Source organism: Ovis canadensis, chromosome 10 (genome assembly GCF_042477335.2).
Source record: "Ovis canadensis isolate MfBH-ARS-UI-01 breed Bighorn chromosome 10, ARS-UI_OviCan_v2, whole genome shotgun sequence".
Lineage (NCBI taxonomy): Eukaryota > Metazoa > Chordata > Mammalia > Artiodactyla > Bovidae > Ovis > Ovis canadensis.
In genome coordinates, this window is record NC_091254.1 from 27,720,155 (window position 1) to 28,873,587 (window position 1,153,433).

The 1,153,433-nt window shown below is 42.6% G+C and overlaps 4 protein-coding genes and 1 pseudogene across 12 annotated transcripts; 1 reads left to right on the plus strand and 4 right to left on the minus strand.

Annotated features, from left to right (window-relative positions):
• Positions 1-50,384: 50,384 nt before the first annotated feature.
• On the minus strand, positions 50,385-386,406 carry ENOX1 (ecto-NOX disulfide-thiol exchanger 1). Of its 5 annotated transcripts, none has more exons than XM_069601259.1 (16): positions 386,266-386,406; positions 302,221-302,326; positions 300,127-300,270; positions 298,978-299,115; positions 231,564-231,737; positions 230,133-230,339; positions 225,706-225,939; positions 212,452-212,664; positions 189,348-189,454; positions 185,322-185,439; positions 158,515-158,699; positions 122,510-122,617; positions 118,592-118,648; positions 87,003-87,105; positions 70,321-70,406; positions 50,385-51,337 (listed from the first exon to the last, which is right to left on the minus strand). In XM_069601259.1, exons 3-16 carry the CDS (start codon positions 300,137-300,139, stop codon positions 51,206-51,208), a joined length of 1,875 nt encoding a protein of 624 aa, XP_069457360.1. In that variant the 5' UTR covers positions 300,140-300,270; positions 302,221-302,326; positions 386,266-386,406; the 3' UTR covers positions 50,385-51,205. The 5 variants fall into 5 exon arrangements, with proteins under 5 accessions (XP_069457360.1, XP_069457356.1, XP_069457358.1 ...); XM_069601255.1 differs by lacking the exon at positions 302,221-302,326 and adding an exon at positions 352,412-352,558 and having other exon boundaries at positions 386,266-386,332; XM_069601257.1 differs by lacking the exon at positions 386,266-386,406 and adding an exon at positions 343,948-344,135.
• Positions 386,325-711,354, minus strand: LOC138446987 (adenomatous polyposis coli protein 2-like). Its single transcript, XM_069602483.1, has 7 exons — positions 711,347-711,354; positions 710,680-711,100; positions 710,021-710,638; positions 587,521-587,589; positions 572,163-572,228; positions 509,801-509,951; positions 386,325-386,409 (listed from the first exon to the last, which is right to left on the minus strand). The coding sequence occupies exons 1-6, from the start codon at positions 711,352-711,354 to the stop codon at positions 509,832-509,834; spliced, it is 1,302 nt and encodes a 433-aa protein (XP_069458584.1). The 3' UTR covers positions 386,325-386,409; positions 509,801-509,831.
• Positions 553,754-554,204, minus strand: LOC138446457 (programmed cell death protein 5 pseudogene; annotated as a pseudogene).
• Positions 711,355-750,122: 38,768 nt separating the features above from the next.
• CCDC122 (coiled-coil domain containing 122) lies at positions 750,123-773,089 on the minus strand. Of its 2 annotated transcripts, none has more exons than XM_069601265.1 (5): positions 772,944-772,986; positions 772,312-772,427; positions 764,840-765,238; positions 763,972-764,088; positions 750,123-751,046 (listed from the first exon to the last, which is right to left on the minus strand). In XM_069601265.1, the coding sequence occupies exons 1-5, from the start codon at positions 772,984-772,986 to the stop codon at positions 750,897-750,899; spliced, it is 825 nt and encodes a 274-aa protein (XP_069457366.1). In that variant the 3' UTR covers positions 750,123-750,896. The 2 variants fall into 2 exon arrangements, with proteins under 2 accessions (XP_069457366.1, XP_069457367.1); XM_069601266.1 differs by lacking the exon at positions 750,123-751,046 and adding an exon at positions 755,462-755,537 and having other exon boundaries at positions 772,944-773,089.
• Positions 773,090-780,840: 7,751 nt separating this feature from the next.
• On the plus strand, positions 780,841-793,429 carry LACC1 (laccase domain containing 1). 4 transcript variants are annotated; one of them, XM_069601260.1, is made up of 7 exons: positions 780,841-781,134; positions 783,256-783,856; positions 784,517-784,695; positions 787,875-788,040; positions 790,404-790,629; positions 791,057-791,217; positions 792,126-793,429. In XM_069601260.1, the coding sequence occupies exons 2-6, from the start codon at positions 783,310-783,312 to the stop codon at positions 791,214-791,216; spliced, it is 1,278 nt and encodes a 425-aa protein (XP_069457361.1). In that variant the 5' UTR covers positions 780,841-781,134; positions 783,256-783,309; the 3' UTR covers position 791,217; positions 792,126-793,429. The 4 variants fall into 4 exon arrangements, with proteins under 4 accessions (XP_069457361.1, XP_069457362.1, XP_069457364.1 ...); XM_069601261.1 differs by having other exon boundaries at positions 781,069-781,478; XM_069601263.1 differs by having other exon boundaries at positions 781,119-781,871.
• The last annotated feature ends 360,004 nt before the right edge of the window (positions 793,430-1,153,433 follow it).

Sequence of the window (1,153,433 nt, forward strand, 5' to 3'; positions counted from 1 at the left end):
AACACTAGGGTGCATTTATACTTTCGGACCGTGTTTTTCTCTGGATATATGCCCAGAAGTGGGATTGCAAGGCCATATGGTAGCTCTATTTTTAGTTTTTTAAGGAACCTTCATACTGTTCTCCATAGTGGCTGTACCAGTTTACATTCCCACCAATAGTATAGGAGGGTTCCCTTCTCGCCACACCCTCTCCAACATTTATTGTCTATAGATTTTTTGATGATGGCCATTCTGACCAGTGTGAGGTGATAACCTCATTATAGTTTTGATTTGCATTTTTCTAATAACTGAGGGTGTAGAGCATCTTTTCCCGTGCTGCTTGGCCATCTGTATGTCTTCTTTGGAGAAATGTCTGTTTAAGCCTTCTGTCCTCTGCCCATTTTTTGATTTTTGTTTGTATTGAGTTGCATGAGCTGTTACTAGATGTTGGAGATTAATCCCTATCAGTCCCATCATTTGCAGATATTTCTGCCCATTCTGTGGGTTGTTTTCGTTTTGTTTATGATTTCCATTGCTGTGCAAAAACTTTTGGGTTCAGTTAGGTCCCATTCGTTTGTTTTTGTTTTTTTCATTTCTCTAAGAGATGGATTGAAAAAGATATGGCTGCAGCTTACGTCCAGAAATGTTCTGCCTATGTTTTCTTCTAAGACTTTATAGTATCAGGTCTTACATTCAGCTCTTTAATTCATTTTGAGTTTATTTTTGTGTGTGGTATTAAAGAATGCTCTAATTTCTTTCTTTTACTTGTAGCTGTCTAGTTTTTCCAGCACCACTTATTGAAGAGACTGACTTTTCTTCATTGTATAATCTTGCTTCCCCTAATTGACCGTAGGTGTATGGGTTTCCTCTGGGCTTCTATCGTGTTCTGCTGACTTATATTTCCACTTTTTTGTCACTATCATGCTGTTTAATGACTATAGCATTGTAGGACATTTTGAAGTCAGGGAGCCTAATGCCTCAAGCGCCATTTTTCCTTTCTCAAGGTTGTATTGGCTGTTTGGGGTTTTTTGTGTCTCCATACATATCTAAATTTTTTTGTTCTGGTTCTGTGAAAAATGCCATTGGTAATTTGGTAGGGATTGCATTGAATCTATAGATTGCCTTGGGGAATATAGTCATTTTGACAATATTGATTCTTCCGATCCAAGAACACAGTATATCTTTCCATCTGTTTGCATGTCCTCAATTTCTTTCATCAGTGTCTTATAGTTTTCAGGGTACAGGTCTTTTGCCTCTGAAGGTAGGTTTATTCCAAGGTGTTTCATTCTTTTTAATGTGATGGTAAGTGAGATTGTTTCCCTAATTTCTCTTTCTGATCTTTTATTGTTAGTATATAGAAATGCAACAGATTCCCGTGCATTAATTTCATATTTTGACTTTACCAGTTTATTGATGATATCTAGTAGTTTTCTAGTAGCATCTTTAGGATTTTCTATGTGTAGTATTACATTATCTGAAGATATTGACAGTTTTACTTCATATTTGCCAATTTGGATTCATTTTATTTCTATTTCTTCTCTGATTGCCATAACTAGGACTTCCAGAACTATTTTGAATAGAAGTGGTGAGAGTGGACATCCTTGTCTTGCTCCTGAACTTAGAGGAAATGCATTCAGCTTTTCACTATTGAGTATGATGTTAGCTATAGGACTGTCATATATGGGCAATATTAGGTGGAGGAATGTTCTCTCTAAGCCCTCTTTCGGGAGAGTTTTTATTATAAGTGAGTGTTGAATTTTTTCAAAAGCTTTTTCTGCATTTTTTGAGATGATCACATGATTTTTATTCTTCCATTTGTTTATATGGTGTATCCAACACTGATTGGTTTATGGATATTGAATAATCTTTGCATCTGGGATAAATTCCATTTTATCATCGTATATGGTCCTTTTATGTATTATTGGATTCTGTTTGCTAGTATTTTGCTGAGGATTTTTGTGTATATGTTCATTCGTGATACTGGCCTGATTTTGGTATCAAGGTAATGGTGGCCTCATAGAATGAGTTCAGGAGTGTTTCTTCTTCTGCAATTCTTTGGAATAGTTTCAGAAGGATACTAAATGTGCCTGCTCTAAATGTTTGGTGTCATACGTCTGTGAAGCTGTCTGCTTTTGGACTTTCATTTGTTGAGAGTTTTTAAGTTACTGATTCAATTTCAGTAATAGTAATTGGTCGGTTCATATTTTCAATTTCTTCCTGGTTCAGCCTTGGGTGATTGTACATTTCTAAGAATGTGTTCATTTCTTCTAGCTTGTGTATTTTATTGGTTAGTTACTCATAGTAGTCTCTTATCCTTTTTATTTCTTTGGTGAAGGTTGTAGCTTCGTTTTTATTTCTGATTTTCTTGACCTGCACCTTCTCTCTCTCTTTCTTGATTAGTCTGGCTAAAGTTTTATTAATTATGTTTATCTTTTCAGAGAAACAGCTTTTAGTTGAATTGACCTTTCTGATTGCTTTTGTAGTCTCTAGTTTATTTCTTCTGTTCTGATCCTTGTGATTTCTTTCCTTTCACTAGCTTTGGGTTTGGGTTTTTCCTCCTTCTCTAGTTGCTTTAGGTATGAGGTTAGGCTTTTTATCTGAGATTTCTGTTTCCTAAGGTAATATTGTATGGGGCTTCCCTGGTGGCTCAGATGGTACTGAGTCTGCCTGCAATGCAGGAGACCTGGGTCCAGTCCTTGGGTCAGGAGGATCTCCTGGAGGAGGGCATGGCAACCCACTCCAGTATTCTTGCCTGGAGAATTCTATGGACAGAGAGGAGTCTGGTGGGCTCCAGTCCATGAGTTGCAAAGAGTCAGACATGACTGAGGGACTAACACTTTCACTATCATAGTGCAATAAACTTCCCTCTTAGAACTGCTTTTGCTGTGTCCCATAGGTTTGGGATCCTCATGCCTTTTATTTATTTATTTTAGTCTCTAGATACGGTTTGATTTTCTCTTTTATTTCTTCAGTGATTCATTGGTTGTTTAGCAGCCATGTGTTTGTGTTTTCTGCAGTTCTAACAGTGGATTTCTTATCTCATAGCATTGTAGTTGGAAAAGATGCTTGATATTTTAATTTTCTTAAATTTATTGAGGCTCACTCTGTGGCCCAGCATGTGATCAGTCCTAGAGAATGTTTCTTGTGCACTTGAGAAGAATGTGTAGTCTTTTTTCTTCGATTGATCCATTGATCACTATGTAGTATCCTCTGTCTCTCAACAGTCTTTTGTTTTAACCTTTATTTTGTCCTCTATGAGTATTGATACACTGGCTTGCCTTTGATTTCCACTTGCATGGAATACCTTTTTATGTCCCCCCACTTTCAGTCTGTCTGTGTCACTATATCTGAAGTGGGTCTCTTATAGACAGCATATATAAGGGTCTTTTAAAAAATATATATTTTAAAATTTACTTGGCTGTGTCGGGTCTTAGTTGCAGCATGCAGGATCTTGAGTTGAAATCTGTGGGATTTTTAGTTGTAGCGTACAAACTCTAGGTCCTTCACCAGGGATTGAACCCAGCCCCCTTGCATTGGGAGCATGGAGCCACTCGACCACCAGGGAAGTTTCCACGGGTCTTGATTTTGCATCCTTCCACCCAGTGTGTCTTTTGGTTGGGGCATTTAATCTGCTTACATTTAAGGTAATTACCAATATGTATATTCTTAACTGCCAGTTTGTTAATTGTTTTGCATTTATTTTTGTAAGTCTTCTTTTCTTCGCTTCCTCTCTTGTTCTCGTGATTTGATGACTATCTTTAGTGTTTTGTTTGGATTCCTTTTTCTTTTTTGTCTGTACATAGATTATAGATTTTTTTTGTCGTTGTGGTTACCGTGTGTTTTGGTATAACAGTCTATATGTAAGCAAAATTGTTTTAAGTTTCTGCCCTTTTAACTTCAAAGGCATTTACAATGTCTTGCATTTGTAGTATTTTCTCATGATTCCTAGTTTGGATATCTTAGTTCTGTGTGTATGATTTCCTGCCTTTACTGTTTGCCTCTACCAGTGAGCTTTTCCATTTGTAATTTCCTTGTTTTTAGTCCTGGCCTTTTCTTTTGCACTTAGAGAAGTTTCTTTAGCATTTGTTGCAAAGCTTGTCTGGTGGTGCTAAATTCTCTTAGCTTTTGCTTGTCTGTCTGTGGTTTTTCCAGTGGTCATGTATGGATGTGAGAGTTGGACTGTGAAGAAAGCTGAGCACCAAAGAATTGACGCTTTTGAACTGTGGTGTTGGAGGAGACTCTTGAGGGTCCCTTGGACTGCAAGGAAATCCAACCAATCCATCCTGAAGGAGATCAGTCCTGGGTGTTCATTGGAAGGACTGATGCTGAAGCTGAAACTCCAATACTTTGGCCATCTCATGCGAAGATCTGACTCATTGGAAAAGACCCTGATGCTGGGAAAGATTAAGGGCAGGAGAAGGGGACAACAGAGGATGAGATGGCTGGATGGCATCACCGACTTGGTGGACATGAGTTTGGGTAAACTCGGACAGGGAGGCCTGGCGTGCTGCAATTCATGGGGTCTCAAAGAGTCGGACACAACTGAGCGACTGAACTGAACTGAAAGCTTTTAATTTCTCCATCAAACCTGAATGAGCACCTTGTTGGGTTGAGTATTCTTGGCTGTAGATTCTTCCCTTTCATAACTTGAAGTATATCATGTCACTTCTGTCTGGCCTGTGGAGTTTCTGCTGGGAAATCAGCTCATAACCTTATGGGACTTTGCTTGTATATTATTTGTTGCTTTTCTCTCATTGCTCTTAATACTTCTTGTCTTTAATTTTTGTCAGTATGGTTACCATGTGTCTTGGGCTGTTCCTCCTTGGTCTTGTCCTGCCTGGGGCTCTCTGTGTTTCCTGGACTTGAGTGACTGTTTCCTTTCGCATGTTAAGGAAGTTTATAGCTATTATCTTTTTCAAATATTTTCTTGGGTCCTTTCTCTCTCACTTCTGCTTCTGGGACCCCTATAATGTGAATGTTGGTGTGTTTAATGTTGTCCCAGACATCTTTTAGACCGTCTCCATTTCTTTCATGGAAATGGCAACCCACTCCAGTGTTCTTGCCTGGAGAATCCCAGGGACGGCAGAGCCTGGTGGGTTGCCGTCTGTGAGGTCGCAGAGTCGAACACGACTGAAGCGACTTAGCAGCAGCGGTGTTTCTTTCACTCTCTCTTCCTTATTTTGTTCTGTGACTGATTTCCACCATTCTGTCTTTCAGCTTGCTTATTTATTCTTCTGCCTCACTTTTTCAGCAGATTCCTTCTAGTGTATTTTTCATATTGCAGTTTCTGAACTGTTCAGCTTTTGTTCTTTAGTTCTTCTAGGTCTGTGTTAAACGCTTCTTGTGTCTTCTCAATGTGTGCCTCCATTCTTTTTCTGAGATCACGGATCATCTTTACAATCATTATTTTGAATTTTTTTCAGGTAGACCGCTGGTCTCCACTTCACTCTCTTCTTCTGGGGTTCTATCCCCTTCATCTGGGACATAGTCCTCTACAATCTCATTCTATCTAACTTTCTGTAACTGTTGTTTCCATTCTGCAGGTGGCAGGGTTGTAGTTCTTCTTGCTTCTGCTCTCTGCCCCCCTGGTGGATGAGGCTAAGAGGCTTGGGCAGGCTTTCTTGGGGGCGGGACTGGTTCTTGCCCACTGGTGGTAGAGCTGGGTCTTGTGTCTCTGGTGGGCAAGGCCGTTTCAGGGGGTGTGTTTAGTGGGCGACTGTGTACTCAGGAAGACTTTGTGCAATCTGGATGTTGATAGGTGCAGCTGTATTCCCGTCCTGTTGGTTGGTTGGCCTGAGGCATCCCAGCATTGGAGCCTACAGGCTGTTGGAGGGGGCCCTGTCTTGGTGAGAGAATGGTGGACCCCAGGAGGGCTCATACCAGTGACTTCTCCCCAAAACTGCTACTTCAGTGTCTGTCCCAGCGATGAGCCACAGCTAACCCCGCCCCCATAGTAGATGCTCAGTACCAACAGGTGGGTCTGACTCAGGTTCTTATGAGGTCATTGCTTTTTTCCCCTGGGTCCTGATATGCATGAGAGCTTGTGTGCACATTCCAAGAGTGGAGTTTCTGTTTCTGCAAGTCCTGTGGAATTCCCGCAATCAAAGCCCACTAGCCTTCAAAGCTAGGTTCCCAGGGGGCTTCTACCCCTGTTTGCCAGACCTCAAGGCTAGGGATGCTGTCACGGCACTCAGAACTTTCACGTCTATGGGAACACTTCTGTGATACATTTTTCAGTTTGTGGGTCACCGACCTTGGGGGTATGGGATTTGATTTTATAAGCAGTTGCACCAGTCTACTGTCTTGTTGGAGCTGCTGCTTTGTTTTTGGATGTAGGCTAGTTTTGGAGGTAGGTTCCAGCATTTTTATGTGGATTGCTATTCATGAGTTGTGATTTTGGTGTTTTTGTAAGAGGTGAGCTCACGTTCTTCTACTCCTCCGTCTTGTCCCCTCCTCTCCCATATGAGATGTTTTATTTCACATTCATGAATTCATCTTTAACTGACTTCTTATAGCTAATGTCTTATTCCATTTGGGCTGCTATAACAGATAATACTGTAGACTGGGTATTTTAAACAAATATTTATGTCTCACTGTTCTGGAGGCTGGGAAGTCCAAGATCAAAATGCCAGCAGATTTGGTGTCTGGTGAGAACTCACTTCCGGTTCATAAAATCTTTTCCTGAAAAATATCTATCTCAAGGCCTGTTCTGCCAGTTTTTCCCAAGCAGAGTGCCTCATTCCTGATCTCTACCCTAGACTCTTTTCAGAGTGTGTTGAAGGTCATTGGCTAATGATTTCTTCCTTATAGAGGCAGATGGCAAACAAAAGTTTTTAGTTGTCAGATATTTGATGAAAGTGGTGAATTCTTCTAGATTTCAGATTTTCATTGAGGCCAAGGCTTTAGATTATGGGTTTGTTCCTTTAATAGATGTAGAACTATTCAGAGTTTCTATTTGGTTTGGGTAAGTTGAGCCTTCCCTAGGGTACATTCCATCTAAAAATTTAAATTAATTGGCTCAAAATTGTTCATAGTAAGCTCTTACGATTTTTCCAATATAGGATCTATAAGGTGTTACTTTTTTCATTCTTAATTTTGGTTGTTTGTGTTCCCTCTGTCTCTGTGTCCCTCCTTCTCTTTCTCATAGACATAGCTTCTCTGGGCTCATCTTGTTCAGGCTGGTCAGTTACAGACTTGGGCCAGATCTAACCTTGAGTCTGTTTTTGTCAATAAAGTTTTATTGACACAGCCACACCTAGTCATTTATTTTCTATGGCTGCTTTCAGACTACAATGCCAGATAGAGCTGCACGGAGACCACAGGCCTGCCAAGACTAAAATAATAATAATACACCCGGCCCTTTACAGAAAAAGGATCTGCTTGAACAACTTTCAAATATACTATAAAGCAGTGTTAACCGTAGTTTTCGGGTTGTACATTACATCCCAAGGGTTGTTTTTTATTTTAATTTCTTCTTTGTAGTTTTTGTGTTTTCAAAACCTTTTTATATGAAATATGTACTGTTTTATAATCTAGAAAAGAGTCATAAAGTAAGCCCATGGCTCACCTTAATCCAATGGATTGTGTGAATCCAGTTCTAAAGGATTAAAATACCATCTTTTTTTCAATTAAAGTACAGTTGATTTATGATCTTATATTAGTTTTAGGTGTACAACATAGGGATTGGATATTTTTATAGATTCTATTCTAAAGTTGTTATAAGTATTGACTGTTTCCTGCTGTGTGTGATATATCCTTGTATCACAGTAGTTTGCACCTCTTAATCTCCTGCTCATATTGTTCCTCCCTCCTTCCTCTCCCCACAGGTAACCACTAATTTGTTCCCTGAATCTGTGAGTCTGTTTCTGTTTTGTTATATTCATTTCCTTTGTTTTTCAGATTGCATGTATACGTGATGACATGCAGTATTTGTCTTTCTGTCTTTGACTTATTTCATTAAGCATAAATACCTCCAGGTCCATATATGTTACAAATGGCAAAGTATTGTTATTTCTTGTGGCTGATAACACAAAGTCTTTAGCAAGCTAGAGAGTCTTCGTATTTTTAAGCATTTAGTTCCTATATTTCACACTAAGAAGACAAGAGCTTGGAGGAAACCATATGGGGGGCTCCTGGCAAGGTGAGACTGAGCATCTTTGTGCTGTTCCAGGGAGTAGTCTGCTCTGTGGCTGTGGTTGTCTTTTCAGTGGTTGACAGCGGTTTTAGCCCTTGCAGCCTTGGTAGTCTTCAGTTTTATTGATGGAATTAATACTTCTTTATCTACAAAGGTAGAATGGATTTTTTAAAAAGTCTTTTTCATTATGACCAGAATCTATCCAATTGGATTCTATTAACTAAAAATTTTGTTTTAAAAGCATCTAAGTAATATTAAGGGAATTCTCTTCTTGAACTTTCTAATAAGCTTTCATAAGAGCCAATTTCCACCCCTCCACTCCCGGTTTTTATAGAGCAGGTCATTTGTAGATGGATCTTATCTTCAAAGGAAGGCTGAAGAGGGGCAGTTTGGTTTCTTGACTGATTACACAGCTTTTCTGTATGGGATGTCTTATTTTACATTCTTGAATTAATCGTTAGCTGATTTCTCGTATCTGATTCCATTTGGAATAGCAGTCCTATTCCATTTGGGTTGCTATAACAAAAATGCAGACTGGGTGCTTTTTACAAATGAATTTTTGGCTGTGCCATGTCTTTGTTGCTGCGCACGGGCTTTCTCTGGTTGTGGTGAGCAGGGGCTACTTTCCACTGTGGTGGCTTTTCTCACTGTGGAGCGCAGGCTCTGGGGCACTCAGGCTTCAGCAGCTGTCGAGCACAGTCTCAGTTGCCCTGCAGCACATGGGATCTTCCTGGACCAGGGATCAAAAGCATGTCCCCTGCATTGGCAGGCAGGTTCTTAACCACTGGATTACCAGGGAAATCCCTAGACTGGGTGTTTGAAAAACAAATAGTTATTTCTTACTGTTCTGGAGGCTAGCAGGTCTGAGATCAAGATGCTGGCAGATTTGGTGTTTGGTGAGAATTCACTTCCTCATTCATAGACTTCTGCCTTCTTGTTATAACCCAGCATGGTGGAAGAAGGCAAGGGGACCCTCCAGGGTCTCTTTTACGGAGCACTGATTCATGTGGGTTCCACCCTCATGACCCAATCACTCCCAAAGGGCCCACCTCCTGATACATCACACTCGGGGCTAAGGATGTTAACTTATGAATTTTGGGGGAATACAGACATTCATTCTATAACATCTGACTTTTGCTTTCTTTCAAATGTTGATTAACTGATTTTTCCCCTCTCCATTCCCTTACCCCTCTTTCTTCCTTGAGTTTCAGAAACCTAGTGAACTTATTTTATATATTGATTCACTTATGTATACTCTGGGAACTTTCTAAAGGTTTTTATTGCTCTTTTTGGCTAAACGTTTTGCTGATAGTCCCAGGACCCTGAATTCTTCCCTAATTCAGTGAAATGGCCTGGTTTAATATTTAAACTTTGGTCTGCAAGAGTAAGGCCATCGTAATACAACTAAGGGTTCTGCCACCCTGGACTATTGCTCAAACATATTTCAGTTTTATTTGAAAGCTTTTTTATGTGTATCCCCCAAAGCATCTTCATTGAAAATCAAATATGTCTGGAGCTTTATACAGACTGGTGTCTCTTTCTTGCTTCCTGTATACCAGTAAAATTGTGTATTTCATTTTAACCACAATCTGCCTGTGTTTAAAATATAAAGCTAAGGTTAAGGATTTTATTGCTAACAACCCCACCTGGACATCTCAGTTTCGAGATACAATCTCACAGGGACCATTTTATTAGCCCCACAGCTCAACCCTACTATATATGCCAGTTTATCCTATTAATCCTTGGCTACAAAAATATCAGAATCATTTACAAGCTAAAGTTTGTTTTAGCTTTTTAGTTTTCTGGACCTTTTCCACATTATTTCCATTAGCCTAGGGGAGGAGAGTCTCGGACTTGGGACAGAGAGGCTTTGGGACTGGCCACCCACTGTAGCTGGCCTCTGCTGCTGGTCCCTTGGCCCTAGGACTTGGTACCTCCTGGTGGAAAAAGGGCATGAGAGCAGCAGAGAAGGAGAATGCCTCTCCTGGACTTCTATGGCCAGGATCTGATGAACACTTTTTTAAAATTAATGTTTGTTTACTTACTTATTTTTGTCTCCGCTGGGTCTTCATCCAGGTTTTCTCTAGTTGTGATGAGCAGGGGCTGCTCTTCATTGCAGTGCACAGGCTTCTCATTACAGCAGCTTCTCTTATTTTTTTCAATTGAACGATAATTGCTTTCCAGAATTTTGTTGTTTAGCAGTTTCTTGTGGAGGAGCACGGGCTCTAGGCACGAGGGCTTTAGTAGCTGCAGGACGTATGCTCAGCGTTTTGGCTCCCAGGAGTAGTTGCACGTGGAATCTTCTCGGACCAGGGATCCAACCCAAGTCCCCTGCACTGGCAAGCGCATTCTTAGCCACTGGACCACCAGGGGAGTCCAGACCCTCCTTTGGTGTAAGAGGGTCTCCTGTCTTATCCAGGGAGGAACAACCTGGATGCCTTCTGCTGCTTAGTTGGAGGCTGGGGGTTCCATGTCTGGGTGGCCTTCCTTTTTGGGTGGTGGGGGGGGGGTGCAAGATGCCCTCCCACTGTGTTGCTCCTCCAGTCCCAAAGCAGCTGGCTTTCTTCTTATCACATCTTGCTCTCCTTCAGTGTCTGTTGTGCAGTTCCCAGTTTTTATTCTTGTGTTTAGTGGAGAGGAGTCAGGAGAATGGGCCTCCACTCCTCTTGTCTGAACCGGCTTTCTTAGCTGTATAAAAGGTTTTATTTTATTCATACTTCTTCACTTATTTATAAAATAATACCCTACATTGAGGGACCATATATGGTTTTCCATGCCAGAAGAACTCCAGGATTTATTCTCTGCCCAAAGACAGGAGCAATGATGATTAGACTGAAATGCTGTAGAACCCATGCAATACAGCTTGGACCAATTCTCCAGCTGGGACTCAGAACGTCTTGAGTTGCCTTCCAGACCTCACGCTCATATTCACGTTTCACCATCGTATTCAGGAGATGGGCAAAAATGTGTAAGTCTGTTGGAATTAGGGGCTGGGGAACCAGTGCCACGCACCTCCTGCCCTTTCATGTTAAATAAGGACACCGGCTGCTTGCTGAATCAGAGACCTTTATTGCTTGGAAGATTTTGCCCCACCTGGCTTTTCTTGCCACCCAACAGAAACTTGGGCATGTCTCTAATTTTATTTACCAAAGCAAAGAGCTCAGCTGAAGCCTGGGCCTCACAACCGCTGGGCTTCAGGAATGTCTAGGGGCGACGTGGCGAACTGACAGACAGAGCTGACAGCATCTCCTGGGAAAGCGCGAAACCCTGTCCACTGCTGGAGCTCAGGCATGGGCGTGCATTTTTTCTTTTTTTGACTGTTCTCTTTTCTTCGCATTCTGTATCCAGCCTCTCTTCACATTCCGTATCCAACCTCTTGTCAACACCGCCTTCTATATATCCAGAATCCAGCATCTTCTCATTGTCTCCATGGCTGCTGATATTCAGTTGCTAAGTCGTGTCTGACACTTTGTGACCCCATGGACTGCAGCCCGCCAGGCTCCTCTGTCCATGGGATTTCCCAGGCAAGAATACTGGAGTGGGTTGCCGCTTCCTTCTCTAGGGGATCTTCCCGGACCAGGGATCAAGCTCACATCTCCTGCATTGGCAGGCAGGTTCTTTACCGCTGAGCCACAGGGAAGCCCGCCAGGGAGGTCTCGATGGCTATGTCCCCACACACCACCAGTGTGCTGGCTTGCCAGCCGATGGTCCCTTCCCTCTAGCTCCTTCACCACTGAACTGCAAGTCAGGTGATGAAACTGCCCTGTTTAAATCCCTCCAGTATTTCCAGCTCACTCAAGGTAAGATTCAAAGTCCTTCAGTGGCCTTGCAGCCCCACAGGATACTTTACTGACCTCATTTCCTCCTTCTCTCCTCCTTGTTCATTCCTCTGCAGTAATCGTGGCAGCTCTCAAACCTGCCAGACCCCCTCCCACCTCAGCACCCTCACACACACAACCCTCTGCCTTCGGTGATCTTCCCTGTGCACTCACATAACTGACTTTAACCTCTCAAATAAGCCCCCTTGTCAACAGGTCCTTGATAACCCTGGTATCTGGGCCAGCTGGCTCAGATGGTAAAGAATCCACCTGCAATGCAGAAGACCTGGGTTCGATCCCTGGGTTGGGAAGATCCCTTGGAGAAAGGAATGGCTACGCATTTCAGTATTCTAGCCTAGAGAAACCCATGGACAGAGGAGCCTGGCAGGCTACAGTCCATCAGGTCGCAGAGAGTCAGACACGACTGAGCAGCTGACACTAACAAGCATGGTATATAAAATAGTCTCCACTCCAGGGTTGCTCTTAATCTCCTTACTCTGCTCTGTTTCTCTTCATTGCACTTGGCATCTTTTGACATAGATATGTATTTGTCTAAGGAACACGTAAGCTCTGTGGGAGAGAGGACTCTGAGGTGTTCCTTCTGTATCACCAGAACCTAGGACAGAGCTTGACATGTGATAGCTGTTCACTGATGAATGAGAGAATGGATGTAGATGATAGCCTACATCTCTTCACGGTGGAACTGGGACACCTCCTACAAGGGCTTGTCATCATGAATCGAGGCACGTGAGAGTTCTAACCAAGCGCTGAGGAAGGTTGTTCTAAAGACTTGAGTCATGACCGTCAGGTCCAGTACCCATTGGACACATTTTTGGGTCTTTGAAAGACAGGAAGACTTTACACAACATCAGAAAGATCCATTCCATTTCGCTGGACTGGAAAATATGGGCGCCCAAACCAACGCTGGTGTAGGAGGGAATGTTCTTCTCTTTTCTCCCTGCATCAGTTTCCCTGTGTCTGTGACACGCACTGCCAACACTTAGCAGGTTGAAACAGGACCCACTTGTTCTCTCATAGATCTGTGAGTCAGAAGTCCTGGCTGGGCTCTCTGCTTAGTGTCTCGCAGGCCAAAGTCATGGTGTTGGTCAGGCAGGTTCTTCCCTGGGGTGTCTGGGGAGGATCCTGCTTCCAGAGTCATTGAGGTTGTTGACAGGGTTCACTTCCTTGTGGCCAAAGGACCGAGGTCCTTGTTTCCTTGCTGACTGTCAGTCAGGGGCCAGTATCAGCTTCCAGAGGGCATCTGCATTTCTTTCTGCATTGCCCCTCGGTCTTCAAGGCAGCAGTGATACATCAAATCCTTATGCTTCACATTTCTCTGACTTCTCTCTCTCTTCCATGGGCTGCAGAAAGCTCTGCTTCTAAAGGGCTCATTCAGTTCGAGTTAGGCCCAGCTGGATCTTCTTCCTTTTGCCCTAAAAAGTAGTGACATCTCATGGTGTTCATGGATTCGACCAAGGAAAGGGGCATGAAGCGAGGGTCCCAGTGGATGGTTCTTAGAATTCTACCTAACACACTCAGCTCACTGCACATCACAGCACAGTTGGGTTCTGAGGGTCCCGGGCGTCAGAAATGATACCTGAGGAGAAGCAGTGAAACCCACTGTATTTGTGAGACAAACAGTGGGACTCCTGTTCAGCCCTGGGGAATTCTGGAGGGAAATGGGATGCTGCTGGGAGAGGCGCTGCCCTTGTCGCTTGGTAGACCGGTGGCACTGGCGGGAATAGACTTGTTTATAGACCCGTAAGAGCTGCCTGGGAGAGAACTACAGAAAGACCCGAGAAATAAAGACTTTTCAAAGGGCTGGTGATCCTATAGCAGCAGATGGGGGCCACCGACAAATCAAATGTGAGTCATTACTGTTCAGGTGACATGTTTGTGTATAAGAAAGTGAGGACTGGGGAAATTGGCCCCTGTGAGAGCGGATGTTAGCAACTTAGTCTGAGGTCTTGAAGATCTGATGCATGCCCTTCTGTGGTCTTTCAGCTCAAGATCTTAACCTGGTAAGTGGGGCTTCCCTGCTGGCTCCGTTGGTAAAGAATCTGCCTGCCAGTGTAGGAGACGTGAGTTCTATCCCTGAGTCAGAAGATCCTCTGGAGGAGCAAATGGCAACCCACTCCAGTATTCTTGCCTGGGGAATCCCATGGACAGAGGAGCCTGGCGGGCTGCAGCCTACGGGGTTGCAAGAATCAGACACGACTTAGCGACTAAACCACCACCACCTGCTAAGTAGCTAAGCCAGGTCAAGCTCAAAAGCTCGTGAGTTCTCTGGACTTCCCTGGTGGTCCAGTGGTTAAGAATCCACCTGCCAGTGCAAGGGATGTGGGTTTGATTCCTGGCCCAGGAAGAGTCCACGTGCTATGGAGCAACCAAGCCTGTGTGCTGGCACTACTGAAGCTTGCACCCCAGAGCCAGTGCTCTCCAGCAAGAGTGGCCGCAGCAGCAAGAAACCCAAGCAGCACGATGAAGAGGAGTAGCCCCCGCTCGCCGCAACCAGAGAAAGTCCATGTGCAGCAAGAAAGACCCAACATGGCCCCAAATAAACCTAAAACATTTTTTAAAGCCCCTGAACTCTCTTAAGCACTCTGCCGGGGATGGGCAGCGAGTGGCAGACTTGCTGTGACGGGCACACACGCGCGCCCCAGCACTGACTGACCGCATAGACCTACCGGTGAGCCTTGGACTCCTCCAGACTGACTGCCACTGCTGATAAAGCAGTGGAAACCCAGGACAGAACTCACCTCCCATCTCTCCACTACATTATACTGCAAATCCCAGCCATGCCAGAGACAGAAAATTTCTACTTCTTTCTTACTCTAGCTGCAAGACTGCATATTGTAAGTGTTAAAGGAAGACGTTGACTCCCCCTATTATGTACCATTAGTCGAATCTGACTAAGAGGAGAAAGTGAGGAGAATTGAAATCTTTTATACATTTTTTAAGGGCTATTACTCAGACTTATAGGAATTCAGGGATCCTCTTCTGTGAGCGTTCCCCTTTTCTAATGAATGGAAAAGGAATTAAAATGATTAGATGGCAGGGATATAGACCCATAGAGGATGTAGCAGAGCCATTTGTGCTATTTAGCCTTCTTAGAGCTCGCGATGTTCACATTAAGAGGCAGTGCCCTGTTCGCACGGACAAGCAGAGCAGGCTTAGAGAGCTGTCGGGATGCCCACGCTAATGGAAGTTACTGAAGGCTGCTTGAGCTGTCGCCGTGAGAGGCAGAGGAGTCTCTTGGGTGGTGCAGAAGCTCTCTTCAGAAGTAGGAATATATGGGGGCTACCAGAGCCTTTTGTGGTCTTGAGGTTTGAACCTTGAAGGTTAACTTGTTAAAATTTTTTTATTGAAGTGTAGTTGATTTACAATGTTGTGTTAATTTCTGGTGTACGACAAAGTGATTCAGTTATATGTGTGTGTGTATGTGTTTTTTTTTTAATATTCCTTCCCACTGTGGTCTGTTATACTGAGTATGATTTCCTGTGCTATACAGCAAGACTTTGTTGTTTATCCATTATCCCTATCTGCGTGTACACACACACACACACACACACACACACACACACACTTGTTTGTATCTGCTAATCCCAAACTTGTCTGGTGGCTCTGTCAGTAGAGAATCCACCTGTAATGCAGGAGACCCAGAGTCAATCCCTGGGAGGGGAAGATCCCCTGGAGAAGGAAATGGCTACCCACTCCAGTATCCTTGCCTGGGAAAACCCATGGACAGAGGAGCCTGGTAGGCTCCAGTCCATAGGGTTGCAAAGAGTCGGATGTGCCTGAAGCAACTACACTGCCACCAATGCCAAACTCTCAGTCCATCCCTGTCCCACCACTGCCTCCGGCAACTACAAATCTGTTCTCTTTGAGACTGTGTCTTTAACTTCTTTATATAGACTTCTTAAGGATGGATCTATACTGCACAGCCAGCTCACACACAAGGAATCAGGTATTTCTAGATTAGACAGTTGAGTCGAAGAGGAAAACCATGACTCAGTCTAAAAACCAGTAACAGAGGTTATGTGACAGTAACACGTTATGTCCATAACTTGGCCCTCCAGAGCCCGGTGATACAGCTCTGACCTGTTCCCCCTCACTGCTCCTGACCAGGTGGGAGCCACCTGATCTCAAAGCTTTCTGTATGGTTCTCTGTCTTCCTGGTCTGCTCTTTCCTCAGTGTGGGTGTCACGCCCTGCAGGCCTGATCAGATGCCCCAGTTACACACCTGCCTGGAGCCCTGGACTTGGTCTCAGTCACACTTGTAGTTGCTTTTTAGTAATGCTTTACTAAGTGTGTAATTGTGGAGCTCATTCCTTAGTAAGGTTTTAAGTTCCTTGAGGACAGGGCTTAGGTCTTTCTTCTTCGTGTCAGTAACTGCAAAGCCTGACTCAGTGTTTAACTCTCAGGCAGGGTCCCAGTGACCACGTGTGCAATGAAAGAAAGAATCAGAACACCAGGACGTGGCCTTTGGAGCATGGCTGTGATGGAAGCGTGCTGCAGATGGGCCTGGTTTTCAGTATGCCTTCTCCCTCTGGTAGCGTCTCTTGTCCTGTAGACTTCCAATTCTGAGTTCAGGCACATAGGCCTTACTCAACTCTCAGCTGGCTGTTGGGTATTTCCCCAGTTAAGAAACTGAGCTGACAATGACCAGGGCTATTTCAAGCTGTTGCTAGAGAATCTTCACAGTGTGTTTCTAGGTCCCAGGTGCTGGGAGGATTCTAAATTGGTAACCAAGGTGCTGATCTCGGAAATGTCATGTTCCACGAGGAGCTTCTCTTGAGACTCTGAAATTAGGCCGCATGGCAGATGGGAGAGGTGGGAGGGAAATTTTTTTGTGGTGGTGATGTGTGGGAAGATGGATCAAGCAACTGTTTTTGTTTTTAACAGAAGCTGTGTTAGTCAAAAATGTCTGCAAGATGAGCCTCTAGAAAAGCTAGGCACCTCAAAACTATGGGCCTTACAGGCAAGGGCCCTGCTTGTTGGTTGGTTGTGGGAGGCTGGGTGGGTGGTTAGCTGTTTGTTTTCTTCTGGTCAAGGCTTGCCTTTCCTGCATTCATTCGGTTTTGTTTATGTGGCTGTGGTCGGGTCTTCCTTGCGGCAGGTGGTGTCTTGTTGCAGCGCACGGGCTGTCCAGTCGCGGCATGAGGGCTCCAGGGCGTGCAGACTCGGAAGGTGCAGAGCACAGGCTTAGTTGCTCTGAGGCGTGTGGGATCATAGTTCCCTGACCAGGGACCAAACCAGCGTCCCTTCCATTAGGAAGAAAGAAAGCGGAAGTCGCTCAGTCGTATCTGACTCTTTATGACCCCATGGACTATACAGTCCATGGAATTCTCCAGGCCAGAATACTGAAGTGGGTAGCCTTTCCCTTCTCCAGGGAATCTTCGCAACCCAGGGATCCAACCCATGTCTCCCGCCTTGCAGGTGGATTCTTTACCAGATGAGCCACAAGGGAAGCCCAAGGACACTGGAGTGGGTAGCCTATCCCTTCTCCAGTGGATCTTCCTGACCCAGGAATTGAACCAGGGTCTCCTGCATTAGAAGGTGAATTCTTAACCATTAGACCACCAAGGAAGTTCCAGGGCTTGACTTTCTAATTGACTAACAAAGTCACGAGACTCCCTTACCTCATCAGAAATGGTAGAGAATCAACCCCCCAGGGCCTTGGTGCTCCCAGAGCAGTTTGTAGACATTTCATTCATTCTGTGCACCCCCAGCAGGCAGCAGGCCACGGAGGGTAGGAAGACTGTTGCTCAGGTCTGTGTCCAGAGCCTCAGCCACAGGGCATCGTCACACGCTTGTCCTCAGGACAGGTGTGTTGGTCTCTGAACGGAACGTGTTAGAGCAGTGACCCGGCCTCCCCATCACCAGCAGCCAGGGACTGGCCGTGGAGAAACCAGTCCAAAGCATCTGGCCCCTTCCCATTTGTTCCCTTTTGTGTGCGTCGCTTCTGTGTCTTTCCCCTCCTTCCCTTCTGTCTTTCCCTCTCTCGCGTTCTTTCTTCCACCTTCCCTCTCAGTCTCATTTTCTGTCTCTTTCTCTGTTTCTGCCTCTTTTTGTGTGGCTTTTCTTATTCTTTGTCTGCTTCTCTCTCCTCCCCCCCCCCCCGTGCCACGGAAGGGTGTGTAGGTGGTTGACTGCACAAGGACGCCTTGCCAAGACGAGAAATGAGGGCTGAAACCCAGCCTCCGCTCTGCTCGCTAAGGCGTAAGCACTGGCATGGGGTTTTGCCTGCCCAGAGGAAGCATCTTTCTCTAATTTACAAAAAAGGATTTGGGGGGGGCTAACAGCCACTGTTTCCTTCCTGAGAATACTCCCAGGGGAGACAGTCATGGTGTATTTTTCCCCTTGACCCAGGCTTCCTCAAAATCTCAAGAGGAACCTCCTTTCCCCTCCTCCTCTTACCTGCTGACCAAATCTGAGTAGGTTAGAATTGCCTTTGCATCAGAAACATACCATTAAACATGTCTTTCTGCAGTATTCTTATGCTTTCATCTTTTTTTCTGCTGATCCTTTAATTTTGTTGGAGCTCTTTTGAGTGGAAGAGCTAAACTTTCAGTCGCGTGCCTTAGATGTTTAACTCTGAATTTCTCTTCTCAGTTGTCTGTTTAAACCCTCTTAAGCTCTTGTTGATCCATTGGCAGTGGTGGTGTTTATTTAATAGCGGTGTTAGTTCCATAAGCTCTCACGGGAAACATTGAGGATGGGGGCTGTCTTTGCAAGATGTTAGAAGTCAGACAGCTACAGACTGAGAATTTCAAGTTCTTGGAATCCTCTTGAAATTATGGTCATTTCTAACTCTCCTTTGTATCCATAGTGCCCGGCACGTTGCTTGGCTGACACAGGATAGGTATTCATCAAGACTGTCGCATGCCCCAAAAGAGTTAGTCGCTCAGTCGTGTCTGACTCTTTGCGACCCCATGGACTGTAGCCTGCCAGCTCCTCTGTCCATGGGATTCTCCAGGCAAGAATACTAGAGTGGGTTGCCATGCCCTTCTCCAGGGGATCTTACCAACTGAGGGATCAAACCCATGTCTCCTGCACTGCAGGCAGATTCTTTACTGTTTGAGCCACTAGGGAAGCCCGCATGCCCCAAAGAAGGGCAAATAAAGCCTCCTTTCACTGCAGGCTGACTTAGAGACTCATCCTGGTGCTGAAAGGAACCATTAGAAATCTACCCTGAGGTGGGTGCCCTGGCCCTCGCACTCAGCTGACTGGGGTAGAGTGAGATACCACCTGTATTAGGCTGTGTGTGAGATGCAGGAAACGGGAGCAGATTAGACCCAGCCAGCTAAAACACATCAAGGACTTGGGGAAAGCCAGCTTCTGCAGAGCACGGCCTTGTGGCAGGACCCTCAGCTTCAGAGAAGAGGAGAGATGCTTCCTCGGTCCCTGTTCCAGCGTGGTGGTGACGGCAGCTTGGCTCTGCCTTTTTTTTTGTTCCAAATGACTTGACTTCCTGCTGACCTCCAGCCCCCGGCTCCTGCTTGATGTTAGAGTGGCCCTCAGCTTCCAGGCTCCCTCCCTCCTGACGGCCTCTCTCCGTGGGTCCTGCTGTCCGGCTTTTCTAGGGGGACCTAGTGGGCTGCTGCAAGCTGCAGAGCCCTTGAGCCAGACAGAGCCTTGTCTACGGGGAGCCCCTCAGACGGGCGCCGGGCAGGGGGCAGGTGTTCAAGCCTCCCCCGGAGCCCTCCGAGAGCCTGGCCTTTGCTTGTGATGGCTGCTGCTGTCCCTTGAGCGTCAGACCTCAGTGTTCCTAAGGTCGCAGTCTGTCCCATTCAGCACTGACCCCATTCAGTGCCGCTTGCGCCAGCAATACTGTTAGGGTTTAAATAAACCCAGGCTGGCACCAAAAGTCAGGGAGAGGACAGTGGAGCAAGTCAGCCGGCAGAGGGAGCACCCTCGAAGCTCTAGGCCGCGCTGGGTCCTTGCAAGTCGTAGAGACATGGCCTGGTTCACGGTCGCTTCTGCTTGGCTGTGATTGCTTTTTATGTCATTGACTTGAATGACTGAGAAAAGGTGCTGGAGGTGTCTCAGAAGTGCCAAGGGACAGTATCACACTGGCAGTGTCTTACCAACCTTTGGGTTTCCTTCAAGAAAAATGGTTCAGAAAATGGCATTAGGCCATCAGGGATTGGCAGAAATCTTTTGACTTTATGAAAGAATGACATCGTAAAACTCCCTGCAGCCTGGGAGGACTGACTGAAGATTCTATGAAATTGGGAGAAGTCATGGCTGGAGCTCACCAGACTCCAGGAGATTTGAGGCGAACAGGCACCACCTTGTCAAGGGCTGCGTGACCGTGATTCAGCGGGTGACTATATTATCTTCATCCTGCCCCTTCCTCATGCTGTTTCCCAAGAAACGCACTCAAGACAATCACCAGGAAAAGAGTCCCACTCTTTCTGTAAACTTTTTGTTTTATATTGGAATATAGCTAGTGAACGGTATTTTGAGTTTCAGGTGACCAGCGAAGGGACTCAGCCACACACACGTATGTATCCATTCTCCACCCCGTACCCCCATCCAGGCTGCCACATACCATGGAGCAGGGTTCCATGTGCCCCACAGTCAGTCCTTTCTGTCTTCAACATAGCAGTGTGTATAGGCAACCATAAGTCCATTCTCCAAGTCTGAGAGTCTGTTTCTGTCTTGTAAGCTCATTTGTATCCTTTCTTTTTAGAGTCCACATATAAGGGATGTCATACACTATTTCTGCTTCTCTGTCTTACTTCACTCCATATGACCCTCTCTAGGCCCTTCCATGTTGCTGCAAATGGCATTATCTCATTCTTTTTATTGGCTGAGGAATAGAGCCCCCCTCTCACCCCCAGCCTCGCACTGGCACTCACTGGGATTTTCTCTGCCAACGTGAGGAATTAATGGCGCTGAATCTGCCCTCTGGTTCCACAGTGAGTGTTGCAATGAGTCCAGATGCAGCTTTCCTTTCGGGGGCTTGGCAGCTGGTCCAAGCCTCCTGCCTGGCTTTGCGCTGGGGGGAACTGGGGAGAGGCAGCTCAGGCCATCGTCCTGGTGCCCCTCGGTTGATCTCCCCCTCTACGTGGCAGACTCAGTCCCTGACGCCATCCATCCTGCACATTTCATAAACAGTAAATTCATTTGAAAACCCTGCTGCTGAGCAGCCATCTGTCTCCATTTTTGTCAATCTGCTATTATAACAATGCTACTGTACTGTGAGGCCGCCTTTCACAGACTACTCCTTGATCCGAAGGCGACCGTGTTCAATGTGGAAACAAGAGCGATGGGCCGGGCTGACAGCGTTTCCACCCACTAGCCTTTCATCACTGGAGCCTGGAATTTAAATCTTGTTTTTGACCCAAGGTGGTAGTATTGATGGTTTCTATGTTTTGCTCTGCTTGATTTATATACTTTAAGATTACAGAGTGTTCCAAGGTCCTGATTTATAACTTATTAGGTACAAAGAAGGCAGACAAATGTTACCACTTGAGAGATGCTGGTGGATAAACTGAGGCATAGAGTGGTTACCTTTCCAAGGTCAGATAGCAAAGGAGGAAAAATTGGAATGTGTCTTGGAATTATCTCCCTCTTAAACAATGGAGCTGTCTCCCTTTAACCATTTCTTTTTTTTTTTTTTGGTACTATTTAAACATATCACGAAACTGCTACACATGGACTTTTTTTTCCTTCTCCAGAGACTGGTCTGAAAATAGCAGAGAGAACTGGCAGCTCTGGGCTAAGTTGTAAGAAGCTGACACCTGGATCCCAAGCCAGTTTTTAATACAAAACATCCTACTTGTTTCTCCTTGCAGCACTGGAGACCTCTCTGCACTAATCATTTTTTATTAGGTGGGGGGGAGGGGAGACATATTAAACAAAACCCAAAAAACCACAACAACATAAAAATCTCTGAAACCAAGCCAAGGATGCAGATGGGATTGTAGGCAGTGGGAACTCCTCTTGCAAAGGAAGCTTGGTAACTTAGGCTCTGTTTCCATGTGCTTGTCTCTGGATGGAATCGTTTGCAAGAGCTCAGAGTGTATTTTTCTATGCTTCCCACCAGTGAGCACCCTTACAAGCCATTCTGGGTGAGAGAAGAAGAGTTTTAGGCGGGGAACCTGGTGGCTGAGATGGTAAAGAATCTGTCTGCAATGCAGAAGACCTGGGTTCGATCCCTGGGGAGGGAAGATTCCCTGGAGAACGGAATTGCTACCCACTCCAGTACTCTCGCCTAGAGAATTCCATGGACAGAGGAGCCCGGTGGGCTCCATGGGATCATGATGAGTCAGACACAACTGAGCAACTAACACTTTTAGGTGCAAACAGGTTTTCAGAGCTCTTGGAAGTTTCATTATTTCCATGGCTGTGGCACGCCTTATCTGCTAACATGGAGACTTAACCTGAAATAAGTCTGATCTAACCTGCAGGCGTGGACTTCAGGAAAGGCACAGGCTCCTGTGCTCACCCTGGCAGCACCCTGGGCTGTCATCGGCTTTACTTCCGTCCACCTTTCTCTGAGGGAAGTGCTTGGCATCGACACATTCCCTCCAGTCTCCTTGTCAGTCCTCTTTGTGGCCTTCCCACTGCTTCTTTTTTTTTTCAATACATTGGGCACACCATCTGCTTCCAGCCAGAATTGAAAGGGCCAACTTGTCCTTGAATAGTCAGTGGATGTCAAGGTAAACACTTCTGCCTTATTTAAAAAAAAAAAAAAATTTTTTTTTTTTTTACCTTATTTGGCTGTGTGGGGCCTTAGTTGTGGCACGCAGGATCTTCTCTGTGTCATGAGGGAGCTTTCTTTGCAGCATGCAGACTCTAGTTGTGGCACGTGGACTTAGTTGATCCCATGGCACGTGGGATCCTAGTTCCCTGACCAGGGACTGAACCCACAGCCCCACATTGGACGGCTGATTCTTAACCACTGGACCACCAGGGAAGTTCCAACTTCTGCCTTACTCTTGTTCCCTGGGGTGATGGTTGACTTTAAGAGTCAACTGGGATAGGTATGGCACCCAGCTGAGATATTGGTAGCTGAGATATTGCTGTGAAGGTACTTTTTAGATGTGGGTGACATTTAAATCGGTAGACCTCAAGTAAAGCAGATTACCCTTATAAGGTAGGGGTGGGCCTCATCTGGTCTGTTGAAGAGGAAGACAGGCCAGTGCTGGAGAGGCTGTGCCCGAGGAGGAGTGTCAGAGCGGGCGGGCTGCTCCAGGTCCTGAGTTTATTGCTGCTCAGTCTGAGGTCACAGGCTGGTCTGTGGGCCTGGGTGCTCCCCACGACTGGGCTGGCTGTGCGCCCGTGCTCAGGCCACTGGATGGTCAGGACCACCGCTGAGTGGTCTAAAGTGTTCTTCTGCTGACTCTTCAACAGAGACGGAAACAAGCATGACCAAAAAAGTGAATTGGTAGTATTTGCTGTGGAGTATTACAAAGATTAAATGAGGGTGGACCTGCCACACAGATAATGTTGTGTGTTTATTAAATTAACCTCATATCCGTCTATTGCTTTGATGCTGTACGCATAAGAAGATGTCCATGTACATACGCTCATGTGAGGAAAGGTGGAGAAAACCGTGCAATGCTCTTCATGGTGTTCCCAAATCTCTGTTTCTAGTTTTTCTGGAGGCACATGGTTGGTGTGGTAGTAAAGGAAAGAGCAGGAACATTTGGAGGTAGATCCATCCACCTTCAAACCTCTCTCTCCCATCTGTGCGCCTTATGATTTACAGCAAGTGATACTACCTTTTTGAGATTCCAGACTTTTTTTTAAAAATTGAAGTACAGTTAATTTACAGTGTTAATTTCTGCTGTACAGCAGAGTGATTCAGTTATACATATATATATATATACACACACACCTTCTTTTAAAATATTCTTTTCCATTATGGTTTATCATAGTATACTGAATATAGCTGTGTGCTGTACACACAGCAGCAGGACTGTGTCATTTATCCCTTCTATATAATAATTGCTTGCATCTGCTATTTCCAAACTCCCAGTCCACCCCTCCCCCACCTGGCCCTGGCAACCACAGCGTTATTCTCTATGTCTTTGAGTCTATTTCTGTTTTATAGACACATTTGTCTGCATCATATTTTAGGTTTCACGTGTAAATGATATCATATGGTATTTGTCTCTTTCTGACTTCACTCTGTATGGTAATCTCTAGGTCCATCCGTGTTGCTGCAGATGGCATTATTTTGTTTTCTTTTCATGGCTGAGTAGTATTGTACATATGTACCCCATCTTTTTTAAAATATAAATTTATTTATTTTAATTGGAGGTTAATTACTTTACAATATTGTATTGGGTTTTCCATACATCAACATGAATCCACCACAGGTATACACGTGTTCCCCATCCTGAACCCCCCTCCCCCTTCCCTCCCGGTACCATCCCTCTGGGTCGTCTCAGTGCACCAGCCCCAAGCATCCAGTATCATGCATACAGCCTGGACTGGCTATTCATTTCATATATGATATTATACATGTTTCAATGCCATTCTCCCAAATCATCCCACCCTCGCCCACAGAGTCTGAAAGACTGTTCTATACATCTGTGTCTCTTTTGCTGTCTCACATACGGGGTTATCGTTACCATCTTTCTAAATTCCATATATAGGCGTTAGTATACTGTATTGGTGTTTTTCTTTCTGGCTTACTTCACTCTGTATAATCGGCTCCAGTTTCATCCACCTCATTAGAACTGATTCAAATGTATTCTTTTTAATGGCTGAGTAATACTCCATTGTGTATATGTACCACAGCTTTCTTATCCATTCATCTGCTGATGGACATCTAGGTTGCTTCCATGTCCTGGCTATTATAAACAGTGCTGCAATGAACATTGGGGTACACGTGTCTCTTTCAATTCTGGTTTCCTCAGTGTGTATGCCCAGCAGTGGGATTGCTGGGTCATAAGGCAGTTCTATTTCCAGTTTTTTAAGGAATCTGCACACTGTTCTCCATAGTGGCTGTACTAGTTTGCATTCCCACCAACAGTGTAAGAGGGTTCCCTTTTCTCCATACCCTCTCTAGCATTTATTGCTTGTAGACTTTTGGATCGCACCCATTCTGACTGGTGTGAAATGGTACCTCATTGTGGTTTTGATTTGCATTTCTCTGATAATGAGTGATGTTGAGCATCTTCTCATGTGTTTGTTAGCCATCCGTATGTCTTCTTTGGAGAAATGTCTATTTAGTTCTTTGGCCCATTTTTTGATTGGGTCATTTATTTTTCTGGAATTGAGCTGCAGGAGTTGCTTATATATTTTTGAGATTAGTTGTTTGTCAGTTGCTTCATTTGCTATTATTTTCTCCCATTCTGAAGGCTGTCTTTTCACCTTGCTTATAGTTTCCTTGGTTGTGCAGAAGCTTTTAAGTTTAATTAGGTCCCATTTGTTTATTTTTGCTTTTATTTCCAGTATTTGGGAGGTGGGTCATAGAGGATCCTGCTGTGATGTAAGTCTGAGAGTGATTTGCCTATGTTATCCTCTAGGAGTTTTATAGTTTCTGGTCTTACATTTAGATCTTTAATCCATTTTGAGTTTGTTTTTGTGTATGGTGTTATAAAGTGTTCTAGTTTCATTCTTTTACTAGTGGTTGACCAGTTTTCCCAGCACCACTTGTTAAAGAGATTGTCTTTCCTCCATTGTATATTCTTTCCTCCTTTGTCAAAGATAAGGTGTCTATATGTGTGTGGATTTATCTCTCGGCTTTCTATTTTGTTCCATTGATCTATATTTCTGACTTTGTGCCAGTACCATACTGTCTTGATGACTGTGGCTTTGTAGTAGAGCTTGAAGTGAGGCAGGTTGATTCCTCCAGTTCCATTCTTCTTTCTCAAGATTGCTTTGGCTATTCGAGGTTTTTTGTATTTCCACACAAATTGTGAAATTATTTGTTCTAGCTCTGTGAAAAATTCAGTTGGTAGCCTGATAGGGATTGCATCGAATCTATAAATTGCTTTGGGTAGTATACTCATTTTCACTGTATTGATTCTTCTGATCCATGAACATGGTATATTTCTCCATCTATTAGTGTCCTCTTTGAGTTCGTTCACCAGTGTTTTATAGTTTTCTATATATAGGTCTTTAGTTTCTTTATGTAGATATATTCCTAAGTATTTTATGGTTTTTGGTTGTTGTTGTTGTTGCAATGGTGAATGGAATTGTTTCCTTAATTTCTCTTTCTACTTTCTCATTATTAGTGTATAGGAATGCAAGGGATTTCTGTGTGTTGACTTTATATCCTGCAACTTTACTATATTCATTGATTAGCTCTAGTAATTTTCTGGTGGAGTCTTTAGGGTTTTCTATGTAGAGGATCATGTTATCTGCAAACAGTGAGAATTTTACTTCTTCTTTTCCAATTTGGATTCCTTTTATTTCTTTTTATGCTCTGATTGCTGTGGCCAAAACTTCCAGAACTATGTTGAATAGTAGTGGTGAAAGTGGGCACTCTTGTCTTGTTCCTGACTTCAGGGGAAATGCTTTCAATTTTTCACCATTGAGGATAATGTTTGCTGTGGTTTTGTCATATATAGCTTTTATTATGTTGAGGTATGTTCCTTCTATTCCTGCTTTCTGGAGTTTTTTTTTTTTTTTTAATCATAAATGGATGTTAAATTTTGTCAAAGGCTTTCTCTGCATCTATTGAGATAATCATATGGCTTTTATTTTTCAATTTGTTAATGTGGTGAATTACATTGATTGATTTGTGGATATTAAAGAATCCTTGCATCCCTGGGATAAAGCCCACTTGGTCATGGTGTATGATCTTTTTAATGTGTTGTTGGATTCTGATTGCTAGAATTTTGTTAAGGATTTTTGCATCTATGTTCATCAGTGATATTGGCCTGTAGTTTTCTTTTTTTGTGGCATCTTTGTCAGGTTTTGGTATTAGGGTGATGGTGGCCTCATAGAATGAGTTTGGAAGTTTCCATTCCTCTGCAATTTTCTGGAAGAGTTTGAGTAGGATAGGTGTTAGCTCTTCTCTAAATTTTTGGTAGAATTCATCTGTGAAGCCGTCTGGACCTGGCCTTTTGTTTGCTGGAAGATTTTTGATTACCGTTTCAATTTCCATGCTTGTGATGGGTCTGTTAAGATTTTCTATTTCTTCCTGGTTCAGTTTTGGAAGGTTATACTTTTCTAAGAATTTGTCCATTTCTTTCACATTGTCCATTTTATTGGCATATAATTGCTGATAGTAGTCTCTTATGATCCTTTGTATTTCTGTGTTGTCTGTTGTGATCTCTCCATTTTCATTTCTAATTTTATTGATTTGATTTTTCTTCCTTTGTTTCTTGATGAGTCTGGCTAATGGTTTGTCAATTTTATTTATCCTTTCAAAGAACCAGCTTTTGGCTTTGTTGATTTTTGCTATGGTCTCTTTTGTTTCTTTTGCATTTATTTCTGCCCTAATTTTTAAGATTTCTTTCCTTCTACTAACCCTGGGGTTCTCCATTTCTTCCTTTTCTAGTTGCTTTAGGTGTGGAGTTAGGCTATTTGACTTTTTTCTTATTTCTTGAGGTATGCTTGTATTGCTATGAACTTTCCCCTTAGTACTGCTTTTACAGTGTCCCACAGGTTTTGGGTTGTTGTGTTTTCATTTTCATTCATTTCTATGCATATTTTGATTTCTTCTGTGATTTGTTGGTTATTCAGCAGCGTGTTGTTCAGCCTCTATATGTTGGAATTTTTAATAGTTTTTCTCCTGTAATTGAGATCTAATCTTACTGCATTGCGGTCAGAAAAGATGCTTGGAATGATTTCAGATTTTTTGAATTTACCAAGGCTAGATTTATGGCCCAGGATGTGATCTATCCTGGAGAAGGTTCTGTGTGCACTTGAAAAAAAGGTAAAATTCATTGTTTTGGGGTGAAATGTCCTATAGATATCAATTAGGTCTAACTGGTCTATTGTATTGTGTAAAGTTTGTGTTTCCTTGTTAATTTTCTGTTTAGTTGATCTATCCATAGGTGTGAGTGGGGTATTAAAGTCTTTTGCTATTATTGTGTTATTGTTAATTTCCCCTTTCATACTTGTTAGCATTTGTCTTACATATTGCCGTGCTCCTATGTTGGGTGCATATATATTTATAATTGTTATATCTTCTTTTTGGATTGATCCTTTGATCATTATGTACTGTACTTCTTTGTCTCTTTTCACGGCCTTGTTTTAAAGTCTATTTTATTGGATATAAGTATTGCTACTCCTGCTTTCTTTTGGTCCCTGTTTGCATGGAAAATCTTTTTCCAGCCCTTCACTTTCAGTCTGTATGTGTCCCCTGTTTTGAGGTGGATCTCTTGTAGACAACATATATAAGGGTCTTGGTTTTGTATCCATTCAGCCAGTCTTTGTCTTTTAGTTGGGGCATTCAACCCATTTATGTTTAAGGTAATTATTGATAAGTATGATCCTGTTTCCATTTACTTTATTGTTTTTGGGTTTGAGTTTATACACCCTTTTTGTATTTCCTGTCTAGAGAAGATCCTTTAGCATTTGTTGGAGAGCTGGTTTGGCGGTGCTGAATTCTCTCAGCTTTTGCTTGTCTGTAAAGCTTTTGATTTCTCCTTCATATATGAATGAGATCCTTGCTGGGTACAGTAATCTGGGCTGTAGGTTATTTTCTTTCATCACTTTAAGTATGTCTTGCCATTTCCTCCTGGCCTGAAGAGTTTCTATTGAAAGATCAGCTGTTATCCTATGGGAATCCCCTTGTGTGTTATCTGTTGTTTTTCCCTTGCTGCTTTTTAATATTTGTCCTTTGTGTCTGATCTTTGTTAGTTTGATTAATATGTGTCTTGGGGTGTTTCACCTTGGATTTATCCTGTTTGGGACTGTCTGGGTTTCTTGGACTTGGGTGATTATTTCCTTCCCCATTTTAGGGAAGTTTTCAACTATTATCTCCTCAAGTATTTTCTCATGGTCTTTCTTTTTGTCTTCTTCTTCTGGGACTGCTATGATTCAGATGTTGGGGCATTTCACATTGTCCCAGAGGTCTCTGAGATTGTCTTCATTTCTTTTAAATCATTTTTCTTTTTTCCTCTCTGATTCATTTATTTCTACCATTCTATCTTCTAATTCACTAATCCTATCTTCTGCCTCCACTATTCTACTATTTGTTGACTCCAGAGTGGTTTTGATCTCATTTATTGCATTGTTCATTATATTTTGACTCTTTTTTATTTCTTCTAGGTCCTTGTTAAACCTTTCTTGCATCTTCTCCATCCTTGTCTCCAGGCTATCTCTCTGTGATTCCATTTTGATTTCAAGATTTTGGATCATTTTCACTATCATTATTTGGAATTCTTTATCAGGTAGATTCCCTGTCTCTTCCTCTTTTGTTTGGTTTGGTGGGCATTTATCCTGTTCCTTTACCTGCTGGGTATTCCTCTGTCTCTTCATCTTGTTTATATTGCTGTGTTTGGGGTGGCCTTTCTGTATTCTGGCAGTTTGTGGAGTTCTCTTTATTGTGGAGTTTCCTCACTGTGGGTGGGGTTGTATCAGTGGCTTGTCAAGGTTTCTTGGTTAGGGAAGCTTGTGTCAGTGTTCTGGTGGGTGGAGCTGGATTTCTTCTCTTTGGAGTGCAATGAAGTGTCCAATAATGAGTTCTGAGATGTCAATTGTTTTGGAGTAACTTTGGGCAGCCTGTATATTGGAGCTCAGGGCTGTGTTCCTGTGTTGCTGGAGAATTTACGTGGTATGTCTTGCTCTGGAACTTGTTGGCCCTTGAGTGGTGCTTGGTTTCAGTGTAGGTATGGAGGCATTTGATGAGCTCCTGTCAATTCATGTTCCCTGGAGTCAGGAGTCCTCTGGTGTTCTCAAGGTTTGGACATAAGCCTCCTGCTTCTGGTTTTCAGTCTTATTTTTACAGTAGTCTCAAGACTTCTCCTTCTATACAGCACTATTGATAAAACATCTAGGTTAAAGATGAAAAATTTCTCTACAGTGAGGGACACCCAGAGAGGGTCACAGAGTTACATGGAGAAGAGAAGGAGGAGGAGGGAGTTAGAGGTGACCCGAATGAGATGAGGTGGAATCAAAAGAGGAGAGAGCAAGCTAGCCAGTAATCACTTCCTTATGTGCACTCCACAACTGGACCCCTCAGAGATGTTCATGGAGTTATACAGAGAAGAGAAGAGGGAGGAAGGAGACAGAGGTGGCCAGGAGGATAAAAGGGGGGAATCAAAAGGAGCAAGACAGACCCAGCCAGTAATCAGTTCCCTAAGTGTTCTCCACTGTCTGGAACACACAGAAATTCACAGAGTTGGGTAGAGAAGAGAGGGGGTAGGGAGGAGACACAGGTGACTTGGTGGAGAAAAAGGAGAGTCCAAAGAGGGAGGGAGCAGTCAAGCCAGTAATCTCGCTCCCAAGTAAAAATGGGTACTGAGGATTGGGTTCTTAAAGGTACAAAATTGATAACAAATACCAAAAAGCAAAGATTAAAAGTCTAGAGTAGAGTTTGGAATTTCAACAATACAATATTAAAGAAAAGAAGAAAAGAAAGAGAAAAAAGTCACAAAATTATAAATATATATATGAAGTTTGCTTTAAAAAATAGTGTCTTTTTTTTTTTTGCAAAGTAATAGTAGGTTATAAAAGTGAAAATTACAGGAGTAATAGAGGACTTAAAATTTAAAAAATTAAAAAAAAATGATCATAAAAATAGTAAAAAATATATCTAGGACTTTCTCTGGTGGTGTTGTGGGTATTGTGGGGTCAGTTCATTTTCAGATAGTTCCTTGGTCCGGCTTATATTTCTCAAGATCTATAGGCCCCTTCCTATGTAGTCAGTACTAATGACAGGGTTTTAATCTATTGCACCTGTCACTTCCAAGGTAGTTCCCTCTATTTTATCTTCTTCTGTTTGCTGGTCTCTTCAGTCTGATTTCCACGCTGACACAAGGGGGGCAGTGGTGGATACTTTTTTTTAGGCTCACTTGTTCAGTCGCGCTGTGGGGATGGAGAGACGCTGCAAACAAATAACACTGGCATGTGCTCGCAGTGCCTCAGCCAAACTGGGCCTGCCCCCGCTCACAGCATGTGTATCCTCCCTGCCCACACTGCTCAGGCTCTAGGTTGCTCCACTGGGAATGGTCTGAGGCCAGCCCTGGGCTGCGTGCACCTCCAGGTGTAAGCCACTTAGGTTCAGGCACTCGGGTAGTCCTCAGAGGCACAGACTCGGTTGGGCCTGTGTTTTGTGCCCTTCCTGGGTCTGAGCAGCTCAGGTGATGAGGTGTTTGGCGAGCACAGTCACTGCAACTTATCACCTCCCCTGCCCCTGCTGCTCAGTTTTCTGGGTGTACAACTGGCGCACCTTCTCAGGTGGATGTTGACCATCCAGAACCCCAGGAAGTCTTAGTTAGCAAAGAAGCCTGCTTACAGTTTTGTAGATAATGTCTCTCTGGGGCTGCAATTGCCCCCTTCCGGCTCTGGCTGCCTGTCACTGGAGGGGGATTTTCTGCACCTGGCTATCTCTGTTCAGTCCTTTGTTCTGTGCACGGACCTAGCGGTGTCTTAGGTTAGGGCTGCCTTTTCTCGTTGTAGTTATCCCACAGTCTGGTTTGCTAGCCCAAGTTAGTTCGCTCAGATTGCGCTCGGGGTATCCAGGCCAGATCCTTACTCTAAGCAATGCAGCCCGCACGTCCCTGCCCAGCCCCTGCTTGCTAGTGGAGGGTGCAGGCATCTGTGCTGCTTCTCTGCTGGGAGAGTTACCACTGGGCTCCTAATCTGTGGGTTTTAATTATTTATTTATTTTTCCTCCCTGTTATGTTGCCCTCTGTGCTTCCAAGGCTCGCCACAGACTCAGCAGTGAGAGTGTTTCCTGGTGTTTGGAAACTTCTCTCTTTTTAAGACTCCCTTCCCAGGATGGAGCTCCGTCCCTACCTTTTTTGTCTCTTTTTTTTTGTCTTTTATATTTTTTCCTACCTCCTTTCGAAGATAATGGGCTGCTTTTCTGGGTGCCTGTGTCCTCTGCTGGCATTCAGAAGTTGTTTTGTGGACTTTACTCAGCATTTAAATGTTCTTTTGATGAATTTGTGGCGGAGAAAGTGGTCTCCCAGTCCTATTCCTCCGCCATCTTAGGACAGCCCCTCCACATCTTTTAAAAAAAATTTTTAAATTGAAGGATAATTGCTTTACAGAATTCTGTTGTTTTCTGTCAAACATCAAAATAGATCAGCCATAGATGTACATATATTCCCTCCCTTTTGAACCTCCCTCCCATCTCCCTCCCCATCCCACTGCTCTAGGTTGATACAGAGCCCCTGTTTGAGTTTCCTGAGCCATACAGCAAATTCCCATTGGCTATCTATTTTACATATGGTAATGTAAGTTTCCATGTTAATCTCTCCACACATCTCACCCTCTCCTCCCCTCTCCCCATGTCCATGTCTGTTCTCTATGTTTCTCCGTTGTTGCCTTGCAAATAAATTCATTGTTACCATCTTTCTAGATTCCATACATATGCATTAGGATATGATATTCATCTTTATCTTTCTGACTTCACTCTGTGTAATAGGCTCTAGGTTCATCTGCCTCATTAGAACTGACGCAAAGGTGTTCCTTTTTATGGCTGAGTGATATTCCATCGTCTATATGCACCACATCTTCTTTATCCATTCGTGTGTGTCGATGGGCATTGAGGTCCAGGTCCTGGCTGTTGTGAATAGTGCTGCTGTTAACATTGGTGTGCATGTATCCTTTTGGATTAGAGTATTGTCTGGATATATGCCCAGGAAATGGGGCTTCCCAGGTGGCACTACTGGTAAAGAACCTGCCTGTCAACACAGGAGATGCAAGAGACTCAAATTCAGTCCCTGGGTCGAGAAGGATCCCCTGGAGGAGGGCGTGGCAACCCATTCCTATATTCTTGCCTGCAGAATCCCATGGACAGAGGACCTAACGGGCCACCATCCACAGGGTCACAGAGAATTGGACATGGCTGAGAGGACTTAGCACACATGCACGTGCCCAAGAATGGGATTTTTGGATCATATGGTAGCTCTATTTTTAGTTTTCTGAGGAACCTCCATACTGTTTTCCATAGTGGCTGTAACAACTTACATTCCCACCAAGGAATGTGGGAAGGTTCTCTTTTCTTTATATCCTTGTCAGCATTTGTTATTTGTGGAGTTTTAAATGATGACCATTCTGATCAATGTGAGGTGGTATCTCATGGTAGTTTCCATTTGCATTTTTCTAATAATTAGTGATGTTGAGCATGTTTTCATATGCCTGTTGGCCACTGTATTTTTCCTTCTGAGATCTGTGTAGTTAGGGCTTCTATTTTTTAATTGGGTTGTTTTTATTGGTGGTGGTGAGCTGTATGAGCTGTTTGTATATTTTGGAAATGAAGCCCTTGTTGGTTGCACTGTTTGTAGATATTTTCTCCCATTTTAGGTTGCCTTTTCATCTTTTAAAAATGGTTTCTTTTCTTGTGCAATAGCTTGTGAGTTTGATTAGGTCCCATGTTTATTTTTGTTTTTAGTTCTATTGCCTCGGGAGACTGACTTAAGAAAACATTGGTGTGATGTATGTCAGAGAATGTTTTCCTTGTGGTCTCTTCTAGGAGTTTTATGATTTCATGTCTTTTATGTAAGTCTTTATCCATTTTGAGTTTATTTTTGTGTATGGTGAGGGGAGTTTCTAACTTCATTGATTTACATGTGACCATCCAATTTTCCCAACATCACTTGCTGAAGAGACTGGATCCTAGGCTTTTTAAGACTCTTAATTAGACCTCAGCTTGATTAGGGGGGAGGTCTTAGGAGATTTACTTAGGAGTCCACAGAGAATTCACTGTGAGATGATGCATGCTTCGGTGAATCACCAAAGCTGACCACCATTGAGAAAGTAAGCTTTCTGAACGTGATACCCTATCATGCTACTGGAATCTTCAACAGTTTAGCCCTTAACTTTGTCCCAGTTTGCTCAAGAATGATGGTTGTTGACATATTGGAAGCCTGATAAATAGCTTTAAAACCTGGTGAGTTGTGCAGCAGAAGTTATTAGTGGTAGAGGATAAATGGGGAAGAGAACAGACCAGCTGCCAAATGAAGGTGTTTCATATGAACAACCATGAGAAATCTCAGCTACACACAAGGCTACAGGCTTGGAAGGAAGCTTGGCTCCCAGGGATGTTACCTGGTGATAGTAGGGGTGGTCTCCATTTCAGTAACAACAATAGGGAATTCCCTGGTGGTCCAGTGGTTGGGACTCCAGACTTCCATCGCAGAGGCCACAGGTTTACTCTAGTCAGGGAACTAAGATCCCACATCCAGGCTGCATGGTGCAGCCAAAAAAAAAAAAAAATTGCAGTTTCGGTTTTTCTCATGGTCTAGAACAGTGGCTCTTAGCCAATAGAGATGTTGCCCTTCAGGGGCCATTTGACAATATCTAGTCAGTTCTGATTGCCACTTCCGGAGTAGGGGGTAAGGGGTGCTATTGTCATCCAGGGGCATCTAGGGCTTCCCAGGTGGCTCAGTGGTAAAGAAGGCACCTGCCAGTGCAGGAGGTACAGGAGATGTGGGTTCGATTCCCGGGTCAGGAGGGTCTCCTGGAGGAGCAAGTGGCAACCCACTCCAGCATTCTTGCCTGGAGAACCCCCATGGACAGAGGAGCGTGGCGGGCTACAGTCCATGAGGTCACACAGAGTTGGACACAGCTGAGCAATTGAGCAGGGGCAACTCGAGCATCCCCCAGAGCACAGGGCAGCCTCAGAACAATTATGCGACTCAAACCATGAATAGTGCCGAGGTGGAGACACCCTGGTCTAGAGGCCTCCAGGAAGGGGAGGCCGCCCAGGTCTGTGCTGTCAGACTGCTGGCCAGAGAGGCCTAGAGTCACAGCTCCTCCATCCATGGGATTCTGCAGGAAGGAACACTGGAGTGGGTTGCCATGCCCCCCTCAGGGCCAGGGATCGAACCCAGGCCTCCTGCGTTGCAGGCAGATTCTTTACTGTCTGAGCCACCAGGGAAGCCCTGCAGGAGAACAGGAGTCTGAAACATAGTTTGGATGTTTCCTCCAAGACAAAGGAGTTCATTTAATGCGGAGTTCTATGCTACGGACACTACCACAGCACAGCCAGATATTGGAGGAAGTGATCTGAGACCAGTTCACCTCATTGCCTCATTGCAATGGGGAGGTAAAGCCAGAATGGATTTCATGATGGAACAATAGCTTCCCTGACAAAGGGACTTTGTTTCCTTCCACTCTTTTCGATACTTCCTGTGTGGTCTCCTCCAGCTCCAGGCTTTATCTCCCCAGTTAGAGGGCAAACTCTGAGTTGCCAAAGGCTATGGATTCTCCCCTTTCCCGGGCCTTCTGCCATTCCTCACAAAGGGCAGGCCCTCAGGAAGGAAATGTGTAATAAAGGAAAGTCACCATTCAGCTTAATGTAGTCCAACAGGCTGACAACCTGAAAAAAAAAAATTAGGACAGGAAGAAGAAAACCACCCTCAGTGATGAATGTTCTAAAATTAGAGTCTGCAGTACAGGTAGTGTATTTCCTTAGAATATTAATATGCCCTCCCTGGAGTATATCATGGAGATTTCTCTGGGAAATTAGCAAGCACACGGGAAGAGTTTCAGGCTCGAAGGATAGTTTGAATATCTTAAGTGATTGAAATAAGCAAAGTAAAAAATGAACTTGTTATATTCAGGACCAGATTAATAACAGGGCAGTTAGTTTTAGGCCATTTTTATGGTGGCAGATAGGAAACACCAGAGGATTCTTATGTCCCAAAGAGGCATTCATCAAGGTATGTTTCTAGAGTCTTCAAGTTTCAAGGGAACAGAAAGAACAGTGTTTCCAATCTACTCTGCTTAGGAGGGTGTGACCTCTTTAAGACAGCTCCGGGGCAAAACCAGGACTAAAACAGTTTCTTGACCACAAGACTATCACCCTGTGCTGTTTCACCTGCCCTCTGTCGTGATGCCTGATGTTCTACCACTGACAGGTAAGGAGATGAAAAGATGGTAGGTGTTTGGTCAGGCCAATGTGGACATGTGTTCCAGCTTTACGCTCCCGTTCTGTGAGGCTTGGTTAGCTTTCCTGACTCTTGAGTTCTAGCGTGGGAGTAAAGAAAATAATTACCACAAGCAGTTTATTAATCTGTCCCATGAAAGCTGCTTCTAGGTCTCTTAAAGCTCTTTCTTGTAATGCAGTCATTACAGATTTTCATAACTTAGACCAGTGCTTTTCAGAATGTGATTAGAGAAGCACTTGTTCTGCAGGTATTGTCAGCAAATTTTCTCTAATTAATGTGTTTCCTGGCTAAATGTATGTGTGAGAAACCAGTTAAACCAAGGTAAACAGACATAGGAATTCTCAGAGCCTTTTATAGGTAAGTACAGTTACTTACCAAAAGGACATAATAAATAGCATTTCACAAACTTGTGAATATAGAAGTCTTTCTTTTTAGTGGAATCTCTCATAACATCTTCTGGAGCACTAGTTTTTATGGAAGATAGTTTTGGAAATTATGGTAGGTTGATTGCATTGATCCCCCACCCCTGGTTTCTGGGCTCAGTCATGTGACTTATTTTGGCCAATTGGTATTTAGCAAAGGAAATCAGTCCTGAATACTCATTGGAAGGACTGATGCTGAAGCTGAAACTCCAATACTTTGGCCCTGATGTGAACAACTGACTCATTGGAAAAGACCCTGATGCTGGGTAAGATTGAAGGCAGGAGGAGAAGGGGACAACAGAGGATGAGATGGTTGGATGGCATCACCGACTCGATGGACATGAGTTTGAGCAAACTCTGAGAGTTGGTGATGGACAGGGAAGCCTGGCATGCTGCAGTCCATGGGGTCACAAAGATTCGGACACGACTGAGCCACTGACCTGAAGTGTGATGAAAATGAGAGACCTGGAAAGTCTTTGTGCTTTAAGGCTTTCTGTCTTGCTGATCTTTATAATGAAGACATCAGTCACACTCTTCTCTTGCTTCTTCGTCATCCTGAGTGTATGCTAGGGCTGCTCTGATGGAAGGATGAGACTTATGGAGAGTGGATTTGTCACAGTTGAGGTCATTGGGACATGTTTGCTTCAAGCCAATTACCACCAGAAACATGATCCCAGCCATTAGCTAGTTGACTTAAGAAAACACGCAAGTCAGGGAATTCCCTGGTGGTCCAGTGGTTAGGACTCCATGCTTCCACTACTGGAAACCTGGTGAATCAATCACTGGTTGGGGAACTAAGATCCCACAAGCTGTGTGTGTGGCACAGCTTCCCGCCCACCCCCACAACCAAAAAAAAGCAAGTGAGCCCAGGCAAGATCAGGAGAAATTCCCCACTTAAATCACACACCCGCAGACCTGTGATCACCATTAATGTGTAACAGGAGAAAATTGACATAGAAATTGGAGTGGAAACTGGCACAGGAGTGAAGTGTCTACACTCTCATCTCAGCTGTTCATTTTATTCCTATGTGCGCAATACACTTTCTCCTTTCCTTCCAAGAGCCCCGATGATGTCATTTAATCACAGCATCAGGCTCAAGTTCCAAGGCCTCAAAATGTATAACATGTTCAAATGTGGCTCCTGGATGTAAATTCTTTGTGACAAAAAGGGCCTATGAATGAAAAGGGTAAGCTATTTTATCCCAAATCTTATACACTAAGGTAAGGAAGGACAGGGTAGTTATAGCAAACAATCCCATTCACAAGATGAATGGAAATTACATGAGGCAGAAGTTCACAGCAGTTCTGAAATCTAGTCGTGTGAATGCTGCCAGGAGCGCCTGTTTCAGAGGAGGTGAACGTTCCTTGACTGGGCCTCAGCGCTGCTCCGAGGGCTCCTCGGCAGTCCATCGTCTTCTGTGGCTCTCTGCGCTACTGTCTGGGATGCCTGTGCTGGTCCTCTCTCCTTGGTTACCTCTTTGTGCTTTGAACAGTTTTCTAACCCTGCTTTTTCTTTGTGAAAATGAGGAACCTAGGGATGTTGTTACTCTTTCAACAGTCTGGGTTTTTTAGGATAAATTGGTAGAACTCTTGCCAATATAGTGCCCTCAATGTTTGTGTGGGTTTCTTACAAATCTGATGAGCCGAAAGCAATACCTACAATTCTTTTAGAGCTAGAGCTCTGTCTAGACATAATTACTGTTTGGGCAAGTGAGGTTTCTGTGGGGGCAATGCTTTTAAAACTCCTACCAGTCCTTTTGTCTAGCTTAGAGGTTCTTCTAGGTTCTGTTTTGTTTCTTTCAGAGGTCATAATAAAAGGTCTTAAATGTTTGTTTGGCTCCTTGCCCCAGGCGTTATTTTACTTTGAGACTCTTTTCCTGATTGAAGAGACAAGAGATTGTTTTCCAACCAAGAAGTTACCTTTCTTCTGTAGCCCCTTTAAACTTGTTTTGTTTATTTTTTTGGCCATGCTGGGTCTTTGTTGCTGGGCACGGGCTTTCTCTAGTTGTGGTGAGTGGGAGATGCTCGCCTTTGCAGTGGGTGGGCTCCTCACTGAGGTGGCTTCTCTTAGTGAAGCGCAGGCCCTAGGCACACACATGGGCTTCGGCTTAGTTGCTCAGTGGCATGTGGGATTTTCTTAGACCAGGGATCGGACCTGTGTTCCCTGCATTGGCAGGTGGATTCTTAACCACTGCACCACCAGGGAAGTCCCTCAGTTATTTCTCAAACCCTTCTGATTTCTCGTAGGAACCTCACTGATACGTAGGTAGTGAGAGCCCCTGGTACTTTCAGGGTTCTGCCTGGATATGTTATTACTCAAATCCCCAAGTTCAGTAGGTACATTTCTTATCTTCTGAATTAACAAATGGCGGTATTACCAGGTTTTTGGCCACTGCATAAGCAATGTTGCTATTTTTTCCATCCTCTTATAGCAGTTTTCTTATTACTTTTCCCACTTCTGCCCATTCCTTGGTCTCAAAGACACTGTCTCATTTTTTACTTCGGTTATAACAGCACCCTAATTCTAAATTGCAGTTTCTGTGTCAGTTATCTGTTGCCACAAATAATGCTGCATAACAAGTCACCCCAAAATTCAGTGGCTTGAAACAGCCATTTAATTAGCTCGCAAATCTGCCAGTTCACATTAAGGCTGAAATGTACTTGTTTCTGATACATTCTCTTGATTACTTATATTAGTCATCCTGTGTTCTAGCTAGCCTGCTGTGCTCTCATAACCATGGCAAGAGAGCAGGCAGAGATGTGCAGGTGCTGGTCAAGCTTCTGCTCACATCTCTTCAGCCAAAAAGCAGGGCAGAATGACCAGGTCCAGAGTTGAAGTGGGAAGAGATTACAAAATTACAAGGAAAGAGAGGTAGATACAGGCCAGCCATTGAATAGGGCTGTTGATAGTCTTCATTTGCTACAGGAATTGTTGTGTATATAAGAACCTTGCTCCATTGCCTCTCTGGAGCAGAGCTCATTAATGTCCTCATGGGTTAGCTAGCTCAGTTTCCTTGCCTTTTCTGACTCTTTGTAAATTTTTTTTTTTTTTGTAAACCCACCTACATTTTTTTTGGCCAGTATCATCTTTTAAAGGCATGTTTCATATACTTACTAACATTATCTAGAGGGGTTAGTTGGAGAAGGCAATGGCACCCCACTCCAGTACTTTTGCCTGAAGAATCCCATGGACGGAGGAGCCCAGTGGGCTGCAGTCCATGGGATCACGAAGAGTCGGACACGACTGAGTGACTTCACTTTCACTTTTCCCTTTAATGCATTGGAGAAGGAAATGGCAACCACTCCAGTGTTCTTGCCTGGAGAATCCCAGGGATGGGGGAGCCTGGTGGGCTGCCTGCCATCTCTGGGGTTGCACAGAGTTGGACACGACTGAAGTGACTTGGCAGCAGCAGAGAGATTAGTGGAACCTTCTATTATTTGTCCTCTAAGTGAATCATCCTCCTGGGAAGAGTAAATAGCTGATAGAAGAGGGAAGCACTTGAGGGGGCAAAAATGATTACCAGTAGCAGAGATGCTTGAGTGTCAGTGTATGTGTGTAAATGTGGCTACATAAAAATGCATTTGTATGATGTGTGCATACCTGTGTGAAGTTTTATTAGTATATGACTAATACTCATCTGTGTACATGTGCATTTGTGCCTGTATATATGCACAGTGGTGGGTGCTCCTTCCCAGCTTATTTTAAAAAGTACCACTGTACTTGATCTGATGAATCATGAGACAGTGACAGGATGAAGTCTTATGGGAAAAAAGGAAATAGGAGTCCAAAGGGTTAATGAGAACAAAGTGGGAGTTGAGTGCCTCCAAGTTTGAGAATCTTCCGGCAGTAATGAACGTTTCCTTACCCCTTCTCCCCGCCCCCTCCATGTTATCCCTTAAACCTGGATGCTGGAGAAATAGGAGCTAAAACATCCCTATTGCCATTCAGCTCAGTTCAGTTCGGTTCACTCAGTCATGTCCGACTCTTTGTAACCCCATGAATCTCAGCACGCCAGGCCTCCCTGTCCATCACCAACTCCCAGAGTTCACTCAAACTCATGTCCATCAAGTCGGTGATGCCATCCAGCCATCTCATCCTCTGTTGTCCCCTTCTCCTCCTGCCCCCAATCCCTCCCAGCATCAGAGTCTTTTCCAGTGAGTCAGCTCTTCGCATGACTTAGCCAAAGTATTGGAGTTTCAGCTTTAGCATTAGTCCTTCCAATGAACACCCAGGACTGATCTCCTTTAGGATGGACTGGTTGGATCTCCTTGCAGTCCAAGGGACTCTCAAGAGTCTTCAACACCACAGTTCAGAAACATCAATTCTTCGGCACTCAGCTTTGTAATCTGAAGCAGAGAAGCACAAGAGAGATTTCATTCCTCCGATTCTCCCACCAAAATGTCCCTTTCTTATTGGAGGTCAAGGACCAGGGATAAAACATCCAGTCCTTTCTCAGTCCCAAGATCGGGATGTTGTTCTGTTTCCTTTGGAATATTTTACATTTGAAAAAACACACCAGGTTTGTCTTTGCCAAGACTGCCTTCCAAGAGGTCTGGTTTGAGTTAGGAACTTTACTGGTTCTTCGTTGATTTCTGGAGTCCCTAAAGCCTCCCAGTGAGACCACGGGAATGCGGAGTTCTTCAGAAGGCCTAGATCTAGCTCCTCACAGTCCACCAGGCTCTTGGGACCGCAGGAGATTTCCTGTTATGCTGTGTTAAGGCATTTGTTATTCCAAGGAGGAATCAGGAAGCTGAAGCCATTTGATGTGTTAGTGGTGACCTCTGAGGGGAGATTCTTTCCAATTGGCAGTGGACTATGGAGGCCATGAGAGAGAAAACGTCTGCTAAGTTCTGTGAACTTAGATGACCTAGTAAGTCCCGGATAATGGGAAGAATTACAGGAAGACTATGAGACAGGTTGGTAACATCATCCCCATTTCAGAGATCAAGTCACGTTCCTGTGATCCCTCACTTGAAATGATTCCAGAAAATGGAATCTTGCTGTACTGCCTCTGACCAGGTGACCCACCCCTTCCATGAGTCAAAAACTGGAGGCTCCTCCTTTATCAGCCCTTAGAAGTAAGCGATATACAATACTTGACTCTAGGTGGGCATAGTCTAGATTTCACTGTCTGTTCTCTGGCACCCAGTTTGCTTGCATATAGCACCGCACAGCCTTTTCTTTGGCAGACATTGAACCTAAGTTACCTTTATCTGCTCAAGGAACAGGTGGTGGTGGTGGTGTTTAGTGACCCAGCTTGTCGGACTCTTTTGCGAACCCCATGGATTGGAATTTTCCAGGCAAGAATACTGGAATTGGGTTCCCATTTCCTTTCTCCAGTGGATCTTCCCGACCCAGGGATTGAACCCATGTCTCCTGCATTGCAAGTGGATTCTTTTACCACTGATCCATTGAGGGAGCCCCCAAGGAACAGATACTGAGGTGCAAAGTCCTTCCCAGCTGCTTGCCCAGCCTTAGGAAGTGACAATTATCCTAAGAATTCATAGCACTTCCTATTTGAAACTTGATTTACTGTGATTGTAAGTCATAAAAATGATACATGATATGTTGATTTGACGTAACAATCAATGTCTATTTAATAAACGACCCACAATGGCGTTCATATATTATCCCCATCTGAAGACAGTGTTTGACTTGCCAGCCCATATTTCACATTCTATCTCAAAAAAATACAAGAGAGACAAACCCTCACTTATGCATAAACATATTTAAAGGCAAAAGATTTATTTATTGATGAGAGCCTCAAATTGACCAATTTTTAGCTTTTTCTTTTGAAAAGAAGAATGTTTTCTGAAAAGAGATTGCTACCAGATGTTGTGGGTTGCATAGCACTCACTCAGATATGAAAAGCAGATGAGATGGAATATTCCAGTTTCTGCTTCAGTCCTATTCTTATCTACACATAGCTCTTCTTAAGTGAACTTGACAGTGTCGCGCTTGATATTAAGATAGACTGCTTTAGGAAACAAGAAAAAGAGTTTTTACTCCCTACAACAACAAATGAGCTTTATATAGAATTTCTTTGTGCAGGGGAAGATATTACAATTTTCAACACACAATAAATACATTTGCTAGACAAAAAAAATGCATTTCATTACCTGCAATGCACTTTTTGTTGTATATTAACCACTTTCTTGCTTTGTCTAGAAAAGTACCATTTTCTACTGTAAAACGTTTGCAATTTCTTTTTATGAGTCTGTTTTTCCCATGAAGTAAGACCGTTCCATTGCATAGCCCTGTACGATATATTATGTAAGAGGTGAAATGGGCAGTTGAAACATCTGAGCTTTACTGTTTGTGTATCTCCATGGTTTTGAGAGCAGGCAAAAAGAGTTAAAATTTTGGACCCGAACAGCTAATTTTATTAACACAACTCGTCTGTAATTACTAGATTTACTGGAGTCCTTTACTTTGACTCTCTCAGCAACTATAATAGATGTGTATGTCCTCTTAAAATAATACTATGGCATGTTCCAGCTACAGCTATAATTTTTCTTGACCATGTTTCTGCTGGGTTAAAGAGAACATAATTAATACTTTATTTAATCCTTGCATACTGTATACCTAGTTGATCATCGTTCAAAATGGCAGTTGTCCAGAGCCATACAATGTCTTCACAGTTGAATGTATATGATCCTGATTACTGTTTGTTGGAAATAAACCAAATAAGTAAAAAGGGAGCTGCTACAAAGAATTCTGGTTCTAGATTTTCTCCTGGCTGATGGTCACTGTGATGATGATTGCCTATTTGCATATAAGCATTGCAAAGTCTTGGCAGGTTAGGGGGCTTCCCTGGTTTTTCATATGGTATAAAATCTGCCTGCAATGCAGAGACTTGGGTTTGATTACAGGGTCAGTAAGATCCCCTGGAGAAGGGAGTGGCTACACACTCCAGTATTCTTGCCCAGAGACTTCCATGGACAGAGGAGCCTGATATGGGATACAGTCCATGGGCTCACAAAGAGTTGAACATGACTGAGCTCCTTTCTTTGCAGGCTGCTGCTGCTAAGTCACTTCAGTTGTGTCCGACTCTGTGCGACCCCATAGACGGCAGCCCACCAGGCTCCCCCGTCCCTGGGATTCTCCAGGCAAGAACACTGGAGTGGGTTGCCATTTCCTTCTCCAATGCCTGAAAGTGAAAAGTGAAAGTGAAGTCACTCAGTCGTGTCCGACTCTTTGTGACCCCATGGACTGCAGCCTACCAGGCTCCTCCATCCATGGGATTTTCCAGGCAAGAGTACTGCAGAATCCCAGAGTTCCAGTTATTTTCCTTATGTTGATTTTACATTTGTACATATTTAATAAACTATTTGTGGGGATGATGATTATATCTATCTTATATTATTATTTGTCTTATTTTATGCTTATATTTAGAAACATATTATTGACTGGTTATCCCTAAGGGCAGGAATAGACAAATAGCAAGGAAAGGGGCTTGCCTACTTTGCTTGGGATGATGTATCTAAAGTTCTGTGTTCTGTCTTTTAAATTGGGGTAAATTAAAAAAAAAATTTTAATGTATTTATTTTTAGGCTGTGCTGGGTCTTTGTTGCTGTGTGGGCTTTCCTCTCAGTTCAGTTCAGTCACTCAGTTGTGTCTGACTCTTTGCGACCCCGTGAATCGCAGCACGCCAGGCCTCCCTGTCCATCACCATCTCCCGGAGTTCACTCAAACTCATGTCCATCGAGTTCGTGATGCCATCCCGCCATCTCATCCTCTGTTGTCCCCTTCTCCTCCTGCCCCCAATCCCTCCCAGCATCAGAGTCTTTTCTAATGAGTCAGCTGTTTGCATGAGGTGGCCAAAGTACTGGAGTTTCAGGTTTAGCATCATTCCTTCCAAAGAACACCCAGGGCTGATCGCCTTCAGAATGGACTGGTTGGATCTCCTTGCAGTCCAAGGGAGTCTCAAGAGTCTTCTCCAACACCATGGTTCAAAAGCATCAATTATTCAGTGCTCAGCTTTCTTCACAATCCAACTGTCACATCCATACATGACCACTGGAAAAACTATAGCCTTGACTAGATGGATCTTTGTTGGCAAAGTAATGTATCTGCTTTTGAATATGCTATCTAGGTTGGTCATAACTTTCCTTCCAAAGAGTAAGCGTCTTTTAATTTCACGGCTGCAGTCACCATCTGCAGTGATTTTGGAGCCCCCAGAAATAAAATGTGCCACTTATTCCACTGTTTCCCCATGTATGTCCCATGAAGTGACGGGACCAGATGCCATGATCTTCATTTTCTGAATGTTGAGCTTTAAGCCAACTTTTTTACTCTCTACTTTCACTTTCATCAAGAGGCTCTTTAGTTCTTCTTCACTTTCTGCCATAAGGATGGTGTCATCTGCATATCTGACGTTATTGATATTTCTCCTGGCAATCTTGATTCCAGCTTGTGCTTCATCTAGCCCAACATTTCTCATGATGTACTCTGCCTATAAGTTAAATAAGCAGGGTGACGATATGCAGCCTTGACGTACTCCTTTTCCTATTTGGAACCAGTCTGTTGTTCCATGTCCGGTTCTAACTGTTGCTTCCTGACCTGCATATAGGTTTCTCAAGAGGCTGGTCAGGTGGTCTGGTATTCCCATCTCTTTCAGAATTTTCCAGTTTATTGTGATCCACATAAAGGCTTTGGCATAGTCAATAAAGCAGAAATAGATGTGTTTCTGGAACTCTCTTGCTTTTTCCATGATCCAGCGGATGTTGGCTATTTGATCTCTGGTTCCTCTGCCTTTCCTAAAACCAGCTTGAACATCTGGAAGTTCACAGTTCACATATTGCTAAAGCCTGGCTTGGAGAATTTTGAGCATTTCTTTACTAGCGTGTGAGATGAGTGCAATTGTGCGGTAGTTTGAACACTCTTTGGCATTGCCTCTCTTTGAGATTGGAATGTAAACTGACCTTTTCCAGTCCTGTGGCCACTGCTGAGTTTTCCAAATGTGCTGGCATATTGAGCGCAGCATTTTACAGCATCATCTTTCAGGATTGGAATTAGCTCAACTGAAATTCCATCACCTCCACTAGCTTTGTTCGTAGTGACGCTTTCTAAGGCCCACTTGACTTCACATTCCAGGATGTCTGGCTCTAGGTGAGTGATCACACCATCGTGATTATCTGGGTCGTGAAGATCTTTTTTGTACAGTTCTTCTGTGTATTCTTGCCACCTCTTCTTAATATCTTCTGCTTCTGTTAGGTCCATACATTTTCTGTCCTTTATCGAGCCCATCTTTGCATGAAATGTGCCCTTGGTGTCTCTAATTTTCTTGAAGAGATCTCTAGTCTTTCCCACACAATTGGGGGCTACTCTCTAGTTGCAGTATGCAGGCTTTGCATTGCAGTGGCTTCTTTTGTTGCGGAGGACGGGCTCCAGGGCATGCAGGCTTTAGCAGCTGCAGCACACAGGCTTAGTTGTTGCGGCTCCTGGTCTCTGGGGAACAGACTCAGTAGTTGTGGCCCACAGCCTTAGCTGCTGCATGGCATGTGGAATCTTCCCTGATCAGAGATCGAACCTGTGGCTCCTGCATTGGCAGGTGGATTCTTTACCACTGAGCCAGAGGGCCACCCTTAAGTTCAGTTTTTGAAGAAGCCAGTGACTTCAGTCTCCCTGGCTCTGATCTGGGTGTTTTATGCATGCTGTCTTATTGAATCAATCACGGTGATACTTTGACATAAGTGTTAACATTAGTGTATCACGAATGTGGGGCTAGGACCTCTCTGGGGTTAAGTAACGTGGCTTAGTAACAGCCCCAGTGAGGGCTGGGGCTGGACTTGACTCCACACAGACTGAACACTCTCCTAGTATGAGAAACTTTCAGGTGTTTAAAGCCGACATTAAAAAAAAAAAAAAAATCCAGTTTCTGAGAGCAGAAGAGGGGAATTGGAGTTGGTGGAACTAGAAACACAATATTTTTAGGATCTAATATATAAACACATTCATCATAAGTTGTTTAACTCTGAAATGTTTATGTTTGGTATGCTGCTTGTGAAAGTTATAGTTTATTCAGATACTAATGACAGACTGATTGAATATACATGTGAACCTTTCACCATTTTGATATAAAGTGAGCCAAGCTATAAGATTTTAGGACTCTAACATCTCTTTATTTTCTCAGTTTATGAGGAGAAACTATGAGTATTATGGTAAAATAGTTCTTATGGTTTTGGGATAAAATGTCTTTTATTGAGTGAAACAAACACAGCACCCATTTTTAGAAAATGGATTTTAAAAAAACCCTCAAAGTGAAACATCCCCAACCCTTACCAAGAGAAAACAACTCGTCACATATCACATTTGTTGCATGGATATTTGTTGAAAGTCTTTTCCTACACAATTACTACCAACATTTTCTACTTTTGTCAGTTCATTTTTATTACCCTCAATGAAAAGGAGGTTTATCTAGATGGAAGCAAACGTCTCTACACTTGCAAATGTTGTTTTTGATGTGGTATTTACTAAAAGTACTCAAGTACTTTCAAACGTAGACAAGGGACTTTTCCTTGCTGCAATAGATAACAGGTACTTAAGCCAGCACGAAGAGTTCTCATACAACAAAGTATTATTCAGCCTCAGAAAGCAATGAAATTGACACATGCTGTGGATGAATCTGGAAGACATTCAGCTAAGTGAAATACATAAGACTAGGTACATTCAAAGAGACATAATGTAGAAGAGAGGTTACCAGGGGCTGGAAGGAGAGGGGATAGGGAGTTATTGTTTAATGGGTGTATTAAAGTTTTTGTTGAGGATGATGAAAAAGTTATACAGTGGCGACTAGCTGTGTCACCATTGTGAATGTGTTTAATGCCACTGATTCATACAATTATGAATGGTTCAAAGTATAAACGTTATGTGTATTTTCCCACAGTAAAAAAAAATTAACATATTACTGCCATATTATATGTGTGCATGTCCAGGGGATTTTTGCAGAAACTAATGCCTGTGGTCAGTAATTTGTTATGTAAGTGAATATTTAAATGTGTACAGTCAGTAACATTCAGGTATAACAAAAGATGTATTAAAATGTCTCTGGCGAATAATGTGTTAAAAAAGAATTCTGCCAGGATCTTACAGCTGAGAAGAAGAAAGGTCTAGCCTTTATTCTTTATTGGGCCTAATACCTCAATATGATTTGATTCAACAAATTCAGAAAATTCCCATGTGGGCTTTTCTTTCATTCGTTGGGTCCGTTCAGTCGATAAATGCTTAAAAGTCATGGTATGTCATGTCAGTCTGCGGGCCTAGGGGGTTGAGTAAGGGAGGTCTGCAGCCTGCAGGGTGTGGGAGAGACAGCTCCATCCATAAATGGTTACAAACAGAACTCAGGCCGCAGTAGGAACATACTGCAGAAGCGGTGGGAACCCAGGAGAGGATCCTGGCGATCAGGGCTTCATCGAAGAGTTGCTAACTGATCTGGGTTTCAGCCTTAAGAAGGAACTGGGTTGCTTCTTGTATTTCCATACCATACAGTATATTATTACTCACATTTTCTGTCTTGGAATCTCGGATCTAAAATATTTGCAGCCTTTTAAAATATTTTGTAATTTTTTTCTTTTGTGTCTAAGCAAATGGGTCTCTGGAGGCAGAAAAACATCTTGGTTCTTTCTCTGTCTTGCATTCTAAATATTTATAAGTAACATCACTTTGAGAAATATTCAGAGTAAATGAGGCAGGCCTGGATCCCTCAAAGGGCCTGTGATCTAATAAGGAGATGAGGCAAAGACCGCTGGGGAGTTAGTGCCTTAAGGAATCGTCCACATGGATGATGGTCATACAGAGGCAGGAGAAACGACTTCTGGGGGATGGAGAAAAGTTTCATGGCTGAGGAGAGGCTTTGTGTTTTCCTCTTAAAGCTTGTAGAATTGTGACAAGTCGTGCATGTATACAGACTCGGTCACTTCAGTCGTGTCCACCTCTGTGCAACCCTGTGGACTATAGTCCGCCAGGCTCCTCTGTCCATGGGATTCTCCAGGCAAGAATACTGGAGTGGGTTGCCATTTCCTTCTCCTGGGGATCTTCTTGACCCAGGGATCAAACCTGCGTCTCTTACGTCTCCTGTATTGGAAGGCAGGTTCAGGTAAAGTATTTCCCTTTGGATAGATAGATATGAACAAAAGCCAAAAGACAAAAACTTATTAGTCTTATTTAGGGGAGCAGTGAGAAAGCAATCCAGAAAGACCCATCGGGGCCAGGTAACAAGTTTCCAAACTTTCAACATTTTGCTTCTTCTCAGAATCCAAGAACGATGATTTGTTACTGGGTGGGTTTAGGAGAGAAAGGTCTTCCCACCTGTATGCATGTACAGGGGATGGAGGCGAATAAAGGAGAGTAAAAGCGGTGATCTGAAGGCCCTGGGTGAGCACTGAGCTCATGGGAAGAGTGGGGATAGACTAAGAAGCGTGGGATAGTAAAAAGAACAATGTATTTTGGAGTCATTGGGTCCTGGTTTCAAACCCCGTATTCAGAATTGTCTAACTGTGCAGATTTGGCCAGATTGTTAGCACGTGTGAGCCTCCTTCTCCTTGTGTGACAAATGAGGACAATAACACTGTCTTTTTTAGTAGGATTATCCCAAGGATTAGGGAGGACGGGTTGACAGACAGGAAGATGCCCCTGAGAGGTACCAAAGCCATTTCCTTCCCCAGGTGACCTCTAAAGTCCTATCTGAAACCAGCATGCATGTGAAATAATTCAGAAGTTTTTTTTTTCCTGGCAAGAATAAGTCATTCACATAATTGAAGTTAGAAAGCGGTGTCTTATGTCAGATCTAACATGAGGTCATGCCAACTCCTCTCCTGAGCAGAAGCCGTAAGTTGGGGTCTGCCCTGGGCAGTGTATCCTCAGGCTAAAGTGACTGCAGGCAATCCTTGAAAGTACGAATGCACACTTGAAAACATCGACCAGGTTTTCAGCTTGCAGATGGTCTAGATTATGGTACTTCTTTGGGCCCCTACTAGACGTTGTCTTTAACTGCCACGTGACTGAATTCATCTTTTCTTTTTCAGGTGAACCTCTTAGGTCTTCTATTTTATGGTAACGTTATCTGTAAATGAGGAGGTCCCCTTTCAGATTGTTGTATCCTTATTTGTCTCTTGACTGAAACATGGATGGTGGTGGTGGTGGGCACTGACAGATGGTAGTGGAGAGACAGCAAGTGTTTCAGCATTAATATGACATTGATATTTAGGCTGGATCGTGGCTCCATTAGCACATCTTTCCCGTCACATGGTTCACATCATATAGACACTTTTGGGAAAATTTCTTTTCCCCACTGAACTCTGAGTTCATTGGTTGGGGTGGGGGTGGGGATTCCTTTCTTACTCAGCTGCATATTCATGGTGTCAGCACTGAGCCTGAATATCTGTGTAGATATTTATGGGAGGCACGAATAAGAATCTTAATTTATCAGGACTCAATAAAAAGAGCCGGAGGACAATAATGTCCAATAGGAAATTATGAATGTCTTTTTGGAATTTTAAATAACATTCACTGTTCAGCTGTCTTCCTAAAAGGTGTTTCATTTAAAATCAATCAGTATCTTGAATACTTGCTTTTTTGTGATTCTCATGTAAGGAAACAGGAGGGAAATACAATTGAAAGCTCTATTCTACTTACATTTAAAGAAGGGAAACCTAAATTTTCTCTAAATTGTTGACGTGTGCATTTTTAAATTCTTTTCCTAACTTGTATGTTTTCTGGAAAAGATACAAATAAACCCAGGAATTAATAATAGCAAGTAACTGGCTACTTTGTTGCTATGCACGAGGACACAAAACAAACATGAAATTTATATTGATTATATTCGGCTGTCATATCTTGGCGTTTTCAAATAATAGCCATTCTAATGCTATAGAATCTTTTCTGAGTACTTTCCACTTTATGATTTTTATATATTTGTCTGAAATGTTGTCTCTTCATGTCACTCATGCATTTAATCATTTAAAAATAATGGGCTATGAGATGGGATTGAATAATGTGAAGAATATTTCTTAAAATACATCAAAGAATAATTTGCAAAACCAATATGGTAGAAGTCATATTTATTGAAAAAAATTAATATCTTTGCTATAAAATTTGTAACAGCAATATTTACTGAATGTTTATTTTGATGCATAAACCTGAATATTACATACCAAGTACAAGACAGTAGCACTAGTTTTTCTCCTATTTACATTTTATGAAAATTGTTATGCAGTCCATGTTAAAAGAATGTATGATGGAGGATTGTTACATTAGAAAAATAATATTCTTGATAAAGCATTCTCAAGGAGTCCAATCACATTTTCTGCCTCTTCAATAAGGCAAAAGTCCCTAGAACAGCATATAACTTAATTTACAAAATACAATAACTGTTCAGACACATATTCAAGTTTTCTTTTGGTATGATTTTTTTTCCTTACTGTAAAATTACTTTTTTTCTTTCTTTTTTCTTTTTTACTAAAACAGAAAGACTTTCAGGAAAATGTCATTGAATGATTTCAGCTATACATTACATATACAGCTTTGTAGCCTAGCAACGACCATTGCTACACCATTATTTAAATATTCTGCTTGGTGAGCTAGTCTCAAATGTAGCATATTTTAGGGTTCTGCCATCACTATGACTGTGGAATCATTGGTTTTCATAGCAAACAGATCTGTCACAGTATGAAGCTTTGTTTTAGGGAACTGGTACACAATTACATTTCCACTCACAAGAGAACGCCACAGATGTAACTATAGTCAGGCTCTGACGGCTCCATAAAGGTCCCGCGTTGGACCTGCCCCAAACCTCCTGGGCTCATGTGGCACAGCCCTGACCGGGTTCAGGCGGTTTCGTCCAGAGATTTCATCGCTCTTCACAGTTAGGTAGTTTTAATTCCTTCAAAGGCACACAACTTCCACCTTTTTTCCAGCGTTGCTCCCACGCCTGTGAATTCCTGTTTAAACATGCGTGGCAACCTCATCAAAAGCATTTCGATTTCGTTTGCAGATATCTGTTAGAAAGGAAGAATTTGGGGATAGTCTCTGTAAGTCACAGAAAGTGGGAATAACAACATTCAGTAAGGATGTGTGAAGACTACAGGCTTAGCACAGCTTTGGACACAACAGAAATGCTCAGCAAATAAGACCTCGTTATTTTTTCATGGTACAATCACTGTATAGATACTGTGTGTGTCTGTGTGTGTGTGTGTGTGTGTGCGCCCTAAGTTGCTTCAGTCGTGTCCGACTTCTTTGTGACCCAGTGGACTGTAGTCTGCCAGGTTCCTCTGTCCATGGGGACTCTCCAGGGGATCTTCCTGACTGAACCCGCCTCTCTTATGTCTCCTGCATTGGTAGGCGGGTTCTTTACCAATAGCACCACCTTGGATACTTCCCAGTTAACGATTAAGAGAGACCAAACAACGGATACCACAGAAATACAAAAATGGAAGAGAACTAGGAATAATTATATGCCAACCAACTGGACAACCTATAAGAAATGGACAAGTTTCTAGCAACTCTACAACCCACCAAAACTGAGTCAAGAAGAAATAGATACTTTGAACAGAGAGATCACTAGAAGTGAAATAGAATCTGTAACAACAACAACAAAAAATCTCCCTGCAAACCAAAGTCCAGGACCAGATGGCTTCACTGGGGAATTCTACCAAACACACAAAGGAACTACACGGATCCTTCTGAAACTCTTCCAACAGGCAGTAGAAGGAATATTCCCAAAGTTGTTATAGGAAGCCACCATCACCTGATACCAAAATCAGACAAAGACAATATCAAAAAAATTATAGGCAAATATCTGGGGCTTCCTATGTGGTACTAGTAGTAAATCTCCCTGCCAATGCAGGAGATATAAGAGACGCAGGTTCAGTCCCTGGGTTGGGAAGATTCCCTGGAGAACGAAAGGGCACCCCACTCTAGTATTCTTGCTGGGAGAATCTCACAGACAGAGGAGCCTGATGGGCTACAGGCCACGGGGTTGCAAAGAGTCAGACACAACTTAGCGTCTGAGCACATATCTTTGATGAATAATAGAGACAAAATTTAAAACAAAATACTGGATCAAACTAGATGGATGCATGGTTAGAAGAAAGTCCGTCTTGCCATGGCTGACTTTGAAGACAGAGGTAGAGAGCCATAATTCAGGGAACACAGCTTCTAGAACCTGGACAAGGACCCCTGCCAGTGTTGCTGGGGCATCCTGCATCACTCAGAACCCCAGAGGTTGCCCTGTTAGTGCTGAAGACAGTTCTGTAATGGATGTACAATTAGACTTCATCATCATCGCTGTGAAGGGGTGCTGTTGTGCCTGTTGATATGGCACTGGTTTAATAAAAAAATCAGTAATTAAGAGTTTATTCATCATGCTGATGGCAGAATAGAAGGAACTTGAGCTCACTTCCTCACATAAGCACACCAAAATCCCAACCCATTGCTGAACCACCACTGATAAAAAAACAGACTTGAACCTACGAAAAAAGATATTCTAATCCAAAGATGTAAAGAAGAAACTCAACAAAAAAGGTAAAAGGGGTGCACGTGTGATATAGTCAAATCCCATTACCCCCTGGGTGGGTGACCCACAAACTGGAGAAGACATATACAGCAGAAGGTCTCCCACAAGAGTGAGAATTCTGAGCCCCATGTCAGACTCCTTAGCCTTGGGTTCTGGCATTAGGAGGAGGCATGCGCAGAGCATTTGGTTATGAAAGCCACTAGTGCTTGAGCACAGAAGTTCCACAGAACTGGGGTAAACAGCAACTCCGCTCTTGGAGGGCTTACCCAATGTCTTGTGTACTCCAAGAGCCAGGGCAAAAGCAGTGACTTTGTAAGAGCCTGGGCCAGACCCACCTGCTGGTCTTGGAGGGTCTCCCAGGGGAGGCAGGGGGCGGTTGGGGCTCAGCGTGGGGACACAGACACTGGTGGCAGAAGTGCTGGGGACTGTTAATCTGTGTGAGTGCTCCTGGAAGCTGCCATTTTGGAACCAAGACCTGGCCCCACCCAAAAGCCTGCAGGCTCTGGTGTTGGGACACCTTGGGCCAAACAACCACCATGGTGGGAACACAGCCCCACCCATCAGCAGACTGGCTGCCTAAAGACTTCCTGAGCACACAGCCACCGTTAGACATGCCCCTTGCCACAGCCCCACCCGCCAGTGGGTGTGTACCAGCCCTTCCCATCAGGAAGCCTGGATAAACCTCTAGACCAGCCTCACCCATCACGGGGGCAAGACACCCCAAAGCAAGAGAACTACAATCCAGTAATGCGTGGAACTAAGTCAGCAAATGCACACCAGAGCCTATCCTGGGACCAGCTGGTCGCTGGCCCTTGGATGACAGAAGGGGGCGTGTACTGCTGGGACATGAAGGACAGCCCCTATACAGTGCCACTTCTCCAAAGTCGAGAAACATAACTTTCTACCTACATAAAAATGTGCTGCTGAACTGGAGTTCCAATATTTGGCCACCTGATGTGAAAAGCCATCTCACTGGAAAAAGACCTTGAGGCTGTGCAAGACTGAGGACAGCAGGAGGTGACAGAGGATGAGATGGTTGGATGGCATCACTGACTCGATGGACATGAGTTTGAATAAACTCAGGGAGATAGTGAAGAACAGGGAAGCCTGGCGTGGTGCAGTCCATGGGGTCACAAAGAGTCGGACATGACTGAGTGACTGAGTTGTTACAGCATACAGTTAGAAATTGAGACAAAGTGAGATGGTAGAGGAATATGTTTCAGATGAAGAAACAAGATAAAACCATAGAAGGACAACTAAGTGACCTGGAGATAGGCAATCCACCCAAGAAAGAGTTCAGTGTAATGACGGTAGGGATGATCCAAGAACTCAGGAAAAGGATGAGTGCAGAGTGAGAAGTTGCAAGTTTTTAATAAAGAGCTAGAAAATATAAAGAAGAACAAGAGCTGATGAATACAGTAACTGAGATGAAAAAAGTAGAATCAATAGCAGAAAAAAACAAGGCAAAAGAACAGATAAGTGAGCTGGAAGAAAGTCATGGAAATCACTGCCACAGAACAGAATAAAGAAAAAGAGAATGAAAAGAGGACAGTTTAAGAGATCTCTGGGACAACATCAAATGAACTAACATTTGCATGATAGGGGTTCCAGAAGGCCTAGGGCCTGAGAAGATATTCAAAGAGATAATAGCTGAAAACTTCCCTAACATGGGGAAGGAAAATCCAGTAAGAAAGTCCCAGGCAGGATAAACCCAAGGAGGAACAGCACACTGAGATGTATACTAATCAAACTGACAAAAATATTAAGTCAACAAGAGAAAAGCAACAAATGACATACACAGGAATCCCCATAAGTTTATCAGCTAATTTTTTTCAGCAGAAACTCCAGGTCAGAAGGGAGTGGCATGATATAATTAAAGTGATGAATGGAAAAACCTACAAGTGAGAATACTCTATCCAGCAAGGCACTCATTCAGATCTGACAGAGGAATCCAAAGCTGTAAAGACAGGCAAATGCCAAAAGAACTCAGCACCACCAAACCAGCTTTACAAGAAATGCTAAAAGAATTCCAGTAGGTGGAAAGGAAAAGGCCACAACTAGAAACAAGAAATGGAGAAGGCAATGGCACCCCACTCCAGTACTCTTGCCTGGAAAATCCCATGGACGGAGGAGCCTGGTGGGCTGCAGTCCATGGGGTTGCTAAGAGTTGGGCATGACTGAGCGACTTCACTTTCACGCATTGGAGAAGGACATGGAAACCCACTCCAGTGTTCTTACCTGGAGAATCCCAGGGAAGGGGAGCCTGGTGGACTGCTGTCTATGGGGTCGCACAGAGTTGGACATGACTGAAGTCACTTAGCAGCAGCAGCAGCAGAAACAAGAAAATTATGAAATGGGAAAGCTCACCAGTAAAGGCAAACAACAGTAAAGGCAGGAAATCATCCACACACAACTATGATATCTAAACTAGTAATAGAAGAGGAGAGTGCAAATGCAGGATATTTGAAATGCATTTGAAATTAAGAGCTCAGCAACTTAAAATAATCATGCGTATGTGTATATATACATGTATGTGTGTGTGTGTATACAGAATGCTGTATATCAAAACCTCATGGTAACTGCCAATAAAGAAAACCTATAATATATATTTTTAGGCAGAAAAGAAAAATGAATCCCAACACAACAGCAAAGATAGCCATCAAATCATAGGTTAAGAGAATAAAAGAAGGAAAATCACCTACAAAATCAAATCCAAAACAATTAACAAAATGGCAGTAAGAACATACATATCAATAATACGTTAAATGTAAATAGATAAAAGGATCCAACCAAAAGATATGGACTGGCTAAATACAAAAACAAGACCCATTTATATGCTGCTTATAAGAGACCTACTTCAGACCTAGAGACATATGCAGACTGAAAGTCAGGGGATGGAAAAAGATATTCCATGCAAGTGGAAATCGGAAGAAAGCTAGAGTAGGAATACTCATATTGCACAAAATAGACTTTAAAATAAAAAGCATGTTACAAGAGACAAAGAAGGACACTACATAATCATCAAGGGATCAATCCAAGAGAAGATATAACAGTTGTAACTATATATATCTGCACCCAACATAGGAGCACCTCAATATATAAAGCAAATGTTCACAGACATAAAAGAAACTGATAGTAACATAATAACGGTTGAGGGCTTTTAACACCCCACTTTCATCATTGGACAGATCGTCCAGATAGAAAATCAATAAGGAAGTAGAGGCCTTAAAGGACATGTTTATACCATTTGGACTTAGTTGAATATCAAGAGCATTTCATTCAAAAGCAATCAAATACACAATCTTCTCAAGTTCTGGAACATTCTCTAGGACTGATCACATGCTGGGGACAAAGTAAGCTTCAGTAAATTTAAGAAAATTGAAATCATATCAAGCATCTTTTCTGAGCACAGCACTATGCGATTTGAATCAATTACCAAAAACAAAAAGGCTGAAACACAATCATGGGGAGGCTAAACAAGATGCTTCTAAACAACCAATGGATCACTGAAGAAATCAAAAATAAAACAATACCTAGGGACAAATGAAAACAAAAGCACAATGATTCAAAACCTACGGGACACAGCAAAAGCCGTTCTAAGAGGGAAGTTTATAGCAGTACAGTCTTATATCAGGAAGCAAGAAAAACCTCAAACAACCTAACCTTATACCTAAAGCAACTAGAGCAAGAAGAACAAATAAAACCCAAAGCTAGTAGGAGGAAAGAAATAAGATCAGAAATAAATGAAATAGAGACTAAACAACAGAAAAGATCAAACTAAAAGCTGGTTCTCTGAATAAACAAAATTGATAAACCTTTTGGCAGACTCATCAAGAAAAAAAGAGAAGGCACACAGGTCAATAAAATCAGAGATGAAAAAGGAGAAGTCAAACTGTCCCCATAGAAATACAGACGATCATAAAGGACCACTACAAGTTACTATGTGCTAAGTCACCTCAGTCATGTCTGACTCTGTGGGATCCCCTAAGGGCTGTAGCCCACCAGGCTCCTCTGGCTATGGGATTCTCCAAGCAAGAATAGTGGAGTGGGTTGCCGTGCCCTTTTCCAGGGGATCTCCCCAACCCAGGGATCGAACTTTTGTCTCTTATGCCTCCTGCACTGGCAGGTGGGTTCTTTACCAGCTGAGCCACCTTCGAAGCCCTACACCTGTAAAACGCACAGACTAGAAGAAATGGACAAATTCATAGAAAGTCAAAAGAAAATCTCCGAAGACTGAACCAGGATGGAATAGAAAATAATAGACCAATTGCCAGTACTGACATTGAATCAGTAATTTAAAAACTCTCAACAACAAAAGTCCAGCAGCAGGTGGCTTCACAGACTACTTTCAAACACTTTGGAAGAGTTAATACCAGTTCTTCTGAAACTTGTCCAAAGAATTTCAAGAGAGGGAACACTCTTTTACTCATTCTACAAGGCCATTATCAACCTGATACCAGAGTTAGACAAAGATACCACAGAAGAGAAGATTACAGGCCAGTATCACTGATGAACAGAGATGGAAAAATTCTCAACAAAATACTAGCAAACCAACTCCAACAGTACATTAAAAGGATCATACACTATGATCAAATGGGATTTATCCCAGGGATGCAAGGGTTTTTCAATATCCACAGTACGTATCAGTATGATACACCATATTAACACATTATTGCCTGGGGGATTTTTGCAGGAACTAACACCTATTGCTGGTGATTTTTATGTACGTGAACATTAAAATATCTCAATAATGTTTTATAATAATATGTCTCTGGTCAATAAGTTATGAACAAATTGAAGAATACAAACCACATGAAGTGCAGAAAAACATTTTGAAAAAATTCAACCTTCTTTTATGATAAAAACTCTCCAGAAAGTGGGCACAGACGGAACATACATCAACATAATAAAGGCCATTTATGACAAACCAACGGCTAACATCATACTCGGTGCTGAAATTCTTGAAAGCACTTCTTCTCAGATCAGGAACAAGACGAGGATGTATACACTCTCACCACTTCTATTCAACATAGTTTTGGAAGTTCTAGCCACAGTTCAGTTCAGTTCAGTCGCTCAGTCGTGTCCCACTCTTTGTGACCCCATGAACTACAGCACACCAGGCCTCCCTGTCCATCACCAACTCCCGGAGTCGACCCAAACCCATGTCCATTGGGTCGGTGATGCCATCCAACCATCTCATCCTCTGTCATCCCCTTCTCCTCCTACCCTCAATCTTTCCCACCATCAGGGCCTTTTCAAATGAGTCAGCTCTTCACATCAGGTGGCCAAACTATTGGAGTTTCAGCTTTAACATCAGTCCTTCCAATGAACACTCAGGACTGATCTCCTTTAGGATGGACTGGTTGGATCTCCTTGCAGTCCAAGGGACTCTCAAAAGTCTTCTCCAACACCACAGTTCAAAAGCATCAATTCTTCTGCGCTCAGCTTTCTTTATAGTCCAACTCTCATATCCATACATGACTACTGGAAAAACCATAGCCTTGACTAGATGGACCTTTGTTGACAAAGTAATGTCTCTGGTTTTTAATATGCTGTCTAGGTTGGTCATAACTTTCCTTCCAAGGCCACAACAGTCAGACAAAAGAAATAAAGCATATCCAAATTGGGAGAAAAGACGTCAAACTGTCACTATATGCAGATGATGTGATGCTATATATAAAACCCTAAAGACCACACAAAAATGACTGAAATTAATAAAATAATACAGTAAAGTAGCAGAATACAAACTGATGTACAGAAATCGGTTGCATTTCTTTATTTTGCACTAACAATGAAATACCAGAAAGGGAAAGTAAAAAAAACACAAATCCCTTTGGAAAAAATCATATAAAAAGTACTTAGGAATAAACCTGACTTAGGAGGTGAAGGATTTACATGCAGAGAATAATGAGACAATTGAAGATGAGTCAAAGAAACAGAAAGATACCACATGCTCTAGGGTTTTATTAATAAGAATCAGGATGATTAAAATGGCATACTGTCCAAAGCAATCTACAGATTTAATATAATCCCTGTCAAACTACCCACAGAACAAGGAATCCTAAAGTTTATATGGAGCCATGAAAGACTCGGAATTGCCAAAGCAATCTTGAGGGAAGAGAACAAAGCAGGAAGCATAACCCTCCTAGATTTCAGACAGCAGTAGTTGCTCATCGCCAAGTTGTGTCCAGCTCTTTGCGGCCCCACAGACTGCAGCATGCCAGGCCTCCCTGTTCCTCACCATCTCCTGGAGTTTGCGCAAGACCACAATAGAAAGCTTCAATAATCAAAATGGTATGGTACCAGCACAAAAATAGACATGGATAACAGAGAGCCCAGAAATAAATCCACACACCTATGGTCAATTTTCGACAAAGGAGACAAGACTATAAGGGAGGAAAGACAGTTTCTTCAGCAAGTGGTGTTGGGAAAGCTGGACAGCTGCATATAAATCAATGAAGTCAGATCACTCCCTCACACCTCTCTCACACCTTATGCAAAGTAAACTCGAAATGACACCATAAATATCCCAGGAAGAATATAGGCAAAACATTCTCTGACATAAATTGTACCAATGTTTGCTTAGGTTAATCTCTCAAAAGACAACAGAAATAAAAGCAAAAATAAACAAGTGGGACGTAATTAAAGTTAAAAGCTTTTGTACAGCGAAGGAAACTATAAACAAAACGAAAAGACTACATACAGAATGGGGGAAAATATTTGCAAACAGTGTGACCAACAAGGGCTTAATTTAGAAAAGACATAAACAGCTCATCTAATAGTAGTAAACAACAACCCAATCAGAAAATGGGCAGAAGGTCTAAACAGACATTTCTCCAAAGAAGAAGTACAGATGGACAAATTGGCATATGGAAAGATGCCCAACACTGCTAATTAGAGAAATGCAAATCAAAGTTACAATGAAGCATCACCTCACACTGGTCAGAATGGCCATGATTCAAAAAATCTACAAATAACAAATGTTGGAGAAGGTGCGGAGAGAAGGGAGCCTCCCACACCGCTGGTGGGAATGTAAGTTGGTACAGCCACTGGGGAGAATGGTGTTATTATTAGGACTGTGTGTAAAATGTAACACAGGGCCTGGCACAGGTTCAATTTCTCTATATATCCGTATTTCAGCAATGCTGAGGGAATCCTGTGCGCTCGCATCAGGTCTTCGGTGATCGGTGGGTCAAACTCTGCCCTGAAAAGCAGCAACACGTTGTCTCCTATGGTAGCTTCTGACCTGAGCCCGGACTTCAACCACAAAGGAAGCAGAGGTTGGCAAGCGGCAGCGGAGAGGCGGCACCATGTCCTGCGTTTGGGCCAGGCACAGGGTCCGTGCATTAAGTGCACTGTCTCATCAAAAAGTTATTTAAACATGCAAATAAGCCGTTCACTTGCTAGAAGAAAGAAATGCAGAGGCAGAAGTCCATATTCCAGTCACGAATGACCATTAACCTGCTTTACCATCTTGCCTGGCTTCCTGGGTGGCTCAATGGTAAAGAATCTGCCTGCCAAGCAGGAGATGTCAGTTTGATACCAGGATCAAGAAGATTCCCCTGGAGAAGGAAATGTCACTCGACTCCAGTATTCTTGCCTGGAGAATCCCATGGACAGAGGAGCCTGGTGGGCTACAGTCCAGGGGTTGCAAAAGAGTCAGACATGACCGAGCGACTGAAAAACCACCACCACCATCTTGTCTAAGTCACTAAGTCTCTTTGGGTATTTTCTCACTCGCAGTAAAGAGATTGGAAGGAAACTCATTGGCTGCTCTAAGGACTTCTGGAGGGTTGCCCCAGCACACGGTAACACTGGTTTTTGCGCAAGCCTTTAAAATTCACCTGTCCATGAAGTTGTGGCGAAGATCTCAAACTGAGAGAATGTGATAGGTCTTTTGCACACTTTTAAGCTCAAAGCAAATGGCAGCCAACACTAGGTAGCACTTACTATGTGCCAGATACTGCTATAAATGCTTTTCATCTATTAAGCCATTTAATACACATACAAAACCCATTCTATAGACAGTGAAGCTAAGGTACAGAGATGTTAAGTGAGTTGTCCGAAGTCACACAACTAAATAGTAGCGAAACTGGCATTTGAAATTCTCATGATTACTTAGTTGGAATAACCAATTAGTCAGAAATGATTATAATAACCATTGGTGTCTTCAGAAGTAGTTAACCGTCATTTGCTGTTGATAGTGCAAGGTAACGGCCTGATTCAGCCAGAATGGTGTAAATATTATAATATGGACAGGGATACAATTACAGAACAGGCAGCTCAAATAAAATCTTATATAAAATACCCATTAAAAAATAAACACAAACAATAAGAAGCTTCTCTACAGTGAAGGAAACCATCAACAAAATGAAAGGGCAATCTACCAAATAGGAAAACTACTGTAAGTCATATGTCTGATAAAGGGTTAATATTCACAATGTACAAAGAACTCACAAAATCAATAGCAAAAAACCAAGAAATCCAATCGAAAAAATGAGTGAGGATCTGAACAGACATTTTCCAAAGAGGACATACAGATGGCCAACAGATACATGAAAAGGTGTTTAACATCACTAATCAAGAGGAAAAAAAACACCATAGTGAGATATTATTGTGAATAATCTAGAGACAGTTAAAAGTATGGAGAGGATCAGGGCTTCCCTGGTGGTCCAGTGGCTAAGTCTCTGAGCTCCAGATGCAGGGAGCCTGGGTTCAATCCTTGGTCAGGGAACCAGATCCCACATGTCACAACAAAAGATCCTGTGTGCTGCAGCGAAGATCGAGGATCCCACATGCCTCAACTAAGACTGGGCACAACCAAATAAATAGGGCAAGGATGTTGCTGTGTATGTTACATGCAAAGACCAAGTCATTTTATGTGAATATAAAGGACTTGAGCATCTGTGGATTTTGGTAACCACAGGGTTTCTTTGAGCCAGTTGCCTGCAGATACCAAAGGACAACAGTATTGGGGAAGCAATTAAAAGGAACCTGATGCAAAAAAAAAAAAAAAATCCATTTACTAATAAGGTGCTCAGCTAGATTCTAGAGCATTTCCTTAAAGATGTTTATATCTCATGCGAGAACAAACAGCAAGGAGAAACTGCTTCATGTTATTATTTTGATGGTTTTTAAACCTTTTCCCTTCCTGATAAAACAACCTATAGGACATGTGACATTTGGGGATTTTCAAGACAAATTCAAGAGAAAATTCAATTTGTCCTTCTGTTTTAGTGTATGGCCGAAGAAGAATGTTAACCTACAAATTTCTTCACTTTAATTCTTTTTTCTTCCCGTCCTTATTAAAACGTGTCAGCCTTTATGATCCTGCCTTCATGGTGTCCTTTCTCTTCCTCTCAGTCATTTTGTGGTCTTCAGAACATGAAGTGTCATGGAATCATCACACACACAGCACTCAGCGCTCACTGGCTGCGATCGGAGCCAGAGGGACCCGTCTCCCCACCCGGTGTGCAGGATTCCCTTCCCCAGACCCCTTCTGAGGCTGGGGAGTCTCCCTAAGCACCTGTGGGTCACAGATGGAACCCTGGGGTCCAGGGCAGGGCTGCTGCTGGCCCAGCTGGTAAGTGGAGAGGCTGGAGCTCTGCGCTGGGCTCCTGATGCTGGATCCAGCCTGGCTTTCCAGCACCGCATTCACTTTCTCACAAGGATACTGTGAGACGAATCAGATACATGAGGCTAAGAGAATCCCGTGCGGCATTCTGATATAGGTCAGAAACGTGCCGTGACTGTGAAATCTCATTTTCCCATACACCACATGTTGGTGCTCTGGCAACTGGGGAGGGTTGTCATAAACATAATGCTTTTATTTCCTCTTACCCAGCTGGCTTTTATTCCGGGAAACTGGGGGTCTGTGTGTCTTTTTATTCTTCGATGTTGTCAGTGGCTCCCCCTCACTCCCGTTTAAAATTTTCTAATGTTTACTCTTTGAGAAAGGATTGATTTGCTCTAATTAGAAGGAAAAGAAAGGATGAGAAGGAATAAAGGCTCTGTAACCGAGGGGCTTGCGTGATGGTGATCTGTGAGAGGCACAGGTCATTTGTAAGACGTATTTGCTTTATTTTCTGGTTTGCTGACTCTGATCCAAGCCCACTGCCTCCTTGCCAGGCCACTAAGCACATGTATACACGGACACAGGAAGGCATAAATAAATTTTATCATCGGGGATGGTTGGCTCCATGTCCCATATCAATCAGCCAAGGGACGCCACTGGAGAAGGGGTTTTCTTTTGGGGGGACTGAAGAGACACCCACATAGGCTTTGTCAAGGCTGGAGAGTCAAGAGAAGCCAACAGCAAAAATCAGATTTCTGTTTGTGGAATGAACTGACCGTTAGCCTTTCCTGCACGTTGAGATCTTACTCATCCTTCACATCCCTGGGCAGGGCACAGTGTTGCCACACAGAAGCCTTGCAGCGAATATCCTAGCCGAGAGACATGCAGAGTGTGGGTGGGGAGGGAGGCAGGACACAGAGGAGGAAACGGGAGAGGAAAAAGGGAAAGATGATAGGGAAGGCAAGTGAGGACCTGGGGGAAAGAGAAGGGAAGGGCTGGGAGGCAGAGGATCAGGGAGGAAGGCGAGGAGGTGCGAGGAAAAGCACAGGAAAGCAGGAAGGAGAGACACAGAAGGAAAGAACCAGAAGGAGAAGAGGAGAGATCTGGAGGGAAACGGAGAGAGGAAGGAGGGGAGAAAGGGGACAGAGGCGGTGAGGACCGCTCAGGCGCCCCAGAGGAGCCATGAGAACCAGCACGGGCTCGCGGGCGCCCCTGCTGGTCATGATCCGCACGCACTGCCCTTCTCCAACCCCTGTTGCGCTCCCTGTCTGCCCGCCCTACCGAGCGAGCACCTCATTAGCTCAGCTCTGATTCTAAAGTTCCTTCGTAAATACACCATTTCCTCATTTAGACTACAAGCTTTTTGAGAGCAGCGTCCTTTCTTAAATTTCTTTTGTGCCCCGGCCACTCTCCGTTCTGCCTCCTCCGTAGAAAGCACCGAGTTTGTAAAAAAGCAGTGACTTAACCAAGCAGTCACTGGGTCCCTGGTACCCAAGTCAGTTATTTCTTGCTGTGAATGAGCAACTCCCTTTCTGCTTTTCACGCGCCAGATGGAAGTCTCCTTACCTCCAAAGCTTCCTATGCCACATGCTTTCCAGAGGCGCTGTGACGTCTGGAAAACACATTCATGATAGCCTGTCTGCAACAGAACACTCATTCACATACTGTGACAGGCGGCTACTCAGGAGAACACCAGAATATACGTAATATCAAAGATTATTCAGGCAGGGGGACTTCCCTGGTGGCCCAGTGGGAAAGACTTCACCTTCCAGTGCAGGGGGTAGTGGGTTCGAGCCCTGGTTGGGGAGTTAAGATCCCATGTGAAAGGGCTGGTTGCTGAGTCGTGTCCAACTCTTTGCAACCCCATGGACTGTAGCCCACAAGGTTCCTCTGTCCATGGGATTCCCCAGGCAAGAATACTGGAGTGGGCTGCCACGCCTTCCTCCAGGGGCTCTTCCCGACCCAGGGATTGAACCCAGGTCTCCTGCACTGCAGGCAGATTCTTTATATCTGAACCACCTGAGATTCCACGTGCTTTGTGGCCAAAACCCCAAAACATAAAACAGAAGCAATATTGCAACAATTTTCAATAAAGACTTTAAAAATGGTTCACACTGAAAAAAATCTACAAAAAAAGAGATTATTCAGGTAGGCAATCTCACAAACACTATTTGGAACATTTTCTCCAACTTTATCGCCTAGCTATCATCTGGGGAAGAATGTTCTCCAATTAAGGTCTATTTTGCACCTCCTTGGAACTGACAAGATATTTTATCTATTTCACAGGAATGCTTCTAGTACACAGATGCAAATGGTTTGCCCCTCTGGTGGGAAACGAGCATGTCATGAGCACCCAAGTATGTTACCAAACACGGTGTCATGTCCTAGATGGCAGCTCTTTCTAAAAAAACTAGCCTCTGCGGCCCCATTATATTGAGTCTGGTTTCCGAATCAAATCTCTCACTTTGTGAGTTTTAGGAAGAGGCTGCTGGTATGCAGGTGGGGAGCCAGAGACACTTGGAGAACTAACTGGGTCTGAATCTCTTAGACAGTATTGGGGGAAGATCAGAGGTCTCCCCGCTCTTCACTGTTAGACAGAAAATATGCATCTGCTGATGCTCAGATGTGACTTCTGCAAGGCTTAGGGTGAGCCAGTGAGCTCAAAAGGCTCTGGGCTGATGTGAGACATTCTAGGTACTGATCACAAAGCATTTTCAAGATAGTGTTGCCTGTTTGGAAAAGCTTACCTGCCTGTGCCCGGGGCACGAGTTTTGACTCAGTAAAGCTTCAGGAAGCCATCTCCCCCCAACCGCCCTGACACTGTCTTCCTCTGAATGCATCTTTCTGACTTGATCATATGTTTGTGACACAAGAGAGCTGAGCAAATGAGAGTGAGTGGTTTAGAAGAGACAGGAAAGAAAAAAAAATGCAGCAGAAACAGTATTTAACCAGAAAATGGACTATTTGGGGATACACAGTTTTAGGGACCCATGTGCAATGTACATGCCCATCCTAACTTAAATTAATTCCTGTCTCTCCTTCCATTTCTGACCATCCATATCCTCATCTGTGGCCTTCAGGGAACTCCTAAGAAAAACAGCTCTGCTACAGGCCGGACGGAAGCTGCTTTCCTTGTTCCTGTCTGCATGTATGTGCTGAGTCACTCAGTCGTGTCTGACTCTTTGTGTCCCCATGGATTGTAGCCCGCCAGGCTCCTCCATCCATGGGATTCTCCAGGCAAGAATATTGGAGCAAGTTGCCGTATCCTTCACCAGGGATCTTTCTGACCTAGGGACCTAACCCAGATATCTTGTATTATTGCAAATGCCTTCTGTACCATCTGAGCCACCAGGAAAGCCCATCAAAACGGCAAGGCAGAATCGAAATGTTAGCTTAACAGCAGTGGTGATGGTGACTCTGTCTGATCTCAAGGAAACCATACTGTGCTAAGTGGAATTTCTACAAAGCCCTCTCAGGACTTCCCTTGGTGGTCCAGTGGTTAAAAAATCCACCTTGTCATGCAGGGGACTCGGGTTCAATCCCTGGTCAGGGGATTAAGATCCCACATGCCACAGAGCAACTAAACCCATGTGCTGCAACTTCTGAGCCCAAATGCCACAACTAGAGAGTCCACGCGCCGCCAGTGAGAGATTCTGCACGATGCAGCGAAGATCCCGCGTGCTGTAGCTAAGACTCAGCGCAGCCAGGTGAACAACCACAGGAGCAAATGATAAAAAGCAGGAGCCCTCTCACTAGAGTCAGCAAGCATCCTGAGCTGCGGGAGCCAGGCTGAACTCCCCATCTTCACGCAACATTCACCAAAACTCGGGGGGACTGTGACCCTCAGCTTGTCCTGACTAACCAGAGCCGGCGCCAGGAACTAACCAGGATTAATTAACAGGATTAACCAGGCTGCTGTGCAGGAGAATGTCAGCGGCAGGGCCGTGGCCCTCTGGGTCCTGAGCCTCCCGGTAGCAAATGTGGCGACAGGGCCCTGGAGGGCACTCAGAGGACAAACCGCTTGTCGTTTACTATCTGCTGAGATTCTGAGGCTGTGGGATTCCCGTCTAGAGCCGTAATCTGCTCTCTGGATTAAAAGTCTTAAATACCCTCTCAGCCTCACTGGGTTAGAAAGAATATTTGGTCCAGTCCCTGGCACCCAGGAGTTTTAGTCAGAACATTTTTTTTTAATATAAAGTAAAAGTGAAAGTGAAGTCGCTCAGTCGTATCCGACTCTTTGCGACCCCATGGACTGTAGCCTACCAGGCACCTCTGTCCGTGGGATTTTCCAGACAAGAGTACTGGAGTGGGGTGCCATATTTAAATTTTATATATAAATATTAAAATGTTTTATATTTATGTATAAATATTTATGTTTATACTTATGTATATTTTATATGTTTTGTATTTACGTATATTTTATATTTTTAATATTTATGTATAAATATTTATATATTGTAATATCTATGTATAGATTTGAATATTTATGTATATTGATATATTTATGTATAAATATTTATATAATATGTATATTTATATAAATACATGTTTATATATAGGAGAGTGAAAAGGTTGGCTTAAAGCTCAACATTCAGAAAACTAAGATTATGGCATCTGGTCCCATCACTTCATGGGAAATAGATGGGGAAACGGGAAACAGTGTCAGACTTTATTTTGGGGGGCTCCAAAATCACTGAAGATGGTGATTGCAGCCATGCAATTAAAAGACTCTTATTCCTTGGAAGGAAAGTTATGGCCAACCTAGACAGCATATTCAAAAGCAGAGATATTACTTTGCCAACAAAGGTCCGTCTAATCAAGGCTATGGTTTTTCCAGTGGTCATGTATGGATGTGAGAGTCGAACGGTGAAGAAAGCTGAGCACTGAAGAATTGATGCTTTTGAACTGTGGTGCTGGAGAAGACTCTTGAGAGTCCCTTGGACTGTAAGGAGATCCAACCAGTCCATCCTAAAGGAGATCAGTCCTGGGTGTTCTTTGGAAGGACTGATGCTGAGGCTGAAACTCCAATACTTTGGCCACCTGATGTGAAGAGCTGACTCATTGGAAAAGACTCTGATGCTGGAAGGGATTAGGGGCAGGAGGAGGAGGGGATGACAGAGGATGAGACGGCTGGATGGCATCACGGACTCGATGGACGTGACTTTGAGTGAACTTGGTGACGGACAGGGAGGCCTGGCGTGCTACGATTCATGGGGTCGCAAAGAGTCTGACACGACTGAGCGACTGAACTGAACTGCACTGAATGTTTATATATCTATATGCTTTTACCTCAGGCATGAGGAAAGAATTTGACAGTCCCACTGAGCATTTGAGCCAGGAGATGGAGGACTGTCTGGAGGAGGCGCCGTGTGTTTTCTCTGTGAGTGTAATGCTGCCTTCTAAAATGAAACTATGAGAGGAAATGGAATTCCCCTTCTGGAAAAGTCCACCATCCAAGGGCCAGAGGCCAGGTGTGCGAATTCTCTCCTCAGTGAGGGAGACCATCTCAGCTGAGCAAGGGGGTGACGGGCCCTGCTTTGAGGGTGAGAGTGGAGCAAGAACTCCTGAGCTGCTCACTGTCAAGTAAGTGACTATGCCTGGACGTCCGTGCACACGCTCACACACACCTCAGGGGGGCACACGTTGACATGCACTGACGGGGCAGAGGGGACTAGCGCCCTGCCATGATTACATGGCTAACAAGTGGGTTCCTAGAAAGGGGAGGAGAGAAATGTCAACAGTCCGAGGGAAGGATGCTAGCAACAATAGAAATCATTTCTTGAGGGCTCATTCTATGCCAAGAACACTGGTGCGGGCGGTATTTCATTTACTCCTCCAGACAAAGGTAGTGGTGATATCTGGAAGGATGACACTGGAGAAGGAAAGCACAGCCAAGAAGCCCTTCAAAGGCTGCTTTCAACAAAGGACATTGTATTGCTTCTCCTCCTCCTCTTCTGAATTCACAAGAGTGTTTGCTGTACCTCGAGCCCAACCCCATCCAAGTGAGGGGAGACCACAGGGAGGGCAGTGTCATGATTCTGAATATCGAGACTCTCCCAATCACTCAGCTTCCCTGGTGGCTCAGTGGTAAAGAATCCACCCGCCAGCGGAGGAGATGTGAGTTTGATCTCTGGACCTGGGAGATCCCAGATGCTGCAGAGCCACTAAGCCCGTGCGCCGTAACTCCTGAGGCTGTGCTCTAGATCCGGGAACCGCAGCTACTGAAGCCCATGCTCCTGAGAGCCCACGCTCGGCAGTAAGAGAAGCTACAGCAGTGAGAGGACTCAACACGGCAGCCAGGGGGGCCCCCACCTGCCGCCAGCTAGACAAAGCCCGCGCAGCAGTGAAGACCCAGCACCGCCAAAACAAAATCATCTTTTGGAAAAAGTTACAGAAAGACCCTGACAATCCCCTCCTTCCACAGGGATGGTCTACCCTGTCCCCAGCGGTGGGAGACTCAAGAGGGCATGGATCTCTACGACTGCAAACCACCTTTTGTTCCAGCTGATTTCTCTCGAAGGTGACGCGTAAGGCCCATGAGCAAGGTCGCTTGTTTGCGGGCTTGTGCACTGGTTGGATCATCTGCATCAAGGCAAGACGACAGTGCAGCCCTACAGTTGATCCTGACCACTGGAGAGTCAGCATGACCGACATGTGCTGAGGTCAGAGAGCTGCAGGCCACGGGCCCGGTCCTGTACCCCCCATGAACCTTGCTGCCCTCAACGTAAGACTTGCTTATTTCCATTGGCCTTCCCAGCAGGACACTTGGCAGGCCGCCCAGGGACAGGCCCAGCATCTCTGTCCCTTCCAGGGCTGCCTGAGGCCGTCCTGGTGAATGCCACCGCTTTATTTCGACAGTGAATAAATCACTGCAAAATCACTCCAAAATCACTGCAGATGGTGACTGCAGCCGTGAAATTAAAAGACACTTACTCCTTGGAAGAAAAGTTATGACCAACCTAGACAGCAAATTAAAAAGCAGAGACATTACTCTGCCGACAAAGGTCTGTCTAGTCAAAGCTATGGCTTTTCCAGTAGTCGTGTATGGATGTGAGAGTTGGACTATAAAGAAAGCTGAGCGCCAAAGAATTGATTCAACTCAATGGACATGAGTTTGGGTGGACTCCGGGACTTGGTGATGGACAGGGAGGCCTGGCGTGCTGCAGTCCATGGGGTCGCAGAGTCAGACATGCCTGAGCGACTGAACTTATTTCAACAGAGGCCAGAGGCCCCTCTCACCGTTCACCGGGATCTGATACTTACATTGAGCTTTTTGTCCCTTCTTTTTTGGCGCACAATCGCCTCCATGGGCTAGGAGCACAGCTGTCTGCAGAGGAGGGAAACTAGCCTCTGAGAAGAGAGGCGTGATGTCCTGAGCTGGGTGTGCCTCTCAAGGTGCATAGCTGAGAAGAACTTTTGTAGTCATTTGTTTTTCCATTTGGGGAATGATGCTAAATACCACCGCTAACACAGTTTTCTTGAGAGTTCTATCAGATCTTATGTAATTTGAGTTGATTTTCCTCTATTGTGTTGAGCCCTTAGCATAGAGTTCCGGGAGGACACGGCCAAAGGGTAATGCGCTGCTCTGACCCTGTATCTCCCTTGTTGTGGGGACTTTCAAACCAAACTGCACTTTCAAATCCCTCATATGCTGCTCAAAGTCATCTGATGTCTGCTGAAAGTCAGTGTCATTTTCGATAACTGCTTTTCTTTCTACAGGGACAAAAGCAAGGAAAAGAAGACATTCTCTGCCAAAAACTGAGTTCTTGTGACGAAGTACAGACAGACCTCCATCCGCTATTATATCCCTAACACAGATCCCATGGGTTCAACCTGCAGCCAGCAACCAGCGTCCTAAGTTTTCGCAATGCCAGCTGAGAAAAAGGACTTACCTTGGAATCCAGCTGCTGCATGTATGACCAGAGATACTCTATATTGGCTCCGAAAGGATGGACGTGGAGAAACGTGGATATGATGCCTGAAATGAAGAGGGCAAACGGCTGTTACCGAGAGGCAAGTAAAAATCTCAGGCGAATATTGTCATCTGACCCCAGTGACAGCTTTGTCAGGGCCGAGGTGTGGTCTTGCCACTTGTATCCGCGGTCGGCAAGCATTCAGTAATAGCCTGTTTTGAAGACAGTAATAGTAGCGGGGCCAACAGAACACTTTCTCCTAGAATGACAGTGTTAGAAAAGCGAGACTGAGAAAATACACAAATGAATAAAGGTATTTCCAAACAGAGGTTTCTGGCAGCATTTCAACTACCAATTTTATGCTTGATTTACCAATATAAAATTGTAGTTATTAGAAGGATCAAGTGATCCCCTTCCTCCCCTTTCTTCCTCTCGGTGGACTTCGCAATATGAAAATGGCTCCTGCGGCTGTGTCAGAGAGCACACTGCCTCCAGTTCCCCTGGTAATTACCCCTGCTTGTTACAGGAAATATTTAGTCCCTCTTTTCCCTCACTGCCACTGAAGGAAGCACAAATCCTCTGCTATTTCCCCCTGGCTGTTGCTGTTGTTTCAAGGGAGCCAGCCCGCTCTCCCCTCTCTGCTGTAATTTACAAGATCATTTTAAAAGGCCTGGGAATGGATGGTTTGGCTGGAGTCTGATTATAAATCAGAGGGCTTTTTCCATCGTGAAATTCAACTGTCAACATTGCACTGACGAATGAAAAGCTGAATGTCGGGGTTAGGGCTGAAGGAAGAGCATCACCCTCCTACCCTCCCCACTCCTACATCCAAAATCAAAACAGTGAAAACGAGACCGTTGACCCCACAGGCTGTACACTCCTGTTTATTAAGAAACCGTGTTCAGACTGATGTTTTTGGCTTCTCTTTGAAACAGGCTTTGAGATGAATCACGTTTGAGGATGAGCCCCCTGATGTTCTGTTTATTGGGATGTTTTGGTGCTTGGGAGCCAACGGTCAAAGGAAAGACCCACACTGGTATGCAACACTGCGCTTGGTCATCGTACCAACTGCAGGGTGTCCTGGGGCTGCCCTGGGATAGGATCTCATGGCCCTCTGAGCTCCCGTGAGATGCTTGGAATGCCCCAGATGAGTGTCCGTTTTTAAAGAAAAAATTCCCAGTTTATCCTTAGGCTGGGAACAGAGAACCAAGAGGTCTACACAAGTACCCTTAAGGCCTGTCCTCAGAGCACGTTAGTGGGTGATTTCTTGCACAGTGAAATGAGGAACATAGAAGCACTTTTCCATAAAGCTAAAGTCTCAGTTTTCAGAGAGTGACCTTTTCCCTGAAATACAAAGAGCTACTGTTTTATTCTGATATTATGTCCTTCTCTGAAATAATGGTGATGATAAGTTAGGGATGGAGTAAAGGGACAGAATAGTTGATTAAATAGTTAATCCTACTAGGGGACTGTAGGTAAAGGAAAAAGTATGAGAGACCCCTATAAATTAATGACCTCTAGGACATCTATGCTCTCTGCACACCTAAAAAATAATTTATGGAAAGGTGTCATTTCAAAGTGAAAGATCCTCATTGTACTGAGACCTGAAATAATTTTTTCCATACTGCCACGACAGTAACCTCCTTGGATCATGAGGTACAAGGAAATGTCCCCCCTCTCCACCAACAAAGAGGAGGAACTGATGATGGAAGCGTAATGTCTACTCAAGAATGAGGAAGAAGGTAGTCCTTTCCCGCTCCCTACTTTTCCTTTGATCATACACTGTAGCCCTCTAAGTCCTTGGGGCTCGCAACCTCTTGCCCACCTGCTTGTAAGCCTCACATGTGAAGTATTCTAGTGAATCACTTCTTATCCATCACTTTGCCTCTTGCTGAATTCTTTCTGTGCTGAGCCATAAAGGACTAGAGCTCTGGAGCCCTCTGAAATGCCACTGAGTGGTTTCAGATAGCAGGGAGCAATGGTAGTGTTAATCTAAGTGGCAAACAGCCATTTTTAAAACCTTTTTATTTTGTGTTGGGGTTCAGCTGATTAAAAATGTCGCGATAGTTTCAGGTGAACAGCAAAGGGATTCAGCCATCTATATATATATGTATCCATCCAGCCCCTAACTTCCCTCCCAGCCAGGCTGCCACATAATATTGAGCAGAGTTCCATGTGCTCTACAGCAGTCCTTGCTGATTATCCATTTTACATAGAGCAGTGTGTACAGGCAACCATAAGTTCACTCTCTAAGCATGTGAGTCTCTTCCTGTGTTGTAAGTTCATCTGTATCATTTCCTTTTAGATGCCACATATAAGGGATGTCATACGCTATTTCTCCTTCACACTTCCCTTAGTGTGGCAGTCTCTAGATCCACCCATGTTGCTGCAGATGGCACTGTCTCATTCTTTTTAATGGCAAACAGCCATTTTTAATATACTTAAGTGGAATTGTTTTGTCCCTCTCCTACCGCTTCATTTGCTAATTTGTGTTTGAACTATCTCCCTGTGCCTGGAATTCTCAAATCTGGTGAGGTGGCATTGTAAGTAATTCTGTCACCAGTATAGAAGCTTGTGAATGATTTACTTAGAAAGTAAATTAGAAGTCTTAAAAAAAAATAATACTTTGATATTTGCATTCCTTAGGTGGGAGAGAGGGGGCAGAATTCTCATGGGGGAATTGCTTCTATTTCAGGATGGTGAGTGGTGCTTCTCCGCTGTCCCAGGCTGAGGACGAGTGGTTCTATGTCCACTGCTTTCCACACAGAGCTTCTGACAAACGGTGGGCAGAACCCTGCCCCCTGTAAGGGGGAAAGGCAGAGGACAGGGAAGGGAGGGGCAGTCAGTGCTGGCTCTGTGGGAAGGCGAGGGTGTTCCCAGTGAGCAGCTCTTTGCTTTTCCTCTCAAATGAGATGCTTCCAGGGAGGAAGGAGGTACCTCAAGAGAGCAGCCTCGAGAGACTGGAGGGGTCCTGCAAGAGGGGGACGGGCATTCCTTTCCCTGGTGGGACATCCACTTAGGCAGCAGACCGACTGATCCGGCTTTGCTGTGAGCCGAGCACAGGGGAGATGGCGGGGCTGAGAGGGGGAGCGGTGTGGCGCTGCAGCCTGTGGGTGACAGGACTGTGAGCTTCCCATGGGACACGGGGGCATCTCAGAAGGTGGATGGGCTTGAGAAGTCTTACAGGTATTGCAGGGGCTCCAGCAAAAAGGGAAAACAACATTTTTCGCATTAATATCCCTACGGGACAAAGACTCCTCAGCATCTCCTGGGTAACCCAGCTTCTCCTGTGAATACCCTTGGGGGTGTGCCATGAAGTTAAATGCCCCCAATAGGATGGACAGTATGGTTTAGAAGAGAGCGGGGTGGGACCGAGGGGGAGTGACTGACAACTCTGGACCTAAAGAGATGAAGATATGAAGGAGGAAATTTAGGGATACTGGAGATGGGAGGACCTGGAGTGGCTGCTTTTCTTGCCTCTGTGATGCTGGCATCCCTCACTGCTTACAGTCCGTCGGCCCCTAATCTTGGGTCTCTATCCCCAAGGAACTTTGCCCTTCGACAATATTTGTGTGTTCAGGTTCAGCAGCAGGAATATAGTATACATTTACAGTAAATGTATGCTGAGGGGCCTTCCTGGTGGTGCAGTGGTTGAGACTGCGAACTCCCAATGCAGGGGGCCCGGGTTCCATCCCTGCTTGGGAACTAGATCCAGTGTGCTGCCTCAAAGATTGAAGATCTCGTGTGCTACAACTAAAAGACCCGGGGCAGCCAAAGAAATAAGTTTAAAAAAACCGTGGTTCAGTGGCTAAGTCATGTCCGGCTCTTTGCGACCCTGTGAACTCCAACACGCCAGGCTTCCCTGTTCTTCAGTCTCCTGGAGCTTGCTCAGACTCACGTCCATTGAGGTGATGATGCTATCCAGCCATCTCACCCTCTGTCACCCCCTTCTCCTCTTGCCCTCTATCTGTCCCAGCATCAGATGTACCTTGAATGAATTTATCCTCTAGAACTGAGAATAGCTAGTATACTTCTTTAACATTTCTACTGTTCTGTTATTGATAAATGAGGAGAAATAAGAACCTTAAAAATTGGTACCAGTACTCACTAATGATATCATACTTTCTCAAAAGCAGACAACTTTGCGGTACTGTTCATCAGTGATTCCTGCCCTTCACTCATGTTCTTAAGGATTCGAGAGAGTAACCTGGATATTTTGGGTGCAGAAACTTCTTACTGAAACTATTTTGCTCATAAAGCTAAGAGGGAAGATGCTCATGTGATTTCTAGATATGTCTCTAAAGTCAGATTAGAGACCCTAATCCAGACATTAGTCTTTTTCCCTAGGAGAGTATTTAGAACCATCTTAGTGGTAGCTGATATTAACAAGCCATTAGCTTTTCTTTATAAAAGTTTAAGGAGTTGTCACTAGATACCTGTGGGGCCAAAAGAAAGTTAAGTCGCTCAGTCGTGTCCAACTCTTTGCGACCCCATGGACTGTAGCCCACCAGGCTCCTCCGTCCATGGGATTCTCCAGGCAAGAATACTGGAGTGGGTTGCCATTTCCTTCTCCAGGGGGTCTTCCCAACCCAGGGATCGAACCCAGGTCTCCCACATTAGAGGCAGATGCTTTAACCTCTGAGACACAGTAGGAAGTTAAATAAAGGTTCTCCAAGCTTTTCCTCTGGATGGGAACCAAGTTATTCAATATTGCTAGAGACACAGTAGAAATGGGAAACGCAAGTCGTCATCTCTGGCAAGTCCTGCACGCCACCCCCCTCCTCCTCCCTCCTCCCCTGCCCATCCCAGCAGCATTGCCAGAAGCATCAGTCATGCCATCTGAGAACATGTAGTTTCCAGGCCCTGGTTCTGGATCAGTTCATCTTAGGGAAGCTTTCTAAATAATCAACTAAAGCTTCTCGCTACATTGCTTCAGTCGTGTCTGACTCTGTGACCCTATGGATTGTAGCCCACCAGGCTTCTCTGTCCATGGGGATTCTCCAGGCAAGAGTACTGGAGTGAGCTGCCACGGGGATCTTCCCCACCCAGGGACAGAACCCATGTCTCTTAAGTCTTCTGCATTGGCAGGTGGGTTCTTTCCCGCTACCATCGCCTGGGAAGCCCTCCTTTAAAGGAACCAGGAGATTTCCTGAGGCTGGAAAAAAATGATAGGTATAAATCAAAATCTAATCTATAAACCCAGAAATGGAAACTTTGGTTCTCTGGAAGACCATGAAGACCATAAGGCTTGGTAAAAGGAACACAAGGAACTGAGGCTGGAGACTGAACTGATGGATGTCCAAAGGGATGGATTCAACAGCTGGTCTTGGTTCGATCCATGGAGAAGTAAGGTCTCCACGTTTAAGACTGGATTTCCCAACAGTGGAAAGCACAACTCTAAGTAGCTAATTTAAGAAAATTAGGAAGAAACAGAGGAGGCTATCAGTACTCTTGGATTTTCAACACAGCTCAGGGCCTAGCTTATAAAGAAACACAAGCCAGCTCTATACACCATGTAGCAAATCCCTCACGAGGAAGACCCATTTAAACAGGCACATTGAGACGTTTGCAGCTTTTCCCACTGAAGTCATCTAGCCCATTCTTGATTTCAGACCTCGCTAAGAGCAAGGGAGCAGCATTTCAGTTAGATCTGTATGGATTCATTTCCTTAGCAGCATTTGGGTACCAAGTCCGAGGGAGTATTGCATTGCACAGACAGACAAGGTTCCTGCTCTTGGAGAACTAATTTTCTACGTAAGCAACACAGATGATAAACACAAAGATTAAAAATAAAAAGAGGACTTCCCTTGTGGTCCAGTGTTTGGGAATCTGCCTGCCAGTGCCGGGGACATGTGTTCAATCCCTGGTCCAGAAAGATTCCACATGCCTCGGAGCAGCTAAGCCCATGAGCCACGACTGCTGGGCCCACAGGCTGCAACTGCTGAGGCCCCTGCACCCTAGGGCCTGTTCTGCAGCCAAGAGAAGCCAGCACAGAGAGGAGCCTGCACCCCACAACTAGAGAGCAGCTCTGCTCGCTGCAGCTGGTCCACGTGCAGCAACAAAGACCCACCCAGCACAGCCAAAAATAAAAAAAAAAAAAAAAAGGAGATACTTTCAGATGGTGAACACAGTGTAGAAAAAAATAGGTAATAGGACAGCGCTGGGAGTGGCCCCACGCTTGGAGGAGGGCTGCTTTACAGGAGGTCGATAAAGGTGAGCTTGCCCAAGGGCCAGGTGAGGAGTCAGCTACAGTGAGCCAGGGGAAGATGACTCAGGGAGAGGCGACAGCACATGCAAAGGGCCTGAGGTGGGAACGAGGCGGCAGGAACACACGTGGCTGGGGAGCGACCCAGTGTGCACTCAGAGGTGGGTGGGGAGCCAGACCACACAGGGCCCCTGCTTCAGGAGGCTGGATGGAGCTCTAAATACAGCAGGAAGCTAACAGAAGGTTCTAAGCAGGGACACGATGTGAACTGAATCACGTTTTAACAATTTCATTCAAGCACCTGTACAGCAAACAGACAAAAGGGAAACTGGCAGACAAATTAGAAGCATTTGCAACAACCCCTGGATCACTGAAGAAATCACAGAAGAAATTTAAAAAGATACCTGGAAACAAAACGAAAACACGATGCTCCAAAACCTACGGAATGCAGCACAAACAGTTCTAAGAGGGAATTTTATCATGATACAGGTTTACTTCAGGAAACAAAAAAATCTCAAATAACCTAAACTTACACCTAAAGCAACTAGAGCAAGAATAATAAACAAAACCCAGAGTTAGTAGAAGGAAGGAAATCATAAAGATCAGAGCAGAAATAAATGAAATAGAGGCTTAAAAAACAACAACAAAAAGCTGGCTCTTTGAAAACATAAACAAAACGGATAAACCTTGAGCCAGACTCACCAAGAAAAAAAGAGGGTGCAAGTCAATAAAATAAGATATGAGAGAGGAGAAGTTATAGCCTTCACCACATAAATACCAAGGATCATAAGAGACTACTATGAGCAGCTATATATACCAATAAAATGGAAAATCTACAAGAAGTGGACAAATTCTTAGAACTAAAAGTACAATCTCCCAAGACTGAACCAGGGAGAAACAGAAAGTGTTAACAGGTCAATGACCAGGCCTGTAACTGAGTCAGAATTAAACTCCCAGCAAACGACAGTCCAGGCCAGATGGCTTCACAAGTGACTCCTACCATTTAGAGAAGAGTTAACAGTTAGCCTTCGGAAACTATTAGAAAGAAACTGCAGAGGACCTAACACTTCCAAACTCATTCTATGAAGTCACAGTCACTCTGACACCAAAACCAGGCAAAGAACTACAAGATAAGACAACTACAGGCCAATATCACTCATGAGCATAGATACGAAAATTCTCAACAAAATACTAGCAAACCAACTCTAACAATATATTAAAAATATCATACACCATGATCAAGTGGGATTAATCCCAGGGATGCAAGGAGATTTCAGTATCTGAAAATCAATCAATGTGATATATCACATTAACAAAGACTACCATAGGTGCAGGAAAAAGCTTTTGATAAAATTCAACATCAATTCATGATAAAAACTCTAGAAAGTGGGTACAGAGGGAACATACCTCCCTCCCAAGTCTCTTATGATCCTTGGTATTTATGTGGTGAAGGCTATAACTTCTCCTCTCTCATATCTTATTTTATTGACTTGCACCCTCTTTTTTTCTTGGTGAGTCTGGCTCAAGGTTTATCCGTTTTGTTTATGTTTTCAAAGAGCCAGCTTTTTGTTGTTGTTTTTTAAGCCTCTATTTCATTTATTTCTGCTCTGATCTTTATGATTCTTTTTCTCTTAGTGAAAGAAAGTGAAGTTGCTCAGACATGTCCGACTCTTTGCGACCCCAAGGACTACAGCCTATCAGGCTCCTCCGACCATGGGATTTCCCAGGCAAGAATACTGGAGTGGGTTGCCATTTCCTTCTCCAGGGCATCTTCCTGACCCAGGGATTGAACATGGGTCTCCCGCACTGCAGGCAGATGCTTTAGCATCTGAGCCACCAGGGAAGCTTTTCTCTTATGGACTCCTATTTTTTAAAATTGTACTGATACTGCCATCAAAACAAACATAGATCAATGGGACAGAATAGAAAGCCCGGAAAGAAACCCACACACTCATGGCCAGCTAATCTGCAACAAGCGAGACAAGACTATATAATGGAATAAAGACAGTCTCTTTAACAAGTGATGCTGGGAAAACTGGAACACCTACATGTAAAAGGTGAAATTAGAACATTCTCCAACATCGTACACAAAAATAAACTCAAGATGGATTCAAGACTAAATATAAGACTGGGTACTATAAAACTAGAGGAAAACATAGGCAGGGCACTCTGACATAAATTGCTGCAATATTCTTTTAGATCTGTCTCCAGAAGGCTTAGCTCTGCAGAAGAATAGCTGTCCTTAGACGCAGTCATATCTTGCTGGAAATCAGTAGAGGCCTAACCAGCAGTCTGGGGAGTCAGCAGGGAGGGGTTATGTGAAATCTGGGTCTGCCCCTAAGCCGCTGGGGACAGTTGCCTGTGGGCGGCTGCAGAGGGACAAAGCATTTATGAGAAGTGGAGAGAGGCAACACGGGGAGTGGGTGGCAGAAGGCTGATCAAACACTTCTGGCCTTTGGTCTAATGTTTCTCAGTGCCCTGGGATTTAAAAAACCTTTAATTGTCCAAAAAGTAGGTTTTCCCACTTATTTGTTGATTATAGTATCGGATCTCAGACAGCTTTTTAAAACAGTGTCTTTCTCCCTTAATTTTAAAATTAATTTTTATTATAGTCGCTGTACAATGTTGTGTTTCTGCTGTACAGCAAAATGAATCAGCCCCATGTATACATACATTCCCTCCTTTTTGGACTTCTTTCCATTCAGGTCACCAAAGTGCATTAAGCAGACTTTCTTATGCTATACAATATTATTGCAGGTCTGGCGCCAACAGTCAAGAATCTGCCTGCAATGCAGGAGACCCGGGTTCGATCCCTGGGGTGGGGAAGATGCCCTGGAGAAGGGAATGACAACCCACTCTAGTATTCTTGCCTAAAGAATTCCATGGACAGAGGAGCCTGGTGGGCTACAGTCCACAGGGTCATGAAGAGTTGGACATGACTGAGCGACTAACACTTTTCACACTGTACAATACATTCTCATTAGTTATGTTTTATATGTAGCATCGATAGTATATATGCAGCATCGATAGTATATATGTCTGTCTCATTTTTAACTAAACTGCTGAGACTGCACTTGGCTGTTTCAGTAAGTTGCTCCTTGTGTCTGAACTGGCCTTGGAAACTCCCCATCTATCCAGAGGAACTCTATCCATCCTGTAGGACGCCCTCAACTGTCCTTTCATCCCAAAAGGCATCTGCAGCAGAAGCAGCTCCTTGGCTGTGTTTCTGATTTGACTTCCATCGTCACCGACTACTTTCTTTCTCGTTAGTCTATAAACTGCTCGAGGGGAGAGCTCGTCTCATCAGCGCCATCAGCTAACACACATCTTGGCACATGGTAGGCCGCTAGTTCCTGAAACAGACCCAGAGGTGCCTGCTTCAGTACCACCTCAGATGTTAGTCTCACAATAAACTGAACCTTATGGCAGAAAGTGAAGAGGAGCTAAAAAGCGTCTTGATGAAAGTGAAAGAAGAGAGTGAAAAGTTGGCTTAAAGCTCAACATTCAGAAAATGAAGATATGGCATCTGGTCCCATCAGTTCATGGGAAATAGATGGGGAAACAGTAGAAACAGTGTCAGACTTTATTTTTGGGGCTCCAAAATCACTGCAGATGGTGACTGCAGCCATGAAATTAAAAGACACTTACTCCTTGGAAGAAAAGTTATGACCAATCTAGGTAGTATATTCAAAAGCAGAGACATTACTTTGCCGACTAAGGTCCGTCTAGTCAAGGCTACGGTTTTTCCTGTGGTCATGTATGGATGTGAGAGTTGGACTGTGAAGAAGGCTGAGCGCTGAAGAATTGATGCTTTTGAACTGTGGTGTTGGAGAAGACTCTTGAGAGTCCCTTGGACTGCAAGGAGATCCAACCAGTCCATTCTGAAGGAGATCAGTCCTGGGTGTTCTTTGGAAGGACTGATGCTGAAGCTGAAGCTCCAGTACTCTGGCCACCTGATGCAAAGAGCTGACTCATTGGAAAAGACTCTGATGCTGGGCGGGATTGGGGGCAGGAGGAGAAGGGGACGACAGAGGATGAGATGGCTGGATGGCATCACTGACTCGATGGACGTGAGTCTGAGTGAACTCCGGGAGATGGTGATGGTCAGGGAGGCCTGGCATGCTGCAATTCATGGGGTCGCAAAGAGTTGGACACGACTGAGCGACTGAACTGAACTGAACTGGGCATGAGGACAAAGACTCTGCCGATTAAACAGCCTGCTCAGATGATTCTTTTCCACAGGACAAAGTGTTAGTTGCTCAGTTGTGTCTGACTCTTCGTGATCCCATGGACTGTAGCCCACTAGGCTCCCCGTCCATGGAATTTTTCAGGCAAGAATCCTGGAGTGGGTTGCCATTCCCTTTTCCAGGGGATCTTCCCAACCCAGGGATCGAACCCAGGTCTCCTGCATTGCAGGCAGATTCTTTACCGTCTGAGCCACCAGGGAAGCCCTTTTCCACAATGAAACTGGTAATTTTTACATAGGCTCTTGACAAGAGTTTGTCGGTTTATTGATATGGACGTTTGTGTCACGGAAACAAGATTTCGGTCGATGACTCATTCTCTATGGTCAGTAGCTTTCAGACAAGAACATACTCCCTAGATTCCTTTTCTCAGGTGCAGCCTAAATAAAGCCTTAACCCTTTTCACTGAAAACACCAAAAAGTTGCCACTCAACCTTCTATAAGTGTTTTTATCCATAGCTCCTTCATCTGCTTTCTAATACCCATGTGTTAGGGGGAACATTCCAATTCAGATGCAGGCTGGCTGTGAGCAGGTGGGTTACACAGTGAGAGCGATGGATATGGTGGTCACGGGAGGAGGGGGTGGGGCTTGATGTGAACAATCATCTTGGTTACACATAAAATGTGTGTCGTGACCTACAGAGGGGCCACAGGCCACAGTGTTATGTAAAGAAGCCTGCTTGATCATTAAGAATGTGAGGATGGTTCTCAGGGGTACGGGTAAATTTTGAATAACAACTTCATAAACAGAGTTGTTGAGAAGGTTTGGGCTGTATTTGGATGGGATTTACAATGATGACTAGCACTGATGGGGTGCTGATCAAGGCTGCTGGGAATGGAAATCTATTATGTTAGAATTAATTAAAAAGCACGAGAAGATGGAATGATGCAGAGTTAGACTGTCAACATCTCCTCAGAGCTATCTGCTTATCAATAAAAAATGTTGATCCATTCTTTGTAACAATAGCCAGGGGTTTCCAACTGAACATAGCTCCAAAGCTTTGGCTCTAAACCAAAGGTATTGACTCATTCCCTCCCACATGAATTCAATGCATGCCAAATCCAACATGTAGGGCACATGTGAAATGAACCAGGAGTTCTGGCATAGACACTGGGCAATGTCAAGCTGATCTAATGTGTGGTTACTATATAGATAAAAAATGCTACCCTCCCAAACTTCCATAAAAATTTAATTCTGTTAGGTTCAATTATATGCCAACCTGTCGTCACAAGAATTGATTGATCCCAGCAATCAAGATACTAAAGTGCTTTCCAAGGGCCTAGCTTCTTTGGTTGAGTTAGAACATAGCACTCAACACCCATGAATTGTGAAGCAGAAAGTTTGGCAGAATGGTGGAACTCCCAAGGGACTCAGGATGGAACTCTGCAAAGATCCAAGGAGTGTTACAGATGAAATCCCACTGATCTTCTTTAATGTACACATAATCTATATGCCTTAAAGACACCACTTTTATAAAGTGGTCATGAGAATGTCTAGAAAGAATACACACTTTGGCCCAGATAAATTTATGTCACAAATTAAAGTCACAAACTAGGACTGCGCATTGAAGTGCCAGCCTCAGTTTTAAGTTTTCTGTAGATAAAATTCATTTGAGTAGCTTATCTCTCACTCCTCTCTTCCAGGCAATCAAGACTTGTTCCACTTGGCATTTTTATATAAAATCTGTGTCTCCCCAAGAGGGTTTTAACTGAATATATTTGCATGCAGCATATACTATGGGCACCTAGATATGTGAAGGTTTTGTTAATAAGCATTTCTAATACAAGGGAGATTTTCTGCTGTGCTCCTAGCCTTTTAGAGTGACTTACAGCAGGCCTACTGTATCCTGGATATGGGTTAGTTATTCCAAGGAAATTCCAGTGTACTGCCGACCCCTCCAGATGTATCACAAGTCCAGGGGACTCCCCAAATCGTTCTGCCTACAGGTGTCCTTCAGAAAAGAACTAGAATCTCCCCTCTCCGTCCAGCTGGCTCCAAAGCAGTTCTGAACCCCCAGCCTGTCCTTCTGTCCCTGTCACCGTCCTTCTCCAGACTCCAGAAGCTGCAGGAGAGCTCTTTACGGCCCCAGCATTTGCGTGTCCACAAAATATGAAGGGCCAAACTCGACTAGCAGAGTAGCACATTTAACTCAGGGGGCAAACTGCAAGATCCGTTTCACCAATCGTAGAAACTCTTTCTCTGGAACTTGCTTGGTGGTCCAGTGGTTACGATTCTGCGCTTCCAACACAGGGGGTGGAAATTCAATCCCTGGCTGGGGAACTGAGATCCCACGTGCCATGTGGTGTGGCCAATTAAAAAAAAAAAAGAAACCAAAAAAAGAAAAAAGGAACTTCTCTCTACTTTTGGCCATTCTTTTGGATGATTACTCTCTCTCTGACTACAAAATGGTGTAAGTACGTAGGTATTTTGGGTAGGGTTTGGGCAGGAAGTCACATCTGTAATCAAACTTCCATTAAATAAAGTTAAATAAAATACTGAGGTGGAGAAATAGTGGAGAAATGAAGGGAAAATTAAACTCCTAAATTTAATCAAACTGTAAATCTCCCATCTTACTTCTAGTTAAACAGTCTCATATACTGATTCAAAATGAGTTTCACATCCCTTTTTTTTTTTTTTTGCCCAGCCCTGAACTGCAAATGCTAATATGAGAGACCAGTTTGAAAGATCAAAGTGAAGGAAAAGTTCTGGAAAATTTGGAGTTGGTTGTACCTAATTTTTATTGAAGATACTGATTTACAAAATTTATTCTTCTAAACAGACTTGAATTTACCCATTTTAAAGTTTTTTTTTTTTCCTAAGATTAGAGACCTCAGTCTCTAATCTTTATTTAATGTTTTAAATGTAGCCCTCCTGTTTCCTACCATTCACCTACATTGTGTAAAGCATTTCTAAACTTCAGAGGTGGCTGACTGAAAAAAATGGTGCGTGGTGTGTGTGTCTATATAGACAGTCCCCGACTTATAATGGTTCCACTTAATGATTTCTTGACTTTATGATAGTGTGAGAGCAGTGTGCATTTAGTAAGAACCACAGTTTGAATTGTGGCTTTTCCTGGCCTAGTGCCACGACACCCTCTGTGATGCTGGACAGCCGTATTGAGCCACGGCTCCGTCAGCCACGAGACCATGAGGGAAACAACCAACACGCTGAGAACTACTCTGGACCCTACAGCCAGTTCTGTCGTAAAGTTTCAGTCCTGTAGTCAGTAAACTACACGAGATATTCAGCACTTTATTATAAGGAGACCTTGTGTTGGATGGTTGCCTGTTAGCTCATGTAAGCATTCGGAGGTAGGCTGGGCTAAGCTATGACGTTTGGTAAGTGAAAGAAAAGTGAAAGTGCTAGTCACTCAGTTTGTATCCGACTCTTTGAGACTCCACTGACTGCCCGCCTCCTCTGTCCGTGGAATTCTCCGGGCAAGAATACTGCAGTGGGTAGCCATTCCCTTCTCCAGGGGATCTTCCAGACCAGGGATGGAACCTGGGTCTCCTGCAGGCAGACTCTTGACTGTTCGAGCCACTAGGGAAGTTAGGTGTATTAAATCCATTTTTGACTTAGATATTTTCAACTTAAGATGAGTTTATTGGCATGTGACCCCGTCATAAACTGAGGAAGATCTGTGCGTGTATGTGTAATATAAACGCTGCAAAATAAATTTATACATAAAATAAATACTGTGTGTGTATACATAGGGGCTTCCCTGGTGGCTCAAATGGTAAAGAATCTGCCTGCAATGCAGGAGACCTGGGTTCAATCCCTGGGTCAGAAAGATCCTCTGGAGGAGGAAATGGCAACCCACTCCAGTATTCTGGCCTGGAGAATTCCATGGATAGAAGAGCCTAGCAGGCTACAGTCCATGGGATCCCAAAGAGTTGGGCATGACTGAGCGACTTCAGTGTATGTATATATATTTATAATCTAGCTAGCTAGCTATATAGTAATTACGTAGCTGATATTGTAAATGAACTGTGTTCTCCAAGTAGAACATAAAAGCAGCACCAATCTATACTGACAGGAAAGAAGTAAAGAAAATGGACACTATTCCCTTTTTTTTTTTAACTGCCAAGTGGTCTATATTATTCACTTAAAGAGGGAGCGTTTACTATTGATCATTAATTACGTACTCCAGTCATACCCTAAAAGCAATGTGGGAAAAATCACAATTTTGTCACACTGAGCAAAAGAGAAACTGTTGTCAAGAGTCTGACATATTTTCCAGTAAAAGAAAAATCCAGTTGCCAACCACATATGGGTTCATTTTGGGCTCCTGGAACCAGCAACACATCAGCATGTCTTATGAAACTCATGCACGGCTGTATATCATCACAGAAAAAAAATAATTGGTTTTCCTTGGAGTATCTCTAAGTTGATGTCATATTCAATAACCCTGTAGTTGAAAAATCTATATGTGATGGATGAAGTCTGGACTGTCTTTTGAGTTTAATTCCTCCCGTGCCAGATTCTCCAGGACCTAGGTACCTGTTGTTCTGAGGTGAGTGCCTGCAGTATTTAGAAAATGCAGCCGTGTGCTACTACTGCCAGATAACGAACTACGGAAGAACAGTGTGTCTCATGTGGACCACAGCCTCATTCCTCACTCTTAACCATGCCGTGCAGGAGCCCGGCTAACCTTGGGACCTGACCTCGGGGTCAGTGCCGAGAGTGGCTGGGGTCAGTGCCAAGGTGTGGCTGAGTCAGTGCTGTGCATCAGGGAGTGAGGCTGCTGGCTTCGCCTCCTCTGGATTTGACGACTTTGGGAACAGCTTGAAATATACGGGCTTCCAAGGTGGGGTCCCAGGCGTGCTACCAACACATCACCATCAGGAACACTTCCTTGTGAGACTGAGTGCTCCCTTTGTATATGCTGATGGATCGGGGGTTTGGGTTTAGCAGATGCAACCTGGTAGATACAGAATGGACAGGCAACAAGGTCCTACTGTCGAGCACAGGGAGCTATCCTCAATGTCCTGTACTAAACCACAGCGGAAGAGTACGAAAAAGAATGGGTACGTATGTATCCTTCTACTTCTCTGTCTATCCACTCTATTAATTTTTGAGGTTAGATATCAAAACTCCAACTAAAAATCTTCATTTATTTACTTAAAAATAATTGCAATATATCGTGGAACTATACGTAACTTTGTTCTGTATTTTCCAAGTCTCCTGTAAATGCATTATCATACTTAAATAATTTAAAAAATTAAACAAAAAAGAATGTGTGTACGTGTGTGTGTGTGTGTGTGTGTGTGTGTGTGTGTATGTATAACTGGGCTACTTAGCTGTAGACCGGTAATTAACACAACATTGTAATTCAGCTGTATTTCAATAAAAATAATTTTTAAAAAAACATTTAGAGCTTTCTCTGGTATCTGGCAAAGAAAAAGCCAACCTTGATATATTTTGTGGGCCAACTGAATATGTTTTAGGCAAAAACCAACTTTCTCCCTTCTTCTTTTTCTTCTTTAGTAAGCATCTCATTTCACTTACCTTGGATAGATGAATCCAAACTTGGGCAGGGAATCCTGGTCAGCTGTCCTAGACTAGCCCAGCTCTGTGGTCTAGATGCCCCTGTATCATCAGTGTTGCAGGTCTGGCCTTGGAGCTGACCTCAGGGCATGGCTGCTCCCGAGTCTGGGGATCTGGTTTCGGTAGAAGATCCCCTTTGGACTGAATCCAACCTGGCCTCCATTTGTGGCTGCATCTTGGAATCCAGATTTGTAACATGTGGCCTGCAAGTTAATCTGTTTTTCTTGTATTCAGTTTTCTGTTGGGTAACCAACTAATTAATATACACGGTTGGAAGGTGAAAGTTGCTCAGTTGTGTCTGACTCTTTGTGACCTCATGGACTATATATTCCATGGAATTCTCCAGTCCAGAATACTGGAGTGGGTAGCCTTTCCTTTCTCCAGGGGATCTTCCCAACCCAGGGATTGAACCCAGGTCTCCCGTGCTGCAGACAGATTCTTTACCAGCTGAGCCACCAGGGAAGCCCAAGAGCAAAGTCCCAGCTGGCTGGTCTGCCCCTGATTTGTACTGTGTGTAATATAATCTTGATGAAGTTACTCCTATCCTTGACCAGAAGACAAAGCTTTTAAATCATCAACACGTTGGAGGTGAATAACTTAAAAATACTGTTTAAGTGAATTATTACTAATGAGAGAACAGATGAGGAAAACAGAATTTCCTTACCAATCAGCAGAGCTTCCTTCTCTGATTTTAAGCCTTGGCTTCTTTTCTCAGTGTTGTTCTCTCGGTCTTGGTTGACCAACGCGACTGTCAATACGTTGATTTCCTATAAAGTCAAAAAAGAGAAACATGTAGGTGTTTTGTGCATTCTGACAAAAAGCAACGAGGTCTTTTAAAGTCTATAAGAGAGGTCACTGCTGCTATTTATAACCGAAGATCAACTTTTATAACTGGCTGACCTATTTACCCAAGAGTAGAAAAGTAATTCTAAAACTTGGGTTCCCAGCTACTGCTTCTAGTTAACTAAGTACTAAATAACTGCAAAAGTGGCACATTTTGTGCAAATTGTGTTACTTTTGTCCACGTTTTGATAAAACTTTGTTAGCAAAAAAAAACAAAAAAAGATCATAGCTAACTTTAAGAAGTTTTGAAGTATGAAAATTTTCCTGAAAAGCATATACAGACGAATTTACAGTATTATGTGAGTAACCTGTGTCAGTGAATGGGGACACAGGGCCTGCTGGGAAGGTCAGATAGAACTGGTAGGATTGTTTAAGTTGAGTAAGTATATCTTTATACACAACTGCAAAAGGCAGATGAAGCAAAGGTTGGGAAATTCTTTTCTCTGAAAACTAAAAATGAATTGTACAACAAGTTGGTATGGGAGGCTGGACTATTTTTTCTATGGTTTTTTTAATTGAAAAAGAGAAAAAGATTTAACTCATATTGCCCCAGACTTGATATTAGGACTCATAATGGGAATAATTTAATAGAAAATCAAGTTTAATGATCGGAGACCTGTATATATGGGATGGCGGAATCATTAGGGTAGTTGAGTCTTGTTGGAGGGCAATTTCTCACTGACAGATATGTCTCAAAGAAGGTCTAGCCCACTGATAAAGAATTAAGGATAGGGGCTTCCCTGGTGGCTCAGTGGTTAAAAAAAAATTCCACCTGCCAATGCAGGAGACACGGGTTCGATCCCTGGTCAGGGAGGATCCCACATGCTGTGGAGCAATTAAGCTTGTGTGCCACAACTATTGAGCCTGGGATCTAGAACCCAAGAGCTGCGACCATAAGTCCATAACAAGAGCCTGCAGTCCATAACAAGAGAGGTCACTGCAATGAGAAGCCCGCTCACAGCAACTAGAAAGTAGCCCTCCCTCTCCACAACTGGAGAGAAGCCTGTTCAGCAATGAAGACACAGCATGGCAAAAAACAAAACAAAAAACTGTCACCTTAAAAAAAAAAAGAATTAAGGACACTGTTTCCATTAGAGGATGGATTCTGTCAGAAGGACAGAGGATACGGAGGCAGGGACAGAGGACAACTTAGATGGTTTGCCAGAGTCCCCAGGATTGGAGCTGGTTACAGCACAGATACTTAGCTAACCTTTATACATTAACAAAGCTGGCCAGATAAAAGAATATAGGAAATTGTTAGGAGCATGTTGAGTCTGTAAAGAGCACACCCCAACCTGAAGGCATTCAAATTAAGAATGATCCGGGGCATGTTTGGAGCCCGTTAGACACAAAAGGTCATGAGAATGAAAGATGCTCTTATACTTGCACAGAAGGGATCTTGGAAACCAGTCCCAGCAGAAACACAATCCAGAACAATAAACCCAAAGGTTTATGTAGATGAGAACATTTGATAAAGAAGAGGCACAGGCAATTCCTTCTGTGAAGAAGTAAGAGTTTTAAGGGCTAGCAGAGATGTATCAAGAAAGAGGATGGATCAACATTAATCAAGATGATGACAGTGTTATTTAAGAGAAATATAAATAATGAACTTCAGGGCTGAGTGGAAACAGTATCTCTGAGAAGGGGTGATCTGTTAATAGCCAGGATGATGACGGGGGCCAAATGAGATTACCGAGCAGTTTAGTAGACAACAGACCCACAGTAACTGCCAAAACTGAGTGGTGTCCTGGGGCATCGCACAGCTGAGGATCCAGGTTGCTGGGGGAATATGGACCACAGAGGGCAGGCAGCAGGTCAGAAACCAGCAAGAAGAGGAGGGGCGGGCCAGACTAAGGCCAGTCAAGAGTGCTGTAAGGCACCCGTCCTCATGTCCAAAGCTGGAGTCAAAAGAAAGGGATTTTGAGCAGCCTCCAATAAACGCAGCTCAGTCAACAAGGAATCAGAAGTGCCTCACCAGTGACTGTTGCTTTCATGATTGCTTTTCTAAAAATCCAGCACATGTGGCTTAGACGGTAAAGCATCTGCCTACAGTGCGGGAGACCCGGGTTCGATCCCGGGGTTGGGAAGATCCCCTGGAGAAGGAAATGGCAACCCACTCCAGTACTCTTGCCTGGAAAATCCCATGGATGGAGGAGCCCGGTAGGCTACAGTCCATGGGGTCACAAAGAGTTGGACACGACTGAGCGACTTCACTTCACTTAGGGTAGGATATATGAGGCTGCAAAACTGAAAGTCCTGGGAGCACCTTTCTGTGGAAGTATTTCTTCAGACTGAAAATCGCAGCCTATGCTCTGCTCTTAGTATAAAATCCACGCTGTAAGTCTAAATTCTAGTCTGACCTTCTCTACTTAGGATGTTACACTTACCTATTTAGCAATTGGGGAACATCTTTTACTGCAACACTGGATCATAGGTTAGAAAGACTTAGGCCCATTTCTTAAAAAAAATTAACTGTTCTTGTTCATTTCCACCCAAACTCTCTGGAATATAGAAGGAACTTTCACCATCAGAAACATAAAATTGTTGTTCAGTCGCTCAGTCGTGTCTGACTCTTTGTGACCCTGTGGACTGCAGCACACCAGGCCTCCCTGTCCTTTACCATCTCCTGAAGCTTGCTCAAACTCACGCCCATTGAGTCGGTGCTGCCATCCAACCATCTCATCCTCTGTCGTCCCCTTCTCCTCCTGCCTTCAATCTTCTCCAGCATCAGGGTCTTTTCCAATGAGTCAGCTCCTAGATCAGGTGGCCAAAGTACTGGAGCTTCAGCCTCAGCATCAGTCTCTCCAATGCATATTCAGGATTGATTTCCTTTAGGATGGACTGGTTTGATCTCCTTGCAGTCCAAGGGACTCTCAAGGGTCTTCTCCAGCACCACAGTTCAAAATCATAAATTCTTCAACACTCAGCCTTCTTTATGGTCCAACTCTCACATTCATACACGACTACTGGAAAAACCATAGCTTTGACTATATGGACCTTTGTTGGCAAAGTAACGTCTCTGCTTTTTAATATCCTGTCTAGGGTCTTCCCTGGTGGCTCAGAGGTTAAAGCGTCTGCCTCCAATGCGGGAGACCCGGGTTCGATCCCTGGGTTGGGAAGATCCCCTGGAGAAGGAAATGGTAACCCACTCCAGTATTCTTGCCTGGAGAATCCCATGGATGAAGAAGCCTGGTAGGCTACAGTCCACGGGGTCGCAAAGAGTCGGACACGACTGAGTGACTTCACTATACTATACACTACACTAGGTTTGTTATCATAGCTTTTCTTCCAAGGAGTAGGCATCTTTCAATTCCATGGCTGCAGTCACTGTCTGCAGTGATTCTGGAGCCCAAGAAAATACTCTCTGTTTCCATTGTTTCCCTATTTGCCATGAAGTGGAAAACAGAATTTGTATCTTTTATCCCATACAAATTATTTACCCTGATAGATGTAATATGCCCTTAAGAATTACATGTCTACTAGTGAAGGTGTTCCAGGTGCTTAAGAGATTGAAAACTGGATACAGTAAGTGCAGACTGGGTTAGGGAGTAAGAGAGGTTATCAAGGACAAATTGCTAATAGTGTACAAGTATACACTAGGAAGGAAACATTAGGATGGGGATCAAGAGTTTCTTCACAGGGAGATCAATAGGATTATGAAATAGTATTCCAAGGGCAGTGGCAAGAACACCATTCACTTGACACAGTCAAAAAGCACTCCAGACTAGAAAATGCACAATAAGTAACAACCCTGCACTTGGCAGGAGAATGAGCAAGATTATCTAATAAATCTTTTCGCCGTCTACCTTTTAACTCTAATTTCTCTGACACTTACAGGGAATCATGAAAGGGCTGGAAGAAGAGGTTTTCAATAACTGGAAACCTCAGATATCACGGAGGGTTTTTTCAGACTTCTGAAAGGTTAGCTACTCAAAGGCAGACATTTCTCCTTTAAGAGTCCTTGTCAATTACTTTAAGAGATGGTCAAAGTCGTTTATCCATTTAGAGAAGCTCTTTTTCAATAATGTGCTGAGCTAGGTGCGTGCTTCGTTGTTTTGTTTTTGCTCTCCACCTACCAAGCCCCGAAGAACCAAGTGCATGACTTCTTTAGCCTTATGAAATCCTCTTGTTACTCCTTTCATTTCATTATTCCTGTGACCTCCTTAACTTTCATGCTAATTTCTTTCCACCACAAGGTTTCTCGAATACATGGTGTCTACCCACTGTGGCTACTTGCCTCACCGCCTGGAATCGCAGCTTTCTCATTATTCACCCCCTGAAACCATCCTTTGCACTGCTTATGTTTTTCTCAGTCTTTGTACCATGTGGCATTTGACATCACTCACTCATCCCTTCTTAAACCCTCTGCCTCACTTGCTTCTGTTCCATAAGAAGTCCTGGTCTTTTTCCTCCTAATTTTTAATTCCGTCTTCATTGGTTTTTTTATTCCCTCTGTTGGCCCAGGGGGTTCCCCGGTGCCTCAGATGGTAAAAAATCTGTCCTCAATGCGGGAGACCTGGGTTCAATCCCTGGGTCGGGAACATCCCCTGGAGAAGCGAATGGCAACCCAGTCCAGTATTCTCTGTGCCTGAAGAATTCCACGCACAGAGAAGCCTGGTGGGCTACGGTCCATGGGGTCACAAAGAGTCGGACACGACTGAGCAACTAACACACTGCTGGCCCAGAGTAGACACGGATAAAATGGTAACTTTCTCATACTCTTAACTGGGGTACTTTTGCCAAAGCACAGTCACCACTTTTTCTCCTCTATTTCCTTTGATCAGAGTTCTTCCATTCTCCTGGGTTCATCTATCATCACAGTTCACGCTTTACCTTCTGTTCCTTATCATCAATTGACCCCTGGGCTTGCTTGCTTGATCACTTCCCACTTCAAATTCAAAATGAAAGGTGGGGGGCTTCCCTGGTGACACAGTGGATAGGAATCCACCTGCCAATGCCGGGGACATGGATTCAATCCTGGGTCCAGGAAGATTTCACATGCCATGGAGCAACTAAGCCTGTGTGCCACAACTACTGAGCCTGTGTCCCCTAAGAGCTGCACGCTGCCGCCGCTGAGCCCACCTGCCCTATGAGCTGCACGCTGCAGAGCCCGCCTGCCCTACGGGCCGCACGCTGCCGCCGCTGAGCCCGCCTGCCCCACGGGCCGCACGCTGCCGCCGCTGAGCCTGTGTGCAGCAAAAGCGCGTGCACCTAGAGCTCGTGCTCCACAAGAGGGGCCACCGCAGTGAGAAGCCCCTGCCCTGCAAGGAAGAGCAGCCCCCACCTGTGGCAACTAGAGAAAGCCTGAGGCAGCAACAAAGCCCCAGTGCAACCAAATAGATAAATAAAAATAAATAAATTCACAAAAATGAGAGCTGGTCGTGAGGTGGCAGAAGGCACACTACATGCTTAAGATTTAGCCTTGGCTCCTCTACGAACAATGAGTTGACCTTGGGTAAGGAAAGCAACACCTTCAAGCCTCGGATCAATAGTCTAAAAATGAGGGTGCTGGATAGGGTTCACCATCTCTGAGTGTATGTGTCATGGAACCCCATCAGCTCTAAATTAACTAGGAGCAGATCTCTAGAATTCCCAGTCTATTACTTCTTTCTTCTGTTTTATAATATAGGACTTCTATTTAAAGCTTCATTTAAAGGGATGTCCTCATTTTTATTAAAACGTTTTTGATTATTCTTTATAAAGTCCATTATTGTCTAAAAAATTAATGTAAATGCACATTCTATGCAAAATAACATGATTTCAGAATAGAAAAAAAAGAGGCATTCTTTAAGGTGAAATTCTTACCCCAAAGTGTACTCTCTGCACTTAACCATCTGTTAAAACTCTGTGGAGGAGTGTGTGTTGGGGGTGGGGGTCAGGATAGGAGTTGTAATACCTTAATAAGTATTTGCCTTTTAACAAACAGTGCAAAAAGGGTTCAAAAAAGTTTAAAATATGTGCAGATTGTGACTTTAGAGGGTAAGAAGGTAACAGTATATGACAAAATATGTTCATTAGGAGGAAAACAAAGTTCAAAATTTATAAGACATAGTTAACATTTCTTTAAATAAGTGAAAGCAAAGTAAATTCAATAGATAATAGTAACTACAAAATATAAAATAATTCAATGTATTAGAGCAAGGTATGTTCAGTTACGTTATTATGTTCTTCTCTAATTATTTAGTCTGGAATAAAAGTCAGTGTTCTCAACTCACACCAGTCAGAATGGCCATCATCAAAAAAAAAACAAAAAAACTACAAACAGTAAATGCAAGAGAGGATGTGGAGAAAAGGGAACCCTATTGCGCTGTTGCTGGGAGTGTAAATTGGTACAGCCACTATGAAGAGCAGTATGGAGATTCCTTAACAAACTAGGAATAAAACTACCCTATGACCCAGCAATTCCACTATTGGGCATACACCCTGACGAAATCCCAATTCTAAAAGATACATGTACCCCAGTGTTCACTGCTGTGCTATTTACAATAGCCAGGACGTGGACGCAACCTAGGTGTCCACTGACAGATGAATGGATAAGGAAGCAGTGGTACGTATACACAATTACTGTCTATTACTCAGACATAAAGAGCCAAGAATTTGAGTCAGCTGCAGTGAGGTGGATGAACCTAGAACCTGTTAGGACAGAGTGAAGTCAGTTGGAAAGAGAAGAACAAACACTGTACAGTATCATGTATATGGAATCTAGAAAAACAGTGCTGATGAACCTATTTACAGAAAAGAAACGGGGAGGCAGACACAGAGGAGGACTTGTGGACACAGCAGAGGAAGAGGGCAGGATTAACTGAGAAAGTAGCGCTGACGTGTAATATACACAACCACGTGTCAAGCAGGTAACTAGCGGGACGTTGCTCCATAACACAGGGAGCCCAGCCCGGCGCTCTGTGACGACCTCGAGGGATGGGATGGGAGAGGGGTGGGAGGCTCCCGAGGGGGGCGATATATGTATCTAGTCTAGTTGTATACGGATAGCTAATTCTCGTTTCTGTACAGCAAAAACCAATACAACAATGTAGAGCAATTATCCTCTAATTAAAAGATTAATTAAAAAGACTGCATCCTTTGGGATGAGTGGAATGTCCTTCTTTTTAAAAATGTGTGCATCCAGGTTCCTCCTGATGTCGTGCTTCTTCTAAAATTCTATAGGGTCTACATTCTAAAATGTCCAGTTCACCTCCCCTGTCAGGGCTGCATTTTCTTCTAACTTTTCTCTTTCATTAGTAGCACCACCATCCTTCCACTTGCAGGCCTTTGGTTCATCCTCTCCTGCCCCCAAAGACCTTTCTAGATCAGGATCCCATCAAGGATCTGTGAAATCTCTCTCCTGCATCTCTCCATGGCCACTCCCAGTCCGCTTCATTTCCTCCTTGGACCACAGCAGGGACCTCCTGCTTTGTCTCTGCGTCTGGCTTCTCCCTCTTCAAGTCGACCTTATATGGTATTACCAGACTGGTTTTCTAAAACTCCACTTTCATCTTGTCAGTCTCCACTTTAAAACTCAGATGCCTGGGGACTTCCCTGGCGGCTCAGTGGCTAAGACTCTGTGCTCCAAATGCTGGGTTTGATCCCTGGTCGGGGAACTAGATCCCACATGCTGCAACTGAGATCCAGTGCAGCCACATAAAAACAAAAATTAAAACAAAACAAAACACTTCGGATGCTCTCTGATAACCAGTGGAAAAATGCCAGATTGAGCCCGGCCTTTCGGATTCAGTCCTCCCCTTTCAGCCTCTCTTCTCTAGATGGTAGGTCCAGATACATTCTTAGAAAACCCTCTCCTCTTTTTTTCACCACCTCCTACATGTATTTTTATACATAGCACAAATCCCGTATCTCTTAGCAGCATTGATTCCAGGCTATTTGTAAGTCTCCCTTATCTCAACACATTTCCTATGCCACTTTACTGTAGCAGTTGCCCACTTGTACATTTGGCATAAACCGAGGATCTCCTGTGTTTGCTTCTGCAAAACTGCCAACTCCTGCAGGGCACTCACATATCCCAGCAAGCGAGGCAGCCTGGCCAAGTGGGACCTGTGTTCCGATTCTGTCCCCATTATTTACGTACTGGATAACTTCAGGCAGGGTGTCTCTGAACTGTCTTTTACATAAACCATGGAGAACAGCGTATGCCTATCCCTCCGGGGTGCTGTGAAGACCAAACATCATCCGTGCAATGGTGCTTTTGAAGACTATAACCTTCTAGGAATACTGTGCCATCACTGTTATTAAGATCATTATTTCCTTTTATTATTCTCAAGACCGACTGGGTACAGAACAGGTGCATAATACATACCTGGGGTACTCCACCTATGGGAGAGTTCTGTGTGAGACCCTGGCTACAGTTACACAAAAGCACGTGTGCAAAAGTGACAAACTGCAGCAGGGTTCGAACTGTGCATAGTCTGTTTTCTTAATGCTCCGTGGCACTCTTACTATCCTGCTATCCTATGATTTATAAAGAAATAAAGACGCCAAGGACATATAGATGCCGTTCTAAAGAGCGGTATGTAAGCACACTTGGTAGCTGATTACTGAACAACACACCAAATGACTCCCCCCCCCCTGCCCCCGCCCCCACATCTGAAATAAGGAGACCTCCACCCTGTGGCCCTCCAAGGGCTACTAGTGCAAGGTGAGTGAGAGAGTCGTCAAGATTCGCTTGGGTAAGATTCACCGTGTCGCCTCCCCACTGCCAACACCACGCCGTAAGACTCTGGTTCCTTCTCTGCCTCCTTTGTTCCATGTTTGTGCCTAGGCCTTAATCTTAGACATCACACTCCATGAAGCCAGGGGCCCTGCAGACGACAGTCAAGATGCCGATCAGCTACTTCAGCAGCCTTTACTTAACACTTTTTCAAAATACCAAAGCAATCCATCAAGCGCCATGCCAGTCTCTAGTAACCTTCAGCTAGTTCGCACAAGATCAGAACCACAGTCATGAAGGAAGAATGGATTCTTCTCCTGCCTTTCTTCATGAGCCAGTGACTAAGATGGTTATACAGCAGGTACCCCTGATACATGAAGGATAATAAATGAAGGCTGATAAATGAAGGATGACCCGTAAACAATGGCCTGGAATAAGTGAAAGGATATTCCCAGGTGGTGCAGTGGTAAAAGAATCCACCCACCAATGCAGGGCATACAGGACACAGAGGTTCCATCCCTGGGTTGGGAAGATTCCCTGGAGGATGAAATGGCAACCCACTCCAGTATTCTTGCCTGGAAAATCCCACGGGCAGAGGAGCCTAGCAGGCTACAGTCCATGGGGTTGCAAAGAGTTGGCCATGACTGAGCGCACACACACACAGAATGGTGGGAAAACGGTGGATTTAGGCACAGAAGACTGGTCCTAAGCGCCACGCACTTGCTGTGGGCCCTCATTTCATTATTTCTCTTTGTATAAAGTGGGCTTGGTAGCAAACGAGCCCTACAGTCTCTTCTTGCCCCCAGACTTCATCTCTGCTCTGTGCTCTTTTCCCTGACTTGGCGCTTCCATCCAAGTGTAAGACAGCCAGCTTGGTACTGATGATATACACTTACCCTGGATTTCAGTGCCAAGAAAAATTAGAGAGAAAAGAAAAAGAAAAGGGAAGAAAAAAAAGACATTTAAAAAGCAAACGGATGGGGAAAGGATTGTCGAGAATGAGTAGCTGAGTAAGCTTCAAAATTCCTTAAGGTTCAAGGGAATGTAAGAATGGATCAATCCCCAGGAGTGAACACGATGGCGGGGATTTTCTGGCTTAGAAGTTCCACGGCCCCACTAATCTTAACAGTTGCTGAAGCTCAGTACCACCCGTCTTGAGGGTCAGGGCCCCCCACTCACCTTCGCTCAGCAGCCTTTGATGTCCAGGGTCTGCAGAGGGGAGCCTCAGAGAGACCGTCTGAGAGCAGACGTGTGGCTCCTGCCCTCAGCCCAGAGGCAGGAATTCAGCACAGCACTAGCTCATTTTCTGTGCCAGGATGTTCCACCTCATTGGGTTTCGATGGCTGGACTTAGACCCAGAAGGCATGCATCATGTCCTAAGACACCTAAAAGATTTTCTAAGATTTCCAATCGCAAAGATTAAAACAAGTGAGAACCAATTAAGAAATCAGCTGAAACTCCAATATTTTGGCCACCTGATGTGAAGAACTGACTCATTCTGAAAAGACCCTGAGGCTGGGAAAGATTGAAGGCAGGAGGAGAAGGGGACGACAGAGGATGAGATGGCTGGATGGCATCACCAACTCAATGAGTTTGGGTTGACTCTAGGAGTTGGTGATGGACAGGGAGACCTGGCGTGCTGCAGTCCATGGGGTTGCAAAGAGTCGGACATGACTGTGACTGAACTGAACTGACTGACTAAGAAAGAGAAAACTCAAGGTAGTTTAGTTACCTGAGATAAAGCATTTCTCCTGGTGGCTGGCTTTCTAGATCATCCTTGGTGATATTTATTTAATAAACACAGACAATGCAATATTATAAGAACCTTACAGGGACTCCCCTGGTGGCCCAGTGGCTAAGACTCTGCGCTCTCAGATTCAATCCCTGGTCGGGGAACTAGATCCCACATGCCATGACTAAAATGATCCCACAATCCACAGTGAAGACAGAGGATCCCGTGTGCCACGACGAAGACCCAGCACAGCCAAATACAGAAATAAGTAATTTAACAAAGAACGTCACAGATACGAACGCATGCAATCCTCCTTAGCAAGACGGAGCTGTAGGAGGTCAGCACGCTGCTCTGTCATTTTACGGATGAGGCAAGCGAGGACTGGAGCGGCTGAGGACTTGCGTAAGATCACACAACCAGTACGGAGCAGGCTGTGCACGCGAACCTGCACTGCCTCCCTCTAGAGTCTTAACCACTGTGCTGGGTTGCCTCTCTGGCCCTGGTCAGTTGCAGAATGCCTGTTGAGTCCTGGGCCCTCATCCCCTCTGTCATCAGTCCTAGCCCACCGGGGAGTCAGCAGGGGCTCCAGGCTGGCTGATGAGTGGTGGCTCGGGGGCAGCTGCGAATGCAGAGGGGTGCAGGGTGGAGAGCCGTGGTCCCGGGTTCCCCCTGCCCGAGCCAGCAGGGGCCTGGCTTGGGAGCAGGGTTAGTGGGGATGGGCCTGGCTCTCTGCTGCTATTAGGTGGTGACTCCCTGTCCTTTGGACAAGTGTGACTTGTTGTAACCATGGTCCATGCAACAAGGGAAGGGTTTCAAAGGCAGGATGCTGGGGCCAGTGAGGAGGAAGCAGATGCTGCATGCATGCCCTCCTGGTTTTGAAGATGTGTGTGGGGGAAAGCTGGGGTCAGGGCATGCTCCAAAGACCAAGGGAGGGCTGTGGGTGGGACTGGCTGAGAGAGGGAAGAGGCTCGGGCAGGGGGAACACGGGGGAGCTCAGCCACACTCCAGGTAAGTTGAGGTGATGGGAGAAGACAGAAAACTGGGGATACAGAAGCCATTCTACAGGAAGAATGGGGACTTCCCTGGGGTCCAGTGGTTAAGACTTTGCGCTTCCAGCGTAAGGAATATGGGTTCGATCCTTGATCGGGGAACTAACATCCCACATGCCATGCTTTGCGGCTAAGAAAATACGAAAAAAAAAAAAAAAGAAAAAAAGAAAAGAAAAAGAAAGACTGAACAGATTGTGTGTGTGTGTGAAGCAGAAAGTGGGGACAACTAGCAGAATAATGATACCAGAATCAGGGGTCACAAAGAATGAGAAGGACTGGCCCCAGCAGTTGAGAAATATTGGAGGTAGCTGAAAAGTTAACACTTAACCACAAAATGAAAGCACTCATAATAAATACTTGAAGTTAACTCTATACTATCTAACTCTGTCCGAATCTTGGACAGGGAGCTGAAAGTACGGGTCCTGACCTCAGGACAGCAGCTGGGCTGGGAGCGGCTCTCTAACAACCCTCCGTCGCCGCCTCCCGCAGCTGACAGCTGCTGCTGCTGTACCCCTGCCATCCTCCGGTGTCTCTGCCAGGACTTCACGTGACCGTGTCACCTGCAGGCGTTTCTCTACATGGGGACAGTGTCCTCAGGGGCTACACAGTCTTCTGCACAGAGCTAAATCTGCAACCACTATATATTTTTTAAAGAATAAATAGTAAGTAGACTTGGTAATCTTTGTTGAATTAAATCAAGTGAGTCTGTTATTACATAGAGAGGCATAAATTTTGTAGATGAAACTGACTGGCAGTCATAGGATCAGGTCAGCACGCCCGGCCAGGAGTGATTTTCCAGAAGTCTGTTGTTCAGTTGCTAAGCTGTGTCTGACTCTTTGTGACCCCGTGAACTGCAGCTCACCAGGCTTCTCTGTCCTTCACTATCTCCCAGAGTTTGCTCAAACTCCTGTCCTAGACTGGAAGTCTAGGAGGACTACGTTTAACGAAAAGAGAAAATAATGCAGTTGCTTTGGGTGTTTTACATCCTTTGGTCCCTAAATGTATTTGTTGTGGCATCACTTTAAAGGAAAATAATTTCTTTACTAGTTTAGATTCAGTCAGCACAAAGTTAATTTTGAGTTCGTGTCTGTCATTAGTGCTTTCACCATGTTTTAAAGTATTAACATTTCTGGGGAGGTCACATTATAAGCTTATAACTCTTTTCTTTCTTTTTCTTTTTAAAATTTAAGACAGTTCTTGAGTTCACTTTAACTTTTAAAACATTTCTTGGCTTTCTCATTACAAATATATATTTATTTATAAACATATATTTTAATATAGGAGATTGACAGAATATAGATTTTAAAAAGTAACTGGAATTCTACTACCCAGTTATAAGCATTATTAATATTCAGTTATCTTACCTTTCATATTTTACATATAACCCTCCTCCCCCATACATACACACATATATTTACTATTATATAATTACATACACACACAAATGCATATATACATTTTTATGTGTGTGTGTATATATATATATAGTTCAATTCTTTTTTTAATCCATTTTTTAATTGAAGGATAATTGCTTTCCAGAATTTCACTGTTTTCTGTCAAACATCAACATGAATCAGCCATAGGTATGGGATTATCCCACAAATACTTTTAATAAGAAAACTCTGATAGGGAAGAGCAATTTCAACTTTGTGACATTTTCCATTAAATACTAAGAGCATACTGCTGCCTGGATCACAGCTTAAGTATGGCTATCACAGTTCACACCAAGCTTAAACTGTGGTCTCAAGCTGGTGATTAGATGCCTTTCTTTTGGCATAGTTTTGTGGCAGCCACATTAAATAAAACTGATGTAAATGTAAGAAAAATAACTCTTTTGTCTTCCTTTAACTCCACTCAGTAAAACGCAGGCTGCAGTATGTTACGTTACTATATGCCACTACTGATGTTGCCGAATGAAAAAAAAAAATATCCTTGATCTCAGAAACAGTTGTGTATTTCTCTTCAGTACATAAAAAATGTAACCCCGACTACTGTATCTACCCAAGTCCATACCCTTCATAGCCTGAAAAAGTACTGACATGAAAAATCTCCTTAACCAATAAAAATGGAGCAGCAAATAGAAGAAACTAAAGTGAAATACTTCTAAATGTATGTATGTGCATCCAGAATTAGTCAGTTTGATTCATCTTGTATGATACTGACTCTATTGCCGGTAAAGATTAATTGTATTATGGCGCTCTTGGCATGTTATTTTCCCAGTCCATTTCTCAGTATGACATTTCTTATTTTTCTCCGCTACAAAGCACCCACTATCATAATTTTCACCTGCTGAGTTTATGTTACTAATGGTAATATTAAAATTCAGAGTTTTTTTGACCTTTATAGAGGTAAATTAGGTCATGAGAATAGATGGGATGCAATCTGATAAATGGGAAAGAGAGACATTTAATTATTATTAAAGTAAGATCAAATTCCAAGGGCTTGCCAGCCATACTGAGATCTCAGTAAACATTAAAGCATCTCCCCTCTCCCATACACCAAAATCCAATTCTCTTTCCTCACGGCCTTCCGGCATAAGCCAGCTCTGAGAAATACTCCAAAAATGAAGTGGTCTGGATTGCTGATGCATGGTGCACGATGGATGTAGAATTTGGAGTCCTCTGAATTAAAAAAATAATGGCCCTGATGATAATACTAAACAGTTAGCCCTTGCTGAGTGCTTGGTAGCTACCAGGACCTAGTGCTGCTAGCCTCCCCACTTTGCAGATGATAAAATCAAGGCACAAATAAGTCAATTAGTTTCCTAAGCTCACATACCCATAAAGTGGTGGCTGTAAGACCGGGCTCCAGGGAGTCAGCCTGTCAAGCTAGTAGGCTACACCTCCCTTTGTGCAAGTTACTTCTCAGAGAATCACAACTTCTGGACTTTGCTCAAGTCTATAATCCCAGCCCAAGTCCCTTCCTTGCTGAGAGGACTGAAACCCGTGTTTGGGGATTTCCCTTTTCAGCATCTGCTGTCTCCACAATGGGCCATGGGCTCCCTGAGAATGGTGACTGAGCTGTAGTTACGTGCGCTCCCAACGCACAGCACTGTGTCTAGGACACTACCCTGCCCATCACGTGGACTTGGGTGTTCATGGAGCGGCTGGTTGTGAGTAGTCTCCAAATGGCTGTGGCTTCTTATAAACCAGCATCTGGTGATTCCTAGCTGTATATTTTCCTTCTGGCATTGAATCATAGCAAAGTTCAACCTTTAGACTTAAGTCTCTGGACACCTCAGTTCAGCATAATCCAATTCACTGAACCTCTACCACTCTCTTATCCATCAAATATGTACTGAGTATGTACTATATGGCTGGTTTTATGCTAGATAAGATTCAAAGATGGCTAAGAGTGTTTCCTGCTCTGAAAGAACTTAAGAGTCTAGAGGATGGACAGGCACATAAAATATATTAAAACACGTGATGTAACTATGACAAGCGCTGGCTTTAGGGGCTGTGGAAGCCCATAGCAGCTTAATCTGGACTGGACAGTAGGCAGCAGTTACTCAAGTGTGGCCTGTAGATTGATGGCACTGGGAGCTTAATCAAGTGCAAGTTCTCAGACCCCAGCCCAAACCTCCCCAATCTTTAAGGGGGGCCCAACAACCTGTGCTTTAAGAATTCTGCTCTCCTTTTGATTCTGTTGCCTAACTGAAGTTTGAGTAGCACTGCCCTAAAGAGTATAAAATTCACGGAGGTGCTAACCATCAGGCAAGAAAACTTACACCAAATCAAATCTGTAAAATAAGAAAGCTGGATGAGCAATCCCTGCTACTTCAGTTCGAACTTTCACCTCTGGCAAGACTTGTGTACGCATCTTACACTAAACTGCAACGAAATGTGCTTAGTCTCTGAGATCAGCTGCAGATAATATACAGAAGGAATCACCTAATCAGGCCAAAGAGATTCTCAGAGCTGCCTGAATTATGTCCATCAACTAGTAAGTATTATAAATGTATTATATTACGGATGTGCCTACGTACATAGGCTCATCACTACGTTAGGTTCTGGAATGCATACCTACATATTATGGGCCCTGAAGGCACTTAAGCCTGAGTTGAGGAGCCTATCATATCTGGGTTGTTCAGAATGTTTGAGACAATGATAAATTCTGTGGGAATAAGAAGAAGATGGTCATTAACTTGGGCTGATCCCAAGAAGTGGGAACTCAGCTGGGCTTAAACACGGTAGAATTTGTATTGCAGACCCAAAGCATGACATGAAAGATGGAGGAAAACTGAATCATCAATTTAAAAAGTCTACCTATTTAGAGTTTTAGTGAATGGTGCTGGGAAAGATTGAGGGCAGGAGGAGAAGGGGACGACAGAAGATGAGATGGTTGGATGGCATCACCGACTCAATGGATATGGGTTTGGGTGAACTCCGGTAGTTGGTGACGGACAGGGAGGCCTGGCGTGCTGCAGTTCATGGGTTCGCAAAGAGTTGGACACGACTGAGCGACTGAACTGAACTGAACTTTGACCTGTTGACTAAAGTTATTTATTTAGGAGACCAGGTCAACAGTTACTCCCAGTAGCAGGCCAATAGCCATTTCTGTTCTGACCAAGGGGACCAACCTGAGAATTGGTGTGTAAAATGTCCGGGAACCACACCCAAGCTTGCAGCAGTGTGACACGCCATACTTGTGCGTACGTGTGTCTGTGTGTGTATACATGTGGTGACAGGAGCAGGGAATTACACCCACACAGGTACGGGGCTTTACACAGGTCACGCTTGCAGACCTAGCTTTAAGTCCCCCTTCTCAAAGCCGGCATGGAAAGAAATTGTGCAGATTCTGAAAGCCTCATGAACATAAGCAGCTTATGAGCATACACGGAACAGTTTGGAAACTGTCCAGACAAAGAAAGGCACCCCGAGATCTCACAGGGAAGCTGACCTAACAAAAATGACGGCGATGCTAAGCATCACGGCCACAAATCTCTCCTACAAGGGCGTTTCAGGGCTGGAAAGCCTGCGGCTTAAAGGATTTTCTTGGGGGAAAACAAAAGGAACAGAAATCTTAAAACAACAATGACAGACAAAACCTATTAAGTGTTCTGAAGCTGTGAGTCTTTCTAGAGAGAATGTAAAATGTGAAGGCCTCTCCCATCAGCAGGAGTGGATGGAAGCTTTCCTTCCCAGATCAAGAGTCTGCTCTGCCTGAATCGGGAAGACATGCAGGAGGGGGACACAGGGGTTGGCGGGCAGAAGTTCTGAAATTTTGTGAGACCTTAAGTCAGGTTTAAAGCCATGAGCAGGAGGTGCGCAGCCATCCTGAAGGTGTGGTTGTGGTGGCCCGTTCCAGGTAGTTACAGACAGGATGTCTGGTGCCTGGGAGTGCAGGGCGGCCAGGTGTCCCTCTAGGTGGGGTGGGCAGGCCAGGAAGGAGGGAGGGGGTGCTGCATTAGGCTGTGAACTCATGGCTGGGGGCTGGATTCTCACCTGTCAGGCCTTCAACAGGGTGAGGTGCAGGGGCAGGGGGGAAGAGGAGCCTCTACCAGAGCAAGAAGGGCTTGTGAGGCTGAAGGACTGGAACGCACTTCACTTGCTGGCAGGTTGTCTGAAATTTCCAAACCTGACCTTTACAGACCCTTCCAGGAAGTCTGCCAGGATTACAGCTGCAGATTAGCATCTGGGTTTTTTTTTTGTTTTGTTTTTTGGCCTGGAATTCCAGGATAGACTTATTTTGGGGTAAAGCTTTCATGATGTGGGCATATTTGTATGACGATGTACACCTTTGGTGAAGGCAGTTTGGCCAGCTCGAGTTGGCAGGGATGGGTATGCTGGTTGACAGCCCTTGCTCTTCTGCCTGTGGCTTTACAAGCACTGGCGGCCGCAAAAAGTGATGGAAACTTGGAAAACCTCTTCCTGCAGCGATCTGTTCTGCCCCGCCTCCCCTTTTTTTCTTCTTTCCACCTACTTTTCTTCTTTGTCACTTTCCTACACATTTCCTCGAAGAAATGCCGCAGTCTAGTGAGTTATGTGGCACTGTGATGGATGAGGTCTGGAGATGAGCAGTGTGTGTGGAGAGATAGAGGCTGACCGCCCTGCACAGAGTTCTAGAAACCTCTTGAGACCCCAGGAAGTGCCAAGCAGGAAATCCTTGAGCAGACCAGTGTCACGGGTGGTGAACTGGGCGACACTGGCCCCAGCCTGGGAAGAAGCATTTCTTACTTCCCTTTCTCCTGATCCCCGTGGTAGGAAGAAATGAGGATTGCAGAAATCACTGCAGGGCATTTAATATTCTAAAAACGACGACGGGGCTTCTCCAGTGGTCCAGGGGTTATGGATCCGCCTCGCCATGCAGGTGAGGACCCATGTTTGATCCCTGGTCTGGGAGGATCCTGCCTGTGGTGGGGTAACTAAGCCCGTGGGCCACGACTACTGAGCTTGTGCTCCAGAGTCCGGGGGCTGCAACTACTGAGCCCACAGGCCGCAAATACAGAAGCCCACAGGCCGAGCGTTCTGCATCAAGAGAAGCCCCCATACCGCAACCAGAGATAAGCCCCTGCTCGTCGCAACTAGAGAAAGTCTGCACACAGCAATGAAGAGCCAGTAAGGCCAAAGATTAAAAAAGAAAAAAAAAGTCTAGGAAGCCCTACGGCTCCTAAGAAACACAAAGAACTAATAAGAGAGGATGCTCACCCCCTGGTGAACCCCGGCGTTTTTAGAGTCACTGATCCCAGTGACGTGCCAGCAGGAACGGGGAGTAGCCTCAGAGAAGAAGGTGCCCCATGTTCCCCTACCATCTTCCAGAGGCCCCAGAACAAACTGCTGCCGTCTACCTTCTGGGCCCCTGGCTTTTTTCATAAATGCTCCTCAGCCTTCTTTCTGTTCTGTTCTGAGCAGCACACCCGCAGGGCTAAGCAGGACCTCCTGGGAGAAAGGGACTGCGCTCTCTGGGTTTATTACACTTCAAAATGATCCTGCCTGAACTCAACTCCGGTCTGCGTATTTCTGTCTGCATCTCTTGCTGATGGTTTGGAGTTTCCATGTATCTGCTGGGCCATCTTAGAAAAGAAAAGTGAATTTTCTATTTGGGCCTGGAACTCTTTTTGTCCTTTTACTTGAACCTTCTTCTCAACTGCGTGTATCCTCCTGAGACAGTGGACTAGCCTCGTTTGTACAGGGGTGGTCTGGGTCTGAGGTCTACACAGAGAACAGACTCTGCACCCCCAGGCCACCAGGAAGATGGCCCTCTAGTTCACAGCACAAATTCCTCTGATAACATGTCTCCGCCTTGTTCTTCTTAATCATATATGAAGGCTATCCTATGTGCCTGTATCTTCAGAATGCAGACTCTTGCTTTTCATGCCTTTCTTGGGGGACACACTGCACAGTAGGTGGGATCTTAGTTCCCTGACTGACCAGGGATCGAACCTACGCCCCCGGCATTGGAAGTGCAGAGTCTTAACCACTGGATCACCAGGGAAGTCCCAGAATGCAGACACTCTTGGGAGCTCTTTCCCTTTCCAGTTAAGCACTCAGTACCCACTCTCTGTGGTAACTCTTGTGTCTTCCCAGCTGCATCAGTGAAGTCCCACTTCTGTGCGACCCCATGCACTGTAGCCCACCAGGCTCCTCTGTTGATGAGGTTCTCCAGGCAAGAATAGTGAGTGGGTTGCCATGCCCTCCTCCAGAGGTTCTTCCCCATCCAGGGATCTAACTCATATCTCCTTCATCTCCTGTTGCAGGCAGATTCGTTACTGCTGAGCCACCGTGGAAATCCCTTGATGTAGTAACATGCAGATATTATTATCTGTTGTTTACTTCATCACTTACCATGTAGGCGATGAGCTTTAATCTTTTTAAAGAATCAGAGAGGAGTTTGGGGAGATAGGATACATGTATATATATGGCTGAGTCCCTTTGCTGTCCACTTGAAGCTATTCCAACATTGTTAATCAGCTATACTCCAATACAAAATAGAAAGTTTAAAAAAATAAAGAATCAGTGGATCTTCCTCTATCAGTTCAGTTCAGTTCAGTCGTGTCCGACTCTTTGCGACCCCATGGACTGCAGCAGGCCAGGCCTCCCTGTCCACCACCAGTTCCTGGAGTTTACTCAAACTCATGTCCATTGAGTCGGTGATGCCATCCAACCATCTCAGCCTCTGTCGTCCCCTTCTCCTCCTGCCTTCAATCTTTCCCAGCATCAGGGTCTTTTCCAATGAGTCAGCTCTTTGCATCGAGCAGCCAAAGCATTGGTGTTTCAGGTTCAACATCATTCCTTCCAATGAATATTCCAATGATTTCCTGTAGGATGGACTGGTTGGATCTCCTTGCAGTTGAAGGGAGTCTCAAGAGTCTTCCCTAACACCACAGTTCAAAAGCATCAATTGTTTGGTGCTCAGCTTTCTTTATAGTCCAACTCTCACATCCATACATGACTACTGGGAAAACCATAGCCTTGACTAGATGGACCTTTGTTGGCAAAGTAATGTCTCTGCTCTTCAATATGCTATCTAGGTTGGTGATAACTTTTCTTCCAAGGAGAAAGTGTCTTTTAATTTCATGGCTGCAGTCACCATCTGCTGTGATTTTGGAGCCCCCCAAAATAAAGTCAGCCACTGTTTCCTCATCTATTTGCCATATGGCAATGGGACCAGATACCATGATCTTAGTTTTCTGAATGCTGAATTTTAAGCCAACTTTTTCACTCTCCTCTTTCACTTTCATCAAGAGGCTCTTTAGTTCTTCACTTTCTGCCATAGGGTGGTGTCATCTGCATATCTGAGGTTATTGATATTTCTCCTGGCAATCTTGATTCCAGCTTGTACTTCATCCAGCCCAGCATTTCTCATGATGTACTCTGCATATAAGATAAATAAGCAGGGTGACAATATACAGCCTTGACATTCTCCTTTCCCGATTTGGAACCAGTCTGTTGTTCCATGTCCAGTTCTAACCGTTGCTTCTTGACCTGCATATAGATTTCTCAGGAGACAGATAAAGTGGTCTGGTATTCCCATCTCTTTCCGAATTTTCCACAGTTTGTTGTGATCCACACAGTCAAAAAGCAGAAGTCGATGTTTTTCTGGAACTCTCTTGCTTTTTCGATGATCTAATGAATATTGACAATTTGATATCTGATTCCTCTACCTTTTCTAAATCCAGCTTGAACATCTGGAAGTTCATGGTTCACCTACTGTTGAAGCCTGGCTTGGAGAATTTTGAGCATTCTTTTGCTAGCGTGTGAGATGGGTGCAATTGTGTGGTAGTCTGAACATTCTTTGGCATTGCCCTTCTTTGGGATTGGAATGAAAATTGACCTTTTCCATTCCTGTGGCCACTGCTGAGTTTTCCAAATTTGCTGGCATATTGAGTGCAGCACTTTCACATCATCATCTTTTAGGATTTGAATTAGCTCCGCAGGAATTCCATCACTTCCACTAGCTTTGTTCGTAGTGATGCTTCCTAAGGGCCACTTGACTTCACATTCCAGGATGTCTGGCTCTAGGTGAGTGATCACACCATCGTGATTATTTGGGTCGTGAAGATCTTTTTTGTATAGTTCTTTTGTGTATTCTTGCCAACTCTTAACATCTTCTGCTTCTGTTAGGTCCATACCATTTCTGTCCTTTATGGTACCCATCTTGGCATGTAATGTTCCCTTGGTATCTCTAATTTTATTGAAGAGATCTCCAGTCTTTCCCATTCTATTGTTTTCCTCTATTTGCACTGATCACTGAGGAAGGCTTTCTTATCTCTCCTTGCTATTGTTTGGAACTCTCCATACAAATCGATGTATCTTTCCTTTTCTCCTTTGCCTTTCGCTTCTCTTCTTTTCATAGCTATATGTAAGGCCTCCTCACACAACCATTTTGCCTTTTTGCATTTCTTTTTCTTGGGGATAGTCTTGATCACTGCCTCCTGTACAATGTCATGAACCTCTGTCCATAGTTCTTCAGGCACTCTGTCTATCAGATCTAATCCCTTGAATCTATTTGTCATTTGTACTGTATAATCATAAGGGATCTATCACTAAATCCCAATTAAGTGGAAAAGCTTCCCCATTTCAAAAGTGCTTAAATGGTGGACGAATTAACTAATGCATTGTTAAAGATTAGTCACTGCACACTATCTATGACAGCAAAGACAAAAAGCATTTTAAAGTCCCATGGCAGACACATTAAGTAACCTACAGGACACAGGACACCTATGCATGAAGTATTTAAGCAGTCATTTAAAGTCAGAAAGAGAAAATCAAGTGTCATGTATTAACACACATATATGGAATCTAGATATCTCTAGAAAGCAGAGGTATTAGTTTGCCAACAAAGGTCTATCTAGTCAAACCTATGGTTTTTCCAGTAGTCCTGTATGGTATGAGAATTGAACTATAAAGAAAGATGAGCACCAAAGAATTGATGCTTTTGAACTGTGGTGTTGGAGAAGACTCTTGAGAGTCCCTTAGACAGCAAGGAGATCCAACTAGTCCATCCTAAAGGAGATCAGTCCTGAATATTCATTGGAAGGACTGATGCTGAAGCTGAGTTTGGCCACCTGATGCAAAGAACTGACTCATCTGAAAGACCCTGATGCTGGGAAAGATTGAAGGCAGGAGAAGGGGATGACAGAGGATGAGATGGCTGGATGGCATCACCGACTCGATGGACATGAGTTTGAGTGAACTCCGGGAGTTGGTGAAAGACAGGGAGACCTGCAGTCCATGAGGCTGAAAAGTGTCGGACATGACTGAGTGACTGAACTGAACTGAGGAAGATGATGCTGATGGGCATCTGCAGGGCAGCAGTGGAGACGCAGACACAGGGAAGAGACTTGCGGACACAGTGGGGAAGGAGGGGGGGACAAGCTGAGAGAGCAGCGCTGAAAGGTGTGTATCACCATGTGCAAAAGACACAACCAGTGGGAATTGGTGTGTGACTCAGGGAACTCAAAACTGGCGCTCTGTGACAACCTAGAGGGGAGGGAGGTGGGAGGGAGGCTCACAAGGGAGGGGGCCTGTGTATACCTATGGCTGACTCATGTTGTTGTATAGCAAAAACTAACACCGTGTTGTAAAACAATTGTCCTCCAATTAAAAGTATAATGAATTAAAAACATAGAAATGTCACATTAAGAAAATCTCTTTGATAACATGGGAGAATTCTCATGATTCACCATGAAAAATAAATGTAGGCTGTAAAACTGCCCATATGGTAAACTGTAAACCTGGTAAAAGTGTGTATGTGTGAACACGAACACAGCTGAAGGAAACACAAAGAAGTGTGAATGCTCATTTCTGAGTCGTACGGTTGCAGGTGGTTGTATTCTCTGTATTTTCTTGCACTTTCCACATTTTCCACAAAAAGAAATGCTCTTTTAAGTTAACATTTGCGTGTGTGTATACTGGATCTATAAAAGTTACTAACCTTTCATTCTAAACAATTGCTTTTGCTTCTACATCACATAGGATTATCATTAACCTTTTGGGGGAAGAGTATTTGTTTCCAAAATGGAAACTTTGGTTTCAGATCTTGGCATCAGGTATAAAACTATCATGTCTATCAGACTATTTCACTTAGTACTGAAATTTATATCTCCTTTGGCTGTTTCTAACTTGACCTGGGGGAAAAGGTGTTTTCACTTCTCCAAATCCAACCTGTCGGCTTTATTAAGCATGTGCCAATCCTATTAGAGCTGACTCATTGGAAAAGACTCTGATGCTGGGAAAGATTGAAGGCAAAAGGAGAAGAAGGCGGCAGAGGATGAGATGGTTGGATGGCATCACCGATTCAATGGACACAAACCTGGGCAAACTCTGGGAGATAGTGAGGGACAGGGAGGCCTTGCGTGTGTTGCAATCCAGGGGGTCGCAAAGAGTCGGACACCACCTAATGACTGACCACCACCACCACCAATCCTATTACATGCTCCAAATCCTCTAATGGCCAGGCAGGTCCTCAGAGCTCCTGTCCCTGACAAAAAGGACCAACTGCAGCCCCAGCTCCATCTGCAGAAATGCAGGGCATACTTGGCAGGAAGGGTCCTGGTAAGGAGATATCTCGAGTGTTTGCCAGAAACAAAAGCGCAAACCCTGAAGTCAGCTTCGGTCTATCCTGACAGCAGCTCCCTTTCTCATCCTTCCCTGGAGCTCTGCAGGTGTTGGGGAGTGGGTGTACAAATAGAGTCTCCTCCCACCATCAATTCTTTCCAAGAGGGCTGGATTGGGATGGGTGTAGGTTTTTTCAGAAGGAATTTTGGATTTCACAGCAAATGGAACGGCAGAAGGCTAATTCACCAAAACAAAACATCATCAACTAGCTGCACATGGGCAGGAGAGTAGAGGTGGGTTGCAGTGGGGAAGTTAGCAGCAGCAGGAGAAAAGCAACGTTACAGAGGCTGTGACTGGAGGAAGGGGCTGGATTTTGGCTGTGAACATTTAATATGTGAAAAGGGACGTATCTTGTAGGATAAAGGAAATATTAGGTTTCCCAGTGGCGCCAGTGGTAAAGAACCCGCCTGCCAATACAGGACACATGAGAGATGTGGGTTTGATTCCTGGGTTGGGAAGAACCCCTGGAGGAAGGGCCTGGCAACCCACTCCAGTATTCTTGCCTGGAGAATTCCATGGACAGAGGGGTCTGGTCGGCTGTGGTTCATAGAGTTGCAAAGAGTCGGACATAAGTGAAGCAACTTAGCATGCACGCACGTCCAGAGCAAGGGTGACCTCAGGCAGCTACAGCTGTGGGCCCATTTCTCCCTGAAGGAAGACAAAGTGGCTACTGATTTTCCAGTTGAGCTTTTCAGGGCTTTCAAAGCCCCCTATATACTCATGCATGGTGCCCTATGCCCACCAGAGTCTCCTCCCCACGGATCCAATCCTTCCAAGAAAGGTCTTATCTCCAGAGAGTTTATGAAAACATGCCAACTAGCTACCTCAAGCCCGTTCATTATTTGCACCGCGATATCAACCCGAAGGCAGGAGGAGAAGGGGACGACAGATGACGAGACAGTTGGACGGCATCACCGACTCAATGGACATGAGTTTAAGGAAGTTTCAGGAGAAGGCGAAGGACAGGGAAGCCTGGTGTGCTGCAGTCCATGGGGTCACAAAGAGACATGACTGAGCGACTGAACAACGACAGTCGACCTGAAGGTGGAGAGTGAGTCTTGATGGAATGAGACAGAGAGAAAGGGAGTTTTGGTAAGAGCAGGGTATGATGACAGCATCAGCTCCAAGCAGGGCAGGAACCAGGTCTATAGCAGTCACCGATGGATCTCCAGAACCCAGCATCACACCTGGCGCGTGGAAGGATGGGGCAGTACTAACAGCCAGTACTTCCTGGCCACATCAGCACTGCTCAGCACTGCTCACAGGAACCCTGCAAGGTAGCTGCGATCAGTACCTTCATTTTCCACGTGAATTAAATGGCAGTGCAGGGCGCCATGTATGGCTCAGGGTCTACCAGACAGTAAATGACAGAACCAGGACTAAAGCCAGGCTGCTTGGCACCCAGCTCTGCTCCTAACCTCCACACTCTCCTGCCTCCTTCAATGAACACTTGATTTACTGAGTCAAAAAGGGGTGGAAGGTGAAGTCAGACAAAGAGACAAACATAATATGATCACTCATATGGGGAAATCTAATTTTTTCATTAAAAAATGACACAAATGAACTTATTTCCAAAACAGAAGTGGACTTACAGATATTGAAAACAAACTTACGGGTTATCAAAGGGAAAACACGGTGGGTATAAATCAGGAGCTTCGGATGAATATACATCATGCCCGTGCTCAATCACGTCTGACTCTTTTGCAACCCCATGGAGTGGAGCCCTCCAGGCTCCTCTGTCCATGGGATTCTCCAGGCAAGAATCCTGGAGTGGGTTGCCATCTCCTCCTCCAGGGGATCTTCCCAACCCAGGGATCAAACCCATGTCGCCAGCATCTCCTGCACTGCCAGGCAGATTCTTTTACCACTGACCCCGCTGGGGAGGCCTGAACGTACATACCAACATATATAAGATGGATAACCAACAAGGATATACCATACAGTACAGGGAACTCTACTCAGTGTTTTCTGATGACCTATATGAGAAAGGAATCTAAAAGAGAATGAAGACATGTATATGGATAACTGAGTCAGTTTGTTGTACTCCTGAAACTAACACAATGTTAGGAAACCAACTACACTACAATAATTTTTTTTAAAGGGATGGAAGCCTGTGTTGGAACACAAACTGAGGGACTCTGCACAGCGCAGGGTGAGAAGAAGGACACACAGGCGCTGGAAGGACCGTGATGTCTGTCTGCAGTCTCTCCGCTGGGGTCTGCCAGGCACACGCTCCCTGGGCTGGTGCCCCAGCTCCCGCCCGCGGAGCCTGTGGAATGGGGTGGAAGGGGGGCTGAGGGGTTCCTTCCTGTCTTCTCTTCTCCTCTTCCAGTTCAAGAGCAGGGCCCGCCAAGAGCGGGCGGGAAGTTGTTATGGGAGGAAAGGGCAGAGCCCGAGTTGTCTCTGCCCTTTGAGACTAGGGTCCCAGTTTCCCGTGGGTTTTTTCTTTCTCTTTTGCCTTGTTTAATACAGCAGTATGTATGTTTTCTCTCTCATGCTTATGCACCTGAAAGATGAGAGCACTCCCTGAACCTGGGCCCAGGACTCAGCACTAGCAGGACTCCGCCACGCAGTCCACACCATTAGAATACCTGGTGAACAGTGGCTGTCTGCTGGGACATGCAAACCTGAAGAACGTCCTTCACACAGCAGCTCTTTCAGACACGCCTCACATCTTTACTTGGACACATTGAGGATTCACTTTCTTGTAGACGCAACGTGAAAAGCTGAAAAATCTTTTCTCTTTTGTGTCTTTTAGTTTTTGGGATGGGAAAGGTATTCCACTTGATGGTGGTAACCTTCAACACCACAAATTCAAACTCTTTGCAGACTGCCAGTGATTTCTCTATCTCCAGCGTGTGAGCCTGAAGTAGGCAAACAGAGGTTGGGAGCAGCAGCTTGGCTGGAGCAGACACAAAGAGGGAGGAGAAAAAAAATTCATGGGAAGGGACTCCTCTGGCTGTGCAGTGGTTAAGACCCTGTGCGTCCAAAGTAGGGGGCGCAGGTTCTATCCCTGGTCAGGGAACAGAGATCCCACAAGCTGTGTGGTGTGGCCAAACAAAAACAAAACAAAATTCATGGAGCACCTTAAGAATAAATTGTTCTGTATACATTGCTGGCTTAAGTAGCCACTTTATTCAATCCCTCTTACTCTGACAGCCTTTCTCTCTCTCTTGACCCTTCCACCAAACGTATGTACGTAGGGATCATAGCTGATGATGGGATACCTCTGGGAGGCATTTGGGAGGAAGGTTGTTAAAAAAGATGCAAGATGAGGGCAGATATTAAATTCTTTTAATTCAATAAACTAATAGTAATAATTTAATTTGAGATTCTATTTTTAAAGTGAGATTTTAGTATCTGTTAGATATAACGAGCTGGGACCAGGTTAGTTATTCAGCAATCCTAGGAATTAAGAGAGAGCTGAGAGGAAAAAAAAAATCATAGCTTGGGCTTTTAGGAAAGAAAATTGGTTCTGGAATAACTGAAATCTCTAAAGGATCTGTGCTAAAGGCTAGTTTTAAACTTCAGTGTACTTATACAAATCCAGTTTCAAATATAGGGAAAAACCTATTTCAAATCCCAAACACAGTCCTCTTAGAGAAAAGGCCTTGGCAATCGATCTGTTTCTGGCGCTAATGCTTGTAGATTAGTTGTCAGAGTCTTTTTTCTTGTGGGCACGAGCCTACAGAAGGTCTTGTGCGTGGGACAAGGGTGGGCTTTGCAAGGGTGCCTCTGCTTGGGGGCTTCAACAATACTGAAGGAGGTGTCGGTCAGATACTGTCGTTGCTCCAGAAGACACGAGAACGACAGAAAGAGTATAAGTGACTGCTGATTCTTCAAGCAACCAGTGCCCCATGAGCTTGGCTCTTGAGGTTAAACTGGCCATACGAGATTCCACGCATCTTTGAGCGGATCCCTTTAGGATGACTGATGGATATGATCTGTGTGCACCTGCCAAGCTAATATTCTTTCTATTAAAAAAAAATAATGTTATTTATTTCGTTAGTTTTGGCTGTGCTGGGTCTTCATTGCTGCTCAGCTTTTACCCAGTTGCAGCAAGTGGGGGGGGGGGCCTACTCTCTAGTTGCGGCGTGCGGACTCCAGGCTACCAGGGCCTCAGCAGTTGCAGCTCCTGGGCCCTGGAGCACAGGCTCAACAGTTGTGCTTAGTTGCCCTGCAGTATGTGGGATCTTCCCGGACCAGGGACCGAACCCATGTCTCTCACACTGGCAGGCAGATTCTTTACCCCTGAGCCACCAGGGAAGCTCCCACCCTAACATTCTGAACGCCCAGCAGTTCCATGAGGTCCGAATTGCCCTGCCAGACTTTGCAACACAGTTCTTAATGTACAGAATCCTCCAGAAACAAACAGGAGCAATGCAGACCAAGATTTATGGGCGTGTAAATCATGGCATTTTTTATAATGTTAAAAAAAAAATGAGAAGTTAAAAGCCTAACACATTAGGCATGCGGTTCAATTAGTTCATGTCTCCATTCTATAGCCATTAAGAACCATGCTTTTGAGGAACATTTGTTGACATGAAAAATATTCATGGTATAATGAGAAATCAGAAAGGTATAAAACAGAAGACACTATGAAATCATATTTATTTCTTCTTTTTCTTAATGGTTTTCCCCCTCTGGTCATATACATGCACGTGACTGAGAAGAACGAAAATAAAATACTGATAGTGACTATTTCTGAGTAATGAGATCCTTTTCTCTACCTCTGTATGTTGTTTAGTCACTCTCTCGTGTCTCTTTTTCGACCCCATGGACTGCAGTCCACCAGGCTCCTCTGTCCATGGGATTCCCCAGACAAGAATACAGAAGTGGGTTGCCATCTCCTTCTCCAGGGGATCTTCCCAACCCACAGACTGAACCCCCGTTTCCTGCTTGGCAGGCAGATTCTTTCCCACTGAGCCACCAGGGAAGCCTCACTACCTACCTTTGTATTCTTTTCTGTAATTTTCCAGTTTAATACAAAGCTCCTTTTCTAATAAAATATATTGTTTTAAGGAGCCAACTATTAATCTCACAAGGATACCCAGCAAAGCCAGTGCCAGTCCACCATATATTATTAATAAATGATAAATGTACAAAGTTCTTGTCCTTGTATGTGAATAATGATGGTTGAAAAAAAAAATCTATATGCCTTAGTCAATAACCTCTGGGCCAGAAGCTTTAAACCTCATGATCTGCATTAAAATTCAGTGTGTCAAAGCACTGCCTACTGTATTAAATACTGCTGATACTGATGCATGAAAAGGGAATTGATACCTGTTGAGAAGGTACTCTGGGCCGGGTGTTTATATATAGTGTTTTGCATAGGTCACTTCTAGACGAGGAAGGTGAAGTTCTAAGAGGTCAAATCACTGGTTCTGGTCACATGGCTAGTGATCAAAGTGTATGCAAATCTCAGTTTGACCACAGGGTGAAAAGTTCAGATGACACACATATTAAAAAAAAAAAAAAATCTTAAACTATTTTGCCAGTGCTCTGAATGTGGGGCCCAAATAACTACTTTTTGTTTCTCATCTTGTACCGCAGCCTGAAAGAGGCGCTGGGGAAGCTGCCTAAAGGAGACAGCATGGCAGAAAAGAGAAAGGCAAGGGAACAATCCACCTACAGGGAAGCACCTGAATAAATAGGCGATTTTTACAGTTACAGAAACCAGCCTAGCCCTCTGCCCAGTGACAGAGAAGACAAGCTATTGCTACCAGGCTCCATCTGTCTGCAAATCTCTCCCCCTCTGCCTCCTCCCGGCAAGGTCCTGCTCCTTCCTCCTACTCGGCCTGTGCAAATAACATCTCTCAATGGTGGTTGATTACAAAGCATGTGTCATGGATTCTAGAGAGGTTAAAAAAATTTTTTTTCATAATTTTTTATTTTTTGGCCATGCCTCATGGCATGTGGGATCTTAATTCCCTGACTAGGGATCAAACACGCACCCCCTGTATTGGAAGCGCAGAGTGTTAACCACTGGACTGCCAGGGAAGTACCTAGAGAGGTATTTTTAAACATTAAAACTTTCCTTTAGAGAGGACATCAGACCTTAAAGATGATCTCTTTTCACTTTTTCCATTCAATAATAAATGTCTTTAGACATTTCGTAAGAAAGAGCTTACAGACTAGACATTGTGTCAGGCCTATCTTTCCATGCATCATCCAATTTAATTCCATCAGCAGATGAGTTCATAATCTTAACAACATCCTACGCAGTTAGAACCTCACAATTACTGAGTGGTTCCATATCAAGTATCCCACTTGCTTCCCACAGTAAACCTTAAGGAAGGAGAGGGAGGTGCTATCACCCCATTTTACAGATCAGGAGGTTGAGGCACACTGCCACTTTGCCTGGCTTATTGGATTAGACAGCAGCTTCCTTGAAAGGCATGGAGGGGCTGACTCTGGGGAGGGCGGCAGCGGTGCATGCAAAAATTTTGAAACAGAGCAGCAATGTGTCCCTGGAAGACAGGATCCTGACAAAGGGTTTTCAGGTAGAGATGGAGTAATCAAACACTGGAGAGTGAAGACAAATGCTGCTTAGGCATTGCCTGTGGAGAGCTCCGGGTAAATGGCTTCCTTCCCTAACTTTCCAGGAGGTCGTTCCTGATTATCCATTATGGATAACAACGACATCTTAAGGTTCCCATGTGCCTTAGCTTATTATATCATTATGGGTTTTTGAGGTAGGTTTTGTAGATAATTTCGCAAATGAAGCTCAGAGGGGTTTAGGAACAGGTTAAGCTGACACAGCGAGTAAGCAGCAAAGTCCGGATTTCAAACCGCATCACATCACATCCACCTCACCTTCCTGTCCATGTGCCTCATCTTGTGTGTTGCCTGCCCACGTGTTCCTTAGCTCATCAGTCTTTTGTTGTAGTCTTTTGAGGGCAGATGGCAAGCCTTATATTTCTTTGTGACCACCCCTCCTGCACTGAGCAGAGCCCCACGCACACAGTAGGTTCTCATAAGCATCACATGTCAAGTATCTGTTTGGGAGTAACAAGTTATCCAGAGGGATTCTTTGGTACGCCGAATGTCAGGCTCTCCGCTGCATATAATTAAAACAAGAGTGAACACGAGACGTGTAATTTCTCTCAGCTCCAACTTAATCAGGCATTCATTACCATGTCTGACTCTGTGTTACGTGAAAAGAACTGCTCAGTAAGCATTTTCTGTGATGAGGCCAGTCAGATACAGACAGACATCAAAGAGATTTCAGAAAAGGCACAAACAAAATCATCAAACGTGGAGAGACAAGGATCTACACGGTGTACTGTTTCATCTGAGACTAAAGAACTTACAAGGTAAAGAGAGTACTTGACTAATAGGGAGAAGAAGCTGGGTGCCAAGTGGGATCGGGTACCATTAGCCTCTCTCAAGAGTAAGGATGCACCATGCTACTGATCTGGGTCAGAGACAGAGGGAGGTACACATTCAGGGATTTTTCTGGGAGAAGGAGTTTGCTTTGAACCCTCTTCAGCACAGCAAGCATTTCACTGTGATGGCTATCACAATCATTTCACTACCATCTTCACTGCCACGCAAACCTAACAAACACACATGCAATACACAACTTATTATCCTGCTGGGTCTCATTCCATTTGCCATCCCAACACCACATTAGTTTACAGCTTTGAAAACATAAAGGGCTCGAATGAATTCATTGAGATTGGAACTTTTATGACAGAGATTAGCTCAAGTACTTCTACGTTGACATTTGGTAACCTAAGCTAATAGTACTTACCCTATTTTATTGCCAAACCACGCATTGGTCATCTTGATAAGCTACTGAGAGGTAGGGTTTCTCACTTCCTTTGTGTTACAAAGTGCCACCTTCTCATGAGCATTTAATCAACACCAAGCAAGAAAAGCAAATATCAGATTCGGGGTACCTACATTTGTGTCCTCGTGGCCGTGGCCATTGGTCTCGACCAACTCCTTGGTACCCTTCAACTGCAGGTTTAAAGAAAAAAAGAAACAAAACAAAAACCCAAATGAATAAGCAAGCATATCTATTAAGTGCATATCATCCTGTTAACCCTGATTTATCTGAAGCTACGCTTCAGAAAACTTCCAAGAAAAAAAACAGAAGGAACACGTAATTCTAACGAGTCTTATTGAAACCAGTTTGAGGCCAATATTTTATGAAACTTGATGGCTGGCAAAAAAAATAAATGGGCCTTGGCCATTCTTTTTAAATAATAAGATTAGAAAGCAGTTTCATAGGCATAAAATGTATAAAATTGGTTCTTAAGAAAAATAAATGATTTCATTTCCTCGTTGTATTGCTATTAATTTAAACCCGGCAATGTTTGCAAGTTGCCGCCAGCTAAATGATGTTATACTAATGATTATTCGAGAGTGATGTATTTTCACTTGTTTTAATGCGCTGCAGCACTACTGTACGCGTCCTCCTAGGGAACCTATTCGAATGACTGACGTGGTTTCTGGAGGCCTACAGGAAGATGCTTTGCTGCTTTTTGGAAAGGAAGAAATGGGACTTCATCTCCTTGGTCACCGAGGCATTAGAAGAAAAGCTGAGATTTTTAACAGTGCACATCTGAAAATGCCCTTCTCTCCATTCTCTCTCAGAAGGCTTAGGAGTAATCAGTTATCAGGAGATTTCCTGGAAACCTTTAATTGGCATTTTTATTCCAGCCTGACTTGAAGCAAACATGTGGAGACAGAGAACAAGGGCAAAGGTGAGCAGCCTTGAAGCTGTTTGCTGGTATTTCTTCCTGGCTTATTGCACTTAGGAAGCAGCATCTTCAGCACTCTTTTTTTAATGCCTAAAATAAAGTACTCACGGTGCGATATAAATGCTTGAAGTCTGAAAGAAAATAAATGTTTCACCACCATGTTTGACTCAGATGTTGGTTCTTTTGGGCTCTGTGTACGTGTCAGCAGGAAAGCTTCTTTGGTTTCTGCAAGGCGATCTCAAACTCTCAGCAAGAAAGCCACCTGCTCTCCAAGCCAAGAGCGGGGCTCTGCCAAAGCCATGGCGACGTGAAGGGGCTGAGGAGGGGGCAGCTGACTGTGGATCCGGACCCGTGGAGCCGAAGAAGGCTCACTTCCACATCATCACGCTTGAGAAAGAGACATTCTGTCCAGGGGTCCTCAGGGTGGCAGCACGGATGTTTCCGCACACAACAAGGATGAGGGAGCGCAGGCAACGTGTGCGAAACGCGGGAAGCCAAGTGCACCTCGGCAACAGGAAGACCAGCTGGTCTGAGGGCACGAAGGGACTTCAAAACCCCTGCTTTCCGACCTGAGAGTTTTCTTTCCATGGGCGGCCCTCACCATCTCCCTGGCTGCTCATCCCGCCTTGCAACTCATGCTTCCGGGAGTTAAGAGCGGGGCTGGCTCTGAAGACGGTTTTGCTGTTTTTTTCAGCGGAAGGAATGGACTCTATTTAAAGCCCTGTCCCACCTTCACATGTTTCCCAGCACAAACACACCCATCGCTCTCCTTCTGCTTGAATAAATTCCATTGTCCTGCTTAGTGTTACTCCACTCTGCCCTGTGTGTGTGTGCGCGTGAGATCTCACTCCCCATTTGCCTGCTCTCTGCTGTGGGATCCACACGTGTCCTCCTTGCCTGGGGTGGTGGGCTGGCCTCTCCGCCCTCACCAGCCTACCCCCTGTCCCCTCTGGAGCTGCTGCTCACCTCGAGATGGAGAGGTTGGCAACATGTCTGAGGACACCTGGGCTTAAGAAGAGGGTGTCAAAAAGTGAGTGTTAGTCGCTCAGTCGTGTCCAACTCTTTGCGACCTCGTGGACCATAGCCCGCCAGGCTCCTCTGTCCTTGGGATCTCCAAGCAAGAATACTGCAGTGGGTTGCCATGCCCTTCTCCAGAGGATCTTCCCAACCCAGGGATTGAAGCCGGGTCTCCCGCATTGCAGGCGGATTCTTTACCATCTGAGCCACCAGGGAAACCCATGCAGAGGTGGATGTGTTTCTAACTGTACGTGTGTGTGTAGGTGGGTGGGTGGTGGCTCTACGGGGACAGAAAGAACATGTCCACTGCCTGCTCTCATCTCTAAGATGACCAATGGGGGCACCAGCTGAGGGGCTCTTGGGAGAACAGCAGCCAACGGGCCTTCTTAGACTTCTGTATTCTCGGGGCCTTTGCTTGAAAAAGAGCCATCCCATTAGCACAGCAGATTTTAAAATGCTTCCTCTCCAGTCATACTTCCTGGGTCTTCAATGATTTTAGTTGTTCTGAATCTCTCGCACATTACCCAATTATCTTTTTTTTTTTTTTTTTTTAAGGAATGGAGAATGAAGCGTGATGCTTCACCGAAGCTTATGTGCTCACTGCTCTTTAAAAACGCGTGTCATGACAAGGATATAGCAATGTGACCTGCAAAACTTAGCGTCTATTTCTATGACTGGGGTTTGGACTTCAAATCAACATAAAGGATTGGAGTCCTTTAGAGGCAGAGGAATTCACCCCTCCTCATCCCAGTAAATCAAAGAGACAGGGAGAGAAAACACAAAACAACAAAGCTCAGGGACATGTATGTTTGATCAGGGGCAAATCTGGACCAAATCTGCTCCAGTTTGTTGGAAGCTTTTTCATAATGCAAAGGAAGAAAGAACAGAAGGGAAGAAAGACTGCAGGTCTCTTAGACAGCAGGTCACTGTGAATTTAGTCATCAGGATTTCCCGGATCAATCTAACTTCTCCAAAACCATACACAGTCAGACTCAGTCTATGCTACCAAATCTGTGTTAATCACATAAAGATAATGATTAGTTTAAGAAAGGATTTTCCTCCAACGCTAAAAAGCTTATAAACTATCCAATACCTTCAAGGTTCTCTCACAATTCACTGATACTTTTAGAAGAAAGTGACTGAAAATATATTTTCTTGATTTCAAACCATTAAAAAATCATTTGTACAGTGACTGAGTCACAGTGGACTAGGGTCATACTTCCCCAACTTCATAGTTTTTTTTTTTTAAAAATCACTTTTGAAGTGATTGTACAAAGGACCTCCTCATATATCATGGTAAGTGAAAATTTTAAAGCAATCTAAATTTGACTACCCCCAAAGGGTTGGGGCTACTACATGTGATTTTTTTCCCCCTTCCATTTGCCATTCATTGCTTCATGGGCAGCCTGTAAAGGCCAGAAATAGGAAAGTATTTCAGGAACTTGCCTGGCTTCTCCTGTGTAGATAACGGGGCTTAGATTTCACTCAGCTGCCAAGCAATCCATCTTACCCTGCTGTAAGACAATACTTTCAAATCCACTTATCAATGTCAGGCCACACTTTAGTATCAGAGAAAGCCAGGATGAAATGATCAGATTTACAAACTTCGTATAAAAGGTCTGTTACTCACCCTGGCTAGATAAGTGCCCTGATGCATAGGGGAGAGTTTTGTGGGTTTTTTTTTTTTTTTTTAATGTTGCTATGAATCAGCCTTTTTTATTCAGATGTCTGCAGGAGGACCATGGGCTATGCTAAACTCATTTTCCTCATGATTAGATTTAAGATGAAACTGGCTGCTTGCTCTGAAATTTATCTGCATTGCCAATGTTTTAAAAATTAATCAAAATTCATCTGTCTTCTGGAAGACAGTTTCACAGATCGCTGGAAGGCTTGAATGGCCTAAGAGGTACCAAAGTGAGAACAGAGATGCTGGAGATAAGATTAAAAATCCCAGGCAGCAAAGCTGGGAGGTTGGGATGGTCCAGGCTAATCCTACTAGAGAGTAACTTCCTCCAGTGTTTGCGCATGTGTCAAACACAGGGAAGCGTGTGTCTGTGTTTGAACTGATTCGCGGGTCGGAGCTGTGGCTTTCACTTACTTGTTCCTGGAGGACTTTGAGTAATGCTTGCGTGTGTGACTGCTCTTCCTTTGCTTGCTCCAGTTCTGACTTTTTGTTGTTCAACTCCTCCTGGATGGTCAGCAATTGCTGTGAAATTAAAGGATGTTTACGATAAGATAGCAGGCCAACTGGAATATTGTAAGATAATCAGAACATCCATTCCAAAACACAAGAAAAAATTTTGTACATGCCTTAAAGTGTAAGCTGGACTTCAGCTGACTTTTTAAAATGTGCATTTCACATAGGGTAATGAGCATGCAGTTAAGGCCACAGCCTCAGGCTGCTGGTGACACTGATGCACAATACTTGTGTCAGTATCTGTGAGGGCACCTTTGTTTCCCTTTGAACAGATGCACATTTATAAAAATAATGCATGTTAGGTAGGAAGTTAGGCATGAGCAACCAGGGGTGCCCTAGCCAGAAAGGATGCAAGCTGATCTCTAAACCCCATCCCAGAGGCACCCAGGAGAGCTCAGAGACCTGCTGCAAAATAACCAGGGAGACTTTTCCACCTCCTGAACATGTGCCCTAGCACACAGGGGATACAAACTAACCACAGGGGCCTCCTCTAGTAACCTTAGGCAGCTAGGAGCCCATTAAGGGTTCATGAATATTCTACACATATATGCATCTGATTGTAACAGACTCAATTATGATGACATACACAACAGAACCTGCTGCGATTGTCAGAATAACTTGCGATTGTCAATCAGCCTTGCTGCTGCTGCTAAGTCGCTTCAGTTGTGTCTGACTCTGTGCGACCCCATAGATGGCAGCCCACCAGGCTCCCCCGTCCCTGGGATTCTCCAGGCAAGAACACTGGAATGGGCTGCCATTTCCTTCTCCAATGCATGAAAGTGAAAAGTCAAAGTGAAGTCGCTCAGTCGTGTCTGACTCTTAGCGACCCCACAGACTGCAGCCCACCAGGCTCCTCTGTCCATGGGATTTTCCAGGCAAGAGTACTGGAGTGGGGTGCCACTGCCTTCTCCAATCAGCCTTGAGCCTATGCCTATTTGCATTCCCTTCCATTGACTGGTGGTGGGTACAAGCCCTGTTTTGCACAGGGCACAACCAAAGGAGGAGACAGGAAGTATAAAAAGGGGGAAGACAGGAGGTCTTGGGAGAGGACTATGACTCCTTTACGGTTGGCCTGCTGCCGTGTCTTGGGGACTATCTGTCTAATAAAAGATCTGTTTCCTTGAGCTGTAACTTGTCTGTTGTTTTAAACCCTTTAGTCCATTGTTCCAAATGTTTGTTGTGACAAGAACCAAGGAAGCAAAATAAACCAGCCTGACATGCAGAATCATGGTAAGAAACGAGAACATTGATAACTGAAGAGATTACATTAAAAAAAAAAACAAAACTAAAAACACTGAAAATAATTAGTCCATGCCCAAGGTTACATCAGTTTACATCAGACCCTACAGCTAGCTTTAGAGTAGCTCTGTAAAGCCGCTTCGCCAGGTGGCTGGGACCACAAACAAGACTTTTACTTTCTCTGTTATGACGGTGATATTTTATTAGATCAGCAGGACTCAGGTCCAAACTGCAATCAATATATCAGCTGAGAAAACTGCTGATATAAGCTGTCAAAACACTCAGCTATGGCCTGCACTGCTATTTGGAAGCAAGGCACGGAAGGCATTGCTGGAAGCTTGAGCGGTCCTTGCCCCCATCAACTGTAACTCACGCAGAGGCTCACCTGGCCTGCCAGGAGGATGGGGCTGCCCAGCGCTAATTCTCTGTAAAGCAGTTCTCTGTTAATATAGACACAGGCTGGAGAACACATTCAAGAGCTTCCAAACAGGCCCTGGAAACAGTGTGTCTATTCAGAGCTTCTTGACAACAGAGGGCTAGTTTGCAAAGACAAATGTGGGTTTCTTCTGCTCCGGCACAAAACAAGCGGTACCCTAATGACATGGAAATGTCAGTGCGTAGTCGTCTCCACGCCAAGGCTGCTGCTTCTGGGGCTTGACAAGCTGGCTGCAGAGCTGCCTGGCCAGTTCTGAACTACCAAGGCTGGAATAAACACTGGCACTGGATTCCTGGGGCTTAAACCTACCAACTGGAAGGATTAAATCAAATCTTCCAATCTGCTAGTTTAGGGGGTATGTTGAAGACAGGAAGCGCTCAGAAAAACACACTGTGTCTTAACCCCTGGGCTTGCTTGTCCTGGCCCCTCACCTGGTGCGGGATATAGATTTAAACATAAACAGTGATTTCCCTGCAGTTTTGAAAACACTCAGTGCTTCTTATTTCACCACCTGCCCCTATCATACATTGCCCATATGAGGCAATACACACAGCCCACACGGGCTCCCTTTAGACGTTATGTGGCTTAATTGTGCACCAATTGATTACAGTGCAGAAACCAGGGGGCCATATTGTACTTTGGCACCATGACAAGTAACGAAAATGACCCTTTCCAAACAGTGGGGAATGATCCTGTTTCCTTATTCTCATTCACGATCAGCCCCAGAATGGTTCCGAAGGGATCTGGTGCTCTGACTTCCATGATGCTGAGTGGATTTTTTGTGTCATTAGACAATTTCGAATCCAATCCTGAAGACTCCTTTAAAAATGAGCCGAATGGAGGACAGGGAATTATCTTCAACAGCTCCTGTTCACTCACTGCTGTAAGCGAAGTAGCACAATTTAGAAACAATTGATGTCTGGCTGCAGGGGGCTGGCCACGCTAAGGACGGCGCCCCTGGACAATGGAAAGCCAGGCAGCCATTAAAAATGAAGTTACACAAGTGTCTCTGGACACAGAAGGAACTCATAATATACCGTTCCCTGCATGAGGGCTTCACTGAATTTTGCAAAACAAAAAAGCATCTGGATACTGTCTGTAGGTGAGTAGGTTCATGGATCTTTCTGTTAGTCTGGCTTATAATTTTCTGGTAAGTCTGGTAAGGAGCAGACACTGCTTTAGTAATAAGAAAAAAAAAGCAAATGAACTTAATTAAGGTTGAGGAAACGACAAAGAGGAAAACTACTTGGACACAACTCTCAGGTATCATCACCAATACTGTGAATAAATCAGAGGGGAGGCGAGAACTCTACTGGAGTCTGCCATTTCACCTACACATTACAACACTGCTTGATTCAAAACATGACTACTGTGTGCATGTACGCACGCACGCGCGCGCGCACACACACACACACACACACACACACACACACACCCTTCCCTGGACCTCACTTCCCAGGTTAGCATCTATCTTATCTCATTCTTCTGTGGAATCATGGAATTAAATTAAATTTTTAATTTAAATTGTCATTCCAATTTAATTTTTTAAATCAAAAAGTGTGAGTCCAAGGAATCATCTGCATGTCCTTCTCTTCTCATATGCAGGAAACCGTTTTTAATTTCTTTTTTATTTGAATGTGTTTTTCCAAAATATATACTGTTGTCTCATGGGTATGCAATTGCATGTAAGTGGCTGTGCCATGTCTCTTATTTACTATGTTTTTTACTAACCACTATTCCTTTAAGATAACCACGTTGATATGTATCTATCTCTAACTACTGCCTCTGGTGGCTGCGTAATAGTCTATGGGGTATGTCCACCCAGGTATACCTATTCCACCTTCCCAGTGAAGCCCACTCAGATTACCCCCATTTCTTGCCCCGTCCGGGCTACAGTGGGAGATGCTGGTGCTTGTCCCTCTGGACCTGTGGGAGACTTTCCCTTGCGTGTATCCAGCAGTGGATCTGCTGGTTCACAGGACATGCTTGAGGATTTCACTGCCAAAGTGGCTTTACAGAATGGCTGTACAGTCTCCCGCTCACCAGTGCTGGATGAGTTACTGTGCCCACACTTTACATTACCTAGCCTTCTAACATCTGTCAGTCTAATAATATCAAGATTCTTCATCTTTTAAAATCATTTCATACTTTCTCTGATCCCCTGTGATTTTAGGCTTTACTTCCACATGTATAATCTGGGTTTAGAAAAGGCAGAGAAACCAGGGATCAAATTGCCAACATCCGTTGGATCATAGAAAAAGCAAGAGAATTCCAGAAAAACATCTACTTTTGCTTCACTGACTATGCAAAAGTCTTTGCGTGGATCACAACTGTGGAAAATTTTTAAAGAGATGGAAGTATCAGACCACCTTACCTGTCTTCTCAGAAACCTGTATGAGGGTCGAGAAGCAAGAGTTAGAACCAGACATGGAACAATGGAAAACTGCTTCAAAACTGGGAAAGGAGTATGACAAGGCTGTATATTGTCACCCTGCTTATTTAACTTAGATGCAGAGTATATCATGCAAAATGCTGCATTGGATGAATCTCAAGCTGGAATCAGGACTGCTGGGAGAAATATCAACAACCTCTGATATGCAGATGATACCATTCTAATGGCAGAAAGTGAAGACAAACTAAAGAGCCTCTTGATGAAGGTGAAAGAGGAGAGTGAAAAGCTGGCTTAAAACTCAACATTAAAAAAACTAAGATCATGACATCTGGTCCCATCAGTACATGGCAACAGAAGGGGAAAAAGTAGAAACAGTGACAGATTTTATTTTCTTGGGCTCCAAAACCACTGCAGATGGTGACTACAGCCATGAAATTGATGCTTGCTCCTTGGAAGGAAAGCTATGGCAAACCTAGACAGCATATTAAAAAGCAGAGACATCACTTTGCTGACAAAGATCCATATAGACAAAGCTATGGTTTTCCAGTAGTCATGTATGGATATGACAGTTGGACCATACAGAAGGCTGAAGAATTGATGGACCATAAAGATGGATATGACAGTTGATAGATATAAAGTTCTGAAGAATTGATGCTTTTGAATTGTGGTGCTGGAGAAGACTCTTGAAAGTCCCTTGGACTGCAAGGAGATCTAACCAGTCAATTCCAAAGGAAATCAACCCTTGGTATTCACTGAAGTTCTAATACTTTGGCCACCTGATCCGAAGGGCCGACTCACTGGAAAAGACCCTGATGCTGGGGAAGATTGAGGGCAAAAGGAGAAGAGGGTGGCAGAGGATGTGATGATTAGATAGCATCACTGGATATAAATTTGAGCAAACTCCGGGAGATAGTAAAGGACAGGGAAGCCTGGTATGCTGCAGTCCATGGGGTCTCAAAGAGTTGGACACCACTTACTGATTGAACACACACACACACAGTGTGTAAACATCAATGCTAGTCTCTAAATTTGCCCCAGCCTCCCCTCCCCCACCTAGGACCACATGTCTGTTCTCTACAGCTGCATCTCTATTCCTGCCACACAAAGAGGTCCATCTGTACCATTCTTCATAAAAAGCAGAGACATTACTTTACTGACAAAGGTCCATCTAGTCAAAGCTATGGTTTTTCCAGTGGTCATGTATGGATGTGAGAGTTGGACCATAAGGAAAGCTGAGCACCAAAGAATTGATGCTTTTGAACTGTGGTGTTGGAGAAGACTCTTGAGAGTCCCTTGGACTGCAAGGAGATCCAACCAGTCCATCCTAAAGGAAATCAGTCCTGAATATTCATTGGAAAGACTGAAGCTGAAGCTGAAACTCCAATACTTTGACCACCTGATGTGAAGAACTGACTCATTTGAAAAGACCCTGATGCTGGGAAAGTTTGAAGGCCGGAAGAGAAGGGGACGACAGAGGATGACATGGTTGGATGGCCTCACTGATTCAATGGACACGAGTTCATGTAGGCTCTGGGAGTTGGTGATGGACTGGGAAGCCTGGAGTGCTGCAGGCAATGGGGTAGCATAGAGTTGGACACAACTGAATGACTGGACTGAACTGTACCATTTTTGTGGGTTCCATATATGTGCAGTAATATATGATATTTCTTTCTTCTGACTCAATTCATTCTGTATGACAGACTCCAGGTTCATCCACATCACTACAAATGACCCAATTGTGTTCCTTTTTATGACCGAGTAGTACTGCATTGTATATGTGTACCGCATCTTCATCCGTTCATCTGGCGATGGACATTGAGGCTGCTTCCATGTCCTGACTATTGTAAACAGTGTTGCAATGACCACTTCAGGCAACTTAAAGAATGCTTTTAGGCTGAAATCAAATCATTTGATGACTTATAATGTAGAAAAGAGCTGCCCCCTCTAGGCAGACAGGGCCCCTCACTAAGGCACCTGGGTGGGCAGTAGAGCAGGGGCTTATTCTCATTCCCATTCACCCGTGTGGCCTGCTGTCCTATTCAGGGCAAAGCCTACACAACTGTTTGCAGAAGTTTTGGGTTCTTCCTCAATAAAGACCCCCTCCAATCATCCAAGCAAAGTTAGTTTTCTCTCATCTTCCCAAAGCACTTTTATATGACATATTACAGTTCACAGGAATCTCCCCGGCTAGACTACATCCACCAAGGGTAGAGGCCATAACTGGGTTGCCTCTAACATATAGTAGGTGCTGAATGAATGAATGAATGAATGAGTAAAGAGGTAAATGAATATTTGCTCTGGTTCCCCCAATTCTATGAGATTAAGCCATAATCTAGCAAAAAAACAAAACAAAGGAACCTGCCCCCCCCCCCCCCCCACACACACACACACCAAATTAAAACAAGTTCAGCAACAAAAACTATTTGATCCATCACTGGGCAACTTATTGTTCCAGACATATGGGTATATGAAAGCTTCAGAGGAAAACAGCAGTTCCACTAAAGGCATTCTGATTCATTACTCTGGAAGTAATAGATACTGTCCTTAAGCTACAGGGGAATATTTCTTGAAAGTCTAAAGAAGCCCAATCAGTGAATTTATAATTATGTAATTTCTTCCCCATGTCCCACTGAAAAGCAAACAAATAAACCAAAACCGCCACTAGGAAAGACAAAATCAACACACCCCTAGACTACTGTCTGCATTCTTTCAAACTCTTTCTTTTGTTTACAAAACATCAATTCATGAACCTAATATTTATGTATTCAAAACAGTGGTCATTCAGAACTGCTATTCCTTATTTGACTAGATGCCCTATAAAAACAATGAGATAGTCTGCAACTAGATAATTTAAGTCAGGCTTTCTGGGTCTTTTTTCTCTTGAAATTTATGAAACTGTATAATGTTCTTTCTGGTTTGAATTTTTAAGTACCAAAGTGCCTCAATTATAGAAGTTCACAGGCAGCAAGAACTTAATCAGAAGAGCCTTTCGGTTGGACTGGCTGACTGCAGCATAATTTTAATTTAACATTGGAGAGTGTGGCATTAAACAGATGCACTATTACATTTTTTGGTGGTTACAACTGACTCTGTTCCAATTAGACAATTATCCATATGCCAATCAAGTGCAAACACTCGGGCGGACAATAACAGGTAAATAAATGCAGTACCTGACATGTCTTGATGTTTCCAGGCCACTGATTTAATAGGATCATTTGTAATGCTCTTTGGGGATGTAGACTTCGGTGTGTAATGGGTCTTTCTCTCTGACAAATTCAAAGTGCATTACAAATGTTATTTGGAGCTCCAGAATAAGTGAGGTCACATTTCCATTTTTATAGATGGGCAAATCATGGGTGCCCAGAGGTTAAGTCATGGACCTGAAGCCATGGCGTCTCGCAAAGATCTACCGCTTGCCCAACTCAATTTCCCTGCTTCAAACTGCACTTTCTACCCTGACAACCACATCAAACCCTCAATATGAGAGGGAAATGAGGACACACCAGGTTTGAAACTCTCCTAGCAAGGACTTCCACCTAGGCAGTCACCATTTTCCACTTACGGAGTGAGGCTGTTTTTGTACCTCATGGGACATGCCTTTTATGTACCCTTTGTGAGCAGTATGGTGGATTTCACTTTCCTTTAAAAAGTGTAACTCTCTCCTTGTCTTTTTCGCTTATGTTTTATACTTTTGTCACTAAAGTGAAGTCTATATAACTAAAAGGTAGTATAAAGTTCAATCCCATGAAAATCATGGACTATGGAGCAAATTCACAGTAGGAAGTACACCAGCAACATCCGATGATGAGCTGTTGCTTCTTGAGTCACTCAGTCGTGTCTGACATTTTGCGACCCCATGGGCTGCAGCACGCCAGGCTCCCCTGTCCTTCTCTATCTCCTGGAGTTTGCTCAAACTCACATCCATTGAGTCGATGACGCCATCCAACCATCTTACCTTCTGTTCCCCCCTTCTCCTCCTGCCCTCAATCGTTCCCAGCATCGGGGTCTTTTCCAATGAGTTGAATGATAAGCAGACGCTCATAGAACTGTGATACCTCAGGAATCTTTGGGAGGAGTGGTGAGCTGCTGGGGCATGGAGGTGGTGGTTGGCGTGAAACTGAGAGGGTCCCTAAATGGAACACTGACTTTGTGCCTTTCATGGTGGTGGTGGAGCACTTTCTAAATTTATACTGGTGGCAAGTCACATGAACTTATGCCACGAGGTAGATACACACTGATAGTGACTGCCAACCACACACACAAGGCTCTGCCTGAAGGCAGACAGAGCTAACAATATTCCTGACAAAGGAGAGAAATCCCGCTTGGGGGAAGGATAGTCAGGTACCACCTGGCACCTACAACATTCACTTTTCTCCTTGGGAGAAGAAAAAAAAAGAAAAGATGGAATTGAACTAGCTTGAATTTTGGGGGTCACATGAGAGGCTAAGACTACTCAAAATGTATTCTAGTTTAAAACATCACTGGCTTTGGACTTCCCTGGTGGTACAGTGGGTGAGACTCTGCCCGCCAAGGCGGGGGACATGGGTTCAGTCCCTGGTCTGGGAAGATCACGCTTGCTATGGAGCAGCAAAGCCCGGGCACCACAACTAGTGACCCACATACCTGAGAGCCTGGGCTCCACAACGAGAGAAGCCTCTGCAATGAGAATCCTGCACACCACGAAAAAGAGCAGTCCCTGCTAGCTGCAGCTAGAGAAAGCCTCGGCAGCCTCAAAGACCCAGAACGGTCAAAAATAAATAAGTAAATAAAATTTTAAAATGTCATCTGCTTCTCCCTGTGGATGAAAGTGCACTTCAATTTACCTTAAGACCCGAGGGTCCACCTGGGCACCTCCCTCTCCACCTCTAGCTCGGTGACCCCTGGGGGAGAAACATCTCTCGGAGAGAGCCCCACCATCCAGATGACTGATAACAGGACTATCGGATCATAGAAATGAAATTGTGCTCCGAGCCTAATATCCTATTACGCCAGGCTATACATATTTAATTCCTTGGGTCTTTCCTCATAAATCAGTTCCTTCAGGCCCTTAATCTCGTCAATATCTTTTCTGATATTGAATTTTAAATGCCACTCTCATTGCTAGGCAGAAAGGCAATCTCTTGCTCGTGATGGGATCAGGTTTCATTTACAACTGAGAGATGCTTGGAGTCTGGTGCTATTCCCTGACCCCGCTGTCACAAATCCTGATGTCGGCCGGAGCCAAACAGCCCAAGGGCAGGTCTGACTGGGCTGGTCCTCTGAGAGGTCAAGATCAGGAACCCTGGGGTCATGTCTAGGGGTGCTCTGGAACAGCTCTCGGAGAGTGGGGAGAAGACAGAAGTGTTTTGGGGGGTGTGGATCCTTGGGGGGGGGGTGGTCCTGCGAAACATGGGCACCCTGCCACCCACCCAGGGCAGTGTGCTATGATGGAGGTCCGCTTCTCTGAATGTATGCATCTGACCCAGGACACACATAGCATGCATACATCAGAGGAAGATCTCAGGAAGTGGGTGAAGGGAAGGAGAGGCTTGTAGATTCTTTAGAGGGGAAGTGTGTAACCCAGAGGGCAAGGGTTTGGAGCAGGAATATTTCCAGGTTCCCCGGGGCTGGTCCCTAACACTGGCACCTCCCTGGTTGCAAGGAAAGGGAAAAAAATCCATGAATTCTGTGAGCTGTGCAAAATTTCCAGAGGGGAGCAGGAACGATGACTGTTAAGACTTCAAGAGTGTGGGAAACACGGGGAACTACTGAGATGAGGATTTGGGGGCCTAAGTATGCAGGCAGTGGTAGGGGTCCCACAGTGGGGCTCTAGGCGCTGTTGGACTCAGTACAGGAAATAAGTAAGTGCAACTGCACAAAACTGGACAAAAATTAAACTATCCAAAGGTCCATCTATCGACTGTCAATGTACCAACAATTCGAACAAAATTGGACAAAACACTCCATCCTGATAGAAATCCTTTGTTGACCTAAAACCAAAACAGTTGCTGCCTTTACTATTAAGATTCAACATATATGGAAGCTTCAAATGAGTACTGCTCCATCTCTTACCCTTTAATAAACATACTTTCTGTAGAAACTAATTTGGAAAATGTTGGTGTCACAGTCTGCTCCCCGCCAACCTTCCCCCACCCCCACAGACTCACAAAGGACTCAGCTAAGCCTGGTTTTGGGGTTTAAAAGCACTTGAGCTCATCTAAGACACCCTGTCCCCAATCCCTGCAGCACTACACAAATTCCTAGATTTCTACAGCAGGTTCGAAATAAACAGTGAGAACACAGGTGTTGCAAAGACTAAGAACTAGAACTGAGTTACTTTACTCCATTTCACAAGACCCCTTAAATAAATTTTATGTCAAAAATTGGAAACAGTGAAATGTGGCGAGCACCATGAACCATTTCTTGTTGAGTGCAGAATTGATTTCTTATGTGAAATATTTTTACTGAATTTTCATATTTTACAAGCTGATATAAATTCTTTCAAAATTGTTAACTGTTTGCCTTAAAACTAAAGGACAAATCAAGAAAATGTCACATCAGTGGCACTAACAGTTGTCTAGACTGTACCCTTTGCATTTGGTTTTGTTAAGATTCACGGCAGGAGGAGAAGGGGGTGACAGAGGATGAGATGGTTGGATGGCATCATCGACTTGAGGGACATGAGTCTGAGTAAACTCCAGGAGATAGTGAAGCATAGGGAAGCCTGGTTTGCTACAGTCCATGAGTCTGCAAAGAGTCATGACTGGGCAACTGAACAACAACAAACACTCAAAGATCCACGTATTTACTGGCCATTTACATACTGTAATATATTCAGTTCAGTTCAGTCACTCGGTAGTTTTTGACTCTTTGCGACCCCATGAACTGCAGCACGCCAGGCCTCCCTGTCCATCACCAGCTCCTGGAGTTTACCCAAACTCATGTCCATTGAGTAGGTGATGCCATCCAACCATCTCATCCTCTGTTGCCCCCTTCTTCTGCTGCCCTCAGTCTTTCCCAGCATCAGGGTCTTTTCCAATGAGTCAGCTCTTCGCATCAGGTGTCCAAAGTACTGGAGTTTCAGCTTCAGCATCAGTCCTTCCAATGAATATTCAGGACTGATTTCCTTTAGGATGGACTGGTTGGATCTCCTTGCAGTCCAAGGGACTCTCAAGAGTCTTCTCCAACACCACAGTTCAAAAGCATCAATTCTTCAGCACTCAGCTTTCTTTATAGAGACATACTGTAATATATTAACTATAATCAAAATACCAAAGTTCAAACTGCTAAGTGAGGTAAAAAAAGGATTTAATAGATAGTTGTGATTTTTCTCCCTTTTCATTATACTATTTTATTAAAATTCTGTAGGCATAATATATGTGAAATTCAATATCAGAAAAATTTCACTGTATTTCTTTCTTGGCCATTATTATTACTTGTTTCATTTCATGATTATTACTGAAAATAAGCCTGTCACATAGAGGAGGAGGATGTTTAAAATCGGATCCTCCCTGACTGTCAAGTTACACCAGGCACACAGCTGGCAGGCAGCCCACTGTCTGGGCAGGAGAAGAGATCATGACCTTGGGGTGGAGGACTGTGTCATCAGACAGGGTTTTAGAGACCATTTCCATTACTTGGATATCCTCTTGGGAGGGCCTTGTGTGAAAGACAAGATACTTTCTGGCATTTGTACAATCCAGTAGAGTTACTTAACCATGATACATGATACCCCAATAAGGGAACATTATGAAAAGAAGTACAGCCAAGGTTTGGTGAAAAGGCCAAAAAAAAAAAAAAAGAAGCCCCAGATAACCATCTCAAGGTTAATATGGTTAGCTCTGTTGCTGACCTGCTGTGTGACCTTGAGCAAGCCACTTACTGCTCTGGTTTCCTCTTTCCCTCTCAACTGTCTCATAAGGAATGATGTATCATTTGCAAAGCAACACATCAATTAATGTCCTGCTTACTGGACTCATGAAGATAACAAAAAGGGTTTGGAAGACTCTAAAATCTGTTTTCTCTTCTTCAGATGATTTTTTAATAGTGTAGTTTGCAGGGTCATTTTAACCTCCTGTCTTTCACTTTCCTCACGTGTTATACAAAGATGACAGTACTCGCGAGAGGGATATTATGAGACTAAAGAATATCTATTAAGTATGGGAGGCTTCTTGAATGGCAAAGGGTACCAAGTTAAATGAAAGCGCTGTCACTATCCTCTTTGCAAAAATGGAGAGACTAAGGTCAAGTGACTTTTAACTTCCATGAGTGGGCACTCTTGGGGATTAACATTCAGAGACAAGGTCTGCTGTTCAGGCCCATCCTAGCCAGGCCAGTTGTCCTCCTTCAGCCAATTTTCAAAACACAGGGCCAGCCAACATGAATTAACACCATTCATGCAATTCCCAAGAGAAGGTGTCAACTGCTTTGCCAGAGTAGGAATACAGATCGGTGATGCTCTCTCTGTTGCCTCTGCCGGCAATTTTGCTACAAATGATAATCCAATTTGCTGGGATTTATTTACTCTTATCACTTTTTCTGGGGGGGTAATTATATAAGGTGGTCATCACCCCAGCCTCTGGGCACATGTACAGCTGTTAATGTAGAAATTTAAAATATTAACATGCTTTCCAGCCAGGTTGGCCCATTTACTTCAAACAAGCACGGAATTGCACAGCTGGGTCTTGAATCGCGCCCCAAAGGCCAACAGAGATTTGCTCTTTCTCTGCAGAGTTTATAACCCAGTCATGAGCAAGCCTGTAGCTAGAAAATCCTCTTATGGATGACTTGTGACCAAAATTCTGTGGCCATCTCTGAAGGTGACTGATGCAAAGTGATCTGGGCCTCATTCAGGACAGCCCATGGAGAGCAAAGCGTGTTGGCTGTAGTATCAACAAAAGATACTACCACCATCACTGGCCACCTGGGCTGCAGTTTTAGAAATAAACATTTAAAAACAATTATTTTTAAATTTATTTGTTATTAATTGAAGGATAATTATAGTACTGTGTTGGATTCTGCCATACAGCCACATGGTTCAGCCATAGGAATACATATGTCCCCTCCCTCTTGAGCTGCCCTTGCTCCCTCCCACTCTAGGTTGTCACAGAGCCCTGATTTGAGTTCCCTGAGTTATACAGCAAATTCCCACTGGCTACCTATTTTACATAAGCTAGTGTATATGTTTCCATGCTACACTCTCCAAGGAATGCCCATTTGAATTAATGGTTAAGGGTAAGAATGCAAGCTGTGGTTTTGAGAGATTTTAGTTGAGTCCCAGTTGGTGAGAAAGCTGTCATGATCTAACATGTGCTGCATATAAATGAGAGAAAATAACCCCTGAAAGTTTTATCTCTACATCAGCCACAGATGTCTGACAAAGGATGGACATGGGTCATCACCTATGTTACTTGACTCTCGATTAATGGAAGAACTTCAGTAATGCCAACTCAATGACAACAATATTCTCAATTTTCCTTTGTTAACACAAGTTAATGTTTTTACAGCTAGGAGACTCACACATCCAGGGGCAGGGTGAGAAGTGCCCCTGAACTGAGAGCTTCAACTCTCTAGGTGGCCCTGCAACAAGGTTTGTAAAAACTGGGCACATTCACCTGTCACAGAAGACGTGGGAGGCAGAGGACGTCTGCTCATCCCCCGAAGTTTCCACGTTACTTTACTACACTGGGGCTGGTCTGGAACCCCACATCAGGAGTCTCAGAGTAACTGGAACCTTCTGGAGGTCTCCAAGCTTCACTGGTTTCTGGCTCCAGGGCCATGTCTTGGGGAGACAGGTGAGGGCCTCAGCAGATAAGAACAGATTCCCTGGACTTCCCTGGTGGTCCAGTGTTTAAGAATCCGCCTGTCAGCACGGGGTACATGGGTTTGATCCCTGGTCTGGGACGATTCCACATGCTGTCAGGCAACTAAGCCTGAGCTCTGCAACAAGGGAAGCCACTGCAGTGAGAAGCCTGCACCACAACCAGAGAGTAGCTCCTGCTTGCCAGAGTGAGGGGGCAGCAACGGAGATGCAGACATAGAGAACAGACTAGCAGACGTGGCGGGGAGCGGGGTGGGGCAAACTGAGAGACCAGCCCTGGAACGCACACACTCAGTTCAGTTCAGTTCAGTCGCTCAGTCGTGTCCGACTCTTTGTGACCCCATGAATCGCAGCACACCAGGCCTCCCTGTCCATCACCAACTCCCAGAGTTCCCCCAAACTCTTGTCCACCGAGTCGGTGATGCCATCCAGCCATCTCATCCTCTGTCGTCCCCTTCTCCTCCTGCCCCCAATCCCTCCCAGCATCAGAGTCTTTTCCAGTGAGTCAACTCTTCGTATCAGGTGTCCAAAGTACTGGAGTTTCAAAAGCATCAATTCTTTGTCACTCAGCCTTCTTCACAGTCCAACTCTCACATCCATACATGACCACTGGAAAAAGCATAGCCTTGACTAGATGGACCTTTGTTGGCAAAGTAATGTCTCTGCTTCTTAATATGTTGTCTAGGTTGGTCATAACTTTCCTTCCAAGGAGTAAGCGTCTTTTAATTTCATGGCTGCAGTCACCATCTGCAGTGGTTTTGGAGCCCCCCAAAAATAAAGTCAGCCACTGTTTCCATTGTTTCCCTATCTATTTCTCATGAAGTGATGAGACCAGATGCCATGATCTTCGTTTTCAGAATGTTGAGCTTTAAGCCAACTTTTTCATTCTCCTCTTTCACTTTCATCAAGAGGATTTTAGTTCCTCTTCACTTTCTGCCATAAGAGTGGTGTCATCTGCATATCTGAGATTATAGATATTTCTTCTGGCAATCTTGATTCCAGCTTGTGCTTCTTCTAGCCCAGTGTTTCTCATGATGTATACATTACTCTATGTAAAATTAGATAGCCAATGGGGATTTGCTGTTTGATGCAGGGAGCTCAAATCTGGTCTTCTGTGACAATCTAGACGGGTGGGATGGGGTGGGTGGTGAGAGGGAGGTTCGAGAGAGAGGGGACACATGTATCCCTACGGCTGGTTCATGCTGACCATGAATCAGATCAACAGAGCCAACATAATACTGTAAAGCAACTATTCTCTAATTACAAATAAATAAATTTGAATTAAAAAATAAAGCCCACACATAGTAAGAAAGACCCAGCACAACCATAAGCAGCTCATATACCAGAAAAACACACAACCCAATCAAAAAGTGGGCAAAAGACCTGAACAGGCATTTCTCCAAAGAAGACAAACAGATTGCTAATAAACACATGACTAGATGCTCAACATTGCTCATTATTAGAAAAAGGCAAACCAAAACTACAACGAGTTATCACCTCACGTTGGTCAGAATGCACATCATCAAAAAATCCACAAACAAGTGCTTGAGGGTATGAAGAAAGGGAACACCCTTGCACTGTTGGAAGGAATGTAAATTGATATAGCCACTATGGAAGACAGAATGGAGATTCCTTAAAAAACTAGGAATAAAACTACTACACGACCCAGCAATCCCACCACTAGGCATATACCCCGAGGAAACCATAACTGAAAGACACATGTACCCCGATGTTCACTGCAGCACTATTTACAACAGCTAGTACATGGAAGCAACCTAGATGTGCGTCGACAGATGAATGGATAAAGAAGCTGTGGTACATACATACAACGGAATGTTCAGTTTAGTTCAGTTGTTCAGTTGTATCTGACTCTTTGTGACCCCATGGGCTGCAGCACACCAAGCTTCCCTGTCCTTCAGCATCTCCTGGAGTTTGCTCAAACTCATGTTCATTCAGTCAGTGACGCCATCCAACCATCTCATCCTCTGTCATCCCCTTCTCCTCCTGCATTCAATCTTTCCCAGCATCAGGGTTTTTTCCAAGGAGTTAGTTCTTTGCATCAGGTGGCCAAAGTATTGGAGTTTCAGCTTCATCAGTCTTTCCAACGAATATTCAGGACTGATTTCCTTTAGGATGGACTGGTTGGATCTCCTTGCAGTCCAAGGGACTCTCAAGAGTCTTCTACAACACCACAGTTCAAAAGCATTAACTCTTCGGTGCTCAGCTTTATTTACAGTCCAACTCTCACATCCATACATGAAAAAAACATAGTTTTGACTAGACAGACCTTTGTTGGCAGAGTAATGTATCTGGCTTTCAATATGCTGTCTAGGTTTGTCATAGCTTTTCTTCCAAGGAGCAAGTATCTTAATTCCATGGCTGCAGTCACCATCTGCAGTGACTTTGGAGCCCCCCAAAATAAAGTCTGTCACTGTTTACATTGTTTCCCCATCTATTTGCCATGAAGTGATGGGATCAGATGCCATGATCTTAGTTTTCTCAGTGTTGAGTTTAAGCCAACTTTTTCACTCTCCTCTTTTACTTTCATTTAGAGACTCTTTAGTTCTTCTTCACTTTCTGCCATAAGGGTGGTGTCATATGCATATCTGAGGTTATTGATATTTCTTCCAGCAGTCTTGATTCCAGCTTGTGCTTCCTCCAGCCTGGCATTTCACATGATGTACTCTGCATATAAGTTACATAAGCAGGGTGACAATATACAGCTTTGACATACTCCTTCCCCGATTTGGAACAAGTCTGTTGTTCCATGTCTAGTTCTAACTGTTGCTTCTTGACCTACATACAGATTTCTCTGGAGGCAGGTGAGGTGGTCTGGTATTCCCATCTCTTGATAAATTTTCCACAGTTTGTTGTGATCCATACAGTCAAAGGCTTTGGTGTAGTCAATAAAGCAAAAGTAGATGTTTTTCTGGAACTCTCTTACTTTCTCAGTGATCCAGTGGATGTTGGCAATTTGATATCTGGTTCCTCTGCCTTTTCTAAATCCAGCTTGAACATCTGGAAGTTCACAGTTCACATACTGATGAAGCCTGGCTTGGAGAATTTTGAGCATTCCTTTGCTAGCATGTGAGATGAGTGCAATTGTGCAGCAGTTTGAACATTCTTTGGTATTGCCTTTCTTTGGGACTGGGATGAAAACTGACCTTTTCTAGTTCTGCGGCTGGAGTTTTCCAAACTTGCTTACATATTGAGTGCATCACCTTAACAGCATCAGCTTTTAGGTTTTGAAATAGCTCAACTGGAATTCCATCACCTCCATTAGCTTTATTCATAGTGATGCTTCCTAAGGCCCATTTGACTTCACATTCCAGGATATCTGGCTCTATGTGGGTGATCACACCATTGTGGTTATCTGGGTCATGAAGATCATTTTTGTATGGATCTTCTGAGTATTGTTGCCACCTCTTCTGAATATCTTCTGCTTCTGTTAGGTCCATACCACTTCTGTCCTTTATTGTGCCCATCTTTGCATGAAATGTTCCCTTGATATCTCTAATTTTCTTGAAGAGATCTCTAGTCTTTCCCATTCTGTTTTTTCCCTCTATTTCTTTGCACTGATCACTGAGGAAGGCTTTCTTATCTCTCCTTGCTATTCTTTGGAACTCTGCATTCAGATGGGTATATCTTTCCTTTCCTCCTTTGGAATGGAGTATTACTTAGTAATATTCCACTTTCCATTGTCTCCTTAGTAATGGAATATTACTCAGACATAAAAAGGAACATATCTGAGTCAGTTCTAATGAGGTGGATGAATCTAGAGTCTACTATACAGAGTGAAGTAAGTTAGAAAGAGAAAAAGAAATATTATACATTAATGTATATATATGGAATCTAGAAAGATGGTGCTGATGGACCTATTTGCAGAGCAGGAATGGAGATGGAGACATAGACAAGAGACTCATGACCGTGGTGGGGTGGGGAGGAAGCGGGGGGGTGAATGGAGAGAGTAGCATGGAAGCGTATACACTGCCAGGCATAAAGCAGTCAATGGGAACCTGCTGTACGACTCAGGGAACTGAAACTGGGGCTCTGTAATAACCTAGACCAGTGGGATGGGCAAGGAGGTGGGCGGGTGGGGACACACATATAACTATGATTGATTCATGGTGATGAATGGCAGAAACCAATGCAATATTGTAAAAACAATTATACTTCAATTAAAAGTGAATAAATTAGAAATATATATACATATATTTCAAAAGGAGCAGTTTACCTGAGGTGCTTTAACCACCTGCAGGCATCCTTGGAGGCAGCTACTTAGCCTCTGGACTACCTGAGGCTTGCTAGTCTTTGAATTGTAGACTGTCATAAAGGAAGAAAAAAAAAAAAAAAAAAAGACAAAACCCCAGCAAGAGTAGCAGCAGCTGCAACAGAAAAGCTCACCAGAGACGGCCACTGTGAAATGTACCACATGCTCTTAATATCTGGGGCTGAGATCCATCGGGTAAAATGAAATACAGCACCACCCATTTTGCATAGATCTCAAGGACGCAGACAGAAAATTACCATTTTAAACCAATTTTCTCTGCTTCTGAAACATTAAACATAGGAAGCATTAAAGAAGTGAGCTGAATCTCTCAGAGCCTTTACAATAAATGGTGTCAGCATGGCCATGAATGATAACAGCTAAAAAAGGCTTCCAAGGTATAAAAATTAAGAGAAATTAAAGCTGTAGTTCCACACTTAGTATCAACATTAATCTACCCTGTAGTGATGTCTTCCTTCTCTCAGCCCCTCGGCTAGAGATCAGAGACTGCATGCAATTGAACATTGCAGGTGGGAAGTCTACCTGTGTCCTTTTACTGAAAATTTCAACCACAGGTTTTGCCAAAGTCAGCAGAAAGACCATTGTCTAACAAGGACGATCAGCCTGTGTGATATATAGCCAGTTAACAAGCATTCTAAAAATAGGAAAATCAACACCAAGATGACTGTTGATGACTTTAATTTTTTTCAAAAGGAAACAAAAGAGAAGCCACATTTTTAGGGTCTGCCAATAGACTTTGCGTAGCAATGATTTTTGCTTCCAAAGGACAATTTGAAAATGTAAATCATGATACAGGCAAGTGACATAAAGCAGTTACATTCTAGTCCAAGTGATTATATCAGGATTAAGAAGGATTATGTAAGGATTACATTGGGAAGGTTAAAAAAAAAATCACTTGTTTTGCCACTGAGTTCACTGAGGATAATCTTGTAACAAGATATGAAGGTTTTCTTTTATTCCAAGTTGTTACAATCTTCATTTTTTACTTAGTTTTATATTAATATTATGAATGGATATTCAGTAGCTGCTAAAAAGATTGTATTATTCTGACTTAACCTGTTAATGGGGTTACATTATATTAATAGACTTTTATAATATTGAACCAACCTTGAATTCCTGGAATAAATCCAATAGGGTGGTTTATAAAATACTAGATTAACTTTAAATTTTAAATTTAAATTTAATTTCAAATCTAAGTTCATAAGTGAGACTGACCTGTAATTCCTCCACCCTTCTCATTTTTTCTGCCTTTGTCCTGTTTTGGTATCAAGTGTACTATTTATACCAGCCTTATGAGTTAGTTGGAAAGCTTTTGTTCCTCTTCTATTATCTGAACAATTCTGTAAAAGATTGGCATAATTTTCATTGAATATTTGGTAGAACTTTTCTGTAAATCCATTTTGGATCTGTTGCTTTGATATGAGGTTTTAAGCTACTACCTCCAGTTTTTAAAATGAGATCATCCAGGCTTTCGATTTTTCCCTGATTTAATTTTAACACATTTTTTTCGTTTTTAGGGATCTTTCCATTTCACCTGAGTTTAAAAACTTGCCGTAAAGCTAGTCCTGATTTTTTCATAGGTCTTTAATCTCTGTCATATCTACAGCTGTAATTCATTTTCTTCAAAAATATTATTTATTAGAGTATTCTCTTGTTGCCAAATATTTCTATTCTATCAGTCTTTTCAAATAAGCAACAACTGCCTTTGCTGATCTTCTGTAGCATATGACTCTGCTTCTTTAGTAAGTTCTGTGCTTATCTTTACTTATCTTTCCTTCTTTGTGTTTATTCTTTTAAAATAAGAATTCAATGCTTACTTCTGTTTTCAATTCTCTTTTTTCCTAAAACAGACATTTAAAGTTTAAAATTTTTCCTCTAGGTTCTGTTTTAGCTGCATCCCACAGGTTTTGATATGTTGTGTTTTAAATCATCAATTATCAAGTATTTTAAAATTACAATCCTGATTTCTTTTTAGATCTGTGGATTTGGGTGTTTTAAAATTTCTAAGTATACAGAATTTATTTTAGTCATCTTTTGTGACATTGATTCTTAACAATTTTAATGTGCTCAGAAAATACAATAGCACCACTTTGAAATTTATTGATATTTGCCTTAAGGTCTAGTATGGAATTAATTTTTGTAAATGTTCCAGAAATATTTGAAAAGTACAGTTTTCTGAACAGGTCCTGCTAATCAACAGTGTAGGAATCAACACAATATTGTAAAGCAATTATCCTCCAATTAAAAATAAATAAATTTTTTAAAAGAGTGTAGGAGCTGAATGCTATGGAAATGCTTCATCTACTGCAAACATCGGCAGGAAGAGCAAGAGGAAGGGAACAGCAGAGCTGCTTTAAAAAGTGTCCTTATTCCCTGTCATCCTTTAAGGTCTTTCACTAAAGAGTGGGCTTGGCATGTTGCCATTGTCCTTTAAAGTCTCAATGTGTGATATAACCTCACTTTCAAAAGATTAGGAAAAATAATTAGGAAGAAATTTTAAGCACCATGCTACCTGGATTGGCGCTTTCTTACTACTCTTTCTAAGCCTTGGATCCTTGATACGCATGATATACATGTCAGCTCTCAGGATGCAAGGCTCTCAAAACATCTGGATGGTAGCAAACAGTCTGAACAGAAACACGTGTGACTGTATGTACACATACTCAGTGCAAGTGAAGACAGAATGGCTGTTTCCTGAGGTTGGAGTCATTCTTTCAGAGCCCCGGGGCCATGCCTGTAGTATTCGGTGAGGTCAGCAACTAATAAGCCTTAGTATCTAGTAGCAGCAGAGAGCATCCATGACTTCTAAAGACAGAAGGACTCAAAAAACCCTTACACTTCAATGAAGACTTGTCAGAAAGTGGGGTCTACTCAATCAGTGAGATGAGGTTATTATGTATTTGGGCATGACTAGGCCTTGGAAGGAAAGTTATGACCAACCTAGATAGCACATTCAAAAGCAGAGACACTACTTTGCCGACTAAGGTCCGTCTAGTCAAGGCTATGGTTTTTCCTGTGGTCATGTATGGATGTGAGAGTTGGACTGTGAAAAAGGCTGAGTGCCAAAGAATTGATGCTTTTGAACTGTGGTGTTGGAGAAGACTCTTGAGAGTCCCTTGGACTGCAAGGAGATCCAACCAGTCCATTCTGAAGGAGATCAGCCCTGGGATTTCTTTGGAAGGAATGATGCTAAAGCTGAAGCTCCAGTACTTTGGCCACCTCATGCGAAGAGTTGACTCATTGGAAAAGACTCTGATGTTGGGAGGGATTGGGGGCAGGAGGAGAAGGGGACGACAGAGGATGAGATGGCTGGATGGCATCACGGACTCGATGGATGTGAGTCTGAGTGAACTCTGGGAGTTGGTAATGGACAGGGAGGCCTGGCGTGCTGTGATTCATGGGGTCGCAAAGAGTCAGACATGACTGAGCGACTGAACTGAACTGAGGAGAAGCAGCGGATATTAAGAATCAGGGAGGCTGGTTTACAGGTTTTAGTAGCTGAGACTAAAATATGTGTGGTGACTCAACAATCTGTTCTTTACTTCATCCATTCTTTACTCAGAGAGTTGCTGGATATACAAAAAATGAAAATTAGCCTTAAAAGAAGAATTAAAGATTTTATTTATTTTTTTGTGTGTGATTTCTTTTTTTTTTATTTTTTTTTTAGTTTTTTATTTTTTAAATTTTAAAATCTTTAATTCTTACATGCGTTCCCAAACATGAACCCCCCTCCCACCTCCCTCCCCATAACATCTCTCTGGGTCATCCCCATGCACCAGCCCCAAGCATGCTGCATCCTGCGTCAGACATAGACTGGCGATTCAATTCTTACATGATAGTATACATGTTAGAATGTCATTCTCCCAAATCATCCCACCCTCTCCCTCTCCCTCTGAGTCCAAAAGTCCATTATACACATCTGTGTCTCTTTCCCTGTCTTGCATACAGGGTTGTCATTGCCATCTTCCTAAGAATTAAAGATTTTAAAATTAAAAAAATAAAAAACTAAAAAAAAAAAAAAAAGATGGACCTTAGGGGCCAGAATTAATCTCTATTCTACTATCAGAAGAAAAAAGAGACTGACAGTTATTTAACATGTTGGGGGAAGGGTCATAGCCCCCTGTGTCTCAGTTCATTTTCCAGGGGGTAGGAGACCAATATGAATGAATATAAAAGGAAAAGATTCTCAGAATGCAAGCATGAGCAGGCGGAGCCAGCAGCCAAGGACTGAGAACCAGGAGCTGTGAGGAGCAGGAGGTGAGCTCGGGGTTTGCGGGTAGGACTTAGCTCAGTGACTTCAACTCTATTTGATGAAAATTAGGAAATAAGTGTGCTGCATTAGGGGGCTCAGCAGTGCCCCTCTTAGCTTTAACCCTAACCCTAACCCTGCAAAACTGTGTTTCCCAGTTTTCTTGTGGTTACCACGGTGGTAACAATCTCTTGCTGTGCTGAAATTGAGCCCATGCCCAGTCCAAAATTTATATGGAAAGCAAAATTCCCATTATCAACATATGCTAGCTTGTTTTTTATACTGTGGGTGGGCCATGAGAAATGACAAGAAAACTATGAACCTAAAATCAAGCATATCAATCATGAGCCAGGCAGAAAAAGCAGACTAAAAGACCAGCCTAGTCAATTAAGATCCAAGGGTTCAGGAGGGAAAGATTAGACTGGAGAGTGCTCCTTAAGTGAGCTGGTGATTCTCGGAAATCTGAGCTCATGTTATCCTGTGTAGAGGGGTGAAACTTCATCCAGAACACTCCTTTTCTCTTTCTCCCTAAATGATAAATAAGAGGATTACTTGGGGAGTCCTGGGGAAAATCATTTTGTAAAGAGAAACTCGGCACAACACCCTTTTTATGGACTTTAGAGTTACATCATTACCAAGATTTTCCCGAAATAAACTGTGAGTAGCACTGGAGATGAGAAATACACGCCAACAGGGAAGAAATATTGGAGAAGGCAATGGCAACCCACTGCAGTGTTCTTGCCTGGAGAATCCCAGGGACGGGGGAGCCTGGTGAGCTGCCGTCTCTGGGGTCGCACAGAGTCGGACACGACTGAAGCGACTTAGCAGCAGTAGGGAAGAAATATAAACCCAGGGGAAAAGAAGACAAGATACACAGAGAATTACTGAAGGACAAAATTGTAAGGTACCACTCTGTGTTTAAATTATTAAAAAATGTATAATGTACTGGTTCAGGAAATGACTTTGGAAAAAATGTAAATCATGGGTGAAAACATATATCTCTACCACCGGGAACGAGAGCCCTGGGGCTTGCCAGTGAAAGTCTTCTGACTGGAATACGTGAGTGATACCAGCTTAAAATAAAGTGGTGGTGAGGAGGAGGAGGAGGACGTAAAACCATGAAGTGTGTATGCATGGAGGGGACAGCAGCATGAACTACACGTGTAATCACAATACATTACAAAACAAACCAAAGGAGGAGAAAAGTGAAAATAAAGGCATGAAGTGTCATTCTGCTCATCTCTCATTTATAAGTACCATTTGTAATGCCCATTCCTTGGAAACCTATAACCAGAGTGCTAATATACTTTTTCCTTTTATATCTTCCACAGGACTTCCAGAAAATAAAGCTGCTCTGGCCATTTACTAAGTGTGTGTGCACACGTGTGCCTGTGTGTGTGTATGTGAGACACAGAGTGGGTGAGACGGACAGACAGACTGACCCAGCGACACACAGAGAGGAAACGGAAACCGGAGAGGTGATCACCAGACTGAGGAAGCTGCATCGAGTTAAGGACTTCATGAGGCAGGGTCTTTTCAGCGATCAATTGAGTGAAGTGGGTGGTTTATAAAGGGAGGGCCAGACTGGGCACTAACTTTGTTTAAGCTTCCCTTGGTGACTATTCCGGGTGCTTTGTTAAACAGAGGAGAAAACGTAGTCTTTAACTAACCATTCCAACATCTTGGTACTGAATTCCCAGCTCCACTCTTTGGCTACAGTTCCAGAAACGTGAACTGACTATGTTTGGCTAGTCCACTGGTCGATCTTTAAAAATGATAATGCTGCATGTTTATGCACACGGAGAGAAAGAGGCTGAAACAATATATGTAAATGTTACCCACGGGGATATCTGGGAAGCGACACCCTGAATAATGTGTTTCCTTTTATATGCTTCTTTTAGGCTTCCTAGTTTTCGGCACTGAGCACACACTGTTTTGTAAGGTGGAAAATAAAACAAAAATCAACAAGACAAACCTAGACCCAGGAAAGCTGCAGCTCCCACCCACACTTCTCCTCCCCTGTGTTTATTCTCTTACTCAGCTGAAGGCTTCTTCCCCCTCCGAGTCATTCTTCTTTCCTCTTTGTTTCCACGTGGGCTTCTTTCCGCCTGCCACACTCCTCCCTGCTTTCTCTTCACAGCCCTCATTTCGGATGAGGAGGAAATTGGCTGCCCTTGCTAATTCTCATGTTTCCTCTCCTAACCAGCTGCGTGGAGAAAGCCCCAGAGCACAATTCCCTCCCAACGGCAGCCCAATTGGAGAGATGGATTAATTGCGTCGGTCTGGCTGCGAGCGTGACACCTGCTGTACGCAGGCGGCCATGTGTGCGTCCGGGCCCAGGGCTTTGGTGCGGATGAGCCTGTCTCTCTGTGCACCGGAAGATGCTGAAGAGAGTCAAGGCCAGGACCCAAGGATTCATTTCAGCGTTCATGGCTGCAGGGGAGACCTGACAGGGGTCAAGTGGTACGTGTCTGCAGCCAGAGTCCATTTTGACTTACTGCATTTAAGAAAAGATCCATGGCACTGTAAATCTGGAACTCCTGGCCTGGTATATGGCCCACACGTCAGGAGGCAATTTCTTAAAAGAGGTGGCGGAGGGGAGGGTCATTTAAAGGTCATCCACCAACTATGGCTGACCGCGTGGGTAGGGGGAGTCAAGTTCTTTTATCTTGGGAATGGCTGCGAATCTATCAACAGTCCATATTTCCCAGGGCAGACGTCGGGGAAAGTGGCAAAAGGTAGAAGCTGAGAGATTTTAATGGTCTGCAGGGTGATGCCATTATTTCTACCCCAGGGTCCCGTACTGATTTGTCTGCTAGTCTCATTAATTTTTAGAAGAGATGATTACTAATGAGGATGCATTTGATGATCAAATTAATTACTGGCAGAGCAGGAGCTCTCAGGGTCAGCTGAAACCTCCCAGAGTTAAACTTTATTAGGGCTTCTCGTTCTTGTCCCAGAAGTGAAGAGATTTATTTTCACAGTTCAAATCTAATAAATAAAAGCCGCACGTGTGTTATTTTCTTCTTGCTGGTTCTTGCTCTGCCCAGACAAAAATCAAGGGCTGGGACACAGGGTCAGAAAACAGGCAGTAGATTTTGGTCAAAAGTATTTCTAATGAGCGAGGAGCTCTGGAAGGTGTCCTGTACCCCTGGTCACCGCAGCTCTGAAGCCTCACTTCTCTGCAGGGTCCACTGTGGGGAGTTACAGGAAGACAGAGAATGCAGGGGCCGTGGTCTGGCAGGACTGGCCTGGAATTCTGACTCTGCTGTGTTCGGACCCTGGGCACATCACTGGCCATCTCCAGGTCTCAAGTTTTTCCCCGAGAAACCACAGTGAGCACATGCTCCTGAGGTGTGAGTGCTGAGAAGAGGAAGGAAGGGGTTTCTGAGAGGTAACTGCAGGGAGCAGGTCCCCCAGCCATAAAGGGGTGTAGGAACAACAGCACAGGCCACCCCAGGGTTGGGAACCTCAGATCTGCATGTCTCCAGACTTCCTCTGTGAGTCCTGGGTCTTCTCTTGCATGCTTATGCTAAGTCACTTCAGTCGTGTCTCCAGGGCATCCTTCCGACCCAGGGCTCAAACCCGTGTCTCTTGTGTCTCCTGCATTGGCAGGCAGGTTCTTTACCACTAGAGCCACCAGGGAAGCCCCGAGTCTTCTCTTAAACCTCCACGCTTCTTCATGCTGGCCCCGAGAATGCAGCGATCACAGTTGGCATTTGTGCAACAGCTTTTCCAAACGCATTCACGTACATGGCCTCATTTTACGGCTGCAAACCCTGATGGAGGTGAGTAGGGCCCATTATCCAGGTTAAGAACCTGAGGTTCAGACAGGCTGACTTATGCAGAGTTGTGCAAGAGATGGCCAGGCTGGACACCCTCTCCCTCCCACCGGTTCGGCGTCTTCCTCTTCTTGCGCAGGGCTCAGTGTCCCTCATGTCCATGAAGGCGGCCTATCTCCTTTCTCATCAGAAGGTCTCTCTGTCCGGTGAAAATGGTACAATGCCCCATGGCCCGCCCGTCTGAAACTGCTAAAAACAGAGCGGTTTCCTCTCCACGCGCATCACTTTGGTCCTTTGTATCCTGTCCAGATTTAAATGGGCAAGTGCCTTCATCACTCCCAACCCCCTCAGAAGATGTCAGGTGGGATCACTTCAAATGTGATGGGAATGAGCCAAGGATCCGTGCACTGGTTTCCATTTCTGGTCCCAAATGTCCCCAACCATCCCTTCAAGACTCACTCAGCAGTGGGTACCAGACGTCCTTCGAAGTGCCAGGGAGTGTGATCTGCAAGTGCTAGAAAATGTTCATGCTGCCAGCAGGACAACTGATGTTTAGCTGAAGCTAAGGGGTGCTGGATTATTAATGAGGGTGATCATCACCATCACGCGGGCTGCTATTACTATGCACCATCCCACAGTTCGACCCCTTTGGCTTCCCAGGTGGCTCAGTGGTAAAGAATCCACTTGCCAAGCAGGAGACGTAGGTTCGATCCCTGGGTGGGAAGATCCCCCAGAGGAGGAAATGGCCACCCGCTCCACTATTCTGGCCCAGGAAATCTCATGGACTGAGGAGCCTGGCGGGCTGCAGTACATGGGGTCACAGAGACGGACATGACTTAGCAACTGAACAACAAATCCCAAGGTGCTGGTTGAAAAACAGGCAGAAAATGAAATGACAAACTCCAGGGTAGTTACGTGAAAAGGAATGATGACCACGGTGGACCCCAGACTCAGCAGCTGTTGTGAATCCTGATGCCTTGCCTTGGAACTGATGTCAAGCCACACTTTGAGAGATGTACATGTTTTTATGATTGTTCTGATTTTAGCAAAATGTCAAAAATCTTTAATACGAATGTGGGAAATGTCTTGTGAGTTATTTTTTGATTCAGAAAGAAACAGATTGCATCTGGGTAGCTTAAATAGAATAAACATGGCTTATGTCTCTACAGCCACAACTTGTAAAAATTCCAGATGTGTGTGTAAGTCTTTATGCACACAAATATTTTTTGAACTTTTTAAGACTACAGAATGTTTTACTACTTGCCCATAAAGATTTCCCAGACCCTTTCTCTACATTGTAATAATGTGATTTTCTTGCCTTGACCAGTGATACCGAATTATTTTCTGCACTGATGTAAACTATTTTCATACAGTAAAGATATGGATGAGAAAACAACCAAAATTTCCAGGATACTTCTTCAACTGAGCAATTTTGAAGTTCATGAGCCCTCCTTAGGAAGAAAACCCTCATAATAAACTGCAACTTAAATTCCCAACGAATCAGTCTTTAGTTTTCCACAGCCTGCATCTAGTTCACTGATCTAAATATTTCACAAAAGCTCTTAAAAGTTAATTTGCCATTATAAAAGTGGTGAATTCCTTCTTTTAGAGAACTTTCTCCTCTTCTCCTTCTTCTGTGTTAATGTCCGTGTCACTGCGTTTTTAACTCTGGAGGAAGACCTGTCCTTCCGCTGCCTCTTCAGTGTCTCCACCATGCTTCTCTTTCCTCCGTCTCCAGCACCTTCTAATCTTCTACTCTTCACAGGCCCACTGAGGCTGAGGCTTGCCTTCCTCCATGTCATTCGTTTTTCTCAGTTCTGTGCCTTTTTCTCTCTTCGAGGGCAGCCAGCCAATATAGATTGGAGGAAAGTCACCCAGCTGAGCCCTATTTCTATTTTCATTCATAAGGATAAGTCCACGAGTCACATTTTTAAAGAGCGAACTGAAGGGCTTCCCTGGTGGCACAGTGGATAGGAATCCACCTGCCAATGCAGGGGGCGTGGGTTCTGCCCCTGGTCTGGGAAGATTCCACGTGCCACGGAGCGACTAAGACCACGCACCACCACTACTGAAAGCTGCGTGCTCTAGGGCCCGAGAGCTGCAAGTACTGAGCCCAAGTGGGGCCCGAGTGCCTAAAGCCCATGCTTGGCAACAACAGAAGCCACTGAGGCCAAGAGTCCATGCACCGCAGACAGAGAACAGCTCTGCCTGATGCAACCAGAGAAGAGCCAGTGCGGCAACAAATGATGAGCTGCAATTAACTGATCAATTATAATTATATAAATTAATTATACAGCCATAATTAACTAATAATAAAAAGAATCAACTTAGAAAATCCAACCTTCTGTCACCTTGTTCAGACTATTCATCTCCCTTTTCTCCTCCCCTAAATGCCTCTAATTTGTGTATCTGCCTTCCTCATCCTGAAGCATCCATCTTTATTCCAAAATACGCTGCCTTAAGTTCCTACATTCCTACCTCCTAGATGTTTAGAAAATGTGCTCTCTCTTCTTCTCTTGTTTCTGCAAAGCCAGAATAACGTGGAATGTTCCCCCTAGGCTCCATTCCCTTTCCACTCTCCAGGCACCATACTAACCCAGGATTTGTTCAAGGACTGGATTAAAACCAAGAGCTCCTGAAACAGGTTCTTGTTCAAAACGTCAGACCCAGTCCGTGTGTGTTTGCTTTTCCCTTCTCTCTCCTCCACAGACGACTGAAACGTACATCAACGAATAAACTTAAAAGAGCAAAGCGAATACAAGGGAAACGCCAGGGAGTTCTTCGTGTAGGACAGACTCTGGCATTTGTGGAATCCCCAAGTACTCTTGCCTGGAAAATCCCATGGACGGAGGAGCCTGGCAGGCTGCAGTCCATGGGGTTGCTGAGAGTCAGACACGATGGAGCGACTTCACTTTCACTTTTTACTTTCCTGCATTGGAGAAGGAAATGGCAACCCACTCCAGTGTTCTTGCCTGGAGAATCCCAGGGACGGGGGAGCCTGGTGGGCTGCTGTCTATGGGGTCGCACAGAGTCGGACACGACTGAAGCGACTTAGCAGCAGCAGCAACTCTCCTCAAAGTGAAGCCTGCCAGGCAGTGAGCCACTAAAAGGGAGACTCTGCTGTGGGGGAGGCCTGGAGTCAGCTATCAGCAAACCACATAGCATCCTGGAACGGCGGACTCTAGCCCTTCATCCCAGAGACAAACAGGCCACTAAGCATGACCTCCCATGAGAAGAAACAGGGAGCACGAAGAAAGATGGAGACACAGAAATGAAACAAGCAGTCCTGGGATAAACAGAAATGGTTCAGGACCAAAAAGAACGTAAAAAAAAATTTTAATTGGTATTCTCGAAAAGATTGAGAAGAGATGGTAACCGAAAAATAGGACTGCATGAAAAGATAATAAACAAAGAACAGAACTAACATTCGCAAATAAAGTAATGTGATGATCAAATAGCAACTTCAGCGGAAAGGATAAAAGATAAAGTTTAAACAGATCATAAGAGAAAAAGGATAACGGACAGAGAGCACCGGCTTTGTAGGTCCATTATCTGACTGCTGGGCATTTTCAGAAAGAAAATACAAACGCAAATCAGAAGTGAACAGCTATTGAGAGAACAGAGACGCCTGTTGCATCTGTCTGTGTTCTCTGCCTGCAGAACCTCGCCCATGTTCTTTGTAGTGCCATCTTTGAAGGCCACTGGGAACAACGGGACTGCTGGCCTTCATAGGATTTTCACAATGTTTAAGGGACATGCTCTTTTTTTCCCCCAAATTTAAAAAGAAGTTATCTGAAGTTGTCTTGGGTAAGTTCATTTTACTTGTCTTCCTCTAAAATCTTCTAATGATCAAAAACACCCTTAGCCCAGCACAACCAGCATGCTCACACAGTCATCATCACAGCAACCCTGGACATGACTCCTGCCGCCAGGACAACGACCCTAACTGTGACCTGTGCACACCAGACCTCCTGACACGTGAGTCTGGGAAGGCAAGCAAACACAAACTTTTCACTATCTCTTACGTAAAAAAAAAGTACTTACTCAGACAACTGAATAGTTTAAAGAAGATTTCAGAAGAGATGATTAACTTTCCTTATAGCGGTCAGATGCGCTCACCGGTGTTCTCATTTCAACACATTTTTCATTTAATTCATAATATAATATATATATATATATATATCCCACAAACCAATCCTTGATCATTTGGCAAAACTCACTGGGGTTACGTTGTATTTCAGGAGTCACGTTATTGTATTTCTTTGCCCTCTTCTGCACAATTAGTCTAGATTAGGAGTTGTAATACATATACAGAGAATTCCGCATATGCTCCTCTTTGAGCATAAAGTGGGGGAAAAAACTGTTACTTTATTTCTGAAATAGTATTGATCCTAATAGGACTCTTTCCCCAATTTTTTTTTTTTTCCTGGTCTCTTTTGCTGAAAGCTGTCAAGACAGCTGATTAGCCCTGATCTTTACTAATGTCAAGCCAAAAGCATAAGAGAGTTCTACATGGGCCACTTTGGTTTACTGGCCTTAAGACAGCTGGTCTTCAGATGACATTTGTTAACAGCATTAAAGAGCATTGGCTGAAAGTGTGTATGAGGGAGCCTTCTGATATAACCATCATTAGTCACTCACAGTTTTAGGACCGGCGGCTTATAATGGTATCCTGTTGTTATCTAAATATTTACCAGTCCTGTCAATAGGACTTACACACGGCTTCAAAAAGAATTCTGATTTTTAAGTTGCTCATTTAGAAATATGACAAACTGATTTATTCTCATGAATTAGAACACAAATCCTACTTAAATGAAGGTGTGGTTAAAACCATAAAAAGATACTACTATACACTTCTTATAGTGACTGCTGCTGCTACTGCTAAGTCGATTCAGTTGTGTCCGACTCTGTGTGACCCCACAGACAGCAGCCCACCAGGCTCCCCCGTCCCTGGGATTCTCCAGGCAAGAACACTGGAGTGGGTTGCCATTTCCTTCTCCAATGCATGAAAGTAAAAAGTGAAAGTGAAGTCGCTCAGTCATGTCTGACTCTGCAACCCCATGGACTACAGCCTACTAAGCTCCTCCTTCCATGGGATTTTCCAGGCAAGAGTAGTGGAGTGGGGTGCCATTTCCTTCTCCATCTCATAGTGACTAAAAAAGAATAAAACAAAACTAACTGGCCACGCCAAGTGCTGGCTGACAAGGTTGCTGGAATTCTCATGTAATCTTTCGGGAATGCACATCAGGGAAGACATTCTGGAAAACAGTTTAGCAGTCTCTTAAAAAGTCAAACACACCATATGACCCAGCAATTCTATATTTACCCAAGTGAGATGAAAAATTATGTCCAAACAAAAGGCCTGTAAATGGAATGTTTATAACAGATTTATTCACATTGGCTTCAAACAGAACACCATCCGAATGTCCATTAACTGGTGACTAGACAAACAAAGTACGGCCCTTCCTTTCAATGGAATACCGTTCAGCATAAAGAGAATGAAGAGCAGACACACCCAGCAACACGGATGCCTCACAAACCCGTCGTGCTGAGGGACAGGAGCCAGACTCAAGGGGCTGCACGTCCTGTTTGAGTGCTCAGCTGCTTCTGCCATGCCCGACTCTGTGCAACCCTACGGACTGTAGCCCGCCGGGCTCCTCTGTCCATGGGGTTTCTGAGGCAAGCCTACTGGGGTGGGTTGCCATTTCCTTCTCCAGGGGATCTTCCCGAGCCAGGGATCGAACCTGGGGATCGACGCAGGGATCGAGCGTCTCTGAATCAACCCGTATTGGCAAGTGGGCTCCTTACCACTAGTGCCACCTGGGAAGTATACGCTATTACTCCACTTACGTGACTTCCTTGAAAGGGCAGAACCACGAGGGCTGAAAACAAGTCAGTGGTTACGAGGAGTGGGGTGGACTATAAAGGGGCATAAGAGAATTTGGGGGTGCTGGTGGTGACAGAATCGTTTCATATATTGATTGCGGCAGTGACTCAGAGAACCCTGAAAATTGTCTTTTTCACTGTGCGTAAATTTTACTTTGATAAACCCAAAAAAACTCTTCAGTGTGGTAACCTGAAGATAAATAAGAATTTCAAATATGGGTATGCTTCCCTTGGATACCTAAAGATACAAACAAAAGCCCACAACCTCACTCTCCCCATGGCAGAGACAGGTCAACTTTGTCACCAGCTTCAGATCAGGTAAAGGCTATCGTGTTACCATGGATACCAGCTATTACTCCGTTTTGTGTGAAACCTCTAATATGAAACTGTGACTCACATGCAGGGCAGGGGGAAGACTGGGAAACACCCAGACAAATTCACCCGAGGCATTTTTTCACTTTTCCAAACCCTGCCCATAATATTTCCTGCATGAACTTAGGATAAACCATGTGAAGTCAGTGGACACGTCGTTCAGGGATGGAAAGAAGAAAGGTGAGCAACTTCCCAGCTAAACTTGAAGGCAATTCTAAAAACTTATATGCTAGTCCTAAGGCTATTAAGACTGTTTATATGGTTTTGCTTATTGCAGAATAATTTTCCCTAAATGGACTGCTAAGACAGTGACACGTGAGAGACCAACGCCCTCCTCTATCTGCTGATTTGCCTGGGAGGGGATGATTTTCTGATTTATAAAGCGGACAGCGGGCAGATTGAGGGTGGGTTTTAAAGTTAGGAGAACTCTTTGCAGTGGGGCTCAAATTGACAGGTTGTGGGAATTCATTCAAAGTGGGTAAGGTAGGAAGATGACTCTTAAGAAGCACATACATTTAAAAACTCTATTAAAGATGTGTTCCACAATAATCACCATGGGTCCACCTAAGGGCCAGCGAGAATGAAAACTGTACCCGCTGCCCCGGACCTAGTGCATCTCACGTGCTAAGGAGGTGCTACACAGACCCCTGGGGCAGCAGTTCTCCCCATACCCTGCCCTGCTCTTTCCCAGATCCCAGAGTCCCCCAGAGGCACTGGGCTAGTTCTTGCCCCTGTACCTCTGTCCCCTCATTCCTCCATTCAACAAAGAGATTTTGACGTCTCCTCTGTGTGCGCTGCTGATGGAATTGTGCCCCCCTCCAAATTTAGAGTCACGTACAGATGTGAGAGCTGGACAATAAAGAAGGAAGAGTGCTAAAAACTGATGGTTTCAAATTGCAGGGCTAAAGAAGACTCTTGAGAGTCCCTCGGAAAGCAAGGAGATCAAACCAGTCAACCTTAAAGGAAATCAACCCTGAATACTCTTTGGAAGGACTGACGCCAAAGCTGAAGCTCCAATACTTTGGCCACCTGAGGCGAAGAGCTGACTCACTGGAAAAGACCCTGATGCTGGGAAAGATTGAGGGCAGAAGAAGAGGGTGGCAGAGGATGAGATGGTTGGATGGCATCACCAATTTAATGGACATGAACTTGAGTAAACTCTGGGAGACAGTGAGGGATAAGGAAGCCTGGTGTGCTGCAGTCCAGAGCCGGACATGACTTGGTGACTGAACGACCACCACCACCAAATCTATATGGTGATGTCCCAAACGCCTGTACTTCAGAATGCAAACTTATGGAAACAGAATCCGTGCAGATGTCATGAGTTAAGATGAAGCCATATTTGAATAACGTGGGCCCCTTAACCCTGTACAACTTGTGACCCTGGCACACACACAAGGAGAAGGTCATGTGAAGATGAAGGCAGGGAGCGGGGTGATGCGTCTGCAAGCCGAGGAAGGATGAAGCTTGCTAGCAAACCCACAGAAGCCAGGGAAGAGAAGAGAGCAGATACTCCCTTGGGTCCCACAGGGAACCAACTTTGCCAGCAACCTGGTCTTGCACTTCTAGGTCTAGAACTGTGACCATAACCTTCTGTGATTTAGACCAAATCAAAGAAACCAAGACAGACCTCCAAACAAAACTCCCCTGCCCCCAAAACAACACAAACAGGAAAGGACGCTTTCTATGGACAAGGAGATTCTGCAAATGTATGAGAGGCTGCAAGAGGAGAACTGCCCCTTTAAGGGGCTGAGCTCAGTGAGGATGCCCAGCGCTGTGGACCGGTGTAGACCAGGGCATGCTTCTTCCTGATAGGCCAGCCCACCCTGCCTCCTGACTTCTCTCACATTTGAAACTTCAGCAGCCTTCAAGGTTTTGATCCACTTTTCAAGCAGCCAAGGTCACCATTCTTGGAGGAAAAGAGGGCCCTGTTGCAGGAGATATGAGATAGTAGCCTGTCGGCTAGATCTGGTGTCATGGTCCTCGGAGAAACGGCCAGACGCTCCTCTTGGCAAAGGCACCGCACACCCCCGATGGGGACAGATGGACAACCCCAGGAGCCCCGCGTGGCAGCTGTTACACTGATTTTCAAGTGCGGGGGCCCGAGCCCCGCCTGTAATAACATTTTCCTGGCTGGCTCTGACCTCTGAATCTCGCTGATTTGTCTAACACACACTGTGAACATCGGCGAGTCAGGACTCAAAGCCAAGACAGCAGAATTGCTTTTAAATGGCAGGAGATGCTTAAGACAGGATTTCGGTGACTTGGTCATTAACTTGTTTACATCCCGATCTGCGCTTCTTTCTCACGTCCCTTCCTCTCAATTATTTTTTCCCTCCCTTGGGAATACTGCAACCTGTTTTTGGCGAAGTTTTCAGCGGCAGTTATCTTTCACCTTTAAGACACTTCTGTAGGCAATTCAGGCTTCTGCTCTTAGACAGCAGTCAATACAGATGCGGGAATTTGAAAAAATATATCCTACTCACTCTATCATTTTCCATCAGCCTGCTTGTATTTCCCCCATTTAACGAAAAACAACCTTTCCTCCTCCCCCCTAGAAAGGAGAGGTTAAATTGATATATTCAGAGGAGTAACACAAATACCCTTGTGTGATGATAATTTCGGCTATATTATTCTACGATAACTCAAAGGCCCAAACTCCTTAAGCGTGTCACACATCAATCGATGCTTCTAGATATAAATCTAGATATGACTCTTTGATTTGACTCTCTGCAGCCAGTGCCTGGGTTGTCCCAGCCCTTGAGCCCTTGTTCCACGTAGTCCACGTTCCTTCTCCTTCCTATAGAGCCCACCACTTCTGTTTCTTTCTTATACCAGCTGGAAAGATCCAGATTTAATCTGACCGTGCCAAACTGAAGCCCGTGGCTCTTTAACAAAAAGCAGAGACGTTGGCCTCTTTCTGAAGCTGCCCATCGCCCTGAATTCCAATCCTTCATCCAACCCCACAGCAAGCATTTCTGAAATACAGAGTGTTTTCATAGAACCAGTCTACATCTTAAGTATCACCCGGGAGAAGAGGAAATAAAAACAGTTTACATGTTCATCAATCTCGAAAACAAACTCGCCACGCTGTTATAAAAATCAGTCTGCTTGCTTATAAGTGGAGACGTTCTAAGATTACAGAACGCTGGTGTCGTGATGGGCACGGATTTTCTAACCATTTGCCAGGGGGCTACATTTCCCGTGTGGAGCTTTCAATCCCTTTGTTTGGGATCGAAGATTCTCCTCCTTTGTTTCCCACCTCGAGGGTGTACTTATTGATACCGCAACCTATTTCTTTGTGTGGCTTCTCCCCAGACCCTCTCCTCCCACAAAACATCATCGGGACTTTCCTGATCGCACCGCTCAGCTTTTCTGCTGTCCTTTTTCCTCCTCCAGCATCCCGCCACCCCCCTCCCCTAAGCACACGTGCCCCTTGCTCTCTGAGCAGAGGCGCAGGTACCTGCTGCATGCCTTGCATGGTCTGCTGCAGGAACTGCACCTGCTGGTCCTTGGTCAGGTTTTCCTCGGTCCGAAACAGCTGCTCCTTCTCCTGCTTCAGCAGCTCCACCTCGTTCCTGTAGGCGTCCAGCTGCCATCGGAGGCTGTCATTCTCCTCTTTGAGTGCATAGGCCTGGGCGGCCAGGGCTGTGGGGCAGACAGAACGAGTTCAAGTGAGTGACCGTCTCGCTGAGATGGAGGGCCTTCGGTGCTAAAGGGAGCCTCGCACCCCAATTTTTTATTTTCTAATTTTTTTGTTGTTGTTGATGTGGACCATTTTAAAAGTCTTGATTGAATTGGCTACAGTATTGCTTCTGTCTTATGTTTTGTTTTTTTGGTGCAAGGCATGTGGGATCTAAGCTCCCCGACCAGGGATCGAACCCACACCTCCGGCACTGGATGGCCAGGGAAGTCCCTCCTCACTCTGATCCGTCACATTTGCGCCAAACTCAAATTCCCTACCCTGGGGCGCTGCCTTATTTTACGGCTGGTGCCGCCTTATTTTACAGCTCACTTCTTTGGGAATGTGTTAGCTATTCTGTCTGTCCCGTCTTATGGGTGTTTGTGGGTACAGGATGAATTCCTTCTGAATTCTTGTCTCCTGACCTCTGCCCCAACCCTAGGCTCCCTCTCAGAAACTGATCTGGGTTGGTGGTGATGAGAGCACTCAGAATTCCAGGCAAACTCTATCTACCTTGTGACCGCCCTCTCCCTTTCAGCAGGATGGCTTAGCTCCCAGGAGGGCCACGTTCATTCACGTCATTCGCGGTCCCCAGGTGGAGGCATGCAGCCACAGCTGCCCAGGGGAGGGTAGGGGGAACTGACCCACACACCGTTCCTTCCCGCTGAACTGCTGGGATAGACTACACAAGTCTGTTAACTCCTTCTAACTCCTCTCAGGACGGAGAACTAGTTCCATCTGTTTCACCAGCAATTTCTGACCCTACTCTTTCCTGAAACCCGAAACTCTCTAAGTGGAGGTTCAGAACTGACTCACTCCCCACCCAACCGAGAAACCGGGACGGGTAATTCAGGGCCTTACACATCTCACGACTCCAAAAGTAACTGAAGTGGCGTACAGAAGAGTGAATGGGACCAAGGCAAATTGAGGATGGGGACGCCCTTCCTTCATCTCTAGCTGACTACTTGCTGGTCTCTGCAGCAATCACAATAGCTTTCTGAGCTCTCACAATATAACAGACGCTGGCCCACACACTCACTCACTCCATCTCCCCCATCAGCTTCTGATGCGGGTACTGTTCTTATTATTCCGCTTTACAGATGAGAAAAATAAGGTACATGGATGTTAGAGAATTTGTCTGATTTCACAGAGAGCATCATCAACAGCCTTCAAATCCAGGTTGGGCTCCAGAGTCTCTGCTCCCAGTCACTGGGCTAGTCTGCCAGCACAATGGGTTTAGTTCTGAACAGATTATTTTAAAAGAACCCCCAATTCTCTCCACTTTTTTTTTTTACCAGTCTCCCATACTTTCTCTGCCTCCTTCAGAAAAGCCATTCGCTACTTTTATAAGCAAGATAAAAGGGAAGATATTTTAAAAGTCCGTTATCAGAAGCTTCTTTAAAGACGTGACTTCTGGTTTGTAAGGACATGGTGTGGAACCTTGCTCCAGGAGGTTCTTGGTCCAGGATCATTTCCATCCACTCCCCAGCAATCCACCAGTTCCAGATCCAGATCAAGGTCAGCCTCTGGGGTCACAGTTCCACCAGGAAGAGGTGACAGACGTGTACAGAGGTCCTCTGAAAACCCACTGAGCTCTCTCCTCAAATAACCACCATCAAATTACGCCAACAGTCGTTCAATAGTTGAGTGTTTCACGGCATTCTACTTTGTACAACTGATGATGTATATAGTACCCACTGAAAGACTAATCTAGTAGAGCATGCAATTAACCAGAAAATTCCCTACCTCAAACCATCAGGGATCAACCAGTCAGTGAGCACTCACTGCACACGCACTCTGTGCCTGAGCCTGTCTGGGCCTCTTGGATCACAAAACAGGGAGACAGAGTAGGTCTCTCCTCTCAAAGAGCTTGATATACAACAGAACCTGCAAGTTTGAAAGGAACGTACTCAAAGGAAGAGAGGAGAGGCTAATGCCTGACACGTGTGCTAAGTCACTCAGCTGTGTCCACCTCTTTGTGACCCCATGGACTGTAGCCCGCCAGGCTCCTCTGTCCATGGGATTCTCCAGGCAAGAGTACTGGAGGGGGTTGCCATGCCCTCCTCCAGGGGATCTTCCCAACCTAGGGGTTGAACCCACGTCTCTTACATCTCCTGCATTGGCAGGTGGGTTCTATACCACTAGTGCCACCAGGGAAGCCCATAGTAGGCACTCAAAAATTACTGGATAAATAAATGAGCGACCAACTTAGTGTCAGGGTTTATGGTAGGGGAATCCATCCTACAGGAATTCAGAGGAGAGAAAGGAAAAGGCAGATGGGAATAATGAAGGAGGGCTTTGAAGGCTGAAAGCCCATGAACTGGTGAAGGGCGTCTCAGTCAGGAACAAGAGCTGAAGCAAAACCCAGAGATGGGAACGGAAGGCAGACTCCTTGGGACAGGAAGCAGAGAAGCCTGACCGAAAGTGCAAGAGTCCGTCTGGAAGCAGTGAGAGAAAGGTGAGCCGTGCTGCATGATGAGAGGGGATGGAGGCCAGCTGGACCACTGGGCCAACAGGGCGGCCAGCTGAGCACTGCTGAGGGTGCCTGCCAGTGGAAGATGTGACGAAATCGGTGATTTAGGAAGATTGGTTTGGCAATGGTGCGTGGAATGAACTGGAGGCTGAAGAGGATGAGTAAAGGAAATTTTATTTGCTGTATACGTAGCTTTCAGGGACTGATTCATAAATCAGAAATGACCCAGGGTCTATCTTGGGGGATGGGCTGAGTGTGTGCAGGTGTGCTACGTCGCTTCAGTCGTGTCTGACTCTGCAACCCAATGGACTGTAGCCCGCCAGGCTCTTCTGTCCATGGGACTCTCCAGGCAAGAATACTGGAGCGGGTTGCCATGCCCTTCTCCAGAGGATCTTCCCGATCCAGGGATCAAACCTGTGACTCCTGCATTGCAGGCAGATTCTTTATTGCTGAGCCACCAGGGAAGCCCAGAGAATGAGTTAGTGGTTTTTTAAACATGGTGTGGCCCAGTACCGCACCGCATCAGATCCTGTCCACACCCTGACAACTCAGTTTACCAACCCTTAAGGAAATGGGTACCAGGCATCATTTAAGAGAGGGATGTTGTAATAGGGCAAAATTAGAGAAAATGCAAATGACAGAAAAAGTGTTGGCGCTACAGAAGCACGTTACTACATTTAGTAGCATTCAAAGACACTTAAGTCATTTCCTTAGGAAGCTCCATTTGGCCCCTTCTCAGTTCAGAGTGGCATTTTTATTATCATAACTGATAGCAGGTGTTCGTGAAGAAATCGATTAGTATGCAGAGATGGAAATTACATTTTCCAAATGAATTGCCGAGTCTGCAAGATATGCTGAAATCTGGGTAGCAAAATGCAAGCAGCTATAAAGCATGTGCCAGCAACATTATTTAAATAAATTGTCCGAACATAAATACATAGAGGGAAGTGCACCATCCATTATTTTAGGACTTCTCTTAGAATGGAACAGCTGACAGCTCTTACTCTTGGCTTGAGCTGAGTGACCACTGCTCCTGCCAAGTAGGATACAACGTCGTTAGCATTCCTGGAATAGGCATGTGATATCATCATATTTTAAAAGATGAAAAATAATCCAGCAGGTGTAACTATACACTCTCATCCCCTGCTCCCCTCCCCCCAAATCAATACCATAGCCAACCCCATCAACATTTATATAATGGGGGCATATAACTGATTTACATTCCTTATTAAGTGATTTCAAGCCTGGTATCTGCAAAAAAATCTTGGTTTCTCATGTGGCCGCAAAGTGGTTATTTTCTAAAGGGTGAGAAATTGTCTATTGACTCCACTTAACTTTTGGCCACCTGTTTGTAAACATTTTTCAGCATCATGCTGCTTGGATCCGCCCCTCAGATGAGGCTTCCTGGAAGAAGTTAGATTATGTTTCTTGGACCAGGGCTCTACAGGAAACAAAAAATTCTAATCATTTCTAACTTAATATCATTTCTCAGTGTATTCAAAATTCAGAAACTTGAACAGTCTACCATTTTTCCTCTCTTTTTTTCTAGGGTACTGTATTAAACAGTTTTGAAAATGTATAATGAAGCTTCCATGATAAAATTTACTCTTGAATTATATTCGATTACAATACAAATGGGTAACAAACCTACCATTCAAATAAGCAGGATTAAAAATAAAATGACAGTAAGCATCTTTTTGTAGGAATTCCTGTGGAGAATCCACTGTGTTGCAACAAATAGAATTTTTAACATGTGCATTACTGACTTTCCATAAAATTTAAAGAAAAAGAATACAGTGAGACACTTTAAATGTAAACTATTCTGAACATAACTGAATTTTCCTTTGGTGATTTTAAGTGAAAGTCGCTCAGTCATGTCCGATTCTTTGTGACCCCAGGGACTACACAGTCCACGGAATTCTCCAGACCAGAATACTGGAGTGGGTAGCCTTTCCCTTCTCCAGGGCATCTTCCCGACCCAGGGATTGAACCCAGGTCTCCTGCATTGCAGGCAGATTGTTTACCATCTGAGCCACAAGGGAAGCCCAAGAACATTGGAGTGGGTATCCTATCCCTTCTCCAGCGGATCTTCCTGACCCAGAAACTGAACCCAGGTCTCCTGCATTGCAGGTGGATTCTTTACTGGCTGAGCCAGCAGGGAAAAGCACTGCTGTATCCAACGGTGTCTACAGATGATCATTCATTCATCCACCAATCAGCTGTGTGAGGCCACCATGCAGGGAGCTGTGACCTCCATGAGGGTAAAGCCAATGCAGGCATCGGCTTATACTTGCTCAGGACCTTAGGAAAATTCTGTTACAGGGATTTTCTGGTTGGATCAAAATGGAAATAAAGACACTGGAAAAACCCTGCTAAACAAGATTAAATTCCATTTCAAAAATTAGCACCAGACTACTAAAATTAACCAAAGCGTATGAAAGTTGATCCAAAGATTGAACTGCACCACTGTAAATGAGGCTTAAATGCATTACGGCACCTCACTGCACCCTTGACTAGATCCTATATAAACCATTATTCTTCATATTAATTATGGTCAGAGTGACCTCCTCTTCCGACTCCTCTATTACTTACTGTGTTTCCATGGGAACAAATAATGGCATGCTTAACTTCTTTAAGTAAATAATCTGGTGAAAGCCTTGAAATCTCTCTCTTAGCAGCCTGAGCCAGCCTCAGAAAAATAATTAGCACTCTATGGAAATATGTAAGTTACTTTGGGTTATGTCCCAGTAAGCTGACAGTATGTTAATATCTTTTTCCTGCTCAGGCAAGATGTAACTAAATAATCAAACACTATAACATATTGTTTCTAACAATATCTGGATTTCTTGAGAATTGTTTGTCTTGGTGTCACTGGGGGACTCTGTGCTTAATGTCCCTCCCTCCCCCCCCTCCAGCCTCCCCTCTTCCAGGAGGACGCTGCTGAGCTGTGCATTGCCTCCTTGTGTGCAAAGAGCATCTTTCCCAAGGATTTCATCAGCTGCAACCAATACAGGCCCTTGTGCTAATAGGTTCAGAACCCAGGATGATGGGATGGGTCTGAGACCTGGAAGATATGGTTGCCGTTATCTGCTTGCCTTCCAGCTCCCACAGCCCCGGGCACCTAGGGACCAGGCTCCATCTGCCTCCCTGCATCTGCTCTTCTTGAAGGGTGCCTGGGGTGTCCAGTTGCTCTGCTGTGGCACAGGTACCACGCCATGTCATGCTTTTCTCTGCTCAGTGAAGCTCATTCTTGAGGGGTGACCGGGCCAGGCACTGCCATCTGACTGGCTCTCACGGACGCAGTGTGAGGTGTGTGAGATGTGCCTTCTGCTCAAGCCCGCATTCTCTTCTTGCTGCTGAAACGGACCTGGGTCTCTGAATCGCTGCATGGAGGAAAGGTGCCGAGGGACCAAGAATACCTGCTTTGGACTCTCCTGGGCTCCTAAATCACTGCAGATGGTGACTGCAGCCATGAAATTAAAAGACGCTTACTCCTTGGAAGGAAAGTTATGACCAACCTAGATAGCATATTCAAAAGCAGAGACATTACTTTGCCAACAAAGGTCCGTCTGGTCAAGGCTATGGTTTTTCCTGTGGTCATGTATGGATGTGAGAGTTGGACGGTGAAGAAAGCTGAGTGCCAAAGAATTGATGCTTTTGAACTGTGGTGCTGGAGAAGACTCTTAAGAGTCCCTTGGACTGCAAGGAGATCCAAGCAGTCCATCTTAAAGGAGATCAGACCTGGGTGTTCATTGGAAGGACTGATGTTGTAGCTGAAACTCCAATACTTTGGCCACTTCATGTGAAGAGTTGACTCACTGGAAAAGACCCTAATGCTGGGAAGGATTGTGGGCAGGAGGAGAAGGGGATGACAGAGGATGAGATGGCTGGATGGCATCACCGACTTGATGGACATGGGTTTGGGTAGGCTCCGGTAGTTGGTGATGGACAGGGAGGCCTGGTGTGCTGTCGCAAAGAGTCGGACATGACTGAGCGACTGAACTGAACTATGCCCAATAAATAAGCTTTTTTTTCTTTGGGTAAAGACACTTGAAGATTTGGGACTTAACTGTAAAGCAGCTGACACTGTTCTACCCCAGTTTCCCAAACATTGGCTTGGATCAGAAACTCCCGGTAGGTGTGTTTAACACGTATTTCTCAGTCCTCCCCGCAGAGTTTCCAATGGGATTATGTCAAGGATGCGGCCTGAGAATCTGCCTTCCTCCAAGTTGCCCGTGATGCTGATGTTGCTGGGGCCGAGACCACATTGGAGAGCGGCGGCTCAGACCACGGCTCCGTCTGCTCCTTGGCTTCTGAACTGCAGCTACAGTTAGCTTGTTTGGACAAATACTTCTGAGGGCACCACAGGCTCAGCCTGGCCTTATGGTTTCATTCCTTGACCTTCTGAATGAGCCCCAGCCCCATGCTCTGTGCCAGGGTAAGCAGTCCTGTCCCAGCCCTGTCCCCATGCCCCAGCTACCTTCTTAAAAAAACGGGGAGATCTGAGCACAAGATACAGTCACCACCACTTTCCTGTCCCTGGTCTTTTCACCAACAGTACCAGCAGGCATAGAAGTAGTAATGAAAACAGTAATAGCAGTAGTAACAGCTAAGGCTGTTATGTGCCTAAGCCAATGATTTACACAATCTCCTCCTGCCCTCGTGGAAACATGATATAGTAAATACGACTATTATTTCTCTTTTCCAGGAGATGGGACTGAATTTGAGAGACGTGGAGGTTACACAGCTGGCTGGAGGTGCAGAGTCTTTCCTCGGCAGGGGGAACTCCAGAATCTGCACTCTCCAAAGTAACGCCACTGGGGTGGCCTCGCATAGTAAGTGCTGCAGCTTGAGAGCAAAAGGAAACCAGGGACCCTGCTGCAGGGCCTGGTTAGTTCCTAACAGAGGCGAACACTGCCTTACTGGCTCCGTTTGGCGACTGTTCCACAGGAAAGGGGCTCTGTTATGGAGGCAGACGGGATGAGACTGTTTTAAAACACACACACACAGATCTTCTGCAGGAGTTGTTTGGGAATAAGCAATGTGGAAGTTAAACTAAGGATTCTAGAGTCTTGAGGCTTGACTTGATCCACTCGGCAGGGATCCTGTCTTCTGTGCCGTGTCCCTCTTCGATGAAACAGCGGCACTGAGGCTGCCAACCACTGAGCATCAGGGTTTTGGCCAGTTAGTGAGGCTCCCTGACTTGACCACAAGTGTATGGCTTTATTTCTGAGCCTCTATTGTGTTCCATTGTGCTATATGTCTGTTTTTGTGCCAGTCCATACTATTTTGATGACTGCAGCTTTGTAGTATAGCCTTAAGTGATGAGGTCTGATTCCTTAAGTGCCACTCTTCTCTCACAGAAAACTCTAATTTGAAAAGATACACGCACCCAATGTTCATAGCAGCACTATTTACAACAGCTAAGACATGGAAGCAACTTAAGTGTCCATCACAGATGAATGGATAAGGAAGATGTGGTATATATACACAATGGAATATTATTCTGTCATAAAAAAGAATGAAATATAGCCATTTGCAGCAACATGCATGGACCTAGAGCTTATCATAGTAAACGAAGTAAGCCAGAGACAACTATCATAAGATATCACTTATACATGGAATCTGAAAAAAAGTAAGCTTATTTACAAAATAGAAATAGACTCACAGACACAGAAAAGCGATGGTTACCAAAGGGGATACGGTGAGAGATAAATTACGAGTTGAAGGATTAAAACATGCATACCAATATACAGAAAATAGATAACCAATAAGGACCTACTGTATAGCTCAAAGAACAATATTCACTATCTTGTAATAACCTATAGTGGAAAAAGAATCTAAAAAAGAATACACACACACACGCTTGTGCGTGTGCTAAGTCGCTTCAATCGTGTCCGACTCTGCTACCCTATGGACCACAGCCTGCCAGGCTCCTCTGTCCATGGGATTCTCCAGGCAAAAATACTGGAGTGGGTTGCCATGCCCTTTTCATATATATACTATATATATATGTATGTATACATAACTGAATCACTTTTTGCATACCTGAAACTAACACAATATGGTAAACCAACTGTATTTCAATACAATTTTTTTTTTTTTCTAAGGCTCTATGAAGACAGCCAGGTCCAAGGGCTCAGGCTGGCTCTTTCAGTCCTGAAGGACATTCCAGTGTGCACTGTACCCATCTGAACGCCCCTATGCTGTGCTTTTCTAAGTGTCTTCAGCTGGAGGAAAGGTAGTAGAGACCCCTCTTCCCACAGATTCCCCTGGTCTGAATGGGCCCAGAAAGGTCCAGGACGGGGACCAGACGGCCCTCAGATGACAGGACAAAGCCCTGGCTCCTCGGCCTGATGTCACAGCATGCCTCCAGCATCCTGGCACAGCGCTGGGGAGCATCAGACGCCTGCCTCGCAGCTAGTCTCCTGCTAGACAGCCTCTCCTGCTCCCAACAAACTGAAATCGATCTGTTTTCCAGCAACACCTGTATCGCCACTGAAGCAGCAATCTTCTTCCAACTGCTGGCGGAAATTCCTTCTGTTACTGTTCTTCAGGATTATTATTATTACAACTTAGCATTGACATAACATTTTCTGTTTGCAGCGGCTGTGCATTAGCTGTGATTAGGGAGAGCTCACGAGAAGCACAATGCAGTGTCTGTTTGCATCTTTGTGTGAGGTCAGTGGAATAAGGGTAATTTGAAGAGTGCAGGTAAGCTGGATCCTGTTATTATAATGGCTTGTGCGAGTCTGCAGGCACACCTGGCAGCAGGTGACTCGGGAAAAGAGAAAACAATCTTCCATCGCCCTGTTCACAGAGCTCCTCCTAAGGACACAATCTGCTGGTGGCCGTGACTATGCTGCGCCACTGGGCCACTGACGCTGCTGAGAACTGACCTCACACCTCATTGCTTTTCCATCGACGTTATTATATCTGATATCCCCCACCCCCCACCGCAACTCTCCCATTCACTGTCCTGGAGGGAAGTAAGTGAAACAAAGAGGCATGCCTGTTTCTTCTACGAGCAGGGTGCCTCTGCCATTTAAAAGGCCAGGAGTCCGCGGGGAGGCACAGAGTCCCGCAAAGCTGAGCTCCTTGCCTGCTCTAGGCGAGCACACCTGCCTGACCTCAGGGGCTCGGGGGGGGGGGGGGGAAATGAGACAGGCGCGGATGGGCCTGGGGGTCCCTCACCTGCTCTCCCCTCCCCATGCTGTGGTGTCGGATGGAGGGAGAGGCTGGGAAAAGGAGGGCTGCTGGGGGGCGGGTTGGGCCTTGAAGGGAGGCTCACGCTGCGCCAGCTGAGGATCATGTTCACCAGGGACCCGAGGAGCAGGTGCCAGCGAAAGGGCGAGATGGACGCAGCGCGGGGAGGTGGCTGGGCCGCCGAGTCACCACAGCCGATGCATCGAGAGCATTACCACCAACTCTCGCTTTTCAAATCGGACTTCAGTTTGCTTTTCCACCTTCCGTCCCTATTTCTATTTCCAAGGCGCACGACTACCTTTCCCTCCCAACTCTGAAGGCTTTAAGGTTTCTTTTTTAAGAGAAGGATGCAGGTTTGCGGAAACAAGGGCCCCACCCTGGCCATGCTCTCGCCGCCTAGACAACACCCCTCTCCGGGGACGGGGACGGTGCTCCGCCCTCGCTGGCAGTTGGTCTCTCCAGAGAACAGCTTCAAACAGCACGCCTTCCCTGAAGGCATTCACTGCTCTCCCTTCCTCACCTCGCTCTCCTCCCAACCTGCAGATTTCTTTCCCTTTTAACAAACAGTCACTTCCAATTTTCTTCAAGAAACCTCTCCCTCAAGGAGTGATGTTTTTCTACTTGTTCTAACCCCCTGCACACACACACACGCACACACACACTCTCTTTCTCTATGGCTGGCTGCTACCACACAAGACACACCCCACTCTGAAATGTGCGGTGGAGGTCAGCCCACGTGAAGTGTGTGCTCAGTCCTAGACACCATCCTTCACAAAGAAGAGTGGCCTTTTCCACAAAGAGGTTATTAAAACACCAAAATACCTGGGGTAACACAGGTGAGCTAAAAAGAAAGCCTCTCGCTCCCCTCAGGTTTTATGCAGAGCATAAACTCTGCCCAGGCTGAGGAACAGGAACCGAGGCTGCTGGGAAGCGGTGGGCAGTGATTCCCCTCCACACGAGCCTTGTCACCAATGCCGAGACCAGCTGAAGCCCCCATGTTGTGTCTGGCATCAGGACAAAAGACTACTGCCTTCTCTAGACACATAACCAAGGTGGAATGACTCTGGCGCCTGGGTGCCACTCGGTCGTGTCCAACTCTGTGTGATCGCATGGACTGTAGCCTGCCAGGCTCCTCCACCCATGGGATTCTCCAGGCAAGAACACTGGAGAGGGTTGCCGTTCCCTTCTCCAGGGGATCTTCCCCACCTAGGGATTGAACCTGTGTCTTCTGCGCTGCAGGCAGATTCTCTACCGCTGAGCCACCAGGGGAGCCCAGAATGGCATGTGGCCCAGCCAGCAGTCCAAGTTTGCTCCACACACAGCCGCTGCCTGTCCTACCTTGGTGTCTCGTAAAAGGGAGTTCCTGGACCCATCCCAGCTCCCCGGAACCTGAGCTTCTGACACGGGGTCTGAGGTTGTGCATTTCAGCAAGCTTTGAGGGTGACTCTCATGTCAAAGTTTTAGGACCACTTCACTAGCCTTTAGGGACGAGATCCCTGGTTTCTCTGTGACGTGCTTTCGGGCTTGTGCTTCTTTCATTATTTTTTGACACCTGCTTTCTCTCAGCCTTTTCCTAACGGCTTCTGTTATTGAAAGGAATTTTCCCCTCTCAAGCTTGTACCATCCAGCATGGCTTTCCAGGATTTTCTGCCTTCTGTTCTGCCTTCTCACACTTTGCTCATCTATCTCCCTGCTCCTCTGAACGCTGCTTACTGCCCTTCCCGTGATGATATTGTGACTGAATGCTTTCATAAATCCTCCAGGCAGTGTCTCCAAAACACATTTCTCTGATCTACTCGATGTGGTTGTGTATTACTTTTTCTTGCAGCCATATTTCTGGAGAGATCGCGGCTGCAGCAGGTTTGCGGTCTGCACCCAGAAGAGGCTGGGCTGCACCCTCGTGCTTGGTGGTGGGGCAGGGGCGGCACTAATCGCCCTTGACCAAGGGCCCTTGGACCAGCCTCTCACTGGAGGAGTGGAGACCCTTCCTGCATGCGAGCTCTCCCCAGACCGGTCAGTAGGTCCTGCGAGGCCTTTCTCTGGCCAACGCCCAGACACTCCTTTTCTTCTCTCACAGCTGATGGATGAGAAAACAGTCCCTGGCTATTCTCCCAGCATTGGAAAAGAGCAAGAACTCTGTCCTTGGCTCTCATCCCATCTTTCTGCATCAGGCTACTTTCATTTTTCCTCGCAGCTAGTCTTTTTTCCCAATTAACCGAGGGCTATTAGGATGCATCACACACAGATACGGGGGGAATTCTCCACCTGGGTCATGCACGCCATACTTAAATAAACTACCTCCCTTTCTTCTCTCTTTGGTCCTTTATCATTGCCTATCTCAGTTGCTTTCTCTCGACTGAACATTTTTATCTTCTACTTCATTTTCATTCTCTTCTTTTTAGTTGGGGTATAGTTGCTTTACAAAGTTGTGCTAGTTTCTGCTGTACAACCAAGTGACTCAGTTATACATTTACATATATCCCCCTCCCTCTTGGACCTCCCTACCTCCCACTCTTCATGCTACCCTTCTAGGTCCCCACAGAGCCCTGAGTATAGCTCCCTGTTTGTTACCTTACAATCTCTCCCTTTTTAACCTTCTTTTCCACCTATAATTGACAGCCATCAATTCTCCTATCACGGGCCAGTGGTTTCCAATCCTTTGCACATCAGACCTGCCTGAGGAGTATTGTAATAACACATGTACCTGGGCATTAACCTCTAGGCACTGGTGTTGTGCAAAGCTTCCCAGGTCTTCCCCGCTCACAGCTGGGGCTGGGAACCACTCATTTCACCTTCTGTGATTGTTCAACGGTATGTTCTCCACCTTGTCACGGTACCACTTGCAAAATGCCCTGGAAACCCTTAATTGGTTATTTCTTACAAAGCTGAGGAAACCCTCTTAGGATGAACCTTATATTACTGCCAAGAACGCCGAGTCTTGGAGAAGGGACATCACTGGCTGAGCCACACTGGAAACAACTCGAAACTTCCTCTGGGAGCCTCTTACCTGGTCTGGTTCAAAGTTATTTCTGAACTCTGCAGTGACTCTAACATCTCTCTTCCAGCAACACTAATTCTCACTCATGTAGGCCACTTTCTCAGAGCTTTTCTAATGGTTTGACCACCCAGGTGAGGTGGTCTTCATAAGAGCATCAGCGTGAGGTTGGCATCCCTCAATCAGGCCCAGAAAATGGGAAGGAAATGTAAGCAGCAGCCTCTCAAACGCTCATTTTCAGGGACTTCCCTGGCGGTCCAGTGGTTAGGACTCCGTGCTTCCACTGCAGCAGGTTCAATCCTTATCGGGGAATGATGATCCCACATTCCACAAGGTGTGGCCAAACAAACAAAAAACTTATTTCCAAAACTCATGTTCTCTCCTCCAGCCAGACGGCTTCAGCTGGACACCTCTTTTCATTACTTCTTTTCATCCCTAGAGCTTGAGTGTGACCAAACTCTGCTTTAACAACCTCAGCATTCATCTTCTTGGAGTCCTTGGGCAGGGAAAAGTACGTGTGTTTCATAAACTGTCTGGATGGCTAAATTATAGCATATTTTTCCCTGAGAGAGAGTTGTTCAGATATTAAAACCCACTATATATTGAGTATGATCATGCTTCTCACATCCCCACAAATAGAAGTTCTTGCTTTGCATATTAAAATGATGTTTCTGATGGGGATAATTTTTCAGGTAGCAATGTTTTATTCTTACTGGTGACGCCTTAGAATCCCTCTGCAAGTGCTGAAGCCCCAGTTCAGCACAATTAATCAGACACTAAATGCTTTAAAACAGCACTGCCCCTTTTTCTAATTGAGAAATAGTGCTGTTTGGGCAAGTTGAGAAGGTGACCTTGATTGAATTAGAAAGGTCAGGGACAGAACAGACTTCAAGCTCATATTCAATGATTTTAAAGAAATGACTTCCCTCCAATTAAGCAGGAATTAGCATGAAATATTTTGTTTCTGAAAGGTGAAAAGAATTCCCCTGAGAAAGCAGTTCTCTGCTTACTAGCTTTTTATTGAACTCGGGAGAGAAGGTGCCACGGATGGTTTTATATCAAGTGCTTTGTTAACATGGTGTTGATGGCCTGGCGTCAATTACACTATTCCTTTGGAGCCTAAATGTTATATAGAATGGGCAAAATGTCCAATCTAAGTTTTGATTTCTATTTCAAAAGCTCAAGGACCTAACAACTTTCTGTTACTACCAAAGGAAAAAAAAAGCTCTATTTTCCCATCTGCAATCATCTCAACCTAGTTCCAGGAGAAAAATGGTTTCAAACATTACCTGACATATTTCTTTGTTGTTTTCCCTTTTAGCTCCATCCGTCACCTTGCCAAGTCTCCCATCTTTTAATGACCTGAAAGAACACACCCTTCTTCCTGCTCTAAACAGGAACATGCAGATGTCTCTGCATAATTCTGGAAGAGGCTCCCACAGAGAAGTGAGGAGGAACAGAACACACGTGGCGATTCAGGGACCACCGCGTGCATCTGAGGGGCAGCAGTTCCAAGAGGACGCTGGCTGGGCTGTTCTGCATCCCAGCATCCGCCCTTGTCAACCTCAGAGAGTCCTGCAGACACAGATTATACAATATGCAAGAGCGAGGCAGAGCAGTGTTAGAAAGAGAGAAGGGGCTTTACAGCTATATGCCAGTTATGAGACCTGGGGGCAATTAGTCAACCTCCATTAGACCCCAGGGTTCTCATCTGAAAAACATGGTCAGTACTGTGAGGATCAAACAGATAATAGATTTTTTTTGGGGGGGGCATCTAAGCTGAAAAAATATCCTTCAACAGATTAAAAAATTAGATGAATTGGTTCTTCCTAGTTTTTATTTCCAATCCATTTGGTTAACACATTCTTGTCCATTGACTGTGTACTCTGCAAGGTGGTGGCCATTCAGAGAGGTTCAAAGATTCTGACCTAGTCCTGAAGGAGTAGATGGTACAAAGTCTATCTCACCATTATTTACTTAAACAAACAAATTAAAAACCAAACAAACAAAAACCAAGCAAACTTTCTCCAGGATGACAGAATTCAGCTGAATAGATTTGCCCTTCTTTTCAGATCCTCGCAGCATTCACGGCTCTGCCTGTGCGAGTTTATCTGTTAGTTTTGGCTGTGATTTCTGAGGGTGTGGAGAGCACATGCAGTATGGACCCACGATCCAGTGTTATTCCAAGGAAAGGAGATCTCTGGTAGCTACTGGGATTTTTCAGAGTAGGAAAACAACATGCTCAGTTCAAAGACTAAGTCTCATACAGTCTTACAAGACTTTGCTACTTTTCCTCCTTAATACGGCATCGCAAGACATGATATCATGGTCCCATATGCATTGCAAGCAAGAGTTCACTAAATATTTGTTTTTGTTTTATCATTGCTTTGTATTATGGCATTGCTTAAGACAATTTCATGGAAACAAAGGGCTGAGGATAGAGAAATGGCTAGCTTTACAATGTCCAGATTATCTAACTAGAAGAAAAGTCTAGAATGGCAAGTGGAGACATTTCTGAAACAACTGGTAAATCACTAAAGAAAAGAATAACAAAGTTCTGTGAAGCAATTATCCTTCAATTAAAACATAGAATTAAATCTCTTATCCTGCTTCCAAGAGATTTGCCAAACTCGAGTTACCACTTAAGTTTTGCCTAAAAACTCGTAATTACAAAAAAATCACTAATACAAACTTGCAGAATTTATTCAGCATTCCAGCTACTTATTGTTGGGAGTAAAAAACTACATTTTTGTCATTATAATTTTCAACATAGGGTAAGAAAGGACAGGACATAATACTTCTAAGATCTTGTTCCAATCGAAACATGCCCGAGTCTGTGTATCTCAATAAGATTACTACTATAGATGCTCTCCTTCAGACATATATTTTCCAGATTGATTGAGGGGTACATGCCATAAAGAAGAAGCCTCAGGAGCAAGGAAGGAGGGAGAATGCTTCAACAGGTCTTGAAATTAGATGGAAAGTCAATGAATGATTTTCAGGTAGGCTCTCCGAGTCCCTGGGCATGCAGAGAAAACATGAGTTGGGAAATCAAAGAACTAATACTGTAGCTCGGATCATTCTCGATCAATCATCACATCTGCGCTTGCATTTGGGGTAGTTTTATTTTCCTCTTCGCCTTTCCGGAGAGTCAGGGAATGGAACACTTGGGCTTCCATTGGAAGACTGTATCTATCTGGTTTATCAAAGGTGTACATGACATGGCACGATTCCTCCCCCATGTAAATACTTCACTTCTTCAAAGCAGGTCTTCTTCTTGTTCAAAGCCACAGAACAGGTTGTTTTTGAGGAAAAAAATATCACTCAACTTGAAAAGGGATTGTGCCAGTTTCCTGAATATTTTTAGAAGCTGGCGTTTCAGCTGGCATGGGCTAGAGAACAGTTTGCCACATGCTCCGCCTGTAACTTCTTTCTAGTCAGCAGAAAATCCCGAGAGTAACGGGAAGACTAAGAGACAGCCGCAATGAGCTCGGTCAGGATGAACATTTTCAGGTAACGAACATACCCAGTCTATCTCTGCCTCCCAATGGCCTCATGGCGCCAGGCACGAGGCAGGCACTCAATGTCCTTGGCAGATTTCACTGACTCTGTTGATGCCATTCAAGGCATCTGAGGGATATTCTGGAGCCTTTCCCCCTCTAACATGCACAGAGTGGTGCCATAGCAAGATCATCAACCTGGAAGGAAGGGAACTAGTACTGAGTTCTGGACCTTCTACTTACTATCTTGGGCAAATAACATAACTTCTCAATGGAGAGCTGCACAGTCCTATCTGTGCAAAGAGAGGGGTATACAAAATGATTTCTAAGCATTTCTTCCACATCTGATGAAGAGACTCCTCATTGCCAATCTCCTTGTGATGAGGAGCTTCTCTGGTGGTCCAGTGGGTAAGAAACCACCTTGTAGTACAAAGAGACCCCGATACGATCCCTGCCCTGGGAAAGATCCCAGACCCAAGCAACTAAGCCAGTGCACCACAACTACAGAGCCTGGGCTTCAAGTACTGATGCCCACGCTCCACAACAAGAGAAGACTGCACACCACAGTGAGAGAAAGCCCGTGCGTGGTAACGAAGACCAGCGTGGCCATAAATAAGCAAATATTAAAAACAAAGAGCTTCACATGGCTGCCTAGATTAGAACTTGCACGATTTCTTAGATCTTTAGTTTAATAGCTATGCAAATATGATCATACTTAGAACAGGAAACTGCAAGACAATATGGTCTAGGAAGCTGTAAAATACAGAAAATCAAATGTGATAATTCCATTTGGGTTTTCCTGATAGTTCAGTTGGTAAATAATCTGTCTGCAATGCAGGAGATCCTGGTTCGATTCCTGGGTCGGGAAGATCCACTAGAGAGGGGATAGGTTACCCACTCCAGTATTCTTGGGCTTCCCTTGTGACTCAGCTGGTAAAGGATCTCACATGCAGTGCAGGAGACCTGGGTTTGATCCCTGGGTTGGGAAGATCCCCTGGAGAAGGGAAAGGCTACCGACTCCAGTATTCTGGCCTGGAGAATTCCATGGACTGTATAGTCCATGGGGTCGCAAAGAGTAGGACACGACTGAGTGACTCTCACTTTCACTTTCCCTGTCCAGGGCTTCCAAGTATCATAAATAGCAGGTGGACTATCTAAGAAAGGGCAGAAATAATTAGTGCTACTCCTTTAAATTACTTTCTCCATAGTTCTATGGCACTTAAATGTGTATGGCTCACTGAGATTCTACTGGACGTCTGTTCTCATGGTCTGTCTTCCTGCAGCAGACATTAGCATCTTTAGGTCTGCGATTAATGAAGCTTATGGGCAACACTGTTAGAAGTCAAGGTACAGTCACTACATATCGCTAACTGTCTTGAACAATGCAGTATAAAAGCACAGAATTAGGAAGATTGTGTTCACGAACAGTACATCAGGGCTAAGAAGCTGGTAGTAGCGTATGTTTTAATAAGGTCTGGTATCGATTATTTTGGCCAATGTCCTACTTTACCAGTGTTATAGTCACACTTGAAGATTTCAGATGGAAAGGTAGAGACGAAAATCAATAGACACTATCTTTCCACTACCAACCAGCTACATATCTGTATGGTTTTCCGCCATGCTCACATTTAAGGGACCCGAAAGATGCTATGCGGAAGGCTGGCCCAATTTCCAGGCTTTAATAACCTTAGGTATCTACTCTGACCACCTCAGAGACTACAGCTTCAAATCATAAAGGTTCACAGGAAGGAGTCTATGACCCAGAAAGGATACACATGCATTTGCTCTATATTTTCTGTTTCATTAACATATAAAAAAAGCTTTAAAAAAACCTCACTTGCCATACAAATTGGTCTGACTGAAAACAAAATCATATAGAATTGTTTCTGAGCTTTAAAAATATATACAAAGATGCTTATACAGTTAGGCTGTGCAGAAGAAACAGAATTAAAAACTAAAGTCTTTTGTCTTGTTATAACTAACACAGTTTTATCTTTTATTATTGGCAATAATTAGATTCTCCAAAATTAACAAGTATTTTTTATGTAAAAAATAATTTCATTTTTGAAGTGCTACAGCCTGCCGGAGGGCAATGGATTGATCTACTAAAAGCGTTTTCTATAAGCACCAACTAGAAAGATTAGGTGGGCACTTAAAAAATTACATCAAGTTTGAAAAGAATAATTCTCATTTTGTAATCAGAAATTCTGACTTTTAGTTACAAACTAAGAGGAAAAATTAGGAATAAATGCTGCTAAAGAATTCTTTTTTACATTTAGAAAGGAAAAAGAAAAGCGTCGCAAACTTACCCAGATTGTCATCTAAACTCACTCGAAAATACTCTGCTGTTTTTTCCAGAAGTTGTGCAAACCCCAGTTAAATTCCAACAACACTGTGTTAATTTTGCTCAAATGCAAGCTGAAAACATATTTTAACATCCTGTCAGAATGAGATACTAAGAGTGTCGATAAAATGACACTAAAATAAATGTAAATTTAGATTGCTGTTACAAGTGGCTGCCTGGCTCTGGGAAGATGCTAGGTTGCTATAGTATTTTCCATAGCAACTTTGCATCTTATTACATAAATATTCCCTCAGTGTCCTTAGAGCCTGCTAAGAAAACAGGATTAAATCTACTCCCCAACGTAATGATCCCGCAATCAAACCTTATCAGAATGAAATGCCCAGGAAACACAATAAACTGTAATGTAGACCGCAGTGCTCCTGGCAGCTGAAAGGCATCCGAGTACCACAGGCGGGTCAGGGGCAGCTGTGCTGTGACCTCAAGTTGCCCACCGGTCACTTGTCTACACTCCCTCTGGGTCAAGGTCTCTGCGCCTCTCCCTTTCTAAACATTGCTTGATGAGTTCCCCGCTTTTCTCCACTAGCTGCCATCTGCCCATCCGCCCAGGTGCCCTTCACCACACTCTGGGGGCTCCTGTCACCAGGCAGGAAGCCAGGGCTTCAGGGAGCAAATGCAGCGGGGCTGGAAGCACGTGCTGGACTGTCTGTCACCCAGGAAACCAAGCAGAGAACCCCCTGGGCTCCAAGCTAGGCGGGCCAGGCGTGGATAGGCAGAGACTCTCTGCCAGGGCTCGCCTGGTTCTCTGCAGGGGCCACACAGCTAAGTGGCTGAGGCATTAGGGAAAATCCACGGTCTCTGAGACATAGCACAATTTCAGCAACATGAACTGATTCGACACAAAACACACGATTATGGAAAATTTGTGCATATGTGAGAGCGATGTTGGGAATACGGCATTGTTGTGTGCTATAGAAAAACAAGATTATAAAGGGATTTGGCTTAAAGAGAGTTTAAGCTCCAAATGTGAATTTACACAACAGATAAGCACGCTTTGGTGGGACAGGTGTGTTGCTGTGACAAGCAACCCTCCACCACAGGGTTGGGACTTTCCAGGTGGCGCTAGTGGTAAAGAACTCGCCTGCCAATGCAGGAGACCGAAGAGATGTGGGTTTGACAGCTGGGTGAGGAAGATCCTCTGGAGGAGGGCATGGCAACCCACTCCAGTATTCTTGCCTGCAGAATCCCATGGACAGAGGAGCCTGGCGGGCTACAGTCCATGGGGTCGCACAGAATTGGACACAACAGAAGCGACTTAGCACGCACGACGCACACCTCTTACATATAAAAGGTAAAGAATGATTTATACACTTCTCAGAAATACATCCATCATGAGATAAGAACTGCAGCTGCACACGAAATCACCAGGGAACTGAAAAATCTGCCCCAAATAAACATCGATTTGATTTCCTTTGGCAAGATTAGCAAGATTAAAATACAAAGGAAGAAACAGAGCAGAAGCCTGGACTGCTTGCAAATGAAGCTCCATGTCAAGAGATTAGGAGCAAAGCTGGCTGCTCAGCGCACTTCTGAAGACTGATTTCCTCATCTTGAATCCATGTAGGTTGTAGCTGATCACATCTTCTTGTCTGGCCCTGGAGGTCCCAGGAGACACTCAACTGTGGTAATAAAATGCTCATGTTTAACTCGGTGGCGACTGATGGACACACATCACCATTCTTATTTCCCTTTTGGGTTACCATCACATGTGAAAACGGGAAATCTACAAACACCTTAGGTGAGCCTCTGGGGCTGGTGTCTAATTGGAATATCTCTGTTGGGTCTCCTTCATGGCTCTCAAAAGCACTTTCTTCCAGGAAATAAACTGAATCAGAAAAATGAAGGCAGTCCTGGTGTTCAAAGAGATCAGGGACAGCCAGAGAGAGCTTTATGATTATTAATCTTTTAACCTGACTTCCGGCTGTAAATGAAACTTCAGACATACTGAATACTGCTGACCCATTTATGAGTCCCTAATCTGACTCAGTTGTCAAAAATCCTTGTTTGACTTCTTACTGGAATTAAAAAGAAGTCTGTACCTATGCTGTGGTTGAGTCTCTGGAAAATCAACAACCTGGACAACACTCTTCATAATTAAGAGTATTTGTCCCTACAAAGAACTCCGAGTTTAAATGAGGTGTAGTTAAAACCCAAGAGTGTCTGTACATTATGGAATGGTTTAAGGGTTGTGTGTTAAGCAAGGGCTGTTTTAGTTTTACTTTTCTCAAATCTGTGTTCAACATGTAATGTATACTCACCAAATACTGCGTGAGGTACACACACTGGAAGCGATGCTCATTTTGTTTTATACTGAATTTAAATTAATGGCTTGAAACATATTTGGCTTCAGGCACTGCATTTCTATTAACTTAAAAAATGTTCATATTTCTCTTCAAAAAGTATCTTAAGCCTGGAGGGCAAGGCAGACTGTGTCTAAACTCTCCCCGTACCCCTGGGTCCATAGTGCCTTGAACACAAGAAGGTGACTAACAAATGCTTGCTGACCATTAGGTTAATACTAGAGTTTCAACTCTCTGGGTCATAGCCTCTTCAGCATGTGGCATGGGAATTCTGGGCATGCAGAAGTTCTGAACATTGTGGAGAAATCAACCATCCCTGTTTGAACACGCCACTTCATGCCTGACATTGCCATTTAACCGAAGCAAGTGTTCTTAAGACTACCATCCTCTGACTTACGGGATGGCACCATCCAAAACAGACAGGAAGAAGAAGGTGATGCGACTGAAGTCAACCCGCTTTTATTGAGCACTTACTTGGTGAAAAGCCCAGGACCAGGTGTTGAAGGATGATTAAGAGGCAGAGTTAACAGCCACTGAGTTACTTGTCATGTGCTAGTCGGGAGGGCTTCACAAGATGCATGAACTCTCTCAACACTGATGCTCATCAGGTTCTGCCAAAGGAGGCCTTAGGATTTAGGACAGACTTCCTCTCTCCTTCCCTTCCTTCCAGCGCACTCCTGCGCCCCCTCCCCTGCCAATCTGGAGGGAGGAAGGAGAAAGCTGAGGGAGAAGCAAGCTGCAGGGAGGGAGGGAGAGGGAGTGGACAGGAGAGAGAGAGGGAAGTAGGAATACACTAGGTTTTAAAAGTTTGGCTTGATTGCAGCAGGAGGCAGACTGTGCAACAATGCATCTGAATTTTTATCAGCAATTATCTTCAGGGGTTTTGGAGCAGGATGCCAATCTTCCCGAACGAATGCTTTGATACGTCTGTCTTGATTTTCAAATGTAATAACAAAACTCATTTTCATTTTCATCAGCATTTCAGTTTGGCTCCAGCAAATCCCTTTTCCCTCTTTAAGAGTCACCTGCTGAGCCTCAGTGACCAGCCTGCCCAGAGTGGAAGGGACAGCTGGTCTGGGCGAACTCTGGCCAAAGACACACTGTAAATTACCAGGAGTGGTAAACAGCCAAAGTACAAGGAAGCATTCTTCTTAATCAGAAGAGCAGAGATGGCCTGAAAAACTTTGATTAAAAGAAAAAATTAAACTCAAGGTATCATAGAAATCTTTCCTTTTCCAAAAACCAAAGTCCATTCTCTCTATCTCCCCATCAGAAATAAAACCTGTGGAGGTTGTTTTTTTGTTCTGGGAAGGCAGGACTGGTAGGAGGCTCCCAGGAGGAGATCCCCTCCTGGCATTTCTAAGAATTTCTGGGTCAGCTGCTGCCAGAAAGGTCTGAGGGAAAATCTCAAGATTTCAGAAGAAGAGGAAGGGCCAGGGGATTCCTTAGAGCAGGGAACCCCAACCTCTGGGATCTGATGCCTGATGACCTGAGGTGGAGCTGATGTAATAATAATAGATATAAAGTACACAATAAATGCAATGTGCTTGAATCATCCTGAAACGATACCCTTATCCCTTAGTCCATGGAAAAAATCTCTTCCGTGAATCCAGCCTCTGGTGTCAAAAAGGTTTGGAATCACTGGAAAAGATGCAGAAGCTTACTTCTATTGCGAGTCTGGCAGCTTCCGTGTCAGTGCAGTAAAGTGCTGTCTTCAGAGGCCTGCTAAGAGGTGACTAGACATGCAAATTTGTAGCTAAAAAAAAAAATGAGTGGCCCGTTACCTAAAGAGATGCTTCCGAAAGACCCGTTTCCCTCAGGCTGCAGTGCAGGCAGCCGAACCTGAGCCACTTTCAGCAGTTCACAGGGATCTTTTGTCTGAGGCTTGGCCAAAGATCAAAGGGATTCCTGCTCTCAGGCTGTGTCCCCTGAATAGGCTGGGCTGAGAGAACCACCACCTGCCTTTTGGCAGGGTCTTGAGGGCCCGGTGGAACAAGGGTGGCTTTCCCTTCCATCTCATCAGTCCTGCAGTTCGCTCATAAACCACATGCCACGTTCTCTGGTCCATCTCGTTTGGAAAAGCACAAGAAAGACTCCAAACTCCTCAGGGCCTGGCATTTGCTCTCTGGTTCTTTCATCTCTGCTCTTGGCACCTGGTGCGGATCATGTACTGGTTGAGTTCATTAATTCTGCTGACCCAAGGAACAAGCCTGGAGAACGTTTTGCAAGCTCAGGTCTTATTTCAGGCTCTTATGAGATGCCTGGGGGAAAAAAAAAGTCATAGCGGTCTGGGAAGGGCTCTTCGGTCAAACCTCCTGGGAGCATCTTTGGTCCTGACTGAGAAGAGAGGTCCTTGGTATCTTGCGGATTCTTCTCGAGCAGAGATTGCAGGTCATTCTATAGGTACATGCTTGCTACCACAGTCTGTAAGATTTTCTCTGTGGCTTATTATTATTCTTGTCTGCTCCTGAGCAGGGTATGAAATTATACATATTTCTTACTTGAGAAATTGGTAGGTTGTTTAAAAAGAAATGTCACCACCTCTCAAAAAAGAAAAAAAACTTACAGTTTCAATCAGAATTCCTGATTGAGCCTAGTCTTTTCTTCCCCACCTACCTTATAAGGATGTTAAGGATCCAGGTTTTGTGCAAACTTGCCCCACATCTAGAAACTTCAAAAATGATGAAAGCCTTTTTTTGAGAAAAAAATTACTTATTTATTGGAAGAGCTCGTTGAATTTAAGAAAAGTCACACCCAAACTCACTCTCTTCTTCTGATATATGAAAGTGTGCAGAACAGAAATGCTCTGCAGAAGGTGCTTTCCTCACATAAGCAAATCCAACCCCAATAATCGAGCAGTCCCGAGAAATGTGACATCAGTTTAATAAGAGACATTACATTGACACAGAAGTGTTTGGTTCATTTTCCAGACAAAAGATATATGGCTTCAAAACACAGCACTGTGGTGCCTGCTTTTACGCTAGGCTTTGAAAGATTTAAATGAATGGAATTTGAGGATGAAAGGGAAATTTCCTAAGGCCTGGCTCTCAAATTTGAGCCTGCATGAGGATTCCCCACAGGGCTTTTTAAAATCACAGATTTTTGGATCTCACAACCCTCCTCCCCCATCCCTTGGAGTTGATGATTCAGTAAGTCCTGAGTAGGACCCAAGAAGTTTACATTTTGAATAAGTTCCTAGGGGATGCTAATATCGCTGGGCTGGGGAACAATGTTTTCAGGAACCACTGCTCTAAGGCAACGAAACTCCCCTCTGTATGCTCCTGTGCAGGAGCTTTTTCTTGTGATCATCTTATTCTCTCCTAAAGCACTGCAGAAACAGAGCGTTCTGATAGCTTATAAAAATTTTTTTTAAATTCATTAGTTAAAAAAATGTAAGTATAGTTGATTTACATTGCTGTGCCACTCTCTGCTGTGATTCAGTTATACACATACATTCTTTTCCATTATGGATCCCAGAAGACTGGATATATTATAGTTGCCTGCGCTGTACAGCAGGACCTTGCTGTTTATCCGGTCTAAGTGTAATAGCTTACATCTACCAATCCCGAATTCCTAGTCTATCCCGCTCCTTCACCCCCGCTCCCCTTTGGCAACAACAAGGCTATTCTCTGTGTCTGTGAGTCTATTTCTGTTGTGCAGATAGGTCCATTTGTGCCGTATCTTAGATTCCATACATAAATGAGATTGTGTGGTCTTTATCTTTCTCTGACTTACTTCACTCAGTATGATAGTCTCTAGCTGCATCCATGTTGCTGCAAATGGCATTATTTCACTCTTTCTTATGGCTGAGTAGTATTCCCTTCTGCATATGTACCACATTCTCTTTACTCATTCATGTGTCGATGGACATTTAGGTTGTCTCCAGGAGGCATAACTCTCCCAGACTTCAGACAATACCACAAAGCTGCAGTAATCAAAACAGTGTGGTTATCTGTACAACAACAGACATATTGATCAATGGAACAGAACAGAGTCCAGAAATAAATCCACACCTATGGTCAATTAATCTCTTTCAAAGGAACTAAGACTATACAATGGGGAAAAAATATCTTCATCAGATGGTGCTGAGCAAGCTGTACAACTGCATGTAAATCAATGACGTTAGAACACACGCCCATGTCATGCACAAAAATAAACTCAAAATGGTTTAAAGACTTAAACATAAGACATGACAACATAGAACTTCTAGAAAATAGGAAAATTATTCTCTGACATAAATCATACCAATATTTTCTTAGGTGAGTCTCCCAAGGCAATAGAAATTAAAAAATTAACACATGGGACCTAATCAAACTTATAAGGTTTTGCACAGTAAAGGAAACCATAAAAAAAAAAAAATGAAAAGACAATCTACGGACTGTAAGAAAATAAGATGTGACTGGCAAAGGCTTAATCTCCAAAATATACAAATAGCTCATACAAATAAACAACAACAGAAAACAACCAACCCTATTTAAAAATAGACAGAAGACCTTAATAGACATTTTTCCAAAGAAGACATACACATGGCAAGCAGGCACATGAAAAGATGCTCAGTATCGCTAACTATTAGAGAAATGCAAACCAAAACACCGATCAGAACAGCCATCATTAAAAAAGTTTACAAATAATAAACACTGGAGAGGGTATGGAGAAAAGGGAACACCCCGACACTGTTGGTGGGAATGTAAGTTGGAACAACCGCTGTAAAGAACAGCCTGGAAGTCCCTCAGGAAACTAAAAATAGAATGACCGTATGATCCAGCAATCCCACTGCTAGGCATACACCTGGACAAACTGTAATTCAAAAAGATACACGTATCCTGCGTTCACAGCAGCACCACGGACAACGGCCAAGGCACGGAAGCAGCCTAACTGACAACTTTGAAATCCTGATGACCTGATCATTTTGTAATCCTGATTTTGGCCTCTACTAACAAATTCATAAAAATCCATTGTTCCTGGTCACCTGAGTCCTTCTGTTAAAAGGCCTGGGAGAGGGGACTGTTTTATTCCCTTTTTGGTGGCAATGGTGGTTATTCCCAGCCCCTTCAGGCAACACTCCTCCCCTCAGACAAGCAGTCTCCCTGGGTGTCTCCTACCTCTGAGTGAGCATTTCCCCTGCGTGCTTTTATTGATACAACACCAAGGGAATTACACACAATTTGAGAAAAAGAGTTTTAAGTCGGCATCTCAGATTAGTCAGAGCATATAAAGCAAGATTCTCTCTAAGCCTCTCTCCTTTTTACAACTCAAGGACTGATGCCCCTTTCTTGGTACCAAATAGGGCCATCCCTTTGATCACAGGTTAGGAACTAAAATTTATTGGAAAAAAATCTAATTCTCCAAGCATGTTGCTTTGGAGGCTAGAAACCTTCTTTAGGGATTAAACATTTTCCATGAAAGAAGTGCACTGACTGAAACCAAATTTTATCTGTATTTCAGCATCGGCAGTGGCTGCCACACTCTGGAAGAGGATTTTTATGGGAACAGACAAATGTCCCCGAAAAATAAAGTCTTAACAGGCCCAGACTCATGCAGATAAGGAACGACTGGGACAATTTAAATCATTATGTTTCCAAGAAGGAATTTCAAGTTCTATTAATAAAAGGCAGAATCACTCAAAGAAGAGCAGTTTAGCGTAACTCAAATAAAAGTGAGTGATGTGATCACCTGCCGGTATGTACGCCCCAGCTAAGATTAGGAAGATCATTATGGTAGCTCACAAGGGTGTGGAGGTGACCAGCGTTACCTGATTCATCGACTCTCATTTTTTTAGTGGGGCTGTCGCAGTTCTCATCGTCCGACATTTCCATCTCTTCTTCGCGACGGATGCCCATAAGCTGCTCACTCTGAGCATTCCGAAGTTCCTGGAAGCAGAGGATCCACGGGCGTCAGAGTCGCAGACACATGACACTGCTTTCTCAGCGGTCTCTCGGGGGATTAAGACTGACACAGACATGTCTTCACCTCCCAAACACTGCCCCACCTAACCCAGAGGGGAGTTCTGCGGGGTCTGGGGTGCGGACAGACCAAGGGATTTGATTCGCGAGAAATCCCTGCTCACCAAAGGTGAGTCAAGGGGTCGTTAGCAAGATATTCAATCTCTTGAGTCTTAATTTCCTCTTTGGTAAAAATGGGGGCAATAACATCCACCCTGGCAGGGCTGTTTTGAGGCTCCCACAGAAATGTCTATTACCAGGAATGGCACAATGGAGGGACTCAGCTAGTGATTAGGAATGCACACAGGAGAATTTTTTGAAAAGGCCTCATCTACCACTGAACTACTGGGGTCATTTTAGGTATATTTCATCTTTCTTAGGGTCAATTCACTCACTGAGATAGTGTGACAATAAGAGTTTTGAGGATAAACAAGTTAATAAACAGGTTAACGTGACATTCTTAGCATCATGTGAGATTGGTTCATTAAGTTGAAAATTAAGTCCATGCATAATAGTGTCCCTGAATGTATGTGCCCACATGTGCTCTCTCTCTCTCTCTCTCTCTCTCACACACACACACACACACACACACACACACACACACACACACACACACACACTTCAGATATCCAAAGGTGTTCCAGGACAAAATAAAAGCAGATGCCTTCTTTTCTGGTGTTTCACATTATCACAGGGGTTTATTGTTTGTGATGCAATGGTTGCTTTAGGATCCCTTTAAGATCTAAGGACTGTATTTTTCTCTGTTTCCCAGAGAAGTGACTGTAATCAAGGCATTTAATTTCTTTGAGTCTCAGTCTACTCACACATAAACGAGACAGTAGTAATACAAGGCTGTTTGAATGGAAAAGTGTTATGTTAAAATTCATTTTCAAATATAAAGAATTACATAATAAATTGTTTACTACTGTGCCTAAAAATCAGGATACTGTAATGGTTTATATTAAATTAGTATACTACTATTTTTGCTGGATAATATATATTTATAAATTCTTATCTATTCTGTTCTCTTACATGTTCTGGCCTCAAAGGGGGAAAAAAAACAAGAGCAGGGTTGCATTATTGTTTTTCTCCCCATTTAAACCAAAGTCTCTAAATAAAAGTCAAACAGTTAATATAATTTCACTTTATAATAAATAAATGTATGACTCACAATAAAACTAAATCACAACACTAATGTATTAATGGCATGACTTTAAACACAAAGTGCCCTTTCAATGGATGGATGTGTCTGTATTATTCTGTTATAGGTTCTCTCAATTCTCCTCTCTCCATAGTGCACAGATTGTAACTGAAGCACAATGGATGGGGAATTATGTTTCGCCAATCACACTCGCACGATCAGCTCTGAACCCCAGGAACCACTACTGCAGAAACAGGGAAGTCACGTAAGACAGAGAGAAGGAGAGGTAGAAGGGACATCCCTGGGACAGGACCACCCGTCACAGGGCAGTCCTGAGCGGCACAAGGATGAAGGCAGCGTTCCCTTATTTGACCGTGCCACCCAGCAGAGAGAGGTTCCAATTCCATCTTAAATAACACCATCGGAGCTCGCAGGTGGATGTCACATGTGATTAGTGGGGAGGTTTTTAGATTGTGGACAGCTAATCTTTCCACTGACAAGGAGCCCACTTTCCCCAGGAGGTGGCCTGAAAATACTCAAAACAAAGAAACTTCAGGTGGAAAGAATAAAGGAGGCTGAAAGGGTCTGTTGTTTAGTCTTTACAATTAATGACAAACTGTCATACAGTAGCTGCTCTCATGGGGAAGGGTGATGGAAAGGAAAAAAAAATTGAAGGGGGAACAAAAAGCTGTGGGTGTTTCCACAGGGTGCCTCTGGTTCAGCAGTAAATCACTAGTACACTCTAATAAATCTATAAAGGTGTTGCCGATAATTAACAGATGCTGTTCACGGGAACGTGGAGAAAATCAAGCCAATTATCAAGCTTATATGCAACTGAGAAATCATCCACAATGTTAAATTGCCAACTGGTATTTAATCAGTTAGGCGACATGGAGGAGAGAAAATCAAAGGTAATTTAGAATTCTATTTCCTGGTATATCAAGAGAGGCAGTGGGAGTGGCAGGGAGACACAAAGACCCTTTCCAGGAGCATCTCTCTGGACTGCTTCCGTTTCTGCCTCCCAGGAGGGAGTGAAGCAAGCAGGGTTCCTTGGGACAAAGCCGGAACGCTTTGCGTGTCCTGTTCAGCAAAGAAGAGGATGGCCCTGCACAGGGGAGGCGGCAGGGCTAGGGGAGCAGCATCAGACATGGCAGGAAGCCCGATGCATCAGTGAGTTGCTGACACTCACGTACTAATGCCAGATTTGGTAGGTCTGGATTTATCTAGCGTCAAGCCACCTGCCCTTCTTTTAACATTTCTCCTAGTAGGTCTGGTTTTATGCGAAGCCAAAAAAGTAAACAATTCATAGGCAGATCATTCCCACATCTGAATTGTGCTTTATGGATTCCAATGAGTGTTTCAGAACACTCATCTTGGATAGTTCATCACTGATTTCCGGGACGCTTTCCTCCTGAAAATCAACCCTGACATGGGTCCTGAGTCAGTGTCTGCGAGAGCCTGAGATGAGCTCCTGTTGATTTTCTGGCCCCCTCTCCCCAACACTGAAGAGAAACCCCACCTCCTCCTTATCCATCATCCTGGGCAGAGGAACAGAATTGTATCAGTCACTGGCCACATTCTCCGAATTTGTGAACAAAATAAAAAATGTCCTTCTTCATAATAAATTGCACTAGCGTTTTAAGTGTCCCATTATTGTGAAGTCATTCAGTATTCACCATAATAACAGTGATAATAAAGAATTCATTTGGTATGCATGTGGATGCTACAGCTAGCGCCATTGGTATTCAGCTGTAATTTAGCATTAGTTAATGGGCACTTAAAATGCTACCCAGATGATTGATTCCCCAGCACTCTGTGGTTCCTCAAACTCTACATAAAACACTTATTTTCCAAGTGTGAGCCAAAATCATTAAATAAACAAACCTTACCTTCTATAAGTTTGGGATATGGAAAGAGGGGGTTATCATTTAGAGAGCTTTAATATTAACATGCTAGAGATGGAGAAGCATCCAAATGAAAGACATTCTCTCGTTAAATTAAAAAAAAAAGAAGAAGAAGCAAACAAAGACAGTATACTTACTTTCAAATTACAGGTTCAAAGCGTACACTACACTGCAGGGTTAAAAATAACAGCTGGACGAGCAATGACTCATGACACATTCTGGTTCTTTTAGGTGGCAGGGAAGGTCGAGGTCTGAGCTCTTGCCTTGGGGTAGATACTCACACTTCACACATGCACTGATGGAGAAAGGTGGACAGTGCTAGCTGGGACATTCACTACCTGGGGACATCTGCTCTGGGGAGGGATCTGACGGGACTCATCGGCTGGCACAGGTGACTACAGCACTGCCTACGATGAGAAGATGCGGATGAAAGGCACACTTGCCATTTCTAGCCAAGGGGCAAATGGTAACCACGGTGCCGCAGTAAAGACCAGTTTTCTATTTTACGTTACACTTTTTTCGGCATGATGATTACGCCGAGGGCTCTTTACTATGAATGGGAGAGATGCTTTTCTCTGCAGGAAAGAAAAGCTCTCCGTTCTCCAGGCATCAGGTCAGCTGCTTTTATGGACCAGGGGACCAATCTGAGCTGGATGTGGGGCTGATAGTGAGACAGGACCCAGGCCGGTGGACTGCCCGCTGTAACAGAAACCATCATGGCTGCAGCCACACTCTTCCCTGCCAATCCAGCTGTGTGACGGTGGTTAGAAAGTAATAATAAAATCACCAACCTCAGAGTGCTTTCGCCAAATGTCTATGTTCTTGCGCTGAGCTTTCGAGAAATGGTCCCAAGCTTTTTGTCTGGTAGAAGCGTTGAAAACGGCCACAATCTGCTCAACTTTGGTGAACAAGGAAGTCAAACAAGACAAGTAATTTATGTTGTGATCACTCCAGGGAAGCAAAGCAAAGGCACTCAGAGTCTATAGGTGATGTCACAGTAGAAATGACATCATCCATATCCATCCAATTTGTGCCTTTTCGTACTTACATGTTAGCAAGGTTGGGGAGGTCTCCCTTCAAGTCTGTCTCCACAACTTTAGGTTAACACAAGTTCTAAATACGGCTGGGGAAAGGGCACGGACATTGGCACCCAAGCCTTCTTTAGCTCGTGTCTAAAAACATGCCTTGGTGGATCTGTCGACGCAGATCTATAGATATCCAGGCACTGGTGGTGGCATACAGACACAGATCTACAGATCCAGGAGCGCCTGGGGTGGGGGCTGAGCAGTGAAGCCCGGGTGGAGTGGCTGACCGGGCAAGAGCCAAACATCCACCTTTCCCTCTGCTGGCCTCCATCTCAAGGGCCCTGTGGCCACCCTCTGAAGACATTACCGTGTCCAAGTTCCAAGGCGGGGCAGTGAGTAGTGGTCTCAAGGCCATTTTTACTCATTGGTCCCCCTTTCTCCCCTGTGGCACCCACTGCAGCCAGCCCTCCAGCCCTCCGGCAGTAAACAGGAGCCATCACCTCCACTTCAAGACAGACCGAGGCTCTCACCCAACCAGCAGCACACTGCATGCAGGTCTTAACACAACACCATACGGTGCCCTCCATGGTTTCAGCACGGCCACGGACCATTCTCGGTGACTCTATTTTCACTTTCATAACGCTCCCCTCCCCGCTCAGGCTCCCAACACCTTGAAGTCCTACTTCTATCACTTTGACTTAACGTAGCACTTCTGTGGCTCCCAGGCGAGGTCCTATGTCCACGTCAGTGCTGAGGGGTGGTGAACAAAGCTCTCCAGGGAAAGGAAAGGACTCTTAGCAGTGCAGTTCAGAGGTGGGGCCAACCGACTGCAGATTTAATTTTGCTCAAGCAGTTATCAATCTACTAAGCACGGGATTAAGGAAATCGTGGCACTGAATGAACTGTATGATTAAACCTGAACTTCTAAACATTTAGGAAATGTTAGGAAAGCACAGGTAAAATGAGCTTCTTATGGATGCTAACGCTCTACTTAACATAAATCTTTCTTAAGTGATTTCCCACGGCTCTATTATAAAAAAGGACATCAAAGCTCTTCCAAATCTTCCAGGTGTCCAAAGAATGTCAAAGAGAAATAGAATAATGCCCGCAGAAGAGCAGCACCTGGTGCCCCAATTTCAAAAGTGAGCCCACAAAACAAACAAGTGTGTGATGGAGGAGAGGAAGAAAGTGGATTTCCTTCACTGACGACACGGTGCTGGCCAAGTCGCTGCAGTCATGGCCGACTCTTCACGACCCTATGAACTGCAGCCCACCAGGCTCCTCTATCCATGGGGATTTTCTAAGCCAAGATTACTGGAGTGGGTTGCCATGCCTTCCTCCAGGGGATCTTCCCGACCCAGGGATCGAACCTGCGTCTCTCATGTCTCCTGCATTGGCAGGAAGCCCTACTACATGGTAAATATCTTCTAATATTAACGAGCAACTACTTCTCACTCTGTGGGTGATTTTCACAGGGGCTCTCCCGTGGACTGTCTTCTGCCTCAAGGGAATCCCAACTCCGAACCTCCTTATCAAACTTCATCCTCTGGTCACCTGATGAATTTGTTGCGCTTACTTGGAGCAGGAGGATCTGTGGCCAGCTAAGCTCTCCCCCACCTGGAGTACACTCAGTTCCCCTAGCCCGCCTCACGTAGAGGAAGGAACACTGCCAGGCCGGTCCCGCCAAGCCACCCCCAGTGCTGACTTTCCCCTGACCACCCACCCCCAGGGCTCCGCTCAACTGCGTGGCTGGTGGAGAACTGGTTTGGCTCCCGCCACCTAGGTTTCCTGTTGCTTTGTCTGTGGGGAGGCTGCAAGAATCTGGGGCTTCAATCTGCCTGCTGCACAGGCAACAGAGAGCGGCCAGCCCAAAAGGCCACAGTGGGATTCACCGTCTGATGAGATTATCTGTCTGGGGTGGTGATCGTGGGATTGTTAGGGAGTAAAGGGTTCCATTGCTTTTAATAGTAGAACTCTAACCAGCATCACGGTTAGTTGACGGTGTCCTGAATGGTGGGTGTCCTGACACCAGGCCTGAGGACAAAGCACAGGACGGGTTGAGACTGAGTATCTAGGGGGTGAAAGTCAACATTCTGCCACCAGTCAGGGAAGGCTGTTAATAGAGGGGATACACAACAGTGAAAATTGTGAGTCACACATATGTGTGTGGAGTGGCAGGAAAGAGGGATCATTAATGCACGTGGAGGCGTACAGAAGGCAAGGCACATAGAACAAAGATTGCACAGGTTCAAGGGTAAAAACAGACGCCCCGGTATCTACTGAAGCCCAGTACTCTTGAAGATATTCACTGTTTGAGGTGAAGTGCCTCAATTATTTAGAACATGATATTACCACATCCCAGGGCATAAGTTCAATTCATTCATTCATTCAGCAAACATAGAAGATCCTCCGAATGACCAAGCATTTGACTGATTGTTAGAAACACACGATTAAGACAAAGCTCATGCCCTTGAAGAGATCACTCTCTCTAGGGAGAAATAAAGACAAGCAGGTAATTACCCTACACAAGAGCAGTACTGATGACAGCTACCAGTCCATTCTAAAGGAGATCAGCCCTGGGTGTTCTTGGAAGGAATGATGCTGAAGCTGAAACTCCAGTACTTTGGCCACCTCATGCGAAGAGTTGACTCATTGGAAAAGACTCTGATGCTGGGAGGGATTGGGGGCAGGAGGAGAAGGGGAAGACAGGATGAGATGGCTGGATGGCATCACTGACTCGATGGACATGAGTTTGAGTGAACTCCGGGAGTTGGTGATAGACAGGGAGGCCTGGCGGGCTGCAATTCATGGGGATGCAAAGAGTCGGACACAACTGAGCAACTGAACTGAACTGATGGGGACACAGAAACTAACTCGGTTAGGTGGGAATCAGGTGGAACATCCCCAAAGAAGGCCACATCTGCTAAGTCTTAAATGATGAATCAATGGCTTGCCCAGTAGAGAAGGCAGGGGCAGCTGGTTCAAAGGTGGGCATGGAGCTGTGAAAGGGCTTTGTGTGAAAGTAGCTGGTGGGGATGGGGCTGAATCTGGGTGAGAATGACTCAGGAGGGACTGTGTATGTTATAAGCCAGAGCCAGAGGAGGCACCATCAAGTAGGATTTGTTGGGGAGAGATGATGAAGGCTTCGATTAACACAGGGCACTGGGTGGAGAGAGTTGCAAGGAGTCAATAGGACACAGTGGCTGACCTGCTATAAGGCTGGAGAGAAGAGAGAACAGAATGACTCAAGCTTGGAAAGTACACCAGAGACCAAGAGGATGAGCACAGAGGAGGTCTGCAAAAGGAGATCAGGAGTTGACTTCTGGACAGGCTGAATCTGAAATACCGGAAGGTCATCCACATGGAGCGAAAACATTAACACACATCAGAGGTGCAGGAACAAAAGTCAGAATTCAGAGATTTATCTTGAATTTTCTGGGCCATTTTCAAGTTCATGTAATTAATTGTATTCTGTCCAATAGCACATTAACTAAAATGATTATCTTTATTTCTTATTAAGTTTTATACTCCCTACCCCGCCCCACACATTAACAAGTTAAAGAAACCTCAAAACCAAAATCCCCAAACAGGGTAACCTGGCTTAGGTTTAAAAAATAAATCGCACAGTATTTCTGAGGTCCAGCTGACTCCTCTCATTTCGGTGCAGACTACCCCTGAACCAGATGTGTCTTTCAAATGAAAAGTGCACGAAAGGACTCAGAAGAATGCTAAGCTTGGCGTAAATTCATCCTCATTAGGGAAACACTGTCTCAAAGAGTATGCCCTCATGGATGGGATTCCAAGACAGCGTATTTTTAAAATCATAAATCAGGACGACTGCTAGGATTGATGTCCCAGGGAAAGATCATTCAGTCATTGTCTCCAGCAGGACACACCAAAGAGCAAGCTGGTGAATTCGACTACCACTCACCGCTTCCCCAGAATGATTTACACTACATATTCTATACAAGGCAAAACTACAAGTAGTTGCTAACGTGGGATCTTCAACACTCTACTTCAGTGCTGAGAGAAATAGTACACAAGATGATGCTGGGCTGCGTTCACAAAGACAGCGTGCAGAAGTTGAGCTGTGAGCAGAATAAAGTCACGTCAACCTCCACGGGGCCGTCACCACCCAGGGGTCTGCAGAGTGGTGGCTGGAGGCCCCACACCAGCTTACAGCGGTTAGAATACTTCAGCATTCTGGAAGCATTATCAATAGAAAGAGCTCTCAGTATGAGAGTTAGTATGTACTCTTCATACTTTGCAAATCCCCCCTCCCATTCTATGTATTCAGTCTAGTTCAGCTGCTCTGTCGTGTCTGACTCTCTGCGGCCCCATGGACGGCAGCACGCCAGACTTCTCTGTACATCACCAACTCCTGGAGCTTGCTCAAGCTCACGTCCATCGAGTCGGTGATGCCATGGGTTTCTACCTATTCAGTTAGTTCAGTTCAGTCGCTCAGTTGTGTCTGACAAATTAAAAGTGACGGCCATAAAAGGAAATGAAGTGGGGTCATTTGTGGTGGATGTGGATGGACCAGAGTCTGTCATACAGAGTGAAGTATGTCAGAGAGGGAAAAACATATATGTGATATATTATTATAATGCATATATGTGAAATCTAGAAAAATGGTACAGAGGAGCCTGTCTGCAGGGCAGGAATAGATACAGACGCAGAGAACAGATGATGGGGACACAGAGGGGCAAGGGAGGGTGAGATGCACTGGGGCAGGAGGATTGACATGTATACGCTGCCACACGCGAAGAAGCTAGCTAGTGGGAAGCTGCCGCGGAGCGCCGGGAGCTCAGCTCGGGGCTCTGCGGTGACCTGGAGCGGGGGATGGGGGCAGGAAGGAAGTCCAAGAGGGAGCGCATATTTGGGGTACATAGAAATGATTCACTTCCTTGTACAGCAGAAACGAACACAACACTGTAAGGCAATTACGTGTGTGCATGCTCAGTGGTGTCAGGCTCTCTGCAGCCCATCAGGCTCCTCTGCCCATGGAATCTTCCGGGCAAAAATACTGGAGTTGGGTACCGTTTCCTGCTCCACGGGATCCTGCTGACCCAGGGATCTAACCCTAAAGCAATTATCCTCAATAAAAGAATAAGAGAGACTGATTTTTGTCAAAAGGATGCCTGAACATCCATCTTCAGGGGTGACAGTCGAGTCCCAGAGGATACATCTGGCAGGTGTAAAGGAACATAAGGGCCGGATGAGGAGAGGAAACGGCTCATCGCCCTTTGAAGAAACCTCTTGCGAAAGGATAAACTGAAGTATACTAAACTTGGTGAAGTTTATTTCAGCAAAAGCGGATTCCAACCGAGCAGCAGGGAACCGGAAGTGGCCAGGAGTGCTCCGCTGGTGGAGACGGGGCGGGGTGGGGGCACTCACCGGGAGCAGGCAGAGGCTGAGCGAGGACACTGCTGACTCGCTGGCGCTGGACCCCGGCTGCTTATTTGCGAGAGGCTGCCCTCGGGTTTCTGTCTTAACCTTGAGGCATTTGCAGGCGGAGGGTTTGGTTTGCATCCTTAGGCCACCATGGCCTGAGAGTTTCCTCAGCCTAACGGCCTCTACGTTTAATTAACTGAACACCGTGTGTGTGTGTGTGTGTGTGTGTGTGAACACCGTGTGTGTGTGTGTGTGTGTGTGTGTGAACACCGTGTGTGTGTGTGTGTGTGTGTGTGTGTGTGTGTGTGTGTCTGGCTTTTTGCAATCCCCTGGACTGTAGCCCCGCCAGGCTCCTCTCTCCACGGATTTTCCGGACAAGAACATTGGAGTGGGTTGCTATTTCCTACTCCGGGGCATCCTCCTGCCTCAGTGATCGAACCCACGTCTCTTGCAAGTCCTGCACTGGCAGGTGAAGTCTTTGCTGCTGTGCCACTGGGAAGCCCAACAGAACACCTTACTAGTGATTATTCATTCTCTTATACACGTAACAGGCACACATACTTGTTAAGGTTTTTTTTTTTTTAAATTCTGAAGAATTTATGCACATAGGCGTGCATGTTGAGTGTATAAGAGAACTGAACAGCCTACTAGTGAGTGACTGTTCATTCTCTAATATACATAACATGCACCTGTATGTGTATAAATTCCTCAGAACTTCAAAAAAATCCTACGACTAAGTAATTTAATACATTTTTCCGGTATTTCTCCCCCACTTCAAACTGTTTGGACATCTGTTGACTTCAGAACAGACTTCTTACATGAGAGAGAACTTTACAGATTCTCTTGAGAAGCACTTGACTTCAGTCTTCTCAGAAAAGACAAGCTCAGAACAGGGCGTTCTGGGTAAACACCCAGGAACAGATCCCACTCCAATACGCTTTTGGGGAAGGAGCCAGGCACTAGACTTCTGGGCCGCCCCAGGTTCCTGATTTTTGAGCTCTGGACAGAAAAGCATTGGAAGCAGTCAAAGAGAAAGGTTAAGCTCCTCCTGAGAACAAACACAGACCTCCTCCACATCCTCCTGAGCTTATGTCTGAGTCTCTGAACCTCCTGCATCTTCTGTTCCCGCCAAACAGCTGTGACACCACCATCCATTTGGTGGTGGTGATTTAATCGCTGTCTGTGTCTGACTCTTGGGGCCCCATGGACTGTAGCTTGCCAGGCTCCTCTGTCCATGGAATTCTGCAGGCAAGAATACTGGAGCGAATTGCCATTCCCTTCTCCAGGGGATGTTCCCAACCCAGGGATCAAACTCAGCTCTCCTGCACTGCAAGTGGATTTTGACTGAGCCACTAGGAAAGGCAGATACCTGGAGAAATTGATGAAGTCCTCACAGGCAGTCAGCCTGCTTACATAGAGCACCTCAAACAAATCTTCCAGGAAGAATGTTTGTTCTTAAAACTTATCTAGGTTCCTGATAGAACCTTAAACTCTGTGGGGTTCAGAGGAAATTTTATTTCCCTTTAAGAGCCAACATTTTCCCAGATTCTCTGTGAATGGCTCTGAGAGATTTTCAAAGGCATGTAACCAGTGAAAGAGGGGAGTTTCCCCACCCTGGCTCATCAGTGCTGTAATTAAATACTAAAAGCTGGGGTGGGATGGATGAGCCTTGGTGGATTGAAGAATTAGAACAGAGAAGGAGTAAGTGATCCAGGGCTTCTGGGATGCCCAGAGGAGCGAGACAAAGCCAGAGGGAGGAGCAGTTAGTGTTGAACACAACAGGGGAGGCTGCTAGAGCGGCTCCCAGAGATTCCTGTGCCCTTGCTCTGGTTCTGGGTCCTCAGCTCAGGAGCCAGTCAGTCTGGCGGGAAGCCCAGGAAACAGAATTAACTCGGCCAAACCCATACATTAAGGAGGCATGGGCTGGAATTTCAAGTCGAGGAGGAAAAACGGCCTTCTGGGGTTCTGTCTTGAGACAAGTCAAAGGAATCATGCTGTGTAACCCTGTGAAATCCATGACAGCCTTGTTAAAAAGTGAAAGTGTTACTCGCTCAGTCGTGTCCCACACTTCATGACCCCATGGACTGTAGTCCATGGAATTCTCCAGGCAAGAATACCAGCGTGGGTTGCCATTCCCTTATTCCGGGGATCTTCCCGACCCAGGGATCAAACCCGGGGCTTCTGCAACGTGGGTGCATGCTAGGCCACTTCAGTCATGTGTGACTCTCTGCGACCCTCTGGACCATAGCCTGCCAGGCTCCTCTGTCCGTGGGATTTCCCAGGCAGGAACACTGGAGTGGGTTGCCATTTCCCTCTCCAGGGGATACGCCTGACCCAGGGATCAAACTCATGTCTCTTATGTCTCCTGCTCTGTAGGCAGATTCTTTACCATCTGAGCCACCTGCGGCCAAAACATCACCAGCAGGTGCCACGGTTCTGAACTTCCTGTCTGGATGAGGTAAAAAAATCTGATTTTGAGGGGGAATGGGATGGGGCTAAGAAGAAACACATGCTGATCAAACTGTAAAAAAAAAAAAAGGAAAAAGGAAAAAGAAAAGGGTCCTTTAAGCAAATTTTAAGCAAGCAGGAAATGGTGACACTCTTCAAATAAATGCTAGGATACTGGACAGTGACTTTTTAAGCTTTGTATAAATCCCACTACATTTCAGAGAACTGTAGATGCCTTTATTTAATGCATCTATTCAAAGATTCAGGGAAGTAACATAAGAAAAATCCATGAGACTATTATAATTTTAATGGTCCCTTACAATATATAGCACTCATTAGGCTTTTTAAGATCCAATAAATCACCCTGTCTAGATTATCCCTTTGGACTAAATGAAAGTAATATATGTATATATGAAAAAAGGAATAAATTGAAGTCAGAGTCTATCTTCCCATCCTGACTACTTCCCACCCAGTGTCTCTTTTTATTTCTGTACTTATATTTTTAAACTGGAGGATAATTGCTTTACAGTGTTGTGTTAGTTTCTGCTGTATGACAAAGTGAATCAATTATGTGTATACACATACAGCCTCCTGCTTGTATATGCGTGGAACCTCCCTCCATCCCTCTCCTCTAGGTCATCACAGAGCATGCGGCTGAGCTCTCTGTGCTGTTCAGCACGTTCCGTGTCTCTCTTTAAACTACTGTTAAGAGCCTATCTCTCCTGAGAAAATGTTATATGCAGAGTACACACTGTGTATTTTTCTATGTGCAACCTTTTTAAACTTACATAGAAGTGCTATTATATACAGTGTGCTATATCTGAGCTTCCCTGGTGGCTCAGATGGTAAAGAACCTGCCTGCAATGCAGGAGACCTGCATTCGATCCCTGGATTGGGAAGATCCCCTGGAGAAGGGAATGGCAACCCACTTCCAGTATTCTTGCCTGGAGAATTCCACAGGGTCGTGTTTGGAAATCTAGCCTTATGTGCATAATTAACAAGGCTGCAGTGGACACCCTCAAACCTATTTTCTGGCACATTCTTACGTAAATATCTTTATAAGAGATTCTTAGCAGTGGGAAAAAGATAAAGAGCATCTGAATTTTTAAGTGCTATCACCAAGTTTCATTACAATTCTCTGCCCACTAAGTGTTTTTCAGATTCTTTCTCTATCCCATGTCAACAGCTGGTCATCACGTGTTTAAATTCTGCCATTCCTGATCAATGAGAAAAGGCTTGAAGGACGTAATGGCCGGTGCTCTGAATCTGAGCCATCTACGTTTGCAGTTTCCATCATGAATCACAGAAAGATGCCTACAGATTCATCAAAGCAGCCCCTCTGTCAGCAGTTGGCTTGTCTATCATTCATCAGGAAGGGGAGAGATACAGTTTCCAGGTGTCCCTTCTTCTTTGCGACCTTCAAAATAGCAACCCTGCTTTCCTCTGGGTCACCATCAACTCCATGAGTGGTGCCAGGAAAATCAGGCAACAGTTGTTGGCTATTTCTACTTACTTAGACTTAATTGGGCAGACACTACACTTGATTTTAAACAGTGGTTTTCAAAAGGTGGATCCTGGACCAGTACCATAAGCATCACTTGAAAACTTATTAAAATGCAAGGAGCCCCTACACTTACTGATTAGAAACTCTAGGGGTGGGGTCCAGCAAATTATTCTTCTGAAAAACATTCTCCCAGTTTTACTGAGATATAATTGACATTGTGTAAATTTAAGGTATACCACATAATGATTTACTATAGGTAGATATTGTGAAATGATTACCCCAAGGTTACTTAACATCCATCATCTCACCTGGGTACCATATTTTTTTCTTGTGATGAAAAATATTTAAGATTTACTGTCTTAGCACCTTTCAAGTATGCATTACAGTATTGTTAACTATCGCTACCATGCTGTACATTTCATCCCCGGGAATTATTTATAACCAGAAGTTTGTTCCTTCGGACTGCCTTCACCACTTTCCTGCACCTCTACCCTCTGCCTCTGGCAACCACCAGTCCAGACGCTCTTTTCTAAGGTCTCCAGATCATACTCACACATAATAAAAGTTTGAGAATCTCCGATTTAAAAATATTATCTCATTAAAATTTCCCAACAGCTCTCCATGTATTGAATGCTATGGTTTTTCTAGTAGTCATGTATGGATGTGAGAGTTGGACCATAGAGAAGGCTGAGCACAAAAGAATTGATGCTTTCAAACTGCAGTGTTGGAGAAGACTCTTGAGAGTCTCTTGGACAGCAAGGAGACCAGACCAGTCCATCCTAAAGGAAATCAAGCCTGAATATTCACTGGAAGGACTTGATGCTGAAGCTGAAGCTCCAAAGCTTTGGCCACCTGATGTGAGGAGCCGACTCGCTGGCAAAGACTCCGATGCTGGTAAAGACTGAGGGCAGGAAGAGAAGGGGGTGACGGAGGATGAGGTGGTTGGATGGCATCATCGACTCAATGGACCTGAGTCTGAGCAGACTCTGGGAGACGATGAAGTATAGAGAAGCCTGGTGTGCTGCAGTCCATGGGGTTGCAAAGAGTTGGATATGACTGAGCGATGAACAATCATAACTCTCTGAGGCAAGAGTTATCATTATGCCTGTTTCACTGACAAAGAAACTGAGATTCACAGAGAGGTGTCATTACCAGTCACATACTTGGCAAGTGGTAAAGCTGGGAATGGAAATAGTGTCTGGGCCACTTCACATCATGCATTTATAACCATTTGTACGTGGATCTCTACTATGAGCCCAAGTCTTATAAACACTGGGGAGCGCTAGACCTTTTACAAGGCACCAAAGACAAAAAACGCCAAGGATGCTGCTGGTCCTCACAGCCCATAAGGAAGCCCAGTATGTAAATTGCTGGAAAGGAGGTGGCAAAAAACGTCAAAAGAGGCAGAAATGACTTTAACAACAGCCGGAGAAAAGCTTTAAGTAAGCAGAATTTTCTAATACAAAGAAGCCAAATATTTGTGTTTATGTATAATAAAGGACAGAAATATATGAACCTAATAGAAACAGGAGATATTAAGAAGAGGTGGCAAGCATATACAGAAGAACTATACAAAAAATAACTTCATGACCCAGATAACCACGATAGTGTGATCACTCACCTAGAGCCAGACATCCTGGAGTCCAACGTCAAACAGGCCTTAGGAAGCATCACTACGAGAACAAACCTACTGGAGGTGATGGAATTCCAGCTGATCTGGATTCCAGCTATTTCCAGTCTTGAAAGATGATGCTGTGAAAGATGATGCTGTGAAAGTGCCGCACTCAATGTGCCAGCAAATTTGGAAAACTCAGCAGTGGCCACAGGACTGGAAAAGGTCAGTTTTCATTCCAATCCCAAAGAAAGGCAGTGCCAAAGAATGCTCAAACTACCACACAACTGCACTCATCTCACACGCTAGCAAAGTAATGCTCAAAATTCTCCAAGCCAGGCTTCAACAGTATGTGAACCAAAAGCATCCAGATGTTCAAGCTGGATTTAGAAAAGGCAGAGGAACCAGAGATCAAATTGCCAACATCTGCTGGATCACAGAAAAAGCAAGAGAATCCCAGGAAAACATGTACTTCTGCTTCATTTACTATGCTCAAGCCTTTAACTGTGAGGATCACAATATGATGTGGAAGATTCTTAAAGAGATGGGAATACCAGACCACCTGCCTGATGAGAAACCTGTACTCAGGTCAAGAAACAACAGTTAGAACTGGACATGGAACGATAGACTGGTTCCAAATTGGGAAAGGAGTACATCAAGGCTGTATATTGTCACCCTGCTTATTGAACTTCTATGCAGAGGACATCATGAGAAATGCTGGGCTGGAGGAAGCACAAGTTGGAATCAAGATTGCCGGGAGAAATATCAATAACCTCAGATATGCAGATGACACCACCCTTGTGGCAGAGAGTGAAGAACTAAAGAGCCTCCTGATGAAAGTGAAGGAGGAGAGTGACAAAGCTGGCTTGAAACTCAACATTCAACCAACAAAGATCATGGCATTTGGTCCCATCATTTCATGGCAAATAGATGGGGAAACAATGGAAATAGTGACAGACTTTATTTTCTTGGGCTCCAAAATCACTGTGGACAGTAACTTCAGCCATGAAATTAAAAGATGCTTGCTCCTTTGAAGAAAAGCTCTGACAAACCTAGACAGCATATTAAAAAAGCAGATACATTACTTTGCCGACAAAGATCTAACCAGTCCAAACTATGGTTTTTCCAGTAGGCATGTATGGATTTGAGAAGGACTGATGCTGAAGCTGAAGCTCTAATACTTCAGCGACCTGATGTGAAGAACTAAGTCATTAGTTCTTTCTAAGTCATTAGAAAAGCCTCTGTTGCTGGGAAAGATTGAAGGCAGGAGGAGAAGGGGACGACAAAGGATGAGATGGTTGGATGGCACCACTGACTCAATGGACATGAGTTTTAGCAAACTCCAGGAGTTGGTGATGGACAGGGAGGCCTGGCGTGCTGTGGTGCATGGAGTGGCAAAGAGTCAGACATGACTGAGTGACCGAACAATGATGGGGCAAGAAATTGCATTGAGCCCTTTCGGATATAAAAGACACCAAGAAAGAGTCTCAGAGTTTGGAAAGAGGGCCCCTGCTCACCTGTCTGCCAGACTGCAACTGATCCCTCTTATGCGTCCTCAGTACGTGCTCTCATCTATTAAGAAAATCTGTCCTACTTCTGTTTATCACTGTTGTTGAATAAATGCCTCGGCCGGAAAAGCTCAAGGCAGGGCTGGGTGAGAGCTTTCAGGAGTCTAGGAGTGGCAGAGGGCTTTGGGGCACCCTGGGAAGGTGGGGAGGGGTGGTGAGCCTGCGTGGCTGAGGCTGCGGCTCCACCTCTCAGCAGCCGCGCAGCCTACAGAAGAAACCTCCCCTGGTTTGAATCCCTCGGTCAACAGTGGTGGACCAGTTGGCCCCATGCATCCTTCCTACCCCTGCCGTCCCACCACACAGAGACCTGCAAACTTCTTGCGAAGGGACAGATGGCTTCTCAGTTCACATGCCGGCCTGCTCGAGTGGGGCAGGCCCACCTGAGCCGCCTGGCCCCTCCAACAGCGCTCTCCCACCATCTGTGGCCATGCTCTCACCAGCCTCACGGGACGGTGTCCTTTCTTTGAGCACACACACTAACCTGCATTCCCTTCTCAGTTGCACGGAAAGTTGCACGGCCTTCAAGGTACTTTCCTGGCCCCTCACTTTCCCTCAGATCTAATGTGAAGGTCCTGTGGCTTTAAAAGTTCTTTAGTAAAAGATATTTCTTTTAAACATGTGATTCTTTCCAAAGTAGCTCAAAGACTGTTTCCTCACAGGAGCACCCCTGTTTCTCCTCCTCTTCCCCTCCCCCTTGTCCTGGGCAGTGGTTTCTTTCCCAGATCCTGCAACTGGGCTCGGATCAATGGGGGAAAGGCTTTCATCCTTAGTGCCTGAGAGTTATATATAATATTTCCTGAACTTCTGTATTTCACACAACATTTGTATGTTAATTCTTAAAATCTAGCCCTCTAAAATTCTTCATTGTTCCAGAGTGTAACACTTAACTTCTCTCTCATCTTTTGCTACCCTTACATTTTAAAAGAAATGCCAATATCATAGTGTATTACTTAACCAACCATATATATAGGTAGAGGTAAGGCTTCTCAGGTGGTACAGTGGTTAAGAATCCGCCTGCCGACGCAGGAGACCTGGGTTCTATCCCTGGGTCAGGGAAGAACCCCTGGAGAAGGAAAAGGGCAACCCATTACAGCATTCTTGCCTGTGAACAGAGGAGCCTGGCGGGCTACATGGGGGTCACAAAGTCGGACATGACCGAGCACGCGTAGAAAGACAGACAGACAGACGGAGGCAATACCAAAAAGGCTCAACTCAGTTCTGGCAAGTTTCTAGAACCTTCTGCTATCTGCTTTGCTGTCCTATGAAACAGAAAACTGTGCTCATCCTTGACTGGGAAGTTATTACAAAAGATACTGTCTGGATATTTTATCCCCTAGAGCCAAGAGGTTTTTTTTTTTTTTTTTTAAATGAAACTTTCATTTGCAGCTCTGACAACACTGGCAAATACAGCCATCTGTGTAATTTAGAGGAGAAGCAGAAAACCTGGAGCGCCACTAAGGCAGTCCTGGGGAACTTTCTTCCCAAGGATGCACAACAGTGATGACGACCACAGACATGGGAAAACATTTTAACACTTCATAAAATTCTTTTTTTCCAACAGCAGGGACACGGGAGCCAAATTTCCCTTGGTGGAAATTTAAAAATATAAATAAATAAACTGCAAAGTTTGGCTCAGAAGTTCCTAAGGAGGAAATGATTTCAGAGAAAGCCTTTTAGGCGGGAGAAATGTGAACAAGGATGCCAATCTGCCTGAAAGGGGGGGGGGGTCGAGGTTTAGAGGGAGATCAGACACCCCTCACATTTCACTCCAGCCCTCTGCGTGCTACCTGGCACTTAATAGGGACCCAGTAAATATCGTGGATGGGTGTCATCACTCATTCAGACGCCAGAGGCTTTTACGACTTCAGTCAAGAAAACAGATGAGGACGTGCCAGAGGAGATGCAAGGTGCAGCCTCTCTGATATGAATTTTGGCCGATCAATAGTCACACATGATCTCAGGGGGCAAACGTGGCTTACAGCTCACAGTGCCACCTGGAGCTGTAACCCCGCAGCGGGGCAGAGTCGGGAAAGGAGCGACTGGGGGGGGGCACCCTCTGATCCTCTGTTCTGTGATCAGCTCAGGAGCCACTGACATCCTGGCTGGGTCCTGGCAGGTGCTGGCTGCGTGCAGACATTCAGGGATGTTCAGGGGCCGAAGCTGTTGATATAACACATGCATGCCTGTGTGGTCAGTTGTGCCCGACTTTGTGATGCCGTGGACTGTAGTCCACCAGCCTCCGCCGTCCTCAGGGCTTCCCAGGCAAGAATACTGGAGTGGGTTGCCATTTCCTACTCCAGGGGATCTTCCTGACCCAGGGATCGAACCCCCTTTGCCCCATCTACTGCACTGGCAGGAGGATTCTTTAGCACTGAGTCACCTGGGAAGCCCGTTGACAGGATAAGGACAGCGGGATTTTCAGAGTGGGAAGAAAATCCTACGGGATCGTCTGGTCAGACACTTTACCCATAGAGATGGCAAAATAAGACTCAATGAGCTTCAAGATCTTTCCTAAAGTCACCTGCCTAACTTACGATCCAGCTGGGACTAGAATCAGGATCTCCTGGTGCCTATCTGAAAGTCTTTCCACTGTTTTTGAGATCTAAGATGAGGTTGATGCCATTCCCTATCATAAAGGTACAAAGCAAATTTGCATGATGGTTCTAACCTTTCCAATCGGCAGGTTAAAACAATATTAATAACAGTTCTATAATACTACTTCTACAAAATTCTCAACTATGGTACCCTCTGTGTATTTCACTTTTAAGGGGAAGGGTATATTAGAGCAAAGTCAGAAGAGATCACGGCTTACCTCAAAATCCAACATTGAGAATGAGTTTTAGGTTAACAGGTTCCATTGCAATTTCCAATCTTCAGTTTCGTCTACCATATCTGATCAACAACCAACACTTGTACTGAGGTGCTTACAAGTATCTCGTCTGAAAGTGGTACAGCGAGGTGAGAAAAGAGAACAGCAGATGGCCTCTGTCTTTGGTTAGCCTAAAAGCGCGCTAGAGGGAAAAACCAAACCCCCAAAACCTGATGCTCAGAAAATCATCACATGCTCAAGTGGACAGTAAACAAGCGCCACAGAAGGGAGGAGAGAGGGTGGTGGAGATGTGTAGAAAAGACAGGAAAAGTTCACAGAGGAGGTGTGATAGGAGCTTCGATTTTGATCGGACAGGAGACAGGGAGGAGGTCCAAGCATGGAGGTGAGAGAGAGGGTTGCGCTAGAGGCAAAGACTTCCTTTCCTAACCATGTTGCAGCATTTCTATTCGGTGTGATGCCAGCACACTTCTTTACCCCCACCTGCAAACTATAAATTCCTATTTATAACATCCTTCTCTGATCATTTTCAGCTTTCATAAACACACATCACACAAAGAAAGTGAACTGTCTGAGAAGCCAAGAGTCTTGGTTTCTAAGCTACCCACAGACTGCTAAATGGTGGGGGCCCAAGAGGTCTGCTCGCAGAGCCTCAGTTTCCTCTTCTCTAAAATGAGAAGGTTTGGGCCGACAAGCGTCTGAAGTGCCCTCCAGGTCTGACACTCAACAATTTCTACTCTTCTGTTCTGCTCGTTAATATTTATGGCATGTACTTTAAAAAAAAAAACCCACAAAACTTTATTTTGTATTGGGGTAGAGCCAGTTAGGGGCTTCCTGGGTAGCAAAGTTAGTAAAGAATCCACCTGCAATGCAGGAGACCCTGGTTTGATTCCTGAGTTGGGAAGATCCCCTGGAGAAGGGATAAGCTACCTACTCCAGTACTCTTGGGCTTCCCTGGTGGCTCATATGGTGAAGATTCCACCTGCAATGTGGGAAACCTGGGTTCCATTTCTGGGTTGGGGAGATCCCCTGGAGGAGGGCATGGCAACCCACTCCAGTATTCTTGCCTAGAAAATCCCACAGACAGAGGAGCCTGGGGGGCTACAGTCCAAGGGGTCTCCAAGAGTCAGACACAGCTGAGCAACTAAGCATGTGCACAGAGCCAATTAGCAATGCTGTGACAATTTCAGCTGAAAGGGGAAGGGACTCAGCCATGGATCCATTCTCCCCCAAACTCCCCTCCCACTCAGGCTGCCACATAACATGGAGCAGAGCTCCCCTGCGTGACAGGCGGCTTCTTTACCGCTGACTCACCAGGGAAGCCCTCCCCGATGGCACATCTTAGCATCACCAGGCCCTTCTCCATCACCATCTGCTTCCTGTTTGCCTCTTCCCCACCTTCCTCGCTTTCCCGTCTCCTCTCTCACTGAGAAGTGTGCTGGGAAAGTCCCAGAGTGGCATGATCACGGAGTGTTTAAATTTTCATCAGACGTGTGTGCATGTTGTAACAAGGCATGCACAATTGATCATCTTGGCATGCATATTAATAATTGAGGGCCATAGAACATGCTTCCTCAACTTTATAAACAGTTTCTCTCTGAGCTTTGAAATGACAAGCTTTGCTCGTAACTGAAAAACTGAATGCAGGCAGGCAGGCCTATGGGGAGTTTCCTCTGAGGTATTAATGTTTAAAAAGCGAAGAAGATCAAAACCTGAAAGTCCCTCAGTTGGGAAACCAGGAGGAGTTTGGGCCCAATGGGCAGGTTAAGAGATGACATAAAGATGAGAAAAGGATGATGTGAGAACAAAATAGCATAAGGATAAGATGATTCACCTGTGCTGAATTGTTTTTTTCCCCTTTCTTTATATCTAGTAAATGAGAATCTATCCAGCTGGCCTTGAAAGGAAGGGAAAGACCCAGGGGCCCCAGCAGGATAAAGGAGGCTCTCATCTAAACATCTTTGAAAACTGCACATTCAGAGGTGGAAAATGATCCAAAATAGGAGTGGATGCTGTACTCCCAAAACTCGTGGTTGGGTTTGGCTGCTGCCCTTTGACACTCTGCACCAGGGCCCACATGGAAACAATTCCCATTGGATTATAGTTACATCGCCCACCCTGGGGTGAAGGCCAGAGATAGGAGGAAAGTCAGAAGTTAAATAAATGTTGGAGGAACTGAATAGCAGCAAAGCTAGAAGGGAACTGCTGGCCTCTGATGCAGACCTTGAAATAAATCACAGCTTTACATTATTATTCATGGCTCTTGATTCTTTCCCCCTTTGAGCAAATGCTATTTGTTCAAATATGAAAACAAGGACAAATGTGATCAGCAAAGCAAGGAGATACACGCATTCAACCCAGCTTAATGGACTAACATTCCATGGAATTTCCCTTTCCCTATTCAACAAAATCTATATAGGCATCCACACTTTTACTGCACTTGGACCTTTGTAATGTACCTGAATTTTCCTGGAAGTTGTTAGGTAGATACCTCCTTCAATGCCAGGCCAACCCCACTTACTGTAATAAGTTAGCTCAACAGTAGACCTGCTCCCAAACTACCTATGAACAACTCCCTGAGACTTGGCTTTCTAATGGACAGGCTCCCATGGAACGCTAGGACAGTTGTGGGGATCTTTTAAGTGGGAGGAAGACACTGCCAAATAACTCAGCAGATTTCCAGCCACTTTGCAGAGTGAAAGCTGAGATGTCACTCTTGAATCTTAGTGCTTTACAATCTCAATCTAATTCTAAAGGAGAAAGCCAAATGGGATTCTCGTGGTGTCTGCCAGGAATATTAAAGTCGACAAATGGGGGGTTTAACTTGTTCTGCTTTTGGAAAATTTGACAAGTATGAAGACTGCTGTGGACTTCAGCAGCTATTACTTTAGAGGCAGCTCTATGGATACCAAACTCAGCCTGCAGCCAGCTGGGGAAGCAGAAAATGTGGTGGAGACTGACAAACATTAACTCCACCAGACCTGAAACAAGATCTATTTCAAAATTCAAAGGCAGAAGAAATGTACACATACCTACCACGTTAGCCAGGTTACCACTACCATTTTCATGATGAATTTCATGTTAGAATCTGGATCCCTTTTGCATCTGGGGAATTGTCATCTTTGTAACAGCACAAAGAAATGAATGGAAAATTCTGGTTGTTCAGTGAGCTGTACAATGCTCCTGTTCTATCTCAGAGGTTTAATTCCAGCTGAGGCCCACATTGAAAGGATCTGCCATCTTCAAGTCACCCTCAAGGGTCCTGGCTATTGAGGATTCACTCGAAGCCCTCTCAGGACAGTCAAGTTCACCTGGGCTTTTCACCATCTCTGTTGGCTGCCGAAATACTTCCGAGATCAAATTATAGGGTTAAGGAGGAAACTCTCAGGGAGATGGGGAATGCACAGGCTGTCAGACAGTGACAAGTGGGAGATGTCAGTGTGAACTTCGGTGTTTATTTTGCTACCTCAACTCTCCTTATATCCTCTGGCCTGCAACCAAGTCTGGTAAAATATAGCAATGTCCAACAAAAGCATAGCTGGTGAGCTCTTTGTTCAATTTGTTTGATTACACATGCAAGGTGAAAACTCTACAGACAGGCTGACAAGCTCTTCTAGGAGGTTCCTGGAAACGTCTTAGCTCACTGTTTCAGGCTTACTTCCTGTCTTCCTTCCAATGTACTCATTCATTCACTCACTCACTCACCCATGGAATATTTCTTGCATATTTCCACATCCCTGATATAGATCAGTGACTACGAGACACATGTCTTTCCCTTTGTGGCGCTTATAATAATAATCATAACCAGACAAATGATTAAATTATACCCATTTGGATGGGCTTCCCAGGTGGTGCTAGTGGTAAAGAACCTAACCGCCAACACAGGAGACGTAAGAGATGCAGGTTCCATCACTGGGTCGTGAATATCCCCCTGGAGGAGGGCATGGCAACCCACTCCAGTATTCTTACCTGGTGAATCCCATGGACAGAGGAGCCTGGTAGGCTACAGTCCACGGAGTCACAAAGGGTCAGACACGACTGAAGTGACTTAGTATGCACCCATTTGGATAAGTGCTCTGAGGGACTGATAAAATATGAATGGTGAGCCTGTTAGGAGAGGGGAGATCAGGAAGGCCTCTCTGATAGGATGGCCTTACATCCAGGACTGAAAAGATGAGAAGGATTCAAGATTGCAGACTGCAAGGACAAGAACATCAGACAGAAGGAACGGATGTGTAGAGGCTCAGAGATGGGAGGTAGCTTTGATGGGCTCAGCAGGAAAAAGGCCAATGGAGATGACACCTCGTGAGTCGAGCGAAAGCTGACGCAGAAGAGGCAAGCACAGTGAGCTTGAGGCTTGGGAAGATGAATGTTATTTTAAGTGCAATGGAAATCTACTCAAGGGATTTCAGTGGAGAAGATGTGCTCTGAATTATGTCAGATGATGTGTGAAAAACAGACTGAGCTGGAGTAAGGTGGAAAGGGAAGAATCACACATGGCAGAAACTGCAAAATGTTTGCCTGCAGCCATTCTCCCCTCCTTCCTTACCTGAACTCCAGTTTTATTCTGGAGGGCAATGGGTCCAGTCAAGAGTCTATTTCCCATTTTCCTTGTATAAATAGCTTGGCATGGCTACATGTAATACTTCTGCACAACAAGACATAAATAGAAGCCTGTTGGGGACTTTTTGGCAAGTTTTGCTTTTCTGCTTTAAAGGTACAACCCTTTCCTCTTTCTTTCCTCCTCTCCTTTTTCTTCTGTGATTCCAGCTTGTAAAAAAGAAGTGATGGCAGGAGAAACAGCAGCCCTCTTAGACAACTACCTAAGAAAGCTAATAACGTCACAGAAACCTCAGGCCTGGCGGTCTTCAACTACCAAACCAGTGCCAACAATCTGGGTTTCACTGTTTGTAAAATGAAAACTCTCCATTTGTTAACATCAAGTTCGATGGGGTGTTTCTATTACTCCCAGGTGGACACCATCATCGTTCAGGCAGCCTGCACTTGAACAGCTATAATGAAAATGAAGAAAAGTGGGCCAATTTGAATGTTGAAACAACGGGATTTCCCGATAGCCTAGATGGGCTTTGGTGGTGGGAGATGGTGGGTGTGAAAAGTCCTCAACAGGATCTGAGTCTGAGAATTAGTAAAATGGGAAGGAAAAACCCAAAGAGGGGCAGGTTTGAGGATCAAAAGCAATAACTGAACTTTTGATATTGTACAGGTGAGGTGCCTAAGCGGTGTCTATGAGAGTAATCTCCATTCCTATGATTTCCATGAGACGGGATCTTCTTTCAAAATCCCTGGCCTTGCTCTGGCCCTTCATTCTCTCCTTTTCAGGGAGGGAGAAGGTAAAGCTGCTTGCCTAGACAGAATACAGTGAACCCTTGACTAACACGGGTTTGAGCTATGCGGGTCTACTCACATATACTGTACTACAATATGGCATCATCCATGCTTGGATATGGAACCCTGGACAGGGAGGGCCGGCTGCAAAGCTACACTCGGATTTTTCATCACACAGAGGCTCTGTGCCCCAAACCCCTGTATGTCACTCGAGGGTCACCTGTACTCATTCCGGCCAGCTTCTCCACATGTGATGTGGCACAGGCTCCATGGGAAGAAGCCTGTGGTCCTCGGTGCTGCCTGTGGCCAGAAACTCAACCCCCAGGTCCGCATCAGGAGGCCCACCACGTCGGCAGATCTTAGTCCCATGATCTGGTTCAGCCTTGATCAGGAGTAACAAGCTGGTGTTTGTGTCCCCACGTGCTAGACCTCTCTGTCTGTCTCTCAGTGGTTTCACACCTTGGCCCGCTTCTACCTTTGTAAGGTTGGACATGTCCTGCTCACTCAGCCACATGATCGCGTGCTTGTTTTTAACAGGGGCTTCTTGCAAAAGATACTGCCAGAAAAAACGAAAGCCCTCCCCTATTCTAACGCCTTCCTATATTTCTTGTGAGAGTCAAGGATCAAATCTTCCCTTCCCAGTGGGATGATAAACTGCATAGGAATGAGGATTTATTTAAAACTGATGCTAGTAAGCAAAGGGTAATCGATGATCATTCTACTGTTCAGGCAGCTGGCTTCTTGCCTCAACTTTGCAGAGGTTGTATTATTAGAATTGGTGTGGCCTTTCCCGCTCTCTGCTACCAACCCACCCTACCCCTCCTCCACCTACTAAATCCATTCTCTGTTTCCCTCCTTTACAGGTGGTCTGGGTATTAGTGTATTTATCCTAGCTCTAGTAACCCAAACTTCAGAACAGCTGGGCACACACAGTCGGGTAAAAGGTCATCGCTCACCATTAGGGAATCTAGGGAAGGTGATCTGACGGTGACCTCTATGAGATATACCAGTTCTATTGTTCCTGTAAAGACAGGTGTCCTAGGTTGGTGTCACGCTGGATATCTGGTCACTTATCAGAGTTTACGTTTGGGAGTTATTTGATGCTGCAGCAAAAATGGTCTTTCGACAACAAAGTCAAATAAAACACATTTACAGCGAGGCTTCTGGGTTTTCCCTCCCTTTTCTCTTTCCATCCTTTCAGGCACATTATTGCTGGAGTTTATACAGATGAAAGAGGTGATGGGTATTTTGGCATAGTGTATCATTGAAAATAATACTTATCCTCAGAATGGGTATGTAAATTGCATGTGTCGCCGTCCTGTGTGGGACCTTGCACCTGGTGTGGAAGGGAGCGTGGCATTGTCACAGTGCCAATAGGTGGCTTTTACCAGGCGAGGGCACATCAGCAGCTGTGATGCACGCGGCCACAGACGTAGAGAGCACGCCCATAAAAAAAAAAAACAAAAAAACAAAAACGTCCTTTTTTTGAATAGAGCCCTGGGTAATTACCCTAACCATTGTTCTATGAGAAAGCCTTGTTTACACCCTTTCATCAGTATAGGATCTAGACGGGAACGATCACCGGCATTAAGCAGTGAAGGCAATTTGCTTTTTCAATGAAGAAAAGGACCAAAAAATAATAATAATAGCGCAGAAAGATCTCTGCTCCTGAGTTGCCCATGTTCACAGCCAAGGCTCACCTCACATAAAAAGGATCCTGAGGAGGAGTCTGTCTGACCTTCCTCCTAAACAGAGCCCCAGGATAACGAGTGACAGTGTGTCCTAGGGCTGTGTCTACTGTCAGCGCAGGGAGGATGTGGGTTCTGTGTACCCAGCCCACGGGGAGGGTGGCTTCCCTGAGGGGTGGTGTGGACTGCGGAGGGTCCAGCAGGCGTGGGAGCATCTGTCCACCCCGCCCTGGGGCCCGGACGGGGTGTTCTGCGGAAAGGCTACAGAAACGTTGCTCACCTTGAGAAGTAAGCTCTCAGGGCGGGGTCCGTGTTCCTCCAAGATGCCACAGAACATGAAACTGGTTATGAGGTTTGGCCATTCGGTATGGAGTAAGATGGGAAACTATGGGACTACTTACCCCCAAATGGGAAAAAAAAATGAGTACACAAGGAAAGGCAACGTCACGACAAAAAGAGACGGCCCCCAGAAGTCTTACTTACATTGAGTGAGGATGCCGGTTAAGGCGTTTTTGAAATTCTCCTTGGCCTCCTCCATCTCCTGCTCGTGGGTGGCCTTCTCGTTCATCAGCCGGCGCACGTGGCTGTTGGCCGACTGCACCATGGAGTAGAAGTGGTTTGCGGACCGCCGGTTCACCTCTCCTCGCTCGATCCAGGACAGCAGCACCGTGATGGCCTCTGAAAACTTGCTATCGTCTGCAAGGGAAGACCACCAAGTTCAAATCACGCCAAGGCAAGGTCTTGGTTTTCACTTCGGGTCCTCTTCAAAGGCACAGCACGGTCCATCCTGTGTATATGTGAGTCTGTGTTAGTCGCTCAGTCGTGTCCGACTCTTTGAGACCCCATGGACTGTAGCCCACCAGGCTCCTCTGTTCATGGAATTCTCCAGGCCAGAATACTGGAGTGGGTAGCCATTCCCTTCTCTAGGAGATCTTCCCAACCTAGGGATCTAAGCCGGGTCTCCCACATTGCAGGCAGATTCTTCACCCTCTGAGCCACTAATGGTCACAACTTGACCTTGTGAGCTTTCCTGCAACTAATGGTTCCATCATCACTTAGCTTCTCTTTCCTCGTCTAACTGCACCGCATTGCAAAGCCCCCCAAGAAACAAAGAGTGGCTTACCCTCATACTACAAACTTGGTGAGCTCAGTTTTAGAAGATCTGTTCTGGGGATCCTTTGAAATATGACACAACTGCATTCTTCCACCAAACCCAGATTTCTCTTTCTCAAGACTGGCTCAAAACACGTTACCTGTTTGGCCTCCAGTTCATTTCCTTATTCTTTTATTGGTAACGGCATACAGCAATATCAGTTTTCTGACTTAGAATCTGCTGAGTTATGGTCAGGATGTGGGTGACGGGTGAAATTACTTTTAAAACTAGTCATGATGTAAGATATTGTTCCCAAGGTGGTAGTAGCAATAGGTCAATTCTTGTTCTGCTGCAGTTCAAAACCAATTTCACTTTAGGTTTACTATAACGTATTTGATTATGGTGAAAACTAGACCATTTCCATGCTTTCAACAAAAGAGGACCTGTTCCTGGAGGGTGTGGGGGTCAGTGTGTGTGTTGGGCAAGGCTGCTAGAAATCCATTTGTATTTGATTTAGGAGTAAGGGGCTTGGGGTAGGGGACAGGAGGTTCTACCTGTAAGTAAGTGATAAAGTTCATTTCAAAAGAAAGCAAATAGACTTGCCTGTTTGCAAACAGTTACTGGAGCAGATCTCTGTTGTATGGCTTAGAGGTGGGAAAAAAGCAAGTTTGGAGGTGATTAATTGGAACCGGAAGTTGTATGTCAGTTATTACAGCATAAATCAGTCCTACTGCTGCAAGTACTGGGGTTGTCTAAACTTGAGAAGTCTTTCATTTTTGTATTTTTCTACCCTCTAAAAACATAATTTATGAAAAATATCCTAGAAGCGAACACATTATAAATTAATTATACTTCAATAAGAATTATTGTAAAAATAAAGAAAACAAAAATATCCTACATTTTCCAAGTAAATTGAGTAGAGTCTGGGTTCTAAAAATCAGGAGGAAAATTAAGACTAAAAGATTCAGATACTTACTCATTTATTTGACAAATACAGAGCGGTTACTATGTTCCCTTTATTAGAGGAACACCAGAGACATCCTTATACACTGTGTATGTGTGTGTATTATTTATATATTATATATTGGTCATATATACATACACACACATCCAAATTCACACACACACATACATACATACATACATACATATATGCACACACACTCCAGATGAACAGATAGAGGGTGATTCCTGTTTAGTAAAGGAATCTTATTTTATTTTACTACCCAGATGTTTTCTAATCAACCACTGTTAGTATTTTACACCCCATAAGAAGCCTGCATATTCACAGTGCTTTCTGAGTTTTAGGCTCCCCTGGTGGCTTAGAGGTTAAAGAGTCTGCCTCCCATGTGGGAGACCTGGGTTCAATCCCTGGGTTGGGAAAATCCCCTGAAGAAGGAAATGGCAACCCACTCTAGTACTCTTGCCTGGAAAATCCCATGGATGGAGGAGCCTTGTAGGCTGCAGTCCATGGGGTCACTAAGAGTCGGACATGACTGAGCGTCTTCACTTTCACTTCTGAGTTTTGCAGAGCACTAGAAAAAAAACCCCTTAATCTCTTTTCTCCCAGGCATCCCCTCCCAGACTCAGACACGACTTCACGGCTGCAGCTGCTGCTTGCCCCACAAGTACGTGCAATGTACACAGGCAGGCTAGCCTGATCCGTGCCTGTGGAGCGGGTTCTGCTTTCTCCAGGCTGGAAATTGCGCTGCTGATGGGCCACCATCTCCAGTCCTCTCCTGCCCAGGTGGTGCCCATCTGGGCTTGGGGATCAGAGCTTTATTCCTGAGCAAACCTGCCCCCGGGGCCCTCACGCTTTGATCCGAGGAGATAACTGGCCTGAGGGAGGCCCACGGGGCAGCCTGCACAGGAAGGACTCAAGTTTCCTCGCCAGTTTCAACCTGCCACTGAGCTAGCGTGTGCACGTGTTCAGTGTCACGGCTGGCCCACAGTTTTAACTCTGGGATTTCAGTCTGAGTTCAACCCTCAGTGAACTCCAGCTGCATGAGTTTCTTATCTGATTTCATGGACCAGAGCGAGCTAGTACAGAGTCATCACACAACTTAACACCCTGTTCAGCCCGAGGAGAGGCCCATAATTTAGCCTGATGCTTGTGGGAGCCCCACTGGGACACTTACAGTCAGAATAAACTCCGCCTCCCTCCCACTCCCTGCCTCTCTCCCTGCCTATGTGTTAGGAGAATGGGCCTCCAAAAAGACAGCAGAAATCTACCTGACGCCTGTAAGAAATCCTTTTTAGCGCCCCTCCCCTCACATTTCTTAAAAGATAACAACAGAAAAGGGAACTCTTGACTTCATGGACCATTTTCCCCCTTTGTTGTGACTTTTTCATCTCGGTGTAACACAAAGAAAATTCCTAAACGTTTCTGTTATGGGGCTTCCGAGAGAGCGAGCGAGCGAGCGAGAGAACGAGAGAGAGCGAGCATGCATAAACAATGGGGTCCCATCTTCCTTTCACCCATGAATGGGCATGGTTTTTCTTCTCTTACCTGTGGTTACACAGATCATAAATACCCTAACTTAGTGCCAGGAAGAACACACTTATATTTAAAAAACAGATGTTTGCTCAAATGATCTAAAAGCCAAGTTTTATTGTTCTTCACTCTTAGACCTAAAGAGTAAGTTCACCAGTGGATTATAGTTAATATATAGTTTTCAGAGAGAGAGAGCAATTTTAGGATTAAGCAATTTAAAATACACAATGAAAAAGCAGTGAAAAAGTAAGTAGGCAAGAGACTTGCTAATATCATAACAAGTAATAGTAGGCAGATTCCATTTTCTCAATATATATGAATAAAATAAAATACACATGATATATTGTATATATCATATACATATGTACATATGGCTTAGTATATAGTTTTGAAAACGTCCAGTTTCATCATTTCTGAACTTTCTGTGGCAGGCTCATGGATGACTGATGCACTACATTTAAATCAACCATGAAAACATTCGTTAACATGTGATTGGTTAAGTCTAGTCAATATTTGTTGCCATGCAAGAAGTGAATTTATATTAATTAAGACTAAGTTGGCAGCTCCTTCTGAATGGCTACATGAGTGTGTTGGGAGTGGTCATTTTCAATATCCAAATGAAAATTCAATTCTGCCTTCAAGGGAAAGATCACTAAGAAAACAGAAAACAATATAAACTAATTTAAACAGGACATAGATTGCAGCGCTACTAAAGCTACTCATGTGGAAAGAAATTAAAACGGCTCATAAAAATCACATCCAAGATGCAATTAGGAAAATTCCAAATACTTTTTGTGAACATGCTTGGACTTAACTCTGAACACTAGTGCCCTTTAGAAAACAGAATGGGCGAACACACCTTTGCACTAAGAACCGGGAAGGTTTTCACATTATGGAGCGACTATGGACCATCTGGTCTTCCCTAGTGGATAAGACCGTAAAGAATCTGCCTGCAATGCACAAGACCTGGGTTCAATCCCTGGGTCAGGAAGATCCCCTGGAGAAGGGAATGGCAACCCACTCCAGTGTTCTTGCCTGGAGAATTCCATGACAGAGGAGCCTGGCAGGCTACTGCCCACGGGGTTGCAAAGAGTCAGACACAACTGAGTGACTTTCACTTTCACATAGACCATTTACTTGCTCACTAAAAATTCCCCAATGTTTCCTAATCAGGGACCTCGCAATGTCACACCTGGATTACTGCAATCATTTTTTCCATGGCCTCCCTTGATTGGCATTTCCCCTTTCATTCCATTTGCTGTTCCTTTGTCATGCTCCTCTTTGTTAACACAGTTTTGACCAGAGATATATTAATATCTCTTTTGTTACCTCAGTATTGACTGGAGACTTATCAATACGTTTTCAGAGAGTGATACAATGAACATCATCAGGCGAGGTTGTTAGAGCTTAAAATTGATCAAGTGTTCATTGTACAAATTATGACTGTTTATCTTTCACATTTTGCTCCATTAGGTTTCTGTTCCAGCCTTGTGTGTATTATAAGTGTAAAAATTTTCAAAAATGACACATTGCGAAACTTTTAATGAAACAGAATTTTTCAGTGAATCTTATGCAGATACCTTGATTGTCCGAGTGACGTATATACTAGTGTTTCAAAAGATGCCAGTTCTTCAGAATATAGTTCTGATTCAGACAATGTGAATATTAGAACAACAAAAAGACAAAAAACCTTAGTGATTGATTCTGACACAGAAAGTGAAAATGAAAGTCACAGTGCTGGAGACTGTTCCTTTGCTTCTACAGAAGAGTGGATTGTAGACAACGTTTCATGAAAATTAGAAGACTTTACACAGGTGTGCCAGGTGTAACTACTGCATATAATAACTGGCAAGTGTTAATAAAACAACAGAATTATTTTTTGGCTGGTCAAAATAAAAATAGCCAGCCTCAGATATTAGTTTCTGCAAAAAAAAAAACACCAGTTAATAATGAGTTAAGCACCCTGCCCTTGCCTCCCTTATTCTGCATCTGCTGTGCACTCATCCTAGGGTCCCTAGAGATCCTGGTCAACCCAGCTAACTGATCTGCCTCCCTCAAGAGTCAGCCTAAGTGCCTTTCATAAAGGAAGCTTTTCTGTAACCCTAACATGAATCAAGGATCCCTTTGCTAATGTTCCCACAATTCCTTACATATCCTGCTATTAAAATATTAGTCATTCTGTATAGTAATTGTTGGTTCATGTACCAACTGGCCTTCCAAGCTCTGAGGGTCAGGATGAGAAGAAAATTTCCAAGACATATTTCAACCTTCTGTTCACTCTGAGTTTTTCCCTTTGTAGTTTATTTCATTACACTCTATGTCTAATAGATTTTGCAGTGCATTAGTACTGGAAAGTTACAGCAAGTCCAATGGTCAAGAGTTGATAATAAACATTTTAATTTCATGTTGAAGAGTATTTTCACGTTGTCCACCAGAGATAAATGTTCTCATGGCACTTAGGCTGGCTGGTCCTTTTATCCCTCAGGCCTCTGAGGTTATTTCCATTAGCAATGAAAGTTAAGAGTGATCTCAGAAAATTACACAGAAGTCTTCCACAGTAATATGCTAACCAGCTTATCCAATGACTTAAAAATCTTTTGAAAGTTTTTTTTTTAAATTCTGGAAAAGTAATAACCTTTGCATTTAACCTTGTATTTAGCTTTTTAATTCTGGGAAGGGAATGATTTAGCTTTGTGAGGACTAAAGAATATTATAATGATGGTCACACTTCAGTGTCACTACCTGAATCCATACCCAGTTCATTTTATTTCTCGTTACTTCAGAATTTGTCAACCTCTCTCCCTATCCCCCTTTCTCATGTTTATTCAGCATGAGGCACTCAGTAGGCATTTTAAAAATTGCATATGGGATACATGCATGCATTCTAAGTTGCTTCAGCTATGTCTGACTCTTTGTGACCCTGTGGACTGTAGCCCACCAGGCTCCTCTATCCATGGGATTCTCTAGACAAGAATACTGGAATGGGTTGCCATGTCCTCCTCAAGGAGAATCTTTCAGAACCAGGGATCAGCTGTTTCCTACACTGGCAGGAGGGTTCTTTACCACTAGCGTCACCTGGGACGCTCAGATATGGGATACATCTTTCCTATTCAAAGACCATAAGCATGAGCCTCATTCTGGGGCTTGCTGAAAATACAGTCTCACCCTTACTCAGGCCTCCTGACTCAGAATCTGTATCCTCATCCAAGTGTTTCATATGCACATTGAAACTAGAGAAGACCTGGAAGAAATCACTCAAGAAAAACCAGGGAAACTGGTTAGGAGCTTACCTAACTTAAAAAGATCATGAAAACCAGAAATGGAAAGGGGCATCTGAGAGAGTGGAGAATACTGAAAGGCCTTCATGTGATTCCCGCGAGATTTGTGAATCTCTGTCTGCAAACCCTCCACTCCCACTTAAAGAACAGCAGCTTAAACATCAGTCATCCTTATGCCAGAAAAAGAATGTGAAAAATAAGCCAAAGTCTTGGAAATGGGCACTGAGAGGGCAGCAGATTCTTTTGATGGAATGCCGGACTCAAGGACCCTCTGGGATTTTCTGATTTTACAGTGGTGTGAATCTCCAACTGTCATTGACTAGGCTATTTTACCATGCTTTAGCAACACAACATAAATTGTGAAAACTGATAATGCAAATAATTCTTCTCTGTAATAATGTAAATGAATTTTTGTCCAAAAGAAAATATAAGTCTTTACAAAGCAAACTCTTTTGAACCAGTTTTAACATCTTACTCATTCTCTCATTAATTAATGACTTAAATCGCTGACACATGTTCATTTCATATTTGTAAGACAGTCATGATTCCATTGTCACAGCATCCTTGAGCAAGCACTGACTGCAAGCTCCTCGAAGGCAGGACCCATGCGATGGTCATATCTGCAACCCCAGGCAGGGCACAGAGCCCAGGACCCAACAGATGGGCACTCGGTGGCCTTTAATCAAATGGATGTACAGGCAATGAAGAGGAAAAGGAATCAAACTGGTAAGCAGTTTCTTCTCCCTGTTTGTGGGCAGAGGAGATCTGGCCCTGAACTTCAGAAGGCAAGGGCAGGATGACTTGAGAGAACAGCACTGAAATATGGACATTACCAGTTCGATGCCCGAAGCAGGGCATCCAAAGCCAGGGCTCTGGGACCACCCAGAGGGATGGGGTGGGGAGGGAGGGTGGGTTCAGGATGGGCCTCTGGCCGATTCACACTGATGTATGGCAAAAAGCCATCACAATACTGTACTCATCCTTCAATTAAAATAAATAAATAAATTATATACATAGGCAGGACAAGAGCCGAGACAATGAACCCTGAATATGAAAATTGAAATGCATTAGTGGAACCTGATTTCTGGCGGGTCCAGAAAGGAATGATAGGAAGGGAGAGTTCACATTTGAACAAAATGTCTCATGAATGAGAGGAAAAAAGTAAGACATTCTACAACGCTTTTCAAAGAAATGGGGATGGACACACACACATACACAAACATACTGAATGATGTGTCTATAAAATTGTCCCTGGTTTCTGGCTTGATAGGTAGAAATAACTTACAGTGTACATATTGATCCAGGCAGAATGGCAATTTCAGGCTGGCACTACAACATCGCCAAAATTTTACTATGTGTTCCTAAAACATGGACATCCCAAAACAAAGCTCCATCTCTGGCTGCTCAATTAACCATTAGAAGGGGTGGCACCTCACCTACCCTTCAGATCACAGATAGCATGAAAGGCTACAGAAATGATTAATACTTCCCCCCTACCCTATCTAGCACCCTGGTGGCTCAGCGGTAAAGGATCTGTCTGCAATGCGGGAGATGCAGGTTTGATCCCTGGGTTCAGAAGATCCCTTGGAGGAGGGACATGGCAACCTACTCCAGTATTCTTGCTTGGAGAATTCCATGGACAGAGGAGCCTGGCAGGCCATAGTTCATGGGGTCACAAAGAGTCAGCCACCGTTTAGTGACTAAATAACAACAACCACCCTACCCTACAAGCTCACTCTCTCTCTCATAAACATACACACACACACACACACACACACACCATCTCTCAGATTTAGCACATGAACGTGCACTGATTATTCTTGCTTTTGGATCAGGCAAAATGTGAATTTTAATGTGATGGCCCATCTCACCTCTGTGAAGGTCAGTAATGTCAAAGAAGTGATTCTCAAACAGGCTCCCATGCTTCACATCTCCTATGCCCTAAGAAGGAAGTCTGGCTTTCAGCTAATGGGATTTCCACTTGGCTCATAGCATTATTGATTCTTTCTTTCTTAGAACCACAAATGTTGATAACAATCTCAGTAAGACGCTGGCAACCTCTTCCACCCTTTCTCCCTCTGGTAGGCTGTTTCGGGGGCCATTCCGTATGCAAATGAGACAAGTCCTTGGAAATTGGGAATGTTGATCCCAGGAAGACTGTATCCTGGATGACACATCAGGGAGTACCAAGGACACTGCTTGCAAAGCTTTGTCAAAACTTCACCTGAGGCCGAGAGAAAACATTCCTTTCATCACATGGTGAAAGATAATGCGAAATTTTCTAAAAGGGGGAAAAGTACACAAAAACTTAGAAACGCTCTTGCCAGGAGAAATCCCCCCATGAATCAGGAAATCATCTCTCCTCACTGTCCAATCAATCTCTTCCTTCCACAGTCCAAACACAAGGCTCCTCCCAGGGTGGATGGTCTGTCTTAGAAAGGCAGAAATTCATTATCTCGTCTGCTGGGTGCTACCGTCTCCAATAAAGCGCAATTATGCTGGTATCGAGCCCCTTTCTCACTTTCTCTAAGCGGTGCTATAAACTCTGCATCTGTGGGAAGTTACTTTCCAGTCAGTCTTCATTAAGTGGAATCGTCTCAGAACAATGTCTATTTAATCCGCGGGGTGCCCACTAATTTTCTTTTTTAGAATCTGCATTAACCTTAACAGACGTTGGGCGTTTGGTGCCTTAGACACTACACAATTGCAACTCAATGTCTCGTCTGACTTCAGAAGGCCCGGGGCTCACTAGATCGGGGCTATCGAGTGCCAGGAGGTTGGCCACCTCTCATCCCAGAACAGTGCTTTGTTAACGGCCTGGATCACTCAAGTAAACCGAAACTAAAGGGGCTTTGTGGCTTCAAGAGTGTCAGGGGTCCAGTAGTGCATTCAGGGATACGTGTGGAGTGAATGAATGATGGCTGAGGGCGTGTCCCCATGCCCTCCCCATGCTTTCATTCCTGGTGTTGTGGGCAGAAATGCAACACGCTCACAAGCTCCAAACAGCGAAGGAAGAGTGAAATGGAATGACTTACTGAGCATCTATTATTAAGCATAGTTTTAACACTGGGCAGGACATGGAGGGCCTTGTGGGTCATAACAAAGACTTGGCCAGACGGGAAGGGTGAGGGGAAGGGATAGTTAGGGAGTTTGGGATGGACATGTACATACTGCTATATTTAAAATGGAAAACAAGCAAGGACCTGGTGTAGAGCACTGGGAACTCTGTTCTGTGGCAGCCTGGATGGGAGGGAATTCTGGGGGGGAATGGATACATGTATAGGTATGGCTGAGTCCCTTTGCTATTCACCTGAAACGACCACAACATTGTTGATCTGCTATACCTCAATACAAAATAAAAGCTTTTCAAAAAAAGATTCAGCTAGTACAGATTTTGCTGGATAAAGCTGATTTTCCACAAGAAAACTGTAAGGATAAACAAGTATGATATAAAAGAGGGGAAAAAATGCTTGTAATAAACCTGAGATAGCAAGATTTCTCATGGGAGGAAAAAAAAAATCAAATCCAATTAGGTATTTTCAGATTGCATTTCCATTTCCTTTCTGACCCAGGCTTATTTTACCTGAGGTCTTGATGGCATTTTATATCCCCTTATCAAGGAAAATCATCTTCAGGGAAACAGTTTCCTTGGCTCCTCCTGTCTGGCTTTGCAGTGTTAGAAGGAGCATGGAGTGGATTTCCTCTCTGAGGCAGACAATTTCCTAAGCAATTAAATGCTGTTTATGCTCCAAACTCTGTGCTCTGGCTGAAACTGTCAAGCTTGATACTACCTGACTGTTGCCTAAGATGTCGCCCAGGCTAGTTCATTCTACTGTAACTGCCATCTATTAAAATTTCCAATCTGTTCTCTCCTCAAGGGATCACACAGTACTTGGCAAAGGTGCTGCTTCTAAATTCTGCATATTATGCCCTTCTATATAAATATATATTTTTGAAACGGCAGGGTTTGTAAATGACTTTACCAAACGGATACCCCAGTCTGCTATCCTCTTACAGGAAAGGCCACGCTGTGTGGCTTGTACGTGCAGACACTCTGGTGCTGGCTTCTTAAAAAGAACATTAATGCAGATGCTGAGCTTTCCTGAAATTCCTCCATGTGTCACAGCGCCAGGGTGCACGTTTCTGTCACTTCCTGGTGTGGACATGATCGAAAGTGGTAGAGCTGATGTAGCACATTTAGCTGAAACTACACAACGTGCCAGAGATAGTAGTGTTAGTTGCTCAGTCGTGTCCAACTCTGAGACCCCATGACTGCAGCCCGCCAGGCTCTTCTGTCCATGGGATTCTCCAGGCAAGAATACTGGAGTGGGTTGTCATTCCCTTCTCCAGGGGATCTTCCTGACCCAGGGATCAAACCCAGATCTCCTGTGTGGCAGGCAGATTCTTCACTTGTCTGAGCTACAGGAAGACAATGTGCTGGAGAGTGAAGGAAAAATTATTTGTTCCGAGATCAACATTCCTGCTTGAGAAGGGTGTTCTTTCTCACTCGGCCCACTCCTTACAGATTCTAGTCTGAACAGAAAAGTGAGAGGGTGTCTACATTTGCATGTTATATGCTTTTTATTAAAGGGACAGCCACAGCCTATGTATTCATGATGGCAGGGCTTGCCTTTGTAGAGAGGCAGAGTACGTGCCAAGGGGCATTGCTAAGAGGGACTCCACAGTTATGTCAACTAAAGAAGGTTCCACGAGGACTAAGTCATTGGCCACTGCAGCTGCTGGCTTTCAACATAGCCTGAAAGGAATTCAGAGGAGGGATTAGGCATGTGGCACTCTGTGCTCTGGGAAAACCAGCAGAATGGACCTCCAGATAGGCAGATATTTTGGGGAGGAAGTTTCATGAGCCCAGATTCTTGCCTTGTCCCTCACAGAGAAAAGTACTAAAACTGTTTACCAAGATGTCTGTTCCTCGTGATGAGCAGCAACCTTCTACTGAGATGCCTGCTTGGTGGCAGGTAGCCCCTTCCCCAAAATCATGCATATGCTTCCTCTTTTACCTGTAACTCTGGAAAAGCTCCTCAGAGCCATCTTAAGAGGCTGTCTTCTGAGCTGTAGTCCTCAGTAAGACACCGAATAAACTCAACTCACAGCTCTCACAAGGTGCATTTTTCAAAAAGTTTTCCAACTCCACAGTTTCAGAGGAGCATTTCAGTGGCAATTACATCTGATTAAGGGTCCCCAAGGCCAAAGGAGAGGATAAAGACTAGAAGCAGAAGTCTTTTTTTTAAAAAAAATTCTTTTTTAGGACTTCCTTGGTGGCCCAGTGGTTAAGAATCTACCTGTCAATGCAAAGGATGCGGGTTCAATCTCTGATCTGGAAAGATTCTACAGGTTGTGGGGCAACTAAGCCCGCCCTAGAGCCTGAGCTCTGCAACCAGGGCAACCACAGCAATGAGAAGCCTGCACCCAGCAAGTGCAGAGTAGCGACCCCTCACCGCAACCAGAGAAAGCCCACACGCAGCGACAAAGACTCAGGGAAGCCAAAGATAAATGAATAAATAAATAAATGACTTTTTTTAATTCTTAAAAAATATAGAATGTCAACTTTTTATCTTCCGAAAATAGGTCTGGGGCAGCTTTTCAAGCTTCCTTTAGTGAAAACACACAATCCACTTTGAACACCGCCAGCTAGGCTCTAAAACACTCCCAAGGATAAATCACGTCTCTCCTCTCCTAAGAGGCCTTCATGACTTCTGCACTGTTGATGGAGTAAAACCCAGATCCAGCGGCCACTCTCGGGGCTCCCCCGTCTGGCCCCACACTGGGTTCCCAGCGTCACCTTCACTCCTGTGAACTTCCAAGCGGCTCTCATGTTCCCCAGAGGAGGCAACATGCCTCTCTCCTTCTGCGCCCAATTCCCCATCTGCTTCCTGGCGTCTTTATTCCTAGGGCTCCCGCTTCTGACAAGAATGTCTTTGGGCCCTTTATTCTCCTGGAGAGGGGAAGAAATTCTTGTTTCTCTTGCAAGGTTCAAGCTCTGCCTCCTCTGTGAAAGCTTTCTTGACACCTTCCTCAACAGCATGCATGCGTGTCCCCGAGTTCCCCAGCTGCTCACATACTGATGGAGTGTCACTGGCTTTGTCACAGGGCATCGTTTCCTTGGAGACATCCGTGTGTGGCCAGCGACCACAACCTGTGTCCTCTCTTTAAAACCTGACATGCCCGATAACAGAGGAGGGGTTGACCGCAACTCTGATCCAGAAGGAAACAGAACTCACACACATGTCCTCCTACCTTCAAAATCTGGACCCTCCCCAATTATCTGTGGTTCACTGCGGCAGGTACTAAAGCCTCCGTCTGTCTCTCCCAGGGTCTCAAACCCGGGAGATGAGCACAGCAAACAATCAAAGAAATGAAACGCTCTCACTTCTAAACCTCATTCTTCTGCAGCTGTTAGCAGGGTCCCTTCCACCCCGGCTCTGAAGACAGAGGGGCCCTCTTCTACATTTCTCTTCTGTCCTGTATGTGCCCCCAGCCTGATGAGCCTTTGGGGAAGCTTGGTTAAGAGCCCAGTGGAGGTGCAGACCCTACAGATCAGCAGGAGCCCTGGGACCGCCCGGCCCCGCAGGAGGAGACACAGGCCCATTCAACACGGGTGGGAACCTGGCAGCCTGCTTTGCAGTTAGTACAGCTCTCCTGCCCGTCTTTGCATGAATTTTGTGAGTGATGAACGCACCCGATCAGGGAGAACTCAGGGGCAAGGGCCAGGTGGGGGCCGGGTTCTGTCCCGGGAGCATGAAGAAGCCCGAGTGGGTGACACCAGCTCTATGAGATCAGGATGCAAAGGGCCAGGCGCCTGGGGAGGGCGCTGGCCGGCGCGGACGCAGAGGAAGCCAGCGCCAGGCTCCTACCTTTGAGCTTCTCGGCCAGCAGGGCGGCCTCGTGCTCCGAGTAGTGCATGATGGGCGGTGGCGAGGGCGGCCGCAGGCGGTCCTCCTCCAGCTTGCGCCGGTGCCGCTCCTCGCGGGCGCGCATCCGCTGCTTGCACTCCCACTCGTAGAAGTCGTCCCGCGCCTGGGCAAAGTCCACGTGCAGGCGGCCCGAATCCTTTTTGTCCGTGCTGGACCCTAAGCGCATCCGGTAACCTGAAACCAACGGGGGAGCCTCTGGTCACATCACAGGGTCATGACATGGTCCTGTGCCACTGTCGACAGTCGGGTCCAGGCCATTCAAGGTGAACCTAGGAGCTCTTGCTGACCTCTTTTTCCCTTAGGAAGGACATCCTTCCCCGCGGAGGTGGGAAGCTGCCGTCCTCTGCGATTTGGAACGGGCCAGGGCAGCTAAACTCTTCGCTGGGAGGTGATCTCCAAGCCAGTGTTACCAAGATGATCGCAAGAACCAGGACACCTATCCTAACCCCTTCTTCCCTCTGGCTTCCAGGAAGCTCACAAACAAATGGAGCAGGGAGCTTTTTATCTATCCACCCCTGCTTTTTATGGCCTCAATCTTCTATTTTCAATGTACTGTAACTCTGCCTCATAAGCTCACTTACATTCTTTTTAGAAAGTGATGGAGTATGAGTAAAGAAAGAATATCTATGATATTTAAAAAGGTCTACGTAGTAAGTTCTACCACACCTCACTCACAGGCTATCGCTTCATTCTCCTATTGCTTCGTTCTGCCACTCCGTTCTCTCTCGGCAGCTGCAAAAGACAACTACCATGGCAATTTGGCAATGCTGTTTTATTTCTACTTATCCTCTGGGGCACACAGGAGAATATTTTACCTTCAATCAAGAGGCCTTCCTTACAGCCCTCCAGCACCTCATCTGGCACACAGCACTGCATGGATTGTTTGTGTGTAATCTCTGAGAGCCACAGGAACCCGTGTGAGAACCCAGAGCTAGACCAAAAAGAAAAAAAAGGGGGGGCCCGGAGATCTCTGGGGGCTACACAACTTACAGAGATTATGAGCTGCAATTGGAGCTGAGACATCAACACACACGGAACTGCAACCGGACCGCCAGCCTAACTTCAAATGGAGGAGGCTTGGCTTTGAGGTTGCTCTTCAGTTTGGGGTGCTCGGATTTTAGAAACATAAATTCAGGTCCCAGCAGGATCCCGGCTGTCGGGGGCCACCAGAAGAGAGAGCAGAAGGAGCACTTCTGCCGTGTGGGGACTGCGCACATGAGCCACCACTCCGAGATGCTGGGCGGCACGGCGCTGACGCTCGAACTCTTGTGGTGGATTTCAGTGGACCGTCTCAGTATCTGGGGTTGAAACAGCCGAAAATCCCAGGACGGCCTGGCGCCTCCCCAGGAGGGCACTTCACATCTTTGAAAAGTTACAAATGTGAAACTGATCTCACATCTGATTCCTGTTATGACTGTCTCCCTTCCAGGTTTAAACGATAGTCTCCCAAAATGGGAAGACATAACAATACCTATCAATACTGATCACAGAGGACCAGTATTAATGCTAAAGCAGAGTATATCTTGGCTGTGGGCCGTGGATAACTTAACAAACCAACAGGCTGTGGTAATATATACCTAACAGCTGAGCAGGAAGAATGGCCTAAGACTGGCCAGCTGTCCCAAATGGCCAAGAAACTTTCCCTTGCTTGGGTCCAGAACATCACTTTTCAGACATTTCTGATTCCAGAAAGCACCCCCTCTTTCACCCAAACACCATCATTAAGGCTCTTAAAAGAGCCTGTGATGAGGCCGAGTCTAAATTTAACTTGGCCTTCAGATGTGATCATGGTCCTAAAATTAGACAGGCCATCCAGCTGGGCTCTGGCTTGCAGAAAAGCTTGCACACGGGAGGGGCAGCCTGTCTGCCTTCCCGCCCCTCCCAATCAGCCTTTCAGATCTTTCCAGGACGATGCTGCACCCGGGCAGGGGAGGCTGGAGGTGAGGCCTTTGCTGTGGGCTCCTTCTGCTGCCAAGGGGCAGTCAGGTGGGGGGGCCAGGTCAGAGCTTGAAAAAAAAAAAATATAGCATCAAGGCATAAATTTGGGACTTTCAAGGGCCTAAATTTGGAAGTATTCATCTCTGGCAGTGTACTATGAGGTCTCTGATTGGGTCTAAACATTGTGCTATGTCGGTGTTGAAAGCACCTCTGATTTATTCTAACCCCTTCATTTAATAAGGTGGGATAAACTCACAGTTTATTGGTAGAGCTGTGATTAGGATCTGAAAACCCAGGGCGAGGCTCCTGAGAGGCCAGTCCTACTTTATCATCATCAGGATATTTGTGTTAAAAACAACCACTTTCTGAATGGTTCCCACGCTGCATATGTCCTGCTAGGTGCTTAGTATTCATTACTCCCATTATTTGGATTTATTCCTCCTAATCATCTGATGAGGTAGCAGTGTTACTGTCTCAATTTTGCAGATGAGAAAACAGAGGCTCAGAGAGAAGTTATCTTGCCCGAGGCATGTGAAACCCAGTGCCAAGCACTCAACAGAATTCCTGGTTGTCTAATAGGTTACTCTGATGTTGTAGCTCAAGAGTTGCAAGAAACATGTATGCTGTACAATCTTTCTGTGTTTTGTCTTCCATCTCCATTTTGGAATTCTGTTAGGTTTTTGCCCCAGTTTGTCAGGTTTTATTGGAATAAAGGTTTTAAAGTTCTCCAGGTCACTATTTAGCACAGGGATATCTCTGCAGTACTGAAATAACCCCAAGGCTTCTGGGGTTTGCAAGAGAATTTGATGGCCATAGGGGCTGATGGCAGAGAAGGCAATGGCAACCCACTCCAGTGTTCTTGCCTGGAAAAGCCCATGGATGGAGGAGCCTGGTAGGCTGCGGACCATGGGGTTGCTAAGAGTCTGACCCAACTGAGCGACTTCACTTTCACTTTCTTCATGCATTGGAGAAGGAAATAGCAACCCACTCCAGTGTTCTTGCCTAGAGAATCCCAGGGATGGGGGAGCCTGGTGGGCTGCCATCTATGGGGTCGCACAGAGTCGGACATGACTGAAGCGACTTAGCAGCAGCAGCAGCAGGGGCTGACTGTAGAAGTTAAGAAAATCTGGTAGTAATGTTCAGATTTTTTTTTCCCCTATTCTTTTCTCACCTTTCCTCACTAGCTTTGCTTCAGGAAGAGGGAGGTGGTATGCAGAGTGACAGACTGAAATGTGCAGATGAAGAAAGAGCGGGAGGAATAGCAGTGAATTAAATCCAAAAAGACGTCCTTCGAATGCTCTGCGATTCTTAGACTTGGCAAAGACCTTGTTGACAGGCTCCGTATGAAACAGGATGGGAAGAGAGTAGGGCACAACCTCTAAAAGAATGACTTGGCCACAGGACATGACAAAGACTGGTTAGAACCAACTGGGCCCAAGATGGTGGGAGACTGGACTTCCAGTAGACCTTGAGCCTTATCATGGGCTCCATGTAATATATTAGCGTGTGCTAAATGACACACCACTAGCATTGGAACAATTCTGAGGCCAACCATAAAAGGTCAAAAAGTGGGCAGTGGCCCAATACCTGGAAATCTCCACCCCTTCCCTCAAATAGTTTGAATAATCCTCCCACTCATTAGCTTATAAAATAACAGCTCCTAAAAATGAACCATGCCATGTTTCAGGGCTCTCTCTTGCCTTCTGAGATGGCCTACATTCTGTCTGCAGAATGTGTTTCTCTCTAAATAAATCCACTTTGTACCTATCACTTCATTTCCGAATTCTTTTGCGATGGAAGGAGAACCTTAAATTCACTGGGAACACATGTACTTGCTCCAACACCCACACGACGGAAGGCAGCCTTACACTCCTAGTTTCGACATCTGTAAAAACCGCCTGTAAGTGGCACCAGAGAAGAAGAGCTGGTGGGTGGGCTTAGCCAGGCTAACTGCACGAGCAAACGGGCAGGGAGACTAGGCCTCCCCTCGGCCAGGATCACCTCCTGTAAGGCACTGATCTTAAACCGGTGGTGCCCTGCTGTCTAGAAAGTGAACCACTTCTGAAAAACGGAAATTACGCTGAGAGAGGGCTGTATTCCCCCCCGAGAATTACATCTAATAATAACAGCAGTCCTCGGTGGTCATAATATTGCTTCTCAGCTAATAAGCACTTGAGGACATTGATTAGAAAGCCAATGGAATCCCTAAAGCCTGGATGGTAGGAAACCATGCCTGCAGCCTAGAGGTGCACTCACAGACTTTGAGGTTCTGGCACCCGGGGGAAAAGGCCGAATTTCTCCTTTCCAGCCCCAAATTGTGAGCGCTTTTATTGCACATTAAGGCCAAAGGGAATATGCTCATATTAATATCACAAACCACCACCAAAGAGCCGGGGGGGGGGGGAAACCCCTTATGTAATGCAAAGTACCAGAAAGGTAAATGGCTTTATCAACCATGAACTCCTCGGCGAAGCGGATGTGACAGAAATTCTTCTTGCTTTTCCGAATTGCTGTGATGTCACCGCACTGCTCAAAGACTTCCTGGATGATCTCCTCGGTGGCGTTTTCCGGTAATCCTCCGACAAAGACAGTCTTACACCCGGGAGGTCGTTCTCTTGTGGAGGGGGGTGGAAGATCTGAGAATCACAACCAAACACAGGGTGTTTTGCCTTTTACTTATTTTTGCTCCATTTTATTTTATTTTTCTTTTCTCTGGTTCACCTGGCAAAAGTCACACTCGCAGACTAACTTTCTCTATTCTGAGCAATGATGAATGTCTTGAACGGCAGACACGGATGGGGGTGTCCTGTTTTCAGGGTCTGCCTCCTTCCCACCTCTCCGTTCCTCTCTGCTCCTTTCTACAGAGTGGCTATGCCCATCCACGAACAGAGATAAAGCAAATGTGAGCATAAATTCATTTCTCCTTCATAATACAGAGGCCCAGACAACCGGCGGGGGCAGGGGGAAGCCTTCAGAAATGACAAAGCATGATGCAATAACAACTTGCTGGAAACCTGAGGCTGGTTATCTGCTTTGTCTTTCTGGGGTATAATGGAGCGACGAGGCAGAACGGAAACAGCCGCAAAGCGGGCACAGTACTTACTTGGCTGGGAAACGGCAGGCCTGAAAAAAAACATGCTTTCAAAAAAAATTATTCACATTTAAATGAGCAAACTCCCAAATTTGAGGGAGGCTGTATAAAAAGATAAAAGGTACACTGTCACAACATTTTACCTAGTTTATATGTAGATTACTAAAGCAATCTTCTAGAAGGTCCACTTTAAAAAGGCAACACTGATTAATATGAATAAAAAAAAAATCCAGCTATTTAAGCCCATAAACTTAGTATCAGAAGTTAAATTAAAAAAAAAAACTGGCCTATTCATTTCATCAAATGTATGTTTCCTTCAAGTAAAGGCAATCTGGCCCAGGAGCTCGCAGATGTGGGCTCCCCCCACCAAAATTGCTAACTGCCAAATTAATTCCGTTTTCCATCTAGCAAAACACATTTCAGAGTTCTCTCCTGCATTGGTGAAGATGGATGGAAGTGTTCACATATTTCACACTCTGATCTGCAGCAAATGCTAGACTTCATTGCGCGCAAAAAACGATTCTTAATGCTGGTTATACATCCCCAATCAAACGTGTGCCCTTCATGGTGTCGATTCAGCTCCTGGAAAGACACAGGGACCCACAGATTTTTTCTGTTCTAGAGACAAAGGACTTCTGTGGCGTGATTCCCGCTCTGTGTACCAAAGTGGGAGAACTTTTGAGTCACATTCAGAAAATGAATACTGTATTTAAAAAAAAGAAAGAAATTAAAACTTGATGATCAAATACTGCTCACAGATGCCACTTACTTGGATTTTGAGGGAAAAGAGTACAACTTTTGCAGTGGATTATTTCTTTGACGACAGCCACTTCTGTTGGCGGTGGGGGTGGTACCAGCCCCAGGCCTGGTATCATCGGATTAATAGGGGTGATCCCAGTCATCATGTTGAGGCCTGGATCAAAGCCTGGTACACAGATCGAGTCTGTAAAGTACATAAGATATCATTTTGGCTGGTGGATCTTAGATCAATTTCTGTGGTTACTTTGCTGTTTTCCCGCAAAGGTGATTTGACTTCCAGCTTTCTATTTTTTAGGAATTTCTCTTTGGCATAAATATAGTAATACAGAAAGGTAACAAGTAAAGATGAACTTAATGCTTCATGGAAAAGAAGATACGTTATTTAAAATATTAACACAGCAGGACAGAAGATAGCATATTAGAGTGCAAAACCATGAACCAGGAAGCTCTGCTATTATTGTCAACTCTGGTTTCTGTTTAACTTCCCATGCAGATGTGACTGCCTTACGACCAAGGAGGCAGGAAGAATGTATTTAACACTGAAGTGCCCAGTGAATCCAACTGTCAACCTGGTTTTATCAAAAGAGGCTTCTTATCCAAATGACCTAGATTTAAGAAAAGTCCAATATTTTATAAAGTGCATACTTTATAATGATGCATTCAGGTCCAACCTATCCTATTTCCACCAGGAAATAAAAAAAACAAAGAGTAATTATAATTACGAAGGCTGGGTTAGATACATTATCTGCATACTCCGTGGAATCTGACTCTTTGCAATCCCGTGGACTATAGCCCGCAAGGCTCCTCTGTCTATGGGATTCTCCAGGCAAGAACACTGGAATGGGTAGCCATTTCCTTCCCCAGGGAATCTTCCTGACCCAGGGATCAAACCCACATCTCTTGTGGCTCCTGCACTGGTGGGTGGATTCTTTAACACTGAGACACCTGGGAAACCCATGGGTTAGACACATGTGGGCATAAAATTAGCTATATACATTTCTGAGTTCTGTGGGATGATCACACATTCTTCCTCTAATTCCATCAGCAAATAATTGACCACCCTTCTGAAATCTTTATTTGTTGAATAAAAAAACACAGCTTTATGCCCTGCAATAAAAATGGAAGGGCACAAAAAGGATGGGTTGTTTTTTTGTGTGTGTGTGTGATAATAAAAGAAGTCATTTCAAAGGGATATAAAGGGATTTTTTTTTTTTAATTAGTAAGGCCTTTCTAAGGGTAGGGATTGTTACAGTGTACTGAGTTTGTGAGTAGCTGCAAGGAGATCTCTCTCCTGAGGCTTCTTCTGTTTTCAGATAACAAATACTCTCCCTGGTGGCGTGGTACTGCTCCCAGGCAGACAGATCAGCAGCTCAGACGCCTCTTGCGGTAGGCAGGTGACTTTCCACAACGGTTCTTGGGAATGAAGTTTTCTTCTCTAATTTCTCTTTTTTCCACCATTATTCTAGTTCATTCCCCTTCTTCCCTCCTGCCCCCTCTCCTTTGAGGTTCTCATGTCCAGCTGGTGCCTCAGGCCTTTGGGGGGCCTTACTCTTTGCTTGCCTGAGCTGACAGGTCAGCTATGCCCAGAGGCAGGTGAGGAAGGGACAACTCCAGGCTTTGTTTGCTAAGACAGGCCAAGACAGAGGCCCGGCATCAACTTTTCCTTTCCTGGAAGAAGCCTGTTAGAGCTTTCTTCCAGCTACTTGGGGTGTTTCCGCTCCTCTTCTGGGCTGAACGGAAGCAGCAGCAGGGTGAATGATCCTGATTTATGACCCCAAGAGGACCACTGGCCTATTTATGAGGAGATCCATTTAATCTGACTGCATACCAGCCTCACTGCAGTAAAAGGAGGTGGGGTTTTGGGTTTGGTTTTTGCTTTTTGGTGTTGTTTTTTGTTTTTTTTTTTAAAGAAACCCTCCATGTAAATGCCAAAAAAGCACTGTCTTTCAAAGCAGTCGCCCTGACATCCTAGGGCCTTCTTCTATGTAATCACATCTCTCACGTGGGGTTTTGAGTGGATGTTCTCTGTGAGCACGAGCCTCTGAGGACTCCAGGATTCTGCAGATAACTGCTCAGAACAAAGTGAGGTACACATATCAAAACCTGGGAGTGACAGAGACAGGTCTAACACTCTGGTTATTCACCTGAAACTTTCATGAAGTTTCAGTCTTATTCCCATTTCACGGATAAACTAATCAAGGCTTAAAGCCGGAAAGTGAGATTTCCAACATCATAGAGCGAGCAAATGGCAGAGTCAAAACAAGGGCCCAGGTCTCTGGCTCTGGTTTAAATACATCTCTTTTTATGACCACTTGAAAGCTTCCACTGAGAATGACCTAACGCTATCATTCACATAATGCATGCTGCTTCCCTGGCGGCTCGGAGGTTAAAGCATCTGCCTGGAATGCAGGAGACCCAGGTTCGATCCCTGGGTCGGGAAGACCCCCTGGAGAAGGAAATGGCAACCCACTCCAGTACTCTTGCCTGGAGAATCCCATGGAGGGAGAAGCCTGGTAGGCTACAGTCCCATGGGGTCACAAAGAGTCAGACATGACTGAGCGACCTCACTTTTCACTACAAATGGACTCTACTCTTAAAAAAAAAAAAATCAAGATATAGCCTTCTGATCCAGATGCCAATTCTAAAGGAGAAGGTCCAGAATAGAATGGCTTCCAACATCATCATCAGTGACATAACATATTGGCTTCTAAGGAGAATTATATTAGAAATAGACATATTGCCAAGGGGAATATTGGCACGGTGATGCCTTTATTTAATTTCATTCCATACATGAGATTTGTCTGTTTCTTTCCTGGCCTGGCTCTTACTATTGTTTGCCAGCACAGGGTGATTTAATGCTGAAACCACTCAGGACTGCAAACCCTGAAATGAGAGCTCTGGGCATTGCAATAACCAGATGTTTCCCCAAATGAGACGAGGGGTCCAGCCCTTGAGTTCTCTTTTAGTTGTAGCAGACTTCTGTTTTTTTTTTGAAGAGCAAGTAAATAAATACATCTTCAGAAATAGACACAAAAGATGAACAACTCTTGAGCAAAAATTTGAATACACAGCAAGTTACTTTGCTTTTTCTGAGACGTGAATACAGAGATTGGGGAGGGCTTAATGAAATGCGCAAGGTGAGTGCGGTAGTCTGGAAAGCAGTTAGCAAGGAATTAGCGCTTAAATTGCATTGGACCTCAAAGAATCTGAGATTCTGTATTTGAGGGGCAGAGGCAAGAAAGATTAGACTTAAAAAATTATGAAGCCATTACTTTTTAACAAGATATGAACACACGAACACTGTTTTCTCAAACAGCACAGGAGTCTATTTTGGACGAATGCATTAAAGAAAATGCACACGTTTTGAAGGTGTGAGAGACACGTGCATAACAAGACAAAGGTGAGGAGACAACGGATGCTCACAGAGTCAGTTCCTTGTCTTGCTCTGAACTTGAGAGATGGTGAGCTCTAATGCCACTCAGGGAAAAGAGGGAGGAGGTGGGAAACTGCAGCAAGAAACAATTCAATTGAGCCATGACAAACCTGGAGATCGTATTAAAAAGCAGAGACATCAGTTTGCCGACAAAGGTCCACATAGTCCAAGCTATGGTTTTTCCAGTAGTCATGTACAGATGTGAGAGTTGGACTATAAAGAAGGCTGAGTGCCAAAGAACTGATGTTTTTGAATTGTGGTGCTGGAGATGACTCTTGAGAGTCCCTTGGATGGCAAAGAAATTAAACCAATCTATCCTAAAGAAAATCAATCCTGAATATTCATTGGAAGGACTGATGCTGAAACTCCAATACTTTGGCCACCTGATACGAAGAGCCAACTCACAGGAAAAGACCCTGATGCTGGGAAAGGTTGAGGGTAAGAGGAGGAGGGGGTAGCAGAGGATGAGTCGGTTGGATGGCATTATCAACTCAGTGTACGTGAGCTGAGCAAACTCTGGGAGATAGTGAAGGACAGAGGAGCCTGGCGTGCTGCAGTCCACTGGGTTGCAGAGAGTCAGACACGACTGAGTGACTGAACAACGACAAGTATATAATAGAACTTTCTTCTACAGTTTCTTTCTTTAGAAACTGTACTTAAGCAAGAGGAAGCATCATTTATTGCCAAGTTTGTGGCCAGGTCCAGCTGCTCTATGGCTAGCTGCGATCACAGAGACAGCAAGGCTGTAGCTCAGAAAATGTTTTAATTGTCTTTCCCCAGTTGGACAAGACAAAAACAGAACCCAAAATCCTGTTGAATCGGTTTCGTGTTTTATCAGCCAGATGACCATTTTTCAGAGGGCGAGCTGCGGTTTGTGTTGCAGGCTTTCGAGGTATGGCAGTTGAATCCATCCATCCATTCATTCCTATGACACATGTTGGGCACATACAGTTGCCCGGATCTGGAGTTACACAGGTAACAGCAACACGTTCTCAACTTGGGAGAAATCACAGAGTTTGAAGAGAGCAGGAAAGGTGAGGACTACTCTCAGCAGAAGAGCTGAGACATGTGAACGGAGGCGCAAAAGGCTAAGAGTTGTCCAAGAAGGGGCCAGCCAGGGGGAGCCTGATAGGAGAAGTCCCAATCATCCTGAGGCCACAGTACAGGGAGCATGTGATGGTGTGGCCGTGATGTGATGAGGGACCTTGCCGTTTGAGCCAGTGCGGCATCACCGGATGGCGGCCACTGAAGGCCAGGTGTGCCCTCTGCCAGGCCAGAGGCCCCAAGCGGGGTTCTGTGCTGCCCTGATCCCTCCTGCTCTCCTCAACTGCTGCCCTGAGCAGCGGCTTGCCCCTTTTCTGTCCTTCCAGGCATTGCCTCAGTAAAGAACCTCATATTTAAGGCGAGCACTAGAGCCCATTTGAAAGAAAGGCAATACATAGTATGGTCAAGGCTGGACAGAACTGAGTTAGGTGTGGGCTGGACTGTGGCCGAACATACGCTGTCAGTGCCAAGAACAAGGGCAGCCCAGGAGGCAGGACACAGCGCTCTAAGAGAAGAAAAGAGAAAAAAGATGGGAATCAGGCCAACTGGTAGCATTTGAGGTCTGGTGGTGGCGAGAGATCGTGAGCAGCAGACAAAACATGAAGCTAGGCTGGCCGACTTTGCCAGGAGACACTGTCTGCAGGTCACAAAGTCTGAGCCACCAAGGTCCACGGTTCTGACTCATTCCAGGGGAAACTGGAGTTTGGCAACAACACCACGGGGTCACAGGTCAAGAAAAACTAGGCAATCAGGCAGGTTACCTGAGTGGAGACTCAGGCTGGAGAAGTAAGACACTCCTAGACACCAGGAGTGATGCCTGGGGTTTGCAGGAGGAAGCAGACACTCTGGTTATAGGTCCCAGAGTACAGGGCAGGAAACTGCCAGGTCAACTCAGCTGGATGCTGAGTCCCAGAAGCAGGGTGCTGGGGTCCCCTTCCTCCTACCAGAAGAAGCCCAGGGAGCTGCCAGGCGTGGGGTTCAGGGCCCAGGACATGCACAGGCAGAGACAGGCTGGAGGGGTCCCAACAGACGTGCAGTAACTCCCCTCCTTTCTCAAGAAGTGCTGACTCAAAATATGATCTGTCATCACTTGACAGAGAAACCATGGGGTATATGGGGACATTCTTTTTCTTGGAGTTGAGGATGGTGACACTGTTTTTTGCAAGGGTTTCTCACTGCAGCTGACAAGTCTTGCTTCCGTAAGATCAGTTAAGCTCATGGATTATTAAGGTAATACGTTTTCCAATCCAGGTCCGCCTTTCCTTTAATAGCCTTAAAAATCATTTCATGATCAACAAGGAAAAGCAGATGCTAAAAAGGGTGACCTTGAAGTAGACAGACGTGGGCACGGCCAGGTGAACAGAAGTTAAATTCCTTAACTTCTCTCAGCTTCAGCATCTTCATCAGGTAAAGGCAAACATAAACATTGGACACACTACACCCACAAAATGGGAGTGTCAGAGAGGACAGTCTACAGGACAGTTGGGTACGCACGTGTACGTGCCGAGTCTGCAGTCAGATGGCCTATGGGCAGGCCCCTGGTCTCCCACATACTGGCTGTGCGACCTCAGGAAACTGAACTAACCATGTTAAATCTCACTTATGATAGCCATAAAATGGGCATAATCATATTTCAACCTCAATATTCTTGGGTAGATTAAAAAAAAAAACCCAAAGTGTTTGACATAACATCTAACATATGGTAGTTCAGTTCAGTCGCTCAATTGTGTCCAACTCTTTGCGACCCCATGAATCGCAGCACGCCAGGCCTCCCTGTCCATCACCACCTCCCAGAGTTCACTCAGACTCGCGTTCATCGAGTCACTGACGCCATCTAGCCATCTCATCCTCTCTCGTCCCCTTCTCCTCCTGCCCCCAAACCCTCCCAGCATCAGAGTCTTTTCCAATGAGTCAACTCTTTGCATGAGGTGGCCAAAGTACTGGAGTTTCAGCTTTAGCATCATTCCTTCCAAAGAACACCCAGGGCTGATCTCCTTCAGAATGGACTGGTTGGATCTCCTTGCAACCCAAGGGACTCTCAAGAGTCTTCTCCGGTAAGTATGCAACGAATGGTAATGGTTGCCTATGACATTAATATGGATTTTCATATCTACTCAATTTAACCTTTAATAAGTATGTTATCAACATCATATACATAAAACATCATCATGGGGCTCCCCTGGTGGTTCAGTGGTAAACAGTCCACCTGCCAATGTAGGTGACACGGATTCCATCCCTTATTTAGGAAGATTCCACATGCCTCAGAGTAACTGAAGGAAACCAACCCTGAATATTCACTGGAAGGACTGATGCTGAAGCCCAATACTTTGGCCACCTGATGCAAAGAGCCAACTCATTAGAAAAAACCCTGATGCTAGGAAAGATTGAAGGAAGGAGGAGGGGCAAACCGAGGATGAGATGGTTGGATGGCATCACCAACTCAATGGACATGAATTTGAGCAAACTCTGGGAGATAGTGGAGGACACGGGAGCCTGGCGTGCTGATGTCCATGGGATTGCAAAGAGTCGGACACGACTTAGCGACTGAACGACATCTAAGCCCATGCATCAGAATGACATCTAGGCCCATGCATCACAACTACGGAGCCTGTGCTCTGGAGCAGGGGAACCACATCTATGGAGCCCAGGTGCCACAAAAACTGAAGCCCACGCACCCTAGAGCCTGTGCTCGGCAACAAGAGAAGCCGCTGCAGTGGGAAGCCCATGCACTGCAACGGAGATCAGCCACTGCTCGCCAAAACAGAGACACGCCCACACAGCAGTGAAGACCCAGCGCTGGAGTGTTAGCTCAGTCGCGTCCGACTCTCTGCGACCCCATGGACTACAGCCGGCCAGGTTCCTCGATCCACGGGATTCTCCGGGCAAGAATACTGGAGTGGGTTGCCATTTCCTTCTCCATGACCCAGCACAGCCAAAAATAAATAAATACATAAAATTATCTTTAAAAAATCATGATGATGGTAAATTTTATCTGACTAACATTTGAATGCTGGACTTTGGCTAGGTACTTGGCCTGCAAAGACAAAGATGGGAGTCCTTTCTTAGTGAAAGCAACAGTCTAGTGGCAGAAACAACTACACAGAAAATGACAATACCGTGTGAGAACTGTTGTGGAACATTTAACCAAGAGGTGCTATGGAAACACAGAGAAGGGGGCATCAGAACCTGTTTGGGGCAGCGGTTGTCATGGCTTAAACTGTGTCCCCCCAACAGGTGTGTGGAATTCCTAATTCCCCTAGGAAGCTGAGAACGTGACTTTATTTAGAAATGGGTCTTTGTGGATGTGATCAAGTTAAGGTAAGGTCATACTCTGCCTAGCGTGGGCCCTATCTAACAGGACTGGTGTCCTTATAAGAAGAGGAAAGACACAGACAGACCCACAGAGAAGATGGAAGCAGTGACTGAGAGGAGGAGGCTGCAAGCCAGGGAATCCCACGGAGCACTGACGAAAACCAGCAGCTAGGAGAAAGGAGTGAAACGGATTCTCCTCTAGATCCTTCGGAGATAGGACAGCCTGCGAACACCTTGATTCCGGACTTCTCGCTTCCACAACCATGAGAGAAGACATTTCTGCTTTAAGCCCTCCCACTCTGTTCTCTGTTATGACAGCCCCAGGGGACTGATCCAGAGGGACAGCGTCACTGAAGGAATCCAGGGCGGGGGTGACAGCTGACCTGAGTCTTAAAAAGGCTGGCTTCTACACATGCACTGGGCGTATAATATTTATTTCCACAACATCCTTATCAGGATCAGAAACACAAACATAGTTCTAAATATTCTCTTAGAAGAAGTGTTCAAAGCCAGTCCCCAGTGGGCAGTGCAGCCCTTCGGTTTTTCCTCCGTGGAAAAACAATATTTGTCGAGAACAATCTGATCACACAGACTGAACCATTAATGTAATCGTGTACTTTTAAACAGTTACATGAGGCTTCCGAGGTGATGCTAGTGATAAAGAATCTGCCTGCCTATGCAGGCAGACATAAGAGACACAGGTTCGATCCCTGGGTTGGGAAGATCCCCTGGAGGAAGGCACAGTAACCCACTTCAGTACTCTTGCCTGGAGAATCCCACGGACACAGGAGCCTGGTGGGCTACAGTCCATGGGGTCACAAGAGTCAGACACGACTGAAGTGACTTAGCATGCACACTAACTAGCAGAATCTTTAGGAAAGCAAAGTTGAAAATGCCGCTGTGATCTTCCCAAAGAGACCCGGAGGCGGAGAGATGTGTGTGCCATTTAATGCCAAGGTGCATGTCCGAAGTAAGCTCCTGGAGCCCCGCCCAGCTGTGCACGCCTTCTAGACAAAGACCTCACCCCATCAGTAAAGCCCTCTGTCTCCTTCTAGGGCAGATGCAACGCTGGCAGTTAGAGGAAACACAGCTGTCAACAGCTAACTTGAGACAGAAGATCTGTGCCCGTGTCTGTAAACATGACATGACGCCAAGTGAACGGGATTTTCAAAACTTCTGACTGAAACTGGTGCAGAGAAGACCTGACGGCTGGAAAGGGTTCTGTCAGATTTTTCTAGCAACATGCACGTGGGAACCAGACACATTCTGATGGAGTGGGAGGTAAACGCCCATCAAAGCTTCTTGAAAATTCACTCATGCTGGGGGCCAGGGGACTTGAATTTGCTGCCAGGGCAGTTTGGGTACAGAGGCCCGAGCTGTCACACTCCAAGGGAGCCGCTCTGTGTCCCCTGGGCTTGTGGAACACACTCAGACACAGTGGCCTCACCAGTGAGGCATGAAGATGGTGGGCGATACCTGCCAGGCAGGATGGGCTCAGTTAGAGAAGGAAGCAAAGGCCACTGGGCATTATCACAGATCATCACATTTCAGAGCTCAGGGGACTCGGGCATTTCCTAGTCCTACCATCTCGATTTGGAGATGAGAAAACTGAGGCCCCGAGAGGTGAAGTGACTTGCCCAAAGCAACAGAGCTGGAGAGGCATACAGTTGGAACTGGCATCAAAAGTCCTGGGCTTGGACATAGTGCATTTGCAGTCTCCAACGCCTCTGCATCCTGCCTTTGTTGGGAAACACTGAGTGACAGCAACCTCTTTATTTGCTACCTCCCAGGATAACCCATTCCATTGTCCAGCTTTTTTTATTTTTTGATGTAGATCATTTTCTAAAGTCTTTATTGAACTTGTTACAATATTGCTTCTGTTTCATCTTTCAGTTTTTTGGCCTGGAGGCATGTGGGATCTTAGCTCTCCCACCAGAGACTGAACCCACACCCTCTGGGTACTGGAAGCTGAGTCTTAACCCCTGGACTACTAAGAAAGTCCCTCTAATGGTTTTCACTATGAGATACTGACTGATAAGCTGAGAAGAATTGATGCTTTCGAACTGTGGGGCTGGAGAAGACTCTCGAGAGTCCCTTGGACAGCAAGGAGATAAAACCAGTGAATTCTAAAGGAAATTAACCCTGAACATTCATTGGAAGGACTGATGCAGAAGCTCCAATACTTTGGTCACCTGATGCAAAGAGCTGACTCACTGGAAAAGACCCTGATGTTGGGAAAGATCAAGGGCAGGAGAAGGTGACGGCAGAAGATGAGATGGTTGGATGGCGTCACCGACTCAATGGACAGAGTTTGAGCAAACTCTGGGAGATGGTGAAGGAAAGGACAGAGGAGCCTGGTGTGCTGCAGTCACAAAGAGTTGGACACAACTGAAGAACAGTCTACCTGCTGTCTTTGGCCTGCACTCCTGGGCTATTCCCAGGTCGAGTTCTCTCTCCCACCTTTATTGCTCAAACCCATGGAGAATGGTCACAGGAACACCTGAGTTTCCTCTCAGCCATTCTGGGCATCCTGCTCCCATAGTCTGACTATGTGTGACTGTCCTCAAAGACCCCCTTTCCTGAGGTCTTGGGGTTTTCCCCAGAAACAGGCCATGCAGACACCGGCCCCTCTGATCAGGAGTGCTCGCTCCCTTTCTGAATTCTGAATTCTGTGGTTTTGCTGACTGGGTGTGTCATGACTGAAAGACAGTGGTCACGTTGGAGTGCCCACTCTGTGCCAGGCGGTGCCCACAGCTTCATGTCCGTTCATGATTTGGGTCTTTCTGGAAGTTCCATCACAAAGGTGACATCCATCGAAGGGCCCCAATCAACTGGAACATGTGTCTTGTCTCCTCAGGGTACTGTCGTGCGGCACTGTAGTCGGCACTGTGAAATAAAACAGACGATTCTGCATTCTGCCCTGCGTTTGCCCTGATCTGTGTTTTTTAGGTTCTCCTCCTGTCTTGAATTGTTCCCTCCTGGGCCTTCAGCATCTTATACAAAAGCAGGACAAGTCTTCCTGTGAATTCCCACCCCATCCAATTCCCTAGCAAATTTCTTTGCGGGTCACGCTTGGCCACAGGAGAGAAGATGCACTTAGACATATTCCATTTAGTTGCCTTCCCCTTAATGCTTATTTCTTCTGAAAGCTTTGTTGTTCATTGGCTCCAGTTTTGAGGGCCAATGCCAACTCTCCTGGCACTCAGGGTGACCCCTACTTCCTTGAGTTGGGAGCTCAACAGTTCAGTTCAGTCGCTCAGTTGTGTCCGATTCTTTGTGACCCCTGGACTGCATTAAGCCAGGCTTCCCTGTCCTTCACCCAACTCCAGGACTTTACTCAAATTCACGTCTATCGAGTCGGTGATGCCATCTAGCCATCTCATCCTCTGTCATGCCCTTCTCCCCCAACTTCAATATTACCCAGCATCAGGGTCTTTTTCAATGAGTTGGCTCTTTGCATCAGGTGGCCAAAGTATTGGAGCTTCTGCTTCAGCATCAGTCTTTCCAATGAGTATTCAGGACTGATTTCCTTTAGGATGGACTAGTTGGATCTCCTTGCAGTCCAAGGGACTCTCAAGAGTCTTCTCCAACACCACAGTTCAAAAGCATCAGTTCTTCGGTGCTCAGTCCTCTTTATGGTCCAACTCTCACATCCATACATGACTACTGGAAAAACTGTAGCTTTGATTAGATGGACCTTTGTTGGCAAAGTAATGTCTCTGCTTTTTAATATGCTGTCTAGCTTTGTCACAGCTTTTCTTCCAAGGAGCAAATGTCTTTTAATTTCATGGCTGCAGTTACCATCTGCAGTGATTTTGGAGCCCAAGAAAGTAAAGTCAGCCACTGTTTCTACCGTTTCCCTGTCTATTTGCCAGGAGGCGATGGGGCCACACTGAGTTCTTTCCCCTGCTCTGCGGCCTCCTGGCACTCTCCCGCTTGTTTCTGTGTCTTGGCTGAGTGTTCTCCATGGCAAACTATTTACAGTGTATAGGACATCCGTCCTACTCCAGTCCGATGAGATGTTCTTGAGCAGATGGAGTAACTTTAGGGTTTTCCATTTTTGGGGGGCCACATCACGTGGCATGTGAGATCTCCAAGTTTCTCGACCAGAGATCAAACCCATGTCCCCTGAAGTGTGGAATCTTAATGACTGGACCCCCAGCGAAGCCTCTTTCCTATTTATTTCACTGGTACCTGCCCTTCCTCTCAGTTTCCAGTTTGTAACCTCTTGTGGGCAAATATCCAGGGTAGGCCTTTTAGACAGACCTACCCTTGAAGGATTTTCTATGCCATCTTTTTCCCTCCTCATGGCTATTTAGGCTCTCATTAGCTCTCATCCAGAGCGCTGTGAAAGCCTCTTTGTCTGCCCAGAAGCTTCTTCTCCCTTCCTCCCTCTTCTCCTGCCCTCCCTGACCCCTGCTCTCCCCGTTCATCCCCTTCTCACCCCCTGGACCTGGGATCAGCCAGCGATGCTCACAGGAGGCCCACAAGAATAGACCCTAATTGAGGCCTCTAAATTACTTCTTTCAAACTTTTCACAACCCTATCTCATTAGCCGATGATTAATTTTCACTCTGTACGATGTTAAATGACTTCGTACAGCAGGACTGTTACATAATGATAGGGGGGAAAAAGGACTGAATAGGCTCGTGGTGCTCTCGGCTTTGTCCTCACTGACATGCTCATGGCATGGGAGCAGAAAGTAGAGGTGAAACGCTAATGAATGTTGAGAAATATTTTTGACTATTCAGTCAAGCACATAAGAAGCAGTCTTAAATTTTTACCCATTTATTTATATGTTTATCTGCCCATCTTTCCAAGAAGTGGGGACACTCCACGTGTACGCAGAAAGGCTAGAGAGTTTAGGTCCACGTATTTGTTTCCAGCATTCAATGCCTCTTCATTCTGTAGAGACGTTTCCTCATCTTTGAAGTCAGGGTAATTGCCAGGCATGATATTGATATAAAGTCCGCTGTTCAGTTCAGTCGCTCAGTTGTGTACGACTCTTTGTGACCCCATGGACTGCAGCATGCCAGGTTTCCCTGTCCATCACCAACTCCTGGAGTTTACTCAAACTCATATCCATCGAGTCAGAGATGCCATCCAACCATCTCATCCTGTGTCATCCCCTTCTCCCCCAACTTCAGTCTTACCCAGCATCTGGGTCTTTTTCAATGAGTTGGCTCTTTGCATCAGATGCAGAGGTGGTATTTCACAGCCTCGGAATGTCTTTATAGAGATCTTGCCTGTGAAACCTACATCTTTCCAAGGTAATATACAGGACCTAACCTTTTCATTTTATTTGTCAACCTTAGTTTCAGTTGCAAAGGCATCTGGGAGATAGGTAATATCTCATAAATTTAAACAGGAACAAAGGAAAGCGTATTCAATGTGTAGCTTCAAAGAAAACATTCATGGCATATTATTTTAAACAATTTATGTAGGTTTCGATTTAAACTTACTGTTTGAAGGGGCTGAAGGAACACGTAGTTGGCCTCTCTCAATAAGATCAGCACAGGGCTGTGGACTTGGAGAGAAAATAGAGCCTATTTTTAAAGTAAACACTTCACACTTCTAAAAGAAACTTCAGATCGTGTGTTGTATTTAAATCACAGACTAATCTAATATCAACTTAATTTTTCCACTGTGGGAATATCACCTTAACTCTCGGGTCTAATACAATCCCTGGCACCTGGTGTCATCCTCAAGAAATATTTGTGAAGTGAATGAAAGAAATTGCAAAATTCACAGAATTGACAAGAGTTCCTACTAAGCGGACAAGACAAGGTAATGCATGGCAGTTAGAACTGCAGGGTCACTGCACAAATTCACGTAAGATTCTAGAGCAAATGATATTTGGTGTTCTTTATATTGATATTTAGCTTATTAACTGAACAGTGAGAGTGATGAGGGTTTCTGCCAGTCATTCCTCTTAATATCATGGAAAATGATGTGATTGTCACTCACATGTTACCGATAATGAGTCTGCGAGGCAGAGGAGTGAGGGGGTGCTCAAGACCACCGAAGACACTGACGGGACAGGTCTCAGCGCTCATCAGTGTAGCATTTAACACTCTCCTGCCAGCTCATGGCTGCAAAACACAGACCTGATCCTAGAGCCATGGGATGGAGAGGCAGGAGGGTGATACGGTGTCATCTAAATTCGTACAAAGTCAATTTGCTTGGGTGCACTTCAAAAATTCAGGGCAGGAATGGGTACTGGGTTTTTTTGTTTGTTTGTTTGTTTTTTTACTACAACTTAACTTTCACGCCAAAGGGAACGCTATAATCTAATGGCATAAGTCAGGGTCACTTTATCAAAGCAAGCTTACAAAAGAGGTAGAAATAAAATCCAGATTCATCTACTGCTAACATTTTATATAGGGAGCGTAAGCCATATTTAATAGACACTATCTCTGATTTTATATTATGTTTAATTAAGGGAAAAATAAAGATGGGGGAGGATAAAGATGGAGGGGGGAAAAAGGAAATGTAGACTCTGGGTAAGAATGAGGAAATAAGGGGGGAAATAAAGAGTTGAAGACGGAAAGGAAAGAGAAATAAAACAGAAAGGCCACAACGGATTAAGGAATGGTCTGAGTCCTGAATTCAAGGGCGGGCCTGCCCTTCTGTCCAGCTAACTAGCCTATCTCCATCCTTCATCTGTAGAAAGAGGAATAACAATGATACTTATCTTGATAGGGTGGTCATGAAGCTTACATAAAGGGCTTGGAAGAGTGCCTGGAATATAAGAAATGCTTGATACATATTAGCTAATCACTTCGATGATGAGTATTACATATATTTGAGTGTGCAGAGCAGGGCCAAGCCCTGGGCCACAGACTGATGCCTGTCCACGGCCTGTTAGGAACTGGCTTGTCCAGCGGGAGGCTGAGTGGTGAATGGGCGAGCCAGGCTTCATCCATATTTACAGCCACTCCCCGAAGCTCACATCGCCTCCTGAGCTCTGGCTCCCGGCAGACCAGCGGTGGCATCAGATTCTCATAGGAGCGTGAACCCTCCTGTGAACCACGTGTGTGACGGATCCAGGCTGCGCTCTCTTCACGAAAATCTAATGCCTGATGGTCCGATTCTGCATTGTGGTGAGCTGTATAGTTATTTCATTATATATCACAACGTAATAATCAGAGAAATAAAGAACACAATAAACGTAACACGCTTGAATCATCCTAAACCGGCCCCCTCTCCCTGGTCTGTGGAAAAACCATCTTCCACAAAACCAGTCCCAGCCAAGACGGTTGAGGACCGCAGGTGTGGAGCACGGTGTGTGTGCCACACTGTGTACACGGCACAATATCGCCCGGTGTCCTTCCTTTAAAAAAAAAAAAAAGGCATCCTGCAGTCTTCAGTTTCTAAGTTAACGTTCTGTTATCTATCTCAATTCCAAGAAGTAATTCTCTAGGTGGAAATCAGAGGGTCTTTTCTAGGTAAACAGAGAGGGTAGAGCTGTACAGTTTCCCACAGGAAACAGTTCTCTGTAAGTTTAGCACCAGGGAAAAACTCCTCTCTGCCTCCGAGGGCTCAAGTTATTTTTCTCTGCCTGGAAATGAGAATTAGAGAATTCAGAGTTGTTCACACTCAGCTTTCTCTGCAGGAATATTAGGTGTGACACCCAAACACACCATGCTATTCATATATCTGGCATGTCCGTTTTCTCCTTAAATTTAGTTTTTCCCTTTGTAATCCTGTTTTATTAACTTCAATGAACATGTCTATGTTATTAAGCTTCTTTATACACACACAGTCTTTAAATAAATTAAAACTGAGCAGTGCCAGACTTTAAAAATACTTTGTTACATCTGATGCTCTGGCCAGATTTAGTTATTTACATGTTAATGTGAATTTTAATTGAGAAAATGCCAAACCATACTCTCTGATAGCCTGTCATTTCTAGCTATACCCTGAGAAATCTCAGTGGCTGATTTGTTTTTCAGAGAAGTAAACTAAGGTGGAATAATTTTGCTAAGAAATTGCCATTTAAAATGAGTTCAGCCTTTTGGGCTGAACGTGGTATTAGACTTTGAGGAACATTTCCGAACAACATGTTTTGGTCAAGTCCTCCTCCATGGTGTCAATCCCTCAATATGAAAAACTCAGAGAACTCATTTCTGGCATGAAAAATAGATTGTAATTTTTTTTTTTTCCTGGAGAGTTCAGGGTGAGGAACAGAGATTAGCCCACAGATCTTCACTTGAAATTACTTTCTGCCCAGTGGTAAATCCACAGAATGTTTTTGTTCTTCATTTGGGGGTCCACGTCTCCTGCCTCATGCTCATTCCCAGAGGCCTCTGGCTTTGACCTGTCACTAATCCTTTATGCAACACTGTCTTTTCAACGTCCTTTCTCCATCATTTAGTGGGCTAGTCCTCATTACATCTCTCCGAAATCATTCCCCCTTTAAACATGAGTGAGGAGGCTGGGCTTTGGGAGACTAAAGACATTTGCCCACAGCATCCCTGGACTCGTAGGAGAGGCAGACAGTGGACCATCCCCTCCTGGCTGTGGTGAGGGCCTATTCGCCTGTAGTCTTCCAGGAAACCCAGGGCACAGGGGGAGAGCCAGGATGCTCGACATGCAGGGCTCAGCCCCACGTCCCCCTAGGCTCCTCAGTGCAGACCTGAGGCGCCTGCCTGCCCTGCCTCATTCCCACCATCACTGCGGATGCCACATGTCATGATGGACATTTATGTGCTGGCCGTTTACAAACCCGAAAGCAACATCCAAATGTAAATTATAGTTAGGATTTTTCCACTTCAGAGACCTCTGGGGCTCCACAATGGTGCTAAGTGCTTCTCCTGTGCAGAAAGAGAATCCAATATATTATTTTGTATATTACTATGCTTTAAAGAGCAGACAGGAGCATGGCAGGAAGGAGGAGAGGGAGGGGAGGGGGCATGATATACGTGTGTGTGTGTGTGTGGTATGTCCTCTTTCTTCTCACTATAACCCATGGTGCCAACATAGCCACGCCATTCTCCACGTTAGGGCCATCACTCAGTTTTACAGCTGGAAACACTGAAGAGCTGAGCAATCTACTGTCCTGGGGCCCTCCGAGATCTCTGCTCATTCATTATCTACAAGGATGTTAAGTCATGTGCTAGTGGCTGGGGGAGCAGAGATAAGCCGGGCGCCTGGGCTCTGTGGCGCTCAGTACACTGTGACACAGACGCGTGGCATGTAGCCACATAAGAAAGTGGCGGCAAAATCCGAGAGGATGCTGGCCTACACAGCGTCCACGGCATCCCCTTGAAGAGAGCCAGTCCACACTCTGAAGGACAAGGAGCCTTCTCACTGGAAGTATCTGCCTAGCTGAGCCACTGTGTCCCCGAGCCTGAGCACCGACTTCTGTAAATACATTCCCAAATCAGACAGCGGCTGCCCCTCGGGGTTGGAGCTGCACTTTCTACAGTGGCCATTTTTGCCACATTTATCAAATGACTCTTTGAGGGCACAGGGCTGTCTGGTGTTTTGTTTCTTTATCTGTGTTACTATATATCTTTCTCGTCTTAGTTCTGGGGACATTCTGGATCAACAGGCCTCCATCAGGCTGAGTTTATATCAGAAGCATCCCTGGAGTGGAGGATGGAGGTACAGATCTGTCAGGGACAGAGTCTGAGGCTCTGCTCACCTACAGCTGCTACTTGAAACCGGGTGGGGAATCTCCATCTGTCAGAAAAGCCAGAGTGGAAATGCTAGCTCAGGCATTCAGACCCTTATTCAATTATGGTTGCTTTCTTTTGACTGTAACAAAAACAGATCGTAACACTTTTTTGTTGTTGTTTTTTTAAACACGTGGTATTTCAGTCAAAAGGATCTGAAACTTGATCACAGGTATTTTTCTTCCTTCCATCTCACAGTGATGGGACAGAGGTGTGAGGGAAAGGAATACTTTCTGTGTAAAGTGTCTATTGCACAAACAGAGCTACGTTGAGCTAAAATCATAGAGTGAACTGGGAGGATGTATCAAGTGTGAACCATGCGGTTTGATTCTGGGACCTTACTTGGGGCTTCCCAGGTGGCTCAGTGGGAAGAATCCACCTTCTCAGGCAGGAGATGTGGGTTTGTTTGGTCCTGAGGTTGAGAAGACTTCCTGGAGAGGGAAATGGCAACCCACTCCAGTATTCTTGCCTGGGAAATCCCATGGACAGAGAAGCTGGCAGGCTACAGTCCATGGGCTCGCAAGAGTTGGACAGGACTTAGCGACTAAACAACAGCAGCAACCCTTACTTGATGGCTTGAACAGAGAACTCTGTGGACACACTTATTAAACACCATCATCACCAAGCACTTGTGCACAAAGCTTGTGTTGTGTGCTGGGGACACAAAAAAGGTTGAAAACAAGGGTTTGGGCTTCATGGTTCCAAAGGGACAGAAACTTCCAGGGAGAATAAGGGCCTTCGTCTGTCGAAAAGCATCTCAAAATGAAATGAAGGGGCTGACAGTACAAGTGACGTTACCTGATTCATTGACAGTGGATAGTGAAAAAGAGAGCCACGTATGTGGGCGGGAAATCCCAAACCCTGAGAAGGATGCCAGAGAAACCCAGTCCCACAAGGTGTCCCTCACACTGTTCTTCTCGGCCCCCATCTGTCAAGGGGCTCTGCTAGGATGGGTCTGAAATGTTACCACCTTAAGAAGCAGAGAAGGATGCACTGGGAGGATGCAGGTCAGACTCCTCCCAAGCTTTCAGGAGTGAGTTCAGGTACCTCTCCTCTTGTGTTACCCTTCCGCACCTGGCTGGGCCTGGCCCTGCGGGCCCTGACCTCTCCAGCAGCCATGGGTACCAGCTCCCCCATGGACTGACTTTACACCAGCCTGACTGGGAGGTTTCCTGAGTTATGGCGATCACTACCCAGTTTTCTGCTTCTTCGCCATCTCTTTCATGCCTTTTCGCTCCACAAAGAGCTCCTGGGTATAATCCCTGCTTTCTTTTTGGATGAATTGCACTCTGAGTTGTGGCTGGCCTTGAAGAACACATATGGACCATGGAGGAAGGTTTGGTCAGAGTCTGGAAGGGTACTCACTTTTACTGAGCATCCAAGGGGCCTGGCAAGATGCTAGCAACTTTGGCAACCTTTATCCAAATTGTAGGGATTAACCTTCACTACAGCAGTGCATGGGAAATTAAGGAAGGGAAGAAATTTAAGTCAGGTGGTCACTTAGCAATGGCTGAGTCAGAAGGCAAAGCTAGGTCAATCTTACTGCAAAACTCCTTTTGTGACTTCAGGACTGTCAATGACAAGCCCCTGAACTGGATCGATTATGGGGTTTCATCACTACACAGGACTGACCTTTAGTTGGTAAACACCAGGATGGCCATCTCACTGTTTCAGGCCAGCATCTGTTGTTTGGTCAGTGCCCAAGATCTAACAGTTGTTAAATATTTGGGTATCATTGTTGCCCTTATTCAAATGAAAAATGTGGCAAATGTTTAAACTTCTGCTTCTGGCGAGATGAGAGTAACAGAGACGGAAAATGCTCTCCCACCTGAAACAATGAAAAAGCCAGATAAAACAGATGAAACTTGGTTTTCAGATAAGGGACATCAGGCAGTATAAGACAGTCATTCCTAAGAGACAGGGAAACAAACAAGGCAAGCCACGTGACTCCCAGGGTACTTCCAAGAGAGGGTTTTCAGGACGCAGCACAGGGAGGAGGAGCCCTGCAGCTTCCTCGAGTGAAGACATAACAGGCAGCCCGCGGAGGTCAAGTCCATCAGAGCTTGCAGGGCAGAGTGCTGCACAAAAGAACTACGGACACATGTGTATGTACACACACGCCCACACACACACAGCTCTCAGACTTAAGAGGACCTACTTCAAGACTTCCGCTGAGGACTCGTGATAAATGCAAATGAGGACACTATTCAAGGCTGAGAGAAGAACCACTGAAAAGGACGGGTAGAGCTACTCCATAGTGATCAAAAAGCTGGGGAGAGTCTGCGCCCTCATCAGCTACAGCAGAAAAGTCTCACAGTTCTCAAGGTATTGAGTAGAATACCCTGAATGGTATGGCCTCATTGGCAGAGCAAAATTAACCCTAGATTAATAAAGCTTCAAGTGCAAGTCGCTTAGTCATATCCAACTCTTTGCGACCCCATGGACTATACAGTCCATGGAATTCTCTAGACCAGAATACTGGAGTGGGTAGCCTTTCCTTTCTCCAGGGGACTGTCCCAGCCCAAGGACTGAACCCAGGTCTCCCACATTGCAGGTGGATTCTTTAAAAGCTGAGCCAGCTTCAAAGCAAGACTTAAAAGGTTGAGATTATTTCCAATTAACTTAAATGTCTCCTGGAATAAACCTCAAGAATACTTAGAGGAATAAAAAAATATCCAACACCTAATAAGGTGAAATTCATGTTTGGCAATCAATGAAAAATTACTACCACATGTGATAAGCTCATACAAATCTGTGAATATGTTATTTTACATGGTTAAAGGGTATTAAGGCTGTAGATGGCATGAAAGCTGCAAAACAGCTGACACCTTAAGAGAGAGGACCCTGGATGATTTAGGGGGCCCAATATAATCATAAGGGTCCTTCAACGGGGAAGAGGAGGGCAGAAGAAAAAGTTAAAATGATTTGATGTGAGAAGGATTCAACCCACCATATTACAGGCTTTGAAGATGGATGGGGGCCATAAGCCAAGGAATGCAGGCAGCACTAAGAAGCTGGAAAAGGCAAGGAAGCAGTTTCTTCTCTGGAGCCTCCAGAAAGGAATGCAGAGTTGATGACATGTTGATTTGAGCCTAACAAGGCCTTCTAACCTACCGAAGTGTACATTGATAAATTGTGTTGTTTTAAGCCGCTAAGTTTGTGGTAACTAGTTACAGCAAAAGAAAGAAATACACCAGGCATATAAAGAAGAAAATGTGACCTACAATAAAGAGAAACACACATCAGTAGAAACAATAACATAAATAACATTAATTATTTATGAGACACCATCAGTAGATGAGAAAATTAAAATGGTTACAACTGTGCTCCGTGTGTTCAAGGAGATTGAATAAAGAAGACTGAACACATTATATAGACATGGAAGATGTAAAAAATACAAGTTGAACTTAATTAAAAGTAAAACCAATTGAACTTTTTCATGCATGACATGAAAAAACAATGCATAAAATTAATAGATAAAAAATTAAATTACAGATAGTGAATTTGCAGACAATAGTAATAGGAACCACCTAAGAATGAAACACAGGAAAAAATAAGAAAAATATAAACAGAACATAAAAAGAACTGCAGTACAATGACAAACGGCCTAATATACTTATAATTACTTTCTCTGAAAGAAGGTAATTGAGCCAGAAAAATATCTGCTGGCTGAAGATTCTCTAAATTTGATAAAAACCATAAACTCAGATATCCAAGAAGCTAAGGAATACATGGCACAAAAAAATGAAAAAAAGTGTATCAAGATACATCATAGTCAAGTTGTTTAAAATCAGGGATAAAGAAAAATTATTAAAGGCATCCAGAGAAAAACAGATATGTTATATACAGAGGAATAAAGATAACAGTCAGAACAGACTTCTTCTTGAAAAAAAAATGCAAGCTAAATGACTGAAATGATACCTTTACAGAATTGTACAAAAAATTTGTCAACATAAAATTCTCTAACAAGGCCACTACATAATGATCAAAGGAACAATCCAAGAAGAAGATATAACAATTATAAATATATATGCACCCAATATAGGAGCACCACAATATGTAAGACAAATGCTAACAAGTATGAAAGGGGAAATCAACAATAACACAATAATAGTGGGAGACTTTAATACCCCACTCACACCTATGGACAGATCAACTAAACAGAAAATTAACAAAGAAACGCAAACTTTAAATGATACATTAGATCAGTTAGACCTAATTGATATCTATAGGACATTTCACCCCAAAACAACGAATTTCACCTTTTTTTCAAGTGCTCATGGAACCTTCTCCAGGATAGATCACATCCTGGGCCATAAATCTAAACTTGATAAATTCAAAAAAATCGAAATCATTCCAAGCATCTTTTCTGACCACAATGCATTAAGATTAGATCTCAATTACAGGAGAAAAACTATTAAAAATTCCAACATATGGAGGTTGAACAACACACTTCTGAATAACCAACAAATCACAGAAGAAATCAAAAAAGAAATCAAAATATGCATAGAAACTAATGAAAATGAAAACACAACAACCCAAAACCTGTGGGACACTATAAAAGCAGTGCTAAGAGGAAAGTTCATAGCAATACAGGCATACCTCAAGAAACAAGAAAAAAGTCAAATAAATAACCTAACTCTACAACTAAAGCAACTGGAAAAAGAAGAGTTGGAGAACCCAAGAGTTAGTAGAAGGAAAGAAATCTTAAAAATTAGGGCAGAAATAAATGCAAAAGAAACAAAAGAGACCATAGCAAAAATCAACAAAGCCAAAAGCTGGTTCTTTGAAAGGATAAATAAAATTGACAAACCATTAGCCAGACTCATCAAGAAGCAAAGAGAGAAAAATCAAATCAATAAAATTAGAAATGAAAATGGAGAGATCACAACAGACAACACAGAAATACAAAGGATCATAAGAGACTACTATCAGCAGTTGTATGCCAATAAAATGGACAACGTGGAAGAAATGGACAAATTCTTAGAAAAGTACAATTTTCCAAAACTGAACCAGGAAGAAATAGAAAATCTTAACAGACCCATCACAAGCATGGAAATTGATACTGTAATCAGAAATCTTCCAGCAAACAAAAGCCCAGGTCCAGATGGCTTCACAGCTGAATTCTACCAAAAATTTCGAGAAGAGCTAACACCTATCCTACTCAAACTCTTCCAGAAAATTGCAGAGGAAGGTAAACTTCCAAACTCATTCTATGAGGCCACCATCACCCTAATACCAAAACCTGACAAAGATGTCACAAAAAAAGAAAACTACAGGCCAATATCTCTGATGAACATAGATGCAAAAATCCTCAACAAAATTCTAGCAATCAGAATCCAACAACACATTAAAAAGATCATACACCATGACCAAGTGGGCTTTATCCCAGGGATGCAAGGATTCTTCAATATCCGCAAATCAATCAATGTAATTCACCACATTAACAAATTGAAAAATAAAATCCATATGATTATCTCAATAGATGCAGAGAAGGCCTCTGACAAAATTCAACATCCATTTATGGTAAAAACTCTCCAGAAAGCAGGAATAGAAGGAACATACCTCAACATAATAAAAGCTATATATGACAAACCCACAGCAAACATTATCCTCAATGGTGAAAAATTGAAAGCATTTCCCCTAAAGTCAGGAACAAGACAAGGGTGTCCACTTTCACCGCTACTATTCAACATAGTTCTGGAAGTTCTGGCCACAGCAATCAGAGCAGAAAAAGAAATAAAAGGAATCCAAATTGGAAAAGAAGAAGTAAAACTCTCACTGTTTGCAGATGACATGATCCTCTACATGGAAAACCCTAAAGACTCCACCAGAAAATTACTAGAGCTCATCAATGAATATAGTAAAGTTGCAGGATATAAAATCAACACACAGAAATCCCTTGCATTCCTATACACGAATAATGAGAAAGTAGAAAAAGAAATTAAGGAAACAATTCCATTCACCATTGCAACGAAAAGAATAAAATACTTAGGAATATATCTTCCTAAAGAAACTAAAGACCTATATATGGAAAACTATAAAACACTGATGAAAGAAATCAAAGAGGACACTAATAGATGGATAAATATACCATGTTCATGGATTGGAAGAATCAATATAGTGAAAATGAGTATACTACCCAAAGCAATTTACAAATTCAATGCAATCCCTATCAAGCAACCAGCAGTATTTTTCACAGAACTAGAACAAATAATTTCAAGATTTGTATGGAAATACAAAAGACCTCGAATAGCCAAAGCAATCTTGAGAAAGAAGAATGGAACTGGAGGAATCAACTTGCCTGACTTCAGGCTCTACTACAAAGCCACAGTCATCAAGACAGTATGGTACTGGCACAAAGACAGACATATAGATCAATGGAACAAAATAGAAAGCCCAGAGATAAATCCACACACATATGGACACCTTATCTTTGACAAAGGAGGCAAGAATATACAATGGAGTAAAGACAATCTCTTTAACAAGTGGTGCTGGGAAAACTGGTCAACCACTTGTAAAAGAATGAAACTAGATCACTTTCTAACACCGCACACAAAAATAAACTCAAAATGGATTAAAGATCTAAATGTAAGATCAGAAATTGTAAAACTCCTAGAGGAGAACATAGGCAAAACACTCTCAGACATAAATCACAGCAGGATCCTCTATGATCCACCTCCCAGAATTCTGGAAATAAAAGCAAAAATAAACAAATGGGATCTAATTAAAATTAAAAGCTTCTGCACAACAAAGGAAAATATAAGCAAGGTGAAAAGACAGCCTTCTGAATGGGAGAAAATAATAGCAAATGAAGCAACTGACAAACAACTAATCTCAAAAATATACAAGCAACTTATGCAGCTCAACTCCAGAAAAATAAACGACCCAATCAAAAAATGGGCCAAAGAACTAAATAGACATTTCTCCAAAGAAGACATATGGATGGCTAACAAACACATGAAAAGATGCTCAACATCACTCATTATTAGAGAAATGCAAATCAAAACCACAATGAGGTACCACTTCACACCAGTCAGAATGGCTGCGATCCAAAAATCTGCAAGCAATAAATGCTGGAGAGGGTGTGGAGAAAAGGGAACCCTCCTACACTGTTGGTGGGAATGCAAACTAGTACAGCCACTATGGAGAACAGTGTGGAGATTCCTTAAAAAATTGCAAATAGAACTACCTTATGACCCAGCAATCCCACTTCTGGGCATACACACCGAGGAAACCAGAATTGAAAGAGACACATGTACCCCAATGTTCATCGCAGCACTGTTTATAATAGCCAGGACATGGAAACAACCTAGATGTCCATCAGCAGATGAATGGATAAGAAAGCTGTGGTACATATACACAATGGAGTATTACTCAGCCATTAAAAAGAATTCATTTGAATCAGTTCTGTTGAGATGGATGAAACTGGAGCCGATTATACAGAGTGAAGTAAGCCAGAAAGAAAAACACCAATACAGTATACTAACACATATATATGGAATTTAGGAAGATGGCAATGACGACCCTGTATGCAAGACAGGGAAAGAGACACAGATGTGTATAATGGACTTTTGGACTCAGAGGGAGAGGGAGAGGGTGGGATGATTTGGGAGAATGACATTCTAACATGTATACTATCATGTGAATTGAATCGCCAGTCTATGTCTGACGCAGGATGCAGCATGCTTGGGGCTGGTGCATGGGGATGACCCAGAAAGATGTTATGGGGAGGGAGGTGGGAGGGGGGTTCATGTTTGAGAATGCATGTAAGAATTAAAGATTTTAAAATTTAAAAAATAAAAAAAATAAAATAAAAAAATAAAAAAAACAAAAACAAAAATGAAAGCAACATATTGACATCTCTGGACATAAAAACAAAGAATCCAACACAGCACATCCACACTATGGTAATATTAAATAAAGTCCTTTAGGCAGTAAAATTGTGAAATTAATCTGAAAACTGCAAAATTCAGACTTAAACTGAAGTAGGGAAAACCACTAGGCCATTCAGGTATGATCTAAGTCAAATCCCCTATGATTATACAGTAGAAGCGACAAATAGATTCAAGGGATTAGATCTGATAGAGTGCCTGAATAACTACAGATGAAGGTTTGTAACACTGTACAGTAGGCAGTGACCAAAACCATCCCAAAGAAAAAGACATGGTTGTCTGAAGAAGCTTTATAAACAGCTGAGGAAGGAAGAGAAGTGAAAGGTAAAGGAGAAAGGGAAAGATATACCCAACTGAATGCAGAGTTCCAAAGAACAGCAAGGAGAGATGAGAAAGTCTTCTTAAATGAACAATGCAAAGAAATAAAGGAAAACAATAGAATGGGAAAGACTAGAGATCTCTTCAAGAAAATTAGAGATACCGAGGGAACATTTCATGCAAAGACGGGCACAATAAAGGACAGAAACGGTATTGGACCTAACAGAAGCAGAAGAGATAAAGAAGAGGTGGCAAGAAAAACTGTACAAAAAGTTCTTAATGACCCAAATAACCATGATGGTGTGGTCACTCAACTAGAACCAGACATCCTGGAGTGTGAGGTTAAATAGGTCTTAGGAACATTACTATGAATCAAGCTAGTGGAGGTGATGGAATTCCAGCTGAGTTATTTCATATCCTAAAAGATGATGCTATAAAAGTGTTGCACTCAATATATCAGCAAATTTGGAAAACTCAGCAGTGGCCACAGGAATGGAAAAGGTCAGTTTTCATTCCAACCCCAAAGAAGGGCAATGCCAAGAACTACAGCACAACTGTACTCATTTTACATGCTAGCAAGGCAACGCTCAAAATCCTTCAAGCTAGACTTCAGCAGTACATGAACCGAGAACTTCCAGATGTAAAAGCTGAATTTAGAAGAGGCAAAGGAACCAGAATCAAATTGCCAGCATCATTTGGAATATAGAAAAAGCAAAGGAATTCCAGAAAAACATCTACTTCTGCTTCATTGACTATGCTAAAATCTTTGAGTGTGTGGGTCACAAAAAAATGTGGAAATCTCTTCAAGAGATGGGAATACCAGATCACCTTACCTGTCTCTCAAGAAACCTGTATGCAGGTCAAGAAGCAACAGAACAGGACATGGAACAACGGACTGGTTTCAAATTGGGAAAGGAGTACATCAAGACTGTATATTGTCTCCCTGCTTACTTAATTTCTATGCAGAGTACATCATGCGACATGCCACACTGGAGGAATCACAACTTGGAATCAAGATTGCCAGGAGAAATATCAATAACCTCAGACATGCAGATGACACCAACCTAATGGAAGAAAGTGAAGAGGAACTAAAGGACTTCTTGATGAAGGTGAAAGAGGAGAGTGAAAAAGCTGGCTTAAAATTCAAGATTAAATAAAACTAAAATCATGGCATCTGGTCCCATCACTTCATGGCAAATACAGGGGGAAACAATGGAAAGAGTGATAGACTTTATTTTCTTTGGAAGAAAAGCTATGACAAACCTAGACAGAGTATTAAAAAGCAGAGATATCACTTTGTCAGCAAAGGTTCGTATAGTCAAAGTTACGGTTTTTCCAGTAGTCATGTACGGATGTGAGAGCTGGACCAGAAACAAGGCTGAGCATTGAAGAATTGATGCTTTCGAATTGTGGTGCTGGAGAAGATTCTTGAGAGTCCTCTGGACAGCAAAGAGATCAAACTAGTCAATACTAAAGGAAATCAACCTTGAATATTCATTGGAAGGACTGATTCTGATGGTGAAGCTCCAGTGCCTTGGCCACCTGATTCGAGCAAAGAGCCAACTCATTGGAAAAGACCCCAATGCTTGGAAAGATGGAGGGCAGGAGAGAAGTAGCCAACAGAAAATGAGATGGTTGGATGCCATCACTGACTCAATGGACATGAGCTTGAGCAAGCTCTGGGAGATGGTGAAGGACAGGGAAGCCTGGCGTGCTGCAGTCCATGGGGTTGCAAAGAGTTGGACATGCCTGAGCCACTGAACAACAAAAAGACAGTAAAAAAGTGAAAGGAAATGTAAATTTTAGCCTTATTCTACACAAAGGGAAGATGAAAAAGGAAAATGGTAAACACGTAATTCCATGTAAAACAGATTTTTGTACTTCTTTAAAAGATAATTGAAAAAGCAAAAATACTAGCAATGTATTTTGGGTTCATAGCAAACGTAGAAGTAAAATGTATAAAAGCAAATAGCACATAAAACAAGAAAGGGAAATAAAATTATATTGTTTATGGTTCTTGTACTATACATGAAGTGATAAGTCAACAAGAGAGAAAATTGGAATTGTAAAAGATACTCAGTTGAAAAGAACAGAGAAAAACAGAAAGGCTGGCATAAAAATCACAACAGATGAATAAAACCCATCAGTCAGATCGATTTTAACCCAACCGATAATCATATTAAAGGTAAGCAGTCCAAATACCCTAATTAAAAGGCAGAGATTGTTAGATTGGATTAAAAAGGCAAGGCCCAACTATATGCTGCCTACAAGTAACTCATGTTAAATCTGAAACCATAAATAGGTTAAAAGCATTTAAATTATATACCATGCTAATACTAGTCAAAAGGAAACTGGAGAAGAAAGCTGTTATTAGTACCAGACAAAATGGGTCTTAGAACAAAAAATTATCAGATATAAAGGGATCACTTCAACATAATAAAGGAGTCAAATAATTAAGAGAACATAATGATCCCAAAACATTTCTGCACCGAGGGCTTTAAAAATACCTGACATAAACATCGACAGAATGGAAAGATGATGTAGAAAAATCCATGATAACAGAGATTTCAATAACTCCCTAGTAACAACTTGCTAGAGCAAGTAGGCAGCAAACCAGTAAGAATACAGAAAGCTTAAACACTATCAATCAATTTGACCTACTAACATTTGTAGAACACTTCTCTTAACAATAGGCGAAAACATTCTTTTCAATTGTAAGCAATGCATTTACCAAATAGACCATATTCTGAGCATAAAGCAAATCTCAATAAAATTACAAAGATAATACAAGTCATAAAAAGCATATTCTCCAACCACAATAAAATAAAATCAGAAAGTAATGACAGAAATGCATTTGGACAATCAAATATTTGGAAAATAACGTATTTCTGAATAACGTGTAGGGTCAAAGAAGAAATCAAAAGAGAAATTTAAAAATATTTTAAATTAAATGAAAATATATACAACAAACCAAAGTTCATGAGATGTGGCTACAGCAGTACTTAAGAGGGATATTTATGGCACAACAATGCCCAATTAGAAAAGAGTCTCAAATCAATGAAACTGACCTCCACCTTAAAAGTCTGGAAAAAACGATGAGTAAATTAAGCATAATGTAAACAGAAAAAAACCAGATAAAAACAGGAATCAAATATAAAACATTAAAATTATGGAGAAAATCAATGAAACCAAATGCTAATTCTTTGTGAAAATCAGTGAAATTGATAAACCTTTAGGCAGGATTAGGAAGCAAAAGACAGAAGATACAACCTACAGATATTAGGCATGAGCGAGCTAACATAATTACAGATCCTAGTAAGTACAACTTGATATTGTGAACAAATTTATGTCAACAAATTGGACAGCTTGGATGGAATAGATTCCTTGAAAGACACATATTAGTGAAACTCACTAAAGTAAATGTAAATAATCTATATAGCCCAATATCTATTACAGGAATTGAATTCATAACTAAATCATTCTTACAAGGAAACTCTGCTCCAAGATGACTTCACTAGAGAATTCTACCCTAGCATAAATTAAATACTAAATAAAACATAATATTAATTCTCTATAAACTCAGAAAACTGAAGAGAAGGCAATACTTTTCAATTTATTTTATAATGCCAACAGTACACTAATACCAAAACCAGGCAAAGGCATTAGAAAAAAAGAAAAATATAGATAATATCGGTCATGATCTTTGATGAATATTTTAGGAAATTGAATCTAGTGATCTGTATAAAGGATTACACATTACAACCAAGTAGGGTTTATTCCAGGAATGCAAAGTTGATTTAACACTAAAAAAAAAAAAAAAAAAAGTAATTTACCAAAGTAGCAGGCAGAAAAAGAAAAAGAAAAAACACACCAAACTCACAATTATCTCCACAGAAGCAGAAAAAGCATCTGAAAAAACCCAACATCCGACTCTCTCAACTTAGTAAAGGTGACAAACTTAAAATCTACAGACATCCTCATACTTAACTGTCTTTTCTTTATAACATCAGGAACAAGGCAAGGATATCCACTCTTACCATTTATATTCATCCTTCAATATATATGACAACACAGATTTTCAGGATGATTATACCTAGTGAAAGAAGCCAGAAATTGAGTACATTCTTCATGATACATGTATATAAGATTATGGAAAATGTAAAATAATTTACAGAGACAAACAGAAGATTCATGATTGCCTGGGTATTGAGGTATGGGGGCAGTAGGTTTGAATAGGGAGGGAGAGTATTTACAAAAAGAACAAGGAAGCTTTGAGCTGTGACAAATATGTTCATTATTTTGATTGTGATGGTGATTTCACAAGCCGGCAAGTTTGGTGATTCACATGCCAAAGCTTATCAGGTTATACAATTCAAATACATATAGCTTATTGTGCATCAATTATAGTTCATACATATATGAAGTAAAATTTAAACAAACAGCCCACTATTATGCTAATTCTATCATCTCAGAAGTCAACAAGAAACATGTTGGAAACTATAGATGAACTCAGCAAAACCTGGCATGGTTCCTGATCTCAGGCAGTTTTGAAAATTACAGATGACTTGGTAGGGCTTCCCAGGTAGCTCAGCTGGTGAAGAATCCACCTGCAATGCAGGAGACCCTGGTTGGATTCCTGAGTCAGGAAGTTCCCCTGGAGAAGGGATAGGCTATCCACTCCAGTATTCTTGGGCTTCCCTGGTGAGACACAAAGAATCCACCTGCAATGTGGGAGACCTGGGTTCATTCCCTGGGTTGGGATGATCCCTTGGAGAAGGAAATGGTAACCCACTCAATTATTTTTTTCCTGGAAAATCCCCATGGAAGAACAATCTGGTGGGCTACAGTCCATGGAGTTGCAAAAAGTTGGACACCACCGAGCGACTAAGCACAGCACAGGGGGAGATTAACTCTCATTCTCAACTCAATCCAAGAGTGAAAAAGTCTCCCAAGTAACATTAACAACTTGCAGGGTTTTAGATGTCACTGTGTATCTGAATTTCCACCCAACTGTATTAGCTCAAATTCCTCTCCCGACTTGTTAAATTTCAAGACTTCTCCTTGGAGCCATGAGCAGAATAAGAAAAACACAGATGGTTCAGCCTCACTGTAATAATGATTCAAGGCAAGCACAGCTTAAGCTGTTTGTATTTCAGATTTTAAAATAGAATTGAGGAAAGCAACATCATTATCCCGGATGCTAGAGTGAGTATTGAGGCAAAGCAAGTTTCGATCTTGCTAATATTGCAACATGATTCCTTTCAGTTTGCAACCCTATGCGAAATCCATACATCCTTCCACTGCTTGCCTCAGCATTAGTATTTTAAACAAATTCTACATGCTTAATAAATAAAGTCTACTTATTTATTCAAAGGCAACAGACCCTACGGTACTATCAACAAAGGCTTCCCTTGTGGTCTCCTGCTGCTGCTGTTTATGGGGCTGCAATTACAGAAAAGGGTTCTTGGGAAAGAAGAAATGACACCATTACCATCAACAGGAATTCCCCCAGCACTGTGGAGACTCTCTATTGAAAGCAATACAAAGACAGTCTGTTGTTGGCAGAATGCATAGAGTTTGTTTGGCAGCGGCTTTGCTGTTTCTGGACACCACCCTGTAGGTTGTGTGTGTCTATGTGTTCTGGACACCACCCTGCAGGTTGTGTTGTGTGTGTGTGTGTGTGTGTGCGTCGTGTCCAACTCTTTGCAAACCCATGAACTGTACCTTTGTCTATGGCAAAAATACTGGAGTGGGTTGCCATTTCCTCCTCCAAGGGATCTTCCCGACACAGGGATGGAACCTTGGTCTCCTGCACTGCAGGCAGATTCTTTACTGTCTGAGCCACCAGGGAAGCCCACCCTGAACGTCGATGATGCTCAACTCTGAGCATCCCCCTTCTCCTTCAGCATCTTTCTGAGTAAAAATCTCAGAATGGGAAGGCTGCCACTCCTGGGAAAATGCAGGAGGCTGATGGGTGGGGGAGCCAGGTGACTGGTGTGCATTTTCTGGTTGTGCCATTCACTGGCAGCGTGACTCAGGACAGATCCCTCAGCCCCTCTGAGCCTTGGGGGCACTTACTTGTAAAAATGAGCTACGATCAGCACCTCTTTCATTAGATAAGGATTAGATAATAACTGTTAAGATGCTTGGCAAAATGCCTGGCACATACACAATAAATATAAGCAATTATTACTATTAACACAGCTTCACAGACACAACCGTAGTTGTGGAGAATGGATGACTGAAGCATCTCTAAACTGCCTCCTCCTGACAAGCACAGGGGGAATAAGACAGAGAAGTACTTCCTCTAATGACGCGGCAAAATCTTCTGGCAAACAGTGCCATACAAAACGACTCTATCAAATAATAATGATACTGATACCATCAGTTGTTGAGTACCATTGAATACAACGCAAAGGCATCACATACACTAGATTGTTAATTCCCACCACAATGCCAAGAAGCAGACGACAGCACTCCCATTTTCCAGACAGGGAAACTCAGGCCTGAAGAAGCTGAACGCTTTGCCTCAGCTCACGTAGCTGGTAGGAGCATTTCTGCACAGAGCCTGGCAGGGCCTGCTCTTTAGAACATGATTTTGCCACGAGGCCATGTGATTTTTCAACAGACAAAGTGGTGTTGTCTTTTGAGCAAAGCTGTTCAGCAGGAAAACAAATCTTTCATCAGGCAGAGTTTCCAAGAGGTCACAGTCTTGGTGGGAATGCAAACTAGTACAGCCACTATGGAGAACAGTGTGGAGATTCCTTAAAAAATTGCAAATAGAACTACCTTATGACCCAGCAATCCCACTTCTGGGCATACACACCGAGGAAACCAGAATTGAAAGAGACACATGTACCCCAATGTTCATCGCAGCACTGTTTATAATAGCCAGGACATGGAAACAACCTAGATGTCCATCAGCAGATGAATGGATAAGAAAGCGGTGGTACATATACACAATGGAGTATTACTCAGCCGTTAAAAAGAATTCATTTGAATCAGTTCTGATGAGATGGATGAAACTGGAGCCGATTATACAGAGTGAAGTAAGCCAGAAAGAAAAACACCAATACAGTATACTAACACATATATATGGAATTTAGGAAGATGGCAATGACGACCCTGTATGCAAGACAGGGAAAGAGACACAGATGTGTATAACGGACTTTTGGACTCAGAGGGAGAGGGAGAGGGTGGGATGATTTGGGAGAATGACATTCTAACATGTATACTATCATGTGAATTGAATCGCCAGTCTATGTCTGACGCAGGATGCAGCATGCTTGGGGCTGGTGCATGGGGATGACCCAGAAAGATGTTCTGGGGAGGGAGGTGGGAGGGGGGTTCATGTTTGGGAATGCATGTAAGAATTAAAGATTTTAAAATTTAAAAAATAAAAAACTAAAAATTAAAAAAAAAAAAAAAGAAGGAAGAAAAGGATTCTGTGATATGACATCCCAAAAAAAAAAAAAAAAAAAAAAAAAATTCAACCTTTCTAAGACAGGGAGAAAATTCAGTGTCCTTTCAGTAAAAAGAATATCAAACCCAAATGTACTGAAATCATACATTTTAGCTATGGTTATTGAGATAAAATAATTACTGAAATTTTTATCCAGCCTTCCTGTATCAGCTATTATAAGTATGATGCATCTAAATAAAGAATTCCCATTTAAAAAAAAAAAAAAGTCTTTTGAAATTATTAAAACAAGGATGGTCTCACATACTGCTGGGCAAATCATACCTTCTTCATCACACCTGAATGTGGAGGTAACATCATCGATGCTGAGCCATTTCTGTGTGTCAAGAGAATATACTTGAAATGATAATGACTTTTCCCCCCTGCTTTTTCCTTTGTCCCTACCTGGTACCGCAATTCAAATCAGGCTGTTCAGTTTCTTCCTCAGGGAAGGATATTATGCAGATAGCACAGAGCAAAGAAATGTGTGGCGTGGTGGCATAAGGTATTATAAGAGTTGGAAGGACCTGGGGCATCAAGATCCAGAGCAGAGCTTCCTGTTTCCCAGTGGGAGGGAAACAGTCTCTGACTGATGCATTTTAATGTATATCTGCAGGATTTCATGAATAAAAATTACAAAGTAATTATAAGCAGAAGAAAATTTTATCTTATATTATCGGTAAGCTCATAGCTATGAAAATATTCTCAAGAAACCATACAATGATTAACTTGTATATAAAGTGACAATTCTATGAAAACATAGTCACTTATATTAAATTCAAATTGCAACTACTAAAAATACTTGCAATATGTATGACAGATAAAAGGCAAAACCCCTAGCATATAAAGAACATTAACAGTTTTTTTTTTTTTAAGGAAAATGTTTCAGTAGGAAACAAGCAGGTAATTTACTAGAGAAGACGTTGATACATACAGTCTGTCAAGATTTGAAAAGGTTCAGACTTAACAGCAATAGAGATAGGATGTGTGGTTGCCAGAGGTGAGGGGTGGGGAAAGGAGTTGGATGAAGGTGGTCAAAGTGTGAACTTCCAGTTACTAGATGAGGAAGTTATGAGCTACATGCTGGCTGCACTGAACACTACTGAGTGTTATACAGTAAAGCTATTAAGAGACTAAACCCCAAGAGTTCTTAAGATGGAAAAAAAAAATCTATCTCAATGAGATGGTGGATATTAACTATAGTTACTGCGCTTACTCCTTGGAAGGAAAGTTATGACCAAGCTAGATAGCATATTCAAAAGCAGAGACATTACTTTGCAGACTAAGGTCCATCTAGTCAAGGCTATGGTTTTTCCTGTGGTCATGTATGGATGTGAGAGTTGGACTGTGAAGAAGGCTGAGCGCCAAAGAACTGATGCTTTTGAACTGTGGTGTTGGAGAAGACTCTTGAGAGTCCCTTGGCCTGCAAGGAGATCCAACCAGTCCATTCTAAAGGAGATCGGTCCTGGGTGTTCTTTGGAAGGAATGATGCTAAAGCTGAAACTCCAGTACTTTGGCCACCTCATGCGAAGAGTTGACTCATTGGAAAAGACTCTGATGTTGGGAGGGATTGGGGGCAGGAAGAGAAGGGGATGACAGAGGATGAGATGGCTGGATGGCATCACTGACTCTATGGACGTGAGTCTGAGTGAACTCCGGGAGTTGGTGATGGACAGGGAGGCCTGGCGTGCTGCGATTCATGAGGTCAGAAAGAGTCAGACATGACTGAGCAACTGAACTGAACTGAACTGAACTGACTGTGGCCATCATTTCATGATACATAAGCTAAATCATTGTGTTGTACAACTTAAACTTATATAATGCTGAATGTCAGCTGTATCTTAAACTGGAAATTAAAAAGATTTGAAAAGGTTCAAATAAAAGCAAGATTCTTTTCACTCATTAGCAAAGATTTAAATTACAATCATAGCAGTTTTAGCAAGGATTTGAGAGATGGGCCAGCATTACAAGTGGCTAAGTCAATTATTATGCATCCAAAGAATGTTTACTGACATGAGAAAACTGTCTTCTTCCTCCCTGGTATGAAAAAGTGATAAGCAATTATGTATTTGAAAGAATATCATATTTTTAGTATCAAATACATTTGTTTATACTTTTGTAGAAAAAGTGACTGGAAGGAAATACATCAATATAAGTTGTGGAACTCTGAGCCCTTAGATTACAACATTTTTTTTCTAAAGACAACAGAATTTTTACAATAAAATTATACTGTAAAAATTTTCTCTGCATATTCCAAGTTCCTCTAAAAAAAGAAAATCTCTATCTTTGATAGAAAACAGATGAGACAAGATTCATGTTACACATCCCTCCTACCATCGTTGAGACATGCCGATAACGTATACAGTTTCTTTGTAATAGTATTGGTGGTGTTTTCCCAAGAGGATTATTTAAGATTGGACGTGTAGGTCTGTTGGAAAATTTAACTTTACGTAAAATAATTTTTTAGAACTGGGAGTCCAGTTCAGCAGGGATAGAGAACACAAATGACAGTACAGTATGAACACATTATTATTTTGTTCCAAGTAAATGATATGCTTACTAGCTGCTTTGCCCTCAGCAAATCTACAACTGGGAGAAAAGCTGATAAACACTACTGCTTACCCAATAGTATATTAATAAACCATTGTTTACTCCCTCATTGTTGACTTAGGTATAAAAATTTTAACTTTTTGCTTAAATTACAATCAAAAAACTAGAAATAAAAATACTTTGGGGCACTATAATTTAAGCATTACATGAACATGATGGTTCCTTTTGGGAAGTGAACTTTGAAATCCTACTTAATACTTTAATAAGCAAAAATTATCTTCAGGTGCTCTTTTAAAATGGTTACAACTGAACTTTAACACATTTTAGTTTATTCTTTCTAATAGCCTTTGACCACAGGCTTTCAAATTCCTACCAGCAATCAGACTTCAAATATCAAAACTTGACCTGATAACATTAACTACAGAAAAAGCTTGTGAAACACAGTTTTTAAAATGGGAAAGTTAAAAAATAAACCCTACTGGATTTAGAAATGAGAGGAGAAAACTTTCTGAGAGATGTTGAGTCCTCTGTAAGATGAAGTCCTCTGCTTAATCGATAGACTCTTCCCCCAGCAAATATGAATAAGTGCCTTTTAAGACAGACCTGCCCACCATCTCCTGAATCTTACCTCCTGGTGAGGAATTGATGGAACATGAGCCATAAAGCAAGAAGCTACTTTCAGGCAGCAGTCAGTGCCCAGCGCAGGGATGTCACCTGGAGGTAAAGAGGAGGCAAGAAGCCCTGTGGCTGGTGAAGGAAGCGCTCGCTGGTCGTGTCACTTTTCATCTGAGCTCAGAGTAACAAGGAGTCTGGCTGTGAGAGGTGGGAAGCTCTAGGTGAGGAGATGCTAGGCAGAGGGAATGGAAGAGGCAGAGGCCCGAAGGCAAGAACAACCTTAGCGCATTCCAGAACCAGGCATACAAGGAGGCCAGAGTGGATGCGGCCTGGTGGGCAACGGGGACAGTGAGGACAGATTATGCATTTTGCAAACTGCTCCCAAGAACCTCCCTGTCCCTACTCGCTACTTTTTACGACTTTCTGCTTCAGTGATCATTCATCAGTGTTTCCACCTTAAAAAGGAAGATTTGAAAACTTCAGTAGTTTTAATTCTATTCTAATTGCTAGAGGTTATGGACACCTCTGTGGCCTAGTGGGCTACATACAATTCATAGTGTAAAGAGTCAGGCATGATTGAGCATGCACACATAGAGATACATGCGCATATATGTATATATAATATGGATGTGATTATATAAATATACATGTGTTTATAAACATATATACATATGTATCACATGCATACACATGCACACACTTATATGCCGGTATTTGCCAGAGATTCAGTCTAGGCAGCGGTCCCCAACCTTTTCGGCACCAAGGACCTGTTTGGTGGAAGACAATCTGTCCACAGACTGCAGGGGGCGGGAGAGGGGGGAGATGGTTTCGGGATGATTAAAGCACATTACATTTATCATGCACTTTATTTCTATTATTATCACATCAGCACCCTCTCAGATCATCAGGCATCAGAATCCAGAGGATGGGGATCCCTGCTCTAGAGAAACAGTGGCTTCAAACTCTTGGCAGAAGAGGCAAACTTGAATGAGCACGATTTGGAAGAGCCTGAAGCTGGGGAAGCAGGGTCAGCCACAGGTGGGTGGCCGCTTTCCCCCGCCAGAGAAAGCAGCTCAGGATGCCAATGAAACCAGAGATGACTAGTAAGACACATGAATGGCACAGACAGGTGTATTCTCAAAATAGCCGAGTGGGAAAATACTAACATCAGAGATGGAGTCAATAACAACAATGAAGGCTGCCAGAATTAAGCGGATGGGTGTCATTTAAGAAATGTGATCTAAACAGAGAAGAAATTCAACCCATGTGTGAGAATGCTTCAGCTATTTTGTTTGAAGAGAAACTAATCTTGCTCACTGGAAACGATCAGAAGTCTAAGCAAGAAAAAGCCACGAAGGAAGCCACCTAAAAGGCAATGCAGGGGGAATCCCCTGGTGGACAGTGGTTAGGACTCCATGCTTCCACTGTAGGTAACATGGGTTTGATCCCTGATCAGGGAGCGAAGATTCTGCATGCTGCACGGCACGGCCAAAACATTTTTTTTTTTTTAAAGCAAATCAGAATGACACAAAAACAATAATGTTGGCGAATGAAGTATAATAGTAAATTTTCATTGCTTGCCCAGAGTTCTGGAAATGAGTTGACAGGGGAGAGGACAGCGTAAGAAACACTCCATCACTCTCTGGAGTAAACTGTCTGACAGGGCTTCAGTTCAACACCCCTGACCCATGTAAGCTATGCACCCATGCGTGCCTGGCACTGTCTCTGCTCACAGAGAGGAAAACTCACTAAAGAAAAGAGGCCTGGTGTGAACATCCCCTGGCAGGTGCAGCGTCTCCATTATATAAAACCCGAACAGCAGAGTAAATAAGGGAAACAGACTGACTCGAGCCCAAGGTCTCACCGCATCATCAGAGCCATCACTGCCTTGGTGTGGACGGGGAAGGGCATCACTGGGCTTGCCCCAAGCTACCAGGGGAGGCTACCTGAATGGAGTGGGGCTGCAGGTACCCTCGGAGGAGCTGGCAGACTTTAGGTGGGTGAGAAGCTAGGGGAAGGTGTTCCTGAATCATTAACAGCTCAGCAAGAACGGTTTAATCTGATCCAACTGTGAGCCTAGAAATATTGCCGAATTGTTAACTAGCAGGTGAAAGCACAGAAAACAAACCCCTGGTGTCACTGTGGGCTTCCATCTGGCTGTAGGACCATTAGGAGGCCCTTTAAATTATGACTCTTGAGCGAGACAAAGAAAGCAGAACTTGCGCTCACTAAATTAGCAGAAATAATTTCAGTAACACCCTGGGTGAGCAAGGATGCTAAAAAGAAAACATTCAGGCATTTCTGATGAAGGTATAAATTGTAAAGCCCTTTCAAAAGTAATTTTGTGATGTCTCCAGAGTAACTGCAATGATCATTATTTTCTGACCTAGAAACTGACCTTAAAGAAATATTCCAAATGGGAAATAAAAAGTCCAAGATACCAACGCAGAGTTACTTATACTATCTGAAAACTGGAAACAGCTCAGAAACCACCAACAGAGTAGTCAAGGCAATGCAAATCAATCAATGTGTGAGATCTTTTTCACCCAAGGAGAAAGTTTAAAATGCTTTTAAATATCCACTATCACTGTGAGAGTTGGACCATAAAGAAGGCTGAGTGCCAAAGAATTGATGCTTTTGAAATGTGGTGCTGGAGAAGACTCTTGAAGAGTCCCTTAGACACAAGGAGATCCAACCAGTCCATCCTAAAGGAAATCAACCCTGAATGTTCACTGAAAGGATGGATGCTGAAGCTGAAACTCCAATACTTTGGCCACCTGATGCGAAGAGCTGACTCACTGGTACCAACCCTGCTGATGAGAAAGACTGAAGGCAAGAGGAGAAGAGGGTGGCAGAAGATGAGACGGTTAGACAGCATCACCGACTCAATGAACATGAATCGGAGCAAACTCCAGCAGACAGTGAAGGAAACAGAAGGGTACGTTTTTGTTTTCCCACCGACCTCCCTTCACAAAGCTCTGGCTGTGCCTGAGCCCAGGCTCAAACCAAGGAAGGGAGCCAGCTCAGCATCTGTGCAGCCCATTGCATGTCCATGTGGGACAGGCTCCTTCTCTGAGTCAATCAACCCTTGTTCTGGTTCCGGTGGCTTCTCCCTGGGTCCTGGGCTTAGGAAGGGAAAGGAAATGAGGCCAGACCTGCTCTAGTCCTGTTCATGAGAACCAGCAAGCAAGACTTGGGGAAAACACGTAAATGGAATCTACATCATTATTATGAATCATCAGTTCAGTTCAGTTCAGTCACTCAGTCGTGTCCGACTCTTTGCGACCCCATGAACCGCAGCATGCCAGGCCTCCCTGTCCATCACCAACTCCTGGAGCCCACCCAAACCCATGTCCATCGAGTCGGTGATGCCACCCAACCATCTCCTCCTCTGTTGTCCCCTTCTCCTCCTGCCTCCAATCTTTCCCAGCATCAGGGTCTTTTCAAATGAGCCAGCTCTTCGCATCAGGTGGCCAAAGTATTGGAGTTTCAGCTTCAATATCAGTCCTTCCAATGAACACCCAGGACTGATCTCCTATTATGAATTATTAAGAATCACTAATAAGGATCATTAAGAATTTATTGTAATATAGTACCCCTTGTATAGAAAGCTAAGAGCACCAACTTAGGTGAGACAGTAAGATTTGGAAGTTAGAAGGGACTTTAGTCATTGCTTATATTGGTATTTAGGGTTTAATTTTTCAGAGAGGTTTCGGGGACCGTATTTCATTTACACCTTAGTGATCCACTCCACGGTGGCACGTGCTTCTTATACTACCCCCATGCTTCTAGCAGATGTTTATAATCTATCAGGACCCTCTTTCCTGCTAAAGTTGTTGTTGTTCAGTCGCTCAGTCGTGTCTGACTCTCTTGTGATCCCATGGACTGCAGCACACCAGGCTTCCTGGTCCTTCATTATCTCGGGAAGCTTGCTCAAACTCGTGTCCATTGAGTCAGTGGTGCCATCCAACCATCTCATCCTCTGTCACCCTCTCCTCCTCCAGCCCTCTGTCTTTCCCAGCGTCAGTGTCTTTTCCAGTATGTCAGCTCTTTGCATCAGGTGCTGGGATTGAACTCACCACGTCTCCTGCCGATTCTTTTACCGCTGAGCCGCTAGGGAAGCCCGCAGACTAGAGAAAATCCTAACCAAGCAGCCTTGTTTGTTCTTACTGTAATTGCTTTTCCTCATGGCTAGGTCTGATTTATGAATTGACAGTTCCTTAAAGAAAATTAAGAACTTTGTGAAAACACGAGTAGGAAGATAGTGAAGGACAGGGAAGCCTGGTGTGCTGTAGTCCATGGGATCTCAAAGAGTCGGACACAACTTAGCAACTGAACAAGAAAAACAGGTTGTGAGGATAAAACGGGTGAAATTTTTGGAAACGACAATTTGGCAACATCTAAACTTAAAATATTCATTCCTCTAAGTCAATTCTAGAAATGTAGTCTTTTGACTACCAACTATCCAGTACTTAAGGCGTGTAAAGGACTTTAGGAAATTCCAAAGCATCTGCTAATTTCCTTTCAAAATTATGTAATACACAATACCTTTAATCCCTAAAAAAAGGATGTCATGATAGATACTGTTATTATTACTATTATATTATCTTTTGGCCATGCCATGTGGCATGGGGATCTTTTCTCCCAACCAGGGGTTGAACCTGTGCCCCCTGCATTAGAAGATCAAGTCTTAACCCCTGGACCTCCATGGAAGTCCATGACAGATACTGTTGATAGGCCCATTTTCTAATGAGGAACATGAAGGTCACAGAGATTAAGGGATTCATCCTTGCTGTTGTTCAGTTGCTAACGTGAACGTGAACGTGAACATGAAGTTGCTCAGTCATGTCTGACTCTTCGCGACCCCATGAACTGTAGCCTACCAGGCTCCTCTGTCCATGGGATTTTCCAGGCAAGAGTACTGGAGTGGATTGCCATTTCCTTCTCCAAGGGATCTTCCCAACCCAGGGATCGAACCCGGGTCTCCCACATCATAGACAGACGCTTTACCATCTGAGCCATATCCAAATCTTTGAGATCCCAGGGACTGAAGCACTCCAGGCCTCCCTGTCCCTCACCATCTCCTGGAGTTTGCCCAAATTCATGTCCATCGAATCAGTGATGCCATCCAACCATCTCATCCTCTGCCACCCTCTTTTCCTTTTGCCTTCAATCTTCCCCAGCACCAGGGTCTTTTCCAATGAGTCAGCTTTTCACACCAGGTGGCCAAAGTATTGGAGTTTCAGCATCAGTCCTTCCAATGAATATTCAGGACTGATTACCCTTAGGATTGAATGGTTTGATCTCCTTTCAGTCCAAGGGACTCTCAAGATTCTTCTCCAGCACCACAGTTCAAAATCATCAATTCTTCAAGACTTAGCCTTCTTTATAGTTCAACTCTCACTTCCATACACGACTACTGGAAAACCACAGCTTTGACTAGACGGACCTTTATTGGCAAAGTGATGTCTTTGCTTTTTAATATGCTATCTAGGTTTGTCATAGCCTTCTTTCGAAGGAGCAAGCGTCTTCTAATTCATGATTGCAGTCACCATCTGTGGTGATTTTGGAGCCCAAGCAGTGAGAATCTGTTACCACTTCCACTTTTTCCCCTTCTATTTGCCATGAAGTGATGGGACCAAATGCCATGATCTTAGTTTTCTGAATGTTGAGTTTTAAGCCAGCTTTTTCACTCTCCTCTATAATCCTCATCAAGAGGCTCTTTAGTTCCTCTTTGCTTTCTGCCATTAGAGGGGTATCATCTGCATATCTGAGGTTGCTGATATTTCTCCCAGCAATCTTGATTCCAGCTTGTAACTCATCCTTATCCTTACTAGCCCTAAATTCATATGCCTAGCAAGTACAAGTCAAATCCTTTACTCGCGTTTCTAGTGTTCCATAATGCCAATGGTGGGAATTTTATAAGGCTAAAAATACAGTCATCTTGTTTATGTCAAACATCTCTTTGTTTAGCCACAAAACTCCATTTCACAGAGGCGAACCCTGAGGATCTTGGGGTAAATTCTGTATTTTCTGTGGAATAATGGGTAACACTGCTCCCACTATATTCAGCGGCGGGGGGCAGCGTTGTTGGGGGGAGGAGAGAGACAGTGGCAGGGAGGGAAAGAGAAATGGCCCCTTAGGTAGGAAGAAGCGTGAGGCTGTTGGTCCTCTAACCTAGCACGTGTGAAAGAACACACAGAAATAACTTATATGCAAATATAAGATGCTGTGTGAATGCTTAAGTGGAGGTGAGGATTATGAAATCTATTATTCACAACTGCTGCATATACTTGGAGAGCAGATTCCAACAGGGAGGTGAGGTCTTATTATTTCACAGCAGGAGAAGTAATAATCCTCGTCGTTTCTAAAAGCCATGTGGACTACAATGGATTTCACAATAATCAATTAATTAACCAAAGTAAATATTTAGAATGAGTTACAGCACAAAACGATGAAATTGAGGCATACAAATGAGCTTCAGGCATGTAAACTCGCTCTTTAGAAGGAGAGATTACACAAAAGGGGGCCGTGGTGTTGCACCAGATGGCCGGTAATAACGTCGGTGGACGCATGTCATTATTGTTCTGTTACTTATCAAGGAAAATGTCTGCAAAAATTCAGTCAGTATACACAGAGTTTGGCAATGACAGGACTGCATCAGTTGAGAACGTGTTGCATTTTGAGTTTTAAAATCCTCCCACTCAATAGCCGGATTCTAGACCAAGGATTCACTATTTCTCTATGCCTCAGTTTTACCATCTATACTATGGACTGAAATGCTTAGCTCAGATCAAGGGCTTTGGGGCTCTTTCTTCCCAAGGACTTTGCTTTATACACAAGTCCCTCTGTCCTGAATCTCATACTTCTTCCTACCTAAGGGGTCATTTCCAAAAGTGAACTGTTACGTCTAAGTTCATTTTAATTTTCTCTTGATCTTGTATCTCCCTCAAGTGACCTTTAAATTTACCTGCCCTCTTTGCAGACAAAAACCTTCAAAGAGTTAACCACTCAAAGCATTTCTGCCTTCGTTTGTTTATATCTTTAAAAAAATTAATTTTATTGGCATATAGTCGATTTACAATGTTGTGTTAGTTTCTGTTGCACAGCAAAGTGAACCAGTTATATATATACCTATACCCACTTTTTTTTTAATTGAAAAAATATATTTTTTTAGGCCGCACTGCATGGCATGCGGGATCTTAGTTCCTGACCAGGGATTGAACCCTCCTCCCCGACCCCTGCAGTGGAAGCGTGCAATCCTAACCACTAGACCTCCAGGGAAGGCCCTTCTGTTCCATCTTTAACCCACCAACCCAGTTTCTATTTGCACAAGTGGCAGTGACTCTCGCTCAGGTCACCAGTGACCTCCCCACTGTGGCCTTTTCACTTGACCTCTCAGACAGTATCAGTCCTGCGGCTGCTCCATGGCTGAGAAACGTGACTCGGCCCCCAGAAGGTCGTGTCTGTCTCCTCCTAGTCTTCTGGGTGCTCCTTCTCGATCTCCTTGACTGACTCACCTCTTCCTCCTGGACACTAAATGCTGCAGATTTTCAAGGCCTGCTCCCCTCCCCTCCCTCTGTCCGCTCCAGCCTGTCTCCCTTTGCGATGGACACAGGTCTCTCCATGTGTGGATACGTCTGCCCCCGTGTCCCCCACTCCGCACTCTCATTTCCCTCTGCCTACTTCATGCCATTTAGATGTTCTCACAAGAGCTCACACTGAGGATGCACAGATCTGAATACACAGTTCTTCCCCTATTTGCTCCTCCTTTACTCGTTTTGTGAAAGGTCTCCACCACTTACCCTGTTTCTCGAGCTAGAAACCAGGGGTCCATCTTGATTCCACTTTCTCTCCCATTCTCCTCTCATCTAATCACAAAGTCCTGAGCTCTCACCCTCACAAATCAATCACAGGCCCATCCTCATCTCTCCGACTTCACTCCCACCCTCCAACGCCCCTGGGGAAGCCACACTCACTCGAATCCTCTGACTGGGACTCACAAGGTCTCTTGGCTGATTCCCGCATGTCCATCCCCACCCCAGCACTGAAACCCATTCTCCTTTAACATTGAAATTTAATTACAGAGTCTCTTGGTTGAGTGAGTGAATGAATGCAGAATGAATGAATGAATAGAATAACCTTCAGTTAATCTCAGAATGGAGGAGGGCATGGTAACCTCTCCAAGTATTCTTCCCTAGAGAATCCCATGGACAGAGGAACCTACCGAGCTACAGTACACGGGGTCGCAAAGATTCGCACACGGCTGAAGCAACTTAGCATGCACGTAATCTCAGAATTAAGTCCAGACCCTTTCTCAGGATGCAGGGAGCCTCGATCCACCTCTATAACTCTTCCCATAACAGCCTCCACTCCCTCCCCTAAACTGGCCCTCTGGTAGTTCTTCAAGCAAGTCAAGCTCCTTCTGCCCTGAGGGTCCCTCATACCCACTTCCTTCCACACTGTCTACAGCGGACTCCTCTCCATCCTTCAGGATCTTGGGCTAAATGCTGAGCTGATTCCATGAAGATCTACGGCCGATTCCCTCCTTTGGGAATTGCTACCATTGCAGCACCCTGTTATCTCCTTCCTAGTAAATGTTACAACTTGTAATGATGCGCTTGTGAATTTGTTGGCCTGCTTACTATCTGTTTCCAGCATCAGACAATAGCTCCACAAGGGCAGAAATAATTTTAGTTCTGAAAGGTGGACAAGTAAAGAAGGCAATGAGAGGCAGAAGGATGGAAGGAAGGCAGGCAGGAAAGGGGGAGGGAGGGAGGGAATCACGGGCAGAGGAAGGGAAAATGGATAGATTTCGTCGAGTTACATAACATCAGAAATAGTACAGAATCCTTAAAATTGGGAGGTGGCCATATTAATCCAGAAATTCATTTTCTTGAGAAAAAAATTTCAGTTTCAACACTTTCTGCATATTTTGGCTTTATTTTTACATACACATTAATTTTTTCTTAAAAGCTACCAGTTTCTGTACAAATTTGTTTTGTTTTGTTTTGTTTTAGCCAAAGCATGAAAAGCATGACTCTCCTGAGAGGTCTTTAAAAGGAATCCCTTCTCTGCTTTCTTTTCTCTGTCCTTAGCCCAAACAAACAAACAAAAACAGAAGGTATCAGGAGCAAGGCTACTGCTGGAGTGGGGCAGATCCCTTGTCTTGATCACTCTAAGTTAGTACCAAGGAGTCTGAGGCAAAGCCAGGTACAGTTCTGTAGATATTTCTGATATTGCATTAGTTATAAATAATTCATATAAAAGAGGTGAACCACAAATAATATGAGGAAAGAGTATGAAGCACTGTATGCTTTTGAATTGCTGCTGGGAGGAAATTCATTGTCAGCCAGAACACAATAAGGCTTCGCCCTTTTGCCATGTAGCTGGCTGGAAGTAGAAGTGAGCAGCAACAAGAATTTTACATAGTCGTACGGCTGCCTGCTGTGAGTACTCAGGCCTACAACCTGATGAAAGGTAACCATAAGCCCTTAAGGAAGGTGCTGTTTATTTTTTTCAAATAGGAGAAAAAACAGGGGCCGGCGGGGGATGCTTTTGAACTGTGGTGTTGGAGAAGACTCTTGAGAGTCCCTTGGACTGCCAGGAGATCCAACCAGCCCATTCGAAAGGAAACCAACCCTGAATATTCACTGGACAGACTGATGCGGAAGCTCTAATACCTTGGCCACCTGATACGAATAGCTGACTCATTGGAAAAGACCCTGATGCTGGTCAAGACTGAAGGCAGAAGGAGAAAGGGATGACAGAGGATGAGCATCAAACTCAACAGACATGAGTTTGAGCAAACTCCGGGAGATGGTGAAGGACAGGGAAGCCTGGCATGCTGAAGTTCATGGAACTGAAGAGTCAGACATGAATGGGCAACTGAACAACAATAAAGAGAGTGGGTAAATGGGCAAGGGCTTACAGACAAAAGATTCTGTTTATAATCATTTACTGAGCATGCCCTGTGCTGGGAGGTGTGGGGGCGCAAAGATGAATAAAATACAGTTGCCCTTAAAAGGCTTAGCATTAAGCAGAAGATAACAGACTGGATGGAAGGAAGGGTGGACGGATAGATGGGCAGATGGATACATTCACAGGTGCAGCATAAAAAAAAGATGAATGGCCGAGCTTGGTCTCCTGGGGAAAAGAGAGTAACCAGGATGCAAAATTTAATGAGGAAGAGTTAAAGAGACTCCGATTATAAATGTGGAGAAATGAACACGCTTCATTAATTTTATCTGTATCTCCATTGCCTTGGGAAATATCAACAGACCTTTCCTTTATTTTACTGTACACAAGACTCTCATAGTGAATGAATGAAAAATGTAGTCTCCTGTTGATTAACTCTTGTGCTCAGGCAATCAAGGTTAGAGATTAGTTGTTGCTTCACCATCAGTTTCCTTCAGTGACAGGGGCACTCTCAGACCTGGCATGCTCTTTACCAGGCGTGGAAGGGAACAGGCAAGAGTGCCTGGGTGATCCTCTCCACCTACCAAAGATGGAGGAAACAGTCAAGATACAGTATTCTACAGAACTGAACTAGACCCTATTGTGATCTCTAGCTCCTCATCCATGAAATGCAAGGTCTGGGTCAGCCGGAGGTTTTCTTCACATCTGTTCTGGTGTTGGCTACCTGGAGCATTGTGTCAAGATATAAAACACATCCTACTTTAGGAGAACTGATGCTTTTCAACTGTGGTGCTGGAGAAGACTATTGAGAGTCCCCAGGACAGCAAGGAGATCAAACCCATCAATTCTAAAGGAAATCACCCCTGAATATTCATTGGAAGGACCCACGCTGAAGCTGAAACTCCAGTACTTTGGCCCACCTGATGCGAAGAACTGACTCACTGGAAAAGATCCTCATGCTGGGAAAGATTGAGGGCAGGAGGAGAAGGGGACGGCAGAGGATGAGATGGTTGGATGGCATCACTGATCCAATGCACATGAGTTTGAGCAAACTCCCAGAGATAATGAAGGACAAGGAAGCCTGGCATGGTACAGTCTGTGGGGTTGCAAGGAATCGGACATGACTGAGCAGCTAAACAACAATAACGACTTTAGTCGGAAAGAGGATCCTGATAGGTTATAAACATCTGCTAGAAGCATGGGGGTAGTATAAGAAACACGTGCCACCGTGGAGTGGATCACTAACATTTAAATGAAATATGGTACCTGAAACCTCTCTGAAAAATTAAACCCTAAATACCAATATAAGCAATGACTGTTTAAAGTCCCTTCTAACTTCCAAATCTTACTGTCTCACCTAAGTTGGTGCTCTTAGCTTTCCATACAAGGGATACTATATTACAAATATAGTATCTATTTACTATAGTAAATAATATCTATTATACTATACTATAATAGTATAGTATATATTATACTATACTATAAATTCTTAATGATCCTTATTAGTGATTCTTAATAATTCATAATAATGATTTAGACTTCACTTGTATTTTTGCCCCAAGTCTTGCTTTCTGGTTCTCACGAACATGACTAGAGCAGGTCTGGCCTCATTTCCTTTTCCTTCCTAAGCACAGGACCCAGCGAGAAGTCGCTGGAAACAGAACACAAGGTTGATTGCCTCAGAGAAGGAGCCTGTCACATGGACACGTGATGGGCCGCACAGACGTTGCGCTGGCTCCCTTCCTTGGTTTGAGCCCGGGTCCAGGCACGGCTGGAGCTTTGTGAAGCGAGGTCCACGGGAAAACGACAATGTACGCTTCTGCTTCCTTCCTGCTCAGGTTTTCACTAAGTTCCTAATTTTCTTTAAGGAACTGTCAATTCATAAATCAGATCTAGCCATGATGAAGAGCAAGTACATAATAAGAGCAAACCAGGCCGCGTGGTTAGGATTTTCTCTGGTCTGTGGACTTCCCTGCTGGCTCCGTGGTAAAGCCAGCCAACGCAGAAGTCGTGGTGAATTCAATCCCTGGGTCGGGATGATCCCCTGGAGGAGGAAACGGTAACCCACTCCAGTATTCTTGCTTGGGAAATCTCATGGGCAGAGGAGCCTGGCGGGCTACAGTATGGGGTCACAGATAGTTGGATGTGACTAAGACTAAACAACAAGATGGTCTGCACCCTATTAGCCGTAGTTGACAAGAAAGGCTGAGATAGATATGGAAGGCCCTGCTCACACTCTTGCCAAGATGACTTGACCTGACAGTCTCCAGATTCTAGCATCTACGTGACTCTCACCTCCACGTTTGCCATTGGTGATTGGATATTCAGCAGATGCCAATAAAGCAAACGGCTTGAAACTGGCGGGAGTCAAGTCCTTCCCTCTCCTGAAGTTGCTTCTTCAAAGCCTAGAAAGATTATGGAGTTCCTTACAGTGATTCTCCCACAGCATTTCCAGGGCCACGTCTGCGATTAACTTCACAGGGGCTCTCTCGGTCCACTTAAGAACAAATAAATAAACAAAAACAAACAAAAACCACCATCCCCACCACCAGAAAGATTACCTTAATTACAGAGCTACTCATCCTGTGGTTCTCGTTAAAAGTTACCATCCTGCTTTATTTCCTCAAGATGTTACCTGGATGCCCATCACTGTGCGTAGTAAGTAAGGGACTTAATATTCTAGACATGAGGATTTTCCTAAATCTCAAAATTTCAGAGCCTTAGTGGAATCTAGACACCCTCCTTTGACAGGTGGGCAGAAGAGGGCCCTCAGAAGCTGTACAACTTGGCCAGCGGTCACTTAGCCCTCACGGGACTGCAGAGGCGGCTCACACCCTGGCCCCCCGGTGCTCCACTTCCCTACCTGCGGCTGCCTGGCATTTCGGGCACCTGTGTGCCCCCCTTCTCTTCCCAGGTCAGGTAGGACCTTCTCTGGCCCCTGTGGAGCCTCTAGCCTGCCCTTCACGTGGCCCAGCCCCAGCGAGGATGATACAGAAAACCAGACATGGGTGACATCACCGTCTTCCTCTGTTATTTCCCTAAATTGCTTTTTTCCCTACCCATGACGAGGCAGTATTTTCTCACAGCTGGGGATGAGCAAATTCAAAGAGATGTTCTCAAATGCATGGTTTCCAAGAGAGAGAGAGGCCACAGAGTTTTGGAAACAGCCAATGAACATTTTTGAGTGATTGCCTGGCTCATGAAAATGTCTCTGGTTAGAAGCTCTTCAGCAGTGATTCACTCTGAGCGAGGGTCCCCTGCAGTGACTTGAGCTGCCTCGCATAAGGGTGGTGAGGCAGATTTTTCCTGCTGAGATGGAATAAATGTCTAGGAAGCATTAACTGATGGAGGTCACCAGAGTTCCAGCCAGTGAAGTGAGGAATATTTCTTTAAAGATGCCCTCACGGTCGTAAAGCCTTAGTGAACTTGAAGACTACAGTATTTCTCCTTCAGCTTAAGGATTAAGTGTCTCTTCGCCTACAGGCATAAACTTTCAGAAGTCAAGCTTCAAGGTCAAAGCTGTGCCTTCTATGAGAGCAAGTAATTGTCCTTGATGAGGAGGAAAATATAGTTTATTATAGTCCGGGGATGTGTGTCTTGAGATTTTTTTTTTTTTTAAAGATAAAACCTGTTTTTAGATGAGATTATACACAGTGCTTCAACACAGTAAATTCCCTGGTGGCTCAGATGGTAAAGAATTTGCTGGCAATGCAGGAGACTCAGGTTCAAACCCTGGGTCAGGAAGATTCCATGGAGGAGGCCATGGCTACCCACTCTGGTATCCTTGCCTGGAGAACCCCACCGACAGAGGAATCTGGCTGGCTACAGTCCGTGGGGTTGCAGTAAGTCGGACACGGCTGCGCGAGCCACACTTTCACTTTCATTGGATTTTTAACCTTACATCAGCAGTCCCTTGTTAGCTACTTTATGGCTCAGGCACTTTCACACACTCACACACACACCAGTAGTAAAATTATGGTATAGTTAAGACCACAGAAATGTAGCATCAGACAAGTTTCTCTACCTATTCCCAGACCTAATGGGGGTAATTTTGTTTGCTTCCCAACAGCTTGAGATACTGAAGTATCTCAAGGAGTTGTGTTCTCAAGTTTTCAGTTGTCATTTCTGGGTCTCAGGAGGTCTGAAGTAGGACTGGGAATCTACATTCCAGGGAATGCTGACACAAGTGACTTCTGGAAATTACTTTGGGTAATACTGTCACAGAGGTACATTTTATGGGTGTGCGCTGGTGTGCTGCAGTCCATGGCGTCGCAGAGAGTCAGACACAACACAGCGACTGAACAACCAGTGTACAGGAGAAGGGCCGCCACTGCTCCTAGAACAGGAGAACATTCAGAACGAGAGGCCTCGTTTGGAGGGGCCAGGTCTTTTTTTCTTTACCCTTCACACAGAGTCACCCAAGAAGGCTCTTCCCCACTTCCTAGGGCCCCCCACAACTGCCCTCCGATGAGCGTACAGGAAGTGCACATTTTGGATCTCCGCACTCTGTCCCACACTTTACGTCACCCCTTGCAGGAAGTGCTACAGTCCTCTGATAGTAATGCTAGTATTATCATGGCCCTTTTACAGGCAGTCGGACTCAGGGAAGTGAAATCCATCGCCCCAGGATATACAGTTAAGGGAAAGAGCCTGGATTCACATGCAAGACCTCAGTCCACCATCTGCTTCTCGTAGAGAGTGCGTCAATTTCTAAGGAAAAGGATTCTTCTTCTGCAAAGACCACAGGAAGGGTCCTCGTTTACTGCTGCTGCTGGCTAACAGCCCCTTGCTCCCTCATGCCTCCCGACCCTGCTGATGCTCTGCTTGCCCTCATCGGCTTCCTCCATCCAGCGACCCCTCCATGTTCTCCGACTGTGGTCCTCGCCATTTCGCTGCTCTGTTCCCAGTCTGCTGTAGGACTGCAGGGTCAGGCTCCATGACGACTCTCCTGTGATGCTTATCCTATCCTCTTTGGACCCCTGTCCTTTGCTTGCAACCAGGACAAAGGCTACCCTCCTTCTCCATGCCTGCCCACTGGGAACACGCCCCATTGCTCAGGGAGACCCTGTGAGCTCCCAGTGAGTAGTCATCAATCTCCCTAAACATCCACATTCAGTTTCTTCCTGCTTCTCCAGTGATTACCTTCAAGGGCTCTCCCCTCTCAGACCTTTCATTCTAATCAGCCCACCTAACCTCACCAGAGAGCTTTGCCTCCTGCTTTTCTGAGAATGCAGAATCCTTCAGCCAAGAACTCCTTCCACCTGTGTTCACCAAATCCACAAGTCCCACCCTTGCTCTGGACTCAGGACCTTCCAAAGTGTGAATATCTAAGTTGATCCAAGTACATCTTGAGAGTCCCTTGGACAGCAAGGAAATAAAACCAGTCAATCCTAAAGGAAATCAACCCTGAATACTCACTGGAAGGACTGATGCTGAGGCTGAAGGTCCAATCCTTTGGCCACCTGATGTGAAGAGCCAACTCAGTAGAAAAGACCCTGATGCTGGGAAAGACTGAGGGCAAGAGGATGAGTTGTTTAGATAGCGTCACTGACACAATGGCCACGAATTTGAGTAAACTCTGGAAGACAACGAAGGACAGGGAAGCCTGACATGCTGCAGTCCATGGGGGTCACAGAGTCGGACACAATTTAGCAACTGAACAACAAAGTTCATCTTATGAGCATTAATCACTGAAACATTCAGTTTCTTTTATCCTTTGGGAGAACTTTCTTATTTTCAGACTGAAATGTACATATTCACCTTATTTCATCATCGTTTCTGGTTAGGATATTAACCAGACGGCATGACCACCATGATTTTATTCAGAGCAGTCAACTTTATATTACTAAACTATTTCTGGTTAAATTGTAGTACAGATCTTAGATCACTGGACCCCAAGTCCTAAAATTGTAAGGTTTAATAGAAATCCCCAGATTTCAAGCACAATAATATGCATAAAAATTAAATAACTGAAATATCTTAAACTTCAATGCAATACAAAAATAAATCTCTACAATCATCACTTCTCCCCAATCTCCAAGATATATTTCCACCTAAGGTATTTATCTTTAAAAATAAAAGGGTAAAGATAGGGCTAGCTTGAGGTAAAAATGTAGAAGATTTTGCTTTAATCATTTCCTCCCAGTTCCTGGTGGAATAGAAATAGTTTAGGCAGCCAGACCTGGATTTCAATTCCAGCACTGCCTCCTTCTACCTGAGTAACCTTAGGTTAAGTTAACAAACATCACCCAGGCTCAGTTCCCTTGTCTCTAATACCAAGTAAATAATATTTAGCTAGCAGAAAAGTAATTGGAAGAAAGTATTTAGAGTATTTGTTATGTATTAGGTGCTCAATAATTGGTGGGCTGATTATTATTCTTTTCAATGTTCCTAGTAAAGTCATTCATACCATAGCCTCAGATTTATACTGAGTATGAAAAGTTATGACCCACCTAGATAGCATATTCAAAAGCAGAGACATTACTTTGCCAACAAAGGTCCATCTAGTCGAGGCTATGGTTTTTCCTGTGGTCATGTATGGATGTGAGAGTTGGACTGTGAAGAAGGCTGAGCGCCAAAGAATTGATGCTTTTGAACTGTGGTGTTGGAGAAGACTCTTGAGAGTCCCTTGGACTGCAAGGAGATCCAACCAGTCCATTCTGAAGATCAGCCCTGGGATTTCTTTGGAAGGAATGATGCTAAAGCTGAAACTCCAGTAATTTGGCCACCTCATGCGAAGAGTTGACTCATTGGAAAAGACTCTGATGCTGGGAGGGATTGGAGGCAGGAGGAGAAGGGGACGACTGAGGATGAGATGGCTGGATGGCATCACGGACTCGATGAACATGAGTCTGAGTGAACTCCGGGAGTTGGTGATGGACAGGGAGGCCTGGCGTGCTGCAATTCATGGGGTCACAAAGAGTCAGACACGACTGAGCGACTGAACTGAACTGAACTGAACTGTCTTTAGAGAAAGCACACAGGCACACTTTTTAAAAGGACTCGAAAACTTCTGCTCCTAGTCATGAGGAAGCAACAGGGATAGAATCAAACCTTCTGCCTCAAGCAACTGAAAGGTAAGACAAGGGACTTTCTTGGCAGTCCAGTGGCTAAGGCTCCTCGCTTCCAAAGCAGGGGGCCCAGGTTCGATCCATGGTGGGGCGACGAGATCCCACATCCTGCAGCTAAGATCCAGCAGAGACAAGTAAATAAATAAACAAAAATAAGTGTTCAAAAAAGACAAAACATATGAATGACAGTTTTCAGGCATTGGACAATGGGAAGTAGAAGACAGTGATTACTGAGAGAATGGAGACATTTGAAGTGAAAAGCATCGATCACCCCAGTCTGCTGTCTAGGAGGTTTCAGGGATTTACCTCAGGGAAGACAAACTCAGACAGAGCCTAAGGGGGTACCTGAGTTCAGTGTCTAAGGAGGCTGAGGTAGCTGGAAATTACAGGGCTGAGCACTGGGGAGGAAGGAGCTAATCAGAGAGAGGGCACTCTGGAGACCTCTGGATGGCTCCCCTCAAGACCCTGGATGAGTTTTGATCAGGCATGTGAGGGAAGTACTAAGGTTGAGACAAAAACCATGGGAGAGGAGGAGCAGGTGGAACCATTTCTGAAGCTTGCAAAGCTCTGGGAACAAATCAGATTTCCAATAGCCAGACAGGGGAAACTGTGCAATGGACTTGGGTAAAGGTTCCAGTAGGGTGCTGATTTAGAATTACGACAAAATTATCTCCACAGCAAAGGCTGCTCGAGATCCAATTACGTAAGATTCAAAGAAAGTCTCTAAATGAATTAAGCTATTTTTAAAATATAGAAAGGAAAACAAGAAAAATTCTAGCACCTAATAATGTAAAATTCACAATGTCTGACATCCATCAAAGAATTACTAGGCACACAGAGAAACAGAAAAATATGGCCCATCAAAGGGAGAAAAACTAACCCAAAGGACACGTCGAGACATCACACATAACAGAATTGGTCGATGAAGGCTTCCTGGGTGGCTCAGTGGTAAAGAATCTGCCTGCCAATGCAGGAGACATGAGACACGGTTCAATCCCTGGGTTGGGAAGATCCCCTAGAGAAGGAAATGGCAACCCATGCCAGCATCCTTGCCTGGGAAATCCCATGGACAGAGGAGCCTGGAGAGCTACAGTTCATGGGGTTGCAGAAAGTCGGACGTGACTGAGCATCTGAGCACCACACAAAAACAGCTATTGTAAATAGATTCTGTATGTTCTAGAAGGAAAATAAAAGCCTAAGCTTAATAAGAAGAGATGGGAAAGATACAAAAGAAAAAGGAAAAAGAAAAAAAAAAAGAGAAAGGAAATAATCTCACAGACATCAAATAAGGAGGATGATGGCTATCGCTAACCTTGATTAATGACATAAAAGCTATACTATTCCAAGTATCAGGTACAAAAGTGACTTTTCCAAAATTAATATATTTTATATAACTGATTATATAAAAAGTCTAATCATACATTCTTTCATCTGTGAAGTTATTGGGCACTCAGTTCTGTGTTTGATGATGACGAAATAGAAAGCTGAATTAGACACTGTTCTTGCTTGTATAAGTGTACAGTCCAGCAATCTGTTAAATAAATGATAGTCTAATTATATAAAGGCGTAACTCAGCTACAACTCAAAAACACAATATCTAACACAGAAAATGATCAGGGTATAAAATAAGAGAAAATAAAAAGAAATGAGATACAGAATAATACATACAATTATTCATTTAGAAGTAAAAAACTTTGAAATTAATTCAAAACAAAAACCTAATATACAGTAATGTGCATCTGTGCATGTGCACACATGGGATAGAAATACACAAATTGATTTTAATATAGAAACTTAACTGTTTGGTTTTTCTTTCCGTTCCCAGATGCATTAGATGTCTACTATGAGGCCAGGATACAATTTTCCATTATGAAATGCAAATATTCCCCTTCAGTTCATGTTGCTGTCAAAAAAAACCAAAGCTTCTTCATCTCAGGGGAAGAAAAGGAAACCAAGGAAACTAGGGGATGTGTGTGTCTGTGATGTACATGCATGTGCCATTGCTTTTGTTTAGCTGTAAGTCATGTCCAACTCTATGGCCCCATGGTCTGTAGCCCACCAGGCTCCCCTGTCCATGGGATTCTCAAGGCAAGAATGCTGGAGTGGGTTGCCATTTCCTTCTCCAGGGGATCTTTCCAACCCAGGGATGGAATCCACGTCTCCTTCATGGCAGGTGGATTCTCTATCACTGAGTTACTTGGGAAGCCCGCACGCATGTGCACATGCATTATATATGTCTATGCAACATGTGTATACTCAAATATATCCATCCATCCAGAAATATACATGCAATTCTATGAATATATCTTCTCTAGTTTTAGCCTAGTGGGTAAGAAAGTGACTTGCCTAGTTCAAAAGGCTAGTTGAATACTGCATATACCAGGGTATGAGAGATCAAAGACTAAGCTAATCAAGAGATGGACACCACCTTAAAAAAAATTTTTTTTAATTGTTATGGCATACACAGGAAGAAAAAAATTACACACTGATAATTCAAAAGAAGGTGAAGAGGAACTAAAAAGCCTCTTGATGAAAGTGAAAGAGGAGAGTAAAAAAGTTGGCTTAAAGTGCAATATTCAGAAAATGAAGATCACGGCATCTGGTCTCATCACTTCATGGGAAATAGATGGGGAAACAGTGGAAACCGTGTCAGACTTTATTTTGGGGGGCTCCAAAATCACTGCAGATGGTGATTGCAGCCATGAAATTAAAAGACGCTTACTCCTTGGAAGGAAAGTTATGATCAACCTAGATAGCATGTTAAAAAGCAGAGACATTACTTTGCCAACAAAGGTCCGTCTACTCAAGGCTATGGTTTTTCCTGTGGTCATGTATGGATGTGAGAGTTGGACTGTGAGGAAGGCTGAGTGCCGAAGAATTGGTGCTTTTGAGCTGTTGTGTTGGAGAAGACTCTTGAGAGTCCCTTGGACTGCAAGGAGATCCAACCAGTCCATTCTGAAGGAGATCAGCCCTGGGATTTCTTTGGAAGGAATGATGCTGAAGCTGAAACTCCAGTATTTTGGCCACCTCATGCAAAGAGCTGACTCATTGGAAAAGACCCTGATGTTGGGAGGGATTGGGGGCAGGAGGAGAAGGGGATGACAGAGGATGAGATGGCTGGATGGTCATGGACTCGATGGACATGGGTTTGGGTAAACTCTGGGAGTTGGTGATGGACAGAGAGGCCTGGCATGCTGCAATTCATGGGGTCACAATGAGTCGGACACGACTGAGCAACTGAACTGAACTGAATTCAAAAGAAGTCAGTCTACATAGAAGTAAATTTACACAGCAGGTAATACTTATGTGCTTCATTCCATGCAAGAGGAAAAGAAAAATGACAGTATTTCAAATAACTGTATCGTGTTACACAAGCACTTGGAAAGGGCTTCCATTTTACAACATCTGTAGCCTACAAGGATATGGGCTGTTGTCACTTGTGGGGAGTTATTGGAGGATAAGCCTTGATTTGTCTGGAGTGACATAAATTACTGTATATGGTACTTCGTACAGAAAGGAGCAAACCGCTTCTGAAAACATTTTCCACAAATTCTCTTCGCTCTAGAAATACTGTAGAGACACACACATCGTTAACAAAGCACTAGAACCCAAGCTCCAGGAGTGTGTGTGCATCCGCAGCGCCTGGGGCAACGCCCGACACACAGTGGGTGCTCAGGAGTGTGTGTGCATCTGCGGCGCCTGGGGCAATGCCTGACACACAGTGGGTGCTCAGGAGTGTGTGTGCATCTGCAGCGCCTGTGGCAATGACTGACACACAGTGGGTGCTCAGTACTCCAGCCTACCATTCATCTCTTTAGGGATTCCCATAAGCCTCCGGTTGTGGGGCCAGATACCTTCTACCACCCTTCAATGCAGTCCCTATAAAACAACTTGGGTGATTTTTTTTTTTTTTTCCCCTCTTTTAAACAGGAGTCAGAGGTTGCCTCCCTGCTTGAAATCCTTCAGTAGCTTGTACTTCAAATAACATCTGTACTCCTCACTTTGGCAGGCACGATCTGGCCCAGCCAACCTCTCCAGACACATGTTAAGGACCAGCCTCACAACCCACCCCATGCCAATTGCCTTCTCCTGCCCACTCATACACACCTTTCATTTCCTTGCAAGAGCCAGGTTCCTACCATCTCAGGCCTTTCCTCGGGGCACTTTCTGTTTTTAGAATTTTCTCATCTTCCCAAACTTGCCTTTACTTCCTGTTCTTCCCTCTTGCTACTGGAATAATTCTAATCTATCCTTGGGGTCTTGGCATGAATATAACTTCTTCAAGGGGACCTTATCTGAACACCCTCCAATCGCTCTGAGGCGAGTCAGGCTTCCAGCGCTCTTTGGTAACAGCCCACGATTATAATTATATGATCACCTGCACAGCTATTTGGAAAACATCTGCTTCTTTAGAAATGTGTCTCTCCATAGGAGCATCACCTGTCTGTCGTGTAAACTGCTGATTCTCTAGTGTCTTGTAAAATACACAGCGCATTATGAGCCTTCAGTGATAGTGTAGTGAATGAATGAATACACCGATGTGCCGCCCTGCTGTCCTGGGGAAAAAAGGGTAAATAACCGTGGCAAGTATAACAGAACTGTCAAGGAGACATGAAATCAGGTACATAAATTGTGAAACGTTAATTCGAGGGCCTATTTATTTTCTGGCACTTGATAATGAGAAATCTTTCAACACGATCATCTTCTGGAGAGTCCAACCACTAAGCCCCCAGGTTATCTGCATCCCTTAATGATGCCAATGCCATCGTTAATATTGAGATGGACTAAAAAAAAGGACGTTTGCTGGTTGGAGTATAACTTTCATTTAAAAACAAGTGTGTGGGATAGTTTACCATCAGATAGTCTGAGTATCTCTGTGAGCTGGTGAGATAGCTTTGGTTATAGATCTCCAGGTTACATTTTAAAAATCTCTGACGACTTCTCTTATTTCAGACCTTGGCATCCAGCAACAAGAGAAATCGAGTGGGTCAAAGAAAGGAGAAGATGAAGGAGTTATCTGGAGATGCAATTGGAGCCTAGGCTGATCCCTGCATGAGCAGCTGAGGGCCTATGTTAATTTCAGAGCAAAAGCGTAACTAGCGGAGACAGTTAGTGGCCGTCCATGTACCACGTGTGCCAAAGCAACATCTCCACACCCACTTCTTTCATGAGCTCGAGACCCTTACATGTGACTGATCACCATGTGCTTCCTTTAACAGCTTCTTCATATTCAACACATCCAAAAAGGAACACACCATCTTCTCCCCACTCCCCCTCTTTCTTCCCTGTTCTCAGTCAATGACCCCACCACTTACACAATTTCCAAAGCCAGAAGCCCAGGATTTATGGATTTACTCTTGATTCTTCACTCTCCGTGCATTTCACATGGACTCAGTTATCAATTCCTTCTTTTTTAATTTTCTTTAATTAAATGCTCCCTTCACTTCTCTCCCCACTGTGACAATAATTGCCATTATTATCTCGGATCTGGGTAACCACTACACCCTCCCATCAGATTTCTTTGCCACCACCCTTTCCCCACTCCCATCAGTTCTCTGTAGGACTTAACGCAAGTGCTCTGTGGAACTACAGCTCTACATTCCACATGTATTTCATGATATCACATGAAACTTATCTTTGTCTGTCTGACTTACTTCACTTAGTATGACAGTCTCTAGGGGAGGGATAAATTGAGAGATTGGCATTGACATATACACACTACCGTTTATAAAACAGGTAACTAATAAGGACCTACTGCATTGTACAGGGAGCTCTCCTTAAGACTCTGTAGTGGTTTACATGGGAAAAGAACCTAAAAAAGAGTGGATGCATGTGTTTGTAAAACTGACTCACACTCCTATACACCTGAAAAGTGTACAGAATTGTAAATCCAGCATACACCAATAAAAATGACCAAAACAACACAAAAAACACACACAAAAAACCCAAGTAAAAAACTAGAGCTCTAGTCATAGGACTCTCCAGCTTACCATTCTTCAGCCATATCCTGTAGCACCCTTTATTTATTAGGGTTATTACTGCTTATCATGCTGATTTGTATTTGTTTATCCCCGCTTCTCTATTTCTCCCACTAGGCTCTCATATAGGAGAGTGAGGTCTATGTATTGTATTCCCAGTATTCATCACCACATCTGGCTCGATAAATCCGAGTTAAAAGAGAGATGCTTCAGGAGGTGAAAGGATTTAACAAATGCCTCTTCATATCTGGGCATATTGAAGAGGATAAAGGTGTTCCTGGGAGGATTAAACAACCCAACAAGGAAGCTAGACAAAAAATATTCAGAGGAAGCAGAGTGGAATTAAAATGAGTGGAGGCAACCACGAGTGAGAGAGAGGAAGAGGACAGCTCATGTCCCCATGAGCTGTGAAGCTAAGCTCTTCTCAGAGCGGCAGGCAACAGGGGTACGGATAGTGAACTCAGAGCTTCAGAAGGAACTGCAAGGTAGGAACCGAGGACCAACTTGGATACTTGTGAGAGTTAAGCCGTGATAAGGTACATGGCACTCCCACAGCTAATGGGGAGCTGTGATGCCTTTTCTGAACATGTATTTGAAACACAACAAATGTCACACTAAGAAACGTGAAGTAAGAGATATATGTCCACTTTAAGTCAATAACAGGCCTTCCCTGGTGGTTCGGATGATGAAGAAACAGCCTGCCGATGCAGGAGACCTGGGTTCGATCCCTGCGTTGGGAAGATCCCCTGGAGAAGGGAATGGCTACTCACTCCAGCGTTCTTGCCTGGAGAATTCCATGGACAAAGGAGCCTGGAGGGCTACAGTCCGTGGGGTCGCAAAGAGTCAGACATGACTGAGCGACTAACACACACAAAGTCAATAACAACTAAGGAGAGATTGCTGATGTTAAGCAAGAAAATTTCAAAAAGTTTAGAGCAAAGCAAGGTATAAACTCATGTCCAGAGAACATCCAGGAAATATTACCAGCTCCCAGGCAGGCCTGGGCAGGCAACTTAACACCTGGTCAACTCAGCTGCTGCTTTCCAACCCTTCCAGTTGATGGCTATGGCTTTGGAGGAGAAGCCAGGATATACAGAGAACGGGGCAGCTGGTCGCACAGATGGTGTGAAGCTCGGGATTTGATATTCTCAGTTTCAACTGATGACACCAGAGATGCGGGGGCTCCTGGGACGTGACACTGTGTATCACAGGAAACTAGGAATAAGCCTTCAGGTAACATCCGACCACGTGAGGATTATTTTGAAACCTGAGATTACGAAGTAACACTGCTCAGTAAAAACACAAAAACACACACACAATTGTAAACCAGATCACAGAGAGCATATCAGAGAGGGCAACAAAAGATGGATAGATGGTCGTGGACTGGGAGCTCCATCGCTGGAGGGAAAATCTGGTTTGATGGCAGTATTCTAATGTCTCATGAGATGTTAACAGATATTTGTTAAAGGCTAAGTTATGTTTGGAGAATCCAACACACACGCCACTACTCTTTCAAACTGCACATTAGCAGAGTCAAGGCTCTGACGAAACCCACAGAGAAAGCAATCATCACAGCCTCGTCTAACTCAATGAAACTATGAGCCATGCCGTGTAGGGCCACCCAAGACGGATGGGTCATGGTGGAGAGTTCTGACAAAACATCCAGTGGAGAAGGGAATGGCAAACCACTTCAGTGTTCTTGCCTTGAGAACTCCATGAACAGTATGGAAAGGTAAAAAGATAAGACACTTGAAAGATGAACTCCCCAGGTCAGTAGGTGCCCTATCCTGAAATCAGTGGAGAAGGGTGAGATCGCTGGATGGCATCACCAACTCAATGGACATGAGTTTGAGCAAGCTTCAGGAGATGGTGGAGGACAGAGAAGCCTGGCAGACCGCAGTTCGTGGCGTCACAAACAGTCGGACACGACTGAGCAACTGAACTGAACTGTGTTAAACCCAGAATCTACCATGGCTATTAGGCCACATAAATACTTACATGACATCCACCCTACCTAATGACTATAAGACAGTGATGTTCCATCAGGGCAGTTTAGAAAATCTGGATCTATACTAACCTACAAGGTATGGATAATAGAAACGAATTAACAATAACAAAAATTTGAAAATCCCTTGAAACTAAAAATATGTGGAATAAAATAAGTGTACAGTACTATAAGGAGGTAAATATTATCTCATGATTAGCCAAGACTTTGAGTATGGGATTTAGGGCTGGAGTATAGGTGGTGCTAGTGGTAAAGAACCCGCCAGCCAATGTAGGAGACATACGAGACGCAGGTTTGATCCCCGGGTCAGGAAGATCCCCTGGAGGAGGGCAGGGCGACCCACTCCAGTCTTCTTGCCTGGAGAATTCCATGGACAGAGGAGCCTGGTGGCCTACAGTCCATCCTGGTGGCCTACAGTCCATGGGGTTGCACAGAGCTGGACATGACTGAAGCGACTGAGCATGCAAGCACTTACCAGTAGGATGGTTCATCTGGGATAAAATAAGCAAATTTGATGGAATGATCTTGAAATGATCACTTCATCTGAAGAAAGTAGATGGGGAAGTTCATGAAAGTGGGAAGGGGACTGTGGTGATGATGAAGGGGGAGGAAAATAAAGAGGTGTAATCGTGGGAGCTCACAATGACCCATCAGAATGGCATGCTACAGCAACCATAAATGCATTCAATTTCCTGGGAAATCCTTTTGATAAAATCGGAGGATATGAAAACATGTGTGTCCTGCTTTGTTGATAATTCTAATCTCCCAATAAATAGGGAAAAAGTAGTAAGGAATGGGATTCAGTGTCAATTTGATTTGAACAAGCAAGGAAAGAGTAGTTGGTCATTTAGAAATACCAGAAACTTTGGGAGAAGGCCAAGTGGTCATAAAATCTAACCTCTCTGTCATCCTGTCAGAGACAATTTAGAGGCGATTTCTTGGAAGGAAGGGTACAGTTAAAAGTTGCCTCAGACAGGTGCTAGCATGAAAACTGGGCGAGAGGCAACAATCTGTGGCTCTATGATCATGGGGAAAAGAAATAAACAGCACTACCCATTAGGTACTTCATATAAATACACAACAGAGCTGTAAGAACTGAAACGATGTGGAGGCAGAAAAAAAGACAAGTTGGTATTACAGTACAGATACTTTAGAAATAGATTAAATGTGCACAACAATTGAATTTCCAATAGAAGAAGAAAGTATATCCATGGAGGCATGGACAACTAGGACTATGTATGAGCTTCCCTGGTGGCTCAGAGGTTAAAGCATCTGCCCGCAATGAGGGAGACCCAGGTTCGATCCCTGGGTCGGGAAGATCCTTAGAGAAGGAAATGGCAACCCACTCCAGTATTCTTGCCTGGAGAATCCCATGGACAGAGGAGCCTGGTGGGCTACAGTCCATGGGGTCGCAAAGAGTCGGACACGACTGACCAAACGACTTAACTAAAATAAACTAATCAACTGTAGCGAGTGGGCAAAACCTTTCTGTATTTAGAAATGGAATACTCAAAAAGGACTCATAAAGGATATGTTAAACTTTCTTTTTTAAGAAAAGAAATAATATTAAAGAGGTGAAAAATAGACTAGATAAATATTTTTAGAGAACATGAACTGTGAGATTAAAATAATTTTCCAGGTAAGAATACTGGGGTGGGTTGCTATTTCCTTCTCCAGGGGATCTTCCCAACCCAGGGATCAAACCCACATCTCTTACGTCTCCTGCATTGGCAAGCAGATTCTTGACCAACTGCACCACCTGGGAAGCCCCTTAAAATGCTCAGAAGCAATGACCAAATACAAGCCAATAAAAGAAATCACCCTGAATCCTAAGTGATAAGTGGATATAGCATGAAAGTAATCTATTTACAAAAGAGGAAATATGAATGAAAAATAAATGAAGGAAAATGCCACAATTTAAAAAGAGTAGTTATAAAATAATTTAAGGCAAAATAACAGGATGACACCTTTGCATATCAAGTCAGTAAATATTAACTATGCCTTTATATTTTGGAAATTAATTGTCCAGTATTTAACAAGAAACTTTAAAATGTTCATTTGTTTTGACCGACTAATTCTACACGTAGGAGTCAATCCAAGGGAAATCATTCTAATTGCCGAAAAGTTCTATGCATAAAAAAGGTTCACCATAATATTGTTTGTTCAAAGACATCACAAGGAAGAAAGGAAGGAACAAGAGTTAATGTTTAAAGAATACATACTATGTGTAGGTACTTCGCAGTTAGTGTATGTCATAAGTTATCATATTTTAGTCTTACAACTGTCTCATGAAATAGATACAATTATCATTTTACAGAAAAGGTAAAATACTTATACATACTTGAAGAGATTAAGTTCTCCAGAAACTTGGCTAGGAAGAGTAATATAAAATTTAAAAAAAAAAAAAAAAGGAAACAGCTTAAGTGCAAATACAGAAAAACTGGGGAAGATTTATTCAAAGGATTATTCTAAAATTTTAATATAAAACTATAAAATGGAAAAAAATAATTTAGGATAGGTGTTAATAAAAATACACAATAGAGATTTCTATATTTAATAGTACTCAAATACTTCCATAGAGAAAAGACTGGAAGACAATACATACACAGTAACCAAGCACGACAGAACTTTACCCTGAGAGAGCCTCGACAAAGGAAGTGTGCGGGCCACCACGAGGACAAAGCCGAGTGCAGTTCCCCTGATGGGTGGGGAGGGATGACGAAGGGTGCTCCGGAAGACCCCGAAAGGCTCAGGCGCAGCTTAAGCAGTTTGGCTAATATAGGAGATGGAGAATGTAATTCAGGGCAGATACGGTAAATCTTCTACAACGAGTAGGGCTGTAATTCTTTTCATGGTAAGTTGCTGGGAAAATCATAAATCGGTCATGGTGAAAATGTCAGAAGACTCAAAATCATAAGAAAAAAATAATGAATTATTGAGGTTGTGGCTTACCCTGGAAGTCATACAACACTTGCTGAGAGGAGTGGAGGTGGAGTCAAGAGTAAAGTGATTTCTGCTGCATGAATATTTCAATTAGGCAGCTGGGAAAATTTGGGACAGAAACATATAAATCTGTACTCTCAAGTTATTAGGAGGAAGTATTTGTCTAGATTAGCTTTAGGGAAAAGGGGTCTGGATAAACACATGTTCAAATGATAGAAAATGTCATTTATGTGCATACACACACATCCCATAGCAGACTACGCCTCTACTGCATTTATTTTATAACATTTTGGAGAATTTTATAAAAAGCCTAAGCATAATGTTTTGTAATATTAATATCTGACTTTCCTTTTCCTGTCTCCCGCCTTCCTTTGCTTCCTGTCCTCTCTTCTCCTTTGTTATGTTATAGAAGAAACAGCATTACATATATGCTTGTATTCATGCGCACACTGCCACACACAGTACATATAACTTCCTACAGCTAGTTTGGACTCTTACATGTACTGCCCTATTGACAAAAAAAAAAAAAAAAACGAAAAATCAAATGTTTGCTCAACTCAGCTCAAAGCACACACATCTGTGGGTGTGAAACTTAGTAACTCTCCAAAGGCAATAGGTTTATACTTAATGTACCCTGTCTACTCTAATATAACTTGATGTGCAAAAGTGAGTTGTTCTTCTGACATATAACAACGACCATAGGGTAATTCCAATCCCAAAGAAGGGCAATGCCAAAGAATGCTGAAACGGCTGCACAGCTATACTCACTTCACATGCTAGCAAGGTAATGCTCCACATCCTTCAAGCTAGGCTTCAGCAGTACGTGAACCAAGATATACAAGCTGGATTTCGAAAAGGCAGAGGAGCCAGAGAGCAAACTGGCAACATCGGATGGATCACAGAAAAAGCAAGAGATTCCAGAAAAACATCTACTTCTACCTCACTGACAATGTTAAAGCCTTTGACTGTGTGGATCATAACAAACTATGGAAAATCCTTCAAGAGATGAGAATAACAGACCACTTTATCTATCTCCCTGAGAAACCTGCATGCAGGTCAACAAGCAAGAGTTAGAACTGGACTTGGAACAACAGACTGGCTCAAAATTGGGAAAGGAGTACGTCAAGGCTGTGGATTGTCACCCTGCTTATTTAACTTCTATGCAGAGTATATCATGCGAAATGCTGGGCTGGAGGAATCACAAGCTGGAGTCAAGATTTCAGGGAGAAATACTAATACCTCAGATATGCAGATGATTTTACTCTAATGGCAGAAAGTAAAGAGGAACTAAAGAGCCTCTTGATGAGGGTGAAAGAGGAAAGGGAAAAACATGGCTTAAAACAACATTCAAAAACCTAAGATTATGCCACCTGGTCCCATAACTTCAAGGCAAATAGATGGGGAAAAAATGGAAACAGTGACAGAATTTATTTTCTTGGGCTCCAAAATCACTGCAGATGGTGACTGCAGGCATGAAATCAAAAGATGCTTGCTCCTTGGAAGAAAAGCTACAACAAACCTCGATGGCATATTAAAAAGCAGAGACATTACTTTGCCGACAAAAGTCCATCTAGTCAAAGCTATGGTTTTTCTAGTAGTCATGCATGGATGTGAGAGTTGAACCATAAAGAAGGTTGAGTGTTAAAGAATTGATGCTTTTGAACTGTGGTGCTAGAAAAGTCTTGAGAGTCCCCTGGAGAGTATGCAGCTCAAACCAATCAATTCTAAAGGAAATCAATCCTGAATACTCATTGGAAGGACTGATACTGAAGCTGAAGTTCCAATACTTTGGTCACCTGATGTGAAGAACTGACTCATTGGAAAAGACCCTGATGCTGGGAAACATTGAAGGCAGGAGGAGAAGGGGACGACAAAGGATGAGATGGTTGGATGGCATCACCGACTCGATGGACGTGAGTTTGAATAAACTCCAGGAGATAGTGAAGGACAGGGAAGCCTGGCGTGCTGCAGTCCACGGGGTTGCAAAGGGTTGGACACGACTTAGTGACTGAGACCTGGGTTTGATCCCTGGGTCAGGAAGATCCCCTGGAGAAGGGAGTGGCAACCCACTCCAGGATTCTTGCCTGGAGAATCTCATGGACAGAGGAGCCTGGTGGGCAATAGTCCACGTCACAAGAGTTGAACACAACTTAGGGACTAAACCACCACTGTAGCAACATAGCATAATAACTGTCAGTTTTCCACTGAAGATTCTGGAAAGGCAGAGAGGCAGGGACCACCTCTGCACCAGGACAGTGCCTCAAAAAATGCATGCTAAGTGAGTGAATAAGTTGAGTAAAGTGGATACAGGAGACCTAAGCATCTTTCCAGGCAGCACAAATCCCATCTCACTGATAACATCTTTCCTCAGACCCCAGGCATTGATCCTTCTGGAAATCACTATAGTACTAGTCTGAACCACCTCTTAGCCCATGATTCTACCCATCTTTTTTTTTTTTTTGCTGGTTTTAATCACTATGTTTTTTAATTCGGGGAGACATGTTCCCTGAATCCTCAAGGACACTTATATATGCATATATTTATTCTATTTCCCAAAGCACTTGTTACAGGGCACATGGAAAATCAGCACCAAACTTGTTAAATTCAGCGATGAGCTCTTTCCAAAGACCTCCTACTTTGTGATGTCTCCAAACATTTTCTCTCTTGAATGCATTACTATTATGACAATTCCAAAATACGATGGAAAGAAACCACGGAACACAATGTCAGTTGACTCGGGCTTCTAAGCCTTGCCACTTCAGTGCTGGAAAAGCCACCCACCCAAACTCCAGGCCCCTCTTTCCCTATTTTTAACATGGGAACACGAACCTGAGCCGCAACCACCATTTGGACCTACCTGTCTCAAAGAGAAGACTGGAATCAAATGCTGTAACATCCGTGGAAGAGCTTTGCAAATTGGAAAGCAAATATTAGCTCTACTATTTACCTTTTTAAAATACAAAATTCATGTTGCAATGCCATCAGTGAGAGATACTGCGTGTGAGTTTTTTTTCTGGGAACGGCTGTTCAGCAGAACAGTAAGGTGATGAGGACAAGACGCTCAGGCACATGGCCTGCCAAACATGCCCTGGGCATAAATCCCAGGCCAGGCTCGACACTTGTGCATGGAGAGATTACGAGGTGCGAAGCACCCAAGCCTGCCGGCACGGCTGTAGGCTTCTTCCAACCCCAGAGAGAGCTTACCTGACACAAGCTGCTGTCCAGGCAACCCCACGGGAACCATGCCCAAGTTATTCATGGCGGTGGCCCAGGCGGTGGGGTCCGTCACGGACATGTTCAGCTGGGTCGCGTCTATTGCGATGCTCCCCAAACCATCGGCCGCTGCGGGTGGGAAAGCAAACTGACTTAGATTCCACCGGCGAGGGTGTCTGAAAACAAATCGCGTTTCTAGAGACGTGAGGCTTCCTTTAAGCACATTCCCAAATCACAAAAAAATACGGCACTGTAATCGACACCAACACCTTCTCCAGACGTCAACATGACGGAACACATTCTGGGAGGGAACTTAATGACATGCAGTTTATATCATACTCAGTGTGCCATTAAGGACGCACCTCTGGGGGAAAAAAAATGAAGAATCACTTCCTTTTCCCAGGGAAACATTAGTTAAGTTCCCCAGTGAACAGGACTCTTTGGGTAAAACAAGTCAATTGGCTAAGAATAAATAAATTTGTCTGTTTGTGAGTGTAATTCTGAAGCAGGCACACCCTCTAACTATCGAATACAAATCTCCAAATTCAGCTGTTGAGCAGTCAAAGTGGTCCTGATTGAATTTATTAAGACTTACCGTATAACACATTCCATTCTTAACAAAAATTAAGATTCGTACATTAAATGCAGGTGTCTGTCTGAAGTGACTCCCAAAATATTTCTTACAAGCACAGACTTCATTAAGACAAAATAAATAATATTGAAAACAAATAGCACAGAGCTAAAAAAGAAGATAGCAAAATGTATCAAATTGGACTCAATGCTCTTTTTTAAAAAAAGAAATTTATTTTCTCAATTATCCTTGGTTAAAGTCTTTATTGAGTTTGTTACAATTTTTGCTCCCCTCTTACGTTTTGTTTTTTTTGGCCTGGAGGCATGTGGGATCTAAGCTCTCTGATGGGAGGGATCTAAACCACACCCTCTACACTGGAAGGCAAAATCTTAACCACCAGACTACCAGGGCAGTCCGAGTTAACTCTCTTTGATGTTCACCAGTTCCGCGGCCTGGCTTTTTTGAGGAGCCCAGGCTCCTGGTTCAACACACGTTTTCATGGCTGGGGAGCCTTTCCACTATGACGCAAAACGCCCGGTTTGTGTCCTGTGCTGGCCACCGACATTTACCTGCAGCCATCATCTGAGGAAGCTTCTGGGAACACTGGGTGATGCTCTCAACGCCACCTGCACCTACGACTGAATTGCGAGCATCCTGAGGGGCAGGAGCACTTTGATGGCTAAGTGCAGGGTCCCCGCGGACATCATCGGATTCTGCAAAAGGGGGAGAGCAGTGGGGTGAGAAAGAATTCCGGGGCAAATCTGTTGTCTACTCCAAACAACAGCAGCAAACAAACAATGGCAATTTGCAGTGGCACGCACAGAAGCGAAGCTGCCTCCTTGTAGTGTCTCAGTTTTGGGGGCCAGGAGACGTGAGGGTCAATTGGCGACCACCTGGAGCAGGGCTGACTGAATAAACAGCCTGTCTGTGGAGTGGCTAGTACCTGGCCTTCAGCTGAACAGACTTCACAAACGGGGCTTATCAGGCCCCGCACAGCCTCCTCCACACACGGCACATCAATGGAGAGGGCAGACTTGCGCTACATGTGATTTTTTTAAGTTCAAAAATTAATTGATGTTATTTTAGAAGACAGTCATCTGTGAAACGTATTCAGAGAGGGAGAAAAAGTGGGAAAAGGAGAAAAAAAGCAAGAAGCTATTCACGGTGAGATTGGTAAAGGACGTGCCCAAAATATAATCGTGCGAAAAGGCGGAAGGGAAGAATGGCATGCCGCCTGCCCGTTGGAGAAGTGCAGAAGGTGATGGGGCCACCGAGGAAAAGCACTTGCTCTTTTTATTTCTATGACAAGATATGATGAACTGGCTATACTTTGTTTGGTTTGAGTTTTCCTGAGAATTGCACAGCTTATATATAAACGTATTTTTATAAGCCTCTTCAAAGCACTTTTCTAATCAAAAAATGACAATAAAACATTACAAAAAGCTGCAAAGGGCCCCTCCAGATTTCACTGTTTTTAAAATGCTATGCTTTCTCTCCATCCTTAAAAATGCAAAAACATACCCTTCCTCTGTATATGTTAAGTGCACTTTCACCAGTTTGAGACTAGAAGATAAAATATATCACTTGAATTTTACATAGACGGGTAAAACAACTAATGCAAAATATTTATTTTTATTTAGGTATCTATTTAGAAATTTTTCTAACATGTGCTTCTCTTAACAGGTATTGTAGAATTGGTGTTACAGCCTGTGTATTTGTATATCTAGTATGTCTAGGACAAATGTTTTATACCACGCAATTAGACTCGGACAAATGTTTTATACCACGCAATTAGACTCTTCCACCTAAATGAATTCAGAACGTGTTTATGTAGCACATGCATCCATTATCTTAGGCAATGAATGCCATCAAAGAGATTCTCACCATGTAAAATAAAGCCAGTAACATCAACGCATAGGTAACCAAATGCCTGCCCTCTCGCTGTCCACTCACCAGAGACATTTCTGTGGTGAAACCTTAAAGCAATTTTCTTCTCTCCACATGCACCTATTTCAGAACACCAAAGCAGAGACAGGCTAGAATGTGTTCATTCTTTTGCTCAAATGGCCCAGAAGTAGAGGCAGTTCGGATCACTGCAAGGTCACTGTTTGTCTTACTTATCGCCCCACTGAAGTTTAGTTGGCTTGCTTTCTTCTCTTCTAGCTCAAGCTCTCCCCACATGGGCATTAATCACAACTTTTTCCTATCCAATGAGTCTGCAGTTCTGGAACACTATATCAGAGAACATCCCTCTGTTGTGTAGGCTTTATGACTTGAGCCTGACTGGCCATGTTTCACTTTCCCTTTTTTCGCTATAGTGTTTTAGGGGTGGTGTTAGTCTTCTTGGCTTTTTAACTGTCTGTTCCAGTGTTAGTTTTCACTTTAATGACTGCGGTCTTACAAAGGGGCATCAAGTGTCCTGGTGGCCCATAGCTTCTACCTACACTTTTCATCACCATCTTAATAAACTACTGTTTCATGGAGAAAAAACACTAACAAACTGCTTCTGTTTCACCAAAAAAAGTATTGTTTCCTTGGCAAGTTGTGGTTTGTAAACCTAAATTTACCCCCTAATGACACTGTGACATTCAATGAATTACATCTCTTCAATCTGCCAACCCAATGATTTGAATGACATACAGCTTCATGTGGCTGCCACGTACCTAGGATAGTGACTCTGAAGGAAGTTCTGTCATGCCTCAGGCATTTCCAACAGTCTGAGGGATGGCTTGCAATTCTTCGAAACTTTTAAATTGCTTTATCACTTGGCTTGGGAGAAAGGTGATATTTTAATTATTATTCAGTAATTTATGAAGAGTTGCAAGAGTGATTTTTATACTCTACTAACATCTATTGTTCCTATTGAGTACCTGCCTCTCTAAATGATTCAAGGCCATAATACCTAATTTATCATTCTAATCAATTTCTCTGTCTTAGTTTTCTTATCTCTAAATGATACAAAAGATTGATATTCTTAGTGATGTTTATTTACAAACAGACATGTGGGGAGTTAAAAATTAGAGCCAATAAAGCACTTGGAATAAAGCAGGTATTAATTATTATTATTTTATTTGGAAGTGTAGCTTGACATTAAGGTACCCTGGGATCTTGGTGTTCCACTGGATAATTATGTAATTAATTTTAAAACAGTTAGCAACACTTAATATTTCTAAAAGTAAGCGCTGCCCTAGTTTTCTGTGCCACATCTAAATTGTACCAGAATATTTCTTCCTTTTCCACTGTTCCTTTGTAAAACAATATAATTTAAAAGATGTATAAATGTTTCTCTCTAGGGTTTTTTTTTTTCCCAAGCTATGAAACTACAAAAGCCTTCAAGAGATTCATGATCAATTATAAATTGGCAGTTTCTACTTACAGCTTTTAGTGAGATAAGATCCTTCCCAAATAATCAGGAATTGGGAATTCCCAAATTCCCAATGTATAAAATGCCTAGGATAACAATACAGTTCTGTTCAGGGTTCAAAGGAAACCTAATCTGTTCTTTGTTAAGTTTCATTCAAGTACAAAATCTCACACCCAATTTCATAATTGTTCAATACAATATATTTATGCTCAGGATTTTACCAGGCTGTATCAATGGAGCAAATAGCTTTTGAAACTCATCAAGGCTTTGACTGTGTGGATGACTATAAACTGTGGAAAATTCTGAAAGAGATGGGCACACCAGACCACCTAACTTGCCTCTTGAGAAACCTACATGCAGGTCAGGAAGCAACAGCTAGAATTGGTCATGAAACAATGGACTGGTTCCAAACATGACAAGGAGTACATCAAGGCTTTATGTTGTCACCCTGCTTATTTAACTTCTATGCAGAGTACATAATGAGAAACGCTGGGCTGGAGGAAGCACAAGCTGGAATCAAGATTGCCGGGAGAAACATCAATAACCTCAGATATGCAGATGACACCACCCTTATGGAAGAAAATGAAGAACTAAAGAGCCTCTTGATGAAAGTGAAAGAGGATAGTGAAAAAGTTGGATTAAAGCTCAACATTCAGATAACTAAGATCATGGCATCTGGTCCCATCACTTCATGGCAAATAGATGGGGAAACAGTGGAAACAGTGTCAGACTTTATTTTGGGGGGCTCCAAAATCACTGCAGATGGTGACTGCAGCCATGAAATTAAAAGACGCTTACTCCCTGGAAGGAAAGTTATGACCAACCTAGACAGCATATTAAAAAGCAGAGACATTACTTTGTCAACAAAGGTCCATCTAGTCAAGGCTACGGTTTTTCCAGTGGTCACGTATGGATGTGAGAGTTGGATTATAAAGAAAGCTGAGTGCAAAAGAATTGATGCTTTTGAACTGTGGTGTTGGAGAAGACTCTTGAGAGTCCCTTGGACTGCAAGGAGATCCAACCAGTCCATCCTAAAGGAGATCAGTTCTGGGTGTTCATTGGAAGGACTGATGTTGAAGTTGAAACTCCAATACTCTGGCCACCTGATGTGAAGAGCTGACTCATTGGAAAAGACCCTGATGCTGGGAGGGATTGGGGGCAGGAGGAGAAGGGGACGACAGAGGATGAGATGGCTGGATGGCATCACTGACTCGATGGACGTGAGTCTGTGTGAACTCCGGGAGTTGGTGACGGACAGGGAGGCTTGGTGTGCTGCAGTTCATGGGGTCACAAAAAGTCGGACATGACTGAGCGACTGAACTGAACTGAAGCCTAAGAAAATATTACTTGGCCTAAAAGAAAGACACAGGCTTCTCCTGCTCTAACACAACTCTTTCTACCTGTCCATCTCTTACAGGTCTCAAGCATACACATACATACACACGCTGTGAGTAATAAAAATCCCACACACTGTGAGTAATAAAAATCCATGTATAACTGTCCACAAAACAGATTCCTGTTAAAAAAAAGGGTATCGAATGTTTTTCTTTTGTAAAAGAATGATCTATTTGACCTAAGTCCTTAGGTTCATGCCTACTTTAATAGAAGAATAATTATACTGAGGAAGTCAGATTTATTAGTGTCTTGTTGAGAGTTGATTCCAAAGGAAACCTATCTCATAGGACTGAAACTTTTTTAATTTACAGGAAGTAGTCATAGCATTATCATGGGTTACATTTATAGAAAAAAGAAAAGTGCATTCCCAAAGCTCTACTTTCTGCTTCTATTACTAAGAAAATATTCTCACTTTGATCTCCATGTAGTCAGTAGGATGCTCTCTGGAGGTTATGGAAATGCTCATATTTTAAAACAACATACAATATTGTTAAAATGACATTCCTTATGTTTTAACTCCATGATTTTTAAGCAACCATTTAGGAATAAAGGAGACATTTCTGCTTCCTATAATGGTAAACAGTAACTCAGTAATTTTCCCACTGAGGAAGAACAAGAAGAGCCTAGTATCTTTCATCAGTTTTATAAAATTCTCACTGTTATCTCTTCAAACACAAAAAGATCACAAAGACATATTTAAATTATCGAAGAGGATTACTCAACAGGCTTCTAAGGAGAACAGGTCCTCTTAACTGATCTAGAATCTGGGTGGAATCTGTTAAGTTTCAAGGCAGAGTGGAGTTTCTCTGCAAAATGTGGTTAAAAAGCAAAAGGACACCAAGGCTAAGTGCTTTGAGGGGGGGAAGAAAGAAGGGATCTTTGGGGGTCACTCATGAGAAAAGGGGACTTCAGAGAAGAGAAATGACTAAAGCCAGACTACTGGGAAATATACAACATAAATCTTGCCCCTGTCCCCTCTAAGGAAATGTCAGTAAAGACTACATTACATCTTATTAATAGTTTTTATATGGGAGTAATTGTTGGACGGTGGATACCCTTTAGAGGAGAGAGCCTGAAGAGGATAATAAGGAGGCAGCTGATGACAGAGACAACTTAGGGTACTATGTGATAACACACGATAAAGTCTTCGTATCTGTTAAACATAGAGGATGTTGGATATTAATGATCAATGTCTCTGGATTAGTGTGGAATAAAAGGATTAACGTTTGGAAGAAGAGATTTCGATTATAATAAAGTTCAGGAGGAATGAGATTTTGTGGGGGAATTTCTGATGAGAGAATTGCAGGGTAGGAATATTACATGAACTAAAGCTAGAAAGGTCCTACTTGGTAATGGAAGAGAAAAAGCTGCTTCTTGGCAGAGGATGGAACTGGGCTGAGGTCGACTCAGGCAGGGTTGAACCCTGTAGTACTTTCTACTGAACCCGTGAAATCGGCAGGGCTTTTTAAATAAAACCTGACCTATAACCTTTAGCTTTGTATTGGTATGTTCATGAAGTCACTAGACTCTTTTCAAAGGGGCCATGATGTGACATGTCTCACAGCCCGGCACACCCGAGGGGAAAAGTGCCATTTCTGTGCTGAGTAATGTTTAGCTTGTCCTTTGTGGCTCGGCTGGTAAAGAATCCGCCTGCAATGCGGAAGACCTGGGTTCGATCCCTGCGTTGGGAAGATCCCCTGGAGAGGGGAAAGGCTACCCCGCTCCAGTATTCTGGCCTGGAGAATTCCACAGACTGTATAGTCCATGGGGTCACAAAGAGTCACACATAACTGAGCGACTTTCACTTTCTGTTAAGGCAAGAAGACAGAGGAGATATGCATTCCCTCCTCTGTGTTCCCACAGCGCTGTGTTCTGTACACCAGCGCTGGGAACTTCATACTCTAATTAGCTGTTTATGTCTACATCGCTGATAAACAGCATACTGAGAATGATCATGGAAACTGATCATTTTTGCATACCCTGCAGCAAGCGAGTACAGTACCTAGAATTATGACAGATGCTCTGTATACATATAAAACTGTTTATAAGTCTGTACATTTAAGTCATTATGTATAAATTACACATTATATATATGTGTTTCAAGAAAATTCAGGCATAAAAGGAAGGAAAGGAAGTAAAAAGGAAAATAACAGAGGGAAACAAGGAAGCAATAAGAGAACAAAAAGACAGAATTCAGCTCCAGAGTCCAATCTCAAAGGCTGGAGGTTTGAAAGCTAAAGAAAAAAGGGAAGGCTGCAGTTGGAAACTAGAACACAAGATGAAATTTAAAACATCAAAGACAATTTTTTAAAATGTTAGATTTTTCCAGATGTCTTGGTGTAATTAACAAGTCACTCTCCAAGAGCTAAGACCCCCACACCGCCCTGGTAACCAACACAGGGTCATAAGCACGTGACTGCAATGTCCTCCTTTTGTGAGACTTCTTCCCGGCTATTCTCTGGAGGAGCCGAAATCCATAAATAATGGCATCTCCAGGTCCATTAAGCAGTACATTAGTGTAACAAAGGCATATAGGTAGAGTGCTAAAGATGTGAAATCAGGGTAAGAAAGGGAAAGTTTCCATTTGGCAGGCATCGCAGAGGATAAAAAGCAGGTCTGGCCATTTCTCAAACACAAAATGCCATTAAGGGTCTGTGATTATATCCTCCTTTTTTCTACTTTGTCGAGTAGCCAATTTTAAACTACAAATCATCGTCCTTCCAGCTGAGGGGAGGAAATGGTTACTGAATGGATGATAAAGTTTTGCCCACGACATATCTATTTCTGAAGAACTGATGCTGAGAGAGGGGAGTGGGGACTGAATCTGAGAGAAACAGAAGGTCTCCCTCTGAAATGATGTGACCAAACAAAAGAACCAACTTTGCCAAAGAGATAACTCAGCCAGCACGGCAGGACAGCAGATAAAGCCAATTATCTTTTGACACAAGGAAAAATACTATTTGGCATTACTTACGTAAGTGTACAGAAATGACAGAGGTAAAATTGTTTTGTTTTCAGGAGCTTTTTGCTTTTTAAAAAATTACACTTTATATTTCTAAACTGAACAAAGTAATAAATGAGAAAGCTTGAGACCACGGGAACAAAGTACTTCTCTTTCCATTAAAAACAAATGAAAAGAAAATAAGACTGGATGCTACTATGATAATATATATTTCAGAGTCTTTGCAGAGACACCTTCCATACTTATGATAGTTTAGATTTTCTGAAAAGGGCAATATTATACTTGAAAACTGTTTATGAAACATGTAATAGGTCAATGAAGTCCCCTCACTAATGGCTACTTACCAATGGGGACAAACACACCGAAGTTCATAGAATATCAATATTCTAACCTGAGAGCTCATCACAAAAGTCCCCAAAATGTTGCTGACAGGCAACCGTTTTGGAACAGCCTTAAAAGTTCAAATCTCCCTTCAGCAGAGGTCTTATCTGGAAAACAAGATATCTGAGCTCTGTCTTTCAATCCTGCCTCTACAGTGACATGCAGCCTCGGGCAAGTGATTCTTCCAGCCCCTCACTAGGGATATGTATAAACTCAATATCTGCCAAATTAGTCAGTCACGGACATGTTTATAAAAGGAAATTAAGGACAGGCATCCTCTGGTGGTCCAGGGGTTGAGAATCCGCCTTGCAAGCCAGGGGACGCTGGCTTGATCCATGGCCCGGGGAGATCCCACATGCCGTGGGATGACTGAACCCAGGAGCCGCAACTACTGAGCGCACGCACCTTAGAGCCTGTGCTGCACGAAAAGGGGAGCCGCCGCAGCGCAACTAGAGAGTACCCTGCCCTGTGCGCAACTGGAGGACACAGCAACGAAGACCCAGTGCAGCCACAAACAAGGAAAAGAGAAAAAGCAAACAGGGACATATCAGGGGATTCTTGCTTCCCCTCAACAAACTAGCTTTTTCTGTGGGCACCTGCTCTGTTTTCTTTCCTTCCCATTGAAAAAGTTCTACAGAACAGACAGTGTAAGTAGAAGGCTGGAGCTACTGAAAAGCTTCTCTTGAAAACTATGGGAGGCTGATGGAGAAAGCAGAGAGAACAAGAGTCCTTTGGAGAAAGATGGTAATGCCTCCCGAAGAGGCTTCAGGTCGACCTCTGGCTTCAAAGACACAGCCACCATCTAGGTTGAGCGAGAATGCATGTACATGGACGGCTGAGTCCCCTCGCTGCTCACCCGAAACTGTCACACACTGTTGGTTAATCGGCTACACCCCAATATAAAACAAAAAGTTGTTCTGCTTTTTTTTTTTTAAGAGAGAGGTAATCTCTATAAACCACAGGCAGTCCCACAGATCAAAGAACTTTTTTTTTTTTAATGGAATGCACAGTTGTAGAAAGGCATATTGGCCATAAACCGATCATTCTGAACCATACTTATGCCCTGAAAGTGATTTCTGGAAACATCTTCTTATGTAAGGGAAAGCAGAGGACATTTAACTCTACAATTTGTGCTGTCTGGTACTCAGCTGGTTGTTTTTTTTTTTTTTATTACACTCTCATATCACACCTTGACCCAATGGTAGAAAATATATTAAGCTACAGAGTGGAACACTTTAATGGTAGAGGGTGAAAAAAGTGACCCTTAAATGTCTGCAAACTCTGGTAAATGAGTTACCTGTTTTCCAAAAAGCCTTGAGCAGAGCTCTTTAATCTATGGAAATCCACCTGCAATAAAACCTGGATGGGGCTGTGACCGGTGTGAGCTGGTTGCTCATCCTGTTTAATTTCTCTCCTTGGAGGTACAACAAGGACATGTTAGTTACTCTTTAAACTAATGTGCTCTTAATGATGCCATTGCAACATGATGAATAAAGCATTAGCCCCACAGTTGTGATTGCTCCAGGAGCAGGACACCTCAGCTCCAGCATGTTACCGGGGCTGGAGACCTTGTTTTCTCTTCCCTAAGTGAGCACCCACAGCCCTTGCTGATGCTCTGTAACCAGTAGCCAGGAGTCTGGAGGCCCTGGGTTCCCTGGGATGATCCTTTTTACTCTTCGGGGAGTCACAGATGGGGACAAGGGTTTGGGCTGGTTGGGAGGGGCCACCAAGGCACAGTGCAAATGCCCATGCAGTGAGATTTCCAATTGGAAAGTTCAAGGCTGGCAGGGAGCATCCTGAGGAAATGGGTCAAACCTTGGTTGCTACTGGCCATGCTTGGCAACATTTGAAAAGAGTTGTTGCTGTTGTTCAGTAGCTAAGTTGTGTCTGACTCTTTTGTGACCCCATGGACTGCAGCCCGACAGGCTCCTGTGTCTATGGGATTTTCCAGGCAAGAATACTGCAGTCGGTTGCCATTTCCTTCTTCAGGGGTTCTTCCCAACCCAGGGGTCGAACCCACATCTCTTGAATGGGCAGGTGGATTCTTTACCACTGAGCCACTTGGGAAGACTCTCAAAAACAGGGGGTGGGATAAATGATGATGAGAAGGTTCCAGCATTGAAGTCAACGTTGAAGGTCAGTGTAAAATGCTGCTGCTATTTGAGCATAATTCCATCCTTTGCCTCCCTTCCCCTTTCTCTCCCCACCTCTCCCTTATCCCCTTCTCAGTAACAGAATCCAATCCAAAGGTTTAAATATGCTACCCTCCACCCCACCTTCTCCCATGAACACTCATTCTCCCTGTCAGTGCCAGCAGGAGATGCAATTCTCCTCTTCAGCATGTCTTAAAGAAATCCTTCCTTCTGTACAAGGGGATGACATTCGGAGGACTAAGCTCCTCAAATGGAATCTCTTTCTCTACTCCTATCTTCCAGGTTAAGAACCCATCAGCCCGGGCAAAGTAGCCTATTTCTCTAAATATGACTCTCTTACCAATGAGGCCCTAAAGGCACCAATGTCTACGATAATGTGGGAGAGCTGAAAATGCCTTGTGTCAACCGGCAATGAAACGTGCACGATCAAAAGCAAATAGTCGTTTAATGAAATACCGGTGCATTCTGTATTATGACAACGTCTCTAATTAGCAAATTTAGACCTCATTAGAGTTAAAAGTCATCTGTAAGCAAGGCTTGCTCACACTGCAAAAAAACAAAAAACAAAAAAAAACACCCTGAGCTTGCACAGTTATAGAAAAATCAGAGTTGGTTGTAAATGAAATGAGTAACGTGAAGGCAAGTAATTTCAAAAGCAGAATTACAAAGACCCTGCCTGGGACTTCGCTGGTGACCCAGTGGTTAAGACTCCATGCTTCAACTGCAGGAGGTGCAGGTCAGATTCCTGACCAGGGAACTAAGATCCCACATGCTGTTGATGTTTGGTAGAAACCAACACAATTCTGTAAAGCAATTAAAAAATAAATAATTTATTAAAAAAAAAAAAAGGTCCCACATGATGTACAGTGTGGCCAAGGGGGAAAAGAAAACAGTCCTGCTCAAAAGTTGTGTAGACAAGGTCATATTGAATGTCATGCATGAGTGCATTTCGTATGTTTGATACAATGTGGGATGAGGCCTCCAGAAGAAGGCTGTGGGTGCCTGGAGCCTGGGAAGTTTTAAGTGGCTGTTTTGAGGCTCCATCCGACTCCTTCTTTCCTCCTGCACATGAGATAAGCAAAGCTCCGTCTCCCTTCAAATTCACCAAACTCAGGTCAAGATCAAATGCCATCTCCAGTTATGTATTCACAGATTACTTACAAATTACCGGCAGGGGAGTACGAGAAAACTGACCCTAAAGAACACAGATCTGAGAGGAAAACATCTGGCTCCTCGTGCTGAATGTAATTTCATGTTAGCTGAGAGTAATCACATTTATTTATGGTTTTATTATTTATAAAAAAGGAAATTATGCTGAATGTGCTTTGCGCGAATTACAGTATATTGCTATTGCTGCCATGGTTTATTATTTTCACAGCTAGATGGCTTAAGCCCAACCTAAACAAATATTTTAAAAGAATTCCCACTAGCATTGTCACTTTCCCCCTTTTTAGTCTTACTGCGAAAGAGTGTCTGTTCATCAAGGGCTCTGATGTTCTTACTCTTGCGCATGTCTGAATTTTATGATTTATTATATGAGATAACGCTTACTGTAAAATGATGACGAAGAAAATAAGCAGCAATGAGTGGTGGTTGAGCCACGCAGAGAATGAGCTGACGGCACTTAAGAACCTGTAGCTGTCAACTCCAAACATACTCCAGGCCTAGGCCCATTAATACAGTCAGGATAATGATTTCATAACTCGCACGATGAAGCAGACATGTGTTCCTGCACTTATCCAGCATATCAACCTGACACAATCTCTACAACACAAAGAGCTTTATTCATAATTAATTAGCTAAAAGCAAGGTGGATATAACTGTGAGACATACAATCAACATGAAGACTAATGGTAGCATTATTTCCAGACTTCCCACAGGAAAATCTCTTAACATTAGTCTCTTTCTTAGAGGACACCATCTTCATGGAAACAGGCTTCCCAAACTCTTGCTACCATTCCTATTCATCAGCTAATCCAACTGCCCTTTCTTTGAGCAGTGAAATTTGCATGAAAAAGCAGTGACATAATTTTTCCCAATAACATCACTGTATGTCAGGTAGATGGAAACTAATGTTCTTATGCGGACACTTTTATTTTAAAGGCATTTTTACTAACACTAATACTTGGCCTGAATATTTTTTTTTAAGCTGAAGTCCATAAAGTGAAAGGAAAATGTCATTTCCTAAGCACTCTCAATGAGGTACACAGCAGGAAATTAGCTTACTATGTAACATCTACATCCTTCATTTCATGAAAACTCCCAACAACCCGTGAGACAGCTGTCATTAGCACTTATTTTTTGCGATAGAAGAAAACTTAAGTTTCAGAAAATTAAGAGTAACCCATGTACCTTGAGTCACAAGGCTAATGACTGGCAGAGCCCAGGGTTCAATCTGTCTTAGCCTGGACCTCTGTTGTTATAGACTTGAGGAACTTTTCTCTAAGAAAGAGCCAGAGTAGGACGTCCCTTTTGGTTTTGACTGATTCTGAAGAAAGAGGAATCTAGGGGAAAAGGGTTAAGTTACATCACCTAGGGATGCAGTCACTCAATAGATCTTTATTAAATGCTTCCTATATGCAGGTCCCTGTGCTTGAAAGCAGGAATACGGTGAACAAGACAGACCCCATCTTCAAGGAGTCTGCAAATTAAGAGGCACCAGTAGATGAATGAACACAACCAAACAGAGACTCACAGATGCAGAGAATAAACTAGTAGTTACCAATGGGAAGAGCGAAGGGGACTAAGAGGTACAAGTGTTAGTCTCTTAGTCGTGTCTGACTCTTTGCAACCCCATGGACTGAAGCCCATCAAGCTACTCTTTCCATGGAATTCTCCAGGCAAGAATATGTGAGTGGGTAGTCATTCCCTTCCCCAGGGGAATCTTCCCAACTCAGGGATTGAACCCAGGTCTTCCACATTGCAGGCAGACTACTTTACTGTCTGAGGGACCAGGGAAGCCCAAGAGGTACAAACCACTAAACACAAAATAAATACTATACCAGGATGTGATGTATAGCACAGAAAATAGAGCCAATAGTTTATAATAACTTTATATGGAGTATAACGTACAAATATATTGAATCAATTCAGGTATATATATGTTATATACCTGAAATTATAATCCGGTCCCATCACTTCATGGCAAATAGATGGAGAAAAAAATGCCAACAGTGACAGAATTTATTTTCTTGGGCTCCCAAATCACTGTGGACTATGACTGCAGCCATGAAATAAAAAGATGCTTCCTCCTTGGAAAAAAAGCAGATGACAAACCTAGACAGCATATTCAAAAGCAGAGACATTACTTTGCCAACAAAGGTCTGTCTAGTCAAAGCAATGGTTTTTCTAGGAGTTATGAAGGGATGTGAGAGCTGGACCATAAAGAAGGTTGAGCCCTGAAGAACTGATGCTTTTGAACTGTGGTGTTGCAGAAGATTCATGAGAGTCCCACGAAAAACAAGGAGATCAAACAAGTCAATCCTAAAGGAAATCAGCCCTGAATAGTCATTAGAAATACTGATGCTGAAGCTCCAATCCTTCGGCCACCTGATGCCAAGAGCCGACTCACTGGAAAAGCCCCTGATGCTGGGAAAGACTGAGAGCAGGAGGAGAAGGGGACGACAGAAGATGAGATGGTTGCATGGCATCACTGACCCAATGGACGTGAGTTTGAGCAAGCTCCAGGAGTTGGTGATGGACAGGGAGGCCTGGTGTGCTGCAGTCTATGGGGTCGCAAAGTTGGACACGAGTGAGCAACTGATCTGAACTGATTATAACAAAACAGCAACACAGCTAGATTCTGGATGTAACAACGATTTAACATACTGTTAATCTTGAAGAAAGGAAGGGAAGTCACTAAGATTCTTCCCTCCCCCCACCCCATCTCCCTCCTACCCTCTCCCCACAAAATGAGAAAGACAAGTGAGCTGAAACCCAAAGCTGCTGGAGCAGTAAACAAACATGAAGCTAGATTTTTCGGAGGGACAATGCCAGCACTGGCTTTGTGTCAGGTGACCTGTCCTGGTGAAGCGGAGCCAGGGTCTGAGGATCCCACAGTCATCACCTGTTGACTTGGAAACCTTCTTGCATCTTTGCATGGTCCTCCCTCCAGTTCCAATCATCCACCTTGACCCCTCTACTTCAGGTATAAAAGTAGACAGGGGGATAAAACATGAGCAAATCAGCAGAAATCACTGCTGGAGAACATTTCAAGACCCATGCTTTAGGGAGAAGTATGTTTTTCTTAGAATATTGATTGTGCATCTAGAGAAAAAAAGAGGTGGAGAAGAAATGTGTAAGATGACTATCTAGGGTTGTTCTGCAGGCTGAGGGTTTTAATGGGCTGGGTTTTATCACAAAGCCTCACAGATGCCTTTGCCCACACTGGGCTTAACCCTGTTCAAATGCAGTAAGCTCCCAACATACGAACAAGTTCCATACCAACAGTGTGTTCTTAAGTCCAACTTGTTCACGAAGTTCAACAAAGTTAGCCTCAGTTCAGTTCAGTCGATCAGTTGTATCCAACTCTTTGCAACCCCATGAATCTCAGTATGCCAGGCCTCCCTGCCCATCGCCAACTCCCGGAGTTCACTCAGACTTGCATCCATCGAGTCAGTGATGCCATCCAGCCATCTCATCCTCGGTCGTCCCCTTCTCCTCCTGCCCTCAATCCCTCCCAGCATCCGAGTCTCTTCCAATGAGTCAACTCTTCGCATGAGGTGGCCAAACTACTGGAGTTTCAGCTTTAGCATCATTCCCTCCAAAGAAATCCCAGGGCTGGTCTCCTTCAGAATGGACTGGTTGGATCTCCTCGCAGTCCAAGGGACTCTCAAGAGTCTTCTCCAACACCACAGTTCAAAAGCATCAATTCTTCGGCGCTCAGCTTTCTTCACAGTCCAACTCTCACATCTATACATGACCACCGGAAAAACCATAGCCTTGACTAGGTACCCAACTAATACCACTGGCTATATAGTCAGTTTAATCCAGTCACTCAGTCATGTCCAACTCTTTAAGACCCCGTGGACTGCAGCATGCCAGGCTTCCCTGTCCAGTAACTGCTCCCAGAGCTTGCTCAAACTCATGTCCATCAAGTCGGTGATGCCATCCAACCATCTCATCCTCTGTCGTCCCCTTCACCTGCCTTCAATCTTTCCCAGCAAATGGGTCTTTACCTGTGAGTCAGTTCTTCACATCAGGTGGTCAAAGTACTGGAGCTTCAGCTTCAGTCCTTCTAATGAATATTCAGGACTGATTTCCCTTGGGGTTGGCTTGATCTCCTTGCAGTCCAAGGGACTCTTGAGTCTTCTCCAACACTACATTTCAAAAGCATCAATTCTTCAGTGTTCAGCTTTCTTTATGGTCCAACTCTCCCATCCATACATGACTACTGGAAAATAGCTTTGACTAGACAGACCTTTGTTGGCAAAATAATGTCTCTGCTTTTTTAATAGGAAAAGGAGTACATCAAGGCTGTATATTGTCACCCTGGTTATTTAACTTATATGCAGAGTATATCATGAGAAACGTGGGGCTGGCTGAAGCACAAGGTGGAATCAAGATTGCCGGGAGAAATATCAATAACCTCAGATATGCAGATGACACCACCCTTATGGCAGAAAGTGAAGAAGAACTAAAGGATCCCTTGATGAAAGTGAAAGAGGAGAGTGAACAAGTTGGATTAAAGCTCAACATTCAGAAAATGAAGATCATGGCATCTGGTCCTATCACTTTATGGCAAATAGATGGGGAAACAGTGGAAACAGTTGCTGACTTTATTTTTTGGGGCTTCAAAATCACTGCAGATGGTGATTGCAGCCATGAAATTAAAAGACGCTTACTCCTTGGAAGAAAAGTTATGACCAACCTAGATAGCATATTGAAAAGCAGAGACATTACTTTGCCAACAAAGGCCCGTCTAGTTAAGGCTATGGTTTTTCCTGTGGTCATGTACGGATGTGAGAGTTGGACTGTGAAGAAAGCTGAGCGCCGAAGAATTGATGTTTTTGAACTGTGGTGTTGAAGAAGACTGTTGAGAGTCCCTTGGACTTTGAGGAGATCCAACCAGTCCATCCTAAAGGAGATCAGTCCTGGGTGTTCATTGGAAGGGCTCATGTTGAAGCTGAAACTCCAATACTTTGGCCACCTGATGTGAAGAAATGACTCATTGGAAAAGACACTGATGCTGGGAAAGATTGACGGCAGGAGAAGGGGGTGACAGAGGATGAGATGATTGGATGGCATCACCGACTCAATGGACAAGAGTTTGGGTAAACTCCGGGAGTTGGTGATGGACAGGAAGGCCTGGCGTGCTGTGGTTCATAGGGTCACAAAGAGTTGGACACGATTGAGCAACTGAATTGAACTGAACTAGGTTTGTCACAGCTTTGCTTCCAAAGAGCAAGCATCTTTTAATTTCATGGCTGCAGTCACCACCTGTAGTGATTTTGGAGCCCAAGAAAATAAAGTCTGTCACTGTTGGCAATTTTTTCCCCATCTATTTTCTATGAAGTGATGGGACCGGATGCAATGATATTTGTTTTTTGAATGTTGAGTTTTAAGCCAGCTTTTTCACTCTCTTTCACTTTCATCAAGATGCTCTTTAGTTCTTCGCTTTCTGCCATAAGGGTGGTATCTCCTGCATATCTGAGGTTATTGATATTTCTCCCGGCAATCTTGATTCCACCCTGTACTTCATCCAGCCCTGCATTTCTCAAGATGTACTCTGCATATAAGTTAAATAAGCAGGGTGACAAAATACAGCCTTGATCTACTCCTTTCCCAATTTGGAACCTGTCTATTGTTCCATGTCTAGTTCTATCTGTTGCTTCTTGACCTGCATACAGGTTTCTCAGCATGCAGGTAAGGTGGTCTGGTATTCCCATCTCTTGAAGAATTTTCCACAGTTTGTTGTGATCTATACAGTCAAAGACTTTGGCGTAGTCAATAAATCATAAGTAGATGTTGTTTTTGGAACTCTCTTGCTTTTTTGAGGATCCAATGGATGCTGGCAATTTGATCTCTGGTTCCTCTGCCTTTTCTAAATCCAGCTTGGACATCTGGAAGTTCTCGGTTCACATGATGTTGAAGCCTGGAGAATTTTGAGCATTCCTTTGCTAGTGTGTGAGATGAGTGCAATTGTGTGGTAGTTTGAACGTTCTTAGGCATTGCCTTTCTTTGGGATTGGGCTATATAGTACTGCACTGTATTAGTTTATAACACTTCTCACATAAATAATGCATACATAAAAAACAAACACACAGAGACACACACAAACTTTTAAAATCCAACGGTACAGTATCTTGAAAAGTACAATAATGTAGTATGGCAGCTGGTATACAGGGGTGCATTCACATCCTTGAATATTTTGCAACTTGAAGGTTGTATGTAGGGCTTACTGTACATAAAATGAGAGTAAATCTGTGATTTGAGCTGAGAGCTTGTTGCAAGTATCATTACCACCAGGGCTTGCCAAGAACTGTTATCCCTGTGTAGAGAGCTTGTACTGTCATCTCCAGCTCACCGTATCACCATCACCAACACAAAGAGGACAGTGAGAGAGAAGGCTGGCAAGATACACAGGCTGGTCGGGGCCACCTGAGTGGGAGGGCTGGGGGGTAAAGTTGGGTTACTGTTCCCCTCACCCCTTTTGTACCAGTGCTCCTTCCTGCCTTCTTCTCTTCCTTCACAAGCTGTCTCATTCCGCTGGTAGCTGGCTACAAGGCTGACCCAGAGTTCAAGTCTCTTTTCTGCCTTCCACCATGACCAAGAGTTATAGGAAGTGGAGGTATCGTGGGGCAGGGCAAAGCTGGGAGCTGAGTGAACCAGAAACCCCACCTTCTGTGGTCCGGGGCTGCTGAAATCCTGGCGGTGCTGCAAGTGCAGGGTCTGTGTGAGTGTGTGACACACACATGAATCCAAGTCCCACTGCATGCTTATCAGGACAGCTACCCTGTGCCAGTTACATTTTCCCTTCCAGTGAAGATGACCTTACACCCTGAGAGCTGCTCTGGGGCCCCCTTTCTGCCTCTCCTATAAAATCAAGCACAGCAGTTTGGCTGCACAGTTTGTACATCACAGGAGAGCTCCCATCACAAGTCCCCTCTGGGCCAGTTCCTGAGCTTCTCCACTTTATGTGCCTTCAGATCTCATCTCACAAGTTATTTGAGGGGCTAATGCCTAACACCTTTTGGAGGAACTGAAAGAAATGAAGCGCATTGTTGTCAATGCTGTGAGACATTTTGATGGTTAAAATCTAGATCCCTTTACAGAGGTTCTCACAGAGGAATTCTTTTGACTATGAAACAGCAGCAAAACTTCCACAAAGGACAATTTCAGGAGTGCATCTTTACACCAACTTTCCCCTGTGAAAAGTACATATTCTGGACCCTCTATTTTTTTTTTTCTATCAGTATTTTGGCTTGATTCATTGTTGGTTCACATGATACCAGAATAATAAGCTAGGTGGTTTGAGGCTGTGAGTGGCAGGGTTTGGCAGTAGCATCACAGTCTTGGTCTGTAAACTCCTGTGGTCCACGAGATCAAATATGGGAAAGGCTTGGAGTGCCCACTTCGATGACTTAATCCATCAAACAAAGTTCAGAACAATAGCCAACAGCAGCATGGATCTTTTGACTATATTACTTGCCATTGGCTCACACACTCAGGAACCAAAGTGATGAACAGGCCATTTTAGGCAGAGCAGCCAATTAAAAAGGAAATGTGAGCTAATCCTGAAATGTGATGCAAAAGAAAAGAGAGGTTATAATTGGATCCTTTCTGAGAGTTGTACTGAGCTCAAATTGTTTCTGAATTTGCAATCTCCTTGCTGAGTTGAACTGCAAAAATATGTTTATATGAGAAGAAAAGGTGATTTCTGAAATATATTAAGTGTAATATATAATGGCTGTAAATTTATACATGAAATCCAGAAAAATGTTTTTTTTTTTCCTTCATGCCACATGATCACAGTCTTATTTTATACTCTACTAGTTTTATTTTTTCTTTCTTTGGCCATGCCTTGCATTTTTTAGGGATCTCAGTTCCCCAGTCAGGGACTGAACCTAGGCCCCTCACAGTGAAAGCACCAAGTCCTAACCACTGGACCACCAGGGAATTCCCAGCCACTATTCTTGACCCAAATCAATAAAGTGTGTGAAATATAAGCAACAGGGTCTCCATATGGAGATGGACCAAGACACTGAACTTCATAGAACTGCTTGTCTTGCCCACTGCAGCAAACATCATGCATGGTATTAAGAAGTGGAACATGACTTAAACCTCACTAAGTGGGGGTGGTGGAGGGTGTTAGAACCAGAACAGAGGAGACACTAGGCCAACAGCCTACTCTTTAGCTTCCTCCATTTACCGAAAATAAAACCACCAACCCCCCAACCAGCTTTTAGTTCGCACCACATTTGAAGTTTCCCGAGAGAAACACTTAATAGCAGTAACGAGGGCACCTGCCTGCCAATGCGGGAGACACGGTTCGATCCCTGGTCTGGGAAGATCCAACATCCCACGGAGCAACCAAGCCCACGCGCCACAACTACTGAGCCCACGTGCCGCAACCCCTGAAGCCTGTGCACACCAGAGCCTGCGCTCTGCAACAGGAGGAGCCAGGGCAACGGGAAGCCAGTGAATCGCAACTCGATAGCAGCCCCTACTCGTCACAACTGGAGACAAGCCGGCACAGCAGTGAAGACCCAGCACACGCTAAATGAATAAATAAAGTTATCTAAAAAATAGCAGTAACAAGATGTTGAGGTTGACGGAAGCTGGTGTGCCCCCTGGCCACTCACCTACCTTCTACTGAAATGAAATCAGGAAAGTGCAGCCTATGTGGCCAGAAGGCCTTCCTAGTTATATTCATAATTTCTCCCTCCCTTCCTTTTTGTTCTCCAGAGAGCACCTTCATAGACAGGGGGTGTTTTAAAATTCTGATCAGAATTGGCAGTAGGAAAAGAGCTGGGGAAATAACAGAGACTCCAGTACTTATGTGAGACATTTATAAACCCCATGAATTTTTAACAAAGGAACAATATTCACAATTATATTTGAAATGAGGTTTTCTTTGTGGGCGCGCTTATGGTAAGTGGAGTGTGAGTGGATTTTACTTTATATTCAGTAAATGATACCAAGTGCAAAAAAAAAAAAATCACAATGTAACAGAAAATAAAAGCAAATTGTTGATTGTTCTCAGATCTTTTTTCTTCTAGATTTTCAGAAGTGTGGCAGTTTTCCAATTGTATTTCATTTTATTTAAATGCCACGTATATGCCAAGGAACTCAATGGTACAGAAAATCGTTTTCCAACATTCCTAACCCAAAGCTATGCTTTTGCATTTTATAGAGAAGTTTTGTTTGTTTTCAACTGTTAAAAAAAATCCAAATGTAGAACTTTGGGGGAGAAGGACATTAAAAAAGAAGCCATCTCAAATAAATACTGAAAAAATTTAATAGTGTAGGCAATAAGAGTGATTTACTAGAAACTTTCAACCTGGATTCCCTGGTGGCTCAGATAGTAAAGAATCTGCCCACAGTGCAGGAGACCCAGGTTCGGTCCCTGGGTTGGGAAGATCCCCTGGAGAAAGGCATGCCAACCTACTCCAGTATTCTTGCCTAGAGAATTTCATGGACAAAAGAAGAGCATGAGGCAGTAGCTACTTAATTTGCATGTTGAGGCTAAAGCTTACCTCTCGTCTTCATATGGCTTGGATCTCTAACATCACAGAAACATACAGAGCTTCTTGTTGCCCGCTGAGGTCTGAGATTCTGCCTTCTCATCACCCCTGCTGTCTCATTTCCTATAGCCCCCTTTTTCCCCAGGGCTCCCAGGCCACAAGCTTTGCTAATGTTCCCTGAGCCTGCCAAGCAGAAATCCTCGGTGACTCGGTACCTGTGGTTCCTCCAGACACCTGGACACCAGCCCTGTCCTCTCCCTCAGCCTCCCCTCCGCTGAACCATCACCCTCTGCAGAGAGGCCATCCCTGACCTGCCAGAAAGAGCAACTTCAGTTCCCTTCTGTCCTTCCACCAGCTGGATTTTTCCGCAGAGGATTTCTCAGTATTTGAGGTTATATTATATAACTATTTCTTTGATAAGTTGGGTCTTGCCTAAGGGCAGGCTGCCTTTCAAAAACTGTTTACATTGTTCCTGCTAAACCATCATCAACCAAAAGAGGGTCTGGAACGCAGCAGAACATGCACGCTCCCCTCCCCCCACACAAAAGCACCGAACACACAGAATTAGTATGTCTGTGTATGTGCATGTGTGTGTACATATACATTCATATACATACATACTGCGTCGTGTTTTTTCCTTTTTTTTTCTATTTTTCTGATGCTTTAACATCTGGGCCCTTCCTGACCCTGGAGAGACTGCCAAGGATTGTTGGCTAAAGACAGTCAACCATAGGAGCATATTCTTCAAATGCAAGCCAACCAATTGAGAGCTCATATCTTCAATCCACTCCAGTAAGCCCCTGCCCTAACCACCCCAGGACCAGGCACCAGACGACTAGAACTAGCCCTGTACCTCATAACCTGCTGAAGTGATTCAAACTAGCCAATCCTAACCCGACCTGCCCTGCTTTACCTGTTCTTTGCTTCAGAAACTACCTCGAAGCCTGTTGCTCACTCTCTTCCCTTGCTCCGTCTGCATCTGCATCCTGACCCTGACCCGGGGTGGCACGCTTTACCTCTTAGGATCTGGGAGTGACACACGACCTTATCAATGGCAGTCTTCTTCTGACCTTTGGCTTCACCATAGCTGGGTAATACTAAAATCCTCGTTTTACAATTCATGCATACAAAGTTGCTGAATGACTCAAGGAATGCCACTGAGTCCTCTTTTTCTCCAAGGAATATGATAGATAATCGTCACCAGGAGTTATGGTATCCTTGGACTCTCAATAAATAAAATAACTGTACCATTTTAAAGTGAAGCAAAGAGAAAGGCGCTCAGTCATGTCCGACTCCTTGCAACTCAACCCTTCGGACTGGAGCCCGCCAGGCTCTTCTGTCCTTGGGCTTCTCCAGGCAAGAATACTGGAGTGGGTTGCCATTTTCTCCTCCAGGGGATCTTCCTGACCCAGGGATCAAACCAAGGTCTCCTGTATTACAGGCAGGTTCTTTACTGTCTGAGCCACCAGGGAAGCTATTTTAAAGATGTATAGGTAATCTGGGCTTCATCTTGGTTCTGAGAATAATTTATAAATGGATTGTTTTCTAAGGTCATTATTGCTGGTTTTCTATTTGACCTTCCAGCTTTTTTGGCATAAGAAGCAGTCTAGAGCCCATCAGTGAATAGGAGCAGCTTTTCCCTGTTCTTTCTGCCACAGACACAAATAATAAACCCTGGACATCAAACACCAGTAAATTGTCGGTAAAACACATACAAGTTTATTCTCTATACATGTAATAAAATAAGAAGTCCTACTCAAACTTTTCTAAATACAGCGAGCTCTCAAACCAATGGGGACACATTTCTTCAATAGAAGCACTTGGTGAGTTTTTCCAGCACATGAGAACACAGGTGTTCTCTTTTTATTCCAAGAAAATACAGTTCATGCTCTTCCAGGGCCCACTGCTCAGATGCCTGGATGTTCTCTGCTGGAACATTCACCTCGGGCAGGGCCAGACTGGGCCTGCAGGCATGGCAGCTGCGGAAAAGGATCTTGGGAAACTGACCTTGGAGTCACCCTCACAGTAAGTGCCAGGGAATGTCGGGGGTGTAGCCCGTTACGTGCACCTGGTGAGGACGAGAGCCCGGGGCTGGCAGCTTCAGCACAGTAGGGATGGGCCAGAAAGAGAGAGAGACATCCAAAGGAATGGCCGGGGAGTTTTTAGAATGAACTGGAGGGAGCTTTAACCTTGCCAGTTGCTGTCTTTGGCAGGAGAGATCTCACTGGGGTTTGACAGCCTGGGAAGCCTGACTCTCTCAGGGGGAGTAGCCAGCGGAGCCTCCCACTCTCTGAAGCTATCTGCTTGCAAGTTTATGCCTCCTGTATTCGCACCACACAGCCATTCCTAATTGTGGTCACCCTGCAGACAACCACACACTCCCTATCAGAAGTGCTACTTGACCTGCCTGAGGTTTGGTCATTGAAACAGAGGAACCTTGACAAAACTCCAGAAAGGTCAGAAAACTGTGCTCATGTGCTTTGAAAACGTGCTTTCCAAATACATGTGAGTTACTTTACCCTGCAGGACAGACTCTAGGTCCAACCACATCATGACCAATGACCCAATTTCGCTCCTTTCTATGGCTTAGGTATCGCGTATTAACACAGATGTTTGGAATCTAGAAAGATGGTGCAGATGAGCCTGTCTGTGGGGCAGGAACAGAGAACAGAGGCAGAGAGAGGACATGCGCACCAGGAGGGGAAGGGGAGGGTGAGATGGACTGGGAAAGCGGGAAAGTAGGATTGACACATACAGATACTGCTGTGGGCAAAACAGCCAGCTAGTGGGGAGCTGCCCTATAGAACAGGGAGCTCAGCTCAGTGCTCTGCGATGACCTGGAGGGGTGGGTGGGAGGGCGCAACAGGGAGAGGATGTATGCATACATGTAGCTGATTCATGTTGTGGTACCGCAGAAACTAACACAACATTGCAAAGCAATTAGCCTCCAATTAAAAAATGCACACAACTGCATCAGAAACAAACACACAAATGCGGGGATTAATGATTTACAGCAGAGGAGTCTGGAGGGCTCCCTCCAGTCCACTGGCTCTTCTTTTCGGCTTGGCCCCCTAGCCGTCCTCACAGATGGCTGCTCGCTCCCCGGAGAGCCATGCTCCTCTCTTCTCCGTGTGTCCTCCCTTCCAGGCTCGCAGCCTGGCCCCCCTCCTCTGAGAAATCTCACAAGACCCACTGTTTATGGCTTGCTTCCTCCAACTCAGGACCTCCTCCTGTGTGACATGTTCCTCTGTTATATCCAGGGATTCAGTGTGAGCCACGAAACCCTCATTCTGATTTTTAATAGTTATGCTTACTTTAAGCCACATGAGATGGATGTCTTTGAGGATTAAAAAAAAGTCAAATATTGGCAGTTTCATACAGTTCAACCTAATATGTGTCAAGAATAAAAAAAAATGTATTAAAAGGAAACCATACAATTTTGCAGGTATTATTGCTTAGGGAGAGGTTTCAGTTCAGTTCAGTTGCTCAGTCGTGTCTGACTGTTTGCGACCTCATGAACTGCAGCACACCAGGCCTCCCTGTCCATCACCAACTCCCGGAGTCCACCCAAATCCATGTCCATCGAGTCGGTGATGCCATCCAACCATCTCATCCTCTGTTGTCCCCTTCTCCTCCTGCCCCCTAATCCCTCCCAGCATCAGGGTCTTTTCAAATGAGTCAGCTCTTAGCATCAGGTGGCCCAAGTATTGGAGTTTCAGCTTCAGCATCAGTCCTTCCAATGAACACCCAAGACTGATCTCCTTTAGGATGGACTGGCTGGATCTCCTTGCAGTCCAAGGGACTCTCAAGAGTCTTCTCCAACACCACAGTTCAAAAGCATCCATTTTTCGGCGCTCAGCTTTCTTTATAGTCCAACTAGGTACTTCTTTGAGTCATGTATAAAGAAGTAAATAAATGCTTCTGACGACACTCAAACAACAAAACTTGTTAAGCTGGTATCCACCATCGAACGGCAGGACGGCAGAACAAATGCATTTTGACAACCAGTGTTCCATATGCCCCTCTGGCCATTTAACCTGCCTGGGGGTTTTGCGTGCATGGCTGTTTTCTTTGCTTATCTGTGCTTAGGTTTTCTCTTCAACTAGTTTCCCAGGCAGGCAAAGGCAGTGAGCAAGGTGAATGGTGAATCTCTTAGCTCAGGACCTTGCGCACAGCAGACAAACCCAGGAGGGGGATCTGGTCGCCACAGTGATGCTCTTGTTTTCCTTCCTATTATTCCAAAGCCAGAAACTGATGGGCCACGCTGTTCTGGTCAGGAGGCCTGAGACCTGGAGCAATTTACCACTCAGGACCCTTAGGAGCACTGCTTGTTAGAAACTGCCAAGAAGTGTCAGGAGGCACTGTGGTCTGCTGGACAGAACACGAGGTGACCATCTGGACTCACTCTATTCAGCGGCACGGTATGCAGCTCCCTCTGCTCCTCAGTCCCAGTGGGCAGGGCCACGAGCAGGTGGGAGAGGAGAGACTGCGAGAAGCTAGCTCCTCCTGGGACAGCCTCCTGGCACCTGACCCCTGCCCCCCTCCAGCTACTGAGCACTGCAACCAGCATCAAAGTGTAAAAGAAAGTCAAAGTTCCTCAGTCTTGTCCAACTCTTTACAACCCCATGGACTGTAGCCCACCAGGCTCCTCTGTCCATGGAATTCTCCAGGCAAGAACAGTGGAGTGGGGTGCCATGCCTCCTTGCAAGGGGATCTTCCCAACCCAGGGATCGAATCTAGGTCTCCTGCATTGCAGGTGGATGTTTTTTTTTAACCATCTGAGCCACCAGGGAAGCCCAGGCTCAATTAAACACTGTCATTTACTTATTTATTTATTTGCAGTTTCCAAAATTCTCTGGAGTTTTTAATTTTTTTAAATTTATTTAATTGGAGGCTAATTACTTTACAATATTGTGGTGGTTCTTTCCATACATTGACATGAATCTGCCACGGATGTACATGTGTTCCCCATCCTGAACCCCCCTCCCACCTCCCTCCCCATCCCATCCCTCAGGGTCATCCCAGTGCGCCAGCCCGGAGCACCCTGTCTCATGCATCGAACCTGGACTGGTGATCTGTTTCACATATGGTAATATACATGTTTCAATGCCATTCTCTCAAATCATCCCACCCTCGCCTTCTCCCAGAGAGTCCAAAAGACTGTTCTATATATCTGTGTCTCTCCTGCTGTCTTGCATAAAACGATGCCTGTAATTGCAGCAACATGCAAGGGCCCAGAGACTGTCATAGTGAGTGAAGTAAGTCAGACAGAGAAAGACAAACATCATATGATATCTTTTATATGAAGGAATATTAAAAAAAGGGTACAAATTAACTTATTTATAAAACAGAGAGTCACAGATGCAGAAAACAAACTTATGGTTACTAGGGAGGAAAGAGGGCGAAGGAATAGATTGGAAGACTGGGACCGGTAGGTACATACTACTATATACAAAATAGGTAACTAGTAAGGACCTGCTGTACAGCACAAGGAACTCTACTCAGTACTCTGTATTGGTCTATTTGGGCAAAGAATTTTAAAAAAAGAGTGGTTACATGTATAACTGATTCACTTTGCTATACACTGGAAACTAACACTACATGATAAATCAATTATACTCCAATACATTTTTTAAAAAAATGATGCCTAATCCTTTCAAAATGTGTGGGGCTAATTATGACTCCCATGCTTTAAATCATTCATGTCATTTGGATAGCTTCTATCTGTCATTTCTTTTTTCAACATATAAAATATTTTGCAGTTGGTATTCTGAAAGCTCTTGTAACTCAGCTTTTATATTAAATCCAGTGTTTTAAAAAAAAATTCTAACCAGTCTTCACAGCAATGCAGAGAACAACATGTCTCCATAGCACCTAGGAGGTCAGTCACTAGATGCCGCAATCAGTAATATTAGAAGAAAAAAAAAATTATTGTAGAAATGGGTGGTGAGGAGACAGAAAAGATGCTATTTTCTTCTGGGGTGTCAGGGAAGCACCAGAGAGAAGAAAAATATGGGCTGAGTCTTGAAGGATAAAAAAATACCTCAGTAGGAAAAGAGAGAGGAAAAGCGTGCCTACGGCTCAGGAAGGGGATGGTAACCCCTGATGCTTGAAATCCAGAGTGGGAGGGGCCCCTGAAAGGACACAGCTCTCTCTCTCCCCCTCACTGTACCCCGAAGTGGAGTCACTCAGATTACAGCGGTCTCCATATCCATATAAAGACAGGGGTGGCTTTTATTCTCTAAAGTGTTGCTTTGAGGAAAATGTCAAGGGATATAAAGCCATGCTTCCTAAATAAAACACTTTCCTACATAAAGATGCCAGTTAAACAAAAAATGAAACTCACTTTTTTTTTTCATAAAAAATAGACTGAAGAGATTAGGAAAGTCTTGATAATGTAAACAAGCATTTAGTCACCAACTCATGCAATACGAAAACTAGGGTTTTACTGCTCAAAAGCATAAGAGAGAGCCTTTTAGTAGAGAGAAAATAATGTCCACTTTTTAACAGCATGCAAAGTAATCTCAGAATTCATTTAACCAAAAGAGTGAAAAAATACACTAAATATTACATATCTTAAGAGAGTTTTAAATAAAGTCACAGAGGGCAGATTTACAATGGTTTGACTAAACTAGGTTAGGAATGGCAGGAGTCTGTTCCCAAGCTTTGAGGACAGGGAAGAACTAAATAACAGCCTAGTTATTATATTGACTAACTGCAAAAAAAAAAAAAAAAAACAAAACAACTCAAACATGAAGATGATTGGACTCTTAGACAGAAGTTACTGTACCAGTCTGGATTCTATAATAGTGAGGAGAACGTTAATTCTAATCAGATCCACACCACTGACTTAGGAAAAACATTTTAAAACACCAGCCAAAAGATACGTATAAAAGGAACACAGAGATACTAGCTATAATTTAAAAGAGACTCTGAAAAAGAAGATTTGGATCACATAACTACATAGTCATAATCCTAGTAAAAGAAAAGGGGATGCTGCTATGGAACTGACCATGTCTTTACAAGAACTCTGATGGATTCTGATTCTACCAGGAAGCAGTGACACAAAGTCGAGATCACCATAAAGGGGTTGGAAGAATCCTTAGGAGAACATTGCAGAGGCCTAAATCCACAAGGACTGGGACTGAACATTTTGAAAAACTGCCAGAGGCAGTACTCAGAGTATATTTTAAAATATCCAAAGAGAAGGAACAAGGAAAAATTAATATCTTTTGGAGGAAGGTCATTAATAATAAACAACAACGTTCATAGGACTGTCACAATTCCCCTTTTGTGAATTTCCCTGTGCAAGCAAAATAATCCACACATGCAAACAAAACAGTCCATAAATTGGGAAGGTGCAATAAACAACGCAAGCACGGAATGTCTGCCCGAGGAGGTGGTGGGAGTGGGGAGAGGGAAACCATTAGGTGAGCAAAGGATGTTCTCAAAATAAGAAGCAAGAGTAAAACTCCATCCCGGGAGGAAAGTGGCCAAGATGGTAGACTGGGTTGCAGATGGTAGACTGGGTTGCACATGGCAGATTAGGAAGCTCCTGACCTCACCTCCTCTCATGGGCACACCAGAATCACAACTATTTACAGAGAAACCACTGAAGAGAAAGGCCAGTTAAGACTAGCACAAGAGATCTTCCACAACTAAAGATACGAGGAAGGAACCACAAGACAAGAAGCAGGGAGAGCAGAGACCCAGCACAGGTAAGACCCAGGTTCCCCAGGGGACGACCCACAAACTTGAGGGTAATGACAACTGCAGAGGTTCTCCCCAAGGAGCGAGGGGTCTGAGCCCCACGCTGGGTTCCCTAGCCCAGGGTTCCTGCGCTGGAAAGATAAGCCCCCAGAACGCTTGGCTTTGAAGGCTGGTGGGGCTTACATTTGGGAAAGCTGGAGGGCTGTGGGAAACTGAGATGCCACTCTGAAAGAAACGCACATAAAGTCTCTCGAGCTCCAGGATCAGGACAGAAGTGGTCATTCGACAGGAGCCTAGGTCAGGGCCCCCTGCTGATCCTGGAGAGCCTCCCACAGAGGCAGAAGGCAACTGGAACTCGGCCTGGGGATACAGACGCTGGCGGCAGGGATTTTTGAAAGCTCATCCCCACGAGGACACTGATGCCAGCAGGCAGCATTTTGGCATTCTCGCTCCAGCTTACTAGCCTCACCATCCAACCCTGGCCCCACCCAACAGTCTGCAGGTACCAGCATCAGGATGCCTCAGGCCAAGCAGCAGCTGAGAAGGGACCCAGCTCTACCCACCAGCAGACAGGCTGCCTGAAGACCCCTGAGCCCACGCCTCCCCAGCACTTGGCCTCAACAGCCAGAATGCTCAGGGTCTGGACCTACCCACCAGGAACACCAGGGCCTAGGAGCCAAAGACCCTGCGATCCAGCTCCACTCACCAGTGGGCCAGCAATAGCCCAGGGATCAGCCCCGGGACCCCCTGGGCCAAGCTCTGCCCACCAGTTCTGAGACAGCTTGGGGGACCCCTCATTCAGCCACCCGGGTCCAGTCCTACTCCCCTGCAAGTGAACACCAACTTTGGGACATCCCAGACTCCAGCTGTGTCAGAAACAGATTCCACCCTCCAGCAGACTGAGAGCAGATCTGGGATCCTTGGTCCCACAACGACCCACTCCAGAACCTGGTTCTGCCAACTTCTGCACAGTAGGCTAGCAGCCTCCACACAAGGCAGGGCGTGCAACCATCAGGACTGGGAGCCAGCCTGCCAGACTGCCCACGGGAGTCAGCCCATCACTAGTGAAGGACGCTGCAGCTGAAAAAAGGGGCACTCCTAGAGTACACCAATCGCTCTGGTGACCAGTGTGGATGGCACTGCCAGGACACACAGGACCTCTCCTACAAAAGGCCACTTCTCCAAGGCTGGGAAATATAACCAACCTACCAAACCTATGACAGGCTTCCCTCGTAGCTCAGCCGGTAAAGAATCTGCCTGTAACTCAGGTGACCCGGCTTCGATTCTTGGGTCGGGAAGATCCCCTGGAGAAGGAAATGGCAACCCACTTCAGTATTCTTGACTGGAGAATCCCACGGACAGAGGAGCCTGGAAAGCTACAGTCCATGGGGTCACAGAGAGTCAGACATGACTCAGCAACTAAACCACCACCACCAGCAAACACAAAGAAATAAAACCAAGAAATCAGGCAAAATGAAGTGACAGAGGAATATGTTCTTCATTTTGGAACAAGAGAAAACCGTAGAAGAACTAAGGGGAGTGGGGCTAAGCAATCAACCCAGTAAAGAGCTTGAGGTAATGATCATAAGGATGTTCAAGGAACTCAGGAGAAGACTGGACGGACAGAGTGAGAAGTCAGAAGCCTTCAAAAAAGAGGCAAAAAATATGAAGAAGTAAACTGAGATGAAGAATACAGTAATTTTAATAAAAAACACACGAGAAAGACAGTGAGAAGATACAGAGCAATGGATCATCAAGCTGGAAATCACAGTAGTGGACTGGGAACAGAAAAATGAGCACAGTATAAGAGGCTTTGGGGCCAGCTTTATGTGTACCAACATTCATACCAAAGGGTCCCAGAAGGAGGAGAGAGAAAGGGGCTGAGAACATACCTGGAGACACAGTATCTGAAAACTTGCCAAACCTAGGAAATCAAACAGATATCCAGGTCCAGGAATCACAGAGTCCCAAACAGGATAAACCCAAATAGGTCCACACCACGACATGTTGTAATTCAAATGGAAAAAAAGATAAAGAAAGAAAAGCATCAAAAGGGACGCAACAAGTTATATACAAGGGAACACCCATAAGGCTATTTATTAGCTAAGAAATTCTGCAGACCAGAAATGAGTGTCACTCTCAATTTAAAGCAATGAAAAGGGAAACCCTACAACGAAAAATCCTCTACCTAGCAAGGCTCTCCTTCAGATTTTATGGAGATCAAAAGTTTTACAAATAACAGTATCTTGCAATGGCCTATAATGGAGGGGAGTAAAAATGCAGGATGGTTAAAACGCATTTGAACTTAAGAGATCAGCAGCAATCTTGAAGCGAATGCGGTATTAATACAAGGTTAAATGCTACCCACTTTACTCTCTTGCAAAAAATCTGAGCTTGCAGCAAGTTTATCAGGATTAGGTCATTTGACTTTGAGAGCTTCCCCCGTAGTGACTACTAGAATTCTAAGGAGTTAGCATCAGTTTTAAAATGAAAACTTATTAGCTCTGTGTCTCTGGGAAAAGGACAAAGGATGAGAGTAATCTTCATATATTAGAAGGAAAGCAGACATATAAAATGGACTGGATTAGCTAAGCAATACACCAAAAAATGGAATTCAGACCCACAGGAGAGGATACAGCAAACCAGCTTCAGGTTCATTTATTCTGTTTCCCTCAGTCAGTGAATATTTCGTTAACTTCTACTGTGTGTAGCACAAGTTTGAGGCAAATAAAAAGCAAAACATCTCACTCCAAAGAAGGCTGCCCCAGATAGATACGTCAGTATATGGATACGTGTAATTAGACACTTCTGTCCTGTCTGACAGTATATGGATACGTGTAATTAGACACTTCTGTCGTGTCTGACTCTGCAACCCCATGGACTGTAGCTTTCCAGGCTCCTCTCTCCATGGGACTTCCCAGGCAAGAATACTGGACTGGGTTGCCATTTCCTTCCCCAGGGGATCTTCCCGACATAGGGATAGAACCTGAGTCTCTTGTGCCTCCTGAACTGGGAGGCAGGTTCTTTACCATTAGCGCTACCAGGGAAGCCCAGGATACAGGTATGCACATAGATAAATGGGTACATTAATTAAAACATAGGTTACTATAAAGAAGAGAGAGAAAGAACCAGTCAAACTACCTTTGGAAGCAACTTTAGATTTTCTTGAAGGATGAATGAAGGTGAAAACTGGAATAAAGAGTGTTTCAGGCATTGGTCACACTATGAGCACAGACCCTGAATGGAAATGGGCATGGTATGGTAAAGAAATGAGTGTTTCTGTTTGCCTGAAGCTATGGGGCAAATGGTGAAATGGCGCAGAATGGTGCTGAAAATACAGGTGGGGGGCCAAGCCGGCGGGTTTGATCTCCACAGGAAATGAGGGCCAAGCAGAGTGTTCTACACTGGGGGTGATAGGATTACATTTGTACCTTAGAAACCTTCTCAGAGTAAAGCAAGGGTCTCCTCACAGGGAGGGAAACTTGGGGAGGGTAATTTCAAAGTAGTTCCTGCAAACCAGGCAAGATGGGATTGTGGCAGCAGAGATGGAGAGGGAGCAGATTTGAGAGAGACTCCTGGAGATAGGAGTCCACCTGGATTTTCCTGATGGCTCAGGAAAGTGTCTGCCGCATTGTAGTGGGAGACCCAGGTTCAATCTCTGGGTTGGGAAGATCTCCTGGAGAAGGAAATGGCAACCCACTTTAGTGTTCTTGCCTGGAAATTCCCATGGACAGAGGAACCTGGTAGGCTACAGTCCATGTGGTCACAAAGAGTCGGACCCGACTGAGCAACTTCACTTTCCTTCTTTCTTTCCTGGAGACAGAGAGCTAGGACTGGAAGGGCAGTTGGAATACATATGTGATGGTGCAAGAAGGTCATGTTCAAAAACTACTCCCAGGTTTCTGGCTCAGGGGATTGGTGAATAAAAGCAGGAGATTTCCAGGGCACCAGGAACAGGTAAAGTATCAAGTTTAGTTCAAAAGGAGGAAAATGTGAGTTTTCCATAGACCAATCAAATGCTTCCATTCCTGAACTGATAATAATATATAGAGACATGCTTGTTCCTAGGCTTCTCTGAGTAGCCACGAAACTAGCCTCTGCATCTAGCACAGAAGTTCTCAGCCTTTGATGGACACCAGAGTCACTTAAGGGGGTTTTTATAAATGCACATGCTGGTTTCCAGGCTTCCCCAGTGTCTCACTGATAAAGAATCTGCCTGCAACGTAGGAGCCACAGGAGATGCAGGTTCAAGCCCTGAGTTGGGAAGATCCGCTGGAAGAGGGCATGGCAAACCACTCCAGTATTCTTGCCTGGAGAATCCCATGCACAGAGGAGCCTGGTGGGTTTACAGTCCATGGGGCTGCAAAGAGTTGGATACAGCTGAAGCGACTTAGCACGCATGCACGCATGCTGGTTTCCACCCTCAGATTTTTAAGCCCTTGGTGGGTTCAATGTGAGGGCCAGGCATTAAAAAAAAAAAAAAAACTCCAATAAAAGATTCTTACATGCATCAAAATTTGACAGCCACTGGAACATAGAGCTGATAAACAACAGATTAATTTCAAAAGAAGAGAAGGAGAAGGAGAAGGCTTCCTGCAGTGTTTGAATCAGCAGCTGGTTGACCTTCTATACTCAACAGCACGGTGTTGGCTGTCAAGTCTGCACAGTGCCCTTTCAGATCCTTCAATCTCAAGGGTTCAAGATCATGCTGTTACAGAAACCCCAGATTCCACCCTTGCAGACAGAGCGCCAGCTGAGTGAGTACTGGCTTGACCTGAAGACCCTTCTCTCTCTGACATTATTAATGACCCCTTACGGCAAGCTGTCCTTGAACTTGACAACATTTTGTATATTTGTAAATACATATTTTTATCCATTTGCTTTTCTTCCTATGACTGTCTCTTCTACTAGACTGAACCTTCATACAGGCAGGCATTCTGTTTCTTTTGCTCATGATTGTGTATCTAGCACCTACCGAGGAAAACACAGGTGCTCAGTGAATAAACGAGCAATGAGTCAGATTTTTCTCGTGAAAATGTTTCGGCCACTCTGCGTCACTTTCAGTATGCCTACAGATTCGTCCAGGAGGGTCTTACAGACCCAGGAAACAGTTTCAGAAGTGTTGAAATTACATGCAGCTGCAGAGAAGATATTTTTAGGTTTTCTTCCTCGAGAAAACATTTTGGTTCCAAGAACTCTGATGTTCCATAAGATAGCTCTGTAGATAAAATAAGTCAAATTTTAAAATGGGGAATAAATAAAAGGGTGAAACAGGGACAGATGTTTTGCCTAAAAAATACTGTTTAAGCTCTGGTATTGTTCCTTATCGAGACCTAGGAAGTTGTATGCTCAAAGTCTGATGAACTTGGGGCTTTCACATCATTTGTGCTAACGATCAGGTCTAATGATTAGGGACAAAACAACCAAACGAAAGGGTGAACAGTGGGGAAAAAACTCAAAGTTAATATTAGCAGAGTAATTAAAGAAGTAGGAAAAGGACTAACTTCAAGAGCCAAAAACATTCAACATTTTTATACTGTGATCAGTGCGCTTCTCTATGTTTGAACGAACATTTTGCCAGGACTTCCCCGGCAGTCAATTTGTTAAGACACCATGCTTCCACTGCAGGGGACAAGGGTCTGATCTCTGGTTGGTGAACGGAGATCCTACATGCCACAGGGCACAGCCAAAAAATAGAAATCACAAAAACAAAAAACAATGACCAGCAGTAGTTGCTGTGATATTTAATTACCTCAAGACATTTCAAAACATTTTACTCTCCCGAGAGGTAATTTGAGGTGTTTTTTTTTTTAAAAACACAAAAATTATCAGCATTCTACTTTTCCTAAAATTTGCCAGGCACCTATTATATGCAACCACTTTTCACATTTATGATCTCATCTGATTCTCACAACAACTTTATAGATCAGGAAACAAACAAACAAAAAAAATCAGAGTAACCTTAGATGTATGCCTAAAACTGAAATACTGTTGAAAAAAAAGTGTCAATTAAAATTTTAAAATCACTTAAGTATCATGCTAGTTCAAATGAAAAATATAGAGTATACTTATAAAAGCAAATTTTATTAATATTAAAATGGTAAGTGTAGACTTCAACCATCAGAATGCTAGAAGAATACTTTGCTCTAATTAATGACATAATTTGGCTTAATAAACATAAAATAATACTGCTTCAGTTGATGTTATCAAAAAGATCTTAAATTAGTGATATGATATATTGACATCATGTGCCCATAACACACTGAGAAGGGTAATATCACTTCTGAGGTATCCTTGCCAAAATTGCATAACCTCAATTAAGCCATGAGAGAACCTGAGACAAACTCAAATCAAAGGTATCTAACCAGTATTCTTCAAAAACATCATAAACACGAAAGACAAAGAAAGAATACCAAAAAAAGAGAAAAAAATGTAGAGCTGTCCTATTCATTTTTTATATCTCTGATGTATTCAGATCATCTTTCTGAAGATCAGTAGTCAATGCATAGTATTGGCTGTATAAGTGTAGGTTTAAGAAACTGGATTAATTCCATATCATACCCAGGGTATTAGCTAAATTCTATGATGCAAGCTTATTTTTATATCATTTGCAATTTTCCCCAAACAACTATTAAAAAACAAAAAACAAACTAGAGACTTCAGTTAACTGATTGAGAATTACATTATGCTAAGCTCAATCTACATGTCATTTCTTACAAAGGCTGTATATCTTTCTCAATCAGTATCTCAGCAGAGATGATTAGAGTTATGATGGGTGTTGCCACTGTCCAAACAGGAGAGCAGGCAGACGAGAGACGTCAAACCATAAGAGGGTGGGGGACACTGAAGCAAGGAGGAAGGAAACATTTTCCCCTTGAAACACACTCATGAACCTGAGAGTACTGCTAGAAGCTCCAGGCTAGAAGTGAGCAGCTTGCTCCTAAACAGATTTTAATTTTTAATCCAGCTGAATAGGTCAGGTGCTGCTCTCCCACCTGGAGGCCCGTCCCTGGACCAACTTGCCCCAAGGCGGTACTGCAGCTCTGCTAGAAATGTTCACACTGGGTAACTGCTACCTCCAGGCCACCACGTGACCATGTGTTCTAGTCCCAAAGACCCGCAATAAAAGGGAAGGGATTGCGCAATGAGGTAGGGGGTTTCTTCTTAGATGTTTTTTAGGAGTGAGAAGAGACACACTCAATAAACTTTTTTTTTTTTAATGGAGGTGGGAGGGGGGGAGAATATCCATGTTTGAAATAAAATTCTCATAAATAAAGATCAGCTTTACTACTTAATTAAAACTGGGTGGAGGCACAAACATTGGGCCAAATGTGATGCTAATGAGACAAATGCGCAGACACGAGGGAGATCTCCCAGGAAATCAGAATGCCTAAGTGTAGGGAGAATTGAACAGAGAAGGCGTCCACATGTGGGGCTAAAACAAACCAAGATGAACGGAGGGTGACTGACTCCCAAGCTTTCTGCAGACCTATCAGCTGGGTATTGGCATAGGCGGGGCCTCAGCTGTCCATGAAAAATGAGAGCAGGTTTTAAAAGCTGCAGTTTAATTTCAAGGGTACTCAACATCTCTCGTAGTGCTTACTGGAAAAGGCCAACACCCGTGTGTTTTATTGATGCATGGCGGAACCTCAGTCTAAAAGCACTAGGTCTGCCTCGTGGCATTTGCTGAGGGTGTTTTAAACGCATAGTTCCAGAGTCAAGAACATTGTCTCTCGGACTCAGTGAATGCATTATTAAAGGACTTCTGCTGTGCCCACCACGGGGTAGGGAGAAGAGGCGGCGGAAGCCTCGCATTCTGAATGCAAGGGGACAAGGACAAGTCGTGTGCTATAAACCTTAACGGCAACAACCCCAACTCACACTCTACCGCCCCCTCGTCAATTCCCTTTTGGCCAATCTAAAAAAAAAAAAAAAAAGAAAAGAAAGGCAAATGGAAATATTTAAATAGAACTTATATAAAACTTCAGTTCCTAGCACAGTCTCTCTGGTTCTTCGGTGAATAAGGCTTTCACATCAGCCCTCGTCAGCCAGTTCTACTTGCAAACCAAGAGTATAATGTACTGGCTGTTTCCAGTAAGATTTGTGTTAAAATCATTAAATGCCCACACAAGCAATTTTTTTATTAACTGAACCAGAAATAATACATAATGCATACCAATTTTACGACACAGAAGAGTTATTCACTTTTAGTAAGCCAAGAATATCTGTTGTACAAATTAAAAATCTTAGGAATAAGTCCGGTGTTTTAAATAGACTATGGAAAAGCACAAAGCTTATGCCAGGTGAATTTTGAATACAGGAGAGCCTTTATCATTCTAGGAAAAATACATTTCTACAACAGGCAAATTCTCTTGATAAGTTAAAAATGATCCATTCTTATTTAGAAAATGATCCCCTTTCACTTGGAAAAGTATTTTTTAAACTGCTCCCTTGGTACATTTTAATACATAATTTGATTTATAGACATCAGATTTACAGACAACTTTTCTACCATATATCTTTGGCATAAGGCAAAGTGAACTGGTGACCAAAATTTCTTTCCTGTTAAGATGTGGGCAGCAAACACATGGCCAGTATCCCCAGATGCATGGCAATAATATATGCAAAGTCCTATGTACAACTTTCCCTTTCAGGATAAGAATATAAAACACTTTCTTCAGAAAATTCCAGAAGACCATGGTTTTAAAATTATACCTTTACTTGATATAGTTTTCCCAAACTCAGAACCCTTATATTAAAAAGAGCTGGTGCTGATACAATGGGTCGACCTCGTAAATATATACAGAACTCCCAGGGCACCTCATCTTCTGTGCTCTGAGCAGGGAGGCAGGTGATGGGACACGTGTCAGGCAGTCTGCTGGTCCTGCCTTCGGGGAGCCCACGACTGGGTTAGCAGCACAGACACGTGGAACTGGTTCGAATGTGCTGGAACTATATTCTCATGGAATGAATCGAACGCTCTGATGGTGCAGAAGACCAAGGATTCTGGAACGGGATGTGGGAGCAGGAAGGGCTGATGCCCAGCAGAGGAGATGACATTCGAGCTGGGTCTTAAAGGATGAAGAAGATTAGGGAAGGCAGGGGAGAGCATTCCAAGCCAGGGGAAAAAAAATCATACCAGCCCATCCACACCAAGTGCTTATCACTGGATGTTTAAAATTTCCTTCAAAAAGACTCAGTTTTGTGAAGTCTTAACATGAAATAAAAATTATGAACGACATGGTTTCTTTCTCACTGGCCTGGCCTTCTCACAAGCAGCCTCGACATTTCGGAAGTACACGTCACAAGAAAGAGAGGATTTAAAGTTATCTTGGTAGAGGGACTTACTTCCCTGGTGGTTCAGTGGCCCTGCACTCCCAATGCAGGAGACTGGGATCAATCCCTGACCAGGGGACTAGATCCCAACTAAGAGTTCTCAGGCCACAAGTAAAAAGATCCAGCAGTCAAGTCACAATCAAAAATGACCCCGCATGCTGCTGCTAAGACCTGGCACCGCCAAATGAGGAAATGCATCTATATATTTTAAATATGGTACCCCACCAGGAAGAGAGAAAGTGAGAATGTGTCCATAACTGAAATAATAGTTGGAATTAGCACTGCAGATGTTTCCAACTGAGAAGTGCTACCACTGCCATTCGGAAAAGCATACTGCAATCATCACAGCTTTTTGGTCTGTTTAAAATATAAGTTAAATCGAAAGAAAGAGGGTCGGCTAAGAAAAGAGTCTGGCAAGAGCGATCAACCAGAGTGCGTAAGAATTTTGCTTCAGAAGGTTAGACAGCAAGGAGAAACTGATCGATTTCTCCCAGTCATTTAATCCCATCAGTCTCCCGAATGGAGACAAGGGCTGGACTGCAGCCTTCATGTTTTGTACTGCACCCCTCTCCTGTCGCAGAGGGACAAGGAAGAGCGAAGCAAGGTCCCCTGGAAAGACCCGGATGGAGAAAGCATCAGGTTCTGATGCCCAAATGAAGATGGTGCTGACAGGCTGAGACCAAGTGAAGGACAGGAGTTTCCTGGGTTTTCACAGTTGCTATATGCTGAGGATACTGGAGTTAAAAGCCTAAAGGAAATTTAAGAACTGGAAAAGGTCAGTTTTCATTCCAATCCCAAAGAAAGGCAATGCCAAAGAATGCTCAAACTACCACACAATTGCACTCATCTCACACGATAGTAAAGTAATGCTCAAAATTCTCCAAGCTAGGCTTCAGCAATATGTGAACCGTGAACTTCCAAATGTTCAAGCTGGTTTTAGAAAAGGCAGAGGAACCAGAGATCAAATTGCCAACATCCGCTGCATCACTGAAAAAGCAAGAGAGTTCCAGAAAAACTTACATTTCTGCTTTATTGACTATGCCAAAGCCTTTGACTGTGTGGATCATAATAAACTGGAAAATTCTGAAAGAGATGGGAATACCAGACCACCTGACCTGCCTCTTGAGAAACCTATATGCAGGTCAGGAAGCAATAGTTAGAACTGGACATGGAACAACAGACTGGTTCCACACAGGAAAAGGAGTACGTCAAGGCTGTATATTGTCACCCTGCTCATTTAACTTCTATGCAGAGTACATCATGAGAAATGCTGGGCTGGAAGAAGCACAAGCTGGAATCAAGATTACCAGGAGAAATATCAATACCCTCAGATATGCAGATGACAGCACCCTTATGGCAGAAAGTAAAGAGGAACTAAAAAGCCTCTTGATGAAAGTGAAAGAGGAGAGTGAAAAAGCTGGCTTAAAGCTCAACATTCAGAAAACTAAGATCATGGCATCCGGTCCCATCACCTCATGGGAAATAGCTGGGGAAACATTGAAAACAGTGTCAGACTTTATATTTTTGTGCTCCAAAATCACTGCAGATGGTGACTGCAGCCATGAAATTAAAAGACGCTTACTCTTTGGAAGGAAAGTTATGACCAACCTAGATAGTATATTCAAAAGCAGAGACATTACTTTGCCAACAAAGGCCCGTCTAGTCAAAGCTATGGTTTTTCCAGTGGTTATGTATGGATGTGAGAGTTGGACTGTGAAGAAAGCTGAGCATCAAAGAATTGATGCTTCTGAACTATGGTGTTGGAGAAGACTCTTGAGAGTCCCTTGGACTGCAAGGGGATCCAACTAGTCCAGCCTAAATGAGATTAGTCCTGGGTGTTCACTGGAAGGAATGATGCTAAAGCTGAAACTCCAGTACTTGGCCACCTCATGTGAAGAGTTGACTCATTGGAAAAGACCCTGATGCTGGGAGGGATTGAGGGCAGGAGGAGAAGGGGATGACAGAGGATAAGATGGCTGAATGGCATCACCGACTCAATGGACATGAGTTTGAGTGAATTCTGGGAGTTTGTGATAGACAGGGAGGCCTGGCGTGCTGTGATTCATGGGGTCGCAAAGAGTCGGACACGACTGAGCGACTGAACTGAACTGATCTGAAGACAGCTGGAACCTAACTATAATAGGGTTATACATTTGCTTCTTCACATTTTATAAAATGAAGTTAATTAATTCATATTGGTATTTTTTCAAAGAGGTGTATGCATATGTGTAAGTGTATGTGTGTGTGTGTCCGAGAGGTTAAAAAGATAAACCAAGTGTCTGGACTATGTGCAGTGTTTACTTTGAGCCACGGACAAGCAGAGCCAAGCTGTAGGGAGAATGGATTTAGGAAGATGAGCCTTGGGGATTAACCCTCTTATTATTCCCCTTGTAAAAGCTCAGAGAGCTGAGCGTGTGTCTGCCCGGAGTCCATGGGCCCCCCTCCTCCCCAGGAGGGTGTGTGGGCTGCCTGCGGCTCCGGGTCTGCTGCTGACTCACTGCCTGAACTTGGGCTGGTCGTGACTCTCCCAGGAGGAGACGAAAGGCCAGGGTGTGGACTACACACTTGGCACTGGCCTTCCTCCCCCAGTGTCCTCTGATTCGATAGCACAACGTGATGTTCTAAAGAAATGTTATCGTCCTTCTGGGTTTTATATTTGCACGTGTTAGAGCCCCTGTAATAATAACAATGCCCCACCTAGTGTCAGCACAGGGAATACTGACTCAGGAGTGTGAGCAGGCCCTTCGTGGCTTCGGGCTCAGAATGGCAGGAGGAATAACAGATGCCTGCTTGAGGGGCGGGAGGGGGGGGGGTGTCTTTCTGTTGTCCCCCCTGCCCAACTTAGTGATGTGGGACATTTTTTTTAAAAAAGGTCTCCTGGAATCGCCTTTCCCACTCTTCTCACTGGCAGCCATCACCATCGACCTGAGAGCTCCCGGGGGATGGAAACAGGCAGGCAGCACCTTCCCGAGGGAAGAGCCGGAGAAACACTGGGAGTGCTGCCAGCAAGCCTCCCAGTTCTGGCCTCCTGGACTTAAACCGGGGACTTCTGCGGGGCTTTGATCCTCTACCCTCCCTTCCCCAGTTCTTTCTTTCCAAATGCTCCCACAACAAAAACCTCTCCAGCCAGCTGACAGCTAACCACACACATTTCCAACTTCCCAGGTTCTGTGCAGCTCTGTCCTCCCCTTGCTAACTGGGTTCCACAGGAAAGAGACCAAGGGAGGGAACGACACCCGCACAGGGGCAACAGCTGTGTCATGTAGACATGATCCCCCCCTTACATGTTTGACACTCCTCTGGATTTTCCCGTGTGTGTGCCTCCATTAAGAGCCAGGGCAATTTAATTTTTATATCGCTGTGTACAAATTGCTTCATTTTGGAACCTGCCTCCCTCTTCAGATGCAGGTCAGTCCGGCGGAACAGTGTCTACCTCGGGCCAGACACCGTCTTAATGACGTCTGGACTGAGAGAACATGTTGAGCCCACACTCAGAAATTCTCTGTCACACCTCCCAGTCTGCTCTCAGCCTGTGATCCAGGTGATAGAGGCACATTTCAGTTTCTGCGACCAAGTCCGGTATCAGAGGGCTACCATCCTCAAGCCTCATTCCCGTGATGGCTGGATCCACCCCACCGGCAGGGGCTGAGCTTCCGGAACGCACACAGGCTGGCTGGGCTGACGGTTCCAAAGACTCCCCTGCTCCGATCTCTTCCAACTGGCGGCCTCCACTAGTCTGCCTTCTAGTCTTACCTTCTGGTCAGTCACTGAATTCTATCATTTACTGGCCTGCTGTGACTTCTGCCCAGCCCTCAGCCCTGGCTTGTCAGCTTAACGTGCCTCCACATTCCAAAATCAGCTGATTCTAAGTGGCCCATATTGTCCTCAACTCCCTTATTCCCCAGGATCTTCAAGCCCATTCTGAAGGCGATGCATCCTCTGCCTGAATTTAGAGTGATGCTTTTCAACTGTGGTGCTGGAGAAGACTCTTGAGAGTCCCTTGGACAGCAAAGAGATCCAACCAGTTCTTCCTAAAGGAAATCAACCCTGAATATTCATTGGAAGGACTGATGCTGAAGTTGAAGCTCCAATACTTTGGCCACTTTATGCGAATAGCCGACTCATTGAAAAGACCCCGATGTTGGGAAAGACTGAAGGCAGGAAGAGAAGGGGACAACAGAGGATGAGATGGTTGGATGGCGTCACTGACTCGACGGATATGAGTTTGCGCAAGCTCTGGGAGATAGTGAAGGACAGGGAAGCCTGGTGTGCTGCAGTCCACGGGGTCGCAAAGAGTTGGACACAACTGAGTGACTGAACAATGACGAGACAGCGATGGTCTCAGCTCAGTTCCACTGACATCCGTTCAGAACCGGCAGCTGTGGTACCCTTGGGAACAGCTGTTACCCAACCAACAATTGAGGCAGCTCCCACAGAACACTCACAAATGAGATTTGCCTTAGGGAGCCACCAGGACATACTCGAGAAAGAAAACATCTGGAATATTTCCTGAACACCCAAAACAGTGGCAGGCACCCTATGGGGATCCTTCAAAATTTGGCAAACTACGTAAAGACATCTTTCAAATAACAAACTGCAAATATTGAGAGTGATGATCAGATACTGTAAATTCCCTCAGGGTAGAGAGTCTGGGTTTATATCCATCCTCAGGGCCCAGGGCAGGACCTGGCATTTAGTAGAACTGGCAAATATTTGCTGAGTTAGAATGACTTTGTAGATGAGATTATGTTAAGCTACCTTTGAAGAGGCAGGAAGAAAATTCCTCTAATTTCCCAGGAATGTGGATGAGCCCAGACTTCTGAAGATGTCCAAAACACAACTATCAGATGGGTGGGAGTCCTGACTCTATTAACACATGCTAGGGTGTTCCTGAGCACGAGAGCCTGTGAGTCTGTCCGGTGAGTGTGGACCACCACTGGACAGGACTGGGGACTCCGCAGGACAGTCTGTGACCCAGCGTACATTTCCCTTCTGCTGGGACCCTTGGCACCTTCAGGTCTGACCTGGCATGCAGGAGATGGACAGCTCCTTACTCATACGCAAAAACAGGAATGTGGGTTTGGCCTAGCATCTCTGATGCCTGAAACGCATTGAGAGTAAGCAGTTAGCTATAGGCCTCTAATGGAGCACAGCAGAGCTGCCCAGTTAGACGGCAAGGAGCTAAGACGATTAGGCTTCTAGTGAATGGTGTAAGTAAGCCTAGTAGCTTAGAGCATTTAGCTACTTATTTTTGTGGCTTAAGAACTCCATGAATGTTTGGAACTCTATACTTAGGTTAATCAAGGGTACATGATTTTCAAAATATATTAAAAGAGGTTAGTGTTCATTTCACATAAAATAGAAAGGATCCATCTTTAAAATGCTCACAGCAACTGGTGCTTTTAATTGAGCAGAAAAAATGTATACAGATATAGAAATGTTTCATCCTAGCTAGGGTTCCTGACAGTCGTCCTCAGAGATACATTTCCACCATGGAAGTTCCAATTACTTATGACAGTAATATTTATTGAAAGGTGAAACCGTAAACGTATAGGCACTTGAAACATTATTGACCAAAAGTAAATTACACTGCAGCTGGGGCGCTGCATTTTTAGCCCTGCTTTGATTTTATCAGCATTTGTCAATTAATCAACGTGAACCTTGTAAAACATGTTCTCTTATTAGTGGAAACAAGCAAGTGCCTACAGACTCTGAAGGAAAGGTCATTTAATAATTTGCTAATTGTGCAAAGACAGATCTAAATTTTTTTAAAAAGGGAAACTCTCATTATCACCCTGCAAGAACAGAAGTTTCAGTTCAAACTTGCTAACTGAATCATGGTCAAAGGTTGAGCTATTTGTTTTTTGTTTGTTTGTTTTTTTGTTTTTTTGTATATTACAGAGAAAGATTAAGAAGGAAAGAAATTAATCTAGCTGCAGATTTTCAAAATATATTTTAGGAAGCTTTTGTTGTCACCTCTGACACTTCAGAGCTGCTGCCAACCTTGAGGCTAGGGTTATATAAACAAATCAACTATATTTCCTTGGCAGACAAGTGAAGAGAAAAAAAAAGACAAAGCCACAGAAACGGGAAATGAAGCAGCACAAAAGAGCCTGGCAGGGCAGTGTTTTCTTTCCTTCTTTTTTCTTTGCCTCAATTCATCCTTCATTCTGCTAGATGAGATGTCAGCCCCTTACTTCTGCCTGCCCGGTTCATTTTAAGTTCAATAAGTAAGAAAGAAGCTGAGCCCGGCTCTCCCTGGAGGGAAGACAGACTTCGTTCACACCCGCCACCTCTCCTGGCCACAAGAGCAGGCTTTACCTTCTGGGCAGAGCACTACCCCCACCACCCAGCTTGCTGCGGTCACCAGAAGGGTTCGGAGAAGTTTAAAATGGATAACATACCTCGGAGAGCAATTTCTACCCTGGGGTCTGCAGGGCTGAACCGAGAAATCCGCACCATCTTAGAAGTCTAAGTGCAACTTAAGAAGAGATCTCGTGCCTCGAGGCGTTTGGAAGAGTCAGAGTTTTGAACAGAGCTTAGAGAGAGAACATTCCTTGAATGGGGATGGGGCTTGGCAGATGGTCTGGGCAAAATGCTTTGCTGCAGGGCTCCTTTTATAACAGGAGGCCTGGGTGGCTCTCGGCTTGCTCAAACTGGCTTATCAATCCATTCCATTCCATTCGGTTCCGCGTTCTAAATAAGTCATTATTTTAAGTCATTATTTCGGGCACATTTCCCTAAACAGATGCAAACACTCCTTTCCTGTGTGAGACTCCCTTGGGCGAATTAGGTTTCTTGGAATAGGGTCAGGGAGCAATCAAACAAAATACCTACCATCAACAAGCCTGTGGCTTCAGGGGATGCTGTCATTTCTTTTTTTTTTTTGTAGGCCACACCACAAGTCAAATTTTAGACTGTTAGGGCAGTAATGTTGAATCTGCTTGGGCCACGAATGGAAAGCAAAATCCTGCTATCTGCAGCCCACGTTTCCTTTTGCAGTCATGACAAATAAGTCCCGCCACCCCCAGGCGGATCAAAGTATAACTGACAAATAAATTTGTATGACATCTGTATAAACATGATGATTTGATACACTGGGATGACCAAACACAATGTTCGTTTGGGCTTTTTCATAACATCTTATGGGAAAACTCGAAGGAATGTTTTGGTCAACCCAATAATATATGACGAAATAACAATTCATAATTGAAGGCAAAAAGAAAAAAATTTAAACACATTTTTTTTTCCCCCCTCTGTCTGTTTGGGCCTCCTCCCTCCCGTCGAGTGTGCACTGTGAAGCTGCTCCATGAGTTAACCAGGCCTCCCAAATGGCAAAAAGGCCAGTTCAACCATAAGATCAATTTCTCTTCTGGCACCAGCCATGTAACTCCTTGGAAGATAAGCATTCCTTTCTCAATCCTGTAAGGGGCCACGATGGCCCACCACTTGAATTGTATGTGTACACATCTCTGCACATACAGAGCCAATATATTATTTCCCTTAAAGATAGTGACTGGTGCAGAAGAGGCTGATCAGAAGATCGAGGAGATCCTGGACTGCACTAACGGAAGCTCTTGGCTTAAATATTTACGACCTTATTAATGTTACTAGCTGTATTCTTGTATTATACTACTTGTGTTCTATTTTACAAATTACTGTTTCTTGCACTATCAAATGCGATGATAAATGGTAAAGTGATTTAAAAAAATAATGATGACCAGGTGACTTGAAACAATATACCAAACACAGAGTTCTGTTAACATCCATGATGGCAAGTATAACTCTCGATGTGAGAAGAGAAAACTCTAGATGTGGATTAGAGAAAACCATCTCCTGAATCATAACAGAGTCTTGGTTCCCTTACCTATAACATTGGGCTTTTGGCTACTGTTATTGAGACCTAGTGCACTAACAACACATTGAAAGCCTATCCACGAAATCCTTGCCTGACCTGGAAGGAAATGAGCATTCCTAGCACAGTGGGACAAATTGGTCCTGGTATGCCTCCAAAACCGTGGGTGAAATTAAGACTGAAAAGGAGGGACTGTAAAATAAAGAAGGTTGCTCACCATCCAATTCTACAAGACTCAAGTCATTAACCACTGCAACTGCTGACCTACAACACACCCTCAAAGGAATCTGGGGCAAAGATTAGGATGCAGTACTTCGTGCTCTAGGAAAACTGGCAAAATTGAACCTAAGATCACTAGACATTTTAGGAGAAAAGTTTATCAGCTCTCAGATCCTTGCATCCTCTGAATGTAGACAAGCCCTAAAACCATGAAACACTTCTCTTCCTTGCAACCAGCAGTAACCATCAACCAAAATGCTTGCTCAATTGCATGCATTCCCTTCTCCAAAAGTCACATATACAACAACCTCCCTGCTTTACCTCTTTGGAACAGCTCTCAGAGTTCTCAACTGTCTTTCAGGTTATAATCCCCAGGTTGGCTTGAATAAAATTTATACTTCTTTCTTAGATTGACTATTGATTAATTTCTTTCATCAACACACATGATATTGTGAAATGACCACAAGAAAGCAGTTAACATACCCATCACCTCACAGTTACCTGTGTGTGTGTGTGTGTGTGTGTGTGTGTGTGTGTGGCAGTGGTCAGTGACAAGGGTTTATTTTTTTATGAGAGCACAACTGATAGTCATAAAATAATGAAAATTTTCCTTGTCTAATATTTCTAACTAAAAGCTGCTAATCAAATCCTAATTCCCTAATAAAACTGTAGCAAAAATTTTTATAAAGGAAAAGCTACCATGAAATTATCTTCTGTTCACGTCATTTTACCTAACATATGTGGAATATTTCTGAAATGGATATTCCTTACTGTTTTTTTCTTTGAGTCTTAGGGAGAAAAATCCATTTTATATTCTTTTAATATTTGCTTCTATGAACTTCAGCTTCAGTTAGCTCACTTCCATACATCAAGATTCTTTTCAAAGCAGAAGAGAAGAAAAAGAAAAAAGAAAAACCTCAAGTCGTTTCAGTTATGTCCAGCTCTTTGCGACCCCATGGACTGTAGCCTGCCAAGCTCCTCTGTCCATAGGATTTCCCAGGCAAGAATACTGGAGTGGGTTGCCATTTCCTTCTCTAGGGAATCTTCCCAACCCAGGAATTGAACCTGTGTCTCCTGCATTGGCAAGCGAATTCTTTACCACTGAGACACCGGGGAAGCCCAAGAGGTAAATAAATGCAAATGTGGCGAGGGAAGCTGCTGGGTGACCTGAAAGCTGCTCCCTGGTAGGAGTTATCTCTACTTAAAACATACACACGGTATTAAGAAGCCACAGGGAAGAAACGAATGGATGTGGGTGGCAGGTTTTCACTTGTTTCCTGGATGTCTCAGACTACTGTAAATAAGTTTTGTGTGTTTCAATTTAAATGGTTCCATTATCTTGGAGGGCCTAAGCATTTGTAATAGCAGTTTCTGGAGTATGCAAAGCTTATGCTTAAGGAGCATTACTGGCATTCAATGTAGTCAGACTGCGTTAAGCAGATTTACAACGCTGTTCATGGCTCCCCTTGATCGTCTTTATTTAAAAGTAAGTTCAGCCTGACGAGGTGGCTTAAGCGTCTTCCTGTGTTTCAGCCTGTTAGCCATGCCCACCAGAACACCTGGCTCTGCTGTGCACCCTTCACCACTTCCCTAAATGAAACTCCAGTTGCCAAGGTGAAGGGGAAGGACTGGCAGGTGGCACTTCACTAGGAAAAAAACTTTCACGGGGGCAGCTTGTTTTCAAACGTATCCAGGGCTGGGGTTGCCCCGGTGGCTCGGTGGTAAAGAGTCCGCCCACCAATGCAGGAGACGTGGGTTAGATCCCTGGGTCGGGAAGATCTCCTAGAAAAGGAAATGACAACTCATTCCAGGATTCTTGCCTGGGAAATCCCATGGACAGAGGAGCCAGGCAGGCTACAGTTCCATGGGGTCGCAAAGAGTCAGACATGACTTAGTGACTTAACAATGACACGGCTAACAGATCGGGAGACACGTGTCACTGAAGAGACAATTTGTCACCTATAGTTCCCAAGAGGAGGGGTGTGCAGGGCCACAACGGGCCAGGCAGGACCATGTGGGGAGGTACCAGGATTGCCCACGAGCAGAGGAAATAAGGGAAAAGTGTGGGAAAAAGTCTCTCCTGTGGTTTCTGCAAGGTAAGAAGGTTCTCAATTCAGCAGCTTAAATATTTTCAGTGTGTTCTAAGACATTGGGACGATTCCTAATTGTCCAGCAGCAGGCCCTGGTACAATCTGGGGCAGGGGTATATTGCTCTGGATAACAAGAGCCTGAAAAAAAAGGGGGCAGGTGTGGACACAGGCTCAGGGCTGGTTCACCTGCAAACCAGCGGTGTGACCCCAGGCAAGCTGTTCGCTACTTCTGTGTGAGAGTGTGGAAGTCGCTCAGTCATGTCTGACTCTTTGCAATCCCATGGACTCCATGGGGTTCTCCAGGCCAGAATACTGGAGTGGGTAGCCTTTCCCTTCTCCAGGGGATCTTCCCAACCCCGGGATCGAACCCAAGTCTCCCAGATTGGAGGTGCATTCTTTATCAATTGAGCCACAAGGGAAGCCCTAGGAATTAGCTAACTCTGGGTAAGAGCAGTGCCTCCCCGGCATCTGGAAGACTCTGAGACCTCAAAATACATCTCACAAAATACCGAACATAAAAAACAAGACTAATATGAGCCTGTCTGGAACACTGCTGTAAGAAACATAAAAACAGAGCTTCTCAAACTTTATTGTGCCTAGGAATCACTTGGGTATTTTGTTAAACGGCAACATCTAATTCTGATTCATTGGATCAGTTGGGGCTTGAAATTTTGCATTTCTAATAAAGTCCTCAGTGATGCTGGGACCTTGATGATGCTTTGAGTCATTAGGGATAAGAATATTCCTGGGCTAGATTCTGCAGGGAAAACAGAAGAACTTAACATTTACTGAGCCCTGCTTTGCACTAGATACTGTGAGGCCCTGCATACACACATCTCACCGTGTTTTGCTTGGACAATATCCTTTGCTTTTAAGAAGAATTATCCCAATATTACAGGGAAGGGGAATAAGACTCAGGATGGTTAGGTTACCTGCCACAGGTCACTTAGCTGAGACTCAGAAGACATAAATACATCTGACCTAGAAACCCAATTTTTTCTCACCACAACCTAAGTACAGATGGTTTACTGTGATGGAAAATAAAAAGTCTCTGTTGGTAAAGGCTTCATAAAATATAAACTGTGGACTTGAATGGTGATCCATATACAACTTGACTTCTGGAAAGAAGAGAAATTCTGACTGGTGTCCGTTATCTCAGGAACAGAAATAAACCGTGCTGACTAAATAACTTATATTTTTCTATAGCTAGTGGAGAAACATTTTAGGTGGATTCTCTATTACACTTGTGTCTTTATTTTAAAAAGTGACGCACGTCCATGGTGAAGATAGAAACAGTAAGAGTCTGCCTTCCTCCCACATGCCCTATGTTGTGTAGAGAGAACTACTGTTAGGCCTCTGTCGGTTCTGTGCAAACAGTAGCCTTCGATGCTGATAATCAGCTTTCCCACACAAATTCATTCATTCCAGTCATTTATTTTTCCAGGGGGAGAAGCAGTAAACAAAGCATGCAACATCCCTCATCACCTGACATTCGGTGAGCTACATCACAAACAAATACACGTTATGTCAAATGGGAATAAATGGTAATGAAGAAAAAGCCAGCAGTGGAGGGCACGTGTTTGCAGCTTTAAATGTAGTGGTTAAGGAGGGCTTCATGGAAAAGAGGGTATCTGAGGAGACCTGGAGAAGGCCATCTTATTCCACATTTACTTGTTCCCTTTAGCAATATATATTAAAGCCCTTGCTGTGTCAGGACATAGAGATCTTCCTCATTCTTGTTAATGGTTTCGTAGCTACTCTGCTGGTCACACACACCATAATATGGATGGGCATATTCTGTTATCTTCACAAAGGAAACATTTTAGGTTCATCTTGTGATTTGTTAGGGGATCATCTGAGTGGTTATAAGGAGACGTGGGCAGCATGGTATAAAGCCTGATGAAGTAGAAAGAGCAATTCAGTGCAAAGCTGTGGTTGGAAATCCTAGTGGCTGGTCAACCAGATGACTGTGTTATCACGGACTATTTACTGAAAATCTGCTCCATATTGCTTTCCCAGGTAGCCCTAGTGGTGAATAACCTGCCTGCCAATGCAGGAGACATAAAAGACATAGGTTTGATCCCTGGGTTGAGAAAATCTCCTGGAGGAGGGCCTGGCAACCCACTCCAGTATTCTTGCCTTGCCTGAGGAATCCTATGGGCTGAGAAGCCTGGCAGGCTACAGTCCATAGGGTTGCACAGAGTAGGATACAACTAAATGGATTGAGCACACACGCACTGCTTTAGATTAGTGCTTTATCCTTTTCTGCTACATCTTAGACAGGGCTATGTCCACCACACACAGGGGGATATCTAAAAGCTTCTCTACCCTAAGACCAAGGCAAATCTACTGACATTTTGCTCAATTCCAAGCTACCCTATGGTCCTGCATAATCAGATATAAACCCTCTGGGTGACACTTTTCCACATTCCCCACAAAGGAAACACAAGCAAAAGTTTTAGGGAGCAGCTAACCCTCTGGGCTCTGAGTATGATCTTCCTCTTTTAGGAGAAAACACATCAGCTTCCTTAAAACAAAAAGGCACATAAATTCCTCTCCTTCCAGTAACATTTATTTATACAGATACAGATGTTTAGCATCGGGCCATATGACTGAACAGATTTCAAATGTAATGGAAGATTCATTTATTCATTTAATTATTATCTGAGGCAGTACCTGTATTATGTCAGCACTCTGCCAGCCTCTGGAAGAGGAATAAATATCTGTGCAATATGGTTCCTGCCCTTGCTACCTGCTAACTCTGAATAGACTCGACAAGGGGAAAAAAAATATGACTGACTGAAAGCCATGTGTGGTCAGTGGTGCCAAGGATAAAGCAAGAGGAATTAAAGGAAAGGGGAGGATGCTGTGATCCAGAGAGGGGGTCCTGGCTGAGATACAAACAGGAAGAGATGCAGGTGGAACCAGGGGATTTGGGGAAGGGATGTGTATGCGTGTTGGGGGGGATATATATGAATGGAAGGTGAATATAACTATGCGTTATATTTTTGTGACCCCATGGACTGCAGCCCACTAGGATCCTTTGTCCATGGAATTTTCTAGGCAAGGATACTGGAGTGAGTTTTCATTTCCTCCTCCAAGGGATCTTCCTGACCCAGGGATTGAACCTGCTGTCTCCTGCATTGGCAGGTGAATTATTTACCACTGCACCAACTATATAAGCAAAAGCTCAGGTGAGGGAAAAGACAGGCATTATAAAGGGAACATGAAGTGGCCCAGTAGAGTTTAAACACAGAATATGGGGGGTGGCTGCAGATGGCAGGAGATGTCAGCTGGAGTGAGACTGGTAGACGGTTCTCAGGCCCCTATTTTGTCGTTAGACATGAGATAGAGAAATGAGTCCTGAAAGAGATCAAGAAAAGTACCACTGACCTCTCCTTGCGCTGTTTTTGCTTTTTCTGGGAGAGGGGTACTGTGCACTTTGCTTTTATAGCCTCTGTTTCTGATTCCAGTAAATTTAAAAACCAACCTAAAACCTTTCAAAGTCACATATGCCTAGAGCTTAAAAAGGCAAGCAAGGTATAAGAGGCCTAGAACCCAAACCAGCCACCCCCACCCAACTTGTCCCTGCCACCCCCTCCTTCTCCTCCAAAACCACTTTTGGGTCTGGGTGGGGGAGTTTACTTTTTTTTAATTTATTTTAATTGGAGGTTAATTACATTACAATACTGTAGTGGTTTTTGCCATACATTGACATAAATCAGCCATGGGTATACATGTGTTCCCCCATCCTGAACCCCCCTCCTACCTCCCTCCCCATCCCATTCCTCAGGGTCATCCCAGTGCACCAGCCCTGGGCACCCTGTCTCATGCATCGAACCTGTTTAACGTATGGTAATAAACATGTTTCAATGCTATTCTCTCAGATCATCCCACCCTCGCCTTCTCCCACAGAGTCCAGTTTGCTTTTATTATGAAATATGATGCTTTGCCTAAGCGAGCAGCCTCCGATACAGGTAAGACTTTTGCCTCAACTGGTTCCTTTCAGTATGGTTATATCTATGGGCTGGCCCAGGGATAGAAGCCGAACAAGTAAGTCTAACCCAGCCCTCCCCACCTCAAGGAGGTTGAATCCTCTCATGGAAAAGACACTGCTTTTAACCTTCAATTCTGATATCTGATTCCATATATTTAAGTGATACATGTACACTGATATTACTTAAACGATCGTTTGTAGAGCTTACCTAATGTCTTACTATTCTGTAAAATGAGGAACACTTGACACTCTTATACCATCTGCTGCTGCTAAGTCGCTTCAGTCGTGTCCGACTGTGTGCGACCCCATAGACAGCAGCCCACGAGGCTCCCCGGTTATACCGTCACCACCTCCCACAGAGCATTCTTCTCTCATCTTTCCAGTTGGCTAAAGTGGAATCTGGGGTTAAATGGATATTCTTTGTTTACTTTGTTATGCCATGCAATATCATTTACTTTTAAGTCACGCCCTATAAGAACACACTTCCTAGCTTATTCAATCTTTTTCATCTGTGCTGTCTTTTTTCTTCCTTTTTGTGTGTATTTATTACTAACAGCCCTCAACTTTTCAAAGGAACTATAAAAGCCCTACTACCACCATTTCCGACGTGAGCAAGTCCATCAGTGACCCTCTCAGACCTGTTTGTCCCTCCACAGGCCTCCCGTTCAGTCCGTCCAGGCTAGTGGTTCCCCAGGCCAGCTGCCCACCTGTTGTCCTGGGGCTTCTTTTTAACACCATCTGGCGAAATCCCTGTGCCTCTCGCCTGTGCTGGGTCCCCCGCCTCCTGGATCCCATGGTTGCCTCTTTCTTGGTTTACAGCCTCATTTTTGTGGAGCTCATTCTCTAGTAGCTTCCTGAGAAAAGGTACACGGGAGGTAAATTTGTTGAGACCTTTCTTGTGTGTCTGAAAAACGTCTTAACTTCTACTCTCACGCTTGCCTGCTAATTAAGCTTTCTGATTCTAAGTAAAAGTCATTTCCCTTTAGCACTCTGAAGGCTGAGTTTCACTGTCTTCTAGCGTCCAGTGTTGCGGTTGAGAAGTCTGAAGGCCACTTGTTCTCTTGACCTTTCATCTGTGACCTGGTTTGTTTCGCTAGAAGGTTTAGGAATCTTTCAAGTCCCTGGGATGCTGAAACCTCAGAATAAAGAACCTTAATGAAACTTCTTTACTTATCCATTGTTCTGGGTACTTTCTCCCCTTTAAAACTGGAAATTCCTACTGTCCTGGTTTGAAATTTTTCCTGTATTATTCTTTGATATAGTACATCATTTTTTTTCCTATCTTTCCTTTGGGGAATAGCTACGGTAAAATGCTGAAGCTGGTGAGCTGATCCAACCCATTTTTTACCTTCTCTCCACTACCCTGCTACAACTGCTGCCTGTTAATCTACTTTCTAGAAAGTTTGCATGACATGACCTTTTACACCTCTGAATAATTTTGTTCTTAACTATGAGTTTAATTTCCAAGATCTCTTTCTCATTTTCTGATTGTTTCTTTTTTCATAGAATTTACCTTTTATTTCATGGGTGTCCTATTGTCTCCCATCTTTCTGAAGATACTATAGGTGTTTAAAAGCTCTTCTTTTGCTTCTTGAATTGTCGATATTTTCCCCAAGCCCTCTAACCCATCTCTATGTTGATCTCAATATTTTATTCTGTATTTTCTATTGGGAGCAATACTCAAATATCTGGTGACCTTCTCACTATTGACTTATACTTAAGATACTCACATCTATATGTGATACTCATCATATGTATTATACATAAGTAATACAAAGAATTTATTTATATTTAGGGATGGTGAGTCCTCACACAATAGATTGGAAACACTGACTGGGGGCCGGTAAGCTTATCTGGCAGGCGTCCCCCGAGGTAACTGGGTGGGACTCCAAATGCCGGTCCGGTCATTTAGTTTCTCTAGATAAGAATCCTTTAAGCTCCTGTCTACAGAGCCTGTCGTGGCTACAAATGCTCTGGGGGCTCGGCTATGGGGCAGTCCGGGCAGGTCTCACCTACCTGTTCACTCTATGGAGTTGCACTGAATTCCCCTGGTTTTGCCTCTCTATCCTAGGCCTCAGCCTCCTGAGTCTGGAGCACCTCGGAGCCCATGACTACGCCCCGAGCCTCCATCAGGGACGGAGGTTTGGGAGCAGCTGTGTGAGCGGAATAGGGCCAAGTTCGCCCGTGCTCTTTCACCGAGTATTACTGATCACTCTGCAACCACGGTCAGCCTCCTCCAGGCTCTCCCACACACTCGTGCTAAGCATCCCCAGGATCCTGCACAATAGATCTGCAGGCTTCTCTCGGGACCCCTCACCAGTACCCCCATCACAGGGCCAGCTTCCCAAAGTTTGCTCACATCGCCTGTCTAGTACCACCTGCTTCTCTGCTCTCTCTCAGTCTCTATCTCTGTATAGTATTTTTTTTTTCTTATTCTTTGCCAAAATTTTAGGGAGATTTTTGGAATAAGGAGATTTAAATGCATGTGTTCAATCTGACAGAACCACAAGCTCCCAGTCTTACGAATTTTTCTGTTACATATGTACTTACTATGTACCTCACTTTAGTCTAGAGAGTTTATCCAGAGAACCTTAGGTGTTACCCTAACCCAATTACTAACTACCTAACAACTACTTTGAGGTAGGGTATTGCCAAAATCATTTTAATTCTCTCGGTGATTTTCTACGGAGTACAAGTTCAAAGTGAGCTGGACTCTATATGTTTGTCTTTCCAGCATCTCATTATTATCCTGGCTCTAGAAGTTTGAACCAAAGGTCAATTTGAAGTAGATGCCACATCCATTTTTAAATAAGAAGGAAGGAAGGAGAAGAGGGAGGTGGGAAGGGGGGAGGGAGAGATGAAGGGAGAGATGGAGGGATGCGCGGAGGAAACAAAGAAACAGACACCAAGAAAAGGATTTAAAAACAGAACAGTAAGGGGGCTGGCCCAACAAACACTATTTTAAGAAAAGCTATGTAAGTTTATTAAATAAGGAGAGAGACAGCAGAAAACAATCTGACTTGAAGATAACTAAATGAGCACTCACTTGGAAGGCAGTTGCTTAACTTCTACCACCCCATGTTAGCTGTGAGATGCCGGTTACTCGTTCAACAACTTGCCTTCAGAATTCATATAAAAAAATCACCATTATCGAGCTAGAAATTATACACATATGAGATTCTTGCCAATAATTGCAAGATCACCTTCCAATTATGTACTCACCCTTTCATTGGCTAAATGTGGCTCAGAGAATAAAGCGTCTGCCTGCAATGCAGGAGACTTGGGTTCTATCACTGGGTTGGGAAGATCCCCTGGAGAAGGAAATGGCAACCCACTCCAGTATTCTTGCCTGGAGAATCCCATGGACAGAGGAGCCGGGTGGGTTACAGTCCACAGGGTCGCAAGGAGTTGGACACGACTGAGCGACTTCACACACACACATATATGTATATATACACACATATGTATATTAATGTATATATGTAGGTATTCCTCACCTCATTCCCCTTAAGACAGCTTGCTAGTTGTCCTTTTAATATATTACTTCAATGTATTTTTATTTTCCTAAGTACATTTCCTACAAATTTCTCTACTTCAGTTCAGTTCAGTTGCTCAGTTGTGTCCAACTCTTTGTGACTCCATGAACCACAGCATGCCAGGCCTCCCTGTCTATCATCAACACCCAGAGTCCACCCAAACACATGTCCATTGAGTGGGTGATGCCATCCAACCATCTCATCCTCTCTTGTCCCCTCTTCTCCTGCCCTCAATCTTTCCCAGCATCAGGGTCTTTTCCAATGAGTCAACTCTTTGCAGGAGGTGGCCAAAGTACAGGAGTTTCAGCTTCAGCATCAGGCCCTCCAATGAACACCCAGGACTGATATCCTTTAGGATGTTCTGGTTGGATCTCCTTGCAGTCCAAGGGAGTCTCAAGAGTCTTCTCCAACACCACAGTTCAAAAGCATCAATTCTTCGGCACTCAGCTTTCTTTATAGTCCAACTCTCACATCCATACATGACCCCTGGAAAAACCATGGCCTTGACTAGACAGACCTCTGTTGGCAAAGTAATATGCAATTCTTTCTACTCTGTGCTATACTCAACTATGGGCCAATTAGTTTTTAAAAAGGTATTCACATTGTCAACAAGAATGATTCTAATGTAGCTGAAACCACATCTCCATCTCTGAGTTTAATAAGATGAAAACTCTGTAGTCAGATTGACCTTGTTTTCCATTTCAGTTCTACTTACTGAATGTCTGACCTTTAGGGAGCTAAATAATCTCTCCAAGAGGAAAATGGACATACTATTATGCATTTTATAGGCTGTTACATGGATGAAATAATAAAATGCATATAAAGAACTTAACATATTATAGGTGCTCAATAAATTAAAGCTATTAAAATCAGAACATGAGAAGATATTGAAACCTTGACTCTTAAAAAAATTCAGGTTCTTTACCACAGGCGGCCCCAGGGAAGGCCCAGATCACTGGCAGGCTGGTCAACTGGAAGCAGCCTGTCAGTCACTGAAAAGCAAGGGGGAAGTACTTACAGGCCACGAGGGAAGACAGTGTGAAAGTGGGGCTGTGGGGAGAAGGCCTAGAAGAAATTTATTTTATTTTGGATCAGTTCCTTAACGCTTTCTGTAGTATATTTATCTACAAAATTAGGAAGTTGGATGAAGTCCCTCCAGATATTCACAACGAAGAGTTCTGTGGTTGGATACTTTTGGAATATGTTTCTTCATGTCATGCCTGTCCCCTTCCTCATTTAAGGCAGCAGCTTTTTTTTTTTAACCTGGAATATTACAAACCTGAAAGTGTTAGTCACTCAATGTGTCTAACTCTTTGTGACCCCATGGGTGTAGCCCACTAGGCTCCTCTGTCCATGGGATTTCCTAGGCAAGAATGCTGGAGTGGGTTGCATTTCCTTCTTCAGGGAATCTTCCTGACCCAGGGACTGAACCGGGGTCTCCTGCATTGCAGGCAGATGCTTTACCATCTGAGCCACCAGGGACCGCCTACAAATCCTTTCCACATTTTTTTCCCCCAGGTACTACGCATCAGCATATTCTAGAAAGGATGGATGAGTTGATCTGCAGTTTCTCATCCTAAAATATGTTTCTCTGAGTTTTACTACTTCACCTAAATGTTTGGTTAAAGAAAAAAAGGATAAATGTGATGTGTTGGGAGTTTTATTTATTGGTGCTTTCTCCTATAGCAGCATGTAACTTTTAGAGTGGGAGAAAAAAAAAATCTATCACAATTTCAGTGAAACCAGCTATTTCTTAGTTTTACGTTTTAGCTATGGCACCATCCACGTCTTGGGCAGGCGATCACCAAAGCATTGGTTGAACTGCTGCTAAGTCAGTGGATTTAATTTGGTTATGAAGATAGACATATTACTGGGACACATCTGGCCATTTTGGCAGATGGTGAATGAAATGAATCAACCGTGTAGTAATTGGGCTAGCTGCTCAGTGATCAACATGACTGGAATGGAAAATAACTGTGGGATAAATTAATCCTTATGCAGCAGGTCTGTACCGTTATACCAGAATACACCTCAAATCGGTGTTCAAGATGAATACACTTTCAGGTACAACTGCAAATTCAAACAATTAAGGTATTTCTAATAGAAAAATGTGTTCATTTTCTATCAATCTACCAATGTGTATTTTTATCTAAAAGGAAAAGACGGTGCCATTTGCTGGGAATGGAAGCATTTAGTAGGAAGGAGGCCAAAGAGCCTTACCAGAGAAAAGATCTAGGCGCCAGATGCTCTGTGACTTTCCATGGAGCCTTCAGGAAGTCTTTGTTTTCTTTTAAAAATGACTAACCTCAAGTAGCTTATAATTTAGTTGATTATATTTACACATTTGCAGTTTCCATTTCATGCCTTCTTACATTACAAAATCATTTTTAATTCTGCTACGTAGTGGAGATAAAAGTGAACAAATATTTCAATGTTCTTTAGTTAACCGCTGGGCTGGCCAAAAATTCATTTGGCTTTTTCTGTAAGATGAAAAGGAAACTTCAAACGAACTTTTGGGCCAATCCCCAATACAGACAATGAGGCTCCCCTTCTCCCCAATTTCACCTTAATTCCAAGAATTCTATCAAATCCTGTTGCAATGTTCTTTTTCTTTCTCTCTTGATATGTCTCCCACCCCTCAAGACTGCTAAGGTTCTAATTATGTCTATATTTTCATTGAATACTCTACTCCCACCCCAAAATACAGTTCCTTCTTCTCAAGAGGAAGTTTATCATTTCTGTCAAAGTTTATCAGTTCTGTAGGATCCACATGCTGAGTATGTAGTAGTGGTAGAGTGACCAACTGAGAGGTTTCTGTGTGGGGCTTTCTGTACTCCTCTGTCCATAGATTTCTCTAGGCAAGAATACTGGAGTGGGCTGCCATTCCCATCTCCAGGGGATCTTCCCAACCTAGGGATCAAACCCAGGTCTGCTGTGTTGCAGGCTCTTTACCTCCAGAGCCACCAGGGGAACCCCAAACCAGCACAAGTCCCTGACAAATGAAGACTGTGAGTCACTTTTGTTGGGAGCTTAAGAGAAGGATTGGAAGTGGCAAAGCCTGCCTGCACCACAAAGTTGCCATGTCAATCTTCTCATTAGAAGCACTCTTCTTTCATCACTAGCCAGCTGTAGAACGCCATCAAACAGCAGATAGAGGAACACATTTGATGACCTTTAACTTTCCCTTACACCAGTGGTTCTCAGTCTTGGCTTCTCACTAAAATCATCGGGTTAGCTCTTTTTTTTTTTTTTTTTAATGATATCATTCCCTGACTTACCTGAACTGAAATTTAGCCCTGGTCATCGTCTAAAATTTCAGAGCTTATTCTAATGTTATCCAGGGCTAAGAACCACTGCTTGGCATCCATTCTGGGATTCAAACTACAGGTCTAGCAAGAGTCATTCAAAAGCAAGGAGAAAGTTACTTTATTATCTCTGACTTTTAAAAGATTGCACGCAAGTTTCCACTTCACATTTAAAACAAATGAGAACCCACAAACCGACTTTAAATGTAGCTCAAACGGTAAAGAATCTGCCTGCAATGCAGGAGAGCCGGATTCAACCCCTGGGTCGGGAAGATCCTCTGGAGAAGGGAATGGCAACCCACTCCAGTATTTCTGCCTGGAGAATCCCATGGACAGAGGAGCCTGGTGGGCTACAGTTCATGGGGTGGCAAAGAGTCAGACACGACTGGGCAACTAACACCACTAGGGTTCATGATATGTTTCTCCCTTGTTACGTTTTCATTCTGATTATCAATCACCACCATCTACTGAGTTTTTTTGTTTTTTGGGTTTTTTTGCACAGGAAACTGTTAGGTAGGTACTGTGGGGCCACTGTGATTTCAAACCCAGAGTTCCTGCCTTTGGGGAGCTCACTGTAGAACACAGCAAAAGGTGACTAGGTGATGAAGCAAATGACCTCATAGAGGAGGCTCAAAGAAGGAAATGGCTGTAGCCTGAGACGGTCGGGAAACCTGCACAGAGGAGGTAGGACTTAAAGAAGGCCTTGGAGGACTGGCTAGCATTCTAATTAGAAAAGGCCTGGGACTTCCCTTGTGGTCCAGCGATTAGGAATCTGTCTTGCAATTCAGGGAACACGGGTTTGATCCCTGGTCCGGTAACTAAGATCCCATGAGCTGCGGAGCAACTAAGCCTGCCTGGGCACCACAATTACTGAGCCCATGTGCTCTGCCCCCTGTGCTCCAGAGACCCAGTGCTACCACTAGAGTCCATGCACCATGGTGAGAGGTCCCGCATCCTGCAATGAGGATCCCACGTGCCACATCTAAGTCCCGAGGCAGCTGAATTAACTGATTTTAAAAAGAAGCAAAGACCTTCCAAGGAGGACGTGGGTACGATGCAATCAGACTACCAAGTTTAAATATATACACAAATAATAAAGTTCACATTCTGAGCACTGCGAAACTATATGAAGCCAACTGCTGAGCAAAGAGACATAATGAGCTCAGTCACTGTTTTTTTTTGGAGATAACCACTCTTGACTTCGAAAAGAAGAATTAAACTGGCAGATGAAACAGCTGGTTCAGCTGAAGCAAAAAGACAAGCTTGGCATACAACTCAGAGAACAAGCCACAGAACAGCAGCCACACACGGTACAGGGTCCTTCCCTTTCTCACGCTGGGCCCACAGAAGAGACCTAATTACCCAGGCATCAAGGCAAAAGCTGCCCAGATCATCGCCAAAGCCTTGAGGTTCCCACTCTACACGATCGCATGATTATCTAATGTTGAAGGAATATATTCAGGACAAAAACTGTCCAAAAGTTATATGCTGACTTTTATGTCATGTGACGGTCAATCACTGATTTTCAATCACTTTTCTAAAGCAATGGCTTTCTCTCTGGATTTCAGAATCCAAGTACCACTGTGCCATTTGTCCCTGCCCCCTAAAATAGTTAGTTTTCATCTTTATTCCAATATCTGGACTTCGGGCAAGACAGTAACGAAATGCCAATGGACGATCTGGGTATGCATCATCCCAGGAAGTCAGCTGGCAAAAAGAACATTTAGAAGTAGGCACCACTGGTTATTTCACACATTATTAACTTATATTACAATTCAAATAAGCTTACAGCTGGAAAAAAAAAATCTCTTCTGTAAAGTGATCTCAAACATAATAGGCTTAATCAGAGATAAATTAGGCAGCCATGCATACTACAGCATATTAATTCTGAGTAGTTATTAAATACATTTTCTGTTATCAGTGGTGTGAACAACATTATATGCAAACAAATTCTTCGAGAGGACAGCAAATAAAAGTTTATGTTTGGGATGCTGTGTGCCTGACATTTCCCCATGCCTCCTTATAATGTTAAATAATCTTTTCTGCTAATAATGGCACTAGGTTAAGTCTCCACAAATGAGTCAACTTCCCTCCCAGGCTATTAAGCAAAAGAACAGCAGGGGAAACTGCCAGTGTGGTTTTGGTTTTCTCCAAAGCAAACTTTTTTACCTTTCTACCTCAATTTTCAGAAAGAAGGCATTAGTAAGTCAAGATGGAGCAAAACTGTCCAAAATATAAGGTAGTGAATATCCATTAGGTTAAAAAGGATGCATCTCATTCTGTGTTTTGGGAAGCCTGTTACGCCTGAGAATATTCAAGGAAGGAAATTACTAAAGTTGAATGATCTTTTGTAAATAACATCCTACCATCCTGTGTTTCCTTGAGTGGTAGTAATCTAAGCCATCAAACTAGCACTCTGATTCCACAGACCAGTAAGTGGGGCCTCTGTGAAAGAAAAGAAAAAGAGACATCTAAAGGATGAAAAGATACATCAAGGGAGGTAATGTACACACACATATACACACATTACCTTCCTGGATGGCCTTCTGCCATATTACCTTGTTCTTTTATTAATCAATCAGGCTCTTCAATTTCTGTATCCAGAAGCAATTCAAGCTGCTAGGAATGAGCCCCGTCCTCCTGCCAACCCACCAAGTCTGAGAAAAACGTTTGACACTCCTTGCGCTTTGCACATTTAAAACTCAATGTAAGGTGACAAGAACATTAAGCTGCCCAGTGAGCAAAATGTGAAACTAATCACTATCTGTTCTTAGCCATGGGTATAGTAATTGGCAAATTAAACTGCCTGAGAATAGCTGGGCCACCTGCATCAGAAAGTATCACCTTGGAATGACTAATGAAGACAAATGTATACAGCCTGAAAAAAGACACTACACTAACTACTTCATTTACAGTAAAAGCAAGCACCCTGCAGATTTTTTATTTTCAAGCAGGGGTGCCCAACTCCGGGATGTGATGCCTGAGAATCTGAGGCGGGAAATAAAGTACTCAATAAACATAATGTGCTTGAATCATCCCAAAACTATCCCCCACCTCCCTCCCCATCCGTGGAAAGACTGTGCTCCACGAAACCTCTCTCTGGTGCCAAAAAGGGTAGGGACCGCTGATTTAAAGGAAGAAAACCTAACCACCTTCAATATTTTGTACATACATACTGACTGAATTGGACTTCCCAGGCGGTGTTAGTAGTAGAGAATCCTCCTGCCAATGCAGGAGACACAAGAGATGTGGGTTGGATCCCTGGGTCAGGAAGATGCCCTGGAGGATGGCAAGGCAACCCATTCCAGTGTTCTCGCCGGGAGAATCCCATGGACAGAAGAGCCTGGCAGGCTACAGTCCATAGGTTTGCAAAGAGTCAGACACTACTAAAGTGACTTCGCATGCTCACAAGGTACTGGTTGAATTTACATTGTTATTTACTCTTGAAAACCCAATGCTTCTCTTTTTAAGCTGGCAAACTGGGATCAACTTGCTGACTAAAATGTTGAATTGCAGCTTTATAACAACTAGATTCAAATAAATAAAACCTCAAAAAATACCTTTGTTTTAAATAAACTTGCTGCTATTCATCCATCCATCCATTCTGGGATTCATCCATCCATTCTACCTACTATGTGCTAGGTACTGCTTGATATTTGGCAGAGAGAGAGAGAGGGAGGGATGAATGACAGCTCCTTAAGGATTCTGTCAACTATTGGGGGAAAGCTGAACACACACAGCCAATTGCTACATGTTCTTGTAGAAATCTTTTCAGAGCACCTTCCCTTTCCTTGGAGACTTCAGAGAAGAGATGACTCTGGAGCTGCATTTTAGGACCAGGTAAAAAGGGTACAAAATGAAGAGTTTTCGTGGCTGAAGAGGCTTGAGAAAAAAAGCCTTGGAAAATGAGAGACAAGCATGTGTAAAATCAATAAGAAGGCTGTGGTCTGAATGAGGAAAAGAAATCACCTTCAGAGTATATGAAGGAAATAAATACAAGAGGCCAGAAAGTCAATCGGAGAAGGAAATGGCAACTCACTCCAGTATTCTTGCCTGGAAAATCCTATAGACACAGGAGCCTGGTGGGCTATAGTCTATAGGGTCGCAGGAGTTGGACACAACTTAGAGACTGAACTACCACCCCCAGAAAGTCAACAGATGATGGTGAAGGCCAGGCAAGGGTGAGGCTGTGCAGGGCCCCAGGAGACAGGTCCAGGATGTGGGATTTCATTCTATGGGGCAGTTGTTTGCAAACACAGGCCAGGGGGACCCTCGGGTCACAGGAAGGGAGGGAGGCAGACTGGGGAGGAGTCAAGAGTGAGGAAGCGGCCGGCCAGTCAGGACTCTGGGCCCTCAAACTCTGCTTCAATCCCAGTAGCCTGGCCAATGTCTATCTCCTACCAGGCCTTCTAAATTTTTAAAATATGTTTTTTGAGTTTGGAAAACTTTGAGATTTACCACAGTTGCGAAGCTAATACAAACAGTTCCCCTAAACACCTCACCCAATTTCCCTGGACATTAACCTCTTCATGTCACCACAGCCCATGTGTCACAGCCGAGAAGCCAGCCCTTGTACGGCACTGTTAACTCCAGGCTCCAATCACATTTCACCGGTATTTCCACTCGCGTACTTTCTCTGTTCCATAGTCCATGCCAAGACATCACACTGCATTGAGTCACCGTGTCTCTCTCATCTCTTTTGATGTGTGACGGTTTTTCCATTTTTTTCCTTGTTACCTCATGACCTTGACAGTCTGGAGAAACAGGAGCCAGGGATTTTTGTTCTCACTCTGGGTTTGTCCAATGTTTTCCTCATGACTAGACCAGGGTTATGGGTTTGGGGAAGAATACCACAGAGGCAAGGTACATTTTCATCCTGTCATATCAGGAGGCATATATCATCAACAAGTCTTGGCACCTGCCACGCTAACCTTGAACACTTGGCTAGGTGGTGTTTGTTGGGTTTCTCCGCTGTGAACTCACCACTTTCCCTCTTCACGTGCACTCTTATTTGGAAGCTGGTCTCCCCGGCCCACACTGACGGACGAGGGTAAGCTTCACTTTCTGGAGGGGGCTATATCTACCCACATTATTGGGAATTCTTCTATAGAAGATTGGCTCCTCCTACTCCTTGTATTCACTGGTTCAACCCTTTATATTATGGTGAACTCATGCATATTTATATTTTAGATTATAATCCAATAAATACCACATTATCTATTCCATTGCTCAAACTATTCCAGCTTTGGCCACTGGTGACTTTTTCTCAGTTGTCCCTCATATTCTTCTGATGGGCCCCCATCCTGCTGTTTTCTGAGCACTTTTACTATTTTAGAGAATCCCAGATAATCCAGTCTTACATTATACTTTCACTACCGTAGCTCCAGAACCAGCCATTTTCCCAAAGATTCTTTGTCTTTTTTTTTTTTTTTTATGGAAGATGATATTTAGGAACTAGTATCTGGGTATGGGTGTGCTAGATGCTTCTGGGGTATCACTGCTCCCAGGCCCTCTCAGCAGAAAGTGAGGAAATGTATGCGTGTCTCTGTGTGTGTATATACATATATATATATATATATATATCGTGTAATATATATGACAAATGATTATAGAAACAATTATAGCTATATATATACAAATTGCTTCTATAATCATTCATCAGTATATATATTACACTAAGCATGAATTCATACTAATATGTCCAGCTATACCCCAGTACTAAATGGTTCATTCTGGTTTTCCCTCCTTGCTTATCCGCAAAAGCCCTGACAGAGAGAACCTGGCTCTCACCATCCACCCATTTACTTATTTATTTGACTCCAGTATTCGAACCTTCTTTTGAAAATGAAATTCTATTACTTTAAAATAATAGAAAAAAAAACTTGAAAACAAACACAAATCAGTTTGAGAGCTATTTTACAGGATTAATTCACAGAACTGAAGTGATTGGATGTGAAAAGTGAGAGAAGCTAGAAATAAATGTGGATTAAGTAATGGGGTGAACAGTGTCTTTTTATCTCAGTTAAAAAAAAATACATGGGGGGAAAGGATTTGGGAAGAAAATAATTGAGTCTGGGGAATTTAAAATGGAATATCCATGTGGACATGCATCAAAGACCTCCTGAAATGAGGGTCAGGATTTCAAGAGAGTTCTAAGCTGTAAAAGTAAATTTTAGGGTCTTAAGCCTAAAAAGGAAGATAGAAAATCTTGGGGCCAAATAAAAAGGCCAGGAAAATAAAATGAATAGAAATAGAAGGTAAGGGATGACAGCCTACACAACAATAACACTGAAAAATACATGCTGAATACATGAACGTGTACTATCTCTCCACTGATTTAGAGCATCTTTAATTTCTTTAAACATGCTTTGTAGTTTTCATCGTATATGTCTTGTACTTCTATTACATTTTGTCCTAAGTATTTTTTTTTATTTGATGCTATTTTAAATTGAAATGCTTTCTTAATTGTATTTTTAGATCATTAATTGCTGCTGTAAAGAAATGTAAGTAGTTTTTAGTATACTGATCTTCTATCCTGCAAGTCTGCTGAACTCATTTACTAGATCTACAGTTTTTTGGTGAATTCCTTAGGATTTCACATATATAAGACTGGGTCATCTAGAAACAGTTTGTTTTGTTTGAAAATGAAAGTAAAAGTCATGTCCCATGTCCTACTCTTTGCGAGCCCACGGACTATAGAGTCTATGGAATTCTCCAGGCCAGAATACTGGAGTGGGTAGCTGTTCTCTTCTCCAGAGGATCTTCCCAACCCACGGATCAAACCCAGGTCTCCCACATTGCAGGCAGATTCTTTACCACCTGAGCTACCAGGGAAGCCCTTGTTTGTCCCTTTTCAATCCAGATGCCTTTTATTTTTCTTGTCTAACTGCTTCTGTTAGAACCTCCAAAATATAACTGAATAAAACTGGCAAGAGCAGACCACCTTTTTTTTTGCTTTTTAATCTCAAGTAGGAAACTTTAAGTCTTTCACCATGGATACTCGCAGATATTTCATTATCAGGTTGAGAAAGTTTCTCTAGATTCTCAGTTTGCTGAGGTTTTTTTTTTTTAATAACTTATTTATTTCTGGCTGTGCTGGGTCTTCCTTGCTGTGTGGGCTCTTCTCTAGCTGCAGCGAGCGGGGGGACAGCTCTAGTTCTCTTTGAGGTGGCTTCTCTTGTCGTGGAGCACGGGCTCTCGGGTGCACAGGCTTCAGCTTTTGCAGCCCCAGGGCTCTGGAGCACGGGTTCAATAGTTGTGAGGCACAGCCGCAGTTGCTCTGTGGTATGTGGGATCTTCCTGGGTCAGGGATCAAACTCATGTCTCCTGAATTGGCAAGTGGACTCTTTACCACTGAGCCACCAGGGAAACCCGAGTGTTTTTTAATGAAAGGTATTTTGTCAAATGCTCTTCCTGCATCGGTTGAGATAGTCATATGGCTTTTGTCTTTTTTTCTATTAATATGGAGTCTGATATTGATCAATTTTTGAATGTTGAACTAACCTTGCATTTCTGAGATAAATCCCACTTGGTTATGGTGTAGAATCCTCTCTACATGTCGTTGCATTTGATTTGCTAGAATTTTATTGAATAGTTTTGAGTCTACATTTATAATATTGGTCTGTATATTTGTTTGATTTTGGTATCAGGAAAATAGCACAACTGCAGTTTTACATATTAGCAGGAAAGAATTGGAAGATAAAAAATTTAAATTACATCTAAATTATTAAAACTATATTAAATTCTTATTGCTAAATGAACCAAGAGGTATGCACAAATTATACACTAAAAACTATAAAACACTGCTGAGAAATATTAATGAAGAGACAACATATATTTATGGATTGAAAGGCTCAATACTGATGTCAATTCTTTCCAAACTGAGCCTTAAATTTAACATATTCTCAATTGTAATCTTACTAAACTGATTACTTTTAGAAACTGACTAGCCAGTTCTAAAATTTATATAAATTCTCAGAAGAAATATCTAAGCCAATATTATAGAAGAACAGCAAAGATGGAGGGCTTACATATCTGGCTTGATGTCTTACTGTAAAGCTACAGTAATCAATACAGTAGGGCCAAGCATAAGAAGCAATAAAATCAGTGGAACAGCATAGAGAGCTCATAAGTGGGTGAACACTTATCTGGTCACTTGATTTTTGCGAATACCACGTAGGCATTCCAACAAGGAAAGAAAAGGCTTTTCAAAAATCCTGTTAGAAAAATTAAATATCTTATAAAGAAAAAAATAAGCCCTACCCTGACCTCTTATAACATACAAAAGTTAACTTCAGTAAGGGTCATAAATCTAAACATAAAAGCTTAAACTATAAAATTTCTCAAAGAAACCACAGAATTTTTTTTGACTTGAGCATAAAGCTACTTTAGGATACAGAAAACAGTACTTATGACTGGATTTTGAAATGTATGAAAAAAAATTTCAGAATTTATGAAAAGATTCTAATAAATTATACCCTCCAAATTAAAACCTCTGAGCAACAAAAAATCATTAAGAGAATTAGTAGGCAATCCATAGATTAGAATTGGAAGGAAACAGTTGCAATGCATACATTAATAAAATGTATTGAGACATATATATCTATACCTCAAAAATAAAAATACATAACAACAACCCAACACAGAAGGATGTGCAAATAATGTAATGAATACTTTAAAGATGTATGAATAGCTAGTAAGCACATGAAGATGTCAACATATTAGTTATCAAAATTGCATATTACATCACAATGAAATATCACTACAAACCAAATTCTAGCTTACCAGAATGGCTAAAATTAGAGACTGACAGACCAAATAGCTAAGGGTATGTAACAACTAAAACTATCATTTAGTGTTGGTGTGGATATAAAAAGGTGCAGCTAACTTTGGACAAAGAAGTCTTCTAAAACTACACCTACTATGACTAAAATTCCACTTTTAGATACTGACCTAATAGAAATGAATCCCTAGGGTCACAAAAGACTTGATTGAGAATGTGCATAGCAACTTCATTCATAGCAGTCAGAGCTTGAGAAGAGCACAGCTGTCCACCCATAGAACAACGGATAAACAAACTGTGAAACAGTCACACAATCAGACGTCACTAAGCAGGAGACAGAAGTGAACAACTGATAAGACTCAAGAGCAATCTCAAACCCATACTATGGAAAAGAAGCCTGACACAGAAGAGCATGCAGTATATGAATCTATCTATGTGGCATTCTGAACTAGTGAAAGTGTTAGCAGCTTAGTCGTTTCTTACTCTTTGAGACCCCGTGGACTATAGCATGCCAAGCTCCTCTGTTCATGGAATTGTGTCTTAAAGAGTTCAGTCGGTTCAGTCGCTCAGTCGTGTCCGACTCTTTGCGACCCCATGAATTGCAGCACGCCAGGCCTCCCTGTCCATCACCAACTCCCGGAGTTCACTCAGACTCACGTTCATCGAGTCGGTGATGCCATCCAGCCATCTCATCCTGGGTCGTCCCCTTCTCCTCCTGCCCCCAATCCCTCCCAGCATCAGAGTCTTTTCCAATGAGTCAACTCTTCGCATGAGGTGGTCATGACTAAAGTGACAGAACATGCATGAAAATTAGAATTGATTTACTCTGGGAAGTGGGTGGAGGTCGAGATGTGCTGAGAAGGAGTATGAGGGAACTTTCTGGGGGTGATACACACCTGGATAGCACAGGTCTATGTATTTGTTAGAACTCACGGAAATAGACACTTCAGATCTATGCATTTTACGTACATAGGTGAATTTTAACATAATTTTACTTAAAAAATAAGAATCAGGTAAAAAATCATAAACTTTGAATTCTAGTAATGGTGCATATGCCAAAGTATTTGGGATAATTGTAGAGATGTCTACCACTCACTGAGAAATGTTTCCAAGAATATGGTAGATTCACGGATGAAGAGAGAGATGTGTAGAGGTGAGTATCTGAGTGCCCACTGTAAATTTTTTTCAACTTTTCCGTACGGTTAAATATTTCTCTAATAAAATGTTGCTAAAGGAAAAAAAGTCCTTAAAAAGTGAGTCTTTCACAGTAAATAACAAATAAATTTAAAAAGAAAAGAGAAAAGTTCAAAGAAAAAAAAAAAAAGAAAGCAATATCGCTCAGTCATGTCCAACTCTTTTTGACCCCACGGACTACAGCCTGCCAGTCTCTCTGTCCATGGGATTCTCCAGACAAGAATATTGGAGTGGGTAGTCATTTCCTTCTCCAGGCTGTCTTCCTGACTCAGGGATCAAACCCATGTTTCCTGCACTTCAGGCAGATTCTTTACCATCTGAGCCACCAGGAAAAGTCCAATAAATAAAAGGAAAAAGTTCAAAGGAATAAAAAGAAAGCAATCCCAACTTTTTACGTTACTAGCCATGTGAACTTGACAAAGGTTTTAAATAAAGAGTCTATGTCTAAATTTCCTTATCTGTAAAGTTAAAATGATAAAAAGCACCTTCTATGTGCATATGTTAGTCACTCACTCTCTGGCTCTTTGAGACCCCCATGGACCGTAGCCCGCCAAGTTCCTCTGTCCATGGAATTTTCCAGACAAGAAAACTGTGAGAATACTGGACTGGATAGCCATTCTCTTCTCCAGGGGATCTTCCTGACCCAGGGATCGAACCCAGGTTTCCTGCATGGCAGGTAGATTCTTTACCATCTGATCCATCAGGGAAGCGCAGCACCTTCTGCACAGGATCCTTAAAGGGCCACACTTGCTAATATATGTAAAGAAGAGTTCTTGATATAAATAAGCACGGAGTAAATGTCTCAGCCACTATTTCTGGTGAGCATGGCGTGCCCGTGGCCATAAACCCATAAAAATAAGATGTATCAGAAGCAGAAGAGGGGACACTGTGTGCACACCTGAAGGGAATTGTCACGTTTGTTGCACAGATGACATCAGACTCACTGTGATTTCTTCTTATTTTCTGTGCACTGGGTGTCATTGATCAAGACCCCTAAGTGAATGAGCTAGTAGAATGGAAATATTATTTTAAAAAACTCATAAAGCATATTTTTAGAAATGGTATTTCCTTGACTTTCGTTCCAGGAAAATAAGAACACACTGCATGGAGCCTGCTGGGCCCAGAAAAGAAAGCCTGCCAGATGCCTCAGCAATAAACAGAGTGGGGCTTCAGAGAAGAAATGGAAATGAGAGCATATAACATTATGGTTCCAACGCCCTCACCATCTGATGTTTAGCCCATTGAAAGGATGGGGTTTTTGGAAATTCACCTTTGTAGGTCACCTTTAATTAATTTTATTTATTTGTTTAGCAAACATTTAAATCACAGCCTATCATGAGCAACATTCTATGCATGCCCCCCAGGACGTAACCAAATGAAGCTGAGTGAGGCAATTTCAGGAAGAAAAAACAAAAAGTTCTAAGTGCAGTATAATGAGAGGTTAGTCCTGTTTGCACCTGCCACATCCTTTTTCAATATTTATTCTAAAAATACAATCTTTAACATTTTCAATCAATAGATTAAGCAGCCACATATTCTCATAAATGACAGGCATGCTCGGGAAAAGAGACAGGAGGATGTGTTATGTGAGTTATGTCTTACTTTGCTGAGAAATGTGTAAGTAGAAATACATTTTTGTAAACTGTATTTCCTACAGTGCTTGTATTATCATTTTTATAAACAGATATTGTAAACACAAGTAGGATTTCTTAATGTGATATCTTTGACTTTCAAATTAGTAAATGCTTCCGAGAAGAAAACTGGGCTCTAGAATGCTGAAAATTGACTTATCCTATGATGAAAACTGTCCTTTCAGTTTTCAAATATATACACTTGTGATAATTCTAAGAAACTGATATTGATGAATTTTTACCCAGAATTTTAAAAAACAACAAAAAAAATTCTTTTAAATTAAAAGAAAAGTACATCCCGTTCCCTTGACTCATCTTTATTTGGGGATTATACGTTCTGTGCTAAAATTTAGCATGGAAGTTCTAACAGGGATGGTATTGTTCAGCAAATAGCAGTCCTTTGTGTGCGTGAACATTTTCAAATGAATGGAAATGGTCTTAGACATTTTATCTGGAAAACTTTCGCCTATAGTATTTATTCAAATATTGTCCATATTTTCAGGGAAGAATTCAGAAAAAAAATGGCTTTCTCATAAAAAGAAGTCATTCCCTTGTGTCTATTTATAAAGGAACTCTTGCTCCCCTCCCTACAGGACACAACACACAGGCCCTGTGCTATCAATAGAAGCAAAAGATAAAATTAAAGAAACACCCGACTGCATGCCAAATTCTGGGATAACAGAAGAGAAAGCCGGCCAGCAATCACCTCTCCTAGCCCTTATCTTTTCCTCCCACTTATCTCTCCCAGGCTGGGGATGTCTGTGACCTCTTTTCTGAGGGGAGACACAAGCTGTGAGTCGGGTGCCCTGCACTTTCAAAGTCTTATTCTTCTTCCTCTTGAGTGAAACCTTAACTGTTAAGAGGAAATAAAATGTTTCGTGTCAATGAAACTACTCGGTCACTTGGAAATCACTTTCTGGGTTTCAGCACCAATACTTCTATGAGCTTAAAAAACATTCTTTCCATTTAAATAATAATGAATTTACAGAAGTACATTAAGAGCCCTATATGCAAATAAAGGGTTTCCCTGGGGGCCCAGTGGTAAAAAATCTGCTGGGCATTGCAGGAGATGTGGGTTGGATCCCTGGGCCAATAAGATCCCCTGGAGAAGCATATGGCAACCTGATCCAGGATTCTCGCCTGGAGAATCCCACGGACAGAGGAGGCTGGCGGGCTGCAGTCCATGGGGTTGCTAAAGAAGCTGGACATGACTTAGTAACTAAGGAACAACAGCAACAATATTCAAATAAATCTCTCCACTGACTTCAGGCGAATCCACTGTTTTCTAAATCAATACCTGTTGCTTAGGATGATCAAAGGCAAACTTTTGTTAGTTCCTCCCCATGCAGATTGTCTTAGAGTAGAATTATTATGGAGAAATTAGGGATTCATAAGGCAAGACAGAGAAGGTTTTTTGCTGTTGTTTTTGTTATTGGGATTTTTATTAACCACAAGCTCATATGACTGCATTTATTGAGAGAGCAATACGTGAACCGTGAACTTCCTGATGTTCAAGCTGGTTTTAGAAAAGGCAGAGGAACCAGAGATCAAATTGCCAACATCTGCTGGATCATCAAAAAAGCAAGAGAGTTTCAGAAAAACATCTATTTCTGCTTTACTGACTATGCCAAAGCCTTTGACTGTGTGGATCACAAGAAACTGTGGAAAATTCTTCAAGAGATGGGAATACCAGACCATCTGACCTGCGCCTCTTGAGAAATCTGTATGCAGGTCAGGAAGCAACAGTTAGAACTGGACATGGAACAACAGAATGGCTCCAAATAGGAAAAGGAGTACGTCAAGGCTATATATTGTCACCCTGCTTATTTAACTTATATGCAGAGGACATCATGAGAAACGCTGGGCTGGAAGAAACACAAGCTGGAATCAAGATTGCCGGGAGAAATATCAATAACCTCGGATATGCAGATGACACCACCCTTATGGCAGAAAGTGAAGAGGAACTAAAAAGCCTCTTGATGAAAGTGAAAGAGGAGAGTGAAAAATTTGGCTTAAAGCTCAACATTCAGAAAACGAAGATCCAGTCCCATCACTTCATGGGAAATAGATGGGAAAACAGTGGAAACAGTGTCAGACTATTCTTTTGGGCTCCAAAATCACTGCAGATGGTGACTGCACCCATGAAATTAAAAGACACTTACTCCTTGGAAGAAAAGTTATGACCAACCTAGACAGCATATTCAAAAGCAGAGACATTACTTTGCCGACTAAGGTCCGTCTAGTCAAGGCTATGGTTTTTCCAGTGGTCATGTATGGATGTGAGAGGTGGACTGTGGAGAAGGCTGAGTGCCGAAGAACTGATGCTTTTGAACTGTGGTTTTGGAGAAGGCTCTTGAGAGTCCCTTGGACTGCAAGGAGATCCAACCAGTCCATTCTGAAGGAGATCAGCCCTGGGATTTCTTTGGAAGGAATGATGCTAAAGCTGAAGCTCCAGTACTTTGGCCACCTCATGCGAAGAGTTGATTCATTGGAAAAGACTCTGATGCTGGGAGGGATTGGGGGCAGGAGGAGAAGGGGAGGACAGAGCATGAGATGGCTGGATGGCATCACTGACTCAATGGATGTGAGTCTGAGTGAACTTCGGGAGTTGGTGATGGACAGGGAGGCCTGGCGTGCTGCGATTCATGGGGTTACGAAGAGTTGGACACGACTGAGTGACTGAACTGAACTGAACTGCCTTGAAATGAAACATCACATAATTCTAACAAGTGTGCTCTATCTAGTTCACCCAAATTAGGAAGGCTTCCCTGTATTAATTTTGTCTCTTTCACAAGCATCCTTGAGGTTCTTTATTCTTAATTACTTATGACTATGTTTCAGGTATTAAGAGCACACTTGAAATTTACAATTTTTCTAAATTCCTAACACTTATTAGCTTTGTTTTCTGCCTAGACCTGTTAACCTAATTTTGTCTTCAACACTTCGGGGGATAATGCACTGCTTATCTTTAAATTTTGCATAGCTGTTTCTATATTTAGGAACCCAAATTCAAGTTTTAGTTTACTCAGTATGAATTTGATGATCCTCTAATGTGAGTTAAAAACCACACTTACTAATATTTTTTCATTCTTCCCCTTTACGTTTCACATTTGAACAGATACTTCTTGAAAATTTTATAATCCAACATCAGGACCAATCTTTCCACCAAGCATTGGGGGCCTAATCCTTTTCATTTTTCTAAAGTTCTGTGGATTGTGATATAAAAGAATTGGCGAAACGCAGAAGGACGATGGTAGGCCTATTACTGGACACATTTGCTCGTTTCCCTCTGCATCTCATTGGACAGTGTCAGAACCCAGGGGCTCCACCGCAACTCCTGAGAGGATGGACCTGCAGAGAAAAGGGGAGGAAGGCAAGGAAGGCTGCAGACCTGGTGGTAACTTGAGCTGAGTCCCCGGGCCACAACTTGGGAGGCAGACAGATGGCCAGAGCAGCAACTTCATTTCCTAAAGTGAAATCCACCAGAAAGTAACAGTGTGCAATTTGTGGGGATTCCAGTACACTTATTAACAGGTATGCCAAGTGAGAACCCAAAGTCATCTGCAAATCTGTCATTATGATGGATACTGATTAAAAAAACATACATTTACTGTTATAAAATAGCACTAATAATCTCATAATGGGGATATCGGTTCTACCAGAACAAATTCTACATAAAAACACATGTGAGTTAATATTTAAAGGCATTTCCTTGCAGATTTCAGATATACATACAGGAAGACCTAAATAGTATGGCCAGCAGAGCAGCTCTAGGTAATGTGGGCAAGAATTTCTGGCTGAAATCCTATTTTCTGAAGACTTACACTCAGTGACAAACGTCTGCTGAAAAGTAAACTTGGCACAGATCTTAGGTTAGTAGAACTCCATCAAATGCAAGAAAAATAAGGATTAAGTGTAGAGGAAAACCCTATAAACTTGACTTTCAGAACAGACCAGAGCATTGTGTGCAAGGGAAACCAAAGGAAATTCTCAATACTTACTGATCTTTTTATATAGAAAATTACTTTGGCAAGTGCTAAGATCACTTACAGTCCAATAATTACCAGTACCTTGAAAGGAATAAGTAAAAAGAACAAGAACTGAGCCCCAGAAAGGCTCTGTCAGTTCTAAAAATAACTGGCTTACTCTTCAATCTTTCAAAGTTTCAGTTTTTTAGTGATGTCAACTGGCTCATCCCACAGTCATATATAAAAATATAATGGACTAAATAATCTTTAATTTTTAGAGTAACAAAGTTTGAGACCCATCTAAACATTGAGATACACAGCTCTCAAAATTTTGAGAGAGCAGACATTTGTTTTCGAGCCCTAAATAATCTGGTAACCCTAAATAGAGACTTTGATTGTAATAACTTTGGGGAATAATAACATTTTGTATTCTCAGGAAACTCTGGTCTTTGTTTTTAGACCTCAGCTTTCAGTCACAGGAGACCTAAACGCTCAAGTTGAGTGTTTTAGTAGATGGAAGACAATTACCAGGAACATTAAAATATCTCCAAGTCAAATGACCATATAACTTCTACAAATACTTATTACTGTTACCTTTATAAATATTTATTACTTTGTTCATTTATTCAACCGTTCACCAAATATTTATTCAGAACATACTAGGCAAAAGACAAAACAACTCTAAAATCTATTAAAAAGTACAAATATAGATTCATTTGAGGATTTTTGATAGCTCCCATTTTCTGAGGCACCAGAAATTAAAAGACACTTAATTTGAGATAGATCTGGAAACATTATATCTAACTTTGAAAGAAATAATGCATATTTTCCTAATGTGATTAAGAAACTAAGAGACAAAAGGAAGTATTTGATTAGTTTAATGGGAGAGAAAGGCCTCCCAAACTAGCTGATCTCTGAGATGATGGAAAATAAGAAACTGTACAAATGCCCTTTAAAAAGTATCTCTAAGAAACACCAATTGAATCTCAGAGGCTAAAAATTAGATGTAATCCCTTCTTCCTTCTTTTAAAATTCTCTCTTGTTAAGTCTTTGCTCTATTTCTTTTGTCTTTTCTCATGGTTCAGAGATAATTATACTTGATTTCCATAGAATTAATAAAGCCACATTAGAAATTGCTCACAGAAAAATATCAGTAGAAAAGGACAGAGGCACAGCAAACAGCAACAAAACAAAACAGAAAATTTTGTTGACAGAAAGGAAATAAAAAGGTTTTCTAGTATAAAGAATAACTAGTTCTCGAGTGCCTATTCAACAGCAAGGAGGGTCCTGCGTTTCCAAACACTGAACCCGCAGCTGCATCTCTCTCCATCTAGTGAATGATGAATGGATGAGGGGTGCAGGAAGGCGGCTGCTCAGAAAAAAAAGACGACCTGTAAATGTTCCATTATGAGAAGGAAGTACATACAACAATTAATTACGATGAATGAGTCAAATGTCCATGTATTAACAGATAAAGCTGAAAAACAAAACAAAACAAAACAAACAGCTAGAATTCCCTGGCAGTCCAGTGATTAGTACTCCACACTCTCATAGCCAAGGGTCTGGGGTCAGCCCTTGATCAGGGAACTAGGATTCCACAAGCCACACGCCCTGCCCTCCACTTCCCCCAAAAAAAACTGTCAAGGAAAAACAAATTGAAAGGTATAAATTCAGTATGATCTCATCTACGAAAACTTGAAAGAAACAGTCCATATACATTGACACAGACATAACTAGATAAGGAAACAGAACATATAACACAAATGGAATAAAATATAAAATCTTATAAGTGATATTATCTATGGAGATGTTTAAATATTAGAAAGAATGGTACTATTTTTCACTTTAAAAAATAGATATCCAGAACTTTGGCAGAATTAACATTTTAAACTATGACAGTGGAGATGGTGGCCAAAACGGTGAGTAGGTGGACCTGAGCTCACATCTTCCCACAGAGAACTAAAATTACAACACAGAGCAACTCTCGACGGGAATGATCTGAAGACCAGCTGAAAAGATTTTTTTTTTTCAGTTGCAAACATTTTCTCCCGTTTGGAGGGTTATATTTTCATCTTGTTTATGGTTTCCTTTGCTTTGCAAAAGCTCTTCAGTTTAATTAGGCCTTTTAGTTTAAAAGGCCCTGTTTATTTCTTTTTATTTTCACTATTGCAGCAGGTGGGTCAAAGAAGATCTAGTTGTGATTTAGGTCACAGTGCTCTTCCCATGTTTTCCTCTAAGAGTTTTAGAGTGTCCACTCCTACATTTACTTCTTTAATCCATTTTGAGTTTATTTTTCAAAGGAAGCAACTGATAAGGGATTAACCTCCAAAAAATACAAACAGTTCTTGCTGCTCAATATAAAAAAATTAAAAAAAAAAAAAAAAAAGGATGGAAGACCTAAATGGACACTTCTCCACAGCAGACACAGAGATGGCCAAGAGGCACAAGAAAAGATGCTTGCTGCTGCTGCTGTTGCTAAGTCACTTTAGTCGTGTTCGACTCTGTGTGACCCCATAGACGGTAGTGCACCAGGCTCCCCCGTCCCTGGGATTCTCCAGGCAAGAACACTGGAGTGGGTTGCAATTTCCTTCTCCAATGCATGACAGTGAACAGTGAAAGTGAAGTCGCTCAGTCATGTCCGACTCTTAGCGACCCCATGGACTGCAGCCCACCAGGCTCCTCTGTCCATGGGATTTGTCAGGCAAGAGTACTGGAGTGGGGTGCCATTGCTAATTACTAGAGAAATATAGATCAAAAGAGTTGCTCTACAAGGAGTTATTACCTTACATAGGTCAGAATGGCCATCATCAAACAATCAACAAACAGTAAATGCTGGGGAAGAGATGGAGAAAAGGGAACCCTCTTGTACTATTAGTAGGAATATAAATTGATACAGGCACTATGGAGAACATTATGAAGGTTCCTTAAAAAACTAAAAGCAGAACCACCATATGACCCAGCAATCCCACTACGGGGCATATACCCTGAAAAAAAATCATACTTCAAAAAGACAAACGCACACCAGTGTTCACCGCAGTAGTATTTATAATACCCAGGACATGGAAGCAACCTAGACGTCCATCAACAGATGAATGGAGAAAGAGGATGTGGTTCATATCTGCACTGGGACAATGCTCGACCATAAAAAGGAACACAACTGGGCCATCTGCAGTGATGCGGATGGACCTAGAGTCTGTCGTACAGAGTCAAGCCAAAGAGAAAACCAAATGCTGTATTAATATGCAATAGAAAAACGCACAGAAGATGGAAAAATGGAACAGGTGGACCTATCTGCAGGGCAGGGAGAGAGATGCGGATGTAGGGAATGGACATGTTGACATGGGGGTGGGGTGGGCAGGATGAACTGCACAATTAGGAATAACATATACACAGCACCGTGCATGAAACAGATGGTGACTGGGAATCTGCGATGACCTAGATGGGAGGGAGGGGGGTCCAAGAGGGAGAAGATATAGGTGTATGTACAGCTGATTCACTTCATCGTACAGCAGAAACTAACACTGTAAAGTAACTATACTCCAACGAAAATTTTTTAAAAAAGATCTTTTCCAATGGAAGATATAAATAAGGAACCACACCAAGATCCGTAGGAGAGGCAGAGATGCCATATAATCAAGACCCACATCCGAAGGTAGGTAGCTCACAGACAGGAGAATAATCACAGCTGCAGAGACTTCCCTCAAGGAGCAAGGAGTCTGAGCCTAACCTTGAGCTCAAAACCCTGGGGCTGGGGGCTCCTGCATCAGGAACATGAGCCAGAATTTTTGGCTTTGAAGGACAGCAGAGCCTACATTCAGGAGAACCAGAGGCTACAGGAAACAGAGACTCTCCTCTTAAAGGGCACGTTCCAAATTAAAAGCAGTTGGAAAGGAGCCTGATTCAGACACATCTGCTGGTCTTGGAGAGGCTTCCAGAGAGGCACGAGGCTAGTGGCACTTAGCACACCGACAGAGACACTGGAGGTGGCCATTCTTAGGAGCTTATTCTACCATGAGAACACCAGTGCTGACACCATGCTGGAGCCTTCCCTCTAGTTTACTGGTGCCTGGACCTGGCCTCACTAGTCAACTTCTCAGCATCAGTCCCGGGATGCCCTACACTAAGCAGCCAGCCTTGCAGGGACATAGCCTCACCCACCATCAGGCTAGCACCAGGCCCTGGACTTCCTGGGTCATGCAGGCAGCTATACCAGGACACAACTCCACTCACCAGTGGCCAGCAGCCTCTGCACTAGGCAGAGTCTTAAACCCAACAGGCTGGGGCCCTGTCACATCAGCATACCCACAGCAATCAGCCCCCCGCCCCCAACAGAAGGGCCCATGCAGCCCACAGTGGGGAGGAACTCCTAGATCAGTTAGCTCGGGTGAACAGAAGGGAGTGTGCACCTGGGCCCCATAGATGTCTCCTAAATAAAAAGGCCAAATTTCCAAGATCAGGACATGCAACTGACCTACCTAACTTACATAAACAAAAACAGAGAACAAGCAAAATAAGGCAAGAGGGGAACAGGTTCAAAATGAAGGAACAAGGTAAAATCTTAGAAAGGCTAAGCAAAGTAGAGACAAGTAGTCTACCCAGTCAAGAGTTCAAGGCAATGATCATAAAAGATGCTTGATGAACTTGGGCGAAGAATGGGTGAACACAGTAAAATGTTTAACAGAGACTTACAAAATAAAAAGAAGAAATAAGCAGAGCTAAAGAGTACAATGACTGAGATAAGAAAGAAGGAAAGGACAGTAGATTTCATGATACAGAGGAAAGGATCAGCAAGCTGGAAGACAGTAGTGGGAAGCACTCAAGTTGAACAAAAAAAAGATTTTAAAAATGAGGCTACATCAAGAGATCTATGGGACAATGTCAAGTGTACTAACATTCTAAGGGTCCCCCCCAAAAGGAAGAAAGGGTAGAGAACCGATTTGAGGACATAACATCTAAAAATTTCCCTAACTGGGACATGAAATGGACATCCAAATCTGGGAAGCTCAGAGAATATCAAACAAGGTGAACCCAAATAGGCCGACACCAAGATTAATTAAAATTAAAATGGCAAAAGATAAAGAGAAAATATTAACAGCAACAAGAGAAAAGCAACTATTTACATACAAGGGAATTTACAAAAGGCTATCAGCTGACATTTCAGCACAAATTCTGCAGGTCAGAAGAATGACACTGTATTTTCAGAGGGATGAAAGGAAAAAAAAAACCCCACACAATTTAAAATATTTTACTCAGCAAGGCCACAATTCAGGTTTGGAGGAGGGACAAAGAGTTTCAGAGACAAGCCAAAGCTAAAGGAGTCCAGGACTACTAAACCGGCTTTACGTGCATATGTGTGCTCAGTTGTGTCCGACTCTTTGTGACCCCATGGACTAGGCTCCACTGCCTGTGGAATTTTCCAGGCAAGAATGCTGGAGTGAGTTGCCGTTTCCTATTCCAGGCGATCTTCCCAACCCAGAGATAGAACCAGTGTCTTTAGTACTGGCAGCAGGATTCTTTACGACTGTGCCACCTGGAGAGCCCCAGAAACAGGCTTTATAAAAAATGTTGAAAGAATTTCTTTAAGCAAAATAGTACAACTAGAAATATGAAAACTCTAAAAGGAAAAATCTCATTGGTAAAAGCAAACATACAATAAAGCTGGCAGTATCAGGCTCCCTGGTTTCAAGCTTTTATACAAAGCTACAGTCATCAAAACAGTATGGTGCTGGCACCAAAACAAAAACGTAGATAAAAGGAACAGAATCCAGAGCCCAGGAGTAAATCTATGCCTGTATGGGTCATCAGTCAATGACAAACGGGCAACAGCACACAACAGGGATAAGACAGCCTCTTCAATAAACAGTGTTGGGAAAACCAGTTTGCAAAGAACCAAAATGGATACCTTTTCACACCACATAAAAAACAAACTTTAAAAGGACTGAATTTAAGTAACCTGACACCATAAAACTCCTCAGAGAAAACATAGGCCGTATACTCTTGGACACTGGCCTAGGCAATATGTCTGGATATGTCTCCTTAGGAAAGAGAGACAAAAGTAAAATTTTAAAACTGGGACTGCATCAAGCTAAAAAACTTTTGCACGATGAAGGAGACTATTAACAAAATGAAGAGGCTGCCTAGTGAATGGGAGAAGATATTTGCAAATGAATCTCTGATATGGGGTTAATATCCCAAATATATAAAACTCATAACTCAACATCAAAAAATGAACTACTGACTGAAAACTGGGCAGAGAATCTGAACTTTTTTTTTTTTTTCCAAAGAAGACACATGAGAAATGCTCAACATTACCAGTCATCAGGGAACACCTGTTAGAATGGTTATTACCAAAAAGACAAGTGTTGGTGAGGATGCGGAGAAAAAGGCCTAGAAAACTGTTGGTGAGAATGTAAATTGGTACAGTCACTATGGAAAGGAATATGGAGGTTTCTCATAAAACAGAGCTACCATATGATCCAGCAGTTCCACCTCTGGGTGTTACTCTGACAAACAGCGATTTGCAAAGATATATGTACCCCTATATTCAATGCAGTGCTATTTATAATAGGCAAGATATGGAAACAAGTTAAATGTCTATCAATAGATAAATGGATTAAGGAAGGGGTGCATATATTCAATTGGAATATGAGTCATAAAAAACGAATGGAATCTTGCCATTTATGACAACATGGGTGGACCTGGGGGGTATTATCATCAGTGAAGTAAGTCAGACAAAGACAGACAAATGCTGCATGATTTCATTTACATACGTAATCTAAAAACCAAAACAAATGAACAGATATAAAAGAGAAGACTCAACAGATACAGAGAACAAAACAAGTAGTTACCAGAGGGGAGGGGGTTGAGGGAAGAGCGAAATAGTTGAGGAAGATTAAGAGGTACAACCTTCCACTTACAAACAAAAAAGGAACAAGTGAGCCTCGGGGAGGAAATGTCCAGCGTGGGAAATATAATTAGTTATATTCTAATACCTTTGTCTGTTGACAGATGGTAATTAGACATATCATGGTGATCATATTATAATGTACAGAAATATGGAATCACTATCTTGTCCACCAGGAATCTGCATGATGATATAGGCCAGTTATACCTCAGTTTTAAAAAACTCTAAACACTGGGAAGAAAGACATAAAAATGCTAATAATGATGGGTATCTCTGGGGTAGGTATCTTTGGCGGTTTTTAATTTTTACCTTAGGTTTTTATGTTTGGCTAGTTTTACGTCAACATGCGTTGTCTATAAAATTGGAAAGAAAACAAAAACAAATCCACTAAAAATAAAAATATAAAATAAAACATGGCAGCAAATAGACTTTATTATTTTCTGTAGGCTTAAATTACTTCATAATAAAATTTAATGTATTTTTAAATTTCGTGGTTTAAAAGAAGCATCCTGTAGAAATTCAGGCAGTTAGAAGGAACTATTCCAATAGGTTCAATTTTCTTATTGTTGAGCCTGGACTATACAAGGCTTGATTATTTTCCATCTTTATCAAGAGGAACAAGGGAATATTAATATAAGAGAAGAAACTGTCCTTGATATAAATCACTGGCACTTTTGGCAAATGGATAGTCATTTCCAGAAGGAAGTGAATTATCTGAACATATTAGTAATTATATTGAATCCTGTAGCTTCAAGAGTGTTTCAACTCACACATTATCCATGAAGGTTACTCTTTCTCTTCCTTACTGGGTATGACTATGAAGCTTTAGGGGCATGATCAATGGGTTGTACATTTTCATTGCTGTTAAACATGCATAATTACAGAGTCTGGATTTCACAATAACAATTGTCAGTGGTAAAGAATCTGCCTGTCAATGCAGGAGACACAAAAGACGTGGGTCTGATTCCTGGGTTGGGAAGATTCCCCTGGAGGAAGAAATGGCAACCCGCTCCAGTATTCTTGCCTAGAAAATTCCATGGACAGAGGAACCTGGTGAGTTACAGTTCATGGGGTCTCAAAGAGTCAGACACGACTGAGCGACAGCACGCACTAAGTACTGACTAGCTGTGCAAGACCACAACTGACTTTTTACTTTAAATCCCTCACAAAACTTCTTTTAGATTCGAAATTGCCATCAGACATTTTCTAATGTAATTCCAAGGAGCTGGTTGGGTGCTGGGGCTCTCCAGCAAGAAAGGGAGCCACAAACATTTTAACTTTGGATCATATGTAATTTTCGGAATTAACAGCAAGGGTCAGAGCATTTCCTTGGTTTTTAAATCACAGTGGTAAATAAGTTGGAAACATTTCACTAGTGAGGCGAGACTCACTTGAGATATATTGTTAAACATGAGGGCTGAAAATATATCACAGACACAAGTGGTATTACACAGCATACCATTTTTCTGAAAACACAGTCTCCATGCATGAGCATCAGATATATACCCACCATAAGAGAGCATATTGACCTATAATTTTCAATATTACATCCTTGTATTTTTTATTATATGCTATTTTTCAACTAGGAGAGGAACATGGTCTCATAAAACTAATATTTATTCTTCCATGTTTATAGAGCTAGTGGTACACTTCAGGAAATGAGAAACTCCGAGAAGCCAAATAGAACTCGGTGTCCTGAACACCCAAGAAGGGAGGACAGGAAAACCGCCATGTTTAAAAAAAATCAGGACCAGAAACTCGGCTATAAAGCTTTAAATAATTCAACAACACAAGCTAAGGGAAGCCTTCGGTGTTATTTCTGTCTCTATAATAGTAGTCTTTTTTTTATAGACGATAAATCTTATGTAGGAGTCTTCATTTTAGCAGAAAGCAAAGAAAACTACTCCTTTCATCTAGTTCCCATGTGCAACTCTGCACTTGCTGTGTGTATTTTGTGCAAGCCAAGGCAGAGAGTACGTGTAACCCACATAACAACCAAGACACCCCTAACTGTATTTTTAAGTCATAAATTACCCTCATCTTCTTATTAAGTAAACTATACTACAAGCTCCCCTGGTGACTCAGTGGTAAAGAATCCACCTGCCAATGCAGGGAACACAGGTTCAATCCCTGTGTCGGGAAGATCCCCTGGAGAAGGAAAGGCAGCCCATTCCAGTACTCTTTCCTGGGAGATCCCATGGACAGAGGAGCCTGGTGGGTGACAATCCATGGGGTCGCAAAAGAGAGACACAACTTAGTGACTCAGCAACAACAAAACTCTGTACTAGGGAATTCAACGATTCCTTGTGTTAAAGAAAAGAGCGAATGAGAATTTGTTTTCCTATGGAAAGGTTGTGCCTGTATTAACGGTAAATGTCTCAAGAGATCAGAGCTTTAACAAAGCTTTTATGGGAAACATTTCCCGAAACCCATTGCTTCTATACCCTTTCCTTTTCATGGAGAGCCTCACTTGAGGTTTTGGAAGAATCCAGAGAAATAAAAGGCATTAAGTCATGACCCCATTCTCTGCATGAATGAAGAATGAAAGGGGGTGGAGGGGATGCCAGAAAATAAGTGAGGAACAAGACAGAAATGTGGATGGAAGCTGGGTGAGGAAGGCATATCGGGTCTGATGGGGGAGAGAGTTTCGGCTGCAGTAAAGGACCGGTTAAAATCCGTATACCCTGATCCCTGAAGTCGGCCTATGACACGGGGCAGAGAGCCGAAACTGGGATGCACGCCACAGATGCAAGTGAAAAACTACTTCTTTGCTCCTTACCTTGTCCAGTCTCCCCTCGGATTTCAGCAGCTCTGCCCCTTCCCTCTCTCCATGACTGAGCGGGTGTCACAACAGTGACCGTTGTGATACCTGCCCCACCATTTCCACTGTGGTCTGGGCCCTTTCCTTTCTGTAGGTCCCCAGAGCTCTCCACTCTCTATTTTCCTGCATTGAGTCCTGAGATTATCATCCCCAGATCCATGTTCCTGTATCAAACAACAGTGACCTCCTCTAGACACCAAATCAGAAATTCTGGTTATTCAAAAGAGTATCTATTTACATATGTTGATGTGTTTCTAGATAGCTGAAAAATCAATGCAAACCCAGAGTTTTCAGAAGAACGATAGGGTGGGAAGAGGCTGGCACCCAGAGTTAAAATGGGGTCTGGGCCAACCTCACCATTTGCTCAACTCTGCCCGTTTTAGCATGCTGAGTTCTTGCTGAAGACTCTGTGGTCTGAGCAGTCCTGGTCCTCAATAGGGATGTGAGGAGGTTTGAATCTGGTTATATCACACCGACCAGGGACTGGGGACAGGGGCGCTGCTGGTCTGCAGTTCCTGGAAGGCAGGGCTATTAACCTTTCTAAAATCCATGGGTTGATCTTACATCATAAAGAAAAAATTCCCCTGGGACTTTCCCAGTGGTCCAGTGGTTAAGATTCTGCACTTCCAATTCAAGCGGGGCAGGTTTGATCACTGGTCAGGGAATTAAGATCCCACGTGCCATGTCAAGAAAAAAAAATTTTTTTTTTTTAAAAGAAGCACTCCCTTCAAAATGTCAATAGTCGCCCCACAGAGGAATACCAATAGATGATTTTTAATGCTCCAGTAACATGTCTGTATTGTCAAACTTAAGCAGAATGTAGAGAATTTAAGAAACAGAGAACAAAACTGTGAGGGTAAAGAAATTTGTGGGTTGTATGATCTCATAGGAAAGGTTCAGAAAAATGTGTTTCTCTCTCCTGAAGAGGAAAAGGATGACTTGAGACCTGAGTCTGTCATGATGCAGGGGGACTCTGACCAACACATTCCCTGTCTCCGTGGCAGCAGAAATAAACTGCACAAGGAGGTCAAGAATTCCTTAGGCTTTTAGACAAGGAGGCTCTAAGAAAGGAGAATCTGTATTAGGATTCAAAAGGAAAGTGGATACATAGTATGAAGGTCTGAAGACAAACAGATTCTTGTTGGTTTCAGACGGTTCAAGTGGGATCCTGCTTGCCGAGTAGGGAAGAACATTTGGGTCACTTGTCAAGTTCTTCCCAGTGCCTCTTTTTAATACAGATACTCTTTGTTACATCTCTGCACACCACAGCATCCTACCAGACTGCAGAGTGAAGGTGGAAACACCACTTCCCACCTTCCCACTCCCCTATACACACGCCTCATCCTTCAAAGAAAGTCAGTCATGGGGCCCAGCAATGAAGACGACAGTGGGAAAACTGGAGTCTAGCCCGGCAGGGCAGTGAAATCTACTTTGATTTCTCAGTAGAAATAAAAGAAATTTTAAAAAAACACACACAGTAGAGAGCTATTTAGGGGAGAAAACATTTGTCACCATGGACAGAATGAAAGTCCAACCAAATGAAATAAACGCCTGTGGAAAAAGACATGTCATGCCAGGGAAAGAACTATGTTCCTTCTTCCATGCTCTTTGTTTAGTTTTGCGCACTCAATGTACAAAGCTTTATTTGTGTGCTTGATCATTTTTTCATCTATGAAAGAGGTGGGGATTAACTTCAGCCTTGTAGGTGGGTCTTTTATCAGAAAGTACTTTCAAAATAAAAGCGATTTACTTGGTACCATCTCAATAGCAGAACACACGTTTCCGAAATAAAATGCTTGTTGTGCTAGCAAGCTTTGTCCTTAAGTAAGCAACAATATAGTTAGTAATCTTTTAAGCTGTTAACACACATGCATTAAACAACAACCCTGTTCTACCATAATAAATCATACAGTAAGTACCCCTTGTTACGGCTAAATATAAACATTCTGGCTACTGAGATTGTATAAGTTGAAAAATGTCAAAATAATAACACTAGTTGATATTGACAAATGCAGTTTTGATTTTCAATATTTCAAAGCATAATTTATCTGCAAAGTCTTAGCTAATTGAAAGTACTTAACCAAATCTGATATATGTAGACACTCAATATAAATTCATTGAATCTATTCAATTAGAATTTATCAACACAGAAATAAAACTTGTTTAAGCCAATGTGGGGGATATGTTATTTCTAATATCCTTGTAACATCCCACAGAGTATATAATAATAAATATGAGAAACAGCATATCAAATTTCTTCTCATTTATATCTGTCTCCCAGTGAAATCAAAGGATTACAATCTGTACATAATCTACTTCCGGAGTTCTTATTGCAATAGGGTAAGACTATTACCTATTTTTAAAATATCCTTGAAAATTAAGAACAACTTCATGAGACAAATGGAAAACTTAATACAAACCTTAAGAGCTCCAAGAGATGAGAAGAGGAATGTGTTCGCTGGGGACTTGACTGAAACCACTTATTCACAAAACTCTTTTAAATGGAAGCTGTTCACAAAGGCAGTCTCATGGAAGACAGTGGAGCTTCGACATGCCAGATGCTTCTGGAAGGAGAAAAAAGCACTCCATTAGGACACGTCCAAAGTACTGTGACTGTCAGAACCGGCCACTGTAGTCAGAACATGCTGGAATAGCATCTACCACTATTGTTAAAAGTATTAACTGCTATTAAATTTGCACTCCCAGATCGTCATATTCATAAATGGCAGGGTGGGATGGCAACCTTTTCAGCACTGTCTCTAGAAATGACCAAATTTTATAACGAATCTGTGAATCTGCTTTTGTCTTTCTCTAACCAGACGAGGGTTGAAGGACAGTGCTCAGCGCGAAGGCGGCAACGCTGATCTTCTCTGGGAGCCCACCAGCTGCAAGACCCCGGGCACAGGCTTTCTGATTTGAGGGATGGCCCTGCCACTTGAGGGCACTGGCGCCATTTCCCAGGTAAGAAAATGAAGGCACAGGTTCCTGAGATCAGGCTGAAAACCGGGGCATCAAAGCCCAAAAGGTCTCTTCCCTCACTTCATCCTGTGGTCTGTGTGCTTTAGAAAACTAGTTCACTCGGTGCAGTTGCTATGGAGAACAGTATGGAGTGTCCTTAAAAAAAAAAAACTACACAGAGTTACCATATGATCCCACAATCCCACTCCTGGGCATATATCCAGATAATAAGGCAACTCTGCACCCCAATGGCCACCGCGGCACTATTTACAACGGTCAAGATATGGAAGCAACCTAAGCATCCATCAACAGATGAATGGATCAGAAGATGTGGCCCAAAGAGATTATGGGGTCCTACTCAGACACAAAAAAGAACGAAATAGGGCCATCTGCAGCAACGTGGATGGACCTAGCGAGTATCACACTAAGCGAAGGTAACTCAGACAGAGAAAGACAAATATCATAAGATATTGGTTAGATGTAGAATAAAAAAAAGATACAAAAGAACGACATTTACAAAACAGAAAAAGACTTACAGACTTAGAGAACAAACTTACGGTTACCAAGGGGGGGAGTGTGGGGGAGGGGGACAAATTAGGTGAATGGGATTAACAGATACAAACTACTATATGTAAAATTATGTAAACAACAAGGATCTGCTATACAGCACTGGGAACCATATTCAATGTCCTGTGATAACCTATAATGGAAAAGAATATGAAGCAATATATATATATATAAAATGGAATCACTCTACTATATACCAGAAACTAACACATCATTGTAAATCAACTACACTTTAAAAAAAAAAGAAAAATATTTCATAAACAGAATTTTGACAGGGGAACAGGATATACTGCAATATACTAAATGAACTCACATATTACTAAATTGATCAAGAAAACTCCTCTCCTAATTTGCTTTCGTTTTATATCAGACATTATCTCACTGAGTCAGGGCTCACGGAAATGCAGACACCCAGCTCTGCACACTGCACTTTCTCTCCCACCTTCTTCCTGATGCAGAGAGAGCCCTCTGGAGCCCCAGGGGTCTCCTGGTGTGGTGGGGAGGTTCGTGCGTGCCCTGGGACATCAGCGATGCCAAGGCGAAGGCCGCATCTTCCTCTGGTGCCTCCGTGTGGCCCACAGTTCCTTCGTTGGCCAGGGGAGAGAGGACATCGCCTTGCCTTTGCGTAAGGAGAACAGCGTCCCTGATGCAGGGATGGAGGCTGCATCCTCTGTGGCTGTCTCCGAGTCATAGGACTGCATCTCCTCGTAGCTGTGTCCGTCTATGAGGACCAACCGACAGGTCTTGGCAGAGCTCCATCTATTGACAGATTTCCTCTCTCATTTTCAGTCAAGTACCTATATGTTTCGGGCTGTTCCGGTGCTAAGAGCTGACCCTCCATCAGTTTCCCTACCATCCACGTTTATGGTGGGTTTCATATTTACTACCTTGTAATCAATCACTCCAAAATTCCCCTCGAAGTGCCAGCTTTTAATGGCATTGTCTTCTGGACAAGCCTTGGAACTTTTAGCTCATATCCACACTGTGGCTGGGAAGCTTTACAGCAAGGCTAGAGAAGGATGAAGAAGGTCACGTGAAACTTTAAAAACTTTTCATTTTATTTTAGGCAACAAAAGCTTAAGGCACGAATAAAGAAATAAGGAAGAATGACTGGCAGCATTTTCAGAGCCCTGCAGAACTGGAGCCTAGGATTACTACATGGGGCCCAGAGAAAAAACAACCAGGCCAAACAGAGCCAGTTTATCTTTGCATAAAAGAAGGAAGAAGAGCTTGACAAAGAACAGGGGATGGAAGTATCTGGACCACAGAATCTAAGGTAAATGGCAAGAATACAAAATAAACAGCAACTGTTCTTAAAACGTCACAGACTAGCATTCTGATTTCTTCACACAGCTTAAAAACAAAGTTTCACGTGGAATGCCTCAACTTGTAGATTGTGTTTTCCATAAAATATTGATGGTGCTTTCCAAGCAGTCACTCACCCACAACTTACTGCAGACTTCATTTTTAAATTTTTTTGAAATATAACTGATTTTCAAAGGTTATGTTAGTTTCAGATATACAGCAGCATGATTTAATTGTATGTGTATATATGTACATAAACACATGATTTAATTATATATGTATATATGTACATGAACATAGATTCCTTTTTACATTCTCTTCCATTATAGGTTGTTACAAATACTGAGTAAAGCTCCCTGTGTGATACAGTAAGTCTTTGCTGGTTATCTAGGCTCCTCTGTCCATGGGATTTCCCGGGCAAGAATGCTGGAGTGGGTTGGCATTTCCTTCTTCAGGGGATCTTCCTGACTCAGTGATCAAACTGGGGTTTCCTGCACTGATAGGTAGATTCTTTACCACTGAGCCACCAGGGAAGTCCCATTTTGTACCTAGTAGTGAGTATATTTTAATCCCAAACTCCTAATTTACCCCTGGTCTGCTTTCCTCTATGGTAACTGTAAGTTTGTCTTCTATATCTATGAAGCTATTTCTGTTTTGTAATTAAGCTTCTTTGTATCATTTTTTAGATCTCTCATATAAGTATTATCATATGATATCTGTCTTTCTCTAAGCCAGACAGAGAAAGACAAATATCACAGGGCATACGTCTGAGTCATCAACACGTCGGAAAATTCCAAGAATACTGAAAAAATGCAACACAGTTTTCCCCTCAAGGATCTCACTGGTTTGGAATGGGATGCTACTTGGATGTCAGAAATTTTAAGAAGGAGGTACTAGTACGTGGTTGAAAGAATCGGGTCTGGACCAGACTGACTGGGGGTGTTCTTGTGTGATCTTGGGCAAGGCACCTAAGACTCTTTAACCCTGGCTTCCTCCTCAGCAAAATGCAGAAATGATATACTTCCCATATAAGTTGCTGTGAGCATTAAGTAAGAAAACCTATATAAAGAGGAAGAGTCAGACATGACTTAGAGACTCAACAACAAACAGTATGACGTGCTCAGCACAATAAGAGGAGCATGGTAAGAACGCATCAGTTGGCAGTGAGGAGTAGTAGTGCTGTTATATAACAGAGCACAATGATATCACTGAGGGAAGAAGTGCTCTGAAGCTTGGAAAGGGCTGGAGATCCTCTTTCTTGGGGACGAGGGGGATAGTGAAAGCGTCAGTGAGGAAGGTAGCATTTAAGATCAACCATAACTGAACATACACAAATAATTAGGCTTTTATAGAAATCCTCTAATGATAATTGAAAAGCTAGAAAATAAGCTACTTGAGAAAAAAAAAAAAGGTCCATGAAATTAGACATTATTTTCCAGGATCTGGTGTGAAAGTAGGCATCTATCATAACCACCCAACCAGGGAATAATACAAAGAAGGAGAATCTATGTATTGCTACGAAGAAAGATACAGTGACCCACTGGGTCCTATTCTATTCAACTGTAATCCAAAATGACACCAGGGCTTTTAATGGAACTTGGCACACTCTGGACACACCATTTCTAAACTTAGCCTCAAATTTAAGTCACAGGGCTTGTGACTCAAATCTCCAAAGTGACCTTTACAGGGCACTGTTCAAGGAAACATGCCTGTCATCGTGCAGAGAAACTATATGCCCTTTCATTCCCGAAAGTATGATGAAAAGATGCCCCATATTGTTACAGGCACAGAGCCACAAAAGGATTCTGACTTTGACTCTCTAGAAGCAACGAAAACAAAGACTCTATTTGATTTTGTATCCTTCATGTAGAAATGCTGTCTTATCGCATTAATGAACATTCCTATTTCCCCTATATTCTGGACTTTATTTAATTTGAAAGAAGCTTGGCAGGAATCTCATCATTTGTGGATTTAAAATACAGTGCCTCTGAATAAATCCCCCTTTCAAGGGCTTACTGAGCCACGCTACTCTATCCTTGTCAGACCCATAGAATATTTTACTGAACAGAAGAGCTGAAGCACATGGTAACTCAAATTCCCCAACACCCTCTCTGCTTCCCAGTCCTGGGAGGTCTGCTGAAGGAGGGTGGACTTTAAAAGACATGGTGTCATCATTCCCTTCTCACCCTTCTTTATTTCTTCCACTGAATTATGGAATCCTGTCAACTCCTCTTCCCATTCACCCAACTCATGACATCACACCTCATACACCACCACAAGCTTTTTGCTGGTGTTCCTTCTTGTAGCTCAACCTACAAACAGTCAAAAATATCTGATATCCCGGTCTGTGGTGATGATAAAGAAGTATTTGAAAAAAAAAATGAATGCATGAATACATAAATGAAAAATTTTTAACATAACTATATATTCAGGCACTACTCAGTAACTTTCTGTGAAATTAAAAGATGCTTGCTCCTTGGAAGAAAAGCTCTGACAAACCTAGACAGCCTATTAAAAAGCAGAGACATCATTTTTGCTGACAAAGGTCCAACTAGTCAAAAATATGCTTTTTCCAGTAGTTATGTACGGATGTGAGAGTTAGACCATAAAGAACGCTGAGCACTGAAAAATTGATGCTTTTGAAGTGTCGTGTTGGAGAAGACTCTTGAGAGACCCTTGGACAGCAAGGAGATCAAACCAGTCTATCCTAAAAGAAATCAACCCTGAATATTCACTGGAAGGACTGATGCTGAAGCTCCAATACTTTGGCCAACTGATGCAAAGAACTGACTCATTGGAAGATACCCTGATGCTGGGAAAGACTGAAGGCAGGAGGAGAGGGAGACGACAGAGGATGAGATGGTTGGATGGCATCACTGACTCGAGGGACTGAGTCTGAGCAAACTCTGGGAGATAGAGGACAGGGAAGCCTGGCATGCTGCAGTCCATGGGGTTGCAAAAAGTCGGACATGACTGAGCAACTCAACAACAACCAACTCAGTCACTTACAATGTCTCCCTATTTTCTTAAGGATCAGATCTACGTCCTCATTACGAATACCTGTTTCCACCATTCTCTCTAACCTTAAAACACACTATTTCTGATCCAAATCCTTGGGTCAACTAAAAACTGTCTGCTCATTATATTACAGTGAATCTTAACTAGGGATGCATCAAAATTACCCATGTGAACTAAACTGGAATCACCAAAGGAAAGCTGTCACTATATGCATTTTTCAAATGCTCCACAGATGCTCAGATGCACATGGCTTGTGAAGAACCACTGCTGCTTCTTTTCTTCCTCTTGGTGTATGAACCCACCTAGCACAGCTCAGGGAAGCCTCCCCTTTTAAGTGAGTCTTCCCAAGCCACAGCAATATTCCATCCTTTCTCTAGTTCCTCATCATAGAGTTAAAATATTTCAAACTAGAAAGGACCTTCCATTGATTCTCTTGACTGACTCTATTCCAGTGTTCACACACTTATGTAATCCCCTCTCCTTCCCCACCTTGAGTGTGGGTGAGACCTAGTCTTCTGATGAATGAAGTATGGCAAAAGTGATGAGAAATGACCTCTCTCTTGCCCTCTGACCCTAATGATGCCAGCTGCCATACTGGCAGTGCTCTCTGGAGAGGTCCACTGGCAAGGGACTGAGGCCCTCAGTCCATCCAGCTGTCAGGGAACTGAGCTCTGCCAATGATCACTGACTGAGCCTGGAAATGGATCCTGGTGCGGTTGAGCCAGGGGAATTGCAGGTCAGCTCCAGCTGGGACAACTGTGCGTCTCACCGACACCCTGATTGGAGCCAGGCGAGGGACCATGAGCCGGAGGACTGCCCTGAGTCATGCAGATTCCTGACTGTAATAGTGTTGTGTGACATTTGGTGAGGCCACAGTACTCAGATATTTAGTTCAACACCAGTGTGAATGATGCTATGAAAGGATTTTTTTAAATGAAATTAACATTTAAATCAGTAGATGCTGAGTAAAGCAGACTAACCTATACAGTGCTGGTGGGTCTCATCCAATCAGCGAAAGTGAAAGTGAAAGTGAAGTCGTGTCCGACTCTTTGAAACCCTGTGGACTGTAGCCCACCTGGCTCCTCTTCCTAATGGGATTCTCCAGGCAAGAATACTGGAGTGGGTTTCCATCTCCTTCTCCAGGGGATCTTCCTGACCCAGGGATTGAACCCAGGTCTCCCATATTGCAGGCAGACGCTTTAACCTCTGAGCCACCAGGAAAGCATCCAATCAGATGAAGGCCTTAAAAGAGAACCATCTGAGGTCTCCTGAGAAAGAGGTATTATGCCTACAGACTGCCTCTGGACTTGAGCTAAAACACAACTCTTCCTTGGATCTCCAGTCTGCCCTGCAGATTTTGGACTTGCCAGCCCCCATAATCACAGGAGGTAATTCTCTGAAATAAAGTTCTCTACAAATAGGTAAAAATACTGATATATATACGTGTGTATCTCTATATATTTGTGTATGTGTGTGTATAGAGGAAGAAGGTTGAGCGTCCAAGAACTGATGCTTTTGAACTGTGGTGCCTGAGGAGGCTTTTGAGAGCCCCTTGGACTGAAAGGAGATCGAACCAGTCAATCCTAAATCCTGTATATTCTTCGGAAGGACTGATCTGATTCTGAAATTCCAATACTTTGGCCACCTGATGCAAAAAGCCAACTCACTGGAAAAGACCCTGATGCTGGGAAAGACAGAAAGCAAAAGGAGAAGGGGGCGGCAGATAATAAGATGGTTAGATAGCAACACTGACTCAATTGACATGAGTTTCAGCAAACTCCAGGAGATAGTAAGGGACAGAGGAGCCTGGCAGGCTGGAGTCCAAGGGGTCACAAAGAGTCAGACACGACTTAACTGAACAACAATGTGTGTGCGTGTATGTGTGTGTGTCTATTCATACTCTACACACATGCACCCTGTGGGTATTTCTCTGGAGAATCTGTTAAGTTTCCGGGTAATTTGTTAAGCAACAATACATGACTAATATGGGACTCCTCCCCGTCCATAGCACTAACCACACTGAATTATAATTACTTTTTAAATTCCTCTCTAATTAGGGCTTCAAGCTCTGTCAAGGCAAGCATCACGTTCACCATGCTTGCAACCAAATCTATAGCTCTCAGTATTGTGTCTGGTATATGGCTGGGGCCCAACACATATTTGTTAAATAAACAAGTAAGTGATAAAGCTTTAGTAGCAGTGTCTTCATATTACAAAAAATAAAAAAGATGCAAAGCAAAACAAAAAACAGACAATTCTGGAACTAAAATTGTTACTGTATATAAGCACGTGTTCCTTCAAAAGGGGTACTAATCAATGTGAAAAATCTTAAATGACACATATATTGCTCTACTGTAGAGATGAGAGAGACTGTGACAAATTTGGAGACTGGAGAGGAGAATTTATGGAGCTGGAGAATAAGACTAGGGTGTGAGTTCCAGAATAACAAATTTGAAATTTTGTCAACCAGCTTAGAGCTACCAGAAGTGTTCCTGTTTCAGATGAATTTTGACCAGGAGTGTATTTTTGAGGATAAATGTGGCATCAGTGTTCTGAATAATTAAAAAAATAAAAAAAAAAAGGAGAGGACTATTGCTAAGAGAGTGAAACAGAAATATAGTTGTGAAAGTATAAAGGAAGGCCTAGATGGAAGGAAAAAAAGCAGAGAATAGAGGAAATTCCATAAATTAGATGGAAGTCATGATAAAATAGAAGAAATAATCAAAGTTGCAAGAATATTTTAAGCCTGGGTTTGATGAAAATTGTAAGAACACTGACAGAATGTGGAAATTCAAGAAGGGGAACTGGTGTGTGAGCTCAGGCCCAGGAGAGCGGAATGGGATGATCCACGCTGCTCCAAGGTTTAGAAGTCACATTCCTTCCCATGTTCGTGACGATCAAACACCCAAGATTTCATAAATCTTCCCCCCAAAGGTCAGTACAGAATACAGAGTATGCACACAGTTTCTTTCAAGTGGTATGTAATTTACATACAGTAAAATGCACAGATTTTTGGCGTATACTTCAGTGTGGAGCATCCACAAATGTAACCAAAGGTAACCAAAACACTAGTTAGGATAAGCAGCCTTTTCATCACTCCAGAAAGTGCCTTTCCGTCAAGCCCATACAAAAGGGGAGCTCTGGTTTCCATCACTGTCGATGTCTTGGTCTGTACTTGAACTTCATATATACAGAATCATATATAATATATACAGAATCATATATATCACATATATTATTTTTTGTCTGGCTTCCTTTGCACCACAGTGACTATACTTTATCCTTGTTGTTAAGTCTATTCAGTTAATTCATGAGCATTAGTGTATAAAAAATATTGTATAAATGAGTATCATTCCATTGTAGGAAAACACAATGGCTTGTTACCCACTCTCTGGCTGATGGACATTGACGTTGATCCAGTTTTCAGTCACTATAAAGTTATTACAAACACTCTGATACAGGCTTTTTCTAAATATACGCTTTCGTTTCTCTTAAGTAAACAATTAGATCGAGGCTGATGGGGCCTAGGGCAGGTTCATGTTTAACTCTAAGGAACCACTAGTTTTCCAAAAATGGCTGTAATATTTTGCATCCCCACCAGTACTGACCGAGAGCTCCTATATTCCAATGTCCTGACCAACATTCTGCATCATCACTGCTTTTATTTGTAGCCAAGTCTAGTAGGTGTGAAGTGGTATTTAACTTTGCATTTCCCTCATGACTAACGTCATTATTGATCTTCAAATGTTTACTGGATGCTCTGATATCCTCTTTTGTGAAGGTTCTGATCAGGAAATTTTGCCCCTTTGGGGAAAGGGTGTTTTCTGTCTTCTTAAAATGAGTTGTAAAGGTTCTGTAGAGATTCTGGACGCAATTTCTTTGTCAGACGTATGCATTACACAGTATTTTCCCTGTCTGTGGTGTCTCTATTAATAACGTCTGTTTACAAATGGAAGTTCTTCATTTTGGCCAAGTCCAATTAATTTGTTTCCCCTATAGTGTTAGTGCTTTTGGTATTCTAAAAAATAATTGCCATCTTTCTAAGACACTGGCCTACATTTCTTTCTAGAGGCTTTACAGCTTTTACTTTCACATGGAGATTTATGATACATCCCGAATTACTTCCTGTGTGAAAGGGAAAGTCATTCAGTCGGGTCCAACTCTTTGTGACACTCCATGCAATTTTCCAGGCCAGAATACTGGAGTGGGTAGCTGTTTCATTCTCCAGGGTATCTTCCCAACCCAGGGACTGAACCCAGGTCTCTCTCATTGCAGGCAGATTCTTTACCAGCTGAGCCACAAGAGAAGCCCAGGAATACTGGAGTGAGTGGGCATTAAGTTTCATTGTTTCAACACAGTTAATGGATGGTTCCAGCACCATCTGCTGATGGACTGTTCCTTTATTTCACTAAACTGCTTTGATATCTTTGTTGAAAATCAATCAACTATATAGTTGTTTATTTCCGATTCTGTTTCACTGATCTGTTTCTCTAATCTTTTATCTAATATTAGATTTTCTTAATTATTGATGCTTTTAGAGTAAGTCTTAAAATCAGAAAGTGAGGGTTCCCCCACACTGTCATTCATTTTTAAAAAAATGTTTGACTTGGACTTCCCTGGCAGTCCAGTGGTTAAGACTCCATGCCCCCAACACAGGGGGCATGGGTTTGATTCCTGGTTAGGGAAGATCCCGTAGGCCGCATGGCACAGCCAGAAAAGCTTAAAAAAAAAAAAAAAAAGAGAGAGGAAAAAAAGTTTGACTCAGTTTTTTAAAAAAGAGGAAGAAAATGTTTTGATTCTTGTAAGCCCCTGTATTTCCATATAGATTTTAGAAATTGTCAATTTCTACAAAAAAACAAAACAAAAACCAAAACCCCTTTTTGATTATGGTAATCTATACACCATTTTGGGAAAACCAACATCTTAAAAATACTGATTCTTCCATTACATATATAATATATATTTTTCCACCTAGGTCATTTTTAATTTTTATCAGAAATATTTTCTAATTTTCAGTGTTTAGGTATTATGTTTTTCATTTAAATATAGCACTATCTTATGGTATTGATATTATTGTAAGTGGTGGTGTTTTTAATTTCATTTTCTAATTATTTCTTCATGTATAGGAATACAATTGATATTTTACAATGACCTTGTATCCTGAGGCCTTGATAAATTGAATAGATTTCTGCCAAGTTCAAATAGATCTTTTTAGATTTCTTAGAATTTTCCAGATATGCAGTCATACCACTTGCAAACAGAGACTGTTCAATCACTTCTTCCTTTTCAATCTGTTAACTTCTAAAATTTCTTTCAGTAGCTAATCCTGTTTCATTGGCTAGAACCTCGAGTTCAGTGTTAAACAGAACCAGTGAGAGTGGACATGCATGCCGCCTTCTTGATTTAGGAGGAATTCATTGCTTCAACTTTTTATTTTTGGAAGTATAGCTGGTTTACAACATTATATTGGTGTCAGGTGTACAGCATCGTGACTCAGAACCTTTACAGAGTACACGACATTAAACATCATTATGGCAGCCATGCTGCCCTGTGCTGGGCAACGGATCTGTGCTGCTCACCTACTGTACACCTAGTGGCTTGTGTCCCTTAACCTCCATCTTGTCCCTCCCTCATTCCCTCTCCTCACTGGCAACCACTAGTCTGCTTTCTGAATCTGTGAATCTGTTTGTTTTGCTATATACATCTGTCAGTTTAATTTTTAAACTCCACTTGTAAGTGATATCACACAGTATGTGTCTTTGACTTATTTCACTAAGCATAGTATTATCTAGGCCCATCCACATTGTTACAAATGGCAAAATTTCATTCTTTTCTTATGGGTGAATAATATTCCACTATACACAGACACACACAGACACACACACACACACACACCTTAATCCATTTGTCTGTTGATGGTACTGATGGGTGCATGGGTTGCTTCCATGTCTTGGCTATTGCAGCTAGTACTATGAACACTGTGGTGTATGAATCATATCAAATATAGTTTTCATATTCTCCAGATATATACTCAGGAGAGCAACTGTTAGACCAATAGGGTAGTTTTTATTTTCAGTTTTCTTAAGGATGCTCCACAGTTTTTCATAGTGGCTGCTCCAATTTACACCCCCACCAATAGTGTATGAAGATTCTCTTTTCTCCAGATCTTCAGCAATGTTTGTTATTTGTAGGCTTTTTGATAATAGTCTGACAGGCATGAGGTAATATCTTCTTTTGATTTGCATTTCTCTAATAATTAGTGATGCTGAGCATCTTTTCATGTGCCTATTAGCCATATGTATGTCTTCTCTGGAGAAAATGTCATTTTGGGTCTTCTGTCCAATTTTTAATCAGGGTGGTTGTTTTTTTAGATATTGAGTTATGTGTGCTATTTATATATTTGGGCTATTAGCCACCTGTTACATCATTTGCAAATATTTTCTCCCATTCCACAGGTTGCCTTTTTGTTTTGTTGATGATTTCCTTTGCTGAGAAAACCATTTAAGTTTAACTAAGCGACTTTAAAAAAAATTTATGTTTGCTTTTCTTTCTTTTGCTTCGGATTCAGAAATGTACTGCCACAATTTATGTCAGAGTGTTCTGCCTATGCTCTCTTCTAGATGTACGGTTTCAGGTTCTACTTAGGTCATTGATACATTTTATCTTTAATAGATTTTAATTTTTGTCTCTGGCGTGAGGAAATGTTCTAATCTCACTCTTTTACAGGTAGCTGTCCAGTTTTCTCAGCGTCACTTACTGAAGAGATGGACGGTCTTTTCTTCACTGTGTGTCTTTGCCTCTTTCACTGCAGGTTAACTGACCACAGACACATGGGCTTATTTCTGGGCTCTCTGTTCTGTTGCATCGACCTTAAGTCTGTTTTCGTGCCAATGTCATGCTTTCTTGATTGCCGTACCTTTGTCAGAGTCTGAAATCTGGGAAGGTGATACCTCCCTTCAGCTCTGTTCTTTTTGCTCAATACTGCTCTGGTAATTCAGAATCCTTTTTACCGGTAGTTGCAACAAACTCTAGAATTATTTGTTCCAGTTCTGTAAAAATAGGTCACAGGTAATCTGACAGGGACTACATTAAATCTATAGATTGCTCTGGGTGGTATGGCCATGTTAACAATATTAACTCTCCCAGTCCAAGAGCATGGAATAGCTTGTCCATTTCTTTGTATCATCTTCAATTTCTTTAATCAATATTTTATAGTTTATAGAGCATAGGACTTTCACCTCCTTGGTTAAGCTTATTTTTCTTTCTGATGCAAATTAAAACAGGACTGCTTTTTTTTTACTTTCTATTTCTGATAGGTCATTATTGATGTACAGAAAAGCACCAGATTTCTGCACTATTAATTTTGTATCGTGCAACTATCATCCTTTTTCTATATCACTGCATTCTATTCCTAACTGTGAATTAGATATTTTTGCATCTATGGTCGTGGTAGATATCAATGTGTATTTTTTTAAACCATGTCAGGACTTGATATTGAAGTAGTATATGTCTCAGAAAATGACTTAGGAAGTGTTCTACTCTATTTTCTGTTATTTACTTAAGATTAGTGTCATTCCGTCCTCAAATATTTGAAGAAATTCACTAATAATACCATCTGGATCTGGGGGGGGGTGGTGTTTGGTTGTTGTTATGGGAATGTTAAATTTAATTAAACAAATCCAGAGCTATTCCTACCTTCCTTTTTTTCCTTGTATCAATTCTAGCTCGATTTTTATCTTATAAAACAAGAAATTTTGTCGATTTCATCTAAGATGACTTTGTCCCTTACTACTTCTCATATCCTCTAATAACAGAATTGCCCTTATTTTTTCCCTTGCCACTTCACTTGCCTGAGCTAGATCTATCTCTCAAGGATTCCTTTCTCGACATATTCAGATTGATATTACTTTTTCTCTCTTCTGTGAGCTTCTCCAGTCCTTACTAATTTAATCGTGTACTGTCTTGTATTTTCCATTTTCTTTTATTAGTTTATCTCTGAAAATAGATTATAGAATTCTTGAAGGCAGAAATTATACCTTAAACTTCATTGTTCCCCATAGCAACTAGCATAGTCATTTAACATTAAATAAATATTTATGAGATTATTGATTTGTCCACTGTGGGTTAAACATCTACTGTGGCTGAGTTTGGAGCACCTTATTATAGTGCCAGGAAGCATGGAAAGTTAAAATTAATGATAGTAATAAGAAACTAGTATCAGGCATGCCAAAAGGCATAGGAGCCAACCTGAAAGAGCTCCCAATGGCCAAAATTGGAACAATTTGAGAAACAAAACAAGTAATTATAGTACCCGACCATATAACCCAAAGAATAAACAGCATGAGTTCAAAATCCTATAAATAAATTAATGAACAAACAAATAAATGGGAGAAAAAAGGCTCTTCCTTACAGAATTTTAGGTAAAAAAATGCAGAGGGAAGGAGGGAAAGAGAAAACAATTAGAAACCCAGCAGGAAATGCTACGGATATGACCTAATGATGAATACTGAAATTAGTTGGGAAAGCTTTAAGGAGGAACAGTTAAAATAACCTTAAAGTAGCGCACCCTAAAATATTTATTAATTACTGCAGTAGATTTAACGTATCCCCCCGATTCTTTGAGAGTCTTCTATCTTTGACATGTAACAACTTCTCTCCCCTTGACTGTGTGCCAGACTTGGTGACTTACTTGAAATGGATGTAATATGGAAAAATGAAATGGCAACTGTGAAGAAACCTGGTAGATACTACCTTAATCAACTGATCAAGGTTCATATTACCAGTGTAAGACATGTTGATATCATATACTTTTTATATGATGAGAAGTGCACTTCACCATTGTGGTATTCTTCCCTATAATCCCAAACTCTCATCTAGTCAACACAAAACATCATGGAAAAAAAAAACAAAAAACTGAAGAATATTCTACAAAACATCTGACTAGTACAATTCAAAGCTGTCAGAGTCGTGAAAGATAAGAAATGAAACTGAGACTGTTAGAGCCTGGAGGAGACTAAGTGGGACAGGATCCCTCTGGCACCCTAGACTGGGCCCTGGGACAGAAAAAAGGACAGATCTGAAAATCTGGTAAAGTCTGGCTGCAGAATGAAGTGTAGATAACTGCATTTTGTCAATGCTAACTTATTGGCTTTGATGGGTATACCATAGTTTGGTATTCTTTATGGGAAGCCAGGTGAAGAGTACAGAAGAATTCTCTGAATTGTTTTTCCAACTCTTTGGTAAACTTAAAATTATTTCGAAAGGGGTTTTTTTTTTTTTTTCTGCTGTTTTAAAAAAAAGTATTGGAGTAGAGTTAATTTAAAATGCTGCATCAGTTTCAAGTTTTTAAACACTGTTTTACTTTTTAAAACGAAGTGCTAATTATATCATTCTCTAATTATATCATTATTAAAAACAAAACAAAACCTTGTATTGGAATTGCTTGGTCAAATTCAAAATGTTAAAGCTTTTGATATGTATCAATTATAGTGGCTTCAATTGCTATTAAGGGCAATTAAAAAACTCAATCAACATTTAAATATCTTAAAATATAATAAAGGCTTTTTAATGGCTCTCATACAGTCCACAGATAACTCAGGTCACAAAGCTTGCTTCCCTCCAGTAGCTCAACAGTGTTATCTCCTGCTTCTTTCTGTCCTCTGCTCTGCCTATTTTGGTTAAGAGCCTCCTCTTCTCTTAGATACCAAATGGCTGCCAACAATTCCTGGGGATACATTTTTTCTCTTTCATGCTCAGAGAAAGAGCACATCTTCCCCAACCCTCAAACAAAAGCCTCAAGTTCTCCTCTAGATCAGTTTGTGTCATGTGCCCATTCCTGAGCTTTGACAAGGGGCTGAGATATTGTCGATATGCAGAGGCTTCGCTGGTGGCTGAGTCAGCAAAGAAGCCACTCACAATGCAGGGGATCCAGATTCGATCCCTGGGCTGGGAGGTCCCCTGGAGAAGGAAATGGCAACCCACTCCACTATTCTTGCCTGGGAAATCCCATGGACAGAGGAGCCTGGTGCGCTACAGTGCATGGGGTCACAAAGAGTCAGAAAGGACTCAGTGACAAAACCACCACCACCAACAGAATACCACAGACTGGGTGGCTTATAAACAAACAAAAAAGAAAAAAAAAACCAGTCCCACAAAGACAGTGAATCCAGGTTTCCTCTAGCCTTCACTTATATTGAGAATTAACCTTTAAAAGATCACAATAAAATCAAAAGCTGCCAACATGACAACAAAAATGAGTGGGCCAATAAAGAAAGCCCTTCTCATTTTTTTGCCTGCATGCATCTTAGTTTCCTGGGAAGGGATCAAACTTGTGCCCCTCCTGCAGTGGAAGCATGGTCTTAACCGCTGGACTGCCAGGGAAGGCCAAGGCTTTTTAATTAAAAAAAAATCTATTACATCACTCCACACATTGATGTTTGGATACACTGGAATTTTGTACTCTTTGTGTTTATATTAATAATTGGACTTAATATTCCTTGTTCTGAAACATAGGGTAGTTTGGATTTATAATTACACAAGGTTTATGAAACAGGATAAACAAGAGCAATTTATTAGAAACATTTTAACTTATTACTAATATTATGACTAGTAGCAATAGCTACAACTATTCCTAAGATGACACAGGGTACCATTAAGAGAAGGAAATAATAAAGGTCAATTCCATAACTACTCTCACTTCAAAAAATCACTGAGATAATACTGATTCTCTTAGGAAACAAAAGAAACTAACAGGTATCCTTTGACAAGGCAGTACCAAATTATTTCACACTTTAGCTCCTCAACCAACTGTAAAAAGAGACAAGATTTATACTGGTTGTACTTGCTTCCAGCTCAAGATGGCAAACTGATCATGTCAGTTTAGCCCATGCCTTCCCAGGTTCTCATTAACATTCAAGTCAAGAAACCAAGTAGGCACAAATCTACAAAACCAAAGAAAAGAGAAATGGATGAAACAGTCCAGTGAAATTCTAGACGGCGGAGTTGATCAGAAAGCAGACAAAGTTATAACCTGAATACATTTAAGAAGGAAGGATGATCATGATAATACAGAAACTTGGAGGATTCTGCAAGGAAACAGCCAGCTTTCTCATAAACACCCTAGAAAAAGCAGGATGACAGGATATACAGTCTCTGAAGATGCAGTCCCCAATCAAATTTTCATTCTTAAATACATTTGGACATAAATTATTTGGACAGATTCTTAAATATATTTGGACAACAACTGTTGACAGACATTTATACTGAAAGATAAAGGAAAATATCTTCAATAAGCAAAATCCAACCCCAAAAAAATGATCTTTGAGAAAACCTGAATAATTTGAGGAACAAAACTTGAAAACATTGAGAAACAAGAACACAATTCTGTTTTAAAAAGGAATACTCAGAATAAGAAAGAGTATTAGAAAATTTAAAGTATAACAGTCAAAAATTTTTAAAAATCAATATAAGGTAAGAAAACAATTTTGAATAAGTCCCCCTGAAAGTTAGGTAAAAAACTAAGAGACAAAAAGTTCAAGAGTAAAAAAAAAAATGTACAGAAGCCAACCAGAAGGCCCCACTACTACAGATTTTTAAAAGAATTCTAAAGCGGGAAAACAGAGGAAAGGGAATGATCAAAGAAATAATTTAAAAGAATTCCCACAACTATAGGTCACAAGTCTTCAAAATGAAAGGGCCCATCAAGAAGTCCATCAAAAAAGCACATGAAGAAAAGGACTACAATCAGATAAGTTTTGGTAAGAGATCATAAAAATCAGTTTCTAAAAACTGAAGGGGGGAAAAAAAAGTAACTTTCAAAGAGACAAGAATCATATCTTACCAACATTACTAGATGCTAAAAAATAGGGCAATGTCTTCCAAGTTCCCAAGAAAAACTTACTAACCTATAATTCTTGATCTATCCAAAACACTAATTACTTATAGATACACAGAAATTTAGAATATTTACCTCTTATATACCCTTTTTGGTGATTCAGCAGTAAAGAATCTGCCTGCAAAACAGGAGATCCGGGTTCAGTCCCTGGGTCAGGAAGATCCCTTGAAGAAAGAAATGGCAACCCACTCCAGTGTTCTGGCCTGGGAAATCCCATGGACAGAGGAGCCTGGCGGGCTACAGATCACGGAGTCGCAGAGAGTGGGACACAACTTAGCGACTAAACAACAACAACACACACCCTTTCCAGGAGGATCCCTGAAGTATGCTTCAGCAGTACATGGAATTAAAGTGAGAAAGACGGATCCAAGGAAGGTTAGTTGTAAGACAAGATGCCTAGACTACAGATGCTCCAGGCTGTGGAAAGCAAAGAGTATGTAAGAAAAGGGGGTATTGCAGAGAAGCTGAAAGTACTTAAGGATTCCATCAAGACAGATTATGGGGGAAAAAATAAAAACTATCAGAAACTCAAGGGAAAACAAAAAGTTACAAAAAGGCAAAGTAATCATAATATACTACTTCAATCAGCAGTAACAATGTGTTGATACTCATAATAGTTTTTGTTGAATTTTTTAACCTTCAGAGTCAATCTACTAACATAACATTAAGACCTTCAGATGATTAAAACTAGGTATAAATGAAATTAGCTTTAATAGTGTAAAATTAAAAAGTCCAAGAGAGAGAAACTAGAAAATATTAAAGGCAGAAGTTACAGAAAGGGTAATAATCTCATTTTATAAACTAAGGAATCACTAGATACTGCCTACAGTTAATAACTATATTAGCTATTGATTATGACTTCCCCAGTGGCTCAGATGGTAAAGCGTCTGCCTACAATGCGGGAGACCTGGGTTCAATCCCTGGGTCAGGAAGATCTCCTGGAGAAGGAAATGGCAATCCACTCCAGTACTCTTGCCTGGAAAATTCCACGGATGGAAGAGCTTAGTAGGCTACAGTGCATGGGGTCATAAAGAGTCGGACACGACTGAGTGACTCCACTTTCTTCTTTCTTTCTGTAGTTAATAAGGGGCTTCCCAGGTGGCACTAGGGGTAAAGAATCTTCCTGCCAATGCAGGAGATGTAAGAGACATGGGTTCAATCCCTAGGTTGGGAAGATCTCCTGGAGAAGGGAATGGCAACCCACTTCAGTACTCTTGCCTGGAGAATCCCATGGACAGAGGAGCCTGGCGGGCTACAGTCCATAGGGTGCTACAGAGTAGAACATGACCAAAGTGACTTAGCACACACACATAATGAATAAGAGAGAAATAAGCACAGTTAATAAGATAGAAATAAGCATATTATTTAAAGGTATGTAGGCAACAAAAGAACTGAAAATGGTAGTCTATTGAGAGTGGGATGGCTCTAGTACAAATAAGCTAGATCTTTATCATACTATTAATTAATGATATCTAAATTTGACAAATCAATAATGGTGAATATACATACATACAAACAGACACTCAAGACAGCCAATATTACAAATAGATTTAGAGCTATAAACGCAAAAGTTATAAACATAGGAACATATAAAAGAATTATAAGTTTTTCTCTATCCTGAGGGTGAGGTCTAGGACTACAGCTTTGCAATATAAGTCCATGTTTTTTTCAAAAAGTGTACACAAATGTACACTTTTATACATACACTTATATATATTATCAATAAATTGCATGTATATGTGTATATGTCTATATATATGTATTTTATCAATAAAAATAAGTATTTTTGAAATATTTAACATTTTGAATGTGAAATATTTATTAACACTTTATTTATTTATTTTTTTAATTTTTTTAAATTTTAAAATCTTTAATTCTTACATGTGTTCCCAAACATGAAAGTCTATCTGGGAATCACCCTACTAGACTACGCTTCATAGTGTAGCCCTCAAGATTTAAATAAGGTCTTGGTATTTCATAAATTAAAACAGTACATTTTAAAGTCTCAAATAGAGACTTGGTCTTCTATAAACCCTAATGGCCCAAAAAGTGCTGATGAAATTTAAAAAGCTGTGATTATAGTATTTATGAAAAATACAGGAGGTAAATAAATGTCTGTCCTCCATTACTCTCCGTGATGGCATCTGACACATGTCAGAGAAAAGGGCGCATGCTGACCTCTAGCTGACCAACACAACAACAAATGATTCGTTAGGCTGGAGCCGTCCTTAAACACCCAGAGTCCGTCGTTTATTCCCTGTGTGGTTCCCAATAAGCTAGATCACAAACTGTCCATCAGAATCGGGTCTGTGAAGCACATCCCCAGCCTTCATGTCTAGGTGACAATACCCCCTCTATCAAACACGATAAAGCTCAAATGACTGCAGGCAGAGCAGGACACCACATAATTTATGTCACTTGAAATTTGGGATGTACCTGATGTGGCATGAATTTGAATTTTCTGGTTATAATAAACTACTCTGTGATATGGATTTGGAAAAAGTGAAAATGAAGTGGAAAATCTTCAGAGGAGACAAATGTCAGAATAAGAAAGATGGTAGAGTCTGTGGATGGTATTCTCGTTCATCTTCAAATCTCTTTTGCTCCGTGTTTAAATATTTCAAATAAAGAGTTTTTCCAGCGTCATTTGATAGAGGCAAACATCTGAAATTCGGCAGCAGACTTTAAATACTTTCATCTTGTAGGATGCTTTAAAAATGAATGCTGGCTTGCTTTTCCTGAAGAAAAAAAAAAATGCAGGCTTCTAGCCCCCCACCCCTTCTTGAATGAGAATTTTCCAGCTGTTGCTAAGTTTCCAGACTTTATGTTCTCAAGGTTGGATAGTCCTCCTAGTAAGTATTCCTTTGCAGCAAAAATTAGGGCTCAGAAAGACTGGCAAGTGGTAATGGACTTCAGATTTCTATTGGAAGTCTTTATGGGAAAAGTCTGGGTATTTGTGTATAGATCTGTATGTCTATGTCTATATACATATAAAACTAGAAGAGAGAAGTCACCAAACTCTTTCTGCAATGAAATAACCACCAAAAAAAAGTAAGCAATTCATAAATGTTGTAGCATTCTCTTCCTTATGAATGAAATCAGAGCTTAAAGAGCCTTAAGAGAACGGCATGTGAATTTCACAAGCCTTCTAGAATCTGGAAAGAACAAGAAGTTGCTCCGCTGCCTGCCTGCACTGCCATTTCTGAGGAATTCACATGTGGCAATTGTTGCTACTAACATTATAGTTACTATGCAGTCCTTTTAAGTAGGTAAGATTCATGACAGCGAGTTCCATGTCTCACTTACTACTGTATCCCATTGTCTGGAACACAGCCTGACCTATAATAGGCACTTCGTCAATTTTGAACCTGAATAGCAACCTTATTTCATTGTACAGAACAAAGGAGCAAGTAGAGATGAAAATGCTTTGCGAATGCTCAAACACTCTAAGATTTTAGTGATGGCTGTTGCTATTCTGCATAATCCAGTTCCCTGTTGGGGACAGTTCCTAAGGGCTCTGACAAAGCTGTTGCCTGCATTTTTAATTCTAAATACCACGGTATATAATTAAAAGCACCTACAGAGGTAAGAGGGCTTCCCTGGTGGCTCAGTGGTAAAGAATCTGCCTGCCAACGCAGGACACACGGGTTAGATCCCTGGGTCAGGAAGATTCCCCTGGAGAAGGAAATGGCAGCCCACTCCAGTATTCTTGCCTGGGAAATCTCGTAGACAGAGGCGTCTAGTGGGTTATAGTCCATGGGGTCGAAAAGATTCAGACACAACTAAGTATGCACGCAGACACAGAGGCAAGAGGCGGACCCATACATCTGCTCAGAGTATAAACCCTGGAACCAGGCTGCCTGGGATCAAATTTCACTCAGTGGCACACTTTCTGGCTATATGACCTTGTTGTTCAGTCAACTAAGTTGTGTCCGACTCTGGTACCCCATGGACTACAGCACGTCAGGCTTCCCTGTCCTTCACTATCTCCCAGAGTTTGCTCAAACTCATGTCCATTGAGATGGTGATGCCATCCAAACATCTCATCCTCTGTTGTCCCCTTCTCCTGCTGCCCTTAATTTTTTCCCAGTATCAGTGTCTTTTCCAATGAGTCTGCTCTTTGCATCAGGTGGCCAAACTGTGGTGAGTTTTTTTGCCTCTGTTGGCAACCCACTCCAGTATTCTTGTCTGGGAAATTCCATGGACAGAGGAGCCTGGTGGGCTACAGTCCATAGGGTCACAAAGAGTCAGACAGGGCTTAGCAACTAACACTTTCATTTTTTCTATGCTTCACTGGCTTATCTGTCAACTGGGAGATAATGGTGCCTAATTTACATGGCAATTGTTGAAAATGACTGCAAGGAGATCAAACCAGTCAATTGTAAAGGAAATCAGTCCTGAATATTCATTGGAAGGACTGATGCTGAAGCTGAAACTCCAATACTTTGGCCACTGGATGCAAAGAACGGACTCATTGGAAAAGACCCTGATGCTGGGAAAGATTGAAGGCAGGAGGAGAAGGGGACGACAAAGGATGAGACGGCTGGATGGTATCACAGACTCGATGGACATGAGTTTGTATAAACTCCGGGAGTTGAGATGGACAGGGAAGCCTGGCGTGCTGCAGTCCATGGGGTCACAGAGTCGGACACGACTGAGCAACTAAGCTGATAAGTAACTCATTGAAAAAGCTTCTGAGTGCTGATGCTGCCACTCCTATTACTACAGGGAAGCAGAAAAAAAAAAATAAGGAAATTCAGTCATGTCCATACTGCTTGTTTTTTAATTTTTTTAATCAGTGTCATACAAATTTAAGCATAGAGTTTATATTCCTGAATTCCTCTGAATATTCAACTTAATGCCCTATTTTTCTGTATATTTAGCTCCTTCAAGAACCCAGTGGAACTACAGTTTGGCAAGTTACCGGTTTCAGATAAAAACTAGGATATCAGCTGAGGCATTAAATCACGGAGGGAGCTTCATGCAGCTGTGCACGTTTTTCAAAGCACATTGCTGTGATTTTTATTTTTATTTTTTGTGAAGGCCTTTTAAAGTGACATGGACATTGCAATAGTTTTAAACCTATTTTAATTTTTACTGAGATCTGCTTTTGCGACGTCCTTGGTGTTGGTAAGCTGACACGTTTTCTGACAGCAGTTTCATTCAGAGGAGCCTAGTTTATGATTACTGTACACACGGAGGAGGCTGCGCTGCTGTTTATATTGACTCTGCGCTCCATTAGTATTGAAATCCAGATGTCAGTTTACTTCATCGCAAACATATCAGACTGACCTGAATTCTTCCAGAGACTTAAAAGGAAAACTCCCAAATGAAACAACATACCATTTGTGAACTACACTCTGTGCTGTGGGTGAGACCTTTCAGTTAGCACTTAACTAAATCTAGGTCAAGGGATTCTCTTGGAGGAGGGCAGGGGACAGTAGTTTGCCAAAGAAATTCTAAAATTTCCAAAATAAAGCATAAGGCAATATGCCATTTCAGTGCTTCTGAGTTATTCGCGCATAGTGGTTTGAGAAAGGTCAGCCCAGTGGTCTGCCTCATTTCATCTCCTTGTAGAAGAAAAACTATCACCAGCAGCTGCTGCTTCAAACTTTGACAATCTTGCAGGTTCATTCTCAGAGAACTAAGAAATCCCCAGAAATCTCCTCCCCTGGGGTGACCATGCCAATACCTTCATGTACAGCTTAGAAGCATGTGTGATTGACTGACTGATTTATACTTTTATAACATCAGGTTGCCCAGGTAGTTCAGTAGCAAAGAATCCGCCTGCTAATTCAGGAGACCCGGGTTGGATCCTTGGGTTGGGAAGATCCCCTGGAGTAGGAAATGGCAACCCATCTAGTATTTTTGCCTGGGAAATCCCAGGGACAGGGGAGCCTGGCGAGCTATAGTCATGGGCTCACAAAAGAGTCATATACGACTTAGCAACTAAACAACAAGATCAGTTTGAGCTTTTCTATTACTAGGAAGTCCAAAGATGGCTATCTTGATTTAAACCACTACAAGCCGTTATACAAAAATCTTTCCAGAAGGAAAGAGCTCAGAAAATTAATTCTAACTTACGTTCCTTCTGACTGTGCTATACACTTGCAATAATACACACTGTTTGAGGCACTTTTACCATTTTGCACATTTTCATCCCCAAATTCAAACCTAATCCATCCTGAGAACAAAAGCTGGCAAGAAGCACTTCAAGTGATAAGCGAACAAAACGCAGCAGAAAAGCAACATCCTGACACGGAAATGTCGTGTGAGTTGCTGAAGGGCACACCGCTCTAAAGTTTACCATAACATTTTGAAAGCCTTTGCCAATGAGCACATAATTGACTGGAAGACTTGCCAGCACTGTTTTAGGGATGTCTAACATCCTATATAATAAGGAAAATCATTTACAAAGAAAGTGAAATGTTAAAAATACATTTTTAGAGAGGTTTCAAACCAACGTTTCTCCTCCCATTTCTGGCCAAGGAAACAACTGTGATATTATCTACTTTAATATTTTGATGTTCACACTTTAGCTGCCTATCATTTACAGTTTTGCATGGCAGACAAGTAAGTCAATCAACCTAACAATGTAAGAAGTACAAATTTCTTGGCTCAAAATGCTATCAGTTAAGATCCTGACTCATGAGGTCAGAATCTACCCTTTCTTGCGAGTGTTATATTCTCCCATTCATCCATCTGCCCAATCATGCATCCATCTAGTCATCCATCATCTATCCATTTTTCTAACAAATACTCGTCAAGTATCTAAGCTGCATCAAGCATTGTGCAGTTGCCAGGGACTTAATGATGAGCAAGATAGAGTTCCTGTCACCATGGATTTACAGGATAGCTGGGAAGACTCATAGTGAAAGGAATAATAATTTTAATTTTGGATAAAGAAATTAAAGAAAGAATAAAGGTCCTGGGATAAAGAAAGAACAGAATGCTAAATGGGAAACAGGAAGGTCATAAAGGATTCCTAAAGAAATGGTATTCATCCTGAGGCCTTAAGAATAAGTAGTACCAGGTCAGAAAAAAATGAAGGGACTTGGGGGGCCAGAGGTAACAGCACCACGGAGGGAGAGGAACATTGAAAACAAAGAAACCTCAAAGAAGGAGGGACTGGTGTGTAAAGAACTCTTTCAGTTCAGTTGCTCAGTCGTGTCCGACTCTTTGCGACCCCATGAATCGCAGCACGCCAGGCCTCCCTGTCCATCACCAAGAACTCTTTAGTGGCAAGTAATAAGACTGGAAATATGGGCACAGGTTGGGACCATTCCTATTTCTCTATGATTCATTTTTCCCTTTCTCTTATTATTTACTGTTTTAATCAACACTAGACAGGGTAAATGCTGAAGATACAACCTGAAGTAATAATAAAGAATTTAAGTATTATTCCATTATTCTTAGCACAAACCTCATCTTGCAATCCAGTGAACTGTCTAAATACAAGCACTATCTATCTATTCCCCTAGAAAATCTGCAGGAGCTCTTAAATAGCAAGTATCATGATCACATCTTCAACTGTGATTTACATTTCCTTTATGAGACTTAGTATAATGAGGAAAAAAACCCACAAAAGTAACAAATACATTTAAAATTGATAAAAATCACAAGTACTCCTTCAAGTAAACTTTGAGCTTAAGTTCAACTTTAACGATTCTCCCTTAGCTGTTGATCACATAATTTGCAAAACAAGTTTTCAAGGAAAAATAAGGATCTCAACACTACAATTTTGCGTTATTATATGAGCACAATTGTTTTCCTAGAATACATCAAAATTTTTAACCGTGAAATGCATATATTAAAGCAATGCTTATTTACATACTGACACACTTAGGTACACATTTGTATGTGTATCTATTTTTCTCAGCTGGCAGGGAGAGGAGCAGTAATAATTAGCTTTTATTCTTGCGGTATCTATTTCATATTCACCTCTAGAGACAAAAGAGGTAATTTTGGATTTCACCTTTTTTGTTGGATTCTATTACAAATAAAGTGGAATAAAAAAAAAAAAACCACTCAGATTAGTTTTATATGTCCTAAATTTCCAACTGAGAGTTTTTTTTCTTAAGTCTAACTAGTTATTTGCATCACAGTAAGTCCCTATGGGTAGCTGCTAAATTCCTAAACCAGAAGTAACTGTATATCAGGAAGAGGGTTTATATCTTAACACCAAATATGTTTTTATCTTTATAAATTAAAAAAAAAAAACTCTTCTAGCCTTCTGTTTTTTTCTAAATTCTCTCTTCACGTTGGCATGGGAACTTGTGGCTGTAGCCAAACACATTGGTCAAGAGGGAGTGTTCACTTCAACAGCTGGGAGGGAAAAATGAGCAGAATCTGCCGGCCAACAATCCTCTGTGTCCTCCCCACCCAAGTGCTGGGTCTGGCCCCATACAATTCAGTAAGCCTGTTCTGATTAACCCTTCCCCATTCAGTTGTCCAGCTGTCTCACACAATACACTGAAATATAGCCCAGCAAACGGTAGGCCTGCTTACGCTTAATCTGTAGCACTTTCTTGTAACCAGAGCTGTCTAATAATGGGACTACTTGTCCTATAAAGTAGTAACGTAACTGAACAGGACTCTATGGGGCCTTCCTGGGACAGACCTGCTCCAAATCCTCTGCTTTAGCTCCTCTCTGAAGTGCTTAGATAACAGTATCTGACTGCTTGCCAACGCAGGTTCGATCCTTGGGTTTGGAAGATCCCCTGGAGAAGGAAATGGCAACCCACTCCAGTATTCTTGCCTGGAGAATCCTATGAGTGGAGGAGCCTGGCAGGCTTCAGCCCATAGGGTCACAAAGAGTGAGACACGACTGACTGACTTATACAACAACAGTGAACGGGTTTTGATGCACATTTCCTGAGTCGTTTTGCAGATGTTAAAAAACCTCCCTGTCTCTAACAAAAGGAAGATAGTAACTACTTAAGGACCATGAGCACACAGCCCCCAGGCCTCCTGGAGCCTAAGGACTGATAATGTTAATACCTGTGACAGCACCCTGCCACCCCACCATCGGCGAATCAAAGAACTGTGCACAACCTGAGACTCCCAGCCCCTTCAACTGACTTTTAAAAATGCTTTGCCAAAACCCTTTGGGGAGCTCAGAGCTTTTTAGGGTATGAACCACCTTGCCTCTTCACAGAGCTTTGCAATAAGCCTTTCTCTGCTCCAGACTCCAGCATGTCAGTGCTTGGCCTCACTGTGCATGGAGCACGTGAACTTGTGTTAACAAGAACTTCCTTTATCTTTACCTGCTGAGCACTGGAATATTAGCTGGATAATCAAATGAGATACTAGAGAAGAAACAGGTGGATTCCATGGAAAAACGTGGGTAGAGGTCCAGTTTCCATACCCTCAGCCTTCCCAATCCTAAAACAGCCGTGTCCTCAGGGGTGAGGCTTTCTGCTGGCCCAAATGTGGGCTGAGGCTCCCTCCCTTCCAGTCATGAGACCACTTTACAAAGGTCAATTCATTAGTGCCTTTCAGATGCTAATCCCCTTTCATCTTCCCAGCATCGCCATGACAGTATTCCCGGACAAATACAGGGGATGCTCACAGTGAAGTTGCTTCCTTGGTGGTTCAGACGGCAAAGAATCTCGCCTGCAGTGCAGGAGACCTGGGTTCGATCCCTGGGTCCGGAAGATCCCCAGGAGAAGGGAATGGCTACCAACTCCAGTATTCTTGCCTGGGAAATCCCATGGACAGAGGAGACTGACCGGCCATAGTCCATGGGGCAGCAAAGAGTCGGACACGAGTGAGCAGCTAACTCTTCACAATATTAACCGACATGCCCAGGGTTACACAACCAGGAAGTGGCAGAGCTGGGACCAGAACACAGTCCTTCTGAGTCCCTAGAGGTCACCTGCTTCTAAAAGGCAAATGCTCAGGCAATGTCTCAAAAAGAGTCTGGGACTGTGTGTGTGAAAATCACTGATCACTGGGGAGGTTTTTTAAATGCGCATTTCTGGATCCCAGTCAAGAGCGAGGAATTAGATTCTCTGGAGGGTGGGGCCAAGAGTCTGCATTTTAACAAGCTGTCTGGGTAATCCTTGCTCACACTGGGCTTGGAGGACTGCCGCACTACATCTTTTCTTCCATCTCTAAACTCTGGAGGAGCTTGTCACTAGGAACATTTCTTGGATTTTTTTTTAATCCATCAATTGAGTGTCTTTTATGAATAAGCCACTGCCCCTGACCCTCCCAGTCACATATATTAACACATTATTGACCAGAGACATATTACAACTCCAGGTGTTAGCGTCTACAAAAATCCCCCAGTCAATAATGAGTTAACAAATGCTCATAGAGTATTTATTACTTGCTAGACCATCCTAAAGGAGACCAGTCCTGGGTGTTCACTGGAAGGACTGATGCTCAGGCTGAAACTCCAATACTTTGGCCACCTCATGTGAAGAGTTGACTCACTGGAAAAGACCCTGATGCTGGGAAAGATTGAGGGCAGGAAGAGAAGGGGACGACAGAGGATGAGATGGTTGGATGGCATCACCAACTCGATGCACATGAGTTTGGGTGAACTCTGGGAGTTGGTGATGGACAGGGAGGCCTGGTGTGCTGTGATTCATGGGGTCGCAAAGAGTCGGACACGACTGAGTGACTGAACTGAACTGAGGCCCTATTACTTGATTAATTTCTCACCACAACCTCACAGTAGCTGACATTGCCAATATACTCATGTTACAGAGGAGGAAACGTATACACAGAGAGGTTAAATGGACTTGCCTCAAATCGCACTCAAGACACAAGCTCGGACTCTCTGGCTCAAGTTCGCGTTTAGCTACCGCACTAGGCTAGACCTGCAGCTTCAAACCAAGATTCGTAACTGCTCTGAGCAGTGCTAGGGGAGCTCTGCTCACAGCCACCTTCGGCCTAAGCCTACTGAATCAGCTCAGAGTCATCCAAAGTGCCCCGCTCCACGTGCGGTGCCTCCCTGCATTTGGTTCGCCTTCCCAGCATGCCCTGTACGCCCCACCCCCCTCTTCACACGGCTAAAGCCTTCTCATCTGGCAAAACCTGGACACAATGCCCAGATGTCCAGGACATGCGATGGTCCCCTCTGCTTCGCCTCTAAGCCCCGGCGCACACAGGCCTCCTGACACTAGCCACAACCGCAGACCTACTCCCATCCTCCACCGGGAGACTCTAAACCCCTCAGGGTGGACCTTGAGCCTTGATTATTATCTGCCCAGCTGTCTGCAGGTGAGCTGGAGTGCCAGAGATGTTCATGGCATGGACGACTGGTTGTTTGCAAAGTAAGGAACGGTCATTCGTTTTATTTTCAATAATAAAATTTACCCAAGGTTTCTAAAGCCCTGTGCTCATTTACATATCATTAATTTCTGGACAGCAAGCCTGAAGAATAGTAAGCGAAAGCCACTGCCCACTGGAGATCAATCCAAATTTCCGATAAAATGTCTCTGAAACTATGATTTAAGTCAGTGGGAAATCTTCTGTGGACCTATGAAAATGGCGGAATGAAGCACTGGTTTTCAGGGATGCGCCTGTACACGTTAGTGCATGCTGGTTTGGGTGCTGAAAATGTGTAAGCAGATGGGGGAAGTGAAGTTTGGCTTGTGAATGCAGTCCTTCCCTCTCCAGCTGCAGGAGCCAGAAATTTTGAGAGCTCCCGCTCCCCTGCCTACTGCAGGATCCAGTTTCCCCGCCCGGCAATGACCGCTGAAGCCATATAGGGAAAACAACGTCGTTCTGCAGAAGAAGAACACAGAGGACAACGGGGACGGCTTGGTTCCCTGGCTCCTGCTTCTAGAAAAGTCTGCTTGGTGTTTATCTAACTTGTCTCTCAGCGGCCTAGCACATCAAACAGAAGAGTTGCAAAATGTTCTATAGTCATAGGGTAAGAATAGTTTACATGCCTAGAAAGCCACCCGGATTGTAATCAAATTCCTCAAACAAGCAAAGCGGCCCCAAATACAGAACATTCACCTCCCCATCTTATGTGGCTTACTAAATTCTTGAGATTGCATACATGCTAAACAGACTCACTGACATTTTTTTTTTCCTTCCTTTAAAAGAGATTTAGTCTTTTCCCTCACATCAAAGAAAGAATATCAAAGAAACACAAAATGGAATTTGTGATTAGCAGAAACAGACCGTATTAATTTTTCCTTCTAAACAATACCCTAGGACGAAAATAAGCTAAAGCTATTATGCTAATTCAGTGATGGAGAGCTCAGATTGTGACACAAATAAACAATGTGTTTCAGATAAAACAGACTATACACTGTACCTCACAATTATATTTTATGGTGGAAAACATATTTATGAAGCTTTTGGCCTGATGATTTAAGAGAAATGCCCTCAAGTCTTCAAGTCTCTACCAGTTCCATGTGAAACATTACAGTTCTGTGAATTCCATTACTTATGGAAATAAAGCCCAATGTCTTTGAACAGAAGTCCAGGAGTCAGTGTCCTCTGCCTGGGTTGTAGGAATGATGGACTCTGGTGTGGGCTAATTATCTTGGCTCTGCCCTGCAGTCAAGGAATGCACTATTATTTTCCTTCCTAACAGAGCCTAGGAAACAAGTCAGGGAGCCCTGATGGCTGATCAAAGAAACAAAACCATTCTAAAGAATGCATTCCTCACCAGGAAGAACTCATTAACCATATCAATAAGGCTTGTTGTTGTTCGGTCGCTAAGAGACCCCATGAATTGCAGCATGCCAGGCTTCCCCGTCTTCCCGGAGTTTGCTCAGACTCCGGTCCATGGAGTCGGTGATGCCATCCAACCATCTCATCCTCTGTCGCCTCCTTCTTCTCGTCCTCAATCTTTCCCAGCATCAGCGTCTCTCCTTTAGATGCCCCACCTCCTTCTTTCAGTTCATCCTCAGGAGAGATGCACTGTGAGAAATCATCCAAGTGCTTGATCATTCACAGATACTAGATTTCTTTTGATAGATGAGACTATGTTTTCTCTCCCACAACCTGGCTACCAAACGCTGCCACGTAGGCAACCATCTATTGGCAAGCAGGCACAACAACAGGTATGTTCTCTGTTCTTTTTGGTGTTACGTTCAAGAATATCATGATATTCTAATGCAACATTCAGCTAACTCTTTTAGTTAGTTAAGGATAGTCTTACATATAAGACAGTGCTGCACTACAAACTGACTGGTCATGTTCGAAAGGTGACTGGCTTTCCCATATTTGGTTCACTAGATTCTAACATCCTGTTCATCCACAAATCTTGAATCCCTTCATTTCATTGTTGGGGAGTAAATTCTTCAGTTCAGTTCAGTTGCTCAGTCGTATCCGACTCTTTGTGACCCCATGAACTGGAGCACACTAGGCCTCCCTGTCCATCACTAACTCCCGGAGTCCACCCAAACCCATGTCCATTGAGTCGGTGATGCCATCCAACCATCTCATCCTCTGCCGGCCCCTTCTCCTCCTGCCCTCAATCTTTCCCATCATCAGGGTCTTTTCCAATGAGTCAGCTCTTCACATCAGGTGGCCAAAATACTGGAGTTTCAGCTTCAACATCAGTCCTTCCAATGAACACCCAGGACTGATCTCCTTTAGGATGGACTGGTTGGATCTCCTTGCAGTCCAAGGGACTCTCAAGAGTCTTGTCCAACACCACAGTTCAAAAGCATCAATTCCTCTGTGCTCAGCTTTCTTTATAGTCCAGCTCTCACATCCAAATCCTCATTGATCAGATCCAAAGATCACTGAAACATTTATCGTAATCATCTCATGAATCCTCCAAATACTAGCAAAAAACTTGAACTGAATAGTCTCAGTTAGGAATTATATATATCCATCATTGAGATGCAGATTAACTCACATACAACACACACATACACACACACACACACACACAAAATACACCCCACTACGCCTACACTGAAGAATTTAAAAGTAAATTATAGAAAACATAACCAAGCAGGTTATCCATTCATTTTAACCTCTTTCATTAAATTTAAGATTGAAATGAATAATTCTAGGCAATACATGATAAAACTCTCTCTCCCCTACTCAAGTCAGAAATTCCTGCCAAACCTCCCTTCCTTTCCACAGCATCTTAAAGACCTGGTGGCCTAAACAGAGCATGGGTGGAGGACATGAACAGCCTGGTGCTGGTTCCAACGCAAACAGCCACATGGTACCTTCTGGTTAGGAATCTCTGTGCAAAAGTTTCCTCGAGACGTATTGTCAGGGCAACTGAGACGCAGATTAATTCACATCAAATTGCAACAAATTCAATTCAGTTACATGACTGAACAGACATATGTGTTTCCCCCAAGCTCACCATCCACGGTATATACCACCTTCGGCCTACAGCCTATAGCACTGCATAAATCACATGCTGGTTTGGGAAAAACAAAACAAAAACAAACAAAAAAAAACAACAACAAAAGAACTTCTCTGCCTACTAATAAGGAACTAACAAGGAACAGATTCTCTATTTGAAGAACGAAACTTCAACCTATGTCTACAGCCTACCTGGCCACCACCTAGACCATTGCTTCCCATTTCCTGCCTCTGGGTTTCAGCTCAAACTGTTCCCAGCGTCTGATATGCCTTTCCACACACCCCCTAGGGTAGGCTCTCCCTCTAACCAGTTCTGAGACTGTGACGAGTTCACCTCAGTTTGCCTAGAGCATCTGGGAGAAAGCTTATACTGAGTATGTGGTCAACAGCCAAAGTGGGCCTGGGAGAGTGAGGGAGGACCAGGACATTCCAAATCATGGAGCCCAGGAGCCGGCCGTGGGGGGAGCAGGGAGTTGGTCAGCAAGAGGAGGCAGAACCAAACACAGCAAGTGCTCAGAACTCTTCATCCCACGTGATCCTCTCGCACTACCCCCCTCTCGGCAGTCCCAGGAGCATACTCAATGCCCTTGTCTCTGGCTGCCCTGTCTTAGACTAAGGAAATGGATCCAGACTTCCAATGGGCTCAGTGTCCCTGCTACCAACAGACTCCCACTGTTACATATGACATCCTTATCCCTGAACACTTACACCACTTTCTAAGAGTCCATGGATGTGTCTGGGCCCTGAGCTTCGTGAACGAGCCTGGGCCTCATTCATCTTAAGTGTGCCCAGAACTCAGCAGAGCATTCGGCCCATAGAAAATGCCCTGCAAAATGTTCATCAAGTAATTGAATAAACACATGAACTCTAGAAATGTGGCAGGGCCTGCTGACAGGCTGCTCCGCTGGCTCGGTGAGCAGGTTTCATCACAATGACCCCGGGCAGCGCCCATTCTTTTGCTCACTCTCCCACAGCAGGTCAGAAGCCAGTCCTAAAGTGCCTTCCCCAGCAACCCCTGTTGGGATGGACTCTACGGGTATTGCCCCTGGTCTTTCCTTATATTCCCTGAAGGATAATAATCACCCTGCATACATATAATATCTTGATGTTCTCATTAACTTACTAATAAGTTCTCTAAAGTAAATGGCAAGTTTTTTTTAATTTCAGAACTATATTTTATTTAAATTCTTATTAAAAACTGTCTAATATCACTGCTATGGGTCTGAATGTTTGTGCCCCCACCCCCTGAAAATTCATACATTAAAACCCAGTGTGATGGTATTAGAAGATGGGGGCCTTTGGGGAGTGTTTAGGTAGGATCAGTGTCCTCATAAAAGAGGCTTGAGAAAGATCCAATACCTCGCCTGTCCTGTGAGGTTACCGAGAAAAGACACCAGGAAATGGGCCTTTATGGGACACAGAATTTACCCACACCTTGAGGTTGGCCTTTGTAGCCTCCAGAACCTTAAGAAATACATTGCTGTTGTTTATAAGCCACTCAATTCATGGTATTTATTAGTCTGATAGACTAAGATGTAAAAAAGTGGAAGTGTTGCTCAGTCATGTTCAATTCTTTGCAAACCCATGGACTGTGGCCTGCCAGGCTTCTCTGTCCATGGAATTTTCCAGGCAAGAATACTGGAGTAGGAAGTCACTCCTTTCTCCAGGGGACCTTCCCAACCCAGGGACTGAACCGGGTCTCCTGCACTGTAGGCAGATTCTTCCCCATCTGAGCCACCAGTCAAGTCCCTTGACTACACTAAGATAATTACTAATAAACACTGACTTGTCTCCTACTACATGCAAGAAACTAGGCTAGTTGGGTTAGGTCCAGAAAATAAAACACAATCTTTTTTACTCATGAGGCTTTTTATCTAACATGGGGAGACATGGTATGTCCCCACAAAGAAAAGTGAAAGTGATAGTCGCTCAGTCGTGTCCGACTCTGCAACCCCATGGTCTGTAGCCCACCAGGCTCCTCTGTCCAGGGGATTTCCCAGGCAAGAATTCTGGAAATGGGTTGCCATTTCCTCCTCCAGGGGATCTTCTTGACCCAGGGATCAAACCTGAGTCTCCTGCATTGAAGGCAGATTCTTTAGCACTAAGTCACCAGGGAAAACCACCACCAAATGAGCTACGCAGACACAGCACTGGAGGGCTTAGCTGTGGCGCCCGTCAGTCAGATGGTGCACAGAGCGTTTGGAGAGAAGGTGGTGCAGGGATGGAAGCACAATGTGAGCACATAAGGGTCAGGGGAGTAACCGCAAGATTCACGTCTCAGGATGCTTTGCAAGAACCCTGGCAGGAAGAGGCCTCGACGGCACACCAGGAGCAAGGCACGCTCTGCGTCAGGAACCTCGTGATCACGGCAGCAGGCTCACCCTGGGCCCCGACCACCACCCGCGGTGATTGTCACTCTTTAAGAGCAATCCTCTTCTGAACTCTCTTGTCCCTGTGAGATGGCAGGACTGAAAAAGAACACAATTTACTAAACTAAGACATCTAACAAATAATTGAGGCTGCTGAAAACTTTTCAGTGTGGCTTATTTGTATGGGATGAAAAAGAGAAAAAGAGTGAACTGACAAACAAAAGCAGGGTTGCTAAGATCACCAGAGGCGCACCAAATGACCAATGGTTTTAGCAAACACCTCAGGAGACAGGCAATTAAAAGGGGCCACATGAGGAGGTAGAGGGCACGACAACATGGCAGAGCTGCTTGCATCTGCGAAGTTAACCTCTAACTGCACTTAACTTCATAAACCCAGGAGAAGCCCCATTCTTTACAAGTTCAATTTTAAAGGTCTAGCAAAAGAATCGGAGAAGGCAATGGCACCCCACTCCCGTACTCTTGCCTGGAAAATCCCATGGATGGAAGAGCCTGGTAGGCTGCAGTCCATGGGATCATGAAGAGTTGGACACGACTTCACTTTCACTTTTCACTTTCATGCATTGGAGAAGGAAATGGCAACCCACTCCAGTGTTCTTGCCTGGAGAATCCCAGGGACGGGGGAGCCTGGTGGGCTGCCGTCTATGGGGTCGCACAGAGTCAGACACAACTGAAGTCACTTAGCAGCAGCAGCAGCAGCAAAAGAATTCGAGGCTACTGTATTGCTTTTCACAGGCACATTAAAAAATATTAGCAGAATGCCATAAACGAATCAAAACGAGGCTACAGTGACTTTCTCCAGTGTAGAAAACTACCCTTCTCTTCATTATCTGCAGAGGATTTAGCATCAGCTCTGTAAGTTCAACAGGAAATTGTCTGTACTTGCCAAAAAATATGACGTTACTCAAAGAGTTGAGACATAAAGCCTGTGCCAACTATTGGTAATTATTGGGTTGGTCAAAAATTTCATTTGGGTTTTTCTGTAAGATCTTCTGGAAAAACCTAAATGAACTTTTTGCCCAATCCAATACACTACAGAAAAATGCAATTGTTCTCTTTCACATATAATCAGATCAGCTGAGAGAAAAGATGGGAAAAACCAACACTTAACTGGTTACCTTATTCAACTCCCACAACCCTGTGAAGCAGGTTTAATTATCTTCATTTTAATTGATGATGGAAGTGAGTTTAGAAGAGCAATTTGTCCAAGGCCATGAAGCTAATAAGGGGTAGAGCTGGGACTCAAAACCTGAGTCCAAAAACTCTTGCGTCTCTGTGCACAAGCGAACACTCTACGTTCAGTGAATGAGGTAGGAGGGTGGGCAAGGGGGGACACAGTGTGCTAAGAGATTGCTTCACCCTCTGGCCCGACCACTGAGCAGAGTGAACTGTGATGCCAACACTCATGATGACTTGGCAGGGCTGAGAGAGGCCAAATGGGGCTCGAATGAATGGGTTGGGGAGAAAGAGATGCTTGCACAGATACGTGGAGTTCAGTGAATCAAAAGACAGTGATTAGCCATAGGCTACAATTATGCCTATCAAATTCAAGGTTTTTAAAAATAGAATTTCATGTCAAGTATCTCACTGTAAACAAACACAACTATGTAGATGATCTGGCTATTTGAAGACCACGCCGGGCTGGCAGATGAGAACAGAAGGTGGGTTTCTATCAGGAAACCCCATTCATTCACTCTCACGCCAATGACTGATCCCCAGTTACACGAACAATAGTTCACTGGTCAGGGTGGAAGATACATGTGATTCCTGTCCTTAAGGAACTATATATAATATTGCAGAGGAAGACTGACAAACAACAAACATTCCAACGTATATTCAAACACAGAATGTGATATGTAATCATCACCCTACAAGTCCAGAGAAGAGAGGAACATGGTTTCTGAGGACTCCAAGGTCCCTCCTAGCCACCACCCCTAATGCTCCCAGCCCAGGCAAAAACAGAAAGGGATGAACCAGTGGGTCCATTGTTTTAATCCACATGTAAACAACGTGATTCCTTCCAGCTTAGCTAAAGGGAAGGAGGGAGGGGAGAAGAACAAACCAAACAAAGACAGGAGCAAAACTTACGCATTAACTTAAAGGAATTTGTCAGAAATTCACGTGGTATTAACGCTGTGTGTATGCGTTACTAGAAAACAGTTTTCCCTAACGTGGCATGCCTGAGAACATAGCACTATTTTCCAAACAAGAGAAAAGCATGCTTTAAACCATTGACTCTCATTTGGAGCTTGTGAAAAAGTCAATAGAATTTGACTTGTGTCCAGACCCTTTGCATGAGGTACACTGACCTCTTGTGTCCAGAAATACGTTTTTTTCTATAAGAAAACAATTAAGTTTTATAGGTATACGATGAAAGGCACAAATTGATAAACTCTAATGTTTTACTGACATGACCAGTTGAATAATAAAAGACTTAGCATTAATTTTAGACCAAGGAGATCTCCACCCTCAGAAGACATGTCTGGATACAACTCAATATGATGACTGGAGTAGGAAATGGCAACCCACTCCAGTATTCTTGCCTGGAAAATTACTTGGACAGAGGAGCTTGGTGGGCCACAGGCCGTGAGGGTGCAAGGAGGTGGACAGGACGGAGCACACGTGCAGGGTGATGATTCAGGCCATGCAGGATACTCTAAGACCCTATAGAGAGAAGCAGGCAGGATCATCCAAAGACAGCTGGAGGCTCAGCCCAGTTTGCTCAACAATAGATCCTGCTCTGGTACCTGGCTCTCACAGGAGGGAGGGCTGTGGCCGAGTTCTCTTCCCGTGAGACCAGTGGTTACACCTACCCACGAGGAAGGCTACCGTCTCCTGTACCTTCTGTATCTTGCATACAAGTCAAGTCCTTTGGTATCCAAGTAGTTCTTTGTCCCTGAGCCTTACAAGGCCACTCTCGCATCCTTCCTCCTTAAAAGGAAGGAGAGCAGAGGATGTAAGCCCTGAACAGCCTCTGTACTTGATCAAGCGTGGGGGAGGAGGGGTCAGTACAACAATGATCTCAACACTCAGCTTTATACCCAAAGATTCTTTGCCCTAAAGGGACACTGGTTGGGACAATCATGAATTGAAGTTTGAACAAAAAGACTGAAAGTATAAACACTGCATTTCTACCATATTTTAATCATTTATTTGTAAGACTAACTCCTCTACTGGACTCAGAGCTCCCTGAGGTCTGGGACTATATCCTCAAGGCCTAGCTCAGTTTGGCAGATAGAGTGAGCTCATTACGTGCCTGTCAAATACATGAAAAAATCAGTGCTACAAGGCAACAGAGTTGCCCCAAATGAAATATGGATTTCAAAGCTGATGTGGCATTTAAGTATTTATAAGACACCATGGAGACTGATTAGTACAGAGTTAGGAATAGAATCAAATCCTAAGTATCTGATGATTTATTGTGGGTGAAAGCATTTGAGAGGGAATGTGGTTATCAAAGTGGGGTCACTTTCTGATAAATCAGAGGCTGATGTTCAATGGCATATATATCAATGTTCTTGAATTAGAAGGAAAAACCCCCTATTTAAAAATAGGGAAACTGAAAAAAAAAAAAAAGAATCTTGCATTAACGAGATTCAGATAATTCAATATTTTACTACCAAACCACAGAGATCTAGATTACTAGGGAATAGCAATTGCTTTGAATTAAATACCACTCTGGGTAAGCCAGTGTTAGCTTAATGAGCTTTCTGTGTACTGGGCTTAATAAAAAATTATATTAGTTGTTTCATACAAATATGGTAGAGTTGATGAATTACTCATAATGAAGGAAAATAACTCCTAATCTATTTTAATAATTCCCTTATTTCAAAATACAGAAATTTATCCCTAAGCACACAGAATCCTGGATGACGATACAGGCCCAGAGAAATGAAGTGATTTGCTGAAGTCACATAGCTAATTAATGATGGACACAAGATCGAAACTGTGGTCTCCCAACTCCTTGTCTGGTACACTTTCTGCCACCTCAGTGGTTCCCCAACAGTGCTCCAGGAATGGGGCGCTGGAGACCTGGAGGGCAGAGTCCCACTGTTTGCCTCCTCGTGCCTTCTTAGCAAGTAGGCTCCCTGGGTTTTTAGTGGTTTAGATTTATAGATTTCATGCTGTTAAAAAAAAAGACCAAAAAAATTATTATCATGCCATAAAAAAAGGACTATTTTGTTACTAAAAACATTTAGTATTAAACAATCTCAGAATAAATGGAGATTCTTATGGATCACAGGGGCGGGGGAAAAAAACATGGAAAGGAATGTTCTGTAGACCTGCATTTGAGAAGTGATGATTTTGTGGGGAAAACACAGTATCTAGGTGTCTAACCACATCTCAGTAGCAGAGTATCCCTGACCGAGCTGTTTCGTCCTCCACCTTTCTGTCTGTAAAATTCAATAATAACTGCAGATCCACACACTTCAGGCGTTCTTCCTTCACAAAAAAATTAAGTCTACTCATTCTCAAAATGTGGCCTTGGGACCACCTGCAAAAGCAACATCTGAGGTGCAGATTAAAAACCCTCGTTCCTTGGCCTACCCTAGATGAGGCTCTCAGAAAATGAGATCCAGTTCTCAGACGCAGGTCAGGAGGCAGTAAACCTGGGTTCTTCTTTTGTCAGTGGTGGCGTGCCTTATCTGTTCATCCTGGTGGAGACCAGTGTGGATTTCAAGGATGGAATTCCTCTGCGACTCTGCACTAACTAGGAGATAACTAAAAAGGAGACCATGAAAAAGAGGGCAAGAGCAGGGCAGACCAGAATGAGAACATCACTTATTCTCACAGCTGCTGTTTTCTCCTTTGACAAAGACTGTGACCAGGATCATTGACTTTTTAACCCTCCCTGCTCAACTCTTCACAGGTAAGCTATTTTTAAGCAGAATCTTTCAAGGATTAAAAAAAAAAATCTTTTGACAGATGCTGAGTTGCTCTGGTAGAAGTGACCAGGGACCTGTCCCTTGAGCCCACTCTCTCGGACACCTTCCACCCTCCAGGTGGTCTCTGAAGTCCCTTAACCTGGAAGATAGCAGAACTACCCCAGCTCTGAGGTGTCAGTCTGGCTCCGGAGAAGGCAAATCTAACGTCATCAAGCATCCAACATCAACCAGTGCTGTTGGCTCAACTATAGTTAGCACGGAAAATACAGCCAACCACCTGATTCTTCTTCTTGACAGGGGATTTATGTGCGGAGGAAGTGGCTGGCATGGCCCAACACAAACGCCAGCAATGAGAAGACCCTAACCCTGAACTTTTCAAATCCATTACTTACGGCATCTTCCATTTCTCCACATCCTCATCAATGCTTGTTATTGTTATTTTCTGTTTTGCTCTTTAAAAAAAAATTTTTATACTAGTCATTCTAAAGGGTGTGAGGAGATGGCTCAATGTGGTTTCGATCTGCATTTCCCTAACGATTGTGGGAGCATCTTTTAATACACTTGCTGGCCATTTGTATGTCTTTTTTGAAGAAAACTCTATTCAAGTGCTTTGTCCATTTTTAAAATGAGTTTTGTTGTTGTTGTTTATCTTTGTAGGAGTTCTCTATAAATTCTGGATATTAATCTCTTATCAGATATATGATTTGCAAATATTTTCTCTCGTTCAGTGGGTTAGTAAGTAATATTTTTTTAATTACTTGGATCTTAATATATTTTTCGCTGATGTCTTCTTAACCTTGCCATAATTTATTTTGGATGGTGTACTCCTACAGAAGAGAGAGAGGCCTGTTAGTCTGATCTGAGAAATTCTTAGCAAACAATGTTCTACACAGGTTCAATGCCTGACATTTTTTGATGATGACTTTGAAACAAAGTAGGATATTATTTGCTATCACTTTTCTTTCTATTTGGTTGGCAAATAGAAGTATAACTGGTAATTAAAAGCACATAATGTTGCCTGATTATGAATAAAATGTCCCAGCTCACTAGAGCATAATTCTTACAGCACTAGTGGAGAATTAACTAGCTTTCTTAAAGATTTGGAGGACTAGTCACTATTTGATCATCCTTTAATTAAAACCTCTACATCCTGCACTTAAAAATCTTTGTTTCTTATCCATTATTTTCATCCTTTATTCTGGCCTTGAAAAGACAAGATGAAAATTTTTAAAAATCACAGACGTTTCTAAACGACCTTTTCATACTCTGTAGTAATAGAAAGGCATAGTAATAGAAAGGCATATATTTTAACCTAAAATATAGGTTAAAAACTAAGATTTTCACATTCTTAGAACTAGAAGGCCAAAGAGACAAAAAGAAAAGCAGCAGTTAGCTGAACAGTTCGGATTTAAATTTCTTTTGTAGTCTAAAATAACTTTATGTTCATAAACAATTTCTTCCAAACTCCATACTCACACTAACCATATTGGGTTGGCCAAAAAGTAAGATGTAACAAAAAAACCCAAATGAATTTTTTGGTCAACCCCATATTACAGGTCAGGGATACCAGTTCCAAGTGCTGAAGCAGAAAATCACACACTTAAACACTGCTTACCCTACTTTCTTCTTAACATGGAATCTGCTCCGAAGTAAACAGCAGGGCAAGCCACAACCTCCCTCAACGTGGGTCTCTCCCCCTCCCAAAGACCCATGCATGAGTGCCTGCAGAGTACCTGCCATACAGCACACACTCCATGCAAGTCTGTTAAGTAAACCAGCAATTTAAATATATTAGCTAGAGTTTGTGGTGCATTATGCGCCAGGCGCTGTGCTGTGTGCTCCAAGCTGTGATGTCCCAGCTCCAAGGGCTGCTGTTGTCACTTTCTAACAGCCACACTATACGACACTCAATTCTATATTTCTTCCCATCAACCCCAGTGACAGCCTTTCTCTCCTCTAAAAATTCTACTGTATGCTACTTAAGGAAAAAGAGAAGGCACTTGGTATTTTTATCTTGATTTTTGGGGACCCCCATTTCTCAGTCTTTTTGTATAAGTAGAGTACTCTCCTGGAAAATCCCATGGACGGAGGAGCCTGGTAGGCTGCAGTCCACAGGGTCGCTAAGAGTCGGGCATGACTGAGTGACTTCACTTTCACTTTTTACTTTCATGCATTGGAGAAGGAAATGGCAACCCACTCCAGTGTTCTTGCCTGGAGAATCCCAGGGATTGGGGAGCCTGGTGAACTGCTGTCTATGGCATCACACAGAGTCGGACACAACTGAAGCGACTTAGCAGCAGCAGCAGCAGAAGAGTTTATTAAACTCGTTTCGGCTCAGCTGGGAAGAAGTTTAGAAGCAATATATTTTTGAGTTTTCCTCTTCCACTCAGTCGCATGCATCCTGCAAGCAGGCTTCCAAGGTGGCACTAGTGGTAAAGAATCCGCCTGCCAATGCAAGAGAATCAAGAGATGCAGGTTCAATCCCTGGGTCTGGAATATCCTCTGGAGTAGGGAATGGCAACCCACCCCAGTGTTCTTGTTGGGAAAATTCCATGGACAGTGGAGCCTGGCGGGCTGCAGTCCATGGTGTTCCAAAGAATCAGACACGCCTGAGCACATCTTTCAGGAAGGAAAAACAATGCATATGACATATGCAATAAAGAATCTGAGTGAGGCGGCAAACTTTCAACAACTAGAATTATTATTGGTTATGATGAAAATATAAGGACACCTGAATTTCTTTTTTCTGTTTATGCTGTTTGAGTCTCATTAAGTCCATGTTTCTGCTTTCTTCTAAATATTATTTTCCATATATCAAACATCTAATTAAGTAAACACAATGTAAACGGAGATGATATACTGCTTGGAAAACCATAAAATTATAGAGTAGACAGGCTTCCATTATAATCCAATTTTCACTCCATCATAATTTTCCCAAAGGGGTTCCTCTGGGGTTAAACTTTCTAAGCTCGGTTTTGGCTCAAACCTGAATGTTTTAATTCACGAGAATTTGAAAAAGATTTAACTCCATCTTTTCTCTGCTGATCGTGAGTTTGCTTTCTATAAAAGTAGACCAGGTTTCACCTCATTTTGTTGCCATAGCTTCTGCCAGATCCCCTTTCTCCTGAATTCTTGAGTACTTAATTAATTTCATCCTGTAAATGGCACAAAAAACTAATGAGTCGATCTTCTTTGATCAATTCCCCTGCCAGTTCTACCCCTGGCATACTGTACCCTCTGGTATATGCTCTCTTGGTACCCAGGACTATTGTCTTACTACAGACATCTAGAATTGCTGGATCAAATGGGATGCAGATTTTAAATAGTCATATATATGTTGACACACTAACTTCCAAAATGACTGCAAAAATTACTATCATTCGACCTACACACAAGAGTGTATCTATTCTCTATATTCATCAACATTAAATATTATCAATTTGCTGGATAAAAATTCCTTCTCTGTTATTTTAACATAAACTTCCATCAGTGTTATGAGTTTGGATATTTAATTGCTCACTTTTTTTAATGCTATCACTCATTTCTTTTCATTTCGCTGTGGCAGATCTAGAACTTAGTTTTAGAAGGTTCTGCACCTCTAAAGATATCTTTATTGAATCTTCATGTTTGAGACTTTCTAGGCTCAAAATAATCTTCTGTGAAAATTTAAAAGTTTTATACTTCACTGTATTACAAAATTCAGGATAGCCAAAAGAAGTCTGCTAACATAACGCTTCCTTTCTTCTTAGGTAACTTTCTTTTTCATCCTTGGGAACAGAAGTTTTTTCTTTATCCTATTCTAAGAGTTCTGAAATTTCATCAAGGGGCACATAGGTATAGGCTGTTTTCTTTCATTTTGCTGGAAATTGGTCAAATCATTTTAATCTCAAGGCACAAGTCTATCTCCAACTTAGAGGAATTATCTTCTGGCTATTTCTCTGATAATTTCTTTGATTATTTTCTTATCTATTTCTCCACTCCCTTCTAGAATTTGTAGTCAGTAAACGCTTGACCTCTTGGATTGATTTTCCATGCCCCAACATCTCTCTCGTGCTTTCATTTTGTGACTCATTGGCTTTGCATTTGGGGAGGAGGGCTTTCAGATTCCAAATCACTATTCTGGCATTCAGCATTTTCATTCCATTATTCAGCCATTCCACTGATTTTTTTCATTTGAGGACTGGTATCTCTTTCTGGTTCTGATTCTATGATTTACAGTTTTTTAATTTTTAAATTGAAGCAGTATCATGTTCCTCTACACTTGAAACACACTTTCATGAGGTTAGCATGTACAAAACTTGACTCCCAAACTGCATGTGCCCCAATACAACATTTGAGTTAGGTTGCTTAATGCAGAAATTGGGGGAGAATCCCATAACACTATTGTGTGCATACCTAAACAGTGAATTATATGCTACTAACAATAACACTAGTTAATACATGTTGCAAATTTCCTGCTTTTTAAAGTATCTGACAAACTCATTTAGTCATTAGAGGAACTCTGTTACTATTTTACAGAAAAAAAAAACATTGATAGAAAGTGGCTAATTGCTACTAGTAATTATTATTGCTAGTAATTACTAGCAATACTACTAGTAGGCTTGTTGTATCATTTCTAGTGATACCAAATACTACCAGAGAAGTAGAGGAGTCAGGTTTGATCCCAGGCAGAGTATCTCTAGCATCCACTCAATTAAAGAAGTCAATAGTCTAAGAGTTGTTTGCACAACTATTAAAACAACAAACAGACAAGTAATGCAGCTGTCGTGCTAAGCAGTGCAACCTGGATAGTCTAGAGAGTTTAGATGCCAACAATGCTTCTGAGTCAGGATCATCCTCTGAATCAACCACTGAAGCTAGGAACACTCTCCTGGGCCTCTATGACATTTTAATATCTATCTAATGTTCCAGGTGGCCTGTGAGCAAAGGCGATCTTAGAGCAGACAGGAAGTAACTAAACAAAGCATCCTCTGTTCACAGTATTTCAAACAATACCTATCAGCTCTCATAAATCATCTGCTTCGATGGAGGTAACAAGCTTGACGCTGATATTTTTAAGACCTGAAGTATATAATCAGAGGAGACAAGATGTGTGAGGGGTTTACTTTGATAGACGTAAAGAGTACAATTTCTCCAAAAGAACCAAAGTGGCACAAAGGAAAGGTGCTGCCATTCAATCATTTCTTCCTTATCGTTTCTGATAGAAAGTCACCTGGGAGTGACCCCGCAGAGCCTACCTTGTCCAAATGCCCTCAGCTAGGGAGCATCATACAAGTGATGCTGAGAAATGAAAATGACAGGACTTGGAAAATGGCTGTAGCTGAGTGCCAACCAGCAGAAATCTCTTCTGTGCAGACATAATGCACCATCAGAATCTGAATATAGTTATCTTTCCACATTAGCCCTAAGTGGTGTGTGGAATCAACCAGGTCGAGAATAATTAAAAGTTAAGAGGGTGTAGTTTCCACGACAATAACATTAAACAAAACTGCCTCAACTAAAGTACTGCTGGCTATTTTTAAATCTTTAAGAACAAACAGGAAATCGCTAAATCATTAAAATCAAATTAGCATAATTTAGGATCTAAAAGTATTAGAGTGTTAATGCAATGATTACATTTGTGTAAACTCAGTTAATGAAAAATCACTGTTACTTCTTGGGAGGAAGAAATTGCATTAACAAAGATCACTGGGTACCCTTTAGACAGTTCACCTCAGTATGAGCCAAAACTTGTATGAATAATATGAATGCTAATATTTTATATATAATTAGGATGAAAACTCACGGTGATATATAATAATAAGTAGAAAAAGGAATTTTCTACTACTCTATTCAAAATATACATAAAATGAATAAAAACTAAAATAAACAGTTGTAAAAACAAATTTGTACCACACTGTGCCTATAGTTAACAATTCTGTACTGTACACGTGGAAAGTTAAGACGGTACCCTGCCTCGCCAAAACCAAAGAAAACCTACACACAGCAATGAAGACCCAGCTCAGCCAAAAACAAATACATTTTTTTTAAAATTATGCACCAAACATAGGAGCACTGCAATATGTAAGACAAATGCTAACAAGTAAAACAGGGGAAATTAATGAATAATACAGTAATAGTGGGAGACAATACCCACTCACACCTATGCATAGTTCAACTAAACAGAAAATTAACAAGGAAACACAAACTTTAAATGATACAACAGACGAGTTACACCTAATTGATATCTATAGGACATTTCACCCCCAAATAATGAATTTCACCTTTTTCTCAAGCACACATGGAACCTTCTCCAGGATAGATCACATCCTGGGCCATAAATCCAATCTTGGTAAATTCAAAAAAAATTGAAATCATTGAAAGCATCTTTTTTGACCACAATGCAGTAAGATTAGATCTCAATTACAGGAGAAAAACTATTAAAAATTCCAACATATGGAGGCTGAACAACACGCTGCTGAATAGCCAACAAATCACAGAAGAAATCAAAATATGCATAGAAATGAATGAAAATGAAAACACAACAACCCAAAACCTGTGGGACACTGTAAAAGCACTGCTAAGGGGAAGGTTCACAGCAATACAGGCATACCTCAAGAAACAAGAAAAAAGTCATATAAATAACCTAACTCTAAACCTAAAACAACTAGAAAAGGAAGAAATGGAGAACCCCAGGGTTAGTAGAAGTAAAGAAATCTTTTTTTTTTTTTCATATTTATAATCTATTTTTATTTTTTTTTATTTTTTTTAAATTTTAGTTTTTTATTTTTTAAATTTTAAAATCTTTAATTCTTACATGCATTCCCAAACATGAACCCCCCTCCCACCTCCCTCCCCAGAACATCTTTCTGGGTCATCCCCATGCACCAGCCCCAAGCATGCTGCATCCTGCGTCAGACATAGACTGGCGATTCAATTCACATGATAGTATACATGTTAGAATGTCATTCTCCCAAATCATCCCACCCTCTCCCTCTCCCTCTGAGTCCAAAAGTCCGTTATACACATCTGTGTCTCTTTCCCTGTCTTGCATACAGGGTCGTCATTGCCATCTTCCTAAATTCCATATATATGTGTTAGTATACTGTATTGGTGTTTTTCTTTCTGGCTTACTTCACTCTGTATAATCGGCTCCAGTTTCATCCATCTCATCAGAACTGATTCAAATGAATTCTTTTTAATGGCTGAGTAATACTCCATTGTGTATATGTACCACAGCTTTCTTATCCATTCATCTGCTGATGGACATCTAGGTTGTTTCCATGTCCTGGCTATTATAAACAGTGCTGCGATGAACATTGGGGTACATGTGTCTCTTTCAATTCTGGTTTCCTCGGTGTGTATGCCCAGAAGTGGGATTGCTGGGTCATAAGGTAGTTCTATTTGCAATTTTTTAAGGAATCTCCACACTGTTCTCCATAGTGGCTGTACTAGTTTGCATTCCCACCAACAGTGTAGGAGGGTTCCCTTTTCTCCACACCCTCGCCAGCATTTATTGCTTGCAGATTTTTGGATCGCAGCCATTCTGACTGGTGTGAAGTGGTACCTCATTGTGGTTTTGATTTGCATTTCTCTAATAATGAGTGATGTTGAGCATCTTTTCATGTGTTTGTTAGCCATCCGTATGTCTTCTTTGGAGAAATGTCTATTTAGTTCTTTGGCCCATTTTTTGATTGGGTCGTTTATTTTTCTGGAATTGAGCTGCATAAGTTGCTTGTATTATTTTTGAGATTAGTTGTTTGTCAGTTGCTTCATTTGCTATTATTTTCTCCCATTCAGAAGGCTGTCTTTTCACCTTGCTTATATTTTCCTTTGTTGTGCAGAAGCTTTTAATTTTAATTAGATCCCATTTGTTTATTTTTGCTTTTATTTCCAGAATTCTGGGAGGTGGATCATAGAGGATCCTGCTGTGATTTATGTCTGAGAGTGTTTTGCCTATGTTCTCCTCTAGGAGTTTTACAATTTCTGATCTTACATTTAGATCTTTAATCCATTTTGAGTTTATTTTTGTGTGCGGTGTTAGAAAGTGATCTAGTTTCATTCTTTTACAAGTGGTTGACCAGTTTTCCCAGCACCACTTGTTAAAGAGATTGTCTTTACTCCATTGTATATTCTTGCCTCCTTTGTCAAAGATAAGGTGTCCATATGTGTGTGGATTTATCTCTGGGCTTTCTATTTTGTTCCATTGATCTATATGTCTGTCTTTGTGCCAGTACCATACTGTCTTGATGACTGTGGCTTTGTAGTAGAGCCTGAAGTCAGGCAAGTTGATTCCTCCAGTTCCATTCTTCTTTCTCAAGATTGCTTTGGCTATTCGAGGTTTTTTGTATTTCCATACAAATCTTGAAATTATTTGTTCTAGTTCTGTGAAAAATGTGGCTGGTAGCTTGATAGGGATTGCATTGAATTTGTAAATTGCTTTGGGTAGTATACTCATTTTCACTATATTGTTTCTTCCAATCCATGAACATGGTATATTTCTCCATCTATTAGTGTCCTCTTTGATTTCTTTCATCAGTGTTTTATAGTTTTCTATATATAGGTCTTTAGTTTCTTTAGGTAGATATATTCCTAAGTATTTTATTCTTTTCGTTGCAATGGTGAATGGAATTGTTTCCTTAATTTCTTTTTCTACTTTCTCATTATTCGTGTATAGGAATGCAAGGGATTTCTGTGTGTTGATTTTATATCCTGCAACTTTACTGTATTCATTGATTAGCTCTAGTAATTTTCTGGTGGAGTCTTTAGGGTTTTCCATGTAGAGGATCATGTCATCTGCAAACAGTGAGAGTTTTACTTCTTCTTTTCCAATTTGGATTCCTTTTATTTCTTTTTCTGCTCTGATTGCTGTGGCCAAAACTTCCAGAACTATGTTGAATAGTAGCGGTGAAAGTGGACACCCTTGTCTTGTTCCTGACTTTAGGGGAAATGCTTTCAATTTTTCACCATTGAGGATAATGTTTGCTGTGGGTTTGTCATAGATAGCTTTTATTATGTTGAGGTATGTGAAGGAAAGAAATCTTAAAAATTAGGGCAGAAGTAAGTGGAAAAGAAACAAAAGAGACCACAGCAAAAATCAACAAAGCCAAAAGCTAGTTCTTTGAAAGGATAAATAAAATTGATAAACCATTAGCCAGACTCATCAAGAAACAAAGGGAGAAAACTCACATCAACAAAATTAGAAATGAAAATGGAGAGATCACAACAGACAACACAGAAATACAAAGGATCATAAGAGACTATTATCAGCAACTATATGCCAATAAAATGGACAACTTGGAAGAAATGGACAAATTCTTAGAAAAGTACAACTTTCCAAAACTGAACCAGGAAGAAATGGAAAATCTTAACAGACCCATCACAAGCATGGAAATTGAAACTGTAATCAGAAGTCTTCCAGCAAACAAAAGGCTGGGACCAGATGGCTTCACAGCTGAATTCTACCAAAAATTTAGAGAAGAGCTAACACCTATCCTACTCAAACTCTTCCAGAAAATTGTAGAGGAAGGTAAACTTCCAAACTCATTCTATGAGGCCACCATCACCCTAATACCAAAACCTGACAAAGATGCCACAAAAAAAGAAAACTACAGGCCAATGTCACTGATGAACATAGATGCAAAAATCCTCAACAAAATTCTAGCAATCAGAATGCAACAACATATTAAAAAGATCATACACCATGACCAAGTGGGCTTTATCCCAGGGATGCAAGGATTCCTCAATATCCGCAAATCAATCAATGTAATATACCACATTAACAAATTGAAAAATAAAAACCATGTGATTATCTCAATAGATGCAGAGAAAGCCTTTGACAAAATTCAATATCCATTTATGATAAAAAAAAAACCCTCCAGAAAGCATGAATAGAAGGACCATAACTCAACATAATAAAATCTATAAATGACAAACCCAGAGCAAACCTTATCCTCAATGGTGAAAAGCTGAAAGCATTTCCCCTAAAGTCAGGAACAAGACAAGAGTGCCCACTCTCACCACTACTATTCAACACAGTTTGGATGTTTTGGCCACAGCAATCAGAGCAGAAAAAGAAACAAAAGGAATCCAGATTGGAAAAGAAGAAGTAAAACTCTCACTGTTTGCAGATGACATGATCCTCTACATAGAAAACCCTAAAGACTCCACCAGAAAATTACTAGAGCTAATCAATGAATACAGTAAAGTTGCAGGATATAAAATAAACACACAGAAATCCCTTGCATGCCTATACACTAACAATGAGAAAACAGGAAGAGAAATTAAGGAAACAATTTTCTCATTGTTAGTGTATAGGAATGCAAGTCATTTCTGTGTGTTGATTTTATCAAAGAGGACACAAATAGATGGAGAAATATACCATATTCATGGATCAGAAGAATCAATATAGTGAAAATGAGTATACTACACAAAGCAATCTATAGATTCAATGCAATCTCTATCAAGCTATCAACGGTATTTTTCACAGAGCTAGATCAAATAATTTCACAATTTGTATGGAAATACAAAAAACCTCAAATAGCCAAAGCAATCTTGAGAAAGAAGAATGGAACTGGAGGAATCAACCTGTCTGACTTCAGGCTCTACTACAAAGACACAGTCATCAAGACAGTATGGTACTGGCACAAAGACAGAAATATAGATCAATGGAACATAATAGAAAGCCCAGAGATAAATCCACGCACCTATGGACACCTTATCTTTGACAAAGGAGTCAAGAATATACAATGGATTAAAGACAATCTCTTTAACAAGTGGTGCTGGGAAAACTGGTCAACCACTTGTAAAAGAATGAAACTAGAACACTTTCTAACATCATACACAAAAATAAACTCAAAATGGATTAAAGATCTAAACGTAAGACCAGAAACTGTAAAACTTCTAGAGGAGAACATAGGAAAAACACTCTCAGACTTACATCACAGCAGGATCCCCTATGACACACCTCCCAGAATATTGGAAATCAAAGCAAAAATAAACAAATGGGACCTAATTAAAATTAAAAGCTTCTGCACAACCAAGGAAACTATAAGCAAGGTGAAAAGACAGCCTTCAGAATGGGAGAAAATAATAGCAAATGAAGCAAGTGACAAAGAACTAATCTCAAAAATATACAAGCAACTCCTGCAGCTCAATTCCAGGAAAACAAACGACCCAAAAAGAATTAAAAAGACATTTATCCAAAGAAGACATACAGACGGCTAACAAACACATGAAAAGATGCTCAACATCACTCATCATCAGAGAAAGGCAAATCAAAACCACAATGAGGTACCATTTCACACCAGTCAGAATGGCTACGATCCAAAAGTCTACAAGCAATAAATGCTGGAGAGGGTATGGAGAAAAGGGAACCCTGTTACACTGTTCGTGGGAATGCAAACTAGTACAGCCACTATGGAGAACAGTGTGGAGATTCCTTTAAGAACTGGAAATAGAACTGCCTTATGACCCAGCAATCCCACTGCTGGGCATACACACTGAGGAAACCAGAATTGAAAGAGACACGTGTACCCCAATGTTCATCGCAGCACTGTTTATAATAGCCAGGACATGGAAGCAACCTAGATGTCCATCAGCAGACGAATGGATAAGAAAGCTGTGTTACATATACACAATGGAATATTACTCAGCCATCAAAAAGAAAACATTTGAATCAGTTCTAATGAGGTGGATGAAACTGGAGCCAATTATACAGAGTGAAGTAAGCCAGAAAGAAAAACACCAATACAGTATACTAACGCATGTATATGGAATTTAGAAAGATGGTAACGATAACCCTGTATGTGAGACAGCAAAAGAGACACAGATGTACAGAACAGTCTTTTGGACTCTGTGGGAGAGGGAGAGGGTGGGATGGTTTGGGAGAATGGCATGGAAACATGTATAATATCATATGTGAAATGGATCACCAGTCCAGGTGTGATGCAAGAGACAGGGTACTTGGGGCTGGTGCACTGGGATGACCCAGAGGGATGGGATGGGGAGGAAGGTGGGAGGGGGTTTCAGGATGGGGAACACATGTACACCCGTGGTGGATTCATGTCAATGTATGGCAAAACCAATACAATATTGTAAAGTACTTAGCCTCCAAAAAATTAATTAATTAAAAAAAACTTACTCAAAAAAAAGTAAATTTAAAAAATAATTTAAGAGTGTAGATCTTATGAGTTCACACACTACAATAAAAAAAATTTTTAAGGAATAAAAATAATCCTCAGGGTGATGGGAGTATAAGAAGTTTTTTATTTTGCTTAAAATGTCAAAATATTTAATTACCAACATGTTAAAGATGGAAACAGTGACTATACTGGTACAAAATATTATCAGTGGGAAACTGTAAGATAAACAAAATGAAGAAAATAAAAGGACCACTAATTCTTTTATCCTGAGATATTACCACTGTTCAACAGCTTGATATGGGGCTTCCCAGGTGCCACGGTGGTAAAGAATGCACCTGACAATGCAGGAGATGCACAAGAGATGTGGGTTCCATCCCTTTGTCCAGAAGCTCCCCTGGAGGAGGAAATGGCCAGCCACTCCAGTACTCTTACTGGAAAATTCCATGCAGAGGCGCCTGGAGGGCTCTGATCCACGGGGTCGCAAAGAGCAGGACACAAACAAGCACAACAAATATACCACATACACACAGCATTTGCTATATACTTTTCTTTTCTTTTTTTTTTTTTTACTTTATTTTACTTTACAATACTGTATTGGTTTTGCCATACATTGACATGATACTTTTCAGTTTTTCTCTTTACTAGAAGAAATGTTTTTATTTAAAATTGGGCAATTTTTTGTGTTCCTTTATTATTGACATGCTATGGACTTTCCCCCAACATTTAAAATTTTTTTTCCCTAATAGCAGTTCTCAAAGGATGGTCTGCAGACTCCTAAGTGTTCCCTGACCATCTTTCTTTGGATCTGCAAAGTCAAACCTATTACGTTTTCATGACAACACTAACATTCAGTTTGCTTTTTTTTTTTTACCAAGTTGACCTTTGTGCTGATGGGGCAAAGGCTGTCATGGGTAAAAACCGCTGTAGCCTTCAAGGCAGTTTCTGAGTATGGAACAGTATCAAAAAACAACATTCAGAATTATTTGAAAGGGCTACTGAAATACCCCTCCTATTTATCTGTGAAATGGAATTTTCTTTATATTCTTCCACTGAAACATATCATTCACAGACTGAACAGTGAAGTAGGTATGAGAATCCAGATATTTGCCAGTCAGTAAGATATTTAAAAAGTCAGTAAGACATCGAAAAAGCAAGAGAGTTCAAAAAAAAACATCTATTTCTGCTTTATTGACTATGCCAAAGCCTTTAACTGTGTGGATCACAAGAAACTGGGAAACAGTCTGAAAGAGATGGGAATACCAGACCATCTGACCTGCCTCTTGAGAAACCTATATGCAGGTCAGGAAGCAACAGTTAGAACTGGACATGGAACAACAGACTGGTTCCAAATAGGAGAAGGAGTACGTCAAGGCTTTGTCACCCTGCTTATCTAACTTATATGCAGAGTACTTCATGAGAAACGCTGGACTGGAAGGACAAGCTGGAATCAAGATTGCCGGGAGAAATATCAATAACCTCAGATATGCAGATGACACCACCCTTATGGCAGAAAGTGAAGAGGAACTAAAAAGCCTCTTGATGAAAATAAAAGAGGAGAGTGAAAAAGTTGGCTCAAAGCTCAACATTCAGAAAACGAAGATCATGGCATCTGGTCCCATCACTTCATGGGAAATAGATGGGGAAACAGTAGAAACAGTGTCAGACTTTATATTTTTGGGCTTCAAATCACTGCAGATGATGACTGCAGCCATGAAATTAAAAGACGCTTACTCCTTGGAAGGAAAGTTATGACCAACCTAGATAGCATACTGTATAAAACCTAAAGGGCCTGGAGAGTGAGCTCTAGCTCCTGGCATTCCAGGTCCTTCCCCCAGAGGCAGGGTGGATGCAAGACCAGGAGCAAAGGCCAGACTCCCCTTGGTTGTTTGGGCACAGACATGCTCACTCTCTGCTTAGATTTTTCTCTCTTCTCTATATTTTGTCTAACTTTTCTAGGATTTCCACAGAAGCAATGTTCAAAGAAGGTGAAATACAAATTTATTTCAGGAATCCACATGATGCTTTCCTTGAGCTCACCTTTTCTTCTGATATCTTCATTTTTTTTTTTAAATTTCAACCTCAGTCAGGTTGTATCCTGAGCACCTTAGTTTAGTCACTCCCTTCCCATCTTCATAGCCTCTCAGTCAAATGCCAGAGATGTGAACGGCCCTTAATGAATCACAATTATTTAAATCAGCCTTAAAAAAAGAAAACAAAGTGAAGAATATATGTAAGAATACTAAGAACTCATGGCCCAGTTTACCTATTTTGCAAATTCAGATTTTCTTAAATCAGGATGATTTTTTATTTTTAAAAATTAATCTAGTAGAATGAAAAGAAGAGTCTGTTCAGAGTCCTAAAGCATTAAAATTCCATAAAATGCCATTCTCTCATGCATTAATATTACTTTTAATGAATTAAATATATATACAGTTAGCCTCATTAATCCCAAATGGTCTCCAGGGGGCTTACCTAAGTCACCTTAAACATGACTATACTCCCTAAAATGTATTCTGCAATACTTGGGCATTTTCACTGTTATAGAGGCACTTGAGTACCCATTTAAAGTAGTCTGGTATCCATGCAGGAAGGTTAAAGAGCCTAGAACTAAAGGACCGTACAGTCATGTGAGGTTCTCAAACTGTGAACACAGGAGCTGCAGATCCTTTCTGTAGTTCAGAATGGAGTGTGAGAAATTTTTACCAGGGATTTTCAAATGTGAATGTTGAGTTTTGCCTCTGAAATCGTATCCTGACCCTTTCTATTTTATATCAATCCACTCCCCTCTGTCCAACTGATCTCTTCCATTTTGTGAGTCAATCACAGACAGACTGCGGGTCCTCAATAAACGGAGGTCCTCAAGGAGTCTAAGGGCAGGGTACGAAACAGCCCACTTGGAGCCTCCTCCCAGTGTCGTCTGGGCCTGGGTTACCGGCATTCGGTCTGGTCTATGTCTTCCAGGTGAGGCCCAGTGTCGCTGCAACCAGTGAATGAAACTCTTCCTTGCCTCTACATTTCACCCACAGCCCTACTCCTATATGTCTACCTTTTCCTTCTCCCAGGGTAGGAAAGTGATTTATTTATTTATTTATTTATTTTTTTTGGATAGAGTCTTGTTATTTTCCAGGGATAATGATTTTGCCTTCTTTCCCTCCTATAACAGGACAAAACATACAAAAATTATAAAAACTAAATACTGCTCCCTCCCTCATCCCCTAAGTCCCAGATGGGTAAAGACAGTAACACATCACCAAGGAAGGAAAATGCACCTAAACTTGCTTTTCCAGGGTTGTGGAGGGGGATGCGGTTGGTCTCTGGAAGGTACAGTAATTCCCAGGTGAGCACAGCAGGAATCCGTGCTTTTGGAGGCAGACGCCTCAAGCGGCCTTCTCACTCAGGTACTTCTCTACCAGCAATGATTAACCCCTCCAGAAATGCCTGTGGTTGTCAGAACTGGGAGAGTGGGAGTGGGGGACTGTGTGCCCCTGGCATCCAGTGGGTAGAAGGTAGTGCTTAGTTGCTTCGGTCATGTCCGACTCTTTTTGACCCTGTGGACTGCAGCCCGGCAGGCTCCTCTGTCCATGGGATTCTCCAGACAAGAATACTGGAGTGGGTTGCCATGCCCTTCTCCGGGGGATCTTCCCAACCCAGGGACTGAACCCAGGTCTCCTGCATTGCAGGTGGATTCTTTACCATCTGAGCCACCAGGGAAGACCAAGAATACTGGAGTGGGTGGCCCATCCCTTCACCAGGGGAACTTCCTGGCCCAGGAATTGAACTGGGGTCTCCTGCATTGCAGGTGGATTCTTTACCAGCTGAACCACCAGGTAGAAGGTGGGAATGCTATTAAACATCCTACACACATGGGAGGGCCCTCACAGCAAGGCATTCCTGGCACAAAATATCAAAAGGCTGAGAAACTCTGCCCCCATCTAATGCAAGACGTGCGGATTCTAGATTCATGGATATAAATGGAAACACTGCTTGCAGTACTCAATAGTTTACTCAACTCTTTGCCTTTTTGTACTGTGTGCATTATCAGAGTGATCTGGTCTCCAGCTCTAACACCTACCCACTAGCTGCGGAATCTTGGGCAACGCACTGAAACCTTATGCCTCATCAACGAATGGAAAAAAAAAAAAACCCACACAAAAATAACACCTTCAAGACAATTGTCATAGTGTTACATTAGTAACACATATAAAATACATGCTCAGTGAGTAAATGGTAGCACCTACGGCCAACACCATCTCATCACCACCATTATGATCACCGCCAAATACTTAATAACTACCAGGAGCCTGGTACTGTGTTTGGACATGAAAATACACTAATGGAAAAAAAAAAAAAAACACTTGGAACGTATGCTCAAGGAGCTCACGGAAACACACAGCTCAGCCAAAATGTAATTAGGAGACACAGCCTGCAGATCTGAAATTGTGGAGGATTTTCCCAAAGCGAGAGACACACTCATGAGCCCTTTGAGTCTCCAACGAGATGCATCTCCCCCAGCACCACAGGGTCCTATGCTTGTCCTAACCAGGTCTTCTCATGCTCTGCTTCCCTGTGACCTCTTCCTCCCATTATAACCTCGGGTTCTTTGGTTTTGGACCTCAGGCCTTTTGTAGTGAAGAGCTACTCTCACAGCAAAGAGAAAATAGCACGTAAGTGGCATGACTTCCCGTGGATCTCAGAAGGGAGGAGGGCTGACCCTATCACCATGCTGAAAATCCAGGCGTCAAAGGTTCAGCCCAGGAGGAGCCTGTGGTCAGCATGCACCATCAACCTACTGCTCCTCGTGGCATTTTTGGCGTGGCATCAGCTAGAAACTCTTAATTTAGCAGAAATAAGCATCTTTCAAGGAAAAAAAAAAAGTCCCCCAGTTAAAAACCTCTTCAGAATTTTATTGTATCAAGTTTATCCCTCTTACACCATCGGATGAACCTTAGTTCCTTGCTCTGTGCAAGAAAGTTATAATTTGCACATGCACATTAGAATCTGTAACTGTATGAATGACTGCAGTGTCACATTCACTAGAATAACGACCTGGAGCATAAATAAATAGGGCATGGAAGGAAAGCATATGCCTTACGACAGTATCCTTTAAGCCCTCCAGCTCAGAAAAGAAGTTCTGTCTTCCATCACTCTACACATTCAGCAGCCCAAAAAATTACTTGAAAGGTAAAAGCTCCATTTAGATGGTGCATATTTTTTGTGGATTTGGATTAAGCCCAAATGATTATTTTTCGGTTAATGTGGAAACACTGGAAAAATGAATCACGTTTTAATTGCCATAATGCTGTATCATTTATTTACACTAGAAATGATTGGTGAATCCGGTTTGGTGGTAAGTCCTAAACAAGCCAATTAGTACACAGATTAACCTCCATAATCACTCTCCAGCCAATTGCATTCCATAATTTTTTCATAAAATTAGTTTGCACTCATGTTTCTTAATGAGGCAGGTAACTCGCCTTGCATTTCAGAAAGCTCGTCCTCTCACGTAGGAAAATTTACAGTCTTTGCTTTGAAGAAATGTATTGCTGATTTACTTACATATAATACAGAAATCCTCTAATTTTCTCAAAGGCTTCAAACCATAAGACGATATAAGGTAATTAGTTTTGGGGCTAGGCTTCTCTTGTGGCCTAGATCGTAAAGAATCTACCTGCAATGCAGGAGGCTCAGGTTCAATCCCTGGGTGGGAAGATCCCATGGAGAAGGGAATGGCTACCTACTCCAGTATTCTTGCCTGGAGAATTCCATGGACAGAGGAGTCTGGTGGGCTACAGTCTATGGGGTCGTGAAGAGTCAGATACGACTGATCGATTAGCACTTTCACTTTTTTCGTTAAAAAAATTTTCACTTAAAAAAAAAAGGAACTTCATAGGTTCTCAACTCTATAAACCTTTCTTCAAGAAAAATACACATCCCAGACCAGAATGATAGAGAGGGCAGAGAAGTGCCTTCATGACAAGCTTTCTCCTTCAAAGTATGTCATCACTTCCCATAACACTGCTTTGTTGAGTCACTAAGTTGTGCCTAACTCTTTGCAACCCCATGGACAGCAGCATGCCAAGCTTCTCTGTCCTTCACTAACCCCCAGAGTTTGCTCAAATTCATGTCCATTGAGTCAGTGGTGCCATAACACCTCCCATAACACTTGTCTATTATTCTGGTCACTCATCATCTTACATGGTTGGGAAGTAACGTTTTTAAGATCTAATTGTGATAAGCACTAAGGTGTCCCCCTCTTTTGCTGGGGTGGTCCCAGGCATGTACTTATTTATGTCCCAAATCTGAGCTGAAGCCCCATGTGTCCCTGAAGTCAGGTGTCCCCTGGCATGTGAAGGATCAGCTGTGGACTGGTCCACTTAGACAAGAGGAGCCAAGGAGCCTCCTAAGCTAAGAATGGAAGGAAAAGGACCAACAAGGAACCAGCTTTCTTCTAAGACAAGAGACAATGCTACACAGAGAAAGAACTGATGCTGAGAACAACAAAGTATCCCCTCTGAATACGGAGGGACTGTTGGAGCAGGTGAGCAAGAGTCCTCGGTAGAGAAATGGCAATGAATGCAATGCCAACAAAGAAGAGCAGCTGATCTGAAACCTCAGTAGGGCACTAGAAATGCAAGACGTTAGTAGCGTTTATCCAGCAGCACGTTATCAGTGTACAGAAGATAGCTCTCACTCCTGAGCTGCAGCTAAGTGCGCGAGAAGTGAGGCTCTGTCACTCTCGAATGGGCACCGGTAGGAATCACAACTCCAAGTAGCCCATAGGGACCACACGTGGAGGCACAGCCCTCCCCGGGGTGGGAGCAGGATGAACTTGCTGGTGATCAGCAGTGATCAAAAGGACTCGCTTGCAGAATGTAAGTGAGGCATTCACTGGAGATTCTGAACTACTAGGGAGGAATCTGACAGCACTATTATCGAGAGCCAAAGAAATGCTGCTTTGTAACTGTTCCTGTGATTTGTTTTTATTTCCAGGATGAAGCGGCTCAGGATATACAGGAACCATGTGGAAATAATCATGGTGACTGCGATTATAGCTACTTAATTTTTCTGCATAGTTCTTGTCATTGTTTCTCTGAATCAGGACAACTGCATCGAACTATTTCACTGGAAATTAATAAGCTGTCAAGTTAAATTATACAAGATCCTGTGGTATGAGACACAATATCCAGAAACATTGAGCTGGGGCCGGGGTGGGGAGGGAGGAAACTGCTGAAAATTAGTGTTTCTTCTACCCTCTCATGATGACGAATCACAAACATGAAAACTTTCCTGCCATATTACTGACTGAAACCGAGAAATCAGAGGATGACTTGGGGTACCCCTGGCACTACAGTCGACACCCACCAGGCAGAGTTCTCAAAGATACGAGGCAACAGAAGTCATTCTCGAGGCTGGTACTTAGCCTCTATCCTCCAGGCAAGTAACAGCCCCACCTCTCAGTGAACTTGCATTCCCGGGGTCCTTGGGCAGAGCCTCCTTGGGCCTATGACAGCTACCCGCCTCCTCTCAGCTTGTCCAGATCTTGCCCTTGACCTGTCTTCTGGATCTCGCTCTGCCTTCCAGTTCTGCATGCCTCTCAATATGGGTATTCTTCCAGGCAATGTCTAACTTAAAATCATAATACTTAAACTCCTCGTGGGCTTCCCTGGTAGCTGGTAAAGAATCCACCTGCACTGCAGAAGACCCCGGTTTGATTCCTGGGTGGGGAAGATCCGCTGGAGAAGGGATAGGCTACCCACTCCAGTATTCTTGGGCTCCTCTGGGGGCAGCTAGTAAAGCATCTGCCTGCAATGTGGAAGACCTGGGTTGGGAAGATCCCCTGGAGACAGGAACGGCTACCCACTCCAGCATTATGGCCTGGAGAATTCCATGGACTATTTCATGGGGTCACAAAGAGTCGGACATGACTGAGTGACTTTCACTCACTTTAACCTCCTCTTAATATCTTTCTAGGCATTCTATATGGCACCAAATATAAAGGGTATCCCCTTCATTTTTCTTTTATTTCATCAATTTCGATGACATGAAATCATAGAGAAGATGAGTGATTAAATGTCCAGTGGCACAGCACAGGCCTGGAAGAGGTCAGAATGACCTCTGACAGGACACAGGCTTTAATTATAGATCTAGAGGGCACATACAATGTTGACTTTGGAGTGAATACTCTTTTCAAATTAAGACAACTTCCTTTTCTTCCGGGCATCCTAAGAGTTACTATCATGAGCTAATGTTTAATCTCAATCAATACTTTCTTGACTTATAACAAAATAATCACACAATGTTCTTTTATTTGAAAAAAAGTAGTACAGAAAGTTATATTAAATCAATATTGCGCTATACTCAATTGCTCGTGCGGTAACTTTTTTATATATTAATTAACTTGCTAATAATTTCTTTAGAAATTTTATACCTATTAAAGTTGTTGATAGTATTTTTCAGTATCTGTAAGGAACTATAATGATACCTTTTTTCATCCCTGACTATTTTATTTTCTTTTCCTTGTCTGACCTTGTCATTTCTAACAGACTTTTCAAAGAACAAAGTGGCTTGGATGATGGTGTCTGCTATATATTTGTTTAGAAATATTCGCTATTTTCTGCTCTGCTCTTTATTTTCTTCCTTCCCGTTAATTTCTTTCAGTTTTTTTAATCTTTATGAGATGGATATTCAGTTAATCAATTTTCAGACTTTATTCTAACATATGCATTTAAGGCTAAAAATTTCCATAAAGATGGCTTTAGTTGCATTTTACACATGAAATTGTGAGATGTCAAAATTTCATTATCATTCAGGTAAAAACACTTTCTAAATACCATTGTTATTTCTTCTTTGAGATATTTCATTATTTATGTAGAAGAACTGTTAATTTTTTAGTATAAAAATACTCAAGATTTTAGTGTTGTTTAGATCACTGTCTTGTCACTGATGTAGCTTAAATGAGTAATGATCAACTTTTAATCATTTGTAAGATTTTAATCCTTTCAAATATTTTGAGACTTGACTTCTGATCTGGTCAAGTTTGGTATATCCCATGTATATTAGAAAAAGATGGTTTTCTGGATTTGCTGTGTGTTCAATGCTCTTTATGTGCCTATATCTAAAGTTTGTCCTAGTGTTCAAACCTTCTAAATACTGTTTGTCTGCTCTATTACTGAAGGAGATAATCAAAATCGCTTACTATCTGTTATTAAAAAAATTTTTTTTCCTTAGTTTCATCATTTTTGCTTTAACTAGCTCTTATTATTAAGTGGCTAAAACGACGATTATTATAACTTCCAGGTGAATTAAAGCTTTAACCATTATAAAATATCCTCTTTATATCCTGTAATATTTTTGCTTTAAAAGTCATCTTAGTATTAATACAGTTACAACTACCTTCAGGCGGGGATGGAGGGACAACAGTGGCATCTGAATTTTATGGTTTTTTTCCCAATTTTTTAACTTCTAACATCTTTATAGCCTTATATGTGTGCACAAGTGTGTGTGCGTAGCATTAAGTTGGGTCTTATCCGATTTAACAATCTCTGCCCTTTAATTAAAACATTATGTCTATTTATAATTAATATGTTCTATTTACAGTTAATACAATTGCTAATATATTTAGATTGAAGTCTACTATACTACCATCTACTTAGCTTTCTGAGGATCAGTATCAACTTCAATTGTGGGTTTTAGAAAAATTCCGTTCAGTTCAATTCAGTCGCTCAGTCGTGTCCGACTCTTTGTGACCCCATGAATCACAGCACGCCAGGCCTCCCTGTTCATCACCAACTCCCAGAGTTCACTCAGATTCATGTTCATTGAGTCTGTGATGCCATCCAGCCATCTCATCCTCTCGTCCCCTTCTCCTCCTGCCCCCAATCCCTCCCAGCATCAAAGTCTTTTCCAATGAGTCAACTCTTCGCATGAGGTGGCCAAAGTACTGGAGTTTCAGCTTCAGCATCATTCCCTCCAAAGAAATCTCAGGGCTGATCTCCTTCAGAATGGACTGGTTGGATCTCCTTGCAGTCCAAGGGACTCTCAAGAGTCTTCTCCAACACCACAGTTCAAAAGCATCAATTCTTCGGCGCTCAGCCTTCTTCACAGTCTAACTCTCACATCCATACATGACCACAGGAAAAACCATAGCCTTGACTAGACGGACGTTAGTCGGCAAAGTAATGTCCCTGCTTTTGAATATGCTATCTAGGTATCTTAAATCAAACTTTGCATCGGTAAGTATTCTTCAAGATTTAAAAACAAACAAGGAAAACCTCTGCAATGCAGTCTTGTGAATGCAGTTACAGAGATGTATTAAAAAAATATATCAAGTTTTTAGCACCAGGAATAATACTCAATATTTTGTAATAACCTATAATGGAAGAGAACGTTTGGCCTGTATCTCTATTTACCTACCTATCTGTAACTGAATCACTTTGCTGTACTCTTGAAACTAACATGACATTGTAAATCAACAATATTTCAATAAAAAAATTTAAAAAAATAGAGCAAGTGATGACAGCATCATAAGGACATATGCACAGTCTCCTGAGAGGACCCCTGTGGAAGAAACAAAGCTCATGATGCCTGGGGTCAGAAGGAACGCAGGAGGCTCTGAGAAGGAGGGAGGTGCATTTCAGGAGGCGACAGGATGTGTGGCAAGCAGTGGTGAGATAAGTGAGATGGGCTCACGCTAGACCCTCAGAGCTTCACGGGGTTGTTGACTGTGTTAGAAACCCACTTTCCAGTATAGAGGGCAATGCCATGGTCTGATTTATGTTTTTAATAGCTTACTCAGGCAACTCTAGTAAAAGCTGACGAGAAAAGGCAAGAATGGAAGTGGGTGGATGGTAAGGTTAGCCATTTTAGACTCCAACAGACATCTCCCTGCCAAAGACATGTCTTCCACTTGACAGAAGCAGGTGGAATTCAAAGTATCTCTCAGGGTGGAATCATTAGGAGATAATTAAGAATGACTCACATGGGGAGCAAGGGACAGGGTACTGTTAATAATGGCATCGTCATTCCCGCTCACACAACACACGGATGTGAAGTGTTGGTAAGGAATTTTTATCTACAATGAAGTCTAATAATTATAGACCATTTATCAAACTTACTGATTAGCTTATCATTATCTTATTTTCATTACTTAATAAACTTTCCAAATTGCAAGCTTATGCAAACCTCTCACGGTTCTACAAACACCAGTCTTTAATGTTTTTCTTTTGCAGTTTTTGTGTTAAAAATGATTTCAAAGAAAACTGAGTGGTACCCTACATACTACCCAATATTATCATTCTCAGAAAAGACATTTTAAGGTTTGGTCAGAAACCCTCTCAGTGGTTCATATCAGGTTAACACTGACTCTAAAAAAATTAAAATGCAAAACTTTTGTTCTCTTGCACTTCTCACAAGAAAACAAAATTGAAGTAGACGATTCTGCTGAACGACAATTTGCTTTCCCCTTAACACAAAGCCTCAGCACCACTACTTCCAAAAGAAGCTTTTCTATTATAGAAACCATCATGTTTCTCGCTGAAGTGATCACCCTCAAAACATTTATCGGGGCTGCCTTTCATCAAGGTTTTCAAGTTTTGACCTCTCTCTCGAAAAGAAAAGGATAAAGTCCCTAATGGAATTGTAAGATTGGCGAATAACAAAGTTTTTCTTTTCTTTCCCCCAGTTATAAAATGATGTGAAAAAACATTCAAAAGAAAGAATATTTTCTGAACATTAAAGAAACTTCATTTATAGGAGGGGGGGGAAAAAAACCACCCTCAACAATCATAAACTGCAAAGCACCAGTGAAAAATAATACACATCCCTCAGCTGCAAAAACCAAGTGATACAGACGCCAGAGGTCCCTGGAATGTAAACAACAGGCACGTGGGCTTCCCTGGTGGCTAATAAAAAAGTCTGCCTGCCAATACAGGAGGCGTGGGTTCGATCCCTGGATCTTCCCCAGGAAGATCCCACACGTCTTGAACCAACTAAGCCTGTGCACCCCAAACTACTGAGCCTGTGCTCTAGAGCCCATGCCACAACTGCTGACACCCAAAGGACCCAGAGCCCCTGCTCCGCAATGAGAGGCCACCACAATGAGAAGCCCATTCACTGCATCTAGAGGGTAGCCCCTGCTTGCCACAGTGAGAGAAAAACCTGCACGTCAATGAAGCTTCAGCATAGCCACAATAAAGTACATAAATGAAATTTAAAAGTATTAAAAAATAGTAATAAAGCATAGGCATGTGTGTTGGATTTGCTGAAAAAGTTTTCAAGTTTTTCCATAACGTCCTATGGAAATGAATATTTTGGCCAACCCAATACATGGGAATGTGGAACAAGGAAGGGGGTGAAAGAGGAGGAGGGGTGTTGGGATCTCTCTTGCTTGCTTCTCCTGGGGTTAAGGAATAAAGAGAGAAAAAACATTTGATGGATTAGACAGAACCTTGTTTTTCAAACAGCATGTCGTGAGCCAGTAATGAATGGCTTGTGACCAGAATTTATTAGGTAGAATAGCAGGTATCAGAGTACATCATATGAATAGAGGTAATATTTTATGAAATGTTTCACATATATGTGAATGTACTTTGTGAGGATGTGTAAATGTGTATTATTGATTTGTCATATAAAATGCTTTTAATTCTATGGGTGTGTGCTCAGCCGCTCGGCTAGGTCTGACTCTTTGTGACCCCACGAACTGACTGTCGCCTGCTAGGCTCTTCTGTTTATGGAATTTTCCAGGCAAGAACTCTGGAGCGGGTTGCCACTTACTACTCCAGGGGATCTTCCCGACCCTGGAATCAAACCCATGTCTCCTGTGTCTCCTGCATTGGCAGGCAGATTCTTTACCACCGAGCAACCCGTGAAGCCCTTTTAACTCCGTGGTCTGTCACAAAAGGTGAGTCTGAGCTACAGTAGTTAAGGTTCCCTGCCCTCTTCTTCTACCAGGAAAGGACTGTCTGTTAAATATCTTTTGCTCATTTTTTACCTGGACTTCATACCTTCAAAATAAGACACCGAGCTTTCGCTTTATCCCTGTTCCTGGTCACAGAACAGAGAAGAAAATCTTGCTTCCAAGGTTTCAGAAGTTATCCCTGCCTTGAATTATAATAACCCTACTTTGAATTATAATAACCCGAGAACCCAAGCACACAACTGCTTCTTATCCCACTTCCGTATGAGCAGGCATCTTGCTTCCTGCCCTCACGATGAGCACTTCTCATCTCTTTTCATCCCGAGTGCAACACGGGACCTGACATCCAGTAGATGCTTGATAAAAGTTGACAGAATTGAATTCAAAAAAAAAGGTGGTGCTGTGTTTTCTTGATAACAGAGTGTCCCTACTACCAAAGCAATTATGAGGGCCAGTCTTCAGGCCCATATTAGCTTACTGGGCTTTCTGTGGACTAGGAGTGTAACCCCAACGGGAAACACCGACCACCCGAATGGTCTGACAACAAATGAAGTCAGGCTCCGTCAGGTGAGTCACATCTGCCCTGACAGGAAGTTAGTGCTTCTCTCTGCTCCAAATAAAAAAGCCAGTAATTGAAAGCACCCGGGGGTCAAGAGGAGTCTCGCGCTTGGACTGAGGACAAACTGGTATTTTTGCTTGTCTTCAAAAGCAGAGACTGGACTGATAAGAGAGAACAGTTGTTTTGCTCAGAAACAAGCCCGTGACAGACTACATTGAAAAGAAAAGTCTGAAAGTGTTAGTCCCTCAATCGGGTCCGACCCTTTGTGACCCCGTGGACTATAGCCCACCAGGCTCCTCTGTCCATGGAATTTTCCAGGCAAGAAATACTGGAGTGGGGTGCCATTCTCTTCTACAAGCAATCTTCCCGGCCCGTGGATCCAACCCGGGTCTCCTGCATTAGAAGCAGATTCTTTACCATCTGAGCCACCAGGGAAGCCCGTACTGAATAGAAGCCAATCCTTATTTTCTCTTCCAAACTTTCCTCTGCTCCCATCTCTACACACACACCTCATGCCCCTAAATCTGCATGCACTGAGCTGTCTTCCCAACCCCAGGCCCTCAGGTGGCAAGGCCTCTCTGAGCACTTATCCAAACCGACCTCACCCGAGCCCCGCTCTCTGGTGACCACAGAGCTTCATCTGAGGCTGGAGGGGAACCTGGGTCTGAGGTTTCTCTGCCGTCTCAGAGGAAGTCCAGATATTGTTAACGCGAAACGTCTGTGCCACCAAATAAAACAGGCCACGTGTGTCTCCGTAAACAGTCGGTCATCTCTAAAGGACCCCGGGATGTATGAAGGTGTGACGTGTTCTCATCCTTCCATCTTCAAAGCGACAATGAAAATACAGTTCTTGGTCATCTAGCCTTTCCGGCTGACCCGAGGGTGGCATCTGCTTTCTCTTCTGCCTTTAAACTGCTTCACAGAAATGATCTTTGTATCAGATTTCTTTCTGCGTCCTCTCTTACACACACAAATGAGAGGCCCAGAGGAGGAGGAAACGGGAGGGTGGGGAGGACAGAACAGAATCCCATGGATGGCGTCTGCTGGAGGCCTGGGCTGCAGGCCCCCTGGTCTCCATGAGATGTCAGCTGAGAATGCTGGGCCTTCCTGCTTCTCCCCTCTGCTTTTCTGCCAGGCACCAGGGTCACACATTCCATAGAGCAAAGCCAAAGGTCAAAGGTGGAAAAATGGCAAGGAACTTTCAGGGACTTGTGGATTTTCAAAAGTTGATATCCTCGCTGTGTGGCAGTGTGTGTGTTCCCTGGGGGTATCTGCGTCAGAAGGATGTTTCAGAGGAAGATGTCTCCTCCAAAACAAACCATAGAAAGTCTGACATCCCCAATTCTCTCTTCTCTTTCAGCCAACGTAGTCATGTACGGATGTGAGAGTTGGACTACGAAGAACGCTGAGAGCTGAAGAACTGATGGCTTTTGAACTGTGGTGCTGGAGAAGACTCTTGCCAGTCCCCTGGACTGCAAGGAGATAAAACCAGTCAATCCTGGAGGAAATCAACGCTGATTATTCGTTGGACAGACTGATGCTGAAGCTCCAATACTTTGGCCACGCGATGCAAACAGCCAACTCACTGGAAAAGACCCTGGTGCTGGGAAAGATTGAAGGCAGAAGAAGGGAGCGAGAGAAGATGAGATGGTTGGATGGTAGTACCAATACCGTGAGTTTGAGGAAACTCAGGGAGACAGTGAAAGACAGGGAAGCCTGGTGTGCTGCAGTCCATGGGGTCACAAAGAGTTGGACACAACTTAGCGACTGAACAATAACAACCTGGTCTGAGCCACACGGACCTCTGATAGGTGCAGGGCAGGATGTGGGAGGGGATGCCGTATCCACTGGTTGAAGTTTTCCTGGTAATGGCAAGGGGCAATTGAACTACTGCCTTCTGTATGATCCATATATAACAGTGGATCAGCATTTGAACAGGTCCAGAAAATTTAGATGTTCATTATTAACTGAGGCCCTATATAGTGCCAGATAATTAAAGGCTGAGAAGACAGTGGTGAATAAGGTCCCCATCCTCATGGAAAGGGTATTTTTTAAAAATGCACAGACAATTTTATTAAGTGGCATTTTACTTAGGCCTTGAAAGTTGGCCTGCAAGCCATGACAAATTAAGTAAATGAAAAAATGTGGCCCCCCAAAAAATGTACTCCAGGCACAACAAACAAACAATCAGAACTTCAAGGAAGAGAACATGATCACAGTACACTACTTGGCTAAACTGTTTTAAAAAGGAAACACAAAAAACAAAGTGCATGAAAGTTATGGTACACAAAAGGACACAAAGCGTACGTAATTATGCTAGTCCATGAATTCTAGTGGTAACAGGAAAGAGACAAGCTAAAAGCTATTTCAAAAAGCAATTTCAAATAGTGTTGCACTGTGAAGGAGGTAAAATGCGGTCAGTGGATGGAGTCACTGGATACGGAGTGGGGTTAGGAAGGTTGGGAGAAGGCGTCTAGGAGGAGTGCCTTTTCCTGCAGTTCAGACGGTAAAGAATCTGCCTGCAATGCAGCAGACCCAGGGTTCGATCCCTGGGTCAGGAAGATCCCCTGGAGAAGAAGGGAATGGCTACCCACTCCGGCATTCTTGCCTGGAGAATCCCACGGATTAGAAGAGTCTGGTGGTCTACAGTCCATGGGATCGCAGAGAATTAGACATAACTGAGCGACCACAGTTTCACTTTCTAGGAAGAGCTGTAAGTTTAAGGATCAGAAGAAGCCACCAAGCTCTGGTGATGCAAATGCCCTGTGGCCATGTGGAGGGGAAGTCTGACGTGGACACCTGGAGTCTGCTAAACAGCAAGCAGGTGGCATGTGGAGGGAAGTCTGACGTGGACACCTGGAGTCTGCTAAACAGCAAGCAGGTGGCATGTGGAGGGAAGTCTGACGTGGATACCTGGAGTCTGCTAAACAGCGAGCAGGTGGCATGTGGAGGGAAGTCTGACGTGGACACCTGGAGTTTGCTAAACACTGAGCAAGCGGCACAAGGAAAGGTCACAGGGCAGGAGGGCCAGATCCCATGGGGGCTTGTGGACAGTGAGGAGTTCCCACGTCACTTTCACAGCAAAGAGGGGCCACTGCAGGGGACCTAAATCAAAATGAAATAAAGCCCCTTTACCTCCTCACTGCGTGTCTCCAGCTCAGCGCCTTCTATGGATCCATGCCTCCCAAGACTGCAGATTTCCAGGGCACAGAGATGTGGGCCCTGCACCCCCAATTTCTGCTTTTTTAAATTATTATTTGTGAAAAGTAATTAAGCCTGAACTTTTGAGGACTTCCCTAGTGGTCCAGTGGCTAAGACTCTAAGATTCCAAGGCAGGGTACCTGGTTTTGATCCTGGGTCAGGGAACAAGATCCCACAGGACGCAACTAAGGATTCCACACGCTGTAGGGAAGACGGAAGATCCTGTGGGCCACAACTAAGACCAGGGGCAACCAAATACAATTTTAAAATAAATAAAAATACTGAACTATGATGATAAACTGTTTACATCTAAATAAACCTATCATTCAAAGAGCCTTTTAAGGGACTTCCCTGGTGGTCTAGTGGTTAAGACTCTGCGGTTCCCATGCGGAGGGTACAGGTCTGTTCCCTGGTCAGGGCACTAAGATCCACATGCTGAGGGGTGTGGTCAAAAGGTAAAAAAAAAGGAGAGAGAGATCTTTTGCCTACCACCAGCCTCAGGAGATGGTGATGGACAGGGAGGCCTAGCGTGCTGCGATTCATGGGGTCGCAAAGGGTCAGACACGACTGAGCGACTGAACTGAACTGAACTGAACTGAGCCTCACCATTCTTGGGTGTTTCAGAACGGCTTCAACAGCGAGACACAGGAACTAGAAAATAGTTGTGTGTGCGTGCATGCTCAGTCGTGTCTGACTCTTTCGTGACCCCATGGACTCTAGCCCACCAGGCTCCGCTGTCCATGGGGTCCTACAGCCAAGAATACTGGTATGGGTTGCCATTTCCTTCTCCAGGGGATCAAACCCATATTTCCTGCATTAGCAGAAGGATTCTTTTACCACTGAGCCTCCAGGGAGGCCCCAGAAAACAGGCAGAAGAGTACAAATTACTCCAAATCATCCTTCTCACAAATCCCTCGGCTTGACTTGCCCGGCCTTGATGTCAGATTGAATTCCCTGGAAGTGAGTGTCTTCTGCACAGTATCTCAGATACAAACAACGTGGGCCGGACTAAATGGCTCTCTTCCCGTATGCGCTGTCCGCATGTCCCTTTGGACCAATTGAGGATTATTGTTTCAACAAGGCATGCAAGCTCACCGTTTGTTAAGCTGGCTCAGCCGACCATTAAATCATAGGAGAGATGGACCTGGCCCATCCTCTTGCCTCCGAACTGGATCACTTCTCCAAGAACGCCACCCTCGGTCCAAAGACCAACTGGAGAACAGGCTCTTTAGCAGTCTGAATTCCCTTTTCCTGGAGGGAAGAGTCCTCTAATACGATCACCTACTTTCGTCAAGTTAACGTCCCTTAGTCTACACCTGCTTTAGTTCCCTTAAATGAAAACAAACCACAGACAAAAGTACGGAAGTGAAATGGCTTCAAAGAGGCAGAGAATCCATAGAAGAACACATTAACTTAATTTGTACCCCTAGATAAATGACAAGATATGTACGTAAGGGGAGCAAACTTTTAAAAAATTCATTAATGGTGTGTGAAGATGAAAGTTATCTCTGGCTGAAAAGGTAACTGATAAAAGACATCAAAGAGAATGCTCTGGAAGTGCACTTGCTAAATAATCACCAGATGAGACAGACAGAGGTGCAATCTGGCTTTGCTTTCGTCTTGTTGATCCCAAGAGTATGCTTTCATTTTGAAATACTGGTGAGCAAACCACGCAGGAAGTTTTACAATTTGGAATGACTAGTTTGAGTTAACAACGGATGATCATGCGTGCTAAGCTGCTTCAGTCGTGTCTGACTCTGTGCGACCCCATGGGCCATAGCCCACCAGGCTCCTCTGTCCAAGGGACTCTCCAGGCAAGAATACTGGAGTGGGTTGCTATGCACTCCTCCAGGGGATCTTTCCCACCCAGGGATTGAACCTGCATCTCTTAAGTCTCCTAGATTGGCAGACAGATTCTTTATCGCTAGTGCCACTAGTGTGTAACTGATATAAAATGCTGTTCTGAAATAAGGCCTTAAGAAACTAAGTTTAAATTCCTGATAAACACATGTGAAAACAGGATATAAGCTTCTCTTTCAGAGGACATATTGGGGAACTGCCACAGATTCTTTTTTTTTTTTTTTAGTTTTTTATTTTTTTAATTTTAAAATCTTTAATTCTTACATGCGTTCCCAACAGATTCTTTTAAAATCAAAAATAACAAAATTCTGTTTAAAAAAGAAACCACAAAAAAACCCAAAACAATTTATTTAGAACTATTCCAGTTTCAAATGACAGAAACCCAATCCAAAGTAGCTAAAGAAAAAAGGAAAATTTATTGGCACGCTTAACAGAAAAGTCCAAAGGATAACATATTCAGGAATGGCTACATCTAGGCGCTTAAATTATATTATCAGAAATCTTCTCCTTCATTCAGTTAAAGCCTTAGCTATGGTTTTGTTTTTAAACAGGTTATCATTAATAGAACCAAAATAATTATCAGCAGTCTAGATTTCTGCTGTATCATATAACAACCTCAAGCTTAAAACAAAAATAAAACAAAATTCTTCCATGAGTTCAAGAAATATTTTAAGATTGGTCTCATTAACCTGGCTTGCTTCACATGCTAGCTCTGTGGTCTGCAAGCAGGGTGAGGGAGTAATACTCTGAGTAAAATGACATCAGCACCACTTGAATTCCGCAAGTTAACAAGAGACCTAAGGAAACCTTAGACCTCAGGCTCCCTAAGGAAAACTTGAGATCTTGTTACAAGGAAAGGAATGCACGCCATCAAGTAAGACCAAGAGATATTTGCTGTATATCTACTGTTCCCTCCATTCACCTGTTTCCTCCTTTTTTCATCAAAATCCTATCCAAATTGATTTCAGCTACACCCTCCAGCAACCCTCGCCCCACCAAATTCTACTGGATTGCTCACTTCAAAGTGGTTAATTAAAAAGAAAGTCTTTTTTCAGACTCTCACCCATTGGTTTCAGACCCCCTTCTGGTTCTCCCACTGACTCTTGTGCTTCCCTTTGCCGCAGAAGTCCCTACACTTTTTGAAACTGTCTGCTTATGTATTCATGATAAATATAACAAATTCCCCAAGGCTTTTCATCCTTGCCACCTAGGACCATCCTTGGCATAAAAACAGCAAATAATTGTGGTTGAGAGACAGTTCTGTCTTATAGTGTATCAGTGAGTCTGTTATAAGATCGATCATACTGAATTTAGCAATGAAACAGTCTCCAGAAGACCTTGCATCTTAACACCTCTATCTTGTAAATAGAAATTTGAAAATTCAGTCGCTGAGAAATGAGTTCTTACCTAGTCCCGAAAGCCCAACTGAGACAAGAATAGCAAAACATTAGCTGCTATTTTAAAGTATTTTAAAATAATTCATTAGGAAGTGCTCGCCCCTCTGTTCAACCCACAACCTCAACCAAGCAAAATAACTTGAATGCAACTTTAACTCCATTTTATGTTTTCAGCTTACAGTGTTGACTTCACAAAAACAGAAGTTCTGCGGTTCACAATGACCAAAGACACTTCATGTCAAAATAGCTATAGATCAGTAATACATGCTTTTTCAGATGATGTCATTTTAAACACTACTTAAATTGACTACCACTTAAAATATGAACAGTATAAGTGGATTTTAGAGGATGCTGCTCTGCAGCCTGCAAACGTACACAAGCCCTGAGCCTCACTCACATCTGTCTCCTCCTCAGCGTCAGAATAAAATGAAGATTATCTCACAGGAACCCGGTTCTCAGTTTAGAACCGTCCACTTCAAGCGGAACTCCGTGATCAAGCCCTAAAAACTGTACTGAACCCCACATCGAGGTCCTGTCAGTTCAGGAAAGACTGATTCTGAGGTCCCAGGAGCAAGAGGAAGTGAAACCAATACTAGCTAGGGAAGATCTGGGGTTGGGTATCTTACACACATATGGCGGGTGTCCCACCATACGCAAGTTTTCATGCAACATGGGGTCTTCCTTCAGAGCTCACCATCACCTGGTTTCTGGAGGGAAAAATGGCCCGAGCAGGACTTCTCAAGAGATGGCGCAGGCAGGCCGAGAACCACATTTGCCGTTCTTTGTGGGCAACTTAGGGCCACTTCAAATCGAGTTTTGCCCACACACCTTTCTCTTCTTGTATCTGATTGCAGACAAGGTACATCTCTCCCTTCTTGAAATAAGATGCAATCTCACTCTTCAGAGAATCAACTACCATGGAGACACTGAGAGAGAACTATCACTGGCCTGGTTGCTGCGTGAGAAAACGAAACCTCAGAGAAGTGAAGTAGCTTTCCCACAATAATGTGCTCCAAGACCCCAACTCTCCATCTCCTTCCAGAGGTTCTAAGGGTTATCTTCAGGATACTTATTCATGGCAAAGGAGCTGCACTTAATGTTAATAAGAGAGTTAATCTTGGATGAACCTTTTCAGATGTTACAAAAGAAACTTAAACCACCAATTTATGCTATTAAAGCAAGGGTTTCATATGACAAAATATGCCTCAACTGCTGAAAAGTTTAGACTATAAACAACCCATATTTAGAGAGTAAATCCCTAATGTATTTGTGTCTTATCCCAGCAACATCCTTCAAGTACTCTAATAACCGGAGACTTTTTTTTTTAAAGTAACTTTAGAGAACTCTCAAAAACACACTCAATCCTAAATTTAATTTCGCTTGGCTTTCTAAAATAAAATCAAAATCACAGATGCCATCCCCTCAAGACATGCTTTCTCAGATCCTCCTCCAAGCACCACACACCCGCGGAACACAGAAGGAGCTGACATTTGACGTGAGGGCTCAGAATGGGGTGATTAAATCAAGTCTGGGGGACTGCTTATCTTCTAAAAAAAATTACATGGCGTATTTCTGCTCCAAGAAACTGCTGACCTTTTAAAGCAAACAAAGCATTTTTATATGCCCGAAACATTTTTTTTTAATCTTAAAAGGTACATTATAATTTGGTCAAATTTAATAGTTATAGGTTTAATAAGTTGCAACCATCACTGATTCTGCTGGACGGCAAAGCAAAGGAACATTTGCTGTCCTAACACCATATAAATCACACATTACATCACGATGACCCAATCTCCCACCAGGCTGTTACTAGCCTCCTGGCTCCCACAGGCTTCCTTCCACGGCCACACCTGCCCACAGCAACGGGAAGACGGCCCAGCGCAACTGCGCATGCGCAACAGCCCAGCCGCCTTGAAACCGGACTTAACACGTGTAGCAGTGAGCTTAGAGTCCCTGATGTCTCAACTGGTGGAGAATCCGCCTGCAATGCAGGAGACCTGGGTTTAATCCCTGGGTTGGGAAGATCCCCTGGAGAAGGGAAAGGCTACCCACTCCAGTGTTCTGGCCTGGAGAATCCCATGGACTGTGTAGTCCATGGGGTCGCAGAGTCGGATACAACTGAGCGACTTTCACTTAGTGTCTTTTTAAATTTTCTTCAAAAAGCTTAACTCCCCTCCACTGCACTTTTTCAGGTGAGTGAGCAGCCGTTCTATAAGGAAGCTGGACTTGGTTCTTAGCCAGCCTGACTGCTGCCTGATGCTCCGTGCCCAAGTCCTCTCCCCAACCTCTGCCAGGAAGGAGCAAGTGACCTGTAGCCCGGAGCCTCTCAGAGATTTCTCATGTCTCCCCAGCCCTCTTTGAGGGTTCTGATTTAAGGAAGAAAATGCTTAAGTATTTACTGACAGCCCCCACCTCTCCATGGGAGACATTTTCTGATGTCAGGGAAGTGGCGTGCCAGGGAGGCCACATGCCAACCCAACTTTGAAATTCCTAGAAGCCACAAAAGAGGGCCCACCTCTGCTCTGGGAGGCAAACAGTGCATCATAATATATCTATTAACCTGAGGCTCTTAGTTAAAGGAATGCAGCTTTGACTGTATTCCAAGAACCTTCCTGCTTCCCTTTTCATTCTTCTTTCCTCCCCTTTCTCTTTCTCATAGACACAGAATTTTAGAGTCAGGAGAGACTGATGGTTAAATCATTCAGCTCCCGTGGCTGTATATTTTCTCCTCCCTGTGTTTCCACTGCGTCTCCCCACCCCTGCTTGAGGCCTACAGGGTAGGCAGAGGCAGGATGCTGCCCTCCTGGGATGAACAGCAGGACTCAGACAGCCCTGACGTCACATAAGGGTTTGTGTGTGATGCCTGCTCAGGCGTGCCTGACTCTTTGTGACCCCAAGGACTACACCCGCCAGGCTTCTGTGTCTATGCGAATGGAGTGCCCATGCTGGAGTGGGCTGCCATTTCCTCCTCCAAGGGATCTTTCCAGCCCAGGGATAGAACTCACATCTCCTGCATTAGCAGGTGGATGATTTACCACAGAGCCACCTGAGAAGCCCGGCATAAGGGTTTAGACCATGTCATAATTTGAGGTTCAGGACCAAGCCACCTGAAAGGACCTACCTGACTGCAGGCCCTTGGTCTGTATTAGCACATGACAATGAGACTGGGTGCTCAGTTTCTATTGAATAAATGGATAAACTGTTTATCCGATAAATAACATACTTGAAGGCCATCATTCTCTTTTAAAATGGAAACACACCCATAGAAGAGTTAAGGTAAGAGCTTTCTTTGGTCACAAAGACCTTATTATGAACTGTTTCATCAAAGTACTTTTCCCTGATTCAGTCAGCCAGAATTGGAGAAGAAAAATGAGATTTTGTAGCGACACTGAGAGGGCAAAGGTGCAATAATTTCGGAGGCTGGGCTATTCTGTATGTGGGCAGGTGGAAGGTTGAGGATGAGAGTTGAGAGGTCTTGAAACAAAATGGGAACTGTGGACAGGGAAGGACACAATGGGCACCTGAATGTTAGAGAGGACAGCAGGAGATGGGAAAGGTATATAGAAAGGAGAGACAGCAACAGGAGAGAACATGAGCATTACTATGACCATTTGGATTATCATTATACAGCTATAGTTAACAGCACCTATGTACTGAATCGCAGAACCTGCATTGAGTGGCCCACGACAAGTCAATGGTGAATGGATGACTACCACCATTCAACAAGTCTTTTAATTTTCCCAAACAAACAAACAAACAAAAACTGCTCCATAAGACAGACTGGGCTTGACCTTCAGCAGCTGTGATGACTAAGTCTGAAAAGAAAACTCATACTTTACTGGAGTCAAATACTCATAGTTCCTCAGAACTGCTTCACTAAAATATATCTGCCTCCTTCCTTTTTTATTTCATTGGTATGATTTGATTTTGCTTTGGTTTCTGGTTTTACTAATTGTTAGTTCCCAAGTAGATAAGCACAAGTGGAGGGATTAAAGGAAATGCAGGATGATGAAGCAAAAAGCCCAGCATAAATCGGGCACATGGCGATGTTTACCTAAGGTAGACACACTAAAGTACTCACTTGTTTTTGTTACTGTTTCCATTCCAAGTCCAGAATACTGTGAGAAAGAACAAAGTTATCTTTTCAAGAACATTAATGCTACTTGGGAAAATATAAATAATGACAGGTAGGTCACTGCAATAATATAATAAGTATACAAGGCATTCCTCATTATTTCCAAAGAGATTCCACAAACTCCTTTGGAAATTCTAAAGAGATTTTCCCATCCCTTCCAAGATGTATACAAGATACAAAAAGGTGGGTGGGACAAAAAGATTCATCTATACATCTGTAAAACAACACGGACAAAACAGGGTGTGATATTACTAACTTTGCAGTAGTCCTAATTGAAATCCTGTTTCTGCCTACATTTATTTCAAAAGAAATCCCTCAGTGGCCCATATATAATTTAAATGACATACCAGAAGATTGTTAGAATTAATAAACTAATTCATAAAGGGTACAAAGTCAACACATAAAAATAAGTTGTGTTTTGATACAATAAAAAAAGAAATATCTGAAAAATGTTATAGTTTAAGAAATAAAGAATCCCATAGACATTACAGTAGGATCAAAAATAACAAAATATTTAGGAATAAATTTAACCAAGGGGGTGAAAGATCTATATGTTGAAAATTATGACACTGATGAAAGAAACTGAAGCAGATGCAAATAAACAGAAAGAAATTCCAAGTTCATGCACTGGAAGACTTAATATTATAGTCAATACTACCAAAAGTGAACTGTGGATTTAATGCAATCCCTACCAAAAAAACATTTTTAAATACACCCTAAGATTCACAGGGGACTCTAAATAGTCAAAATAACCTCAACAAAGCACAAAGTAAGAAGTCTCACACTTCCTGAATTCAAAACATGGCCAATAGGATAGGAAAAGATGCTCAAACATCACTAAGCATTAGGGAAATGCAAACTAAAACCACAGTGAGCTATCACCTCACACTTCTTAAAACTGCAATTAGCAAAACAGACAAGAAATAACACGTTAATAATGATACAGAGAAAAAGAAATCCCACTGCACTTTTTAAAAAAACTTATTTACATGAGAGGGATAATCGTTCTACAATGTTGCGGTGGTTACTGCCACACATCAACATGAGTAGTCACGGGTATATATACGTCGCCTCCCTCTTAAACCTAAAGAGCCTGTTGATGAAAGTGAAAGCGGAGAGCGAAAAAGCTGGCTTAAAGCTCAACATTCAAAAAAACTAAGACGATGGCATCCAGTCCCATCACTTCATGGCAAATAGACGGGGAAACAGTGGAAACAGTGACAGACTTATTTTCTTGGGCTCCAAAATCACTGCAGATGGTGACTGCAGCCATGAAATTAACAGACGTTTGCAAGAAAGGCTATGACCAACCTAGACCACATATTAAAAAACAGAGACATTACTTTGCCGACAAAGGTCCGTCTAGTCAAAGCTATGGTTTTTCCAGTATTCATGTATGGATGTGAGAGTTGGACTATAAAGAAAGCTGAGTGACGAAGAACTGATGCTTTTGTGGAGTTGGAGAAGACTCTTGAGAGTCCCTTGGACTGCAAGGAGAGCCAACCAGTCCATCCTAAAGGAAATCAGTCCCAAATATTCATTAGAAGGACTGATGGTGAAGCTGAAACTCCAATATTTTGGCCACCTGATGTGAAGAACTGACTCACTGGAAATGACCCTGATGGCTGGGAAAGATTGAAGGTGAGAGGAGAAGGGGACAACAGAGGATGAGATGGTTGGATGGCATCACCGACTCAATGGACGTGAGTTTGAGTAAGCACCGAGAGTTGGTGATGGAAAGCCTGGTGTGCTGCGGTCCGTGGGGTCACAGAGAGTCGGACACGACTGAGCGACTGAACTGAACTCTTGGACCTCCCTCGCACCTCCCACCCCATCCCACTCCTCCCCTGGAGCATCTTTATGGGAATGTAAACTGGTGCGGCCACTACAGAAAACAGAACATTAAAAATACAGCTATAGTATGACCCATCTATCCCATTTTGGGGTGTACAGCCAAGGAAAGCTAAGAGAGATCTGCGCCTCCATGCTCACTGCAGCTTTATTCACAACAGGCAAGAGGCAGGAACAACCTGATGTCCGACACTGAGGGAATAAACAAAGTAATGTGTACATATAGTGTAGAATATTAACTTAGCCACAAGAAAGGCAGAAATCCTGACTTTCGTGATAACATAGAAGGACCTAAGGGTCTCATGCTAAATGAAATAAATTGGACGGGAAAAGATAAGCACTGTGTGTTCTCACTTACATGTGGGATCTAAAAAAGCTGAAATCACAGAAACAGAAAGTAGAATGGTGGTTATCAGGGGCCGAGGGGTGGGGAAAACAGAGATGCCAGGTCAAAGGGCACAAACTTCCAACTGTAAGACAAATTCTGGGGGAGTCAACGCACAGCATGGCAACTATAGTTAACAGCACTGAATTATACACACACATGCACACATATACATATATGAATGTTGTTACGAGAGTCCATCTTAAATATCGTCACCATCAAAAATGGTAATTATGTGAAGGGACAGAGATGTTAACTAATCATATTATGGTAACCATTTCACAATATGTACATGCATCAAATCACCACACTGTATACCCTGAACTTACATACATGTCAATAACATCGCAATAAAGTTGAGGGGAAGGGAGAGAGTTACATATGTGTAAGTGCTACATAATTTATAGCACTTTACATTCATAATCTCCTCTGATGTTAATAGTCTTTTTTGAAGCTCTCACTCTAAAATGATGAAATTGGTACCCAAAGGACTAGTGTAACCACTACGAGGATACACAGCTACCGGTCATAAAACCGAGAACCAAACCTGGTCTTCCAGCCCAATATACTTCCTGTTGCATTAGCAAAATTTCCGTTTTCTTTACTTACATAAATTTCCAGAGTACAGCACTATAAACCCAACATCTGTATACACTACAAAGTGATCGCTATTGCAAGCACCATAGCTACTGCGAGTTACCGTCCGTCACCATACAGTTGACACCACCTACTGTACCCATTTCACTCACTGCCCAACTGCCTTCCCCTCTGGTAACCACTCATCTACTCTCTGTGTCTATGAGTTTGTTTTTATCTTTTTTGTTAATTTGGTTTTTTAAATTATACATATGAGTTAGAACATATGGGCTGCCCTGGTGGCTCAGACCTACAATGCAGGAGACCCGAGTTCGATCCCTGGGTGGGGAAGATCCTCTGGAGAATGAAATGGCAAGCCACTCCAGTACTCTTGCCTGGAGAATCCCATGGATGGAGGAGCGTGGTAGGCTACGGTCCATGGGGTTGCAAAGGGTTGGACACGACTGAGCGACTTCACTTTCACTTTAGAACACATGGTATCTGTTTTTTTGCCACCTGACTTATTCCACTCAGCATAACACCTTCCCAGGTCCATCCATGTTGTCTCAAATGGCAGGATTTCATTCTTTTCATGGCTGAGTAGTAGCTCGCTGTATTTTTACCACATCATCTTTATCCATTCATGCCTCAATGCAGACTTCATGTTGTTTTCCTATCTCGGCAATTGTAAATAACTTGCAATGAACACCGACACTGTTCATTCATTGCAATGAACACCGACAGCGTTCATTCATTGCAATGAACACCGACAGCGTTCATTCATTGCAATGAACACCGACGTGCATACGTGATTTTCAATTAGTGTTTTCGTATTCTTCGTATCAATACAGAGAATTAGACTAACTGGACCATATGGAGGACCCATAACTTAATTTTTGGAGGACTCTCCATATAGTCTTCCATAAAGGCTGCGCCAATTTCCAGTCTCACCAACAGTGTATAAGGGTTCCCTGTTCTCTACATCTTCCCCAACATTTGCCATTTTTCGTCTTTTTTTATAATAGCCATTCTAACAGGTGTGAAACAATATCTCATGGTGGTTGTGACTTGCATTTCCTTAATATTTAGTGATGCTGAGCATCTTTTCATGCACCTGTTGGCCATCTGAATGCCTTCTTTGGAACAATGTCTATTCAGGTCCTCTATATATTTTTTAAAATCAGATTATTATTTTGCTGTTATTGATTTGGGATATAAACCCATTATTGCATATATGATTTGTGAATATCTTCTCCCATTCAGTAGGCTACCGTTTCATTGATGGTTTCCTTCACCAGTGAGAAGCTTTTAATTTGATACAGTCCCATTTATTTTCCAGCAACTTTTAAAATTTTCTGAATTGGGCTAATTATACCTTGGAAATAATTAAGACTTCCGAGACATTTTGAAAGTACAAAGAAGCTTTATCTATAACAAAGTGATACTTGCATTTTTAACATGTCTTTACACCCAAGAGTTTGAGTGTTGAATGATACATTCCTGTCCATAGGTATCCTTAAGACACTAAACTCTAAAATATACATCAATACCAAACTCAGAAATCCTTCAAAAGTAAAAAGAAGTTAGGATCAAGGAGAGAAGCTATGAAGAAGAGAGCTATGATGGCACCACCTTGGCTGTGTCCTATTCATCGCAGGAAGGGCAACTGCCACCGGTGTTCCGTGCGTCCTCCACCATCCATGCTCTCAACCCTTGTTTCTCTGCCTTGGACCCAACTTTGCTAATTTCACAGTACGGAACAATACTTCTTTGTATTATTTAAAGTACTCTATTTAGGCCCATTGACTCCACTAATTAGTCTATAAATATTGGACCTTTACCCACCGCTTTGGTAAGCGAGATAATTTCGGGGGAAAGGCCAAAGCCTTTATGGTCAATCAGATGACCAGAGAGGGAGTATGGTCTTTCAGCCGAGGACAATAGACAACATTCTGTGGCGAGACAGAACCTATTAGCAGGATCACTATTTCTCCCAGCACCTTAATAAATCATTGCATCAGAGCCCCGACACAGGAGGGAGACCTCAGTCTACCTATGTGGAGGCTTCTAAACTGGAAAATAAAATTCCGTTTAAACTAACAAAGACTTAATTGGCACACAAAGGATATGACAGGTGATGGCCTCTGGGTTCTGAGTGTGTTCAGAGTTTTTAAATTATTAGTGGGGGAAGAAAGGCAGAAAGGCAAAGAACACGGCTACTCTACGGGCTGCACATTTACAATTTGCAACTGGTAAATGTGTATGAATCTGCTCCGCTAGCTTGGCGTGACATACAGCTCCAGAGAGACAGCACAGAGCAGAGGAAGCCTGGAGGGAAGCTCAGTGGCTATAATCCACCTCCCTGACACTTACCAGTCCTCAAACTTCCTGGATCTCCTGTAACTTCAATACTCTCCTTTGAGAAAGGTTTCTTAACATGAAAAGTATTTTGATGCCAATGGACATTCAAAGCATAGCCAAAAGTGTCCCACACTTAGCTCTAACTATATCACGAGGCGTAAATAGCAGTCAATCCTAAAGGAAATTAACCTGTATATTCTTTGGAAGGACTGATGCGGAAGCTCCAATGAGTTGGCCATCTGATGCGAAGAACTGACTCACCGGCAAAACCCTGATGCTGGGAAAGACTGAAGGCAGGGGGAGAAGGGAGCGACAGAGGATGAGATGGCTGGATGGCATCATCGACTTGAGGGACATGAGTTTGAGTAAACTCTGGGAGATAGTGAAGGACAGGGAAGCCTGGCGAGCTGCAGTCCGAACAATTGCAAAGAGTCAGACACGACTGAGTGACTGAACAACAACAAAAATAATTGCATCTGCTTTATAAACTTCTAACCTCCCCTGTTCTCTTTGATGTTTACAAGGAAACAAGCAAGCAATTAAAAATAGTTACTAGGCCTAGCTGTCCAATTATTTTAACCATAGAACTAATTATTTTTCTTTTCTAATAAATACCCAAAGACAAAAGAAACATTTTGCAGTGATTGACACAGGGAACATTAGGCTTTCTGTTAAGGACACTGTATCTCCTTTTTTTATACAGATGATAGTGAATACAGACACTACTTTTGATTCTACTACGACTTTTTCTTTGTGCTACAATGTTTAATTAAAAACTTTTTTTTTCTTATAATCACAAATGATTTTACTGTAGGTCTTTCAAATCATACAGCAAATGAAAGCTGAGAACTAAGAGGTCACACCAGGAAATTTGTTGAGAAAAGGCTATAGCTGTCAAACCTGCAACAAAAGAAAGCCAGGCTCCCTAACAGCTTAAGATATTCTTCATGATTGATGAATTCTTTCATTTCACAAACATTTATCAGATGTTTAAATATAAGTTTGATAAGAATTATATCAAAGGAAAGTTCCCAGAAGGTTCTATCCTCAAAGAGAGCTCGACATTCTAAATGGACACAGGGAAGATACACAACATCAGAAAGTTATACAACATTACCGGATTTAAATTATAATACAAAATAACACTCAACTGTCACAAGCACTGCGCGTAATCATGTGCCAAAGAGGGGCTACAGCAAAACTTAAATAGAAATCTCTACTGGCAGGAGTTTTTAGGGAAAGGACTAGGGAAAAAGATAACACAGCTGAGTGAGACAGGATTTGAGTGGGTGAAAAAGAACACTAAAATATTCCTGAAGGAAAAGCAAGACAAGCCAGTGAAAGCACAGAGTCCATTGTGAGGCTGAAGGTTCACGTGGCAGATCAGAGCAAGCAAGGGCAGAAAAGTCCACCCAAACGACCAGGAAGGGAAGAGGCAGGACCGCCTGAAACTCCAGGTGAGAAAAGTTTATGATGGGAGACGAGACGGAGAGTCACAAGATGCTCCGACAATCTCCAAGTCCAGGAGCATCTGGGGTATAGAAACTGCAAAGGAAGGATACCCTCTCTACATAAGAGGCATGTTTCATGTATGGCCAGAGTTGCAGAAAGAAGCCGGAGCTTTCAGGAGACAAAGGAACAAGCCACAAGTTCAGAGGAGGGGCGCTGGGGGCATGGTTCCTGCAGAAGGAACTCCTTGATGGGGATACAAGTGAGGGTATGTGAGAGGACCCCCTGCCTGGACGGTTTCTGCGACAGGAGGGACAAAGGTGGCAAAGATGAGAAGCACAGGGATTTTGACTGAATGCAATCCAGTGTCACAGGTTCTGGGGCTTCACTCTGTGCTAGAAATAGCACCTTCCTTCAGCCTCGCCTGTCACTGGCAAGAATCATCCCCTAAGAGATGATCTTTACATCTCAGCCAGCCCCATTCCAACAGCTGAAAGAGCTGGGCTGAAAGCAGAAGATTCATTTTGTGGCTGAAGTAGAAAAAACAGGAATGGGGAGAAACATGTTGGTTAGGAGGTCACCCCTCGTGGGGTCTATAGGATTCACTAGAACGGTCAATCTTCCACCCAAATCCCCTGCCTTATGAAGTTCCAGGAAGTCCAGGCACAGTGATCCACTGAGGGAAATCACATCAAAGAGAAGAGGTAGAGGGGTCCTGGCTGTGAGAGCCGTGCCCCTTGGGCCAGTGCTGCTTGAAGACTGGGTCTCTGGTGCGTGCTGAGGGCTGGGAACAAATGTGGTGGTGAGTTGTCAATAAGGCAGCGTCTGCCGCTTCGGGTGCCTCCAGGGGAATGCCTCTGCCAGGCACTGAGCTGGCAGCTGCCCTCGTGGCACCACAAGCAACTTTCTGACGGCTGTCAGTGTTTCAGGAGAAAGGCCCTCAGCTTTTGGGTCAGTGTCAGGGCTTGACTGGTTGGGAGAATTCTACCCCGAGGTCTCCAGTGTGACTGGTTTGTCTGGTGTCCTTGATCAAGCAGCAGTGGATCCGAGAACAATTAGCTGTTTGTTCATCTCCATGAGGCTGAGCCAGGCTGGACGGGCGATCCAGCCGGACTTAGGCTCCGGAGCTGCACTCAAGGAGTCAGGATGCGCCCAGGGTTTGTGTGTGTGGGCGACAGGGCAAGACCAGCGTTTCTATTGCGGATCACAGTGAATTCGTCACTGATTTGCCTTCGTTGCTCTGACAAGCTTTATTTATTTTTGCCTCTGTGACAAGGAGACACTCCTACCTTTCAATATTAAATAGACTGGACAATTAATTATTTTTTCATTCTCTGTTTCCCCACTCTTCCAAGTAAAGGGCAAAATGGATCATTATGGCAAATTACAGATGTTAATTAACAAATAACAAAAAGATTGAAGAGAAGTAGATTTGTGTAAAAAAAAAAGATTACTGAATTTAAAAAAAAAAATGTTTTCATGTAGCAGAACTTCCTTTTACCAGCTGGTCTTGGGGACTGAGCTATCTTTCTTACGAAACAGCGTTTCTTTTCTGCCACATGATCTACTTCTCTCCGCTAACAACACTTCATCCCTTTTTAAAGAGGATGAAAGCAACGTAAGAAAACTTGTTTTCGGCCTCCCTAGCCCTTGTCCTCTTCTCTGAACAATGTGGCTTCCATTACACAAAAAGGTGCCACAAACGAACAGAAATATGTTACCAGGGACGTGTCGTCAGTTCACTGCACCACTCGCTCAGCTAAACCTGGCAAGCTCGGCCACATCTGGCCCCTTGGCAAGCCTCGGTGGAATTCAGCCGTGCCAGTCCACAGAAGGAGATGGCAACCCACTCCAGTACTCTTGCCTGGAGAATCCTGTGGACAGAGGAGCCTGGTCAGCTGCTGTCTAAAGGGTCGCACAGAGTCGGACACGACTGAAGCGGCTTAGCAGCAGCCGTCCAGAGAAGCGGTGCTGAGGCTGAGACCAATCCTCTGGCCTGCTGATCCTTCAAATGTGCAAAGGTCACAGGGCACAAAAACACCTCCTCCAACACATGCAACCTTACTTGGTGTTTTCATAGTTTTTTTTTTTTTCCTCTCTCATTTTTCAGTGCTTGATTGTCTCCTTTAATAAAAACCATTTTTTGTCCTCTGGATGCTTATAAACCTCACTGGAATCCAGAATCCTGTGCACAACCTCACTTTCTTCAGGACATGGGAGAAAGTGCAGACTCAGGGAGATTTCAAATCTGTGGACCCAAAACCCACTGCGGATTCTGTAAGATTTAGATCTCACCGTCTCTCAGGCAGTTCAAACCGCTTCTGAAAAGAAATGCCTATTTAAATATGCTTCCTCTATGGTTCCTGAGGTTTAAATAAATTATCACAAATCATAAATGTAGATAAAAAAATGTGAACAGGAGAATAAGAAACCTAACTGCAGAGAATACATGGAATTTCCTTCTGCAAGTCAGTAGCCAAAGGTAATACAGTAGGAAAGGAACTGTCCTGAACAGTGGTGGAATGATAGCCACGAAGGTCAGCAAAATGTATATAATGTATAACAAAGAAAAGCTTGATTTCTAACAGGAGCATGGACCACAAGGAAAAATACCTAGTTCTTTGGGGTAACATATAAAATGCGTAAATATATTCTTCTTTAATAAAGGGCTTTCAATATACTCTAACTGGGGGTTTTCTTCAAAACGAATATATGATTAAAGTCAAAGTTTCAGCTGGTTCAAAAGACTAACCAAGAAATAAAGACTTCCCTACAAACAGAGTTTCACTTTCTAGATAATAACCCTACAGTTTCAAGTACAGTTCATGCATATAAAAGCCTCAGTTCAGTTACTCAGTCATGTCTGACTCTTTGCGACCCCATGAATCACAGCACGCCAGGCCTCCCTGTCCATCACCAACTCCCGGAGTTCACTCAGACTCACGTCCGTGATGCCATCCAGCCATCTCATCCTCTGTTGTCCCCTTCCCCTCCTGACCCCAATCTCTCCCAGCATCAGAGTCTTTTCCAATGAGTCAACTCTTCACATGAGGTGGCCAAAGTACTGGAGTTTCAGCATTAGCATCACTCCTTCCAAAGAAATTCCAGGGTTGATCTCCTTCAGAATGGACTGGTTGGATCTCCTTGCAGTCCAAGGGACTCTCAAGAGTCTTCTCCAACACCACAGTTCAAAAGCATCAATTCTTCGGCGCTCAGCCTTCTTCACAGTCCAACTCTCACATCCATACATGACCACAGGAAAAACCATAGCCTTGACTAGATGGACCTTAGTCGGCAAAGTAATGTCCCTGCTTTTGAATATACTATCTAGGTTGATCATAACTTTTCTTCCAAGGAGTAAGCGTCTTTTAATTTCATGGCTGCAGTCACCATCTGCAGTGATTTTGGAGCCCCCCAAAATAAAGTCTGACACTGTTTCCACTGTTTCTCCATCTATTTCCCATATATATCCATATATTTACATACGTGCATATTTGCTGGTATATGCTTAATCTATATGGAAACTAGCTATTTCTTCAGATGTGCTCAACTATATATAAAACTCCTACAGCACTGGTTTGTATCATTGCCATGGATTGACCTACCCTTTTTGACAGCTACTTTGTATGTTACTGAACAGGTTATCATGAACACTGATATTCCTACTGAAACAGGAGGGAAGGGGGCAAGGCACGACCTTTGAAGAACGACATGGGCCTAGGGCACAACATAAACTGATGGGAACCAAATGGGTCCAAGACGGCAGGCAAGTCAACTCGACTAGACCTTAATGCTCAGAATAAGCCCACTGCAAACATGTCAGCAAGCTAAACGACACACCCAGAGGTGCCACGAGAGCTCCAAGGTCGACCTTCCGAGACCAAAAAGTGGGCGGTGGCCTGTTCCCTGGAAATCTCAGCCGCTTCCCCAAACATTTGGAATAATCCTCCCACTTGTTAGCTTATGAAATTACCCGGCCCATAAAAGCTAACCACACCATGTTTCGCGGCTCCCACTTGCCCCCTGTGATGGCCCACACTCTGTGGAGTGTGTTTCCTTCTGAATAAAATCCACTTCTTACCTATCACTTTGTCTCCCACTGAATTCTTTCTGCCATGAGACACAAAGAACCTGATCCTCAGTAAGTCCAAACACCAGGGGAGTGATTTTAATGAAAAGATCCTGGGTGTGAATCTTAAGCAGGGTTTTGGCCGGGTTCGAGTCCCAAACGTGTGGGATAGAGTTCCAATCCGAGGTAAACGGTTTCACTGTTCACACACTTTCAGACTACTTCCAAGTTCTGACTGTTACAAAAGAAGATGCAATATGCTTTCTTGCAGTGAGAGGTGCCTATCTTGTACAAATAGACCTAAAACTCCTCCAAAAAACCATCTTGCCCAGTAACTAGAGAGCACACGTGTGCAACTGAACCTGTGTACTCCAGAGCCCGTGGCCGCAAGAGAAAGCCCACGTGCCGCAAAACAAAGAGCCTGCATGCTGCAACACACGCCCAGAGCAGCCAAAATAATTTTTTTATATAAAAAGAAAAATTTATTCCACCCACGAAATGAATATGTTGATTCATAATCTGAATGAAGTACCTTCCTCTGAGTCAATTCTGATTGGGTTTTCCAAGCACTTTTTAAAATTCACCAGAACAGATGAAGCAAAGAAAGATACAACTAAAACCGGGTCGTGTAATTAGCAGCCTGGAAGCTTACAATGAAAACCGTGTCATAACCAGGTCCTCGATAGGAAGGTCAGTATCAGGGCGTATCCCTTACACTTAACTCTAAAGAGTCAGCAAAGTAACACATTTTAATATAAAATCAGCATCAGGGGATTTTTCTTCCTGTGAGCATTCATTTTTAATACTTTAACCTCCATTACTATTTTAAAAAGTATTTACTCTTCAGTCCAATGAGTTCTATCATTTTCATATAACCTTTCTGTAATAGTTTCAAATGTCTAAGATGGTTTTAATGGATAAAATTATTTCCAGTAAATAAATGGCTTGCCAAGAGTTACTTTGTTTCCTTAAAAAAGATTAAAATTGCTTGAAATGACAAATATAATTCCCAAAGTTAATTTTACCCAGTAAGTAACTGATTAATCTTCATGTATTTATAAGAAGTAAAATGAGAAGCAAAATATCCCTAATTTAGAGGCGAAAAACTGAGGTTCAGAGAAATAAGCACCTTGTCGAGAAGGGATCAGTGCTTAATCCACAACTCCACTGTGCTCCTTTCCCATAATCAGAGCTGCAAGGAAGAGAAACGGAATTTACAAAGGAGATTTCATAAATCCTGATAACATGAGTCAGGGTATGCTTACATAACTTCAAACACCTTAGAATTTAACAAGCTAGAAACCCAGAGCCTGATATTTATTGAATTACACACATGCCTTTCCTTGCTCTCTTGTTTACAACAAGTTTACAATAAATATTTATGGGATATTTTGATTGGTGAATCCTAGCTAGTGTGCTCTCTAATGAGACTACAGCTTGTTTGGGTTTTAAAGGTTTCTGACGCTTAAAAATGTTTACTTTGAGTTACACAACAACATATGGGATCCTTTTCGTAAGCTAAATTTTATATGATCTTAAATGGAAAAAAAAAAAGGAGAAAAAGCCTCAGAGTTAGCAGTAATATTGGATCACAAGGACTTTCTGTGTCATCCCTCTTTGTATCAATGCGGATGCAGTTTCTTAGAGGAGTTTAAAAGCACAAGCAAAATTTTTGCTCTTGGTATAACTCAAAAGTCTCTACTGTGTAACAGAGTAGAATGATTAGCAGACGTAATCCAAATGTATCGTAGGTTTCCAAGAATTTAGTCATTCAAAAAAAAAAAAAAGTTTGCTTTGGGTCTCTCAAAATCACAGAAAATGCTCCCTCACTGTGAAAATGCTGATCGGTTGTACTCCCACAAAACAAAACATGAAAAATTCCTAGGTGATGGATTTTTCTTTGTGATAGACTAACACTTTTTTTTCCCCCATTCTTTGACAACCAGCACTATCATTTATAAATGAGTTAAATCAAATAGTATATAGCCACAATACTTAGATCAAAGGTGTGAGATAAATGCTTTGCCTCAAAAGGATAATCCAGAAACCATGTTCCCCCTTCCCTGATATGCATGAAACCTTCCAGAATAGCAGACAGGCAGTGCACTGTCCATGTGACAAACTAACACCTTAAGAATACCCAAAACCTGAGTCAACATTTCAGCTTTTGACAAGGAAGAGCTGTCCTCAACAAACACATCAGGGTGCCTTTGGAAGGAACTCAGACATCCCTCCGGCCATTTCTGTCCCTAAGAAAGAGACAAATCACACTTTCCCCATCAACCCAGACACATGTCGTCCAATCAGCCTGCTCCTCCTGAAGTTCTGAGGGTCAAGTCGGATCACAGAGAGGAGAGAGGGCAGCACAAATGAGAAAGAACCGAGCGACGAAGACAGCGCATCCACACACGGTCATCAGTTCCAGCTTCGTCCACGTCGTCACCTGGAACAGACCCCGAAACTACAGAACTGGATTTTCCTGGGTCTGCCAAAATTTAAGCTGCCACAGGAACTTGTTGACTTAGGCCCATTATTAGCATAATTACTGTTTTTTCATCACCACAATCATTAAGCTTACAAAACTCATTTTATTAATGAAATTAGACAGAGGAAAACAGACAGACTTCATTTCCAAAGCCAGTTTTAATCTATTCATAGTTGGTTGCCCAGGGGTCAGGAGTGAGAAGCATATGGAGGCTGGGAACAGTGGAAAAGTGTGACTGACTGATTTCATGCTGTATATTAAGGGTGCTGACCTGCTGAATCGCCAGGGCTTACAGCACAGGTAAGGTAATCAATAAACATTAAAATAATTAGTTCATGCAGTATGGCTGAGGTCTCTTTGCAAGAGGGGCTTTAAACAAAAATAGGTAACAAACAGTTAATAGCTGTATTCCCTTAGATATGCCTTGATTTATGAATCCACACACTTCCACACACTCAACCTTCATCTGGCATACTCCCAGAGTTCTTTAAAGGGTCTTCCTCCCTCCATCCTCTCAGTGTGCTTTTCCAAAGCACACTGCTATTAAAATGACCTTTTCTATAACTATGTTGGACCACATCTGCCCTTCTCACCCCTGGTTCTGCATTCTTATTGGGCTTGTTTATGAGACACGGCACACAGCTTATAAAAACCGACCACGGCAGGCAGGTAAACAGATTGGAAGGATGGATGGATGGGAGGGTGGGAGGCAAGCTGGGGTGCTGGCTGGCTTGTTGACTCAATGAACAGACATAAAGAAGGAAACAGAGAAAGATCTTAAGATAGACCCCAGATACTCAACCAGGATATCTTCATCAACCAATTTATCAGTTATCTGGAGAATAATTTTTCTGTTCTCTGAGCCCTTTGCTTTGGCTCACAGGCCTTCAAGAAAGCTTTGATTTCATTGTAACCCCTAGGCTTGAGTGAAAGACACTCCGACACTCCCCCAAAGAGACTCTCAGCAGAGGAAAAGTCCCCTGGCATTCCTGCATGGAGAAGCAGATTGAGACAACGCCTCTTTCCTCAGGCCAAGCTCCTTAGCTCGCAAACCTTGTCTTTCTCCATCTGGCCTCTGCTGTTCTCAGTCAGCTTCATCTATCACTAATTCTCACTGTCCAAGGATAAGCCCCTTGTAGTTCCCTGACCGTATCATGATACGTCTACTCCCATGTCTTTTCAAGTGATGGTTTTGCTTTTCTGCCTGCTTGATAAATTCCAACGTGGTTCTGAACACCCAGTTTATAAATTATCCCATGTCACACCCTGGGAAAAGTTGGTTATTCCCTTCCCTAGACTAACTCTGTTAACTCTCCCATAAATCTGTAAGTGCACCAATCACATGTCCTGTCTATGAGTTTAAATTAATATCTGAGAGCAGGAACTTTGTCTTAATTTGTCTCTGTTCTCTTAGCACCCAGCAGTTTGGACACACTGGGGTAGCTTCAGATGTTGTCAAGTTACAAGGCAAAGGGAATAGTGACTATGTTAACCAAGAGACGAGATAAGAAATAAAAATTGTTTTGTGAGATGTAATTTATTTCATTTAGAGATGCTCAAATTTCAAACTCTCAGTAAGATGTGACCTAAAGGGAACCAGAAAGTTGGGAAACCTGGGCGTACAGCTGGGGAAAGGGGTTAGGGCTAAAGACAGTCATTTGGGAGTTTTTATGTAGGCGGCAGTGAAAGGTATGGGAGGATAAAGAGGACCTGAGAAAAAACAAGAGAAGAACCTTATAGAAAAGCTCTGGGAAATAACATGGCAAAGAACCTAGAGAACTTAAGAGGCCAAAGGCATTAAAAAGTTAACATTAGAAGGAGCATCAGCCATATGAGTGTCCCACAACAGTCGTGTGGGCTGGACATTAAATGGAGACGATGGATTTTACACCTTGGGGAAATGAAGTGCAGAGAAAAGAAAGACATCACTGAGAGCAATCCAGGGGAGGGAAAGGACCAGGACAAAACAGACTGTGGCTGCTGAGAGTGAATGAGTGTCTTTCATCCTGACTCATCACTGAGACGGTGTGCGTGGATGGAAGACGGCTTCAGCAGGAAGCCTTCAGTGGCTGCCTAAGTGGGGAGTGAAGGAAGGAGTGATGGGGAGCTGTGATGAGAAGGCATCAGCAAACGAGCAAAGCAGGAAAGATGCTCCTCTGCCCACTGCAACCTTTTACTTTATGTTTGGGGCAACATATCCCTGGGAAAGTGCTTCCATGATTCCTACTGGGGACAAATGTTTATCCCCACCCCTCCCTTCCTCATGTTTCTGCAGAGGTAAGAGAGCATCAGCTTCCCAAGAAGGGGCAAGTCTCTGCATTCCCTGTTACTTCTCCTTGAGAAGAAGCAATTTATCTGATTTTCATGTTTGGGGAAACTTAATGAGCATGTCGAGCTCATCACCTTCCTCCCGTAGAATCAGAGGAGGCACAGAACCTCCTGTTCATTTTCAATAGCCCGCCACAGCTGGGGAAGACTGGGCTGTCGAGCTCTGCCTGTAGCTGAAGGGCCAGATTATATCCAAGGGGCTGTATTAGGAAACTCACGTGGTCACAGATGTAAACCAATTCGGTCGACAAACTGAACTGACAACCAACCAGCTCGTGTTCCCCAGTTCAGTCCCACTGATAGGCGTATGGCATGTACGTCACGTGTCTGACCCCCCTGTTTGCCTTTCAACTAGACTGGGATTCAAGGGGAGAGTGTGTGTTTAATTATAACCACCTTAAAGCTAACTTTCAAGGAGACTGTTAGAGACACAGAAATATAAGGTCTCCAGTTCCTCATCTGCCAGTTGAAGGGGTGAGGGAGGCTAATACCTAAAATCCTTTGTGTGTGTGCTATGCTCAGTCATGTCTGACTCTTTGCGACCCCGTGGACTGTAGACCCGCCCAGGCTCCTCTCTCCATGGAACTTTACAGGCAAGAACACTGGTGTGGGTTGCCATTTCCTCCTCCAGGGGAATCTTCCTGACTCAGGGATCAAACCAGCATCTTTTGTGCCTCCTGCATTGGCAGGCACATTCTTTACCACTACGCCACCTGGGAAGCCCCCAAATTCCTTTCATCCATCTCTAAACATTCGTGTGTTATTGTATACAAGTGCGTAAGATATAAGTAGGGGGAACCAGGAGTCAGAGACATCCAAGCAGCAAAAGGAAGTGAAGATTTCAAGTAGAAGCAGGTGGGTAACCGTGTAGTCCAGCAGGAAAGCCTCCTGGGATGAAGGCAGATTGAGAGATCAGAGGGTACCTTACCAAGAGCATTCTCCAAGAGAAAACGGGATCAAAAGAATGAAGACCACTGTATGTAAACAAAAATGTATATACACGCCTACAGACACAGGTAAAGACACGGGCAAACCAAAGAAAGAATCAACCTGGAAAAAAAAATCCCTCCCCATTCCACTGATGAGAAATCTATGCTTATATAAGCCTGTTCCCTCACTAGATTACAAAACTTGGTGCCTCTGCATCTAGATTTTCCCAAGGGGAGCGGGGGACAAAACAGCCACAAAATGCTTAAAGGAAAATGCTAAGGACTGTTTGGCTCAAAGAGCAAAACAGAGACTTTTAACTGAGCTGAGGACGGTAGAATGTTATTTTGCTCTCTTGTCCCTTGGACGCTCTGAGACCTTTTCAGTTCCAAGATTCCATATGCCAGGGGCATAGGTGAGGAGGGGTTCCAGGCTCTGAGCACCATGGGGACCATGATGATTTGGGTCAGGTCAAGGCACTCATGGCCTGAGGACCAATGGATTTCATCTGATTCATCAGTGAGCACCTCTGGGAACAGAGGGGAAGAAAGCGTTTTTTATTTTTTTCAGCCACTGTAAACAGAAATCTCAGTGAGCTCTGTCCTGAATTCTTGCACAGGAAATCTCTGCTCACCTGCCTTCTGAGACCCAGGTCTCCGGCGGGCACCCTTCAGAGGCCCAGGCGAGATGCGGTCCACGCAGAGAAATTGGTTGCTATGTGTTTCACTGTGGCAACCACGATCCACGAGGGCAAAGCCGATGCACCCGGGCTTTCAGCTATAATCCCCCTGGAATCTCTCCCTGCTGTTCCAGGGATAATTGTCTGGTTATCCCCAAGGCCAGTTCTTACAGCTTTCACATAAAAATCACCTCTTGCATAAGACATGAAATTTAAAATCATCCCTTCGTAGCTATCACTGAGTCACTCCGTCACCTCTGGGACAGATATAAATTATGCATTCTTTGATTCTCTTTAAAATTTGAGAGGCACAGGGGGACAGAGTAGGATCTCACTGGCATATATATATGTATATATATATATATATATATATGGCGTTTCAGAAAGAAACAATAACTTGTGTGATATTAACTGCTCCAGAGGCTCCCTGCATGGGCAAGAAAATTGCATAAAGCATGAGAAACTAACAGCAGGCTTGCATGCTAATGACGGCTGGTGACAAGGACTCGCTGAATGTCACTGCTTCCTGTCCTCACGCTCCTTGTTGTTCTTATCTCAGCGACATCTCCGCAACTGATGCAGCCCCAGGAGTGAGCATCCTTCTGGGTGTCGGTGACCACGAGGGCACTCAGCAGTGCCTGCATTCGAACCCTCTGCGTGCCTTTGCCAGCCCTTCCTCCCACGCCACTCCTTGATACCAAGAGTCCTCTGTCCGTATGGTGGAGATGGGGTGGTAGGGATTCTCCGGAGCTAGTTTGATTTTTACCCCTTGGTGCTGCCCAGGCCCGCGAACACGAGGGTGTTCCTATTTCAGAGAGGGCGTGACATATTCTTAATTAGCATGAGGAAAATGCAATGGCTGTCACCGGGAGAAAAAAGGGATCTGTGTGTTCTGGTGCTTGCCTGCTACAATGACCTATTTCACACCAGCATCTGGCTGGTGTTGATGAGCTCTTCCAGATGTGTGTCTGGGGGGTGGGGGTGCAGCACGGCCCAGCAAGTGCGTTACTCAGACGCCCACGGAGCACTACAGACGTTTCATGCCACAGTCCACATTCAACACGGACCTGACTCATTCTTTTTTCCCCATTGTTTTCTAATAAAAGAACCTTCCTGAGAGAATCAAGGGTCTGATTCTTGTTTACCTCAGAGGCCGCAAATAATCTGCGCGTGTGCTTGCTCAGTCGCTCAGTCGTGTCCAACTCTTTGTGACCTCATAGACTGTGGCCCGCCAGGCTCCGCTGTCCATGGGATTTCCCAGGCAAGAAAACCAAAGTTGAGTTGCCACTTCCTCCTCCAGCAGATCATCCCAACCCAGGGATCGAACTCACGTCTCCTGCATTGGCAGGCAGGCTCTTTACCACTGCACCACCTGGGAGGCCGCCTGAGATAACCTGAAGGCAAATAAAAGAACAGCATCCTCCCAGATCAGTCTCGCCACTGAGGTTAATTCCATTGCGTGGTCTCTAAGAGCTGCTGGTGACTGTTGGAGGAGTTTCCTGACTGATGGGAAAAATGAGACAAGCTTCAGTCTCCTGCTTGAAAGCCTTCCCTTGGGCAAAATGCACTGTGTAATGTTAACTTTTCAATTTAAAAATTAGAGACATATGGAAACTACTGCTCCCCCCTATAAACAGGAGAGAAAATCACTGTCCAGATGCTAAAACGTGTACCACTGTCGCCAAAAACATCCACCAATTCTGTATGAAATGCCTGAAGCCCTTGACCTAATGAGGTTACTGCCAAGGATACAAATGAGGAGAAGAGAGGATGAAACTGAGAAAGCATTTTGTGGGTGAACTGCCATCTTTCTCCTGTCATTGCACCAATTTTCTTCTTCAAAATTACAACATGGACTGCAAATCTTCAAGGCTAGGACTTCATATGGCAGACCAAGTTCTACTTAAAATGGAATGCATGTGTCCATCTGATAGGAGAGAACAAGGAGGAGGTTTTTCAGATAGGGAGGGGGTCTCATGTGTGTGTGAGTCTGTAGCCCGCCAGGCTCCTCTGTCCACGGAATTCTCCAGGCGAGAATACTGCAGTGGGTTGCCATTCCCTTCTCCAGGGGATCTTCCCAACCCAGGGATCAAACCCAGGTCCCTGCATTACAAGCAGATTCTTTTCCTTTGGAGTCATGAGGGAACCCCCTGTATGGGGTCTCAGAAAGGTATAAAGATGCCAATCAGGAAAGTGAACCGCAGAAAGGCTACTCCCAGCCACTTAGTCAAAGTGTGGCGCGGTGTGCCGGGGGTCAGCGTGAGGAATCCCGCCTGTGACAAGGTCACGCGGAAGGAAGCCTGACAAAACACAAGGATGTGATCAGGCTTCAGGGGTTCCCCCTGGAAATTCCTGAGCATCCACCCCACCAAGACCAGAGTCTGCCTGCTTTACTGTGTTCTGCTTTCCACCTACTCTTCTGTCACTAACAGGGGGCTGTCCCCCCACCACCTTTTTATGGAAAAAATTAGAGCTTTTAGATAATAAATCTCCTGGGCATAATACGAGTGTTTCAATCCAAAAACCCCTCTGACGGCTTTCTAGCCTGCCTGCAGGACTTGTACAGCTGCGCATGTGATTGTTTGAGGCCTCCTGACCGCAGGAGGCACAGGAAGCTTAAAACATCCTAGGAACGGGGCTTCTGAGGAGTCAAAATCATTAGAATAGGACTGATTAAAGGTTTCATTTGTTGAGCCAATACTTGCTGCCAAATTTTCATATCTTCTATTTGTAGAGATGGTTGGTATATAGAAAAACAGGTAGTAGACCTGGTATTAGCAACATTAGATCTTTGAGTTAAGTACTTTCTTTGTTATAACCCACTGCACCTTTGTTCTACAGGAATGTAACTTTATTTAGTACTTTGAGGGTGATGCAGAGCAAGAAAAAACACTTCCAGGGAAAAGGAGTCTTCTGGTTGATAGACAATTATCCAGGAAGAGAGCCATAAAAATGTTAACAGGCCTCTTGGCCAGAAGATAATGTAAACCACCTGAGACCTTTTGTATACAGGAGGGTATGCAAAAAGAAAGCCTTGTTTGTCTCAATGAGGGTCAGGACTGCTGCCCCTGCATAACTCTGCATATTCCACTATTTCTTTATGTACAACTTGGGGTATATAAGCTGATTTTGAAAATAAAGTTTTTGGAGTCTTGCACCGATGCTAGGCTTCCCCATGTCGTTCTTTTCTCCCCTTTTTCGGCTGAATTCCCATCTGGAGCGGGGAGGCTCTCCATGTCCACTTACTTGCCCTGGCTGCTAAGATCCACGCGAAAGGGAGCCTAAGGTGGGGCACCCTTCGACATTGAGTGGGTGCCGGTGGCCTAACGTAGATGGTGCAAACCTCTTGTCTCGAAGTTTATTGGTTTTCCCCGTAAACCAAGTTATTCAGCCTCTTTTTCTCCACCTAAATTGCCTACTATACTATTTCTTCCTAATCTAATCTTATATCTCTAAATACGTAAGTTTTCCTCGCCTATCCGTCTCCCCTTCGAATCACCCTGGATCCACCAGGGCTGGACCCCGGCAGCGGTGAGCGGATTTTGCAAAGCAAAGAGTTCTTTCAGCCTGAGCCCTTGCGGCATGTACCACTCTGGTACCTTGACCTCCACGGCACAATCCATCAGTTTCTACTAAAATTAATGTTGTGGGTTAAAATCAGAGCTTGGAAGACACTGATGGAAATGGTTTGATGAGTGAGCCATGCATATTGCTTCCTAAGTTTCCCATCATGGTAATTCACTGTGAGACATGGGAGGACACGTAGAATGCTGGCACTTCCACTGCTGATCAAAATAGACGCTTTCGTTTTCCACTGTAATCCCAGCCAGAGCATCTGTACCGTCTCAACACCTGTCATGCTTGAATTATCCATCAAGAGGAACCACAGGTTTCTGACAAACATACTTTATCATGGTAGGGGATTCCTTGCTTGAGAACCACACCACGGATATTTACACCGATTTGCTGCTGAGACATGAGGCACGGAAGATCCAGGACACTCAGCATGCTTCCACAGTGACTGACATCAGGACTGGGCACCGCGCCTATACCTGCCGGATGCTCTAGGAACTAAGCATGGAACAGACTGAAATGGGATGGAGAGGGAAATGGACTAACAGAAGCCAGGTGTTCTCACGCCTTCCCTCGTGAAGTTTCTGCAAAGTAAGGTCTGAAAACACAGACGAGACTAAGAACATATACAAGGCTGTGGAATACAGAAGACAAACAGGACCAGGAAGACTCAAGAGGAGCTCTTTTTGGCCAGTTGAGAGGCAGGCAAAGTGGGTGAGGGGGCAGTAACAACAGGGAAAACAGGATTCCTGGAAGAAGGACACAGGGAAGAGGTAGTTTACTGCCTTACAAGGTTTGGGCTCAAGTTCACCTAGGACTTAACCAGGGGTTAAGAATCCATCGGTCAGTGCAAGCAACAGGGGCTCAATCCCTAGTCTGGGAAGATCCCAGGTGACAAGGAGCAACTAAGTCCGTGCGCCACAACTATCGAAGCCTGCGTGCCTACAGCTTATACTCCACAACAAGAAAAACCTCTGCAATAAGAAGCCCATGCATTGCAACTAGACAGTAATAGCTCCCGCTGGCCATAACTAGAGAAAGCCCGTGGGCAGCAACAAAGACCCAGTGCAGCCAAAAATAAAAGTAAATAAAGTTCATCTAAACTGACTCAGTTTCAACCCCTGGGTCGGGAAGATCCCCTGGAGAAGGAAATGGCAAGCCACTCCAGTATTCTTGCCTGGAGAATCCCATGGACAGATTAGCCTGGTGGGCTATAGTCCATAGGGTCACAAAGAGTCGGACATGACTGAACATGCCAAAACCGATATTTAAATTTCTTTTAAGAACCTATAACCAACGAATAGTTTTGATTTTGAAAGAAAAAGTGCAGGTGTCAGGCATGGAGTGAGTCACCCGGTCCTCTGACGTTTCACTTTACTGAGAACACACATCAGCATAAAAGACCTCCTGAAAGGAGACAGGCCAGCGTATGGCCCTCTCATTCGGGCTTATAAGGAGAACTACGAGGGAGCGTGACTCCCATCTGATGCTTCCCATCTCCAAGGCCCCCTTGGAAGCAAGCGCTGCCCGCTGATGGGTGAGAGATGAGAGGAGAGCCTGCCAAAACTAGGGGTTTCCCGCGATGAGCCAGGCCTGCCTCAGGAGGCCCCGACACCACGCTCTCACAGCCCTCCATGTCTGCCTCTGATGACCGGAAAAGCCATCAGCTCCTCTCTAGCAGAGGCAAGCGACCCAGGAGACTTAGGGAGGCAGCATTCAGGCCATATCTTCCTAGCACCTAAAAACAGTGTTGTTACAGTGTTCCTAAGAAGTGGATGTGAGAGCTGAACTATAAAGAAAGCTGAGCACCAAAGAACTGATGCTTTTGAACTGTGGTGTTGGAGAAGACTCTTGAGAGTCCCTTGGACTGCAAGGAGATCCAACCAGTCCATCCTAAAGGAGATCAGTCCTGAGTGTTCACTGGAAGGACTGCTGCTGAAGCTGAAACTCCAATACCTTGCCCACTTGGTGCGAAGAGCTGACTCATTTGAAAAGACCCTGATGCTGGGAAAGATTGAAGGTGTGAAGAGAAGGGGACGACAGAGGATGAGATGGCTGGATGGCACCACTGACTTGATGGACAGAAGTTTGGGTAAACTTCAGGAGTTGGTGATGGACAGGGAAGCCTGGCATGCTGCAGTCCATGGGGTCACAGAGAGCCGGACACGACTGAGTGACTGAACTGAACTGAACTGAAGAAGTGCCCAGCCTTCATGCCGACCCAGCAAACCTTGAGCTTTTCTTGAGAGTCTTGTGTTACAATGCTTTTACACTGCAGTTATCACCCAACGACTGTTTATTCCAGTGGCTCAGAACAGCAGGACCAGGACCGTCATAAGAAGAGTAAGACACAGATTCCTCAGTCATTCAGCAAAGTGCTGGCTGAAGTCCTCTTCACCAGATAAAACGTCTGACAGGCCATTTGGGGATTTTACACCAGGCTGTCCTTTGTAAAATCAATCAACACAGGTGGCATGACCTTCTCCTAGTTACAAGGGATGAGCATGTGTACCCTGAGTGTATCTAAAGGGCTAAATCCCTGGGAAGGACATTCTAGAACTACATTGCAATATGTAAGTTCCTAAAGACTGAAAAGAAAAAAAAAATGAATTTACATTCTGCTGTGCAGTATCAACTTTGTAGTCTAATGAGAAACTTGCGAGAGGAGTTAATGAAAATAAAAATATTTTCTTCAATTAAAAAGACAACTCAGGGAGAATCATTGAGAATGAAGAAAATGAGGTCTTAAAAAGCAGGCAGAGTAGCTGCTTAAATCTGCTTCCCAGGTGACACTAGTGGAAAAGAATCCCTGGGTGGGGAAGATCCCCTGGAGGAGGAAACGGCAACCCACTCCAGTAGTTTTGCCTGGAGATTCCCATGGACAGAGGTGTCTGGGGGCTACAGTCCATGGGGTTGCAGAACAGTCAGACGCGACTGAAGTGACTTAGCACAGCACACGGCTGCCTAACAAATGCATAGCCAGTCCCACCACTTTCCCACTTAGACTGGCCCCAAAGCCTTAACAGGAACTCTTGCCATAAGACCCCAGAAGCTATCTGGATGGTGTAAAAGGAGAGTGAAAGGGAGTAGCTCAGCTCTCCTGCTTTTAAGACCCGACCTGCCCGTCATTCACATTTCTCCTTTCTCCAGGGAATCTTCCCACACCAAATGGGCTTAGGTTCCCTGCAGGGTGATCTCACAGGACTCTGTGCTTTTTCTTGATATAAATCACACCTGCACTTATTTTTCCACATCTCTCGATACCCCTGGATCTGAGCCGTCGAATATCATAGGCCCTAGTTCACGTGTGGCTACTGAGACTTGAAATGTGGCAAGTTCAGATCGAGATGCGCTTTCATGTAAGATACACGTTGATCAGATCTGGAAGGCATTATGTGAATCCTGCCAGAAGGATGTAGCCTGGCTGACACCTTGATTTGAGTGTACTACATTAGTCCTCTGACCTTTGGTTCTATTAGAGAAGACATGTGGGTTGTTTTAAACCCACTGTGGCTGCTAGAAGGTGTACTTATACGGATTACATAGTATTTCTGCTGGATGGAAAGTGAAAGTGAAGTCGCTCAGTCATGTCTGACTCTTTGTGACCCATGGACTGTAGCCTACCAGGTTTCTCTGTCCCTGGGATTTTCCAGGCAAGAATACTGGAGTGGGTTGGCATTTCCTTCTCCAGGGGATCTTCCCCACCCAGGGATTGAACCTGGGTCTCCCGCACTGCAGGGAGACTCTTTACCGTTCTGAGGCACCAGATGGAACTGGGGTCAACTGTAAGCTCCACGAGGTCACAGCTCCCTGCCTTGCCCCCAGCACACACTCTGGCTCAAGCTAGCTAGTTCAAAGCTACCAATGGTATTTTTCACAGAGCTAGAAAAAATAATTTCACAATTTGTATGGACATACAAAAAACCTCAAATAGCCAAAGCAATCTTGAGAAAGAAGAATGGAACTGGAGGAATCAACCTGCTGGACTTCAGGCTCTACTACAAAGACACAGTCATCAAGACAATATGGTACTGGCACAAAGACAGAAATATAGATCAATGGAACAAAAGAGAAAGCCCAGAGATAAATCCACACACCTACGGTCACCTTATCTTTGACAAAGGAGGCAAGAATATACAATGGAGGAAAGACAATCTCTTTAACAAGTGGTGCTGGGAAAACTGGTCAACTACTTGTAAAAGAATGAAACTAGAACACTTTCTAACACCATTCACAAAATAAACTCAAAATGGATTAAAGATCTAAACGTAAGACCAGAAACTATAAAACTCCTAGAGGAGAACATAGGCAAAACACTCTCAGACTTACATCACAGCAGGATCCTCTATGACCCACCTCCCAGAATATTGGAAATCAAAGCAAAAATAAACAAACGGGACCTAATTAAAATTAAAAGCTTCTGCACAACCAAGGAAACTATAAGCAAGGTGAAAAGACAGCCTTCAGAATGGGAGAAAATAATAGCAAATGAAGCAAGTGACAAAGAACTAATCTCAAAAATATACAAGCAACTCCTGCAGCTCAATTCCAGGAAAACAAATGACCCAATCAAAAAATGGGCCAAAGAACTAAACAGACATTTCTCCAAAGAAGACATACAGATGGCCAACAAACACATGAAAAGATGCTCAACATCACTCATCATCAGAGAAAGGCAAATCAAAATCACAATGAGGTACCATTTCATGCCAGTCAGAATGGCTGCGATCCCAAAGTCTACAAGCAATAAATGCTGGAGAGGGTGTGCAGAAAAGGGAACCCTCTTACACTGTTCGTGGGAATGCAAACTAGTACAGCCACTATGGAGAACAGTGTGGAGATTCCTTAAAAAACTGGAAATAGAACTGCCTTATAACCCAGCAATCCCACTGCAGCAATACAAACCAAGGAAACCAGAATTGAAAGAGACACGTGTACCCCAGCGTTCATCACAGCACTGTTTATAATAGCCAGGACATGGAAGCAACCTAGATGTCCATCAGCAGATGAATGGATAAGAAAGCTGTGGTACATATACACAATGGAGTATTACTCAGCCATTAAAAAGAATACATTTGAATCAGTTCTAATGAGGTGGATGAAACTGGAGCCGATTACACAGAGTGAAGTAAGCCAGAAAGAAAAACACCAATACAGTATGCTAACGCATGTATATGGAATTTAGAAAGATGGTAACGATAACCCTGTATGCAAGACAGCAAAAGAAACACAGATGTATAGAACAGTCTTTTGGACTCTGTGGGAGAGGGAGAGGGTGGGATGATTAAGGGAATGGCATGGAAACATGTATAATATCATATAAGAAATGAATAGCCAGTCCAGGTTCAATACAGGATGCTCGGGGCTGGTGCACTGGGATGACCTGGAGGGAGGGTACAGGGAGGGAGGTGGGAGGGGGTTCAGGATGGAGAACACGTGTAGCCCATGGCGGATTCATGTTGATGTGTGGCAGAACCAATACAATACTGTAAAGTAACTAGCCTCCAATTAAAACAAATAAATTTAAATTTTAAAAAAAAAGAGTGGGAATGAAGGAAGCAATTTAAATAGGGAGAGGAACTCTCCTTTCAGAAATCTGTCATCCACTCATTACTCTGATAAACATTCTATCTTATTCTAAAACTTGTAATCCACGCATTACTCTAAGCCAGGTACTGTGAAAGGCCCTGAGGACACAGAAATAAACAAGAAGTGGTTGCCAGGGGCTAAGAGGAGGAAGAGAGATGGGGAGTGACTGCATGATGGGTATAGAGTTTCCTTTGGGGATGATGAAACTGTTTTGGAGCTTGATGGCAGCGGCGATTGCATAACTCTGTGGCGGTACTAAATGCCACTGAACTGTTCACTTTGAAATGGTTAATTTTTTATTATGTGAATTTCATTTCAATAAAAACTAATAAAACAAGAAGATGGCACTGTCCCTGGTCCCTGACTTCCGGGATCTCAGTGTAGCTCCGAGCTGTATGTACATAAACGTGTGTGCCATAAAGCCCTAGAGGCCTGTGCCAGAGCCGTATCCAGGTCACAGCTGCTTACAGGGGATCCGTGGCCGGGTGGGGAGAATGTGCCTGGGTAAAAGAACGGGTGTCAGGAGAAGCTTGAAAAGGGAATGGCAGCTGTTTTTCCTAAATCTTCTAATATGAGTATGATTTTTTTTTCTTCTTAAACATTGTGAAAGTGGAAGGACTAATTCCACAGAGAAAGCTCCAACATACATAGCAAGCCTAAGTGGCTTTTCGAGCTCTTGGCTTTCTCTATCACCCTCTGCCTGCTTGGATGTCTCTAGCCTGAGTCACAGTCCCTCTATGGGAAAGCCAGAGTCCTTAAAGTCACAGTCCTTAAAGTCACAGCTACGACGATTACTCACAAACACAGGACCTTTGGAGTAAGAGCCGTTTAAAATGGGAAACTCAGTTCAGTTCAGTCGCTCAGTCGTGTCCAACTCTTTGCGACCCCATGAATCGCAGCATGCCAGGCCTCCCTGTCCATCACCATCTCCTGGAGTTCACTCAGACTCACGTCCATCGAGTCCGTGATGCCATCCAGCCATCTCATCCTCGGTCGTCCCCTTCTCCTCCTGCCCCCAATCCCGCCCAGCATCAGAGCCTTTTCCAATGAGTCAACTCTTCGCATGAGGCGGCCAAAGTACTGGAGTTTTAGCTTTAGCATCATTCCCTCCAAAGAAATCCCAGGGTTGATCTCCTTCAGAATGGACTGGTTGGATCTCCTTGCAGTCCAAGGGACTCTCAAGAGTCTTCTCCAACGCTAGAGAAAGGGAAATGGGAAGCAGAGACTTGATCGAGTCTATGGGCGATGCAGTAAAATGGGCATGCAATGTATAATCAGACAGAAAGAAAGAAAAAATAAATAAAACCAGTTTTGCTCTGAATTTTTTTTGACTACACAGGATAGTCATTTGAAGCCATCTGGCTGCTGATACAAGCAAGATGTAGAGACCAAAACACAAGTTGGGAAGAACACCAGGAGGTCATCGGAGTCACAGGACAGACAACAAGGCAGATAAGAAACATTTGGCTGCTCTTCCAGTCGGGAAAGACTTAAACTCCACCTGGAAATGTTAATAAGAACGATCTCAACAAAGAGCTGACTCAAACTCAACTTTACTGTAAAGAAAGAGGAAGAGGTAAGTTTGGGAAAATATATTTTGATCAAAGAGGATTCTGTAGTGTTTCCAAAAATTTTGACACATATGAAAACTTTTATTTCTAATTCTTAATAATGATGAATAAAAAAAACAAATATTTATTCTCAATCCAAACGCTTCTACTTCTGAAAGGACTTCCTATCAAAAGTAGAATCACTCAATAATTATAAAAAGCCACCTTGCTTTATTTCTACCAGATCACCATCTGATACTTTCCTGTTCACGATCTGTTTGCTTCTGCCTTCCTCTTTCTAGAAGGTCAGCTTGATCTGAGTACAAACGGTATTTCTTGTTCACTGTTTCATCTGCAGCATCTGAGAGTGCCAAGTCTTAGAAGGTAATTTTGCTGAATGAATAAACAAGAAATTCAAATTTATTATTACCTGACTTAATTCCACATCCCATCTCCTCCCCCCAATGATTTATAAAATGTTATAACTGAAAGATATTAATTCTGTATCTAGTCTAGAGGTCATACTCGACTTATTGAGTATAAGTATGGATGTGAGAGTTTGACCGTAAGGAAACCTGAGGCCAAAGAATTGATGCTTTCAAACTGCAGTGCTGTTTGGGAGTCCCTTGGACTGCAAGGAGATTCAACCAGTCAATCCTAAAGGAAATCAGTCCTGAATATTCATTGGAAGGACTGATGCTAAGGCTGAAGCTCTAATAATTTGGCCACTTGATGTGAAGAACTGACTCACTGGAAAAGACCCTGATGCTGGGAAAGATTGAAGGCAGGAAGAGAAGGGAATGACAGAGGATGAGATGGTTGGATGGCATCACCGACTCGATGGACATGAGTTTAAGCAAGCTCTAGGAGATGGCGAAGGCCAGGGAAGCCTGGAGTGCTGCAGGGCATGGGGTCTCAAAGAGCTGGACACGACTGAGTGACTGAACAACAAAAATATAGGCTCATTTAAGAGTATAATACCAGAAACCCTACTGCCTAGATAGGAATTTTTGTTCCTTATTTTTTTTTCTTCTAGATATGACCTTGGGTAAGCTACTTAACCGTTCTCTGACTTGGGTATCCTCATCAGTAAAATCAAGTTATATCAAGAGGTTGAAGACTAAGTGTCTAAAATAATGTCTGGAACCTACGAAGCACTCAATAAATAGAAACTCCATAATGGGTGGAGACTTCCCTGGTGGCTCAGATGGTAAAGAGTCTGCCTGCAGTGCGGGAGACTCGGGATCGTTATCTGGGTGGGGAAGATACCCTGGAGAAGGAAACGGCAACCCACTCTAGTTCTTGCCTAAGAATCCTATGGGTGGAGGGGCCTGGCAGGTTGCAGTCCATGGGGTTGCAAAGAGCTGGACATAACTGAGCGACTTCACTTTCTTTCACTTTCCATAATGGGTCGAAGTCACAGAAGAATGAATGGTGGCTTAACAAAATGTGGAATTTTCTATCCTTAGATGGTTTCAGGAATGAGTTTTCTGTACCCAGAGGTATTCAAACAGAGACTTAATTACCCACTCGTTGGACATACTGGAAGAAAGATTTATGCAGCAGAAAGCCATTGACATTAGATAACTCTTAACATCCCCCTTCCTGTTCCTGAAACCTTTAGCTACTATGGTAATGACTAACACAGTGAACTGAAGCTAAGACGGAGACAGCACAGCTCCCAAGTGCAAAAGCAAAGAGCATTTTAGGCTCCAGATTTTCATCAGAGAGTTGATGTCTTTTCGTATGTGAGGAACTTCCCGCTGACTTCTGACCACCGGTGTCTGTCTTTCCTGACCTCCTCACAAGACAACAAGGGACTGGGGTACATGTGTTCTTGGAGATACTAAAAGTTAGACTTGCTTAGAAGGCTTACAATAAAGAAAACTGAAAGGAATGTGGAGGGAAGAAACTGTAAAGATGTTGAGATCTGCAAATGAGCCAAAAAAAAAAAAAACACAACAGACAAAAACACCATTACTAGTTCTTAATGGGAAAGGAAGAATTTAAATATATTCACATTTAAAGAAATCTATATCTTACTACAGAGAGAGGGATAGGAAACTGGGAAAAAGCCAGCCTCTCCCCAAGAGGCCTGAGGTAGCGAAGAGCAGGCTCGGGGAGTTCTGAGGCCAAAAAGACAACCATCGGAGGGACAGGCTGGGCAGGAAGGGCGATGCGTGCAGGAAGTTCACCAAGATGCAAGCAGCACATAGCGAGTCTTTTTAAAAGAAGGTGAGGCCCGAAATCTAGGTTCAGCATGAACAAACGTTTCAGTGGGCTGCTTCTAACTGGTGATATGGAGAAACACAACCCGGGACACTCATGTCCCTGAGAAACACAAAATCCCACATCACCTGCAACATGAGGAAAGACCATTAAAGGGCATTCTGAGTTCGTTTTCACATCTTGAGACTACACGTGGTTTCATTTTACTTTATTTTTTGCTTATTGTCATTGAAGCACCATTTATTGAATGGTCCAGTTTAACTGCACTGATCTGACATACCTTTTTTTTTTTTTTAGCGGCTTGATTTCTGTCATACATCAACATGAATTAACCACAGGTGTACACATGTCCCCCCATCTTGAAACTCCCTCCCACCTCCCGGCCTTTCCCACCCCTCTAGGTTATTACAGAGTCTCACCTGAGTTCCCTGAGCCATACAGCAGATCCCCACTGGCTGGCTGTTTCCATATGTTAGTGTCTGTGCGTCCAGGCTGCTCTCCCCACTCACCTCACCCCCTCCCCTCCTCTCCCCCTGCATTAGGTCAAGTTTTATGATACTACATTAACTGCAAATTAACAACCTCTGCGTGCTGAGTCAGCCGACCTTCAGCCTTTTGTTTCTGTAAACAATAATGGACATCTTAGTACCAGTAAGTAATGGTATGAGCATTCGCAGACATATCATAACTTAATTCTCACCAGTGGTCGATCTGGAGCAGCTTCCCTGTGAGGTATTTTCAAGGGCTGACAAGAATAGCTCTGCACTAAGAAGAGTCTGTATGCTCAGGTGAATACCTAAAAATACCCACTTGTTCTCCTTTCTATAGCAGTGAAAGTCATTTTCAACCACCCTACAAAAGACTTTGATGTCAGTGTGTGTTAGCTTCAGCTAAGCTGTTTCAAATCCTATCCACACATTTGGGAAGATTCTTTCAAATTGGTGAGCTAACCAAAAGTAACTTTGAAATTGCTATACCCCTTCCACACTGTTTGCATACAATTTTTAGTAAGCTCATCTTTCGTTGTAAGAACTTCAGGATTTATTTTTATAGATAAGGTTCTGCCTTCTTTCAATGGAAATCTGATTTTTTGTGTGTGCTATATGTAAAGAAATTGGCTTGAGTCTTTATAAATTTATTTTAGGACAAAAGAAGTTTTCAAATTTCATGTATGAATATTGTGTAGTAAGCCATATTTACATTCAAGAACTCATCAATTATATACAGCTTGCCCTTGGGGAGATTAAATTGCAGCAGATGGTAATAAAAGTTAGGACTCTGTTGAAATATGATACATGGACTTATTTTAAGGCTGTTGGAAGAGTTAGGTTATTGTAGGAGACCTTTCTGGTAGTCTCTTGCACCCTAACAAGGGCAAAATATTGAAGGGGAAGGGTCTGACTCAAGCAATTTTAGCTATCTCCGATTCCAACTGGCTCCTTCTGCCATCACTATTTAATTTATTTCATTAGATCCTCAAGAGAGGGAAAGAAAAAAATTTCTTCATATAGAATTTTAAATAACTTCTTTAAAAACCTTAAATATTTTCATAAGACATTAAACTATCAAACAAATAAGAAGGGGAAAAAAAAGTTTAGAAACAGTTTCCAACCACAAGTGATTCGAAATTACAAATGGTAACTATCTAGGGGGTATTTTTGGTTGTCAGAATAAACCGGTGAAGCTTACTGGCCTAAACTGCATGGAAGCTAGGGAAGGTAAACATCCTGCAACACTCAGGAGAGACGTTCACAAACAAGAGCTGTCTCCACCTAATATGTCAACAAGGTAAGAAGCATAGAAACAAGTTAGGAGCACAAAACTACTTCTCTCTTTCCATTCACGATGAAACAATTACACAAAAAACAGTGATGATTTAGAATATCTGAAAGCCATAATTTAAATAGCAGATCTAATTAGTACAGATCATATCCACATTCTAAAAACAAGAGAAAATAATCTTTTCCAGCATCCGTCAAATGGGCACAAAATTTGACAATGTATGACACCAAAAATAAAACATCAATACATTTCACTAAATAGTATAGAAAATATTCTTTTCTCACGATGTAATCTGTCAATTACTAACAAAATTAGAAAAGAAGTAAACTGTATCAACTGAAAAATTTAAACCTTTCATAATTTGGGGGTCCAAAAATGTAATATCTAGAAAACAACTACATGGAAAAAAACTCCACGGCATAGTTAAAGCAGTGCCCAAAGAAAAATTCTTAAACAGCCTATTTAATAAACAGAAAGGAATCAAAAATAAAATAAGCACTCAATTAGGGTGTTAAAGGAAATAAAAACTATAGGAAACAGAAAAGGGAATGTAGATATAAGTGTAAGTTAATCAGAAGAAAAAAGAAAGAGTAAAGGATTGATAGATAAATCAAAAGGGCAGACTTAAACCGTTAGCTAACCAAGTCAAGGGGGATAAGGAGGCTGACACAATCCAAATAAGAAACAGTAAGAGGTATACTACATTGATACAGAAGATTAAAAAAACAAACAGATTTCTTTGCTGAACTCTACACAAATAAATTTCCAAACTTGGATGAAAGAGGTAATTTTATAGAACATATGGTATGACAAACTGGCTCCAGGAAAAAAAGATTTAGACCAATTATCATGCAAATGAAGGAAATAAATGGTTATTCCCCAAACTGGACACATACATACACACACACACACACACACACACACACACACACACAAGGCCTAAACAATTTCACAGTATAATTTGCCAGAACTTTAAAATAATACATAATTTGAATATCATTTAGACTCTTTTAGAGCACAAGAGAAAAAAGACAAAGGTGATTCCCAAGTTCTTTGTACAAAGCAATAGTAACGTTGATACCAAAATCTGGCAGCCTACACCAAAGAGAAAATTACAGTGCAAACTCACTTAGGGATAGCTGTGTGGAAATCTGAAACCAAACACTGACAAATAGAACCCAGTAGTGAATAAAACAATATGCATGGTCAGATGGAATTCATTTCAGGAATGTAAAGAATAAAAAAATTTAGGAATAAATCTGTCAACATCAAATTCCTCAAAGCGTTTGACTGTGTGGATCACAACAAACTGTGGAAAATTCTTCGAGAGATGGTAATACCAGACCGCCTGACCTGCCTCCTGAGAAATCAGTATGCAGCTCAAGAAGCAACAGTTAGAACCAGACATGGAACAACAGACTAGTTCCAAACTGGAAAAGGAGTATGTCAGGGCTGTATGTTGTCACCCTGCTTATTTAACTTATATGCAGAGTACATCAAGCAAGATGCCAGGCTGGATGAAGCACAAACTGGAATCAAGACTACCAGGAGAAATATAAAAAAACTCAGATATGCAGATGACACCACCCTTATGGCAGAAAGCAAAGAAAAACTAAGAGCTTCTTGATCAAAGTGAAAGGAAAGTGAAAAAGTTGGCTTAAAACTCAACATTCAAAAAACTAAGATCATGGCATCTGGTCCCATCATTTCATGGCAAACAGATGGAGAAACAATGGAAACAGTGACAGACTTTATTTTCTTGGGCTCTAAAATCCTTGCAGATGGTGACTGCAGCCACAAAATTAAGACACTTGCTCCCTGGAAGAAAAGCTATGACCAACCTAGACAGTATATTAAAAAGCAGAGACATTGCTTTGCCGACAAAGGTCCATTTAGTCAAAGCTATGGTTTTTCCAGTGGTCATGTATGGACATGAGAGTTGGACTATAAAGAAAGCTGAGTGCCAAAGAATTGATGCTTTGGAACTGTGGTGTTGGAGAAGACTCTTGAGAGTCCCTTGGATTGCAAGGAGATCCAACCAGTCAATCCTAAAGGAATTTAGTCCTGAACATTCATTGGAAGGATTAACGCTGAAGCTGAAACAACACTTCGGCCACCTGGTGCAAAGAACTGACTCCTTGGGAAAGACCCTGATGCTGGGAAAGATTGAAGGCAGCAGGAGGAGGAGACAACAGAGGATGAGATGGTTGGATGGCATCACCAACTCGATGGACATGAGTTTGAGCAAGCTCCAGGAGCTGGTGATGGACAGGGAAGCCTGACTTCCCGTCCTGCAGTGGGGATGCAATGGGGTCGCAAAGAGTCAGGTATGACTGAGCAACTGAACTGAGGGCACTCAGTTCATGAATGATGATTTCCCTCTCCATGTTAACCCCATCACTCCAGTGACAGTCATCCTATGTCATTCAGCCTTCCATGTACTTCATGTGATTTCCTATCTCTTGACCTCTCCTAATTTTGTATCTCTGTTTGAAATGTCATGGGTCCCAACTTCTTCCCGTTTTTAAATATTCTATTCACTCATCAAAACTGCAATTTAAGGGACTTTCCTGGTGGTCCAGTGGCTAAGACTCTCCACTCCCAATGCAGGGGGCTGGTGCAGCCAAATAAACAAAATAAATTTCAAAAAACTTGCATCTAAATGTTAACCCATTAGAAAAGCTTCCTTGATTCTCCCCACAACCAGAAACCTCTCTTCTTATGCTAACCACTGAAAAGCTCCATTTGTCTTTCTGTCCCTTCCTTCTTCCGTCCTTCTCTCACGGCACATGTATTTAAACCTGTATAATAGGTATTAGTACCTGTAAGACATGACTTCTCCTATCAGACTGGAAACTTTTTGAGGGTAAGGGCCCTGTCTTGAGCTTTCCAGGTGGCGTAGTGGTAAAGAATCCACCTACCAATGCAGGAGACACAAGAGACACAGATTCAGTCCCTGTGTGGGGTAGAGCTCCTGGAAGAAGAAATGGCAACGGGTTCCAGTATTGTTGCCTGGAAAATCCCATGGACGGAGGAGCCTGGTGGGCTACAGACCATGGGGTCGCAAAGAGTCAGACATGACTGAGTGACAGAGACGGACACGCCATGCCATGTCTACAGGACACACCATGTCTTAGATGCCGCTGTCTGCCAATCTCCCCGAGTACCAACCCTTCCATACTTGCATGCTCTGGAGCACAGACACACAGAAATCAAGAATCTAAAGGCAAAAGGCGAGCTGCAGACTTGTGAGCAATGCTGTCCTTAAAATGTTACTGCACGTGCACAGAAGGAAAAGTTAGCATTGTGCAGTAGCCATGCAAGCCCCACTCTCAGCCCACACCCGCAATCAGGGCGGCATGAAACGGGCTCGAGCTCCTGACCAGGCAACCCTAATTACAATACCTTCCACCAGCCAGTAAGCTGACAGCAACGACTACTGCAAAGGCCGAAAAGCGGCTAGAAGCATCGACTTAAGGCACGGGAGGGAGAGTGGGGGAATGAGTGTAGAAGTCAGGATGGAACTGTTGGTTTCATTAGCGTGTCCATATGGAAGCAGGTACTTCTCACGCCCACCTTAGCACACTTGCTAGGCATAGTCATCCTCTTCACATTTTCACACAGCTCCAGATATTAACCTGTGCTCTCAAATTTCACTGGAAACGTGTAAGCTTGTGAGACAGTCATAATGTCAAGTTTCAAAATATGTGTGTAATTTGTTATGCATGGTGGGGTCAGCAGTCCTACCAGAATGACACTGGAAGGTTTGCCGACAGCAGAATATTAAACAGAGTGGAGATTACGTGGGATAATATGAGACATCAACACTAGGTCAGGAAAGGACCAAAAGGCCATATTCCAACAATTGCTGATACACTTTTTGAGAACTGGACTTTCAACCGAAACCTATTATATTGCTTCCAGGTGCCATTTCAAAAGCAATGAAACGTTCTGGCTCATTCTGGATATAGGAGTTACAGTTTAAGACCGTATCAAATGCAGAAGTTGACATACATGGCCCTTTCCTAGTAGGGAAATGTAGTGACTTCTTTTTTTGGCCTGCTCCTCCTGTTGATCCATCCCTTCCATACAATGTGTCCTTCTGAGATATTTGAGATGCCCAGTCTTGGTATTCCTCCTACTTCTCTCAAGCTCCCTCATCTTTTCCCACCTGTCCTTATATTTCAGGGGTCCCCAGCCTCTGTATTCAGCCCTCATTTCATGTCATACCACACATTCTGCCATTTCCAAGCTCACTACTATTCACGGTCTCAACCCCAAACTAAAATTGAAGTCTTATGTCATGAACAAGGAGAAGGAAATGGCAACCCCCTGCAGTACTCTTGCCTGGGAAATCCCAAGGACAGAGGGGCCTGGTGGGCTGCTGTTCATGGGGTCGCACAGAGTTAGACGTGACTTAGTGATTAAATCGGAGAAGGAAATGGCAACCCACTCCAGTGTTCTTGCCTGGAGAATCCCAGGGACGGAGGAGCCTGGTGGGCTGCCGTCTATGGGGTCGTACGGAGTCGAACACGACTGAAGCGCCTTAGCAGCAGCAGCAATAGTCGTGAACAAAATCTCTATCTCACACAGCAAATTCCCACTGGCTATCTACTTTACATACGGCAATGTTTGTATTTGTATGCCAGCCTCTCAATTCCCACCTTCTCCTTCCCCCACCGTGTACACAAGTCTGTTATCTATGTCTGTGACTCCACTGCTCCCCTCTAAATAGGTTCATCAGTACCATCTTTCTAGATTCCATATGCACGCGTTAATATACAGTATCTGTCTTTCTTTTTCTGGCTTACTTCATATCCTCCAACAAAGAAAACATTTTTACATGTCTTTCTCAGATAAGAATCATGTACCCAACAGTCCCCAATTTGTTGCCAGCTGCACGTGGATAAACTAAATTCACCTTGTCCAACCCAACCAAGAGAGTCTAAATGATGGTCCCCCAAAGATGTCCATGTCCTTATTCCCAGAATCTCTGAATCTGTTACTTCACATGCCAAAAGGGATTTCACAGAGGTGATTTGGTTACGCACATTGCAGTTATCTGGCTGGGCTCAATACAGTCACAAAAGTGCCAAGGAGGATGAGGCAGCAGAATCAGCATTACAGTAATTGAATGTGGGAATGACCTGACTGCCCAGGTCGTCCCGGTGGTTAACATTCTGTGCTTCCAACGCAAGGGCCATGGGTTCGATCCCTGGTCAGGGAACAAAGACCCCACATGCCACATGGCACAACAAAAGCCAAAAATGTAAAATGGCAGCCATGAAACAAATGGAAACAGCTTCTAAACCTGGAAGAAGCATGGAAGGGTCCTTCCTTAGAGTGTCTGAAGAGAGTACAGCCGCGCTGACATCTTGATGTTAGCCCAGTGAAACCCATTCATTCAGACTTCTGACTTCCAGAATTATAACAGTTTTACCCTGTTGCAAACCACTAATTTTGTGGTGATTTATTACAGCAGCCACTGAAATTCTGAGTCCATGGCACCACGCTGCAGCATCCTCAGATTCATTAATCGCTCTAGATTATCACTCTCCCACATGCCTTGCCTGGAACTACTGACTGTGCCTCATCTATTCGTCATGTTCCCTTCCAACATCTGTTCTTATCTCCATGGCTACTCTCAGAGACAGATCTACATCCCAGAATGCTTACTGGTCTCCCTGAACCTCCTTAGGACACTCCCTCCTCCAACCCCAACCTGGGCAAGGTCAGTCTTCAAACTTTCCCCAGGGGATCTCCACTAAGCACAAATCTGATCAAGTTGTAAACCAAATGCCTCACTACTGACAACAGACTGACAATATGTGTCTTTTACCTGAAATAGCATTTTCATAGATTGACACCTATCTAACTATCCAATTTTAATCTCTGCCCTCTGTCTATAAACTCGGTGCTCCACACAGCATTCCCATCATCTTTGGTACTTCCACTCTATTCTGTCCCTCCACTACTTGTCTGTGGCCACTTTCTACACAGAGTTCAATTCCGAACTGGCTATGTGTTGGCAAGCTCTTGACTGTGACCTCCGTGAAGGCTGGAACCTCGATCCATCTCTTTCTCAGTGCTAGCCCAGCCCTCGCGCTGAACAAGGAGGCGGGACAAGCCTTTCCTTCTCGTGACTACCTGCCCTACCTTTCTCTTAGTTTGGCTCATATTTGGCTTTGGAATTACCTTGAGAATTAACTCTGTAAGACACCATGCCCTCATACCCCTGTATTCTCAAACAGCAGGTGCTAGATTTGAGAAGTGATCCAACAACAACCCACCCGGCCATCAGGGCCTCTTCTTCTAGTGTGAAGAACTCCACCTTAAGAGGCAGATTTAGGACAAGAGACACCTGTCAGTCTGAGTTCTGCTGCAGACGAGCCTCATTCAGAGCTCTTCTTACACAACCTACTCTCTTTCCCTTCTTGGCCATAAAGAATTCCACTTTCTTTCCGTTTGCAGCTTAGATACATTTTTTTTTGTACTTTCGAATAATCTCCATTCCTTTCTCTGGCCCATATCCAATTTCCTAATATTGTGTGTAAAATACAGAAATGAAAGTGAAACTCTAATATGGGCTTTATCAATGTTTAACACAGTGAGTGAAGTATTTCATGATTCTTGCGGATTATGTTCTGGTTAACTCAACCCATATAGTGTATGTCTGCCTTTTTGCTAACAGTCCTATATTGCTGACTCATATCCCTGAGTGACAGGGTGAGAATGACTTTCTATCTGCAGAAGACTTATGTGTCAATCCCACTCCACATGATGGCTAGGATAATTTACCAGTATTTTGTTTTTCTAGAATGAAAAAAAAGAAAAACTCACACATTTGCTAAGAACTGTCTGATGCCCTGACAGTATAGTTCACCTTGATTTAATGTTCCCCTCGATGATTGCAACCATTAGGTTCAAATCGGAGCCTCACAAAGTTCTCCAGCAGTTCTCTTCACTTTTAAATAAATGTTATATATTTGTGTGGGTAACAATTCAACTCCAAGTAAAAAATAAACACACTTAGTTTTTAACTACCAGTTGATACAAATTTCAATCTAGATTAAGTAAATTTCTGTTAATTTAAGTAAGTTAAACCTGGAATGTCAGGTCCATAAATCAAGGCAAATTGGAAGTGGTCAAACAGGAGATGGCAAGAGTGAACGTCGACACTCTAGGAATCAGCAAACTAAAATGGACTAGAATGGGTGAATTTAAATCAGATGACCATTATATCTACTACTGTTGGCAGGAATCCCTTAGAAGAAACAGAGTAGCCATCATGGTCAACAAGAGAGTCCAAAATGCAGTACTTGGATGCAATCTCAAAAACGACAGAATGATCTCTGTTCATTTCCAAGGCAAACCATTCAATATCACAGTTATCCAAGTCTATGCCCCAACCGGTAATGCTGAAGAAGCTGAAGTTGAATGATTCTATGAAGACCTACAAGATCCTTTAGAACTAACATCCAAAAAAATGTCCTTTTCACTATAGGAGACTGGAATGCAAAAGTAGGAAGTCAAGAAACACCTGGAGTAACAGGAAAATTTGGCCTTGGAATATGGAATGAAGCAGGGCAAAGGCTAATAGAGTTTTGTCAAGAAAATGCACTGGTCATAGCAAACACCCTCTTCCAACAACACAAGAAAAGACTCTACCCATGGATATCACCAGATGGTCAACACCGAAATCAGATGGATTACATTCTTTGCAGCCAAAGATGGAGAAGCTCTATACAGTCAACAAAAACAAGACCAGGAGCTGACTGTGGCTCAGATCATGAACTCCTTATTGCCAAATTCAGACTTAAATTGAAGAAAGTAGGGAAAACCACTAGACCATTCAGGTATGACCTAAATCAAATCCCTTATGATTATACAGTGGAAGTGAGAAATAGATTTAAGGGACGAGATCTGATAGAGTACCTGATGAACTATGGACGGAGGTTCATGACATTGTACAGGAGACAGGGATCAAGACCATCCCCTGGAAAATAAAAGCAAAAAACCAAAATGGCTGTCTGGGGAGGCCTTACAAACAGCTGTGAAAAGAAGAGAAATGAAAGCAAAGGAGAAAAGGAAAGATATAAGCATCTGAATGCAGAGTTCTAAAGAATAGCAAGAAGAGATAAGAAAGCCTACCTCAGCAATCAATGCAAAGAAATAGAGGAAAACAACAGAATGGGAAAGACTAGAGATCTCTTCAAGAAAATTAGAGATACTAAGGGAACATTTCATGCAAAGATGGGCTCGATAAAGGACAGAAATGGTATGGACATAACAGAAGCAGAAGATATTAAGACGAGGTGGCAAGAATACACAGAAGAACTGTACCAAAAAGATCTTCATGACCAAGATAATCATGATGGTGTGATCACTCACCTAGAGCCAGACATCCTGGAATGTGAAGTCAAGTGGGCCTTAGAAAGCATCACTACGAACAAAGCTAGTGGAGGTGATGGCATTCCAGTTAAGCTACTTCAAATCCTGAAAGATGATGCTGTGAAAGTGCTGCACTCAATATGCCAGCACATTTGGAAAACTCAGCAGTGGCCACAGGACTGGAAAAGGTCAGTTTTCATTCCAATCCCAAAGAAGGCAATGCCAAAGAATGCTCAAACTACTGCCCAATTGCACTCATCTCACACGCTAGTAAAGTAATGCTCAAAATTCTCCAAGCTAGGCTTCAGCAGTACATGAACCGTGAACTTCCAGATGTTCAAGCTGGTTTTAGAAAGGCAGAGGAACCAGAGATCAAATTGCCAACATCTGCTGGATCATCAAAAAAGCAAGAGAGTTCCAGAAAACCATCAACTTCTACTGTATTGACTATGCCAAAGCCTTCAACTGTGTGGATCACGATAAACTGGGAAAGATTCTGAAAGAGATGGGAATACCAGACCACCTGACCTGCCTCTTGAGAAATCTGTATGCAGGTCAGGAAGCAACAGTTAGAACTGGACATGGAACAACAGACTGGTTCCAAATAGGAAAAGGAGTACGTCAAGGCTGTATATTGTCACCCTGCTTATTTAACTTATATGCAGAGGACATCATGAGAAATGCTGGGCTGGAAGAAGCACAAGCTGGGATCAAGATTGCTGGGAGAAATATTAATCACCTCAGATATGCAGATGATACCACCCTTACGGCAGAAAGTGAAGAGGAACTAAAAAGCCTCTTGATGAAAGTGAAAGAGGAGAGTGAAAAAGTTGGCTTAAAGCTCAACATTCAGAAAACGAAGATCATGGCATCTGGTCCCATCACTTTATGGGAAATAGATGGGGAAACAGTGGAATCAGTGTGAGACTTTATTTTTGGGGGCTCCAAAATCACTGCAGATGGTGACTGCAGCCATGAAATTAAAAGACGCTTACTCCTTGGAAGAAAAGTCATGACCAATCTAGACAGAATATTCAAAAGCAGAGACATTACTTTGCCAACAAAGGTCCGTTTAGTCAAGGCTGTGGTTTTTCTAGTAGTCATGTACGGATGTGAGAGTTGGACTGTGGAGAAGGCTGAGCGCCGAAGAATTGATGCTTTTGAACTGTGGTGTTGGAGAAGACTCTTGAGAGTCCCTTGAACTGCAAGGAGATCCAACCAGTCCATTCTGAAGGAGATCAGCCCTGGGATTTCTTTGGAAGGAATGATGCTGAAGCTGAAACTCCAGTACTTTGGCCACCTCATGCGAAGAGTTGACTCATTGGAAAAGACTCTGATGCTGGGAGGGATTGGGGGCAGGAGGAGAAGGGGACGACAGAGGATGAGATGGCTGGATGGCATCACTGACTCGATGGACGCGAGTCTGAGTGAACTCAGGGAGTTGGTGATGAACAGGGAGGCCTGGCGTGCTGCGTTCATGGGGTCGCAAAGAGTCAGACACGACTGAGCGACTGAACTGAACTGAAGTTCATTTCAGAAGCCCTAAAACACCAGAATAATGATTTAGACAGACCATGTGAAGACTGTCTTAGGAGTTATCCTCTGATTTCATTCATCTCTGTGTATTTTTGTTTGTTTGTTTAAATCTACAATGAGAAAGACAGTGTTGAGAGCAGAGAACTTTTTTAAAATTTTCTTTTCTGATAAAGGAATGGAAACAAAGACCCAAATTATGTTTCTGAACTGAAATGAAAGATGATAAACAAAAAATGGTATTCCTAATTCAATTCTGGGGGAAAAAAATCTCAATCTAGATTAAGTAAATTTCTGTTAATTTAAGTAAGTTAAGTTCATTACACTTTCTCACACTGACCTGATAAAATTGAAGCATGAATATTGACAGACAATAAACATAGATTTAATATTATATCATTGAAACAAGATGTATCAGTGAGCGGATTTGGAGAGGAAAGGTATGGATCACAGTCTTAGCTCATTCATGCACCAGCAGATCAAAAATGTCACATTTTGCCTCTAGATCTCTATTTCTTTTTTTCAGCAAAAATAGTCAGTAATCAAACTAACACTTATGCCGTGTCTTAAGGCCACAGGACTGGAAAAAGTCAGATTCAAAACCTCAATGCCCCAAATATTAGCATTACACAAAGCAGAATAAAACAGTCACATTCCAAATAGCTGACGAAATAAGAAAAAAATTTTAATACACAAAAATATACGACTATCAAAAAACAGACTTAGACAAGAAAATAGATGTCTAGAAAATAAAAAGAAAGTTTTTGAAACGGAAACTGAACGTTACACATATTAGAAAACACCTGAGGGTCTTCCCAGCTGGCTCAGTCGTAAAGAAGCCGCCTGCCAGTGGAGGAAGCACGGGTTCAGTCCCTGGGCCGGGACGATCCCACACGCTGTGGAGCAACTAAGCGTGAGCGCCATAACTTCGGAGCCGGGGCTCAAGAGCCCGGAAGCTGAAACTGCTGACGCCTGCGTGCCCAGAGCCCGCGCTCCACAGCAAGAGAAGCCTCGGCAGTGAGGAGCCCGCCCCCTGCAACTGCAGAGTAGCCCCGGCTGGGTGCAACTGGAGAACAAGCCCACTCAGCAGCGAAGACCCAGCACAGCCGAAAGTTAACAAATAATTAAGAAAAAAACCTCAGTTACCCAGAAGACAGACCAAGACATATAAACCAGCTTATCACATAAAGTGACAAAGAAAATGGAAACTATGGGAAAGTGGCTATGAGACAAAGAATAGAAATGACAAGAAATGTATTATAATTGAAGTTGTCTTTATCAAAAGACACTGTAAAGAAAGTGAAGAGCTAATCCACAAACGTGGTGAAAGTGATACCAACAAAGGATGTTATACAGAATATAGGAGAAGACGAAAGCATGAATGCCCAATACAGTTATGAATGGAAACTCAAATATCCAGAGAAATTTACCATTTAACACCCAAGATTTGGAAAAATTAAGAAAAAAAAACTTGTAGTTCCAAATGTTCACAGGAACTCAGAACACTGAGAACCGGTATTATATTAAATCTGCCCAAGCACTTCAGAAAGTAATTTAGCATCTTCTCTGGAGATGCACATCCGTTGACTAATCACCTCAATGATAAATACATTCCCCAAAGAAACACATGCACCCATGAAACAGGGACCTGAGAAAGGTCAAAGGTCTTGACAGCATGGTTTGCAATAGTGGGCAAAAAAATCTAACTACAAGCAACTCAAATCATGTCCATCAACAGATCATTAAAAACTTCTGGAAGAGTCATAGAATATTTCGCAGCAGTGAAAATTAATGAAGTATAGCTATACTAATCAACACAATAAATCTCAGAAAACCATGCTGAGTTTTTTTTTAAAAAAAGCAAAACAGTCTCACTCTACAGAAACTTCAAAATCATATAAAAGAATACATTGTCTACAAATACACTGCTGCTGTTGTTCAGTTGCTAGGTCATGCCCAGCTTTTTGCGACCCCATGGACTATGGCCCGTCAGACTTCTCTGTTTATGGGATTTCCCAGGCAAGATTACTGGAGTGGGTTGCCATTTCCTTCTTCACGGCATCTTCCAGGATCAAGGATCAAACCCGTGTCTCCTGCATTGGCAGGCGGATTCTTTGCCACTGAGTCACCAGGGAAATCCCTACAGATACATACATGTGTAATAAAACCTTAAGACAGAGCATGACCACTGAAGCAAAGTGGTTTTCTGGGAGACAGAGGAGACAGGAGCCATCTGCTTTGTTCCTAAGGTCTATCTCTTAAGCTGTGTGACACACACAGCTGCTGTTTTACTATTCCTTATACTAACATGTTATGTATTTTTCACTGTATGTATAAAATATTTCAATAAAATTCTAAAGAAAGAACCAAGGAAAGGAAACAATAAACCTGAGCAAGACTGAGGGCTTGGCCAAGTATGTCTTTGATTCTCTCCCCACCTGCGTCGTTTCTGACTTAAAGGCACACCTTACAGGTTCCACCCACAAATCCTGCCAAAGGATAATCAAGGTTTGGGCTAATAAAAGTTTGAGCTAATACTTTCCAAGGAAGCTTTCAAGTCAAAAGACCAGCTTTGGCTTTGAAGTCCTCCCCGTAACCCCCACATCTGCAGGTGTCACATTTTCTTGTTAGCAAACTCCCCCCACCCCTCTGCCCCGTAGCTCCTCAATGGAGGTGACCAGGGCCACCTGTAGACCACTTCAAAAAGCTTCCTGGAGTCTCTTCTAGACTAATTACTCCCAATTATCACAATGCTCTGTATGTATTTTCACAGTATATGGCTGGCAAGTTTTTAATCATTCCTCTTACAGGGGGAAAAAATCATTTGAACACGTTTTGGACTAGAGATGAAGGTGAAAGGAATCCAGGAAAATGTACCAGTACAACATCTTGTAATTAGGTATCTATTTAAATGCAAGTGACTTCCAGATTTCAGACTTTTGTGGCTCTATGTCAGCTGACTGGTGTTTCCTAAAACGTTCAGTCCTTATAAAGATAACTTAGTACAACTGCTGTGATTTAAAATCTTGAGGGTCTGAGACAGGGAAAGATGGGTGACTAAATAACTTGTGGGAACATTCATCTGGTTTTATTCATAGGTGATTAAAAATACTATCGCTGTTTTAATAAAAACACACACAGAATGAAAAACAAAATCCTAGGAAGAAACAGTAAGTGCAAGGCTCTTTGATTTACTCTTGATTTACTCTTGTAAGTGATAGAACATTAATATATCTATTAGTATGTGATTTAAGTTACTTCCTCAAAATTAGTTTGCTTGGATTTTTAAATTTTTACAACAGTATGCAAACGCTGCTGCTGCTGCTGCTAAGTCACTTCAGTCATGTCCGACTCTGTGCGTTTTTTTATGCTAAAAACACAATCTTAATGAAATATAGAAAGAGAGGGAGGGAGAAAAGAAAGAAAGAAGAAAAGAATCAAACTTTTGCTAAAGACAGCCTACATGATTCAACTAACCCACTTTAAGGTATGCTGATGTTTGCCCGATTAATATCCTTCTTTGCAAATAAAAGGGCCCCAAACAGCTAATGTTTATCATGTAAAGTGAAAGTGTTAGTCATGTCCCACTCTTTGCAACCCCAAGGACTATACTTGCCAGACTCCTCTGTCCATGAAATTCTCCAGGCAAGAATATGGAGTGGGTTTAACCATTCCCTTTTCCAGGGATCTTCACAACCCAGGGAACAAACCCGGGTCTCCTGTACTACAGGCAGATTCTTTAACACTAAGCCATCATAAACTCTCCTAAAGTCAAATTTGGATCTGATACAGTTAGTGCTAAATACTAGAGCCCTCTGAAAAATCAACCTCTAGCATGTCGCTAGTAAGTATTCCTTGGCTGCAAAACTATACAATTTCAGAAATTCTTAAAATTCCACTTGATATTCCAGCATCATCAATGTTCTCAAAAATATTAGTACCTCTCATAATAATTATTCAGTAACAATATTTGGTTAGTGTTTCCAATAGTAACAGAATAAATGCCAATGAATTCCCATCACTGCTAGTATATACACTCTGTTTAAAATTTTTGCTAATAATGGTTTTAGAGGAGAGCTGCAGTCTAGGGTCTGGTCCAGATTGCTGCCTGGAGTGACTTTCCCATCTGCTTAACATCCTGCAGGGTTGGGTGGATCAACTGTTAGTCAGACAACAAAGGGAGCCCACTGTTTTGCCTAGAATGCATCTTCAGGCCCATATACTTCCAGGGAAAAGATCCAAAATAAAGAAACAAGCCCCCAGGCTTGCCAACCGATGGATCAGAAATAGAACTGTTTGGGGACGGGGTGAGCAGAGAGAGTCTGGGAGAACCCTACAGGACGGACCCTCCAAGGCTCTGGAGGAGCTGCAACTTCGCCAACTTCCTTCCGTCAGTTACCCTGCCTGTAGTGAAACCCTGAAAATAAATAAATAAACCAGAAACATCTCTTTCCTCTCAGTAGATGTACTCTTTCAGTTGAGGCAATCACAAGACAGCCAGATTTCAGGAGAGGGGTTAGAGTCCCTAAAATTAAAAAAGCAGCCCTTCAAAACCTTTAAAGCTTATCTGGAAGGTGAAGTCAACTGAGCGGAGCTACAGAGAGAGTTGCCTGCTTAGCAGGAGTCTGGCAGGGTAGGGGGGCGTCTGGGGGGAAGCCTCACCCTTGAGGATCATTTGGATTTGTATGAATAATTCTATCACTGTCCCCCTACCCCTAGCCCAGCACACACAGGCACCTCTTTCCAAACAATTCATCAGCCTTTCTCCAGGGGAAGATCTGGACTATTTAAAACTCAGTTCACAGTGAGGATGCTCAGTAAACATGAGTTATTTGAACTACGTCTCTTCTCCGAGTGTCAAAATACATGATCGGTTTTGCACAGAAGATGAGCGATGGAGTCTGGAGGCACACTGAAACTAGAAGTTCAGGCAGTTGCATCCATCCAAGTTTTTGGACTAGGGTCCCATCCTCCTACCTCCAAGTTCTAGGGTGCTCTCTACAAGGTTTTCTCTTACAGAGCCCCATCAACACAACCCCATTTGCTCTTGGGTGGGTGGAAGGATGCAGAATTGCAAGGAAAGAAGGCAGAAGGGATTCCCAAGATGTGCAGATAATCTGCCCCTTAAAATGTTTCTCCGCCCTTGGCAACCTGGGAAGTGGTCCCTGGGGATGTAGTACGATCCCTGGAAGAGACGATTTCGGTCGTGACCAAGTATGAATGGCTGGGATGAAAACAGCAACTGAATGGGGCTACAAACAGAGGTCCAGGACATCTTTCCATGGGCACCATCACTATGTAATGGCGTGCATAAACATTAGTCTGTACACACACTCTATTCCTCAAAACAGCATCTTCATATGAGGAGAGCTATATTTGTATAAAACAATATGTTTGAAAATTACGGGCAATGTAACAACAATTCCTGCATTATTCTCTTGTTTAAGACTTCAGTTCAAAAGGCTAATTAGTATTTCGTTTCAGCTGGAGGGAGAGGGGGCTCAGGCTGACAGGGGACCCGCAGAATCTAACTGCTGGCAGACAGAGTAAGCGGTGAGGATATGCCAGGCATTGTGGGGCCTTTCATGCATCATCTCACTGAACTCTCCCCGCATCCCTGGCAGGCAAGCAGGTGTTATTACCCTGATCTTACAAAAGGGAAGAAACAGAGCTCGAGTGAATGTACATAACTTTTTGTGGCCCCAAAGCTGTTGGTGGAGCCAACGTTCCAACAGACCCAGGCCTGACTCCAAATTCCTCCCTTGAGGCTACACCACTATTTCCTGGGAGCTGGGGTGTGTGGAGGCTGTGGAGGTGACCTGCTCCAGTGCCCCTTCAAGAGAGCCCGCAGAAGGGACTCTCCCGGTGGTCTGGGGGCTAAGACTCTGCGCTCCCAATGCAGGTGGCCCAAGGGCCTAGTCAAGGAACTAGATCCCACATGCCGCAACCAAGACTGAAGATCCTGCATGCCGCAAGAGGACCCAGAACAGCCAAATAAACAAACAAATGTTTCACAAAGAGAGCGCGAGCCTGCTGCAGGGAGCCTGGCTAACAGAGAGGTGCTGGACCTTCCCATCCACGGTGGCTTTCCTTCGAGACCACAATTCCAGAAGACTTTTCTCTGCCCGTGTCTGAGCACGATGAGAGAGCTGAACCGGCCCATTCAGCCAGACCTGGGGTTCCTCTAAAGCTGTGCCATCCAATTTGTAGGCATTAGCAGCATGTGATAACTGAGCACCTCAAATGTGGGCAGTGTGACCAAGGGGATAAACACTTAACTTCATGTTAATTAATTTAAATCTAAGCAGCTCCAAGTGGCTACTGTCTACCAGACTGGATGGTACAGATACAGGACATTTCTGCTACTGCGGAAAGTTGTACTAAACTGCATTGCCCTTAAAAGACACGGCTTCTCAGGTGACTCAGTGGTAAAGAATCCAGCTGCCAATGTAGGAAGATGCTGGTCGGGAAGACCCCCTGGAGAAGCAAACGGAAGCCCACTCCAGTATTCTTGTCTAGGAAATCTCTTAGAAAGAGACGAGGCTGGCAGGCTACAGTCCATGGGGTCGCAAAGAAGAGAATCAGACATGACTTAGCAACTAAACAACAGCAACAGGAAAGACAACTTCTTCCTGAAGACATCATCAGACCGCAATCTGCACAGATCAAGAAGCAGCAATGAGAAAGACTCACCTGAGAGGCACCTTCCTTTCAGACAGTCATCTCAGGAGACCCTGCAGATGCAGGGAAGCCTGTGGGAGGTGAAGCGAGGTGGATGGCCGGCAGGAAGGGGGCAGGCACGGAGCGCGTGTGACTCAGAGCCACTCTGCCTCTCTGGGGCTGGCTGCAGAGAAGAAAGGGCGTCTCAGGGAGGGAAGAGTGGCAAACCGAGGTCAGAATGGGGTGGAGTGGGCAGGGTTTTATGTGGCTCCTGAGAGAGAGGGGAAACTAGGGCCCAGAGGTGGCAAAGGTCTTGGGGTAAGACCAGGTAGGCAGGAGTTGGTGACGTTTGTTTCTTCACCAGTTTCTCCTACGCTCTTCTTTCTCCTTGATCGTCTGACTCTAAACTCCTCACGAAAAATCTTAATCAGCCCTCATTCGCCTCCACCCTCCAGTCACCAGGGAGAAACACAGACCTGCAATAAATATTTTATTTCTTTTACGTATTAGACTTTTACGCTCACTAGTCTTCATGCAGTTTAACATTAATTTTTTTTTCTCAAAAAGAGTTAATTGAGAGATTGAAATTGACATATATACACACCACCATGTGTAAAACAGCTGGTGGGAAGCTGCTGTGTAGCAGAGGGAGCTCAGCTCAGTGCTCTGGGATGACCTAGAGGGGTGGGATGCCCGGGCAGGGAGACCCAAGAGGGAAGGGACATGTGTGTACATACAGCTGATTTACTTTGTTGTACAGCAGAAACCAACACACCATTGTAAAGTGATTACACTCCAATATACAAAAAAGAAGAGCTAACTGTCCTTTAAACATGTATTGTGACCCTCCATTAACCTTCTTTCATTGGGTCACAGAGTCAGTGACGAGACGAGGTTACCCTTTTTACCTTTATCAGGGGCATTTTCACAGGGAAATGTTGGCTAACATTAGCTTTCTTGTATAAAATAAAAAAATATCTTGCAAAATCAAGTACACTTATAAAACATGTATATACAATCTCACTTACTGTAAAGCTATAGTCAACACAAAGGTCTTCTCTTAAAACAGTCTACCTTAGAAGCTACCTGCAAACTAATATCTGTTCTGTTATTTACTAGTCATTAGCCTGAATTGGTACCTAAACCGTAACATGAGAAAATAAAAGATTCATATCAACAGCTTTAAATTCCATAGCCTCAATTCCCAGATATGCTATTAGTTAGTTATGAATTTCTCTTCAAAATGTATAGAATTAATGCATTCAACTAAAAAGGCAGCTAAGAATTCATACACAACTTAAAAACTACAAATTTCAGAAGCACAGATGTTCTACCAAATTCTTACTTGCTTACTTCCAGCTAAATTCATCACTGAGGTTTAAAAAGATTTTCTAAACTGTCAAGGATAAAAAAAAAATGGTAGTATACATTCACATCTGGCTCTGTCACCATCTAGGCGATTATAGACATTGAACATCTGGGCAGGGGAGAGGGTCTGTTTGGGAGCTGTTGGCTACCATGACAACTGAGTGTAGTCTCTGCTCATCTGCAGAGACTTTTATTTTAACACCACTGCAGGCCTTTCATTTTTATTCAAAAAGCCCACAGTAGGCACCATTTTAAAACAGCGATCATCATGGTAACTAATACTTACATGTAGGAAGTCAGTTCCTAGAGCATATCTCTTATTCCTGTTCTCATTTATTACTACGGACAAATTCTCTCTAGTCGCAGTCACGCAGAGAAAGTAGTCTGGGGGCTTCCCTGGTGGTTTAGATGGGCCTTCCAGGTGGAGTCAGTGGTAGAGTACCTGTCTGCCAATGCAGAAGACGTAAGAGACGCGGGCTCGATCCATGGATGGGGAAGATCCCTTGGAGACGGGCATGGCAAATCACTCCAGTACTCCCGCCTGGAGAATCCCACGGACAGAGGAACCTGGCAGACTGTAGTCCACAGGGTCAAAAAGAGGTGGACAGGACTGACGTGACTTGGCATGCACGCATGCTGGCGGTTTAGCGGTTAAGAATCCACCTTGCCGTGCAAGGTATGCGGGTTTGATCCCTGACCAGGGAACTAAGATCCCACATGCAACAGAGCGACTGAGTCCAACGCGCTGCAACTGCAGAGTCTGTGAGACACAACAAAGATCCTGCGCGCTGCAACTAAGGCCCAATGCAGTCAAGTAAGTAATAAATGAACAAGATACACAGAGCATGTGGGTAGACATGCTTTCCAAAGACCTACACGTGACCAATGCTTGAAAAAAGGAACATCAGCAAACATCAGGGGATGCAAATCAAAACCACAATGAGGTGTCACCTCACACTTGTCAAAACGGGTATCATGAAACAACAGTTAACAAGTCTTTCGGAGAAGACGTGGAGAAAAGCGAACCCTTCAATACACCAGACTCCTGATGATACACACACAGCTCCCAATCACTCTGGTGTCCTAAAATCAGCCAGGCTTGGAAAATGCTAAAAATTAGGCCTCTTACTCCCTGAGAGTCAAATAATAGCACTTTCCTCCTAAAAATATGTATCACCCTCCCCACAAGAAAATATGCTTCATGAAAGCATGTTTAGACAAAAACAAATGGCCTCTGTCTATTTTAATCATGTGTTTTCCACACGCCCCATAGTGCCTGCCCAGCTGCTGCGCGCCAAGTGTGCCTTGTCCGACTGTTTGCGACCCCAAGGCCTGCAGCCCGCCAGGCTCCTCTGTCCATGGAATTTCCCAGCAAGAATACTGGAGTGTTGCCATTGCCTTCTCCAGGGATCTTCCGGACCCAGGGATCAAACCCTGAGCCTCCCACATCTCCTGTATTGGCAGACAGGCTCTTTATCACCAGCGCCACCTGGGGCCGATAGGGCTTGGCGAATATTTGTTGAATGAATTAATATTCTCACGTGTTTCCTATACTCAAGCAAATTGAAGGAGCCAAAACTCCAATCCTCCATTTCAGAACTAGTGTAAGCACATCCTATGGTTCAGACAGCCTGGCCCTTTCCCTGGCCTATTTCATCTGCTCACAGAGGGGTCTCTCTGCCGGCATGGTTTGTGCCCAGCAGGTGCAAGGCCTGCCATGAACCTCAGTCTCTGGAAATATCTCCAACCGAAGAAGGGCAAACAGTAAACCTTCAAAAAAAAAAAAAAAAAGCACGACATGGCCGTTTTTCACTTTTACTGTAACTTGTTAAAAAAAACAAAAAGTTAAACTATAGGCAATATGGGGTGCTATGTATAAAGCTGGAGGAAAAGGTCTGGGCTCCTTTAAAATATTTTAGAATGTGAAACCACTTTCTTCTGAAAGCTTTATTTCTGCTTCTCTTTAAAATATGTGTTATTTATTTATTATTTGGCTGTGTTGGGTCTCAGCTGTGCTATGAGGGATAGACAGGTGTGAGATGGTACCTCGTTGTGGTTTTGATTTGCATCCCCTGATGTTTGTTGATGTTAGGCATTTTCTCGTGTGTTTGCTCATCTGCAGGTCTAGCTGTGGTTAAGTGAGCTTAGTTGTTCCGCCACATGTGGGACCTTGGTTCTCCAACCAGGACCCGAACCTGTGTCCCCTGTGCAACAAGGCAGATTCTTAACCACTGGCCCACCAGAAAGTCCCAGAATGTGAAACCTCTTTTCTTTTTTTTTTTCTTAAAAATTCAAGTAGTTTAATAGAAGCTTTGAAGGCAGCACCAAGCCGACAAGTTAGTATCCCTCCACTTACTCTATGGGAGAGTCCTGTGGTAAGTGGCGTGTTTCCACCAGAGAGAGAACACTGATGACCCCCTGAAAAGTGTTAATGGCATCCTAACTAGATTTAAGTGAAAACAGTTGAGTGTTAGCGAGCCTGCTGAAATGCGCGGAGGCGGTCAGAATGCTGTGGGGAAGCTGGGAGAGGCGGCAGACTCAGCCCTGGGTGAATTGGGCCAAGAGTACTTAGCCTGTAACTTAGTGTGCAGAGAGGCTCATTTTTCATAAATTACACTTTCTAATTTTCCTTATGTAGGAGTTGCCAATATACCCTAAATAACTCATTTATAACTGCATAACTTACTAGTAAAAAAGCTCCTTCTAATTTTCCTTATTTTCAACCATTATCAGTGGACAGTAAGTTAATTCCTTGGCAGCAACGTTATCAAAAGGCTGGTCTGGCCACAGAGCAACCCTGGGCTGGTATGTGTCTAGAGCTCTCAATACCCCCAGTGCAATGACACGTTATTTCACACATGTGCTTGCTAGGTGGCCTTAGTTGGACACTGAAGTGACTGAGCACAATCCTAAAAAAAAATCAGCATAAAAAAAAAAACCTGGTTCTGAGTCATGGACCCAAGCTGACTATGTTACAGCATAAACCACTTGAAGTGTTAGCTGTGATAAGCCATAAAAACTCCTAACAGAACTACTGCTAATAGGCATAACAAAATTCTGAATCCCAGGTTATATATCAGCTATGATCTTGCGTGAGTGCTAAGTCCCTTCAGTCATTTTCGACTCTTTGCAACCTATGGACTGTAGCCCACCAGGCTCTGCCCGTGGGATTCTCCAGGCAAGAATACTGAAGTGGGCCGCCCTGACCTCCTCCAGGGGCTCTTCCCCACCCAGGGAGCAAACCTGCATCTCTTACGTCCCCTGCATGGGCGGGCAGGTTCTTTACCATTAGCGCCACCTGAGAAGCCCTATTTCACATGACTCACCAATAATTCTGTAGGGTGGATGTGACAATTCTCATGCTATAATTATGAAAACCTATGCCCAAGGAGGTTACAGCTTCCCAGTTAGGGCAAATACGGGCACTCAAATCCCAGACCACAGACCCAAGAACCTACTGCTCTTTCTACCGCATGATGAAGAGTCTACTGGAAGAAAATTTAGCCTCTTCGGAGATGTGCTGGGCCTGGGTATCTATGAGGACACCCAAGCCGAGCCTCAGGTAGAGACGTCTTATGGACACTCTACAGTCCTGATCCCAGAGTTCCGCTTTGTTGTTTTTTAAATTTTTGGCTGTACTGGGTCTTAGTCGCTGTATGCGGGCTTTCTCCACCTGCAGTGAGTGGGGGGTATTTTCCAGTTGCAGCGCTTGTGAGTTCTCATTGTGGAGGCTTTTTGCAGAGCATGGGCTCTAGAGCGCAGGGGCTTAGTTGCCCCATGGCATGTGGGATTTCCCGATTCCTAACCACTGAAGTCCCAGATCCCTGGTTCTTATCTGCCTAAATCCCATCTTGTGCAGTTAAGGGTACTGCACCAAGCTTATGGCTGTTGTTGCTTCTTTGCTAAGTTGGGTCCGACGCTTTTGTGACCCCTACAGACTGCAGCCCACCAGGGATCCACAGTCCATGGCATTTCCCAGGCAAGAATACTGGAGTGGGTTGCCATTTCCTCCTCCAGGGGGTCTTCTCGACCCAGGGATCAAACCGACGTCTTCTGCATTGGCAGGCAGGTCCTTTACCACTGAGCCACCAGGGAAGCCAAAGGCTTACAGCTAGTGACACCCAAGTCACTGAGCTGCAGGGGATCTCTCCCTGGTGCCTAGGATGCAGAATGGCAGGGAATGACTCCTTCCTGTGACACCAACTGTCCAGTATCTTCCTCTGTTAAACACTCCCAGGGAGAAAGTTTTAGAAACACATCCTCCGCATCACTAAAGACATTTCGGTAACTGCATCTTTAATACGTGAAAACACCCTCTTATTTTGAGGGCTAAGAACGAGTAGGAGTGTGGGAAGAGCGATGTATTATTTCGGGTTGAGACTCTCAATAATAAAAAGACTGACTTTTAAACAACATATTTTTTTCCCCAAGAACTTAAATTATGTCTGTTCTGTTCAGTGTCACCGATATTTTTATCTCCTATGCAAAGAACATTGTGCTGGGTGTCAAAAGATACGAGGATGAATAAGAGATGATTTCTTCCCTCGAGGAATCATTGATCTAATGAAAAGATGGGAATCTTTCTCGAATAGAATTTACATGTGCCTACCTTCTTAAGAATAATATTGTACATCTTTTCCTTGGTGGCTTAGGGCATCATTATAAACATCCGCTGTTGTCCTGGCAACAAGAGTGGGCGCAGCTGTAGTTAGAAATGAGCATACTCTGGCACTAAGGGCTACTGATCAAGGGGGTTAACCAAGAGCTTGTCGTCTGCCTTCTGGAACTGGCTGGCTGGCAAGACAGATACAAGTATCCTTCTGGTCCCTGGTCTTTTCCCATTCTTCTCCTGCTGCGTATGAGCCAAAGACACGCTGCGTGACAAATGTGCTTTGAACATGCACACAACTGTCTCAAGTCTTCACTGAGGCTCTCCAGGGCTAAAGTCTTCTGCTGAGCACCCTGTTGAGTCCCCGGAGTTGCCCTGAAGGTCACTTCTTATCGCTGAGACCTTCTCTGATGTTGGTGTCAGCCACCCGTCTCCCTCCAGTCACTAGAATGCCCACGACGCTGGCGCCACCCCTTCAAATCTCTGCCAAGTACGCTGTAACGCTTCACTCTGTCGTCCTCCGATGACACTGTGTCTGAGATGCCTAGCAGAGAGTAATCGGAGAGCGGGCGCTGGAGAAAAGCCAGTCTTTGATGTGACCTTCGCCCCAGGCTCGGCATCTTTCACACCATCGGGAGGAGCAGAGAGATACTGCTCCTCTCTGTGGTCAGCAAACCCACACATCACAACACGTCACTTTTTATTTGTGTGCATCTGGGAACAAAGTTCGGGCTTCCCCACCAGCCTTCGTGGTGAAGAACCTGCCTGCTGATGCAGGAGACAGAAGAGATGCAGGTTTGATCCCCGGGTGGGGGAAGGTCCCCCGGAGGAGGGCACGGCGACCCACCCCAGTGTGCTTGCCTGGAGAGTCCCATGGACAGAGGAGCCTGGGGGGCTACACCCACAGGGTCGCACAGAGTCAGACACTCCTGAAGTGACTTAGCACACAAGTGAACAAAGTTTCCTTTTCTCCTTCACCCCTGCACAAGACATTCATTATGCTTGCCACGACTCATTTGTAACAGTGCAGTCTGATAGCTTAAAAGCTCCTTATTATTTTCATAAATTTTCTCCACTTGGTGGTTCTTTTTAATAAAATAGTCACTTTGGCTTTATTTATATTTTTACAAACAGTTTGTATTTCAGTTATAACAGAATTCTGGGTCTGAGTCATGCTATCATGGACGCACAACTCAAGTTTTCTAGAAGCATCACCATCATTCCGGGGCTGCTGCCTCTCACCTAATGATGGCACACCTATACAGGAGAGGAAAGTCTAAGGCTTGCAGCTAAAAGACAAAGCAACTATAAAGTATGGCACAGGCAGCATCTGATTATCTCTCTCCACGTAACCTCACACTTGCAATTCAAAAAAAAATAGTCTTGTCTTCTTTTGTAGCATAAAAACAATGTTATGGAATCCTAATTTTATTTTAATTTCCTTGCAGGCTCTCATTACAGCTATCACATATTATAATTGAATTGAAAAGTGATAACCATTACATTATTGTGGCATAAGAATCAACGTAAGGTGTGTCAGGGCAAATATTAAAATAACTATTATGAATGTAAGAAGAACATGCCTCCACTATACTCTTAGGGGTTTCATTTAGGTAAGAATTATTCCTATCTCCTTCTTATTCATCCAGACGAGAGCCAGATAAATAACAGTCTCGGATCTAAACTTATCTTTACTAATAGGGTTGTTTTCTCAGAGAATAACTTCCTTATGATTGCCCCAGTTTTGAAAATTTGCACCTTTCATGAGTATATGAAAACTCTGAGCATTTGACGTCAACCTATTTGAAATTTACATGGCAGGGTTCAAAGCTGGGAGTTACAAAGTACTCATCAGTGGCACCCCACTCCAGTACTCTTGCCTGGAAAATCCCATGGACGGAGGAGCCTGGAAGGCTGTAGTCCATGGGGTCGCTAAGAGTCGGACACGACTGAGCAGCTTCCCTTTCACTTTTCACTTTCATGCATTGGAGAAGGAAATGGCAACCCACTCCAGTGTTCTTGCCTGGAGAATTCCAGGGACAGGGGAGCCTGGTGGGCTGCCGTCTATGGGGTTGCACAGAGTCGGACACGACTGAAGTGACTTAGCAGCAGCAGCAGCATCCCTCCCACGCAACAACCATCTGCCCTGGTCATCAAGACAGTGTCCAAACACCAAAGTGCTCTTGGCATTTATGTAATGTTTTTATGGTATTTTTCAGGTGGTGAATGAATTCTAGCTTGGTATCCATTCAAACTGATATTTCTAAAGTATTTACTCAACATTTATTAGCTGGAATTGGGGGAAACTTCTTTTATTAAGAAAAGTGTGTATCTCTTCATGGTTAGTTAGCAGGCCAAGCTGATGCCCTGAATGAATGTATCACTTTCTCTTGCGTCAATCTCTTTTTTTCACAATTTTTTTTGTCTCATTCCTGGCTAAAATTAGTTATGCACACTCATGAGGGCAGCAGTAACCTACATATATGGAGTTACAACACGGATTGCAAGGTTCTTTCGTTTATGCTCATGTTGTCAAAACATCTTCCACTTTTCCCTGGTCCTTCCTTTCAGCTCAATCTTCCTTTACGACATGTCAAAACCAAGCAAACTCTTGGAAAGCACACAGACAACAAAATAAATGGACAGCATGGTGACAATAGTTAATACTGTAATATATATTTGAAAGCTAAGAAAATAAATCTGAAAAGTTTTCATCACAAGAAAGAAAAATTGTAACTGTGTGTGGTGATGGATGTTAACTAGACTCAGGGTGGTTGATCATTTCACAATATATACATACATCAAATCATTATGTTGTGCACCTAAAACTGATATGTTCAATGTCAATTTTATCTCAATAAAGGAACATAAATTTAAAAAACAAATAAATCACTTATTTCCAATAAACAGGTCTATATATAATACTACTCGGTGTAAGAATTTAAAGGGACTGAATTTCCAAATTCAGGTGGTTACGATAGTGGTGAGGCTTGCTATAACATAGCACAAAATACCCAATATAGTTCAGCAATGCCAACAATTATTATAGTTATGAAAATATTCAATAGAGACAGTTCAGCAACTGTCAGCCAATCATTCTTATTGTTATCTTGCCCCCATACCCCTGTGAGGAGGTTGGAATAAATATTGTCTTGTCAATTGCCTAAGAGTTACATGTGGAAATCTGGGTTAATACGTAACACATTTCCCATTAACTAACGATCCTCTATCAGTACTGGTGCCTGAAGACTCTGCCTTTCCTTAATTCAGATCTGTTTACCCAGACACATACTTGTATCCCTGGATTCATCTATCACACATCAAGAATGACACTGATACTTGGAAGACTAATTCTCAGTCTAAACGTTTAAATGTTATATGCTAAATTATGTCGCAGGATCTGAAGCAAGGAACTTGCAAACCTGACTCAGTCACACATCCAGTGCGGCCCTGTCCAGATGTCGGAATGCATCAGTCATTTTGGATTAACTTATAATGAGAGAAATCAAGACACAACCCATGCAGTCTCAGAGGTCTACTTAGGTGATGACAAAGACCTACGATGCCCCCTGAAGTATGGCTGACTCTCCAGTCTTATTAAGAATACATGTTTCTGACATTTTAAATATCTTAAGTCAGGGATTTGAGCCACTTGGGAAAAACAGTGTTGCAGCATGTAATTTAGGTTATTTCAACAGAGCCAGTTCAATCTTAAATCACCGTTTCTAACGCATTCTAGCAATGCTTCTTTTGTAAAGCCACTCTGCACAATAGTTACAGCAATCATCAAATGTGATGTAACAACAAATTACATGTAGGGTCTGCAAAACATGTCAATCTCCCGGCAGTTGGGAACTTTGCCCAGGAGCCTGGGCTCACCCCTGGGATGGTACTCTTTATCAGTTTCAGCAATACCACACTGCTTCCCAGCCTACTGATGCACAGGTCTCACAAACACAGACCCCCTAAGCACTCTCCAAGACACTGATAATATTACCTTCAGCATAGACACTTTCTTTCCCTTTTGGCAAACTCTACATTTTTTTCTAGTCAATCACTATCAACAGTCATCTTCATATATGAATATTAATACTGTATATTAAATAATTCTTGGTAATTTGTTTGGTGGTAAGAATTGAAAGGGGGGGGTCACCCTGGTGGCTCAGTGGTAAAGAATCCACCTGCCAAACCAGGAGCTCCAGGTTTAATTCCTGGGTCGGGAAGATCCCCTGGAGAAGGAAATGGCAACCCACTCCATATTCTTGCCTAGGAAATCCCACAGACAGAGGAGTCTGGCCAGCTATGGCCCATGAGATTGCAGAGAGTTGGACACGACTGAGCAACTGAACACACACACACGCGCGCATTCATAAGCAAGTAAGCCAAAGGAAAATCATTTCAACTATAAAAAGCTGACCTCTGAGAAGCAGTCTGAGAGAAGAGATTAATGCCCTAGGCAGGATCATTTCTAATAAGATGGTGGGTATTACATCAAGGAAGGGCAGACAGAGTATATTTCCCAGTGACCAGCCCATTCAATGGTAGCAGAACATGTTGGAAATGAGAAAACACAGCCGTATCCTGTATGGATGACATTCATAGCGTTGTGAGTCACTAGGCAAGAGCAGCGTATCTGAAGGTTGAGAAAGATCTGGAAGGGAACTGGATCATCACTGACAAATAGTTCTAAATGGATAGAAGCAACAGCTTTGCTGCCATCCCAGCTGTCATCAATTACAAAGGGCAGTTTTTTTTTTTTTCTTGCTAGACAAAGGAATAGAATTATAGGTTCTTTCTCAAAGAGTAAAAAGAGAGCAGACTTTATGACTTTTAGAAAGCTTTGACCCAAGAATTCCTCTAAGGTGACTTGAAAATTAATGTTTTCCCAAGGGAACTTGTATTCAAAATTAATCTAATAACCAGTTAATTATCATAAATTTTCCTCAGTATTTTTCTCACCAAGATTTTTATGACTCAAAATAAATCAGTAGCATGACGACCTGTGCCTTCCACTACAGCCCAGGACTTTGTTCCATAAATGCAATACAATTAATTTCATTTCCCATCATCCAGCATTCTCTTTGCAACGAAATATTAAGCCTTACATTTCACAATAAATATTTTTGGGTGATTAAAATTGCACTTAAGGAACATTTCTGAGTGATAATAAAAGTTTACCCTAGTTGCCTCCTTAGCTTTTTAAGACACTGCCAAACCATTTTCCAAGTTGGCTGTATAATTACACATTCCTATCAACAATCGATCAGTGATCTAGTTTCTCTGCTTCCTCGCCAGCATTTGATCTTGTTTCCAGTTTTAATTTAGCTATGATAGATGTACAGTGATTTTGCACTGTGATTTTAATATGCATTTCCATGATGGCTAAGGATACCAACATGTTTTCACATGCTTATTGGGCACTATATATACCCTTCGATGAAATTCTTCCTGTCTTTTCCTCATTTTCTAACTAGATTGCTTTTCAGTGTTGACTTTTGAGAGTTCTTTATGCATTCTAGGGTACTAGTTCTTTCACAGATTAATGGTTTGCAAATATTTTCTCCCGGCCTGTAGTGTACATTTTTATCCTCCCAACAGAGTCTTTGGCAGAGCAACACAACTTCATATTAACAAGTTCTGATTATGTTTTCTTTTGTGGATCATGCTTTTGGCATCAAGTTAAAAACTCTTTGTCTATGCCTACACACCAAATATTTCATCCTGTTTTTTCCTAACAGTTTTCTACTTAAGTCCATGATCTATTTGATCTATTTGTTAAAATAAGGTTCATTTTTCACCTATAAATGTCATATTGCTCCAGCATTGTTTGTTAAAAAAGGTATCCAGAGATACTCCCAGTTCTTGGTATGAAGTGTGATTTTCAATTAAACTCTGAACATTTTTGTATTATGTGCTGAGACACTGGATCTTATTTAAACTTATCTTAATAAGGCTTTCCCTGACAGGGATGACACTACCTCATTAGTGCCAAGTGAAAGTAAAAGTCCAGGTTCCCTAATGGGCCTCCACTGACACAGAAGTGCAGAATTTTGTTACATGAGTATCCATTTTCACCTGTTGAGCCCTTGCATTTTATTATCTCACACCTTTATTTTCCAGACATTTTTGCCTCAGAGTCCTTAAGCGCTACTTCAGCAATAGTGGGAACAGAATATTCCAAGCAGCAATAAAATATCCTTTAAAACAGGAATACAGTTAAAACACTCTCCCTCAGTTAAACCTTACTGCCATTAATACATGGTCCCCAAAACAGGCTTTGCTTATTTTAATTCAAAAGCTGAAGTTCCTCCTTTTCTTTGCAAAGAAACACATAAACAGAAACGGATTAACTCCTTGTGGACCTCAATGTATTACATAAAAAGGTGTGTGTGTGTGTACACACACTTCTGATAGTATGTGCTCACTGGAATACTTCGGGGAAAAAGAAATGCGTACAAATATAACTCAACATAATACCATCCAGCTATAAACTCTTCATACATTTTCTTTGGAATGGTCCACCCTAGTTTCTTCCATGCATTTTTTTTCTTCTTTTTATAAAATGGGCTGATACTATAAATATCATTTGGAACCCTGCTTTATTCATTTAACATTAAATAATGCGTTTTCCCATTTGGTTAAATGGTCTTTAAAAACATGAGTCTTTAATGGCTATAGTAATATTCCACCTTATGAAGGTGCCATAATTTATTTAAATGTTCTTCTATTTGAGGCTGTGTTTCTACACTTTTGCTGTTTTTAATGATATTGCAATGCACACCCTTTACCATAAATCTCTGATCTATTTCTTTCTTAGGGCAGACTGCTAGACTTTGGATTACCGGATTGCAGTTACTAGTAACGCCAGGCTCCGTCCCAGAGCAGGAAGTACTGCTGTGGGTCAGGACTTGGTTCCCTCTTGGCTATGGCCCTGAAAGGAGTCTGCAGATTCTGCATCCTTTCAGCAACACAAGGCTGGGGTTCTCTTCAGAGTACTTGTTTAGGGTACACCATGTGACCAGGCAAGCCTGAGGCTCCTCCTGCTTGCAACAAGATCTACTGGCTTCCTGTGCTCCTTAAAGAAGCTGCTGGCAACCAGGGAAACTGAGTCATGTGCGTGCTTCGCCTAGTTTGCACCCTACCTCTTTTCACCTCTGGAACTCTGAGGGCCAAGGGGAGGGTATGAGTCAGCAGAACGGTGCTTTTTGCAGGAAGCCTTACTTGTTAATTTATTTCAGGACAAGTAAAAGGGTTACAATACCAGTCCATTTAAAACAAAATCGGTGACAGCCCTGGTGGTCCAGTGGTTAAGAATCTGCCTGCCAATGCAGGGAACACACTTTTAACCCCCAACCCAGGAAGATGTCACGTGCTGGTAGGGGGGAGAGGGCAACTGAGCCCACATGGTAAAGCCACGGACCCCGTGTGCTGCAACTAACTAGGCCTACTTTAGAGCCTCTGTTCTGCAACAAGAGAAGCCATGCCAACTAGGGAGTAGCCCCTGTCACAGCTAGAGAAAGTTCATGCACAGCAACAAATCCAGTGCAGTCAAAAATAAACAAACAAAGTTATAAAACAAAACAAATAGAAAAGTAAAACTAGGAACACAATATCTATATGTAAGTATCTTTCTATTTACCTATTGCCAAAATTTGGGCCACTAGTTTCATTACGCTATGTGATTGCATTCTATCTCCGATTACACAATGCTCTTAATAAAGCACTTTCAAGCTATTTTCTTAATAGAATATATGTTACTTAATTGTAAAACTGTACAAGACCTCCTTTAAAACAAGAATATTTTCCATTGCTGTCAAGACAAACAGGAGTATCTTTACACAAAAGAACTCATCTGTCAACTTACTTTGAAACACCCAATTGCCATCAGCTGTTTGCTCTTCCTAGGAGCAGCCTTAGCGGGGGATAATTTACATTTTATTTATTCATGTTCTTTGCTCATTTTTCTATTGAGGTGTTAGGGTTTCTTTTTCTTATGAATTTAGGAAATTCCTTTAAGTATTGATGATATTAACTCTAGGTCTGTCATATTTGTTGCAAAATTTTCCCCTAGTTTTCAGAGCCATTTGATTCTGAATATGATTTCAGAAATGTTTAACTTTAGGACATTAAAATATGTCTTTTATTTCAGCATTTTTTCTTTTGCACAGTTAGGACACTTTCCCAAGTCCCAAATCACATGTATACTAAGCTATGTTTTCTTCTAGTTTTATTATGATTTTAATATCATTTTTGAGAAATCATTTGATTCTTCATTGATTTTGATATCATCTTTATCATATAATAAATTATTTCACCTACTGGATCTTTTAAAGCCCTTGCAATTGTACCACTGTGCTATCTGATGATTCTCATACTGTTTACCGGAGGGTATATTGAATATTTTGGAAGGCAAGTATTCTTTCCTCCACTACCATTTATTTACCTTTACCTCAAAAATTTAACTAGCTCATCCATTCATTAATCCAAATGAATTTCATAGTCGATAGTTTCAATATAAAAATTCTCTTAGATTTTAAACAGAAGATTTAAATTTATGATTATTAAAGATGCTTACACTGGTAAGCATGCAAAAAGGCATTTAATTTCACTACTAATCATAGCACAAGTTATTTGCCATCTAAAGGTAGGTAGAAATTTTAAAGCTTGATAATGTTTGGGGTGGTATAAATATTGGGGAAATTAGCACTTTCAAAGACCACTGATGACAAAGGAAATTGGTAGTTATTTTAGAGAAGTTTTTCATATATATGAAAATAAAAAATGAGTGTACCATTTAATCCAACAATCCCCCTTCTAGGACTCTTGTCTCACAAACATTTTTACACGTGTACATAAAGACACAAGGCAGGTCACTCACTCACTGCACCATCGTTTGCAATTAGCCCATAATGGGATCCACGTAAAAAAAACCACCTTAGGGGAATGATAAAATATAGAGTGTCCATACAGTAGAATCGGAGAAGGCAATGGCACCCCACTCCAGTACTCTTGCCTGGAAAATCCCATGGACGGAGGAGCCTGGAAGTCTGCAGTCCATGGGGTCGCTGAGGGTCAGACAAGACTGAGCGACTTCCCTTTCACTTTTCACTTTCATGCACTGGAGAAGGCAATGGCAACCCACTCCAGTGTTCTTGCCTGGAGAATCCCAGGGACGGGGGAGCCTGGTGGGCTGCCGTCTATGGGGTCACAGAGAGTCAGACACGACTGAAGCGACTTAGCAGCAGCAGCAGACAGTAGAATATTGTACAGCTATTAAACAGAATGAAGCAGATCTGTTTGCAATGCTCTATATGGAACAAAACCTCTAACATACAGCAGTCCCCCCTTAACTGCAGCTTTCCCTTCTGAGATTTCAGTTACCCATGGTCAATACAGTCTGAAAATACTAAATGGAAAATTTCAGAAATAAACGAGTCCTGAGATTTAAGCTGAACGTCATTCTAAGTAGTGGGATGAAATCTCATGCCGTCCTCACCTGTCCCACGTGGGATGAGAACCATCCTTCTGACTGGCATATCCCACCTGCCAGTCACTCAGCGGCTGTCTCAGTTATCAGATCAACTGTCTAGATACCTCAGTGCTTGTAATCCAAGTCACCTTTTTTTTTTTTTAACTTAATAATGGCCCTGAAGGACAAGAGTAGTGATTCTGGCAATTTGGATGTGTCAAAGCCAAACCGAAAAGTGCTTCATTTAACTGAAAAGGTGAAAGTTCTTAATAAGGGAAAAAAAAAAAAGTCATACACCGAGGTTGCTAAGATCCACATTAAGAACAAATCCGTCGTGAAACTGTGAAGAAGGAAGGAGGAATCCGTGCTGGTTTTGCTGTTGCATCTCAGCAGCAAAAGTTACAGCCATAAGGCATCGTCAAGCATTTACTTAAGGTGGAAAAGACATTAAACATGTACAATAAGATATTTTGAGAAGTCAAAACTACCATGAAGTACCACCTCACACTGGACAGAATGGCCATCATTAGAAAGTCTACAAATGCTGGAGAGGGTATGGACAGAAGAGAACCCTCCTACATTGTTGGTGGGAATGCAAGTGGGTGCATCCACGGTGGAAACCAGTATGGAGATTCCTCAGAAAACAAACAAACAAACAAAAAACTGGAATGACCACATGATCCAATAATTCCACTCCTGTGTGTTTATGTAGACAAAACTATCATTCAAAAGGATATACGCCCCCAGCATTCACTGCAGCCCTGTTCACAAGAGCCAAGACATGGCCATTGGCGGATGAATGGATAAAGAACACGTGGTACATAAATACCATGGAACACTCCTCAGCCATAAAAGTAACAACGTCACCTGCAGCGACATGCACGCAACTAGAGATGATCATATTAAGTACGTCAGGAAGAGAGAAGCAAATAACACATGCTATCACTTATACGTGGCATCTAAACCTATGATTCCACGAACCTACCTGTGAAACAGATTGCCGGTCCTACTATATAGTGCAAGGTCCTACTATATAGCACAGAGAACTATAGTCAACATCCTATGATAAACCATACTGGAAAAGAATATTTAAGAAAAGATGGGTTGAGAGACAGACACATATATTCATACAACTTTTATTACAGTATATTGTCATAATTGTTCTATTTTGTTATTATTATATTTAGTCTCTTACTGGGCCTAATTCATTAAGTAAACTTTATCATAGACATGTATGCATAGGAAAAAAACAGTATATATATAGAGTTCAGTATTACCCAAGGTTTCAGGCATCCAGTGGGGGCCTTGGGATATCTCCCCCATAGATAACGGGGACTACCATATACTATTAAATAAAAAAATTAGTTTCAGAACAATATGACCAACACAATGCTATTTATACTTAAAACATCTGTCTTCAAGTGTTGAGAGGTAGCTGTGCTGTGCTAAGCCACTTCAGTCGTGTCTGACTCTTTGTGACCCTATGGACCATAGCCCACCACACTCCTCTGTCCATGGGATTCTCCAGGCAAGCATACTGGAGTGGGTTGTCATACCCTCCTCCAGGGGAATCTTCCCCACCCAGGGAATGAACCCAAGTCTCTTATGTCTTCTGCGTCGGTGGGTGAGTTCTTTACCACCAGGGCCACCTAGGAAGCCCCTGAGGGTTAGCAGGTGTAAAAATATTGAGAAGGGCAGACACTAAAAGGGGAATTCTATTTACTTCTGGGGAGTAAGTGAAATTAAGAGAGTAGAAAGGAAGACTAACAGTTAAATCTAAGTATTTTGTACATTATTTGTCTGCTATAATGTTGTGTTCATATACAACTTCCATGTTTTAAATTTAAAAATTTAAAAGCAACACCTAGTCACTACTTATCTTTTCCTGGACCACCATTTTGGGTTTCTATGTGTTCTTTACTCTCTAACTGGAAGAAAGTTATTCATACTTGGAGTTGGCCAACAAATAAAGTGCGAATCCCGGCTGGCCGTGCTGCTTGGGTACTAGTTTCTGAACCTCCTCTGGGTTCTATCCCAAGGTCCAAGTTAGCCTGGAAACTTCTGGGGTTTAGCCAGCATTCATTTTGGACTACCCTAAATGACTGGGGTGAGATTTCTTTTTTCCTCATTGCATATTTCTCTACCCTTCCCACCCCGCGTCCCAGCAAACAAAGAGAAAAGCTACGATCCATGCGATCAGTGAGCTTCGTCTGCCTCCACATAAAGCAGTCCATCAGCGTGTTCTGTGGCGGAGGGGACCTTACCACTGAATGGATTCTATTCCTCCCCTCCTGCACCACCCACTAAACAAGGAGAGTAAACTTTTGGGAACTGTAGTCTACAAGGACATATAAAACCTTGGTGCAAAGGAGAAAGCCTGCTACAGCAAATTTTTTTTTTTTTTTTTTGGCTGTGCCGCAGAGCTTGCAGGATCCCATTTCCCCAATCAGGGGTTGAACTGGGGTCCCAGCAGTGAAAGCACTGAGCTCTAACGACTGGACCACCAGGGAACGCCCATCTGCTACAGTATTTTGAACACGTCAAAAAAAAGCACATGGCCCACAGGAGAGCACTGCTAGGACCTTCTTTTGGTACAGAAATCCAACACTGGCCAACAACTTCCAGTCTCAATTCAGCTCTATCAGCCTAACCATCAGTAGAAATTCCTCCAGGAATCCTGCAAGAGGCTGTCGGTCCTGTTTTCCACTGGTACACTAGATGTCTTTATCCTTTGCTGTGTCACCAGGGGTATTTAAGCGGAAAGCTGGGAGAGGCTGCAGGGCTCATCAGCCACATGACACTGGCAACGTGGTCTTCTGCAAATAAAAGTCAAGCCCCAAATACAACACTACACCATCAATGGACAAAAGGGGCCATAAACGCAAAAGGTGTACGTGGACAAACACAACCGTGAAGACCTTTTCTGTATCACGATGGTGCAGCCACTACTTACTAATCAATCATGGCGGCTCCCCAGGGCGCTAATTCTCCCAGGGACCAAATTCCCATTTACGGTGTATGTGTGCAGAGAAGAGAAAACGTTTCTATGACAGCTGCTCTGAAAGATCAGGACCAAAGGGACAGAAAGGTGAAAAGCAGCATGACAATACAGGGAGACTGAAATCCGAGTGGAAAGACAGACAGACAGTGGGGTATAACAGGGGGATTAATACCTGTGAAGTGATGAGAGAGGACAGAGAAAAACAGACGGGGCCCCAGAGAAAAACCCTGTAAATCGTCAGTGGAAAACGGAAGCTCTGCTGGAAAAGATCTTCAGTCTAATTTTTTTCAGACTTAAAACTGGGATTTTGTGCCACCAGGAAACAGCGGGTAAGCAGGAAAGCAAAGGCAATTTATCACAGTGATCATATCCACTGATAAGCATTTCTTTGTTTGAACAAATGCCCACTCTTAAAAACCAAGTCACAATCGAATTAACAACTTGGCTTCCAGTGATGTTCCCTGTAATAATAATTTTAAAAAAAAACCTTCCAAAAATATAAAAAATACTATTTGATAATTTTTGGCCTTTTGACAGAGATAAACTAAGATGGATACGCTAAGAAGGATATCTGCCACTCTTTAGCTTAAATGTGGAAATGTATGTTCAATCTATATACCTCCTGTAATTTCCACATGAGAGAGGGGAGAATACATTTAAACTTATCCAGCATCAGTAAAATATGATGTATATCAGTATTCTGTTGGACCTCGTCAGCTACTCTAGGGCAATTAGACGGCAAAAGAGGGGCCAGGACTTGCACTAGACTTGCTGTGGAGCTAGTTGTGTGTGTGCAGAGTGGACGAAGCATAATGCTGTGACCTCCACTCAGGGCAAAAGAAAACTAGGGAGTCCCAGGATCCAGGGCCATATGCAGTCCTTGGAGGCCGTCCTGCATGGTCGGCAGACTGTCGACAGGGAAGCAGCAAGGCCCTATGTCCCTGCGCTGGCCTTCCCAGCACGGCCACTAATGCAGACAGTGGAGTGAGTTGGGCCTCAATCCTACAATTGACGGAATAAGAAGAGAGTTCTGACCTGGACCACATTCAAGCCAACTGAGTTCGAGAAATCGGGGCACAGAAGGTCTGCTGTTTACTAAGAAGCCAACCTAGACAGCATATTAAAAAGCAGAGACATTACTTTGCCAACAAAGGTCCGTCTAGTTAAGGCTATGGTTTTTCCAGTGGTCATGTATGGATGTGAGAGTTGGACTCTAAAGAAAGCTGAGCACCAAAGAATTGATGCTTTTGAACTGTGGTGTTGGAGAAGACTCTTGAGAGTCCCTTGGACCGCAAGGAGATCCAACCAGTCCATCCTAAAGGAGATCAGTCCTGGGTGTTCATTGGAAGGACTGATGTTGAAGCTGAAACTCCAGTACTTTGGCCACCTCATGTGAAGAACTGACTCATCTGAAAAGAACCTGATGCTGGGAAAGATTGAGGGCAGGAGAAGAAGGGGGCGACAGAGGATGAGATGGCTGGATGGCATCACTGACTCGATGCACATGGGTTTGGGTGGACTCTGGGAGTCAGTGATGGACAGGGAGGCCTGGTGTGCTGCAGTTCATGGGGTTGCAAAGAGTTGGATGTGACTGAACTGAACTGAAGGCGCATCAAGAAGCTGTTGTTGTTCAGCTGCTCAGTCCTGTCCGACCCTTTGTGACCCTATGGAAGGCAGCACACCAGGCATCACCAAGGGTTAATATCGAATGGACTGACGATGCGTCAGGGGGACTGGGAACCACACCCAGGGCCACACAAGTGCTGGTGAGACTGCAAATACTATAGAAGCATCTGCTATTTATAGCGAGAGAAGCAGCACATCACATTCCATTTCATATGGCGGAATCTTCCCTTGAGGTCTGCAGGTAACAGCCTTCCCGGAATCATAGGACGCTGACTCTGGAAGAGCAGGTGGACCATCGCCTCAGGCTGCCCAAGCTCCAGGGTAACTTGCTGCTCGGCTTTGAGCATCATCACCTAAGATTCGGAGGGCCTGGTTTTCTCATCCCAGCAGTCTCTATGAACACCTCTGGAGACTCTTGAAAGCTCATGAACTTTTGTGATGAGGCTGTTATTAATAAGCAGAATCTTAGCAAAAATGGTCCTATATTGTGGCCTTTTCCTACTAATTTGACACACCGAAAGAGCACAACCAGGGACTTTCCTGATGGTGCAGTGGTGACGAATCTGCCTTGCAAAGGTGAGGAGGCAGGCTCGATCCCTGATCGGGGAACTAGGGTCCCACGTGCTGGGGGGCAACTAAGCCACACGCCATAACTAGAGAGCCGGTGTTACAAGCAGAGATCGTGCACCAGAACGAAAGGCCCCACGTGATGCAAGGAAGCGCCTGTGTGCTGCGCCTAAGACCAGACAGTCAAAGAAATATTCTTTTATATCCACTATAAAAAATTAATAAAGGGAATAAGCACACTCCAAAATGGATCAGAGAAGTCTAGCTTCCTTCAGTCAGATCCTTGGAAAAGCAGGCATGCTAACAAGCCCACCAACACTGTGTAGGACTGACAATGAAATAAATCACGTTTATCGCGGGTGAGCGCAGTCTCCCTCACCCCTCTGTGCCCGGCTCTGTCTTTCCAGGGAAGGGCTGGTGTGTTGGGACTGTCTTTGTCCTTCAGAAGCTGCGGGTCTGTGGGTCCTGGCTGCCCTCTGTGGACTGGGGAGGTGAGTGATGTCAGGTTTCATAGGAGGCAGGAAGGAGAAGGGCTGGTCACAGCCACACATACGAAGTGGGGTGGAGGCTGGGTATAAGGACCACAAGTGTCCCTGGCCCAGTCTAATCAGGAAGACGCCCCAGTAAGACCCCAGGCTCCTAGTATAGCAGCTTGTGGCAGGAGGCACCCCCTGTGTCTTGGCACAAACCTTAAACCACGCACCCCTGCTCTACTCATCTCTAGCTCACGCACACCTTTCAAACTGCTGATCACACAATACTCTGCCTAACCTGTTGGTTCTTTCTGTACAAGCAGAACTGAAGACTAAGTAATTAGCAGATGACCTGATCTCTTCCCTAGCTTCCCCTTCAGTAATCTCATGAATAAACTGTGAACAAGGTTAGCAGCTCGGGAAGGATCACAAGAAGTCAGCAAGCTTGCATGCAGTAAGCAGTGGAAATGACACTGAACCCCCCATCTCCATGATTAAATGAGATGACTTCCCTTTTCCCTTTAAAAACTTTCATAGCTGAGCAGAATTTTTGGAACCAGTTTTTGCAGGACAATGAGGCTACCATCTGCCCAGACTGCTGGCATTCTGATTAAAGACAACTTTCCTTTCTGCCAGCATCTGCCCCTCTCTCGAGTACTGATTTCTAAGTGGTGAGCAACTGAGTTCAGTAACACCTCCAGTTCTCCACGGAAGGCCGCCTTCAGATGAGCCCTACTCCAAGCATAAGTGAGGAGCTGACATCCAGAGCTCTTCCCAGGCCCATAGTGGCCTGGACAGCTATTAGGACATGGGGATCTCCCAGGTCTGACTCATCTTGGCACCAGAGGAGGAAGACTGGAAAGAAAAGGGCTGGAGGAGAGAGGGAAAAAAAAAAACTTTTCTATAACTCTAACTTTATGGAGAATAGCATAAGCTTTCTATGGGGGCTGCATGGAAATCCCAGGGGACTCAGCTCACAAGGCCTCCTCTTTCATAGAATTCCAGTCTGGGCACCATTCCCATGTGAGGATTAAAAGTATTCAGAACCAACTTTCCAAGAGCTCCAAGTATTGCACACATGCATTTGTTTTTATTAATCTGCTACATCTTTACAAAATTCCTTGTTAAAAATTTGGTTAGAAGTGAACAAAGCAGGGTTAAACACATGTCTTTTTCAACCACAATCGAAAGAGAACAGATAATCTACCACAGGTAATACAGAAAGTTAAGGAGGATGCTCAGAAAAATCAGTCCCAAAAGGAGAAAAAGAAGATCACTAATACAAGTCTATATAGGCAAAGCTTTGGTTTTTCCAGCAGTCATGTACAGATGTGAGAGTGGGACCATAAAGAAGGCTGAGCACCAAAGAACTGATGCCTTCAAACTATGGTGCTGGAGAAGACTCTTGAAGAGTTCCTTGGACGGCAAGGAGATCAAACCAGTCAATCCTAAAGGAAATCAACCCTGAATATTCATTGGAAGGACTGATACTGAAGCTCCGATCCTTTGACCACTAGATACGAAGAGATGACTCACAGGAAAAGACCCTGATGCTGGGAAAGACAGTGCAAAAGGAGAAGGGGGCAGCAGAGGATGAGACTGTTAGAAAGCATCACCGACTCAATGGACATGAATTTGAGCAAACTCGAGGAGATACTGGAGGACAGAGGAGCCTGGCACGCTGCAGTCCATGAGGTCACAGAGTCAGACTTAGGGACTGAACAACAAGAAGACAGGCCCTTACCCCAGTGAAGCCTCGTAGCCTACAGAGAGCCAGCAGAGGCCAGGACTACCCATACCCCTCCCTAGTCGCAGACAGATACTCACGAAGCAGGAGGTGAATTCAGAGCATGCACAGGTTAGGTTTTTCTGATCTCAGAGGGTAGCTGTCACATTCGAATTCAAATCCCTTAAGAATGGCCCTCATAGGGACTTACCTGGTGGTCCAGCAGTCGAGGGTCCACCTGTGAGCGCCAGGGACATCTGTTTGATTCCTAGTCCGGGAGGATCGCATATGCCTCAGAGCGCTGAGCCGGCGGACCACAACTACTAAAGCCCAAGCACCCTAGAGCCTATACTCTTGACTGCGATGAGGAACCCGCGCACTGCAGCTAGAGAGCAGCCCCTGCTTGCCAAAGCCAGAGGAGGCCCACGAGCAGCAACAAAACCCAGCACAGCCAGAAACACACAAATGGTAAAATAAAAATGATTAAAGAAACAGACGAAAAGCATGGCATTCATAAACGCTGAGCGTCTCTGCTTTATCCACAGAGATTTCCAAAACACTCACCTCCTGTCTCTCTCCACTTTTGAGAACAGCCTTTCCCAACATGTGCAGTAGAACTGTAAAGGGGCGGGATGCTGTGGGGCCTTCGGGGACAAAACCTCCCCCATCTCTGAAGTTCCCAGACAACCTTATCTGACACACATTTCCTGAGCTGTTTTATAGATCCTAAAATCTCCATCAGAGAGAAGACTAACGTGATGGTTGTGAGCATACAGCCCCCAGGTGGCCTGATACTGCTCTGTTATCCCACCATCGACCAATCAGAGAACCCTGCTTGAGATGATCACATAATCCTGCCACGTGACTCCATATCCTCTCTCTTGTCTTTAAAAATTCTTTGCTGAAACCCATCCAGGGAGTTCAGGGGTATTTTAAGCATTAGCTTCCTAGACTCCTTGTCTGCTGCCTCATAATAAACACTGCACTTTCCTTCACCACAAGCCAGAGGCAGCAGATAGGTGAGTGGACCCCAAGTTTGGTTTAGAAGCATAATGAGTTACTCACCATTTCCTCAACCAGTTAAGTTTGCAAATGGCAGGCACGTTTCACCTTTGCCCTACCAGGATTTCGCAAGGTTGAGAACAGGGGTTTAGTTTGAAACTCTTCATTACAAAACTCGCCTCATCTGGCAAAGGGGAAAATCCCAATCATCAGGTTCTTTTCTGAGTGTCACTAAAGGAAGCCAGAGAGAGACAAGGACCAGGAGAAAGGGTCAAAGAGCAAGTCTTTAGGTTCTGAAAGCACAGGCCACTCTGTCCAACTCCCAAAATCAGAGCTTGCTGTATTCAGTTCAGCCCTGCTGCTGCTGCTACTGCTAACGCTTCAGTTGTGTCTGACTCTGTGCAACCCCATAGATGGCAGCCCACCAGGCTTCCCCGTCCCTGGGATTCTCCAGGCAAGTTCAGCCCTAACAACCGTGTATGGATGAGATTTTTATCACAGCAGTCTCATTCTGCAAAAGAGGACTACATTGGCTTGCCTTTCTTGATGGCCAAGAAATAATGGTACATCTTGTAAATACTTCAGGGAAGTGGTGGCCGGGGCGAGGGAGGGTGATAGGAATTAATTTCAAATCTATCACACAGTTTCAAGTTATTTCCCATGAGATTTCATACCAGAGCCCAGCACTAGAAGCAATAATTTTCATAATTTATTGGAAATTGCGTGTCAGCCAAAGTGGTGTATTGTGTCCTCACAGTGAGACTTCACCCAGGAAAAAAGAATTAACTCACCCTACTATCATAACCGTCCAGGGTCTTTTTCAGAAAACTGTAATATTTGACCCTCTAATTCTGAGAAAGTTTCTTTAAATGCACTGCACTTTAGCAAAGACTGTAATTTAAGGAACTGAGTTCTAACCTAATAAACCTCTTTGCCAACTAAACCAAAGAGTTTATATCTGTGAAACACAGCAATAATAGAACCAAATGGCTATTTTTTTGGAATCGTACATTTCCCAGCAGGATTGCTTAACTGTGCCTTTTATTTATGGATACATATTTTCTTCTCTAAGCCTGTTTCATAATCTGCTAAAATATACTTTTATATAAAACCTTTATTTTATATATGTGAAAACTATGTTTATGTGTTTACATGTCTGCACATGTGTTTATATGTGTATATGCATGTGTGGGTGTGAATTTGAACAAACTGGCACAAATTCAGACTGAGAAAACCAATGATAAAGGATACTGCATATTGTATATATATCTGAATACTGGATTTTAAATCCACTGCTGATGGCATTATTTTGTTAAAATTAAATTCTACAATTAATTCACTGAGGCTTCCAGCTCAGAATTTAACTCTCCACAAATCTGGATTTTTCAGTTTTAGTTTTCTGTTGTTTTAGAAGTATTAACACCTCTTTAGGAACTATAAACAACATTCGGCTGGCATAACATTAACACAAACACTCCAAGAAATGTGATGCATACAAACTACTGCATTAAGAGAAAAAATTCTGAGAAATTAAGTAAAATTAGTTAACAAGGAACTGGCTATTGCATAAAAATAAGAACCTAATATTTTCTTAAGGAGATTTATACTGACAATACCTTGACCTTAGTCTTAGATCACCAATACCCTATTTGACTCATTACTGAATTGAAATAAAAATAACAGCATTGATCAGGACACTCAGAGCTGACAACAGTGCCCTCCCATAATACATCCTGTGATAGGTCAGAAGTCTGACTCAGCATGCTTTTTGTTTTGTTTTGTTTTTTCCTAAAGGTTTTAAAAAATGCCCTTTGCATCTGAGTGATTTATTTAGAAAATTTTCAATACTCTTTTTATTAAATAAAGTTTGTATTGTTATTCTTGCTATCATTATATAAACAATATGTATTTTGGCAGCCTTACAAAATTAATTTTAAAATACTTCCCCCAAATTATTGCATTGAAAGTAGAGTATACATATCCCTCAAAATGAACATATCTTTTATCTGAGTAATTGAAGCCAAGTAATATGTTTATGCCCTGCTTTAAAAGAAAAAAAGGTAATTAAATTTTCAGGCTCATCCCGTCTACTTTCATAGCTCCTTAATTCCACAGTATGCAATTTTAATATTTTAACATTTTTGAAAATGAGATACATCTTAAGATAAAATATACATTACATATGGGTTTATTCTTTTTCTCCTGAAACACTTTTAATGCATCCAGCAATCCACAGTGAAACAGACATGAGAAAACACATCATTTTTCACATGCCTACTACTGACTAGGCATGTAGGTTCTGCTATATGCTTAATAAAACAGTACTTCTCACACACAGAAGTCCCTAGAGGCAGCCTAATGCCCACAATCAATCGCTGTTCTGCTTGAAAGAAAGGAAAGGGGTGGCACCAAGAGCCACCAGAAAGAATAGAAAAGTGAACCAGGTACTTCTTCGGTACCCTGGGCCGAAAGCAGGGGTCACGTGATTCACTTCTGGCCAATGGTAAGAAAGCAGAGAAACAGCCGTCCTAGGAAGAGAGGCATTGCTGGTGTGACCCCTGCTCTTCCCGTCTGTCCCATCTTACTCTTTAAGGATAATGGTACCAAGGCTCAGAGAGGTTAAAATAACTCAACCCAAACCATGCCCTTCCTAACTAGCTAAGCCAGAGGCAAATGCCTCAGAGCAATCGGCCAATTCCTTAGGAGTCAATTTCTTTAGAAAGCTAAAATGTTACCGGGGTAATATGCACCAGTCAAATCAAATTTCATCATGCAATCCTTCAAAGAACTAGCGCAATATAAAAACAGCACTCTGAGGTAGGAAGAAGCCTGTCCCCCTGCCTACCCACCCACCCACCCACCCAAAGGAAGCCTGCCTAGAACCACTCATCTATCTTGTAACCAGCAGTCACTGCCTGCTAAAATTCTGCAATCAGGGCTTCCCTGGTGGCTCGGCGGTAAAGAATCCACCTGCCAATGCAGGAGACACAGGTTAGATCCCTGGTCTGGGAAACGCCACCTGCAGAGCAACTAAACCCACGCGTCACAACAAGAGAAGCCACTGAGATGAGAAGCCCCAGCACCACAATCAGGAGTCGTCCCCGCTCACTGCAAACAGGGAAACACTGCACGTAGTGATGAGGATCCAGCACAGCCCAAAATTATTATTCAAAAAAAGAGAGAAAGAAATCCTGAGCCCCAAAGTGAGCCTAGCAATGTCACACAAGTGAGAGTAAAATCAGATCCCAGAGCTCTGTCCAAATTCGCTGAGCACCTACTCTGAATAAAGCTCTACCCCAAAGGTGACATACCTTAGAATAAAACATGCCCCTGCCCTCAAGGCCCTTGAGTCCCTGTGACTTTTGTGTGATTTACATCAATTCAATGGAAATCAGAGACATTATCATAGAAAACTTTTACAATCTCATTTGCCTCTTAAGATATCTCAAATTCAAATGAAGCTTTCCATCTAACAAAACCCTAGAATATATACTAATCAAGATAAAAATATCCAGACTGATGATGGCCACAATGATAACCATTTATTACTGAGCACAATGTACTAGGCGTTATTTTAAATGCTTTCCAATTTCTAATACACAACAATGGCATTAGATACTATTATTATTATAACTTTTAAAAATGAGTAAAAAGCTTACAGACTTAATAACCTGTCCAAATTTATGTATGCTAATAACTGCTACACAATGCAGCCTCCAATTTCAAAAGATCCTGCCCTCATTCTATAAGTTCTTTAAAAAAGGATAACAGGTCTGCTAAACATATCTACAGAGTTTCATCTGTCTCTATGGGCCTGTTTTTGCAGAAAAACATCTATTTCTGCTTTATTGACTATGCCAAAGCCTTTGACTGTGTGGATCACTATAAATTGTGGAAAATTCTGAAAGAGAGGGGAATACCAGACCACCTAACCTGCCTCTTGAGAAATCTGTATACAGGTCAGGAAGCAACAGTTAGAACTGGACATGGAACAACAGACTGGTTCCAAGCAGGAAAAGGAGTACGTCAAGGCTGTATATTGTCACCCTGCTTATTTAACTTATATGCAGAGTACATCATGAGAAACGCTGGGCTGGAGGAAGCACAAGCTGGAATCAAGATTGCTAGGAGGAATATCAATAACCTCAGATATGCAGATGACACCACCCTTGTGGCAGAAAGTGAAGAGGAACTAAAGAGCCTCTTGATGAAAGTGAAAGAGGAGAGTGAAAAAGTTGGCTTAAAGCTCAACATTCAGAAAACTAAGATCATGGCATCCGGTCCCATCGCTTCATGGGGAAACAGTGGAAACGGTGGCTGTGGATGGTGACTGCAGCCATGAAATTAAAAGACACTTGCTCCTTGGAAGGAAAGGTTATGACCAACCTAGACAGCATATTCAAAAGCAGAGACATTACTTTGCCAACAAAGGTCCATCTAGTCAAGGCTATGCTTTTTCCAGTGGTCATGTATGGATGTGAGAGTTGGACTATAAAGAAGCTGAGCACTGGAGAATTGATGCTTTTGAACTGTGATGCTGGAGAAGACTCTTGAGAGTCCTTTGAACTGCAAGGAGATCCAGCCAGTCCATCCTAAAGGAGATCAGTCCTGGGTGTTGATTGGAGGGACTGATATTGAAGCTGTAACTCTAATACTTTGACTACCTGCGGAGAGCTGATTCATTTGAAAAGACCCTGATGCTGGGAAAGATTGAGGGCAAGAGGAGAAGGGGACGACGAAGATGAGATGGTTGGATGGCATCACCAACACAATGGACATGGGTTTGGGTGGCCTCTGGGAGCTGGTGACGGACAGGGAGGCCTGGCGTGCTGCGGTTCAGGGGGTCGCAAAGAGTCGGACACGACTGAGAGACTGAACTGAACTGGTGGGTCTGTTGGCTTTGACTATCCCCAAATTAAATCAGTATCAGGAAAGCAAGCTAGGAGCTCAAAGCTGAGAGAAATATTACCCATTTGGAAAGGGCCATTTGTGGTGAAAAAAATATATCAGTAAGGTAAAGAATAGCAAGTGTTCACCAAGCAAGTTCCCAACACCTCATTCTTTGTGAACTGAAGGAATTATTGGAGAAAATTATACGTTTAGAAAAGTCCAGTAGTTAAGACTTTGCCTTCCAATATAAATGGTGTGGGTTCTATCCCTGGTTGGGGAGCTAAGATCTCACAAGCCTCGTGGCCAAAAAACCAAAACATAAAACAGAAGCAATCTTGTAACAAGTTCAATAAAGACTTTAAAAATGGTCCACATTAAAAAAAAAATCTTAAAAAAAGAAAAGCATTTAAATTTATCCTAAGGGTATAACTGATACAAAGGTCATTTCAACAAAATGATTTTCAAAGTAACAGAAGCAGAACTTAGGGAGGGGGCACTCAAGAGAAGGCCACAGCAGAATCGACACTGATTTGCTCCCATGTTCAAGGAGTAGAAAACACAGACCTCATTTCCCCAAGATCCTGCTGGGGTTGAGTATCTTTACTTACTTAACTACTCATCCATGACACTATCTGAAAAAATGCTGACCCTGCAGCTTTGTGCAGACGCCTGCTGTGGCCTCAACAACTCTCTTTATTGAAATATCCATTTTCCTGTCTAACAGAGCCCAGGGTTTGAACTTCCTTCACTTGAGCTGACTTTCTACTGCTTTATTTATGCTATGCCTGCATCTGTCCTAGTGTGCAGTATCTGTCTCTGTGATCACGTACAGTCCAAGGCGAAGAAAAATACAAGTAGAAAATGCAAAGGAAGAGACATTTCTTTCACTGTCTTGCAAAGTAAAACAACTACGGTTAGGCAGGAAAAAATTCCTGTAAAAAAATTAACTCCAATCGTGTTTTACTTACAAAGGAAAACTGCTGATGTAAGCAAACTGATCTATATGTGTGTGTGTGTCCTGTCTCACCGATGCGCAAGCTTCTCTTCCGTATTATAAGGTGCTAAAGGGCGTGGGTAAATTCAAGAAACCTCCCTTCTTACGTGGGACGATGCCAAGGCCGGGGCCATGGGGGCTGTGCTCCCCACTGGGTACTCTCTGGTTGCAAACGAGCTGAGATGATTTGCTGATGACGTGGCCAGGTTTGTCTCTACACACCCAGACAGAACCCTGCCCAGGGGAGGGGCTTATTTAACATGAGTTGGACTTAACCGAAATCATGTCAGTGTTATCCAGTTACCTCCACTAACCACCAATCTAGGCGAGCTTTGATATTTTCTAAATTGTTTGCGTTACTCTCTTTAGAATTGTTACTGTTTTTAAAGTGTAGGCATATGGTTATACTTAGCTGGAAGTAAATATTTAACCCAATCTCTACTAAGTAAAGCCATTAACATTTTACATACAATCTGAAGACATATACAAAAATACACATATACACAAACACACATTTGGAATAAAAGCTGCTCTCGTCGTAAGAGTGATGTTTTCTATTTGGTAACAGTGAATAGAGATTTACACATCAGGAGGCAGACACCTTACCATTTATCTTTCGTCAGCCCATCTGCCAAAATACATCAACTTTCCTCTCCTCCTCCACCTCCTCAGTCATGAATGCCCTCATATTCAGGATGCGCGCATGCTAAGTCACTTCAGCCGTGTTCGACTCTGAGACCCCATGGACTGTAGCCCACCAGGCTCCTCTGTCCATGGGATTCTCCAAGCCAGAATACTGGAGTGGGTTGCCATGCCCTCCTCCAGGGGATCTTCCTGACCCAGGGTCGAGCCTGCATCTCTTGCGTCTCCAGCACTGGCAGGCGGGTTCTTCATCACTAGTACCATCTGGGAAGCCCTAAATTCAGAACACAGTAGCTGCTTATTTTAAAAAAATCTAGAACCTCACAGCTGCTCCCAACACGTCTCATTTTGTTCCCACTGCAAAGCTTTCACGTTGTTTGTCAAAACTGAAAACCTGTTTCCTACTTTTCATTGGAGAGATTGATTCAACTGATAAAAATAGAACCCCACACTGCCATAGCTCTTTTAGTCATCTTAATGAATTGTAATTAGTTTCTAAATATTCAGTTCCTGATTCCCTATAAAACTGAGGGCACAGGCTCATGCGAGCTCTGGTTATTTCTTAACACCAGCGCTGGTAACAGAAATGTAACGGTCCATTTCTTTCCCGTGGTCTTTATGTTTTCAACCCTGATTAGCATGTGTGTGGCTGGTAAATAACTGAATTGGTTTTTACAGTGAGTGACATATTTTGAAATCTGCAGAGCATCTTATGCTGGGAAATCATGCCAACCCTTGCTTTTCCCAAGATAGCTCTGTGCACTCCAGTAATAATAAGCTGGAGCAGATCTTGACTTTCCTATTAGCATCTCACAATTTATGAGCTTTTGATATCCATGGGATGATTTTTAGAGGATGATTTTAATTCCCCAATGTACCCAGATAACTAGGAAAATAAAAGACAATAAATGAGTGCTTTAGAGAAGGAATTTAACTAAGAATTTAAAGCTTCACCCAAGCTGAAAGTAATCAAAGAAACTTTATAATGGTCCTGATCTGACTTCAGTATTCCCTTGACATTATAAAAGGAATGTACCAGCTTTGAATAACTTACTCCATTTAGGCTGCACAACTATTCTATGACGCAGTAGTCATTACCTACAATAGTTGTATGAGGAGATTAAGGCTCAGATATTTTAGGCAAGTTACAGAATTAGGAATTAGCAGATCTTAAATTCAGTCCAGATCCAGCTGCATTCAATCTAGATCAGCCATCTTCACAGTGCTCACCAACCCCCAGGCAGAAAGTGAGTTCTTGGACTTCCTGACATTTACTGCAGGCACCATGTGGATCCTTGCAGGGCTTCCCAGGTGGCGCCAGTGATAGAGAACCCGCCTGCTAAGGCAGGAGACCTAAGAGACACATGTTGGATCCCTGGGTCAAGGAAGACCCCCTGAAGGAGGGCATAACAACCCACTCCAGTATTCTTGCCTGAAGAATCCCATGGACAGAGGAGGCTAGCAGGCTCTAGTCCATAAGGTCACAAAGAGTCAGGCGTGAATGAAGCGACTTAGCACATAGCATATGGACCTGTGTATCAAGTTTAAACCTAAAAAATATTCAAAGTTCATTTCATGGATTATCCAAGACTTTTGGCTTCAATTTATCACTGATTACATATTGAACAGGAAATGATAGGGCTACAATTTTCAACCATGATCTTATGTAAAGATTTAACATATCTGTGGAATTATTTGAAAAATCAAATATAAAGAAATTTGTACCTCAAATAATAATTTTCTTAATAGAATTTGCCTAGTAAGTTTATCGTGGAAATCAAAGTGTGTATTGTTCTAAGCAAAAATCTTTTTAAGTTTCTATCAGTATCATCCACTGACAAAGTATTAAAGTCTTAAACTTTGTCACACCTGTAACAAAGCTGTATGTCAACCACACACTCCCTGCATGCTCCAGGTAAACCACATTTAATCTATATATCCTTCAATTACCAATTCATTAGAAGTTTGGAACTCCATAGTAATTAAGTATTTAAGCAACAAGTTTGGTGGAATCACCATCCAAAAGTATTGAGAACTCACTAAGTGAACAGAATTAGAAATGGATTTTTTTTCTTTCCCCCAAAGTGAATTCAGATTATACCAACTCACTGGTACAATTCCAGCTACTTAAACACAAACACCTCTGATAGGTCATTATTAGGGATTTCTGCTAATTATGCATTAGGTTCTACTGGGAAACTTCATCACACGTCTTGCGACAGCATTTGTCCCAGACTATCTTTACAAGGATGTCTGTAAAGTGAACAGCCTAGAAGGATGAAGACAGTGTCTCCCTCCAGGACAAACGACAGACTGGTTACCTGACCAGGGTATTAAACGCTGGATATGTTTGCCAGGAGCCCTTTGTAACAGCGGCCCCTAACTGCTTTGGCACCAGGAACCAGCTTCCGTGGAAGACAGTTTTTCCACGCACCAGAGGGCCAGTGGGGGTGAGGGGATGGTTTCAGGATACTGCAAGTGTATTACATTTATTGTGTACTTTATTTCTAATCTCATGCCGCCGCTGATCTCACAAGGAGGTATTGGTCCGAAGCCTGGAGGTTGGCGACCCCTGCTTTATAAGAATGATGGCTTAAGCTCTGCCCGCCTCAGCTGTAACACAGACCCTCCTAGGTGAAGCACCCACTAGGGGTCGCTAGGCCCTGCCCCTCTGGGAGTTGAAGGACAAGAGAAACTGAGGCAAACTGGAAGCTCCTGCTGCCGGCTGGGCCATGAGGAAATTAAATCGTGTCTGACCCAAGATTTTCCTGTTTCCAACCGGTATAGAACTGGGTCAGGCTCAGAGTTCACAGGCAAGGTAAAATCTCAGAGCCTTTACTGCTCTTCACAGTTATGTACGATTAAGTATCTGCAGAGGCTCTTAACTCCAAGGTAAGTTTCTGCACCTCCCTTCTGAAGCCTGAAACTCACAGCCACCACGTGCGTTCACACAATTACGGCAAACCCACTGAAGAAAACCATCTTCCTACAAGACCTGGCCACCTGACAGCTAGTAAAATGAGGGGGTTGCAGAACAAGCGGAGGCGGCTCGTCCACTGTCCGCTTGTTAGTACCTTAGTGACCGTGGATCTGCACGCCCAAAACAAGACATCCTTCTAATGCCCTGATGGATTACATGCTTTCCCAGGCTGACCTGTAAATCCCCGCCATCAATCAGTTTCACGAGAAGAAAAGCTCGTGTCTTGCTCCCGTTTTTTGCTCAGGTTTTCGAGGCGCGGAGGTGCCCCTCCTTGGTTCCGCTCCCCCACCTTGCCAGTCTGGACCGTGGACAGTAATAACGAAGATTTACAGGGCCCTTCTCAACAACCATTTGATCCTTGTCCCACCTGGAGATGCCGACGATTTGTAGGCTCTCTTCACAAGAGGCTTGGTGAATCCAAGGGCTGCCCCCGAACCCAGGTCTGGTAACTGATGCAGCAGACGTGTCAGCTCGGGGCTTCCGAGCCTTTCCCCTGTAACAGTTTCAGTCTCCGGTTCAGTGAAGGGCTTAGCCTGGGCGGCCTGGTCCAGCCTCCTCGCAGCATCTCCCGCGCCCCCGCCAACCGCGGGGCTGCGCCTGCGCACGGCGCCACCTGCCTCCGCTTCCTGGAGACCACAGGTCCCATCACCCACCCGCACCCACACACAGCTGCAAGACACCAAGGCTCTGCCCCGCCTTGCCCCCACTGTGGCTCTCTCAAAGCTCCTTCGTGCTAAATCGCCACAGTCAACCTGACTTCTTTGCGGCCCTATGGACTGCAGCCCGCCAGACTCCTCTGTCCAAAGGATTCACCCAGGCAAGAATACTGGAGGGGGTTGCCAATTCCTTCGCCAGGGGATCTTCCCCGTCCAGGAATTGAACCCCTGTCTCCTGCGTTGGCAGGAGGGTTCTTTACCACTAGCGCCACCTGGGAAGCCCCTTTAGCTCTTTTCAGCTACTCTCAAAATGGCCCCATGAGCGGCAAGGGAGGACAGCCGTTACAGAGCAGGACCTAGGGCCAGAAGACATGGGGTTTAGAACTCCAGCTCAATTACATATTAGTTGTATGATCTCAGGTGACTTATTTAAATTCTCTGTGCCTTAGTTTCATCATCCATATAATGGGGATAATAACTACCTCTGTTACAGGATGCTGTAAATATGGCATGAATTAATTACTCCAAGTAGGCCTATACTCAGCAACTGTATCTGTCACTGCTACCAGTACAACCACTCCGAGTCCCCACTGGACACACCGATCCCACTTTCAACTAGCACCTCAATTTCTCATTGTCAGGCCTGGACCTGAACTCAGTGAACTTTTCCAGGGTCGCCACATCCACATCTAGCCTAGCCCACTCTGCCATCAGAAACGTAATTGTCAAAGACAACATGACAAGCTCCAGAAAGCTTTATCATTGAATGAATAAATGCACTGAGCAACTTTGATCTTCACGATATATATTCTGAAAGAGAAATGAAACTCTGGGCTAGACCATCCTCTGCCTGCTCTTTGAGTAAATTCACATAGTAGGCAGAAAAATAATCCCCCTCCACGCCCCTCACAAGACATCCATGAACTTCTTCTGGAACCTATGAGTATGTTATCTTACTTGACAAAAGGGCTTTGCAGACTTGAGTAACAAGAACATTGAGATGGCAGGTTTTCCTAGTTTATCTAAGTGAACCCAATCTAATCACATGAATCCTTAAAGCAGAGAAAGCACCCCAGCTGCAGTGAATCAGAGAGATGGCAACCCGAGAAAGACTCAGCTCATCACGGCTGGCTTTAAAGACCCTGCAAGGGGTGCAAACCAAGGAATGTGTGTGGCCTCGAGAAGCTGAAACAGGCAAGAAAATGGATTCCCCCTGGAGCCTCCAGAGAGGAACGCAGACCTGCTAACACCTTGGTGTTAACCCAGTGAGACCTGTGTGGGCTTCTGATCTCTAGAACTTTAAGATAACAAATCCCTATCAAGTTGCTAAGTTTGTGGTAACTTGTTACTGCAACAATAGAAAGCTAATGGAGTCCCTCTGCATTCCCCTCATAGGGAAAGACCACAGCCAGTATATGGGTACTCTATTACTGTCGGATTGAGCAACAGAAAAGCACACACTTCCTCACTAATTCATTCTTTCATTGAGTCACTCGATGAATTTGAATTATGACGCACTTGCCATAAGCCAGGCACCATTCTGTGTGTTATGAAAAACAACAGTAAACCAAGGAGGCACAGTTGGCTTCTCTTGCATGGAGCTTATGTCCCATAGGTAACAGAGAGAGAGAGAGAGACACTGAACAGGCCAATAAAGAAAGAAAACCATTGCAAACAGTGATAGATGCTGTGAAGAAAATGAAACAAAATGATGAGACAGAGAACACAAGGAGCAGAGCTAGGGGGAAGGAAATCCCAGACTGGCTGGGAGGAAAGCTCTCCAAGAAATGACATCTGAGCTGAAATCAAAAAGGTACAAGGAGTCAGCAAGGCAGAGATCTAAGTCAGCTCCCGAGCTGCTAACCCGCGGCTGACCAAGACATTCTTACAGAGACTGTAAGAGATGAAATAGCCGCTCTGAGAAACTGACACGACTTCTTGCTCCGAAGAAAAATGCACCGCGTGAATCGCTGCTCCGAAGAAAAGCACGCCGTGTGAACTGTTGCGCTCATTTTCCTGTCCTCGCTCTCACAACCGTGACTTTCAAGGCTCTATTTTTTAACATACTTAAGGAGCAGGGTAAAGGCACCACTACCCCCCCGAGTCCCTGATAAGCACTCTTCGTGAGATCACTTGGTGCTCTCCTTATCTGACTATGAACGTGGTTAGGTTCCCCGGGATGGCTAGATTGCTCTCATTTGTGATGGATTCCCCAGTGGCTGATGCCTCTATCAGTGACACTGGCTCCAGGACCAAATTCCTCGCTCAGGGTTCAGACTCAGATGGAGAACCAGAGCTGATGCAGATCCCACTGGTTCTCCTGTACGCTTAATTAGGAGGAAAAAATATCAAAGTCTGTAGATGGTGAGGAAACGTGTAAGATTCTCTGCTGTCCTGTCAGGGAGGAATGATGGCCGCTGACAATCAAAACATACATACACAGGATAAACCACTTGATTTATCTATATTAAAGGGCAACTTGCTCTGACAACTATGGTAAGATAGTGAAAACAGCTCCAATTTTCAGTAAGACTGCCATAGTGTCATTAATATCTTTCACAACTGCTTCTTTCTTAGGTCATTTATGAAAGTCAAACTAGAATATCCAAGGAATCTGCCACGAGTCAGCATTTCCAGAGATACACACACAATTCAGAGCAGTGCACACCGCCTTGCACACTTGCTAAGGGTTTCTTCCACATACACCTTCCCATGTGAGAAGGGGACGAAGCTGAGATACACAAATGAGTCCATTTCTAGAGGTATGCTACCCATCCCTTATAATGTTAATATTATAAACGCACATATAGAAATTAAAATTTCACTTCAGCCATGAAATTAAAAGACGCTTGCTTCTTGGAAGAAAAGCTATGACAAACCTAGACGGCATATTAAAAAACAGAGACATCACTTTGCTAACAAAGGTCCATATAGTCAGAGTTATGGTTTTTCCAGTAGTCATGGATCCATTCGAGAGTTACACCATAAACAAGGCTGATAACTGAAGAATTTATGCTTTCGAACTGTGATGCTGGAGAAGAGTCTTGAGAGTCCCTTGGATTGCAAGGAGATCAAACAAGTCAATCCTAAAGGACATCAACCCTTAATATTCGTTGGAAAGAGTGATGCTAAAGATGAAGCTCCAATAATTTGGCCATTTGATGCAAAGAACTGACTCACTGGAAAAGACCCTGATTCTGGGTAAGACTGAAGGCAGGAGAAGGTGACGACAGAGGATGCCATGATTGGACGGCATCACTGATTCCAGGAGATAGTGAAGGACAGGGAAGCCTGGTGTGCTGCAGTTCATGGGGTCACAAAGACTCGGATGCAACTTAATGACTGAACAATAACAACATACAGACTTACTGTTGAGTGGGAAGGCTTCTGTGTTGGGGAGTTGGGGTGCAAGGTGAACACTGTGTAACTCACTGACCCTGAGGATGGTGATCAGATTTTAGAGCCAGAATATCTGAGTCTGATTTCCAACTCCATCAAATAACTATATGACCTTAAAAGGACACACCTCTGATCAAGCATCAATTCTTTCTTCTCTACTGATTGAGGTTGAAAGAAATGCCCTTTCACCTGTTCAGAGGGTTCTCACAACTATAAAATGAGGTTGTTGGGAAAGAACAAATTAGCCAAAGCGGCAGTGGTCAGGCCCTCTCGCCCCATGCCCTCTCGCTCTTCCCCCATGTTTTGTAAATAATGATTTTGTTGTGGCTGAGCTCACTCATAACACTGCACACACTTCACGAGCTATGTGCTCGGCCATGGGCTACTTTTGTTCTGTAAGCACATACAAGCTCCACCTGGAAAGCCCTTGAGGGCATGCTGGGCTTGTTGTGTTAACGTTATGTTATGTCTGCTGCTGTCATGTGGGAACCAAAAAGGTAGAGTCTGCTTCTTGGGTGGATTTTGATAATTTAAAAGGTGAGTTTCTAAAATCTTTAAATTTTTCTCTTGACTCTTTGGATTCCCTTTTGCTCTCAATAGAAATTAACATTACGCACTTTAGAAGTTCTCAATATTGTTTTCTTGTAGATGGGAGCTCTCATCACCAGGTATATTTAGGATCATACAACTAAAATTTTTAACATAATGAATCATTGATTTACTTATGAACAGTACTACAGATAATAAGTAGCTTACTCAGTAATGAATCTGCCTGCAATGCAGGAGACCCAGCTTTGATTCCTGGGTTGGGAAAATCCCCTGGAGAAGGAAATGGCAACTCATCTTAGTATTCTTGCCTGGAGAATCCCATAGAAAGAGGAGCCTGGCAGACTACAGTCCAATAGTGTTTCAGGAGTTGGACATAATTTAGAGTCTAAACCACAGATAATAAGTACATATTTTTAAATAATTTAAATCTTAGAAATTAAAGCAGATACCTTTTAGAGTTGGAAGACTTAGTGAGAAAACTGTGGTCATGTTAAATGCACAATAGATCTTTCTTCAGCTGTAAATATAGTCAGTTTATACCTTTGAACGAGTTTAGTTTCTTGATCTTTATCTGTACATGTAAAGGCTTCCTACAAGGAACATATATGAAAACAACACATGTATACAGAAGTCTGACTTATAAACAAAAGTATTTGTTACATATTATGAAGTATAATAGGAGAAGGAAATGGCAACCCACTCCAGCATTCTTGCCTGGAGCATCCCATGGACAAAGGAGCCTGGCGAGCTACCGTCCATGGGGTCACAAAGAGTCGGACACGACTGAGCGACTAACACACACACACAGCTGCTGCACCAGCCAGAAAAGAATAAACACAGTTCCTACAACTTCTTGCATTTTCTTCCAGCCTCTTAGCTCGTGCCTTGCCTAAAGCGGGATAAGCACACAGTGCGCACAGTGAAGACACAGCAAGACAGAGATGTACTTTGTGAACTAAATACAAGTGTAAACCCAAGTCCCCTGGCCTTCTCCTTCATGGTGCTACAAGTGTGTTGGGTTTAAGGCAAAAGCCTGGGTCTCAGGTCTCCACACTCTGCCGGGGATTCCTCTTCTCAGTCATTCTATCTGCAGTGCCCAGGTGGTGGTGGGCAAGGCCATTCCTAATCTGAGAGCCTTTGTCTCCTCTTCGCCTGTGCTTTTCCCCGTTGCACTGGCCTTCATTACTGCACCAGTCCACAGGTTACAATGGACACCACTAACGACCCTGTCTGGACACACAACTTCCAGTAGAACACCAACTCGAAGCCCAGCCATCAGGGAAACCATTTCCACTCTTGGGCCTTGTTCTTTCAAAAAATGACCCCCAGGAAGGAGTCATTAGGCATTACGACCAGTTCTTTTCAGGGACTGACAAACATTATATATTAAGGGCCAAATAATATTGCAAACTTCAAAGGCTTTAGTAATGTATCTAACACATTCTTTTTTGCTTTGTTTTTTTCAACGCGTTAAAAACAATCCTGAGCCTTTGTCCTTACAAAAACAGGTCTGGATATGTCCTAGGGCCAAGTTTGCCCACCCATGCCTTATGCCACAGCCTCCTTCCCCCGGGAGCATACTTGTTTCTGTGTGTGTGAGGAGGTGTCTGCTGTAACAAGAGGAGTTGAGGGTGCTAGTTAAGTCAGGAGAGGTACCTCGCGTCTCTGTTACCTCAGCTACCCAGGCTGTTGCTCAGCCGAGTCCCACTCGCGGACTTCTTCCCACGTGGCTTTCTCTCAATCTGGCCTCTTTTGAGGAATCCTGAGCCATGGGAGAAAGCATGTCTGAGCTCCAGAAGTGAGCCAGGCTCAAGTTCTCACACTCAGTGCTCCTGCAAAGCAAGCATGTGGCTTCCATGCCCCTGGGACATTCTATGGCAGTTAGAAGGCCACTCTGCCCACAGCACACGGATGGAACCTGCGGGCTGCAGTTACCTATGATACCATCTAGCTCAGCAAAAAGGCATCACTGGGCCGCCTAGAGTACCTTAGACATTTATAAGCTGCTATGGACAGGACAGGAGTCACTCAGTCATGTCTGATTATTTGCGACCCCATGGACTATAGCCTTCCAGGCTCCTCTGTCCATGATACTTTCCAGGCAAGAATACTGGAGTGGGTTGCCATTTACTTCTCCATAAGATGCTATGCTTATTATCAAAAAGGAAGGGGCGGGGGGAAAGAGGACAAGAAGAAGGCAAAAGGGAGACGAGGAGGGAAAGAAAAGGAAGAGAAGCCACTGAAGAATATTTCATTTGGATATCATTGTAACCACAGAGCCATTTTCACCTGATACTTACAGCAAGTTTATCAAACACTGTCACATTATCCAAAAGCAAAAGTGAGACGACTCATCACTGATGGCAAGGCCAAAGAATGTTCAGACCACCACACAACTGCACTCATCTCACACGCTAGCAAAGTAATGCTCAAAATTCATCAAGACAGGCTTCAACAGTACGTGAACCGTGAACTTCCAGATATTCAAGCTGGATTTAGAAAAGGGAGAGAAACCAGAGATCAAGTTGCCAATATCCACTGGATCATCAATAAAGCACAAGAGTTCCAGAAAAACATCTAGTTCTGCTTTACTGACTATGCCAAGGCCTTTGACTGTGTGGATCACAACAAACTGTGGAAAATTCTGAAAGAGATGGGACTATCATACCACCTTAAACGCCTCCTGAGAAATCTGTATGCAGGTCAAGAAGCAACAGTTAGAACTGGACATGGAACAACAGACTGGTTCCAAATTGCGAAAGGAGTACATCAAGGCTGTATATTGTAACCCTGCTTATTTAAATTATATGCATCATACAAAATGGCAGGCAAGCTGGAATCAAGATTGCTGGGAGAAATATCAATAATCTTGGACATGCAGATGATACCACCCTTATGGCAGAAAGTGAAGAAGAACTAAAGAGCCTCCTGATGAAAGTGAAAGAGGAGAGTGAAAAAGTTGGCTTAAATCTCAACATTCAGAAAACTAAGATCATGGCATCTGGTCCCAGCACTTCATGGGAAATAGATGGGGAAACAGTGACAGACTATATCTTTGGGCTCCAAAATCACTACCGATGGTGACTGCGGCCATGAAATGAAAAGACGCTTGCTCCTTGGAAGAAAAGCTATGACCAACCTAGACAGCATATTCAAAAGCAGAGACATTACTTTGCCAACAAAGTCCATCTAGTCAAAGCTATGGTTTTTCCAGTGGTCATGTATGGATATGAGTTGGACTATAAAGAAAGCTGAATGCAGAAGAATTGATGCTTTTGAACTGTGGTGTTGGAGAAGACTCAAGTGAGAGTCCCTTGGACTGCAAGGAGATCCAACCAGTTCATCCTAAGGGAAATCAGTCCTGAATATTCATTGGAAGGATTGATGCTGAAGCTGAAACTCCAATATTCTGGCCACTTGATGTGAAGAGCTGACTCACTTGAAAAAACCCTGATGCTGGGAAAGATTGAGGGCAGGAAGAGAAGGGGATAAGAGAGGATGAAATGGTTGGATGGCATCACCAACTCAATGGACATGAGTTTGAGTAAGCTCTGGGAGTTGGTGATGGATAGGGAGGCCTCGTGTGCTGCAGTCCATGGGGTCGCAAAGAGTTGGACATGACTGAGCAACTGAACTGACTGAAAGGAGAGAGAGTAGGTTTGGTCCTCCATTGAACATCTCCCCTTCTTAATAGATAACTTCACTTTGATTCTTCTTGATTTTCACACACATGCCATAGGCCAAGGCATTCCAATGTGTAGAGGGTGTTCAGCTTCAAATCAGTGAGTGAGTCCCCTCAGCCCACAAAGGAGCCAGAAAACAGGGCCCCTTCATCTCTGTGTCTCAACATAGATCAGCCACCTGAAGGTGCCTCTCTCAGGGCATGAAGGGGGATGGAAGTCCCCTCTGACCCTGGCAGATCCAGCTGTGCCCAAGGACACCCATGTCGGTGGGTTCTCATCCTGACTCTTGTCCTTGACAAGCTGCACAACACCATGCAGAGGTCGTGACTTGGGCTGCGAGTCAACGTCCACAGACCCAATGAATTTAGTCCATCTTCTAAGCAACTGGCACTAAGCTGACATGGAAGCCGGTGATAATATTCACAGCATTGATGATGGTGATGGTGGTGCCGTCACCAACTGGTCAGCCGGAAAGCCTTTGCTCATTGTCACTTAAGGAGGGCTGACTTTGAGAGGACTGGAGACAATTTAGAGACGGAGAGGGTGAAGCCATCCCAAGAGCTGGTACGCTGTAGCAGGAGGGTAACCAACGGCCATGAAGAGGATCAGAAAGAAGAAGAGTTAAAAAAAAAAAATTAGCCTAACTAAGACACCAGAGCTGACTGCTGGAGCTGAGGATGGAGGCCTGCTCCCCACGGAAGATGCCGAATGCTGGGAGGTCTATGCTGAAAGAGCACTTTCCTCAGTCGTGGGAAAGTTTGGGAGGCCTTGTGTGGGCTGACAGAAGAGGAACACAGCTGAGAAGCTGGGGGTCAGTGATGAGGTTTCAGCTGCCCAGAGGAGAAGGAAGAGACACAGGTGGTGCCTGGAGCTGCACCAGGAGGAAAATGGAAAGCCTAAACTGCCTGTAAGCGGCCAGGGAGAGTACCAGTGACAGATGGGAACGGGGAGGAGGAAAGGTCAGGTAGTCAGGGCTGGTGGAAGTGCCCGGCCCAGGGCAGACCGATGGCTGTGTTTTGGTTGCCAAGACAACGAGCCTAAATAACAGCCAGAGAGGCCCCAGACTCTCTCTCTGGAGTCCATCTGCTCTGGGTTATGCCCTGCAGACCTAATCTTCTGCCCTTACGCGTACCACGTGCTACTCTTGTTGCATGAGGTGTGTTTATCACCTGAAACAACTCGCCCCTGACTGTACCAAGATTCTGCAGGTTACAATCAATCACGATTCAGAAACACATATTTTTCAGCATCGTTAGTGGAAACAAATGTCTGCAACAACTAACCCGAAGCTAATCATAGGAAAGAAAAAGAAAAGCATTCTAACCTTTAGCAGTACGCAGAACTTCTTTAAACACCGAGAGTGTTACAGCAGAGATCTACCTTTCCCAGCAGAGAATGTACTTCATATTTTCCTCTGGAAACTAAAGATACTACATATAAATTTTAAATCATATATTTCTTCAAAGTATTCATTTTTAAAGCGGCCAAAATCGCTAACAACCAGGGAAAGTACCGATTTATAAATTACGTGCTTGGTACATAGTATACACGTGAATTTGCATGCATATTAAATGCAAATAACCAGAAGAGTGTAACATTAAAGCTTCAAATTTATATGTGCAAAAGACAGTAAATTCTAACACTGAAATTCTTCCCAGAAAAAAAATTAACTCGCCACATCCCATGAGATTATTGCACTCAGTGGAGCAGTCTCAGTGCAGAGTTCAGGAAGGATATAACTTTTATCACTTATGCTCATCCCACTAACCAGGTAGAGCTCACAAGACCATTTGGCATCATGTGAGACAGTGGTAGGGTATTGATACTGCTCAGCTTTTCAAAGTTTGTTGTTGTTGTTGTTGTTTTTAATAATTTGACAGGAAAAAAATGTTCCACTAAAACTGCCACCTTTGAGTCACTAAGAGAACCTTTCTTCATTGTAAAGATTTAAACACTGAGGAAATGGGGCAGAAAACAGCTGACTCTGCTCTTCCACTAAAGGAAAAATCAGAGATTTGTGATGGTAAAATTTTACATGTCAGCTGTGCTGCCCAGTTATTTGGTCCAACAATAGTCTAGATGTGGCTGTAACGGTATTTCTGTAGATGTGACTGACATTATCCATCTGTTAACTTTAAGTGAAAGAGATCACCCTGGACAGTCTGAATGGGCCTCATACAATAAGCTAAAGGTCTTAAGAGCAAAAACTGAGTTTCCAGGAGAAAAGGGAATTCTGCCTAAAAACTGTAGAAATCTGGCCTATGTTTTCATTTTATTTTTTTTCTATTTTGCATAACAAGTTTATTTTTAAAAGGTATATAGACAATAAGCAAAGTAAACACACCACCCAGATCTTAACTTGTGCCAAGTATTATCTGTCCTAGATAATACTGGAACTTCGTTAAGTTCCAGTCTCTAGACAAATTCAATAATCGTCATCTTCATCAGAGTCCATTACTTTTCTTCTGTTGAATTTAACTGTTGTTTTCTTTTCTGTTTGCTGGCTTACTTTTTCGAGGATTTCTATTAAACCTTGTTCTGATACCCTCCCACTTAGTTGTCCATACCGTGCCATCTGTATAAGGTAATTCTCTACTGCTTTAGTTTTCTCAGGCTTTACAAGTGCTAAGTTACTTAACCGGGCCCGGGCTGACTGACCCAGAACTTGGGCTAAGATACTATTTCTCATTTCTGCTTCCCTATGCTTTGCTTCCTATTGTGCTCCAGCGCCAGGATCCCCGTGCTTTGCCTGCAGCCTGGCCAGCCTCTGCTTCCTCAGCGCCTCAAGCTCCTGCTCCGCCATGCTGTGGCCGTCCCAGGCAAGCAGCAGCGAACATACTCCTGGCCTATGTTTTTAACCTGCTCACTTGCCCTAAAGATTCCAGATTTAAGGCTACAACAACAACATCCATTTAAGGCTACAACAACAACATCACTGGGCTGGCCAGCCCAGTGAGTGTCAGACTTGCCTGCTTCACCCAACTGTGTGAAACAATTACTTAAAGTAAACAAACCACATACACACACACACACACACACAGACACACACATGCACATATACACACACACATACATATGCACACATATATACACACATGGCTTCCCTGGTGGCTCAGAGGTTAAAGCGTCTGCCTCCAATGTGGGAGATCTGGGTTCCATCCCTGGGTCGGGAAGATCCTCTGGAGAAGGAAATGGCACCCCACTCCAGTATTCTTGCCTGGAGAATCCCATGGACGGAGGAGCCTGGTAGGCTACAGTCCACGGGGGTCGCAAAGAGTTGGACACGACTGAGCAACTTCACCTTCACCGATACACACACATACACACACACATACACACACACATACACACACATATACACACACATAAACATATATACACACATACACACACATATATATACACACACACATATATATATATACATATACACACATAAACACACACACATAAACACATATATTACACACACATACACACACATATACATATATACACATACACGTATACACACATATACACATGTGTATACATACACACATATACACAAATGCACACATACATATGCACACACACACACACATATATGCACAATATCTATTGATTCTATTTGTCTGGAAAACCCTGACTGATAAGGGATTCAAAAGGATTTCCCATTTAGAACACAGTGTCCAGTATTATAATCCATCCTGGAGGCTGGGTGAATGCTGCTTGATTTTGATTACAATGTAAAAATTAATGTATTCTTTTATTAATTTTTTTATTTTGAGACATATAACATTACATCAATTTCACAAGTACAACATAATGATCAATCTATGTATACACTGCAGAACAATTACCATAAGAAGTCAGGTTGTTGTCAATCACCACCCACAACTGCAAACTTTTTTCTTGGGATGAGAAGTTTTAAGATCTAGTCTCTCAGCAAGGTCTGAATGTATAACACAGTATTATAGTCATCGTGCTCTACAGGACATGCCAATTACTTACTTATTTTATAACTAGAAGTCTGTACCTTTTGACATGTTTGTTCCTTTTGTTCAAAAAGCTCCACCACTTCAGAATGCAAACCTATCTTGAAAATTGCCTTCCTGATACTCATTTAGACTTTTCACTCCAATAAACTGACTCTAAGAAGAATAATGGGGAACTGTATTTGTAAAGGGGGCTCATGAAAATCTCTTGGGTGGCTGAACATCTGGTTTGGAGCTCACCTTGTTTGTATTTATATTGTGAATTCTTTGTAGATGCTAAGTCTTGGGGAATAAGATTGTTCCCCCCTCCCACATTTATGACCTAAAAGCAAAGATCTTACCATCAGCTCTAATAAAGCAAATATCCATGTCAAGTTCAGATCAAACAATTTCACGGGTTTAATGCCTCTCTGGTCGCTCCTTCTCTGTCTCCTTTCTCCCTTGGCCTCACCGAAGCAGCTTACTGTGTGTGCACTCCAGCTTCAGCTCTTACTGTCTCCTCTTTGCAACATGGAATGCTTATCCCCACACCCGGATCCAATTACTGTGTGTGTACAGCCCAACCCAGGCCTGTGTTTCCTTTCCTGGACCGATAACTCTTCTCACATCCTTTTATTTATTGCCAAGTGCAGGATCTCCTGGAGGCAGGAAGAATGAGGGGAAGGGTCCTACCATGTCCAAAGGACAATCAATCAATTTAACAAATTTCTATCTTCTGCAAACTGATCCTTTGCCACGGTTCCATGACTTGTAAGCTGGGAAGAGAACTGACCTATTCTGGAAGGCATCTGGACATTTGATGCAAATCTTTTGGATAACCCCGACACCTTTTTTTTTTTGGACCTGTAGGGATGGGAGGAGTTCTCCAAGGCAGCCGAGGAAAATCTCTTCTCTTTCTCCCTTCTTCTCTGCAGCCCTTCCCACCAAGTGCCTGCCTCTTTCCTCTTCTTTCGAGTTTCTGTATAGCCTACAAGGCAAGCATCACCTCCCCTAAATGTCATTTTGATCATGTCACTTGTTGCCAAGAGTTCCAAATGTTTCTTCAGAAAATTAAATTTCCGTCCCAGATCTCAAGCCCACCAGGTGACTCCCTGCTTTCCTCCTACTCCTCTTTTCTAGCCCTAACCCCGTGCCCTGACCCCGCCCCCACCCCCTGGTCCCAGCCCTGGCCAGTCCCTTCTCTGCTCTCCAGATGGTGGAGCTACCCCTTCTCTCTCCTGCGTGCACGCGTGCCCAGTCCCTTCAGCCGTGTCCGACCTTTTGTGACCCGATGGACTGTCCATGAAATTCTCCAGGCAAGAACACTAGAGTGGGAAGCCATTCTCTTCTCCAGGGGATCTTCCCGACCAGGGATCAAACCCACATCTGTCTTGCACTGGCAGGCAGGTTCTTTACTTGCCCTCTTTTTAGAATCTTCTTTTGAATCTTTGCTTGGAACAGAAGTCCCTTAACTTTATAAAACTAACTCCTGCTCATTTTTCACAGGGAACATTCAAGAGATGATGGGCTTCCTGGATCCCATATCCCAAATAACTAACTCAACATGGTTATCCACCATTCCTGATCAAGACCCTGAAGTTGGGACTCACAGCTCACATCCAGAAAATCCTGGAGCAAAAAGTCAGTAACCACCTAAGTAATAACGCTCTTGATCTCATCTGAACGCACGCCTGTTTGTTTCAATCTCCTAATAAAACCACAAATGAAAAACCTCCCCCAAATTTAACCTTTCCTCTCAGCAAATTCTCTTAGGGAAACTGGTCTACACAAGTGTTATTAGGCATGCATACCAGAATGCATTTCCCATTGTGATTTATGCACGTTACCTACAGTTATGGATGTATTTTTGGAAAATTGTTTTTTAAATATTTAATAGCCATTAAACGGGTAAAATAATACTCTGTGCCTTATGGAACAGTGAGAAGTCATTCTAGCACTTTTTGCAAGAATTTGCAATTGTAATCAGTAATTTGGGCAGAAAGAATGCCAATGGTTTTCAATCATCACTGGTAAAAATGTAAATTCTTTAAAATTAAGACTCTGAAGTTCACCTGCATTAATCTGCTAATGCAAGCTGGAACTATTCCCTAGGATTTTGAGTGGCTTAACATCAGCAAGACATGTCACAAACCCCATCCAAATCATTCAATACGTATCATGCATTATTCCAAACCTCTCAGAAGATGAAACAGAGAGAGGCAATGAGAGTGTTTGAAGAACAAAAGGGAAAATGAAGCACAGAGACCTCGGGTTAAACGTATAAAACCCTTGAGAGGGTTTTAAGGACATTTTAGAGTCCTGAAAAATGAAGACAAATCAGCAGGCCCATTAACTCAGCCGTGAATTAAAGCGTCATTGTTTCCAATTTCAGCCTTGAATATGGAGGGCGCCAAATGGACCAACATTCTCCTTCCCTTATGTAGAAGGAGAGTGAGCAGTCACTCCTCTGTATACTGAAGTGCCTTTCTTCTTTTCCAGCTAATTTAATGAAAGAGTGCTATCCATTTCCTACCTCTTCTGAAACCTTATTACTAACTTCCCTAGGACCACATTAATAATTGGAGATGCAAAATAACACAAGCTTTATTCCCCATTCATTTCAACTTTTCTTTCTTTTAGTCAAAGGTGCTGTTTATTATCTTCAGATGTTCTGTTCTTTATTGTAATACTTGAAAAAAATACAGCATGTGGATAATCCACAAACTGAAGAGTCCAACTCATTGTGACCCCATGGAGCTCCAGGAGGAGAATCACTGACATCTTGATCAAGAATTCTATGAGACTATTTCAGGCAAATAAGCAATATGAAACAAAGTTACATTCATGAAAACAAGTTCAAGTTTCTTATTAGAAATTGGAGAACATTTTCTTTGGAAGTTTCTTATCTATGCAATAGTCCCAAATGGATGTCCTCAACTATGTGCACCACCATGAAGCGGAATTGAGGGCTGATTTAAATAATGTGCTTATGTTAGCACCTCTGGGATTTTCAATTTTAGGTATTATCTACTGACCTCTCAAAGAGGAAGATGAGGGTTTCTTTGTTTCATCCACATATACTTGTCCCATGTTCCTGTCCTGTCAGATTTCTAGCACAAGTTTGGTTATGTTAAGTACCCATTTTTATAGCACTGTAACTACAGACACTATTAATGTCTGAGTCAGGTACTTTTCAAGGGCTTCCCAGGGGGCTCAGTGGTAAAGAATCCACCCGCAAATGCAGGAGCCAAAGGAGACGCAGGTTCATTCCCTGGGTCGGGAAGATCTCCCGGAGGAGCAAATGGCAACCCACTCCAGCATTCTTGCTGGGAAACCCAGTGGACAGATGAGCCTGGCGGGCTATAGTCCACGGGGTCGCAGAGAGTCAGACACGACGAAGCACACCAAGCACACAGGTATTATTATGCTATTCAATGATTATATTTCCTTTTCGGCATTACCTTTTCTCCTTCCTGGAGTTAATCTCTGTTTCATTCGGGTTACTTTCCTTATATATTTACCATGAGGTTATCCCCAAAACCTCCCCCGGTTCTATAAACTTCTTTACAGTATAAACACATCAGGTGTTTTATCAATGTCATCATTTTCAAGAGGTCTTTCCTGTAGCCCTCAACTTACTCCTGTTGAGATCAGTGGGTCACTTGTCTCTCTCCATGTCTGGCTCTTCTGTTGTCCTGTCTCTGGGATCTGGGGCCTTCTTTCTCTCCCACCCCCAACTGGTTTATGCTATCATTTTGCATTCCAGTCCCCTATAATGAAAGGACATCTTTTTGGGGTGTTAATTCTAAAAGGTCTTGAATGTCTTCATAGAGCTGTTCAGCTTCAGCTTCTTCGGCATTACTGGTTGGGGTATAGACTTGGATTACTCTGTTATTGAATGGTTTGCCCAGGAAATGAACAGAGATCATTCTATCATTTTTGAGATTGCATCCAAGTACTGCATTTCGGACTCTTATTGACTATGAGGGCTACTCCATTTCTTTCAAGGGATTCTTGCCCACAGTAGCAGATACAATGATCATCTGAATTAAGTTTGCCCATTCCGGGCTATTTTAGTTCACTGGTTTCTAAAATGTTGATGTTCACTATTGCCATCCCCTGTTTGACCACTTCCAATTTACCTTGATTCATGGGCCTAAAATTCCAGGTTCCTAGGCAATATTGTTCTTTACAGCATCAGACTTTACTTTCACCACCAGTCACATCCACAGTTGGGCATGGTTTCTACTTTGTCTCAGCCTCTTCATTCTTTCTGGAGCTATTGCTTCACTCATCTCCAGTAGCATATTGGGCACCTACCAACCTGGGGGGTTCATCTTCCAGTGTCATATCTATTTGCCTTTTCATACTGTTCATGGGGTTCTCAAGGCAAGAATACTGAAGTGGTTTGCCATTCCCTTCTCCGGTGGACCACGTTTTGTCAGAACTCTCCACCATGACCTGTCTCATAGTTTCACTGAGTTAGACAAGGCTGTGGTCCGTGTGATCAGTTTGGTTAGTTTTCTGTGATTGTGGCTTTCGTCCTGTCTGCCCCCTGATGGAAAAGGATAAGAGGCTTGTAGAAGCTTCCTGATGGTAGGGACTGGCTGTGGGGGAATCTGGGTCTTGTTCTGAAGGGCAGGGCCATGCTCAGTAAATCTTTAATCAAATTTTCTCTTGATAGGGAGTGGAATGAAAAAGTAGGAAGTCAAGAGATACCTGGAGTAACAGGCAAGTTTGGCCTTGGAGTACAAAATGAAGCAGGACGAAGGCTAACAGAGTTTTGCCAAGAGAACACACTGGTCATAGCAAACACCCTCTTCCAACAACACAAGAGAAGACTCTACACATGGACATTGCTCTACACATGGACATTACCAGAGGATCAATACAGAAATCAGATTGATTATATTCTTTGCAATTGAAGATGGAGAATCTCTATACAGTCAGCAAAAACAAGACCGGGAGCTGACTGAGGCTCAGATCATGAACTCCCTATTGCCAAATTCAGACTTAAACTGAAGAAAGTAGGGAAAACTACTAGACCATTCAGGTATGACCTAAATCAAATCCCTTATGATTATACAGTGGAAGTGACAAATAGATTCAAGGGATTTGACCTGATATACAGAGTACCTGAAGAACTATGGATGGAGGTTCATGACACAGTATAGGAGGTGGTGAGCAAAACCATCCCCAAGGGGAAAAAAAATGTAAAAAGGTAAAATGGCTCTCTGAGGAGGCCTTACAAGTAGCTAAGAAAAGAAGAGAACTGGAAGGCAAAGGAGAAAAGGAAATATATACCCATTTGAATGCAGAGTTCCAAAGAATAGCAAGAAGAGATAAGAAAGCCTTCCTCAGCAATCAACGCAAAGAAATAGAGGGAAACAACAGAATGGGAAAGACTAGAGATCTCTTCAAGAAAATTAGAGATACTAAGGGAACATTTCATGCAAAGATGGGCACAATAAAGGACAGAAATGGTATGGACCTAACAGAAGCAGAAATATTAGGGAGAGGTGGCAAGAATACACAGAAGGACTATCAAGAAAGATCTTTATGACCCAGCTAACCATGATAGTGTGATCACTCACCTAGAGCCAAACATCCTGGAATGCGAAGCCAAGTGGGCCTTAGGAAGCATCACTACAAAGCTAGTAGAGGTGATGAAATTCCAGCTAAGCTATTTTGAATCCTACATCGCAGCACTGTTTATAATAGCCAGGACATGAAAACAACCTAGATGTCCATCAGCAGATGAATGGATAAGAAAGCTGTGGTACATATACACAATGGAGTATTACTCAGCCATTAAAAAGAATACATTTGAATCAGTTCTAATGAGATGGATGAAACTGGAGCCCATTATACAGAGTGAAGTAAGCCAGAAAGAAAAACATTCCATATAATACTGTATACTAACACATATATATGGAATTTAGAAAGATGGTAATAATGACCCTGTATGTGAGACAGCAAAAGAGACACAGATGTCTAGAGGGGACTTTTGGACTCAGAGAGGGAGAGGGTGGGATGATTTGGGAGAATGGCAGTGAAACATGTATACTATCATGTAAGAAACGAATCGCCAGTCTATGTTCGATGCAGGATACAGGATGCTTGGGGCTGCTGCATGGGGATGATCCAGAGAGATGATATGGGGTGGGAGGTGGGAGGAGGGTTCATGTTTGGGAACTCATGTACACCCGTGGTGGATTCATGTCAATGTATGGCAAAACCAATACAGTATTGTAAAGTAAAATAAAGTAAAAATTAAAAAAAAATGATGCTGTCAAAGTGCTACACGCAATATGCTAGCAAATTTGGAAAACTCAGCAGTGGCCACAGGACTGGAAAAGGTCAGTTTTCATTCCAACCCCACAGAAAGGCAATGCCAAAGAATGCTCAAACTACCACCCAATTGCACTCATCTCACACGCTAGTAAAGTAATGCTCAAAATTCTCCAAGCCAGGCTTCAGCAATATGTGAACCATTAACTTCCAGATGTTCAAGCTGGTTTTAGAAAAGGCAGAGTAACCAGAGATCAAATTGCCAACATCTGCTGCCTCATCGAAAAAGCAAGGGAGTTCCAGAAAAACATTGACTTCTGCTTTATTGACTATGCCAAAACCTTGACTGTGTGGATCACAACAAACTCTGGAAAATTCAACAGATGGGAATACCAGACCACCCTACATGCTTCCTGAGAAATCTGTATGCAGGCCAAGAAGCAACAGTTATAACTGGACATGGAACAACGGACTGGTTCCAAACTGGGAAAGGAGTATTTCAAGACTGTATATTGTCACCCTGCTTATTTAACTCATATGCAGAGTACATCATGCAAAATGCCTGGCTGGATGAAGCACAAGATGGAATCAAGGTTGCTGGGAGAAATATCAATAACCTCAAATATGCAGATGACACTACCTTTATGGCAGAGAGTGAAGAGGAACTAAAGAGCCTCTTGATGAAAGTGAAAGAGGAGAGTGAAAAAGCTGGCTTAAAACTCAGCATTCAAAAAAAGAGTTCATAGCACCTGGTCCCATCAAATATATGGTCCCTTCATGGCAAATATATGGTGAAAAAAGTGGAGATAGTGGCAGATTTTATTTATTTTCTTGGGCTCCAAAATCACTGCAGATGGTGATTGCAGCAATTAAAAGACACTTGCTCCTTGGAAGGAAAGCTATGATCAACCTAGACAGAGTATTAAAAAGCAGAGACGTTACTTTGCTGACAAAGGTCTGTCTAGTTAAAGCTATGGTTTTTCCAGTAGTCATGTGCAGATATGAGAGTTGGACTATAAACAAAGCTGAGTGCCGAAGAATTGATGCTTTTTAACTGTGGTGTTTGGAGAAGACTCTTTGGAGTCCCTTGGACTGCAAGGAGATCAAACCAGTCAATCCTAAAGGAAATCAGTCCTGAGTATTCATTGGAAGGCCTGATGTTAAAGCTGAAGCTCCAAAACTCTGGACATCTGATGCGAAGAACTAACTCACTGGAAAAGACCCTGATGCTGGGAAAGATTGAAGGCAGGAGGAGAAGGGAATGACAGAGGATGAGATGGTCGGATGGCATCACTGACTCAATGGACATGAGTTTGAGCAAGCTGTGGGAGTTGATGCTGGACAAGGGAAGCCTGGTGTGCTGCAGTCCATGGGGTCACAGAGAGTCAGACACGACTGAGGGACTGAACTGACTGACTGACCCTGTCATTTGCTAGAATGTTGTCACATTTCATGATGAGCACTGGTATTATCTTTTAATTGGGAAACTCCTGTCTTTGGTTGGGGAATTCTGTTGAATTAGTCCTTTGATGGTTTTCTGTCCTCTGTTTTCTATATTCTCTCAAGCTGGGTGGTACTGTTTTTGGACGTTGGACCTCATGGGCCAATCCTATAAATTTCTTTTTTTTTTTTTCTATATTACTTTGCATTCTTTCTCGTTACTTCACATTCTGGGAAATTTCCTTAACTTTAATCTCCCAAGTCTTATAAATTCTTTTCTGTGTCCCAGCTATAATATCACACCTTATGTCTCTGAAGATACAAGTGATTTCTTTTTTTAAGATTTCTTCCTTCTTGCAAAGGTTCTGTTTCCTCTAAGTTGCTTTTTTTTTTTTCCTGTTTGCACGTTTTGGTGTCTGTCTTTCATGAGAGAAACTTTTCTTAAATATCTCATATTCCTTGGCTGTCTGCTGATAATTAAAGAAAGCCAATAGAAAGGGTTGTATGGTGGGGAGAGAGTTGGGGTGGAAGGAGAGTTGACTTGGGATTCACTTTAGGAGTGTTCTAGTTAGGCCTATTCTTTGGGGAACCCCTGATTGAGCACCCCTGTGTTATATTTTTAGGTCAGAATCCCAGGGAAGTCTCCTGAGGTCTCATGTAGGCAGGTTATCACCCTGTGTCCTGGGGCTAGGGGGCAGGGAGAAGAAGGTGACTGTAATTGGTAAATCAATGCAATCTCCCTGATTTCAACACTATGTATGGATAATACTACTTTTTACTTTTCCTGACACCTTCCAATGCAGAAGCCTCTATTTTATCATCTCTACAGAAAAAAAACAAAAAAACAAAAACACCTCCATTTCTATGTTAGAACTGAAGAGGGGCAGTTACCTGCCTGTGTAAAGTTGGGGAGCAGATCTAAACGTTCATCAATACTCCTGATTTTACTCCTATCTTCACTCTCATTTACAAAGGGTTCTTGTTGCTGAAAATTACTGAGCTTCTGTAGAATCCATCAGTGTAAATTCTTCTTTACACTTCTTTACACAATGAAGAAGGCTACTTCTTGATTTCTCCTGTGCTCAATAAGCCACCACTCATTCACAGATTCCACAATGCTATGGTAATTGCCCCATTTCTTTGTTCTTTTAGGTGGGTGATTGTTTTTTCAGAAAGATCACTGAACTGTCATTTTAATGGTGTCTTGAAAAGTACCAGGAACTAAAACATGTATCATCTATAACTGGAAACCTATCTCACTCTTCATCTTTCCACATCGACATTGAAATGGGGATTATTCAACTTTTTAAAGAAAATTTAAACCATTCAGACCAACTCCAGTGTTCACATGGAATTTATTGTTATTCAGTCACTAAGTGGTGTCCAGCTCTTTGTGACCCCTTGGACTATAGCCCGCCAGGCTCCTCTGTCCGTGGGATTCTCCAGACAAGAATACTGGAGTAGGTTGCCATTTCCTCCTCCAGGGGATCTTCCCAACCCAAGGACAGAATCCAAGTCTCCTGCTTTGGCAGGTGGATTCTCTACCACTGAGCTATCAGCCAAGCCCTTAGGTGAAATAGTAAAGCTGGAAAAAGAGCAACTTGGGAATTTAGGTGAAACTGAACCTTATAATTATATATTTTTATAAATCAATATGTCACACTGCCCTAACAATGTGTTCGGCATTGTGGGAAATTAAAATATATCCCTATTTCAGAATAGCATCTAAAAATTCTCAAAAAGGTTAAATATTTAAAAATATTTTAATGATCCTTAAATGGATCATGAGTCTTAAAAAAAGGTATCTGGAGGGGGAAAAACCACCACACAGAAGAGCTGAATGATAAGAGGCAAAGCCAATGGAGGAAAAAGGACTTAAACTCAGTTTTGAAGAACATTAGAAACATTTCTACTGTAGAATCTGCAAAATGTGTATTAGATACAAAGTGATCAATTGATTGAGAAGATTTATTTAATGCAGACCAAGACTGCTGGGAGAATGGAGAAAAAGTTCTTCTACTTAAAATACAGCTGCTCTAAGTCTTTATTCTTAGTTTTTCATCATTGTGGGTCCTTAAAATGTTGAAATTGTTTTTTAAAATTCCAGTTTAGTTCACAACAAACCTGTGAAAAGAAACACGGTGCCATGTTGTACTTTGCAGGATCTTCAGATTTTAAAGTCACACTCCTACAGACATCAAAAACCCCATTATCATTGAAATATGCTCAATCACTAAGTCTTGCCTGACTCTTTGTAACCCCATGGACTGCAGCCCACCAGGTTCCTCTGTTCATGTGATTTCCAAGGCAAGAATACTGGAGTGGGTTGCCATTTCCTCCTCCAAGGGATCTTCCCCACCCAAGGACTGAAATCACGTCTTCTGTGTCTCCTGCCCTGGCAGGCGGATTCTTTAACATTGAGCCACCTGGAAAGCCCAATTTCTGGTAAAGCAATTCTATTACTCTGTGCCTGCAACTCTTTAGTTCCTCATACCATTTCACTGAAATAAACATCTTCACAACACAGTTCTTGATAACACACAGTTTTAAGGAAGATCAGGTGTGCCTTGGCCAGACGGACTCTAATTGGAGGGATATAGATATGAGAAGAAGACTTCCAAGGAGAGCATCCTGCCTGTTTGAAAACGGGATGACGCCCTGCAGAGACCCATGTGCCTTCCCCATTGGGCCCAGGTAGGGCCGGTGGGAGTTGAGTGTGGACAGGCAGTGGGAGAAGTCTAAACGCAGAAGCTCTTCAGAGCCACAGGCTGGGGAAGGGTGTAAAGTACAATGAGCCTGTAACTTGGGAGACAAAGGGGAGACGCAAGCTTTCTGGAGAGGCAGTAATGTCATCAAAGGGATATTTCCCCCGAAATGTAATTTGCTAGTGCTCTACAGGGCAGAAAACCTAGTCACAGGAAACAGGTCAGACCTTAAATAACACAGAGACCCGAGGTCACGCAAGACTGGCCTGGAAGGCCAGGCAGCGACTTGGAGAGAACTCACTGCAGAGATCAGTGAGATGGAGTCGACTCCACTCACAGCATGATGGACTCAGTCCAGGAAGGAGAAGGGGCGGGACTGAATCAGTACCCACGAAAGGACTTACACTGAAGTTGTGTTTCAACAAAAATCCGTGGTCTCCTCTGGCTTTTAACTCAAGAAACCTTTCCTGAGTATCTACTATGTGCGAGGCAGACCGGCTTTGCTCATCACTTTGTCCCGTAACCTTATGAGCTGAATGTAAAAAATTCCAGCTAATTGATTTCACAGACTGATTGATGTTCTTCTGTAAGAACAACAGATTGATTTTTTTTTTATAGACAGCAATACTAATTCTTCCATTATGTTCTTCTCTCTCGGTGCACAGAGTCCAATCGACTTTAGGGCCAAGTCAATGTGAAGAGCAGAAGAGAGGCATTAAGAGAAACAAGGTCCATTAGGTCCAATATTGCCTCAATTACTTTAATTCCATTATTCCTGTTCATATTACTCCTGTAATCGATATTCCCTTTCGGTTATTCATGTTTACCCTTTTCAAACTCACAAGTAATAGGATTATGGTCTTTTGAGCTCAGTGGCAACAGACTTTCATAAATATATTTCTGCATTTGTGATTATCTCCAGATCTGCGGCAGAGAAGTCTTAAATTGAATCAAGTCTTCCAGGGCCATCTCCTGGAGAGATGCAGAGCTTCTTAATGCAATAGCGGTGCTCTTACCTGTTCATTTGTCAGTCACTGTCAAGCCGGGGCCCATACGGCTTCATGGCTTTCCAAGTCTCTTCCCACGTGCCTGCCTTAGGGCGGATAAACTAGCTTTCAGAGTGGACGTTCCAGCTTTTGGTTTAATGTAACCCCCCTCCCTTTGCTGACAGTCATTCTGCCCTGAGAGAGGTCATTCAGATCCTGCATTAACCACTGCTTCTCCCAGATGGCAAGTAATCAATCCCTCGGTTCCACCTCTGTAGCAGCCTTACAAATTACGGGAACTCTGTCTTCCCTCCACTCTTTTCACACACATCAATGCAGTGTCCACTGTTTGCAAGAAGCTGTGCTTTGAGCACAAACAGGACATGTAATAAGTACGTGGCCCTTTCCCTAAGCACCTGCCAGCCCTTCCGAGGGTGTTAAAGAACCGAGTCGTGACATCAGAGAGGCAGGTGTCAACCTGCGTGATGTGGAGAGTCTGTTGAAAGTTCCCCTGCAATGAAGAAAGGATACATTATGAATGGAGAAAAGTGTTCATAGAGGGGATGAATTTAAGTGAGGTCCTGAAGGATGGTGGAGGGAGGATGTTCTGAAGATGGAGCTTGAATGGGAAAGAATGAACTGTGGGTGAGAATCCAAAGTAAGCGAATGTAGCCAGGACTGATGACTTATAGAGTGAATACTGGGGTGACCAAAAGGCTTGTCTGGGTATTTGATGAGACGGTATGAAAAACCCAAATGAACGTTTTGGCCAACCTAGTCAGAGAGGGCACTGAGCTGATCAAGCACCGGCTTAGGAGGGCCTGACTTCCCCTTAGCAGCAGCAAGGCAGGGAAGAGTGTGGCTGGGGATGAGCCTGCTGGCGCGGGCAGCCCTGCTGCTGTGGGCAGCCCTGCTGCTGTGGGCAGGATGGAGGCCAGTACAGGCTGCATACCTGAGATGAGAGGAGGGCTCACAGTGTGCAACACAGCTCCTAGGGGCCGAGGTCCTCTTTGCTCTGTGTCTAGTAAACACTGAGAGCAATGACGACTTCATGCTTATTTAATAATATACCAGGCCCTGTGCTAGTCGTCTTGAAACCATCATCTCATTCCCCACTCACAGTGGCCTGGGGAGACGGGGCAGCTCCTGCCCTCCCGTGGAGCCTCAGCCATCTGGTACTCCAGCAGCATCAGCCACGCAGTGAGGGCCACAAAAATATGAAAGAATTGTAGAAAATTTGACAAAGCTTCCTGAGACCTAAATGTCGGGGGAGCAAGTGATGGAGGGGCATGCCAAGCTTCTGAGCTCTGCGCCAGAAGCCCTCCACTCTTCTTCATGACTTTATTATGAGCTTAAAAGCACTAGGTATTAACTCACAGATTTAAAAGAAACAAAAAAGGAACTGTCAGGAGACAGAGGCAGAAAAAGAACCCAAGGAGAACAAAGGCTAAGATTTGTATCTTAACTTACCCATGCGCAAACATCTTCTGAGAAAGTCTGATAAGATCTTGATTCAAAGCACAAGTTCTTTAATTAAAATACTTTACATGTATCATAAATATACTCTAAAATTTCAGAGGTCTTTAAAAAAACTACTGTTAATTACTAACTAAAAAAACAAAATAATTTTCCCTTTGTTTAAAGATCCGAGTTTCATAATGAATATGTGTACTATTATCAGTTCCACAAAACGCATATATCTGAATTTTCAGAAATCTCAGATTACTGAAATTAGAGTGTAAAATGGAAATAGAGGAAAATACTTAGCAATAGTAAATTAGTTTCTAGTTTTCAAGGCACTTAAGGTTTTATTTCTGGTGTATTTCTCTTTAATGGTAGAGAAGTGTTAGGTACATACAAAATAACCTAGTTATTAAAATAAGATGTATTACAACACAAAAATTATAACAATGCATAATTTAGGCACTCAGTTCAGTTCAGTTCAGTTCAGTTGCTCAGTCATGTCCGACTACTTGCGACCCCATGAATTGCAGCACGCCAGGCCTCCCTGTCCATCACCAACTCCTGGAGTTCACTCAAACTCATGTCCATTGAGTCGGTGATGCCATCCAGCCATCCTCTGTCATCCCCTTCTCCTCCTGCCCCCAATCCCTCCCTGCATCAGGGTCTCTTCAAATGAGTCAGTTCTTCGCATCAGGTAGCCAAAGTATTGGAGTTTCAGCCTCAGCATCAGTCCTTCCAATGAACATCCATTCCATCATCTCCTTTAGGATGGACTGGTTGTATCTCCTTGCAGTCCAAAGGACTCTCAAGAGTCTTCTCCAACACCACAGTTCAAAAGCATCAATTCTTTGGCACTCAGCTTTCTTCACAGTCCGACTCTCACATCCATACATGACTACTGGAAAAACCATAGCCTCGACTAGATGGACCTTTGTTGGCAAAGTAATATCTCTGCTTTTCAACATGCTGTCTAGGTTGGTCATAAGTTTCCTTCCAAGGAGTAAGCGTCTTTTAATTTCATGGCTGCAATCACCATCTGCAGTGATTTTGGAGCCCCCAAAAATAAAGCCTGACACTCTTTCCACTGTTTCCCCATCTATTTCCCATGAAGTGATGGGACCAGATGCCACTAAGCAAGCTGTTTGCTTAGTGGTAAAGAATCTGCCTTCAATGCAGGAGACATGGGATTGATCCTTGGGTCAAGAACATCTCCTGGAGACAGAAATGGCAACTCACTCCAGTATTCTTGCTTGGAAAATCCCATGGACAGAGGAGCCTGGTGGGCTACAGTCTATGGGGTCACAAAAGAGCTGGACACAACTTAGCGACTAAACAACAAAAGCTGTTTAAGGACAGTTTAATGATCGAGATGCAGCTGCTCACTGAACCGGACACATCACTATCAAAGAGCTCTTCCACCATTACTCTGATATGGTCATGGTGTGACCAAAATCAATTGTTTTCATTTATGCCTGTTGACATTCTCACAGACCAAATGAGGAGATTCACATAGTAAGTTTCAGAAGGCTTGCAACAGAGAGTAGTATGCACTTTGATAAAATGGAAAAGATAAGCAAATAGTGGAGGCATGAAGATGAAGTTATACAACCATATATGGTGGCATTTGGTGGAACTCTGCCTGCACGCATTGCGTACCCTGTAAATATGTTATGTAATTTACCAATTTCCTTAGGACTAGTGTCAACATAAAAATGCTAAAATGACTTATTTTCATTTTCACTTTCTCCTGCCTGTCATCATCTTATAAATCCAGTGCTGTCTGGGCCAATGCTATTATTTGGCCATAGGATGGCCTCCGTGGGGTTGAGAAGCCTGGAAGTCAATGACCCCAGCCTGCCTGCTGTGCAGTCTTGGGAAAGTCAAGCTGGAACCCCATGGTCTACAGCACGAGCCCAGGGGCTGACATCAATTCATAGGATCCCTAAAGATGCCTGCTTCATTCCTCGGACCAGGTTCCCATGGCCTTGGACTTCGCTCAGCAGGAGGCTTCCCCTGGGGACAGGAAGGTAAGCCTTTCTGTAAGACTTCCTTTCCTGGAAGTCACAGTAGACACATCCAGAAAGCGCCACCCTTGCAAGAAATAAGGGTTCTCTAAATAAACATCTCTGAGAAATGGACCCTTTAACTGCTATCTGGAGACCAGCATCCTCATAATGTTATCAAATCTAAACACACAAAAGGCTGCAGCTAATAGTCTGAAGCCGAGGAAGCACAGAGAAGAGAGAAGATACAACGGGCGCAGGTCTGTTTCAGGAGCCCGTTTAGAGATGAGAGCTCTGGAACAGAATGTTAAATTTAATAAGTGCAAAGTGATACAGCTGGAAAGAAAGAACAGCCCGGCTAAGTATGATTTAAATGGTTTTGAATTAGCTGGAAAGATACCTTGATGTTCTGATAGCGGTACTGTGTAAACTGGCAGCTCAGCCTGAGATGTGACAGAGAAAGCGGGCCGGGCTCGGGCAAAATGCTACCTTTTAGAAATTGTCTACTTGCTCTTACTTTTAAAGGGACGACTCTTATCCCATTTAGGATGCTGTTGAACTTGGACTCTCCCGAAAGTTCGAGCTTGCTGAGGACGACGGAGTAGAAGGCCTGTCTGCTCCTGGTCACTGCGCTTTACTTTTGCCAACTGAATTTGACCATGGTAGTTACCGTCTCTGCCATTCGCTCATTCAACTAATATTAAGCAAGAAGCCTGGTTCTAGTTTCTTCAGGGCAAACCAAAAGGAATGAATTTGCCTTTTCTTAGACAATGTTATGGGCTGATTTTATGTATCCCCCAAAGATATGAAAGTCTTAATTAAATGTGGCCTCATTTAGACATAGAATCTATGCAGATGGTTAAATTATGAGAAAAGTCATGAAAGGCATCTCTAATTCAATATGATAGGTGTCTTTAGAAGGGGGGAAGTTTGAACATGGAGATAGACAATTCAAAGACACAGGAAGAAGATGGCCATTCATAGGCCAGGGAACACCTGAGGATACCAGAAGCTGGGACAGGCCAGGACCACATTCTCCCTTACAACTTCCAGAAGGGACGAAGCCTGCTGACATTTTGATTTCAGGTTTCTGGCTTCCAGATGACAAGTGTCTGTTGTTTGAGCCATCCAGCCCTTGTTACTTCGTTACAGCTGCCAGAGAAAACAAATACAGACTGATGCCAATGACAAAATTGCCATGGTAAACAGAACTCCTGTGGGGGTCTATCCACAGATCGTCAATGGGGCCAGGTGCAGTACTGGACCAGAGGCTACCACCATCGACATCCGTTCCATCAAGGCCACCAAAGAATAAAGATGGTCTACATCCTACACAGAGATTGACCCAATGGGAACTGTTTAATCCTCTAAAAAGATGATTAGAAAGAAAGACGCAATAAAGGTTAATGGAAAATTAATCCTGGTGACCTATTTGGGCAAATCAAAGTTGTGGGACATACATTTATTTAAAAGGAAAACGCAAAGACTCTCTATAGAAGGGCAACTTCAGATAAGGGAACAGAGATAAGACTTTAATTAGAAGAGTCTTTGGTGTTCACCCATTTACATCAATGTTGAAAAGATAAAAGCCTTCTGATAAGGTGATAAAGATGAACAATCATAAGAAGTCTATGTTAGCTCTGTAGAAGATGGAGAGAGAGTTCTGGTGACCAGTCCTGTTTTTTCCCTGGTTGTCTACAAAGGTACTCTGTTGTAGAGACTCTGAGATGCTTCCAAAATGTGCACTAATTCACTGAGACCACCCATGACTGGCCCTCTGCACGCTGGTTATCAGTGAGTAGAACACACACAAGAGAATGATGTCAACTGTATAATGAAATTGAATGTTGTCTCAAACAGTGACAGGCAAATGCCACTGGTCACGCCGTGGCCTGCGGTACTCACCACTCCTTTACCTGAACATGATGAGCACGTTCTCCTCCAGGGATTATAAAGACGGCATCATACTGGCTGCGGATAACCTGGAAAATAAAGGCTGCCTTGTTAGAGAAGACTTCCAGCTTCAAACTCAGAGATCTGTTGGAACATATGTAGGCAGAGGCGAGGTTTCGCTTGCAAAATTCAAGCTGAACATTGCCGTTTCCTACTTGCTGCCATTCTAATTGACTGTCCTTGGAGAACTTCTCTGCTTGGTCACAATCAATAAATGTGAAGGTCTCATAAACACAGCCCTTGAACTGCTGATCTTCCAAAGAATATTTCTGCTTTAGAAGTCATCCCTGTTGCTAAAGTAGCTACACCAGGGCCAGGGCCTCCCAAATCTGGAAAAGCCTAAATAAATAAAGCTGTATATTAAGAGGAGTACAACCTAAAGGATCATTTGGAAGTAGTTTGCGGGGCTGGTCAGTATAGGGTTTCTCTGTTTAAGTGTGGGAAAGATTTCTCACAAATTTGCAAGCTGAAATACGAGTTAGGTACTTATAAGTTTTCCCCCTAGGAAGTCTGCTGTTCTGCAAACTATAGAAATGCATCTAGGTATTTTCATAGAATAAATCCCAACTTTATTTACTAGAACCATTTTGAAAATCCTGTTACTCAAGTCGGGTCTACCGACCAGCAACCTCAGCATCCCCAGAGAATGAGAAATGCTCAAAACTCCTGAAACAGAATCATCATTTTCACAAGATCCTCACGTTAAGTCCTATGCACACTCATGTCTGAGAAGCATAGCTCTGAAGTGCCTCATGCATATGGCCTGCAATTACAAGACTTAACAAGAAACAGGCTGCCTGAAACTTCAAGACCATCCTCTGGTGTCCAGGAGTGAATGGAATCATAATCCATTAATTATAGCTGAATAAACTCCTCAGGAGCCCCTTACTGCTGGCTAAATCAACTTTTCCTTTTCAGAACAGATCGGCTAATGGTACAGATACGTAAAAGCATAGCTCATTCTAGAAGAATTTGCTTTTATACTCATAAGACAACCACCACAGCCATTCATTTATTCCATGACCAGTTAGTGAACATCTATTCAGATGCTCCATAATAACTAAAACAGGCTTCCCTGGTGGCTTAGCGGTAAAGAATCTGCCTGCCAATGTAGGATGTGGGTTCCATCCTTGGGTTGGGAAGATTCCCTGGAGAAGGAAGTGGCAACCCACTCCAGTATTCTTGTCTGGAGAATTCCATGGACAGAGGAGCCTGGCGGGCTACAGTCCATGAGGTCACAAAGAGTTGAACATGACTTCGGGACTAAACAACAACAACAATAACCAACATGGGCAAAGAGTCCAGAATGTGCAGAAGGCTAGGAATTACAATAGGAATGAGAGCTCTAGTCAGGAAAGGTCAGGACCAGAAGCCAGCGTGCAGAGGAGGCCAGGGGTGCTCACTTTAGAAAGCACCTGACCAGACCTGGAACATCGTGAAGGCTTCCTGCCCACCTTCAGGCACAGTGAGTGTGGCTCTGGATTAGGGCAAGTCCCCAGCCCAGCAATGAACAAGTCAACTACCTTACTTAGAGAAAAATATTGGTCTGGAACTGTATCGGGTTTTTTCCCAAGCGCTTTGAATATTTGTACGCATGAGCTCTAAATGCAGCAATGCTCAGCAAGAGTTTTTCCCTTTCAACTCTCCTACCTGTACACAAGGAAGGATAGCAGACGTTAAATGCAAGCAACCCTGACTCAGAAGTCTGCCCGACACTGAGAGCGGCAGGGAAGACAGAGCCGGGTCTCGCGGGGGCTCTCTGATCACATAGAGTGCAACCGCAACCAGCGACACGGGGAGACATAAACAGAACGGCATTGAAGTTAACACAAAAGTCAGGCAACTGTCTGCTGGGAGGGACCCTGGCTATTTGGCGGGTGCACTGCTGGGACCAACTGACGGCTCTTGGGGAGACCACCATGTACACACCTTTCTCTGTGCCTGGCTCCTCTCTCCGCATTTAAATCGCTCTCATCCTGTCTCCTTCCCCCTCGCTTCCGCTTCCTCTGACTCATTCTCCTCCTTTACCACCTCCAAGTGCCCTCCCACCTCTCATCTCACTCTCTTTCCCCCCTTTTCAATCTGCCTGCTTTCTCACCCGCTCCTGCTATGAGATGAAGGAGAAGAGGAAGAGAAGCGAGGAGGGCGGAGCATCTTTCTCCCTTGCCCACCTTGACCTCGCTTCCCTTTTCTCTGCTAACATTCCCACGCTCCTTTTCCCTCTTCCTTCTTCATTTGTTTTCATTGCAGTCTAACTGCTTTACAATATTGCATTAGTTTCTGTTGTACAACAACGTGAATCTGCTATATGCATGCATGTGTCTCCCCGCTCTGGGACCTCACTCCCCACACCCTCCCCATCTCGGTCATCACAGAGCTTCAGGCTGAGCTCCCCGTGCTGTGGAGCAGCTACAGCTGGCTCTCTCCTTTTACGCTACTGCACACACAGCAGTGTACACATGTCCATGGGCCTCCCAGTTTGTCCCATCCTCCCTCCCCAACCCTGTGTCCACACGTCCATTCGCCACGTCCGCATCTCCGCTGCTGCCCTGCAAACAGGCTCAGCGGTACTGTCTTTGTAGACTCCACATATATGCCTTCCTATATGATATCTGCCTTTCCCTTTCTGACTTGTTTCACTCGGTATGACAGGCGCTAGGTTCATCCACATCTCTGCAGATTTCTTTGTCTTTCCCCTCTGCCGTGTTCTCTCTTTTCCTAGGATTGAACCTGTCATGAGTGTGTGCCCAGGCCTCCCAGGCACAGAGCTTGGAGGTCACCGCACCACGGCTGGACTCCTCTGCTGTCGCGTCATCACACTTGAAGTTCACACATCCTCCCAACCAGCTGCCAGGTCAACAGTTGAGAAAGGAAAAAAAAAAAAAAAACACACACACACTTTAAAAATGCAATAAGCTAGCATTTTCTTAGCAGTCTTTAAGATGTGGAACAATGCTGAACTATTCAGCTTCTGTGCGCAAAGGGTACAGAGACGTAAAATATACCCAGTTAAAGGGTTTCATTCTACCACTGGTTTTTCCTAAGGACACTCCCTTCAACCTGCCATGACTCCAACCCTTTCCTTAGTGTCGCCTGACCCCTCTTTGTGCCAATCACCCAAACCCTCCAGGAATGATTGAAACCTGCCTCGTCACAGGCCAGAGTTCCCAGAGTGCTTCCCGAGAAAGACGCAGCGCAGCAGACAAAAAGGCTCCGTGAACACCCCGTCAGGAAGCCTCACCAGTTACAGCTTAATAAATATATGAAGATTATTATAATACAGAAAATGTCTGGTGCCACCACTTCCTGCATGAAATGTACTTAGGAAGTACTCCACAGAGTAGGCTGTGATATGGCAATCTCACACATACTCTCGGAATTACAGAAAAGCCATTTGGCTTCCTTTATGTTTTTCACTCTTATTTTCACCCCTGTGAACCCTCAGCAAAGCTCCAGACAACTCTGCTCAGTTCACCCTTTTATTTCAGAGAGTGGACACAGTATGTGCCCCTGGCATAGAGTATATGCTCCCCAAATATCCGAGGAATGAGTTAATTAACCGAAGAATCAACTGATCAATCAATATCAGCCTAAGACACGACGGAATTAGGCAGCCGGAGGGAAACACTATGGCACATGGGTGCGCTTTGAAAATCTACCCCAGGCTTTTTCCACTGGCCCTAATCATAAAGTCAGCCTAGCGTAGTGGATGCAACTCACCTCCACGAAGTCAAAGGGGCAGAGGGACTGACCGCGGAGGGATACTGAGCGGTCAGATGTGACAACTGCCGTTCTAATAGCAAATGGGCAACTAGAAAAACTCTATAGAACTGACAAAAGTTCTCCAAAAAAAAAAAAAAATTATAATGATAACGTGGCCCAGGATAAATCAGTCAAGCCCTCCATGTATCCCTGCATGACACTGTGCCCCTGCCCTATCATCCAGGATGCTCTCATCACACTTTCACACGCCTGCAACAGTGTCTGAGTCAGGCTAGCAGTGAGGACCAGGTCACTGGTCACCAAGATTTCCTTCCAACAAGGCTCCAGAATGGGTTCACTTTGCAGACCAGGAAAGGGATTGCAATCCTATCTTAGAAAAGGGGAAGAGAGAGATGACAGATTCAACTAGGTTGAAACTAGTCCCGCCTCTCTGGATTCATATGAGAATTCAGGGGCCAGGTCAGCTGGTCCCCCAAATAGGAAGCCACTCCATATCAACCAACAAGAGTTAGAGAAGAGCCAGCCTCATCGGCAGTGTTGTTGTTACATCTGGCTCTGACTCTCTTAGTGTATTTCATTACAAATAATCAACACTCTTCCCAAGTCAGCAGGCACTTTCTTCGTGTTTAAAAATCACAAGTGGTTCTTTTGAACACTAGCAGCATTCAGTTCAGTTTAGTTGCTCAGTTGTGTCTGACTCTTTGTGACCCCATGGTCTACAGCACACCAGGCCTTCCTGTCAATTACCAACTCCCGGAGCTTGCTCAAACTCATGTCCATCGAGTTGGTGATGCCATCCAACTATCTCATCCTCTGTCGTCCCCTTCTCCTCCTGCCTTCAATCTTCCCCAGCATCAGGGTCTTTTCCAAGGAGTCAGTTCTTCACATCAGGTGGCCAAAGTATTGGAGTTTCAGCTTCAGCATCAGTCCTTCCAATGAACACCCAGGACTGATCTCCTTTAGAATGGACTGGTTGGATCTCCTTGCAGTCCAAGGGACCCTCAAGAGTCTTCTCCAACATCACAGTTCAAAAGCATCAATTCTTCAGCGCTCAGCTTTCTTTATAGTCCAACTCTCACATCCATACATGACTATTGGAAAAACCATAGGTTTGTCTAGACGGACCTTTGTTGGCAAAGTAATGTCTCTGCTTTTTAATATGCTGTCTAGATTGGTCATAACTTCAGCAGCATTAACACCATTAAAGTGATTGAGCTGAGATGGTGACACCTCCAGAAATCCATCCAATTATCCTGTAGAAAGAGCCTCCTATGTTAACTTTTAACTCCATTGCCCCTCTGACCTGAAACAGTTTTAACAAACGCCCTGCTTTCTGAAAAGAAAGATGTGACCTTGTAAGGAAGAAACTTTGACAACTCTAGCTAGAATGAATGCATTTTCATTTACCTCTGACCCAGAGTAAAATATCTCAATGACCCATCAATGGAAAAAAGAATAAAATATCTTAAAATAATCCTTAGATATGACATGTATCACTACCTCTGCATATCATGAGACCTAGATTTGTTACCATTCAACAGAGTGCTTTCTAATAGTGAGGAATTGAGGGAAAGGCAGCAAGATTTAACGCTTTCTCCTCCTAAATTTCATTTTGAGGTTTCAAGCAATATAGTTTCCTACCTATATAAAGCCCATAGCTCTACAATTTCAGTGTTAACTATACATGACTGTAAATATTTTGAGGAAAAAATAATAGTTGTATTTGCCATCTGCATCCACTCCGTAAAGGTGTGCAAGTGCATGTATCCTAAGTCGCTTCAGTCGTGTCCAGCTCTTTGGGACCCCATGGACTATAGCCTGCCAGGCTCCTCTGTCCATGGGGATTCTCCAGGCAAGAATACTGGAGTGGGCTGCCATGCCCTCCTCCAGGGGATCTTTCTGACCCAGGGATCAAACCCAGGTCTTTTATGTCTTCTGCACTGGCAGAGGGTTCTTTACCACTAGTGCCATTTGGGAAGCTTCCCCCTAAAGGTTTACTGCTATGTTTTTGCGCTGGGCCCTTAAGGATGGCAAAGGGAGGGGGTATGAATCTGTGATCACCCACAGCCAATCCTCAGTGCAGTCTCCCCCTCTGATTAACAGCATTGCTTTTCCAGATCAACTCCCTGTTCAGTTGACTGGCATCTCAACATGTGCGGATTTCTTCCAATCTCACCTCAATAAGCTACTGCTTGCGGGAGGATAAAAACCCACTTCCTTCCACATTTGTGGGCCTGTGTGTATTTGGGTGTTCATCTCTCATACGATTTCCAAGTTGGAACTCTAGATCAAGTAGACAAAATAGTGGGTATGCAACAAGAACTATAGCATGAAGGCAGATCAAGGAAGGGGGAGCCCTTCCCACCACTTCTACCACATCTCTGAAAGAGAGAACCCCCTCCCAGTCCCGAGATCCCGTGAATGGCAAGGAGATCCAACCAGTCCATCCTAAAGGAAATTAGTCCTGAATATTCACTGGAAGGATTGATGCTGAAGCTGAAACTCCAATACTGTGGCCACCTGATGTGAAGAACTGACTCACTAGAAAAGACCCAGATGCTGGGAAAGATTGAGGGGAGGAGGAGAAGGGGATGACAGAGGATGAGATGCCTCAATGGCATCACTGACTCAATGGACACGACTTTGAGCAAGCTCCGGGAGTTGGTGATGGACAGGGAAGCCTGGCTTGCTGCAGAACGTGGGGTCGCAAAGAGTCAGACAAGACTGAGTGACTGAACTGAATCTCTAGATCCTGCCAAGCCCTCCATTAAACAGACCTTCCTGAGGGAGGGGTCTGGGTGAGCACCACTGTAAGAGATGACCACGTATTTCCATAGTTTACGAGGATAAAGCAATTACAGCTTCAGTCATTCGTGAATAAAGCCTCTTTAACATTTTAATGAGAACATTAAACTCAGCTGCACTCGGTTTGGCCTCTCTAGAAAGTCTGTTAGCCTTGGAGAAAGTTTCTTTAAGAAGCAGTAATGAAATTCCAGGTTCTCTGCTCCACCGCCCCCCGCCCCGAGGCAAGCCTGGGCCACAAACTCTGGCTGCACAATGACTCTCCTGAAAGAACCCATATATTCTGATAAGGCTACAGTTTGGCAAATGAGAGAAGGCATCTGGAGAAATACCGTCTCCTCTGCAGTATTCGTGCGCTTGTGTGTGCTCACTCATTTTATATCTGACTTGTCCCCTAATTCGCTTTTTATGTTATACACAGCTTGGAGTACAATGTGCAACTCAATAAATGTTCAATCATACTTTTCTGCTATTTTCCCTTAATCATTTTTCTACCGCCTCTGTGCTCCTTTGCGATGTGACGGATTCCCACTAAGGCTCCCAACTGCCGCTTGCCTGGAGGCCCATTAAATTCGGCAGACAACCAAGAGAGCTTCAGGTGCAAAAGGTGAGCGAGAAATAACTCTCAGACTCAGTGACTTAACACGAACATCTGCCTCTTCCTCCAGACAAAACCTGGAGCTGTGCGAATGAAAGAGTGGGTCACCTCAAAGACCAAGTATGGGAGAAGAGCGAAGCTAACAGGGGCTCATCTATTCGGGTCACTGATGCGTTCAATCCTTCCAACATTTCCTGAGCATCTTCTATGCACTAGCCTGTTTTAGATACTCAGCTGCAGCCAGAAGGCAGACAAGACCTCCACTCCCACAAAACTTGAGATCCTGTGGGAGAGACAGGCGGTAAACAATAAAAGAAGATGTCAGAGGGTAGCAAGTGCTAGGAAAAACATACAGAGGGTGATATGATACGAGAGGCTAGTTAAGTAGGGTGGACAGGAAAAGGCAAGCAGAGTGAAAAGCTATAGCAAGAAACAGAAGGTCATAGAAAGACGCGGGGGAATCTTAAAGGCATAGCACTAAGTGAAAGAAGCTAATCTGAGGAGGCCACCCACTGTATGATTCCCACTGTATGACATTCTAGAAAAGGCAAAACTAGAATGGAGACAATAAAAGGATCAGTGGTTGCTGGGGATGCGAAGAGGGTGAGATAAACAGGAGGCACACAGGGGATTATTAGGGCAGTGAAACTTCTGTATGATACTATTGCGTGGGCCAACAGGTTCATTTGAGTTTTTCCCATAAGATGTAATGGGAAAACCCTAATGACGTTTTTGGCCAGGCAAGTATATAATGGTAGACACGTGTCATCATCCATTTTTCAAAATCCACAGAATGTGCGACACCCTATGAGTGAACCTGAGGTTAACTATGGACCTTGGGTGATGGTGACATGTCGGTGTAGGTTCACCAGCTGTAATAAATGTATCGCTCTGGTAGGGGGTGTCCATAGTGAGAAAGACCATATAATGTGGGCGGGAGACATATGAGAATGCTCTGTACTTTCTCCTCAATTTTGCTGTAAACCTAAGATTGAGCTAAAAAGACAAAACCTATGTTCTAAAAAATCCTTTGGGATTTTCCTGGTGGTCCAGTGGCTAAGACTCTGTGCTCCCAATGCTGGGGGCCCAGGTTTGATCCCTAGTCAGGGAACTCGATCCCGGGTGCCACAACTAAGCCCAGGAGTAGACAAATAAGTAAATAAAAATTTAAAAATATTAAAATGAATATAAATTTTAAAATCGTCACAATAAGAAAGTGTGGGGTGTTGAAGAATGAAAAGCGGTAAAGCTTCGCTAGAGCACGGTAAACCAGGCAGGAAGGAGAGAGCCACCAAGGAAGCCAAGGAGGTCATGGTTAGAAGTGTGAATTTCCTTCTAGAAGCATCAGGGGCCACTGGCTAGTCTGAAGCCGGGCTTGTCATCACGTGCTTTCCGTTTCTCAAAAGTCACTCGGGTTCCCGCGTGGAAGATGGATGGGTGACAGCGAGGAATCAACAGAGGCTGATGAGAGTGGTCGAGGGCGGCAGGGGTAGCAGGGGGTGGATCTGAAATACGCTTTGAAAGAAGACCTGGCAGAATTGGTCATGGATAGACTGGAAACAGGAGGTGAGGGAGAAAGAGAAACCAAAGGTGATTTCTGAATGGGAGGGGCGACCATTCACAGGGATGGGGAAGACCCCTGGGAAACCACCTATGGGGACCACACTAGGCGCACGTGAAGCCCAGAGGAAGTACTGGGGCTTCAGGCTCCCCGAGGGAACTCCAGGTCACCTTGCTTGACCTCTGCCTTAACGTGAAGGGCAGATGCCTGTGTGCGTGTGATACCCACACTCACAGATATGGGTGTATGCAAAGATGCACCGTGTTTAAGAGACGGGCTTTGCAATTCAAAGCAAATCTGAAATCGTTTCAACAATCAAGAGATAAAGTGTAGGAGTTGTGTTACTGTGGTCGTTTTTTCCATTAGTGTGCAAGGGAGCTGAGGACAAATGAGGTGAAGCGTCTTGGCGGCGGCCACACAGCCAGGGATCAGCAGAGCTGACACTAGGAACCAGGTCTCCTTGAAGGAATTCACACCACCTGTCACACTCTCTGTAAATCACCTGGAATGTGCAGGCGCCCACGAGCCCCGCTCTCCGTGTGGGAACACACGCCTGGGGTGACGGAAGGGTGGGGGTGTTGTGGTCTCGTTTCCTTGAGCTCATCCTGTCTGGACGCTCCTGAAATCATCGCTACAGCATGGCTGACAAGCTACAGAAAATCAATACCACGCAGGCCAACCTCACAGAGAGCAAATCAAATATTCGAGTGCAACGTGATGCCGATTTTTCAACAGACGTTTTAATTATGAACACGCCCTGCAGAAACCTCCTTGGGGTGCCACACACGGAGCGTCCTCAGAAACTAAAGAAGCTGGCCTGACACCACCTCTCCAGGACTTCCTCCCCTGTGTCTTGGGTTTCCCCAAGAACACCAGGAGCACTGAACACATTTGAGAAAGAGGAAAAAGTGAAGTGCTGGCAGGTCGGGGTTTTTTGCAGTATCATTTAAAGGAGGAAAATTCAACTAGATGGAATCACCCCTAAAATCATTCTGATCATATCTAAAGAAGACAGAGGGCAGGCCTGGGAGGGCTGGGCATGCTCTCTCATCTGCATACCACCTCACAGGACTTCAAAACAGCCTCTGCTTGGCCACTTCCCTGGTGGTCCAGCGGACAAGACTTCGCCTTCCAATGTAGAGTGTGCAAGTTTGATCCCCGGTTGGGGAGCTGAGATCCCACATGCCTGGTGCCAGAAAACTAAAACGTAATATTGTAGCAAATTCAACACTTGCTCACTCACTGCAGTCCTGTCTGACTCTGCGACCCCATGGACCATAGCCTGCCAGGCTCCTCTGTCCATGAGATTTCCTAGGCAAGAATAGTGGAGTGGTTTGCCATGCCCTCCTCCAGGGAATCATCCTGACCCCAGGATCGAACCCGTGTCTCCTGCATCTCCTGCATTGCAGGCAGAGCCTTTACTGCTGAGCCACCAGGAAAGCCCAACATATTCAAATAAAGACTCTAAAATTGGTTCACATTAACAACAACAACAACAAAAGACTGTGCTCCCACTGCAGGGGGTACAGGTCCGATCTTTGGTTGGAGAACTAAGACGCCACGTGGGGTGCAGCCACAATAAAAATGTCTCTCCTTTTTCCATCTACCGGGCTCTCCTTCATCATCCACCAGGCTCTCTTCTGAAGCTGTGAGGTCTCCCACCTCGCCATTTCAAAGTTCGAAAGGGAAACAGTGAGGGGGGCGTCTGCCTCTGTGTTTCTTGCTGTGAGTCGCACACTCCCTGCTCTTACTGAATGTGGCTTGTTTGTGTATTGTTGATTTGCAGACTTCCTCTCCGCTGCTTCTGTCTACTAATGTGTTTCTGAAGGACCCCTGCATGGTAGGCAGAGCCCCGCTAACAGACAACGGGGCCAGTGTGAATGGGTGCACCCTAACCTGACTGAGAACACGCAGAGAAGGAGATTTGGGAGAAAGCAGTTTGAGATGCTTGGTCAGCAGCATCCTGTCCTCCAAGCTGGAGATTTAGAAATTCATCTGTCAGGGTTAAAACCACATGGCACAATGGGACTCCCTCCCCCTTCAATACTGGCTTTCTTTCCAAAGCTTTCACGAAGGCACAGAGGACCGACAGGCTCTCCACACACGCCAAAGGGGGGGTGGACACTCGCTCTATTGTTCAACAGACGCTCAGGCGGCTCCCTGTCGGAAACTCCCCGCTGGTTCCCACCACAGCTCCATTCCCATCAAGTTTCTCCACCGGGCCCCATCACGCTGTGAACCCCTCTCTGCCCTGCAGAACCCTTTGTCCTGCCTGAAAGTGAAAGTGTTAGTCGCTCAGTTGTGTCCGACTCTTTGCGACCCCATGGATTGCAGCCCGCCAGGCTCCTTTGTCCATGGGATTCTCCAGGCAAGGAGACTGGAGTGGGTAGCCATTCCCTTCTCCACAGGACTGTCCCGACCCAGGGATTGAACCCGAGTCTCCAACACTGCAGGCAGATTCTTTACCATCTGAGGGGACAGATCCGAGGATGGAATCTTTACCATCCAGGGAATGCCTGGACACGTCATTTTCTTAACTCCATTTTCTCATATCAGTGAAGTTTTCTTGCTTTTTTTGTTTTTTGATGCTGTGGTGATTGAGATTTGCAAAGAGAGTTCAGAAAAGACAGATGGCAAGAGTGAAGGGCAACCTGGGGATAATTCAGAGAGGACTCAATTCAGACGGTCTGCGCCTAGGAAAAGCCCAAGCTGGTGATCAAGATGGGCTGATGGGGGGAGGCCTGGGGAGCAGACAGGGACATAAGTAGTAGTGACTGAAAACAAGTGGGTGAGATACCAAGGGCGGCATTCTAGACAGTGGGCTTTCAAAACCCCTTTGGGACACCTTAGAGGTAACTTTGGAGGCTAGAAGCAGAAGGCTACAGGATGCCTGGGGTCCCTGACACAGGAGATGGTGAGGAACACAGTAGGTAATAAGGCAAATGCTCACACTCATCTTCTTAAGCGTCAAAACAACCTCTCTCAACAGCTCTATTTCTTGTCTTTCCATCACAGCTGGAGCCTGACGTCAAATGCTCTTTTATCCTCATAAGACACCTGAGACCCGGCCTGCCAATTATCAGAGTGATGATCCTATCGCTACACAATTAGACACTACAGCTTTTCTGCCAATCACTTCTCACATCTATTGTCATTTAATTCTCACCACACCATGTGACATGCATGTTTGCGTGCTCAGTCATGTCCAACTCTTTGCGAGCCCATGGACTGTGGCAGCCAAGCTCCTCCATCCACAGGATTTTCCAGGCAAGAATACTGAAGTGGGTTGCCATGCACTAATCCAGGGGATCGTCCTTACCCAGGGATCAAACCCACGTCTCTTGTGTCCATTGCATTGGCAGGTGGACTCTTTACCACTGAGCCACCTAAGAACCACGACATGACTTGTACAAGCACTATTAAATCAATAAATCCAGGTACAAAGAGATTTAAAACTGTGCCCATTTCCACCCCAAGTGAAAGAGCCTTCACTCAAACCCAGGTCTTGTGACCTGAGATCCTATGCTTTCTAGAAGATGCTGTTAGTACAGTTCTTGTTCTTTACATCCATGTGCTGTGAATTTTACTCATTGAGGTTTGGTTGGGCTTTCCCGATGGCTCACGGGTAAAGAAGGTGCCTGCAATGCAGGATACACGGGAGAGGCAGGTTCGAGCCCTGGGTCCGGAAGATCTCTGGAGAAGGGAATGGCAACCCACTCCAGTATTCTTGCCTGGAGAATCCCCATGGACAGAGGGGCCTGGCAGTCTACAGTCCATGGGGTCTCAAAGAGTCGGACATGACTGAGTGACTAAACACAGGCTTCACTGCTTCAGAATTTCTGAAGCAATCACCATTATCAAGTGATACCCCACTTACCTGGAACTAGGAGATGCTATGACAAATATGTACCCAATATCATACAGGGTGCCAAATGGGGAAGCTACCAGTCCAGAGGAGGAGAAAAAGAAAGCTTGCTTTTGCTTAGTCATGAGGCCTTGGAGCACCAATTTCATACCACTATGCATACCACTATTAATTAAAAAATTAATCTGCTAACTATAAATGATTTCATTGTTTTGTGGCTAAGCAATATTTTTAATTAAAAAAAATCCCCCCAAATATAAGAAATATGATCTGAAAGTAACAATACTGGGTCTATGATGGTGTGTGCGTGCTTAGTTGCTCAATCGTGTTCGATGCTTCGAAACCCCATGGATTGTAGCCCACCAGGCTCCTCTGTCCATGATATTTCCCAGACAAGAATACTGGAGTGGGTTGCCATTTCCTTCTCCAGGGAATCTTCCCAACTAAGGGATCAAACATGGTTCTCCCACATTGCAGGCAGATTCTTTACCATCTGAGCCACCTGGGAAGCTTGCTCACACTAAATGTTCCCAGATTTTGACATTTTGACCATGGTTTTCATTTCTTCCTGTGGTCAGTGGTTTCATCCCCTGGAAGGCATGAGACACTGGGGAATTAAGAAAAAGTCCTCGTCATCTTCAGAGTTTACCAGACCTCATTCTCAGGAGATTTCTCATCTGTTTCTGCTTCATGACACATATGTTTGCTAAGAGCTTGAAAGAGGGCCCATAGCTTTCCTAGACCAAGGAGTACTGCTCTATCCTTAATGCCTTCCACATAGAAGGCACTCAACAAACACCTATAAAGTGAATTAACAGAGTACATAGTATGCAACCTTTGTCCTCACCATTTTCTATCTGAAGACTTTATTCTAATCCATGACTAGGCCCCTTACTTGTTTGAGGCAGTGCTATCTCATCTGCAAAATCAAACAGTTGGGTAAGGGATCTCTAAGATCACGTTCAACATTCATCTTCCATGATCCTATACTCCTGTGCACCTGTGTATGTTCCAGGTTATAGAGCTGTTGGAAACCCGATCACTAGGTAACTGAGATCAGAGACACAATGAATAAACAGTGCATCCTTCACCCTCTAATCCAGACGTCCTCACAAGGAGATATTATCCTTGTACCACGGCAACAAATACAGAAAGAATGAGCTCTCTTATTTCTTTCTCTCATCCCTAACATCATACATAACAGTAGAAAGACTGACCTTGGGATGTAAACATATCGATCCATTTTTTTCCCCGTGCCAAGTGTTCATAAGTGAAAAACTAGTCTGTCTCCAAAGCAGTCAACTGCATTCAGGCCAATAAAACTTAAAAGGAAAATTTTTTTTTTCCTAACAACCAAATCTAGCAATTTCGCTGACCTTGGGCAAGTTACTTAACCTTTCTGATCCTGCATCTTCATCAGCATGGTGGTGCTAATGAAGGACCTAGTTAGTGCTGCTATAGGGATCAGCTGAGTAACTTCTCTGATGGCATTAAGAGCTGGTTCCTGCATCATGATCATCATCTGTACGAACACACAGCCCATGATTTTACATGTTTCATTGTCCTATTGAGTAAAATTATAACAGATTCTAGGAAAGAAAATGAATTAAAAAAAAAAAAAAGACAACCTGGAAAACTATTCCATTCAGTTAAGTTGCTCAGTCGTGTCCAACTCTTTGTGACCCCATGGACGCCAGGCCTCCCTATCCATCACCAAACTCCCAGAGTTTACCCAAGCTCATGTCCACCGAGTCAGTGATGCCATCCAACCATCTCATCCTCTGTCGTCCCCTTCTCCTCCTGCCTTCAATCTTTCCCAGCATCAGGGTCTTTTCAAATGAGTCAGCTCTTCGCATAAGGTGGCCAAAGTATTGGGAGCTTCAGCTTCAACATCAGTCCTTTCAGTGAATATTCAGGACTGATTTCCTTTATGATGGACTGATTGGAAAACTATTGGGTTGGCCAGAAAATTGTTTGGATTTTTCCATAAGACAGGAATAACTGGAACAAACTTTTTGGCCAACCTAATACTTTCCCAACAATTTTCATTATTCTTCTGTCTTCCTAATGAATGTTAACAACATCTATCCTCAGAGTGATGTAAAGATGGTGGTGGGTAGGAGTATAGAGAAAAATGTAAAGAATTATGGGACAGAGGGAAAAGGAGAGGAAAAGGAGGGAGAGCTGGCAGGAGGCGCATTTCCGAGTTACCTGAACCATCAGATAGACAGGAGGTGAACTAAGCTGGAGAGAACCCTTGTGGCAGCCTTGCCCTGGTTTGTTTGCTCCTCTGCCCAGAAGATCCTCCCTCAAGCACTAAGCTACCACACTTTCCTTAAAACTCTGCGTTTTTCTTTCCACTGTTCACACCTCTGTTTTACAGAATATGAGATGCAGAGAGAGCCTTATTGTTTGCTGCTTAGTCATTCAGTCCTGTCTCACTCTTTGTGGCCCCATGGACCGCAGATGGCCAAGCTCCTCTGTCCATGGGATTCTCCAGGCAAGAATACTGGAGTGGGTAGCCATTCCCTTCTCCAGGGGATCTTTCCAACCCAGGGATCAAACCCAGGTCTTCTGCATTGGCAGGTGGATTCTTTACCACTGAGCCACCAGGGAAGCCCATAAAGAGTCTTAGGGGTCACCCAATCCAGCTCCCTATTTCACACATGGGAAAAATTTGAAGGCCAACAAGACCAAAACCTGAGGGCAACAAGACTAAACACTGAGGGCAACAAGACTCAACACTGAGGGCAACGAGACCAAAGCATTTACCTGGGGCTGGACAGCTCCACAGTGGCACAGACAACATGCACTCCCAGCACCCCGGATCTGTGCTGTCTCCTTTAGGACAATAAAATGGGTGAAAATGAGTCACTCAGTGTCTGACTCTTTGTGACCCCATGTACTACTATACAGTCCATGAAATTCTCCAGGCCAGAATACTGGCGTGGGTGCCCTTTCCTGTCTCCATGGGATCCTCCCAACCCAGGGATCGAACCCAGATCTCCTGCATTGCAGGTGGATGCTTCACCAGCAAAGCCACAAGGGAAGCCCAAGAATACTGGAGTGGGTAGCCCATCCCTTCTCCAGTGGACCTTTCTGACGCAGGAACTGAACCGGGGTCTCCTGCATTGCACCTTTCCCTGAGCTATCAGGGAAGCCATTTACCCAAGTAGAGTCTGACTGGCCCTTAATACAGTCAGGTATGTACATTTTTATCTTGGGAAGAAAATCTTGAGAAATATTTTTAAATGAATTAACAAGAAGCTTACTGTTTTTAATTCAATAAACATGTTTTATTATTAACTTCATTGCCTGCTAAGCCTGAAATTAGGTTTTCCTATGCTTGGGTAGGTCCTGCCTAACCAATAACACAACAATCAGATTTCAATTAAACAGATACTCACACTTGGGCTATACACACACACACACCGCAAAGAGGCACTTAATCAAAACATAATTTAAGCCCATTCTTGCTGTCATTCTTCTGGCCTGTATTTGAGAAGTAGGTATCAAATACAATAAGATAAGGCTCTCTGAATAAGGCTCTCTCCAAGTGACTCATTCTCCAAAGCAGGAGCGTTTCTCGCTATCGCTTCCTATTTCTAACCCAACAACAAAAGGCAGCCTCCCCAGTGGACTCCGCAAGCTTTTTACTCCGTCTTCTGTGTGAGTCCTTGGTATGTTCGGGCAAAACCAGGTCAGTAGTCTCCTGAAGACTTTTTAAACTTTCCTTCTTCCTAGTTTTCAATTCTGCAGTGGAAGACGGAGGCTCTGAAAACAGAGCTTTTGATATGTTTTAACAATATATTTAGAAACAGGGAAATCCCTGGTGGTCCAGTGGTTAAGACTGCCCCTTCCAAAGCAAAGGGTATGGGTTTGACCCCTGTTTGGGGAGATGAGATCCCACAAGCCTCATGGCCAAATAACCCCAAATTAAAAAGAAATAATATGGTAACAATTCAACAAAGACTTTTAAAAAAATCCTACAAAAATAAACACTGTAAGTATATTTTCACATTGTGGTTTTAGCTCAGATCTTTACGGGGAAGTATCCGGTTAAAACAAACATTTTAAAGTGAGAAGAAGCCTCTCATTTGCTGATGCCCTCCCCCTTCCCTTCCCTGCTCTCAGGGTAGCTGTGTGCGTGCTCTGTTGCTCAGGCCTGAGCTTTGCGACCCCATGGACTGTAGCCCACCAGGCTCCTCTGTCCACGGGATTTCCCAGGCAAAGATACTGGAGTGCATTGCCATTTCCTCCTCCAGGGGATCTTCCCCACCCAGAGGTTGAACCCCAGTATCCTGTGTCTCCTGCATTGGCAGGCAAATTCTTTACCACCGAGCCACCTAGGGAGCCATGTGGATGCGCCCTCCCTGTGATTAAAATTTGGGCTCTCTTCTCACATTGCTTAGACTAGAGGAACATGTGGATCTGGGCCACTAAAAATAACTCAGTTCTGTTGCCTAAATAGGTGTTTACTTTTAGTAGACTACAGCCACATAGAGCCTATTTATTAGAACTGCGCTCGGTGAAGTGTTGTTTACATGGATTACACTATGACAACGATTTATTTTGTTTTTCTTATTCTCTTTATTTTTCTTGCACAGTCGAGATAGGCTGGGGGTAGCCGGGGCTGCTGTTCTCATTCATATGAAATTCAATTACAGGAGAAGCAGAAGAATGTGGCATTGCCAAAACAACTGCAAAAATCAAACACTGAAACTCAGGAAGAGCTGAGCCAAAATCTGAAAGTTTCTACGGAAAAAAAAATAAATAAAAAACAGCTGCTGCATCTTCCTACCCTGCCTGCCAACTAGGAGAGGCAGTTCACTCTCTCCAGATGCCTCTCAGAAAAAAAACACCTCACATGTAACAGGAGCTGAGATCCTTAGGGAACCAATTAGATTTAAGCCGTTTTCTAAATTCTGTAAAAAAAAAAAAAAATCAGAAAAAAAAAAAAAACCCAACCTGGCACTTGAAATGACATTTTACATATTCTGCTTAGGGCCTGTGGAATAATACTCAGATAATGACTAGTTGTCACGTTTATAAAATAAACCTCGAGTTTTTTCATGTAACAGAATAGAATCACTGGCAAGGAAAACAAATCGCTTCAGAGCAAGCAGAAGGTGGCACAACAAATCTAATAGGTACCTCATCCTTTGTCTTTGGAATATCAGCTAAAACATGACCTATTAGGCCAAGGTCGGTGGCAGATAATCACAGAAAAGCCCTCCTCCGAGAGCTGGCTGGGTAATGCTCTGCTGCTGCTGCTGCTGCTGCTAAGTCGCTTCAGTCGTGTCCAACTCTGCGCAACCCCACAGACGGCAGCCCACCAGGCTCCTCCATCCCTGGGATTTTCCAGGCAAGAACACTGGAGCTGGTTGCCATTTCCTCCTCCAAGGGATCTTCCCAACTCAGGGACAGAACTCGCATCCCCTGTGTCTCCTGCATTGGCAGAAGGATTCTTTACCACTGAGTCACCAGAGGCCCACGTGACTGAACGTGAACATCCAAAGATGAAGATGCCAGTGTCTATGCAAGAAGCAACTCACGAGTCAGCACCTTATCTTTCTCAAGTTCTACCTTAAATATAACCTGTTCCATGAGGTTGTTCTAATGCCCTAACTGGAAATAACACCTTCCTCACTTGAGTTTAGCCATGTATGTGATTGTCTTATTGCCCCTTAAGTTCTTTGAACAAGGATATTTTACCGAGTGGAAAGAATGAAATATAATGAACGTCAGATTCTTGACTATGTGGTAGAGACAGTTATTGAGGGATCCAAATGATCAGCGAGGACTTTACCGAAGTGGTCAGGGAGGACTTTACCGAGTTATACTTAATAGCACACCAGAGATAAACTGTCAAAGGAAGAAAGGAGCAGATCTAAAATTAAGGAAGAAGATAAGCAAAAGTCTGAGGTCCTGGGATGTCACCTAACACATTCATTTAAAGTCTGTATGCTCTGCTCTGCTTACTCTCTCAGTTGTGTCTGATACTTTGTGACCCCATGGACCATAGCCCGCCAGGCTCCTCTGTCCATGGGATTCTCCAGGCAAGAATACTGGACTAGGTTGCCATGCCCTCCTCCAGGGTATCTTCCTGACCCAGGGATTGAACCCAGGTCTCCCCCATTGCAGGTAGATTCTTTACCATGTGAGCCATCAGTGAAGACCATTTAAAGTTTAGTAGCTTCTAATAGTATATCAAAAGGCTTTCCATGTGGGTTGGTTGGTAAAGAATCTGCCTGCAATGCAGGAGACCACAGGCAATGCAAAAGATGTGGGTTCGATCCCTGACTGAGGAAGATCCCCTGGAGAAGGCCAAGAAAGACACCAAAAGGTCCTTTTAAGATGGGAACATCATTCGCATGACGGTGCTCCTAATCCATACCAGTAACAGGAATCACTAGAGGATAATAATATCTTTGTTTTTGAGGCCCTGGAATGCCTCTGAGGACCATCTGCCTGCAGAGCATTTTCAGAAACAATTGAATTCCCAGGCTTGCATTAACCACGTTGAAAAATATGACCTCTATGGTAACAAGAAAGGATTAAGAGCTTAATTAAGCCAATGCTCCCTTACGCCCAACATGCCTGCCAATCACGATCGGTGACAAGTTATGTCTCTTCATGGACTTTTTGAACCAATATTTTCTCGGATAATTACAATATGGGACTACATACATTGTCTCAGTTCAGTTCAGTCGCTCAGTTATGTCCGACTCTTTGTGACCCCATGGACTGCAGCACACCAGGCCTCCCTGTCCATCACCAATTCTTGGAGTTTACACAAACTTATGTCCATTGAGTCGGTGATGCCATCCAACCATCTCATCCTCTGTCGTCCCCTTCTTCTCCTGCCTTCAATCTTTTCCAGCATCAGGGTCTTTTCAAATGAGTAGCTAAATAGCATCAGCATAAATATTTCAGCCTTGCAATGACTTTCAAAGGAATTTAGAATCTCTCTTTAGAGCTAATACCTTTTAGGAATAAGTATTCTTTTCAGCATTTGCTTTCTTTCTGGCCTCACTGTACGTATCATTCTGCTTTTCCTCACTTTTCCAAGATCCCCAGGGTCATTCTCTAAGGCCATCTGCTTTAAAGACAACTTGGTGCCAAAGATCCCACCCCAGCTTTGAAGTTCACTCAGATGACACTTTTACACACTGGGTCTCTTCTTATTTACCTCCACCCAGATCTAGTCATTTTCTGCAAAAAAGTCTCACTTCCCAGGAGCTGCAACCTGCCTCTTGCACATTTTCCATCTATTTCCCTGGGTAGGCAGCTGCCCGGAAGGCAGCAGGGAGGAGGAGCTTTTTGATTTAATGAAGCTTCTCTGCAGGACTCACAGCTAATGGCTAGGAGCTGGGCTGGTAGTCCTCTGGGGAGCACAGGTGAGCACAAGTGTAAAGGCTCAGCTGAGAGTCATCGTGGCGTCTCGCTGGTAGCCTAGAGCATGGACTCCCACTTCGGAGCGGTAACCTGTTAATGGCTTACATAATGAAGAAATGAGTCAATGTACTTGGCAATTCAGACCTGAGCTATGGGAGGCCTCAATTCAAAAGGGAATTCTGAAAGACAAGTATCAAATGGTGACTTTTTTTTTTTTTCTTTAAGGTGCTGGTAGTGGGGAAGAAAGGCTAATAAGTGACAGACATTTGGATTCTTCTGCTGTTTCCAGCTTTCTGGGCTTTTAGATGACTGCTGGCTCCAGGTTGAGCCCAGCTTGGGTCAGCCCTGGGCATCCTGGGGAATGAGAGCACCTTGGCCTGGAGAGCACCTCTGTTATGGAGCAGATTCAACCTCCTCGGGAACTGAAGATGTCTCACGGCCTTTTAGAAGACCCAGGGCAAAACTCACCACGGGATTTTTTTTTAATTGAAGTCTAGTTGAAATGCAATGTTGTGTTAATGCTGTACAGCAAAGTGACACAGTTTTATACACACACACACACACACACACACACATATATTCTTTTTCTAGTCTTTTCCATTATGGTTTATACAGCCTATTGAATACAGTGCCCTGTGCGATACAGTAGGACCATGAATGAAATAATGCCACATGCAGCAACACAGATATAACTCGAGATGATCATACTAAGCAAAGCAAGAAAGACAAATGCCATATGCCATCACTTGTATGTGGAATGAAAATACGATAGAAATGAATCTGCCCAGGAACCAGAAACAGAACCAGGGTCTTAGAGAACAGACTGGCAGTTGTCAAGGGTAGAGGAGACGGGAGAGGGTTGAATCGGGAGTTTCGGATCCTCGGGTGCAAACTGGTAATGTATGGAATGGATAAACAACTACACGGTTTAAAACAATGAGACATCTCATAATATAAAGTCTTGGCTAACATAAACCAATCAAGGAGTCAAAAGTCACGGATGAGACCTTAGGATAGATAACCTTTCGGCAAGTTCTTGCCACAGTCATGGTTAAAATGGCAAAGGAAAGTCTCTTGACCAGGAGGCAGAGAAGAGGCAATAGGCAAGGCTTAGAGTTTGGGACTCAACAAAAGATAATCTTAATGAGCTCTTAGGATATGCCAGGATCTTATTTATATTATCTCACTGAATCCTCATAACAATCTTTGAGGCAGATGGTGATACACTGAGCCGGCCAAAAAGTTCATTTGGATTTTAATCTCTCATGGGAAAACCCATATAAACCTTATGGCCAATCCAACAGTATTATTTATAGTATTAAATCCCCATTTTTAAGCTGAGGAAACTGAGGCTTAATGAGCTTACGTAAATCATCCATGTTTCCCCAATCTGATGGGATTTAAATGAAAGTGTTAGTCACTCGTCAGGTCTGACTCTTTGTGACCCCATGAACTGTCTCCCACCAGGCTCCTCTGTCCATGGGATCCTCTAGGCAAGAATACTGGTTGCCATGCCCTCCTCCAGGGGATTTTCCAACCCAGGGATCAAGCCTGGGTTTCCTGAATTGCAGGCAGTTTCTTTACCATCTGAACCACCAGGAAAGCTCCCACATGCTATCAATTACTTACACTGTCAGCGGCCAAGGAGATTTTTTACATCAGAATTAGCTTGTTTCCAAGAAATGTTGGAGGATGAAGGAAAGGGGTGAGCAAGAAAAATAAGAATTCTTGAAAAAAAAAAAAAAAGCTGAGAAGAATAAAAAGAAACAAGCCGAAGAAAACAGAATTTCTCTGCCACATTGTCAGTTCATTACTGTTATCTGGCTTAATGAGGCAGGAGGAAATTCTAAAGTCGGACGATGTGAACATTTGCCCACAAAGACTGGGGGCTTGTTCATAGCCAAACAAGTTGTCTGTTAAGCACAGTTTCCAGTGTAGATTCAGACCTCACTCACATGGGGTTGCTCTTATTCACCAGCGATCTGTCCCCACCAGTCATCTGCGGCTATTTCAAGAGGTCAACGCCCAGAAGCTGAGTTTTCCAACTGAGTCTCCTCCTTGGAGAGGCAGGGGAGGGGTGGTGATATCATGGGAACAGTGTCTGTCTTCTCACTATGACTCAACCGAACATGTCAAAGAAACACTAAACCTTTGCTGGCCCCAGAGCAATGCATGAATGATTCGATCTGCCCAGTAAAGTCCATGGAAAACAGCAGGCTACCTCTATCCCAGGCCCACGAAAAAGTGGGCAAGGAAGCCATGAGAAGTTACTCAGGCAAACCTGAACAGGTGACCTTGACCTGCCTCCTTCACTCCTCCCATAAAAACATGTACACACATCTGCATGTTCCTCTTGCCAAAAATGGGAGAAGACAATCAGCTTCCTTCCTGCTCTGGGCTCTCCAACTGCTAAGTTATGGACCTTGCCAGACTGTCCTGCCATCTGTTTCACCTGTCTGGCTTCCCAGGTGGCTCAGTGGGAAAGAATCCACCTGCCAATGCTGGAGATTCGGGTTCTATCCCTGAGTGGGGAAGATCCCCTGGAGGAGGAAATGGCAACCCACTCCAGTATTCTTGCCTGGGAAATCCCATGGCCAGATGAGCCTGCTGGGCTCCAGTCCATGGGTCACAAAGAGTTGGACGTGACCGATCAACTAAGCAACAACTTTCCACTTAGGTAACAGCTCCTCTTATCCCCTGAATATTTGAGTCCCATTCATCTGATATCATGTTTAACAAATACTGTTAACAAACCGATGTAAGACTGAATGTAATGATGAGCGAAAGACAGCTTGCTCCCAGCTCAGCTCAGCTCAGCTCAGCTGCTCAGTCGTGTCTGACTCTTTGCGACCCCATGGACTGCGGCCCACCAGGCCTCCCTCTCCATCACCAACTCCCGGAGTTTACTCAAACTCATGTCCATTGAGTCAGTGATGCCAGCCAACCATCTCATCCTCTGTTGTCCCCTTCTCCTCCTGCCTTCAGTCTTTCCCAGCATCAGGGTCTTTTCCAATGAGTCAGCTCTTTGCATCAGGTGGCCAAAGTACTGGAGTTTCAGCTTCAACATCAGTCCTTCCAATGAACATTCAGGACTGATCTCCTTTAAGATAGACTGGTTGGATGTCCTTGTAGTCCAAGGGACTCTCAAGAGTCTTCTCCAACACCACAGTTCAAAAGCATCAATTCTTTGGCGCTCAGCTTTCTTTATAATCCAACTCTCACATCCATACATGACCACTGGAAAAACCATAGTCTTGACTAGATGGACCTTTGTTGGCAAAGTAATATCTCTGCTTTTGAATATGCTATCTAGATTGGTCATAATGTTCCTTCCAAGGAGTAAGCGTCTTTTTATTTTATGGCTGCAGTTACCATCTGCAGTGACTTTGGAGCCCCCCAAAATAAAATCTGTCACTGTTTCCACTGTTTCCCCATCTATTTGCCGTGAAGTGATGGGACCAGATGCCATGATCTGTGCCCTCCAAGAGTGTATTTCCCAGTCCCCTCTAAGTTCTGGCAGCTCTATAGTGGGGTTAATGGCGACCTCCTCCAAGAGGACGTATGCCATACCCACACCCAGAGCCCCTGTCCCTGCGGCAGACCACTGCCGGACTGTACCTCCACAGGAGATGCTCACACACAGTTCTGTCCCTGTCTCTGTGGAGGTCCCTGGGTCCTGGTGTACACAAGGCTTGTCTGCGACTTGCTCCCAGGCTCAGGCTAACTGGGACAACAAGAAATGTGCTCTCTCCTCTATTGTTTATGACTGAAGATGGCTGACACTGTCACACTTGGCAGGGGGTAGATCAGGCCCATTTGTAGTGTTAGATGTCTAGGATATTTGGGCACTAACGAATGAGTTTCATGTGCGGTTATATGTGCATGTATAACCATGCAACTCTCTGGTTAGCCAAAAAGTTCATTTGCGTTTTTTGAAAGAGGCTACAAAAAAAACTAGAACAAACTTTTTTTTGGTCGACCAAATATTTTGCATTTTCCTCTGCTCCCATCTCTGTAGAATTCATCACTTCCACCTTGTATCCACCAAGCCTGCCTATCTCATAATTTGCTCCCTTAATCACTTATTTCTTTGGACTTAATTCAAGTAAAATCCTTAACCTAGAAAGGTATTCTCCTTCTTACTATAAGATTCCAGAGGGAGGAAGGGGTAGAAAATGTGACTTGGAACCAGCTCACAGAGCTGCCCGCGACACGCCAGCTGAGCTCCAAGTATGATGGACGCTAGAGTTTCAGCAAGACTCAATAGAGACGTGGCCACTCCTCTTGGAGAATTTACAGTCGGTGGTAGAAAGAGATAATAAGGTGAGTGAAGCATAGTAACAATGACAATGGAAACATGGGGTGTTACAAGAGCACAGAGGAGAGAGACCAAAGCTCATCTGCAAATCCGGAAGGGCCCCCTACACAAAGTCCTTTCAAGTTTTGACCTGAGAAATAAGTAAGACTTCTCCAAGTGCAACAGGATTGTGGGAAAGAGGAGGGGAAGACCCAGAGACAGGGGAGAGCACAGCGTATCAAAGAACTTAGGGAATGCTGTTGTTTGGTTTATTTGCTCAGTCATGCCAGACTCTCCCTGACCCCATGGACTGTAGCTCGCCAGGCTCCTCTGTCCCAGGCAAGAGTCCCAGGTTGCCGTTTCTTTCTCCAGGGGGTCTTCCTGAGCCTGCATCTCCCGCACTGGCAGGTGGATTCTTACCACTGAGCCACCAGGGAAGCCCACTCAAAGAATGGCTGGGGTTTAAGTCAGGAAATGGCTCGAGCCCCAGCTCGTCTATCCTCAGGGCAATCAAGAACACTGAAGGATTTTAACCAAGACGGTGATATTCGGATTTGAGTTTCAGCAGAGAGACTGGGGTTGTAGAGAAAGACGTCTAGATTTGCAGTTGTACCATTAGAGTAGGCTAAGTGTAGCAATAAATAGATCTTCAACATCTTCCTTTTAGCACGATTACTTGGCTGCCATATGGAGAATGGATTATAAAACTGCGAGACTAGATACACAGAAACCACTTCGGATGCTGTTGCAGTCGTCCAGATGAGGGTGCTAACAGCCATGATGGAGATGGAGAGAAGTGGATGGGTTCAAGAGGAGATTAAGAAGACAGAATTAACAGACTGTGACAATCCTAGGTCAGGGGAGGGCACAGGTTTCCTTAAAGGGCCAGAGAGGAAGAAATTAGGCTTTGCCAACCATATAATTTTGGTCATGATGACTCAACTCTGCTGTTTTGGTTGAGAGAGTAGACATAGGCAATATCCAACATCCATACTGTACCTGTGTTCCAGTAAGATTTCCTTCACCAAAAAAAGACATGGCAACAGGCCAAATTTAGCCCAGGGCTGAGGCCTGCAGACCCCTGGACTAAGTGAGGGACGAAGCAGGAAGAGTATGAGAAAATGGTCCCAAGCATGGGGCATGAGTCCCTGGATGGCCAGCTTACTATTTTCAAAAATACTGATTTACTGGCCGTGCTGGATCTTCACTGTTGCACGCAGGCTTTCTCTAGCTGCAGTGAGCAGGGCTCACTCCTTGTTGGGATACACAGGCGGCTCATTGCAGCGGCTTCCCGGGCTGCGGCTCGTGGACTCTAGGCGCTTGGGCTTCAGTAGTTGTGATGCATGAGCTTAGCTGCCTCGTGTCATGTGGAATCTCCCTGGAACCTGTGTCCTCTGCACTGGCACATGGATTCTTAACCACTGGACCCCCAGGAAAGCACCCTCCCCCGCCGCCCCCCGCCACCAACCAGCTTGCTATTCACAGACAAAGGGATGCTGGAGACGGAGCCGGGTCAGAGAGAGGGAGGTGTGGTCAGTTTTTAGACAAGCTGAGTTCAAGAGACCTGAGGGACATCGCTCAGATCCTAGATACAGGACACACGGGGATCTGGGAGTTGTCTTGGGGAGAGCAGACTAAATGTTACAAGCAGATAAGCATAATTCTGCAGCTTCAGTAATAATAAGGTTCTCAGATGGTGACGCCAGACACTCCGAGGGGGAAGCGGGGACAATCATTCCAGAAGCCTGTCGGGTAGCAGCGCCTCGTTACCACCCACAAGGTGGACAGTTCAGGGAGGAACACTGGCAGGAGCCGCTGGGGGTCAAGTCAGAAGATGGCAACATGTCTGCCCACCACCCACTGGAGAGACGTCACCCACACGGCCACGGAACTGCAAGAAAGGCTGGGGACGCGGTGGAGTTGCGTTCCAGAATGTCTAGGATCAAGGGTAGAGTGGATTTGGGGGGGAGGTCACCAGGATGCACCACCAGAGTCAAAACTACCTACAGGCTGGAAGGCTTGAGAGTGAATAAGAGAGATTCAGATAACGTAACGAGTGAGACCAAGCCCATGGCCCAGAAGGACACTGATGTGAGGAGATGAATGGAGAAGATTCATCCCCGGACAATCCAGCCAAGAAGAGGAATGACAGGGGGAAAAGAAAGCTGGGAGAGTGTGTGAGAGATTGAATGAGCATATGCAGACATGAGCACAAACTCAGTCGTTGAGCATCAGGCCCATCTTTGACAAGCTGACACATATTTGGTATCTCTGGTATTCAGATGAGTGTGTTCTCAGTTGCTCAGTCATGTCCAACTCTTTGCAGTCCCTTGGACTGCAGCCTGCCAGGCTCCTCTGCCCGTGGGATTTTCCAGGCAAGAATACTGGAATGGGTTACCATTCCCTTCTCCAGGGGATCTTCCCGACCCAGAGATCAAACCCGCATCTCTTGTGTCTCCTGCACTGACAGGTGGGTTCTTTGCCACGAGCACCACCTGGGAAGCCTCTATTTAGATGAGAAAGGAGCCAAACTGCCTTTAAGAAAAAAAGGTAAATCAGCTCCTCCAAAAACTCCAGGTTGCCCTTACCATTTAGATGGACTGCTTTAGGGCTACGTAGGGCAATCATTTTGCCTCCAATTCACTTTTGTGTCCATAAATCAACATATACAGGTAAAATGTGTTTTCTGCATCAAAAATGTTATGTGGTCTTATACACATTGTGAACACACTAATATAAACATATGCCTGTCTGTATACACACATTGACTCAGCACTCCCCGAGTTCATTCCTACAATGCATTTCTTTTTCACTTCTAGTTTTTGGCAATTTTCCATACTCTCGGCTTTGTTCAAGGCCCTTCCACCTCCCACTCAACCCATGTTTCGTCCTTGCTCCCAATGAGAAGGCCAAGAAAAAAAGTTGTATTCCACCCTGATAACACTTGAAGCACTGCTTCATTAATACAAAATACAACAGAGCCTGTTGCTGAAACAAGAAAATCAAGGCCAGAACACCTAAGCTCCTGTCTTCAGCTATTCTGAGCCCAGGAGACCTCAGCTGAAAAAAGAAAAAATCTGAGCTCTAGCAGAGTTGTGTCTACCAACCTTCCCACGTTTAGAATGTGAAATCTTTAGGGTACAGAAGGGGCTTCCAAAGGTTTTGAATCTGGAACACTCTTCAGCAGAAAATCAGCCAGCCTTTCTTATAAATACGTTTAAAAAAGACAAGTAGCTTTTTATAAAATGATCCGCCCAGGAGGTACCCAGATGGTAAAGAAAGTAAAATTAGTAACCTCTTCTACTTGCCCAGCATAAATTATTATGTACTCAATCCGACCAAGTGACTATTTATAAGCCTGACCTCGAACACCGTGGGGTTCAATAAATATGAATTGCAGATGGTGACAATGTTACCCATATTTCCTTACTTAATGACATGCAGGTGGCAGCTCAGCGGCACAAATCAGATGCATTTTATTTTCCCTTCACTGCTCTTCATCTTGTAACTCATATCAGGTCTAACTACTGGAAAAAGCCTCTCAATTAGCAAAATTAATTCTTTCTTTGATTTTGAGAGAGACCAGCCCGTGTTTACAAGCAAGGAAAAACTTTGCAAGCAGCATTTCTGCCCTGACTTCTGTGATGAGATGTTCTGTCAGCTCCAACAAGGCTTTCTTATTGCTACTTTTATAGGGGCATCATTATTCAAAGTCAGCTCACTTCAAATATCATCTGCAGAGCACACATCGAGAAATTTGGCTGCTGAGGCAGATAATGTATGAAACTGAGAAACTGCAACTTGTTTCCCACCGGCCAGATTAAATATGTTTAATTAAAAAAAAAAAAAATTCTAGACTCTTTCAGCTGTTTTGGGGGGCAGGAGATGGGCAGGAGTTCACCAACATGATGTATACAAATGTCACAGGCAGTTGTTCAAAAAGATTATGCAAATGCGAAATTCACAATTTGAACCTCTATTATCTGATGCTTCAAACAGCTGCTGGGCTGGAAAGCCCATTGATTTTCTTTGGTCAGATTCTCCTCTCATCTCTGTCATTCTTCTAAAACTGCCAAGCCAACTCAGCCGCCTCTTCCTCTTCACTAGATGGTCTTGTCTCCTTCCAGTCTAGAAAGTGAAGGCCATTCAGCCGTGCTGGGAACCCTGGGCCCCGCTGCGTTCTCCTGCTCATCAATCATCCTGCACGAGCTGTCACCAGAGAGCTGCCCACCACCCCTGTCTCTCCCTCCACCACCTTAGTTTAGGTCCCCGTCACCCTTAACTTGGACCAGCACAGAAATGACTCGTGATCTGCTTGCCAGGCTCGACTTCTGTACAATGGATTCAGCTCATGGAAAGCAAACAATACCTACCAAACAGAATTCAAAAAGTAAATGGTCTCTGCTTAAAACACTTTCATGAAAAACACCCTCTGAAAATAAATCTAAACTTTTTAAAAGGCAATAAGAACCCCAAACATCAGGCACCAGACCACAGCTACAACCTCATTTCTCATGTTATCTGCCTATTTCTCTCTCTCTGATACACACACACACACACACCTGCCTGTCTAGTCCCCACCTCATGGACCACTCACATTCAAGTCACTGCCCAGAACGCATTCCTCGTTCCTGACCCTCACGTGGCTCCTCCCAGCACAAGTTTTCAGCAGGGTCCACCTTTGCTCTTGGCTGACTCAGTTCACCTTCTCAGTGCTCCCCAGGTACTCTCTATCCAACTCCGCGAGTGGAAGGTAACACTGCCATTCAAAGACACATTTGTGTATCTCTGAGTTAACAGCGCAGTCATCTACAGAGTAGAATAACAGAACTAGATCCAAATCCATGGGAGTTTTGTGTATGACGAAAGTGGAAAAGCTATGGACTCTCAAATAACGGTGCCCGGATAATGGGTTAAAAATGTAGAACTGACTGTTTTGAATACTCAGCCAGTTATCTTACCCCCAAATTAATTCCAGATAAAGTATTCAAATGTCCAAAAAAAAAAAATCACAGAAAAAAGAATGAGAAGAAAATTCATGAGACAATATCTGTAACACAAGGGAAAGATTTTCCAAGCATGATGTTAAAAACCAGAAACTATAAAGATTGATATATTTAACTAAATACATAAATAACTAGCTTTTTAATTGGAGAAAAGTACTGTAGTCCAAGGGAAAAGACAATCAAGAAATTGAGAAAAGTGCCTAGCAGGTATATTGCCTAGTCTGAATAAACTGATTCAAATGGAAGACTGTTAATCTCCATAGTATGTAAAGAATTCTTGAGAACCAATACAAAAAGATAAACCTATTAGAAAGAGCAAAACAAATGACATAAACAGGTACACAAACTGATTCTCAATTTATTTAAGGTTTTAAACTCCTAAGTCAGAGAAATTCAATTTTTCAGTGATATTTTGCATGTAAGAATAGCAAAGATTAAAAAAAAATACTCTGGATTATTGAAGGTGTGAGACCGGGGCACTGTTAAATACTGCTGAGAAGAAAGGTCTAGGAAGCAGTTTGACAATGAGTCTCAAAAACTCTGACCCTGAAATTTTCCTAAAATTTATCCTGGAGAACAATCTAAACATCCAGCACCATGAGAGAGGGTTCTTAATAAAATAGAATATCTCCTTCTATGGCACTATTATCATACACCCATCAAAATTCAAGATATATGCACACTTAACACAAAAAGCTATGCTTGATATGTCATTTTTTTTGAAAATTGATTTTAAAACAACAAAAAGCATCCTATTTTAAGATATGTCTATTTATTTTCACAGAAAAAAACACATTTGGAAGGACATTTATCAAAACGTAAATCATCATGATCTCTGATAGATGAGAATATGAATTCCTTCTTTATATCTCCTTTCCTTCTTCTTCATACCTTTTCATATTATCTGATTTTTTTTAACCAAGGGTATGTATACTTCTATCATTCAAATAACTACCAACAATAAAACTATTACCACTAGTTAAAAAGGATGAATAAAATGGAGAAAGAAGACAAAAACAGTCTTCATACACATAGATTGAGAGAGCCCAGAGTCTCTAAAAGAGACTAAAAGAGCTGTCGTTTTAACTAAATTATACCAACCAGGATGGAGAAGGCAATGGCACCCCACTCCAGTACTCTTGCCTGGAAAATCCCATGGATGGAGGAGCCTGGAAGGCTGAAGTCCATGGGGTCGCTAGGAGTTGGACACGACTGAGCGACTTCACTTTCACTTTTCACCTTCATGCACTGGAGAAGGAAATAGCAACCCACTCCAGTGTTCTTGCCTGGAGAATCCCAGGGACGGGGGAGCCTCGTGGGCTGCCGTCTCTGGGGTCGCACAGAGTCGGACACAACTGAAGCGACTTAGCAGCAGCAGCAGCAGCATACGAACCAGGAACAGGGGATAGTCATGAAGTTCATCTACAGGGGTGCCAAACCCAACTGACACTACACAACAGGACCGTTAGGGGACGCACACTGAAGGAAGCCACCCGCCCTGGCCAGGCACCATAGTAACCATCTGCATGAGCTGTTTCGACAGGAGGTCCTGGTAAGGAACACGGAACTAACAGGCCACCACCAACAGGGAGGGTTCAGGAAAGGTCAAAAGGAGACACCACGTGTCCAACCACCTCCCAGAATCCTTCTTGCTGGCATCCATCTTGCCTGAACAAGGCGTGCACCACCAGGAAAGACTCTGAGTCAGAACGATTGGCTAAAGCCAACCCGGAAACTAATCCCATTACTATAAAACCCGAGACTGCGAGCCATGTGGCAGAGCGGTCCTCCTGGGTTCCCTTACCCTACTGCTCTCTGCCCGGGAGCCCCTTCCGAATAAAACCTCCTGCTCCATCAGCATGTGTGTCTCCTCAGACAATTCATTTCCAAGTGTTCAACAAGAGCCCAGTTTTGGACCCTGGAAGGGGTTCCCCTTCTTGCAACAGGGCCACCTGAACTATTACCTGAACAGTTTTCACCATGAATTTACTCTTCTGAATCTCTCTCCTATATGAGACAATCAATGGATACTCTGATCTCACTGAGCATAAAACAATGATTAACTGTTCTTTTTCATAACAGAGTAAGAAAAGCTAATATCCTCCTTCCCTCATTATGACACTTTGGCTAGTTTTAGACAGAAAAAAAAAAAAAGTTGGAAGACTTTTCAGTTCTAAGGATAAATCCATGAATAGGTTAACAGGACATGTAAGTCTACACACAATTTTTTTTTTTTTAATTCCTGTGGTTAGCTAATATTTATCATAAAAGCAGATGGGTATCAGAATATGGTTAGAACAACAAACCAGATGTCAACTAACTAAACTTTAAATTCTATGTATTTTATTACCCAATCTAATTTTAAGTCCATTGTTTTAAAATAGGGCGTTTCAACCATGGGGAGTAGGGGAAAGCTAGGACTCAGTGATTGGTCTTTCTGAAGACAAAAGAAGTAAAAGCTATTTATAGTGACCTTTGAATGTTTACCTTTGAGCTGGCTAATCAGATGTAAATTGTCACTCCATGGATATGCATAATCAACTTTATTCCCTTTGCTAATTGAGAAATAGAGCTGTTCGTGTCAGGAAACATTTGAAAAATACACCGAGCTTGCTTAGTGGAGCAAGTTCTTTTAAAAAGTCATAGTTTCCATATGGTAAAGTCATGGAAATTAGACTTACAGGGGAAAAAGGAAAAAAAAAACACACTAAGAAAGGCTAATTTGTTATTGAGCTGCTAGTCTGGGTTGGAACAAAATCAGTCTTAATAATTTCAAATCTTCTTTATTCATTGATGTGTTTTTGGACATTTCAGTTGCTTCTATGTCCTGGTTATTATAAACAGCGCTGTAATGAACACTGGGGTATATGTGTCCTTTGGAATGATGATATTCTCAGGGTATATGCCCAGTAGTGGGGTTGCTGGGTCTAGGGTAATTCTATGGTTAGCTTTTTCAGGAGCCTCCATATTGTTATCCATGGTGGCTGTATCAATTTACATTCCCATCAACAGTGCAAGAGAGTTCCCTTTTCTCCATACACTCTACAGCATTTATTGTTTGTAGGTAATTTTGATGATGGCCATTCTGACCTGGGTGAGATGATACCTCATGGTAGTTTAATACACACATGTGCAATCTAGAGAAATGGTACAGATGAACCTATTCCCAAGGCAGGCAGATGTAAATAGCAGACATGTGGACACGGCGGGGTGGGGCTGGGGGGGGGGGGGGCGGGAGGGGCGGGGAAGTGGAGGGCGGGATGAATTGGGAGATGGGGACTGACATCTATACACTGCTGCTGCTGCTAAGTCACTTCAGTCGTGTCTGACTCTCTGCGACCCCATAGACGGCAGCCCACCAGGCACCCCAGCCTGGGATTCTCCAGGCAAGAATACTGGAGTGGGTTGCCATTTCCTTCTCCAATGCATGAAAGTGAAAAGTCAAAGTGAAGTCGCTCAGTCGTGTGCGACTCTTAGCGACCTCATGGACTGCAGCCCACCAGGCTCCTCCATCCATGGAATTTTCCAGGCAAGAGGACTGGAGTGGGGTGCCATTGCCTTCTCCGATCTATACACTACCATGGGTAAAACAACTAGTGGGAAGAAGACGCTATAAAGCACAGAAGCTCCGCTCCGTGCTCTGCAATTGACCTAGAAGGGTGGGAGGGAGACCCAAGAGGGAGGGGATATATGTAAGCATACGGCTGATTCCATTCATTGAACAGCAGAAACTAACACAACATTGTAAAGCAATTATATTCCAATTTTTAAAAACTCAAACCTGGAATTTTTTTTAAACGCCTATGTTCAAAAATAACTCCATCAGCTTTATGGAAAAGCATTCCATCACTTTACTACTATGAGTTCCTCTCCTGCTGAGTGTACGCTTTCCCCAGCCTGTAGTGGCTGTGGCTTGGAGGTCACTTTGCCAGGACACTTACTTACCTACTGAACTTGGTTCACATAAGTCAGTCCTTCCCTTTCTTTGACTCTCCGATGGACAGGGAGGCCTGGCGTGCTGCGATTCATGGGGTCGCAAAGAGTCGGACATGACTGAGCGACTGAACTGAACTGAACTGAAGCCTCTTTAGTTTTCTTTACTGACCCCCAGTAGGTAAGCGGGTCTCACCTCAATTGGGTAAAAATGGGCTGATACATTCTCTGGACAGACACTTCAAGGTTGATTCCATCTTTATAACCCTAGTGGAAGTGTCCATTATTTCAATTATTGTTGGGGTTCTGGAACAAGTGACTGACGCCGCGGCCACCTGCAGGGACCACCTTGCTTCTCTGATTCCGAGATAAGACCCACTTCCACCTTAGTCAGTGACTTCCTTGTTTATGAAGCCCAATTTCTCTCCCTCTTCTTTGAGACAGTCCTCATTCATGAACATTCCCTCCCTTTTTAACCACGGGAGTAAAACCCCCTCCTTAATTGTTTGGTGCATTTGGTCTCCCGCACAGTGCATGTAAGAAATGAAAAGCCACCACTCAGCATAAGCCCCAAGCACTCTCCTCGCAGGAGGATGAACAAGTGCTGTTTCTCGGGAGGCTGGAAAACCCGAGGAACAGAGGAACAGGAGGCAGGGCACTCAGAACACAGTCCACAGCCCCCCTCAGTCCAGGCACTGGAAGGCACACGCGGTGGGTGCGGCTTTATCCTGGGGGGGTTCCTGACCTCAAACTCACTCAGCTGGCAGGCATCACAGAGCCCCATGTTTGCAAGACATGCCTGATATGCGCACTAAGGCCCTCTGAGAAGGAAACATAATTAGTGGAATAAGTACGTGTTTCGAGGAACGGTGCCTTGCTCCACCCCCACTACGCACTGCAGGGTCCTAAGAGGGTGACTTCACCTGCCTGAGCCTTGACTTTCTCCTCTGTAAAAGTGCTTTCACCAGCCTCCCAGAGTCAGAGGGCCCACCTTGGTTCCATGAAACATTCAAATTCCTTCCCTGTTTCCCTTTAAATTCTCTCACCATTTCTTTGCTTATTTTTAAATTAACAATTCTGTGGAGATGTAATTCACATACCATAAAAATTCACCCTTTTCAAGCTGATGTGCTTAGCTGCTCAATCGTGTCCAACCCTGCAACCCCATGGTCTGTAGCCCACCAGGCTCCTCTGTCGATGGGGGTTCTCCAGGCAAGAATACTAGAGTGGGTTGCCATGCCCTCCTCCAGAGGATCTTCCCAACCCAGGTCTCCCGCATTGCAGGTGGACTGTATTCAGAGTTGCGCAACTACTACCACCATGCAATCCCATAACATGTTCGTTATCCCGAAAAGGAAACCCCATATCTATTAGCAGTCACTCCCCATCGCTTCTTGGCCTTTTGGCTAAGATGGAAAGCGTCTGTCTACAATGTGGGAGACCTGGGTTCGATCCCTGGGTCGGGAAGTTCCCTGGAGAAGGAAATGGCAACCCACTCCAGTACTCTTGCCTAGAAAATCCCATGGACGGAGGAGCCTGGTGTCCATGGGGTCGCAAAGAGTTGGACACGACTGAGCGACTTCACTTTTCTTCTTTTTTTCCCCATCTCTCCATCACAACTACTAATCTACTTTCTGTTTTTATGGATTTGCCTAGATGCCTTCTAGGCTCATCCATATTGCAGCATACATCAGCACTTCATTCCTTTTTATAGCTGAAACACATTTCATTGTCGGGATATAAGATATTTCCTTTATCCATTCATTGGTTGATGGACATGTTTAGCTAACATGAATTATGCTGTCATGAACATTTGTATACAGATAACACTATGATTGTAGCTTACTCCTTGGAAGGAAAGTTATGACCAACCTAGACAGCATATTCAAAAGCAAAGACATTACTTTGCCAACAAAGGTCCGTGTAGTAGAGGCTATGGTTTTTCCAGCGGTCACATGTGGATGTGAGAGTTGGACTATGAAGAAAGCTGAGCGCCGAAGAACGGATGCTTTTGAACTGTGGTGTTGGAGAAGACTCTTGAGAGTCCCTTGGACTGCAAGGAGATCCAACCAGTCCATTCTGAAGGAGATCAGTCCTGGGTGTTCACTGGAAGGACTGATGCTGAGGCTGAAACTCCAGTACTTTGGCCACCTCATGCAAAGAGTTGACTCATTGGAAAAGACCCTGATGCTCGGAGGGATTGGGGGCAGGAGGAAAAGGGGACGACAGAGGATGAGATGGCTGGATGGCATCACTGACTCGATGGACATGAGTTTGAGTAAACTCCAGGAGTTGGTCATGGACAGGGCCTGGCGTGCTGTGATTCATGGGGTCGCAAAGAGTCGGACACGACTGAGCGACTGAACTGAACTGAACACTATGGATGTAACATACTGTCAGTTCTCCTGGGCATACATCTAAGAGAATTCCAGGGTCATAAGGTTCCTCTATGTCTAACCTTTGGAGGAAGTGCCAAACTGTTTTCCAAAGTGGTCATGTCATCCTCTTTGCTTTGGACCTCTTTGGGTTCCTTCTGTGAATGCTTGCTGGTTGTTCAGTCTCAGCTGGGAAGTAACTAGGGTTTCTGTAAAGGTATTTTCTACATAAAGAGTAATTTTTAGCCACTATAGGTAGGGAAAGGGCTTCCCAGGTGGCTCAGTGGTAAAGAATCCACCTGCCAATGCAGGAGACACCAGAGATGCAGATTCGATCTCTGGATCAGGAAGATCCCCTGGAGGAGGAAATGGCAACTCACTCCAGCATCCTTGACTGGAAAACTCCATGGACAGAGGAGCCTAGTGGGTTACAGTCCATAGGGTCGCAAAGGGTCAAACATGACTGAGTGACTGTGCATGAACGCATAAGCGGAGAAAACACACAAAGTGGCTGGCACGCGAGCTGGGACCCCATAAAGTGGTGCTGTGTGGTGCTCACAGGCAGGTCATCCACAGCAGGACAGCAGTGGCGCTTGGGGTTCAGGGGCCAATTTAGGAAGTTCTGAGTGGGTTTCAGGATGGCTTAAATTTCTAGGCCCTCGATTTATAATAATACACCACACAAATATAAGTATACCTGCATCTTTATTTCAAGGACTTACAATATAACTGGAACAATACAACAGGAACATACAGAGTGATGAAATGCGGTTTTAAAGAAACCCTACACGTGAGAGAGCAATTCCTGCTGTGCACATCAGGGAAGATTCTTTTGGAGCAGAGACCATCTTTCCTGGCTCTTAAAGGCTTAGATTTTATGAGGAGGAACAACGTCTCAGACAGAAGGAATTCTGTAAGTAAACGTACCTAGTGAAGGTATGAATGAGAGGGGGGATGAGGAAAGCAGAAAAGAAACAGGAAGAACTGACATTCTGGCAACTGACCGAATGTGCCAAGTGAGGCCCAAAGCAGAAGAAAGAGGCCTCCCAGATTTGGGGCTGAGACAGAGGTTGCCAGTAACATAAATAATGGCAAAGGTTGGAAGAAGACCTGGCATGAGAGGGAAGCGATGAGTCAGTCCCTTTCCAGAAATCTATAGAGTCTATAGTCCAGAGGAGGGAACTTCCCTGCTGGTCCAGTGGTTAAGATTTAGCCTTCCAATGCAGGGGGTGCAGGTTTGATCTCTAGTCAGGGAGCTGAGATCCCACAGGCCTCTTGACCAAAAAATCTAAAACATAACAAATTTAATAAAGACTTTAAAAAATGGTTCACATGAAAAAAAAAAACAATCTTGGGGAAAAAAAAAGTCCAGGAGAACACATGTAGGTGGGGTCCACCAGGCAAAAGAAACCACAGAAATGGGGCTTAGGAAATATTTCCTCATTGAAGTCATGGCTGAAGCCCTCAGAAGACGTAATAAGAGAGGAAAAAAGGGCCTGTCTCAACTTCTACCCAAACAGGAAATCAGTGCTCTGGGAAAGCCAAGGATATCAGGACTAGGCTGGGTCGGGATTTGGGAAACTGACCTGACTATAGGAGTGAGCCTCAAGGCAGGCAGTCAGCTCTTGAAGCCTGAGGGTCGAAAGGCCACGGCAGACTCAGGCTTAACCAGACCAGGGCTGACATCTGAGGTGTTTAATCCTCTAAGTCAGGCCCAGCAGCAGGAATTCCCCACCAGAGAAGTAAGAGATTTCTGAGCTATCTCCTGTGCTAACTGAAGAGGTGCAGGGCAGCGTCCGGCCTCCCAGGACAAGCAAGAGCTGAGCAGAATGTCCAGGTTCCATCCGAAAGGATGGGCTCCACAATGGCTCTGCTTCACACAGGATGGACAGACGCCATGGAGGCGGGTACCAAGCCTCAGCCTGTCTCCTTACTTTCAACAGCCGGCCTGGTGGTGGGGAGCGAGGGACCCGACAGACGGGACCCCACATGCTACTGTCGATGACTCTTCCGTGGGGCTTTCTGACCTGCTCAGGAAACGTCCAGAAACCCAGTGAAGCCAGACCTTCGGATGCTTATAGCTACTCCGGAACCAGCGCTGAGGAAGAAAGGGACAGGGCCATACAGAACATCCATATTTGTCGGGGCAAAGAAGGAAGAGGGAGAAAAGAGGCAGAGAAGACACTCAAAGGATGCTCTGCACCTCAGTGAGAATGAGGCTGACGCAGGGGAGAAGTCAGGAAAGGCAGAGGCAGAGGAGAAGACTCCGCAGAAATGAGTGGCTCACCAGAGAACCCTCCGAATCGCCCGGTTTTCACCAAAATGTTCACTGCATTGTATCCATTAGGGATGCGCCACCACAAATCAAGCTGTGTCGGGCCATTTTATTAAAGCTCTCTTTTTGGTTTTTGGCAACTGATATGTAAGAGCAGCAACTCTTGTATAAACACCTTTTAGTGAACAGATCCAATCTTGATCTAGAAACTCTCCTAAAAGCAGAAGGAAAAATCAAGAATATAAATTGGAACTATGGGCCTCCAAAAGTTCTCATCCCTAGAGAACCAGAAAAATATAAGAAATGCTGCAGAATGCCAAGTCATGGCAGAAATGACAAAACGTAAAATTCAGCGGTTAGAAAATAGATGGTGAACTAAAATGCAAACAATTAAATTATATTCTAAAAACGATCTTTTGGAAATGTAAAAGATGGTAGTTTTAATACAAGCAAAAACTCACAAAAGTCGAATAGTTGTTTTCTCCCCTCCACTTTTATGGAGGCAAAAAGTAAAACAAAAATCATCTTAACACCAAGATCAAAAATGGAGAATTTCAATCAACACTGCTGCACTTTTCACAAAATTACAACAGGCTGAAAACTGGCAGCAGCACATGTCAGATCTTTTGTACACTTCACTAAAGATATATTTATTCAAAACAAAATGTCTCCCAGTGATCCTGCTGTAGAAGAAACATGAGTCATATATGCTGAGAAACTCTCGTCACAGTTTTAACCTTTTGGGGGAGAAAAAAAAAATGCAGAGCTTCCAGCCCATCCACTGGAAACTGAAGAGGCCTGTGAAGAACAATTTCACAGTTTTAAAAAGCAAGAATTGCTTTGGCAGTTTGAGGCCTGATACCCAACACTGCAGATATAGAAGTGAAGAACTCATTCTCGTTCGTGACTGCCTTACAATTTCAGGAACAACTGTACAATGACTCGTTCTGAAACCTGTATGGACACTGGGACCAATACCACAAAGCTTGAAGGATTAAAAAAAAAAAGCTCAGTGGATAATAAACCAGCATGGTGACTTAGGCCCTCCATGAAGCAGCTCAAGGAAAAGCTTGTGAAATCAAAGTCGCTCAGTTGTGTCTGACTCTTTGCAACCCCATGGACTGTATAGTCCATGGAATTCTCCAGGCCAGAATACTGGAGTGGGTAGCCTTTCCCTTCTCCAGGGGATCTTCCCAACCCAGGGATTGAACCCAGGTCTCCCGCATTACAGGCAGATTCTTTACCAGCTAAGCCACAAGGGAAGCCCAAGAATGCCGGAGTGGGTAGCCTTTCCCTTCTCCAGTGGATCTTCCCAACCTAGGAATCGAACCAGGGTCTCCTGCATTGCAGGCCGATTCTTTACCAACTGAGCTATAAGGGAAAAGCTTGGGGCCCCCTAATATCACGCTGCACCTGCAGTGTAGAATGACTTGATGGAGGCATGCCACCTATGGAATGATCAACAAGCCTTACAGACCACTTCTTATCTACACACTGTGGCTTCCCATTCAGGGTTCTGATCCAGGGCTCTACAGAGGAACATATCCACTCCCCTGTTAGGGAAAAGCAACAAAGAGATTCGTTCTCATTCTCAGATGGAAAAAGTGCTCTGGTCCAATAGCAACTGCTTGAGGGGTGACAGTTTCCAGGGCCTTCTTAAAGTGACTCCTTTTCTGAATACTAAATAACTTTTCCCATGCTTTTTGAGTGAGCTGAAAAACCAGTTTTGGAAGATAAGACATTCAACCATTTCTATAGGGAATAAGAACACTGGAGATTATTTACTTTGCTGTAATTACTCCAGCACATAGGGAGATTAGCTTTCAAATACTACTAGGTTTGCATACAGATATTTCAATAATGAAGAAAAATTAGTGCATGTTTTGAATATTTAGGGGCTTGAAATATATATTACTGCTAAAGAGTGAACACTGGTTAATACCTGTGCAGTGAATAATAATTACCCAAACCATTCATTGCTCCCAAGTTTCTTTCCCCCCAAATAACAATTTGTTTTTTAAAAGCATCTTGATTTTTATTAGAGCCAACAGTACATTAGTAAATGAAATGTATCTGCACATTCACAAATGAATTTGAGCTTCACAAGTCTTGGATTTTAAATCAAGCAGCGAGGCAGTCAACACTCTCATTCAGTAAGGGCAGAAAAAAATCTGCTTTTGACTTAAAAAAAAAAACAATTTTCAGGAAGAGATAAATGGCCTTTAAAATTTCATTATTTACTAGGATATTTGGAGGGGATTTTCAAGATTATTGGTACCATGACTTCAGCTGGCATAAAATGTATTACTGCAAAAGTTCTCATAGCGTTCCCAGCTTTATAAGCTCTACGCAGCTGCTTGTTATCTTTCAGGGGAGAAGTTGCTAAGATTAAATGAAAATGTTTACATAACTCTTTTGTTAACTGTTTACTTTGAAATAGTTATGGACTCACAGGAAATTTTAAAAAATAGTACAGAGTTATGTGTGCTTTTAGCCCAGGTTCCCCCAAATGGTAACATGTTACATTATGATACAACATCAAAGCAGATTTCCCGGTGGCCCAGGGGTTGAGAATCTGCCTGCCAATGCAGGACCGGGGTTCAATTCCTGGTCCAGGAAGATTCCACATGCCCAGGGGCAACTAATAAGCCCATGGACCATAACTACTGAGCCCATGTGCCATTAACTACTGAAGCCCAAATGCCCTAGAGCCCGTGCTCTGCCTCAAGAAAAGCCACCGCAATGGGAAGCCCACATACTGCAAATAGAAAGTAGCCCCCATTGGTTGCAACTAGAGAAAGCCCGCTTGCAGCAACTAAGATTCAGCACAGACAAAAACAATAAACCAATAAAAATTTAAAAAAATACAACAATCCAGGAAACTGTATTGATACAATACTTTTATAAAAACTGCAGGCTTTATTTGGATTTTACACTTTTACATGCATTCATGTGTGTGTGTATATGTGTGTGTCCACACAGGTGTATACGCTTCTATGTAATTTTATCCCCTATATAGATTCAGGTAACAACCATTTCAAACGAGAACCTCTCTTACCAAGGAATCCTTTCATGCTACTCCCGGCATCCCATCCCTGTCCTTGGCTACCACTAATGTGTACTTCATCTCTAGAACTCTGTCATTTCAAGAATGTTACACATTATGGAATCACATATTATGAAACCTCTTGAGATTGCCATTTTTCCTACTCAGCATAATGCCCTTTAGATCTGTCCAAGATGTTGCATGTATTAATAGCTTGCTTGCACCCTTTTTGGTGCTCTGAAATATTGCTAGATTTTCATCATCATACAAATTGACTGGGCTCAAAAATATAATGGTGGATTTTACTGGATCAATAAATAATACTCCTCTCATGCTGCAAACAAAATAAGAAAGCAAATGAAGCAGTCCTTCAGGGCCAGAGATATCAGTGTTTTACTGTTCAATCTGATTGGAGAATGGGGCTTTATATCTGCAGCCAAGAGCGCTGGCTAACATTCTACTGCAGGATTAAACTTCTTCACTTGCATAAGCTGTAAAACCACTGGTAGACGGATCAGAAAGTCAGGGGCAAGCTCACTTCCTTCTCCCCAACTCATCTCTCAAGAAAGTTCAGACACTCCAGAGGCGGAGGAGACACAGTGAAATAGAAAGTGTTCCTTCCATATGCTTCCTTCCCCGGGTGCAGCGTTCACATTTTCTCTCTCCCAACAGAAACACAAAGATTATGGAATAATTATTCCACCCAACAATTTAGCTTTCTTCTCTTGTCCCATTCACAATCTTTTTTGCTTATCCCCTTCATTTATGGGTAACCAGCAATGTGACTATCTCCCTAAGCAGGGGCCAGTTTTCAAGACTACAAATCTAGGCAGCTTCAGGCGGCATTCTCAGCTACCTCTTTCAGGACCTCTGGGAATGTCACACATCTATCCTCCTCCTGTGATCGAAAGGCCCAGTGATGAGCCTATTCCTAAATTAGTTCTATACCAGGGTACCCAGCCTCTGCGGTCTAATGCCTGATACTCTGAGGTGGACCTGATATAATAATAATAGAAATAAAGTGCACACTAAATGTAATGCATTTGAATCATCACAAAACCATCCCCTAATCCCTGGTCTGTGGAGAAACTGTCTTCCATGAAATCAGTTCCTGGTGCCAAAAAGGCTAGGGACTATGGCACTCCAGACGATCTCAACGCTATTTCTCAACAGTGAATTTTCACTCAGGAGCTGAAACATTCAAGGCAAAATGCGTACCCAAAAGGCAATACACTAGGAGTTCAGAGAACTTAACATAAATTCTGAATGAAAACTCTATCTGTTTTGTTTTCCCCTTATGTTTGTTCACAAGAAATGGTTAACTATAAAAAATACACTATATTTACCAATTCTGTAGCAGTCTTCCTTAAGAAGCTATTTCCTTATTAGTGTCTCAAGTTTAACATTTTAAAGAAACAACTTTGTATCTAATGGAATATATTTTATTTTTAAAAATTACATGCAATGGATGGCAAAATGGTAAACTAGAACAGGCTGTTGTATCTCTTACTCAGGCAAAAGTCTGGAGAAAATATCCCTTTTTAAAAAATCAAGTATAGTTGATTTAAAATGTTGTGTTAGTTTCTGCAGTACAGCAAAATAATTCAGTTTTTATATATATATGAAAAACTTGAAGAAAATATCCTTGATAAAAAAGAACTAAAATTCTAACACACCCAAATGTCACAGATAAGGAATGACACCAAAGAGAGATGTACTCTTGTACTTTTCTTAATAGTGAAAAGACTGTGTTAAAAGACTATTCATCCTAGGACTTAAATCAAAACCAAAACAGGACTACATTAATGAAGTCTTACACCAAGCCTCCCCAAGTTTAATGTGATTACTCCATAGCACAACTAGCTGCTACAACACAACACAAATATATTCAGAGCAAAATAAGATAATCTAAAGCATCTACAACATATTATCCACAACATCAGTAAGTAACAAAAGTTCACCAGATAGAAAAATAGGAAAATGGGACACACAAACAGGAGAAAATTCAGGCAAAAGAAACAGCTCTGATGTTGGCATTAGCAAACAAAAACTAAAATAATTATGGTAAAGATGTTATAAAATCTATATGAGAAATTTGGTCTAAAGAATGATTAGCTAGGGGATTTTAGGAAAGGTATAGAAACTGTAAAACTGGACACACGTAAATCCTAAACTGAAAAATACATTATTCGAAATTGAAAATTTTAATGACTGGAACAATCAGCATATTGGCTACAAAAAAGAATCAGTAAACTTGAAGTGAAGTCAGCAGAAAGCATCCAAACTAAAGCATAAAAATCAGAGACACAGTCAAATTTACTATCATTATAGAGTCTCAACAAACTGAAGGATGTTACAAGGTAGTCTAACATACTTATAATTGGAAACCTCAGAGGAGAGAAAACGAAAACACACCCATACATACACACACATACATATATATGGTTACATATGTTTAACTGAATCACCATACACCTGAAATTAACACAACACTGTAAATCAACTATATTTCAATTTTTAAAATGTCTTTAAACATTAAAAAGAAAGTTGTAATAAATTTAATACATCAAACACTTTTTCCAAGCACTATAGCATAAAACGAGAACTAAGTTATAAGAATGGAACATTCACAAATCTGTGAAGGTTAGACAAAATGCTACTGAACAATCAATGAGTTGAAGAAATCAAAAGGGGAATCAAAAAAATCTTCAGACAAACAAAAATAGAAACAATAGACCAAAATTTATGGAACATAACAGAACTAGGTTTATGCAGGAAGTTCATAAAAACCTCAAATAAACAACATAATTTTACACCTCAAGGAACTAGAAAAAAAAGAACAAATGAAGCCCGAAGTTAATAAAAGAAAGGACATAACAAAGATCAGAGAGGAAATAAATGAAACAGAGACTAAAAAATCAATAGAAAAAAATCAATGAAACTAAAAGCTGGTTTTTGAAAAAAATTAAACAAAATAGACAACACTTTAGCTAGACTCATCAAAAAGAAAAAGGACTCAAATACATGAAACAGGAGCTATTATAAAAAACACCACACAAATAAAAGTGTTGTAAGAGAATACTATGTAAAATTATATGTGAATAAATTGAAAAACCTAGAAGAAATGGATAAATTCCTAGAAACATACAACCTACCAAGATTGAAAAAGAAGATACAGAAAATCTAAATAGACCAATTACTAGGAAGAAGACTGAATCAGTAAACAAAGCTTCCCCAAAAACTAAAGTTCAAGACCAAACAATTTCACTGTGAATTCTACCAAATATATAAAAAAAAATTAATATCAATTCTCCAAACCTCTCCAAAAAATAGAAGAGGAAGAAACACTGCCAAACTGACTTTACAAGGCAAGCATTACCCTGATACCCAACCAGACAAGGACACTACAGGAAAAAAATTAAAAGCCAGTATGCCTGATGCATGGGCTTCCCTGGAGGCTCAGATGGTAAAGAACCTGCCTGCAAAGCAGGAGAACCTGGTTCAGTCTCTGGGTCAAGAAGATACCCTGGAGAAGGACATGGCAACCCACTTCAGTATTCTTGCCTAGAGAATTCCATGGACAGAGGGGCCTGGAGGGCTATAGTCCAGAGGGTCACAAAGAGCAAAGAGTCAGACACAACTGAGCAACTAATATTATTAACCCTGATGCACACAGATGCAAAGATCTTCAACAATATGTTAGCAAACTAAATTCAACACTGCATTAGAAAGATTCTATACAAAATGATCAAGAGGGATTCATTCCAGGTTGAAATGGTGGTTCAGTATCTGCAAAACAATGTCATACATCATACTGACAAAATGAAGGATAAAAATCATATGATCACCTCAGTAGATGCAGAAAAACCTGTTGAAAAAATTTAATATCCTTTCATGATTAAAAAAAAAAAACCTAAACAAACTGAGTATATCTCAATATGTGTGTGCATGCTAAATAGCTTCACTCATGTCTGACTCTTTGTGACCCCATGGACTGTAGCCCGCCAGGCTCCTCTATCTAGGATTCTCCAGGCAAGAATAGGAGACGTTCCTGACCCAGGGATGAAACCTGCATCTCATATCTCAGTATAATAAAGGCCATATACAATGAGCCCAAAGCTAACATTATAGTCAACAGTGAAGAGCTTCAAGCTTTTCCTGTAAGATCAGGTACAAAGACAAGGATGCTCACTCTTACCATTTCTATTCAAAATTTTACTGGAAGTCCTAGAGACAACAATTAGGGAAGAAGAAAAATAAAAGGCATTCAAATTGGAAAGGAAGAAGTAAAAATGCCTCCATCTGCAGGTGATGCAATATTACATATTTAAAAACTAAGGATTCTACCGCAAGACTGTTAGAACTAAAAAGCAGATTCAGCAAATTTGCAGGATACAAAATCAATACATAAAATCCATGGCCTTTCTATACAGTAACAACAAAATACTAGAAAGAGAAATTAAGAAAACCACCTCATTTATAAAACAAATAAAATACTTAGAAATAAACTTTACCAAGGAGATGAAAGATACCTATACTGAAAAGCACAAGATACTGATTAAAGAAACTGAAGAAGATACAAATACATGGTAAGATATTCCAAGCTCATGGAATGGAAGATATAATATTGTTAAAATATCCATATACCCAAAGCATTCTATAGATTCAGGGCAACCCCTATCAAAATTGCAATGGCATTTTTCACGGAATTTTTTAAGAGTCAAAGTTTACATGGTACATTAAAAGGTTTTCAGCATCATGAATCATCAGGGGAATGTAAATCAAAACCACACTGAGATATCACCAAATAATCTTTAAAAAGAAGAACAAAATGGAAAGACAAAAGCTGGTTTTACATTTTACAAAAATACAGTAATCAAGAAAATGAAGTACTGATATAACAGATGAATAAATCAGGGGACTAGAAAAAAGAAATGGGAAATATGTATGGACATATATGACCAACTAATTTCCAAAAAAGGCACAAAAATAATCCAGTAGAAAAAGTATAATCTTTTAAACAAATGATGCTGAAACAACTGTAAATTTTTAATGATAAAATGTGTGCCTCAAAGCATACAGAAAAAGTAATCCAAGATGGTTCACAGGCCTGAACATAAAAACTAAAACTCTAAGGCAGCTAGATGAAAACATAGGAAAATACTTTTCTGTCCTAAAGATGACAAAGATCTTTCTGCACACAAACCCACTAAGGGCTAGACCAAAAAAAAACAAAACATGATATCATTTGCCAAAATTAAAACTTCTGCTCCTCCTCAAAGACATCGTTTAGAAAATGAAGACAAGACATAAATAGGAAGAAAATATTTGAAAGATACATACCTGATAAAGGACTTATATTCAAAATACTTTTATTCTATCATCTAATAATAAAGAAATAGAAAATAAAATTAAAAATAAACAAGAGTTAAATAGGACCTTCACACAAGAAGATACAAATGGTCAATTAGCACATGTAAGGATGTTCAATTACATCACTAGTTATCTAGGAAACAGAAATTAAAACCAGAATGAGACCTACCTATCAGAACGGTGACTAAAAAGATGAGAACGTGGAGCATCGGGAGCTCTCAGACATCATTGATGGGAACATAAACTGATGACTGCTTTAGAGAAGCATCGGCAGGTTTTCATGTATCTATACAGTGATGCAATAATTCCATTCCCAGGTATTTACACTTTCTGTTCCCTCATCCACCAAAAAAGGTATTGGACACAAATGTTTATAGCAGCTGTATATATACTAGTCAATTAATCAAAACAACTAAATATCCCATCGGCTGCTTGATGGATAAACAAAGTGTGAGGTATCCATACAACAAAATTAGGCACGGCAATAAAAGAAATAAACTGCTGATACTGACAACAATCTGAAGGAAATTTTAAAATATCATGCTATGCTGAAGACACCAGACACGAGCATATAATGTATCGGTTCAGTCCAGTCGCTCAGTTGCAGCCGACTCTTCACGACCCCATGAACCACAGCACACCAGGCTTCCCTGTCCATCACCAACTCCCAGAGTTTACCCATACTCATGTCCATAGAGTTGGTGATGCCATCCAACCATCTCATCCTCTGTCCCCTTCTCCTCCTGCCTTCAATCTTTCCCAGCATCAGGGTCTTTTCAGATGAGTCAGCTCTTCACATCAGGTGGCCCAAGAACTGGAGTTTCAGGTTCAACATCAGTTCTTCCAATGAATATTCCAATGATTTCCTGTAGGATGGACTGGTTGGATCTCCTTGCAGTCCAAGGGACTCTCAAGAGTCTTCTCCAACACCACAGTTCAAAAGCATCAATTCTTCGGTGCTCAGCTTTCTTTATAGTCCAACTCTCATATCCACACATGACCGCTGGAAAAACCATAGCTTTGACTAGATGGACCTTTGTTGGCAAAGTAATGTCTCTGGTTTTTAATATGCTTCTAGGTTGGTCATAACTTTTCTTCCAAGGAGCAAGTGTCTTAATTTCATGGCTGCAGCCACCATCTGCAGTGATTTTGGAGCCCCGGAAAATAGTCTGTCATTGTTTCCACTGTTTCCCCATCTATTTCTCATGAAGTGATGGGACCAGATACCATGATCTTGGTTTTCTGAATGTTGAGTTTTAAGCCAACTTTTTCACTCTCCTCTTTCACTTTCATTAAGAGGCTCTTGAGTTTTTCTTTGCTTTCTGCCATAAGGGTGGTGTCATCTGCATATCTGAGATTATTGATATTTCCCCCAGCAATGTTGATTCCAGCTTGTGCTTCATCCAGCCCAGCGTTTCTCATGATGTACTTTGCATATAAGTTAAATAAGCAGGGTGACAATATACAGCCTTGACGTACTCCTTTCCCAATATAATGGATAATTTAATTTATATAAATTCCTACAACAGGTCAAACCAAGATGCACTGACAAACATCAGAAAAGCAATTGTATTTGTGCATCAGAGAAAGATATGGAAAGTGACTAGAAAAAAGTAAGAGGGCTCAATCTGGGAAATCAAAATTTCCATCCTTTGCTTGGAGTGGTAGTTACATAGGTATATACATTTGATAACTTCATCAAACCATACACTTAAAATCAGTGCAATCTATATGTGTCAGGTACATTGTCCCTGCCCAAAAGATACATATTCCCTGCTGCTGCTGCTAAGTCGCTTCAGTCGTGTCCAACACTGTGCGACCCCATAGACGGCAGCCCACCAGGCTCTGCCGTCCCTGGGACTCTCCAGGCAAGAACACTGGAGTGGGTTGCCATTTCCTTCTCCAATGCGTGAAACTGAAAAGTGAAAGGGACGTCGCTCGGTCGTGTCCGACTCTTTGTGACCCCATGGACTGCAGCCTACCAGGCTCTTCCGTCCATGGGATTTTCCAGGCGAGAGTACTGGAGTGGGGTGCCATTGCCTTCTCCAAACATATTCCCTAAATGATTCTAAAATGCAAGTAATATCTTGTTAACAAAAATCACATTTTCAAAGGGATATAAAAGTACAGAAACAAAAGGATAATAATATTTATATATCAAATATGAATGAACCAGAGGAGACCTAGCATAGCATTCTTAATAAGTGATAAAAAATAGAATTCATTGAAAAATCACAAGGGACAAAGAAATTACATGTTCACAAATAGAAGAGGAATTTGAGAATATAAATCTATCATGTACATAAATGCACCTAACAATCTTGTCTCAGAATAAGGAGACAACTGGATATATCTAAAATTGTAATTATGATATTAACTTACACTCTTGGAAACTGACGGATCACACAGACAATAAAGCAGCAAAACAATAGAATAACACAGCAAATAAAATGAAACTAGTAGCTTTCGATAAGACTTTGCATGAAGGAGAAAAATGTGCTTAGAAAACTCCTGAAAAATGATGATGTACCAGGCCACAAGAAACAATAAATTCCAAAGAATCAACATCATATAAAGGGACTTCCTAGTGGTCCAGTGGTTAGGACTCTGCACTTCCACTCCTGGGGGCATGGGATCACTGTGGTCAGAGAACTAAGATCCCACGCTCTGCAATGGGGTAAAAAAAAAGTGATATAGAAAATGTCCATTGGAAAAAAAGTGCCCTATGATTATAATACATAATAAACTCAGAAACTGATCACAATAGGGAAGCTAATAAACAACAAAAAGGACCTATGTCTGGAAAATACATTGTTGTTCAGTTGCTCAGTCATGTTAGACTCTTTGCAACCCATAGACTGCAGCACACCAGGCTTCCCTGTCCTTCACCAACCCCCGGAGCTTGCTCAAACTCATGTCCATTGAGTTGGTGATGCCATCCAACCATCTCATCCTCTGTCGTCCCCTTCTCCTCCTGCCCTCAATCTTTCCCATCACCAGGGTCTTTTCCAATGAGTCGACTCTTCGAATCAGCTGGCCAAAGTACTGGAGCTTCAGCTTCAGCATCGGACCCTCCAGTGAACACTCAGGACTGATTTACTTTAGGATGGACTGGTTGGATCTCCTTGCAGTCCAAGGGACTCTCAAGAGTCTTATCCAGCACCACAGTTTGAAAGCATCCTACCATACCACAAGAACAAAGACTAGGGGGAGTGGGGTGTGGGCCAAGTGTGTAAAGGGAATCAAAATTACAAATTTATAACTGAAAAGTTATGAAATAAATAACTCATGGGGATCTAATGTACAACATGTTTACCATAAATAATAATATTATCTATAGCAATATCATATAGTATTTATTATGTTGAAATTTGCTATGAGACTAAAATTTAAAAGTTCTCATTACAAGAAAAATATTTTGTAATTATGTGTGGTGGCAAGTGTTAACCAAACTAATTGGGTGATCATTTCATAATAATATAGAAATATCAAGTCACTACACTGTACATCCGAAACTAACATAATGTTATATGTCAGTTACACTTCAATAAATAAATATTAGTTAAAAAATAAAACCAGATACAACTACAAACAGAAAATTTTAAATGAGAAAAGAATAACCATTAAACATTCCAAAAAAACATTAAATATCAAAATTAAGATGAAGTAGGAACCTTCATTAAACACAAAAAATTAGAAATTGTATAATGTATAAAAAATAGAAACTGTAATAATGATTATTTTAGTTTGGGTGCACAACATGTGGGATCTTTGTTCCCTGACCAGGCACTGAACCTACACCCCTTGCCCTGGAAGCTTAGAGTCTTAACCACTGGAGGGCCAAGGAAGTCCCATGGTAATTTATAAAATCTCTTCCACAACAAAAAAAAGATCAGTTTCAGATCATGTTGCCATCAAGCTGTACTTTCAAGGAACAGAGAATCCCTATCTCGTACTCTGACTAGTATACAGGAAAAGAAGAACAGCTGTCTTAATATACTGGATGAGAACAGTGGTATCTTAATTATAAAACTTGATAAGGACAATGCAAGAAAATCCTATTAATTAACACAGATGCAAATACCCTAAAGTAAACATTAGCTGAAACTCCAATACTTTGGCAACCTGATGTGAAGAACTGACTCATTTGAAAAGCCCCTGATGCTGGGAAAGATTGAAGGTGGGAGGAGATGGGGGTGACAGAGGATGAGATGGTTGGATGGCATCACCGACTGGATGGATATGAGTTTGAGTAAGCTCCAGGAGTTGGTGAAGGACAGGGAAGCCTGGTATGCTGCAGTTCATGGGGTCACAAAGAGTCAGACACAACTGAGTGACTGAACTGAACAGAACACTGGTGCACAGACTCATTCACGTACACACGCACACACATGCATCCATGTTCACATGCTCAGAGTTAGGTGTGAGCTGGTTTCCACTGGTTTCCATGGCTTTGTCTGCTCTAGGCTGCCTCTCTGTCTGGAAGCTGAATTGTTCATGCAGTGACTGAGCATTCCGCCTCCCCCTGAATTCTCTCCAAACCAATGGAAACAACCAGTGGCTGGGAAACTGTAAGATAAGGAGATTACAGGTGAAAGGAATGGAAACTAGAAATGCACCAAGTCCTAAGGCATTCATAGGCAAGACACGTGATTCAAAATTTTATCGCAACATAAGGAATCAAAAGCAGCAACCACCAGAGAACCCAAATGCAGCTCACCAAGTATGGACAGCCTTAGAGCACGCAGTGGAGCAGCCAGAACTCTGAGAGACCAGCCAGAAAACCAAAAGGGCTTACTACACTATGACCAGGCTTCCCAGCCTGCTGATGCAGGAGATATAGAGATGTGGGTTTGATTCCTGGGCCAGGAAGATCCCCTGGAGGAAGGCATGGCAACCCACTCCAGTATTCTTGCCTAGAGAATCCCATGGACAGAGGAGCCTGGTGGGCTACAGTCCAAGAGGTCACAAAGAGTCGACCGAAGGGACACGACTGAAGGGACTTAGGAGCAGCAGCAAACCCTTTGACCGTGGACCAAATGGACCACATCACCTCCTAACCCCTAGCCTGTCCAGATGAATGGGTATCTTGCCCAATTCTGGCCTCCTGTCTCAGGTTACCAGAGAAGGTATCGGAACGCACAGGCTATCTCTGAGACATGATTAGGGCAATGTCTTTAAATTCACTGGGAGTTTCACACATAAGGGAAAGAACTTACAGCCTGTTCATCTAATCCTTTCTTCAAGTAGATATGTTTGGAAAAAAATTCAAGATTTATATCTCTAACTGTAGTCATTTTAAAAGCAAGACAGAGAATTAATAGTGTTTCATTTTGAGGGGAAATTGTCTAAAGCTAATATAAATTACTTACATTATTATTGAAAAATCACATATATAAATCTGATGTTTCTCTCAGGATGATATTTGCAGATTTATAGATCCTATGCAATATAAATGAGAATAAGGAAGCCAGGGTCTTATTGAATTTTTCTCATGCCACACAGAGTAAATGTTGTATAAACCTACCATGTTGTCCTTGCCCAGGCCACCCTGGACCATAGCTGTTCCTACACCTAGTGGGTCCTTTACTCCCATCTTCCATGCCGTGGCACAACTTTTCCCTCATGTAGAAATCCTTTCAATGACTCTCTTTTTTTAAATTGAGATATAACAGACATGTAACATTGTATTATATTCCGGGGTAAAACATAATGGTTCAGTATTACAGCTTTTTTCTTGCGATGAGAACTTTTAAGATCTACTACTGTCTACTTCCCTGATGGGTCAGATGGTAACAGACTCGCCTGCCAATGCAGGAGACCAGGGATCAACCCCTAGATTAGGAAGATCCACTGGAGAAGGAACTGGCAACCGACTCCAGTGTTCTTGCCAGGAGAATTCCATGGACAGAGGAGCCTGGTGGGCTGCAGTCCATGGGGTCGTAAAGAGTCGGACACGACACAGTGACCAACACTTTCACTGTCTTAGCAGCTTTCAAAGATGTAATACAGCATCACAAACTACAGTCACTGCTCATCTTTATCAACCGCTTCCTCCAACAGCTACTTGACTTTATCTTCCCCTTGAAACTCTCCTGCCAGGCGCCCAAGCCCATCAGTTCAGTTCAGTTCACTTCAGTCGCTCAGTCGTGTCCGACTCTTTGCGACCCCATGAATCGCAGCATGCCAGGCCTCCCTGTCCAGCACCATCTCCCGGAGTTCACTCAGATTCACATCCATCGAGTCCATGATGCCATCCAGCCATCTCATCCTCTGTCGTCCCCTTCTCCTCCTGCCCCCAATCCCTCCCAGCATCAGAGTCTTTTCCAATGAGTCAACTCTTCGCATGAGGTGTCCAAAGTACTGGAGCTTCGCTTTAGCATCATTCCTTCCAAAGAAATCCCAGGGCTGATCTCCTTCAGAATGGACTGGTTGGATCTCCTTGCAGTCCAAGGGACTCTCAAGAGTCTTCTCCAACACCACAGTTCAAAAGCATCAATTCTTCACTGCTCAGCCTTCTTCACAGTCCAACTCTCACATCCATAAATGACCACAGGAAAAACCATAGCCTTGACTAGACGGACCTTAGTCAGCAAAGTAATGTCTCTGCTTTTGAATATGCTATCTAGGTTGGTCATGACTTTTCTTCCAAGGAGTAAGCATCTTTTAATTTCATGGCTGCAGTCACCATCTGCAGTGATTTTGGAGCCCCCAAAAGTAAAGTCTGACACTGTTTCTACTGTTTCCCCAACTATTTCCCATGAAGTGATGGGACCAGATGCCATGATCTTCGTTTTCTGAATGTTGAGCTTTAAGCCAATTTTTTCACTCTCCTCTTTCACTTTCATCAAGAGGCTTTTTAGCTCCTCTTCACTTTCTGCCATAAGGCATAGGGCCGTCCTAATTACCACTCAGCCTTGCATTCAACTGACCTGTTTCTTCACTGGGCAGGGCTGGCCTCATGGGATCTGTAGGGGACCCACAAAGTGTGGGAGTTTGGCAAGGCTCAAAGCCCAAGATAAGTACATCACATTTGTCACTGAGTAGTGAGTAGGCAGAGGCACTGAACGTCCCCAAAGGCCATGATTTTCACTGGAACCAGAACCTGATCTGACTGCAGGAAGAAGGCAACAGGTCTAAACATTAGTCAACCATTTATGCTGAAAATAATGCCACAGAGAGAAAAAGAACGGGAGGGTAATCCACAGTCTGGCTTCCTTTCAGGAATTCCTTATTTATCAGTAAGAAAAGGTAGAAAGAGTGTTCGGTAGAATATGCACATGAGAAGTAAAATAAGCAACTGAGGTCGTTTTGTGCGTCGTTTCCACTGTTCTGGTAAGAAGGAGACACACAGGAAGTACGTAATTTCAGTGATTCCACACACAAGTTTAGTGCCCTTACATTTATATTTAAAACCTGCATTGCATCACAAAAAATGAATGGTAAAGTTCGTGCTGAGTTCAAAAGAACTGATGCTTTTGAACGGTGGTGTTGGAGAGGACTCTTGAGAGTCCCTTGGACTGCAAGGAGATCCAACCAGTCCATTCTGAAGGAGATCAGTCCTGAGTGTTCACTGGAAGGATTGATGCTGAAGCTGAAACTCCAATACTTTGGCCACCTGATGCAAAGAGCTGACTCATCTTTAAAGACCCTGATGCTGGGAAAGATAGAGGACAGGAGGAGAAGGGGACGACAGAGGATGAGATGATGGTTGGATGGCATCACCGACTCGATGAACATGGGTTTGGGTGGACTTCAGGAGTTGGTGATGCACAGGGAGGCCTGGCGTGCTGCGGTTCATGGGGTCGCAAAGAGTCAGACACAACTGAGCAACTGAACTGAACTGGATAATTTACATTTTCAGTTGTTCCTTACATAGAATGACATTAAATAGCAAGTAAAAAGAAAGAAAGAAACCACAAAAGAGAGCAAAAAAATCATATTTCATGCCTTTAATGGCTTCCTTTTCCCATGTTTCTGAACAAGCAGCCCCTCATTTTCAGTTGCTGTGAATCCCGCAGCAGCCCTGCCTCTAACACTTACGTTCCCAGAGGGCAATGACTTTGCTTTATCCATGGCTGTGTGATTGCAGCACCTTGGCCCCTACTTTTGAGTTCAGTAAGTATTGGATCTGGAATAAGATGGGTATAATAAAGAAAAAAGACCACATGGTCCCAAACTAGGATAACAATACTCTGGCTCTCTGCTCTGAGCAGGACAGAACACACCTGGGATGTTAAGCTCAGTTCCAGGGGTCACATGTGAAGGGAGTCTGCCTGTGATGCAGGAGACCAGGGTTCAAGCCCTGGGTTGGGAAGATCCCCTGGAGAAGGAAACAGCAACCCACTCCAGTATTCTGGCCTGGAGAATTGCACAGACAGAGGAGCCTGGCAGGCCACAGTTCACAGGGTCGCTAAGAGTCAGGCACCACTGAGCGGCTAACTTTGGTAACATATTACCTGTATTAACCAAAGGAAAATTAATTAACCTTTGTCAGCATCAGTTTTCTCTTTTGCAAAATAAGGATCAGTTCAGTTCAGTCACTCAGTCGTGTCCGACTCTTTGCGACCCCATGAATCGCAGCAAACCAGGCCTCCCTGTCCATCACCATCTCCCGGAGTTCACTCAGACTCAAATTCATCGAGTCCGTGATACCATCCAGCCATCTCATCCTCGGTCGTCCCCTTCTTCTCCTGCCCCCAGTCCCTCCGAGCATCAGAGTCTTTTCCAATGAGTCAACTCTTCGCATGAGGTGGCCAAAGTACTGGAGCTTCAGCTTTAGCATCAGTCCTTCCAAAGAAATCCCAGGGTTGATCTCCTTCAGAATGGACTGGTTGGATCTCCTTGCAGTCCAAGGGACTCTCAAGAGTCTTCTCCAACACCACAGTTCAAAAGCATCAATTCTTCGGCCCTCAGCCTTCTTCACAGTCCAACTCTCACATCCATACATGACTACTGGAAAAACCATAGCCTTGACTAGACGGACCTTAGTCAGCAAAGTAATGTCTCTGCTTTTGAATATACTATCTAGGTTGGTCACTAACCACTGAACGTCTGCTACTGAGAAAACAGAAGGTTTAAGAGTAAGAGCCCAGTAGAAACCAATGGAAAGAAGCTTCCAAGAAGGCATAAAACCAATAGGAAGAATTTACGAAGGCAAACATGAGCCTGCCTGGGGATACAGTAAGTTCCTTGTCCTTTCAGAGAGGAGAGAAGTACTCAACAAAGTTTTAAGAAGCATGCGATATCAGATAAAGACTAGGACAGAACATAGTAACAATAATTACGGTAGACGTGGTTTCCATCAGATTCTAAGTGCCAGACGCTACAAGAGGTGCTTTACACATATTACCTTAGTGAATCATAACAAGCAATCCACGAGGTAGGCAATATTCCTCTTATTACTGTTATTCTTATGTTGAGGATAAATAAGAAAATTTAATTAATTTATTCAAGTTCACCAAGCTAGTATATTATGAAGACAGCCACTTACCACTGAATTCTAATTCCGAGACTCCAAAACACTGGACAACATTCACCCACACGCTAAATGAAATAAGAATGATTACAAATCCTGTGTCTGAATGTGAAAGACTCCCCAGATGGTACCCTCAATGTCACACCAATATGACAGCACCCATCTGAATCATTATGAGGGAACCTCAAAGATGCACGAAATCGTCAAGGAGAATTACATCATTTTCAAGCAGAGCTTCAAAACCATCAAGGAACCAGAAGGCGTTTTCTTCCCTGAACATCCACATAGATACTGAGTTTCCAGCCTGCCCCAAACTGTTGCTCCATCTACCAAAACAGCTGAGTTTCTGGAGCTCTATCACTACACATACGATTCCCAACGTTGTCCTCAGCCTCCATCTGCAGAGCAAGTGAGAGCGCAGGTCTGCCAGAAAGCAGCTTTGTCCCATTTTAAGATATGTGCTGCAGCTTTTTATACTCACACATCTTGAAAATCACCCTCGGAAAGCCATATTTGGGTGTTTGGGTACATGGTAGTCTAGCAGGTGTGAAATTACCACTTTGTGGGACATAATTCACTTTATCCGCCTTGTTTCCTACCACGAAAGCCCAGGACGTGATTGAAACCAACATCTGTCGAAAGCAAAGCGGGGATGCTCATTTAAATGCTTCCCTTTCCAAAAAGTTACTCAGGAGCCATGAAAGTATCCTGGATTCTACCTGTTAGGATTGTTTTGAAATGACATCACCCCAAATTTCAACTGAAAATTCAGAAGTGGAAAACAGCCGACTCTATCTGCTATTCCTAAAAGGACTTTGAACTCTTAAATATTCTTATATTCATTTTTGGAAGTTTACAAAGCACCCTATGGGCTTCCCTGGCGGCTCAGCTGGCAAAGAATCCACCTGCAATGCAGGAGACCTGGGTTCGATCCCTGGGTTGGGAAGATCCCCTAGAGAAGGGAAAGGCTACCCACTCCAGTATTCTGGCCTGGAGGATTGCATGGACTGTATACTCCACGGGGTCACAAAGAGTCAGACACAACTGAGCGACTTTCACTTCACTTCACTATGAGTACAAGTGCGTTTTTGGCGCACTTTTGCAAAAAAGGAAAGCCCATGACGAGAGTCACTGAAAACACTCAGGTTTAGAGGTGAGTTGACAACATAGCTGAAATGGGATCCAAGATTTTTTCTATCCAGGCGTTGCTCTCCATCAAATCGGTGGCAGCATTTTAAAAACCTATACAAATGCCTGAAAGAAAAGATAGAAAGACAAAAAAATAAAGAAAAATGTATATGAAAGAAGGAAGTATTGGACCATATCCTCAAGCTACAAGTAGGAAAAAGGGAAACTAGACACCTGAATGTTTCATTAGGATAAAAACGTCCACATACATGCTCTGCCACTGAAAAGTTACTCTGTGCTATCTGATCAGCAGTACAACACCTTATCTCTTCACATCACCAGGCTGTTTTTATATCTGAAACTACGCAATATATTACTCTGTAATACCTATCTGCTTCAAACCGCAGTAGAAAAGTACCTCCACAGCATAAATCACACATGACATCACATTAGGTCTTTTAAATAATGCTGTGAACACCAGGAAAAGATTCTAGGGGTCCATTTTTCATGTTCTTTTTGCTACTGCCCAAATGGAGGTGCTTACTTTGCCGCTCCACCAGTTCCTTTCCATTCAAGACATCAAATGTGTACAAAGAACTTTTCATGTGTGAGAGGTACCAAATGCTGCCATACAAATAGGAACGCCATAGCCAGCCTCCTCAAGACCCAGAACGCTGAGTTCAAACACACCCAGTCTATCTTCGCTCTACCCCTCCTGATGCGTCTGATTGCTGTTTCTCCATCTGTGCTCCTTTTGACACCTGATTTACCCAGACATCCAACTCATGGAAGGAAAGGAGAGGAGAGGGCATTCCCACAGCACCCACACCTCCCTCTCTCCTTGGCGGCACGAATGTACCACATGGAGGAAACAATCTCCTGTCTGAATCTGGGCAAAAGGACAATTTTATTCACTTGTGTACTTTCCTTGACTAGCACAATAATTGCCTTCTCCGAGTGGAAACTCAGTCAACACCAAATGCATATGCAAAGATTAAACAAAGACCAGTCAAGTCTCCCTTTGAATTATAACCCTGGTAACAGGTTTTGGAGGAAATTCAACTAAAAAGTAAAATGAACTTCAAGATTCTGGATGGCTTCCCATCCATATTTGACTAATTCATCCTTCCTCAAATGAACACAGTTTCTCTTTCTCTCCATCCCCTCCTTTTCTGTCCTTCCCCTTCCCCATCTCTCTGTTTCACACACACAACTTCTATTTAAACCTATGCAAGAAATATACTTTTCTATTATTCAGTTACCCTGCTTCCTCTTGCTGTGAAAGCAGCATATATGAGATAACAACAAAAGAAAAATTGTCTGACTCTATTATTCTCATCATGAGAGGACAGGGCCATTGAGAGAAGGGGAAGGCCAGAGCATGGCTGGCAGCACTGAATGCTCTGCTATTTAGTAAGGCAAAGCAAAGGTAACATTTCTTGCACATCAAGAATTCAAGCATTATTACATGGCATGTACATTCCAACTTCCTTGATTATTAGGTTGTAATTCTAAGGCATCTGACCTTGACAGGAGACGATAAGCGAAGATTTTCTTGACTGCTATTTAGAGGGAGTGATGAATGCATTTTCTTCTTAATTTTGTTTTCATGAGGAAACCAAACAGGAGCTCCTTTCCCACTGATTAAGCAATCATCAGCCAATCACTCTGAGCCTGAAAAGTTGACTGTAAACGCCACTACTTCCCTAAAATGCTTGAGTGTTAAGAGATGAAGGTATGATGAACTGGGCCTTTATAATTACCAGCAGACTAAAGAGTAAGGAGAAAATGGTGATGCAGGAAGATCCTGAACTTACCTCCTCCAATGGACACAATAAATCTACAACTACATACAGAATCATCCCCATTGAAATGGACCTGACTGGATGAAAAGAAAGGGAAAGTGTGAGTCACTCAGTTGTGTCCAACTGTTTGACAATACATGGATTGCAGCCCACCAGGCTCCTCTGTCCATGGAATTCTCCAGGCAAGAATACTGGAGTGGGTTGCCATTTCCTATGCCAGGGGATCCTACCCAACCATGGGGATTGAACTCAGGTCCTTTGCATTGCAGGCAGATTCTTTACCACCTGAGCCACAGCACTTACTTCCAATGAAAAGAGCCTACAAATGAAGGGCAGGACAGCACTGAGATGGGGAGCAGAGGAAGAGACACAGTCTTATCAAAGGGAAAACACATACCAGCCATGGTGATTCACAATTGGGAGGGATCGCAAAGGTACTTTTTTACTCCTTTCCCCATGTTTTAAACTTCTGATGACATGTTTTACATTTTTAAGTTTTATACATACCTTAACAAATTGTTATGATTTTAGTTAATTTTGGTACTGTTAACTTTTAAACTTCATACTTGCTTGATAAGTGACTGATTCACTACATTTATTACATACTTTCCTTTTCCAGAGAAATTTTTCATTTTGTATGTTTTATTACTATCAATTAGTGGCAATTTTTCAGTTTCAGTTCAGTTCAGTCACTCAGTCATGTCCAGCTCTTTGCAACTTCATGGACTGCAGCACACCAGGCATTCCTATCCATGACCAACTCCTGAAGCTTACTCAAACTCATGTCCATCAAGTCAGTGATGACACCCAACATTCCCATCTGTTGTCGTCCCCTTCTCTTCCCACCTTCAATCTTTCCCAGCATCAGGGTCTTTTCTGATGAGTCAGTTCTTCACATCAGGTGGCCAAAGTATTGGAGTTTCAGCTTCAATATCAGTCCTTCCAATGAATATTTATGACTGATTTCCTTTAGGATTGACTGGTTTGATCTCCTTGCAGCCCAAGGAACTCTCAAGAGTCTTCTCCAACACCATCGTTCAAAACCATCGATTCTTCAGCACTCAGCTTTCTTTCTGGTCCAACTCTCACATCCATACACAATCACTGGAAAAACCACAGCTTTGACTAGACAGACCTTTCTTGGAAAAGTAATGTCTTTGCTTTTTAGCATGCTGTCTAGCTTGGTCACAGATTTTCTTCCAAGGAGTGAGTGTCTTTTAATTTCATGGCTGCAGCCACCATCTGCAGTGATTTTGGAATCCAAGAAAATAGTCTTTCACTGTTTCCATTGTTTCCCCATCTAGTAAAGTAATGCTCAAAAGTCTCCAAGCCAGGCTTCAGCAATACATGAACTATGAACTTCCTGATGTTCAAGTTGGTTTTAGAAAAGGCAGAGGAACCAGAGATCAAATTGCCAACATTGGCTGGATCATAGAAAAAGCAAGAGAGTTCCAGAAAAACATCTATTTCTGCTTTATTGACTATGCCAAAGCCTTTGACTGTGTGGATCACAATAAACTGTGGAAAATTCTTCAAGAGATGAGAATACCAGACCACCTGACCTGCCTCTTGAGAAACCTGTATGCAGGTCAGGAAGGAACAGTTAGAACTGGACATGGAACAACAGACTGGTTCCAAATAGGAAAAGGAGTACGTCAAGGCTATACATTGTCACCCTGCTTATTTAACTTCTATGCAGAGTACATCATGAGAAACGCTGGACTGGAATAAACACAAGCTGGAATCAAGATGGCCGGGAAAAATATCAATAACCTCAGATATGCAGATGACACCACCCTTATGGCAGAAAGTGAAGAGGAGCTAAAAAGCCTCTTGATGAAAGTGAAAGAGGAGAGTGAAAAAGTTGGCTTAAAGCTCAACATTCAGAAAACGAAGATCACAGCATCTGGTCCTATCACTTCATGGTAAATAGATAGGGAAACACTGGAAACAGTGTCAGACTTTATTCTGGGGGGCTCCAAAATCACTGCAGATGGTGATTGCAGCCATGAAATTAAAAGATGCTTATTCCTTGGAAGAAAAGTTATGACCAACCTAGATAGCATATTCAAAAGCAGAGACGTTACTCTGCCAACAAAGGTGCATCTAGTCAAGGCTATGGTTTTTCCTGTGGTCATTTATGGATGTGAGAGTTGGACTGTGAAGAAGGCTGAGCACCGAAGAATTGAAGCTTTTGAACTGTGGTGCTGGAGAAGACTCTTGAGAGTCCCTTGGCCTGCAAGGAGATCCAAACAGTCCATTCTGAAGGAGATCAGCCCTGGGTGTTCTTTGGAAGGAATGATGCTAAAGCTGAAACTCCAGTACTTTGGACACCTCATGCTAAGAGTTGACTCATTGGAAAAGACTCTGATGCTGGGAGGGATTGGGGGCAGGAGGAGAAGGGGACGACAGAGGATGAGATGGCTGGATGGCATCATTGACTCGATGGACGTTAGTCTGAGTGAACTCTGGGAGTTGGTGATGGACAGGGAGGCCTAGCATGCTGCGATTCATGGGGTCGCAAAGAGTCGGACACGACTGAGTGACTGAAGTGAACTGAACTGAACTGATGGAACCAGACGCTATGATCTTAGTTTTCTGAAGGTTGAATTTTAAGCCAACTTTTTCACTTTCCTCTTTCACTTTCATCAAGATTCTTTTTAATTCTTCTTCACTTTCTTCCATAAGGGTGGTGTCATCTGCATATCTGAGGTTATTGATATTTTTCCCAGCAATCTTAATTCCAGCTTATGCTTCAACCAGCCTGACATTTCACATGATGTACTCTGCATATAAGTTAAATAAGCAAGATGACAATTTAGGTAAGTCCAATTAAAATTTCTTGTAGGGATGGTTTAGTGATGATGAACCCCTCTACCTTTTGCTTATTTGAGCAAATCTTGATCTCTCCTATATTTTGAGTGGTTATCTTTGCAGGGTAGAGAATGCTCAGTTGAAAGACTTTTTTGTTTCCTTTTCACACTTTGAATATGTAATGCCAGTGCCTTCTGGCCCACAAATTTTGCTGAGAGCAATGCAAAAGGTAATAAGATAAAGCTTTGGAATGTGTTCAAATTTAAGTTGCTACCAACTTAAAACACCCTGCTATTTACACAGGATGCTATATTTGAACCTTACATTAACCACAAGAGAAAAACATAATAAATCACAAAAGAAAATGAGAAAGGAATCTAAACATGACACTAAATAAAATCATTAGAAAACAAGGGAGGAGAGAAAGAGAAGAAAAAAAGGAACTACAAAAATGCCTAGAAAACAACATACTAGCAACAAGCACATACCTATCAATAATTAAAGTAAATGGACCATATTCATCAATCACAAGACACAGAGTAGCTCAATGGATACAAAAACAAGATCCATTCATATCTGCCTATAAGAAGCTTATTTCAGGAGAAAGAGCAATCAAAGACTGAAAGTGAAGGGGTTAAAAAAGACACTCCATTCAAACGGACATGAAAAGAAAGCTGGGGTATCTATGTCCAAGTCTTTGCAACCCCATGGACTGTAGCTCACCAGGCTCCTCTGGCCACAGGGATTCTCTAGGCAAGAGTACTGGAGTGGGTTTCCGTGCCCTCCTCTAGAGGATCTTCCCAATGCAGGGATCAAACCCAGATCTCCCACATGGCAGGCAGATTCTTTGCTGTCTGAGCCACCAGGGAAGCCCATAAGAAACACTTCAGGATAACAGACATGAACAGACTGAAAGTGAAGGGGTTAAAAAAGATATGCCATTCAAATGGACATGAAAAGAAGGCTGGAGTATCTATATTCATATCAGAGAAAAAAGATTTTAAAACAAGGACTGTATAGAAGACAAAGAAGGGCATTACATAAATGATAACAAGAGGAATTCAGCAAGAAGATAGAACACTTATAAACGTACATGCACCCAACATGGGAGTGCCAAGACATATAAAGTAATTGTTAATGAACTGAAAGGGAGAAGTTGAAAGCAATACCTTAATGGTAAGGGATTTCAACATCCCACCTACATTAATGGGTAGATCATCCAGACATAAAATCAATAAGGAAACACTGGCCTTAAATGACACATTAGGTTGGATAGATTTAACAGATATATGCAGAATATTCCATGCAAAATCAATAGAAAAGACATTCGTCTCAAGTGCACATGAAATAGTCTCCTAGATAGGTTACATGCTGGGACACAAAACAAGTCTCAGTTAATTCAGGAAAACTGAGACAATACCATCCTCTCCAACTACAAAGGTATGAAAACTAAAAATTATCCACAAGGAAAAAACAGGAAAAAGCACAAAAGTATGGAGATTAAACAACACGCTACTGAACAAGCAGTGAGCCATGTAAGAAAGAGAAATTTTTAAAATACCTAATGAGAAATGAAAACAGAAATGCAACATACAAAAAATTATAGGATGTAGCAAAGTCTTTTCTAAGATATATATTCACAGTGACACAGGCCTACCTCAAAAAACATAAACAAAAAATCCCAAATGAACAATCTAACTTCATACCTAAAACGGCAAGAAACAGAAGAACAAATGCAGTGTAAAACTAATAAAGAGAAAGTAAATAATAAACATTAGAGAGGAAATAAATAGAGGCAACAGAAAAGACTGATGAAACTAAGAGCTGGTTCTTTGAAAAGAAACTAAATCAACAAAACTTTGGCTAGACTAACCAAGAAGGTAGGGAAAACCACTAGACCATTCAGGTATGACCTAAATCAAATCCCTTATGATTATACAGTGGAAGTGAGAAATAGATTTAAGGGACTAGATCTGATAGATAGAGTGCCTGATGAATTATGGATGGAGGTTCGAGACATTATACAGGAGACAGGGATCAAGACCATCCCCATGGAAAAGAAATGCAAAAAAGCAAAATGGCTGTCTGGGGAGGCCTTGCAAATAGCTGTGAAAAGAAGAGAAGCAAAAAGCAAAGGAGAAAAGGAAAGATATAAGCATCTGAATGCAGAGTTCCAAAGAATAGCAAGGAGAGATAAGAAAGCCTTCCTCACCAATCAATGCAAAGAAACAGAGGAAAACAACAGAATGGGAAAGACTAGAGATCTCTTCAAGAAAATTAGAGATACCAAGGGAATATTTCATGGAAAGATGGGCTTGATAAAGGACAGAAATGGTATGGACCTAAGAGAAGCAGAAGATATTAAGAAGAGGTGGCAAGAATACACAGAAGAACTGTACAAAAAAGATCTTCAAGACCCAGAAAATCACAATGGTGTGATCACTCACCTAGAGCCAGACATCCCGGAATGTGAAGTCAAGTGGGCCTTAGAAAGCATCACTATGAACAAAGCTAGTGGAGGTGATGGAATTCCAGTTGAGCTGTTTCAAATCCTGAAAGATGATGCTGTGAAAGTGCTGCACTCAATATGCCAGCACATTTGGAAAACTCAGCAGTGGCCACAGGACTGGAAAAGGTCAGTTTTCATTCCAATCCCTAAGAAAGGCAATGCCAAAGAATGCTCAAACTACTGCACAATTGCACTCATCTCACATGCTAGTAAAGTAATGCTCAAAATTCTCCAAGCCAGGCTTTAGCAATACATGAACCGTGAATTTCCAGATGTTCAAGCTGGTTTTAGAAATGGCAGAGGAACCACAGATCAAATTGCCAACATCCGCTGGATCATGGAAAAAGCAAGAGAGTTCCAGAAAAACATCCATTTCTGCTTTATTGACTATGCCAAAGCCTTTGACTGTGTGGATCACAAGAAACTGTGGAAAATTCTGAAAGAGATGGGAATACGAGACCACCTGACCTGCCTTGAGAAACCTATATGAAACCTTGAGAAACCACCACCTCCTGAGAAAGCTATATGAAGGTCAGGAAGCAACAGTTAGAACTGGACATGGAACAACAGACTGGTTCAAAGTAGGAAAAGGAGTACATCAAGGCTGTATATTGTCACCCTGCTTATTTAACTTCTATGCAGAGTACATCATGAGAAACGCTGGGCTGGAGGAAGTACAAGCTGGAATCAAGATTGCTGGGAGAAATATCAATAACCTCAGATATGCAGATGACACCACCCTTATGGCAGAAAGTGAAGAGGAACTAAAAAGCTTCTTTATGAAAGTGAAAGAGGAGAGTGAAAAAGTTGGCTTAAAGCTCAACATTAAGAAAACGAAGATTACGGCATCTGGTCCTATCACTTCATGGGAAATAGATGGGGAAACAGTAGAAACAGTGTCAGACTGTATTTGGGGGGGCTCCAAAATCACTGCAGATGATGACTGCAGCCATGAAATTAAAACATGCTTACTCCTTGGAAGAAAAGTTATGACCAAACTAGATAGCATATTCAAAAGCAGAGACATTACTTTGCCAACAAAGGTGCATCTAGTCAAGGCTATGGTTTTTCCAGTGGTCATGTATGGATGTGAGAGTTGGACTGTTAAGAAAGCTGAGCGCCGAAGAATTGACGCTTTTGAACTGTGGTGTTGGAGAAGATTCTTGAGAGTTCCTTGGACTGCAAGGAGATCCAACCAGTCCATTCTGAAAGAGATCAGCCCTGGGTGTTCTTTGGAAGGAATGATGCTAAAGCTAAAACTCCAGTACTTTGGCCACCTCATGCAAACAGTTGACTCATTGGAAAAGACCGTGATGCTGGGAGGGATTGGGGGCAGGAGGAGAAGGGGACGACAGAGGATGAGCTGGCTGGATGGCATCACTGACTCGATGGGCGTGAGTCTGAGTGAACTCCGGGAGTTAATGATGGACAGGGAGGCCTGGCGTGCTGCGATTCATGGGGTCGCAAAGTGTTGGGCACAACTGAGCGACTGAACTGAACTGAACCAAGAAAAAGAATCAAAGAGGACTCAAAATCAGAAATGAAAGAAAAAAATGTATAACAGATAACACAAAAATACAAAGGATCATAAGAATCTACAACAAATAATTATGCACCAACAAAAGAGGCAACCTATAAGAAATGGTTAAAGTTCTACAAATGTACAATCTTCCAAGAATGAATCTGGAAGAAATAAAAAATCTGAATAGACTGAATACTAGCAAGAACCTTAAGACCCAAAAATCTCCCAACAAACAAATGCCAGGACTAGATGGATTCACTTTTGAATTCTACAGATCACTCAAAGATCATCTATGGATCACTGTGTAGATCATTTTCAACTCTTCAAAAAACTGAAGAGGAATGAAGCCTTCCAAACATTTCATGAAGCAGACTTATCCTGATACCAAACCAGACAAGGACAATATAAGAAAAGAAAACTATAGGCAATATTCCTTGTGAAAACAGACACAAAAATTTTCAACAAAATATTAGTAAACTGAATATAACAATATTTTAAAAGGATCATATATCATGTAGTATTTATTAGAGGGATATAAAGATTGTTTGATATACACAAATCAATCTATATGATATTATCACATTAACAAAAAGAAAGATAAAAATCATAAGATTATCTCAAGAGGTGCATAAAAAGCTTTAAAGAAAATTCAACATCCTTTTATGATAAAAGTTCTCAACAATGCAGGTATAGAGCGGAATGTACCTCAATATAACAAAGGCCATATGTGATAAGCCCATAGTTAACATCATACTCAACAGTGAAAAGCTTAAAGCTCTTCCTCTAAGATCAGGAAGAAGACAGGGATGCCCATTCTCACCAGTTTTATTGAATATTGTATTGGAATTCCTAACCACAACAATTAGACAAGAAAAAAATAGTAGGCATTCAAATTGGAAAGGAAGAAATAAAACTGTCACTAATTGCAGATGACCTGATACTGTATATACAAAACCCCGAAGATTTCATCAAAAACTGTTAGAAATAATCAATGAATTCAGTAACGTAACAGGATACAAAATTAATACAGAGTAATCTGTGATGTTTCTATACACCAATAACAAACTAGCAGAAAGAGAAATTAAGAAAACAATCTTATTTTCAATTACATCGAAAAGAATAAAATGTCTGGGAATAAATTTAACCAAGGAGGTGAAGGACGTATACATTGTAAACTGTAAGACACTGACGATAGAAACTGAAGAAGATACAAATAAATGGAAAGATATTCTGTGTTCATGGACTGAAAGAATATTGTTAAAATGTCCCTACTACCCAAAACAAAGCAATCTACAGATCCAACACAATCTGTACCAAAAGTCTAACGGCATATTCCACAAAACTAAAACATATAATTCTAAAATTTGAAAGGAAATGCCAATGACCCCAAATAGTCAAAACTATTCAAGAAAGAACAAATCTGAAGTCACATTTCCTGATTTCAAACCATAGCACAAAACTGTGATCATCAAAATGGCATAGTACTAGCAGAAAAATGGACATCACACATCAGTGGAACAGAATTTAGAGCTGAGAAATAAACTCATACATATATGGACAAATGATTTATGGTAAAAGAGCAAAGAACATATGATGAAGAATGGATAGTTTCTTCAAAAATAGTTCTGGGAAAGTGGACAGCCACATGCGAAAAATGAATTTAGACCACTATCATATACCATGCACAACAATTAACTCAAAAATGGAACATGTCAATGTAAGACCCGAAACCACAGGTTTCAGAAGAAAACATAGGTAGTAACCTCATTGTCATCAATCTTAGTGATGCTTTTGTGGATCTAACTCTGAAGACCAGGGAAACAAAAACAAATAGTACTATATCAAACTAAAAAGCTTCTGCACAGTGAAGGCAAATATCAAAATGAAAAGGAAACTACGGAGTGTGAGAAGAAATTCTCAAACTATATATCCAATATGGGGTTGATATCCAACATATGTGGAGAACTCATATAACTCAACAAGTAAAAAAAATTAAAACCACATTAAAAATGGGCAGGTGATTGGAATACACATGTTTCCAAAGAAGACCTACAGATGAACAACAGGCCGAGGAAAAGGTATTCCACATCACTAATTATAAGGAAAATGCAAATGAAAACTACAATGAGATCACACCTGGTAAAATGGTTATTAAGAAGACAATAACAAATGTTAAAGACAGCATGGAGAAAAGGGATCCATCACACACCACTGGTGTGACTGTATATTGATGCAGCCACCATGGAAAACGGTATGGAGGGTCATCAAAAACATTAAGACTAGAACTACCACAAGGCCAATGTATCTACCCGAAGAATATGTAAATGTTAACTCAAAAGATATCCACACCCCTATGCTCACTGCAGCCTTATTTACAGTAACCAAGATACGGAAACAACCGGAGTGCCCATCCACAGACAAATGGATAAAGAAACGGTGAGACAGATATGGACACAATGGAATACTACTTAGCCGTGAAAAGAATGAAACCCCGCCATTTGCGATGACATGGACAGAGGTATGCTATATGAGATAAGTCACACAGGGAAACACAAATACGATGTGATTTCATTCATATGTGAAATCTAACAGCAACAAAAACACATTAACAAACAAAAGAACAAACACAGGTACAGAGATCAGGTTACTCGTTACCAGAGGGGAAGGGGTTGGCTGTGGGTAAAAACTGGTATAGAAGGAAAACTGCATTGTGATGAATGGCAACTAGACGGTGACCACCTGGCACTACACACAGGCGCCAAACCAAAACGCTGTATGTGCTGTCCTGTGCTCAGTCCCTCAGTCGTGTCCAACTCTTTGGGACCCTTGGGACTGTAGCCCACCAGGCTCCTCTGTCCATGGGGTTTTCCAGGCAAGAATCCTGGAGAGGGTTGCCATTTCCTCCTTCAGGGGATCTTCCCGACCCAGGGCTCAAACCTGGGTCTCTCTCGTCTCCTGCACTGCAGGTGGGTCCTTTGCCACTGAGCCATCAGGAAAGCCCCATGATGCTGTATATCTAAAACATATAAATGATAATAGTAATAATAAGTGAAGAATATGGAGGCTCACCAACCAGAGATGCTCTTCTCTTGCTGTGGAGTGTCCCAATCAGAAGAGCTAACACATCGGCAGTCAAAGTCACGCTTCTCTCCCTGAGGCCAGGCCAGGAATTGGACAACAGTTTTACAGATAAGAGCATACTCTTTGTCTCCAAGGTCAGGTTTACTTTCCACCAGTAAGAACTGTCTGCAGGAACTGTAACTGCTGCTCACTGTTGTGGCAGGTTTTTACAGCTACCTTCTGCTCCGGGCCACCTATGAGTCACTTAAAGATAGTTTTGACACTCCCAACTTTTTTGGTAACCAGACATGATCCAAAGAGGGCATGATGACATATTAGTTTTCAAAGCAAGCCACGTTATTTACACAACAAGGGAATGGAAAAAAATGCTCACGCAACTGAAAAAAAAAAAAAACGGAAAACCACAGAAAGGCACACATGAAAGGACAAAGAAGATCTCAAGCTTTTAAACTCTAATTTTGTTATGCAACTTATGGTTTCAACTTTACTCATCCAGTGACCATCCCATCATCTGCATGAGATTAAAAAATGAACTATTAGGGAACACTTGAAACCCGCCCCCCCGCCCCAAATATACATATGCTTTAAACACTCAAGGACAAGGCGAAGACCAGCCTTAATGGAGGAAGTAGAAATTCTTCTCTGGTCAGAATTCAGCCCTAAACAGACTAAAAAAACATATTGCTTCTTTTAGGCAAAAGCACTGGAACTTTGGCCTCGAGGGCAAAGTCTTACACCAAGAACATCCTGAATACTGTCTCAGTCCTTTCTTTCCTCTGTGCAAATGTTAGTTGTTGTTGGTGTTGAGTCACTAAGTTGTATCTGACTCTTTGCAACCCCACGAACTGCAGCACACCAGGCTTCCCTGTCCTTCACTATCTCCCGGAGTTTGCTCAAACTCATGTCCACTGTGGAGAAGGCAATGGCAACCCACTCCAGTACTCTTGCCTGGAAAATCCCATGGACGGAGGAGCCTGGTGGGCTGCAGTCCATGGGGTCGCTAAGAGTCGGACACGACTGAAGCAACTTAGCAGCAGCAGCGTCCACTGAGTTGGCAATGCCATCCAATCATTTCATCTTCTGTCGCCCCCTTCTCCTACTGCCCTCAATCTCTCCCAGCATCAGGCTCTTTTCTAGTGAGTTGGCTCTTCACATAAGATGGCCAAAGGATTGGTGCTTCAGCTTCAGCATCAGTCCTTCCAATGAATACTTACGCTTGGCTTCCTCTAGGATTGACCGGTTTGATCTCCTCGCTGTCCAAGGGACCCTCCGGTGTCTTCTCCAGCACCACAGTTTTAAAGCATCAATTCTTCGGCTCTCAGCCTTCTTTATGGTCCTATTCCTACAACCATACATGACTACTGATACTGACACCCTATCTCTTTCCTGGGGTCCTTCTTGCCATCTGACTCCAGAGTACAGGCTGATGTCCCCCAGAGCACTTTCTGTTGTTCTTGTTGTCGTTAATCTTTACAATGTTGTGTCGGTTTCTGGCATACAACAAAGCGAATCAGCCATAATGACACATATATCCCCTCCCTCCAGGTCATCACAGAACATCACATCGGGCTCCCTGTGCTCCGCAGTACAGTCTCACCAGCTACTTTAATGAACTCAAGTTACATGGCTTCTTATGATCATTCTGTGGCTAATTTCTCACTACACAAGTTAACTGGATGGGAGTAAAGGAGCAACACCCACCTTCAGAGCCAGCAGTCATCCCCCTGCACACACACAACCAGCTAAGGTCCTGCTTTGCAAGTGTGTTTGTTGTTCAGCTGTGTCTGACTTTCTGCGACCCCATGGACTGTGGCCCGCCATCTTCCTCTGTCCATGGAAATCTCCAAGCAAGAATACTGGAGTGGGCTGCTACTTCCTTCTCGAGGGGATCTTCCTGACCCAGGGACTGAACCCGGGTCTCGAGCATTGCAGGCAGATTCTTGAGGATTGCAGGGAAGCCCCAGAATTGTGCTTCCCTCACTTCTGGTAGACAATGTAGACGTAGATTAAAATGACTTCAATCTACGTCCTTTTCTATCCTTGGCTGGCAGGCAACCTAAGTAGACTGTCATTAAACAGTGCTTCTAGAAAGTCTGTCTTAGGCATGGGGTTCCCTGAGGTCAGGGGGCTCACCACAGGACAACGGGGATGGCCAAAGACAGTGGTAGAGTCCACATGTGGCTGCTGCGGAGGAAGAGGGGAGGGAGAAGAGACCAGGCAGAAGTGTGCAGAAGTGCTGATGTGAATTAAACCCTGTGTGGCACAACCAAGGGAAAGGCAGGATTCAACAGCCTCCCTCCCCCTCCTCCCCACCCCATCCTCCCCACTGGCCCCATCTTTAATCAAATGTACGGAGCCAGCTGAAAAACAGTATCAGCTTTGAAGGTTTGTTTAATGCTAAAATCACTACCCTTACTATTAGGCATTTGATTACTGATACTTTCATTTTAAAGAAATCAAATTTTCAGGTAAGCTGTAGGTACAAAACAGGCATTTTCACACATCTGGTATAGACACTAATATCACCAATCCACAGCAAGAAATCATTCTAGATTTAAAACAAAAGCCCCCGCTTAGCCTCCTTTGTATCACAGGAAATGTAAAATAGTCTAAAATAGTCAAGGCCGTGCAACCAGCTGTGGGAATTTAGTACCCCTTGGGCTTTCATAAAACCAATTTCCCCTCCTTTTATTTTCCTTTACTTTTTTCTTTTGATCTTTTTTTTTCTTCTTCCTTGAAGAGCTATGAAGAGACAAAAATGAGGTGGGGATGGGGCAAGAGACCTATGAATCAAACCAGACTGGATTTCACGAGTCAAGAGCACATTCTTTTCCTCGGGTAGTCCTCAGAATAAAAGAAAAAAGGGAAAACCTCAAATTCATAAGTTTTAGTTCAATGCTATTGCTTAATGTGGCTGCTGCTGCTGCTAAGTCGCTTCAGTCGTGTCAGACTCTATGTGACCCCACAGACGGCAGCCCACCAGGCTCCCCGTCCCTGGGATTCTCCAGGCAAGAACACTGGAGTGGGTTGCCATTTCCTTCTCCAATGCATGAAAGTGAACAGTGAAAGTGAAGTCGCTCAGTCGTGTCCGACTCTTTGCAACCCCATGGACTGTAGCCTACCAGGCTCCTCCGTCCATGGGATTTTCCAGGCAAGAGTACTGGAGTGGGGTGCCATTGCCTTCTCCAGCTTAATGTGGAATTAATGTGGAGTTAAATGCAATCCTAAAGGAAATTAACCCTGAATACTCATTGGAAGGACTAACACTGAAGCTGGAAGCTCCAATATTTTGGCCACTTGATGCGAATGGTTGACTCACTGGGAAAGACCCTGATGCTGAGAAACACTGAGGGCAAGAGGAGAAGGGGGTGACAGAGGATGAGGTGGTTGGATGGCATCACTGACTCAATGGACGTGAACTTGGGCAAACTCCAGGAGATAGCGAAGGACACGGAGGACTGGCGTGCTGCAGTTCATGGAGTTGCAAAGAGTCAGACACGACTGAGCGACTGAATAACAACGACAAAATACAGTCTGAACAAAACAGCATCACTTGTCAAGTTATAAGACTTTGAAGGGGTCAAAAGCATTTTGCTTATTTCTTCCGATAGCTATTTGCCAGGCCATCTTAGACTGCAAGACTTCATGAGGTGGAGACATCCATCCGGGCCTAGTGTAGTGCTCATCTCTCCAGCATTTAACGCTCTGTCCCTTCAGTGGACATCTGGAGAGCGTGGGAAAATGCATCATTTTTTCCCATAAAATGCACTGAGATCAAGGGCTCCCTGGGATGGTAACAGAGCCTGAATAAAATATGAATTTAATACATTCATTTGAGAACATGAGTGCTGGGTTAGGGGGAAAAAAAAAAACTTCAACGTGTTTATTCACAGCAGAGCTTGCTGCAGAATGTGAGATGGGAATTTCCAAGTGAGAGATACGGTGAGCCACATTTCCCAAGACTTCAGTTCAGTTCAGTCGCTCAGTCGTGTCTGACTCTTTGCGACCCCACGAATCACAGCACGCCAGGCCTCCCTGTCCATCACCAACTCCCGGAGTTCACTCAGACTCACGTCCATCAAGTCGGTGATGCCATCCAGCCATCTCATCCTCTGTCGTCCCTTTCTCCTCCTGCCCCCAATCCCTCCCAGCATTACCGTCTTTTCCAATGAGTCAACTCTTAGCATGAGGTGGCCAAAGTAATGGAGTTTCAGCTTTCCCAAGACTTACCTGACCACTAAAACTCCTCGGGGTTGCATGTGTGCTAAGTTGCTTAGTCGTGTCCGACTCTTTGCAACCTTATGAACTGTAGCCCGCCAGCCTCCTCTGTCCATGGGATTCTCCAGGCAAGAATACTGGAGTGGGTTTCCATGCTCTCCTCCAGGGGATCTTCCCAACTCAGGGATGGAACCCGTGTCTTTTACAACTCCTGCATTGGCAAGTGGGTTCTTTATGACTAGTGCCAGCTGGGAAGCCCCTTCTTGGGGTTACACGTCACTAAGCAATGTTCTAAAACCTAAGTAGGAGGTGAAAAATGGACTACATATTTGCAACCCAATCATGCATATTTACAAAATGGTTTGCCTAAGTTCTTAAATAGCAGCTGGAGGTGTGTGGATACCAAGAACTTGAGTGCCTGGGAGAGGAGGGTGGAGAGCAAGTTTCTGCCCTTTCTTTGGTCAGGTAAGCTGCTATCGAGTTCCTGGGCACCCAGTTACCTTCCAATGCAAACCTGAGTCCCTCTCTCAGCTTTATTCATTCTTAGCTGTGGCATGGGGGATCCTTTTTTATTTTTCTCTTTAGTAGAAGGATGTGGGATCCAGTTCCCCCAAAAGGGACTGAACCCGGGCCTCCTGCACGGGGAGTACAGGGTCTTAGCCGCTAGACCACCAGGGAAGTCCCTTCCCCTACCCTGAATCTGCGGTCCCCTCTATCCACAGGAGTAGGGACTCTTCTCCACTCTCCCAGTTTTACCTACCACCCGTATGCTGTGTGCTTAGTCACTCAGTCATGCCCAATTCTTTGCAATCCTTTGGACTGGAGCCTACCAGGTTCCTCTGTCCATAGGGTTTTCCAAGCAAGAATACTGGAGCCCTTTTTCAGGGTGTCTTCCTGACCCAGGGATTGAATCCGTGTCTCTTTTATCTCCTGCACTGCAGGTGCATTCTTTACCTGCTGATCCATCAGGGAAGAGCTGTATGCTAATGGATCCCAAATTAATAACTATAGTTAGCCACCTTATACATTTCTGAAGCAAAGAGAAGGAAAGAAAACAAGGAGAGAAGAGGAGAGAAGAGTGGACTCTCCAGGGCTGGCCATGCAGCAGAGAAACTGTTCCTATCCCATGGAGCATCAAATCGGGCCTGGCCTCCTGCTTCTCCATAAACCTGATCCTCCATTTCTGCTCCCAGTTTCCTCTGTAGACGTCAGCACTCCTCTAGCTTCCCAAAGAAGAAATCTCAGACTCATTCTGTTCTCCACCACTGCCCTCAGAACCTTCCATCCAGTTAAACTCCAAGCTTGGCTGCTTTTACCAACAAGATTCCAATTCTCCCTTTTAGCCTGGACAACTCAAAAAAGTCTCCCTTTAAACAGTGTGCATGCCTCTGGCCACATTCCACCCTCAAACCCATCCCCAGAGAACCTGGTGAAACACAAAACTGACTCCATCAAGTGTGTGTGCTCAGTTGCTTTAGACGCGTCCGACTCTTCGTGATCCCATGGACTGTAGCCCGCCAGGCTCCTCTGCCCATGGGATTCTCCAGGCGAGAATTCTGGAGTGGGTTACCAGCTCATTCTCCAGGGGACCTTCCCGACCCAGGGATTGAACCTGAGTCTCCTAAGTCTCCTGCATTGGCAGGCGGGTTCTTTACCACTAGCACCACCTGGGAAGCCCTGTCCCCATCACATGTGTAATCAAAACCCTTCATCAGCACCCTATCATCTAGAGGCCAAAGCCCCAACTCCCTAACTCAGGCTCCCATGTAGCCTCTGCCCAACGCCCAGCCTCACCATCAGGGGCCCGTACCTCAAGTGGTCTGGAAACTGCTCCTGACTTCCTGCTGTGCTGGAGTTATTTCTGACCTTGGTACTTCTGTCCATGCTGTCCTCTCATCCTCAGCTTGATCCTGAAGTATTCAGCTCAGGTACGCTCTTCTCCCCGAAGCCTTCCCTGGCCCCGGCTAGTCTAGCAATCCATTCCCAGCATTTCTGTGATACTCTGTAACTTGCTACCCTCATAGGCTGCCTCACTCTTACTCATATATTTATTTTAAACTGAAGTATAGTGGATATACTTATTTTTAAGTGTTTTTAAATCTGGACCATTTCCAAAGTCTTCACTGAATTGGTTGCTGTGGAAAAAAGTAATTATCTTATAATTAAAATAACTTTTTTAGAAGTGAAAGTAAACATGTTAGTTGTTCAGTCATGTCTGACTGATTCTTTGCAACCCCATGGACTGCAGCCAGCCAGGCTCCTCTGTCCATGGGATTTCCCAGGCAAGAATACTGGAGTGGGAAAATGAGTATACTACCCAAAGCAATCTACAGATTTGGCGCAACCCCTGTCAAGCTACCAACGGTATTTTTCACAGAGCTAGAACAAACAATTTCACAACTTGTATGGAAATACAAAAAGTCCTCGAATAGCCAAAGCAATCTTGAGAAAGAAGAATGGAACTGGAGGAATCAACCTGCCTGACTTCAGGCTCTACTACATAGCCACAGTCATCAAGACAGTATGGTACTGGCACAAAGACAAAAATATAGATCAATGGAACAAAATAGAAAGCCCAGAGATAAATCCACGCACCTATGGACACCTTATCTTTGACAAAGGAGGCAAGAATATACAATGGAGGAGAGACAAACTCTTTAACAAGTGGTGCTGGGAAAACTGGTCAAATGCCTGTAAAAGAATGAAACTAGAACACTTTCTAACACCATACACAGAAATAAACTCAAAATGGATTAAAGATCTAAATATAAGACCAGAAACTATAAAACTCCTAGAGGAAAACATAGGCAGAACACCCTCTGACATACATCACAGCGAGATCCTCTATGACCCACCTCCCAGAGAAATGGAAATAAAAGCAAAAATAAACAAATGGGATCTAATTAAACTTACAAGCTTTTGCACAATGAAGGAAACTATAAGCCAGGTGAAAAGACAGCCTTTGGAATGAGAGAAAATAATAGCAAACAAAGCAACTGACAAAGAATTAATCTCAAATATATACAAGCAGCTCATGCAGCTCGATACCAGAAAAATGAATGACCCAACTGAAAAATGGGCCAAAGAAGTAAACAGACATTTCTCCAAAGAAGACATGCAGATGGCTAACAAACCCAGGAAGAGATGCTCAACATCACTCATTATCAGAGAAATGAAAGTCAAAACCACAATGAGGTACCATCTCACGCCGGTCAGAATGGCTGCCATCAAAAAGTCTACAAACAATAAATGCTGGAGAGGGTGCTGGAGAATAGGGAACCCTCTGACACTGTTGGTGGGAATGCAAACTAGTACAGCCACTATGGAGAACAGTGTGGAGAGTCCTTAAAAAACTGGAAATAGAAGTGCCTTAAGACCCAACAACCCCACTGGGAAACCAGAGGAAACCAGAATTGAAAGAGACACGTGTACCCCAATGTTCATCGCAGCACTGTTTATAATAGCCAGGACATGGAAGCAACCTAGATGTCCATCAGCAGATGAATGGATAAGGAAGCTGTGCTACATATATACAATGGAGTATTACTCAGCCATTAAAAAGAATAGATTTGAATCAGTTTTAATGAGGTGAATGAAACTGGAGCCTATTATACAGACTGAAGTAAGTCAGAAAAAGAAACACCAGTATATTAACAGTATATATATTACAGTATATTAACACATATATATGGAATTTAGAAAGATCGTGATGACGACCCTATATGCAGGACAGCAAAAGAGACACAGATGTAAAGAACAGACTTTTGGACTCTGTGGGAAAAGGCGAGGGTGGAATGATTTGAGAGAATGGCATTGAAACATATATATATTACCATATTTGAAATAGAAAAAAAAAAATACTAGAGTGGGTTGCCATTTCCTCCTCCAGGGGATCTTCCTGACCCAGAGATCAAACCTGGGTCTCCTGCATTGGCAGACGGATTCTTTACCACTGAGCCACCAGGGAAGCCCTAGGTCCTCTATCGCTCCTGTTTTTGTTTTGGTTTGTTGGCTAAGAGTTATATAGGACCATAGCTCACTGACCAGGAATCAAACCTGCACCCTACGCATTGGAAGGCGAAGTCTTACCCACAGGACCACCAGGGAAGGCCCCTCACTCTTCCTTGAGGGTGTGCCTCATCCTTGAGGGCAGAAGCAATGTATTACCTCTGTATACTGTCACCCTGCTTATTTAACTTAAGCAGAATACATCATGCAAAATGCTGAGCTGGATAAATTACAAGCTGGAATCAAGATTGCAGGGAGAAATATCAACAACCTCAGATATGTGGATGATGCCACTTTAATGGCAGAAAGTGAAGAGGAAGTAAAGAGCCTCTTAATGAGGGTGAAAGAGGACAGTGAAAAAGCTGGCTAAAAACTCAACATTCAAAAAACTAAGATCCTGGCATCTGGTCCCATCACTTTATGGCAAATAAAAGGGGAAAAAGTGGACACAATGACAAATTTTATTTTCCTGGGCTCCAACATCACTGGGAATGATGCCTGCAGCCATGAAATTAAAAGACACTTGCTTCTTGAAAGGAAAACTATGACCAACCTAGATAGCATATTAAAAAGAGAGACATTACTTTGGTGATAAAGGTCTGTATAGTCAAAGCTATGGTTTTTCTAGTAGTTATGTACAGATGTGAGAATTGGACCATAAAGAAGGCTGAGTGCCAAAGAATTGATGCTTTTGAACTGTGGTGTTAGGGAAGACTTGAGAGTTCCTTGGACAATGAGGAGATCAAACCAGTCAATCCTAAAGGAAAAAAAAACCCGAATACTCATTGTGAGGACTAATCATGAAGCTGAAGCTCCAATACTTTGGCCACTTGATATGAAGAGCCTACTCACTGGAAAAAAATCCTGATGCTGGGAAAAACTGAGGGAGAAAGCAGAAGCGGGCAGCTGAAGATGAGAGGGTTAGATAGCACCACTGACTCAATGGATGTGAATTTGAGCAAACTCCAGGAGACAATGAATGAAGGGGAGCCTGGTGTGCTGCAGTCCATGAAGTCACAGAGAGTTGGACATGACTTAGCAAATGAACAACAGCAACAACCAAGTTCTGAGCACCGTGCCAATTACATCAGAGGCAACCAATGAAATGTCTACACCATAACGAGCTATGACAAGCACAGACCCACTAACCCAACCTTGTCTCTGAGTTCCTGCCCACCTCTAAGAACCATGGCCAAGCTCTAGGTAATGGCCATGGGTAAGTCATATCAATTTGCCATACTCAAGAGATTACTCCAATATAAACTTCACTAATCTGGCTGGCCTTTCCAAGCTAGTCTTAATTAATGAGGTTTTATCTGCTGAGATGCTTCACAAAGAGTTTTTTCGACTGAATTATTCTGATTGTGCCACAGTTCTCTGTCACTTTTCATGGATGGAGCATTCAACAGAAATGACAGAGTTTACAATTTTTGCAGAGTTCCTGTTGAGGATATTTCTAGGCAGAATATTAGAGCCACCTGTTTTCACTCAATCATAACTCCCTTCCTCAGCCAAACTTATTTAAGCTTGGTCCCAGTCCTATTTTTTTTTTCTTTCTTTGGGAATAATTTGAGGGAAAAAAAAAAAACCCATTTAGCCATTCTGGAGTGAGGAGATTGAAAATGATTAAAAGATACTTTACATTGAAGGTGTAACTGCTTTTGGCTCAGAATAACCAACATAATTCAAAAATGCATTCAAACTACATTTTAATTTAGTATCTAGCTTACTCTTCCTGATGAAATCACTGTCTAACCAGCTTAAAGCAAAATAAAATATTTTTCAGTTCAAAAGGACTAAAGCTATCCCTTCCGAGTGAAGGCAATCAGTGTAGTATTTTAGCAGAACATCATGATTATTATAATACATAATAAAAATAAACACTTCTGCCATTGGGGTCCTTGGCTCTGCAGAGGAAAGAAAGGAGCTTGACCCATGGGCTTGTAATGTAGATTAAACACACAATATGAGCCATACAAGTTTCACAGGTTAGAGTTAATTAACATTTTATCCCAAGCAAAGGAGGAACAGGGAAAGAAAAATAAAATCAATATTAAGAGAATCCAAATTCACTTCAAACCTTATAGGAGACATCTGTAACGTGAGTATAACTGAAAAGACATCACCGATCTGATACCCCTTCCTCGTGCCCCTACTCAGACAACCCTTAAAAACAGCATATGTGTGGTTGATTCTTACAGACTCACGAAGCCAATGGCAGACCTGCCAAGAGACCCCAGAGAGATCGGATGAATCCCGGGACTCATTCCTGTTTTATGACTGACTCTTCTCTCTTTTGTCTTCCCTTTATGACTAGGCTTCCCAGGTGGGGCAGTGGTAAAGAATCCACCTGCCAGTTCAGGAGATCCAAGGTTTCATCCCTGAATCTAGAAGATCTCCTGGAGGAAGAAATGGAAACCCACTCCAGTACTTTCAACTGGAAAATTCCATGCATAGAGGAGCCTGGCAGGCTACAGTCCACAGAGTCACAAAGAGTCAGATACAACTAAATGACTAAGTATACATGCACTCCTTATGACAAAGTGTCTGATGACAGAAAATACACTGAACCTAGATTCATCACACACCACCTTTACCCTCTTTTTTAAAAAAAACTGAAGTATAGTTGATTTATAGTATATTAGCAATGGCACCCCACTCCAGTACTCCTGCCTGGAAAATCCCATGGACGGGGGAGCCTGGTAGGCTGCAGTCCATGGGGTCGTTAAGAGTCAAGCACGACTGAGCAGCTTCACTTTCATGCATTGGAGAAGGAAATGGCAACCCACTCCAGTGTTCTTGCCTGGAGAATCCCGGGGATGGGGGAGCCTGGTGGGCTGCCGTCTATGGAGTCGCACAGAGTTGGACACGACTGAAGTGACTTAGCAGCAGCAGCAGCAGCTATAGGTATATGACATATGATTCAATATTTTTATAGACTGATTATACTCCATTTAAAGTTATTGAAAGTCAAGTCTATATTTCCTTGTTCTATGCAGTGGATCCTTGCTGCCTATCTATTCCACACATGTACCTCAATGTTCACAGTCACACTGCTTACAACACACAAGAGATGAACGTAACTGAGAGTCCACCAACAGATGAATGGATAAAGAAGATGTGGGATATGTGCACATGGGATATTACTTAACATAAAAAGTCAAATTTTGTCATTTGCAACAATATGGATGGACCTAGAGGATATTACACCCAGGGAAGAGAAAAACAAACATTTCATATTATCACTTACATATGGACTCTAAAAACGAATGTACATAACAAAATAGAACAAACAGACTCACAGAAAACAAACTAGTGTTTACTAACAGGTGGAGAGAAGCAGAGAGGGGCAAGATGGGAATATGGGATTAAGAGATATACCATATGTATGCACCCTCAATTCCTTTTAACCAAAGACTATTCGAAATTAATGTATAAACAATTCAGGGCTTCCCAAGTGGCACTAGTGGGAAAGAACCCACCTGCAGGAGACATAAGAGACCTAGGTTTGATCCCTGGGTCAGGAAGATCCCCTGGAGGGGGACATGGTGACCCACTCCAGTATTCTTCCCTGGAGAATCCCATGGACAGAGGAGCCTGGCGGGCTACAGTCCACGGGGTCGCAGAGTCAGACATGACTGAAGCGGCTTAGGAAGCACATATGAACAACTTAGGCTTCTAGAATACACTTTTGTTTTCATAAAAAGGAGCTGCATCTTCTACCAAACACTGAAATATACATGCCACATCAAGAATAAGGCCCTGGCAGCCTCCTACTATTTAGAAATATGCTTTTTAAGTGGACTATCTGCTCCATACTGAAGAACCAATACCAAAACCAGTACACTTGGAAAAAAGACAAAGTGCTAGTAAGTGAAAGAGTAATAAGACATATGTCTCTTAAACCTTGCTCCAAGACTTTCCTAAATGAGAATCCCCACAAGTATTAAGTTGGCAGATTCTAAAAGCTCAGACGGCAGAGCACAATTCAGGCATCACCACCTATCAACGCTCTGGGCTCACTCACCGGGTTCTCTCTGGCCTTTTGGTCCACCCCAGGGAAGCAAGACAAAGCAAGCTCTCCACCTGCCCGTCAGACTGCTCCAGGTGCGACAAGAGGCCAGGCTGTATACGGTGACAGCTCACACCACGGACACAAATTACAGCTAATTGCACAGGGGCACATGCACAATGCGAAAGACAGCCCGCATCGGAGAGACCAGGCCCGTCCTAAGAGGCGGCTCAATGTTAGTCAGTCCCTTTCCTGGAACCTTCCCTCCATCCCTGGTGTGGAGGGTAAGACTCTATCCAGAACATGCCTTCATACCTGGATGTTCAGACTCCATTTCTCACAAAAAGTATACGCATCATGGGGGACGGGGAATAAAAATATAAGGATTTTACGTATCGGAAGTCAATCCTAAAGGAAATCAACCCTGAGTATTCGTGGGGAAGGCTGATGGCAAAGCTGAAGCTCCAATACTTTGACCACCCGATGTGAAGAGCCAATTCACTGGAAAAGACCCTGATGCTGGGAAAGACTGAGAGCAAAGAGAAGCAGGCAGCAGAGGATGAGATGGTTGAATAGCATTATCGATTAAATGGATGTGAGTTTGAGCAAACTTCAGGGAGATAGTGAAGGGCAGGGAAACCGGTGTCCTGCGGTCCCTGAGGTTGCAAACAGTTGGACACAACTTAGCAATTAAGCAACAAGTAATCTTATACCATTCTTACTGGGGAACAGTAACAAATATACACACGCGCATGTGTGTATATTACAACCGTATTTTATATAAATGGTACATAAAATACCTTCTACAGCGAGAGAAAAGACAAATTAGTAATTGCTATGTGAAAGGTCCCATAACCATTTGTGAAGAACAGCATCAGCTCAGTTATTTTCCACACAAAGAATTGAAAGATAATAACCTCTATGCACAAACGAATCCAGGGCTTTACAAACATGTCAGAAGCATCAAAAGGCATTAACGTTAGCCACATCCAACGTGGCAATTTATCCTCAGACTTTGTCTCAATGCTCCCAAGTAAAACCGAGACCCAGTTTTTCAATATACCAAAAGCACTGTCCTTTAAAAAGCTTTTTCATCTCTCTTTGTACCAGAGACTTGTTTTCTAAACACATCGTTCAGATAGCCAACCTGCAGGTTCAACCCCTCAAGAGGCTCCTTGCATCTTAGACATGGAAGGAAAAAAAGAGCTTTAGGGTTATGTTGGGGTGAACTGTGTCCCCCAAAATGGGACATTGAAGTCTCAAATCTAGTATTTGTGGATCCAGCCTTATTTGGAAACAGATTCTTTGAAGATGCAGTCAAGTAAAGATGAGACCATTACGTTGAGTCTTAATCCGATCTGACTGGTACCTTTACAGGAAGAAGGGGACAGATATTGACACACAAGTGTCCTGTGAGGACCAAGGCAGGGACTGAAGTGCCGCAACACAGGCTAAGGCGACCCAAGGCCTGCCTTCCACTATTGCCAGCAAACTGCCAGAAACTAAGAAGAGACGAGGAAGGACCCAACCCCCTAGCCCGGCCCCTGAGATGTCGGGGGAGCATGGCCCTGCCAAAACTTTAATTTCAGACTTCCGGACTTCAGAACCATGAGCCAACAAATTTGTGTTGATTTAAGTGATACTGTTTGTGGCACTTTCTTATGGCAACCTTTGGAAGCTAACAAGAGGCGCATCTTTCTTTTACCTCCCAAGCAGGACTTCATGAAAATTAATCCTGATAGGGGTCTAGTTGAGCCCATAGAAGCTCCCTCCATAACCTACGGAAGCATTAGTTGCTCAGTTGTGTCTGACCAACTGTTTGCGACTCGCCAGGCTCCACTATCCATGGAATTCTCCAGACAAGGATCCTGGAGTGGGTAGCCAATCCCTTCTCCAGGAGATCTTCCCAACCCAGGGATCGAACCCAGGTCTCCCAGATTGCTGGCAGATTCTTTACCACCTGAGCCACCAGGGGAGCTCCATAACCTACTCCAGTGGATAAAACCCCCTGACACTAGAAATTCGTATCTGTAACTAAGAGAGAAACTTGCTGCAAACTGCCACCTTCAAGCCTGAAAGTATCTTTGGAAACTGCTGAGGTCACCCTGCCTTCCTATCCCCAGGGACTCATCCTGGACGAGGCAATGAAGCAGATCCAGCAATCAACTTCTCACCTGTCATTTGCTTTTTCAGAACACCCAGCTCTAAAGAGCCCCTAGCAACCTCATGTTTTAACAGCCACAGGTATGAGCGCAGAGAGGATGACAGCCCTGGATTATTTAATGAGATCACAGCATGTAACACTAGCAAACGGGAAGACTGAACACTCTTGTTGAAGAGACGGTAATACTGTGTGATATGAAGGGGATGCCAGTTTGCTCTGTTTGGAACAAAGGCATGTGGGATGTATTCACTAGGACAGAGGACAGCTCTGGAGACACAGAAGCAGAGAACTCACTACAAGAGCCAGTTATGCTTTTAGAGGTTGCATCCCATAATTTTACAGATGAGAAAAAACACGCTCAAGACACATCTTGAGGACTCCACTGCCAGCCCTGACCTAGGCAGGCCTTCTGCCAGACTACTGTCTGTCTGCTTCTCAATCTCCAAAGAGTGGGGTGATGATGTCTCTCCATAAAGTGCTTTTTTTTCCCCCTCCTTTTGAATTTTTCAAAGCCTTGAACATATGACAGTTGGGATATGCTCTGGTTTCTTTTTTAATTGGAAGATAATTGCTTTATAATGATGTGCTGTTTCTGCTAGACAACAATGCAAATCAGCCATAAGTGTGTATTGACATATACACGTGTGTGTGTGTATATTTACATATACACGTGTGTGTATATATTTACATATACATGTGTATATATTCACATATACACGTATATGTATATATTCACATATACACATGTATTTACATGTACATGTGTGTACATGTGTGTATATATTTACATATACACGTGTGTGTTTACATATGTGTGTATTTACATATACGTGTGTGTCCCCTCTCTCGAGTTCCCTCCCGGCAGATCATCGCACAGTGCCAGGCTGGCATCCCTCTGCTATACAGCAGCTTCCCACCTGCTGTCTGTTCTATACATGGTAATGTATATATGTCAGAGCTGCTCTCTCAGTTTGCCCCACCCTCTCCTTCCCTTGCTGTGTCCACAAGTCTGTCCTCTACGTCTGTGTCTCTATTCCTGCCTGCAAACAGGTTCATCAGTACCATTTTAGATGCCCCAGTTAAAGCCAATTCTGTGCCCACAAAAAAAAGACAAAAACTCTAATATTTTAAATGGAAAGTGGATTTGGGAAAATGAGAAAGATATTCCTATACAGTAAATGTTAATCAAAATTCTCAGTGTTTAAACGTATCAGAAAGCATGACATTTCAGGTAAGAATCTAGCAGTTGGGGCTTTAAAGATCACAATTACAACCTGGCTTTTCTGAACAGACATTAAAAAAAAAACATTCTGCCACATGTTAAAAAAAATAATAATAATGTAATCAATAAAACATATTACAGTATTTACCAAACTGAAACAAGTGCTATTTATTACCACTCTTTTTCAATCACACAAAGTACTTGGAGAATTAGGAAGTTGAATGAAAAAGGCAAATGTGGAGCAAAAAAAAAATCAAATGTGAAAGATGAAAGGCCACGGAGAAAAATAAGTCAAAAGTTAAGGACAGTTAACACACATAGATCGCATCAGACCAGAAAGCTGGTCAAGGGGAAGGCTTAAAACCACCCGGGTCTCCCATTCAGCAGTGACCACAGCACAATGATGGGAAGACTCCACGCTTCCTCAGATTCCCCATAAAAGGGCAGCGGCAGAAGGTAAAGTGAGCAGAACACAATGACGACCAAAACCCATCCTCAGGACTAACTCCTTCCATTTCCTCCTTTTATTGATTTTTTTTTAAAGCCCACTTTGCACTCTCCCAGGCAGCTTGGTTGCAGGGAACACTGTTTAATGCACCTTACTGATTCAATCGTACACATTTATACGTGTGTAGAAACTTTTGCTACAGTGCCTTTATTGATCTTTTAATTGGTAATGGAGGCCAGACAACCTGACAAGAGCCTTATTGCAAATATTTTTTATTTTCTCAAGTGAGGGCAAGAAAATCATCAAAAATGTTCAGCAAATGAAGCACTGTGCTTTGCTTACCCTGGGTTATGTTTTAGAGATGCTGTCACTAAGAATTTTTTCTAAAGTCAAAATTACATAAGACTGACTGAACAACTCACTTGGAAAAGATGGAAATCTTTTTTTTTTCCAATTTCTAGAAGTATTCCTGATGGGCCCTTAATTTATCGGCCCTGGGAATGACAAGCCAGTGTTCCCTTTCAGTGTAGCCACTTTCAGATTACACAGTGCTCACAGGGTGAGCAAGCCTTCTGGCAAAGTTGCCACAAGGTTAAGCGCTTATGTTAACAATAGTTGTGAACACACTGTGAAGGGGCCCTGGTGAACAACTTCACGACACTGAGTTAATTCTGAATACTTTGTCTCTCATCTATAGCGTGGCCCTCTAGCCCTAGGGAAAGACTCATTCTCGCCCAGATATCCTGTACCCTTTAAGTCCCCTACATACAAGCCTTCAGGTCATGAGCTTTCAAAGGTGCAATGTGCACGTGCAAGTCCAATCATGTAAGCGAGATCACGTGTCCGGAGTTACCTGTAAAGGCTGGGTTCTGAGGCTAACTTTGCTGGACTTACGAACAAACTGGACATAGGAACTCATTATCAGAATGGAACTTGTCCACATACAGGACTGAAAAATGAGAGTTAAGGGGACTGTTTGGGTGGCAAACTCTACAGAAGCAGTCACAAGACTGTAATGAAAAGTGGGTTCCAGGGTCTTTGGCACAAGTGGAGGGAATGGAGCCCAGCCCTTACTGAAGGCCTGGAGGCAGCAGGGATGCTGGGTTCAAGGCGGAAAAGAGATGAAACCTTGGCTTGTCATCCATGCCCCTCGAACTCCTCCCTCATCTCTCTCCCGCAGTCCCAACCTTATGTAGCCTGATGGTCTTGTTCAGTCGCTCAGTCATGTCCGATTCCTTTCAACCCCATGGACTGCAGCACGCCAGGCTTCCCTATCCTATCTCCTGGAGTCTGCGTAATCTCAAGTCCATTGAGTCAGTGATGTCATCCAACCACCTCATCCTCTGATGCCCTCTTCTCCTGTTGCCTTCAATCTTTCCCAGCATGAGGGTCTTTTCCAATGAGTTGGCTCATTGTATCAGGGGCTTAAAGTATTGGCACTTCAGCTTCAGTATCAGTTCTTCTAATGAATATTCAGGTTTGATTTCCTTTAGGACTGACCAGTTTGATCTCCCTGCAGTCCAAAGGACTCTTAAGAGTCTTCTCCAGCACCACAATTTTTTTTAAATAATTTGTTTTCCTTTATTTTAATTTACAATACTGTATTGGTTTTGCCATACATTGACATGAATCAACCACGGGTGTACATGCGTTCCCAAACATGAACCCCCCACCCACCTCCCTCCCCATAACGTCTCTCTGGGTCATCACCGTGCAGCAGCCCCAAGCATGCTGTATCCTACGTCGGACATAGACTGGCGATTCGATTCTTACATGATAGTATACATGTTACAATGCCATTCTCCCAAATCATCCCACCCTCTCCCTCCCTCTGAGTCCAAAAGTCCGTTATACACATCTGTGTCTTTTTTGCTGTCTTGCATACAGGGTCGTCATTGCCATCTTTCTAAATTCCATATATATGTGTTAGTATACTGTATTGGTGTTTTTCTTTCTGGCTTACTTCACTCTGTATGATCGGCTCCAGTTTCATCCATCTCATTAGAACTGATTCAAATGTATTCTTTTTAACAGCTGAGTAATACTCCATTGTGTATATGTACCACAGCTTTCTTATCCATTCATCTGCTGATGGACATCTAGGTTGTTTCCATGTCCTGGCTATTATAAACAGCAGCACCACAATTTAAAAGCATCAGTTCTTCAGCGCTCATTTTCTTTATGGTCCAGTGCTCACATCTGTACACGACTACTGGGAAAACCACAGCTTTGACTATGTAAGCTTACATATAGTCAAACTTGGATGAATCACGTGAACCAGAAGTTCCAGTCCTAATGCAGTGAGTGAAAGTCGCTCAGTCGTGTCCGACTCTTGTGACCCCATGGACTATACAGTCCATGGAATTCTCTAGGCCAGAATACTGGAGTGGGGAGCCCTTCCCTTCTCCAGGGAATCTTCCCAACCCAGGGATCGAACCCAGGTCTCCCGCACTATGGGAGTCCTAATGCAAGTCAGGTCTAATCTCACTCCACCAGAGAAGATTTCTAGTGGAAGGCAGACTTAAACTTGGATTTTTTTAATTTAGTAACATTGACAAGCAAATATTTTTCCCATTGCATTTGGTACTTTCCAATATCAAGGCAAATAATGCAACAAAATCAAGTGTATAAAAAGATAGAAATAAAAGGAAAAAAACAATTATAACAATTATAAAAGGCATCCCCAGAATCATGGATCAAATTTGAAAAAAAAAGTTTAAATCTGTTTTGCTACATACCATTCACTGACAGTTAGGTTTTCCCATGCCTAGATAACAGCTAGGTGGATCTGCCACTTTCTGGCCTGACTGGTCATTAATATTAACAGAGGGTCTACGTATCTTGAGGTTTCTGGGCTGGCTCAGTGGTAAAGAATCTGCCTGCTAAAGCAGGAGATGCGGGTTCGGTCCCTGGCTCGAGAAGAGCCTCTGGAGGAGGAAATGGCAACCCATTCCAGTGTTCTTGCCTGGGAAGTCCCACAGAGAGAGGAGCCTGGAGGGCTACAGTTCATGGGGTTGCAAAAGAGTTGGACAAAACTACTGAACCCCAGCGACCCATACCCTGAAGTTCTGGTAAGTACCAGACAGCCTGGGCATGGGTCTGGTGCCTGATGCAATCTCCTCCAGCAAACGATCTCTGGGAAATCTCTGCCTGTCTCAGCAGCGGCAGTGAACTGAACACGTGAAAAGGCTGACAGGCTCCACTGTCTCCCATGCCCCCCTGTTCCCGAGCATGGCATGCTTCTTCTGGGTGGTTCAGATCTTCACTGAGTTCTTCTGGATAGATGGGAGCTCTTCCCCAGCACTGATCTCACTGACCAAGGACACCACCCAAACCTGTGCAAGTTATATGCGTTGCCCAGAATGCCTAGCTAAGGTACTTATATATCATGAGTGCACAGCAGAATAACATAGTCAAACAAGGAAGGAGACGAGGCCTGACCTTCTAGCGAGGACCACCTGATTTAAGGCCTGGTATTCACTAACACCAGTGCTATCGAGCAAGGCGTAATTTGTGAACATCAAGACTATACCTTGACTTTTATTATTTAAAATTCATGTATAGCTAATTTGCCAATCACACTGAACACACAATGGGCCCTTCCATGCAAACAGAACTAATAATGTGGGATCTAATTCTTATGCTGCCCCACATCCCACACAGGAGATCAACCTCACTTGAACAAATTCTGATAGGAGAACAGGGGCTGTGATTTTAAGCCATTTTCCTCTTTTATTTTCTGCAGAATTCTTACTTTAAATTAAACCTACATCCATAACTGTAATTAGTTCCCTTGAAAATCTTTAGGATTTTTGAATTAAAATGTGTAGGGAAATATTATTCATAAGATGGTATTTTCCAAATATTATAAAGCTTTGGAAATGCCATATTTTTTATTTTGTAATATGAAAACTTTCAAAAGCCCTTTTAATCCGGGCTCAAAGAGCACACAGTATATGATACAACCTAGAGGAAAAGAATCTTATAAACTATACCATAGTTTTTTAAATATAAGCATCTCTAATCAGTTTTTCAACATAACAAAATGTAGTTTTTACAGTCAAATGATCTAGTAATTTAAGGGAAAGCTCTGCGACATTAAGTGAAAAAACAAAAAGATCTTGCACCAAAAACATTCATTCTATGGTCAACTGCCTTTCTCTGGTGCAATGTATAGAATTACAGTGGAAATCAGTTCTTAAGTTATCAATTTAAAAAGATTAATTGGTAAAGATAATATTAACTCATTCTATTTAAATGATCCATCTCTCATCCACATTTAAATAGAAACAGTGCTTTCATTTGCTGCTTTTCAAAAAGAAGTGCCTTCCAAATAATAATCCTTTAATGGCATATCACTAGAGATGTTAATAATAAAGGCAGTTAATGTCTAATAGGCATGCCAAGATGGCAACTGATTCCTCTTGGGTTATATTTGCTCAGTCCCTTTTCCTGATACCTGACCATAACAAGCATCCTAAGCATAGATTAACAATGTTTGCCTAAAAAACTTTTTGAAACCATCTCATTTACTCATACTAGCTTTTTGCCGTTCAGTCACTAAGTCGTGTCTGATTCTTTGCAACCCCATAGACCACAGCCCAGCAGGCTCCTCTGTCTATGGGGATTTTTCAGGCAAGAATAGAGGAGTGGGTTGCCATTTCCTTCTCCAAGGGATCTTCCTGACCCAGGAATCAAACCCACATCCCCTGTGTCTCCTACATAGCAGGTGGAGTCTTCACTGCTGAGCTACTGGGGAAGCCTTTGCTAATCACCAACTCGTTCTTAAGAAGGCCCAACACCACCCTAACTAAAGCTGTAGAAGAGGCACTGTCTTTAACCCAGTGCTTTTGTGCTCTGGAGGTCATCCCATACCATTTCCTTGCTGAATCTTCTCAACTAGCACCCGAGACCCTCACCCTCAACTATTCATGACTTCATAGGGTAGCCTCTTTATGGACAGTATTCCCAAATCTGACCAATCTGCAAAGGCACAGTTTTTAAAAACCTATCCTTTCTCCTGTCTGCTACAGTTTCCTAGGTTCCAACCATCTAATCAGATTGATACCAATTGTTCACTAAGAATCTTATACTGATCCATTCATTCAACGAGTATCCACTGAGCACCAACTATGCGTCAGCATTCTTCTAGGTGCTAGGGGTATATTGATGGGTGGGATCAGATCAGGACATTCACCTTCATGAGAAGCTAACACAATACATAAGCAAATTAACTGATAATAAAGATGGATTAGGTATGTATATATATTCTGTTAAATATTTCTCAGAGAAATAAAGGAAAAGAACATAAAAGAAGAGCTGGGGTTGTGGGATTGCATTTTAAATAAGATGGTTACACAGGTGATTAGCTACATAAAGGCCTGAAGAGGGGGAGAAAGTCCTATGGAGGAACACGGGGAAAGTGTTCCAGGCAGGGGACAGCAGATTCCTAAGTATTAAGTCTAATATTTCTGAGCAACAGAAAGGCCAGTGCGTCTTGACTGGGGTAAATGAGGCAAAGTGTGTTCTTGCCTGGAGAATCGCAGGGATGGGGGAGCCTGGCGGGCTCCCGTCTCTGGGGTCGCACAGTCGGACACGACTGAAGTGACTTAGTAGTAGCAGTAGTCAGGGCGGGTACCAAGGACCACTGTAAAGACTCTGCTTTTACTCTGAACGAGGAGGGAAGCTACTGGAGGGTTCTCAGCAAAGGAATACTATCACTTCTTATTTTCAAAACATCTATAGAGGAAGTCCCTGACATACAAACCTTCAAGTTATGAGCTTTCAAGGATGCGAACCCGTGCTCCATCGACGTCCAGCAGCTGAGGCTGCCGCTCGCCCTCTGGGTCTGTCATTGACGACCCTTCAGCTGTATCATCTCCTGCCGCCTCTCTTGCCTCCACTCAGAAGCTCTTGCCTGTTCCTTCAGGGCCAGCCCCTGGATGCCGGCTGCTGTCCTGCACTACTGTACTTTTCAAGGCACTGCACGGTCAGATTAAACACATTTTATTTCTATGTTTGTTTTTATGTATTATTTGTATGGGAAGTATTATAAACCTATTATAGAACAGAATGATACGGTTGAGTGCATTAGTTGGGTACCTAGGCTAACATTGCTGGACTTACAAGCAAACTGGATTTCACAAACGTGCTCTCGGAATGGAACTCGTTTGTATGCGGGGAACTTACTGTATTGAGATACAACCGACAAACCATATTTCTTCCACTTATAACGTGTACAATTCACTGGTCTTCAGTATATTCAAAGAATTATGAAACCATCACCACAATCGACCCTAGAACATTTGTATCACTCCAAAAAGAAACCCCATGCCTCTCAGCAGCATTCCCCAAGCCTCAAGCTCCTAGCCTAGGCAACTCCTCCACGGACTTGCCTATTCCAGATACATCACATAAATGGCATCATGCAACACGTGGTCTTTTGTGACTGGCTTCTTTCACTTAGTATAATGCTTTTAAGGGTCAGTCTTGCTGTAGCATATACCAGTACTTCATTTCTTTTTACTGCTCAATAGCATTCCATTAAATGGATATATACCACACTTGGCTTATCCAGTCATCAGCTGATGGACATTCGGGTTGCTTCCATTGGGTAACTGTCACAAATAATGCTTTGAAGAACATCTGTATTGCAGTTTTTATACAGATGTGCACGTATACTAAGTCACTTCAGTTGTGCTCAACTCTGAAAAGCCATGGCGTGAGCCCGCCAGGCTCCTCTGTTCGTGGTATCTCCAGGCAAGAATACTGGGGTGGGTTGCCGTGCCCTCTGCCAGTTTTATACAGACATGTATTGTCAGCTATCTTGGGTAAATATAATGCCTAAAAGTACACTTACTGGGTCATATGCTTAACCTTTTGAGGAACTGCAAAGCTGTTTTCCAAAGTAGTTGAAATATTTTTACTTTCTACCAGTAGTGTGTGAGGGTTCCAGCTTCTCCATATTCTCAACACTTGTAATTTTACCTTTTTGATCAGAGTCACCTAAGCTGGTATAAAGTAGCATCTCGGTGTGGTTTTGATTTGCATGTCACAGATGGCCAATAATATTGAGCATCTTTTTGTTCTTATAGGTCATTTGTACATCCTCTTTGGAAAATGCATATTCAGATCCTCCACTGTTTTTTTTTTTAATAGTGAATGTCTTTTTATTACTGAGTTGTGAGAGTTTACTACATATTCTAGATAAAGGTCCCTAATCAAATATACGGTTTGCAAATATTTCCTATCATTTTTGTAAGCTGTCCTTTCATTTTTTTATGATTTTCCGAAGAACATTAAAGTTTTTAATTTTGATGAAATTCAAATTATCTATTTTTTCTTTTATTTTCTTGTGCTTTTGGGGTCATAGCTCAGATGACCCCATTGCTTAATCCAAGACTGTGAATTTTTATGCTTTTGTCTCTTTCTCAGAGATTTATCATTTTAGCTCTTATTTTTACATCTTTAATTAATTTTTGTATACTGTGTGAGAGAAGGGTGTCTAACTTTATTCTTTTGTATGTAGAAACCAAGTTTGTTTCAGCATCTTTTGAAAAGACTGTTGGTTCTCCACTGAATTACTGGCTCCCATGTCAAACTAAATGTCACTTTAACAGGATTTGTCTGTTGCCCTTAAATTGGCCAGGTAAGCGATGATGGTGGCTCAACAAGGAGGGTGACATGGAAATGCTGAGAAGTGGTCAAATTCTGGATACGCTTTGAAAATTGAGCTGATGAGATTTGCTTAGAGACTGGATGTGGGTGCAAAAGGAAGAGAGGACTTAAAGTCAGCTCCAGTATTTTTGCCTTGATGTCACACAGACTGTAATTCTGGTTGGAAAAGAGTCACACGATCATCTGGGCTCCTCTGTCCATGGAATTCTCTGGGCAAGAATGCTGGAGTGGGCTGCCATTCCCTCCTCCAGGGGATCTTCCAGACCAAGGATCGAACCCGGGTGTCCTGCATCTTCTGCATCACAGGTGGATTCTTTACTGCTGAGCCCCTGGGGAAGCCCCTTCATAAGGAAAGAGGTGGCTTAAATGCCCCTGTTCCAGATGAGAGCGGACGGACCATTCAGAAGGCTACCGTGATAATCCCTCTTTGAGGATTTATCTGAATTGTCCCTAGTCCTTCCTATAGACACGATGACTGACCTCTGACAAATAATTAGTTGTGAGAACTACAACTCTCACCATGGGGCAATGCAGAAGATGGTACAGGCTAGAAGGGATTTTTAGGCATCCTTCAAGTCACACTCTTGCAGAAGGTATTCACTGAAGACAGGAGAGCTTCATTTCCTATTAACTCAAGCAGCTCTTGTAGCAGACTTGCTAATAGGCCCAAGCCAGCGGGTTCTCAGGCATTAATCTTCAAGTTCTATGAAAGCCCCTTGAGAAGATGGTCAAGCCACAACTCACACAGCTCACGTCTCCACACTGGTGAAAATAAGCAGCTCATCTCTAGCGTTCCTTAAAGGCACTTGATCTCCCTCCCCTGGCCTCTGGAGCAGCAGGTCAAGAAGGACAAGGACTGCGACATGCAGGGAGGGGACAGGGGCATGTAAGCCACCTCTTTCCTCATAAAAGGGCTTCTCTGGGAGCTCAGCGGTAAAGAATCCACCTGCGATGCAGAAGACGCAGGAGACCCGGGTTCGATCCTTGGTCTGGAAGATCCCCTGGAGAAGGGAATGGGAACCCACACCAGCATTCTTGCCTGGACAATTCCATGGACAGAGGAGCCTGTTGGGCTACAGTCCATGGGGGGTCACAGAGTCGGACACGACTAAAGTGACTTAGCATGCATGCACGTTCTTCATGAAAAAAAAAAGGTGATTTTCTTCTGGATTTAGCACCCCACCTCTCCCCTCGAGCATAGCCAAGATTTCCATTTCAGTGAAACTCTATGGAGTCCGGAGGGCACGGGGAAGAGCTAGTACTCCTTTCAAGGGAAGGCTGGGAGGCATCTCTGAAAACTGGCTCTGGACAACCTTGAACTAGATCTGAGAACCTGCTCTACAGACAGACAAAGAGCCTCTGTGCAGGACCCTAATAAGTCCCTCAAGTCATTCCTTGTCAGTGAAGCAATAGCTAATGAGGAAGCAGTGCCTCTCAGCACTAGACACACTCAGAGGGAAGGAGCCCAGGCTAGCACGTCAAGGATTTCCAAGGCACTCAGAGGAAAATGTAAATCTGTCCCCGGGCCTGGAGACAAGACAAAGACCAAATGGAATCTGAGAGGAGGTTGTCAAGCAGTTGGTTATAGATGCATGGGAGGTTTTTGATGGACCCCTCCAAGACGGACGTTAAAACAAATAACCCAAATGTAAATAATGAAGACTGTTTGCTTCAATTAAGTCTAAGCTACGGGAGTGTGAACTTTCCTACTGCCTCCGTGCACCGCTCTGCCAGTGCCTTCACCATTATTAAAGTGTGTTTATACAGGGTTTGGCTTTTCATCTATTATGGAAAAATTACATCTTGCCCACAGCACTACAGAGGCCTGAGCACAGTAAATCCCCCACTGACCTTGAACCCAAGCTAAAACAAACAGTCACTCTCCTTGGTGCTGAACTGCCTAAATAATGCACTGCATGCATGCCTACGAATATCAAGTACAACTACAAGGCATCTTGCCAACAGGGTTTTCCAGAAGGCAGTGTTTGTAGAGGCACTTGGATGTAGACAAAATCCTTGGGGAGATAACTGGGAAGACGCTCCCTGGCAGAAGATGATCATGTAGGTATTGAACACTAAGACTCTTGAGAGGCCCTTGGACTGCAAGGAGATCCAACCAGTCCATCCTAAAGGAGATCAGTCCTGAATATTCACCGGAAGGGCTGATGCTGAAGCTGAAGCTCCAATACTCTGGCCACCTGATGCAAAGAACTGACTCATCGGAAAAGACCCCGATGCTGGGAAAGACTGAGGGCAGGAGAAGGGGATGACAGAGGATGAGATGGTTGGATGGCATCATTGACTCAATGGACATGAGTTTGAGCAAGCTCTGGGAATTGGTGATAGACAGGGAAGCCTGGTGTGCTACAGTCCATGGGGTTCCAAAGAATCAGACACAATTGAGCAACGGAACTGAACTGAGGAGTGCTCAGTCATGTCCAGCACATTCAGTCGTGTCCAACTCTTTGCGACCCCAGGGACTGTAGCCCACCAGGCTCCTCTGATGGAATTCTCCAGTGGAATACTGGAGTGGGTAGCCGTTCCCATCTCCAGGGGATCTTCCCAACCCAGGGATTGAACCTGGGTCTCCCGTATTGCAGGCAGATTCTTTACCAGCTGAGCCACCAGGGAAGCCCAAACACACACAAGAGTGTACTGGGGTTGGAGCCCCACCAAGGAGGTGGCAAAACTGCAGCAGCCACTGGTCAGAAGGCTTCACAACGGTGGAGGAGGAAGGAGCTGCAAGAGCAGAGGTAATTGCAGGGAAAAGCTCAAACCGGCAAAGCATCGTGAGATGGGTAACAGGAACCAAGAGTGAAAGAAGACAAAAACATCAACCAGAATATCAGTCTCATGGAAAATGGCATTTCCATTAGAACCACCACGAAAATGCATCCACACGGAAAAGTGTTTCTAAAATAATGCTAAATGAGAAAAGCAAGACATAAAACAGTGAATGCACGATGGTTGCAATCACATATACAGAAGGCTGAAATGTGGACGGGAAACCTATCAGTACAGAATTCAAAACCACCAAACGACAGTCATAGAATTATGGACAGATCAGTTTTCTTTTAAAACGACTTTTAATCTTATGGTGAAGACACATGTGTATACACTCACCATATTTTTGTAGGCAATTAGAGTGTACAGAAATATTCACTGCAGCCCTGTAGCAATTTAAAAAACGGGAAGTGATTCAAATAGCCGTCTATCAGGGACAGAGCAAATAAATTCTGGCATATACAGAAAATGACTTCCTATGCCACTTGAAACACTGAGGTATATCTGTCTGTACTGACATGCGGCTAAGTCTGTGAGATACAGCCAAGTAAAATTTTTAAAAGGCAAGATGCAGAAAAACATGCATGATATAATAATATTTTTATTAAAATAAATAACTGCATTAGTATATACTGGTATATATACAGGAAAGAAAGAGTTTGGAGTAATAGACACAAATGCAGGGAAAATTATGGGACTGCATGTTTTCATTTCCTACATTAATGTATGTCTCTGACGCTTGAATTTTGTACGATATGAACTTATATGGGTCACAATTTTAAAGAGTGAAAATTGAACCAAAATTTTTGAAAGCCACTAGCATATGTGGGCTTCCCTGGTGGTTCAGTGTTAAAGAATCCGCCTGCAATTCTGGAGACACAGGAGATGCAGGTTCGATCCCTGGGTCAGGAAGATCCCCTGGAGAAGGAAAAGGCAACCCACCCCAGTATTCTTGCCTGGAGAATCCCATGGACAGAAGAGCCTGGAGGGCTACAGTCTATGGGGTCACAAAGAGTAGGACACGACTGAGCAACAAACACTTTTCACTACAACTAGAGGGTCCATGTGCTGAGATCTCACATTATGCAGCAAAGATCCCACGTGCTGCAACTAAGCCCTGATGCAGCCAGATAAATAAATAAATAACAAAGATATAAATTTCTCAAAAAAACAAAGACGTCTATCCCAGGGTAATAAGTGGTAAAATCTAAGCGTAGCTTTGAAGAGCAGAGGGTGGGTAGGGCTGCAGTGGGTCAGGGTACAAACAGGCAGTGTAACTAAGGGAATGAAAAGCAGCGGTCACACTGAGCTCTAACCTGGGCAGGGAGCTAACCAGTTGCCCTGAGCTGAAGCGTAGGAGGAATGAGGAAACCACCTGAACCAAAGGAGAAGGTACTTCACAGGGTACGAAGATCCACTGTCCATTCACAGAGTCCCGAGGGAAAAAAAATGACAGGGAATTTCTGAAACGCAGAAGGAGGTGGCAAAAACATGGAAAAAGCAAGGCTGAGAATGACTGGGTTAACAGTGAGTAAAACAGCACAAAAGAATATCAAGAGGCGAGGAAACAGAATTTATGCGGGGACTCATAACATACGGCTGATTTACCAAAAGCTGATCAGGCACCCAGTAAGCTGGCTGCAAACCCATGAACCTGAAATCTTCTTTCCTGCTTTCAAAAAGCAATTGGAACTTCAAAATGCAGTCTGTCTGCCCTTAACAAGTTCAGCAAATTTCAGCTGAAAATCACTGTTCCTTATAGATCCTGTTAGTCTGTGTCACCATGTCCCAGATGTTCCTAGGAATCGGAACAGCCAATTTATTTAGTTACCAAGCCCTCCCATCCAGCAGGCGAGGAGAGCTGACAAGAGGAAGCAGCATCCCTCAGTATAAAAAGTAAAATGATGGGCTCAGCTCTACCACTCACAGGTGCATCTAAACCACTAAGTGCCTCAGGCTCCCAGTCTGAAAAATGGGTACACAGAATTGTGAGATTCAAATGATAGAAAAATGATAACTCAGTGTCCTGGACATAGCACAACACTCAATGTTACTGAACGAACAAATGAACCAAGGTAGCTTGGTGCTACAGGTACTATTATTGTGCACAAAACAAAGGTATGGGAAAGGGTAACATTCTAGTGAATTCTATCTTACTGAAGTAAGGGCAAGTCACTTCCTTTTAACATCCAAGTCTCCCATCTACTGCTTCTACTACTGTTATTGCCCTTCCTGAGCATTTATAACGCATCCTCGACATTGGAAAGTATTATTTCTGTGCTTTTTGGCTTTTCTCTTTAGAACTGTAAGATCTCAGATGGCCAGGGATGTGACTTCAGGATTCATGAGCAGGCAAATTACCAACGAACATTATAAAGCCACACAGAGAAGAAAGCATGTCCAAGCCTTCCTCAGGCCCAGGGTGGACCCCACGGTGCCAAGGTTTATGTGGTGGCAGTGAAGGGGACCCCAGATCCTTTGGCAACGCTGAGGTGAGGCAGTCTTCAGAGCACATCAAACGGGGTACCTTTCACTTGAAGGCCATTAAGATCAAGCAATACTCTCTAGGTTAGGGGTTGTTAACTCTAGATCCTTGGATTCCAAAGGGACTCACGGATGGAATTCACGGAGGTGCTGATACTCAACTGGGGGAAAAAGTCAGATCTTTATGTTTACCAAAATAAACAACAAACATTTGTTGTTTAGCCGCTAAGCTGCGCCTGACTCTTTGGCGACCCCAAGGACTATATAGTCCGCCAGGCTCCTCCATCCATGGGATTTCCCAGGCAAGAACACTGGAGTGGGTTACCATTTCCTTCTCCAGGGGCTCTTCCCGACCCAGGGACTGAACCCGTGTCTCCAGCATTGGCAGGCGGCTTCTTGACCACTGAGCCACCTGGGAAGCATTTTTTATTTTTTCTTACCAATATCCAATTGAAACTTAGCATTTGCTTCAGTTATAAATCCAGGCCACAAATCGAGGCAGCATTAATGGGACTGGTACACTTGTCACCAACGGAAGCCATCGGTGTTTTCAGATCTCATTGCAACTGACACCGATACCTGAGAACATCATGTGCGTTTATAATCAGCTTGAAATTACAGCACTTACTATTCCCTCTGCCAGATCTAATATAATATACGCAAAGAGCACATGTGATATTATCACAAAACAGATTTGACTTAATACTTGATAACTATAATTAACATAATTGGTTCCTTATTATTGTTATGTGTTTCATCTTACGTATTTACATACTTTGCTCTGAGATGCAAAAATAAACTCTGCCGGACTACCAGAGATGTCCAGGACCCTGAAAAAGTGTAAGAAGCCCTGGACTGCACCACCCAACAACTGAAAACACCATGTAGGCTTGAAGCGATGCAGATGCAAAGGTGGAAACGTCTGAGATCTGTAATTATTCTGAGATGCGTGAGTTGCTTATATTGACGAGAAAGTTCGAAATTAATAACAAGACTTACATAATAGAGCAGCCCATGCATGAGACAGTCCAATCTGAGTTTTTTTAATAACCTTTTTCCCTTTGGGTTAAAAAAAAAAAACCAAACAAGCCTCTGAGTCAAGTGCTTGGCTTTGAATCCTATCTCAAATTTACTGTCTGGCCTTGGGCAAGCCAGTAAACCTCTCTAAGCCTCATTTTTTCTCGTCTATAAAATGTGAATGATAATACCTGTCTCAAAGCATTATTAAGAGGATTAAATAATACATGCAGCACTCTAAATAATACATGCAAAGTACTTAGCACAGTACCTCACATAGTAAGTACTCAATAAATCAGAGCAATATCACTGCTTTTAGTCATTAATGGCATTTGAATCGTAACTTATATTGAGACTTAAGATGGTTTCTTTAAAAGATTATACAATCAAGAGGCAATATAACACATGGCCTCAGAACACAGACTCTAAGGATAGACTGCTCGCATCTGAATTCTCCTCCACCACTTAAAAGCTGTGGAACTCTGAGTAAGCGCCTCTATTTGTTTGAGGTTGAGTTTCCAGATCTGTGAAATAGGGAAAATGGTCATATCCACTTCACAGGATTGTTACAAAGGCCAAGCTATAGCCGTATGCGAAGCCCACTACAAAGCGCCTGGCAAACAGTAACCACCTGGTGACCATCAGCCGCTGCTACGTCATCACTAGCCATTCATTATGTAATGGTTTCACAACAGGCGACACAGAACTCTTTCTCCTTCCTCTCATCTTAATTTCAGTGATGACTGACTATAAATGAAGTGGAGTAGTCCCATTTCAACAAAACCATTACTGGAGAAGGGAAGAGCAACCCGCTCCAGTGTTCTTGCCTTAAGAACTGCATGGGCAGAGGCATTCAACTGTAAACCTGGCGGGCTGCAGTCCATGGGGTCACAGAGAGTCGGATGTGACTGAGACTAACACAGTTACATGAATATATTTGGATGCTAAGAAGAACAAGGCAGGGAGGAAATTCAGCTACAGTCATTTCCTAGGACAGATTAGAAAGGCCCCACTTCTCAGGGCTTTGGAACCATGGCCAAGCTCACATAGAAAGATACTTAAAAAAGAAATGCCTCCCTCACGACCACAGATTTGTGTTGGAGAGGGACAAGCGCGACTCTGCCTCTGTTCCTTTAAACAGGCGCCGAGGGGGGCCTCTGTGGCCCGGGCTGGAGCTCACCTTGGAGAAAGGAGCCATGGAGACGCGGGGCTGGGTGACAACGTCGTGGGACAAGGCGCACCTGTGCTCAGCAGGGGGCCAGCCCTGCTCCTCACCCCGCAATTAGTAGGGTTGGCTTAATTTAAATCCTGCACCTACCACTCATCTCTGAGAATGTGACCGAGCGTCACAGTAAAAATAATAATCATGATGATAACAAACACGTTCACTTCTCCCCATCTTTTAAGGGAGCTGAGTAATCAGTAACCCAGCAATTCACCATCACGGCAAAATAAGGAAACAAAACTATCCTCACCATCCCTGTATTTCCCTGATTTTTACTCATAAAAATCAAAACCTTTTACTCATAAGCTTTAGGAATTCAGGGTTCTCTGCTGACTGTAATATTAACACTCCCAGCATATAAGGGAGTAAATACTAAAATCAAATGATGATACGTAAGCACCATAATTCTGACAGATGATAAAATGAACGGTCATTGCTCTCCCCAGTGCACCACAAAAATGCAAGGGTCGGATCTGCTTTTTATTACAAAATAACAATTAAAAGATTACTAAGTCACCAGTTTGAAAGTCAGAAGCACTAAATCTTTAGGTTTTCCCCAGCTGCACGCAGCAGTATTCCCTGGAGATTGAGTTTTCCAACACATATAGCTAGAGGTCCACGCCGAGGAGGAAGGAAAACAAGAAGCTTTTCATACCAGGAAAGCAAAATTTGGCATACTCTGGACTCAGTGGCCAAAGGTTATCGGGGAGTAGAAATATTTACAGTGGAATCAGGGTCAATTGGTAATTAGAGGGCTCTCCTCTTCGGGCTCAAGTCATGCCAGTATTATTATTTCCAGCATCCCTTAACAGGAGCCACAGTAAAACATTCCAACTGAGGGATTAACAGTGCCCTTTCCATGCTGGCTTTCAGCACTGCAGGGGCGTTGCCAAGCACCCAGGGAGAGGCGTGCCTGGGCTTCAGCGCCTGGACCACTGGAGCTCAACCACACCAAGATGCTTTCCAAATCTCCAGGCTGCTGAGTTTGGGTCTCAGCTCCGGGCTGATGCGATTCTGCGGCAGAGCAGGTTCACGATTTGGATTAAGGCAACATCTCGGATCTGGAATCTTCTGACAAAGCAGCCTTGGACCAAGACTGGCACATGTGCACTGTCAACAGATGGGGTGAGGGGAAGACAGGAGAGAAATCCAGGAATGGATGTCCACGGGTATGTGTCTGCAGAGTTGGCATTAAGCGCCAAAGTTTCCACAGGACCCTGTTTTGGGGTGGGAGCCATTCAAAATACAGTACTTATCCCAGGAAGTGATCATATGGGACCTTTATCAATGGAAATTTTTCTTATTTAGCTAAAATCCTGCATATCCTTAATTATCAGAGTTAAGCATTCATTCTAGGGTGAAAATAATCTTCCTTAAACACAGCCTCCTCTTCCAACCCGTCCTAAATGGGAAGGAAATCTAAAAAAGAGGGGATATATGTATTCGTATAACTGATTTACATTGCTATACAGCAAGAAAACTAACGTAACATTGTAAAGCAACTACACTCCAATAAAAATTCATTAAAAAAAAATATGGCCTATTGCTGCCCAGATTAAACAGCTTTGGTGGCTTTCCTGTACCTATGAGCTACAAATCCTAATACTTCAGAATGATGAGCAAGACCTCTACGGTCTGGTCTCTATCTACTTCTCTGCGCTGCCTTTACCTCCAGGCTGCCAGGATGCTAAACCTGTGAGTCCTCAAAATTTCTGCCGCACTCCTTCACACCTCCCAGCCCTCACTGAGCCTCTGTACTCTGTTCTGTCTTTGCAGCATTTCTGACAAATGCGTATCCACCTTTCCCAGCTCGGCGAAGATCACCTCCCAGGAAAGGCTGACCATCCCCTTTCTTCGTGCCCACGTCATGCCCTGGAACCTCCTGCCTGCCACAGCCCTTCACTGCACTGGTTCTTACTAGTTTTATGGAGGAGTAACTCAAATTCACTGCACATTTAAAGTGTACAGTTTCGTAAGGTTTAGCATAGGCTGTACCTGTGAAAATATGACCGAAATCGAGATCATGAACATAGCCCACTAGCTTCAAAAGCGTTTCACGCCCTGCTGCTGTCTCTCCCTGTCACCCCCTCTTGGCCTTTTCTCATCCTCAGGAAAAACTGATTTGCTTTCAGACGCTCTAAATTCACTCTCATTTTTAACAGCTTTAAATACACGTAACTATACGGTATGTATTCTTTCAGTTGAGGACAGAGGACTTGTTCCTTTCATTCAGCATAATTACACTGAGATTCATCCATGCTGTTGCACGAATCAATAGTCCATCACCTTTTATTCCTGCGTCATTTCAGCACAGACGGGGAGACCCAGGTTCGGTCCCTGGGACAGGAAGATTCCCTGGAGAAGGAAAGGGCAACCCACTACTTCAGTATTCTTGCCTGGGAAATCCCATGACAGAGGAGCCTGGAGGGCTAGACTCCCTGGGGTCACAAAAGAGTCAGACACAACGTAGCGACTCAACAGAAGCAGCAACAAAGGGCTGTGCTTCAGTGCGCCTGCTCTTGCACCTACTGATGACCGTTTGAGTTGTTTCAACATTTTGGCTGTTACAAAGTCCACTGCTATGAACTATTCATACGTAAGTCTCTGGGCAGACACATGTTGTTATTTTTTTTTCTCTTGGGTAAACATTTAGAAGTGGGAATGGATGAATCATGCGCAAGATGTTTAATTTTTTTAAGGAACTATTTTAAGAAACCGCCAAACTATTTTCCCTAGTGGCTATTCCATTTTATATTCCCAGGAACAAAGTACGAAAGTTCATTTCCTCCAAAGCCTCATGGACATTTGATATGGTTAGCCGTTTTAATTATAGCCATTCTAATATGTCTTTGTGTTATTTCATTGGAGTTTTAATTTGCACTTTCCTCATGATTCATGACATTGAGCATCTTTCCATGTATTTATTTCTATTTCTTCCTTGGGGAAATATCTGTTCATGTCACATGTCCATTATTTTAGTCAGTTGCTTATTTTCTTATTATTAAGTTTTGAGAATAATTCATATGTTCTGGATGCAAGTCCATTATCATATATATTTAGAAATATTTTCTCCCAATCTGAGGTCTATCTTTGCATTTCCTTAACAGTATCTTTTGAAGAGCAGAATTTTTAATTTTAGATGAAGTCTAACTTATCAATTTGTTCTTTTATGGATTGTGGTTTCTAAGATCTAAGATCTAAGAAATCTTTTTGGTTTTTTCATCATTGTATTAAGTTTAACATGTATAGCACAATGGTTTGATTTACATGTATTACAAAATGATGACCACAATTGGTTTAACATTCATAAAATCTAAGAAATCTTTGTCCAATCCAATGTCACAAAGATTTTTCCCTATGCTTTCTTCTATAAGACTGATAGTTTTATGTTCTCCTTATATGTCGATCATCTATCCTGTGTTCATTTTAATACACACTACAAGGCATGCTTCAATGCCCATTTCTTTCGCTTTTGGATGTTGAATGGTTTCAGAGCCATTTGTTGAAGAAACAATCCTAGAGTCAGTGAATGAACCTAGGATTCACTTGTCTATAATGTACACGCACCTTTGTCTAGATATACGCGTGTCTCTTTCTGTCTCTTTCTGCTCTTCTAGTACTCTGTATGTTTACTAAGATAACAGCACCACACTCTTGGTTACTAAGCTTTATAAGTCATTAAATCAGGTAGTTTTTGTCTTTAGGTTTTGCTCATCTCTTCCAGAGTTGCCTGGGCTAGCTAGTCTAGTATCTCTGCATTTCTACGTGACTTTTTAAGTTCATCGTTGCAATTTCAAAAACTACCAGCATTTTGATTGTGGTTGAATCTACAGATCAGTTTGGGGAAAACGGACATCGTAACAATATTGACACTTCTGACCATGTACACCAAAGACACCTCTCCATTTACTTAGGTCTTCTTTAGTTTTTCTCAGTAACAACGTGTGCTTTTTTAGAGTCTAGGTCTTGCACATCTTTCATCAGGCTTATTCATAAGTATTTCTGTCTTTGATGCTATTGTAAATGGCATTTATTTCAATTTCTGATTGCTCAGTGTTAGTATAAAACAACTATTTTTATGCATTGATAGTGTGTCCTGGAATCTTGGTCGCTGGAATTAAAAATTAAGCTGCCATCTCAATGCCTCGGGGGAGAAAGAAAGTTGATCACAACCACATTCAGGAAACTGTATGCTGTGGAGATGCATGTCCTAGGGGAAAATAAAAGTTAAATATCTCCTCAACATTCCTGTTTCTATATCTCTGACCTAGATGATTCGAATGAGTCCTTGAGCTCATGAGCCAAGTGCTTCGGAAAAAGTTCTAAGATTAAATGCACATGGTCCTTCCTAAACTGTTTCTGAAATGAGAAACAGTATAATCCCTCAGCACAGAAAAGAAACTCCAGGGAGCCCGTAATAGTAGAGCTTCACCAACCTATTGGTGATTCCTTCAGGATGGTTTCTGCTCTTTTCCTCATCCTTTTATGACCAGGTTTTCTCAATGGGAATCTAGCCCTTCCATTTCAGAACTGGGCCACAAATTGGAGGGTTTCCTCTATGAATCTGCTTGCATGTTGAATGATCAGTCTTGAGTTCCTGACTCTGAACTCTACATATGAATACATGTCTACAGCCTGTATAACTGAGTCTACTTACGTTCTTGTTGACCCCACATCCATAAACAGGATGCCTGCTTCCCAGTGCAGCATATCCTCTTTGCTACACTGATTCTCCACAAGAGAAAATTCTGAGGTCACGTGTTCCACCATCCTTCACATCCCCAGAATTCTATCTGCTTGGGGTATAAAAGAAAGGGCATCATTTTTACAAACTCCAGAACACAAAACCACTTCTGCATCCCACACTGCACAGGGAACTTCAAAGCATATTCCTGAACTGAAAGGATCGCAGGTAGAATGTGAGCATCCCCAGCTATATCCACGACTCCAGATGACTATCACTGTCAGAAGGAGCACCTTTGAGTATGAATCACACAAGCTATGAACGCCAGAGCTCAAGGGAGACACCAGGGGAGAAACATACAGAATTAACATCAAAGGATGAAATCTGGTCCAAACTCCCTAAACCTGCTTCCTATCTCTCTGTGTTAATGTAACAGTTATTCAGGAGGCCTCTGCTGCTGTCTTAATCAGGTCTCGCATACCCAGGAAGCTCTAATGCCTGTCCCTCCCATTCTCTCTCTCTCCGATTATAAAGCATTACCTGTGGGCCATATTAAAAAATAAAAAAAATAAAACTTTTTACAACCATCATACACTTTACAGTATAAACTACAAAACACAGTGAAGCCAAAATATGAAAACAAATCATCATTAAACTAGCCAGCAAGAAATCACCACTCCTAACATCTGGTATATATTCTCTCAGACTTTTCTTCCCTGTTACAACATTTTCAAAACAAATGAAACCAGAAGGCTATCCACGGTGATCTTCTAAGTTGTCAAGGAGGTAAGCATGGCAGGAACACGTCGATAATTTTTTGCTGCGATTTTACCGAGAGAAGTAAAACGTCACAGAGAGCGTTAGAACCTTCAACAAAAGCCGTAAAATAATTATGGTGTGACGCCTGTACTCCCTCCGGCCGCCTGTGGTTCATTACTAAAATGAGCAGAATTAACTAGCAAATGGAGAAATCCCTCACTAATTAGAATACCGTACTCGGAACACTGTCACTCAGCCAGGTGGCAGCAGACCCCGTGCACAGACAGAGCTCTGGACAGCTCGGGTATGTAGGACCACACACTGGGGGGCGGGAAATGGGGAAAGATAAGGGCCATGTCGCTGCTGCTGAGAAGGAAAAAATTTAATAAATGCAAGAGATTCCCCCCCCCCAGAAAAAGGTGTATATGAAGTGGAAGATACAAGCTGCCACCTGGCACTGCTCTGTACACCCATTTCTCTCACTGGGCTGGAAGTCCTCAGCAGGTGTGTGTGTGTATATATACACTCATATATATATATATATATATATATATATATATATATATATATATATATATATATGTGTGTGTATACATATATTTGGCTACACCCCTTAGCATGCAGGAGCTTAGTTCCCTAACCAAGGATGGAATCCAGCTACCTGGCAGTTCAAGCACAGAGTCTTAACCACTGGAATGCTGGGGAAGTCCCCTTAGCAGGTATATTAATCCTGTTTTTTGTATCCTCCATGCATGGCCCTTAGTTAAGATTTGTTAGATGAATTTAGGACTGCCCTAGAAGCAGCTGAGTTAAAATTGCATGGGAAGAAATTAGCCTACAAAACACACTACAAAAACAGATGAAGATAGAATCTTCTTTAATTATAACTGTCCCATTCTGATTTTGGCAGAAGTCAACCCTGCATGAGTTCAAGGTAAATGTTTATAAATAAGGTGGATAAAATTAAGGCCCTAGGCATCTTTAATCCAATTTCTTAACACACACACACATACACACAGATTTTCCAACTCCTAGGCAAATATATAGGGCTTCCCAGGTGGCTCAGTGGTAAAGAATCCACCTGAGAATGTAGGAGACTCGCATTTGATTCCTGTGTTGGGAAGATCCCGTGGAGAAGGAAATGGCAACCCACTCCAGTATTCTTGCATGGAAAATCCCATGGACAGAAGAGCCTGGCAGGCAACAGTCCATGGGGTCACAAAGAGTCAGACACAACTGAGTGATTTAGCATGATGACTAGTCAAATATACTTTCACAAGTACACTACTTGTGTATTATAAAAGAAAAATGAGAGTTGGACCACAAAGAAGGCTGAGAACTGAAGAACTGATGCTTTCAAACTGTGGTGCTGGAGAAGACTCTTGAGAGTCCCTTGGACTGCAAGGACATCAAACCAGTAAATCCTAAAGGAAATCAGTCCTGAATAGTAACTGGAAGGACTGATGCTGAAGTTGAAGCTCCAATACTTTGGCCACCTGATGCGAAGAACTGAATCTTGGAAAAGACCCTGATGCTGTGAAAGACTGAAGGCACCAGGAGAAGGGGATGACAGAGGATGAGGTGGTTGGACGGCATCAACAACTCAATGGATATGAGTTTGAGCAAGCTCTTGGGAGTTGTTGATGGACAGGGAAGCCTGGCATGCTGCAGTCCATGGGGTCGCAAAGATTCAGACACGAATGAGCGACTGAACTGAACTGAACCAAAAAGAAAAATGGGTAGAAGATAATTATACAAGATACCTGATGTGGTATGTTAATTGCAAAACGGCCCTCAATTCTGTTACTCTCTGTATCCATACGCTTGAATATCTGATTTTGCAATTTCTCCCTTCAAGAGGTAGATGGTCTGTTTTCTTGCTTCTCGAGTCATGGCTGGCCTTGTGATTTTCTGTGATTAACAGAATACAAGGGAAGTGAAAAATGTGCCAGGTCCAAGTTGTCTTGTTGTTCAGTAGCTAAATCACATCTGACTGTTTGTGACCCCATGGACTGCAGCACGTCAGGCCTCCCTGTTCTTCACCATCTCCCGGAGCTTGCTCAAACTCATGTCCATTGAGCTGACGATGCCATCCAGCCATCTCATCCTCTGGCACCTTCTTCTCCTTCTGCCTTCAATCTTTCCCAGCATCAGGGCCGTTCCCAAACAGTTGGCTGTTCACATCAGGTGGTAAAGTACTGAAGCTCCGGCTTAGGACTCAAAAGACCTGGAGGACCTCCACTCTCTCAGAACCCTGCCCCGTCACAAGACTGGCCTGTTGGATGAAGGCAGACAAGAGGGACGTGGCCTCACTGTCCTCATCACTCCTGCCGATGGACAGCCGACCACCAGGCTTGGGTCCGGTTAGTCCTGAGCCATGTGGCAATGTGCACACAGAGGCAGATGAAACCCACCCTGAAATAACACTAAAAACCCACCAAGGTGGCTGAATAAAAAAGAAGGATCACACCACATGTTGGTAAGGAGGCAGAGAAACCGGATCACACAAACATCGCTGGTGAGGGTGTGAAATGGGATAGCCATTGAGGAAAACAGTGTGGCAGTTTCTTATAAAACGAAGGCTCAGATGGTCAAGAATCTGCTTGCAATGTGGGAGACCCGGGTTCGATTCTTGGGTCAGGAAGATTCCCTGAAGAAGGAAATGGCAACCCACTCCAGTATTCTGGCCTGGAGAATCCCCATGGACAGAGGGGCCTGGCGGGCTACAGTCCGTGGGGAGTCAGACATGACTGAGTGACTAATACTTTCATTTTCCACCATAAAAAGAAACATGAGGGAATTTCCTAGTGGTCTGGTGTTTGGGACGCTGCCTGCTATTGAAGGGGGTGAAAGTTCAATCCCTGGTCAGGAAATTAAGATCCCATATGCTGCAGGGTATGGCCAAAAATTAAAATAAATAAAACTTGGAAAAAAAATCCTTAAAAAAAAATTGAAACTACCCACCACTCATACTCTTGGGCATTTATCCTAGAGAAGTAATATGTTCAAAACAAAAAACCTACACAAACGTCCACAGCAATTTTATTCTTAGTAGTTGAAAACCAGAAACAACCGAAGTTCTTCAATAGAGAAGATGGTTAAAAAACTGGACTGCTCCTCAACAATGAGTGTGCTAAGTTGCTTCAGTTGTGTCCAACTCTGTGCGACCCCATGGACTGTAGCTGTAGCCTGCCAGGCTCCTCTGTCCATGGGATTTTCCCAGGCAAGAATATTGGAGTGGGTTGCCATTTCCTGCTCCAACTATAAAATGTGACAAACTCTTGGCACACATCAATTCATGTGGTCAAGGGGCTCACTAGCGAACACACCCTATAGCAAGGGAAAGGAGATCTGTTCAAGAACCAGGAAACTTAGCTAACTCTATTTAGAAAAACTCTATTTTAGAATGGAACAAAGAAAATTTGTGTCCAACAGCTGAGTAAATGAAAACCTAGGCTGGAAATGGATAAGTCTCTATAATACACCTAAAGAGATGTAATTAAACACATATCCCGAGAGACAAGATCTTGCAGTTAAACTTATTTCCATTTAAAATTTCAGCCCCTCATGCCATGCTCCACAATGCCTAATGAGAAAGTATCTCCCTTTAAACAAAAAGTAATGAAGATGATGAACAGGCCACTATCTTTCAGAGTTGAACGTTACATTGTAACACTCTAAATCAGAGCTGGGCGTAGGCATCCCAGGCTGCACATCACAGTCATCAGGATAAGCATTTTGAAAATGAGGATTAATGGCCTCCATCTTCTATCACCTTGGAATGATAGAGAGTGATGTCACTTCTGGGTGTAGATAAAGGCAACAGTTTAAGACACTTACTTCTTTGATGGCGTCTGAACCCAGCGGAGGTTCGGGCTCATCAAGCTGCAGTGCGTTTAAGGGCATCCATTCATTCAACAGGTAATCACTGGGTATCTGCTTCGTGCTAGGAACCACATCAGATGCTGCAGCTGCAACTGTGAGCAAGGGCGACATGATCTCTACCTCCATGAGACTTCTATTCCACGAGGCGAGGAACTTAATTTCTTTTTCTTTCTTTTTAAACATATTATTTTGTGTTGGAGTATAGCCAATTAACAGTGCAGCGATAGTTTCAGGTCAACAGCGAAAGGACTCAGCTATACATCCACATGTATCCACTCTTCCCCAACACCCCCTCCCACCCAGGCAGCCAAGTAATACAGAGCAGAGTTCCATGTGCTATACAAGTAGGTCCTTGTTGGTTATCCATTTTGAATTTAGCAGTGTGTACATGCCCATCCCAAACTCCCTAACTATCCCTTCCCGGGGGGCAACCATAAGTTTGTTCTCTAAGTCTGTAAGTAGGAGAGGAGCTTAATTACTTGTTGATAACAAAATGTACAATAATGGGGATTATAGAGGGGCTTAAGACTTCACTGGATGCAGAAGAATCTACTCATCTGAAAAGTTATCAACAGTAAGTTGATCTCTTCCACATAATGTAAAAATAGCTCTTTTTTTTTTTTGCCATTTAAGTAATGAAAACAAATACTTCATTTTGCCTGCCATTATCGAAGAGTATTTTGGTCTGGCTGAGTGTATTTTCTAGAAAGCTGGAAAGTATCACCCTGTGGTAACATTTTATTTAAAATTTCAAAAAACTACCAGTGAACCAGTGAAGCTGCTCACTCGTGTCCGACTCTTTTGCGATCCCATGGACTGTAGCCTACCAGGCTCCTCCATCCATGGGATTTTCCAGGCAAGAGTACTGGAGTGGGCTGCCATTTCCTTCTCCAGGGGATCTTCCTGACCCAGGGATCGAACCCAGGTCTCCTGCACTGCAGGCGGACCCTTTACCATCTGAGCCACCAGGGAAGCCTAAAAAACTACAATCCTTCTAAAATGCAATAAGTTATTCACACTTCTGTATCAGTACACTGCACAGGCAACTGGAATTTACTCTCCTTTCCATGGTGACACTGGGAATGTCAGTACCACCTAGTCACTTTGAATCCTGCCCAAGAGGACCAGACCCCTGGCCTGCTGTCTGCAGACCTGCCCACCGCCTCTCCGGTGACCCAGGAGGACATCAGTGTTGGGCCGCATCACACAGCCCAGGGCAGCGCTGCTGTCTGTCTCCCGTATAGCCCACTCACTCCAGGGGCATGAGTCCCTGCCACCTGCCTCCACCACCACTCCTCACTGCTCACCTGCTTTCTTCAGCTTTTATTCTCCTTTTATTTTCTAAGCTAGATCAAAAATGAAAATTTCCAAGGGAACCCAAACAGCAGGCACAGTATTCAAATTTAAAGGAAAAAGACCCTTTGCCCACAACAGAATTCAAATGCATGGGATTTGTGAAAACTCTGTTCATGGTGTGTGTGTCGGGAGGGTGCTGAGGGATACTGTGCTTTCCTGCCTTCGCTTCAGAATCACAGCTATCCCAGAGCAGCAAAGTGGAAGAAAACAAACAAAGAAACACCACCTGCCTGGCAGTGAGAACTATGTCAATTCATATTACTACAGCACTTTTCCCTCGGAGGAGCTTTGTGCTACTATCTTGCTTATTTTCCCCAAATGTGTGAGATACAGACAAAAAAAAAAAAGTACAGCTATTAATACTTTGACAGGGAGGTTGTGATGATCAAGATTATGAGTTGTCCAAAGTCACAGGAAGAGACCTGAGGGTCTTCCTGCCTCCTGGTCCTCATTTTCATCCCAAAAAACAATGCTTCCCAAGGCTTCCAGAGACGAGCTGCCCACAAGATACCTGATTTTCCGCTCAGATATAGAGACACCGAAGTTTAAAAAAAAAATGCAAGTTCCTCAAAACTAAGATCAGTAAATGTTTCTAATAGATGTTTTCAATCATGAAAACCACCGTTATTTCACACAAAGATTTATGGATAGTACCTAAAACTTATAGGAAAATACTCATTTTTTCTACACCATCAGATGGACTTGTCACTTTGAAACTACTGAGATAAATGCAAAAACTCTCAAAGTACTTGTCATACAGTAATAAAAAAAAAGGCAACAGCATGCTGTGACAGCATGTAAAACTACACACTTTCACAAGACTTTGCATTAGAAAGTTACAAACGTTAACTACCCGCCCACTCTATTTGGCTGTCCTCTCAGGCCACGGCACTAGACCGGATTGTTTTCAGATGAATTTCACTGTGGGGACCCACCTCTATTGGCTATTCAACTAGAGGGACTCAGGCGCCTTTTCTTTCTCCTCATTAGTGTCTGCGGAATCTCCCAGGATGCTTGTTATATGATATAAGTGTTCACAATGGTCTCGTTGCTTTAAGCCAAATTTGTGTCACTTCCCGGCCTCAGTGAGTAAAATACTACCAACTTCTACACACAGGAGTTGGAAATGGCATTCCGGGCAGTCAGCAGCACATCAGGAAGAGAAACAAAAATGGTAACATAAAAGCCTGCGTCTGTGTTCTTCTTGAGGTCACTGCTGCCTCCTCCTGCAAATCTAATCACTGCAACCCTCCTCCTTCACTTTTTCTGCACCAGATGTCAAATGAAGCTGGACGTCCCACTCCAGTACCCTTGCCTGGGAAATCCCGCGGGCAGAGGAGCCTGGCACACTACACTAAGAGTCGGCACGACTTTGCGATTAAACAACGTTTAAAGAGCCCAGGTGAGCGCGAGGCGGCCAGGACCGCCGAGATGCGTCTTGAGGGACAGCTCAGTGCTGGCGGGAGTCAGCAGAATTCCTCTGACAACATCTCCATCAGGTGAGAGGTTCATAAATTAAAGCCGCTCGGGGGCGATTTGAACTCTGTTACCAGTTTGGCCTCTCCTTCCACACTGCCCCTTCTGTTTGCAGCTCCCAGGTAAGGGTGAGCTCAGGGTGTAGCCATTTCGATTCCTTCTGTGCACACCTCCTTCCAACTTTCCCCTTTCTCTCAGTCTGTTGACACTGAGAAGAGAGAAGCAAAGCTGTGCAGGTAGGGCATTATTATTTACTCTATGGGGAAAGCCAGGCCTCAGTTCTCTGCAGTAATTGGGGCTGAGAAGTTACCTTCCTTTTAACGCTCTGATTGGAGTTTCTTCCTTATCAACTTCCTCTGCTGTTTATTCAACCAGGGGATAAAATCTGAATTTAACTCCCTACAGCTGCCGCTGTATGTCTTTTAAGTCAGGTCCCCAATGTCCAGGATCTAGTGCCTGATGACCTGAGGTGGAGCTGATGTAATAATAATAGAAATAAAGTGCACAGTAAATGCGGAGAAGGCGACGGCACCCCACTCTGGTACTCTTGCCTGGAAAATCCCATGGATGGAGGAGCCTGGTGGGCTGCCGTCCATGGGGTGGCTGAGTTGGACACGACTGAGCGACTTCACTTTCACTTTTCAATTTCATGCATGGGAGAAGGAAATGGCAGCCCACTCCAGTGTTCTTGCCTGGAGAATCCCAGGGATGGGGGAGCCTGGTGGGCTGCCGTCTATGGGGTCGCACAGAGTCAGACATGACTGAAGCGACTCAGCAGCAGCAGCAGCAGCACAGTAAATGTGATGAGCCTGAACCACCCTGAAACCATCCCCTCCTTCCAGGTCTGTAGAAAAATTGTCTTCCGCAAAACCGGTCCCATGGTACCGAAAAGGTTGGGGACCGCTGCTCTAAGTGGTACTGCTACCAATTAAGTATTGAACCAGACAAAACAAAATACAGAAAGAAAAGAAGAAGCTGGATCTCTTGCCTCCAAGAAGAGTCAGCCAGTGGTACCCATGTTCACCAGGAAGACATCAAGAATCTGGGACCCTCATTCACTTGGATCCAACAGTCCCAAGGAAACGTCCTTTGGATGGCCAACTGTGAAAGTTAGGCAAGATATTCTCTCTCACTATTCATCATGCAAAATGATACTTATTCTACCTAAAATCAGAAAGTATTTTAAGAAAAAAAAAAAGGGTCACGCTATGTGAAGCCTGAAATATTTATGGACTATTTACATTTTTGTTAATGTAATTAAGAGGATGTCTAAATGATTCCATCAATTCTCAATTATTCCTACTAATGGAGTGGATCAATACAGTTGGAGAGCCTGAAATAGCAGCCCACGTAGTTTAATGATGGCTCATAAATCCCCTCTCTTTATTATTGGTACCCCTCTCTTTATTATTGGTATATGGGTGCATTGAACATTCTTCAGATTTAATAGAATTCATCAATTCACAGTGCTTGGGACTCTTAGAGGGTCATTCTGTTCAACCTTCTTTTGCACACAAGGGAAATTTGGCTTAAAAGGTTGAAGGGACCACCACTGTAAATGGCAGGGGGGGGGGTGCGCCTCAGTGTAACCATGGCAATTGACATTGTGAAGTAGAGCCCTGTGGCCTATATTTTAAAAGAAGTCTTGAAAACAACTCGTTGCTTCAGTTAGTGTCTTCTACCTCCAGCCCCATCCTTGGTAGACTTCCCAAAATACTAGTAACAAATACCACCTACTGAGAACCTCCTCAGTACAAGTTTCAGATGGATTCAATACTCCAGCATACATGGGACTTAATGTCCTTCCAGCGTGCCATGGCTATGGATTGACATATTCCTCGAGGAAATAAGCAATTAGCAATTCTGATTTTAAAAATGAATCACTGAAATTTTTGCTAGCCTGGAAGCAGCAAAAGGCTTCTGTAGATCAATTATGCAAGAGGGGTAACATAGCAACTTACTTAAAAATAAAATGTGAGCGCAGGCTGGAAATAGAGTTACATGCATCCTCATGGAGACTAAAGACTCACAGAGCATCTGTATCCTCAACACATGAGGATGTATCCTGCTCCAGAAGAATTCTGAAGGAGACTCCAGACTTCCCACAACCTTCCCTGGCAGCACATGATCCTGTTTGCCTCTCTCACCACCATCAGGAATGAAACACCAATGTCAAAGCTGCCTGCATCCATGAGTGGCTAAGTTGCTTTAGCCATGTCCAACTCTTCGTGACCCCGTAGGCTGTAGCCCACCAGGCTCCTCTGTCCAAGGGATTCTCCAGGAAAGAATACTGGAGTGGGCTGCCAAGATCCTCCAGAGGATCTTCCTGACCCAGGGATCAAACCCAGGTCTCATGTTTCCTGCGCTGGCAGGCAGGTTCTTTACCACTAGCGCCACCTGAGAAGTCCCTAAAACCTGCCTATTGCAATTTAATGGGGCTTCCCTGGTAGCTCAGATGGTAAAGAATCTGCCTGAGACCCAGGTTTTGATCCTTGGGTTGGGAAGATCCCCTGAAGAAGGAACAGCAACCCACTCTAGTCTTTTTGACTGGGAAATCCCACGAACAGAGGAGCCTGGTGGGCTACAGTCCATGGGGTCACAAGAGCTGGACAGGACTTAGTGACTAAACAACTGCCATTTAATAGGCACAGTGTTTTTTTCTAAATTTGCCAAAATGAGGTGGCTGACAATATAAACTAGGGGATACGGTGCCTCTCACGTGTCAGTACTACAGAGGAAAAGATGCCTCAACCTACCTCTCCCCAATCCAAGCCCACGCCCCAAAACATCTATGAAAACATTTTTAAACATACAAAAAAGTGAACACGAGAGTGTTAGAGAAATCCTTGAGAGGTCTGTGAACGAGAACACTGCTGGAACAGAAGGTCTTATATTCCACAAGGAAACATCCTCATAAACCCAGCTGAGAAATGAGCCCACTTGTAACCACACAACCGGGGCGCAGGGATAATTACAATAGAAACACTTTATTTCAAATCATGAAAAGAGTTACACTTGATCTTCTTGTTAGCAGGGGCTGTGCAGACAGCAACATTAACTGTGAAATGTAAGGGCAGATAACAGCTGATTTGAAAGGGGATTGTGTAAATCTAGTTAAGGAGCAACTTTAGAAGATTATTTTCAATTACTGAGATAGCATCATGGTTCTCAGGAAAAAAAAAATGGAAAGGTTTGTTCTTTACACCACAGACAGTGTACTGAATCTAACAAAACCACCTGCTTTCAGGCAATAATATCAGCCAGCAGCTAATACACCTTGCTTCCACCTTACCCTCCCCTTCTTCAAGTCATTTTCAATTATTGCTAGCACTCACTCAGCTCTGTGAACAAAAAGTCATTTCAGCAGGAGAAACAGCTTTAAAAAAAAAATCCCCTTCAGAATAATTACTAAAAGCTTTTAGATTCCCAAGTGCCAAATATACTTAGCCTAGGAGACCTCTAAACTAGGGCCAAGGTCAGGCAGGTAAAGAAAGGGTGCCTGCTTCATTGATGGAGTGGCAACTGCTTCACCTGTCGGAGCATTTAACCCAGAACGTCTGGGCCTTGGCCCTCAGTCACCCCAGCTCATACACAGGAACGCAAGCAGATCCATAGGTTACCCAAAATGCAAGCTACATCACTAGCGACATGAGATAACCTTGTCAAGTGAAATCCCCGTTTGTCATTTGCTTTAACGTGGCTTGTGTGTAAGAGCTTCCCTGGTGGCTCAGTGGCAGAGAGCCCGCCTGCAGTGCAGGAGACGCGGGTTCAAACCCTGCGTCGGGAAGATCCCCTGGAGAAGGAAATGGCACCCCACTCCAGTATTTCTGCCTGGAGAATCCCATAGACAGAGGAGCCTGGTGGCTACAGCCCACGGGGTTGCAAAGAGTAAGACACGACTGAGTGACTGACACTTCCACTGAATTTGTTCCCTCACCTTTAAAACTGGGACAATAGTAATTACCCAGTTCATTCAGAAGTCACGATGATCAAAAGATGAGATGGCACTTTGCACCCTGTTAGATGCTGTATAAACGCAAGTAATGATTAATATCTCAGTGTACAAATAGAGTATGATATCTCCACATGCAGCAAAAATGTTATTATTCCCCATATGCACCACATGCCTATGCTCGATTTCCATACTCTTTTCTCAGAAGTGGAAATCGCTCAGTCATGTCCGACTTTTTGCAACCCCATGGACTTATATATATACGGCCCATGGAATTCTCCAGGCCAGAACACTGGAGTGGGTAGCCTTTCCCTTCTCCAGGAGATCTTCCCAACCCAGGGGTTGAACCCAGGTCTCCCGCATTGCAGGCAGATTCTTTACCAGCTGAGCCACCAGGGAAGCCCAAGAATACTGGAGTGGGTAGCCTATCCCTTCGCCAATGGATCTTCCGAACCCAGGAACCAAACTGGGGTCTCCTGCATTGCTGGCAGATTCTTTACCAACTGAGCTATCAAGGAAGCCTAATCAGAAAGAGAAATAAAAAATTTAGCAGAAGAGCACACTTCACTGTCTTAAAAAAATGTTCTTCGGACGCTGAAACTAAATATTTAAAAGTCAGAGAATAATTAAAGTCACTTTACATGCGCTTCTCCGCCCACTTAAGGGCCTCCCTGGTGGCTCAGATGGTAAAGGATCCACGTGCCAATGCAGGAGACCCGGGTTTGATCCCTGAGTCAGGAAGATCCCCTGGAGGAGGGCATGGCAACCCACTCCAGTATTCCCGCCTGGAGAATCCCCACGGACAGAGGAGCCTGGGGGGCTGCAGTCCGTAGCGTTGCAGAGTTGGACACAACTGTCGCTGAACAGCAGCAACTCTTCCCTTCAATTAGCCACAATTTTCTGTGCAGACATGTGACTACAGAGCCACTAAATCCTGCAGATTCCGCCACCAGGCTGTCACCTCAAAAGCAAAACAGCACCTCTCTAGAAGCACAGCTCCACCACATCCTGGAGGACTGGGGCAGCTCTCTGAAGAGGCAAAGCAAACCGAGAGATGATGTCACTCTTCAGCTGGTGGGAACTGAGGACTGTGTGCTCAAGGTTTCTCTTCAAATACCTCTGCTCTTCCTAACCAAAATGCTCCCTTGTCACAGAAACAGAAAGAATTCTCTCAGTTGATCAAGACCACCGCTGCACAGTAGGAAATCCTAAAGCAGTTCCCTGAGCTTGCGGAAGCACAGCATCCTAGCCTCATCCAAGCCACAACCACGCCCTCTCAGGCCCCAGGACAACAGGGCATTGTCATCGCAACGTCTCAGTGGCAGAAGGACGGGCTTGGTACATTGACGCCTCAAAGCCCGTATGCTCCCGACTGTCCCATTATGGATTTGTCATCATTATTTTAAGGTGACCAAAAAAAACTCTAAAATGATGTTCACAGTCTACTGCTCCCTTCCTACAGAAGAATTGAACAGGGACATCCCTGGGGGCCCAGAGGTTGAGACGTCACCTTCCAACACAGGGGCTGCGGGGCTGATCCCTGGTCCAGGGGAACTGGGGTCCTGCATGCCTCCTGGCCAAAAAGCCAGAAGAGAAACAGCTGGGGCAACACTGCAACAAGTTCAGTCAAGACTTTAAAAATGGTCCACATCGGGGCATCCCTGGTGGTCCAGCGGTTAAGAATCCACCTTGCAATGCAGGGAACATCAGCTCGATCCCTGGTCTGGGAAGCTCCCTCATGCCCGGGGCAACTAAGCTCCTGTATCACAACTGCTGAAGTCTGCACACGAGCCTGTCCTTGGCAGTGAGGGAAGCCGCTGCAGTGAGAAGCCCACGCGCCACAACTAGAGAAAGCCCACGTGTAGCAAAGAGCGCCCAGTGTGGCCAAAAATAAATCAATAATACATAAATACACAATTTTTAAAATGGGCCACATCAAAAGAAGAAGAAGAATGAAACAGACATAGTTTCTCAACATGCAGATATATTCAAGGTCAAGCTATGGCTAGTCGAAATCCTGCAAAAGAGCTAAAAAACAAATCTCATCATTGGCTGGGAGGGTGGGAACGCTACAGTCCTCACTAAACGGATGAAAAGCCTGTCCCAGCTGCAAGTGATCATAAGCGACTTGATCATCAGCTGCCCGCTACAGCTGTATCCACCGCTCAGCTCACCCAAAGAGATTCGTGCTCTCGTGGTGCCAAAATAAATGTCTCTCGTCAAAAAAAAAAAAAAATCGCCCATTTGAAAATAACTCTCTAATCTGCATCCTTTCAATAGAACTGAAGTGCACTTCACCAACACAGAGGACGGGCATCTTGAATTAGCAGAGAACTATTTTTAACACATGAAGGATAAGATATGAAATTAGTTTCACGGGGAATGAGAACCTCGGAGATTATTTACTTTGCCTTAATTACTTTGACTCACCATTAATTTAGCTTTCCTAGGGTACTCAATATTTCACGCTAAGATTTGGAGACCAAAGAGATGGGAGCACAAGTCTGGAGCTCCGGGGTAGCATCTTCTCTGCGGAGGCGCGGATGGTCGAAGCCCAGTCACAGTGTGTGCCGCTCGAGGACACGTTCAGGGGCCCGTTTCTGTTGTTTTTCCACCCCCGGACCAGAAGCTGTGCCCTGAAGGATGCACAGAGCCAAACTTTATTCAGCTTCTGTTCAACTCCTTGGCCAATAACATCACTAGTGCTCATAGCTACTGAGGCGACTGCCAAATAGGGCAAGCCGCGACTGCCTGGAGCCTAGGGGAGGCGAGCTGGGGCTGCACGCCTCAAGAAGTTGTTAATGATCGGTGCAGCTGGGCGATGCAATGATTCCCAGGAAAGGAGACAGAGGAGCCAGCCTAGCAGACAGTCCACGACGGCTGCATGAGAACATGTGTGGGTCAGCAGGCGCTCAGCTCCAAGCAAAGCACTCACGATGCGCGGGGGCTGCTGTGTGCAGCTGGGCACTGACTCAAGTCCTGCAACGCACCCCCAGGCCCAGAACAGCCTGCCTGCCGGCAGACGCCAGGGACAAGGGCTGCGCCCGGCAGTGGACAGCAACGCACAGGTTCCCGGATGCAAGAGGGGACTTGCTGGGATCACTCAACCTGCTGGTGCTTCCCCCATCCTCCTGCTCCACGTGGCCTTCAGCAGTGGGGGGCTTGGGAGGGGGTGCAGTGGGCAGAGACCCTGAGACCCACGATCTTTCTGAGAGGCATGATCGAAAGGACTCTCCCTTACTCTCAAGGTCAGAAGAACTGACCCTGTGTTACATAATCCCATTCCTGAGAGCTTAAGCCATTCTTTTTCTCCACCAGGCACGCTACACCCTGACATTCTCTTTTCCCCATAAAGGTATTTTTCACTCCGACACAGTTGTGCTTTATTTGGAAGTTGCCCTTTTGCTTCTTTCTCTTGATGAGGATACTGTTTGACTCCAACGAGCTGTAGCCTTCGAGCATGCTGAACCCACATCAACAACGGAGCAGCGAGGTTCACACGTCTCCAGAACTCTGCACCTTCTCTATTGGCGATAAAATAGCTGTCATGGAAATATGCTTCCACGATAAACATTTCTAATTTAACAATAATAATTTATATTTCTGTAGCACATGCATAGCTTTGAAACATGCTCACATGTATTATGAAAGAGAAAGTGTGAAAGTGTTAGTCGCTCAACTGTGTCCTGACTCTTTGTAACCCAAGAGACTGTAGCCCACCAGGCGCCTCTGTCCATGGGATTCTCCAGGCAAGAATACTGGAGTGGGGTGCCACTGCCTTCCCTCCTGACCCAGGGTTCGAACCCGGGGCTCCTGCACTACAGGCAGATTCTTTACCATCTGAGCCACCAGGGATGCCCATGCTTCATCTTTGCTACTTTTTCCCACCCGGCCCCTTTCCCCAAGGCTCCTGCTCATGAAACTGCCACCGTGCAGTCATGTCCCACAGGGAACTCTGTCCTCTTTGTCACTGCCGATGCAACACCACTGTGGATGTCACTGCAGCTTTCTGGGTCACACACCTCATTTGTGCCATTCGCACTTGCAGTCCCTTTTATCATTTACAACTCTCCGGTGACTCTCCTCGCTGCCGTATCTTAATTTTAATACCAGACATTACATTCATTCCTTGGCATCATCAGAGACAACAAAGCACAATGCCATTAATCATTTCTACTGGGCAGAAAAGGAGCCTCAAAACGCAGTGTGGTGGAGGACAGGGTTCAAACTTCCCACCTCTTCCTCCAACCGGCTATGACAGTGGACCAGTTGCTCAATCTTCTGGAGCTTTGCTTTCCTCTGGTTACTGACATAAGAAAAGGCTGCCATGAGGATGAAACAGGACGGCATGTCAACTGTGCCTGCAAATAGACAAGAGACGCCAACTGCAGTCCTCCTGCTGGGTCCCCACTCACGCCACTGTCATTCACACGAGCAAAGGTGATCCCGCAAACAGCACCTCTGCGCCCTTGGGTCCCCGAAAGCCTCACCACTCACTTCCTCTAAAGGATGACCAAGGCACATGAGATCCTACCATCCCAAAGATCACTGGTTTCCAAGCTTTTTTCTACAAAATTCAACTGCAACACATTCTGATGTACTGCGGTTGAAATTGCAGGCCACGTGCATGAATGGCCATCCTCTCCTGGCATTTCCAATCCCATCTGGCCTGTCTTCGTATCACCCTGAGACAGGAGTCGACAGCAACAGAGTGAATGCAGAGCACGTGCTGATGGCAATTTGCAGGTGGCCACTCAGGGCACCCACAGAGCCATCCCTGAGCCGCCGCCCACCAAGCTGAGACTTGCAACTGGTAGCATCCGTCCTTTTTGCCTGCCTGGTGAAACATTTTTACACCACAGAAGCTTTGATTAATCTTAAATTCTGTCACATCAAATTTGTCTTGCTCAGAGAAATTGTGACATCTGAAATTCTGCTGTAAATCTGAAGTCTCCACTTAATGATTCAAAAGCTTAAAAAAAAAAAAAAAATAAGGCTCCCAACAGGCAGTTGAGGGATTTCAACATGTAACTGGCAAAAGGGTGGTTTTAGAGCTTGGAAAGTGGGTGGCTTACAGCTATTAGATGGAAAGTGGACATACTTTTTGAACCAGCAACTTTTCTAGTAAGAATTTACCCCATTGAGGTCACTGCGCAAGTGTAAAATGGTGTACATACAAGCATGCTTAGAGTGGCAATGATTTTTCAATAGAAAAATCAGAAACAACTTAAATGTCTATCAGTAAAGCCTAGAGTAGGGGCTTCCCAGGTGGCTCAGCAGTAAAAATCTGCCTGCCAAGCAGGTGATGTGGGTTCATTCCCTGGGTCAGGAAGATCCCTTGGAGAAGGAAACGGAAACCCACTCCAGTATTCTTCCCTGGAGAATCCCATGGACAGAGGAGCCTGGCGGGCTACAAAGGGTCACAAAAGAGTCAGACATAACTGAGCGACTAAACAACAACAAAGTCTGGAGTAAAGCCTAAGAGACAGCATTCGCTGCCTCCTCAGCAAGCTGTTTCTGGTATTTTCTAGCAGAACTCTGGATGTGTGTGTGCACCGAGATTGGGCCGGATTAGCATGAACTTCCACCCAACTCTGAAGCAATCAGTGCATGCCACTTCCCTGGCAGCTTTACCTATGACGGTTCACGAAGAAGGAAGCCAGGATTTCTTTTTTTTTTTTTTTGATGATGATGATTTGTTTATTTGATGATTAAGAGCAGCTATCTTTCACTGGACAGTGAATGGGTCCCTACAACTTCAGCTGTTCTGCCACCATGAGGAGCAAGGAAAAAACCAAGTTCTAAAGAAAGAAATCCTAAATCCTGATTAAATCATGCCTGAAGCCCCAGCCCACAGGATTTTTCAGTATGTCCTACTATTTAAGCTAGTTTGCCCTGGGATTTGCATTACTCACAGTGAAAAGCATCCAATACAACTATTCAGTCATTAAAAAGATAAGATATATTTGTTGACATGGAAGGCTGCCCAGCACACGTCAGTAGAACAACATAGTAGATTACAGAATAGCATGCACAGCAAAATCCCTTTTATTTAGAATTTCATCTGTATATCGTGTATACATATATATGTACATGTGCAGATACATACATATATATAGAGAGAGAGACAGAGACAGAGAGATATGCCTGGCAAAACTTTACTAGAATGTCAGCAATGGTTAGCTCCAGTATTTCTGAAGAATTTAACCTTCCTCTTTGTATTCTTCTAAAGTGTTTGTTCTCATATAACAACATGTATTTGGAGAGGGCACAGAAAAATCAAGCTTTAATAAAAGTTATTTACTGATTCTGTATATCTTGAGTGTAAAATAAGTGGACAGTTTTGCCTCCTATCCCTCACAAAACCCAAGTGGTTCAAGATTAAAAAAAAAAAAATGAAGATGCTAGCCAGACATTCAAAATATTATTTCTTTATAAAATTCCATGATGAAGCAGTGAAACTACTTTAAGATCTGAGTTTGTACATTGCTGAAAAAGAAACACAGCCCGAGGTGCCTAAGCGTCTTTCTAGGAGAGCGGAAATAATATGAATCAAAATGAAACATCTTCCTAAAGAAGCTGAGCACCTCATTTACCCAAAAGGGAAAGTGGGAGTGTGGGGGAGGGCTGGAGGGGCAGAGAGAGGGTAACACACAGCTGCTTCCAGAAAGAGGGTAACACACAGGCGCCAGTAAGCAGGAAAAGGGCACAGGGCCGGCTGCTGCGGGATGCTGCCGTGCTGGGGCGCAGAGAGCTTAACCCCTTGGCTGCTGATGGACAGCCGCACCCTCTTCTCATGGGGGCAGTCCCCCAGCAAACCTAACCCCACTCCCCAGCAGCGAGGACTGTGACAGCCCCTTCAAGCTCTCCAAAGGTAATCACTTCAAGCAGACTAGAAAGCTAGATGCTCTCTCTCCATGAGCTATTTCGGTTCTAAAGATATAATTCAACCAAACGTATTCTCTAAACTGTTGGAAGGAAGAGGATTATTTGAAAGATCCAAACACCATTAGGACAGAATCACCTGAGTGGCTTAGACTTGGAGGGAAATTCTGTCTGTAAGAGGAAGCACTGTGTTAGAAAAACGTACCAAAGGCAAGTGGAGAATAGAAGTCAAAGACAAAAATCTCCATCTCTTTGTTGCTGATCTTTACTACAGCTTGTAGGATTTTCCGACTATGAAGTCTCAAAAACTCTGGCTCTAAAGTCAGTTAATTTGAGGAAATCTCTCTTTAAAGTTGTAAGAATCTTGTAGCTAGACAGTAACTCCAAAAATCCCAGGATGGTTTTCTTTACAAGTTAATTTCCTGCAGTTACTGGCTTTTTTTTTTTTTTTAACAATAAATTGGGCTTCCAGGTGGCTCAGTGGTAAAGAATCTGCCTGCCAAGCAGGAGATGCTGGTTCGATCCCAAGGTTGGGAAGATCCTCTGGAGAAGGGAATGGCAACTCATTCCAGTATTCTTGCCAGGAGAATCCCACAGACACAAGAGCCTGACGGGCTACAGCCCATGGGGTCACAAAAGAGTCAAACAGGATTTAGCCACTAAACAACACAGTAAATTACTACACAGTACCTACATTGTATTTCATGATAATGCCATTGTTCACAAGTCAGTAACCATTAATTCTGATACTCCTCAAGGGAAAAGAATCAAAAACAAACACCACCCATAAAATTGTCTACATTACACATCCCAGTCTGCCTAAGGGATCAAGTCAAAGATACATCTCGGAAAAGCCTCTCTCCAACTCAAAGTCACAAGCATGCGCTGGCCAATCCGTTTGTCTATCCTGTGTCTCGTTCTGATTCATCCCTCTTGGATGGACTGCTGGCGACTTTCAACCTGAAAGGGCATCGGCATGAGAAGACAGTTAAGTGGTTCTCAAACCGCAGTTCCGGTAAGAATCCCTTTAGGGAACCCGCCTCATTCCTTCTGCTTCGGTATCTTGGGCTGGGCTTAAGAAGCTGTACCTCCAACAAGCATCCTCCACACGTCTCAACGGGGTACGGATCACCCTTCGGGAAACAGTGACGTAGGCTATTGCAAGGTGACCGAGCCACTCACAGATCATCGCACGTGACGGTCCGATGCTCGCGTGGCTCACCCCACCCTTCTCCACATCTCCGGTGACTGCTCCGGCCCCCCTGGTCCAGGAAGCCACTGCCCCCACCTCTTCCTGGAGTCGACTCTAATTTCCCTGTTGCTTGTCTTGCTTCCACTCTTGCCCTCTCTAATGCCATCTCCAAAAGCTTGCCAGAAAGATGCTACGCAATAAAATCGCACCACGTGACTCCCTAAAACCACGTGACTGCTGCGCGGGTTGCGGGTTTCCACTCCGGATGATGAACATGTTTTAGGACGGGTGGCAACTGCATAACGCTATGAACATCCAAAACACCGATTTGTTCACTTTAAAATGGTTCAGCTTATGTTGCATAAATTTCACCCCAATTAAAAAAAAAGAAAAACAAAGCAAAAACCTTTTCAGTGATGCCCCAGGGTGTTTGGGCTAAAATCCAAAGTCCTCAGCTTGGCCTGGCAGGTCCTGCGCCGCCAGACCCCAGCCTACCCTCAGCAGCCTCAGGCCAGCCACCGTCACCCTCACTCTGCCCTGGAGCCACACTGCCTCTTCCAGGGACCCCCGCTCACTCACGGGTCCCTCCCCACCACCGCGCCCCAGCACAACCCCAACCAATCTCCAGGTCTTGACTGACCCTCCCACACAGGCCTTCCCCAACCACCCTCACGGTATCTTTTCAGAGAAGCCTGGTCTTTTCCAAGAACTTCTCATAAGCTTCAGTTACATCATGCTTTTTGTTTTACTTGATATCCCTTCCAGTAAACTATGGACTCCCCGGAGGACAGGACCGGGACTTTTTGTCCACTCCTGTGTTCCCAGCACCCAGTGGGAACCTGGCAACCATAAAATCATTTGGCACAAAGGTTGTGTCGCATGCCTTCCTCCAAAACCATTAACTCTCTGCTACAAACAGAGTAGAGAGCTGGGTCACGATACGACAGGAGATTTAAAATATACATGTCAACATTATTAATAACTAGATGAGAAATGTCACCAACTTCTTAGGGCCAACTCAGCACAGTACCAAGAACACCCACCTGGCGCAGAAAGCAAGCTCTCCGCCTTCTGCAGCACCTGCTTTGTGTTTCTGGGCAGAGTCGAGTCCCTGATGCTCAAGAAAACTCCACATCCAGACTCTCTCCTCGTGCCACTGCCCATCGCTGAGGAATACGGGAAGACACAGAGACTATCTCTGCAGACAGATACACCTGAACCAGGTGCAAGACCAAGCTTTGGAAGGATGTCAGGAGAACCCGTGGGCTGGCTCTCCCGTGGGTACCAATTTCTTAAAGGAAAATGCAGAGAGCCTGACCTGGGAAGAGAGGATGCTGCACTCAGTCTGTTCTGAGGGATAGTTCTTTGCAAGGGAAATAGAGGAGAAACTCACATAAGAGGAGGCATAATTGGTGTTTTGTTTCTAAACAAATTGTTCTTTGGTGATTATAGGTGTGCAACTGACTTATTCTTTTCAATCTTGTATTTGTATTAACTAGAACCCTAATTTGTAAGTGTGTCTTAATTAACTTCCTTCAAAGCTTCTCCCCATTGAAAACAAGCTTATTTCTTTTCCATTGTCGGCTCACTCAGAGCCTCTAATCCACAGTCCTCGGGCCTAGCTCTTGCCACTTGAGTTCACCGTGGAGAGCAGAGACTAGCAAGTGACCCAGCTCCGAGGAGACCCATCTGTGCAAAACTCTGCACGAGCCCTGTTCCCCCGACAAGGGCAGAAGAACATCAGGATTGGGCACATTTACTACCCATGTCATCAGCTATTTCTCAATACTTAAACTCTCCTTTAGCCAAAGCTCTTGACTTCCCCAAGCCCCAGTCCTTAGACCTGGTAGTGATTTGCATGACTGGGAATTAGGGTATCTCCCTGTATGCCGCGGGCTTCCCATGTGGCTCAGTAGTAAAGAATCCACCTGCTGACACAAGAGACGCAGGAGAGGCAGTCCGATCCTCGGGTCAGGAAGTTCCCTTGCAGAAGGGAATGGCAACTCACTCCAGTCAGGTCTTGCCTGGAGAATCCCATGGACAGAGGAGCCTGAGGGCTACAGTCCACGGGGTCGCCAAGAGTCAGACAGCTGGGCACAGACAAGGCTGAGCACTTGTGTGCTGCAACGCCAAAAGGTTCTGCTCCTGGTACGTGAGGATGGGGCACCTACAACTGGGCTGTGTGTGCAAGCTCTTGGACCTCTTGGTCGAAGACGACTCGAAGGCTTTCTCCTCGCTCCAATTCCCAGCTCTCTGTGCTCAACTGGGGACCCCCTGGAGAAGGGACAGAGCTGCCCCTGTGGCCAACTACGGGTCCCTTATGGAAGCAACCAACAAGACTTGCCCTCCAGCAGGGGAGGGGCCTGGGCACAGTCCTTATGGCAGAGCACGAGATGACCGTGCCAGCTGGCCGCCAGCGTGGCTTCCTCTGATGCAGCTCCTAAGTTAGCTTTATACTGGAAGATGCCACCTGAGTCCTACCTCCTTTTTCCCAAAGCATCCTTATTAACGTTCTTACCGATGGTTTATTACAAAACCACATACACTTCTACAGGAGATGAGGGGGTGAGGAGCCTGGTAACACATTCTGAAAGCACCTCAGTGCGGGAAGGTGAAGTGCCTGCAAACCCGGGGTTGTTGTTTAGTCGCTAAATCATGTGCAACTCTTAGTGACCCCATGGACTGTAGCCCGCCAGGCTCCTCTGTCCATGGGATTCTCCAGGCAAGAGTACTGGAGTGGGTTGCCATTTCCTTCTCCAGCGGATCTTCCTGACCCGGGGATAGAACCTGAGTTTCCTGCACTGCAGGCAGACTCTTTACCACTGAGCCACCAGGGAAGTCCAGCAGAGGTGCAGCTGTAAACCGAAGCACATTCAGGAGGGAGTCGTGAGACCAACACACTAACATAGGCTGTAAGGATATTACACACAGGAGATGAAGCCAGCCAGAAAAACCACTTGCAGAAAATAAGGCAGGGATGGTTAGACAAAGAGAAGCTCAAGGACAGATTACAAGGACATCAGGGGAGGTTGCCAAAATGCAGAATATATTTGACAAAGAGAAATTAGCACTTCGGAAACCAGAGCCTAGGAGAAGATGAATAGTCACTAAAAGGAAGGAGACTCCTAGTGGGAGGCGGTGACATTAAAAATGCAGGTACTTTCTGCCAGGACTGGAGCTGGCCAGATTCTTGCGGTGGAAGAAGCCAGCATGTCACAAAGAGGAAAATCTCATCAGATGTTTATCGTTCCCACGCTTTGAGGACCTGGGGACTGTCTAACTAAGGAAACAGAAATCTCTACAAGTATATTTCACAGAGGAAATGTATAAGCCAGAATCGGTGACTCGGGTGATGGGAGGAGCAGAAAGCCTACACCAGGATAGTTAGATAACCCAGAGATAAGCTCAAAGCAGGAAGCTGCCGCCTCCCCTGGGCTGACAGGGGACAACAGACAATAGGAGGAGGTAGGGCTGCAGGCGTCCAAGGTCACTTGTGAGCCGCTGGAACCACAGAAGGTCCGTCAGGCATGAGTGGTGCTACCGGGGAGGGACTCCCACTGCCAGGGATGCCCCAGGAAGCTGGAGGGAAGGAAAAAAAATAACCTCCCTGGCTGGGCCCTTCTCCCTGCTGCCTCCTACGTGCCTCCTGAGGGCGGAGAATAGCAAAAGCAAGCAAACTCAGAAATTTGGGAGAGCAGCCTGCAGGGGTGAGCCCCCAGGACCCAGAGGAGGGGGAGCAGGAGGGGCCGAGCACTGTAACAGACAAGCTTCTCTCCCAACAGGCGCACTTCTAAAAGAGTCACTTACTGGGGCCTCCCTGGTGGCGCTGGGTAGAGAGTCCATCTGCCAGCGCAGGAGACACGGGTTCGAACTCTGCAACCACTGAAGCCCGCGCCCTAGAGCCCGTGGTCTGCAGCCAAAGGAGCCCCTGCAAGGAGAAGCCCAAGCACCGCAAGGAGAGAGCAGACCCGGCTCGCCGCGACCAGAGAAAGGCCAGCGCAGCGACAATGACCGAGCGCGAGCCAAAAATAAATTAAAAAATAAACTTATTTAAAAAAAAATATTTGCTTCCTGCCACATAATGGTCACATAGGAATAAATTAAGTGGACGTTGCGCCTGCAGAATGGCCTACTGACCTTCCTGCCACGTGCAGCGGGCCCTGACCTGGTCTGCACAGCCCCTGAGTAGCAACGGGTGGGGAATTTATTCTATACTTTATGCTATAATTTATATAATACCCTTTCTTCAGTTACAATTACTCCAGGACTAGTCTTAACAAGCGCATTTCCCCCAAAAAATCCTAGGGGAAAAAAGGCTCTTTGAAAAAATATAGGTATTGAATAGGAGAAAATATACACGAACATGGCTGAGCGCACACCCCCAAATAAGTCCAAGTGAAACTGGGGGAATCTGACGAAGACTGGCCTGCAGCCATCAAGGCTGGTCATGATGCTGCTCTACAGGTCTGAAAGATGTTACCAGGGGCAGGGAGTGGGGGTGGGGTGGGAAATGCTACCAGACACAGGCTCAGCGACTTCCCCAGCAGTCTTTGGAAGTCTATTGAAAGGCCGCACTTCCAGTAGAGAGAGCTTGCGTTCGATCTCTGGTTGGTGAACTAAGATCCTGCATGCTGTGCAGCCAAAAAAATTAACTATATAACTTGAAAAGTTTCAAACAGATTTACGCATTAAAAAAAAAAAGTACAGAGGTTCTGCGTTACTTCTTACAACTGCACAAGAATCTATAACAATCCCAAATTAAAATTTTAATAAAAAAATATCATAAGTATGTGCATGCATGCTAATTCATTTCAGTCGTGTCCGACTCTTTTGAGATCCCATGGACTGTAGCCCGCCGGGCTCCTCTGTCCATGGAATGCTCCAGGCAAGAATACTGGAGTGGGTGCATTCCTTTCTTCAGGGGATCTTCCCCAACCCAGGGATTGAACCTCATCTGTCTCCTGCATCGGCAGACAGGTACTTTACCACTAGCGCCACCTGGGAAGCCCAGACATACCTGCAGTTCCTCAATTATCAAGCCTTCTTCCTTTCCACCGTGTTTCCCCCGTAAGTGTCTCCAGTTTGAATACTCACAAGCACAGCATCTCTGCTCTCAGGACTCTGATCCACCTGTGCAGCGAGGCTCAGGAAGCTCTGAGCTGGCCCCGTCTGCAGCTCCTCCAAATTCTGTCTATTCTGTGTCATTGGCTCAGGGCTACTTTTGCAGAAATATGGTGTCGCTTACTTGTGTTTGATTCTTCAGCCTTCGCCTTTCTGACTGCAGACGGAGCCGGGACATTAGTATTCACGCACAGGACAATTAGGAGGCCACCTGATCTTAGTACAGATCAGCTAACAAGCCTTAACCTACTCATTTCACAATGAAGGATTCATTTCAAAACTGCTCTTTCTGGAATGCATGCTTTCCTTTCCGCACCCTCTGGTCTCCTGAGAGAGCTGGTGGCCTAAGAACCAGTGGGAGAAGCTGCCTTGGGAGAGCCTGGCACTTTGACAGATCAAGAGGCAAGAGCCAGCCCACCCCAGCCACCACTCATCCACTTAGCTAAAATACAGGCTCTGGGAGAAGCAGGGAAAACAATAGATAGAAGTGCATGCTAGGTCTTCCGGAAACTGATGCTGGATGAAAATCCCTTCTTAGCCAAGAGTATGAGGGTGGGGGGAAAAAAATCACTATTCATCACAAAATGGACATCTCTCCAACTCTCCTCCTCTACCACTCCACAAATCCTGCCTGTGAAATATAACTTTCTTCCTTTAATGATCTGGTGGTGAATTATTTATACACTTCAATTTATCTTTCTGTCTTCTTTTATTTATGCCCAGAATTGTACTACTTAACTCTAAGACAGCCTGACCAGGACTGCAGGCAAGGCAGAGGCGACCTGGCCCTTTAGGGGGTCACTGATCTGGAGGGACAGAGCAGGCAGAGCTGTGGGGAGGGGACCGAGATCTCGGTCTAGGGATGCGCTAAGTGAGCCCGTGTCTCAGGCCTCTGCATCATGCTGACTTTTCCAGCCAGCTTTCCATGCAAACCCATCTTGCATCCCGTCCCCTTCTCCAGCCCCCCAGCCACTATCTTCACTATTTGTCTGGGCAGCGCCACCTCAGAGCTGGTCTCCATACCCCCAACTCTACCAATCCTTCCCCCCCACACACACCTGTTATCAAGAGTAACAATGCCATCATCGTAATTCTTCAGCAGCTCTCTATCACCTGAAGCCAGAGCTCCCAAATCTCCCTAATTAGTGGAACCTGTGTGGTAGTGATTCAGTCACTAAGTCATGTCCGACTCTTGCGACCCCATGGACTGTAGCCCGCAAGGCTCCTCTGTCCGTGGGATTTCCCAGGCAAGAATACTGGAGTGGGTTGCCATTACCTTCTCCAGGGGAATCTTGCCTCCTGGAACAGGAATCAAACCCAAGTCTCCTGCACTGCAGGCGGCCTCTTTACCGCTGAGCCAGTGGGGGCATTACTTTTAAAATAAATCAATCAAGCAGATTCTTCAGTGTCTTTCGTTGGGTTTCTCCTGAAGCAGATCTTGAGACAGAGGTCTCTTAAATGCAAGTTATTCATCTGAGAGAGGATCCTGGGAAGGACTAGTTCCTGGGGAGGAAGGCAGCCAAGTAAGCCCAGATCCTGCAGGAGACGGCCACCACGGGCAGCACCGTCACTCTTACTAGGGGATCCTGGGACATCGTGCAGGAAGCGGGTCAGTCTCTGCACTGGCTGGGTCAGGAGGCCAGGGCACTGCCTCCCTGCTCTCTTCCATCATCAGCTGAGGTCCACTTCTGGGATCCCTTAGCTTTGCTGTCCCCACAGGTCAGAGAGAAAGCCCTCAGGTGGAGAACAGTAGATGCTTGTAGAAGAATTCTGCAGAAGTGTACAGGAGCGGTGAGTGTCTGGGCGTATGAATGCGTCTACCTGACCTGGCCATGTCCCTGAAGATTCTGATTCGGGAGGCTGGGGGGTGGGACCCAGGAATCAGCACTGTGGCAAGCCCTGAGTGGGACTCTTTTGCACAGGCAGACTGTGAAACACTGACCCGTATCATGACGTGCAAAAGCGTCAGTGGCAGCTCCCAGCAGTCACCTGTAAACCACACTGAACTTGTGCCCTTTTCACAAGTCTTCCCTTTAGGCAGCACACTCTTCTACAAGCAGGAAATGTGCTTTAAGAATGTCCATGACCCCCAGAGCCAAATACCAGTCATACAGTAAATGCTCAATAACTGTGTGTTAATGAAACCACCCTGAAAAGAAACAGTATGGTACTAGGTGCCTCTGTTCCCTGGACAAAACTATCTGCCAAATCTCTCAAAATAGTAGTAAAACGAAAAAAAAAAATACCTATTGAGCACCTAATCTGTGCAAGACACTCAGGAGCTCCTCCTGAGATGCTCCATAACTGCTGATCCACGTACACCTTAAAAGAGACTTGCTGCTATAACACAAAATGGTGAATTAATCCCTACAAGGGAGACAAAAGACCGAGGTCGTGGTGGGAAGGTGAAGGATGCTTTCCGAGGAACCGGAAGCCTTTCGGGCTTGACCCTACCTGGTGATTCTGCCGGGGTTGTCCCCAGAAACACAGTCACCTCCACCAACTTCACAGAGATGGAGCGGGATGAAGAGGAAAGTCGTATTTCAGCAGCAGGTGCTGATGTCTCAGGATGAAGGCTTCTTCCAATGACCAGAAATTCGGTACCTGGGGCCTCAATGGGAACTCCTGGCTCCACCCTCAGAGGCACAACAGTTTCTGCGATTTTCAAGGAGCTCTCTCGCAAATGAGACCAAAGCAGAGGCCTGGGCACTCAGAGTCACTACATACCTCATCGGTGGCTTTTCTCCCCCGGTCTGGGATATTAAACCACAGCACACTGGCCACGCTCCAGTCTGGATAAGCAGGCTGGGGCTAGCAGGCTTCCCCCTCCAGCTCCAGCTAAATAAAGTATTCCTTCGGACCAGTTGCCCTAACCTTTGTTATGCTGCTGTGGGCTGTTAAAGAGCTCTTCTGTACTTAGGATGGCTGCATTTGCGAAAAATCAACACCCCTGGTAGAACTTTCTACACCGACAGGAAGTACATTCCAAAATATCACTGGCTACGTCAGTCCTTTTGATATGCTTTTATACAGGGCTGGAAACAATTAGAAAAGTATTTCTTCTCCATTTGCCCAGCTTTTGCTATTCATGAAGATACAGACCAAAATATTTGCAACATCACAAAAAGGAGGTGGCAGGTGCATACTTCACAAAACACACTGAGAGTCTGCTGCAAGCCAAGCGCTGCTGCAGGTGCCAGGTGCTGTGGGAAGGGTCACAGGTTATGTGGTCAGCACAAATTTGACATTTTTCCAAGGGGAATAATTCAATTTAATTCTTCCTCTTCTGCTGCATTTCTGAAAATCTGAATCCATCGACTTTGCTTAAAATCTATCATACACAGGTAGCCCCATCAAATACTATTTCTGTCCACCCTTAAAATTAGAACCACCAAAAGAAGAATACATAAGACCTTAAATTCAGTGTGTATGTGGGTGTGTGTAGAAGTGTATATGTGTCAAAGAATGAGAAAATATGCTTTCTTGGCCAGCCTGTAGGGCAGCAAATGGGATGCTGCTTAGATAAATATTTATTTGTTTGCTTGTTTTTAGCAATCATCCTATTTGTGTGGGCGAGAGTTTACAGCTTATAATAGCAGAAGCTGACATAAGGAAGTGGAAAACGTAAATATCTCTTGCTTAAAGATTCTCTTTACTGTATGAAAAAAAAAAAAAACAAATCGTGCCCTTTGGCATTCTATTGTTAGGATAAAAACAACAAAAAGGAAAAAAAATGCCAACACATATGTAGGCATACACACACATTATCTTGAACATGAAGACAGAAGAAGGAAGTTAATTAAATTTCAAGATTCCAGTGGAATAAATTAAATGTATGAACTACAGAATATTTAACATCATGCCACAAAAAGAGAGTTCTGATTTTTCTTTTAATAATAATAACTTTAAAATTTAGATTATTCCCAGAAGACCCAAAGCAAGTGCTTGTCCTGAACTACAGACTATGAAAAATAACTTTAAAAATCAGTGAAGTTCACTTGTAATCTGCAAAATTATTCTGCTTGGAAATCCTTCTAGCTAGAACAAGTTAACAGCAGGCTTCTAACACTAGGTGAAACTTGCTGTTAATCAATTTATTCCCCCCGACAAATCTGCTAAAGTGCATGCTTTTCTGGTGAAAATGATTCTTCAATGATACTTAATTCTGTCACTACACTGCTTCTCCAACCAGTCCAATCCAAGTGTCTCTTCCAGTTAAGGTGTATTAAAGTTAAATACCTACCTTTGTCATAAATAATAAATGACAGAACACAGATTCTTCAAAGTATTTATGGCAGAAGGAAACTCGAAATGTATCGCCCATGCAACCCATTTCCTAAGCTTAAAAAGAGGGCTTAATAAAGCACATGTGATTCAAGTCCACCATCCAATACTCCATTCATTAGCATCTCAGGGTTCAGAAACAATGTATGCCACTGTCATCTCTCGCAGATAGATGACTGTCGTCCACAAGCAGGCTTCAGGTGACACCTTTGGCAAAACAGTTTTGAAAAGGACCAACAGTAGGATGATGCAGCAACATAGTCTGTCCTGTATACTTTTTTTTAATTTTTATTCTATACTGAAGCACAGCTGATTAACAATGTTGTATTAGAGTCAGGTGTACAGCAAAGTGACTCAGTTATACATATACATGCATCTATTCTTTCTCAAATCATTTTCCCATTTAGGTTATTATAGAATATCGAGCAGCATTCCCTGTGCTACACAGTAGGTCCTTGTTGGCTAACTGTTTTAAATATAGCATGTGTACCTGTCAGTCCCAATCCCCAATCTTGCCCCTCACCAACTCATCCCCCAGGTAACCATAAACTCAGTTCTCTAAGTCTGTGAGTCTGTGTCTGTTTTATAAATAAGTTCATTTGTTATTTATTTATTTAATTATTTTGGAGCCCCAATCATTAGACCAACAATATGTCTATCCTTTGCAGACAGAAGACCACAACGAGCGATTAATTAGCTGTAATGGTAAAACTCTTACAGGTATACCCGCTGACCAACACAATCCTCAATCTCATCCCCATTTTAAATTCATATAGAGAAAAGGAGAACATTGAAGATAGTCCAAAGATGTAAACAATTACCAAAGCAAGGGAAAGGGCATCCCCAGTTTGAGGAAAGAGGTGGGAGTCCCAGGACTTTCTGAGACTGAAGGCTGAACACAGTACACAAGGTATCTAAAACCATAATGAATTTTGACTCTCAAATACCACTGTGTTTTTCTAATGATCTTTATCAGGGTAAAAATCGTGATTACAAACTATGTGTAAATAAAGAACAAAGAAAGAATGATTTGGGGGAGGAAATGGGGTGGGGGGGGATTTTCAAGTGTGACCCAAGGCAAGACCTCCTGGAGAGGGCTCCATCACCAGGTCTGAGTCACAACACCTCCCTGGGCCTCAGTGTCCCTTAAAACTAAAGGCTTAGGCCAGAGCATCCGTCTCTAACTCCCTCCTGGCAGTAAAACCCAGTCACCTATTTCGAGAGAACTCAAGTTTTTGCAAAATCCTAAGAGCATCTGAGAGGGGCAGAAAAGGTGCTTATGGTGTTTAATGGCTACAAAGGGGAGAATGAGGAAGGTCTAAACAACCCTCCCAGCCTTGCATTTTTCAGTGTCTACCGGGCTTAAGAGGGAGATCGAAATTAGATGCTTCATTTCATCCCACAATAACAATGTAATTCTGATTATAATAAAACGTTGAAATGTTCTTTTTAAAAACATCCCCCTCCAAAGGAAACAGCTTCACCTTCCTCAAATGCAACTTGGTAGATCTGTCTCCTTCGGAGGGTTGCAAAGCCCAAGCTACAGTATGAGTGTCAGGATGTGGAAGCAGCTGTCACCGCTTTGTTTTTCATTCACAGTAGGTGGTTGCCAAGCAACAAAATACTATTGTCTGTTTCCATGATCTATTGGCCAATTCTACCGGTGATAATGCTTTCCACAGTTTAAAATAGGGCCACCTTTTGGACAAGAAGAAATGCGAAAAAATTCTAAGAACAATAAACATATATATAAACAAACACACGGAATGTATCCCTAAATTATGTTTATAAATATACAGCTGTGTGCTGATATACATACATACATTTTGCATGTGTATGTATGTGTGTGTGTGACTATTTATTATACATTCTCCTCCTCCCTACCTCCAAACTCATCTACATTGAATAGGCCAAAAACTAGATCTAAATCCCAAAGGGCAAATTAAAGCATGACCTGGAGATACGAAAATACAGTCAATTATTTTCTCAACAATAGCAATAACTTCCAACTTGCCAGATGTATCAAATTCTGTCCCCTGAATACAAAGTTCTCTAGTCAGGAAAGCAATTCTACTGATATAAAAATAATAAATGGAATGCCTTTACTATCTACTTTGGAATCACTGATCATTTGTTGTTTTACTTCATGTCATCATCTGCTACCCCTGTGTACAAAGATAATAATTCAAATGGGAAAATTCTGTTTTTCGTTACACCCAAGAATATTAACATATATTTACTTTTAAAATAATTGAATTGTTCTCTCTGGAATAGCCTCATGTGATTCCCCACTTTGTTCTGACATTGGTCGCTCGGGAATAGCAGACATGCTATGTTACTCTTGCATATTTCACTAGCTTACAAATAAACTAACGCAGTGTACTCAATATAAAGTTGTCAACATTCGCTTGCATCAGTTGCTGTTTGTTTTCCATTGACAAGGCTTCTAAAGATAAGAATTACAATATTCTTAGATGTACAGACACAACATCAAAACAGCCTGAAGGAATTAAAGCTGGAAACTGCTAGAGGCAATCATGCTTTGAAATGAAGAGAAATCAGTATCACTTATGCACACGCATATATTTCTGCAAAGACCCTAAATAATGACAGAACAGTCTTTGCATTTTATGCAACGCTCATCCATCTTCCTTCACAATATTTCCAAACCACTTTAACTATTTAGTTCATTCCTCTAAACAAGCCTTTGAAATTCACCTTTTGAAATTCACCACCACTTGTAAATCTACACGTTGTAAGAAACTGGTAATAAGCAAAACTCATTACGTGGATTGACGTTATTACTATAAAATCTGCTATCAAAAGGGCAACTTTAGCAAAACAGAAACAGAGTGTGTTAAATAATTAACTGAATACTGGTCAAATGATCACTTTTCCGGACAGAGCCATCCTCAGCAGACCGCTCCTGGGAGGGAGCGCCCAATCCAGGTTTCTCCTTCAGGTCTCACCCCATACATGACCCACTTCCTTCTCCCGCAGTTTCTCAAGCTTGTTCACCTGTATCCCAACCTCACTAAGAAACATGCTCTCCCCACTTTCTCCACCCTTTTCGTATTCCTTAGACACTCATTACTTTCTGCAAACCACCGGACTCAAACCTGCAGTTTGCCACGAACCTCCCCATAAACACTTGTCTTCCTGATTCTTTTAGATCTGCTGTAAAAATCTCCACTACCGAACAAATACAATATTAATAAAAGAAAGGCTACAAGCCAGTTGATTTTGTAATGTCATAGCAGCAAAATGTTGGGGGAAAAAAAGACAGAAAAGGAGACATGCAGGCGTGTACTTGGAGGAAGGCGGGTGGGAGTGTAGCTCTGCACAGTGGGTCGCGGGGACTCAAGGGGCCTCGCTTCCCCTACCTGTCGACCCCACTTCCCCCATGTGCGCACCGCCGCTGACAACCACAACACTCCGGGACCACCCCCTCCGGAAAGGGGGCGGGGTTACGCCTTCGGCCAATCAGAACCCGCAAGCCCCGGGTGTCCAACCTATGGGGTGGCCCTGGCCGTGCCGGGGGAGGACGCAGGGTGGTCGGGGAGGGGCCGCGTCCGTGGGAGGCGCGCACGTGTCGGGTCCGGGGAGGCGGCGAGGCGGCGGGCGTCTGGGTCCCGAGGCGTGGGCTCTGCAGCCCAGCAGCCCCCGAGTCCCGCTGCCCAGTGCCTCTTTTGCCTCGGCCCGTTCGAGCAGGACATGCTCCCGCCGAAAAAAAAAAAAGACCGGTCCACAACGTCTGACTTCCCCCTCGAGTAAGAGGACAGTCACAGATAACAGTAGTACCCGGCTCAGAAAAGACCGGGAGGAAAGTTTCAGGCCCGCACCCGACGGAGTCCTCCAGGGCTGGGAGGAGGAGGAGGACGGAGGCTGGGCGGGAGGGTGACGACCTGGAAAGCAGAGGGCGGCTGGAGGGCTGAGCGGACCGGGGCGCGGTGCTGGGGGACGCTAGCGGCGGGGTGCGCTGTCCAAGGTGCACGGGAGGTGGTGGGCGCGCGGCGGGCGCGGAGCCCAGAGCCAACACTGGCTGGCGACGGCAGGGGAGAGAGCTCGGTACGGCTGTCCGGGGGCGCCAGGCACCGCCCCCCCACCTCACCCCGCCACCCAGGCTTGTAAAAGTGAACCTAGTGGAGCTGAGACAGGAAGGGGAAGGGCGCGGGCGGCTGCGCCGAAGCCCCTCACGCTCCCCTGCACCCCTCCCTCCCGGCCGCACCTCGAGCTCTTTTCCTTTTTCCCCTTCCCCCGCCTCGAGCCCACTCCCCTCCGAGCTTCGATCCCGGTACCGCGGCGGAGGCGGGACCGCGAAACCCCCGCTCCAAGCCCGGACGCCCCAGGGATGCTGCGGGCCCCCCGGAGCTGCTTACCTGGGGCCGCGGCACCAGGGGCGGGCGCGGCGCGGCTCCTCCTCGCCTCCGCGCCCTCCTTCTCCGCTTCTCCCCCGGACTCTGTCCTGGGCGCCGAGCTCTGAGACCGGGCCGGGCTGCAGCCGCCTTCCCCGCCGCCGCCTCGGCCGCCGCTGCCGCAGACAGAGGACGCCCAGTGGCGGCTGGAAGCCCGTGTGAGTAGCGGCGCCGGAGATTCCGCGGCTCCGGGCGCGCGGCCGTGCGCACGCGCGCCGGCGAGTGTGAGTGTGTGTGTGAGTGTGCGCGCGCGCGCCCACGGGGAGGGGGGGGAAGAGGCCGAGAGATGCTCGTAGGGACCGAGGCAAAATTCTCCTGCCTCGGGAATCCGTAAGCCGGGGAAGGAGGCTCGAACGCGCGTCTCGCCACGGGGAGGAGCTGCCCGCCCGGCGACGCCGAGGAGGAGGAGGGCTGCCGCGCCGGGCGCGCAGGTTCCGGATCCGAGCGGGGCCGAACCGAGCGGGACGCGCAGCCACGGACGCAGCGGAGGCGGCGCCCGCAGCCCACGGTAGCGCTGCCCGCTCTTGGGAGGGGCCAGGCCGCTCGCTCCCGCCGCCGCCGCCGCCGCCGCCGCCGTCCGGACTTCTCAGCCGGGCGCGGAGGACAGGGATCGAGACCCCCACCGCTGCCACCTCGACCGTGGAGGCGCCCCGGACCGAGCCGGGGAACCCGGGCGCACGTGGCCGATTACCGGCTGCAGCCGGCGTGCGCAAGGGCTGCAGGCGTGCGGTGGGCGGTGGACCCCGGGCGGCGCGGCCCGCCGCCTCCGCTGGGTGGAGGAAGCCGGGCGGGGGAGTGGGGGTGAGGTCGGTCCAGGGTGCGGTCGGCAGGCAGAGTCGAGGGTTGTGGGGGGCTTCCGCTCCGGGAGGAACGTTGCCTGTTTTCCCCTTCGGAGGGCACTTTTCCACAAAGTTATCCACTGCCCAGGTAAAAGTGCTAGGTTCCTCTTTGTTCGGAGCCAGCTCACTGTGCAAGGCATCTGAACACTGTGCTGCTTTGAAGTCCGGCTTCTCCAAGAACCAGCCAGCCTGGCGCCTCTTAAACCTTTTAAACCGCTACTCTCACACTCATCCGGGCTACACTTTATATCACAGAAATAAAATGTTCCAGCACATTTACATGTCTTTTCTCCTAAAAGATTTGTCGTCCTAGCGGTATTCTTTTCCCCTGCTTATTTTAAATTCGGAGTGCACTTTTATTCACTCAAGAATTTCTTAAAAGGTCATAAGTTCTGTTTGATATCTGAAATAACCCGTCCGAGTCCGCCGGCAGGGGTTGTTTTCCGCGTACTTTTGCATGTCCTCCAGTACTGAGCCCAGCACCGAGCACTCTGTGTGTTCTCTATAAACGTTAAATGAATGACATTGTTTTCTAGCTTCACATGTCCTGAAGGCAAAGGCTTGGATGCTGGGAAAGTCATTACCACCCCACCAGGCTTGCTTGATTTTCACTTAGGCCATTACCCTGTGTGTGTGTGTGTGTGTGTGACTATTTTCCCCTTTGGCGGCCTGAGCCCCAGTGCAAAGAAAGATAGCAGAGAATACTGACCCTTTAGTGCTGTCTCGCCAAGGTGCAGGCAGAGTGCACTCTGCAGGGAACCCCAGAGGACACCCAGGGTGAGAAGGCTAAAGAGTGAGTGCTTCATTTCAGTCCTGGGGGAATCTGGTCTCTCAGTCGGAAAGTCACATTTCATTAGCAGTTTATAATGTCTTTTTTTTCGTGCAGGACAGGAAGAGAGTTTTAAGAGAAATGCACGCTTCTAATAGCTTGTCAGGTACAAGCTTTTTCTTGTAAAAAGCATTACTTCATGGCTACTTGCCAATCTATGCAGGGTCATCTCAGATTACTAATTCTGTTGTAGCACCGAGCCCACACAGTTCCACCCTGGTATTTCCACAATTATCCTCTGAGAAGCAGAAGTCCTCGATTTTACATTGCATACTAAATTTCAGTGCGTTTGAACTCGGGCTGTTCTATGAGCTGCTTCTCTCTCCACTCATGATATCACAGCTTTGAAGCAGAACGGAAATAAAGTGAAAATTAAAATGGATTTATTTGGGTGCTGCCTTGTGTTCTCTAGTGGGAGTCCCTTTAAATGACTTCTCTTCTGTCACTCAATTTACAATCATTTTGGAAGCCATTTGTTGTGCCATGGAGTTCATGTGCTTTTTTGTTAAGTTAAAAGCGTGGGTATTTAAATTTTTTACCTGAAAGGAAGCTCTAGAACTTGCAGGAGCAGAAAATCTCTGACACTCCAAATGAACTCTTGACAGCCAACCTTTACAATGGGTATGAGTCAAAGTCTTCCAATGTAATTGTAAAGCTTTATTTTGCTTAGAAAGATGCCTTTAGGGTTTCATTCAACAGCTTCCCAAGAGCTTGCTCACTTGGTAGGATGGAAGAATGGAACGAAGCCATAGCTTCTCTGATGAGCACCAAAGGGAGCAGACTTGGCCTTGTAAAAACAAAAACATTTACAAGAAGCCAAAATTTAAAAACAAGAATGTAGGCTTGTAGCAGTCCTAATAAATGTTATTTTAAAAGATAAACAATACAAAAAAATCACAACATAAGAGTTAAAAGTGCTTCTGACCCACTTAAAGTTTGGAGGAGGAGCTAGGATTAAAATGCTATAAACCATGGCTCTTCATGCTGCTGCTGCTGCTACTAAGTCGCTCCAGTCATGTCTGACTCTGTGCAACCCCATAGACGGCACTAAACACTACATTATAATAACACAATGTTCTACTGAAAGAGTCATTTTCATATGTTATTATCAGTTAAACTGAGAATTAATAGCATAATTATAAAGGTTTGATTTTTTTCCTTAAAAGGGAATGCTCCTTAACATAACTGCCTTTTCAAAAAATTCGCAGTAGTGCAATAAACCGAGTTAAACGTTAACTTAGAAACACAGGACTGGGAAAGGGTAGGGTGTGTAGAGAAACACTTTAAACTGATTTGACCACCACTAACTAATCTATTCTGTCCGTCTACAGAAACAACAAAAGCTTTCGAACTCTGAAGACTGGTAAATTTAGGCTGTGAGACGTACCATGAATTCTAAAATCAACTCCTCATGCCAGGAGCCGATTGCCCCAAATTCTTTCAAGTGAGAAGACAGGGACCGTTAGCTGAAATGCCGCTGTTGAGTTTAGTGGTGTGAGCATGCATAAGGATACAGGTAATTTCCCCCATAATTAGGTTGCAGATCACTTCGTGCATTAGAGTTTTAAATGATAAAAAATACCTTGACCTGCACATGGACCCAAATGCCAGCTCAGTAAAGAGTGCAGCCTGGGAACAAGAAGAAGTTTCAATTACCCTGTCTTCATGCTTTATACACTGGTTTATTCCAGATATTATTAAATGCTTAAGGCAACTTAATTCTAACTGGAGATCAGGCATGTTTAGGAAAGTAAAAGATCAGAAAAAAAAGGTTATAGTGTATTCCAAGCAAGTGTAGATGGGCTTCCAGAGTTATCAGTGCTGATATTCAAGATGCAGGAGAAAATATTAAATACCACTTGTTCCTAATAGTTTATGGAGTGATGGATTTCCTGGAAGTGAAGAACTTTCTAGATCCTCTCCCCAGCTAAGTGAACATATGAACACACACAAGAAAAAACTGAATAAAATTTCAGAGAGTTAAGGGAACACCCTCTGAAGCTCAGGGTAAGAACCCCCATATGACATAGATCCTTTGCACATTGACATTTATGGCTAAAGGAACTGAATTGGTAGATACACTACTATCCTTACATCTGTTTTTAATCTAATAAGTCATTTAACTGCCAAAGCCAAGAAGCTGCAGAAGCAAGTCAGTAAACCCCACAAGTAACTATTGACTACCTACTTCATCGGTTCAGTTCAGTTCTGTCGCTCAGTCGTGTCCGACTCTGTGACCCCTTGGATGGCAGCACACCAGGCTTCCCTGTCCATCACCAACTCCCGGAGCTTGCCCAAACTCATCCCTATCGAGTCAGTGATGCCATCCAGCCATCTCATCCTCTATTCTCTACTCCTGTCTTCAGTCTTTCCCAGCATCAGGGTCTTAACCTACTTCGTAATCAGTACTATTCCCTATGCCATGATTGTTACCAATAAAGTATAAAATGCAATCTATCTCTGCCTCTAAGGAGCCTACAATCCAGCTATCATTATTCTTGGAAACAAAAAAGTAAACATAAGCATACTTTATCGCTTCACAAGGTACAACAAACTTAAACTTGAATTACCAATGTGACTTAGCAAGCCACTGGTTAAGTAAATAAACCAACTGAAAATTGATCAGTGGCCAAGGTATATATGCATATTTCACATTCATATTTCCTGGTAGTGATCACATAGATTATCACATGATGTATAAGGTGAAAAGCTCATCTGATGCTGAATTCTGAATTTTAAATTGGGGACAAGAAGAAAATTATGGACAAGAAAAAAATCAACCGTATTGGCAACGGCACCTGTGAATTGCCTATCATTGGGGATCCTTGGGCAGAATGGAATTGATAAGAATATGCTAATCAATTTTATATACTTTGTATTTCAACTGATTCATAAGTTAGTAGGGCTACCCATGTATTTTGAAGTTTCCGTATCTACAAAGACCCTTTAGTCTATTCTTGGATAATGTTAGTATAATACTTTATTATCACTCTCCTTAAAATTTCTTAGTTTTGCCTTAGTTTTGTTAACATGATTTTTTAAATTTATTTAATTTTAACTGGAGGATAACTGCTTTACAATATGGTTTTGGTTTTTGCCACACATCAACATGAATCAGTCATAAGTATACCTAGGTCCCCTCCAATACGACTTAGTTTTGGCTAATAGAGCTTTTGAAACTACAGCTCTTCACTCAATACATGAAAAACTTATAAATAGGAAAAGCAATAATCCAAGGAAACAAGAAGCTGTCAGGTGAAGGCAGTGTTAAGGGGAAGTCCCCTGCCACTTACAGGGTGGCACAAACAAAATCAGACATGTGATTCAGTTCAGTGCCCTCACTCAGTCATGTCCAACTCTTTGCAGCCCCATGGACTGCTGCATGCCAGGCCTCCCTGTCCATCACCAACTCCTGGAGCTTGCTCAAACTCATGTCCATCGAGTAGGTGATGCCATCCAACCATCTCATCCTCTGTCGTCCCCTTCTCTTCCTGCCTTCAATCTTTCCCAGCATCAGGGTCTTTTCCAAGGAGTCAGTTCTTTGCATCAGGTGGCCAAAGTATTGGAGCTTCAGCATCAGTCCTTCCAATGACTATTCAGGACTGGTTTCCTTTAGGATGGACTCTCAAGAGTCTTCTCTAGCACCACAGTTCAAAACGTGATTAGAGCTGTGGAAAGCTCACCCGTCCATGTGTTCACCATTTACATAACCTGCCTTACCAACTGCCAGGACTACCAGTCGCATCTTTTTACTTTTTCAGCGGCAGTCTTGATGTCATATAAAAATGGCACTGAGCACCAAGTGTATGATCCAAGGTCAACCCCAGCCTGGTTTTAAAGGTGCCAGGAGACCTTGGCAACTCACTTTCTAAGCTTCAGTTGACCTTGCTGTAATCTGGACAATAATAACTACCTCATTGGTTAAGAACATTACATCGTGAGAAAGGGTTTCTCATGTAGGAGCTTAGTAACTCTTGCACAGTCTTGGATCTAAATCAAGTGTGTGGCAGAAAATTGGAACATGTACATGAATGGGCAGCTCCCATAGAAATGCTGGAGCCTTTGTTAGAGTATAACTTAGAGAACGTTGAACTGATTTGATGATTTCTTGGAGTCCCTTCCAAGGATATTTTAAGAAAACCACAGACAACCAGAAGTTGGCAGAAACAGACACATTGCAGGAAATTGTGGGTTCCATAATTCTAGAGGTGCTGTAATTCTATAAATTCTGCTGCTGTTGCAAAACCCAAGCTTTTGTGTTCATTTGTTTTTAATTAGTCTCTGTTTTTCCTGCCACACAGATCCTGCTTCTCCAGTGGTGCTCCAAGTTGCTAACTTATCTATAGGAACATTTATTTTACAGATTAAGGCCAATCATAAAACTTCCTTTGTTTTTAAACAAAAATAATTCACTGTTTATCCCTCCTTAATTGTGAAAGCAGTGTGTGTACTCACTGGGGGGAAAAAGGCAATACAGAAATGGATAAAGAAGAAAAATTTGTTGTTTAACATGCTTTCTCAGGGAACAACCAACATTCCTACTTTGATGTGGACCCTTCCAGACATTTTCTTTGCATCATTTTATTCTTTTAAAATGTCATTCAAGTCAACATATCACCCACTTAAATATATGCTACCAGCATTTTAGCAAAAATAATTAGACTCTTTCACAAAAAGGTTCAAAAGTGTTTTCATTTTTTTTTTTCCTTTCATACTCTTTCTTATCAGGATGGTCTCTTTGCTCAGCAAGTCCTTTAAATGGGATTTTACCAAGTCATCCATGAAACCTTTCCTTTGTACTTCCTCACTTTCAACACATCTAACAATGAGCACTTTTTAGTGACCCTTTAAAAACTTCATCTCACCTTGAACTGACGTATTCTGGAGTCACAAGCCCTGCTCCTTGGCCTCTAGCCATTCTGTGGATGCTTTGCATTACTTAACCTCCACCCCCAAGATGTGGTCCAGCACTGACCTTGGATCTGGTACTGAATTCTCTGATGGAGCAGGAAAGATTCTTGATTTCAATAAGTAACCAGAATGTTCACTGGAGTGACCATCTACTGGTTATACAGAAGGTTAGCCAGGAGGTAAATTATTTGAGTTCATGTTTTGCGTCAACTGCTGCAGACAAAATTTGGGAAGTATGTTTTATTTTGTTTTCAGAGTCCATAAACAGTCCTTCAAGTCACAAATGCTGACTGTAATTCCAAAAGAATCTCCTGCTTTTGCAACTGAGCATACTCATTATTTTACCTAGGAAGCTATCATTGTTAATGAAACATGTAACAATGCTTATAATTTTGCTGATTTGTTAATCATACGGAGCATAAGTTCCCAAAGTAAAACAGTTCCAACTCTGCCTATCCCACTCTGTCAATCCAAGAGACCAGGACATCTGGCATCACTCTTAAAATGAAATCTAAAGAACTGACAATAAGAAGGAAGGAACGAAAACAAGGTGAGATTAATTATCTATAGGAGCTTTCTAAGGAATATACACTCTACACTGTGAATTATGAAAGTTTTAAGTAAATAAGTTACCACCCTCTATGTGCAACTCATATAAGAAAATAATGAGATAATAAAATGCAACATATGAGATAAGCTAAAATCTTAGTAATTGCATACATGGCATAGCAATATGCATTAAAAAGTTTTAGAGAATTGATAACATGTCTCTAGCATTTATCAAAGGAGAGAGTCACATGTTTGGAAAATCAGAGAATTTCAGCAACTGGAAAGGTATACTTGTGTTGTGCAGGATCATTTATCCTGGTTCTTTCCTGTCCTAGATGCTGCAAGTGTATGTCTATAAGTCCACCTTGGGCTGAGAAGTTGTCGTAGGCAGGAAAAGGTACCATGTGTATAGCACTGACTCTGAAAGGTGAGGTGAGAGAAGAAACAGCAAGTCTGAAACCTGGCGACAGGACACAGCAGCTGCTCTGAAACCAAGTCTGTGAGAGCTGGGTAGCCATGGGATGCGTCTCGTGTGTGGGCCTTGGCTTGGTTAAAGCGCGAAGGGGTGAATGTGCTCCACTTTTCTTTCTTTTGACCCCAATTCTCAGAAGTCAGCCTTTATTTCAACTAATATAATAAGGCCATATTTGACCAGAATAATTAGGAAAAGTTAAGTACCAAAATATTCTTAAATTTAATTATTAAATACTCTATGGATTATGCTAAAATATAGTATGTTGTATATCCTTTAATCTTCACAAATTAAAATCACTAGTATAAATATAATATTTAATAGTAAGATAAAGAGCACAGAACAGTAAAAATATTATAGGATTTAAGATCAGATTGGGCTAGATTTAAATCAGTTCTGTCACTCTCTGAGTGAATATGGGTGAGTTTTTCAGATTTTATTTTTTTCAAGATCAGTAAAATGAACTTTTAAAAAAACTGGAGTGTAATCAACTGATTTACAATGTATGAGTTTCAAGCGTACAGCAAAGTGATTCAGATATATATATATATATATATATATATATATATACACATACATACACACACATATATACCTACATATGCATCAGTTCAGTTCGGTCGCTCAGTCGTGTCCGACTCTTTGCAACCCCATGAATTGCAGCATGCCAGGCCTCCCTGTCCATCACCAACTCCCGGAGTTCACTCAGAGTCGTGTCCATTGAGTCAGTGATCCCATCCAGCCATCTCATCCTCGGTCGCCCCCTTCTCCTCCTGCCCCCAATCCCTCCCGGCATCAAAGTCTTCTCCAGTGAGTCAGCTCTTTGCATGAGGTGGCCAAAGTACTGGAGTTTCAGCTTTAGCATCATTCCTTCCAAAGAAATCCCAGGGTTGATCTCCTTCAGAATGGACTGGTTGGATCTCCTTGCAGTCCAAGGGACTCTCAAGAGTCTTCTCCAACACCACAGTTCAAAAGTGTGTGTGTAAATGTGTGTGTGTGTATGTTCAGTCCTGAAGATCCCCTGGAGGAGGGCATGGCAACCCACTCCAGAATTTTGCCTGGAGATCCACATGGACAGAGGAGCCTGGCGGGCTACAGTCCATGGAGTCTCAAAGAGTCGGACATGACTGAGCAACTAAGCACACACACACACACCTCTGGAGAACTCTGGCTAATACACCCTCCTCTATACCAGACAGACCTTTGAGTTCACATGTCTGCTTTCTCTACATTCTTTCAAGGTGTCACCCATTTCTTCTTAAACATTTCTTCAGTGTGACTGACTGTAGATTCTTCTCTGTTCAAAACAGAGCTCCATTACACAGACTTGAGGACATCAATTTTTCACTACAAATAGTCTCTTTATTTATTTCCCATCTCCAAGCTATATTCAGCATACATAACGTATTGATATCTTAAAATACAACAAAAAAAAGTCCAACAGAAAAGGCATACATCTGTCCTGCCTCCTCCATGTTCAACTCCGTACCCCTCATATCATACCACATGTTCACCCTTGTAAACAAGTTTCTTGTGATTTCAGCTAGCATGAATCATTTGCTCAGGGCCAGACCACTCCTCAATTTACTGAAACTGTAAAACTGTGGACTGAGGCCCAGACCATGAAAATTTCATTAAGAGTCACAACATGTGTGATCTAGCCTGAAACATTCAGTGATTTTCATATCATAAAAATCACAAGTTTTTGGAAGTAGATAAACTTAAGTTCTTTTCTATATTTAAGATAGTCCAAGAGTCAAATTTTCAAATGCAAATATTCAGTCTGTATATTTCTTAATCTGTGCTAAGGGATTTAATCAGTATAAAGAAGAGTTTTGAGACAAAGGTAGTGATTGCATTCTAATTCAGTTAAGAAAGATGATGGGATTGTCCTTTCTGAAACTCTTAAAAAATAGGTCTAAATGAAAGTATTTATACACAGTACTTCCTAAAGGCAGACACTGATAATCAACCAAGTACTCTTCTAGTCATATGATTCTCTGATACTATAGAACAGAAAATTCAGAGTAGGATGATATGTTTTGATAGTTGTATTACATGACAATTATAGAAGGAAAAATTTAAAGAAAGGGAAATTGGCCTTCAGTGTGTGTTTTAGTAAGACAATCCTTATTTCAGATTTCTGAAATGGAGACAACAGTCTGGGAGAGAAACAAGATTTTGTTTTTATTGTGATAAAAGATCTTTAGTTAAAGATTTTGTTTTTATTGTATGTGTGTTTGTGGGAGAGAGAGAGAGAGATCTAAGCTACCTGCTATGGACCGAATGTTTGTGTCCCCCCCAAATTCATATGTGGAAGACTAATCCCCCCAAAGTGATAGTATTGGTATTAGGAGATGGGGCCTTTGGGAGGTAATTAGGTCATGAGGATGGAGCCCTCGTGAATGGGATTAGTGCCCTTACAAGAAGAGACAAGAGAACTTATTCTTTGCCATGTGAGGCTAAGACAAGAAGATAGCCATCTGCAAGCCTTGAAGGGAGTCTTCACAAGACCCTGGATCTATCAACACCTTGATCTTGGACCTCCCAGCCTTCAGAACTGTGCAAATAAATGTTTTTGTTTAAGTCACCGAGTCTGTGGTATTCTGTTATATGAGCCTTAACTATAGCACTACCCCAGGAGTTATTGTAGTGGTTGTTGTCTTTTACCCCAGATTTGGCAAAGGGGCCATGTTGTAATCCGTTCTTGGACTAGAAGACTATAAGAATTTCCAGGAAATCATTAAAGTTTTGCTACAACCATGCATAATTATGTGATTGTGTAGTCTTCTCATTAATTAGACATTTAACTAGAATCTTATTTCATTCTTTAGAAAAGAGATGTCAATTATGACTATATTTGGGTTATGTTTCTCTGAATTAAAGATTTTAAAATTTAAAAAATAAAAAACTAAAAAAATATATATATATAAAGAAAAAAAAAACAAAAAAAAAATAAAGCTATTTTCATTCTCTTTTTAGATTTCATGTTACATATGACTACCTGTAAATAATGAAAATAAACTAAATGCTTTATGCTTTAAACTTTTTTTGGTGAATCTCACATCAGGGCTCTTTTGCTTTTTTTGGAAAATTCTAACCATGTTATAAAAGAAAATGTCATAAAACTATACAGAACCACAATCCACAATTAAATCTTCACAGTGACATTCCTTAAGAAGGCAGAGTTTGCCCTAAACAACCATTTCATGAAATTCTACTAATAACTGCATTACTCTGGAAACCAATGGAATGGACTTGTAAATCCTACAGATGGAATAAGATGAGTGTAAAAGGTACAGGGCTTCCAAGTTCAAGCCATGCTTTGAGTTTCCTCTTAAATTTATTTACCAGGTTTCTTTTTCCAGCACATTTTAACAGCAACTTATTTTAGAATGTTGACTTATTTTTATGTGACATGAAGATGGAAAACACATCTAAGAGTCAGAAAATCTGGATTCAAGCCACGAGTCTCTCTCTTACTTTCTTACTTCAGTAAATTATTTTAACAACTCCTGCCCAGCCTTTTCATCTGTAAATTAGAGATAATGGTGATGCCCATCTCATGAAGTTATTATGAAGATTAAATTTAATTGTTCATGTAAAATATTTGTAAAACCTAAGGCATCATATAGATACTAAAATACCTGGGGGAGTAGTAGTACAATTGTTACTACTTAAAAATATTAATATTTTCAAAGCTAACTGTAGGGTCACAGTCAACTATGAGTTGAACTACTTAGTATAGTTTCTAGAGCAAAATAATCTCCTTGATGTTCATCTCATACCAACATCAATGTTTCCCTCACTGAGGGCTCAATGTAGTGTAAAGCACAGAGCATCTTCTTGGATTCAACTGCCTCAGGTTATTTATTCCTTTCTTTTTTTTAATCAACATATAATCTTTTTTTTAATTGACATATAGTTGATTTACCAAATTTCAGGTGTACAGCAAGGTGATGCAGTTATATATGAATATGTATGCCTTTTTCACATTCTTTTCCATTTTAGGTCATTACAAGATATTGAAAATTATTCCTTGTGCTGTACAGTAGGTCCTTGTTGTTTACCTATTTTATATATTGTAGTATGTATCTATTAATCCCAAGTTCCTAATTTATCCCTCCTCCTACTTACTCTTTCCACTTTGGTAACTAAGTTTTTTTTTTATCTCTATGAGTCTATTTTTGTTCTGTAAATAAGTTCATTTGTGTCATAGTTTTAGACTCCATATATATGTGGTATCATATGATGTTTGTCTTTGTCTGACTTATTCTCTTCTTTTTACTCAATTTCTTTTCAGTCCTCCTATAGCTAGCTTTTTATTTTGCATTATGTGGATTATTTTTTCACAAGAAACAAATATCCTAAGGGCTATGAAAAAATGCCCATAGCACTTGCCATCTAAGACATTCACAGGCCTTTTATGAATACGTTAATGACCATCACGCAATACTGTCTACCTTGAATGTTTTCTCATTGTTTTGTCACGCACGTCTGCCTAGTTTAAAATCACAGGGCAGGAACTCTAATTCTGTCTGTAAATCAGGGAGCGAGCATTGTTGTTCGATAAATGCCACGAAGCAACAGCATGCATGTGAGGTGAATAGGTGGAAATTATTATTTCTGTCTATTGCGAGGTGAAAATAAAATGGGCACTTTACAATTTTCAAAGCATTCTCCTATCGATTACCTGGTTTGTCCATCATACCGACACTGCGAGGAAGCTGGATGGGGCAGTTTGACTGTTAGCCTCTATGTATGAAAGCAGAGAGTGAGACTAAAAGGTTAAGTGCCCTCTCTCAGGTTCCTTGGCAAGTCAGCAGCACAGCCAGAGCAGAACCTCTGCCCATGCTCCTCTTAACTGATACCCCAGGAACTTCACAGCCGTCACAGGGGCTGTCTGTGAACACATCAGGAAGTATATCTATCCTCTTTCCTTTGAAACTCAGCACTGAACTCTGACTGGGGCCCACAGCAAGTGCTCAGTAAACAGTTGTTTGATTAATTAATACTATGGATGTCCTGTCGGCAAGATTCAAGAAATAATTATTGAATCCATAGTGAGGCCTGTATCTCTGCCATCTAGGCTGTTGCTCAGCCCACAGAAAACCATGATATATTTCTAATTTTCTGTTTCCTTTAGGGCAACTTGTGAGACCAGTTGTCAATCCCACTTTCCAATCATATCTTTCTCTCAACAAGTTGATGCCCCTGTTCAGTAGCCCAGTCATACAGCCATCAGTCTGATAGACTCAACTATAACCTATAAAACATATTAGAAGAGCCCTTAAAAGTTTAACTTCTCATTTCATTAAGAAAATGTATGACTTGTTACTGCCAGAATCTTCTGTGTTGTCCAGAAGTCAGACACCAATACTAGGACACATGTGACTGAGTATCTGCTATGAGGGTCCTCTGTGCTAGTGGCATACAAGAGTTCTGAGACACTGGTGTGCCTAGACTGAGCTTTGGAAAGTGATCGGCATCCAAGCTGGGTTGTACAATAAGGGAGCTGGGGACTGTAGAGAGTAAGGAAGGGAAGGCTATGAGAATGGCTGTCCATTTCTCAGCAATGCTTTTCTTAGATGTTCCAGAAACAGTGAGGAATCTTCTCACCTAGATGAGACTGAGCTGAAGGAGCTGCTTGCTCATCTATTAGTTGCTACCATGATCATCAACCCTTGATGGTCCAGAATCAAATGACAAGGCAAGTGTTTGAATGTGCACTAGCATAGGGACAAAGTCGACATCCTCCACCCCCTTACTATGTATGCTTTCATTTTGCAGAAGCATTTTAGTGTTTTAGTAGCATTTTGCCTAATTATCTTTTCAAAATGGTTCAAGGAAGTCAGTGGTTGAACTTAGTCTTATTTCTCTTAATCATAATCAATTCTGATTACAATCCAAGAGACTCCCAACACTTTCTCACTCACACAGCCTTTGTTAGACAGACATATTGGTGAATTCAACTAACTCTGCATCCTCAGTTCAGTTTTCCAATTTCCAGTAAACTGACAAAACATCCATCAAACTATTTCTCTTGGAAGAAAATCTTATTTAAAATGAAGACCTTATGATAAAATGTTCTAATAACATTTTGAGAAATTGTAGAATATACAACCCTGGATTCATGAGTGCCAATATCAACATGTGGTTGTTCAATTTTATTATCCCTTCAATAAAACCATCTGAGATTTTAAGTACTTTTTCAACTTTTTATATCAAATGAGAGATCTGAGAGACACGCAGAGAGGACAGAGGAGAGTGGGTCCAAACTCCCTATCTCTTGATCCTTAAGTCTTCTTTATGTTCATTTTGCTTAACCTTTTCACATCCTGACTAGGCACATATTAACAAATATCTCTGAATATCACAAAACAATACACACACACACACACACAATATCTAAGTTAACAAACCTAAACATCTAAATATCAACCAGTCCTATTTAAAGTAAACTATAGACAAATACTTGTTGGGTGTTTCCCTACTGTTCAAGTAGGGAAGCTAATTTCCATTAATAGGAGTCAACAAATGAATGACTTAGAAACAACAATGTCTTCCTTTTGGTGTCCTGTTATTCCATAATTTCACTGTACTGAACATTTTTTACAGTGTCATTTTTGTTAAATTTTAAATGAACTAATAGAGGCTTTTTAAGGTAATTCTATTGTTATTTACTTTTAAAATTATGTTTTAAAATAATTATCAACAAACTAATTTTTTGTAGCTGCAAATCCAGGTTTTCATATATCCAGTTGTTTAAGGGTCCACCTATGCTCTGAGTTAATTTTTAAGCAAATATTGAGCTACTCCTATATTTCAGGCACTGTGATAAAATACTGCAATCACTTCCTATGGGGCATGTATTATTATCCTCATTTTTTATAGATGACAAAGTTCTGCTTCAGAAAGGTTAAATAAGTTCTCAAGGTAAGAAAACAAATAAATGCTAGTATCTATCTATGAATCCAGATCTGTCTTTCTCCAAGGCCTGTGCTCTTTTCAGTATATCATATGGTTTCTCAAATTTCAGAACCACCAAGGTTTATATAGATATAACACAAAAAAATACACACAAGCAGAGTAGGATTCTCTCTTTTTTAAAAATAGTCTTGGCATCCAAAAGACAACTGCACTGAAAAGACATATGAGTATCAGTAGTGAACTTCTGACATCTTGGTATATACCTGCCTTGGCTTTAACCTGGACAAAATCATTTTAAATTTATTTATTTATTTTTAAATTGAAGGATAATTACTTTACAGAATCTTTTTGTTTTCTGTCAAACTGCAACATGAATCAGCCATAGGTATACATATATCTCCTCCCTTTAGAACCTCCCTCCCATCTCCCTCCCCATCCCACCACTCTAAGTGGATATAGAGCCCCTGTTTGAGTTCCCTGAGCCATACAGCAAATTCCCATTGGCTATCTATTTTACATATGGCAATGTAAGTTTCCATGTTACTCTCTCCATACATCTCACTTCTCCTCCCCTCTCCCCATGTCCAAAGTCTTAATTAACATTGGACCAACCTTGAGGAATCAACCTTGCTTTTAGTAAATATGGTTTGTGAAGGAGATACTTTGCCATTTTCTGCACTTCTAAACAGTTGTGTCACCAGGTATAAAGACTAACAGCAGATTTAATAAACTATTTATTTCTATAAGGAGAGAGACATTATTCACTAAGAACAGACTGCATTTGGGGATACTATAATAGATGGCTGAAATAACAACTGAAATTCCGAATACATTAGAACCCCCAGCATGTTGCCAACCAATTAAAATTGACAACCAAGTAGAGCAAATACACATGGATAAATAAAATTCAAAATGTTTCTAAGGTGATCCCCTTCTTATGTCTTTACTAGTTGGTATTTTTCTTCCCTCTGAACATTCCAGTTTCAATTTGTTAATATTTTTCTGCTTGGCTTCTGAATTTTAATCAAATTGACTACCGACAGACATCAAAATTTAATTCGCAGGAGAATACCTTGGCACTTTGATGTATTTAGTGCTCTGATGTTGGGAAACTATCACTAACTAGAAATACTAGCTTTTGTAGACAATATATAATTTTCATAATCTTAAACCAGGATGGGAAAAAATAGATACTATACTAAATGTTTCAGCCATGTGTTCACCTCTCTGTATTAAATTAGTATTGGCAGCTGAGTAGGAGATTACAGGGTACAGCTGCTGTAACCTTCAACAGTAAATGATGCTTGCTGAATTGCCTCTGTGTGCCTGCCTCTAAAGCCCAAGAAGCTTAAAAATATAGGCTTGATGCTAATGATGAGAAAACACAGTAAATTAGCATCCTGTAGGTTGGGGGAGGGTTACAACTAAATATACTGCTGATAGAAATTATGGAATTTATTTTTCTGAAGTTTTTAAAAAGTTTTGTGTCAAGCTTGACTGATTCTTGGAGATTAAGTTTGATATAACAGCATAAACAACAGATAGCGCTACTTGATTATCTGTTGTGGATGCTGCACTGTACTGGATGCTTATACTATCTGGTTTCATTTTCATAGTATCCTTATGGAATAGGCATTGCTATCGCAATTACACACACGGTAAAAATGATGCTCAGACAAGTTAGATACTGGACCCAGGGTCCTGTGATTAGAGCTGGGGCTGGAACCCCCAGAGCTCACACAAGTGCTGCATCTGATCTCAGTGACCTACCCACAAGGATTACACCTTGTTTCTCTCATCAGCAGACACAATGAGAGGTTTATTCATAAATGTATTATAGCATTAAAAAAAAATGATGTTCGAGAACAGCTAGGTATAATCCCAATACAAACATAATTTCATTTTAGCACAAGTGCAGTTCTGGCCTAAAATTGATTTTGAGCCTACATCTTTTTTGAAGAGGGAGCATCTGTAGAGTGGATGGGGGTGGGTGGCGGAGAAGAAATACAGCTGTCTCAGCAGCACTGAAGGAAAAGGGACAAGCTAAATGCATTCTACGCTCAAACAAGATTAATAATCCTTAAGTACTTTTCTATTTAATCAATTGTGACAGAGTTACTCAGTGTAGGTCCAGAAGAGGACATAATGATTGGGCTTCTTGTAAGGAACGCTTTTTTAAAACAGAGGTTGGATTTATATTATTGTAAAAACAAATAGATTTGGGGGCAAGGGGAATGTTTCCTTGCTGAATTACTTGTAAAAAGTAGCAGACAGTGCCATCTACTGGGCTTTCATTTTCTCTTTGTTAGAAGTTTTTCTAACAGCTGTGTACATGTATCAGAGAAGGCAATGACATCCCACTCTAGTACATGTATATTCAATATACATAGACAAGATAAATAAAACAATAAAATAAGAAAAAATGTGTTACCTGTCATGAAGGTTTCAAGATATTTTAAAGTGGCTGTTTGTTTATGAATACATTCTAGGGCACGTCACTTTACTAATGGTAGGCTTCCCTGGTGGCTCAGAGGTTAAAGTGTCTGCCTCTAATGTGGGAGACCTGGGTTCGATCCCTGGGTCAGGAAGATCCTCTGGAGAACGAAATGGCAACCCACTCCAGTATTCTTGCCTGGAGAATCCCATGGATGGAGGAGCCTGGTGGACTATAGTCCACGGGATCGCAAAGAGTCGGACACGACTGAGCGACTTAACTTAGAGTACTTAGTACTTAACTTTACTAATGGTATTAACAGAAATATGCAATAAAAACAGAAATCTATTTTGATAATAGGGATTCCCAGGTGGTACAGTGGTAAAGAATCCACCTGCCAATGTGGGAAATGCAAGAGATACTGGTTTGATCCCTGGGTTGGGAAGATACCCTGGGGGAGGAAATGGCAACCTACTCCAGTATTCTTGCCTGGGAAATCCCATGGACAGGGGAGCCTGGAGGGCTACAGTCCATGGGGTCATGAAGAGCCAGACATGACTGAGTGACTGGGCACACAAGGCACTGTGATGTTTAAAAAGATCTTTCTAGAAAGAAAGTTAAACTACCCTACATGGAAGCGTCATCAGGTAAAAGTTGAGCAAAACCTCCATAGGTTATGAGATAACCCATCTCCTCTGCTCAGCTGACAACCCTCCAACCTCAGTCTGGTCCACCTCGGAGGCTAACATACTACCTTCTCTACTAGAAGAGGAGGAATAAAATGACTTATCCTAGGAAGGAGACCAGGGCCTATGTGGTGTGCACAATGCTGGTTCTGTGCTGCCCATATGGTGGGGGACAAATGGCCGGAAGTGTTGTCCTATCTCTTCCCAGGAGGACTCAGGGCACTGGGTCACCTGGCTTCCGTACCAGTCAGTGTGCGAGGTGGTTCGTGATGCACCTCCTGACAACATCCTGCACAGTGCTTCGCACCCTGAGGTCCTCGAACCACCCACATAGGAATTACCTGGGGAGCTTGCAAAAGACTGAGGTTCCCGGTCTGAACCTAAGATGTGCTTCATCATAATCCTCTGTTTCGGGCACCCAGACATTTTCATTTAACAAGATGTTCTCATGCATGTTGAGGTTTGATGACCACAGTCCAGCACCTTGGGATTCTTGACTCTGTAGCCTCTGTGGTGCCTAAGACCACACTGCAGGTGGATAGGCCTCAAACCATCCATCTAGGCCTTTCCCAATTGGGCTGTTCTGGAACACTGTGTGTCTGTACATTAGCACCATCTGTGGCATTTTAAAAGCTGTGCATCATTCACCCATAAAAAAGAATGAAATTATGCCATCTGCAGCAACATGGATGGACCTAGGGTTTATGAGACTAAGTGAAGCAAGCAAGAGAAAGACAAATATCATATATCACTTATATGTGGAATTTAAAAAATTTAAATTGAACTTCTCTACAAAACAGAAAGACTCACAGACAGAAAAAAAACAATCTTACAGTTATCAAAGAAAGCAGGGGAGAGGATGAATTGGGAATTTGGGATTAACAGATATGCTCTCCTTAAAAGTAATGGATAAACAATAAAGACCCACTGTATAGCACAGGGAACTATATTCGATAGCTTGTAATAACTTACAATGAAAAAGGATATACTTATATATACATAACTGAAACACTTTGCTGTATACCTGAAATCTTGTAAATCAAGTATATTTCCAAAAAAAAATTGCTGGAGGCACACCAAAAAAAAAAAGTCTTCCACAACATAGATTTACTTGAAATACATTTTTTAAAAATTATCCATTCCTGGGTCCTAGCTCAGTGATCTTGATTAAGTGGGTGTCTCCCCAGGTCACACCAGTGTACAGCCAGTCTTGGTAAGGTGCAGCTCTGGGAAGACTCCAGGCCTACCCCAACAAAGGCAGTCTTCAGGAGAACCATGGAGCAGATGGGAAGCATCTGCTGGCCACCTCCTGCTGCTTTTTGAATGTCCCCTCCTTCCTCTTGGCACCTGTCTCTCCCTGTGGGCTGCTCCCCTCTTCCTCCCGACACTCAGATGCCTTTCATTTATCCCATTCTTGATCAGTCTCATTAATGGCAATTTACCTCTCCCAGAACATTAACTTTTAATGAACTTCAGTGCTCACCAGGTGGCCTATAAACATAATATATTATTTTGTCATACACTGTAACAGAATATCAATAGATCATTTATTATTTTTCCAACTATGTCCTCAGATGGGTACTCCTTCTTCAGATCAGGCGTCAAATACTTTGGCCTGGTAAAGTCTCTCAGATGTGATGGCGATGCGTGTGTGTGGTTCACAGAGTGTGTGAAGGGTGCGGCAGTGTGGACAGGGGTTCAGTCACCTGGCCTTTTGTGGAAGTCAGCTCATGTGTGGTGTCACCTCTCCTGGACATGCTGGGTGCAGTGAGGCCATCTGACTGTCAGCAAATCAGACCTTCTCTCACTCTCCCTAAGGAGAACAGTGACACTAGGGAAATACAACCCCCGGACTGACAACACCCTCCTGTCAGTTAACTACAGCCAATTCAGCCATCAGACCCAGCTCGGGTTCGAGCCCCCCTGTGAAGTCTTCTCCTAGGTCAGCCCTGTCCGCAGTGATCCCTTCTTGTCTAAAGCCACAGCACTTATAGCTCGACACTCTCCATGACAACTAGTCACTGTTTTAAAATACTTCCATTGTGTTGAAGAAGGCCTTGAAGAAAGATGATTTGAAACTGAACATTTGCAGCAATGTGGAGGATGAGTACTGGTGTTACAGTTTCTTGGAAATATTCTCATAAGAGGCAGGGACCATATATTTATTATCTTTGATATCACGCTCATAGTATCTCCTATCTCACTAAATAGTGGCTCATTTAATGCAACTTTTTCTTTCCTACCTGTCCTAGGGGCTAAGATGCAAATAGCAATTTTTGAAGTGTTCAAAAGCTCCTTTAATGCAGGGCTTACTGACTAGTCCGCAGATTGGAGGTTAGTCAACAGAGTAGAATTATGTCTGAGGTTGAGACCCTCTAACATCACTGTCATGAAATTTTGATTCAGTCTCTTCCATACCAATTCCTTCTTCACATGGTGACCTCAGAAGTCTACTTATTTGATTTCATCCAGCTCTAATGGGCTCTCCAGCTTGTCTCTTCATGCAGAACTCCCTCAGTGCAATTCCATTATGCTCTAAGCACAACTTTTGCTCTGTTTCCCCAGACACTTCCATAGCCATAAAACACTTCCTCTTCTTACTGGTTGTTGGTTATCCTTTTCCAGAGGATCTTAACTTCGGCAACATATCAGAAACATTTGAATAACTCTGTAGAATGCTGATGCCCAGGTCTCTTAAACAAGTCTTATTTCATTGGTTTGGAGTGGACTCAAGGAGTCAGTATTTTAAAAAATCTCTCAGGTGATTTTTAGGGAGCTTTCCTGGTTGCTTTGATGGTAAAGAATCTGCCTGCAATGTAGGAGACCTGGGTTCAACCCATGGGTCGGGAAGATCCGCTAGAGAAGGGAATGGCAACTCATTCCAGGATTCTTGCCTGGAGAATTCCATGATAGGGGAGCCTGGTGGGCTATAGTCCATGGGTTGCAGAGTCAGACACTACTGAGCGACTAACATTTTCACTTTCAGGTGATTTTAATATGAGAATTGAGAACGCTACTTTTCTTATGCTCAGCTAGGAAGCTCCTATTTTGTCTTTCTCATCAAATTTAAGTCAAAATTCCTGACTTAAGATGTAACTATTAAAAATTAATACAGGAAAATATTGACATTTACAGAAAGTAGGCAGGCAGTGGTATAGACTGTATAAATCTGAATATAATTGTATAAATACAATGTATTTGAGGTGTTATACTCTACCTTATTTCCATCAGCTTATGTAGCTAACTAAAGTCCTCAGATATTTGAAAGGTTTTAAGGCTAGGGATTCTCCCAAATGTGTTCAAGAACCACCAAGTTAATATATTAATTATAAATGGGTGTGAAATGGAAAGCTCTGGTAAAATAAGACCTTGGAAATCTTCACCAGTGTTCTCTCTTCCCAAGCATTTCTCTTTAGTGCTGGAGAAATTAAAGGGTTGAGAGGTGTGTTTGCTTTAAGGACTGCCTTGAATGGAGTTTAGAAACACGACTCCCACTCAAATGTGCTGCACAGTAGATGATGTTGCCAGCCATCATATCTAAGCTGGTTTACTGCCCACTCAGTGCATCGTTTCCAGGATTTATTTGTTAATTACCTTTGAGGACAATAGCACCGGATACTTCTCAACCCATCTCTATGTTCTGCATGGCACATCAGTGTCTAGGGGATATGTGAATGGCTAATAAACATACGTGTGTAATGGGTTTCACTAAAATAGAATGATTCACATTAGGACAAAATGCCCTCCTCCATCCATTTGAAATTGTTTTATTTAACTGCATTCCACATTATTAGATCCCTACTCTTTCTGTCAGTAACCAATGGAGATGATGATGGTATAAAGTCTGCATGTCTAACCATCTATTTTATCAGCAAATATTACCTGATCTGAAATACATAATTATTTATAAAGTGTATTTTTGAACACATTTGAAGAATGAGAGTATTTTTAATCTGCCGATTTTGTTGAATAGGTATTTATGGGTATACGGGAACTCTAAGGAAAATTATGAAAGAATTCACAGCCAATTGAGGGATGAGCCTTAGAAGGGTACTGAGATTGTTATGAAACCATGCCATCCTTCCAAACACATATTCTGTTCTGTGAGCTGAAAACAGCCATTTCTGTTTCTTTTTAAAGAACTTTAACAGATTTTTCTAGGTTTGGGTTTTGTTACCTTTCTAAAGATTCAGAGACGTGTAATTGAAAAATCAAAAGACTTGACAAGTCAGAAAGCCAGACTGAGCAGAAGCAGAACACATAGGTGTGCAATACTTGACAGACCCCCAGCCATGCTGCCTCCTTTTTTTTTTTTTTTAACTGCAGACGTATTATGTAGGTTTATTTTGTTTGTTCTGTTTTACTCATTAACTAAGCATGTCAAAGGTGACCCGGCAGCATCTAAAAGCTCTGTAGAAATAAAGTGGAATCTAGCGACACAGTAGCATCACATATTGTTATGTATGAAATATGTCTTTTTGGAACAGTTATTAACATTGGATAAATGCCCAGGCAATGAATATTTTTGCTATCTTAGACATTAACAGAGAAGATCAAAAGAATAGCAAATTGTCAGAACATGATGGTCCCCTGCTGCCACAACAAGGACAAGCTAAAATCTAGAAAGGAGAGAGTGAAAAGAAGCCAGCTTTGTGACAATTAGCAATTAGCAGTGACTTGTGGCTTTTGGCTACTATCGATCAACTGACAAAAGAAGAAAGAGGGAGGATGAAGGGGAAGAGAGGAGGGAAAGGAATCTCTTTCTTCACATTGTTCTACTAAAGAAAACTATCAATGTCTGTAAAATTTTGAATGAGAAACCAGAAGGCACTCCTCATTGGATACCATGATTTACATGGTTACACATTGATCACGGAGTAAATCATTCCTTCAGCCTCCTATAAGATAATGGCAGTTGACTTTGCCTCTTCAACCATTCCAAGAAAATTTGTTTCAGTGAGCAAAACGCTGGCCTACATTACTAGATCATTGCTTCCCTGGTAGCTCAGCTGGTAAAGAATCCGCCTGCAGTGCAGGAGACCCCGGGTTGATTCCTGAGTCAGGAAGATCCCCTGGAGAAGGGATAGACTACCCACTCCAGTGTTCTTGGGCTTCCCTGGTAGCTCAGATGGTAAAGAATCCGCTTGCAGTTCAGGAGATCTGGATTCGATCCCTGGGTTGGGAAAATCCCATGGAGGAGGGCATGGCAACACATTCCAGTATTCTTGCCTGAGGAATCCCCATGGACAGACGAAGCTGGTGGGCTACAGTCCATGGGGTCACAAAGAGTCAGACACAGCTGAGCAACTAAAGCATAGCACAGGGCCATGTGACACATAAATCCAGGGACAATATTCTAGAGGATACTTACTGATTTAGCAGGTATGACTCTCAAACCACAAACACAACTGTGCGAAAAATAGCTATTTACTTTCTAAAATGCACCTTAATTTCTGACTCCAGACTTCCCATCACTCCTGCCTGGAGGAAATCTTAATTTCCTGCTTCTCTTGGAAGCCTCCTTGTCCCCCCAAATGTCTCATCATTCCCGGACTTTGCACATCACAACCAGTGGACACCAGAGAGGTGCCAGGTTTGAGCCTGCTCATGAGGCTGCCCGTTGAAGTGGAAGGATCCCAGCATGAGGAGACTGTGGGCGCACAACAGAGGCTGTGAGCTGCAGGGGATGGTAGGAGGCCATATGGAAGCTATTCTACGAGAGAATGGTGCAGACTAGAGGTCCCTGACTGGGAGGGATTTAAGTCATGAGCACACACACCTAGACACACATCTGACAGAAGACAAACAGCAAAGCTAAGCACATAGGCTTTTAATCTTTCCTCTCAGCCCTCCTCCTTGACCTTGGTGTGTGGAGAGGAGGTCGTCATGTTGCGAGTTGGAGTTTGGAAGAAGACAGCAGTAGAAGCAGCCTGCACTTCTTAATCCTGGCACCCAGCTGAGAGAAGAGAAGTCTTATTGTAAGCAGGGAATTAGAGTTACATTTATGCCTGCCTGAAGACAAGACAGTCTTTTAATTTTGATTTCAAAAGACAGTCTTGTCTCCTTGGAAGGAAAGTTATGACCAACCTAGATGGCATATTAAAAAGCAGAGACATTACTTTGTCAGCAAAGGTCTGTCTAGTCAAGGCTATGGTTTTTCCAATGGTCATGTATGAATGTGAGAGTTGGACTATAAAGAAAGCTGAGCACCGAAGAATTGATGCTTTTGAACTGTGGTGTTGGAGAAGACTCTTGAGAGTCTCTTGGACTGCAAGGAGATCCAACCAGTCCATCCTAAAGGAGATCAGTCCTGAATATTTATTGGAAGGACTGATGATGAAGCTGAAACTCTAATACTTTGGCCACCTGATGCAAAGAACTGACTCATTGGAAAAGACTCTGATGCTGGGAAAGAGTGAAGGTGGGAGGAGAAGGGGACGACAGAGGAAGAGATGGTTGGATGGCATCACCGACTCAATGGACATGAGTTTGAGTAAACTCTGGGAATTGGTGATGGACAGAGAGGTCTGCTGTGCTGCAGTCCATGGAGTTGCAAAGAGTTGGACATGACTGAGTGACGCAACTCAACTTCCCTGCTCAGCTATGAGTTCTGTAACTAAATTGACTCCTGAGATACCTTAGAATTCATGCAACTGTCTGGGGCTTTCTGATTCAGAGTCAGCCTGGTGTTATACATGATCTGCTATAGGTTTGGGGGTTATATGATATATTCCAGCAAGTTTTGTTCAAACATTTGTTAAAATAAAAATTTACTTTCTTTTAAAAATGGAAGTATAGTCGATTTATAATATTATGTTAGTTTCAGGTGTATAGCAAACTAAATCAGTTGCACATATTTTTTTCTGATTCTTTCCATTAGAGATTTTTACAGTATATTGAATGTAGTTCCCTGTGCTATACAATAAATCCTTGTTGTTTATCTAGGTTATACATAGTGTTGTTTATCTGTTAATCCTACACTTCACGTTCATCCCTCCCCTAACAGTTACTCCTTTGGTAACTGTTTGTTTTCTAACATCTGTGAGTCTGTTCTGTTTTGTAAATAAGTTTATTTGTATTATTTTTAGATTCCACATATAAGTGATATCATATAAACAATTTACTTTCCAGAGATAGGATAAAATGGCATCAACCTACTAGCTGGTTTTAGAGCTATAACGAAGAAAAATATCTGGGCTTAGTTTTTTACTTTAAGGGAGAAATCAGAAAATTTAAATTGCTACCTCTTTGTATTTATTTGGTATATTTTGAGACTTTAAAAAGAAAAAAGTGTAGGTTGCTTAAAGGCCTTGTGGCTTGCTCCAAAATTGTTAGTTTTCAATTTAACTTATCCCAAAGAAAGGCAATGCCAAAGAATGCTCAAACTCACACGCTAGTAAAGGAATGCTCAAAATTCTCCAAGCCAGGCTTCAGCAATACGTGAACTGTGAACTTCCAGATGTGCAAGCTGGTTTTAGAAAAGGCAGAGGCAGAGATCAAACTGCCAACGTCTGCTGGATCATGGAAAAAGCAAGAGAGTTCCAGAAAAACATCTATTTCTGCTTTATTGACTATGCCAAAGCCTTTGACTGTGTAGATCACAATAAACTATGGAAAATTCTGAAAGAGATGGGAATACCAGACCACCTGACCTGCCTCTTGAGAAACCTGTATGCAGGTCAGGAAGCAACAGTTAGAACTGGACATGGAACAACAGACTGGTTCCAAATAGGAAAAGGAGTACGTCAAGGCTGTATATTGTCACCCTGCTTATTTAACTTATATGCAGAGTACATCATGAGAAATGCTGGGCTGGAAGAAGCACAAGCTGGAATCAAGATTGCCGGGAGAAATATCAATAATCTCAGATATGCAGATAACACCACCCTTATGGCAGAAAGTGAAGAGGAACTAAAAAGCCTCTTGATGAAAGTGAAAGTGGAGAGTGAAAAAGTTGGCTTAAAGCTCCACATTCAGAAAATTAAGATCATGGCATCTGGTCCCATCAGTTCATGGGAAATAGATGGGGAAACAGTGGAAACAGTGTCAGACTTTATTTTGGGGGGGGTCCCAAAATCACTGCAGATGGTGACTGCAGCCATGAAATTAAAAGACGCTTACTCCTTGGAAGAAAAGTTATGACCAACCTAGACAGCATATTGAAAAGCAGAGACATTACTTTGCCAACAAAAGTGTGTCTAGTCAAGGCTATAGTTTTTCCAGTGGTCATGTATGGATGTGAGAGTTGGACTGTGAAGAAAGTTGAGCGCTGAAGAATTGATGCTTTTGAACTGTGGTGTTGGAGAAGACTCTTGAGGGTCCCTTGGACTACAAGGAGATCCAACCAGTCCATTCTGAAGGAGATCAGCCCTGGGATTTCTTTGGAAGGAATGATGCTAAAGCTGAAACTCCAGTACTTGGGCCACCTCATGTGAAGAGTTGACTCATTGGAAAAGACTCTGATGCTGGGAGGGATTGGGGGCAGGAGGAGAAGGGGACGACAGAGGATGAGATGGCTGGATAGCATCACTGACTCTATGGACGTGGGTCTGAGTGAACTCCCGGAGTTGGTGATAGACAGGGAGGCCTGGTGTGCTGGGATTCATGGGGTCGCAAAGAGTCGGACACGACTGAGTGACTGAACTGAACTGAACTGAATTTAACTTAGACTGCTGAGTTGGTTGGCTGAGGACTGCTTGCAGGAGAGGGACTTACTTAATAATGACAGAGAACACTGACATATATAAACTTCATGTTTTGAAAATCATTATGCTGGATTTATGATAAGTTATAATATTCACAGAACACTATGTGGATAACATACCATAGTAATGACTCCTCCACAGCCAAACAACCTAGAGACTTAGATCCAGCAGAGAAGCCAGTGATGTAGACAGATGCTCAGAGATGTGGTTCTCTTCTCTCCCTCCATGAAGCAGCCCTCCCAACCCTACCCAGCCTCAAGGTCAGTATATCCGATTCAAATATGCTCTTTCACTCTCTCCCCCATAGTAATTAGACCTGTGTGCTATGGGTATCCCAGCACACAATGGCTGTAATTTCAAATATCCAAGTTTTTTCCTTTCCTTTTCATCCAAATCCTATTCATCATCCCAAAGATAGTTCATATTGTTCATTCCTCTGGAAATTTGTAAAATACGTTGGTAGTTCATTATAATTACTCTTCCAGTGTTGCTGAACTGATTCATCTGTTTCATATCTTACTGGAAGGCACACTTGGGTATAAGATAAAGGAGAAAAAGGATTATGCATTGTACTTTATATTACATTGCAGAGAGATGCAGTTAGTAGATGTACAACTCTTGAATAAATGATCCAGAACCTTGGAATGCTTAATTAAATCAAGTTACATATTTGTGTGGTGCCCTAGCAAATATTGAGCATTTCTTAGGTATCCCATAAATATTAGCACTCCACTTGTAATCTGAGATGTCAAATTTAACTTTAAAATTAACCAACAAGTCACGCAAACTACTTTCCAGGTATGAGTTCAACCTTCTTTTTTACAACTTTTCTATTTATCACTATACTAGCAAATGGAGAGAAGAGACATTTAAAATGACGTCCCTCTGGTAAAAGTCCGTAATTTTTTAAGAAAATTAAAAAGTGTTTGACATACTGAATTTATTTAATCCAATTTCCATCCCATCTTTCGCTATGCTTGCTGACCCTGGACCAGAGAACTTCGCTGCATAAACACTGCCAAGCTGCAAATAGTAGGTTCACCGCGGATTTACAGCAACCATGGATTCACCCTCTTCAGCGCCATTTAGATGATTAGAGCCCATCCCTTTCTTTCTAGATTTTTGGCAGCTCACATAATTCCCTGTTTCCTCTAATGTGCTAACCCTGCACTCTCACCCTCAGCTGTTTCCTTACCCTCTGCCCAATAATCGAGAACTCCTTTGATTTCCCATTTTCTTCCAATTGTCCTATTCCTTTATTCTTTTTTTTTTCCATCCTGATTCAGGAGTGCTCTTTCTTCTCAAGGCTACTCCCGTCCTTTCTGCCCTGGAACCTGTACCCTCCTGACTTCCAGGATTAGCATCCATGAATCAGATTTCACTCTCTATCTTCAAAGCTGCCCTTTTCAAGAGCCCTGCAAGCCTGGTCACCCTTTTAGTTACCCTGTAAGTCATCTTGTATTTCTATAGAACGGTCAACATATGCTATCTCAATTTATCCACTTCTTGAGTTGGATGTGTGGCATCCCTCTGGTCCTCATATCTAGGGCCACAAATCCCAGTCCTAAGGGGTAGTAAGCTTGTGCTTAGATTCTATGACAAAACTAGTGACAAGGGAGCAACTATCACCCTTTAGATTTAGTTTTGAATCTCTAGGTCAGGTGCTCCTACCAGAACTAGATGCTGCCTGTGTGTGTGCATGCTCAGTCACCTCACTCAGTCATGTCTGACTCTTTGCAGCCCTATGGACTATAGCCTGCCAGGCTCCTCTGTGCAAGGGATGCTCCAGGCAAGAATACTGAAGTGGGGCTGCCATGCCCTCCTCCAGAGGATTGTCCTGATCAATCCAGGAATCGAATCCACATTTCCCGTGGTTCCTGCTCTGCAGGCGAATTCTTTACCTCCGAGCCTCCTGGGAAGCCAAGATGCTGCCTGTGTCACTGCTACTAGAACTTACTGAAGCTAGCCACCTGCTGCTGCTGCTAAGTCACTTCAGTCGTGTCCGACTCTGTGCGACCCCATAGATGGCAGCCCATCAGGCTCCTCCGTCCCTGGGATTCTCTAAGCAAGAACACTGGAATGGGTTGCCACTTCCTTCTCCAACGCATGAAAGTGAAAAGTGAAAGGGAAGTCGCTCAGTCGTGTCTGACTCTTCGTGACCCCATGGACTGCCTACTGGCTTCAATTTCTGCTTACTGCTAACTCCCAATGCACTCCTATCTTCCCCCTTCACATTTGGACAGACCTCAGAACGTTGACTTTACTACTGATAAAGCTGATTGGTAAATGTATCTTTAGATATTTAGGCTAATAATTTTATTAAATTGGATTTTCTCTTGTAATAGCAGACTAGAATGCGCCCTCTCTGCACTTGCTTTGCAGTCTGGCTTACAAGAAAAAGGATCAGGGGCTAAGCATGATTCCAAATCAACAAAAGGTAAGTCATTCATCTACTGGGACAAGTGGAAGATCAGAGATTAGCTGAAAACATTCCTGCCATAATTTTCCATTCCTGGAGAGTAGATTGGGCATTCTCTTCCCTTTATGGAAATATGAGTCATGGGGAATAAATGTTCTACATGATCCATCCTCTGCCTCCTTGCTAAGGCTTCTCCTAACTGCTCCTCTGCGCCAGAAAGCCTCTAATCTTAGCCACCGTGGGAGCTCTGTGGCTGCTGGAATATATTCACTCCTTAACCCTGTATGCCGTTTTCTGGCTCAAAGATCAACTGTAAGATTGTAACTATTCAATCCAGCGACACCCTCCCAGTCTCAAATTCTCAGCTCTAAAATTCTGATCACTTCCTATCTGACTGTGGAAAAAGAGGCAAAGGTCATGGGGTCATGCAATGCGGTTTTGTAAACTGTTTCTTATATGATCACCAGTTTCCAATCAGAAGAGATCTCTCTTAATAACTAAGGTCCTCTAAAATTAACACTCCTACTGATGTAGTGAGGAATGGGAGCTCTGGAGTAAAGTCAGATCACAGGTTACATTTGAGTCCAAAATCTGACACATACTAGTTAAATGATTTCATCTAACTTTCCACTGCTTCAGTTATTTCATTCATAAATTGAGACTTTTATTAAGTAATAGTAATACTAATTATATTAACAATAGTTAGTATTTACTGAATATTTCATTCTAATCACTAAGGACTTTATATGCATTATCTTATGTAGCCTACAACAACTTCATGAAGCAAATAGTATTATTATTCCCATTCTATAGATTTTAAAACTGAGACTTAATGAATGTAAGAAACTTGCCCCTAATCATACCACAAATGGGTAATAGCTTGGACTAGTAAAATCTAGTAAAACAGGTATCAGAACTCAAGTTTATATAACTGTAAAGTTAAAGCTCTTAACAACTGTATTTTTCTACTGTCCCTATACTTAACTGTATGTAAAAATCTCCTAGAGGGCCTTGTACAGAATATGAAGCCATTAGATAGTCAGCTGGCATCATCATGATGGTGTTGTCATCATTATTATTGAACAAAGGATTCCATGCTAACTTGGACAACAGTCTTTGTATAGTCTTTCCTCAACTTGTTTTTTTATCATTTGAGGAAAGGAGTCAATCTTTTTCTCTGAAAATGTTATAGTATTATTCATGTACTAGAAGAAAACATAGGTATGTTCCTTTATAAGTTAGGTACAGGTAAAACTGTCCTGTGACACCAAATATAGAAGTAATAAAAAAATTGATAAATTTACATAAAAATGAAATGATATTTGCATGGAAAAACATACTATAAGCAAAGTAAAAAGACAAGCTCAGGGCTGGTGCACTGGGATGACCGTGAGGGTTGGGATAGGGAGGGAGGTGGGAGGGGGTTTCTGAATGGGGAACACATGTGCACCCGAGGCTGATTCGTGTCGATGTTTGGCAAAAACCACTACAATATTGTAATTAGCCTCCAATTAAAATAAATTAATCAATTTTTTTAAAAGGACAAACAATAAACTAGAATAAATATTTGCTACTTGTGTCACAAATAAAATATTCTTCTGTCATTGAGATAGATATGTTGACCAATGAAATAAAACACAGAGCCCAGAAATAAACCCTCCCATGTGTGGTCAAACAATTTTTGACAAGAGTGCCAAGACCATCCAATGGAGAGAGGACAGTCTTTTCAGCACATAGAGCTAGAACTCCAGATATCCACACACAAAGGAATGATGTTGGACCCGTACCTTCTATTATGCACAAAATTAACACAAAACACATGAAAGACCTAAATGTAAGAATCCAAACAACAAAACTCTTAGAAAAACAAAAAGGAAAAGCTTCATGACACTGGATTTGGCAAGAATTTTAGCGGTATGACACAAAAGCACAATCAAAAAGAAAAACTAAATAAAAGGCTTTCATCAAAATTTTCTGCATATCAAAGGATGTACTCAACAGAGCAGAAAGGAAATTCATGGAGTGGGAAAATATTTATAAATACATATATGATAAACAATTACTATCTAGAATATATAAATGACAAAAATAAAAACCCACTTAAAAATGGAGAAAGGATTTGAGTACACATTTCTCCAAAGAAGATATACAAATGGCCAATAATCAAATGATTAAACATCACTAATCATTAGGGAAGCACATCTCAAAACCAAAGTGAGATATCAATTTATATCTATCATTTTATATCCATCACTTTATATCTAATTATAAAAACAAAATAGGAGTTGGTAAGATGTTGAGAAATCGGAATGAGTGTGCATTGCTCTCTCTCAGGTTTGGGAATGAGCTCAATGTAAGTGATCAATATAATATATGGCTACCATAAAAGCCTCTGTAAACTTAAGTTGCATTAACAGAAAACTGAGCCCCAAGAATGGGATGAAATAGGGCTCTTCTACAAGGACTAGTCAGACTACACCTTATGTGTCGTTTTCTGTTTTACATCTTTCATGGGACAATGTCAGGGCAGAGTACGCCCAGAGGGAGGTGACTAAGATGGTGGAGGAGCACGAACTAAAGTCCCATGAGCTGCTACAAAAGAACTGGGAGTATTTAGCTCAGAGAAAACAATTCTCGGGCTAGACATGAGCTTCATATTCCCAGTTCTTTGAAACCAAATTCATAACCACTTTAAAAACTACATAATTAGAATATATATCTCCTAATTTTTACAATCTACATTTCCTCTTAATTCATTCAGCAAATTTATACTCAGTAATATTCATATTAATAAGGTCTTTTTTATCATTGTTTTTTAATAAGGTATATTTGGCTTTTCATTTTTCTAATTCACTCCATTCCAGGGTCCATCATATCAAATACTGCTGCAATTTTTATTCAGATTCAAAGAATGCTTACAATTTCAAGGACTTTGGTTTTCTTTGAATTTATTTGCCTAAATTGTGATGTATTAGCAATTACAATAGTTAATATCACAGAATACACATTGTCCTTTGGTATATGGGATGTTAAACTATGTTACTGTGGTTATTTATTTATCAGCTACTCAGTGCTGTTCTCAAACAGCCCTAGTTAAAGCAGCCATAATTATACTAAGGTATAGCTGAAATGAAAGTATCTGGGAAACACCCTAATGAAAGTTCAAAACCCCCTTTCTACAAGAAAATTAGCACTCTTGAAGGCCTAATAAGCATGGTTAAGGATACTTCTGATCCCAAAACAGAAAAGCACTCAAAACTCCCATGCCATCAGCTTGTGGAAGATTGCCATTCAAGGGGGGAAAAGCAAAGGATATTTGAAAATGATTAAAAGAGAGGTTATTTGATATAAAGAATAATATAATAGACATGGAAAGCTGGTTTTCTGAAAATGATTGTGCTACAGATGTAATTAGGAAAGCTATAAAGTGTGTCATTGAAAAAATATATTACAAATATGGTTAAACTCCATAATTATGCATAACCCATATAGAAACAATAAAACAAAGTGAAATTGCCCCAAATCATCCTGAATAGGCATTATATTTATAAGTAATATATGATATTCCATTCAGAGAAATGTTATGGTTTCCATTTTTAAGAAAGATTTTCTATTTCCATACAGGCCCCTTGTTTATATTTTCATGAAACTTTTACAGATTTCTTCTTTAAAATATGGAGTATTTTATACAATTTTTCAATACATAAAACTCTTTTAAAAAGCATGGTGCAAACTGTTTATAATTGAAGAACACAAAAGCATATTTCTTGTGGCTTGTTCAGTTCAGTTCAGTTCAGTTCAGTCGCTCAGTCGTGTCCCACTCTTTGCGACCCCATGAATCGCAGCACACCAGGCCTCCCTGTCCATCACCAACTTCCAGAATTCACTCAAACTCACATCCATCGAGTCATCTCATCCTCTGTCTTCCCCTTCTCCTCCTGCTCCCAATCCCTCCCAGCATCAGAATCTTTTCCAATGAGTCAGCTCTTCCCATGAGGTGGCCCAAGTACTGGAGTTTCAGCTTTAGCATCATTGCTTCCAAAGAAATCCCAGGGCTGATCTCCTTCAGAATGGACTGGTTGGATCTCCTTGCAGTCCAAGGGACTCTCAAGAGTCTTTTCCAGCACCACAGTTCACAAGCATCAATTCCTCATCGCTCAGCTTTCTTCACAGTCCAACTCACAGCCACACATGACCACTGGAAAAACCATAGCCTTGACTAGATGCACCTTTGTTGGCAAAGTAATGTCTCTGCTTTTCAATATCCTATCTAGGTTGGTCATAACTTTCCTTCCAAGGAGTTAGCGTCTTTTAATTTCATGGCTGCAGTCACCATCTGCAGTGATTTTGGAGCCCCCAAAAATAAAGTCTGACACTGTTTCCACTATCTCCCCATCTATTTCCCATGAAGTGATGGGACCAGATCTTCGTTTTCTGAATGTTGAGCTTTAAGTCAACTTTTTCACTCTCCTCTTTCACTGTCATCAAGAAGCTCTTTAGTTCCTCTTCACTTTCTGCCATAAGGCTTGTTAAACATGTTTATTTTCATTAGGGTTACCTAAAAGTTTCATTTCATTTTCTAGAAAACTGTTTAAAGAAAAGTTTTGGTCTTAATAAATAGTCACATATTTTGGCTTAAAACCATAAAAGTAAATTTTGGAAGTAATTTTCATGTTCTTTTATAAATTATAAATGAATTATCTGTTATTTGGAATCGTTCAGTGTCAATCAAATGATTCCATGCTGGACTCTCCATAATTAAGCCCAACTTAATAACTTAATAACTCCTTTGCAGTCCATCTCAAATGTCACCTCTTCTTTTAAACTCTTCTACCCTCATCTGTAAATAATTGCACCTTATTTTGTGTTTCCACAGGGCTTGGTTTATGCTTCTATCACGGATGTTTTATGTTGTATTTGAGCATTATATATATATATATATATATATATATATATGTAAGGTAGAATATAAAATTTTTTCTTCGTCATCATTTAAAAGCTTAAAGTTATTTTAACCTATTTTAAACAAGGAACTCTACATAAGTTCTCTAAATTGTAAACCAATATCTATTTTTAGTCAGAAATCATGATGTAGATTTCTTAGTACTTCTAAGCTATTGTACAGAAATACTTCTAAGTTCATTGCAGAGAAACTGAGGCATTTTATTTTATTTTCCTTTTTTAATTTATTTTAATTGGAGGCTAATTACTGTGCAATATTTTGGTGGTTTTTGCCATACATTCCTATGAATCAGCCATCGGTGTCCATGTGTTTAAATGTAGTTCAAGCTCTATAGTAGCTGAGCTTGGTTCTGAGGCTGTATTAGAATCGACTCATAGGTGACAGAACTTGAGGCAAAGGGAATATGTGAAAATATGTGCCTACGGAAGAGTTAGAATTTTCCTTTCACTGGAATATGGGGTTCATTGTCAAGCAGAGCAGAAAACAAAAATTGACGAGTGGATTAATAGACAGGTTGGGACAGATTTTTAAGTGTTTACTGTTAAGTCCTAAAATGGATTTTGTGTTTTGGAAAGGTTTTCTTCGTTTTTTTAGAAGAAGTGTTTCATGCTCAGTTTTTACTCAAAGATGATAACTCAAGCACTAATATTAACCATAAGATTAGAGGTGGGAGCGACTGAAAATAGGGATATTGGGAGATACTGGTCACAAGAGTAATGGTCGATCATTTTATTCACTAATTCATTCAACGTAAAGCTGAGCATCTATTATGCAGGCCAGATATTTGCTTGCTAATGGAAATGCAAAAACAGAATAAAACAGAAACTTTCAGAGTGTGATGAGTGAAAACAATCATGAGAACTTAATAACTCCTTTGCAGTCCATCTCAAATGTCACCTCTTCTTTTAAACTCTCCTACCCTCATCTGTAAATAATTGCACCTTATTTTGTGTTTCCACAGGGCTTGGTTTATGCTTCTATCACGGATGTTTTATGTTGTATTTGAGCCTTACATATATATATATATATATATATATATATATATATGTAAGGTAGAATATAAAATTTTTTCTTTGTCATCATCAGCTGGTTCTGACTCATACCAGTCAGCTTCTTTTTAATATTATGTTACAAAATGAAAGCCATTGTTCAAATTTTGTTCATACCACTGGGCCCTACTTCCATAAATATCTGACATTTTGCAGAGTTTTAAATTATTTACATCAGCTTAAAAGTTTTGAGGACTAGCAATATTAATGTTTGTAAGTGTTTGGAGGCCCAGAGCAAAAAGTCTAAAATTTACTTTAGCCTAGGTTAAAACCATTTTACAACAGTAATGATTGTTTTTTGTCACTAATTTTACATTGTTCAGTGTTTCTAAAGTAAAAAAAAAAATCACAAAGACATTATAAAATACCCTTAGCAATAAATACTTTTACAATGACTGTAAATTTTCTGAAGCCATGATGACAAGTGCTATGACTCTGACTCTTTACAATGTTCTGTCTTCTAGACCCACGTTTCTTTGTAATATTTTGAGCTAATTACTCTTGATCTGCAGCAGGCTATTACTGTAGTGTTTTGAGCTGTAGTGAAATAATGAATGATTAAAAGGGAGAACAGCTAATTTTAAGAAATGGATAAGATTCGGAAGGATCTTTGAAAGAAAAAAGAAACAGGATGACTGTACAAAACAGTAACTGATTGAGTGTGCTTGAAGGCTCATGGTATTTTTCCTGTTGTACTAAATATCTGGAGTAAAGTTCGTGCCTTTTGGCTTGCCTTTTTAACTTAAATACAAATACTAAATTATACTAAATGGAATAGTGATTAGATTTCAAAGGTGCTAAGTTTCTTACTTTTTAAAAAGTTATTATTATTTTTTGTTGCTGCTGTGGCTGGAAGCAGAACTGACCTGCAGTGAGGAACAGGAGTAAAGTAATACTCGTCTCTTGAAAATAGAGATTTCAGTGTGTAATTATTTTTGCAAGGTGACTTAGTTTGGGATCCCCAGAAGCAGACTCTGAGCAAGTAATTTATTAGTGAAGTTCTCCCAGGAGAAACTGGTAAGGGTTGCAAGAATGGAAAGAAGAAAGAAGCCAAGTGAGGCTGTTGTATTGGGCAAAGTCCTTTTGAGGGTAGCAAACCTCCCACAGACAGTATTAGGTGAGAGCTAGTGGAGGTAAAATTATGGCTCACTTGGGAGAGGGGTGCTCAACAGGATTTCAAAAAAAGATCTGAGAGGATCTGGGCAGAGCACTGACTGTGTCTACTATGCAGTGTTTCGCAGAAAATTTATCTCTGTGACGCATTTCAAAGTAAAGATGGCACCTCCTGCATAAGACTGTTGCAAATTAAAAGATTGTCTTCAACGTTCAGGATCTGTATTTAGGCCAGTGAATTAAACTTTGAGTTACAACAAAAATGGGAATTGGAGCTTAAAGATGATGCAACTGGAGCTGTGCAGGGAGTGAGGAAAGGAAAGCTCTGAAGGTGGAGATGGCATTTTCTAATGGAAAGAGAAAGAAAAGTGAGAGAATTAGACTAATTATTAGGAAACGGTGCATGAGTAATTACACTGGCAGATTAATTGAGATTGAAAGGCATAGAGGATGAATAATCTAAATTGGTGAAAGATTAGAAAAAGAATGGACTCTTTTGAGAATTGAGTGCTTTATATAAACTTGTATGAACCACAGATAAAATAGCAACATTTTCTAACTTCCCAACCAAGTCAATATCACATCCAACGGACGGAGGCGTCCTCAGAGCAGTATCCCTCTAAGGAACGACAGACACTTGGCAATGGCTGTACACTGTCCGCGTGGAAAGATGGCTGAGGAGAGAGCTGTGTAGTGTTTCCAGCCCAGGGATACCTCTGGCTGGCTGACTGGGCATGAATTAGTTAACACTGTGGGGTCGCACAGAGTCGGACACGACTGAAGCAACTTAGCAGCAGCAGCAGTCCCTGAAGACAAAATAACTGGTTCTGCAGGATTGTTACATTTCTCCTGTATCACACACACAATGTGGCACTATGGAATCAAGGAGAAATAAGTCCTGAGAGCACCTTGAGGAAGCTTCTCCGATATGAGTACAGGGATTACAAATTTCTATTCTACATAAAAAAATGTCACAGAGAGTAACTAGATGAGGTGCATGGTATGTCTTGACGTAAATGTTTTGGACAAGAGAAATTTGAAAATGTATCTTAGATGGGCAGTGCATTATCACTTCCTCTAAATTACCTTGTGCTACGTGACTGAGCAATGCTGGCAAATATCTGTAATTTAAGTGTTTTATTCTGATTCTTATATGATTGTTATGCCAGAGAGCTTTTTAAGATGATTTATCACATTAACTCTGATTTTGCTTTTGGAATACATCATCTAATTAATTAAGAGATTGAAGTCTCATTACTTCATGTCTGTCTTTACTGGGTTATGTCAGCAGCAACTCTGTCATTACTAAATCATATGCTATTTTTATATTTCTCAAGATCTAGACCTCACAGTCATCACTTAAATAGAACATTACAGGGGAGAAAAAGCAATCTGAAGCATCCCATTCTTAGCTATGTATTGAATAAATCTATTCTGCTATTAGTATCTATCTCAGTTTATTTCTCCTTGTTTCGGTCATAGTTCACTAACATTCAGGAGAAAGTGCTATATGCAAGCTAATGTGATATAGAAGACCCATTACTTACCTGCCAAATTTATCAGAAAAGTAAAAGAAAAAATCCTTCTCTTAGAAATACATTATAAATTTAAGTAAACAAATACAGGATAGGTTATTTATGACAAGTTTTGTTATGATTATTTTCACAATTTATTATTTATTGGTTATGGTTATTCATGATTTAAGTTATTATAACTTTTAGCTTCTGATCATTAGCTTTACTAATCATTAGCTTAATTTTTGAAAAATAAAATATTTATAGTACTGAAAACATGAGCAACTAATAAATCAGATAGTTTTTAGTTGAAAAACCACAAGTTTTTCTTAATCTACTGACTCTCCCCACCAAAAAATAGTCCTAAATTTCCACAGTATTGATGGAGGCCTTAATTATTTTTATCGATGAACAAAGGATTCCAAGTTCAATGAAAATGATATAGGAACTTTGCATGTTAACTGCAATACCCTACATGGCTCACACAGTAAACAATCTCTCTGCAATGCAGGAGACCCAGGTTTCATCCCTAGGTTGGGAAGATATCCTGCAGAAGGAAATGGCTACCCACTTCAGTACTCTTGCCTGGAGAATTCCAAGGACAGAGGAGCCTGGTGAGCAACATGACTGAGCGACTAACACTTTACTTGTGAACTTTACAAGGTTCCAGAACAACCTTTATAAGTAAAATTTCCCTTTCCTTGCAAAATGCTTTACTAACTTGCATGCACTGTTATCTATGGATCTAAGTGATTAAAAAAAATGAAAGACATTTTTATAACAGTTGTAGGTTTACAACAAAATTGAGAGAGAGCTTTCCCATATACTTCCTGTTCCCACACATGTGTAGCCCCCCATTTATTAACATTACTCACCAGAATGGCACATTTTTTTAAACCAAGGGTAAACCTACCTCAAAATCACCCAAAGGCCACAGTTTACCTTAGGATTCACCCTTGGTATTGTACATTCTATGCATTTGGACAAATGTATAATGACATATTTCACTTAGTAATATGTGACTTCCCTGGTGGCTCAGATGGTAAAGTGTCTGCCTACAATGCGGGAGACCCGGGTTCAGTCCCTGGGTCAGGAAGATCCCCTGGAGAAGGAAATGGCAATCCACTCCAGTATTCTTGCCTGGAAAATCCCATGGATGGAGGAGCCTGGTTGGTTACTGTCCATGGGGTGGCAAAGAGTCGGACACAACTGAGCGACTTCACTATCACTATAATGACATATATCCATCATTATAGTATCATAGAAAATATTTTCAATGCCCCCCCAAATTCCTTGTGTTCTGCCTAATCATCTCTCCTCTAACCCCTCGCCCCCTGGTGACCCTGGCAACCCCTGACCTTTTTACTGTCTCCATAGTTTTGCCTTTTCCAGAATGTCATATAGTTGAACTTAGGTAAACTTCTCAGATTGGCTTCTTTCACTGAGTAATATACACTGAAGTTTTGTCACATCTTTTCATGGCTTGATAATATTTCTTTCTTAAGCACTGAATAATATTCCATTATTTGCCTGTACCACAGCTTATTTACTCATTCACCTACTTGGCCGCTTCCAAGTTTTGGCAGTTATGAAAATAAGCTGCCCTAATCATCTGTGATTTGGTGCGGACATTGGTTTTCTATACTCCTTTGGATAAATACCAAAGAGTGTGACTGCAGTACCATATCTTAAGAGAATGATTAGTTTTGTAAGAAACTGCCAAACAGTCTTCTAAAATGACTTGCCTTCCCAGCAGCAATAAATGGAAGGTCCCTGTTGCTCCACATTCTCATCAGCATTTGGTGGTGGTGGTGTTCCAGATTTTGGCCCTTCTAGTAGGTATATGGCAGTACCTCATTGATTTATTTCTCATTTCCATGATGGCATTCCATGTGGAGCATCTTTCCATGTGCTTATTTGCCATCTCTGATGAGGCATCTGTTAAGGTCTCTGGCCCATTTTTTAATCTGGTTATTTGTTTTCTTATTGCTGAGTTTTACAATTTTACTTTATATTTTAAATAATGGTTCTTTACCAGGTTTGTCTTTTGCAAATATTTCCTTTCAGTGTATGGCTTGTCTTATCACTCTCTTGACAGTGTCTATTATGGAGCAGACATTTTTAATTTTAATGACGTCTAGCTCTTCAATTATTTCTTCCATGAGTTGTGCCTTTGGTGTTGTACCTAAGAAGGACATCCCTATGCCGATGGTCATCTAGGTTTTCTCCTATATATCTTCTATCAGTTTAATAATCTTGCATTTTGAAGTTATGTCTGTGATCTATTAACCTTAACCCTAGTCCTAAAAAAGTAGCAAGAAAAAAAAACAAACAAAACCTAGTTCTAAGTCATGGACCAAAGCTGACTGTGTTACAGCATAAGCCACTTGAAGTGGTAGCCGTGATTAGCCATGCAAATTCCTAATAGGACTACAATTATTAGGCATAATAAGATTATTAATATCAGGTTTTAAATCAGCTATAATCTAACTGAGTCTTTGCACATAGATAGGTGAGGACAAAATGGACCTGAGATACTTTTTTAATGTTATTGCTTTGAACTCATTAAATCCTAAAAGTGAATATTTTAAAATCGTATCTTAAATAATTAATAATTTATTTCTGCTTCTAAAAATTTGACTCAATGGAGCTACAAGAAGGAACGCTTTTATTCTAGAAGCAACAAATTAAGTATTGATTTGTTGCTGTGGACATACATGAGAAAAAATACATGCTAGTCTACATTTGCTAACATTCATTTTTCAAGAGCTGGTATGTTTGTCATACATGATGCTATAACTTGCATTTAGCTATAAAATAGTAAGAATGTATAGACAGAAAAGTGAACAAAAGATTGTATACACTGCAAAGCTTTAAAATACATTTATCCAACAGCAAAGAAAAAATGATTGTTACCTTGTGGATAAAAGAGAAAACTAAGTAAATATCGAAAGCCTTGACTACATAACAACATTATAATAAATGTCAATATTTATGGGCTTCTTTGAAGCCAAGGTAAAAAAGCAGGTTGTCTGAAACAGACAACCATTTAAAATACCTTAAAAATTCAAATCATTGAAAATTCAAGTGCTTCTTTTCTTCTAAATGTTTGCTTCATATAATAGTGAAAGAAACATGTTTATAAATAGGCATTGATGAGTTCAGGACATCTTATACACTCAAAATATTCATACAGAGTCTTTCACTATTCTGTGAGCCTTCCTACTATCTCTCTATTGCTATCAATCATAGTGTCGGAAGGAACTTTAACAAACAGATGACTGGTTCAAAAAAGGAGAAAATGTATCTGTCCTTAAGACAACCCCTTGATAGTGGATGCTGTTGTTAAGAGCCAAAGGATTTTCTCACCTTTCTATCCCATAATTTTTGTGGCATAGTCCAGGCTCTACAACACCCTATAGCCATGCTAATCTTTCATTCCAATACGTTTTCTCAGTTCAGCAGCGGTTTTTTCCAGCTGTTGGATGTTCCATTGCCATTGTCTTCTATTTGAGTGAAGCTTATTTACCTGACAGTGCAAACGCTTAAGAATTGCACCGTATCTTTTATGTTGTACCTATTAAAAGAAGAGCACATATCAACAGGGTTTGAGAAAGAAAAATAGTAAACAGCCATAAAGGATATTTTGACTACTCTAAATAGGAAAGCACTCAATTACAAATTACTTAATAAATAATAATGATAATAAAAAATAAACAGTAATTATAACTATTTATTCAATGCTTACTGCATGTTAGATACTGTGATGATAGCTTTTTACATATGATTAAATCCTCATAACTCCTTATGATATAAAGATTATTATTCTCATTTTTGTATAAACTGAAGATCAAAGAGTTTAAGTCACACACTCAAGGTTTCACAGCTGGTAAATGATGGTGTTTGGGGTTTGAACCCAAGGCAAGCATGTGTGATGAAGGGCTTTCTACTTATCAAAGTAGTTTTCAGTTAAGAGAAATGGTTTTTTTTTCCTGTATCAAGTGGTTCACTGAAACATAGACCCAACTGATCTAAAAGACCTGGGAAATAATGTAGGCCATTTTCCTGCCAGTAGGTCAGTATTTATGTGTGACACAGTACATATACCACATTTTGTTTATCCGTTCATCCATCTAAGGACATTTGGGTTGTTCCTATTTCTGGCTATTGTGACTAATGCTGCGATGAATGTGGGTGTATGAATATTCCTTTGAGAGACTGTTTTCAGTTTTGGAGGGCATATACCCTGAAGTAGAACTGTTGGATCATTTAATAATTCTGTTTTGAGGAATTGCCATGCTGTTTTCTACTCTGGTTGTATAAGTTTACGTTCTCACCAGCATGGAGGAGGGTTCCAATTCTGCACGTACTGTAAGTACTTTATATTATCTGCTTTTCTAGTCATAATCAAAGCCATCTTAGTGGGTTATGACATGGTACTTCCTTTGAGTGTGACAGTGGTGTTGTGGTAAAATGTCCTTTTTAAATGAACTGATAGAATAATATTAATAGAATAACGGGACTGCGAAAGTTACCCCTTCATTCTCATATCTGTTTAAGAGAGAGCTCTAGTCAATCAGGAAGGTGATTCTAGGTCAATACAAAAAAGAATCAGTTTGTCAAAACACCAGGCCACATTTATCAAAGTAACCAATTTGCCAAAAAAGCTTATAGCTTAAGATGGCTGTAGGGAGACAAGACTCTGGGTTTCTGGGGCCTTAAGACTCTTCCCCAGACTGTCTCCCCTTCCCTCTGTAACTCAGCTTTCCTTTCTACTGGGGGCCCTCTTCCTGGGACCCTCAGGGGAGCGCCCCTCTCTCTCAGAGTTCCTCCCTTAGTGAGCTCAGAGCTTCTTTACCTTTATCATGCCATGGCTCATTTTGATAGTATAGCAAGGACCACAGACTCCTTAGAATGCTTTTAAATGTATAAAATACAATATACAGGATTACAAAAGAAATAAATTATATGGAAACACAGTTCTGCAGAGCATCAGGGGAACTAGGACAGAGACACTCTAGGTATTCCAAAATACTGACATAAAAACTCATCAACTAAGACTTCACATAAATAACTAAAAGCTTTATATATCTTTTTAAATTTTCAGTTTTTTTAATTCTGGAAATTCAGATAGTTCATTCAAACTGGTGAACTAGGCCTCCTGATATGTTGGCAAAACCGAAACTGACTTTAAAAGAATTATAAATAAATTAGTAAACAGAAACATTATCATATTAGGTAATGAAACTATATTCAAAAGAAGGTTTTAATATATCAAATATATTCAAAGGGATATATATCAAGTTGGGCTTCCCAGGTCGTGCTAGCAGTAAAGAATCCACCTGCCAATGCAGGAGACTTAGGGATGTGGGTTTGATCCCTGGGTTGGGAAGATCTCCTGAGTAGGAAATGGCACATCACTCCAATATTCTTGCCTGGAAAATTCCATGGGCAGAGGAGCATGGAGGGTTATAATATAAACTAAAGAAAGAATAATCCATCAGAAGGGATTATGTGAAGAACACAGCATAAAAATGGGCAAGTGAAGATAGTTCCCACTCAGTGACTCTCTGATAAGAATAACACTGTTATGGAGATTGGCTCCTTGAGTGTCCAGAGCCAGAGGTCAAGAGCACTCAAACTCAAGTGATGGACTTGATTTCCATGCTCAGTAACCAGCTTTGTGATATCTGGCTTCCAGTGTCGTTTCCTTACAAGGAGAAGAAACACTAATGACTGATACAAGTTTTCTGATTTCCTTGAGAGTTTTGTGCATTCTTATAAATTAATAAACTGGCATTTAAGTTTTATATAGTTGCTGTTTGTGAACTCTAGTAACACTTCTTCATATCTCCCCAATCCTGGGATACTTACAAGGTCAAGTTTCTAATCTCATAAGGCTAAAAGGCAGTTTTGGCCAAGAAGTGACTTCGTAAAGGTGAAGGTCACATTTGGGAGCCTTCTTGGAGGCCAGCCAATTGTTCAGCCTCTATTGGTACAATTTTGACTTTGGTAAGTGTCAATACTTAAACTTGAATAGCATTATACACCTAAGGATGTAGTGGTTCTGTAGAAAATATAGCTTTTTTTGCCTCTAGGGAATGGATACATTACTATTGTTACTTACTTATTGTTACCCTTGCGGCAGAAATGAGAATAATAATGAAGCAGGGGTGGTGCCCACAGAACACAGAGGTAACAAGAACTGCCTCTTCATCCCCTTCACTCTAGACATACTTCACTTCTAGAATCTGAGTCCAGGTATGCTCTCATCTTAAGACCTCGGCACCTGTTTTTTCCTTTGCCTGAAAAACTGTTCCTCAGACTTTCATGACTAGCTCCATCACTTACGTACTCTGGTTCCTGAGATAAACTTTGCCTGGTCATGGGATATTAACTTTTTATATATACCAGCTATAGTCAATGTGAAAATATTCTGCATCTATGTTCATGAGGGACACTGGTCTGTAATTACTTTTCTGATAATGTTCTTGTTCATTTTGTGTGTCAGGGTTAGGCTGGCCTCCCAAAATAAGCTTGGAAAAGTTCCTGCCTCAATTTTCTGAAAGAATTTGCATAATCTAGATATTATTTCTTCCTTAAATATGTGATAGAATTTACCAGTGAGGTTATGTCAATCTGAAGCTTTCCTTATGGGAGGGGTTTTAATTATGAGCTCAATTTCATTGATTTCTAATTCATACCATTTATATAGCCTAATTTGAAATGGATCATAGAGCTAAACATAAAAGTAACTTCTTCCTGTGTTGATGATGATATGTGTATTTTTCAAGGAATTTGCCCATCTCATCTAAGTTGTCAAATTTATTGACATAAAGTTGTTTAAAAGAGGCTTTTATCACCCTTTTAAGTCTATAGGACCTAAAGTAGTATCCCCACTATCCTCCTTTTTCTGATCTGTATTGTTACAGTTTATCGATTTTATCAGTCTTACCAGCTTTTGGCTTTGTCAATTTTTCTGTTTTTCCATTTTCTATTTCTTTCATTTCTACTATTTATTATGTCATTTCTCCCTATTTGCTATTGGCTTATTTTTCTAGTCCCCTATGATAGAAGCTTAGATAATTGTTTCTAAACCTTTTTCCTTTCTAATATACACATTTAAAGCTGTAAGTTTTTCTCTAAATACTGCTTTAATTGTACCTCACAATATTTATATGCTGTTTTCATTATCATTCAATTTCAAATATTTTCTAATAATTCTTGTGATTTCTTCTTTGACTCACAGATTATTTATAATTATGATGCTTAATTTCAAAATGTTGATGAACTTTCTAATTTTGCTACTGTTACTGACTTCTAACTGAATTCTGCTGTGATTAAAGAATATAAAATTCTTTGAAATTTATCATCCAGTATACTGTCTATCTTGGTGAAAGTTTCATGTATATTTGAAAACAAAGTATAATCAACAGTTGCTAGGTAGAGTATTTTATAAGTGGTAATTCAGTTTAGTTGGTAGATTAGTTGTTCAAATTTTCTATATGCTTGTTTATTGATTTTCTATATTGTTCTATCAATTACACAAAAAGGTTAAGCTCTCTAGTATGACTATAGATTTGTGTCTTTTTCTTTTAATTTTGTCCATTTCTACTTCTGTATTTTGAAGCACTGTGATTAGGTAAATTTACATTCATTATTATTATTCATTTCTGACAAATTGACTGGCTCCCTTCAACTTTGGGGGTAGTCCATATCTTAGAATCTACTTGATACTAATATAGTCATGACCAGGTTTCTTAAGATTGATGTCTTCATAGTTTATCTTTTTCCATCTTTCAAATCATGTGTCTATATTCAAAATGTATCTCTTGTGAAAAAGTTATGTTATCACACTGTTTTTTCAATCCAGTCTGATAGTTTTTCCCTTTTAATTGGATTGTTTAGTCCATTTACATTTGATGTAACTAATGGTATGCTTGGATTTAAGTCTACCATTTCAATATCTGTGTTCTATTAGTCTCTTTTGCCTTTTTTATTTCTTACTTATTTTCCGTCTTCAGAGTGGATCACAGGCTTAAGTATAGAATGCAAAACCATAGAACTCCTAGGAGATAACAAAGGAGAAATCTAGATGACTTTAGGTTTGGTGATGTCATACATACATACAGCACTGAAGGCACAATTCATTAAAGAAGTAATTGATAAGCTGGACCTCATTAAGCCTTCTGCTCTATAAAAGATACTGTCAAGAGAATAAAACAAGACACAGACTGGGAGAAAATATTTCCAAAAGACGCATCTGATAACTGCTATTCAAAATACACAACAAATTCTTAAAACACAACAATGAGAAAAAATAACCAAATTAAACTAACACATATATATGGAATTTAGAAAGATGGCAATGATGACCCTGTATGCAAGACAGCAAAAAAGACACAGATGTGTAGAGCGGACTTTTGGACTCAGAGGGAGAGGGAGAGGGTGGGATGATTTGGGAGAATGGCATTGAAACATGTATACTATCATGTAAGAATCGAATCGCCGGTCTATGTCCGATGCAGGATACAGCATGCTTGGGGCTGGTGCATGGGGATGACCCAGAGAGATGTTGCGGGGAGGGAGGTGGGAGGGGGGTTTATGTTTGGGAACCCATGTACACCCGTGGTGGATTCATGTCAATGTATGGCAAAACCAATACAGTATTGTAAAGTAAAATAAAGTAAAAATAAAAATTAAAAAAAAAAATAGGCCAGAAACCTGAACAAACGCGATATCAAAGAAGACAAACAAATGGTAAATAAGTAAATGAAAATATGCCCAACATGAAATGTCATCAGGGAAATGAAAATCAAAACAACAAGATATCACTACACATCTATTAGAAAGGCCAAAATCTGGAACACCGACATCACCAAATGCTAGTGAGGATGTGGAGCAATGGGAACTCTCTCCTTCATTGCTAGTGGGAATGCAAAATGGTCCAGCCACTTTGGGAGACAATTTGGCAATTTCTTACAAAACTAACCATATTCTACCACATGGTCCAGCAATCATAATCTTTGGCATTTACCCAAAGTGCTTCCCTGGTGGCTCAGTGGTAAAGAATCTGCCTGCAATATAGGAGACTGCCTGCAATACAGGAGACCAGTTTAATCCCTGGGTCAGGAAGTTCCTCTGGAGAAGGAAATCTCAACCCACGCCAGTATTCTTGCCTAGAAAATCCCATGGACAGATGAGCCTAGCAGTATAGTCCATAGGGTCACAAAGAGCCAGATAGGACTGATCGACTAAACCAATTCAATTCAAGCGAGTTGAAAACTGATGTTTACACAAAAACAGATGCTTATAGCAGCTTTATTCATAATTTCTCACACTTGGAAGCAACCAGGATGCCCTTCAGTAGGTGAAAAATAAACTACTGTATATCCAGACAGGCTAGTTCCAAATTGGGAAAGGAGTATGTCAAGGTTGTATATTGTTACCCTGCTTATTTAACTTATATGCAGAGTACATCATGAGAAATGTCAGGCATTTAGCAATAAAAAGATAAATAAATAAAAGAAAAAAATGAGCTATCAAGCCATGAAATGACACAAGGAACCTTAAATGCAATTACTAAGTGAAAGAAGCCAATCTGAAAAGGCCACAAAGTATATGATTCTAACTATATGACAGTCTGGAAAAGGTAAAACCATGGAGACAGTAGAACCATTTTTAGAAAAGATTGGGCTTTCCTGGTGGCTCAGATGTAAAGAATCTGCCTGCAGTGCAGGAGACCTGGGTTCAGTCCCTGGGTGGGGAAGATTCCCTGGAGAAGGGACTGGCAGCCCACTCCAGTATTCTCGCCTAGGAAATCCCATGTACAGAGAAGCCTGGTGGGCTACAGTCCATGGGGTCACAAAGAGTTGTACACAACTGAGAGACTTTCAGGGCTTCCCTGGTTGCTCAGAAGATAAAAAGATTGGGGTAGAGTCCAAAAGACATAGACTCATATTCTATACTGTCTCTTATCACTAGCTATATAAAATTATATGTTATTTAAATTTTCTGAAATTCTATAAAATATGTTACTATGAGAATTTAAATGGGATAGCTTTTAAAAAGTGCTTGAAAAATACCAGGCAATCAATAAACAACAACAGATTTAATAATACTGACTATTTCTCCCTGTATTTTTGTTACCATGTTATCTAGCTATCTGAATCATTCTTACCTTGCCTTTAGTTTACCTTTCTATCTTTGTTTCTTTGGGTTTTTCACCTAGGACAGCCTTTCTAGTTGTGTAGCCATTTCTGTGGCTGACCTCAATAAGTGAATGGATTAGTTAGTTGTGTAAGTTGTATGGTATACTGTAACAAGTTAAATGTGTTTTGTTCCTGCTTCCTAGTAGCTCCGAAAGCACACTTAAATCTTCCCTGTACTTTATTTAAATTTGGAGCTCAAATTGAACAAAATTTAGGCAAGAGTAACTAGCAATGAATCTTAAGGTGCTTTACATAATACCTATTATTGCAAAATGTTACTTGCAGCACTCATCATTTGCTAAAAACTTCTTAAATGCTCTAGTTTCTCCTTCCTGAAAATGCTTAGATTTGGCAAATAACATGTTTTTAAACCTTGAACTAAAAATTACTGATCGTTGCCTAATGCTTTGTATTTGAAGCTTTGAGTTTGTATGCTTTGTATTTTGCTTCCCAATTTTTTCGTCAGTGACTCATAACTTTTTCCTCTCTCTTATCTTTAGTTCCTTTCTTCAACAATGTATTTAAAGACTTACAGTAGACAGGGGCAAAAAGGCATTTGCGGGTAAGTATCTGAAATACTTCTTTCACTCAGACATGGCCTAAAACAACCAAACATATTTACTAAAAAAAAATGTAAAATCCAAAAACCATTTTCATTTTTTCTTAATCAAAAATGTGAACAGTAGCATTAATATGAAGATTAAACATGCAAAGCACAAAATGTTTGAAAGAGTTAAACATTAGAACGAAAGAATGCTATAATGTAAGAATGCTAGGTAAAAGATGACCAAGAACTGCACCAAGGCCACAGCTGAATACATCCAGAAGGGGAAGAAAAAAAAAGACTCGAAAAAGAAATAAGTAATAAAAATCTGTTTAAATTTATCCTCTCAAAAAACTGGTTGTTTTGAGAAAGAGGTTACTTGTATCAATGATGAATTCTCATCAAGCAATAAGAGAAATTGTTGGGGAAAAAAAATGCAGTGTTCTCAAGGCAATGCTGTGGCATTTGTCCTTCAGTGCTATAGTTTATTATAGATAATCTCTAATTTCTTAGATTTTCATTTTTTAATTTCATTTTTCAACCATAATATAGTAATAGAATTAAGGACTATTTTTAATACATTAGAGTTGATAAAACTAAGATTAAAAAGTTTGGACTCTGAGGGAGAAGGAGAGGGTGGGATGATTTGGGAGAATGGCATTGAAACATGTATACTATCATGTAAGAAATGAATAGCCAGTCTAGGTTCGATATAGGATACAGGATGCTTGGGGCTGGTGCATGGGGATGATCCAGAGAGATGATATGGGGTGGGAGGTGGGAGGGGGGTTCAGGACTGGGAACTCATGTACACCCGTGGCCGATTCATGGCAATGTATGGCAAAACCAATTATAAAGTAAAATAAAGTAAAAATAAAAATTAAAAAAAAAGTATAAAAGAATCTTTAGTAACTCTATTATGAAAGCTTAAAAAGCTTTGAATTTCACCATAATAAGTATAATGATGAAAACATTAAAAACTGAATATTAAGCTCAGTGACATTCCATCTAAATCTAACATTAGTAGTCACTTACATCACCCTTTACCGCTAAATATACCCATGTACACTTCTGCTTCTGTCAAAATAAAGTATAAGTATTTCATATAACTACTCCTCATGCCAAGTAGAACTAAAAACCCTGGACACTGGATATATTATTAACTAACATAAGAAGTTCTGAAAGGTGGAGAGAAGAAGGCAAACTGACTGGAGGCCTTAGAATTCAAGGAATGACTTGGTAATAGCTCCCTGGGTTTTCACTGGGCCTCATACATCACAGATAAGAGGAAGGAAGAAAGAAAGCTTGAAATGCCAACAGATGCAGACAACAACAAAACAAAACAAAACAAATCCAGGAAAAGCCTGCTCTCTAATCAAAGGCCCAGGAAAAGGGCAGCCTAAGACTGAAAATTTGAGGTAGTAGTCACTCTACTGAAGTCAAACACCACGGAAAAAACAATGGCTCCACCACCACCCACACCAGCAAACACTGAGTGGAAAGCCTAAACTTTCACCATTGCTGGGCTATAACAGGGCCCCAGTCCTGCTGCTGGGCTGGTGTCAGAGAAGGCTGAGTGGGGAGACAGGACTCTTCATTCTCTCTGGAAAGTAACAACCACATCCCCTGGTGTGAGGGCAGCCCCTCTTGGGGAGGCTAGACTTCTGCTCCATCTAGTGGCTAACAAGGCACTCTCCCCCTTCCCACTGGGAGAGTGTCAGAGGAGGCCTAGTGGAGAGTCGAGGTTTTTTATCTTCACTCAGTAGTAGCAAGGTCGCATCTATGTGGGAGCAGTAATGAGGTGCTCCTGCCCCACCCAGCCAGGGGCTTATCAGTAGAAGCCAAGTGGGCAGCCAGGACTCCCACTTCTGGCCAGCAATAACAGGAAGTCATTATTCCCTCCACGAGTGTCCATGGAGTCTCTGAACTTCTACTACTATGTGGAAGTAACAATGATACAGAACCTTACAACATAATACCCAACATGTCCATATTTCAACAGAAAATCACTCACCAAAGCAAGAACCAGGAAGCTCTCAAACTAAATAAGAAATAACAATCAACATGTGCCAACACCAAGAAAATGCAGAGATTAGAATTATCTGGTGGGCATTTTAAAGCCATCATCATAAAAATGTTTCAATGAGTAATTAAGGAATGTGCCTGAAACAAATAAAAATATTAAAAGTCTCAGAAAAGGAGTAAAAGATACAAAAAAAAAACAAATGGAAAAGACACAATAACTGAAATAAAAAACTTAGTGGGGTGGTTCAATAACAGAATGGAGGGGATAAAGGACAGAATCAGTGAATGTAAGATAGAACACTAAGGAGTATGGAATATGACCAACAGAGACAAAAGACTGAAAAAAAGAAATGAAGAGAGCCTCAGGGACCCGTGGGACTCTATCAAAAAAACGACCTATAATTTCTGCCGTGAGAGTTCTGGAAGAGTAGGAGAAAAAAGGCAGACCTGCAAAAGTTTCAAATAAATTAGAACTGAAAATTTCCAAAATTTAGCAAAAGACATAAGCCTACAGAACTGAGACATTAAGAATTTTCAAAATCAGATAAATCCAAAGAAATTAATTCCAGAAAAAACCCACTCCAGTACTCCTGCCTGGAAAATCCCATGGACGGAGAAGCCTGGTAGGCTACAGTCCATGGGGTCACTGAGAGTCAGACACCGACTGAGCGACTTCACTCAAAGACAGCAAAGCTTGAAAGCGGCAAGAAACAAATGTCTGAGAGGAAAACAATTCAATTCAAATGACAGTGAATTTCCCATTAGAAATTACGGAGACCAGAAAGAAGTGGCACAGCATTTTTCAACTGAAAAGAACAGTTAACCCAGAAATCTATATCCAGCAAAAACATCTTTCAGAGATGAAAAGGGGAACGGAGACATTTTCAGATTAAAAACAAAAAAAATCCCAAGACTGCCACCAGCTGACCTCTCCTAAAAGAATGAATTTAGAAGCTTGAAAGATAAAGAAAACATTAAAGGAGTAAATCTTAGAACATCAGGTAGGAAGAAAGAATGTGGTGGAGCAAAAATACAGATAAATACAATAGACAGATGAAAAGGGCATAGCTAAAGGGTATCAGGTTTCTTTTGAGGTGATGAAAATTTTTAAAATCGACTATGGTAATGGTTACATGGGCTTCCTTGGTGGCCCAGTAGTAAAGAGTCCGCCTGCAGTGCAGGAGACGCATGAGACGTGGGTTCAATACCTGTATTCATATTAAAAATCATTTAATTATGCATTTTAAATGAGTGAATTATATGTTATGTGATTTATATCTCAATAAAGCTGTTTAAAAAATCAGAATCGTGGTAGCCTGAGAAAAAGGGACAAGAGATCTTTCTAGGCATGATGCAGAAGTTTTATATCTTGTTCAGTCATTGTAACACTGCTGCTGCTGCTGCTAAGTCGCTTCAGTCGTGTCTGACTCTTTGAGACCCCATAGACGGCAGCCCACCAGGCTTCCCTGTCCCTGGGATTCTCCAGGCAAGAATACTGGAGTGGGTTGCCATTTCCTTGGTATATATATAAATTGTCAAAATTAAACAAGCTGCTGCTGCTGCTAAGTCATGTCAGTCATGTCCGACTCTGCGACCCCACAGACAGCAGCCCACCAGGCTCCCCTGTCCCTGGGATTCTCCAGGCAAGAACACTGGAGTGGGTTGCCATTTCCTTCTCCAAGGCATTAAAGCGAAAAGTGAAAGTGAAGTTGCTCAGTCCTATCAGACTCTTAGCGACCCCATGGACTGCAGCCTACCAGGCTCCTCCGTCCATGGGAGTTTCCAGGCAAGAGTACTGGAGTGGGTTGCCAGTGCCTTCTCCGAAACAAACTAAAGCCTTACAAATAATGTACCTACTCTTATGACAGCTCTACTTTAATAAAAATTATTAAGAATCTCAAATTTCTTTCCAAAACGCTTTTACCAGTTTGTTCTCATACCAATAGTATTTTAGAATTCAGGTGGTCCACATCTTACAAATTTTAATATGGATAATTGACAGGCCAAATTTGGGGCCTTATTTTGGGGTCTGATTTATCAGTCCCTTACTGTTAATGAGGTTGGTCATCATTTCCATCGGGTTTTATCTTTTTTTATATATATTTACGTTTTAAAAGGTAAGACTTTTCAAACCATATTCCCAAGGTTCTATGGCTTGTTTGAAATTTTCTTATCACTTAGTCACTTATGTATGTTACAAATACACCCTCTCAAAACAAGTCTAGTCTTCTTTATTGTTATGCTGCATCTCAATAATCTAGAAATTTATGATATAGCCAAAAGTAGTATTTAATCATGCAGTTTGGATATATGTCTGTGTCTTTTAAAATAAATACTTCTGTAATGCAAATGCAAAGTAATTTTGTCCCTTACATTATCTTTAATCCTTGTGGGAGTCTATGTATGTATGTGTTCAGAGGTAGGAATCTAATTTTACTGCAAAATTGTTGTAATTTTTTCACATGACTAACATTTCACTTGTTCCATTTATGATGGATTATTTCTGGATTCCTTTTTTCTGCTTCATTAATCATTTTTTCTATTTCTATGCCACATATATAGGTTTATAATAAATCTTGATATTTAGAAGGGTAAAAATACCCATTTATTTACACTGCTAGTAAAATAGAAGATAAAATCATGGTGTTTCTTAAAGAGAATGTTTTGTAAAGGGGAGGACTTTTGTCTTCAAATTCCTGTTGCTTTTTGATTGTGTCAAATTAGTCACAAGCAAGTTGAAAATATGTATCTTTTTATTTTCCAAAGTAATTTTAAAGGGTGAAAATTATTTGCCCTTAACAACATACACTTTTCCCTTTTTGTTCTCCACTCATCTAAACAATGACTATAAGGTCTACCAGTGGCATCTCAAATTTAGTCTCACTTTTAATTTATCATTCAGTTTGTTTTCTAATTGGACTATTGAAAATTACAGATAGGAAATCAGAGGTTTAAAATACCAACACTTCCATTGTCTTTACTTTGAAGAGTCTTTAATTTCTGTCTATGAGTGGTCCTTTTTGACTGGATAGCCTCTGCTGTCTATCCATATTAATTGGTTACAAAGCTGATGGAATGTGGAGAAGGAAGTGGCAACCCACTCCAGTATTCTTGCCTGGGGAATTCAGTGGACAGGGGAGCCTGGTGGGCTACAGTCCATGGGGTTGCAAGAGTTGAACGTGACTTAGCGACTAAACCACCACCACCACCACCAGATGCGACTAAACCACCACCACCACCACCAGATGGAATGAGACCTGAAAAAACTCAAAGTGAAAGTGAAAGTGAAGTCGCTCAGTCGTGTCCAACTCTTTGTGAGCCGGTGGACTGTAACCTGCCAGGCTCCTCTGTCCATGGGATTCTCCAGGCAAGAATACTGGAGTGGGTTGCCATTTCCTTCTCCAGGGGATCTTCCTGACCCAGGGATTGAACCCAGGTCTCCCGCCTTGCAGGCAAAGGCTTTAACCTCTGGGCCACCAGGGAAGAACTCTTAAGTCAGACTGAAATAAGACTGAGTACTCGATTTTCTTGAATACGTTCAATTATCTGAATATTTTGGGAGTTATCTATACTTATCTATTAATAGTTTGGATGTATCAACTGTTTTTCGTAGTTCTTTTTGGTTCTCTAGCTAGTAAACTACACAAATTATGACTACAGTATTAATAAAAGTTTAAAAAATGATCCCATAAAACATTGAAATGCAGATATTTAAGACTTACCTCTATTTCTTTTCTTAATTTTTCATGTGTCTTTATTTCTTCCTGAAGAAAACAAGTTTGTTCACTGATGGATTCTTCTACAGTTGCAATTTCATCCTTCAGTTTTGTAATATCTTCCTGTATGTTTATAAAATTTAAAATATACATGTCAAACAATGAATCGCCAATATAAATCCAAGATTTCAGTGTTTCTATAATTTAAGAAGATTAACCATCACATTTAATTTTGATTAATACGATTAGAATGTTACTTCTATAGGTATAAGGAACGAGAAAGCATTATTCAAACAAGCAAACCTTAGATTTGAAGATACAGAAGTAAAAACCAAATGAAAACAAGACACAAAGGAAAGCGGAAGTCATAGCAGCAACTGTTTGGCAATGGTGTATAGGATATTTTTTTAATTCTTAGGGAGAAATAATAGATATTTTAAGTTTTTGTCTCCCAAAGTCTTCAAAGAATATTAAGAAAAAGATGCTTAGGGTGCAATTATTAATTCACATTGTTTGTGTAACAGCATTAAGAACACTAAATAGATTTTAATTGGTCTGGATCCATTAGACTGGAAGCTAGTTAACATTTTTGTGAGTCATACTTTCTGTAACAAATGGATTAATTGTTCATCTGATTTTGTTGGACCATATATTTTTATTAATCCACAAGGGATCTGGGGATGTTTCCTTTACGCATTTGTACTTTTGACATAGTTGTTACATAACTCATGCACTTATACAAGTTTTTAAAAGCTGTGAATCCAGTTAGAGCACTCATGGGTATTCTACCAAGTTAATGATAATTTATCGCTGAGTAAGTGTACTCACAAAAAAAGGAATACTAGAAAATGTTTTAATAAGTGATATTTCAAACCTGTGCTTGTCTCATCAGGTTTCCTTCTGGATTCTGGAGATCCAGCTTAAGTTCCTCTTTCATTGTCTTTAGTTTTTTTACGAGGTCTCGTTTCTCATTGAGTTCAGTCATAAATGACCATTTGTTCTCTACCTCTCTCAAACTATCTTTATGTGCTTTTATCTTGGCATAGTATTCATTATATTTTATCATTTGTTCCTCAAAATTTTCTTGGGAAGTTTCTATGTCAGATTTAAGCTTCACATTTTCTGCATGTAAGGATTTGATTTGATTTTCCAGGTCTCCACACTGAAGTCTGGTATTCTGTATGGCAGCATCTTGCTGATAAATTTGCCTTTCTGTTTCTTTAGTTTCTGCAGAGACAGATGCTATTTGTGTTTCAAGCTCATGAAGTTCATTCTGTAAGATATTTCAAGATTATTGTTATTAATTCATGATATTCAACATGAAAGAAAAGCCATTGTTTTGATCCAGTGTATAGAAAAATCACTTAACATAAAAAATATTTTTTATCAAATATAGAAAAATTGATGCATAATAGAGACATGTAATAAAGTAATGAAATTATCTTATAATCAGAGGGAGCCCAGGGTTACATATTTCTTATTTTTTAATGTTCATCTAATTCTCAGTATTAAAATTTTATCATTTGTCTTGACATTTTATATATAAAAAATACTTTACAATAATTTTAACAATATATTTATGGGCATCAGAAGTACAAACTAAAGAAAAATTTATGATAAAAATGATAAAACTGAGTTAAAAGAACAAAAGATCTAAGTTCTAGTGCCCTTAACTGCTGTTTACTGGGGTGCTTATACTTGCTGTGCTGAGTTGCTCAGTCATGTCAGACTCTTTGTGACCCCATGGACTGTAGCCCACCAGGCTCCTCTGTCCATGGAGATTCTCCAGGCAAGAATACTGGAGTGCGTTGCTATGCCCTCCTCCCCGGGATCTTCCCAACCCAGGGATCAAACCCAGGTCTCCTGCATTTCAGGCAGGTTCTTTACTGTCTGAGCCACCAGGGAAGCCCATGATCAAATAGCAAACGTAATTATCCTATTCAAGCCTCACTTTCTTCACTTGTAAGATAAGTATGAAGGTATATTTATCTTTGCCTCCCATGTGGTGCAGTGGTAAAGAATCTGCATGCCAGTGTAGGAGGTTCAGGAAACGTGGGTTCGATTCCTGGGTCAGGAAGATCTCCTGGAGAGGGAAATGGCAATCCACTTCCACAGTCTTGTCTGGACAATCCCATGGACAGAGGAGCCTGGTGGGCTACAGTCCACAGGGTTGCAAAGAGTCAGACATGACAGAGCACACATAACTCTTACCTCTTTGGGACATTTGGCATTTCTAACCAGCATCTGCTTTTTAAACCTACCCAACACTCGTCTCTGCTTCTCAGATACCTCTGAGCATTCCTTCTCTGGCTCATTGGTTTCTTCAAATATAGGTTTCCCTCGGGGGGCAGTCATCATAATTTTCTTCTCTCATTCTATCTATACTCCTTGGATAATCTTACACATACTTAGATCTTGAGATACATATATACTGATGATTCACAGAATGTAAGTGGCTATTAAGTCCTATGCCCAGCTACCACTGGGCATCTCAAATTCATTGTCCAAAAATCAGACGACACCTCCCCTCCTGTGGCCCATCCTATTCTCCCTTGTATCAGTTGCCAATTGTCAGAACCACAAAAACTCTGTAACACACTAGTGTGTATTGCTACCCACTAGGTGGTTCTGTTAACTTCAGGTGGATTTGTTCAAATGTCTGGAGATTGGCGGTCTGTAAAATGGTTTAGGTTGGCTCCAATTGGGCTGACCTGGGTGTCTTGGCTTTGCTTCACGTGTATCTTATCCTCCAGTGGGCCAGGTCAGGCACGTCCTTCTCATGATTACAGTAGATGGAAAGAATGGAAGCCCAATTATGTAAAAACTTTTTCAAACTCCTGTTAGAATAACATCTGCTAACATACCATCTGGTCACATGATCAAACTTCTCAGTGGAGGGGTAGAAAGTATGTCCACCCACTATGGGAGGTGATTATAATGATAAATGGTAAAGGGTAAAATATACACAAGGATGAATATTTGGGACCAAAACTGCAAATTACCACACCTCTATATTCCCAAACTTAGTTAATGGTATTTCTTTGGGAGCCATATTTAATTTCTCACTTCTGTTTATATTTAGTGTTAGTTGCTCAATCGTGTTCAACTCTTTGTGACTCTGTGAATTGTAGCCCACTAGGCTCCTCTGTCCATGGAATTCTCCAGGCCAGAATACTGGAGTGAGTAGCTGTTCCCTTCTCCAGGGGATCTTCCTGACCCAGGCATCAAGCCTGAGTCTCCTGCATTGCAGGCAGATTCTTCACTGTCTAAGCCATCATGGAAGCCCTCTTTATATTTAACCATTCATCAAATTCTGTAGATTTTCCCACCAGTATTACTATAGGCTTTTATTCTTTTTCTTCTATCTAGTATGGTCATCCTCTTTAAATTAATGTATAATTATGGGAGGGAAGCACTTCACTAAGAAGGCAGACTCAGCCTATCCTTTTCTTGACAGAGACAGGAGAGGGAAGTACACTGAAAGATACAACATGCTGATGAACTTCAATCTTTATCTCCAGTTTTGATATTTAAAATGCTCATCTGACATTCTGTTTGGATATCTAACAGCCATCTCAATATACATATTCAGAAAAGAGCTTTCAATTTTCAAGCCCAATATGCTCCTCTTTCAGCCTTTCTGATTTCAATAAACTTTCCACCTTGGATACTAAAAAACCTAGAAGCCATTCTTGATTCTTCCCTTTATCTTATCCCCACAACCTATTTAACAGCAAACCTTGAAGCCTGGGCCTCTAAAATAAAATCCCAACTCACTTCTGACCAGTCTTTGTAGCATGGCCCAGCTCGTAACTGGTCTCCCTGTTTCCATGCTTCTTCCTCTCCCTCCCATAGGTTTTTTAGAATCAGTCTGTCAAGTTCTCTAAAAAATCCTGCTGGAATTTTGAGTAGAACTGCTTTTAAACAATAGACAGACAAGAAAGACCTGATATGTTAACAATACTGAATCTTATGATTCATGAAAATGGTATATCTCTCTATTTTGGTCTTTAATTTCTCTCAACAGTGTGTTGCAGTTTTTAGTACACAGGTCTTACATCTTGTCTTAGTTTGATATAGCACAGCCATAACAAAATATCATAGACTTAGTGGCTAAAACAACACAAATTTCTCTCTCACAGTTCTGTAGGCTGGACAGAGTGTTAGGAGAGTCAGGTTCTGGTGAGAACTCTTCCTGGCTTGCAGAGGGCCAACTTCTCACTGTGTCATCACATAACAAAGAGCAAGCTCCCTGGTATCTTTTCTTCTAAGGGCACTAACTCTACCACCAGGATCCCACCCACATGATATCATCTAAGCCTAATTACCTGACAAAGACCTCATCTCCAACCACAGCCACGTGGGTTTTTAAGGCTTCAGCATATGAATTTTGGGGGTGATACAAACATTTAGTCTATAATACTTTTGTTAAATTTACCCCTATTTCATAATTTTGATGCCACTGTAAATAATAATGCTTTTTAAATTTCAATTTCTGATTGTTTCTTTTAAAATGTACAAATGCAACTGGTTTTTATAATTAATCTTATCTCGCAACCTTTCTAAACTCCCTTCTTAGTCAGGAAAAAGTGAAAGTAATGTCCGATTCTTTGCGACCCCATGGACTATACAATCCATGGAATTCTCCAGGCCAGAATACTGGAGTGGGTAGCCTTTCCCTTCTCCAGGGTATCTTCCCAACTCAGGGATTGAACCCAGGTCTCCCAAATTGCAGGTGGATTCATATTAGTCCTAACAGATTTTAAAATAATAGATTCCTTAGGATTTACTCAAAAAAATCATGCTGTATGTGAATAAAAACTTTTATTCCCTCCTTTCCAATCAGGATACCTTTTATTTCCTTTTCTGTGAAGGAGTGGCTTGAATTATCAGTACCACAGAATGAGCAGAAGTGATAAGAAGACATATGCTTGCCTTATCCCTGATCTTAGGAGAAAAATATTCAGTCTTCCACTATTACGTATGTTGCCTGTAGGATTTATGTAGATGCCGCTTTTGGTTGGTTAGAACTTTCTTCTATTCCTAATTTGCTGGTAGTTTTTATCTTAAATTGATATTGGATTATAACAAGTATCTTTCATGCATCTAGAATTCTCTTTCTAAAACATAAGTTTAATCATTCACTCTTTTGAAGTCTATCAAAACCCTCTCATCAACTCTAAAATAAAATTTAAGCTTCTTTTCATGTTATACATCTCTTATTGCTTCTCAAAATACACTCTATGTTATTCCACTACCAAACTACTTATAGCTCTATGAATGTACCAATGCTATTTCAGGCCTCTGAATTTTCTCAGGGTTTTTTTTTTTTTTTTGCCTAGAATATCACATCCTCATTTCCCTTTAACCCTCAAACCAATCCCATATACCCAATCATTCTAGTGAACTCCAGCTATTCTTTAAAACTCAACTGATCCCTCCTTTTTCAATGTTAAATCTGTGTTTATATCTCTATTGTTGACATACTTCCCTGCATGTAATTATTTGTTTAGTTATTTGTCTCCCTCTTCAACACATGGTGAGGACTTCTCTGGTGGCTCAGATGGTAAAACACTTGCAATGCAGGAGACCCAGGTTCCATCTCTGGGTCAGGAAGATCCCCTGGAGAAGGGAATGGCAATCGAACCAGGATTCTTGCCTGGAGAATTCCAGGGACAGAGGAGCCTGGGGGGCTAAAGTTCATGGGGTCACAAAGAGTCCGATATGACTGACTAACACTTTCACTTTCATTTTCAACAGATGGTGAGTAGCTTAAGAGTGAGGACAATGTTCAGCAAAATGCTTAACAGAAATTAGGTTCTCAATATAAATGAAATAACATCTCTAAAACTCCTTGAAGATTGACAAGTTTTATGAAATGATTCTTTATAGAAATCTAAGACATTCTTATTTTTATATTATATCCTACTGTCAACATGCATTTTTTCCTAAAGTGACTTAGTTCAGTTCAGTCACTCAGTCCTGTCTGACTCTTTGCAACCCCATGGACTGCAGCACACCAGGCCTCCCTGTCCATCACCAACTCCTGGAGCTTGCTCAAACTCATGTCCATTGAGTCAGTGATGCCATCCAACCATCTCGTCCTCTGTCATCCCCTTCTCCTCCTGCCTTCAATCTTTCCCCACATCAGGGTCTTTTTCAATGAGTCAGTTCTTTGCATCAGGTGGCCAAATTGGAGTTTCAGCTTCAACATCAGTCCTTCCAATGAACGCCCAGTACTGATCTCCTTGAGGATGGACTGGTTGGATTTCCTTTCAGTCCAAGAGACTCTTAACAGTCTCCAACACCACAGTTCAAAAGCATCAATTCTTCCGTGCTCAGCTTTCTTCACAGTCCAATTCTCACATCCATACATGACCACTGGAAAAACCACAGCCTTGACTGGACAGACCTTTGTCAGCAAAGCAATGACTCTGCTTTTGAATATGCTGTCAAGATTGGTCATCACTTTTCTTCTAAGGAGCAAGTGTCTTTTAATTTCATGCAATGCAAATATTTACAAGAAATCTATACTAGCACATAGTGTAATTATTATCATATCTGTTGTTGCATTAATGCCTAAAACCATATTCAAAATCTGGCCCTACACTGCCCACCAGCGTCCCAGCAAGGATACCTTAAGTAATGTTTACAAGTATTCTTTCATTTAATTATCATGAAAACCTTACAGATAGGTCCTATTATTATTTCCATTTTACAAATGAGAAAACAGAAGCATGGAAAGATTAAATCAAGGAGCTAGAAGCAGCAAATCATCTCCTGGCAATTCAGATCTAGAGTACATTCTTTTCATATCAATGATACATTTAATTTTAAAAATCTTTAAAAAAGTAAAAACACTTTCATTTTTCCTTCTTCAGCTTTATTAACAGAATAATTATGTCTATGCTGAATACAAAAACAAGTATGGTTTTCAGATTCCTGCGATGGAATTATGAACATATTTTGAAATTTAAGTGTTAGTTGCTCAGTCGTGTCTGACTCTCTGTGACCCCGTGGACTATAGCCTGCCAGGCTCCTCTGTCCATGGGATTCTCCAGGCAAGAATACTGAAGTGGGCTGCCATTTCCTTCTCCAGGAAAAACTGAAGGAACACAGAAATGTTCCTTATCTTCCTGAAATGTTCCTTATCTACCTGAAATGTTCACTGGCAACTAGTAATTTCTAAGCCACATCTTTAAAAATACTGGCTTAAAAACTTAACCTTCCTTCAATTCAGCATTTTAGGAAAAACTATCAAGCAAATTTAAAATAATTCTATGTGATCATTGTGTTTTATATGCTTATCTGTATGATGACATTGTTGAATCTCGGCAAAAATGTTCCTCAAAACTGGAATATTCATGTAGATTTTACTTAAGGATGTTACGTGTGCTTAGTCACTCAGTCATGTCCAACTTTTTGTGACCCCATGGATATAGCCCACCAGGCTCCTCTGTCCATGGGAATTTTCCAGTGAAGAATACTAGAATGGGTTGCCATGCCCTCCTCCAGGGGATCTTCCCAACCCAGGGATCGAACCCAGGCCTCCCACATTGCAGGTGGATTATTTACCATCTAAGACACCAGTGAAGCCCTTACTTAAGGACACCAGAATAATTTAGAAGGTATAAATATGAACATTAGAAATGTTATATTGCTTCCTCAGAAATTATTCAGTTCAGTTCAGTTGCTCAGTCGTGTCCAACTCTTTGTGACCCCGTGAATTACAGCACGCCAGGCCTCCCTGTCCATCACCAACTCCCGGAGTTCACTCAGACTCACATCCATCGAGTCGGTGATGCCATCCAGCCATCTCATCCTCTGTCGTCCCCTTCTCCTCCTGCCCCCAATCCCTCCCAGCATCAGAGTCTTTTCCAGTGAGTTAACTCTTCGCATGAGGTGGCCAAAGTACTGGAGTTTCAGCTTTAGCATCATTCCTTCCAAAGAACACCCAGGGCTGATCTCCTTCAGAATGGACTGGTTGGATCTCCTTGCAGTCCAAGGGACTCTCAAGAGTCTTCTCCAACACCACAGTTCAAAGGCATCAATTCTTTGGCGATCAGCTTTCTTCACAGTCCAGCTCTCGCATCCATACATGACCACTGGAAAACCCATAGCCTTGACTAGACGGACCTTTGTTGGCAAAGTAATATCTCTGCTTTTCAACATGCTATCTAGGTTGGTCATAACTTTTCTTCCAAGGAGTAAGTGTCTTTTAATTTCATGGCTGCAGTCACCATCTGCAGTGATTTTTGAGCCCCCCAAAATAAAGTCCTCTTACTAATTTAATATAGTTTTGAAGAACATAAAAACTCATTTACAAGACTTTGTGAAATAGGTTACCTGCAAATGGAACAGAATTTTTCTGTTTCTTTCTATTTCTGATATTTGTGATTGTTGTTGCTTTGCAACTTGTTCTACAGCATCGGTTAATGAAGATGTGTCTTGTTTAGCCAGAGCTAGACAAAAAGAGTAAAGTACATAATAAAAATCTAAATGCAAACATTCTAAGAAACTAATGTTTCATCACCCAAAATCATGAAAATTGTGATGTTTTCTCATTAACAAACTAAATTTAGGGTTGATATTCTTCCCTTTCTGACTATAAACAAAACTAAAATCAAAGGCCATGATAATAGACAATTCAAAGTCACCTAATGCAATACTACACCTGTTCCTTTATGGAACATTATAAATATTTTGATTGTCCTAAAAATTTTTATCTAGACCATCTGCACATATACTATAATTATAGTGCTACCATAACAACTATTTCTCAATTACAGTTGATGAATTTTCATTATAGGCCTGCATTTTCAGGTTGTTATGCCTTTTCTAAACACTCTAGAAGCTACCTCCTGGCAGTTTTCCTCTATTCTAATTTGCTACTAATTTTAACCCAATTTTCCTATGACACTACTTTTTCTGTTACTCCTCGTCTTTCAGCTCTATATTTATGAAAAGTGCTTGATTACCTTCTTTGGGAACTCCTTGACTCTTCCTTTCGTTTTCTGACATTCTTGTGTCTCTTTCCACCTTTTCAGTTCACCTTTTCTCATACAAAATAATCAGTGCTGATAATCTTTCACTTTTCTTTTTTGTGTGTTGTGTGTTGGTGATCCTGAAAGTAAATTAACTGTCAAATGTGTCACAGGGATGGCAATGGCATTCATCATCACTTCCAGGAAGTAAAATACAATGATTGAGTGAGAGACTGGGGAAGAAAGTAGAACTCTCTATGGATCTTGCTAGTCCTGCTTTTTAGCTAGTATGACCCTGAGAAGTTTCTTAATTCATTTGATCATCAATGTCCTCGTCTGTAAAACTTCATAGGGCTAGTGTAATAATGAATGTGGGCTTCCCCAGCTGGTGCTAGTGGTAAAGAATTCACCTGCCAATGCAGGAACCACAAGAGAGGAGGTTCCCAGAGACCTGGGAATGTGGGTTCCCAGAAGTGGGTCAGGAAGATCCCTTGGAGTAGTAAATGGCAACCCACTCCAGTATTCTTGTTTGGACAATTTCCTGGTGAGAGGAGCCTGGTGGACTACTGTGGTCCATGGGGCCACAATGAATTGGACATGACTGATCACACAAGAATGAATGTATGTAACATACTCCACACAGTATCTGACATATATCTTAAGTAAATAATTATTATGGATCAGTAGCTGGTACCTCCAGTACTATTGTGAAGTGTATTCTAAAACTACAACCAGAATCTGTGAAAAACAGTAATAAGATGGACTAGCAACTTCTGCCATGGGTACAGGATGCAGGGAATATGGCATTCCTGTCCAGTGCCAGCCAAGGTAAGCCTTACAGAGGTTTAAAATCACCAACCTCCTCTATACTTAGGAGAAACTGATGAGATATTTTTCTATCTTGAAAGAGGAAAAGAAAGAGTTCTTTCCTCTACTAGTGAATGAATGCAAGGAATGAATGCTGAGTTGGCAGAATTAAAGACATTACCAGTTTTTGGAAAAAGCATATCTGATTTTGCCTGTCCATCCCTGTACAGAAGAAATCACACAATTCTGCATGATTAATAAAAGGAATGTAATGTTTCTGCTTAACATTTGAACATATGGATTTTTCTTTTTAGATGAAATCTTAAAAAAAAATCTTAGTAGATTTTTTTTATAGAACTTGTGAATCTTTCCAAATCATACTAAAATCATGATAAACTTTGCCAGCCAGAAGAAGTAAAATATTATCATAACAGTAAGGCATGTATATAAGGAAGCTTCCACTGGGAAATGTATAAAATCACTAAATATCTTTCCTAAAGATTGGTTAAATATTGACACAGAGTACTTGTATACTAGTTACAAGTGTTTTTAAAAAACAAAATTTTAAAAGATTGCAATCTGATAAAAACAAAAACAAAGTTAAATCGCTTCATAAGTCAGGAAACTCAAATCTATCCAGAAATATCTTATAAAGCTAAAGAAGTCCTAAGAGAAATACTCAACAGTGTCATAATCACCTCTGAGAATATATGATTCTTTCCTGTTTATTCACATTACTTCCTTTCTTCAAACCTCACTTCTGATCTGCCTCCTCCAGGAAGTCTTCCCTGATACTGAGTCCATTCACTCTGTTCATGCCATTACTCTGTCTTTTCTGCCCCCAGATCAATGCCAATGAATCCAAGCTCTCTAGCTTTTTTGTATGGGTTTCATAGTTAAAGATATTATTCTTAGTGTTACCTATGTTGAAAATGCATACTGTCTACATTTATACTTTCAGTGAGTTCTCTCAACTGATTAAAAAGATAAACAACTAAATAGTGCTTTAGCTTTTTGTCCCACTGTTCTAAATGTTTTAGATTTAAAAAAAATGAACATTATATAGTGCTGATTCTGTGCTATGTATGGGAACTCTATAAATATTCAGTTTATAAATATTAACTCATTTAGCCCTATGAGGTAGATACTGCTAGGTCTTGGGGTAAGACAGGGCTAATCTTGAACTAAGGTTGAGCAACTGCTAGTTTATTAGATAAATTATTTCCAACCTGAGACTCAAGATTCCTTATCAATAATAGCAGCCGCCTCATTAGATTACTGTGAGGATGAAGTGAAATAATGAATGTATTTAGCAAATTTCTGCCACTCAACTATTTCTATTCCTATTACTGAATTTACGTTATTTTATACTGTATTTCCTTATTATACTATAAGCTCCAGGAAGGCAAATACAGTGTCTTATTCATTTTCATATTCTCTACAAAGTATTTGATGAAGAACCCCCCCAAAATTAGAAAATTAGATTTTTACAGTAAAAATAAAGGAATTGGTACTTTTCCATCTCTACTCCTGAAGCAGCATACACTGAAGAACTGTTGGGTGATATTTCTTTAAACAAGCTATTCATGAAAGGATACCTAGCTTAAAATTGAGAAAGTAATCATTTTTTTTGGATCTTCCTAAAATGGACAAAAAATAAAAATGAAAATAAACTACTGCCATCTACTGATAATTCCTTACAATTGCATAAATCAATGAAAAGAGACAATATCAGTTATTCTTTCATTCAAGCTACATATGGGGTACATATATATATATATACAAAACATTGTGGGAAATATAAATATGAATTAAGTGACTCTGATTTTAAAAATAAAAACCTTATAATATCTACAGTATTTGATAATAAATAGACAAATATTACATGTAAAAAATCAATTAGGAAAAACACTTTCAACTAAATAACTAGCTTTACAGAAAACATGCAATGGAAATACTATAATAAACCACCATGTCCTATTATAACTACCGTTGTTTAGTCGTTAAGTCGTGTCTGACTCTTTGAAACCCCATGGACTGCAGCACACCAGGCTTCCCTGTCCTTCACTATCTCCCAGAGTCTGCTCAAATTCACATCCATCGAGTTGATGATGCCATCTTACCACCTCATCCTCTTCCTCCCTCTTCTCCTTTCTCCTTCAAATATAACCAGTTCAGTTCAGTCGCTCAGTCGTGTCCGACTCTTTGCGACCCCATGAATCGCAGCATGCCAGGCCTCCCTGTCCATCACCAACTCCGGGAGTTCACTCAGACTCACATCCATCAAGTCGGTGATGCCATCCAGCCATCTCATCCTCTGTCGTCCCCTTCTCCTCCTGCCCCCAATCCCTCCCAGCATCAGAGTCTTTTCCAATGAGTCAACTCTTCGCATGAGGTGGCCAAAGTACTAGAGTTTCAGCTTTAGCATCATTCCTTCCAAAGAACACCCAGGGCTGATCTCCTTCAGAATGGACTGGTTGGATCTCCTTGCAGTCCAAGGGACTCTCAAGAGTCTTCTCCAACACCACAGTTCAAAAGCATCAATTCTTCGGCACTCAGCTTTCTTCACAGTCCAACTCTCACATCCATACATGACCACTGGAAAACCCATAGCCTTGACTAGACGGACCTTTGTTGGCAAAGTAATGTCTCTGCTTTTCAACATGCTATCTAGGTTGGTCATAACTTTTCTTCCAAGGAGTAAGCGTCTTTTAATTTCATGCCAACATTTATTAATTACCTGTAACTATTTCCACATAGTGGGGTCATTCCTGGTGGCTCAGTGGTAAAGAATCCACTGGCCAATGCAGGAGACAGGGGTTTGATTCCTGGGTTGGGAAGATGCTCTGCAGGAGGAAACGGCAACCTGCTCCAGTCTTCTTGCCTGGGAAATTCCATGGATAGAGGAGCCTGGCAGGCTACAGTCCATGGGGTTGCAAAGAGCCGGACGTGACTTAGTGACTAAGCAACAACTTTCACATAGATTATCTGTTTTATCCTTCAGAGCAGTCCTACAGTCTAGACATTATTTTTACCTATATTTTGAAAATAAGGACACTAAAATTTGGAGAAATTAGGAAATTTGCCAAAGATCATACATCCAAGCAAGAAGCATGAAATTTGAATTAGGATCCAAATTAACATTAGGTATTTAATATGTACTTAGGCATTGTAATAAACAACATTTTTGTACCATCTCATTTGAATTCAAGAGGCAAGTGCCTATAATTGGCCCTTGGGAGGAGATTTTTAAAAGGCCATGTTTCCAGCTTTTGGAAATTCATCATCCAGTACCTCCCTCTAAGTTAAGGAGCAAAATAAAGCAAGGCTGTCAAATCCTTCCCCCCACCCTTCCAGCCCCAGGGTTTTGAGAGCTTCCGGCTTAAAAGAATGAAGAGGCAACCATCCATGTGCACCCATGTCACATAAACATCATTTTTCATCCAGAATGGAAAAAACTGCTATGCGGACCTGCCAGGTAGTTTTAGTTAAGTTTATAATTTCCTCCCACCTCTTTTAGAACAAATATTTTATGAGAAAACAAGGAGAGAAAAATTGTGTAGATAATTTTCAAATGGGTATGAAATTGCCTTTTTGTTTTCCAAGTGGGAGAGGAAATTTAATATCTCAAGTTGATTTCGACTGGGGAAGCTAAAAAATAACCTGGGGAAAGATACAAGTTTTCCTGAAACTGAGACTTAAAAAAAAGATGATGGAATCAGTTCTGGATGGTTCATTTCCAACAAAAAACTAAAGAGGCATCATGGGAAAAATATAACATACTGCACATATTAGTAAAAATCAATAATACACAATTCAGGTAAAAAAGACTATTTCTACCGCATGTTTTCAAGAGAAGCTAGAACATCAGAGTCATCCCAAAAGAATAAATTAAGTGAATCATTAAAATTAAAAAAAATTATCATAATACCATACCTATTATATGGCAGAGTCTTAGAATCTGCTGAAACTAGGGATTATTCTCTTCTCTGGCTAGGCAATGAGATTAAAGTTTCAGGTTGCTGAAAATAGAAAGTAACCAGAGGATCAGTACTGTTTCTTAACTTCCTTTCAGAGAGAATGTAGAGAATATTTATGTATTATTCATTGTTTATAGCTTTAAGTTGAAGGTGGGATTTCTCTGAGCTGGTTTGACGTATGAAGCAGGGCACCGAAAGCCAGTGCTCTGTGATAACCTGGAGGTACACGGTGGAGAGGGAGGTGGGAGGAGGCTTCAGCATGGAGAGGTCCTATGATGGAGTCATACTGATGTATGGCAAAAACCATCAAAATACTGTAAAGTAATTATCCTCCAATTAAAATACATAAATAAATATTTTTTAAAAAGATTTCTGCCTTCATAATTACAAGAGAACAGATTTTGTTGTTTTAAGCCATCCAGTTTGCTCATTTGTTATGGACACTAACATAAGTTTTTCACAAGGAAATTTGCATGTTTTATGTCCATTTCTGGAAGGACTCATAAACTCTAGTGTAAATGGCTTAAAGACAACTGTTACCAGTTTTAAAGTTATCAAGAGAAGGATTTACATTGTGATGTAACAATTCCTGGTGATTTTCCCAATGGTTCCCCTTAACAGCCAGGCACTATCTCTGCCCCCCAAAGACTTTTGAAGTCTCCATGGGTGAAGTAGATGCAAAGTCAAATAATGAAAATGTAGAGGTACAGTGTGTGTTTGCTAAGTCTACCTACACTTAACCTCTCACCAATGAACTCATTCTATTTCCTTTTAAATCATAAGCTGCAAATACCCACATCACGCTGAATGTGCATGCTGAATGCTAAAGGGTTAGAAGGCCACTTTCCAATGAATCTGCCCACTTCTGCTCCTACCAGTGAAAATGTCACTTGTGTCTGTTCTCAAACCTGTTTATGCCAGTGGAACTTGTCACTGTGCTTTCACAATTTAGTTATTAAGTAAACCAATGTAATAGTGTGGGAAAAAAGTTTGTTCTTTAAAAGCTACACTTATATTTTTCAAGACCCAATTAAGGTGAGTTGTTTGAATGGATAACTATAAAAAGATTATAAAGAAGTAATTTGCACTCAGATAGCTTCACAAGTATCTCTTGTGTGCATGATACGTCACTTCAGTTGTGTCCAACTCCTTGCGATCCCATGGACTGTAGCCTGCCAGACTCCTCTGTCCATGGGATTCTCCAGGCAAGAATACTAGAGTGGGTTGCCATTCCTTTCTCCAGGGGATCTTCCTGGCCCAAGGATTCATAGAACCTATGTCTCTCCTGCATTGGCAGGTAGGTTCTCTACCGCTAGCGCCACCCAGGAAGCCTCATTTTCCTCTTAAAAGAATGAAATTTTGAGAAAGCTTAGCTGATGGTTGGGAAGTGTACTTTATGGTAGCGATATGATGCAGAACTCTAATCTGGAGGCCATGTACAAAGGAAAGGCTGTGGCAAAAGGCTGTGCTGCTCAACAGACTGGCAAACAAGCATGTAGCTGTTTCAGGTTAAAAAAAGAAACTTTAAGGTATTATGGTATACTTTTTATACTTTTTCATGACTGGTTTAACTTTCCTTTGAAATAGATTTATTTAGATATAATTTATATACTACCATGTTCATATTTATGAAGTACACAATTTAATCTTTGACTTTTTCAATGTATTGCTTGGTTATGGATATAGACTGCATCCATGAATGCGCTTCTCCTGTACAAACAAAATGCTACAAGAAGTTGTTGATTGTGCTTGGTAAGGGAATGGGGCTACAAGGAAGGTTATATTTAAGCTTAAAAAAAAGTATATATAGAGAACAATGTTCTAAATAGAAGAAATATTTTATGTAAAGTGATGATCCTATGGTGTTCCAAGGAACAGCCTTTAGTTTGAGTGGTTTGGTAATAGGGAAGTCATTTTTTCAAATCTAATTATGCATCTGAATCATCTGTAGAGATTAAAACAAAACAAAAAGCAAAGCAAAACAGGCTGAGACTTGACTCCTTGAGTTTCTGATTCAGATGTGTATCTGGAGGTGGTAGAGGAGGGTGGTCTCTGCATTTCTGGTTTTTAAAGTTCTACTTGTAGTTCTGATGTGCAGCCAGGATTGAGAACCACTGGAGTGGGGGAATGGGGATGAGATGAGTGTCAGATCAGGCCATAGTCCAGGACCAGATGGTGAAAGGAAATGGGTTTATAAATACAATATAATGAAAAACTTTCTCTTCCCTGATGGCTTCTCTATTTTGAAATATTTCTTTTTTAGCTTGTTTACTGTTACATGACAGGAAATAAATGCCCACCATCGTCTATAAAAACAGACATAAATGTTTTAACCCAGCTTTGTAACTAAAGACCTCCATTTTGTTTACAGTGATATTCAACGTAAAACAAGCTTGGGGCAGAGCAGATCCGCTGCAACATTTACCACTCAGTGTTCTTAATAAATGTCCAGAAAAATAATGAAAATACAGTTTTCGGGAAAAAAAAAATCTGCCAGAACTGAAGAGTGGGTTAACTGGTGGGTGGATTGGGGACCCCATTCTCTAAACAGAATAGCAGTCGTCTCAGTTCCCAGTTCTCTTCTAAACTCCCAGATTGCTGAGATTCTTTCAGGGAAACATTCTTCAGAACTTATCATGTGAGCAACTGTCAGAAAAAAGGGACCCCTCCTTCCATCATAACCAGTGCCACAGGAAGCACCTTGTCTCCTACGCTTTGATTGTTGGAGATATTTTCCCTTTGGCCACAGCATCTGCCATCTACATAGGTAGGAGATGTTCAGTATTTTAAAATAAATAAATGTTACGCTCTTTGAGGGGAGAAAGGGGATGCTCATTTACATTTTTATCACAACTCTTAAGGTCAGTGCCTTCTAATTTTCTATGCTTGGCCCATATTTTTATAAGGACACCGGTTTATCCACACACGTGAAGGAGCTATGAAGTCTAGTCAGAAAGTTAGGGGGGATCAGCAAAAAAGGCAAAGGAGGGTTCAGCCATCTAACTTGTTTCTGGAAACAAAGCCAAACAGTAAAGATGAAAGAAAAAAAAAAATCTGCCTCAGGAGGCGCAGCACGTGAACTTGGACGAGACACAGTGTCAAGTGCTAACGTAAGGAGGTTCTCGGGCCAGGGCTCTGAGGATGAATCTGGGGGTCCCGAGCGCGCCGAGCGCGGACGCAGGAGAGGGCGTCGTCGCCGGGGGAGGGAAGCGGACGCCGCCGGCCCCTCAGCCGCTCCGCCGCGCGCCGGTCGGGAGGCCGGCCCGGCTCCCTCACGGCCCGCCCGCCCCTCACCCGCCCCGCCTCCTGCCCGGCCTCCCGCCCGCGGACCTGCCTATAGCTCCGCTCGGCCCGGCCGCTGCTCGGTTCCCGTTCCTCTTCCAGGAGCCGCGCGGCAGGTACGAGCTGGACCCGGAACTGCTGACGGTTCCCGGCGCTCGGGCGCATCTGCCCCCCGGGTCGCTCCCGCTCCCCGCCCCCCGGCCCCCGGCCCGGCCTCCGCAGCCGTCGGGTGGATGCGGAGCGGGTGCCCCGTCCGCAGTCAAGCGGGTGCAGCGGCTGAGGCGGGACGGGCGCCGCCCTCACAGCGGCGGGGGCCCGGCTGAGGACTGCGGGGCGCACGCTCGCGGCCTCTGGGTCTCGTTCACGCTCAGGACCGGGGCCGGTAGACGCCTCAGAGCTCGAGCTCGCAGCCGAGCGTGCAACCGAAAGTGACGGAGGACGGCCGAGTGTGCGCCCGACGGTCAGAAAGGCCCGCAGGGGCGGCAGGAGTCCGGGCGAGGGGTTAGGAGGGGCAGAGGCTGACGCCGGAGGGGCCGCCAGAGACAGAACGGCAGCCCGGAGGGGCGGGCAGGGGCTGAAGTAAGAAAGTGTAGTGGGGGAGTGCGGAGAGCGGGGGGTGGGGGGAGTGATGAGAGTGGCGGGGGTGCTCACGTGATCCAAATGGCCGTTGCTTGCCTGATCATTGGACTTAGGAAGGGACCGAGTGCCAAGAGCTAATGTAACGAGGTGTTGCCATACCTGTGAATCCTGGAGGCAAAACCTCTTGGTCATCTCTGCTCTTAACCTTCAAAACGGATTTTTTTTTTTAATTGAAGTACAGTTAATTTACAATATTAATTTTGGGTTCAACATGGTGAGTCAACATTTTTATAAATTATACGTCATTTAAGGTTATTCTCAAATACTGGCTGTATTCTCTGTGGTGTACAGTATATCCGTGTAACTTATTGATTTTATAAATAGTAGTTTGTATCTTAATCCCCTTGCCCCTGTCTTGCCCCTCCCCGCCTTCCCTCAACCTGCTGGTAACCGCTCATACCTGTGAGTCTGTTTCTGGGGGCGGGGGGGGGATACAATTTTTCTGAGAAAAAAAAATTAAAAAAAATTTTAATTTTAAATACAACTCCATTTAATTTTATTGATCTTAAGGCCCAGGTATTAAGATCATGGCATCTGGCCCCATCACTTCATGGGAAATAGATGGGGAAACTGGAAACAACGTCAAACTTTTTTGGGGGGCTCCAAAATCACTGCAGATGGTGATTGCAGCCATGAAATTAAAAGACGCTTACTCCTTGGAAGGAAAGTTATGACCAACCTAGATAGCATATTAAGAAACAGAGACATTACTTTGCCAACAAAGGTCCGTCTAGTCAAGGCTATGGTTTTTCCAGTGGTCGTGTATGGATGTGAGAGTTGGACTGTGAAGAAAGCTGAGCGCCAAAGAATTGATGCTTTTGAACTGTGTGTGGTGTTGGAGAAGACTCTTGAGAATCCCTTAGACTGCAAGGAGATCCAACCAGTCCATCCTAAAGCAGATCAGTCCTGGGTGTTCTTTGGAAGGAATGATGCTAAAGCTGAAACTCCAGTACTTTGGCCACCTCATGCAAAGACTCATTGGAAAAGACTCTGATGCTGGGAGGGATTGGGGGCAGGAGGAGAAGGGGACGACTGAGGATGAGATGGCTGGATGGCATCACCAACTCAATGCACATGAGTTTGGGTGAACTCCTGGAGTTGGTGATGGACAGGGAGGCTTGCCATGCTGCGATTCATGGGGTTGCAAAGAGTCGGACAGGACTGAGCGACTGAACTGAACCGAAGGCCCAGGTATTTTGTAGGAAGGGATGTGACCTAACAAGCCTGTCATGTCAGGATTAATGATATATCAATGATACGTTGACACCCTGTAATTAAAAAACAGGACTTCCTCTAAGTCAATAAGTAATTGCCTGCTTAAAATTGATGATCTGAAAACAAAACAAAACCTGTTGTTCTACTGGAAAGATGTAAAGTACATTCACAAAATGAATTAAGAGCTGGTTTTGCTTTCATTGGCATGGTTCTCTTCTGATAAATAGTGGATTAGCTTTTCTGGGAGGAGTCCAGGCTCACTATTCTGGTTACATTTTTAAGTCAATGCAATTCTTCTTTTTACCCATCCACAAGTTTCTGTTGTAGCTATAACTATATTGATATAATTTTGCATTCTTACTTATGCTAATTTTTCTTTACAGGTGAATTTTGGGGACACACAAACTTCTTTGAAGAACTTTGTACAGAATTGAAGGATGGCAGAAGCAGTGTTGATTGATCTCTTTGGTTTGAAACTGAACTCTCAGAAAAACTGTCATCAGGCATTATTAAAGACATTGAATGCGGTCCGATACCACGATGGTGCCAAGGCCAAGTTCTTTTGCATAATATGTTGTAGTAACATCAGCTGTGACCATAATTGTGAATTAGAAACAGGCAATGGGTTATCAGCTCTCTTGAGAGAATTTGAGATTGTTAGCAATCCCAGCATGGCTGCCTCTTTGTATACAATTAAACAAAAAGTTGATGAAAAAAATTTGAGTTGCATTAAGGTAATTGTGCCTGTGCACCGGAAGACATTAATGAAGGCTTTCATTGATCAACTCTTTACTGATGTTTACAATTTTGAGTTTGAAGATCTACAGATGACTTTGAAGGGAGGTCTTTTGAAACAGTCTACTGAAGTAAACATAATCACATCTCAAGAACTAGAAGCAATCCAGAATGAAATAGAAACATATTTGAGAAGTTTGCCAGCACTGAAGGGAGAATTAACCATTATCACATCTCCTTTGATCTCAGGTATGTTAAACACTATCAGTAGTTTTACTTGAATATGAAAAGCCAGTCTTTCTTTACAGGTTGTTCACTGCTTTTCCTTGTTTCTTTTGTAGACTGGTGTGAGATTATGTGTTCCTTAGCATCAGTTACAACATGGGAGTGTCATGGACGGCCTTATAGAGTCACGAGTGTGAAGGGATAGTCCCTTCAAATCTGCTCTAAATAAATTCGCTTTATGCAAATTTAGCTTTAAGACAAATCCCCCAGCCTTGGTTTTAAGTGAGATTTATGACCCTAAGCATTTCCTACTTAGAAATTCTGAAACCTTAACTCCGTAGTGCCTTCACAGAAGAGTGAAATTTAAAACAGTTGATCTCACTTATTAGTAAAAGGATATTTACTGTGAGCTATATGCTATTGGGATAACAAAAACTAATGGGGAAAAGATACCCTTTGAGGAACACTAATCCGACGGAGAAGGTAAAACAAACTCAAAACATTGTGTCATAAGAACAGATGAAGCTATAAAGAGCTGTAGAAATTAGAAGCTGGATAAACTAATGCAGGGTGAGATTATTAGGGAAAGTCTTAAGGAGAGACTGGGTTTGTAAGGCTTTATAGTCTTTTGTACAGCCTGGTTTTAATCTTCATTGTTTAATCTTCATTGTTTATCCTCAACAGATACGTTCATACATGGATTTACTACAAGAACAGGTGGGATATCTTACATACCAACTCTTAGCTCATTCAATCTCTTCAGTAGTTCCAAACGGAGAGATCCCAAGGCAGTTGTTCAAGAAAATCTGCGTAGGTTGGGGAAGGCTGCAGGATTTAATGCGAATAAATTTTACCAAATAAAGGTACAATTTTGTTTCATATTTTGGAAGATTTAAAGTATATTCTTGACTCTGCTAATGACTATATGGACTTTAAATAAGCTATTTAATATTTGCATCTAATGTTTTATCTAAAACTTAGGATAATGTTTGTGATTATTTTCCTTAGAGATACATATCATATTCTAAAGATCAATTCTATGATATAATACACACACACACACACACACACACACACACATCTGGAACTCCTTACATCTAAAAGTACAGTTGTTTTTTAGTCACTAAATTGTGTCCGATTCTTGTGACCCTGTGGACTGTAGCCCACCAGGCTCCTCTGTCTATGGGATTTCCCAGGCACGAATACTGGAGTGGGTTGCCATTTCCTTCTCCAGGGGATCTTCCCGACCTGAGTCTCCTGCATTGGTAGGTGAGGTTTTTTGTTTTCTTTTTTTTTTTTTTTTTTTTTTTTTACCACTGAACCATGAGGAAAGCCCCAGAGTATAATACCACTGCCTTTTTGATTTAGAGGTAAGTTTCCTGAATGGTGGGAGAGAAAAGCCATTGTTTTCTATATCAACACTAGGAGGAACTAGGGTAAAACTGATAATTGTTTCTTACAGAATTCTAGATTTCTCTGACTCTAGGAAAAGTAAAAATATTATTGATTTGGAAATTAAATTTCTTTCAGTCAATTAGTACTTTGTGGAAGGTACTGCTATTAGGTTTAGACCCTAATGCTGAGAAAGATTGAGGGCAGGAGGAGAAGAGGGTGACAGAGGATGAGATAGTTGGATGGCATCATCAACTCAATGGACATTAATTTGGGCAAATTCCAGGAGATAATGAAGGACAGAAAAGACTGGTATGCTGCCGTCCACGAAATCAAAGACAGTTGGACACAACTGAGCGACTGAACAACTATTGCAGTTAGAGATTTACCGATCTCTAGTGAGGGGTATTCATGATGGATGGACTATTTTGAATTTTTTAAAATTTATTTTTAATTGGGGGAGATCTCTTCAAGAAAATTAGAGATACCAAGGGAACATTTCATGCAAAGATGGGTTCGATAAATGACAGAAATGGTATGGACCTAACAGAAGCAGAAGATATTAAGAAGAGATGGCAAGAATACAGAGAAGAATTGTACAAAAAAGATCTTCATGACCCAGATAATCGTGATGGTGTGGTCACTCACCTAGAGCCAGACATCCTGGAATGTGAAGTCAAGTGGGCCTTAGAAAGCATCACTACGAACAAAGCTAGTGGAAGTGATGGAATTCCAGTTGAGCTATTTCAAATCCTGAAAGATGATGCTGTGAAAGTGCCGCACTCAATATGCCAGCAAATTTGGAAGACTCAGCAGTGGCCATAGGACTGGAAAAGGTCAGTTTTCATTCCAATCCCAAAGAAAGGCAATGCCAAAGAATGCTCAAACTACCACACAATTGCAGTCTTCTCACACGCTAGTAAAGTAATGCTCAAAATTCTCCAAGGCAGGCTTCAGCAATACGTGAACCGTGAACTTCCAGATGTGCAAGCTGGTTTTAGAAAAGGCAGAGGAACCAGAGATCAAATTGCTAACATCCGCTGGATCATCCAAAAAGCAAGAGAGTTCCAGAAAACATCTATTTCTGCTTTATTGACTATGCCAAAGCCTTGGACTATGTGGGTCACAATAAACTGTGGAAAATTCTTTAGGAGATAGGCATACCAGATCACCTGACCTGCCTCTTGAGAAACCTATATGCAGGTCAGGAAGCAACAGTTAGAACTGGACATGGAACAACAGACTGGTTCCAAATAGGAAAAGGAGTACGTCAAGGCTGTACACTGTCACCCTGCTTATTTAACTTCTATGCAGAGTACATCATGAGAAACACTGGGCTGGAAGAAGCACAAGCTGGAATCAAGATTGCTGGAAGAAATATCAATAACCTCAGATATGCAGATGACACCACCTTTATGGCAGAAAGTGAAGAGGAACTGAAGGGCCTCTTGATGAAAGTGAAAGAGGAGAGTGAAAACGTTGGCTTAAAGCTCAACATTCAGAAAATTAAGATCATGGCATCTGGTCCCATCAGTTCATGGGAAATAGATGGGGAAACGGTGGAAACAGTGTCAGACTTTATTTTTTTTGGCTCCAAAATTACTACAGATGGTTATTGCAGCCATGAAATTAAAAGATGCTTACTCCTTAAAAGGAAAACTATGACCAATCTAGACAGAATATTAAAAAGCAGAGACATTACTTTGCCAACAAATGTCCATCTAGTCAAGGCTATGGTTTTTCCAGTGATCATGTATGGATGTGAAAGTTGGACTGTGAAGAAAGCTGAGCGCCAAAGAATTAATGCTTTTGAACTGTGGTGTTGGAGAAGGCTCTTGAGAGTCCCTTGGACTGCAAGTAGATCCAACCAGTCCATCCTAAAGGAGATCAGTCCTGGGTGTTCTTTGGAAGGACTGATGCTGAGGCTTAAACTCCAATACTTTGGCCACCTCATGTGAAGAACTGACTCATTGGAAAAGATCCTGATGCTGGGAGGGATTGGGGGCAGGAGGAGAAGGGGACAACAGAGGATGAGATGGCTGGATGGCATCCCGACTCAATGCACATGAGTTTGGGTAAACTCTGGGAGTTGGTGATGGTCAGGGAGGCCTGGCGTGCTGCGATTCATGGGGTGGCAAAGAGTGGGACACGACTGAGCAACTGAACTGAATTGCTTTACAATGTTGTGTTGGTTTCTGCCGTACAACAATGTGAATCAGCCACAAGTATATATGTATCTCTTCCCTTTTGAACCTCCCATTGGCTATCTGTTTTACATATGGAAGTGTATATATGTCAATACTACTATCAACTGATCCTACCCTGACTTCCCTGCCCTCCTGCTGTGTCCACAAGTCTGTTCACTACGTCTGCATGTCTATTCCTGCACTGCAAATAGGTTCATCAGTACTATTTTGATTTTTTTTTAAATGTTGAAGTCTGTTTTCCTTTGAGAAAAATACGTAGAGATTACCATATCATAGAATTAAGTAAATTTGTTATTACATATATATGGACCTGATGTTATTAAGGAATGCTAGTAACCTTAAACTGGTTATATAATTTTGTACAAAATACACATTTTCAGAAAAGCTTATGGTATGAGAAATTCTATTTTAAAAACATTTTTATTTCACATCTTTGGTATTAGACTGATCATGCCAGTGACGTCTGGATTATGGGAAGGAAGGAGCCTGAATCTTATGATGGAATCACCACAAATCAAAGAGGAGTCACAATAGCAGCTCTTGGTGCTGACTGTATTCCAATAGTTTTTGCAGATCCTATCAAAAAAGCATGTGGGGTTGCTCACTCTGGTAAGTGTACTTATTTAAGCACCTAGGATTTTTACCAGTTTGGGGGGAAAGTTATAATTTCTCCCCAAATTTATAAAAGTTATAATTTCTTTCTGATGGACATTGTTTTTGTTCATTCTGTAAGTAATGGTCCGACTCTCTGTGACCTCACGGGCTGCAGCACTCCAGGCTTCCCTGTCCTTCACCATCTCCCAGACCTTGCTCAAACTCATGGCCATTAAGTCATGCCATTCAACCATCTCATCCTCTGTCATCCCCTTTTCCTGCCCTCAGTCTTTCCCAGCATTAATAGTTAATTACTACCCATGGTGATAAGTAAAGATAGAAGAGGGCTAGTAGAGGAGCAAATACAAGGAGTACTTATGTCAAATTATGTGACTCAGAATATAATCCTTAAAGAAAGCAGTTACCTAGGCTGATTCTTGGGAGATTTGTAGGATTTGGCTAGGTACCAATGTTTCTCAGCAGGAGTGTTATTAACATTTGGGGCAAGATAGTCTTACATTGCAGACTTAAGTTTGCTTGGCTTTCAGAATTCTTAATACCAGTTGTACTTTTTGTAATAACCAAAAAGAAAAGCCTCAATGCTTTTCAAAACATTCCCAGGGAGTTGTACTGAGTTGTATTGTCTCTGGTTTGAGAAGTCTACCCTTGAAGTCTAGGTATAGGGAATAGGAAGGTTAGACATGTCACAGAAGGTGTTTTTGAAAATGCAGCAGCAAGTGTAAAGATAAAAAACAAGATATGTTTGGAAAATTGCATTTAGTTTAACATGTTATAGTTGATTAGCTTTAACTATTCTCTGAAAATAAGAACAAAGAATTTTTAGGTGCTATGTTTGTTAAGGTTTTGGAATTTTGTTTGTTGGAAGTTTTTTAAAAATACTATTTAGATTATCCAGTGGTAATGAATCTATGTAAAATGAGTGATCTTTTATTATTGTCTGCTTGTAAATCTATGGCTACTTTGTTTGCATTTTAGACTATAGACAAATAAGAAAGTGGTTTTTTGTTTGTTTCTTTTGATCTAAATAAAGTAATGGAATTGAATGACTAGAAGTCAGGTTTACTATTTAACATTGTCAAAAGTTATTTAAAATATGAGTCTTAGTTCTTGGATATAAAATGTGAATATTATTTGTTACTTCCTGGGCTTTGAAACATTAAATTTAAAATTATGAAAGGTAAATGAAACAGTCTTGAAAAGGAACAAAGTTAGATGTCTCATACTTCTTGATTTCAAAACTTATTATAAAGCTACAGTAATCAAAACAGTATGTATGGTACTGGCATAAAGACAATAGAGCAATGGAATAGAACAGACATTCCAGAAACAAACCCTTGCATGAGGGTCAGATGATTTTTGACAAGGTACATAGACCATACAATGGGGAAAGGACAGTTTCTTTAACAAATGGTACTGGGGAAACTGGATAGGCATATGCAAAAGAACAATGTTGGACCCTTATGTCATATATAAAAACTAACTCAAAGTGGATCAAAGATCTAAATGTAAGAGCTAAAACTCTAAAAATTATAGAAGAAAGTATAAGTGTAAATCCTTGTGATCTTGGATGAGGCAATGGTTTCTTAGATATGATACCAAAAGCACAAGCAACAGAAGTAAAAATAGATAAGTTGGATTTTATCAAAAACAAAAATTTCGGTGCATCAAAGAAACACAGTCAACAAAGTAAAAAGTCAGCCCAACAGATTGAGAGTAAATATTTGCAGTTCATACATCTAATGAGGAGTTAATATTCAGAATACAAAAAGAATACCTACAGTTCAACAACAACAACAACAAAAATAAAAAGATTTGATTGAAAAATGGGTAAAGGACTTTAGTAGATCTTTCTCCAAAGATGATATGCAAATGGTCAGTAAACATGTGAAAAGATGCCCAACATCACTAATTTGGAAAAAGCAAATCAAAACCACAGGATATCACCTCACATCCATTAGAATGGCTGATATTTTTAAAAAATGAAAATAAGTTTTGGTGAAGAGAAATGGAAACCATGATGCACTATTGGTGGGAGTATAAAATGATGCAGCTGCCATGAAAAACAAGTGTGATGGTTCCTCAAAAAGTTTTAAATGGAATTCATATGATCCAACAGTTCCACTTCTGAACATATAGCCAAAGAATTAAAAGCAGGATGTCAATAGGATATTTACACACCCATGCTCAAAATGGAAATTATTCACAATAACTAAGAGGTGAAATGACCCTTAGGAAAAATACATAAACTGACCCTGCTCATTTTTAACTTAGATATAAATTAACCTAACTTAGATATAAATTAAGATAACATTTTGTTGTTTTGACTTTGCTTATCTCTGTTTTGTCCTATTTACTAGGTTGGAGAGGTACCTTGTTAGGTGTTGCTATGGCTACAGTGAACGCTATGAGAGCAGAATATGGCTGCAGTTTGGAAGACATTATTGTTGTATTGGGGCCTTCAGTCGGACCGTGCTGTTTTACTCTTCCAAGGGAATCAGCAAAGGCATTTCATAATCTTGATCCCGGATGTGTACGGCTGTTTGACTCACCAAATCCCTATGTTGACATCCGTAAAGCCACTAGGTGTGTTTGATTTCAGGCTTCCCTGGTGGTTTAGTGGTAAAGAACTTGCCTACCAATGCAGGAGATGTGGGTTTGATCCCTGGGTTGGGTAGACTCCCTGGAGAAGGAAATGGCAACCCACTCCAGTTTTTTTGCCTGGGAAATCTCATGGACAGAGGAGCCTGGCAGGCTGTAGTCCATGGGATCACAAAAGAGTCAGACAGGACTTAGCGATTAAACAACAATAATGATTGATTTCGGTCCGGAACTGTAATGGTGAAATCTACCATTTCCTGTTGTGTCCCTGTTCTGTAACTGAATGACAACTTGCATTATTCCAAGCAGATCTTTCCCAGAGTTCTTTTACACTAATATCAATGCTTTTTCCATATTGCTTTGTCTGTTGGTAAAGTAAACTTTCTGTCTTTGGAAAAATCTTTATCCTAAGGATTCTTCTAGAACGGGGAGGAATTCTACCACAGAATATTCAGGACCAGAACCAGGATCTCAACCTCTGTACGTCTTGTCATCCTGACAAGTTTTTTTCCCATGTCCGAGATGGCCCTAACTTTGGTACACAGATCGGCTTCATCTCAGTTAGAGAATGAGGTATAGTAGCTTCTCTCTCCCCGTTCCTCCTCCCTTCTCCTCCCTGCTTCCACCTTTCCCTCCCCTCATTTTGAAAAATAATTGTATTTAACTTCACTCCTTTATTCCTGTAGGAGGAATTAATTTTCTACTTTTTAGTGAAACAATAATGGTAGAGCAGTTCATTTTCAGTGACGTACTCTAATATAAAAGGGCAGTATAAGCATATATGAGGATAAAAGTAAAACAATTTTTCATTAAATCCTTTTTGTATGCCATTAACTCTCCTATATGCTCAACATCTTGTTTTTATCATAACGTCTTTATAATTTTAAAAATTCTTTTGAGTTTTAAGAAATCCTTGCTAAAAACCCTAAGTTCTAGAGTAATAATACATACACAGAGCAGCCTAGTTTTATAACCAAACTTCCAACTGGTTATCTGTAGCAGGAGTTGGTCAATTTTTTTAAAGGTCTAGATAGTACACATTTTAGGTGTTGTGAGACACATCGTCTCTATCTCAGCTATAAAAGTCTGCTTTTGTAGAGCAGAAGCAGAAATGAATGAATATGTCTGTATTTCAGTAAAATTCTGTTGACAGAAAAAACAGGTGAGGGGCCAGATTTGGTCCACAGGGCATAGTTTGCTGTCACTTGAGCTACAATCATAGAGCAGGATTGAGTGTAATTTCATTAAATTAGTATTTCTTAGAGATGGATTTTTTTGGTTATACAAAATTTTGTGACAGTGATATGGCACTGATTCTTTAGCATATATCTGAATTTCCTTAAGGTTATTTTAACTGAATATTGTTTTTAGTCTTTACAATGTCTTTAACTCTTTAATATACAAAAGTCTTTAATAAATTTAGTGATTCTTTTAATAGCACTACTAATGGTCTCATATTTGATTTCTATGTATTTTTACAGATACTTGACTGGATTTTTGCATAATTATTTCCTGCTTCCTTCCAAACCAACTATAAGAGAGAAATGTAGCTGTTTGATATACTTAAAACCAAAAGGATTACAATGAATAATTCAACTTTCAGATATACTTTCATTATTATCCAAAGCCAAATGATTAATTGATTTTAACAATAACTGACAGAAAATCAATATGATATAGTTTGTATGTTATACAGATAAGAATTATTCTTAACGTTTGTCCTCTGTATTTGTTACATACATCAGGAATAAGTCTACTCAGTTTAGTATTTATTGGGTAGCCTCTATTTGTCAAGAATTCTGTGAATCATAGATGAAATCAAGATGAGTAATACTTTTTTCCCTTTGAGTCTAATGCAGTGGAAGAGATAAACACTTCTAACACTTTAGTTTAATAGAAAAGTACAGGAGAAGGAGGATTAATTCTTTCTGGAACGCAGACTGGAGAAGGTATTGCAGAGAAAATGACTTGTCACATGGATCTGGAAGACGTATAGACTTTTGACAAATAAAGGACAACCATAACAGGTTAAGGGAATACCATAAACTAGGGCATGAAACTGAAAGTGTTCTAGAAAGAGGAGGGTGTGGGTAGGAGTTACTGGAAAAACAGGTTAGAAACCAATTAGGGTCTTGAAAGCTATGTCAAAGAATTTTGGAGTTAATTTTCCAGGCAAAGAGTAGGCATAGAAAGTAGGGGAGTGTTTTTATGTCCTTGGCATTATATTTAACACGATGGATTTGTGAGAGACTAAAGCAGAGAGATTAGTTAAGAGGCAGTCAGAATACTTTAAAAAAGAAATAATGAAGCCCGAATGCAGTGGAAATTAAAATTGAGATAAGAGTAAATGAAATAGTATGACATTTCAGAGACGGAATCTGCAGATCCTGTTCCTAGAGCATGGAGGTGAGAGGTGAGGACCAGTGGGGAAATCTCTGATTACTCCCCAGTCTCTGCTTGCTGACTACCTGGAGTGACAGTAAAGATGGGGAGGAGGTTTGGGACACGGGAGGAATAATGACTTTGACACACAGACTGAAGTGCTTCCAGATGGAAATGTGTGGTCAACAATTAGATACAGAGACCGGGAACCTGGGAAGGATCCATGAAGAAAGAGGGATTTGGGAGTTGGCTGCACGGAGATAGTGCCTGGGTCTACTGGAATATGCTGGGTCATCTTCACAGAAACAGAGTGAGAAAAAGGGAGGTCCAAGGATGAAACCTTACACACCTGCATTTGAAGAGCCAGAAACTGAACCAGTAAAAAAGATTAGAAAAAAAAAAATACAGTCATTTTGGGGAGAGACGCCAGCATAAATATGAGAGGTACTCAAAAAGAAATGTTCAGGGAGTTACCTGGTAGCATAGTGGTTAGGATTTGGTGTTTCCACTGCGGAAGCCTGAATTTGATCTCTGGCCAGGGGTGGGAGGGATCCTGCATGCCGCTGGTTGCAGCCAAAACACAAAAATAAATAAGAAACTAGTAGATTAGTAACTGTGTTGAGGCTGTTCGATGGGTCGTTGTGATGGATTTCAGTGCTTTGAGGAAGAGGATGCACCAGTGTCAGATACGACTTTGCTAGTATTTATTGAAGTAAGTGAAGTTGCTCAGTCATGTCTGACTTTTCGACCCCCTGGACTGTAGCCCACCACGCTCCTCCGCCCAGCCCATGAGATTTTCCAGGCAAGAATACTGGAGTGAGTTGCCATTTCCTTCTCCAGGAGATCTTCCCGACCCAGAGATTGAACCCGAGTCTCCCGCACTGTAAGCAGACGTTTTACCGTCTGAGTTAGCAGGAAAGTCCAGAAAACATAAAACACCGGGGGCTATATTTTGACACAAGGGGTGATATGTATATTGTGTGTGTGTAGGGAGGGAGGCGGGGTGAGTAGTTTTAAGTGTATGTGTAGGCTGAAGAGAAAAGGTGTTTTCACTTGGGAAAAATGGTATGGTACCTATTTTTAACATGAATTTTGTCACAGTGAACCTTAAAAGGATTTCTTATTTCATACATATATTTCTTACCTGAATATGCAGAAAATTACATTTGTTTGATACTTCTCATCCATTACCTCATTTTAACCTTTACAGGTACTCTGAAGTACATAGGTCAGGTGCTATTCCTTTTATTCAGATGACCCTTGATGAGTTAGAGACTGAAATCACATAAATTGTGATAAAGTAAGATTTGAACCTATGTCTTGCGACCCCAAATCTCATTTCAGATTTTACAGTTAATCAAAGCTATCTAAATTAAAATTTTACAACTTTTTATTAATATCAGTATTCTTATACTCAGTCAAAATTTTGTTGAGGTGCTAGGGTAGATTAAAAAATGCAGTTGTAGCCCACTTTTTTTTTTAATATCCAGTGAAAGGTGACAATACAACAATTTCAATACTGTAATATGTGTTGTATGGTTGTGACAACCTGATACCTTGTTTGTTTAATTCTTTGATGAAACTCCTGAGAAATTTATATAAAATATCTCATTTCAAAGTAAGAAAGACAAGATAAATATCAGGTACTAACGCATATATCTGGAGAAGAAAATGGCAGTCCACTCCAGCACTATTGCCTGGAAAATCCCATGGACAGAGGAGCTTGGTAGGCTACAGTCCATGGGGTCGCAAAGAGTTGGACACGACTGAGCGACTTCACTTTCACTTTCAACGCATATATATGGAATCTAGAAAGATGGTACTGATGAATTTATTTGCAGGGCAGCAGTGGAGAAACAGACATAAAGAACAGACTTACAGACACAGGTGGGGGAGGAAGGAGAGGGTAAGATGTATGGAGAGAGTAACATGGAAACTTAAATTACCAAATGTAAAATAGATAGCCGATGGGGATTTTCTGTATGTCTCAAAAAACTCAAATGGGCTCTGTAACAACCTAGAGGGGTGGGATGGGGAGGGAGATGGGAAGAAGGTTCAAGATAGAGGGAACATATGTATACCTCTGGTTAATTCATGTTGATATTTGGCAGAAAACAACATTTTGTAAAACAATTATACTTGAAAAATAAATACATTAAAAAAAATACATCATGTCTTCCAATTCAGGGAAGGCATTAAATACAAATTATAAGACAGCAATTTCAAACTCATGCAAAATACTCTTGTTTCATGATAGCAATAAGATTAAAGAATAATTCCACTGAGAAAGATGGATAATTTTCCAATTTGTTGCTCTATATTAATCTGTTGAATGCAGAGTATTAGGCAGCCATGTTTTTTGGTACCAAAATATTAAATTCCAAAGCCAAATAAATTATTTTTGAAGAAAATTATGTTTGATTATTTATGACTTTGGATTATCTGTGTCAAAGCATATAAAGAGAAGTTGTCTCCTTGCAATTTTACTGAGAAGTATTGATTCAGTAACTCAGAAACAGACTGTTACTGTTAAATAGTCACATCTTATTGCCTCTACAAGATGCTCATGTTTATAGGTTTGTATATAGGTTTGTATTTATATATAGGTTTCTGGGACTTTCAGGGTGTAACTACAATGATCACTTACTTAGTTTTGTTCTGTTTTCAATCTCAGTACTGCTGCTAACTGCACATAGAAAATACAAGTTGCATTTTAGTGAGATGATAAATTAATTTTTTAAATCAGAGTTCAGGACATCATTTTTTAGAGGTACTAGTTATCAAACTGAAATTTATCTAATTGTAATTTGAAATTCCGAGGGGTAGCATAGTGACTAATTATGCTATACTCCATTGCTTTACAAAGCATTGCAAAAAAACTGGTCTTTCCATGATGAGGTAGTAGCTCTGCTACTTTCTCCAAGTAGCTCTGTTCTGTTTCTTGGTATAAAATTGAACCAGTCTTAACCTATGTGTTTGTACGAAATACTTGTAAAGCTCTTACTTTAGATAGAACTTCTTTATACTTTCAAGTAGATAAAAACATTTAGGAATCCTCACCTGCCTGGGTCTCACTTCTACAGAATCTCCAGTAACTGCTTTTCTGTAAGTAGATTTCGGGGGAGGAGATTCAGAGCTCACTCTGTGTCACATGGCAAACAGATAATACCCATGGATTCAGAAGCTAGAAATAAGAGGACAATGACATATGAATTACATCATTTTATATATCAAAGTGGGACTTTATATTTGTTTTCACCTGGTTTTCCTGAGGTTATCCTTCCAATGTATCCATCCTACTTCTTCATGTGAACTTTTAGAGAATGCCATCAATCTGTAGAAGTCCACTCAAGTTATCTGTGTGTCTGTGTGTGTAGACATGGATCTATGTGTGTGCTAAATAGTGAATGAGAAATATCTATGTGCCATGTAAGATACATAGCCTCTTTGCCCTAGCCAGTGTAAATTCACACAAAATTGGATGCAGTGGAATCATAGGTTTCTCTGTATAAAAATTTGTGAATCGTGCAGTAAAGAATGGAAGCATGGTCCCTGTGCTCACCGTAGTGTTTATGGGAACTCTGGCCTAGAGCATGCCCGTTTCCATTGTAGGCAATGTTTTAAACTTTACTTGTGATGGCAAAGATGAGGCAGCTCCTGTAAGTAATACACTGTTCCATGCTAGGTCATCGTGTCACTAAGGAAGAAGAAATCTGCCAGTACTGTTTTTTCTGGATTTAACACATTTAGTCTGGACTCAGTGATCACATGTCAGTTACGTGGAGACAAACTTCTCATACTCTCCCCACAGATGCATCTTCTTTGTAGAGAAAGGTATGCTTATGTCACACCCCGGTGGGTTTGTGTCAGGGGCCTGAGGTGAACTAACTGTCCTCTCTGTATCTGAAGCAAGCTTGTTAATTCTCAGAAGGCTGGGGTGTCCAGTTACTGTATCTTGTTAAGCAATTAAAATTTCTAGCCAATTCAATAGCTTAAACTACTACAGTCCTTTCTAACAATAGCAACAATAAAAAGGCTACTCATTTCATGAGAAACATTTGAGTGTAAATTAGATTTATTTATAGTGACGACTGAGTTTTGAATTTTCATCCTTCATTTTCTTATTTTTGCATCACTCATTACTACATTTACATCTTACCAGTGCTTCCCTATTCCTTCACTTTCCTTAAGCACGCGTTTTAGTCTGTTAGTGCTCTCAAGCTAATTATCGATGTGTAAGAAATATGTGGAAGAGAGGATTAAGTTGATACCACAAATTCGAGGAGGTAAAAAGGGGAGCCACAGTTTCCAACTGGTCAAGAACTTTAAAAAGGATAGGAGATATAGCCGAAACCAAGATGTCAACTACACTTCAGTAAAATTTTTTAAAAACTAAATTGACTATACCATTTTATAAGAAAAAGGCAGACTGTTCTAGATAGAAGTATGTTTATTAGACCTAACAATCCCATGTAATGAGCGGTCTTAATTTGATTCCAATGAGAAGAAATGAACTAAAAAACGTATTTTTGAGACAATTGGGAAAAATTTAAATATGCTTGAGGTATTAAATGATGAAAGGAATTATCATTAATTTTTCTAGGGGTTAATGATATTGCAGTCTTGTTAAAAATGTCTGTGTTGATCCTTATTGAACTATGTAGGAGTAAACTGATATGTTATATGCCAGTTGCTATGACCTATTTTAATAATAAAATGAATATGATGCAATAAGAATAATATGATGCAAATGTGGCAGTATCTTGATAATTGTTGAACCCGAGTGATGGTTATCTGGGGGTGCATTGTGCTATTTTCTCTGTTTTCCTGAATGTTTTAAATTGAGCCATAATTTCTTGCCCTGCTAGTAATATTTAAAGTAACATTTCTGTTTTGAAAAAATATGTACATATTTCAGTTTTTTTTAAAGCAAAAGATGAACAGTGTCAACTCATTCTTGTACATATATGGTGTGGAGAGTGGAGAGAAGATAGCAAAAATCTGTTGAGCTCTTGTTTAAAAGAAAAGTTTGAGGGTTATATGTCATTTATATTAACATTGTTCTCATATAGAGGGGGAATAATTCACAGAATATCAGACAACAAGGAACTGCCTTTTCTGCTAAATAACAACTATCTTAATAAGCTTACTTTCGCCTTTTCTAGTATATAAAATGGAATCTGCTTGATACAATGATTACTTTAATGAAAAACTACATGAGTCCATCCTCTGGCATAAGAATAGACTAGGACAAAATAAAAATGTATGGCTTAATAGCAGTTTATGATAAAAGTCAGTGTTTTCCAATGAGAATTAATGGGACTGCCAAAAAAGCTCATGGGATCCCAGGTTGCCATATAGAAGTATACTTCTAGAATAAGCAAAGCAGTGTCTTTTTCTTCTAATAAATTGATTAGACAATATTTGGAGCATTATAATATATTTTGGGAAATAATCCTTGTATAAGGTCAAAGAAGAGTAATACAATGGTGAGGATAAAAAGCAAGAAAGTTCCAGAGAAACATCTACTTCTGTTTTATTGACTATGCTAAGGCCTTTGTGTGGATCACAACAAACTGGAAAATTCTTCCAGAGATGGGAATACCATAACACCTTACCTGCCTTCTGAGAAATCTGTATGCAGGTCAAGAAGCAACAGTTAGAACCAGACATGGAACAGTGGACTGGTTCCAAATTGGGGAAGGAGTACGTCAAGGCTGTATATTGTCCTCCTGCTTATTTAACCTACATGCAGAGTACCTCATGAGAAACGCTGGGCTGGAGGAAGCACAAGCTGGAATCATGACTGCCAGGAGAGATATCAATAACCTCAAGATATGCAGATGACACCACCCTTATGGCAAAGAGTGAAGAGGAACTAAAGAGCCTCTTAATGAGGGTGAAAGAGGAGAGTGAAAAAGTTGGCTTAAAGCTCAACATTCAGAAGACTAAGATCATGGCATCTGGTCCCATCACTTCATGGGAAATAGATGGGGAAACAGTGGAAACAGTGTCAGACTTTATTTTTGGGGGGCTCCAAAATCACTGCAGATGGTGACTGCAGCCATGAAATTAAAAGACATTTGCTCCTTGGAAGAAAAGCTATGACCAACCTAGACAGCATATTAAAAAGCAGAGACATTAGTTTGCTGACAAAGGTTCATCTAGTCAAAGCTATGGTTTTTCCAGTAGTCATGTATGGATGTGAGAGTTGGACCATAAAGAAAAGCTGAGTGCCAAAGAATTGATGCTTTGAACTGTGATGTTGGAGAAGACTCTTGAGAGTCCCTTGGACAGCAAGGAGATCAAACCAGTCAATCCTAAAAGAAATCAGTCCTGAATGTTCATTGGAAGGACTGGTATTGAAGCTGAAGCTCCAATATTTTGGCCACCTCATGTGAAGACCTGACTCATTAGAAAAGACCCTGATGTTGGAAAAGATTGAGGGCAGGAGGAGAAGGGGATGACAGAGGATGAGACAGTTGGATAATGGCATCACCAACTCAATGGACATGAGTTTGAGCAAGCTCCAGGAGTTGGAGACAGACAGGGAAGCCTGGTGTGCTGCAGTCCATGGGATCACGGAGAGTCGGACACGACTGAGAAACTGAACTGACTGGTGAGGGGACTCAAAGCCAGATTATGTGAGGCGTGGTCAAAGGGACTAGAAATGATTAGTTTGGAGAAAAGTCTAAGTGGAATTTAAACACACTACAGGTATCTGATGTACAAAATGCTGAAGGGATAGAAAGAAAAAAGAACAAGTTAGTGGAAATTATAGAAGGGCAACCTGCCATAGTCCTTCAGTACCCCAGCAAGGCCCTATCTGCTGTTTCCTCCCTGCCACCCTCCCCCCACCAGACCATTTATCAGGGTAGTTTGAAGCAAGCAACCTTGAGGGATAAGTTAGAGATACCACTTTGGAGAAAAGATAGACATGTTTACTACTTACTGTAAAAGCAGTGAATTCCCCCAGCTCAGTGTTCTTAACCTAGGACAAAACCCTACTGTGTGCTTATAATTTACCTGGGCCCCTCTTTGGTCCCCTCATTGGCCTTGTAATATAAGGGAAATTAACTCAAATGTGATGTTTATCCTGCTTGTTAACTATGAATAATGGAATCTTTTGTCTCTGACTCAGACATCTCACATCTTCTGCCAACACTGATGAAACAGTGATAGACTAATTTATTAGTTCATAAGTAGGATTAGATAAATAAATCCCAGACCCAACAAGGGAAAAACACATTAGTTAGTGTGTTCCCTGTTGAGAGGTACTCAAAAGTGGATGTACAAACCTTTATATTAGAATACTGCATAGACATAGCAAAAACTAAAGCCCCACACTAATTTTCCTTAGTTAATGGCATTCCAGTTGAGTAAATTTTCTTTCTAGGGAACACAGTGTATAGGTTTAGACTTGTCTGTAGAAGACTTTTATTGAGTTATCCCAAGAGAATATTGCTGTATCCCTCCAAGATGAACCATTAGGAAATCCCTATATGATCATGATTCAATGCATCTTTAAATACCCAACTTCCACCCACTGTCCCTACATATCCCTAATCTCATAAATATTTGCTAGCAGATGAAGGAAAACTCAAAAAGTATTGTGCCAAAATTTAATTCATCCCTGACTTCTCATCAAAGCTTTTAGCACTCTGGGGAGTCAAGACTTGAATCTCGAATCTCTGCCTTGGCAGCCCTGTTTCTGCCATATAAGAAGCTAAATATCTCTTATTTGTCTTATTGGAAATTCATGAACTTAAGTTTTATTAGCCTTAGTGAAACTCTAGTATGTAATGTGGTAAGCACACTCATAATATTTTTCTTTCACTGCTAAAAGCCTCTCATTTATCAGAATACTTTGAAAAATATGTATTAAAATCTAGTCTGGCTTTTGCATGAATGGTGTGATTCAGGTTTGCATCACATATGATATCCCTGAACACAAAGTTTTAACACAAGCTTCCTGTGATAAGCTCTCACATTCTTTGTCTTTTTCTTTTTGTATGATTTGTGCGTTACACAAATTCATCCACTGGGTGGCGATGTGTACTCAGGAATATTTACTGTTTCTCGTTCCCTCAATCTAACTGAATTTGACATCAGACGTTTTTATTTGGAAAACTGGGACTGTATCAAACCTTATGAAACAATATTACCTGAATTCAAGCTCCTGCCTACAGAGACTTTAATAATTTTAATACTTCCTCCCAGCGACTGACCTGACCTGACCATTTGTTCTCAACCACATGTTCCTCCCAATATGTTCACAGACCACACATTTGCAAAACAGATGATCCCTCATGCTCTTCTCAGTCCATGCCACTCTATAATTATTCATACCTCACTCCTTAAACACATATGCCCTTTCTATATTCCCCTAAACTGTTTTCCACCCCCAACACTCTTAGTTCCCTACCTCTCATTTTCTGTGGCTTGTGCCTGACAATGGATTTTCCTCTTTTCCAACTTGTTTCTTGAATATCACATCTCCTTCATAGTGAAATCAAGAGACACATCATTAAGCTCCTCTATAACTTGGTAGATATCCACTCTGGTTCTTTAGTACATCCTAGATAAGGAGAGCAGATTGAGGATATTCAGCCTTGGGAAGTTACGTAGTTGCACTTAACTGTCCAAAATGTAGAATGAGACTAATTAACTAGCTCTATGTAAGATTTTGGGCATCCCTGGTGATTCAGAAGTAAAAAATTTGCCTGCCAAGGTAGGAGATGCAGGTTCAGTTGCTGAGTCAGGAAAATCCCCTGGAGAAGGAAATGGCAACCAACTCCAGTATTCTTGCCCGGGAAATCCCATGGAAAGAGGAGCCTAGTGGGCTACAGTCCATGGGGTCACAAAAAGAGTAGGACACAATTTAGTGACTAAACAACCATATTCCATTATACATGTACATATCATCTTCTTTATCCATTCATCTATTGACGGGCACTTGGCCTAGTATGTGATCTAATCCTGGAGAATGTGCCATGTATATTTGAAAAGATTGTGTATCCTGCTGCTTTTTTTGTATAGAGTGTTCTATTAATATTAAGCCATTTTGTTTTAATGTATCATTTAAGGTCTGTGTTTCTTTATTGGCTTTCTGTCTGGATGACCTATCCACTGATGTAAGTGGGCTGTTAAAGTTAATTTCTGTAAGTTCCTATCAATTTCACCCTTTATATCTGTTAATATCTGCCTCATGGATTTAGATACTGGTGCTCAGAGGTAAAAGAATCCGCCTGCAAAGGAAGACACCTGGGTTCGATCCCTGGGTCAGAAAGATCCCCTGGACAAGGAAAAGGCAACCCTCTCCAGTATTCTTGCCTGGAGAATCTCATGGATAGAGGAACCTGGTGGGCTATATAGTTCATGGGGCTGCAAGAGAGTCAGACATGACTTAGTGACTAAACAACAACATGTAAGATTTATTTTCAATTTAAGAAAGGGAAAAACTTCCAAGAAATTAAATTTTTTGTCAAGTCTGATTGCAATATGAGAAAACCCACAAAAATTCATATATATGTATATATGTAATTGAAAATAAAATAATAGTGGTTGCATTAGATGGTGAAATTATGGAAACTTCCATTTCTCCTTTCAGCTCTTCTGTATTTTTCGAAATATTTTCTATTTATTTTAATGAACTACACTTTTTTCCTGGAGGAGGAAATGGCAACCCACTCCAGTATTCTTGCCTGGAGAACCCTCATGGAAAGAGGAGCCTGGCGGGCTACAGTCCACGGGGTCGCAAACAGTCAGACACTACTGAGCAACTAAGCACATACTTTTCTCAAAAGAAAAAATTATATGTAACTCTGTCTAAAACATATTTATTTCTCTTCCCTGGATTGAAAACCTTTTTCTTTCATATATACTTCTGCCATCTAATTTTCCAAAAGGTACTTAATAATATTTTGAAATTTCCTTGCACAACCACATGGTTGAGTATTTTGGGAGGGTTGGCTCATGCTTTTTTTTTTTTTTCTGTTAAAGATTTATTTTAGAACAGCTTTTAGACTTACAGAGAATTGTAAAAAACAAGACAAACCAAAACACAACCACTTTTCCCTATTACTAACATCTTAAATTAGTTTGGTACACTTATTGCAATTATTGAACCAATACTGATACATTATTTTTAACTAAAGTTAGACCTTATTCAGATGTCCTTTGTTTTCATGTCCTTTTTCTGTTCCAGGATCCCATCTAAGACACTCCATTACGTTTAGTTGTCATATCTCCTTAGGCTTCTCTTGGCTACAGAAATTTCTCAGGCTTTCCTTATTTTTCATGACTTTGGCAGCTTTGAGGAATACTGGTCAGGTATTTTGTAGAATGCCCCTCAACGGGTATTTCTCTGGCGTTTTTCTATTAATTAGACTTAGATTATGGATTTGGGGGAAGAAGACCACAGAGGTGAAGTCATTTCATGGGTAAGTGTTATCCTCATGACTTAGCACAATTGGTCACCTGGCTGAGGTAGTGTTTGTTAGGTTTCTCCATTGTAAAGTCACGCTTTCCAGTCCATGCTTTACTCTTTGGTGGTATGAGCAGTTATGCTGGTTCCAAATAGGAAATGGAGTACATCAAGGCTGTATATTGTCACCCTGCTTATTTAACTTCTATGCAGAGTACATCATGAGAAACGCTGGGCTGGAAGAAGCGCAAGCTGGAATCAAGATTGCCAGGAGAAATATCAATAACCTCAGATATGCAGATGACACCACCCTTAAGGCAGAAAGTGAAGAGGAGCTAAAAAGCCTCTTGATGAAAGTGAAAGAGGAGAGTGAAAAAGTTGGCTTAAAGCTCAACATTTGGAAAACGAAGATCCGGTCCCATCACTTTATGGGAAATAGATGGAGAAATAGTGGAAAAGTGTCAGACTTTATTTTTGGGGGCTCCAAAATCACTGCAGATGGTGATTGCAGCCATGAAATTAAAAGATGCTTACTCCTTGGAAGGAAAGTTATGACCAACCTAGACAGCATATTGAAAAGCAGATACATTACTTTGCCAACAAAGGTCCATCTAGTCAAGGCTATGGTTTTTCCTGTGGTCATGTATGGATGTGAGAGTTGGACTGTGAAGAAAGCTGAGCGCTGAAGAATTGATGCTTTTGAACTGTTGTGTTGGAGAAGACTCTTGAGAGTCCCTTGGACTGCAAGGAGATCCAACCAGTCCATTCTGAAGGAGATCAACCCTGGGATTTCTTTGGAAGCAATGATGCTAAAGCTGAAACTCCAGTACTTTGGCCACCTCATGAGAAGGGTTGACTCATTGGAAAAGACCCTGATGCTGGAAGGGACTGGGGGCAGGAGGAGAAGGGGACGACAGAGGATGATATGGCTGGATGGCATCACCGACTCGACGGACATGAGTTTGTGTAAGCTCTGGGAGTTGGTGATGGACAGGGAGGCCTGGCGTGCTGTGCTTCATGGGGTCGCGAAGAGTGAGACACGACTGAGCGACTGAACTGAAGTGATCTGATGCTTACTGAGTAGGGAGTTATGTTCCACCTCTGTGAAGGCAGAGAATCTACATAAATTACTTGAAGTTTTTATGCAGAGGAGATTTGTCTACTCTTCTCCTTTTATTATCTATTCAATTATTTATATTAAAAAAAAACAGAAACACCAATTTGAAAAGAAACATGCACCCCAGTGTTCACAGTAGCACTAGTTACAAGGCCAAAATATGCAAGCAACCTAAATGCCCATTGACAGGTGAACAGACAAAGAAGATGTGGCGCGTAGATGCAATGGAGCACTGCTGCTGCTGCTGCTGCTGCTGCTGAGTCGCTTCAGGCGTGTCCGACTCTGGGCCACCCCATAGACGGCAGCCCACCAGGCTCCGCCGTCCCTGGGATTCTCCAGGCAAGAACGCTGGAGTGGGTTGCCATCTCCTTCTCCAATGCAGGAAAGTGAAAAGTGAAAGTGAGGTCGCTCAGTCGTGCCCAACTCTTCGCGACCCCATGGACTGCAGCCCACCAGGCTCCTCTGTCCATGGGATTTTCCAGGCAAGAGTACTGGAGTGGGGTGCCATCACCTTCTCCGACAATGGAATACTACTCAGCCATAAACAAGAATGAAATAATCGCCAGCTGCAGCAACATGAATGGACTCAGAGATTATCATACTAAGTGAAGTAAGTCAAGCAGAGAAAGACAAATACATGATATTACTCACATGTGAAACTGAAAAGATAAAATGAATGAATGAATATAGCAAAACAGAAACAGACTCACAGATAAACAGAACAAACTAGTGGTTACCAGTGGGGAGAGGGAAGGGAGGAGGGGCAAGATATATGTAGGGGACTAAGAAGTAAACTACTATGTGTAAAGCAAATAGGCTGCAGGATGTATCATACAACACAGGGAATATAGCCAATCTTTTATAATAACTTTAAATGGGAGTAAAAACTATAAAAAATTTGAATTACTATGTTGTGCACTTGAAACAAATATATTATAAATCAGTTATACTTCGATTAAAAACAAAATTCAGCCATCCCAGTGAAGCTTTTTGTATTTTCAGGACTGATATGTAGCTTCTCTTCTGGCACTATTAGCGATTCTACATACGCCAACACTGAGGCCCAGAGATCCGGTGACTTCCTTAGGTCACCCCCTAATCAGCAGTATGGAACTGGATGCCTACTCTCGACCTTCAGATCAGAGATCTTCCCACCACAGAGCTTTGCTTCATTTAATAACTGACTTATGCATTCAACTCATTCATTTGTTCAACAAAAAATAGCTGAGTAACTGCTCCATACTTGTCACCCTTCTAGGATTTGCAGGTATTTAAATTTTTGGAGAGTTTATACCACTTTAAAAGAATTGAATCTAAAAGTGGATAAATGGCCACCAGGTGGCACAAACCCTCAGACTGGCAAGAACGTTTGTAAGTATTTTATAGGTAACCAATTCAGCTTTTCCTTTCAGACTTTTTTTTTTTTTTTTCAAATTCAGACAGTGAGAATTGGTCTGAATGTGTTATCCAGGTTTATCATTTTCTGTGAAGGTGCTACACATCTTCCAGCCTTCCAGCAAAATCTTTGAGTTACTTTTCTGTTTCACTTCACATTTTACTTATTGAGTCACTGCTTGTTCAAATTGGCTCCTTCCCTCACCTGTAGGTAGTTCATAAAAGCCTCCAATTTGGCAGTGTCAGGGGAAAAACACCTGGGCTGGTCTCAGCCTACTGCAAATTCACTGCCATTTCTGGACCTTGTTTCTGCTTTTTCCTTTCCCTGAAATTCCTCCTGTAAACTCTTTCATTACTGACTCACCAATGTTGAGCAAACATTTAAGTAGGCATTAAGGTGATGCTAATATAAAAATGTCCTAAACTATTTACTCTCTCCTCACACTGCTATGTCCCTCCCTACCCTTCTGAGGGTAGAGAATATCTTGTTGATAAAATGGTTTTATGAACAAATATATTGAAAGCATTTGCCAGAAACTATGGTAGCCAAATTACCGGCCTTGTAGAGATGGTCAAGAAAGAACATGGTCCTTGGGTTAGGACTGAAGCTAAACAGTGTAAATGGATACAGAGTTAAATATGGTTTTACACAGTGAGATGAAAGGGCATGGTATTTCAAAGTCTGACAATGGATAGAAGGTAGGAGGTATATAGGCAAATGGCCAACATTGGTGTGAAGAAGAAAGACAGGGAAGAGATTTTGAGGGCCTTTGAATGACATGCAAAGAAGTGTTACGACTTACATATTGGGGCACTCCTATGTTGGGAGAATTTATGCTTTGGACACTTGGAGTCACTGAAATATTTAGAAAGGGGGATGACACAGACTTGCACTTTAGAAAGGTCATCTGCTACTGTGTGTGGCATAGATTGGAGAAAGGTGGGATCAGATACGAGGCAACCAGCTAGGGAAAGGGCATAGAGCCTGGGTGGAGACGTAAAGGCCTGAGTCAGGGTAGAAGCCAGAAGCTGTCTGAGAGAGGTCAGGGAAGAATCTGACAGATTCAACAGAATTTGATGAGGAATAAGACTTGAGAGTAAAGAGAGTGTTATGTGACCACAGTTTCTTGATTTAGGTCACTGGGTGAGTGGTGATGTCATTAATCAGGGTAGAGGATACAGGAGGCTGAGCAATTCTTAGGAGGTAGTGGTGATGAACGTCTTGAGTCTACTTGAGGACATATTATTCAATTATTTGCACTAATCAGCTTCATACATTATTAATACACAGGTTAGAATGAAAGATTCCATAGAGAAAAATGTCCTGCTGCCATTCATCAATCAATCAATATGCAGTCAAAAATATTTTAGGGGTTAAGTGGAGTGCGTATTGTAGACCATACATCCCAAACTTTCCAAGACAGTTTTACTTCCTGCAGTTTTATTCTTTTTAATAAATACAGGTCATTAAATGTATAATTAATATGATTTAACTTTTATATCTTGTAAAGACTGTTCTCCTAAGTAAGTCCATAAATTATTAAAAGGTTTAAGATCTGAGTCCCGTTAGTTAGGAATCCATAGCCTAATCCAGAGGAAGAATTCGACACCCAATGGGAAACCATTTAGTGATAAACCGTAGTGTACAGAAAGCATCTGTCTTTTGGGGCAGAGAGGGCTGCACCGAGGAGAAGCTGGAACCGCAGCAAAGCTCTGAAGGCTGAGCAGTATCTGAAAGTCTGACCCTGAGTGAGGAGAGTCGCCTTGGGAAAGGAGCCAACCTGGAAATGACCTCACCAAGTCCGAGGGAGATGGAGGCCCATGACCTTTCTTGATTTGTCTTTTGACTCAGCCACAAGGAGAGGCTGCTGGGTGCTGCTGCTGCTGCTAAGTCGCTTCAGTCGTGTCCGACTCCTTGCGACCCCATAGACGGCAGCCCACCAGGCTCCCCTGTCGCTGGGATTCTCCAGGCAAGAACACTGGAGTGGGTTGCCATTTCCTTCTCCAACGTGTGAAAGTGAAAAGTGAAAGTGAAGTCGCTCAGTCGTGTCCGACTCTTAGCGACCCCATGGACTGCAGCCTACCAGGCTCCTCTGTCCATGGGATTTTCCAGGCAAGAGTACTGGAGTGGGGTGCCATTGCCTTCTCCTGCTGGGTGCTGTGACTCCTATTCTGCATTCCTATATCCATCTCCTCCACAGGATTCACTATGTGATCATTTTTCTATGATAGAATGAAATTTCTAGTTGTGTGGATTCCAGGGTTTCTTTTTTTCACCCCCTTTCTGGCTTTTTCCCATTTGCATCTCGTTCTGACTTTTAGCTTTTCTGACCTGAGTCCTAAAAGCTTTTGCTAGGTTTTAGGATTCCCTAGTCACCTTAGTCTCTATTTTGGGTAAGATTCCTGTTTTCCTGTGATGTATACACACAGTCTTTTGAGGCAGTGTTATTGAAATTCCCATTAGAGTTAACTGTATAACAGTGAGGTGTTCTTCTAGCATAATGGATAGATAAATGTGTGGTACTGAAAAATCCATAATGTAAGGAAGATACGTAATAGTGACTCCTGCACAGAGGCATCTGATAAGTTTTTGTAAATGAATTAATTTTATGTAATAACCTATTTAAAAAAGAACACAGCTTTTCTGTTCTACACTTTAAAAAAATTTTACCTATTTCATTGCAGCGTGCAGGGTCTCAGTAGTTGCCACATACAGCATAGTTGCCCCATGGCATGTGAGATCTTAGTTCCCCGACCAGGGATCAAACCCACATCCTCTGCATTGGAAGGTGGATTCTTAACCACTGGAGAACCAGGAAAGTCCCATATTATATACTTTTTAAAAGCACTTTTTACCATCAGAACAACAAATACAGTAGAGGCTTCAGAGACACATGGTGAGGTCATGCTTCTGAGACGATCCCTCTGGCTTCTCCTTAAGTCAAGCTCCGACTCCCGAGGCTGTGAGAGCAGGTGTGGGTCAGAGGCCTTGTGTGTCAACCCGCTTCTCTCCAGGGTCCCTAGCTCAGGGATCTGTAAGAAGTGTATCAAAACATTATTCCAAGTGGCTGGCTCCACTTCAGCTATGGTGTTCTAACGGGAGTTCTGAACACTCTGAAAACAGTCCATTCTTTAAGGTTGATGAACATTCCTTTTATAATTTGCTGACACTGTGTGTTGGACAAGCTACTAATATATCTGATATAGCAAAATTAAAATTCAGCTAGCTGTGTTCTGGTGGTTGATCATAAATCCAAAATTGGCAAATTCCAATTAATGAGGTTTTATTATCCACATATGCATGTGTATGTATATAGGGTTACATGTATGTAAATCAATAAGGATAGCAATTTAGAACTGAAGGGACACAGAAAAATGAATTCTGTTTAAAGCCTACAATTTTGCAGATGAAGAGATTTGTGACTGGTAAATTGTTCTTCTTGTACCCAAGAGACTAGCTCTATATTTAAACACAATCCAGAAATAGCCTCCTTTACAGGCGTAATTTGCTAAGACTCCATGACTCCACTGAGCACATACATGTTATGTAATGCTCTTCGTCCTATTAGCTGTGTCTTCTCTTGCTGTAAGTCTCCAACCACTTTGAAGACAGATTTTATCTTTTTACAATCTTCATTTATCTTTTCCCAGTCTCTCCCCATGTCTGGTACTGGACCGAGCATCAGTCAAGCCAACAGGCAGCCATGATCTGCACTGAAATTAAGGAAACACGCAGTCATCTGATAGATTTCTTGGGAGCTTTGCAAATCTTCTTCTCCAGTACATCTGACAGCTTCCCCAGTTAACCTTGTGTGCTGTTTGGAGTGCTGTGGTCTTTACTCTTCTCCTGATAGTGGGAAGCTCTGCCCTTATGATAGGGCTATCCCATCCCATTGTTTCCCCACCCTAACACCAACAATTGCAGGGGACTGCACTGGGTTTGCTGTTCTCTGGTTTGGATACAATTTAGAATTGTTGCCACTCACCCGCCCTCTTTTAATGGTGCCCCTCAGCTCAATATCCTCCATTCAGGCAACCTGAGTGGTAAATAACACAGCAGCCCATGTAATCCCACCCTGAGATCTAAAGCTATTGCTTGCCTGCAACTGTTACATAAAATAAATGGGTGTTGAATAATTTGAAAGAGTGAATGTGGATATTATTCACTCAACCAGTATTTATTGAGTACCTAATATATTACACAGTGTAGTAAATAGCAGAGACATCATTTTGCTGACAAAGTCCATACGGTCAAAACTATGGTTTTTCCAGTAGTCATGTACGGATGTGAGTAGAGGGCCATAAAGAAAGCTGAGCACTGAAGAATTGATGTTTTCAAATTGTGGTGATCTTGTTGAGAGTCCCTTGGATTGCAAGTAGATCAAACCAGTCAATCCTAAAGGAAATCAACCCTAAATATTCATTGGAAGGACTATTGCTAAAGCTCTAATACTCTGGCTACCTGAGGCGAAGAGCTGACTTACTGGAAAAGACCCTGGTGCAGGGAAAGATTGAAGGCAGAAGGAGAAGCAGGTGGCAGAGGATGAGGTGGTTAGACAGCATCACCAACTCAGTGGACATGAATTTGAGCAAACTCCAGGCGATAGTGGAGGACAGAGGAGCCTGGTGGCATGCGACAGTCCATGAGGTCACATATTAGCAACAACAGTGGCTCAGATGGTAAAGAATCTGCCTGCAGTGCAGGAGACCTGGGTTCAACCCCTGGGTTAGGAAGAACCCCTGGAGAAGGGAATGGCTACCCACTCCAGTATTCTGGCCTGGAGAATTCCATGGACTGTATAGTCCAGGGGGTCACAAAGAGTCGGACACGACTGAGTGACTTTCACTGAAACTAGCAACAACAACAACCTAATCCATACGATACCAGATCCTTTTCTAGGTGCTGGAGACACAGCAGAAAGCAAGATCAAATTTCTGCCCTCATGGAGTTTACATTCTAGCAGGAAGGGCACAATAAACAAATAAATTAACAGATATATAATATAAAGTCACTGCTTAAGAGTTAAGTGCTGTGAAAAAACAAGAAGCAGGAGAAGGGAATGGAAAATGACATCACTAATCAACATCTCTAATCATCAGGGAAATACAAATCAAAACCTCAATGAATTATCACCCACATTGTCAGAATGGCTATTATCAAAATGACAAGATATAACGGGTATTGGCGACAATGTGGAAAAAGGGAACTCTCGTGTACTGTGCGATGTCCATGTGTAGAGTCTTCTCTTGTGTTGGTGGAAGAGGGTGTTTGCTATGACCAGTGCATTTCCTTGGCAAAACTCTATTAGTCTTTGCCCTTCTTCATTCCACATTCCAAGGCCAAATTTGCCTGCTACTCCAGGTGTTTCGTGACTTCCTACTTTTGCATTCCAGTCCCCTATAATGAAAAGGACATCCTTTTGGGGGTGTTAGTTCTAAAAGGTCTTGTAGGTCTTCATAGAACCGTTCAACTTCAGCTTCTTCAGCATTACTGGTTGGGGTACAGACTTGGATTACTGTGATATTGAATGGTTTGCCTTGGAAACGAAGAGAGGTCATTATGTCATTTTTGACATTGCATCCAAGTACTGCATTTTGGACTCTTTTGTTGACCATGATGGCTACTCCATTTCTTTTAAGGGATTCCTGTCTGCAGTAGTAGATGTAATGGTCATCTGAGTTAAATTCACCCATTCCAGTCCAGTTTAGTTCTCTGATACCTAGAATGTCGACATTCACTCTTGCCATCTCCTGTTTGATCACTTCCAATTTGCCTCGATTCATGGATCTAACATTCCAGGTTCCTATGCAATATTGCTCTTTACAGCATCGGACCTTGCTTCTATCACCAGTCACATCCACAACGGGGTGTTGTTTTTGCTTTGGCTCCATCCCTTCATTCTTCCTGGAGTTATTTCTCCACTGATCTCCAGTAGCATATTGGGCACCTACCAACCTGGGGAGTTCCTCTTTCAGTATCCTATCATTTTGCCTTTTCATACTGTTCATGGGGTTCTCAAGGCAAGAATACTCAAGTGGTTTGCCATTCCCTTCTCCAGGGGACCACATTCTGTCAGACCTCTCCACCATGCCCACCGGTCTTGGGTGGCCCCACAGGGCATGGCTTAGTTTCATTGAGTTAGACAAGGCTGTGGTCCTAGTGTGATTAGATTGACTAGTTTTCTGTGATTATGGTTTCAGCGTGTCTGCCCTGTGATGCCCTCTTGCAACACCTACCATCTTACTTGGATTTCTCTTACCTTGGACGTGGGATATCTCTTCACGGCTCCTCCAGCAAAGTGCAGCTGCTGCTCCTTACCTTGGATGAGGGGTATCTCCTCACCACCGCCCCTCCTGACCTTAAAGTGGAGTACCTTCTCTAGGCCCTCCTGCGCCTGCACAGCCACCGCTCCTTGGACATGGGGTTGCTCCTCTCGGCGCCCCCCTGAGCTCGGATGTGGGGTAGCTCCTCTTGGCTGCCACCCCTCGGGCATGGGGTCCTCCCGGCTTCTGCCCCTGACCTTGGATGTGGGGTAGATCCTCTCAGCTGTGCTTGTGTGCCATCGCAGCCACCCGTCCTGTGAAGAAAGCTTAGCTCTGAAGAATTGATGCTTTTGAGCTGTGGTGTTGGAGAAGACTCTTGAGAGTCCCTTGGACTGCAAGGAGATCCAACCAGTCCATTCTAAAGGAGATCAGCCCTGGGGAGGGAATGATACTGAAGCTGAAACTCCAGTACTTTGGCCACCTCATGCGAAGAGTTGACTCATTGGAAAAGACTCTGATGCTGGGAGGGATTGGGGGCAGGAGGAGAAGGGGACGACAGAGGATGAGATGGCTGGATGGCATCACTGCCTCGATGGACATGAGTTTGAGTGAACTCCGGGAGTTGGTAATGGACAGGGAGGCCTGGTGTGCTGCGATTCATGGGGGTCGCAAAGAGTCGGACAAGACTGAGTGACTGAACTGAACTGAACTGTGTACTGCAGATGAAATTGTAAATTGATGCAGGCACTTTGTAAAACAGTGTGGAGGTTTCTCAAAAAGTTAAAAATGAAAAAAAGAAAGAGGCATTGCCCTTGAACAGGAAGTCACTATTATTATTGTGACAAATGTTACTGAGAGATCACAGTTCATTTATTGAGTGTCTTCCATTTGTTGGGCATTCAAAATTAGAGATGGATAAAACACAGGCCTTGACTTCAAAAAGCTCCAGGACAGAATTATGAACAAATCAAAATGTCAGGGAATGAACGCAACAGAAGCATTTACAACTCTCCAAGCTTGCTGCTCTTGTTCCCACTTTATACATGAGATACCGAGACTCAAGATTAAACGATTTGTTCAGTGTTATACAACAGACAAAACTGAAATCCAGCATGGAGATAGGGAGTTAAAACCTAAATCCTTCCTGTCATTCCATACAACCTTCTTCAGAAAGCGAGAGCAGAGGGGATCCAGCCCAGTGCCTCACTGGATGCTGGAATCCTTGCATCCTTCAGCAGAAAGCCAACATCTTGGTGAATTTGGTCATAGATGATGAATGTAAAATGGAGGATTACATATGCTTTGTCTTGGTTTATAAGTGTTCTTTTTACCCATTGACAGGTTGTCCATCACACTAGCATTTGTAATATTAAGTAGTAAGCTAGATTTGCATACTTATCCTGGGCTAGTAGAAATATGAGGTGTCCCCTGGAGGGTATGTTGGTCAGTTTTCAAAATATCTTAGTCATAGGTCATAGCCTTTTAGTGAATTGGATTTTTGTTAATATGATGATGATGATGATGATGATAGTATTTTGATGATAAAGGGAAAACTGAATGGATCATTAGGTCTTCCATTCCTGAGAAGTAAGAAGTATTGTGGACAGTCGTATAGTATCCTGAGAGCTAGAGTATATGTACAATTATAACTTTCAGCTCTGTTAGCCACTGTGGAGCTATTACCATAATGTTCTATAGCAGTATTTATTAAGGGTACCATAACAGTTTAATATGAAATGGCTCTTCATACTCATTCAGAAAAATATCCACGAGCTAAATGTTTCCAGAACATTTACCATAACTCTCTTAAGGTAAATTATAGGTACCATACTATTGTTCCTGTGTTAAGAAAGAGAAATCCAACTAGAGGAGGAAATAAAAATATGCACTTCACTTGGGTACAGTAATAAGTCACTGGAAAAGTCCAAGGTAGGACAGAATCCTAGTGACTTCTAGCCTGGAGTAATAGAGCTTTAGTTTTTAAAACAAACTTTTGGGGAATATGAAGGGTACAAAAACAAACCTGACCACTAAGACTTAATTTTGTGTGGCCTACTGGGGAGAGAGTTAATGAGCACATTCAATGCTCCAGCAAGAACTGGGGTAATTATGAAAACTAGAAAGGATTAGAAAGCTTGATCAATCGGGACAATGTTTTTGTGCCATTGTTTTACACTGGAGATGTTTGCACTTTGTTCATTTCGTATAGTGAGTTTTGTATCGCTATTTGAGGTCTGGATTTTGTTTTACTTCAGTTCTAGTTAGCGTAATGCTGAATGACAGTATTCTGTTACTTCAATTCTCCCCTCCTTTCCAGTTCCCAAGCTCTTCCATGGAAACTCAGTATTGAAAGTCTGTCTTGGGAGTGGGTTGCCATGCTCTCCTCCAGGGGATTTTCCCAACCCAGGGATTGAACCCACGTCTCTTGTATCTCCTGCAAAGGGCAGTCAGGTTCTTTACCACTAGAACCACCTTGGAAGTCCCTTTCCTAACAAAGGCCCTGGCAAATCTGCAGGTGTCCCTCCCCCACCTTGATGATGGAGCACTGGAACCAAGTTGACCCTGTTATTCAGGTAGCCTTCACTCTTGAATCTGCTGGAACACACTTTCAATAGATCTCTGGTGGAATCTGGAAAATAATGACAAGGAAAAAAAATCACCCAATGCGGGTCTAGATACTCAGAATATTTTATTTACAGTGGGCAAATATCCTTACAGTTTTAGGAGCTCTTCCCACGTGTGTGTTTGATATAGAAACAGGATCTCAGATGTTTCTCTCTCTGGAGAGGATATTTATTGACATAAAAGAAAGGCAAGGTTAGAATGGTTTGTCTATGAACCTGTGTGAGCAAGCCCCTGGTATAAGGAACTATATCTATTAGGACCTATTTATTATTACTGTCTAGCAATTAGGGTCTATTCTATTTTCTTTTTATTGTTTTTTTTTCTTTTGTCTTATTTTTTAAAAGAGAAGTAGATGGAAAAACATATGGCCCTCTTCCTTTGGATCAGAAGGTAAACATTCTCTCATCATGGAGCAAATTATTTGGGAAAGAGTAAATTAAAAAGTTAGAACAATTTGAGATGGGAACACTCAGCCTATTTCTTTGCCAATAGTGGATATTACCTCATGACTATGTTTGGAATTTTCCTCAGCCTGTTTTTAAGGTCTGGAATTGATCGATTTAAGCATTTCCATGACACCAAACTTGATTTCTCCCCATCTGAATTTCATATAGTTGCTTCTAGCTAGAAGGTAATTTGTTTGACTCATTATAAAAAATGTTGAAATGACCAAAGTTTCCAGAATCATTTCTATATTTTTTTCTTTCTTTTGGTAAAACCAAATTGCTTAGCCAATTGTCCAATTTAAATTAATTTCCTATGCGGGAAACTTCTTCTAATGGTGAAGGTTCTTAATTTACTTGGACATCTTTAGATATATTGGGTTAGCCAAAAGGCTAATTTTCCATAATCTTATGGAAAAACCTAATGAACTTTTTGGCAAACCCAATAATTTGATTATTTCATGATGGTTAGACTTTTCTTTCCTTTGGACCAACATCTATTCTGTGACTTTTCCCTTTCCGTACTTTTTTTCTACTCATTATTCAGACAGTTTTGCTCTTGTAGTATCATACTATTTTAATCACTGTAGCTTTGTAATATATTTTGAAATTAGGATACCTCCACTTTATTCTTCTTTCTCAAGATCTCAGAATCAAAATAGCTTTGGTTATTCAAGATCTTTTGTGACTTCATATGAATTTTAGGATTTTTTTTCTATAAAAAGATACCATTGGGATTTTGATGGAAATAGTACTGAACCTGTAGATTGCTTTGGATAATATGGATATCTTAACAATATTGAGTCTGAACATGGGGCGTTTTCCATTTTTTGTAGTTTTATTTTCTTCTTTTCTTCAGTGTAGTTCAGTTTTCAGTGTACAAGTTTTTCCAACTATTTGGTTAAGTTTATTTCTAAGTATTTTATGCTTTTGATGTTACTGCAAATGGGATTGTTTTCTTTTTGTATATTTCATAGTTAATATATAGAAATGGAACTTGTTTTTTTAATTAATTAATTAATTTTAATTGGAGGCTAATGACTTTACAATATTGTAGTGATTTTTGTTGTATGGAATTTGTTTTTGTCTGTTGATTTTCTATCCTGCAGTTTTCCTGAATTCATAATTAGTTCTAAGATTTGTGTGTGTGTGTGTGTGTGTGTGTGTGTGTGTGAAATCTTTAGAATTTGCTGTATATAGGAGCAAATTATCTGTAAACAGAGACGCTTTTCCTTTTTCCTTTCTGATTTGGATGCCTTTTATTTTTCCTTGCCTAATTGCTTTAAGACTTTCCATACTATGTTGAATAGAAGTTTCTCCACTATATTTCAATCAAACACCAGTAATAGTGATTTGATCTCTTATATATTTTTTCTTTTTCTCTTTCTTTCCAACGCTGCTGCCACTTTGGTTTTCATCACTTCTCTCTGCAACAGCCTAACTGATTTCTTTCTGATCCTATGTTGCTCCTTTTGATTTTTACACCTCTCAGTGGAGTGACAGTTCAGTAATAAAAATGCTCCCTTTCTTAAACACATGTTATGTATTCCTTTAACTTTTAGGACAAAAATAACATTTTCTTATTTTGCTTAGCATGTAAGGCCCTTCATGATCTGATTTTGTCTTTTACCAGCCCTTCATACAAAGCATTTAGCAAGTAGAACTCCTATCATCTTCTAAATATTGTGCGCTTTCCCACCCCTGGTCTGTGATCAAGCTTTGAACATTACAAGATCTTTTTCAGATCATCTTCTCTGGATCTGCCTCTTATCCTTCGACTCGTTCATCGTCAGTCAGTTCAGCGTCACTGTCTCCCATTTTCATTCAGATGTCCCTCTTCTGTGCTCTTATAGCGTCCATATCACATATCTTTTAAACTAGACCACTTGCATCTAGAGCTGTTACTCTATGCTTTTTTAGTATATTTTCTACTATGAAAAGTGAATTAAGTGCAAGTGTTAGTCACTCAGTCATGTCTGACTCTTGGCGACCCCATGGACTGTAGCCCATGATGCTTCTCTGTCCATGGGATTCTCCAGGAAAGAATACTGGAGTGGGTAGCCATTCCCTTCTCCAGGGATCTTCCTGACCCAGGGATCAAACCCAGATCTCCCTCATTGCAGGCAGATTCTTTACCACCTGAGCCACCAGGGAAACCCATTTTCTACTATAGTCACTGATTATTTTTACATTCTAACAAAACAAAATAATTGAGGGAATACCTATTGAGGGAATTGATAGTATTGGGCTGCAGAAGAGAATGGTGTGGAGGGGTGAGGTGGGCAATACAGAGGGGATGGATCATGATACCTGTTTCCACACCTGAGAGCTTTCCTAATGGAGGGTTTATAAAGCCATCTGGGGGATACTGCAGGGGAGCAGACTTTCTCTTGATATAGGAAAAATGAGCAGTGTTGTTTGAATAAAGAATAGACTACTGGGTCACGAGGATGTGAATAATTCACTTATGGGTCTGTTTAGAGAAATATTGGACTGTGTCTTTTGATTGAGTAAGTTTTCTCTTGAAGGAAGGAATTCAGCCTTTTCTGGAGGCCTAGGTCAGATGGCCTATGAGGTTTCTTCCTAATGTTTAAAAAAGTATACATTTATTCATTTATTTTTGGTTGTGTGGGATCTTAGTTGTAGAATGTAGGAGCTTTCCATTGCGGTGTGAGGGCCCTTTGTTGAGGTAAGGAACATAGGGGAAATGTCTGTACCTTCCTTTCAAGTTTGTTGTAAACCTAAACCTGCTCTAAAAAGTAATGTATGTAAAAAGTAAATAACAGCCTCGTCACACTTATACCCTGAGAACAGACTGACCTACCTAGTACCATTCAGAAACTATCAGTATAGGCAAAGGATTTACTGCACAAGTGTTTGATGGGGCGGCTTCCCGATGTCTGTGTTTCACTCTTTTCCTCATCAGTAGTATCCCATTCCTGATGGCCAGTATTTCACAGTACAACGGTCAAGGAACAATGTTTCATGTATCCTAAGACACCTATCTCATTCTACCTTGTGTTATTAACACATTGCCTTTTTTTGTGCTTGAATATCCACCCAATTAGATACTGAATGATGTCTTCAATTTTCATTTACCATCTGCAGCTTTCATATCTGTCCTTAGCGAGGATTTCATAAGTGATTGTTAAGCTGAATTGAATTTAGGTGACAGGACAAAACAGATTCAGCTAATTCATTCTAAAATAATGTAGTATCTACCAGAGGGATGAAAATAGGGAAAAAAGAAAAGAAAAGAAAAGAAAAACCTGAACATGGGACCTCAGGATACTCTGGCATTTCAGTTCCTGAAATGTGGCAAGTGGATAGTACTGGCCGGTTGGCAAGGGAGAAATGCCCATCACAGGGTGGGGAGGTGAGCACTACAGCTGAGAGTCACAGCAGGCACAGGGGGCTGAGCACCTCCGAGCACCTCCGACTTAGCCTTAAGTGGTCCTCAGTAGCGTCTGACAGGCAGAGCCCCCCTGGGGATCCAGGAAATGTTGCAAACACAGGGAATTCAGTCCATTGTTAATGTTGGCTAGATTACACACAGTATGAGTTTAAATGCCAGAATTCACAAAGCAAGAATGTTTCTGTCTTTTTCATAGGCATCTAAAAATGGCATTAGCTACCAAAACAGAAGAAAGAAACCACCAGATTGTCCAAGAGGAGGAGAAAAGATTTTGATTCCTTTTCTTTTTTTTTTTCTTACAGATTTTTTTTTATGGCTCACAAAGCCATGCTCATCAATCCTTTGGTGTTGACAGCAAGGTATCCCGCAGTATCTACCAGGTAGCTGTTGACCTGTAAATCATCCACCTTCTCTCCCAGACTTATTGCCTCTGGGGAGCCCCTGCATGGCAGCCTCCTGCTTGGAGCTGAAAATAATTGCTGATCTTTATAAAGGCACAGAGAGGCCTGAGGGAAGGAATACTGGACCTAGAGAATAGTGGCAGTGGTACAAAAGGGGCTGACCAGTCTGTATAGTAACCTTTTTCTAAAAAATTCAATTGCAAGCCTTCCCAAGTCTGCACGTCCAGTTCTGTTGGCTTGTTATCTGTGGCAGCAGAGATCAGATATGATGACAAAGCTATGTGAACCCTGGGTGGAGAGACATTCCCATGATGTGCCCTGTGGGACTTTTTCCTTCCAGCTGACAGCATCGTCTGTTAAAAAAAAAAAAAAATTGTGCTTCTAATCAAGACTGAAGCTGAGAAATTGTCCTGACAGGGATGGAAGCTGTAGCATGCATGGCCTGTTAGATTTGCATTCTTTGTTCAGTGGGACGTAAAGTCACTACCAACAAATTGAAATACCAAGGCTAGTCTCTCTGACTTTCCTAAACACAATCACTCCACCCTCCACATGCATGCCTGCAGACACACACATCCACCTTACTACTACAGTCAAGTCTTTTTTTCTTTTTAGTTTCAGGTGGAATCAATCAATCAGTTTCTCTCTGTGTATCTGTCTCTCTCCAATACTTCCCTGACTCATGGCTGACTTTCCTTCCAGATTTGGTTTGTTTTAAATTCAGGACAACCTTGATAAAATAAAGACACTTTACCACTAAGGAGATTTGGGGGAAAGAAAATAAGCCTCTGTCCTTAAACGAAATACCAAAAGTTGAGTCAACAAATTTTTTTGAGTGGGCATTAATTGCTGAAATAAGTGAGTGTTTCCCCACAATGATTAATTTGAAAGGGACAAGAGTTATCTACAAGTATACAGTTCGATGCTTTTGGTAGGGGAAAAAAACAGCTTCCTTACTTTATAATGACAGCTTGTGTTTTAGGTCTCTTCCTAACCTGGGGATGTTGCCAAGGCAATAGCTTGGCAATCTTCTACATGGCTGCTTTTTACATTAATCCACACAGGCTTCACGGATGTTAATCTTTATAACACACCTATGTAGTCCAGAAGGGCAGAATCTTTTTAGTCTGTCTTTCATGAAGAATAATAGAAAACAAATGTTTCTGGTCTCGCTTCTCCTTTCCAGGACACTGTCAGTGACCAAACCTTGGACTGTGACATGGCCTTAGGACCTCAGCCCAGGACTGTGGAGGAAAGAGAGCAGGAGGCCTAAAGGGGATGAATGCAACAAGCCAGAGCAAGGACACAGCTGATGGGCAGAGCTGCAAGGTCTGCCACTGAGAACACAAGGAGGCAGCGGGCAGCAGCCCAGAAGGAGCCAGAGCCAAAAGTCACAGTTAGCAAAGCTCAGAGCCAAAGCACAAGACAGGAACCAAAGAAGCAGTCAACACTGGGCAGGAATGTCCAGTGTCAGCATTCAGCAAGTGCCCTCGTGACCGCCCTCAGTGCAATGGCGCTTCCTTACCCCCGATGTGGGCAGCTCCTTTGGAAAGCAGCCACTGCAGCTGGGCTTGGGGGTGCAATTAACCTTGGAGTCAGGGTGAGCTGCTTACACTTTTACTAGCTTTCCACTATGAGGAGACAGAGCAGAGACAAGATCTTTATACCTAAGATGTCTCTGGAGTCATAAAATTCACCAAAGTGAACTGTATGGAGGCAGGGCTTAGACTAGGGTGGGCGAGTGAGGTGCCAAGGATATCAGACTTCAGGGCCATTCGCTCTTAGAGTCATACAGATGCAGGCCACTGGGACTCAGAGAGGGGAAGGCGCCTCCCTACCCAAGGCTGAGCACTCTGGCCCTGACACCCGATGGCCTCTGTTCTTTCTGAAGAGTATTTTCTTCAAGAAGAACAGAGAGGGACTTCCCTGGTGGTCCAGTGGTTAGGAATCTGCCTTCCAATGCAGGGGACAAGGGTTCGACCCCTGGTCTGGGAACTAAGATCCCACATGGCTTGGGACAACTAAGCCCACCAGCACCACAACTAGAGAGATGCCCACACCCTGCAACGAGGACCACATGCACTGCAACTAAGACCCAACACGGCCAAATAAATGCTAAAAAAAGGAACAGAGAGAAAGCTACTGAGAGACTTCAGCAAATACTTACTGAATGAATAGATAATGAATTAAAACTGACAACAGGGAGAACAGGACTCACATGAACCCCCTGAAAATACTCAGTGTTCTTGTTCATTCTAGTTCTACCTGGTGATAAACAGACTTGTTTTATTTTACATACTAACTTTTTTGAATCAATATCTATGTTAAGCGCCCACAAGCTTTACCTCTGAAACTTATCATTTAAATCACTTTAATTGATTCTGATCCCAACCAAGTAAGATTTGTTAAGGAAAGAACAAGTACAAGAGAAATAGCATAAAACTTTATCCAAGAAGACTTATTCATCAGTTTTGATTTGCGTTGGTTGTGAAGAGCTCCCTCACATCCATATTCTAAACTGAAACAGGAGTTTCTTCAATTTTCCATTCAAGAGCGATTTTCTTTCTCCCTTTTTCCCCTCACTGGGCTCCGCAGATTGGGCTGTCTTCTCTCAGCTTCTGGGGCTGTCATCTGCCTCTGGGGTTTATAGTTGCTGACAACAAGCTTCAATAATTCATGAGGAACAGGACTCATTTTCTCAGTTGGTTCAGTGATACAAAGCAGATTAAAAACATGCTTTTTGTCAGTGAAATAAGTCGAGAGGAAACAGAGACAACCTTCGAGGAGTAATATTGAAGGAGTTACTGCTGTGAAATGTTTTCCCACCAAAGCACAACCAGATAAAACCAGAAACACACCGGGGTCTCACCAGTATCCCTGAATCTTGCTTGCCTGGTGACTGTACTCAAGACTCCCCTGTCCCGCCTCCAGAGTGTGGAGTTGATTTACTGTGGCACTCAAGGTTTGAGAAAGGGAAATCTAAAGACAGAATGAAATTCTAAATTCACTCACTCAATTTATAACCTTTTGCTTGCATTTGTCTGCTAATTATGTTAGTAAGATGTTTCAGTTCAATTCAGTTCAGTTGCTCAGTCGTGTCCGACTCTGCGACCCCATGAACAGCATGCGAGGCCTCCCTGTCCATCACCAACTCCCGGAGTTTCGCAGCAACTAATATGCATTGTTTGTTTAACTCTCTTCAAAAGAAGATGCCTTTTATATCTGCGTGGTCTCAGACAGTAGGTCAGGAAGGAGAAGGCCACACAGCCTTGACACTGCCTCTTCAGAGAAAGAGCCTCCTGGGGATGTGCTGCTTCTCAGGTGTCTTTAATATTAAATGTAAAAGTTCTGTGTCAGGCTCAAGTCCCCAGACTGGCCTCATCCCAGAGGAGGCTGAAGCCTGCCAGGGCTTTCCACGTCCCGATTCTGTTGATCGATTCTTCTCATTGAAATTCAGCAGCAAAAGAAGCTACCTGATCCCTGCAGCCAGCTCCTCTTCCTGTGTAAACAGGACCATGGCTCACAGGCATCATAAACCACGGTTTCCATGGCCAAGTTCAATACTCTGGTTCCTCTCTGAAGCCAATAACCAGACCCCTCCAGATGAAGAATGTGTTTATTTAGATTCATGCAGAAACCAAAGTAGAAAGAAGGGTGGGTGAGAAAATCCTATAGTGGTCTTTGCAGTTGAGCAGAGAGCCGCTTCGTGGAGCCTGGCTGACCACATCAGCGGCCATGTACACATAGGACGCCCTTCGCATGACCTTGGCAGGTCTTGCATTTTCAGTTCGATTTCGGCATTAGTGGTTTTCCTAGATTTTTCTTCCTTGTCTTTCCCACATATCTCATATTATTATCAAGAGTGTATTTTGGAGAGACTGGTCCTAGTCATTAAGTGAAAAATTATGCTTTTGAAGAGTGTGTTTGTAATGAAATATTGCAAGGTTCACTATCTGGAAATCAGGTGACATCTGCTATGTCCTTATATATATATCAGGATATATAAATGTACACAGATATACAGATAGATGGGTTTCCCTGGTGGTTCAGTGGTAAAGAATCCACCTGCCAACGCAAGAGAAGCAAGAGACGTGGGTTTGATCCCTGAGTCAGGCAGATCCCCTGGAGTAGGAAAGGGCAACCCATTCTAGTATTCTTATCTGGAAAATTATATGGACAGAGGAGACTGGTGGGCTACAGTCCACATGGCAGCAAAGAGTCAGACATGACTGAGCAAGTGAGCACACATATAGACAGATAGTTCTAGATGTAAAATATTAACTCTATTTATATGAAGTTTTCTTTAGGTGAGTAAATATAACTTAACCTTGGTTCCACTTGGCTTTTGGCAAGAGGTTGGTATCTTGTTTTTCATCCAATTGGCAAATGCACATAATTAATAAATGAGTTTAAAGGATATGATTTCTCCTTTTGTTTTCTTTAACATGCAATTTGAGATTGGAATAAAACAGAATGAGTATCAGTGGAGGCCCAAAACCTTCCATAAACTTTAACAGGATAAGCCTGTGGTAGCTGGAACCCTAGGCCTGGAGGTCTACACTGATCCAGAAATTCCAGTCGTCAAAATCTGACTTTTTTTTTTTTTTGTTCTCTATAATATTCTGAAGCTTGTGGTAGTCCTCAAAAGGTAGCCCCTTCAGTCTTACAACTCTGCCCCAGGCTGAAGGAAGAACTGACTTTGAAGTGTGTCCTGAAAGCAACTTAATCTCAGCTCTGGCCTCACAAAGGTGAGTCTTCTGGGTGTTAAAACTATCACGGCTCCAGATACAGGGGATGTGCTCATAGGCTTCACTGCAGGGATGCAGGGAGCAACTCGCTCCCTCAGGTGAATGCCACATGGGCGCACCGAAATGCAGGAGTGGGCGCAAGACTGTGCCAGGCTCTGGTCCTGCATGTACTGCACCAGCAGAGCCGGCTCGGCGCACAGCACAGCGCCACACTCACAACAGCAGAGCCCGGCTCCACACACGCCGCAGCGCCACACTCACAACAGCACAGCCTGCTCCACACGCCGCAGCACCACACTCACGACACAGCAGAGCCTGGCTCGGCACACAACACGACGCTGCACTCACGACGCAGCTGAGGCAGCCGTTTTGAGACCATGCCTCGTAAAGAGGTGCGGGTCCTTATCCAGGGTGCAGTGTCTACTTGGTATTAAAGGATGTTATATGGCGTGGCATCCTCAGTGGGCAGAATACAGAGTTCCAGGAATTAGTAGAGGCAGGGCTGGCCCTGCTTACCATCACCCCAGGTTATCTGCTTGGAGAATTTCTCTTCCTCTGCTTCCATGTCTAGGTTCTGTGGGTTTAATGGCCCTGATTCCCTCTGGTCCTTCCACCAGAGGACACGGCTGAGTCCTGTAACCATAGTTGACAGCTGGGCCGTCTGGGTTCCTTGTGCCTGGGGACCGACAGGCCAGAAGGGGATGTCTCCTGACATCAGGAGGAGACTGGGAGACTGTCATACAGTGCAGGCAGGGAAGAATCTATTTGACATCCATATTTTTTAGGTGCCCCTTGGTGCTACTTTGCCCATTTTTAACCGTAATAGACAAGTTCAGAAACCCTAGTCAGAGAAGAACGTGGTGACTGGGAGCTCGGACCCCGCTAGTAGGTTTTTGCCAGCAGGTAAGACACCCAGCCCCGTGGAGGTACTAGGTGAGATTGAGGAGAATATAGAATGGATGCTGGAGGAGCAGACGGTGAGTTTCCCTTGTGACTCCAAGACGGGCTGCTCAGCTGGGGCTGTACCTAATGCTGCTAAACCTCAGTAAGTTTTACTTGAGAAAGGATACACCAGCATCTTAATCTTACCAAAACTGCTTCCAGAATGTCTGCAAAGAAGCATATTCAAAGGGTGGACATGTGAACTCTGTGAAGTGCAGCCTAGATCCTCATTCAGTTCCAAAAAGCTTATTCCCCAAGCTGCTGGGAGTGCTGCAAGTGGATAGCTTTGGCTGTCAACTTTCTTTGGAATAGTCTGAACTGAAGAGAGCCACTGGCATCCAGGAACAGGTTGACCTGAGGATGTGAGACTTGTTGCCCCTTGCTGAAACAGTTTATCTCTGTACTTTGCAGCTTCAGAACGCAACTGTGGGGTTGTTGAGGTTTTTGTTAAGACTGTATTTGTAGCCCAATATCTCTCTTTGTCTACTGCTTTTATCTTTGTCTTCCTTCCCTTCCTCAGGTGTTGATCAAGACAATGAATAATAAACTTCCTCAGTGCAAACTACTCCTCTGTTTCTGGTTCCAGAGAAACCTAACTTACAGCAGTGCTATGGAAAAAAAAAAAAAAACACAACAGGTTGCTGTTGTTCAATCACTAAGTTGTTTCTGACTCAGAGGATGAGATGGTTGGATGGCATCCCTGACTCAATGGATTATGAATTTGAGCAAACCCCTGGGGATAGTGAAGGACAGAGAAGCCTGGCATGCTACAGTCCATGGGGTCACAAAGACTTGAAACAGGGTAATGGAATAAATATCAGGAGGGGCTGGGCTTCCCAGGTGGCTCAGTGGTGAAGAAGCTAACGCAAGAGATGCAGGACATACAGGTTCGATCCTTGGGTTGGGAAGATCCCCTGGAGGGGGAAATGGCAACCTGCTCCAGTATTCTTGTCAAAGAAAATCCTATGGACAGAGGAGCCTGATGGGCTAAAGTCCATGGGGTTGCAAAAGAACTGGACACAGATGAGCACAGATCAGGAGGAGCTGCTCTAGTTAAGAGAGGCAGGTAGGACTCCTCCAAAGAGCTGATATTTGAGCTGATATGTGAATGATGAAAAAGGGCATGGAAAGATATGGGGGAGAGCCTTCCAGACAGAGAGATGTATGACGACCTTAAGGAGAGAATGAATTGGATATGTTTCCCAAAAAGGCCAGTGTTAACACAAGTGTGATAAACAAAAAAAATGGACTGGTAGAAAAAGCTGCTGAATCTCCACACTGTTCTCCATAGTGGCTGTACTAGTTTGCATTCCCACCAACAGTGTAGGAGGGTTCCCTTTTCTCCACACCCTCTCCAGCATTTATTGCTTGCAGATTTTTGAATCGCAGCCATTCTGACTGGTGTGAAGTGGTACCTCATTGTGGTTTTGATTTGCATTTCTCTAATAATGAGTGATGTTGAGCATCTTTTCATGTGTTTGTTAGCCATCCGTGTGTCTTCTTTGGAGAAATGTCTATTTAGTTCTTTGGCCCATTTTTTGATAGGGTCATTTATTTTTCTGGAGTTGAGCTGCAGAAGTTGCTTGTATATTTTTGAGATTAGTTGTTTGTCAGTTGCTTCATTAGCTATTATTTTCTCCCATTCAGAAGGCTGTCTTTTCACCTTGCTTATATTTTCCTTTGTTGTGCAGAAGCTTTTAATTTTAATTAGATCCCATTTGTTTATTTTTGCTTTTATTTCCAGCATTCTGGGAGGTGGATCATAGAGGATCCTGCTGTGATTTATGTCTGAGAGTGTTTTGCCTATGTTCTCCTCTAGGAGTTTTATAGTTTCTGATCTTACATTTAGATCTTTAATCCATTTTGAGTTTATTTTTGTGTGCGGTGTTAGAAAGTGATCTAGTTTCATTCTTTTACAAGTGGTTGACCAGTTTTCCCAGCACCACTTGTTAAAGAGATTGTCTTTACTCCATTGTATATTCTTGCCTCCTTTGTCAAAGATAAGGTGTCCATATGTGTGTGGATTTATCTCTGGGCTTTCTATTTTGTTCCATTGATCTATATGTCTGTCTTTGTGCCAGTACCATACTGTCTTGATGACTGTGGCTTTGTAGTAGAGCCTGAAGTCAGGCAAGTTGATTCCTCCAGTTCCATTCTGCTTTCTCAAGATTGCTTTGGCTATTCGAGGTTTTTTGTATTTCCATACAAATCTTGAAATTATTTGTTCTAGTTCTGTGAAAAATGTGGCTGGTAGCTTGATAGGGATTGCATTGAATTTGTAAATTGCTTTGGGTAGTATACTCATTTTCACTATATTGATTCTTCCAATCCATGAACATGGTATATTTATCCATCTATTAGTGTCCTCTTTGATTTCTTTCATCAGTGTTTTATAGTTTTCTATATATAGGTCTTTAGTTTCTTTAGGTAGATATATTCCTAAGTATTTTATTCTTTTCGTTGCAATGGTGAATGGAATTGTTTCCTTAATTTCTTTTTCTACTTTCTCATTATTCGTGTATAGGAATGCAAGGGATTTCTGTGTGTTGATTTTATATCCTGCAACTTTACTATATTCATTGATGAGCTCTAGTAATTTTCTGGTGGAGTCTTTAGGGTTTTCCATGTAGAGGATCATGTCATCTGCAAACAGTGAGAGTTTTACTTCTTCTTTTCCAATTTGGATTCCTTTTATTTCTTTTTCTGCTCTGATTGCTGTGGCCAAAACTTCCAGAACTATGTTGAATAGTAGCGGTGAAAGTGGACACCCTTGTCTTGTTCCTGACTTTAGGGGAAATGCTTTTAATTTTTCACCATTGAGGATAATGTTTGCTGTGGGTTTGTCATAGATAGAACTACCTTATGACCCAGCAATCCCACTTCTGGGCATACACACCGAGGAAACCAGAATTGAAAGAGACACATGTACCCCAATGTTCATCGCAGCACTGTTTATAATAGCCAGGACATGGAAACAACCTAGATGTCCATCAGCAGATGAATGGATAAGAAAGCTGTGGTACATATACACAATGGAGTATTACTCAGCGGTTAAAAAGAATTCATTTGAATCAGTTCTGATGAGATGGATGAAACTGGAGCCGATTATACAGAGTGAAGTAAGCCAGAAAGAAAAACACCAATACAGTATACTAACACATATATATGGAATTTAGGAAGATGGCAATGACGACCCTGTATGCAAGACAGGGAAAGAGACACAGATGTGTATAACGGACTTTTGGACTCAGAGGGAGAGGGAGAGGGTGGGATGATTTGGGAGAATGACATTCTAACATGTATACTATCATGTGAATTGAATCGCCAGTCTATGTCTGACGCAGGATGCAGCATGCTTGGGGCTGGTGCATGGGGATGACCCAGAAAGATGTTATGGGGAGGGAGGTGGGAGGGGGGTTCATGTTTGGGAATGCATGTAAGAATTAAAGATTTTAAAATGTAAAAAATAAAAAACTAAAAAGAAAAAAAAAAAAAGAAAAAGCTGCTGAATCATGGAGTCTGAACTTCATTCTAAATACTAAATACAATAAAGAATTATTAGTGATAATTTAAGTATTACTTTGACTTCTACTTTGCAAGTGTAGTGAATGACTTGCTGATGTTCAAAAGAGAATCGGGAAGGATGGTGAGTTATAAGACCACCCAAGAAAGAAATGCAGTGTTTGGGGCAAGTGTGGTGATGGTGGTGTGTTTGCTATTTATTTCAGAGGTGAATCTAAAAGAAGTTGTGATGGGTTATGTGCAGGAGAGTGAAAAAAGAATACTTAAAAATAACTCCTAGGATAGGCCATGAGCATATAGGGCCACCTCACTAACTGGGATCTGAAAGACTAGCAATACTACAGAGGAGAATGTTTGAGAGGAAAGGTAAAGCAATCTGAGGGTAGGGTATAAGGTTCTAGAGAAAAGAGTAGATTCAAAGCTTAATTACCTGATTAAGTAGTGAATTCAACTTTGTTGATCTTTGCCATCCTTCTCTGCCTCAGTTTCTAGTTTTCCATTCTTTCCTAGGCATTTTGACATTTGTCAGCCCTCCATCTATAATTGTCTATAAACTGGTAGCAGTTTCTCAGAGATTTTGCATTTTCAGCCACCTCCCAGGTGACACTGATGCTGTGGTCAGAGCATCAAAGTTTTAGTCAGACAGACCCCATTTTGAATTATTTCCTGGCCAATTATTAGTTGTATAAAGCTGGTAACATTTAAATCTCAGAGTTTTCATTTCTTTTAAAATGGGAATAATACAATTACCTTATAAAGTTACTGAGAGAATTAAACGATGTCATGTCTCTCAAGCATAAAGCAAGCTGCCCAACTCCTGACTCACACTGGGGCTCACTAATTTAGTCTCCCTCTCGTTTGGACTCAAACAAGCTGTATGTTCACAAATACTAAAATTTTAAAAAAATCATTATAAGACCACTGGCGTTTAGAGAATTGTGCAGTTTCAACTACAGCTAAGTAACTCCAACGGTCCACAGAACATAGTCATTTGAACTTTCCTGAGCTACGCTTTCGAGTTCTGTACACTGAGGGGAGGGTCACTGGCAGGAGTGAGTCCTGTTCCTGGGGTGAGACTTATGCAAGGCCCAGGATCCTCATCTCAGCCTAACTTCAGGGTCCTTGGTTCATAGTCTAATCCATGCAGCTTTTGTGAAGCGAGAGAACCTCTGTATTTTATGGAAAATGCTCCTGCTAAACAAAGGTACAAACAGAAAAACAACAACAAATAACTCAAACCAACCAATGCAGAGTGTTGGCATGAAAGTGAAGCAAAAACTAAGAAGTCTAAGAAATAATGATGATTAAACAGCAAAATAGGAGTTTAGAATAATTTGTGGAGTGGGAATGCCACATTGGCGGTGGCTTGGAGCCATGATATGAATGCTTTTACCATTTGCCCCATAAGGAAATAAGGAAAGGCAATTCAAAAACTATTTCAATAAATTTTCCAGACAGAATTCATATTAGTTGCTTTATAAATGAGTCTACTCCTCTATTTATAGAATTATAAAGGTCTTAGGGGGTCAGTTAAGAGTTTTTAACGATATCTGACTGAACTTTATGGAAAAAATTCTGTGCTATAATTGTATCTGTGATCTGGGGAATTTGTAAATTGTGAAGTGGAAATTGTTAACCATTGGGTTGGTAATTTACACTGTAAAGAGAGAATTGGCATCTTTCATTTGCTGATTTACACTAAGACCATGGTGCTTGTCAATAGATATTCAGCATCATGTACACAAAATACAGGGATAAATAAGACATGCCCTCTTTTGAGGAAGGGAAAACACTGGCTCTATGATACAAATATAACATAACCCTGAAAATCGGGAGGATAAATTGTCCTTGGGAAATAATATTGGGGTCTGTAACTGGCAGATGCTCATAATATAGGTGCATTTAAACAATGGCTAATCCCTTGGTAACCATTCAGAGAGACAAAGGGGAGATATAATTTCTTATGATGCTGAAGCACTTGTGGCTCAACTGAAAGAATCTGCTTGCAGCGTGGGAGACCTGGGTTCAATCCCTGGGTCGGGAAGATCCCCTGGAGAAGGGAAAGGCTACCCACTCCAGTATTCTGGCCTGGAGAATTCCAGGAACTATACAGTCCATGAGGTCGCAAAGAGTCAGACCCGACTGAGCAACTTTCACTTTCACTTTCAAAGCACTGAGCTAACTCTAAGAGACAAGACACATCCTAAAAGTGATCGGAGAAGGCAATGGCACCCCACTCCAGTACTCTTGCCTGGAAAATCCCATGGGTGGAGGAGCCTGGTGGGCTGCAGTCCATGGGGTCGCTAAGGGTCGGACATGACTGAGTGACTTCACTTTCACTTTCAGTTCACTAAAAGTGATCAGCAGATCTCAGTACTTTCTATCTCTGTGAAGTTACTAAACTTTCAATCCTTCCTGTGCTAGCTAGGGCTAAAACATGCCTAAAGATAGATCTATTTCCACAAAAAATAATTTTTATATTTACATCCACAAACAAAAGGAAACAAGACAGCAGTCACATTTTCACAAGGCTCTGATCAGTCTCAACACTGGTGTTCCTTTCATTTGAGCCTTGAAATCCTTGTGGGACTTGCCAGGGTTGTTTGAAGAGTCTGAGTTGAATTCTGTAGACATGTTAGGCTATGTTGCAGAAAGACTGGTATTTCCTAGGGCAGGTTAAAGTGAGTAAACTACAAGATCAATTAAAATTCAACTGGACACTAATTCCTCTGCATTATCTTTTGGAACCCTCACTTAAAATGCAGATACTCTATGGAGGGTAATGCATTAAAGATCCTTAAGAGAAACATTATCAAGAGAGCCGAGGCCAAGGTCAATTTCTATTTGAATAACTTCGTCAGAATGTCACTCATTCTTAGAAGGCATTTCAAGACTTTTTCAAGAATTCACTTAAAAGTCTTATCAGTGATTTCCTAGTCTCCTGAGTGGAGATAGGCTAACCACTGGCATCACCAATGAAATGAAATGTGGAGAGAAAAATGTAGCATGGCATTCAAATAGTCTTAATCAAAGCAGGGAAATAAACTTTTGTTGAGTTTCCTAAGTCCCTGACTCTGTCCTTTGAGCTTTGCACATGGTATCTCATCAAATCCCTTCTCCAATGCCATTATGCTCTTATTTCTATCACTGTTTCATGGACGGGAAGCTGAGGCTATGGGAGGCTAAGTAGCTGCCATTAGGAGCTGATAAACAGCAGATCTTGGAGTCAAAGTTGACCTTCTCCTTTCACATTTCACTAACCCCAGAAAAAGATCTTACGCAGGAAATTTCATCCAGGGCATTTTGGTTCTCTCCATCAGCACCCAGGTTTATAAGGTTCTGACTGGTACAGAGGATCTTCAAGAGAAGACACGTAGATGATAAAAGGTTAACATGTTAAGTTATGAGACCTACTATCGAGCAAGATTGGAGCAGCAATGGAAGGAAGGCTATTTCCCGTGTCCTATTCAGAAGTGCCTCATTTCTCTATTTTTAAAATATTTAAAAAGTGAGTCTGTGTCAAAGCCAAACATAATCTTGCCATATAATCCAACGATCATGCTCCCAAATGAGCCAAAACTCAGGTCCGCATAAAACATTGCACACACATTTTTATAGCCGCTTTACTTCAACCTGTCCAAATTGTATGCAACCAAGATGTAATTCAATAGATGAGTGGATAGGCAAATTGTGGTACATTCAGACAATGGAAAATTACTTAGTGATGGGAAGAAGTGAGCTAGTAAAAAAGTCGTGGAGGAGGAAACAGTGCATATTGCAAATGAAAGAAGCCAGGCTGAAAGGCTCCATATTCTATGATTCTCACTATGACATTCTGGAAAACAGAACTACAGAGAGTAGAAATATCAGAGGTTGCCAGGGCGTTAGTAAGGTAGGTGGGATAGGGGAAGGAGATGGACAGCTGGCAGACAGAGCATTTTTAGGGCAGAAAACTATTCTGTATAATACTATAACAGTGGATATATGACTATGCGTTTATCAAAACCACAGAACTGTACAACACAATGAACCCTGGTATAAACCTGAACTTTAGTTAATAATAATGTGTCAGTATTGGTCCACTGATTGTACCACACCAGTGCAAGATGTTAATAACAGGAAAACTGTGGGCAGAAGGTGGGATGTCTTAGAAAGAGACTATGTGGGAACTCCATACTTTCTGTTTAATTTTTCTATAAACCTAAAACTGCTCTCAGAAGTTCATTAATTTAAAAAATCATTCTAAATATAGACAATAATATTGTCCTATAATTATGTAATGTGATAAATATCACTACAATGGTAATCATATTACAATACAGAAGTGTATCAAAGAACATCTTGTACATCTGAAGTTTACACAATGTTGTCATTCAATCACTATGTCGGTCCAAATCTGGGACTCCATGGATTGCAGCCTGCCAGGCTCCTCTGTCCTCTACTTTTTCCCAGAGTTCGCTCATATTCATGTCCATTGAGTAAGTGATGCTATCTTACAATCTCATCCTCTGCTGCCCCCTTCTCCTTTTGCCTTCAGTCTTTCCCAGCATCAGGGTCTTTTCCAATGAGTTGGGTCTTTTCCAGTGAGTCAGCTCTTTGCATCAGGTGGCCAAAGTATTGGAGCTTCAGCTTCAATGTTACATACGAAATATATTAAATAAAAAAAAAAATTCCCTGGCAGTCCAGTGCTTAAGACTCTATGTTTCCACTACAGGGAACATGGGTTTGACCCCTGGTCAGGGAACTAAGATCCCACATGCTGTGTGGCATGGCCAAAAACTTAAAAAAAAAATTCAAACCTTGAAGACAAAACTTCAGGTAGATACAGTCTATGGGCTACCACTTTGTGATCTCTGCTAAAATTGGTTTCCAGCACTCAGTAAATGCTAGTGTTCAACAAATTAAAAAAAATAACAATAAAAAGTTCTAAATGTCAATCATTCCAAAATGATTCCATTTTTCTAATATCTTGTTAAACTAGGCAGGTATATGTAGAGCAGCAGCTGCGATTTGCTGGAGCAGCCGTGAAGAGATACCATAAGTCCAAGGTAAGAGAAGGCAATGGCACCCCACTCCAGTACTCTTGCCTGGAAAATCCCATGGACGGAGGAGCCTGGTGGGCCGAAGTCCATGGGGTCGCTAAGAGTCAGACACGACTGAGCGACTTCCGTTTCACTTTTCACTTTCATGCATTGGAGAAGGAAATGGCAACCCACTCCAGTGTTCTTTCCTGGAGAATCCCAGGGACGGGGGAGCCTGGTGGGCTGCCGTCTATGGGGTCGCACAGAGTCGAACACAACTGAAGCAACTTAGCAGCAGCAGCAAGGTAAGAGAAACCCAAGTAAGATGGTAGGTGTTGCAAGAGGGCATCACAGGGCAGACACACTGAAACCATAATCACAGATAACTATAGTCAATCTAATCACATGGACCATAGGTTTGTCAAACTCAATGAAACTAAGCCATGCCTGTGGAGCCACCCAAGATGGGCAGGTCATGGTGGAGAGGTCTGACAGAATGTGGTCCCCTGGAGAAGGGAATGGCAAACCACTTGAGTATTCTTGCCTTGAGAACCCCATGAACAGTATGAAAAGGCAAAATGATAGGATACTGAAAGAGGAACTCCCCAGGTTGGTAGGTGCCCAATATGCTACTGGAGATCAGTGGAGAAATAACTCCAGAAAGAATGAAGGGAGGGAGCCAAAGCAAAAACAATGCCCAGCTGTGGATGTGACTGGTGATAGAAGCAAGGTCTGATGCTGTAAAGAGCAATATTGCATAGGAACCTGGAATGTTAGATCCATGAATCGAGGCAAATTGGAAGTGGTCAAACAGGAGATGGCAAGATTGAATGTCGACATTCTAGGTATCAGTGAACTAAAATGGACTGGAATGGGTGAATTTAACTCAGATGACCATTATATCTACTACTATGGGCAGGAATCCCTTAGAAGAAATGGAGTAGCCATCACGGTCAACAAAAGAGTCTGAAATGCAGTACTTGGATGCAATCTCAAAAACGACAGAATGATCTCTGTTTGTTTCCAAGGCAAACCATTCAATATCACAGTAATCCAAGTCTATGCCCCAAGCAGTAATGCTGAAGAAGCTGAAGTTGCACGGTTCTATGAAGACCTACAAAATCTTTTAGAACTAACACCCTCAAAAAGATGTCTTTTTCATTGTAGGGGACTGGAATGGAAAAGTAGGAAGTCAAGACACACCTGGAGTAACAGGCAAATTTGGCCTTGGAATATGGAACGAAGCAGGGCAAAGGCTAATAGAGTTTCACCAAGAGAACGCACAGGTCATAGCAAACACCCTCTTCCAACAACACAAGAGAAGATGCAACACATGGATATCACCAGATGGTCAACACCGAAATCAGATTGATTATATTCTTTGCAGCCAAAGATGGAGAAGCTCTATACAGTCAACAAAAACAAGACCAGGAGCTGACTGTGGCTCAAATCATGAGCTCCTTATTGCCGAATTCAGACTTAAATTGAAGAAAGTAGGGACAACCACTAGACCATTCAGGTATGACCTAAATCAATTCCCTTATGATTATACAGTGGAAGTGAGAAATAGATTTAAGGGACTAGATCTGATAGATAGAGTGCCTGATGAACTATGGACTGAGGTTCATGACATTGTACAGGAGGGATCAAGACCATCCCCATGGAAAAGAAATGCAAAAAAGCAAAATGGATGTCTGGGGAGGCCTTACAAATAGCTGTGAAAAGAAGAGAAGCGAAAAGCAAAGGAGAAAAGGAAAGATATAAGCATCTGAATGCAGAGTTGCAAAGATTAGCAAGAAGAGATAAGAAAGCCTTCTTCAGCGATCAATGCAAAGAAATAGAGGAAAAGAACAGAATCGGAAAGACTAGAGATCTCTTCAAGAAAATTAGAGATACCAAGGGAACATTTCATGCAAAGATGGGCTCGATAAAGGACAGAAATGGTATGGACATAACAGAAGCAGAAGATATTAAGAAGAGATGGCAAGAATACATGGAAGAACTGTACAAAAAAGATCTTCACGACCCAGATAATCACGATGGTGTGATCACTTACCTAGAGCCAGACATCCTGGAATGTGAAGTCAAGTGGGCCTTAGAAAGCATCACTACGAGCAAAGCTAGTGGAGGTGATGGAATTCCAGTTGAGCTATTTCAAATCCTGAAAGATGATGCTGTGAAAGTGCTGCACTCAATATGACAACAAATTTGGAAACCTCAGCAGTGGCCACAGGACTGGAAAAGGTCAGTTTTCATTCCAATACCAAAGAAAGGAAATGCCAAAGAATGCTCAAACTACCGCACAATTGTAGTCTTCTCACATGCTAGTAACGTAATGCTCAAAATTCTCCAAGCCAGGCTTCAGCAATACGTGAACTGTGAACTTCCAGATGTGCAAGCTGGTTTTAGAAAAGGCAGAGGAACCAGAGATCAAATTGCCAACATCCGCTGGATCATCCAAAAAGCAAGAGAGTTCCAGAAAAACATCTATTTCTGCTTTATTGACTATGCCAAAGCCTTGGACTGTGTGGATCACAATAAACTGTGTAAAATTCTGAAAGAGATGGGCATACCAGACCACCTGACCTGCCTCTTGAGAAATCTGTATGCAGGTCAGGAAGCAACAGTTAGAACCGGACATGGAACAACAGACTGTTTCCAAATAGGAAAAGCAGTACGCCAAGGCTGTCTATTGTCACCCTGCTTATTTAACTTATATGCAGAGTACATCATGAGAAATGCTGGGCTGGAAGAAGTGCAAGCTAGAATCAAGATTGCCGGGAGAAATATCAATAACCTCAGATATGCAGATGGTACCACCCTTATAGGAGAAAGTGAAGAGGAGCTAAAAAGCCTCTTGATGAAAGTGAAAGTGGAGAGTGAAAAAGTTGGCCTAAAGCTCAACATTCGGAAAACGAAGATCATGGCATCTGGTCCCATCACTTCATGCCAAATAGATGGGGAAACCATGGAAACAGGGTCAGACTTTATTTTTGGGGGGCTCCAAAATCACTGCAGATGGTGATTGCAGCCATAAAATTAAAAGACGCTTACTCCTTGGAAGAAAAGTTATGACCAACCTAGATAGCATATTGAAAAGCAGAGACATTACTTTGCCAACAAAGGTCCGTCCAGTCAAGGCTATGATTTTTCCTGTGGTCATGTATGGATGTGAGTGTTGGACTGTAAAGAAGGCTGAGCGCCGAAGAATTGATGTTTTTGAACTGTGGTGTTTGAGAAGACTCCTGAGAGTCTTTTGGACTATAAGGAGATCCAACCAGTCCATTCTAAAGGAGATCAGCCCTGGGTGTTCTTTGGAGGGAATGATGCTAAAGCTGAAGCTCCAGTACTTTGGCCACCTCATGCAAAGAGTTGACTCATTGGAAAAGACTCTGATGCTGGGAGGGATTGGGGGCAGGAGGAGAAGGGGACGACAGAGGATGAGATGGCTGGATGGCATCACCGACTTGATGGACGTGAGTCTGAGTGAACTCCGGGAGTTGGTGATGGGCAGGGAAGCCCGGTGTGCTGTGATTCATGGGGTCGTAAAGAGTCGGACACGACCGAGCGACTGAACTGAACTGAAAGGAAAGGAAGAGGCAGAAAAAATATGAGAATTATAATAAACTAAAATAAAATTTGCGCTAGCAGGGGAAAAAAAGGAGATTAGAAATTTAGAGCCATCTCTTCTTAATCTTTTTTCTTCTTTTCTTCCTTTGTCCTTTCCTGGGCCATGAGGTAGGAAGGAGGACTTCAGCAAGCCTAGAAAGTCGAGTAAGACGACAGCATGGAATCATAAAAATAGTCAATGCACTTTCCCCAAGGCAGACATTTTACTTAGGGCTGATGGAAGCCCAGGATGTCTGGAACAGGATTTATTTATGAGATGGTTAAGGCTGAGATGGTTAAACTCTAATTTCTGCGTGGCTGCAGGAAGAGAATGTAGAATGTGCTGCCACTGGAAGAATCAAGCGGCTGAACGATTGGGAACCAGCTTTCCGTTCGGACATCAGGTGTAAATAGGACACACAGGGCTGTGGGTGGGAGAGTGCTGGAAAGAGTGAGGGAGGTGAAGGAGCTTGGAGGATGCAGGAGGATCTCTTCCAAACAATTTTCCTTTTCTGTTGAGGAGTACATCACTACAATGGCATTCTCTGTGTACTTGTGGATTTAAATGTTTTATTGCCTTTACTGCCTCCCTACTGAGGTTTCTAGAGGAAAAATGGTACCTGTTTGTGCTCAATCTTCATTTTAACTGAAAGCCAGTTAGTCAATATGCAAGAATTTAAAATCATCTCTGGATGCCTCTGAAACATAAATAAGAATTGCTACTTTTTCACTGTTGTTCTAAGAGCAGATTGATAAATAAAAGCACCCACACTCGGTATGCCCCTTGGAGGATGTTTTAGAATGAAATGAGAATCAAGAAATAGATCATTGCCAAGGGGACATTTGGGGACTAACTTATCTGGTCATATTTAGGATCAAATCCCCGTAGAAAGGTGGCAACATTATAATATAAAGCTGTTGTCTGGATTTGTTGGCTTGATTATTACAGGAAAAGAACAAAAGAAACAACAGAATGTAACAATTATCAAACATGTAGTAATTATCAAACATTGATAATCAAAATAATTATCAGTCATTAGGAATGATTATTTTACTCATTTGCTGCAAAGACTAGAAACCTAATGTGAGATTTCAATGGAATATTCAAATTTTATTTACAAGAAATCCTCCAAGTACATGAGCATATTTTAAATACATCCTACTTATGCTTTTTCGTCTTCATGGAATTACTTCCATTTTTATAGATAAACATCCCTCCTGTTACTAGTCACCAGTGGTGATTCTGGATATTAAAAACAAAACCAAAAACACTATCACACAAAAAACACATGTTTGTTAAGAAGCCTGACACCAATTTGCGATAGTGGTTTCTTTTTTCCATTTTGCTTTGTGTAGCTGGAAAATCAGGTTACTTTTTTTTAAGGAATGAAATAAATCCTTGTAATTGAGGGAGTTTAGTGACATTCTCCTCACATGCCATCATTAGTGACTGCCAGAGTCTGGTCTTAGATAATTGCTTTATTAGCCTCCATCATTATGAAGATTTATTTAGCATCAAAAGTTGATAGTCTGCCAGACTTAGATGCTGCTATAATATTATATGGCCAGAAAAAGTAGGAAATGGGAGGAAAACATGCAAAGTATGTTTGAGTCTAGCAAAGTAATAGGGTAGATATAAAACTCCTTTTAAAAGACTTCAGAAGTTTTGAGATTTTTCAGACCATCTAAATACACGGAGCATTTAAAGGAGAGGAATGTGGAGCTAGCTGAATGGGAATTATTTCAGACATGTGTGGCTGTAGGCAGGAGTCGGGGGTGAGAAAATGGAATGAAGGGAATTAGGATTAAGTCGAGGAAGGAGATCTGTGAAGTGTGCTGAGTTGGGTGGGATAAGCCTAGACACTGAGAGCGTCTTGTGTGCTGTGTATGAACTGTGAGCTCTTAGTGAATGGCAGCTGATGCAGCAGAAAAACTGAGAAAGTGCTGTAGAATTGAGAGTCTGGAGCTGACGTATTACTTAGAAACTGTGATGCATGTGATCCAACGCCTAATTTGTGTCACTTTACAAAAGCACTTTTTAAAAGTAGAATAGGCAATCCAAGCTTTAATATGCTTCTCAAAAATATTCAAGGAAGCCCAGGTATGTGACTTAAGGCATATTTAACTAAAGTCTTTTTTAACCTGCAGCCCACAGTTTCCAGCATGTTACGTGCACAGGGCTGTTGACTCACCTGTCATTATTTAGCAAATTGCCCAATGAGAACAGAGTTTCCAATATCATCAGTAGGTTTTCATGAAAGGTATTGGTATAAATATTGTTAAGTAGATTCTGGATTACAGAAGGTTTTCTGCTGACTATCCTTTTCTTTGCATCTAATGAAGTTTAAGGGAAAAATGATCCACCTATGTTTCTTGGCCCTCCCACAAATAGTCAGAATTCCATTGGTTGCCGAGGCATAGCCTGTGTTTTTGTGGTAGAAACTTTACTGGAGTGATGACTTGTACTGAGAAAACTGTGATGCCCCAAGTTTTTCTCCTTGAGTTATTATCTGCCCAGGAAAGACGCTGGCTTAAAGAAGAAAAATGTTTTCTTGTGAAGGAGCCCCAAATCTCTGTTGTGTTTGCCCAGGTGAACACTAATCCGATGGGAAAAAAAAATTACCATGTTACCTGTCTTAGCAACAAAGTGCCTACTAGCGCTAATTAAATGGCTAAAATATGTACTGAAAGTTATGATTAGAAAAATTCCTGTAAAAATCAGTAAATCTGAAACAAACCAATTGATTTATTAATTCAGCCTAAGGAAATTTTATCCTTGATAAGTTATAATTGAGAGAAAAGTCCAGGTTTGTTTATCACAGCAGACTAATGGGCAGATCCATTTCTTTTTATATTAAGGAATACTTTCCCAAACCCAACCCATTAAGTTATGCTTAATTAAAACATAAAATGTGGTTCAAAATTCTACATAAAAAATTATTCTTTAGTTTTTCTCCCTAGAGAAATCCTAGAGTAGATTTGTAACTCTTTATAAAATCAGAAGAATAAATATTCAGTAAACACATATGTCGGGTCAGGCCTTGCCTTAAGTCCTATGGGAGGAACAAAATTCCTGTCTTAATATCTAGTAGAAGAACATAGTTAAGAACTGAAAGTTTAAATAGTATCATAAGATACAAGTAATAAACACAACAATGGAAACACACACACAAGGCCAATTGTGAATATATGTCAGACATTAAAATTCCTTTGAGAATCAGTAGTTCAGCTATTACCCACTCCAGTGTTCTTGCCTGGAGAATCCCAGGGACGAGGGAGCCTGGTGGGCTGCCATCTATGGGGTCGCACAGAGTGGAACATGACTGAAGCGGCTTAGCCGCAGCAGCAGCAGTTCAGCTATTTGGCTAAAGAACAGAATTTCTGAAGATGGTATACTTCCTTAATGGCTCAGATGGTAAAGAATCTGCCGGCAATGCAGGAGACCAGAGTTCCATTGCTGGGTCAGAAAGATCCCTTGAAAAAGGGAATGGCAACCCACTCCAGTATTCTTGCCTGGAGAATTCCACGGACAAAGGAGCCTGGCAGGCTACGGTCCATGGGGTTGCAAAGAGTTGGACACAACTGAGCAATTAACACACTTTCTGGGTAGAGAAGATAGGCCTAAGAAAGAAAAATTGTGGTAAAATTATGGGCCTTAGATGCCAGGCTAAGGTTTTAGAACTTGATTTTATAGGGAAACCACTGAAAGATTTAAATTCTAACCTTTAATGGAGAAGTGAAAAATCAGAGCAGCATGTTGGAAAGGTGACTCTTTCAGCTGTGTGCAGACTGCACAGAGAAAATGTCAGACACTGAGATGGTTTAGAAGGTGCGGCAATTTCCCAGCTTGTTTAGGTCCCTGTGTGGAGATGGGATGGGCTTGCCACCATCCCAAATTCAAGTCAGGAGTCTAGAATGATGACGCCACACACAGAGTCCAAGAAGCTTTATTACTCACACAATGGAGATTTTAAGGGAGTACAGGACAAATTCCCAAGCAGGTCTAAAGGTTTGAGAGAGCAGGAAGGTCGGATTGGCATGACTTTTTAGGATGGTAGAGCGTAGGGATGGAGTGAGTGTCCTCTCACATGTGCTGAGGCTTGTGTGATCTGAATTTCCTGCTGTACCAAAGGAGGGAGCACCCAGGCTATTTATTAGCTGGTTCAGATGTGGGGCAGAGGAGAAGGGGAATAGTAACGTGGCTGGAAAGTTGTCAGCAGACATCAAAAGTGGAGTCTGATTCACTGTAATGCACACATAGGGTGGAAAGTGCCAAATAAATGCTGTCAATATTTTATACATGAGCTATAACCCTCCACCTGATAGAACCTGAATTGTAGGAGGCAGGTATCTGGAAGAATGGATTTTCATAAGCGTGCAGTTATATAACATTCAATTTACAGGCCTATCGAGGGCCTTTGGAATGTCAAAGAGGAAGTCTCCAGGGCTCTGAAATAAATATCCCAGGAACTCTTGACCTTTTGTTCACTGCATTTCTTTTAAAACAAAATCTAATATATTGCTTATGTTTGGAAAAAGATTTTTTGAAAAACTCAAAGCTAAATGGAATTTGTTTGCATCTGGGATCACAGTTGTAAATTCTATCCTTCAATAAATCAGTTGGGTTTGGTTTGAGGACCAGTTCCATGCTGCCAACCTATGTGTACAGTAATAATTATCTAGAAAACTTGTTTACAATGTCCATTTCAGCCCTCAACCCCTGGGATTCTGGGTGAGAGGTTTTGTGTGGGTCTGAGGAATGCGCCGCGTGACAAGTGTTCCTGATACAGGACTCTACAGGCCTCACTTGAGAAGTATCACCCCACGGTGTACCTAGGACTGCGCTAGGTGTTGCAAAGCTTCATGTAAAGTTTAACATGATCATAATGAACAAGACATGTATGGATGTGAGAGCTGGACTATAAAGAAAGCTGAGCGCTGAAGAATCGATGCTTTTGAACTGTGGTGTTGGAGAAGACTCTTGAGAGTCCCTTGGACTGCAAGGAGATCCAACCAGTCCATCCCAAAGGAAATCAGTCCTGAATATTCATTGGAAGGATTGATGTTGAAGCGGAAACTCCAATACATTGGCCACCTCATGCAAAGAGTTGACTTATTGGAAAAGACCCTGATGCTGGGAGGGATTGGGGGCAGGAGGAGAAGGGGACGACAGAGGATGAGATGGTTGGATGGCACCACTGACTCAATGGACATGAGTTTGGTAAACTCTGGGAGTTGGTGACGGACAGGGAAGCTTGGCGTGCTGCAGTCCATGGGGTCACAAAGAGTCAGACACTAGTGAGCAACTGAACTGAACGGAACTGAATGAACAAGAAGTTGACTGCTTTCCTGGTTCTTTCTCTGCTTAACCAGTCTCTAACTTCTGCACCTGTGAAGTTTGTAAAAGCAAACTTAAAAGCCAGGACTATGATTCTGTTTAGTTACTGTTCAGGAATTGGCAGAGCTTGAGCGCTTACTATGAGTAAGGGCTGTATGTGCTTTTTCTTGTTTGATTTTCACAAAGTCAAATAATTATCACATTATAATGTATAAAAATTGAGGTTCAGTAAGATTAAGTGACTTGCCTGAGTCACACAAGCACTAAGTGGTAAACCCAGATTCAAACTTAATGTTGTCTAAATCAAACTGATGTTATTAACCATGACACTCTACTGTCAGAAGCCTGGTTCTAGCTTTGCAGGCTCACTTGAGTGGTGACAGGGGTCCCATAGCACTCAGAGCAAGGGGAAAATTAGGCAGTTGCCTATTTAGTTTTCTCATATATTAACAGTAGAATAATGGATGTTGGTTTGGTACCATATGTATCTCTGTTTTCCAGGGTAGAATTTTCCTTATTGGCTGGCACATCAGCCCTTCTGAGAGCTTCTGGAAGACTTGGATTTTGTAGGTTGCTTCCCCGTAAGCACAGTTTGTCTAGTTTAGAATAGCCCTTTTTGGATCAGTCACTTTTACGAGGCTGAGAGGAACTAGGGTGGCTATGAGCCAGTGAGGGGAAGGGTGATGAGACTTGGGGGCTAGGAAGTATGCAGGGCGCAGATCAGACAGGGTTTGGATGTCACGTCAGAAATTTGGCTTTTGGTCTAAGTATGGTGAGGAACAAATGGAGTGTTTCAGATAGGAGATTTGGTGCTCTGATTTTGTCTTAAAATAGCCTTTTGGTTGCTGTGTGAAGAATGGATGAGAGGAAACTAAGAGTTGAATGGGAATATGGATAAGGAGGTTATTTTACTCTGACTGTTTTAAATGTGGAAAAGTTCCTCGTGAAGGAAAAGCCAACAAAGGAAGAAAACTGATAGTTTTAGCCTTGATGGAGCAGAAGCAGAGTGGAACACAGAAAAAAAAAATTTTTTTTTAGAGGCTTCCACACTTCTTCCTCAAAGTAATTTTGGAGAGAAGAAGAGGGAGAGAAAATCAGAGCTTGAGCATTTCAGATTTCTTTCTTTCTTTCTTTCTTTTGCTGCTTTTTAGCCTTCTAAAATCCAGGTACCCCCCGCTGCCCACCCCCCACCAATATTTTTCTCAACTTTAGCAGTGTTGACTCTGAAAGCCTACCTACTGGGCAGGTGTCTATGATAATGGTAATCTCTGTAGGAAATTACATGTGTAAATATCTTTCCTTGGAGAGTTGAAGAAAAATATGTTTCTTGATGGTGGATAAGAACCTAGCTCTGGAGTTTTTCTCCATCATACAGTGTACTCCTGGAGTGGCTTGAAAGGGGCACACCTGGTGTCATAAGGCGAGTGTCTCCTTTTCTGAGAAATGCGACCCAAACTGCCACGAGACCTAAATGGAGCACAGGTTCCATAAATGCTGTGCTTTGTCCACGTAAAACTCCTCTGATGGCAAGCAACCGAAACCCAACTTGAATTACTGGAATGGAAAAGGGTGTTTACTGTAAGCATAGATGCATGTCTCCTGGAAATCAAGGTCAGAAAGATGGCTTGGCTTCTGGAACAACTGGGTGAGGTTTTTGAAAACCCTGACTCCCACATTCTTTTTTTTAAAAGGAGTTCTATCTACCTGACAGAGAAGACAGCTGCTGAAAGCCCTCAGAACTTTAGTCACTTATACAGAGATAGAGAATGTGATGCTTTCAGTCCCAAGTGTAAAACTCCTGAAGAAAAAGCTTGCTGGCTCTGCTTGGCTTAGGTCTTACTCCTATGAATATGTCAGAGGAGGGTAGCCCTGGGCTAACGGAGTGGACTCTACAGCATCCATGCAAGTGGATAGGAGGGGGCAAATCTTTGAGGAGAGCTGAAAAAACATAAGTTTCTTCAGAAGTTTCCAATGACAGAAAGGTACTAGATAAAAAGCCCTACAGATATCCACTGCACAAGAGAGTTTGTGCATGCGAATGTTGGTGGAACTAGTTCTCTTAAACTAATGACCAACCTAAAGCACAAAAAGCAGGAGAACACTCAATCCAAAGAGATATCTAAACACTGAGGAAACAGAATTAGTAACAAAGGTAGGCTCTGTATTTTTCTGTTCACTGTTATCTGGGTAAGCCATTTCAGAGGAGGATTGACTTCTTTGCCTTCTATATTTAAATGATATGCTAATTTCCATGAGTTGGATTGTCCTATAATGAGGGAAAATGCTGATTTATAAAGTTTATAAGAGAAGAAAGTCCCTCTTAGCCTCTCCCCTATCTTCCCAATCTGCTGGATGAAGACATTTACCCCTGTTAACATATGAATATACAGATAATCTACACAAATAAATCATAGACATATTTTGCATTTCAATATACATAAATCCTATGGGTTTTAAAAATATTTTATCTAGGTATAATTCCAAACTTAAAGAACACCATATCCCCCCATCCAGATTCTCCCTTACTGGCATTTTACCACATCTGCTCCTTCATTTTCTGTCTTTATAGATGCGGATATGGATACAGATATACCCATCATTGTAGTTTTTTCTGAATCGTATGAGGGAAAGTTGCAAATATGGTGCTCTATCATATCTGGATCCTTCAGTGTCTATTTTCCCACATCTTTTCCCCAAACAAGGACACTTTTCTACATTCTACCATACACATTTGCCAATCAGGAAGCTGGCACTGATACTACTGATAACACTACTCTCTGATCCACAATCCACAGATGCCATTCACATTCCTCCAACTGTCTCCGAAATGTCTATTCCTCTATCTCATTCAAGATCCAATCCAGAATCATATGTTACATTTAGTTCCCTTTTATCTAGAGCAGTTCTCATTCTTCCCCTGTCTACCATGGCCTTGAAGTTTTAAATTCTGTATCTGTATTTAGTTCTATCTTCATTCCATGCAATGTCCTTCAACTTGAGTCTGTGCAATGATTCCTCATGCTCAAACAATAATGCCCATGCATTCTTGAAAGCAATACGCCCCAGAAACAATGCTACACTGCTCTTCTCAGGGCACCACACAGGAGACAATGTAATGCTGACCCATTCTACCATGGTGATATAAACACTGATCACCTTCTGTGGCAGGCCTTCAAAGATGTCCGAGCTCTAACCCCAGGAACCTGCAGTATGTCACCTTAGGCGGCAGAAAAGACTTGGCAGATGTATTTAATGTCAAAGACTTTGAGTTGTTAAGGTTATAGTGGATTTTCCAAATGGGTCCAATCTAATCACATGAGTCCTTTATAAAGAAAGAAGTGAAAGTTGCTCAGCTGTGTCCGACTCTTTGCGACCCCATAGACTGTAGTCTGCCAGGCTCCAGGCAAGAATATTGGATTGGTAGCTGTTCCCTTCTCCAGGAGATCTTCCCAACCCAGGGACTGAACCCAGGTCTACCAAATTGCAGGTGGATTCTTTACTATCTGAGCCACCAGGGAGAAGAGACTTTATTAAGTCAATAGAGAATCAGAGAGACGGTGATGTGAGACAGCAATCCAGCGTGGCTGGCTTTGGAAATAAAGGCAAGGGGCCAGGAACCAAGGAATGCAGACAGCCTCACGATGACGGAAAAGGCAAAGAAATGGAATCTCCCAGAGAGCCTCCAGAAAGCAACAGAGTCCAACTTTAGCCCAGTGAGAATCCTATCAGACTTCTCACCTACAGAACTGTAAAGAAAATATCAGTAACTGAGTATTCTTTAAGCCCCCAAGTTTTTGGTAAGTCATTGCAGCTTGCAGCAGCAATTGTAAACAGATATACTTGGTCAAAATGATGTGTTTGGTTGAAAACTATTGCATGGGCTTATCTGAACACAACAGGATATTAAAAGAGCATTGTGGTTCTCCCAGGGCTGATCAGAAGCTTGAGAACAAAGGCTTGGCCATGGTCAGAAATCAAGGTAGCTCTGAAATTCCAAGAGCTGGGATGTAGAAGCTATAGCAATAATTCCATTCTTAGGTGTTACTCCACCAAGCCTATGCACAATGGGGAATGAATAGCTAATGCATTTCACCAAAGGAGTTTAGATCTTATCCCAAACAGCTCGGAGAGAGAGAGCCCTAAGCATTTTGTAACTTTATAAAGATGAGGTTTTCCATTCAGCTTCTCCCTAAATCTGTACATTAGTTTCCCCTCTTTTAAATGTAGCTTCTGGTTTTCTCTTGGAGTTCAAGTCCACACTAAACTCAAGATTGGTAGCAATCTTGATGCTTTTTAAGTCTTTGCTCCTTCCTTCCCTTTCTCTCCTTTCTTCTTCCCTCCCTCCCTTTTTCTCCCATTTTTTTCTCGTTGTCTCTTCTCAGTCTTTATGGAAAAAAAGAAAGCGCATTCCTGGGAAGTTCTCCAGCCTGTTTTTCTGCTATATCTTTGCACTTACAGACTTCTCTGCCTGAGTTGCCCCCTTGCCCTCTCTGTTGGCACTCATCCTTCACCAAGATGAATTCTCTGCTCTTTCTCTAAGTCCACCAGGAGGAATCATTATCTTCTTTTTTCCCCCACTGGTGTTTTTTTTTTTTTAATTGAGGTATAGTTGATGTATAATATTATGTAAGTTACAAGTATACTAATATAGTGTTTTACAATTTTTAAAGGTTATACTCCATTTATAGTTATTATAAAATATTGGCTATATTCCCTTGTGTTGTCCAATATAACCTTCTAGCTTATTTTATGCACATTTGTGCCTTAGTCCCCTACCTTTATATTGCCCCTCTCCTTTTCCCTCTCTTCACTATTATCCCTAGTTTGATTTCTATATCTGTGAGTCTGCTGCTTTTTTCGTTATATTCACCAGTTTGTTGGGGTTTTTTTTAGATTCCACCTATAAATGATGTAATACAGTATTTAGCTTTCTCTGTCTGACTTATTTCACTTAGCAAAATGCTCTCCAAGTTCATCCTCTTTGAGGCATTACTGTGTCTTCTCTGACCTTTAACTACAGCATCATTAGTGACATTAGTTTTCTCTCTTTCTCCTTCTCCCAGACCCTAAGCTCCTTTCAGGAGTTATCATCAGCAGTTTAGCGCTGTGACTGGTCTGGGATATGGCCAGTATGTTCTCATACCAACCTCCACACATGGTTTATCGTATGAAGTGTAAGATGTGTTTGGTGAAAGAGGACAGTATTTCCACTCATTCCTACTTTGCCTCAAGTAAAGATTCACAGAAAACTTTTAGAGGAAGCAAAGTTGATTAGATCATTTCGATATAATCCTAATTCTTTAGGATTCTCAAAGGGGCAGATACATTTAATGTCCAGCTCCTACCCACTTCAAGAATCACTTCTAGGGGGCTGGGAAGGTACAAGCGTGACACAAGGGTGCTGTTAACCTCGCTTTTATTGTGCTGTGGAAAGGTGGGAGCAGGGACAGGGGATCTTCACTTAGATTTTAATGTGGGACAGAACCTTCTGGAAGAGTCTGAGCACCAGGAACTCTTAAGATAAGGGCTTCAGCTTGGGGCTGGTGCACGGTGATGACCCAGACAGATGTTATGGGGAGGGAGGTGGGAGGGGGGTTCATGTTTGGGAACGCATGTACACCCGTGGTGGATTCATGTCAATGTATGGCAAAACCAATACAGTATTGTAAAGTAAAATAAAGTAAAAATAAACATTAAAAAAAAAAAAAGATAAGGGCTTCAAGAAACCCGGAAGGTAGTAACAAGAATGTCAAAAACTTACAAAACTAGAATTAACCTTTAAGTTTCATGACTGCTCATAGAATTACAGGAAACAAAAGTTTAGAGCTGGAAGGGATTGTCACAAACATTTTAAAACAATCTCTAACCTATCAATTGTTACGGATTACTGATGAACTTTGTAGGTGGACTTCTTCAGTGTTCCTCTCATCTCTTACCCTGACATTGCCAGTGGAAAGTTCCCAGTGAATCACTGCTTTAGGGACAGGGATAGGAGGGGAGAGAGATACAGCTACTTGCTTTGCCCACGCCCAGAGGGTAGATTCAAAAGATTAAAAACACTGGAGACACAAGGACAGTCTATCCCCATTCTCAAGATCATTTATTTATGTTTTCTATCCTTTGTTTCATTCTAAAAATTATTTAAGAGTCTATGTGCAATGCTACTGTACACACGTGCAGTATAACTGAAAGACAACAAAATCAGAGACAAGATTCACACACAAAATCCTTGAAGTATATTCCCTGAAGAGGATCCAGACTTGGCTCTGAACTTCCTAGCTGCCAAGTAAAATGAAGTGTAATTGATTACAACATGTAGACTGTCTAAAAATGAAAACAAATCCCTTTTTTTCAGAGACGCCCAGCTCTTGATATTGGGAATTGAGAGAAACCTCTCCTGTGATTTCCCATGGAGATCAACATCCTCAACAATAGTTTCGGCCATAAATAAAATGACAAACGTAGAATGACTTCCTCCTCTTACCTTCCTGTATGCAAGTCAAACAGGCACAGTGCCAAAGCATAGCTATTAATAGTACGCAAAGGGCCAAAGCAGTAAAGTCGAAAGCAATGTTTTTTCCCCTTAGCTCTTTAAGATTCAAGGGGGAGGAGCGGACTCCTGTAGTCTTAATGTAATCTTCTTTGAATGACATTTTTTACAACTAAGTTTTTTATTTGAAAAAGTTCCACAAAGAAGAGTATATAGTCTGTTTAGAACCTAATTTTCAGGTTACTGAGAAAGGGAAGTTTCCTACATACATTTTTAGAATAAACTGAGAGAAGGGCAGGTTTGACACATCTTTAGACACTTTATGAATAATCAGGGGTCTAACCAGGACATGTGACTGTCCTGGTGGCAGTCCCACCTTCACACAGGGTTATCCTTAGGCAGGGCCAAGATCTTCCCCAGAAACTAATTAATTATTTAACCTGAACACACAGGCAGTTCATACAAGAAGCATTATGGGTTAACACATGTCCACAAAATTTTCACTGGAAAGTGTTTCCATTAAGTGATGTACATCACCTGAAGTGGCTATTAAAAAAAAAAACCATAACATCAAAAACATAGTTTAATTTAAAGAACTCATGTAAAATATTATTTAATACAAACTAGTTAAAATTTAGAATCTCTGAGCTCAAAATGACAGGATTCTGGAACGGCTGATGTTCATTTGCTCTTTCTGTTTACAGGACCAGCTGTCTAGTTTATGACGTCAAGCTATGTCATCAATTTCCAGCTATGATAGAACACCTGTGTTTCTGCTGGAAAACCAAGAACCATTAAAAAAAAAATAGAAGGAGAAGACTTGTTGCACCTTGCCAAAGCAATCAAGACATAAAGATCCAAGGAAAGGGGATGGCAGAGGTGAACTAACTTCAGTGTTGGTTTTCCTCCTGGGGCATTTTCTGAGCCTCGGTCTAGAGTAAGAGATGAGATTTAGGGCAGAGGACTGCTAAAAGGCAGATGATTTAACAACTGAAAACATTAACTTCTGTAAAGAGAAAATTAAGTGAAGAAAAATTAAAACAGGCATATAGAAGTTACTAATTATACCCAAGTCGGGAAGATAATCTCCCTTCCCACAAGTGACCCCCAAGGGACTGTGACCTCTGCACCCTGATAAACTCAGTACCCAGGTCAGGGGTGGGTGGGAGGTTTACTCCCCACAGAGTCACCTGCTTACTGCACTTGGTACTGCCAGCCCGGATGCCACCCTGGAGTGCATGTCCTGTCCGAAGGTGGCGTGGAGCACATCCCACACTTTGGGTGGAAAGGAGGCAGGAAGAGGAGGCTGAGCATGTCCTGAGGTGCCAGGGAGTGGGAGAGTGGGTGCTGAGAGCCTGTCTGAGAGAGGGAAGCTGAGATGGGCCCTTCTGTGGGCCAAGCCTCCAAGCCATCAGCACATGCTCAGCTGACTCCTAGACTTCATTTTAAAAACAGAAGTCAGAGATAAAATGAAGAGTTTTAAGACAATGGCATTAACCACAAGCATAAGGCCTTTGTGGGCACAGAACACTGTGGCTGCACTGGCAGCTTCCCCATGAACCTGGCCTTGGTTAGAAATGCTGTGTTCAAGGTTATGCAGCCTGGGCATCATCTGCTACCGGGTCTTCCTCCTGTGCCAAGTTATTTCCTGCTTCAGCCTCTGTTTGTTTTGATGTTTTGTGCTTCATTTAAAAACACATTTTTTTTTTTCTTGCTAGTAATTAGCTTTAACAATTCCTCATGTCTGAACTCTTCCATAGAAAATGTGGAATGAAGGTATGGCTAATTTTCAGGGATAGCATGTGAATATTCTTAAATAAACAAAAAAAATACATATATATATATTTTTTTTCATTGGTTTTAACTGGGTTGGGTTAAATTTTGTCTCTATGATTCCCCATGCTATTTTATTTTGACCATCAAAGATACTATTTAATTCTCCAAGGGACTTCTTCTGACATATTAGTTTTCCTGGTTTTAAGTGGAAAATTAGAATATCACACTGGTTTGCATACCTAGATCTGATGAATGAAAATATTAAAAACTGAAGGTTTATTCAGAAAAATACATTTCAAACTCCCAAAGAGGTAGATGTGACTTTTCTGTTGGTTGTTTTAACTTTGGTTTTCAAGATTTCTGATGAAGAGTGAAGCCCAAAGCCAAATAATCATACTGAAAACACTTTGGGCTAAGATTGACTAATGTCTGTAATGGCCCTCTTTTAGAAACTTGTGTGAGATTCTAACTCTGGCAACCAAGACAGGATTGTGAAATTATAACTTCTCATGGCACAGCTAACACACTTTGTTTCCTGGCTCCAAAGAAAAGTATAATCTTAACATGTATCCAGTACCTCTTAAAATACACTCTGACTCATCTCTCAAACTCCAGGCCCTATATTCCTGCTATAAATTTGATATTTAAGTACACGTTGAAGCCTCAGGGGGATATGAGCTTGGTTAGCAGGGAGCCCTATTTATAATCTGAATCTCCGTTTGTTTTTCTTATCTTTCTAAGAGATTTCTGGCTCAGTTATCAAGGTGGAGTTGGAAGCTTTAGCAAAGAACTCAGCAGTTTAGGCAGTATAATGAGGGAAAGAAGCCTTAAAGGAGGGGAGGTTATTGAGCCTCATGACGGTGAGGTCAAACAATACCAAAACATTGGCGTTTGGAGCACAGAAAGGTTTATTGCGGGCCTTGCAAAGAGCCGGGTGCCTTATGCCTTTAAAACTCTGAACTCCCCAAAATGTTTTCCAGGCAAGCCCTTTTCTAGGAAAGGTGTGTGAAGGTGTGTGTGTGTGGTTGGGGGTGGCGTGGGGTGTGACTAGTTGATGCAGACTTCTTGATATCAGATCCGGTATTCTTGAGGTTAGGCCACGGTCAGGTCATGATATTCCTGCAAATCACCACCAAAACAAATGCTATTCTCTGTTATGACAAGAAAGGGCAAGGTCCCAAAGCTCAACTTTCACCCTTCGAGGTCCAGGCCTTGGCTAAGCGGAGGAGGGGTCTCTGTGCAGGCCAGTCACCCTGCCTGGGGAGCATTTGTCCAGCACTGGGACTAGGTTCACCCACCAGTGCCAGGCCTGGCTGAGGAGGCAGATCTCAGCTGGCGGGGCCAGGTCTCCAGACCCTACCCAGCCTCATCACCGAGGCAGGCAGAAGCCCAAGACATAGCCCGTCCTCAGGCTTTTCATTTACACCGCAGAGAATCAGTTGTATGGGATCAATAGGAATACACATTGTAGCAAATACCAGTTAGGTCAATTCCCAGCTCACAATTGCCTTTCTTAGAAAACAGTCCCAGCCACAGAGGTGGGGCTGAAGTCATGCTGGGCAATGCCTTTGGAACTTAACCCTGACTTCTGGCTACCTCTTAGGGGTCGAAAACTGATCTAAGCTGTACCAGTTTTTGAAACTCGAATGGAGAGACTGAAGCTGGTCGAAGCTCTTACCTTAATGGCCGCGTCTGTACATACTCCAGTTGCTGGGCCCTCCATGAGTCATGTAGGGGGTGCCTGGGGAGAGGTTTGCTGCTGCTTCAAGGCTTAGGCCCAGCCAGGGGTGGCCATGGAGAGGGCCTGGAGCTCTAGAGACACAGCCCTCAGTCTCTTCTGGGGCCCCCCAGCTCACCCGCCAGCCTGGGCCAGAGGCCTGCAGGGCCCGGGGCAAAGACCACAATCCACCTCTTACCATGCTCTGGGGCAAGGACCACTGGGAGCTGACTATTGGCTGAGCTGGACCTTTAAATTCACAGTTCAGGGTCTTGCGATAATGACTGGGTGCCCGCCCTGCTCAAAGGGGCAGCAAGACTTGATAACCAAGTGTAGACAACTAGACAACTAGACAACTAGACGGGGGAGTTAGAACTCATTCTATATTTCCCACCCCTCTACCCTCCACTTCGCTTGCTAAGATCTCCAAAACATACCTTATTTAGCCTGTCGAGTACATGGGAGGGGTGGCGATAACTCCAGTGATGGGGTATTGGGAGGCCGTGGTGACAGGAGAAGAAAGGGAGTTCCCAGAAGCTTGGCTGATACGCCCCAGTTCAGTGTTATGTTGGAGAGGGTCATATTGACTTGAGAGAATCAACTGTTACATATTTTGGTAGCTTGAAATGGCCCAGACATCCTGGAATGTGAAGTCAAGTGGGCCTTAGAAAGCATCACTACGAGCAAAGCTAGTGGAGGTCATGGAATTCCAGTTGAGCTATTTCAAATCCTGAGAGATGATGCTGTGAAAGTGCTGCACTCAATATGGCAACAAATTTGGAAACCTCAGCAGTGGCCACAGGACTGGAAAAGGTCAATTTTCACTTCAATCCCTAAGAAAGGCAATGCCAAAGAATGCCCAAACTACCACACAATTGCACTTATCTTACATGCTAATAAAGTAATGCTCAAAATTCTCCAAGCCAGGCTTCAGCAATATGTGAACCGTGAACTTCCTGATGTTCAAGCTGGTTTTAGAAAAGGCAGAGGAACCAGAGATCAAATTGCCAACATCCGCTGGATCATCAAAAGAGCAAGAGAGTTCCAGAAAAACATCTATTTCTGCTTTATTGACTATGCCAAAGCCTTGGACTGTGTGGATCACAATAAACTGTGTAAAATTCTGAAAGAGATGGGCATACCAGACCACCTGACCTGCCTCTTGAGAAATCTGTATGCAGGTCAGGAAGCAACAGTTAGAACCGGACATGGAACAACAGACTGGTTCCAAATAGGAAAAGGAGTACGCCAAGGCTGTCTATTGTCACCCTGCTTATTTAACTTATATGCAGAGTACATCATGAGAAATGCTGGGCTGGAAGAAGCACAAGCTAGAATCAAGATTGCCGGGAGAAATATCAATAACCTCAGATATGCAGATGGTACCACCCTTATAGCAGAAAGTGAAGAGGAGCTAAAAAGCCTCTTGATGAAAGTGAAAGTGGAGAGTGAAAAAGTTGGCTTAAAGCTCAACATTCAGAAAACGAAGATCATGGCATCTGGTCCCATCACTTCATGGCAAATAGATGGGGAAACCGTGCAAACAGTGTCATACTTTGTTTTTTTGGGCTCCAAAATCACTGCAGATGGTGACTGCAGCCATGAAATTAAAAGACACTTACTCCTTGGAAGAAAAGTTATGACCAACCTAGATAGCATATTGAAAAGCAGAGACATTACTTTGCCAACAAAGGTCCGTCTAGTCAAGGCTATGGTTTTTCCAGTGGTCATGTATGGATGTGAGAGTTGAACTGTGAGGAAGGCTGAGTGCCAAAGAATTGATGCTTTTGAACTGTGGTGCTGGAGAAGACTCTTGAGAGTCCCTTGGACTGCAAGGAGATCCAACCAGTCCATTCTGAAGGAGATCAGTCCTGGGTGCTCATTGGGAGGACTGATGCTGAGGCTGAAACTCCAGTACTTTGGCCACCTCATGCAAAGAGTTGATTCATTGGAAAAGACTCTGATGCTGGGAGGGATTGTGGGCAGGAAGAGAAGGGGACGACCGAGGATGAGATGGCTGGATGGCATCACCAACTCAATGGACATATGTTTGAGTAGACTCTGGGAGCTGGTGATGGACAAGGAGGCCTGGCGTGCTATGATTCATGTGGTTGCAAAGAGTCGGACATGACTGAGTAACTTAACTGAACAGATCAAAGCCCCCATTCACCCACCCAGTAGCCCAAGATTTGATTTACCAGGGCTATGGTTTCTGATTTTACTACTTTCTAGAAATGTTCTCTGGCTGCCTCTTTTTGGAGGGAGTTCTGTGGCTCTTCCCTGGTGATGGTCTGAGGCCCTTGTCTCCATTTATTACCATTATTTATAGACCTGCCTTAATTCCTAGTCATGTGGGCCTCCTTGTCCATGGCTAGCACATAATACATGCTTCACAAATGTCCGTTGTATGAATGGGCTCATAAAATACATATTTTCAACTCACATAAAAACTAGGAAAAGATAGATCTTCACTAGTAGCATTGTTTTTTCATTCCTTTATTCATATATGGAACATTTAATGAGCTCCTATCAGATAACAATGTACTCGGTCCTGGGGATTTACCACAGAGTAAAGCATGTTTCTTTTCTTCAAGCTCACAGGTTTTATGAGGAAGACATGTATAAATAATCACACTACACTTACATCTATGTATTAATAATAAAATATGATTAAAGAGTCATGTTCAACTTTAAGAATGAATGTGTTAGAGTATAGGTGTGTTTTTATAAAGAGTGTGTTAAGAATCATCTGTAATAATATGAAACTTGAAATATTGTACGTATCAATCAGTAAGGCACTGGTTAATTAAATAATAATTACCAATAAAATAAGATAATTACCAATAAAATGGAATGCTATGAAGCCACTAGACTCAGGTAGGATTATGGGTGCTGATATGGAAAGAATCTCAAAGATGTATTTTTTCAAAGGAAAGAATAGTACAATGAAAAGTTGCATGTATATAATAATCCTTTTTTATTAAAACAGTATCTATATAATATATTTGGATGTAAGAATGCTATTACATGCATACCCAAAATTTTAAGGAAAAAAAAGGTTGTTATCTTCAGAAGAGATTGTAGAGAGATAGAGTTTTTCACATTTCAGTTTTGATATTTATATATTTCAATTCTCTATTATCAGTAATTGTAAATTTTATATAACCATTTGGTGGTGGTGGTGATTTAATTGCTAAATTATGTCTGACTCTCGTGACACCATGGACTATAGCCCATAGGTCTCCTCTGTCCACGGCATTTCCCAGGCAAAAGTACTGGAGTGGGTTGCCATTTCCTTCTCCAATAACCATTTGGTAACATTTATCAAAAATGTGTAAGTGCCTACCTTTCATTCCAATATTTTTAGTGCCAGGTACCTAAGCTACCAAACAAGAGAGCAAAGATTGATGGGCAAGAATGTTTGGCCCATCACCTAAACTGGCGAAGACCAGGAGTGAAACAGCCATAAACAGCAGACACTTTGAATGAGCTGCTACAGTGCGTCCAAGCAACCGCATATCAGGTAGTGGCAAAACTAGATGAAGCCTTGGGAAAAAATGCCCCTGGTTACAAAGCAGCGCATTACACCTTCATTGCTGGTGGTGGTGGTTTAGTCACTCAGTCATGTCTGACTCTTGCGACGCTGTGGACTGTAGCCCGCCAGGCTCCTCTGTCCATAGGATTCTCCAGGCAACTATACTGGGGTGGGTTGCAATCTCCTTCTCCAAGGGATCTTCCAAACTCAGGGATCAAACCCAGGTCTCCTGCATTGCAGGGAGATTCTTTACCAACTGAGCCACCAGGGAAGCCCACCCCCATAATAATGAAAATATATATTCATATGGACAATAGAGTCACATCCAGTGAGGGGATTCGGTCTTGGAGCAAATTCCTCAGCTGAGAATCCACTCCAGTCGGAACTGCATCTATGAGCGCTAGGAACACACCCAGCTCAGGCTCACCCTCCACGGGCCTGGAAGCAGCTCTCCGGAGGGAGAGTGGAGTCCTGGCTTGTATTTCACAGGCTCTATCAAGGCTCTGTGAATTTCTCTATTTGTCTTGCTTTCTTTTGCCATTTTCTCCATTTCTACATATTTTTATAACATGTGCATTCATAGGTTTGGTAGGTTGTGATACAATTACAACAGGTAAAGATTCATATGGAGAAAAAGATCTAAAGGGCTATGTGCCAAAGCCAACAGTTCACTTTTGAGAAAGGGGTGGAGATAGAAAAAGATAAAATACTTTTTCTTTGTGCCTTTTATACTGTTTGAGTGTGTATTATTTTATACTTGGTAAAGTATATATTATTTTACACTTAGTATTTTATGTTAAAAAGAAAATTAAAAAACTGATATGGCTAACACAAATGTAAGGAAGTGTGGAGGGGTATGAGACAAAGGTGTGTTGAGAGACTGGATTTGATTCTGTCGATAATGAGAAGCACATGGAGATTTTTAACCTCTAAGGGTGCAACATTCAGAAAATGAAGATCATGGCATCTGGTCCCATCACTTCATGGGAAATAGATGGGGAAACAGTGGAAACAGTGTCAGAATTTATTTTTTGGGGCTCCAAAATCACTGCAGATGGTGACTGCAGCCATGAAATTAAAAGATGCTTACTCTTTGGAAGAAAAGTTATGACCAACCTAGATAATATATTCAAAAGCAGAGACATTTCTTTGCCGACTAAGGTCCCTCTAGTCAAGGCTATGGTTTTTCCTGTGGTCATGGATGGCTGTGAGAGTTGGACTGTGAGGAAGGCTGTGTGCCAAAGAATTGATACTTTTGAACTGTGGTGTTGGAGAAGACTCTTGAGAGTCCCTTGGACTGCAAGGAGATCCAACCAGTCCATTCTGAAGGAGATTGGCCCTGGGTGTTCTTTGGAAGGAATGATGCTAAAGCTGAAGCTCCAGTACTTTGGCCACCTCATGCGAAGAGTTGACTCATTGGAAAAGACTCTGATGCTGGGAGGGATTGGGGGCAGGAGGAGAAGAGAACGACCGAGGATGAGATGGCTGGATGGTATCATGGACTCGATGGACGTGAGTCTGAGTGAACTCCGGGAGATGGTGATGGACAAGGAGGCCTGGCGTGCTGCTATTCATGGGGTAGCAAAGAGTCGGACACGACTGAGCAACTGAACTGAACTGAAGGGTGGTAAGATTCAAGTGGTATTTTTGGGAGATAGGATTGAAAATTATAGGCGCTGGTGAGAGGCAGACTGAGTTTATGAACTAGTATCTTTCGGTTTTTATTTATGGTATGAAAATACTCCTTATCTAATTTTGGATGGAAATACCTTGGGCTGGAGGTTCCTAGGGCATAGTGAATAAGTCCCGACGTGGCTTTTAAGAGTAGACGGAGGGCCACATGCTCAGGCCCCCCCTCTCTCTGCGGTCACCCTCGTTTCAAGTCCCGGTTCCATTAAGTGTCTGTGGGTGTCTTAGCAAGAGGGAAATTCAGGCTCCTCCTGAGTCATGCAGGTGGACCGACAGTATTGCAGGAAAGAAAACCTCCCAGCAGAGGTTGGCCTTTCTGGAATACAAAGGCGGACCATCCCCATTCTGAGGGTATCAAGGGTGTCAGGGAATTTAGCAGTTGTCATTGAGGGTGGCCTGCGCTGTGCTCAGTGGCATTGACTCCTGGCAGATGGACTGGGCTCTTTGACTCAGAGTGATTTCGATTCCTTCAGCTGGTGAGGTTCACACTCTCCTCCAGGACAGGCTTGAATGAAAACCACCATGTCAATGTAAGGTGGATGAGAGTCCAGCGGAGGACCAATAATTGGGCTTTCAGTACTTCATGTTAGTCAACTCTTCGCATGAGGTGGCCCAGAAACTGTCCCGCAGAAGAGGCAGGAAGGGAGGTTATGTATCATTTATGTGTTGATTTGATCCAGAATATTGTCTGCTCTTGTTGGCAAATACTGTATGCTGTCCAGGAACGTGGCAGTGGGGCTGGGTGAAGTCCTCTGCTCTGAAAGAGACCTATTCTAACCCCAAAAAGCTTCGGGGGGAAGGTCACTTCCTATCCCTTGCTCAGATGAGATAGCTTTAATCTATAATAAGTCTGAGGCCCATGTTGACACCATTCATAGAGACTGGTTCTTTCATTATATACCTCACCAGTTCCTAAGACAGGCCTTCCCAGGAAGGGTGGATCAAAACCATTTCTAGTGTTGGTCACATCATAGAAATTAAACAACTATCTCCCTTTCTGTTTCTAACTCAAATCCAGTCCACTGGCTTCATTTCTTTCTACCTTTGGGGGTAACTTTATGTTGGACTTTTTTTAATCCTCTCTGCCTCTTACCTTGATTGTGCATACATGCTAAGTCACTTCAGTGATGTCCAGCTCTTTGCGACCCCATGCACTGCAGCCCACCAGGCTCCTCTGCTCGTGGGGATTCTCCAGACAACAACATGGAAGTGGGTTTCTCCAGGGGATCTTCCCAACACACGGATTGAACCTGCATCTCTTCTGTTCCCTGCACTGGCAGGCAGGTTCTTTACCACTAGCACCACCTAGGAAGCCCTACCTTGCTCAGTAACCCCCAAATAGATCATTCCAACGTACTCATTCATTCATAGATTCATTCATTTACTGTTCCAACAAGTACTGTGTGTGTTGAGTGCTTGTGTGGATCAGGTACCATGTGAGGCACTAGGAACACAGTGCTGAACAAAGGGAGTCATGGCCCTTGCCCTCATGCTGCTTGAAGCTGGGAGCAGGATTAGAGCATGAAACAAAGACTAACAGGAAAACCCAAAGCCGCACTGTGAGAGGGCGATGATGGAGTGGTAGGAGAGATTACACAAAAGGAGAATCATCTGGGGAGGAAAGCTGGAGAAGGTTTTGCTGGGCAGATGACTCTGCTGAGCTCTTTTTTCAGAAAAGCCTGGCTTTTGGCCAAAGTTGATGAACTTCCTACCAGAAAGTGAAACAACATTTCCCAAGTCACTTTAAAAGAATGAGAAATAAGAGTCCTGTTACACCATAGTTCTAGGTCAATGGTACTTAGGCAGCTATAGTCACAGAACTGAGGGCCACTCAAGTAACTCTGAAGGACAAGAATAAATAAATAAACAACCAAAGACAACAAGCAGAAATATCCTGCTCTGCTTATTAAAGGGTACAGTCTCTTCCTAACACCTGGATCTATGAAGTTAAAAATACAGCCATTTTCCACTTACTTTGGGCACTTTTTCCTTCTGAATGTTTTGTTCTGTCGCCAGCCTATTAAAACCCATTTCCAAATTTTTTTTTTCCAGTTTTTCAAGGTCCTTTGGGATTTTGACCAGCAGTTATTTCTCTCCTCGCAAAGAGGCCTGCATTAAGCTGTCTCTAACTAGAACGGATTGAGTTATTTGATTTTCAAACTGAAGGAACTTTGGGAGGTAAATACAGGTGTCAGGCAACACCTTCTGCCTTCTGGAATCCCAGGATGGAATTTCCAGCCATAAGCAAAGCTAGTTAGCATTTCTGGATGGAGAGTCTGACTAACAAGCTCCTTTCTCAGGAACCAGGAATGACAGTTGTCTGGCAGTAGTTATTAGCAGCTGCGGAAGCAGACCACCCTGGTGATGTGTTACAGAGCTCTCTTCGGAATTCCCCCAGCCAAGAGGAGACTCATGAGGCAGGATTTTAGGAACTGCATGGGTAGCCATCTTGAAATTTCAGACAAACCTGTCTGGCTTAAAATCATGAAAATAAATAAATGCTATGTATTTTGAAAGAGAAACACGGCTATCTAAATGTGGGGAGATTGAAATGGATGCAAACATATATATACTAACTTCCTCTTTACCGACAAGACCCTGAAAAGACAATGGCTTCCAGGGCAGATGGATGAAAATGGTCACAGTTAGTTTGAGGTGTTTAAGTCATTAGATGCCGTACAAGCCACAGTGCAGTGGACTCACAGATTATGCAAGAGCGACTGGTGGCAAAAGAACAGATTAGCCAGTATATGGAAATGTTCAGCTCTTAAGAAACTGATCATTGCTAACATGCAGGAGCAATTGAAATAATTCCAAACCAACGAAGCTCATTAATATGGAAAACAGGGAGGCAGTTCACGTAAAGTACATGTATTTTGTGCTTAGTGTACTCAGCATTTCACAGCCTGTGAGCATCAGGACAATCCATTTTTACATGTTGATATGAGTTTATTTCTCATAAACAAAACACTTTTATCATGAATAAGTTAAAGAGATGGAGAGATATAAAGTTAAAAACAAAATTTACAGGGAAATCCCAAATGAGATCACTATTGTTAAGAATTTTGTCAACATACTTACAGACACTTCAGTGTGTGTGTGTATGTGTGTGTGTGTGTGTGTGTATGTGTGTGTGTGTGTGTACATAGGCTTCCTTGGTAGCTCAGCTGGTAAAAGAATCCTCCTGCAATGCAGGAGACCCCAGTTCAATTCCTGGGTCAGGAAGATCCTCTGCAGGAGGGCATGGCAACCCATTTCAGTATTCTTATCTGGAGAATCCCCATGGACAGAGGAGCCTGGTGGGCTATAGTCCATGGGATTGCAAAGAGTCAGACACGATGAGCGACTAAGCACAGCACAGCACAGCATATATATATATATATATATGTTAATAATATATATATTAGCTATATATAGATAGATATAATAATAATATATATATATTAGATACTGGTATAATAATTTCGTATTTGCTACCAGGTTGAGACATTGCAGTAGATACACAGTCAATAAATACCTTTTTTCCCTACTCCTTAGGAAAGAAATTTTGTTCACTTATCATTTTCTTCTACCTTCTTATTCAGATTATGGTAATTACTACGAAAGAAAGAGGGAAGAGAAACAAAAAGAGACGGGTTGATCAATTTGGGAGCAAAGCTGGTGGCTGAGACTGCAAAAGCTGTTGGGGAGAGAGGCTTCAGGAAGGAGCTGTTACATTGTGAAAGAGAACAGGATGAGAAAGGTGGGGTGCAGAAGATATTTTAAGATATGGTGCTGTGAGCTAGGAGCTGTGTGTTCTTTACTTTTTTCTGGAAGGTGAGAGCAAAGACTGAAATTGCTGGCTTGGTTAAGTCTTTTGGTAGCTGGGCCGTTTCTGTGAAGGTCGTGGAGCTGAGACTGGATCACAGTGGGATCTGGGATCCAGTTGATTTAAGCACAAATTGGATTATATCAACTATGCTGCTTTGTAATTCCTTTTCTCTCAAAAGTGTCGTGGTGCTTCTTCTCAAGTCAACAAATGTGAGTCTCTGTGATTCTCTGAAGTGGAGGCACAGAGTCTCTGGAGGGGAACACATCACATCTTTCTCAACTGGGCCCACGTTGGTGGATGTTTAGGTTTCTAATGATGATGAACGCTATCTAGTCAAGGCTATGGTTTCTCCAGTGGTCATGTATGGATGTGAGAGTTGGACTGTGAAGAAGGCTGTGCGCCTAAGAATTGATGCTTTTGAACTGTGGTGTTGGAGAAGACTCTTGAGAGTCCCTTGGGCTGCAAGGAGATCCAACCAGTCCATTCTGAAGGAGATCAACCCTGGGTGTTCTTTGGAAGGAATGATGCTAAAGCTGAAACTCCAGTACTTTGGCCACTTAATGCGAAGGGTTGACTGATTGGAAAAGACCCTGATGCTGGGAGTGATTGGGGGCAGGAGGAGAAGGGGACGACAGAGGATGAGTTGGCTGGATGGCATCACCGACTCAATGGGGGTAAGTTTGAGTGAACTCTGGGAGTTGGTGATGGACAGGGAGGCCTGGCGTGCAGCAATTCATGGGGTCACAAAGAGTTGGACACAACTGAGCGACTGAACTGAACTGAACTGAACAGATGATGAATGTCTTTATATATCTTGGCATATTTATGTGACTATCTCACTGGGATAGACTATTTATACCTAATAAATAGGCTGTTATTAGGTATGATATTTTACATTTAAAATTTTATTACATAATGCCAACAACAGGTCACACTAAATTGTACCTCCATGGAGTATAAAAGTCCCATAGCCACCCAAACTCATTCTTTTCATCTATTAATACTTTGCAGGTGAGAACTGCCACGATTTAGACAACATATCTACAGCGTACATCTGAAGAAGCTGAAACCGAGGAAGACTGAGGGACTGTCATCTAAGATGTTCGAACTGAATCGTTCTAGTCTGGTGAGCTCTCTGGAGGTGTCCTGTGCCTGGAAAAGCCAAATGACAATGACATCTGTTAGGCCACATGGGACTAACGCTGCCCAGAAGGGAAAGGGAGATACTGAAAAGTCGTGAATGAAACCATTTCCAGTTCACCTCATCTGTGTAACCGGGGTATACACTAACTGGGTATATACTAACTTCCTCTTTGCCGACAAGTGCCGTGGACTCACAAATTAAGCAAGGTGGCAAAATGACAAATTAGCCATCTGTGTATAAAGGACAATGTGTATAAAAGGACTTTGCGGGGCTTCCCTGGTGGTCCAGTGGTTAGGAATCTGTCTTGCAGTGCAGGGAACACTGGCTTAATCCCTGATCCGGGAAGATCCCACATGTCACGGGGCAACTAAGCCCGTGCGCCACAACTCCTGAAGCCCTCGTGCGCAGAGCTTATGCCTTGCAGCAAGAGAAGCCACCGCAGTGAGAAGCTCATGCGCCGCAACTGGACAGCAGCCCCACTCTGCACCTAGAGAAGGCCCACACGCAGCAGCGAAGACCCGGCACGGCCCAAAATAAATAAGCACAAATTTGTAAACAGTACTTTGTACATTGTTAGAGACTGAGGCATCACTTGTGAAAGCAACTGTCCCCTTCATCAGCACAGCTAGAGCTTGCTTAGCTAACTGAAGAACTATAAACACTGTGCTTTGACCTTGCATCTCAGTGTCATTTTTATCTTTTGCAACCTGATAGCCAAGTTCCCAGTAAATGAAGTATTTATTACAAAAAAGTGCTGACAGGGTCATTGCCAGTCTGGACCATGTTTCCTTGTGATATCCTGATGATTCAAAGCCAGAACATCTGATTCTGTGCTGTCCTGTAGCAAATGTACTAACAGTATCTGCATCTATCAATTCACATCCCCAGTTGCCTCTGATCTCGGCCTAGGGGGCTTGTTGATTCTATGCTTATTTATGTTCATTTTGTCTCTAGAAAAGTGGTTCCAGATGGTCCTCTCTGAGTTTATTTTACCAGCTCAGGTCTTGCCTGATTCTTAGGGTTTTCGGTCACCCGAGCAGCTGTGTTTAACCTTGTCTGTTAGTCCCTGCCCAAGAAACCCATCCGAATTGGCAATACTTCTGAAAACACAAGTGAGACTAAATTACAAATGGAGAAAGTGTCTGGGTTAAAATAAACTGTCACCAGACCAAAGCTATCTCTTTCCAGGTTCTTTTATTCTGTAAGAAAAACAGGGAACTAGATCTGATCTTATTCTTAAGTGAGATTTGTTGTTCAAATCTTTTTAAAAGCACGTATCCTAGAATTTCTGTTCTGTAAGAACGGGAGGGGGTGCAGTTCAGTTGTCTGCTTGTAGTAATAAAGCTTCAAATCTAATTTCTGCAGTTCTGCCTTTGGTATTTTATTTCGAACAAAAATAGCACAGAAAAAAAAATGGATAGGGGACTTTGTAATTGGAGCGTGTCTTGTGTTGCCTAGTTACTGGGACCTTCTGGAGATTAGATTTTCAGGATGCTTAAATGCACAGAACAGCAAACAAAACTCTTACCTCGCCGGTAATTCCTCTGTGAGGACAGGACAACCTCTACGGTTGGAAACTCAGGTGAAGGGAGAAAATCATAATAAGTAATAATTATTTTCAATTATATCTGCCCCTAAGAGATGCTCTTGCCATCCCAGAGACATGGTCAATGAGAAGTGTTCTCATTCAATATGATGAACCTCATCCCGCTTTAATTCTGGGGTTCCTATGATAAGTATCCACTGGCCCGCTTATCTTCAAAATCTGCCCCTGCAATCTGAAAGAGAAGAGGGCCTTCTAATTCACTGGTCTTGAAAAAAGTAAAATAGAAACAGGCTTTCATTTCAAGTATCCCTAAGGAGGGCGCTATAGGATTTTTGTTAGAAATGGACCTGAAGACAGACAGCCAAGCCGGTGAGGGAAGTACACAGGCTCATCCTCCTCCTTCAGCTAATTTAGAATGAAACTTCTGCCAAATGATGCTTTTAGCTCAGCATCGTCATTGCCCCTTTCTGTGTTCTCTCCTGCATCACAGGAGGGAAATCTAAAATGTCGCTTTCCTGAATTCCTTTCCAGGAGAATTCTGGGTTAAATCTGCCAATGGTAGGAACTCAGGTGAGATTAGGAAGGAGAAGAGGAGAATGTGTTTTCTCCTGCGATAGCCATGGGTAGGGAGCTAAGATCATTGCTGACAGCTTCCCTGGGATACAGAGTTTGGGCAGATGGGCAGCCCATCAGACAAGCAGTAAGGTCACTGACGATGGTTTCCCTGCCATCATTGCATCTCCAGGTCTCCTAGAGTGCACTCTTGACCTTTGCCCCCTCAACTCTTCCAAATCTGTCTAGTATTCTATATTAAGTAAATCTCCACTCAAAATGCATAGTCATTTTTTTATCCTCCCTGAATAATCCTGAATGACACAGAGGTACAGAAACAAAGGCTCAATACTCTGGTTACCAAAGTTAATAAACCTGAATTTTTATTATCACCAAATTATAGACCAGTATATGGCTTACAGACATAAAAATACATATGGTATAAATTCATTTCTATAATGTTCAAAAGCAAAGTAATTTGTGGTGTTGGAAATAAGGACAGAGGTTGTTTCAAGAGTACCAGAGGGTCATCGGAGAAGGCAATGGCAACCCACTCCAGTACTCTTGCCTGGAAAATCCCATGGACGGGGGAGCCTGGTGGGCTGCAGTCCATGGGGTCACATAGAGTCGGACACGACTGAAGCGACTTAGCAGCAGCAGCAAGAGGGTCGTGATTTGGTGAACAATTTGGAGGGTTTTGAATGCTGGTAATGTTTGATTTCTTCATCAAGGTGGTTCTTAGATGGCTGAATTCTTTTTGTAATAATTCTTTAAGCAAGAGAACTATAATTTATTTTAATATGTATTTTAAAAATGTAAGGCCGGTAGAAAATCTCATTTTGTAGTTTCAAGCCTAAAATAACAGTGTTGTATTTAAGTTTAATCTTACTCTTTGACAATTGCTAAAGAAAAAGGTAACTAGAGAAGCCTGATTGAGAATTTTAACAATTAAATCAGATTATAAGTGGATAGAAGACCGAGCTTGAAGGCAGCAAGTGACCCAACTTCCTTAGCCAAAGTCTGCCTTCAAGCTCAGTCTTCTATCCACTTATAATCTGATTTAATTGTTAAAATTCTCAGTCAGACTTCTCTAGTCATCTTTTTCCCAATTAAAAAAGTTTATGGTTAAATCAAAATCAACAGTATATAAAAACAGGTAAGTGGAATCGATTAGAGCTAATTCGTCATCTCAGGCATTGCTTAAGAAATGTCAGGCTCTCCAGTAAAAAAGTCTATGGGTAACATGGCTAGAGAATGTGTAGATCTTACCAAGGTATTTAAAATTTAGGAATAAGAAGCAGAGATGCTGCTTCAACAATGGGCTATTGTGAATTGAATGTGGCTCTAACTCAGGCAAAAAACACATGCTGTAAAACATCACCATGAAAAATTAATTGAATCCTGCTTGAAAACCGACTCTAATTTGGCCCACTTGGTCATTTCCCACAGCTTCTGCTACTACTGAGCTGCCCAGATAGTCATCTCTCAGGGCTTGGGAATCCTAAGGCCTACTGGACACATCAGCTCAGCATTCCCTTCCCTGCTGTTCTTGTCCAGAGAGTATGGGCTGACCGTGAATGCCCTCTGAGTTAGAACCTTAAGTTTTATTAAGGGACCACTAGTTCCTGGAGAGCTCTGGATTCATAGTTAACAAAGGATAAGAAGGTTCTTTTGGCAGAGTTCTCCCTTGCCCCACACAACTTTTGCTAGGATCAAAATCTTAACATATTCCAGGACATTCTAGGTTCATTACAACACACATATGGTTTTGAAATCTTTAAATCCATGACTTTCAGAAATCAGCAATAGTGTGAATTTTTGAGCTCCTTGACTTTTTCTGAACTTGCATCCAGCATAATCCAGAAAAGACTACTTCTTACCATCTATTTATTCAATGTCCACTATATTCCTGGCAGTGGACTTGGTGCTGAAGTCATATGATGACTAAGATGTAGGCTCTGTCTCCAGGAAGCTCTTGATTGGTTGCAGAACCGTCATGCAAATTGATAGTCTAGTCACAGGAATGAATTTTGGTGCTGGTTAAAGCACCAAAATTTACATCCTAACTATGACTTTTAAAGACTTCCCTGGTGGCTCAGATGGTAAAGCGTCTGTCTACAATGTAGGAGACCTGGGTTCGATCCCTGGGTCGGGAAGTTCCCTGGAGAAGGGAAAGGCAACCCACTCCAGTACTCTTGCCTAGAAAATCCCATGGACGGAGGTTCCTGATAGTTCTTTGCTGGTGATTTTCCAGTGTAAGGCTAACTTCTATTTTGATTAGGGGCTTCCTTAGTGGCTCAGGAATAAAGAATCTTCCTGCAATGCAGGAGCCTCAGGAAACATGGGTTCAATCCCTGGATCAGGAAGATCCTGTGGAGAAAGGAATGGCAATCCACTCCAATATTTTTACCCAGAGAATCCTATGGACAGAAGAGCCTGGTGGGCTACAGTCCATAGGTTTGCAAAGATTTGGACATGACTGAAGAGACTTAGTATGCATGCACTATTTTGATTAAAGAATTTTTTTCAGAGAATTCATCCTGCTTGACTTCATTTAAAAGTACTAAGCCTAGGCATAGTTTAGGAGTATCCCAAGTTCAGAAGATGAAAAGAATATACACATAAGAATTGGGCTGGGACTTCTTGCTTGAAATTGATACTAATTAAAAGTTCTGCTGCTACTGCTAAGTCGCTTCAGTCTTGTCCGACTCTGTGCAACCCCATAGATGGCAGCCCATCAGGCTCCCCCGTCTCTGGGATTCTCCAGGCAAGAACACTGGAGTGGGTTGCCATTTCCTTCTCCAATGCATGAAAGTGAAAAGTGAAAGTGAAGTCGCTCAGTCGTGTCCGACCCTTAGCGACCCCATGGACTGCAGCCTACCAGGCTCCTCCATCCATGGGATTTTCCAGTACTGGAGTGGGGTGCCATTGCCTTCTCCAAATTAAAAAGCCCTAGGAGCAGGGAATCTTATGGCAAGAAGCTCCTATAATGGTGACTTGTAAACTAAGTTTGAGAAGGTTCTGAGAGATATATTGATGTTGTGTTGAAAAAAAGGTCAAAGATAGTGCCTAGTATATTTAACTGTCACCTGTCTATCAACAGATGATACTTCAGTGATACTGCTGCTGCTGCTGCTGCTAAGTCGCTTTAGTCGTGTCCGACTCTGTGCTACCCCATAGATGGCAGCCCACCAGGCTCCCCGTCCTTGGGATTCTCCAGGCAAGAACACTGGAGCGGGTTCCCATTTCCTTCTCCAATGCAGGAAAGTGAAAAGTCTAAGTGAAGTCGCTCAGTTGTGTCAACTCTTCACGACCCCATGGACTGCAGCCTACCAGGCTCCTCCACCCATGGGATTTTCCAGGCAAGAGTACTGGAGTGGGGTGCCAGTGCCTTCTCTGAGTGACACAGCTGAGAGCATGGAAATTTAACATAGTTTCTGTAGTCTCCAAGTTTCTATATCTTTCCAGAGCAGAACATTCTATCCTAAGTCAGGAATTATTCCTGAATTTTTTTTTTTGTCTGGAAAATAAATTAGCTGCCAAATTTGATCAGAGACTTGAACCAGAAAAGATTCTCAGTCATGCAAGAGGTTTTTTTAACTTGATATTTATTGCCCTTGGGTTCAAACAAATCAGAATTTGGTTAAAAACTCTGCTGAAGGACTCTCCTTCAGTCTTAATGGAAAGGTCTGGTGATGAATATCCAAAAGATCAGGAATTACAGGTCATGTGACTTGGGCTGACAGGAGTAGAAAGAACTGGGTGGAAGTTGGGGGTTTCCACCTTGAGTAAAGGAGAAGCCATTGCTTGGCTCACTAATCACTGCAAGTAAGGACTAGAGGGTTCAAGGGAGCCTACTTTCAATAGAAGCTGGAAGTCTGCGTATGTCTTTGGGTTTTCCTAATTTTTAATTATGGTCAACTAATTAGGAACTAGAAAAAGGTAAAGGAAAATAACTTTGCTTCCAGTTAGGATCTAGAGACATGTGAAAGCCTTTTGCTTCCATGGGTAACAAAAACAAAGATCCATACAAAATTTAAATCATAATTTTCCATGGGGCAAGCAAAGAGCAGTGGTTACTCAGAAGCCCTGATGAACAGAACTGGCTCAATAATTCTCCTTCCAAACCAAATTTTATGGAGAAGTCAACAGTAAAGAAGGAGGATGGTAAGTAGAGAGGAAATAACAGAAAACCTATGTTCCCATGGTAACTGAATTCTAGGACCCTGATTGAGCTGACTCTAAAGATGAACCAAAAATACTTACATAAAAGTATTATGTATTATTAAGTATTATTACTTATCTTTCTTGTAGCTCAAATACTGAAAATCAAAAAGGCAGTGACAAGGAAGATGGAGTTGTGCTCAACATGAATTTTTATTTGAGAAATGCAAATTAAAACCACAATGAGATGCAATTTTAGAGCCACTTAGAATGACTAAAAGTATGACATCAAATGTTGGCAAGAAGGAGAAACCACTGGAACATTTACACTGGCTGGTGGGACTATAATTACTTTGGAGCACTCGTTGGCAGTTTCCTATAGTGTTATGTATACCTATTCATGGCAAAGCAGTTCTATTCCTATGCATATACCTAAGCAATGTAAAAAGTTTATCCACCAAAAGATTGTAAAGTAATGTTCTTTACAGCAGCTTTATTCTTAGTAGCTGAAAATACTCCTAAAAATATAAGCTTGTTAAAAATATAAGCGCCTGGGACTCCAGGCACACACTTTTGGATCAGGAATGGCATTGAGGAACACTGTACATAGACCAAACACCTGTTGATTGATACCATCAAGAGACCACTGAGTTCAGTGACTACCCTCTGTAGTGGATGTGTTTGCCTTTCTCAGGAAAAGCACCAGGAGTCTTTGCACTTAAAATAACCAGGCACCAAGGGGTCAAGTGGTGAACTTTGCTACTATTGGTTAACATCTGGGTCATGCAAGTGGCATTTTCTTCTTCACAGTGCTCTCCTTAATAAATGTCAAATATTTCTCTCCTGGAAATCAACACTGGGGAGTAATCTGCTTTCCAGCTTCCATCCAGGGTTAAAATAATTTGAAGTCCTTCTCCACAAAAACAAGTTTAGCAAATATCAATCCTTTCAGCAAATAATTGAGTTTTAAATTGTGTCTTAATAACATTCTTCCATCTTCCAAACAGCTGGGCTGGAGGAATTTTGTGGGAATGCAAATCTGAAACCCAGGGGGAGGAGGTGGGCTGGGGAGGCAATTTCACAGGGTCTAGTCAATGAGTTGTCATGCCAATCCACAGTTGCAGTGTTTCTGCTTATTCAGTGAGTTGAAACTAGAAGGAAGTATTTTTTCTCCAAACATTTCTCCTAATCACTTTCATGTGATTGCCATCTTTTCATCTTGTGCAGAAAGTCTGAGCCCAAAAAGCAGACTTCATTTCTGTGCTATTGATTGAAAGAGAAAAAGTGTGCCAAGAGTACCATAGGAACTTCCATCTAAAGAGACTAATCATCTTTTATTTCTGCTGAAGAAATAAAAAAGCAAGTGGGTGGATGCTCAGGTATGTCCAGCTCTTAGGGACCCCATGAACTGTATAGCCTGCCAGGCTCCTCTGTCCATGGGATTTTCCAGGCAAGAATACTGGAGTGGGTTGCCATTTCCTTCTTCAGGGGACCTTCCCGATCCAGGGATCGAACCCACATCAACTACATCTCTTTCCTTGGCAGGCGGATTCTTTACCTCATCACAAGAGAGATAGGTAAAATGGATTTTTTTTCCTAAGCCTACCTTGTGAGCACACATGTGCAAGTGTGTGCCTTTATGTGTATGCGTGTATATCCACAGATGTGAACCAAGCTGAAGTTAGCGCCCTCCAGGTTACAATGGAGGCCTGGAGCATTCCCTATGGACTCGGGCACATAAGCGTGTAAGGACACAGGACAATGGTTGGCAGAACTCTGATAATTAAGACATTAATTAAGACCTCTGATAATTAGACTCTGATAATAGCCTGGCCAGTGTGTTGAGGCCCTGGGAGAAGTACTGCTACAGATACTGAAGTCTAGCCTGGTGAAGCCTCTTAGGCTGACAGATAGGAGTGAATCTCGAAAGTCCATCAACTCTGCCAACTCACTTTCAAATGGAAGGCACGCCAGGCTGACTCAACAAATAACTCAGCATCAGCCAGTGGGAAAGTCTGCTGGAGGAAATGAAGGAAGACAGAAGGGGTGAGAGAGCACAGGTCTACATGGGAAGAAACTGATGATTTGTTAGGTCTGACTTCTGTCAACAATCAAGGCAATTCATCCTGGTGTCATCTTAATTATCTTCTATGCAAAAAAAAAAAAAAAGGCAGTAAGGGGCAATGATTAATTTGTACTGTAAATTGATTATTATTTTTTCTTTCTAGGAATTCTTCTGACTCACAAAGCATATTATATAACCATCTGTTTTTCCCTAAAGATAAATTCTGCTGCTGCTACTGCTAAGTCACTTCAGTCATGTCCAACTCTGTGCGACCCCATAGATGGCAGCCCATCAGGCTCCCCCGTCTCTGGTATTCTCCAGGCAAGAACTCTGGAGTGGGTTGCCATTTCCTTCTCCAATGAATGAAAGTGAAAAGTGAAAGTGAAGTAGCTCAGTCGTGTCCAACTCTTAGCGACCCCATGGACTTCCATGCGATTTTCCAGGCAAGAGTGCTGGAGTGGGGTGCCACTGCCTTCTCTGAAAGATAAATTCTAATCTAATCTAAAGATAGATTCAGTCATTTCTGTCTCTTCAGAAAAGGTACTAGCATCAATACTGAGCATCTGTGTGTGTGTGTGTTGATGGGGGGTGGTATTTGGTGGTTTTTCTTTTGCACACAGCTAAGTTTTGTGTCCTCTAAGGGAACTCATGGCTTCCCTGGTTCCTCAGATGGTAAGAATCTGCCTGCAATGTGGGAGACCTGGATTCGATCCCAGGGTTGGGAAGATCCCCTCGAGAAGGGAATGGCAACCCACTCCAGTATTCTTGCTTGGCGAATTTCATGGACAGAGGAGCCTGGTGGGGCTACAGTCCATGGGGTCACAAAGCGTTGGACATGACTGAGCGATGAACGCTTTCACATAAAATTTCTCTTGCTTTCTGGTCTCCAAACTCTAATGACCAGTTGTATGTAGGACTACATGGTTTGCAAAAACCAGGGATCTAACTTATCTTACTCTGGGGGCTTAGAAGGAAAGAGAACCTTCCTCAAGGTGATGATGGGGAGTTCACACAAGTCAGTACTTCAGAGGGGATGTGGGTGCTCACCTGGCTTGGCACCATTCATAGAAGTGATATCACTTATCTACTCAGTTTTGACTTCTTTTCTAAGGAAATAGAGACAGCAGTGCCTCCCACCTCTTTTTGGAAAGCAAGAACAAATGAGCACGGTCATCTGCTTTTCTACCTTCTAATTTCTCCTTTTTGCTTATTACATATTCTCTAATAAAGGGCCAGTGGGCATATTTTATCTATTTATTTAACACTTATTTACTGTTTATTTATTTAACACTCATCTATTGATTCAACAACTTTTGCTAGTATCTGGCTAGGAATTATATCTGCCCAGGTGTAGCTGGGGGCAGTGGACTGGGCGAGGTGGTGGTCTGTTCAGACACTGTCATCTGGAGTAAGTTGTGTCTGAAATCAGGAGGGGAAAGCACCTGTTTGGAACATGATATAATAAATGACTTATAAGTAGCTTCTTTAATCTCCGCTCCCACTTAGTCCCTTCATCCTTTGGTCTTGGACCCTGAGGATGCTAAGCTCTCTTGTTTTCTACACAAACTTAACCCAAAGAACTCTCAGACCAGAGCAGTCAGCAGAGGAGCTGCATGGTCTCCACACATGTGGCCAGCCTCCCAGCCCTCCCAGAGACCCACGTCTTCACTCCCCACTCCCAGGAAAACCTGGCATCCTGACCTGTGCAGAGAAAGGACTGAACTGTTTGTTGAGTCAGTGAGAAAGTGGATAAAAAAGCGAGTTCACTTTTTTGTGACACCTCTGCTCTCCCGTTTTTAGTCTCAGTGAAGACGATTCAAGAACATTCTCTGACGGAGGTGAGAGCCAGCAGGCATTTGTTTTATGTCCTGGAGAACAAGCAAGGGGATCTGAAGCAAAGCCTTCCCGTGGAGCCCTGGGCTCCTAGGGCCACTGGTAATGATGTGGTTTTGAAGTATGGGCAGTGGATCAGAACCCTGAGAAAGGAGGTTCCTTGGGACCCTGGGCTCTCTGCTCTGCTAGCCTGGACATCCTTAACAAGAGCACTGGCGGCCAAGAAGGGCAGCAGTCGAAGGAGAAAAAGTTATCAGTTACACTCAGGATTTGGCCATGTTGTTTAAGAGACATCTTTAAAGAGCAAATGATAAAAACGTACACCGTACATTGAGTGGAGAATTCTGTGGACTCGATCTGAGAAGTGGATCTCTGTTCTGGCTGTAGGGCCAACAGTCATGCCCAGAAACACGAATTCAAGTTTGGTAATAACATGCAGGATTCTTCTAATAGCTAACCTTCAGACTCTATCAGGTGGCTCTTTCCTAACCAGCTATGCCATTGGAGGTACGGGCCTTCAAGGATTGTCTCCTCAATAGCTCCTTGCTTACTTACAAACTTCCATGGACACCCAGTTGCTTCTCTAGTCCCTGTAAAAAACCAGGTAAACCATGACACTTAGCAACTCATCATTCTTTAGAGATCAGCAATGCGGAAATAATATCTATTGTTTTTATCATCTGAGTCTGAAGAAGCGTCTGAGAATCTACAACCTGATACACTGAATGTAACACACCAGAAGAGCAGCTAGTCTTGCAAGGAGATTTCTGCATATCAGCTCTCTGGAGAGGCCGTGGGAAAGCCTGTTTTGGATTTTTCTCTCTTCTGGCCTAACAGAGTTTTGCATGCCCACGACAGCTCCCCTCCTTGGGCTCATGTGTTTCTGAAAATTCTTCCTTGCTCTTAGCTTACCCTCTTCTCTGTGAGCCAGTGTTTTCATGCCTTTAAATGTTAACATTTAAAACACATCCTCAAGCCTTTGGCCTCCTAGAAGACTTTTCAGAAAACTCCTCTCTAAATTCTTCACTTTGGTTGGCTCAGCTAGAGCTGGTTTGAAGTCGTAAGAAGCCATATCTGTGATTTCTGTTTATCATTTGCATGCTGTCCTGTGTTTGCATTTAAGTTAGACTTTGTATCTGTTCCAGGTGGGCAAGGAAGGTCTTTGACTTTGCCATAATCCAGAGAAGTTCATCATGCATGTAACAGATGATGTGAATGGGGTCTAACTGATCAGCAAAAAGGGTGGACAGACTGAACTTGGCAGAGAGGAAACAAGATATGAAGGCCTGAGGGTGGCTGAAGAAAAGACAGAGTTATCCCAGTGGACTGCGCTCCTCTGACGGGTTCCTGTTCAAATATGACAGAGAACAGCAGGGACTCGACGCATCAGCATTTACCACCTGATGGATGTTTGGTTGTTTCCTGCTTGGGGTTCTCAGTTCAGTTCCTGGAAGACATATGCCCTGCAGACTGCAAGTTCCAATTAGAGGGGAATTACATCTTTTAAAAAAATACTGTTTCCAGAAATACAACATAACTAAATAAAACCCAGTTCTGAAGGCAGGAAGAAACACCCGTCTCCTAATGTTTAGCTGAAATAGCTTTTCCTCCACCCTGTGGGACACATATTGTTCCGTTCCTCCATTGAAGACAGATTGGAAAAATGAGAAGCAGTTGAGTTGGGGAAATTAATTATTGTGTCAAATGCTGTAATGCTTTAAATGTAGGATTAGATGGACTTCATCTGGGGACTAATTGTTGAGAGGCAGCATAGGCTAAAGGAAGAAAACAAAAGCAAGATGTTCTTGAGTCAGTCATTTAATCATCCTCCTAGACAAAAGGTAACATTGTGTTATAAGTCTTCAGGTTATAGAGTAAAAGATGCCTTTTATATTTTCTTGTACACCAAGGGCATAATCTGACCCAGTTGTAACCCAACCTGTGAATCAAAAAGGTGCTTTATAACAGGATTTAATTGTTCTTGTCTGGAATTTTTCCCCTCATTGCAGTTGTGGGATTTAATTAATTTTTACCCAGAGGTCAGTCACTTCAAGGCAAATGCCATAAAAGGACACAAAATTGTCTTAATGTGGGTTAGGATTAGATGCAGGCGGTTTCATTTTATTACTATTATCAATTGTTTAAAGAGCTTTGCTGAATGATCTCATTGTACGTGTGCCTTGAGGCTTTCTAGAGCAATTTGGAAAATACATTATGGAATAAACCACAAGATTATTAAAACGACTTTAAACAGCATGAGTGCAATTTCCAAAGGAGGTTATAATACCCATATTTACTTATATTTCATCTTAAGTAATTATTCACACCCCATATTTCAAGAATAAAATTTGTAAGAATGAGTCCCCACTTAATTATCTCATCCCTTCTTTCTTCTTTTATTTCTGTTCTTTTTATTTTAAGAAGCAACTTTCTGTCTTCTAGCGAGAGCTCACAGGGGAATTTAATAGCAAGAGTCTGAGTGATTTAGATGAAAACATCAGAATCCCTCCTTCATGTACTTTTCTTTCTATACATCTAATTTTTTCCCCATCAAGGAATACCTTTTGAAAAAAAAAAAAAAACAACAGAGTGGGTTTGTTCTCACCATGGTTGGCAAAGGATTAAATACACGGTTTCTTCTTACTGCTCTTTTATTGCCTGTTTCTTACCTGTTTCTGCCCCCATGTTCCCTGAAGTGTTAACGACTGGGCCGGAGCCTCTGATAACTGCCACGGAGATCGATTAGAACAAGGATGGAGCAAAGAACAGCTTCTCCAGGGACATCTGCTGGCGGCTCCAAACCCCTGTGACCCCAGGGGCCACAGGAACAGACTGGACGCAATTTGCCTGAAGAGGCTGCCTATCGCTAACCTGTTTCAGACCAAACATACCAACATATGAAATATGAAACCCGAAAGAAAAGGATATTCTAAATAAAGACCTTTTCATCACTTCGTAAATATACTTTTTCCTCCTTTTCTAATTCCTCTTTTTTTGCCTTTCTTCCATATTAATGATCATAGATATATTTCAAATCAAGATCTCTATCACAACCCCTCTTATTTCTAGATAGAATATTTGACATGGAAGGATGATTTTTCACGAAAATATGAGATAACTTGCTTGTCTCCATTGCTAAGAGAGATAGAGTGTTGGATTCTGTCTTCAAGAGTTCAAGATCCAGTGATGATATTAACTACTGCACATAACCGCACAGTACCTCTGTTTATTTCGTTGTAAAATAGGTGTGTGTGTTAGTTGCTCAGTCGCGTCTGACTCTTTGAGACGCCGTGGATTATAGCCTGCCAGGCCAATCTGTTCACGGAATTTTCCAGGCAAAAATACTGGAGTTTGGGTTGCCATTTCCTTCTCCAGGGGATCTTCCCAATCCAGGGATCAAACCTGGGTCCCCTGTATTGCACGCAGATTCTTTACCATCTGAGCCACCAGGGAAGCTGTAAAATAGGTATGATATGATATTTAATACCTCCATTTCACAGAGCCTGGGTGAGGCTGGAGTGAGAGAAATACTGAATAAAACTTAAAATGGAAAATCCATGCTACAGAAATATGAAGTATAGTGCATGGTAAAGAGCAGCGTTGTAACTTGATCTTGTCTTTTGTTCCTTATTTGCTTTTTAGTTTGCTTCTGGCATTATGCCAAGCAAATAATAACAGCCAATATTTATGTTTCAAGCACTGTGCTAAGTGGTTTGTATATATTATTTATTCATATAATTATGGATTGCTATTACTATCTCATTTTTACAGATGAGGAAACAAAGGCACAGAGAGATAAAATAAGTTTCCCAAGGTCACACAGCTGGTAACGTAGTGGGTTGAATTTTGCCCCTACAAAAGAAATATATCCCAGTCCTACCCTCTGTACTTGGGCAAGTGACTATTTGAAAAAGCATCTTCATAGATATAATTAAGTGGAAGATCTTGAGATAAGGTTATCCTGGATTATGGTGGGCCTTACATGTAATGTGAGCATCCTTATACAAAAGACAGACACAGAGGGAAAAAGACCACGTGAAGACAGAAGCACGGGCTGGAGAAATGCTGCCATAAGCCTGGACATGTCCAGGGCCACCAGAAAAGGAAAGAGTCGTCGCTAAAGCCTTCAGAGGAAGCAAGGCCCCGCTGACTGCTTGATTTAGGAACTTGAAGTGACTAGAACGGTGGGAAAGTGCCTTCCTGTTGTCTCAAACCACCCTGTTTGTGGTAATATGCGAAGGCAGCTGCAGGAAACCACCACAGGGCCCACCCCAGGATTCAGAGCAAGTATGACACCAGAATGGAAACGCTTGGTCATTTTCTCTTAATTTCCTTTTTATTTGAAATACAAGTAAACTTGGGAGAAAAGCAAAATTTCCAACTCAGTGTGCTATGATTGTTTCTGTGAAATGAAAGGGTTAATAAATTGTGGGCCTGTGCTCTTACATAAACTAGGACATCGAATTCATTTTTATGTGAGGACGGGGTTGTTGAACACTAAGCTTTTCAAAATATTTGGTCCAGAAGTTCAGTTCAGTCGTTCAGTTGTGTCTGACTCTTTGCAACCCCATGAACTGCAGCACTCCAGGCCTCCCTGTCCATCACCAACTCCTGGGGTTTACTCAAACTCATGTCCATTGAGTCAGTGATGCCATCCAACCATCTCATCCTCTGTCATCCCCTTCTCCTCCTGCCTTCAATCTTTCCCAGCATCAGGGTCTTTTCCAGTGAGCCAGTTCTTCACATCAGATGGCCAAAGTATTGGAGTTTCAGCTTCAACATCAGTTCTCCAATGAATATTCAGCACTGATTTCCTTTAGGATGGACTGGTTGGATCTCCTTGCTATCCAAGGGACTCCCAAGAGTCTTCTCCAATACCACATTCAAAAGCATCAATTCTTCTGTGCTCAGCTTTCTTTATAGTCCAACTCTCACATCCATATGTGACTACTGGAGAAACCATAACCTTGACTAGATGGACCTTTGTTGGCAAAGTAATGTCTCTGCTTTTTAACATGCTATCTAGGTTGGTCATAACTTTTCTTCCAAGGAGTAAGCGTCTTTTTATTTCATGGCTGCAGTCACCATCTGCAGTGATTTTGGAGCCCCCCAAAATAAAGTCTGACACTGTTTCCACTGTTTCTCCATTTATTTGCCATGAAGTGATGGGATCGGATGTCATGATCTTTGTTTTCTGAATGTTGAGCTTTAAGCCAACTTTTTCACTCTCCTCTTTCACTTTCATCAAGAGGCTCTTTAGCTCCTCTTCACTTTCTGCCATAAGGGTGGTGTCATCTGCATATCTGAGGTTATTGCTATTTCTCCCGGCAATCTTGATTCCAGCTTGTGCTTCTTCCAGCCCAGTGTTTCTCATGATGTACTCTGCATAAAAGTTAAATAAGCAGGGTGACAATAGACAGCCTTGACGTACTCCTTTTCCTATTTGGAACCAGTCTGTTGTTCCATGTCCAGTTCTAACTGTTGTTTCTTGACCTGCATATAGATTTCTCAAGAGGCAGGTCACGTGGTCTGGTATTCCCATCTCTTTCAGAATTTTCCACAGTTTATTGTGATCCACACAGTCAAAGGCTTTGGCATAGTCAATAAAGCAGAAATAGATGTTTTTCTGGAACTCTCTTGCTTTTTCCATGATCCAGCAGATGTTGGCAATTTGATCTCTGGTTCCTCTGCCTTTTCTAAAACCAGCTTGAACATCTGGAATTTCATGGTTCACCTACTGTTGAAGGCTGGCTTGGAGAATTTTGAGCATTACTTTACTAGCATGTGAGAAGACTGCAACTGTATGGTAGTTTGAGCATTCTTTGGCATTGCCTTTCTTAGGGATTGGAATGAAAACTGACCTTTTCCAGTCCTGTGGCCACTGCTGAGTTTTCCAAATTTGATGTCATATTGAGTGCAGCACTTTCACAGCATCATCTTTTAGGATTTGAAATAGCTCAACTGGAATTCCTTCACCTCCACTAGCTTTGTTTGTAGTGATGCTTCCTAAGGCCCACTTGACTTCACATTCCAAGATGCCTGGCTCTAGGTGAATGATCACACCATAGTAGTTATCTGGGATGTGCAGATCTTTTTTATACAGTTCTTCTGTGTATTCTTGCCACCTCTTCTTAATATCTTCTGCTTCTGTTAGGTCCATGCCATTTCTGTCCTTTATTGAGCCCATCTTTACATGAACTGTTCCCTTGGTTTCTCTAATTTTCTTGAAGAGATCTCTAGTCTTTCCCATTCTGTTCTTTTCCTCTATTTCTTTGCACTGATTGCTGAGGAAGGCTTTCTTATCTCTCCTTGCTATTCTTTGGAGAAGTAACCTACAATAATTTAGTTTTTTAAAAAATTTAGAATCCTTTTCAGAAAGAGAAAATAGTATATTAACCCTCAGCATAGATAAGCAAACTTACTAACAAATAAATCCTATAAGGCTCAGTGGCTCAGTGGTAAAGAATCCGCCTAGCAATGCAGGAGATGTGGGTTTGATCTTGGGTCATGAAGATCCTTGGGAGAAGGAAATGGTAACCCACTCCAGTATTCTTCCCTGGGAAATCCCATGGGCAGAGGAGCCTGGTGAGCTACAGTCCATGGCATCACAAGAGTCGGACATGACTGAGTGACTAAAGAGAAACAACAACAAACCCAGTAAGAGCAGAACACAAGAACATTTTACTTGATGAGCTAAGATCTGTGCTATTATTATCAGTAACAATGACAATGTCAGCTTGGGATCAATACATTTGTCTTGTGTACTTAGAGAAAAACAAAACAATTCCTTAGAGATACTGGGTCTCTTGGGCTAAATTAAAACTCCTCTGAACAATCTAGCATTTCTTAACATGGTTAATATATTTTACTCATGAATAAATTATTGTTCCAGAAAATTCTCTCCATTTCCAATGATTTATAATACACCATTAGAAAGCTTTTATAAATATAATTCTTTGGAGGTTGAGTAAAACTTTGGGTCGCGGCTGCTTCCTCTCTTCCTTGCCTCTGGGACATCAGCTATGCACGATGGCAATTCTGCTAGATAGCTCAGGAATCGTTCCTTCACCTTCCTCTGAGAGACACAGAGGAGCAGCGAGTTTTAGGGAAAGAGGAAGTGAGCACCACAGCGAGGATCCCAGCCTACCTCTGAAAGCATGCGGAGCAGCTACTAAGCTTTGTCTTTTCATGACTCAATAAAATTTGAGTCTGCTTGAGCCAATTCCCTAACTTCATCTCTGAGGTCTCGCCTAACTCTGACTCAACATTTGAGATGGTTTTTGCAACCCTCCCCTTAGTTTTCACAACCCTCCCCTTGGTTTTCCATCTAGTCCATCAGAGTCAAATGTCCTTACTGTAGCCCTTCTTTTTCCCTGTCAGTTCAACCTCAACCTGGGGCTTCTCTCAGTTACTCACTCTGGAATCAAGGCTCACAACTTTGCCGTCATCTTTGATCCAGACTCCCCATTATTTGGGCTTCTGATCATTTATCAAGGGCTGGTAATCATACTCCATAATGTCTCTCCTATATAAGTTGTCCTCACCATTCCCACTGTTCTTAACTGCCAGGGTCAAGTTCTGACCCTGCCTCCTGCCTTGATTGTTGAACCACCCCATAACTGGACTTTTTCCCACGTAATATGTCACACACCTGCAGTCAAGGTTTGCCTGTGTTCTACAATTTTCCACTTCTCTCTGCAGTCTACAAGAAACATTTCAACTTCCTTGAGCCGATCATTGAGCTCACCTGACCGTCTGGTCTCAGAATAGGATTTCAGACTTGCTCCGTACTCCTGCCTTCGTTCATGCAGCCAGGCTTCAGTACTTCCTCTCTCTGCAATAGCACTTCCTTCTCACTTCCTGCTTTCTATTATTGCATTTCTTCAACCTGCAAATCCAGTTCTCCCCACTCCGTAAGCCTGAATTTTAGCCCACACAAATTCCTCTCAGATTCGACTTCTTCCAGGATTCCAACACTCCCCTCTGAAATAGAGGCAAAGTATTATGTGCATGCAGAATGCGAAGTCATTTGAGTCATGTCTGACTCTCTTTGATACATGAACCATAGCTTGCCAGGCTCCTCTGTCCATAGGATTCTCCAGGCAAGAATACTGTAGTGGGTTGCCATGCCCTCCTCCAGGGGATCTTCCTGATCCAGAGATTGAACCCACATCTCCTACACTGCAGGGGGATTCTTTACACGGAGCCACAAGGAAGTCCATTAACTATTATGCTAGGTAATGAAAACACAGAGAAAAACAGGACTGCTTTTTCAACATTTTACAACAGTGAGGAGGTAGATAGGTAAACAGACAACCAAACCTGGGGTGATATAAAATTAGATAAATAGGGTGCTATGTAAGGATATCTGGTCTTTATTTGGAGGAGAACAAGATCAGGGTTCCAGAAAGGGCAGTTATTGCAGGTCCATGCTGTGAGTGCACACAAATTTGACGACTATTGAAGAAGTTCTGTCTTGGTTGTTAAGAAGCTGCTCTGATACCCTGGATGCCTGGGCCCAATTCTGTGATCTCCCCAGGATTCAGCTGGGCAGGAGGTCTCCAGTACCTCTGCCAGCACTCCGGCCCACATCTGTTCTTGTTGCTCAGACCTTGACATCCATTAAGTATTTTCAGTATCTCTGCTGCCTGCCTCACTAAAAGTTTGGGATTGACAGAGATGGTGAGACAAATAATCTAGCCTGCTTGACCAGGGCATGGCCCAGCTCTCGCCAACCTGGCTAGTCTCCCAGGGTTGACACTGTTATCTGAAGTCAGTGTTCTGTGATCACCAAAACCCGTCTTGTGTCCTCTTCCCTTAGAATGTTTCTCAATCCTCATAATTTCCCATCCTCATAATTTCCCATTATTCTGCTGTTTTCAACATTTATGCATTTTTCTTTTCTTATGCCTTTACGACCCTGCTCTAGGCTTCAAACTCTTGGATGTATGATCAATAAAGCTAGTGAAGTAATTGAATCTTACAGATATAAAGCGTGATGTTATGTCTTTAGCAGGGAAGCTACTCGCCCATAGTTGTCTCTTTGTCCCTAGAAAGGAGAGCCTCCTTCTGATGACACGTCTTGCCCTAGCATTGCTGTTTCTCCTCTGTGTCCTGTCCGCCAACGCTGGACTCCTGACATCCAAGTAAATTCAGAGACCTCGCTGGAATCACTGAAAGAGTTACTGTTTGACTTGACAGTCTCACTACTGTCCGCTGAAATTTTACCAGTAAGTTCAAGTGACAGCTGGGGGACATAGCAAAGAAAAGGTTTTCATTATCAGAGGCCTTAGTGAGATGTGCTCATGGTCAAGGTTCAGAGGGGCTGGAAACTCAGAGGCTGAGTCTTGGGTAGGTCAAACATCAACTGACTCTCACCACATTGTCGACACTCTGGGTTTGCCAAGTTTCATGTACAAAATGGTGCTGTTTTTCTCTAGAGCAGTTTATGTGCTCAGTAGTAGAGCCAAGGCAGGCTCACTGTTTGTTTTCATGCCTTTTTTGGGAGCTTAACCTGTGTGATCTGCAGAGGTCTGGATTAACAGTCCTTTCACTAGGCGTCTCACAGCTTGGGTCAGTTCTTGGCCCCTCGGCTGACTTGTGGGCTCCAGCAAGCAGCTGTGATGGTCATTATTTCCCATCTGCTTGTCCCCCTCCACTCCTAATTTTGAAATAAGAATGCACTGCTCTTACTGCTGACCTGTAGCCTATTCATACCCTATCCTTTTCCAGAGTATTTTCTGTTAGGCAAAAGCAAACACAACAAAAAAAGTCAAAAACACAACAAAACTTGAAACATCACAACTCAAAGCAGTTTGGGATAAAATGATGGATCTGTGTAATCAGTCCTTAGCTCTTAAGGGTGTTGCAAATTGAGACCCTATCCTGATTTCATCTTATTTTTGAAACTCCTGTACTCCAATCTCTATTCATTTTGTTCTGTTCCTTCCTTGAGGTTAGAGCTTAAGCTTCCAGCTCTGATTAGTAGCTCTTCCACAACTGTTTTGTCTACATTATCTGTCTGTCTGTCTATCTATCATTGATCTTCTCTATTTTTATCATTTTTTTATCTTCAGAATTATCTCATAGTTCTCTTATTCAGCACTATGCTTTACTCTACTTATACATAGGTAGTATTTATTACAAATAAATCACTAATACTTTTTATGATCGTAGGATCATCTCTTCCATTTCATTTGCACTTGGAACTAAAGTAGCACCTGCTATATTAAATATTTCTAGTAAAATAGCTTGCTTTCACATCATTTTATCAAAATTATTCTCCTTGAGTGAGGTAATTGTGGTAGATTTTTGTAGATCACCTATTTGTTGTTGCTATTTCTTTAGAAGCAAGTTTTTCCCTGACTTTTTGATATCAAAACTCTTTATTTAATAATTTGACCTACCCTAATATATTCAAAGTGAAAAGTGAAAGTGAACCCACTCCAATGTTCTTGCCTGGAGAATCCCAGAGACGGCAGAGCCTGGTGGGCTGCCGTCTATGGGGTCGCACAGAGTCGGACATGACTAAAGCAACTTAGCAGCAGCAGCAGCAACATATTCAAAGCTGAGCATCGAAGAATTGATGCTTTTGAATTGTGGTGTTGGAGAAGACTCTTGAGAGTCCCTTGGACTGCAAGGAGGTCCAACCAGTCCATTCTGAAGGAGATCAGCCCTGGGATTTCTTTGGAAGGAATGATGCTAAAGCTGAAGCTCCAGTACTTTGGCTACCTCATGCGAAGAGTTGAAGACTCTGATGCTGGGAGGGATTGGGGGCAGGAGGAGAAGGGGACGACAGAGGATGAGATGACTGTATGGCATCACCGACTCGATGGACATGAGTTTGAGTGAATTCCGGGAGTTGGTGATGGACAGGGAGGCCTGGCATGCTGTGACTTATGGGGTCGCAAAGAGTCAGACATGACTGCATGACTGAACTGAACTGAACATATTCAAAGCACATTTATATGGAATTTTTTCCCTGAATTAAAAATTTTACCAAATAGAATAGAATTAACATATAACTTTATATTAGTTTTAAGTGTACAAGATAATGATTCAATACTTGTACACATTGTAAAATGATCATCACAATAAGTCTAGTTAATATCTATCACCAGACATACTTACACATTGTTTGTCTTGTGATGGGAACTTTTAAGACATACTCTCTCAGTGACCTTCAAATACACAAAGCAGCGCTATTAACTATAGTCACCATGCTGTAGATTACATTCCCGTGACTTACTTATTTTGTAACTGGAAGTTTTGTACGTTTGATCCCTCTCACCTATTTTGTTCATAATCTATATTTTAAAAATTCCAAACAGCTGGATCTGAACTGACCTCTTCATTGCTGCACAGATGTCCCTCTGCTTCACTCATCCCATATGTCTCAGCCTGGCTAATAATGTTTCCATTTGATCTGAGCCAAACTAGATACTTCACTGTTCTTTTTTTCTTTAACCCACTGTATTCCATTTGTGTTCAGTGGTTGCAGATTTCACAACATAGTTCCCCCGTTTTCCCAGTCCACTGAGCCTGACTTGGCCCAGGTCCTTGTCACAGTTCACCTGGTGGAACCATCTTCTTTTGGCTCCACTGTAACCAGTCTGTCTGGTCACTGCACGCCACTCCTTTCCCCTCTCTGCTCTGCTTGTGTTCATCATTGTTTTGTTCCTTACTTACTGCTTGTTTTTCTGCCCTCAAAGCTCTTCTCAGCTGGGAACAGCCCAATTGAAAATTGCTTTAATGCGTTTCGGGGCTGTGGTAAAGTATGAAAGCAAAATAAAACAAACAGCACAAACAACCCAAGAACAAGAGTCCACTGGTTCTTCAGACTCACGTTCCCAGAGCCATTCATGAAACCCCACACCAGGGTAGGCGGTGTCTTCCTGGTACCCCCACAGGACTGGTCAAACTCTGCCTGCTTCTCTCCCAAGACTGGAGGCTGTTTGACTATGGAGGATGGGGACCATGTCTCACCCACCCTTTGTTACTCCTTTTCCAATTACTGTTTAGCACGTTCACACCAGCTAGGTCCTGCTGTGCCCAGGGTGGTCTCCATTTGATTCTGCAGCCCCTCCCTGCTCTCCTGAGGCTCCTTCTGAGCCAGTGCCTACAAGAGAGAAGTAGTTTTCCTCTGGGGGCCCACTTGGGCTCACTGGCTTCAAACCATGCACCTTCTGTGGCCATCTTCTTTCTTTACTGAAAATTATCCTGATTCCTGACTAAAACACCTATATCTTCTCCAGAATCTGGACTGTGCCTGATATGAGACTAGGTTCTTGCTCTCTGTCTGGTATTGTGATTTGTAAACTTTCTGGGTAAGCTAGCCAAAAATGCAGATTTCTGTGGCCCGTTCCCCCAACATTGTGATTAATACCCCAGCAAACTGTAATATATGTTCTCCCATTCATGTCTGGGATCAAGAAAGGGCCTCCTTTCCGTCACCAGAGAGCCCACCTCATTAGCCTTGCTCTGATTGTGGCGCTGCTCACCCCAAATCAATCCGGTGGCCAGAGTGACTACCCATAACCACCCATGCTGTTGATTCATTTGCATGACTCAAAGCCAAGAGCTTAACGTCTTTAATCAAATTGACAGAATTTAGTTTGGTTTTGTGATCCATAAGTCCCAGTTTCCCCAGGGGTGCAGGTAAAAATGCTTTATCGACAAGAGTGGGAAGTGACTGAACCCAAGTGAGTTGAAAAAGGAACACGGTTTTCAGAAGAGAACCAGGGATGCTGGTTGTTATTCACTGTGCCTTCTTATTCATCTTTATGTTTGGCCACTAGCAGATGCTTGGTGTAATACATGGTTAAGGCTCATTATGTGTTTGTCAAGGGAATGAGAACTAAGTGAATATATCTTTACTGTAAGTAATTGAGATGTGTGGTAGTAAATTCATTTGGTCCTCTAGAGTTTCATCTACTTTAAATTCCATAAGGTTTTGTGTTGGTGTATTTCTGTTCCAGGCTGAACATCTTTATGCTTACATAATCATAATCCTCTCCAAGTAATCTAATGTTCTAGAGATATCAAAACACCAAAATTGTTCTTCACAGAGTGACCCAAAGCTGAACGCAAAAAATGGCAAAGGTAACGACAATAAGACTCCTATGTTAGGAATAGCATTATCAATTGAATGGCCAACAGTGTTCTATTTTTGTTATCAATGTTACTGCTTTCAATTTTAAATATGCAGAATATTGATTTAACACAGCTTGCTATAAAACACTGATATCAAATTCATGTTTGCTGCAAAATACCACATCTCAAATCTGCTTTCTTAGATTTCAAAATTGACATTTAATTAGAGAGAAATTTGTTTTAAGCCTGTGGCAAGTTGATGGTATCAGTTATACACTGCTGCTTAATAATCCACTCTGAAATTCACTCACTTAAAACAACAATAATTTATTTTGATCATGAATCTTCTATTTGTCAGGGCTCAGCAGGGATAACTCTTTGCTCAATTAGAGGTCAGCTGGGGTAAACTTGACAGGATTCATGTGTTGCTTGGGCTTCCTGATAGCATGATAGGTGGTTCTCAAATATAAGCATCCTGAGAGCGAGAAAGGGAAAACCCAGTGCCTTTAAGGCCAGTGTATGAAAACTAGCATAGTGCCTTTATCTCTGAATTCCATTAGTCAAGCAGTCATAAAGCCCATATTTATGGAGAGGGAATACTTATGGCAAGTATGTAAATGCCACAGCGATCTCAGTCTTGGCTCTTGCCCATATAAATGAAGTTTTACTGAAACACTGAATTGTTATCATATCAATTTTCTAAGACTCTCAGAACTAATTCAACTTGTTAGAATATTAGACATCTCCCTTTGATTCAAGAAATCTGACTCTAATTCTTCAATGAAATGATCCTGTGTGTGCCTGGGTGTGTGTTAAGTCACTTCAGTCGTGTACGACTCTTTGCAACTCTGTGGACTGTAGTCCGCCAGGCTCCTTTGTCTGTGGGCTTCTCCAGGCAAGAATACTGGAGTGAGTTGCCATGCCCTCCTCCAGGGGATCTTCCTGACCAAGGGATTGAACCTGTGTCTCCTTTGACTCTTGCATTGCAGGCGGATTCTTTACCACTGAGCTACTGGGGAAACCCCAAAACAATCCTAACATGCATAAATTGCCCCAGGAATCTGTGCTAACTAACCCTCCTATGTCAAGGTGGCCTGGTCACTCTACTCAGTTGGAATTTTTCTCTGGGCCATAGAACCCTACCCTGCAGCTGGAGAAGCAGGAGGTGAGCTTGCTGAAAGACCTGTCAGCCAAGGGATGCCTACTCTTCTTGCGTGAGAAATAGACCCTAACTTGGAACACTTCAATTCTTGCCAGAAAATTGTCCAAGACAATTCAAATGTGAATGCTTTACAGGACCTCTTTGCTTGAGTTATTTGGGGGCGTGACTGGTTAAATACAAAGTGAACATGTAAGCAGCTTCCTGAGAAAACAGTGATGCTATTCAGCGCATCCCCAGGAAACACAACTCTTGGAAATGCTGAATCTCCTCGTGAGAAATGACTGCAGAGATCACACAATCTATGTTCCCCTGCCAGGGAATGATGCCAAGTGGCGAGTACATGGTGGGGTGGACATGGGAGTGGGAAAGAACAGGGTGCATTTCTTTGTAATAATCAGAAAAGTTTAATGTGACTCTCTGGTATATGCATATTCATCTGCCACGCAAAGCTGTGCAACGGATGTGGAAAATCCTCTTTGGCGACCCAGATATAACAGAAAGAAACGTACCTTTTAATTTCACTCTGCTTGCTGTTTCTCTGTTGCTAAGATGACTGCTGAGGGCTTCCTCATGACAGGAAGCAGCGCTAGTCAATGCGTTTGGTTGGTACATGGCATCCGGTCCCTGGAAGTACCGTGGTCCTAGTGGGCGGCAGAAAGGAGAACAGAGAACAATGTGGATATTGTCACCAGCCTTTGTCTACTCCAAGATTTACATGACTCGAGAAGGGTAAAATCCTAGAGACTCTCCTTTTCCCAAAAGGAACTTTTCATTTGTCAAAAATGTACATGTTTTCTGGATGTTGAGCAGGAAAAGTTCTCTAATGTGTAAGTGCAGGGAAGCACTCTCAGTATTTGCAAAACGCCATTCCTCCAAATTTGGCTAAGATCAGGTAATGCAGATTTTTATTTCCTACCTACCCTTTTCTCACGTTTGACTCTCCCCTGGGAGCGTCTATTCTTTGAGCACAAATTTATACCAACATTAGTAGAAAAATACCTGGTTTTTTTCTGAATCACAGACTTCTTGTGTGATGGTGGAAGAATGTCAGGCAGAACACAATTTTGTTATATTTCCCTTTCAAGGAACACCCACAGTCAATTTGTCAACGAAACTGGAAATAAACCTAGGTTGAGATGATTGTTAATTGGTTTTTGATTAATACTTCTGAAAAACCTATAATTATGAGCAACTGGTTCTTGGAGTCATACCAAGTTTATTCAAAAACAGGAAGCAAATATTCATATTACCTTTGAAATATATTGTCCCTCTATCTTCAAACTTGAATATGCTTTGAATTTACTTCCAAAGAATTCTCATATAAAGGAATCTATTGCGTCCCTTTTTAACCTTATGCATTTCTTGTGCTAATATAGTTCTATTTTAATCTGCTGTTACTCTTTTAAATATCAGATTTCAAAATGCAGCACATAAAGATGCAATTCGTTATACTTTTTTCCTCAAGTTAAGAATATAATCTGCCTACAACACCTGCTGTCTCGGTGGTTATGATTTCTTTCCCTCTGTGTTCAGTGTTGACCCATAAGATCCAGAAATTGCATCTTCAGTTTAGCTGGTCATTCTTCCTGAGCAGAGAAGGCTGTTTCTCTGCCACTGGGACATAAAATCTACATTTTATTTATTTTGTTTCTTATTTCAAATATCTGTCCTATGCATCAAGGCTTTAGAGTTATTTTTCAATTTTCTCCAGAAGACAATGTTAGCTTTGTTTTCCAAATCTTCTTTTGTATTTTATCTAGAATGTGGATTGAGAGTTCTAGCTTCTTCATGGCTAGTCTCTCCATGTCCTTCTCTTTCTTTGGTTTTTCCTGATCGTCTTGTGTTTACTTTTATTGACTTGCTAAACTGGATTATCCAGATCATCCCTTTTATTTATGAATCTTGGGTTAGTGTCCTCTCTCTCTCTCCATCTCTTGCTTTCAGCCAGGAGCTATAGAGTGGATGGGTGACCTGTAGATATGGGGTTAAGAATGCTGTTCTATATCTATTAAAAAACTGATTGATAGGATTACAGGATGCGGGATAACTGGATTAAACCACAGAAGCTAGTCATCACACAAATGTGAATTATTTCCGGGAAATTTTCTTTCAACGTCTATAGAGAGAGGGGATGCTGAGGTTAAGGGCTCAGTGATGAAGATGCCAGATGAACACCTACGAAGGATAACAGAAAAGAACTGTATCTCTATGGTTATGAAAATCTAGAAGGGATAAAACTAGTCATCAAAGAAAGAAAGAACTTGAACTGAGGTGGAGGGCAGGGGGGAAGTTAGGTCATAGAGTTTCAAACATAAAACCTAGAAGATGGAGCAAATTGGTACCAATGATACAGAAAGAGGTTAACATTCGATTCAAACTAAGGAGAGTGTATCTGATGTCCCACAGAAAAAGAGAATTATCTCTAGAACAGGGGCAAGAAGCATTTTGAAAATGGAAAAAGCCAGACTTGGGTGCGTGACCTTCAGACTTAGCCACTGGCTGAATACCTACAATTTAGGCCTTGGGTAGAATTCATTGCCTGAGACAGCAAGGCTTCCCACACAGAGCAGAGTAACAAAGTCTCTGTGTGTGTTAAGTCGCTTCAGTTGTGTCTGACTCTTTGGGACCCCATGGACTGTAGCCCACCAGGCTCCTCTGTTCACGGGGTTCTCCAGGCAAGAATACTGGAGTGGGTTGCCGTGCCCTCCTCCAGGGAGAGTAACAAAGTATAAGGATTGATGTTTGAAGATGAGTTTGAGCCCTGACAGTATGTTTCGGCTGGTCTCTGCAGAAAGGGGAATTTGCGGAACTCAGTGTTTCAAGGGGTCCTAGGCAGATACTTTTCGTTATTCTTCTTTAATTTCTCCTTTTGCTGCATCTATGCTCTGAGTCACCTAGAGTTAATTACAGGTGCTCCTGCACCTTCTCCTTTTCCTCTATCTCGCATTTGTCAGGAGTGGGGACACTGTAAAGATGAAATGAGCTGTGGCATTTAGAAGCACTGTGAGCAGAGAAGTATAAGAGTTGAAAGTGGCCCATCTAAATTGGGGTTGGTTTTCTACGATGCTCTGACACCCTTATTTCTCACCCTCTGATTGTATCAAGATACAGTAAATTCTGAGTGTAGCATATTGAAACTGTTGGATGTTTTTCAACAAACATTGATTAAGCCTGTAGTAAGTATCCATATCTGGTGTAAACAATGGAGCTACCAGAGGAAGACCTAGGGCTGTGATGTAGGTCTGCAGGAGAGGCCAGGGGGCAGCCAGGCTTATAAAGCCTGAAGTTTCTGTGATTTACAGGGTTCTCTCTAAGGAAAAAAAATCAACTTACAAATATAAATTTAATTATAAAAGAGAAGTGTTATTTGTTTAGGGTGAGAAAAAAATTCCAACAAATTCAAATTTTTAAAGTCAGACAAATAACACAAATATAAAATCTAGGTAAGAAAAAAAATATAGTATTTTTATTAACTAACCACATAACAAACTATTACTTTTTCCCCTGTATTTTTTGACTATAGATTCTTTGATCACATCTTCATATAACAATGATTTTTAAAAATTTATTTTTAATTGGAGGATAATTCCTCCACAGTAATGTGTTGGCTTCTGCCATACAACAACGCCAATCAGCCACAAGCATACATATGATTTTTTACGATTAGTTTTCATAGGAAGACAGAAGTGTAATTCAGTCTTTCCGGTCACATAGTTCCAAGTGAATTTTTTTTATTATTGATCATTTTGACTCCGTATGATTTAAGGCTGAATCACTTACTTAACAATTTTATGTATTGAAAGACAGTTTGCACATTGCAAGCCTTGTTTCTCCTCACTGCTCTCAGGGTCCGTGCCTAGCATGGCAAGCTGTTCTTGTTAAGGTGCAGCGCCCGGTCCCTTCACTGCCGAGTGTCGTGGTACAGGGTGAGTCAGCCCCGTGGGTAGGAGGTGTGTTCCTGGAAGCCATTCCTACACTGGGACAGCTAGTGTCACTTAACTATACATGGAAGTGTTTATGAATCACAGAAGTATACCTGATTAAATCCAAATAAATGTCTCTCTATATCAACTCTCTCTAAGCTGGATTCCTCAGATGCCCCCAGCCTTTCCAAACTACCTAACATGAGGAAACATATGTAAAGTGGGATGGAGTTGGTCAGAGTGGGACAGAAAACAGTGGACTTAAGTCATTGCAGTTAAAATAGATCATATATGCAAATTTTACAAAGATCTATGACCTCATGAATGCACAAGGCCCAGGGCCTGTGCAAATGAAGTGTCCTGACACTTGAGTTTTATTAACCTCCATGTAAATCCACCTGTGGGGAGGAAGGTAGATAACCTGAGTGAGGGAATAAAGACGTCACAGCGATACTGAACTTGGAGCCAAGTCTTGAAAGATAAGGGGAGAATTTTTAGCAGGTCAGTGGGAATGGCCAGGGCTCCTGGGAGGTGCCAGTGAAAGAGTCAAAGAAAGAATGGGAAGAGTGAGAGGAGCATCAGATGAGTATGGTGGCTTTGGGGAGTTTAGAGCAAATTTCAACAAGGGATGGTTAAGTGCTGTGACAAGTCCAAGTAGATGAGAACATAAAGGGGTCTATTGGATTCAGCAATAAGGAAGTCACATGGTGACCTTTGCCACTGTGGTCTCAGTGTTTTAAAAGTGAAAGTCACTCAGTAGTGTCGACTATTTGCGACCCCATAGACTATACAGCCCATGGAATTCTCCAGGCCAGAATACTGGAGTGGGTAGCTTTTCCCTTCTCCAGGGGATCTTCCCAACCCAGGGATCAAACCCAGGTTTCCCGCATTGAAGGTGGATTCTTTGCCAGCTGAGTTACAAGGGAAGCCCGATGTGGTGCAGTGGGTGTCAGTGGTGGGGTGTCAGTGGAGCAGTGGGTGTCATAGTGATGTTCTGTGGGCTGAGAGGGGAACAGACCACAAGGAAGCTGACATTGTGGAAGCTTAAAGAAGCTTAAAGAAGCTTCCATTAAGTGTGCTTGGGGAGGGAAGAAGAGGCAGAGTGCTGTAGGTATAAGAAAGCATCAGGATGAGGGACTCTTCTTAGCACTGTTTTTTGATTAAAGAGGAGGGTGCCCTAGCATGTTAAGAATGTCCTGGAATGAAGCTGGTAAAGAGAGATGTTTTCCTGGTCTGTGCAGAGGGCGTGTGGGTTCCATTTGCTCACCTGCTTCTAATGACTCGGAAATTCTCTAGGATGACTTCCAGCCCCAACCAACTAAGCCTGCATACAGGTCCTCAGAAGAGTCTGTACCTGCTCATCCCAACATCCCAGGTGGTGGCCCGCAGCTCAGCCCTGCCCTCTCGTCCCGCACATTGAAAGTACTGAGTTCACATTCAGTTTCCCCTCCGTTTCTCAATCTCATTTCACCTCTTCTTCCAATCCTCTGCTTCTGTCTCTGTATATGTCTCTACACTTTCTTTTCTGATATGACATATTTCCTATGCCATTATATTCTTCAAAGATATAACTTTTAAGTGATGGCATAATATTCTGTAACATGGATTAGCCACATGCTGTGTTGTGCTATGCTTAGTCACTCAGTCGTGTCTGACTCTTTGCAACCCCATGGACTGTAGCCCACCAGGCTTCTCTGTCTGTGGGGATTCTCCAGGCAAGAATCCTGGAGTGGGTTGCCATGCCCTCCTCCAGGGGATCTTCCCAACCCAGGATCGAACCCAGGTCTCCCACATTACAGGTGTATTCTTTACGAGCTAAGCTACCAGGGAAGCCCAGATTAGCCATTACTTATTCTAAATCTTTGTTGGACTTTTTGTCTGTTTTAAGATGAATTTTCAGTTGTCTAAATTTTATGCACATTAGTTGCTTATTCCCTGAGGACCAATTTTAAAAAAATTTCAAGAAATGGAATCACTTACACAAAGATATGCATGTTTATATGGCTTTTGACATATATTGCCAAATCACTTTCTTGATCTCTCAAATGTTTGATGATAATGAGGTACTGAAAGATCAAAAGCATTTGCATTTGGTGAAACACATTTGAATAACATGATAAAATGGAAAGTCTTAAGTAATCATCCTGATACATTTGGGTAAGAGCTGGATTTGATTGTTTTTGTCCATATTTTGAATTGACTAAGGAATGGAGAACTGGCCTCCACATTTTCTAACTACATGTTGTGAAAATTTATTAAGATAAATTGCTTCAGACATACAGTTGGATCTTTCTGGTTCTTAGATTGTGGTTACTGCCAACTGGTCAGCCTGGGGTGAAAAACACTTCCTAGCAGTTAGCAGGCTCATTATTCTGGGATCTAGAAATATGAGAACCAATAAAAGGAAAGCTAATCCACCAAATAAACAAACAGGCATGGTGGACACAGAAGGGGCAGTCAGCTCAGGACAGTAAAATACCCTCAGGGAGAGAGGCTAAAAGACCCACCTCCTCCTGCCTTGCACCCCAGCGGGCCCTAAATCCTGACCCCTGCTGGGAGAACTCAGAATGCTTGCCACCTTTCTGGTCTTCCCCTGGTCCCCAGGTTCTAGGATCTTGCAGAATAGCCTGAGGGCCACTCAGAGGCCAAACAAAGGAGGAGAGCTTTCCAGAGGCTTCTTCCCGGAAGATTTTGCCAAATTTCTGGGAATATATAAGAAGCTTAGGCTGTGAAAGCCTGGGTGATCCATGAATATAAATACATCACTAGGGGAAATCCAGCTTTATATTTTTTAACCAAAGCTCTTTTTAAAATGTTCCCTTTTGGATTTCAAAATGCTCTCTTTTCCAAATTACAATCACATAGAAGCATCAAACAAGAAAGCTCTTTGATAATACCCTGCCTATTTGGGGAAGGGTGGAGATGAGAAAGACGTGGGTGGGAGCTGTTGGGCTTGGTCACAGTCTAAGAAGCTGAACTTTGATCATTCAGCAGAGAAGGGGCAAGACCATGATGCCTCCAATTCACAGCCTCAGACCAAAACTCATTAACAAGTCATGTCTCACCCACTCCATTAATGATCAGCAAATGATGGGAACTCTAGCCAAGAGACCCAGACTTCAGGACAGAGTGTCAAATAACAGCTGACACTGTCAACTAAAAATAGTACTTTGGATTCAAATGAGTGATTCAGATTTGTTTTCTTACCTTTGCCTGGAATAGTATTATACAGAGGAGGGCTGTTTTGAAATGTTTCTTTTTTATGTGAAAGGAAGGTTTTATTGCAACCAGCTGGCCAGTGAGCTCAGATTCAGCTCGGCAGGAATTGGATGCACCCACATGTCCATCTCTAATGCTAAGGGCCTTTGGCACTGCTGGCCTCCTAAACATACGCATGCACTTGACTCTGTAGACCAGGTCACCAAGAACAAGAGATGGTTTGGGAAGTTACGTCAAAGTTTTACACCATTTCCAGAAACTTCTCTCTTTGTACTCTTCCCATCATTCTTTTTCATAAGATGAGAGCAATTAAAAGGCTAACTGGTCAATGATGAATGACACAAGCTAAACAACTTAGGATACTCTTTGGCTGAGATGATACCTGAAGAACCAAATTGAGCTTTCCAGAATATGCCCATATACTTAATCACTTTAAATGTGTTGACCAAACTGACCAGATAATTTAATAAAATCTACAATAAAGCATACATTTGTTTCTGACTGGATATTAGTAGTCTTTTTCATTACATTTGTTGGTACTGGCTAATCCAGATTGATCAATGTGCGTTTCTGAATTTCAGTCAGTATCACTACATGTTAGGCCCATGAAGGATGTCTAAGCTGTACGTTCCCAAGGTTTTGTCCACTATGAAATGCATACTCCTTGAATGTAGATGGATTTCTATTTTGTATAAGCTTTTCTTCCCCTTGGACATTTTTCTGCCATGCAGCCAATTAGCAGATTCCATTATATTTAGGGAACATACAATGTGTCTACATTCCTTGCCTGGTCTGTTGGTGTCTTGGGCAATGGTCCTTGGTGTCATGAGAACAGAGGAGTCCAGAGGAAATTGTGCACGTCAGTTTTCTATAGGGATTGCAGACCAACAGTACATGTTCAGAACCCAATTATCAGTTCCAAAAGGGACAGCACAGGAAGGGGCTGTCACACTGTGAAAGCTGCTAGGGCAGAAGCTGAGTGGAACCCGCAAGAGATGGAGTCAGAGTTTAGACCATGAGGCTTCAAGAGAACCCCTCGGGCCAGGAATTCACAGAAGCTCTACAGCAGCTTCTTAGTCCTCAGACATGGGTGTGGGAGGAGCAATTAGAGCGTGACTACAATGGCAACCCACTCCAGTATTCTCCCCTGGAGAATCCCAGCGACAGAGGAACCCATTGAGTTACAAAGAGTCACACACAACTGAAGCAACTTAGCACACACACACACACACACACAGCAGATGCAGCCAGTGGGAGGCACCAGACTTCAGGATCAGAGTCCCTAACAAAACCTCATTAGGAGTTCCTAACCTATAGACCCCAGTCCAAACACACTGGACTCTTCACACAGACATGCAAAGAGTACCATGGGCCTAAGTGTTTCATGAATGTGATAGAAACATCAGTGATGCCATCAGTTCCTGGTCTCACTGTTAGACTGAGGTTTGACTGGCGTGTGAGCTGTGAAAGTCTGTGTGTGGTGGCCTGCAGCCCCAAGGAGAGCTAACCCTCCAGCCTATTTCTTCCCAAACCCTTTCTCTTCTCTTCCTCACCCCTTTCCTTTCTCCACCGGGTCTCAGAACTGTCATCAGACTCCTAAATCCTGATGTTAAGACCTGTAGAAACCCCTCAGGTGTGTCTGCTGAGTGGCCAGTCTCTGCAATGGGGCCCTTCAGCTGGTCCGTTGGGGCTGGGACCACTCTCCCCTATGCTTCCTCACCAGCACCCACATGAGGACCCTACTGCTAACACCATGTTGTGGCAATGGTGGTTTTGGATCTTTGTCAACAGAGCCAGAGTTTGTATCCCATGCAAGAAGCATAGCCCCTTCCTGGAGAAGTCCCTTCCTCCTTAAAGGAAGAAGAGTGGGAGGTTGTGCAAACAGGAAAGGAGAACACATTTTGTGCTCCAAGAAGTTCTGTACCCCTAAGAGCAAGAAATGACACTCACTGGTCAAGAGAGAGCAGCCATGCTTCTACTGGCTCTCTCTCCAACTATCCAAAGGCAGGCTGGGTAGTGGCTTCTCAGGAGGGAGAGATGGAAGGGAGGGAAGGAAGAAAGGAGAGGGAGGGAGAGACAGGCAGGGCAGAGAGTAACCCTTCATCTTCTTATTGCAAATGAAGTGCCACAGAAAATAGCAATGCCTTCAGAAAAGTAAATAAGGCAGCTTGTACTCTATAAACTCAAGGCAGGCTTGGGGTAAATAATGGGGTTCTCATAAAATCTGAATGCTGTCAGTGGAAACTAGTAATGAGTTAGGCAGGCTTGTAAGTTGTGCAATCTTTCAACAGGTTGGAGGATAGAGAGGTTACTTTCAGGAATTTTACTCATTCCTTAAATTCTTTTCTGAGTGGATCTGTGTTAAACAAATGGATGATAGTGCCAAGCAGGAACTGCAAAGCGGCCAAAAATGATAAAGAAATGTGAGGGAAGGCCCAGGAGAGGGCAGGATCTGAGTGTTCCGGCACCAAAAGCAGAGCTTGCAACCTAGATGCTTTCATTCTGCCAGTTTTTTTTTTTTTTTTTTTTTACAAAACCATGGCTACTTTGTCTAGCTGACACTTTGGAATTGCCCTTTATTATTAACTTTTGAATGATTCTAGTATAAAATAAAATCAATTCCTGACTCATTAGACTCTACAAAAATAGTGATGGTTTGAGTTGTGGTAGGCACATTTGAAAAGATCCTGATGCTGGGAAAGATTGAGGGCAGGAGGAGAAGGGGATGACAGAGGATGAGTTGGTTGGATGGCATCACTGACTCGATGGACATGGGTTTGGGTGAACTCCGGGAGTTGGTGATGGACAGGGAGGCCTGGCATGCTGCAGTTCATGGGGTCGCAAAGATTCAGACATGACTGAGTGACTGAACTGAACTGAACTGAAGGCACATTTGACAGTATTATTAATATAGAGGTCTAAAAGTGACTCGGTAAACCCTAGTTAAAGTTACATTTTTCTTAGACCTTCATGTGAAGTTTTCTCTTTTGGAGACTGATTTAACAGCATGTTAACACTGCTTTGATGAGGAAGAGGATGGTAATTATGAAATTTTGAAATACAAATGGCCAAGGAAATAGAAGTTTCATTAATGGAAATGGGAACGCCCTCAGAAATGACTAGCTTGAGAGAAAGCTGATGTATTACCCATGAAGTGTGAGATGTGGCTAAAACACCAAGTTAGAAACAGCACGTGGGAAGCAAGTTTAAACCTGGAGGAAATTTTGGTAATTGGCATATTGCAGAAGCCAAGGAAGCAGATATGATCGAAATGGGAGAGAAAGTGAGGGAGCAGAAGAGGATGATCAAAGAGCATGTGGAGAATCCAGCTCTGAGGGGATCAGCTGAGGATACGCTTCCTGGAGGAGGAAGCAAAGGAAGAAACTAAAGAGAGAACCAGTACAAAGCTTGTGCCAGGGAGGCCAAGGGGGAATGTGAGCAGCCGAGATGGCCTGCGGTCTAACAGCTCTGGGACTTGTCTTATGCCTCTCCCCTCAACTCTCCCCTCTCCTGTGCACTGGCTTCCTTGCCATTCCTTGAACAGGCAGGTAGGCCCCACCATAGGGTCTTAGCCCTGGTCAGCCTCTCTGCCTGGAGCACCCCCCACCCCGGAGGTCTATACAGTTGACTCTCACTTCCTTCAGGTCTCTGCTTGATTGTCACATCCTCAGTGTGGTCTACCTGGTCTCTTTCCTGTTTTCCCTAGGACCACTTAATATATTAGGAAAAGGAAAGCGAACTTGCCCAGTCGTGTCCAACTCTTGGTGACCTCATGGACTATGGCATACCAGGCTCCTCCGTCCATGGGATTTTCCAGGCAAGGGTATTGGAGTGGGTTTCCATTTCCTTTTCCAGGGGATCTTCCCGATCCAAGGATCAAACCCAGGTCTCCTACATTGCAGGCAAATGCTTTACCATCTGAGCCACCAGGGAAGCAAATATTACTGGAGTGGGCAGCCTTTCCCTTCTCCAGGGGATCTTCCCAGCCCAGGCATTGAACCCAGGTCTCCTGCATTGCAGGCAGATTCTTTACCAGGTGAGCCTCAAGGGAAGCCCAAGAATACTGGAGTAGGTAGCCTATCCCTTCTCCAGTGGATCTTCCCCACCCAGGAATCGAACTGGGGTCTCCTGCATTATAGGCAGATTCTTTACCAACTGAGCTATGAGGGAAGCCATTTAATATATTGATGCTAGATAATTTACTTACTCATTTGTCTACAAAATAATAACTGCTTATGCTGTTTGATATCAGTCTAATCAAATATAAACATCATGAAGGTACCTTTCCTGAGTGCCTACAACAGTCCTTAAGTATACAGAAATATCAAATGACTATTTGTTGAAGGAAAGAATGAACAGTGTTGGACAGAGCTGAGAGGACAAGGTGGCTAGTGCAGGAGAATGGGAAAGGTCACTGGACTTGGTCTTGGGTGATCTCAGCCTGCATCAGCTTGGAGCAGGGTCAGGGTTCCCAGCAAGAGACTGAGACACGGTCGCAGTGAAGGAACAGATTCTAACTACTAGACCAGTGGTCAGTGAGAAGGGCCCTGGCCTTCAGCTTTGCAGAAAAAAATTTCCACAAAGACAGAAAGTAGTGAAGTAAAGTGTTTATTAAGAGGATAAAGAGTATATATAGTACGTGTGGGTAGGCGCACAGGCAGACTGATAGAGAGTCACTGAGTTGTGGCCTTGTGGTAGTTTGAATTACTTTTATGGGGCCCAGCCTTCTCCCTTAATTGTCGTACTCTTCTGGTCTTGGGAGTTTTGGTCCACAGGGAATGAATCTCCAATGGCTTTATCCTGGTGGGGGCCCATTCTGCCTCCTGCCTCAGACTGATGTTTGGGAAATCCTTGGCAGATCTAGTGAGGGAAGTTTGGGGATGGTAACTGGGGGCTGGGCAAGTGGGCAGGGTAGAGGAGGTGGAGGCAGCAAGGTCAGAGAGTTACATTTGGGCATAATATTTAAAACTCCAGAACTGCAAGTAACTGGATCTGCTCTTCACGCTGCCGGTTTTGGAAGACAAATCAAAGGCACGCACTGGGTTGGCAATCACAATGGGCTGGTCTGTGTGGAGTTGCAACTTAGAGGGCGGGCTGTGACCTGCACTGTCTGTAAATCCATGTGAGATTGAGCTGTTCCATAAAGGAGGGTACACACAGCCTGTTCGAGGACCACCTATTTTAAGACAATCCAGTTTTCTGCAAAACCCAAAGCTGCAAATCTCATGAGTCGAGGGTGATAGATTTCAGAGATAAGAGAGAAAAGGGAAGTGGGAAACCAACTCAGAATGCAGCTAGGGCTCCACAAAGAGCACAGGAAGAAGGGGCAAGAAGCCATCCCCTGCTGAGATACGGCGACAGTCTGGGCCTGCCCCAGAGAAAAACAACCCCGTCCAAGGGCCACGGGGGAGGAAAGGGCGCAGGGAGGAGGCCGTTCTCGGAAGTGAAGACAGCCAGAGGAGAACAACAAGCTCAATTATAGAAAGATCTGCAGGAAGAGGATCTGCTGCAGGAGGGAGTTTTGGAATTTGAGACGGTGAATAAGCCAGAAACCGAGGAGTCAAAGAGGAGAGGGGAAGAGAAAACCCTGAGAGCAGTCAAAGGAGAGTTAAATTCATTTCAAGAACAGGTTCCAAGAATAGGAGAAGAGGCAAGGCCGCGGAGAGAGCGCAAGGAGGAACTTGAGGAACAAAGCAAAAAATAAATAAATGGAAGAGACAAATGGAAACTCTGAGGGTACCTTTCGTACGCGAGCCTGGGAAGTGTTTAAGGGTGTATGGAATTCGTTTGATGTTGGGTCATTAATTCATTCCACTGTGCCATGTATTTGCATAAGTAACACATCAACACCTTGTGAGAGTCAAGTGCAATGCGGAGGAGTGGGGGCCCCCGGAGATGGGGGGAATGATGCTCACCCAAGGGTTCAGTAGTGTTTGACCCTAGAGAACATGGAAGGTGGGCTCACTAGAAGTCCACTCCCTGGTGGACACTGGAGCCACTGGGGAAAAACTCACAACACTCTCTATCTGGTATGGAAGGCTTGATCAATGAACCAGAAAATGTTTGCTTTGGTTGCCATCAGCAGCAGGTAGCACCGGAATCTCCAGCAACTGTTGCGGGGTGGTCTCCTTGTGTCTTAGGCCTTGGCAGGGGTTTGTTTTAACTACATTCACACAGGATCAACAATGGTTAACATTAACTGGTGGGGGGGTGGGGTGGGGGAGGTCCATGTCATGTGCTGAGCTGAGCTCTTTATAGACAGCCCATCCCGATTATTTGTGAATTCCACATTTGCTTATTTGCTAGAATGTATCTGTGACTCCAAAATCAATACTTGCAGAGCTTTTGTGGTCATTTGGGGACAAGGGCAGACAGAAAAATCTGAGTTCCCTGACATGCATGGGTGTTCCCAGCTGAGGTCAACTAGGGTGACTCTTCTTGTTTCGACTTTCATATTGTAAACAAGCAAACTTTTTGCAGTCTTTGTGCTTTTTCTTGGTGATTTCACAGTTTGATATGGGCCCCAAGTGTAATAATGCTAAAGCGCCTTCTAGTATTATTGCTAAGCACAAGAAGGCTGTGATGTTTTTTAGAGAAGAAGGTATACATTAGATAAACTTTGTTTCAGCATGAGTTCTGATGCTATTGGCCATGAGTTTAACCTTAATGAATCAACACTATGCATTATTATTTTTTATTCTTTCTTTTTTAAAAAATATTTATTTATTTTAAAAATGTTGGCTGCACTGGGCCATCACTGGTGCTCTTGGGATTGTTCTAGTTCTGGTGAGTGGGAACTACTCTCTAGTTGCAATGTTGGGCTTCTCATTGTGGTGGCTTCTCTTGTGGCTCAGGGACTCTAGAGCGTGGGTTTGTATGTTTATTCATTTGACTGTTTCGGGTCTTGGTTGTGTCGTGAGGGATCTTTTGTTGCAGCACACCGACTCTCTAGTTGCGTCGTGGGCTCAGTAATCGCAGCACCGAGCTCTCCAGCTGCGGCAAACAGGCTCCAGAGTGCATGGGCTCAGTAGTTGCAGTGCACAGGCTTAGCTGCGCCACAGCATATGGGGTCTTAGTTCCCTGACCAGGGATCAAACTTGCGTCCCCTGCATTGCAAGGCAGTCCCTTAACCCCTGGACCACCAGGGAAGTCCCAACACTATATATTAAATAAGTTGTTTTTAAACAGAAACACACACAAGACAAGATTAGGTTTTGATTAGCTGAGAAAAATGTGTCCAGAGGCTCTGGGGAATCTAAATCTGTATTTCCTCTCCTAGTGATAGTTCAGTATTTGCTAATCTAGTGTTCATGGTGACTCTATAGACCATAAGCACCATGAATAATGAGAACTGACTATACATTATTTCACTAAATAATCATGATTCCAGAAATTAATTCTACAAGGGGCTTCCCTGGTGGCTCAGTGATAAAGAAAGTGAAGTCACTCAGTTGTGTCCAACTTTTTGCAACCCCATGGACTGTAGCCTACCAGGCTCCTTTGTCCATGGAATTTTCCAGGCAAGAGTACTGGAGTGGGTTGCCAATTCCTTCTCCAGGGGATCTTCCTGACCCAGGGATGGAACACAGGTTGATAAGTGATAAAGAATCCACCTGCAATTCACAAGATGTGGGTTTGATCTCTGGGTAGGGAGGATCCCCTGGAGAAGGAAATGGCAACCCACTCCAGTATTCTTGCATGGGAAATCCCATGGACAGGGGAGCCTGGCAGGCTACAGTCCATGAGGTTGCAAAGACTCTGACTTGACTTAGCTACTGAACTACCAATTCTACAAAGGTCACATTTTACAAAAATGCCTAGAGGGGTGTTAAATATTGTGTTCAAAGCTTTAATACTGGCAAGGAAGTAGAACCTAGTTCTGACTCTGGATCTCCAGCTCATGATGCTGATATTACCCTGGCATGAAGGTGGATGCTGGGAAATGATGGATTCCCCACAATGTACGGAGGATTTTATTCGTGAACAAAACATAAGTTGGTCTGAGAAAGTTCCTAGAAATTGCTTAATGGGAATTTTAAGTAGAACCAGAATTCCTAAAATCACAGGTAGAGAAAGAACCAGGAAACTAGTTTGTTGTTTTTGCTATGACCTTAGTTTATATTCCAAAATGGGATGGCCTGGGGAGACCTGGGTCTACATGAGGTTGTGATCATGCTTTGAAGAGAACAAAACACTGTAAAAATACTTGATTCAATGGGAAAACACTGAGCTGGGAGCAGGAAGTCCTATTCTAAACCTAATTCTGCCAGTAACTGCTGGTGAGCTTTGAGAAAGTCGTCTTCACCGCTCTACACGTTTGCTGCTCCACCTGAAACATGAACTTTCTGGTGGATGATTCCCTCTGCTTGATTTTAGGCTCTGAAAACTGTATAGTTTAGGCTCTGAAAACTGTATAGTTTAGGCTCTGAAAACTACTTAGCTTCTAACGGAGTGACGTCAGTTCTATTCTGCCTGGGATAGACCTAGTTTACACCTTTTGTCTTGGCATAATTATTCATAGCATCTTTCACGCTCAGAAGTGTGACAGTCTGGACAATAAATTACACGATTGTCCTGTGTTCAACCCATACTTGTTCTGTGTGTTTCCTTGGCTAGATCAGATACAAGGAAGCCCGTAGGAATGAAGACCAGCTGAGTTTCTCCTTCTAGATATCCTGGGTTCCTGGTATCAGGTCACTGAGCTGCTTGACTGCTACCTGCTGCCAGGTTCCTGGTCTCTCCAACCTGGCATTTGCCTCACAACCTTGGGTCTCTATACCAAGGAATCTGCTGCTTAACCTGGGGAAAAATTCTGATTTGGCTTTTGATTCCCCCCAAAGAAAATTATATCCATTGGACTGTAAAAAGAGGACAGTCTTTGATACAGAGAAGTAACTTGATATAGCACTGCCAATTAAAGGACATGGTATGTCTCAATGAGGTCATTCCTAGTTGTACTAGATGATGCCTTTTTTAAACAAATTGTCTACATTCACGGTTTAATTCTATCCACACTGATTGAATGCAACAAAAATAAAATTTCAAATGTAGAAATAAAAAAGCTAGACCAAGAAGTGAAATGTTGAAACAAAAACTTCTGGTAGACTTTTGAGTCTTCTGAAATGTACTATTTGTCTTTCTAAACTCTGTTTCACCTTCTTATTGTCATGTAAGAAAATTACATGAATGAATCATTATTCAAAAAATAAGGAAATGGATAAAATCTTCTCTTAAACAAAATATATTTTCCTTCACTCACTCAAATTTTATAGAAATAAAGCACACGCAAAAAGAAAATAATTGTGCCCTATTCTTTTTGGTTGGTTAAAATGCACTAGATAATTTTATTATACTGTTAGCCAGACACTTCTTCCCAGACAGTAAAATACAAGCTTTAACATAGATCAGATTAAATAATCCTAAACTTTTTGAATACAGTTTAGAAAGTGAAATAATCAATTAATCTAATTCTCTAACCTGTGTTTCAGGTTCAAATGCTCTTTTCCTATCTTTCTGGGTAAACTTCAGCTATTCAATCCAGCATGTTAATGACTGAGCAAACCTCCAGACTGGCATCTTAATTGAAATCCTGTTTCTGTGTGCTGCTCACAGGTTAGGAATGAACAATTTCTCCGTAGCAGTTGCTTGCTTCCTGGAAAGAGCTCTGATTCAAAAAGGAGAGTTGGGGGAGAGCTTGTACTTGGTGCAAACCTAACCGACTGACTGTGTCTCTTATTACAACCCTTGAGATCATATCAAAATGGATTATGATCACATTCCTTCGAACCTGCCAACTAGAAACTCAAATGGAAGACTGTACCCTGGATGCTCTGAATCAAAGATGTCAAAGTAGCCTTGGGTTTTCTCCCTTCGTGAGGCTTGCTCTGTGGTCAGGAAATGTGGTCAGGACCCAGGGAATACCAAGGCCTGGCAGGGGCTCTGCTGGTCTACACCCTGAAGAGGAAGAAACCACCAGCAACTTTTATCTGATTCAGTTCAGAAACTAAAACCCCTTGTCTTTGACCCAGAGGGATAATTTTATTTTATGGGCAAATAGCAAAAGCCATTTTGCCTTAAAAAAAGGAAAGAAAGAAAAATACCATCAAAAATCTGTTTGCCATTGGTTTCTTACAGCTTCCACAATTATCTTATGAAATGCTAAATGTTTTTTAGAACATTTTACTTTGTTGCTGACATGCGTTAAGTGAAAATCTCTTATGATGTTGGGCTTTTATACTTAATCTGTTTTCTGTTAATAATCCTTCTCATTTGATTATGAAAAAATGAAACGAATGTTGTCTCTTTGTTTTGTGCCTGGTTCAAGATATTTGACTTTTAAATGTTGGCCAAAGGAAGGAGAATGTGGTTGCTGTTTGCTGAGCTTGGATGAAGAAATTCGCTATGTGTGTTAGTTGAACTCATTGGTACTCCTGCTTACATGCTACCCATTCTCCTCCCCAGCCACTTTCTCCTTAAATGTTTCACCAACACGTACCTCGTGTTTGGGCATAACTACATGCACCGTTTTATCTGCTTCTTTTATCTACGTCTGGAGTAAAGTAAAAGTTAGAGGGTAACCGATTCACATCTTGAACTATCGGCAAAGACTGACCAGGCCAAGCCCAGAGACACAGATTATATTTAAGATCAAGATTCAGAAGCAAGGTAAGGTGAAGAAGGTCCAGGGTCAGGGAGGCCACAGGTTTGAGGTCAGCCTCTTCTAGGTTTTCTGTGAGCAGGTGTCTCTGGGCCCACCCCAGGTAGGCAAACATCCTAGCAGTGGGAGACCAGAGGTGTTCTCTGCCTCTGACTGGAGGTACCAGATTCAAGTTCTAGGAATCTCAGTGAGTTTTCACCTTTGTAATTTTTATTTTTTCAAGGTTAGAGATAAAACTAAACAATTTAAGTAATTCTGTTTAATGTAAATCAGGAAAGGAAAAAGAAAGGTCACTAAGAAGTCTGTTCCATATCATGCACAGACCATAATATTCATATAAACTGGAAAGGATGCTCGGAACTGAGAATATTTTGTATAAAGGAATAATAGAAGCAAGACCTCCAAAACATTCTGATGAACCCAAATATATTTAAAGTAGTGAAAAAATAAAGAGTGCCCTTCTTCCATTACAAATTTGACAGGTTTAGTGAAGAACTGTTTTTACACTTCTGGCATGACATTGTTAAAGGAGGAGCAGGGAGAGAGTTCATCAAATGAGTTTAGTGAGTCAACGAGGAGGACTTTTTCCTGTTGGGGAGGAAACTATCAAAGGTGAGAAGCCTAGGAGAAAAGAGACATATTTTGACCAAGTTTTTTTTTTTTTTTTTTTTTTTTTTCTGTTCCTATGGTCCGGCCTTGAAAAGAGAGATAACAGAACAGGAAAAAAAAAAAAAAAAGTCTGAAGCTTCCCAAGAGATGAGTTCCGGGAGACAGTGAAGGAGAGGGAAGCCTGGTGTGCTACAGTCCATGTAGTCAGAAAGAGTTGAACACAACTGAGCAAGTGAACAACAAACAGGTGGGTAACTAGCTCTTCTTCAATAAAGAAGATGCTGTTCCTGATCCTCAGCAGGTAAAAAAAAATGAAATCTCAGTAGCTTTCTAGGAGGAAGGGCAGGAAAAGAAACAGTGGAGGGAATTTTATCCCTAGCTACTGGAGGTCCTTCAGATGCAATAAAGATCTGGGACCTGAGTGTGATAAGTGATTACCTGTGATGAATCAAAAGTGCCGCAGGAAGGGAAAAGAAAGACTTGGGCTTTTTTGCAGTGGCTGACAATATTGGAGTGTGACAAAGAGACTGATAAGGAGATCACATACTTAAGGGTATGCCCTCAAATTTTATTCTGTAATTTATTATATCTTATATATGTAAAATAGCTAACTCTGAAAATGAAATTGTTTTAGAAAACATTTTTAAATTAAAAAATCTTTACTAGGCATTTTCCCATTTTTCCTGATTAAAGAAAGCTGTCTGCAGACCCTCCAGCCCTTCAGGAGATACTGGTGCTTATGGTACATAATCATTTCATATTTAATGCACAAATAATCAGGCCCTGGAAGACTGGCCTTGAGCATCTATACTTATTAACTGATGGCAAATGTTAAACTCTAGGAACAAACAAATGCTCACTCAGATCATCAAGTGGGGAAAAAAAAATATGAGCATACAAGCCGTGGAGCCAGAGAGACACAGGTTCAAACTCCAGCTGCAAAGTAAATAGCCATGTCACCTATAACCTCTGAGATTTTTGTTTCCCACCTGCATCAGCTATGATTTATAATAAGGTGTACAGTTGTAGGAATTATATATAATACATACCAAGTGCAAACACAGCACCCCCAGAACTTTAGGGCCTCAGGAAGAGCTTATTACTGTTAATACAGGAGACTGTGAGGGCATCCATATTTTTAGAAATATGGATACTTTATAGATGGAGTATCTTAAATCTTGTGATTTTAAAATCCCTTTGATCTCCTAAATATAAAGCCATAATTCAGCATTCAGGAAAACGGTTTTGGGAAATGTTAAGAAGTACAACATTTTAATTCAAACTAGAAATATTTTTGGCCTCACTAAGGGTGACCAACTTGACTGCTTTGATCTGAACTGAAGGAGTCCCTGGGATGTGGGACTTTTAGTATAGAAACTGGGAAATTCCCAGGCAAACCAAGATGAGTCAGTCACTCTAGCCTCACCTCAAAAGTACCTGACCTTTTAACAACACCTAGGATCCTTACCTGGAAACCTGTAGGAATCAAATCCTTGAGTTACAATCCAGACCTATTGGTTCAGAAAGTCTGGATTAAGGTCTAGTGATGGCATTTAAATGAGTTATCCAGGTGATTTTGAGACATGCAGCATGCTAATGTTTGAGAAATGTTTGTTTATAATATGTGATTTACGTCAGACCAAGACATTTCACAGAGGAAATGTGAATAGAAAGAAACAATGTATTAACCCTATTTCAAGATACTTCAGTCAATATTTTCACAGCTAATATTTTCCATTATTAATATTTCCCAAGTTCTCTGTCATTTCATCACTGAGCTATGATCAGTGAGGAATGAGAAAGAAGACCAAGATACTGTAACCAAGAAACTGTAATTCAGCTCAGAAAGTAAGCTGCAGCCAGTTAAAGCTTTGAGGGAAGGTTGGTAGGAGAGTAGTTATGCAAACTAAAACCCAGGTTCTAGTCTAATGGTTTCTCTACCTTTGCAAAACATCACACAGTGAGTTTCCAGGGCTGGGTCTAGGACAGTAAATGTGTAGGTAGGGCCAGAGAATATCTCTGGAGGGAATCACCCAGGAGACTCCCAAATTAATGCCATTTTAGTCCCTGCAACAACCACACCAGTCAACTCCTCAGAAGGCTCTGGTTACTTTTGCAAAGCAAACCAGGGGAATTTTCATAATACTTGGTCATTATATATGACTTCAAATATTTGAACGTCTAGGACACGGGACTGGGCAACAATCCATTTTATCCAATATTGAAATCTTCACAACAGGCCCCTCAGCAGCTAACAGAGTTTTCTCAGTGAAGGGCAACTGCTTTTGGTACTGAGTGAAGAGGGATGAAAGAACAGCCAGATAACAATGATGAGTATAAGTGAGGAGTGGAAAGAAAGGAAGGTCACTGAGCTCTCATTGTTACTACTATCCCAGGGGGAATTGTGGGATGTCAGCAAATGACCACGGAGCTATGACTTGATCGTTTTCCACTGTTGCCTTGATTTTTACATACAAATATGACATAAGTATATATCATCACCAGATTTGCCACAGATCCTAATTTTTCCTCCAATAATAGGCCTAATCATACCCTTCTATCCCAAGAAGGATGACTTCTGTTTGACCAGGGATAGAATCAGCTGAGGCTTCTTCAGTTGGCATACTTTTCCCCTTCATCGCTCTGTGAAGTCCTAAAGGTCAAGTCCTTGTGTTTTGCTAAACCTAAGGATCACAAAGGCCAAAGTTGTTGCTAGAGTATACTAACTTTTGTCTCAGTTTAAAATATGTAGCTTTTCTATTATGCTTAGCATAGCCCCTTCTGTCTGAAAGACAGATATATATTGTTTTTTATATTCTTTTCCAGTATAAATAAGATATTGAATATTGTCATTTTATCCCATTCAGCAAAGCAAATGTTCTTCATTGTTCCTTCATGATTTAATTACTGTAGGGTATGAATGTAACTTTCTCTGGGAAAAAACAAAACACTAAACAGACAAAAATTCAGAAACGAGGTTTCAGGCTACTTTCATTGATTTTTGAGAGATGAAATGGAGGAGATTTGTGTAGGGGAGATGCTGGAAGGTACTGTGTGGGTTGGGCCTGGCAGACATTCAAGACATTAAGTCTGGATTTGAATCCAGACTAGAAAATCATTACTTGCTAAAGGTCTTTAGAATTTGGGCCTAGAAAAGTCTATGTCGATAGATATTAGCTTTGAAAGAACTTATGATTTTGCAGAACTAAAAAAAATTTTTAACTATTAACCTTTTCTGTCCTACTGTAGAACATCTCTGTCTTGGACCAACCCAAGCTGTGCGTAAGAGCCGTCAGTTATAATTTCTGGCCTCACAAGTCAGCACTTAAATTCTAGAAAAGGAGCTCAAAGCAGCTCATGGAATATAGTCTCTCACCATAGCAGGATTTGAAGTCTGCTTCTGAGTTAAATTCATGCCTTCTGGAGGCCTCTTACAAATTAGTGTCAAAATGAAAAATTATTTATACTTTAAGAACTTATATAATGTAAAACTTGGTGACTATAGTTGATAACACTGTATTATCATTGAAATTTGTTAAGAGAGTAAAATTTTGTTCTCATCAAAAAATAAAAAAGAAAGATATATATGTGATATGGCAGATGGTGGGTTTAAAAAAATTATGCTTGACTATCAAATAGGGAAGTAGCGTATTAATTTCACTATCATATAAGCATAAATGACCAAACATAGTCTCCTCATTTCTTTGGAAATCATACCCTGTCTAGTTTCTTAGGGATACAAGTGTGAAAGAGGGAAAAAGAATAATTACTGTTTAGTTCCCTGGATGCCAGGAGTGAAAAGGACTAAACTAACTTTTAATGAGCACCTTCTGTATGCTGGCTGCTTAGCATATGAACTGAGATGAAGGCATCTCCGTTAACGTTCACAACCACTTTATAAAGTAGGTATTTCTTCTTCCCATTTTAAATGAGGACACCATGGCTCACTGCCTTTTGTTAAAATACAACAGCTAAGCATCCAGAAGCTCATGGGGCCAAGATGTGAACACATGTCTCATTGACGCCCCAGCCCATGTGCTTCCCAATGTGAAATGATGCTCCCCAAAGTGGCCCTGGTTTGGGTCTAGTCCCGGGCCTGGATTTCCCAAAGCAATGAACACTGGTAGAGCTGTGAAGCTGAGCAGGTTATTGAGTTTCTTCCCTCCCAGTCTTCTCCTAAAGTCTAATCTTTAACTTGCAGCTGTAACCCTGCATTCCAAGGCTCACATTGAGCTTGGATTTTCCTCATTACCTTAGCAATTACTTTCTCACTTGCAATGAACTGATCCCATCTCTGGTCACTGTGCCACTAATTCCCCGGTCATTCCTCTTACCCACTGCCCACAGTTTATAGCTGTTTAAAGTCCTACACATGAGCGACTGGACAATGTTAACTGTGATCACTCCTCTTCAGTAAGGTCATTCACCAGTTTCTCAGTGTTCATTCCTTGGGCTACTGCAACTAATGACCCCCAACCTTGGTGGTTTAAATAACAGAACTATCTTCTCCCAAAGTACTGCAGGCCAGAAGTTCAAAATTAAGATATTGGCAGGACCATGCTTCCTCTGAAAGTGCTAGACAAGAGCTTTCCATATCTCTTCTTGGTTTCTGGTGGTTTCTAGTAATCCTTAGCTTGTAGGCACATCACTCCAGTCCTTGTATCCACCTTCTATCTCTATCTTTCTTCTTATAAGGACAAAAGTCACTGGATTTAACCCCCACTCTTATCCACTATGGATCCAGTACTCCAGGCAAGAGTACTGGTGTGGGTTGCCATTTCCTTCTCCAGGGGAAGTGAAGTTGCTCAGTCATGTCCGACTCTTTGCAACCCTGTGGACTGTAGCCCACCCGGCTCCTCCATCCATGGGATTCTCCAGGCAAGAGAACTGGAGTGGGTTGCCATTTCCTTCTCCAGGGATCAAACCCGGGTCTCCTGCATTGGAGGCAGACGCTTCAACCTCTGAGCCACCCACCAGGGAAGCCCCCATTCTTAACGAATTATATCTCCAAAGACCCTATTTCTAAGTAAGGTTACATTCTGAGGTTCCAGGAAGACATAAATTTTTTCTTGGGATGAGGGGGCACAATATTCAATATAGGGTACTTAAGGACCTACTGGCCCTCATTCTCTGCTGAAATTCACCATATGGGGTCTCCTGGTGGCGACAGTGCCTAGAGCAACAAATGGGCTCAAATTTGCCTGCAATGCAAGAGACCTGGGCTCCGTCCCTTGGTTGGGAAGATCCTCTGGTGGAAGAAATGGCAACCAACACCAGTATTCTTGCCTGGACAGTTCCATGGACAGAGGAGCCGGGTGGGCTACAGTCCATGGGGTCACAAAGAGTTGGACACGACAGAGCAGTTAACAATATTTTAACAGAAAAAATGCCTTGAAGATATAGCAAAATGCCCTGAAAATAAGGCAAAAAGTTTATATCATCATCAAAGAAAAAGTATATCAGTTTAACAGATGATAGAAATAGCTTAAAAAAAAAAACAACAAAAAACTCCTGAATGAAAAAAAGCTAACAAATTTTAAGTTGTGCTTGCCAAAACATAGCTCTTATAGACAGCCATGTATTTGGTAACTTTTTCAAGGGCTTGAAGTATTGGGATGGCCAAAAATTTGTTCAGGTTTTTCTGTAGGATGTGCCTGTAGACCTGAACAAATATTTTGGACAATAACTTGAAAGAAAGATAAAAAAAAAAATTCAGTTAGATCTAAAGTTCTACCCACCCTCATATACAATGTCAACTGAAATTCTGACAAACTGGCCGCACATGTTTACAGGCAGAATCAAGATTTTGTACTATGGTCTCCAAGTGAATTACACTGGAAAGAAAGCAAGGACATTTTGCTTATTATCCTCCATTAGCCAAAATGGATTTACAGCTCACAAGACCAGTCACAAGAAACTGCAGAACAGACCAGGAACTTGTGCTGATGGAAATCATCTCAATTTAAACAAACTTTAAGAAGCTTGCTGAATATAACTGTTATGGCAGCCTTTCAAAGATCACTTTCCCTAGTGGATTTATTTGAAAAGAAGTTAGCCAGACTGGAAACAATCTGGAAAACTCTACTCTTGCTGTATTTACTTTTCTTCTGGGAGGGAGAGAGGGCTCAGGATAACAATGTACAGGGGGCTAGAGAGACACCATCCTTCTTGAAACCTTGAGATTTGCAAAGAGGTGGAAGAAGTAGGCATTGCTAAACAGGCAGAGAGGATGTACATCTTGAAGACTGTTTTAAAAGTGTGCAAGCCTCTGGACTACAGAGCTTGTCTAGCAGGCTATGTTAACGCCTTAATGTTTGTCAGGAAACAACACAGGCAATTAGCTAACAGCAGGGACTTGAAAACCAGTCAGACTTGTAAAGGAGTCCCTCTAATGTCTCTATGAGTAACAAGATTAATTTCCATACATTTCATCATATTGAAATCAAAGCTTGTGAAAGTGTCTATTACATAAAGTTACAACATTCCTTAAATAAGGTAACACATGCAAACTGAACGACACGTAAGTGTTCAGTTCATGTTGGCAATTACTGGAAACCCTTTTCTCATTTGTTTTGTTTTGTTTTGTCTTTGGAATGTTCAGAGACAACTTTCTAATAGTTAAACACAATGCTTAACTGCCTTTTCAGGGGAATTTCCACTGCAAACTTTGTAGGCATGAGGCCCAGGGGTCTGTGTTCTTGGCCTTGAGGTCCCATTAACAGCTGTGCAGTGGGGGGTAGGATGCTTCCAGAGTTAACAGATTTGCACTAGAGTGCTGGTGCTGCCACTCACAAGTCAGCCCAACCTCTCTAGGCCTGATTTCCACCTGCAGATGGAACTTGTCCCATTCCAGAATGCTGGGTTTGTATCCATAGCTGATATGACAAGTAAGCCTACAGAGAGAACTGGTGAGAGGACTTAGAATCAAGTGGGGGTCATGGTTAGTAGGGTTAGAATACAGATAGATGGTGAAGTTTAGGGGAAAAGGAAGATGATGAAAGAAAAGGCGAATCAAATGGTTGTAGAGGAAAGGGATGAGGAAGACAAATGAAGAAAAGAGAGGGAGAAAGAGGAAGGAGAGTAGGAAAAAAGAAGAGAGGGTGGACTGGGAATCCCGATTCTGCTTGATTATGTAAGTGATGAGCAGTGGCTGGATCCCTGCAACCTGACTGAGAGCTCAGGGCTATGGCTGACAGTGCTGACTGCCCTGAATGAGGAAATTTTGTGAAGTCAGCATTGCTGTACCTTTCCTTTCCAGGAATTAGGATTTGGAGACAACAACTTTCTCCAAGGGGTAAGTGCAGTATCAGACCAAAAACAGGAGGACTGTTTGAAATGTTCTTAGAATAGGAAACAGAAAGGAGAGGGGAGGAAGTTATTACATAAATAATGCAAGAAAATTTCCCTGGAGAACATAAGAATTTGGAGAAAAGGGCCCTTCAAATACACAGCAGCATAATAAAATGAGAGGCACAACAAAGTTCATGATAGTCCTGAAATTTTATGACGTTCATGAACAGTAAAACATAAGCATCCAAGAGGAAAAAATAGGTCACACAACATAGATTAGGTATTAGAGGGGCATCTGTCTCCAAAAGGACAACACTAGAAACTAAAATACAATAGAACAATGTCTTCTGTTCATCAAGAAACTATTTTCTAACCTAGATTTCTACACCCAAGCCAATTAAGTATTTTCAGATGTAGTCAAAAGTTGATTTGCCACACAAAGTTTCTTAGGGAGCAACACAATGTGTTCTATATAAATTAAGAAAAAGAAAGAAAGAAAGAAAGGAGAGAAAGAAGCAAGGAAGAGGGATTCAGGAAACACAGGCTTTATTACAGGAAAGAAGCAAAGGGAATTCCCAGGCTTCTGCTAAGGGTAAATACTTAAGAGTCCTAGAAATAGTGAAGACTGGAACAGGAAGGCAAGGAACTGTGAGAAGGCTGTAGGAAAAAGAAATTGACACTGATGTCACAGGATGCATTCAATCATGTTGAGAGACTCTGTAGTTCAGGTGGAGACTTGAACGAAAAACAAATAGAAAATAGAATAACTTCTATTTATTGGTGGGGGGAAGGAGTTAACTAAGAAAGGAGTGTAATCATAGTACATGACATAGCTCAGCTCCGATGATGTTTACTGCCCTAATAATATGAATACTGAATCCTTATGTAATCGCAAGTCATGATAAGCTATGCTGGAAGGATGAATGAGGGGAAAGTGTGTGTCTGGAGGGTAAAACAGGAGAAGTAAATTCTAATCTTTCAATTTAATAATTTAATATATACTAAGTGTGAGAAGGAAATGGCAACCCACTCCAGTATTTCTTTCCTGGAAAATTCCATGAACAGAAGAGCCTGGTGGGCTTCAGTCCATGGGGGTCACAAAGAGTTGGACATTACTAAGCAGGCACATTCCACCCCATACCATCTAAGTGTGAGAAAACACTCAGAAATAGATACAAGCATGTTATAAAAATGGACATAAACAATCAAAAAAGAGTTAATAGTAGTTGGCCCTGGGAAGCAGGAATTTGGAAAGAAAACACTGCTTTTTTCATTATTGTTGCTTTGAGACTTGTAACAATATTGAGTTTTTAAATTATATATATCAATTAATTTAATAATTATAAAAGTTATAATTAAAGTGTATTTGGAATGTAGAAAAAAACATACCTCAATATGATGAATGAAGTCAAAACCCAGAAAATCCTTAACAGATAAGTATTATATGTTCACTTTACATGGGAAGAAATTGAAGCCCAGAGAGCTTGTACACACATATAGCTACTAAGTGGTAGACCCTGAGCTCAAACCCAGTCTTTCTGATTTTGCATTTCAGGCTTCCTCACAATAACTTCCTGTCTCTCATTAGCTTTCACTTTAAATTTGTCATGTTGCTATAAATAACACCACCTACGCAGGGTTTCTCAAGTGATGCAAGCGGTAAAACAAAACAAACCCACCTGCCAATGCAGGAGATGAAAGAGACATGGATTCAATCCTTGGGTTGGGAAGATCCCTTGCAGGAGGGCATGACAACCCACTCCAGTATTGTTGCCTGGAAAGTCCTGTGACAGAGGAGCCTGGAGGGCTACAGTCCATAGGGTCACAGAGCTGGACGCAACTTAAGTGACTTAGCAAGCATGCATGCACACAGTAGCAACGAGAAAAATCTGAATATACAAAGTGACATCCTTCATTAGTCATGTCTTAGCTAAATGAATGGAATCTAATGTCACCATTGCATCCTCGGTTTGGAACAGAGATGAGCATTCAGGTGAATAGTAGGTACAGCTTTAGAGTCTAAAGTTTTCTCTAGTGGATAGATGCTTCTCTATAGAACACCCCAAGACACAATAAACTGATATCACTTCTCAATTTGAATCGGTGCATCTGGGAAATAACATTTCTATTTGCTCTCATGACTGCATTAAACCTTAATGATGTACCTAAAATGGGGGCTAGACAAGAATATTTTAATTGAGTGTCAACTATACCACTGGTGCACTCTTCTAGATTCATTTTCAGAAAGCTATAAGCTTTGATAAGTTCTCAGTTCTCATCTCTTTAGTTTGAGGTAGGCCCTGGTTAATATCACCTCCCTTCCCCAAGCACAAGGCATCACCAGCCTTCTCCTTGGTAACTAGATATTTTTTACCTCCTTTGACACTAATTCCCGGATGCGCTATTATGATGTCTCCAATTTGAAGAATTCAATGGCAGCTCCAGTAAAATAAACAAAATCTAATTATGTCAGGATTGGACTTGGCCTGATGTAGGATGATTGGTTTTCATTCTATATATGTGAACACCTGCAAAAATGGCAAATGTCAAGATGTTTCTTAGAAAACTTTATGAAAATACTACAGGAAAAATTTATATTGAGTTGCTACATATCCTATCAATTTGACCTCTCTAATATAAGTTCTGAGGTTTTAAATTTACAAACTCTTGGAATTTTATTCAAAATGGTGCATGCATGTGCATTTTGAAAAAAGATGGTCCATAACTTTCATCATAACTAGATGAAAAAAAGAGGTTCAGGCATAAAGAAATGAAGTTCATGTGAAATTCTTTTATTATATTCTCCTTGGTGAAAATATAAGGATTGTTACAATGAGGATTAGTAATTTCCAAGAGATAGAAAGTATTAAATATGTCCTTCTTCATTACTATTCAATTATTTTTCTATTTCTGGAACTGTAAATCTCAAAGTTCATCTAAGACAAATATTTCCCCTCCCATCCCATCCCCTAAATTTCCTTTTTTTCTAGCTTTTGAGGGTTCATATGAGATTATCAATACTTTTTATTGCAACTTCCAAGTTGAATTTTCTAGTTCTTTCTCTGCATTGTGTAGTGAGCATGTCTGTGTGTGCAAGCTAAGTGGCATCAGTCAAGTCTGACTCTTTGCAACCCTATGGACTGTAGCCCACCAGGCTCCTCTGTCCAAGGGATTCTCCACGCAAGAATATGGGAGTGGATTGCCATGCCCTCCTCCAGGGGATCTTCCAGACCCAGGGATCAAACCTGTGTCTTCTGTGTCTCAGCAGATTCTTTACTGCTAATCCACCGGGAAAGTCCATAGTGAGCATATGTAACAGAAAAGTGAAACTCTAAAGCATGACATTATTCAGTGATGCCAATGGTGGAACCCGGCTCATCTTTCCTTTTTTCTTTCATTGATCAGATGTAGCTTTTGTGTCATCTCTGCTAGAGCTCTCAAGAGACATTTTCCACTAAGCAATTACAGAGAAAGTAAAGGGTCAACTCAGTGATAGGCGTGTGGCCTGGATTTCGGAAATTTTTTAAGACATTTCATCATTGGTAAATTTAACCTCTAGCAGACTGGAAGCATCACATAAAATTTCCAGGAAGGACATTCAACTAATTATTCTCCTAAAGGAACATGTTTCTGTAATATTTTAAAGACCAACTATAGAATTGTTTAGATTATGAATAAATAGAACACATACTCTCAAAAACTTAATAACCAACTGAGAACAGCCTTTGGAGTGGAAAGAGAAATAATCTGTAGGTCAGGTCAGGTCTTGAAGTGAAGTGATGATAGCAGAGGGGCCATCGCATTGTGGAATCACTTCCTTTCCTTTTCACATCAAGAAAATAAATTCTCAAAATGCATCTTTTTTTAAAAATTTGAATATAACTTCTTCACAATGTCGTGTTAGTTTCTGCTGTACAATGAAGTGAATCAGCATATGTAGATACCCTCCTTCGTGGCCCTCTTTCCCCTTCTTCCATCTCGCCCATCTAGGTCATCACAGAGCACCAATCTGAGCCCCCATACCAAGTCATGCTAACCAAATCAGTGAAACACTCAAGTATAAATCAGATATAAGTGTATTTATCTGTGCAAAGCAGAATATATCTATTAGAGTCTGTTATAATTGTTTCTTTTACTTTCATATCCACTTCTTGGAATCTGGGAAAACAAAAACACCTCACAGTTGAAAACTGAGAGTAGAATTGTAACAGAGAAAACTGACTATGGGAAAATTCCTAATGAACAAGCTTGACTTAACCAAAAGCACAGCTCTCAGATATGAGTGATTTTATAACTGCCTGATGACTCTTGGGCCGGATGTCCTTCATTTGTAAATTGAATCTGCCACTTTCTTGATGTGAACATTGGTTGAGACAATTGGCTTTCTAAGACTCACAAAAATACAGTGCCTACCTCCTAAGGTTGTTATAACTTTGACTAAAATAATTAGTGTAAAGAGTTTAGCATTGTGTTTGACTAAGATAATTAGTCTAAAGAGCTTAACAGTCACATAGTTAATAAATTAGATCCATAGACCCTTTGTTGAATCTCATTTTCCCTCTTACCCTTGTATGTTTTCCTTTTCCTTCTTCCTCTCATTCTTAAAAAACTACATCATTTCCCCCTTAAAACTGAGATAAATCTGTATCTGAGAAATACTTAGTATTATTGTATGTGTATGGTTTTAAAAGTTTACGTAAATGAAAATCTCATTCTGTTTCATTCATTTTTCATGTTACTAAATGAGAATCTACTTCATTAGTTTTGACTGTTAGTTACATGATATCTTGATATGTGTATAAGACACATTTTATTTATCTGCTCACTTAGTGATAAACATAGTGGCTTGCATCTCTTTGCTTCTCCCGAATAACTCTGTGATCAACAGACAAGTGCATTGTTCCTTGGGAAGGTACAAGCTTTTCTCTCAGGTATATTTCCAAGTGTGAAATTGCTGGGTCATAAATTCACGTGTTCCCATATAATGGACCTGAAAGGACAGCTTATACTTTTACATACTTTTCCAGTAGAGCAAGAAGGGGAATGGGATTGTAGATGGAAAATGAAAGTAATGAAACAAATCAAAGACCTCTCAGATGGCTACTAATAATGTGAGTACGATCATCTCAGTCCTATGCACTTGAGGTCCTTAAAACTGAAATAAAAAGGAATATGACTTGGGACTTCCCTGGTGGTCCAGTGGTTAAAAATCTGCCTGCCAATATAGAGGACATGGGTTTGATACGTGGTCCCGGAATATCCCACATGCACTGGAGCAACTAGAGCAACTAAGCCTGCGAGCCACAACCACTGAACCTGCGTGCCTAGAGCCCGTGCTTTGCAACAAGAGAAGCCCCTGCAATGAGAAGCCCCTGCACTGCAACGAAGAGTGTAGCCCTCGCTCACCAAAACTAGAGAAAGTCCACACACCGAACCAGAGACCAAGCGCAACCAAAGAAAAAAAAATACGACTTGGTGCATCAACAATATAAACACAATGCTTACTACAATGGCTCAGCATCACCACCTGTGCTCCAGAGCCAGGATGTCAGCCTCCCATTATCCTATCAAGATGCTGCAATGAGATGCTGTCTGTGAAGTCCTTGAAACTCTTGAGACTTAGATTCTATATGAACAATGCAAATATTACTCTGAAAAAACAGCTCTTAAAATTTTGATGATTGATCTCTTTGTTAACCAACACTGGAGACAGCCATGACTTAAATAGTCTCTTTAAGCCTGACTGTGGCTGATTCTCAACTAGCCTCTAAAGATGTCTTAAAAGTGGACACTTGTGCCTATTTCATCCAAGCAAAGAATGAATGGAAGGTCTCACATTGAAGTCACATGTAATTTAGACAAATATATTAGCAAGAGGTATAGAGTCAGTTTTGAAGTAAGCAGTAAGTACAAAAAGGAACATCAAATAAGGTTCAGGTGTTAGTTTAAATTTACAGTCATAAATGGATATGCCTTTAAAAAAACCAAACATAGAAAATCACTCAAGCTATTTTGTCTATGCCAAAAGATTAAAATAACAATATCTTACATTTTCAATAGCACTTTTGCTTTTTTTTTCCTTTTTTTTGTAGATCCAGAGTCAAACAACAAGTATGACAGCTTTTCAAACCTGAATAAAGTGATTATTTCTTTAGGAATTAGAGACAGACCTGAAAAAGGGCTCCCCAGGTGGCTCAGTGGTAGGGAATCTATCTGCCAATACAGGGACACAAGAGACACAGGTTTGATCCCTGGGTTGGAGAAAATCCCTGGAGCAGGAAATGCAACCCACTCCAGTATTCTTGCCTGGTAAATTCCATAGACAGAGGATTCTGCCAGGCTACAGTCCACGGGGTCTCAAAGAGCTGGACATGACTGAGCACAGCACAGTACAAACCTGAAAAAGGGGTCATAATGATTTTCTTCAGAAACAATAAGAGAACTAAAGCAAAAGAACTGGACATGGAACAACAAACTGGTCCAAAATAGAAAAAGGAGGACATCAAGGCTGTATATTGTCACCCTGCTTATTTAACTTATATGCAGAGTACATCATGAGAAATGCTGGACTGGAAGAAACATAAGCTGGAATCAAGATTGCAGGAAGAAATATCAAAAACCTCAGATATGCAGATGACACCACCCTAATGGCAGAAAGTAAAGAACTAAAGAGCCTCTTGATGAAAGTTGAAAGAGGACAGTGAAAAAGTTGGCTTAAAACTCAACAGTCATCAAACTAAGATCATAGTATGTGGTCCCAGCACTTCATGGGGAATAGATGGGGAAACAGTGGAAACAGTGACAGACTTTATTTTTTCGGGGTTACAAAATCACTGCAGATGGTTACTGCAGCCATGAAATTAAAGGACACTTGCTCCTTGGAAGAAAAGTTATGACCAACATAGACAGCATATTAAAAAGCAGAGACATTACTTTGCCAACAAAGGTCCATCTAATCAAAGCCATGGTTTTTCCAGTAGTCATGTATAGATGTGAGAGTTGGACTATAAATAAAGCTGAGCACTGAAGAACTGATGTTTTTGAACTGTGGTGTTGGAGAAGACTTTTGAGAGTCCCTTGGCCTGAAAGGAGATTCAACTAGTCCATCCTCGAGAAAATCAGTCCTGAATATACATTGGAAGGATTGATGCTGAAGCTGCAACTCCAATACTTTGGCCACTTAATGTGAAGAACTGACTCATCTGAAAAGACCTTGATGTTGGGAAAGATTGAAGTTTGGAGGAGAAGGGGATGACAGAGGGTGAGATGGTTCAATGGCATCATCGACTCAATGGACATGAGTTTGAGTAAGCTCCAGGGTTGGTGATGGACAGGGAGATGTGGCGTGCTGCAGTCCATGGGGTTGCAAAGAGTTGGACATGACTGAGTGACTGAACTGAACTGATCACCACTAAGTTTGAAAAACCTTTCCATTTTGTAAAATTGAAGTTTATTTAATTTTTCCCTCTCTTTTTGTCTTTACCATTACTTGTCTAATATATGTGCACCCCTCAAACTGATCTGTATATATTCTATTTATAATATTTAAACATATATTTTGTGTAAATATATCAGAGCTGAAGAAGGGGCAATAATTTGTGATTAAATCCAATCTCTTAATCCAGTTTTTTGGAGTTTTCTGTGAAACTTTGTCCTCAGCGATTTGCCCCTTTTAACTCTAACTAGTTGTATGTTTACTGATTTAGAGAACAGGAAAATTCACCTCCTCAAATAGGGCATTTTCTGAGTTGAAATCTTTTTAGAGGGGTATTTGATGTGTCAAATAGCTGTGACCCTTTTAGAAGTAAGTAATAACTGCTGGTATAAAAATACCAGTTAAGATGTATACTCACCTCTGTCTATGTATAGGATGTGTTTACATACCTGATATTGTACAAATATGTGTAGTACAGCATAATTTTCCAAATGTAATCTAGATGAATCCCCTTTTCTGGGGTAAGAAAAGCGACTTGTAATATAATCTCTTTGTCATAACCCTCAAGTAGTATCTTCTGGGCTTGAAAGCATGCTGGAGGTTGTGTGTTAGCTTACAACTCAACATGAGGTCTGCACCAAACTCCTCTCTCTGTCTCCTCCATCACACCAGGATATACACCTTGGAACAGTCATCATATCGTCTTACTTCACCAGCCTTCTTCCTTGTGTCACTCAGTTCTAATAGAAGTTGCACTGTTCATAACAGAGATACTCTGATTCTAGAATTCAAAGATTGGAATTTGAGACACACACATGAAATATAACCTATTTTAGCTGTAAGAGTTCTGGTGAACATTAAGGAACAGGTTTTTAATTTTTTGTTTTTAATATGATCCAGCAAATCTGTAGCATCTTCTTTATAAAGCAAAGCATCAACAACCACCCATTTGCTGGCTCCTGCTCTGCCTTGGGTCATCTGAAGTCAATTACTGCCCTCCTTGGAGGGTGGTAGAAAAAGCCAGTGAAATCAGGCACTAATTCAATGACATGCTCATTGTTCCACTCATTTAGGCAAGCGGTTTTCAGAACAGGGAAGCATTCTGTATACCCCTGGGTGTTCTAAATTAATTCAGAAAATAAATGTAACGATTCGATCCTTTGCTGTTTATCTCTAGTTCTCAGCTGTCATCCTGGGGTACAAGACCCCAGAGTCTTCTTGCTCATGAGAGGACTAGTGAACATTCAGAAAAGCCTAAGTGTACTCTCGCTGGGTCACAGGGATTTGGAAGGAAGAGCATATGCTGTGGTATTTGTGGTTCTGCCTTGTAGAATTGATATCCTTAATTATAGGCAGCAGATGGGGCAGTGAGTGAATGAATGACCTTGTAAGCTCATCCCCCAAGTAGACTTAATGCCATCACAGCTCAGAGGCAATCGCTGTCCAATCAACTCCAGATCAGCGTGTGATGGGGCTAGGGGCCTGGGCTATGAGAAAGAGATTGGCTGGGTCAAATTCATGGAATCAAAGAAAGGAGTGAATGGTGGCTACTTAGGGTCAAGGAGAGAAGGAGATGAGGAGCTGTTCACCAAGGGGCTTAAAGTTTCAGTTAAATAACGGACTTTTGGACTCAGAGGGAGAGGGAGAGGGTGGGATGATTTGGGAGAATGACATTGTAACATGTATACTATCATGTAAGAATCGAATCGCCAGTCTATGTCCGACGCAGGATACAGCATTCTTGGGGCTGGTGCACGGTGATGACCCAGAGAGATGTTATGGGGAGGGAGGTGGGAGGGGAGTTCATGTTTGGGAACTCATGTACACCCGTGGTGGATTCATGTCAATGTATGGCAAAACCAATACAGTATTGTAAAGTAAAATAAAGTAAAATAAATAAATAAATAAATAAAAGAAAAAAAAACAATTAAAAAAAAAGTTTCAGTTAAATAAGAGGAGTAAGTTCTAGAGATCTGTCCAACATTCTATATAGGTCAGCATGCCATATTGTACACGTAAACATCTGTTAAAGGGTGGATCTCACATTATGTGTTTTTACCACAATACAATAAAATTTAAAGAAAAAATAAAAAAACAGCAGAATCAGACTCATTTTCCCCACGACTTAGTGGTAAAGAATCTGCCTGCAATGTAGGAGACACACGTTTGCTCCCTGGGTTGGGGAGATCCCCTGGAGGAGGAGAATGGCAACCTACTCCAGTATTCTTCCCAGAAAAATCCCATGGACAGAAGGCAGCTGGTGGGCTACAGTCCATAAGGTTGCAGAAAGTCAAATCTGACTGAGTGACTGAGCTTGCAAGCTTAGCAGATTACAAGACCTGAGAATCGGTATCAGTGACAGCCTAAAGCATGACTCAGGCCAGAGGGAACCAACAATGAAAAGAAAAACCTTTCTCTTTTCAGAGTAAGAATTCTCTGCTTTCAGAAACACTGGATGCCTCTTTACCCCACATCCCTATGGCAAAATGCTTTTCTCATCTACAAAACACTGGTTTACAGTTTACTAGAAGCTTGCAATTGTTTCGCTACCTAGTAACCCACATTTACAATTTCTATCACAAGAGCAGCAAAGATGAAGATGGAGTACAACACCTGAAATAATAGGATTTTACAGGAAATAATGTAGATGAAGCCTTTTGCCCTTAATGACCCATAATAAAATGCTCCTGTTACCAAGCTCTGCAGGCGAGCCTAGTGCGGTTACCATGGAAACGTGCAGCTGCGCCTCTACACTGTTGCTTAATGATCAGTGTGATGTCAGGCCCTTGAGATAACCACGAGATTAGACGAATCTTTACAGCCACAGTGACAGTCCACTTGGGACTTCAGTTATGTCTGGATGAAGGCTCCTGTGTCCAGGTATAATTAAAATACACTCAGACTTATGATTGGAAATGTCTTCAGCAGAGAATTAGGTCATCTTTTTAATTCTCTGTTCACTCTCATTTCTCCACATGAGTGGCCAGTCAGAAGTGAGCCAGAAATGGGGCAGGCCCGGCACATCGCGGAGGATGACGCCTCCACACCTGTGCCGGGTAGGTGGCATGGATGGGATAATTGGCTGGTCCATTCTGGTCCACATCCAAGAAGGACATGATGAAGACCTTTCATCCCTTCTTCCAATGTTCCCTGCATCTACCTTCTGCCGTGGCTGAGCCTGAAATTCTCACTATGATTCTTTACTCAATTTAGATTAAAAATTAAAAAAAGCCAGGATGTTTTGAGTACAATTTTCAAAATTTGTCATTTGGGAGGAAAAAACAGGTCCTTGAAGACTGTCCTTTTCCTTCTCCTTTTTTTCATTCCTCTTTTCCTTCCCCCATTTTTCTGTCTTAAAAGTGTATTATTAGTGCCATTATCTGCCAGACAATTACCAGGAACATGGGGATGAATAAGGCTCAGTCAGTTCAGTTCAGTTTAGTTCAGTCACTCAATCGTGTCTCACTCTTTGTGACCCCATGGACTGCAGCATGTCAGGCTTCCCTGTCCATCACCAACTCCTGAAGCTTACTCAACCTCATGTCCACCTCCATTGAGTCGGTGATGCCATCCAACCATCTCATCCTCTGTCGTCCCCTTCTCCTCCTGCCCTCAATCTTGCCCAGCATCAATGTCTTTTCCAATGAGTCAGTTCTTCACATCAGGTGGCCAAAGTATTGGAGTTTCAGCTTCAGCATCAGTCCTTCCAATGAATATTCACAACTGATCTCTTTTAGGATTGACTTGTTTGATCTCCTTGCAGTCCAAGGGACTCTCAAGAATCTTCTCTAATACCATGGTTCAAAAGCATCAATTCTTCAGCACTCAACTTTCTTTATAGTCCAACTCTCACATCCATACATGACTACTGGAAAAGCCATTACTTTGATTGTATAGACCTTTGTCAGTAAAGTAATGTCTCTGCTCTGTAATATGCTGTCTAGGTTGGTCATAACTTTTCTTCCAAGGAGCAAGCGTCTTTTAATTTCATAGTTACAGTCACCATCTGCAGCGACTTTGGAGCCCAAGAAAATAAAGTCTGTCACGGTTTCTATTGTTTCCCCATCTATTTGCCATGAAGTGATGATCTTCGTTTTTTGAATGTTGAGTCTTAGGCCAGCTTTATCACTCTCTGTTTCACTTTCATCAAGAGGCTCTTTATTTCTTCTTCATTTTCTGCCATAAGGGTGGTTTCATCTGCTTATCTGAGATTATTGATATTTCTCCCAGTAATCTTGATTCCAGCTTGTGTTTCATCTAGCCTGGCATTTCACATGATGTACTCTGCATATAAGTTAAATAAGCAAGGGGACAATATATAGCCTTGACATACTCCTTTCCCAATTTGGGACCAGTCTATCGTTCCGTGTCTGGTTCTAACTGTTGTTTCTTGACTTACATACAAATTTCTCAGGAGGCAGGTAAGGTGGTCTGGTATTCCCATCCCTGTAAGAATTTTCCATAGTTTGTTCTGATCCGCACATTCAAAGGCTTTAGCTTTTGAGTCAAAGGCTCAGTACATTTGCTCTAAGGAGCCTACAGGTTATCAAGTGGGATATGGCATGTAAGCAAACAGGGAAGATAGAGACAGACAGGCTTCCCTGGTGGCTCAGATGGTAAAGAATTTGTCTACAATTCAGGAAACCCAGGTTCGATCCCTGGGTTGGGAAGATCCTCTGGAGAAGGGAATGGCTACCTACTCCAGTATTCTTGCCTGGAGAAATCCATGGACAGAGAAGCCTGGCAGGCTACAGTCCATGGGGTTGCAAAGAGCTGGACACGACTGAGCGACTAACACACACACACACACACACACACACACACACACACACACACAAAGAGACAGAGGCATGCACAAGGCCCACGTGAATAAATGCTACCTGAGGGAGAGCAGGACTGGCTTGGAGAGAAAGTGATGCTTGGGAGACTTTTCGAAAGGGAATTAGTGGGATTGGGGGAGGGTGGTAGAGGGGACAATGTGAGTAAAGACTCAAGGCATAGAACGTTTTGAGAACTGCAAGTAATTCAGAATGGCTGGAGCTATGGCCTTGAGAGCAGTCTAGGGGAGAAATAAGACACAGGTAGATAGGCAGGGCCCAGATTCTAATGAGTTTTGCCTTTATTTTTCAGGTAAATAGGAGCTACTTTCCTTGAAAATAGGAAAGAAGACAGAGAATTATAATTGCTATCTAGGAAGATTATTCTTCTAGCAAAGAAAAGCATGAACATGGGGCAATTAGGAAGCTATTGAAATAATATGACTATAGAAGACATTTAACATGTTTTTTTTTTTTTCATTTATTTGTTTTCTGTCTAGCATCTGCTTTTTGGAACAGAATTGCCTGGTTATCAACCCTTGGCCCATCTTCATGGGAATGGACATAGGACCCAAACCCAGCCCATTATGGTACCCTAGTCCAGGTTCACTATGATTGGTCTGGGGATGGGCACCTAATCTGAGCAGCACAAAGCAGCAGGCTTCTCTCATGAAACTTCACACACGGACTTCTGGATGTAGAATTCTTTTTCTTTCTTTTTTTCTTTCTTTTTTTTTCCCTTCCTGATGAAAGGATGCAGCCTTTGATATCCAGAAGCCCCCTCTATTGCTACATACAGAGGGCCCTTTGATCATCAAGCCAGTTAGATGAAAATACATTAAAAGGTAGGAAAACTGAGCTTTATTGACATTCTTTGAGCCCCCTAGGATCTAGGACTTACATTCAGCTGTGTTGAAACAAGTATACCAGTGGACTTTCCAGTCACATGCATCAAAAAGTTCCTTTTTGCTTGAGCAAACTGGGGTTAGCGTTTCCTGAATAAGATACTCTGGTAAAAATGGTGAGACCCTGAGTTGAGGCTAGAGAGGATGGTTTCAGTGATGTTAATGAAACTTCAGGTATTAGAGAAGTAAAGTGTGTGAAAAGTACTAACAGAGGCACCTACAAAGTGCTGGAGGATCACATGTTAGACACACCAGCCATGAGCCTTCAACTCCAGCACAACTAGGAGTCATGAAGTTTCTGCTTTGGTGAGTATATTGATGAAGAGCATTTCTTCTTTCAAGAGGCTCTATCTCCTTTGGAGTGACCAGATTTATAGGAGTTTAACTTTATATTGAGCTGATTTTGTCTTCATGCTCAATGGCCCTGGTTCTTTTTTCAGTTCAAACTTGATAGAATAGAATATATTTAGTCTCTCTTTTACAGAAAATCCTGTTTACATTGTAATAAGGCTTCCCCTGTGGCTCAGCTGGTAAAGAAACCACCTGCAATGTGGGAGACCTGGGTTCGATCCCTGGGTTGGGAAGATCCCCTGGAGAAGGGAAAGGCTACTCCAGTATTCTTGCCTGGAGAATTCCATGGACAGAGGAGCCTGGCAAGCTACAGTCTATCTATGGGCTTGCAAAGAGTCAGATTCAACTTAACAACTAAACCAGAAACAGTTATCACTATGTAATGTTATCAACTATTTGTTTATCTTCTTTTTTAATATAAATTTATTTATTTTAATTGGAGGCTAATTGCTTTACAATATTTTATTGGTTTTGCCATACATTCACGTGAATCCATCATTGGTGTACATGTGTTCCCCATCCTGAACCCCTCTCCCACCTCCCTCCCCATCCCATCCCTCTGGGTCATTCCAGTGCACCAGCCCCAAGCACCCTGTCTCATGCATCGAACCTGGACTGGCGATTCATTTCACATATGATAATATACATGTTTCAATGCCATTCTCCCAAACCATCCAACTCTCGCCCCCTCCCACAGAGTCCAAAAGACTGTTCTATACATCTGTGTCTCTTTTGCTGTCTTGCACACAGGGTTATTGTTACCGTCTTTCTAAATTCCATATACATGCATTAGTATACTGTATTGGTGTTTTTCTTTCTGGCTTACTTCACTATGCATAATAGGCTCCAGTTTAATCCACCTCATTAGAACTGATTCAAATGTATTCTTCTTAATGGCTGAGTAATATTCCATTGTGTATATGTACCACAGCTTTCTTATCCATTCATCTCCTGATGGACATCTAGGTTGCTTCCATGTCCTGGCTATTATAAACAGTGTTGCAATGAACATTGGGGTACACATGTCTCTTTCAATTCTGGTTTCTCCTGGTGTGTATGCCCAGGAGTGGGATTGCTGGGTCATATGGCAGTTCTATTTCCAGTTTTTTAAGGAATCTCCACATTGTTCTCCTTGGTGGCTGTACTAGTTTGCATTCCCACCAACAGTGTAAGAGGGTTCCCTTTTCTCCACACCCTCTCCAGAATTTATTGCTTGTAGACTTTTGGATCGTAGCCATTCTGACTGGCATGAAATGGTACCTCATTGTGGTTTTGATTTGCATTTCTCTGATGATGAGTGATGTTGAGCATCTTTTCATGTGTTTGTTAGCCATCTGTATGTCTTCTTTGGAGAAATATCTGTTTAGTTCTTTGGCCCATTTTTTGATTGGGTCATTTATTTTTCTGGAATTGAGCTGCAGGAGTTGTTTGTATGTTTTTGAGATTAATTCTTTGTCAGTTGCTTCATTTGCTATTATTTTTTCCAACTCTGGAGGCTGTCTTTTCACCTTGCTTATAGTTTCCTTTGTTGTGCAAAAGCTTTTAATTTTAATTATGTCCCATTTGTTTATTTTTTCTTTTATTTCCAATATGCTTGGAGGTGGGTCATAGAGGATCCTGCTGTGATTTATGTCAGAGAGTGTTTTGCCTATGTTCTCCTCTAGGAGTTTTACAGTTTCTGGCCTTATGATTAGATATTTAATCCATTTTGAGTTTATTTTTGTGTAGGGTGTTAGAAAGTGTTCTAGTTTCATTCTTTCACAAGTGGTTGACCAGTTTCCCCAGCACCACTTGTTAAAAAGATTGTCTTTTCTCCATTGTATATTCTTGCCTCCTTTGTCAAAGATAAGGTGACCATAGGTGCATGGATTTATCTCTTGGCTTTTTGTTTTGTTCCATTGATCTTTATTTCTGTCTTTGTACCAGTACCATACTGTCTTGATGACTGTGGCTTTGTAGTAGAGCCTGAAGTCAAGCAGGTTGATTCCTCTAGTTCCATTCTTCTTTCTCAAGATTGCTTTGGCTATTCGGGGATTTTTGTATTTCCATACAAATTGTGAAATTACCTGTTCTAGTTCTGTGAAAAATACCATTGGTAGCTCAATAGGGATTGCATTGAATCTATAGATTGCTTTGGGTAGTATACTCATTTTCACTATATTGATTCTTCTGATCCATGAACATGGTATATTTCTCCATCTATTTGTGTCCTCTTTAATTTCTTTCACCAGTGTTTTATAATTTTCTATATATAAGTCTTTTGTTTCTTTAGGTAGATATATTCCTAAGCATTTTATTCTTCTCATTGCAATAGTGAATGGAATTGTTTCCTTAATTTCTCTTTCTGTTTTCTCATTGTTAGTGTATAGGAATGCAAGGGATTTCTGTGTGTTGATTTTATATCCTGCAACTTTACTATATTCATTGATTAGCTCTAGTAATTTTCTGGTGAAGTCTTTAGGGTTTTCTATGTGGAGGATCATGTCATCTACAAGCAGTGAAAGTTTTACTTCTTTTCCAGTCTGGATTCCTTCTATTTCCTTTTCTGCTCTGATTGCTATGGCCAAAACTTCCAAAACTATGTTGAATAGTAGTGGTGAGAGTGGGCAACCTTGTCTTGTTCCTGACTTTAGGGGAAATTCTTTTAAATTTTTCACCATTGAGGATAATATTTGCTCTGGGTTTGTCACATATAGCTTTTATTATGTTGAGGTATGTTCCTTCTATTCCTGCTTTCAGGAGGCTCTTTATCATAAATGGATGTTGAATTTTGTCAAAGGCTTTCTCTGCATCTATTGAGATAATCATATGGTTTTTATATTCCATTGTCATTAAATAGTCACCTCTGTGTGAACAGGTACCTTGTGTGTTTTGCCCACCATTTATTCCCAGCACCAAAATCAGTGACAGAAACAAAGTAGACACTCAGTAAACATTTGCTGGGGAATAGTTTCTAGTTTCTAGCTCATCAGCATCTCAATGGATCTCTTGTTTGCCTACGGCTCAACTAACATTCAGTAGCCAGTGCAGAGTGCTCTGGTATCAGTAGAGCCATCACAGAATGGAAGTGGGTAGTTGCCAACTTTTTCTGGATCTTTATATCTATATGATGTGCCCCAACATTGTCCTGGCTTTGGGGGAGCTGCGCTACATTGTCACCCTATGTCAGTCCTCTCAAACCATTAAGTCTTTTTCATGAAGCAGCTGCTAAGCTCTGTCTTCCCATTCTGTAATGGCATTGCTAGGTTATTACATTTTTTGATCCTTAGTTCAGAATTTCACATATATCCATACTAAATTAAGCCCAATGAAGGTCAGTATGATCTTTTGCTTGTGACAATGTCATTAATTTTTTAGTTCCCCCAGCTTTCTACCAACAACACAATCAATGAATCTGACTTTAGCCTTCCAGAAGTAAGGCTTCCTGCATCACTTATGTCCAGTCTCCCCAAATCCTAGCATAAGGCCTGGTGTTTACAGCATACTCAGTTGAATGTTTACAGCATACTCAGGTAAATATTTATTGGACAACTTGAAAGACATATCTCATAGTTTTCCAGTTGTGATTAAAATGTTAAAAAAGGACAGAATATTTTAGCTTTCTTCCAGAGACATTCTTTTCTGGTATCTATCTCTCAATGCGTATTAATCCAAATGTATTTGGATTCAGCTCATTTTTCTCCTTCATCTTTGTCATAAGGAAGGTTTCGGGGATATTTTTCTGTCATCGAGGTACACTGCACTGACACTATAGAACCAATTTCAATGAAAGATGTGTTTAGACTGATATAACTTGATGTTAAGGAACTGTACTGGCTCTCAGTAACTGGCAGCTCCTCTTCCACAGGTTCCAGAGTTTCCTTTTCTGAGCAGCATGTCTGATTAGCCCTCTTGTAGACACTCCAGTGGGAGCAGAATTTCTGGGAGGCAATTGTGAATCTACATTCACTTTCCAGGTTGCTGCAGCAGATCAGGATGCGTTGCAGGATGGGAGTTATAGGAGAGAAGCAGCTACTAAAACTCCAGATGGTATATTTTTAAAGTATTTATATTTTTAAAGTATTTATGTTTATATTTTTGGATGAGATAAATTCTCATTTTATTTAGAAAAGCCATCACATATCCATATACATTCAAACTATAGCCACTGACAATTATAAGTAGGCATGTCCTAGGTATACCTCTAGGGATGCCTCTATCCCCTGTTTAAACAGGAGGAGAATTTCTGGCACACTGCTCATCCTAGGTTTGGTCCAAGAGTATGCTGAATGGAGGAGGTAGGAAACAGGATCTGGAGATTACTGTGCTCCACTCACATCCCCTGCTAGGGCCATCTGAGTTGAGTATGTTGGTTACATCAGCATTATTTTTTCCTCTATGCTATAGTAATGACTCTGGAATATTATGAAGGACCTTTCTTAGATTTCAATGTCCTCTAAAACCAAAGAGCACATGGAACAGACCAAACCCTTAGCCTCTTTCAACATAAAATGGAATGATCTTTCTGACTTGAGTGGCTTCCCCCGAACCCATGGCATAAAGAGCCACATTTCCTTGAAATCCACAGGACGTTTAGTAACAACCATGGCGTCTCCTGCATGATTTATGGCTACCTGTTCTCTGTGGGTTTTGGCAGGAAGAAGGGAATTCAGATTTGGCTATATATGGTCCACTTCAACAGCCTTGTTGCATCATTTTGGTCACGCTAATTTGAGGAGGCTGTCACTTTCCTCGAGACTGTGTCAGTATGATTACTATTACATCTCTATTCCATAGTCTGTAAATTAGGAATGGATAAGAATGCAGACAGTTCACAGACATGTTATTTTTTCTCATTTTTCTTTCTCTTTCAGGCACTCTTAAATGGCTTACGAAAATTGTTGCCAAACTTTATTTTTTGCTTCATAAGGCATAAGAGAGTTTCTCCATCCCACCTACCTGCGTCCCCTGTTTCTCACCCTTTTTTTTTTCTTTCTCTCTTTCTCTTTAGAAAATGCTCAGAAAAGCATGAGTATCACAGGGTCAGAATATCATTACAAAGTACATTACCACTATAATGAACTAAATGGTACCTCAGTGTCTTAAAGAGTCTCTGCCTTGTCATATGTGTTGAATTGATTGCTGGAAAATACTAAACTGTAGGGAAGATTTTAATTCATAGCCCTTCTGGGGACAAGGAGGGCTCAGTGATATAAAAAAAAAAAATCTGCCTGCAATGCAGGAGATGGGGATTTGATTCTTGGGTCAGGATGATCCCCTGGAGGAGGCCATGGCAACCCACTCCAATATTCTTGCCAGGGAAATCCCATGGACATAGCAACCTGGCAGATTACAGTCCATAGGGTCTCAAAGAGTCAGACACAGATGAACCGACTGAGCACAAACACACACCTGGGCCAAGGAAAGAGTCTGGCTTATTTGAAGTGCATTGAGCTTAATGATATCAAGTACCTCCCTCGAAGAGTACTATTTGAATAAAAAGAATGGATAGTAGTAATAGCCCCATAAACATTTGCCGACATGCATTTATGGATTCAGTGAAGACACCTTACTTTCACCGCTTCCCTATTTCTCCACCAGATGGCAGAAGAAGGGCCAATACGAGATGTACCAAAGGCAGGAAATAAACTGTGATATGTATTGCTATGATTTTATTTTTATTATATGTCCTAGATGGAAATATCTGGAAATGAAGAAAAGGCTGTAGAGAACTTAGGTGAATCTTAGAATTTAGGTTGGAACAAAAAAAAAAAAAAAAAAAGAATTTAGGTTGGAGATGACAAATTAAGCCAGGGATTACAGACCAAAGGATATATTAATCCTCTTTGTGGTATCCTGATGAAATGGCTACTGGGGACAGGAGAATGACTCAATGGGTTCACCCATTCTCCCTTTGTATTTGGAAATATAATAAGGAAGACAAGAGGATATGAGAAATGCTCATTTATTCAGTACTGTAATGGCTCCAGGTCTTACAGGAATTACATTTTCTATTCCTATTTACTGTCACTTTTGAAGCTAAACCCTTAAAATCTATCTCCCTGGATAGTTAAAATGTATGAGGAAATAAAAAGGGTTAGCTGGGGACCCGAGGGCCATCAGCCAATAAAAAGAAGAGCCTGCATTCTTACAGCCAGTAAATGTTTAACATCTTGGCACTGTCAAGTGTTGCCCAAGTTTATTTACCAAGTTCTTAAACAGACTGGGGAAAATACTTTATTATTCCTGTATAAATGGATTTAAAAGGGGAAATTTGTAAAAGACAGCGTGCTTCAGTCAGAAAACAATGCCATTCGCCTTCACTCTCTTCCATATCAAACTCCGACAGCATTTCTCATGATTTACACAGTCTGTCTTTTGAGATAAATGTCCATTAGATTACAGCTGAGAGAGAAAGGGAGTGAATTGTAAAACAAAATTGTTTTGAGAATATTCTTTTCGGGTAATAACCTGCATGGTAGGAGTGGAAAATTAATTTTAAGACAGTGGATCAGAGATATTTTTTATCCATATTTGTGAAGAATATTTTAAGAAGCACACACATATTTATGATACTTTTTTTGCACAGCCACTCTGTTTTCTGAGACTTTGGCTTTAACCTTGTCTAGTCACCATAGCAACAAAGATACAAAAACAACATCCACACTAAGAGCTGAATATATGAGGTAGAATTTCCAATGATACACACAGAATGTATATTTGACCTAAGCATTACAAAAAGAGATTAATGTAATCTTAAACATAGTAAATTGTCTGAGTGAGTCATAAAATGGAAATAGTGTATATGGCTAGGAAAATGTAATCTCATAAATGATCTGAAGAAAAATAGTCTTGGATTCCCCTTCTCTCCAGAAACTGCCTTCTCCCTTCTCACTTCCTGATGTAAAGAATGTCATGGGGAAACTTGAAGAAAATCATTCTAAGGCTTTATTTTTCTTCTTTCTAAAGTCTAAGTCTATTTTCTGAAATAAATTATTTATTTTTAGACAAATCATAAACCTGTAATCTGAGACACAGGTCTTGCGAAAACACTTCAGCACTTCCAATTCCTGGCTGTAAATTGCTTTCCTAAAAACCCTTCTAAATGTTCGCTTTGCATTCTGAAAGAAGAAAACAGATGCTGAAATTTCACCCTGATAAGCTCTGACTACTGTCTAGGGTGCTTCTCACACAGAATCCGTGAAAGCAGGGGGATGCATAGATTCTACAGTGGAATAAAGGCTAGACCCACTCTCACAGTTCTGCCCTGGACTTTGAGTAGCATCTTGAAAGGAACCAAAAAGAGGTCCTGCTCTCGCTGTGACAAGGGTAACGCCAGCAGTGAAATGAATGAGCACTGGGGAGTTTTTGGGCAAGGGTGAAGAGCCACGGGAGAGAAGCAGGGAAGTGTGACCGTCACAGACACAAAGAGAAGGGCAGCAGGGAGCCTCACACAGATGCTAAATAAACGCTCTTGGATATGATTGAGTGATCAAAGTGTGGTGTTCGCGTCAGGCAGTCTTAGCATCATCACCTACGGATTCCTTTGGCAAGCTAGATCCTGACTTATTTGGGGGGTTGGACTGTTGAAGTAATGCTGTGCCCTTGGGCTCATTGTGAATGGGCAGCCATTCCCCTTGATGGAGCCACACTCCTCTGGTTTTGGAAGCCTGTGTTGAGCACCTGCCCTGTGAAGAGCTGTCTCAGGTGTATTTTTCAGACTCCACGGGAGTTGCTACAACCTAGCTCTTCAGTTTTCTTATGTCTAAAATGAGATACAAGTCCACCAGTAATAAGTAACTTACGTAAGTAACATTTAAGTACAAAATCTAACTCATAATACTGCATGGTGGTAAAGAAACAAATTTAAGCAGCTGTTGTAAAACTTTAAGGCCCTTTTCATCAGAATGTTCTTCTGCTAGCATCCATCAAGGAGGTGGCATAGCAGAGTAGGGAGAATGTTGGCCTGGGAGGCCGCAGAAGCAAATTTAAGTCCCATATGGTTGGAGACCTGCCGTGAGACCTGAAAAGACCTCTCAACCTCTCTGCTGTCCAGTTTTCTCATTGGCAAAAGTAAAATGCTGATCTAGAACACCTTATTTTGAATATTTGATTATTCTCATGAGAATTAACTAAAGAATTGAGAGTGTAGTGTCTCTGGTAGGTCAATTCTACTTCTGACTCCCTCAGATAATCCTCTAGACACCCAGAAAAAAGGGAGATACATTTACATTCCCATTTTCCAGTTCGGTTTGGGAAATCAGAATTAAAAGCCAACACATCTTACATTCCAGGAAACATGGCCCTAGGGTGGGAAAGAGAGAAGCCAACTGCTATACAGTTAACACCAGACCTGTCTCTGCTCCTGACCTGCCTGGCCACCCCTGTCCAGGTCAATCACTTGGAAAGGCTAGCAACCAAACAGCCATGTGCATAAAGGGTGCGGGTATGACAGCAGGTGGGAGAAAGAGATAAAAGACTTTTCTGGTCCCTAAGTAAATAAAATTTCTTTAGTATTGAGTGGAGAAGAATACACATTATTATTGGTTACCTAAGACCAACTTTTAGGACTTTCAACACTCTTAGATTTTTCCAGTTAAAAAACAATGTGGTGTGTGCACGTACATATGCATTGTATGTACATGTATATATTATATCCTGGGCTTCCCTGGTGGCTCAGCAGTAAAGAATCCACCTGCAATGCAAGAGTCACAGGAGCTGCAGGTTTGATCCCTGGGTTGGGAAGATCCCAGGGATCCCATAGCAACCCATAGCAACTCACTCTAGTATTCTCACCTAGAGAATCCCGTGAACAGAGGAGCCTGATGGTCTACAGTCCATAGGGTTGAAAAGAGTCAGACACCACTGAGCAACTTATCACGCCCACATTATCCCTTATATAAGAATCCCAGGGAAGTGCTAACCTTTCCACTAGTAGGCTCCTCTTTGATTCTACATCTTACTCTTTGTCTTTAGCAATAAGGCATAAGCCCAATGAGATACAGAGATTTGAAATGTGCCAAAGTCTTTTCTAGATATTCTGCTTTGTATGAACACTCCCTTCATCCCGCCTTCTGCCACAGTTCTCCCACCATTACAAAGTATAAGTACAGAACTTGAGACTTCTAACTACTGTGGGAAATTGTAATTGCCTACACATCTTATATTTGCTACTGTTTCCATGACAGACTGCCTTCTTTCTAGGAGAAAGAAGCATTTCTAAAAGATCATCATTATATCACTTTGAAAGATTTAAAAAAAAAAAAAGATGGAGGCTCTGGGAAAGTATTAAGATGGAATAACACTGTATGGATCTAAAATTACTTATAACATTTATAAAATTCCTCAAGCACTTCTAATCTGCTAAAATTTAAAGTTCAGCCTTTTCCTTGTGTTTCTTTTTTTTGGCACAGAATACAAAAGGGTAAATAACTTTTGAACATTTTTTGGTGATACCATAAGATTTGGATTTATTGATGTGGATCAATGTGGAATGATACATTTTATGCTGAAGAGGTCATTGCTATTTTGGCATAGAATAGAGAGGTTATATTATCTCTTCAGTGATTCTTACTTGGACTATATTTCTCTTTGCTTTCCCCATATTGTTCTACAGTTACTCACATAAGGATTTTACAGCCATCAATCTATTCGCCAATTCTTTCTGTAATTTCAACATCAGTTTTTGATCCTCCTAGAAACTTTTGTGAAGTGATATGTGATGAATGTTAATTTATATCCCAAGGAGATATTGTTCCTCAGCCTAGATACACAGGATTGGATAGTTTCAGAAGACCCAGTTGAGAATACATAGGATACCACACACAAAAACACACACACACAATTAATAGCAATAATGAAAACGACTCCCCTCTCCTTATTCTTCACCTCTGTTTCTCTTATGGATCATCCACCAATAAAATTAGAGATAATGTTCTTAAAAGATAAAGTTCCCACACTTGGCCATATCTTTATATAAAGTAGCTCACAATTAATTACTGACAACTGTGAATGAGTTTACCATAGTCTCTGAGTTCTGACAGAAGAGATAGATTTTTCTATGAACTGCTAAGTATCTGAAAGGGCATGGGGAATGTTAGAAGGGAAAATTATTTGAGTGAGGAGAGCATGGTGGGAAGAAAAGAGAGAGAAGGTGTTGAAGAAAACTCTGCAGTATCATATTAAGTCTAACAAGACTGGATCCAAATTCTGGGTCCTTCGTTCAACACTTGGTTTTGTATGCTTGAACTAGTTATTTGATCTCTATGATCCCTAGGTTATTCAGGTGCAAAAAGAATAAAAATACCTACATCACTGGATTGATTTGAGAATTATGTTAAATTATAAGTTTAAAGCATATAGTACAATTCTATTAAAAATAATTTTTACTTTCATCAATTTGTAATTTCGCAAGCATAAAAATAATCTCCATATGACTATGGAAAAAAACTTGAAACATTTCTTTTTTGAAGAATGGTAACTAAATGAATTTCTTATTCTAAGGGAGTAGTTAAATGTTTGGAAGGAAACTATAAAACAGAGCTTAACACTGATACCTAACAATGGAGAAAAAGAAAAGTGAATTAGAGCAGGTTTATGCTACAAGGGACACATTTTAGAGAGATATATTATGCAAAGAGTAACCAAAATAAAGCTGGAGTGGCTGCACTAACATCAGATAAAGTAGACTTTAAGACAAAGGATATTCTTAGAGAAAAGGGGGCTATTTAGTAATGATAAAAGGAAATAAGAACATATAACAGGAAGATATAATAATTATTAAGTGTATATTATGCTCCTTACAACAGAGATTGCTCTAAAATGCATGGAACAAAAACTGACAAAATGATAGTAGCAATAGACAAGTCAACAATTTCAGTTGGTGATTTAAATACTCCTCTCTCAGTAACTGACAGAATTAGAAAGATCAGTAAGAAAGATTTGAACAGTGTGAACCAAACTGGCCTAAGTTGACATATATAATGCACTCCATCACCAACAGCAGAATGCACATTCTTTTCAAGTGGATGTGGAAAAGTTCCCAATATAGATATTATGACAATTCCATAAAGCAAATAATAATAAATTTAATAGGATTAAAATTATACTAATTCTATGACTACAATGAAACTAAATTAAAAACCAAATCATGAAAAGAAATCTGGGAACTCAAAATCTGGAAATTAAACAGCACAATTCTAAATAGCTCATGTGTCAAAAAAGAAGTCATACTTATGAACACGGGGCCAGGGAGGAAGGAGAGAGTGGGGATGTATGGAGAAAAGAACATGGAAACATTATTACCATAAGTAAAACAGAAAGGCAGTGTGAGTTTGCTGTGTGACTCAAGGACTCAAACCTCCTTAACCCGGGGCTCTGTAACAACCAAGAGGGATGAGATGGGGAGGAGGCAGGTGGATGGGAGGTTCAAGAGAGAGGGGGCATAGGTATATATGGCTGATTCATGTTGGTGTTTGGCAGAAACCAATCTGGTCCCATCACTTCATGGGAAATAAATGGGGAAACAGTGGAAAAAGTGTCAGGCTATTTTTTTGGGCTCCAAAATCACTGCAGATGTTGATTGCAGCCATGAAATTAAAAGACGCTTCCTCCTTGGAAGAAAAGTTATGACCAACCTAGATAGCATATTCAAAAGCAGAGACATTACTTTGCTGACAAAGGTCTGTCTAGTCAAGGCTATGGTTTTTCCAGTGGTCATGTGTGGATGTGAGAGTTGGACTGTGAAGAAAGCTGAGCACTGAAGAATTGATGCTTTTGAACTGTGGTGTTGGAGAAGACTCTTGAGAGTCCCTTGGACTGCAAGGAGATTCAACCAGTCCATCCTAAAGGAGATCAGCCCTCGGTGTTCTTTGGAAGGAATGATGCTAAAGCTGAAACTCCAGTACTTTGGCCACCTCATGCGAAGAGTTGACTCATTGGAAAAGACTTTGATGCTGTGAGGGATTGGGGGCAGGAGGAGAAGTGGACGACAGAGGATGAAATGGCTGGATGGCATCACTGACTCGATGGACGTGAGTCTGAGTGAACTCTGGGAGTTGGTGATGGACAGGGAGGCCTGGTGTGCTGTGATTCATGGGGTTGTAAAGAGTCAGATACGAATGAGCGACTGAACTGAACTGAACTGAACACAATATTATAGAGATATTATTCTTCAATTAAAATAAATACATTTAATTATAAAAAATAAATCACAAAACAAATTTAAAAATATTGTGAGCTAATTAAAAATGAGAACAAATCATATAAAAATCTGTACACTATGGCTAAAAAAGTGCTTAGAGGAAAATTAGTGATAAATACTTACACAGTATTAAAAAGAAAGATCTAAAATCACTAATCTAAGTTTCCATCATAAGAAGCTGGAAAAGAAAAGTGAATCAAACCCAAAGGGAGCAGGAGAAAATAATAAAAAGCTGAATGGAAATTAGTAAATTAGAAAACAGAAAAACAATTTCAATTACACTAAATTTTCGTTGTGAAAACATTAACAAAATTGATAAACCTTTACTTAGCCCGACCAAGGAAAGATGGAAGTAGACATAAATTGCCAAAATCAGGAACAAAAGAGATGCATTAACACAAACTATGAAGAAATTAAAATAGTTATAAGGGAGTATTATGAATACCTTTATTTAACAAACTAGACAATTTAAATGAAATGGACAAATCTCAAGAAAAACACAAATTACTAAAACTGACTTTAAAAGAAATAATAAATCTGAATGGATCTGCATCAAGTAATTAAATTGGATTAGCAATTAAAACTCTTTCCATATAGAAAATCTGAGACCAAATGACTTTACTGGCAAAATCTATCAAGTCATTTCTTCTAAGGAAGAAATAACACTGATTCTACACACAGAAAATAAACGAAGGAGTACTTATCTATTTATTTAATGAGGCCAGCATTACTTTGATGGCAAAGCAAGACAGTTATCATAAGAAAAGTGAATAAATAAAACTATGGAATAATAACCATCACTCACTAATTTTAACTATGGAATAATAACAAAGTTTATTTACAAAACATTAGCAGATCAAATTCACAGATATTAAAAAAAGGACTATAAATGATGTAAAGCAGGATTTAGGAGAGTAGTTTTAAGTTCAAAAATCAATCAATGTATTGTGCAATATACAATATTAAGAGGAAAAAGGGCAAAAACCATATAAACATCTCAATAAATGTTGAAAAAGAACTAGAAAACGCACAGTACCCATTAGTGTTTAAAATTCCCAACAAACAAGGAAGAAAAGAGAACTTCCTTAATTTAATAAAGAGCATCTATAAGAAAACACAACAACCCTACAGTTGATATCATACTTAGTGAAAGACTAAATTCTCTCTCCCTTAGGCTGGTACATTAATTGTATATTGGGCGCTCTATTCAGTGAAGCAAAGCAAGGAAAAAACCTAAAGTTATACAGATTAGAAAGGCAGATGTAAAATATTTCATTCACAGATGAAATGATCTTGTATATAAAAAATCCTAAGGAATCTAAGAAAAAGCTGTTAGAACTAATGGAAAGTGTTTAGCAAGGTAACATGAAGATGAACACACAGACAGCAATGTATTCTTATATACTAGCAACAACCTAAAAATACAAGTAATAAAAGAATCCCACTCACAACAATATAAAAGAGAACATAATACTTAGGAATAATTTCTATTTCTTTAAAAAGATAAGACCTCTACATTGAAAATTATAATACATTGCTGAAAGAAATTAAAGAAGACCTAAATAAATGAGAAATATGTCATGTTCATGGATTGTATAACTTGATAGTAAGATGTCAACTTTCCACAAATTGATCCAGAGATTAAAAATGATCTCTACCAAATTCTGGCTGGCCCTTTTATTATGTTCAATTAGTTGATCCTAGGAACCATATGTAAGAGCAAAGACATAGAATAGTCAGAACAATTTTGAGAAAGAGGAACAAAGTTGAAGGACTTAACATTACCTGATTTCAAAGCTCTCCATAAAGCAACAGCAGGCACGACAGTGTGATGTCGGTATAACGGCAAACATAAAAACCAATGGTTCAGAATAGTCCAGAAATAAGACCACATATATATGTTCTCAACAAATGTGCCAGGGTAATTCAAAGGGAGAAAAACAGTCTTTTCAACAAATGGAGCTGAAATAATTGGATATCTATTGGCAAAAATTTAATAATAACTTCAAATTGATCACAGAAATTGAATATAAGAGTTGAAACTCAAAGAGAACACAGGAGAAAAATCTTTGTGATTTTAGGTTAGTAAATATTCCTTAGATATGACATCACAAGCACATCTTCACAGGATACTACTAAGAAAATGAAATGACAAGACAGAGGGAAATATTTTCAAAACATCTGATAAAGGGCTTTCATATAAACAAGTAACTTTTACAATTCAATAATAAGACAAACAACCATTAAAAATGAGAAATGATTTGAACAGACATTTCTCTAAAGAAGATATACAAATGATTAATAAACATATGTGGTCCATGCCACCAGTCATTAACGAATGCAAATTAAAACTTCAGAAACCACCACACACTTACTGCATGCACACGTGTGTGCTAAGTCGCTCCAGTCGTGTCCGACTTTTTGCGCCACAATGGACTGTAGCCCTCCCAGCTCCTCCATCCATGGGATTTCCCAGGTAAGAATACTGCAGTAGGTTGCCAGTTCCTTCTCCAGGGGATCTTCCTGACCCAGGGAGTGAATCCGTGTCTCCCACGTTGGCGGGCAGACTCGTTACCACTGAGGCACCAAGGAAGCCCTCATAGAAGTAATGGCAAACAAAAGAAGCCAAATGCATTAAGCTATAATGATTACATTTTAAATAATTTCTAAAAAAGACAAAAAAGCTTGGGGCTAGGAGAAATCAAGGATTATCTGAAAATAGTTCAAGGGAATTTTTTCATTGATGAAAATGTGTTAAAACTGAATGCTTCTGAATGTTTATAACATCTTATTTTAAAAATCAAAACTAGAAGCAACCAAGATATTCTTTAAGAGGCAAATGGCTAAACAAACTACAGTACAGCCATATGATAAAATACTATTCAGTCATAATAGAAACGTGTTATCAAGACACAAAAGGACATGGATGCATCTTAACTGCATCAGTTCAGTTCAGTTCAGTACAGTCGCTCAGTCGTGTCCGACTCTTTGCGACCCCATGAATCGCAGCACGCCAGGCCTCCCTGTCCATCACCAACTCCCGGAATTCACTCAGACTCACTTAACTGCATACAGCTAGTAAAAGGAGCCAAGCTGAAAGAGCTATGTAGCAAATGAAGAGTCAGTGTTACAGAGAGAGTAAAAGAATCACTGGACAGGGAAGATGGACAGGGAAACACGCTGCAGTCCATGGGGTCGCAAAGAGTGGAACGTGGCTGAGCGACTGAACTGAAAAGAATCACAGGTTGCCAAGAGCTCAAGGTCATGGTGGGGGAGTATTGAATAAGTGAAGCACAAAGGATATTTTAAAGTGGCAAAACTATTCTGTATGATACTGAAAGTGTGGGTAGACACCACTCTGCATTTTGTCCAAACCCAGTGAACTTTAAACCGTGAAGAATGAAACTCGGCTTATGTAAACTTTTAAGGAATCATTTAAGATGTCAGGGGATACAGGGAGTAATGCAAACTATAACAAGAGACTCTAACTATATCACAGTGTATGAAACAACCTCACTAACAGCAAAGAAAAGGTGCTGACCCAAGTAATTTAGGAAATGAGTGGAGTCTGTAAGACTTAAAGGAGAAAGAATTTGCACATAAGCACTGTACTCTGACTAGTAAAGTTGTTTCTAACAGGAACGTGGACTAACGATTCTGAAACTACTACCTGTATATTGGAATTGACCAAGCAAGTGAATGGATGATAGATAATGAGAGTGAGATTTCTCACTATTACAGCGGATGTTAACAGACAAGCAAGGGGAGAAGGCCACAATGAACCAGGAATGGATTGGGTTTGGTGACATCAGTATGAACTCATGTTTAGCTTAATAAAGATACAGATAGTTATATAACAAAATATTTTAAATATGTATAAATACATAGGTTAGTACACTTACATAGATTTCTTTGCTTTGTCTGCTGAAAGCCTCCAGAAGCACCAACACCCCAGTAGCAATAAGCACACCTTGTGTGCAAATCTTGGTTTCTAATACCATTCCCAATAAAAGGAACCAGAACTCCTTGGAGAAATGGCTGGTTCTAAGACTAGGTCAACAAGATGATCCTGGAGCACCTTACAGTCCAGAAGGTAAGGAAGTGTCCAAAAAATAAAAATGAGACCAAAACAAAAAAAACCGCACAATAAGGGATATAGGAGTCAACTAAAAGAGCTCCCAATGTCCAGTGCTGAAACCATTTGGGGAAAAAAAAATCAGATAAGAAGTATTGCCTTATAATTCAAAGTGCAAAATAAATGTCTGTGAGCACATATTGATATAAAGAATTGAATGGATAAATTACTGGGTATAAGGTAAGTATCTCCTATGCAGAAGAATTCCAAAAAATTTATGTAGATACTCTGTCCTCAAGAAGTGGGGCATATCTCCCCACACTTTTAGTGTGGCTGTGTAGCCCACACACAGTGCCTTTCTTCAGAAGAGTACAGTATGAAACACGGAATGAAAAAATAGCTTTGCAGTGCAGAAATCTGATAGACATGACCTCAACCAGGTGACCAAGGTTAATGACCACAGTGATGTTATGTTGATATGATTCTTGATACAATGTAATGAAAAATGGTACTTAATCTCTTTGGTCTTCCTCTCCCAAACCATAATCCCAATCCAACCATGAGAGGAAAATCAGATAAATTCCTGCTTGGTAACAACCTAGAGGGGTAGGATAGGGAGAGGGGGAAGAGATGTTCAGGTGGGCAGGGACAAGGGACATGGGTAAACCTAGGGCTGGTTCATCTTGATGTTTGGTGGAAACCAACACAATACTGTAAAGCAGTATTAAAAATTAAAAATAAAAATAAATTAATTTTTTTAATTTAAAATAAATTTTAAAAAATCAGACAAATTCCATCCAAGAGTCATTCTATAAAATACCAGACAAAGTCTCCTCAAAACTGTCAAGTCATCTATAACAAGGAAAGCCTTGAAAAGTGCCACAACTAAGAAGAAACTTAAGGAGACTTGATGACTAAATGTAATGTGGTGTCCCAGATGAGATTCTATAACAGAAAAAGGAAATTAGGTAAAAACTAAGAAAACTAAATTATGGTCTCTAGTCCCTAATAATGTTTCAATACTGGCTTATTAATTGCAGCAAATATGCCATGCTAATATAAGATGTTAACAGAGGAAAGTGAGTGTGGGTATATGAGAACTCTCTGCACCACTCTCACAAGCGTTTGGTAAATCTAAAATTGTTCTAAAAATAAAGTTTAGTTACAAAAAATTTACTCTTTTTTTCTGTGATATTATAAGACTGATCAAGGGAGAAATATATAGAAGAGTCTGGGATAAACTGAATTGATAGCATGCAGATAAAATCCAGAAAAACGTGTTCCCTGTGGCTCTGCACTTGTTTAGTGCTAACGTGGCAACCAGAAAAGATTCAGAGTTAGAATGATCACTATTATAGATTTGGCAGAATTTTCCACCATTAACAGCTGAAAAAACATGACATGGAACCCTTGAACAGAACTGAAACAGGAAAATGCAAACTCTCTCAACTTTGTTTTCTGTAGGCAGCTGACATCTCCTAGGAACAAATGGCTGGATTTTTCTTTGTAGAGCCTGCAAGATGTTTCTTTCAGGAAACTAGCTTTAATAACTGTAGAATGCTGTCTAATGTTCAAAGACTCTTTAATTCATTTGATGCCTAAAAGGACTTTGTGAAGTGGGTTTTGTTATTATTTAGAGGAAAAAACACATGCAGGGACAGTGAGTAATTTGCACAAACTATACATCTAAACAGTGGGCTTCCCTGGTGGCTCAGTTGGTAAAGAATCCTCCTGCAATGCAGGAGATAAGGGTTCAATCCCTGGGTTGGGAAGACCCCCTGGAGAAGGAAATGACAGCCCACTCCAGTATTCTTGCCTGGGAAATCCCACAAACAGATGAGCCTGGTGGCTACAATCCACGGAGTTGCAAGAGTCAGATACACTTAGCGACAAAACCACCATACATCTAAATGGTAGTGGAATGGGAATTAACACCTAATACCCTTTCTACAAAAGCAGAGACATTACTTTGCTGACCAAGGTCCGTTTAGTTAAGGCTATGGTTTTTCCAGTAGTCATGTATGGATGTGAGAGTTGGACTGTGAAGAAAGCTGAGCACCAAAGAATTGATGCTTTTGAATTGTGGTGTTGGAGAAGACTCTTGAGAGTCCCTTGGACTGCAAGGAGATCCAACCAGTCCATTCTGAAGGAGATCAACCCTGGGATTTCTTTGGAAGGAATGATGCTAAAGCTGAAACTCCAGTACTTTGGCCACCTCATGCAAAGAGTTGACTCATTGGAAAAGACTCTGATGCTGGGAGGGATTGGGGGCAGGAGGAGAAGGGGATGACAGAGGATGAGATGGCTGGATGGCATCACTGACTCGATGGACGTGGGTTTGGGTGAACTCTGGGAGTTGGTGATGGACAGGGAAGACTGGTGTGCTGCGATTCATGGGGTCGCAGAGTCGGACACGACTGAGTGACTGAACTGAACTGAACTGAACTGAACTGAACCCTTTCTACAACTAAAATGTGTTTTGAGAACGCCTTTGTTCTGTCCTTTGGCACATGTTAGAAAATACCAGGCATTTAGAACAAAGTGTCATCTGTTGAGTAAGAACACCATAGGTGGTCTTTGGCCTTCTAAGTGGGTGTGGGTACAAACCTTGAATTTTTTCTGCCTATCACTGTCTCAATTCAGTCATTTAGTTTCTTCTTTCAACCTGTTCCCCAAAGGCTCTCATTGTCTCTGCTTCTTGTACGAGTCTGATCTGATCTTTGGGTCTCATCATTCCTGCTCAGCTGGTAAGCAGTCCCTATATACCTTACTTGATCTTGCTTCATACCATAATTCAGCTTTCTTTTTAAAATTTTGTTTCTCTCTTTTTTTTGGTGATAACATTTAAGCTCTACTCTTTTAGCAAATGTCAGTTATGCAGTGTAGTGTTATCAACTATACTCACGTCTTTTAGATCATCAGATCTTATTTATCTTACAGCAGGAAATTCGGCTTTGAATTTCTCACTCACTTGCCTGATACTGAGACACTGGTCTCTCTCCCTGTTTTGCCTTGGTCCTGACCAAGAGTGATACCTGACAAAGAGCATTAGACTGTTAGAGATGACCCAGATGCCATTTCAAATAGGCTCTCTGTACTATTTTTAAAAGTTCACTGAAAAATGAAGTACTTGAGAATTCACAGAGTTATTATGAACATGTAATTCTACTTCATCTCTCTTCTCAGGGAGATAAGTCTTAATATGTGCCACTTCTATTGAAGGCGATGAAGAATTGGGTCATTATCTTCAGTTTCACAGTAATATTTCACTGACCCTTAAAAATACTATTAAAATGGCATAGAAATGAATTCTTCAAATCAGACTTTAACAGGGGAGAAAAATAATACTGTACATTAGAAAAACAAGCTTTTCTTTAGGATGGGATCTTGGGTTTAAACAATCTAACCTATTAAGGTACAAAACATTATGAGATGTATTTATTAATAGTTCTATCTTTGTTGGGGTTATTATGGAAGAGATTCACATATCACATGACAATGTGGAGGGCCTTGAGAAACGGAACTGATGACTTTTGAAGTCAGTTTTTTAAATCTATGTATCAAATGAAATTTTGTATTGGTTCCCCTCAGTCCATTAAAGCTCATCTGTGTTGCCAGGCTGATATTTTCCCCATGCAGTGCTTTGGGAATTCTCATCACCTCTGGCTTCTACTTCTGAATTTGAGTCTACATGCTCCTAGGAAGAGTGAGAGAGTCTTAAACTTCTAAAGGCTGTAGAGCCACCGGTTTTTGCCTCCATGTGACCAGGCACTGAATGGCAATGTTCTCTTGCCTTCAGAGGCTGCCAGGTAGACTAGGAAAGAACAACCTTGGAGGGCTAAAAACTTAGAATGAGAAAGCAGGGAGAAGGGTTTCACCTATAAGTGCTGAGAAGTGAGCTAACAGAGGGAATGCTGTCTCAGAGCATATGGAAATAAGCCATAGGTATGGGCAGGGGCATTTGAAGTAAGAAGATTGCCTTGTAGAGGAGGGGTGCAAAGCAGAAGAGCAGGGACATTATGAGAGACAAGAAGAGGAACGCTGTGAAGTCTGCAGAAGGAAGGGATGGATACTGAGAAGTCCAGGCAGGCAGGAATTATACAGAATCTGTTAGCAAGTAGCAGGGCTTCACCTTCCATGTCAAAGTTCAAAAACAAGACTCTAGTCTCTGACTCATCCTTGTGGATTGGGAACAAAGAGGTGGGCCGGCAAGAGTAAGGCAGGGCATGGTGCAGGAGACAGTGGCCAGCAAATAGAACACAGGCTACCTGGGATGGTGGGCAAGGGGAAATGGGGAGCTGGTGTTTCATGGGTATAGAAATTCAGTTTGGAATGATTAAAAAGTTCTGAAGGTAGATGTGGTGACGATTGCTTGACAATGTGAATGAATGTACAATATGAAAATACTGTGCATTTAAAAATGGTTAAAATGATAGATTATATGTCACGCCTACTGCAATAAAAACATTTTAAAAGAAGAAAAAACTTTTTAATATAGAAAGCATAAGATTTGCAATGCAGGAATTCAGACACTAGGGGCAAGGGAGAAACCAAATTCTCAGAACTGGCACCTGAGGTAGAGACTGGCTCTTGGGGCTAAGATAGAAGGGCCTGTGTATAAGGGCAGAGCTGGACTGGGAAACACGTAACTTTATGCAGAGACTCAGGGTGTGTTCTGGAACTTTTTGTTGCTGTTTAAACCTCAGAAGGTTGAGCCTGACACTGGATGTAAGTAGCCTCAGCTATGGAGGGAGAAGCCTGGAGAGTTTGGATATTGGGCAAGACTAATTCATGTTGGTTTCCTGTGATCTCATTTTCCTTACCCAGAACTCACTTTGGGGATGACAAGAAGAAACATCAGCCCTGAGAAAAACCAGAGCCCCCACTGAAGGAAATAATTTGGGAATGAACAGAGTAGAAAGAGGATATGGAGCTTCTAAGATTTTAGGCCAACTCACTAACTGGTAGACAATTGTTCCTTTTAAAGAACTCTATGCCTTTTCACTAATGAATTCATGTCCCCATAGAGCCATAAGGGATGAGAATTTGGCCCAAATGTATACTTAAACTGGATCGCCTTGTAAGAAGGCTTTAAAAAAAATAAAAGGCAGCCACCTGTGACTTATTAAGACTGTTAATGTACTCATTGACATAAATACCTGAAGGGTTTTCTACAACAGCTGGAACATGGCTCACAGATCTTTTGTGTCTGCTTTTTAATGTACTTCCAATGTAACTTCATAAAATTGTAACCACTACCACCAGTGGGACTGTGGCTTTGTTTAACTCCCTGAGTCCATCTTCCATCACTATTGATGTTAAGTGGTTATTAATACGGCCTACTCTAAATGTCTTAAAGATAAAAATCAAAACCCACATAAGTTACCAATTGAGAGACAAGGCTTTAAAGTCTTAGGCAATTCAAATCTGCATGTCCTCGGCCACAACCCTTACAAAATGGCATTTTTCTGGCTCTACCCTCATACACTCTCTGTAGAGTCTTCAGCCCCCTCAAATTCATCCAGTGAGGGTCTTCAGTTCAGTTCAGTTCAGTTGCTCAGTCGTGTCCAACTCTTTGCGACCCCATGGATCGCAGCACACCAGGCCTCCCTGTCCATCACCAACTCCCGGAGTTCACTCAGTGAGGGTCTTAGGAAGGCTCAAATTCTTCCCATTTGGCGCATCCCAAGGGTTCAAACAACTAACCTTCTTGGCCCCCATGAGACCCCAGTGTGCCCAGACTTCCATGTGCTGTATCTTCTTTGCCTGAGGGAAGAGGTTGGCCTTCAATGCCCACCAGAGAGGCTGACTGTTCCAGATGTCCAAACCGAGGCTGATGGTGACCAAGGTAAAAGGAATGAATATCTGGGTCACTGCTATTCATCATGACAGACCCTGTACTGTCCTCAAAGCCATTCTGTCTCCATCTCATTGTCCTTGAGCTTTGTTCAGTTCAGTTCAGTCGCTCAGTTGTGCCTGACTCTTTGCAGGCACATGGACTGCAGCACACCAGGCTTCCCTGTCCTTCACCAACTCCTGTTTGAGCTTGCTCAAACTCATGTCCATCGAGTTGGTGATGCCATCCAACCATCTCATTCTCTGTCCTCCCCTTCTCCTCCTGCCCTCAATCTTTCCCATCATCAGGGTCTTTTCAAACGAGTCAGCTCTCCGCATCAGGTGACCAAAGTATTGGAGCTTCAACATCAGTCCTTCCAATGAACACCCAGGACTGATCTCCTTTAGGATGGACTGACTGGATCTCCTTGCAGTCCAAGGGACTCTCAAGAGTCTTCTCCAACACCATAGTTAAAACACATCAATTCTTAGGCTCTCAGCTTTCTTTATAGTCCAACTCTCACATCCAGACATGACCACTGGAAATACCATAGCTTTGACCAGATGGACCTATGTCAGCAAAGTAATGTCTGTGCTTTTTAGTAAGCTGTCTAGGTTGGTGATAGTCTTTCTTCCAAGGAGCAAGCATCTTTTACTTTCATGGTTACAGTCACCATCTGCAGTGATTTTGGAGCCCAAGAAAAGGTCTGTCACGGTTTCCGTTGTTTGCCCATCTATTTCCCATGAAGCGGCATGAAGTGAAAATAAGCTTTGTTCAACTACTGTCTATTCTTTCAGTCCACAGTGTTCATTGACAACCTATTATTTACTGAGCCCCAAAGTAGGCTCGTGGTGTATAGTTATATCCAAGTAAGCATCACGGAGTTTAGAATCCTGTGTGTAGACGGACAGTCAGCAAGCTAACAAGCTATATAAGATGGACAATTACCGACAAGAAGTGCTGAGAAGGAAATAGTCACGGTGCTGTGATGAGGAATGAGTTGATGGGACTGCCAGGAGGCAGCCTCATTCAGGAAATGACCTTTACATTGAGAACCAAAGGGAGAGAAAAACAACCCTTTAAGGATTACACACACACACACAAACACACACATCTGTTTATTTAACAATATTTTGGAATCTCTGTTGTGCTTTGGAACTGGGCTGGATTCTGGGAGTAGAGCCATAAACAAAACAGAGGTGGTCTTGGCCTTATGAAATTTACAAGCAAGTAGAACAGATACTGAACAAGTAACTAGCATGACGTAGGTACTGATGTAGAAAATGAGAGGGTTTAGGGAGGGAAGAACAGAAGGAGTCAGCAATCTGAGGGGCTCCAGGGAAGGCTTCCTGGTGAAGTGATATTTAAACTCAGCTCTGAAATATAAATGAAGTTAGTTCAGTAAATACGTGGATACAGTTTCAGGCAAAACATGTGCAGAGCATGTGTAGAGACCCGGAGGCAGAGGAGATTAGTCTTTCCAGGAACAAGTCTTATAGTACTAATTCTTCCTCCAGAGAGTCTCAGTCTTCACAGAAGCAGCTTGCCATGGGCTCGTTCCATCAGTCCTCCAGACATGCTGGCCACGGGGTCCACAGCTCACACTTCAGCCAGGACTCCGGCTACCCCACGGTGAAAAGACCTGAGTTCAGGCTTTCAGTCCGCAGTTTCTTGAGCACCTAGCCATGAATTATGGTTCTCTAGAGGAACTTCTTGCCTTCAAGAAACAACTGGTCACTTAGTAGAGGAGTAAAGAGTGTTATATTAAAATTATGTATAAAGAACTATGGGAAGATGGCACAAGGAGTTACTGACTCACCCCGGGGGCCACAGAGAGGTCATCTCAGAGGGAAAGGAGGGAGAGAGAAAGAAAAGGTAACACCGATATGGGGATGAACACATGGAAAACGTGTGTGAGAGAAAGAACGGTGTGCCTGGGAAATAACAAGATATTGGTGAAATAGACCATTCTTATGAACTTGATGGACATGAGTTTGAGTAAACTCTGGGAGCTGGTGATGGACAGGGAGGCCTGGCTTGATGCGATTCATGGGGTCACAAAGAGTCGGGCATGACTGAGCGACTGAACTGAACTGATGAACTCTACAATGAACATATTGCATACATTGTATACACCTTGAATGCATTTTCTTCCCTAGTGTTGACTTCTCTGCATTTAGCAATCGCTGTGAATTTGTAACTGATGAGATTCTCCAAGGAGGCAGAATTAGAGGCTAAGGAAATAAGTGATCCAATGCCAGTGGTCATATGAGTGAAAGAAAGGAATCCCCCAGGAGCCAAACTGAGGCCACAAAGCTTTACTTCCCCTTGACACACTTCAGCTGCCTTCACAGATAATCAGGGATTATATATGATATAGATCCTCTTCTTACCAGGAAAGAAGTCACCTGCCATCCCCACAGGAAGGCCCCCCAGCCCTCTGGTAGCGCTCCATATTCCCCAGCCGACCCCCAGTGTTGGCGCCTCTGCCATTCGAAAGCTTTTAAGCACAGCTTTTCCCCTGTGACTGATGGGAAAAATCAATTTGCTTGTGGCCATTTCTTAATTAAGGTGGCATTACACAAAAACAAATTTAGAAATTGCAGTAACTCAGAGCTGTTAGAAAATGAAGACAAGAAGAACGGGGGAAAGTGGGTGTGGGGAGAATCCTAGAAAGAGAAAATGAGTCCACGTGAGAAACTCTTTCCCAGTGAGCCCCCATATTAATCACAGCTTTCAGGCGGCAGCCTCAGAGGCCACAGCTGGGTGATAATTAGGAACCGAGCAATCATTCGGAAAGGAGTACAAGATGGAACATTATTAGGTGACTTTTTTTTTTCTTTTTTTAACCCAGAAATGTACTCTGGTTCCTTAACAGCGTTGAAAAGCAAGAACATTAAACATGAAGGCAGTATGTCAGGAGCAACGGAAAACTCAAGCGTGGGCTTTCTTCTATTGGTCCTAGAAAGAGTCTAGTCACGTAGTCACATTAAATTAAAATACTCCAGTAGCTGCCAGGGGCTGGGAAGGAGAGAGGGATGAACAGGTGGAGTTTAGGGAATTTTTAGGCAGTGAAACTATTATGCATGATACTTTCAGGTGGATACATGGCATTACATACTTGTAAAATCACAGAAATGTACAACACAAAAATTGAACCCAATGTACAGACTTTAGTTAATAATAATGTGTTAATGTTGGTCCGTCAATTATAACAAATACACCAAATCAATGAAAAGGGTTAATAATAGGGGAAACTGGAGGGGAGAAAGGGAATAAATGGGAGTTTTGTACTTTCTATGCAATTTTTCTGTAAACCTAAAAATGCTGTAAGAAATAAAGTCTTTTAGTTAAAAACATTTAGATATTCCAAAGGTTAATTGCTGAATTTGATCTCTTTTACTTTATTCAGTATTCCAGGACATTTATTGAATTTCCATCGTATGCTATTTCCTATTTCAGACACTCAGGACTCAATGGTTAGAGACAAAATCCCTGCCTTCTTAGAGTTTTTTTCTGGTTGGGAAAGAGATAATCAATTCATAAAAACACAAATAATGTCAGGCAGTAAATGTTATGGAGGGATATGGATCAGCGCAGTGCACAGGCAGGGGAGGTAGAAGCAGTGTGTGTTAGATTTGGTGGTCAGGGATCTGCTCTCAGCAGGGATGTGTGAGGGTGGCCCTGAGTGAGGAAGCGAGACAGGAGCCATGAAGACCACTCAGAGAGAAGTCCTGGAGTCCTGCAGGGAGAGAAGAAAGCCCCCCTGCAATGCAGGACTGTGTGGCTGGGGAGCAGTGAAGAGGAGCTTATTATGCAAAGAAGCCAAAGTGATGGTTAGAGATCAGATCATATAAGGCCATGCGAGCTGTATAGGGACCCAAGATTTTATTCCAAGCAGGACAAAATGTCATGGGAGAAGCAACCCAAGTGTCCATAGACATGAATGGATAAACAAAATGTGGCATATACGTTACATACAAAGTGTGGTATATATACAATGAAACATTATTCAGGTTTTAAATGGAAGGAAATTTTTGCACATGCTACAACATGGATAAATCTTGATGATATTATCACCATTACTGGCTAAGTGAAATAAAGGTGAAGGTTAGTCATTCAGTTGTGTCCAACTCTATGATCCCATGGACTGCAGCCTGCCAGGCTCCTCTGTCCATGGAATTCTCCAGGCAAGAATACTGGAGTGGGTAGCCATTTCCTTCTGCAGGGGATCTTCCTGACCCAGAGATTGAATCTAGGTTTCCTTCATTGCAGGCAGATTCTTTACTGTTTGAGCCAGCAGGGAAATAAGTCAATCACAAAAAGATAAACACTGTGATTCCACTCATATGAGGTACCCAGGGTAGTCCAGTTCATAGACAGAAAGTAGAAGGGTAGTAGCCCAAGGCTGGGAGGAGGAGGCAACGAGGAATGGTTGTTTAATAGACAGACAGTTTTAGTTCTGCAGGATGAAAAGGGTGCTAGAGATGGGTTGCACAAGAGTGTGAATGTACTTATACTACTGAGCTATGCCAACTGGATCACAGTTCTCAGATGACATGACTGTTAGATGTATGCCAATCTCACAGATGTTAAAATGTAAAGAAAAGACTTATCTATGTCCATTTCCGGGTTTTCCTGGTGGCTTTAGAGGGTAAAGCGTCTGCCTGCAATGTGGGAGACCCAGGTTCCATCCCTGGGTTGGGAAGATCCCTTGGAGAAGGAAATTGCAACCCACTCTAGTACTCTTGCCTGGAAAATCCCATGGACAGAGGAGTCTGGTAGGCTACAGTCCACGGGGTTGCAAAGAGTCAGACATGACTGAGCGACTTCACTTTCCTTTCCTTATGTCCATTTCCAATGATTATTGTAATAAATTGCCACGAACTTGGTGGCTTAAAACACCAGAAATTTAGGTCCAAGTTGTATCATGAGGTTGAAACCAAAACCATATTCCTTCAGAGGCACTAGGGGAGAACTCATTTCCTTGCCTTTTTCAGTTCTTAGAGCTGCAATCCTTACATTCCTTGGCTTGTAGCCCCTTCCTCCATCTTTAGCTGCAGTGTCTTCTTTCAATTTTCACATTATCATTTGTGTCTACAGTCAAATCTCCATTGCCTCCAATTTTTTTCCTTTTTTTTTTTTAATTTATTTTTTTAATTGGAGGAAAGTGAATGTTGTGCTGGTTTCTGCTGTACTTACCTCCATCTTACAGGGACATTTGTGATTTTATTTAGGGCCCACCTGAATATCCTGGGCAATCTTCCCACATGAAGTTTCTAAATCACATTTGCAAAGTCTTTTTTGCCTTATATGGGAACATTTACAGATTCCTAGGATTAGACCCTGGATATTTTGGGGGGCTGATATTCAGCCTATCTCAGAATCTTCAGTTCAGTTCAGTTCAGTTTGTGACCCCATGGACTGCAGCATGCCAGGCTTCCCTGTTCATCACCAACTCCCAGAGCTTGCTCTAATTCATACCCTTTGGGTCAGTGATGCCATCCAACCATCTCATCCTCTGTTGTTCCCTTCTCTTCCTGCCCTCAATCTTTCCCAGCATCAGAGTTTTCTCCAGTGAGTCAGCTCTTTGCATTCAGGTAGCCAAAGTACTGGAGCTTCAGCTTCAGCATCAGTCCTTCCAATGAATATTCAGCACTGATTGCCTTTAGGATGGACTGGTTGGATCTCCTTGATGTCCAAGGGTCTCTCAAGAGTCTTCTCCAACACAACAGTTCAAAAGCATCAATTCTTTGGTGCTCAGCTGTCTTTATGGTCCAACTCTCACATCCATACATGACTACTGGAAAAACCATAGCTTTGACCAGACGGACCTTTGTTGACAAAGTAATGTAAAAGCTTTTTAATATGCTGTCTAGGTTGGTCATAGCTTTTCTTCCAAGGAGCAAGTGTCTTTTAATTTCGTGGTTACAGTCACCATCTGCAGTGATTTTGGAGCCCCCTAAAATGAAGTCTGACACTGTTTCCATTGTCTGCCCATCAATTTGCCATGAAGTGATAGGACCAGATGCCCGATCTTAGTTTTTTACATGTTGAATTTTAAGCCAGGTTTTCACTCTCCTCTTTCACTTTCATCAAGACGCTCTAGTTCCTCTTCACTTTCTGCCATAAGCATGGTGTCTTTTGTATATCTGAGGTTATTGATATTTCTCCCAGCAATCTTAGGCTTGCTCAGAATCTTAGGCTTGATGAAATATGTGGATGTCCCTCAAAGTCATAGCCTGCATGAGATCAAAAGGGAGTGAATATGGATAAAGAGGAGTCTGATGACTTGCTCTTGTGCACTCTAACATTCTGAAATCATGAAAAGGAAAGGATCCATCAGAGAGGACTGAGGAGTAGTAGCTTCTAAAGTCTGAGACAGACAGGACATTATGTGTCTTTGTAGCCAATTAAAGGTTTTCTCAAAAATAAGAAATTATCACTTGCTGAGTAAGATGACAGTTGGTGCCTTTGATAAAAACAATTTAGGAGGAGTGGTGTGTACAAGAGCCAAACTAGATGAATTTAAGTGAAAATAAGTGGAGAGGGAGTGGGAAGAACCAGCATAGAAAACTCGAGTTTTTCTATAAGGAGAAATGGGGTGAGGGTGAGAAGGTTGGTGTTTTGCCAGGCCTTCAGAATGGAAAGGGAAGGGACAGAAACATCAAGTGGGAGACAGGAAATTCTAATGATGGGCCGTGGATTCTCAATCCAGTGAGGTAACATGAGGATGTGGAGGCAGTGATGGACATTGGAGGTAAGGTCTGTACAACAGAGATTCTCTTTTGTGAATCATCATTAAAGTTGTGATAGAAAGAGCCTGTTGATCCATGTCCAGGTCATTATGCCACAAATTAATTCTGCATTTCTAATCACAATGACAAGGCACTAAAGCTACATTGAAGTCTTACTGCATTCAAATGATAAATGGAATACAAGTCATAATTACAAAGACCACACTCCATTTGATTTTGATTTCTTTTTTTCTCAACCTTATAATGTTTAATTGTTTCATTTCCCCATGAGAAACTACTAATAGCTCTTGGGACAATTATTATGAATTCTTTATTGAAAACATTATTTCCCCCTTTTGCTAATTTCACACAACTCTTCTAACACAATAATTGAAAGTTCATTTTGAGAGAAATCTCGAAGGCAAATTATCTTTCATGTAAATGATTACATGACAATATGTAACAAGATATACATTATTATTCTGGAGATTTTGAGAAAGAGATAGCAAGAATACCAATTATTGAGACCCTATTTATGTCAATCATTTTTCTAGGCAATTTCTAACCTGTGCAACAACATTGCAATGTAAGCATTATAATCCTCATTTTACAAATGGAGAAGCAGAGACTCAAACAACATAACTAAGACCACATGGCTGAGAAGTGACAGAACCTGGGAATTTGAACCCTAGTTACCATGACTTCAAGACACCTTCTCACTCCTCCACTCTTCCTCTGTTTCTTCCATATACTCTCTGGTACCATCTGCTTGGCGAATTACAGTATCACTGTCTAGTGAAGGGCGGGTTGGTGGTTTGCTTTAGGCTAATAACCCAAGTAAACAGTCTGGTGGTTGTGTTTGTTCATTTCCTCCCTTATTCACTCATCTGACGTGACCACTTACTAGAGACTGTACACAGAACGGTGCTTTCCCACCGAGGCTACCACATTGTGCTGTCATGTAACTGATGCACCTGAGGCTTTTCGGTAGCTGAGGAAAAGGGGCTACTCAGTTCTGCCACCTTATTTTCAAAGTTTCAATATAATATGATTAACTGTACTTGCCTCTCAATCATACTTTCTTTTACCATGTTACATGGTACCATGTTACTATACCATGTTACATGGTTCAGTTCAGTTCAGTTGCTCAGTCATGTCTGACTCTTTGTGACCCCATGAACTGCAGCACTCCAGGCTTCCCTGTCCAGCACCAGCTCCTGGAATCCACCCAAACACGTGTCCATTGAGTCGGTGATGCCATCCAACCATCTCATCCTCTGTCATCCCCTTCTCCTCCTGCCTTCAATCTTTCCCAGCATCAGGGTCTTTTCAAATGAGTCAGCTCTTTGCATCAGGTGGCCAAAGTACTGGGGTTTCAGCTTCAACATCAGTCCTTCCAATGAATATTCAGGACTGATCTCCTTTAGGATGGACTGGTTGGATCTCCTTGCAGTCCAAGGGACTCTCAAGAGTCTTCTCCAACACCACAGTTCAAAAGCATCAATTCTTCGGTGCTCAGCCTTCTTTATAGCCCAACTCTTGTATCCATACATGACCACTGGAAAAACCATAGCCTTGACTAGATGGACCTTTGTTGGCCAAGTAATGTCTCTGCTTTTGAATATGCTATCTAGGTTGGTCACAACTTTCCTTCTAAGGAGTAAGCATCTTTTAATTTCATGGCTGCAATCACCATCTTCAGTGATTTTGAAGTCCAGAAAAATAAAATCAGCCACTGTTTCCACTGTTTTCCCATCTATTTGCCATGAAGTGTCGGGACCGGATGCCCTTATCTTCGTTTTCTGAATGTTGAGCTTTAAGCCAACTTTTTCACTCTCCTCTTTCACTTTTATCAAGAGGCTCTTTAGTTCTTCACTTTCTGCCATAAGGGTGGTGCTACTAGATAAATGATCATATTTTTAGAATGAAATAACAGCCCACTTACTTTCTAAAAATGAATGAGCTATTAATGGTTCTCTTCCTCTTATACACACCCACACTGACATTGCAGAACTTGTTTTCCAGTACCTTTCCCTTTGGTTTCAACTAATATCTTGCTGGTAATATTATCTCATGGTTTATTTTGTTCCTCCTATCCTTGGTTTCCAGCATGACTGCAGTGCAGTCATTTATTAAAAATGTGGTTGTCAAGTAATCAGTGTCCTAACTTCAGGTTGTTATTTTACTTGACAGAAGAAATGTAACGCTTCTTTGATATTTAAATGTTTTTCATCAAAATGATATTTAGAAGTAAAAGAAAAAAAAGTAAAAGTTGAATTCATTTACATTTTAAAGAATCATTGAGTACTTTATAATATCAAATCAACTCCCTCTCTGATAACATCAATGAAAGCTGGACAAATACTAAAATGTAGCAATTCGAAGGCATTAGAGAATAATCAAGGGGGTAAGGAGGGAGGGGACAAATAACCTGGAAAGACAGAAAATACCATGAGACAAGCTGACACTCTGTTGCTCTTCCCTTTGAGATGTTTTACCAATGATAATCTGTGTAGGGTGAAAAGATTAGGACAACTCCTGGGCCACAGATTTCTACCATTTCCTGACCTGTAGAATCGGGCTGCACAGCAGGAGGTGAGCACAGGCTAGGGAGTGAAGCTTCACCTGTATTTACAGCTGCTCTCCATTGCTCACATCACTGCCTGAGCTCAGGAAATCAAGTTTAGGGTTACCTTCTCATTATGCATTATGGTGAGCTGTATAATTATTTCATTACATATCACAATATAATAACAATAGAAATAAAGTGCACAATAAATGCAATGTGCTTGAAAGGTCCCAAAACCATCCCCCACATCCTGATCTGTGGAAAAATTGTCTTCCATGAAACAAGTCCCTGGTGCCAAAAAAGCTGGAGATACTGGAGTAGCAGACAAGCATTTTGCAATGACAATCTAGTGTCATGCACACAAAAGAAGTTGTAAGTCTAGCAAACTTCTGTTGATATCATGATACTGGGAAGACACAACTTGGAGTTTAAATTCCAACCAAGGAGGAGAAGCAGTGGTCAACATTCTATTCTCTTAGTTGAGATCCATGAATTACTAACTGTATTCTGAGAGTAAAGGCAAACTGGAAATAGACAAGCCCTTACAAGAATGGAAATTCAAGCTGATTTCTCCTAGTCCCTCACTGAATCAAGACTACATGGTCCTACTCAAACTGCCTATATGCGTGCGTGCTCAGTCGCATCTAACTCTTTGTGACCCATGGACTGTAGCCTGCCAGGCGCCTCTGTTCCTGGGATTTTTCAGGCAAGAATACTGGAGTGGGTTGCTATTTCCTCTTCTAGGGCATCTTTCTGACCCAGGGATTCAAACTGCATCTCCTGTCTCCTGCATTACAGGCAGATTCTTTACCACTGAGCCATCGGGAGCCCCTAACTGCCTACTAGAAGGAAGATAAACCCTTTATGGAAGTAGATAATATCACAAAAATCTCTACAATTTTTCATAGGTAATACTTATTTTTGAATTGAAAATTAGGTGTTCCTAGAGACAGGACTAAATGACTGAAAACCAAGAAATAGAAAGAAAATGACTCAGTTATTGGAATTATCAGGAAAAAACTTAAAATTAATTGCACTCCATATTTCTGAGAAAACTGTATGACAAGCTGGAGAATAGGAAACTGGTATCTTTTAAATAAAGAATACATAGGAATTTTAGAATTGAAAACAACCATATTTTAGATTAACAACTCAATAAATGAGTTTAACATAAAATTAGAGCAGAAGAGAGAAATAGTAAACTAGAAGATTGGTAAGTGAATAAAAATTCAGATTGAACTACAGAGATAAAAGAGGATGAAAAATACAGAAAGACAGTAGAGTATATGAAATACAAAAAGAAAAAAAGACAACATTTGAGATTGAATTTACAGAACTAGAGAAGAGAAAATTGTGAAAGAAATAATATTTGAAGAGATAATTTTCAAAACATGAAGAAACATATCAATCCACATTCAGGAAGCTCTAAGAACCCAAAAAGATTAAATACAAAAAGAAAAAACAAAACAAAACAAAACCCAATCACAGGCACAATGTAGTCAAACTGCTGTAAACTAAAAAGCAATTTAAAAGCAGCTGGAAGAAAAAGACTCATATCTTCAAAGTAACAATTATAAATTGATGGCTTCTCAATAGAAATAACGGAAGTCAAAAGACAATGGGGTCACATCTATATAAAATCTGAAACAAACTAACTCTCAACTTAAATTCTATATTGAATGAAATATTCTTAAAAAAGGAAGGGGAACTCTTAATTTCCCCCAGTATGTTTTCTTACGAAATCTTAGAGCATTCAGTTCAGTTCAGTTCAGTCGCTCAGTTGTGTCTGACTCTTTGCGACCCCATGAATTGCAGCACGCCAGGCCTCCCTGTCCATCACCACTTCCCAGAGTTCACCGAAACTCATGTGAATCGAGTCAGTGATGCCATCCATCTCATCCTCTGTTGTCCCCTTCTCCTCCTGCCCCCAATCCCTCCCAGCATCAGAGTCTTTTCCAGTGAGTCAACTCTTCGCATGAAGTGGCCAAAGTACTGGAGTTTCAACTTTAGCATCATTCCTTCCAAAGAGCACCCAGGACTAATCTCCTTCAGAATGGACTGGTTGGATCTCCTTGCAGTCCAAGGGACTCTCAAGAGTCTTCTCCAACACCATAGTTCAAAAGCATCAATTCTTCTGTGCTCAGCTTTCTTCACAGTCCAACTCTCACATCCATACATGACTACTGGAAAAACCATAGCCTTGACTAGATGGACCTTTGTTGGCAAAGTAATGTCTGTGCTTTTGAATATGCTATCTAGGTTGGTCATAACTTTCCTTCCAAGGAGTAAGTGTCTTTTAATTTCATGGATGCAATTACCATCTGCAGTGATTCTGGAGCCCAAAAAATAAAGTCTGACACTGTTTCCCCATCTATTTCCCATGAAGTGATGTGACTGGATGCCATGATCTTTGTTTTCCAAATGTTGAGCTTTAAGCTCAACTTTTTCACTCTCCTCTTTCATTTTCATCAAGAGGCTTTTAGTTCTTCTTCACTTTCTGCCATAAGGGGGGTGTCATCTGCATATCTGAGGTTATTGATATTTCTCCCAGCAATCTTGATTCCAGCTTGTGCTTCTTCCAGCCCAGCGTTTCTCATGATGTACTCTGCATAGAAGTTAAATAAGTAGGGTGATGTACTTCTTTTCCTATTCGGAACCAGTCTGTTGTTCCATGTCCAGTTCTAACTGTTGCTTCCTGACCTGCATATAGGTTTCTCAAGAGGCAGGTCAGGTGGTCTGATATTCCTATCTCTTTCAGAATTTTCCGCAGTTTATTGTGACCCACACATTCAAAGGCTTTGGCATAGTCAATAAAGCAGAAATAGATGTTTTTCTGGAACTTTCTTGCTTTTTCAATGATCCAGTGGATGTTGGCAACTTGATCTCTGGTTCCTCTGCCTTTTCTAAAACCACCTTGAACATCTGGAAGTATTAAGTACCAGCAAAAGTACACAATAATAAATATTTAAAATAACTTTTCAGGAAGTGGAAATAGCTGATAGACATCAAAAGAGAAATAAACATATCCACAGTTACATGAGCTGGAGATTCTGGCTCATTTCTCTCCCTAATTTGTAGAAAAAAACTAGATAGAAAATCTTTAAAAGTATACAAGATTGAACAACACTATCATCCAAGTGATATAATTGACATTGGTAGTAGAACTTCCACCCAATAACAGAATACATGTTCTTTTTACAGGACAATCACTAAGACCACATTGAGTGCCATAAACCAAATCTCATTATTTATAAAATAATTTAAGTCATACAAAGTTTGTTCTCTACCCACAAGGAATTAAAGTAGAAATCAATAACAGAAAGATATTTGGAAGTCCCCTAAAGAACTGAAGATTAAACAACATGCTAATAATTGATAATCATGAAGTCTTATAATATTGACCAAGCAACCCCCATATTCTAGAATTATGTATAAGTTATTCTTGTCCTTTTCCTGGATTAACTGTATCTACATTGGCCTCTTTGCTGTTACTCAAATAAGCTATACTTTTCTTTTTGAGGCCTTGGCATTGACTGTTCCCTCTGTCTAGAAAACGTCTTCTCCCATAAATTTGCATAGCTCATTCCCTTGCCTCCTACAATGTGAGTATTGTCAGTCACTTCAGTTGTTTCCGAGCTGCCATGCCCTCATCCAGGGATCTGCCCCACCCAGGATGGGATCTGTGTCTCCTGCATTGCAGGCAGATTCTTTACCCACTGAGCCACCTGGGAAGCCATCTCCTACAGGTCCTTGTTCAAAGTCAAGGCCTGAAATGGTAGCAAGTGAAACTTTCCCTAAGCCATGATCACCTTCCCTGACTAATATTTTTAATGAGTACTTCCTAGCCAAGTTTTTCTATTTAGCTCATATTTATTTTCCAACCCCACTAAAAATATAAGCTCTGTGGTGGTTTATTCGTTCAGTCATGTCTGACTCTAGCAACCCATGGACTGCAGCCCTCCAGGTTCCTCTGTCCATCGAATTCTCCAGGCAAGAATACTGGAGTGGGTTGCCATTTCCTTCTCCAGGGGATCTTCCCTACCCAGAGATTGAACCCGGGTCTCCTGCACTGCAGGCAGATTCTTTACTGACTGAGCTACCATATGAGGATGACAAGTTCTATGAGGGCAAGAATTTTGCCTAATTTCCTCACACTACATTCCTGAAATGTCTGGCACATAACAGGGCCAAGCTACCTTTGCATACACTATTTCTGGCAGAGCTTCCCTGGTGGCTCAGATGGCAAAGAATCTGCCTGCAAAGTGAAAGACCTGGGTTCGATCCCTGGGTAGGGAAGATCCCCTGGAGTGGGAAATGGCAACCCACTCCAGTATTCTTGCCTGGGAAAGTCTATGGGCTTGCAAAGAGTCGGACACAACTGAGTGACTATCGCTCCATTTCTGCCACCGCCAAGCCTCCTTCTTACCATTCAATGTTTAGGTTAAATAACACGTCCTCAGAGAAGTCTTTCCTGACCACATTAATTAAAGTACTCCAGTTCCATTCTGTTCTTTCTCCCTATTAAGATTTCTTCATGTGCTCATATTCCTCTGAAATTACATTACTATCTATTTCTTTGTTATCAGGGTCTTGCTGTTGTAATGTATGTTACACTGTACACCTGGTTCATACATAAGTAATCCTAGAGCCTGAAACAGAACACTGCCTGCTCAGTAAACACTAGACAAAGGAATGAATGGGCTTGAGTCCTTTGTACTTTTCATTACCTTTGCTGGAATGCTCATATTAGCCAACCTTCAAATCTTAACTTTATGACTTTTTGCTCTAAATAATCTGACCTGTGATTCATATATACAATACAAACTTGCATGGTGACCCAGTGTTTTCTAGTTTTATGAAACACTGTGGTCTTAACATAAACAACCAAAGCAATAACAGCAAAATCCTAATTTGAGGATTTTACTCAACTACCCTGGGACTAATGAAGGTAAGCTCTTTCTGTCCAGTCTCCTCTTGTTTCATCTGAAGTCACTCCACTTTTGTATGTTTCACCTTTCTAAACTGAATGTCCTCAGCAACAAAAGTGAAATCCTTTAATCTTCCATTTTGGAGCCTATGTTTGAAATGGATTAAAGAGTCAAACAAAATTAGTTTCCAAACCTTCAATTTTCCAGGCCTACAGGCACTCTCTCTCTCACTCAGAAATGAAGGTGGCTTCAAGCCATCTGTTACTTCCTGTGAAACATTTCCCTCGGCTCTCACTGCTGATTGTTCTACTTCTTTTTTTTTACATAGGAGAAAAAGAAATTTTTAAAGAGAAGGACCTACCCTACCCTCCCAAAGAAAGACATCTCCTAGCCACCCATACACACAGCTTTGCTTATAGGTCCTTTAGCTTTCTTAGGAGACCTTGCCAACAAGAAGCTCCATCTAGCTGACAACAGCCATTTCTCATTAAACCCCCAATTTAAGCATGACCCAGAGTGGAAAATGCAAAACAGGAAGCCTGCAAATTGCATCAAAGTAATGTTACTAGACATTGGAGTAACAATGGTGCTGGCTCTTGGGACAAGAACTAAACTCTATAGGAGTTTAGGGCTTTGTGTGCAAGGCTCTTGTGGGCACTAGTTTCTCTTTATTGAGCTGAATATATCCTGAATGCATGTACCTACAGGCAGTAACCCAACTTCTTTGGGGAATGTTCACAAAAGGTAGAGTAACCATGTGTCCTGATTTGCCAGCAGGGATAGTCTTTGCATTACGCCTATTGTCCCAGGGCAATTTTTAAGAATACCTCTTTTCTCTCTCAAAAGTATTTCTGTTTGTCAGAAACAGTCTCACAGACATAGAGAATAGACTTGTGCTTGCCAAGAGGAAGGGAGGGTGGGAAGGGAAGGACTGAGAGTTTGGAATTAGCAGATGCAAAGTATTATATATAGGATGATAAACAGCCAGGTTCTATTGTATAGCACAGTTCAGTTCAGTTGCTCAGTTGTGTCCGACTCTTTGTGACCCCATGGACTGCAGCATGCCAGACTTCCCTGTCTATCACCAACTCCTATATAGCACATTTAATACACTACAATAAACCATAATGGAAAAGAATAAGAAAAAGAATACATATATGCATAACTGAATCACTTTGCTGTACAACAGAAATGAACACAAGATTGTAAATCAACTATATTTTAATAAATTTTTTAAAGTATCCCTGATCTAATAATCAGTAATATCTATAGTCATCCTAACTGAAGATCAATGTGGTTGATGAAGCAATAAAAAAAGTCCTGTTCACATCTGTGGCAAATTGCAAACTTGTTTGGATGGCAAAATGAAATCCCTGCCAAGTTTCAACAGTGTTTAACCAAGTGCATCCACGGATTGACTTTAGCTGGCTGGAATCTTAGTTCAGACTCTTTGAAGCCAGGCTTCCCAGCTTTGGTGTCTCAAACACTGAAGACAACTAATTCCAGAGAAGCATTTACAGTTTATCTCATGAGCCATCCCAGAGAAGCATTCACAGTTTATCTCATGAGCCATCCAGAAAACTGAACTTTGTCCTTCTCTTATTTGGCTTGTTCTAGAGCTCCATGCTGTCTGACACGGTGGCCATTGGCCATGTATGACTCTTGAGCACTTGAAATGGGCCAGTTCAAACTGAGAGAGTTCACAGTATATGTTATGCCCAGAGTCTGAGTCCCCAAAACTGAGAGAATAAGACGTCCACAGCAATGCAAAAGCATAAAGGGGTTTATTGCTAGCTAGAGTTAGGGCCCAGGTCTCATCCAGCACAGTGGAATCCGACAAGAGCTCCAAGCTCTGAATCACATCTACTTTTATACAGACGGTTCTTTGCTCCTGTAACAGCATAGCTGATTGGTTAAACCATATGCACGCGCGGGACTTTTAACCTCACATCCCTATCCGGATTGGCTCAGGTCTGGCGCTGGCAGGGGGGCTACGGGGATTTTTTTCTGATTGGTTGAGCTACACTGCCTGCGGGAGTTCCCAGTACCTCAGCTTTCCTAGAGACTAGACCTCAGGCCTAGCCTGCCCCTTAGAGCCTGTCCTGGCTTCAGTTTGGTCCTAACATATATTATATGCACAATGGAATTTGAAGACTTTGTACCAAAAAAGGGGGAAAGTATTTCATTAATAATTTTTGTATTGCTTACATGTTAAAATCGAGATGTTTCAATATATTGAGTTAAATAAAATATATTTCTAACATTAATTTTACTCCCTTCATTTTCACTCTTTTAATGTAGCTACTAGAAATAATTATCTATATGGCTTGCATTGTTTTTCTATTAGACAACACAATCTAGCCTTTTTCATTTCTACCCAAGGAGTCCCACTGAACTGAAACTAAGCAGAAGATTTGGCTTTATTTCAGACTACTATTTGGTAATCTTTGTTTTCCTTGGGTCAGGTATTTACTAACACTTCCAGATTTAAATGAGATAACAAATATTAATTATCTACCATTGACAGAAACTTGGTGTTAATGCAGTTCTCCTTCCCTGGAGCAACTGATTTAATCTCTCAAACAATTGTGATTTTTTGCCACAGAAAGCCTACTCTTCCTATTTAATCAATAAGGGAAAAACTGCTTAATATAAATTCAACTTGTCAATTACTTGTTCACATTCCCTTACTTAAGTGGATAATACTAGCAGCATTTTAGGAAACTTGTCTTATATTTATATGAGTGGAATGGGAAATACACATATATTGTAAAAGTTGCTGAAATTATCAGGTTGGGTAAGCTGCGGGTGTGAAACATGATTCATAGGCAGTGGTTGAGGTGGAATTTAGTGAACTGAAGAGCATAAATAAACAAAAATTATCTGTACCATTATGAAAATTGGAGATAATTTTCAAATTATGTTAAAAACCTTTCAGACCAAGACTGTTGGTGAATTTGTGAAGACATTAAAAAAAAAGAAGTGCTGTATTTTGAATATATCCTGAATGCATGTACCTACAGGCAGTAATTTCATGGGAAAAATGGATTGATACCAGGGAAGGGCAGTGTAGACATTTGAAGGAACACCCTGTGCTGCTAAGAGACTCTGGAGACCCAGGGAATTATTTCTGTTCTTTGGGTCCTAAGACTGTCTCTCCTCCCTACTGATCATGCAGATTGTCCAGATCGTTTCTTAAATATGAGATAATAAGTAATGTATGTATAATGCAGTGAGGCTTACAATTATTTTACGCCAATCAGAACTGCAATTAATAAAAATCAAATTTGTAAATGTCTCCTTATATTTGCATTAAAAACTATAGCTTTCATTATTTTTCTATTTGTAAATCTGTTATTGATTCTAACCTGATGTGGGGATTAGTATGTTTCTTAGTATGAACAATTCTTTCAATTCAGTCCCCAGAATAGCAAGAGTGCTCAGACTCAGTGATAGCAATTTTCTCATATCTGATTAACATCAGCATTCTTCCAAAGAACTTCTATTTACTTGGCTGTCTCTCCTTTTCCAGAAATACACTGAGTAAGATTAAAAAAAAAAAAAAAAAAAAAAAAAAAAACCCTCTGTATAAGCAAAGTTAGTGTTATCTTTGTGTGAAGCTCTGAGGATCATCTTCTAACACTAGTTGCAAATTTGTCCAAACTTTTCAGGCAAAAATGTTTATTTTGCTGTAATATTTTAGTGTGCAATTAAGCAAGGACTACTGAAATATTTTTATTTAATTCCAATGTGCTTCATTTGGATGGGTGAACATCTATTTCTCCTCTATTTATTTTATAGATGGAAAAACAGAAGTACTCTGGTAGTAAAGTATGTGTCCAAGCCTCACAATGAATGAATAACAGATTTCTCAAATGGAATCCAGTTGCTATGCTATTTAAGCTTCTCTCATGTATAATACATTCCATATCCTGTATTTCAGCAACTAGTATTATATTGCTTTATTTTATTGCTTTTAAAATCTAATTTCTCCATAGACAATGGACCATTGGTTTAAAAAGCAGGAGTAATAAAAGTCAGAAATGAATGGCTTCTGTCACTATAAATAATGGCCGTTTTGATAACCTTGATTCAAGATGTGACAGATAGTATAATGAAACTTATGCTAGGTTAATTATATTTCATGTTGCAAGCACTGAAAATTAGATTGCTTATTTACAGTCATTTATTACAGGTAGGAAGTACTGTCATCAAATGTGATTTAGATGGATTTTCTTGAGTAGGAGGGAGTGGGTTTAATTGAAAAAATTTCTATTTTAAAGCACACTGGAGTTTTCTATTCTCTAGTTTTGAACGTGAAAGGCCTATACTTGTTGCTCCTCAAATATTTCCCGCATGTACTTGATTTAATTAAATTGAATAATGAAACATGTAACCAGACAGAAATTTCAAATTAGAAAGGCCCAAGAATATAATAATTCTTTGAAAGACATAATTATAGCAGATATATTTATATCAACACATCTTCAGACAATATAATCTTCTACATTAAATGATTTCTGTATCTTTGAGCCAACACTCTTAAACAGTCTCAAAAGAATCAAAAGATCACATTTGTATTAAGATGAAAATCTTGACTTCTTGAAAGCACTTTAAGGCACACTGAGTATACAGCTCTCTATTTCCATCAATAACTGTTCAACACAGTATCTTCAAGTGTACTAGGTATTACACAGAATGGACTGGAGATTTGAATGGGCCAATCAGTTTTATCTGATGGGGAGTGTCAGTTTAATATGATGAAGAAGGTTCACCTAAATGATATCGAGGAAATCAGAAACAGACTCAATCTGATCCAAAATTGAAAGGAAAGTGAAGTGAAAGTCGCTCAGTCGTGTCCGATTCTTTGCAACTCCATGGACTACACAGTCCATGGAATTCTCTAGGCCAGAATACTGGAGTAGGTAGCCTTTCCCTTTTCCAGGGGATCTTCCCAACCCAGGGATCGAACCCAGGTGTCCTGCATTGCAGGCGGATTCTTTACAAACTGAGCTATCAGGGAAGGCCTATCCAAAACTAGCTACAACGATTTCTGTATTTCATATTTATTTTTCAAAGAGATGTGCTTTTTTTGTGAAATCAAAATTCCTTCTAAATCTGAACATCCTTCTACTCCCCTCTCCTCATGGTTCAGTTCAGTTCAGTCGCTCAGTCGTGTCCGACTCTTTGTGATCCCATGAATCGCAGCACGCCAGGCCTCCCTGTCCATCACCAACTCCCAGAGTTCACCCAAACCCACGTCCATCGAGTCAGTGATGCCATCCAGCCATCTCATCCTCTGTTGTCCCCTTCTCCTCCTGCCCCTAATCCCTCCCAGCATCAGAGTCTTTTCCAGTGAGTCAATTCTTTGCATGAGGTGGCCAAAGTACTGGAGTTTCAGCTTTAGCATCATTCCTTCCAAAGAACACTCAGGACTGATCTCCTTCAGAAAGGACTGGTTGGATCTCCTTGTAGTCCAAGGGACTCTCAAGAGTCTTCTCCAACACCACAGTTCAAAAACATCAATTCTTCAGTGCTCAGCTTTCTTCACAGTCCAACTCTGACATCCATACATGACCACTGGAAAAACCATAGCCTTGACTAGATGGACCTTTGTGGGCAAAGTAATGTCTCTGCTTTTGAATATGCTATCTAGGTTGGTCATAACTTTCCTTCCAAGGAGTAAGTGTCTTTTAATTTCATGAATGCAATCACCATCTGCAGTGATTTTGGAGTCCCCCAAAATAAAGTCTGACACTGTTTCCACTGTTTTCCCATCTATTTCCCATGAAGTGATGGGACCAGATGCCATGACCTTAGTTTCTTACCTCAAAACCTGTTTTCCTGCTATAACGCTCAGTCATGCCATGCCTCACCACATGTCTGAATCTCTACTCATAACAGCCTTTTGGACAGGAATTCCTATTGCTCCTCCTTCTCTGGTGAATGTCTATTCAGCTTACAGCACAACCTTCAGATAACCCATGAAAGCTTTTGTAAAACATCTTTACTCCCCACAACTCAGAACTTACCACTCCCTCTCTATCAGTTTGCTAGGGCTGTCTTGACAAAGTAACATGGATGGAGTGGTTTAAACAACATAAACTGATTGTCTCACAGTTCTGGAGGCTAGAAGTTCAGAATCAAGGTGTTAACAGTATTGGTTCCCTCTGAGGGATATAAAGGATGGGTCTGTTCTGGACCTCCAACCTTGGTTTCTAAATAGTTATCTTGTCCCCTTCTCTTCACACTTCCTCCCTCAGTAAATATCTGTATCCAAATTTCTTCTGCATATAAAGATACAGTCATACTGGATTAAGGCCTATCCTAATGACCTCACTTTAACTAGATCACAGTTAAATCACATTACTCCTTACCATCTTACACCTCCTTTTTGAAAACAGAAACTAAATTTTGTTGGGGGAGGCAAGGTGTTTCAGGCTACCTTGTGGATATGAGAGGCTATGTGATGGCGTTATGGCCAACGAGATGTAGGTGGATGTGTGCGTGGGATTTCCAGGAAAAAAGGAATAGACTCAGCTGACATGCTTTTTGCCCTTGCTGTTTACCTTTTTCCTACCCAGAATGCAGAGGCAATTCAATTATAATTTGCAACCATTCTATGACAAGGCAAATAGCACATTGTAAAGATGGCTAAGCAAAAGGAAAATATCTTTACTTCGCCTAAGTCTTGAAAGTTTTTTTAGTATAAGGTTCTAAATTGACATTTATATTCCCTCAGCATGAAGAAATTATGGTTGCCATTGTTGCTCTTGAGAAGTTAGCTGCAGTGATAACTGCTTTTTCTTTGCAATGTCTTCTTGCTTTTTCTTAAAATCTCTTACATGTGTATTTTGTTTCACTGTGATATGTTTAGGTATAAATTTCTCTTGTTTGTCGTATTTGTGGACTCATTGACATTCTTGAAAAGAGCATTCGTTTTTCAGCAATTACAGAAAATTCTCAATCATCATCTCTTCAAATGTTGCCTTTTCCCATTATCATCATAATTGTTCTCTGAAATTTTAATTAATGTATGTAAGATAATCCTACTTTATCCTCTGTGCCTTTAGCATCTCTTTCGTATTTTCTATCTCTTGATCTCTCTGGATTATACTCTGCATAACTTCTTTAGCTATATCTTCTAATTGATGAATTTTTTCATTAGTTATGTCTGTCTTATCTGCTCTTTACATTTCTGTGTTACTTTCAATTTGTATATTTATTACTTCTAGAATTCTACAAATTCTGTAGTGATTTTTTACAAACATATTTGGCTCTTCTTTTTAAATTTCTTATTCTTATCTATATCCTTAAACTTTTCCTTTCTCAAAACATTAAATATAGTTTATAAATTATCAGACACTCTTTAGTGTCTGATATTTGCAAGTCTGATTATCCTGCTTATTATTTCCGATGGTTTACATTCATAATGTCTTGGTTCCTTATGTGTTTTGTGAATTTTGACTGTAGACTGATCATTTTTGTTACCATATTACTGGTGGGAATTCTTTGCAACCTGAGGTGAAATCTTGCCCAAAAAAATTAGATTTGTTTTACTTACATAATATGCCTAAAGGCAGCACTAACCTGGGTTCACTTTATAATCTTTACTTGATGTTTTCTGAAACATGAAGACATCACATGAAATAGATTGCAAACTTACATGAAGTCAGGCTTATTGTTTTGCATTCTCAGGAGAGATTACTCTTATTCTCTACCCAGCACCCAGACTAAGCCAGATCAATTTATTTATTTTTCTATCTGGATGATGGTTTTATTTCTTGTTTACTGTTACATTGAGGGTATAGTCCCTTGGATGCCAGCTTTATGCTGGGTCTTCTCTATTAGCTTCAGCTTCTTATATGGATGTTATGCTTTACTTCCTGGCTCCTGTATCTCACCAAGCAGTAGCTCAGGTTTTCCTGGATTCAACAGAAAATCTCAGAAGAAAAGACAGCTTTGTCAATTTCTTGTTTCACAGGGTCTCTGCTTTCTCTTTGCTTTTGACCTCTGAGGATTCTTTCTTTGTGCACCACTTGATACACTCTACATTTGCTCCAGCAATCTGGTTGTTTCAATTCAAAGTTATCTATCTGTCATGCTATCAGAAACAGAAATAAAAATAATTGTTTACATTGGGAAAAATTCTAAAATAAACTGAATATCTACCACTAGAAATTGGGGGTGTGGACGGAGGGACCTGGCAGACTACAGTTCATGGGGTCACAAAGAGTTGGGCACAACCGAGCAACTAACACTTTCACTTCTCATACACTATAAATGTCATAAAGCCATTAAAAGTAATGTGGTGGATGCACATATCCTAACACAGAAATATCTCTAACATATACTTTTAAATGAAAAAGCTAGTTACTCATCAGTATGCATAATGCTGCTGCTGCTGCTGCTAAGTCGCTTTAGTTGTGTCTGACTCTGTGCGACTCCATAGACCACAGCCCACCAGGCTCCTCTGTCCCTGGAATTCTCCAGGCAAGAATACTGGAGTGGGTTGCCATTTCCTTCTCCAAGTATGCATAATATAATAGGTTTTATCTAAATAACAAGAAATGTACATACTTTGCAAAGATTCACCATTAATATAAATGCACAGAAAAATATTTGTATATTTACATACTAAAATTAAGAAATTTTCTTTACATTTCTGTTTTTTTGTAAGAGAATGTATTCTTACACTACATAGGTTTATTTGAAAATAACACAAGTTTAAAGATGGAAAGTGAAAGTGAAAGTCAATCAGTTGTGTCCAACTCTTTGTGACCCCAAGGACTATACAGTCCATGGAATTCTCTAGGCCAGAATACTGGAGTATTCACTTCTCCTTGGGATCATCCCAATCCAGAAATTGAACCCAGGTCTCTTGCATTGCAGGTGGTTTCTTTACCAGCTAAGCCACAAGGGAAGCCCAAGAATACTGGAATGGGTAGCCTATCCTTTCTCCAGCAGATCTTCCTGATCCAGGAATCAAACTGGGGCCTCCTGCATTGCAGGTGGATTTAAAGATTAAATATGATATATAAAGCATTACAAGAGGATTCTTTACCAGCTGAGTGACGACTGCTGCTGCTGCTGCTAAGTCGCTTCAGTCAAGTCCGACTCTGTGTGACCCCATAGAAGGGAAGTCCAAATGCTTTAATGCTTTATACATATCTTATTGCATTGGAGTCGCAAAGTCCCATAGTCCATGGGGTCACAAAGAGTCAGACACGACTGAGAGACTTTCACTTTCACATATAGCATTAAGCTATCATAAGAATTTAACATATCATAAGAATTTAACAAATTCTCTCTTAAAAGTAAGTTATTGATGGGGTATAGCAGGATATGATGGTGATTTGTGATTTATTAAAAATCAGTTGTAGACCTTGAGTTAGAAATTTTATCTTTTAAATAAAGTACTGATCTGCTTTCAAACTACAATTTACAGATCACTTTCTTCACTTAATGGCTTTCCTATATTCCCCTCCTCCAAAAAAATAAGTTTTAAAATGTGCTCTGTGATCGAATGAATTTTAAAAGTTCTGGGTTTTACCAAGTATAGTAGTTTTGTTCGTTTTGTTTTTTAACAGAATGAATTGTCAGAACTGTAAAATCCTATTATGCACTGTGAATTTCAACGAGGGCATTCCTGTAAGAAACACTTCCAAATCTTAATGAACTCCAGAATCCCTTCTCTGAAGCACCACCAAGTGCTTCTCTTCTGTGAAATGCCCTTAAGGAAATACTTTACTAACCCATTATTCAGATAAGAGATATCACAATATCCATTTACTGACCCTGAACAAATTGTAGGGTTTTACAGCCAGTTTGTCATGATGTTTAATGGATAGTGCAGCCTCTTTTCCCTTTAATTTGTCTAGAAGAGAGTCCAAGAATAAACACTAACTTGTTTTTAAGGGAGGGAAGGAGACCTGCCTTGTCTGTGCCCCATTCTACTTTGGATTAGCATTGGCTAATGGATGGAAAATATGACGCATCTAGAGCTGTTACTCGGCATCAAATTACTTAAAGCCAAACAACAAAGAGCAGGCATGGAAAATAAAAGGAGAGAAGAACAAGACACCTGATGTCCTTGTTTCTCCAGACTGCTACTACAGAACCAAGGACCCTGATCAGGAAAAAATATACATTGCCATCTGCAACTAGCTGAGAAAGTATTTATTGCACGTGCTTGGAGTGAATAAAGGAAAACAAATGAGGTGAGAAGATATCAAAACATAATATGTAATTGCTTAGCTCTAAGCTATTAATAAATGTAAACAGGCTAAATATCTCCTTCCTCCACCTTTCACACCTGCCGGTTGCACCATATTTGCAGATAGCTATTGTCTTGGCATTCTTCATTCCTTTGAAAATGTGCCCTTCAACATGTAAATTTGTTTTCACAGCACCAACTAATCAAAGGACAGGCATGGAAGAGAGGAGATAGAACAAGAGCCCTGATGTCTTTGTCCCTGCTGACTGTTAGCACTTTCAGATAGAGTCATCCCAAGGACACAAACATTGTGACGATTACAAGCTGGAAATGTGGAGTAATGTATATATATAGTGAGTTAGACAGGGTTTAGCATGGTTTCGTCCTACAGTATGCTAACTAGGCTTGACTTAGATTATTCCACATTGTGGGCAAGCAGAGAGTCTTTACCTCTACAAGATGACTGCAAACCAGAGAACCCTCTGGGAGACATATTTTTAGAAGCCTCCTGGAAGGAGACGATCTCTTTGCTGACATCAGAAACGCATCCTTCCGCTAATCTATAATGAAGTTGAATTGAATAGAAGCTTTCCCACTGCCTAAAATTATACCATGACTTTTTTCTTCTCAGTTACGAAAAAGCAAAAGATCGATGATGTGGATTTCTCAACTCTTTAAGCATAAAAGTGCTAACCGAATTCAGTGTTTCCTGACCATTGCTTTTGAGTGGGTGTGATGTAACAAGGGCACTGGTAAGGTGGTATATGGGTTGCTGTTTGTGTCCAGGAAATTCTTAGTTCTGGTAAAGCTGAAATTGATCATTCAATTATTAATAAGTGACAAAGCCTGGAATACGTTCTCAACCTTCCATATTTGTTAAAATTATTAATCTGTGTTCTCTTGCTGTTCATGAAAGTGACAATGAAAAATAGCTGCCCATTAACATGAAAGCAAAATGTAATGCAGTAATGATTCTTGAAGCTTCCTGCAGTGCTGGAATTTTTAGAAATCATTAATAACAAATTTTCAGCAATGCCATGAGCAACTGATAGCTCTTCTCTTTAGTAGCTAGAACTCTCCATTATAAATGATAATATACTAGGTCAATATGTCACAGCCTTCAGCAATTTCCCTAAAGTTATTTTATGTTAACACCAGCATTGCCAACATTAAATTCATTTTACAGATAGGAAAATCGAGGTTGTTCTACCAAATGGTTGTTAGAATGAATCAGAGTATTTCATCTACAATCACCATGTTAGCTCCAGATTTAATTAAGGCCTCTGGCATATTTGTTAATATGGCAGGCATAAGTAGAAGTCATTGGTTAATGAGTAGGGATGGAGTGGAGATGGGGTTCCATTAATCACAAATCTGGGTCATCTATTTCATCCATCAAGTTTAAGTACAAGCAACATGATAAATTATTAAAAGGTAGACTTGGCCTGTATATCTCAATATGTGACTGGGGGCCACATGGGGAGTAAGCCAGTGTCTTCTTAGAGGAAAGGAAACAAACACAAAGGTTGAGAATGTGAAAGCAAAACACTCTTGTTCAAGGTCCTTGTTTATCAGTTCAAGAGCGGCATACTCTGTGTGCAGAAGGGATTCAAAGTAAGGGGTAAGTTTAGACATGTGCTGAGATGCGTCCCTCTTCTCATTCCCCTCAATTCCACTCAGCTGCAAGAAGCTAGTGGCTTCCTCCTAATTGCAGGGTTTGCAGGAATCCAAAATGGAAATAAAATGGCTTAATCACTTCAAAGCACAGAACCCATGGAGATGGACTTCATGTCAAATAGTTCTTCCAGTGCTATCATCTGAATTTTTTTCTTTGTAATATTTCACATCACCCAGTTAGAGTAAAGACTAGCTCAAGTTCTTGGTTCTTTTCTTTGAATAAAATTCATAAGAAGGTGAATTCTGAGATACAAATCACATGAGTTTTATTGTCACTTCCGCTCTTAGACTTTGTTTCCCTATGGATACTGAGAGGTAGGAGGATTAAAACAAGGATCCTGAATTACAGCCCTCCAGAGAGCCCTGGACTACCTGATGGCTTAAGATCTTCCCCACTTCAAAATTTTGTGGTGTTTTTATAAGAAAGTTCATACACCATGATCAAGTTGGGTTTATTCCAGGGATGCAAGTATTCTTCACTATATGCAAATCAATGTGATACACCATATTAACAAATTGAAAGATAAAAACCATATGATCATCTCAATAGATGCAGAAAAAAGCCTTTGACAAAATTCAGCACCCATGTATGATTAAAACTCTTTAAAAAATGGGCATAGAAGGAACCTACTTCAACATAGTAAAGGCCATATATGATAAGCCTACAGCAAACATTATTCTCAGTGGTGGAAAACTGAAGGTATTTCCGCTAAAAGCAGGAACAAGACAAGGGTGTCCACTTTCACCACTATTATTCAACATAGTTCTGGAATTCCTAGCTACAGCAATCAGAGAAGAAAAAGAAATAAAAGGAATCCAGATCAGAAATGAAGACGTTAAGCTCTCACTGTTTGCAGATGACATGATAGTGTACATATAAAACCCTAAAGATAGTATCAGAAAATTACTAGAGCTAATCAGTGAATTTAGCAAAGTTGCAGGATACAAAATCGATACACAGAAACCACTTGCATTTCTATACACTGACAATGAAGAATCACAAAGAGAATTAAGGACTCAATCCCCATTCACCATTGCAACAAAAACAATTAAATATCTAGGAATAAAAGTGAAGAGGAACTAAAAAAGCCTCTTGATGAAAGTGAAAGAAGAGAGTGAAAAAGCTGGCCTAAAACTCAACATTCAGAAAATGAAGATCATGGCATCTGGTCCCATCACTTCATGGGAAATAGATGGGGAAACAGTGGAAACAGTGTCAGACTTTATTTTGGGGGGCTCCAAAATCACTGCAGATGGTGACTGCAGCCATGAATTTAAAAGACACTTACTCCTTGGAAGAAAAGTTATGACCAACCTAGATAGTATATTCAAAAGCTGAGACATTACTTTGCCGACTAAGGTCCGTCTAGTCAAGGCTATGGTTTTTCCTGTGGTCATGTATGGATGTGAGAGTTGGACTGTGAAGAAGGCTGAGTTCTGAAGAATTGATGCTTTTGAACTGTGGTGTTGGAGAAGACTCTTGAGAGTCCCTTGGACTGCAAGGAGATCCAACCAGTCCATTCTGAAGGAGATCAGCCCTGGGATTTCTTTGGAAGGAATGATGCTAAAGCTGAAACTCCAGTACTTTGGCCACCTCATGTGAAGAGTTGACTCATTGGAAAAGACCCTGATGCTGGGAGGGATAGAGGGCAGGAGGAGAAGGGGACGACAGAGGATGAGATGGCTGGATGGCATCACTGACTCAATGGACATGAATCTGAGTGAACTCTGGGAGTTGGTAATGGACAGGGAGGCCTGGTGTGCTGTGATTCATGGGGTCGCAAAGAGTCAGACACGACTGAGCGACTGAACTGAACTGAAGGAGACAAAAGAACTGTACACAGAAAATTATAAGACACTAATGAAAGAAATCAAAGGTGACATAAACAGATGGAGACATACTCCATGTTCCTGGGCAGGAAGAATCAATATTGTGAAAATGACTATACTACCAAGATTTACTGTGATCCCTATCAATTTACCAATAACATTTTTCACATAACTAGAACAAAAAATTTCACAATTCATATGGAAACAGAAAAGACTCCAAATAGCCAAAGCATTCTTGAGGAAGAAGAATGGAGCTGGAGGAATCAACCTTCCTAACTTCAGATTATACTATAAAGCTACAGTCCTCAAGACAGTATGGTACTGGCACAAAAACAGACATATAGACCAATCAAACAAAACAGAAAGCCAAGAAATAAGCCCATGCACCTATGGGTACCTTATTTTTGACAAAGGAGGCAAGAATATACAACGGGGCAGAGATAGCCTCTTCAATAAATGGTGCTGGGAAAACTGGACAGCTATGTGTAAAAGGATGAAATTGGAATACTTCCTAACACCATACACAAAGATAAACTCAAAATGGATTAAAGACCTAAGTGTAAGACCAGAAACTATAAAACTCTTAGAGGAAAACATAGGCAGAACACTCAATGACATAAATCAAAGCAAAATCCTCTATGACCCACCTTCTAGAGTAACGGAAATAAAAACAGAAGTAGACAAGCAGGACTGATTAAACTTAAAAGCTTTTGCACAGCAAAGGAAACTATAAGCAAAGGTGAAAAAACAACCCTCAGAATGGGAGAAAATAATAGCAAATGAAACAACTGACAAAGGATTAATTTTCAAAATATACAAGCAGCTCATACAACTCAATACCAGGAAAACAAACAACCCAATCAAAAAGTGGGAAAAAGACCTAAAACAAACTTTTCTCCAAAGAAGACATACAGATGGCTAACAAACACATGAAAAGATGCTCAACATCGCTTATTCTGCTGCTGCTGCTAAGTCACTTCAGTCGTGTCCGACTCTGTGTGACCCCATAGATGGCAGCCCACCAGGCTCCGCCATCCCTGGGATTCTCCAGGCAAGAACACTGGAGTGGGTTGCCATTTCCTTCTCCAGTGCATGAAGGTGAAAAGTGAGAGTGAAGTCGCTCAGTCGTGTCCAACTCTTAGCGAACCCATGGACTGCAGCCCACCAGGCTCCTCTGTCCATGGGATTTTCCAGGCAAGAGTACTGGAGTGGGGTGCCATTGCCTTCTCTGAAACATCGCTTATTAGAGAAATGTAAATCAAAACCACAATGAGATATCACCTCATACCGGTCAGAATGATCATCATCAAAAAGTCTACAAACAGTAAATGCTGGAGATGGTGTAGAGAAAAGAGGACTCTCTTGCACATTGGTGGGAATGTAAACTGATACAGCCACTATGGAAGATGGTATAGAGATTCCCTAAAAAACTAGGAATAAAATTACCAACAATCCCACTCTTAGGCATATACACTGAGGAAACCAACACTGAAAAAGACACAGGTATCCCATTGTTCATTGTAGCACTATTTACAGTAGCTAGAACATGGAAGCAACCTAGATGTCCATCAACAGATGAATGGATAAAGAAGTTATGGTACATATACACAATGGAGTATTACTCAGCTATAAAAAGGAACACATTTGAGTCATTTCTAACGAGGTCGATGAACCTAGAACCTATTATACAAAGTGAAGTAAGTCAGAAAGAGAAAGATAAATATTGTATTCTAAGGCACATATATGGAATCTATAAAAATGGTACTGAAGAATTTATTCACAGGGTAGCAATGGAGAAACAGACATCTAGAACAGACATATGGACAAGGGGAGAGGGGAGGAGAGGGTGGGATGTATGGAAAGAGTAACACGGAAACTTACATTACCATATGTAAAATAGATAGCCAATGGGAATTTGCTGTATGGCTCAGGAAACTCAAACAGGGGCTCTGTATCAATCTAGAGGGGTTGAATGGGGAAGGAGATAGGAGGGAGGTTCAAATGGGAGGGGATATATGTATACCTATGGTTGATTCATGTTGAGGTTTGACAGAAAACAAAAAAAATTCTGTAAAGTAATTATCCTTCAGTAAAAACATTAATTAATTTTAAAAATATTTTGTGGTGTTTTTCATTAGTTGTTGTTGTTTAGTCCTTAAGTCATGTCTGACTCTTTGAGACCCCATGGACTGCAGCATGCCAGGCTCCCTGTCTTTCACTATCTCCAGGGATTTGCGCAAACTCATGCCCATTGAGTCAGTAATGCTATCTAACCATCTCATCCTCTGTCACCCCCTTCTCCTATCCTCAATCTTTCCCAGCATCAGGCTCTTTCCCAATGAGTCAGCTCTTTGCATCAGGTGGCCAAAGTATTGGAGCTTCAACTTCAGCACAATGAATATTCATGGTTGATTTCCTTTAGGGTTGACTGGTGTGATCTCCTTGCAGTCCAAGGGACTCTCAAGAGTCTTCTCTAGCACCACAACTCAAAAGCATCAATTCTTCAGCTCTCAGACTTCTTTACCGTCCAACTCTCATATCCATACACGATTACTAGAAAAACCATAGCTTTGAGTATGTGGACTTTTGCACTGGTATTAAGCAACATTATGCTTAAAACCAGTTAGGGCTGGTATTAAGTTCTAAGTTAGAACTGGCTCTTTGACCCAGGCTACCTACATATAGCATTTATAAATTCTTAAGATGATAATCAAGCAAATCAGAAATACAGAAATCACATAAAAGAACAAGTTTCTGAACATCTACCACATTTCTTTCTTTGACAATTGAATTATGTTCACAGCTTGTGAAACAGGTATAAATCATCTGTCTCCTCCTTCTTCGTACAGTTACAAAACTCAAAATTCTATTCCAAGTAAGGAATTGCCAACTATTGAAACTGTGGTGGTTGTGGTTTAGTTGCTAAGTCATGTCTGATTCATGCAACCCCATGGTCTATAGCCTGCCAGGCTCCTCAATCCATGGAAAGAATACTGGAAAGTTTTCAGGAAAGAATACTGGAGTGGGTTGCCATTTCCTTCTCCAGGGGATCTTCCTGACCTAGGGATCGAACCCGGGTCTCCTTCATTGCAGGAAGATTCTTTACCAACTGAGCCACCAGGGAAGCCCAGGTCGAAACTTTAGGCAAACTTAATAATAATGATTTGGGGCAAAATCTTAAAATTTAAGCTGCCTTAAAGAATAACACATAATTTAATCCTCATAAAATCTACAAAGCTCATTCTAATCAGATGCCATAATCAAAAATTTTAAAATCAGATATCTACAGACAGAAATCCAATTTCATCTTTTAAGCCTCAAACACAACTAAAGGATATATACAGGCAGAAGAAAATAAAAATGTGTAGAAAAAAGGTCCAACATATCCCCATAAGGTTATTGGTCAATGCCAAAGAGAGAGAGTGTGTATGTCATGACTACGTAGTCCCTTTCCCTGGATGTGAATTGACTTGCATAGCCTGTCATCTTCACTGTGTGCTTTCTCATGGGAAGGATTTCAAGACAACTTGCCAACAGGATCTCAACCAGCCTGGAGCAAGGGAAATGGCATCTCCCATCCCAAATCTCTAACAGGAAATTGCTTTGAAAGAGCTAATTGGCCTCTCTTTCACATGACACCTGATTAATATTCTTGACAGATCTAGTTTTCAAAGAAGGAAAAGATCATTAGTGTTTCTCTGAAACGTCCCTGTGTATTGAAAGCCAATTCTGCTAAACTTGGCTTGTTCATCCTTGTGCAGCATCTTCAAGAAAAGCAATCTTGCCTCAATAGGTGGCCTTTGATAGCCAGAGCCAGGAAAGTTCCCTGACACATTTGGAGTCTAACTGGGGTCAGTGTCTGACATCCTGCAAGCACTCCTGGGGAATCTCCACAAATTTTCCATCTTCTCTCTTGTTTTCATTACTCCCCAGGAAGGTTCAAATTAGGCAAGCATCAATATTTGGAAGCAGAGACATGATAAACCGCCGCAGTCTGAACTTGTGATTGCATTTTTTAAAGTGTTAGACTGGAAGAGGTAAGAAAAATAAGTAAAACAAACACCACAGAGAATAATCAATTAAGAATCTTGAAAAGACACTCTATAGAACAAGCTTTTATAGAAAAAAAAAATCCTCAATCTGAATATGTCCAAAACTGAATTTATAATCTTCCTTCCAAAACCTGGCCTTCTTCTGTGTTTCTTGTCTCTGAGAATGGCATCACTATCTGACCCATTTGCACAAGCAAGAACGCGAGAAGACATCCTTGATGCCTCCCTTGTCTTCAATCACCATGTAAAATCCTTCTCCCAGACCTGCTGATTTTAACATGTCTCTTGAATCTGACACCTCGCCATCTCCACTTTCTCCACCACCATCTCTCCTCTGATAAAAACTGCTGCGTGGTTTAGCCTCCTCTGACTTCACCTTCGACAATTCATTCTCATGCCACAGCTAGAATAATTTTTTCCAAACATAAATCCAATAACAATATAAACCTATTTGAACATCTTTTTGTTCAAGTGCAGTTGATTTACAATGTTTCAAATATACAACAAAGTGACTCCGCTTGTATACATATAAAAAACTTATACAAACTGAATGACTTTGTTGTATACCTGTTTGGAAAAGATGATTCTGGAATGGGTCGCCATCCTTCTCTGGGAAATCTTTCTTCAATGGCTCAAGTGGTAAAGAATCTGCCTGCAATGCAGGAGACACAGGAGATGTGTCTTCAAACCCTGGCTCAGGAAGATCCCCTGGAGAGGAAAATGGCAACCCACTCCAGTATTTTGGCCTGGAGAACTCTATGGACTGAGGAGCCTGAGGGGCTATAGTCCATAGGGTTGCAAAGAGTTGGACATGACTGAGCATGCATTCACATATGTGTGTGTATATATATATATATATATTTATATACATATATATATTTATATGTATATATACATATACATATATATTTATATGTATATAAATATATATTATATATATATGCAAATGTATATATTCCTTTTCAGATTCTTTTCCATTATAGGTTATTACAAGGTATTGAATATAGTTTCCTGTGCTATACAGTAGGGCCTCACTGTTTATTTTATATATAATAGTGTGCATCTGTTGATCTCAAATTACTGATTTATCCCCTTCTACCGTTCTCTTTATGTAACTACAAATTTGTTTTCTATGTTTGTGAGTCTATTTCTGTTTTATAAATAAGTTCATTTCTATCGTCTTTTATATTCCGCATATAAGCAGTATCATGATATTTATCTTTTCTTGTCTGACTTTCTTCACTTAGTATAATAATCTCTAGGTCCACCCATGTTCCTGCAAATGACATTATTTCACTCTTTTTTATGGCTGAGTAGTATTCCATTGTTTATACATACCAATCTTCTTCTTTTTTTTTTTTAACACCACATCTTCTTTTTCTATTCATCTGCTGATGGACACTGAAGATGGCATCCATCCTTGGCTGCTGTCAATAGTGCTGCTTGGAACAATGGGGTGCTTGTATCTCTATGAGTTAGTTTTCAACTTTCCCAGAAGTATGCCCAGGAGTGGGATTGCTGGATTATATGGCAACTTTATTTTTAGTTTTTTAAGGAACCAGGATACTGTTTTGCATAGGGGCTTCACCAGTTTCCATTCCCATCAACTGTGAAGGAGAGTTCCCTTTTCCCCACACCCTGCTTTAATGCTCTTGATTGCCTTCCCATTCATTACGCTCTGGATAAACCCCAAGATCCTTAACACAACCCACAAAATTCTCAGTGTTCTGGCTTTACCCTTCTCTCCAGCTTGATCTGAGCTGTTTTCCTTCATACACTGTACTTTGGTTACTCTGACCTTCCAGTCCTTCAAACTTGTATGTTTCTTCCTACCACAGTATTTTTGCAGATGCCATTTTTGCTCCTTGCTTTATCTGTCCACTTTCAATCTTTTAATTAACCCTATTGTCTTTCAGATCTGAAAGATCTGAGATCTTTCAGGTTGGAGGTCAAGTTTCACTTTCTCAGAAAAGCCTTTCTTGATTTCTTCCACCTCAGTTCAGTTCAGTCACTCAGTCATGTCCGATTCTTTGCGACCCCAAGCGCTGCAGCACGCCTGTCCATCACCAACTGCCAGAGCTTCCTCAAACTCATGGCCACCGAATGGGTGATACCAGCCAACCATCTCATCCTCTGTCATCGCCTTCTCCTCCTGCCTTCAGTCTTCCCCAGCATCAGGGTCTTTTCCAATGAGTCAGTTCTTCACATCAGGTGGCCAAATTATTGAAGCTTCAGCTTCATCATCAGTACTTCCAATGAATATTCAGGACTGATTTCCTTTACGATTGACTCATTTGATCTTCTTGCAGTCCGAGGGACTCCCAAGAGTCTTCTCCAACACCACAGTTCAAAAGCATCAGTTCTTTGGTGCTCAGCTTTCTTTATAGTCCAACTCTCACACCCATACATGACCACTGGAAAAACGATAGCTTTGACTAGATGAACCTTTGTTGGCAAAGTAATGTCTCTGCTTTTTAATAAGCTGTCTAGGTTGGTCAAAGCTTTTCATCCAAGGAGCAAGTGTCTTTTAATTTCATGGCTGCAGTCACCATCTGCAGTGATTTTGGAGGCCCCCAAAATAAAGTCTGTCACTGTTTCCATTGTTTCACTATCTATTAGACATGAAATTGTGTGATGATCTTAGTGTTTTGAATGTTGAGTTTTAAGCCAGCTTTTTCACTCTCCTCTTTCCGTCAAGAGGCTCTTCAGTTCCTCTTCATTTTCTGCCATAAAGGTGATGTCATCTGCATATCTGTTCTCCTGGCAATCTTGATTCCAGCTTGTGCTTTATCCTGCTCAGGATTTCACATGATGTACTCTGCCTAGAAGTTAAATTAGCAGGGTGACAATAAACAGCCTTGATGTACTCCTTTCCCAATTTGGACCCAGTCTGTTGTTCCATGTCTGGTTCTAACTGTTGCTTCTTGACCTGCATACAGATTTCTTAGGAGGCAGATAAGGTGTTATGGTATTCCCATCTCTTGGAGAATTTTCTATAGTTTGTTGTGAGCCACACAGTAAACATGAGTTTGAGCAAGCTCTGGGGATCGGTGATGGACAGGGAAGCTTGGTGTGCTGCAGTGCATGGGGCCACAAAGAATTGGACACAACTGAGCTACTGAACTAAACTAAACTGACACAGTCAAAGGCTTTGGCATAGTCAATAAGGTAGAAATAGATGTTTTTGAGAAACTCTCTTGCTTTTTTGATGATCCAGTAGATGTTGGCAATTTGATCTCTGGTTCCTCTGCCGTTTCTAAATCCGGCTTGAACATCTGGAACTTCACAGTTCATATACTGTTGAAGCCTGGCTTGGAGAATTTTGAGCATTGCTTTGCTAGTGTGTGAGATGAGTGCACTTGTGTTGTAGTTTGAACATTCTTTGGCATTGCCTTTCTTTGGGATTGGAATGAAAACTGACCTTTTCCAGTCCTGTGGCCACTGCTGAGTTTTCCAAATTTGCTGGCATATTGCCTGCAGCACTTTCACAGCATCATCTTTTAGGATTTGAAATAGCTCAAATGGAATTCCTTCACCTCCACTAGCTTTGTTTGTAGTGATGCTTTCTAAGGCCCACTTGACTTCACATTCCAGGGTGTCTGGCTCTAGGTGAGTGATCACACTATCGTGATTATCTGGGCTGTGAAGATCTTTTGGGTACAGTTCTTCTGTGTATTTCTTGCCACCTCTTCTTAATATCTTCTGCTTCTGTTAGGTCCATACCATTTCTGTCCTTTACTGAGCCCATCTTTGCATGAAATGTTCCCTTGATGTCTCTAATTAACTTGAAGAGATCTCTAGTCTTTCCCATTCTGTTCTTTTCCTCTATGTCTTTACATTGATCACTGAGGAAGGCTTTCTTATCTCTCCTTGCTACTCTTTGGAACTCTGCATTAAAATGCATATATCATTCCTTTTCTCCTTTGCTTTTTGCTTCTCTTATTTTCTCAGCTATTTGTAAACCCTCCTCAAACAACCATTCTGCCTTTTTGTATTACTTTTTCATGGGGATGGTCTTGATCATTGCCTCCTGTACAATGCCATGAACTTCCATCCATAGTTCTTCAGGCACTGTCTATGAGATCTAAACCCTTGAACTTATTTGTCACTTCCACTGCGTAATTGTAAGGGATTTGATTTAGGTCATACCTGAATGGTCTAGTGGTTTGCCCTACTTTCTTCAGTTTATGTCTGAATTTGGCAATAAGGAGTTCATGATCTGAGCCACAGTCAGCTCCTGGTCTTGTTTTTGCTGACGGTATAGAGCTTCTCTTCTGTATATTCTTTGGCTGCAAAGAATATAATCAATCTGATTTTGGTATTGATTGTCTGCTTATGTCCATGTGTAGGGTCTTCTCTTGTGTCATTGGAAGAGGGTGTTTGCTATGACCAGTGCTTTCTCTTAGCAAAACTCTGTTAGCCTTTGCCCTGCATCATTCTGTACTCCAAGGCCAAATTTGTCTGTTACTCCAGGTATCGCTTGACTTCCTACTTTTGCATTCCAGTCCCCTATAATGAAAAGGACATCTTTTTGGGGGTGTTAGTTCTAGAAAGTCTTGTAGGTCTCATCAAACTGTTCAACTTCAGCTTCTTCAGCATTACTGGTCGGGGCATAGACTTGGATTACTGTGATATTGAATGGTTTGCCTTGGAAACGAACAGAAATCATTCTGTCATTTTAAAGATTGCACCCAAGTACTGCATTTCAGACTCTTCTGTTGACTATGAAGTTTGCTCCATTTCTTTTAAGGGATTCTTGCCCACAGTAGTAGATATAATGGTCATCTTAAGTAAATTCACCCATTCCAGTCCATTTTAGTTCACTGATTCCTAAAATGTCAATGTTCACTCTTGCCTTTTCCTGGTTGACCACTTCTGATTTACCTTGATTCATGGACCTAACATTACAGGTTCCTATGCAACGTTATTCTTTACAGCATCAGACTTTACTTCTATCACTAGTCACATCCATAACTGGGCATAGTTTTCACTTTGGCTCTGTCTCTTCCTCTTCTCCAGTAGCATATTGAGCACCTACTGACCTAAGGAGTTCATCTTTCAGTGTCATATCTTTTTATCTGAAATCGTCTTCATTGTCATAAAACTGTCTTCCTTCCCTTCAGAGCACTCAGCTAATGCAATTTCATATTTGTTCATGTGTTCACTTGATTATCCTTAACTCTAGTGCAAGTTCAATATAGGCAGAGACTGTGTCTGATTTTTCTAACTTCTGGTTTTTGTTCTGTCAGTTTCAGTGAACTATGTTTAAAGCTTCCACTGTGACGAGCATTTGCCCATTTCTCCTTTAATTCTATCACTTTTTCTTTATATATTCTGAAGCTACATTATTAAATACTACAAATTTAAATCCTAGTGGACTGACAAGAAAAGCAATGCCAAAGAATGCTCAAACTAATGCACAATTGCACTCATCTCACATGCTAGTAAAGTAATGCTCAAAAGTCTCCAAGCCAGGCTTCATCAATACGTGAACCGTGAACTTCCAGATGTTCAAGCTGGTTTTAGAAAAGGCAGAGGAACCAGAGATCAAATTGCCAACATCTGCTGGATCATGGAAAAAGCAAGAGAGTTCCAGAAAAACATCTATTTCTGCTTTATTGACTATGCCAAAGCCTTTGATTGTGTGGATCACAAGAAACTGTGGAAAATTCTGAAAGAGATGGGAATACCAGACCACCTGACCTGCCTCTTGAGAAACCTATATGCAGGTCAGGAAGCAACAGTTAGAACTGGACAGGGAACAACAGACTGGTTCCAAATAGGAAAAGGAGTACATCAAGGCTGTACATTGTCACCCTGCTTATTTAACTTCTATTCAGACTACATTATGAGAAACGCTGAGCTGGAAGAAGCACAAGCTGGAATTAAGATTGCTGGGAGGGAGAAATATCAATAACCTCAGATATGCAGATGACACCACCCTTATGGCAGAAAGTGAAGAGGAACTAAAAAGCCTCTTGATGAAAGTGAAAGAGGAGAGCAAAATGTTGGCTTTAAAGCTCAACATTCAGAAAATGAAGATCATGGCATCTGGTCCCATGACTTCATGGGAAATAGATGGGGAAACAGTGGAAACAGTGGCTGACTTTATTTTGGGGGGCTCCAAAATCACTGCAGATGGTGATTCCAGCCATGAAATTAAAAGACGCTTACTCCTTGGAAGGAAAGTTATGACCAACCTAGATAGCATATTCAAAAGCAGAGACATTACTTTGCCAACAAAGGTCCATCTAGTCAAGGCTATGGTTTTTCCAGTGGTCATGTATGGATGTGAGAGTTGGACTGTGAAGAAGGCTGAGCGCCGAAGAATTGATGCTTTTGAACTGTGGTGTTGGAGAAGACTCTTGAGAGTCCCTTGGACTGCAAGGAGATCCAACCAGTCCATTCTAAAGGAGATCAGTCCTGGGTGTTCACTGGAGGGACTGATGCTTAAACTGAAGCTCCAATACTTTGGCCACCTCATGAGAAGAGTTGACTCATTGGAAAAGACTCTGATGCTGCAGGGGATTGGGGGCAGGAGGAGAAGGGGACGACAGAGGATGAGATGGCTGGATGGCATCACTGACTCAATGGACATGAGTCTGAGTAAACTCCGGGAGCTGGTGATGGACAGGGAGGCCTGGCGTGCTGTGATTCATGGTGTTGCAAAGAGTCGGACACGACTGAGTGACTGAACTGAACTGAACTGGAATGACCGCTATCATTTTTATAGGATTCTTTTTTGTCTTACAATTTAATTTGGTACTAATATAACTATGTCAGCTTCATTTTGGTTATGGTTTGTATGGTCTATACTTTCTTCATTCTTTTACTTTTATTCTTTCCATATCCTTTTATTTAAGATGCATCTCTTATAAACATTGTACTATTGGGTCTTGATATTTTTAATACAGTCTGACAGTACAAAATTTAACAATTGTTTATATTTAATATAGTTGCTGAAGCATTTGAGGTTAGATTTACCATTGTAACTAATTTTTTCCAGTTTCTCCCATTCATTCTAAGTTCCTTTTTCTCTTTATCTTCTTTAGGGTCAGTCAGGTAGGTTTTAATACTCCATTTTTTCATATATTGGCACTTATGTAATCTTTTGGCATTCTTTCAGAGATGATTTAGAGATTTAACATGAATCCTGGATTTATTAAAGTTTAATATAAAGTACTATTTTTAAAAGCAATTTCTGTGCAATGAAAGGACTTTTGAACACTTTCACTTTACTTATTATCTTCTTTCTGACTTTTATTATATCATTGTCACATATTTTAATTCTCTGTATATTTAAAACCTCATATGACAGCATTCATATTTTATAGGCTCAATATTATTTAGATTTACCTATACACATGGACATCACCAGATGGTCAACACCGAAATCAGATTGATTATATTCTTTGCAGCCAAAGATGGAGAAGCTCTATACAGTCAACAAAAAAAAGACCAGGAGCTGACTGTGGCTCAGATCATGAACTCCTTATTACCAAATTCAGACTTAAATTGAAGAAAGCAAGGAAAACCGCTAGACCATTCAGGTATGACCTAAATCAAATCCCTTATGATTATACAGTGGAAGTGAGAAATAGATTTAAGGGACGAGATCTGAGATAGAGTGCCTGATGAACTATGGAATGAGGTTCGTGACATTGAACAGGAGACAGGGTTCAAGACCATCCCCATGGAAAAGAAATGCAAAAAAGCAAAATGGCTGTCTGGGGAGGCCTTACAAATAGCTGTGAAAAGAAGAGAAGCGAAAAGCAAAGGAGGAAAGGAAAGATATAAGCATCTGAATGCAGAGTTCCAAAGAATAGCAAGAAGAGATAAGAAAGCCTTCTTCAGCAATCAATGCCAAGAAATAGAGGAAAAGAACAGAATGGGAAAGACTAGAGATCTCTTCAAGAAAATTAGAGATATCAAGGGAAGATTTCATACAAAGATGGGCTCAATAAAGGACAGAAATGGTACGGACCTAACAGAAGCAGAAGATATTAAGAACAGATGGCAAGAATACACAGAAGAACTGTACAAAAAGGATCTTCATGATCTGGATAATCACGATGGTGTGATCACTCATCTAGAACCAGACATCTTGGAATGTGAAGTCAAGTGGGCCTTAGAAAGCATCACTACGAACAAAACTAGTGGAGGTGACGGAATTCCAGTAGAGCTATTTCAAATCCTGAAAGATGGTGCTGTGAAAGTGCTGCACTCAATATGACAACAACTTTGGAAGACTCAGCAGTGGCCACAGGACTGGAAAAGGTCAGTTTTCATTCCAATGCCAAAGAATGCTCAAACTACCGCACAATTGCACTCATCTCACATGCTAGTAAAGTAATGCTCAAAATTCTCCAAGCTAGGCTTCAGCAATATGTGAACCGTGAACTTCTTGATGTTCAAGCTGGTTTTAGAAAAGGCAGAGGAACCAGAGATCAAATTGACAGCATCCGCTGGATCATGGAAAAAGCAAGAGAGTTCCAGAAAAACATCTATTTCTGCTTTATTGACTATGCCAAAGCCTTTGACTGTGTGGATCACAAGAAACTGTGGAAAATTCTGAAAGAGATGGGAATACCAGACCACCTAACCTGCCTCTTGAGAAATCTGTATGCAGGCCAGGAAGCAATAGTTAGAACTGGACATGGAACAACAGACTGGTTCCAAATAGGAAAAGGAGTACGTCAAGGCTGTACATTGTCACCCTGCTTATTTAACTTCTATTCAGAGTACATCATGAGAAACGCTGGACTGGAAGAAACACAAGCTGGAATCAAGATTGCCGGGAGAAATATCAATAACCTCAGATATGCAGATGACACCACCCTTATGGCAGAAAGTGAAGAGGAACTAAAAAGCCTCTGATGAAAGTGAAAGAGGAGAGTGAAAAAGTTGGCTTAAAGCTCAACATTTAGAAAATGAAGATCATGGGATTCGGTCCCATCACTTCATGGGAAATAGATGAGGAAACAGTGTCAGACTGTATTTTTGGGGGCTCCAGAATCACTGCAGATGGTGATTGCAGCCATGAATTTAAAAGACGCTTACTCCTTGGAAGAAAAGTTATGACCAACCTAGACAGCATATTCAAAAGCAGAGACATTACTTTGCCGACTAAGGTCTGTCTAGTCAAGGCTATGGTTTTTCCAGTAGTCATGTATGGATGTGAGAGTTGGACTGTGAAGAAGGCTGAGCACTGAAGAATCAATGCTTTTGAGCTGTGGTGTTGGAGAAGACTCTTGAGAGTCCCTTGGACTGCAAGGAGACCCAACCAGTCCATTCTGAAGGAGATCAACCCTGGGGTTTCTTTGGAGGGAATGATGCTAAAGCTGAAACTCCAGTACTTTGGCCACCTCATGCGAAGAGTTGACTCATTGGAAAAGACTCTGATGCTGGGAGGGATTGGGGGCAGGAGAAGAAGGGGATGACAGAGGATGAGATGGCTGGATGGCATCACTGACTCAATGGACGTGAGTCTGAGTGAACTCCGGGAGTTGGTGATGGACAGGGAGGCCTGGCGTGCTGCGATTCATGGGGTCGCAAAGAGTCAGACACGACTGAGTGACTGAACTGATATATGTTTTTCCTATTTATTCTATCTTGTAATTTTTTACTGTCACTTAGCAACACTTTTCCTCTGCCTGAAGACCTCCCTTGTATATTTCCTTCCCTGCATGTGTTGATGACAAATTCTTCCAGAAAATACAGTGTTCAAATATCTGGATCCAGCTAAAAATTTTCAAGAACAACAGAGATGAGAGGGACTTATTAAAAGTTACCATAATTATTAGTTTAAGAAAATCCAGGCTTTGGGAAATTCTATAGGTCATACAGGCCAAGATATTCAACAGACAAAGTCCCTACAGAAGAAGGGAATGGAGAAACCCCACTAGATTAAAAGAGACTTATGTGCCATATCAAACATAATTTTTCAGTGGACCAGAATAGACTATAGTGTTGAGAGAGGCATATTGGATAACAAAACTATAAATACAAGAAAGAGATGACAATTAAAGTTTGATACAAAGGTAAGAGCTGCTCTTAGAGAAGATAGTGCATTGTGATTGGAACAGCATGTAAAGAGAGGTTTTTGAGTAGCTGACAAAGTTTTATTTCTTTATGGTGGTTGCAAAGGTATGACTCAAAATAATTTATCAAACTATACCTTTGCTTTGTGTGTTTTCCATATGTGTATGTTATTTTATAATTAAAATATACAAAATAGAAATAAATTTAAAATTAATAAATTTTATCTTCAATATTGAAAAATAATTTTTATAATTCCAGTTTGGAAGTGGTATTTTTCACCTTAGAATGGGATACTAATGTCTTTGGTTTTCCTAATTTTTCTTAAGATTTCAGCTGTCAGTTTTATTGTTCTGGTTGAAGATAATGTGTCTTTTTAGCCTTTAGCTGCTTTTAACATTTTTATCTTTTCTCCAATTTTCAGCAGATTTATTATGGTATGTCTTGCCATAGTTTACTTGTATTGGCCCATCACGGGATTCATAAAGCCATTTCCATATGTGGTTTGAGTCATTCATCAGTTTTGGAAAACTCTCCTCAAATATTGTTCCTACCCATTTTCTTTCTCTCTTTCTGGCACTACAATATGTTTATATATGATAATCTTTCCAATCCCAAAGAATGATAGTACCAAAGAATGCTCAAACTACCATACAATTGAGCTCACTTCACATGCTAGCAAAGTAATGCTCAAAATCCTTCAATCTAGGCTTCAATAGTATGTGAACCAAGAAATTCCAGATGTACAAGCTGGATTTAGAAAAGGCAGAGGAACCAGAGATCAAATTGCCAGCATCTGTTGGATTACATAAAAATCTAGGGAATTCCAAAAAAAAGCATCCATTTCTGCTTCATTGACTATGCTAAGGGCTTTGACTATATGGGTCACAACAAACTGTGGAAATTCTTAAAGAGATGGGAATACCAGACCACCTTACCTGTCTCCTGAGAAGCTTGTATACAGGACAAGAAGCAAGTTAGAATTGGACATGGAACAATGGGAAAGGAGTACGTCAAGGCTGTATATTGTCACCCTGTTTATTTAACTTATGTGCAGAATGCATCATGCGAAATGCTGAGCTGGAAGACTCACAAGCTGGAATCAAGATTGCCAGGGGAAATATCAGCAACCTCAGATATGCAGATGATACCATTCTAATGGCCAAAATCAAAGAGAAACTAAAGAGCCTCGTGATGAAAGTGAAAGAGGAGTGTTGGCCTAAAACTCAACATCTAAAAAATACTAAGACCATGGCATCTGGTCCCATCACTCATGGCAAGTAGATGGGGAAAATGTGGAAACAGTGACAGATTTTATATATTAGGCTCCAAAATCACTGTGAACAGTGACTGCAGTCATGAAATTAAAACACTTGCTCAGTGGAAGAAAAGTATGACAAACTCAGACAGCGTATTAAAAAAGCAAAGACATCACTTTGCTGACAAAGTCAATATTGTCAAAACTATTGTTTTTCCAGTAGTCATGTATAGATATGAGAGTTGGACCATAAAGAAGTCTGAGAGCTGAAGAATTGATGCTCCAGAATTGTGGTTCTGGATAAGACTCTTGAGAGTCCCTTGGATTGCAAGGAGATCAAACCAGTTAATCCTAAAGGAAATAAACCTGACTATTCATTGAAAGGACTGATGCTGAAGCTGAAGCTCCAATACTTTGGCCACTTGATGCGAAGAGCTAACTCATTGGGGAAAAAAAAGTGCTGGGAAAGATTGAGGGCAGGAGGAGAAGGGGGTGACAGAGGATGAGATGGGTGAATGGCATTACCAGCTCAATGGACATGAGTTTGAGCAAACTCTGGGAGACAGTGAACTTCAGCTGTGTCTAATGTGCTCCTAATTCATTTATTGAATTTTCACTTTTATTTATTGTATTTTTTTTGGTTCTCTGACTTCCTTATTACTCTTTTTACAGATTCCAATTGTCTGTTGAAATCCATCTAGTCATTGATTTTCTTTAATATAATTAATAGTATTTACAGTGTGTGTCTGAGGGCTCCAGTGTCTATATAGTATCTATAGCTACTATGGATCTGTTTCTATTGCCTTCAAATGACTTTTGGTCATTGGCTTGTCTCCTGGCACACTAGAACTTTTTAAATTGAATACTAGACACTACTCTATGAAAAAATATAGAGATACTTTGAGGCCCTGGGTGATTATCTTCCTTCATAGGGGATAATGTCTAAGTGGTTAAGCTAGGCAAATCATCATAATCCAACCTAGGGTAAGGCTGCTTTTAGTTTTTGTGAGAGCTAATCTGTACTTCTTATTTTCTTATATATTTCTTATATATATTGCTCAGTCGTGTCCGACTCTTTGAGACCCATGGACTTTAGCCCACCAAGCTCCTTGGTCCAGGGATTCTCCAGGCAAGAATACTGGAGTGGGTTGCCATTTCCTTCTCCAGGGGATCTTCCCGACCCAGGGATCGAACCCAGGTCTCCCACATTGCAGGTAGGCTCTTTAACTTCTGCACCACCAGGGAAGCCCACTTCGCCCTTACTCATAGCATCGCCCTCTAGAGTTCAAAATTGAAAACTGACAGTGTTCCTCCTCTTTAGTGGGCCATGAACTCTTAATTTTGTTCCATGAGATTGCTGAAAACTATCTTCAGCCATTTACCATCTTGCAAATGCTTCCAGGAAAAAGCAGAGCTGCATTTTAATCTTACTTCTTTGTATGTACTTTCTCTCTGGAATCCTGTCTAACCTTGCTGCTGTGGTAGCTCTTATATTCCTTCAAACAGATTTAAAAAAAAATATTTTATCTAGTTTCTCTCAATTATTCTTTGTGGACAGGTTTGTCTGATAAAAATAATCTGTCCTATTACAGAGTAATATCTGTCTTTAACCACTCTTTATTGATCATTTACTCAGAGGCCCTATTATTTTTGCATAGCACCCTGGCTTTTTCCTTTGTAGAATTCTCCACAACTTGTAATTAATTAGTTTTATGTTTCCATGTTTGACATCTGTCTCCCCCTTTAGACTGTAAATGCAGTGAGCCCAGAATAATCATATCTGTTTCTGTCCCCTTGATATCTAGGTCATCTTAGGCACTCAACAACTATTTTCAATGAATGAATGCAGGCGTTGGGGCTAAGACTTTAAAGCACGTTATGCTATTTAATCTTCATCATAATTATGTAAAGCAGGTATTGTCGTGCCTGATTCAGAGAAGAAATGAGAAGACAATCAGAGAAGTGAGCAGCCTCCCAGCGTTACCATATAGTAGATGTTCTGTAAAACTCTTCATGGATGCTTAATTATCATGCTTCTGAAACATGCAGCCAGTTTTTCATTTTCAATATGTAAGCTATTCAAGCATCCTTTACTTCCTTCTCTTCTCTGTCCCCCTTCCACCTCTTTCTTATTTCCATATCTTGCTTTTCGAGTCTTCAGTGCTCATAAGCATTTCGTTGGGGAGAAAAATGGAAAAATAACAGACCATGGAACACAACAATTGAGCAGGAGTCTGTGCTCCAACGCACCAAAAGGAGGGCACATTCTCCCCTCCTTTCATGTCTCAGAGGACAGCTTTGGGATCTGGACTCATCCACTTAAAAATGTTTAAAGTTATTTCACTTTGTTAAATAGGCTTTATTTTTTTTAGAGTAGTTTTAGATTCCAAGCGAAACTGAGCAGAAAGTATACCCTCCACAGACACACACTCAGACACACATACACACAGTTTGTTATTACTCATGGATCCACGTAGACTCATTCATTTTTACCCTGCTGTATGAAACTACCTGGGATTGTGTGTTTGCCCAATTTCAGCCATCTTGTGACCTGCAGTTAAAAATACCTCTGCCTCTTCGTCAGCATTTATTCTGTTCTCAACGTGCTGCAGTAAAGTTCACTTACCCCTGAACTTTGGCTCTTCCAGTGAATTTCAGTGTTTGCGTGCTCAAAATCAGGCAATTAACTTTAATATTGCCTTCTTAAAGGAAATCAGGTATAATCTCTAAAAGCTGTAAATGATCCCACTGTCGGGGTGAGTCTGGAGGCTTTGAGGTGCTGCTCACGCTCATGGTATGCTCCCCTTCTGCCCACCCCACCAAGGTCTGGCTCTGCTCCCACCACATCTGTGAAGCCTGTCTTCACGAGCTCCATTCCACAACTCTTCTTTTTTTCTCTTTGGCACCATATAACTATCCTTGAGAAAGTCATTAACCCCTCCTGAGCTTCAGTTTCTTCACTGGAAAATGTGAATCAAAAATAACTCCATATAAGTTTGAGTGTGAGTCACTCATTCATATCTGACTCTTTGCGACCCCATATTCTGTAGCCTGCCAGGCTCCTCTGTCTATGGAATTCTCCAGGCAAGAATACTGGAGTGGGTTTCCATGCCTTCCTCCAGGGGATCTTCCCGACCCAGGGATCAAACTCAGGTCTCCTGCATTGCAGGCAGATTCTTTACTATCTGAGCCACTAGGGCAGCCCTTTTGAAATTTGAAGGTGGATTTAAATGTATCCCAATGTGTTCATGTTCAGTGTGCAATAGATACACAATAAACCAGGAATTTCTCTCCCTTTCTCTCCTTACCTGCTCAGGTGTGTTTGGAGGACAGGTGCACAATGGGAAAGACAAAAGTGTATAAAAATGTGCTTGGACATAGACTGTAGTAGAGAGCAATATCTTAGGGGTATTACATTATTTCTGGGTTTATGAAGAAGGAGGACTGTGAAACAGCCAGAGCAGAGAAGCTGAGGGATAGTGGAATTGCCAGGGAAAAGTCAAAGGGAAAGTGGGGTTCAGGGGCACCATTCTGCCCCGGGATATCATATTAATCTCCAAAAGTCAAGTGAAGCTGTTTCAGGCCTATCAGAGGACAATGAGTAGATCCATTTGGCAGCAATGGGGTCCTTGGAAAGTCAGGAGAAGCCTGACAGCAAAGCACCTTGAATGTCTCACTGAGGAGGATGGAATTTATCCTGCAATCACTGGGAACTATTAGGAAACGAGTGATCTGTCACACTAGGACTGAAGTACTAGGGGCAGCAGTGACTGCAGGGGAAAGAGGCTGGAGGCTGCAGAATAAATATGACAGTTTTGCAGCAGTTCTGGTATGAGCTGACCAAGGCCTCACACCCATTGGCAACAATGAGAAGAAAAGGGAAGGATTTGTGTTCAAGCACTGTCTTCTAAAATATTCTTGTGGCCTCTTGTTTCAGATTTCCCCCGTCTCGCCATTATATCACAGACTATAGATATTTATATGGAGAAGGCAATGGTAACCCACTCCAGTGTTCTTGCCTGGACAATCCCAGGGATGGGGGAGCCTGGTGGGCTGCTGTCTATGGGGTCACACAGAGTCGGACACGACTGCAGCGACTTAGCAGCAGCAGCATAGACATTTATATATGCTTTTTTTTTTTAACTTGATGAGTATTTAAAAATCTATTTACAAGTAGAAGAAGATAATAAAATGGTCTTGATTCTGAGAGCTTATTTATAAAATATTGGAACGGGATGAATCAGCAAACCTGTTGTCGTGAAACTTGATGTGGAGCAAGAGCTCGCTGGGCAGGGCTGCGCCTGCCTGTTGCAGTCATGGAGCTTGGTGGGCAGCAGGGCTGCCGGCCGCGGGGGCTGCAGGTGCAGCATGCTGAGGTGGTCCAGGGACTCGCGCTGCGGCGGTGTGGCCCATGTGTCTGGCGAGGTCCCTACCCTGAGCCTGCTGTCGTCAGCCTCCTCGTCCGTGCTGCCGCTGTGCCTACCCTCGCCGGACAGCAGTGACTCTCTCGAGCTTCGGGCTGGGTGCGCGGCCGGGGCTGTTCAGCTGGAGAGCCGGCTGTTTGGAGCACAGGGCGAGCTGCGGAGGCTGGACTGCAGGATGGAGGCAGGAATGAGCAGGCCGGACACCCCCAATGTCACCCCCAACATCCCGGCCTCAGGGGCACCTGGCTCAGGGGCCTTTCCCATCTGGCGGCATCTCCACTGACACCTGTGGGTGACTTTGTACGTGGATCATCTCCTTTAACGGGGCTTCCCTGGTAGTTCAGATGGTCAAGAATCTGCCTGCAGGGGGCCTAGGTTTGATCCATGGGTTGCGAAGACCCCCTAGAGAAGGAAGCGGGTACCCACTCCAGTATTCTAGCCTGGAGAATCTCATGGGAAGAGGAGCCTGAAGGGCTACAGACCATGCGGTTGCCAAGAGTAGGATACAACTGAGCAACTAACATGCATGCCTCTGCCACTCACCATCAAAGAGAGATACATAATAGAACATAATTAATTGTAAATAATAAAATATAATCAAACCTGGTACTATTTCACTCAGGAAGCGAAGAGCATAACTATGACAAAGATCAGGATTTGTCTCATAGGCAGACTCAGCACAGGCAGAAACAAAACATTTCTGAACATTAGTGGTAAGTGAGTGTTCCAAAATGGCAAAGTGAAAATCACAGTGATGGAGAAATTAAGTGACGTGGGGTGGCCCTCTCAGGGGAGACAGAGACAGAAATGGAGCTGGGAGACCTTCATGCATTTGCGCTAAGTTGCTTCAGTTGAGTTCAGTTCAGTTGCTTGGTCGTGTCTGACTCTTTGCAACCCCACGAACCGCAGCATGCCAGGCCTCCCTGTCCATCACCAACTCCTGGAGTCCACCCAAACCCATGTCCATTGAGTCAGTGATGCCATCCAGCCATCTGTCATCCTCTTCTCCTCCTGCCTTCAATCTTTCCCAGCATCAGGGACTCTTCAAATGAGTCAGCTTTTCGCATCAGATGGCCAAAGTATTGGAGTTTCAGCTTCCACATCAGTCCTTCCAATGAACACCCAGGACTGATCTCCTTTAGGATGGACTGGTTGGATCTCCTTGCAGTCCAAGGGAGTCTCAAGAGTCTTCTCCAACACCATAGTTCAAAAGTATTAATTCTTCAGTGCTTAGTTTTCTTTATAGTCCAACTCTCATATCCATACCTGACTACTGGAAAAACCATAGCCTTGGCTAGATGGACTTTTGTTGACAAAGTAATGTCTCTGCTTTTTAATATGCTGTCTGCTGCTGCTGCTGCTAAGTCGCTTCAGTTGTGTCCAACTCTGCGTGACCCCATAGATGGCAGCCCACCAGGCTCCCACATCCCTGGGATTCTCTAGGCAAGAACACTGGAGTGGGTTGCCATTTCCTTCTCCAATGCATGAAAGTGAAAAGTGAAAGTGAAGTCGCTCAGTCATGTCCGACTCTTAGTGACCTCATGGACTGCAGCCTACCAGGCTCCTCCGTCTGGTTGGTCATAACTCTCCTTCCCAGGAGTAAGCGTCTTAATTTCATGGCTGCAATTACCATCTGCAGCGATTTTGGAGCCCCCAAAATGAAGTCAGCCACTGTTTCCCCACCTATTTGCCATGAAGTGATAGGACCAGATGCCATGATCTTCGTTTTCTGAATGCTGAACTTTAAGCCAACTTTTTCACTCTCCTCTTTCACTTTCATCAAGAGGCTCTTTAGTTCTTCTTCACTTTCTGCCATAAGGGTGGTGTCATCTGCATATCTGAAGTTATTGATATTTCTCCCTGCAATCCTGATTCCAGCTTGTGCTTCTTCCAGACCAGCATTTCTCATGATGTACTCTGCATAGAAGTTTCTTCAGTCGTGTTCAATTCTTTGTGATCCCATGGACTGTAGCCCACCAGGCTCTTCTGTCCATTGGATTCTCTAGGCAAGAATACTGGAGTGGGTTGCCATGCCCTCCTCCAGGGGATCTTTCCAACCCAGGGATCTAACTCGTGTCTCCTGTGGCTCTTGCACTGCAGGCAGATTCTTTACCCTGAGTCACTGGGGAAGGCTGAGAAACCTTCACATTTTACCCTTGACTCTGGAACCATAGCCCAGCCCTTGCCATCCTGCCCTCAGTATAAGTTGACTGAACACAGGTGGGTCTGTGAATATCCAACTGAAGAGCTTAAGGAGGGATTATGTTGCTATGTTTCAAGGAGCAGAAAGGGATCAAAAAGTGAATCATCCACTTTGGGGAAAAGGTAGATATTTCTGAGAGCAGGGATGACTGAGCTTAGAGACTTGAAAGGGGGCTGTATGGTGAGGGGGACTGGAAACAGGAGGTCGCATCATGAGGGCAGGAAGCACAGCTACCACTGGCTGAGACCCCTTCTGTGCCAAGCCCAAGGACTCTTCTGCTGCCATGCCACCTAATTCTCCCCACCAGAGTGGCTGGGGGACCCCCACCGCCCTATTTTATACAGAGAAGCAGTGGAGCTCAGAGACCTGCAGGAGGTCATCTATGATCCTACGTGGCAGTGTCAGGACTGAAATCCAGGAATACCTCCCTCCAAGGATCCGTGTGTCTGCCCTTGTTATGCCCTGTTATGCCATTTGATATTATGAAGCAGAATGTTTACCAAGGGGAAAAATGACTCCTTCAGGCAGAGCCTGTGTTCTGTGTACTGTTAACCTCATCTGAATAGGATTTTTATTTTAGTCCAAAACTTAACACTCGCCCCCCTGCAAAGCCGCCTCTACCTGGCCCATGCCTTCTTGGGAAAAGCTCTTTAGTGTGGCTGGCAGGCCTTCAGAATTGAGTGTTTCTGTTTGAAAAAAAAAAAACAACATCAGAGTAAGGAATTCAGTCTCACTTTGGACACTCAGCTCTTTGGCTTGAACAGAGAGAAGGAAGTCCAAGTCTGAAATCTAGAGAGGGAAGTTTCTGCAGTGAAGCCTATGCGGCTATTTAACAAGGCACATCTTTTATTGAGGCAGAGGAGGGTATCTCTGTCCCTCAGTGGAAGCTGCCCGCTTCACTGAGAACACCATCTCCTCTCTCTCCACTGGCTCATCCTGTGAGGCAGTCAGGATGGCCCACGTGAGAAGCTGTCCGTCCAGGCCCCTGTGACTCCTTCCCTACTGAACTGTGAGTTACTCAAGGTCAGGGATGGGTCGTATTCCTCTAAGAATCCCGAGAGTTTTAAACCCTTAATGACTATTTACATGAGTAAATACATGAATGAAGGTGGCTAGTCCAAAGCTTTGTGGGGAATGTACCAGTAGGAGTCAGATGCAAATTACCGAGCAGGCCAGGTACCTCCCATCCAGATTCCAGAACCATCTCCCCTCCTTTCTTCTTCCCTCAGAGTGTTATTCTTTCCCAGCCACTCCCAAGTGAGAGGACATAAAGGAGCTGAACTTCCGATTTGTATCCATGCTTCACTCTTTATCTTTTTGTGTGTGTGTGAAACATGACAGGCCCATGCTTGTGAAGTGAGTGAAAGTCACTCAGTCGTACCTGACTCTTTGCGACCCCATGGACTATGCAGTCCATGGAATTCTCCAGGCCAGAATACTGGAGTGAGTAGCCTTTCCCTTCTCCAGAGGATCTTCCCAACCCAGGAATCGAACCCAGGTCTCCCACATTGAAAGCAGATTCTTTAACCAGCTGAGCCACAAGGGAAGCCCAGATACGTTCAATTAGCTCCAGATATAGCATCCTCTGCCACATTTTATTCCTCAAATATTTAGTCCTTGTCTTCCCAGCTGGAAGGAATAGGAATGCAGTTTCAGAATCCTACTTGATTATGTTTATTGCAGGCCGTTATGGCAAAGGGGCTGCCTGCCGGCTGTGCCCTTTTTGAGTTTGTGCCAAGTATCTCCTGAGAGCCATCCTCAAGGGCTTAGACAGAGGCGGGAGCTGCTGCCACCACGAGGGTGGGTTATCTGCCTACTTGGCTTCTCTCCTTTATGAATCTTCATCCACGGCTGCAGAGCTGCCTCAGAGCAAGGCAGCCCCTCCTATACAGAGTTCCGGGTACCTGTGTGGTGCTTTGGCCCTGGGCTTCCCTCTTCCACTGTGCACTCTCCCTGGGCACTCCTTATCAAGGACCTACTGAATAGTATGGGAAATAGTTTCGAGGGAGGTTGGTGACCAGACAGACTCAAGGATCAAGTGCCTGATCTTGCAATTATGCAAATTACTTTTTCTCTCTGTGTCTACTTTTTTCCCCTTCTCATCTATCAGATGAAGCTAAACATCCCAACATTGCATGCTGTCATCATCATTAAAGCTGTAGTTCTCAACACTGGCTGCACATTAGGATTCTCTGTGTGTGAGAATCCAACTGTATCCAACTCTTTGCGACCCCATGGACAGTAGCCCACCAGACTCCTCTGTCCATGGAATTTTTCAGGCAGGAATATTGGAGTGTGTTGACATTTCCTCCTCTAGGGGATCTTCCCAAGCCAGGGATCAAACCCACATTTCCTTCATCTCCTGCATTGGCTGGTGGATTCTTTACTGATGAGCCACCTGGGAAGCCCAGGATTCTCTGGGGAGCCTTAAAATGCCAATGCCTGGGCGTCTCATGAATCAATGAAGTCAGAACCTTTGGTGGGTGGGCCCAGGTATCAGTATTTTAAAGTTCCCCAGGTAGTTCACATGGGTACCCAGGTTGTTATCACTAGGTTGAATGACATAGCACCTTCTAAACAATAATAAATGATACCAATAGTATTAATACTATTATTACTCTTTCATTATTCCTGCCCATAACCTTACTTCTGCCAAGAAAAGAAGTCTGGTTATATTGAAATTGTAAATAACAAAAACACTTACAAATGATTATCACTGGCCTGTAAGCTGCTCCGTGAGACAATGAAAGTGACCTGCAGCAGCCAGTCAGCCATTCTTTCAAATATGTGCATGCATTCCCACGCATCCCATGGCGTGACTTCTCACCCAGCAGGCTTCATCCAGCCTGGGTCTGTGCCAATGGAAACACTTCCAGTTGAAGAGCCCAGTGCCCTCGTTTCCAGGTGCAATGGCAGGCAGCTGTCTACTTTTACATCCCAAGTTACCTTTGCTCTGCAGTAAACAGATGAGTCACAGCGGGTCCCAGCAGGTCAACTAACAAGCAGCGCTGGGCCATCCTGTCTGGTGGCTTAGGCTATTGAGACAGTGCCCTTGGTGCCTACGAGCGAGTCATAAAGTTGGGTTTGACACTCTTTAAACTTATCTTTGTTTGCTGATTGTTTGGCTAGAGGGACTGGTGTTGAGTTATTCCTGGCCTCTATGGGCCCTGGACGATAAGCATAATTAGGGTGAAAGGCAGGCAAGCAGCCCTTCATTAACTGAAGCAATGGGTCAAGTAGATTAGTGCAGACAATTGACATGTATAGACAGACTCTAGTTCTACTTTGGATATAAGGTTACTGTCTTTCTTCAGACTAAATATGTTCTGGGTGTTCCTGGCAGAAGAGCAGCCTGAAGGTTAAGGTTTTTACCTGTTCCATCCCTATCTGAGCGGCGGGGTGAAGTTAGCTTGGGTTTTAAGCCTACTGTTTAAATTTCTTTCAGAGCCACTCATTTCTTTGCCTTCATCCAAGCTGGGACCAGAATCATCAAGAGAGGATGCGTTATTGCCTCTTAGCAGGACCCCACACTCCCTCTTGCCTCACAGAGCAGTCAGAATGACGCTTCCTAATTTCAGATGGGAACATTTCTCTTCCCTCCCTGAAACCCTCCAGCAAATTCCCCATCATTCTCAGGATCAAGCCTCACCCTTTGACATGGCCTCCAAGCTGACTTCAGAATCTGGCCACCATCCCATCTTTCCATCTTTCCCCACTACCAGCTCTTTTCCTTCCAGATCTTGGAACCACAATCTTTCACCTGTCTGGAGCACTTTCTCAAGTGCGGCTGATGCCTAGAATCCTTCACTTCTCATTTCCTTAAGGAAGTCTTTCCTTCCTCTTCCTGTGAGTTCCTGACACATAATTCCCTCACTCTAAGTTTCTGATCCCAACACTTCTCAGGTTTTGTTGTTACTACTTGTTTAACCAGAATTTAAGTTCAGTTCAGGAGGGACCCTATCCACACTCCTGTCCGTGCCTCTTCCCTCTCTATTCTTAACATCAAGTGGGTGTTTGCATTTCAGATGAACCCTGTAAAGACTTGCCAAACTCAGATCTGTGTAATCCCTTAACAGGTTCACCGGAAAAGGTCAGAGCAGTGGAGAAGCCAAAGGAGCGGAATATAATTTGAGAAGAAGCAACACATTGTATTATTCTACATAGCAATCAAAGAGCCGTTGTGTGACATGCCTACAATATGTAAGGTACAATGTTAGATTTTTAAAAAAACAGCTTTGTTGAAATATAATTGATAAAAAGAAAATCATTACAGTATATACATCACCTCATTCCAGTTTGAATAGCTATTACTTAAAAAAAAAAAAAGGAAGACAAGTGTTTTCAAGGATGTGGAGGAATCGAGACCCTTGTGTGCTTTTGGTGGGAGTAAAAAATAGTGCTGCTGCTGCTGAAAGCAGCGTAGAGGCTCCTCAGAAAAGTATAAGTAGAACCACTATATGACCCAGCAACCCCACCTCAGGGTATGGATTCAAAATAAGATACTTAATAAAATGTTCATTTAACTGGTCACTATAAATGTCTTCAAAGAATTCTTTGCCAGACCTTCACAGGGTGAGACCATCATTAACTGCTAAGAAGAACAGGCATAATAGCTGACAATTATTTAGTACACAGTGTGCCAGGCACAACTACAGTATGGGTAAGGTGCTATCGTTACTCCCATTTTGTGGATGAGGACACTGAGGAGCACAGAGAATGAAGCCATTTGCCCAGGGCCATAGAGCTGGCACCCTGAGCCCACATGTGAAATCGGACACTGCTGTTCCAGGGCAGGCACCTGTTACACTGTCTGCCTGTGGAATTACCTGCGCGCTGCCTCCAAGAACTTGAGTCTCCACGTTGGCAAGAAGATATCACAGGTTGAGGATGTAACATAGACATTCCATCCTCCTTCCAAGAGGCAGAGTGAGGGCTAACTTCAGAACATGAGGGTGAGGCTTCATTTCTCAGCTCCATGAATTATTTCTGAGGAGTTTATTGTATTATCAGTGACTAAGGAACTGAGGCCATGAGGAAACACAAAGGTGTTTCATTACAAATGGTGTAATCTTTAACTTTATTTAAAGGACCTGGAACTCTGTGGCTTCCCACCCATTTTGTGACCCAGAATTGTGCTGATCTGAAAGTACTGTGTGACTCTGGGGAAGTGGTTATCAATCGACCCAGGCGCAAGGGCTCTTGGTGGGAGCCAAGGAGGCCCACGGGTCTGGCTGTTTCCACCCCAGCCTCCTGGTCTGGAGAATTTGCACAATGTTTGCCTTCTCCAGTTGAAGTCAAGAGCACAATGGGAACATTATTAGAGGCCTTTCCCCTTTAATTAAATTTCCTGCAAGGGGCATCTGCTAGTTTTTTTTCTAGTTTTGCTGGCGTCGCTTGTATGCTTGGCGCAGATTTGCTGCCACTGAGCAGGGCTATTTGCTTACTAATTATTAAAGGAATGCAGATGTTCTGAGGGCTTGGCTGCCGACAATCTTGTGATTATTACTATTTGTTGGTCAGGTGTCCTCTTCGCCATGTTTTGTAGGCCTGGTTACTGGGGTCATATTGACTTCCACTAATAAAATCACTTGCTCTGTTGCTAAGCTTGGTGACAATTTCTGTCAGGATGAACTCTTTCCAATTTCTTAAACCTGAGAAGTAGACTATTATACTACAAGGAGCTCAAACATAGTAGCTATACCCTCCTTTTGATAATGGCACATTTTTATGAAGCGTTAGATGCTTTATAGGCATTCTCATCTAATTTTTACAACATCCTGATGTGTGCTTACTGTGGCTGTCCACTGTATAGATGAGAATACTGAACATGCAGTGTTTGCTTGTTTATTTTTAAGTGACCTATCAAATGTCACACAATCAGGAAGTAGCAAAGCTGGGATCTGAATTCATGCAACTGATTTTAAGAGCCTATAGGTCTAACCACTGTGCTGTACTAGTCTATCTTACTTCCCTGTGCTATTTTTGAGTTATTTTATCCATTACAGTTGTAGCCATGAATACTTGATTGTCTCTTCATCAAAAATATGGTCCAGAGTAACGTCTTTTCCAGCATCATTCATTTTCTGTTATACACATTCTCTTCCAACTCCCAGCACACACACAACTATGCCCACATATACCCCTCCAAATTCAGGGAAGTAAACTCTGATGCATTTTTCATTTCACAAAATCAAATTTTTCTCTTTCCCATCCATGTCTTTCCCATACCTTACCAATTCTTCCATGGTGATCTAAAACCTATTCCTTGTAAGCCTTTTTGGAAGCTAGGATAACCTTTTTGGAAAGGGAGGTTTCCCTGAAAAAAAAAAAAAAAAGAAATTTCAGGGAAAGTATACACAGGGTCTAGCGACATGATCACATGGTTCTTGTCTCTTCATACAGTTTTAAATAATATCTGCAACCTTAGGACTGATTTCATTTCACCTTGGAAACTAACCACATGACAAATTGGGTTGGGTAAACATATTCTCAGCATCTCTTGAAGCAGAAGAGGTGCAAATTTTCTCCTGTGACAGTAACCAGTTGGCAATACAACAAGCACAGGACCTGAGCCAAGCCTCAGACTTGCTCCTCATAGTCCTGTGATCTGAGCACATTATAGCCCGTTGGAGTCTTGGTTTTTATTTCTTCAATATGGGCTGACAATACTTGCTCTCCTGCCAGATTCTTCAAAGGGTTCAATGAAATAACATGGGAAAGCTGGCTAGCATGGTGGCTAGCACACAATAGGCCCTCATGAAAAGTAAATTCTTAACCTAGTGTTAGTGAGTCTCCTTAATAGTCTAAGAAGTGTCTAAATATTCTCCTTGTAAGATAATTTGTTAAAATGAGCACATTTCTGGGTCTCAGATCCCCAAATTTCCAGAGGTATACCAGAAATGAAGTTTTGGTCACATCACAATGAGACAGCAAAGAACAAGATGGAAAAATAAGGGATTTGAAGACTGTCAGTGAAACAAAGAGGTAGTTGCTAAGAAACACTAGTTTTTTGAAAGTTAATTTAGTTATCCATTTTTACCCTTGGACTACTTGCGGTTAGAAGGAGTGAGGATAGACAAAGGCTAATGATCATTTGATGACAGGACAAAAAATATAAATCATAATCACTATTACAGAATAAGATCTATTTTCCCCACTTCAGGCAGTGACTACTATGTGGACAGAACCCAGAGAAAACACTTAAACAGCATTGTTTGCAGAACAGAATTCCTGTAACTAAATCAAAAACATCATTATTACAGGCCATCTACAAGGGCAGAGAAACAGTTTTGTTATTACAGGCTCATCTTTCTAAAGCTGATTTTGTGAAAGAATTTTGTGAATGATCATATTTATTTTTTACTGAGGAATCAACTTGAGAGCATGTGTGAGACTCAGACTCAATACCTTCACAATCAGTGTCTTTTTCCCCTGAGAAATGGGAACCTCTCCTCTGCGTCGTGCCATTGTAATGAAATGACATTCTACTTTCCTCCACGTTGGCTATTGTTTTGAGGGGCAGACTCCATTCCATCATGTTTGTTCTTCCAAGCCTTTGCCTCCTTCCTCTCCACGCAACCACTGAAGCTCCTGCAGAAACCATCAACAGGACCCTTGTCCCCAGTATTCTGGACTTCCTAACAGGTTATTTTTGTTGTTAGTGGTGTACAATTTACTAGAAGAAGGTAAAAGATGATTCCATACATCCACAGCTATTTAGCTTCTTGAAAATTGTTTATGAGATAAAGCAAGACTGGAAGGGGATGCTCTGTGACAGCAAAAGAGACCCAGGATCAAGTATATTAATTGGTGAGCACAGCTGACGGGCACAACATGCAGCAACTCAAGAATACTACAACATACCTGTGAAGCTGTCTGTCTAAATGTCAGGCAGATGCTGGATTGTGAGCGAGGTGTCATTTTGCCTTTAGGAAAAAAAAAGGGAAAAAACACCTAAAATATCTCTACTAGTACTCATTCATTCCTGAAATACAAATCGAGTGCCTATCAATGGGCAGAGGGTTGTGCTTGTTGCTACTATGATCAGAGCCAGAATCCAGAGACAGGCAAATGAGTGCTGGCCTGAAGCACAGCATTCAATGACACCATAACACTTGGGAATCAGGATAAATAACACACTAATGCAATATTCTTTTAAAAATCAAAATCAATGCCAAAATCTATGATGAACAACACATCAAAACTTCTAAAAAAGACAGAATCAGTAACAGTGCTGGATCATAGTGAATCCTGGGGCCAAAGGAAGAATCTGAAAGAAAAACAAAAGGAAAGTAAAAGGAAAAATACTAATCTAGTCTTTATTGAAAATTCTGACATTTGTTCATCATGGATTTTTGCACCAATTTTTATTTTTTAAACTGGGATGTTATGTATTGTTACTTGGTTTGGGGGGGAAATGCTTAAGTTCTGCATCTGAGGCAAAAGCCTCAATCATCTCACAGCCTGCTGGGGATCTGAAGATCCCATATCACTTGAAAAAGTGGTACATGTAAGTAGAAAAGTTATGAATAAATGTCAGGGGCCAAGAGGAAGGAGAGCTTATTTCCACAATGGGGGTCAGTGAAGGCTTTGGACGAGCCTGTATTTACATAGGACTTTACCATGCTTGAGCATTAATAGAAAGAAGATCCCAGAAACCCAATCACACTTTTAAGTGAAGCAAAAAGCATTACCAGGTTAGAATAAAGGAAGGGAATTCACAGGTTGTAAATGGAGGAGGTGTGCCAGGTGATGAAAATGTGGGTTTATACAACACAGAGTGCCGGAGTCCAGCTCCAGCAGCTAGGGAATCAACCTGAAGAGATGAGCGGTGTCAGCGAGAAACTGAGGCAGCCTCTCAGTTTTCTTAGACTGCCTGTTTATTCCAAGCTTGTGATTCTCTTTTATACTTTTACAAAAGCATTAGGTCAGAGGTTTGATATTTTCAGTTCCCACTGACCCAGATTTGTTGTCTCCATAAATCACCGTTGCCCCTCAAAAGGAGTTCCTGCCTCAGCGATTCTCTTATCTACTTTTTCTCATGTGTCCTTGTGAATACACTGTAACTCACGCTAATGTCTGGGCTGCATACCGCATTCCTCAGTTTATTTCTTATCTTTTTAAGTCCTGTTTGCCCCTAGTATCCTAAGCTCACTATTCCTTAGAAAGGGTTTCTAGCTAATAATATCTCTAAAGTCCCTGATCTCTATAAGCTATAGTAGAATATGCTAACATTACAACATTCCTTAAATCTTTAGCTTCTAACTATTTTAATTATTCCTAAGTCCTAAATTCAGCAAACTTTTTTGCCATAAACACTTTCCTCACAAATAGGCTTCAGATAGCAATCCTTCCCATGGTCTCAAGCTGCAGCCTGTGTGCTCACCCTCACCTTTTATAAGAGTCCTTGAACAAATGTCAGTGATTAACTGTATGAATTATTCTTTGAGCACAGCTGCAGAAGACTTTGTGTCTTCTCGTACTCCTCTCAAGAACAATAAGCACCTTAATATTCTTTTCAGCCAACTCAGCTGAGGAAAGGAAAAAACAAGTCAGAATTACAAAGCTTAACTCCTTCATCTCAAGTCCATGTCTGCAGAACAAAGAGAGGGGGTTGTGGCCATGCCTCCATTTTGTCAGTAATGCCTAACGTGGCTGCCGACCACAGAGTGTGTCTGGGAGTCCTTCCCATGGCAAGGGAGGAGGGCTTGCAAGGATGGATTCAGCTTACAATGCCCTTATAAAATCAAGACCCCTTTTACTAACTCTGCGGATGGAGACAGAAGCCAGTGTGGAAATGAGGGAATAAATCATGCTTGTGAGTGGTGAAGGAGATGCCTTCCACCTAGAAGTCATCCTCATTCAGTAAGTGAATTCTTACCTCAAAGACTGGTTTCTGAATCAGCACACAGACTTCTGTTGTGGTCAAGATCCAGGAGAATGTCCATGCCAATGAAAAAAATCCTGATGTGGAAAACCAAACCTTCATAAAGCACAAAACACAGGAGAAAGCATGAATTTAAAATTATCTAAAAATTTGCTTCTTAGAAGGAATCAGAGCTTAGCTAAGGCTTGATTCTGAATCCTGTAGTTCATTCAGGTTCCACCATCCTTTATTGACTACTCACCAGGTTCAGAAAGAGAGACTTTAGCAGGTTTTTTTTTTTTTTTTTTTTGACCTAACTCTCTCTTTTGAATGAGCAGAGTCATCTGTGAATCTATACCAACCCAGACCTAAAGGGGCAGATTTCCTGTTGTGCCCACAGAGATGAAGCTAAATCCAAACAGAGCCATTTTCCATCGCAGTATGTGTGCGCCCACGTTTGTGGTCTTGTCCTAATTTGACTAAGGTCAGTGTCTCCAAACTCTGTTTACAACAAGGCCCATTTTGGGGTCTGTGAGGCACACTGGGCTAACAGCCAGACCACTGGCCCAGGGTTCAGGTGGTTCTGAGCATGGCCCGGCCACCCTGAGGAGTGAGAGGAATCTCTCTTCATAGACCTGTAAACCATTGCTGGGGAAACACTGGCTGGGAAGCTCAATGTTCTGCAGCCCAGCTCGCTATTCCTCCAGGGAAAATTAAGAGAGGAAAAGACTGGTCTAATCATGCTCTAACCATGCCCCTGTGCCTATGATGTACCATTTTCTAGCACTTGTTTAGTAGCAAGATGTACACACACTGGGCAGGGCAGAGTGCTCAGCAAAGTCAGCAGATAGGCAGTTATATTATTTTCTTAGCATCTATTTGACCCAGTTTTCTTAGCATCTATTTGACCAACTCTCCATTTTAAATGCTGTGGTGAAAATGAAATAGGATAAGGTCACGACATAAGTGTTTGGCTGAAGCTATCAAAGACAGATTAACCAGGTGTTACCAGAGCAGGTGGAGGCTTCAAGGAGAAGGGATAACTGGATGGTCTTTAAAAAAAAAAAATGAGTAGGTTTCAACAAGCAGAGAAAGGCAAAAGGGCCAGTCAAGTGAGAACAACAGATGGGACAGCTGGATACTTTCCCTATCAAAGTGGGAAAATCCAAGCCTTGTTAGGGGAAAGGTTTGCTTTGTGATTTATAATGGAATAGGGCTATGAAAAGGTACACTGCACAAATGGGGCAGGCCAAGGTTACAGAAGGCCTAGAGCATTGTATCAAGGAGACTGGATTTTGTGCTATATAAGCAGACATTGGAGATATTGTAGGTTCAGTCTGAGGCCACCCCAATGAAGCAAATTTTGCAATATGGTGAGTCTCACAAAATGTTTGGTTTCCCAGTACATATAAAACTTATGTTGACACTATAGTGTAGTCTGTTAAGTGTGCAAGAGCCTTGTACCTCAGTTAAAAAATATTTTTTTGCTGAAAAATGCTAGCCATCATCTGACTCTTGAGTGAGTGATAATATTTTGCAACAGCAACCTCAAAGATCACTGATCACAGATCATCATAATAAATATAAAATTATGAAATGTTTGAAATATTGCAAGTGTTGCTGAACTGTGGCACAAAGACACAAAGTAAGCAAATTCTAATTAGAAAAAATGGCGCCAATAGACTTGCTCAATGCAGGGTGGCCACAAACCTTCCAAAAGGTTAAAAAATGTAACATCTTCAAAGTCCAATAAAATGAAGTATGCCTGTATCCATCCTTGCTGTTGTTCAGTTGCCAAGTCATATCTGACTTTGTTACCCCATAAACTGAAGCATGCCAGCCTTCTCTGTCCCTCACAATCTCCCAGAGTTTGCCCAAGTTTGTCATCCTTAAGATAAGATATTAGCCGCTCACTTGGTGCTTGGCACTGTGGTAGGTGTTGGGGATGCAAAGGTAATTCATAGTCTTGAAAGTGGGAGAGAGATATAAAGAAGTAAAGGGTCATAAGTATTATGACTGAAAGGTAAAATGTATGGTGGTCAACTCTATACGGAGCTTAGGAATACCTCCAGGGATGAGGTGGGAGGGGGCAATGAAGTTTGAGATTTAAGAAAACAAGACTCCTGGGCCAGGGACATGATTAGAGCTACATTTTAGCAAGATCGCCCACACTGTATTGTGTGGGATGGTTTGGAGGGAGGGGCAACTGGAGACAAGGATTCTGGCTAGAGGTCAACACATGGTCCAGGAAATAGACAATGAGGGTAATGCTAACAGTGGTAGAAAGGAACACATTGGTGGGTTTGGCTGGTCCAAGAGTCAGATCAGATCATGCATTGCTTAGTAACTACCTACAACAAAGTCTGGGCTTCCTTGCTGGCTCAGCGGTAAAAGAATCTGCCTACAAATGCAGCAGATGCAGGAGATGTGGGTTTGAGCCCTGGTCTGGGAAGATCCCCTGGAGAAGGAAATGGCAGCTCACTCCAGTATTCTTGCCTGAGAAATCCCATGGACAGAGGAGCCTGGCGGACTACAGTCCTTGGGGGTCGCAAAGAGTCAGACATGACTTAGCGACCAAACAAAAACAAAGTCTAATTCATATGATGAATTTATGAGACCTAAAGTATGTCCATTTCTCTGCCAGCTATGTAGGAGTGCCACCAAGAACTGATACAATCAGATAGTCTGACTTTCAGAACATTCCCTGTCCCTCTAATGTAAAAATAATGAACAAGTCCTCTTTCTAAGTACATCCCTTTTAAAGCCAACTTCTGGTATTTGTTCTAAGAATCTTTACCTATCCTTCCACTCTCAGCTTCCAAAGTAAATAAATATTTCCAAAGAAGGTTTCTGGGAAATAGGATGGTAATTTTCACATATCTGAAGATTTAATCATGATTCCTAGATCTATTTTTTTGTGTGTAAATGGAAGAACAAAACTTTCTGCCTCTGACCCCTGGGGGTTTGCTATATATAATGATAATAAATCCAATAAATCTCTCAGCAACCTTGTATGGACCCTCCCACATATACTATAGCTCAGAGAAGAGTGGAGAAAAATACTTTCAAGAAATTAACCAGGAGAGCACGGCCTTGACTCTTGGAGAAACTGCTAAGCCTTTTTCCTCCTCAGTGTGAGAAGGTCCCTGATGGTGGGTCTTGGGCAGGGCAGGCATATAGGCTGTGACTGGATTAGTGAATGTGTTTTGTGCCTAGAATGGTTTAATTTGTATATAGTAGTTACCCAATAAATATTTATGGAACTCAGTTTTTCAAAGGGGCAGATTTCAGATGAATATAGGGAAAAAGTTTCCAACAATTAATTAGAGTTTTCCAACCACGATGGCTGGAGAAGCAAAAGAACTCTCCACCATCCTTTCCTCCCAGTTTCTTACCCTCTTCTCCTCTTTCCTCCTCCTCCTCCTTCTTTTTCTTCTTAACAACAACATTATGACTGCAAATACCACTTCATGGGAAAGACCCTACTGGAACTATAGGGGACACAAAGTACCAACTGCCAAGGAAATGACAAGTGTGTGTGTGTCTATGTGTGTCTGTGTGTAGTTGGGGAGTGTGGGGGACAAGAGACCAGAGAACTAGAGATAAAAATATACAGAAATGTCTGCTCATTTTATAACAGACAGGTTAAAAGGAAAAATGGTGACAAACTGAGAGAATCAAGAGAGACGTCTTTGGAGAAGGATGAATAGGACCCAGAAGGATGGCTAGCATTTTAATTTTAAAAAATGAGGAACTGATGAGCAAAGAGAAACACAGGCACTAGTTATCTATTATACTTTGGCTTGGGCATAGGGTAGATGCTGCTGCTGCTGCTGCTGCTGCTGCTGCTGCTGCTGCTAAGTCACTTCAGTCATGTCCGATCTGTGTGACCCCACAGATGGCAGCCCACCAGGCTCCCCCGTCCCTGGGATTCTCCAGGCAAGAACACGGGAGTGGGTTGCCATTTCCTTCTCCAATGCATGGAAGTGAAAATTGAAAGTGAAGTCGCTCAGTCGTGCCCGACTCTTAGTGACCCCATGGACTGCAGCCTACCAGGCTCCTCCGTCCATGGTATTTTTCAGCCAAGAGTACTGGAGTGGGGTGCCATCGCCTTCTCCATATGGTAGATAGTAGAAGGTAAAGTTGGAAAATTTTGGGGATCATATGGCAAAGTTTATTGGGGGATGGGAGAGGAGTTTGCACTGGATCTCAGTAGCTGTTTAGGGTTCCATTACGATAATATTATTTAAAAGGATTTAAATTGTGTTTTGGGAACACTCATCTGGCAGCAATGAAATAAAAAGATTATAAGGGAAAGAGAAAAGAGGCAGGGAACAAGGGAACAGACAATGACCCAGAGGTAATACAGTAATACAGTGACTACCTGGACTAAGGATGGAGAAAAGCAAACAGATGTGAGAGAAACAGTGACATGTGATGGAGGCACTAAAATGGCCCTGAGCTGCTAAGTTTGGATGACTCTAATCAGTTCTATAGATGGAAAGGGAACGCAGAAGGGAGCCTCAGAAAAAGAAAGGATGAAAAAGAGAGGAAAGTACAGAATTGTCCCTTTAGAAATGTGCCGACCCATATACCTACCGTACGTGCTTCATTTTGATGTGAAACAATCATAGTATCAGTTCTTTGGTATCTTGCATATAGTTTATTACCAATAATGGTGGAGGTGCTAAAGTTAGCAAAATATATATTATTTTTATAAATGAGTGTAGTTTCAAAGTTGTGATTCCGATAACTTGCATTCTGATAGGCCTTCTGAAGTGGAAAAGAAAAAAGTGTAGATGTAGCAAATTTCTTACGGCCCTGCGCATGCCCAGGCAGCATGTCAATCATTAAAACAAAACACACCACGTATTTCACACAAGAAGAGAGAGAGAGAGAAGCACTGTTTTGAGAGATTAGAGCCTTTGTTTTCCTCCAAATAGTGTCAGTGTTTAGTGAACAAGTAATAAATAAGCTCTCTGTGCCTCAGTTTCCTCCAAAAAGAGGATGATACCACCTTCAGAAGATGGCTGTGGGGACTGGAAGGGATGATGGATACCAGGTCTCCATCATGGTGCTAACAATAGGAGGTGCTCAACAAGAAAGGACTCTCTCAGCCCTCCCAGCCCATCTCCCAGAGCGGGGATCCACATCAGGGGAGGAGGCGGGGGGACATGAAAGCTCACTGCCAGTAAACCGGGTTTTCTTCAACTGAGGAAAAGAGACTTTAGATACCGCTTTGAGGAGAAAAATTATTTCTCTTTCAACTAATATGAACATATTCTAATATTTGAGATCTCAGCTAAATCAACTCTTAATATTGTTTTAAAAAATTTAAGCAACTGCAGACCAGACAACATGAGAATAAAGACTTGAGCAGATATGCTACCACAGCCACACTCCTGATCCCGATGGACTTTCTGCTCAGAGATTAACTGTAATTGTTTCACTTCACACTTCCCCATTTAAAATGGTGTGTGGCTAGCCAAATGCACACAACATAGCTATTTCCTATTTGGTTTTCCATTTCTATTTGTTATTCCCTTCTCCAGGGGATCTTCCTGACCGAGGGATCGAACCCAGGTCTCCTTCATTGCAGGCAGATTCCTTACTGTCTGAGCCACCAGGGAAGCCCTTCCATTTCTGTAAATACTATATAAGGTATTACACTATTCCCTGTGTAAGCTATAATCAATCACTATAATTTTGCTGTGTAAATGTGTGTAACAAATGATCCACAGAGACATCTGCTACTAACCAGCTGTGTGACCTTAGAAAATTTACTTTTCTTTCTTGACCTCAAGTCTTCAGCTGAGAAAATAGTTTTAATAATGTCCCATTGTTATGAAAATTCATTGCTGGGAGGATTGAGATAGTACATAAATTTCCTAGCATATTCCTCTTCCCAACTTCCTATGATAAGGCAAGATGATAATAATTCAGGTTCGGAATGTGCCAGAACTCTTCCAAATGCTTTATGCGCACTAACTCACTTAATGTTCTTAAGGACCTCATGATTTAGGATTATCCCCAGAAGAGGAAACTGAGGCACAGGGAGGTTAAGGAACTTGCATAAGTTCACTTACAAGTAAGTTTGGTCAAGTCCTGATCGTTGGTACCAGAGGTTGGATTCACATGCTCTACAGCCCTTGCCACATTAGGGTTCATGACTAACATTTTGGGTGATTTCATGTCTGTAATCCATAAATCTTCATAAAGAATGTTGAAGATCTCTATTTAAAAAGATCAGAATGCTGGTTTGTTGTTGTTCAGTCACTAAGTCGTGTCTGACCCTTTGTGACCCTAGGGACTCCAGCACACCAACTCCCCTGTCCCCCACTACCTCCTGTAATTTGCTCAAATTCATGCCCATTGGGTCCGTGATGCTGTCTAACAGTCTCATCTGCCTCCCCCTTTCCTTTTGCTTTCAATCTTTTCCATCATCAAGGTCTTTCCAGTGAGTCCACTCTTTGCATCAAGTGGCCAAAGTATTGGAGTTTCAGCATCAATCCTTCCAATGAACATTCAGGACTGATTTCCTTTCGGATTGACTGGTTGGATCTCCTTGCAGTCCAAGGGACTCTCAAGAGTCTTCTTCAGCACCACAGTTTGAAAGTATAAGTTCTTTGGTGCTCAGCCTTCTTTATGGTCCAACTCTCACATCCATACATGACTACTGGAAAAATCATAGCTTTAACTGTATGGACCTTTGTCAGCAACGTGATGTCTCTGTTTTTTAATACACTCTAGGTTTTTTGTAGCTTTCTTCCCAAGGAGCAAGCATCTTTTAATTTCATGGCTGCAGCCACTGTCTGCAATGATTTTAGAGCCCAAGAAAATAAAATATGTCACTACTTCCACTTTTGCCCCTTCTATTTGCCATGAAGTGATGGGACCAGATGCCATGATCTTAGGTTTTTTTAATGTTGAGTTTCAAGCCAGCTTTTTCACTCTCCTCTTTCACCTTCATCAGGGGGCTCATTGTTCCTCTTCACTTTCTGCCATTAGAATGGTATCATATGCAAATCTGAAGTGGTTGATATTTCTCCCAGAAATCTTGATTTCAGTTTGTGATTCATCCAGCCTGGCATTTTGCATGATATACTCTGTATAGAAGTTAAATAAGCAGGGTGACAGTATACAGCCTTGATGTACTCCTTTCCAAATTTTGAACCAGTTGGTTGTTCCGTGTAAGATTCTAACTGTTGCTTCTTGACAAGCATTACAGTTTTCTCAGGAGACAGGTTAGGTGGTCTGGTATTCCCATCTCTTTAAGAATTGTCCACAGTCTGTTGTGATCCATACAAAATGTTAGACACTTAAATTTCTTTTGGTCTGATTTCTTTTACCAGGTAACACTAGTATACCTAAATCAAGCCAGTAAATAGCTGTCTACCCTCCTCCCCCAACTTTGCTAAATTTGCTGTTAATTTAATCAAAGTTTCGGAGAGAAAATCTGCCTTTTGAGTCTCAAATGAATTGCCTTACATTCCCATTTGAAGGGTTTTGCACTCCTTATGCTTCCTGGACTCTGGATGCATAAGAAAGGGGCATCTTTTGATATTGCTGGTCAAGTTCCAGTTCCTTCCACTGAAAAACTGACTCTGCGTATCAACATGTGCATCACCTCATTGTGCCTTGAGGGCTTTCTCTAACAAGGGGATATACATGTAGAAAATCCAAAATGGTCCCTTGATTTTCTCTCTCTCTCACACACACACTGTCTTATATACACTGATTATAATTTATAAGTACCTTATGCCCTTTACTGAAGACTTAAATAGAGGCATTTATATCAGACCCATGCAAACAAATAAAGTCATTACTATTGATATGATATAAATATTTTTCCATCAATTGAGACCAACTATCACATTATTCCCTCCTTTCTATCCCCACTCTCACTAGCAAAAAGCATTATGCTTTATTTTTTTATATATACAGAGCAATCAGTCCTCTCTTTGTTCCTATCTTTTCTTTTCAAAACTCACCTGGAGCCAAACTTTCCTGCTCAAATTTTCACTTCAGGCTGGCTCATCAAAGGAAGAGAAATTCTGAGGCTAGGTGGCAAGATAGTCTGTTCCCATTCTGTTCCATTAAGCTTGTCCACAACCTGAGTGAGAAATGTATCTCTGTGAACAACCAGCCTTGACAATTAGGTGGCAAGTTCTAACATCCCACCTCAAATCTCCTTCTGCCTCTTGTCCTACATGCAGAAGCCTGGAGAATGGGATCCATCAAACCTGACATAATATTTCATCCCAGGGGTACTGATTTTTGGTGAAGAAGCTGTTTTTAATTTTCCCCCATTCCAGAGGCCATTGGCTGAAGAAGAAGAAATTGGAAGTGATGCAAGAGAAGTGTCACCTTGAAGGGATCTCAGGACCACTGGGTAGGAAATAAGGGTGCTGATGGAAGGATGCATGAGCTGAGTTTAGGGGGTACCACCAGGGGTAAATCAGAGAAGGGATAATGGCAGAGAAAGACCTGGAAGTCTCAGGTGCCTGAGGGCCCTGCAAAAATAAGCTGGAGACTGAGAATCAGGTCTGGGTCTACTGGATGATTACCCTTATTTTGTCCTTTGGTCATGGACAACAAGCTGCCATTTTTGTCTCCCCTCCTCTATGTCTTTTATCTCAGGGTCAGCATTTCCAATTAATATTTATCTAACACCAAGCATAGGGTGGACGTTTGAAGATTAGATTAAGAAGAAAAGCCTGGGCCCTACCCTGGGAAGCTTCTGGGGTCTTTCTCAAAGACAACAACTGATTTATCTAGAGCAGCCATACTTGAGAGCAAGTGGGAAACCCATTTCACCCAGATTTAATCCTATCTATCTTCAAACTGGGGGAATAAAAGACAATGTAGGGATTGATAAAATTTTCATTTGTGCCAAATACATGGACTTTGCACACAAAAGTGAAAAATGTCTCAAGAAGGCATACACTTCCTAAGTAGAAAGCTGTTCAGCCCCAGGAGAGTCAGCCCTTGGGAGTGTATGCTATATGGGCCCTGAAGGAGGGTGCCTGTCTGCTGTGAAGCCTTCCAGCAACACTTCAGAGTCAACACCATCAGCCAATTTCTCCGCATGGAAATCATTTTGCCATCAAAGAAAAATTCTATTTTCCCCTCATTTAATTACATGGACTTTTGCTAAATTAAATGCACCAAGCGGCTGGGAGCCAACATCTACAAAGGAGAAATCTCAGCTGCCTCTGTTTTCTGCAGATCCATGCTTCCTTGAAAACAGACACTGGGCGATGGAAAATATGGTAAAAGTGTTAACATTCATGCTAAAAGGAAAAACACCTTTCCTTTCCTTTACATTGGCCAGCCACACCTGGCAAGGCAAAGGCCAGCTTAGTGAAAAGTCACTTCTGCAAAATCCAGCTGAGCTGTCAGCTGAGCTCAGCAAGCAGTGACTTGGAAACAAAAAAATCTGGGGAAAGAATCTTTAGTTTAAGATCGATTGCAGTTCTCGTGTTAGAAAATATATATTAATTAATATATACAATTAATTATGTGTATCATGTGTATATAATATATATTCAACTTTTTTGACAAGAAGTAGGTCATTCACCTTCAATGAAATGTTCTCAAGGAAATGTCCCAACGTATTCAAGTTTATTGTATATTGGATTAATGCCTAGCCTACAATACAAGAAAACTAAAAGTAGTGAAAACAATTCCCTGTAAAGCAGAAAGGATTTGCTTTAAAATTTCTAATGTGATGCCAGTCCTTTGTGAAGCTAACTAGAGGAGGAGATAGAAGCACCTTAATAATCCCTTTAAATCTTCACTGTAATTTGGCCAGAAAGGAATTTGCATCTTTCCTTGATTCAAAACATGTGTCCCCAGGTGGGAAAAGAAGTCCGGTTGTGGGGAGAAAAGGTAATGCCACTCCTCGCTTTTCCACATGGCTTTATTCAAAACTTGTTTAACTTTTTGAGAAACAATTTATTTGAAAAACAGAAACACAGATGCTTCCTAACAGACCCTTATTGTCACAAGTCTTGAGATCGAGGTGAGGAAAATGGACATGTTTTCACCTGTTCTCGAATGAGTGGGGTGGTAGCACTGAGCCATGCCCCAGCACACTCTCCTCCCCATCCTAAAGCCCAGGGCAACTTGAGATGCTTTTGAGTCTGTACATGGCATTAAGGAAAGCAAAAGCTTTCCTTAACATTAAATTCCTTCGTCAACTTCTGGGCCCCTTTAAACTGTGAACAAGACGACCCTTGTTCTGGAAAATCTATCGCCTCTTGCCAACACACACACATATACAAAAACACGACTGTTGGGCAAATAAATCTTTCCAGAGAAAATAGATTCCTTTCCAATTCAGTCAACTGTACTGAGCTGGAAAGGGAGAAATGTTATTTTTCCAGGATGAAGGGAAAACAAGATCTCTCCTGTTTATCCTTTCTAGGCCATTTTAAAAGAAGGTCAGTTTAGTGCCTTCATTAAAAAGAAAAAAACCTCAAGTGTTGTTTATCAGAAGACACTTGGTTTCTTTCAGGCTGGGAATCACACATTGGAGCTCTATTCTTTTTCTCTTTGACCTAAGATACACGTGGCAGGACTGAACTTCCTGCTGCTCTGGAGAAGTCAAAAGTGTTGGGAATGGGAAAGACAGAGTTTGATGATGGGGGATTCTTTTCTCTGGGCCACCGTCTCCATCACCAGCCTGTGTCCCACCCAAATCACTGAGCATGAAATATTGAGCTTATAGTTGATCTCCACTTCATTCAAGGCTACACACATATTCTACACCTACTTTTACCTATATTCCTCATAGTTTGTGGACCTGACTCATCACCTAGGAGAGTGAAAAAAAGTGGAGTAATGAAGTCCCTGGCTGAGGGGTGTGGGTAGAGCTTAAATTGGATATAACGCTGTCTATTCCCTAGCATGTTCTCTAGAGCTTACTGGAATGAGTCTCAAGGAAGTCCCATTCACAGCTCTGCTAACCTGAGACTGAAGATACAAGCTTTCTAGCTCCTCAACAGGAAGATAAGCTTCATGTGTAAGGCATACAGTTGTTGCTCAGTAAGTCTAGTGAAAAAACTAATGTGCTTTTTTTATGATGAATCTAGGAGACTAAACTCTAAAAAATTTTACTATTAAAAATGTTTCTACAACATGAATGAACCTTGAGGACATTATGGTAAGTGAAATAAACTAGTCATAAGAAGACAAATACTGTTCGATTCCATGTATATGAGGTGTCTAAAGTAATCAAACTCTTAGAATGGTGGTTAACAGGAGCTCGGAGGAGAAGGGGAAAAGGAATTGTTATTTAATGTGTATAGAGTTTCAGATTTATAAGATGAAAACGTCCTGGAGATCTGTTTCATAATGATGTAAATATACTAAATCTACTAAACTCTACACTTAAAGTGATTAAAAAAGGGTAAAGTTCATGGTATGTGTTTTTATCCCACACACCAAAAACAAAAACAAAAAAAAACCTTGATCTTTACATAATTATTTAAAAAAGTAGACAAAACTAGATTTAAAATGGGTTTGAGAGAAGTCATCTTGTCACCCTCCCACCCAAAGCAGAACATTGTATTAGATTTGGTAGAGAAAGGAAATAATTTCAAACATTTTCATTTGCTTCAAGTGTTGTTAATATTTGCCTTACCCAACTTGTGGCTACCATAAGCTTATGCAATATGTGTTTCTTTCTTCTCTGTTTCATTCCAAATCAATTCCAAACAGAACAAAAGATCTACTTGACTGCACTGGAACATGAGTGAGCTCCAAACGGAAAAAGTCGTCTCCCTTCTTCCCATTTGTTTAATGGCTAGTGTGGTTTGGATCTTCCCAGGTCTGGGATGGAATACCATTTGTTTAAGAATTCATATTCTGGCCTCTTTTGTATAAGCACAAGGTATAATAAATAACCAATTTAAAAAAGAATGAATTCGTATTCTGAATGCTGAGGAGAAGAGTCAGAAAACCTGCAATCCCTCAATAAGCAGCCAAAACGGCTGTGTGGACTCCTGCAAAGAGCTCCTTCCAAGGCCCCATTCAGCCTGGCTCCAGAGAGTGGAGGAAAGGAGGGGGGATTTGCAAAGACCTTCTTGCCAAAAGCACTAACGGCCTAAAGACTCTTCCAAAGAACTCTCCATTTCCAAAGACTGGGGTGGGGGGAAAAAGTGCTGTATTGTTTTTTAGACAAACTTTTAGTATCTGAGAATGATAGAGAGGAACTTAATGATTTTAAAAAGAATGTTTAAATAATTAAGGATTTTAAACACTCTATCTAGACCTGTGTGCTCAATGACATAGCCACTACTGCTTACATGTGGTTAGTAAGCATTTGGTGTGGCTCATCTGAATTGAGGTATGTTCTAAGTATAAAATATACATAATATTTTGAAACAATAAAAAGGATTTAAACATCTTATTAACTTTTATATTGGCTACACGTTGAAATTGTATTCTGTATATATTGCATTAAATAAAGTCTATTGATAAAATCAATTTAACCTGTTTATTTTTATTTTCTCAATATGGCTACTAAGCATTTTAAGTAACAAATATGACTTGCATGATACTCTTATGGACGGTACTAATGTAGACTACTTTGTGCAGAATTAGTAAGAGAAAAATGGAAGGTAAGGGTCTACAGAAAATTGAAAGAAGGGTCTTCTCCGATTGATCCCTTTATCACTATGCAGTATCCTTTGTCTCTTGAACATTCTTTATTTTAAAGTCTATTTTGTCTGATATGAGTATTGCTACTCCAGCTTTCTTTTGATTTCCATTTGCATGGAATACCTTTTTCCATACCCTCACTTTCACTATGTATGTTTCCTGAGATCTGAAGTGGGTCTTTTGCAGACATCTCATATAGGTGTCTTGATTTTGGATCCCTTTAGCCAGTCTATGTCTTTTGGTTGGAGCACTTTCGGTTCAGTTCAGTTGCTCAGTCATGTCCGACTCTTTGCGACCCCATGAATCACAGCACGCCAGGCCTCCCTGTCCATCACCAACTCCCGGAGTTCACCCAAACTCATGTCCATCAAGTTGGTTATGCCATCCAGCCATCTCATCCTCTGTCATCCCCTTCTTCTCCTGCCCCCAATCCCTCCCAACATCAGGGTCTTTTCCAGTGAGTCAACTCTTCACATGAGGTGGCCAAAGTATTGGAGTTTCAGCCTCAGCAACATTCCTTCCAATGAACACCGAGGACTGATCTCCTTTAGAATGGATTGGTTGGATCTCCTTGCAGTCCAAGGGACTCTCAAGAGTCTTCTCCAACACAACAGTTCAAAAGCATCAATTCTTCAGCACTCAGCTTTCCTCACAGTCCAACTCTTACATCCATACATGACCACTGGAAAAACCATAGCCTTGACTAGATGGACCTTTGTTGGCAAAGTAATGTCTCTGCTTTTCAATATGCTATCTAGGTTGGCCATACTTTCCTTCCAAGGAGTAAGCATCTTTTAATTTCATGGCTACAATCACCATCTACAGTGATTTTGGAGCCCCCCAAAATAAAGTCAGACACTGTTTCCAATGTTTCCCCATCTATTTCCCATGAAGTGATGGGACCCGATGCCATGATCTTCGTTTTCTGAATGTTGAGCTTTAAGCCAACTTTTTCACTCTCCTCTTTCACTTTCATCAAGAGGCTTTTTAGCTCCTCTTCACTTTCTGCCATAAGGGTGGTGTCATCTGCATATCTGAGGTTATTGATATTTCTCCCAGCAATCTTGATTCTAGCTTGTGCTTCCTTCATCCCAGCGTTTCTCATGATGTACTCTGCATATGAGTTAAATAAGCAGGGTGACAATATACAGCCTTGATGTATTACTTTTCCTATTTGGAACCAGTCTGTTGTTCCATGTCCAGTTCTAACTGTTGCTTCATTCAGTTACATTTAAGCTAACTGTAGATATGAATATTCTTACTGCCATTTTGTTAATTGTTTTGGATTTGTTTTTGAAGGTCTTTTTTTCTTCCCTTCCTCTTCTGCTTTCTTCTCTTTTGATGTGATGTCTATTTTTAGTGAGATGTTTGGATTTTCTTTTTCTTTTTGTGTATTTAATCACTTGTAGATTTTTGGTTCCCATGAGGTTTTTAGAATTATGTCTTTTAAGCATTCCTTGTGTATGTGTGTGTGTTCATCACCCAGTCATATCTGACTCTTTCTGACTTCACTTTAAAAAATATGTCCAAAATGTCAACATTTGGTGACTTGGAAAAAGCAAGGGTATCTTCTCACTTGGTTCCTAACGTTGGCTTAAAAGTTTTGATGATCTAAAAAATTAGCATTATCTATTTATTATTGAGAAGGGGTTAACAAAAATATTGGTCCTTCAACTACAAAAGTTAACAGAATTTAAGTTGAAGAAAATTGCAAATTAATATTCAATCTTGGGATTGCAAGATGGTGGAGGAGTAGGTGGACATGGAATACATCTTTCTCCACGGATACATCAGGAGTACACTTTGAGGGGGTGGTCCTAAGATGGCGGAGTAATAGGATGGGGAGACCACTTTCTCCCCCACAAAGTCATCAAAAGAACATTTCAACGCTGAGTAAATTCCACAAAACAACTTCTGGATGCCGGCAGAGGACATCAGGCACCCAGAAAAGCAGCTCATTGTCTTCGAAAAGAGGTAGGAAAAAATATAAAAAGACAAAAAAAAAAAAAGAGACAAAAGAAGTAGGGAGGGAGCTCCATCCTGGGAAGGGAGTCTTAAAAAGAGAGAAGTTTCCAAACACCAGGAAACACTCTCACTGCCAAGCCAGTGGCGAGCCTTGGAAGCACAGAGGGCAACATAGCAGGGAGGAAAAATAAATAAATAATTAAAACCCACAGATTAGGAGCCCAATGGTAACTCCCCCAGCAGAGAAGCAGCGCAGACGCCTGCATCCACCACTAGCAAGCGGGTGCTGGGCAGGGAGGCACGGGCTGCATTGCTTTTTAAGGATTGGGCCCGAATGCCCCAAGGGTAACCAGAGCGAACTAACTTGGGCTAGCAAACCAGACTGTGGGATAGCTACCACGTGAAAAGCTCTAACATAAGACACCACCAGGACTGCATACGGAACAAAGGATGGAACAGAATTAGCCGGATGCCGACCATCCCCCTCCAGTGACAGGCAGCCAGAGCCAGAAGGGCCGGAAGGGGGCATCAGCAGCCCCAGAGAGACATTAACTACCAAACTGCAAACAGGCTTCTTTGCTAACTAAGACTTCTTGGGGTTCTGGACAGTCATCATCCGCCTGAGAAGGGGTGCCAGTTGTACACCCAGAAAACTGAGCAGCAAGGACAGGAGAGGTGATAAGTCGCAGTGACCGTGCTTGCCAAACACCTGAGCTACTCAGACCTGGGAAGGGCACAAAACGCAGGCCCAACCGAGTCTGAGCCTCTGAGGACCGACTGGGTGCCTGAACCTGAGCAGATTAGACCTGGGAGGTGCATGCAGCCTAGGGCCGGCCTCAGATGGTTCCTGGCAGAGCAACCTAGAGCCTGAGCTGTGTGCATAGTAAACGGGGGCAGGCCCGGTGTGGCTGAGACACTGCAAGCACACGCCAGTGTTATTTGTTTGTAGCATCCCTCCCTCCCCACAGTGCGACTAAGTGAGCCTAAAAAAAGTGTCCACCACCACCCCCCTTTTGTCAGGGCAGAAATCAGACACTGAAGAGACCAGCAAACAGAAGAGGCTAAAACAGAGGGAACTGCCTTGGAAGTGCAATAGATTAAAACCCTGTCATTAGTACCGACTACATAGGAAGGGGCCTATAGATCTTGAGAAATATAAGCCGGACCAAGGAACTATGCGAAAATGAACTGACCCCACACTGCCCACAACAACACCAGAGAAAGTCCTAGATATATCTTTACTATTTTTACGATTATTCTTTTTTCTTCTTCTTTTCTTTTAACTTTTTAAAAATTTTAAGTCCTCTATTACTACTTTAATTTTCATTTTGATAACCTATTATCACTATTCAAAAAAAAGACCCTATTTTAAAAGCAAACTTCATATATATATATTTTTAAATAATTCTTGTGACTTTGTTTTTCTTCTTCTTCTTTCCTTTAATATTGTATATTTGAAAATCCAACCTCTACTTTAGATTTTTAATCTTTGCTTTTCAGTATTTGTTATCAATTTTGTACCTTCAAAAACCCAATCTTCAGTGTCCATTTTTACTTGAGAGTGAGATTACTGGCTTGACTGCTCTCTCTTCCTTTGGACTCTCCTTTTTCTCCTCCAAGTCACCTCTGTCTCCTCCCTCCCCCTTCTCTTCTCTACCCAACTCTGTGAATCTCTGTGTGTTCCAGATGGTGGAGAACACTTAGGGAACTGATTACTGGCTGGATCTGTCTCTCTGCTTTTCATTCCCCCCTTTTATCCTCCTGGCCACCTCTGTCTCCCTCCTCCCTCTTCTCTTCTCATATATATGTTCTCCGTGAACATCTCTGAGAGGTCCAGACTGTAGAGCACACATAAGGAAGTGATTACTGGCTAGCTTGCTCTCTCCTCTTTTGATTCCACCTCATCTCATCTGGATCACTTCCAACTCCCTCTTCCCTCTTATCTTCTCCATGTAACTCTGTGAACCTCTCTGGGTGTCCCTCAATGTGGAGAAACTTTTCATCTTTAACCTAGACGTTTTATTAACAGTGCAGTATAGAAGGAGAAATCTTGAGACTACTGTAAAAATAAGACTGAAAACCAGAAGCAAGAGGCTTAAGTCCAAATCCTGAGAACATCAGAGAACTCCTGACTCCAGGGAACATTAATCGATAGGAGTTCATCAAATGCCTCCATACCTACACTGAAACCAAGCATCACTCAAGGGCCAACAAGTTCCAGAGCAAGGCATACCATGCAAATTCTCCAGCAACACAGGAACACAGCCCTGAGCTCCAATATACAGGCTGCCCAAAGTTACTCCAAAACCACTGACATCTCATAACTCATTACTGGACACGTCATTGCACTCCAGACCCACTGCACTTCAGTACCCATTTTTACTTGAGAGCTAGATTACTTGAGAGCCAGTTCCACCCACCAGAACACTTACACAAGCTTCCCTAGCCAAGAAACTTTGACAAGCTGCTGATACAACCCCACCCACAGTAGGAAACTCCACAATAAAGAGAACTCCACAAACTGCAGGAATACAGAAAGACCACCCCAAACGCAGCAATATGAACAAGATGAAGAAACAGGAATACCCAGCAGATAAAGGAACAGGATAAATGCCCACCAAACCAAACAAAAGAGGAAGAGATAGGGAATCTACCTGATAAAGAATTCTGAATAATGATAGTGAAAATGATCCAAAATCTTGAAATAAAAATAGAATCACAGATAAATAGCCTGGAGACAAGGATTGAGAAGAAGAAATAAAGGTTCAAAAAGGACCTAGAAGAAATAAAAAAGAGTCAATATATAATGAATAATGCAATAAATGAGATAAAAAACACTCCGGAGGCAACACATAGTAGATTAATGGAGGCAGAAGATAAGATTAGTGAAGTAGAAGATAGAATGGTAGAAATAAATGAATCAGAGAGGAAAAAAGAAAAACGAATTAAAAGAAATAAGGACAATCACAGAGACCTCCAGGACAATATGAAATGCTCCAACATTTGAATTATAGGAGTCCCAGAAGAAGAAGACAAAAAGAAAGACCATGAGAAAATACTTGAGGAGATAATAGTTGAAAATTTCCCTAAAGTGGGGAAGGAAATAATCACCCAAGTCCAAGAAACCCAGAGAGTCCCAAACAGGATAAACCCCAAGGCAAAACACCCCAAGACACATATTAATCAAATTAACAAAGATCAAACACAAAGAACAAATATTAAAAGCAGCAAGGGAAAAACAACAAATAACACACAAGGGGATTCCCATAATGTAACAGCTGATCTTTCAATAGAAAATCTTCAGGCCAGGAGGGAATGGCAAGACATACTCAAAGTGATGAAAGAGAATAACATACAGCCCAGAGTACTGTATCCAGCAAGGATTTCATTCAAATATGAAGGAGAAATCAAAAGCTTCACACACAAGCAAAAGCTGAGAGAATCCAGCACCACCAAACCAGCTCTCCAACAAATGCTAAAGGATATTCTCTAGACAGGAAACACAAAAGGGGTGTATAAACCCGAACCCAAAACAATAAAGTAAATGGAAACGGGATCATACTTATCAGTAATTACCTTAAACATAAATGGGTTGAATGCCCCAACCAAAAGACAAAGACTGGCTGAATGGATACAAAAACAAGATTCCTATATATGTTGTTTAAAAGAGACCTGCCTCAAAACAAGGGACACATACAGACTGAAAGTGAAGGGCTAGAAAAAGATATTCCATACAAATAAAAACCAAAAGAAAGCAGGAGTAGCAATACTCATATCTGATAAAATAGACTTTAAAACAATGGCTGTGAAAAGAGACAAAGAAGGACACTACATAATGATCAAAGGATCAATCCAAGTAGAAAATACAACAATTATAAATATATATGCACCCAACATAGGAGCACCACAATATGTAAAACAAATGCTAGCAAGTATGAAAGGGAAAATTAACAATAACACAATAATAGTGGGAGACTTTAATACCCCACTCACACCTATGGATAGATCAACTAAACAGAAAATTAACAAGGAAACACAAACTTTAAATGATACAATAGACCAGTTAGACCTAATTGATATCTATAGGACATTTCACCCCAAAACAATGAATTTCACCTTTTTCTCAAGTGCTCACGGACCCTTCTCCAGGATAGATTACATCCTGGGCCATAAATCTAGCCTTGGAAAATTAAAAAAATTGAATCATTCCAAGCATCTTTTCTGACCACAATGCAGTAAGATTAGATCTCAATTACAGGAGAAAAACTATTAAAAACTCCAACATATGGAGGCTGAACAACACGCTTCTGAATAACCAACAAATCACAGAAGAAATCAAAAAAGAAACAAAAATATGCATAGAAATAAATGAAAATGAAAACACAACAACCCAAAACCTGTGGGACACTATAAAAGCAGTGCTAAGGGGAAAGTTCATAGCAATACAGGCATGCCTCAAGAAACAAGAAAAAAGTCAAATAAATAACCTAAATTACAAGACGCTTACTCCTTGGAAGAAAAGTTATGACCAATCTAGATAGCATATTCAAAAGCAAAAACATTACTTTGCCGACTAAGGCCCATCTAGTCAAGGCTATGAGTTTTCCTGTGGTCATGTATGGATGTGAGAGTTGGACTGTGAAGAAGGCTGAGCACCGACGAATTGATGCTTTTGAACTGTGGTGTTGGAGAAGACTCTTGAGAGTCCCTTGGACTGCAAGGAGATCCAACCAGTCCATTCTGAAGGAGATCAGCCCTGGGATTTCTTTGGAAGGAATGATGCTAAAGCTGAAACTCCAGTACTTTGGCTACCTCATGAGAAGAGTTGACTCATTGAAAAAGACTCTGATGCTGGGAGGGATTGGGGGCAGGAGAAGAAGGGGACGACTGAGGATGAGATGGCTGGATGGCATCACTGACTGGATGGATGTGAGTCTGAGTGAACTCCGGGAGTTGGTGTTGGACAGGGAGGCCTGGCGTGCTGCAATTCATGGGGTCGCAAAGAGTCGGACATGACTGAGAGACTGAACTGAACTGAACTGAACTGAACACCTAAAGCAACTAGCAAAGGAAGAAATGGGGAACCACAGAATTAGTAGAAGGAAAGAAATCTTAAAAATTAGGGCAGAAATAAATGGAAAAGAAACAAAAGAGACCATAGCAAAAATCAACAAAGCCAAAAGCTGGTTCTTTGAAAGGATAAATAAAATTGACAAACCATTAGTCAGACTCGTCAAGAAATAAAGGGAGAAAAATCAAATCAATAAAATTAGAAATGAAAATGGAGAGATCACAACAGACAACACAGAAATACAAAGGATCATAAGAGACTACTATCAGCAATTATATGCCAATAAAATGGACAACGTGGAAGAAATGGACAAATTCTTAGAAAAGTACAACTTTCCAAAACTGAACCACGAAGAAATAGAAAATCTTAGCAGACCTATCACAAGCACGGAAATTGAAACTGTAATCAGAAATCTTCCAGCAAACAAAAGGCCAGGTCCAGACGGCTTCACAGCTGAATTCTACCAAAAATTTAGAGAAGAGCTAACACCTATCCTACTCAAACTCTTCCAGAAGACTGCAGAGGAAGGTAAACTTCCAAACTCATTCTATGAAGCCACCATCACCCTAATACCAAACCTGGCAAAGATGTCACAAAAAAAGAAAACTACAGGCCAATATCACTGATGAACATTGATGCAAAAATCCTCAACAAAATTCTAGCAATCAGAATCCAACAACCCATTAAAAAGATCATACACCATGACCAAGTGGGCTTTATCCCAGGGATGCAAGGATTCTTCAATATCCACAAATCAATCAATGTAATTCACCACATTAACAAATTGAAAAATAAAAGCCATATGATTATCTCAATAGATGCAGAGGAAGTCTTTGACAAAATTCAACATCCACTTATGATAAAAACAGAAAAACTCTCCAGAAAGCAGGAATACAAGGAACATACCTCAACATAATAAAAGCTATATATGACAAACCCACAGCAAACATTATCCTCAATGGTGAAAACTTGTAAGCATTTCCCCTAAAGTCAGGAACAAGACAAGGGTGCCCACCTTCACCGCTACTATTCAACATAGTTTTGGAAGTTTTGGCCACAGCAATCAGAGCAGAAAGAGAAATAAAAGGAATCCAAATTGGAAAAGAAGAAGTAAAACTCTCACTGTTTGCAGATGACATGATCCTCCACATAGAAAACCCTAAAGACTCCACCAGGAAATTACTAGAGCTAATCAATGAATATAGCAAAGTTGCAGGATATAAAATCAACACACAGAAATCCCTTGCATTCCTATACACTAATAATGAGAAAGTAGAAAAAGAAATTAAGGAAACAATTCCATTCACCATTGCAGTGAAAAGAATAAAATACTTAGGAATATATCTACCTAGAGAAACTAAAGACCTATATATAGAAAACTATAAAACACTGGTGAAAGAAATCAAAGAGTACACTAATAGATGGAGAAATATGCCATGTTCGTGGATTGGAAGAATCAATATAGTGAAATGAGTGTACTACCCAAAGCAATCTACAGATTCAATGCAATCCCTATCAAGCTACCAACGGTATTTTTCACATAGCTAGGACAACTAATTTCACAATTTGTATGGAAATACAAAAAACCTCGAATAGCCAAAGCAATCTTGAGAAAGAAGAATGGAACTGGAGGAATCAACCTGCCTGACTTCAGGCTCTACTACAAAGCCACAGTCATCAAGACAGTATGGTACTGGCACAAAGACAGACATATAGATCAATGAAACAAAATAGAAAGCCCAGAGATAAATCCACACACCTATGGGCACCTTATCTTCTACAAAGGAGGCAAGAATATACAATGGATTAAAGACAATCTCTTTAACAAGCGGTGCTGGGAAAACTGGTCAACCACTTGTAAAAGAATGAAACTAGAACACGTTCTAACACCATACACAAAAATAAACTCAAAATGGATTAAAGATCTAAACGTAAGACCAGAAACTATAAAACTCCTAGAGGAGAACATAGGCAAAACACTCTCCAACATAAATCACAGTAGGATCCTCTATGACCCACCTCCCAGAATACTGGAAATAAAAGCAAAGATAAACAAATGGGATCTAATTAAAATTAAAAGCTTCTGCACAACAAAGGAAACTATAAGCAAGGTGAAAAGACAGCCTTCGGAATGGGAGAAAATAATAGCAACTAATCTCAAAAATACACAAGCAACTTCTGCAGCTCGATTCCAGAAAAATAAAGACCCAATCAAAAAATGGGCCAAAGAACGAAATAGGCAGTTCTCCAAAGAAGACATACAGATGGCTAACGAACACATGAAAAGATGCTCAACATCACTCATCATCAGAGAAATGCAAATCAAAACCACAATGAGGTTCCACTTCACACCAGTCAGAATGGCTGCGATCCAAAAGTCCACAAGCAATAAATGCTGGAGAGGGTGTGGAGAAAAGGGAACCCTCTTACACTGTTGGTGGGAAAGCAAACTAATACAGCCACTATGGAGAACAGTGTGGAGATTCCTTAAAAAACTGGTAATAGAACTGCCTTATGACCCAGCAATCCCACTCCTGGGCATACACGCCAAGGAAACCAGAATTGAAAGAGACACATGTACCCCAATGTTCATCACAGCACTGTTTATAATAGCCAGGACACGGAAGTAACCTAGATGTCCATCAGCATATGAATGGATAAGGAAGCTGTGGTACATATACACAATGGAGTATTACTCAGCCATTAAAAAGAATACATTTGAATCAGTTCTAATGAGGTGGATGAAAGTGCAGCCGATTATGCAGAGTGAAGTAAGCCAGAAAGAAAAACACCAATACAGTATACTAACACATATATATGGAATTTAGAAAGATGGTAACGATAACCCTGTATGCGAGACAGCAAAAGAGACACAGATGTATGGAACAGTCTTTTGGAGAGGGAGAGGGTTGGATGATTTGGGAGAATGGCATTGAAACATGTATAATATCATATAAGAAACGAACCACCAGTCTAGGTTCGATGCAGGATACAAGATGCTTGGGGCTGGTGCACTGGGATGACCCAGAGAGACGGTATGGGGAGGGAGGTGGGAGGGGGATTCGGGATTGGGAACACGTGTACACCCATGGCGGATTCATGTTGATGTATGGCAAAACCGATACAGTATTGTAAAGCAAAATAAAGAAAAAAAGGAAAAAAATGCTAAAAAAAAAAAAAAGGAATACACCTTGAAACACAGAAGTCCATGCAGAACACCAGCTGAGAGCGGACAGGGGTACCTGATAGAAAAGAATATATAGACCCACGCAAAACTCAGTAGGGTGAAGGAACTAGAGGGAAAAACAGGAGAGTTAGTAGGATTGGACCTGCCCTCAGTGGGTGGGAGAACTGAAGCAAGAGTCTGATCCTCACATCAGGCAATTGTCTGAGTCAGAGGAGAAACATCTAAGGCTGAGACAAAAACAGTTCTTGTCGCAGCCATACATACACTACTATGTATGTGGCTGGGAGCTGGAGTCTAGGGATTGCGGAGCAATCCCAGGGCGAGGGCTGCTATTGACTCCAGAGAGATGGGTCAAGGGGATGTGAAGGAGGATATCGTGCTGGAAAATGCTTGTGGAGGAAAGCTGGGCAGCCATGGAAGCAAGGTGATACTGCTAAGTCATGCATAGGGGGTGGAGCCATCACCAGTGTCTCTCTCCCCACATGCCAGCATGGGCAGCTGAACAATAGAGGCTGGCTCATGAAATGAGGGACACACTGAACTACAGTGTAGGACCCCACACAGGGTGCCCCTTTAAGTGCCTGACATGCTGATCTACAGAGTAGGACCCCAGGCGGGGGGCTCCCCTATTTGCCTGATGCCACAAACAGCAGAGAAGGACCCCAGGCAAGGAAGCTCTTTAAGTGCCTGAACAGGTGGAGCTGTGGAGAAAGATTGGCCAAAGTGGCCTTCTGATCGGCAGTTACAAGAGGCTTGAAAAAAAGACCCTGATAGGGCCATAACTCCTGCGGTGGAGGCAGTCCATGTCCCTGCACACTTGGCGCCGCCAAGGTCCCCCGCAAGCCAAGCAGCTGTGCTACCTTCACGCTCAACTCTCACTGGGGCAGAGCTGCCATAGGCAAAAAAACTCTTGCACCTATGTGCGCAGGGTCACTTGGGTAGTGTCTCACTCGTTGCGACCCTGTAATCTGCGGCCTGCCAGGCTTCTCTTGGGGTGGGGGGGGGGAGTGGTGTTTTCCAGGCAAGAATACTGGAGCATATTGGCCAATACTGGTTGCCATACCCTTATAGAGCACTATATTTCCTGCTGCCCTAGCCACCAATTCCCCTGAATACCTGGTGCTGCCAGAACACCTACGACCCAAGCAGCTGCACCACCTCCACACCTGGCCCTCACAGGGGCAAACCCAAGTCCTCCAGGGAAGCCTCAGCAGTAAACCCCGGTGGACAGCCCATATCTAGAGGTGGAAATAAAACCACAATTGAAACCCAGGGACAGTATGACTAAGGAAGAAGAACCAAAACCCTCCCACCAGCTGTACAAGCTGCAGATTAAGTCCACATGATCAACTAGGCAGACTCTGTGTCTGTAGAATATATAAAAGGTCATTGGGCAAGAACACAGAGGAGTAGGAGCAGATTAGAATCTGAGCTGCCTTCACAGCAGGTCCAGAGATCAGCACAGTGTGAGAGGGCATCCTAGGGAGGTGAAGTAGACTGTGACTTCCAGTGAGGGAAAGGACTCTGACAACAGTGACTCAAGAAAAACATTTATTATTCTTATGTTTTGATTTCTTCCGTAGGTTCTTTGGGGGTTTTCTTTCTTCCCCTGCATGCCCCTCTGTTGTAGTTGTCGATTTTATTGGCACTATGAAATCTAACTAAGCTTTTGAGCTTTCTTTTTTTTTTTTTCTTTTTTTTCTCAGTCACATTTTTTATTGTTATAAACCTCTGCCTCTATATTGGGCTTTTGTAGTTTTGGGGAGTTGTTTTTGTTGTTTTTTCTTTTCTCTTTTTTTTTTTAAATTTTAATTTTTAAACCTATTATTTTTCTACATTTATTCCTTTTCTTGCTTTTCCTACTGTTCTTTTCCCCTTGCAGTTAATCTTTAATAAAGATAAATATTCTTTATCTATCTCTATTTAACTTTGCATATCTATTCTTTATTTCTTTTCTTTCTTTCCTTTAGTCTCAACATATTTGTTAGTTTTATTTTCATTGCTTTATACCCCAATTGGCACCTTACTTTAGTTTTGTTTTCCAGTTTGTGCTTTAGTTACTTTCATTCTGGTAGACATAACTTCTGGTTCCCTTTGTTCACCAGGTCAATCTATTGTATTATATTTTTGTTGGACTGTTTTGATTTTGCTTATGGATGTATATGTATATGTATATACTTTTTACTGTTGTTATAAACCTCTGCCTCTATGTTGGGCCTTTGCAGTTCTGTGGAGTTTTCCTTTTTTCTTTTCTCTTTCTTCTTCCTTTCTGTTTTTTCTTTTATTTCTTTTATAATTTTAATTTTTAATTTTCTTAAACCTATATTATTTTTTATACATTTATTCCTTTGTTTGCCTTTCCTACTGTCCTTTTTCCCTTGCAGTTAATCTTCAATGTATATAAATCTTCTCTATCTACCTTTATTTAACTTTGCATATCTATTCTTTCTTTCTTTCCTTTCCTCTCAACATATTTGTTAGTTTTGTTTTCATTGCTTTATTCCTCACTTGGCACCTTGCTTTCATTTTGTTTTCCAGTTTGTGCTTTAGTTAGTTTTGTTCTGGTAGATATAATTTTATATTTCCTTTGTTTGCTGGGTCAATCTATTGTACTTTATTTTTGTTGACTGTTTTGATTTTGCTTATCAGTATATACATATATGTATATATTCAGTCACAGTTTTTATTGTTGTTATAAACCCCTGCATCTATGTTGGGCTTTTGTAGTTCTGTGGAGTTTTCCTTTTTTTTTCTTTTTTCTTTCTTCTTCCTTTTTTTTTTCTTTATCTTTTCTGCTTTTTATAATTCTAACTTTTAATTTTTTAAACCTATTATATTTTTTCTATATTTATTCCTTTGATTGTCTTTCCTACTGTTCTTTTCCCCTTGAAGTTAATCTTTAATGTATATAAATCTTCATCTATCTCTATTTAATTTTGCATATCTATTCTTTCTTTCTTCCCATTCCTCTCAACAGATTTCTTAGTTTTGTTTTCATTGCTTTATTCCCCACTTGGCACCTTGCTTTCATTTTGTTTTCCAGTTTGTGCTTTAGTTAGTTTTGTTCTTAACTGGTAAATATAGATTTTGATTTCCTTCATTCGCCAGGTCAATCTGTTGTACCTTATTTTTGTTGGACTGTTTTGACTTTGCTCATGGATGTATATGTATATGTGTATATTCCGTTATTTTAATTATTATTTGCCTGATTTTGTACCTGCCATTTGTCTGGGGTTCATCTTTGATTTCTCATTTTTGGATATTTGTTGTAGTCTCACTTAACACCATAATAAACCACTTATGGAATCTTCCTTCCTGACCAGAGATCAAGCCCTGAGCCTTTGGATTAGGAGCACTGACTCCAAGAACTTAGACTACCAGAGAAGTAACCCTAGGGAGTATCAAATAGTAAGAACTCACACAAAGGAAACCACTGTAATGCAAGACCCAGCATCACCCAACCACCAATAGCACCCTGTGCAGGATGCCTCATCTAGAAAACAAAAATACAAACCCAATCATCAGCAGACAGGAGTACCACCTCACTCAGCCTTGCCCATTAGAGGAAAAACAAACAAACAAACAAAAACTTAGCACAAATCTCACCCTATAAGAAGCTTATACAAACCACTGGACCTACCTTAGAGGGCAGAAACCAAAAAGAAGAAAGAATTCAACCTTGAAGCCTGGGAAAAGGAGACCTCAAACACAATAAGTTAAAAAAAAAATGAAAAGGCAGAGAAATACTACACAAATGAACGAACAAACTAGAAACACTGGAGTCCAAATAAATGAAGAAGAAATAGGCAAACTACCTGAAAAAGAATTCAGAATAATGATAGTAAAGATGATCAAAAACCTTGAAAGCAAAATGGAGAAAATGCAAGAATCAATTAACAAAGACCTAGAAGAATTAAAGAGTAAACCTGCAGAGACAAACAATGCAATTACTGAAATTAAAATACTCTAGAAGAAATCAATAGCAGAATATCTGAAGCAGAAGAACGAATCAGTGTGCTGGAAGATAAAATGGTGGAAATGACTTCTGAAGATCAGAATAAAGCAAAAAGAATGAAAAGAACTGAGGATAGTCTCAGAGACCTCTCAGACAATTCATACACACTGACATTTAAATAATAGGGGTCCCAGAAGAAGAAGAGAAAAAGGGTATGAGAAAATTTTTTAAGAGGTTATAGTTGAAAATTTCCCCAACGTGGAAACAGAAATAGTTAATCAAGTCCAAGAGGCACAAAGAGTCCCATACAGAATAAACCCAAGGAGAAACACACCAAGACACATACTAATCAAACTAACAAAGACTAAAAACAAAGAAAGAATATTAAAAGCAGCAAGAGAGAAGCAACACATAACATATAAGGGAAACCCCATATGCTTAACAGCTGATCTTTCAGCAGAAACTCTGCAGGCCAGAAGGGAATGGCAGGATATATTTAAAGTACTGAAAAGGAAAGATCTACAACCAAGATTACTGTATCCAGCGAGGATCTCATTTAGAATTGATGGAGAAATCAAAACCTTTTCAGACAAGCAAAAGTTAAGTGAATTCAGTACCACCAAACCAGCTTGAAAACAAATGTTAAAGGGATGTCTATAGTCAAGAAATACAAGAGAAGACAAGAGATCTACAAAATCAACCCCAAACAATTAAGAAAATGGCTATAGAAACAAACATATTAATAATTACTTCAAATGTAAATGGATTAAATGTTCCAACCAAAAGACACAGACTGGCTGAATGGATACAAATACACGACCCATATATATGCTGTCTACAAGAAACCCACTTTAGACCTCAAGACACATATAGACTGAAAGTGAGAGGATGGAAAAATGCATTCCATGCACATGGGAAGCAAAAGAAAGCTGGAGTAGCAATTCTCATATCAGACAAAATAGACCTTAAAGAAGATTACAAGAGATAAGGAAGGACACTACATAGTGATCAAGGGATCAGTCAAAGAGGAAGAAATGGCAGTTGTAAATATCTATGCACCCAACATATGAGCACCTCAATACATAAGACAAACACTAACAGACATAAAAGGAGAAACTGACAGTAACACAATAATAATAGGACACTTTAACACCCCACTCACACCAATGGAAAGATCATCAAAACAGAAAATTAAGAAGGAAACACAAGTCTTACATGATACATTAGATGAGATGGATCTCATTGCTATCTTCAGGACATTCTATCCAAATGCAGCATACACCTTCTTCTCAAGTGCACATGGAACATTCTCCAGGATAGAGCACATCTTGGGTCACAAATCAAACCTCAGTAAATTTAAGAAAATTGAAATCCTGTCAAGCATCTTCTCTGAGCACAAGGCTATGAGACTAGATATCAATTATAAGAGAAAAAAAAAACTGTAAGAAACACAAACACATGGAGATTAAACAACACATTTCTAAATAACCAACAGGTTACTGAAGAAATCAAAAGGGAAATCAAACAATTTCTAGAAACAAATGACAATGTTAACACGACAACTCAAAACCTATGGGATGCAGCAAAAGCAGTCCTAAGAGGGAAGTTTATAGCAATACAATCCTACCTCAAGAAACAAGAAAAACATCGAATAGACAACCTAACTTTACACCCAAAACAACTGGGAAAAGAATATTAAAAAGACCCCAAAATTAGTAGAAGGAAAGAAACCATAAAGGCCTGAGCAGAAATAAATGAAAAAAGAAATGAAAGATGAATTAAACTAAAAGCTGGTTCTTTGAGAAGATAAACAAAGTTGACAAACGTTTATCCAGACACATCAAGAAAAACAGAGAAGAATCAAATTAACAAAATTAGACATGAAAAAGGAGAGGTTACAACAGACAATGCAGAAATACGAAGGATTATAAGAGACTATTATGAACAACTATATAGCAATAAAATGGCTAACCTGGAAGAAATGGACAGATTCTTAGAAAAGTTCAATCTTCCAAGGCTGAACCCAGAAGAAATAGAAATTATGAACAACCCAATTACAAGTACTGAAACTGAAGCTGTGATCAAAAATCTCCCCAAAAACAAAAGTGTAGGACAATATGGCTTCACAGGAGAATTCTATCATTTAGAGAAGAGCTATTGCGTACCCTTCTCAAACTCTTTCAAAAAATTGCAGAGAAAGGAACACTTCTAAACTCATTCTACAAGGCCAACATCACTGTGATGCCAAAACCAGACAAAGACAAAACAAGAAAAGAGAGCTACAGGCCAATATCACTGATGAACATCGATGCAAAAATCCTCAATAAAATTTTAGCAAACAGAATTCACTAACACATCAAAAAGCTCAGACACCATGTTCAGTCAGTCAGTTCAGTTCAGTCGCTCAGTCATGTCCAACTCTTTGCGACCCCATGAACTGCAGCATGCCAGGCCTCCCTGTCCAGCATCAACTCCTGGAATCCGCCCAAACCCATGTCCATAGAATCAGTGATGCCATCCAACCATCTCATCTGCTGTTGTCCCCTTCTCCTCCCGCCCTCAATCTTTCCCAGTAGGCTCTTTTCCAATGAGTCAGCTCTTCACATCAGGTGGCCAAAGTATTGGAGTTTCAGCTTCAACATCAGTCCTTCCAATGAACACCCAGGACTGATCTCCTTTAGGATGGACTGGTTGGATCTCTTTGCTGTCCAAGGGACTCTTGAATACCATGTTCAAGTTGGGTTTATTCCAGGGATGCAAGGATTCTTCAATATACACAAATCAATCAATGTGATACACCATATTAACAAATTGAAAGATAAAAACCATATGATCACCTCATATGCATCTATGCAGAAAAAGCCTTTGACAAAATTCAGCACCCATGTATGATTAAAACTCTTCAAAAAATGGGCATAGAAGAAACCTACCTCAACACAGTAAAGGCCATATATGTTAAATCTACAGCAAACATTATTCTCAGTGGTGAAAAACTGAAAACATTCCCCCTAAGAGCAGGAACAAGACAAGGGTGTCCACTTTTACCATTATTATTCAACATAGTTCTGGACGTCCTAGGCTACAGCAGTCAGAGAAGAAAAAGAAATAAAAGGAATTCAGATCAGGAAAGAACTTAAGCTTTCACTGTTTGCAGATGACATGATAGTTACATAGAAAACCTTAAAGATAGTATCAGAAAATTACTAGAGTTAATCAGTGAATTTAGCCAAGTTGCAGGATAAAAAATCAATACACAGAAATCATTTGCAGTTCTATATACTAACAATGAAAAATCAGAAAGAGAAATTAAGGACTCAATCCCATTCACCACTACAACAAAAAGAATTAAACATCTAGGAATAAACTTACCTAAGGAGACAAAAGAACTGTACACAGAAAATTATAAGACACTAAAGAAAGAAGTCAAAGACAACATATACAGATGGAGAGATATTCCACGTTCCTGGGCAGGAAGAATCAATATTGTGAAGATAACTATACTACCAAATGCAATCTACAGATTCAATTCAATCTCTATCAAATTACAAATGACATTTTTCACAGAACTAGAACAAAAAATTTCATAATTCATATGGAAACACAAAAGACCCTGAAGAACCAAAGTAGTCTTAAGAAATATGAATGGAGCTGGAGGAATTAACCTTCCTGACTTCAGATTATACTACAAAGCCCATGCACCTAAGGGTTTCTTATTTTTGACAAAGGAGGCAAGAATATGCAACGAGACAGAGACAGCCTCTTCAATAAATGGTGCTGGTAGAACCGGGCAGGTACATGTAAAAGAAAGAAATTAGAACACTTCCTAACACCACACACAAAGATAAACTCAAAATGTATTAAAGACCTAAATGTAAGACCAGAAACTATAAAACTCTTGGAGGAAAACATAGGCAGAACACTCAGTGACATAAATCAAAGTGAGATCCTCTATGGCCCACCTCCTAGAGTAATGGAAATAAAAACAAAAGTAAACAAGTGGAACCTGATTAAACTTAAAAGCTTTTGCACAGCAAAGGAAACTATAAGCAAAGGTGAAAATACAACCCTCAGAATGGGAGAAAATAATAGCAAATGAAACAACTGACAAAGGATTAATTTCCAAAATATACAAGCAGCTCATACAACTCATAAAAACAAACAACCCAATCAAAAAGTGGGAAAAAGACCTAAACAGACATTTCTCCAAAGACATACAGATAGCTAACAAACACATGAAAAGATGCTCAAGATCACTCATTATTAGAGAAATGCAAATATAAACTTTAATGAGATATCACCTCACACTTGTCAGAATGGCTATCATCAAAGTCTACAAACAGTAAATGCTAGAGAGGGTGTGGAGAAAAGGGGACACTCTTGCACTGTTGGTGGGAATGTAAATTGATACAGCCACTATGGAAGGCAGTATGGAGATTCCTTAAGAAACTAGGAATAAAACCACCATGGTGCTGCTGTTGCTGCTAAGTCACTTCAGTCATGTCTGACTCTGCGACCCCGTAGACAGAAGCCCACCAGGCTTCACCATCCCTGGGATTCTCCAGGCAAGAACACTGGAGTGGGTTGCCATTTCCTTCTCCAATGCATGAAAGTGGAAAGTGAAAAGTGAAAATGAAGTCTCTCAGTCATATCCGAGTCTTTGAGACCCCATGAACTGCAGCCTACCAGGCTCCTCTGTCCATGGGATTTTCCAGGATATCACCCAGAAATCTCACTCCTAGGCATATACCCTGAAGAAACCAGGGTTGAAAAAGATACATGTATCCCATTGTTCATTGTAGCACTGTTTACAATAGCTAGAACATGGAAGCAACCTCGATGCCCATCGACAGATGAATGGATAAAGAAGTTGTGGTACATATACACAATGGAATATTAACCAGCCATAAAAAGGAATGCATCTGAGTCAGTTCTGATGAGGTGCATGAATCTAGAACCTGTTATCCAGAGTGAAGTAAGTCAGAAAGAGAAAGATAAATATCATATTCTAACACACATATAGGGAATCTAGAAAAACGGTCTGAAGAATCTATCTACAGGGCAGCTATGAAAAACAGACATAGAGAATAAACTTATGGACATGGGGAGAGGGGAGAAGAGGGTGAGATGTATGGAAAGAGTAACATGGAAATTTACATTACCATATGTAAAATAGATAGCCAACAGGAATTTGCTGTATGGCTCAGGAAACTCAAACAGGAGCTCTGTATCAACCTAGAGCAGTGGAATGGGGAGGGAGATGAGAGGGAGGTTCAAAAGGGAGGGGATATATGTATATATATGGCTGATTCATGCTGAGGTTTGACAGAAAACAACAAAATTCTGTAAAGAAATTATCCTTCAATAAAAAAAATAACTTAAAAAAATACAGAACTAATAAAAAAAAGATTCAATCTTTCCTAAACACAGAAGAAAAAGAGAATTTACTTGATGGGGAAGATTATAAGATTAACTGAGTACCTACTAATTCCATCAGGGTGTCTCATAAGTTCGTGATTCTTAAAAGGTCCAAAACTGAAAACATCAACTTTATCATCAAAGCAGCTCCTCCTCCCTTTTCATTCTCTATCCTGGGCACTGTCACCTGAATCTACCCAGTCTGGGATTAAGCCAGAAACCTCATTGTTTTCTCTATTCCTCTTATTTCCTTACTCCCCTTTTATCTTGCCATCTTATAGGACACAGGTTTACTTACTTTGTCTGAATAGTACAGAGTGTGCTTCTCAATGACTGTGCCTGTCCTTACTCCCACCAGCAGGACTTATTCCCATATCCAGCCAACACAAGGCATGGATTCAGCTTTATAATTTTTCCCAGTGAAATAAGTATGAAATTATATCTCAGTATTATGTCAATTTGGTGAGTTACTTATGATTTATTAGTCTTTTGAGTTTATTTTCTATAAATTGTTTATTGATATTTTGACCATTTTTCTATTGAATTACTGTCTTTTTCTTGTTGATGTGTATGATTTGATTTATTGTTGATTTGATTTCTTGTTTGATTTGTGCTTTTCCACAGTCTAGATAGGAATCCTTTGTCCACTTGCCAACAATGTCCACTTGTCAATCCTTTGTCAACATTTTAAAGGCTCTTCACCCATTGTAAAATTTGTTTCTAACTTTACTCATATGCCTGTTATTGTAAAATAACTTTGATGTATTCAGTAATCAACTATATACCACATGATTTTTCAAGTTCTTGCTTAAGAGGTCTTATACTGCCTTATCAGTATATACATTTTAAAATACATTTATCATGTATCTCAAAAGTCTAACTACAATTTTAGTGGAATTACCTTGCATGTACTAGATATGGGGAAAACTGATATCTTTACAATATTATTAAGTCTTCTCCTCTGTGAACACGGAATGTCTCTTTATCACTCAAAAATTTTTTTATGTTCTTTATTACAATATTTACATTTTCTCCAGAAAGCCTTATATGTTTTTGGTTAAGTTAATTACCAGACTATTTTTAGTTGCTGTTATGTGATAGTATCTCACTTTTTAATATCATATTTTCTAGTTGTTTGCTCTTAGAAATGCACTTATAACTTGATTATACATATACCACGTTCTTATAATTTACCTGTTGATTCTATCAGTTATTCAAAGTGAATAAGTATATCACCCTGAAAAAACCAATGGTTTATTTCTTCCTTTCCAAGCTGCTTATTTTTCTTTCTTTTCTTCAGTGTTGGTCAAGATTTCCAATATTGTAGTATTGGTTATAATATACAGTGATTTTTAACTTAAGAATATTTGTTTCCAGTCTTAATAGGAATGTACTTAAAATTTCTTCAATAAGTATAATATCTACTGAGGGTTTTGGTATATTTAAGGGACTAAATGACAATTAATATTAATTAATTAATAAGGGATTAAATGGTACTTAATTCATTTAAGGGAATTAAAGAAATCCTTTTTACTTTTGGCTTACTAAGATATTTATCATAAATAAGTAAAGAACTTATCAAACACTTTTTTTGTATCAGTTGAAATTATTATGGGATTAAAAAAAAAGTTAATCTATTAATGCTCCAATTATGTTGATAGAATCCCTAATGATGAACCATTCGTTAACCAAGCTGTATTATTTTAAAGCAAACTGTTGGAATCAATTAGTTAGTATTTTCAAAGATTTTTCATCTTTTAAAATATTTTTAAAAAGAGAATAGAGTTGTTTTTTTTCTAAATATAATGTGTTATCTGATTGTATCAATATAAAATGACCTTGATTAACTTTTGTTTTTGTCTTTTCTGGAGTAATTTGGAAACTTATTATTCTTCAAGAGTTTGGTAAAACTCACGTGAAAAACCATTTAAGTCTACAGTCTTCTTAGAGTGGAGGTTTTCAGTTGCAATTTAACCTCTTTCAAATGTATTGGTCTATTCAAGTTCCCTATTTCTAATACTAATTTTGGCATTTGATAGTTTTCCATTTTGTCTAGGTTTTTTTTTTAGTTTATGTCTTTTAATATTTTAATGTTTCTTATGAGTGATAATCACTGTTGAAGATTTCAATCAATATAGAAAAAAATTAAAGAAGTGGAATTACTTCTAACCCTAACCCTAACCCTAAGTGAAAATCCTACCCCAAATCCTAGCCCTAGAAATGATCATAATATAAACAGTTCTATATACATATATGGTTAAAATTTTATAGCAGACATATCTTAGTATGCATAGTTATAATGTTATGATTAATAATAATAGCAAACATATAGTACTTTATATAATTACATCAGATAAAGTTAGAATTACATGTATCTACAGACAGAAGAATGGATGCCTAAAAACCAAGAATCTGCAGTTCCTTCTTTAAACAAATGTTTAATAAACTCCTCTTAGACACCAAGTGATGGATTTCAATGATTGGTAAACAGGACTCCCATCTTTAATGCCTTCAAAGCTAACAGTGAAACATAGAGACTTACAGTTAAGCTCTGCTCTGGACTTGGAATGGGATGAAAAGGAAACATGAAAGAAAGAAGATGGTTCTCAAAGGCTTGCTAGTAAAAACAAGGAAGAAAGAAGGTAGGCAACCTTCTTTAGGAAGGAGGGAGGGACCACCATCTACATCAATAGTGGTGAGCAGAAGAAAGCACCCCCAGGGGAACAGAAGAAGGGCTGCATCTAGTCCTCTGTATAAAACCGAACACATTTTGGATCCACCAATCAGAAAACAATGCACTCTCTGGACTGGCCAATTAGAAGACATTTGCCCTCCTTCCTGTTGCACACACCGCACTGGGATCCCAGCCGCTATTACATCTGCTTGGTGAGGTGTCCTTGTCTTTGAGCCTGCTTCTGGTAAGGCTGTCTTCACCGTTGCTCAGTGTACTTGAGGTCACTTTAACACATCATTAGAACAGATCACAGTTGGTTTTGTGATATCTGTCATTTAGGATGAACAAATATGTCAATAAAAATAATTATAACCCAATTAGGGATTGCAGGGCTGGCAGGATAGCTTATTTTCTGGTGATTTGCATATTCCCACAAACCCCAATTAAAAATTTCAAACTTCTTAACATTATTTTAAAATGTCACCAATTCTCTAAGAAGAAATGCATTCTGGAGGAGGGTGTGTTAGAAAGAAAACATATTGGGACCCTGTACATGTCGAATTTTTTAATTCTGGATTTCTGTTTAACTATAACAAAGACACAGAAAACTACACAAATTATAAATGTACAGCTCAAAAAATTTTCACAAAACGGACACATCCAAGTAGCCAGCACTCAAGTCAATAAACAGACCTGGTCCTTGTACCCCAGGGACCCCTTCATGGCTTCTAGTCACTGCTTGCCATCTACAAACAACCACTGCTCTGACTTCTAATGCCCGAGGCTCACTTGGAATGTTTGTGAACTCTATGTAAGTGGAATCATTTAGCATGAACTCTCTTCTGTCTGGCTTCTTCCTCTTAACCTTCTATTTGTGATACTGATTCAGATTGTTGCCAGTAGCGATAGCTCCTTCATCCTTTCATATATATATATATGTATATATATATATAATTTTATTTATTTATCTCCTTTTGGCTGTTCGGGGTCTTCATTGCTGTGTGAGGTGTGCAGGTTTCTCATTGCAGTGGCTTCTCTCGTTGTGGAGCATAGGCTCTATCTGGGTTCAAGGGCTACAGAAGTTGCAGCATGTGGAATCCTCTCAGACCAGGGATCAACCCCTGTCCCCTGCATTGATGGGTGGATACTCAACCACTGTGGCATCAGGAAATGCTGTAGAGTCCACCCTTGTAGGAATGCATCACAAACGACTTAATTCATTCTCCTATTGATGAACATTTGGGTCATTTCCAGTCTGGAGCTAAAGTGAATGGCTGCCAGCCATTTCAAATATCTGATTGTTGTTAACATACTCCTGCCAGAAGCCACACCAAATGTGAATGTGAAACTCAAAAGCTGATAAACTGTCATGGCTGTGAGTGAAGTGAAAGCCACTCAGTCGTGTCTGACTTTTTTCGACCCCATGGATTATACAGTTCATGGAATTCTCCAGGCCAGAATGCTGGAGTGGGTAGCCTTTCCCTTTTCCAGGAGATCTTCCCAACCCAGGGATCGAACCCAGGTATCCCACGTTACAGGTGGATTCTTTACCAGCTGAGCCACAAGGGCAGCCCCAAAATACTGGAGTGTGTAGCCTATCCTTTCTCCAGTGGATCTTCCCAGCCCAGGAATTGAACCAGGGTCTCCTGCATTGCAGGTGGATTCTTTACCAACCAAGCTATCTAAGGGAAGCCCATCATGGCTATAGGAAGCAAAAATAGTTATGAAAGGTCTTTTTCTGGACTTGGAAAATTTAAAGGTATGGTTACTTTACAAGGCAGTTATGTGCAATTCACTGTATAATGCTAATAAGTCATTAGCCAGTGAGAAGAAAACAAAATTGATGAATTTGCAGGTAAAGAGTAAGAGTTGATGTGATCTCAGCAACCGTTGGTTATCTTTACCCTCTGCCTTTAGCAAAGCTTGATAACTTTTTCATGATTCGATAATGTGACCCTCCTAGGATTTAACATATATACTGTGCTGATCAACTTAAAACTCTGTTAAGTAGGCAGCAAGTGGCATGTTCCAGAAAAAGGAGTTTAGGCAAATCACTTCACCTTCCTCTTGTCCTATTCATGATAGCAAGTCAATATCAACTTTAGACTGTGAGCTGAGAGCTGTCTCCAGCAGGCCCCTGCCCCGCATACAGTCAGCCTGGCAGGTGCCCAGTATGTTGCTGCAAAGATCTCGTGGGAAGAACCACAGCCTCGAGGTGGGAGGAATTCTATTAATACCTTAGACTTTTATAGTACTCTGCTTTGCTGTAGAGGACTTTGAGCATCCTTCTAGAAGAGCTGGCCAAAGCTTGTGACTCATATGCCAGCATTAGAAGAAATGCGACTTTGGAGATGAGCCTTCATATGGCTCTTGCGGTGGCTTCCAGGCTCCTTATATGGGCTAATTTCTCATGTCCAGCTATTACGTTCAGGGTTCAAAAATATGATGAACTAGTCAGGGGGAAATTCTCTTTTCTTCCCTAATATCACTCACAGCATCTTAGCTTTCTGTGTATTTACAAACAGGCTACTTCTAGGGGCTTCTTCTTTCTATGCCATGGACTCCTTTGCTTGTCTGGTGAAGTCTGTGGACTCTTTCTCAGAATACTGCTTTAAGATGTGTAAAATAAAATACACAGGACTACAAAGGAAATCAAGTATATAAAAATACTGTTATCCAAATAGCAAAACAAAGCAAAGTAGATTTATGATACAGTGATGCTAAAGCTGAAACTCCAATACTTTGGCCACCTTATACAAAGAGTTGATTCATTGGAAAAGACCCTGATGCTGGGAAGGATTAGGGGCAGAAGGAGAAGGGGATGACAGAGGATGAGATGGCTGGATGGCATCACAGACTCTATGCACATGAGTTTGAGTAAACTCCAGGAGTTAGTGATGGACAGGGAGGCCTGGCATGCTGCGATTCACGGGGTCGCAAAGAGTCGGACACGACTGAGCGACTGAAGTGAACTGAACTGAACTCAATGTATTTACTTCCTTATTGACATATAATAAGACCTAGAGATGGGAAAAGAAGATAATTTCAAAGTAATAATGAATCTTCACAATATTTGAAAATATCTTGGATAATTGAATGTGATATTAAAGTATTTTTATTTCCATTGGTAACAAAGCTACAGATAAATACTTCTGTGCTTTGCTGCCTATGCTGCTGCTGCTGCTGCTGCCAAGTCGCTTCAGTCGTGTCCAACTCTGTGTGACCCCATGGATGGCAGCCCACCAGGCTCCCCCATCCCTGGGATTCTCCAGGCAAGAACACTGGAGTGGGTTGTCATTTCCTTCTCCAATGCAAGAAAGTGAAAAGTGAAAGTGAAGTCGCTCAGTCGTGTCCGAGTCTTCAAGACCCCATGAACTGCAGCCTACCAGGCTCTTCCATCCATGGGATTTTCCAGGCAAGAGTACTGGAGTGGGTTGCCATTGCCTTCTCCGCTTTGCTGCCTATATTTATAGTTAAAAGGAATTATGAATTTCCATTAAAGGATAATAAAATCTTAAGACATATCCCTTTTCTCCATCTAAATTCATAGGTCCCCCTGAATTTCATCACAATTCCCTGCAATCTATTTTCACTTCAGTTTCCCAAAGATGGCCCTTATCTAAATATATACACACACACATTGAAATAGCATTAGCTCTCTAGAACCCAACATCCTCTCTCCAGAAAGATGGATTCCAGGCCAATCCTCTCTGTTAGAGAGCAGCCAACCTCTAGCTTGTGACTGTGATTCTCAGACTTTGCTATTACGTGCAGAAAAGAATTGACCTTGAATTTAATCACTGCCTTTTCTTGTCAGTTTCTAGTATGACTCCCTCTGACAGGCTGAGAAAAAGGCCTTCTTTAAAATGATGTTGTTGCTCTTTGGAAACAATGAGGGAAGTTTAAATGATTTACAGGAATTATTGTTAATTTTAAATTGACACTAATCAGCTTGATTAGTCAAGTGGGCCTTAGAAAGCATCATTACGAGCAAAGCTAGTGGAGGTGATGGAATTTCAGTTGAGCTATTTCAAATCCTGGAAGATGATGCTTTGAAAGTGCTGCACTCAATATGCCAGCAAATTTGGAAAACTCAGCAGTGGCCACAGGACTGGAAAAGGTCAGTTTTCATTCCAGTCCCAAAGAAAGGCAGTGCCAAAGAATGCTCAAACTACCGCACAATTGCACTCATCTCACACGCTAGTAAAGTAATGCTCAAAATTCTCCAAGCCAGGCTTCAGCAAGACATGAACCGTGAACTTCCTGATGTTCAAGCTGGTTTTGGAAAAAGCAGAGGAACCAGAGATCAAATTGCCAACATCCACTGGATCATGGAAAAAGCAAGAGAGTTCCAGAAAAACATCTATTTCTGCTTTATTGACTATGCCAAAGCCTTTGACTGTGTGGATCACAACAAACTGTGGAAAATTCTGAAAGAGATGGGAATACCAGACCACCTGACCTGCCTCTTGAGAAACGTATATGCAGGTCAGGAAGCAACAGTTAGAACTGGACATGGAACAATAGACTGGTTCCAAATAGGAAAAGGAGTACATCAAAGCTGTATATTGTCACCCTGCTTATTAACTTCTATGCAGAGTACGTCATGAGAAATGCTGGGCTGGAAGAAGCACAAGCTGAAATCAAGATTGCTTCGAGAAATATCAATAGACGCCACCCTTATGGCAGAAAGTGAAGAGGAACTAAAAAGCCTCTTGATGAAAGTGAAAGAGGAGAGTGAAAAAGTTGGCTTAAAGCTCAGCATTCAGAAAATGAAGATCATGGCATCTGGTCCCATCAGTTCATGGGAAATGGATGGGGGAAACAGTGGAAACAGTGTCAGACTTCATTTTTGGGGGCTCCAAATCACTGCAGATGGTGACTGCAGCCATGAAATTAAAAGACACTTACTCCCTGGAAGGAAAGTTATGACCATCCTAGATAGCGTATTAAAAAGCAGAGATATTACTTTGCCAACAAAAGTCCATCTAGTCAAGGCTATGGTTTTTCCAGTGGTCATGTATGGATGTGAGAGTTGGACTGTGAAGAAAGCTGAGTGCTGAAGAATTGATGCTTTTGAACTGTGGTGTTGGAGAAGACTCTTGAGAGTCCCTTGGACTGCAAGGAGATCCAACCAGTCCATCCTAAAGGAGATCATCAGTCCTGAGTGTTCATTGGAAGGACTGATACTGAAGCTGAAACTCCAATACTTTGGCCACCTCATGCAAAGAGCTGACTCATTGGAAAAGACTGATGCTGGGAGGGATTAGGGGCAGGAGAAGGGGACAACAGAGGATGAGATGACTGGATGGCATCACTGACTCGATGGACATGAGTTTGGGTGAACTCCAAGAGTTGGTGATGGACAAGGAGGCCTGGCGCACTGCAGTTCATACGATCGCAAAGAGTTGGACATGACTGAGCGACTGAACTGAACTGAATCAGCTTGATGAATGCACATGGTTATGATAGAAAATGTCCATATATTTTAGAGGTGTATTCTTAACTATATAGAGATAAATAACATATCTGGGATTTGTAATTAAAATTTTTTAATTACCGTAGGTAAAAATGGCTATGTTTGCCTCATTTTTATTGTTGTTGCTAATCTGGATTGATGTAATATGCTAATAGCTATTATGCTACAGACAGAGATTATAGATATGATAATAGGAGAAATAAAATCAACCCAGATTAAAAAAAAAAAAAAGAATGAAATAACGGTGGTGAAAACCTGAAAATTCTAGACTCCAGGTGACCGTTATATGGGGATAAAACTGTTTTCTCTACTATAACAGTATGTTAAACTTTTTAATTATTAAAAACCTTAAAAATAATTTTTTGACCAGGAAATTAGGTTGCTGTTGTTCAGTCATTAAGTAGTGTCTGACTCTTTGTGATCCCATGGAATGCAACATGTCAGGCTTCCTTGTCCTTCTCTATCTTTTGGAGTTTGCTCAAACTCTCATCCATTGAGTCGGTGATGCTGTCTAATCATTTCCTCCTCTGCTGGCCCCTTCTCCTTTTGCCTTCAATCTCTCCCAACATCAAAGTCTTTTCCAATGAGTCAGCTACTCATATCAGATGGCCAAAGTATTGATGCTTCAGCTTCAGCATCAGTCCTTCCAATGACTCTTCAGGGTTGATTTCCTTTAGGATTGACTAGTTGGCTCTCCTTGCAGTCCAAGGGACTCTCAAGAGTCTTCTCCAAAATCACAATTTGAAAGAGTCAGTTCTTTGGTGCTCAACCTTCTTTATGGTCCAACTCTCACATCCAAACATGACTACTGGAAAAACCATAGCTTTGACTACATGGACCTGATGCAAAGTGATATCTCTGCTTTTTAATGTGCTGTCTAGGTTTGTCATAGCTTTCCTTCCAAGGAGCAAGCATCTTTTAATTTCAAGGCTGCAGTCATCACCCGCAATGATTTTGGAGCCCAAGAAAATTAAGTCTGCCACTGTTTCCACATTTTCCCCTTCTATTTGCCATAAAGTGATAGGACTGGATGCCATGATCCTAGTTTTTTGAATGTTGAGTTTTAGGCCAGCTTTTTCACTCTCTTCTTTCACCTTCATCAAGAGGCTCTTTAGTTTCTCCTCACTTTCTGCCATTGGAGGAGGACATGGCAACCCACTCCAGTATTCTTGCCTGGAGAATCCCATGGATAGAGGAGCCTGGTGGGTTACAGTCCGTGGAGTCACAAAGAGTCAGACACAACTGAAGCGACTTAGCATGAATGCATGTACACACTTTCTGCCATTAAAGTGGTGTCATCTGCATATCTGAGATTATTGATATTTCTCCTGGCAATCTTGATTTCAGCTTGTGATTCACCCAGTTCTGCATATCCCATGATGTACTCTGGATAGAAGTTAAACAAGCAGGGTGACAATATATAGCCTTAATGTACTCCTTTCCCAATTTTGAACCAGTCCGTTGTTTCATGTCTGGTTCTGCATACAGGTTACTCAGGAGACAAGTAAGGTGGCCTGGTATTCCCATCTCTTTAAGAATTTTCCACAGTTCATTGCGATCTACACAATCAAAAGCTTTAGTATAGTCAATGGAACAGAAGTAGATGTTTTTCTGGAATTCTTTTGCTTTCTTTATGATCCAACAAATGTTGCAATTTGATCTCTGATTCCTCTGTCTTTTCTAAACCCAGCTTGTACATCTGGAAGTTCTCAGTTCATCTACTGCTGAAGCCTCGGCTTGAGGGATTTTAAGCATAACCTTATTAACATGTGAAGTGAGCACAATTCCCTTCTCCAGAGGATCCTCAACCAGGGAAGCTGGGTCTCCCGCATTGCAGGCAGATTCTATATTTTCACCACCAGACACATTCACAGTTGAGACTTTCTGCTTTGGCCCAGTCTCTCCATTCATTCTGGAGCTGTTAGTAACTGCCCTCTGCTCTTCCCCAGTAGCATACTGAACACCTTCTGACCTAGGAGGCTCATCTGCCAGTGTCATATCCTTTTGCTGTCTCACAGCAAGAAAACTGGAGTGGTTTGCCATTCCTTTCTCCAGTGGATTACTTTTTATCAGAACTTTCCACTATGACCCATCTGTCTTGGGTGGACTTGCATGGTGGAAATTAGGTAGAGAGTGCTTTTTAATAGTGCTGGCATGCTTCTTTACTGTAATTATTATTTAGTTAACTTCCATGCACAATGCAACTTGATTTTATTGCCTCTCATAGCAAATACACAAGTTTTAAAAATTAGTTTCATTCATACCTTTTGCCTGTTGTCAAGTAGGGTCTTGCCCTCCAGGACTTTATAGTCAAGTGGGGAAGAGATAATGTTTATACATGAAGCCACAGCTGGGAAACAACATAAGACAGAGTATGGTATAAATGTCAAAGTGTAATTAAGATGGAGCATGTGATAGGGGTTCAGGAAAGGGGGAGATCAGTGAGGACTGGAGGCAGGGCTGGCAGCTTGGAGTTGGCAAATGCTGTCTATCAGTCTCTGAGTTCATTGCCTCTTGCTAATTTAGACTCCTTTCTTTATCCTCATTTCTCCCCCATGGAAATACCTCTGAATTCTTAAAGCTCATGAGCAACGACATTCTTGCTCCCAATATCCCCCTGCCCTCTTTCCCTTGGAGGCCGCGTTTGGCATAACCTGAGTCTCCATAGATGTGTACTCCATTCTGCTCAGGGTTGCTCTGTTTCATCTTTTATCTTGGATGGCAAACTACAGTCCGGATGCTAAGTATGACCATAAACATTCTTGTTCACGCAACCAACCCAGTGTGATCCCTGACCTTGAGTGATGGTGGTAACGCTTGCCAGGCAGGCAGCCAGCGGACCACTCTGCCTGACCCCAGTATTGCCTCAGAGGACAGTCCCTCCCTGCCAAGTGCTGGGAAATAAAGCAATAAAGCTTCACAAAGATCTGCCATGAGGAGACAATGAAAGTGAACGGGTGGATGCCTAAGCATGACTGTGGAGCCTGACTGGCAGCAGTTGCTGGGGCCAAATTCATAGCCCTTGGAATAAGCTGGATGATCTATCAGAGCAGGAAGAAAAAAAAATTTCTAGAGCCCATTCAAGAAGACCTACCTCCTGGATGATCTAATTTAAAAATTGTTTTACATTGCTTAGGTCATTGAAACCAAAGCAAGTTTTTCTTTTTCCTTTTTTCTCCTTGTTAATTTTCACTGTGAGTTACCTGACCTATTTTAGGCAGGTTACCTGGCTGGGCTGAGTTGGCAAACAGATAAAGTCAGTGTGGAAGGGACAAGCATGTACCTGTACTGCCATTCACACCAAAACTAGAAGCTGCTGTCAGTATAACAATTTTTTGGTCCTTTCATGACTTCAAATCACAAGTCTGAAGTATTAATAAAAGAGAAAACATCAAATCCATAGTGCTTAAGAGTGGAAGGATTCAAGGAATCTGTCCAGGACACACTCCTGACAGAGATGCAAAACTTTACCCCACTGGCCATCCCTCTCTGGGAACTGCCTCTCGGCCACCATCTCTACCCCACCTCCTTGGATAAGGGGGCTCCACTGGAAGACTTGAGTCTACAAGATTTCATTTTATTCCACCGCTCATATTCAAGGGCATGAAAACAAAATGCTTTAACAACAACAACAGAAATGACTGTTGCTCTTCTGTGTCGGGGAGAAGCTTCTCAAAGGAAAAGGCATCAGAGTGCGTCTTTCTTTTCTTAAATGGTTTTTAAAATCTTTATTTATTTGGCTGTACCAGGTCTTGGTTGTACCACAAGGGATCTTCGATCTTCATAGTGGCATTTAAGACTTCAGCTGCGGCATATGAACACTTAGTTGTGGCATGTGGGATCTAGTTCCCTGACCAGGGATCGAACCCAGGCTCCCTGCAGTGGGAGTACAGAGTCTTAGCCACTGGACCACCGGGGAGGTCCCCAAGGTATGGCCTTGATCCATAAAAGTGACCTCAAGAATGACCTGGTTTGACTTACAGAAACCAGGACATAGAAGCACCAAACTTCTGCTTAATAAAGTTACCAAAAATCTGAGTTTCCTCAGGGAAGCCAAGTGACACCATAGGGTCTTTAGTCTTCAAGAAAAGGCAGTGGTTCCTGGAGAGATAGCAGAAGGTAGCAGGCCCTGAGGTTCAACAACGGTTGTGAAAAATTGCTTGGGGGCAAGAATGGCTACAGCATTTTGCAGAACAGTGGCATTTTTATTTTCTGTTTTAAATAGTTTTTCATTTTCTTGTGATGCCTCCTATAACCTCCAACCACTCTGCAAGTCTATTACACACAATAGCTTTGATTGAGGGGTGCTTTGGGGATGAACAGAGATGTTGCCCAGTGTGAGGGGACGGAAGGATAGGTCAATTGCAGGAGCTGTGACTGGCCATTAAGAACAGGCTACAGTGGAGAGAAGGCTGAAGCACGGGCCATCCCAGCTCATGAATGGACATGATGTGACTCCTTTTCATTCAAAATACATTTGAAGAAGGTGAACCTGACAGGAAGGCAAGAGGAAAGCTATTTCCTACAGGGGAAAGGGCTGTACTGGTGGGAGACACTGGGAAACTTGGTTAACATATATATTAAAAAAAGAAACACACATTTCTCTGGTTTGGATGACAACCTCCTACACACACACTCACACACACACACACACACACTCACACACACACACGCTCACACACATACTCAGACACACACATACAATTAATCATTCCTATTTCTTGGTTTCCTTAAGCTTTTATTTATCTTCTATTATAGAAATTATCCCATTACACTATATTATTTCTGGTATACTCATATCTGTTTTTATACTTGTGAACTTTTTCTTTGTATCTTTGACCTGTGCCTGGCATATGTTACGAAGTATTTGCTGAATGAATATTTGAATAACTGACTACTACACATATTAGTTAACAGGATGGAACCCTGAGTCACTCAGCAAAATCAAGTCTCATTTATCATCAAGGGGCTGATGCCAGTTTTGTTCTTACTTTTCTGCTCGTCTCTGAGGTATGTAGATGAACCCTGGACTTCAGGAAGCTTGAATTTTGTGATGACCCACACTGGAATCCGCAATACTCCTCCACGTCCTGTGGCTTCTGGCTGAGGAGGAGGTGTGGACAGGTTGGTGTGGGCATGTCACTGTCACTGGGCCTGGCAGAGCTGGCTCAGCTGCATTGCCCGATATATAGGGGTCAGCTTCTCTCCAAGGGCAGCAATGGCCTGTGAGTAAGAAGAGTGGGCATTTGAGTGGGCATGGCATTTGAGTCATCTGGCAAGTGCCTGAAGGCTCCCATCCCACAGCTTCCCCACTGAGCTTTCCATTTCCTGTCATAGCACCCAAAATTCTGTCATCATTAGCTATTCATACTTTTGAGTATTTTGGATTCCAATTATTGAGTGTTTTCTTTACTTGGTATCTGTGTAGGATTCTGCAATATGGGGCAGGGGGATAGGTAAAGAAGACAGAAAAAGAAATGGGAAAGAGATATAAAAAGACTTGGTGTCTCTTCTAGTGGTCCCAGCGCAGGGCGATATTTTCCAGAATATTCTTAGCTCTTCCAAAGTTAAACACACAACACTGAAAAGCCCAGCAGGTCAGGACTTAAAACACATCTTTAAAAAAAAAAAAAATATATATATATATATATATAGATTTATTTATTTATTTGGCTGCACCAAGTCTTAATTGCAGAACATGTGACCCTCAGTCTTTGTTGAGGCACATGGGATTTTTCAGCTGTGGCATGTGAACTCTTAGTTGTAGCATGTGGGATCTAGTTCCCTGACCAGGCGCCAAACCCAGGCCCCCTGCATTGGGGGCTCGGAGTCTTAGTTACTGGACCACAAGGGAAGTCCCTCACAACACATATTCTTCAATACATACTTTCTCTCTCAGAAACATAGCACCTGAAAACTCAAGTACTGAAGAAATAAGAGAGGGCTTCCTTGGTGGCTCAGTGGTAAAGAATCTACCTGCCAATGCAGTAGACATGGGTTTGATCCCTAGGCTTGGAAGACGCCACATGCTGAGGAGCAACTAAGCCCATGCGCCACGACTAAGCATGTGCTATAGGGCCCAGGAGCTGCAACTGCTGAAGCCAGAGCAGCCTAGAGCCTGTGCTCTGCAACAAGAGAAGCCTCCACGATGAGAAGCATGTGCACTGCAAGGAAGAGTAGCCCCTGCTCACCACAGAAAGAAAAGCCAGAATGCAACATCAAAGGCCCAGCACAGCCAAAAATAAATAAACACACTTATGCGTGTGTGTGTGTGTGTGTGTGTGTGTGTGTATAAAGAAGAGAGAAGGAGAACATCAAACAAAAGTATGTTGCTCCAGATGGTACTGTGACCTTGGTAATGCCCCAGGTCCTCTTTTCTAGACACCCTTCTCCATCCAAATAAGACCTAGAATCTGAAGAAGGATTCTTTTCTAGATGAAGACTAAGGACATAAAAGGAAACACAAGACTGAATTTCCTAATTCCAAATTGGAATGCTGGTTCTGACATATATGTAAATTTGTCCTATGAAGTCTAAAAAAGGAAAATAAATTGCCTTTAGTTTACATATAATAAATTTCCTTTATTAATGGATTTAACTTTATTGACTCATGGTCCGGGAGTGCGGGGCTGTTAATCAAGTTATCCACTGTGCCAAGACCACTTCTGGAGCTTCTGTTTTTAACCACCCAGACCACAATCATATGCACAGGCCCTGAAATCTGCATTTCTTTGCCTTCTGTGACCACCGTGAATTGGTGATTTGTTGTGTTTTCTCTTCTCATTGTAAACAAATACTCACTTTCGTACCTAATTTTGCATCTGTGGTTTTGTGTTCCTCTTCATCAAAAAGGTCCCCATGTTCTTTAAGTTTCAACATCCACAAGTTGGATCTGCCTTTTCATGCATCTACCATGGACAGAAGAGCCTGGCAGCTTACAGTTCATGGGGTCGCCGAGAGCCGGACACAACTGAGTGACTAAGCACAGCACTCATGCAGTGCATGTGCTCAGTGTGCATAATTACAAAGGAAATCTCAATTAGTGAGGGTCCTGATAACTATGATTCTTAATTAACCAGAATGTTCTCGGCATAATGCTCTCAGATGCAAGTCATGAGACTGGAATTTTAAAAAAAGGCTGATAGTGGGGATTTCAAATCCTAGAAATGTAGTAAGTGTCCCACATGGTCCCAAATCTTTTTTTCCTCTACATTCACAGAAATGCATGATAACAGCTAACACATAATATTTACTGCAAGCTGGACCCCTTTCAGTCCTCCTTGAGGTGGGTACCCTAACTGAACTCCTCTTAAGGGAAATGAGGCATAATTTCCCAAAGTTACACCTAATCTATAAGCCATCAGGGGCTCCCCTGATAACTCAGGGGTAAAGAATCTGCTGGCAGTGAGGAAATGCAGGAAATGCTGGTCCAGGTCCAGGGTCTAGGATCTCCCTCTCTAAGGTATATCACCTGTGCAGATCATTATTTATGTTAGTAATGATGACCCAGAAACACAGAAACAAAATTTTTACTTTGTCCTCAACTGATAAATACTTCCTATTTCTCTCTGCATTCTGGTTTAAAAAGTTGTGGTTGCTTCACTTTCAATTCCTCAACTAGAAATGAGAAACATTCCTAGAAACCCGAGATAGCCTGACACATGGTAAGGGATTACAGTGGCCTTCGTGGTGCTCCCAAAGATATCAGTCCTGCACCTTAGAACCTGTGGATGTTATTTTATAACCTTATAACAGATGTGACTACATTAAAGAGTTAGAGATGAGATTATCCAGAATTATCTGGGTGCGTTGTAAACCCAAAAGTGTCTTTTCAAGAGATTAGACATGCACAGAGGAGAGGGTGATATGAAGATAGAGGTGGGGATTAGAGTGATGCAGCCAGAAACGAAGGAACACCAGGAATGCTGGCAGCTCCAGAAGCTAGAAGAGGCAAAGAACTAGCTCTCCCCTGGAGCCTGTGCTGCCAGTGTGGCCTGGCTGACACCTTGATTTCAGATTTCTGGCCTCCAGAACCATGAAAGAATACATTTCTGTTGTTTTTAGGTCATGAAAATTGTGGTAGTTTGTTATAGCAGCAACAGGAAGTTAATACAAGGATCAACACACGGCAGCCAATAGTTAACAGCATCATAATAATCTTAGCTGCCATGTACTGTATCCTTACAATGTGTTGGCTATACACTCTGTGATATTTATGGCTGAGTAGCATTCCATTGTATATATGTATTGATGGTGCCCTGTTGAGGCACAAAATTTGTCAGTTGATGCCGTTCAATTTATCTATTTTTTCTTTTGTCCCTTGCGCCTTTAGTGTCATATCTAAGAATGTTTTCCCTAAGTCAAAGTCACCAAGATATACTCCTGTATTTTCTTCCAAAGAGTTTTATAGTTTAGTTCTTACACTAACGTCTTTAATTCATTCACAGTTAATATTTGTGTATGTTATGAGATAGGGATCCAAGTCCATCCTTTTGCATGTAGATATCCAGTTTCCTGGCAACATTTATTGAAGAGACTATTCTTTCCTCACTGAATGGCCTTGGCATCCTTGAGAAAAAATAATTTATTATATATGCTAATGGGTTAATTTCTTGACTCTCAATTCCATTCCGTTGTTCTATATGTCTGTCCTTATGCCAGTACTACCGTGTTTTGATTGTTGTAGCTTTGTAGTAAGGAGAAGGCAATGGCAACCCACGCCAGTACTCTTGCCTGGAAAATCCCATGGACGGAGGAGCCTGGTGGGCTGCAGTCCATGGGGTTGTGAAGAGTCGGACATGACTGAGCGACTTCACATTCACATAAGGTAAATGAAGAAATGTAGGTCACACAGCCGCTATATGATAGAGCAAGGATATAAACCCAGGTCTGTTAATTCCAAAGGCCATGAACAGAAACAACATATGTACTACACAGTCAATCCCAACACCTTACATTGAAACTTGTTAAACACTCTGAACTTGTTAACAGCCAAACTCCAACAGTCTTTAATGATTTTTCTGTGGCTAAATTTCCTAATTAAACTTTCACTCTTTGCCCACACACCTCTCTTGGTTGTTTCTTGGTGCTTCTTAGCACTACTTTAAAAAATGAGGTACAAACTGCTATTAGTCTATTTTCCAAATGAAGAAACTGAGACACAGAGTTCAGTCATTTGTTGGAATTCAATTCCCCCAGAGCCTGACCTGGAAAGCTTTGACCTCATCATTCCTTAAATATATATATATATATATATATATATATATATATATATATATATATATTTATTTTAATTTACTATTTATTTATTTGGTTTCATCAGGATGAGAGATCTTCAATTTTCATTGCAGCACCTTTAGTTCTGACATGTGGGATCTAGTTCCTGGACCAGGGATCAAACCCAGGCCCCCTGCGCTGGAAGCATGGAGTTTTAGCCACTGGACTACCAGTGCAGTCCCTGATTTCATCACTCCTGTATCTACCCCTATAAAATGTTGGTCTGGTTCTGTAAGAAATAGCTGGCAACTTTCAATTTTGTAAGTGCTTTTTAGTTCAAGTAGGTGTACCAGCTCTGTGCACAAAGGTTAATTAAACCACTATAAAATTCAGAAGCAGTCAGGTCTTTGTCTCCAAAGTAATAAAATCACAAAAGATTCCTGTTCAAAATGAAGCTTGTAATACTCTGTTGCCAGCGGGTTGTGTGCATTTTTTTCCATTTTAACAATATGTACTTCTCTCTTCAGAAACATTAGGTCACAAAAGCCAATCTCATCTACATCTTTACAATATTGTTTATCGTCTTTCTGCATGCAGGAGACAGAACCAGTAATGAAGCAGCCAAATTGGATTCTAGGGAGGATTTGTCCTGACTTAGAATATGTTCAGAATCCATTTAAAGCGTCTCTGATTTATCATTAAGCCCTTGGAAGCCATTTATCTGGGGCCAGCTTTTCAGGGATAGGATGTCAATTATGTGCCAGTTATTAGGAATTATAACACAGCTGATGAATTGCGACAATACAGAGTCCACTGGATTTTCAGGAGTTTACAGGACGGTGCTGCAGAAGTCAGCAGCTATTCCACGGAAAATGTTTCTGAGCAAAAAGAGGGAGCATGGAAATAAGGAAACAGATTCTGTGCTGCTGCCTGACACCTCTCGTGTGGTCTCTCAGTTGAGCTTATGATGATTCCCACCCCAACAATTCCTTTCACTTGCCCCTGTACTTGGTTTGCATCTACTCCAGCCCCCTCCCTCTCTCCCTCAAGCAGGTTCCATGCAAAACCGGGAGCAGTAATGGAAGGCAGATTGATGCTTGTGGCCAAACAAGGGTGGGTAAATGCTCAGCCGTATCAAGGACACAGTTACATTCTGAAAAGGGCAGGTGGCATGTTAGGCACGTTACCTAATAAGATTTTAGCTGACTCATAAAATCAAAAATACTCTACAAACCATGAATCATAGACTTGTACTCACAGCTGCATCTCCTTGAAGATATTCTGGGTCAGCCTGACCCTTTCCCACATTACACAGAATAGGCTCTGGGGAAGCTCATGGGAAGGGCAGTGGTGAAGTGTTTTAACCTTGTTGGTGATATCATCTAAAATCACCAATATACATAGTGATCTGACCATTGTACTTTTGTTATTCTATCCTAAGAAGAAAGAAAAAATGCCCTAGTATTTAAAGATTTATGTGCAAAGGTGCTTGTTGCTCAGTGGTAAAAATCTAGGCAGACAATCTGCATTTCCTACAATAGTAAATGCTTGAAGAATGAATGGGGAAAAAACTATGGAATATTATACAGCTATTAAAAAGAATGAGTTAGATTTAGATGCATGAACTTGGAAGTATGTCCACATGTTATTAAGTGAAAAAAGTCAGTTGAGGTATAATAAACACAATATGATCCAGCTTTAAATTACTAGGGCTTTAGTGCCCATAGTAAGAGTATCCTATTAACATCATTTGTAAGTCTGAGGAGGGTTCATCAGCTTATCTATAATGCAAGAACAGTTTAATCCTGAATTGGGTTGGTTTCAATCAAGTTGGTATGAACTTAATAATGCATGCATGCCTTGCCTACACTTATCTTATGTTGTAATCCTCACAAAGTAAAACTACTTTCTCCCCTCTAGAGAAGTCCCTTAAAGTTCCAATTATGTTGGGGTGTAAGATTGGAGAATAGAATGAAAGAAAGCATTTTACATCTTCCTTTTCAAAATACAATGCCCATGTCTATTCCCAGACCAAATGAGTCTGAATTTCCAGAAGGTTAGGGATGGGAGATGGAGAAGGGGGTCAAAAAGTGTATATGTATCCCAGGTGGTCACATTACTCTTTTTTCTCTGTTTTTCTTTCCTCTATTTTGTGACCTAATTGAAAATAACTGTCTTAATGAATATGCCCTCCTTCAATTATCAAGAGGCAGGTGTAATGATGACAGATAGCAGCATTTATCATGTGCCAGACACTGACCTAAGGGTATTAGAATAAACTAATTAATTTAATTCTCACAACAATCTACACAGGAGGTGTTAAGTATGATTATCCCCATTTTACAGATGAGAAGAGACAAAGAGTTTAAGAATCATATCTAAGACTCTAGCTACTGGTAGAGCTGCGGTTTAAAACCCAGGATGTCTAGCTTCAGTCTATATGGAGAGATGTAAGCCAGATGCTTTTGAACTGTGGTGTTGGAGAGTCTTTTCCAACACCACAGTTCAAAAGCATCAATTCTTCGGTGCTCAGCCTTCTTCACAGTCCAACTCTCACATCCATACATGACCACAGGAAAAACCATAGCCTTGACTAGATGGACCTTTGTTGGCAAAGTAATGTCTCTGCTTTTCAATATGCTATCTATAACTTTTGGTCATAACTTTTCTTCCAAGGAGTAAGCGTCTTTTAATTTCATGGCTACAGTCACCATCTGCAGTGATTTTGGAGCCCCAAAAAATAAAGTCTGACACTGTTTCCACTGTTTCCCCATCTATTTCCCATGAAGTGATGGGACCAGATGCCATGATCTTCGTTTTCTGAATGTTGAGCTTTAAGCCAACTTTTTCACTCTCCTCTTTCACTTTCATCAAGCGGCTTTTTAGTTCCTCTTCACTTTCTGCCATAAGGGTGGTGTCATCTGCATATCTGAGGTTATTGCTATTTCTCCCAGCAATCTTGATTCCAGCTTGTGCTTCTTCTAGCCCAGCGTTTCTCATGATGTACTCTGCATATAAGCTAAATAATCAGCGTAACAATATACAGCCCTGACATACTCCTTTTCCTATTTGGAACCAGTCTGTTGTTCCATGTCCAGTTCTAACTGTTGCTTCCTGACCTGCAAATAGGTTTCTCAAGAAGCAGGTCAGTTGGTCTGGTATTCCCATCTCTTTCAGAATTTTCCACAGTTTGTTGTGATCCACACAGTCAAAGGCTTTGGCATAGTCAATAAAGCAGAAATAAGTCCCTTGGACCGCAAGGAGTTCTAATCAGTCCATTCTGAAGGAGATCAGCCCTGGGATTTCTTTGGAAGGAATGATGCTAAAGCTGAAACTCCAGTACTTTGGCCACCTCATGAGAAGAGTTGACTCATTGGAAAAGACTCTGATGCTGGGAGGGATTGTGGGTAGGAGAAGGGGACGACAGAGGATGAGATGGCTGGATGGCATCACTGACTCGATGGACGTGAGTCTGAGTGAACTCTGGGAGTTGGTGATGGACAGGGAGGCCTGGCATGCTGCGATTCATGGGGTCACAAAGAATCGGACACGACTGAGCGACTGAACTGAACTGAACAGTTGGAGAATACTCCTGAGAGTCCCTTGGACTGCAAGGAGATCCAACAAGTCCATCCTAAAGGAGATCAGTCCTGGGTGTTCATTGGAAGGGCTGATATTGAAGCTGAAACTCCAATACTTTGGCCACCTGATGCGAAGAGATGACTCATTTGAAAAAACCCCAATGCTGGGAGGGATTGAGGGCAGGAGGAAAAGGGAACAACAGAGGATGAGATGGCTGGATGGCATCACCAACTCGATGGACATGGGTTTGGGTGGACTCCAGGAGTTGGTGATGGACAGGGAGGCCTGGTGTGCTGTGGTTCATGGGGTTGCAAAGAGTCGGACACAACTGAGGGATTGGACTGAACTGAACTGAAGCCAGACCAAATGAAACAGGCCTTGCTCATGTGCTCAATAAAGCATTTTTATGCCCATATTTCTCATGGATCTTGTCACTTTGGTGAGACCCAAAGAATTGTTCTACTTCTCAGAGCTCACCGTTGCTAAACTCCTCATCAGTGAATTGCACTTGCCTTTTGAATTGTTCACTGTATCTGGAGAAATGATTCTGAGAAAATACTCTCTACTGTTTCTCTCTTTCCTCCCTCAGTCCTGCCCTTGCTATGGAAACAGGCTCCTTTCATAAGCAGAGAACTCTATTGTCACCCATTAAAAGTCTGCGCAAAAACGAGCCAAAATCTCATAATGTCTAGTTCTTTACCATGTTCCTAATAGCCATCACTTTCCAGATCTGTCTTTAAACTTAACCCAAGGACTAGCTTGCCTTGAAATTCTTTGCTTAGGGGAGGAGGAGGTGGTGAAGGAGACAGGCGTATAAGTGTTCTTTTCTCTAAACATGGTTTCTTCTCAGCCTAAAATATGGAAATTAAGTCTTTCTTGACTTCAAGAATTATGATGTTGTGGGAAGAAAAATTCCTTAGAGTTAAGGGCCAGTTCTGTCACTTTGTAACAGTATCTCTTCAACCAAATCACTTAACTTTTTGAACTTCAATTTCAGCATTTGTAAAATGGGGCCAGTAATTTCTGCTGTACTTGCTTTACAAGGTGATTGTGCCTGTCCAAACAAGAATCCCTCTCTTCTGACTGAATGTCCATGGTGTCCAAACATCAATCCATCTGTCATCCTTTCATTTCTTCATTATTCAGCACTATGTGTTGTATTTTCCAAGAATTAGATTCCCTGGTGGCTCAGACAGTAAAGAATCTGCCTGCAATGCAAGCGACCCAGATTCAATCCCTGGGTCAAAAAAACTCCCTGGAGAAGGGAATGGCAACCCACTCCAGTATTCTTGCCTGCAGAATTCCATGGACAGAAGAGCCTGGCAGGCTACAGCCCATGGGGTTGCAAAGAGTCAGACATGACTGAGTGACTAACACTTTCATTAAGTGAATTGAAAAGTACATGTCTGTTGCAGCTTACAGTAAGAAGAGAGGCACTCCAGACTGGGACAGGGCATTGAAGACAGAGAAAATGAGGTAATTAAGAGCATGGTATGTGCAGGAACCTACAACATACCATGATACCATATTCTGTTTTATAAGCTATTCCAGTTCCTTTGAGGGCAATCACTGTATTTGGTACACACACACACACACACACACACACACACACACACAAAGTTGCTTTATAAGGTCTCCTTAAGACAGAGCCAGTTTTATTAATTCAGGCAGGACTCCCTAGTTAACATCTTTCATCTCACCTTCTCTCAAGGCCCTTCTGCTAAAATGTACAATAACTGGTGAACAGAAGTAGGCAAGACTGACAAGTGAGGTGGATACTCAGACAGCCATAGGAAAAGGAATCTGACGTGCTTTAAATCTATGTCAGATACAAAAATAAATCTTAGGTATTACATACTGCATATAAAATACAGGTTCTACATGGCCTATTTTTAAGGTGTCCAACTTGATACAAGGGGCATGTATTAATAATACTTTGTAGAGTGCTTTTCCATGTACTATTATATTTATCATTGAAGTAAGCTGAAAAGGTAAAAATATAAAATGAAGTGTTAGGTCACTGGTTCTATTTTTTAAATAAGGAACAGAGACTGGAAGCAAGGTGTGGTAGATTACACAGTAAAATCAGCAGCGGGGCCAGAGCTAGCCTTCAGGTTTCCTGGACTCCAAAGTAGAGCTGACTGCCAATCTGAGGCGATTACTGAGCATTCGCCTCAGATTACCGAGGGCTTCTATTCTGATAATATTGCTGAAAATTCTAGAAATAACTCATTCATTTATGTATTCATCTCACAAACCTTTAACTGAAGAAAGGCAGTGGAAGGTGTCTAGAGCAGAGGCTGGGGCAGTAATCAGAGGTCACCTGCCACCCCATGGCCTTGAAAGCCAAGTTCAGCGTTAGGTCTTTATCTGAGGGTAATGGAAAATCTCTTGAGTTTTATGTAGGGGAATGTCCTGAGCATTTAGCAGCAATCACTCTGGGCTGTGGTGGGCACCGTAGAAACCGCCAAATCTTGAAGCAGGAAACCAGTCGGAAGGATGGCAACAAAGCACGTGATCACGTGCGGCGGCCTAAGAAGCAAAGTGAATGGCTCACATCCAAATGTGTGAACCAAGGTGTCACTTTTTCCTCGAATCCCACTGTTCTGAATTGCTCCTTCTAGGACTACTGCAAATGTGTTTCTGGTAGGAAAACAGTCCCTACTCCTTCTCCTGCTCCTTCTCCAGCCTCCCCTTGTTCCCTGCCCCTGGAACATTCGGGAATGAGAGAGGAATCAGTAGGCCGGGGTTTGGTCACAGAGATTAACTGTCCCAACGCCTGGATTCCAGAGCTGGGCCGAGGAGGCCATTCGCAGTATGTAGTAACTTCGCCAGCAGCCGGCTCTTCTCCTAATGAGGTTTCGCCAGGCTCTTTACACTAAGGCCAGGCCTCTCAGTGCCTGGAGCTAGCGCTTTGGCCTTTAAAGCTCCTCTGGCTTCCTCAGAGCCTACCGCCGGCAGAGCAGGCGCACTACCGCTTCTTTTCCCACAAACCCTCTTGGGGCCAAGGGGCAACCCCGCCCCTACCGCCTCCTGAAGCGCTATTGGCCAACATTCCTGCCACTCATCTGAGGGCCTGGCGGGAAATGGGCTCTCGAGTCCCCTGCTCGTGTTATCCTACCTTTTCTGTTTTTTCTTCCAAGTGCTTCTTTCTGTTTGGAGTAAGGATTCCAATGCATAAACACTTCCTTTGGAGTCTAACCCTGTGAGATGGACCTGGGAGGGAGATTCCAGTTTTACAGGCAGGAGAAATAAAGAGTCACAAAGGTTTAAAAACTTTCCGTAGAACCACGTGCTGGGGTTTTAAAACGAGATTTTAATAGTGGTTCCGGACCTGTGTTTTCCATAGCATGGACTCAGTGGTTAAACAGATCTGAGTTTATTTCTTCTTCAGGAAATAAGGAAAATAGTAGCAACCATGCAGAACTGGTGTGAAGAATACACAAAATAACAAGAGAAGAACCCGGTGTGTGGACTGGTCCATATAGGCTATGAATGAATTACACAGAAAACAGATAACTACTGAACCCACCCAGCACCCCCTCAAGTCCTCTGACTTCTAGTCTGGGACTCTTTATGGAAAACCTATGATTCTCAGAAGTCCAGAGAGCTCAGGTTGGCCCAGGGACATACTCAAGGGCTTCAGTGAGTTCTTACATAGGAGAAACACACTGCTGGAAAACATATTCCTCCAAGTCAGATGCTAAACACTATTTCTATGACTACTACTACTAATATAACAGTACATCTTTGGGTTAGTCTCTTCCCAGGCACTGTTTTAAGTACTTTATATTCAATGTCATTTAATCTTAGCAATGACCTGTGAGGTACATCCTATTATAATTCCCTTTTTACAGGTGAGGTGATTGAGGCACAGAGCATTTAAGTAACTTCTCATGTTTAAAAAGCTAAAAGTTGTTGGAGCTGGATTATACCCAGTCAATCTAGCTCATAAAGTCACACATATTAATATTTGTGCTATATAAAAGAGCTCTCTTTGATAATTAATACTTTTGTTACTATCTCTAAGATGCCTTTGACTTTTAAAAATTCCCAAAGGGCAGGAAGAAAAAAGCAAAAACAATACAGTGAGTGGAACCTAAGTCCTGCGTTATGGAGAGACTATTTGCTGACTGATTATTAGAAACCCATGTGTGGGTGTTGTGTCTGGAATTGTACTTTAGCTGAGTGCTCTGGACTCTCAAATCTCTCAGTGGACATGCCCACTGCGGAAAAAAAAAAAGGCTGAATGATGTGATTGTAATGGAATGTAGTGGTTATCTTAACTGACCACACAGATACCTGCCAGGAGAACAATGTCTCACTTCCTCGTGATAGTGTTGAAGACTTTCTGAGAAGGTGATAATATCATCCAGTTACCTCACAATCACAAGGACTACTGCAGTGACTGCAAATCCTGTGTGTCTCATTCAACAGAGGTCACCAAACAAGGGAAAAAGAAAGACAGGGCAGGAGGTGGGAGCTGGTAGACCTCAGGGGACCAAGGACTCAAACTGAAGATTAAATACTATAAGATGGGAGCAGACAAGAAGGGCTGGCAGACAAGAAGGGCTACTGTCTATAAGGGAAAGCTGGAGGCAGTTTTTCCTGGAAGCCAGGTCAAGTTTCCTGCTAAAGTGACTGACCTCTGTAACTCTGGTGGCCTTGAAGTACACAGCACACTTCCATACACAGCCTCTGTAAATCCAGAGCAGTCCTGATTCTTGATCAAGAAAAGTACCCAGGTTCTTGGGCTTCACCCCTCTCTCTTCTGCCTTCTGTTCCTCTGCCTTTTCAGGTAAGCCTGGGACATACTGAGTGTGAGGAGGGAGTAGGGATAGTGTGGGGCTTAGGTCCCAAGAGTTCCATTAGTATCCTAAGATGACATCTAGAGTGACCAGAGAAAATGCAGCCTCTGTCAAAGAGGGAAAGAAGTGAAAGTGGAAGTGCTAGTCATTCAGCCGTGTCCCACTCTTTGCGACCCAATGGGCGATAGACCACTAGGCTTCTCTGTCCATGGAATTCTTCAGGCATGAGTACCGGAGTGGGTTGCCATTTCCTTCTCCAGGAGATCTTCCGACTCAGGAATCAAACCTGGATCTCCTGCATTGTAGGCAGATTCTTTACCATCTGAGCCACCAGGGAAGCCCATCAAAGAGGGAAATCTAGGGCAAATCTGGGAGAGAAATACTGGTTGTGTGATTCTAGTGGTGAACATACAGACACGACAGGAGATGGGGCAAGATGCTGGGAGCCAATGATGCCATTTGCTTAGGAAATGGAATAAAACATGGAATGGTCAATAGAGTCTCAGGCAGACACTGTGGGTTAGATGGTTCAGAGGATAGCTTTGTGCTGTGGGTGTTGGACACGTGAGATGAGGGCAGGGAAGTGGGGTTAAAGGCCCAGAAACAAATAATCAGAAAGTGTGACTCTCATTCCAGAAAAGAAGAGGCTTCACCAAAACCATTATCCATCAAGGCTTTCATCCCGACCACCTGGAGATTCTCATCATGATGTGAATAATATCCACTGTGCTGCTTAGTGTTCGTTCTGAGACATTTATTGTAACATACACTTTGTGTTGGGCTTTTGCTAATTGTCTATAAATGCTAACCTTTTCTAAATGATCCTAAAAATGATTATTTCTGCACCATGTGCCAAACATTTATAATCTCAGGGAAAATGGAAGAAGCAGTGGTCTTTGCAGACACTCCTGAATAACTTTGGAGACATAAGCCAGAGAGAAGATCTGGAATGGGATAAGGAAAATAGTCCTCTCTTGTGGAATCTGAAACATTTAAATGTAGACTTTGATGTTCACCTTGGCACCATCATTCATGACTGGATAAGTACTAGGTTGAGCCACATGAAGTAGATATTCAATTGTTTTTGATGCACAGAAATGGTAGGTTCATATTACTGAATCTTACAGAATCCTGAGATATAGGATATGATATGGGATATTTCATTTACTTGACTGCAGGGGAGAAAAAACAGGAATTTTGTTTAGGTCTTGGTAAGAGTAAGTATCACTAACTGCAAACAATCCATTAGAAAGAGTCTTGCACTATCTCTAGTTAAAAACACGAGTTTTATTCATTTATTCATTCATTGTAACAATAGCAAAAATCATTGTTGTTGTTCAGTCACTAAGTCATGTCCGACTCTTTGTGACATCATAGACTGTAGCCCTCCAGGCTCCTCTGTCCTCCACTATCTCCTGGAGTTTGCTCAGATTCATGTCCATTGAGTCAGTGATGCTATCTAACTGTCTCATCCTCTGCCGCCAGCTTCTCCTTTTACCTTCGATCTTTGACAGCATCGAAGTCTTTTCCATTGAGTCAGTTCTTTGCATCAGGTGGCCAAAAAATCGTTGAGCATCTCCTATATCTAGATCACTGTGCTAGAAACAGAACGAAGTGATGGTTCCTGCCCTGCAGGCACACAGAGAATAGGAATAAAGGAGTAAGGACGATGCAGTGGATGGTGCTATGAAGACAAGTCCTGGGAGAACAGGGCAGCACAGAGAAGGAGCAGTGATTTTGGAGAAGGAGCGGTTTGATCATAATCAAAAGTTTTGATGTAGGAGAGAGAAATAATGATTAACCAAATGGTTATGACAGTAAACAACACTACAGACAGAACTGGGGAGAGATGACCACATGATTCAAAGAAATAGGTTGTGCTTAAAATGAATTAAATTTTATTAAATCTACAGAAAGGCATTTCTCAAAGGACGTTAAGCATCGGAGAATCAGAGAGTATATTGTACTTATGTTCGTATACCAGGTGTTGAGTCCAAGATAGTGCCTAGCACAGAGTAGGTACTCAGGAGATGTTGAGCCAAACTGACCTGGAAAAAAAGCTGAAATTGAAATTAACAGCACATTCAAAAGACCCTGTCTTCTCCTCTATTCTTCTTAGTTTGAATTAATGAAATCTCAACCTGTTGCTTAAAATGTTTTACAAGAAAACATGCAATTCAGCCTATCTCAGGGAAGAGGTGCAATTATGTAACCTGTTAATCTGTGCATAAAGAAGATGACAAAAGAATGTCTTGCTTTAGAAGCTTTTTCAGTTCCTTATTTTGAATACATATGACATACTCTGTATAGGTAAGGTGATATGCCAGGCCAAGAAACACAACAATGAATAAGACAAATAAGGCCCCTGCCCTTCAAAGAGCTTAATATTCAATAGATAAAACAGTTATCGAACAAATAATTTCTAATAATAATTTGAGTGAATAAAACAGAAAACCAACATTCAGATGCCATGGGAACTGGGGGCCTAGCCTAGTTTGATGGGTGTTGGAAGGGTGTTAAACGTAAGCTTCTTTAAGGAATACACATTCAAGCTGAAATCATATGACAAGGAAGAAAGTGTGTTCTAAGAACAGCACATGTTAGGACATGAAGAAGGGGAGACTCACTTTCTAACAGGTGGGACCATGTGACTATAAGCTAATAATAATAACCTTATATGATTCTCCTGAAGACTAATTGATTTATCTGTCATTTTAGTCCAGAAAATCCTACCTCATGAGAAGGAAAACCACTTCATTCATTTATTGAGCATATGTTAAATAATTGCTGTGTGTAGCAATTGTGCGAGGTTCTGAACATGAAGAGAGAAAAACCTCATGAAACTCTGGAAGCTCATAGTCTTCTGAGAAAAGAGATGAGCCAACCCACCATTACAGGATGGTCATTTCTGTGTTAGACACGTCGCCTGTAGGACACAGTGGAGGTATGGTCGTGTTTGCCTGGGCAAGGCAGGAAGGCTCTCAGACGAAGTAGCCTCCAAAGGATGAGAGCATTGGAGTGGCATTGGAGGAGAAGGTGATGTAATCAGGGAAGAGCAAGTCAGGAGTCATACACAGGGCTGGGAAGGAGAAGAAAGTGTGAAAGGAGGTGGGCAGGGGTTAGATCTTGAAGCATCTTGGAAAGAACTTTTATTTTTAAATGTTTATTTATTTAGTTTACTTTTGGCGGCACTGGATCTTCGCTGCTGTGTGCTGGCTTTCTGCAGCTGCGTTGCATGGACTAATCCTTGTGATGGCTTCTTCCGCTGCAGAGCACAGACTCTAGGGCACACAGGCTTCAGTAGTTGGCAGTTAGAAGGCTCTAGAGTGCAGACTTAGTGGTTGTGGAACCGAGCATGTGGAATCTTCCCGGGCGGGATCAGGGATCGAACACATGTTCCTTGCATTGGCAGGCAAATTCTCAACCAATGAACTACCAGGGAAGTCCAGAAAGAACTTTTTATTTTATCATGTAGTCAGTGAGAATTTTGAACAAGGAAGTGGCATCGTTGGCAGGCTGAAATAGTTGAGACCACAAGTGGGAGACCAGTAAGGCGGCAGCTGTTAATCAATAGTCCAAGAAGAGACAATGCCCAGACCTGCTACCAGAGCCGTGATTAGGACCTGAGAAGAGGTGAGAGGAGCGGGATGCTCAAGAGGTACACCTGATGGGCTTTGAGAGTGACTGGAGGTGGGCACAGAAGGAAAAGAGAGATGGGGGAATCTAGATCAACCCCAAGGCTTTGTAACTCAGGAACCTAGGCAATCGGAGGCATCTAGAGAGACAAGGATACTCCTTATCAGACTCCGGCACAAAATCACCAACAGAGCTGACTTACGAATGGGATGCTGGGGTTCCTGATGGCCAAGTTTTTTGGATTTTTAGGATTTTAGGTGTTTTTAAAATTTTACATTGAAATTTTGCAAAGAGAACTCTGCAAAAAAAAAAAAAAAGTCTCAAGAGGAATGAATTGTTTATTTATTAAGTCCCAGCCCTTCAAACATCTCCTCCTATCTGACTCTCCCCAGTTGTATGCTGCTGCTAAGTCGCTTCAGTCATGTCCGGCTCTGTGCAACCCATAGATGGCAGCCCACCAGGCTCCTCCATCTCTGGGATTCTCCAGACAAGAATACTGGAGTGGGTTGCCATTTCCCTCTCCCCCCAGTAGTATAGCTGAAGCAATAACAGCTCCATCACCATCTATAGCCAAACTGCGTAACCACCAGAGGGCAATGAAAATGCCCATAAAGGCACAGAGTAGTAATTATTTTCCCATTAGCATCAGCCACACTCATATCAGCCCAGAACAATTAACATTCCTAACCTCATGGTTAGGCTACAACCTACGCATGTCTTGCAGGAATAGACTGATGAATGTCTTGGGAGGTCTAAGCAGCAATAAGGTAGGCGTGCAGTGAGACCTCTGAGTCCTGGCCATGCCTGGGGAGATCAGCCATGCCATCAGGTGAACAGGCAATGGAAGAACTCTGTTTTGATTGCCACTGATCTCACCAGTCCCCAGGCAGAAACATCTAATTCAGCTGCTCTTTCTTTGGGTCCCTAGGAAGGGACCATTTGAGTGGAAGAAAAGCAATAGCAGTAATAACACAGCAGGCAGCCCTCCACATTTATGATTCTTAATTCTGTCCAGCACTAGGCAACCATTCTTTGTGCTTAAAACTACACATCTTTCTACATGTAACACCTTATTCTCTGAGGCAATCCACTTTGATTTACAGTGTGCTAAAGGGATATCCATTCTATATATTTCTGTTTAGATCAATCACAATGAAGACCAAACCATTTTGAACCAACAGCCTGATTTAGGAGCCTCTTCTCTGTGTTCTTGTAGCATTCTGTTCTAGTGGATCACAAACGCCATTGCAGTTGCCTATTTGTCCATTTTCCCCTCCAGACTGTAAAATCCTGGAGGCTAGGTACTATATCTTTATGTTTGTAGCCACATTTCTACACTCAGCTACATGGACAATACTACATAATTGTTGGCTGGCTGGCTGGCTGGGTGAATGAATGCTTTCCCTAAAATTCAAGCTTTAGCGATTAAAAGTGTGATTATTTGGTTTAAACAGGAAAGGCTAATTGAATAGACTTGGCCAGGAAGAATTAGGCAAATGTGAGATAAAGAGGACTCAATGCATCAGCCTAGAGAGGTCTGATATGGATGAGCCAGGTGCCAGCTGCAGAAGCAAGGCCATTCTTCTCTTCTGGCTAGGAACAGCATGTGGCAGAGGCCCACCCGGGGATCTGAATAGCAGAAACACATGAGCAAAATTATTGCACAGGGAGTGAAGGGGCATTCTCTCCAAGTAAGTGCTCATGTCTTAAATTGGGTTCCCTTGAAAGCAGATCCTGAGACAAGGACTCTTATCCAAGAGATCTTTTTAGTGAGGGCATTCTCTCTGGAGAAAGGGAGTGTGAGGAGCAGAAGGGAGCAGGGGAAATGCCAGGATGTGAGCTCAGCTGGAGACTAGCTGCAGCTTTATCACCGTGAGCTTTGGAGTTGGTCCCACCTTAGGGCAAAGAGGCTAACTCTTTGTCTCTCTTTGTGGGTCAGTCATTGGCTGTGGGCTGTCACTTGAGGGCAAGAAGCCCTATCTGCCTAGTGAACATAGATCTTGTTTTAGTAGACTGTAATCCTCTCCAGGGGCATCTGGGGGTCATTGGTGCTCAACACTCAGAGCTGGTACTTTTATCATACGTGTCATGACTGGTAAAAAATAGTATGGGTGTGATACCAATAGTGTCTCCAAGAAATGGATAGTGTGAAATAATGCTGATCGTAGTTATCGAGCACGTACTCTGTGCCAGATGCTGTCCTAAATGCTATATATATAAAACATATATGTATATATGTGCTCATATAATCCTTGGAATTTAGCTATTAGGTAGGCTTTATATCATCACCTATTAGTCCCATTTCCGTTGGACTGATGAAGAAACTCAGAAAGCACCATACTTCATGCTTAGAATATTTCCTTTCAGTGTCTACATTTTTATGGATAGAATCAGGATATTACACATCCAACTGGTCTGAATTCCATGCATTCATTCAACTCATGAATCCTACCAGTGCTTTGGAGCAGCTTTTACATGCCATGCATAGCTGGGCTGGGCTAGGGACGTATCAGTGAACTGAATGGCTTGGGCCCTGCTCTCAAAGACTAGGACTCGCCTTAGGCCTAGTTCCAATACCCCTGTGATGCAACTAAAAAATATTTTAGGACACCTGTTGTGTACATTCTGTTCTGTGCGTGCATGCTAGGGTCACTTCAGTCGTGCCCTTACTCTTTGTGACCCTTTGGTCCATAGCCTGCCAAGCTCCTCTGTCCATGGGATTCTCCAGGCAAGAATACTGGAGTGGGTTTCTCTTGTCCTCCTCCAGGGGATCTTCCCAACCCAGGGATCAAATCTGCATCTCTTGTGTTTTCTGCATTGGCAGGCAGGTTCTTTACCACCTGGGAAGTCCCCACATTCTGTTCCATCCAGCTTTAATCAAGAAAGGGTGTCGACCACAGGCCTCTATAGCAATTCCCTTGAATTCTTTACTTGCAACAGATTGCTAGGTTGGAAAAAATCAGTTTTCAAGATCATGTACAACCAAACACTGAAGGTCCCTTCCCTGTGCATGGAAGAGACTGAATTTGGTGAGCTCTAAATCCCCTTCTGGCTCTCACTTCCTGGATTCCTTCTTTTGATGACCCACCCTGATTATGGTTATGTCTTTTGTAGGGACTGTGATTGTCAGGTTAATGTGTCGACTTGGCCAGGCTATAGCCCAGTTATCCAAACACTGGTCTAAGTGTCACTTGGGAGGCATTTTGTAGATGTACTTAACATTTTTACTTAAATTGATTTTAAGTAAAGACTATCTTTGGTAATCTGGGTGGCTTTCATCCAGTCAGTTGAAAGGCCTTTAGAGCAAAACTGAAGTTTTCCAGAGGAAGAATAAATTCCATCTGCTGACTGTAGCATCAGCTCCCATGTGAGAGTTTCCAGCCTGCTGCTGGCCTGCTGTATGGATTTCAGACTTGCCAGCTGCCCCCATAATCACTTAGGTCAATTCTTTGAAATAATTCTGTATGTGTGTGTTTGTGTGTCTATCTATCTATCTATATATATACACACATGCACACACACACACACGTACACTTTCCTGGCTCTTTTTCTCTTGAGAACCCTGGGTGACACAGGGAACCAACCACCATGTCTTTTTTTTCCTTCTAATACTGCCTAGTGTGTATAGTCTTGTGTCGTGTGTGTATAGTTATGGCCCTCCATCTAGTTACTAGTAGGCAGATGAACACGACTGAGCGACTTCACTTTCACTTTTCACTTTCATGCGTTGGAGAAGGAAATGGCAACCCACTCCAGTGTTCTTGCCTGGAGAATCCCAGGGACAGGGGAGCCTGGCGGGCTGCTGTCTATGGGGTCGCACAGAGTCGGACACGACCGAAGCGACTTAGCAGCAGCGGCAGCAGCAGGCAGATGAAAACTATGCTTAAGGAACCAATAAACAAGAGCACAAAAACATAAGAAAAGTTCCTCTTAAATTCAACCAACCTGTCCAAAATTTTGCAACCAGAAAATCCAGAATTTTTACACACATGTAAGTTCTGTGTTTTACACTATAGGTTTTTAAATTTGTTTTAACCTGTACCTGGGTGGTAGGGACCATATCTTTTCATGTTAGAGCCTGTAAAGGTATTCAACCTACTTTGTATGTCCTCAAGTAGAATATAAACTCCACAAGGTCAGAGGCCAAGCCTTAGTTTTTCTGTGACCCTATAGCACCTGTAGGGCTTCCCTTGTGGCTCAGATGGTAAAGAATCTGCCTGTAATGCAGGAGACAGGGGTTGGATCCATGGATCGAAAAGATTCCCCTGGAGAAGGGAATGGCTACTTACTCCATTGTTCTTGCCTAGAGAATTCCATGAACAGAGGACCCTGGTGGGCTACAGTCCAAAGGGTCAAAAGAGTCTGACATGACTGAGAGTCTAATACTACATACATACACATAGTACCTATAATGGTGCCTAACAGAGATTATACATACGGAAGGTGCTGAATAAGTCTATTTATTTTCCTTTTTTCCCCCTCCAGAATATGCTGTCTTTAGGACATGAGAAACAGACTCAGACAAATGCAGTTTTGTTGGGTTTGTTGGTTTTTCGGCAAATCAATTTGCCATCTCCAAGGGAGAGGCTGGCTTTCACTGGTGGCACAGATGGTAAAGAATCTGACTGCAATGCAGGAGAACAGAGTTTGAGCCCTGGGTTGGGAAGATCCCCCAGAGGAGAAAATGACAACCCACTCCAGTATTCTTGCCTGGAAAACTTTATGGACAGAGAAGGCTGGCGGGATACAGTCCATGGGGTCACTAAGAGTTGGACATGACTGAGCAACTAACACACAAAGGAGAGGCTGCTTCCTCAATAGAGCTGGAGATTTATGATCTGGAGAGCATTCCAAAACTAGCCCTTCTCTTGTTTCTCTTGTCAGTAGGAAGCTGGGAGTCCAGATGACTGAGGTACATCAAACCTTTGCAAGTATTTTACAGAGATTAGTTTTCACAACAACACATGGGAAGCCTGCCCCAAGCCAGCCACAAGCATTGTTGGCAGTAGGAGAGATTACAAGGGACTTTTGCTGGGACTCAGAGTCTAGACTCTTTCTTGGACACTATCTAAAATAGCTGTGTGATATATAAGCAGGACACATCCCATAAATCTTTGACCGCAGGTTGGCTGACTATTGACCCCTGGATTATTTACACCCTTGGTGGAGAAAGTGAGGAGAGGTATAGGTTTAGAATAGAGCTCTTTTCAAGGCCACCGAGAGAGCACTTGTACTTATCACCTTTCTCAGAAATGAACTGAGAAACAACTACGATAATTACCCTGGAGGCAGATGTTTGTGTGTCTGGAGTCAGGATGCTGAGTCATCAGAGTAACGCCAAGCAAATAAACAGGGCTCTGGAGAAGGACAGACATCCACCATTAGCCCAAGGTTGGTGAGTTCAGCACCAAGCAGGGGCTGCTTATTGCCTGAAAACCTAGCCTGAACCTTCCTCCACGGCCTGAACCATGAGGAACTTTGGCTATTGAACAACCCTCAGACTCTTTCTTGAACACACCCTGGAATAGTGATGTGGAGTATAAACAGCAGGTGTCCAACAAATACATGTTCAAAGGCTGGCTGAGACTTGATCTCTGGATTACTAACACCCTTGACAGAGAAAGCAGAGAAAGATCCAGGTCTTCACACGGTAACTCTAGTTTCTGGTGAGAATTTATCACCTTGAAAAGAGAAAACATATATTAATTATTTAGAACATTGACTTCAAGCTGAGTCCAGCCTGTGATGTGGAACTTCCATTAACCTGAGGTGTGCACCCTGGGGTCTCTTATCCCTAACCAAAGACAGAAAATATTGTGCACCTTGACTGGCAGAAATAGAGGACAAATCTCAGGACCTGTGAAAAAACATGGGGAAACGCTTCCAGAATGTGCAGATTAAGATGGTCAAGTTGTATAACAGCTCTGTGTAGTAATGCCCCAAAAAGCACTGAAGAGAGAAAAGAGGGAAGCGTGAGGTTGAGATAGACCCCATGTTGAGCCAGCCCCACTAATTCCATCACTGCCTCATGTGTCTCTGCTTCCTGCCCTCCCTCTTCTATCCACTCCCTCCCACGCTGGCAGAGTCAGTCTCTTCATGTCCTCTCCCCACTTAAAGCCTTTGATGTAAACGCCCGCATCCTTCCCAGGACACTCAGAAGCTTCCTGAACTAGCATCATCTCTCCAGCTCCTCAACTTCCCTCCTTGAATTCTTTGGTTGCAAACAACTGTTCACATTCCTTTAACTGCTTGCTGTTCTTCTGGTTTCCAGGCCTGAAATACCCTCAACAGACCTTTCAGGAGCTCCCCAACCCCACAAGTTCCAGTCAAATCTGAATCCCGTATCCTCAGTCTGAGTCCATTCATCCTTCCTTGATGCCTCCCCAATAATTTCTATTCCTTATGTACCACTTACTCTAATTACTTATAGAGTGTCTTGGTGTTCAGTGGCTCAATTGTGTCCGACTCTTTGCGACCCCATGGACTGCAGCACATCAGGCTTCCTTGCCCTTCCTATCAATTCTCTCTAGAGTACAAACTCCTCAAAGCGACAGGCAGTGGTTTATTGTTTAAACTCTCAGTACCTCATTTGGTACCTGTTACTTAATCAGTCCTCAGTACATGGGGTTGGACAAATGAATTAAGTAATCAGTTAAGCAACTTAGATCGCCAGGCCTGATGTCCAGCTTGCACTCAGATATTTCTCTCATGTGTTCTTCACTCGCTGCTGCTCCAAGAATTAGCACTCCCTGCTGTGTTGCCTCAGATTTCCACATATTCTGTATATTCATGGTGGCTACTGAGCATTACCTGTACTCACGGTGCAGCGAGTAATCTTCCTCAAAACTGTAAAACACCAAGCAAATGAATACAGGATGGTTAATAAATACTATTTCATTTTGTTGACAATTCACCCTATTTTCCAGCCATTTAATTCTGTGCTTTGGAAAAAAAAAAAAAGAGAGAGAGAGACAGAGATAAGCACGGGCAGGATCCAAGGTTGGTCTGAATTCCAGGGAAATCTGCTGGTTAGTGGGGTAGGGACCTGCATGTACTCATTGCCTTCCTGCAGTTATTCTCCATCCACTGCCAGCTCGTGGCCCCCAGATACACAAGGACCTCATTTCCAGGTCCCATCTGGGGAGGGGCTGTTTGGTGATCTCCTGGAAAACAGTCGCAGCCCTCAGCCCAAGAGAGAAGTCTTGTTGGGTGAGGGAAGGGGGTTCTGCTCTTCAGAATAGAATCATGCCTAAACTGAGGCGTAATTTGGTTTCATTCAAAATCATGCTAGGGACCTCCCCAGTTCTCCAGTGGTTAAGACTTCACCTTCCAATGCAGGGGTTACAGGTTCAATCCCTGGTCAGGGAGCAAAGATCCCACATGCCTTTGGGCCAAAAAACAAAACATCAAGCGGAAGCAATATTGTAAAAAATTCAATAAACATTAAAAACAGTAAAAAAAAAATCATTCTGAACAAACAATAATGACTGAAAGTGTACCATTGTTGCTGTAGCTCCATGAGCAAGATGAACTGAGTGATCAGAGAAGGGTGATTGTCTACCCTCAGAAGGGGAGAAGCGTCAGAACACAGCCAGCTGAAGCTGGGACATGGTGGATAATTTATTAGATGTTGAGTGGCTGTTTCTCTTTTCTAGGACTTTGTGAGAAAAACATCCCAATGCCACAAGTATATTCCCAGGGAGCCTCAGGGTGGCAGGAGCCCAGGCCGTGGGAACACAATTGCCTCTTTTTTTTTAATTAATAAATTTTTTTATTGAAGGATAATTGCTTTAAAGAATTTTTTTGTTTTCTGTCAAACCTCAACATGAATCAGCCATAGATATACATATATCCCCTCCCTTTTGAACTTCCCTTCCATCTTCCTCCCCATCCCACCACTCTAGGTTGATACAGAGCCCCTGTTTGAGTTTCCTGAGCCATACAGCAAACTCCTGTTGGCTATCTAATTTACATACGGTAATGTAAGTTTCCATGTTACTCTTTGCATACATCTCACCCTCTCCTCCCCTCTCTCCAAGTCCATAAGTCTACTCTCTGTCTGTTTCTCCACTGCTGCCCTGTAAATAAATTCTTCAGTGACTTTTTTCTAGTTTCCATATGTATGCATTAGAATATGATATTTATCTTTCTCTTTCTGACTTACTTCAGTCTCTATAGTAGGTTCTAGGTTCATCCCCTTCAATGGAACTGACTCAAATGCATTCCTTTTTATGGCTGAATCACGCGAAGAGTTAACTCATTGGAAAAGACTCTGATGCTGGGAGGGATTGGGGGCAGGAGGAGAAGGGGACGACAGAGGATGAGATGGCTGGATGGCATCACTGACTCGATGGACGTGAGTCTGAGTTAACTCAGGGAGTTGGTGATGGACAGGGAGGCTTGGTGTGCTGCAATTCATGGGGTCCCAAAGAGTCGGACACGACTGAATGACTGAACTGAACTGAATATTCTATTGTGTGTATGTACCACTTCTTTATCCATTCATCTGTGGATGGACATCTAGGTTGCTTCCATGTTCTAGCTATTGTAAATAGTGCTGAAATGAATAGTGGGATACATGTGTCTTTTGCAATATTGGTTTCCTCAGGGTATGTGCCTAGGAGTGGGATTGCTGGGTCATATGGTGGTTTTATTCCTAGTTTTTTAAGGAATCTCCATACCATCTTCCATAGTGGTTGTATCAATTTACATTTCCACCAACAGTGCAAGAGCATTCCCATTTCTCCACACCCTTTCTAGCATTTACTGTTTGTAGACTTTTTGTTGATGGCCATTTTGACTGGTATGAGGTGATATCTCATTGTATTGATTTGCATTTCTCTAATAATGAGCGATGTTGAGCATCTTGTCATGTGTTTGTTAGCCATCTGTATGTTTTCTTTGGAGAAATGTCTGATTAGATCTTTTTCCCACTATTTGATTGGGTTGTTTGTTTTCCTGGTATTGAGTTGTATGAGCTGCTTGTATATTTTGGAAATTAATCCTTTGTCAGTTGTTTCATTTGCTATTATTTTCTCCCACTCTGAGGGTTGTCTTTTCACCTTGCTTATAGTTTCCTTTGCTGTGCAAAAGCTACCTTAATCAGGTCCCACTTGTTTACTTTTGTTTTTACTTCCATTACTCTAAAAGGTGGGTCATAGAGGATATTGCTTTGATTTATGTCATCAAGTGTTCTGCCTATGTTTTTCTCTAAGAGTTTTATAGTTTCTGGTCTTACATTTAGGTCTTTAATCCATTTTGGGTTTATCTTTGTGTATGGTGTTAGGAAGTGTTCTATTTCATTCTTTTATATGTAGCTGTCCAGTTTGTTTTTGCCCCACTGTATATTCTTGCTGCCTTTGTCAAAAATAAGGTACCCATAGGTGCATGGATTTATTTCTAGGCTTTCTATCTTGTTCCATTGCTCTATATTTCTGTTTTTGTGCCAGTACCATACTATCTTGATGACTGTAGTTTTATAGTATAATCTGAAGTTAGGAAGGTTGATTCTTCCAGCTCCAGTCTTCTTTCTCAAGACTGCTTTGGCTCTTTGGGGTTTTTGTGTTTCCATATGAATTGTGAAATTTTTTGTTCCAGTTCTGTGAACAATGTCATTGGTAATTTAATAGGGATCAAATTGAATCTGTAGATTGCATTTGGTAGTATAGTCATTTTCACAATATTGATTCTTCCTGCCCAGGAATGTAGAATATCTTTCCATCTGTATATGTTATCTTTGATTTCTGTCATTAGTGTCTTATAATTTTCTGTATACAGTTCTTTTGTCTCCTTAGGTAAGTTTATTCCTAGATGTTTAGTTCTTTTTGTTGCAATGGTGAATGGGATTGAGTCCTTAACTTTTCTTTCTGAGTTTTCATTGCTAGTATATAGAACTGCAAATGATTTCTGTGTATTGATTTTGTATCCTGCAACTTGGCTAAATTCACTGATTAGCTCTGTAATTTTCTGATACTATCTTTAATGTTTTCTATGTACAGCATCATGTCATCTGCAAATGGTGAGAGCTTTCTTTTTTTCCAATCTGGATTCCTTTTCTTTTTCTTCTCTGATTGATGTAGCTAGGACTTCCAGAGCTATGTTGAATAATAGTGGTGAAGGTGGACACCCTTGTCTTGTTCCTGCTCTTAGGGGGAACGTTTTCAGTTTTTCGCCATTGAGAATAATGTTTGCTGTAGGCTTATCATATATGGCCTTTACTGTGTTGAGGTAGGTTCCTTCTATGCCCAGTTTTTGAAGAGTTTTAATCATACACAGGTGCTGAATTTTGTCAAAGGCTTTTTATGCATCTATTGAGATGATCATATGGTTTCTATCTTTCAACTTACTAATATGGTGTATCACATTGATTGATTTGTGTATATTGAAGAATCCTTGCATCCCTGGAATAAACCCAATTTGAACATGGTGTATGAGCTTTTGGATGTGTTGCTGAATTCTGTTTGCTAAAATTTTGTTGAGGATTTTTGCAGCAATGTTCATCAGTGATATTGGCCTGCAGTTTTCATTTTTTGTGTTGTCTTTGTCTGGTTTTGGCATCACAGTGATGTTGGCCTTGTAGAATGAGTTTGGAAGTGTTCCTTCCTCTGCAATTTTTTGAAAGAGTTTTCAAAGGATAGGCATTAGCTCTTCTCTAAATGTTTGATACAGTAATCCTGTGAAGCCATCTGGTTCTTCACTTTTATTTTTTTGGAGATTTTTGATCACAGCTTCAATTTCAGTGCTTATAATTGGGTTGTTCATAATTTCTATTTCTTCTTGGAAGACTGATCTTGGAAGATTGAACTTTTTAAAGAATCTGTCCCTTTTCTCCAGGTTATCCATTTTATTGCTATATAGTTGTTCATAATAGTCTTTATAATCCTTTGTATTTCTGCATTGTCTGTTGTAACCTCTCCTTTTTCATTTCTAATTTTGTTGATTTGATTCTTCTCTCTTTCTTTCTTGATGAGTCTGGCCAAGGGTTTGTCAATTTTGTTTATCATCTCAAAGAACCAACTTTTAGTTTTATTCAGCTTTACAATTGTTTCTTTCATTTCTTTTTCATTTATTTCTCCTCAGGTCTTTATGATTTCTTTCCTTCTATTAATTTTTGGGTTTGTGGGGGTTTTTTGTTGTTGTTGTTCTTTTTCCAGTTGTTTAGGTATAAGGTTAGGCTGTCTATTTGATGTTTTTCTTGTTTCTTGAGGTAGGATTGTATTTCTATAAACTTCCCTCTTAGGACTGCTTTTGCTTCATCCCATAGGCTTTGAGTTGTCATGTTAACATTGTCATTTGTTTCTAGAAATTGTTTGATTTTCCTTTTGATTTCTTCAGTAAACTGTTGGTTATTTAGAAATGTATTGCTTAATCTCCTTGTGTCTGTGTTTCTTAGAGTTTTTCTTATAATTGATATCTAGTCTCATAGCCTTGTGGTCAGAGAAGATGCTTGATAGGATTTCAATTTTCTTAAATATACTGAGGTTTGATTTGTGACCCAAGATGTGGTCTATCCTGGATAATGTTCCATGTGCACTTGAGAAGAAGGTGTATTCTTCTGCATTTGGATAGAATGTCCTGAAGATAGCAATGAGATCCATCTCATCTAATGTATCATATAAGACTTGTGTTTCCTTATTAATTTTGTTTTGATGATCGGTCCATTGGTGTGAGTGGGGTGTTAAAGTGTCCTACTATTATTGTGTTACTGTCAATTTCTCCTTTTATGTCTGTTAGTATTTGTCTTATGTATTGAGGTGCTCCTATGCTGGGTGCATAGATAGTTACAATTGTCATGTCTTCCTCTTGGATTGATCCCTTGATCACTATGTAATGTCCTTTCTTATCTTTTGTAATCTTCTTTAAGGTCTATTTTGTCGGATATGAGAATTGCTACTCCAGCTTTCTTTTGCTTCCCATGTGCATGGAATGCATTTTTCCATCCTCTCACTTTCAGTCTATATGTGTCTTGAGGTCTAAAGTGGGTTTCTTGTAGACAGCATATATATGGGCCATGTATTTATATCCATTCAGCCAGTCTGTGTCTTTTGGTTGGAACATTTAATCCATTTACATTTGAAGTAATTATTGATATGTTTGTTTCTATAGCCATTTTCTTAATTGTTTGGGGTTGATTTTGTAGATCTCTTGTCTTCTCTTGTATTTCTTGACTATAGACGTCCCTTTAACATTTGTTTTCAAGCTGGTTTGGTGGTACTGAATTCTCTTAACTTTTGCTTGTCTGAAAAGGTTTTGATTTCTCCATCAATTTTGAATGAGATCCTCACCAGGTACAGTAATCTTGGTTGTAGATTTTTTCCTTTCAGTACTTTAAATATATCCTGCCATTCCCTCAGTTTTTGCTGAAAGATTAGCTGTTAAGCATATGGGGTTTCCCTTATATGTTATGTGTTGCTTCTCTCTTGCTGCTTTTAATATTCTTTCTTTGTTTTTAGTCTTTGTTAGTTTGATTAGTATGTGTCTTGGTGTGTTTCTCCTTGAGTTTACCCTGTATGGGTCTCTTTGAACCTCTTGGACTTGATTGACTATTTCTGTTGCCATGTTGGGGAAATTTTCAACTATAATCTCTTAAAAAAAATTCTCATACCCTTTCTTTTTCTCTTCTTCTTCGGGGACCCCTATAATTCGAATGTTGGTACATTTGATATTGTCCCAGTGGTCTCTGAGACTATCCTCAGTTCTTTTCATTCTTTTTACTTTATTCTGATCTTCAGAAGTTATTTCTACCATTTTGTCTTCCAGCTAACTGATTTGTTCTTCTGCTTTAGGTATTCTGCTATTGATTCCTTCCAGAGTACTTTTAATTTCAGTAATTGTGTTGCTTGTCTCTGTATGTTTTATTCTTTAATTCTTCTAGGTCTATATTAATTAATTTTAGCATTGTCTTCATTTTATTTTCAGGTTTTTGATCATCTTTACTATCAATATTCTGAATTCTTTTTCAGATAGTTTACCCATTTCCTTTTCATTTATTTGGGCTTTGTGTTTCTAGTTTGTTCCTTCATTTGTGTAGTATTTTTCCACCTTTTTTTTTAAAACTTATTGTGTTTGAGATTTCCTTTTCCCAGGCTTCAAGGTTGAATTCTTTCTTCCTTTTGGTTTCTGCCCACCCAAGGTTGGTCCAATGGTTTGTGTAAGTGTCCTATGGGGTGAGCTTTGTGTTGAGTTTTTTTGTTTGTTTGTTTGTTTGTTTTTCCTCTGATGGGCAAGGCTGAGTGAGGTGGTAATCCTGTCTGCTGATGATTGGGTTTGTATTTTTGTTTTGTTTATTGTTTAGATGAGGGTGCACAGGGTGCTACTGGTGGTTGGGTGATGCTGGGTCTTGTTTTCAAATGGTTTCCTTTGTGTGAGTTCTCACTATCTGATACTCCCTAGGGTTAGTTCTCTGGTGGCCTAGGGTCTTGGAGTCAGTGCCCCTGTTCTGAAGGCTCAGGGCTTTATCTCTGGTCAGGAATGAAGATTCCACTAGTGGCTTGTTATGGCATTGAGTGAGATTAAAACAAATACTCAAGAAGGAGAAACCAAAGATGAACCCCAGAGAAATGGCAGTTACCAAATCTGGCAAATAATAATTAAAATAATGCAATATACACATATACACCCTTATGCAAAGTCAAAACAGTCCAACTAAAATAAAGTACAATAGATTGACTTGGTGAACAAAGGAAATAAAAAATCACTTTTATCTGTTAAGGACAAAACTAACTAAAGCACAAACCAGAAAGCAAAACGAAAGGAAGGTGTCAAGTGGGGAATAAAGCAATGAAAATAAAACTAACAAATACGTTGAGAGGAAAGGAAAGAAAAAAAGAAAGAAAGAATAGACACGCAAAGTTAAATAGAGGTAGACGAAGAAGATTTATATACATTAAAGATTAACTGCAAGGGGAAAAGAACAGTAGGAAAGGCAAATGAAGGAATAAATGTAGAAAAAATATAATAGGTTTTAAAAAACTAAAAATTAACTATAAAAAAGAGAAAAGAAAAAAAAGGAAGAAGAAAGAAAAAAAGGAAAACTCCACAGAACTGCAAAAACCCAACATAGAGGCAGAGGTTTATAACAACAGTAAAAAGTGTGACTGAATATACACATATACATATACACCCCTGAGCAAAATCAAAACAGTCCAACAAAAATAGAGTATAGTAGATTGACCTGGTGAAGAAAGGAAACCAAAAGTTATAACTATCAGTTAAGATCAGAGCTAACTAAAGCACAAACTGGGAAACAAACCAAAGCAAGGTGCCAATTGGAGAATAAAGCAATGAAAGTAAAACTAACAAATATGTTGAGATGAAATGAAAGAAAGAAAAGAAAGAATAGATATAGAAAGTTAAATAGAGGTAGATAGAGATTTATATACATTAAAGATTAACTGCAAGGTGAAAAGAACAGTAGAAAAAGCAAACAAATGAATAAATGTAGAAAAAATAATAATAAGTTTAAAAATTAAAACTAAAAATACAAACAAAAAAATGAAAACACCACAAAACTGCAGAAGCCCAACATAGAGGCAGGGTTTATAACAATAATAAAAAATGTGACTGAGGAAAAAAAGAAAAGCTCAAAAGCTTAATTAGATTTCATAGTGCCAATAAAATCAACAACTACAATAGAGGTGGAAAAAAGGGATGGGTGGGGGGAATCCAAAAGAATCTATAAAACAAGTCAAAACATAAGAGTAATAAATGTTTTTCTTAAGTCACTGCTGTCAGAGTCCTTTCCCTCCCTGGGAGTCACAGTCCACCTCACCTCTCTAGGATGCCCTCCAACACTGTGCTGATCTCTGGACCTGTTGTGGGGGCAGCTCAGATTCTAATCTGGTCCTACTCCTGTGTGTTTTTTCCTCCAATGTCCACAGCTATCAGAACTAGTGTGTTTTCTTTTGTGGGAGCTCTCAATGTCTTTTTATAAAACCCATAGACACAGAGTCTGCCTAGTTGATCATGTGGATTTAACCTGCAGCTTGTACAGCTGGTGGGAAGGTTTTGGGTCTTCTTCCTTAGCCACACTGCCCCTGGGTTTCAACTGTGGTTTTATTTCCACCTCTGGATATGGGCTGTCCACCAGGGTTTACCCCTGAGGCTGCCCTGGAGGACTTGGGTTTGCCCCTGTGAGGGCCAGGTGTGGAGGTGGTGCAGCTGCTTGGGTCGCAGGGGTTCTGGCAGCACCAGGTACTCAGGGGAGTTGGTGGCTAGGGCAGCAGGAAATACAGTGCTCTGGAAGGGTATGGCAACTGGGATTGGCCAATACGCTCCAGTATTCTTGCCTGGAGAAGCCCCCTGACAAAGAAGCCTGGCAGGCTGCAGTCTACAGGGTCGCAAAAATTTGGACATGACTGAAGCGACCCTGCATGCATAGATGCAAGATTGCAAGATTTTTTGTGGCAGCTCTGCCCCAGTGAGAGTTGAGCGTAAAGGTAGCACAGCTGCTTGGCTTGCGGGGACCGTGGTGGTGCCAAGTGTGCAGGGACATGGACTGCCTCCACCGCAGGAGTTATGGCCCTAGCAGTCTTTTTTTCAAGCCTCTTGTAGCTGCCGATCAGAAGGCCTCTTTGGCCCCTCTTTCTCCACAGCTCCACCTGTTCAGGCACTTAAAGGGCTTCCTCGCCTGGGGTCCTTCTCTGTTGTTTGTGGCATCAGGCACATAGAGGGGCCCCCCACCTGGGGTCCTACTCTGTAGATCAGCATGTCAGGCACTTAAAGGGGCACCCTGTGTGGGGTCCTACACTGTAGTTCAGTGTGTCCGTGGTTTGATGGGCCAGCCTCTATTGTTCAGCTGTCCATGCTGGCATGTGGGGAGAGAGACTCTATGGTGATGGCTCCACCCCCTACGCATGACTCAGCAGTATCACCTTGCTTCCATGGCTGCCCAGCTTTCCTCCACAAGCATTTTCCAGCACGATATCCTCCTTCACATCCCCTTGATCCATCTCTCTGCAGTCAACAGCAGCCCTCGCCCTGGGATTGCTCCACAATTCCTAAACTCCACCTGCATCCCTGTCCAGGGTATGTATAGTTGTGGCAAGGACTGTCTGATTCTCATTCCATTCAGGCTGCCACAGCTCAGCTGTTTCCATCTCAGCCTTAAATGTTTCTCCTCTGACTCAGACAATTGCCGATGTGGGAATCAGACTCCTGCTTCAGGTCCAGTCCTACTAACACTCCTGCTTTTCCCCCTAGTTCCTTTGTCCTACCAAGTTTTGTGTCTATATATTTTCTTTACCACCAGTCAGGGACTCCTGTCTGCTCTCAGCTGGGGTTCTGCATGCCCCTCTGTGTCTGAGGTATATTCCTGATGTATCCATGGAGAGAGATGTATTCCATGTCCACCTACTCCTCCGCCATCTTGTTCCCTCCCAGAACTGCCTTTTATCTGCTCTGCTTTGGGCTTTATCAAATCCTCTTGCTTCTAGGGCATCCTGAAGCAGAAGCGTTCGTGGTGTTCCAGCACTGGGCCCACTTCTGCTGGCACTGCCAGGGGCCCAGGAGCCTGAGGGACCACAGAGGCTCCCAGCCTGTCCTCTTCCTCCCAGGCCTCAGGGCCTGTGCTGGCCACTCCTCTGATAAGCCCTGATCTGGCTTCTTGCTTAGTTCTTTGGAGAATCCCACTGTCTCTTTTCATTCTGGACTGGTTTTGTCTGGGCTCTGGGCCCATGGGAGACTTGCAGGGTTAATAATAAATAAGTAGTCATGGAAATACGAATTTTTCCCCCTTTAAGAAGAGTGGTGGGGCTTAAAGTCTTTTGTAGGACTCAGCATCCACTTGTCCATCTGTTTATCCATCCATCCTACCAGGAAAACACTGTTGTATTCAGTCTGCTCAGAAAATAGGGAGATTTTGCCCAGAGGTAGCTCAGCGCCAAGAATACAGACCAGAAACCACACAAATACCATGGGTGCTTAGAAGGGCAGAAATCATAGCCCTCTACCATCAGCTGGGTGAGGGGGTGGGGTGTCCTAAGGAGGAATGAAGACACCCGTACTCTCCCCCAGTGACCAAGCAGCAGCTGATCCATGTGGTTTTGGCTTCCCAGGAAGATTTGAAAAAGTGAAACCTACTGTTGCCAGTGGGGCTTCCCAGGTGGTTCAGTGGTAAAGAACCCATCTACCAACGCAGTTGATTCCGGGGTTGGGAAGATCCCTGGAGAAGGAAACAACAACCCACTCTAGTATTCTTGCCTGAAAAACCCTACAGAGGAGCCTGGCGGGTTACAGTGCATAGGGTCACAAAAAAATCAGATGTGACTTAGCGGCTACAGAGCAGCACCACTGTTGCTGGTGGTTGGTCATATGGAAGACATTCTGAAATCTTTGGTGATCAGCAGAAGCTGGTGATTATCAGAGACATTCAGGGTTCTCTATGTTGCCCCTGCCTTCCCTCCACCCCAACATTTCTCTCTCTCTCACACACACATACACACCCCTTCCATTTGCCCAGCAATATGCAGGTATCTGACACATTAGGCTGTTTCATCCCTTTATCCTCATGTTCTGTCTTCCAAGTGGTCTGTCTGCTGAGGCCTCCTGGGTAGGCTCAGAACCCACCTGGTAGACACCTCTGCAGAATCTCCTGGGTGGTGTCAACCACCCCCATCCCTGTGCCTGTCCACACCTCACTCCAGTGTACACATGTGATCACAGCTCTGGCCAGTGAGTACTCATGTAGAGTGCACACTCATCCTTGACCCTCGGGGCCCAGAAGGAAAGGCCTGAAATGTGTTGGAAAGGAGTCAGTGTTGAATATTCAAGTATCTTCTTGTTAAAACAGTCTTCTTTGTATGTCTCTCATATTCATTCTTTCCCTCATTCAATTTCGGACCTCTGCTGAGCACCTACTATGTGCCAGGCACTCAGTTCAACACAACTGTCATGGTTTCTTCCTTTAACAATCTCCTGAAAGTGAAAGTGAAGGTGTCAGTCGCTCTGTCGTGTCTGACTCTCTGCAACCCCATGGACTGGTAGCCCACCGGGCTCCTCTGTCCATGGGATTCTCCAGGCAAGAATACTGGAGTGGGTTGCCATGCCCCCCTCCAGACAATCTTCCCAACCCAGGGATTGATCCAAGGTCTCCTGTATTGCAGGCAGATTCTCTACCAACAGCCAGCAGGGAAGCCCTTAACCATCTTCTAAGTATTCCTAAAAGAAACTTGAGGCTTGCTCACATAGTGTATGTTCAGGTCTTAAAGTGAGATCAGAGGAAAAAAACACACCATCTTGCATTTACACAAGTGATGTCATGTTTTCTGAAGCATTTTAGAGTCCTTAGGTTAAGAGGTCTTGTGGTTGAGTAAGGAAGTTCACACTCGTGCCCACTCCAGGGAACCTTGGAGGCAACGTGGTTCTACAGTCGGAGCTGTGTGTTTTCTGTGGAGCCAATGAATGTACTCACCAGCTCCTGATGCCACTTTGAAGCAGGCATGGGTGACAGATGGCATCGGTGCCGCTCAAAGCCTTGTGGGTGGTGCTCAGCCCCTCCTCCGCATCACTCTGATTTCATAAGCTGCTTTTCCTCCTTTCCCATCTTTTTCCCATTTACTCTGTGTCCCTTTTTTCTCCTTTGCTCTCTTAAAAAAAATTAATTAAAAAATTTTTATTCAATTTTTAAGGGTCTCTTTCCTTTTGCAGTTACTACAAAATATTGGCTATGTTCCCCACATTATACAATACATCCTGGTAACCTATTTGATGACTTTATCATCTTGTACATACATACCCTCAGGCATTGCTTAGTGTCTGACACTTTGGGCTAAAAATGCTTCCCTCCACTCACAGGCTGAATGAAAGCCCCACCCTGAATGTGGCCCTGGGAGATTGTGGGGGACAGGCAGAAATGGCCCAGCCTCTGTATTCCTTAGGCTGCTGAGGACTCTGCTCCACACCAGCCCCCCTGAGGGCGATCAAGCTCAACCAGCAGCTCAATCTGAGCTGCAAACTAGGAAGGACCTAGGAGAGGGACAGCATTGCTGGATTTGGTCTAAGCAGAAGAACTTGGAAGGTACGCTCGGCTTTGGGCAGGTCAGACCAGGGCCTGGAAATGGAACCTGGGTCTTCTGCTTCAGGTTTCACACGGCTGCAAAGCCAGGCAACAGGAGCAGATGGGCTGTGTTTGCTTCTCATCAGAGGCCTGCAGCAAAGCTGCCTTATCCCAGCAGCAGCTGCCCCAGACCTGCCAAGGGTACAGTGAGTCTTGACTGGCCCCGATTTATTGGAGGAGGAGAGGAGAAAAAGCAGCAGGCCCTAAATGTCAAGGTGAGGAGGAGGGAGGCTCGTCCAAAAAGGGGGTTGGGGAGTGGGAGAATGTTCTCTGGGGTGTAGCATGTGGCTGGGATCCTCAGGCCTGGAGCGACCAGGAGCCAATTCAAGTGGGTGGTGGCAGGAATGCAGAGTCGCCTGTAAGCTCAGCACATTAAAAATGTCAAGAACAAGGCAGGGAACAACGCAGGAGAAAGCGTGCCTTCTGCTCTGTGGGAGGCAGGTTACAAAATGTTAGAAGCGCACGTTTGCTTCCACGTGTCTGCCTGGTTGCCAGTGGGGTCCACTGTCTGCTGGACCCAGAAGGACACATGGCTCAGTGGCATCCAGGACCCCACTCCCCCTCTGAGAGCCCTGGCTCTGCCTCCCATGCTACCAAGATTTGCTGCTGCATTAAGAGGAATTTAGAGAGCAATGTGGAGCTTCCCTGGGGCCTCAGTGGTAAAGAATCTGCCAGCAATGCAGGAGCCACAGAAGATGCAGATTCAATCCCCGGGTAAGGAAGTTCCCCCAGAGAAGGGCATGACAACCCACTCCAGCATTCTTGCCTGGAGAATTCCATGGACAGAGAAGCCCAGCGGGTCACAGCCCACAGGGTCGAAAAGAGCGGGACACGGCTGAGCGACTGCGCACACACGCATGCAGAGAGCAAGATGACGCAGGCCTGCTCAGGAAAGGGAGCGATTATGACACTACTCATGCTAAACCACTTCAGTCATGTCCGACTCTTTGTAACCCTAGGTTCTCTGTTTCTTCCCCACGCAGCCCTGATGCAGGAGCCCTTCCTGGATACACAGGCAGAGAGACTCTTCCAGCTTAAAGAACTCCATCATTGTAGCAGAACCACAGGCTGCCTGTCTGATGACTGAAAAGGAGCCATGCCCGCCAGGGAATGCACGCTGCCACTCTCAGCAGGAGCCAGGCTGTGCTGAAAGCCCACTGTATACAAGATGCTCCTGGGAGGCAGAAGCTTGTTAGGAGCCCATGGTCTTAGTTTTGAGGCCTGAAACAGGAATCTGGTTGCCCAGAGCTTTGGGGGGAGATGATTCCTAGAAACACAGAGAAGGATTGGGAAGCAAGATAGAAGAGGGAAGAGCTGAAAAGTTGACATTATAAGCAAGTTGCTGCTCAGAGCACTGGGGTCCACTCCCACTGGGATCCTTCTCGAAAACACCTTAATTGTCTTATCAACAGGCAAGGAATCGGGGACATATCCCCCCAACTCCATTCCTCATTGGTCTTAACCAGTGCCTGTGGTGCTGGAGAGGACTCTTGAGTACCCTGCACTGGAAGGAGATGAAACCAGTCAATCCTAAAGGAAATCAACACTGAATACTCATTGGAAGGACAGATGCTGAAGCTCCTATACTTCGGCCACCTAATGCGTAGAGCTGATTCTTTAGAAAAGACCCTGATGCTGGGAAAGATTGAAGGCAGGAGGAGAAGGGGGTGACAGAGGATAAGATGGTTGGATGGCATCATTGACTCGATGAACTTGAGCTTGAGCAAGCTCCAGGAGATAGTGAAGGACAGGGAATTCTAGCGTGCTGCAGTCCATGGGGTCGCATAGAGTCAGACACAACCGAGCGACTGACAGCAACAATAAGAACCTTTAGTTCTGGGGCTTTTTTAGGCTGCCCCACTCAGGTGCATGCGTGCTGAGTCGCTCAGTCGTGTCCAACTCTTCGACCCCAAGGCCGGCAGAACGCCAGGCTCCTCTGTCTATGGGATTCTCCAGCAGGTTGTCATTTCCTTCTCCAGGGGATCTTCCCAACCCAGGAATCAAACCTACATCTCTTAAGTCTCCTGCATTGGTAGGCGGATTCTTTACCTCAGCAAATTCCCATGGCCAGGGGAAGCCTTCAGGCAGGGGCTGCTGAAGCCTGAGGCAAGAAGCCACAGTGTGTCCTCCAGAAGCTGCAGATGACCTCCAAGGGGATCTGTTCCGCTTGTCTTCAATGGCCATCACGGCAGAGCAGCTGGTCGTCACCTGTGAATGCAGGCTGTGTGTGTGCGGTGTGTGTGTACACACACAAGTGCACACACACACACTCTCCTCCTTGATCCACCTTTCTCTCTTTCAAGTCCATCCCTCTCACTACAGCCTCATAAACAGCAAGCACCTAAACGGTCTCAGCCCCTCCACGTCAGGCAGCCTCGCCTCACTCTACAGTGAATGGAAGCGGCATTGACAGCCTCCGGGGCCCTGGCCCCACCAATGGAAGCCCGTGCCAGCTTCCAGCCAGCCCCTGCCCAGCTGGAAGGGCCAGAACTTGCGCCGTTTGATGCTTGCTCAAGCCCTGCTGAAGTGCAGCATGGAGTCATGGAAAAAACTGGAACAGATGTCAGGAATTTGAGGTTTCTCAAGTCCACCAGTGATTTGCTTAATTGACCCTAAAGAAGTTAACGAAACTTTCTGAAATTTAGTTTCCCCATCGGTAAAATCAAAGTAATAACACCTGCCTTGTTTACCTCCAAGAGCTGTGTTGGGACTCAAAGGAGCCAATTGTGTCCCTGGAAGCACCTTCATACTTAAGGTGGCTCTTGTTCAGCCTTGTGGTCGTGACTTGGCTTTAGCCCCTAAGGCAGGGAGTCTTGCTGGCCGACCTCTCACAGCCTCACCCCCAGGGGCAGCACCTTGTTCTGGAAGGGGAGAATGTCTTCTGGTCTAGACGGGATGAGGCCTTTGTTTGCAGGAGATCCAGGCAGAGCAAGCCTAAGACTTGGCCACTCTCGGAGGTTGCAGTCCCCCATCTGGGGGCAGGATAGGGCAGGCGGGCTTGCTTACTGCCTGGGTGAGGCACGACCCCTCCTGTCTCTAAATTTAGTTCTATATACAGCAGCAAATTCCTAAATTACTGTACAAAGCGGCAGATCAGGCAACACAACTTTTCCCAAACCACGATGGGGACTATTGAGAAGGGCATCTACTGTGATTAGCAAGTGTCATTAAGTCTGACTCGAAAACAACAGAGAATCTAGCGTCAGTTGGACCTGACTCCCACTATACCCGAGAGGGCTTGTCAGTGGCTCAGGGAGGGCAGGCCAAAGGGGTGATGCCACACACACACACACCCTCCCCCCACCACCCAGGGCTGGAAAAACCAGGGGTTTCAGAAGAGGTCTCAAGGTTTAGCTCACAAATACTAGGGACGAGGTGTGGAGCTGTAACCATGGTAACAATACACATCCTGTTGTTCAGTCTGGACTCAGCCAAGGTCTGGGGGGAGTAGGGGGTGCTGAGTCCTTCTACTGGGCTCTGAAAGAAAAGCTCTTATCATCCTCCAGCTACCAGCAGTGAAAGCAGAGTAACTCTGCAACAGAAACATGCTGTTTAGTAGGGAGGCTTGGGGGAGCCTCTAGACAGTGCCCAGAATTAATCCGCATGTGAATCCCAAGAATGCTCATGCAGAGAAACTACTGCTCCCTCTCATTTATAAGCCAAAAACATCCTCCTGCTGGAACAGAGTTGTTCTTGGCACTTGGGAGTAAATGTGAGGAGAGAATCAAAACACAACGCCTGAGAAAGGCATCCATCAGAAATCTGCAGCCAGGGGCAGGGTGAGTAGTAACAAAGAAAGATGCGTTCGTGGCAGGAACGAAGATTAACTGTACCAGGGAGATGGTTGGTGTCTTGGCTCCTAGAGCAGGGATGGGGCTGCCAGCACCTGAAGGAGAGGCTGGGTCAACAGGGTGCGGAGACACATGGGCTCTTCCTGCCCTTGGCCTCCGCTCTGAGGGCTCAGAGAAGCGTCCCTGCCCAGCCACATGGCGGCCCCAGGTCAGGCTTCTGGAAGCTGAGGACCCAGACCTGCTGTATGCTTGTGCCAATCCTGGAAGGACACGCCATCCCCACCTCCGTGAGGCTTCACTGTGTGATGTGAAAGATCAACACAGAAATTAGGGAAACCTGGCAGAGAAAGTCCTCCCTTCCCTCCACCTTCAGTTACACCGGATCTGCCTCCGGGGACTTTGGCAAGTTTGACAAATGGCAGAAGAATTTGGAAAAATTTCTTCACTGGCCAAGGGGAGCTGATGGCTGGGCATAAACATGCTGCCATGGTTCTTTGTACAGTGGAGGTTTAGAGGCAGGAACAAGTGTCAGATTCTTTTCAACTCTTCCCCCGTCTAATCCCTGAGTACTCGTGTGTACACTCCTCACACTTATCTTATTGTTGTTTAATCCCTAAGTCACGGCCGACTCTTTCTGCCACCCTATGGACTGTAGCCTGCCAGGCTCCTCTGTCCATGGGATTTCCCAGGCAAGAATACTGGAGTGGGCTGTCATTTCCTCCTCCAGGGGATCTTCCTGACCCAGGGATGGAACCTACGTCTCTACTTCTACTACATTGACAGGTAGGTTCTTTACCACTCGCCACCTGGGAAGCCTCACGCTGATAGCATCTGGGTGAAGATGGAATTCTGTGCACTGGCAAGAACAGATTCATCGTCAACAGCGTACATTTCAACCAAAGGCATCATTGTGTCCACATGAATCACCCGGCGGGGACAGCTACGCTTGCCCGACTCGGAAACCCTTGACTCACGGGGCACTCATTCAGACTAGTTACCCACTAGTTACGCAAGCATCTTCTCCAAATGCCTCGAAGGAGTATACGAGCTGCTGGCTCATTCTGAGAACACAGGTGGGGAGAGAGGAAGGGTAGACACAATCACCTGCCTGGTATATGGAGAAATTAAGGCTTAAACAAGCCCTCGAGTGAAATGCATAGACATTTATGAGTCAGACTCTTCCCCTGAAGGAGCCAAAATGAGCTATTCTGAATCCTAAGGGGACTATTTTCTTGCCCAACAATTTCATGCAGCTGTTCTAACACAGCCTCAAAACAAGCAAGCTGAAATGCAAGCTCACAGAATTGTATGTTTCTAAACAATTCCCCAGCCCTCACTCAATCTCTGACTCTTTTATTTCGGTTGGATTGACCCTTTCATTGACTTTAGAGACCTCTCAATGCTTCTCTACTCCTGATCTGCTTCCAGTTCTTATGGGCACCTTATTCCTGACATTCATTCCTTCCTGGACCATTGCCTGATCCCTGATATTGCTCCCACTTTGAACTTCAACCTCACTTTTCCCTTACCTGTACTAGATCCATACACCCTGATGCCTAGAGGTAGGATTGGCAATAGAGCAAATCTCAAGGTTAGGATAAAACTCACCGATGGAGTATGAAATGACCATTTCACCTATCATTTATTGAAACTTACTTCTTATTGAAGTATAGTTGATTTACAATGTTATATTAGTTTCGGGTGTACACCACACTGATTCAATTATTTTTATGGATTTTGTGAGTGACTCTTTGTGACCCTGTGGATTGGAGTCCACCAGGCTTCTCTGCCTAATTTTTCCTGTCCAAAGGCAAGAATACTGGAATGTCATTTCCTATTCCAGAGGGATCTTCCCAACCCAGGGATTGAACCCACGTCTTCTGCGTCTCCTGCATTGGCAGGCAGCTTCTTTACCCATGAGCCACCTGGGAAGCCCTTTTATTGATTACACTCCACTTAAAGGTATTATAAAATATTGGCTATATTCCCTGTGCTGAAAAGCTAACATTTATTGGCTGAATTTTTAGGCCAAATCAAAATATCCTCATGTTAAAATAGCGGCAAAAAAGTGACTTTATTGAAATAGATGCATCCAAAGAGCTGAAAGTCTGGATGTCATCTGCTTCTGGCACCTGACTCTGGTCCTCTTTTGTGCAGCTTTGCCTTCTGTTCCGCTGTATGCAGGGTGTGGTTAGCAGAAGAGGCGCTCGCACCAGGGCTGCTTTGAATCCTCTTGTTCCAAGAGAGGACTATGTAGGTGTCACAAATGACACTCGTCCAAAAGCCGAACAGGATGGTAATAGCAGGCCCACGTGTTTCTGCCTCCCCGTGAGGCAGCCTGGGCTGGCATCAGTCCCCTCCCCAAACTCTTTCCTGCCCCCATTCACTCGGGAGCTCTACTTGGGTCAGAAATGCAATTCTCTGATGGTGCCAGACAGCCAGATGATGCTGGGAAAAAAAGAAAGCAAAAGCAGATTTCTAAATTAAGCCCAAGCCTCATTTATAAAAAAAAAAAAAGCCACAGCCTAGCAACATGTTCACAGCTCAGCTTCCCTCTGTGATGAAGCCTCTGTGGCCAGAGCTGAGGATGACACAGTCACTGGGGGCCCTAGGCCCGGCCCCTCCCCATCTGGAAAGTGCTGATGGTGGCACGTTGAGGGCCCAGCCCATCCAAGGGCGGGGCTCCAAAGGAGCAGAGAGGATACAGAGCTTACTGAAGTCCAAAACTTTAATGAAGTCCCTAGACACCTACAGACTCTTGGCAATGAATACACCTGAAATAATAGCAGATGAAGTTGCTTGGGCTGCTCTAGTGAAACAGAAGCTGCTCCTTGAGATGGGGGTCTTCTCTTTTCACCACTGGATGCATAGCACCCAACTTGGCACATGGCGCACACACAGTACCCAGTCACTAGGTAAGAGAAGACTGGACCAATGTGTGAATAGATGGACAGATTGATGCTGCCTTCCCTTCACCCCTGCTTCCCAAACTCTCCACCCTAATTGAAGTCCAGAATCTCGAGAGAGTCCTAATCTCCTAATTACCGCATGCACCAGAGAGGCAGTGTTCCCTAACCTGGATGTTTAAGTCTGAGCCAACAGCTGGGCTGAGCACTTGAGAGGTGATTAAAGGGTGCAGGCTCTGATCGCCCCAGGTGCAGGTGATGTGGCCATCACATATGCAGAGAGGCAAGGGCTGTGAGAAGTGCCCTTGGTAACAATTTTCAGTGTTCCTGAACCTTCATTTATTTTTAAACAGTATCAGCATCAAAGGCGAGGTATTGCTAAACAGAGAAACTAGAGCACAAATAGTATTGGGTTGGCCAAAAAGTCCATTTGGGCTTTTTATTAGATTCAATGGAAAAAATGGGAATGAAATTATTGGCCAACCCAATACATGAGCTTCTGGTCTGAGTCCTTTCGGAACACAAAAAGTAGAGCTCACAATGCCCTTTGAGTCTCCAAGGGCCAAACTCATCAGAAATGGACCACAGTACAGAAGACTGAATCTCATCACCAGCCCTCCCAAGTCATGAGATGATTAAGAAAAGCTGGGGTGATCCTGGCACCCAGATCCTCTGAATACTGAAAATTAAGCAATCCTCTGAATCCCGTGAGGATCCCAGTGATGTTGCAGGGGACGACTCTGACTCCTGGGAGCAGTTGCTCTGTGTTCTCCCCGGTGACCAGAGAGCGGTTGAAGACAGCATGTCAAGATCATAAATCTGCATCTCAGAGCTGGGGCCCGAGGTTTAAAAGATCGGGGAAATTAGCCCAAATTCAAAAATCTGTCTTCCAGCTTCTTTGTCTGGCCTGGCCAGAAACAGTAAATGCACATCCATGCTAGCGAGATAAAGGTTCTTAGATAAATTCAGACATATAAGAATATATTACAGTTATACTCGTGGAATAATCATCTATAATGGACAAGCTATCTAAACAGCATCAAAAGTGGTACAATATCATCCTGCTTCACGTGGTAGCACACAGCAGAGAAGCAGGAGCCCTCTCAGGGCTCTGAGATCATTTCAGCCCCATGGCACCCCAGAGCACCAGTCGGGAACAATCAGGATGAGGGAGACGAGCAGTGATCAGATTGGAGATATGATCACCGTGACACAGCCCCAGCAGAGGGTACACACACAGATTGCCCTCAGATCTAGCGTGTGCTGAAGAAGTGTGTTAGTTGTTCAGTCCTGTCTGATCCGTCCGCCAGACTCCTCTGTCCATGGAATTCTCAAGACAAGAATACTGGAATGGATAGCCATTTCCTTCTCCAGGGGATCTTCCCCACCCAGGGCTAGAACCTGGGTCTCCTGAATTGCAGGCAAATTCTTTACCATCTGAGTCACCAGGGAGGCCCCAAATCTAGTGTATCTCCTTTGCAAATTTTGTATATATTTATTTCATTTGGCCACTCTGGGTCTTAATTGTGGAACTCAGGATCTTCAATCTTAGTTGCAGCATGTGGTATCTAGTTCCCTGACCAGGGATTGAACCCTGGGCCTCCGGCATTGAAAGCTCAGAGTCTTAGCCACTGGACCACTAGGCAAGTCCCTAATGTATCTCTTGGGTGCCCCAACATTCATGGCATTTGCAACCCCAGGCCTCTGCTCCAGTCTGTGTTTCAGGGGTCCCTAATGCTCTATGCCTAGGGCTCCAGCTTCTGAGATGGCTGCTCAGCGATTAAGACCCCACTGCCACCCCTCCCCCCACTCTCTGCAGAGTTTCCAGAGATTCATGGAAAGGCTACTCACTCCAGCATTCTGGCCTCAAGAATTCCATGGACTGTATAGTCCCTGGGGTTGCAAAGAATCAGGCACAACTGAATGACTTTCACTTTCAAGAGAACAGAGTCCAAGACTCAGCTCTGTGACCTAAACCACTTGCAAGCTCAGTTTTCTCATCTATAGAATGGAGAGAATAGGAACTCTGATGCCTGCCTCCCAAGATTGCATAAGGCTGCTCAAATGCCACACTGTTGTGTTCAAATGCATGTCAATCTGCAAGCTGTTGTTCTACATAAAAATGTTTTCTAGACGGTGACTGTCCATAATGAGAAATTTTCCTCTGATATGGGAGTGAGACTTCCTTTGTCTCTAACTATCATGGGTCTACCCGGTTCTCAGTGTCCTAGAGCTTGATCCATCCTGGTCAGCATCACAGCTTCTTCTGACCTCTTTGAACTATGGGATCATGGCAATGTGGTCTAAACACACAGGTCTAGACTCTTCTCCATTGCAAATCTAAAATCCACAATTCCCCTAGTTTTCTGGTGAAATTAGCAAAGGCTAGGCAATGGCACCCCACTCCAGTACTCTTGCCTGGAAAATCCCATGGATGGAGGAGCCTGGTGGGCTGCAGTCCATGGGGTCGCGAAGAGTCGGACACGATTGAGTGACTTCACTTTCACTTTCATGCATTGGAGAAGGAAATGGCAACCCACTCCAGTGTTCTTGCCTGGAGAATCCCAGGGATGGGGGAGCCTGGTGGGCTGCTGTCTATGGGGTCGCACAGAGTCGGACACGACTGAAGCGACTTAGCAGCAGCAGGTGAATAAACTCCCTCTGATGGCCCAATGTTTCAGTTCTTCCCCAAAAGGCACTTCCTGTAATGGGATGGGAGTGTGTAGGTTCCTGTTTCCATTTCTGCTTCTTTGGTGCAGGCTTCCCCAGCATGTAGGCAGCGCTGCAGGGTGAGCGATGACCTAATGACTTTGGTCAGGAAGTAATCCTCAATCCCATTCAATCTGCATTCAATTGCTGACCTGAAATTAGTCTTACAAAAACATTAAAAAGATATTTCCAACAATTAAAAAATTCAAAATTCTCTCATTGATAAATTCAGAGAAGCTTGAAAAAATGGGAAGATCTGACAGTTGAGGACCACAATATACCCCATGGTCACAATTATCTGATAAGTGAGGGCCTACCTAGGAAAACGGATAGGAACATTGGTTGTCAGGTTTCAGATCCCATCCTGCTTCATCCTGGTCAGCATCACAGCTACCTCTGACCTCTTTGAACTATGGGATCATGGCAATGTGGTCTAAACACACAGGTCTAGACTCTACTCCATTGCAAATCTAAAACTTACAGGCAACCAAATTCATGCACTTAACCTCTCAAAGTCTTGCTTTCTCATCTTTTAAGACAATGTTAAACTAATAGCAATTATTTTTATGTACCAAAAATGCTTTAAACAGTGGCTAGCACATAACAATCGTCCAATAAATGTCAATGATTCTCCCTCTCCACCCCCCTGACACAAGTAGCTTTGCCATTTCCCCATGAGCATAATTGTTAACTGTTAGTCTAAGAAGGTCAACAAAATGAGTTTGGCACTTACGGTCCTCTGGGTCAGAGGTGATAACTCAAGTCTGCATCGTTTCCTAGCTTGATTATCCTCAAGTCCCCGCTGAGCTGTCCCTTCTCCCTCTCTGAGAGCTGAGAGCTCTCTCCTCCTGCTGGAGCTCACGTGAAACCCGATGGCAGAACATGGGACACACAGCTGTGCTGAGGTCCTCCAACTTTTTAGACAGGAAATATAGTCCCCCTAATTGCTTCAAGACATCTCAACTTCTTTCTAATGTTGAGTCTTTCCTGGCCATTTTGCACTTCAGTCCCCCCTCCACCCCCATCACATCCAAAGAGAAACTCTTTTGAGCCATTCAGTCAACAATCACGTGGAAGACATGAATCCATAGGAAAATGAGGAGGTGATTTCCTCGCAGACAGACAGTTGTTTTTAGTAAACCAATGTCTGCTGCTAAGCAAACTTGATGCTGCCTCTTCCACAAGTACAGCTAAATAGAATACTCTGTTATTACCGTGGATTAAGTTGGTGCTCTTGTGAGTCAGAGAAGGTACCAGAGAAAGTTTTACTCAGTCTGTAAATGAGTGTAAAACACTGCCTAAGAAGCAAAATAGGAGCGGCATGCCTGGGCTGTGTTGTGCAAAGCACAGAATTAGTTTACTCATGCTTGGGGCTTGACACTTGTTTGGGAATTAGCTGTAAAGAGCTGAATTGTTCATTCAGGGCTGAGTGGACAGTCATAGTGTGGGAGACAGTCTCTCTGGTTCTCTCAAGACTACTAATTAAGGTTGTGGTTAGATCTTACACCAGACTAAGGGAGGTCCCGTGGAACTCCCTGGACATGAGGAAAGTCTTTGAGGCAGATTAGATGTCGCAACTGTCAGATCCCACAACACAGTCATTATGCCAAGAATATGAGGTGAACTGCGAGCCAGCCAATCAGAGCAACAGGAAAGTGGGACCATTTCCAACTGCTGCCATCTCCTGACTCCATTTAGAAGAGGTAGGGCCAGGGTGAAGCCAGCCACAAAGTTCCTTTTGCAAAATTTAGCATGCTGGGTGGCTATGCTTCCCATTGCCCAAAGCATGGAAAAATCCCTTGGTGTAATTTCCTAAGCCTCTAAATATATATTTCCTTTAATACCTAAATGTGGTTACTTCAACAAAGCCAATCAATTAACCTAAAGAGCAATATTTAGAGGGAAGAATGTTTGGAGTGGAGATGGGGAATTTCCCCCCAAGTGATAGTCACTCAGTCGTGTCCGACTTTTTGGACCCCATGGCCTGGAGCCCACCAGGCTCATCTGTCCATGGAATTCTCCAGGCAAGAATACTGGAGTGGGTTGCCATTTCCTTCTCCACCCCACCCCTCTTTCCCCCAAAAATTAATCTCTTTTTTATAACTTCTTCATCATCATCTTTTTGATACTGCAAAGAGTGGAACTAAATTTTTCTTTTGCCTCTATTTAAACGAAACTATAGTGGAAGAGAAAGAAAGTGGGCTTCCCTGGTGGTTCAGACAGTACAGAAATCTGCTGGCAGATTCTTCTGTCGGAAGATTCCCTGGAGAAGGGAATGGCAACTCACTCCAGTATTCTCGCTTGGAGAATCCCATGGACAGAGGAGCCTAGCGGGCTTGCTAAGAGTCCATCACAAAGAGTTGGACACGACAGCAACTAACCCTTTCTTCATTAAGCTGCTGAAGATAAAACTGCAGGGGGTGCAGATAACACTAGAAGAAGTGTGAAGAACTCCCATGCCAGTCTTTTTTTTTTCCTTTGCTTGTGCTGGGTCTTCGCTGCTGCTCGGGCTCTCTCTAGTTGTTTCGAGTAGGGGCTGCTCTCCAGTTGCAGAGCACAGACTCTAGGTACACCGGCTTTAATGGTTGTAGCACGTGGGCTCAGTAGTTGTGACTTTCTGGCTCTAAACCGCGGGCTCAATAGGTGTGGTGCACCGGGCTTAGCTGTTCCGAGGTGTGTGGGATCTTCCTGGATTGGGGATTGAACCTGTGTCTTCTCCATCGGTAGTTGGATTCTTTACCACTGAGCCACTAGGGAAGCCCCCCGTGCCAATTTTTGACCCTTTGTTCCCCCTTTCTTGTTCCTAATCTCTAAATAAAAACATCACCAAGATCTGAGGCTTCTCACACCAAATCTCCCCGAGTCTCTTCCTTACTGCTGTGTCTCATTCCAAGCTACTGTTTCCTCATGCCTGGACCATGAAATGGCCTCTCAAGTAGAGAAAAATTGAGAGGTTTAAGGAGATAACTGCCCCGGGAACCCTACCATACTCTCCTTTGTTGCTGTTATTTAGTTGCTAAGCCGTGTCCTACTCTTTGCTACTCCATGGACTGTGGCCCACCAGGCTCCCCTGTCCATGGGATTTCCCAGGCCAGAACACTGGAGTGGGTTGCCATTTCCTTCTCCAGGGGATCTTCTTGACCCAGAGATCAAACCCAGGCCTCCCACATTGCAGGCAGTTTGTTACCACTGAGCCACCTGGGAAGCCCAGGATTGTATTAGACTGACCAGAAAGTTCTTTTGGATTTTCTGTAACATCATATAGGAAAACCCAAATGAACTTTCTGGGCAACCCAATATAATGACCAGAGCATAACAAAGACTCTGCAAATATTGGCTGTTACTACTCTCCCTTGATGGCACCTGTCATTCTGAGTTGGAGACCGTGCGTGCTTTGCCTAGGTCTTGGCCTTTATCCCATCTGCCACATTGCAGACCATGCAGTAAATGCCTGGTAAATATTTGTGGAAACAGTACAACTTTCAGTTACACAACTAGGTAAACATGGCCAGGACAGCATGGGGGAGGGGGAAGGGGGAAGGGAGGGAGGTGGCTAGAGCTCTCCTCCAATCTCCCAGAGACTGGCCCATGAAGCCAGTGCCAGTCTTTGCCTGGAGGAAGGTCTCAGCTTCCGTCTACATTGGCTGTTGTGCTCAGGATTATGTAAGCAACAGGGAGGAATTCCTTTCTGGCTTCAGAACCTGTAACTGAGAGGGCAGACAGGGCTGGTCATGTGGGCGGGACCACTGTTCACAATGGGATTCCACATTTTTTCTTAAGATACAGTACAGTCTATGGAATATACATGGGATTTGGGGTCAGATGAACTTGCATTCAAGACTATTCCTTTACCTATGGCCATCAGGTAATTTCAGGTAAGGTCAGAATCTTTGGGGCAAGACTTTTGGATTTGAATTCTAGCTCCTACAGTTCCCCTCTGGGCTTTGGTTTTTTTCATCTGTAAGGTGGGAATAATTTCTCCTTCATAGGGTTATTATGAGGACTGAATAAGTTAATAATTGTAAAATTCTTAGAACAGGGCTTGGCATATAATAAGTACAATGTAAAGTAAAACTGTTAGTCGTTCAGTTGTGTCTGACTTTTTTCGATCCCATGGACTGTCACCTGCCAGGCTCTTCTCTCCATGGGATTTCCCAGACAGGTATACTGGATTGGGTTGCCATTTCCTTCTCCAGAGGATCTTCCCTACACAGGGATAGAGGCTGTGTCTCCTGCATTGACAGGCAGATTCTTTATCACTGAGCCACCAGGGAAGCCCTAAGTACAATGTAAAGTGAAGTGAAAGTCGCTCAGTTGTGCCCAACTATTTGCGACCCCATGGCCTATACCGTTCATGGGATTCTCCAGGCAAGAATACTGGAGTGGGTAGCCTTTCCCTTCTCCAGGGATCCCAGGGATCCCAATCCAGGGATCGAACCCAGGTCTCCCACATTGCAGGCAGATTCTTTACCGGCTGAGCCACAAGGGAAACCCAGTACAAGGTAATGGTATACCTAATTAACCGGAGCCTCATCAGAAAAAAAAAAAAAAAAAGGATATATGCAGAACACTTGATTCAGTGCCTAACATATGGCATACTCCCTGTAATTATTATTAATATTTCTATTATCATCACTTCCTTTTAAGTGGAGGATAATTGGGTTAGCCAAAAAGTTCATTTGGGCTTTTCATAAGATGTAATAGGGAAACCTGAACAAACATTTTGGCCAACTCAATACTTTCCTAGGGCGAACTTAATGGAATAATAGAAACTTTCTTCCAGTGGATGCTTTGGGTCTCTACTGATGTTTGGGGGAGAAAAGGAGTTTTTTCTGTGTGATTCTGAGCCAATCTCGTCCTTGTGCTTTGTCTTCTTTCCTTAATGCTCTGAAAACCTTCCTTATAGACCTAAACATTCAAATGCATGTCTATTTCTCTCATAAGTGAACAAAGGAGGGGTGCATTAATTTTCCTGGACTGCTATACAAAGTACCCCACACTTGGTGGCTTACCACAATAGAAAGCTATTCTCTTACAGCTCTGGAGTCAGAAGTCTGAAACCAAGGTACTGGCAGGGCTGTCTCCCTCTGAAAACTCTGGGGGAGAATTCTGTGCCTCTTCCACCTTCTGGTGACTCCAGGCATTCCTTGGCTTGCGGCAGCATCACTCCAGTCTCTGTATTCATCTTCACGTGACCTTCTCCCTCTCTGCATCTCTGTCACAAATCCTCCTCTACCCATCTCTATCAAGGACACCTGTCATAGGACTTAAGATTCACCCTAAATTCTGGAAGACCTCATCCTGAGATCCTTAATTATATCTGCAAAGACAATTTTCTCCAAATAGGTTCACATTCACAGGAGTTAGGACATGGATATATCTTTTGGGGCAGCCTTGTCAACCCACTAGGAGAAATAAAAGGGCCCTAATGGGTTCTAACTCTTTCACAGATGGCACTAGTGGTAACGAACTCGCCTGCCAATGCAGGAGACATAAGAGACACGGGTTCGATCCCTGGGTTGGGAAGATCGCCTAGAGAAGGTCATGGCAACCCACTCCAGTATTCTTGCCTGGAGACTCCCCATGGACAGAGGAGCCTGGGGGGCTATAGTACATGGGCTTGCAAAGAGTCAGACATGAATGAAGTGACTGAGAACGCACACATGTCCATGCAATTGGTTCTAAACAGAATTCATCCCTTAACCTAGCTAGAACCTACACATATCTGCTTTTCCTTTCCCCTGCACATTTGTTCTAGTGTCATCCAGACCTCTTTCATGGAATGTTAACAGACAGAGGGGCAAGCAAGACATCCTGACCAACCAATCAGCTCCTTCCAGCCTCCACTCTGGCCCCTGTCTGCACCTGCTCCCTACCTCAGGATTCGCTGCAGGCAGCATGGTGTACACTGGAGCCCATGAAAGCGTACTCCAGTTGGCCCACCCAGTGGCCTTGCAGACATCCAGGAGAGTCGGATGTCACCCTGGGACCTCGCAGCGCCAGCTTGCCCCACCTGGCTCTTCCCCAGGGTTGCCTTAGTCACACATCAGGTTTCATAGATGAGGCCAAAGCAGGAGACCCTGGTGAGCTGAAACAAGTAGGAGCAGTGGATCTGGGTCAGAGCAGGAATTATGTTTGCACTTGGACCAAGCAAATAGGCTCAGAGAAGGAATCTAGGTCAAAAGCTTGGCAGACTGGTAGGAAACATGAAGCCTGATACACAAATTAAAATGGAGACTAGCTCTTCATCTGCACAGTCCAGTGCTTGGTTCTCCAAAGTCTAATTGAGGTAGGTCTGTTTCATGTGGCATGTCATATATGGTAAGGGGCAAGCATTTGCTTTAATGCCAGGCTCTACGGATAAAGGCTTAGGACATAGCATGTGACATGTGCTGTGCTTTGTTGCTCAGTCATGTCCAACTTGTTGGGACCCCATGGACTGTAGCCCACCAGGCTCCTCTGTCCATAAGAACTCTCCAGGCAAGAATACTGGAGTAGGTTGCTATGTCCTCCTCCTGGGGAATCTTCGCAACCCAGGGAACAAACCCAGGTTTCCCGCATTGCAGGCAGATTGCATATGATATATGCACACAAAATATAAAAAAATAAATTGTCATAAAATGTGGCAACTCTATGTGCAAGTGTTATAAGAGGTCCAGTTCTGCCTTGCGTTAGGGGTCAGGTCATGCTGGGGGCACAGAAGAGGAAATATGTGAGTGGGATCTCGAAGAATTCAGTAAAGGAGAGTGTGGAAAGACAGCCGAGAAACTACACTGTTTAGTTGACCGAGTGGGAGCCTCTTCCTCTCCTCTTTCTTTGTGTTGATCTTATCCAGAGCCTAGCCCTTGCAGCAAAAGAACCTTTTCTTTTTAACACAAGAACTATTTCTTTTTAAAAACAAGTGATTAATTTCTATTTGGAGCTGCACTGGGTCTTTGTTGCATATGGGCTTTATTTGCAGCGAGCGGGTGCTACTCTTCATTGCGAGGCAAGGGCTTCTCTGGTTGCAGAGCACAGACTCTAGGGGGTCGGGCTTTAGTCGTTGTGGTGCTCTGGCTTGGTTACCCCTCTGCAGATGCAATCTTCCCAGACCAAGGATTGAACCCATGACCTCTGTGTCAGCAGGCAGATTAGTAACCACTAGACCACCAGGAGAGCCCCTGCACAAGATCTTTTTCTGACCAGCAATCTAAAGACAGATCTCAAGCATGTTCTATGAATGCATCATGGCCCAGGGAAACAACCAACCAGAAACGCCTCTAGTTGTGAGGAGCTGGTTTGGTGGGTAGCAGAGACCGCACATCCACAGCGACTTCTGTCCACGTAGTGAACTCTAGGGTATCAGCATGTTTCAATGATACATCATTATTGAGATTACCAGGTGGCCTGCTTCTATATCTTTCTTTTTTTAAAAAAAAAAAAAAAGTTATTTAATTGTTTTATTTTTGGCTGTACGGCAGCATCTTAGTTGCAGCGTGCAGGATCTAAGCTGCGGAGGGCAGCTCTTTGCTCCAGTGTGTGGGCCCCCCTCTGGTTGGGCTGCATCAGCTCCACAGTGCATGGGCCCAGTAGTTGTGGTGCATGGGGCTTAGCTGCTCCTGGCTCAGGGGATCTTAGTTCCCCGGCCGAAGATCAAACCTGTGTCCCCAGCATTGGAAGGCAGATTCTTAACCACTGCACCACCAGGGAAGCCCATTGGATATCTTTCTTATTAAAGTTTTTTCCATTGATGTTACTTATAGAATGTGTTGTCTCTCAAACCCCAAGAAGGCATTTCTGATGTCAGCCTCTGACAGAAGGGGTGGAGGCTGTCTCTCATTATTCCCTGTTCCATACTTTCTCAGTATTTAATGAATACCTCTTTGAACTTTCTTGGAGGTCTCTTGTAACCCAACATCTTTATAATTAACTGGTATTTTTTAAATTAGAAAATGGGGCATCTTCATGGGATATTCATTTTATCTAATTATTATCAGGTCACATTTAAGTAATCCAGCTGTGTAGGTAGGTTTAAATGTTTCCCAGTATTAAAACAAATGTGGGTATATTATTCAGCATTTTAAATATATGAGTTTAATGTGTATATATCATATATATCAGTATTGAATACAAAATTCAAATAAATTTTAGAACCTAAATATTGGACCTCAGAATAATGAAAGAGGCCAGACATGTGAATCCACTTACATGACATTCTAATAAAGAGAAGATTATAAGCATAAAATTCATTTCAGTGCTTCCCAGGGGCTAGGAGCAGAGGAAGGAGATTGCAGTGGTACACAAGGAGATCATCCCATCATCTGGGATGATGAAAATGTTCTATATCTTGATTGTGATGATGATTCAGTTCAGTTTAGTCGCTCAGTCGCGTCCAACTCTTTGCGACCCCATGCACTGCAGCACGCCAGGCCTCCCTGTCCATCACCAACTCCCGGAGTTTATCCAAACTCACGTCCATCGAGTGGGTGATGCCATCCAGCCATCTCATCCTCTGTCGTCCCCTTCTCCTCCTGCCCCCAATCCCTCTCAGCATCAGGGTCTTTCCAATGAGTCAACTCTTCACATGAGGTGGCCAAAGTACTGAAGTTTCAGCTTTAGCATCAGTCCTTCCAAAGAAATCCCAGGGTTGATCTCCTTTAGGATGGACTGATTGGATCTCCTTGTAGTCCAAGGGACTCTCAAGAGTCTTCTTCAACACCACAGCTCAAAAGCATCAATTCTTTGGTGCTCAGCTTTCTTTACAGTCCAACTCTCACATCCATACACGACCACAGGAAAAACCATAGCCTTGACTAGACGGACCTTAGTCGGCAAATTAATGTCTCTGCTTTTGAATATGCTATCTAGGTTGGTCATAACTTTTCTTCCAAGGAGTAAGTGTCTTTTAATTTCATGGCTGCAATCACCATCTGCAGGGATTTAGGAGCCCCCCCAAAATAAAGTCTGACACTGTTTCCACCGTTTCCCCATCTATTTCCCATGAAGTGATGAAACCAGATGCCATGATCTTCGTTTTCTGAGTGTTGAGCTTTAAGCCAACTTTTTCACTCTCCTCTTTCGCTTTCATCAAGAAGCTTTTTAGTTCCTCTTCACTTTCTGCCTAAGGGTGGTGTCATCTGCAGATCTGAGGTTATTGATATTTCTCCCAGCAATCTTGATTCCAGCTTGTGTTTCTTCCAGCCCAGCGTTTCTCATGATGTACTCTGCAGAGAAGTTAAATAAGCAGGATGATAATATGCAGCCTTGACATACTCCTTTTCCTATTTGGAACCAGTCTGTTGTTCCATGCCCAGTTCTAACTTTTGCTTCCTGACCTGCATATAGGTTTCTCAAGAGGCAGGTCAGGTGGTCTGGTATGCCCATCTCTTTCAGAATTTTCCACAGTTTATGGTAATTCACACAGTCAAAGGCTTTGGCATAGTCAAGAAAGCAGAAATAGATGTTTTACTGGAACTCTCTTGCTTTTTCCATGATCCAGCAGATGTTGGCAGTTTGATCTCTGGTTCCTCTGTCTTTTCTAAAACCAGCTTGAACATCTGAAAGTTCGCGGTTCATGTATTGCTGAGGCCTGGCTTGGAGACTTTTGAGCATCATTTTACTAGCATGTGAGATGACCTCAATTGTGCGGTAGTTTGAGCATTTTTTGGCATTGCCTTTCTTTGGGATTGGAATGAAAACTGACCTTTTCCAGTCCTGTGGCCGCTGCTGAGTTTTCCAAATTTGCTGTCATATTGAGTGCAGCACTTTCACAGCATCATCTTCCAGGATTTGAAATAGCTCAACTGGGATTCCACCACCTCCACTAGCTTTGTTCATAATGATGCTTTCTGAGACCCACTTGACTTCACATTCCAGGATGGCTGGCTCTAGGTGAGTGATCACACCATCGTGATTATCTGGGTCATGAAGATCTTTTTTGTACATGACTGTATATACTTGTAAAAATGTAATTAGCTATACAATTTAAAAGGATGAATTTTACTTTATGTAAATTACATCTTAATAAACCTGACTTAAAAAAAATAAATCAGTTACTCCAGGCTCCTGGTGCAGGCTAATTCCCTGCTGCATCTACTCTTAAAAAAAAAAAATTATTCTTTATTTATCTGGCTGTGTCATGTCTTAGTTGTGGCACACGGGATATCCCCGTGCCATGTGAGATCTTTTTTTCTTTTTAACACAGGCAGCTTTATTTTAGATTATATGAGCTTCTGTTATAAGTGTAAATCAACTGAGTCATCACCATACAGCCCTCTTGCAAATCCTGGGTTTTACTAGTCTGTTGTCAGTATACCCTGCAAGGCAGTGAAGCAGGAATAAGAGGCTTCCACAGGGATGGTTGGCAAGAGCCTCCCACCCAAACCCTGGCCCCTGGGTGTGTGGTTTTAAAGGGATGATCCATGCGGGATCTTTGGTTGCATTGCAGACTCTCTGGTTGTGGGTCACAGCTTCAGTAGTTATGGCACTCGGGCTTAGTTGCCCCCTGGCACGTGGGATCTTTCAAGACCAGGGGTTGAAACACTGTCCCCTTCACTGGCAGGTGGATCCTGAGCCACTGAACCACCAGGGAAGTCCCTGGATATACCTCTTCTTACTTGTTTTTAGGAATACCCAAATAGAAGAGTTTGAATATTACCCATTTAATGTTCTTCTAAAAGGAGGAATTTTGAGTATGATTCTGAATGAGATTGACCCCAAGATCTTGAACGATTTAAACTTGAACAAGCATTTCAGGAGTAAGAGGTATAGGGCAACTTTAAATACCAACATACCTATACACAATATTTTAGAGATATGTAATCTTTTATCCCAGCTTTCCTAAACTTCCTTACTTGTGAAATGTTCATTTGTTGCTCTGCATGGATAAGGCAAGTCTATCCATTTCTAGGGGGTTTCCCAGGTGGTGCTAGTGGTAAAGAACCTGCTTGCTAATGCAAAAGACTTAAGAGATGCAGGTTCAATCCCCGGGTAAGGAAGATCCCCTGAAGAAGGGCATGGTAACCCACTCTAGTACTCTTGCTTGGAGAATCCCAAGGACAGAGGAGCCTGGCCGGCTATGGTTCATAGGTCTCCTCTGGGTGGGCTACTCTTTTTTGACTCCATAGAGCCAGATAGGACTGAAGCGACTTAGCATGCATGCAACTGTTTCTAGTAGTACAAGCTTAGGTGACTAAAACAACAGAAATATCTTTTTTCACAGTTTTGAAAGCTGGAAGACTGAGACCAAGGTGTCAGCAGAGTTGACATCTTTGGAGCCCTTCCATCTTGGCTTGTAGATGGCCATCTTCTCCTCCTTATGTCTTTACGTTGTCTAGCCTCTATGTGTGTCTGTTCCTGACCTCTTCTTACAAGGACAACCATCATATTGTGTTAGGGCCCACTCTAATGACCTCATGTTAACTTGATTAACTCTTTAAAGGGGACTTCTCAGGTGGCTCAGTGGTAAAGAATCTGCCTGCAAATGTAGGAGACACAGATTCGATCCCATCTGGGTTGGGAAGATTCCCCTGGCAGAGGAAATGGCAACCCACTCCAGTATTCTTGCCTAGGAAATCCCATGGACAGAGGAGCCTGCAGGGCTACAGTCCCTGCGGTCGCAAGAGTCAGACATGACTTGGTGACTAAGCAACAGCTCTTCAAAGACCCTGTCTCCAGACATAGTCACCTTCTCAGGGGTTAGGACCCCAACATATGGATTTGGGGGAAACACAGCTGAGTAGAGAACAGCATGTTTCCACTCCTCCCCCCTCTATCATGCACTCTTACATTCTCAGCCATAGGACCTCTCCCAAGCTATAACCTCTTCCCTTTGTTTTCACCTTGGTTACCTCCATGCTCTGGTCAAACATTTGCAAAAGGTAGAAGGAAACCCCAACACTCTGATACCCTAAAGATGCCCTAACACTCAATGCAGGCCCAGATGGAAAAATACGCCATTTAATATGTTTTTGTTTGTTTGTTTGGGTATATTCTTACAACTCCTTTCTTCAAAAGGCTATATGGAGAGATTTCCCTGATGGTCCAGTGGTTAATAATCTGTCTTCCAATGCAGCAGATGTGGCTTTGATCCCTTGAGGGGAACTAAGATCCCATATGCCACAGGACAGCTAAACCTAGGAGCTGCAATTACTGAGCCCACGTGTTGCAAAAAAAAAAGAGTTACGTGAAGTGGCTTTGAACTCTCAAACTACATCAGGAATGCATCAGACACGTCAAACAGAAAGTACTTCCCAGATCACACATAGCCTTGCACTTGCTGCCACCAGATACACAGATGGTAAGAGATGCTTGACTAGCAAATCCACAGTCAGGCAACAACAGTGCAGCTTTGAACCCCAGCTTCTGCAGCAAGTCGGGATAACTCATGGTCAGACAACAGTCAGATCCCAAAGTAATTAATTTCTGAGCAGCATAATCTTCTCAAGCTGAAAGGACTGGAGACCTCTTGAACTTCTGGCAGAAGGAGCATCGGTGCTGGCTCACCTTCTTTGACCACAAGAAAATATTCCCAGGCAGCTGTCAGAGAATTGGAAGCAAATCCAGTGGCCTTTGCGTGGTCCCATAGAACAACAAATGGAAACTTCCATAGCTCAGGCTCTCTTTATAAAAGCACTGGAGGCAAACTCTGTACTTTACGTTCAACTTTTAAGCAAACAAAATACTGACCGCCTTTCACAACTAATGCTATTAGTAGGACTAAGAAGGGATGAGCCCTGCAAGATTCTGTGTGATACATGAATGAGGATCAGTGAATCACCCAAGATCAGGAAGATAAAATGCAAAGGGGACCCAGACAAGAAAAAAGGCTGAGGAGACTTCCCTTGATGGTGCAGTGGTTAAGAATCTGTCTGACAATGCAGAGGACATGGGACCCATCCCTGGTCCAGGAAGATCCCCTTGCTAAGGGGCAACTAAACCCATGTGCCACAACTACTGAGCCTGCTCTGTAGAGCCCATGCTGTGCAACAAGAGAAATCATTACAATGAGAAGACTGCGTACCGCAACTAGAGAACAGTCTCCGCTCACCACAACTAGAGAAAGCCCCACGCTCAGCAATGAAGACTCAGGACAGCCAAAAATAAAAAAGAAAAAAAGGAAGAAAGGAAAAAGGCAGAAACATTCCAGGCTGTAGCATCAAATGGCATAGGATGGGAACTGAATGGTAATCTTGTGGTATCAGCTGCTCTTCATTGAGTGGCTCTTATCATGCAAAGCTGCAATGTGTACTCTGCGTGACTCAAGGCCTAGAACAGCACTGCCTTTGCCTCTTATGACCCCTTGTTTGCAGATGAAGAGAGCGAAGTTCTACATGCAGTAAATTAGAAAGTGAAAGTGAAAGTCGCTCAGTTGTATCCGACTCTTTGTGACCCTCTGGACAATATAGTCCATGGAATTCTCCAGGCGAGACTACTTGAGTGGGTAGCCTTTCCCTTCTCCAGGGGATCTTCCTGACCCAGGAATTGAACTGGGGTCTCTTGCATTGAAGCCAGATACTTTTACCAACTGAGCTATCAGGGAATTAAGAACCCAATGCCAAGTTCTCCCTGATGCTAAACTAATTCTCTCCTGCTATCCACCATAACAGCCCCTTAGTGTAGTATTAGTTGCTCAGTCGTGTCCAACTGTTTGCGATCCCGTGGACTGTAGCCCACCAGGCTCCTCTGTCCGTGGGATTCTCCAGGCAAGAATACTGGAGTGGGCTGCCATTTCCTTCTCCAGATACTAGCCCCTTACTCATTGGTAGTTCATGGTATTGAGTAGACAGAACAGATTTTTGGTACACAGAACATAGTGTTTTTTTCCTAAATGTAGTTTCAGTTCTTCTCAAGTGGTTGTTTCAATTCTCCTTATAAAGTTTAAAGAAACCATATTCCAGTAAGTTCTGCTAAGAAGGTGATGCTTCAAATAGGGGAACACAGATAGATTTTTGCCTTCGAGGCCCTGGTGTCCAGAGAAGGCCAACTTATTAAAGAGTGTAGCTGCATTATTGAAAGCAGTGGCGTTTGCCCCTTTCTCCTCATTCACAGCAATCGGGAAGGTGTGATTCCTCCATGGAGGAAGTCACTGTCCAGTGGGAGACAGGACAGGCTGGACAAGAAGTACATGGTATATTTGATTACAATGTCTGCAGAGTGATGAACAAGGAGACATAATTCTTGGTTCAAATTGACAAAATCAGTTGGAGTAACTGAGAAGCATCTGGAAGGGAAAATATCTGATGAAGGAAAGTAGAGAAGAAGGAGCACTGGGTGATGGCAGTAGTTGCATTTTTGTTTGTTTGTCTTGTTCTTCTTTTTTAATGTGTTGGCCGCGTCATGGGACATGTGAGATCTTAGTTCCCTGACCAGGAATCGAACCAGCACCGCCTGCAGTGGAAGCACAGAGTCTTAACTGCTGGACCACCATGAAAGGCCCCTGTAGTGGCGGCTTTAAGTGCTGTTTGGCCCAAACATGTAAGGGAGCATCTGAGCAAGGATGGGAAGAGCTGGGAAGGCTTCACTCCCTGGGCTGGAGTCTGAAACTTTCAGCCACACCTGCCCTAACTCTGATGCTTTGGCTCTTGAGTCTCCACAGGCTGTGACTCAAACTTGGTGTTTTCTTGGGTGGGGAAGGGGTAGGACAAATGACTAGGTCAGCAGGCAAAAGGGGATGACTGGCAACCATTATACTGCACCCCTGGAGAAGGGGATTCTGCCCCCCTGGCCCGACTTCCCATCTGATTCATGCCACAGCTGTCATGCTGCTTCTGACTCACCCAGGCTAGAAGCCCAAGAACCAAGTGCTGACACCTCCGACTCCCTCAGGCATCATATCTGGCCCCAACACGGAGGGATCTTACCCTGAGACTATTTTTAGAACCCATTCCCTAGCTCCACCCCTTGCTTTGGGCCAGGCCCTCATCCTCCTAAACTGGTCTTCCTGTCTCCAGTCTACTTCCTGGAGTCCATTCACTGAACTCCCACCTGTGAGATCTTTCTGAGAAAGAAACCAATGCTGTACTCCCCCATTTCCTGTTGCCATGGCTGTGGTTCTCAACTGGAGGTTCCTCTGAGCTCCACAGACCCAGGAGCAAAATCACACATGCATGACACATGGCAGAGGCCGTTAATGATGAGCAAATGACGCACTCCCACACCTTCTACCCTCCCCTGTGGTTAGATTGGGGCATGTGACTTGTTGTTTAGTCGCTAAGTGGTGTCTGACTCTTTAGTGGTTCCATGGACTGTAGCCGGCCAGGCTCCTCTGTCTATGGGATTTCCCAGGCAAGAATACGATCTTCTCGACCCAGGAATCGAACCTGTGTCTCCTGCACTGTCAGGTGGATTCTTTACCCCCGAGCCACTAAGAAACCCAGAATACTAATGCTGTGTCTTGGCATGTCACTGGTGTTATCCAATAAATGGTGAGTACAAGTAACAAGGTCACCTACAGGCTGAGACAGGATGCCTCCTTTGTGGTCTCTCTTCCCCTGATGCAGGGACCTTGGAAGACAATGTTCTCAGTGGCTTTACTGTTACATGAAGGGAGGCTATTTTATAGTGTAGACACAGCTTTTACATGCACTGGCCCTCACTTGAGCAAAATAACCTCTGTGTCTTAAAACAAGACTTAAGACTTCCCTGGTGGCTCAGACGGTAAAGCATATGTCTACAATGTGGGAGACCTGGGTTCGATCCCTGGGTCGGGGAGATCCCCAGAGAAGGAAATGGCAATCCACTCCAGTACGATTGCCTGGAAAATCCCATGGACAGAGGAGCCTGGTAGGCTACAGTCCATGGGGAGGCAAAGAGTCAGGCACGACTGAGCGACTTCACTTTCACTTTCACTTAAAAACAATGAGATTTGGTGGTCTTATCTAAGGCAGCAACTAATGTTCTATATCTGATCAACACGTCCCATCATATAGCTCTCTGAATAAGAAAGTGCCTGTTCTCCTGAATGGTATTTTATCAACTCAGCTTTTGTTTTCTGTTTTTCCTTTTAGATTCTTTTTTTGATATGGACCATTTTTAAAGTCCTTATTGGATTTGTTACAGTACTGCTTCTATTTTATGTTTTGGGTTTTGGCCTGGAGGCACGTGGGATCTTAGCTGCCCGATCAGGGATCAAACCTACACCCTTGCCTTGGTAGGCGAAGTTTTTACCACTGGATGGCCAGGGAAGTCCCTTTATCTCATGTTATCTGCTGGATCTCATGGAGATTAGATTCCTTTTTTTGAAATAGGAAACAAATTATTTACTTTCTAGCAGAGTTCCGAAGAATAGCAAGGAGAGGAACACATGTACACCCGTGGTGGATTCACGATGAAGTATGGCAAAACCAATACAATATTGTAAAGTACAAAAATTAATTAAAAAAAAAAAAAGCCTTCCTCAGCGATCAGTGAAAAGAAATAGAGGAAAACAATAGAATGGGAAAGACTAGAGATCTCTTCAAGAAAATTAGAGGCACCAAGGGAACATTTCATGCAAAGATGGGCTCAATAAAGGACACAAATGGTATGGACCTAACAGAAGCAGATATTAAGAAGAGGTGGCAAGAATACACAGAAGGACTGTACAAAAAAAGCTCTTCATGACCCAGGTAATCACAATGGTGTGATCACTCACCTAGAGTCAGACATCCTGGAATGCAAAGTCAAGTGGGCCTTAGGAAGCAACACTATGAACAAAGCTAGTGGGGGTGATGGAATTCCAGTTGAGCTATTTCAAATCCTAAAGGATAATGCTATGAAAGTGTTGCACTCCATATGCCAGTAAATTTGGAAAACCCAGCAGTGGCCATAGGACTATTTTCATTCCAATCCCAATGCCAAAGAATGTTCAAACCACCACACAGTTGCACTCATCTCATTTCAGTTCAGTTGAGTTCAGTCACTCAGTCGTGTCCGACTCTTTGTGACCCATGGACTACAGCACGCCAGGCTTCCCTGTCCATCACCAACTCCTGGAGCTTACTCAAATTCATATCCGAGTCAGTGATGGCATCCAACCATCTCATCCTCTGTCATCCCCTTCTCCTCCTGCCTTCAACCTTTCCCAGCATCAGGGTCTTTTCAAATGAGTCAGTTCTTCGCATCAGATGGCCAAAGTATTGGAATTTCAGCTTCAGCATCAGTCCTTCCAATGAATACTCAGGACTGATTTTCTTTAGGATGGACTGGTTGGATCTCCCTGCAGGCCAAGGGACTCTCAAGAGTCTTCTCCAACACCACAGTTCAAAAGCATCAATTCTTCGGCACTCAGCTTTCTTCATAGTTCAACTCTCATAGCCATACATGACTACTGGAAAAAACCATAGCTTTGACTAGATGGACCTTTGTTGACAAAGTAATGTCTCTGCTTTCTAATATTCTGTCTAGGTTGGTCATAGCTTTTCTTCCAAGGAGCAAGCGTCTTTTAATTTCATGGCTCTCATCTCACACGCTAGCAAAGTAATGCTCAAAATTCTCCAAGCAAGTCTTCAGCAGTACGTGAACTGTGAAATTCCAGATGTTCAAGCTGGATTTAGAAAAGGCAGAGACACCAGAGATCAAATCGCCAACATCTGTTGGATCATCAAAAAAGCAAGAGAGTTCCAGAAAAACATCTACTTCTGCTTTATTGACTACGCCAAAGCCTTTGACTATGTTAATAACAACAGACTGTGGAAAATTCTTCAAGAGATGGGAATACAAGACCACCTGACCTGGCTCCTGAGAAATCTGTATGCAGGTCAAGAAGCAACAGTTAGAACCGAACACAGTTCCAAATTGGGAAAGGAGTACATCAAGGCTGTATATTGTCACCCTGCTTATTTAACTTCTATGCAGAGTACATCATGCAAAATGCCAGGCTGGATGAAGCACAAGCTGGAATCAAGATTGCTGGGAGAAATATCTATAACCTCAGATATGCAGATGACACCATCTATATGGCAGAAAGCAAAGACAAACTAAAGAGCCTCTTGATGAAAATGAAGGAGGAGAGTGAAAAAGTTGGCTTAAAACTCAACATTCAGAAAACTAAGATCATGGCATATGGGTTCCCATCACTTCACGGCAAATAGATGGGGAAACAGTGGAAAGAATGAGAGACTTTATTTTGGGGGGCTCCAAAATCACTGCAGATGGTGACTAAAGCCATGAAATTAAAAGACGCTTGCTCCTTGGAAGAAAATTTATGACCAACCTAGACAGCATATTAAAAAGCAGAGATATTACTTTGCCGACAAAGGTCCGTCTAGTCAAAGCTATGGTTTTTCCAGTGGTCATGTATGGATGTGACAGTCAGTCCATAAAGAAAGCTGAGCGCCGAAGAATTAACGCTTTTGAACTGTGATGTTGGAGAAAACTCTTGACAGTCTCTTGGACTGCAAGGAGATCCAACAAGTCCATCCTAAAGGAAATCAGTCCTGAATATTCATTGGAAGGACCGATGTTGAAGCTGAAACTTCAATACTTTGACCAGCGGATGAGAAGAACTGACTCATTGGGAAAGACCTTGATGCTGGGAAAGATTGAAGGTGGGAGGAGAAGGGGATGACAGAGGATGAGATGGTTGGATGGCCTACCAACTCAATGGACATGAGTACTCCTGAGTAAGCTCCAGGAGTTGGTGATGGACAGAGAGGCCTGGTGTGGCGCAGTCCATAGGGTCACAAAGAGTCGAGTTGGACATGACTGAACGACTGAACTAAACTGAATTGTAGGATTAGGGAAGTTCTGAAAAGAAATCTATAAAGTTATGATCCACTGGAAAGGAAGTATAAAGAAGTTGTTAAGAGTGAATATCAGGGACTGCTGGCCTACAGAACAAACTCCAGACATGAAGCTCATGTTAAAGCAGAGAAGACGTGAAAACCTTTGTGATTTTGTTAGCAGTGGCTTCTTGTTGCCCTGTGTTTCAGTTGGCTTGGAGCTTGCTGCTGCTGCTGCTAAGTCACTTCAGTCATGTCCGACTCTGTGCGACCCCATAGACAGCAGCCCACCAGGCTCCCCTGACCCTGGGATCCTCCAGGCAAGAATACTGGAGTGGGTTGCCATTTCCTTCTCCAATGCTTGGAGCTTATTATTTCCCATTGCACATTGCCCTTCTGCGTGAACTTGCCCTTGAAAATAGTCTGTCATCTTCAGCCTGTTCACCTGTGCCTCATCCTTCAAGACCCAGCTAAATTTTCACCTTCTGCACTGAGCTTTCAGATCCTTCAGCCATGACCTCAATCACAGCATCTCTTTCACAATACTGGGGATGTATCTACGCGTGTCTGTCTCTTCACTAAAACACAAACTTCTCCTGCACAAGTTGTGGTTCTTTTTCATCTCTGTGTCCCTGAACCCCTAGAATAGTGCCTGGCACCCATGATGTGTTCACCAACCACTTTGGGCTACACTTCTAGACACTTCCAGTGAGTTTGCCGCATGTGACAATGAATAGACTACATCATTTTATAAAACTTCTCATTTTATGAGATTTCACATTTTTTTACAAATTGAAGGGTTGGGCTGCATCCTGCGAGCCCATTGGCAACATTTTTCTAACAACATTTGCTCACTTCATCTCTCTGTGTCACAGGTAATCCTCAAAATATTTCAAACTTTGTCATTATTGTTATATTTTACAATCAATTTGTAATTGGTGATCTCTGATGTTTACTATGTCTCAGCACAGGCTCAGATGATAGCTAGCCATTTTTAACAATAAAGTATTTTTAAATGAATGCATGTACATTGTTTTATAGACAGACTGCTCTTGCACACTTAACAGACTACTGTATAGCATAGACATAACTTTTATATGCACTGGGAAGCCAAAAATTCATGTGACTTGTTTTACTGCAATATTGGCTTTTATTGCGGTTGTCTGGAACTGAACCTATGATATCTTTGAGGTCAGCCTGTAGTGAAATTGTCTAGACCATCACTCATAAAATACAGCTACAGTTAAGAATAATCAGTGTTTCAGCATCAAGTACTTGGCACATATTCAAGGGCTATAAGCCCCAAATTATACATGCCAGGGTGTAAACTACCAATCAAACACCACCTTCCACAATGGAGGACAAACATACAGAAACCCGAGTTTGGTAAAAATTAACAAAACTACAAATGTTACTTGTTCATCTCTCCTTTACATGGAAACCACCACCTTTTCTATATGTTCTATGTACATTTCAGTTCCTCCCTTCTGATAGTCAGGAGTACAGTTTCTTAAAAAAAAAAAAAAATTAGGGTATTTCGTAGCCTGATATATGGTTGTCTAATGCAGACCCAGACACTACCAGTTCCTTGCCTGCAGCTGCTGCAGACAATCTCAAGGACCACAAGTTCCCAACCATGAGCATGGGGCCCCCCTCACATCTTCCCAAGAGCTTCTGCTAGTCAATTGAAGCTGGCACTTGAAATGAATAATTCATATCCTAGGTTTTAGTTGTATAAATCCAAGACCCCAATACATTCATGCATACTCAGTTGTGCCCAACTCTTTGCAACCCATGAACTGTAGCCTGGCCAGGCTCCTCTGTCCATGTGATTCTCCAGGCAAGACTAAAGGATTGGGTAACCATTCCCTTTTCCAAGGGCTCTTCCTGACCCAGGGACTGGAACCCAGGTTTCTTGCCTTGCAGGCAGATCGTTTACCATCCGAGCTACCAAGGAAGCCCACCCCAATGCATAAACTATCCTGTATCTTATATTTCCCTCTGGGTCGTTTATTTCTGGATGGTCACATTTCTTCCTGTTTTGTAGGATTTGTGTTCTGTATCTCTCTCTCTTTTTTCCTAAGCGTACAAGGCAAAATACAGAATTCAGCCATTGCTTCTCACTGAACTGAGCATTAAACTACTGTACATTTTCAAGGCCTCCATGACCTGGTATCTCTCCCTCTTGTCTTTTCCTGTTAAGCAAAGCCAAGGGCCTCAGTCCCCTTAAGCGGCTTCCTCTATAGGATTGTGCAGGATGCGATGCTTGGGTGAGTCGCTAGGTGGCATCTCCTGGAGGCGCTTGGCGAACTCTTCCAGAAAGCGCTTTTTGAGAGCCCTCCACCGTTCTCCACGTCGGCTGCTGTTGTCTGGTGGGCGGGTTGGAGTTAATCCATTGCCATCTGTCTTTATTTTGCTAACTTACTCAGTCGGACGCCACACAATTGAGTTCTGCAAATGTCGGCTCTCCAGCACAGGAATTACCAAGTCTTTCTAAACAATATCACTGCACAGCATTCTTCCTGCTGCCTAGAAGCATTCAGGCTCGTTTTGACTGGCTTGGCTTGTAGGGCTCTTCATCTTCAAAGATGAAGAAAGATTGGTCCGAACTCAAAGCCACAACAAGGCATGGCTTCTCTTTCCACACTGAGAACGTGCCAATCGACATGTTCCTATTACATAAAAACCCCAGGCAGCGCAGCTGAGGACGTGGGCTTGTCCACGCAGCCCACAGCAGCGCCAACACCTCCTCGGTGAGGCAGGCGCTCAGAGTGCGTTTTGGGGTATTGAAGATGTTCTTTCAATATTTGAGGGCTGATAGGAGGGGTGAGGAGTGAAGCATGCAGCAGTAAGCCTGGAGGCAGAAAGAGAAGGTAAGAGAAGGGAGGGAGAGTGAGCTGATATTTGAATGGCGTTCTTTCACGGCTTCCCTGGTGGCTCAGACGGTAAAGCGTCTGCCTGCAATGCGGGAGACCCGGGTTCGATTCCTGGGTCGGGAAGATCCCCCGGAGAAGGAAATGGCAATCCACTCCAGCACTCTTGCCTGGAAAATCCCATGGACGGAGGAGACCCAGTCCGTGGGGCGGCAAAGAGTCGGACACAACTGAGCGATTTCACTTCACTTCACTTCTTCCATGGCAGTTCCGAAGGATGAACTGATACTCTCAATGGCACAGGAATGGTACTTGTCCTTCCATTGCTTACTCATTCATTCTGTGTCAGGCACTATGCTAGGTGTTCCAGATATAGATGGGATCAGCTCCCCAAGAGTCACTGCCCTCTCGGGGCTTATAGTTTGTAGGGAGACCCATACTCATCAAGTAAACACAAGGTCGAGTGAAAGAGAAAGTTGAGGTTTTGTACACACACGTGATGGGGTCCCACACTTAGTCTGGGGGTCAGAGTCATCTCAAGTAGATGAAGATGAAGAGGGCGTTAGGACTTCCCAGAGGCCAGTGGTTAAGACTTCATGCTTCCAATGTAGGGGGCATGGATTTTGATCCCTGGTTGGGAAACTAAGATCCCACGTGCTACACAACATGGCCAAAAAGTAAAATAGCTTTTAAAAATGATGAAGAAGGTTTTAGAATATTCTTCTTTCTATGAGCTTTTCCTGGTGGCTCAAATGGTACTGAATCCGGCTGCAATGCAAGAGACCTGGGTTCCATCCCTGGGTTGGGAAGATTCCCTGGAGAAGGGAAAGGCTACCCACTCCAGTATTCTGGCCTAGAAAATTCCATAGACAGAGGACCCTGGTGGGCTACAGTCCATGGGGTTGCACGGACTTTCTATACCCCCATATGCTAAGTATTCTGCTTAGCAATTCAGTTAGTAGGTCCTAGATTGGTATTTGGTGACCAATTGGCAAGTTTTGACTGCGTATGACGTGAGGAAGGTCCGGCAGAATGAGTTACAGTGAGAACATAGCCCAGTCCCTGAAGCAGAGGCAAGAGCTTCGTTTACATAAGCAGAGATTTTGGCCCTCCCTACTCTGTTCAAAAACCCCTGGATGTGGCTTGTTTTTCCTTACAAACTAGTTCCTCCTTAATGCCTTGCTTTTGCCTTGTTTCTACACCAAAATTGTATTAACATCTTCTTCCATCTTCTATCTTTAGTGAAGTCCAGTTTGTTCAAAGTTTTAAAGTCCTGATCAACCAAAAGCAAATTAAACATTAACCCTGTTGTTAGTTTACCCTGCCGTCTTAGAGTAGTTCTTCAGATTTCATTCACAATCTAAGTTTTAGAAAATATGAGGCAAAGAGGAGGCAAGAAAAAAAAGGAAATCTCCTACCATGTTTGTCTTCTCCACTGTATTACTGTACTTTCAGGAGAAAGTACTATTTTGTTCCATTGGACAAAGTTTCAGCTATAAATAGACCAGAGGGAACCCATGTCTGGACTCACTGGCATACAGTGCAAGCAAAGGTGGGCCTACTAATCTGTTGTTTTTAGGAACTGCACATTTCCTGAGTTTTGTTTTAGGTGCTGGAATAGATTGGACCTCTGGCAGAGTTTCGGAGAAGGCAATGGCACCCCACTCCAGTACTCTTGCCTGGAAAATCCCATGGACAGAGGAGCCTGGTAGGCTGCAGTCCATGGGGTCTCAAAGAGTCGGATTTCACTGAGCAACTTCACGTTCACTTTTCACTTTCATGCATTGGAGAAGGAAATGGCAGCCCACTCCAGTGTTCTTGCCTGGAGAATCCCAGGGATGGTGGAGCCTGGTGGGCTGCCGTCTGTGGGGTCACACAGAGTGGGACACGACTGACGTGACTTAGCAGCAGCAGCAGCTGGCAGAGTTTAGTGTGGCCCTCACTGCTTACCAGTGCATTTGTGAATGACCCAGTATAATAGGACTTTATCTTGACAATCGTACTTGTTTGTCATTAAATATTTGAGGTCTGAGTCTTTTGAGGTCATCTCCTGGGAGAATGACACCAGCAGGTAGTTTCCAGACCAATCGCAGCTGCAAGAGTGACACAGGAAGCCTCTGTTTTGCTTCATCTCAGCTTTTCTGAATTCCTCCTGGAGGCTCACCCCAGGCTGACAGGCAGCTGCCCTTCATGACGGCAGGGCTCTCCTGCTGGAACCATAACCATCAGAAGGCTTGGGGGTTGGCAGGGCTGTCCTGGGAGAGTGGCGTGGTCTGTGGAGTGGCCCCCAGTAGAGCCCCACGCCCTCCTGCTCCCCTTCACTGGGATCTGCGTGACCTGCGGACCTGGTGTGGCGGGGGATATAGAGGGCAATGGGGACCTGGAGGGAAGAAGAAATGTTTTTGAAATTGCGGGCTGCCACCAGAGAGCCAGCCCGGAGAGGCCATAGCCGTTACCATAGAAACCTCCGAGGAGGATGCTGCCGACCGCTGGAAATGGCTCTGGGGGTGTTCTTCCTTTATTGACCCCTCATTACAGACCACATAGTTGGCCCAGTTCCTAACTTGCCCTTCCTCAGCTTATGTGACATGAACCCTGTTGTTCCTGCTCCTTTTACCCGGAGTGACCTCTGTCAGCCTCCTTTGCAGACTCTGTTTCACTCTCTCCGTTTATTCATTAACCTTGGTCATAAAGCCTTGGTCTTAGAACCCCTGCCTTCTTTCTCCTCTCTTTTCTGAGATGTCCCTCCATTTTTTCAGTCTGCTGCTGCTGCTAAGTCACTTCAGTCGTGTCCGACTCTGTGCGATCCCATAGACAGCAGCCCACCAGGCTCCCCCGTCCCTGGGATTCTCCAGGCAAGAACACTGGAGTGGGTTGCCATTGCCTTCTCCATTTTTCAGTCTAGCTGCAAGTTGTCTAGAGAAGAGACAGTTTGGATTCAGCCAGGGCAGAAAGAAGTGAATGAATGTTGATGCGTCTCGTCTTGCTATGGCCTCACAGACCCTGGTGCTGGGTGAAGATGGTGCCTCAGTCAGTCCTTTATTGGCCCCTCGCTACAGACCACATAACTGGCCTAATCCCTAACTTGCCCTTCCTCAGCTTATGTGACATGAAGCCTGTTGTTTCTGCTCCTTTTACCTGGGCTTCCCTGTGGCTCAGCTGGTGAAGGATCTAACCGCAATGCAGGAGACCTGGGTTCGATCCCTGAGTTGGGAAGATCCCCTGGAGAAGGGAAAGGCTACCCTCTCCAATATTCTGGCCTGGAGAATTCCTTGGACTGTATAGTCCATGGGGTCGCAAAGAGTCGGACACGACTGAACTACTTTCAGTTCACTTCACCCCAGTCAATCCTACAGAAACTGCAAGAGAGGAGTGTCATTACCCTTTGCGCTTTTGCCCATTTGTTCCTTTGTCTTCAGTTCTTTTTCTTCCTCCCTCTTCTCATCTTCCAAATTTCTACTCCTTTTCAAAACCCAGTTCAATTACCATTTCTTCCATGGCATCTCTCAACTCCCCAGGCATCATTCATCTCTTTGTCTGAATTCCATGAGCCTAACATCCTTCTGTTAGGTCGATTATCACATTACACAACACAGGACAGTTTACAAATTTCCCTGCCACCCCCCCCCCCCACAACGCTGTCTTTGGGTGCTAGAGGACTAAATGGGATCCTATCTGTCTCCATATCCTAATACTATGGTGCCTAACACATAGGCAGGTGCTTAAGAAATATTCACTTATCATCTGCCAGCTAGCCTTTGTTAGCGCCATGTATCATCTCAAGCAACGCTCACAATAACTATGAGGGAGGTCACTATCCCCGCCTCACAGATGAGGAGAGTGAAGTTTAGAGAAGTTGAATAAATTGCTGAGATTCATGCAGGCTTTCCTGGTGGTTCAGTTGGTAAAGAATCTGCCTGCAATGGAGAAGACCCAGGTTTGATCCCTGGGTCGGGAAGATCCCTTGGAGAAGAAAATGGCAAAACCCACTCCAGTATTCTTGTCTGGAGAATCCCATGGACAGAAGAGCCTAGCAGGCTAGAGTCCATGGGGTCACAAGAGTCGGACACGACTGAGCAACTAAACCGTCACCACACACAGGCAGAATCGGGATGTGAACCAGCGTCCAGGGTCCAGACTCTGCTGTGAGGTCACCCTGACTGCGGTGAAACCTGCAGCTGTCATCTGACCATGAAGAGAGTGGAGTGCTTAGCAAGGGCAAGGGCACAACCCAGTGCTAAATGAAGCCTGCATGAGCTTATGAATTAATGGACAAAGGAGCAAATCAATGAGTCTGTGCCAAGAAGTCTTTCATCTGGTCCAGCCTAATTCCTGCTCATCCAATGTACTCCTCCCCCATTGCTCGGCCCTGTCTTCCAGTAAATGGACCTTCAGCTCCTCCCTCCCGGGTCACTGGCTGACTACCTACAACACCTTCTAGGTGAGTCCCTCAGCGCATAACCTCTTTCCTCCTCTCCCTCAACCCCAGCCTTTCTACACCCAACTTCTGAAAATTCATTCTCAAGCTTTGGTGGGATCACTCTCAAGGACTGATTTCAGCTTCCAACTCATTGTTAAATAAAACCAAGGTCCTCAAGGCTGACTATAAGTGTCATTTCCCTATATATATCCATAATTTAAAAAATCAAACTACATTTCATTTTACTGAAGTATAGTCGATTCACAACACCCGTCATTTTAAACCAAGCAGTTTTGTTTACGGCCCGCGGTCCACAGTGCGCCTGCTTCGCTTCCAGATCTTTACTTGAGCCATTCCTCTGTGTCTGGAACACCTGTTATATATCAGGAACTGAGCTGGGTTCTGGGAATTCAGAGATTAAAGCTTCAGTCTCTGAAGCTCCTAGATTAGTGGAGAGACACAGAGAGAGCAATTACAAGGCACTATAATTGTGGGAGGCCATTCAGAGGAAAGCCCGGTTGCTATGGAAGCACTTAGAACATCCTCCCCCCCTCCCCCATGTCTGCATGATCCCATTTCTGAGCTCCCTCGTGGCTCCAGCCACCTCTCCCAGGGCACTTCCCATAGCTGCCCTGTCACCTGGTCCCCCCAGGCCCTCCTCCTCACACTTGCAATCAGATCAGTTTACTTTCATCTGTCCTTTTTGATTCATTCATTTTCAAAAAAAGATGATTTATTTCTTTGAACTTTGCCTCCTTGACTGGTGAACAGTAATGAGAGAGGCGAGGATAAAAGAAGGCAAACCACAGGAAGGGTGGCTGCCTCCTTGGGGAGAATGTTTCCCAGGGATGAAGAACCACGTGAGTGAAAGGCATGGATGGCTTTTGCTGGACTCACCCCAGCCATCCCCTTTGGTGGTAAGGGATGTGCCCAGAAGTGAAAGAGTCAGATGCAACTCAACCCTGACCTCCTAAACTTCCAACAAATTTTCAGGGAACCCTCTCAAACAGCCGCTCACAGGTGACAGGCTGCTGTTTCCATACAGATGGACCATGGAGGCTATAAGACATTGCCTCGGAATGCTCAGAGAGACTGGAGAGGCAAGGACTGAAGGAAGCCCCATGGGGGACACAGCTGAGTGAACAAAATTTGATCCTGAAAGTCTGACCATTTCAATTGTGTCCAAGGCTAAAGAACATGGGGAGCTTTCACACATACCCCAGTTGTAGCTCTGTAATGATTTAACACTGATCGACCAAAGGGGACCAAGTTTACCAAGAAATGATCCCAGGGAAAAAACAGAACAGCCAGCAAAGCTCATCCTGGCCTGGCTGGTCCCACAAGCTTCCCCACCATTCTGCCAGGAAAACCCTGTCATTCTAGCCCCTGGATCTGAAACAGTTGTTTGACCTGGAAACAGGTCAACAAAATCTATGGTTCAGCTTTCTTGCCCTCATGTCTCAGTGTATTCTCTAGCTCCAAGCCCCTTTGACTCCACCCTTCCAAAATCACACTTCTCTACTTCAATCACCTGTCCTTTGAACCAACCAGCCAGTAGGCTGAGAAGGTCTCTACTTCCCTGTCCAGAGAAGGGGGTGTCGGAGTTGGGCTGCGGATGGACACCTTGCCCAGCTCTGTCATCCTAGGGGCTCAAAGACATCAGACATGGGAGCCTGGCGAAGCTCCCCTTCCACAGGAGATTTTGTTGTACGTCAGTAGTTTCCCTGGCTGAGGGAGAGGCTGAGAGAAGAGAACCATGGAAGGAAAAGAACACGCCACAAGTCATTGAACTCAACAGAGCTTTGAAGCAAAGATGCAGAGATTTGATAAAAATCCAGAAATCTACATGTTGGGCTGTGCTTACGAAGTCTGCCTGTATGTAGACTTAAGCAAACAGATTTCCCCATCTCCCTGACAACCAGGATACAAGCACATTTTACCTGCATTATCTACTCTCTTTTCTGAAGCCAGGGCGTAATTAGTGGAGAAAAAAAAAAAAAACACAAAAAACATAGGTACTGGGTGAGAGTTCACATCTCTTAGATGGTGTTTATCTCTCATCCCTCTGGCCAGGAGTTCACCTACACAAACTCATTAACATCTCACCTGGTGGATTGATCAGCCATGCCTTCTGCTTTCTGGTGGAAAGCTAATATACCTTTGCCTCTCCCTGTCAGTCAATATTATTTAAGGGACAGATAAGAAAATTTACTTGGAAGGTTGTTCTAGAAAGTTCTATGTATAGACACTCACCTAGCTATAAATAGCCTCCTTTGTGTGGGAGGGGTTGGGTCATGTTGTCAACATCCTACATGAGGAGGAGAGGATGTCCTCATCATGAGGGACCACATGGGCATGTTCACTCTCTTGGCATGCAAGACACGCCACATAAGCCAGTTCCAGGGTGCTTGATGTGAACCGAACCCAGGGGTTTGCTAAGTAAGCTAGACCCATCTCAAGGAAATGGGTGGCAACAGCCTGTAAGTGCTTCAGAATTCCAGGGGCACATTGTCACGAGAGAGGCAGCAACCAAGATAGAAAGTCTGCCCAAGGACGATGGAATCTCAGTCCTCAAATCCATTCCCCACAACTGTCCTTACCACCACAGTCGCAAGGCCAGTGGGGAAGAGGGTCAGAATGGTAAGACAGTGTCCTGACTTCCTCTCAGTTGGACATAAAGGGCCCACAAAGTTGCATTTAGAGCAAGTCATCACCTTGAGTACAGCACAAGCTCATATACCTGGGCTTCATCCACCCAGCTGGAATCTTCTCTAGGTGGAGGAGGCAGGGAATGGAACCTAGAGGGCAGAGAGGAAAGGAATAAATGTGAGTGGAGGGGCCCAGTATTCCAAACAAGTGTCTGGCAAACAGGGCAAACAGGTGGTTCGGTGGTAAATTATCTGCCTGCTAATGCAGGAGACACAGGTTCGATCCCTGGGTCAAGAAGATCCCCTGCAGGAGGAAATGGCAGCCCATTCCAGTACTCTTGCCTGGAAAACCCTGTGAACAGAGGAGCCTGGCTGGTGGCAAAGGAGTTGGACACGACTGAGTGACTAAAACAACAACAGCAACAGATCTGGCAAACATAATGAGAGGATGAACGTGGATTGTTTCCCCCCTCCGCTCCCCAGACCAGGCCATTTCAGGGTAAGTGGGGGATCTGTGCGAAGGGGAGGGCCTTGTGAATGAACACGTGTGAATGAACATGGGGTGCGTGCACAGCCTCACGTAGATCCAGATCCAAGTGCTAGTGGCTCCGGGCACACATGTGGAGACCCATGTGCTGCTGCAAACCGTGCAAGCACTACACATGTCAGCCTAACCACAGAACAGTTGCCAAACCCAGCTCTGATGGGAAAAGCCATTCTTTTCCAAGACTCGACAAGTACCCTCTTCTCATTCCAGTTCACCCTCTGGGAACCACGAAGCATCGCTGGGGGGAAAGGAGAAGCATGAAGTAACGAGATGGAATGACACCAAGGAGGAGATCTACCAATTATCAGACGTAACATGGTGATGGGAAGGTCACTCAGTGTGGGAAAAAAATAGGGCCCATTAGGGACAAGTTGGAACTAGATCCATCTCAGAACCAAAGGCCTTCTCAGAAAGTGTCCTGGGGGCTTATACTGAGAAGCAGGACGGGGTGACGGAGGGGCTGGCCATGTGGCCTGCCTCCAGCCCTACTGGGCAGCTTCAAGTGCGGTGCAGGTAGATTCATTCACTGATGGATGTATTTCTTGGGAAGGTTAGCAGATTTATAGCAACTGATCACACAATCATAGCTGGTCTGGGCAGATTTCAGTGTAGTTACCAGAATCCTATACTCCTACTTCACATAGCAAACATTTTCCACCTTCTTAATGAGAAGAGCTAATGTTTATTGAAAATCAAGTGTTTTTCTGAACTCTTCATATCTATTACCTGAATCTGCACAAAAGCCCTACAGAGTGGGTGACACCATTGCCCTTTCCATTTTACAGAAAAGGAAACTGAGGCGTGATGAGCTTAAGTAACTTCCCCAAAGACTCTCAATGTATGCAAGAGCCAGGATTTGAACATAAGTAGCTTTACTCCAAATGACCTGTTGGCTTCCTGCATCATTTTGGCACAAAGCACTACACAAGGCATCTTGAGGCATAGTTCTTTCTTAAAGGACTTTACAGTCTGGGGGAGAGAGACAAGGACACTGCCTTCTGACTTGAGCAAAGTTTGTCATTCGGAAAGCATCAGTTTCTTTTGGGAACTACTGGTAACTTCTTCCAGCTAAAGGGAATGTGGGGAATTATAAGTCCCCTCTCCCACAACCTCAAAAATGTTGGACTGAACCCCACCAGACAAACAGGCACGTACTGACAAGCAAGTGCAAAAAAGGAGTTCTACTTACTCAGTGAGCACTGGGCTTGAAAAGCTGGCACTGGGGTGAACAAGGTGATGTTCTTAGAGAGCACTGGCCAGTCTGGGTCAGATCAGGAAACAGGGTCCCCCATGAAGGGAAGGACAGAGGACCAAGGGGCTGATGGCAGGTCTACATCTGCCACTTTCTTATGTCTTGTTTATAAAAGCACAGGGGCTGAGAGGAACCTGTACAATATGCCTAACCGATCACTAGTCTTGACACTATTCCTTGTATCAAAGAAATGATTTCACTAAAGATATAGTGAATGCCCCTTCCTTTTTTTGGGTTGGGGGGGGCAAGAATACTGGAGTAGGTTGTATTTCCCTTCTCCAGGAGATCTTCCCGACCCAGGGATTGAACCTGGGTCTCCCGCTCAGATGGTAAAGCGCCTGTCTACAATGTGGGAGACCTGGGTTCGATCCCTGGGTCAGGAAGATTCCCTGGAGAAGGAAATGGCAATCCACTCCAGTACTATTGCCTGGAGAATCCCATGGACAGAGGAGCCTGGTAGGCTACAGTCCATGGGGTCGCAAAGAGTCGGACACGACTTCACTCTCACTTTCACTTTCTCCCGCATTGTAGGCAGATGCTTTACCATCTGAGCCATCAGGGAAGTCCCACGTCCAAGAGGAGCAACCCCACGTCCAGGGAGTAGCAGGCACAGGAGGGCTGAGAGAAGCTGCTCCACGTTCCAGGTCAGGAGGGGCGACCTCGTCCAAGGTAAGAAGCAGCGGCTGCACTCTGCTGGAGCAGCCATGAAGAGATACCCCATGTCCAAGGTAACAGAAACCCAAGTGAGACAGTAGGTGTTGTGAGAGGGCATCAGAGGGCAGACACACTGAAACCATAATCACAGAAAACTACTCAATCTGATCACATGGACCACAGCCTTGTCTAACTCAGTGAAACTAAGCCATGCGTGTGGGGCCACCTAAGATGGATGGGTCATGGTGGAGAGGTCTGACAGAATGTGGTCCACTGGAGAAGGAAATGGCAAACCACTTCAGTATTCTTGCCTTGAGAACCCCATGAACAGTATGAAAAGGCAAAATGATAGGATACTGAAAGAGGAACTCCCAAGGTCGGTAGGTGCCCAATATGCTACTGGAGATCAGTGGAGAAATAACTCCAGAAAGAATGAAGGTATGGAGCCAAAGCAAAAACAATACCCAGTTGTGGATGTGACTGGGGATAGAAGCAAGGTCCTATGCTATAAAGCGCAATATTGCATAGGAACCTGGAATGTCAGGTCCATGAATCAAGGCAAATTGGAAGTGGTCAAACAGGAGATGGCAAGAGTGAATGTCGACATTCTAGCCATCAGCGAACTAAAATGGACTGGAATGGGTGAGTTTAATTCAGATGACCATTATAACTACTACTGCGGGCAGGAATCCCTCAGAAGAAATGGAGTAGCCATCATGGTCAACAAAAGAGTCTGAAATGCAGTACTTGGATGAAATCTCAAAAACAACAGAATGATCTCTGTTTGTTTCCAAGGCAAACCATTCAATATCAAGGTGATCCAAGCCTATGCCCCAACCGGTAATGCTGAAGAAGCTGAAGTTGAATGGTTCTTTGAAGGCTTACAAGACCTTTAAGAACTAACACCCCCAAAAAGATGTCCTTTTCATTATAGGGGACTGGAACGCAAAAGTAGGAAGTCAAGAAACACCTGGAGTAATAGGCAAATTGGGCCTTGGAGTAAAGAACGAAGCAGGGCAAAGGCTAATAGAGTTTTGCCAAGAGAAGGCACTGGTCATAGCAAACACCCTCTTCCAACAACACAAGAGAAGACTCTACACATGGACATCACCAGATGGTCAACACCGAAATCAGATTGATTATATTCTTTGCAGCCAAAGATGGAGAAGCTCTATACAGTCAACAAAAACAAGACCAGGAGCTGACTGTGGCTCAGATCATGAACTCCTTATTGCCAAGTTCAGACTTAAATTGAAGAAAGTAGCGAAAACCACTAGACCATTCAGGTATGACCTAAATCAAATCCCTTATTATTATACAGTGGAAGTGAGAAATAGATTTAAGGGACTAGATCTGATAGACAGAGTGCCTGATGAACTATGGATGGAGGTTCATGACATTGCACAGAAGACAGGGATCAAGACCATCCCCATGGAAAAGAAATGCAAAAAAGCAAAATGGCTATTTGAGGAGGCCTTACAAATAGCTGTGAAAAGAAGAGAAGTGAAAAGCAAAGGAGAAAAGGAAAGATATTCCCATTTGAGTGCAGAGTTCCAAAGAATAGCAAGGAGAGATAAGAAAGCCTTCCTCAGCGATCAACGCAAAGAAATAGAGGAAAACAATAGAATAGGAAAGACTAGAGATCTCTTCAAGAAAATCAGAGATACCAAGGGAACATTTCATGCAAAGAGGGGCTTGATAAAGGACAGAAATGGTATGGACCTAACAGAAGCAGAAGATATTAAGAAGAGGTGGCAAGAATACACAGAAGAACTGTACAAAAGAGATCTTCATGACCCAGATAACCACGATGGTGTGATCACTCACCTAGAGCCAGATATCCTGGAATGTGAAGTCAAGTGGGCCTTAGGAAGCATCACTACAAACAAAACTAGTGGAGGTGATGGAATTCCAGTTGAGCTATTTCAAATTCTGAAAGATGATGCTGTGAAAGTGCTGCACTCAATATGCCAGCAAATTTGGAAAACTCAGCAGTGGCCACAGGACTGGAAAAGGTCAGTTTTCATTCCAATCCCAAAGAAAGGCAATCAATGCCAAAGAATGCTCAAACCACCATACAGTTGCAGTCTTCTCACACGCTAGTAAAGTAATGCTCAAAATTCTCCAAGCCAGACTTCAGCAATACGTGAACCATGAACTTCCAGATGTTCAAGCTGGTTTTAGAAAAGGCAGAGGAACCAGAAATCAAATTGCCAACATCTGCTGGATCATGGAAAGAGCAAGAGAGTTCCAGAAAAACATCTATTTCTGCTTTATTGACTATGCCAAAGCCTTCGACTATGTGGATCACAACAAACTGTGGAAAATTCTGAAAGAGATGGGAATACCAGACCACCTAACCTGCCTCTTGAGAAACCTATATGCAGGTCAGGAAGCAACAGTTAGAACTGGACATGGGCCAACAGACTGGTTCCTAATAGGAAAAGGAGTATGTCAAGGCTGTATATTGTCACCCTGCTTATTTAACTTCTATGCAGAGTACATCATGAGAAACGCTGGACTGGAAGAAACACAAGCTGGAATCAAGATTGCCGGGAGAAATATCAATAACCTCAGATATGCAGATGACACCACCCTTATGGCAGTAACTGAAGAGGAACTAAAAAGCCTCTTGATGAAAGTGAAAGAGGAGAGTGAAAAAGTTGGCTTAAAGCTCAACATTCAGAAAACGAAGATCATGGCATCTGGTCCCATCACTTCACTGCAAATAGATGGGGAAACTGTGTCAGACTTTATTTTGGGGGGCTCCAAAATCCCTGCAGATGGTGAGTGCAGCCATGAAACTTAAAGACGCTTACTCCTTGGAAGGAAAGTTATGACCAACCTAGACAGCATATTCAAAAGCAGAGATATTGCTTTGCCAACAAAGGTCCGTCTAGTCAAGGCTATGATTTTTCCACTGGCCATGTATGGATGTGAGAGTTGGACTGTGAAGAAAGCAAAGTGCCAAAGAATTGATGCTTTTGAGCTGTGGTGTTGGAGAAGACTCTTGAGAGTCCCTTGGACTGCAAGGAGATCCAACCAGTCCATTCTGAAGGAGATCAACCCTGGGATTTCTTTGGAAGGAATGATGCTAAAGCTGAAACTCCAGTACTTTGGCCATCTCATGGAAGAGTTGACTCATTGGAAAAGACTGTTTCTGTGAGAGATTGGGTGCACGAGGAGAAGGGGATGACAGCATGAGATGGCTGGATGGCATCACCGATTTGATGGACATGAGTTTGGGTAAACTCCTAGAGTTGGTGATGGACAAGGAGGCCTGGCGTGCTGCTGTTCATGGGGTCACAGAGAGTCGGACATGACTGAGCGACTGAACTGAGCTGACTGATGGTGAATGCTAGATAACCACTCTGCAGATGCTGACTCACGATCAAACATGTCATGTGCTGGTTAACCATCCTGGAATGTTACTTCCTCATTTCACAGATTTTGTCCGATGACCTCTGTGTTCAAAATCAACATCCACTGAGTCATTCTGATCTAAGTCATCGTGTACTTCTCAAATGGTACTTTGCTGTTCGAAAATAACTGAGAGAACATCCAGTAATACAGGGGAAATTGTAAGGACCTGAAAGGAAGGCACAACTCTTATATCAAAGGGTAATTTGGAGGAAAATATGCCTTACATCTATTTACTATCATATAAAAAGCTCCTACTGGGCTTCCCTGGTGGCTCAGTGGTAAAGAATCCACATGCCACTGCAGGAGACACAGATTCTTTCTCTGGTCCGGGAAGATCCCATATGCCTTGGAGCAACTAAGCCTGTGCAGTACAACTATTGAGCCTGTGCTCTAGTGTTTGGCAGCCACAGCTGCCGAGCCCATTTGTCACAACTAGTGAAGCCCACATACCCTAGAGCCCATGCTCGGCAACAAGAGGAGCCACCACAATGAGAAGCCTGCATAGTGCAATAAGAGTAGACCCCACCTGCTATAACTAGAGAGAAGTCCACCCAGCAACGAAGACCCAACACAGCCATAAGTAAATACATAAATAAAATTTTTTTTTAACTTGCTATTTTAAAAAGCACCTACTGTGGGCATGAAGCATAGCAGATGCTCAAAACTGTGTTTCCCTCCTTACATCACCATCTCATTTAGTTTGCATAAAAAAACACTCTAAGGAAGTTATTATAATTTTTATTTTATAGATAAGGAAACAGAAGATTAAAGAGTTTGAGTAAGATGACTACAGGTGGCCACTCTGGGTTCACATCGCAAAAGCGATGCTTTCCTAGTATCAGTGGTGCCTCTTCCACGGGCGTACCTGAGCTTTGCAGGATATTGCATTTGTAAACCGCTTTCACCTGTCCCATTTCATCAGCACTTCAGAACAGTCCTGTGACAGGGGAGTTATTCTTTTCTTCACTTTGAAGTGGAGAAAACAGATAGAGGGATTGCAACAATTTGCCCAAGTTTCTATATGTGAACGCGTCTGCAGAAATTGATCCCATGTCTTAACAATGCCCAAACGTTTGCTCTGGGCCCAACACCATGTGACATCTCAGCGCAGAGCCCAAGGCTGGCCAAAGGGCTGGATGTGAGCTGAGCACCAGCGTGCTCCATTCACGATCCCCCAGGATCCGGCTGGCTTGCTGGTATTCCACAACCACCCTCAGATCCCATCTCAGCAGTGTGGAGTGGCCACTTCTGTTAAGAGTGATAGCCGACATGTTCATGGCATTTTATAATCTAATAAGGACATTCCTCACATATTTTAGCTGTGAAGGAGCCACTCTGAAAACAGAACAGCAAGGTGACCATGTTTTTCAGCCTGGTAGGTAGTCTCAGCACTGGTGTTATTCTTAGATGCTAGAATCAGTTCCCACATCCTGTGAAGGCCACTTTCCTAAGTGATACTCTGCGTTCTCACTGCTTCACTGAATCTCCTTGGGGCTATCTTGATCTTCTAGGTTTAATTTACTCAGGATCCTCTTAAAATAGATTTGCTGTATTATGACTATGAAGATAGTGTGTGACTTTTGAAAATAGTTTGGTATAAAGGAGAAAATAAGCACTAACAAGTAACCCACTTACCAAGATACACTCATTTTATTATCTTTAAATATGACCATATTATATATTAGATATGATTATATAATATATGACCATATTATATATTAATATGTATATATATAATATTCCATCATATCTACCTGTTTGTAGGTACCATTATTTATATTTTAATGAATGTTTGCTATTTGGATTGTCTTCAGTGTATTGATGTATATTGGATTGATCAAAAAATCCATTCAGGCTTTCCCATCAGATGGTATAGAAAAAACTGAATGGAAATTTTGGCTAACCTAACACAACATTTCACTGAAAATTCTTGAATATCTATCTATGTATACTTGTCTAATTTTCCAGAAATTGAATTATTGTTCATAAGAATGCACTTTTTAAAATTAAGTTTTATTGCATATAGTTGCTTCACAATATTGTTAGTTTCTTGCTGTACAGCTAAGTGAACTAATCACATTTATACATGTATCTACTCTTTTTCAGATTTTCTTCCCATTCAGATCACTACAGAGCACTGAGTAGAGTTCCCTGTGCTAGACAGTAGGTCTCATTAGTTATCTATTTTATACATAGTATTAACGGTGTACGTATGTCAATCTCCCAATTCATCCTATCCCCTCCTTCCTCCTTGGTAACCATAAATTTATATTCTACATCTGTGACTCTGCTTTGCAAACAACTTCACCTCTACCATTTTTTTAGATTCCACATATAAGTGATATTATATGATTTTTGTTTTTCTCTTTCAGACTTACCTCACTCAAAATGACAATCTCTAGGCCCACCTAAATGTCCATCAACAGAGGAATGGATAAAGATGTGGTACATGGATGCAATGGAATATTACTTGGTCATGAAAAGAAATGAAGTAGTGCCGTATACAGAACGTATTTTTTTAAAGGGTTTGACATGTTGACAAATGAATCTCAAGAGAACCGAACAAATTTTTACTCTGACCAACAGAACATGAGATCCACCTTTCCCTCACCTTTGCCCACAGTGAGAATTAGCAAACTTATATCCTTCAACAAGCTGATGCATGCATGCCAAGTCGCTTCAGTCGTGTCTGACTCTGTGCGACCCTATGGACAGCAGCCCACCAGGCTCCTCTGTCCATGGATTCTCTAGGCAAGAGTACTGGAGAGGGTTGCCATTTCCTTCTCCATCAACAAGCTGATAGGGGAAAACAATACCTTGGTTTCTCACTTTTCTTTCACTGTGAAAGTTAAAATCTTTTTAGTAATTTATCAGTGAGATGATCATATAACTTACCATACAATTTATAGTGTTGTAAGAGTGGAAAGGGGTGCTAAAAGGGAAGCAAATGAAACTCAAGTCATACTACTTACCAGATATTGCATTTCTTAGTTTGAGAATCACTTGTTTGTAGCTTTTGCTTATTTTTCTATTAAGTTGTCTGCTGTCAATATTACATAAAGATCATGTTACAATATAATATTAGCACCTTGTAATTTATGCTAAATGTATTTTCCCAGTATGTTGTTTATTTTAAATTATAAATTATAAATGAACATTGTTTTAGCTTGTTTCAGGTTTCCTTATAACTGAAGTATGATTTTTTTCATTAAACTTTTGAGACAATTGTAGATTCACAAGCAATTCTAAGAAATAATGTTGCCTCTACTCTTTACCCAGTTTCCTCCAACTATAGCATTGGTTTGGCCAAAAAATTTGTTTGGATTTTTCCATAATAAGCTACCGGAAAACCTGAAGGAACTTTTTGGCCAACCGATACACTATTACAATCAGGCTGTTGGCATCAATTCAGCCAAGATACAGATCATTTCTAATATTAAAAGGATCCCTCATATTTCCCTTTTATAGCCACATCCACATTCCTCTCACCTTTCTCATAATCCCTAGCAACTGTGAATCTGTTCTCCATTTTTTTAATTTTGTCATAATTGGAATCAACAGAATATAACCTTTGGGAACTGGCTTTTTTCATTCAGCATAATGCTCTGGAGACTCATCCAGTTTGTCATGTGTACTGATAATCTGTTCTTTTTCCTGAGTGGTGTTCCAAGGTATCGGTGTATCACCATTTGTTTAACCGTTCACCCATCTAAGTACATCTGGGTTGTTTCCTCTTTGGGGCTATTACAAATAAAGCTGCTATAAATATTCATGTATAGATTTTTGTGTAAACATAATTCTTCATTGCTCTAGGATAAATTCCTAGAAATGCAATTGGGGTGTCATTTGATCGTAGTGTGTCTGGTTTTTTAAGGAACTGACAAACTGTTTCCCATGGCTGTACCACTTTGCATGCCCACCAGCAATGTATGAGTCATCCAGGGTCTCTACATCCTTGCCATCAGTAGGTGTTGTTGCTGTTTTTTATTTTAGGCATTTTACTGGGTGAGTAGAAATATTGTGGTTATAATTTAAATTGCCCTTATGGACAATGATGTTGAACATTTCTTCATGTGCTTATTGATATTTGTATATTCTCCTTGATGAAATATGTCTTCATATCTTTTGCCCACTTTCTAATTGGACTGTTTGGTTTTGCACTATTTGTTTTTGAACATTCTTTGTATAGACTAGACACCAGTCCCTTGACAGATATGTGATTTTTAAATATGTTCTCCCAATATATAGCTTACCTTTCTTCCTCTTAAGAGAGTTTTCCACAGACTGAATTTTTTAAACTTTCTATATTTATCAATTTTTCCCTTTATAGATTGTACTTTTAGTGTCTTGTCCAATAATTCTTCACCCTGGATCCTGAAAATATTCTTGTTTGTTTTTTTCTAGCAGTTTTATAATCATACATTTTACATGTTCATGATCCATTTTGAGTTAATTTTTATAAAATGTGAGACTTAGGTTGAGTTTCATTATTTGCCTGTGGATGTCCAATTTGCACTAAAACCACAATTTTCTCTTTTCTTCCCTTTCTTGGGACACTTTTTGTCAAATATAAATAGGCTATATTTGTTTGGGTCTGTTTGTAGGGTCTCTGTTGTGTCCTGTTGATCCGTGTGTCTGTTCTCCCACCAATGTCGCACAATCTTAATTACTGTAGCTATAGTAATTGCTGTTGTTCAGGCACCAAGTCGTGTCTGACTCTGTGACTCCATGAACTGTAGCATGCCAGACTTCCCTGTCCTTCACTATCTCTCTCCCAGAGTTTGCTCAAATTCATATCCATTGAGTTGGTGATGCCATCCAACCATCTCATCCTCTGTCATCCCTTTCTCCTCTTACCCTCAATCTTCCCCAGAATCAGGGTCTTTTCCAATGACTGGTTCTCCGCATCAGTTGGCCAAATTATACTGTAGCTATATAATGTCTTGAAATTCAGTAGACCGATTTCTTTCATTATTTCAAAACAGTTTTAGTTATCCTAAATTAGTTTTCTTTCCATATAAATTTTAGATAGGGGGATTCTTACAGACCACTAGAGGTAAAAACGCCCTACTTGCCTTTCTCTGACCATGCCCTAGTGGGGTGTTCGGGAGCACCTTGGTACAACCTCACAAAGGTCAAAGTATGGTTCTCCACTTGGTCATTACTGGCATGGGTGGCAGTTTTCCTATGGTCTTGCACTGGAAAAGCAGTTATTATCTAAACATTTCTGTCTTTCTGGACTGATTGCTTTCCTCTTCCTTAGACTAGAGAAAATCGACCTTTCTTAGGGCTTTTTTTTTTTTTTTTTTTTTTTTTTTGGTCTGCGCCTGTTGTCCTTTCTGGGTTGCTGGTATTGACAGAAATAGTCAATAAACAATCTATAATGGAAACACAAAAAAAAAAAAAAAAAAAAATGGAAACACAAGTGTTTTATTCGATCCAAATTGAGTATTTTAAAAAAATATTTATATAATTATTTGGCTGCTTCGGGCTCCAGACTGTGTGGGCTCCACAGTTATGGCATGTGGGCTTAGTTGCCCTGAGGTATGGGGGAATCTTAGTTCCCCTATCAGGGGTCAAACCCGAGTCCCCTGTGTTGCAAGGAGACATAGCCCATGAGACACAGATTCAAAAAAAGCTTAAACTGTATGTTCCATTCTACTACAAAATGGGGGAAGCTTACTTAGCCAAAACCCACAAGGTTACAGTTAGTTACATGAGTTATTTATCAAGAGTGAAAGTCTCTCAGTCGTGTCTGACTCTTTCTGACTCCATGGAATTCTCCAGGCCAGGATACTGGAGTGAGTAGCCTTTCCCTTCTCCAGGGGATCTTCCCAACCTAGGGATTGAACCCAGGTCTCCCGCATTGCAGGCAGATTCTTTATCAGCTGAGCCACAAGGGAAGCCCAAAAATACTGGAGTGGGTAGTCTATCCCATCTCTAGCAAATCTTCCCAGCCCAGGAACTGAACCAGGATCTCCTGCATTGCAAGCAGATTCTTTACCAACTGAGCTATCAGGGAAGCCCTTTCAAGAGTAGACAACTGCCAGAAGTAAGGGTGCTGTTCAACAGTAAGAATTGGTTGGGGTCTGAAATGGTGGCATAATTACAAGGGGAGAACTTGTGACCGTAAGGTGGCAGCTGGTACCTGCCAGCAGGTATTGTTTTGAGAGCAGTTGGTGGTGTCCTTGAGTCTGATACAGTGCAGAAGAGTCCAGTTCTCAGAGATGCAGGAATGTGCCTGAAACCACATCCACAGTGGCCACCCAGTTTCGCTTTGAATGCTCAAACCACAGTTACCCCATTTTGATTTTTAACTACATTCTTTTCTTTAATGGTTAAAGCCAATGTACAATGTGTGTTTGACAGGCCAAAAGACAGGCTGTTGCAGATAGCATAATGTTCAAGCCAAATCACATATAAACCAGAACAACTGTTCATACCTCAATAAGTGAAAATTTTTTCTGTCATTGGCTTCTTCAGCTCCAAGTCTGGGGTATATGAGGTAAAAAGAGAACTCAGGGAACTCCTGAGCATGTCATTTCTCAGGTCCCTAGATGCCTAGCCAGTCTGTCTATGTCTCTCTATCTTTCAGTATCACCTAATCTTTGTTTTAAATAGAATGTCCAGGGATTTTAGTTGTCCTTGGTGAGGAAATAGGGGGGGAAAATGGAAGCAGAAGTTTGTCTTATTTTAAAAAGTAACTAACAGGATCTAAATGAAACATCTAAGCATCTCACTTCTCCTGCCTTACCCTCACTTCACTCCCCATAAATAACTAGTGTTCTCCAAGTGTCTCCCCGGTAATGACATTTCAAAATAGAAGTCTTACACTCCCTCTCCCACTTTAAATTTTAATTTCAAGTAAGTATTTTTAGTAGGTACTATATCTACTTAGAGGGCTTCCCTAGTGTCTTAGTGGTAAAGAATCCACTTGCAATGCAGGAGACATAGGTTAAATCCCTTGGTTGGGAAGATCCTCTGGAGAAGGAAATGGCAACCCATTCAAGTATTCTTGCCTGGAAAATCCTGTAGACAAAGCAACTTGGAGGGTTACAGTCCATGGAGTGGCAAGAGTCAGACACCACTTACCGACTAAACAACAACACTTTAAAGACCTTATCTCCAAGTATAGTCACCTTCTCAGAGGGTTAGAGCAACGTAGGTATTACTGTCTCACAAAATTTTTGAGGGTCAGGAATCTGGTAGCAATCTAGTGGGGCAGTACCAGTTCAGTCTCATGAGGCTGCTGTTAAGCAGCCAAGTTGGTGTGGGGCAATCTGAAGACTTGAGTGGGGCTGGCGGATCTGCTCCCAAGAGGACCAACTCATGTGGCTGTCTGTAGGAGGTGTGTCTCCACGCCTCACCACAGGCACCTCTCTATGGGGCTGTTCAGCATGGCAACTGATTTCCTTCAAAGCAAGGGATCCAAGAAACAGCGACACATGCCACGTGCCCGTGATGGAAGTCACAGGGTCTTTTGTAGCCTAACTTCAGAAGTTGCGTCTCATCACTGTTCTAGTACTATATTCGTCACATAGACCAATTCTCAGTACCAAGTGGGAGGGAACTACAGAAGCATATGCGTTCCAAGAGCCAAGGTCGGTCAGAGGCCATTTCAGAGGCTGGCAGCCACAGTCATGAGATAAAAGCAAAACGATAAACCATTGTTTCAGGCATCATTTGTTATCTCAGTATAACCGACTGAAAGCTGACTGATACGTTATATGCCTTTATTTATAAACTTTTAATGTTTTTTTTTTTAGCTTTCTATTCTAAAAAAATAAAAAGAGTAAATACCTCTTCACGCTCTCTGCCTTTCTCACATTACTTCCCATTTCGTGAGTTTGGTTAGTTTTATTATTGTTTTAAAAATATTTCTGTTAGTTATGTGTATAACTCAAAATTATGTTGTATTTTCTTGTTCCACCAGCTTTCAATAGCACTGATTCATTCCCCACTATGTAAGGTTAAGAAGCTAGTGCTTTTTCATTCTTCTAAGATCACCTCCCTCCAAGCTTCTGTCAGTTAATATAATTATTTTTATATTTTCAAGGTTTTCTTGGCCTCCTCAGATCTTTCTCTTCAAGCCATGTTGTTGTCCTAAGAATTTACCAAGTTCCATCTCCTCAGAACACACAACCAAGGAGACACAGGACCCTGTGTCTCCATCAGGAAAGCATAAAGATGGTGCGTGCTGAGGGGAGCCGTGGATTCCATGCTCTAAAGCTTGACTCGGAGGCAGAGGACTGATTAGAATCTAGAGAAACCCTGGCCTAAGGTCACATGTAATTCCTCTCAGATCCATATCCAGGACAGGCAAGCATTTTCCCTCTGGGGCTGAATCCCAAAGCTACACAGTCCAGGGTCATCAGTCTTGGTGTTCATTCACAGAGAGTTCCTGATCCAAAGAGGAGAGTTGAGGAGAGGGGAGGTGACAGAGCCTTTTTCCTTAATATTTATCTTTTTATTTGGCTGCACCGAGTCTTATTTAACTGTGGCATGCCGAATCTTTTAGTCGTGACATGCGGACTTTTAGCTGGGGCATGCAGGATTTAGTTCTCTAGTCCGGGATCAAACCCGGGCCCCCTGCATTGGGATCCCAGAGTCTTAGTCATTGGACCATCCGGGAAGTCCTCGATATTTTTTTTGACAACAGAAATCTTTCCTGTCCCTCAACACTGCTCTCACCATTTTTCCTGAATCTATCCAACTATCCAGGGTGTAGTTAATTTCTCTTCCCCAACAGGTCAGTGTGGAGTATCCTGTTGACTTCTGCCCTTAGTCCCTTGAGTTTCTGGGTAACAGGGGTAGGGTCTCCAAATATGATACAAATCACTCAGTTCAATTTCAATCTCTGATAAATAATGGATTTTTTTTTTTTTAAGTAAAAGTACATCCCAAATAGGACTTCCCAGGTGCCTCAGTAGGAGAGAATCTGCCTGCCAATGCGGGAGATGCAGGTTTGATCTCTGGGTCAGAAAGATCCCCAGGAGGAAATGGCAACCCTTATTCTTGCCTGGAGAACCCCATGGACAGTGGAGCCTTGCAGGCTACAGTCCATAGGACTGCAAAGAGTTGGACACGCACCCCCCTCATATTGCATGGGACATACTTATACTAAACAATTTTGTATTGTCTATTTGAAATTCATATTTAGCTGAGCATTCTGTGGTCTTGCTTGATAAATCTTACAGCCCTACATGGGTGGGGCTGAGCTCCTTATCAGTGGGAACAGAAGCAGAGCCAAGAGCAGCACATGGAAATCCTGACCAAGCCCACATCACTACAAAGAACCTCAAAAGCCAGGCCCTGCTAAGAGATACATCCTGGAGAGAGGCATCCATGCAGAAGTTTCAGAATCTCCCTGGATAGATTTATCTCCACAAATGACCTCATCTCCCCATAACTCCAATACATTGCATTCAATGTATTTGTACCTGTTTAAACTTTCATACATGCCATCCTTTCCTCTCACAGATCCAAATTCAGTGGTTTACTGACTGCCCACCTTGGGATAGCGAATCATGTTAGGTGCTTTCTCAGACCCCATCTTCTTATCTTCACAACAACCCCCTGAGGGGAGCTTCTGTGTTACTATTGTTCCCATTTTCTGGATGTGGAAACTGAGATTCAAAAGGTCCCTGAGGGCTGAAGGACTCTTCAAGAAGGTGTTGCCTCCTCGCAGGGAAGGGAAAAGGAAAGGGTGGGAGGTGTGGAGAGAGTAACATGGAAACATATATTACCATATGCAAAATAGACAGCCAATGGGAATTTGCTGTATGGCTCAGGGAGCTCAAACCACCAGGGCTCTGTGACAACCTAGAGGGGTGGGATGGGGAGGGAGGTGGAAGGGATGTTCAAGTGGGAGGGGACATGGGTACACCTACGGCTGATTCGTGTTGATGTTTGGTAGAAATCAATGCTGTACTGTAAAGCAATAATCCTCTAATTAAAAATAAAATTTAAAAAAAGAAGGTGTTGCCTAAGGCCCCAGAACTAATAAGTGCCACAGCTAAGGTCTGAACTCCTTCCTAAAGATGCCGTGCTCCCTGAATGCCCTGGAGACCTCCCGGACTTACTTAAGCCCCTACCACTCACTACTCCCACCCACAGTCAGGTATATTGCCCCACCCCCACAGGAGCACTTAAGAAAGCAGAATCCCAGTGAAAGGAGAGAGGAGGGGACATTCTCTCCAGCAGGGTGATGACATGAAGCTTCCGGAATTTGCTATCAGGACCATGGGGATCAATCCATTCGTCCATAGAAACAATGTTACAGAAGGCGGACAAATCCTACAGTTGCCTGAAGAAGCAAAGGGACGGTGAGATCTGTCTGCCCAAGAATTTATGTAGCCTCCAGGGTCTAATTTACATTGCCAAGTGCAATCTGAATTCAAGCCATTGATTTGTAAATGAACGCGTACACCCAAGCATGCCTTGGAGACGGTGCTAGCTACTGCAGGTGTGTGCATGTGTGTGCCTGTGGGCACCCTGCTCTTGCATTCCTGTAATTTCAGTCGGGGCAGGGACTGAAATGACTTCGATGACTCACTGTTTCCCTACAGTACTAGAGCCTGGCTTTGGCCAGTGTTGAGCTTAATCTGTGCTTTTCACCAACGGAGAAATCATCAGAACCCTCATTTGTTTCTGTCTGTAGCGTTCAAGATCTGCAATCACTTACCATCCTGATTCACTGCTAGCTAACTGCAGCCATTATTCTTCTTAACAGCAGAAATGGCTATTTGCTTTCAGTTTTCTCTGTTGAGAAAGCACCAAGGCTTACTTTACATCCACCCAATTCACCAAAAGAATCCAGAAAAGCGTGAAGAAAGGAAAATCATTTGGTAGGTCTCAGTCCGGGGCCTAAAAATGTCAGCTGGCTTGGGTCAGGCTTCAGGACTTCTTTTCTGCTGTGAATTACAGAAATAAACAAAGCCATTGTACCCGTGTGGAATGAGGCAATATTCAGTTTCAATCTGGTGGTTAGAAAAGATGAACATCTTAGTCTGAAATCCTACCCGTGAAAACACCGAAGACGTTCCTCCAGAATACAAAAAGAAACATGTATTGTTTGGGCGAGTGTGATGGCTCGGATGGGATTTCAATTCGAATCCACCCCCCTTAATGTCTTCATTTCCTAGTATGAGGCTGACATCGGCTCTGCCATCACACAGATTCAGAAGAAAGCTCTCCTTTGCAGCCTGCGATGCCCTTTTCAGCTCCGAAAGGGAAACAACTCACGTTATTGTCAAGGCTGTTATTGAGAATATTGCGCTGTCAGTCCCACTGCCTGGGCCGTGCTCAGAAGAACCAAACAGAGCTGCTGGCTCTGACTTTCATCACTCTGACTTTCCCAGTTGGAACCTCCCCTACTCTGACCCCAATGCTACTCCCAATTCGAATGTTCCAGAATTTATTCCAGGAACAGTTTAAAACTCGTGCTACGTTAAGACATATGAACAAGACAAGTCTTTTCTTTCATCTACTCTTTTTAAGACAGGAAGTCCTGGTCGCTGGAAGATCTGGGGAGACAGCTCCAGAGGATAAAGGCCCTGAGGAGAAACAGGAGATGGAATGATCGGTTTGTGGAGCTGGAGTATGTACGTGAAGGACAGGCCACTGAGCAAATGTCTAACTGCCTTCCAGGGTAGGGCCCTGTGTTTGGTGCTGACGTCTGTCACCACTGCTGAGTGGACCCAAGGGCCTGGTCTCCTCAAGAAAGGCATTAGGGTCCTGCCTGTTAGTCTCTTGCCTTAGGGCCTATGCGTATACTATCAGCTCCCTGATGCTATACTATCAGCTCCTGCCCTTCTGAGGCAGAACAGGTTTGCAGCCTGTATGATACCACTCATATGTGGAATCTAAAAAATTACGACTAGTAAATACAATAACAGAGCAGAAGGAGACTCACATATACCATATAGAGAACAAACTAGTGGTTACCAGTGGGAAGGGGGAGGTTACAGGGGTGGGGGGTGGCCGGTATAAACTACTGAGTATAAGAGAGGCTCAAGGATGCAATGCACAGTATGGGGAATATAGCCAATATTTCTCAGTAACAGTAAATGGAAAGTAACTTTTAGAAATTGTATAAAATTAAAACATGGAACAATAGGACTATCCTGGTTGTCCTGAGAAATTGAGAAAATACAAAGAATAACGTACTCCCTCAAATAACGTTAAAGCTCAACATTCAGAAAACGAAGATCATGGCATCCAGTCCCATCACTCCATGGGAAATAGATGGGGAAACAGTGGAAACAGTGTCAGACTTTATTTTTTTGGGCTCCAAAATCACTGCAGATGGTGATTGCAGCCATGAAATTAAAAGACGCTTACTCCTTGGAAGAAAAGTTATGAGCAACCTAGATAGCATATTCAAAAGCAGAGACATTACTTTGCCGGCTAAGGTCCATCTAGTCAAGGCTATGGTTTTTCCAGTAGTCATGTATGGATGTGAGAGTTGGACTGTAAAGAAGGATAAGCACCGAAGAATTGATGCTTTTGAAGTGTGGTGTTGGAGAAGACTCTTGAGAGTCCCTTGGACTGCAAGGAGATCCAACCAGTCCATTCTAAAGGAGATCAACCCAGAGATTTCTTTGGAAGGAATGATGCTAAAGCTGAAACTCCAATACTTTGGACACCTCATGTGAAGAGTTGACTCACTGGAAAAGACTCTGATGCTGGGAGGGACTGGGGGCAGGAGGAGAAGGGGATGACCGAGGATAAGATGGCTGGATGGCATCACTGACTTGATGGACACAACTCTGAGTGAACTCCGGGAGTTGGTGATGGACAGGGAGGCCTGGCGTGCTGCGCTTCATGGGGTCGCAAAGAGTTGGACACGACTGAGCGACTGAACCGAACTGAACTGAAGAGTATTGGTGGTGGGGTGGGGAGGGGGAATGTTCTGGCAGCTTTCATTACTTTCTTTTTTTATAGCTTTATTTATTTATTTTTGGCTGTGCTGGGTCTTTGTTGTTGCGAGTGGGGGTCTTCCTTGTGGTACACAGGCTTCTCCCTGTGGTGGCCTCTCTTGTTGCGAGGCACGGGCTCTCGGGCACTCAGGCTTCATTAGTTGCGGCTCCCAGGCTCTAGAGCACACGCTCAGTAGTTGTGGTGCACGTGCTTAGTTGCCCTGCGGCATGTGGGATCTTCCTGGATCAGGGATTGAACCCATGTCCCCTGCATTGCAGATGGATTGTTTATCAATGAACCACAAAGGGAGCCCAACTTTCATTACTTTTATTTTGATTATGTGTGTGCACGATTGAGTGTGTGTGGAAGGGGGAGGTGGGGAGAAAGAGACTTTTTTCCCTTTTTGGAATTTGTTTTGCTATTAAAATTTTCTTGAAAAGTGCCCTTGGCTAGAATATTCTTTCTAGCAATCTCTGAAATAAAATACAAGAGTCAGTACAGGGTAAGAGAGACTTTTGATGTATTTATTGTTATTTGGAGGATAATTGCTTTACAGTGTTGTGCTGGTTTCTGCCATACAGCAATGTGAATCAGTCATAATGATATCTGCATTCCCTCCCTCTTGAGTCTCCCTCCCATCCCACCCCTCTAGGTCATCACAGAGGGCCAAGCTGGGCTTCCTATGTTATACAGCAGCTTTCACTAGTTATCTATTTTACACATGATAGGTATACATGTCAGGGCTAAGAAACAATACATTTGGAAGCAGAAATAATGACATTTGAAGGCTTGCTCAGACTTGGTGTGAGTGATTTGAGGCAAGTGACTTCATATTTCTGAGCCTTTCTTTCCACCCTTCTCTAGGAAATGGGTCTCTTGTAATAAACCTTACTTGACTGTGTGGTGTAAGCCTAAAATACAGTGAAAAGTGAAAGTGAAGTCGCTCAGTCGTGTCCGACTCTGCAATCCCATAGACTGTAGCCCACCAGGCTCCTTCATCCATGGGATTTTCTAGGCAAGAATACTTGAGTGGGTTGTCATTTCCTTCTCCAGGGGATCTTCTCGACCTGGGGATCGAACCCGGGTCTCCCGCATTGGGGGTAGACAGTTTACTGTCTGAGCCACCAGGGAATCAATCCTAAAATACAGTAGAATATATAAACTGTGTAGCAGTTTTACATACCAGTTACTCTCATCTGTGCTTTACTTAAGAGAGACATTTATTCCTCACTACTACCGCAAGAGGTAGATCCTAGAATTGTCCCCATTATATGGAAAAGTGAGGCTTAAATGGGATTGGCTGCTGAAGCAGCAGAGACAGAATTTGAGTTCCTGCCCTCAGCTCTTACCCTCTTCGCCCTGGACAGTGGCTGCAAGCTGAGTCCCAGGAACCAGGTCTGGCCTGTGGATGTGTTTAGTTTGGCTTACTGTATTTATAGGAAAATATTTAACTTAGTTGTCAACGCTTAAGAATGGAAGATTTCACCATCCGGGTTCCCCAGCTTCTCTTTAAAAATCTGCAGCTCTGGCCATTCTGTGCTCCCACATAACATGTATGGCAGCATTTGAGGGTGGGTCTCCTCTCCCCCAACAGCTTTTCCATCCATCATCCTCACTAGAGGCATCAAGCTGCTAGGCTGCAGACTGACAGCTGTATATGGTTCCTTTGTGAAATAAGTGTCCTTGTAACTCTGGTCTCAATTTAGTTCTAATTGTGCCTGCCTATTGCAGCTCCCAGGATAATGTCAATGACATAGGATGTTCCAGATTCTTCCAGGGCTCCCTGATGCCTCTCCTTGCTCTAAATCAAGTAAGACCCTGAGGCATCCCTGCCTTTGAGCACACATCATCTCCTAGATTTGCCTGTTTCCTCCCTTATCACTGCCATGAAACCACCTTAGCCAGGTGGTTAGGAGGTGAAGTCACCTCACCTCCACCATCCTGGGTTATTGCCATCAACCCTTACCTCATGCGCCTGGTGCACACTTACCCTGGTGGTCCCCAAACTTTTTGGTATCAGGTATCAGTTTCATCACTTCATGGCAAATAGATGGGGAAAAAAAAAATGGAAACAGTGACAGACTTTACTTTCTTGGGCTCCAAAATCACTGCAGACAGTGACTGCAACCATGAAATTAAAAGATGTCTGCTCCTTGGAAGGAAAGCTATGACTAACCGAGACAGCGTGTTAAAATGCAGAGACATCACTTTGTTAACAAAGGTCCGTGTAGTCAAAGCTGTGGTTTTTCCAGTGGTCATGTACTGATGTGAGAGTTGGACCATAAAGAAGGCTGAAAGCCAGAGAATTGATGCTTTTGAACTGTGGTGCTGGAGAAGACTCTTGAGAGTCCCTTGGACAGCAAGGAGATCAAACCAGTCAGTCCTAAAGGAAATCAACCCTGAATATTGATTGGAAGGACTGATGCTGAAGCTGAAGCTCCTATACGTTGGCCACCTGATACAAAGAGCTGACTCACTGGAAAAGAGCCTGATGCTGGGAAAGATTGAGAGCAGGAGAAGAAGGGGACGACAGACAATGAGATGGTTGGATGGCATCAGACTCAATGGATGTGATTGTGAGCAAACTCTGGGAGATGGTGATGGACAGGGAGGCCTGGAGTGCTGCAGTCCACGGGGTCGCAGAGAGTCGGACACGACCGAGTGACTGAACGGTAACAAATCAGTTTCATGGAAGACAATTTTTCCATGGACTGAGGTCGGGGATGGCTTCAGAGTGATTCAAGTACATTACATTTTTTGTGCACTTTGTCTCTATTATTACTCCATCAGCTCCACCTCTGATCATCAGGCATTAGATATGGGAACTTGGGGACTCCTGCCTTACCCAATCAGCCCATTTCACACGACTTCATATCCATTTTCAACAAATCTTTCTTTTGTGATCAAGGTCGGCTTCTTGCAATCAATTACCCAGGACCGCACATTTAGAAGGATCCCACACTTGGTTTAATGCCCTGCTATGGCCATCTTGAAAATCTGCATGATTTTTGGATTGTAGGCTTGAATTGGGGCCCACATATTACTAGCTGGTCCTATTCATGTTTCAATTTCCAGAAGCTTTAATGATTCCTAACCTTGGCAGTATTTCCCTGCCCTTTTGAAGCCATGGTACACAAAGAACCTGGCAAGATATGGAAGCTGTAGTGGGCTGCTCTGAAGCCCCAGACCCTGGTCAGCCATTCCGAGGAAAGCAGATGTCATGGCAAACTGTGACCCTTTTGTAGCATCACAAAGATGCCTAGTCCACCTGCTAAGAGAGTTCTGTCCTGCAGGAGAAGGTTCTATTAGTTCACTTTAGTGCTCACGGGGCTTTGTTTTGGGCTTTCCTGCTGGCTGAGATGGTACAGGCTTTGTTTTAGGAACCCCAGCCTGCAATCATGCTGATATTTATGAGTCCTTTACTCTCCTTCTCATCTCCAGGCCCTCATGAATATAGTTCCTATTGCTGGGAATAATCACTCCCCTCTTCAGTGTTACCCCAATCCTGCCCAATTTATCACACCAGCTCAAGTCTACCTCCTCCATGAGTTTATCCTGTGTCTTACAAGAGTGCTTTATTCATGCATCAAATGATTATTTATAGCCTGAGCCAGTGTTCGGGATACAACCGTAAACATACCCACACTTCTGCCCTCATAAAACTTTACAAGTCAGGAGAGCCAACAGGTAAAAGAGGCCACTTGGAATCACTATGATAAGAGGTCCCATGGAAGAAGGGGAGGCTGTGTTAGTTTCCTGTGGCCGCTTTAACAAATTGCCACAAACTTTGTGGTTTATTAGCTACGGAAGTCTCTTTTCTCATAGTCTGGAGGCTAGAAGTCTGAAATCAAGGGGTCAACAGAGACTGCTTCCTCTGAAGTCTCCGGGAGACACTTCTAGTGGCTCCAGACAATACTTCTAGTGGCTCCAGGCAACACTTCTAGTGGCTCCAGGCAACACTTCCAGTGGCTCCAGGCATTCCTTAGCTTGTGGCAGCATCACTCCAATCTTTGTCTCCTTCCTCACACTGCCTTTCCTTCTTTTCTGTGTTTCTTGTAAAGACATTTGACATTGTATCAGTCCAGTTCAGTTCAGTTCAGTCGCTCAGTCGTGTCCAACTCTTTGCGACTCCATGAATCGCAGCACGCCAGGCCTCCCTGTCCATCACCAACACCCAGAGTTCACTCAGACTCACGTCCATCAAATCAGTGATGCCATCCAGCCATCTCATCCTCTGTTGTCCCCTTCTCCTCCTGCCCCCAATCCCTCCTAGCATCAGAGTCTTTTCCAATGAGTCAACTCTTCGGGGCTGGCCAAAACCTGAATTAACTTTTTGGCCAACCAAATATTTAAAGTCTATGCAGGGTTTGATCCCTGATTCAGGAAGATGCCCTGGAGTAGGAAATGGCAACCCATTCCAGTATTCTGGCATGGGAAATCCCATGGACAGAGGAGCCTGTTGGGCTATTAGTCCATGGGGCTGCAAAGAGTCAGACATGACTGAGCACACACACATATTTAAGGTCTACCTGGATAATCCAGAATGATTCATTTCAAGATCCTTAATTATATCTGCAAAGACACTCTTTTTTTCTTGTGAAGTATAACATTCACAGGTTCTGGGCATTAAGATATGGACTTATATTTGGGGGATGGGGTGGGGGAGTGTCATCAGTTAATCCACTATAGTGGGTATATGACAGAGGCAGTTAACCTCACACTGGGGAACTGGGGTAAGTCTTCTTGAGAAAATAACATTTAAGCTGAATAAGCCAGGAAAAGAGAAAAAGTAGGGGGTGATGGTGGTGAAAGCGTTTCTGGAAATAGCATGTGCAAAGATCCCACTACATAGTTAAGCCTCCTGGATTCCTGGTAGTAAATGAAGCTCATATAATTGCAGAAGAATGTACAAGGAGAAAGGGTAGGAGAAGCAGCTGGAGAAGAGGCCAAATCAAACGAGCCTTGTAACTACAGAAAGTCATTCCAAGCAGTCAAATGGAGAGGCGCCGAGAGGTTTTAAACAATGGAAGGACATTATCAGATTTCAAAAGATTGCTATGGCTGTAGGGTGGAGGCAATCATTTGGAGGCAGCAAAGACGGGACCAGGGGAATAGATAGGAAATGGTTATATAATTTGGGCAGTGAATGGTAAACCAGGGAATTGTAGAAGGGAAGGGAGACAAGTCAACAAATTCAAAAGGGCATTTGGAAGGCAGTTAACAGATTTGGTCGCTGGTGGAATTTCAGCACAGAAGTCAAGGATGATGCCCAGGTTTCTGGTTTCGGGTCTGGAAGGTGTGGTCATTGTTGCAGTCAGGAGCTGAGAAGGAGGTGCCGTGTGGGTGGGCACCTTTGGGGTGAGTTTGCAGTATCTGTGAGACAGGCTATTAGAGCTGATCAGTGGACATTTAAATTGAGTGGTCAGAAACACAGCAGAGAGCCTGGGGCTAGAAATAGACTTGAGAACCATCAGAATGTGGATCATATATGCCATCAGGGAGTAAACGGTAGTCCTCAGCATAATGTATAAAGTGAACAGAAAATAGAGCCCAGGACAGAACTCTCAAGAGCATCTATCTATACTGGCTCTATGTGTTACCCATCAGGGTTCTTGGCCTCCTTAATCAATAGAAATTGATCAGAGGCCAGACAAGAAATTCAGGCAAGGATATATTGGGTCCTCTGTTGCAGCAGTGGGCAGGGAGAACCAAGAACAATTTCCCTGGCTCACTCCATCTTCAAAGGGGCGCTAGCTTGTTCCTTACATGGGGTGAGGGTCAGGGCAGGCCCAGGATTCTGCTAGGAGGGATGGCTGGTGTGTTTTGCCCACCCCTTTGATGGTGTTGAGTGCAGGAGGCATGCGCAGTACCCTGCTTTTGCTCCAAACACCTTGTTTTTGCTCCCAGCTCTTCAAAAGTGGCGGTTGGACTTTTTTGGTCTTTTTGTATCATCTTGTGTCCATAATTCCCCCCAAAGGTACATGAATGGTGCATTCACGCAGTTATTCTTAGTCCCTCTTAGTTTGTTTGCATTTTGTGGCTCGAGGAGATATTTGACCAGGTGCAAGCGCTTCAGCAAATGGTCCAGGTCCCAGCCTGTCCCAGACGGACTGAGGACAAGGGGCCGTGGAAAAAGACAGATGACTCAGAGGGCAGTGACTGCCAATATTTAGTTATACATGATTTCTATGATACCATTTGAAATGTATCGTCAACTGTCTTGTTTGATGTCCCTCATTTATATTTTGCTGAACAAATTCAAACACAGTATTGTTCTCTTTTCTCTTATCTCGGTCCTGACTATCTCTTATATCCAGGAACCAAGGCGAGGGTCCGGACCAAGGGGCCCATGTGGGAAGAAGCGCTGAACAGTTGGCTGGATATTATCTGTCCAAGGCTGAGTCTGCAAACAGGAGGAGGGAACATTTCCCATCTCCTCTGATCCTCCACCAAAACGCAAGGTCTTGGTAGCAGGTCAAGAGGTGCCCAGAAGAGAGCAGAACAGGCAGAAGGGGTGGGACGTGCAGCACCTGAAGGAGGGGTCCGTGGATTCAGACCGGCTGGAGCTGAGTGGAAAGGGAGCATCTGAAGTCAGCGCGTGGTGTCTGCCCGGGTCTAGGACCGTCTGTAGCCCGTGCTGTCTTATTGAGACACACATAATTTCTGAAGTCATTCAGCTCAGGGGTCAACACCCAGCCCATGTGGTCCCCTCGCAGCCTGCTGGCTAGGTTTACTCTGCTCAGTCTCACCTCAAAGGAAACATTGATTTAACAGATAGCAAACCTCAGGCCACTGAGAGATGCAGACGGTCATGTTCTGAGACCTCTGAAAGCATCTGCAATGTCAAGCCTCCAAAAGGTTTGAGTTTTAGTGATAAGCCCTTTTATCAGTGACCAACAGCAGGTCAAATGCTATCACAGAAGGGGTTTCACTTAATCCTATCTCCAAAATCTTCCCTCCTCTCTCATCCTCAAGGGCAACTGCTCTCATTCAAGTCCTCATGAGTCTTGGCTTTTAAATTCTCTAATAGTCTCTGGCCTGGCTTCCCTGCCTTAGTCGCAGAGAAGCTTGAGTGACCTTGTAGATGTATAAATCTGATCAAGTCAGTCTCCTGCTTAAGGACCTCCTTGTCTCCAGGGTCACGGGGTAAGGTCTGCTCTTGGGCTTGGCATTTAAGGCCCTGCATCACTGCCCCGGGGCCTCCCCACCCGTACCCACCTGCAGGGGCACTCTGCCTCACAGCTCCTTGTGAGAAAAGCCATAGGAACCGCCCTCCTTCATGGCTGCCGGGCAGTCCTGACTTGTCCTTTGTGAGCTCCAGCCCCTGAAGTCTTCCCTCGCAGCACCTATCACAAATGGTCTCTCCCATCCATGGGCATGCTTTGAGGCTCTATAGCTGGTATTTCTTTTTCCTACTGCACTCACCACAGCCCCCCTTTAAACTTTCCTTCATTGTCAACAGAGTGGATACTCCCTCAAGGGGATGAGCAATAGCTCTTGAAGGAGGGGGTTGGAAAAAAGCTTAGTTTTTATCATAAAGCACAGAAATACATACATATTCATCCAGTATATGTGTGGTATTAAAATGTCATGGAGAGGGGTTAGGGAATAAAATGTCTAAGAAGGCCCTTTAAAGGCCAATACTGAAAAATCAGGTGAGAAATACTGAACTGACTTGGTCGTACATTTTCCTTACCAACTGGACTAGGAATCTTTCAAGGGTCCCTGGAGCTATTGGAGTGGTTGACAGGCTATAGTGTTGGGAATAAATGTTGAATGCTTTAAGCTGAATGCACATATGCATCGAGTCCTTCCGATAATCCTGTGGTGGCAGCTGGGGGGTGGGGGTGGGGGGTGGGGTGGGGCATTATTGTCGCATTGGGGGAAGATATGGAAATAGGTGCCAAGCTCCCCTCCCTCACCCCACAACCAAGGTTC

What these genes read in the sequence shown, in the direction of transcription:
- ENOX1 (XM_069601255.1), bottom strand. Translation starts at nt 352,499, where the DNA reads ATGGGATCCAGGAGGCGGGGGACCCAGCACAGGCGAGAGGCACAGGGA. An exon ending in TGGACAGCAGCTTGTGTCAG is followed by an intron (nt 231,738 to 298,977) that starts GTAAGCTCTCTC and finishes TGTACTTTACAG; the next exon opens with ACTCGATCTGTGTACCAGGC. An exon ending in TCAAAGTCCTCCAGGAACAA is followed by an intron (nt 118,649 to 122,509) that starts GTAAGTGAAAGC and finishes TTAAACCTGCAG; the next exon opens with TTGAAGGGTACCAAGGAGTT.
- LOC138446987 (XM_069602483.1), bottom strand. An exon ending in CCCTGGTGCCGCGGCCCCAG is followed by an intron (nt 587,590 to 710,020) that starts GTAAGCAGCTCC and finishes ATTGTCCTAAAG; the next exon opens with GAGACAGCACAGATCCGGGG. An exon ending in GTGGAGCTGTCCAGCCCCAG is followed by an intron (nt 572,229 to 587,520) that starts GTAAATGCTTTG and finishes TTTATTTTCCAG; the next exon opens with GTTATCCGCAGCCAGTATGA.
- CCDC122 (XM_069601265.1), bottom strand. Translation starts at nt 772,986, where the DNA reads ATGTCAGAAAACGAAAGGAAGAGTCAAGGAGTTCCCAAAGAAG. An exon ending in TCAAGGAGTTCCCAAAGAAG is followed by an intron (nt 772,428 to 772,943) that starts GTAATCAAGCAC and finishes CTTTTTGTCTAG; the next exon opens with CTCTGGCTAAACAAGACACA. An exon ending in AATTAAGAAAAGAAATAGAG is followed by an intron (nt 751,047 to 763,971) that starts GTAAGTCTTAAA and finishes TTCTTTTAATAG; the next exon opens with GTACAACATAAAAGATACGG.
- LACC1 (XM_069601260.1), top strand. Translation starts at nt 783,310, where the DNA reads ATGGCAGAAGCAGTGTTGATTGATCTCTTTGGTTTGAAACTGAACTCT. An exon ending in ATAAATTTTACCAAATAAAG is followed by an intron (nt 784,696 to 787,874) that starts GTACAATTTTGT and finishes CTTTGGTATTAG; the next exon opens with ACTGATCATGCCAGTGACGT. An exon ending in GACATCCGTAAAGCCACTAG is followed by an intron (nt 790,630 to 791,056) that starts GTGTGTTTGATT and finishes CTTTATCCTAAG; the next exon opens with GATTCTTCTAGAACGGGGAG.